Source organism: Bos indicus x Bos taurus, chromosome 10, assembly GCF_003369695.1.
Source record: "Bos indicus x Bos taurus breed Angus x Brahman F1 hybrid chromosome 10, Bos_hybrid_MaternalHap_v2.0, whole genome shotgun sequence".
In the NCBI taxonomy this organism is placed as follows: Eukaryota; Metazoa; Chordata; class Mammalia; order Artiodactyla; family Bovidae; genus Bos; species Bos indicus x Bos taurus.
Genome location: NC_040085.1, coordinates 33,734,576 through 34,888,008, shown reverse-complemented (window position 1 = coordinate 34,888,008; position 1,153,433 = coordinate 33,734,576). Strand labels below are relative to the sequence as shown.

At 36.8% G+C, this 1,153,433-nt stretch overlaps 1 protein-coding gene and 3 pseudogenes across 2 annotated transcripts; 3 read left to right on the top strand and 1 right to left on the bottom strand.

Annotated features, from left to right (window-relative positions):
- The first annotated feature begins 215,973 nt into the window (after positions 1-215,973).
- On the top strand, positions 215,974-1,130,672 carry MDGA2 (MAM domain containing glycosylphosphatidylinositol anchor 2). The gene is made up of 17 exons (XM_027553676.1): positions 215,974-216,454; positions 594,834-594,973; positions 690,218-690,392; positions 761,046-761,242; positions 775,975-776,107; positions 802,701-802,970; positions 854,953-855,282; positions 890,226-890,519; positions 981,739-982,008; positions 1,029,698-1,029,846; positions 1,065,375-1,065,552; positions 1,070,348-1,070,368; positions 1,077,841-1,077,996; positions 1,078,471-1,078,629; positions 1,112,490-1,112,620; positions 1,123,738-1,123,843; positions 1,126,508-1,130,672. The coding sequence occupies exons 1-17, from the start codon at positions 216,175-216,177 to the stop codon at positions 1,126,594-1,126,596; spliced, it is 3,078 nt and encodes a 1,025-aa protein (XP_027409477.1). The 5' UTR covers positions 215,974-216,174; the 3' UTR covers positions 1,126,597-1,130,672.
- On the top strand, positions 280,639-281,304 carry LOC113900171 (annotated as a pseudogene).
- LOC113900170 lies at positions 509,954-510,926 on the bottom strand (annotated as a pseudogene). The gene has a single exon (XR_003513075.1). The product of XR_003513075.1 is annotated as a GTP-binding nuclear protein Ran-like (transcript).
- LOC113899283 lies at positions 960,100-973,285 on the top strand (annotated as a pseudogene).
- Positions 1,130,673-1,153,433: the final 22,761 nt, after the last annotated feature.

The window sequence follows — 1,153,433 nt, the reverse complement described above, 5'->3', positions numbered from 1 at the left end:
AAGATCCTGATGCTGGGAAAGATTGAAGGCAGGAGAAGGGGATGACAGAGGACTAGATGGTTGGATGGCATTACTGACTCAATGGACATGAGTTTGAGCAACCTCCAGGAGATAGTGTATAACAGGGAAGCCTGGAATGCTGCAGTCCATGGATCGTAAAGAGTCGGACATGACTTAGAGGCTGAACAGTAACAACAACAAGGTTGATTTCTAGTATGTTCCAAACACTTTTCTAAATTGGAGAATAGAGCAATGAAAAGGAAAACAGCAAAAGAGAAAAAAATTGCCTATTTCATTATGACACTGTGAAGAGATTGAAGAGACAAAACAAGGACTCGGAGAAAATGCTTGCAAAATAAATGTTTGATAATGTACCCGTATCCAAATATAAAAAGCACTCAGAATTTGACAATAAGAAAGCAATAATCCAGTATCTTTCAGAGCACATAAATTCATTTTAATGAAGTCCAGTTTATCAGTTTTTTTTTTCTTTCATGAACCATGTTTTTTATATTGTATCTGAAATCTCATCAATCAACCCAAGATGTCCTAGAAGTTTCACGGTCTTGATTTTATATTTGGATCTACAATCTGTTTTGAGTTAATTTTTATGAAAGGTATATCTGCATCTAGGTTCAGTTTTTATAAATGGATATTCATTTGTCCCAATGCTATATGTTGAAAAGGTTTTCTTTTCTAGATTTTCAAGGAAATTTCAATATCCTTGAGTTGATTTTACATGGTGTTATGGTCCAAAATGTGATCTGTCATGGCGAATCTTCTAAGTGAGCTTAATACTATTGTATTATGCTCTTATTTGAGGAAGTATCCTATAAATGATAGTGCTACTAATGCTTTTTATATCCTTACTAATTTTCTTCTTGCTTGGTCTATCAGTTACTGATAGAAGAGCATTGGAGTCTCCAACTGTAACAGTGGATTTGTGTTCTCCTTTCAGTTCTGTCAATTTACTTTCATATATTTTGAGGTATGGTTATTATATTTATGTACATGAAAGGTTATTTCTTTTTTGAGAACTGACCCCTTTATTTAAGGCTCCTCTTTAGCTCTGATAATATTCCTTGCTCTAAAGTCTACTTTGCTTGAAATTAATATAGCTACTCCAACTTTCTTTTGATTAGTGCTAGCATGACATCTCTTTCTTTATCACTTTACTTTTAATTTATTTATGTTTTAAAGTTAAAATTGCATTTCTTTTGGACATTCAATTGAGATCTTGTCTTTTCTTTTTTTTTTTACTCTGATAGTCTCTCTTTCAATTGGTATATTTTTAGCAATCCCATTTTAAATGACTACTGATATATATTTTGATTAATTATGTACCATATTTGTAGCTGATTTCTGTTTGTTCTACCTGTTTTTTCTTTCTTTATCCCTCTCTTTTTCTACCCTCTCTAATTTTAACTGAGTATTTTATATGATCCCATTTTATTCCTTTGATTATATCATTTATGCATCCTTTTGCCAATAATTAGTGGTTTCCTTAGACCTTACAGTATATACTTCAATCTAAATTGATCTTCAATAAACAGTATACCACTTCAGATGTTGTACAGTTTATGGCAAAATTTTCATGATTTCTCTCATTTATCAATTCTAACATTGTTTATATTCGTTTCACTTGTCCATGTGCTATAATCACCCAATAAATCCTCATTATCATATTAAACAGCTAACTTTTGGACATTTTTTAGACAAAAAAAGGGAAAAGGAAAGGTTTTATTCTACTTTCATCTATTCCTTGTCTAATTCATTCCCTCCCTTTCTAAATACAAATTTCTGACCTATATCATTTTCCTTCTGTCTAAATAACTTCTTTTAACATTCTTTTCAGGGAAAGTCTGTTGGGCATGACTTCCTACCACTTTTGTTTATCTGAAAAAAATATATATTTCCCTTTAACATGTGAAATAATTTCACCCAGTATAAAATTGGTGTTTAAAAACTATTTAAATAAGTTATTCATTCTCTTCTTGCTTGCATTGTTTCTCATGAGAAATATGCTCTAAGTCTTTTTCTTGTTCATTAATTGGCAATATTCTATACCACTCCTTTCTGGTTTCTTTTAAGAATGACATGCTTAGGTGTGGATTCTTAGGTATTTAACACATTTGGTCTACTATGACCTTCCTGGATCTGTGGTTTTACATCCTTCATTACTTTTAGAAAGTTTTATGTCATTATTAATTTGAATATTTTTTCTGCTTCAGTTTCTATTGTTTTTCTGTCATTCTGATATTGTGTTTGTTACATATTTTGAAATTGATCTATAATTCTTTGGTATTCTTTTTTCATTCTCTTTCCTCTTTATATTTCAGTTTGAAAATTTGCTATGGACCTCTCTTTAAGCTCATGAATTCTTTTGTAATCTATGTCAAGTCTACTAATTACCCATAAGATGTTTTTTTCATTTCTCTTGCAGTGTTTTCCGATTTCCAACATGTCATTTTTAACATTTCTTAGACCTTCCATCTCTATGCTCACATTACCCAGTTTTCTTGCATATTGTACAATCTTTCCATTAGAGCCCATTTGTTGACATTTTAAAATGTTTCTCCAGTTGTGTACTTTTCTCCCCTTTGTTATCTATTTCCATCTGTGACTGCAGCATTCTCAATCTATTTCCTTGAAGCCCAGGTAGTTCTTTACTATGTTCCCTGTGTCACCTGTTAAGACAAAAAGGCTAGAGGAGAGAGTAAAATGGGAATGAGTCCCTTCCTCCTGCTGAGATAAGGCTCTAGCAGCCTTTTCTGCTGGACATTAGTCTTTGGTTAAGCAGAAGTCTCCAGGATATTTAACAATGGTATCTGTTTCCATCTCTGAGATATTTCTTGAATCTTCACCATGAAAATCTGTTGAGGCTTTTTCAATAAAACCTATGAGAGTATACTGTGTTCATGCACACTAAGTCACTTCAGTCATGTCCAACTCCTTCAACCTATGGACTGTAGCCCTCCAGACTTCCTTGACCATGGGACTCTCCTAGGCAAGAATACCAGAGTTGGTTGCCGTGCCCTCCTCCAGGGGATCTTCCAGACCCAGGGATGAAATCTGCATCTCTTATGTTTCCTACATTGACAGGCGGATTCTTTACTACTAGCACCACCTGGGAAACCCTGTGAGACTGTAGGGGCCACCCCAAAACTGAAGCCTATGGAAGTTTCTCACTACCATTATAGCCTACATTAGGCCTCAAGCACATCATTAAAATTGCCATTTCAGTTCAGTTCAATTCAGTCGCTCATGTCTGACTCTTTGTGACCCCACGGACTGCAGCATGCCAGGCTTCCCTGTCCATCTCCAATTCCTGGAGCTTACTCAAACTCATGTTCATCAAGTCTGTGATGCCATCCAACAATCTCATCCTCTGTCGTCCCCTTCTCCTCCTGCCTTCAATCTTTCCTCGCATCAGGGACTTTTCAAATGAGTCAGTTCTTTGTATCAGGAGGCCAAAGTATTGGAGTTTCATCTTCAGCAGCAGTCTTTCCAATGAATACTCAGGACTGATTTCCTCTAGGATGACTGGTTTGATCTCCTTGCAGTCCAAGGGACCCTCAAGAGTCTTCTCAAACATCACAGTTCAAAAACAACAATTCTTGGGTTCTCAGCTTTCTTTATAGTCCAACTCTCACATCAGTACATGACTACTGGAAAAACCATAGCTTTGACTAGACAGAACTTTGTTCGCAGAGTAATGTCTCTGCTTTTTTTTTTTAATTTATTTAAATTTATTTAATTGGAGGCTAATTACAATATTGTATTGGTTTTGCCATACATCAACATGAATCTGCCACGGGTGTATCCTGTCTAAATTGGTCATAGCTTTTCTTCCAAGGAGCAAGCGTCTTTTAATTTCATGGCTGCAGTCACCATCTGCAGTGATTTTGGAGCCCAAAAATAAAGTCTCTCACTATTTCCCCATCTATTTGCCAAGGAGTGATTGGCTTCTTAGTATGCCATCTTAGTTTTCTGAATGTTGAGTTTTAAGATGACTTTTTCACTCTCCTCTTTCACTTTCATCAAGAGGCGCTTTAGTTCTTCTTCACTTTCTGCCATAAGGGTGGTCATCTGCATAACTGAAGTTATTGATATTTCTTTCAGCAATCTTGATTCCAGCTTGTGCTTCATCCAGTCCAGCATTTTGCATGATGTATTCTGCATATAAGTTAAATAAGCAGGGTGACAATATACAGCCTTGACATACTCCTTTCCCAGTTTGGAACCGGTCTGTTGTTCCATGACCAGTTCTAACTGTTGCTTCTTGACTTGCATACAGATTTCTCATGAGGCAGGTCATATGCTCTGGTATTCCCATCTCTTTAAGAATTTTCCACACTTTGTTGTGATGCACACAGTCAAAGGCTTTAGTATAGTCAATAAAGCAGAAGTAGATGTTTTTCTGGAACTCTCTTGCTTTTTCGATGATCCAGCAGATTTTGGCAATTTGATCTCTGGTTCCTCTGCCTTTTCCAAATCCAGCTTGAACATCTGGAAGTTTTGGTGCACATTCTGTTGAATCCTGGCTTAGAGAATTTTGAGCATTGCTTTGCTAGCATGTGAGATGAGTACAACTGTGTGGTAGTTTGAACATTTTTGGCATTGCCATTCTTTGGGATAGGAATGAAAACTGACCTTTTACAGTTCTATGGCCAGTGCTGAGTTTTCCAAATTTGCTGGCATATTGAGTGCAACACTTTCACAGCATTATCTTTTAGGATTTGAAATAGCTCAACTGGAATTCCATCACCTCCACTAGCTTTGTTTGTAGTGATGCTTCCTAAGGCCCACTTGACTTCACCTTCCAGGATGTCTGGCTCTAGGAGAGTCACACCATTGTGGTTATCTGGGTCATGAAGATCTTTTTTATATAGTTCTTCTGTGTATTCTTGCCACCTCTTCTTAATATCTTCTGCTTCTCTTAGGTCCGTACCATTTCTGTCCTTTATTGTGCCCATCTTTGCCTGAAATGTTCCCTTGGTATCTCTATATTTCTTGAGAGATCTCTGGTCTTCACCATTCTATTATTCTTTATTTCTTTGCATTGATCACTGAGGAAGGCTTTCTTATCTCTCCTTGCTATTCTTTGGAACTCTGCATTCAAATGGGTATATCTTTCCTTTTCTTCTTTGCCTTTCTCTTCTCTTCTTTTCTCAGTTATTTGTAAGGTCTCCTTGAACAACCATTTGGCCTTTTTGCATTTATTTTTCTTGGTGATTGTCTTGATCACTGCCTCTTGTACAATGTCACAAACCTCCATCCATAGTTCTCAGGCACTCTGTCTATCAGATCTAATCCCTTGAATCTGTTTGTCACTTCCATTGTATAATTGTAAGGGATTTGATTTAGGTCGTACCTGAATGATCTGGTGGTATTCCCTAGTTTCTTCAATTTAAGCCTGAATTTGTCAATGAGGAGTTCATGATCTGAGCCACAGTCAGCTCCCAGTCTTGTTTTTGTTGACTGTATATAGCTTCTCCATGTTTGGCTGCAAAGAATATAATCAATCTGATTTTGGTATTGACCATCTGTTGATGTCCATGTGTAGTCTTCTCTTGTGTTGTTGGAAGAGAGTGTTTGCTATGACCTTTGTGGTTTCTTAGCAAAACTGTTAGCCTTTGCCTGTTTCGTCTTGTCCTCCAAAGTCAAATGTTCCTGTTACTCCAAGTATCTCTTGGATTTATGTCACCAGTGGCATCTGCTCTAGGTAAGCAGATCCTGACTGACTTTCTGGATATGTCTGTCTCTCCAGATTTGGGGTGATAGTCTTACTTGTCCACTAAATTCTCTTATGGTCCAAAAAATATTGCTTTTCAGCTGTCCAAGTTTTTCATATTTTAAGGATGGCAATGAAGACTTCCAAGTTTTTTAAATATCAGAACTGGAATTAGAATTTGTACTATTTTTAACTAACTAAAATGTGTCTAAATATTAAGTAGCTCTTTAGTGATAGATTTTATGGATGTTTTTTACTTGGTAATATACATGTTTAAATACAGTCCCAATTTTCTTCACTGAGTATATAAAAGCATTAATAATATTGAGGCAAATAGCACACATTTATCAAAATATTATAATATGACAGTATCTCTGGGAGTGTATTTGGAGCAAATTAAAACATAAAAATAATAATATGCATTTTCAAAGCAAGATGTTTTAACTTTTGATCCCTTACATAAAAATAAAGGATTTTACACCTTAATTTCTCTCTACTTTTTGATTAAAAGAGACTATTATGAATGTGTTCTTAGAGTTTGTTTCTACCTTTTACCAATTACTTCCCAGTTAAAATGTTAATCAGTTTTTTCCATAGATGTTGTTTCTTTTTAAACTTTTTTTCCAGAAAATAAAAGTGAGGTCAAAGTTACTGCACATACCCACCCAATACACAATGCGAAATATAGAAGTATAGAGCAGAAAGTGGAAATCTTATAAATTATTCTATATACATTTTGAAGTCTAATGCTCATCTTGGCTTCTGTCAATGACCCTTTTTCTTTCCCATTGCCTTTGGAGATTTTTTTTTATATGATCATGCCATTTTGAATACCTGATTCCATATTTTACTAGCTATTTAAGACTCTCTTTACTAAATTAATGACTCTATTTATTATTTCCCACTAGTGATAATATGACTATCAACACTCCCTAACTTTTAATTCATTATAGGGCTTCTTTCAAACCAGAGTGGAAAATTAAGAACAGCCATCTGTTTTGGCATTGTGTCATAAGCAGAGTGAACCTTCTAAGTATGCATTATACTGTCATGTGGCCTATAATCCAACAAGTTTGCTCAAAGGGATGTTAGTGAAGGCTGCTCAGTCATGTCAGACTCTTTGCAACCCCACGGACTATACTGTCTATGGAATTCTCCAGGCCAGAATGCTGAAGTGGATAGCCGTTCCCTTCTCCAGGAGGTCTTCCCAACCTAGGGATCAAACCCAGGTCTTCCGCATTGCAGGTGGGTTCTTTACCAGCTGAGCCACAAGAGAAGCCCAAGAATACTAGAGTGGGTAGCCTATCCATTTTCCAGCAGATCTTCCCAACCCTGGAATCCATCTGGGTCTCCTGCGTTTACTGGCAGATTCTTTACCAACTGAGCTATCAGGGAAGTCCCAAAGGGATGTTAGGTTTCATGTTATGAAATATATAATTTCTATGTCTACCATTTACAAAATAAGGCAATAACCTTAGATAAGTCAGATAAAACATTTTATTTTAAATCTTAGAGAGGTAAGTGAGTCTGCTGAATCAAGCACTATTGTTCCATTTGTTACTGACTCAGCTAAGTAGCAAGATTGGATTTTGTGAAAGTGAAGATTGCTTAAAATTTCGAATCTTAGCAGCCATTTAACATGAGGTAGTTTTAAAGATATATATGTAACAACACACTTTACTGGTATTATATTTGTCCCAATAATTGCTTTAAGGTGAAAATTTTACCATTTATTCTTTCATCTAATAAACACTGATCATCTAGTAAGTACCAGGTAAAATAAATTGAGGATACGATACTTGTCAAAATCAACATAACCTCTTCCCTCAAATTTTATAGTCTAGGTTGAAAACACATAAAAAGGAAATAAGCAATTAAATTAGTCTAAATGATTTTAGAGGATAGATAAGAGCTCATCTACATATGACTTTCATTTTATAAACTATTCCTAATGATAAAGACTATGTAGAAAAAAAAAGTCACAGAAAACCGTATGGAAATCTTTTCATCTGCAAAAGTGAAGATATATGTACTATATTACACTAAAATACAAAACATATATTAGCAAGCCAATATAGATTAAAATATGTTATCATCTCACTAGATCTTATTTAATTACATAGAAATGTTTTAAAGTAGCAAAATAAAATAATTACATAAATACATAACCTAGACATATGAACATAGTTTCTGTTCTGAATTCTGTTAGCTAATGCAAAATGGAAGCCAAAATTAGTAATATAATTTAAATCGTTAGGAGGCAAAAACTAACAAATGCTACCTAAAAAGATTATTATATTTTAGGACTAAAAATAATGCATCATATACTTTTAGAGGACAAGTGTTTGGGGGAAGAAACACTGCACTGAGTTTTATATGCTTAATGTTTAAACTATATTTACTGCACATTGGTAAGTGATGTAAATAAACTTTAAAGTAGAAAAATATTTGAGACATTTTGTACATTCATAGATACTAAAATTAACCGATACAGAATGTGACAAACTGATAGAAAGAAGTAAATATTGGGCCATAACTGAGAAAGACAGACATGTTGGTTGTTTGAGGCTATTCCATGGAAGTGAATTTTAAACAGAAATTCAAATAAGAATAAAATTCTCACTGGGATAAGTGATGTAACATATTAAAGAGTTTGTACATTACTGGAAACTAACAAAAAAATTAAAGCAAAAGGGAGAGTCATAGGAGATGAAGCCAGAGAAGTACAGGGACTTCATATTAGGCAAGGCAATCTAGGGCATGGCAAGAAGTTAAGAATTTTTTCTGAATCATAAATAATTAAATTAGTTTAAGTAAAAGTATGACTTTTATGAATCTTATTCATATATTCTGACAAATAAAAGAAGAATGATGGTCATGGGGAGGTAGTGAGGAGAAGAGTGGATGAAAGGAAGTCAGATAGTCCTGAGGAGAGATGGTGGCTACTTGAAGTTGAGTGGTGTCAGTGAGGACTGAAAATAATTTTAAGAATTTTAAATGTATGTAAGGGAATTCTAATGTTTCTGGCTTTAATAACTAGATAGAAGTTAGTTCCATTAATTGAACTACGGGAAAGTGTAAGTTTGGAGGTGGGAGAAGGGAGACTCAAGAGTTTCAATCTAGGTCAGATCAGATAAGATCAGATCAGTCACTCAGTCATGTCCGATTCTTTGCAACCCCATGAATCGCAGCACACCAGGCCTCCCTGTCCATCACCAACTCCTGGAGTTCACTCAGACTCACGTCCATCGAGTCAGTGATGCCATCCAGCCATCTCATCCTCTGTTGTCCCCTTCTCCACTTGCCCCCAATCCCTCCCAGCATCAGAGTCTTTTCCAGTGAGTCAACTCTTCGCATGAGGTGGCCAAAGTACTGGAGTTTCAGCTTTAGCATCATTCCTTCCAAAGAAATCCCAGGGCTGATCTCCTTCAGAATGAACTGGTTGGGTCTCCTTGCAGTCCAAGGGATTCTCAAGAGTCTTCTCCAACACCATAGTTCAAAAGCATCAATTCTCTGGCGCTCAGCCTTCTTCACAGTCCAACTCTCACATCCATACATGACCACAGGAAAAACCATAGCCTTGACTAGACGAACCTTTGTTGGCAAAGTAATGTCTCTGCTTTTGAATATGCTATCTAGGTTGGTCATAACTTTCCTTCCAAGGAGTAAGCGTCTTTTAATTTCATGGCTGCAGTCACCATCTGCAGTGATTTTGGAGCCCAGAAAAATAAAGTCTGACACTGTTTCCCCATCTATTTCCCATGAAGTGATGGGACCGGATGCCATGATCTTCGTTTTCTGAATGTTGAGCTTTAAGCCAACTTTTTCACTCTCCACTTTCACTTTCATCAAGAGGCTTTTGAGTTCCTCTTCACTTTCTGCCATAAGGGTGGTGTCATCTGCAATCTAGGTATTTTAAGTTTAAAATGCTTTTGAAAGATCTGAGAGTTTAAGGAGGCAATTGTACGTAAGGTCTACAGTTTGAGGGAGACACCAAAGCTGAAGAGATTAAGGTGAAGTAATTAGCATGTCATTACTACATACAGACTTGGGAATGGATGATAATACCTAGAGAGAGTTAAAGTAGAAAAGAGGATCCACAAATAAACCTTGACATACTCCATGCAGAGGTCACATGGGATTGGAAAAGAGAAGAGATTGAAAAAAAGTAGTTGAGAGCTAAGAAGAAAATTAGAGTGAAGGGTATTACAGAGAGAAAAGTATTTCATGCACAAAAAGAGCGGACAAATATGTCAAATGTTCTTTAGTTATTGAGTAAGATAGGATCAAAAGTACACACTGGATTTAGTAACATGGAAGCTTTTCAACTTTGTATTCCTCAATGGAAGAATAAAGCTTTAATAGAGAATATAATGGGTTGAAATGATGATGGAGATAGAGGTTCTTAAGAAGGTATTTGTTCATAACTCTCTAAAATGTCTTTCTCTCTAAAGGGAATGGAGGAGACATTATATGAATGAGGATAAAGAATCAATGAAGTTTTTGTTTTAAAGATTTTTTAAAAGATATTCCTACTTCTTGTAACAAGGGCTCCATGAAGGCTATTATACAAATGTCACCCTTAAACATTATTTTAAGGGATAGATTTAACATAAAGAGATTGTAATTGAAATTCTTATATGACAAAATTTGTAAAATATTGAGCTCCACTATCTCAAAGTGAACTATTTCCATCCTTATAGATTGACTAAATCCATTACAAAATGAGGTTTCAAGGGTATCAGACTTCTGTTTATAAGAAGATTAATTCATTCAGTCAGCAAGTATTTATTGAGCATCTACTCTGTGTGAGCACTGTTATGGACACAGGCAAATATGCCATCAAGTAACTGAACAAACAAGAAAGATATGCTTATCACCTTAAAAAGTTATACATTTTAGTGTCTGAGTAGGCCTGAAGGGAGGTATATAGTTATGCTCAACCAGTCTACTTTCCTAAATCACTGCTGCTGCTGCTGCTACTGCTGCTAAGTCGCTTCAGTTGTGTCTGACTCTATGTGACCCCATAGACAGCAGCCCACCAGGCTCCCCCATCCCTGGGATTCTCCAGGCAAGAACACTGGAGTGGGTTTCCATTTCCTTCTCCAATGCATGAAAGTGAAAAGTGAAAGTGAAGTCGCTCAGTCATGTCCAACTCTTAGTGACCCCATGGACTGTAGCCCACCAGGCTCCTCCATCCATGGGATTTTCCAGGCAAGAGTACTGGTAGCCTTCTTCTAAATCACTAACACTCATAAATCCTTCAGTACTGTAAAAAGTCATAAATCTACAATAATAAAAGTCTATGATTGTTATGCAATATTGATTAACAGAATGGAACATTTAGGCAATAACCAATAAAACATGATCAGTGAAGCAGTGTATGTAGGCTACAACCAATAAACAAAATATTTACAACTTTGCCAAGTACTAAGAAACAAAAATATGAAAAGAGGAAACAATTTATGGATGAGGACTTCCATGGAAGAAGCTATTTAAGTAATATGTTTAGGAATCTGTTCTTAAAATGTCCTTTTGCTTTACCTAGTTAGGAAATTACAATGTTATTTCCTTTTGATCAAATTAGAACTTCACAAATAATTGAAAGAGCATATGTTATACATACATACATGTACATATATACACCCAAAGGGAAGAGGGAACATCCATTACTTCCCAGCCATATGAGTAAAAAGAATAAAAGACAGTTACACTCAATTTAGTACATATTAACATTGAGTTGTGGTCATTCACAGATCAAGCCTAACTTAAAGATGTTCTGATTAGTGTTGATAGAAGCACCATGCATAGACTGGTATCAGCTATACAACTCATAACTCAAATTTAGAAGCAAACTTTCAAAATTATATTTCAAAGATGTGGGCATGTCTGAAGAATAATCTGTTCCAGTACTCAATGAATATAAACATCCCTGAATTAATATAATAACAGGATGTTTTGTGGCTTCTCAGGCAGTGCAGTGGTAAAGAATCTGTCTGTCAGTGCAGGAGATGCAAGAGTTGCAGATTCAGTCCCTGGGTTGGGGAGATCCCATGGGGAAGGAAATGGCAACCTACCCCATTATTCTTGCCTGGCAAATTCCATGGACAGAGAAGCCTACTGAGCTAGAGTCCATGGGATCTCAAAGTGTCCAACATGACTGAGCAACTGAGCACAGCACAGCACAGGATGTGATATGGGACTACAACAAAGTAAAAAGCTTCTGTACAGCAGAGGAAATCATCAACAAAACTAAAAGACACCCTACTGAATGAGAGAACATATTTGCAAATGATATATTGACTAAGTGGTTAGTATTCAAAATATGTTACAAACACATACAATTCAACAGCAGAAAAACAGTCCAATAAAATTAAAAAAAAGCGGGGGGTGCAGAGGAGCTGAACAGACAGTTTTCCAAAGAAGAGATACAGATAGCCAATAGGTACACACAAAAAAATGTTCAACATAATTAGTTGTTGGGAAAATATAAATCAAAACCAGAATAACACTTCACATCTGTTAGAATGGTTATTATCCAAAAAGGCAGGAAATAACAAGCATTGGCAAAGATGTGGAGAAAAGGGAACCTTCACACACTGTTGGTGGGAATGTAAATTGGTACAGTGACTGGATAAACATTGGAAACTCTTCCAAAAATCAGGAGTAGAACTATCAGCTGGTCCACCAATGTCACTTCTAGGTATTTATCCAAAGAATATGAAAAACAATAATTCAGAAAGTTATATACATCCGTATCTTCATCGTTGCATTATTTACGATAGCTAAGATATGGAAACAACCCGTGTCCATGAACAGATGCTATTATACACAGACACACACATATGTATACACATCAGTTCAGTTCAGTTCAATTGCTCAGTCATGTCCAACTAGGCCACCCCATGGACTGCAGCACGCCAGGCCTCCCTGTCCATCACCAACTCCCGGAGTTTACTCAAACTCATGTCCATTGAGTTGGTGATGCCATCCAATCATCTCATCCTCTGTTGTCCCCTTCTCCTCCTGCCTTCAATCTTTCTCAGCATCAGGGTCTTTTCAAATGAGTCAGTTCTTTACATCAGGTGGCCAAAGTATTGGAGTTTCAGCTTCAGCATCAGTCCTTCCAATGAATATTCAGGACTGATTTCCTTTAGAAGGGACATACATACATATAACAGAATACTACTTGACCATAAAATGATTAAATCTTCCCATTTGCAACAACATGGAAGGAACTTGAGAAGTACTGTGCTAAATGAAAGAAGTCAGAAAAAGAAATACTATATTATTTCACTCTTCTATGGAATATAAAAATAAAACAAGCAAAATTTAAAAAGAAATTAACAAACTAAACAGAAATAAACACATAGATACAGAACTTAAAAATATTTTACTTGAACAGATAATGACCTAAAATAAACCACCAATGTAACAAAATACAAATAATTTAAAAAGTAAGTAAGTAAGCCATCAAAATTAAAAATCATTGAGTCATAACCACATATCAGAAACTGTGATATCTTACTTAAATTAGTATAAGTCTAGCGTGCCAGGCACACTCCTGAGTTTTTTATATATTGCTATAGAATCACTATGAACAAAGCTAGTGGAGGTGATGGAATTCCAGTTGAGCTATTTCAAATCCTGAAAGGTGATGCTGTGAAAGTGCTGCACTCAATATGCCAGCAAATGTGGAAACTCCACAGTAGCGACAGGACTGGAAAAGGTCAGTTTTCATTCCAATCCCAAAGGAAGGCTATGCCAAAGAATGCTCAAACTACCGCACAATTGCATTTACCTCACACGCTAGAAAAGTAATGTTCAAATTTCTCCAAGCCAGGCTTCAACTGTATGTGCACCAAGAACTTCCAGATGTTCAAGCTGGATTTAGAAAAGGCAGAAGAACCAGAGATCAAATTCCCAACATCCGTTGGATCATCAAGAAAGCAAGAGAGTTCCAGAAAAAAACATCTACTTCTGCTTTATTGACTATGCCAAAGCCTTTGACTGTGTAAATCACAGCAAACTGGAAAATTCTTCAAGAGATGGGAATACCATACCACTTGACCTGCCTTTTGAGAAATCTATACGCAGGTCAGGAAGCAACAGTTAAAAATAGATATGGAACAACAGACAGGTTCAAATTGGGAAAGAAGTATGTCAAGGCTGTATATTGTCACCCTGCTTATTTAACTTATATGCAGAATACACCATGCAAAATGCTGGGCTGGATGAAGCACAAACTGGAATCAAGATTGCTAGGAGAAATATCAATAACCTCAGATATGCTGATGACACCACCCTTATGCCAGAAAGCAAAGAACTAAAGAGCCTCTTGATGAAAGTGAAAGAGGGGAGTGAAAAAGTTAGCTTAAAATTCAACATTCAGAAAACTAAGATCATGGTATTCAGTCCCAACTCTTCATGGCAAATAGATGGGGAAACAGTGGAAACTGTAACATTTATATGTTACTTTGATAAAAAATAAGGGAAAAGGTATAGAAATTTACAGCATATTTAATGAAAAATAAGCACTTAGAGAATTAAATACAATAGAAATTTAAAAATGATAATATTCATTACAGGATAGAAGTGATAAAAGCTTGAAAATCTCCAAAAAGATAGATTTTTGAAAACTTTAAGATAAATAATAAGAAACAAATGATTATATCACAAAGTTCATCACATAAATTCCAGAACAAGCAAAATAAGTAAAAGGTAAGAGAATATAGATGTCAAAGTAGATAAGATCATTCTGAACCAGTTTTCTTCACAGACTCATCTATTGGAAGCCTTCACCCTTCCACACACAAGCCTGTAAGTCAATCTCATCACTTGTTTGGTTTTGTTCATTTAATTTCTGAAGATCTTCATGCTCTTGGACATCTGGATCTTCTCCTGTGCCCTTTTATTATGCCTGGAAATTTAACTCTGGTTACCTTAGGTCTCAGTTTTGATGTTTCTCTCTGGAAAATTTCACTGGTATCTTCCTACTTTTCTTCTGGGCCGGGGTTTCTCTTGGCACTCTCCCCTATTTGAGCAGTTGTTAAGCTGTCTTTTTTATTCTAATTTATATCCCAATCTCTGCCTGTTATCCTCACAAAGGCAGGAATGTGTTCATATTCTATGCCATGGCTGTGAAAACAAAACACATTTTGTTTTCCTTTAATAAATGAATATTCTAGTTATAACTGTGGAGTAAACTTCTCCTAGAATCTGAGATGATAGACAAAAACAAAGTTATTCTAACGTAGTCTACTTTGCTTCCTGTTCCAGTTGTGAGAAGATCAAAGATTATTTTGCATACTTCCATAGTGTTGTCAGATGGTCTGATATCTTGCTTGAAATCTAACATCCACTATGATGCTTAATTATCATAATATTACTACCACGATCCTAATTTTCTCAATTTCTTATATGGATGTTGCCATAATCATATAGCATTCCTCTACTACAAACTTATTTTTCCATAATACAAAACAATTTGTTTAAAGCTTAACTTTTATGAATCCTTTCAGAAATTTTTAACTTTCATCATGTTTGCCTCAATAGGTTCTCTGTGCTATGTAAATAAAAAAGTAGGCTATAATACTATTGAAAGTTAATTATATATGTGATATCTGGCCAGTGTTTATCAACTGCATGTATGTTTATAGGTGTCTTTTACAGAACTACTAAAGGGTATATTTCCTGTATCATCCTTTAATTTAAATCAGTAGTTCATGACCATTTCAGTCAGTTCAATCGCTCAGTCGTGTCTGACACTTTGTGACCCCGTGAACTGCAGCATGTCAGGCTTCCCTCTCCATCACCAATTCCCAGAGTTTACTCAACTTCATGTCCATTGACTCGGTGATGCCATCTAACCATCTCATCCTCTGTTGTCCCCTTCTTCCACCTTCAGTCTTTCCCAGCATCAGAGTCTTTACAAATGAGCTAGTTCTTCACATCAGGTGGCCAAAGTATTGGAGTTTCAGCTTCAGCATCAGTCCTTCCAATGAATATTCAGGACTGATTTCCTTTAGGATGGACTGGTTGGATCTCTTTGCTGTCCAAGGGACTCTCAAGAGTCTTCTCCAACACCACAGTTCAAAAGCATCAGTTCTTCGGCACTCAACTTTCTTTATAGTCCAACTCTCACATCCATACATGACTACTGGAAAAACCATAGCTTTGACTAGAAGGACCTTTGTTGGCAAAGTAATGTCTCTGCTTTTTAATATGCTCTCTAGGTTGGTCATAACTTTCCTCCAAGGAGAAAGCATCTTCTAATTTCATGGCTTCTGTTACCATCTGCAGTGATTTGAGAGCCCAAAAAAATAAAATCTGTCACTGTTTCCCCATCTATTTGCCATGAAGTTGTGGGACCAGATGCCATGATCTCAGTTTTCCCAATGTTGAGTTTTAAGCCAACTTTTTCACTCTCCTCTTACACCTTCATCAAGAGGCTCTTTAGTTCTTCACTGTCTGCCATAAGGGTGCTGTCATCTGCATATCTGAGGTTATTGATACTCTCCCAGAAATCTTGATTCCAGTTTGTGCTTCATCCAGTCCATCATTTTGCATGATGTATTCTGCATACAGCTGGGTGACAATATACAGCCTTGACATACTCCTTTCCCAATTTGGAACCAGTCAGTTTTTCGATGTCTAGTTCTAACTGTTGCTTCTTTATCTGCATACAGATTTCTCATTTAAAATAACAGTTTGTTTTCTGATTTTAAAAGTATAATATTCATGCATAATTACCAAGAAAAAATATCAGAAGTGACAATATCACCTACCAATGAATTACATTTAGAAGCTTATTCTTCAACTCTAAAGTAAAATAATTTAAGAATTTTTCTCATAATTTATACCCAGTTTTTTTGTTAATTATTCAGAAACTATACCAAAAACCCTAAAAATAGGAAATTTATTATAATTTTTCTTTTAGCTGATAATAATTAATATTTTTGTGTGTGTTAATTTTTTTGAACAAAAAAAATAAGTAACAAGCAAAATGTACTTTTGCACCTTTGTCAAAGTTTTTTTGTCTAGTAAATTAGATTTAAATTCAGATGAAGTTCTTAGAATGTTTGCTTGCCACCTGGAAATGGTCTCCCTATGGATACTGCAGACACAGAGAGATTAATACCATGATAAAGTGCTCTGAGAATCTCAGAAAACATTCTTGGATGGAAACAAACAAACAAAAAGAGATAAATAGTACCATTTTGAAAAAAAAGAAAGAAGCCGTATTGAAAAACACATTTATATCTGAGCAAGTAAAATATACCCCAATTATCTAGCATTCTTGAGAATCACTATTTCAACAGTTGAAAGAAAACTCAAACGTGAAATTCAGTGACTATTTTTCATCAATATATTTTTAAAATAATTACCATATTCATTTATCTCAACAGTCTGGAAATTTGTTGCTCACAGTTCAAAGTGTTTCCTAACATGAACATAATATTTAAAAGAATAGTTCAGAAATTGAATATATTTGCAACATTATCATTTTTAAGATCATTTCTATCAGAAGACACAAGAATTTACACCATTTAGTCATGATATTAGTTTTCTATTGATTTGTAATGTTGATATACTAGATTTACATACTAGGAGTATTAGATTCTAAATAATTTATGTTTTAAATATATCCAGGTAACAGATTTGTTTCCAGGATAAGACACACATTCAAAATATTTTAAGATGGTTTTCATCAATTATTACTAATTTTTACTGAAAATAAATCTATGTCACTTCTTTCTGCCTATTAAATGCATGGGTCACAGTTAACATTGTGATGTTTTCTGAATTTAAATAAAAATATATTAAATAATTTTGTAAGCTCTTTCTTTAGGAAATTCTGACTAAAATAAACCATATAAAACCTTATATATTTTTAGATTATCAGAGCCTATCACAATTATCTATTACTGCTATATTTTATAAATTAAAAAAAAAAAAAAAGAAAAATCTAGATTTCTGGAACTTCCCTGGTGGTCCAATGGTTAAGTCTACCACACTGACAATGCAGAGATAGCAGGTTCCATCCCTGGTCAGAGAACTAAGATCCCACATGCTACAAGGTGCAGCCAAAATAAAAAAGCAAAGAGAAATTCAAATTCTTAAATATGCTTCTAGCCCTGTGTATTTATCTGAAAGGCAGTGCAAAATACAAATTGAGTCTTTTAAATGAATCACTTGGGAAAGTAGCAAGGACTAACTCCAAGTAATATGAGATCAAATTCGGACAAGAAAAAGAGTTTGCTAGTTTATGTTTTAAAAACTTCTTTTTAGAAAAACCTGTTAGATAGGGGAGCAAGTAAGTGACATGTCGGAAGTAGAACAGAGAGCAGAGTCAGAGAACAGTCAGAGGCATGTGGTGAACTGTGACTTCAACATATTGTGGATTGATATGAAAGGATGCTGGCATCACACCCTGCATCCGCTGCCCTGACAGGATGCAACATTTTCAAAATGCTTGAAGTACCCACTACAACACTTAATGTCAGTGAGGAACGCTGAATTGTTGGAAAACTTCCTTTTCTTATTACTGTGGGACTTTCTCAAGATTTTGATTATTACACTATCTTTGAGTTTAAAAGAATCTCAAACTTCAAAATACATGTCCACTTATTAGGTAGGAAATTAGGCATGAGCAATGAGGGGTGCCCTAGCTGAAAAGGATGCAAGCTAATCTCTGAACCCCATCCCAATACACCCAGGAGAACTCACAGATATGCTACAGAATAACCACAGAGGCTTTTCCAACTCCTACACATGTGCCCTAAGGACACAGTGGATAAACTAACCACAGAGGTTTTCTCAAATAACCTTAGGCAGCTAGAAGCTCATTAAATATTCTAAAGTTTATAAATATTCTACACATATATACATCTAATTAAAACAGACTGAATTATGGGAAGACATACACAATAGAACCTGTTGTCATATAACTTGCAATTGTGGATCAGCCTTGAGCACATACCCATTTGCATTCCTTTTCTCGATTGGTGGTGGGTAAAAGCCCTATTTTGCACAGGGCACAATCAAAAGGAGGAGATGGGAAGCATAAAAAGGGAGAAGCCAGGAGGGATTAACACAACAATGACTCCTTTAGAGTCCCCTGCTCCCATGTCTTGGGAGTGTCTATCCAACAAAAGATCTGTCTTCTTTAACTGAACTGAGCTGTAACTTGTCTGTTGTTTTAAACCCTGTAGTCTGTTGTTCCAAATTTTTATTGCAATGAGATAAGAATAAGGGAAAAGAAATAAACCAACCTGACACACTTATATCTTATATATATAGATGATATATCATATATCAAGTCATAATTAGCCTACGGTTAATATAGTATTTTTTCATTTCCAAAGTTACTGTTTGCTTATTTATTTCCACACATTTTGCTTTCCTCAAGGTTTATAATGCTTTCAAAAGTGTTCGGTATTCATATATATGAAAGCAAAGTAACTTAAGGGCTGAAATTCCAACACTAGCTGGCTCAGCCATCTTTTTGCATATTCACACATGCAGTCTTCCAATGAGCTATATTCAGGATGACATTCACTACCAGATAGATTTCTAATACTATTTTGCTCTTTAGCCAATTGTTTTGTTAATACTGATATTCATTTCATTCAGTCACTGGCTCAGCCATCTTTTTGCATATTCACACATGCAGTCTTCCAATGAGCTATATTCAGGATGACATTCACTACCAGATAGATTTCTAATACTATTTTGCTCTTTAGCCAATTGTTTTGTTAATACTGATATTCATTTCATTCAGTCACGCAGTCGTGTCTGACTCTCTGCAACCCCATGGACTGCAGCACGTCAGGATTCCCTCTCCATCAACAGCTCCTGGAACTTACTCAAACTCATGTCATTTGAGTCAGTGATGCCATCCTACCAACTTATCCCCTGTAGTCCCCTTCTCCTCCTGCCTTCAGCCTTTCCCAGCATCAGGGTCTTTTCAAACAAGTCAATTCTTTGCATCAGGTGGCCAAAGTATTGGGCTTTCAGCTTTAGTATCAGCCCTTCCAATGAATAGTCAGGACAGATTTCCTTTAGGATAGATTGGTTTGATCTCCTTGCAGTCCAAGGGACTCTCAAGAATCTTCTCCAATACCATAGTTCAAAAGGATCAATATTATGGAGCTCAACTTTATTTAAAGGTTCAACTCTCACATCCATACATGACTACTGGAAAAACCATAGCTTTGACTAGATGGACCTTTGTTGGCAAAGTAATGTGTCTGCTTTCTAATATGCTGTCTAGGTTGGTCATAGCTTTTCTTCCAAGGAGCAAGCATCTTTTCATTTCATGGTTGCAGTCACCTTCTGCAGTGATTTTGGAGCCCCCCCAAAAAATAAAATCTCTCACTGTTTCCACTGTTTCCCAAACTGTTGGCCATGAAGTGATGGGACCAGAGGCCATGATTTTAGTTTTCTGAATGTTGAGTTTTAAACCAAGTTTTTCACTCTCCTCTTTCACTTTCATCAAGAGGCTTTTTAGTTCTTCTTCACTTTCTGTCATAAGGATGGTATCATCTGCATATCTGAGGTTATTGATATTTCTCCCGGCAAGCTTCATCCAAGACAGCATTTTGCATGATGTATTCTGCATAAAAGTTAAATAAGCACGGTGACAATATAGAGCCTTGACATACTCCATTCCCAAATTAGAACCAGTCAGTTGTTCCATGTCCAGTTCTAACTGTTGCTTCTTGACTGCACACAGAATTCTCTGGAGGCAGGTTAAGTTGCTCTGGTATTCCCATCTCTGTAAGAATTTTCGACAGTTTGTTGTGATCCGGAGTCAAAGGCTTTGGCATAGTCAATAAAGTAGAAGTAGATGTTTTTCTGGAATTCTCTTGCTTTTTTGATGATCCAACAGATGGCAATTTGATCTCTGGTTCCTCTGCCTTTTCTAAAACCAGCTTGAACATCTGGAAGTGCATGTACTGTTTAAGCCTGGCTTGGAGAATTTTGAGCGTGTGAGATGAATGCAATTCTGCAGTAGTTTGAGCATTCTTTGGCATTGCCTTTCTTTGGGATTGGAATGAAGACTGACCTTTTCCAGTCCTGTGGCCACTGCTAAGTTTTCCAAATTTGCTGGCATATTGAGTGCAACACTTTCATACCATCATCTTTTAGGATTTGAAAGAGCTCAACTGGAATTCCATCACCTCCACTAGCTTTGTTCATAGTGATGCTTCCTAAGGCCCACATGACTTCACATTCCAGGATGTCCGGCTCTAGGTGAGTGGAAGTGATCACACCTTCATGATTATCTGGGTCTTGAAGATCTTTTTTGTATAGTTCTTCTGTGTATTCTTGCCATCTCTTCTTAAAATCTTCTGCTTCAGTTAGATCCATACCATTTCTGTCCTTTATTGAGCTCATCTTTGCATGAAATGTTCCCTTGGTATCTCTAATTTTCTTGAAGAGATCTCTAGTCTTTCCCATTCTGTTGTTTTCCTCTATTTCTTTGCATTGATCGCTGAGGAAGGCTTTCTTATCTCTCCTTGCTATTCTTTGGAACTCTGCATTCAAATGGGAATATCTTTCCTTTTCTCCTTTGCTTTTTGCTTCTCTTCTTTTCAGTTATTTGTAAGGCCTCCTCAGACAGCCACTTTGCTTTTTTGCATTTCTTTTTCTTGGGGATGCTCTTGGTTACTGCCTCCTGTACAATGTCACGAACCTCCATCCATAGTTCATCAGGCACTCTGTCTATCAGATCTAGTCCCTTAAATCTATTTATCACTTCCACTGTATAGTCATAATGAATTTGATTTAGGTCATACCTGAATGGTCTAGTGGTTTTCCCTACTTTCTTCAATTTAAGTCTGAATTTGGCAATAAGGAGTTTATGATCTGAGCCACAGTCCACTCCCACTTGATTTCACATTCCACGATGTCTGGCTCTAGGTAAGTGATCACACCATCATGGTTATCTGGGTCATGAAGATCTTTTTTATATTGTTCTTCTGTGTATTCTCTCCATCTCTTCTTAATATCTTCTGCTTGTGTTAGGTCCATACCATTTCTGTCCTTTATTGTGCCCATCTTTGCATGAAATGTTCCCTTGGTATCTCTAATTTTCTTGAAGAGACCTCTAGTCTTTCCCCTCCATTATCGTCCTCTATTTCTTTGCATTGATCACTGAGGAAGGTTTCATATCTCTCCTTGCTATTCATTGGAATTTTGCATTCAAATGGGTATATCTTTCCTTTTCTTCTTTTCCTTTAATTTCTCTTTTTTTCTCAGCTTTTTTAAGGCCTCTTCAGACAGCCATTTGGATGTTTTGTATTTTTCTTGGGGATGGTATTGATTACCACCTCCTGAACAATGTCATGAGCCTCCATCCATAGTTCTTCATGCATTCTGTGTATCAGATCTAATCACTTGAATCTATTTTTCACTTCCATTGTATAATTCAAGAGATATGATTTAGGTCATACCTGAATGGTCTAGTGGTGTTCCCTTATTTCTTCAATTTAAATCTGAATTTGGCAATAAGGAGTTCATGATTTGAGCCACAGTCAGCTCCCGATCTTATTTTTGCTGATTGTATAGACCTTCTCCCTCTTTGGCTACAAAGAATATAATCAATCTGATTTTGGTATGGACCACCTGGTGATATCCATGTGTAGAGTCTTCTCTTGCATTGTTGGAAGAGGATGTTTGCTGTGACCAGTTCGTTCTCTTGACAAAACTCTGTTAGACTTTGCCCTGTTTCGTTTTGTACTCCAAGGCCAAATTTGCCTGTTATTCCAGGTATCTCTTCACTTCCTACTTTTGCATTCCAGTCTTCTATAATGAAAATGACATCTTTTTTGGGTGTTACTAGAAGGTTTTTTAGGTGTTCATAGAACCGTTCAACTTCAGCTTCTTCAGCATTACAGGTCGGGGCATAGACTTGGATTACTATGAGATTGAATGGTTTGCCTTGGAAATGAACAGAGATCATTCTGTCGTTTTTGAGATTGCATCCAAGACTGCATTTCGGACTCTTTTGCTGACTATGAGGGCTACTCCATTTCTTCTAAGGGAATCTTGTCCACAATAGATATAATGGTCATCTGAGTTAAATTCACCCATTCCAGTCCGTTTTAGTTCACTGATTCCTAAAATGTTGAAGTTCACCCTTACCATCTCCTTTTTGACCACTTCCAATTTGCCTTGTTTCATGGGCCTAACATTCCAGATTCCTATGCAATATTGTTCTTTACAGCATCAGACTTTATGTCCATCACCAGTCATATCCATGATTGGGTGTTGTTTCGCTTTGCCTCCATCTCTTCATTCTTTCTGGAGTTATTTCTCCAGTAGCATATTGGGCCCCTACTAACCTGGGGAGTTCATCCTTCAGTGTCCTATCTTTTTGCTTTTTCATACTGTTCATGGGGTTCTGAAGGCAAGAATACTGAAGTGGTTTGCCTTTCCCTTCTCCAGTGGACCACTTTTTGTCAGACCTCTCCACCATGACCCGTCCATTTTGAATGGCCCTACATGGCATGGCTCATAGTTTCATTGAGTTAGAAAAGGCTGTGGTCCATGTGATCAGTTTGGTTAGTTTTCTGTGATTCTCCTTTTCATTCTGTCTGCCCTCTGTTGGATAAGGTTAAGAGACTTACAGAAGCTTCCTGATGGGAGAGACTGACTGAGTGGGAAACTGGGTCTTGTTTTAATGGGCAGGGCCATGCTCAGTAAATATTTAATCCAATTTTATTTTGATGGGTGGGGCTGTGTTCCCTCTTTGGTCATATCAAAACATAAGTGCCTTACACAACAGTGTAAATCAATTATACTTCAATAAATTTAAAACAAACAAACAAACACAAATGCCTTTAACAAAAGGCAATTGATGAATTTGGGCAACCTCCAGGAGTTGGTGATGAACAGGGAAGCCTCACATGCTGCAATCCATGAGGTCAGACATAAATAAGCAACTGAACTGAATAGTTTATACTGTCAAGGTTAATCCTTTATTTAATAAGGATATCAGGAATATGAATGTGCTGGTTGATCCTAGTTCTTTTCTACTATGAATTGCAAGTCATGAGTAGACCAAATGTTGAGGCCTAACATATGAATAAATATAAAGTCATGTTTCCATATTACAGATATTTGTGTTTCCTCCTCATAATGCTGCATCTCAAACCAAGCAAAACAGAATGCTCTCTTATTATTTACTTTGAATCTAAAAAGGAGAATGTCCTTTGTTCTCATAATGTAGTGAGTTCTCTGTAGTTGCGACTTAGGGTCTTCCTCTGCTGCTGCCCCAGCTCCCCCTGTGCATTGTCATTGCCCCTTAAATCATCCCAAAGGAATGTCCTATTTCACCTGCCAATGGAGTTTCTTAAGAAATAAGTAATAGCCTCATCAGGGATGTTTCTCCTGATACTGCAAAAAGGTCTCACTCTCTGTGATATAAGAATAGGCTGGGTTGTGAGTGCGGGCAGAAAAAAAATGACTATCTTTTCAACTCTGAGCCCAAATTGTTCATATGTTCCTCAAACCACAGTACGTGAATCCAAAATTTCAAGAATATTCTCATAAAGTAAGTTTTTCTGTCTCTTCTCTCAATTACTTATAACATGCAAGCAACTCTCAAAAGTAAAACTGAACAACAAAAGCCACCCGTGAATAAAAATCAACAGCAAAACCACTCACTAAGGAAATAAACTCTCTCCATTCAAGCACACACAAAAATGTATTTCTCCCATTTTCTCACTTCACCTCACAAACAAATGAAGCAAACTTCCTTAAACATATAACTCCAGTACATGTACACCTACAATATATATTACCTCTGGTATAATTCCTGATTAACAGTGTTCCTAGACACTGGCTAAATCCAAAGTCCATTAAGGTGATTTGCCTAAAATGAAGGACCTTGCTCCTAATATAAACTGAAATCTCTACCTCAAAAGACAAGTGAAAATACAACTTTTAAATTATTATTTTTCCTACCTTTTGTATAAAAAATAATAGGTTACAGTCTCAACCAGAGTGCCCCATTGCATATGAAATCCAAATGCCCCTGTGAAACTTTAAACAACTTTATTGGCTATGACTACTCCTGGTTAAACTCTAGGAGAAGCCTGCCAAACAAATGTTTACCCTTGGATTAGTAAAACACTAGTTCAAATCATGTGTTATAAATTGTTGTACAACATAGCTAACTACTTTCCCCCCACCCCAGGAGGATTTCACTAAAGAAATTAAATGGCATGCATCAAATATTTAAGCATGTGTCAAGCACTGTGATTCCCTAGTGGCTCAGACGGTAACGCATCTGTCCACAGTGCAGGAGACCTGGGTTCGATCCCCGGGTCAGGCAGATCCCCTGGAGAAGGAAATGGCAACCCACTCCACTCTTGCCTAGAAAATTCCATGGATGGAGGAGCCTGGTGGGCTACTGTCCACTGGGTCACAGAGAGTTGGACACAACTGAGTAACTTCAATTTCACTTTCAAGCACTGTGTTAATGGCTTTATATTATTATGAAAACTCTTTAGCATGATGAAAATGAGGATTTGCAGAAACTGAAATGCAGAGGGTATGAGAAACTGGAGGGAGAGGGAAATGGCAACCCACTCCAGTATTCTTGCTTGGAGAATCCTGTGGACAGAGGAGACTGGTGGGCTGCCATCTATGGGGTCATACAGAGTGGGACAGGACTGAAGCGACTTAGCATGCATGCATGCATGCTTTGGAGAAGGAAATGGCAACCCACTCCAGTGTTCTTGCCTGGAGAATCCCAGGGACAGAGGAGCCTGGTGGGCTGCCGTCTATGGGGTCATACAGAGTCGGACACAATGGAAGCGACGCAGCAGCAGCAGCAGCATGAGAAACTGGAAGTTCTTAACCAAGAAGGAGAAAAAACACACGTAGAATTACCAATGAAACCAACAGAAAAACAACATGAATGTGAACTCGTGATTGTTGCCTCTAATTCATCTGCACCAACAGCAATCTTGGTAAGCCTAACATAGGCTAATGCCCTTTTGTGATTGCTTTTAACTTAATAAACTCCAAACCATCTCCCTTCCTTGAAGCACCATCTCACAGACACTCATCTTGAAAAACTGCTTCCAGTTTGTCTCAGAGCTCTCTGATGCACTGCTGTCTTTCTGAGTCATTTTTCCCTCCATGTTTTAGGTAAGTTTTATCACTGTTTTCTACTTTACATTTTTCCACAATGTCTAATTTGCCATCAATCATATCCAGTGTATGTTTTATCTCATCCATTGTAGTTCTCCTCTTTAAACCTTTTGTTTCTCTACTTAACATTTTTGATCATTCCTCAAACTTCCTGAATATATAAAACACAGTCAAACTCTTTCAAAGACCTTTTCTACTAGTGCTATCATCATTATCAAAGTCAGTTGACAGATTTTTTCCACGTGAAGGTTATCATTTCTTTGATTTTTGCATGGCTGGAACTTTTTATTGGATCCTAGACATTATAATAGACATGAATTTGAGCAAACTCTGGGAGATAGTGGAGGACAGAGGAGCCTGGCAGGTTACAGTCCATGTAGACTGTCAGACACGACTTAGAGACCCAACCCCAACAACAATAATACATTTTAAATTTTGCTTTGTTAGATATTGAACATTTTTGTATTTCTATAAATATTTTTTAGCTTTATTCTGGAAAATAGATACTTGGAAACACTGTAATCTTTGGGTGCTTGCTTTTAAACTTTTTTGGATGGTAATATAATAGCATTTATTCAAGGTTTTTTTTTTTTTTTTCCCTCTCACTACTGAGTACACTACAATATGCCCCATGAATTATGAAGTTCTCCACTTTCACGAATGGAAAATGTACTATTTCTAGCCATGTGTGAGCTCTGGGGACTATCCATCGAATTCTTTCTGCCAATTCTTTTCCATATTTGGACAGTTTCTTCCTATGTGGTTCCCGAGCGGTGCTCAACTAAACATTTATGGGGTATTTGAATCTCTGGAGTTTTGTCTCTATTCCTTTCTCTTCTTTACAGTACTCTGAAAGAAATTCTAACTGGCCTTCACAGACACCAAGTTCTATCGTTTGTACTTAAGGAGATTAATCAGGCTCTATCTTGCTTCCTTTCTCTGTTCCAACATCTGGTATCTACTACAGGCAGTAAACTGGAGTAATTGTTGGGTTCACCTCATTTGGTTTCCATCTCTGAGAGACCATTGTTCTCTGTTGCCTATTTTCAAAGTCTTGAGAATCATTGTTTCATCTATTTTTATTGTTTTTTAAATTGTTTCAGCTAGTGTTATAGATTGAAAAGTGAAAGTGTAAATGTTGCTCAGCCATGTCTGACTCTTTGCGACCCCATGGACTATAGCCTGCCAGGCTCTTCTGTCCATGGGATTTTCTAAGCAAGAATACTGGAGTGGTTTGCCATTCCCTACCCCAGGATCTTCCCAACCCAGGGATCAAAGTGGGTCTGATTGTCTCCTGCAATGTGGCAGAATATCCCTTCAAATTCACATGTCAAGGTCCTAAGGCTTAATGTGGCTATATTAGGACATGGGATCTCTAAGGAAATATTTAAGTTTGAATGAGGTCCTGAGAGTGGGGCCTTGAGCCAATAGGATTAGTGTCCTTATAAGAAGAGACATCAAAGTGCTTTCTCTCTTCCTCTTTGTTCACCCCACAGGAGCACAGAGGAGATACGATATGAGGACACAGCAAGAAGGTAACCATTTGCAAGCCAGAAAGAACTACCTCACCAGAAACCAAATCTGCTGGCCCCTTGATCTTGAACTTCTGGTCTCCAGAAGCTTGAGGAAATAAATTTCTATTGTTTACACCCTTCAGTTTGTGGTATTTTGTTACAGCAACCCAAATGGATTAATACAAGTCTCATTCCAGTCAGTCTATCTTGGCTAAAAGCAGAAGCTACAGGTAAGTAGTTCTAACTGCTCCCAGGCACAAAATGCATAGGCCATAGTGATACAGAGAACACGGAGGTGAAAGCACAGAACTTGTATCAGCAAGGCCCAGTAATATTAGCACTAATAACATTCATCAAGCATCTAATCATGCATTAAGCACAGTGTTAAAAGCTTTACTTTTAATATATAATTCCTTTCTCTTCAAAAATCTAGAGAAGTCTAGAACTTCTACTCAAAATAACATTAACTCTCCCTAGACGTCTAAACCTCCATAGGCAGTGGTGGGAGGATTTGTGTGACGCAGTTACCTGGAAGGATCCTTATGCTTGATTTATCTCTCATTTTTGACACCCATTCTGCTTTGATATATACAAACTAGTTTCATTAAGTATCCAATTTCACCAAAGAGTTACAATTTATAACAAGTCAAGCCAATGCCATAGCTAAAATTAATATATTTGGAATTAGCAGCTTAGCAAGTAGAACAGTAACAAATTAAATACACCAGAGTAGTGATTTAGAAAACCAGAAGTCAGATCAGTAGAAAATATTGAAACTACAGTAAAGAGAAAAAGTATGAAAAAATATAGAAAAAGTCATAAGAGACTTGAAGGACATAGTAAACATTCTATATGTATGTACATGGATGGAGAGGTGGAAGAGAGTAAATTAAAAGAATTATGTGAAGAGAAAATGTCTGAAAATGTTCCCAAAATCATCAACGACATCAAGCCACAGATTCAATAAGCTTTGAAAATCCCAAAAGACAAAGAAAACCACTCTAACATGTATCATAGAAAAACTGCTAAAAACCAAAAGCTAATGGAAAATGTTAAAGCACCAAGAAAAAAAATGGGTATCTTATCTTCAAAGGAGCAGCAATAAGAAAGAAATTTTCTCAATAGAAATTATGGCAGGCAAAGGTTAATGGAATGACACTTTACAATGCAGAAAGAAAATAACGGCCATTCTAAAAAGCCCATGATCAATGAAAACAATCTTCCAAACTACAGGTAAGATAAATATGTTTTCAGACCAACAGAATGTAAAAGAACATTTTTTTTTTTTTTGCCAGAAAACTTGTACTTAAAAACAAACAAAAACATGCTAAAGTGAGTTCTGCAGGAAGGCAGGAAGAAAAATAATCCAGTTGGAAACAAAGAAATGAAGGAATGATTGAAGAGCATGTTGATAGGAGAGTAAACATGGAAAAAATATCATTAGGTATATATTGGTCACATTTATTTATATTAGGGACATCTCTTCTGGAATGAGCACACGCACATCAAATTTTTATTTCAACATCCCTTATTTCAATCGACTATACATCTCAGACTTAATGTGTACACAGTAGAAACCATGGTCTTCCTTACAAAAGTACTGCTCTTCCATAACTGTCAGTATCCTGGTATATGGTAACTTCCTCTTTCCAACTATTCAGGTAAAATAGCTTGGAGTCAACTTTTACTCCTGTAATTTTTCTTTCATACATATTTATCTCCAAACTTTCAATAGGAAGGCTATCTTTACACTACTTTCAGAATCAAATGACAGCACCTCCACTATCATCAGTCTGGTCCATCTTTTACTTGGATTATCTTAATAGCATCCTAAATGACATCCCTGCTTCTCCTTTCCCTCCACATATAGTTTATTCTCAAAACACAGCTACAGACATCTTATCCCAAACCCAAATCAGATCTTGTCATTGCTAAAAAGTTCCAGCAAGTTTCCATGGCATGTGAAGTAGAAGAAGTTTTTCAGTAACATACAAGGTTCCCCTAAATATGCTTATTCTCTTGCTATCTATCTGGCTGTATTTTAAAATATGTCTGTCTTTTGCTAACCACTCCAACCACAACATTCTCTCTGCTTTTTTCTCAAAACTCCAAGACCATGCCTGCCTTTGCAATGTTCTTTGCTAGAATGTTCTTCCCCCAGATATATGCACAGCTACTTACTTCAACTCCTACATCTCCTTTAAATCTATTCTCGGATACCTTCTTATTGGTCAAGTCTCCAGACCAAATCATTTTCAAATGTAACCTCACTCAGCACTCCCATTCTTCACTGTCTAAGAATCCATGTATTCTACTTGCTTAGTTCTTATTTGTTTTCCCCAAATGAAACCTGAGTTCCATGTAGGCAGGTATTTGACAAATATCTTATTATAACTAGTATATCCATACATGGAAATAGAACCAGGGAAAGTTAGCCTCACAACCATATTTGTTCAACGAAAAGAAAGCCTTTAGCAATACTTGAAAGTATTATTTTTATAATACACATTTCACAGATGTAGAAAGCAAGGTAAATAATTTTGTCAGGTTCACTAGTGAAGAACTGAAATCGGAAGTAATATCCAAAATAATACAGCTCATATTGCTTTACTTTGGACTGTATATCTCCCCTCTTGGAGAAGGAAATGGCAACCCACTCCAGTACTCTTGTCTGGAAAATTCGATGGTTGGAGGAGCCTGATGGGCTACATTCATGGGGTCGCAAAGAGTCAGAGGCGACTGAGCAACTTCACTTTCACTTTCATGTGTCTTCCCAAACCTCACTTCAAACTTCTGATAAAGAGGATTTAATCAGACCTTGTTTTCCAATTGAGGAGAATCTGAGCTAATATCCACATACAGGGAGTTTTTAAGACAGCAGTGTAGTACCCATATAAATATTTTTTAGTACACTTAATCCCAGAGAGCTTTTCTCTTAGACTATCTAAGCTGAAATTAGTGTCTATTCATTGGGCCCATTTAAGAAAAGAGGCAATAAAAGATCTTTGAGGGACTTCCTGGCCTTAAGTTGAATTAATCAGAACACTCACTGGGATTTTTGAACTTGAGATGTAGTTAATGGAGTCTAAAATTTTAAGGGATATATCTTGAAAGATACAGTAGTCAGCTTACTCACAAGAGAAGCAAAGATGGTCTTCGGAAAGAAAGCTAAAGATGAAGCAAAACCAGGGGAGCCGAGTGAAAAGAATGAGAGTCTTTTAATCCTGTTTCCAGTGCACTGTTTTCCTTATTGATTGTTAGCAAAATGTCATAAAGACTTTTCCCATAATATGACATAAACATTTTAAAGGTTCTTTACTTTTAAAGACTGTGTTGATTTGAAATCTATTTTTTTCCATTGTGTAAGAAAAGTATAATTTTGTATACATGTGAAAGTCAATTGCCGAAATATACTTGTGCTCAGTCTCTCAGCAGCGTCTGACTCTTTGTGACCCTTTGGACTGTAGTCTTCCAGGCTCCTCTGTCCATGGGATTTTTCAAGCAAAAATACTGGAGTGGGTTGCCATTTCCTTCTCCAGGGGATCTTACTGATCCAGGGATTGAACTCACATCTCCTGCGTCTTCTGCATTGCAGGCCAATTCTTTAACTGCTGAGTCATCAGGGAAGCCCAACTGCCAAAATATCATTAATTAAATTGTTTCTATTTTAACAATATGACTTGAGATGATATCTTAATCAAAACAATTTCTACAATACAATGAGTTTTAGACATTTTAATATGATATGCTTTCTAGATGAGAGCTGAAGCATTGCCTAAAAAGAACCATAATAAATTTCTCAATATCCTTGGGCATACCTATGACTATTGCCTTGATAACTTAAAAAAACATGTATATCAGGGAAAAATGCTCATACTTTTGACCTGTTTAGTAAGTACATATTATGGTTTAATTTATCCATCAATAGCAAAATATTTTATTTTAAATAAATTGCATTGCAACATTTACAATATATTCTCATACAAGTGGGTAAAAATTTAACATTTATTAAAAGTGTAAATTAGTCAATAATTATATAGCAGTGACTGACATGTTTCCATATGTGGGATTTCTGACAAAAATCTATGTCTTCTTCCATTGAAAAAGATTAGCTTATTTCTTATTAACCCAGGTGTGAAATTTTAAGGGTAATAATCATAGAAGTAAATCACAGAGTAGCATATTTCTACATTTCTTCAGTACATATCTTATGATTTGGGGGGAAGTAGTTGAAATTTACATGAATATTTCCTAATTTAATAACAATTATGCTTTATTGGAATAGTATTTTCTATTGTTTAAAAATAATATCACTTACTAAGAAGAAACTATTTTTCTAGAAATAATATTACCTCCTAGAAATCATTCAAGAAAGTATTATCTGAATATACACACAATAAATAGATGATAACCAATTACTGCTGTTACTGCTGCTAAGTCGCTTCAGTCATGTCCGACTTTGTGCGACCCCACAGACGGCAGCCCACCAGGCTCCCCCGTCCCCGGGATTCTCCAGGCAAGAACACTAGAGTGGGTTGCCATTTCCTTCTCCAATGCATGAAGGTGAAAAGTGAAAGTGAAATCGTTCAGTCGTGTCCGACTCTTAGTGACCTCATGGACTGCAGCCTACCAGGCTCCTCCATCAATGGGATTTTCCAGGCAAGAGTACTGGAGTGGGGTGCCATTGCCTTCTCCAGATGATAACCAATATATGGTACCAAATAGAATATGACACATCTCATCTATAGTTTATCTCCTTACGTTGTACTTTTGCCTATCTATATTTTAAGCATTATAGAAATGTATTCCAATGTTTTCAATATGAAGGGTAATTGATAGTCCTTATTGTGTGATGCTTCTTTTCCTTCCTTTCTTTCTTGATTCATTCTTTAGTTTTAAAGTTTTACATTTTTGTTTATATGCCAATAAATGAATCACTTTTTACCTAAAGATTTAATTATTTTCCATATAAATCATTTTTCAGATCATTAATGAAGCTAATGTTAAGATTGATCCCTAAATCAAGTCCCTCCAATTTGATGGTTTGTTATTTTTTCTTATTCTTTGCTTACTCTCTTTCATAATATTGTCAATCTTGGTGAAACTCCCAGTGGGCATGTATGACAATTTTTCAAGCAGCGTAATATGAAAATATGAAATAGCTTTAAGTGCTTTATGATAATTGGATTCAGTTCAGTTCAGTTCAGTTCAGTTGCTCAGTCGTGTCTGACTCTTTGTGACCCCATGAATCGCAGCACGCCAGGCCTCCCTGTCCATCACCAACTCCCAGAGTTCACTCAGATTCATGTCCATCAAGTCAGTGATGCCATCCAGCCATCTCATCCTCTGTCGTCCTCTTCTCCTCCTGCCCCCAATCCCTCCCAGCATCAGTTTTTCCAGTAAGTCAACTCTTCGCATGAGATGGCCAAAGTACTGGAGTTTCAGCTTTAGCATCATTCCTTCCAAAGAAATCCCAGGGCTGATCTCCTTCAGAATGGACTGCATGGATCTCCTTGCAGTCCAAGGGACTCTCAAGAGTCTTCTCCAACACCACAGTTCAAAAGTATCAATTCTTCGGCACTCAGCTTTCTTCACAGTCCAACTCTCACATCCATACATGACCACTGGAAAAACCATAGCCTTGACTAGACAGACCTTTGTTGGCAAAGTAATGTCTCTGCTTTTGAATATGCTATCTAGGTTGGTCATAACTTTTCTTCCAAGGAGTAAGCGTCTTTTAATATCCTAAAGCAAAATTCTACCATTGCTTACAAAACTTATTTATAGAATTATTTATCATTAATATGAGGAGATTATAATAATTATTAATCTAATCTATTTTAGTATTTTCTGCTCTAATAGATATATAGTAAAATAAGTCAGAACGTGATTAGAAGTTGCACCAAGCCTTTTAAAGCTTTTTATGAAAAGTCTTAACTCATTCACTTGTACTTATTCTTGAATAAAAAGCTGGTTCTTTTTTAAGTTTCAGTTCAAACTATCCCCAACTAGTTCAATATGATTGTTCAATTCACCCAAAATATTCATGAATTTACTAATTGTCTCTAAAAAATCATGCAGCTCATTTCATAGAAAGACACACAAACACAGTCCTCTAAACATGGGAGATCTTTTATTTCATTTAGAAGAGGGAAGATATTTAATGGTTAATGCATTATCAATTTTCTCTAGACACTTCCTATAGCCAATGATCAATGTTCAATAGGTTTGCCAACATCCACTGGCTCATAGAAAAAGCAAGGGAATTCCAGAAAAACAGCTGCTTCATTTAGCCATAGGCTAAAGCCTTTGGCTGTATGGATCACAACAAACTGGAATATTCTTAAAGAGATGGGGATACCAGACTACCTTACCTGCCTCCTGAGAAACCTGTATGCAGATCAAGAAGCAACATTTAGAGCCAGACATGGAAAAACGAACTGGCTCCAAATGGGAAAGGAGTACGTGAGGGCTGTATATTGTCACCCTGCTTATCTAACTTATGCAGAGTATATTATGTGAAATGCTGGGCTGGATGAAGCACAAGCTGGAATCAAGCTTGCTGGCAGAAATATCAAGAACCTCATATATGCAGATGATACCACTCAGATGACAGAAAGTGAAGAGGAACAAAAGAGGCTCTTGATGAATGTAAAAGAGGATAGTGAAAAAGCTGGATTAAAACTCAATATTCAGAAAACTAAGATCATGGCATCCAGTCCCATCATTTCATGCCAAGTAGATGGGGAAAAATGGAAACAGTGACAGGTTTTATTTCTTGGGCTCAAAAATCACTGCAGATGGTGACTGTGGCCATGAAATCAAAAGATGCTTGCTCCTTAGAAGAAAAGCTCTGACCAACCTAGACAGCATATTAAAAAGCAGAGATATTACTCTGCCAACAAAGGTCCATATAGATAAAGCTACAATTTTTCCAGTAGTCATGTATGGATGTGAGAGTTGGACTGTAAAGAAGGCTGAGCACTGAAGAGTTGATGCTTTTGAACTGTGGTGCTAGAGAACACTCTTGAGAGTCCCTTGTACTTCAAGGAGATCAAACCAGTGAATCCTAAAGGAATTCAACCCTGAATATTCACTGGAAGAACTGATACTAAAGCTGAAGCTCCAGTACTTCAGCTACCTGATGCAAAGAGTTGACTCATTGGAACAGACCTTGATTCTGGGAAAGATTGAGGACAGGAGAAGAAGCGGACAACAGACGACTAGATGGATAGGAGATTGAGCAAACTGTGGGAGATAGTGAAGGACAAGGAAGCCTGGCATGGTGCAGCCCATGGGGTTGCAAAGAGTTGGACATGACTGAGAGACTGAACAACAAATTAGGTGTATCAGTCAATTTTCTTTCATTGATAAATTTTTCCTAATATCCCCTTGTCTTCTCAAAGACAAGTTTTGTGAATATAAAAGTAGGCCTTTCTTTTTCTCTTTATTGATATAAGTTTTGTACAAATTTCTTTTATTTTTCTATAGATAGATATTTCTACTTTAACTTACCAAAGAGAAGAAATTGGTTTTATATGGTTTAACTTCATTTGAATAACAAAGCATATAATCTTATAGTACTATTGATTCACAATTATACAACAATTCCTGAAATCTAAATTAATGATATTAGCCCAGTCACTGTCAAATATTTTTAAGACATAGAACATGTTTTTCAAATGAAATCACAGGAATACCTCAGGTTATATATAGATAAAAGCAGAATATCTCCAAAAGAGATTCAAGTGAGTAGGGGTCTGGAGGTCTCCCAATGTTTGTCTCCAGACTGCCATGCTTCTCAATTCCACACATACTAAGGGCAACTCCAGAAAACTGTAATATGGTGAGAAAATCAACTTAATTTATTGAGAAAGTGGATATGGATATGTATAGATTAAGAGATACATATTCAGAGGTAGATGCATAGCCTATGCCAAACGTTAATAGAATGGTGGTTAAACATCCATGCACTCACATGCACACACACATATATATTCCAAAAATCTGAAAGTATTGTATAGATACAGAGCTGCTTCTATGGAAGATTCTACTCTATTAGCTGGGATGTACCAAATGTAACTTTTCTAAGGGATCTAAAAATCTTAAAACCTGTATGTGTCCTTCAATTCAGTCACTCAGTCATGTCCAAGTGTTTGCGACCCCATGAACCATAGCACGCCAGGCCTCCCTGTCCATCACCAACTCCCGAAGTTCACCCAAACCCATGTCCATTGAGTTGGTGATGCCATCCAACCATTTCATCCTCTGTCATCCCCTTCTCCTCCTGACCCCAATCCCTCCCAGCATCAGGGTCTTTTCAAATGAGTCAGCTCTTTGCATCAGGTGGCCAAAATATTGGAGTTTCAGCTTCAGCATCAGTCCTTCCAATGAATATTCAGAACTGATTTCCTTTAGGATGGACTGGTTGGATCTCCTTGCAGTCCAAGGGACTCTCAAGTGTCTTCTCCAACACCACAGTTCAAAAGCATCAATTATTCGGGGCTCAGCTTTCTTCAAAGTCCAACTCTCACATCCATACATGCCCACTGGAAAAACCATAGCCTTGACTAGACAGATTTTGTTGGCAAAATAATGTCTCTGCTTTTCAATATGCTGTTTAGTTTGGTCATGACTTTCCTTCCAAGGAGTAAGCGTCTTTTAATTTCATGGCTGCAATCACCATCTGCAGTGATTTTGGAGCCCAGAAAAATAAAGTCAGCCATTGTTTCCACTGTTTTCCCATCTATTTGCCATGAAGTGATGGGACCAGATGCCATGATCTTAGTTTTCTGAATGTTGAGCTTTAAGCCAACTTTTTCACTCTCTTCTTTCACTTTCATCAAGAGGCCCTTTAGTTCTTCTTCACTTTCTGCCATAAAGGTGGTGTCATCTGCATATCTGAGGTTATTGATAAATCTCCCAGTAATCTTGATTCCCGCTTGTGTTTCTTCCAGCCCAGCGTTTCTCATGATGTACTCTGCATATAAATTAAATAAGTAGGATGACAATATACAGCCTTGACACTCAGCTATGTCTGACTGTACTTGTAATTAATTTCATATTGTGATTTATATATGACATATGAATGATTTTGTGTTGTATTTATTTTCCAATTGAATTTAATGTGCTTGACATGATAATAGGTTTCATATATAATTGGAATAAACTGTTATTCCAAGATGCTTTGTGAGCAAAATTTGTTTTTCTCTCTTTTCAATCAGTTGTGCTGGAAAATCTTAAGTGAATACTTGAGCTAATCCAAATAAAGAAATAAAGCACACAAGAAAAGGCCATTTGTGAGAGAATTTCTCCAGAATCCTTTGAAACTAGAAATATGGAAAATAAATTAATTCTTCACCAAAGTAAAACTAAATCAGAAAATGTATTTATATAATGAGATTTTACAAAATACAATTCATTCTTATATAAAAGTAAAATTACATAGTTATTAAATAGTGGTATACTCAAAGCCTCTTTCAAAATATGTCATCAATTTCTGGGCCATATAGCTTCTCAAATTTAAAGTTGCTAAAAAGTATATTTCCATATTAACCAAAAGTTAAATACAGAAAGCTTGGCAAAGTAAAATTGTTCTATTACAACCCATGTCATTTTGTATGTTTCTTTTTTGGACACTTCCTTATATATTGCTGCTGCTAAGTCACTTCAGTCATTCCGATTCTGTGCGACCCCATAGACGGCAGCCCACCAGGCTCCCCCGTCCCTGGGATTCTCCAGGCAAGAACACTGGAGTGGGTTGCCATTTCCTTCTCCATCCTTATATATTAGATAAAGTTTTAAAACTTGGTGTATTGTAGGGACGTCCCTAGTGGTCCAGTGGTTAAGACTCCATGCTCTCAATGCAGGGAGCATAGGTTCAATCCCTGGTTGGGGAACTAAGGTCCTGCATACCACAAGAGTGGCCAAAAAATATAGTGTATTTATCTGTATAAATGCACATATAGACTAATGATTTTAATTACTCAGGAAGAACAGTCAAAAAACTTTTTCCTCTTGATTATGGTCAAAATTTGAAAGTAGAACAAATATAATCAATCACTTGGTTGAGGGTGATGTGATAGTATTGTTAAATCTAAGACTTTTAGATTTGGTATGATCTGTGCCTCCTATGGGCTTCCCAGGTGGCGCTAGTGGTAAAGAACACACCAGCTAATGCAGGAGACATGAGACGGAGGTTTGATGCCTGGGTAAGGAAGATCCCCTGGAGGAGGAAATGGCAACCTACTCCAGTATTCTTGCCTGGAGAATCCCATGGACAGAACAGCCTGCGGGCTACAGTCCATGAGGTCACAAAGAATCAGACTTGACTGAAGTGACTAAGCACACATGTGCCTCCTCTGGGCTCAGAGAATATAGGTTCCTGGCTGCCACTGGGTCCATGCCTTAAAGGGCCCAGATCAGGCTCTCTTTCACCCATGACTTTTGTCATGTTCCTCTCTACAATGTAAAAAGTCTTAAGTGTCAAGAAGATGACATTCCTACCTGAAGTCCTGTTCTTCCTTTCAAAACACTATGAATATCCAAAAACCTGGAATTCCCTGCCCCAAAGCATACTGACTACTACAAGCCAGGGTATTCTCACTACTATAAAGGTTTGTATACCTCTAAATTTGAAAGTGGGGCTTTCCAGGTGTCTACTGGTAAAGGACCTGCCTGCCAATGCAGGTGACATAAGAGATGCAGATTCAATTCCTGTGTCAGAACAATCCCCTGCAGAAGGAAACGACACCCCACTCCAGTATTCTTTCCTGGAAATTCCATGGACAGAGGGGCCTGGAAAACTACGGTCCATAGGTTTGCAAAGAATCAGATATGACTGAAGCGACTTAGCATGTATTCATGAATGCAAACTTGAAGGTAGTTAACAGGTAGTTGTAGGGTCAGGGGTGAGGTAATGCAAAGCCATGAAGTGAAGTGAGTAACTCAGTTATGTCTGACTCTTTGTGACCCCATGAACTATACGTCCATGGAATTCTCCAGGCCAGAATACTGGAATGGGTAACCTTTCTCTTCTCCAGGGGATCTTCTCAATCATGGATCAAACCCAGGTCTCCTGCATTGTAGGTGCATTCTTTACCAGTTGAGCCACCAGGGAAGCCCAGGAATACTGGAGTGGATAGCCTATTCCTTATCCAGAGGATCTTCCAGACCCAGAAATTGAACCAGGTCTCCTGCATTGCAGGTGGATTCTTTACCAGCTGAGCTACCAGAGAAATAGAGACATGGTAGAAGATCAAAGAATTTCAGAAGCTTTTTTTTTTCCTTAACATCACATTTTAGCATAGAACTCTGAGTTCAAGAAGTGCAATTTCAAATCTGAATTTCTAGGATTTTTATGAAGATTTTATCAATGAAAAACCATAGAATATATTTTATATTGTAGACTGTTGCTGCAATTTGTTATTTTCAAATATTTATACATATATTATGTGAACCTTTCTCCATACTCTGGCCTTGCAGCATAGGCATCTCAATATTGCCCATAGACCGAAAGCAAGTAAAGGAAGAAACACACTAAGAATAAGCCATTTTAATTGACAACAAATTTCAATGGTTTAGTTTCCAAATATTTGGCTTTAGTTTGTTTTCCAATTCTGGGTGTGCTGAATTGGCAGTTCACATGGTCTAATGCAATAATAATAATGGATCATTGCTCAACTTCCCATTGTATTTTGGGATGGATGACAATTAAATGTATAATATAAAATTATTCCTTTTTAAAATATTTACAATCATATTTCATAGCATATTTATCATACATTCAGACAGTATATTTTAAAATAAAATTTTTCAAAATTTTTTAGTGCAAAACTCTAAATAAAATTACCTTGATCCGAATGGTAAATGACACTGAGGAAAATAAGTCACACTTTATGTGAAGTCTTATATATGAAAATAGAAGACATAATATCTTACTTATTTGTGCCCCAGCAGATATTGAGTTACTCAGAAATTTTTAAAATATTTTCTTAGAAATTACTCATGAGGTAAATATATTTTATTAACATAAGAACTCTCAATGATGATATAAATGCAAAAAGTATAGAATAATAGGATTTTGATGATCATGACTTACATATGATTGTATTTTCATGGACATTGTCTCAGCACCAATTTGATGTGTGATTGATATTTAAAATGTGTTGAATGGAATATATTTTCAAGGTTCATTTATTCAAGATGAGGTTCAAGTCACATAAAATATAATTTCCTGTGAATGATAAAGGCAAAACGGTCCCCTGAAACATGAGTTCATATAGATTCGTATAGTAGAGTTCTTTTATTAAACGATAGTATATTTTTAATCAGTTCTTTTACAGAGCTAATAAAAAAAAAAGTATACTCTATAATCTGATTATTCAACTTAATCTCTTCAACCAGCACCAAGGGAGGATGGATATTTTTTCTCCTGAGCTTTTCTGTACTGGATAGGTGTAGCAGAGAGAAGGAATGGAATTATACTGCTTGAAGGCTTTATGAGACAGAATAACATCATTTTAAAGTAGACTGTAATAAGTTAAAAATACATATGTGTGTGTGTTATTTGTGTCCAGTTCTTTGTGACCTCATGGACTGTGGCCTACCAGGCTCCTCTGTCCATGGAATTCTCCAGGCAAGAAAAATGGAGTGGGTAGCCATTCCCTTTTCCAGGGAATTTTCCCAACCCAGGGATCAAATCCAGGTCTCCTTCATTGCAGGCAGATTCTTTATTTTCTGAGCCACTAGCAAAGCTCTGTGTAAAGATACATAGGATAAACCTAAAAGCAGCCACTAAAATGACAAAAGAGGCCTTCTAGCTAATGTACTAACAAAGGAGGTAATTATAAAATATATTCTATTGAATTTTAAAAAGGTAGGCATCCAGGAAGAGGGAAAAGCAGACAATGAATTGATAGCCTAAGTAGAAAACAAATAGCAAGATTATAGATTTACATATAATTATATTGATAGTTATTTTAAAGGAAAAAAAACTGTCAAACCATCACACTTGAAAGACAGATATGATCTGACTGGATTAAAAAAGATAAGACCCATCTATATGATACCTAGTTAAAAAAAGCTTTGAAGACATCATTTACCTGTGGCAGATTCATTTTGATATTTGGCAAAACTAATACAATTATGTAAAGTTTAAAAATAAAATCAATCAATGCAAAAAAAAAAAAAAAGACATCATTAAGTAAAGTGGAAAAGAAACATATATTGCTGGCTCCTCTGAACTGCAAATGTTTAATAAAACTTGCCATTTGGGGGCTTCCCAGGTAAAGAACCTGCCTGCCAATGCAGAAGACATAAAAGACTCAGGTTGAATCCCTTGGTCGAGGAGATCCCCTGGAGGAGGGCATGGCAATCCGCTCCAGTATCCTAGCCTGGAGAATCCCATGGACAGAGGAACCTGGCTGGCTTTAGTCTATAGCATTGCAAAGTTGGACAGGACTGCAATGACTTAGCACACAGACACATGCCCTGTTTTTACCATGAAAGACAGAATCTGCAGTTCACTCTGGAACATGTTCCCAGGGGGTGAATGTCAAGGACACAACTGGCAAGTAGACAGCATTGGCCCAAGTGGATTTAAATGGATTTATGCATATCCAGGTTTGGCTCTGCATATCTAGCAGTTGAAGCCAGTACAGCATATACTATAAAGGAAACCAAACATGTTATGCCAGTTGGAACTCTTTGGTGCATTTCATCACATCAAGTCACTCACTTCATTGCCTACTCAGGGCAACTATATCACAGTCAATGGACTAATCACGTTCCTTGTCACCCTCAAATCAATGGGTTAATAGGAAATTGGAATAGACAAGTAAAAACCTGCTATTAAAGCTAGTGGGGAATGGTAAGGAAAGACAAAGAAAAGAGTTTTTTTTTTTTTAATACAACCCTCTAGTGTTGTGCTTTCCAACTTAACATGAAAGTGACTACATTATATAAATTATAAGGAAGATTTACATTATATAGAGTGTTATTCTATTCAGTGAAATTGGAGATCAGGAACAAGAAGGTGATAAAGGATCTTAGAATTCTCCCCTACAGTAGCACATATTCCTTTGTCAATGTCAGATGCCACATTCCCTGGACCAAGCTACCATTAAGGATCCCAAAGCTAGCAATTTTTCAAAATAAAATACTTTGTCTACAAAACTGAACTTCTAGCACTTTAGTTTTATCTTATTTTATAAAATAAGCTATTTTCATCTTCGAACCTGATTATATACAACATGATCAATTAATACCAAGTAAAGAAATATTAATCTATCTCACAAAATGTCTGACAAAAATCATAACCCTGAAAATTTATATGAAAATTGGCCTGTGTGTATGAAACAAATTAAGCATTTAATAAAGTAAAATAACATGGGCTTTGGGGTACCAAAAGCACTGAAGATGGTTGCAAGTCCATTACTCAGTAGTTCTTTTAATTAACATAAAAATTAAGATTATGATATTTCATTCTGCCAGTTTTACATTCCATGTGTAGTCACAACTGAATCTCACGTCATTCTTGCTCTTTTGCTGTGTGACTTTGCCATTCTACCTTTGAGAGGTAGATAGAGAAATCCCTCTCCCATGAATATAGACTGGCCTTGGTGACTTGCTTGTAACCAATATCAGGCAGCAGAAGTGATGCTACATGACTGTTGAGAATGGGTCAAGAAGCTAATGGCTCTGCCTAGGTTTCTCAGAAGGCTTGTTCCATCCTTGTGAGAAGCCTGAATCTCATGGAGAAGGTACACATAAGATCAGTGGACCGCCTCAACCAGCCTGTACTCCGACTTACCCTAGACCAAAACCACACGCCTGAATGAAGTCCCTAGATTTTAGTGTCCGACAGTTCAAATCACTCCTGCTAGTCAAGTGGGAAGCTGTCCATCATGGCTGCAAACATTGTAGAACGGAGACAAGCCCCCATCCATACACAATATGAATTCTTGATTCAGAAAATGTATGAGTATAATATAATGGTTGTGGTTTATATCATCAAGATTGGAGTGGTTTTGAAGATGAAAGAATTTAACATAACATGTAAAGAATATCCCAGTTGTTAGGCTAAGGGTTGATTTCTTTCTTCTATTTCTCCTTAGTACAAAAGTTCAATGAGCCAAATTATAGTTGTTAATACACCAAAACCATAAAAAAAGCAAAAGAGGAATGATAAAATAAAATATACACCTTTGGATAGAGCACTGAGTATTTTTAATTACTGTTTTAATAGCTTATAAGCATGTTATTTTAAGGTATATAAAGTATATATAGTGAATGAAATAAAAATTCAATTTAATTTAATATATATTCAATTTTTCTATGTAGTTTTTTTCCTTTTTTAAAGGAAATACTTGTTTTCCTCTGAATGTTAGCACCCAGTAATAATGATGACTTAGTTCCACAGTGAAGGAACTAAGCCTTGATTTATAGGAACACAAGTTAAGTAGGAAACCTGCAGTTTTCTCAGAATGATCTTTGCGTAGTGAACACTTTGGGACAACACACAATTTCATTAAATCATTCCTCTTTCAACCAGTCTAATTACTAATTCACCACAGAGCTTTCTCTGAAAATGTAATCATTTGGTTACTTTCTGTTGTGCATACTTCCAAATACGTAATGTGTTGAACTTTCCTTAAAAAAGCGAATTAGGTAGCGCCAATTTTGTTCAGGATGGTGCACTAGTTCTAGGAAAAACATGAACTGATCTTTCAGTGAAACAGGACACAGTAGCCTGCACTTTACTCCATTTTTGTATTCTGGAGCCACAATTAAGTTTGCAGTCTCTAGAAGCATATTATAACAGATGTGAAATTTCTGTAGATTAGAATTTATGCATATTAAAAAGGTTTCAATTTCCTAAATATGAACCATTGGTGCTGCAATTTAAAAAAGTCTTTTAAATGCTTCCTTTCCTTCAAAGGCAGAGAATGACTCTAAGTATAGGGAGCAGACTCCTGTCCCCATGGTTTATATGTTTGTCTCTCTCTGCCATCTTAGGTTGGCATGAGCCACGGTACCAACATGCTAAGCCCTTTTCTGTAACTGACTCCCTTTAGTTCAGTGGGCAGAGTTCCTAAGGCAAAAACTATCTTCTGACTTGGGCTGGGGCTCGATTCCCCGCTCTTGTTCTTCCATTGTAAGAGCCAGGCCAAGCTTGTGAGTGCCCTGGGTCACGCAGGATGGGATCTGTGGTCAAAGGATAGGTGAGGAGCTGTGGGCATGGGTCCTGCCCCCACTACCTCCATCTTCTCTCTTCCCCATCTTGCCTCTGTAGTGCCAGAAAACTCTTAGCATATGGCAAAGGGGGTACTCAGTTCTTTTCCTTTTTGTTTTGCTGTCCCCCAGCCTCCTTTTCATGTTTTTATAACTGTCACCAATTTAGCCACTATTTAAATTGTATATGTTGTTCCAACGCACTTGACCTGTCCCTTAAGTGAGCAATGCCATCTCTTGCATTGTAGTGAAAAGCTATTGTCATGACTATCCTTCTGTCTCTGAAATTGCTTGTTTCAAATAAAGAGTTAAAATTGAAAAAATAAATTCCTAAACATAGATAACATGAAATGATAAAAAGACTAAAACCCTGATGCTGGGAAAGATTGAGGACAGGAGGAGATGGGGACAACAGAGGATGAAATGGTTCGATGGCATCACTGACTCAATGGACATGAGTTTGGGTAAACTCTGAAAGTTGGTGATGGACAGGGAGGCCTGGCGTGCTGTGGTTCATGGGGTCACAAAGACTCGGACATGGCTGAGCAACTGAACTGAACTGGATATTGAAGTATATAATGATTGCTAGTAAGCATTTCCTAGCCCACTCCATCTTGAGGATAAAAATCAAATCACCTTAATTTTTTTAAAAAGTATATCTCAAAAACTTGTGAGAACATTAGTCATCTTAAAATCCTTCCAAATGATCCAGAACAATTGAAGGCTTTCTGGCTATGATGCGATATCTAACTTTATTCCTTAATCATGTAATTGTAATTGTGTCATTTAATTATCCTTCCCCCTCATTGACCTAGATTTTGCATCAAAATAGTTTTCAACATACCTAAAAAAGAATTTTTATTGGGAGAATATTACATTCTCCATTCAGTTCAGTTCATTTCAGCCACTCAGTCCTGTCCAACTCTTTGCAACCCCATGGACTGCAACATACCAGGCCTCCCTGTCCATCCCTAAATCCCAGAGTTTACTCAAACTCATGTCCATTGAGCCAGTGATACCATTCAACCATCTAATCCTCCGTCAGCCATTTCTCCTTCCTCCTTCAATCTTTCCCAGCATCAGGGTCTTTTCAGATGAGCCAGTTCTTCCCATCAGGTGGCCAAAATATTGGAGTTTCAGCTTCAGCATCAGTTCTTCCAGTGAATATTCAGGACTGATTTCCTTTAGGATGAACTGTTTGGACCTCCTTGCGGTCCAAGGGATTCTCAAGAGTCTTCTTCAACACCACAATTCAAAAGCATCAATTCTTCAGTGCTCAGCTTTCTTTATAGTCCGATTCTCATACCCATGCACCCATACATACTAATGGATAAACGATAGCCTTGACTAGACGAACCATTGTTGGCAAAGTAATGTCTCTGCTTTTTAATATGCTGTCTGGGTTGGTCATAACTTTCCTTCCAAGGAGTAAGTGTCTTTAAATTTCATGGCTGCAGTCCCCATCTGCAGTGATTTTGGAGCCCCCCAAATAAAATCTGTCACTGTTTCCATTGTTTCTGCATCTATTTGCCATGAAGTGATGGGATCAGATGCCATGATCTTCATTTTCTGAATGTTGAGTTTTAAGTCAACTTTTTCACTCTCCTCTTTCACTTTCATCAAGAGGCTCTTTAAGTTCTTCGTTTTCTTCCATAAGGGTGGTGTCATCTGCATATCTGAGGTTATTGATATTTCTCCCAGCAATCTTGACTCCAGCTTGTGCTTCATCCAGTCCAGCATTTCTCATGATGTACTCTGCATATAAGTTAAATAAGCATATTGACAATACACAGCATTAATTTGGAACCATCTCTGGTTCCAGCCATCTCGTTGTCCCATCTCTGGTTCTAACTGTTTCTTCTTGTCCTGCATACAGGTTTCTCAGGAGGCAGGTAAGCAGTCTTGTATTCCCATCTCTTGAAGAGTTTGTTGTGATCCACACAGTCCAACACTTTAGCCTAGTCAATGAAGCAGAAGTAGATGTTTTTCCTGGAATTCCTCTGCTTTTTCTATGATTCAGCAGATGTTGTCAATTTGATCTCTGGTTCCTCTGTCTTTTCTAAATCCAGCTTGAACATCTGTAAATTCTTGGTTTATGTACTGCTGAAGCCTAGCTTGAATGATTTTGAGCATAATCTTGTTAGCATGTGAAATGGGTACAATTGTATGGCAATTTGAAAATTCTTTGGCATTCCTTTCTTTGGGATTGGAATGAAAACTGACCTTCTCTAGTCCTGTGGCCACTGCTGAGTTTTCTGATCACTCCCAATTCAAGGCACCATTGGATTTAGTTCCTGGCGAGGACTTGCTTCCTGGGTTGCAAATGGCAATCTTCTATTAATACTTCCATCTTCACATGGTGGAGACAAAGCAGAGAGAAAGGCACAAGTTCTCATGTCTCCACTTACAAGGGCACTAATTGTAAGGGTTCCACCCTTCTGACTTCATTACCTTCCAAAGACCCTCCTAATACCATACTACCACCTTCTAATGCCATCATCCATTACTTTGGCCATCTCATGCGAAGAGTTGATTCATTGGAAAAGACTCTGATGCTGGGAGGGATTGGGGGCAAGAGGAGAAGGGAACGACAGAGGATGAGACGGCTGGATGGCATCACTGACTCGATGGACGTGAGTCTGAGTGAACTCCAGGAGTTGGTGATGCACAGGGAGGCCTGGCGTGCTGCGATTCATGGGGTCGCAAAGAGTCGGACACGACTGAGTGACTGAACTGAACTGAACTGAATGCCATCATATTGGAGCACATTAGAATTTCAACATATGAATTTTGGGGCACCCAGACATTAAATTCATGGTATATTAATAACTTAAGCAGCTATTTGAAAAGAGCAAAGTTAGCAAGTGGAATAAAAAAGAATAAAGATGAGAGTGAAAAATCAAAGAAATGTAAAACAAAAAGAATAGAGAAAAGCAATGAAAATAAAAAGCCATCTCTTTGAAAAGACTAGTAAAGTTGATAACTTATTAACAGCACTCAGGAAGCACAAAGAAAAGACTTTTTTACTAAATATTAAAATTGAGAGTTTCTTTAAACATCAAATAATAATGTGTTAATATTGTGAACAAATTTGTGCCAATTAATTAAGAATGCTTGATGGCTTGCAAATTTCTTGAAAGACAGAAATTAACTATGATGGTTTAAAAGAATCAGAGAATCTGAATAACTCTATCAATTAAAAGTATTGAATTCATTATTTAAAAACTTTTCCACAAACAAGGCATGGATATCTGTTCATACTAATCTATTTTGCATTGTATTAGAGATTCTAGCCAGTATAAACAATAAGTAAAGTACATAAAGGAAATAAAAGGGCATGCAGAATGGAACAGAAGTAGTTAAACTGTCTTCTTCACAGGTACATCGTTAGCTATAATATCCCAAAGAATAGACAAAAAAAGCTTCCAACCACTAAGTCATGAACTTAAGAAAGTCATAGTGGGCATGATCACTGTGTTTGTGTAGAAAAAATGAAATATAATATTTAGGATAGAACATATCTTAAGCAGTAACATCAAAAATACACACTGGAATAAATTTAACAAAAGGCTTGTGAACTCCCAAATTTAAAACGCAGACAATTTTGCTATGAGAAATTAAAGAACATTTAAATGAATGGAACTTTATACTATGTTCATGGATTGGAAGACTCAGTCATGGATTTGCAAATTCTTCACAAATAGTTCTGTGGTTTCAGTACAATCTCAATTAAAATATCGATAGGCATATTTGTAGGCAAGCCGATTCTAAAATTTATTTGACTGTGAAAAGAACCTAGAATTGTTCAAAATAATTCTACAAAATAACAGTGTTGGAAGACTTACCCTATCCTACTTCAAAAGGTAAAGCTACCATATTTAAGACACTGTGACACTGGTGAAAGTATAGATAAATAGATTAACTACAGAGAACATTAAGTCCCTAAATGAATCTCTACATATAAAATATGTAGACTTTTGACAAACATTCCAAAGCAGCTGGGGAGAAGCTAGGGAGAAAAACACTTTTCAACAAATGTTGCTGGAGCTGGACTTCTTGCATAAATACAAAGTCATAAACTTTTGCTCATCAGAAGTCACCATAGAGGAAATTTTTTAAAATGTAAGTGACAGAAATATTTATATATGTGTGTGTGTGTGTATATATATATATATATATATATATGACACAATACTTTCATCCAACATGTAAAGGACTGCAACAAATCATTTTTAAAATCAAACAATTTTGGACAAAATATTAAAAAGATACATATTGAGTCTTTATCATCTAACATACTACTACAGTCATTGAAGTTACCAACACTAATTTGAAAACTGAGGGGTACTTTTTTTGGCACTCTAAGTCAATTTCATTCAGTAATTAAGGGGAAAATTACTCTCCATGAACTGAATTCACTCACATCACATTATTTACAATTACTTAGAAAAGGAAGGAAAGTAAATATTAGTCTCTACACTTTTCCTCACGTTGCTGCTGCTACTGCTGCTAAGTCGCTTCAGTCGTGTTCGACTCTGTGCGACCCCGTAGACGGCAGCCCACCAGGCTCCCCCGTCCCTGGGATTCTCCAGGCAAGAACACTGGAGTGGGTTGCCATTTCCTTCTCCAATGCATGACGGTGAAAAGTAAAAGTGAAGTGGCTCAGTCGTGTTTGACTCTTGGCGACCCCATGGACTGCAGCCTACCAGGCTCCTCCACCCATGGGATTTTCCAGGCAAGAGTACTGGAGTGGGGTGCCACTGCCTTCTCCTTCCTCATGTTAGACAATGTAAATTAAATTAATACTAGTATAATGAAAATTTACTGGAACATCTACTCTATATCCTTCAGTAAAGTTCAAAAATATTTAGTTTCAAAAGCATTTCACAAAAGTTCTTTACACTTTCAGTCATGGTTTAGGCAGTGATTGTATCTAGTCTCATATACCTTAATCTTTAAATTCCCCTAACTCCTCATCAGCATCCCCATTACAAATAGTCTCTTGGGCACCAACTAATAACCTAAACGTTTCAGGAAGCAAGCAAGCAAACTGACATTATTCTGGAAAAAATACTTAATATATGTGCTGTATGGATACTTAAAGGTATCAGTTACAGCAAAGCTGTTTTCTGTGAGAGTAAAGCTGTTGCCCCTTTCAAATAAAGGGAAATAAATTATTATACTTGGTCAGATATAACAGTATGCCCTGTTAAATAACATGTGTTCACTATGGAGAACAGTATGGAGATTCCTTTAAAAACTAGAGCTACCAGACGATCCTGCAACCTTACTCCTGGGCTTCAGAGAGAACCATAATTCAAAAAGATACATGCACCCCAATATTCACTGCAGCACTATTTATAATAGCTAGGAAGTGGAAGCATCCTAAATGTCCATTGACAGATGAATGGATAAAGACGATGCCGTACATATATACAATGGAATACTCAGTTCAGTTCAGTCGCTCAGTCATGTCCAACTCTTTGAGACCCCATGAATCGCAGCACGCCAGACCTCCCTGTCCATCACCAACTCCCGGAGTTCACTCAGACTCATGTCCTTCGAGTCAGTGATGCCATCCAGCCATCTCATCCTCTGTCATCCCCTTCTCCTCCTGCCCCCAATCCCTCCCAGCATCAGAGTCTTTTCCAATGAGTCAACTCTTTGCATGAGGTGGCCAAAGTACTGGAGTTTCAGCTTCAGCATCATTCCTTCCAAAGAACACCCAGGGCTGATCTCCTTCAGAATGGACTGGTTGGATCTCCTTGCAGTCCAAGGGACTCTCAAGAGTCTTCTCCAACACCACAGTTCAAAAGCATCAATTTTTTGGCACGCAGCCTCCTTCACAGTCCAACTCTACTCAGCCATAAAAAATGAAATAATGCCATTTGCAGCAACACTGATGGACCTAGAGATTTTTATACTAAGTGAAATAAGCTGGACAAAGACAAATATCATATGATATCCCTTATAGGTGGAATCTAAAAAAAACGTATACAAATGAACTTATATACAAAACAGAAATAGACTCACAGACATAGAAAATAAAGTTATGGTTACCAAAGAGGGAAATGGGGAGGAATAAATTAGAAGTTTGGGATTGAAATATGTACACACTGTATATAAAATAGATAACTATCAAGGACTTACTGTATAGCATAGAGAATTATACTCAATATTTTATAATAACTTATAAGGGAAAGGATTCTGAAATATATGTGTGTATATATATATGTGTGTGTGTATAACAATCATTTTGCTGTATACCTGAAACTAAAGCAATATTGTAAATCAACTGTATTCAACAAATAAAAGACAAGAAAAAAAATTAACAATAAACGTATTCAGTACTTTACTAAAGCTACAGTAAGTTGATTGCTTTAAAAAATTAATACCAGGTATTAAGAAATCTTATTTCACATAACTATGAATTGTAAATATGTATTTATTTGCACTTTTATCATTGCATGCCTAATACAATTACTTATCATTTCTTAAGTTTATAATATTCACAAATATCTCAAAACATTTCCAAGATATGAAACACATTGAACTTTCTTATAATTCAGACCTATACAAAATTCGCTTTAGTCAGGGTCTTTCTGCCTCAGTTCTTCAGAACATGACCATAATCTCCTATAATTATGAAGTACTTCATATATTGAACAAGTTTTACAGCCCACTAAAAAGCTAATTAATGTTAAGTTCAAATTGGTTCTCTTACACTGACATTGCTCTGAGTAGTTGGCTTGGCTCAAATATAAAGTGCACATTCCTTTGACCTTATATAACCAAATGCAAGGGTAGCTCATTAAGAGAATTTTAGCATTTTCCTTGCATGGTATTTTACTAATACTTGGCTTGAAAAGCAAAAAAGAAAGGTGGAGGAAGGGGTTGCAAACTAGAGAAAGTTCAGGCAAGGTCAAATACCATATGCAGTTTAATGCCTCTCTTAGTTTGCTCTTGACATTGGGCAGGAAGCAAATCTCCAGAAGTCAGATGTCATAAAGAAAAGAGCTTACATTTTCTTCCCTGTAGTAATCTTTCTAATTTTGGCTTTAGAGCATTCAGCCTAAGATTATTTAACTTTACTGAGAATTTACACAAAGCAATGGTCTTTCCATGTCTTCCAGTGAAATGTGTAGTTAAGTATGTGTATAAGATAGTGAACTGAAGTGAAAGTTGCTCAGTGGTGTCCTTCCTACTCATTGCGAACCTATGGCCTGTATCAGTTCAGTTCAGTTCAGTTGCTCAGTTGTGTCCGACTCTTTGTGACCCCATGAATCACAGCACACCAGGCCTCCCTGTCCATCACCAATTCCCGGAGTTCACTCAGACTCATGTCCTTCGAGTCAATGATGCCATCCAGCCGTCTCATCCTCTGTCATCCCCTTCTCCTCCTGCCCCCAATCCCTCCCAGCATCAGAGTCTTTTCCAAGGAGTCAACTCTTCACATGAGGTGGCCAAAGTACTGGAGTTTCAGCTTCAGCATCATTCCTTCCAAAGAAATCCCAGGGCTGATCTCCTTGCAGTCACAGTCCATGGAATTATCCAAGCCAGAATACTAGAGTGGGTAGTCATTCTCTTCTCCAGGGGATCCTCCCAACCCAGGAATCGCACCCAGGTCTCCCGCATTGCAGGTGGATTCGTCACTGCCTGAGCCACTAGGGAACCCTAGATGCATCTTTATGGCCACTTTAAATCCACCTGGCCTCACCTCCTCCTCCTTCTGGTCATCATTTCATTGCAAACTTTGACTAGCTTGTGAAAATGCACTTGGCACTGCCTTTCCTCATGCCAGTGCTCCCTGCTGCTGCTTTCCTACTGTAAGAGGCTGGAGTTACCTAGAAGTGTGCAGACTTAGCATCCATGAAACAACTCTTCCCAATGGTAAAGTTTTCTCCCATTCTTTAAAGTGTAAGGAGTCATGAGCTAATTTCATAAGACCCCTTAGAAGATCCACTGGATAGAGATCAGGTGACCAGTAACAAATCCCAACTTAATTTTGTATCCTTGGATAGTTTTCTCATTTTTCTATGTTATTTCTTTACTCCTGTTTCCTGGAATCATTTTCCAAATAAAACACCTATGTGCCTAACTTTCCCTCTATCATAGCTTTCACGGACTTCAGATAAGACACTGAGCAATGGGCACATAGAGAGTTTTCATTAAATATAATTGTCTCATGCCTTATGATATGATAAATACTCTGAGAGTAGTTTCTAAGTTTTTTATTTCACCAAAATGCATTTTTTTAATGTACAGGACTACAGAGTATCACCAACTTTTAAAAATAGGTATGGATATTTAAAAACAAAACAAATAACATACTAGGCTCTAAAATTTTGCATATACCTGAATCTAAGAAATCCCTACCTGCTGGGGTATGACTTTGGCAAGTTGTTAACATCCCCAAATCTCAGTTTTCTCATCTATAAAATGGGTATAATAACAGCATACCAGTGACACAATAGATAATGAAGTGCATTAGATATCTCTTGTTGCATAACATGTTCACCCCAAAGTAAGTGGCTTAAACTATTAACCACTTCATATCCTTGGGATTCTGCAGTCTGGGCAGGGATCAGCAGAATAGTTCCTTTGGGACTCCCTGTCTTGGGATCATTCATGAATTTATCATCCAGGAGCTTCACTAGATCCAGGTGGTTCAGGATGGCCACCCTCACATATCTGATGGTTAGCTGGGCTGCTTTGATCTGTCTTCTCCTTATGGCCTCTTTGGAGGACACTTAAATTTTCTTACATTGAGGTAAAAACAACATTCCAACTGGGAAACAGTGGAATCTATAAAAACACCTTGAGGCTGAGGCTAGGAGGTAATAAAAATGTTATTTGTGCCACTTGCTATTGGTCACAGCAAATAACAGAACTTGGAAGGAAAAGGAATAAACTCCACGTTTGCATGAGAGAAGTAAAAAAAAATATGTGGCCCTTTTTTAAGGCAGCCACCATAGGAGTGGCATATGTGAACAGTGCTGACTGAAAATATATGGTCCAATGTGAAAGCTATGAGGTAAGTTTTATCTGGGGCAAAATAAAGACTATAGCCCAAGAGACAACATTTAAGATGGTTCTGAGAAAGTGGGGGTGGGGGGGGAAAGGCCAGTATACATGTGATTTTGGTTAAGGGGGAGTAAATGCAAGCCCATATTTTTCACAGGTTTCTGCTAGTCTCATGAAGGTTACTTCTAGTCAGGAGAAGCAGACTTCACCATGAAGGATTTCAGTGCATTTCTAGATATGAGAAGATACAAAAATCGAGCTCGTAAAATCTCCTGAAAATATCTATTTGAAGACCTGTTCTTTCAGTTTTTTCCAGGGCGCAAAGTACCTCATCACATCTCCACTGTGAACTCGTTTCAGGTGGTGGTGTAGGTCAGCAGTTGCAGCAGTTCCTTATTTAACCCTTCTACCAGTAGATGACAAGTCCAATTTGTAGTGATAATAGGTAAGAACAGTGCCTGGCACGTAGTCTCTACTAATTAAAAAACAAAACCATTTCACTATAGTTCAGTTCCTTTATAATTATTTTACAAAAGAACAATTAATTTTTCTTAAAAATGTGTGAATTTCATTATCTGAAAATAAAGAATAATTCTTTATATTTAATCAATTTAGCTTAAAAAAGCATACTTTTTTATCTCACTTCACATGAAGTATTAAGTACATATTTATATGCATATGTACACATGTGCATGCTCATACACACACACACACACAAATAAAAGTAAGCCTAGTGCCAGTATCAGCAGCACCAGTTTAGTAATTACTAGTCAAAAGTATCAGTTTTCCTTTTAAAATTCAGCCATAAGGAGTCCAGCTGACCTACTTTTGCAAAGAAACTCTTATCACAACATGACCATCCCAGGATTTCCATAAAATTTTCTGCCTCATCAGACCTAGAGAAGCCAAATACAAGGAGAGTACATCTATTCTATTTGGGAATTGAAACAAATTCCAGGGTTGGAATTATGTAGTTTCTTATTCCACAAATGTTCCTAAGCTTCACGTGTGAGTTCAGGCATTAACACCGTGCTACTAATGAGCACAAGATCCATATGAAACATTTTCCTCAGAACACATGGCCAAGTGTCAAGTTCTTGTGACTTCCTAGCACTTTCCTCGATGTAAAAACAACATTTTCCTTTGGGGGGTTTCAATATTATATGAATCAATCAGGTGTGTGAAGACTTTTAACACATTTTATTATTCATGAAGTGCTTATGTAAAAGTCTAAGCTATTTTTACTCTGCAAAAATAATACACTCCATGCCCAGCCAAAAGCTGCTGACTGCACAGACTCTTGACATGAGACTTTGACTGACCAGGGAATGTTGGTTCACCAGCGCCTTTGGTGAGCATTTGATGCCATCACTTGGTTTGCTGACCTTCATACTTCATGACCACTTATTCTGTAGATCTGACCTCCAGCCCAGATAACCTATTGTATCCACTAACTTCCCTTCCCCTCCCTGACTTTTCCGCTCCCACCATGTGACCCTTCCGTTGTTGAACTATGATGAAAGGATTCAAGTGACTGTGCAATCAGGGCAGTTGACCTTGTACTTATCTATTAATATCTATTTTAGGTGACTAGGATCAACTATACAAAGATTGTCTCTAAACAACAATGAAAGTCCACCAGACACTCTAATTCATATCCTAACATGCACATTGTGATCTTGGTAGGATGCAGCTAAAAGCTTCGTTAACATGAAGATATCACCTTTCAATTATTTATGATCAGAATTTTTCCAGGACATTTGTACCTGCCTTCCAGAATTGATATAAAGTCGATAGTGTATAAATGCCAAATTTTGTGCACCTAAGAGTCAGACATGAATGAACAACTAAGCACAGCACAGCACAACACTGCACCTAGGTCTTGCAAAAGAAAATGAAAAAGCCATATGACTCTAACTCCAAATCAGTACAGTATTTTTGAAGGCACTCTGCACTTTCTACTCTAAGTGGTTACTTAGCAGAATTAGCTTATTCAAAAAGTTGAACTCTGTGAAAACGGTTTAGAATTCCTACAGTTTTCAATGATTCTTATTTTACCTGGTATATATTTTCATGGAAATCAAATAGATCAGATATTTCTAAGTATAATTTATACTGGTAAGGGAATTTTTTAATATGTACGGAATACCTATCAAATAATACCTATTCTATTGTCATTATAAAGTACAAGTGAAGAAAGAAATGAAAGAGCTAGCAATTATTATCTAAACACCCGGATTAAGAAATCTAGCTATTTACAAATTATTCTTAGTTATCAATAGGTTCAGTCTTAAATGGACTTTAGTTATTGAAAGCAAATTTATTTAACAGCTTTGTATTATTTTCAAAGCATCATCATCAAGGAAAAGCACATAGTCTTATGTAAAAAAAGGTGAACAAATGTAAATACAGATGAATAGCAAAGGATTAAAAAGCAAATTCAGCAATTCACCAAGTAGGAATTTCTGTTTAAAAACCCTTGAGCAATGTCACTTATGTAAATGTTTTTGCAGCAGCAGGTGGCTTAAATTTGAGAAAGAAGAAAAGCAATATAAGAATATTTGCATTGTTTTTGAGAAAATTTGATTCCGTCACTGGGCTTGCTCAGGAATAATATGTTTTCTTCTAAATATCAAAGATGTCAAAGGAAAAGAAAGGATTATTGCAGGATAAGTGGAAACAAAAAGTAAAATTCCACTATAGGAATTAAGGTTAAACTAGAGGCAGATGTCTATAGAATGGAAAAGAAAAGACGAAAGTGAATCATGAGTTGGGTAGGAGAAAAAGAAAGCAACATGAAAGAAATTATGCAGAAGAAATAAAAATCAGGGAAAAATGAGTCTGGAAAACTATGTTGCAAACGTAAGAAAACCTTACAAATAGTGATGATAATTAAACAGTGAGGTATTCGTCAAAGCAGCATTGCAGCCCTCTGAAACAAGCTAAGAGGAAGATTACAGATAAATCAAGACAGTTCTTGAAGAACCATTACCACATTTCCAATGAGCTGCAGTTGGAGGCCAAAATTTAACTCACCCCTGAGTAGTTCTGTAATTGGATTTGGAATATTTGCAGTGATAAATAGTCTAGTAAAAATATTGATTGGAAGAACAGTGCAAAATGGAAAGATCTAGGAATGTCACTATGACCAAAACCTGGGGCTTAAATTCCAGCTCCAGCTCTTAATAGCAATGTGACCCTGAGCAAATTATTTCAATGCTATGCACCTCAATTTCTTTATCTGTGAAGTGACATTTTAACTGTCTCATTCTGTTGTGAGTAAAATTATTAAGTCTAATAAATTGTAATAATTAAAGATGCCCTATCTAGGCACTGCTTGGAGGAGAAATACTTATTCTTGAGTGACTATAATATCCCTTTAAATCAGTACTGTAGTGTCCATCTCCTCTTCCTTTTTGTTTCTTAAAATTAGGAAAGCTTAAATAAAAGTTATGAAAATGACTGAATCTAATATGACTAACATCATTAGAGTATTTAAATTTGTAGAATGATAATTTTATTATAGAATTTAAGAGTTTTAGGAATGATAGGCAAGAAACTACTTAAGTTTATTCCTTTTATAGCTTAGCCTCTAATACAGCAATTAGGTATTTTATTTTCTCTGTTTTATGCAGTATTCCTAAAAGACAAGTGAGCAATAAAAATTCTATTAAAGTGTTGCATAATTAATTTTTGAAGGTTATAGTCCCATTCACCACTGTAAAACTTTTAGAATCATAGCAACGTAAATTAATTACAAAAAGGCATGTATTTTTCAAATTCATATACCAGATGTTAACCTTATGGAGAATTTCTTAGAGCTTTTCTTTTTATTCATCAATATAGAATCATCAAACAGCTCAGAGATTTTCCTCCAAGAGAACGTACCTTTGTTTATTTATTCACCGCCCACTCTCCAACGCTTACAGTGGAGCCAATAAGAACCATTAACTTTAGAACTACTTACACACCATTTATTCATCCATAATGGAATTTTGGTGATTCAGGAAAGGCTCACGTAAAGATTATTAGGATGTGATATGATCAGATCTATTTTCTGCATTGTAACTGGTAGGTAGTCTTTCAGGATTAATCAGACTGGAACAAAAATGGGTAAAAGGCAGCCAGAAAGTAGTTGACACAATAATCAAGGAGTGAGGGAGACTAAATTATGAGATCATTCACAGCATAAGCAGCATACTACTCAGCCCTGTATTCTTTTATAAACATTCAGTATAACAGTTCTTTAATATGTAGGAAAAGACTGAACTAGGATTACTTGAGAAGGATTGGTAGGAGATTTAAAAAATCGTAGAAAGCTTGCCAGCAGCATCTGAAAAATAACTGGCTATAGAGATTCATTGGAGAAGGCAGTGGCACCCCACTCCAGTATTCTTGCCTGGAAAATCCCATGGATGGAGGAGCCTGGTAGGCTGAAGTCCATGGGGTTGCTAAGAGTCAGACACGACTGAGCGAATTCACTTTCACTTTTCACTTTCATTCATTGGAGAAGGAAATGGCAACCCACTCCAGTGTTCTTGCCTGGAGAATCCTAGGGACGGGGGAGCCTGGTAGGCTGCCGTCTATAGCGTCGCACAGAGTCGGATACAATTGAATTGACTTAGCAGCAGCAGCAGCAGCAGCAGTACAGACTCATCAAATGGGAAAGACAGAACTATGAAGGTTCAGGGCTAGGAGAATCAAGTTAATTAAGAGACAGATTAAGAAGGCACAGTGGTAAAGAATCTGCCTGCTAGTTCAGGAGATGCAAGAGATGCGGGTTCAATCCCTGGTCAAGAAGATCCCCTGAAGGAGGAAATGGCAACTCACTCCATTATTCTTGCCTGGAAAATCCCATGGACAGAGGAGCCTGGCAGGCTACATTCCATGGGGTTGCATAGAGTCGGACACGACTGAGCAACTGAGCAGGCAGGCAGATTAAGAAAAAAAGTAGAAGTTTGGGGTTGGAGGATAACTATTTTTACAGGTTGAATTTGTCCACTCGTAGGCATATACCTGGGCTTCCCAGATGGCTCAGCTGGTAAAGAATCCACCTGCAATGCCAGAGACCCCAGTTTGTTTCCTAAGTTGGGAGGATTCCCTGGAGAATGCATAGGCTACCCATTCCAGTATTTTGAGGTTTCCCTGGTGACTCAGATGGTAAAGAAAACTATAATTCAAAAGATGCATTCACCCCTATGATCACAGTGGCACTATTCACAACAGCCAAAACATGGAAGCAACCTAAGTGTTTATCAACAGATGAATGCATAAAGAAAGTGTGGTACGTATACAATGGAATACTACTCAGCCATAAAAAATAATGCCATTTACAAGTTGAATGTGAGGTACTGTCAAGACATTGGGCAAAAGTGCCCTTTGGAAAAAGTCGGAAAAAGTTAAGACTGCAGAAATGTCCTTACAAAGTTAATTTATCTGGCACTAGTGACTTAAGGCAATGGCACCCCACTCCAGTACTCTTGCCTGGAAAATCCCATGGACGGAGGAGCCTGGTAGGCTGCAGTCCATGGGGTCGCTAAGAGTCGGACACGACTGAGCGACTTCACTTTCACTTTTCACTTTCATGCATTGGAGAAGGAAATGGCAACCCACTCCAGTGTTCTTGCCTGGAGAACCCCAGGGACAGGGGAGCCTGGTAGGCTGCCGTCTATGGGCTCATACAGAGTCGGACACGACTGAAGTGACTTAGCATAGCATAGTGACTTAAACTCCTTTAATATGACTCAGTGCTCTTAAACAATCTCCTCACCTGTCTTGGGATTAATTTCCATGTCATTATGATTTGTTTCAGATTACCAGTTCCTAGCAGAAATTGAAGGAAAATGGGAACTTAGTCTAAAATGATATAATGTGGACAGCCTCAAAACACATAATTTTTTCCCTGTATGTTTTCTTCTTGAACCATGTCCAAAGCATAGACATGACTTTTCCAGTTTAACACTATCACTGTCTCACTCAAATATAAAATACTTTATCTGGCCAAAACAAATGCTTTTTCCAATATAATGTGTATATAATACTTATGTCTATTTCTATAAATACTGCTTGCATTATTTTAGCTTTATTGAGATATAATTAACAAAATTGTAAGATATTTGATTTTATTTTTTTGGCTCCAAAATCACTGTAGATAGTGACTGCAGCCACAAAATTAAAAAAACAGACACTTGCTCCTTGGAAGAAAAGCTATGGCAAACCTAGACAGCATATTAAAAAGCAAAGACATCACTTTGCAGACATAGGTCATATAGTCAAAACTATGGTTTTTCCAGCAGTTATGTACAGATGTGAGAGTTGGACCATAAAGAAGGCTGAGCAGCAAAGAACTGATGCTTTTGAATTGTGGTGCTGGATAAGACTGACTCTTGAAAGTCCCTTGGACAGCAAGGAGGTCAAATCAGTTAATCCTAAAGGAAAATAACCCTGAATATTCATTGGAAGGACTGATGCTGAAGCTGAAACTCCAATACTTTGGCCACAGATGAGAAGAGCTGACTCATTGGGAAAGACCCTGATGCTGGGAAAGATTGAAGGCAAGAAGAGAAGAGGGTGACAAAAGATGAGATGGTTGGATGGCATCACCGATTTAATGAACATGAGCTTGAGCAAAGTCCAGGAGATAGTGAAGGACAGAGAAGGCTGTCATGCTGCAATTTGTGGGTGGTAAAAAGTCAGACATGACTTAGTGACTGAACAACAACAAGATATTTGAAGTGTCTATTATGGTGATTTGTTACACATATATATTATGAAAGGATTCCCACCATGTAGTTAATTAACATACACATCACCTCTATACTTGTCTTGGTTACTGTTGATGAGAACACTCAGTTCTATTCTCTTAGTATATTTCAATTATATTATACAATACAGTGTTACCAATTACAGTCACCGTATTTTACATTAGTTCCTCAGGCCTTATTCATCTTATAGCTAAAAATGTATAACCTTTCACCAACCTCTCTCTATTTCCTTCACTCCTTGCTGCTGCTGCTGCTGCTGCTAAGTCGCTTCAGTCGTGTCCGAGCCTGGCAATTACTTCTTCATTCTCTAAGTTTGACTTTTTTTGTTTGTTTCTGAGAATCCACACATAAGTGATACTATACATATTCTTTCTTATTGCCAAATTACTTATATTAGCTACATCCTACTGTGAAAGACTACGGCTTCTGTCTGGCAACTTTCATATAGTTACAGGCACTAGGTGCCAGTAACTCCATTTGCCTTTTTAAGTCTAGTGTTGGTAAAGGCCGCTTGCTGTGATAGTCCTATGCTATCAATACCCCTTCTTTAAGTAGGTTCACCTCTCCTTACATTATTTGTTTTGAATATGCCATTACTTTCCTGTTGGCACACAGAGAGTAACTGAATGGATTAAATGAAGTTACAAGTGTCAAGTGCCTGGCACAAATTAAGTTCTACGAAAAGAGTTAGCTATCATTAATATCCCTAGATATTTGAAGTACTTCTACAAAATAATTACAGCTGATAAGAAATAAGTTCTAAATGCTTAACATCAGATCAGATCAGATCAGTCGCTCAGTCGTGTCCGACTCTTTGCGACCCCACGAATCACAGCATGCCAGGCCTCCCTGTTCATCACCAACTCCTGGAGTTCACCCAGACTCACGTCCATCGAGTCAATGATGCCATCCAGCCATCTCATCCTCTGTCGTCCTCTTCTCCTCTTGGCCCCAATCCCTCCTAGCATCAGAGTCTTTTCCAATGAGTCAACTCTTCGCATGAGGTGACCAAAGTACTGGAGTTTCAGCTTTAGCATCATTCCTTCCAAAGAAATCCCAGGGCTGATCTCCTTCAGAATGGACTGGTTGGATCTCCTTGCAGTCCAAGGGACTCTCAAGAGTCTTCTCCAACACCACAGTTCAAAAGCATCAGTTCTTCGGCACTCAGCCTTCTTCACAGTCCAACTCTCACATCCATACATGACCACTGGAAAAACCATAGCCTTGACTAGATGAACCTTTGTTGGCAAAGTAATGTCTCTGCTTTTCAATATGCCATCTAGGTTGGTCATAACTTTCCTTCCAAGGAGCAAGAGTCTTTTAATTTCATGGCTGCAGTCACCATCTGTAGTGATTTTGGAGCCCAGAAAAATAAAGTCTGACACTGTTTCCACTGTTTCCCCATCTATTTGCCATGAAGTGATGGGACTGGATGCCATGATCTTCATTTTCTGAATGTTGAGCTTTAAGCCAACTTTTTCACTCTCCACTTTCACTTTCATCAAGAGGCTTTTGAGTTCCTCTTCACTTTCTGCCATAAGGGTGGTGTCATCTGCATATCTGAGGTTATTGATATTTCTCCCGGCAATCTTGATTCCAGCTTGTGCTTCTTCCAGTCCAGCGTTTCTCATCATGTACTCTGCATATAAGTTAAATATGCAGGGTGACAATATACAGCCTTGACAAACTCCTTGTCCTATTTGGAACCAGTCTGTTGTTCCATGTCCAGTTCTAACTGTTGCTTCCTGACCTGCATACAAATTTCTCAAGAGGCAGATCAGGTGGTCTGGTATTCCCATCTCTTTCAGAATTTTCCACAGTTGATTGTGATCCACACAGTCAAAGGCTTTGGCATAGTCAATAAAGCAGAAATAGATGTTTTTCTGGAACTCTCTTGCTTTTTCCATGATCCAGTGGATGTTGGCAATTTGGTCTCTGGTTTCTCTGCCTTTTCTAAAACCAGCTTGAACATCAGGAAGTTCACGGTTCACATATTCCTGAAGCCTGGCTTGGAGAATTTTGAGCATTACTTTACTAGTGTGTGAGATGAGTGCAATTGTGCAGTAGTTTGAGCATTCTTTGGCCTTGCCTTTCTTTGGTATTGGAATGAAAACTGACCTTTTTCAGTAACATAAAATGACTAATTTAATACCATAACTATATGAGGTCGCTTCTTTTATTATTCTTTAGTAAAGAGTAAACTGTGTAATAGAGACTAAGTAATCTGCCAAAGAATGTACCTCTAGTAAGCAGCAAAACCAGAATTTAACCTGCCCGTCAGACTCCAAAGTATTTGTTCCTAACACCGCCTATCTTGTCTCATGTAAGCCTTTAACCGAGACAGACGTTTTACCGAGATCCCATGCTAGTTACTGCAAGCCCCTCCCCCTTGTCTTTCACCATCACTTTCCCAGGGGTCAAGCCCAGCAGATTCCCCAGTGATTCCCATGGAGTGAGAGTTAGCAGGGACTTCCAAAAAGTGACCCACAACACTGAAGAAGACCACCCTGGGCTCTCTTTTCCCACTGGAGAAACTGTAAGCTCAAGGGAGACCTCTCATCACTGAGTTATGCCAGCGCTGACGGTGTGTAGCTGCTCCTCTTACCCTTATCGTGGCATCCACCTTGGTATCTGTAGTTCAGAGGGTGCTTCAGAATCACCCTGTGTTCTAGGATTCTTTCAGTGGTGTCTGTCCATGAACAGTGGTTGCTGGTTGTTCTTCTTGTAAGGAGAGCAAATTCAGAAATGACTCATATCGGCATTTTAGAGCTGCTGAAACTGTAGATAATCATTAGTGAAACGCATTTCACCTGTAACCTGTTGTCACTAATCAAGGTCGTTTTAATTGTAGCTACAAAAGACTTGCCTGTCTTCCAAGCAGCACATAACCTAAATAATATTTGCTGAGTTGTTTTCCAGTAACTTGGAGTCAGCTGTGTCTAGTTTGAGCCACAGAAACTAGACAGAGCTGATTATAATGGTTACACAATTGTCTCTCCCTTTTCCAACACATTTACACACGTTTCCCCCACCTCAAACCACGCTGATTCTTAATTCTTTATCCCCAAAATACCCCTGAGCCCCTTGCCTTCAGGGAGGTGGATTTGAGAGTTATTCTCCAGTGTTCTTGCTGAACTGGTTTTGGAGTCAACCCAATCTTTGCTGTAAACCTGTGTCCCAGCATTTGGCTTGCTGTGCATTGGGCAAAATGAGCCTAGTTTGTTAACAATATTATTCTCCCCTGAGACTGTCGTTTTGAAGTCTATCTTCATTCTGATATGTCGTTAGTTCAATATAACTCTGTTCCTCTCTTCACTTATCTACACACACATACGTATACAAATCTATCTTGTTTCCATTCACCCTCGTAGTTGATTTTTGTGCTGATATAAAATTTCTTGACCAAATGGTAGGCTATCTTGCCTCCTAAAATATCAGTTCACATGAAAGTTCATAGGTATGCACAATGCACCAAGAATGAAAGCAAAATTAAGAACTTAAATGTTCATTAGTAGTACAACTTGAATATAACAAAAAATCATATATTCTTAAATGATGCTAGTACAGAGAAAAAGTGATAGTTACTGAGTTAAATCAAGCATCTGAGAAAAAAAGTATTAGGAAAAAAGATCTCCAAATATTGAGCATATCTTGTCATTTCAAATTACAATAACATAATTAGAGACATAATCTTAAATCTCAATCCTATGTAATATCTGTTTTGAAATAAGGATATCTTTTAATTTTTATTGGATTTAGTTTAAATGAGATATAATTATAAAGTAACAATATATTGTACATATTCTGCATGTTATTAACTTTAAAATATATTTGTCTTATTTCCTATGTTTACTTGTACTATATTCATGTCTCCTAATAATAGTACTATTTGTTTTTCTCATGAGGAAAGAACTTGACATTTTGGATATTAGGAAATACTTGCTCTAATGAAATAATACTTCTCTAAAATAGAATTAATTTTATTTATCTTACTTTAATATTCAATGCATATAAAATATAACATAATCTTTCATGAAAATTAATGTATATTAAAGACCTTCTATGAGCCAGATATTTTGCTGGTTACTGTGATTAGAAAAAATGAGATTTAGAATCTGCTTCACAAAGTTTAACACCTAGTAGGAGAAATTCTGGAGAAGGCAATGGCACCTCACTCCAGTACTCTTGCCTGGAAAATCCCATGGATGGAGGAGTCTGGAAGGCTGCAGTCCATGGGGTCGCTGAGGGTCAGACACGACTGAGTGACTTCACTTTCCCTTTTCAGTTTCATGCATTGGAGAAGGAAATGGCAACCCACTCCAGTGTTCTTGCCTGGAGAATCCCAGGGACGGGGGAGCCTTGTGGGCTGCCGTCTATGGGGTCACACAGAGTCGGACACGACTGCAGTGACTTAGCAGGAGAAATTCAATATAAGAATAAAACATTTCAATAAAGGAAGAATGAGACATCCTGAGGGACCCCCACCAGACAGAGACATGAATAGTGATTAAAATTATCCTAGAAAGTTAAAAGAAGAATTAATCATTTGAGCTGTGTTTTTAAAAGATTTGAAGAATGGGAAAGCATGAGAATGAAGAGAGAAGCATTTCTAGTGTAAAGAACTGCTTAACCTCAAGAACGGTGACAAAGAAATGAAAGACATGTGCAGCCTCACCAAGATCACCTTCCTCTAGGGCATGATGCATACCAAGCATGACAGAGGAGAGCAATCCATGAACAGCAAGGTGGTGATGACTGTGTAGGGTCTTGAATGCTAGCCAAGGAGTTTAGATTTCTTTGTTGAAAAGCCAAGTATTTCTGCTTTAGAAAATTTTTAATGTCATTAGCGTGTGGAATACATTGAGGGTAGAGGAGAATAATGGCAGAGAGACCAGTTTAAAACACCCGTGGTGGATTCATGTTGATGTGTGGCAAAACCAATACAATATTGTAAAGTAAAAAAAAAAAAAATCCAATCGTCAATGTAGGGAGCAATAACCACTTGAATTCTTATAATGTCTTTGTGAATGTGAAGTTGGAGAAATATGTAAGAAACATTTGGTATGTCCAGTTCAAAATCCATAGAGACTACATGGAATAGACTAGCAATATTCCCTCTCAATAAAGCGTTTAACTAGGTGACTTTCTACTTTTCATGAGGGATTGGGGGCAGGAGGAGAAGGGGAAGACAGAGGATGAGATGGCTGGATGGCATCACTGACTCAATGGATGTGAGTCTGAGTGAACTCCAGGAGTTGGTGAGGGACAGGGAGGCCTGGTGTGCTGCGATTCATGGGGTCGCAAAGAGTCGGACACGACTGAGCCACTGATCTGATCTGATCTGATGAGTAAATAGTTTGTATTTACTAAGGCACGAGAAAACAAAATCTGGATAAGAAACAGAGAGCAAGAGTTTTAGGAACAAAGAACAGGTTTAATTAAGTAAAGGGGCAGTTATTACAAAGAAGAATTGTGATGGAATTTACCTGACAAGTGAAGAGCTCCCTACAAAGAAAGGAAGACTACCCTGTAGGCAAGGCTGCCTTTGTATTTGTAGACACTGACTAGCCCTTAGGCCTTGAGAGCACAGCCCCTGGAAAGTTGCCCCTCAGGTGCCCTATACTTCTGTAGGACTGACCTTTCATCTGTTGACAGCCATAGTGACCCTGACCTACATGTTCTGCAGGAGCCTCACTGCTGGCTGCCACATTTATGTCTGCTTTCAATACCCATCCAAAGTGATTTTCCCAGACTTCCAGTATCTTCCAGCATTTAAGGAGTTGGGGTTCTTTATATACCAGTAAATTGTTCTGGTTGTGAATGGCTTGCTCTAGACAAGGCTTAAGATACTTGGAGCATAGCAACCCGAGATCCCTTAAAAACACAGAGGGCAAATAAAAATAGTAGTTAATGTGGTTAATGAGCAAGAGCATTCTTGGCATCCAAACAAGTTTGTATTTCTTAGGAGGGCAGTAGGCTGTGGGAGTTTAAAATCTACTATAAAAAAAAAAAAAAAAACACCAAGCTGCAGTGCTATTATCTTCCTATGCAAATTTTTTTAATTGCCCACAAGTTTCATGTTTATGGAAAATTTGTTCTCATTTCTTTATATTCATAGTAATATGAAATATCAGCTGTTTATTCATTAGAGACAGTTGGTTCATGATCAGTTTGAAAATAAATGTGAAAAATCATTGAGCTGGTTAACAGCAATAACAAAAAAAGTATATAACACATAAACTAAATTTCTGAAATGTATATAGTTTTTTCTTAAATAGTTTAATTAGTCACTCATAATGTAAGAACATTTAACTTTCCTTTATTATGGAAATATTCAATAAGAATATTTTCCATAATTTTGTAAATAACTTCTTATCCTTAAGTAAAAGTATCAAAATCTCCAATTGAGTTATTGGTTTAGTAGAGTTTAAAATTCAAACAGCACTATAAAGATGATCTTATTCCTTAAAAAAAAAAAAAAAACATAATAATATTTTATTCTTATCACTATTGTCAAGATTTAATTGCACATATTAGGATAGATGAAAATAATTTGTCCCAAAAGATAATTCATTTTGAGCCAAAGAGTAGACACCATTTGAGATGAAAGATCAAAGCATCCCTACCTACCAAAAGGGATGTATTTGCTAAATTAATAAAATGATAGAATGATAATTTTTATATCAATTTTTATTCATCATTCTCAAATTTACAGAAATCTGAGGGTAGAAAATGGAACATAAAAGTTGTACATAAACAACTTTTAGATATGTTTCTTAAAAGAGATTAATATACATTAGAGTCGAACTTAATACCATCTTCCTCAGAATCTTACACACACAGTACAATCATCAGTAGTTACAGGAAAAACATAAAAATAAAGTGATTCTTTAGGACTGGTATACAAAAACAGAAAACTTCATATTTTGTATTTCTAATTTTCTAGTGACATATTCTATGACATTGGACTCTATATAAAAATTTATGAATATAAAAAAGTTTTACTAAAACTCTTCAAAAATTAAAAGAGCTTACATTATTAAATAAGGGAGAGATTTTTAGTGTATAAAGTTTCATTATTTTCTCACTTTCTAATGTAAATATACTGAGGAAATCTATCTATTAATTCTGTTTTTCCCAAATGCCCTTTGTATGAGTTTGTCTACTATATGAGATTTATATAAGTTCACTCACTATAAATAAGCTAGGAAGAAGAAAGTAATATATGGTTTTAATTTTATAGAGAAAAAATTTCAGGAAAATAGTTTAAATAATGATATTTTAAAATAGCATAATGTAGCCACTAATAGAATATCTTACAAATCACTTGAGGGTAAAATAGAAAAGAAAATTAATACTTATAGTGAGAGAGAGGAAATGCAAGAAAATTAAACACTCAAATACATAAAATGACAGGCCAACATCAGTTATAGCAGTACATGTAAATATGTAAGAATCCTTTGCTTAAAAAGTTCTCATATTGATCTAAATACTGAAGTTATACACATTACATAAGAGGCAGATCTAAACAGTATAGGATCATATCACTATGAAAGAAAAGGAAATTAAATATCTAATAAAATGGGATCAGTTGAATTCATTATACGTCCACAAGATATACTCATTAAAATAGTGTCCTTGAAGAAAATACAAGGTTATAGGAAAATGCCAATAATGTAATGCATAAAAAAGATATTCTAATATTATGTGGATAGTCTAAATATAATATAAATGTATCTAGATATTATTTGTTGTTGCCTTTGTTTAGTCACTAAGTCCTGTCTGACTCTTTGTTACCCCATGGACGATAGCCTGCAGGCTCCTCTGTTGATGGGATTTCCCAGGCAAGAATACTGGAGTGTGTTGCCATTTCCTTCTCCAAGGGATCTTCCCGACCTACAGATCTAACCTACATTAATCTCCTGCATTAGCAGGCAGATTCTTTACCACTGAGCCACCAGGGAAGACAAGGGTAGCTCAATATAGAGACAGATTATAAATTGTTCAATATAGAGACATAGAGATATTATATATTTACATAACAAAGAAAACAACAAAGATACACACCAAAATATTAATAGTCATCAGATATGATTGGTGGTAGTCTTCTTCAGATTTTTGGTATTTTCCAAAATATGCTTTCAACAAATTTTGTTTGTATAACATAATAAAGGTTGAGGAAGGTAAGACACATTTGCTTTGTTTCCTTTTTAAAATTTGTATGCAGGTCAGGAAGCAACAGTTAGAACTGGACATGGAACAACAGACTGGTTCCAAATAGGAAAAGGAGTTCGTCAAGCCTGTATATTGTCACCCTGTTTATTTAACTTATATGCAGAGTACATCATGAGAAACGCTGGACTGGAAGAAGCACAAGCTGGAGTCAAGATTGCCGAGAGAAATATCAATAATCTCAGATATGCAGATGACACCACCCTTATGGCAGAAAGTGAAGAGGAACTCAAAAGCCTCTTGATGAAAGTGAAAGTGGAGAGTGAAAAAGTTGGCTTAAAGCTCAACATTCAGAAAACAAAGATCATGGCATCCGGTCCCATCACTTCATGGGAAATAGATGGGGAAACAGTGGAAACAATGTCAGACTTTATTTTTTGGGCTCCAAAATCACTGCAGGTGGTGACTGCAGCCATGAAATTAAAAGATGCTTACTCCTTGGAAGGAAAGTTAATGCCAACCTAGATAGCATATTCAAAAGCAGAGACATTACTTTGCCAACAAAGGTCCATCTAGTCAAGGCTATGGTTTTTCCTGTGGTCATGTATGGATGTGAGAGTTGGACTGTGAAGAAGGCTGAGATCTGAAGAATTGATGCTTTTGAACTGTGGTGTTGGAGAAGACTCTTGAGAGTCCCTTGGACTGCAAGGAGATCCAACCAGTCCTTTCTGAAGGAGATCAGCCCTGGGATTTCTTTGGAAAGAATGATGCTAAAGCTGAAACTCCAGTACTTTGGCCACCTCGTGCGAAGAGTTGACTCATTGGAAAAGACTCTGATGCTAGGAGGGATTTAGGGTAGGAGGAGAAGGGGACGACAGAGGATGAGATGGCTGGATGGCATCACTGACTCGATGGACGTGAGTTTGAGTGAACTCCGGGAGTTGGTGATGGACAGGGAGGCCTGGCGTGCTGCTATTCATGGGGTCACAAAGAGTTGGACAGGACTGAGCGACTGATCTGATCTGATCTGATCTGAATCATATAAAGAAAGAATTTGAGTCATCTCTTGGACTCAAAATTCATCAGCTCTATTTTGTTTGTTAGAAAAGCATTAGTCAATGTTTAAAACAATTAGTAACAAGTTACATGTCATTTTGCCCTAAAATTTCATTTGGTAATATTTGGCAATATTTTATTCCATTACATAGTCTACATTTTCTATTTCTGAGCTTAAACATGTCATAACATATTTCCACTATTATTTGTCCCCATCTATATGGATCATTGACAGATTCTCTGTTTCAAAATACTATTTGCAACGTTCTAAATTTCTTGTGTTAGAACATATTACTTCAGTCCTAGAAAACTGAATTTAATTACAACAGGCTATTAAACTATCATATGCATATTAAAGGGTCATTTAGTAATGGTTTATACTTTATATTACACTCTTAACTTTAAGTAGAGTCATTCCTACTTACCAGATCAAAAGCATCAATTCTTTGGTGCTCAGCTTTCTTCACAGTTCAACTCTCACATCCATACATGACCACAGGAAAAACCATAGCCTTGACTAAACCAACTTTGTTGGCAAAGTTAAACCAGGGTTTTCCAACACTGATACTATAGACTTTAGATTGGATATTTCTTGTTGTGGGCTGCTGAGTTAAGGAAAGAGTGATAAGATTTGGAAAGGGTTTCTTATACATAAAAGATTATGGAAGAAGGATTTGAGAGCCTTGTAATTTGTGTCATTTACTGAACCATGTCACTCTTTCAAGGCTTTGAATTGTTATTTAATCAAACTAATCTAGGTGTTGCTATGAAGGCACTTTGTAAATGTAGTTAATATCTACAATCAATTGATATTAATCAATCTTCAATCATTGGATAGGCTTCATCGAATTAGTTGAAAGCCTTAGGATGGAAAATTGACATTTTCTAGGGAAGAAAATATTCTGCCTCAGGACTGCAGCATCGACTCCTGCCTGCCCTACAGATTTCAAACTTGCCAGTCTTCATAACCCACAACCCAAATCATGTGAACCAAGTCTCTCCTTCTGTGAGTGTGTGTGTGACCTATTGATTTTGTTGCTCTAGAGAATGCTGAGTGATACAGAACTGGTATCAAGAGCAGTGGTTCTAGAGGAACAGAATCTTAAGAATGAGTTTTGTTTGTTTGTTTGTTTTAATTAGTTCTGTGATTTCTGGAATAGGTTTTCTAATCAGATTAGCTTTAAAGGCACTCATGACTGGATTTCCAGTGCTAAAGAGGATACTGATTAGATGTAGATAGAGGTAGAGGTAGAGTTATGATGGATAATGTCCTATTTTTCCTGGTTCTCTGGAGAACACTCACTGTTACAGTGAAAGTGAAAGTGACGTCACTCAGTCTGACTCTTTGCGACCCCATGAATCGCAGCAGGCCAGGCTTCCCTGTCCATCACCAACTCCCAGAGTTCACCCAAACTCACGTCCATCGAGTCAGTGATGCCATCCAGCCATCTCATCCTCTGTCATCCCCTTCTCCTCCTGCCCTCAATCCCTCCCAGCATCAGAGTCTTTTCCAATGAGTCAACTCTTCGCATGAGGTGACCAAAGTACTGAAGTTTCAGCTTTAGCATCATTCCTTCCAAAGAAATCCCAGGGCTGATCTCCTTTAGAATGGACTGGTTGGATCTCCTTGCAGTCCAAGGGACTCTCAAGAGTCTTCTCCAACACCACACTTCAAAAGCATCAATTCTTTGGTGCTCAGCTTTCTTCACAGTCCAACTCTCACATCCATACATGACCACTGGAAAAACCATAGCCTTGACTAGACGGACCTTTGTTGGCAAAGTAATGTCTCTGCTTTTCAATATGCTATCTAAGTTGGTCATAACTTTTCTTCCAAGGAGTAAGCGTCTTTTAATTTCAAAAATAAAGTCTGACATTGTTTCCACTGTTTCCCCATCTATTTGCCATGAAGTGATGGGACCAGGTACCATGATCTTCATTTTCTGAATGTTGAACTTTAAGCCAACTTTTTCACTCTCCACTTTCACTTTCATCAAGAGGCTTTTAAGTTCTTCTTCACTTTCTGCCATAAGGGTGGTGTCATCTGCATACCTGAGGTTATTGATATTTCTCCCGGCAATCTTGACTCCAGCTTGTGCTTCTTCCAGTCCAGCATTTCTCATGATGTACTCTGCATATAAGTTAAATAAACAGAGTGACAATATACAGCCTTGACATACTCCTTTTCCTATTTGGAACCAGTCTGTTGTTCCATGTCCAGTTCTAACTGTTGCTTCCTGACCTGCATACAGGTTTCTCAAGAGGCAGGTCAGGTGCTCTGGTATTCCCATCTCTGTCAGAATCTTCCACAGTTTATTGTGATCCACACAGTAGGTTTTCGCCATCCTAATATGCCTTCCTACTTCATTCCCACACTCTAAACTTAAGCACAAATGTACCAATGAGGGGTCATTCTTGAATCCATTTTTGCTCTTTTCCTAAAAGGAATTTGTGTGTGTGTGTGTGTGTGTGTGTGTGTGAGTGTGAAGTCACTCAGTCATGTCTGACTCTTTAGGACTCCATGGACTGTAGCCTACCAGGTTCCTCCATCCATGGGATTTTCCAGGCAAGAATACTGGAGTGGGTTGCCATTTCCTTCTCTAGGTCTTCCCGACCCAGGGATTGAACCCAGGTCTCCCACATTGTAGGCAGACTCTTTACCGTCTGAGCCACCAGGGAAGCTCGGCAAAAAAAAAAAAAAGAATTTAATCTAACCAAAAAAACTAATGGAACCTTTGAATAATACAAACCCTATAGAAAAAAGTCAACAAACTGAATAATAATAAAGCATGAAGAAAAATTAATGAACCTGAGAGCATAATAATTTAAAATAAGCAAAATAAATCTCTTCCTCCAAGAGATCAGGAAGGCTACTGTAACATAGAGTGAAGCCAGATCTTTATAAAAAGAGATTGTCCAACTGTTATATATAAAATGCATAAAATCTAAAATGAAAATATCAAATATGAATTTAGTTGTAAAAAAGCAGGTTACTAAGTTAAAAGATCAAAAAGTTCTTTTAGAAAGTACTAGAAACAGATAAAATAAGCAATGTGAAAGTTAACGATATAAGTAGTAGAATAAGATGCAATAATATCAAAATGATTGGTGTCTTAATATGTGAAGAAAAAAACATAAAAGGAAGGAAATCTTTTAAATAATAAAAATTCATAGTATCTAAGAATTAAGGAAACATAAATACTTCAGAAGAATTTCTCACTCATGCACGCACACAATCTTGATAAATAACAGTGAAACTCAAGAATATCTATAATAATGTGACAGTTCCCCTAGTTTCTAGGAAAGAGTGGATCTGACTTAAAGCGAGCAACAGTTTGCTTTAGGTTTAGATTGATTGAACAGGATGAATCTGACACTGAAGCAAGAAAACAGTGTAACAGTTACATCATTACGAAATTACTGGGAAAAAATAAAAGTATTTAATGGCATAATTTTACACTAGCAGATTCTCATGTAAAGAAATACAAAAAATCTCAAAAGTTTAAAAAAAATAAACCTATGTGAAATTATACATGGAGGAAATAGCCAAATAAGGACAGAAATAAATCCAAAAGAATGCTAATTAATACATTTATTAACATTGTTAATAATGTCAGGGTGAGAAAATAGCATACTGGACTGACTACTGTCTAAATGAGTAGTAAACAAAAAGTGTTCAAAAAAACAGATAAACTCAAAATGATACCAAAATTGTGCTTTGGGAGGCTGAGGTAAAGAATGAACAATCAGGAAATAAATGCATGCCAGGTATATGGAGAGGAAGAAAAAATTATGATATCAAGAAAGTTGTAAAGAAAAAGTTTTTAAATGAACTTAATAAATTAGATACAAAATGACACACAAAATATAGAATTTATAAATTCTGTATACCTGCAAAAAATTGTATCTATTCATTTATTAAAATAAATGTAAAAGGGTTATGATAACTTACCAAAATAGAAATTCTCAGAATGGATTTATAAAACAAGATTCAGCATTATATGATAAACAAAAAGCTTAGAAAAAGGTGGGAGGTGGGTTTTAAAAGCTTGATAGTAAAGGAATGGAAGACGATATGCAAGGAGAAATAAACCAAAGAAAGACAAGAGTAGAAATTTTAATATTAAATCATCATGAAAGACAAGTAATATGAACTCTTAAATATAAAGTATCTATAAATGGAGAAAATCTTTTTTTACTTTGGAGTCACAGTTTTCTCTGACAAGCCACAAAAATCACTAATCATTAAATTAAAACTTAGATTATATAAAGAAATTTTGCAATTCACTAATACAAAGACAAACCCAATTAAAGCACGTGAGTAAATTCTTGAATCGGCACTTCAAAAAAATATATATAAAAGTGGCCGGTAAGCATATGAAATACGTTCAACATCATTAGCAATCGGGAAAATTACTTAAAACTACAAAGAGATGCTACTTCAGACTCAGTAGAATGACTAAAAATTTAAAGACTTGACAACACCAATTGTTGGCAAAGATTTAAGCCAACCAGACTCTTAAATTGCTCTAAATTGCACAACTACTTTCTATAGCTTTTTGGCAGTTAAGTACCTATTATATGACCAAGCAATTCCACTCCTAGATATTTATACAAGACAAAATGTCAAAAGAAGACATCCAAAATGTTCATAAAAGGTTTATTCATATGTCCCCAAACTGAAAATGGCGCAAATGTCTATTAATAGGAAAATGGATAAGCAAATTGTAGTATGTTTATTTTATGTCATATAATTCAGCAATACACATGATAAATTACTAATATATGCAACAACATATAGATGATTCTCAAAAATATTATATTGAATAAAAAGTCAGATACAATAAAGAATGTACTGTGTTACAACCCATTATGTGTGAAGTGACTCAAGAGACAACTTCAGACAATGAAGAGGCAACAGTATCAGAGAGGGAAGGCTTGTCTCTGCAGGCAAGGCTCAGTGAAATTAGACTTCAGACACTAAAATGTATCTGAATGCACCAAAGTATCCCATTTCAATTTTTAGAGTCTCACTGTTTTCCACTAGATGCCCTAATATTTTTTTTTTTTATGCTTACTCACATTTTACTGAGTTCTGCTGTAAACACGGTATCAGTTTTTCATAAGATACTTTAAATTCTTCAGTTAGGCACCAAAGTCCAATAACAGAAAATCATTAAATTAATTGTGACAGTCTATTTTGGTGATTGTTAGTAGATAGTAGTAGATGCCCTAAATTTAAATAAGATATTTAGGGAACCTATAAATTCAGCTTAGTTTGTAATTTGGCAACTCAGAGAATCAGACTGTGTTTCTGATTTTTGTATGTTAACATATGCCTTCAGGGATCAGATTCTATTAGGGGAACCATAAGAGATATCTTATCTTCTGATAATTCAGTTAGCAAGGAATTGTAAAGCTCTAAGCTTATCATTTTATTTTCCCTATAAATCCTGTAAGGAAGCTAAAAATATCTAACTCAACACACAGTCTCTTTATGACTTAATAAGTGCTTATTTATTCTAAGTGACTCCAGGCAATAATACAAGTAGATCTTTCACAAATATGTGTCATATATTACCACTGCATTATTCTCTGATCTTAAATTTAAGTATCTGTAGGGAAATTTACTATTTTTAAGCTATACCAGATCAATTTAATAATATCAGCCTTCTCTTTTCTTTAGAGTCTGACCTTTAACATCTCCAGGTAATATTTCTGTATTTAGTACAAGAAAAAATAACCCATTCCAGCTAATTAAAAAGAAGGGGATTTATTGCAGGGTATTAAGTGGTTTAGAGAATTTCTGGAAGGACTGATGAGATTGAAATATGCCTGAGATGGTAGCAATGGGCCAGAGGCCACACCAAAGAATTGGACCTCCAACTGCTCATCTAGCCAAGATCAGGTGGCTGCCTGTCAAATTGGAAAGCTGCCACAACAGTATCTCCTGCTAAACGCATGTTGCCATTGCGTGAATTAGTTTATTTATGAGGGTTAATAAGATAATAAGAAGGGTAGTATAGAAATTGCATTAGTTTATAAGAGTTTTTCCCAGTTTGTCAATCCTTCACACAGGAAAAAAATGGTCATGAGCGACTTCACTTTCACTTTTCACTTTCATGCATTGGAGAAGAAAATGGCAACCCACTCCAGTGTTCTTGCCTGGAGAATCCCAGGGACTGGGGTGCTGCTGTCTATGGGGTCGCACAGAGTCGGACACGACTGAAGCGACTTAGCAGCATATGAACAGTCTATTGCAGGAAGCACCATTAGGTGGCGCTCTTTCCCTGAACATAGTACCACTCACCCCCACCCTTCTCCTGGGCTCAGTTTGTCTGGTATTCAAAGGGCTTAATATGTAGTTTTCTTCCATCTTTGTGTACGTTGTCCTTACCTCAGTAAAATAGCATAACAAGGATTTTGAGGTACACATCTATCACCTTATATCAGAAAATTCTGGTCAATGGCCTGTTAGAAACTGCATTTTTTCAAAGGCATTTTACTAGACCAACCACTCTATCCATTGTTTGCGTTATATGTTTCTGATTGCTGCTGCTAAGTCGCTTCAGTCATGTCCGACTCTGTGTGACCCCATAGACGGCAGCCCACCAGGCTCCCCCGTCCCTGGGATTCTCCAGGCAACAACACTGGAGTGGGTTGCCATTTCCTTCTCCAAGGCGAGAAAGTGAAAAGTGAAAGTGAAGTCGCTCAGTCATCTCCAACTCTTAGCGACCCCATGAACTGCAGCCTACTAGGCTCCTCTGTCTATGGGATTTTCCAGACAAGAGTACTGGAGTGGGATGCCATTGTCTTCTCCCATGTTTCTGATTACAAGATCCTAATTGTATCCAGAGCATGAAAAACAAGAGAGTTGGGCTAAAGTGGTTTTAGGTTTTCTTAGTTTTAGCATACTAGAAAGCAGTGGGAATAGCTGTTGACTCAACCAGTCTAAACTATCAAAGAACAGGCTGTTGGCAGCTTAATCAAAGAAACACAAAGTCACAAGAAGTGAAAAAACAGAAACACACAAGTGAAAAATCCCACCAAATGCTTCACAATTTAAAAAAAAAAAAAAGGCAGGAAATTCTCCATTTGCTTTGCAAATGAATCTGATGCCATGCTATTACTCTGCAGCTAAGTCACTTCAGTCGTGTCCTACTCTGTGCAACCCCATAGACGGCAGCCCACCAGGCTCCACCGTCCCTGGGAATCTCCAGGCAAGAACACTGGAGTGGGTTGCCATTTCCTTCTCCAATGCTTGAAAGTGAAAAGTGAAAGTGAAGTCGCTCAGTTGTGTCCGACTCTAGCGATCCCATGGACTGCAGGCTACCAGGCTCCTCCGTCCATGGGATTTTCCAGGCAAAAGTACTGGAGTGGTTCCTCTACAGGTCATGTAAGATGTTCTCTCACCTCTTACTTCCCCTTCTCTACTCCCACAAATTCTGAAAGAGCCCTCCCACACCCCTGCACTGAAGGCTGGCAAGTAAAGAGAACAAATATGTCAAGAAAGAGAGGTGTCAAACCTTAACTGTTCCTTCTATTGCAGACTTCTAAGTCCAGAGTAGACTTTTCCCACTAAGAAGGGGGAAAGATTTGAATTAAGGTTTAAGTTTCCTGTTTTATAATCTCAGGTTGACCAAAAAAGGATGGGATGTTTCGCTCAGGGCCAGGAAAGAGGTTTTTATATAAGGAAATCACAACACCTGAAGTGGGGAAGATAAGAATTGGTTTTTGCTTGAATCCTACTGTGTACATCTCATTCAACAAACCACTTATGTTATGCTAGATGACACCTAGATGCTAGACTGTTTCCAGTGTTTCACTTTTTGATAATGTGATCACACAACTATGGCCATGGTATAGCTTTATTATGGGCAAAATATACTTGCCCTCATCTTGACGTTGACTTGAACATGGAATTTCTTTGGCTGGTGGGATGCTATTGGAAGTTTAATAGAGGCTTGAAATGTAGTTGTAGAGCTTGGCTTGCCTTCTTTAACCTTGATGATTCACTATAAAAAGAAAATACCTTCAGAAAGCCCCTATCTTTTGGACTGGACTGCACAATAAGACACATGGAGATGGCCACATGCACTGGGCAACAGCTAGACCCAAAAGATTGATCGTCATAAGGTGCAGATCTGAACCTGAACCTGAATTCAGTCTGTAATCTGGAGCTGGGACCCTGGAGCCTAGTTTCTGAAATACAGCCTACACGAGTCATGGTGCAGTCACTCTATAACTCATGACTATGAAAATTAATTTTTAACATTTTTAAATGACTGAATTTGTGACTGGTTTGTCATATAGCATTATTGCAGCACTAGCTGACTGACACACATCTAAATTTCAATAAATAATTTTACTCTCGACTATAATACATTGCTATATCTCATCTAGCTTAAGAAAATTGACAATGTGTTTTGACTAAGGAGTTGTTGAAAAATGTTTAAACCACTGTGAGAGAAATAAGTAGAAAATGATGATTTTCATAATTAAAATAAAGTATGGAGTAAGAGTTTTTAGCACACCTGAGGATACATTTTCTAAGCTTGCAGAAATCTATCTTGTGTTTGCACAGTATTTCTCTTTTTTGTTATTTTGAAAACTAGATGAAAATGTCTTAATGGATAGAAAAAATTTAAACTATTTATAAATTTATAGGGGAAATTCATCATTTTCTAGAAATTTTATCAAAAATAGCATTTAAATAGAACTCATATTAATTATACCAATCACCAAAGATATTTATGAAATATAATACATGTAAATTTCATATATAAACCAAATTTCACATATGATTTATTTTGACCCTTATTACAAGGCTGAGAAACTCCTGTTTTAATAATTATTTTTCTTTTACAGACAAGAAGACAAGATTTTACTAAAATGTTTAAAGATTCAAAATTTATTTATTTACTATTTAAATAAAATATGCTTTTAATATATTTAACAGACATACTGAAAACATTTAAGTTTTAGAACTGACAATATTATTTTTCCTCACCATTTTAAAAGCACCTATCTTAGCCACTTTCCTTAACATCAGTACTCTACATGCATCCAGGTGATGGTGGCTTAAATGTAAGCCTAAAGTTAGCATCAGAGAATTCCTTAGACAAATCCTTCAAAGTAAGAATATAATCCCTATTCTTTAAAATAAAGAGTACAGTAAGAGTAATCTATTAAAATTGGTCCCCTTGAAAGCATGAGTGTCCTTTAAGGTACAGAGAACATTTTGAGGAAATATACTAACATTTTTATTTCCCTTAGTGCAAGCTAACTGAAGTGAAAAAAATAAATAAATAAATGTAGTGTATGAGCTAGTTGTAAAACCTAACAAGCAGATTACTCCATATACCAAGAGTAAAGTAACAGCAAAGGGAAACAAGAATGGCAAATTATGCAGGACCAGCGTAATGGTTGTATGTGAGCTGAGAACAGTGAGGTCCTTTGCTTTTGAAACGCAACTACAACCCCGTCATGCTCTAATACCCCACAGGCAGCAGAATGATTGAAACCAATATTAAATCGGACAGTTCTGGGGAGTCTCTATTTAGCAACAGCTGTATGACTAGCACAAACCTAATATTGTAGAACTAGATAGATAGTGAAACAACACATAATCTTTTGGTCATGGGGCACTGTTACATAAATGCCTCCGTGTTGTTCATTTGAGTGCTGCCAGCAATGGTTTATTAGATTAAAACAAAAGGACTAAAGTAAAAACTACACAACACGCAATTGTAATAAAGTTCCACTCTACACAGGTGTGTTAGTGTGGTGCTTTCATCTGCTAAAAGCTATATCTCCTTGTGAGGCAAGATTAGGATTTGGGGAGTTAAAGATCTGAGGGCAATTCTCAGCTCAACTCCTCACTCCTAGTCTGAACAAAGACAAATATTAACTTCCTCAACTGTAAAAGAAGATAAACAATTGTGCATTCTTAAAAGAGTGCTTTGAGATATATCAACTAATATATTTATATTAAGCTCTTAACACAATGACTAGGACATGATAGGTACTTGAATATATTTTATCTTTTTATTACCAATAATGTTTTCTTACTCATTTTATTAGAATTTGATATTTTCACTTTATGTTTTAGATCACTTAATTAGAAAATACGTATTTTTAGTGTCCTTAGGGAAAATGTCAAATGGGCAGAAATGATAAGGAGAGGAGAGAGATAAAGAAGAATCCAATAAAGAAGAAAGATCAGTGTAATAGCCAGTAAGGTTTTGCAGTATTCAGAGGGTTGAGCTGGTATGGTAGTTTAATAAGCCTAGAAATCAATGAGCACAATACCCTCATTAAAACCCAATAAAACATGGCTTGTTCTTCCTGACACAGAGAGACAAAACCACCATTACTGTAAGATCAGTGGCTCTAAACCCTGTAACAAATATTTTCTAAAGTTCCCTTTACTGCCTGCTGCTGCTGCTGCTGCTAAGTTGCTTCAGTCGTGTCCAACTCTGTGCGACCCCAGAGACGGCAGCCCACCAGGCTCCCCCGTCCCTGGGATTCTCCAAGCCAAGAACACTGGAGTGGGTTGCCATTTCCTTCTCCAATGCATGAAAGTGAAAAGTGAAAATGAAGTCGCTCAGTCATGTCTGACTCTCCGTGACCCCATGGACTGCAGCCCACCAGGCTCTTCCGTCCATGGGATTTTTCAAGGCAAGAGTACTGGAGTGGGTTGCCATTGCCTTCTCTGCCTTTACTGCCTAAAAAGGCATTTATAGAAAATATAACCTGAAACTACACATAAGAATAATTAAATTGCACATTATTAATGCAAATTTATACATTATATTGATTCTCTTGAATCAATATAATGTCCTAACTGTAAAGGAAAGAATAATTAGCTACATTAAAAACCTAATGAAGTATTGATAGGTTCTTGTACCTCCTTATAGTAGGTTTGAACTTAAGATGTGCTTACCATAAGTGCAGGAAAATGAAAGAATGGAGATATGTATGGACACTAAAACAAAAACCAATGTTAGGTTAACTGATAGTTGTTAGTTGTTGATAAGACTATTAATGATGATAACTGCAAAGACTTTAGTCCAGTGATATCCAATATGGTAACTACTAGCCCCAGATGGCTATTGAAATATGGTCAGTGCTACTAAATACTGAATAACTAACTTTATTCAATTTTAATTCAATTAGGTTTTTATTAAAAACTAAATTAATGTAAAATAGCACAATGATGTTAACAGTATTAAATACAGGTTGAAATAATTGAGGGATATAGTATGTTAAATATAATATATAATTAACTTTAACTTCCCCTGCCTTTTTCTCTTTACAATATGACTATAGAAATGCTGAAATCACATATGTGGCTCTCATTTGCGGCGTGCATTGTGCTTTCCACAGCACAGTGCTGCTAGAGACAAACTGAGCAATAAACCTCTGGGGACAGAAGAAGAGCAAAATTGACTTTCAATAAGGAATACCCCCAATTTGTTTCCATATGTAATTTCTATCATCAAGATAAACTATTTCAATATGTGATTTCTAAAACCTAGATTTATTTCTGCATTACAAAAGTTAAATTACTTATATATACAATCTAAAACAATCTTTATTAATGAAATTCAGTGAGAAACCTACATTTTATCTATGCTATTAAAGGTGTTCAAAGGATATTAAAAGGAAGCTCATGTTTCCTCTGCTAAAATGTGTGTATTGATATTGGTACTTTTGCACTACAGCTCTGGCAGCCATTTCAACCAAATATGTTGTTGAAAATCTAGAGTAATCATTTTCTTTCTGAAGAAGTGTGTTTAAGTTTTAACACCATCCAAACTCCTTCATAATTAGATTGAATAAAGTATGACTTGGCCCCAACAGTGGTTTACAGATCAATTAAAATTTTCTGAAAATCTTGGCTAAAATGTTCTTCATCTGTTTCAAATGAATTTATTACTCAATCTAGTTTTGTAAATTAAACTGAAAATTTAAAGTCTAACTACTCTTTCTTTCTAGTAGCCATTCAGATGAAAGCAATCTATTTGCATGTATCTAACTTCTGCAAAGATGAAAGCTGTAAAAATGTTTGATGCAAAAGCTAATTTTAAATAATAATGTTTGTTGACAAGTCCTGCAATAGTTCCATTCACTGTGAGATTTATATTCATTTCTAGAATCTTATAAAGGGTTCCATTTAACTTTGCAAACATAAATATGTCCTCGATATATTGTTTTTGTGATATTTGAATTGTGATACTTAATTTTTCATTTAATGATTTCTTTGATAATTTCAAATAATGAAAACATTTTTAACTTTACACTGAAGTCAACTTATTTTCAATTTCAAATTCTTTTTATTACCATGGCATGGTTTACTCTTAATTTTATTAGTACCATTGAATGCAATGTTTGTTGATTTTGAAGCATTTCTTTAACAACCCTGATGTCAGTAAATAATATTATGAATTATTAAAGTACTTAGAGCTATTAATAATCAGCTCTATATCCACTTTGTAGACCCATCATAGCTGCTATTGAAGCAGTGACATTTGGAAAGCGAAAAGGTTTTCACATGAGATTCTTAAGAGCTTTGTGAATTGACAATCTCTTTTTATCCATTATCAGTAATTTTGAAAGTAACATTTCTATCATTAATTTTTAATCCTACAAACCTGACATATATATAAGCAGTAATAATTCATTTTCACATAGGATGTTTAATCCCTTGTATGAAAATTTCCTTGACTGCAGTTCATTACACAGTTCATCAACATTTTTCACAATCTCTTCAAGCCTTCTTGATACAAAATCATTGCTAAGTAAAGCACAAGATTTTTTTTATTTGAACTTCTTTCTATAAATAAAACAATCTACTAAATAGCTAGACTCATTTTTAAAATTTTCTTGGTTTTACATACTTGTAATATATTGTGCTACCCTGTAAGAAATAAATAAACCTTTAGTCCTCTGAATCAGATATATTTAAAGCAATCTGGTGACATTAATATAGTTTTCAAACTTTTCTAAAAATTTTGGAAATATCATATATCCCTGCTAACATAGTGTATTTCTCAGTAAAATTTGTATGAAATTTCACTGATTTTTATTGTTTCATTTAAAAATGTGTTCACAGATTAGAAATATAAGAAATTGCTCACTTATTGGACAAACTACAAAATACAGTGTTACATAATCACCTGAATACCATTGATATATTTTCTTCATATAGTTTTAAATAAGAACTTTTAAAAGTATATTTACACTTACTGACCCTGAATATTCACTGGAAGTACTGATGCTGAATCTGAAGCTCCAGTATTTTGGTCATCTGATGCAAAAGACAACTCATTGGAAAAGTCCCTGATGCTGGGAAAGATTGAGGGCAGAAGGAGAAGAGGGCATCAGAGGATGAGACGGCTGGACTGCATCACCAACGCAATGAACAAGAAATTGGGCAAACTCCAGGAGATGGTGAGGGACAGGGAAGCCTAGCATGCTGTAGTCCTTGAAGTCACACAGAGTCAGACATAACTGGGCAACTGAATGACTACAAAAAGCGCTTGCCAGGTGGTGCTAGAGGTAAAGAATCTGTCTGCCAATGCAGGCGATGCAAGAGATGTGGGTTTGATCCCTGGGTCAAGAAGATCCTCTGGAGTAAGAAATGGCACCCACTCCAGTATTCTTGCCTGGAAAATTCCATGGGCAGAGGAGCGTGGCAGGCTACAGTCCCATGGGGCTGTGAAGAGTTAGACATGACTGAGCAACTGAGCACACACTTACATAAAGAATCTCTAAAAACGTAATAATTATAAATACAAAGTGAAAAAGTATGTTACAGTGGTGGCTCAAATATCACAAGCAACATTACCATTCTAATATAATTTTCCAAAATGGAAAGTGACTTTTGGCAAAATTCAAACAAAACAATAGACAATGTCCCTTTGATATAGAGATGAAACCCAGGAAAATTTGGTATATATTACAACCATGAAAAATATTTTATATATGCTTATAGAATTATTTCCTAGGGTCAGGTAATTTTAAGTGGCAATGAGGGACATTCAAAATTTGTATCCAGAGAATTTTTAAAAATATACAGTACGTCTCCATGCTTTATAGGATGTCTAGCATTCTTGGTCTCTATCTACTAATGCACCATCACCTTTAATAATTTAGCAATTAAAGAAATGCCTCCAATAAATCTCCAAAAATTATCAGACGAGGTGTGCTTGTGCCCCCAAAGAGAGCACTGAATAAGATATAAAATAGTGAATTCTGCTATCCATGTAATAACTATTGCCATGTTTGCCTCTAATCTACTGTTTAGTATTCTTTTATATTCAGTAAGTAAATTTTGCTATATCTCAGCCTCTTTCATAGCAGGTGTTATTAAAGTTGGCATTATTAAAAATTCAGTCTTTGAAAGAAACTTTTTGGTTTGTCACAGAAAGATGATATTGGGAAACTTTTTATAAGTTTATAAGAATCAGTCACTTTTTAGCAAATTTATAAGAATGACTTATTTTTTTCATTTCTTATATGCAATGCTCTCTGTAATGCTATTTTCATATTTTTATACCATAACACCTAAAATGTGGGTTCATCTTTATATATCTATTTTACAAGAAAAACAATTTTTATAAAATCTTACAGTGATGACTATATATTTTATCATTAAAAAAATCAGTGTAGCATTCCTCCATAGCACAAATATAAAAAGGAATCATTGATGCACAAATATAAAAAGGAATCATTGGCTTGTTTCTGCAGCTAATATTTGTGTCTGTGCCTCAAATAGAGGAAGGAAGCTAACATTTAATATGTACCTAATATTGGCAAAATATTAAAATGATTATTTAATCCTTGCAACAATCCCAGAAAGCTATTTTAAAATTAGGAAACAAATCTCAGGAGATCGAATGACTTCCACCAAGCATAGTAAAAGTCAAGTTTAGTGAAGTCTTTCTACTCTACCATCATGGAGTGCTCCAAACTAATCCTCTTAAAAGGATACCTTATAACAAATACCAGAAAATTTCCCCAGACTATCAAAATGATTTTGGAAGTTGTGTTTCAGTGCATCAATTATTATCATTATTATTTTAATGTTCTGCCCTCTTTACTTATTGTCACTCAGCTTGTCTCCTGTTGAAGCATCCTGCTAGTCTTAATTATGCGCCCTTCAATGTAATGAGCATGATGGTTATGACATATAAGTGATATGTTAATACTCTCCCTATGTTTCTTAAAGTCTAGATTAACAACATGGATTTTGAAAAAAAAATAAGCCAAGGTTACCGTGTTTTATATTTATATGAAAATACTTATTTTCCTTAAGTCTGTAAAGTTAAAAGTTGCACTATGATGGAAGAGTTTTAAGGATCTTGAGGGTTTCATAATTAGAACCGTGGGAAAATCCCATTTCTGAAGGCACATCAGACCTATTGGTGTGAAGTAAATCCATTTACTTCCTTTTCAACTAATGCTTTTCAGTATTTTATTCCCCTAAGATTCTGTCTGTAGCCACATTTTCTTTTGAATACCCATAAATTATTCCACTCACATTGGTTTCATTGAAAAGCAGTGTTTATAATGGGATAATTTGGAAAGCTATTTATCATCTCACTCAGGCTTTTATCCTTCTCTTACTTGTATCTGCATTTCTTCTTCCCTTTAAAGAGAGAGTTCCAACCCAACCATGATATTCATTAGGTATTAATATAAACTTAGTCCACTTGCTCCTGTGATGATTTATGCACTTTCTTTACTTTGCTAATTGGTCCAGTCAGTCTTTCTTCCCACTGCTTCTTTTCCAACCACCTTCCCTCAAATTTCTCATCATGGTGTGATTTTACAGTGTTAGAGAACTAACCATAATGTTAGAGAGCTAAACCTTCCCCTGCTTCTGCTGTAAATTCCCCTGTAATTAAAACAGTCTGCATTATATAGGTAGGCAGAATTCTTATCCTTCAATTCAAAAATAGATTTAGGGACTTCCCTGGTGGTCCAGTGGCTGGGTCACGGTGCTCCCAGTGCAGGGTGCCCAGGTTCAATCCCTGATCAGGGAACTAAATCCCACATGCTGCAACTTAGGAGTTCACGTGCCATAATTGAAAGAGTTGAGTTCACATGCTCGTATGTCACAACTAAGACCTGGTGCAGCCAAATAAAGAAAGAAAATGTATGTTTTTTTTAAATAGATCTAGACCCATCTATGAAGGTAAAAATTAAAGATACCTGATTATCATCATTATCATGCTCTCTGGTTTCTCATTTTCCCCGACACTTCAACAATATCTCAAACCCACCACAGAAATAAAAGTTCCTAATATTAATGAGGAAAAGCTGCATAAAATTGCCTCTTTTCCTCATTCTTCATATTGAAAAGCTTTAAATGTGTGTTTGTATATGTGAACATATGAAGCCAGATAATTGCTTTGTTGATTCTTTATATTCATAAAGTTCTTTCACTCAATGGATATTCAATAAATGTTTGATTTTTATGAAGCATTTAGTTTGTAGAACAAATATTGATAAAACTTAAAAACAGTTGTTATTTTCTACCTGTAAAATAAATAAATACTTATAAGTTGGATGCTGTATATATGTTTTGGCTCATGTGGTACTGATTGTGATGAAAGCAGGTGATAGGTAAAACTTGTAGGGGAAAAGGCAGTCTCTATGATTTTTAGATATAAGAGGAAATTTAGAGGAAATTTATATATAATTGGAAAGAGAATTGATGAATAGATGCTGCCTATTTTGACCATAACACAAAGCAAGTAGCTTAATTTAAAGGGAGAGAGTAAGAAGAAAATCAGATTACTAACCTTATAAATGAAGTATAATATTAAATTCTTTAATAGGAACACAGTATCATACTCTTAAGATAGGCAGCAAAAACAGGTATCAAATTTTTGAAAATCAAATTCACATTTATTATTAAAATCTGATAGAAGGAAATTAAAAGCAAGAATCCAGAAAATAATAAGTTTTACACATAGTACAAGAGTAAGAAAAACTAGGGAAAAAAAAAGACCATAAGTACAACTCAGTTTATATTTGCAATATGCATATTGGAATACTCACTTTTGTATAATTAGAAATAAGACTGAAACCAATTTTAAAACGTTTTATAAAGGACTCTTCAAAAAAGAGACCATAGGAAAACAAACATTCCAGTATAGATTCTCCAAAAATATACTTTTACTAAATCATTTCCAATCCTTGTATTCAGACTCGTTGCAGTTTTCATTGATTTCTGTGGAATAGAGAAACCACACGTCTGCCTGTTAAGGTACAATTTTACAATGACTACTGGAAAGTAACATGCTTGAACAAACATACACAATATGTTCAAAATGCTTACCCTCACTAGAAAGATAAAATAGAAAAAGATTCACTAGTATAATTAATAAAGATATAAATATTTAATATCACAAATAAATGCACACACATGAAAACAACCATAGGTGCCTGGGTTATCTCTGGGCTTTCTGTCCTACGATCCAGTTGTTAAATGTTGTCAACTCACTTTGCTTGTATGGAAAATAGGGATAGCAAATTTATTTCCAGAGCTATTATTTGGATTGAATGAAATACAGTACGAAAGCACTTGGAACAGTATCTGGTGTATAAGAAGAACCAGCACTTACCATACGATTACTAAGTGCTCAAAAAATAAAAGTTATTATTAATATTACCTTAGGGACTTCCCTGGTGGTCAGGTGGCTAAGACTCTAGCTCCCAGTGCAAGAGGCCCAGGTTCAGTCCCTAATAAGAGAACTTGATCTCACATCCCACAACTGAGACCTGGCACAGCCAGATAAATTGAAATCAATAGCAACAACAAAAAATTACCTTAATTATTCCACAGTGATATTGTTCTATAACTCAAAGTTTATTTTTTTTTATTTTATTTTATTTTTTTTTTACTTTACAATATTGTATTGGTTTTGCCATACATCAACATCCATCCGCCATGGGTGTACACATATTCCCCGTCCTGAACCCCCCTCCCACCATCCCTCTGGGTCATCCCAGTGCACCAGCCCCAAGCTTCCTGTATCCTGCATCGAACCTGGACTGGTGATTCATTTCTTATATGATATTATACATGTTTTAATGCCATTCTCCCAAATCATCCCCCGCCTCCCTCTCCCACAGAGTCCAAAAGACTGTTCTATACATCTGTGTCTCTTTTGCTGTCTCACATACAGGGTTGTCGTTACCATCTTTCTAAATTTCATATACATGCGTTGCTGCTGCTGCTAAGTCACTTCAGTCGTGTCCGACTCTGTGCGATCCCATAGACGGCAGCCCACCAGGCTCCCCCATCCCTGGGATTCTCCAGGCAAGAACACTGGAGTGGGTTGCCATTTTCTTCTCCAATGCATGAAAGTGAAAAGTGAAAGTGAAGTAGCTCAGTTGTGTCTGACCCTCAGCGACCCCATGGACTGCAGCCTTCCAGGCTCCTCCATCCATGGGATTTTCCAAGCAAGAGTACTAGAGTGGGGTGCCATTGCCTTCTCCGAGTAAGTACACTAGGAGCTTGAAATATGAGCAGATGTGTGAAGTACAGGTGATGACTAGCAAGCAGCTTTAGTATACTGTATTGGTGTTTTTCTTCCTGGCTTACTTCACTCTGTATAATCAGCTCCAGTTTCAGCCACCTCATTAGAACTGATTCAAATGTATTCTTTTTAATGGCTGAGTAATACTCCATTGTGTATATGTACCACAGCTTTCTTATCCATTCGTCTGCTGATGGACATCTAGGTTGCTTCCATGTCCTGGCTATTATAAACAGTGCTGCGATGAACATTGGGGTACATATGTCTCTTTCAATTCTGGTTTCCTAGGTATGTAAGCCCAGCAGTGGAATTGCTGGGTCATAAGGCAGTTCTATTTCCAGCTTTTTAAGGAATCTCCACACTGTTCTCCATAGTGGCTGTACTAGTTTGCATTCCCACCAACAGTGTAAGAGGGTTCCCTTTTCTCCACACCCTCTCCAGCATTTATTGCTTGTAGACTTTTGGATTGCAGCCATTCTGACTGGTGTGAAATGGTACCTCATTGTGTTTTTTATTTGCGTTTCTCTGATAATGAGTCATGTTGAGCATCTTTTCATGTGTTTGTTAGCCATCTGTATGTCTTCTTTGGAGAAATGTCTATTTAGTTCTTTGGCCCATTTTTTGATTTGGTCATTTATTTTTCTGGAATTGAGCTGCAGGAGTTGCTTGTATATTTTTGAGAGTAGTTGTTTGTCTGTTGCTTCATTTGCTATTATTTTCTCCCATTCTGAAGGCTGTCTTGACTCAAAGTTTATATGGCAGAAAGGATCATTGTTTTATTCCTGTCTTTATTTCCTTCTCTTTAAAATTCTGGAAGAATATTAATTTTTTCATGTAATTTTAATATATACTTTTGACCAGATTATATATAACATATTTGTGATTAAAGTTTTTTTTTTTTATTAAAGATTTAATTAGAGAAAAGTTTTTATAAAAACCAATCACTACTTGGGTTATGACCTTAAATAACTTGGCCTATAGCAGGAATCTAAAAGGTCAGCTTTATAATTATTGTGACAAATCAATCAATATTTTATTTATATGCAATTTTAGCACACTGACTTACACAAATCCTCTCTGTCTTTCATTTTCAACATGACCTCAAAATTGCAGTTAAGACAATTACTCTCTGAACTTTAGGGAGTAAGTATGGAACCAAGTAGGAGTGCCTTTTGAGAAATGAGAAGCCCCTAAAGAAATAATGATTAGTTCATTTATAACATCTAATCATTTTCATGCTTTCCTTGACAAACTTCTCTCCCAGCTATTGAGGTAATATAAATCCCTCTACTCTCCTGAGATTTGTTTTACAGCAAATTGAATATATCCAACTCACTTTTTTCTTTCTCCTACACTAGTTTCGTTTATCACTGAATTTTCAGTATTCCATGTCAGATATTCTATATGTGACAAACCAGTGCCCGTTTTTCTTACAAAGCTATTTAAATTCTCTTATTACTCTGTGGTCTATTTTGCTTCCCCAAAACTCTTCTCATATTTTGAATGGGCTCTTTGACACAAAGAATCCCAAAGGTAATTTTTTTTTCTTTGCTCTTTTCTTTTTACTACAAAAGTATATAAGTTCTAGATGGCAGTGTGGTAACTCTTGAAAATCTCCTCTATATTGGAAGAGTTTATGTCAAATTATTTTGTCAACAAAATCTGGCACCACCCAGGGCTATGTTGGGCGTTTGTAGAGAGATATAGTTCTGAAACGTTCTGGGAAAGCAATCACTTCTGCATTGTCTAGCCTGAGGAATCTGCACTGCACTTGTTTCTCCAGCTCACAGATCTCACCTGCCGACTGTCATTTTTGGAAGGGCCTTGATTGCAAGTGGCCTAAGCTGTGGAATAGCTCCTGCAATTTATAATTTTCTCTTTTTAGTCTATTTTGTCTATCTTTCACTTTTTCTCCTGGGATAAAAACTGTTTTTGCTTTTGTTGACTCCTGGGAACAAGAAATACAGATATTTACATTATATTTTATTAGGAATTTAAATTATCACTTGTTTATATTATCACTGAGATTTTACTTTTTTTCCCCTAATCTCATAAAACCAATGTTTTATTTTTATTGATCCTCTTCAGCCAGAGTTATTTCACTTTTAAAATACATTTAGAAATCACAAAGCTTTCCAAATCTCTCTTAGCAGTTTTTCAAGATTTGTGTATAGAAAACACACTCAACAATTGCAACTAGGTCAGATGGAAACTCCTGGAGAAGTAGGAAATATATCTGTCATTTTCATAAGCTTATTACTAGGAACCCATCTGATATCTTATTAGTGTTGAGTTTGGGGGTTTTTTATTTCCCTTTCCCTTAGCTAATGACTTATTTACATATTGACTTTCTTCATGAGATTTTTGGGGGGTGAAAAAAAACAGTAAATGGGCACTTAACTGGAGAATAAAACAGTATTCAAAACATGTACTCTTCTTATGAAAGTCCTTCTGTTGAATTAACAACTTTGCAATAATCATTGTGTCATGAAATAATTGCCAAATGACATATGTCTCCTTAATCAGCATTGTTCACTGATGACCAGACCATAGAGCCATTGGACTTGCAGATGCAGGTTTTGACTTATTGTGGCTTATAATGTATGAACATCGGTGATAGGATGTTTCAAACCACAAAATTCAACTCTGATTTTACATGCTTGGATAGTACTGGTCTGCATGGGAAAATTAAGTCCATTTTTCTGGAATTTGTTTTGGATTTTTAAGTGAGATTTTATATGCAATAATAGATACATGTTAAGCCTTATTTTAAAAATTCTGTATACTTAAAGATAACTCTGCTAATGATGTAGCTAAGATTATTATAGTGCTGATCCTAAACTACATCCCTCATGTGATTTACTGAAATGCATCTCCATCCAGAAAATACCCGCTCCAGTACTGGTGTGCTACAATGACTAAGGTTTCCATAAATAAAATCACTATTTTGAGTTAAGACATTATCTCCATAAAAATCAATAAATTTTAGAATAAATTAAAACATTATCTATCTCTAATAATTTGGTACCAAATGTAATAATTGGTAATAAATAAGTGTTATAGGTTTTTAATAGCAACTATATTGCCAATATCAATGGACTTTATAAATATATATTATTGATATAAAAGATAGTAAAGATTATAAAAATAAAATAGCACCACATATATAATTATTACAGGTAACTAGAAACTGCAAACACAACACATAAAAATTTTTTTTGCATCACAGATATAACAAAGTTGCCTAAACTGCAGTGAAGAAACAGCTTTTTGAGATAACCTGAAAAATCCGATCATGTACTTCTTTTCACCTGTTTATTTTACTTGAATTTTATTTATAGCATCCTGAGAAAATTACTTTCTAGTGTACGAAAAATTAAAATAAGTCTCACAGAGGTAAAGTGACTTTCAGAACTTTAAACAACTAAGTCAATAAAAGAGCTAACATTATAATTTAGTTCTTTTATCTTCTATTATAGTGCATCTTCCATCAGTCTTTTGCAAATTGAAAAAAGTAAAATCAACCTATAGTAAGAATATATTTTAGGTATATGATAAACAAAGCCTGTATTTCCATCATAATCTCTAAGAAAAGTGTCTTTGTAGAATAAGACAAATTCTGGCTTGCTGGCTTCCTGATTCTTGGATTACTTTGTTGAAATGGATCTCAAAATCACAGTTCATTGCCACGGATGAGAGTAACATTTGGACATATCTGCTGCTCCCTGGATTTGTTTCAAGGCTAAGTTTGGCAATCTCAGGACTACCTGAGACCTGTAATAAATCAAGAATGCCATCATGGTAAACCTTGCTCCCAAACTTAAAGAAGTGGAAGAAATAAGATAAGAAGCCTATGAACTCTTACCCTTACACTATCATTCTACTTATTATTAACTAGTGATCTCCCAGACATAATAGTTCAAAATATTTATCTTATCTCGAGTGTCACTTGTACACACATATCATGCAGCCCTTAGTGATCGTGTGCCACTATGAAACCTCTCTTTTTATATGTCTTTTAGCTCCTCAGAATATCCTGATACCAGTGATATGAATTTATGCCTATGTCATTCATAGTACAGCAAGGCAAAACCTTTACACAGATTTTGAATTATTTTATGACAGTTTCTGATAACTTGATTTATTGGATTTGATTTAACCCATTTAACATTTGAAAACATTACCAACTTAGAAACATTGCTTTTTTAATGTATATCCAGATAACATCTTTTAAATAATAGCACCTATTTTTTTTCCAAAGATGATTCTTTACATCTGAACTAAATACTGTCCTCTGGTTGTTTCTTACAAGGGCATGGGTTAACAAGTCTGAAAAGACTGCATATGTACGGTACAATTAACAAATAAGTAAATATTAATAGATGATGAATGTTGTAAGCTAGGTTTACCATTATTGGAAAGAGAGTCACATGTAAGCAAGGAGAAGGGGAACTAGAATGAACCATATGGGAATGGATTAGAGTGAGAGACAGTTGTATGAATCCATGTTTAGCTTGGTTCTTCCCTGACAGCTCAGCTGGAAAAGAATCTGCCTGCAATACAGGAAACCCTGGTTTGAATTCTGGATCAGGAAGATCCCCTGGAAAAGGGATAGGCTACCCACTCCAGTATTCTTGGGCTTCTCTTGTGGATCAACTGGTAAAGAATCTGCCCACAATGTGGGAGACCTGGGTTTGATCTCCCTGGGTTGGGAAGATCCCCGGGAAAAGGGGAAGACTACCCACTCCAGTATTCTGGGCTAGAGAATTCCATGGACTGTATAGGCCATGGGATTGCAGAGTTGGATAAGACTGAGCAACTTTCTCTTTCATGTTTAGCTTGATATAGATACAGATATACAGATAGATAAATAATTATATATATTTGTACATATACAAATTAGTGTGCTAATAGCACCTGATACAAAGAACTGACTCATTGGAAAAGACCCTGATGCTGGGAAAGATTGAAGGCAGGAGGAAAAGGGGACAACAGATGATGAGATAGTAGGATGGTATCACCTACTCAATGGACATGAGTTTGAGTAAGCTCCAGGAGTTGGTGATGGACAGGGAAGCCTGACGTGTTGCAGTCCATGGGGTCACAAAGAGTCTGACATGACTGAGCGACTGAACTGAAGAAGCAACAATGATAGGGAATTAAGTCTACCTAGCTCCCAGATCTTTGTTTATCAAACCATTCTCCAATAGAAGGTATCAGGTCTCCTGGGAGAAATGGCTTAATCGAGGGATGGCTTAGGGAATATACAAAATGAACCTGGAGCATCTTGTAGTGCCAGAAAGGAAATGATTAAAAAAATAAAAGAACAGAAGTGTTGGCGAATGCCAAATGGACACAGGAGCCTAACTGAAAGAGCTCCAAATGGCCAAAGCTACCAGAACAAATTGACCAATTGCTCAAAGCTGGAACTACTACCTAAGTCTGTATTAACTTAAGTAATTGAATGAATAAATGTGAAAGAAGAGATAAATGTACTTTACTTAAGAATTCCAAATTATGTAGCTATTCCTTTATCAAGGAGGAGGAGCTTAACTTCTTCACAATCTTTGAACATGAATTGTACCAAATAGTGACTCACTTTTGAAAAATAGAGTATGGAAGAGTGGAGTGACTCTGTGGTGGAGAAACCTGTCAAACACTGCTTTGGCCAGGTGACGAAGGTCAACATCAACAACACTGGCGCATTGCATGTGCCTTTAACACAATGTGAACAGAATGATATTTCACAATGTGATGCTCTTTTTACACAATCCATTTTCTTTATGGTATTGACTATACTTTTGCAACATGAAGGCTTTTCTTACACATTCCTACTGACTCTCCCTTTTATTATTTATCACAAGTGTTTCATGAGTAAATACTTTGAGCTTCTAACTCTGTCTTGGGTAAACTTTCTGGAGGAATCAAATGACATTACTTTTAAAATAATAATTGATACGTTTCGGTTTAAGTCTACTAAAATGGTATTTGTTTTCTATTTGTATGTCTGTTCTCTCTTAATTGTTCATCTTTTCCTGATATCTCCAGAATAAACTGATATTTTTAGCATTCCATTTTATCTCCTCTATTGATTTTTAGTCATGTATTTTTGTGTTATTCATTTTGTGCTTTCCTTTATGCATTTTTAATTTATCAAATCTAACTTCAAAGGTAATCTACTACTTTATAAACTATGTAAGAATCTGACAAAAGCTTACTCCAAATTATCACGCTCAGGTTCTTTGTGTCCTTATACTTAATTCTGCATATGCTATAGATTTCAAAATCCATTGTTGTTATTTTACTTTAAATTGTCAATAGTGCCTAAAAGATATTTACAGAGATATTGATATATATAAACATAGGAACATAGATATAGATATCTAGAAATATATTCACTTACATATTTGCTTTTTCTGGCATTCTTCATTCATTGTATATAGCCTGAAGAACTTCTTTTTACATTTCTTGTAGTTTAGTTTGCATTAGTAGAATTCTTCAAACTTTTGCTTATCTGAACATCTCTTTATTTCACCTTTATTTTAAATATAGAAATCTCTGTGCGTGATTTTTATTTTCCCGCACTGCTGCTGCTGCTAAGTCGCTTCAGTCGTGTCCAACTCTGTGCAACCCCATAGACAGCAGCCCACTAGGCTCCTCTGTCCCTGGGATTCTCCAGGCAAGAATACTGGTGTGGGTTGTCATTTCCTTCTCCAATGCATGAAAGTGAAGTTGCTCAGTCGTGTCCAACTCTTAGCGACCCCATGGACTGGAGCCTACCAGGCTCCTCCGTCCATGGGATTTTCCAGGCAAGAGTACTGGAGTGGGGTGCCATTGCCTTACTTCAGTTCAGTTCAGTTCAGTCGCTCAGTCATGTCCGACTCTTTGTGACCCCATGAATCACAGCAGCCAGGCCTCCCTGTCCATCACCAACTCCTGGAGTTCACTCAAACTCACGTCTATCAAGTCAGTGATGCCATCCAGCCATCTCATCCTCTGTCGGCCCCTTCTCCTCCTGCTCCCAATCCCTCCCAGCATCAGAGTCTTTTCCAATGAGTCAACTCTTCACATGAGGTGGCCAAAGTACTGGAATTTCACCTTCAGCATCATTCCTTCCAAAGAAATCCCAGGGCCGATCTTCAGAATGGACTGGTTGGATCTCCTTGCAGTCCAAGGGACTCTCAAGAGTCTTCTCCAACACCACAGTTCAAAAGCATCAATTCCTTAGAGCTCAGCTTTCTTCACAGTCCAACTCTCACATCCATAAATGACCACTGGAAAAACCATAGCCTTGACTAGACGAACCTTTGTTGGCAAAGTAATGTCTCTGCTTTTGAATATGCTATCTAGGTTGGACATAACTTTTCTTCCAAATAGTAAGTGTCTTTTAATTTCATGGCTGCAGTCACCATCTGCAGTGATTTTGGAGCCCAAAAAATAAAGTCTGACATTGTTTCCACTGTTTCACCATCTATTTCCCATGAAGTGATGGGACTGGATGCCATGATCTTCGTTTTCTGAATGTTGAGCTTTAAGCTGACATTTGCACTCTCCTCTTTCACTTTCATCAAGAGGCTTTTTAGTTCCTCTTCATGTTCTGCCATAAGGGTGGTGTCATCTGCATATCTGAGGTTATTGATATTTCTCCCCACAATCTTGATTCCAGCTTGTGTTTCTTCCAGCCCAGCATTTCTCATGATGTACTCTGCATAGAAGTTAAATAAGCAGGGTGACAATATACAGCCTTGACGTACTCCTTTTCCTATTTGGAACCAGTCTGTTGTTCCATGTCCAGTTCTAACTGTTGCTTCCTGACCTGCATACAAATTTTTCAAGAGGCAGGTCAGGTGGTCTGGTATTCCCATGTCTTTCAGAATTTTCCACAGTTGATTGTGATCCACACAGTCAAAAGCTTTGGCATAGTCAATAAAGCAGAAATAGAATGATGCTCTTCCAAAATTTGGGTTCAGTCATTTCTGGTAAGTAATCAGCAGCACTCTTAATGTTGTTCCACTGTATGTAATGTCTTTCTTTCTCTCTAGATGTTTCTCCTTCCTGGACTCCAAATGACATGCTACATGCATGCTCAGTCACTCAGTTGTGTCGAACTCCACAACCCCATGGACTGCAACCCACCAAGCTCCTCTGTCCATGGAATTTTCTAGGCAAGTACACTTGGAGTGGGTTGGAGTGGGTTGCCATTGCCTACTCCAGATGATCTTCCCAATCCAGGGACTGAACCTGTGACTCCTGCATTGGCAGGCAGATTCTTTACCAGTGAGACACCTGGGAAGCCCCAAATGATGTGCTAGACTATTTTATATTGTCCTATATCTTGAAAGCTCTGTTCTCTTGCTCTCTTTCTCTCTCTTTTTTTTTTTTTTTTTTTTACTGTTTTGACTTTTGCCATTTAAATTTGAAAAATTTATTTGCCCTATATTTAAGGATACTGATCACTAATTCTTTTCTCTGCTATATGCAGTCTGCTGATAGCTCACAGGAAGGATTCTTCATCTCTGTTACCATACTTTTCATTTCTAGCATTTATATTTGAAATTGTACAGGAGGCAGTGATCAAGACCATCCCAAGGAAAAAGAAATGCAAAAAGGCAAAATGCTTGTTTAAAGAAGCCTTACAAATAGCTGAGAAAAGAAGAGAAGCTAAAGGCAAAGAAGAAAAGGAAAGCTATATCCATCTGAATGCAGAGTTCCAAAGAATAGCAAGGAAAGATAACAAAGCCTTCCTCAGTGATTGGTGCAAAGAAATAGAGGAAAACAATACAATGGGAAAGACTAGAAACCTCTTCAAGAAAATTAAAGATACCAAGGGAACATTTCATGCAAAGATGGGCACAATAAAGGACAGAAATGGTTCGGACCTAATAGAAGCAGAAGATATTAAGAAAAGGTGGCAAGAATACAAGGAAGAAATATACAAAAAAGTTCTTAATGACCCAGATAACCATTATGGTATGATCACTCGCCTAGAGCTAGACATCCTGGAGTCCAAAGTCAAGTGGGCCTTAGGAAGCATCACTACAAAACTACTGAGGGTGATGGCATGCCAGTTGAGCTATTCCAAATCCTAAAAGATGATGCTGTGAAAGTGCTGCACTCAATACGCCAGCAAATTTGGAAAACTCAGCAGTGCCCACACGACTGGAAAATGTCAGTTTTCACTCCAATTCCAAAGAAAGACAATGCCAAAGAATGCTCAAACTACCGCACAATTGACTCATCTCACACACTAGCGAAGTAATGCTTAAAATTCTCAAAGTCAGGCTTCAACAGTACATGAACTGAGAACTTCCGGATGTTCAAGCTGGATTTAGAAAAGGCAGAGGAACTAGAGATCAAACTGCCAACAACTGTTGAATCATGGAAAAAGCGAGAGAGTTCCAGAGAGACATCTACTTCCACTTTATTGACTATGCCAAAGCCTTTGACTGTGTGGATCACAACAACCTGTGAAACATTCTTAGAGAGATGGGAATACCAGACCACCTGACCTGCCTCCTGAGAAATCTATATGTAGGTTAAGAAAAAACAGTTAAAACCAGACATGGAACAATGGACTGGTTCCAAATTGGGAAAAGGAATACATCAAGGCTGTATATTGTCACCCTGCATATTTAGCTTCTGTGCAGAGCACATCATGTGAAACACTGGACTGGATGAAGCAAAAGCTGGAATCAAGATTTCTGGGAGAAATATCAAAAACCTCAGATATGCAGGTGACACCACCCTTATGGCTGAAAGCACAGAGGACCTGAGGAACCTCTTGTTAAAAGTGAAAGAGGAGAGTGAAAAATTGGCATTAAAACTCAACATTCAAAAAATGAAGATGATGGCATCCAGTCCCATCACTTCATGGCAAATAGATGTGGAAACAACTGAAACAGTGACAGATTTTATTTTGGGGGGGCTCCAAAATCACTGCACATGGTGACTGCAGCCTTGAAATTAAAAGACACTTGCTCCTTGGAAGAAAAGCTATGACCAATCTAGATAACATATTAAAAAGTAGAGACATTGCCAACAAAGGTCCATCTAGTCAAGGCTATGATTTTTCCAGTAGTCATGTATGGATGTGAGAGTTGAACCATAAAGAAAGCTGAGCACAGAAGAATTGATGCTTTTGAACTGTGGTGTTGGAGAAGACTCTTGAGAGTCCCTTGGACTGCAAGGAGATCAAACCAGTGCATACTAAAGGAAATTAGTCCTAAATATTCATTGGAAGAACTGATGATGAAGCTGAAACTCCAATACTTTGGCCATCTGATGTGAAGAACTGACTCACTGGAAAAGACCCTGATGCTGGGAAAGATTGAGGGCAGGAGGAGAAGGGGATGTCAGAGGATGAGATTGTTGGATGGCATCACTGAATCAATGGACATGGTTTTGGGCAGGCTGTGGGGGTTGATGATGGACAGGGAAGCCTGGCTTGCTGCAGTCCATGGGGTCACAAAGAGTCAGACACGACTGAGTGACTGAAATGACTGACTGAATCTTTTATAATATCTATTCCTCTGATGATACATCCCATCTGTTCATTCTTGCTGTTTTCTGCCTTTTTCTCTAGATGTTATGATGTATTTGTCATAGTTACTTTGAAATAGCTGGCCTTTTCCATGAAACCCTTTAACATTTTTATCATGGTTATTTTTAAATCACTGATTGATAATTTCAGTGCCTCCTGCCTGATTCATTGTTGATTATCAATCTAGTTTTCTTTCTTATTATCTAATAAATTTCTCTTAAATGTCATAAAATTGTAAAAAAAAAAATGGAGTCCAAAATAAATAATACGTATGTGTAGAAAAAAGCATGCTCCTTCTTATAAATCAACCCCATCTGCATTTGAGCCTGGCCTAGAATCTGTTGCTGCTTTTGTTATATTTAGTTCAGTAAGGTCTCAAATTATTTGAAGGTAAATTCAGAACCTTTCTTTTAGTAGACTTGGGTTCTGAATGCCTACAGCATCTCTGTTTTGCTGTCCTCAGACTTCATTAGACTCCATGATCAGGCACCTTGGAGAGTTTTATATCATCTCTGTTTCCCACACCCAGCCACACAAGTCTTCTGCCTCAAGCTCACTGTAAGATCCAGAGTGTCTATGGAAATTCTGTCCCTTCGGCATGCTTCTCAGCACTCAGGTATCTTTGTGCACCTGCATCTGAAGGCTTACTCTCAGCTCTCCTTCAGAAATAAACAGATGCTGTCTCCTACTCAGTAGAAGGTGTAGAGGCCTGGAGATTTTCTCTCAGTTATCCCTCCCTGCCTTTACATTTTAGCAGGCCATCACACTATCATACGATGAGTTCCTTAAGTGCATAAGGATTTCTCTTGGTGCACTGTCCTCCCCTCAGACTTCAGCATTCTCTACATACCTGAATCCCAGGTGGAATCTGTCTCAGCTCTTCTGTGCTGGGCACAATTTTCTCCTTAGTGCTAAAAGAAGCTTGTGGAAAAGATTTGGCAGGTAGTTGCAAATTTTCTTTGTTTCTGCCTCCCTGGGATTCTAAACTGTCATACCAGCACATTATCAGTCTTTAAGAACTTATTAAAGGGATCTGTTTTCTCCTTAGTCACAGCTATGATGGCTTCTTTCTCCTCCTGCTGTTTCACCAGATAAAAAAGCAGACATGGGTCACTTCTCTTCTAGGTCATGTTAATTACTCTGTGCATTATAATTCAATAGGTAACTTTGCATGTTCATATCTCTGTGAGTGTATGAAACTCTGACTTAAAGATTCTTATTGCTAAGGTGGAGGAACATTCTCTTGCAACTCTTTCTATATCCGAAGTGGAAGGAAACAGAAATCCTCATCTTTTATTTCTAATGGACTCGTTTCTTCAGTAGTCTTTTTGAATAATGACTCATGAAAGATGCTTTAAATTAAAAAAATTTTTAAATTAGTTTCTCTTATTCCTAGAAGCTTATTATTTTTAATTTCTCTAAAACTTTTGAGATACCCAGCAGTGGGATTTCTCAGAAGAATATACAATTTCTAGGCTCTAGATTTATCAAGTCTCAAGTCATGAATCCAGTGCACAGAAGTTGAAGCAGTATATACTGCTCAGAATATATTCTCATTCCCATAGGAATCACAAGGAATATTTCCCTACATGTGAAACTAGAATAATATTGCTACAGAACTAAAAGAAGATTATGAATTTTAAAATGTAAGTACAAAAGTCCATGAGAGAGTAAGGTAATTGCGGGGACATAAAAAGTCATGTTGAATACAAAGATTTATTGCTTATGCCAAATCTTCAGAGTAATAGAAAACTAGTGCAATTCGTTGAAATAATAAAGGGTCCATTTATCAGACTTTACATAAAGAACTGTTTAAAGCTTAAAGGAAGCAAAATAATGCTCTTGACATAACTGGAATATAAAATATTACCTGCATTTTAAAATATAATCTCCTTGAATACAAGTTTGAAAACTTCAAATTGATTTTTTAAAAATTACTGATAGATGGTTTTATCATCAAAATAGATATTCAGTAAATTCCAAAATGCATATAACCATCCCAAGGTATATGCATTCCAAGGAGGAGAAGGGGGGCGAGAGAGGATGAGATGATTTGGTGGCATCACTGACTCGATGGACATGAGTTTGAGTAACCTCCAGGAGCTGGTGATGGACAGAAAATCCTGGCATCCTACAGTCCATGAGGTTGCAGAGTCGGACACAACTGAGTGACTGAACTGAACTGAACTGATCCCAGGGTAACAAATAGATGGTACTGTATTTCAGTAATACATTTCTAATTTAAAAAATACATAATTGCCTACAAAATCAGTAATGTTCTGAGTTAGCAAGCAGGCAATTCAGAACTAAAGGGAAGAGAAACAAATACTTTAGTAAATATTAATATAGATAGATAATAAATGTTGACTACAAACTACATTTTCTATTAAAAAAATCTTTTATGATTTAATCATGCAATACAAAAGGACTGATTATAACTGCAATATGGGTAACTGAAATTACTCTATTTCTGAACTTAACCTGAACTTAAACTATTTACTATGTCCTGGCACTGGCACTGTTATATCATAACTATTTACTTATCCCAAAGTGCATCTTACAGAACTTGTGACTCAGAGGTCAGTATCTTGGCCTAAGACAAATACTAGTAGGGCATAGTTTCTGAATCAAATGTGGTTGACTTTTAATTCTGTGTTCTGAGAAAAGAAAATTTGGAAGGAGTAGGATCAGAAGGGTAGGTAAAGGAGGCCTGACTTCAAAGATAATAAGTTTTCTGTGAAACCACAGAAAGCTGACATAAGAATGGGAAAAGCCATCAAACAATAAAATTCTCTCAGGAACCATTAAACCTATTCTTGGCCACAAAGAAAGGATACAAATATTCTGGCAGCTCTCCACACTAGTTATCTAATAGTAAAACAACTTAGGCAGGGATTTAAAATATTACCAAATCACTAAGGGCCATGGCAGGAAGCATCAGTCAAAGGAGGCATAAAAATGCCTCATAGTTGAGCCTAGGGACTCCTTATAAAATAAAGTTTGGTTAAAACATAGCTAGAGATCAGCAAATAGCTTGAATATCCTCCAGCAATGCTCAAGGCAATGAAAGAGTTGACTGTGTTCATATATGCAGAGCCAAGATATTCAAGCAGTAGTAAGGCTGACAGTTTAAAGACACAGAATGAACCTGAAATACAAATCAATTGAAAAAGGAAACAACCTTCTACTTTTCTGTCTTCCTCATAATACTTATTGCCCCCAGAATATTCGTTATATTAATTAAGGATTAACTTTACATATGTTAACTTTCTAAACACAACCCACTAGTCACAATCTTTATAATATACAGTGGCTCAAAAGAATGTTCTTCATTTGTATCAAAGCATTTATTTATGCCATTCTTACATAGCTGTTTGAATGAGAAAAATTAAGAGCTTTGTATCTGGGCTATATCATAACAAAAGGCATAACTGACTGGAAATAGAATTTTGAATACTAGAATTCAAACACCTAGATAAATATATATTATATATACACAATATATGAAGTCAATTATGAAATTAAATGTAATATAGCTATAAATATTGAAGTTTAAATGCTATCTTATAGAGAAGATTATTTTCTCTTTAAAAACTCTGCCTATGAAAACTAGCAGTGTAGGTCAGTAAGTATAATGTTTCATAATGTATCCCAGCAGAATCAAATCTAATAAATTCTTTTTCTCACATAGAAAAATTGTTAATATAGACAATAGTCTATGGATATATATGTGAAGCTTTAATTTTTAATCATGGTGAATGATTTGTCTTCAAGTATGACTCAGTGGTAAAGAATCTGCCTACCAATGCAGGAGACACAGGTTCGATCCTGGGTCCAGATGATCCCCTGGAGAAGGAAATGGCTACTCAACTCCAGCAGTTTTGCCTGAGAAATCCATGGACAGAGGAGCCTGGCAGGTTATAATCCATGGGGTCACAAAGAGTCAGACACAACTTAGTGACTAAACAACAACAACAGAGAAGCCAACCACAAAGTAAGAAAATATTTATTACTTTACTTAATGAGAACCTGAAATTAACCAGTTACCCTTTCCACTATGTGACTTGAAAATCAAGAATCTGGATCAGGATCAGTGTTAGTTTAGTTTGGGATTTAAGGGACAGGAAACTCCAAATTAAAATAAGGGTCAATACATTGAAATTTAATTATTTATTACATAAACGTTCAAGTGCATGGTCCACGGCCAGAAAGATGCTCCACAGAATTGGAGATCTGGTGTCTTTCTATCTTGTTACACTATTTTTATATTGCTGCCATTCCTAATTCACCTTATAGTATAGGATTGCATTAACTAAAGCCATGTTATCTTCATCACAACAATAGGAGAAAAGGGAGAGAAAGAAACTATTGGAATTTGCATATCTTTAATGACCTGATAGCAAGTAGCATCAAGAAAAGTTGGCATATTTTAGCTTTATTTCAAGCATCCATGAGCACAGCTAAAATTCAGAAAGCCTATTACAAAGAAAAGCATGAAAAACCTGTTCCTTCTGTAATATTCCTGTACTGTTCTTGTTTTTCCCTAAGATATCAAGTGATATTGCCACAGCGGCAGCAGTCACATATTTAAAAGACTTCCTTGAATGGCATAAATGCCTTGCACACTATTGTCTAGAAGGAGACCCCTCTTCCCAGGGCTCCATCAGGAGACTCCCAACTATAACTCATTGGTTAGAACTATGTTACGTGTCCACCTGTAGTTACATAAGGACAGTTGTGAAAGCAAGGATCTGTCCCAGAGAATAAGACTGGTTTGAATGATCAGAACCAATGATAATTGATCCTCTCATACTAGGAACATTGGTGTCAAAAGGAAATTAAAATTTTGTTAGTAAGCAAGATTGGAGTATAGCTATTGAGTAAGCCATAGTGTTTGTCACTATGGCAGTGTTTTGAGTGTCTGGTTAAAAGTGCAATGACATATGAAAGCCCAAAACATACATTTCAGTTTTGAAAAGTCGCATTAGTGAAATTAGTGGAAATGGTAAGGAGGAAAAAAGGAAGGAAAGAGGGTAAAAAGGGAGGGAGGGAAAGAAAAAGAGGGAGAGAGGGAAGGAGGAAGGAAGAGAGAAAATCAATTTTTTTATTTCTAAATATTGTTTTGGTTAAATAGGAAATGTAAAAGTAATATAACATATTAGAATTGACTGAAACTGGGAATAAAACATATAAAATAATATTTGATGTTGCTGAAATTTTTCAGAAAAAGATTTTCTTAAGTATTTTATGAGAAAATAAGAAAGATTGAAAAAATATTTATTCAACATTGGAAGCAATGATAACAATATATCAACTCAAAATAAAAGAAATATGCAAAATGAAAGTGAAAATTATGGGGTAAAATTCAAGAATGTTTTAGAACTAGGCATCTAGTAACCTTGGTCTTCCCAGGTAGCGTTAGTGGTAACGAACCCTCCTGCCAACTCAGGAAATTTGAGACAGAGGATCAATCCCTGGGTTGGGAAGATCCCCCCTAGGAGGGCATGGCAACCCTACTCCAGGATTCTTGCATGCAGAATCCCATGGACAGAAGAGCCTGGATGGCTACAGTCCATTGTGTTGCAGAGTCAGACACGACTGAAGTGACTTAGCATGCACTCATCTAATAACCTAATATGTTATTACATTAAAAGATAAAAGTATATAAAAATTTCTTTGGATATCAAAGAAGAATTGGAAACAATAAGTATGCATTCTTTATTTAAAAAAAAAATCATACGACAAACTAAGACTAGAAGAAAATGCCTTTAACCTATTAAAGACTATTAGGAATCAATAAGAAACTCCTTATTAAGGGTGAACAACAACAAAAAGCTCCAAATCATCAATTATTATTCACATTATTCTTCTAATAAATTTAGTAATAAAATTAGAGAATTTAGTAATCTGAAAAGTGGAAAGTTAATGCAAATGATAACAATCACTATCATTGATAGAAAATTTAAGTACATAATCTAACATAGTACATTAACTCTAATAGTAGCCAAACTTATGAGAAAACTCAGCAAGATGCAAGACAAAGCACAACATTTGTGTTCAGTCATATTCAACTCTTTTTTACCAAATGGACTGTAGTCCACCAAGCTCCTCTATCCATGGAATTTTCCAGGCAAGAATACTGGAGTGGTTACAATTTCCTCTTCCAGGGGATCTTCTCGAACCAGGGATCAAACCTGTGTCTCTTGAGCCTCCTGCATTGGTAGGCAGATTCTTTACCGTGAGCCACCTGGGAAGCCTCAAAATATACCATACTCTATATCATATCCTTGCTGTCTATAATATTACCAGAAATAGCCAGCTTTTTAAAATGGTAGTGTAGAAGTATTTTATTCACAACAAGAATAAAATAAATAACAGTACAACAAACTAAAAATTAATCAGCAAGGCTTTCATAAAAAAATTAAATCTTTACTTGAGAAACATAAAACATGGTAAGAGTAAGTAGAGAGAGATTATATTCCCAGAGAAAAGAATCGGTGTGTAGAGAGCTCACTTCTTTTCTAACCTACATAAATATAGTACAATTAAGCTTCTTTCACCCAATAAAACCTGGATCAATGGCTTTCCTTAGAATATAAACTTTACAGAGTTCCTAAAATTCAAATCGGAGGTACTGGAAAAACCTCAACAAACAGTTGACCTGAAAATCAGCTAAAAACTTTGCAAGACTTCCAATTTCAAAAGATATGCATGAAAACATCATGGTTAGATTAAAAAAAAAAATTCATGATTTCAATGATCACTCTCCCAACACACAGCAATGAAAGCCACATGTCCAACTGGTTTATATTCCAATTGGTTCACAAAACTGCTGCTTATACTAGCATGCTTCAAGTTGAAAAGCCAAGGAACTTATTTTCAATAGTGGTTAATAGTTCCACTGAGCCAAAGAGATAAGCCAAACCAGTGATAGTAAATTTAATGTAATGCCAACAGCAATCCCAAGGTAATTTTAAGTTGAAAAAAGAAATGATTCTAAAGTTAGTCTGAAAGAATAAATATACAAATGTTGAAGAAAAATTAAATGAGGTAGTTACACCAGCTAAATTTTAAAGTATATCTATAAAGACATAGTATCGTTAAATAAAAAGATCAGTCACAGCACAAGACAAACTCATCAATGGAATAAAACAAAGTATGGAAACAAATTCACAAGGAAATACAGGATTTGATGGAGCATCAAAGGTTGTGATATTTGTTCACAGTGTTGGGGTGAGTATAAATTTGGAGAGATAACATCTTTTATATCTGTGCTTCATACCATAACCAAAACAAACAATCAAAAGGGTTAAAATTATAAGCACTAAGATTTCAGAGAATTCTAGAAAAACATATACTTTTGCTTCACTGACTATGCTAAAGCCTTTGGCTGTGTGGATCACAACAAACTGGAAAATTCTTAAAGAGATGGGAATACCAGACCACATGACCTGCCTCCTGAGAAGCCTGCATGCAAGTCAAGAAGCGACAGTTAGTACCAGACATGGAACAACAGATTGCTTCAAAATTGGGAAAGGAGTATGTCCAGGCTGTATATTGTCACCCTGCTTATTTAACTTCTATGCAGAGTACATCATGAGAAACGCTGGGCTGGATGAAGCACAAGCTGGAATCAAGATTGCCGGGAGAAATATCAATAACCTTAGATTTGCAGATGATACCACCCTTATGGCAGAAAGTGAAGAGGAACTAAAGAGCCTCTTGATGAAGGTGAAAGAGGAGAGTGAAAAAGCTGGCTTAAAACTCAACATTCAAAAAATGAAGATTATGGCATCCAGTCCCGTCACTTCATTAAAAATAGATGGGTAAACAAGTCAATCCTAAAGGAAATCAATCCTGAATATTCATTAGGACGGATGCTGAAGCTGAAGCCCCAATACTTTGGTCACCTGATGTGAAGAGCTGACCCATTAGAAAAGACCCTGATGCTGGGAAAGATTGAAGGCAGGAGAAGGGGACAACAGAGGATGAGATAGTTGGATGGCATCACCAACTCAATGAACATGAGTTTGTGCAAGCTCTGGGAGATGGTGAAGGATAGGGAAGCCTGGCGTGCTGTAGTCCACAGGGTCGCAAAGAGCTGGACTCAAATTTACGACTAGAAAACAACAACAAAGATTTCAGAAATGCAAGCAAAACACAGGTAAATTTTTAGAAGGAATATAACCAGATATTCTGGTGAAGTTTTCTTGTAGGCATAGGTAATCAGAGACAACAAAAGGAGTGCAGTAGATGGATATAAATTACCAGATCCTCAGCACTCTGTAAGAAAGCTTGGGATAAATCCTTGCAGAAAGATATTTCATCCCTATTTTTTTTCCTGAGCACAATGATTTGAAATTCTTGTCAACCATTTAAAATACAGATAACCTATTCTATAATATTCAGAAAAGTTATATTCTTTTTCATCTTGAACTCATATTTCCATTTTAGTCCATTACTAAATTTCGTGTTAATACTATGTCGCTTTATCTTTAAAAACTCTTTTATTAAACACCCCATTTAATTCTCCCACAAAATATGTACACAAAATAAAATTTTACATTTTGTTACACATTTTGTTATATAAGGCTTTATCAAAGTGTTTTTCTTCTAAATTGACTTTCATTATAATTATTACTAGTAATTGATCTTGGCATAAACATATTACTCATTTAACAAGCAAACAACATAAAATTAACATTCAACGTGCATATCTCAATGAGATTAATAAAGTAATTTTTAATTACTAAACTTATCTATGGATAAATGTGTTATTTCTAGAATATGACAGTTTAGGGCTCACCTGATGGCTCAGACAGTAAAAAATCTTCCCACAATGTGTGAGACCTGGGTTTGATCCCTGGGTTGGGAAGATTCCCTCGAGGAGGTCATGGCAACCCACTCCAGTATTCTTGCCTGGAGAATCCCCGTGGACAGAGGAGCCTGATGGGCTATGGTCCATGGGGTCGCAAAGAGTAGACACGACTGAAGGACTAAGCACAGCACAGATGGTTTATACTCAACCCTACTGATAGCTTTCATTTTATTACTTGAAGCAGTAAAGAAACTTATTTATCTGTATAAGTTGATAGGAATGAAAGAGGTTTTATTTTAACAACATCACTCAGTTCTTTGAAATCCTTCAGAATTTCATGCCAAATAACATGAAAGTCTATCATCAAAAGCTATTATTAATCATAAATCAGTTGATTAGGTTATGGTTTAGATTTGTAGAAAGCAAAGAACATGAAGCAACCTAAATTACAAAATTTTTATCCAGTAACTCATATCATTCATTGTTTTTGTTGGAAGGAAGTGAACTTAATTATATGATCAACTTGACTGAGGTAAGGGATGACCTGATGACTGATAAAACATTATTTCTGGGGGTGTCTGAGGGTGTTCTCAGATGGGAATAGCATTTGATTGACATACTGAATAAAGAAGAGTGCCCTCCCAAAGGCAGGTGGGCATCACCCAATTTGATGAAGGCCTGAATAGAAAAAGGTAGGAAAGGTGAATTTGCTGAATTTTCACTTGGGCTGAAATATCCATCTTCACCTGCCCTCTGGTATCACTCTCCTGGTTCTAAGGTGTTAAGACTAGAATTGGGATTTACACTATTAACTCTCCTGGTTCTCAGACCTTTAGACTTGAACTGAACTGCACTGCAGGACTTCCTGGTTCACCAGTTTGCAGATTTTGGATCCTGGGACTTCTTGGTTTCCATAATTATGTAAGCTAATTCCCATAATAAACTTCCTTTTATACATATCCATACATATCCCATTGGTTGTGATTCTCTGGAGATCCCTAAAACATCACTATAATCAATCTAAGTTTAAAATCACCATTAAAATGATTAAAATGTATGTCAAAAAGGCATTTGGTGACATTTTTAACCATGTAGATTGGGTAAGTTAGCAGTCGGAGACTCACCAGAAAAACAACATCAACAACCAGAAACAACAACAACAAAAAGTTTTCATTAAACTGCATCGATGTGAAATCAATACTCAGTGGTATTCTGAACGGTGAAACACGGGAGGCATTCCAATCAAAATATGAAACATATTATCACTAACACTTTTCAGTTTTCTAAGGCAAGTTCTCACAAAAAGGGAGAAGTGGAGACTCACTACTATTGGAAAGAAGCAATTAAAATCATCAATATAGTAGATTATATGTTCACTCACTGACTGATAAACTAAAGACAATCAAAGAAAAGGTAAAATAGACCTAATAAGCAATTTCAGCTGGTTATCGAATGAAGAGATAAGCATTGACTTGATAGACTGAGTGAAGAAGGTCGCACAGACCAGTGCAGGTGGACATCATTCAGTCATTCCATCAGATGGATGGACAGAACTAAAAAGTCAGAGAAGGGGCAAATGTACTCTTTGCTTGAGCTGGACATCCATCTTTCCCTGCCCTCAAACGTTGGGTGTCATAGTTCTCAGGGCTTGCAATTCAACTGAACCTGGGATTTATATCATTGGCTTCCCTGGTTCTCAGGCCTTCACGTTTGAACTGTTCTACACCACCAGCTTTCCTTCAAGCTCCAGCTTGCAGATAGCACATGAAAAGTCTTCTCAGCCTCCATTATCATGTGAATCAATCCCTCATAAAGAAATCTCTTTCTATATATCTATATATCCATATGTATATCCTATAGATTGTTTCTCTGAAGAACCTTCATTAATACAAGATGGATCACCAAATATTAAAATAGGTAAATAACAATTGATTCTACCTGTTGTTCTTTCTCTTTGGTGCATCTTGTTTAACTTGATATAATAAGAAAAGTCTTGTATTAGGTGCTCTTTATGTACCCCTCCAAATTAATTCTCTTTCCTTCTTTGCCTTGCTCTCTGCTCTTGTATGCTGCCTTGTATCAGAAGTCAGTGGGCTTTCAAGCCTCCTGATTTCTCTCTAGCTTCAGCTATCAGAAGCCCTAGCAGATTATATGAAGGAGAGAAGTGAATAAAGTCTGGGTTTTTATTCTGGGTCTTTATTCTCCTGGATCTTTCTGCTTTAAGACAGCTCAGACTGGCTGTCCCAAAACAAAACTGCTCATTTCCAAGCAGCTTTGTCTACAAGATTAACTTTCCTTCCAGGGCTCAATAAGTCCTCCCTTCCCTTGTTCCTGTGGCTAAATGGTAATGTCAGCTTCTTGGCCCTAGTTCTCATTTCATTCTTTGTGGTTCTTCTGTACTTCCAACATTTCCCTTTAATTAGGCTCGTTGTAAGTAAACTGTCTTCAAAATTTCTAATTTTAGCATGTCATCTGCTGAATCTTGACTGAGACAGAATTGGAGTTATGAAGATATTTTAGTTCTGTTACAGGTTTATTAATTTAATGTTTTTAAATGTTCTTAGCTTGAACTTTAAAGATTTATTTGTCAGATGATTTCGAGCTGCAGATTAATTTCATTCAATTCATGAAAAACTGTCCAGAATACTACCAAATTAGCAAAGTCAATTCTCATTTTCAAGTCAAACACCAATTCTTTCTCTTTGTCTCATAAGGTCCAATTTAATTTATCAATTTGCATAAATATGTGTTTCAAGGAATATTATTAAAAAGATTGAGAAGCAAATAGTGACACACATCTTGAAAGACAAATTAGTAAATGCTGTGCACTCAAGATTGAGGTATCACACATCTGACATAATGATTTTATTTATTTTATTGAAAATTATAAAAATTACATGCTGTAAAGAGCAATATTGCATAGGAACCTGGAATATCAGGTCCATGAATCAAAGCAATTGGAAGTGGTCAAACAAGAGATGGCAAAAGTGAACATCGACATTCTAGGAATCAGTGAACTGAAATGGACTGGAATGGGTGAATTTAACTCAGATGACCATTATATCTACTACTGTGGGCAGGAATCCCTCAGAAGAAATGGAGTTGCCATCATGGTCAACAAAAGAGTCCGAAATGCAGTACTTGGATGCAATCTCAAAAACGACAGAATGATCTCTATTCGTTTCCAAGGCAAACCATTCAATATCACAGTAATCCAAGTCTATGCTCCAACCAGTAACGCTGAAGAAGCTGAAGTTGAATGGTTCTATGAAGACCTACAAGACCTTTTAGAACTAACACCCAAAAAAGATGTCCTTTTCTTTATAGGGGACTGGATGCAAAAGTAGGAAGTCAAGAAACACCTGAAGTAACAGGCAAATTTGCCCTTGGAATACGGAATGAAGCAGGGTAAACACTAATAGAGTTTGGCCACGAAAATGCACTGGTCATAACAAACAACCTCTTCCAACAACACAAGAGAATACTCTATACATGGACATCACCAGATGGTCAACACTGAAATCAGACTGATTATATTCTTTGCAGCCAAAGATGGAGAAGCTCTATACAGTCAGCAAAAACAAGACCAGGAGCTGACTGTGGCTCAGACCATGAACTCCTTATTGCCAAATTCAGACTTAAATTGAAGAAAGTAGGGAAAACCCTTAGACCATTCAGGTATGACCTAAATCAAATCCTTTATGATTATACAGTGGAAGTAAGAAATAGATTTAAGGGCCTAGATCTGATACATAGAGTGCCTGATGAGCTATGGAATGAGGTTCATGACATTGTACAGGAGACAGGGATCAAGACCATCCCCATGGAAAAGAAATGCAAAAAAGCAAAATGGCTGTCTGGGGAGGACTTACAAATAGCTGTGAAAAGAAGAGAGGCGAAAAGCAAAGGAGAAAAGGAAAGATATAAACATCTGAATGCAGAGTTCCAAAGAAAGAATAGCAAGAAGAGATAAGAAAGCCTTCTTCAGCAATCAATGCAAAGAAATAGAGGAAAACAACAGAATGGGAAAGACTAGAGATCTCTTCAAGAAAATCAGAGATACCAAAGGAACATTTCATGCAAAGATGAGCTCGATAAAGGACAGAAATGGTATGGACCTAACAGAAGCAGAAGATATTAAGAAGATATGGCAAGAATACACAGAAGAACTGTACAAAAAAGATCTTCATGACCCAGATAATCACGATGGTGTGATCACTGACCTAGAGCCAGACATCCTGGAATGTGAAGTCAAGTGGGCCTTAGAAAGCATCACTACAAACAAAGCTAGTGGAGGTGATAGAATTCCAGTTGAGCTATTCCAAATCCTGAAAGATGATGCTGTGAAAGTGCTGCACTCAATATGCCACCAAATTTGGAAAACTCAGCCGTGGCCACAGGACTGGAAAAGGTCAGTTTTCATTCCAATTCCAAAGAAAGGCAAAGCCAAAGAATGCTCAAACTACCACACAATTGCACTCATCTCACATGCAAGTAAAGTAATGCTCAAAATTCTCCAAGCCAGGCTTCAGCAATACGTGAACCGTGAACTTCCTGATGTTCAAGCTGGTTTTAGAAAAGGCAGAGGAACCAGAGATCAAATTGCCAACATCCGCTGGATCATGGAAAAAGCAAGAGAGTTCCAGAAAAACATCTATTTCTGCTTTATTGACTATGCCAAAGCTTTTGACTGTGTGGATCACAATAAACTGTGGAAAATTCTGAAAGACATGGGAATACCAGACCACCTGATTTGCCTCTTGAGAAATCTGTATGCAGGTAAGGAAGCAACAGTTAGAACTGGACATGGAACAACAGACTGGTTCCAAATAGGAAAAGGAGTACGTCAAGGCTGTATATTGTCACCCTGTTTATTTAACTTATATGCAGAGTACATCATGAGAAACTCTGGACTAAAAGAAACACAAGCTGGAATCAAGATTGCCGGGAGAAATATCAATCACCTCAGATATGCAGATGACACCACCCTTATGGCAGAAAGGGAAGAGGAACTCAAAAGCCTCTTGATGAAGGTGAAAGTGGAGAGTGAAAAAGTTGGCTTAAAGCTCAACATTCAGAAAATGAAGATCATGGCATCCGGTCCCATCACTTCATGGGAAATAGATGGGGAAACAGTGGAAACAGTGTCAGACCTTATTTTTCTGGGCTCCAAAATCACTGCAGATGGTGACTGCAGCCATGAAATTAAAAGACGCTTACTCCTTGGAAGGAAAGTTATGACCAACCTAGATAGCATATTCAAAAGCAGAGACATTACTTTGTCAACAAAGGTTTGTCTAGTCAAGGCTATGGTTTTTCCTGCAGTCATGTATGGATATGACAGTTGGACTGTGAAGAAGGCTGAGTGCTGAAGAACTGATGCTTTTGAACTGTGGTGTTGGAGAAGACTCTTGAGAGTCCCATGGACTGCAAGGAGATCCAACCAGTCCATTCTGAAGGAGATCGGCCCTGGGATTTCTTTGGAAGGAATGATGCTAAAGCTGAAACTCCAGTTCTTTGGCCACCACATGCGAAGAGTTGACTCATTGGAAAAGACTCTGATGCTGGGAGGGAATGGGGCAAGAGGAGAAGGGGATGACAGAGGATGAGATGGCTGGATGGCATCACTGACTTGATGGATGTGAGTCTTAGTGAACGGGAGTTTGTGATGGACAGGGAGGCCTGGCGTGCTGCGATTCATTGGGTCGCAAAGAGTCGGACATGACTGACCAACTGATCTGATCTGATCTGATAAAAATTACATAATATATCAATATGCTATTTCCTATTATTAAGTTGTAATAAGTCTATGCTATGTGTATTGCTAGAATTTGTCATTTATGAAGCAAGGAGCATGATAAAATACATAATATTTTTTATATTTTTGGCTTTCAGAATAATTAAATAATCATCAAGAATGAAAATTAGAATTTTTTTTGGCTTTCAGAATAAGTAAATATAATCAATAATGAAAATTAGAAATAAGTTCATTCAGTTTATTATACATCAATCATAGTGAGAGTGTAACAGGAAGGAAGGACAGGGGTCTCCAAATGGAGGAAATAGGCTGCAAGTGTCAGACATTTTTTATCTCTCTCTTAAGTGGTAGGAGGAAACAAACTAGTGATATATTTATATATATATATATATATTTTTTTTCCCCTTCTCTATACAAATTTAAAGAGAGATTTCTCTTAAAATACTGTGTTGCCAATACTGTTTCCACCTGAATTTAACTATTCTCAAACCTTGAGTTAACCAATGCATTTTTCTTGTGGAAATGTTTGTCTTAAGCTATGTTAATATACTATGCATTTACCCCAGACTCTGTCTTCAAGTCGGTTCCACCTAATGGCTCAGAACTGACTTGACAAACCAGTATTTTATGCTTAGACATTGTTTCCCTAATCTGTGTAAATGAAACTATTTGTATGGTAATCTGCCTTTCTACAGGATTCAAGTCAATCGTTTTATGGCCCGGGATGACTCATCTGGTGCCAAGATTATCCCAAAATACATCTTATGGATGAGGGGCCTGGTCCCATTCTCTGAGTTTTAAGACATTCCTTTCTTTCGTTAACAGAGTGCTAATGACTATATATGGAGAAGGCAATGGCACCCCACTCCAGTACTCTTGCCTGGAAAATCCCATGGATGGAGGAGCCTGGTAGGCTGCAGTCCATGGGGTTGCGAAGAGTCAGACACGACTGAGGGACTTCACTTTTACTTTTCACTTTCATGCACTGGAGAAGGAAATGGCAACCCACTCCAGTGTTCTTCCTTGGAGAATCCCAGGGACGGCAGAGCCTGGTGGGCTGCCATCTATGGGGTCGCACAGAGTCGGACATGACTGAAGTGACTTAGCAGCAGCAGCAACAGTGATTATATAACATCCAGCTAAAAACTAGCAGGCGGGGTACTCTTTCTGCCCCCTTCTGATACCTATGTCAGAAGCTTTCTCCATCTCCTTTATACTTTAATAAAACTTTATTACACAAAAGCTCTGAGTGATCAAGCCTCGTCTCTGGCTCCAGAGTGAATTCTTCTCCTCTGGAGGCCAAAAATCCTGGCATCTTTTCATGGTTCAGCAACAACCTTTCAATAGTTTCTTATATATTTAATGAAATAATTATCTATTGCTAAAACTAATATATCTTATAGTCAGAATACAATTTGAAAATTAGAGATATAAAATATTTAATTTCTTCTGAGTGTAAAAAACTTGAGTTGACTGTCATTGGAGATATCACCTTTGATATGATTTAATAAAATAGGTTTTAACTTCCTTATTAAATGTAGTGAAACTGCAAATCAAAAATAAATTTCTCTCTCACACACACATACATACACAGAGGTTTTATATTGAGACCATTTGCCTTGAGAAATTTGCTGTACAGCATTCTAGATACATTTTTAAATATTTTTATCAATGGTGACATTTATTCTTCAGTTTGAAAGTGCTTTTGAAATGGAGCAAGACCCTATGGTCCTTCCCCAGTAGGTCCTCAGCCTGTCTTCTGTGTGTGAAAAAAATAATAATAAATAAATAAATAGCCAACAATGAGTTTAATCAGAGAAGTGAGAAAATGCATAAACAAAAGAAAACAGTCAACCGAGACTGAATAATAGTTTAGTCATTAAGCAAAGTCTGGGATCTCAAGGACCTCCTCCTCCTCATGGGCTGTAGGTAATATTCTGAGCCTTTTGAACAGCGAGCAGTCAGACCCCACTTTTGATAACACTTTCATTGTGAGAAAAGTACTGAGAATAGCTTAAAGAATTGCTTATGTTTAAATACCTGGGGTTAGAGAGGATGGAAGATGCTGTTAGAATTAAATAATTTCTTTATGCTTTCTCTTGTTCTCACAGAATTCTCTGTCAAGTGTGATACATTTCTTGCTGGTAGTCAAAGCTTAGAAGGTGTGTCATTAAAAGAAATGTGTCATCATATCTACCACCCCACTATCCAGTATATCAGATTTGTTATTTGCCTGATATCAAATATCACCTATCAATGAGCATGTTTTATATGATTCACATACTTTGCATAAATATGATAGAAGCAGATATTAAGCCCTATGGGTTTGGGTGGCATTAACTAAATCATTAAAAAAACTAAGATCATGGTATCTGGTCCCACCACTTAATGGCAAATAGAAGGGGAAAAAATGGAAGCAGTGACAGATTTTATTTTCTTGGGCTCCAAAATCACTGCAAACATTGACTGTAGTCATGAAATTCAAAGATGCTTGCTCCTTGGGTATGAGAAACCTAGAGAGTGTATGAAAAAGCAGAGCTATCACTTTGCCAACAAAGGTCTGATAGTTAAAGCTATGGGTTTTCCAGTAGCCATGTACGTATGTGAAAGCTGTACCATAAAGAAGGTTGAGCACTGAAGAACTGATGTTTTTGAATTGTGGTGCTGGAGAAGACTCTTCAGAGTCCCTTGTACAGCAAGATCAAACCAGTCAATCCTAAAGGAAATCAACCCTACGTAGCCACTGAAAGGACTAATGCTGAGCTGAAGCTCCAATAATTTATCCACCCTAGTTAAGGCTATAGTTTTTCCTGTGGTCATGTACGGATGTGAGAGTTGGACTGTGAAGAAAGCTGAGCGCTGAAGAATTGACGCTTTTGAACAGTGGTGTTGGAGAAGACTCTTGAGAGTCCCTTGGACTGCAAGGAGATCCAACCAGTCCATTCTGAAGGAGATCAGCCCTGGGATTTCTTTGGAAGGAATGATGCTAAAGCTGAAACTCCAGTAATTTGGCCACCTCATGTGAAGAGTTGACTCATTGGAAAAGACTCTGATGCTGGGAGGGATTGGGGGCAGGAGGAGAAGGGGACGACAGAGGATGAGATGGCTGGATGGCATCACTGACTCGATGGACGTGAGTCTGGGTGAACTCCAGGAGTTGGTGATGGACAGGGAGGCCTGGCGTGCTGCGATTCATGGGGTCGTAAAGAGTCGGACACGACTGAGCGACTGAACTGAACTGATGTAAAGATGGGTTTCCCTTGTGCCTCAGCTGGTAAAGAATTCTCCTGTAATACAGGAAACCTGGGTTTGATCCCTGGGTTGGGAAGATCCCCTGGAGAAGGGAAAGGCTAACCACTCCAGTATTCTGGCCTGGAGAATTCCATGAACTATACAGTCCATGGGATTGCAAAGAGTCAGACATAACTGAGCGACTTTCACTTTCACTTGATGCAAAGAGTCAACTTACTAAAAAAGACCCTGATGCTGGGAAAGACTGACGGCAAAAAAAGAAGGGGACAGCAAGGGATGAGATGGTTGGATAGCATCACCGACTCATTGGAAATGAATCTGAGCAAACTCCAGGAGATAGCAAAGTATACGGGAGCCTGGCATGCTGCAGTCCTTGGGGTTGCAAATGGTTGGACATGACTTAGCAATTGAACAACAAAGACAACATTTGGCAGAATGACTTAAAAGTATAGGTAAGTCAATGTAAGTTTACAAAAACAAAACAAACTTCAGTTTAAATTACCCAGCTTTCATGATAGAATGTGAACAGGTAGTGCAGTCTTTGGTGGGTCATGTTTAACTGTTTTCCCAATGCTTGATTTTCAGTAAGAAACAGTTTGCTATTGTTGTTTTTGTTGTTGTTTAGTTGCTACATTATATCTGACTCTTTTGTGACCCCACAGACTGTAGACCACCAAGCTCCTCTGTCCATGGGATTTCCCAGGCAAGTATACTGAAGTGGGTTGCCATTTCCCTTTCCAGGCAATCTCCTGACCCAGGGATCTAATCTGAACCTTCTGCATTGGCAGGCAGGTTTTTCACCACTGAGTAACCAGGGAAGCAGATGAAGCAGTTTACTTTGAGTTTAATGGAGGAATCAAAATGCTCTATCAACAATAAAAGATAGGATTCCACTGCTGTAAGTGAGGGCTTCTAAGGTAGCTCAGTGGTAAAGAACCTGCCTGCTGAGCAGGAGACACAGGGTTCAATCCCTAGGTTGGGAAGATCCCCTGGAGAAGGAAATAGCAACCCACTGCAGTATTCTTGCCTGGAGAATCCCATGGACAGAGGAACTTGGTGGGCTACAGTCCAATGGCTTGCAAGTCGGACGTGACTTAGTGACTAAACAACAACTGTAAGAGAAGTTAAGGAAATAATGGGAAAACATTAAAATATGTGCATTTAAAATATATAGTAATAACTCAGGCAATGCATATTTAATCAGTTCAATGTTTTAACATTATGTGACAGTGAATTTCTTATCATTGGTTCTGTATCATAAGGTATACCTGTGCCAATGTTCCCAATAAACTTCTGAAGTGTGGAAGCATGAGATTAAAGTCTTTTTAAAAATATTACACAAGAATCCCCAGAGTGGCTGAAGGGGGAAAATTTAGCCACCAAACATGGTACTCGAGGACCTGTCAGGAGGGAAAGAATAAAAATATATTGATAACATTAAGCAATAATTGATCTCTGGTTCTAAGCTAAGCAGATTTCTACCTCACAGGGGGAAAAAAAAAAAAAAAAAGCTGTTGTCAATAATGATGAAGTTGTTTCATCAACCTGGTGAATTTCTACCAAAGTGGTGACCCTTTCTATCACTCTCCAGTGGCAGGAAGGTGGGCGAGCAGTTTGTATTTGCATATTTAAGAATTTTCAGGGGAAACGATCTGTCTTCTGTTAAAATTAAGAACTGTATAAATGTGTGTGATGCTAGGGATTGCAACTATCTTTCTTTGGCTTCTGAAAAGTGGCTTATTCTAATTGCAAGATAAAAACCAGGTATAATACATGTTTCTGAATGGTCATAGTAGATTTTTGCAGTGTTCTCATACTTAGAGATATAATGCCATGTATAACAGCAGAATGACAATGTGGCTAAAGAATAGCTCACCAGAAACATTCAAGGCAAACAACTGGTGGAGAAATGTGACCCAATATTTCCACCAGGTTCTTAAATCATTGCATTTTGGCAGTAGATTAGGTAGAAGGAGAGAAAGAAGAAAAAAAAATAAGGTAAGAGAGATAACCCAAGAGCTAGAAATAATGAAGCTATAGGCATTTCAAGTGACTTAAATAACTCCTTTTTATCAAATTTCACCTGTGTGTGCGAGGCGGTGTTGTTCAACATAACAGTTGAGAAGTAACTGTGTATTATTGATGGCTGTTCAGGCTCGTTCAGAGGGAGGAAAAGCTGAGCGCTTCTCCAGTGCGGCCTTATCTCCGTGAAGCAGCAGCTTTGGGAACGCAGGCCCTCCATCTGTGTTATAGTCTGATCTCAGCAGCTGAGGAACAGCAGGTGATAGACTCCTAACCTCTCGGGAGCTGGAACAATCAGACAGCAAAGAAAAAAATACCTGGCACAAATAACTCATTGCATCACCGCTGTTTACCTACCTAGAGCTCTTTGGAAATTATGCATTATCAGTTTCGAATCATACAGCTGAAGCAGCCTGATGTTTGATGCTGTTGTAGTGTTTGGCTGGTAGCCTGAATTTTAGTGGGTTATAGATTCTAGGTGTTTTATGAATATTGTGCCTTTGATGCTTGTTTTATTTCATTATAATGGACACCACTTGTGTTATTCTGTGCATTAAATTTTGCACAATTTGCCCTGTATGAGTACACATGTAGTTTGGGTGAATATTTTTGTACAAGTAGAAGGAAGAACTTTGAAAGAATTCCGTTTTTAAATGTTCAGCTGTTACTGTTGCTTTAATGAGCTGTTTTGTTTCTGCCTATCATTCAATCTGCTTAATGGGAAAGGAGAGCAGGAATTTGTTTTTTTCATATTTAGGTAGTCTGATACAGCATCTAAGCTGGAATAGGGAGCATGTAGAATTCCTTGGGATTGATCAGGGGTCTGCATAATTTTTTTAGGTATTCCTTTTTACTGGTCTTTATGCAACATGTAAATATATTCAAAACTTTTTAAAGGGCTGCAGATGGTTATTATGAGATTTTTTTTAAAGTTAAGCTTACCAAGTTATGGAAAATTGATGAGTTAATGAAAGAGAGAGAGAGACAATAATTGTCAACTATGAATTGGTGATGGTGAGTAAAAGATTTAGAAAAGTATACTATAAATGTGATATGTTGAGCCTTTTTCCCAGCTGAGTATATGTATCTCACTGGCTTCCCTTCATATGCTAACTGTGTGAGGGCAAGTTCCATAATCTATATATATCTCCCAGTTTCCTCACATGAAAAGTATGCAAAAGAAGATTAAATAGGACTATTGTGAAGAGTAAATGAGATAACCCATATTAACAACCTAGAATCATGCCCGGCACATGGTAAGTGCTTAGAAAATGCTATTATCTCTACCCAAATTCCCTTCCCCAGAGTCACCAAATAAAAAACCAACTTATCTGAATTATAAACTCAGGAATTCAACTATAGGGATTTAGTCACTGGACTAAGGTTCAGTAAAGTCTATAGAATACCTAACACTCTATATTCCTTCTGGTTTTCAATGACAGTTGTGCAGGGTTCAGGGAGTATAATATGACACTCAAGAGAGGAATAAAATTCATGCTCAAATTGGGAAACAGTTGGCAGATGAAGAGACTTTTGAAGTCTTTTGTAGTGTTGGCACACATTGCCTATTTTGGATTTAATTAAGACTTCAAAAATTTAATTTTCTTAGAAGTAGTGTCCTTAATGTTCACATCCAGATACACTGTTTTTGTAAATAAAATTCTTGACCTTGTAGAGTAGCAGAGTATGTCACTCCAAAATGCTCCACTTTGGCATAAGGATTATTTTGAGCTGAAGGTAGTTGAGAGAAATTAGGTACAGGAAAAGCTCTCTGCACTACCCCTATATGTCTGAAAGTATTAATAGGACATAAATTTGCAAATATGTCTCCTCTCCCATCTCTACCAGGCAGGACAGACGTTAATTACCAGGGACAACTTTGCTGGTGATGGTTTAGTCACTCGTGTCCAACTCTTGCGACCCCACGAACTGTAGCCTGCCAGGCTCCTCTGTTCACAGGATTCTCCAGGCAAGAATACTGGAGTGGGTTGCCATTTCCTTCTCCAAGGGACCACTTTAGACTTCTGTCAATCCGGAGACTGTGATAGTGGAATCTCCATAACAAGCCTTGCTAAAACTAGCTCTTATCTAAACCATTAATTTTCCTTTTCCATATATCTGCTTTCCTACAATTTGCCACACAAGAAGCTCAAAGTCCTTTTCCTTTGTCTTCCTACTTCTCTAGAACTTTACTGTCTTTTGTTAAGGTGCTAGTAAGCCCAAGTTCCAACCATCTCTTGGAGTTATTCATCTCTAGGTGTTCTCATGTGTATGCATGATGCAAAAGCTAATAAAATTTATTTTGTTTTTATATTGTTAATCTGAATTTTGTCAGTTTAATTTCTGGACTTTAGGAATTGGGTCCAAAAATTTAATTTCTGGAGAACCTAGGAAGGTAGTTCAGTTCAGTTCAGTCACTTAGTCATGTCCGACTCTTTGCGACCCCATGAACTGCAGCACGCCAGGCCTCCCTGTCCATCACCAATTCCCGGAGTTAAGAAGGTAGAAGGGAAAATAATTTTTCCTCTTCTCTAGGATAATAGGTAAAGATGTTATGTGTTTCTAGTGTGTTACATTTTAAAACTGCCTTTATGCATAGTTCAAGAAGAGATAATTGTTACAAAAATTAAGGAGTTATATTAAGGCTCCATTTGTTCACTCACTAGTTAATATTTGGTGTTTTAGTTAGCAAAACTTTGATTTGTATAAAACAGAAACTCCTTCTGTGCAGAGTATGTAGAGGCTGCTCACTCAGCTGATTTCAGTCTTTTATATTTTAGAGTGAGTTTATTCCACAAATTCTTTTAATGTTTACAGATGATTAAAAGGAAAAATACCATGAAAAAAATGAGTGTCAGAAAGTGGGAAAGGGGCATAGTTAGGAAGTGTTAGGCAATTAGAATAGGAAATAGGAGTCCAGAATGGCCGTGGCTAAAAGATAAGGAAGGGGAGAGCCTGCGAAAATAGAACAAAGGAAGGTCCGAGGACTGGAGTGAGGACCTCAGGTAGAGCAAACAGCACTCCTGGCTGGCCCAATTTACATAGAGCAGGCCCAGGGAAAGGAAAAGACATATAAAAAGAAGAGCCAAAGGGCTGGGGGTCTCTCTATCACCAGCACGTTGGGGCACTCCCCAACTCTTCTCTTCGCGTCTTTGGGTTGGCATGCCCTCACGCCTCGAGGATGGATTTTCTGGCTATTTTCTAAGTAAAAATAGAGCTGTAACATGGAGCTGTAACACTGATCTGTTTAAGAGCTATAACACAGTCCGTTCGAGACCTGAGAGCTATAACATGGTCTGTCCAAGACCCAAGAGCTGTGATGAGCCAAGGGCTTTAATGTCTGTTACTCCAAATCTTTGTTGTGACGAGACAGAACCTAGGAGCATACACTCGCCTGACAGAAGTAAGGTGATATAACATGGAAATGTGAAGTACTACAGAAACTTTTTTCCCTCTTTATAATTCTCTAGAGTCTGCCCTTCTGTACTCAAAGTCAGGGTGAGGCAAGGAACCCCCAGAGGCCACTGCAGAGGGACAGTCTGGGAGAAGGAATGAAGTCCAATAAATCTAGGTCATCATAATTTAACAGAGGGATCATGCAGGTAGACCAGAACTGGGAAAACCCAGACTACATAAAAAGAATAAAGCTCTTCACCAGTGCCATTTGGAGCCATGTCTGATCCTGGGGCAAAAGCATAAGTGTGCTCTCTAATATGCACTTATCTGAAGTATCAACGAATTCCATTTTTTTCCATGGAAAAAAGTTAATAAAAGCTCTGCTACTGCTGCTGCTAAGTTGCTTCAGTCGTGTCCAACTCTGTGCGACCCCATAGACGGCAGCCCACCAGGCTCCCCCATCCCTGGGATTCTCCAGGCAAGAACATTGGAGTGGGTTGCCATTTCCTTCTCCAATGCATGAAAGTGAAAAGTGAAAGGGAAGTCGCTCAGTCGTGTCTGACTCTTAGCGACCCCACGGACTGCATCCTTCCAGGCTCCTCCGTCCATGGGATTTTTCCAGGCAAGAGTACTGGAGTGGGGTGCCACTGCCTTCTCCGAATAAAAGCTCTATAATAAGACATTTGTAACTAGATATAAAGCCGTACATTGCCCAGTTGCTCCTATGCTCCTGTCCATCCTCATTAACCCACTCCATGCGATGTGACAGAAATGCAGCCCTGCCAGGAAACCAGGCACTTGTTAGAAATAATTCTTTAATAAAATAAAATAAAAACTATTTTTTCTACCCAACACAGGGTCTTAAACCAATGATAATCTTTATTTATAATTATGTTCACCATAGATATTTTTTAGCATTGACTTTTACTCTTAAAATATTGCATTAAAAAATGTTATTTAACTGCTAGATTATTTTGGTGCTCCCTCACATTTTGGGCTGAGATAAATGCTTTACTTGCCTCACCCTAAACATAACTCTTTTGCTTATACACAAGTTTCCAGATCAGTAGAAGTAAGAGTAACAGAGGAGGACAAAGCAATTATAGAACTGTGACAGTAATATAATTACATAGAATTTTATGTGTGGTTCACGTTTTCTTCTTCATCAAGCCTGTTGTTTGTCGTTCTTTTTTATTATATTTCCACAGAGATTAGGACTTCTATCACCATGTTAATTTGAAGTAGAGACATTCTGCATCTTTGTCATATTTGTGGTATTAAAGGAAATGTTTCTAATGCTTCATCGTTAGGAATAATATTGCTCTAGTTGTCAGTTATTGTTTATCAGGTTAAGGATTTATCATTGCATTTTGTTCAGCTATTAAGTGATATTTCTCTTTAATCTGTTGTCATATTATTAATTATATTAATTGATTTTCTAATATCAAACTATCCTAAAATTGTTTTGATTCTCTGCTAATTAGATTTTTCTACATTTTCTTATAGGATTTTCTAAGTTTATCATTTTCTTTTATCATGTTATCATCTGAAACTTATATCAGTATTATACTGGATGGACTCAAAAAGGATTCAGAAAGCATTCTTTCATTTTTTTAGCCACTGGTGTTTTATACTGAATTTAAATGATTTATTCCTTAACATTTTGGTAGACTTCACCATAAAACCATTGAAACTCTAATTTTCTTTGTGGAAAGATCTTTAAATTCTGGATCTATTACTTAAAGGCATTTCAATTATTCTTTGCAAAATTTGGAAAGTTGTGTTTGTCTATGTATTTTTTCAATTTTTCTGCTTTCAAATTTTTTAGCAAAGTTTTTATGGTTCTATTTCTTCTAATATCTATTTCGCTAAATTGTGATCTTCAAGAAATATGTCCTTATCATCAAAATTTAATTTTTTGGTGGGATAAAGTTGTTGATAATATCTTCTTATTACAGTTTTCACATTTTCAAGATCTGTGGTGATATCCCCTTTCCTTTCCTGATATTTTAAATTTGTGATTTCTGGATTTGTTGATCAGTCTTACTTAAGGTCTGTCACTTTGGTTAATCATTTCAAAGAAGGAATTTGTGGCTTTGTTGAGTCTCACTTTTGCATATTTGTTTGCAAGGTTTTGATGTTGCAGGTCATGCTCTTTGGGAAGCAGACCACAGTGAAATTTAGCACAGGAGGTTGATTACGCAGTGTTCTTAGAATTAACTGCTGCAGAAGGGAAAGAATTAAAAGACAAAGGAGGTGGGTTATGGTTCCTTTACAAAAAATCTTCAGTGTACTCCACAGAGAGTTTCAAATGGCATTTTATAGTTCTTCTGAGATAATGGGACTGGGCCGGGACTTTATACCGTTGCATCCACAACTGGAAAAGACCCTGATGCTGGGAAAGAGTGAAAGCAAAAGGAGAAGGGGGCAGCAGAGGATGAAATGGTTGGATAGCATAACCGATTCAGTCGACATGAATTTGAGCAAACTCTGGGAGTTAGTGAAGGAGAGGGGAGACTGATGTGCTGCAGTCCTTAGGGTCGCAAAGAGTTGGACATGATCTAGTGACTGAACAACAACAAAACACAATTGTGCTTCAGGGAAGGGAGAAGAACTTCCAGAAAGACAGTTCCACCACTCTGTGAGCTCACAGAATAATAGCTAAGTAAATAGGTGTTAAAGTACAAGTCCACTTTGGAACTTAAAATACCAATTTTTAAATTCTACTCAAACCCACTTCCACACATGTGTTAGGAGTAACAGCTTCTCCATAACTCTGGTGTGCTTCTGTTTTATTTATTTATTCATTTTCCTACTGCAAACTCATGGGAGAGAAAAACCACAGCTACCAACTGTGTAGCAGATCTCCAAGCTGTGACTGATACTCAATATCACTCTCCTTATCATGGACTGAATGTTTGTTTCTCCCAAAAATTCATATGTTGAAGCCCTAACCCCAACCTGATGGTATTTGAAGTAGGCACCTTTGGGGGATAATTAAATTTAGATAAGGTAATGAGGGTGGGGCCTCCATGATGGGGTCACTGTCTTTATAAGAAGAGAAAGAGAGACCAGCACCCTCTTGTGCTCTTTCTCTCTATTAGATATGACCTTTATCTTGTGAGGACATAGCAAGAAGTTTATGCAAACTATCTGCAATGCAAGGAAGGCCCCTCACCAGGAACTGAATCTGCCAGCACCTTGATCTTGGACTTGCAGCCTCCAGAACTGAGAAAAATAAATGTTTACTATTTAAGCCACTCAGTCCAGAATACTGCATGATAACCATCCAAGCTGAAACACATTTCTTAACTACAGACTTCCATTTCCTTCAGTCTTAAATAGCATCTCTGTTGGTTTCTATGACCTAACTTTGGGTAACTCAGACCTTCATTCATGAGGCTTCTATAACCTTAGTCGCTATGCCTTCTCAGGCACCAGCTGCTGTATTATTGCATTTACTCTCAATATTGGACAGTGAGAGACACTCAAGTGGATCAGTTCAGTTGCTCAATTGTGTCTGACTCTTTGCAACCCTATGGACTTCAGCACGCCAGGCTTCCCTGTACATCACCAACTCCTGGAACTTGCTCAAACTCATGTCCATTGAGTTGGTGATGCCATCCTACCATCTCATCTTCTGTCGTCCCCTTCTCCTCCTGCCCTCACTCTTTCCAAGCATCAGGGTCTTTTCCAATGAGTCAGTTCTTTGCATCAGGTGGCCAAAGTATTAGAGTTTCAGCTTCAGCAGCAGTCCTTCCAATGAATATTCAGGACTGATTTCCTTTAGGATGAATTGATTGGATCTCTTTGCAGTCCAAGGGACTCTCAAGAATCTTCTCCAACACCACAGTTCAAAAGCATCAATTCTTCAGTGCTCAGCTTTCTTTATAGTCCAACTCTCACATCCATACTTGATCACTGGAAAAACAATAGCTTTGACTAGACAAACCTTTGTTGGTATTGTCTCTGCTTTTTAATATGCTGTCTAGGTTGGTCATAACTTTTCTTCCAAGGAGTAAGCATCTTTTAATTTCATGGCTGCAGTCACCATCTGCAGTGATTTTGGAGCCCAAGAAAATAAAGTCTCTCACTGTTTCCATCATTTCCCAATCTCTTTGCCATGAAGCGACTGGACCAGATGCCATGATCTTATCTTGTACAAGAGCTCTACCTCTTCCTGAAGCTCAGATCGACTAGTGTCTCCAGTATGGTGAACTTCTCACCTGGCTCGTTGGAAAAAATTGCCCAAAGTACTCAGGAAAAATCATAGCTTAAGTTTGTCCCAGGGCCAAGTGCATTCTACCTTTGTTAAATAACTGGGGTGATGTTGAGTTATTCCTATTTTAAGATCTTGATTTTTGACTCATGTATTCTAACTATTGAGAAAACAAAACCAGATTAGGTTGTTGATTTAGAATAATTACAAATCCTAGAAAATGACATGCCATCTTTGCATGGTCTCATGTCTGAGCTAAGCACCTCATTGGAAATGTTAACTGCCCATGTCACTGTTGTGCCCTGTGACTGATTGCTCTCCATGCAGAATGGTGCTGTTAGGCTATTAGGGAACTTGGTGCTTGTCCCTGTATGTCTGGATGTCATGCAGTGGCAATAAACATACTGGTGTTGGAGATAGGGAGCCCATACCATAGAAAGCATGCATAGACTCCTTCATACCAACACAGTTTCCATTTTCACATGCCCATCGTGCCAGCACTTTCAGGTTGCTGTCAACTGAGCAAGTCACTCTGGGAACCAAGGGGGTTTTTATGTTTGTTTGTTTGCTTTTAGTACTTTAATTCTTCTTCCAGAGTTAGTGTGCACTGAAGAATGTGAACATTTATAACATCTAATATATGGACTGGAGCAGCATCCTCAGATGTAGAATATGTCACCTCCTATATCCAAAAATTCTACCTAATGTTGGGCTTCCTTCCTGACTGTGAGCAGTGCAATAAGTAACCATTTCTCCTTTACTTTTAGATATCCCATGATGCCCCAAACCACTGAACTCCTAAGTTTCACTAATCTGGCAGCCCTTATTTTTTATTGTACAGGAGAGAGATTAATCTTCTTTATTAGTATTCAGTTGTTCAATTTACCATTTACCACCTCATCTTCGTTAAGTTACATTGGCAAATATGATAAAAACCAACCGACTACATATTTTTTGCATACATTTCTGGATTACATTCTCTTTCACTAATTTAAATACCCACTGTCACCTATCATACATCTTAAAATCAGGAACTGTGTGTTCTTCAACATTGCTCTTCATTTTTAAAGTCAATTTGACTATTCTAGGTTCTTAGCATTACATAGAAATTTTAGAATCAGCTTGTCAATTTCTACAAAAGTCCTGCTAAAATTTTAAAGTATTAAAAATTCAGTTTCATTGTCTTCTGGATGATAGTGTTTCAGATGCAAAATGTGCTAATATTCTTATTTTGACTCCTCAGTAAATAACATGTTATTTTTCTCTAGCTGCCTATTTTGCTGGGTTAAATCTAAGGTTAGTGTTATTGTCAGCTTGATACTTTTAAGCTTTTTAGGGTAGGTTTAGAGGATTCTTTACCTAAGGATTACTTTAACTGAGGTACTAAGGCATGACCCCTCTGATGTCTCCACTGGATGTTCTGGCTGGTTTGAAAGCAAACATTTGAGCTCAAAACAGCAGCACCCTGTTTGAGCTCTAGAAATTATTCACCTAAAAGCTCCCAGCTTATTAAATTTCTTCCATGCAAGTACAATTTAGTGTTTAGTAACAGACGAAAGGAGGCTTCTTTGTGTGTTCCTGAATATTCTCCTCCAGGTATTTCTTTTTCTTTGGTAATCTGCTTTACAGATGCCACATTCCAGGTATCTCAGGATCCCCTTACTCTGGTCTCTGAAACTCAGTGAGATCATGTCAGCACTCAGCCTTCTGCAGCACAGTTTGGAAAATACTTCCAGGCAAATCATGGGGCTCATCTTGCTTGTTTCTTTTTTCCTTGGACTACAATCCTATGTTGCCCATTATCCTATATCTGAAAGCATTCGGCTAATACATTTTCTAAGTTTTCTATATGTTTATAGAAAACTCCAGTCCCTGCTATTTATCTTGACTAGAGCAGTGTTCTGTATTTGCTCATTCTTGATAACATTTTGTAGTTTACTGATTTTGTGACCCACCTATTATTTGCTTAAACATTTTATATATGATCTTTCTACATTCAATTTCTAATCATTCCAATATCTGATGCCATTAGGAATCTAAATACTTATTGCTTCGGGCACCTCATTCACTATGGCTTGATTTATTTAATTTCAACATTTAGATAGTCTAAAATCAATGCTTCACCAGGAGGTATAAAAAAATTATTTCTCCTAGGAGCCTGGTTTTGTAAGAACTGTGACCAGGCTTCCTAACATACTGTCTGGTTCCAAGATCAGCTCTCTCTGGCTTAGTCTTAGAGCACAATGCTAATAGCAGCATTTATCTCAGACTAGCTCTGTCTACCTTTCCCTTTGTGTCTTGAAGGCAGTTTACTGTTCCTTGACTCTTTCTTAGGATTCAGGTCATTTTTTTGTATGTTTGTTAGGTTATTTATTCAAGGGATGCTTAGAGATTTATTTATCTCCCTTTAAGCACAGCAATTCATTGAAATGCAGATTTTTAAATAAACAATATAGACTCTTTTCCCTCAGGAGGTACTTACGTTGATTTTAAAGGTCTTTTTTTATATCTGGTTTTACTACAATATATCAATGTGTAATTTTGTTTTATCTCATTCCAGATTCAGTGCGCTTCTCAAAATTAGGATTCATACAATTTACCAATTTTTTAAAAAATTCATAGTTACTATCCTTTCCCCATTCCATCTATCCTATTTTATCACCTTTTTTTCATCTTTTTTCTCTCTCAAACTCGCTTTAGCCTATGTAAAATCCTCAACCCTTTATGTTTGTTAATGGTCTCTTGGGAAGAGTTTTTGTTTTTTTAACCATTGTGTCAGAACCTACAATTTGTTTCCTCAATATCCACATTCTCCTTTTAGTAACACAGTTCTTAGATAGGTAATTGTCCACCCACGTAATATTTTCCAGGCTTAGGTCTGAACAGTTGTGTCCTCCCCAAACCCATATGTTAAAAACCTAATGCCCAAGGTGATTAGGTCACGACAATGGAACTCTCATGAGTGGGACCAGTACCTTCATAAAAGAGGCTTCACAGAGATCCCTTGTGCCTTCCACCACAAGAGGATACAGGGAGAAGGTGCAGTCTGGGACGTGCATGTGTGCTAAGTCACCTCAGTTGTGTCTGACTTTTTGCAACCCCATGGACTGTAGCCCGCCAGGCTCCTCTGCCTATGCAATTCTCCAGACAAGAATACTAGAGTGGTTTGCCATGTCCTCCTCCAAGGGATCTTCCCAATCCATGGATCAAACCTGCATCTCCTGCTTTGCTAGCAGATTCTTTACATCTAGCACCACCTGGGAAACGACATCTGGGATGTGGGTCCTTGCCAAACACCTAATATATCAGTACCAAGATCTTGAACTTCCTAACCTCCAGGACTTTAAAAAATAAATTCTTTTATTTATAAACCATCCAATATAAGATATTTTTTGTAGTAGCCAGAACAGACTAAGACAGAAGTCTTCAGCTAGTTCCAGCAAGTCACCCTCAAGTCTTCTAGCTGATACCACAAACAATGTGGAAGCAGAGACAAACTATCCCATCTGAGACTGAGTTCATAACCCAAAGAAACCATGAGGTAATGAGATTTCTGTAATGTAAGCCACTAGGCAACAAGGAATACAATCTTTAGTTCTTCACACTCCTTTGACTGGATCATTTTTTCTCTTGCTTTGTGATTTTGTATTTAGAACCCATTTTAGAGGGATTTGACCTGAAAAGACACCAGAAGAATGTTAACACTAGATTGCTTGTATTTGTTATTGTCAGGTGAGTGCAGGGATTCATTGATCTGTGTACAACTTGACATTGATGGTTTTAGCTTAAGAATACCCAGATCATAATCGTTATATAAATTTGAACCCCAAGTTTATATGAGGTGAAAAATCCATTGTCTTTATTTACATTTCTCTGAAAGCATTACTTGATACAATGATTTGCATATAGGTGTTCTATGTTGGGGGTGATCCCAAGAAATCAGAATGAGAGACTAAAGATGATAAAGCAAGAAAAGATGTGATACCAATAAAGGGCAGGCTATTGCGCTATAGTCATACCTGGAGGCAAGTGGGGCTCAAACTTCCAAAGGGTCTTCTGAGATACAATGTGGGATGTTCCTCAGAATCTTGCCTTTGAAGGGAGGGAATTGAGAAATATTTTTCCTGATTCCCATCTTCCAATGACTGAGGATTGTTCAACAGGTGCTATGGGCTTCAGAAAAAAACTGGGGGTAGAAGGTAGTAACTTGAGATGGGAAGTCTGCTAAATGCACGGAAAGTATCACCATCACTGGAGCTGAAATTGAAGATGGTTCTAGAACACATGATATATAGAGAGCCTCTAAAGCATCTGCTATACATATAATTTCAAATACTAAGGGGGATATTTTTTACTCTCCATCTAGAGACCCATTTGAATGCAGAGTTCCAAAGAATAGCAAGCAGAGATAAGAAAGCCTTCCTCAGCGATCAATGCAAAGAAATAGAGGGAAAAATAGAATAGGAAAGACTAGAGATCTCTTCAAGAAAATTAGAGATACCCAGTGAACATTTCATGCAAAGATAGGCTCAATACAGGACAGAAATGGTATGGACCTAACAGAAGCAGAAGATATTAAGAAGAGGTGGCAAGAATACACAGAACTATACAAAAAAGATCTTCATGACCCAGATAACCACAATGGTGTGACTCTCCTAGAGCCAGACATCCTGGAATGTGAAGTCAAGTGGGCCTTAGGAAGCATCACTACAAACAAAGCTAGTGGAGGTGATGGAATTCCAGTTGAGCTATTTCAAATTCTAAAAGACGATGCTGTGAAAGTGCTGCACTCAATACGCCAGCAAATTTGGAAAACTCAGCACTGGCCATAGGATGGGAAAGGTCAGTTTTCATTCCAATCCCAAAGAAAGGTAATGCCAAAGAATGCTCAAACTACCGCACAATTGCACTCATCTCACACACTAGTAAAGTAATGCTCAAAATTCTCCAAGCCAGGCTTCAGCAATATGTGAACTGTGAACTTCCAGATGTTCAAGCTGGTTTTAGGAAAGGCAGAGGAACCAGAGATCAAATTGCCAACGTCTGCTGGATCATCGAAAAAACAAGAGAGTTCCAGAAAAACATCTATTTCTGCTTTATTGACTGTGCCAAAACCTTTGACTGTGTGGATCACAATAAACTGTGGAAAATTCTGAAAGAGATGAGAATATCAGACCACCTGACCTGCCTCTTGAGAAACCTGTATACAGGTCAGGAAGCAACAGCTAGAACTGGGCATGGAACAACAGACTGGTTCCAAAAAGGAAAAGGAGTACGTCAAGGCTGTATATTGTCGCCCTGTTTATTTAACTTATATGCAAAGTACATCACGAGAAATGCTGTGCTGGAAGAAGCACAAGCTAGAATCAAGATTGCCAGGAGAAATATCAATAACCTCAGATATGCAGATGATACCACCCTTATGGCAGAAAGTGAAGAAGAACTAAAGGGCCTCTTGATGAAAGTGAAAGAAGAGAGTGAAAAGTTGGCTTAAAGCTCAACATTCAGAAAACTAAGATCATGGCATGTGGTCCCATCACTTCATGGCAAATGGATAGGGAAACAGTGGAAACAGTGCTGAATTTATTTTTCTGGGCTCCAAAATCACTGTGGATGGTGATTGCAGCCATGAAATTAAAAGACGCTTGCTCCTTGGAAGGAAAGTTATGACCAACCTAGACAGCATATTAAATAGCAGAGACATTACTTTGTCAACAAAGGTCCGTGTAGTCAAGGCTATGGTTTTTCCAGTAGTCATGTATGGATGTGAGAGTTGGACTATAAAAAAAGCTGAGCGCTGAAGAATTGATGCTTTCAAACTGTGGTGTTGGAGAAGTCCCTTGAGAGTCCCTTGGACTGCAAGCAGTCCATCCTAAAGGATGGACTGATATATTTATCAGTCCTGGGTGTTCATTGGATGGACTGCTGTTGAAGCTGAAACTCCAATATTTTGGCCACCTGATATAGAGAGCTGACTCATTTGAAAAGACTCTGATGCTGGGAAAGATTGAGGGCAGGAGAAGGGGACAAGGGAGGATGAGATGGTTGGATGGCATCACCGACACAATGGACGTGGATTTGGGTGGACTCCAGGAGTTGGTGATGGACAGGGAGGCCTGGCATGCTGCGGTTCATGCGGTCACAAAGAGTTGGACACGAATGAGTGACTGAACTGACTGACAGAGACCGTGTCATAATAATAATAATTTTTTTAAAAAGCTTCTGCTTTATCTTAGTTGCTGGTGGGAGGACTATTTTTAACTCCATCACTTCATTGACAACTGATCACTTTGTGGATCCCAACTTTAGAGGGAAGACTCAGTTACAACTCATTACCAGCATCCCCACTTCATCTTCTATTCTGATGTGGACACTGGAACCAAGCTACTAAATTAATTTCTTAATTTTTTACTGTTCCCTGACAGTAAAGCTGCAACATCAGCTTATAAATTTACCACTCTACTCTACCAACTCTTCATCAATCTGAAGCATAGATATTCTCTTTACTGAAAGTTCAGCTTTATATTTAAAATATTTGTTCTTTAGCATTTTCATCCAGTATTTTAGGTGTTTACAACAGGAAAGTATTGAATATATCTAGTCAAACATGTTAGCAAAATGGAAACCCCTATCTTCTTGCTTGATTGCCATATGGAAATTGTTTGAGAAAAGAAATACTAGCCTGTATGTCATCAAATTCTAATCATTCTCCAATGATGGAGAAAGCATTTTGAATACAAAGATCCTAATAGTATCTCTAAAATAAAATTTGGGACATAATGAGTGTGGGGGTAGAATGAAAGGGGATGGGACTGACATGCAGGACAAAGTTATTTTGTTTTGGCTGTAAATGTAATTCCCTAATGTTTAGCCTAAGACTGAAACCATATTTAATTTCAGGCTAAATGAGTAGAGCATTGCAGTGATCATCTAAATAATTCATGCCAAAATAAGACGTAAGTGTGTTTTGCATATATTATGTAGCTATTCCAGGATACTATTTATTTTCAGAGAATATTAGCATGGGGTTAAAACTGTCTCGTCATCCTAAATTTCTACAATTATAATCTAAGTATATTTTAGTATTTTATAGCCTTCTATCAGGAGATGAGAGAAAAAGGCATTTACTCTTCTCCATTTTATACTTCCCTGGGCTTCTTAGCAAGTGTCCATTTTCATCTCTTCCTTCTGTTGCTAAGGAAGCTTAGTTCTCTTTGCTATCTCTGACAGGTTTTCTTATCTAAATTGTTAATCATAGTTGAGGCTCTCCTTTGACGAAGTGCAACTCCTTGAAACCATAAATTAATGTAAATCTAGTTATCAAGATTTTTCTAGTTCTTACCCTTTGCTTCTAAAGAAGTCCTAATGTTTGAAAATGGCCAGTGGTTCACAAGACTGACCACGCATTAAAAATCAGCCCAAGGGCCTCCCTCATGTCTCAGTGATAAAGAATTGTGCCTGCCAATGCAGGGTACATTGGTTTGATCCCTGACCTGGGAAGATCCCACATGCTGTGAAGCATCTAAGCCTATCTGCCAGAACTATTGAGCTCTAGAGCTAGGGAACAATTACACATAAAGTTAAATGTTGATGCCTTCTTAAAACAGATATATTTATCATACAACATTATGTAATTTTAAGGTGTACGATACATTGATTCCATACATTTATATTGTAATATAATTCCTCAGAAAAAGTTCTAATAAATGAAAATCTAGAAACCAGGAAATGTCATTTAACAATTTGTGCCTTAATAAATTTGGTAAGGAGGCAGTTTAGGGAAGGCTTATAGTATTTGTACTATTAAGTCATAGCAGGTATTAATTTGATAGCTAAATAGAAATTGAGGAACATCCATGAGAAAACTCTGTAGAAAGCAAGGCAAGAAAATGTAGACAGCTGACAGAAATAAATTTTAGAAGGAGATTTGGAAGCACATTATAGTGTTTCAGAATATCAGTAAGATTTTTGGTACCGTTCTTTTCTAGTAAAAGGGAAGGGAAAATTTGAGTAATTCTCAGAAGTTCCTCATGATCTGCATATTTAAACTATGCAGTTCACAAATTTGCTCAATGTTCAACTCCATGAGTAATCTCAAAGTACTGTAACAATTCTTAACTTCACATGTAGCATAAGATTATTTTAGCTAGCAATATTCAAAATTATGAATATGACATTACAGATTCATATAATCATCTGATATTATGTTTTAACGTTAAGTGGACACACTTTGGAAATAGAATATTATTGTTCATTTAAACAAACACTGAGCTGATTGGTTCATAAGAAAAAAAAATCTCTTCATCTGTTTACTTGATATCCACTACAATTATTTTTTACTAAATGTAAAGGGAGCTCTATAAAGGGATTTGATTCATTCTAACTAAACTTTTCATGCAGCAAATATTCAACATATTTCATGCCATTAAATTTATTTGGTCTTTAATTTTTCTTTATATGCCATATAACCATTTCAACTATAATTCTTTTTCTCAAACATGATTTTTCTCATTTGAAGTCATATGAAAGTCTAGACAATATTGAAAAATATAAGAACATGAAATATAAAAATATATAGAACAATGTCAAAACCAACCCCAAACTCTCAAAACATAAGCAATGTTTTTAACAATTACAATGACATCAAGGAGAAATTAACAATAACACAATAATAGTGGGAGACTTTAATACCCCACTCACACTTATGGATAGATCAACTAAACAGAAAATTAACCAGGAAAAAAAAAAAAAAAAAAACATGTATCTATAAAGCTCACTAAAGCAAAGCACAGTAAAATGAGGTATGGCAATAAAAGGCGTTAAATTTATCAAAAAAAAAATAATAAAGTGCTGAAAAATTAAAAAAAAAAAAAACAATTACAATGACATGTGCAGAGTCAAGTATGTGTTCAGAGTCATGTGCTTCTTTTGAATAACTTGACCTTAGTGCTAAGCCTAGCTAAAAATGTGGATGTCTCCTTTCAGGGTGATTTTCTTCTCTTGAATTCCCTGCAATCAAGCACATGTCTTTATAATTATAAATATCAGATGTAATTTAATATATTTGATCATCTACTGGGATGCAAAAGAATATCTGTTTTCTGGTCCAGAAGCCTCTTGACCTTCGCACATACACAGAGACGAGAAGAGTGCCTCCACGCTTTACTCAACAGGAAAACACCCACCTAATCCCACTTACAAAGAGCATGTTTAGCTCATACCCGGGCAGTGGTGAGGGGGAGAACAGTGGGGAGAGCCAGGCACTGGAGCCTCTGCCCTCTCCTTCTCTGCCCATTTCCATCCAGTACTAACAATACCTGAACTTAAGTCATGGAAAATTTTTAATGACTTTGAGAACAAATATATTGTAGGTTGCAAATTTGAATATTACATTTAACAAATAGTTTCATGTATTTAACAAGTATTTTCCTGAAAAACACCACAGTGGAACAATATTCATTTTCTTTTACCATCTTTGAATGATAATTTTGAACATAAAAATCAAGCTTTCAGTTATAACCTGAAAGTCAATTTTCCCTAAAGATGTTTATTGTCTTAGGAAACTAAACTAAAGGGATCTTCCTCTTTAGCTATATACTTAAAATCTGTTATATAATTTATATTGAATTTAACAAGGAATTAGGCAATATATTATAACATAGTCTGCTCATAATAGGGAATGGCAGTTTTGTTTAATGATTATTAAAGAGCTTTCTTGTCAAAATACATCATCAATACACATTATTAAACTGTCATGGAATTTGAAACACAAACTACATTAATCATTTCCTTTTCATCTTCCTCATATTTTCCCTCTACATCTTGCACACAAGTGACACCTACAGAAATTTGGTTGCAAAGTTACTCACTACTTTGAAGCGGATGCCCACCAGAGCTTGATGGGCACAGCATCACTCAGGTTCCTTCACATCTCCTATTCCAGAAATTAATCACAGAGAATGGAAAAGCGGATTATGTGTTTTTTTCTTCCTTGCAAAATTTAAGTTCAAACTGAATGCCAATTCTACCATAATGCATTACCCTCCCAACTAAGAGGGAAGGCTAATAATTAAATACAACTTAGAAAGTGAATTGATCCTGCCCTGCAGCATAACTTCTGTCAAGTTGGAGGAAACTATTTCCAAAATATGGGAGTCAGGATAAAATGAGTTGAAATACAAATTTCTTCCTTATTTCTATTGTATTATTGCTACCCGGTTTCCTCCCCAGGACTGTCATACTTCTAGAAAATGAAAGCAAATATGATTCAATCGCAATAAAATAAGCACAATCCCAAGAAGGAAGCTAAAATGATATATCAGGAGTGACATGAGATATGATGTAAGAAAAAAATCTTACTTGCTTTTCAGCAGTCATTGTAGATGTATTAGCAAATGATGACAGCTTTCCAATGCTTTTCATGGCTCTCATTATAAACTTTATCTTAGCTCTCCAACATGCTCAGTAGTTCTTTCCAGTTATTGTTACTCAGATTTCTTTTTTGCAGGACAGAGGTTTGAACAGATACCATTCTTTATTTTTCCTGAAATACAAAAGTGCAATAATAAAGTTACCTTATAATGTTTTAAAGAAAATTATAGATATAAAAATTGAGAAATATTTCCTTTGAGAATCTGAACCTAAAATCTTAGGACAAAAAATGAAGTCTAAAGCTGATTGCTGGATAATGGAGAATTATGAGCTATTTCCCAATGTGTGTGTGTGTTGTATAAAGTTTTTATAACTTTATTTTCATTTCCATATTTCCATTAAAATGAAGTAGTATTTTCCCAGAAGATTCTAGTTTGCTAGGAACTCATAACATTAGAAACTAGAACTAAAAAAGAAATGGAGGGAATCACATTTAGCTCCTCTTTATTGCTTATATCAGCATCATATAATAGTGATGAAGCAGTAGTTCTTATTTTGATCTTTTGAACTCCTATATATGTATGGAATCTCAGCTTCAGCAATCAAAGTTGTGTTTGCTAAGGATTCATTATATTCTTTTGAGTAAATAAGTACAATAATTTGACCTACAATGTTCTTTTACCTGTATTCGACTCTCGTCTTCAGTGATACGCTAAAACCCAAATGGGAAGCATATCTATCTCTGGGTAATGGATGCCCAAATGACAGTACAAACATATTAGGCACATTTGGACATGAGGTATAGCTCAGTGGTTATTATTATATTTCAGAGTGCAGTACTCCTTTTGTGCATCAGGCAACTCATAACTTATCAATGTTCTGAATATTTTTACAGTTAGGTAGCTTAATTATTTGCCATTTTAGACCACTGACAGACACATTTCTGTCTAAAAAAACTAAGCTTTGTCTCCTGAGTGATAGCAACTTAGTTTCATAGAGTAATGGAAATAAAACTAAAATATTCCTTGATAAATGGATAGATAAATTAGGTAACAGGGCCTAGCAATTGACCTACATATTACGTTGAATTGTAACCCAGTAAACAGTTATCTTTTGTTTGCCCACGGCTGCTTTGTTTATGATTGGTGCCTGCAAAAGTGAAATCTTGCCTTGGCCTCAGGAAGTAACTACTACTGTGCTGAGAGCACAGCTTCCACGAGTGAGCACTGCAGTGCCTGTTGAGCGATCTCTCTTGGTTTAACACACGACTTCCTGTTGTCAGCACCTGCTATTCTTCTCTCTGCCCATTTTAAGTATATGCATGGTGTCTACTGATTGATTTGGCCAATCCTAACGCTGAGATTCCAACTAGAGTTTATGGTTCTCTTCCCCCAGAGACATACTCTAGATTTCTGTAAGATATTTATACTACCTTTTCTAATTAACTTCTCTGGAAGTAGTGAGTCTTGTTCTTTAGTGATTTCTACTCTATGCCTTTTACACACTTGCCAATTGAGCCTCGGTTCTGAAAAAATTTGTTTTTTTGACCTATGACTATGCTTGTTATTACAATATCTTATATAACAAAGGTGTCTGCAAGAGTAGATCAAAACAATAATGAGTGATCCCATACAATTCACCCATTTAAAGTATACAATCCAAAGGTTTCCAGTATATTCATAATCACTATTCTACTTTCTGCCTCTATGGATTTTCCTACTCTGGATATTCATATAAATGGAGTCCCATAATATGTAGCTTTTGTATCTGATTTCTTTCACTTAGCTTGATATTTTCAAGATTCGTTTATGTGGTGTGTATCAATACGTCATTCCTATTTATTGCTAAATGATATTCTGTGTTAATATATACCCTATTTAACTTTTCCACTTAAAAAAAAGGATGTGAAGGGAAATTATGTATGTCAATTCACATCACATTTTTGAAGGATATGAATGAATGTGTTAGCCTTATTGTTTTAAACTATAATTTATTTAGAAAAAAAGAGCTTTTTTGAAGGTAGAATTCTATTGCAGAAACCCTTACTATGTTGTTATGCTTTGTCTCCATCTTGTACTCCCCCAATTTAAATAAAAACACCTTCAAGGAGGAGACCATAGGAGACAAAGACAAGGAAAAAAGACAAAAACAAAAACACAGATTTTGAAGTGAGTAGAATAGAAAGGCAGATGGCAGCTCACATAAGAAGGTACTTTGTAATAGTCAGAGCTACTCCAAATGGAACGATATAACTCAAGAACAAGTAAGTGAGTTTGAGAGATGAAAATACAGATTAGCCAGTCACTGAATGGTGGTGCCAAATGTGAGTTTTAGAATATCAGAGCTAGAATGGTTTAGGATATGATCTATAAGATAATTCCCAATTCTAATTTATAATTTCTTGCAATGGTAAAAGCAGAACCAAGATTATAATATCCAGGTTTTTCCAAATGTCATAGACCCTTGCACAATGTGTTAAACTTTTCTCATCCTCAATACACTCACGTGTTAAAAAGATAAAGCTTTCTTTCAGTTCTGTGGTGAGAATTAAAGAGAAAGTTTGTAAATATCTCAGACACTTTATTTGTAGGCAATGTTATAATTTCACTATAACTTACTAAAAGTGTTTGATAAGACCCTAAAGGCTACCTAGTTCAAGTGCTTGAATTTTCTTTACAGAAATTTTATTGCCAAATGACTATGTGAGTCAGTAGCTGTAAAATTTTAAAGGCTTCCCAGATGGCTCAGTGGTAAAGAATTCTCCTGCTAGTGCAAGGAGACTCAGGAGACACAGGTTTGACCCTTGGGTTGGGAAGATCCTCTGGAGGAGGAAATGGCAACCCACTCCAGTATTCTTGCCCGGAAAATCCCATGGACAGAGAAGTCTTGGGGGCTACAGTCCATGGGGTTGCAAAGAGCTAGATGTGACTGAAAATGCATACATACACAACATTTAAAACATAGCAAAATTTTTGTTTTAATCTTATAAAAGCTGGGTCAATAAAATATATAAACATGAAGCTGTTTTTACTGAGTTAGAGACAGAGATTTGCCTCCTTTGTCATCTAACATGCTCTGAGCTTGAAATAATAATCACTGGTTATTAATACATCTTCACAGCAACAAAACTCTCACTACTTTTAAAGACAGTCCTTTTTTTTATTATTTGAATAGCTGCTAGGATCAGAAACCTCTTTCTAACAGGCGTTCTCAAACATCTGAAAACAACAAAAATTAGTTTCTTCCAAGTCTATCGTTCAAAGTAAACCTCCCCAATCTTAAAGAACATGCTTCATACACACTTTTAAACGTCTCTAAATCTATCAAAACTCTTTTATATTATTTTAGTTATCTTTTTTTTTTTTTTTTTTTTAGGCTGTGCTGTGCGGCATGCGGGATCTTAGTTCTCCAGCCAGGAATCCATCCCACACCCCCTGAATTGGGAGCATGGAGTCTTAACCACTGGACTGCCAGGGAAGTCCCTATCTTGTTTTAGTTATCTTAATGCTGTCACTTTAATATCCCTGGTTATTCTGGAATAAAGCATAATAAGACTATGTCCTCTCTTATTCTCAAAATATAATATAAATATGTATGTTTTTAGAAATGATATACCACTATTGACTAATTTTAAGATTTCTAACTAAAATTCCTAAGACTTTTAAAATATACACTGCTGCTAAAATCTAGCTGTCTCATCTTGAATAGGCAGGTTATTTTTTTCTTTTAACCTAAATTTATTTGATTCTCTTGCTAAATTTGTAACTTGTGTAAATAAATATGGTAAATTATTAATCCAAATTATTGATTAAAAGTATGGAACAAGATGGGTGTAAATACAAAGCTCATGGTGGCAACCTCTCTCCAGGTTGACAATGAATGATTCATTAGAACTTTAGTGTCTTTGAACACTGTTATTTCAGCCCAACCAAAGCCACCACAGGTATTCAGCTTCTATTTTTCATCTGATACTCAAAAAACATAGGCAGGCATGTTCACAAGTTGATTTAAAAAATGTTCCTGTATGAAGTTCATTGTGCCTCCATCTTCTGGTATTGTAATTGTTGAGGCAAAAGGTAAGTTTAAGTAAATAGTATCTACTATTTGTTACAATTCATATCTTGGACTAGCACAGAGTCAGCATATTTGTTATATGAGTAAGAGGTAAGGATGCTTAACTTTTGGCATACACAGAATATGAGGCATGGTCACTGAATGATGGTACAAATGTGTACTTCATATTAAAACAAAACATTTAAGTTTAACAATTTACTTTGTAGTGATAGTTATGATGAGAAAGGGATGCTCTTTATCACAGAAGAGAATGACCTTGCAGTTTGTATAACTGCAATAAAATCTTCATGTGAGACAACTGACTTGTTAAAAAGCATGTCTATAAAATATCAAGAATAAAAGTTTTGACCAGTAAAAAGGATTAAAAATTATAGAGAAGATGGCCAATACAGTGTACAAAACAGCCTACAAGTTAGCTTTAGCACTGATGAAAATATTAAGTGTCAGATCTTGATTCAAGAATGAGATAGGCTGTGAGGACAATGGTCAACAATGAATTCACATAAATAGACTAGTTCTGAAAACATCATGAACACGTAGAATATTTCCACAGAGCATCATGCTTCACATTTTGAATGATAGTCATTCTCTTCTTCTGTGGGAAGTTAAGCAGCCTCTTTCTAAAGAAAACAGTCATTGGGATGGAAATATGGATGTCTGGGCTAATACAAAAACACATGTCAAAATCCAAGAAGGAAAATTGAAAGTGTCTGATGCCCAAAAGGATACATGCTTTAAAATCATAAGTGAAGCCAATACTTTATTTCATCTGCATTAATGATGATCTTTATGCATAATTCATTTCACAAGACCAAAATGTCAGTCAAGCTTAGTATGTAGAATCCCTCCATTGTTTCTAAAATTCAAGATGATAAATCTTGAACATCTTTGAATCTGTTTTAAAAAGAATATGTCACAGGTTTTGAATATAATTTCAAAGGAAACATTTAAAATTGTTAGATCAACATCCTTCTGCAAATGCATTTATGTATAAATACCTGTATTTATTCTTGTTTCCTTTTCCAAACAGTCTTTAAATACAGGAGGATCATATTTTGAAGAAGTGACTAGCCTCTCTAAAAGACTGATAACTTAAACAACAGTTATTTTTCAATGCTACAAGCTTCTGTAAAGTTTATTTTTAAAAATCATTGGCATTAGTTTCCAAAAGTATATTAACTACTTTAAATATAATTTCAAAATAGTAAACACCATAAAGAGAGGGAATTTTTATGGTTGAATTAATATGCATACACTCATTATTATATGCATTAATTTATGTTGTCAGTAATTTACTTGCTCTTATATTATTACGAAATTAACAAAGAGTGTTTTCCACTTAAAAATCGTGGGGCTTTGATAAATGTTTATCTCCTTTTATTTAAATAATTTCTGAAATGGAATAAACTGTTTTAATGGACTTCTATAAAATTAGCTTTTAATAACCTGTCTTTAACTATAACTAAAGGGCTTTATTTTCCATTTTATTTTTTAATAACCCACAAAACAGACAAAGTTTTTAATATAGTAATTATTCATCTGGCATTTCATTATAAATTCCATTTTATAGGAACTGGCTGTTTTATTCTGATGGGTTATTAACATTAGGGCAGATAAATTGAGTGTTATTAATAAATGTGTATATCTCCATGAAAATAGTTACTGTGGGTTAAGGAAGAAAGAGTTATGACTCAAATATTTGATATTTTTATGCAACAGTTCCAAGTAAATTATTTTATAACCAAACTATTTTAAATTGCTGTACTTCGTGGTCTATTTAATCCTGTAAATTATCATATAGTAGAATGGGACATAGAGAAATATTTGAATCTTAAAGTTCACTTGTCTTGAAATCATATATTATTGTGCTAATTGTTTTAATTATTAACAAGATTATACTTTTAATTTTTTTGACAAATCTAATCATTATCTACTCTGCAGGCAATGATTTAGGCTCTGGAGCTACCCCATGAAGAAAACATCTTAAAACATTCCTTTCCTCAGTCGTACACTCTAGTGCATATATTTGAATATATGGGTTGGAAGTGAATGTCAGTTCACTTCCTCATAAACCATTAATATTTTGATGCTGTTTGACAACTCCATCTTCTTGATTTAGTCTCTCTTGGCTCTACCTCTTTGCCAAACTGTTTCATGGTTCTTTTCTACTTGCTTGCTGTTAGTCTCCTATGTTAGCCCCTTTTTCATTACCTTAAATATTATTGTTTCTAAAAATATATCTTTTGGTTCCTTTGTCCTTATATACTCTTGCTCTGAATATTTCCATTTACCTCTGAGGTCTGATAATATCTTTATGTACATTGTATCCAATTCTAACCTCTGGTCTAGTCAATAACTTTGAATTTCAAATTTAACTGCTTCCTGATCATATTCAGCTATGTACTTCAAAGTAAAATTCAAGGCAAAAGCTTTGTGTAAGGCAAATAGGGTACCTTAATACAGGATCGAACCCAAGTCTCCCACACTGTAGGCAGATTCTTGACCATCTGAGCCACCAGGGAAGCCTCAACTGATAAACAGTAAGTTTATCAATTGAAACTTTGGCAGCTAATAATGTTGTTTTAAATGTTAAATGCAAGATTATTAGTATGTACTGCTGCTGCTGCTGCTGCTAAGTCACTTCAGTTGTGTCCAACTCTGTGCGACCCCATAGACGGCAGCCCACCAGGCTCCACCTTCCCTGAGATTCTCCAGGCAAGAATTCCAGACTGGGTTGCTATTTCCTTCTCCATATTAGTATGTACAAATGTTAACAAGCCCATGGCAGTAAAAATAGCCTTTAACACATCCCTCCATCTGTAATGTTAGCTTGATAAATGAGCAATACAATTATAAAGCATCTGAATACAATAAATAATTATCAGAAAGATAACAGATTTGTGAAATGTTACAATCAAGAATCTAGGTTTTTACAAGAATATCCATTGCTTTTACAAAATTTCATGTGTAGAAAATGTGTTCAGGTAAAAATCTGTAATTACACCATCACAAAAACAGAAATTATATGTAAAATTAATAATAAAATTTTATTACTTAGAAAGTTTTATATATTCTTCTGAACAATATCAAAATCCTGTTTAGAAAACCAAAACCATTAATATACAGTTATAAATTGAATACTAGCTAATTTAACTCTGGAGTAATTTTTAAATATGAAGATAACATTAATAGAGTTCATTATTAAATTTAAAATATATATTAATATTATTCATCATTCTTTAGTGAAAGTAGAATAATTATGTAATTTTTAAAATTCTGAAAATCTTTGATTAAACTGATCATCTATTTCTGATAAAACTCTTGACCAACTTAATGTGGAAAGATACTTCCATAGTATGACAAAGAATAAAATTTAAGACAAATTACTAACATCATGGCAAATGGAAACAATTTTAAGATAATTTCATTAAAATTAACAGAAAACTGAGCTCCTGAAGTTCTGCAAGAAAAAATATAAATTAAGTTAGTTTTTTTTTTCCTTTTCTCTTTCTTTGGCCATTTTTATTTTATTTTATTTATTTTTTAAAAATATAAATTTATTTATTTTAATTGGAGGTTAATTACTTTACAATATTGTATTGGTTTTGCCATATATCAACATGAATCTGCCACGGGTGTACACGTGTTCCCCATCCTGAACCCTCCTCCCTTCTCCCTCTCTGTACCATCCCTCTGGGTCATCCCAGTACACCAGCCCCGAGTATCCAGTATCATGCATCGAACCTGGACTGACGATTCGTTTCATGTATGATATTATACATGTTTCAGTGCCATTCTCCCAAGTCATCCCACCCTCTCCCTCTCCCACAGAGTCCATAAGCCTGTTCTATACATCTGTGTCTCTTTTGTTGTCTCACATACAGAGTTATGGTTACCATCTTTCTAAATTCCATTATATGCGTTAGTATACTGTATTGGTGTTTTTCTTTCTGGCTTACTTCACTCTGTATAATAGGCTCCAGATTCACCCACCTCATTAGAACTGATTCAAATGTATTATTTTTAATGGCTGAGTAATACTCCATTGTGTATATGTACCACTGCTTTCTTATCCATTTGTCTGCTGATGGACACCTAGGTTGCTTCCATGTCCTGGCTATTATAAACAGTGCTGCAATGAACATTGGGGTACACATGTCTCTTTCTATTCTGGTTTCCTCAGTGTGTATGCCCAGCAGTGGGATTGCTGGGTCATAAGGCAGTTCTATTTCCAATTTTTTTTAAGGAATCTCCACACTGTTCTCCATAGTGGCTGTACTAGTTTGCATTCCCACCAACAGTGTAAGAGGGTTCCCTTTTCTCCACACCCTCTCCAGCATTTATTGCTTGTAGACTTTTGAATCATAGCCATTCTGACTGGAGTGAAATGGTACCTCATTGTGGTTTTGATTTGCATTTCTCTGATAATGAGTGTTGGCCATTTTTATTGATGTATAGTTGATTTGCAACATTATATTCATTTCAGATGTACAGCATAGTATTCACTATTTATATAAATTATATTTCACTTAAAGTTATTAAAAATAATGGCTATATCTCCCTGTGCTATACAGTATATTCTTTTTGCTAATCTATTTTATGCATAGTAGTTTATAGTAGCTCATAGTAATGCAATACTCCTAACTTTTCCTTCTTCTCTTTTCTCTCCCTGCTAGTAAGCACTAGTTTGTCCTCTATATCTGTGAATCTGTTTCTGTTTAGTTATTTACATTTACTTGTTTTATTTTTTAGATTCCTTATATAAGTGGTAGAGTATTTGTCTTTGACTTATTTCACTAAACATAGTACATAATGCAGCATTTCATTTTTTATGGTTGTGTAGTATTTCATTGCACATGTGTATGTATGTGTCTACATATATACATATACAAATACACATATATACATACATATACATATATGTGTGTGTATATGTGTGTGTGTATCTTTTCAAATTAGGCTTTTTGGTTTCTTTGGATATACCCATGAGTGAAACTGTTGGATGATATGGTAACTTTATTTTTAGTTTTTTAGAGGAAACTCCATACTGTTTCCCATAGTGCCTGCATCAATTTGCATTCCCTTCAACAGTGTACAGAAGTTTCTTTTTCCCCATATCCTTTCCAAAACCTGTTATCTGTGGTCTTTTGGACAAGAGCCACTCTGACAGCTATGTGGTGATATCTCATTGTGGCTTTAATTTGCATTTCCTGATGATTAGCGACGTTGAACATCTTTTCATATGTCTGTTGGCCATCTGTATGTCTTCTCTGTAAAAATGCCTATGCAGGTCTTCTGCCAATTTTTTTTTTCATATTGAGTTGTATGGGTTGTACATATATTTTGGAATTAACCCCTTATCAGCAATATCATTTGCAAATATCTTCTATTCAGTAGCTTGTCCGTTCATTTTGATGTTGGTTTACATTTCTATGCAAAATCTTTTAAGCTTAATTAGATTCCATTTGTTGATTTTGGTTTTTGTTTCTTTTGCCTTGAGAGATAATCTTTTGCCTTTTTTGCCATTGTCTTATTTCCCTTATTATGATTGTCTATATGTATCAAACAAATTTAAAAGTTTTAAAAATAGAGAATTTTACAAAATATCCCTGAAAGCATAAATATACAAATATCAGTGCTTTCCTTATTATCAGCAAATTTGATAGAGAATTAAGATAAATGATAAATATGGAATTGTAAATAAATTTTAAATGCTTAAGAATAAATTTGAAAAAAATGAGTAAGATCTTTGTAAAGAATAATTTAAACAATATAAAACATTCTCAGAAGTCTTTATACTTCTATCTTTATCTCTTTTCATACTGCAGATCACCTTCTGACCCAATCATTTTTCTCTCTTTTTTTTTTTTTTATTTATTGGCATTCTCTCCTAAGTACCATATATTTTCCATGGTGTCTGGGATATTTCTTTTTCTATTTGCATGCTGTTGAGGTATCCTTGAACTATTTTTAAAAGTATTTCAATGTTGAATGAATGATCAAATATATGATTTTATTCTTATGAATTCCGGTTGTTATTGCCAAGATACATCATCATCATCCCTACCACGATCAGTGCAGTTCAGTTCAGTCACTTAGTCGTGTTCGATTCTTTGTGACCCCATGTACTGCAGCATTCCAGGCTTCCCTGTCCAATCACCAACTTCCAGAGCTTATCCAAACTCATGTCCATCGAATTGATGATGCCACCCAACCATCCCATCCTCTGTCATCCCCTTTCCCTCTTGCCATCAATATTTTCCCACATCAGTGTCTTTTCCAATGAACCAGTTCTTCACATCAGGTGTCCAAAGTATTGGAGTTTCAGCTTCAGCAACAGTACCTCCAATGAATATTCAGGACTGATTACCTTAGGATAGACTGCTTGGATCTCCTTGCAGTTCAAGGGACTCTCAAGAGTCTTCTCCAATACCACAGATCAAAAGCATCAATTCTTTGGCACTCAGCTTTCTTTATAGTCCATTTCACATATTCATACATGACTACTGGAAAACCCATATATTTTACTAGATGGATTGTTGTTGGAAAAGTAATGTCTCTACTTTTTAATATGCTGTCTAGGTTGGACATACTTTTTCTTCCAGGTAGCAAGCATCTTTTAATTTCAGGGCTGCATTCACCATCTGCAATGATTTTAGAGCCCTCCCCCCACAAAAAAAAAAATGTGTCATTGTTCCCACTGTTTCCACATCTATTTCCCATGAAGTGATGGGACCAGATGCCATGATCTTAGTTTTCTGAATGTTGAGTTTTAAGTTAACTTTTTCACTCTCCTCTTTCACTTTCATTAAGAGGCTCTTTAGTTCTTCTTCACTTTCTGTATAAGGGTGGTGTCATCTGCATATCTGAAGTTATTGATATTTCTCCCAGCAATCTTGATTCCAGCTTGTGCTTCTTCCAGCCCAACATTTCTTATGATGTACTGTGCATAGAAGTTAAATAAGCAGGGTGACAGTATAAAGCCTTGACATAATCCTTTCCTGATTTGGAACCAGTCTGTTGTTCCATGTCCAGTTCTAACTGTTGCTTCTTGACCTGCATACAGATTTCTCATGAGGCAGGTCAGGTGGTCTGGTATTCCCATCTGTTTCAAAATTTTCCACAGTTTGCTGTGATCCACACAGTCAAAGGCGTTGGTGTAGTCAATAAAGTGGAAGTAGATGTTTTACTGGAACTCTCTTGCTTTTTCAATGATCCAATGGTGTTGGCATTTTGATCTCTGGTTCCTCTGCCTTTTCTAAATCCAGCTTGAACATCTGGAATTTCACAGTTCATGTACTGTTGAAGTCTGGTTTGGAGAATTCTGAGCATTACTTTGCTAGAGTGTGAGATGAGTGCAATTGTTCAGTAGCAATCTCAAAAATGACAGAAAGATCTTTGTTTGTTTCCAAGCCAAACCATTCAATCTCACAGTAATCCAAGTCTATGCCACAACTAGTAATGCTGAAGAAGCTGACATTGAACAGTTCTATGAAGACCTATAAGACTTTCTAGAAGTCACACCCCCAAAATATGTCCTTTTCATCATAGGGGACTGGAATGAAAAAGTAGTAAGTGAAGAGATACCTTGAGTAACAAGCAAATTTGGCCTTGGAGTACAAAACGAAACCGGGCAAAGGCTAACAGAGTTTTGCCAAGAGAATGCACTGGTCATAGCAAACACCCTCTTCCAACAGTACAAGAGAAGACTCTACAGATGGACATCACAAGATGGTCAATATTGAAATCAAATTGATTATATTCTTTGCAGCCAAAGATGGAGAAGCTCTATACAGTCAGCAAAAACAAGACCGGGAGCTGACTGTGGCTCAGATCATGAACTCCTCATTGACAAATTCAGACTTAAATTGAATAAAGTAGGGAAAACCACTAGACCATTCAGGTATGACCTAAATCAAATCCCTTATGATTATACAGTGGAAGTGACAAATAGATTCAAGAGATTAGATCTCATAGACAGAGTGCCTGAAGAACTATGGACAGAGATTCGTGACATTGTATAGGAGGCAGTGATCAAGACCATTCCCATGAAAAAGAAATGTAAAAAGGCAAAATGGTTTTCTGAGGAGGCCTTACAAACAACTGAGAAAAGAAGAGAAAAGAAAGGCAAAGGGCAAAGGAAAGATATACCCGTCTAAATGCAGAGTTCCAAAGAATAACAAGGAGAGATAAGAAAGCCTTCCTCAGTGATCAATGCAAAGAAATAGAGGAAAACAACAGAATGGGAAAGACTAGAGATCTCTTTAAGAAAATTAGAGTTACCAAGGGAACATTTCATGCAAAGATGGGCTCGATAAAGGACAGAAATGGTATGGACCTAACAGAAGCAGAAGGTATTAAAAGAGGTGGCAAGAATACACAGAAGAACGATACAAAAAAGCTCTTCATGATGCAGATAACCACAGTGGTGTGATCATTCACCTAGAACCAGACATCCTGGAATGTGAAGTCAAGTGGGCTTTAGGAAGTATCACTTTGAACAAAGCTAGTGGAGGTGATGAAATTCCAGTTGAGCTATTTCAAACCCCAAAAGATGATGCTGTGAAAGTGCTGAACTCAATATGCCAGCAAATGTGGAAAACTCAGCAGTGGCCATAGGACTGGAAAAGGTCAGTTTTCATTTGAATCCCTACCACAGTGAACAAATACAAATATCTTATATGTATATTTAATATTATGTTATGGACCCAGGCTATATGTGCTCAAAAAATTAAATTGATATAACTGTTTTAGAATCAAAATATCTGTTTGGTTCAGTCTTACCATGAATTGAAAACTCTTTATCTGTAAAGTTGGGCCACAGCATATCACCACTAAATAAACTTATTTACATGTTTGTTGAAACAGATAAACTGGACTACAGTGCACTCTGCCCAAGCAAAGCATCTATTCCAAGACAAGAAATAACTATTATTCTTAAAATTTTAAAGACAATAACTGGGTGATCACATATTACCTATATTTTCATACACTGGGAAATCTTCATAGAAAAACATTCCAGGCAGTTTTACAGCAGTTAAAAATATCCTTGGGCTTGTTTATTCCTTATAGATAACAGAAATGAGACCAAAGTTATCAAAAGCAGAAATCCTGGAATGGCAAGTTGAGTACAAAATTGTAATAAATCTGTGGCACAGGAGAGCATTCATCTGAGAATTCCGAAGTACAAATCTCTCACTCAAATGAATAAATATTAAAATAATCCTTTTCCAGAATCACTGAAAGTTGTCTAATTTGTCCCGAAATTTAAAGATGTCTGTGTCTATACACGCAATTATGGACCAGTAGAACTTGTATTAGAACTCCTTCCTCCCTCAAAAAAGTCACAGGTAGTTAAAAGAAAAAATAAATAAATGTAGCCATAAAATACATAAATGAGTTTAATTACCCATGAATAAATCATTATGTTTTCTATGAGGGCACAAAATCTTTGGCCTGCATAGGTGAAAATGAGCATACTGGCAGCCTCAAAACTGTAAGATATATTTGAAAGAGATCAAAATAATAATGTATCAAGAGAGGAAAGTTAACCTTTTAAAAATTAAAAGAAAAATTTAAATTTCTTAATGACAAGATGAGAAAATAATTAACCATGCCATTATAGAAAAAGTCATAGATTAAGTACTGACAGCTGCAACACAAAACTAAACAGTCATTACTCAAACTGAAAATGAAGAAAAAAGAGATTACATTAGGGCAGTAGTGTCTATCTTAGGAATTTAAATAAGATTTTAACACTGTATACTACTCTATTATATATATTATATTCCCTTAATATATATTGCAATATTTGTGTAAAGATGTAGATAAAATTATATAAAATCATCTAATTTTTCTTTTGTGCATAAAATTATTATACAAAGTTGTGAAAATAAGAAGCTTAAATATTTTTAGGTGCTTATATAAAGGTCCATCTAGACAAGGCTATGGTTTTTCCAGTGGTCATGTATGGATGTGAGAGTTGGATTGTGAAGAAAGCTGAGCACAGAATTGATGCTTTTGAACTGTGATGTTGGAGAAGACTCTTGAGAGTCCCTTGGACTGCAAGGAGATCCAACCAGTCCATTCTAAAGGAGATCAGTCCTGGGTGTTCTTTGGAAGGACTGATGCTAAAGCTGAAACTCCAATACTTTGGCCACCTCATGCAAATAGTTGACTCATTGGAAAAGACGCTGATGCTGGGAGGGTTTGGGGGCAGGAGGAGAAGGGGACGACAGAGGATGAGATGGCTGGATGGCATCACTGACTCGATAGACGTGAGTCTGAGTGAACTCCGGGAGTTGGTGATGGACAGGGAGGCCTGGCGTGCTGCAGTTCATCGGGTTGCAAAGAGTCGGATACAACTGAGCCACTGAACTGAACTGAAATAGGTATGGTAGGCAGACTTTTAAGATGGCTCCCAAGCATTCCTGCCTCCTGGCATTCACATCCTTCTGTAATCTATCGCTTTGAGTGTAGGCTAGAACCAGTGCCAATGGAATATGGCAAAGGCAATAGGGTGGCACTTCCATGACTTGGTAACAAAAGAGTATAACTTCCATCTTGCTAGCTGACTTTCTCTCTGTTGCCTTCTTGACTTGCACACTTTGATGAAGCAAAATGCAACAAGGAACTGAGGACAGCCTCAGGCCACAAGCAGCAATGAACAGAGGACTTTAGTCTAACAGCCCTGCTGCTGCTGCTGCTGCTGCTAAGTCACTTCAGTCGTGTCTGACTCTGTGTGACCCCACAGACGGCAGCCCACCAGGCTCCCCCATCCCTGGGATTCTCCAGGCAAGAACACTGGAATGGGTTGCCACTTCCTTCTCCAATGCATGAAAGTTAAAAGTGAAAGTGGAGTTGCTCAGTCGTGTCCGACTCTTAGTGACCCCATGGACTGCAGCCTACCAGGCTCCTCCGTCCATGGGATTTTCCAGGCAAGAGTACTGGAGTGGGTTGCCATTGCCTTCTCTGGTCTAACAACCCAGGAGGAGCTAATTCCTGCCAACAACCATGTAAGTGATATTGGAAGTTACTCCTTTCCTAGTCAAGCCTATACATGATTCCCCAGCCCTGACATTTGGAATGCAGTCTTGTGAGTGAAGAAAAGGACCAAGCTAGACTGTGCAGAGGAGAAGGCAATGGCACCCCACTCCACTACTCTTGCCTGGAAAATCCCATGGACGGAGGAGCCTGGTAGGTTGCAGTCCATGGGGTCTCGAAGAGTCGGACACGACTGAGCGACTTCCCTTTCACTTTTCACTTTCATGCACTGGAGAAGGAAATGGCAACCCACTCCAGTGTTCTTGCCTGGAGAATCCCAGGGACGGGGGAGCCTGGTGGGCTGCGGTCTATGGGGTCACATAGAGTCGGACATGACTGAAGCGACTTAGCAGCAGCAGCAGCAGACTGTGCAGAAAAGCCTGATTCACAAAACTGTTGCTTTAAGAAACTAAGTTTTGGGGAAAATTGTTATGCTCCATAGATAGGTAACACAACAAGAAATATTTATTTAGCACTTACAATGTGCCAGACATTTTTCTAAGTGCTTAGTTAGCATCTATTAGATTAATCTTTTAACCCGCTTTATGAGATTAATGCGATTATTATCACTAACACATGCTGAAACAAAGACACGCAGATACAACATCCTCGAAGTTAAAGCATCCTCAGTTAGCAAGCAGAAGATATAATCTTTGTTCATAAAAAATATATATGCTCTTAGCCATTCAGTACTGTCTTCCACTTAACTCTAACAATAGGTGTCATTTGTAAAATTCTTTATGAGAGAGAAAATTGTCTAGCTTCTTTCATTCCATCATTGAAGCAACTATTTTTTAATCCAGTTTAAAGAAAGATCAGGACCTATCCTACCTGATTTCAAAGTTTATTTTAAGCTACTGTAATCAAGATAATTTGGTAATTTTCTCAGGATAGTTAAATACATCAGTCAGAAAGAGAGAGTACAAAAATGAGTCTATGTGTATATGTTCAATTGATTTTTCACAAAGGCACCAAAGGAAGTTAATAGGAAGAGGAAAGCCTTTCTTAAGGAAAAAATATTTGAATAACTGAATACATTATAAAAATATTCTCACTTCCTGTCTCATGCCATACCTAAATATTTATTTGAAATGGATCACTGACCTAACATATAAATTAAAATTATAAATCTTATAAGGAAAAAAATATTAGAGTATTTTCTCACAACTTGGGTAGGAAATGATTTCTTAGAACACAAAAAGCATTTACCACAGCAATAAAAGCTGGTAAATTGGACATATTCAATGTAAAGTCTGCTTATCAAAAGATATCTTTAAGAAAACCAATAGTGGAGTCACAGTCTCAGAGGAAAATATTTAGAACACATATATTTGACAAAGGACTTATATCTAGGATATGTAAGAACATCCTCAGTTCAGTTCAGTTGCTCAGTTGCATCCGATTCTTTGCAACCCCATGAATTGCAGCACGCCAGGCCTTCCTGTCCATCACCAACTCCCGGAGTTCACTCAGACTCATATCCATCGAGTCAGTGATGTCATCCAGCCATCTCATCCTCTGTTGTCCCCTTTTCCTCCTGCCCCCAATCCCTCCCAGCATCAGGGTCTTTTCCAATGAGTCAGCTCTTCTCATGAGGTGGCCAAAGTACTGGAGTTTCAGCCTTAGCATCATTCCTTCCAAAGAACACCCAGGGCTGATCTCCTTTAGAATGGACTGGTTGCATCTCCTTGCAGTCCAAGGGACTCTCAAGAGTCTTCTCCAACACCACAGTTCAAAAACATCAATTCTTTGCACTCAGCTTTCTTCACAGTCCAGCTCTCACATCAATACTTGACCACTGAAAAAACCATAGCCTTGACTAGAGGGACCTTTGTTGGCAAAGTAATGTCTCTGCTTTTGAATATGCTATCTAGGTTGGTCATAACTTTCCTTCCAAGGAGTAAGCGTCTTTTAATTTCATGGCTGTAGTCACCATCTTCAGTGATTTTGGAGCCCCAAAAAATAAAGTCTGACACTGTTTCCACTGTTTATCTATTTCCCATGAAGTGATGGGACCAGATGCCATTCGTTTTCTGAATGTTGAGCTCTAAGCCAACCTTTTCCCTCTCCTCTTTCACTTTCATCAAGAGGCTTTTTAGTTCCTCTTTACTTCCTGCTATAAAGCCCCCTAAATTTTAAAATGGGCAAAACATTTTAATAGAAACTTTACAAGATGCATGAGTGACTAACAAGCACAAAATAGTGTTCAGTATCATTAATAATCAAAAACATGTTAACTAAAAGCCATTAGATACCATTCCCTCCTACTAAGTTGACTAATTTTGAAAAGATTGAAAATACCAAATGTGTCTGGGGATATATGGTCCCTTGAATCCTTAAATATTGTTAGTGGGAGTTTATAATGGTATAACACTTGTACAAAGTGGCAATTCCTTAGAGATTCAAGCCTACACTTACCCTGTTAGTCAGCAATTTTACATATAGATATATTTTCAAAAAAAATGAGTCCATATGACCCTCCCCCCAAAAAATGTGTAAGAATGTTTGTGACAGTTTTATACACATTTAAGGTCCATGCATTGTTGTGTGTGTTAATGATATTAAAAAGTAAAAAAAAAAAAAAAAAACCTTCATATACAGAAGAAACTCATAGATTAAATAATTTTTGTTATCTTGGTTTCTGCTATACAACAACGTGAATCAGCTTTAAGTTTACATATATCCCCTCCCTCTTGAGCCCCATCCTCCCCATTCCAGACCTCTATGTCATCACAAACCATGGAGTTGAAGTTCTCTAATGGGTTAGAGAATAAGCATTCTTTCTTCAAATGAAGAGTTATTTTAACAGTTTTATAATTTACAGTGAGTTTGGAAGGAATGATGCTAAAGCTGAAACTCTAGTACTTTGGCCACCTCATGCGAAGAGTTGACTCACTGGAAAAGACTCTGATGCTGGGAGGGATTGGGGGCAGGAGGAGAAGGGGACAACAGAGGATGAGATGGCTGGATGGTAGGACTGACTTGATGGACGTGAGTCTGGGTGAATTCCGGGAGTTGGTGATGGACAGGGAGGCCTGGCGTGCTGCGATTCATGGGGTCACAAAGAGTTGGACACGACTGAGCAACTGAACTGAACTGAACTGAATGAGTGAGTTAACTGCTGACAGCTGAGTAATGCAAGGATTCCATCATTTTCAGAAAACTTGTAGAGAATGCTTTCCTTGGATCTATCTACAAAAGGCTCTCAGAAGTTAACCTGGGAAGAAGTCTCTCTAGAAACACAAAATCAATGTGTACAGTATCCTGCAAGGTGAGTAACTGATCAGTATTAGGGACAGATGTGCAGAAATAATTCCTAACAAAGTACTGTCATCAGTGGCCAGTCATATCACTTGGCTTAGCCCCTTGTGTTCTTGCTTGAATCTTAGGGCAAAAAGGATACAATAAAAATACAAGTAAAACTATTTTAGTCTGCTATTGTGAAAGCAAAGTATGCGACAGCTACAGAGGCAAGTAGCCTCTGAGAGAAGAAGTGGTGGTACTGGTAGAATTTGTTTTGAAAGGAGTGTGTCTGAAATGACCAGCACATCTAAGCCTCAGTTATGGACAAGCGACAGGCATGATGGCAGCACCTCTGATGGGCTTAGGCAAGAATTGCCATTTCTTTCATCAACAGAAATGGAAAGCATCACTATACAATGCTGGATATGAGAGGAATAGAATGGAAGATGCTAAAGGGTAATTAAAAGTGCACATCTGGAAAATTTAAAGATTTAAGCATCATTGCGTGGCGAAGAATTAAACACATACAACTATAAATATATCCCCTTACTTTACATAAATAAATAGAAATCAGGGAAAGAATAGTATACAATATACAAAAATGTTAAAGATGAAACATTTGATAATAATATAAAAGAAATAATAAGTTTACAGAACATAGGAAAGAATTTGCTCAGGGCTTGTAAGCAATAAAGCATTAAAGAGTGGTGGTATTTAATGGATACTCATTATATTTCCCCCAAATAGACAAAGCTTCAAAGTTAAGGTTAGAATTCCTGAGGCTCTGGCCTCCTCTTTCTGCACTCCTCACTCTTTCTGCATGGGAATACATCCATGTCCCAGCTTCATTTTCTGTCTGTGCTATGACTTTACAATGCATATATTGATTCCAGACCTCTCCTTTGGTCTTCAGACCCATGAATTCAAATATCTATATTTTGGATATCTAAAAAGTGACTTTGGATGATGGGTGAAATAATTATTATGTCTCCTAGTACCTTTTAGTCTGTTGTCATGAATACCTCCTTAACCTAAACCATTATCATTTCTCACTAAGAATCTTTCTCCAGACTCCTAATTCATTTCCCTCCATCCATTTTGGCCCCTCTCACCAATTTGTTTTCCATAAAATGTAAGACACAGAATGATATCTTCAAAGTGCATATATAACCATGTCACTCTGGTGTTTAAAACACATCAACAGCTCCACACCACTTCTAGGATAAATAACCTGGCATGAAAAGTCTTTCATTGTCTGGCCCCTATCAGGTTTTCAAGACTTGCCATAACTGCCATAACTTCCTCCTTATCTTGGGGTTTGAGACACTTTGGCTTTTTTTCAGAGCCTTATATTCAATACTTTCTATTCACTGCAAGACTTTTGCTAAGACCTCTTCTCTTGCTTGGAACCTTTTCCCCTTCTCCAACCCCACTCTTGTCCCATCCAATGCCACTATTCTCAATTAACCCTAAATCCTTTTCATAAGTAACCATACTCCTTGAGCCTCTCATGTTAAGCTAAATACACTTTAGTTTATTTAGGTATGTATAACATACACTATCAGAGAACAACATAAAACTTCCTTTTTGAGAACTGGTGTAAGTGTGAATTGTATGTTTATTGACACAATGATTATTTAATGTGTACCATCCCAGTAAGACTGTAAGCTCCACAAGAGAAGAGATCCTCCCCTCACTGGTGTTTATCTAAGCAATTAATCCCCAACATTGCCTAAAAATATTTGCATGTAAATTTTGGGAATATATCATAGAAACTACTTAGTAGTAGCCCTCACAGCAACTATAATAGTGTACTGTCATGAAAACAGATTCTCTCTCTTTGAAACAGGGCTACACATATCCATTCCCATAGAAACTGGTGCTTTTCCTTTATTCCTTTCTGTGCAAAAAAAAAAAAAATCATTTTTTTGTTTAGATTTAATTCAAAACAATATACCCACATAGGGTAATTTAATAAGAATGGCTCAGCAGTTCTTAAAATTTAGGTAGGCATTACTCTGATGAACAATTCATAAGCAACAGGCAGGAGGGTCCTGATGTTAGCTGTTCCTAGACACAACCAGAACAGCTATCATGGCTTCTCAGAACAGGCAAGATACTTTACTCACTTCCATGACATTGGACAGTGTAAAGCTATCTTAACTTAGCTCATCTCCCTGATTTGAGCAAAAGCATGTAGAGAAACCCCACAGTGCTGACTTTGACTATCCCCATAATCTCTCAGATCCAGTCACTTTATTGCCCGCCCTACTGACTACGCAGTTCTTTCCTCTTCTCAGGCTGGATAATGCTTACCTACTCTTCCTGAGGTCAGTGTTGTCTAGATCTTACTCCATCCTAATATTCAATCAGATAATCTGACTTCCTCATGTTCCTCTGATCAAATTATTTTTTCCTCTGATCAAATGCTTTTTTTAATCAACAGTTTTAACTTTCAGAATAACTATACTGATCTGGCTCTCAGAGCCTATCTTGGAATTCTGAGACAAAATATTGACTGGATCTTTATCTTCACATTCCTGCCATAACAATTTCACTCTTCTGTAGATGTTGTGTCTCTAACTGCACAGAGAAAGAGAAATGCAAACCTGAGTGTCACAGTATATCATCTCTCTTCACACGTTAACTAAGCATTTTCCCCTCATGCCAGAGGAGTGAGACACGCATCTCAGAAACTCCTTTCAATAAGTCTGTCTTCCTTCGCTCACATAGTCAATGAGGAAATACTTCTGTGAATTGCTTGAAAAGTAAAAACAGCCAGTCCTCATTTACTGCTTGTGTCACACTTACAGTATGAATAAATGGAATATATTAAAAGAATATTCCTCCAAAGAGAAATCTAAAGACCATTTAAGGTACCATAAGGAGAAATAACTTTAATCACAAAGAGCATTATAATTAGATTATGAGGTACTGTGCTTTATGTTTTTTTTGTATTAATCTCATTTTAGGTTTCATTTTATGTTCCTGCCTTTGTTTTTTTTTCTTATTTTTCTCCCATCTATTCTTATGCTATTGAATATTTTATGTATTATTATAAATTGTAAATTTCCTTTATGTATTTTTGGAACAAAATAGTGTATAACTAACTAGGCATTTGGTACATAAATAGGCTAGTTAAGAAAATGTTAGAGATATAGACATGCAAGCAGAGAGTGGAGTAGCAGATTGGTAGCAAGTCAAATTCAACAGATCTTTGGTAATATTTTACCTGAGTACTTATTGCCTATGGAAAATACCTTTGACCTTTCATAAAATATATTCTCAACCAAAAGTTCTTCATATGCATTAAAAGCAGGTGTTGACAAGTCACATGGGTGTGAAAACATGAAATAAACCGAGAAAGAATATCTCCACTTTGGGAATGTGGCATCACAGCTGCTATGAACATAACTCTTTGCATGGGCATATAGGTCATAGAGAAATTGAAAGAACTATTCATATCAAATAATTAACAAGAGATACATTAATTTCAAAAACAGGAAAAAATAAAATGAGATTCCCAAACTTTTGGCCAGAAGGATGTACAGAATCAGAATACAAAGAGCAAAAAATGAGAAGAGAGAAGACTAAAACCTCTATTTCTATATATTAAATTAAATGTCGGGAGAGAAAACACAAGGTTAAAAAAAGACAAATTAATAACAAAATATAGCACATATCATAGCTCAGACTGCTATGACAAAATACTACAGAGTGAGTGTCTTAAATGAGAGGCATTTATTTCTCATAGTTCTGGAGGTTGGGAAGTTCAAGATCAAGGTACTGATAGATTCAGTTTTTTGTGAGGGCCCTCTTCCTGGTTAGCAGAAGGACACCTTCTCATTATATCCTCACACAGTGAAGAAAGGAAGCTCTGGTTGTCTCTTTCTTTTCTTGGAAGGGCACTAATCCTGTAATGGACCTCTACCTGCATCATCACATTTAAACCATATTACTTTTCAAATGCCCCATATCCTAACACCATTACATTGCAGATTGGTGATACAATACGTGGATTTTGAGGGGACATAAACATTCAGTCCATAGCAGAGCATGTTTCAAGAAAATAGAGAAAAGAGGATGCAGTCAAGGAGAGAGGCCTGTAGGACACACACAGGAAAGAGCGTGGGATAAATCTCAAAACACGGAAGATGTTATAGGATACTGAGAGTATGTATTTTCATAGAACCAAAGGTCTGAGAACACTGTGCTTCAGTTAGCAAAGAGTTCAAGAATGGGACCTTGAGAAGGCATCAAAAGCTTACTTCAGCAATAATAAACTCCCCTGGAGTGATGCAGGAAGTAGCCAAACTGAACAAAATCTATAACTCTGACAGAAATTTAACAACACATGGAAGGAAGATAAAAATGGAGAGAACTACTATTCACTGAGTAACATGTAGATCCCAAATTCTAGCTAAATACACTGCTTGTGTTCTCTCATCCAGGGCTGCAAATATTCTAGAAATAATAATAGAGTAAAATAAAACAAAGATATTTATAGCACTGTCACAATCAAGAAATGTTTCAGTCATTTAAAAGAAACTGTCAGATAACAAGGTTGAGGATTTACCATGCAATTAGTTGGACTCTCCAAAAATGCTAAGATTATGAAAGACTAAGATAGAGTGAGGAATTGTTCCAAATTAAAAGAGACTAAAAGCACATGACAGCTAATAGTAACAGAGTGTTTTATGGAAATTAAATAACAATACTGATATTTTCTAGATTATATGAAATCTTAATGATATTTTTCAACTTTTTAGAGTTTGTGGTTTGTATGATTTCATTTTATTTCTAAATAAATATTCAGTCATGCTTTTACTTTGTAATGCTGTATTCTTTTTCTTCTATGGGACCCCTGAAATGTATGTGCTTCAAGCCCTACAATGTCTTAATCTTCTCCTAGAAAAGAAATAAAAGGGGGAAAAGTTTTTATAGAGCAGGCATATGCTCTGGTACAGTAAAGAAAAGAAGTTGGGGTGTTCATCTAAAATATGCACTAATCTGGCTGAAGTGAGTCCAGATTTTAAGATAAATACATTTAAGCTTTAATCTTAAAGATCAATACATACTATTTAAATGCTCAATTAATGTCTATAGTGAATGTATACACACAATAAAGACACAAACTAAAGACTTAGTTTAATAAAGCAAAACTTAAAGATCTATATTATTAGAATTAGCTTTACAGAATCACTGGCATTTTCACTAAAGTAAAGTGAACCTTTAGGACTGTTCTGGAATGTTTAAACTGTGACAGGGAAAAACTAATTTAACGAATACAAAAGTTATGAACAACTAAAAACTGGATTACCCTAGATATTTGCATTTAATTTTCTAGGCTCCTTTTTTATCCCGTTCATCTGGTATTAGGCAATTCTGTGATGACAATGTGAGTATTTGTACACACAAGCCCAAGAAAAAGGTTTAGGCTTCTAATGTTTAAGCAACTAAAAGTTTTCATTCATGGGCACAACTATATTGACTTTCTTCTTTTACACAAGTAATCCAAAGAAGAAGACCTGGCTGTCTTCAAATGTCAGTTGTTTTTGAAAAATCAACATTCATGGTCTATAACCATTCTGATTCTGATATTGCTCAGTTACTTTGTGTCCATTTGGATTCTCAAGCTATTTCTTGGTTCTGTTGTCCAAAAACTAGGCAGTGTTTATTACTCATTGACAGAAACGCATATTATAACCCCATTCACTCCAAGAAATCTCGGTAATGAAGTCTCAGTTCAGTTCGGTTGCTCAGTGGTGTCTGACTCTTTGCAACCCCATGAATCGCAGCACGCCAGGCCTCCCTGTCCATCACCAACTCCCGGAGTTCACTGAAACTCTAGTCCATTGAGTCGGTGATGCCATCTAGCCATCTCATCCTCTGTTGTCCCCTTCTCCTCCTGACCCCAATCCCTCCCAGCATCAGGGTCTTCTCCAATGAGTCAACTCTTCGTACAAGGTGGCCAAAGTACTGGAGTTTCAGCTTCAGCATCAGTCCTTCTAATGAACACCCAGGGCTGATCTCCTTTAGGATGGACTGGTTGGATCTCCTTGCAGTCCAAGGGACTCTCAAGAGTCTTCTCCAACACCACAGTTCAAAAGCATCAATTTTTCGGGGCTCAGCTTTCTTCACAGTCCAACTCTCACATCCATACATGACTACTGGAAAAACCATAGCCTTGACGAGACGGACCTTTGTTGGCAAAGTAATGTCTCTGCTTTTGAATATGCTATCTAGGTTAGTCATAACTTTCCTTCCAAGGACTAAGCGCCTTTTAATTTCATGGCTGCAGTCACCATCTGCAGTGATTTTGGAGCCCAAAAAAATAAAATCTGACACTGTTTCCACTGTTTCCCCATCTATTTCTCATGAAGTAATGGGATCAGATGCCATGATCTTACTTTTCTGAATGTTGAGCTTTAAACCAACTTTTTCACTCTCCTCTTTCACTTTCATCAAGAGGCTCTTTAGTTCTTCTTCACTTTCTGCCATAAGAGTGGTGTCATCTGCATATCTGAGGTTATTGATATTTCTTCCGGTGATCTTGATTCCAGCTTGTGCTTCTTCCAGTCCAGGGTTTCTCATGATGTACTCTGCATAGAAGTTAAATAAGCAGGGTGACAATATACAGCCTTGACGTACTCCTTTTCATATTTGGAACCAGTCTGTTGTTCCATGTCCACTTCTAACTGTTGCTTCCTGACCTGCATATGGGTTTCTCAAGAGGCAGGTAACATGGTCTGGTATTTCCATCTCTTTCAGAATTTTCCACAGTTTATTGTGATCCACACAGTTAAAGGCTTTGGCATAGTCAATAAAGCAGAAATAGATGTTTTTCTGGAAATTTCTTGCTTTTTCCATGATCCAGAGGATGTCGGCAATTTGATCTCGGGTTCCTCTGCCTTTTCTAAAATTAGCTTGAACATCTGGAAGTTCACAGTTCACATATTGCTGAAGCTTGGCTTGGAGAATTTTGAGCATTACTTTACTAGCGTGTGAGATAAATGCAATTGTGCAGTAGTTTGAGCATTCTTTGGCATTGCCTTTCTTTGGGATTGGAATGAAACTGACCTTTTCCAGTCCTGTGGCCACTGCTGAGTTTTCCAAATTTGCTGGCATATTGAGTGCAGCACTTTCACAGCATCATCTTTCAGGATTTGGAATAGCTCAACTGGAATTCCATCACCTCCACTAGCTTTGTTCGTAGTGATGCTAAGGCCCACTTGACTTCACATTCCAGGATGTCTGGCTCTAGGTCAGTGATCACACCATCATGATTATCTGGGTCATGAAGATCTTTTTTGTATAGTTCTTCTGTGCATTCTTGCCACCTCTTCTTAATATCTTCTGCTTCTGTTAGGCCCATACCATTTCTGTCCTTTATTGAGCCCATCTTTGCATGAAATGTTCCCTTGGTATCTCTAATTTTCTTGAAGAACCTACTAAAGCAGCTACACTCACTGCCTGTCACAGAGAACCTGTGCTCTAGAGCAAGGCTTACAGCTCTCCATTCTTTGATCAAAAAGTAAGCTTTCCTAAGCTTCTGAGGGGCTTTCCTGGTACCTCAGTAGTTAAGAATCCACCTGCCATTGCAGGAGACATGAGTTCAATCCCTGGGTTGAGAAGATCCCCTGGAGAAGAAAATGGCAGCCCATTCCAGTATTCTTGCTTGAGAAATCCCAAGGACAGAGGAAACTGGCGGGCTACAGTCTATGGGGTAGCAAAGAGTCAGACACGACTTAGTGACTAAACAACAGCAACAATGCTTTTGAACTGAGCCCTGTCTTGGCACCAGAGACATCTGGGAAAAAAAAAAAAAAACAACACTTGTTGGGGACCTACATCAGTAGGTCAGTAACAACAATAGGATCTGTAAAAGTAGGCATGTAATATATTTTATTCAATTGCATATTTGAATATAGACTTCTGTTTTCCTTACAAGTAAATAAATATTTTGAATTTCAATGCTGCTATTGCTAAGTCACTTCAGTTGTGTCCCACCCTGTGCGACCCCATAGACGGCAGCCCACCACGCTCCCTGGTCCCTGGGATTCTCCAGGCAAGAACACTGGAGTGGGTTGCCATTTCCTTCTCCAATGCATGAAAGTGAAAAGTGAAAGTGAAGTCGTTCAGTCAGGTCCGACTCTTAGTGACCCCATGGACTGCAGCCTATTAGGCTCCTCCGTCCATGGGATTTTCCAGGCAAGAGTACTGGAGTGGGTTGCCATTGCCTTCTCTGTTGAATTTCAATACTCATTTCAATTCTTCCAAATGATATGTAAATCCCCTTCCAAAAAATTCTCCCTTCATATTGTGTATTCACCACCTGCAGGAGTGTTCAAAAGATTTGAATATTGTTTCTTAGTAACAGTCACTCATTATCTGAAATACATGATGCTAAACTTTAAACTCATTAGCCACTCCATTAAAGGGGTCTTATTTAAAGGATATCTTGTTCCTGGCTTTTTTCCCCTGGATAAATAAGATACCAACAAGGTATTAGTTGGGACTCCCTTGGTGGCTCAGATGGTAAAGGATCTGCCTGCGATGCTGGAAATGTGGATCAAGAAGATCCCCCAGAGAAGAGAATGGCTACCCACTCCAATATTATTGTCGGGAGAATTCCTTGGACAGAGAAGCCTAGCAGGCTAAAGTCCATGGGGTTGCAAAAAGTTGAATAAAACTGAGCGGCTAACACTTTCACAAGGTATTAGTTACACTTATCTGTGACATCAGCCATCAAACTCACCAGCAAACTGTGACTGTGAAGCACGAGATGAGCCTTTAGAAAAGAGCACTGAAAGCCTGTCAAAGTTCCATTAAGTACTGATTCCTCTGGGAGGGTTGCCTTCTTAGCATCCACTCCCTGACATTGATTAGAAGCTTGGGATCTAAGAGCAGCTCACTGTTAGTTAGCCCTGAAATTGCACTCTGGAAAAAGATACACAGCATCTGGCTGAATTCTGTCAGAAATTCTTTCAAAGCAGGGCCAGAGAGAAAGATTCTGTATCTTATTTCTGTGGCCAACACACTGTTAATTTCTAATCTGCTGCAAAGATCTGATTAGTCAATGAACATATTTTGTTGATGAAAGTTCCAGAAAACAATTAAAATGCAAACTACTTTGTTTTGGAAACTATTGATGCTGTCTAAAAGACTTGCATCTGGCACCCTAAACATTTCAGCTTTCATCAAATGCTGCATGTGCCAGTTTTTGGCCATCCCAGTTCTTGATTATTCTCAAATTTTTTTGGAAATAACCAAAGGACTAATTAGGTCACTTGTAGCTTGGCTTCAGTACCAGGTCCAGGATCCCAGCTGGAAATGAAGGCACTTAGGAGAGCAATCACCATGTCTAACGCTGCTGCCTGGCTCTGGGGATGATTGACATTTCGAGAGCTGAACAAGCTTAACATTGAATGAAATGCATTGAGGCAGAGCTGACACTAAGAAATGAATACATTTGTTCTACAAATATTTGCCAGGCATTTGCTATGTGCTATTCATTGTGCTAGATGCTGAAGAGAGAAAAGTTAACATGAAATTCCCCGCTGAAAGAAATCATAGCCTATGGATTTAGACAAATATGTGATTTACAATATAGTATGATAAGTGCCACACTGAAGCCAAAGAGGGGGGTGGTTTATTGGAATATAAAGTAGGAGCATAGAATTAATTTTAAAAGAAAACGGAATGCTTTGAGGAGAAATATCATTAGGCGTAGAGGGTGGCTAGGAAAGAAGAGCACATGGAAAGAAGCATGACGGTAGAAAACATGGCAATTTCTGGGAAATTAAAAGTTTAGAGTATGGAGTACAAGCACTTCACTGTGGCCTTTGTGTTGTGTGCTCAGTTGTGTCTAACTCTTTGTGACCCCATGGACTATATATAGCCCACCAGGCTACTCCGCCCATGGAATTTTTCAGGCAAGAATACTGGATAGGGGTGCCATTTCCTACTCCCAGGGATCTTCCCAACCCAAGGATCAAAGTCATGTCTCTTGTGTCTCCTGCACTGGCAGGCAGATTCTTTACCACTAACTAGCACCATCTGGGGAGAAGGCAATGGCACCCCACTCCAGTGTTCTTGCCTGGAGAATCCCAGGGACGGGGGAACCTGGTGGGCTGCCGTCTATGGGGTCACACAGAGTCGGACACGACTGAAGCGACTTAGCAGCAGCAGCAGCAGCAGCACCATCTGGGAAGTCCAGCCATGGCCCTTAATCCTCTGCATTATTTACTTGCATCTCACTTTTTTAGCATCCTTTAAGTGATTATTGTTTCTCAGTTGCTCAGACTTTTGTTCAAATCCTCCAGTACTCCAGACTCTTCCTGATTCAGTATTTGTCCACGTGGTTCTGCTGTGATTGGGTCAATCTTATTGTTCACTTCAGCTTAAATATCACCTCCTCGAAGTAATATTTGAGTGAGAACGTCTCCCTTATTCTCCATCATGGCAACCTACAGAATTCTCATATTAATATGTATTTCATTTAGTAATCGCTTCATTTTGCATTTGTTTACTGCCTATTTGTTGAAAGTTTTAACCTTGGCCTCTTTGTTTTCATGCCTCTAACTTAGTTATATCTAGATAAATTTTGGAAACTGATTTAATGGTCCCAGATGAAAGCAATCTAATGTTTTATTAAGTTTGATAAAGATGATATTATTGTTGTATAGTTTACTTAATATTATGTGCACTTCATCATTCACTATGACAAACAATAATGATAGATTTCCTGAAGGTTTATTAATTTTTAGTATCTAGATAAGCATGGAAATCCCATAGACAGAGGAGCCTGGCAGACTATAGTCCATGGGGTTGGAAAACAGACACAACTTAGCAACACACAACAACAAAAGCATGAAGAGAAAGTCATAGTACTCTCAAACACTTGTAATTTCTTCTCAGGAGACTAGGTGTATACCACTTAAGGGCAAAAATGACCAGAGTTTCATAGCAAGTCAACATTAGAGCTCAGGTTTGAAAGGGGTATACCCATAGACTTTGGTCTGAAACTAGGCTTGGTTTATTTTCATCACTCTTTGCTTAATATCTTCACAGGTGAAGATATTTCACATGAAAGAAAAATACATGTCTCTCAAAGCTATCCTTGTTCAAAGAAGTCCTTTTTGCATTGCAGATCTTAAGTTCTCATTATGAGCATCCTGTACGAGCTGGTGCCTGATCAAATGGTATCAGAATTATGTATTTATAAATTTCATTGTCTCATAAAAATTTATGAGTCCTCAGACATGATTAGGAAAGACCAGATACTCAAAGAAAGAAAATTTAAGTAAACACTAAGAAAAAGTGACATAGTAAATGGCCAATAAGAATAACAAAAGAGTAGAACTGGACATTCACAAACTGAAATAAGGTAACATTTAAAGCATCTTTAAGAAGATAATGTTTATATATATATATATATATATATATAATATTCTTGTATATAGTATATATGTATTTCTTGATGTGGATCATTTTTTAAGTTTTTATTGAATTTGTTGAAATATTACTTCTGTTCTTTATATTCTGGTTTGCTTCTGTTGTTTATATGGCCATGAGGCTTGTGAGATCCCAGATCCTGGATCAGAAATCAAACCTGCACCTCTTGAATTGGAGTACCATTGGAGTACCAGGGAAGCCTCCTGAGAAGATAATATTCTTAACAGCTTTTAACTGATAAAAATCTTCTGGTAACAAAGGATATTTACTCATTTTTCTAGCTGTGCTCATATCAACTATAAAATTGGAATCTGTTTACCTTAAGCTAAAAAGAAAGACATCAGGGCATGCTAATGTTATGACTGTGCTTCTTTGATGTCCTATAACCTTAGTAGAATACTCTGATTCTGAAGAGTAATTTTTTTATTTACTTCTATTTTATGCATATAGATTTTATTTATCAAGTTCGTTAATAGAAATCTTTGCATGATGTCTGATCACTCCCTAAAGAATACAACCTGAAGTTTACCTCACAGCTCTAACACAGTGCATATACAGAAAAAAACTGGCCTTAAATATATAAACGTCTTTTCCAGGGATAATATATCATGAGAGAGTTTTTCTTGGAGACCAGGAAATTATCTATTGAAGCAATAAGCCAGCCACATCCCAGTTCTTTACAGACAGTCTGTATTTTATTTTTTATCCAAACATCATAGAAAACATAACTGGGATTGGTGTAATGATCTGTTTTCTTATTGCACTTAATTTCTGGCTTTGTATCGTAAAATATAAATTTTTAATTCCACTTAAGGAATAATAACTTTCTAGCTATTTTTAAGAAAAGCATAACTTGCCAAAAATATTAAGCAAGATAGTGGTTTTTGTTGGATAATTGTTTTATGTGTCTCCTATAATCTTCAGTTTTTGTTATATATTTGATTACTACATTTCAAAGATATTAGGCAATTCAATTGACAATATGGTTTATTTGGGGGGAGGGATAGTATTCCTAAAGCCTTTATCATGAATTTATTTTTATACCACAATAAAATGTTGTGGTTGATTCAACACTTAAACTGCTGGTAGTGAAATCTGTATAATTTTTTTTTAATTAAAATTGAATAAAAAAATAAATAAATAAAAGGCCAGAGGGAAACAACTGGCCCTCGATCTTCACTGTGGAGTATAAGGTCCATTTTCTCCCAGCAGAGAGGCGGAGCTAGACCACAGTGGAGCCGCATCACTCACACTCTGGGCTTACTTCATTCTCGGTTTCTCAGCCAGCAGAGTGCAGTCAAACACATCAATGTTGATAGCACTCTGTAAAAAAAATTGACATATTTCCACTGTTTTCACAACGACTGGGTTTAGACAGTAGAATATTTAGAAGGTGTACTGGTGGAACACAAAGCAGCTTTTTTTTTTTTTTTAAACCAAAGGAAGTATTTAATAATATTACTTCTACATTTCTTAATATGGACATATTATCTCTCCTACCAGTCACACACATACACACACTCATTTTTTGGCTCATTTCAGGTCCCATGAGTCAAAATTTTCATAGGTTAGGCTGAAGAATCTGCAGCTTTATCAAGTAAATAAAAATTTTTAAATCTATTCTAACAATCTTATAATAGACAGTAAGGCTATCTGTCCACATCAGTTCAAGAATTTCAATGATACTTAAAGGGATATTTACTACCAGACATAGAGGGGAAATATCTTACTTGCTTAGTTAAGCTCTGAAAATATTCTAAATTTACTTAATTAATAAATAACTACAACAATTTAAGCTATGACAGACCTAGTCTATTATATAATCTTAACAACAGCACTACATGTGTTGTTTTTATGAAAAATTTCCCCAAATATTAAGATTTAATCCCATTATTTTAAGTTACTAGAAATGTGAATGTTAATATCTGTCCCAGCTACTAACATTTACCAACTGGTAAGTGTATGCAATTTTGCATGTTGCACATTTAGATGTGAACCTGTTCTTTTGTCTATTCACTATCCATCATCATGCAATACTCCGAAAGGAGCAACCTTAAATTTTCCCTTTAATATTTTAACATCACAAAGTTTATTCTATTTGTAACAAGGTATGTTTTGGGGGTGGATATAGAAATAGCTGCTTGCAGAGATTCAGAATTTCATAAAACACAGAGCAAATGGAAGAAAATATGGTTTTATATTTATTTGATTTGACTTGATTTAGATAACTTGGGTAGATTGAAAAAAATTTAAGTGACTTTATGTTTCTGTGAATTGACAGGAGAGGTAAAAGGAACTGGCCTGTTTAACCACCTTTGTAAGCAGAGGGATAAAATGTTGTAGTTAAAACTAATACTTGGCAGTAGCAAGAAGCTCATAAACCTGGAATGACTTGAGCTCTTCATTTAAAAAAGGCAAATGGTAAAAAAAAAAAAAAAAAGGCAAATGGTAAAATGGACTCATTTCAACTTTTAAATTTAAACTATAAAAAAGAATAAGAAATGAAAAACACACATTATATAGAAAGAGAGCAAGAAATGCATTCAGAAACAGTCTACCTCAAGGTGAAATGAGTAACCCCACAAAAAAGCCAGATAATAATTCTTATAAATTGTGATTAATCAAATAACACTGTATATTTTATACTTATATAATTCTACTTTATTATAAACATTTCCTATCAGTTAACCTGATCTGTAAAATAACTGTCACCCAGTATAATTCACCATTATTCCTTGATTGTTTTTGTTTGTGCAACAGAGGAAAGTGATTGAGCAAATTTAAGTCATTCAGAAATTCAATAAAGGAACTAATAGTAGAATAATTTTTACTCTCAAGAGTTTTTAAAAAATAAATCCCTAAAAAAGTCAAAATTTGGAAAATACATAATTTAAGTATTAAAACATATCTTTTTCTGAATTATAAGATATTAGATATGACAAAGAATAAATGTGATGCATGGCTTCCCACAAAGTCATGTGCTACAGCAATTTTTGAGAGGCTCTAAATTATAGCAAAAAGTACCCAGCATAAGAGTTATGTTTCAGCTTCAGTTCAGTTCAGTCACTCAGTCGTGTCTGACTCTTTGTGACCCCATGAATTGCAGCACGCCAGAACTCCCTGTCCATCACAATCTCCCGGAGTTCACTCAGACTCACGTCCATCAAGTTAGTGATGCCATCCAGCCATCTCATCCTCTGTCATCCCCTTCTCCTCCTGCCGCCAATCCCTCCCAGCATCAGAGTCTTTTCCAATGAGTCAACTCTTTGCATGAGGTGGCCAAAGTACTGGAGTTTCAGCTTTAGCATCATTCCTTCCAAAGAAATCCCAGGGCTGATCTTCAGAATGGACTGGTTGGATCTCCTTGCAGTCCAAGGAACTTTCAAGAGTCTTCTGCAACACCACAGTTCTTCGGCGCTCAGCTTTCTTCACAGTCCAACTCTCACATCCATACATGACCACTGGAAAAACCATAGCCTCGCCTAGACGGACCTTTGTTGGCAAAATAATGTCTCTTAAAGGCCTACAATTTATAAAGATTTCCAACAAAGATTCTCAGTAGTCTATTTGGTCAGCTAACTGTTGGTTGGGGGATATGCTTCAGTGACACCACCTGTGATTATAAGACCTCATCTTTTCATGAATACAAAATAAATTGGGTTAGTCATTAATCCTACATTTTGTACCTTCATAACTACAGAGCTTCAGCCCTCTTCCAAGAGATTCTCCCCACTCCAGAATCTACAGACCATTGGATTATATCCCCAAAGAGGCACAAAATCATCAGAACTAAAGCCAGCTCCATGCTCTGTTTAGCCCACTCTTCTATTTCCTAATTAGGTATCAATTCAGAGTACTACTCAGGATAATTAGAAAAGACCCTGATGCTGGGAAAGATTGAGGACAGGAAGAGAAGGGGGCAAGAGAGGATGAGATAGTTGGATGGCGCATCAAAACAATGGACAGGAGTTTGAGCAAACTCTGGGAGATGGTGAAAGACAAGGAAGCCTGGTGTGTTGCAGTCCATGGGAGCTCAAAGAGTTGGACATGACTGAGCTTTTGTACAATAACAACTTGGGCTAATTCTTATAGTACTGCTAAACTGCCTCAGACAATGGTGTCATCTCCATTGTCTGAAGAAACAATGAAATGTCTTCTTAATCTTTATTCTGCTTCTATACAGTAGAGACTCAAATTAATACAGACTTATGGGATGTGACTTTTTTCAGAATTTCACACAGTTGTTTACCCCCACAGCATATACTGCTTCCAGCATGTCTAAGTCAATGCAATCACACAACACAAGAAGCCTCAGAATCTGTTGTTAAGGCTGCCTCACCGATTCACACTTCATCAAGGTAGAGGTCTCTCTAAAAATTCTCAGTCCCACCAGTTGTCTTAATTCTCAGCTCAGTCTTTTCATCCTGTAAGTCTACATGTGCCACTCCACTATTAAGCATCCAAACATGTAAGTGAGAAGATATAGATAAACTAATTGTCAGGAAGATGGGGTAAAGCAATACATTCCCTATTTCTATAAGCCATGGTTAACATTCAGTTACCACAGAAAACTCAGTTGCTACAATGTATAGATAATTAGAAACAAATAAGTAGTATCAACTTAACAAGTGTGTTCAACTTAACTTGGGTTGTTAAATATCCAATTTCATGATCTCTTATGAAAAATATATTTACCTTTCTCAAAAATTTACCTGGAAATTTTCCATGGTACATTGCCATGATCATGATTTTGATCATCCTCTCCAACAACAATATCAATACGAAAAACAAGTTCTCAGGCTTTTCTTACATATTGTTTTTTCCTGCATGGTACTAACATTTCACATGCATTTCATGTTTCCCAGGATGCTCTCCTTTATTCACTATTTCATCCCCAGACACTAGGAGCATATCAGGAGTAGAGTGGACATTTGCAGTAAATATTTTTTTGAACAAATAGATAGAAAAGTGACCCCATTAGTTTGTTAGGGCTGCCATAACAAAATACCACAGACTGGGACACTTAATAGCAATTTCTTTTTTCACAGTTCTGGAGGCTAGAAATCCAAGATTAAGGTGATAACAGGTTTGATTTACCTGGAGGTTTCCTCTCTTTGACTTGCAGATGGTCATCTTCTCATAAGATATTTTCTCTGTGCATGCATCCCTCATGTTCTTTTGTGTGTCTAAATTTACTCTTCTTATGACAACACATTGGATCAGGGCCTACCCTAATAGTCTCATTTTAATGGAATCACCTCTTAAAAGACCCATGAGGTTTGAGTGAGTGAGTGCAAATCATTCAGTCATGTTCAACTCTTTGTGACCCCATGGACTATACAGCCCATGGAATTCTCCAAGCCAGAATACTGGAGTGGGTAGCTTTTCCTTTATCCAGGGGATCTTCCCAACCCAGGGATATAACTCAGGTCTCCCACACTGCAGACAGATTCTTTACCAGCTGAGCCACAAGGGAAGCCCAAGAATACTGGAGTGTGTAACCTATCCCTTCTCCAGGGAATCTTCCCAATCCAGGAATTGAACTTGGGTTCCCTGCACTGAAGGCAAATTCTTTACCAACTGAGCTATCAGGGTTTAGGGCTTTAATTAAATTCAACAAGAATATTAGAGGAACACAGTTCAGCCCATAGAATGAGCTATGAACATTTAAATCACTCATCTAAAACTCAAAATTACAATAAAAGAGACTATGGCTAACTTATGTGTAAAATGTTATTGCTATTTATTGACATGTCAGTATTCATGCACATACTACAAGAAATCTAAATGTTTTATTAACAGAGAAAAAGCTTTGTAAATATAACAAATTTTAATGGAAACAACCAATAAATTAGCTCAAATGTCAGTGTCTGTATCAGGAAACTAGTTAACAGCTTGCAGCAATTCTTAGGGAATCTTTTACAAGTATATTAAGTAAGGAATCCTGAGAGAAAGTATGATGAATGAAGAGTGTCAGAGATGAGCAGAAAAGTGAAAACAAAGCTATAGAGTATCTATACCCAAGGGCAATATTTATAGTTAATGTTAGGCAGTTAGAATAGTAAACAGGAGTCCAAAATGGCGGTGGCTAAAAGACAAGGAAGGAAAAAGCCCGTGAAAATAGAACAAAGGAAGGTCAAAGGAAGGTCCGAGGACCGGAGTGAGGACCTCAGGTAGAACAAACAACACTCCTGGCTAGCCCAATTTACATAGGGCAGGCCCACAGAGGGAGGAAAAAACATAAAATGAAGAGCCAAAGGGCCGGGGCTAGCTCTCTCTCTTCTTTTCGCGTCTTTGGTTGTCATGCCCTCACACCTTGAGGATGTATTTTCCTGCTATTTTCTAAATAAAACTGAGCTGTAACATGGAGCTGTAACAGTGATCTGTCTAAGAGCTGTAACACAGTCTGTCCAAGAGCTGTGACGCACCAAGGGCTTTAATGTCCGTCGCTTCAAAATTTTTTTGAGACAAGACAGAACCGAGGAGATTACACTTGCCTGATAGTTAAGAACTTAGTTATATAGATGGGTTCTGTAAGAACTTTTTATATAAGCATTATAAAAGAGAAGAAAAATCCTGCAGTGGTTAAAAACAGTGGCTAGGAGCAAAGCCAGTCCGTAGCTGAGTCCCTGCCCTGCCACAGCCTGGCTGTGATTTGGACAATTTGCTTCATCTTTCTGAACTCCTGTCTTCTTCTGTAAAACAAATAATAACTGGAGATTAAAAGAAATAAGGTAAGTGAAGAGCTTTCCACAGTGGTTAGAGAATAGTAAATATTCTATAAATGACAGAAAACAGGATATTAAGGATATAAATTAAACCAAATGCTAAATATTTATCTCACATTAACATATGATTAAGAATATGTGGTTCATTTGGCACATATTCAGTTCCCAGCTCAGAGCAAGAGATATAGGAGACTGAATCATCATCTTCTTCATCATCATTAGCTATGTTTTAGAATTTATGAGACAAAATATGCTTTAAGTTTTATGTGCATGATCTCATTTAATGCTCCTTCTACACACACACACACGCACATATTATGGGACAGGTACTAACATCATCTACAGCTTTCAAAAGAAGGAAAGCAATTTTCTGATCACATACTTACTTATAACTTAGGCCTTTATGATTCCAGACTGAACTTTGGTCCAGCAGTTACTGTCAATTGTTAATAATATTTAGATTGAATCTGGAGAAGCCAACTGCAGAAATATGTTAATAAGATTATTAAAAATGTTCAGTTAAATATGTATTAAGATTATCTATTTATTGGATATCTGATCAAACAAAAAAGTTAAAGGTTTCCTCTGTGTCCTGTTTTACAAAGAGGACATAGCTGCCAAATAGACAAGTTGACTTTGGACATATGCTTAAGAAGGCAACCAATCTACAGGTTCTTTGACTTAACTGGTTTGGGCCATGAGATGATCTTCCCAGAGTAACCGCCTTAACTATTCACCTTGAGGAAAGCCTCTGCACTGATAAAGAGATAATTAATTGAAGGGAACACATGCCCATTCTTTTTGTTTGCCTCCATCATTGATGTGGAAAGACAGGATGCTTGAAGCAGCATCAATGATCTTATCACTACGACAGTAAACCCAGGAACTTATCAGAGGTGTTGGATTCAACAATACTGGAATAACAAATATTAGGGTTTCCTGTTATCATTCTTGAATTAATCACCCCTATGTTAAGCCAAGTTTAATTGAGCTTTCTCTTATTGGAGACTGAAAGTCTCCCTGAATGACCCAAGTTTGCTATATTGTGCAAAAATCCTGAATAATCAAATAAGTTAACTGTGATAACTCATTATATTCATCAATTTTCTCTTCAGTTTACATCAAGATTACTATATTCCTTCTTTAGACTATGGAAAGTTGCTCTTACAGAAAAACTATTTTTATGTGTGACTAAATTAACATAAATGCCCTGGGCAAAAATGAAATATTTTAGCAAAAATAATTTCACAGATGATGTGAAAATTTTCCATGCAGTGCTAATTATGTTTATATTGCCCATAAAACAATTTTTTTTCTATATTCAGATCAATAGTGTGTCAAAAAATTTTAAAAAAGAGAGAAACTACTTCTTGCCATGATTAAATGATAGTTTGGCTAAACAGATTCATTTTGAATGAAGTAGATTTTGTCTGTACTGTTTCATCATCAATAATAAAGAATCACTGTTTTTCTGCAAAATTTTCACATGATATATTCTAAGTACAAACTTTTCAAAATTTGGAGACTTGATGGCACATACACTGGATGGAATACTTTTGCTGACACTGTCCCTGGTACTTCCTATCCCTGAAATACCTTCTGAACTTTTGAAGTTATCATCACAGAGTCACTAACACTATGGCCTCCAGTCATCTGTACCATCATTGACATTCCTTTTAAGGGCAATAAAAAAAACAACAGAAAACATTCAGAAGGCAAAAAGACACACTATTTCCCCTAAGAGGTATATATCACAAGATTCTCAAGTAGAACTGGGTATGTATGCAAAAACTCAGAAATGCATCACAGATTTGAAGTATACCTTTACCCATAGCTAAACAAATAGATATTTTTTAAATGCAAGCAGTTAATACAGACTAGACACCCATGAGAATATGCATAATGAGTTACTTTCAAAAATCATAGACTTTTTTTTCCTCATACCTTCACAAACCCTGCATAGTATATACTGTAACAATCTGAAGATAGGTAATGTACTGTAATATAAAACATTGTGTGTTAACCAATCTCCATAGATGTTTTAAACTTTTAGGCTACACAATCTTATATCTATTAAAGTTTGACAACTCCTTATTAGGAGGAATTTTCCATTATGCTATGTTTATAGTTTTTCTGTTATGTATTCAAATGTAATCTCCTTTATGTTAATTTTGGCAATACTAGATGATAGGTGAGGAAATTGAGGCCTGCAGATAACCACTTGAGTGAACTTAAAATCTCATTCTTTAGCCCTAGTCAAGCCTTTAAATCTAGCTGACTGCTTGAGTATTGAGAGACCCTGAGTCACAATCATTTGGCTAATTTGCTCTAGTACTGGAAGTTCAAAAACTGTAAAATAAATACAGTAAGTTGCTAAGTTTTGAGGAATTTGTTACACAGTAATATACAACATATATGGATACAGACTGAACAAAAATTATTTTCTTGACCATAATAGCTAAATTAAAAAGGATTTAAAGACCGATAGCTGAATTCACTTTGTGGTATTCAGAATCCATGGTATTTGGATATTTGGTAATAAATGCTTATTTCAGACATTTTTTTTAAGTCTGATCATTATGGGTTTTTTTTTTTTTCCTTTTGTGCAACAAAGTCTCCAGTTAATACAGCCTTATAAGTCTGTTTATCCATCTAATTAGTTGCCTGCTTATATATTTATCTGTCTATCCATTCATTGATATATTTTTCTATCTAGAGATTTGGACCAAGTGAACCCTATCTGAATATTAACAGCCAAGATTATTAGGTCTAGAGACAGCAAAATCTTCTTGCATGACTGATTCTATCTTCAAGAGTTTAATTTATTTCTTAATGTGCTATTCATTATACACATACTTTATGGTCTTAAGTCGTGAAATTATAACATACAGTCTCAGGCAAGGAAAATGAAAATAAAATATTTGAAGGAAAGAAAATTCTATGTAAACAATAAAAACAAGGCAATTATAGTCTAATCAATCTCTACTGAGGCAGGTATACTAGGGGATTTTTGTTAAAATAGGAGGTTTCACTTTATCCAAGTCACATTTTATTAAAACTTTCCTTGTTTGGGCAATGTAAAATGATAATTTTATATTTATTAATGTTAAAAGTGCAGAAAACCAAATACTGAAATTAGGAAAATTTTCATTACTAACACATAAACTTTTTCAGGAATGCATTGCTGCACAACAAACCAAGCTAAAACTTATAGCTTAAAATAATAACAAAATATACATTATTTCTCATGATTCTGCATGAGATGTATAAGGCTGGATGTATCTGGATTTTTGTTGTTGTTGTTAGTTGTATTTTGGTCCCTGTAGTCTTCATCCAAGATGACTTTATCGTTTAATATGGGTGGAAGAGCTGGGAATTGACAGATATACTCTCTTTTATTAATATCCTGTAGCCTCTAACTGTGCCTAATTTCTTCACACAATGATGGTCTTCACACAAGATTTTCTACATGGTGGCTAACTTCTAAGAGAAAGGAAGCAGAAGCTGTCACTTCTCTTAAAGGCTAGATCCAAAACATACAGATTTATTTTCACAGAATTCTATTTGTCAAAGAAAGCTACAAAACCAAACCGAATAGAAGGATAAGGATAATCAATTTCACCTCCTGATGTGAAGGGCATCATGTACATGCCCGAAAGGAAAGGAATTGATGGCAAATTATCTTCGAGGATATCTGCTCCAGTTCACCCTCTGGCCACACAATTCACAATCCTCCCACATTCGAAACACATTCTTTGTATGTACACGTTCAGACCTCCAAAGCCTCACCCCATTGTGGCACCTGGCTCAGACATGGAAACCAGTTTCTCATTATCTATGTCCTTCTAGAAACACGAGTGCAATTCCCCAGGATCAGAGACCTGTGAAGAAAGACGTTATCTTTCCTCTACGTACCCAATGCACAGTAGTAAAACAGCATTTTAATTTCTAATTTCTGCTGTAACAAATCACCACAAACTTAGTAGTTTAAAACAATACAAATATATTCTCCAACCATTCTGAAGAACAGAAGTCCAAAATCAGTTTCTATGCGCTAAAATAAAGGTGTTGGCAGGTCTGCACTTCTACTGGAGTCTGTAGAAATCTGTTTCCTTGCCTTTACTTGCTTTGGAGGCAGCTAGCTTTTCTTGTCTGCTGAACTTCTCCTTCTTCTTCAAGCTGGCAGTATGATATGTTCAACCATCTCTCTTTCTCTCACCAAAATCCCTGCTTCTGTTTTCACATTTTCTTCCTTCTGACTTCGACCCTGTGGCTTCCCATTCAAAAAGACTCTTGTGATTATACTGGGCCACAAGTCTAATCCAGGATATTCTTTTCATCTAAGATTCTTAAGTTAATCACACCTGCAAAGACACTTTTGCCATGTGAAAGAACATAAGTTGCCATGCGGTGAATAGGATGAATCCCATTCAAGAAGGGGTAGACAGATGGCTTATATCATCTTATATGGACGTTAGTCCATAGGAATTCTGAAATCCAACAGGGAATAGTTCCCCTTGCCTCTGGAGAAAGTATAAGGTATGTTTCTTGGCTAGAATATATGTGTGCTCTTTGGAAATGATTTTACACGATTCTTGAGTTCTTTCCACAGTCTCTTGTCCCTACTGTCTGAGTTATTCTTTCTTTTTCCATTAGAAATGCCTAGTATTTTCAAGTGAGTAGCCTTCTCAGTCTGCTGTCTGCCCATAGACATTTTCATGCCTTAAAACCTCTCTTCCGTATTTTTTTTTTCCTGACTCTGTCTCTTTTTAGTCCACCATTGATGGCCATTTTGACAATAAATTCTCTTGAAAACATTGTAGATTTCCTGTGAAGCTTCTTGGGGGTTTATTTCGTTAGATCAAAACCATACTTATAAATCTTTTTCTGGTAAAGATCCTTTATATGTCATTTTATGAGATGGGGTACTGTGGCACTACGCCTTTATGACCTTAAGACTGTTAGAAATACTTTTGTCTAAATACAAGGCTCTGATTCTAGGAACTGCCTTAAATATTCCTGAGTTCTTAACTCTCACTTATAATTGACCTTGAGTCCATGTTTTACTAGCAGTACCCTGTATTTGGTCTTTGCCCTGAGGACATTTTTACTTTGAAAATCTTTTGCTGCTTGGAGGAACAGGTAACGTAGCTCCAAAATTCTTGTGTAGTCTCCTTGAATACTACAGTATTCCTTCTCTGTTTCAACCTTTTCTTGCAATATCTTATTGTAGACAGTCAAAGAAAGCCAAATTAACTTGCTAAATTCTGCCTTACAATAGATGTATCCAAATCCACAACTTCATTAGGTCCAATTTTTATTTTCCATGTCAGTAATTGTTTTGATGGGAAGCCCTGCTGGCTCCGTGGTGAAGAATCATTCTGCAATGCAGAAGAGGCAGGTTGCATCCCTGGGTCCATAGAGTCATAAGAGTTGGATATGACTGAAGCGACTGAACACATATGCACGCACTTTCCCATATGTATATTTTACTTCAATCTTATTGGGCTTCCCAGGTAACTCAGTGGTAAAGAACCCGCATACCAATGCAGGAGATATGAGACATGGTTTTGATCCCTGGGTCAGGAAGATCTGGAGAAGGGCATGGCAACCCACTCCAGTATTCCTGCCTGGAGAATCCCATAGACAGAGGAGCCTGTCAGGCTACTACTGTCCATAGAGTCGCAGAGAGTCAGACACAACTGGAGCAACTTAGCACAGCACACACAGCACAATGTGAGGAACAAACCCAAAACTTGGTTGCTTTTTTTTAAAGCACATTTATTATTTCCTATTATTTGGCAAAATCAGATGGGCTCAGATGTGCAGCTAGTTTGTGTTACACTGTGTTACTCTGGGGATGGATCATGCAAGACAGCTTCTTCTTTCCCAAGTCTGGTGTTCTAACTGGAAAGTATGATATAGTTTGTGATGTATCCAACTTCAAATCATGGTCATAATTTTTAATAGACTATTTTTTAGATCAGTTTTAAGTTCATAGAAATAGTCAGCAGGAGGTACAGAGATGTCCCATATTCTCCCTGCCCACAAAAATGCATAACCTTCACCTTTATCAATATCCTCACCAGAATGTTACATTTGTTACATTAGATGAACCTACACTGACAAACCACTATCACCCAAAGCCCATCGTTTACATTAGGGTTCATTCTCCAGGTACCTTCTGTGGATCTGGACAGTTCATGATGATATATACCCATCATTACAGTGTTACACAGAGTAGTTTCACTGTTCTAAAATTCCTCTGTGCTCCACGGTAGACATTTTTTCAGTGTTTAACAACTTGAGGTTTTAATTTACATCTGAAAAATATTTGACTCTAAAAAGCTTTATGGACTAAAAATCACAATTATTTATTGATTCTAAAATCACAATAAACCATATATGAAAATAGAATATTTTACGTTATCTTAATTTCTTACTTTAGTAACTTTTATTATAGAGGGACCTGGAATATATGATCCTCTAGTTTCCACAGCTTCTAAATTCCTTATACTTTATTTAAAATAAATATACATGGTGTATGAATAAAACCAAAAAGATGACTAAGCCCCAAATCCACTCTATTGATGGTGATCACAGTGTTTTTAAAGAAAGTCTGATTTGCCATCATGACTCTGTTTCACATAATTCATTAAGATGATCATTTTATAGCTGCCAGGTGGTAATCTTTTATTTAGCTAGTATCCTGGAGTATGTAGGCCACAGGTGTTGAAATAAATCTGAGAAGTTGGTTTTACTTTTTATTTTTCTACAATGTGAGTTTGTTGATTTTGTTTTGAGTTAAACAACATCTGGGCACTCTTCCTATTTTGGATGAATCTTCTTGAGAAGCAGGAATTGAGATCAATCAGATATTTCCACTTGGGAGTTTGAATCTTGAAATCATAAACCAAAGTCACAAAAATGGTAAAGATAAATTCTCAAGCAGTGGGCATTACGATGACAACTCCAGGGACATCATGATGGGTTTAAAGCAGCAATGTCTTAACCAAATAATTTATGTGACAGAGCCTTTTAAGCATGATCTCTTCTATTAGTCTCAACTGATTTAACCTAATTTCTGAATTTAACTCCCCAATTTTTTTTCAATTTTACTAAAAACAACCCAATAATCTTTCAATAAACTGATTTTCTGGGTTAATAAGGATCAGTTTTTTTGAGCTTACAATCACTCTGATTTATAGACATGGTTAATCAGTTTAACCCAATTTTGTATATTAATATATAACCAGAGTACACCCAAGCTGTTTCTTTTATTAGCTATGCATTGTCCTCCAAATACTGTTAATATGTTTTCCAACAGGTAGTCTATTGTATCAGCAGAGCCATTGTTAAATTGCCGTGAAGATTTTTTTAATCTCAATGATTTTATTTATTTTACACTGTTCTTAGATGAAAAGAGCTCATTGTTTTTGTAAACTAGTGAGCAACAATAGAATTTAAAGGAGAAGCAGCTATCCTTTGGCAAATCACATAAATTAAAATAAAAAATTCTTGTTTATTTAGATATTTAGGAAACTGATCACTTGTATGAGTAGAAACTTTTAGAAAGCTGAGTATTCATCCTTTCAAAAGTCAAAATATTATTTCTATCATTTTTACTCATTATTTATTTTCAAGTTTTTATTGAAAAGTATACCAATCACAAATGTTTAGGTCTGTGACTTTTCACAAAATGATCACATCTAAGTAACCAGCATCAAAATTATAAAGCAAAATATTACATCCACAAAGTCCTTTCATATAATCCTTGGTTACTTCCATTTGTGTGGCTTTATTTCTGAGTTTGTTTATTTAACTTTAATTGGTTTTGTTTTCTTCCCTGCTTGACTATATGTGAGAAATTAACATTTGCTTCACCAATGTTTTCTTCACTGCTTGTAAAACAGAAAGTTTTCAATAAATGATTTGTAACTGAGAGAAATAATAAATACATTGGGGAATGAAGTTGCATGAATAATTTAAATCCCCTATGACTGTTCAAAGAATATCTGATTCCTAGATTTCACCTGAGTCCCTAGTAATTAATTGATATTTCAATATTTTAATCCCTGGTAATCCTGTTTCTCTAGTGATCACAGGCTGTTTGTTGTTATTTGTGTGTGTGTATGTTTATGTGTGTGTTCAGTGGCTCAGTTATGTTTGACTCTTTGTGACCTGATGACCTGTAGCCTGCCAGGCTCCTCTGTCCATAGGATACTTCCAAGCAAGAATACTGGAGTGTGCTGCCATTACAGGGGATCTTCCCAACTCAGGGATCGAACCCAAGTCTCTTGAGTCTCTCGCATTGGCAGGAGAATTCTTTACCGCTGGCACCACCTGGGAAGACCTTGCTGCTGTTTGTGGACAGGTTTAACTGGTATGAGATCCTGTTGTCTCTTGGTCAGTGGAGATGACTGTCCCTCCTCCAGCAACTCCTCTAAAGCTGTACACAGTGGGCACATTGCAGCTAACTCTTTTTAACCTTCCTCCTCAATATTTTCTTCAGACTCCAAGAAGTAGCTTTCTCTAAGGCCTTTTTTTATTTTTTCTTAATCCTTAAGAAATCCTTTAATTGAGAAGACTGGACTATAAATTAGAGAGCATGTCTCACAGGAAACTCATTGTAATAAGTAACAATCTGTTATCATTCAGTTCAGTCGCTCAGTCGTGTCCGACTCTTTGTGACCCCATGAATCGCAGCACGCCAGGTCTCCCTGTCCATCACCAACTCCCGGAGTTCACCCAGACTCACGTGCATTGAGTCAGTGATGCCATCCAGCCATCTCATCCTCTGTCGTCCCCTTCTCCTCCTGCCAACAATCCCTCCCAGCATCAGAGTCTTTTCCAATGAGTCAACTCTTCGCATGAGGTGGCCAAAGTACTGGAGTTTCAGCTTTAGCATCAGTCCTTCCAAAGAAATCCCAGGGCTGATCTCCTTCAGAATGGACTGGTTGGATCTCCTTGCAGTCCAAGGGACTCTCAAGAGTCTTCTCCAACACCACAGTTCAAAAGCATCAATTCTTTGGCGCTCAGCCTTCTTCACAGTCCAACTCTCACATCCATACATGACCACAGGAAAAACCATAGCCTTGACTAGATGAACCTTTGTTGGCAAAGGAATGTCTCTGCTTTTGAATATGCTATCTAGGTTGGTCATAACTTTCCTTCCAAGGACTAAGCATCTTTTAATTTCATGGCTGCAGTCACCATCTGCAGTGATTTTGAAGCCCCCAAAAATAAAATCTGACACTGTTTCCACTCTTTCCCCATCTATTTCCCACGAAGCGATGGGACTGGATGCCATGATCTTTGTTTTCTGAATGTTGAGCTTTAAGCCAACTTTTTAACTCTCCATTTTCACTTTCATCAAGAGGCTTTTGAGTTCCTCTTCACTTTCTGCCATAAGGGTGGTGTCATCTACATATCTGAGGTTATTGATATTTCTCCCGGCAATCTTGATTCCAGCTTGTGTTTCTTCCAGTCCAGCGTTTCTCATGATGTACTCTGCATATAAGTTAAATAAGTAGGGTGACAATATACAGCCTTGATGTACTCCTTTTCCTATTTGGAACCAGTCTGTTGTTCCATGTCCAGTTCTAACTGTTGCTTCCTGACCTGCATACAGATTTCTCAAGAGGCAGATCAGGTGGTCTGGTATTCCCATCTCTTTCAGAATTTTCCACAGTTTATTATCATTATTCAGATATTATTTTCTCTGGTGCCATTATATTTCCTCTAATTAGTTCCCAAACTAAATGGTTTTAATTTTGGTAACAGCAGATAAATAGTTATATATGTCAAAAGTAAGAGTACAAACCAGCATTTTACACTGTCCACAAAAAAATACTCTGATTCACATTGGTATTTCTAAAAACAAAATATGTTACAACATATCACCCTAAATTATTTGGGATTATATTACTCTATTAATTATTTATCTAATAAATCTCTTTGGTAATCAGAACAGGTAGGCTAGAACCCTATTACACAGTAATTAAATTACATGTTAATAAAAAGTGTGGTTAAAAGTTTATCTGTATTTTGTCATTTGACTAATAAGCCCTTACCTTAGAGATGTGAATAGCATTTATTCCATATTTCTGTACAACTCTCTTCCAAAATAAATATATTATGTGCATAACATTTGATATTTGAGGAGCTGCTAGTACCTGAGCCCTCTTCCTATGTTTGGAGATTTCTCCATTTTATGAGTCTTGATTGCAAGTAAATTCCTACTCCAATTACGAAAGCTGAAAGTGTCAGATTGTGAATTACCCATTTCTTCTGACAACCTTGATTCAGGAATATATCTAGATTTTGCCAGGTTTATAAAGCTTCTGGGTGTGTGAGTTTTGAAGTAATAGCCCAAAGAAGTAGACCTAGTAGAGAATTCTTGAGAGGTGGCAGGTCTAAGGTTCTAAGGCCAACAGTATTCAGTACCCAGTGTATCTACTGGCAACATGAACTGTGGAACCGTGTTTCTACCAGAGAAAGTAGTAATTTTGTTTGGAAAGAATTTAGGCTGTGGGCATAGCTTCCTTTTCTTTTCAGTTTCAAGAGTGTAGGTGCTCCTTTCTTGGTGTTTCTGTGAACAATTTGATATCTTATCAATAAAGGGATTTTTTTTGTTGGCTTAAGTTGCCAAAATCAGCTTATGATGGCTGTATATAAGGAAACCAACTGATAAATTAGTACCTAACATGGCAGCAGAAGTCCAGAAAAATGAGAGCATATGGGAATAGTATAGACAAAGTATGGCAGAAGTAACACCATTTTAGGCATAGTTCTTAATTGCCTTGGTATCTTTCATTTCTTTCCCTTTGGACAGTTTGCTTTTAGAGTAATATTTCCAGGAACCCACTTTCCATTCCAGGAGAAACCCAAGACCTACAGGGAGGCCAGAGGCCAATGTTGCAGTTGAGAACCCCAGGGGTAGACCCAGCACCAACTACCAGCCATATGAGTAAGCCAACCTGGACCTCCACAACAGTAAACCTTCAGTTAACTGCAGCCCACCTGACTCAGTGCTACAACAGCAGGAGACACTCCGGAGACAGTCACTCAGCTACCACTTAAATTATTACCTATTAATACCTCTACCTCATCCTTTCTAATCAGAATATCATCAATTTATGGAGACTGTGTGTGAGGATACTTAAGATATTTGCAAACTATGTTATGGCAGAGAGCAGAAGAGTAGAAATAGTTCTAAAGTATAAACATGAGGATGTATTATTGTCTGTTAGAAAAGGTGAACTTTTTAGTGGTCCCTGCAATTTTTTGTGTGGAGAAAAATGAATAGGCCAGATCAATATTTGCAAACCAAGTCCCAAGGGCTGTTTTGATTTACTCCAGTAAAAATACTATACTTGCATTATTGGCTGCAAAGAGTCACCAAAGTTATTCTCCAAGATCTATCCAGGTTTTGCACAGGCCAGTCAAGTTAAATGAAGATGTGATAAGTATAGTTTCGCTTCATCTCTACAGTGTTTCGTAACAGTACAAATCTTTGCAATTCATTCAAGGATGTAAATGGCTTCTGGCTTAATATTTGAATAGGAGGGAGAAATCTAGGGATTTTTACTGTGGTCTTTATCTATGGGTCACAAAGTTGACCCAGGGATTCTGCCAGTTCCCCAGTAAATCTATTTCAATTACATATTCAAGAACTACTGTGAGTTAAACTTGGAGTAAGACTCTGGCTTTCTCTTACCTACTGTCAGCTTCTGCTTTGACTGGTGAGCCATAGTGGCACTTTAGGTGGAAGAGAAATTACCTGGAGAATACTGATTTAAAGAGAGTCACAAGGGCTGCTGCTATGGAATGGAGAAACTTTTCAGAGGCATGAACTTCTAGTCTATGAGACTTGGTACTGTGGTGAAGGGTACCAAGCCTTCTGCATACCTATCCACTGGCTGTCATATGAACCCATAACACCCTTAAAGGAAAAGAAGTCCCTTCCTCATGCTCTAATCTTGCAATGGCCTTCCAGTGCCCTCTATTGGTGAAGTCCAGCATTAAATTACCTAAAAGGAGAAGTGTCCAGAAGGTCCAGGGTCATTAAGCAAGGCAAGACAAGATGGATTTGGAGCTCAGAAGTAATAAATAAATAACACAACTGACGAGGTTAACTAAATGAGAAGTGAGTGAGTAGAGCTCTCAAGATAGATTTTAGAGGGTAAGAACAGTTATATCCTTTGTAAGAAATAACAAAAATTTCCCATTGCATTAATAATCAAGTATGGAAGGTAAATTCTGTGAATGTCATTTGACCTCTCTCCCCACCAACACAAATATTTTTGCTAAGTTGCTTCAGTTGTGTCCAATTCTTTGTGACTCTATGGACTGTGGCCCGAGAGGCTCCTCTTTCCATGGGATTCTCCAGACAAGAATCCTGGAGTGGGTTGCTGTTTCCTTCTCCAGAGGAATCTTTCCAACTCAGGGATCCAACCTGAGTCTCCTGCAGCTCCTGCACTGCAGGTAGATTCTTTACCACTGAGCCACTGGTGAAGCCCCGACAGAGTATTTTATGAAATTTTAAGTTTTTGGGGGGTACCAAACACAAATAGAATATCTTTTTCAATCCTTTAACTTTCAACCAGTGTATGTCTTTGTATGTAAAATGAGTCAGTTCTAGATAGTAATAGTTGGATGATTTTTTAATCCATCTCTGCATTTAATTTGAAGCATTTAATTCATAAATATTTACTATTATTACTGATAAAGAAACATTCCTACCATTTTGCTACTTGTTTTCTATAAGCCTTGTGCTTTTTGCTTTATACAATTCCTCTTTTACTGCTTTCTTTTGATAAAACTGACATCTTCTAGTGTATTATTTTAATCCCCTTGTCACTACTCCTGCTATTCATTTTTTAGCTATTTTCTTAGTAGTTTTACTGGGGATTACAATCACTACTTATAACAAGGTTACCAGAGAGGAGTGGGTTGGGAGGTAGGGCAAAATAGGTGAAGGGAATTAAGAGGTACATCCTAGCAGGTATAAAATAAATAAATTACAAGGATGTAAGATACAACACAGGGAATGTAATTAATATTTTATAATAACTCTATACAGATTGCAACCTATAAAATGTCAAATTGCTATGTTGTACATGTGAAATTAATATTGTAAGTCAACTATACTTCAATAAAAAATTTATGACAGAAGGAAAATTTTTTAAATTCACAAGTATATAGAAGTTAAACAACAAACTCCTAAACACCAATGAGTCAAAGAATAAATCAAAAATTACACTAGAAAATACTTTTATATGCTTGAAAGAAAACACAACAAACCAAAACTTATGAGATACAATGAAAGTACTCAAAGGGAAATTCATAGTAGTAAATACCTTCATTGAAAAAGATTTTGAGTTAATAACCTAAACTTCAAACTTGAAAAACTAAAATTTAAAAAAGAGCAAACCAAACTCAAAATAAGCAGAAATAAGAAAACAAAATTAAAGAATTAACAACAATCCTTATCATATTCTAGCCTCAACCCCTCCCCCCAAAAAAGAAGAAAACATTTTCTAACTCATCCTGTAAGACCAGTACTATCCTGATATCAAAGCTAGACAGACAACAAAAGAAAAAGGATCACAAATAAATAATTCTTATTATGAAAGTCCAAAAATCATCAATAAAACTAAACACAGGATCAGTGGTAAAGAATTTATCTGCCAATGCAGAAGACACAGGAGATGTGGCTTTCATCCCTGGACTGGGAAGTTCCCTTGGAGGAGGAAATGGCAACCCACTCCAGTTTTCTTGCCTGGGAAATCCCACGGACAGAGGAGCCTGGCAGGCTACAATCCATGGGGTCGCAAAGAGTCGGACATGACTGAAGTGACTAAGCAAGCACACCACGACCAAGTAGGATTTATCCCAGGAATCTTAAGATAGTTCAACACATGGAAATTAATCAGTGAAATACCCCATATTAATAGAAGGAAGAAAAAAACCCACATTGTCATCTCAATATTTACAGAACAGCATTTCACAAAATTCAACTTTTGAAAACATTCAACACACTAGAAATAACATGGAACTTCTTCAGTTGTATAAAACACATCCATGAAAATGTTCCTAACATCACTTTTAGCAATGAAGAAACTAAAGCTTTCCTCCTAAGACTGGTGTCAAGACAAGGACATCTGCGTTTACCACTTATACTTTACAACATTATAGTAAATGTTCTAGCCAGGGAAATTAGGCAAGTAAAAGAAATGTAAGACACCCAGCTAGAAAAGGAAAGAAAATCATCTGTATTTGTGCTTGATATGATCCATGATTTTATATATAGAAAACTCTAAAGAAATCACACACACACACACACAACTAAGCCTAATAAATGAGTTCAGCAATTTTCAAGACACAAGATCAATATACAAAATTTAATTGTATTTTATACAATTTTAATTAACAATCTTAAAATGAAACTTAAAAAAACTTTATTTACAATAGAATCAAAACAATAAAAACTTGTGAAAAGAATTTAAAAAGGAGGTACAAAACTTGCACACCAAAAACTATAAAACATAGTTGAAAGAAATTAGAGACTTAAGTAAATGGAAAGACATCCCATGTTGTTCCTGGATTGAAAGACAATGTTGTAAGTTGACAGTATTCTGCAAGTTTATCTACAAATTCAGTGTAACGCCCACCAAAATAAAAATCTGGTTCTTTTTTTTAGAAAGAGAAAAGTTGATCCTAAAATGAATATTAGGACCCAAGGGACACTAGGCAGTCAAAACACTGAAAAAGAAACACAAAGGCTCACACTTCTGATTTCAAAATTTACTACAAAGTTATAATAATAGAAACATTGTGATTCTGGCACAAGGATAGATATATAGGTCAAAGGGATAGAATTAAGAGTCTAGAAACAAACCTATGGCTCTCTGGTTAGTTGATTTTCAAGAAGGATGCCAAGATCATTCAATGAGGAAGCATATTCAGCACATGGTGAAGGGGCAACTGGCTATTCACATTCAAAAGTATGAATCTGGATTCCTACCTAACACTATACACAAAAAATTAATTCAAGACGGAACAAAGACTTAAAAGTAAGAGGTAAAACTATGAACACTCTTAGATGGAAACATAGCTATGAATCTTCATGACCTTGGATTAGGCAACAGTTTTTAAATATAAGACCAAAAACATAAGCAACAAAAGGAAAAAATACATAAATTATACTTCATCAAAATTTAAAATTTTGTGCATTAAAGGACACTATTAAGAAAGTGAAAAGACAAACCACAGAATAAGAGAAAATATTTGTGAATAATATATCTTTCAGTTCAGTTCAGTTCAGTCGCTCAGTCATGTCCGACTCTTTGTGACCCCATGAATCGCAGCACACCAGGCCTCCCTGTCCATCACCAACTCCCAGAGTTCACTCAGACTCACGTCCATCGAGTCAGTGATGCCATCCAGCCATCTCATCCTCTGTCGTCCCCTTCTCCTCCTGCCCCCAATCCCTCCCAGCATCAGAGTCTTTTCCAATGAGTCAACTCTTCGCATGAGGTGGCCAAAGTACTGGAGTTTCAGCTTTAGCATCATTCCTTCCAAAGAAATCCCAGGGCTGATCTCCTTCAGAACGGACTGGTTGGATCTCCTTGCAGTAATTATTCAGAATAAACAAAAAATTTTAAAACTTAACAAAAGATCCAATGAAAAAGCAGGCAAAGAATCTGAATAAACATTTCTCCAAGTTAAAAAAAAAACTGAGGAAGGTAATTTTGCAATATACACAATTATACCAAGTTAATAAAGCTCTTTCTTTACATATGTTTATATATTTTAAAAGACTTAATTTTTTAGAACAGTTTCACAGTTACAGAAAAATTAAGGAGCTACTTACAAAGGAGGCTTCCCTGGTGGCTCAGTCAGTAAAGAATCTGCCTGCAATGTGGGAGACCTGGGTCCGATCCCTGGATGGGAAGATCCCCTGGAGGAGGGCATGGCAACCCAATCCAGTATTCTTGCCTGGAGAATCCCCATGGACAGAGGAGCATGGCAGGCTGCAGTCCATGGGTCGCAAAGAGTCGGACACCACTGAGTGACTAAGCACACACACACATTTACAAAGGGTTCCCATATAGCCCACACCTAGTCTCTCTCAGTATGAACATCCTACGTCAGTATAGTACATTTGTTACAACTAAAAATGAGATTAACACATCAAGTCCACATTTTATTCAGATTTCTTAGTTTTTACCTAATGTCTTTTTTCTATTTCAGGAACCCACTCAAGATACCACACTATTGAGCTGTCATGCTTTCTGAAGCTTCTCTTGGCTGTAAAAGTTTCACAGACTTTTCTCATTTCTGGGGACCTTGGCAATTTCGAGGAGTATTAGTCAAGTATTTGGTGGGATGCTCCTATATTAGAATTTTCTGATGTTTTTCTCATGATTGGAGTGGCAGAATTTCTGCTATATAAAAATTCCAAGAACTTTCTGTCACTGTATATGTCACAGGAATTCACTCTTTAGACTCTATTAGTCTCATCAAGAGACTTTTTTTTACAGTGAAATATAACTGACAAAATTGTAACACATTGAAAGTGTAAAGTGTGATGATTTGATATACATACACATTGTGTAAGGATTTCCCACAAAAATCTTATCTAAACAACCCCTTCTTGATTTTTTTTCTGATACAAGACTCTGCCCTCAAGTTTCCTAGAAGATATTTTGTTTAACTGAAGGGATTTTTGAGTCATACCTTAATCTCTCAAAGAGATCTTCTGAGGTTCTTAGGAAGGATTTTAGGGTCACACCATCAGCATTTTCTCCAGAGTATTTTTGTGATAGTGAATTTCTGAACTTCAGCATTCTTTTCCATCTGGGTGGACTGATAGTTTCCTAGATCATCATTTCTGGTTCTCTTTTCTTTAATAATGTTTTCATCAGTTCATTTATCTCCTCTCAAATTCTACTATAAACAGGAAAAATAAACCAGGTCACATCTTCAACACTAAGCTAGGAAATCCACACAGCTGACATAGTTTACGTAATCAGTCCCTAATGGATAGAGTTGCAGTCTGTTCTTTTGCTATTACAAATAGGACTACAGTAGATTTTCTTGTGCATATGGCTTTTCATGTATTCTGTCAGTATGTGTCTGAAATAACACTAAAGAAGAACTGCTGGAGAAAAGGGAAAATACATATATCATTTGCCAAATTACCTAATTTATCTCTTTATTTTTTAAGTGATTTTTGTGCTATATGAGAACGCCTGTTCCCCAAGTCTTGCTGAGACAGTATTTTCAAAATTCAGAGTCTACCACTCTGATAGGTGAGAAATGGCATTTTAGCACAATTTTGTTTTGCATTTGTTATCATAGGAGAAAGTATTTTCCCCTATTTTTAACCTCTTCATTAACTTTTTCAAGACCATTTTCTGGGTATAGGATATTTAACTTCTTTGAATACTCTGAATCATATGGCTTTAATTTTGCTTTTCTGTTTGAGGACTCTGGCTTTTGTCCTATTGTGACCTCTGTGACTGTATTTATCTTTTTTCCCTTGAGATGTTTTTGTCATTTTTCTTTTGTTGTTGTTGTTATTTTTAGCACATTTACCTTGTTATGTGTGGGTACATTTTCCTCATTTGCTTCTTAATCTGACGTTTATATCATCATCAGGTATTTAAATTCTAAGTTAGTACATCTTTAAATCTTTAATATGTTCCTTTTTTCCTTTTTGGACTTCAATTATGTTTGCATAGGCTTTCCTGCTCCACTCCCCCTTAAGCTGCTATCTCATATGTTCTCTTCTGTGTTTTTCCACTCTTTAAAACATTCACATTTATTTTGAAAAATTTCTTCTGATTTTTCATCCTGTTTAGAAATCTCTCTTCATCTGTATCAAATATATTATGAAACTCATCTTTGATTTCTTGATTTCAGTTTCTGAATTTTTCAGTTGCAGAAATTAAACTTGGTTTATTATAATAGTTACTATTTCTGTATCAATTACCTTTTATTTCCTTGAATGTATTAAGCATAAATACTGCATTTTTTTTTAAGGTCAGTTTACAATTGGTTCTGGTGTGCAGTCTATGCATCAGCAATTTTGCTAAGCTAAGTCGCCTTAGTCGTGTCCAACTCTGTGCAACCCCAGAGACGGCAGCCCACCAGGCTCCCCCGTCCCTGGGATTCTCCAGGCAAGAACACTGGAGTGGGTTGCCATTTCCTTCTCCAATGCATGAAAGTGAAAAGTGAAAGTGAAGTCGCTCAGTTGTGTCCGACTCTTTGCGACCCCATGGACTGCAGCCTACCAGGCTCCTCCGTCCATGAGATTTTCCAGGCAAGAGTACTGGAGTGGGGTGCCATCACCTTCTCCTCAGCAATTCTAGATTCCTTTAATTCAATGTGAGCTAGAGTTTGTTGTTGTTGTTGCTCAGTAGCTAAGTGGTGTCTGACTTTTTGCTACCCCATGGACAGCAGCACGCCAGGTTACCCTGTCCACTATCTCCTGGAGTTTGCTCAGATTCATGTCCATTGAGCCAACGGTGCTATATAACCACCTCATCCTCTACCACCCCATTCTCCTTTTGCCTTCAATCTTTCCCAGCATCAGGGTCTTTTCCAATGAATCAGTTCTTTGGATCAGGTGGCCAAAGTATTGATTCAATATTATCATTTAGACCCAGTGAGGGCTGGTTTATTTTAGTTTAATCCTTACTCCTAACTTACATTTATTTGGTGTTCTGGTTTAAATTTGGTATTTTACTAGACTCTATGATGTGGTAGGCCTAAAATCACAAATTCTGCTCCTGCAAGTCATTGAGTATGTTGAAAATCTTGCTTCTCATTCTCAACCACTTCTTTACGAATGTTTAACTCTTGTTGGGGAAAAGTGGCTACAAATTCTGTGGTTGGTTGGTACACTGGGTTTTCAACCACTGTCAGATATTGGCCTTGCAATTCTCACTGCACTGTTAATTCTCTTGTCTATATCAACAGAAGAGAGAAAGACAAAGAGATAAATGTAGATTAAAGTGCAGATATACAGAAATTTGTATTTGAACTCCTGATTGTGCTCTCATGGAAGTGTTGATCAAAATTAACTAGATTGTCAGTACCAGGAATGAAGCTCCCCCCCAGTGATATTTCTTAACAGGCTCAAATGAGCCATGACAGCAGTGAGATCTGAGAAAGAAAAAAACATATTTAAAATTAGTTTTGTTTTTTTCATCTATATATGATTAACATGCTTGGAATTATTTTTCGAGAGCCAGATTAATGCTAGACAATTTTACTGAATTACTATTTTGGGAAAATTCATGCTCCTAATTTTTAAAAAAAAAATATTGATGTGTAGTTGATTTACAGCATTGTTTCTAATTTTTGCTATACAGCAAAGCAATTCAGTTATACATGCATACATATTATTATATTCCTTTTTGAGTTCTTTTCCATTACGATTTAAAAAAAAAGATAGTGTGACACAGAATTACAAAGAGTTTTGGCTTTTTAAAAATATTTACTTATTTATTTTTGGCTGTGCTGGGTCGTCATCGCTCCGCAGGCTCTTCTCTAGTTGCGGTAGGCAGGCTTCATTGCAGTTGCTTCTCGTGGTGGTGGCTCCTCTCGTTGTGGAGCACAGGCTCTAGGGCACACAGGCTTCAGTAGTTGCCCCAAGTCGGCTGAGTAGTTGCAGTTCCCAGGTTCAAGAGCACAGGCTCAATAGTTGTGGCACACAGGCTTAATTGCTCCGTGATGTGTGGGATCCTCCCAGATCAGGGATTAAACCTGTGTATCCTGCATTGGCAGGCAGATTCTTTACTATTGAGCCACTAGGGAAACCCTCCATTATGATTTATCACAAGAGTTTCTGTTTGTTTGTTTTGGCCATGCTGTGTGGCACATGGGAGTTTAGTTCTCCAACCAGGGATCAGACCCATACAACCTGCATTGGGAGCTTGGAGTCTTAACCACTGGACCTCCAGAGAAGTCTCTGTCACAGGATATTGGATTTAGTTCTCTGTGCTATATAGTAGGACCCTGTTTGTACACCCTATGTATAACATTTTGCACCTGCTGATCCCAAACTCAATCCTTCCTGATTCCATACCCCCCACCTTGGCAACCACAAGTCTGTTCTCTATATTTGTGAGTCTGTTTTCATTTTGTAGACATGTTAATCTGTGTTATATTTTAGGTTTCATACATAAGTGATATCCTATTTGTCTTTCTCTTTCTGACTTACTTCACTTATATGATAATCTCTAGGTCCATCCACACTGCTTCACATTTTTGTTATCCATTCATCTGTAGATAGACATTAAAATTATTTCCATGTCTTTGCCATTGTAAACAGTGCTGCTATGAACATAGGGGTTATGCCTCTAAATGTTTTGTTCAAAACTTGATTTAGATGGATAGACTGGACATCTGCAAGGAATGAATTTAGTAAAAACATGGATATACTTCAAATGCTTATTAATTAACCTCCAATTAAAATAAATAAATTTATATTAAAAAAAATAAAAATAAATGCTTAAATGGCAAGTATTTGCTACCTGCAGAATAAACAATGTGGACAAGAGAATTTTCATTTCTGCATGCTGGAAGTTAGTGTTTCTGAGAGTAAAGTCTTTAGGTAGTTTGAAAATTAAGATCAAAATAACAGAAACAATATTTTCAATACATTATCACAACTGTAAGTTTCTTATATGTAATATTACTTTGTACTTAATTTTTAACAGTTGATAAGATATCAATATTTGTGTTGAATTTTTTATTAACTAAATATGATTATGTTAGTATTTGAATTTTAAGAATGTATATTTGTTTCATGTTATTAAAGGAGGAAAAACATTAACATTTTATTTCAGGCCTAGAATTTCTCAAAGATTGATGATTAATCAGATAGGTTTTATCAATTTCCTATTTACCATTCAATTTTTCTTTTTAAAAATTATTAATTCAAAATGGAAAAGGAACATAAAAGGCAAGCATTATTCTGAAATTCAAATAAGTAGCTTGATGAAGTTCACTATCAGTTCTTTATTTCTGTGTTAACAAGAAGAGGACTACATTTTAGCTGAAAAGATAGTACACTGAGTCAGACACTGCAATAATTGTCTCCTTCAGGCATTTGTCTGTCAAATAAGGAAGTATCTAATGAATATGGAATTACTCTACACTGTAGGGAAAGGCTGTTCCAGAAATACACTGCATTATGTCACTGTTAAAATTAATTACTTGAAGTACTTTATAAATTCAAAAATAGTCTTTTAATCAACAGATGTATCTTAATAAAAAAATTTGCATTCCAAAATGTCTCTAGTCATCCTAAAATATAACTTTCAACATAGATTGTGACTTAAATCCAAATAAAGCAATTACTTGCAGACTGGGTTAAAGTTAGAATATAATGCTATAATAAAAGGATACTCTTAATGTAATTATTGGATTTCTTAACAAAATAATCCAGTTCAGGCTGGGAAAGAGTAGTAATTCTCAAAAAGCTAGTATGTTTCTTACATGATCTTTGAACACAGGATGCTGCCTTTCCATTTAGTCCAAAACCATATAGTGAAAATACGCCTTTTTATTCCCTTATTATACATGTCTTTTCAATTCACTAAATCCAGGTTTTAGTTCATTTCTAAATTGAGAAGAAAAATGTCCAACAAGTTTTAGAAAAAATTATTTGCATGTTTGTATGTTAAGTATGGTAGAGCTGGAGAGCAGTTTTGCCTTGTGATTCGACTTAAGAATATACAATAAATCAGGGTAGATGTAGAGGTAAAATGACAGAATGTGTGTTATTTGCCTAAAAGACTCCTGCAATCTAGAAGTCAGAATGGTATTTAATTCTGTTAGTGTGAGCAGTAACTGAAAAAATATATGTGTGTGGCAGGGAGGGAAGTTAGGGATGACGGTAATATTTTATTTATTTTATCTGGATTCTGGTTACAAGGATATGGTCAGTTTGAGAAAATCCATTTTGCTATAAATTTAGAATGGTCATTTTTTGTGTGCATATTACAATCTATGAAGATCTTAAAAAACAAAAAAATAAAATAGGATATGTAGAAGTATAGTAAATATGAATATTTATCAAAATTGGATGGCAGTTGCAGAATTATTCACAATAGCCACGATATGGAAATGACCTAAATGCCCATGAAAGGATGACTGTATATATATAACAGAATATTATTCAATCTTAAAAAAGAAGCAGATCCTGTCATTTACAACAACCCCAGAGGACATTATGCTAAATGAAATAAGCTAGACACATAAAGAAAAAATATGCATGATCTCACTTATGTGGAATCTAGAAAAATCAAATCCATAGAAACAGAAAGAACTGTGGTCAGCAGGAGCAGAAGGCCAGGGAAATAGATAGATATTTGTCAAAGTGTACAATATCGCAGTTACATAGGATGAGTAAGTCTAGAGCTCTAATGTTTAGGCATGACTATCGGCACCCCACTCCAGCACTCTTGCCTGGAGGGTCCCATGGATGGAGGAGCCTGGTAGGCTGCAGTCCATGGGGTCGCTAAGAGTCGGACACAACTGAGCGACTTCACTTTCACTTTTTCACTTTCATGCACTGGAGAAGGAAATGGCAACCCACTCCAGTGTTCTTGCCTGGAGAATCCCAGGGACGGGGGAGCGTGGTGGGCTGCCGTCTATGGGGTCGCACAGAGTCGGACATGACTGAAGCGACTTAGCAGCAGCAGGATGGTCAGTAATACTGTATCAGATATGGGAAGTTTGCTTAAACAAGTAGATTAGAGGTGCCCTCATCACACAAAAACATGGTAACTATGTGAAGAAGTGAGATGTTATTTGATTGTAGTAATCAATCACTGTGTACATGTATACCAAATAATCATGTTGTACATGTTAAATATGTGGAATTACTATTTTAAAATAAGTTAAAAGACACTAAAAAAAGAGACTGGATGACAGTACATGTGAATTTTTATATTCTACATTTAGAATTGTGAGATATTTTCAAATTTTCAAAATAAAAAGATTTTCAAAATGAAGTAAAATGATACAAGGCAGATAGCTGATTCAGCAACACTGTTGACTTCTTGAAACTTTTACATGGAAAACTAGCACTGTTGTAACTGAGTGAAACAGTGGCTTGGAGCTGTATTTTGTTGAAGTGTTTGCTTGGATAGAATCCATTTCTAAAAATTAGCACTCGTACTATATGCATTGATTGATTGCCCTCCTAATATGCGCTGCACATATACCCTCTGGGACTTTCCTCCTATCTTTGATGGGGTTCCCTCCGAAGAAGAACCAGGTCCTAGGAAGAAATAGGATTAGGAAAGGGAGGTCAGAGAGGGAGGAAAGCCAATACAAGATGCAGTAATGAATGAACACTACTGTGGGCAACTGGGGTTTAGACTTGTTTTCTGCTGGGAGAACTTTTCCACCAAGGAATGAGGAAGCCAAGGCATTTATCTACCAACAAATGTCCCTTATGGTTGGAAGGTTGTTTCTGTGGGCATTAATTCCTGTGCATTTCTGGCCTGCTCCTTGACCTACTATTTTTCTATAGCTAGCAAATATACTCACACTGAAGTGCTTGAGGTGGGAAACGATTTTTGTACCCATGAATTCTTTATTAAAAACACAGGTGACCTCCAGAGTGGACCAAGAGAGTAAGGCCAGAGCTTTATACAATTGTTACTTGAAGTGGTAGTTGCTCAGCCATGTCCAATTCTTTGCAACCATATGGACTGTAGCCCATCAGGCTCCTCTCTCCATGGAATTCTCCTGGCAAGAATACTAGACTGGGTTGCCATTCCTTTCTCCAAGGGATCTTCCTAACCCAGGGATCGATTTCAGGTCTCCTATGTTGCAGGCAGAATTCTTTATGGTCTGAGCCACTTTCCTATTTATGGATTTAACAAATACTAAAAATGAACAAGGACTTCCCTTGTTGTTCAGATGGTAAATAATCTGCCTGCAATGCAGAAGACCTGGGTTTGATCCCTGGGTTGGGAAGATCCCCTGGAGAAGGAAATGGCAACTCAGTCCAGTACTCTTGCCTGGAGAATTCCATGGACAGAGGAAACTAGTGGGCTATATAGTCAGTGGAATCGCAGAATTGGATTCCAGGACTGAGTGACCCACACTTTCACTTTAAAATGAACAAATGCTTAAAATGAATGAATATTACTACTCATCTAATGACTTGTAATCAATAATTCATGCTTTAAATTCCTTTCCTTTCATATAAAGTTGATAATAGACAAAATAGGAATGTATAACATATAGGGTACAAGAATTTTGTATGCCCTCATGGTTTTGAGCATTTTCTCTAAGATTCTGAAACAAGAATTCTCTTATTTTCAACACTGATGACATGTGTTGAATCCATCTCAGTTTCATTTCTATTACTCTAGGGTGAGATCTGTATTATAAAAGATTTCACCTGTGGTTCCATCATTCTCTTTATAGATCTCTAGTAAACAATAAGGACAGCTTAACAGAATTTAAAAAAAATTAAAGAATAAAAACCATGGAAAAATTCTTTATAACTACCAAGTAACAATATGAAGAATGATTCTACTTATTCTGGGTTGTCTACAGAATGAAAGTAAAGAGAATAAATAACTTAATCTAAAATAACTCTAGGGGCTTCCCTGTTGCTCAGTGGTAAAGAATCTGCCTGCCAATGCAGGAAACACAGGTTCGATCCCTGATCCAGGAAGATCCCCTACATGCCACAGAGTGACTGATCCTGAATGCCACAACTATTGGACCTGTGCTCTAGAGCCCACAATGGCAACTACTGAAGCCTAGGTTCTATGCTCTTCAACAAGAGAAGCCGCTGGAATAAGAAACCTGAGCACCACAATGAAGAGTAGCACCCACTCACGAAAACTGAAGAAAAGCCACATGCAGCAACTCAGCATAGTTAAAAATATATAAATAAAACTATACAAAAATAACTCTAGAAAAGTAAGTTTGATAACCATTTAAATGATACGTGGCTAACATACCATTAATGCAGCCCTTTGTATGAAATAAAAATGTGGAATAAGTTAAAAATTAATAGGTAAGTAAGTTCAGTTCAGTTCAGTTCAGTCGCTCAGTCCTGTCTGACTCTTTGCAACTCCATGAATTGCAGCACGCCAGGCCTCCCTGTCCATTATGAACTCCCGGAGATCACCGAAACTCATGTTTATTGAGTCGGTGATCCCATCCAGCCATCTCATCCTCTGTCGTCCCCTTCTCCTCCTGCCCCAAACCCTCCCAGCATCAGAGTCTTTTCCAATGAGTCAACTCTTCTTATGAGGTGGTCGAAGTATTGGAGTTTCAGGTTTAGCATGAGTCTTTCCAATGAACACCCAGGACTGAACTCCTTTAGGATGGACTGGTTGGATCTCCTTGCAGTCCAAGGGACTCGCAAGAGTCTTCTCCAACACCACAGTTCAAAAGCATCAATTCTTCAGCGCTCAGCTTTTTGCACAGTCCAACTCTCACATCCATACATGATCACTGGAAAAAACCATAGCCTTGACTAGACGGACTTTGTTGGTAAAGTAACGTCTCTACTTTTGAATGTGCTATCTAGGTTGGTTAGAACTTTCCCTCCAAGGAGCAAGCGTCTTTTAATTTCATGGCTGCAATAACTATCCGCAGTGATTTTGGAGCCCAAAAAAATAAAGTCTGACACTGTTTCCACTATTTCCCCATCCATTTCCCATGAAGTGATGGGACCAGATGCCATGATCTTCATTGTCTGAATGTTGAGCTTTAAGCCAACTTTTTCACTCTCCTCTTTCACTTTGATCAAGAGGCTTTTGAGTTCCTCCTCACTTTCTGCCATAAGGATGGTGTCATCTGCATATTTGAGGTTATTGATATTTCTCCCTGCAATCTTGATTCCAGCTTGTGCTTCTTCCAGCACAGCATGTCTCATGATGTACTCTGCATATACGTTAAATAAGCAGGGTGACAATATACAGCCTTGACGTACTCCTTTTCCTTTTTGGAACCAGTCTGTTGTTCCATGTCCAGTTCTAACTGTTGCTTCCTGACCTGCATATGGGTTTCTCAAGAGGCAGGTCAGGTGATCCGGTATTTCCATCTCTTTCAGAATTTTCCAGTTTATTGTGATCCACACAGTCAAAAGCTTTGGAATAGTCAATAAAGCAGAAATAGATGTTTTGCTGGAACTCTCTTGCTTTTTTGATGATCCAGCGGATGTTGGCAATTTGATCTCTGGTTCCTCTGCCTTTTCTAAAACCAGCTTGAACATCTGGAAGTTCACGGTTCATGCATTGCTGAAGCCTGGCTTGGAGAATTTTGAGCATTACTTTACTAGCGTGTGAGATGAGTGCAATTGTGCGGTAGTCTGAGCATTCTTTGGCATTGCCTTTCTTTGGGATTGGAATGAAAACTGACCTTTTCCAGTCCTGTGGCCACTGCTGAGTTTTCCAAATTTGCTGGCATATTGAGTGCAGCACTTTCACAGCATCATCTTCCAGGATTTGAAGTAGCTCAACTGGAATTCCATCACCTCCAGCTTTGTTCGTAGTGATGCTTTCTAAGGCCCATTTGACTTCACATTCCAGGATGTCTGGCTCTAGGTGAGTGATCACACCACTGTGATTTATCTTGGTCATGAAGATCTTTTTTGTACAGTTCTGTGTATTCTTGCCACCTCTTCTTAATATCTTCTGCTACTCTTAGGTCCATACCATTTTTGTCCTTTATTGAGCCCATCTTTGCATGAAATGTTCCCTTGGTATCTCTAATTTTCTTGAAGAGATCTCTAGTCTTTCCCATTCTGTTGTTTTCCTCTATTTCTTTGCATTGATCGCTGAGGAAGGCTTTCTTGCCTCTCCTTGCTTTTCTTTGGAACTCTGCATTCAGATGTTTATATCTTTCCTTTTCTCCTTTGCTTTTCACTTCTCTTCTTTTCACAGCTATTTGTAAGGCCTCCCCAGATAGCCATTTTGCTTTTTTGCATTTCTTTTCCATGGGCATGGTCTTGATCCCTGTCTCCTGTACAATGTCACGAACCTCTGTCCATAGTTCATCAGGCACTCTATCTATCAGATCTAGGCCCTTAAATCTATTTCTCACTTCCACTGTATAATCATAAGGGATTTGATTTAGGTCATACCTGAATGGTCTAGTGGTTTTCCCTACTTTCTTCAATTTAAGTCTGAATTTGGAGACTTTGAATAAGGAGTTTATGATCTGAGCCACAGTCAGCTCCCGGTCTTGTTTTTGCTGACTGTATAGAGCTTCTCCATCTTTGGCTGCAAAGAATATAATCAATCTGATTTTGGTGTTGACCATCTGGTGATGTCCATGTGTAGAGCCTTCTCTTGTGTTGTTGGAAGAGGGTGTTTGTTATGACCAGTGTGTTTTCTTAAGAGGCAAAACTCTATTAGGCTTTGCCCTGCTTCATTCCATATTCCAAAGCCAAATTTGCCTGTTACTTCAGGTGTTTCTTGACTTCCTACTTTTGCATTCCAGTCCCCTATAATGAAAAGGACATCTTTTTTGGGTGTTAGTTCTAAAAGTTCTTGTAGATGTTCATAGAACAATTCAACAAAACAGATACTTAACCTTAGGCTGGAATCTGGAAGTTATTCAGTTCAGTTCAGTTTAGTCACTCATTCATGACACTATGACACTTTGCAACCCCAAGGACTGCAGCATGCCAGGCCTCCCTGTCCATCACCAACTCCCGGAGTTTATTCAAATTCATATCCATTGAGTTAGTGATACCATCTAACCATCTCATCCTCTGTCATCCCCTTCTCCTCCTGCCTTCAATTTTTCCCAGCATCAGGGTTTTTCAAATGAGTCAGTTCTTTGCATCAGGTGGCCAAAGTATTGGAGTTTCAGCTTCAGCATCTGTCCTTCCAATGAATATTCAGGGCTGATGTCCTTTAGGATGGACAGTTTGGATCTCCTTGCAGTCCAAGGGACTCTCAAGAGTCTTGTCCAACACCACAGTTCAAAAGCATCAATTCTTCAGGACTCAGCTTTCTTTACAATCCAACTCTCAAATCCAAACATGACTACTAGAAAAACCATAGCTTTGACTAGATGGACCTTTGTTGGCAAAGTAATGTCTCTGCTTTTTAATAAGCTGTCGAGTTTGGTCATGACTTTTCTTCCAAGGAGCAAGTGTCTTTTAATTTCATGGCTGCAGTCAGCATCTGCAGTGAAGTCATTGACATAAATAGAAGCAGTTTGAGGAAAGAAAAGAAAAGAAGAAATCTACTCTGGATTTAATGTTTAACTAAAGTCAAGTGATTAAGAAAAAAAATAAGGAATATGCTTTGTACATTCCCCAACTAAATGGTACATTTCAGGTGCACACATTCTGGAAAATATAGCTGAATACAACTGAACAAATACAACTGAACACTGAAGAAGGGACAGATATAACAAATCCTGTTGTAGCATGTTGGAAGTTGTAATCTTCACCTACTATCTTGGGTTAGAACCAGATATGCAAGTAGTAGAAAAATACCTTGAAGTAATAAAGAATTGCATGGCCTGTTCCTTGTAAAAGCTATATCCGTCTACTCTCTACTATGACTCTCAGAAGAGAGAATTTCACCATTACTCATGTAAAGAGAGAGTAGGACCCAAGACAAACCATATTTTCTATTAACAAAAATTAAGTCCTGATAAATCTAAATGTTCATTAAATAGAAAAATAATCAGCATTAGACTAATAAAAATTATTGCAGCAAAAGAGAAAGGGAATGGATGAAGAGAGTACACCTTTGACAATAATTTATTATGATATCTAGAAGAAAATCACAATTACTTATTTGACAAGTTTTGTAGCCCCCTAAATGTCAGGGGAGGCATAAGAGGAAATAGGATGAGGTAATGAAAGCAATAAATGTATTATCAAAAGACTTCAATGATGATTATAAATTAATGATAAAGTTAAAGTTCCATTTGACTCTAGTGTGGATATCCACTGCTGCGGGCAGTCAAAGCAGTGATATGGACCCGAAGTATGTGAAGCTTTCTAAAAACACAGATGAAAATAACAAATTTGAACTAATAAGAGAAAATGAATGAACACACATACTATCAATCTTGGATATATGAAATGTATATATTGAGAGAGAGCAAAGAGTAAATATAGATCAAAGTGTAGTTGTTCCCTAAAGAATATAGCCAGAATAAACAGAGAAGATATTAGTAAGAGAAAACATTTCAAAGGTGAGAAAAGAATTACTGACATTTAAGGTATAATTGCTGGAAAAAGTCCTTACCTAGATACATCCTGATGAAATATGTGAATCATAAACATGAAGTAAAAATATTTAATGCACTTAGGGAGAAAAAGCAAATATCTATAGCAAGTGAAAAGTCAAGCTGAACTCAGACCTTTCCTCTGTAATAATATTGACAAATCATATTGCCACAGCAGGTATCAAAATATCATTAGGACATAGTAGGTAAATGATCTAATTAAGGTTGTTTTGTACATTAAAATCTACATATACAACTTTGTGTCTTACATTGAAGATTACATTGTATTTCAGAATCCATAAAATATTAACTCAGAAGAAAACCATCTAAAAGACCACAGGGACCATTTCAACAAACATAAAATAACTAAAAATTGTACACTCTACATTTTCTCATTATGAAATAATTCACATGGAAGGTAACTAATCACAGCAAATATTTTTAAAATTCTTCCTGGCAGCTTTTCAGTTAACCAATAATTCAAAACTACAGTTAGTACAGTCTGTATTCAAATTAACAAGAAGGACAGCATATGTCAAAAATACAAACAGCAAATTCTATACTGAAGGCATATAAATCTAAATACTTTTATCAGTAAATAGGTAAGAATAAAAATAAATGAATTATTCAATCTAAGAAGCTATAATCGGAATGCCAAAATTATCTCAAGTAAACTAAGATAGGAATAAATAGAGATGAAAACTAATATAAAACTTAATTAGGAAGCATGAACCAGTGTGATTGACAGGTAAGTCTGAAAGCTGGTTGACTAAAGAGACAATAAAAGATGAAACTTGAAAACTCACAAAACTTATACACTGATATACATACACACAAAAAAATTAAAAACTAAGTTTTGAAACTAAAAAAATTGATATAAACACAGATCTAGAGGAGATGTATATTACATTTTAAGACTACACTACTCATAAAACTGTAAACATTAAGAAATACATGACTTACTGTGATACCATAAATTGAACAGACTAACAGAAATGCCCATCAAAAACATGCAGGTCCAGATGACTGTCACGGACCTTTCTATAATAATTTTTATGATCTTCTAGTACTCTTGCCTGGAAAACCCTATGGTCGGAGGAGCCTCGTAGGCTGCAGTCCATGGGGTCGCTGAGGGTTGGACACGACTGAGTGACTTCACTTTCACTTTTCACTTTCACGCATTGGAGAAGGAAATGGCAACCCACTCCAGTGTTCTTACCTGGAGAATCCCAGGGACGGCGGAGCCTGGTGGGCTGCCGTCTATGGGGTTGCATAGAGTCGGACATGACTGAAGCGACTTAGCAGCAGCAGCAGCAGCAGCACTCCTAATAATTAAAACCTTCCCAGTTACCCTACTGATTACAAGTTACCCTAATGATGAAAAAAGAAATTTCAGATTAATTTTAAATGAGTATAAGTACAAGAAGATTCTAAATAAAATTATTAGTAAATCCAGAATTTTATTTAAAGCCATAATACATTCTTACAGAAATATACACAGAGATATTTCAACATAATAAGACCTTGTGCTTCAGTTTCCTAATTTATAAACTGAATAATGATAATTTCTACCTCATACAGTAATTTCAAAGATTGAATGTATTAATAAGTTTAAATGACTTATTTTATTTATAATTTCTCAATGAATATCTATTGTAAATATTAATAGCAGTTAAAATTGACTGTACAACAAAACTCATAAAAGTGGTTTTAGATCAGATAGATTTGTATTCAAAAGTCTACATCTACCAATGAATTTAGCCTCTCTACATCTCAGCTTTCCTCAAGTGTAAATGGATAATGGTATCTCTTCTAGCTTTATTATGACTAAATGGTATAATACTTAGCACGTTGTCTGTGTGTGTGTGTGGCAAAGTCGTGGGCAATGCTTTGCAACCTCAAGCACTGAAGTCCACCAGGCTCCTCTGTCCCGGGGATTTTCCAGGCAAGAATACTGGAGTGGGTTGCCATTTCCTACTCCAGGGGATCTCCCCAATCTAAAGATCAAACCCGTCTCCTGTGTCTCTTGCATTAGCAGGTGGATTATTTACCACTGAGCCATCTGGGAAGTCCAGCATATTACAAATTTTCATGGTAATTGTTATTGTTCATTTGTGATGGTTTATTTTGTGTCATTTGACTGGACTAAGATACTTAGCTAAATCTCTGGTATTTACCTAGATAGCTGGTAAAACATGATTTCTGGGTGTGTTTGTGAAGATGTTTCTGGATGAGATTGAAGTGAAGTGAAGTCGCTCAGTCGTGTCCAACTCTTTTCGACCCCATGGACAGTAGCCCACCAGGCTCCGCCGTCCATGGGATTTTCCAGGCAAGAATACTGGAGTGGGCTGCCATTTCCTTCTCCAGGGGATCTTCCCAACCCAGGGATCGAACCCAGGTCTCCTGCATTGCAGACAGATGCTTTTACTGAGATTAACACTTGAATACATAGACTTGGTTAAAAAAAAAAAAAAAATTGCCCTCCCCAGTGCAGGCAGACATCATCCAATCCTTTGAGGGCTTGAAGAGAATGAAAAAGCAGAGGAAGGGCAAATTTCCTCTCTTTACTTGAGCTAGGAAATCTACCTTCTCCTGTGCTCCAGTATCAGCTTTATTGGTTCTAGGGCCTTAGGATTGGGACTGGGACTTACATTATCAGCTCTCTTGGGTCTCAGGCCTTCAGAAATGGACTGAATTACACCGCTGGCTTTCCTGTTTTCTAGCTTGTAGACAGCAGATCAAGGGACTTCTTGCTCTTCATAATCTCATGAGCCAATTCCTATAATAAATCCCTCCCTGTGTACATATATATGTATCCTATTAGTTTTTTCTCTGGAGAACCCTAACATATCATTACAATAAACTTAGGTTTAAAACAATCACAAAATGATTACAATTTATGCCAAAAAGTTATTCGGTTAAATTCATCAGCCATGCAGACTGGGTGAGTTAGGTGAGAGAAAAACATCAACAACCAGAAATAACACAAACAAGCCTTTCATTAAACAGGGAATTATGCATCCATTTGAAATCAATACTCAATGGTATTCTAAACTGGGAAACACTAGAGGCCTTCTAATTAAAATCTGAAACATGTTATCACTAACATTTTTCAGTTTTGTAACAGAAGTTCCTGCCAATAGAATCTTACAAAACAGGAAAAGTGAAGACTCATTACTACTGGAAAGAAGCAATCAAAATCATCATTATTAGCAGATTAGATGATTGTCTCCCTAACTGATAACTCAAGACAATCAAAGAAAAAGAAAAATAGACCTAATAAGCAATTTCAGATGGTTATCAAATGAGTATACAAAAATTAAATAACTTTTCTACATACCAACAATAACCAATTAGAAAATGTAATTTTCAAAATTTCTCATTCATGGTAATGAAGTACAGTTTTACAAAAGTGTACAAGGCATACACGACCAAAACTCCAAAAAAGTATTATGAACTTGAAAAAGTCTTAATGAATTCAGAAACAGTTCATGTTCCTGGGTGTATGCAAATTTTTTTTTTTTTTCCCTGAACTCTGAAATTGACTGTAAATTTCATATGGTCAGTGCCCAGATAGATTCAATCATAATTAACTCAACATATCTGTTGAATATAGGCTCTTTTGTCTCTTGGGATAGTCTCTCTCTCTCTCATCTGTCTCTCTCTTTTTTTCTCTGAGTTGCCTAGGAGCTTTCAATTACACTGAGAATAAAATCTTCTTTTTCCACTGATACATAAAGTTCTTCATGAGTTGGTCCCTAATTACTTCTCAGAAAGTCTTCCTTCTCTTCCTTCAAGGTATTAATCTGTAAAAACTCTTGGTTTTCTTTCTATCTGTAGATCTCTTTATATGGTGGACTTTTCATCCCTCAGGTCTAGCTCAAAATTACTTTCCTAATGATATTATCTACTCTAATCTCCAACCCTTTCATAGTCTAACACAACACTTTTTTTTTTTTTAAGTATTTGTTAAAGTGAAAGTGTTAGTCACTCAGTAGTGTCCAACTCTTTTGAGATTCTATGGACCGTAATCTGCCAGGCTCCTCTGTCCACAGGATTTTCCAGGCAAGTATATTGGAATGGGTTGCCATTTCTTCCTCCAGGGGATCTTCCTGACCCAGGGATTGAACCTGCGTCTGCTGTGTCTCCAGCACTGCAGATGGATTCTTTACCCACTGAGCCATCGAGGAAGCCCAAAGTACTTATTGCAAAATTATCCTAATTGTTTGTTTGCTTGTTTGTTTATTGTTCAATAACAATATATGAAATATATGTCTCCTCCCATTAGAATGTAAGCTTTTGAAACAAACCAAATGTCCAACAGATTTGAACAATTGTATCACATTCATACATTGAGATGCTGTTCAATCATTAAAACTGTTGCTGAAGATTATTACTGCCATGGAAAGATGTCACTCTATATTGAATGGTGAAAAATAGGATACAAAATAGGTAAAAACGTTTATCATTCAAAATACATCTTTAACAATTATCCCTCCCATAAGCCTAACCAAGAGATTTATTATCTCAGGGAAAGAGAATTAGGGTATATGTTCTTTAATTTAAGATAGAGAACTGCCTTTTTAAAGTTAACACTTCAACATGTCAAAAGCCAGGCATTTGTACTCGATATGATGCTTGACACCCTAACAGGTTACAGAAGAAATTCAATACAGTCAGACCACACTTTTTAAAAGTAGAGTGACATGGAAGAGAATGAAATGGAATGGAATAGAAAAGAACACATCAAAATACTCCACTCCTGGTAAGGGTAAGCCTTTTATGAGAAAAAGATGCATTTTGTGTGTGTTTGTGTGTATATGTACACTGAATCATCATATTAAATGCATTTATTGCTGTGGGCTGAGGTTTAAAAATATGGAAAGAAAGGAGTCTGATGACTGCTGCTCCAAGTGAGTTTCATTTAAGGTGGATAGACAGGAAGAAGAGGCCAATTTCCCTCTTCAGGTCATAGGAAAGTAAGAAAGAGAGAGAAAAGACGAAGTAGGAGGTTTTCTCTTTCCAGGCTTTTGCTAAATAGAGGGTGTCATCAGAGAGATGCAGGGGAACACACACGTCTCTGTAGACTTGTACTTAGATTCTTCTCTCAACAGCACAGCCTCCCCACCTCTTTCTGGGGTGTGCGGAAGCAAAGTCAACTTGGAACTAGGACTCCTTCAAGTCCAGGTTCCATGGTCCTTTCTAGTTCCCTGAGAAAGGACATGATAGCCTATATCTTAATAAATATCATTCCGTTTAACTTTCACAGCATTTTCCTCTCAGTGATATAGTTTACGGATATGGGAAGTCATGTGTTACGAAGGCTATGGTTATTTGATTTGTCCAAACTTGGAAAGTGTGACCCATAGTGATTTAGAAGAATACTTCCTACAGAAAAAGGTTTAAGATAGACATTCCAGAGGCTTCAGCCAAATAGCCTTTGTGTAGCCTGTTGCCCAAGGCACACACATGAGTTCCTCTATTAGTTTGCTAGGGCTGCTATGACAAAGCACCAAAAATTCGATGGTGTATAGTAAGAGAAATTTATTCTCTGATATTTCCGGAGGCTAAAAGTGTGAAATCAAGGAGTCAGCAGGGCCATGCTCTCTCTGATGCTGGGGGAGAAACTGTTCCTGCCTCTCCCCTGGCCTTTTGGCATCCCTTAACTTGTAGACGCATTACTCCTATGCCTCTGTCTCTGTTGTCACCTGGCATTCTCCCCTGTGCGTGTCAACTTCTGTGATGTCTTTTACTAAGGACATTAGTTATGTTGGATCACAGGCCAACCTTACTCCATCATTACCTCACCTTAACTAATAACATCTGTTACGACCCTATCTCCAAATAAAATCATGTTTTAAGATTCAGAGAAGGACATGCATTAGAGGGACACTATCCAACCCACCACAGCTCCCTGTGCCTCTTCTCTTCCCCCCATCTATTAATATTTTGTATTTTCACTTATTAACTCTCCGTGGGCAACCCACTTCAGTATTCCTGCCTGGAGAGTCCCATGGACAGAGGAGTCTGGTGGGCTACAGCCCATAGGGTTGCAAAGAGTTGGACCAGACTGATGCACCTTAGCATGCATGCATGCATGCACCCGTCAACAGCCATTATTGTTTGCTTGGCTGCTCTTACTTTGCCAGTTTGGTGGCATACTGGGTTTTATGTCTCTCCAATCTCCTAATTAACCATCTCCTACCTACATGTTTTGTTTTCTCCCTTCTTCAAGGATCTTCACTCTGGAAACTCTCCACCCCACCCAGCCCTGCATTCCTTTGGATCTGCTCCTGAACTTAGAACTTCCATGGGATGGTTTGCCTTCCTGAGTTGCCCCAAGTAGGGTCACCTGGTCCTATTCCCTTAGTAATTTATTTATAAGGGACCAAATTGTACAGCTATAACTGCTGTTTTGAAATATTATCCCATAATCAATTTGTTTCTGACCTCCTGTAATTCTTGCTGCTCCAGGATTCTACATTTATTGAAGTTGAACATCTCTTCAGAGAAAGGGCAAAAGCCAGGGAAAAAAGAAGTGTCAGACATTTGAGAGAAAAAAATGTTTTGGGGGGAACTCCTAGACCCAGGCTCTAAATTATTAAGCTTTAGCTTGGAAGATTCAGACCACAGCAATTTTTCTATAAACCAGAGAGTAGGTAGAAGGCAAGACTGAAATGAAATCTATTTTTCCCTTTAGAAGGAAGGTGAACACTCCTCTGCCTTGGGGAGGCAGGGAGAATGGAGGACCATAGAGAGAGATGAAGGTAAAAGAGAGGCGGAGTTGGAAGACAGGGCTATGCATGTCTACATGTCCCCGAGGGCCTCCTTGTCCTCTCATGGTAGCACAGGGATTAGCCACCTTCTTATACTTTAAGAATTCCGTCATATAGAAAGCTTGTTTTTTGAATCTTTTCCTAACTCGTGGAAGACAACACCTCATAGAGTGCAAATCAGGACTTCTACAAATGAGTAGAAATGTCAACACAGAATATTCAGGTAGAGAGAGAATGCAGAATAGCGCCATTTGATTTCCTAATGTGGGTCATGGGTGGCAGATCCAGACAGTCCTGGTGTCTACAGCACAGCATGGGTTTATACTTCCATGGCTAAAGGTCTGGGAGAAGTTTGAGGTGGGAAAGAGGTAGGAGCTGAGTCCTTATGACTTGGAGCCAACGGGGTCAAAGCATTGATTGGGTGCAGCAGGGTAAATTGCAGACACCCAGTGATGAAGTGGAGGATAGCAGCACTGAATCGAAGATATCTGTCCTTATTATCAGGACAAAACAGGAACCAACCACTAGTAGGGTAAGGACAGGGAGAAGAGCATATAAGAGAAACTCTGGAAAATAAATTATCTGAGAGAGACTAAGTTTTAACCAAGAAGAGACTGTACTTCCTTGAGTTTTTCTAATAGCTAGTTGATATGAGTAGCTTGTTTGCTATTGAGTTAAAAGTTGGTATTATATTGATTTCAATGTTGTAATGACAAACTGAATCTACCACCTGATTATGCCACAAATTTCCTTTCCTTTATTTCCTATTACATACATATCTGTAAGCTGCTCCAAATACAGAATCTTGGGGGGAAGTTTTTGTTTTTCTCTTGTGGTCCTTGATATCTTTGTGGCTTAATCAAATCACTTGTCAGAAACAGTGGGTTTCTTTATATTTCCACCCAAATTTTCTCACCCAACATTGATGTTGATCTTTAATCTGGTCTACTAGATGTGTGACCTTTAATCTGGTCTTTAATCTGGTGACCTAGATGTGTAAGCATCACTTACTAATCTGTTTTTAAGACAGTAAAGCATGCATAGTGATAAGCAGAAACTTCTCTGCTTTAATATTTAAGCTGTTGAGTTCTCCAAGGATACATCTAGGGATGCAGCAGTTTCAAAAAAAAAAAATCTTGAAGTAGAATTGTACTCTCAGAATTTCAACGTATCAGCTATTCTTAAGTACTGAAATGCCAAACTGTTACAGATAAACTGTGGAAAGACTTCAGAGTTCAATGTGACTGGACAGAAATGGGACAGATGAACTCTGAATAAAAGCAAGTGAAGTAATGCTTTTAGAGAAAAACATTTCATCATCCTTATGAAACCAAAGGTTCCAAGCTGTCAGCTAACCTCAAAATGGAGCCCATTCCAGTTCAGTTCAGTTCAGTTCAGTCGCTCAGTCGTGTCCGACTCTTTGCGACCCCATGAATCGCAGCACGCCAGGCCTCCCTGTCCATCACCAACTCCCGGAGTTCACTCAAACTCATGTCCACCGAGTTGGTGATGCCATCCAGCCATCTCATCCTCTGTCGTCCCCTTCTCCTCCTGACCCCAATCCCTCCCAGCATCAGAGTCTTTTCCAATGAGTCAGCTCTTCTCATGAGGTGGCCAAAATACTGGAGTTTCAGCTTTAGCATCAGTCCTTCCAATGAACACCCAGGACTAATCTCCTTTAGTGCTCTCCAACAATTAACAAATGTTAATGAAAAATATTAACAATAATCAAAATTATAATAATGTATTGCTTAAGCCAGATGCTGAGCTATGTAACACTCATGTATTACTTTATATAAAACTCTCAGTAACCTCTTGTCCTTTTCATTGCATGGGATACGGGAAATGTCAAGGTCACACGGACATCAGAAATTCAAGCTCAGGGCAATCTGATGTCAAAGCTCAGACTTTTACCTACTGTGTTACATACCCGCGCACAGAACATCTGCTCTGGAACAAATCAGCATTGGGTTTGTTCCCTAAATAGTATCAGAATTATAATAATAGTGCAAGGGAGACATGTCAGAATAAGAGTAAATCTAGGGCAGAGCTACTAAAGTCAGAAGACTATGGTATATTAAGACAGACTTTTAAAACTAATTATGGGTTAAAGATACAAACTGTAAAGAAAACATGAATGTTTCACAAGATCCCGGAAGTCTACGACTAGAAACTAGCAGACACTTCTTTCTGTCTTGAAAGAAGGAGGGCCTATGAGAGGGAATGCTCTTCACCAAATGAGTTAAAAACTCTCAGAAGTTTGGTATTTTAAGCTGATGATAAGAGTACTAAGAATCTCAAAGACCTTGTCTCATGCTTTCTGTCCCTGCCTCAACTTTCCTCTGTTTGTCAGGTACTCTTCACTGGCAGCTACAATATACCTGAGACCTTAGCCCCATCATCTGGCAACAAATTACCTTGGCATCTTCTCAAAACAATCCTCTTCTAATCAGCCTCTCCTGGGCATCTCTTTTTTTATTTGGACCCTGGATTTGTTATTTCTAGGGATTATTCTTTGAGTACCTTGCTGTTTCCTTGAGTCATAGGTCTCCTTGACTTCTCTCAGCCATACAAAGCAGATCTGATGTCACGCCTTATTTCTAATATTAGCAGTTACCGGTTCTCATTGACCTTTTCATTCTCACTAAAGCCCTGTCAAGGGATAATACTATTTCCCAAAGTGAAATCCTTGTCTCATACTTGTCACCAGTGTCTGGGTTCTGCTTCTTATGAATGATTGCAGCCACCCACCCTGTCTCCTGGAAATGACGTGCACGGAATCCCTAATGCTACGCTCTATGTCTCTGATAGAATATCTATCATCTGAAACAGTCAATTCCATGTGATGCTGCTTAGACTTTCAAGCTTGCATGCTGGAAGCTATTACTAAGTAGGAAATAAACCAGGTGGACAGGCATTTGGCTAAAGAAAATTTATCAGCATAGAAGACTATGTGCTACAGAAGTTGTTCTAATTTAGGGTTAATCAAACTTTGTTGTCATCTAGGTTAACTTTAAAGAGAGCTGGTCCACTGGGCAAAGGTTGAGGAGGTGATGTTTCATGGTCTCAGGTACAAGTCTGGGCCATAGAACAGTGAGCTTGTCTTGACTGACTTTGAAAAATATCATAAATATATTTAGCTTCAAGATTAAAGGAGCAAGCCAGGGATACAAATATGTAGCTAAATGAGGAATGACTCAGGGAGCTTTATATTCCTAACAAGCCATGATATGAGCCAGAAACTTGTGATCATGAAGAATAAAGCAAGCATAAAGAAGAATGGAGCAACAGGTCAGGATGCACAATTCCCCAGAAATTACTATATACCACTGATAAATTTTACATTCTTGTTTGACTTTATAAACTAAAAAGGGAATAATGTGTATGGGAGTCTAGGTGATTTAAAGAGGCATAAGGGCTTCCCTGGTGGCTCAGATGGTAAAGAGTATGCCTGCAATGCAGGAGACCCAGGTTTGTTTCCTGGGTTGGGAAGATACCCTGCAGAAGGAAATGGCAACCCACTCCAGCATTCTTACCTGGAGAATTCCATGCACAGAGGAGCCTGGCAGTCTACAGACCATGCATGGCATTGCAAACAGTCTGACACCACTGAGCGACTAACACTTTCACCTTCAAGGGAGTAGCCATAAATAATATAGAAGACCTGGTATTTGCTCTGTGGGAAGAAGCTAGACTAAAAAGAACAGATACATTTGCTACTGTTGGTCTGATTTTGCCTACTTACCTGTTTCTCCTGAGTTTTTAGTTTTTCCCATTTCTGTCCCACTATCTTGAGTGGATTTTGTGTCAAACTGTGACACCCTCCATTACACTGCCTCTCTCATGCTGACCAGGATGGAACATCTTGCTTATACTGGAGGACAGAGATAGAAATTTAAAATGACACTATAGTCAATAAAACTTGAATGGGTTATTAAGTTAATTAGGGCTGTCAGAGGAGAGACCCTAAATTTTCCTGGCCTTGTCATCATAAATGATAAAGTGTCCATTGTTGCTCCTGTCAGAAACAGAATAGTAAGTATTAGTCCCTGGTAGTAATGCAATGTGGACTCCTCTGAGGTTCTATACAATTTCCATATTCACTACGCAAAATCCAAGAAGCTGGTGATTCTTAAAGTGTAGAAGAGTGCGCTAATTGGGCCACACAGATTATCCTGGTCCTGATTTCATTACAGCCTTCAGATCTGCCTTCTGGAGCATCTGTTCTTCTCTCTGACAATACAGCTCCCTGATTTTCCTTAGACTCAGCTCAGGCTCACCACCTGGAGGCCTTCAATAGTTGGTGCTAAGGTGTGGCTGGATACATCCTGATTATTTAGTCAGGGCATCCTCAACACTGTTAACTTTTAAGGAAACGAACCAAACAAAAACCGTGATTGATTTAACTGGCCCATTGTGTAAGTAATCAATCTAGTAAATTCATAGGAAAAAAAAAACATATTAGGTACAGTGCCATTTTTATTCTGTCATTTAGCCTAATTAATGGTTACACGTAAAATCTGCCACCATTTGCCCTGAGAGTTTCTTTATATAGCACTTACAGTGTCAGGACTTCCCTGGTGGCTCAGACTGTAAAGGATTCGCCTGCAATGTGGGAGACCTGGTTCGATCCCTGGGTTGGGAAGATCCCCTGGGGAGGGCATGGCAACCCACTCCAGTATACTTGCCTGGTGAATCCCCATGGACAGAGGAGCCTGGCAGGCTACAATCCATAGGGTCACAAAGAGTCGGACATGACTAAGCACACACATATAATGTTAACAGAAGTAGTGGTGCCTGCGTGACCCTGTCCACTAGATAGTGTCTTTTTTGAAGGGATTCTGTCCTGTATATCTTTCAATGTTCAATATCCAGGATAAGACTTGTCCCAGAGTAGCTATATCTGGCTGTTTCCTCAACAAAAGTAAACTATAAAATGACTGGGTTCTCTAAGTTCTCTAAAAGCTCCAAATATCTCAGTCAGGAATGCTGGGGGCTCCATGGGTGTTTGGTCCTTCCCTAGGAAGAGGTATGTATGCATTACATGGAAAAGAAAGGCACTAAATTCCTGAAGCTTCCATCCTGATGTGGCAGGTTAAGCAGAGTCATCCCCAGTAGAGATACTGACTTAGTTTGGGGTTCCTTTGTTAAAGTGATATACGGACTTTTGGGGATGATAAAATATTTCCATCTAGAGTCCTGCAGTCAATCAAATAGCCTATGGTTCCATAAATAAGAGTCAAAAAAGGACTGTACAAATATACAGGTGAAGTAGTATTTCAGAACACAAATGCCTAAAATCTGGAAATGCCTCATGGACAAGACACATTATTAGCAGCCAACTGAAAGTGGAGTTGCACTTGCGACTACCCTGGAAGCTGCTGCAGTATGCAGGAATCACCTACTTCTAAAAGACTGATATACTGAAAAGGAAGACAATCCCCCTCGGCTGACCCCTGAGCGGACCTCAGCTGACCACTCACTCCCCTTCACAAATGCCACACTTTGAGTTTTGCTTCTAGAGTGATAATTAATTACATCTATGTGAAAGTGGCATTTCATAAACAAGGGGTCTTAACACTAAGGCATCCTTTGGGATCTTCTCAACATTAGTCCTCTTAATTTGAAAACACAGAGCATAAACAGTAGCTCACATTCAGTAAAAATAATATGCATAATTCACTTAAGTGAGGAAAAGGACCTTGGTGGAAACAATGGGGACTATTCATGTCCTAGTGCTAGGAGGTAACACCCCCATCCCCCGCCCCCTCACCCTTCCCAGCCGGAGCAGAGGGAGAGGGACCCGCAGTGTGTTATACCAGTCTATTATGGAAGCGGATAAATGAATACTATGCTCCAGATTTTCCATAGCAATTACTTTTTTTTAAACACATGTATAAATGCACGTTTTTAGCTATTTTAATCACTTCCCTATCCATATGTTGTTTGAAAAGTGAAGAATATATTCGACAAAGTGGACTGCGCACAGGAAGCACTAATTATTGTGGCTACAGAAATCACAAACCACTACTTATATTCCCAGTTTTCGCCTATTAATTTTAGGTGAACTATTTCTACACTGGTTCCAGTGTAAATACAGGTGCTTTGCATTTCCTGAGCCTTTTGTAACTATGAATTTCTTAAGCTCCTCCAACATCAGGGCTAGCTCTGCCCCAATGAGAGACTCCGTCTTTCAGAGAAAAGATCTTTTCAAAGCGGTTAACTTTCGTAGGCGACATTGCATATTAAACATACTAATCTCTGAACTCTAAGGTGTTTTTCCCTAAGAGCCTTCATTGCTGTGATGGCCATATTTCTCTTTAAAAGAACAGATATAGGGAAGAAACGGTGCCGTTCCCAAGCGTGGTGGCCTGTTTTGCCCTCTAGTCAAGCAGAACGGATCCTGGGAAACCTTGGGCGGCGGGGAGGGGACGGTGTGTCCTGTAGTTACCCGGGGTCTAAGGTGGTAGCCGGCCTTTCGGCGTGCAGACGCCAACAGCGGAATCAGCAATGATAACTGGCTTCCGCGGCCGCGCAGGTCCGGGAGGTGGGGGCGAGGGGCTCACGGGGAAGGCTGGAGGCCGGATGCCGCCGGGCTCGCGGAGCCTCTCGGCGCTGTCCATACTGATGAGCTCCTGGGCTGACACAGGAAAGCAGAGCTGAGGAGGAGCAGAGGAGGCAGAGGAGGCGCGGAGGAAAGCGACCGAGCCGCGCACCCGACTTTGACGTCGCCCGGCTGCGGCTAGCAGCTCGCGCTCTCAGCACGTAGCGCACAACGTGACCACACACAGCCCTCCTCTCCGGCAGCCTGGCAGCTCAGCAGCCCGCTCTCGGCTTCGCCCTCCTCCTCCGTCTCCTTTCCGCCTCCGCGGCGCGCTCCCCCGCGCACACCCAGGGATTCCGGCCGGCGTCGAACCTTCGGCGCTCCGCCGCCCAGCCCGGACACCTCCGCCGCAGCTGGGGCCCAAGCGGCGGCCACGCAGCCGGGGTCCTCCTCAGGCAGCTGCTCTCGCGTTCACCTCCGGATGCCAGCACTACGTTAGCTCAGGCGGGGAACCCCTTCTGCGGCTCCCTCCTCTAAACTCCCGCCTGTCCCGACCGCCCCCATCCCTCCACCTGGCGGGGGCAGCGCGGAAGCGAAGAGGACGCGCGCGGAGCCGGTGGGCACGCGTAGACGTGTGTGCGATCCGGTCTCTTCTTGGCTTTCTCCCTCTCTTGCAAGTGGCGGTGCCTGGACTGCTTTCGGCTCCCGGAATTGGTGCGGCGGGCCTGAGACCCCCTCTTCGCTGGCGGGGCGCTCAAGGCTATTTTGGAGAACAGTGGCGGCGGTGGCAGCGGCGGCAGCTGAGGCTGGTGCCCGAGAGAGCTCCAGACGCACACTCTGCGCCCTGCCGGTCCCTCTCCTCCTTCTTCCCCCTCCTCCCTTCCCTTTCTCCCCACCCCCGAACCCCTAGTCCCACTCCTCCTCTTCCTCCTCCTTCTCTTCCTCCTCTCCCTGCTCGGCGATGCGAGCCTGTATCGTGTAACAGGATTGGCGTTGCAATGGCAACTGATGGAATGGGGGAAGGCAAGACAGCAGGGCTGGGGGCTCCGGACTGCGGACCGGCGGGCCGCTGCCGCCGCTTGACGCTCCTCCGGGAACCTTCGCGAGTTACTTTGTAAAGGCGAACCCAAGCGAGGAAGCCCCTGCTCGGTGCCCCGAGTCAGAGGCCACTTCCTGCTCCCTGGCTGCCCGCGCCAGGCTCGCACCGCTCGGCACACCCGGCCCCTCGCCCGCACCCGCCGCTGGCCCAGCGCGCCGCCGCCGCCGCCGCTGCGGAGACTCGAGCCGGCTGCCCTGAAGAACCCTTCGCCTCGCGGCTCCGCTTCCCAGCACGCCCCCTGCTCCTCCCCGGAGTCTGCGATTTTCCCAGGCGCCTGGTGTGAGTGAGGCGTGCGTGGAAGTCTGTGTCAGGGTATTGTGTTGTGTGAGTGTGTGTGTCTGTGTGTGTGTGTGCGTGCATGAGTGTGGGGTGTGCGGGGCTCCTGCGCTCCGCTTTCGGCCGCCGCGGGGAAAGGACGGACGCACGGCGCTTCTCTCTTCCGCGAGCGATTCCCAGGCACCTCGTCTCGGCTGAGGCGCTAGCGGAGCGCGCCCGGCTGGCCGCCGGCCTCCAGAAGGTCCCGCTGCGTCCCCCCCGGGCTGGATATGTTCATGTTCACGTGAAGATGGATTTAGTGTACGGTCTCGTGTGGCTGCTGACAGTCCTCCTGGAGGGAATCTCTGGCCAAGGAGTGTACGGTGAGTGGAATCGCGACGCTGTCGTGACCTTGTGATTCTTAGGTAAGATAGGCTGGTGAGCGAAAATGCACGACTCGCGCCGTTCCGGGGCCCCTCCCGGCGTGGCTTTTGATTTACACTTCGTCACGTTATTGGGAGCGATAAGGAGGCAGCGAGCGCGCTGCGGATTGGGCTGCGAGCCGCTCTCCCAGCGCCTCGGTTCGGGTTCAGTGTTGGGTCGAGCCGGCAGCCCCGCACTCATGCGAATGAGTGACTTTGCACTTGATTTATCCCCTCTGGGGACCGGAGCTCTAGCAGTCTTGGGTTTAATGATGATTGGGCTCCTTGCAGGCTTTGGCGTCGATGTCGCCGTTTCCTCCGAAGGGAAGCTTCGAATGTGACCCTAGTGAGCTTCCCATTGCTCTCTGCCCTCCATCCTCCTCCCCCAGCTTTCTCCTTCCCACCTTTTCCTTCTTTGAGGGGAGAGGGGGGAGTGGAATGTCTCCTTGACTTGATTTTCCGGCTCAGGAAGTGGGTTGACAGTCGAGTTACATCCTGCACCAGCCGTTGCCATGAGCACTGACTTGGGAGGGGAAAATAGAAGTCAAGATTCTCGGTGCCAGACGCAATTAAGGAACATGTTTATGTGAATGGATGAGCAAATGCATGAATGAACGGACAGCCAAGTCCGCGCGTCTCGGCTCCGGGGCAGGACGCAAGCTCATTGCAACTGGAACACAATCTCAGTTCTCTGGAAAACCCAGGGCTGGTCGGGCTAGGATCGAGAGAAGGGCAGGCTTGTTAACTCGGATGTTTTTAAGTCCTCAAGAGCAAATCCAGGTTCCTTTGCCTGTCAGCAGTTGGCACCCTTGGCTTTCGAGATTGAAAGATACACACACACACACCCTCAGGCTTTGGCTGAACTGAAAGGTACGTCTTCTCCTGGGACAAGCAGGCGGTGACACAAAGGAAAAATAACTTTTGTATTTTCGAGGTATGGTGGGAAGGTTAGGAGAACAGCCCTTGAGGGGACAGTAGGCCGAGACTCCCCCAAAGCATCTAGGCTATGGCCGACATCCAGAAAAAATGAAATTTGCACATCAACACACCTCCCCGCCCTCAACCCCGACCCCCGGCCTGTGATTTCCATTTCCCTAGGGCCGAGACCCCAGCACCACAGAAGCTGCCCGGGGGTAAAGGGCATGAGTGTCTGTGGAAGCGCGGACCTTAGAAGTGACTTTGGAGTGGGCGCAGATGCCAGGGGACCTTGAGTCCTCGAACTCTGGGAGCCTAGAGTGCGCAGTGGGCAGCTGTTTGCGAACTGAGCCGCGAAATCCGACCGAGCCTTAACTCTCTCCGCTGTGTCTGGTCCAGGGCTAAGCCGTGCTGGGGGTGGAGGGAGAGGGTCTGGAGCGGAGAGCACTGGTCTGTGCTGAGCTTCTGCGGCCACTCCCCTTGCCTGTCTTCCTGCCTCCCTCCTTGGCTCTAGTCAGGAGATCCTCACTCTCTGCCAGCTCTAAGCATCTGATTATCTCCTCTCTCCGCACTCCCTCTTTCCAGAATGAAATTGAGAGCTTTCTTGGTGGTGGTGCTGGTGGTGGTGTTGCATGTAGGAGAGAGTTGCCGAGACTCTCCGGAGATCTTACCCGCTTGGCTGATGGCAGGAGGTGGGGCCTTGACTAGCAGGAATTCATTTAGAGCTCTTTTGACTTTTGCTGGACACTGATGTCTGGCATCTGAGAGTGGCTGGGATTCTAAGGGCGGACCAACGTTGCAGATAAACGATAGAATCTTCTCAGGAAGCTGTTCCCTAGTCTGAGAGAGTCTGAATTCTGCTTATCCAAGTCTTTATTTCTCTCCCATTGGTTCATATTAACCCAAATAAACAGAGGGGTCTTTTTTTTTTGGGGGGGGGGGTGTGTGTGTGTGTGTAGGAGATAATGAGAAGTGAGACAGTTGGGTGGGGGGTAAGGGATGTTTTGGAACTGTCTGGATTAGAGAGGCAGTGTTCCATTTTTCTGTCACTTTTTGCCATTTAGATTATTTGCTCTGGCAAGTTCATTTTGGGTAGTGGCAAAGCATAAGATCTAGGACCTAGAACAATTGCATCAAAATGATCCTGTGCTCAAGCTGATTGACATTAAGGGGGGAAGCATTTCTGCTACTGAGCTGATCTTAGTTATGAAGGTGGTGGTCTTCTTCTTCTTTTTTTACTGTTGGTGTGGTTATTAGTCACTTAGCTAGGAATAGAATTGGCTTTGTGTGAAAATTAGGCAGCATCTCTAGTCGTTATAAATGTCATAGCTATTAGATAGGTGAAAACTATATTTATCTATTATTTTTCAAATCTGTCTTTTGTGTCACAGAAGTTAGATTCTCAAAGTGGGTACCCCTAACCTTTAGCATCAGTGTCCCCTGGGAACTTGTTAGGAATGCAAATTCTCGGACCCCTCCCAGGCTTTCTAAATCAGAAATTCTGAGTGTGGGACCCACATTCTGGGTTTTTCACCTCAGGTGATGATTATAATATAAGCTAAAGTCTGAGAACCACTGATAAAACTGCAAATTCCATTGCTTTGACTTTGTAAACCATGACCTTTCTTAACCTGAAGTAGCTTTATTTTCATTTGTGAAAGCATTTATGGGGAAGAGAAGATTTTCTTTTTATTTAGGCTTAAAACATTGATCAGCTGTAAAATAGACATAGATAATAAGAGTTAAGTGTAAGATTATAAGAAGTGTGTTTTGAACATTTTACATAAGGAGTCTTGAAAATAATTTAATTTAAAAAAGCACGACAATTATAAACAGACACATCAAAGACTCGGTAGGAACTTTGCTAGCATAAAAGTCTATGCCCCTGTATCCCTTTATTTACCTGTATTTGCAGATCTAAAACCATCCATGGTATACACAAAGGATTACTTCTTAATTTTGTCTTCTAGTAGCTAGGATCAAGAGGAAATAAAATTATTTTATAGGTAGTTTAGGCAAAATCATTTCATTGCGGTCTAAAATTAATTACAAGATTTAAAAATACATCACTGTGACTTTTCTTCTTTGAAATAGCTGGTCAGTCCCTCACTCTTCTACTGCTCGCCTGGAAAATTCTGAGCATGAAATTCAGATTTTTTTAAAGTAATTGGGAATATTTGTTTTAATGCATAGTTTATACTGTCTCGAGTTAACTCTAATTGTCTTCCTGTTGTGCTTGATCTGTTTGGTCCTTTGTGAACTACTTAAGTATAAAAGTTTCTGCTATGGAACTAGGAACTTATCGTCATTTATCTGGGAATATTGCTTAGCAGACTTCATTGTAGCTGAGATTTGTGGATATGTGGCATATGGGAAAGGAAGATTATCCTTTGATTTATATCTGCCTGTCTACCATTCACCAATGATTCTGATGTTATTAAAAAGCAATTTTCGAAATGATATTTTTCCCTGTAGATATCTATATTTGTGCAGTCTTCAGAATCAGTTTCCTTAATTATATATTGTCCCATCTTGAATTTAAAAAAGTTATTTGTAGTCAAACCTTTTTAGTAAAATAATCTTGGAATTGTAAAGTTTTATTTTAATATTCTTTTTACTATATTAAACATCACTGAAACTAAAAAGTCATTAAAGAACTGTGAACTGGTACCCATTTTTGACATTGTGAATTTTGTTGCATTAAACCCATTGCATTAAGCTTAGGAAAACTAGTAAACATAGCATTCAGGGTCAAAACGTAAACCCCAGTTAAGTGTATACTAGTGCAATACTTAGAGCAGAGTGATCCAAAGTATTTTCCTAGTTTTTAAAGCTTTCTTTGTAAATTATTCTGTGGATGTTTTACTTGTTTCTTAGAGAACCTGTTGATAATTACATAATTTTGAGAGGCATATCTCTTGTAAACTTCACAATTGTCTTCTTTAAAAAGGAAAAAAAAATACTATATTTTTTACCTGTGACCTATTATAATTTCCAAGGAGGTTAATAAAAAATTATAATTGCTGTTATAATCACTGTTGTTTTTTAGTCACACGCAGTCATGTCTGACTGTTTGCAACCCCATGGACTGTTGCCCATTGGGCTCCTCTGTACATGGGATTTCACAGGCAAGAATACTGGAATGGGTTGCCATTTCCTTCTCCAGGGGATCTTCCTGACCCAGAGATCAAGCCCGTATCTCCACAGATTCTTTACTTAGCCATCAGAGAAGCCTTATAACTGCATTAGTGCAGAACAAATCCCCACTGCAATTGAAAAACCAAGTGAATGTCTTTGAATAGTTTTTAAGGGGAGCCAAATCGACTGATGACTTGGTGTCCTAATATAGTTAATGTACTGCCCATAAATAGCTTGCAGGATGTGCTAGAAACAGTAAATAGAATAAATTTATCAACATGTATATGACAAATTAGCAAGCTGTATGCTCTCAATTCAAGTAATATCAATTATTCTCACAAATTTTAAGAATGACACCTCAGGCAGTAGCTGACAGAAAAGATTGGTGGAATTGAGAACCAAAGGATAAGGTAGAGAAGAAGGATCTGGAAGGCTGTCAGTGGGTTGAATCTAAATGTACAGCTTGACCCAAAGGGATAAAAGTGCTCTGGAAGGTCAGTTGACCATTACATCTGGTCCCAGAATATTGCCATCCTCACGGCAAGATTATCCCAAGGTGCAATGAATTGTGATTTTTAGCCCATTTGAGTTTGGAGAAACCTTGTGATCAGGTACCGCTTTTTGATCAAACACATATTTAGGGTGTCAGTCTATGGGAGGAGGGAGGATGGACTTTACTGAATGTTGTTTAAAAAGTAAATCTGAAGCTCTTTCGTTTACAGTTAGCTTTAACCTTTTCTCTTCCCACTTCTCACTCCACTATCTGTATGTACACCTGAGAACACACACACACACACACACACACACACACACACACACACACAGCACATCCTTAATCATCACCACTTTGGTCACCATCACAAGAAAAAGTAGGCTGTCCTTTGTATCTCCAGATGATTTTTGTCCATTCAAAGTTGTCCTTACTGTTTATGTTACTGAAAATTCACATGCCAGATGAGCAGATTATTTTATACAGTATTAATTACTCATGTCCTGTTTGTCCCCGGGAAGCCTCTAAGTGATTTATTAAGTATTTTAGATTGACCAGGTTGCACATCAAGCCTAAGAAATCATTTTCTAGTGAACAAATCAGTGAGGATGCCAGGGTCCTGACAATTAGGAATCAGAGGTTAAAAATTTAGGGGTGAAGCAATGCTGCTGAATAGATGTCATAAAAGAAATTCAAGGAATGCATTTTTCTTCATCATCTTTGCTTAATTTTATTGCCTCTGGTACCAACTCTTCTTACTGATATTGTAAAATTCTTTTCGTTTTTGTTTTGTAAGGCAAACTACCTTGAACTGATTTTGAGAAATGGGGTATGAGCAAATTCTTCAGGAAAAAATGTGTTCTGTATTCCTAAATGTACTGTTTTAATGTGACTAGGGTAAGACTCATGGGGATGCAGCTAATTGCATTAGCCTATGGGTTCAGTTTATGTCTTAAGATAGTGTTAGGAACCATGATCTTGGGTTGCTTTCCATCTATACAGATAATTCATCATTCATGTTCTCAGGCTTGGTTCTCATGCTTTGGGAAGAGTCTTGGAAGAGATAGGCTCAAGGCTTGCAATCAACAAAATCTAAGGCAAAGAGCCAGTTATACCCTCCTAGTCCTGGAACTGAGCTCTTGGCAGCTGCAGTGAACCAAAGGAATGTGCTATCAGCTCCCAGTTGAATTGGGGAAGATCTTACTTTCCTTTTTGGCTTTTTGGAAGGACAAGCAAAGTATTATACTGAATGCATTTCAAGTATGAATAGGGTGAACGTTTTTAGCTTCACTGTAATTGCCGTTAACTGAATAGTCCCTCAAAATGAAATTTCATTTCTTTGCTTCAGTGACTGTCAATGTAAATATATTACTTAGAGCAGACTGAATAAATGATTTCATTCATACAGCACTGTATCCTATTTTTATTTTCAAATCCAATTAATAAACTTTTGGTTCTGTAAAACCATAAAGTTGCAAGTAAGAAGAGACTTTATGATGGCATTAAATCATCTCACTAATTTATGACACAATAGCTTTGTATTATGCTACTCAGACAGTGGTCCTATGTTCTTTGTGACTTTTCTTTACAGAAAGAAATTTCACAACTCTTTTTCCACAGTCCAGACTTATTCCCTGGAATGATCCTTTTTGCCATCTTGCTAAAATTCCTCATCTTCTTAATTGGGGTACGCACTTAGTAATTTCCCATTTTATGCCAGTACAATTCCATTTTTGTTCTTAACTATACCACCTTGAACTGATCCCAGTTAAGCTTTTTTATATTGGTTTTCTTACTACTCTTCCAAGATACTATTTCCAAGATACCATTTCTAATCTTTGTTTTAAAACATTTTATTTTCTTCCCTGTTGATGTAATTGATTAATTCAGGAAGAAAGATGATTTCCATTTCATAATCCAGATCATACATTCCCAGGAGTTCACAGAAAATCACAGAAAAGGATTTCAAATATTAGGAACATTTTTTTTTTCTTTGGCTGTTACACATTTACCGTAAATTTATCAGTTAAAGACATATTATGGTAGGAGTAAAGGTATTGGAAATGATGATGTAACTTACTCTTTCTTTTAGTAAGTTACCACTACGACTTTGCATAACGATAGGAGACATCAGTTTCTTACTGTTCCCCGACAAAACTGTACCAAGGACTATTATGTGGTTAGCAGATGGGGTCAGATATGTGACATGCTACCATATCTGCAAGCAGCATATTTCTTGTCCTGTTTTGTTGTAATGAGAGTGGGAGGGATAAAAAAATAATGGAGTTACTCTGTGGAAAGGGAAATACATATATATATCTGAGAGAGGAAGGGTTGGTTCATAGCTAGGCCTCCCACAGTACTAAAGGACAGTATAAAGGGCACTGACATCTCAAAGAGGTGAGCAGGAAATCAGATGCTGGCCTGAAAACAGTATCGGAAAAGTGTATCTGCCCTTTAAGTGGCAGCAAAAACAGCAAAAAAAAAAATTTTTTTAACTAAATAGAACTTTATTCATGCATGTCAAACAGAGGAAGAAAAAAATGGCTACCATTTGACATAAAGGGGTCTTTAGGGCGATTTTTCTGTTCTCCTGAATGGGAAAAATGGAGAATTCTTAAATAGGGCCTATAGTCCCAGTGGACCAGAGTATGCTACCTGCTAATTGATTGCACATAAGGAGAGATAGTGGAGAAGGAAATGGCACCCCACTCCAGTACTCCTGCCTGGAAAATCCCATGGACAGAGGAGCCTGGTGGGCTGCAGTCCAGGGGGTCGCTGGGAGTTGGACACGACTGAGCGACTTCACTTTCACTTTTCACTTTCATGCATTGGAGAAGGAAATGGCAACCCACTCCAGTGTTCTTGCCTGGAGAATCCCAGGGATGGGGGAGCCTGGTGAGCTGCCGTCTATGGGGTCACACAGAGTCGGACACGACTGAAGTGACTTAGCAGCAGCAGCAAGGAGAGATAGACAGAGATTAAACACTGGGACATTCTCTCTGTTATTTCTGCGGAGCTGTGAATTGAATCCAGGCCAAACCTCAGGTCCACTTATTACCGAAGAGTTGGAGGCCCCCATGAACTCCGAGTTTGCAAGTTAATTGAGAAGATAAAGCCAAGTGGAAAAACAATCAAGACTGAGAAATACACAAACATTTGTGCCAGGATAGGAGAAAGCACTGATAGCTTTTCAAGGAAACTTGAAAAAACTGGTACGTCATAATTTGAATCTTTCAAGTAGGTTGGTGGTACATAGGTAAAAAGGAAGGAAAGGGCAATGCTACAACATGGATTCCAGCTATAGGAACAGGGGGCAGAGAGAAAAATAACCCTGCAACTTGTTGTTGTTGCTCAGTAGTTAAATCGCTTCTGACTCTTTGTGACTGCATAGACTGTATGTGGGGCTTTCCTCCTGGCATGCCAGGCTCCTCTGTTCTCCACTGTCTCTCGGAGTTTGCTCAAATTCATGTCTGTTGCACTGGTATTGCTACCTAATCATCTCATCCTCTACCGCCTTCTTCTCCTTTTGCCTTCAATCTTTCCCAGCTTCAGGGTCTTTTCCAATGAGTCAGGTCTTTTCCAATGAGTTGGCTTTTTGCATCAGGTGGCCAAAGTATTGGAGCTTCAGCTTCAGCATCAGTCCTTCCGATGAATATTCACGGTTGATTTCCTTTAGGATTGACTGAATTAATCTCCTTGCAGTCCAGGGGACTCTCAAGAGTCTTTTCCAGCACTTGTCTAGTATTAAGCCTAAGCAGTTTCTCCAAAGTTTACTCCAACTAGAAAAATGTGTCCATCCTTTAACCTTTGGTAACTCTCCCTTCCCAAAGCTTGTAAATCTGTGAAATAAATTTTACTGGATAATACCCTGAAACTTGTTCAGGTATTTGTGTCCACCAGATTCCTAGATTTGTGTCTGTTCAATGTGAAGCCACCTAACCTGCTCATCAGAAGATAAGACAGTTATCTCTTAAGTTCCTGTAGGATACTGAGCCCTCCCCAATTCGAGGCAGTCTTGGGAAGCTTTGAACTTACATAGGGGATCCTTTTGGAGTTAAAGTCAAAGACTTACCAAAGCTTTTTTAGACTGTCTACTAAGAAGTAGTGAACTGTGAGTCCGAAATGACTTAAAACATCATGTTCTTTACAAATGTACAGCCACTGAGATGAATTCATTGCCCTTAAGAAAAGAGAGATATGTGCTTTTATTATTATTATTTTTAAAAATTCTCATTCAGAGAAGGATGATGTGGTTGAAAACTCTTGGTGAACTTGGGCTTTCTTTTCATTCACCTGCTGCTCTACTGCATGACCACAGGCAAAAAAAATTTTTTTTCTTAATCTTTCTACCCCTCAGTTTCTGTATCTAATAAACTTTTAGGAAAGTGGACTGTTACATAAGAAAAAATGTAAATGACAGCAAAAATAAAGTATGGTTGCATTTTATATCTGGAGGAGAGGGAGAGTACATAGCGACTGTCCTCTGTCTTAGAAAAGCACACTCAGGGGTGCAACAATTGGACTCTAGTAGGAGTGCCATTTGGTTCTCAGAACAGAGTAAGGGGGCAGGAAGTAATAGAGAGCAAGAAATTATAATCTGGAAAAAATTCTCATTTGTCAAACAGAAAGTAAATCAGATGGTATATTTTAAATAGTACATGTAATATTCATATGTGCACAAGAATGCCATTTGATACTCTATCTTGTATACCTCTGTGTTTGGTGTTGCTCCTTTGGCTGTTATCCTCTGAATTCACATAACCTTGGAGTTTGTCCTTTTGCTCTTTAATGGTGGGGGTGGGGGTCAGGGTGGAGAGCTGGTATCCCTCCTCATTTATGAGCTCCAGAGACTATTAATGTCACCCCGACCTTATCATAATGAGTATATTTATATGTGTTCAAATATGTGTATAAATATCCCTTTTGTATCAAAGAGCAAGAATAGTCTCAATATCATGCCATTTTGAGGCTAAATGAAAAATAGCACTATAAAAATGATACATCCAAATGGGAAAAATAGGGATTTATTTGTAAGCATACAAGTAATTGATAATTTAAAAATAAAACCAGATAAAGTGAGAATAAATCATTAAATGAAACTATCACAGATTTATTGTATATTTGCACAGTTGCACTCATCTCACAGGCTAGCAAAGTAATGCTCAAAATTCTCCAAGCCAGGCTTCAACAGTACGTGAACCGTGAACTTCCAGATGTTCAAGCTGGGTTTAGAAAAGGCAGAAGAACCAAAGAACAAATTGCCAATATCTGTTGGATCATCAAAAAAGCCAGAGAGTTCCAGAAAAATATCTACTTCTGCTTTATTGACTATTCCAAAACCTTTGACTGTGTGGATAACAACAAACTGTGGAAAATTGTTCAAGAGATGGAAATACCAGACCACCTGACCTGCCTCCTGAGAAATCTGTATGCAGGTCAAGAAGCAACAGTTAGAACTGGACATAGAACAACAAACTGGTTTCAAATCGGAAAAGGAGCATGTCAAGGCTGTATGTTGTCACCCTGTTTAATTAACTTATATGCAGAGTACATCAAAAAACTGCTGAACTGGATGAAGCACATGCTGGAATCGAGATTGCCAGGAGAAATATTAATAACCTCAGATATGCCGATGACACCCTTATGACAAAAAGCGAAGAACTAAAGAGCCACTTGATGAAGGTGAAAGGGGAGAGTGAAAATGTTCGCTTAAAACTCAACATTCCGAAAACTAAGATCATGGCATCTGGTCCCATCACTTAATGGCAAATAAATGGGGAAACAATGGAAATAGTGACATATTTTATTTTGGGGGGCTCCAAAAGCACTGCAGATGGTGACTGCAGCCATGAAATTAAAAGACACTTTCTCCTTGGAAGAAAAGCTATGACCAACCTATGCAGAATATTAAAAAGCAGAGATATTATTTTGCTAACAAAGGTCCATCTAGTCAAAGCTTTTGTTTTTCCAGTAGTCATGTATGGAGGTGAAAGTTGGACTATAAAGAAAGCTGAGTGCTGAAGAATTGATGCTTTTGAACTGTGGTGTTGGAGAAGACTCTTGAGAGTCCCTTGGACTGCAAGGAGATCAAACCAGTCCATCCTAAAGGAAATCAGTCCTGAATATTCATTGGAAGGACTGATGCTGAAGCTGAAACTCCAATACTTTGGATACCTGATGCGAAGAACTAACTCATTTGAAAAGACCCTGATGCTGGGAATGATTGAAAGTGCGAGGAGAAGGGGATGAGAGAGGATGAGATGGTTGGATGGCATCATTGACTCAATAAACATGCATTTGAGTAAGCTGTGGGAGTTGGTGATAGATAGGAAGGCCTGGCGTGCTGCAGTCCATGGGGTTGCAAAGAGTTGGACATGACTGAGCAACTGAACTGACCCAAAAGTGAGTGACTAAAATTGCTGTTTCCCATCAAGTCACATAGTTATTAAAAAAGAAAAAAGTATCTGTAGAATTAAATGATAAGCCTGGGACCTTATACACTATTAAAAAATGCATTTTTATATAGAATGGATTTAAGTTATCCTTGGTAAACACTATTTTCTACTTTTCAAGGGTGAAAGATAATTCAACTCGGTAATACCCATTCACATAATTAAGTGCATTGGAGAAATTCTTCAGACTAGTTTTCTAAGTGTCAGATTATTAGCTCTGTAATGGCTGGGAATGTTGGTAAGGTACTGTAACCAAACCAAAAGGTCATCTTTACTTAAGACTTTAAACAGACAACAAAATTATTAGTTGAAAGTAATTTTGCCCATTATATGGAACGAACAATACGAGCTTTGCTAGGCATGTCACTTAAGCATATACACACAGGTAGACTCTGTGACACACACAGGTTTAGTAGATGTATAGTTCTGTAGTTGTCAGTCTTATCTTGGTATATATCAGAATTAGTGATGTTATTATAAAGAAGTTGTATAGTTATGGTTTTTATCCTGGTTCTGAACTTGTTTCTTCTTTTTCATGGCTTATTCTTCACCATTGCTGTGATTCTTCTCTTATTCTTGTCAGTTCAGTTCAGTTCAGTCACTCAGTTGTGTTCAACTCTTTGTGACCCCATGAATCGCAGCACGCCAGGCCTCCCTGTCCATCACCAACTCCCTGAGTTCACTCAAACCCATGTCCATCGAGTCGGTGATGCCATCCAACCATCTCATCCTCTGGCGTCCCCTTCTCTTCCTGCCCTCAATCTTTCCCAGCATCAGGGTCTTTTCAAATGAGTTAGCTCTTCTCATCAGGTGGCCAAAGTATTGGAGTTTCAGCTTCAGCATCAGTCCTTCCAGTGAACACCCAGGGCTGATCTCCTTTAGGATGGACTGGTTGGATCTCCTTGCAGTCCAAGGGACTCTCAAGAGTCTTCTCCAACACCACTTATATTCTTGTATTCACTTATATTTTTATTTATTTCATGTTTCACACTGGACTATATTACCTGTGCCTTTTTTTTTTTTAGTTCAGAGCTGCTGTATTAATATTAAAGTTCTCTGTTTTAGTCCATAATTAATCAAACCTCAATTTGGGGCTAATTTTGTTCTTAGTCGTATGTAGATTTGTATAATTTCCTAAGGAGGCACAGCTCTATTCCATTTTGACCATTCCCTGCTATATTGCAATGATATAATGACAGAATCACTGTAAAGTTTGGGATTTAGAAACTTACCCCTTTTTACCCAAGAGAAGAATAACTCCCAGTGGGCTGCAGGCTTTTCACTCAGAGGCTATTTATCCTCTGATGATTTCCTGTGTCGCACCAACAAGCATCCCTCCAGTCACAGCAGCTGGATTCAAAATGGCCTTCTTCCTGCTCCTGTGATTTCATGATTTACTGTTGAACTCAATTATAATGATGTGATTTTGCTTGATATTTCAAAAAGCATTTAAGTTTTTAATTTTCCGTCATCATTGAAAACTCACTGGTTATTATCTTAACTTTCTAAGCTTACTTATGCAAAGAAGTAAATACTTTGAAACCTTTACATTTAATCACCTCTCCAGCTTCAGAGAAAGTGTAAAGAAGATATTCATCTTTCTACCTACACACAAACAACACCTATATTTGTTTGTAGAGTATATATGTATATACTGTAGACTATGTACTCATATACGCTAACTCTCTATGTGAGTGTGGGAGTGTATGTGTCTCTGTTTTCTGAGTGTGTCTTATGGAGCAGTGACTAAACTTTAGGCTGAGCTTGAGGGACTGGATGTCTTTCTTGCTTCCCTTCCAAAGCTGACTCTGATTTAGTGTTGAGTGCAGGATCTCTTCTAACATTCATTTTGTTTTTAAATATCTTTTGTGATAATTCCTGTTTGTACTATTTCCAATTTGCCACATTACCTCCAGAAACTCCCATTACTTTTTTTCTTCTGTATTTTTGCAATTGACAGAAAAGAAATGTTTCTTAGCTGTATAAGAGCAATACATGTGAAGTTTATTTAACCGGCAGTATAGTGATGTATAAACTTGAAGTCCAGTCACTTGCATACCCAGAAGACCATCCCTCCTGCTTTGGTAGCCAGGTCTTTATACTGGTCTTTCCTCTTTTCCAAAATGGGATTTTAGAGCAACAGACAGATCTGTCTTCAAGTGTGGATTCTAAAATATATTTTCAAACCAAGTTTAATTTACTTGGATTATCTATCTTCTTTTTCCATCTATCATTGAAAAATAATCAAATATTGGATATCATAATTTTTTCATAGAATAACTGCATTTTACAAGTGCCTCCTATATGCCACACCTTCTACTAGGAGTTTTATATATATTATGCCATACTCTATAATCTTTGAATGAGGTAGATGAGAAATCTGAAACTGATAAAGTTTTAACTAACTACCATATAGTTACTAGTGGCTCAATTTGAAATCAAATATGAAGTGGATATCAAAATAAATATTTGTATATATCCTTATATGTATTATCAAATTATATTCACATATGTGTGTGTAGACCTACTATGACAGAATCATACAAGTTACCTGAATCATCTTGTGCCATTTATGAGACATTTCAAACACTCTATATTTGAAATGCAGATTGGGTATAAATTCTAGCTTTTTGGCCAAGAAATATATATATAGGTAGCTCATGTCAGCACTTCACATCACAATTTTCTTACTTGGAAAAGGAAGATATGATTTATAATTTCATTTTTTTTTTAGAATCAAAATGCCCATACTGAGGGCTCTCTCTACTATAATTTATTTTTGGAGTGGTAGGATATTTTAAGCACATTCATAATTAGTGACCTGTAAAAATGAAGACATGGCTCTACTAGATATTCTGCAGAAGTAGTTATATTCGTCCATGTAAAATAGGAAGCGTAATGCTTATAAAAAAAACAACCACTGTCAAGTGTAGTACTTACTTACTTACTTCCCCCCAGGCTGATTAACAGTCACTGGCCTTGGTAAGATTGAGAGTTAAATGTGATATTTGGCCTGATTTTTGCCTTGAATTCCCTCCGGGTATTGCTTGGGCATTTTTTTGCAAAGTTAATTGAACAGACTATATCAACGGGTTTCTTTTCTTGAAAATCTTGTTGTGCTCCAGAGGACAGTTGATTGCAAGCTCTGCCCTTCTCTTAGCTGCCAGGGAGTTCCTCAAACCTCAAAGCTTACAAATTAGTGCAGTTTAGTGATTTGTTTTAGGCTTTTAGCTACAGCATTTGCTACTATAAAAGTGATTTTTTTTCTATGCTTTTTGAATGTGGTTATTGTGTCATATAGTATAACCCTGTACCATTCTGGCTATTGTGTGATTGATACAGAAACTGCTTCGATAGGAAACCATTTTAAGAGAGAACAGGAAAGGTATTATATTCAGCTGTAGTGCCATGCATTTCTAAACAGCTGATGTTTTCTTTAACTGATCACCACCCCCCAAATTTTCAGAGGCAGTTGAGGCTTTAGAACTTTAACTCTTAATTCGGTCTGGTTGCCAGAGAAGTGCCCTGAAATTCATTATGCACTCGCTGTTCACAATTGGGAATTCATTAATTTTTAGTATAACTGTGTTATGATTGTTGCGTTTTAAAGTCAGACCTCTTTATTTGAAGAATATGGAGAAACATCGGTTTTGTGAATTTTTATCTGAACAGTGCTTCTTCATATTTGAGCCAGATACTTGAAACTAGTGGTCTGTGACTGTCTGCACACTGGATAATGTTGTTAAATGGAGTGTGCCATCATTTCTTTTGAAATTTAAAAATCTCAAATTAAATCACAAACTTTTGTAAAGGAATATAGTGAAAGATGAATGAAATCATTGTTCAAAAGAGTTTAATCATAGATTGTATGTTTTTACTGCTTCACATATTTAATGCTGTATTTCAGAGTACTTACAAAAAATAGTACTCCCTGTTTTTGCATCTTTCTTTTCTTCTTATTTTTCTGTCTTATGATACTTTGGAGGCAATGGTCTGTTTTGGATGAAGTTGCACAGTGTCTTAATGATTTGGTATAAAATTATATACCTAAAGATTTAAGTTTGTCTGTATGTTATGGTTTATAATTTAATTGAATATTATATATATTAAGGGCTTCTCTGGTGGCTCAGATGGTAAAGAATCTGCCTGCAGTGCTGGAGACCTGGGTTTGATCCCTGGGTTGAGAAGATCCCTGGAGAAGGGAAAGGCTACCCACTCCAGTATTCTTGCCTGGGGAATTACATGGACAGAGGAGCCTCTGTGGGCATCTGTATGTTATGGCTTATCATTTAGTTGAATATTATATGTATTAACAATATTAATTCAGTTGAATGTCTAAAAAAGCTGGAATAGATATTCTTAGAACAAAGGACGAAATAGCTTATAAACTTGAAAATCGTATTTAAATATCTTTAGTTGTGTCAGAAAGTAAAGTCTATATATTTTTAAATATTATTTTTAAATTGCTTAAGAATTTTTTCTGGTGGCTTAACTATCGACTGTTTGTCATTCATTGTACATAACTGTCATCCTCCCAACAATTATTGTGATATCCCAGAGGTTTTATCATTATTAATGAAAACTCAGCATTTGTACAAATGGGAAGTGTTTGATAAAGCAAAAGATGAAAAGTGGTAAAGCAAACTTCCAACATAGTATTGTGTGTTGCTCTAGGGGGATTGGATTTGAAGTTGCAAGTGGAGGAACAACAGGTGAGTTAGTCTGATCATGATATTGGCCCCCAAACAGGGAGAATCAGCTGGAATCACTTGATCACTATTACAAGGAGATGGGCCTACGTCATGGGAATTTGGAGAAGGCAGTAGCAACCCACTCCAGTACTCTTGCCTGGAAAATCCCATGGATGGAGGAGCCTGGTAGGCTGCAGTCCATGGGGTCACTAAGAGTTGGACACGACTGAGCGACTTCACTTTTCACTTCCATGCATTGGAGAAGGAAATGGCAACCCACTCCAGTGTTCTTGCCTGGTGAATCCCAGGGATGGCGGAGCCTGGTGGGCTGCCGTCTATGGGGTCGCACAGAGTCAGACACGACTGAAGCGACTTAGCAGCAGCAGCAACATGGGAATTAGTAGAATGGATCAAGGTAGGATAAGGTGTCTGCTTGTCGGGGGTTGAGAGGAAGATTAACGTGCAGGTGGTTTCCTGGGGAGTATTAGTTGCATAGTTTTATCTGATCCTGTGCGACCCTGTGGACTGTAGCCCACCAGGCTCCTCTGTCCATGGGATTTTCCAGGCAAGAATACTGGTGTGGGTTGCCATGCCTTCTTCAGAGGATCTTCCTGGGGAGTGCTCTCTTGGAACTACCACTGGAAGAGAGGGAGGGAGCTAGCATTCAGCAGACAGAGAAGCTGAGCTGTGACTCAGTTACAGCAGAGTCTCAACTGAGTGAATGGGATACTGTGAAGTTGGAGTAGACTTCAGAGATGTCCCAGATAGACGAAAACCCCTTTTCACCCCCGCTCCTTTTAACCAATCACTGGGTGTGGACTGCCCCTGGGGAAGACATAACATATCTCAGGATGAGGTGGCTCCCTTGGATTGAAGGTGAATCCTAGGAGGAACTCAACTGTGAAAGCTTAGGAGGTAACACTCTTGGGACCTGGGGGAATGAGTGTCTTCATGCAGAAAGGGTTCTGGACAGTGCATCACACCTTCTATACTTATCCCCTTAGGGAGTTCATATTTGTTTGTTTATGCAAGTTCATCTCATCTTGTACCCAGTCCTCTAGAAGCAGGCCTCTTTTCTCAGTGATACATACAAGAAGAAAGTCTGTGGAATGAATTTCAGTCCCTGCTGCTACCCCTGATCTCAGAACCATCGTCATCCTTGATCTCTGATATTCATTATATCTTATTTTTTAAACCACCTTTTCTAGATCTCCCTTACCCACAGTGAATAACTCTGATAGAGAAGTGACCTCAAAGAGCTTGGGATCCTGGTCACTGTGTCCTTCTCAAGCTACTTCCGCAGCTGTTATATTTGTCAATTTGCTTTCAGAATTAGGAGGGAGCACCGACAGATATTTAAGTGGGTCACTTGGGTTCCTGCTGTCTTCTTCCAACCTCATATTAAATTTAAATTTGCCTTCTCTTAACAATCAGGGTTAATTGTCCTTGCCTGGAAGGTAAGGTAATTTTCTTGCCTGCTTATCTTTTGCACGGGAATGCACAGTGGCTAGGTGGCAACTGTCACAGGAGTTTGAGATCCTTGTTCTTTTGTGGAGGTTTTTGTTACTCCTCTGGAAGCCAGGACATCTTAGCCACTTAGAGTCTATACTTATGGGGAGTAGAAGCACAGATACCCCAAGTGGATTACTGGGAGTGAAGGTAAATTGGACCCTTGGACTTGTGTGTTCTACTTGCTAAGGACACAGCTCCACATGATTGTGTGCTAAGTCGCTTCAGTCATGTCTGACTCTTTGCCACCCCATGAACTGTAGCCTGCCTGGCTCCTCTGTCCATGGGATTCTCCAGGCAAGAATAATGGAGTGGGTAACTATTCCCTTCTCCAGGAGATCTTCCTGACCGGTGATCAAACTTAGGTCTTCTGCACTGCAGGTGAATTCTTTACTGTCTAGTCACCAGGAAAGTCCACAGCTCCATACGATGGTTATTAATTTAAGGTTATACTACTCCTGTGGGTGTGTTGCCTGATCCACTCAGGGTATTATCCCCATGTTTCTCTGTCAGCTGCTCTTTCAAAAGACTGTTTCATCATTCTGTCAGATCAACAGCTTTTAAATGGCAATGGTGTGATATAACCAGTGGATTATATGATCATATACTCACTGCTGTACCTTTCCTTTTTTTTTACTCTTCAGTGGGTCCCCGTGTTCAGTGCAAGGTTATGAGGGATCCTATTTGGGTAGGTAACATATTCTGTAAGCCCCTGGATTAAGGTACTTGCTAAGGCCCTGTAGGCAGTAATACAAACCCATACCCAGGCATACCCAGAATATGTGTCCGTTCTTTCATGTCTGAATGGAGTCCAGTGTAGTCAATTACCACTGAACAGCTGGCTGGTCTCCTTTAGGAATGGTGTATATCAGCGTAGGATGGGCATTTAGCAACAGCAATAGCTGGATAAGCGTGATGAATGGGAGCCTGTGCTGCTCAATCTGCTCATAGTGTCCATACTTTTCACTGTGGCTGCTTTCTTCTTGCACCTCTCGAACAACACTGAGGTGACTGACAGCAAGCTGACTGATGTCAACTGATCAAGTCATTCTGTCTATTTGGCTGTTAATTGCTTTACTCTAATTACGATTGCTCTGTAAAAAGCTATCCAAACTTAGCGACTGAGAACGGCCACTTTATTATGTTCATGGATTCTGTGGGCTAGGAATTCATACAAGGGACAGTCAGAGTGCCTCATTCTTGTCCCATAGTTTCTGTAACCTTACCTATTAAGATTTGAAGGCAGAGGGTGTCTTGACCTCTCAGGACTGGAATCGTCTGGGGGTGTGTCTTTATTCTGGCCGAGAGCTAGGACCTCAGTGTGTTGGCAGGTGGAATGCCTACCTGTGGTGTCTCCATGTGGGCTTTCCCATTGTTTGGGTTTCATCACAGCGTGGTGGCTGGATGCTAAGAGCATGTGTGCCTGGAGAATAGGAGAGGTCTTCTGGGATGTTGCTTTGAAAACTATGTGCGTCAATTCTATGTGCTTTTGTGTGAAGTAGAGACTAATGTCCACCCAAGTTGACAGGCAGGGACTATAGACCTCCCTAGTTGATGGGAATAGTACCAAGTTCACTTTGCAAGAAGTTCACATTGCACATTGTGCAACTAGAGAAATTGTTGCAGCCTTCTTTAGAGAGTACAGTCTGCAACATGACTCACGGTGGATGCTCTTTTGAGGGCAGTAACATGGTAGACAAAGATCTGTCTACTTTATGCCCACTCTAGGTCTCCAGGCAACCAACCAGCCAAGCTATTCACTGCCAATAAATACACAAGTAGATAAATATATATTCTTACCTCAGCAACTTCTCTTTGCACACACAGTGTGTGATCCTTGAAGTTGTGTCCATGGTTACATTTCTCCTCACTGCTGACTCTGAACGGGCTTCCCAGGTGGCGCTAGTGGTAAAGAACCTGTCTGCCAATGCAGGAGACATAGGAGATTGGGGGTTCGATCCCTAGGTCAGGAAGATCCCTTGGAGAAGGGAATGGCAACCCATTCCAGCATTCTAGCCTGGAGAATCCCATGGACAGAGGAGCATGGTGGGTCACATCCCATAGGGTCACAAAGAGTCGCAGGGGACTAAAGCAATTTGGCATACTGACTTTGAAGGCACCCCCTAGTGGGGCTTTAGGGCAGGTGCAGTGCCTTTTTAGTTTGTTCCACATATCAAGCCAGTGTCCCCTGGTGGCTCAGAATCCACCTGCCAATGCAGGAGACCTGGGTTCGATCCCTGTGGTGGGGAGATCCCCTAAAGGAGGAGATAGCAACCTACTCCAGTATTCTTGCCTGGGAAATCCCATGTGCAGAGGAGACTGGAGGGCTATAAGTCCATAAGTTGGACATGATTTAATGATTAAACAAAAACAACAACATCACATCAAGCCAACCCATCTAACCACCATTTTTGGACTTGGTGGTTAGAAGGGACAGGTGTGAGTTGCGATTAGTGAGCCACTGTTCATTATTCAGGTAGATGTAGGGGTCTGGACCACCTCTGCATGTAGCTCACTTATGCATTCTCTACTTGTGCTCAGTCCTAGATATTCCATTTTTATCTAATAATGGATTATTTCTGGGCTTGCTTGATCTTGCATGGCTTGACTGACAGAATCCAGCTTGTAATGGACATTTTTGGCTACAGTGTCTCTTAATAGCCTATGATCAGGCACTCTGCCTAAACGAGGCTCAGGACATCATACACTGTTTCCAAATTATTTTTAATTCTCTACTGCAAATGGTTTGCTGCTGCTGCTGCTAAGTTGCTTCAGTCGTGTCTGACTCTGTGCAACCCCATAGACGGCTCTTTAGGTGTCTGTGTTGTAATTCTCTTACTGGGGTTTGTCATAAATTCTATATGGTATTTTCTCCCACGGCAGTTGTCTAGTACCATGGAGTTTTGTGGAATCATTTTGCTGGAATATCAGGATTTCTTCCATAAAACCTGTACTTTCTGCAAAGCCTTTGACTTCCCTATGGCCCATTCCTACCCAGCATCCTTCTGTCACACATGGTTAAGTAGATGAGAGCAGTGTTCTTAGAGTAAGACATGTTCCCTCCTGAATGGAAAGAGGCTCGATAGGGATTTTACTTCTTTCTTATTGATGAATAATGTGAGATACAATTGTTTGTCCTTTCCTTATGCAGAGTTGTCCTCTTATTACTCAGATATGAGAGCCCTAAAACTTTCATTGTTAAGGTGTTTATTTTGCATTCTCTGAGCACATGTGTTTTACTAAGTTCTTGAAGTATTATACTTGCTATTTTTGCTTATCTGGCTCACTCAGTAGGATGTTATTGATATAATCAGTTCAGTTCAGTTCAGTTGCTCAGTCGTGTCCGACTCTTTGCGACCCCGTGAATCGCAGCATGCCAGGCCTCCCTGTCCATCACCAACTCCCAGAGTTCACTCAAACTCATGTCCATCGAGTCTGTGATGGCATCCAGCCATCTCATCCTCTGTCATCCCCTTCTCCTCCTGCCCCCAATCCCTCCCAGCATCAGAGTCTTTTCCAATGAGCCAACTCTTCGCATGAGGTGGTCAGAGCACATGGACCAGGGTAATACTTTGTATAATGTCCATTAAGTTCATATCCTTATGGACTGTATTATGGCAAAGGATGAAAAGCTTACTATGGTCTTGAGTCAGGATGGTAGATACATACTGCTGTTTGCCCCATGTGAGTGAGAAGTGTTTCTGGTTCTTCTTCTTGATAGAGATGGGCAGGAATGCGTTTCCTAGATCAGTTGTCAAGTACCATGACCTAAAGTTGTATCAATCTGCTCTAGTGAAGATACTGCAACCAGCCACACACTGAGATTGATGCTACTACTTGGTTGAATATCTGGCAGTCCACTCTCATCTTCCATCATCCATTTGGTTGTTGTGTTGACCAGACTAGTGAATCAAATTAGGACATAATGCCTCATTTCAGGTTTTAAGAGTGGCATTTATATCATCCATTCCTCCCAATAGACGATATTGTTTGTGATTTGCTAGCTTGGTTTAGGGCTGAGATAATAGACATTTTAGAGAATCCCTCACCCTAGCTGCCACTCTGCTGCTTTTTATGATTAACTGTGCCATCATTGCTACTGATGCTTAAGTACTTCGATCTGGCCTCTGTTATTTAGAGATCCTATCGTTCCCACTGCTGTCAGGGAATCCAATTCTGTAACGACATCTCCTACTGTCAGTCCTGACCACAGCAACGTCAAGACCCCTGGTGCAGACATAGGCAGTTGGTGATGTGTCTGGCTTTAAACAGTATGTGCACTCAAGCTTTCCCACTCATTTAACCTTTTAGAAATATTCTTTTTTAGTCACTCTATGATAAGAGTATAGTGTTTGGTCTGGTAAGCCCCATTTTCTGGAGAACCCAGAGATAATGTAACCCCTTTGTCCTTCCTCCAAATAACCAGTAGTCTCAGTAACATTTAAAAATACTCCATTGTCATGTACTGTATTTTTACATCTGACCAATTACACATTTCTTGGTTTCTAAGATAATTGTTATGGGACTAAATTGTGTCCACAAAATTCATATGTTAAAGCCCTAAACCTCCAGTGTTACTTTGTTTGGAGATTAAGCCTTTAAAATGGTAATTAAAGTTAGATGAGATCAGAGGATGGGACTCTAATAAAGCAAGAGGACTGCTGTGTGTATGTAATAAACCACACCCACACACGTATGGACACAGCAAGAAGGTAGCCATCTGCAAGCTAAGGAGAGAGGCCTCTGGAGAAAACAATCCTACCAGCACCTTGAACTTGGATCTCCAGCCTCCATAACTGAGAGAAAATAACTTTTTGTGGGTTAAGCCCCCCAGTCTGTGGTATTTTCTTATGGCCATTCTTGTCAACTAACACAGGGCTCAGTAAAAGAAACTACTATGATAGCACACATCTATCCCCCTTACAAGAAATAAATTCTCTCTGTCTTTTGATCTACTTTTCCATTATATGCTATGTTTCTGGCATTTCTGTAATCTCTGCGTGGGTGTTTTCTTGGTGTTTCTTATTCTTCTTACAAGGACAAAAGTCCTCTTGGTTTACAGTCCCATCCTTCTGATTTAATTTTTTTAATGACCTTTTTAAAAAATTTGATTTTATTTTAATTACCTTTTTTAAACTTAGTTTACTTAATTTTAATTACCTTTTTTTAAAGGCCTAATCTCCAAGCAATGTAACATTAGAGGTTTAGGGCTTTAACATATGCATTTTGTGGACACAATTTAGTCTGGAACAATTCTCTTGGAAACCAAATATATAATTGGTCAGATGTAGAAATACAGTGCATGACAATGGAGTATTTTTAAATGTTACTGAGACTACTGAGTATTTGAGGGAAAGATAAAGGGGTTCCAAGGAAATGGAAATGGAGAATCCATTTCCTTGATATTCTCGGCTTCTGGAGGCTGCCCATATATCGACCCATGGCCCATTTTTCCATCTGCAAAGCTAGCAGTGTGGTGTCTCTCTGTGCCCTTTTTCCATAGTCACATCTACCTCTGATTACCTTGGACGCACCCTGAAAATCCAGGGTGTTCTTAGTATTTTAAGGTAGCTGATTGCAACTCTAATTTCATCTGTAACCTTAATTCCTTTTTGCCATGCAAGCTAATATAGTCAATTTCTGGGGATTAGGATGTGGAAATCTTTCGGGATGGGGCAGTGTTCTGCAAACAACAGTAATAAATTGATGCCAACCTTCCATTGTTTTTCTCAAATGCATGGGTAGTCCCTAGCAATAACCATCTGAATCTGCACTCCTTATAATTACTATTTATCCCAGCCTGTCAATACCTGAGACACTGCATACTACTTCCTCTTGCATGTCATTATTTCTGTTCGTCTAGGTAAGAGAGAGATAAAATCACAAAAAGGTCAAGCAGTCCTCATCACAGATCTCAGCAAATCTCAGCAAAGAACTGTTGCTTCTGCAGTATTCCTGTGATGAATTTATTCTATGAAAGTAAAACTCACTCAATTGTGTCCAACTCTTTGTGACCCCATGGACTATATAGTTGATGGAATTCTCTAGGTCAGAATACTGGAGTGGGTAGCCTTTCCCTTTTCCAGGGGATCTTCCCAACCCAGGATTGAACCCAGGTCTCCCTTATTGCAGGCAAATTCTTTACCAGCTGAGCACAAGGGAAGCCCAAGAATACTGGAGTGGGTAGCCTACCCCTTCTCCAGTGGATCTTCCCAACCCAGGAATCGAACTGGGATTTCCTACCTTGCAGGTGGATTCTTTACCAACTATCAGTATAGAATTTATTCTATACTCCTGGTATTTGTTACTACTGTTTCTTGTTTCTTCTATTTCTTATGTTCTCTAGACAACAATTTTTTTTTATTTTAAAGGACCTTAACTATGGCAATTTCAGGTTTTCTTATGTTGAAATTTTTTTCTTGCCATCTAATAGTCTTACTGGCAAATAAGGCTCTGCCAGGATAGCACCCATACCCACCAGTGCTCCATGAATTGGTTGTTGGAAGTAAGGGGGGTGAAAATGGACACATGGTCTGTCAGTCAGTATCATCTCTTCAGCTTGGATCTGGCTCTGACGTCCAGCTACCCTCTGTGGAAATTTTGGTCATACGTCCCAACTCTTTAGGTATTTTGAGATCCTGATTTCCGAGTTTTAATCCTTATTCTTTTGAAAAAAATTTAAAGTGGTATCTTTTGTTTTTCTGTGAGGTATGTGGACCCTTAGTTCCCTGATCAGGTATCAGACATGCATCCCTGGAGTGGAAGCGTGGAGTCTTAACCACTGGGCCACCAGGCAAACCCCCAAAGTGGTATATTTTTTCCACTCTAAATTATCAGTTATTGGAGAAATATGTGTGTGTATGTATGTATATGATACTGAAAAGGTACTTACAATTTTAAAAATTAATAAAAAGTTATAAGGTATTGATTTCTTATGCAACCTCCATTTTTCTGGTTTGCCAAAATTTTCCAAGACTTATTTTCTCTCAAGAAATAATTATATAAACCCAAAGTGACTTTCATGGCATCTTCATAAGTTTTACATTGTAAAGTACAGCCTAATTCTATTTTAAAACATATATATGTTATAAATATGGGATAAATTAATATTTTCAGATAAAGGAAAATTACTTTGTGAGTTTTCCATCATTGAAGTTAGTCTTGTTTATCCAAAATTTAAGAACGGTTGTATGTCATTTGATACTTTTATTGATAGTTGTATATATATAATGAAAGTTCAGGTGACTCTCTAAATAATTTATTATGTCATTTTAGAAGTTTTATACTCAGAAATAATAGGTGAGATGAATATTGTCTATATTTAAGTTTTCTGTAAATAACTTTCTTTATTCCAAACAGTTTGAGATGTTCCAATAGTACTTTGTAGTAAAGGAAAATAATATTTTCTAACAAGGAAATCTTTTTCATAGATAATGCTTATCAGTGTGTACCCTGTGCTCAGTCACTCAGTCGTGTCCCACTCTTTCTGAGCCCATGGACTGTGGCCCGCCAGGCTCCTCTGTCCATGTAATTCTCCAGGCAAGAATACTGGAGTTCGTAGCCATTCGCTTCTTTAGGGGATCTTCCCGACGCAGTGATCGAACCCAGATCTCCTACATTGCAAGCAGATTATGCACCATTGAGCCACCTGGGAAGCCCCAAAGCTTATCTGTATCCTTTGCTAATTCCTCCTCTTCTCGGTTTCCAGATTTTAGGGATTCTCAGAGTTCTGTTCTTTGCCCTCTTTTTTCCTCACTCTGCACCTTCTTGCCTTAGGCATATTGCACACCATCTCTGTCTGATGACTTGCAGACCTTTATTCCATATCAGATCTCTGTTCTGAGCTCCAGTAGGTAACTGCCTCTTTCACGGTGCCACCTTAATTCCTCAAATGCAACAAACTTAATATGTTGAAAGCTATACTCTTGATCTTTGTCTAAATCTTTCTCCTCAGTTTTCCTGTTTTTATTAAAGGTCACTCTCATCTACACAATAGTTCATATCATCTGCCTGGAAGTCATACTTGACACTGCCATTTCCTTCACTCCCATTTAACCAGGCCTCGGGCAGGTCTCAGATGTACTGCTGCCATCACCCTGGTCCCTGTCATTGTTTGTCGCTATAGATGCAGCTCTTTACGTTTGTAGAAGCAGTTGTTAAAGTCTTAGGATAGTGGACAGTAGGAAAGTTTTCCAGTACAAAATTACCATTTTCTTATTCATCCCTTAAGAAAAATTTACCCCATAAGCTTTTAGTGAACACTCGAAGTTACTATGAGTCATTTAGGACTATGGAAATAATTTTTAGATTATTTTAGTGAGTATACAGATATTTTACATAATTAATTTTAGAAATTTTCTATTGTACTGATGTTTCCAAATAAGTAAGTATGCTAGGTATAAGACGTGAGGTGGAATGCATAGATAAACCATCATCATTGTTAACATAGTAGCTTCAGGTACAATAATTGTTATTGATATGATTTTAGGCAAAAATAAATGATCTTTCTTCCATTTCTGTTAGCATTTTAAAGAAAATATATGTAAAGATGATTTAAAGAAGTTGAACTCAAATGAAGAGATCAGAAAATTGAGTAGCCTATTTTATGTACCTTCACTTAGGTTAAAATTCGGAAATATATTCTGCTGAGAACATTGTGTGATTTTATTTATTTAGTCTTGCTCTATCTAGAAAGGGTATCACTTCCCTGTTCTAGTCCCTTGTCTGCCATTGATCCTTCCCTGACTACACCAGCCCGGCATTCACATCACTGTGAAGCTTGCACTTGTATTTCAGTGTTTCTGGTTTAGTACTTAATTGTTCTCTATTTATCTTTGGTTATAATTGTTCATTGAGTGAATCATTGTTAGATGTTATGTACATAGCCTAGTACTTCCTAGACATTCAGGAAAATATTCAAACAGTTTTGAGAATGAACTTTGTCCTCAGATAACAAACATATATTCCCATTGACAAGAAAAGGAAATTCATAACCATACCAATGATACCATCATTTACTGAGATTGAACCTTGTGTTAGAAACCATATTTCATAAATTCTCAAAATACTCCTTTAAGAGTATCCAAATTCAGCAGAGGAAGCGGAGTCTCAGAGAGATTGTATAGTTTTGAAAAGTTATGTAGCTAATAAGTTCCAGAGTCCAGATTAGAAGCCACAAGTGTTGAACACCACAATCTGTATTAATGCCTCTTACCAATATAAAATTGCTGGGAAAAATATCACTAACCTCATATATGCACATGACACCACCCTTATGGCAGCAAGTGAAGAGGAACCAAAAAGCCTCTTGATCAAAGTGAAAGAGGAGAGTGAAAGAGTTGGCTTAAAACTCAACGTTCAGAAAACTAAGATCATGGCATCTGGTCCCATCACTTCATGGGAAATAGATGGGGAAACAGTGGAAACAATGTCAGACTTTATTTTGTTGGCTCCAAAATCACTGCAGATGGTGATTGCAGTCATGAAATTAAAAGACGCTTACTCCTTGGAAGGAAAGTTATGACCAACCTAGATAGCATATTCAAAAGCAGAGACATTACTTTGCCAACAAAGGTCCGTCTAGTCAAGGCTATGGTTTTTCCAGTGGTCATGTATGGATGTGAGAGTTGGACTGTGAAGAAGGCTGAGTGCCGAAGAATTGATGCTTTTGAACTGTGGTGTTGGAGAAGACTCTTGAGAGTCCCTTGGACTGCAAAGAGATCCAACCAGTCCATTCTAAAGGAGATCAGTCCTGGGTGTTCATTGGAAGGACTGATGCTGAAACTGAAACTCCAATACTTTGCCCACCTCATGCGAAGAGTTGACTCATTGGAAAAGACTCTGATGCTGGGAGGGATTGGGGGCAGGAGGAGAAGGGGACGACAGAGGATGAGATGGCTAGATGGCATCACTGACTCAATGGACACGAGTTTGAGTGAACTCCGGGAGTTGGTGATGGACAGGGAGGCCTGGCGTGCTGCGATTCATGGGGTGGCAAAGAGTCGGACGTGACTGAGCAACTGAACTGAACTGAACAATATAAAATAGCACATCGTGACATGGGCAGAGAATTGGAGGTTTTGCATGAAAGATAGTTTGAAGTTGTGTGTGTTTGAACAAATACTTGAGAATACAATTTAATTGGTAGGCACACTTTATTGTTTTGTAAGCTTTTAAAAATGTGTCCATTTTAATCATAATTTCTTTATAATTGAGAAAATAAAATGATAAAAGATGCTACAAGGTATATAGCTGGTTTCATGTTTTATTATATTTCATTTTTAATTTTCTAAAGCTTTTAAAACAGTTATACAGCATATATATATTTGGGACATAGGGATATCAAATATCTATGTTATTTTGTGGTTCCACATCAGTATTACTCTACTGCATGGAATAGTGTAAATTAAATGTTAAAATGAGGAATATGATTACTTTTTGCACAAAAGGAGATCATATTTTATGTAGTATTTATTAAAGACTAAGATTTGTTTATCCAGTTAAGTTTTTTTCATTCAGGATAAGAAATCTTATACTGAGTCTCTAAGCCAAATGGGTACTTCCTGGGTGGCTTAGTGTTAAAGAATCCTCCTGCCAGTGCAGGAAGACATTGGAGATGTGGTTAAGATCCCTGGGTACTAGATTAAGGAGAACTTAAAAACCGTGTAATAACAAAACAGACATGTCTAACAAGTCCTTGAAAGCAATTTTTTTTCTGTTTAGAATTTTCACTTGCAGAAGAAAAATAAAGATGATCACTCAGAAATCCTTACAGGTAGAAGAGAGGAAAAAGATAGTTCCTTTCAAGAATGATGTAATAGAGGCTACATTATTTTTGTAAAAGCAGCGCATTTATTTCTTATTACTGCTGTAACAAATTACTGTAAACTTAGTTGCTTAAAGAAGCTCATATTTGTTATCTTAATAGTTCTGGAGGACAGAAATGTGAAATGGGTCTTACAGGCCTAAAATCAATGTTTCCACAGCATTCATTCTGGAAGTTCTAGAGGAGATTTTCTTTTTCTGCTTTTTCCAGCTTCTAGAGTCTGCTTAGGTTCTTTGGTCCATGGCCTTTCCTCCATTTTCAAAGCAGGTTTAGTATTTTTCAAATCTTTCTCCTACCCTAACACTCCTAGCTAAATCTTATGAGAAGCTTTGTGATGCTGTTGGATCCTTCCACTGGAAGATAATCTAGGATAATCTTCACATATCAACATGTATAAAGTAATCACATATGCAAAGTTCCCTTTGCTATATAAGGTAACATAATCACAGGTACCAAGAATTAGGATGTGGACATTTTGGGGGGGCTGTTATTCTGTCTACCACAATCAGATTCTATAATATAAAGTAAATTATTGTTTTTAATATGAATCCATATGTTCATAATTCTTACTGCATGTGTATAGATGCTCTAATAAAGTAATTTAAAATTAGCCATGAGAAAACTCACCTGCTTTATGCTCTGATCCATTGAATGACCCTTTAATGACTCATTTCCTCCTTTTCACTATGTAAATTATACACAACTAGGAGAGTGCTTGATAATGAGCTTTTAGCAGTTACTGCATTACAAAAAGACTTAGTTTTTCTCACAGTTTTTTTTTTTCTATTCAAATAAAAAAAGAGTGGAGAATCCTAACCATTTTATTTTTATTTTAGCACTGGTTATCCCCAAGTTTATCATTGCAGAGTAAATGGAAAAGATTTACTAAAAATATTTTCGTTATTCCAGTAAAAAAAGATTATTATTATATAAAGAAATTGCCAGTCAAATTATGACTTCTTGATATTTTTATGTGCACAACAGAGCTTTAAAGGAGAGATTAAGAGCTTCCATCAGGTATGTTAGCAGTTGGTACCTTCTTGTTTTCCAATAGTTTGAATGCTTGGTGATAAAAAGATGCAAGGTTTTATTTCAGTAACTAGGATGCCATTTCCTTGCATGTTAAACTACTTCTGGAGATGAGTTTTGAGGAATTATTGGGAAGAAACTGCCATTTCATATTTACATCATTAGCTTCCCTACAGCATACCTGATGGGCTTAGAGAAATCAGTGATTTGCATATGCATGTCCAAAAATGGTGAATGTTCATGATTTCTGCATGATTTTTATAATGATTGACAAGAAGAACCAGAGATACTAAAACATTCTGCTCATTAAATATCTTTTCAACTTTTGATAGACATTTTGTTAAAATCGCATAATGTAGTACTTTAAAATATTTTCCTTTTTTTTTCCTTTACTTCATGAACAGAATTTGAAATAAATGAACATGCACAGAATTCATTATTTATTTGGCTGTTTCTTTAAGAGTAAAATGTTTCAGCATAGGAAAGGAGTATAGTCATTATGCTTTATCCAGAATAACAATAATAATAATAAAGCAAAAGCTTATATAATGCTATTTACCAGATAATAGTCCAAATGTGTTACACATATACATATGTGTGTGTGTATATATATACATATGCATATATATGTACATATATGCCTAATTGTTATCCTCATTTTATAGATAAGAAAATAACACAAAGATTAAATCTGAATTACATAACTATTAAATATCGGCTGGGGTTTGAACTCAGTCAGTCTGTCTCAACTCTGACAATCTGAGTCTGAACTCAAAACAAATCATTATTGTATTTTAAAAATATTGTTAAACAGTAATCCTCATGAATATGCAAATAATTCACCCCCCATAGAAATCTTCTGGAAGTTAAATTTACAAAGTTAACTCTTTAGGTTAACAGATTGGAGTATAGAATTTACAAAGTTAACTCTTTAGGTTAACAGATTGGAGTATAGAATTTACAGTTGGGCTTCCCTGGTGTTTCAGATGATAAAGAATCTGCCTTCAGTGAAGGAGACCTGGGTTTGATCCCTGGGTCTGGAATAATCCCTGGAGAAGGAAATGACAGCCAACTCCAGTATTCTTACCTGGAGAATTCCATGGACAAAGGAGCCTGGCAGGCTACAGTCTATGGGATCACAAAGAGTTGTACATGACTGAGCAACTAACATATACGTACACGTTTTAATGTAGATATTTAGGAGTTGCAGCCTTAGGAGCCCTATATGGCTGCTATACCATATTGGTTTAGAGGGACATTGGTTGCTTGAAAAGGATATGAAGCTGTGTTTGCCTAGTAATGTGTGTGAAGTTGAGAAAATGTTGATTTTGATTGGAGAATGAGTGGGAGCTAAAATTCTGTATAAGTTCTGCAGAATGGCTGATTGATATAGGTACTTGTCTGTTTCTCATCTGTTGGAAAAGCATGTTTTTGAGCTTATTTTGTTGTGTTGAAATGCACACATGTTTAGTGTACACAGTTATATAGTGCTTACTGTCTCCCAGACATTTTATACAGTTCATGGGGTTCTCATGGCGAGAATACTGCCGTGGTTTGCCATTCCCTTTTCCAGTGGATCACATTTTGTCAGAACTCTCCACTGTGACCAGTTTGTCTTAAGTGGCCTTGTATGGCATGGCTCATAGCTTCATTGAATTATGCAAGCCCCTTCACCACGAAAAGACAGTGATTCATGAATGGGCAAGATGATTGCTTCTTGGCAGGAAAGCTAGATAGTGTATTAAAAAGCAAAGATAGCACTTTGCTGACAAAGGTCCATATAATCAAGGCTATGGTCTTTCCAGTAGTCATGTATGGATGTGGGAGTTGGACCATAAAGAAACAGAGTGCTGAAGAATTGATGCTTTCTAACTGTGGTGCTAGAGAAGACTCTTGAGAGTCTCTTAGATAGCAAGGAGATCAAACCAGTCAATCCTAAAGGAAATCAGTCCTGAATTGGACTCATTGGAAGGACTGATGCTGAAGCTGAAGCTCCAATACTTTGGCCATCCTGATGTGAAGAGCTGACTCATTGGAAAAGATCTGATGCTGGGTAAGACTCAAGACAGAAGGAGAGGAGGGTGCAGAGGATGAGATGTTTGGATGGCATCACCAATTCAATGGACATGAACTTGGACAAACTCTGGGAGATGGTGAAGGACAGGGAGGCCTTGGCATGCTGCAGTACATGGGGTTGCAAAGAGTCAGACACGAGTTGGTAACTGAACAAACAAACATATATACCAGATTCTGTTCTAATGATTGAGAATAATGGTTTATTTAATTTTTATAACAATACAGTGAGACAAGTACCACAATAATCCCCATTTTTCTGATGAGAGGACTGAATAGCAAACTGTCCAAGGTCACTGAGATAATAAGTGACAGACCCAGGATTTGAGTCTGGGCACTCTGTCTCCAGGGTCCATTCTCTGTACATAAAGTAGTTCAAATCTGTGGGAACAAGTTTCTCTTGGGAGAGGAGCCTCCTCCTCCTAATTTAGCCTAGTTCACACTTGTTCATACTTTCCTGTCACAATTGGAATGAGGTAGCTAAAAGCTATGACATCCCACTCCTACTCCTTAACCCTTGGGTTCTCATCTGTTGATTGTACCAATTCTCTTCTGTTCTCTCCTCTCTTCTCTACTGTCCTTGCCTCTCCTCTCTCGTTCAAATAAGTTGGATAGACTAATGGACTGGTAAGTGAATTTATGTATGTCTAAAGTGACATTTTGTGTAAACTATCTGAGAACTTCATGGACAGAGGATCCTGGTGGGCTACACTCCATGGGTCCCAAACAGTTGGACACAACTGAGCAATTGAGTATGCACTCAGGCACCTGAGAATCTTAAAGCTAAAAACTGTTATGTAGGAGTGAAGTATTACAGTAAAACTTTCTGATTATTTCATTTTAGCTTGGAAGGTTATCATAGTATTCAGCCTAAATTGTTTTGTAAGAGGATTAAACCCTTACAATGACAAATAACTTGTTAGAGGATTGCCACTGCTTATCAGTCTTTCTGTTGATTTCTTATTGACCATTGTCTGGACTTTTGAACTCTTGGTCATCATTCAACTCTCTATTCAAATACTTTCCTAGTGGCTCAGACAGTAGGGAATCTTCCTGCAACGCAGGAGACCTGGGTTCTATCCCTGGGTCAGGAAGCTCCCCTGGATAAGGGAATCGAAATCCACTCCAGTATTTTTACCTGGAGAATTCCATGGTCAGAGGACCCTGGCAGGCCATAGCCCATGGGGTCACAAAGAGTTGTACACAACTTAGTGACTAACACTTTCACTTTGGCATCACTTTCCTCTGCTGGAGTTTCTCTCTCACTTCTCTTTTTCTCTCATACTTGACCTCTTGTTGTAGTGTTTTCATTAGTCAAACTTTTACAGTCATATTTGCATTTAGAAACAAGTAAAAGAAGAAATGCTGAGATATTTCTAGAGACAGTTATTGAATCAGGGATTACAACTTTCCAGAGTGAGCAAAGTTGATAATGTAAGTGAAGAAACTACTGATTATGTTTTGGAATCAGATTTGGCAACGGGACCTGTTTTGTGCTTTAGACCCAGCATCAAAGTAGGTATCTGTATCCCTGGTTAGAATATATATTTCTTGGCCTGACTCCAACTGTACCAATATTAGACATATTTAATTTGCTTTGGATGCATATAGATGTATAGGTACAGATCGGATCAGATCACATCAGTTGCTCAGTCGTGTCCGACTTTGTGACCCCATGAATCGCAGCACACCAGGCCTCCCTATCCATCACCAACTCCCGGAGTTCACTGAGACTCACGTCCATCGAGTCAGTGATACCATCCAGCCATCTCATCCTTTGTCGTCCCCTTCTCCTCCTGCCCCCAATCCCTCCCAGCATCAGAGTCTTTTCCAATGAGTCAACTCTTTGCATGAGGTGGCCAAAGTACTGGAGTTTCAGCTTCAGCATCATTCCTTCCAAAGAAAACCCAGGGCTGATCTCCTTCAGAATGGACTGGTTGGATCTCCTTGCAGTCCAAGGGACTCTCAAGAGTCTTCTCCAACACCACAGTTCAAAAGCATCAATTCTTCGGCTCTCAGCCTTCTTCACAGTCCAACTCTCACATCCATACATGACCACTGGAAAAACCATAGCCTTGACTAGACGAACCTTTGTTGGCAAAGTAATGTCTCTGCTTTTGAATATGCTATCTAGGTTGGTCATAACTTTCCTTCCAAGGACTAAGCGTCTTTTAATTTCATGGCTGCAGTCACCATCTGTAGTGATTTTGGAGCCCAGAAAAATAAAATCTGACACTGTTTCCACTGTTTCCCCATCTATTTCCCATGAAGTGATGGGACCGGATGCCATGATCTTTGTTTTCTGAATGTTGAGCTTTAAGCCAGCTTTTTCACTCTCCACTTTCAATTTCTTCAAGAGGCTTTTGAGTTCCTCTTCACTTTCTGCCAGAAGAGTGGTGTCATCTGCATATCTGAGGTTATTGATATTTCTCCCAGCAATCTTATTCCAGCTTGTGTTTCTTCCAGTTCAGCGTTTCTCATGATGTACTCTGCATATAAGTTAAATAAACAGGGTGACAATATACAGCCTTGACGAACTCCTTTTCCTATTTGGAACCAGTCTGTTGTTCCATGTCCAGTTCTAACTGTTGATTCCTGACCTGCATACAAATTTCTCAAGAGGCAGATCAGGTGGTCTGGTATTCCCATGTCTTTCAGAATTTTCCACAGTTTATTGTGATCCACACAGTCAAAGGCTTTGCCATAGTCAATAAAGCAGAAACACATGTTTTTATGGAACTCTCTTGCTTTTTCCATGATCCAGTGGATGTTGGCAATTTGATGTCTGGTTCCTCTGCCTTTTCTAAAACCAGCTTGAACATCAGGAAGTTCACGGTTCACATATTCCTGAATCCTGGCTTGGAGAATTTTGAGCATTACTTTACTAGCGTGTGAGATGAGTGCAGTTGTGCGGTAGTTTGAGCATTCTTTGGCATTGCCTTTCTTTGGGATTGGAATGAAAACTGACCTTTTCATATGTATATTTTTGCAGTTTCTTAGTTGAATGAATAAAACAAAATGTTGAATACCTACTTGCTATGTTTAATTCACTGGGAATAATGAGATGGATATTTCTTCTTGCCACTGAGGAGCTACTTGAGTAGGAGAGACAGAAAAGTAAAAAAAATAATTGTACACTTATTTCTTCAAGAAATGTTTGATACGTACTTCCTAAGTGCGGATTATACTAACCTCTCTGTGTAGCTGTAAACCAGAGAGGTGGTGCTCCTGCCTCTGTTGGGCATATGCTGTAGTCTTATGTGATATGTGCAATGAGAGAAATGCTCAAAGGACCTGATGATAGCTCAAGACAGGAAGACTTCTTAGAAGAAATGATGTCTGAGCAAGTCTTCCTAAAGCTATCAATAGAGTTGAGTGGGGTGTGTGTCTTATGTGATATGTGCAATGAGAGAAATGCACAAAGGATCTGATGATAGCTCAAGACAGGAAGACTTCTTAGAAGAAATGATGTCTGAGCAAGTCTTCATAAAGCTATCAATAGAGTTGAGTGGGGTGTGTGTTTCAGGTGGAAAGACCTGCATGTGCAATAAGTCAGCCCTTGGAGACAATGAGCGGAAAAGTACTGGGGAGCAGATGGATGGGGATGGGTGAGAGCAGGAAAGAGACAGAATAGGCTAAAGAAGACGTGAGGTCCATATGATGTGAGGCTTTATGTGATGTGGTAAAAATTGATTTGTAAGCATTTTAGAAGGATATAGGAAGCCCTCCACAGATTTCCAGCAAGTAATATGACATAGTTTAACCTTAAAAGATGGTAGCACCTACAGCAACATAAAGGCAGCCATGTGGAAGGCTATTAGGATATAACTGGAGGCAAGAAGGACACTTAGTCACTGCAGTAAACCTGTTAAGGAAAGACGTGCACTGACATATTTGTGTCAGTGTTAAACAAGGGAGGATTTACTGAAGAGGCAATTAGAAGAAGGAGCCTATAGAAGTTAAGAGCTGGATATACATGACTACGTGATTCTCAAATGCTTGGCTTATATGGGTTTCATTTTTTAAGATTTGGAATATAAAACAAGGGAGCAATTTACAGTTAAGGGTGAGGGAAGAAAAAAAATGGGGAAATATTTGATTTTCTTGTGAACATGTTTTTTGTAGATGTTCAAAGAACCTCAGAGTCAAAGTGAACATACCCCATTAGAGCTTTGGCTTTGGAAATCTGGAGAGAGGTCTGGCTCAGAGTTGTGCATTGCCTTGGGGTCATTCATTTAGCATATATTTACTTACCATCCATTCTGTGCCATGTACTATACTTAAAGCTAGCAATTCATTGATGAGAAGGCAATGACCCTTTTCCCCCAGGAACTCAGAATAGGAGAGCCAATAAGGATGTCTGGGAGTCAAAAACATGTAGATATATGGGGTGATCCAGGCAGTTTTTCCACTGAGAAAAAAAAATTACACTATGGAATTTTAGGAAATACTAACATCTAATGGATTGGTGATGCTGGAGAGTTCCTTGAATAAGACCAAGAAGCAGTATTTTGGATGGTAGGAGTTGAACCAAGAAAGTCATGGAAAAATAAAATAGTATGCAATGTGAACTATAAGGAAAGGTTTAATGAGAAGATGAATAAAAGCTGACATTTTTATTCAGAATTTAAGAGGTGTTATATAATACCACAACGAGAGGATTCACAATATCATTCAGTAGAATTCAGCTTTGCAGTGGTTTGGGATGAAAATACAAATTAGATTGGAGCTCATGAGTGATTATGAAAGGAGAGAGTGTTTTTACTTAGACAAAAATGCATTACTATTTAGTTGTATTCAAAGGGGAAGAGGGTAGACATGAGAGAAAGGATTTATCCATGTCTTGGCCAGAGTAGACCAGATAATGAAATACTTTGAGGGGATGATGTATGGAGATGGTGTCAGCAGTGCTTGATAATATGTTTCCTTGTCAAGTTTTTAATTGAATATCATCCTCTAAAGACATCGTTATCATAGTACCTAGTCTAGTGGTGCAAAATAGGCAACAAATTTATATCTATATCTATCTATCTCTACAGATTGAAAAAAAGTGGAAGTGTTAGGCACTCAGTTGTGTCCAACTCTTTGTGAATCCGTGGACTGTATCTCTTCAGGCTCCTCTGTCCATAGAATTCTCCAGGCAAGAATATTGGAGTGGGTAGCCATTCTATTCTCTGGGACATCTTCCCAACCCAGGGATTGAACCTGGGCCTCCTGCATTGCAGGCAGAATCTTTACTATCTGAGTCACCAGGGAAGCACAATCTATACATATACATAAATATTTATATTATCAGCTGGTAACAGTACTTCAAAGAATATAAATTAAGATGGGAAAATAGGGAATAGTGGTAGGAGGTTCCTCTTTAAAGTACAGTAAACCAGGGAAGACTTCTGGTGGTGACATTTCATCAGAAACTTGAATTACATGAGGAAGCTAGGACAGAGAATTCCAGGCTGAGGGTACTCAAGTGCCAAGACCCTGATGTAGAAATGCCTCGTGTGTTCAAAGACTATCAGGGAACTGCACAGACCTGCAGGAAAAAAAAAAAAAAAAAAGACCAGAGAGAGAACCAGGGGCCAATCAAGTAAGCCTTGAACATCATTAAATGTGTTACACATAATAAAGACTGTTAACTGTTACACAGTAAGCATATTCTGACTGAATGTAGTGGAAATCATGGGGCCTGAATAGAAGTGTGAGATGATCTATTACAGTTTTTAAAGGGATGACTCTGGGTTGCTGGATATATGGTAGACTGGAGAGAATTGAAATTGGCTGAGAGAGGTCCATTAGAAGGCATTTGCCATAGTTGGGAAAGATGATGTAGTTTGGATCAGAATTGGAGATGGTATGAAGATTCACAATTTGACTTTCTGTTTTGAAAGTAGGGGCTAATGGGATTGGTTATTGCACTGGCTGTGGGTAGGAGAGAAAGAGTGGAGACCAAGGGCTCCTTGGGAATTTGAGTCTGAGTAATTGTGCAGAATTAGGCTGACTAAATTTGAGGATGAAATCTGGGAGTCTGCAGTTCTACTTCTTACCTAGTGTGGGGAATTGTAGGTAGGCATTTGATGAATGTTTCCCTTAGACTCAATTTCATATTCAAGGAAGCACAGAGGAAAGGTTCTATTTAAGGTGCTAAGAGTCACTCTAGGTACTGTTTTTTGCTACATTTTTTTTCATAGCAGAACCAGATTTCTTATTTATCATTTGCCTTTGAATCTTCTCAGCTCCTCCTATTGCTCAAATTAAATTTATTTTTAATGATTTTAGCTGCAAAATGGATTTTACATTCCTATCTAGAAATATGCACACATATCCATATGTACGGGCATATTTTGTGGAGGTGCCCAGGTTTATTGGCATTCATTTCTTCACTACTGAGTATTTCTGCCTCTGGATGTCAGGGGCTTCATCTAAATTCTTTGTGTTAGGCATCATTAGGCCAGCTTCTTTGACTATTGTAGCTTTGAAGACCATAATCACATGCTCAAAGCCTGATAGGATTTGATTGAGAATGATGATGACAAAGGAGACAGTAAGCAAATAGAATCATGGTTGTGTCATTTCATCTCCTTGGGTAACCACATAGACATTTAATCTGAGCGTGTTGCTGTTTGCCTTGCCAAGGGCAGTGTAGGAACAGAGCTATGCAATTAGCATGATAGTTCATTCAAGAATAACAATGAAATGAGACCAGCTAGAGTTTAGGATTATATATATTGCATCTGAAGTCTGACATTTTGCCGTATTTAAAACTATCTTGCAGTGAAATCAGATAGCATTTTCTGTGGTCACTTGATACTGGCTTATATTTTATTTAATATACTATATAAGGATACTTTTATGCAGAGCTATACACATTTAAAGGGCTTCCCTGGTGGCTCAGATGTAAAGAATCTGGCTGCAATGCAGGAGACATGGGTTCAATCCCTGGGTCAGGAAGATATCTTAGAGAAGAGAATGGCTACTCACTCCAGTATTCTTGGTCTGGAGAATTCCATGGACAAAAGAGCCTAGCAGGTATAGTCCATGGGGGTCACAAAGAGTTGGAGACGACTGAGTGACTAACACTTTTCTATACACATTTAAAATCTACAGAATTTTGATTTTTTTTAGAGGTAGGACTGATGTGATCTTTCTTGGGAATTTTTTAACCTTCAAAATTCTTTCTGTAAAGTCTCTGTAGGGATATCATTCTTAGAAAATTATTTAAAATTATAACTTGTAGTAGTTATTTTAGGTGATTATTTTGCTGTGTTGCTCTGGAGAGAACTAAACCATTAAAAAGTTAATTTTCTCTCAAAATATTTTTATATTCTACTCAAAATCATTTTCTTTTATTGATATTTTTTGTGTTAGTTAAACTAATTTACTGCCCAATGCTAAATGGTTTATTCATAAATTAAAAATTTTGATACCCAATTTTTAACTGTGGGCATTATAAACACAGACATATTCTCCTAGTGGATAGAGTTAGACGTTCTGGATTTATTCTACTTGTATTTGAAGCATGTTTATTTTTCTGGCCAGCTGAGTGATCTTGGGCAAGGCAAAATCAACTCTGTATACATATCCATATCCATGTAGACAAGTATGTTTTATGAGATCTTGTTTCTGCATGTATAAATGAGGATATAATACCAGACTTCCAAAAGTTGAAGGTTAACATGAGAAGAATGCATGTACCATACATCTTATGAGGCTTAGCATGTTGAAACACTTTAATTCCTGAAAGTTGTTGGGTGTACACATGTATACATTCTTTTACTAATGCTGGTTTCTGGATACTACCTGTAAGCTGTCTTCAATTGATGTAACTGTTTCTAGCCTTACAACAGTTTTAGTAGATTTTGCTCTCATGTTGGATTCAAACTTAAAAACCAACAGAAGGTGTCTTCTTCATTTGTATTCAGGGAAGGTGGATTAGACTGCCTTTTGGTTTCGTGTTTTCTTTCCAGTTATACTTAGACATTGTTGCTTTTAATAGTAAGATTAATATTCCATGTTATCTTTTGCTTAAATTCAAGTTATACTGTTAGAAGGATACCTTTATTTAAGGAGTTTCTGAGTCTGAGGGGAACAAAGTGCTTGAAAGTACTGTGTTACCATGAATAGATCAGACGTAGTAATAAAATATCCCTGTTGTAAGAAATTATTGTCCTTTACCGGCAATCCTTTTCCCTCAGCAGCTTTTTGAAAAATGTTCCGATTTATCCTGTTCCCTCTTAGTTGCTCACTGAGAATTTTAAAGTAGGCAACTTTTTGAAGAAAGATTTGCTAGGGTCTTTACTTTTTGTCAGCGAGTTGAATGTCCTTCATTCGCTTAGATTATGTCTTGCATAAGTGTGTCTACTTTTACCATTTCTAAATTATACTTTTCTTCCATATTTTTGAATACCTCATGCACTGCTTTGGATGAAACCTAAGTTCTCTGGAAAGTAACAACAAGGCATGAATTTTTCTTGACAGAAGTCAGCATTTAAGGGCCTTATTGTCCCTTAAAGTTTGAGTTGCAAGATTAGAAAAATTAGCACTTCTGATGTCAAGGACCACTGACTTTGGGGATTGTTTTCTGTGAAGGTAGATTTAATTAAGGTAATAACCATAGTCCTTTCTGTCCACACATTGATAAGGTGTTGTCACTCTGGTATCATAATACATTTGGTAAGTAAGGAATAATGACATCTCATGACATTTGACCCATTGAGGTTATATTTATAAATGAATGTCCACCTCAGAAATTATTTTTTTTACAAGTATATCTACTTTAAAAAATTATTATTATTTGTAAACCATCTGTTTTGTGTCAGATGCTATGCCAAGCCATATGAACTTAGAAGAGAATACTAATAGTCATGTGTGAATGTGAGAGTTGGACCATAAAGAAAGCTGAGTGCTGAAGAATTGATGCTTTCCAACTGTGGCATTGGAGAAGAATCTTAAGAGTCCCTTGGACTGCAAGGAGATCAAACCAGTCAATCCTAAAGGAAATCAGTCCTGAATATTCATTGGAAGGACTGATGCTGAGGCTGAATCTCTAATACTTTGATAACCTGATGTGAAGAGCCAACTCACTGATAAAGACCCTGATGCTGGGAAAGACTGAAGGCAGGGGGAGCAGGGGACAACAGGATGAGATGCTTGGATGGCGTCACCAACTCAACAGACATGAGTTTGAACAGGCTCCAGGAGTTGGTGATGGACAGGGAAGCCTGGCGTGCTGCATCCATGGGGTCACAAAGACTTGGACACTACTGAGCAATTGAACAACAACAACAGCTTTGATTGTATTGCCCTGATTCTGTTATTTGTCTCATGTAGTCCTAAAATATAGATACTAATCTTAGTGGAGAATCTGATGCTCAGAGAAAAAAGTGACTTACCTTAGGTCAACTTCAAGATAAAGAATTTCAGGACTTTCTCTTAGGAAAACAGAATGAAATTTAGTTCTTGTACTGTACTTTTTAGAGAACTTTAAATAAGAAAAGAAAATGTATAAAACCTAGCTGTGATTAATATTGAGTGATTATACTAACATTTATATGTTGTATACTATATCTCTTCCTGTTTTAAGTGCTTCTCATCTGTAAATATATTTAATGCTTACAACCACTCTATTCAGTAGGCATTATTATTACTCATAATAATAATCTAGACAAGAAATGTGAAGTTCAGAGATGTTAAATAAGTTGCCTGAAGCCACACAGTTTAGTACATGAGGCGTTATGATGTGACTGCACAGCCTGTTCTTAAATTTAGCTCTTTCACATTAATGGCCTCTTTTAAAATGATTCAGTTAAAGGACTGGTACATAATAATGATTAACATGGGAGAATCTAAGGATATTGTGCCTTTTACCTAGCATTCTACATAGTCTTCATTTGTGACAAATAAAAAAATAAAAATAGTTTTCATGCCAGGTAAACTGTGGCTGCATAACTCACAAAGTCAAATTAAGTGGTATTGAAATCAATCTTTCTAATTGAAGTCCTGTGCTTTGGACTTGAGACACAGAAGGAATCATTTTATTCTACTAAAAATACAGTTTATAAAAGCCCTTCTTTTCTATTGGAAACCAGACTCTCAAGCAATTGTTTTTTTCCAGAATGATAATACTAATAAACTTCTAGGACTGATTTTTACATTTGGGAAACTTTAAAAATGGGCAGATATTATAATAAATATACATGTTTCCCAGAATTTTTTAAATAGTGACTTTACAACTATACAACTCTTATAAATTATTGCCTAGCCATATTCTCATCTATTCTTCAGTATGAACATACAGTCAAACCTTGGAGATATTGTGAGTTCAGTTCCAGACCATTGCAATAAAGCAATATAGCAATAAAGCAAATATAGTAATAAAGTGAGACACATGAAATATTTGGTTTCCTAGTGTATATAAAAATTATGCTTATAGTATATGATAGTCTGTATTAAGTGTGCCATAGCATTATGTCTTAAAAAACAATGTACACATTTAATTTGAAATACTTAACTGCTATAAAATACTGACTACCACACAGGGTTGGTTGTCAGAGAGAGACATTCAGTTTGCAAAAAACCCCAATACCTGTGAAGTTCAATAAAATAAGTTATGCATGTATCATTTCCACATAATTGAAATCAGTATGCTTTTATTTGATATTATATAGCAACATAAAGTGCTTATGATATGATCATAGTTTTCACTTTAATTTTAAGGGGTACATATGATCTACCTTAATACACTAAACTCTTCCCTCATTTTGAATATAGTTTCTAGTTTTTCCTTTATGTTTTGAGAAATACTACAATAAACTTCTTAATGCATTTAGCTTTTTTCTCCTTTCAGAATATTTCTTAAAGTGAATTTCCAGAGGGAGGAATACTGGGTCAAGCTATACAAACATTTTCCACATTATGTTCCAAAAGACATGTGCCTTATTTTCTTTCCTAAAGGATCCATTTACTGGTTAGGGACACATTGCTGTGTATTTCATCCTAGAAAAGAATAATCTATTTTTCAAGCCTTTCATCTCCTCAGTATTTCAAGATTTAGAGTTTCTCATCTGAGCAACTTTTATCCAATTAATACTGTTGGCACCAACCCTTAGATTACAAAAGCCCAGGGATCTTATATCTAACCTACAGGGTTTTGAAGGTGATTTGGTTAAGAAATAGATCCAGGGACAAAGATCTGCCTTACATTTAAGGTGGATTACCAACTGAAATTTGTAGTGTCTTTGTAGCATCATCAGTAGAACTTTGCAGCTTTCACACGGCCTTTGCAAAATAAGCACAATGCTCTGTATAGTTCACTGTTGAAATTAGTGATATGACACCAATATTTTAAAATATATCAGAATTCCTCAGATTAAAATTTGATGTTTCTTTTATATGTCCATTTAGCATTCTGTCAAAAATTTATCTATGTAGTTATTTACACTTTACATTTACTAAAATGCATATAACATAAACTAGCATCTTAAATTAAACATAAATTTTAAAGATTATTACTGAATGATTTAATTAATACACACACACACGCACTGGTTATTATTTCCAGAAGTAGCAAGAAGCTTTGAGAAGCGCATAGTCCATGCAGTTGAAATGATTTCTTTTTAATTCTGAAGCCCCTGCTCCTTTATTGAGCTAATATTTAACTGGTACTGTTACTGGCTTGTCTCTGTGCCAGATGTCAGGACTTCAGTATTAAGTAAAATGGACATGGTCCTGACCCTCAGAGGCTTCCACATAGTGGGAAATAAAAAGATAAAATACTTAGTCGTTCTACATAGTGAGGTCAGTGATAGGAGCAGTACAGAGCATGATAAGAATACTTAGAATACTGACCAAAAACATTTCTGGGGTCAGTGGAACCTTTCCAAGAACATGTGAATAATGATATTTATTGACAGTTAACATGTGCTGGGTAGTGTGTCAACCACTTTATAAGCATTCTTTCATTTAAATTTTATGTAGTTCTGTGAGATGAGTATTTCTATTATCCTCATTTTAAAGATGAGGTGACTGTGAATTAGGGAGGTTAAACAACTATCTTATATACACTCAGTATGAAATGTTAGAATTCCTACTCGATTACAGCCTGAGTCTGAGATGTGAACACCTACTGTAGAACTATCACCTGAAAGATGAATGAAGTGTTATCCATAAGGGGAGACAGACTAGGGCAATGAAGAATGAGAAAAGAATTCTAGGCAGAGAAAAGAGCCTGTGCCAAGCTGTAGAAGCCAGAAAAGACATGACGAATTGAAGGGACTTTAATAAGTTCATTATAGATATTTCTTTGAATATTAAAGAGAAAAAACCTGAGATGGAGCTACAAGGAAAGAAGTGATCAGTTTATGAAGGATCTTCTAAATGAAGGCAGTAAGTTTGAATTTTATTCTGAGAGAAATGTGGGGCCACTGAAGAGATTCCTCAAGGAAAGTGCCATGATCCAGTTTGTCTTTTACAATGATTCCCATGATGACCATGTGCAGATTATACAGTAGAGGGAACAAAAGTAGAAACAGAAGGGACAATTAGGAGTAGTCATCTAGGTACGAGATAGTGGTTACCAGGTAGGGGAGTGGCAGTAGAAGATGATGTCAAGATGGTATCTTTGAAAGTCAAGAGGACTTAAAGCAGAGACATTATTTTGCTGACAAAGGTCCATATAATCAAAGCTGTGGTTTTTCCAGTAGTCATGTAGGGATGTGAGAGTTGGACCATAACGAAGGCTGAGTGCTGAAAATTTGATGTTTTCCAACTTTGATGTTGGAGAAGACTCTTGAGAATTCCTTGGACTGCAAGGAGATCAAACCAGTCAATCCTAAAGGAAATCAACCCTGAATATTCATTGAAAGGGCTGATGCTGAAGCTAAAGCTCCAGTACTCTGGCCACCTGATGTGAAGAGTTGACTCATTAGAAAAGACTCTGATGCTGGGAAAGATCGAAGGCAGGAGGAGAAGGGGATGACAGAGGATGAGATGGTTGGATAGCATCACCGACTCAATGGACATGAGTTTGAGCAAACTCTGGGAGATGGTGAAGGACAGAGAAACCTGGCGTGCTGTAGTCCATGTGGTCACAAAGAGTCAGACACAATTGAGCAACTGAACAAAAACAACAATGATTGGTTTAACGTTTTTATATGGGAAGAGAGTGTTCAGGAATGTAGTTATGTTTCTGGGATGACGCCACATCATGGCACTCTTCATTGCCAAAGGGTAGGATGCATCAGATAAGAAAGAGTGTTGGGAAGATTCTGAGTTTAATTTTGAACATACTAAGTTTCCATAGTTTGGAGATGTCTAATTTATAATAGGGTATATAAATCTGCAGTTCAAGAGAGATTCAAGCAGGGTATCAATACTGGTGATTCACTTCCTTAATGGTGTTTATGTGGGATTCATGTCTATGTAATATATAGGGTGAGAGAAAAACAAGGAAGAACATCAATATATGGGACAAGAAGCCTTCAGATTGAGAAGGACTTTCCAAATTGTAGGCAGAAAGCCCAGAAAAGTGCAGTGTTGCAAAGAAGGAAAGAAACCAATTGAAAAAGGGAAAGATTAAGGGTCATATGCTGGTAAGACATGTGAGGTATTGGATGAAAAGTGATATCTATGATTTGGGTAAGAGTGGATTTCATTGAATGTTGTGGTAGAAATCAGACTGGGACACGAAGGGGAGAAAATGTCAACAGCCCTTTTGGATAACTTGGAGAAGAATTTGGCTGAGATGGGTATAATAGAATAGGCTAAAATGGTTTATGGTGATAAAGAGGCTTTGGGGGCTTTGTTCTAAAAGATAGGAGAACTGTGAGGATTTTAAAATAGATATAGAAATGAGTTGACAGGGAGGGACAATTTGAAGTTAGAGAATAAAGAGACAACTGTATATTCAGGAAGCTTCCAGGGAAGGAGTTGGAAGTGGGGCTGGGGAAGAAGATGCTGTCTTGCACTTAAGGGGAAAGAACTGACCTTAGGGGTGTATGACATTAGGATTAGAATGAATAATCTCTGATGTAAACTGGGGGGAAAGTGAAAATTGGGGAAAAAGAGAATATTATTAGAGCTCAGTATCAAGATTATAGTTGTGACAAGCTGCTGCTGCTAAGTTGCATCAGTCCTGTCTGACTCAGTGCGACCCCATAGACGGCAGCCCACAGGGTCCTCTGTCCCTGGGATTCTCCAGGCACAAGTTGAGGCAGTCCCTATTTGATAGAGCCTACTTTCCTTATGAAATAAAAACTGAGAAATGAGGTCCTGTGTTTACACTGAGGGGAAGTGGATGAGGAAAGAGGTATTCAGATGCTCCAGAACCCTGACTCTCAGCTTTCACTGACTCACCTAAGGGACTTTTACACTCACTGTGGGTTTGATCCCTGGGTTGGGAAGATCCCCTGGAGGAGGGCATGGCAACCCCCTCCGGTATTCTTGCCTGAAGAATCCCATGGACAGAGGAGCCTGACGGGGCTACAGTCCATGGGGTAGCAAACAGTGGACATGACTCAGTGACTAAGCACATGAAGACCATGTTTATGTGGCTATTTAAGTTAGAACCTCTAAGAGATGGGATCCAAGAATTAGTCTTCTTAAGAGATCTTCGACTGATTCCATTGTGTAAATGTGATAGACAGCTATTAACAAGATACATATCTTTACAAAGGAAAATAGGAGCTGTGTTGCTCTGTGATCAGGAACATTTGTTTCATTTGTAGAATGGGAATAGGACCTACCACACAAGTTTGCCTTTTGGAATGGATAAGCACAGGGATAAAGCAACTAGTATAGTCCCTGGAATATGGCAAATCCTCAATAAATATTGTTTCTGTTCTTTTGTACCCCAAATGAAGACTCTTAGAAATGTGTTTCATTTCTAATACCTGACTGTTCTGCACACTCAGGACATGATAATAGTTGTCTTGACTTCATTGATCTTCCCTGATGGCTCAGTGGGTAAAGAATCCACCTTCAGTGCAGGAAACACAAGGGACACAGGTTCAATCCCTGGGTCAGGAAGATCCCCTGGAGAAGGAAATGGCAACCCACTCTAGTATTCTTGCTTCATTGGAATGAAGGGAATAGATGTTCTGGATGTTCCCTTTTTCTTTAGCATTATCACAATAATTCATTTTCAGACAATGCACACGAGTTTGTTTATATGTTTGACTTTGTTTTTAATATTAAGACACATGAGAGTATTTATCTCCTTTGAAAGAAAGTTCTCTATTGTTTAGATAATTCTATAAGCAAAGAAAAAGTGAAGACTTTTACAAAATAAAAAGACGTGAAGCAAGAATAGTGTATGGATCATCTGTATTATCTGTCATTGTAGTACATAAAATTTGACATACAAACTTTGATTTGTGTATGTGTGAGATATGTGCACATACACACACAACACAGATATGTATCTAATTTCATCCTGAAAATGTAGCTTTTGCAATATGAAAACAGTCTACTGAAATTATTTATTGTACCATGTAATTCACAGTTACAAAAACACTGAATTTTTTGATGTTTGCATTACAGACATGATTTTCACTAACTCCTCGCCAGTAACTACTCATTAAGGTTGACTAGGGTTTTGGTGTGCTCATTTTATAAAATGCAATTAAAGTAGCTGAGCAACTTTTTTTTTTTTTTTTAACATATGCTTGTGTGTATAATTTTTTTTCCTTCAAAAGTGACACATACATTTTCTTTCCCTTACTGAACAATATATCAGAAATATGAGCTTAAATCTAGATCATATTCTATGACCTCTAGTTACATGTTCTTTTGTTTATTTATACCCTTGCTACTCAGGGTATGGTCCATAGATTGGTAGTATCACACCTGGGTGCTTGTTAGAAATGCAGGTTCCGTGATCTCACTGTGGATTTTGTGAATTTGAATGTGCACTTTAATAAGATCTTTTGGGTGGTTTGATTCATAATAAAGATTGAGAAGCTCAAATGCCTCAAAAGAGGCATTTCCCATTAGACATTTTCTAATGAGATACAGAGGAAGGAGAATGCATATTTCTTTAGAAAAGGGTAGGTGTTTAATTTAAAATACTTAACTATGCAGTATGCAAAACTGAGATACAAGAGAAAAAGTAATGTTTTTAAATGTTTTAATGTTTTAAATGTTAGTTGGTGTAGTATGCTGAAAAGCAACTCCCAAAGTCAGGTGGATAATTCCTTTATTCTAAACAAACATTTATACTTTAAAAAAAATATCTATTTATTTAGCTACACCAGGTCTTAACTGCAGCATCAGAAGTCTTAGTTGCAGCATGTGGGATCCAGTTCCCTGACCAGGGGTCAAACCCAGGCCCCCTGCATTAGAAGCAAGGAGTCTTAGCCACTGGACCACCAGGAAGTCCTTATACTTTTTTCCTTTTGCATAAGGCATCCCTTCTTTCTCTGAAACTAGTTACACCTTTATCCTACAACATTTACTGTCTGGACCAATGCTTATAAGGATGAGCTCCCATTTTCTAGAAAGACAAACAAAAATCATCATGGTGTTGCACAAAATGTAGCATATTTACCCTCCATCATATTCTCCCTTGACACAAAGGGATCTTCAACAATGTACTTGTTCTCTTCAGGCAAATATGGACCACAATACTAATATTAAGAAAAAGAAACCTGGACAATAACACCATTATATCTGGAAACATCCATTTAACTCTAATTAGAATTGTTGTTATATATAATGCTATTGAAAGAACTACATGCTTACATCTCCACAACGTCAATGTGCCACAAGTCCTTTATCTGTCACTTTTAGCCATATAAATGCTACTTTTTCTTCTTGTCACAGAAGGGTTTGCCATGAAGCAGACCCTGAGATGATATGTAGCAGTCAAGATGTTCATGAGGGAAGGCTCCTCAGGTCAGCATCTATGGAAGTGAAGAGAAAAAAGCAAGAGTGGGTAAAGGGAGAAGTTGAATGATGATCCAGTCCCTGGCCTGCTTCTGTGGATCCCATGGAGAGCTATATATGATGTCCAGCATTGTCTCCAGTCGGGGTGAGATTGGACCTTTGGACACCAGAATGAGAATGCCTCTGTAGGTAAATGAGAGTCAAAACATTCTGGTTTTCTTCAGCTGAGGCCATCCCCAAAGTGAGCTGATAGGGAGAGTCATCTTCCTGCAATACTCCTACCAGCTCAGGGAATGTCTTCACTCCTGAATGGACATCCTTCAGCATGTATGGATAATCAAAGAAAGGTTGATACTGTTCAGCATAGTTTTAATAATAAGATTTTGATCTGTCTTTGACAACTGCCTGCCTACTCAATTGATCCAATATTAAGTGAGAGCCCACTATGGGCAGTTCTGCACTATACAGTTAATTGGTGTTATAAAGTCAGATAAAATCATTCCTCAAGAGTGAAGATACTTAGTAAAAGAGGCTTTGAACTCATTCAAGAAGTATTCTCGAGCCTTACTCTGCACCAGCCACTGAGACAAGCACTGAGTCTGGAGTGATGAGCAAACCCAACATATTCTCATTAAACAAATGGTCATAGAGATAAGTACATGATGACACAGTTTGATAATTACTGTGAAAGAAAAGCAAAATATGAGAAGGGGTGAGAGGTGAATTTTCCTGAAAATGGGGTTTGGGTAAAGACTCTGAGGAAGTGTCATGTAAGATGAGACTGGAGATGAGCAAGGCAAGGTGGGGAGAAGAACACTTAAGACACGGGAAGAGAAGATGCTAAACCTGGGAAAAAGTTCAGGTTTTCTTCTTCTGTCCCCAGACTATGACAGGGACATAGTGGGCAGGAAGAAATATGTTACCAGATCAATAAGGATTGAGGCTTGGGCTGGGCAAGTCAGGTAGCACCCTTTGGAGGCTGTTGTCCAGAATTCAGGGGTCAAGTCTGGACTAATTTTTTTTAGTAATATGATTAGATTTACAATTTTTTTAAAAACAGTAATACCCTAGCTGCTATGCAGAAAATAGATTTAAACATAGATTACTGACTGGTAGGATGTGACAGTTAGGAGGATGTGGTGAGAATACACCGGAGAGCGTCTAGTCAGACTGAAGGGCAAACTAATGCGTGAGGGAAACTTTTAAGTTTCAGTGAGCTCTGCTGTACCAACAAGGAACAGGCAAGGATCCTAGGTGAAGAAACAGTGTGTTAGAGTTTTACAGAAGTTTGAAACTCAGTCTCCAGTCCTGGGCTTCTATAATTAACTTGATAAGGATGGCAGAAGAATCTGGGGTTAAAGAAAGGATGGAAGCTAAGTCTTATGAATTTAGAGGTTGAGGTAGGAATTTTTCTTTTATTCTGAAAACTGTGAAACACTAGTGAAAACTATAAAGCAGAAAAATGACAGTCTATTGAGCATATTAGAAAGATAACACTGATGGTCATGTGGACTAAAAATTGGAGAGTGGTAAGGTTATCAGTAGGGAAATAGTTAGAGAGATGTTTCAGTAATCCAGATAATAAGTGAAGAGGTCTTATTTTAAGACATTGAAACTGAAGAGGAAGGAACAAAACTTAGAACTCTTAAGTCTGAATACATGTATGTCTCTTTTCAATGACCAATTTATTAGCCAAAAGTCATTGAGCAATTATGATAGTTGCAAACCACAGTTAGCCCATTTCAGACCTGAAAACACAATATAAATTTTGTGTAACATTGCTCTTAGGGGTATATTATAGATATTAGCATTGGTATGTGAGTACGAGGTACAAGGTAGTTTTAAAATGAGACTAAGTAGAACATCAAATTGCCAACATCCATTGGGTCATATAAAAATGAAGAGCGTTCCAGAAAAATATCTACTTCTGCTTTACTGACTACGCCAAAGCCTTTGACTGTGTGGATCCACACAGTCTGTTTCCACAACAAACTGTGGGGGGAAAAAAAAAAGATGGGAATATCAGAGCACCTGACCTGCCTCCTGATAAATCTGTATGCAGGTCAAGAAACAAAAGTTAGAACCGGACATGGAACAACGGACTGGTTCCAAATTGGGAAAGGTGTACTTCAAGACTGTATATTGTCACCCTGCTTATTTAACTTCTGGCATGAGAAATGCCAGGCTGGATGAAGCACAGGCTGGAATCAAGATTGCTGGGAGAAATATCTATAACCTCAGATATGCAGATGACACCACCCTTATGGCAAAAAGTAAAGAGGAACTGAAGAGCTGCTTGATGAAAGTGAAAGAGGAGAGTGAAAAAGCTGGCTTAAAACTCAATATTAAAAAAAAACAAAACTAAGATCATGGCATCTGGTCCCATCACTTCATGGCAAATAGCTGGGGAAACAATGGAAACAGTGACAGACTTTATTTTCTTGGGCTCCAAAATCACTGCAGATGGTGACTGCAGCCATGAAATTAAAAGATGCTTGCTCCTTGGAAGAAAAGCTGTGACAGACCTAGACAGCATATTAAAAAGCAGAGACAAAACTTTGCTGGCAAAGGTCTGTCTAGTCAAGGCTATGGTTTTTCCAGCGGTCATGCATGGATGTGAGAGTTGGACCATAAAGAAAGCTGAATGCTGAAGAATTGATGCTTTTGAACTGTGGTGTTGGAGAAGACTCTTGAGAGCCCCTTGGACTGCAAGGAGATAAAACCAGTCAATCGTAAAGGAAATCAGTCCTGAATATTCATTGGAAGGACTGATGCTGAAGCTGAAACTCCAATACTTTGGCCACCTGATGTGAAGAACCGACTCAATGAAAAAAAAAACCCTCATGCTTGGAAAGAGTGAAGGCAGGAAGAGAAGGGGGCAGCAGAGAATGAGATGGTTGGATGGCATCACTGACTTGTTGGACATAAATTTGAGCTAGCTCCAAGATTTGGTGATGGACAGGGAAGCCTGGCATGCTACTGTCCATGGGGTTGCAAAGAGTCAGACACAACTGAGTGACTGAACTGAACTGACTGAAGTATAAGATTGTTATAAAGTCATTTAGTGCAACAAAGAATCTTGCATCCTGTAGTTAAATTAACTTTATTTTTTGCTTATACATTATTGAGGATCATCTGTGTTATTTGTCTATATCTTTGCAGCAGATATAAGAAGTTTGATCAGGTTTTCATGGAGACTACTGTAGTACTCTATAATAAATCATTCCAAGATGAATAAAAACCTATTGCAGAAACAACTGTAGTATAACTTGAAAAGGAGTCATAGATTTCAGGAGATATGGCTTGAAGTTCTTAGCTGTCACTTGCAACAAAATCTTGAACAAATCATTTAATTTTTAGGACCTAAGAGTTGGTCAAGGCAAATAAGTTCACTTACTCTACAGACAAGGAAACCTAAACCTAAAAAATGAGAGTTTGAGTGATTTCTTTAATTTCACATGTCAAGGTCATGGTCAAATCAGATGTAAATGAGTGCTCCATTTAATTGTGATTATAATAGAAATATATATACACACACACACACACAGAGGCAAAGGTAAAATCAATTGTACATAATCAACTTATTTTGCATTTGAAAATACTTTTATATGGTGCCTACCATACTATCCCCTTATTTATATGTAGTACAATCTTTGTTTTGTATGAAAAGCATTTATTTGATATAAAGTAGATAAGCAAAAATGTATATTTCCCAGTTTGAGATCAAAGAAACTGTATTGGTTTTGACTTCCACCACTTCAACGTGACCTTGATTTTAATTTAAAATTAGAAGCACATAGGAAGATTGTTTACCATCTATTTCATACCCTGGAGCTGTTTTCAGCTGATTGAATATAAGAATATTCATTTATTTTTCAGGTCCTGGAACCAACCCTGTGGTTCTATTTATATCCTTATAATTGGATAAAATGTATAGTTGTTATTTCTCAAGGGTGAATAAAAAGATCTCCAAAACTAAAGGAATAAGGGCCTTCAACCTTACTAGGTTGAAGATGTAGCCTTTAAGGTTTACAATGATTAGATAAAACTATATTTATATCATAAATGTACACATTATAGCAAAAGCAGTGCCTCAAAAATGAGGATAAGACTGACATAATAACTTCCTACAGATAACTGTTCTCCCTGGAATAACCAGGAGGAGCCAGCCATTGGCCTATGGTTTGGAAATCACACAAAAGGAGATTGAGATGATGGGTAATTTCAGTATATGCTGGTATTATATCATGTAGGTACTCTGCCTCTGTTTCTGAGTTTTCTGCATATATTTATAAAGAGGCACATATCAAAGGAGTAATAAGCTGGGTTCTGTTATAATTCATCACAAACTCACCTTGGAACCAAAGGCAAGTTTTAAAATTTGCCCAAACCTCAATTTTTTCCAGTTACAAAACAAAGATATTACTAGTGGTTTCCCATGAACACACATGGTAATGTCAATTAAGTATATTTTTAATGAATATTAAAACATTCAAACTTAAGTGCTTGCAAATAAAGTAATAATAGAGTGTTAGATCATGTAAGTTATCAGAAGGAAGTGTTTAGTATATCCTGGTCATACCTGTAGAAAGCAGCTCTGTCAGATATTGCATGGAACCTAAATTTGTTAAAAAGTCATGCTTTTGCTTCATTGAGACCTCCAGTTCCTGGAAAACATATGCTTTTGATGCATATAACTATGCAAGCGCAATCATCCTTTTATTTTCCTGATGGAATATTATCTTCATCGTATTCCATAGCAACAGCCACATCCTTGCCAATATCCACAATTCCATTTCCTTGTTGGCTTCAGTGCACCCATCTGGCATCAGAAACTACTCTGGCACAAACCACCTGTCTACTTGCCTGTGAGCATAACCAGTCTGAGTATCACTGTAGAAAATCACTGCACTCTGAGTATCAATGCCACTCTACTGCTATGCTTTCCAGTAAGTCAGCAATAGTGCCTAGAAAGCTTTCTCAGTTCTGCTCAGCTTCCTCACTCACTGTCTGTAATGGCATCATCCGTTGTTACCTAACTCCCTAAAGATGGGTTTTATTCCCTCTGCTCCTTTCAGTTTAATATATGACTTTATGTTTTCACCTGAAGAAAACTTCTCAACAATTTCTGTGTTGTTTCAAAGTCACTGTGCTTTTCTACATGGGAGGACATATAATTGCTACTTTTCATTTTTTTTCCTTCTCTAGAAAGACAGAATTGCCTCATTCACAGTTGTTTCCTTAATGTGTATCATTATGTCTGACTCACAGTTAAGTGTTCAATAAATATTTATTGAGTGAAAATGAATGATGACATCACTTTCTCCCCCCTCCTCTAAATCTATTCCTCTGCCTGTTATCCTTCTCCCTCTCTTCAGGTTACCTTTTTGTTACCTTTTCTTTTGACTTTATTTAATACATATTTATTAGGTACCTGTCATTCTTCTAAGCATATCAGGAGTTACTGCTTAGAAAACAACTAGTTCTGTTATTTGAAGAATGTAAGAAAATGAAACAGATAACCTGTGGAATAATGCCGACTTGACAATGGCTCACAAGTATAGAATGTTTCCTGTACCAGCACGGTGCTAATCTCCCTTCACATTCTCTTATTTAAATTAGTTATCACTATAAACCCATGAAGTATTGTACTAGTTTTCTCTGAGTTATACTGGGATAGCAGATAATCTCAGAATGTCAGGGGCTTACAGTAATATGTTTATTTTTCATTTACCTGTGAGGTGTGCTTTAGTTGTGATTCTGCTCTGTATTCTTCTCACTTTGGGAACTAAGCAGAAGAAGCAGTTGCTTATGGAACATTCTGTTCTTGTACTCACATTCTGTTGTCCAGCGAAAGTCACATAGTCAGCCTGAAGCCCATGTTTGGATGTGTTCTTGAGAGTCCCTTGGACAGCAAGGGGATCAAACCAGTCAATCCTAAAGGAAATCATCCCTGAATACTAATTAGAAGGACTAATGCTGAAGCTTCAATACTTTGGCCACCTGATGTGAAGAACTGACTCATTGAAAAAGACCCTGATGCTGGGAAAATTGAAGGCAGGAGGAGAAGGGGACAACAGAGGATGAAATGGTTGGATGGCATCACCAATTTAATGGACATGAGTTTGAGCAAGCTCCAGGAGACAGTGAAGGACAGGGAAGCCTGGTGTGCTATAATCCATAGAGTTGCAAAGAATCAGACACGACAGAGCGACTAAACAACAAATACAAATAAGTGCTTTTAGCTAAGGTGCATGGTCAAGAAAATTAAACAAAAGAGGCAAGTATTTGTGACTAATACGGAGTGGGCACAGGAGTCCTTATGGTTGTCTGATTATTGTGAAAAGATAGAAGGAAAAAGAAAATAATAATCATTAAGAACTAGATGTTAATGCATTTAATAGTTTGGGGATTTGTGAAAGGATTAGGGACTTTGAAAAAAGGAAAATACATTCTAATAATGCAAAAGTGTAAGTGGTGGTAAAGGGGGTTGGGAGTTCATGAGATTGGTCTGTGATGACAAATGTATGTATTCAGACATAATGATTGTTGCATTGGCCAGGTAGTAGGAAGGTGACTGGAGTTGCAAAGGAGTTGTTCCATTTAAGTAATATTCAACTATTTGCTACATTAAAGTATTTTAGAGGTAAATGACTGAAACTAATTTTCGGCATTGGGGATACTCAGTGATTACAATTGTAATTAGGCTTCAGGTGACAAATAGTGGGCAGTTTTTCTGGTATGTGCTTCACATTGCCTTGATTAGAATGGTGGTGCCTCATCCAGCCTAACTCAATCAGAATGAACACAAATATCCAATCATGCATTGCCAGGGGATGTTCACATTTGCTGTTCAAAAGACCAGAAGCCACTGCCTTTAATTGCTCTGTTCTCTCCTCAAACCCTTATCCTGCAATCAAGCCATAACATGGCAACCAGATTCTTACTTCCTTGGTAGACTGTTTTGGACACTTTGAAGGGTTAATTGTGTATGCTAATTTTACTATTTAGAAACCAAAATGTTCTGAGTTTTGGGGACAAAATTTATGGTACATAAGCAGCAAGTAATTAGGTTCTTCTGCTTTCTCATTAATTGAGGAAAGAGGAAAAGCATTTGTAAGCATATAACATATACCTACAATTAAATGAAATGTATTTACATGTCATTGGATCTTTATGATTTAAGAATTTAGAAGTCAGATTAAAGAAATTAAAAAATATTGCTCATATAGAATCAGCAGTGGTTTCTATTTCTTTTAGGGAAGAAGTTTTTACTGTGTTGATTTGGTATGATATATTGGGAAATATATAACTGGTGTGTTGCAGTTCACGAGGTTGCAAAGAGTTGGACACGGCTTAGCGACTGAACAACAACAACAATTGGGAAACCGAGAAGTACATGCATTCTTTTGGGGATGATTTAATTTGTACTTGCCAAATATTTTCCAAAATAAACAGTTGTTTTTTTTTAATGATACCGTTATATATGTTAACAACATCACCATGTAGTCCACTACGTATCATCGTGTTCCACATGTCCTTGAACAGGCTACAGTGTCTTGACTGCTACCTATTGTTGTAATTCAGAAACTCAATTATTTTTCTCTTGAATTAGAAATAGTGATGAATGACTTATTATATTGATATTAGCTTCCTGATGATTCATTTATTTCTAAAAGTTGACATCTATTTGGTGCCTTGGATTTCTTGATGTATGTACTATTAGATCTAAATTAATTTCATTCTTCAATATTTAACTCTAGATCTCAAATATCAGCATTAAGCCAAGGATTGTATGTGTATCTAGTCTGGAGCTTCCTGTGACCCTTTATTGAGGTCTCTTGTGGAGCCAAGATACGAAGACAGGTCTGTGCCAGCTGAATCAAGTAGATGGCTGTGTGCTGTGATGAGGACAGCAGCGAATCAATCTCTGGGTCAATCATGCGCCACTGTTGAGAGTGGAGCAGCTGTGGCTAACAAAGTAATAAGTTAAATTGCAATTGCGTTTAAGATCAGTGTTGAAAACCTGTTCAAATATTGACTGTGTGGGGGGAAAGTGTCCAATCAGATGACTGCATTTGTCAGAGGAAACAAAACATAAAATCAACAGCCTTTTTAAATGTCAGTCCCCAGGCTTGAAAAGGGCACTGGAGCTCCTTATGCTCAGCTTGTGAATACAGGCAAGTACCTGTTCATCTGTGAGTTGTGCTATGTGGTCTCTTGAGAGCCTTCCGGGCTCTGTCATTCTGAGATTCCATCTCTGCCATCGGAAGGCTGGAGTGGTGTTTCCTGGAGCTCTTTAACCGTGACTGAATACACGGTTCTAATTCTTGGCTCCTTCCAGCCTTCATTTGATGTTTGGTTCTAGAGAAGCCTTTAATTTACATTTGAAATTACCGATATCAGTTTTAATGTGCTTAAAGCTCTGCTTACTCATTAAAAAAATATCAGTCAGCTAGTCTGTGAGGAGTCTACTTCATGGTATTGACAATGCACCTGATGCTATTCTGTGAAGAGTATTGTTTTATTCATGTGACTTATATATTGAGTATATATTATCAATTATCAATATTATATATTGAGTATCATTGTTAGGCACTAAAATTTGTAGGTACTATGTATGAATGTCTTTTTAGTGTCTAACATAATGCTTGATATGTTACTTACCTTGTTTTCCAGCAGAGAAAGTATTGCTACATCTATATAAAATTAGGAAATTCTGGCTTAGAGATACTATTATGTTAATGCATCAAAAGCAATGTAACCCAGAGATTTCCACTCCAGGGTTTTGTTCTTTGAGCTTTCAGACCTGAAAGGAGGGGCCGAGGGAAGCTGGAGCCCCTGGATGGGTCCCATCTGACCACCATGAAAGGATTGTTTTGTTCCTTTTACTGTACTGTACAGATGTAGTCCTTTATATGATTGCCATCAGTGGCGAGTCTGGAACGCTCCAAAGCCTTCTAAGTTGTGGTAACTGCAATTTCAGCTCTACCCTACCTGTGTTCAAAGCTGTATTATTTTGCCTTTTTTGGGTGACTTATTTTGTTTTTAAACTAACTTTGTTCATGCTCTGTGTTTAAGGGTTCTTTCTAATTTTGTGGCTGTTTAAAAGTACTAGAATAGTAATTGCAGCAAGGCAAATGAAAAGAAGAAATCCAAAGTAGATAAGATAGAATTTTGTTTTAGCTAGAGGGCTTACTTTCACTAGACTTGGCATATATATATTGCAGCAAGAAGAGTACCAGTGGAGAATTTTAGAGAGTCTCAAGGAAGGATGTATAACTTTCAGGGAAGGATGAGTGGTGGAAACATACTGATAGATAACTACACATCCATGGGGGGTGGGAAGGGAGGAGGGATAGAGAGCAGAATAAGAAACTATCTTGGAGAGTGTCAGCCAAGACACTAAATGTATATTAACATATAGTGCTTCCCTGGTGGCTCATGGTAAAGAATCCGCCTGCAATGCAGCAGATATGGGTTTGATCCGTAGGTCAGGAAGATCCCCTGGAGAAGGGCATGGTAGCCCACTCCAGTATTCTTGCCTGGAGAATCCCATGGACAGAGGAGCCTGGCGGGCTACAGTCCATTGGGTGCAGAGTCAGACGCGACTGAAGCAACTGAGCACACATGCATGCATATTAATTATATATTTATAAATTCAGTGTATGTTTATAAAATCAATATAATATATATATGTAGTCTTGGTTTTTTATGAAGTCTAAGAACTGTAGTGAACTGGTAGCTTTAGTGCAGAAATAATTTAAACTTGTAGTGGTTATTGATAGTATGCAAATTCACTTATTTCAAAAAAGACTGATAAAATTTAAATAATCTTAGAAATGCTTTATTATTCACCTCGCTTATCAGATTATATCTACTCTCTACTGTGTAGAAAAAGATTAGATCATATGTATGCATATGAATTTAATTCCTTAAAGTCCGTCATTTAATAATGAGTTTATCCAAAAGTGATGCCATAAAATCAGTGCTGTCTGATGATGGACGTGTTTTTTATTGTGATGTCCAGTGAGCATTCCATATATAAGCTCATACAAATGTGGAAATAAACTTCCATTGGCAGTCCATTATTTTAAAAATTGCTGTGTTGTCTTTTACGATGACTTTGGTGAAAATTTTAGAAATCAGTGGGGTTTCAGTTTTCCCATTTATGTAACAATCTTCAAAGTAAGAGAAGTCGCTGTTTGGCCCATTATGTTATACTTAAAGCAGACCCAGTAATTAGCAGGAAAAATATAGAGACAGTGTTTGAAAACTCAAACATGCCTCCAGCAAAAGGTTTCTGAGCTAAAAAAGTACTTGCTTCAAAACTACACAGGCAAGTAGGGAAAGAGGAAGCAAGAGTTTAACAGCATTATAAAATCTAGATTTTTTTCATGTTAATTGAATATCTATAAAATAATAAATCACCTGTTATCTCAAAAATTATATGAGTAGCATAAATGACAAACAGACAGTGTTAAAATAAACCCTCTCACAGGCTAATTCAAGGTTTACTGCCAGGTACAAAGTAATCTGGACATTTTAGCAGAGATCAGATAGTACACAGATACTCACTTTGATTCTTCAGTCAAATTTAACAGTTACACTCCATCATATTTTACTGTCTGCTTCGAAACTGGAGTCAAATGTATTTTAGTTATAAGGTATAACCTTATAGGGCTTATTGGTCTTATGCTGAGGTTTTAGTGATCTTGATGGCTCCTTGTCACTCTCTTATCTCTCCTCCCAGGGGAGATGCAGTGACTTTTCTGCTTGGAAAGATTGGGAGGAGGAACAGGGTCTACTCTTCAGTGTTTCCAGTCCCACTTGGGATAGTGCCAGAAAACCTACACAGGAGGCGAAAGCTCAGATCATTGTGTACGATCTTTGTGAAGCTGGTTAGTCCATGCAGTTCTGGGATCAGTATCAGAATACCCATTTGCTCACGGATATCAGCCACATTTTACAGTTTCAGTTTTATCAGTTGTCAAGGTGAGATTTGGTTTTATTTCCCAGTTCAGAACTGAGACTGGGGAGAAGGGTGATATTGATTAGATTCCTTTGAATTCTAATAGTTTTCACCTACACTGGGAGGAAGGTGGCTGAGGGTTTGAGATTGTCCACTAGAATCACTGGAATAGCTTTTAAAAAGTGCGTTTGGCTTGCTCTGTCTCTCCTCTCTCCAACTGACCTCACTCCCCTTCAACCCCTGTAAATACCCGCACTGAGAACCCGCTTGTTGAAATACCCACTTATGATTTTGCTTAGTGTAGTCTTGCACAACCCCTATTTCATTCTCTGACTATCCCAGGCTCTATGCTATGAACGTCTTGTCTGTTAGCTCACACTAGAGTCATTCACTTTAGTGGTATCTTGGACAGTCCCTTAATGCTCGGTGTAGCCACTGATCTGGATAACTGGAATTATCCTTAAAATGTTCATGAATTTAAAATGTTCCATTATTTTTAATAAATATACATTATTATAGAGTGGTTGAAATAGTTGTTTTGGTGGGAATTAAAAGCACCATTAAATCAAATGTTATTTCATGTTCTGAATCATTTTTTTATATTACTTCAACATCTATTCCTGAGGAGGTCAAGAGAAATAAATTATATTTCCTCATCTTGTTGATGGCCATAGATGTATGAAAGAGCCAAATCCTTAATAGGTACAATCTTTTAAAAAAATCTAAACCCCACATGTAGTGAGTACTATTATTGGCACCATTTTATAGAAGGAGGGACACGGAAGAACTAGGTCACTGTTAAGCCCTAGAAACATATGTCTTACTTAACATCTTCTGAATGTTTTGAATGAACTAGTTGATGTTTGAGATATATTTAAAAAATTGCTATGATTCTTGTTTAGCATTTTCTTCTTATTTTACCCAGTTAAAATGATGAACCAGTAGAGATTTAATCTGATTAGGTAGCATTTTAAACCTTGTGTACTGGAGGGTTCTAAACTAGGAATCTTGACAGGTTTTCACTTGTAGGTATTTCTGAGAATGAGTTAATTGTGAATGCATCTAAGTAATATGAATTAATTAAAGAATGTTATATGAGAATTAATCCATAATTATTCCATTGGTTAGCATAATGGATATAAACATAAATAACATGAATACATGCAACAAGGTCAGTAGTTGTCTTAAATAGGCTTTCTGATCTGTAATTGAGTGGAGTGTATCTGGGGGAAAACATTGGTTTAAAAAGTGAATAACCTGTTTCTGGACAGATTTAACTTTTTTCAATGGGGAAAAGAGGTTTTAATAGGTTAAAGTTTATGAATTTTATTTATACACTTTAAAAACCTTGTATACTTTATACTATATAAAAAGTTTATATATTTTTAAATTGATATAGTTAATTTACAATCTTTTATTAGTTTTAAGTGTATAGCAAAGTGATTCATTTATGCATACACACATACACACACATATATATATTCTTTTTCAGGTTCATTTCCTTTATATGTTACTACAAAAAATTGAGTATAGTTCCTTGTGTTATACAGTAGGTCCTTATTGTTTACCTGTTTTACATATAGTAGTGTGTATATGTTAATCCCAACTCCTAATTTATCTCTCCCCCTTCTCCTCTATTCCCTTTGGTAACCATCAGTTATTTTTTTTTTTATGTCTGTGAGTCTGTTTCTGTTTTGTAAATAAGTTCATTTGTATCATGTTTTTAGATTCAGCATTTAAGTGTTTTCCTATGAGATTTTTTTTTTCATCTGACTTACTTCACTCAATATGATAATCTCTAGATGCATCCATGTTGCTTCAAATGGCATTATTTCATTCTTTTTTATGGCTCAGTAATCTTCCCTTGTTTAAATGTACCACATCTTCTTTATCCATTCATTAGGGTACTTCCATGTCTTAGCTATTATAAATAGTGCTGCTGTGAACACTGGGATGCATGTATGTTTTTAAATTAGAGTTTTCTTCAGATATACATCCAGGAGTGGGATTGCAAGATCATGTGGCAACTCTGTTTTTAGTTTTGTAAGGAACATCCAATTTTTTGTTGATGGGCGGGGCTGTGTTCCTTCCCTGTTGTTTGACCTGAGACCAAACTATGGTGGAGGTAATGAAGATAACTGCTACATCTTTCACAAGGAACCTCTTCCTCAAAATATGCATTCTCATCTCTTGGTGAATATCTGAAACTACATTACACAGCTCGCACATTTCTTTGCTTTAAGACTTCACTAATGGGTTAACATGCAAAAATTATTTCCTTGGGAGATATTCTAGGCGGTTTGCCATCTAATGAAAAACAAGGCTATTAGGACCCAACAGAGCTGGTACTGACTCTTGGTGGTAGCTGGCTGAGTGGCCATAGGCAAGTTAGTTTTACTCTAAGGTCCTAATTTGCTCTTCAGGAAAATAAGGTAACAGTGGTTACTTCAGAGTTGGTGTGAAAAAGAAATGAGAAAATTATAGCAATTATCACAGTAATTGGCATATTGCTATTGTTCAGTTGCTCAGTTGTGTTCTACTCTTTGCAACCCCATGGACTGCAGCATACCAGTCTTCCCTGTCCTTCACTGGAAGATGCTTAAAACTCAACATGAATGGCTGCCTGAAGCTCTTCCCTGACTCCCATTTTCTCTTATGGGAGAAAACATGGTATGAGTAGGTCTTCAAAGGATGCTGAGAAAGGAGGGTCCGCGAGGCCCAGGAGGAGGAAACCTGCAGACAAACTTGGTCCACTTTTAATATGGTCAGACTTAGATTTTAGGAATGTACTTGCCTAACAAGTCATGAACCGACCCCATATTTTAAACTGGATATGAATTTTACTTTGTATTTTTTTAGCTGAGGAAGTAGAATGTTTAAAGTATATTCCACTTTATGTGGATAATATGTTTCCTGAGCCAGAAATGTTATTTCAGCACTTATTTCAGGAAAAAAAAAAAAAAAAAACCTTATACAGATAGCACTTAAAGGGCACAAACAGTTACAAATTACTTGGAGAAGGCTGAAGGCTTTTCAAACAGGAGCACACCCAAATAACTTTGCATGGCCAAAAGTGAAAAGTATCAGATGATAAATGCTGTATAAGATGCTTAAAGACAATTCACTTTTGGGGGTTAATGAAAGTTAAAATGCACATGCCAGTAGTTATAATCTTGGGTGTGTAGAACTTTGACAAGCTTAAGAAAGTTGTAGAACCTATTTTGTGGTTGTTTTAAAGCTTATATATATAAATGTTTTCATTTTAAAGTAGAGTAAAAAATAGTTCTTTTATATCAGTGGTCTTTCCATGAGGGTGCATAACCTCCTAAATTACTTATGTGAATTCTCGCAGTGAGTTTTTATCCTGCACCTAGTAAATGTCACTCTCCATTCCAGAGACAGGCATTTGATAAAACACAGGAAACAGGTACAATATAGAAACGTATAGTTTAAATATAAAATAAATGTAGTGAGTACTGTAGAAAAGTAATATTGGGGTACAGATTAGGGGAAACAATGGCACCCCACTCCAGTACTCTTGCTTGGAAAATCCCATGGACGGAGGAGGCTGTTAGGCTGCAGTCCATGGGGTCGCTAAGAGTCGGACACAATTGAGCGACTTCACTTTCACTTTTCACTTTCATGCATTGGAGGAGGAAATGGCAACCCACTCCAGTGTTCTTGCCTGGAGAATCCCAGGGACGGGGGAGCCTGGTGGGCTGCCGTCTATGGGGTTGCACAGAGTCGGACACGACTGAAGTGACTTAACATAGCATTTCTTGGATTAACTATTTATTTTGACCTTGGAAAATATTTCCACATAAGATGGCCAGAGTTTTCCCCTCTAAATGCTGCGCTCAGAATCTCCAAATAATTGTTTGTATTATAGTTCTGGGGGCTTCCCTGGTGGCTCGGACAGTCAAGAATCTGCCTGCAATGCAGGAGACCTAGGTTCGATCCCTGGGTCAAGAAGATCCCCTGGAGGAGGGCATGTCAGCCCACTCCAGTATTCTTGCCTGGAGAATCTCATGGACAGAGGAGCCTGGCGGGCTACAGTCCATGGGGTCACAAAAGGTCAGGCACAATTAAGTGATTAACACACAAATGGATTTGGCAGGGTCTAAACAGAAGTTGCGGAGAAGGCAATTGCAGCCCACTCCAGTACTCTTGCCTGGGAAATCCCATGGATGGAGGAGCCTGGTAGGCTGCAGTCCATGGGGTCTCGAAGAGTCAGACACAACTGAGCGACTTCACTTTCACTTTTCACTTTCATGCATTGGAGAAGAAAATGGCAACCCACTCCAGTGTTCTTGCCTGGAGAATCCCAGGGATGGCACAGCCTGGTGGGCTGCCGTCTATGGGGTTGCACAGAGTTGGACACGACTGAAGCGACTTAGCAGCAGCAGCAGCAGGAGCAAACAGAAGTTGATGAATCACTTGTCTTACTGCTGCGGGAAGATCAAGCTATATTAAGATGATTAATTTCTCACAGTTTTGTTCAGGAGATGGTGGGGAGGTCTTCATGAATGAACTACTAGCACCTATTAACCATTCCTGAGCCAGCATCCATGAGGAGTGGGTACAACTGTGCTGTTCAGTGATGCCTTCTCCACCGTGAGGTATAGATATTACTTGATTTTATATGGTTCACATTGAATATCTCAAGCCATTACCACTTGTGTGGTCACAAGATTGCAAAACAAGCTCATGGTGATTTTTTGGCAAGATTTTTAGCTTTTTGTATTTTTCTCCCATTGGGGGAAAACACTCAATGCTGTAAGTAGATCAGTAGTCGATCTTATCACATTATAAACACAATTTTCCCAGGGGGCTGGATAAGGCCATTTCCTATATACACAAGACCATTAACCTGTTTTAAGTAATTGAATAGCTATTGACTACTAATTTGAACATACTGAGTTAAGTTAGCTTATTAACCAGTTTTCTGAAATGCAGTCTCACATCCCTTCCGGCCTACACGGTGCAATCAAAACCACTTCGTCTGGATGTAGGGCCCTTCCTTCTGTGTCTATGTGTTCTGATATCCTTACCAACCTGTTCCTTGCAAGGATCCTTGTCCTTTCTGCCATCCTCATTTGGCTCCTTGATAAGTTGTTACTGATCAACGCTGCTACCTCTGACCCTTGCTGCCCCACCATACAATGATGTGAACCATTTCCTGGCTACAAATGTTAGTCTTAGGCTCTTGGCAGTGGCCACAGTGCAAACCAGACTTCACTTGCTCCTTCCCTTTGCAACCATGTCTGACAAACCCCATAAGGCTGAGGTAGAGAAGTTTGATAAGTTGAAATTGAAGAAAACACAAACACAAGAGAAGAATGCACTGCCTTCAAAAGAAACTATTGAACAGGAGAAGCAAGCAGGGAGTCAAAAGTAAGTCACAATACCTGCACTGCCAGAATGCAATGTACATTCCACAAGCAATGCCTTATTTTACTTCTTTTAGCTGCTAACTTTGTAAGATGCAAAGAGGTTGGATCAGCTTTAAATGACTGTGCTACCCTTTTTCACATCAAAGAAACTAGAACTACTAACAATGGGTAGGCCACTTCTCTCTCTCTCTCTCATCTGCCTGTCTGACTAAAAGGAAAGGAAAAGTTGGTGAAAGAGGAAGCTGGGTGGGACAACAGTGAACTTTAGAGTAAAAAGCAAGCTGGTCCAAGATGTCCTGTGGGCTGTGAAGTACAGTTTAGACTGCCATTTCCTTTTTGTTAAAGTGATTTTAAATACTGGAACGTGCACTTTTTAAATACACAAATAAAAAGTTTTAAAATGTAAAAAGAAAATGTTGGTCTTAAAGGGCACAGAAGAGTGTGTTAAAATTATTTTGCCTAAGCTAAGTAGTTCTGTTGATATATAGCAACTAAAATAACTGTATTCTTCTCCCACTAACAGCAGTAAAACTGAAAGTGAAAAATAAGTGGTGAACAAAGTTGGTATATCATTAGTTGTAATGTCCCCTTGTTCCATAAGCAACAGTGAAATATCTGTCTTTATAAAGATAAACATGAAGATAAAATACCTATCTTCTGGTGCTTTATTTTCTCCTTTTTCATACTCCAGTCGCTATTATCAGAGACTAAAGCTACACAGATTCAGAAACAACATATATCTGGAGACAAATGTCAAGTAATTTGTTTTCTCCTGAAATATGCATTGTAATAGAGAAATGCATGTTTATTTTCTTGGACATGTATTTCTTATAGGAAATCTTAACATTAAAAATAATTTGATTTTTGCTATTACCCAAATATCGTTAGCAAACAATAACCAGAAATTTTTGAAATTCAATTATTCTACAGTTCCTGGGCTAATTAAAATTTTGGACGATTTGGTTACACTAGTTTATGCATGTTTTAAAAAATTTCAAGCTTCCTAGTTTTACAACCTCTTCAATGCATTCTACTGTTTGTTAATAGTCTTTAAACTGGGCTTCTCCGTGGCTCAGCGGTCAAGAATCCGCCTGCAAAGCAGGAGGTGCAGGAGATGTGGGATTGATCCCTGTGTCGGAAAGATCTCCTGGAGGAGGGCATGACAACCCACTCCAGCATTCTTGCCTGGAAAATCCCATGGACAGGGGGCTTCACCTTTCAATGCAGGGGGTGTGGGTTTGATTCCTGGTTGGGGATTTAGGATCCCACATGCCTGACAGTTCAAAAAACCAAAACACAAAGCAGAAGCAATGTTATAACAAATTCAGTAAAGACTTTAACAATAATTCACATCAGAAAACATTTGGGAGGATTATAGCCCTCCAGGAGACTGGAGGGCTGCAGTCCACAGGGTTACAATGAGTTGGACATGACTGAAGCAACTTAGCATGCACACATTCACTAAGCTATTGATAAAAGTTTAAGCAATAGAGAAAACTGGTGAATTTTTTTTTTTTAAAGCAAAAACTAAAAACCAATTCTTTGTTGTTCATGGAGCGAGACATTTCAATTTTGCACAAGAAGCATGCTTTCTGACTCACAGCAGCTCTTTTTGTCCTACAAACTGTTTCTTCCCAGTGGGAAGCACATCATATCATACATCTTTATACGTGTACTGTGTGTAGTAGGAAAGGGTGGTCCCTTTTCAAAGTGGTGTGGGTGGATCTGCTTACACAGGCAAACTGCACCTGTAGTATTTCCCCAGTGAGATTGAGGCTGGAGGCTGCAATTCTGGGCTCACTCTACACAGTTAGGTCTCAATTACCTCTTCTGATGAGGAATAGCAGATATCTTGTGCCCAACATGGTGATTTCTAAAGTACATTTTTTAAAAGATATTTTTTGATGTGAATCATTTTTAAAGTCTTTACTGAATTTGTTATAATATTGCTTCTGCTTTATGTTTTGGTTTTTTGAGCTATGAGGCATGTGGGATCCTAAATCCCCAACCAGGGATCAAACCTATACCCCCTGCATTGGAAGGTGAAGTCTTAGGTGGCTCACACAGTAAAGTCTGCCTGCAATGCAGGAGACCTGGGTTCAATCCCTGGGTCGGGAAGATCCCCTGGAAAGGGAAATGGCAACCCACTCCAGTATTCTTGCCTGGGAAATCCTATGGACAGAGGAGCCTGTCAGGCTACAGTCCATGGGTCGCAAAGAATCAGACAAGGACTGAGCAACTAATACTTCTTCTAACCACTGGACCACCAGGGAAGTCCCCTAAAGTACATCTTGAACATACGGAATATGTATTTAGCATTTGGGTTAAATTAATTCCTTTCTGTTCAGTTTAGTTCAGTCACTCAGTCGTGTCCGACTCTTTGCAACCCCATGAATTGCAGCACACCAGGCCTCCCTGTCCATCACCAACTCCCAGAGTTCACTCAAACTCACGTCTATCAAGTCAGTGATGCCATCCAGCCTTCTCATCCTCTGTCATTCCCTTCTTCTCCTGCCCCCAATCCCTCCCAGCATCAGAGTCTTTTCCAATGAGTCAACTCTTTGCATAAGGTGGCCAAAGTATTGGAGTTTCAGCTTCAGCATTAGTCCTTCCAATGAACACCCAGGACTGATCTCCTTTAGAATGGACTGGTTGGATCTCCTTGCAGTCCAAGGGACTCTCAAGAGTCTTCTCCAACACCACAGTTCAAAAGCGTTAATTATTGGGCACTCAGCTTTCTTCACAGTCCAACTCTCACATCCATACATGACCACTGGAAAAACCATAGCCTTGACTAGACGGACCTTTGTTGGCAAAATAATGTCTCTGCTTTTGAATATGCTATCTAGGTTGCTCATAACTTTCCTTTCAAGGAGTAAGCGTCTTTTAATTTCATGGCTGCAATCACCATCTGCAGTGATTTTGGAGCCCCCCAAAATAAAGTCTGACACTGTTTCCACTGTTTCCCATACCATTTAAAAAGAGGTTTGTGGCAAGATCTAAATTTCCCTTTGTTTTCTGAGTCCTGGTTTTGATAGAAAAGGGAAGTGATTCCAAATTGTGTCATGTGTCAGGAAAAAGGTACATGGTATGAGTTTTTGACTGGTGAGGCAGTCAATTCTGTACTCGCTGTCTGGGTAGTTCCTTTGCCAATTCATGCTTTATGGTAACATATTCTAGGTGTTAAGGACATAGTAGTGAGCAAGAAAGGAAGGTCACTGATCTCATAAACTGCATACTTTAATTGAGAAAAATAAAAAGTAAAAGAAGAAAAATATTAAAAATTCAGTTAGTGATTTGTGCTATGAAAATTTTATAACCTTGTTAATATGTAAAAGATTAAATGGGGAGGGGGCATCATTAAATACAGTGATTGGAGGCAACCTCACTGAGAGAGCAACACAAAGAAGAGACTTTTATGGCAGTCAGGAGACAGTCATGGGCGTGAGTTGAGCATGTTTGAGAAAAACCAAGACCAAAATAAAGAAGAGAGTTGAAGGAAATGATGAGAGACAGGAAAGAAGATAGATTACTTAGATACCATATTATGAAATACACTAGTACTATGTAATCAAATAGCAATAGTGATTATTGGAACCTACTGTAAAAGCTAGTTCTTTTGGGAGGAATGCTTACTCTTCTTTGACTTGTGAGAAGGAATTTCATAAACCTGCCTCAGGATTCATGTTAAAGTTATTTTGAGGAATTCTGAGACTCATTTCTTTCATTGTAACCATTGTAAAGGCGCTCCCCAAGTGGCACAGTGGTAAAGAATCCATCTGCCAATGCAGGAGACTCAAGAGATGGGGGTTTGAATACTAGGTTAGGATGATCCCCTGGAGGAAGAAATGGCAACCCACTCTGGTATTCTTGCCTGGAAAAATTCCATGGACAAAGGAGCCTGGTGGACTACAGTCCATGGGATTGCAAAGAGTTGGACATGACTAAGCATACAAACACACACACAACGACTGTAAAGCTGATCTATGAGAACATTGGATATTACCATAATTTTGTTCCCTTGAATATTTGCTGGGCTGATTTGATGTGATTTTCCCCGTTCCTGTAAATGATGTTATTCTATCTATAATGTCTTATAGAAAAAGTTTCTAATTTCCTCTTTATCTACTAGCTGACTCATCCATCCTTGTGGGTCCATATTCTTCTCTTGTAGTTAGGACTTCCTTGTAGTTATAAGAAAAAACGTGTGTGTATGCATGCGTGTATGTACACTTACACAAAGATACAAACACACATGTGTTACCACTGAGCTCTTTTGTTTCTTATCTTTAAGCAGGAAAGTAACGATTGCCTTCATTCTCCCTCATGGAGGTTAAATAAATTGATGAGTTTATAGGTAAATGCTGTTACTCATTAAAAGTTTTGGCAATAAGGAGTTCATGATCTGAGCCACAGTCAGCTCCCAGTCTTGTTTTTCCTGACCGTATAGAGCTTCTCCATCTTTGGCTGCAAAGAATATAATCAGTCTGATTTCGGTATTGACTATCTGGTGATGTCCGTGTATAGAGTCTTCTCTTGTGTTGTTGGAAGAGGGTATTTGCTATAACCAGTGCATTCTCTTGGCAAAAATTTGTTTTGTACTCCAAGACCAAATTTGCCTGTTACTCCAGGTATCTCCTGACTTCCTACTTTTGCATTCCAGTCCCCTATGATGAAAAGGACATCTTTTATGGATGTTAGTTCTAGAAGGTCTTGTAGGCCTTTATAGAACCATTCAGCTTCTTCAGCATTACTGGTCGAGGCATAGACTTGGATTACTGTGATAATGAATGGTTTGCATTGGAAATGAACAGAGATCATTCTGTTGTTTTTGAGATTGCATCCATGTACTGCATTTCGGACTCTTTTGTTGACTATGAGGGCTACTCCATTTCTTCTATGGGATTCTTGCCCACTGCTGCTATATAATGGTCATCTGAGTTAAATTCACCCATTCCAGTCCATCTTAGTTCTCTGATTCCTAAAATATCAGTGTTCACTCTTGCCATCTCCTGTTTGACCACTTCCAACTTATGTTGATTCATGGACCTAACATTCCAGGTTCCTATGCAGTATTGCTCTTTGCAGCATCGGACTTTACTTCTATCACCAGTCACATCCACAACTGGGTATTGTTTTTACTTTGGCTCAGTCACTTCATTCTTTCTGAAGTTATTTCTCCATTGAGCTCTAGTGGCATATTGGGCACCTACTGACCTGGGGAGTTCATCTTTTAGTGTCCTATCTCCTTGCCTTTTCATACTGTTCATGGGGTTCTCAAGGCAAGAATACTGAAGTGGTTTGCCATTCCCTTCTCCAGTGGACCATGTTTTGTCAAAACTTCCACCATGACCCTATCGTCTTGGGTGGCCCTACGTGGCATGGCTCATAATTTCATTGAGTTAGACAAGTCTGTGGTCCATGTGATCAGTTTGGTTAGTTTTCTGTGATTGTGGTTTTCATTCTGTCTGCCCTCAGAAGGATAAGGATAAGAGGCTTATGGAAGCTTCCTGACCAACTGAGGGGGAAACTGGGTCTTGTTCTGATCAGGGGGGCCATGCTCAGTAAAATTTTAAGCCAATTTTCTGTTAATGGGTGGTGCTATGTTCCCTCTCTGTTGTTTGACCTCAGGTCAAACTATGCTGAAAGTAATGAAGATAATGGAGACATCCTCAAAAGGTCCCTTGCTCCCACTGCCACACCCAGTGCCTTCAACCCTGTAGCAGGCCACCACTGACCCATGCCTCTGATGGAGACTCCTGGACACTCAGGGGCAAGTCTGGGCCAGTCTCTTGTGGGGTCACTGCTCCTTTCTCCTGGGTGCTGGTGCACACAAGGTTTTGTTTGTGCCATCCAAGAGTCTGTTTCCCAAGTCCTGTGTAAGTTCTGGTGGCTCTGTGGTGGGGTTAATGGCAATCTCCTCCAAGAGGGTTTATTGCCATACTGAGGTCTGCTGCACCCAGAGCCCCTGCCCCTGTGGCAGGCCACTGCTGACCCGTACCTCCACAGGAGACACTCAAACATGGTTCTGGCTCAGTTTCTGTGGGGTCTTTCAGTCCTGGTGCGAACAAGGTTTGTTTGAGCCCTCTGAGCATCTCTGGTGGGTATGGGATTTGATTCTAAATGCAACTTCACCCCTTCTACTGTTTTTCTGGGGCTTTTACTTTGCCCTTGGACATGGAGCATCTTTTTTTGGTGGGATCCATCATTCTCCTGTTGACGGTTGTTCAGCGGTGAGTTGTAATTTTGGAGTTCTTGCAGGAGATGAGTGAATGTCCTTCTATACCACCATCCTCCACCATCTTTTGTAGATTTGATGTGAAGGTGGTGCCAGTGTGAAGAATCCACCTGCCAACACAGGAAACATAAGACATGTGGGTTTGATCCTTGCTTTGGGAAGATCCCCTGGAGAAGGAAATGAAAACCCACACCAGAATTCTGTCCTGGACAATGCCATGGACAGAGGAGCCTAGTGGGCTATAGTCCATGGGGCTGAAAAGAGAGAGACATGACTGAGCACACACACATACACAACTTACTGCCAAAATGAGACTTAAATTGAAGAAAGTAAGGAAAACCAATAGACCATTCAGGTATGACCTAAATCAAATCCCTTACAGTTATACAGTGGAAGTGACAGTTTTGAGGGATTAGATCTGATAGACAGGGTAGCTGAAGACCTATGGACAGAAGTTTGTGATATTGTACAAGAAGCAGTGATCAAGAACATCCCCAAGAAAAAGAAATGCAAAAAGGCAAAATGGTTGTCTGAGGAGGTCTTACAAATAGCTGAGAAAAGAAGAGAAGCTAAAGGCAAAGGAGAATAGGAAAGATATATCCATCTGAATGCAGAGTTCCAAAGAATAGTAAGGAGAGATAAGAGAGCCTTCCTCCATGATCAATGGAAAGAAATACAGGCCAACAATAGAATGGAAAAGACTAGAGATCTTTTCAAGAAAATTAGAGATTCCAAGAAATATTTCATGCCAAGATGGGCACAATAAAGGACAGAAATGGTATGGACTTAACAGAAGCAGAAGATATTAAGAAGAGGGGCAAGAATACACAGAAGAACTATACAGAAAAGATCTTCATGATGCAGATGACCATGATGGTGTGGTCATTCACCTAGAGCCAGACATCCTGGAATGTGAAGTCAAATGGGCCTTAGGAAGCATCTCTATGAGCAAAGCTAGTGGAGGTGATGGGATTCCAGTTGAGCTATTTAAAATCCTAAAAGATGATGCTGTGAAAGGGCTGCACTCAATATGCCAGCAAATTTGGAAAACTCAGCAGTGGCCACAGGACTGGTAAAGGTCAGTTTTCATTCCAATCCCAAAGAAAGGGAATGCCAAATAATGCTCAAACTACCACACAATTGCACTCATCTCACATTCTAGCAAAGTAATGCTCAAAATTCTCCAAGCCAGGTTTCAACAGTATGTGAACCATGAACTTCCAGATGTTCAAGCTGAATTTAGAAAAGGCAGAGGAGCCAGAGATCAAATTGCCAACATCTGTTGGATCATCAAAAAAGCAAGAGAGTTCCAGAGAAACATCTATTTCTGCTTTATTGACTACGCCAAAGCCTTGGACTATGTGGATCACAACAAACTGTGGAAAATTCTTAAAGAGATGGAAATACCAGACCACCTGACCTGCCTCCTGAGGAAGTAACAGTTAGAACTGGACATGGAACAACAGACTGATTCCAAATTGGGAAAGGAGTATGTCAAGGCTGCATATTGACACCCTGCTTATTTAACTTATATGCAGAGTATATCATGCAAAATGCCGGGCTGGATGAAGCACAAGCTGGAATCAAGATTGCCGGGAGAAATATCAATAACCTCAGATATGCAGATGACACCACCCTTATGGCAGAAGGGGCTTCCCTGGTAGCTCAGATGGTAAAGCATTGGCCTACAGTGCGGGAGACCTGTGTTCAATCCCTGGGTTGGTAAGATCCCCTGGAGAAGGAAGTGGCAACCCACTCCAGTACTCTTGCCTGGAAAATCCCATGGACCCAGGAGCCTGATAGGCTATAGTCCACGGGGTCACAAAGAGTTGGACACGACAGAGTGACTTCACTTCACTTATTAAGGCATAAAGTGAAGAACTAAAGAGCCTCTTGATGAAAGTGAAAGAGGAAAGTGGAAAAGTTGGCGTAAAACTCAACACTCAGAAAACTAAAATCATGGCATCCGGTCCAATCACTTCATGGCAAATAGATTGGGAAACAATGGAAATGTTGAGAGACTCTATTTTTGGGGGCTCCAAAATCACTGCAGATGGTGACTACGGCCATGAAATTAAAAGACACTTGCTTCTTGGAAGGAAAGCTATGATCAATCTAGACAACATATTAAAAATCAGAGACATTACTTTGCCAACAAATATCTGTTTAGTAAAAGCTGTTTTTCTCAGTAGTCATGTATGGATGTGAGAATCGGACTATAAAGAACTCTGAGCCCCAAAATTGATAATTTTGCACTGTGGTGTTGGAGAAGACTCTTGAGAGTCCCTCGGAAAGTAAGGAGATCCAACCAGTCCATCCTAAAGGAAATCAGTCTTGAATATCCTTTGGAAGGACTGATGCTGAAGCTGAAAGTCTAGGACTTTGGTCACCTGATACAAAAAACTGACTCACTGGAAAAGACCCTGATGCTGGTAAAGATTGAAGGTGGGAGGAGAAGGGGACGACAGAGGATGAGATGGTTGGATGGCATCATCGACTCGATGGACATGAGTTTGGTAAGCTCTGGGAGTTGGTGATGGACAGGGAAGCCTGGTGTGCTGCAGTCCATGGGTTTGCAAAGAGTTGGACATGACTGAGTGACTGAACTGAACTGAAAATATGAACCTGAGGAAACTCTTGTTAGTGGGCACATGCCAATAGCATTGGTAGAACAAAATACTTTAAACTGTAGAGAAAAAATGAGGAAAAAAAAGTGGGATGAGAATCAGAGTATATTTGCTGTGTTTCCCTCTATAACAAACTATCCTCCAGGTGTTTAGTAGCTTAAACACAGCTATTCATTGTTCCTGGCATATTGTGCCTGGTACAGTGGTTCTTCTGCTGGTCTTGCCTGCACTCTGTCTTACAGATGCTTTAGCAGGGGGTCACGTGGGACAGGTAGTCCTATCTTCATGTTGTCTTTCTACCTCCAGGAAGCCAGTCCAGGATTCTCTGCAGTATGATGATCTCAGGGTTACAAGAGGATGAGAAAGAGTCTTTCTTGGAAATTGCTGGGCATCATTTCCATGAAAATCACAAAACCTGCCCAGGTTCAAGAGGGATTCTGCTTCCTGAGGGAAGGAAATGCTCAGAAAGTGTGGCTATTTGTAATTTGAGAAAACTAGAGTGAGATCAAGATTCTGGAGAAAAGAGGAGCAGAGATGAGAGTAGTGATGGAAAAAGGGGAAAACGGGAGGAAGGAGGTGCATAGGATGAGAGAAAAGTGACATCTGTAGTATCCAAGTAAAAGTTACCAGTATTCCTTTCACATTTTACTCCCATTTGACTCAAGGACTATCAATCAATTACATGTATGTTCAGCAAAGTGTTCCAAGGATTTAGAGACAATGAGTATGGAGTAGGGAAAGGAAGAGAAAGGAAAGCAGCAGAGAGAGACTGTAAGAGATGAATGGGGAAGAGGAAATAAATCCATTTATAATTAGCTCAGTCTTTGGACAAGTCAAAGCATTTTCTAACCAACATTTTGCAGAATGTAGATCTCTTATTCCTTCAGAGGAGCAACCTGACACAGGAGCATTTTCAGCATGACATCAAATAACACCCGTTTTTGAAGCAGCACTTCTTTGAGCAGTGATGATTTTATCTCCACTGTACGTAATTTGAGGATGTACTCCAGTGCTTTGGACTAATACATCACTTTGAGGAACGAGTACAGACTGATGTATTAGTTTAATAATGCATTCAAATGAAATTGAATAGTTTCATTAATGACTGGGAAAAGATTGTAAAAGCAAAATCAATTAGTGGTAAGACAGAAAAATTAGAATCCCTTTATTTAAATCATACAGATGGAAAAAGTAAAAATATTGCTTGTCTCTGTTTCCTGGCAGACAGACTGTGTTGTTGGTTAAAGAGCCATGGTCCTGTTTCTTATTGGGGTAGATTTTATGTAGGCTCATTAATCTAAGCCCCTAAATTGACCAGATGAACTTGCAAGGATAAGCAGGCTCCTGTGGCTTTGTGTGGGCAGTAATTGAATGAAAGTTCTGTATAGGCTCTATTTAATGTATGACTTATAGCTCATGTTGTTTCCTTTTTCACTGATAGCCTTAAGCTTTCAGACTTAATAAGTACCTCACTTGGACTCCAATGATATATATCAGAACAAAGTTCAAAAACATGCAGCATTCAATGTAACCTTCTGAATTCTTGGGCCACTTGTATCCAGTACATCATGTCATCATGTTTCATAGTCCTGTGCAAGAGAAGTCCTGAGTCCTGTGCAAGGGAAGCATGGGTGATGGGCTAGTTTTCTCCCCAAGCTCCATCTTTCGTCAGGTTTACATACTACAAACAGATGGTTACGTTTTCCTGCCTTTGGAAGCCTCGAGCAAAGAATTTAGGTGCTTATAATTTTCCCCTTTCCCCAAAGATATTCCTCTTTAAAGTCTTCTTTACTGGAAATAAGTTTTCCATAGAGATCTAGCGGTAAACTAAATATATGTAAATTTCAACCTAGTAAGAGAGGAAATATAGGTGGTCTCTTTTTCCTGCTGTTTTTAGAGGAATTGTAATTGTTTGTGTTTTACAGAGCTTCAGAACTGTGTAAACACCCTCAAAAAAAAAAAAAAAAACCAAAGTGGAATTATTCTATACTGTTTTAATGAGTGATGCATCTGTTCAAAGTTAATGCTGCTCATTCCTCTTGGCACTGTCTGATCTAAAAGCAGGCACTAATTAGTGCTTTTACTGCACTCACTCTGTGCTGGGCCTCTTGGTCTCAGCTGTCTCTTTGGATTTAGACTAACTGGTCTTCATGGTACACCTTTGTGATTGGGCCTGGCAGTTCGTTGGTTAGTTGTTTAACATTGTCATTCCATAAAAACATTAAGTTGCTGGTATAAGATGGCTCAGTGGATAAAGAATCCACCTGCAATGCAGGAGACACCAGAAATGTGGGTTCGATGCCTGGGTGGAGAAGATCCCTGGAGGAGAAAATGGCAGACAACTCCAGTATTCTTACCTGAAAAATCCTATGGACAGAGGGGCCTAAAGAGTTGCAAAGAGTCGAACATGACTGAGCACACACACACTTTGATAAGATTGAAGTAAAATGCATGCTACTTATTTAAAAAATAATTCTGTTTAGGTTTAAAGTAGTCATAGATTTACATAGTCCTGAGAGGAGCTTGCTTAGATTAAGTATGTAGCATCAACTGTGGCATTCCTGTTCTTTTTAAATGAGTGAATTTCCTTTAGTGCTCTTACCTAAAACAGTACATAGTATCTCCCGGAAAATGAACTTAAACCAGAACTCCAAAGCTAAAAGAGAGAATATAAGTTTTGTCTTTGTATGGATTCATGAGACTTTCTTACATTTAAAAGAGAGGTCAAGTTTTACTAAAGAATATCTGTTAGTATGGACCCAGATACACACAAGCTTGCTTTCATTCCCAGAGCTACGTATACGCTGGGTTAACAGATCTAAACACTATTCACTGATGGAGCTGCATCATGACCTATGGCCTTGTCTCAGATGCCATTGAAACTGGAACAAAATATCTTTTACCCATATTTTTTAAGAACCAAATTTGAGTTTCATCTCAACTATGCATGTAATTCTGACAGAGTCTTATCTTTCTTATTTAAAAAAGAAAGAATGTTTTATTAAACCATTTAGTTGCAGTACAGTGGAAAAGGAAGTGAATAGAGTTGTTTCATCCTAGACTATTGACTAATAATAGAATATAGGTTTATATGTAAGCATCCTTTATAATTTAAGGGCCATACATAAAGCTCTTGCTCCCTGACATTTTCTAATCTTCCAGAAAAATAACTACTTTGAATCAATACACTTTTAAAAAAATTCTGTATCCAGGATGCAGAAGACTATTGGAGAAAGTCAGAAGTGTTGATTTCTAGCACAGCAGACACATAGCCTGTCACCTCAGATGGGTCCTGAGTCTTGCTCTGAAATCAAGACTGTTCCAGTCTCTCCTCGTTACTCTCTGAAGCTCTTACCAAGAACCAAGATGAAGTCGCTCAGTCACGTCCGACTCTTTGCGACCCCATGGATTGTAGCCTACCAGGCTCCTCCGTCCATGGAATTTTCCAGGCAAGAGTACTGGAGTGGGTTGCCATTTCCTTTTCCAGGGGATCTTCCCAACCCAGGGATCGAACCTGGGTCTCCCGCATTGCAGGCAGACGCTTATCTCTGAGCCATCAGGGAAGCCCCTGAAGCTCTTACAGACCTTCAGTATTTCTTCATACCCTCTGTCTGACTCCTCAGATTTAGCTGATGGTATCAACTAGCATTTATTCTGCAGAGTAAAAGGACCTCATCAACCTATAACCTAGTTGATGCTCAAAAATATTTGTTTAATTAAATGCTTAGTGTTTCTGTTTGAGTTGATATCAACATCAAACATTCCATCAGCTTCTACTGTCTTTGGAAATCTTGTGATAACAGACTTGTAGATGCTAGACATTTTGTGGCACATTTCTCTTCATATTGCAGAAGATGCTAGCAATAACAGCATGTAAGTCTAGTATCCCTAAATTAAAATTCCTTGTTAAAGTTGTTTGTTCAGTCAGGGGAAACTTACTGGTTAACATAACTTTTCAGTGTTTGAAAATGAGTTTTATTCAGCTATCAAAAAGACACTTAAGGCTGCCTTTTAGCAACATTGATAGATTACACCAATTTAAGTGAGCTCTTTCTAGCTTTTTTTTTTTTTTAATGATCTGACATGCAGACACACATTTCTGAAGTAGTTATAAGGACAAGAGTGACTGAGGCTGTTACTGTGGACCATAAGCATCCCCACCTGTGGGTTTGGGTGCATTTCTTTGGTCCCAACAGCCTGACACTCCGAGGAACCAAGACTCCTGAGAGCCCTTGAGAAGTAACACAATTCTGTTACATCCAAAAATAGTTCAGTTCAGTTCAGTTGCTCAGTGGTGTCCGACTCTTTGCGACCCCATGAATCACAGCACACCAGGCCTCCCTGTCCATCACCAACTCCCAGAGTTCACCTAAACTCATGTATATCAAGTCGGTGATGCCATCCAGCCATCTCATCCTCTGTCGTCCCCTTCTCCTCCTGCCCCCAATCCCTCCCAGCATCAGAGTCTTTTCCAGTGAGTCAACTCTTCGCATGAGGTGGCCAAAGTACTGGAGTTTCAGCTTCAGCTTCAGCATCAGTCCTTCCAATGAACACCCAGGACTGATCTCCGTTAGGATGGACGGGTTGGATCTCCTTGCAGTCCAAGGGACTCTCAAGAGTCTTCTCCAACACCACAGTTCAAAAGCATCAATTCTTCAGCTCTCAGCCTTCTTCACAGTCCAACTCTCGCATCCATACATGACCACTGGAAAAACCATAGCCTTGACTAGATGGACCTTTGTTGGCAAAATAATGTCTCTGCTTTTGAATATGCTGTCTAGGTTGGTCATAACTTTCCTTCCAAGGAGTAAGCGTCTTTTAATTTCATGGCTGCAATCACCATCTGCAGTGATTTTGGAGCCCCAAAATATAAAGTCTGACGCTGTTTCCACTGTTTCCCCATCTATTTCCCATGAAGTGGTGGGACTGGATGCCATGATCTTAGTTTTCTGAACATTGAGCTTTAAGCCAACTTTTTCGCTCTCCACTTTCACTTTCATCAAGAGGCTTTTGAGTTCCTCTTCACTTTCTGCCATAAGGGTGGTGTCATCTGCATATCTGAGATTATTGATATTTCTCCCGGCAACTTGATTCCAGCTTGTGCTTCTTCCAGCCCAGCGTTTCTCATGATATACTCTGCGTATAATTTAAATAAGCAGGGTGACGATATACAGCCTTGACGTACTCCTTTTCCTGTTTGGAACCAGTCTGTTGTTCCATGTCCAGTTGTAACTGTTGCTTCCTGACCTACATATAGGTTTCTCAAGAGGCAGGTCAGGTGGTTTGGTATTCCCATCTCTTTCATGTAGTCATTAATTCAATAAGAGTTAGGTAAAGTATTAAACTATCCTCCTGAGACAATTGTACAGTATTAGAAAGGAGAAAACCTAACATAGCCATGTAGCCAATACAGCTGCAAATCAAATATATCTCCTTTCTTTGTAAATTTGAATTACATTTATTTATTCTATATGGTATAAACTGGAAACTAAATCAATTCTTATTTTCCATCTCTAATAGTGATACTACTGAGTATATTCAGAACATAAATCGGTTGTCTGCCTAAATCTGTATTATGTTCTAAATCGCTGCAGATGTGTCCTATTCTTTGCGACCCCGTGGACTGAGGCAAACAAAATCACATACTTATATAGAGCCTATTCTTTTTCATGGAGTTAAACTGATTGATGGAGTTAAATGAAAAACTCCTGACTCCTTATTCTAAGCACATGCCACTTTCTGCTACTTCTTGGAAGAAATATTGAATGCAGTAAAATTCTCAGCTGTGTGTAAGTGATTTGAGTTCCCTGTATTGCTTTTTCTTTCTGTGCCTAAGTATACATCAGTAATTATCTTAATTTGATTTGCTTCCATTTGAATAAAATAGAAAAACAAAACAAAACAGGACTTGTCTTAGTTTCCAACTGACTTCATTCTTTCCTGCTAGCAGATTTTCTGTCTAGTTACGTTTCAGATGGAATGATTTGACAGATTCCTTTTAAGTTAAAAATCATTGACTCAATTATGGAATATCCTCCTTGTTCATAATGATACTGTGAAGCATACCAGAGGAGGACAGACATGATGTCTTTCCCAAGTGATCTTATTATCTAGTTTAGGAGGTGAAATAAACTGATGGGAAACAAATAGAGAATGACATGCTGTTGGTGTTGCGTTCCAGTTTCATGATTCCTTCTAAGCTATATTCTGTCTAGGTATTAAAAATAACCCTTTCTTATAATGCAGCAATCCCCAACCTTTTTGACACTACAGAATGGTTTCATGGAAGACAGTTTTTCCATGGACTGAGGAGAGGGGTTGGTTTCAGGATGAGTCAAATGCAGTAGGATTTGTGCTCCTATGAGAATCTAATCCGTCTGCTGATCGGATCAGAAGGTGGAGCTCAGGCAGTAATGCTAGCAAGGGAGCGGGTGTAAACACACAGGAAGCTTTGCTGGCCTGCTGCTCACCTTCTGCTGTGCAGCCCAGTTCCTAATAGGCCATGGACCTGTACTGGTCTGTGGCCTGGGTGTTAGGGACCCCTCTTATAATGTATTTGCAAAAGTTAATTCTCCTAGTTCATTGTTTCTGTGGAGAAAAGCACTGAACTACATTGAGGGTGAATAATCTAGAGATGATTACTGCTTTTTTCCTTTTAAATTATTGTTATCATGGTAAAATATATGTAACATACTATTTATCAGTTTAATCATTTGTAAATGTACACATTCAATGTCATTATATACATTCATTAAGTTTTATAACCATCACCACTGTGTACACTCAAAATTTTTTACCTCTCCCAACCTAAATTCTATATCCATTAAATAGTAATTCTCCCGTTTCTTTTTCTACTTTCTGTTTTAATGAATTTGTCTATTCTAGATTCTTTGTCATACAATATTTGCACTTTTCTGTCTGACTTATTTTACTAAGCATGTTTTCAAGGTCCATTCATACTATAGTATATATCAAAATTTCATTCCTTTTTTGTGGTTGGAAAATATTCTATATGTATACATCATATTTGCTTTATCCATTTCATCTGTTGATCAACACAAGTTATTAACACCTTTTTGCTATTGTGAATAACTTATGAAATTTGGTGTACAAAAATCTGTTTGAGTTCTACTTTCAATTATTTTAAATGTATACCTAGGGGTAGAATTTCTGGATCATATAGTAGTTCTATGCTTAGCTTTTTAGAAACCATAAACTATTTTCCACAGTGGCTACACCGTTTTATATTTCTACCAACAATGTATGAGGATCGTAATTTCTCAACATCATTGCCAGCACTATTTATTTATTTTATTGTAGCCTTCTTAGTAGATATGAAGTGATATCTCATTGTGGTTTTGATTTACATTTCCCTAATGACTAATGATGTTGAATGCCTCTTTGTGTGTTTATCAAAGCTTTCTTTTCCAAAATATATACTAACACATACTTTGTGTCTAGACCTTATAGATACAGTGTTTGTTAAGCTTTATACTTGATGTCCTAGTAAATCAGAATCTGTCCTTTCCCAGGGCTAGAAGAATTATATCTGGAATGGCAAGTCTGGACCCTATTATTATTTTATTTTAAATAAATCTTCCATATATGTAACATTCTTTTTGACTGTAATCTACTAGATTTTAAAAGAGGAAGCCATTGTAACAGCTGTTGAACCCAAGCAAGGGTATATGAAACTGTTTTAAAGTTGTTATAGTAATGATGATTAGGGAGAAGGATGTTAGCAGAGATCATTTTGATTCAAATAACTATTAACTTTTCATTTTTATATTTATAAAATATCTCTTTTGAAAGGGAACATAAAGTTATTTTTAAAAAATTAATTTCTAAGATGTAAAAATACAAGGTTAAGGGTCATAATAAATTCCAAGATATCCCAAAGGTTAATCATATTATAGTTGGAATATTTTACTGACATTATTGTTTTTAGTTCATTGAAAAGTGTTGGTGAATTTGCTAGAAAAAAAGAGAAAGTTTCATCTAGGATATTTTCCCTATTGAGTTTTACTGAAAAATAATGTTTCTTTAAAAAAAAACGGCCAGACTTCTACATAGAGGTCATTTCTTGACTATGGAAACAGACAATCTTAGTCAGTCTGTGAGAAATAGTTCTAGAGAATTTGTTTATTTTGATGATTCCTTTATCTTTTCTTTAACTACCTATTAAATTTAACCTTAAAGGAAAATTTTTCGTGACTTCAGCTTCTTAAAGAAAGGTCTCTTGATTGCTCGAGCACACCCATCTCTCAAAGAATAACTCAGTCTTCTACAAGAAGAAGACTTTGATGGGATTTTGAATGTGTGGCCTCGGTGTGGTGACAAAGTGACTCAATAACACATTAGCACAAATGCTTTGTTTGATGTGTTAATAGTGAAAGAAAATGAAGTCGCTCAGTCGTGTCCAACTCTTTGCAACCCTGTGGACTGTAGCCCACCAGGCTCCTCCGTCCATGGGATTCTCCAGGCAAGAATACTGGAGTGGGTTACCAGTGTTAATAGCTACCATATAATGAAGAGCGGGACTTTTACAGAATGTCCTTAGGCATCAAAACATATTGGTTTTGGATACAGTCTCTTGATTGGGACTTGAATCAAGACTCTGAAACCTACTAATTTTTAGAAGTTGAGAAAATTGCCTCATCTCTACAGGACTAGTTTTTCATCTGTAAAAACGGTTAAAGCAAAATACTGATATCAGAGGGGATATTCTGAAGATTAAATAAATGATCCAAGTAGCAAAATGTCTGGGAAATATTGTGTTCAGGAAGCATTAGCTGTTGATGATATTGCTTGTAATTTTTGGTAGGAAAACGAGGCATAGAGAAACGAGAGGACAGAATCTATTCCTGGGAGGAGACAGAGTGGGGAAAGTAATGCTGAAAGTGGAGATGGATGGGTAGGTGAGAAGCAAACTGCTTAATAACTGTATCATGTACCTGAATATAGGAGACATAAAAGAAAACATAACCAAGAAAATAAACCAAAAAAGATAACTTTCAAGAATGAATCAGGAATGCCTTTGGAAAATAATGGAGAGCTAATCCCTTGTGTTTTTAGGTTTCAGTTCTTAGAATGAATCAGTTGCATAATTAAAAAAAAAATTCTCATCAAGTTCTACTTCTTGATTCCAGAATTATTAGCACCCTAGGCATTGGAGAAGGAAATGGCAACCCACTCCAGTGTTTTTGCCTGGAAAATCCCAGGGACAGCGGAGCCTGGTGGGCTGCCATCTATGGGGTCACACAGAGTTGGACATGACTGAAGCGACTTAACAGCAGCAGCAGCAGCAGCAGCAGCAGCAGCAGCAGTTCCACCAGAACTTCCCTGGAGGCTCAGGCGGTAAAGTGTCTGCCTACAATGTGGGAGACCCGGGTTCAATCCCTGGGTCAGAAAGATCCCCTGGAGAAGGAAATGGCAAGCCACCCCAGTACTCTTGCCTGGAGAATCCCATGTACAGAGGAGCCTGGTGGGCAATAGTCCATGGGTTCAGAAAGAGTCTGACACACTGAGCGACTTCAGTTTCACTTTTTAGAGGCCTTTTGGGTTTCTTTTTTAACTTTTAAACAAATTTTATTGAGGTATAATTAACATACAATAAAATGCATCCATCTGAAGTGTACAGGTCAACAAGTATTGACAAAATATATGCACTTGTGTTAATACTCCTATATAGAGTATACCTTGAGTATATAGTGCTCAAGGTATAGAGCACTTTCACTGCCTACCCTCCCAAATTATTTGGTTTTCCTCTGCAGCGAGGTCCTCCACCTTAGCCTCAGGCAACAACTGATTAGGTTGTATTTTTGTTGTTGTTTTAGAATTTCTATAAATGGAATCATACAGGATATTCTCTTTTTTTGCATTCAATTAAAAAAATTTTTATATTGCACAAAAGACACCAAGCACAAAGTTAAATGATAAACCATAGGCTGACAAAAGATATTTAGAACACACAAAGTATTTTTTCTCTACTATGTAATTAATAAGAAACACCCAGATAGTCCAAAAAAAATATGGCCAAAGAATTTTGACAGGCAACTCACAGAAAATGCAGATTAAAATGAAATTTTAATGTCACATTCCTCAGGAATTTCAGAAACTAAGATCTGAAAATAATAAATATTGGTAATAATGTGAAGAAACCAGAATTATCATATACTACTTGTGAATGGTAAGTCCTGGGCAAGGCCTTATAAAATTTTAAATACAGATCCTCATATATGTGTACCAGGAGTCTTGCACAGGATATTCATGGCAGCATTGTTTGTATTACCAAAAAAGAAAAAAAGGAAACTTGAACAAATAAATAGAAGCATTGATTTGATGGCTTTTAAAATTAATTAAATCTATAAGGGAGAAACTATAGTCCATGGGCTAAGTCAGTTCTATGGATGTTTATGTATGATCTGTAAGTTAAGAATGGTTTCTGTATTTTTGTTGAATGGAGGGAATATTTTAACATTTTCTTTAAATACTGGATTGGCCAAAAGTTTGAGTTTTTTGGTAAGATATTACAGAAGACACAAACAAAATTTTTGACCAATTCAGGTTTATTTCTGGATATTTTACCATTTTATAGGATATTCTTTTTAATAGTTAAATTATTTTGTTCAGCAGGGAAGTCCTATAAAGTCAGACTTGTTCTTATAGAAAAGGCATCACATCTCATGCAGACCATCAATTTCCTGGTTAGGGCTTTGAAAACTACTAAATCATACAGGAAAAATTGAGTTAAGGAACAGAGATTGCTATATGTCTACATGCCTCTGCCTAGCGTGGAACCTACCTTGGCAACTCATTTCAGGTGATACACATTTAAGTTGCATGGCTGAGGATGGCTCCTTCAGGGTATAATTAATGCCTCTCACTCTATTAGGCTGTTATGCCCTCGAGTGAATTCTTCACTTGGATTCAACTCAGAACATAGTAGGATGAGTTTATGTGAGTTGCTTCTTTTTAAAATATTTCTTTGAGTACAGTCATTTCTATATGTTCCTTCAGTGCTAAGGATCAGCAGAGAAACTTGGTTGAGAGTGTCTAAAGGTTCATCTTTTGTAAATTCTATATATATGCATTAGTATACTGTATTGGTGTTTTTCTTTCTGGCTTACTTCACTCTGTATAATAGGCTCCAGTTTCATCCACCTCATTAGAACTGATTCAAATGTATTCTTTTTAATGGCTGAGTAATACTCCATTGTGTATATGTACCACAGCTTTCTTATCCATTCATCTGCTGATGGACATCTTATGGCAAAACCAATACAATATTGTAAAGTTAAAAAATAAATAAAAATAAAAAAAAAGGATCATCTTTTGAACATCCTGGTTATTGCTGTTGCTTATGCCAAAAATCATCAGGGTTCTACAGTATGCATAAATTATTGTTAGGCACTTTCAGCAAGTGAGAGAAGCTGAAGTTATGGGCCTTGCTCTAGAAGAGTGTGTATTTGTTGGAGTGGGATTTGTGAAAGAATCTAGGTATTTAGCTAGACCTTGAATATAGATAATGTTTTAATTGTCTGGAGTGAGGAGGCATTCTCAGATGAAGGAGGAGAGTACCAATGAAAGCCAAAAGGTTGGAGGATATGGAGGAAATTGACAAGACAGGTAAATGTGATGTACAACTTGTAATCTTTCTCATCCATTTCACTAGAAGTAACTTGAGAACAAAGAGGCTCCCTTGCCCTACTCTATTCTCAGCAACTAGCACAGTGTTAGGTATACAGTAGGTACTCAATAAATGTTGGCTGAAAAAATAAAAAGGGTACATGGAACTTCATGGTGAGCATAGAGACTAGAGGGGCCTGGCTCTGTCTTTAACTGTGCTTATGGTTAAGAACTACATCCTTGTATATAAAATGAGCACAGTTGTATCTGATATCTGAGAACATGAATGGCTAGGAGGTAGCTTCCCCCTTAAGCCCTGAGGAGCACTGAACCTAAAAGTCTATTTCTAAAAAATGACAAAACCCAGTTTTACTCAACCTGAATCTTAATGTTTCCATTAATTGGAATTTTTTGATTGAAACAACTATGGCCCTTCAGAGGAATCTGTAGAAAAATCTATCCTCTTATTGGAATGTTGAATTTATTTACAAGCTCTCAAGGTAATTTACTTTCTAACACTTTAAGCTAAAAATTAAAATAAGATTAATCATCGAAACCAGTAAGTTATTCTAGAAGTATGTGAGAGAACAAAGTAACATAAAGAAAGTGAAAGTCGCTCAGTCGTGTCTGACTCTTTGCCACCCCATGGACTTAGTTCATGGAATTCTCCAGACCAGAATACTGGAGTGGGTAGCCTTTCCCTTCTCCAGGGGATCTTCCCAACTCAGGGATTGAACCCAGGTCTTCCACGTGGCAGGCAGATTCTTTACCAGCTGAGCCACAAGGGAAGCACATAGCATACAGAAGGATATCTATAGTCATGTTCTTACCAGAGTCCCAAACTGGCTCTTTAACAGTATGAACATTTAGTCTAATGTTTATCCAGGACAAAACCTGAAAGAGAGCGAGCTTTCATGTAGGAGTTAATTATATTTTACAAGGACTGTTGTTCTCAAGGCACACTGGATCTGAATTCCTTAACTGAGGAAGAGAAGTGAACTGATTGATTTTTGAAAAGTGTATTTTTTACTTTCTAAAATGCCTTGAGCCCTTTTAAATATTTTACAAATTGTTTTATGGTTTTTATTTCGAAAAATACAATTTTACTTGGATGAGGAAACTGCAACCAACTCCAGTGCTCTTGCCTTCGAAATCCTGTGGACAGAGGAGCCTGGTGGTCTACAGGACATGAGGTTGCAAAGAGTCAGACGTGACTTAGAGACTAAACAACATGGATGTGTCAGTTTCTGTTACGAGAGTACTATAAGAAGCTAAATAATTAAAAGCATTATTTGTGATAAAAATTTTATTTCATAGTTTTTATTTTGAAAAATGTTTCATTCTAAAATACTTCTGGCAATTTTATCATTTCACTAGTATTTTCAGTTTAATTAGGTTTTAAATATAATTTAAACATGTATGTTCAGTCAGGGCCTTGACTGAACTGTCTTTACATGGCACTGGCACTGAGCTTTCATATTGCTTGAGCTGGTGCCAAAACTTAACAGATAAGTTAGAGCATGAAAGGCAGTTGTCCAGTCCTAGCAGTCAAGCCTGGGAATCTTCACGCCAGAGATTAGCAGTTTTCCATTGCCACGAGGAAGCAGAGCAAAAACTTTCTTTTGTAAAACTGGCACTAAATTTAATGAGTCCATAGGAGAGAATCATTCCTTATGACATATCAGAGTTTTGTCTGTTGACAGTATAAAGATGAAATGTCCTCTCCTGTTCCAAAATTAGCCTATAATTGGATTAAATTGACATTTTCCCTAACATTTCATCATTATTTATTATTCATCAGATTTCAAAAATATTGTTTGGTTAAGTCAATTAAAATTTTTCTTTGTCTAATGGATGGGCAGTGAACAAATTACAAGATACCATTTGATATTGTTGCTATAATTGTCCTAAGATTCATACTGCATATAAACATTTTTTGGTTTAAGTGATCTGTATCATCTTCTTGGCATTTTAATAACTAAATTCACAATAATGAAGACATAACTTTATTTTCTGTGTAAAATACTCAGTTACACCTAGTGTTCATAATTATGCCCTCATGAATTCATCACATCTCAAAGTCTCCATCTCCAAACACCCTCATCTTGGGGGTTGCGTGTGCACATGCTGAATGCCTTCGGTTGTGTCCAACTTTCTGTGACTCTATGTGAGTTACTTTCTGTAACTTACCAGACTCCTCTGTCCATGGGATTGGATTCTCCAGGCACAAATATTGGAGTGGGTTGCCATTTCCTTCTCCAGGAGATCTTTCTGACCCAGGGATCAAACCCACATCTCCTGCATTGACAACTGGGTTATTTACCACTAGAGTTACCTGGGAAGACTATCCCACTGACCATCCAGCCTCACAGAGATTGTACAAATTGAGGCTAAGAAAGGGAATATTTCTTGCCTCATGTTTTGCTAAGTTGTTTGCCAAAGCTGAATGATGCAAGCGTGGAGCAATGGGGCTGATGTTGGCCGTATACACTTGGAAAAAAAGTGCAACAATGTGTGTAGGAATAAACTAAAGAGGGAAGGATAGAAGAGGAGCTGGGAGAGAGAAATTGATTTCTGAAAGTCAAAGTGAATTAATGATTTATGGCAACCTTTTAGGCACTTTATACTTCCTAGTTACGGGAACCAGTCAGTCACTTTTGCTGTTATTGTCAGTTGGCTTATCTTGGGTCTCTCGGTTGTAAAAAAAAGAGCCCTAAGTATCAAACAGCTCTCTTTCCTGAGCACTTACTATGGACCAGACCCTGTTCTAAGCACTGTGTGTATATTCTCAGTTAATCCTTACAGTAGCTTTATAAGATGTGTTCTGTTATTTCCATTTTATCGGTAAGAAGACTGAAGTTTAGAGATAAATAATTTGCTCAAGTTTAGATACTTGTTAATGGTGGTGGAAGGAGACTCTTAAATGTGAAGTATGAGTTCTTTCATAACCTGGCCTTGCTCTGGAAGCTGATGGTGCTAATGCCTTAGAGAGAATGTTGGCAGACCTGCATCTGCAAAGTTGGAGAAAAAGCAGCCACCACCTAGCATACACAGTTTTGTTCCCTACAGCACCTGTATACTGTCTTTCAAATAATCACTTATTCTTCAAAGATTTTCTTTGAATGCCAAATTACCCATTTGGAAAAAAAGATTCTAAACTTCAATAGATTATGTTCAACCAAGGAGAGATATCCCTGTGTACATATATGTTTCCTAAAGTATATTGGAATCTGGGCATTATGATTTTTAAGTCTAAATGAACTATTATAAGGGACCATAAAAGAGGGAATTTGTTTTTACTAGAATAGGGAAATAAGATTCAGAAAAAGCTGTGTAGAATGAAGTCAGTAGGAATACATGTGTGCTCTTTGGGGTGAAGAGGAAGGCATTCCAAGGAGATGGAGCACTTGCAAAGGCATGAAACCGAGAAACAGAATGCACACCATCGGAACTGAGAGTCAGCTTGGCTGAGTTGTGAGATATTGATGATTAATTTCATGGAAAAACTTCTGTGGGAATCTAAGAAGTCTGAACTCTGTCCAGTAGAAAACAAAAAACCATTAAAAATTATATGCACAAAGGTAACATAAGAAGACTTAAAATGAAAAGTGATTTTAGCTGAGGCAAGTTGGGAGGTCAGGAAGGCCTTGAGGAAACTTTGTGATAATCCAGACAGGAGGCTCTAAGTTTCTAGGCCAAGGTTGTAGCAGTGGGGATGGAGAGGAGGGGATGGAGAGGAGGGGATGGAGAGGAGGGGATGGATAGTGAGAGACACAATAGGATGTTGAAATGCATGCTTTTGTTTCTGAAGTGTGTTTTTTTTAGTTGTCTGTACTACAACGATAGAACAACACCTTCCTCCATATAACAGTTGTAAACAAAGCTATATCTTATATGTGGTTTTGATATTAAGATTACATCTACACAGCAAAACATTATCAGGTAGCAAGTATTGATTGAACAGTCATCATATGTACAGATTAAATGTTAATCCATAACAATTAGATGATTATCCATGGGTGTGATTAGGTTTTATATTTTCTAAAATTAGATTAAAAATTATTGTCAAAAGAGACCACATTTGATTCATTTACGGTGCACTCAATGCCAAGCACTGTCTTTGGAAAATAGGAGGGGCACAATTAAAGGTTACTTAGTGAATGAAAAATGAACACATATCAGGGGGTTAAAAAATGTGAAAAGTTTTATTTTAAAAAAAGATGATTATTTTTTAAATAAACATCTATATGTTTCTCAAATAGCCAACCTCTTGTCATCAGGAAGATAACTAGCTAAGGTGATTACTTTTTATCCTGACACTTTGAAACCATGAAAATACAGACTACAGGGTAATCAAGAATAAGTAATTTAATTGCCAAGTGCCTCAGTTTACTAATTAGCATTGTAGGGATAAGGTTGTCTTCCCTCTGCATCACTCAGATGTGTTGAGGATTATGTGGGTTTAAAGTAATTAAAAATAAAAGTCTGAATGGACAACTAAATTCTTCAGAGAAAGTGCTGTTTATACACAAGGTAATAATTTCAACTTCTAAAGACAGCTGATAAAGAATTTGTCTGAGAAAGTAATCCCATATTATCTGGGGATCTTATTTTGGCCTGACAACAGAAGCAATTTTATATTATTTTAATCCAAGACCTAAATACAAGGATTTAAATAAAGAATAGATAATGATTAATAAACAGGTATATTTAAAATCTATCATTTCTCCATCCCCTTGAGAGTTACAGGCATGTGATTTTGTTGATGGGACATAAAACTTATATCAAATTTTCAAGGTAGAGAGGGCTCAATATATATATAGTTGACATACATACATATAGACATATATATATTTCAGTAAAATCTTGTTTATTCACCACCCTAAAGTCTGATACCCTGATGTCTCTGAAAATAAATTAAGAATCAATTACACAATTTTAAAGAGAATTGTCAAGATGAATCAAAGGCTCTAATTCATATTTAAGCCAGGAATTGTAAAGCTCTCTGGTTCCACGGGATAGCTGCTTCTTGTCACTTGGAGCTCAGCATAAATCCCACCTCTTGAAAGAGGTGTTTTCCCCAGTTATCCAGTTTAATCTGACTGCCCGTTCTCACATCATTCTGTCTTAAGTCTCTGCATCACACTACATTTATTCATTTATTTACTTGCACATTATCTGTTGTCCCTTAAGCTCTGTGAGGCTGTCTTGCTTTACATCTTTCTCTCGGGTTCCCAAAACAATGCACTGTGGGTTCTTGGTAAAGATTTAGTTCAGTTCAGTTCAGTTCAGTCACTCAGTCATGTCTGACTCTTTGCGACCCCATGAACCGCAGCACACCAGGCCTCCCTGTCCATCACCAACTCCTGGAGTTTACCCAAACTCACATCTGTCAAGTCGGTGATGCCATCCAGCCATCTCATCCTCTGCCCTCCCCTTCTCCTTCTGCCCTCAATCTTTCCCAGCATCAAGGTCTTTTCAAATGAGTCAGTTCTTCACATCAGGTGGCCAAATATCAGAGTTTGAGCTTCAACATCAGGTCCTTCCAATAAACACCCAGGACTGATCTCCCTTAGGATGGACTGGTTGGATCTCCTTGCAGTCCAAGGGACTCTCAAGAGTCTTCTCCAACACCACGGTTCAAAAGCATCAATTCTTCAGCGCTCAGCTTTCTTTATAGTCCAACTCTCACATCCATACATGACCGCTGGAAAAACCATAGCTTTGACTAGATGGACCTTTGTTGACAAAGTAATGTCTCTGCTTTTTAATATGCTGTCTAGGTTGGTCGTAACTTTTCTTCCAAGGAGTAAGCGTCTTTTAATTTCATGGCTGCAGTCACCATCTGCAGTGATTTTGGAGTCCCCCCAAATAAAGTCAGCCACTGTTTCCAGTGTTTCCCCATCTATTTGCCATGAAGTGACAGGACTGGATGCTATGATTTTAGTTTTCTGAATATTGAGCTTTAAGCCAACTTTTTCACTCTCCTCTTTCACTTTCATCAAAAGGCTCTTTAGTTCTTTGCTTTCTGCCATGATGGTGGTGTCATCTGCACATCTGAGGTCATTGATATTTTTCCCGGTGATTTAGATTCCAGCTTGTACTTCCTCCAGCCCAGGGTTTCTCATGATGTACTCTGCATATAAGTTAAATAAGTAGGGTGACAATATACAGCCTTGATGTATGCCTTTCCTATTTGGAAAGATTTATTTCATAAATCATTTATTTCATAAATGAATTATGAATAAAAAACATAGTTGGGATGGATAGACTTGAGAATGAATATCTGAAGTTTTCATGAGATGGTGTTATTTTCCCATCAATGAGTGTTGTCGCAAAATAAGATACATATTTGGTCACTTGCCATAGTTAGACATTTATAGAAATGATAGAGTGAGTTGAACATATCAAAGCAGTTGAAGTGGTTACTAATTATGAATTAGGAGAAAATACTTTGAATAATGCTATAGTATCAAAAGTACTGGTAAACAAAATATGATCTTATTAAGAATATAAAATAACTTCAAGGAAAACTGGTTAATCCTTGGATTTGCCAATCTGTTTGAGATAGGACAGTGGTCCTCTAGCTAAAGCCAAGCAACTATACTTGCTGCACTCACTCTACCTTTATTTAAACTAAGCAAAGGAGAAGATGCTATACAGATTATATTTAGAAATGTAAGTTATAGTGTTTATCCTTTAATCAGTATGGATACCTCAAATTTATATTAAAAATGCCAAGTGGCATAATTATTGAAAAATAAATAAAACAAATATAGGTTCATGGAAAATGCTTAAAAATTGAAATTTGTATACAGAAGAAAGGCAAATCAGCATGAAATTTGGAAATATTTCTATCAAAAGGATTTAAAATAATTTCAGTGTGAAAGAATTCCTATTCAGCTACATGAAAAAGTTATTTATTCTCAGCATCACAGTTTTAAAACATGAACTTATCATGATTTCCATTTTGATGTTGCATTTTTTATGAAGATACACATTTTTATGAAAGCATTTTCACTACACTAACATGGGAGACTGGCCATTGGAAAGGTGTTTCTTACCTGGGTCTTTAATGGCAGCTTGTGAAATGATAGAGTGTCAATAATGAAGAGTGAATAATGAAAAAATAGTAAAATCATAGCTAACACTTAGTGAATGGTTGCTGTATACTGAACATAGTACTACGGACTTTATCTCTTACCTTACTTAGTCTTAACAGTATGAACTAGATACTGTTGTTATGCAGGTTTCACAATTGACTGTGTTTGCAGAAGTTAGCTTACTGAAGGTCTATCGAATTTCAGAGCTTGCATGCTTAACTGACATTGTTTTGCCTAAAGTAATGAATGCACCTGTAGGCAGAATGAGGGGAATGAAGATGGAAAGTAATTATTGAAATACCATGCTCATTAGTCAGGTATATACAATAATCAGCCCTAACTAACAGCGTTCAAAGACTTTTAATAACAAACATTTATTTTTCCTCTTAGGTCCAAGCCACTCCACTGTGTTTTCATTTTGGGACCAGTGACGACTGGGATAGCTTTCTCATGAAGGAGCGAAAGAGCAGACAAATTTTGTGTTAACTGTGGCCTCTATTTTAAATAGCTAAATTGTCATTTCTGCTCAGATTCCAATGATCAACACAAGTCATGTTACCAAGCTCAGAATCAGGGAGGTGAGAAAGTGATTTCCCCACACAGAGTGAGAATCATGAGTGGGACCATGCCCTGTATGTATTCCATATGATAAACCTCCTGTGTTCTTCCCACATTTATCAGCTAAGTGGATCCCGTAGACTTTCTAATTTCTTTTCGAGAGACTATATTTAAACATATTACCCTACAAACTTAATTATTCACAATCCCGAATTATCACGTGTGTGTATGTGTATGTGTGTGCTAAGTCCCTTCGGTTGTGTCCAACTCTGTGTGATGCTATGGACTGTAGCCTGCCATGCTCCTTGGTCCATGGGATTCTCCAGGCAAGAATCCTGAAGTGGATTGCCATACCCTCCTCAAGGGGATCGTCCTGACCCAGGAATCGAACCCATATGTCTTCTGCGTTGACAGGCTGGTTCTTTACCACTAGTGCCATCTAGGAGGCCCAGTTATAGTCTTCAACCAGGGGCTGAGTTATTGGAAACTTGAGGATTGAGGGAAATTAGTGGGCAGAGGTGGTATGGAAATCCTACCTCCACAGTTGTATACTACCCCTACCACCACATTTTGTTGAGGACTATTGAATACTTTCCTAAAAATGTTGCTAACCTCCAGTAGATCCTAGTGAAGAGAGTAACACAGGATGGGTTGGAGACAGAAAACACATTTTTTTCCTGTGTCTGTGAAGATAAATTCTTAGAGCTTTCATTAGCTGGAAAACTGAATTAAGGGATAAAGGTTTTTAAAAGCAAATTGCTGAAGAAACTGAAGGCACTGTGATAACTTGTGTTTCCTGATTTCAGATGATTAAAACCTTGCCTTGCCCAGTGATTGAGTCATCGTGGCTTTAAATTTGTTAGCAATCATTGTTCTGTTCTAAAACAGTGTGAGTTGGAGGGAAGTCTGTGAAACCAGGCAACCACTGTTGACGTGTCTCTTTGATGTGTGACCTGTGGAGAGCAGCATTGTCACCAAGTTGACTAAGAACAACAGGCATCATGTTATGTGGCAGTAGCATTATTTCTCATAATTGCAAACCGTGGGGTAAGAAAACCAGTGCCTTGTTCTGATTTAAAACCTCAGGAAAATATAAATCCGTATTGTTTCAAAGAAAAAAAAAATATTTCCAAGGGATATGCTGGCATTTGTTTCTTTGTGTTCTCAAATGTGTAGAAACAGCATAATTTCTACTCTTTCAGAGACCACTTGCAGGCAACTACTTCTTTTCTAGATTCCTTTTCTACTTATCTCATATTGTCTCCTCTTATGGTTTATAACAGCAGGTTGAGTGGAAGCCTATTTATATGATTACAATTTATGACAACTAACTCACATGTAAAAGCCTGAGCCATAAAATAAATAAATAAAAATAAAATAGAGTAAAATAAAATAAATAGAAATAAAATAGAGTTGGGTTCAAATACTTCCTCTAATACGGGAATTAAAACTCCTCTCTTTTGGACCTACTTTGTAAACTGCCGTGTGCGTGCTCATTCACTCAGTTGTGTCTGACTCTTCGGGACCCTTTGGACTGTAGCCCACGAGGCTCCTCTGTCGATGGGATTCTCCAGGCAAGAATACTGGAGTGGGTAGCCATTTTCTCTTCGAGAGAGTCTTCCTGACCCAGGGATCGAACCTGTATTTCCCGTGTCTCCTGCATTGCAGGTGGATTCTTTACCATCAGGGGAGCCCTACTTTGTAAATTAAATAATAGTATCATGCCTTGAATATAATAATAGGTGCCCAGTAGTTTTTAGTGATTTCTATTTCTTTTCCTAAAAATTGTTTTAACTAAAAAATGGACATGCAGAAAAAACTGTCTACCCTACATACCATAGGACCCATGGGATCTAATTTTTGATTTTCTGAAACTCTTTGTAAGTCTTGATATATTATAAATGTTATTCTTAGAAGTTTTCCAAAGGACAAGGAGAACATTTACTTGTTTATTTAATTAGGATAGAATTCATCATGTCTTGTAATTATCATATGGGTCCATTGGGCCCTTTTATAAATCTTAGTTATATTATGGAATATAGTGATATTATTTTTCCCATATCCTAAACATTTTGCTATTTAATTATCATAAGAATTAGTTAATTTTTCATCTTTGAATCCTAACTATCCTGAAAAAGACTTAAAAAAATAAAATTAAGGGAAGATGTTTCACAATTATTAAATGAATCAAAAGATGAATGGAAAGAGACAGTAGCACTTTAGACTTTAATGATGTTGATGAAATTTCTTTTTTAAGTGAAACCTCAGACCATGAGTCTTCAGATTATGATATTCTAGATGAATTTTCCCCAAATCAAGAATAAGTAGATGAATAATGCATTTTTAAGGACAAAAATAAATGTAGCATTTTCATTTCATTTGGCATTCAACTGGAAAGGTTTAATCATGTAATACTTTATTACAAAAACCTGATTCACCCCATTTTGATAAAAGTTTATCTTTTAAAATATTTTATACAAACATTCTCTTTAAAATAGAGGTTGATATGTTTAAAATCTTATGACAAATTATAATAAAGTTTTACTGTCTTATTACACTTCTGTCAGTTATTGATAAAACTTAAAATATATTTATATTTTAAAAGTTGAATGAAGATGGTAAATGGTAATGATTAGTTTTTTCTGGTATGTTGAGGGTAAGCAGTTCATAGACTTTGATCTAATATTGTACTCCCAAAAATTTGTCCTAGGAAAATATTTCAACCCAAGGAAAAAGAAATTAATTGTGGCACAAAAATGGAAGCAAGATTAATGCATAACATATAAAATCCTTTAATAAGTTATGATATGTCCTCTAACAAGGATAATTGTGAACACCATAGAAATTTAGAAAACTATTTATGATGCTGAGTAAAAGCAATAGCATATTAACTGATATATAATGATTAAGGTGAATTAAAAGGAAAATCATGAATTATGGTATTTTTCAATTATAAAAAAGAAAGTAAATTATCAAAATTAGCTAGGCTGAATTCTTCCCTACCTTAGTCATGTCTTATTATCATTGCTTGTATAGGGATCTGAACTCAGATTTTGATAATTTCCACAGAGTAAGGTGGAAGTTCACCATGCTTTGAGGACATTATGAAGTCATTTTGCTTAAACAGGTTATTTCTATTCTTCAATTCCATCCCTTGTTTCATTTAACTTTTTGCTTCCTAGAAATACGCACAATAAGATGGAGGAGGAAATGGGAACACACTCCAGTTTTCTTGCCTGCAGAATCCCATGGACAGAGGAGCCTGGCAGGCTACAGCCCATGTAGTCACAAAGAGTCAGACATGCCTTAGTGACTGAGCACATGAGTAACATCACAGTTTTTCTTCAAGAATATTCTGGCTAGGCAAGAAAGTGAACTTTCAAAGAAGACCAAGACATTGTTTTAAATATGTGAACTCTCCATATTTTATCTGATGCTCAGTTATAAATTCTGGCCTATTTTCCCCCTTTATAATTAGGTTGTAAGCTTTCTGAAGGCAGGGATGGTTTCCCAGTTCATATAGGACCTGTGATAAAATCACAAAACGTGTATCACAGATTGAATGAACCTAAATGCTTCTGTGAGAATAAACCTGGTTTGATGAGAACAATGTATCTTGAGATAAGGGGAAGTGATTATAGAAAACTAAGTCTTCTTAAGGAACTGTAATGTGCTGATCATATAGACGAAAATTCTACAGCTATTCTTAATGGTAGTTTTCACTACAATTTGCAAAATATCTATTATTATCCTTATTTTTAATAGTTGATGAAATTTAGGCTCAAAAATGGTGATTGTTCAGGATCAAAGTGCTGCTAGGTTTCTAAGCCAAAATTCTAACACTGGTCTACATGCTCCATACAGAGTGGGCATACTGTTCACTATTCCAAACCATGAAAAAACAGAACAGAAAAACACTGCTTACTAATCGGTTATTCTCTGAGTTTGGTATGTGCTAACTTGCTTCACTCATATCCGACCCTTTGTGACCCTGTGGACTGTAGCCCTCCAGGTTCCTCTGTCCGTGGATTTTCTAGGTTGCCATCCCTTCTCCAGGGGATCTTCCTAACCCAGGGATCAAACCCACGTCTCTTACAGCATTGGCAGACTGATTTTTTACCTCTAGAGCCACCTGAGAAGCCTCTGAGTTTGGGAACACATACAGTTATCCATTAAATTGGCTGCCATCTTTTACTAATGACTAAACAGAGAAACGGAGAAGGCAATGGCACCCCACTCCAGTACTCTTGCCTGGAAAATCCCATAGATGGAGGAGCCTGGTAGGCTGCAGTCCATGGGGTCGCTAAGAGTCGGACACAATTGAGCGACTTCACTTTCACTTTTCACTTTTCACTTTCATGCATTGGAGAAGGAAATGGCAACCCACTCCAGTGTTCTTGCCTGGAGAATCCCAGGGACGGAGGAGCCTGGTGGGCTGCCGTCTATGGGGTCTCACAGAGTCGGACACGTCTGAAGCGACTTAGCAGCAGCAGCAGCAAACAGAGAAAATGTATAATTAATTATTTGATTAGTCCAAGGTTGTATAGCAGTCCACTTGGTAAAGAGGAATGAGCCTTGATTAGGTTTTGATCCTCAGTTTTGTGTCCTATAAAATAGTCTATTTGTCCTTGGTAAGCACACCTGCTAACGTGGTGTCTTTACAGTGAACCATCTTGTTACTACTTGAAGGTACTTGGCTGGCTGTCACAGCTCTATGGGCATATGTTGCTCTGCGATAAAGTTCAAATAAGTGGGAATGAAAATAGAGCTATAACTAGCTTACTACAGCAAACATTTCAGGGCTTTTTTTCCTTCTATTTTTATTTGGAAATGGGATAGCAGGCCATGGGTTTGTGTTAGCATTTTTATGGTGTGTACTCCAGAGAAGGTAATCGCAAGATTACAGAAACACTGACCTTGCAGTGGAGATTGGGAGTACATTTGTGGAGCTTATTTTATAAGGAAAGGAAAAATATTTATGATTTGAAACAACTAAAGACTGGGAAATATCACACCCAAGTTAAGTTACTGTGCTGAGATTTCTTCCTGACCTCATTAAATCTTATTTCCCTTTTCCTACTGAATTTAATAAAGTTCCCCAACCTCCACAGAGTTGCCATAGATGGAGCTTCTGTAGGACAAAATTTCTGTGATATGAATACCTTTTTTTTAAGACTACAAAGTTGAAATGAAAGAGGAAACATACTGATGGAGAAATTAAACCTAGCAAGCATACTTTGCATTTTTTTTGGAACGGGCTCTGAGGTTAAAGTTAAGTGAGCATTTGGCTCATAGTAAATTATTAATATTGTTACTATCAATATTAACATTTTATCTCCCCCCCCAACAATATCCAGCTAGTATATTTATGCTAGGCTCTGTTCTCATGTTTGTTCCTCCTTGTTTTCCAATATTGCTAGGTTTATGCTGGTGATTGACACGTGGGAAATATGGCTGTTTGATTTTTATACTGATTGAAATGATATTTGTACCACCAAGTATAGCCTGATTTTGTGGTAAGGCATAGATAACGAGATGAAGAGTCAAAATTACAGAGAAGACGGAATCCATTTTAGTTCTTAAGATCATATCAACTATCCACATTAAGGATGCACTGTAATAGCAGTTTTTAAAATATTGATCTGTACTTTACAAAGATAAATTATTTATAGGATAAGCTGACTTTTGAATTTATATATTTATATTTACAGCATACCTGTTTCATGAAAACTTTGAGATTGTTTTAAGAAATAGGAATCTGTAATTAAATAGTAAAATACAAATTGAATTTTTAAAAAAAGAAAATATGTTTCAAATAGAAAGATGCCATATTATAAGCAATGTAAGCATATTATAAACGTTATGTGATTGACACTTAAATTTGGCTCTCAGCTTCCAGAAAGCTGGAGTTGGGATTCAGGAAACAACAAACATGGTGTAATTATGTAGCTTATAATACTGAGCCAGAATATATATATACACCAGTTTTTCAGAGGAACCAGATATTTTTTTTTAGCACTGAATCCCAAAATGTATCATGTAGGTTTTTATGTGCTGGATATGAATTTATATAATGGAGTCCTAAATTATATTTTACATAATATGCCATATTAAATTTCATATATATTTTATGACCCTCAAAAAAATGTAAGGGGCACAATATTAAAGTATCTTTCAGTAAAGGTGATTCTGTGAAGGCAAAACTAATACAATTCAAATAATATCCTTCTATAATAGCTGATTTTAATCTCTAATAAAATATAAAGCATTGAGGAAAGGATGAGTTATACATATTTTCCCGAAACATCACTTCTTGTTCTTGAATGGTAATGGATGACAAACATCTGAGGTTTATTATCTGATGATGACCTGGGATGTTGGCATGACAGAATTAATTTATGCCTGGAAATGTTGTAAGTCCTATATTTATGATCACCACGTTTAGCCAGTTAATAAGTGATTCCAAGTGACATGGTGCACTTTCTCTGTGAGTCTGCGTAGTGTTTAATACAGACCAAATTATTTCAGTTACTTGCCAAAAATAATGCTTTAGCTTTTGATAGAATTAATATTGAGCTCTTATTTCTTTGAACATTTAGATATTAGGACCAGGGTGGGTTTTTTTTTTTCCTATTTTATTTGAGAGCTATCCATTATAATGATTAAAATTATGTCATCAGTATTTAAAAGGATATTACATTTCCTGTGCTAAGTTATATACTGAGTGCGTTTTGTACAATGGACAATGATGATTAGAAATTATCCTAATCTGCTTGCTTCAAAATTAACTTGGAACGGTAAACTCAGGAGCAGTTCTTACTGAAATAAATAAATAAACAAAAAAATATTGTGTTCTAACAGTAGAGCACTGTTAATCTTATAATACTGACACACATATACTCACTCACCTCTGTTCTACAATGGCATAGTATAGCCCCAGTCCAAGCTGTACTGTTGGTTTAGTTGCTCAGTCATGTCTGACTCTTGCCACCTCATGGTCAAGCTCCTCTCTCCATGGGATTTTCCAGGCAAGAATACTGGAGTGGGTTGCCATTTTCTTCTCCAGGTATCTTCCTGACCCAGGGATCAAACCTATGTCTCCTGCATTGGCAGGCAGATTCTTTACTGCTGTGGTACCAGGGAAGCCATGATATGGGTAGGGCCACAGATACTTATCATCAGCAGGAACAAAAGTCAGTGAGTATCCTAGTATCTGTGTTTAATCCACTCTCTTTCTTGGTCTGACTCTAGCTAGCTAAAGAAGCACAGTGCACAGAACCCAACTTCTCTATAAGAACTTGCCGTTGATAAACTACTGTCTTTGGTTGTATCTGTATACATCACTTGAGTTTTATCATCAGCAGAACAAAGGGAAAGAACAGTGGGGAAAAAAGGCAAAGGATCTCAATTTGGGTTTGAAAGTCCTTTTGGCACAGTCCATGAACTTCAGAGTATTTTCTTCCTATAATTTCTAAGCTTTACCCTCTATAGGTTCATCTTTCTAGGATTTTAAAAGACATGGACATTCTACAAAGAAATCAATTCTTAATTTTAAAAACAATGTTAACCAATTCATGACTTGTAAAACACTCCTTCCATGTCGTTTCCTCCAATCCGCTCTTCACGTGCTTTTAGCTGATTTTTCTACTGCTTGTTAACAGCAGCTGTGTTTAAGCAGCTGGGGAACAAGTCGGCCAGTAAATGCATGCTATATAGATACTTAATACTACTTAGTGCTTTATCAGGCAGTACAACCTCTAATTAGTTAAACCACAGAACACCCGAACACATTAGGTAATTATTACTTTCCCCCCATTTCACAGATAAAGAAACTGAGCATGAGAAAGATTGGTTTTCTACTAGATTCTCACAGTTAAAATGAAGACACATATAAGCCAAATGTAGGGTTTGTTAAAAAATATGCTATCCAGTAAGGCAGCAAGCCCTCAGGATTCTGGCAGTGAGAAGTTATACTAACATACCTGCCCGCATTATCCAAGGATTATAATGTGATTAATAACATTCTACTTTTCCACGGCTAAAAATAGTATGTGCCTATTATGTTGGATTCTCTACTCAACAGTTCATACTTAACTGCTTGGAAAACACTCACTAAAAGAATAATACTATTTCTTTTAGTGTTATCTTGATCAAGTTTCATAGTATTTCATATTTTCATTGACAATTTGATGGAGTTGATATCTGTTATTGTTTCTAGAGATAAAAGTAGGCAGAGAAGCCAATTCCTTAATGGTCACGCTCAGTTACAGAATTAAGCTAGGGAAATAATCAGTTGCAGAGGGGTTGGTCATTGTTTTAAGGGATCTGTTCAAGGAAACACAAGTCCGTGGCAAATTAATTACATTGTTTGATTCTTAGGATAATTTCTGCCTTTATTGCTTTGGGTTTAAGAAAAGAATCAGGAGGTAAGGAACCTTTGTATCAAAATAATACAAAATTGAGGAAACTTGTTTTTTGTATGTAATTTAAATGAGTTTGCTGGTCTGGTTGGTTTACATGGTTGAATGATGCTGTCAAGGACAGAATCTCCAGTCTCATTAATATTTGGCTGGTTAATTTCCACTGATTAAAAACAACAACAACAACAACTTTTCTGTACCTTCAACCCTGGCTTTTAATTTTCCCAGGAGTTAGGCAGGCTATATTGAGTATAGAGTTAAGATCTCCCAAACAGGAGACTTGAAAAGATTCTGTGCTGCTTCTTCAAAGTTTCTGTGGAATTTCTCTCTGAAGGATTGATTTGTTATTTGGTCCTTTCTAAGGTAACTCACCAAAAAGCTGAGTATTAACTGAGGAATACAGTCAACTCATTAGGTGAATGTCTTTAGTGACTAAGTCTAATGTTTTTTTGTGGCTCAGCTGGTAAAGAATCTGCCTGCAATGTGGGAGACCTGGGTTCGATCCCTGGGTTGGGAAGATCCCCTGGAGAAGGGAAAGGCTACCCAATCCAGTATTCTGGCCTGGAGAATTCCATGGAATGTATAGTCCATGGGGTTGCAAAGAGTCAGACACAGCTGAGTGTCTTTCACTTTCTAATGTTTTAACTGGGTCAGAATTTTTTAAAATGGTCCCACCAAAGTTTGAGTTATATTTAAAGCATTGTTATAATTTTATTTTAATTTTTCTGTTAACTCTGGGGTATATTTGAGACAGAAAACAAAATTTCTTTAAGGTTAAAAACTTAAAGCATCTTACAACTGGATACTTTCTAATAACATATATGTATAAAACAAATTTTTCATTTTTTCCTCGAATTGAATCATGGGCAGAATTAAACTTAATTTAATTTTAAACATTTTTCAGTTTTCATCAATAATGTGGTTTGTTTTGCCTAAACAGTTTATTCAACATTTTAAAGCTCTTGCTTTATGAGTATAACTGTAAGTCTTTAAAAGCACTTTTTGTTTCCCAGGCTGAAGGTGAATTTTTTCTTAAAACTGATCTTGAAATTAATATATTACATATTACTAATTGTATGCCAGTGGAATTCAATACCACGAGAAGGGTCAATATGTGAAATATAATTGTTTGAATTTTCAGCTAGATTACTCTTAAACTATTTAATCAGTTAGTATTTAATCAGTTAGTATGCTGTGAACTTTAAGTACTGGAAATTCTGACAGAAATAGCCTAAGCAATAAAGGTATTTCTTATCTCCAGAATTTTGTCAGTGCTCAAGAATTGATTGTTGACTGAGCCATATCACTGGGGGCTTTCCAGTATCATCCTTGATGTATTAGCCTGCTCCTCAGACTCTTTTCTGTGGTGACTACAAGATGGCTGAATTTGTGACCTGGAACTGTATGTTTTTGGTTCATATTTAGTGAGAAACAGAGAACTTATTTCCCAATTATGGAATGTAAATCCTCATGTTTATCTGACTAGGTCAGACTAATGGCAGTTGCCATGTTAATTCTAAACAGTGGATAGCTCAGAGCAATCAAGATGCATTCCCTAGAAGTGGTGATGGGGTGGCTATCTGAATAAAATTCTGTATTGAAAAGAGGAAAACAGGGATTAGATTTTGATTTTAAACACTACATATGTGCATTTTTTAAAAATCCAGTGTCCTTGTTACTCTGACGTCAACCTTAGTTTTTCTATAGGACTTCTGATTATGAGAGAGTTGTTTTGTAAAACAAATAAAGGCCTTAACAGCAAAAAGAACACAGAATTTGACTTTATTCTTTATTTCAGTAACCATCCAAATTTATATCTAGAGTGGCCATAGTTTCATGGTTTAGTTAAATGTGATAGAAGGAACTTATGTACCAATAGGAAGTAAGGGTCTCCAGATAGTGGTCATAGTTCATGAGCACCCGTGCTAAGTTAAAAAAAAAAAAAAAAGTATATAGTTTATAACCAGCAAACTAAATGTTGACCACATCAAAGCAAAATTGATCACATGAAAATTCTGCATTTTAAAAAGTTATTTTCACTTCAGCAACAATTTCAAATATGCCAAGCTTATCCTAGTACATCCTGTACCCATTGATAGAAAAATAATTTTATGAGTCTACAAAGATTTCTTAAGGCAGTTATCTAAATCTTCATTTTTATTCTCCCCAGAGAAAATAAGGTGAATAGTTTTGGGGAAATTTCTATGATACGGAAATTGGAATAAATGACTATATACATAGATTTTGAGAGTTCTGAGCCATTTAGCTACCTTTTCCAAAGACAGATTTTGAAGTTTTTCTTTACTGTTCAGAGAAAATGTTCTTGATTTTTTTTTTTTTTTTTGGCAGTGACTTCTTTTGCTAAAAAATTGGTTATTAATCCATAGTCCTTACTGTCATATTTAGGATTTAGATGCTGCTGCTGCTGCTAAGTCGCTTCAGTCGTGTCCAACTCTGTGTGACCCCACAGACGGCAGCTCACCAGGCTCCCCCGTCCCTGGGATTCTCCAGGCAAGAACACTGGAGTGCGTTGCCATTTCCTTCTCCAATGCATGAAAGTGAAAAGTGAAAGTGAAGTCACTCAGTCATGTCCGACTCTTCGAGACCCCACGGACTGCAGCCTACCAGGCTCCTCCATCCATGGGATTTTCTAGGCAAGAGTACTAGAGTGGGGTGCCATTGCCTTCTCCGGGATTTAGATGAGGTTGTCACAAAAAGGAATTCACAAATAATTGCATATGCTCAGCTGCATCTGACCTTTGTGACCCTGGGGACTGTAGCCTGCCAGGCCCCTCTGTCCTTGGGATTGTTCAGGTCATACTGGAGTGGGTTGCCATTTCTCCTCTAGGGGATCTTCCCTACCCAGAGATCAAACGTGCATTTCCTGCATCTCCTGCAGTTCAGGTGGATTCTTTATCATTGAGCCACCGAGGAAGCCCTCACAAATAATTCCTTAAGTTGGAATGATTTGTTCAGTTTTGTATTTTATTTAAAAAATTTAAAAAGCGACTGATGGTGGTGAATGCTTTAAGTGGACAGCGGTAAGGGAAGCTGAGCAGTCTTAACACTCTGACTTGCAGTGCAGGAGCAGAATTCCCCGGAACAGCAGTTGGTTGATGGCTTTAGTCTATATAGACAGCATGAGGTCCATAAAACCCACATGTGATTTTAAAACTTTTAACTTTAATGACCTTCCTGTGTCATAACTCAGGCAGGCCGGAACAAAACCCATACTGTTAGCAGTACTGACTAGTGAAGAAAACAAGGACACTGGGATCCCGTGGAAACATGAGAGTGAGCCCAGGAAAGCTATAGGGCTGGCTGCTTATCGGGGACTGGTATGGGAGTAACCTGGAAAGTCCACAGATAGCATCCAGGTGCTGGGAGCATGCCAACAAGCAGAGGGACAGGAGGTTTTAGAGAATCTGACAGTTTAAAGCAGCATTCCAGCCAGGCCTAGGAATAAAACAGATAAAATACATCTTACTGACACAAGGAACAAGATTTTGTTTGTTTATTTTATATTTAACATGTATATATAATATATATCCACAATCTGTCTATATCTATATATCTGTGTATGCATACACAGAAACTAAACCAATAAAACAAAAGAACTATAGACATAATGTCAGGATAAGTGAGCTGTCCTTGGTTTAGGAAGGTAGACCCAGAAGCCTAGGCACATGGCCTCAGGGGTGTGAAACACTCAACCTTCCCACTAATGCTAATACTGTGAGCACTAGATCTCATAGAATAAGACTTAATTTCACCTTACTCATCAGTGTTTTGTCTATAGAGGCACTCCTTGTGGTAGGTGGGATTGGCTTAGAGAGTAGGTAAGATTTAGCTTCTAGATGAAGAGCTCTGGTAGCTAGATGTATGATGTATTTGTCCCTCATTTGATAAAGACCTCATTTTGGTTAGTCATAGGTAAAGCTCACCAACTCATTCTATTATAGACCTTGTTTGGGATAGGATCTATAATAATACAAGCGAATACTTACCTATGATGAGTGTTTGAATTATCTTTGAAAATATTTTAAAAATAATCTTTATGTTATCCTTTTATCTAATACTTTATTCATTAATATTTTTAAAGTGATTAGTTATTTGATACATCTGCATAAAACTGGGGCTTCCCATGTGGTATTAGTGGTAAAGAACCTGCCAGCCAGTACAGGAAACAAAAGAGACGCGGGTTTGATCCCTGTATTGGGAAGATCCCCTGGAGAAGGAAATGGTAACCCACTCCAGTATTCTTGCCTAGAGAATGCCAACTTGAACAACTTCATGCAAAACTATTTTTCAAAACCATATATATATAATACACACACACACACGCACACACACACACACATATATATAAAATAGGTATATAAAATTTTTAAGAAAATAAAGTACAGTTTACAGATTATAGGTGCCTATTTTACTCCCTTAAGAAAGATAAAATATCTGCATGCAGGAAAATCGAAAATCTTTAATCAGGGTTCTGCGAGAAGTTCTATTATTAAAAATAATCATTTGTCAGCACAAACTCACCCCTAGGTTTTATTATAACTGTCATTATATAATGTATATTCCCTGTTTGCCCTAAAGGAAAGAGTTAAATTTATATACACTCATAAAAGTACAAGCATACTGTCATTGACTGGGAGGCAACACTTACTGTAATAGAGGCACAAAAGTCATAAAAATGAACAAAGAAGATGTGCATATATATGTTCTTCCTGACGATAGAGGCAAATTATAAAATTCACTAGACTGCTCTCTTTTGTCAATTCATATCATTGATTGCTAAAATCCAGAGATGTTTATTCATTATTTTTGGATTCTTGACAGTTATTCTTCATTTTGTTTAGGTATACATAATATACTCCCCCAGAAAACTGCATGGTGAGTCAATCATTTTCAGTAAACATTACTTTTCTATTGAAAATATAACTTCCTCCAGATGTTGGGTTAAAACCAAAATTGGCATTTAACCAGTCTAGACCTAAAATGTGAAGATATCAAAGTGGAAGCTTATTTTTTCTTAACCCTGGCTGCTTCTACTACAGATCTTTTAAAACCAGGATTGGAAGGAGTTTGAAGAATAATATTATTTTAAAAAGCATTACACTTCTATCCATAGACATATATGGGAATTATCAGGGTTTTTATCCAGTGATGAATCTTATTTTCTGAGGATGAGAGATGCATAGTCTCATATTATCAGCCTTCTTTCTGATGCTCCGCTCCACTTGCTTTCATTTTCACTGTCAACTATTCCATACGATTCTATTTTTAAAAAATCCATGATGACTCATCTTCAGAAACGTGACCATTCAGACTTATATCTCAATTACATGAGATAAGTGAAAGAATTTTAATGAAAAATGTAGATAATCCAGAAATCAATTTATTTGACTTACAGGTCTGTTTGTAACTTTTTAATACAACAGTGTGGAGAGGTGAGTTTTGTGTGCACAAGCTAACAAAGGGAGGTCAAATCAAAATGTGTTAAAAATTACTCACAAATCAATCACACATCTACATGCATGTGAGCATACACACAAATACCAGTTCTAGAACTGACCCAGAATAAGTATACTGCTTCTTAACAAGCAGACCTTTTGTTCAATGTTATAGCCAAACTACCTGATCCAGAACATGCCTTACTGATCGGTACTTAGTTATTTGTTGACTGAATAAAGAAATGGATTTAAGTTGGATACAATGTAAAATTTGTGAAGAATTTGAAATTTTGAACAATAACTCCAAGCTTCCTAACATTGTATCTGCCCTCCCTCTCTTCCTTCCCCACCTCGGCCTGGCCAGATACTGGACATGTCCTCTCTTCTCCTCTGGTTCTTTTTGTTGTTGTTCTCTGGTTCTTAAAGATCTATGTGTAGGGCCTTTAAGATTGATTTGTGAGCCTGAACTATCAGAAAGTTTTATAGATCTAACACTTCAAACAAGGGATGTTAAAACCAAATCAATTGACTTAAAAATAAATTATATCCTTTGTCTAAAATTTTCCCAGGGATAAAGTAACAAACCAATATCTGGAATGTCCCTAATCTTACTAGAATAGGATGGTTTTTGTGGTTGTTTAGTCACTAAGTCGTGTCTGACTCTGCGACCCTTTGAACTGTAGCATGCCAGTCTCCTCTGTCGTTCACTATTTCCCAGAGTTTGCACAAATTCATGCCCATTGAGTTGGTGATGCTATCTAACAGTCTTATCTTCTGCTACCCTTTTCTCCATTTGCCATTAATCTTCCCCAGAATCAGGGTCTTTTCCAATGAGTTAACTCTGCATCAGGTGGCCAGAGCATTGGAGATTCAGCTTCAGCATCAGTTCATCCAATGAATATTCAGGGTTGATTTCTTTTAGGATTGACTGATCTGATCTCCTTACTACTGTCCAAGGGACTTTCAAGAGTCTCCTTCAGCACCATAATTCAAAAGCATCAGTTCTTTGGTGCTCAGCTTTCTTTATGATCCAACTTTCATGTCTGTACAGGACTACTGGAAAAACCATAGCTTTGACTGTACGTACCTTTGTTGGCAAAGTGATGTCTCTGCTTTTTAATACGCTGTCTAAGTTGGTCATAGCTTTTCTTCTAAGGAGCAAGCATCTTTTAACTTGATGGCCGAGTCCCTGTCTACATTGATTTTGGAGCCTAATAAAGTAAAATCCAGCACTGCTTCCACTTTTCTCCCCTTCTATTTGCCATGAAGTGATGGGGCTGGATGCCATGGTCTTAGTTTTTTGAATGTTGACTTTTAAGCTAGCTTTTTCTCTCTCCTCTCCAATCCTCATCAAGAGTCTCTTTAGTTCCTCTTCACTTGCGGCCATTAGAGTTGTATCTGCATACCCGAGGCTGTTGATATTTCTCTTTGCAATATTGATTCCAGCTTGTGATTCATCCAGTGTGGCATTTCACATGTTGTACTCTGTAAGTAAGTTAAATAAGTAGAGTGACAATATACAACTTTGTTGTACTCCTCTCTCAATTTTGAACTGGTCTGTTGTTCCATGTCTGGTTCTAACTGTTGCTTCTTGAGCCGCATATGATTTCTCAGGAGATAGGTAAGGTGGTCTGGTACTTTAAAATCTCTTTAAGAATTTTCCGCAGTTTATTGTGACTCACACAGCCAAAGACTTTTAGCTTGGTCAATGCAGAAAAAAGATATATTTTTCTGGACTTCGTTTGCTTTCTGTTTGATCCAATGAATTTGGCAATTTGATCTCTGGTTCCTATGCCTTCTCTGAACCCAGCTTGGACATCTCAAAGTTCTCATTTCATGTAATGCTGAAGACTAGCTTGAAGGACTTTGAGCATTACCTTGCTGGCATGTGAAACGAGTACAGTTATATGGTAGTTTATACATTCTTTGGCATCGTCTTTCTTTGGGATTGAAATGAAAACTGACCTTTTCCAGTCCTGTGGCCACTGCTGAATTTTTCAAATTTGCTAACATAGTGAGTGTACTTCAACAGTATCATCTTTTAGGATTTTGAATAGCTCAGCTGGAATTCCATCATCTCCACTAGCTTTGTTCATGGTAATGCTTCCTAAGGCCCACTTGACTTCACACTCCAGGATGTCTGGCTCTAGGTGAGTGACCACACCATTGTAGTTTTCTGGGTCATTAGGACCTTTTCAATATAGTTCTTCTGTGTATTCTTGCCACCTCTTTTTAATCTCTTCTGCTTCTGTTAGATCCTTGCCATTTCTGTCAATTACCTTGCCCATTCTTGCATGAAATGTTCCCTTGATAGCTCCAATTATCTTAAAAAGATCTCTAGTCTTTCCGATTCTGTTGTTTCCTCTATTTCTTTACGTTGTTCATTTAAGAAGGCCTTCTTAAGCCTTCTGGGATGCTTATTTTCAGTTAAATGCTAAAATGTGTCCATTCACAAATTTTTGTAAGTTTTATTTCCATTCGTTTTAATAAATCTTACCTCCACCATGATGACTTTTTTGTTCTTGTTTTGCCACTGAATAATAATTCATGACATGTGTTTTATGTACCTACTTCAGATAAAACAATGAGTTCTGTGCTGTGAGGAATAGAAGGATTTGGTAGACCTGATTTTGCCTGCCTAAGGAAGCTGCACCATCGTGCATAGTTTGTGGGGCTGATGTTAGAGCCTGTGGCATTTACCAGGTGTGTGTGTCTTTGGACCAGCAGCTTGGTCTCTTAGTCTTCCTTATTGATGAAATGGGGATAATTCATGGGTACAGCACAGAGTTTGGGGATAATGGCACCCCACTCCAGTACTCCTGCCTGGAAACTCCCATGGATGGAGGAGCCTGGTAGGCTGCAGTCCATGGGGTCGAGAAGAATCAGACATGACTGAACGACTTGACTTTCACTTTTTACTTTCTTGCATTGGAGAAGGAAATGGCAACCCACTCCAGTGTTCTTGCCTGAAGAATCCCAGGGATGGGGGAGCCTGGTAGGCTGCCGTCTATGGGGTCGCACAGGGTCAAACACAACTGAAGTGACACAGATGCAGCAAACCTTTTTATATATGGAAATTTTAACAAACTATAGAATACCACATAACTATTAAATATCCCAGAAACACTTAGAAAATAAGTCTATACCCATAAAGTGTTTTAGTTTTTATTGTAGGGGAAGCATCTTGTTGCTGCTGCTACTTAGTCACTCAGTTGTGCCCAACACTTTGAGACCTCTTGGACTATAACCCTCCAGGTCCCTGTGTTCATGGGATTCTCTAAGCAAGAATACTGCAGTGGATTGCCATTACCTTCTCTCAAAAGTATCTTAGAGGCACAGTATTAACAATAGCATGTATTTACTGGGCATGTATCATATGCCAGGTGCATTTTGCTTTAAATTCGGATAGTCATTCCTAAAACTCTGTGAAGTTAGGATGAGTAGAGCTCTACTCTGAAGATTAGGATATGGAGGCTAAAAACACTTCACTTGACCACACTCTTCCAGCCAGAATTCCAGTGGAGAAGCACAGATTCAGACCTAGTCTGGCTTCATGGCTCTGCCTCTCATGGGATAATATTTTGGAAATTAGTTACTTTTGCCTATACTCTGGAGAGGTGGCTTTTAAAAATCCAACCTTGGAACATGTGTGGAGTTCTCTCAGTGGGGATAGGATTCTGACAAGGGCTTTCCCAACTCAGGGAATTGAGTGCGGGAACTTTCAGTGGTGGGAAGGCACTGGCAGGTTTTGGAATGACTGGTGTACTTGTTTGGTGAGAATGGGAGGGAATGAATGATAGGTTCTCATAGTTTGTTAGGTCAGATCATGGAGTCATACAGGTCAGTGAATGGAATTTGATTTAGTGGAAAATGGTCCCATAACCTGTGCTGTGTGGCACTTGCAATGACAGAACCAACTTCAAATTCAGAGATGGGGCAGAGCCTAAGGACCAGTAATGCGGAAACACAGCTGAGCCTACCAACCGAGATGTAGCCAGAGTGGAAGCAGAACCGGGCCTCAGGAAGGTGGTAACTGGAAGGAAGTTACTCAGCAAGACCGACTGCAAGAATCTGAGCCCAAGAGAGATTCTAAATTCAGAACTGTCAAGGTGCAAAGTAACGGAAACCTTCAAGCCCAAACAGCAGTTTTTCTAGGTTGCAGCCTGTTTGTGGAACCACTGCTTGCTCTCAGTGGTGGTGGGGGAGTGGAAGGATTCTGGGGTTTACAAATGGGATGGATGTAAAAAGGAGGGGAAAAGATAGAGCAGTATTTGTTGAAAAATTGCTGTGATCATAGGGTAAGAATTGGATAGGGGACACGAGTTAGAAGGAGCAGTTTAAAAAGAAATCAAACAGTTTTGGCCAACTGAGCTACTTTACCATGGGAGGTGAAGAAACAGTGATTCTCATTTTCATTGGCTCACTATTGCTTCGTTTTCTTTTGAAAAATATGTCTCCTGTAATGTAGAAATAGTAATTTAAAGTAACTTCTTAAACATCATGATGAAGGATTCTTACTTACACTACTACTTTTGAATCATCCTCCAGAGTATATAGTGTGAAGTAGCCCCAGCACACATTTGGTCAGAATAAAGATGCTGTGTCTTTCTCAGACTTAGGAGGATATATTATTAGTTCCATTTCATTCTCAATTTCATGAGTCTCTATTGTACAGAACTCACAAATGCCACAATCCCACACCCCAGTTTTCATGAGCATGCAATCCCAATGATTAATAATGTTGCCGTGCTTGCTAAGGAATGAAAAGTTATGGAAAGCCAGGGTTTCTGGGTTCTAATTCTAGTGCCAGCTAGTTGTGTGACCTTGGTTTAAAATATTAGAGAGAGATTTGCCAACTGAAGCCAGAGAAAGCATTGGCAATCCTTGTTTACTTTCCTCAGTCAGTCAGTGAGAACGTGTACAGGATGAAGCCTATCTCTTGTTGCCAGCCTGTACTCTGACAAAGGCAATAGGCCTGTTCTAATAATCTCCTTCCTGTAACATTTATAAGACATAACTCAGCATTTAGAATGTTGTTTTTGACTGAGCTGAACTTACTTATTTGTATAGATTTGACCTTATTCTGCAATTCTGCTGGGGAAAATTAGAAAAGAGAAATATGAGGAAAAAAAGGAAAGAGAGGTGAAATAGATAATGACATAACAGCTTGTGGCAAATAACTTTTGGCCTCAGTTTCTACATCAGCGAAAGAAAGGAACTAAAGGACGTGATTGCTTTAGACACTTCCAAATGTGAACTTCTTAGATTCTGTATTTGAATATAACCAAAATGTCCTAATAAGGTGATTTAGGATAGTAAGGGAGAAGGCAATGGCACCCCACTCCAGTACTTTTGCCTGGAAAATCCCATGGACGGAGGAGCCTGGTAGGCTGCAGTCCATGGGGTTGCTAAGAGTTGGACCTGACTGAGCGACTTCACTTTCACTTTTCACTTTCATGCATTGGAGAAGGAAATGGTAACCCACTCCAGTGTTCTTGCCTGGAGAATCCCAGGGATGGGAGAGCCTGGTGGGCTGCCGTCTATGGGGTCGCACAGAGTTGGACACGACTGAAGCGACTTAGCAGCAGCAGCAGCAGCAGGATAGTACGAGTCCAGTTTCAACCACTGATTCTTAGATGAAATGGGAAACTAATATCTTTAAAGTCAGAAGACTGGATCAGCTCATATTAAAGCACATAATCTTTTAAAAATTATTTATTATGAGTACAGTTAGGGAGCAAAGATTTATTAAAAAGTACTGGTAATAAAATTAGCCTGCTGCTTGGAAACTTTCCAAAGAATCATTAATTTTTCAGCCATCCAGTATGCCTATAGATACACATCGTCATCTGTCTGGGATAGTTTAATTCTAATGCTGATGGAGTGGTTTATGAAGACAAGATGATATTTCATGGGGTTTTTCTTTGTATCCCTTTGAGTTTATGATCTTGTTCTTATGCACAAACATACACACTCAAAACCCAACAAACATACATTTCAAAAAATAGTCTTCAAGTTTTTTTTCCTAGCAGCCAAATTTCCATCCATATCTTCATTTTCCTATGAAATAAAATACAGAAAAACTACTCAGGTGCAATATACTCATCATCAGACAGTCAGATGGCAAATATTGAGTGTAGCTCAGATAAAGAAACTCAGCCCAAATCAGTAACAGCTGTAATGGAACTCCCACTCTGAACTCCAGGACACAGGCATCCAGGGAATCAAATGCTCTTGCATAATGGACAGTGATTTCAGTAAATGACCACTCATCGAAAGAAAATGGATTTCTTAAATGATAGCAGAAAAAAATAGGGGAAGGGTTAAAATAGCAAGATCCAAACTAAAGTATATAGAACTGCTGTACTCCTACCTGAAAATAAATGGAGAAGGAAATGGCAGCTGACTCCAGTATTCTGGCCTGGAGAATCCCATGGACAGAGGAGTCTGGCAGGTTGCAGTCCATGGGGTCACAGAGTTGGACATGACTGAGCGACTAACACTGCCTGAAAATAAATACAATGTGTGTGTGTTACTCGCTCAGTTGTGTCCGACTCTTTGTGACCCCATGGACTGTAGTCCACCAGGCTCCTCTGTTCATGGGATTTCCGAGGCAAGAATACTGGAGTGTGTTGCCATTGCCTTCTCAGGGGATCTTCCTGACCCAGGGATCGAACTTGTATCTACCACATTTCAGGCAGATTCTTTACTGTCTAAGATACCAGGGAAGCTCAAATAGAATGCTTGATTTCATTTTATCTGTGACTTTACTATTGGGAAAGTATGGGGTATTTGCATATTTTCTTCATGATTAGTAAATAAATATTTATTGAACACCTAATATATAGAAAACAATGGAAAGTTCTATAGATGCAATAAAGTATAAGAAAACCATATTCTCATATAAACAAGTAAGTTACAATCCTATGAAATCTCTGATGAATGATTCTGGATGAGTTCATGTCAATAAACTGTGTGTGGAAGATCATGAACTTATGGTCCTTCAGATAACTTAAATTTCAATAATATGGGATTGCTTAAATAAATTCATATGCATTCAATGGAATATAATGACACTATTAAAATGTTTTTGATGAATAGTTAATGATAAAGTATTTAAAATTGAATATATTTTTCTTCCTGTATTATAAATTGCATGTGTGTATATGTGTGTACATAGGAAAAATCAGAAATATTTCAAAATGTTGATAGTATTGAGACAGAGATGACAGTTCTTTTTACCTTTGATATTTTCCAAAATCTTTCTGATGATCATATTTATTTCAAAAAAGGAGCTATTTAAAAATTTAACAAATAATAAAAATATATTATTCATTTTCCATATTATTTATTTATATCAAATAATGAGACAAAAGACTAAGATAGAATAGCTAGGGAGGAGGTAAGAAAACTAGGAGAGTTGAAGTCTTGAAATATTGTTTTTAGAGTAATTTAAGAATAAACTCCAAATGACTATAACTCTTTCAAAAATGAAGTATATTTTCCTATTGGAACAGAAAATATAACTTGAGTCCTTTTGTAATTACTGTTGTTGATGTTATTTCTACCTCAGCTGCTTTCTTTCCTCTTACAGATAAAATAATTTCTTCAATAAAGATAGAGTTTATTGAAAAAGGACAAATGGAAATTGATTTTTTACCTCATGAGTATTCCATAAAAAAGAAGACCTTAGTAGACATTTTTAGAAATATGCTTACAACTTCTTTTGATCTTGTTTGTTTTATTTTCCAGTCTGTCAAGGAATAGTTATGAACATGTTGTAATATTAAGGTCTGTGGGAGACCTGACTTTGAGTCTGTTTCTGTTGCTTTCTATTTTTGTCTTAATTCTCAGGAGACACTAGATTGTAACATATATAAAATGTATAATAACGCAGAAACCCTCCCTTGGAGATTAATATGAGATCAAACTTGGGGAAAGGGTTAGAACCATCCAATAAGATGCCAAAGACACCCTTTATTTAAATTAAATGCTATTAAAGTATTTTGTGAAGACTCAGAGGAGCAATATGTTTTAGGTGGATTGTGAAGAAGTGAGAACATCACAATATATATCCCGAACAGCAGTTGCACTTGGTAGAGATGTTTTAATAGAAAAGCACAGAAAGCAAAAATGTTTATCCCCAGGCAGAGACGAGGCTTAGTGACTTCTGAGCTGGTACTGGCGGGCTACAGTCCATAGGGTTGCAGAGTCAGACATAACTCAGGACTGAACATGCATACAGTCAGAAATCATTCTAATAGGTTAAAGGCTGATAAAAAGGCAAAAGGAAAACTACCTACCCAAGCTGTCTGGAGGCAGAATTTAAAAGTATGTATATTTTGAAATATGTTTTGAGTCAAAAATAAAAGGTCTCCTCTGATATGTATTCAATAAGTAATAATTATAGTATTAGTTTAGTTTGGAAGGTGTCATATTGTGCTTAATTTCTTTATAAACCTCTTCTGGTTTGCATCTTAAAATTTTAAGTATATTTAATAAATTAACATTAAACATTCATGGTTCTCATTTCAACACATATTTTAGATGATAAAAATACTCAAGATGCAAAAATGAATGAGACTGTGTGTTTTGAAAACACTGGATTGGTTTTCCTCCTTGTGCTGCAGAGAGATCCATTCAGCTAGGTGGCCAAGAATCGACTTGGAAAGGGTGAGGATTCTGAGAGAGGGTCTCTAACTATCTCAGTGTGCACCTTAGGCCAATCTCTGGACTTTAAATTCAATGAGGAGGTGTTTTCTTGGTATGTTATCTGGTTATCAAAAATGAGATCACACTAGGCAGAACTGGATATAACTTAGAGAAAAATCATTGTCCCTTCTGGCAATGCTCACATAATTCCAGGAATTCTGCCTTGCTGCTAAAGGCAGGGACAGTGACCATTACAAAGACATAGTCTCAATAAGACTATGGTGAGACAGAAATTTAGTCATATTTATTTGTGATTTAAACAGTGAAGTAAAAAGTGAAAAAAAATCAGCCAACAAATCATATTTTGACTTATGCAACATCTAAGGATTGCTGTGATTTTGCTTTTTCTTCATCAGATTTTCAGTTTTGCTGGTGGGTTTTTTAGAGGTACTAGAAATACAGGTTTAACGACAAGTCTACATTTCTTGCAATAGTAATTTTCTTTTTATAGTGCATAGCCTTTGTATGCTTGATGCTATTGATTCTGTAGAAAGTGACAGAAGTGTTAACATACAGAGCTGGCTTGCCAAACATACACAACTGTATCTTATAGCTACTTCTGCTAGCATGGGACTTTTTATTTTCACCGAGAAGTCACAGAAAAGAAAAGAAAATGCTGTCTAGTCTTTAATTTCTTGCTTAGGAATGCCCACTAGATAGTTTTAGAAAACATTTTATAGAACCAACTCTGCTAGGGTATAGGTAAGGGTGGCTGGGAATGGGAATCAGTAAAATTTAGAAAAGCAGGAAGAGTTGCTGATTTACAGTTAATGGATTCTAGTTGGAATATGCTGAAGCCAGTAGGACATCAAGAAAATGATACTAAGCAATAAATTAAAAATACATGCTGATAACTTAAAAGTGGGTTTAAGAGTTGAGAAACAGGTTAGAGGGATAGTTATATTCATCAGGTTGGGTTCCCATAAAAAACATACCACAGATAAAGTGCTTCTTTTCTTTCAGTTCTAGAGGATGGAAGTCTGAGCTCTGGGTGCTAATACTGTCCGTTTTCTGGTGAATGCCCCCTTCTGTACTCGTAGATAGTTTCCCTCTCTGCACGTGCCCACATTGTCTTTCCTTGGCACATATGGGTGGAGAGAGAGCTCTCTGGTGTTTTTATTTAAGGACACTGATATGTTGGATCAGAGCCCCACTCTTATGTACTCATTTAACCTTGATTATATCCTTATGGGCCCTCTCTCCAGTTACATTGAGTTAAGGATCCAACATATGAATTTTGTGGGGGGAGACAATTCAGTTTGTAACAGAAACCAAAGCCAGGGAGGAGGTAGAATCATCAGTGCTTTAAATATAAAGAAATGAGACCCAAAGGAAAAGTCTGGCAGTCAGGAATAATGAGGACTAAATAAAAAATTATTGACTCTAATAATAAGATATCATAATAAGAGAAGATCTGGAAGAGCGAATGTTTTTGTTGTTCAGTCACTCAATCATGTCTGACTCTTTGTGACCCCATGGACTGCAGCATGCCAGGCTTCCCTGTCCTTCACCATCTCCTGGACCCTGCCCAGACTCATATCCATTGAGTCAGTGATGCCATCCAACCATCTTGTCCTCTGTCATCCCCTTCTTCTCCTGCCCTTAATCTTTCCCAGCATCAGGGTCTTTTCCAATATATTGGCTGTTTGCATCAGGTGTCCAGTTGGAGCTTCAGCTTCAGCATCAGTCCTTTCAATGAACATTCAGGATTGATATTCCATAGGATCAACTGGTTGGATCTCCTTGCAGTCCAAGGAACTCTCAACATCCATACATGACTGCTGGAATAACAATAGCTTTGACTATATGCACCTTTGTTGGCAAAGTAATGTCTCTAATTTTTAATATGCTGTCTAGGTTTGTCATAGTTTTTCTTGCAAGAAGCAAGTGTCTTTTAATTTCATAGCTACAGTCACCATCAGCAGTGATTTTGGAGCCCAAGAAAATAGTCTGTCACTATTTCCATTATTTCCCCATCTATTTGTTATGAAATGATAGAACTGATGCCATAATCTTAGTTTTTTGAATGTTGAGTTTTAAGACAGCTTTTTCACTCTCCTCTTTCATCTTCATCAAGAGGCTCTTTAATTCCTCTTCGCTTTCTGCCATAAGAGTGCATATCTGATGTTACTGATATTTCTCCTGGAAATCTTGATTCCAACTTGTGTTTCATCCAGTCTGGCGTTCTGCATGATGTACTCTGCATATAAGTTAAATAAGCAAGATGACAATATACAGTCTTGATGTACTCCTTTCCTATTTGACTTAAAAGGCAAATGTGTAAAGCAATAATTTTAAAACTGTACTGATGGGTTTATAATATATAAATTTGTATGACAATTGGAGCAAGTTTTTTTTTTTTTTTTTTGTACTTTGAAATTTAGTTGACTCTAAACATTCAGTCCATAACATTTAACAATTCAGATAACCAGGAGGGAAAGGGCAATGCAATTTAAAGGAGTAAAAGAATCACAGCTAAGTCCTGTGAGAACTGGAATGTTTGGAAATAGAAGGGAAGAGACTGAGAGACAAATAAAAAACATAAATGAAGGAGCATAGTTTTATCATTTTATTTCATGTGAAAAAAAATGATGATTTTCTTTTAATACAGATACATGGTTTATAACTATGCTTGATTGCTGGTATTATCAAATTGCTGCTAAGTCGCTTCAGCTGTGTTTGACTCTGTGCGACCCCATGGACGGCAGCCCACCAGGCTCCCCTGTCCCTGGGATTCTCCAGGCAAGAACACTGGAGTGGGGTGCCATTGCCTTCTCCGATTATCAAATTAAAACTATCTAATTATACAATTTATATGTATTTTCTGACTGAAAATATTTTTGACATATTTCTGAAAATGCTTTTCTGACTCTGAGGTTTGCATGACATTCTAACCCAAGCCAGATCTGAATTAGGTCTGTGCTGATTCTGTGATTAGCAGATATCAGAAACTGAATATTTTTAGCCTTGGCTCTCTCAGTCATGAGAGTTGGCCTGTGCCTGGCCACAGTGTTCATGCTTATCTCATTTGTCAACACATGGTATAGTTATGGTATGTATATGGTATATTAAACATAAATTAAAAATCTGATTATATATTATTTTAGGAAAAGTCTGTCTAGATTTTATGGCATTAAAATTATTGGAGTTTATTCATATTATTCCATGTTTTTTCTTGGTCTGGTATAACAGATACGTATTTAATGCTTAAATTACTCAGATGATCTAGTTCAGACTTTTTTTAAGAAATATTATGTTAAAGTGGGACCAAATGTAATTTCTGATTCTGCACATGAAAATCAGTCATTATTACCATGGTTGTAGCAATGGTTATTTTTAAAGGACACCAGTGATACAGCAGTAACTTTACATTTAGCTTCTGCAAAGAATTACATTTGACACAATTTTAAAGTGTAAAATAATCTTGTTCCAAACTTGTTTAAAAATCACTTTGCTTCTTTGAAACTGAAGATATTACTATTCATGGAAATGAGGGCATATTGTAGGCAGTATATTTTCATACCATTGTAAGGACCATTAAAATTATGTGTATTTAATTAAATTTTTTAGCAATTGTGATGGTTAGTGGTAAGGTATAAATTATTTTTGAATTACTAAGATTATGAATATGAAATTTAGCTTTAGAAAATATATACTATTATGCTGTTTATTATTGTTCAGTCATTAAGTCATGTCTGGTTCTTTGTGACCCCATGGACTGCAGCATGCCAGGCCTCCCTGTCCCTCACTATCTCCAGGAGATTGCTCAAGTTCATGTCCATTGAGTTAGTGATGGCATCCAACCATTTCATCCTCTGTCGCCCTCTTCTCTTCTTGCCTTCCATCTTTCATAATATCGGGGTCTTTTCCAATGAGTTAGCTGTTTGTATCAGGTGGCCAAAGTATTGGAGCTTCAGCATCAGTCCTTCCAATGAATATTCTTTAGTTCTTCCAATACTTTAGGATTGATAGGTTTGATCTCCTTGCTGTTCAAGGGACTCTCAAGATCTTCTCCAGCACCACAGTTTGAAAGCATCAATTCTTTGGTGCTCTGCCTTCCTTATGGTCCAACATTCACATCTGTGCATGACTATTTGAAAGACCATAGCTTTAACTATATGAGCCTTTGTTGGCAAAGTGATGTCTCTGCTCTTTAAAATGCTGTCTAGATTTGTCATAGCTTTCCTTCCAAGAAGCAAGCGTCTTTCTAATTTCATGGCTACAGTCACCGTCCACAGTGATTGTAGAGCCCAAGAAGAGAAAATCTGTCACTGCTTCCACTTTTCCCCTTCTTTTTGCCATGAAGTGAAGGGACCAGATGCCACGATCTTAGTTTTTTTAATACTGATTTGTAAGGCAGCCTTTTTACTCTCCTCTTTCACCCTCATCAAGAGGCTCTTTAGTTCCTATTCACTTTCTGCCATTAGAGTGATTTCATGTACGTATCTAAGGTTATTATGCAGTTAACAGTTTTTATTGTATGTATTCATGATGAGGATGAAATAATTTTCTACGAAGAATGACCATTCTTTTAGATGTTTAGAGCTACTGATACCATCCATATATGTACTACAAATAAAGTAAGTAAATTGAGGTTTTGTTTTGTTTGCTCACTTGTTTTTAATCCCACTGCTTTTGCTTTGCCTCATATTTGCTCTGTGATAAACAGAAATTTCTGAGCTTTGGAACTAGGTATGTGGTTTATAACCAAAACTCGAACAAAGATTACTGGTCCATCTAATTTTTTAACTAGATTTCTCATCATCATTAAATGAATATGTAAACATGTTTTTATTAAGACTCTGCCATACACAAGACATTACAATATAAAGTCAACTTTAATTCTCAGACATAAATCTTCATTTAAAAGGCACTCAGTAAGTATGTTTTCCCATTTTAAACCACTGTGTGATTCTATATTTGCATTAATGGGCAGTAATGGCAATAGCATGTGGTACTTGGTGGTTATTGCCTTCTCTCTTTAGTGCTAATATTTTTGATTTATCATATTTAACAATAACAACTACAGGTAAAGTGAGGGATATAATTTATATCCATGTACAAATACTCAACTGATGCCAAGTAACTTGCTCTTGGGCATATCAGGAGGAAAGCACAGGGCCAGATTTTAAATCAAAGACTTCTTACTCTAGGGCCTCTGTACTTAACCTATTTTGAACTTTGAAAGAATTTCATAATGCAATAACCAGTTTTCATGCTTATTCATGGATAAACCTTGGAATCTCAGGGAGTTGTGAAAATGCCATTTCTGTATCAGCAACAACCAGTTCATTTCCTATGTCACCATTATTTGGCATCACCAATTCCCAATGCCTACTCTCCCTGCTTTGTATTTCTCTTCAGGCCACATCCTGGGTAGAAACTCATAAAAGCACCTGGCAAAAGAAAAGAGGAAAGGTGAGGAAGGAGAGGAGAGCAAATTCCTAGAGTCTCTTCATTCGGTCTTTGGTTCTTTTGACCACCAACAGAGTGATAGAAAGTGTAGGCAGAAGGGTGAACAGGCAAAGGGTCAGTGTTCAGATGTTTCACAGACTGTAATTAATGCGGTGGGGCTTCCCTGGTGGCTCAAACAGTGAAGAATCTGCCTGCATTGCAGGAGACCTGGGTTTGATCCCAGGGTTGGGAAGATCCCCTGAAGAAGGGAATGGCAACTCACTCCAGTGTTCTTGCCTGGAGAATTCCATGGACAGAGGAGCCTGGTGGCAGCCGTTGACTGCAGTTCTGTCCACGTTAACTCCTGCTTTTTATTACAGTCTTGCTGGCTTTCTGTCTTAAAATGCTTAAAATAGACTGAATCCAGTTCTTCTCTTGACATATAGCTGAGTCTTAGTTCATTCTCTAATGTACAAGAACCCACTACAGGGCTTCATCTGTTGTTTAGCTTTCTCTGTCTTATAAATGGCTTCCCAGGTGGCGCTAGTGGTAAAGAAGCTGTCTGCCAATACAAGAGACCTAAGAGACGTGGGTTGGTCCCTGAGTAGGGAAGATCCCCTGGAGAAGGGCATGGCTACCCACTCCAGTATTCTTGCCTAGAGAATCCCATGGACAGAGGAGCCTGGTGAGCTACGGCCCATAGGATTGCAAAGAATCGGGCATGACTAAAGCAGCTTAGCACGCACATATCTTATAAAAAGAGAAAAAATAGATTGAACTAAAATGGAGCTGTTTTATTCCAGAACCTCTCTCAGTAATTTGTGTGAGATGCCTTCATTAAAAACTCAAGGGCCTAAATACATGCATCAGGAAAGTATACCTTGAGGAGAACTTGTGAAAACAGGCTATGCAGTTCCTGTGTGAGTTCAGGAGGATAAGCATTTTTGAAATAAATGTGATAACTTAAACATGAATTCATTCAGTGTACTGTGAGCCTAAAAGGAACCAGATACTGTTCTAAGCACTCAGCCTCAAAGTGAACAACGTTAAAGACCTTGGCTTTATGGAGGTTCATTGAAGAAAATAAAGAGGCTGATCTAGGAACTAGAAGACACAAGAAACTTCACCTTTGAGGTTTTAAAGTAATTAGAAGCCCCAGACCCTCAGCTCTAGACCTGGAGCCCTCCTCCCACTACTCTTCTGGGTTGTCCAGACCCCACCAAAGACCTCTTGTTGGAACCAAAGGGGCTTTCCCAGGTGGCTTTTAGGAGTTTGCATTTCTATGCAAAGTATTTTCTCCCCACTATCTGTAACCTCTTCCCTTATGAATAATCATATAATTCTGTTTGCATTTATTTCAGGGTACAAATATACCATTTGTAGTAATTGTTTCATTATTCTCCTAAACCCAGTTGAGGTTTCCTTTTCACCATCATGCTGTTGTTGTTCAGTCGCTCAGCTGTGTCCAACTCTTTGCGACCCCATGGGATGCAGCACTCCAGGCTTCCCTGTCTTTCCCGATCTTCTGAAGCTTGCTCAGTCTCATGCCCATCGACTCAGTGATGCCATCCAACCATCTCGTCCTCTGTTGTTCCCCTTCTCCTCCTGCCTGCAATCTTTCTCAGCATCAGGGTCTTTTCCAATGAGTCAGCTCTTCACATCAGGTGGCCAAAGTATTGGAGCTTCAGCTTCAGCATCAGTCCTTTCAATGAATACTTTACCATCGTAACAGTTATTCAAAGGCAAGAACTGTGTCTTAAACATCTAAATATTCCCTCCAAGGGCCTAGTACAGATCACATACTTTCATTAACTCAGGCTATTCATAAATCAGGCTACTGTATTCTTTGACAGATATCAGTAAACACATGATGCTTCAATTGTTCACAGTACACTTGATGGACATAACTTTCAAATCCTTTCCACTATCATCTTCTTTATTTCTGTTGGTAGCACACTGCTGTACTTGAGACTGCTGCTGGGTTTTCGTATTATCATTATTAAATGTTCAGTGTAAGGATCCAAGCAGGTTGTTTTTTTCTCTTTGACCATGACAGAGTTGTTAAATGTCATTGATTGACACTGCAGATTTCAAATGTGTTTTAAGGTGGAAAGCTCTGTTGGCAGAAATTCACCTGTGTAAATAATACATCATAAGTAGCACCCTGCCTAGTTTTCCTTGGCTTTTGATGTGTATAGGCCTTTAATCTATGGCTTTCGTTCTTGTTTACAGTGTATACCAAGTCATGAACGTATTCCTTTTTGAAAAATAAAGTGTATCTAGCACATGATCCCTGCCCCTGCTCTAATCTTTTCTAATCTATGAAAACATGAAATGTTTTCAAACCAAATATTGAGTCTATCTGACCACAAAATGGAGATTTCCTTTTTAAATAAAAGTGTGTGTTGATGGGTTTTATGGTACACAGTTTAAATTGCTTCCCAACTATTAAATATGAACACTTAAATACATTTCAGGCTTAGCCATTAGCTCTTAGTGGCATCAGAATATTTTGTCCTTTTATTTCCACAAATATTATTAAACAGAGCCAACAGTAACTTAGAATTGATTCATCTATATGAAACATTTGTCACAGAATTTGAAAGATTTTACAATAGTAATATAAAGCCAAGATATTTCATTTAAATACTGAACTTGGTGTTGCATAGTTGACTAATAAAAATGATTATTCTGTTCTGGAAAAAAATCAATTTTAGTTGGCCCAGATCATTTAGATCATTGTCTGGTACCTACTTTTCTTAGTACTCTTCTACTGGTGAATTAGATTAAATTTAGAAAAGATTGCTTTACATTTAAAAATAAACCTTAAATAAAGCCTAAACCTGCATATCTCTGGTGATACAAAGCAGTTATTGGGTCATCTTTCTTATTGGTCCTGCATTGTGACTCTCATGGTATCTTTATTTCTCTCTACAGATTTGGTCCCACTGTATAATCTTTGTAATCTCCAGTCAGATTGGCTGGGAGAGCCCATCTGATTAGCTTTGTTAATTAGAATCAATGTGATTGTTTCACATTGATCTTTCAGGCAATTAAAAACATGTGCCATTTAGGAAGCACATATTTTATTACAGTTGTTAGTCCATGACTACAAGTTTGAAATATACAAATTGTACATTTTATATCTAGAAAGTAAATTAAAGGCTACTCTCATCTGCTAATTGCTGCTGTTCAATTGCTCAGTTGTGTCCTACTTCTTGCGACCCCATGGACTCCAGCATGCCAGGCTTCCCCTGTTGTCCACTATCTCCTGGAGTTTGCTCAGATGCGTGTCCATTGAGTCCGTGATGCTATCCAATCATCTCATCCTCTGCCACCCCCTTCTCCTCCTGCCCTCAATCTTGCCCAGCATCAGGGTCTTTTCCAATGTGTCGGGTCTTTGCATCAGGTGGCCAAAGTATTGGAGCTTCAGCTTCAGCAACAGTCCATCCAATGAATATTCAAGATTGATTTCCTTTAGGATTTACTGGTTTGATCTCCTTGCTAATGATTTTGTAAAAATCAAAAGTGTTTAAAAACTAGTCTTATAACTGTTAAACCTGAACATGATTATATTTTTGATAACTGTTATTTTCTCACTGGTGATATTAACCCCAGCATTTAGTCTGTGACATATTTTCTAAATATTTCAAATATTTGGACTTTATCTTAGTTCTTTTGATTATGTTTGCTATTAGAACTTTGTATGAACAAATCCCAAACCTCTAAGATATTCTTGAGGAGTAGTGAAGAAGCTTGGCTAAACCTTTCATTGGTAAATATAATGGAAGATACCGGGTTAAAGAAAATCAGTTGTGTTTATCACAAGTGTTCTCAGAGCCTTTATATGTTAATAATATACTTTGCAACACCTGCAGAGAGGGTTCTTAAGCTACCCTCCCCCCCCCTTTTTTTTCTTAGAAAATCTCACTGGACTAGTGCTTTCACTTTGCTGAACGATATTTTAGTGCTTAATATCTATCTTTCATAGCATCTTTCAAACATATCTCCCTTGATGATTTATAGATTTTTATGGGGTCTGGTGGCTAGATTAGATGATTTATGACTATAATTCCAGGAGGGTTCATGAGAGAACTCATGATATTTTTGAATTATCTGAGTAAATTCATTTGAAGTGGCAAGAATAAAGGTCATTAACTTATTAACCATGGGGAAAAACTGGAAAATTGATAATGTCACCTGTTCAGAAGTTACATTCCATTCATCATTTTGGACCATGCCTGTGTCCTTAACTCTTTTAAATTAGAATATTAAGACACTTTAACTAACTTCCCCCTTGTTTAAGTTTTAGTGCTTACTCTCTGCTTTACTATATCTGTAGGCATTAAGTCTTAATTATAGTTACTTACAGCTCAGTGAGCTTTGTGCCTGAGGTGACTTGATATACTTTCATAATTGAAATTATTAATCATTTTATTTTCAATTATCTTCTGTTCTTCTACTTCCCATGCTTGTTAAAATGTATGTATTACTTTTTATAACCTGAGAAATAAAATACATTTATAGATATCTTTTCTAATTCAACACAAAGCATACTACATTTTTGCATTTAACCAGTTTTGATATTTAGAAATAAGTTGATAATATAAAATATGAGAAATAAAGCAGAAATTTTACAACATTTTAGGCATTTAGTGTCAAAATTTTTAATCTAACATAATTAATTTTTTATTCCAGTTGGGTTATGGATAGATAATCTTTCTTAAAAACTTTTTATCAATACAAAACCTACTGTTTTAAAACCTAAATGATGTTATTATGTCTTTGGCCTTGAAATGATTTTTAAATGCTGTTCATCTTTAAACTATACTGTAGTCTAAAGGCTAAAGTAGTATTGACTCTGAATTTACTGGTAGGAACATGAAATATTCTCAGGTTTTCCCTGGTAGCTCAGTGGTAAAGAATCGGATGCAATGCAGAAGACCTGGGTTTGATCCCTGGCTCAAGAAGATCCCCTAGAGAAGGGAATGGCAACCCACTCCAGTATTCTTGCTTAGAGAATCCCATGGACAGAGGAACCTGATGGGCTACAGTCCATAGGGGTGACAAATAGTTGGACACAACTGAGTGACTAATGCTTTCAAAGTTGAAAGATCATCAGATAGACCAGTTGTAATCAACCTCAATCTTCCCTTGTGTGCTAAAGGACCAATCAAATGTGCCTCCCAGAGGTTTTTATAAAACCGATGGAGAGTTTGCTATCCATATATCTTTTCAGAAATAAACATGAATTTTTAAATGTATGGAGATCAGCCCTGGGATTTCTTTGGAAGGAATGATGCTGAAGCTGAAACTCCAGTACTTGGGCCACCTCATGCGAAGAGTTGACTCATTGGAAAAGACTCTGATGCTGGGAGGGATTGGGGGCAGGAGGAGAAGGGGACGACAGAGGATGAGATGGCTGGATGGCATCACTGACTCTATGGATGTGAGTGTGAGTGAACTCGGGGAGTTGGTGATGGACAGGGAGGCCTGGCCTGCTGCAATTCATGGGGTCGCAAAGGGGCGGATACGACTGAGCGACTGAACTGAACTGAACTTAACTGAAGGGTATCATAAACAGAAATTATTAATAGAATATTCCTTTCATAAACTATTAGGGAGAAATAAGTGCTTTGTTGTAAATAAATATTTCATGTCTTTAACATACTCTGTCCTCTTAGTTATTTACTGAGTCCATGTAGTCACAGAACCATGGAACACAAGCAGTGGTTTAAGACTGGAATCCATTCTTTTGCTTCCAAGGGATACTTGTTAACAAAATAATTACTCGTTTCTTAAATAATAATATTCTATGGTAAAAATGAGGTTTTAGTGCCAGAATTTGACTTCTTTTAGAAGACAAGCTTTTGTGTTTCTCTCTATTAAGCAGAGGGTTTCAGGCTACTCTGGGGAAGCACAGCCAGAGGCCTGGGGGACAGCTGGGTTATTGGAAAGTGATAGAAAGACTTGAAAAAAGGTGGTGTGTTTTCTAAGGCAACTCAAATTCTATGAGAAAATTAGAGGTTGGAGTTGTAGAAATTTAATCAAGTTCTCAGAACAATCAAGAGATACAGCTATAATTCAATTGTGTTTTTTAAATTCCAAAGCAGATATTTCTTCTGAAAATTTACCATGTGTAGGCTATTGGCAGAAAAGACTGAAAGAATAAAGGATATAAGAGGACAGAGGGAAGAGATGTCTTTATGGGAGCCAGATGTGATGAGAGATAGGACTGAAACATTGATTTGAGCATAAGTTCAGGAAACATGCATTTAGAAATCAAGCATGGTATTTCCATAATATCACAGTAAGGGAGTATCATGTGTCCCTGTCTGCCATGGCTGCTTTCAGGCTCCAGGTATATTTTGTTTGTTTTGCAGAAGTGTTTTGGTTTCATTTGTGTGTGTGTTGTTGTTGTTCTTAAATTGAACCGGTACCTACATTACAAAGTAGAAGATATACTCCAAAGTCTTGATTTCCTGCCACTTTGAAAAGTTTTAAAATAGCAAGGATTAGGTCTTATTCCTTTGTGGCCACAATTTTCAATAGAGATGATAAACAGCTAACTCCCTTCCAACAGGACATGCTTTCTTCCCTTCACCCAAGGACTCACCTTGGCCTGCTTCAGATATTTATATTCTCTTGTTGGCATATGTGGGCATTTGAATTTTTTAATTTTGAGAGAGTCAGCAATGATCTGATCTTAGATTATAGAATAAAAGTAATTCCATATATATTTACCGATTGCCAGGCATCTGTCAGGTACTGATCTAGGACCTAATGTATAGGACAGTGAAGAAGTCAGAAAAGTTCCTCTGTGGAGATTCTGTTCTAACATATGCCATTACGTAATCTAATTATATAATCAACTAAAATATATAGTTTGTTTGTTATAAGTGCTAAGGAGAAAATAAAGGTGGAAAGGGGACAGTATCACTGGTTTCTATTTTAGGCTGGGTCATTAGGGATGGTCACCCTCTCATTAAGACTTTCCATAACTCTCCTGTCTAAATTGAGATGGTTGCATTTGTGTAAGAACCTGAAGAAAATAATCCCTGTGACTCTTTGAGGGATAAGTCTTCCAGGCAAAGAAAAAAAAAAAAAATCAAGGCCAGATGCCCTGAATGGATTTGCTAGTATGTTAAATAAACATTAAAGAGGCCAGTGTGGGGTGGGGGGAGGAGTTGGAGGAGTGAATTGGGTAGATTGCCTGGTGTGAACCAGTAAGAGAGGTAACAGTGGTTTCTATTTGAAATGCCTTATAAATAGTTAGCACTCCAACTTTCACTCTGCCTCTGCATATGAACTGTATTAGGCCCTAAAGAAAGTGAGTTTATACCGAACTTGCTCTAATATGTCCCAGTTTTGTAAAGTACAAGTAACATAACCTGTGCCCTCTACCTCTATAGATACTCCATTGCAATAGATTGGTTAGAAGAAAGGATGCAAGTTGGACCAAAAGATAAGAGAATCCAAATGATGAAATGCTAATCCTGATCCTCTTTTGATTGTTCAGTGCTATTTCAGTGATTCATTCATTGCCTCTCAGCTCCACATCTACCCTTCATTACCTGCCCAGCTATAGTGGAGTTAGGTCCTTTACACAAAATTAAGCTTTGTCAGTAGAGGGTGCTAAAGCGACATTGCTGAAGGAGGAGCCTTTCCTTACTAGCTCTCATGTTAAATCTGTTTTGCTCCTTACTTGTATTACAAGAATGCTGGTGTGGGAACAAACAGTGGTACCCTGTTTCAACCCTATATCCAGAGCATCCAGTCTGATGCATCATCTTGCTGTAGGTCTCCCAGTGGGATACTGCATATAGTAATTCTCCTGCTGCTCTGCTGGTGAGCAGGCTCTAATGCCCTGACTCCTTCAGTATGCCCACCTGCTAGCCTTGAGCAACCTGTACCCCAGAAGGTGCACCCTGCTTGCACAGCAACTGTAAAGCGGCTCTGGCCTGGACGACTCGGTGGATTTCATCAGTTATATCTGTGTCCCAGACTTGGAGAACTCTCCTCCCCTGTGCAGTTTTACCTTGCGCAGGTACTCTCCCTCAGCTCCAGAGTTTTTTCTAGAGCTCTCGATAAGCCTTTGTAGGTAACTTAATCATTCTTTATTATTTAACAACTTAAATAGTAGTTAATTTTATTTGCTGTATACCCTCATTATTGGTATTAAACTTTGCCTGTTCAAATCAGGATATGGTTTCTGACTGCTGACTGGACCACGAATGATACAGGTGATAGAGCAAAATATTAATGCTGAAACTGAAAGATGCATGTTTATTTTGTCAGTATTCTCACGGATATATCAAATTGAAAAAATCAGCCAAAATGTTACTTGAGTTGCAGTTATCAGAAAACTCAAGAGTAAGACGAGCATGACAGGTGGGATAAGAGAGGCAACTGATACAAGTGTGCAAAGCACTCTTGACAAGCAAATTGAACTTAATAAGGAATAGAAAGATATAGTTTAATTCAGGGACATGCATACTTATTGAGCAATTTTTACATGTAAAGCAACTGTGTTACTTGCTCTGAAACTCACAGTTAAGTGCTGGCACCCGATAACTGCTGGGCCGAGAAAAACCACATAGCATATAAAGAGAATGTTTACCTTTCAAGTAATTTAGAGTCCTATGGGAGAGAGTGGAGAAGGAAATGGCTACGGACTCCAGTATTCTTGCCTAGATAATCCTGTGAACAGGGGAGCCTGGTGGGCTGCTGTACATGGGGTCGCACAGAGTCGGACATGACTGAAGTGACTTAGCATGCATGTTGGAGAAGGAAATGGCCTCCCACTGCAATGTTTTTGCCTGGAGAATCCTGGGGACACAGGAGCTTGGTGGGCTGCTGTCTATGGGGTTGCACAGAGTCAGACATGACTGAAGTGACTTAGCAGTAGCAGCTGTAGCATGGGAGAGAAAGTATGAGCAAACAGTGGTGGGGAGGGGTGGGGAAGAAACACACACACACACACACACACACACATGCAGAGTGACATCATGATGTAGTAAGACCTGTGATAGAGGTGACAGAGCAGAGATGTATCAGAAAGGTCAATTATACCAGTCATTGAGAAGCAGTGATGTTTTGAGTGTGAGCAAATTTTCAGTAGAGAATCCCATCTATAGATAGTATTTTGTTACCTTTATGTATAGCACTAAGTATCAGTAAGTTAATTTGTAAGACCACTTAGTCTCACTGTAAGACGTAAACACTTTGACCTATCACTTACTATTCTTGAACAGTAATTTACTGAATCACCTGTTAGTTGAATAATCAAGTCAACATCTTAGATGCTACTCAACACTTATGGAATCGTTTGCTGGCCAGATTGTCCAATAATAATTAGAAGAAAATAATTCACAAATTTGAAATACCACACCAATCACAATCAGTCAAACTTTAATAATACATTAGTGCAGACAAAGCTCCCAATAATTTCATTTCATCAATAAGCCATGTATATCCAGGGCATACATTTACATATGGTTAAAATGTGTAGTGACTTAGCAGCAGCAGCAGCAGCAGCAGCAAAATGTGTTAGCACAGATTCAGAACAGCATACCTTTATTTAACTATTGCCTCTTTTAAATAATTAGGACTTAAACCCCTCCAACATTGTAATTTAAATTTCAAATAGGAAAACACAGAGGATCTATTTATCTGAATCTGCATGACCTTAAACATCAGTGCTGGTAACAGAGCTTTTCATTTAACAATATTGTGTCCTATCATATAAATAATACATTAGGACATGAAACTCCCCACCTGTGTTATTATTCATTATGTTTTCTTGGGAAGTTTGATTCCTAAATATTTACTAGTATGAACTCATGGGGTTGTTTTATCCTTGAGGAATATGTTGAAATCTTTATCTTGTTCTTTTGAGGCCCAGTGAACCCTGGAATTAATATGGTAGCTGAAATAGGGGGAAGTTTTTTTTTTTTAATTTCTTTTAAAAATTAATTAATTAATTTTAATTGGAGGCTGATTACTTTACAATATTGTGGTGGTTTTTGCCATACATTGATATGAATCAGCCACAGGTGTACATGTGTCCCCCAATCCTGAATCCCGCTCCCTCCCTCCTCCCCATCTTTGGCACAGGATCAGTGTATCTGTTCCATTGTAAACAAATGTTGGTTCAGTCAGATTACCCATCTACCTCTGATGAATTTAAAGAGTAATGTGACACATTTTATTATTGTAACAAGCTTTTGCTTATTTTTAAGTTTTTACAGTGAGTAGGTACCAGTGGATAATAGTAGGCCCCAGGTTTCCTCTTCAGATTAATTCTTGAATTGCACAGTAAGATCTCTCTTCGTTATCAACAGCTGGTGCAATTTGCTATGGCACATTTGAAGGATCTTTCATTTCTAGAATCTACAGTTCTTAAAATTCTTCTTAAATTCTTCCACAGTCACTTGACCTCTTGTCAATGTCTTTTTTGTGGATTAACCAATTTAGTCTGCCATTCTTTCATGGAGTGGTCTATAAGCTTTGACTACATGCTTAGAGTTAGTGTCATACTTAACTTTTAAATAGACACAGATGTTGTCTGCTTCTTTTGTTATAAGATTCACTTTGGGGCAAGATCATACCTGTAGGGGAATTAGATCACTGAAATGCCTTGATGGCCAACTATAAAGAATATTCATGCTGGACTGTCAGTATCATTGGTGGCTTAAATAAAAGCATTTTTTTTTTTTTTTACTTCTTACAAAGAAGTTATTAGTAGTTCTGAATTGACTTGCTGGAACTTTTGCATATCATTAAAAACTTTCAATTATGTCTCACAATCTCATAGTCGTGTCTGACTCTTTGCGACCCCATGGACTGTAGCCTACCAAGCTCCTCTGTCCATGGGATTTTCCAGGCAATAGTACTGGAGTGGATTGCCATTTTCTTCTCCAGGGATCGAACCCGGGTCTCCTGCATTGTAGACAGACGCTTTACTGTCTGAGCCACCAGGCAAGTCTATGTCTCACAGTGGTATGGTTATATTCTGGTATTTATTCTTTACCACTGTTTCAAGGGGTATGCTTATTGACTTGTGTGCTTAACTAGTTAATGGAGTAATTATAAACTCTTACTCTGAGTAATAGAATACTTGGAAATTCACATCTACTTTAGCAGTGTAAATCTCACAGAAACTTTCATACTTCACACAGACATCAGATCAGATCAGTCGCTCAGTCGTGTCTGACTCTTTGCGACCCCATGAATCGCAGCACTCCAGGCCTCCCTGTCCATCACCAACTCCCGGAGTTCACTCAGACTCACGTCCATCGAGTCAGTGATGCCATCCAGCCATCTCATCCTCTGTTGTCCCCTTCTCCTCTTGCCCCCAATCCCTCCCAGCATCAGAGTCTTTTCCAATGAGTCAACTCAATTATTGGGCTTCCCTGTGGCTCAAGTTTGCAGGAGACCTGAATTAAATCCCTGGGTCAGAAAAATCCCTGGAGAAGGAAATGGCTACCTACTCCAGTAATCTTGCCTGGAGAATTCCATGGATGGAGAAGCCTATCAGGCCATAGTCCATGGGGTCACAAAGAGTCTGACATGACTGAGCAACATAACATTCACTTTTCAAGACAATAATTACTTTTTTTGTGTGTGCTAATGTTAACAGCACATCTGAGCACATAATGCCCAAGGTTACAGATAGTCTCTGTCTATAAATATTGGACGAACATCTGGAAGGGAAACATATATCTTAGTTCATTCAGGCTGCTATGACACAATACCATAGATTGGGTAAATTAGAAACAAAAGAAATTTATTTCTCATGGTTAGAAGTCCAAGCCCCTAGCAGATTTCATATCTGGCGAGGACCTGCTTCCTGGTTGATACACAGCTGTCTTTTTGCTGTGTCCTCACATGGTGAAAAGGGCAAGGAAGCTCTTGGGGGCTATTTCTATGAGGAAGCTAGTGCCATTCTTGAGAACTCCACCCTCGTGACCTGATCACCTTCAAATACCATAATGTAGGGGAGTAGGTTTCAACATGCATTTATGGGGAACACAAACATTCAGTCCATGGATGCATTTAAATTTATTTTTAGTAATGTGTTTGTACATATTTGGTAATTTTCACTTCCTTAACTGTTTTTGTGGTAAGTTAAAGTATTGCCCCTAACTTTTCACCATAACCATGTCCAAGCCCTTGCCCTTTGTTTTGAGTCCCTGTAGTTCTGCAAACTAGAGTTAGAAATCCGTTTTTTGATTTGGGTTTAAGCAGGTTATGTGCTTGGATCAATGAGATTTTAATAGAGTTTGGGAGTGGTTTGTTATGCATTACTTTTGTGGCTAAAATTTAGGTTTGATTATGTATATGCATTGACTTTAAAACTATTGTACTAGAAAGTGAAGCAGAAAAATTTTACTTTGGCATCTATTTCATGTTTATTTGTCCTCTTTTTTTTTGTCTATGAGTTATTTTTATAGGACATCACCATTCCGAAGACCCATTATCTCCTTCTATTATTTTGTCTGTCGCGATTTTACTGAAATCTACTCCTCTTCAACTCACAGCTACTGCTCCCACCTCTTTTGTAACCCAGAGCTGACTAAACCCTGTCCTTGTCATCCAGCTCCCTTATAAAATGTTTCAGAATAGTCCTTTCCTCTGCCTGCTAATGTCAGACAGGACGTTACTTCCATTCCAGTTAAACTGTTTGCACTTGATTTAACTTTCCAAAGTTAGGAGTTAACCTTTAGAAACTAGAAGCTCCTGACTGCATGCCCAAGAGAGGAAAACAAAATAGCTCCTTCCAGAACAAAGAATCTGCCCTAAATAGGATTTCTTGTTTCTATTATTGGTACAACGAAAAGCAAATAGCTGTCAGTTTTAGGTATAGAAGTTTGATCTTTATTATTAGTTGTCATGTACTCTTACTGAGTTGGTCAATCAGATGTAGCAACAAGAGGAGACAGAGGAGAGTCTCAGGACAAAGTTAAGTGTGTTATACTCACAGATCTTAGAGACTGGAGGAAGGGCACATCACACACGACCACATGGAATAACAGTAGGGTATCAGGAGTCAGAAAGCAGAAGCATGGTGGAGCGTAGGCCAGTGGCCTTTATTAGAGTTTCTGCAGGAAGGACAAGTCAGGGCAGGGAAGCAGTTTAAGAGTGGCTAGTTTGAATAATTTAGGTGGGCTTTGAGCTATAAGACTAATCTCTTTGTTGGTATTGGAACTGGGGTGATTAAGGCAAAGAAATACAGCCTCCTGGGGTTAAAGGTCCCCAGAGAGAAGTAGTGTTTACATATCAAAGGCCTGCTCTTGGCTGGGCCTTTTGCTGTCTCTAAGAAAATCCACTAAAGGAGAGTAGTCTCTCCCAGCCAGAATGATTTAAAAAAATGTCAACTTCATAGTATACAGGACATTTTTAAACACACACACACATACATCACACTACACTGGTTATCATGTCTTCAGGAGAAAGAAGATCCAGTGTCCGTGCATCCTATTGTATGAAAGAAATTGTATAGTTGACATAAATGGAATTTATATTGCTGCTTTTTAATTTTTTCCTTTTGCTAGACAAGAACTAAAATACGATCTGAATCAATGCTCAACACCTGGAAGTCCTAAGGATGACAGATAGATTCTGAATAAGCAAAAAAGAAAACATGTTGTCATATTAATGTGACATATTAATTATCGGTCACATAATTTTTCACAGTTCAGTTTCTAAGTTTGAGGGACAGTCTATGTTTCCCTAGGTACTACCTGAGTGACTTTCACCAAAGACTGCAAGAAGAACAGTGGTATTGTGTCCCTTGAGTTCTATGTAAACCGATCTGTGAGACACTCAGGCTCTTCAGTTTCTCGCCACATAGTTTGGAAGTTCCCGGGGAGGCTCTACATTATATGCTTCACTGTGGTGCTCTCATTTATCACCTGCTGTCTGACATTTTCTACCTTTCCTGCCATTGGTGCCTAATATATTCTCCTAGAGCCCTCAGACCTAGTTCAGGGATCCAGTGTTCTTATCAAAACAACCTGTGCCCATGAAGTGACTATATTTGCTGGTGCCAAAGCTGTCAGATTCAAAGCCAGCACTTTTCATTGTTAGTTGTTTTTTTATTGAAGCCACCAGTCTCCAATCACTGCACTTCTTTCCTAGGATTTATGTATAAAGACCTGAATACTGGACCACAGATCAATCAGAGTGACAAATGTTTTCCCCACCTTAAAGCAATCTTACCTCTTCAGTACAAGCTCTCTGTCCTTGAACCTCTGTTGAGTCTCACATCTCTTCCATAAGATATTTTTTTCCCCACAAGTTTTCTCTAACATGAAGCTCCCAAGGCATATCCAGACCCATTTGAATACTATGGTGAAAAGGTTTAGGCTGATTAAAATAGGACCTCCTGTGAAATATAAAGAATTTCTTCCAGTGATGAATTTGGCCAGTTGTATTTACCATAACTCAAGAAATGTCAGTTTTGCTTTCTGTACTTACTAATCAAAGAGTAGAATAATAGTTAATGCTATTAAGCAAATAGATATTTAGGACCTGCTATGCTTCATGTCTTTTGCTGAACTCTGGAACTAATAAAATGATCAAAAACAAATATAAATAACTAAATAATTGTACAGTCTACTAAGGACGTATATATTCATTAGAATACATTCAAGTGTTAGGTAAGAGTATATCAGGGCATAGGCAGTATAATGAGGTCATAATTCTCAAATTTGCAAATTAGAACATAGTTAGGGTCAGGAAGATCCCTGGAGGAGGACATGGCAACCCACTCCAGTATTCTTGCCTGGAGAATCCCACAGAAAGAGGAGCCTGACGGGCTATAGTCCACAGGGTCACAAAGAGTCAGACACGACTGAAGTGACTTGGCACACAAATGCACACAGGGTACTGTATACTTTTAAAAATTATATTCTCAAGTGAAAAAGTAAAGTGTTAGTTGCTCAGTCATGTCCAGCTCTTTGTGATCCTGTGAACTGTAGCCCTCCAGGCTCCTCTGTCCATAGAATTCCCCAGGCAAGAATATTCGAGTGGGTTGCATTTCCCTTCTCCAGGGAATCTTCCTGACCCAGGGATCGAACCTGGGTCTCCTGCATTGCAGGCAGACTCTTTGCCATGTGAGCTATCAGTTATGTTTTGAGCATCCTTTCTATGTTTGTAGAGGTGAACAAACATAAACTTTACTTCTAGTATCCCTCCAAGCATCTAACCTGGCCCCTAGATAGATGTATATAAACCTTATAATCCAAATATGTATGTCAGGTTGGAATCATTATTGATCAATCAGTAAATCCCAACACATATATTAAGAATCAACTTATGGATTTTCTGTGTGTGGATACTGTGGGAATGAGGAGAGAGCACAGGAGTATATACAGCTTGATCTGTGCTAAGAGTTTGTCACCTAATGGGACTTGCTTTCCTCCCTGGTATATATTTCCCCTTTTCTTGACACAGTACTCTGATTTTTCTTCAAAGGATTCATCTGCCCCATTCTAAGCCTTGTGTTGTGGGAAGACTTGAAGCTGCCTCTGACTCAGTAGGCCCATCTCCAATCCAGTAATTTTGTTAAGGGTGTACATCTGACCTAAATCAGAACAAGAGAGAAGGAACCCCAGGATTTGTGTGGAAACTGTCAGAAAAGATGTTGTCTTCTGCCCTGGAGTGTGTGATGTGAGGACTGGAGAACTGTAGCAGATGCAGTTGTGTGCTGCTACCATGAGGGAAGGACAGGATGTTGTTTCAGTGGCCACAGTAGAAAGGCTAAAATGTAACTCCTCCTGTGCAAGGTAGAACATGGAAGCACAATCAGATGCACAGCAATTCACTTTCTGTGAATTAATTCATTTAATCCTCACAACGATGTTATAAGTTGGTGCTACTATTATCCACATTTTATAAGCAAGGGACTGAGGCTCAGATAGGTTTAAGTTATACACCTAGTAATACTGTAGTTATCTGATGGCTGTCTAAAATAGTGCAAATAATTCCCTTTCCCTTTTAATATGAGGCTTCGTTAGATACTGGCTTTTGCAGGCCAATGTGATGTGCACATTTTGTGATTGTACATCTTGTATCCTCATTTTGAGTGATCGTATTTGAAGTTTTGCTGAAAGAGTGGTACCTAACTCCCAGATGTTACCTCTTCCACCCTTGCGTGGATGCTGTCACTCAGTCATGTCGGACTCTTTGTGACCCCACGGACTGTATTTTGTCAGTCTCCTCTGTCTAAGGGATTTCCCAGGCAAGAATACTGGAGTGGGTTGTCCAGTATTCCTCCTCCAGGGGATCTTCCTGACCCAGGGATCGAACCCACATCTCCTACATTGGCAGGCGGAATCTTTACCATTGAGCCACCTGGGAAGCCCCTTTGACCCTGGAATTCAGTGTTAATTTTCCAGGCAATTTTAACCTCCTTTGGAAAATTAATTTTAGTATGGAAACTTCATGGAATGTAGATAACCTGGGTATAATTAATTAATAATTTGGATAAGGAATGCTAGAAGAAAATCATTTTTTCTTTTATGTGTCATTTTGATTCTGCTCCTTCATGTTTCCTGGAGAAGGCAATGGCAACCCACTCCAGTGTTTTTGCCTGGAGAATCCCAGGGATGGTGGAGCCTGGTGGGCTGCCGTCTATGGGGTTGCACAGAGTTGGACACAACTGAAGCGACTTAGCAGCAGCAGCAGCTTTATGTTTCCAAGTAGTAAAAGTTCAAACTAATGAAAACATGATTCCTGTATGGAAGCTGCTTGCAATTGTATAAATGTCATAGCCATAGATTTCCTGCAACTTCTTCTGTGCAACTGTACAATTGCTTTGAATGACAGGATTTCCAAAATAGAAAAGTCTCCAGCTGTGATTTGCAAAACAACATTTGGTCAAACAGGTAGACTTATTTCTTACCTACTGAAAAAGATTCTTCCTGCAGGTTGAGTTCTAGTTGACCATTCTCAGTGTTTTTCATGAAAGAAAAGAATTCAGAAATTCAGGTCATGAGTTCAGAATGCTGGAACAGACCTCTCTGTAAAAGGTCACTAAGAGTGTGGAAATGATGAAAAATGGAAAAATTTTCCATTTTACCTTTACAAAAACAACGTTTTTTTTTCCTTTTTTATTACTTAGTAAAATATTCTCTATAAAACACAAATAATAAGTGTTCATGGTAGATTTTGTAGTTTTTTCAGGATAGTTCTACAAAAGGGGGTTTGGTAATACAGTAACTCACTGTATTGTATTAATAGATGTAGTGTGTTACAAAAGAGTCTCTCAAATCTTTCTCATTGATACTATAGAGGATAACGATAGCTACCCCTTCCTTGTCCAGAAAACTTTCTGAAACAGTTTCTTGGAATAATATTGCCTCTACCCCTGATAAGGCGATGGCACCCCACTCCAGTACTCTTGCCTGGAAAATCCCATGGATGGAGGAGCCTAGTAGGCTGCAGTCCATGGGGTCGCTAAGAGTCAGACACGACTGAGCAACTTCACTTTCACTTTTCACTTTCATGCATTGGAGAAGGAAATGGCAACCCACTCCAGTGTTCTTGCCTGGAGAATCCCAGGGACGGGGGAGCCTGGTGGGCTGACGTCTATGAGGTCGCACAGAGTCGGACATGACTGAAGCGACTTAGCAGCAGCAGCAGCAGCAGCATTGTCTCTACCTGAGTGGATGTTTAGATAATTATCTCTTTGTAGTAGATGGTTTGTTTTACAAAATAAAATGTTTTGATAATCCGTACTCATGAACTTCCCAGTTTGGTGCAAAAAGACCATTTATCTTAGGCTAATTATAAAATTTTATTTGATTTAGTCAATTCAGCCTAAAAGCTAATATATCTGAAAGAAAATAAGTTTTAATTTAATCAATAATTTCTATTACACAGATCATTAAAAAATAAGCTGGTTAAATGTAACTTTTAGACATTTCGTTATATTGAATGTTGTTGGCATAATTTATCTATGATTCCAGTGAATGTTTTTTTCTAATCTTTTTATCTGAAAATCTGCTGGAAACCTACTCTCAGGCAATTATAGAAGATACTGTGATTTCTATCTTCAGTTGGAAGATGGAAAGTTGCTGCAAGTTTCCACAGCTACTAACTGAAGAGCTTCCATATTTGAGACCCTTAGCAGTATGTTTGGAGTTTTCAGCTGGTGCTAGTGGTAAAGAACCTGCCTGCCAATGCAGAAGACATCAGAGATGTAGGTTTGATTCCTGGGTTGGGAAGATCCCCAGGAGAAGGGAATGGCTACCCACTCAAGTATTCTTGTCTGGAAAATTCCATGGACAGAGGAGCCTGGAGAGCTACAGTGTATGGGGTCACAAAGAGATGACATCACTGAGCGACTAACATACACAGCACTGTGGTTGGTTGGTGGAGCATATACTGTTTTGTGAACAGCTAGAGTATAAGCTTTTGTGTCTGTTTTGTTCACAACAATACTCTGCTTGCTGTGCTTCATGCTCTGCCCACAGTAAGCAATGATTAAATATTTATTGAGTGAAAGCTTTGGAGGGCAGAGATGGAATTTAGCAGTGCTGTGTCTGGATACAGGAAAAGGAACATTAGCCTATTTGGGCACAAACAGATAAGAGATGGCCTAACTTGGTAGCAGTTCTTATGAAAAAGAAGTGTTGGTTTTATTTGACCTTAAAATTTAATGTGCACCTGCTCTGAAACATGGGTACACAAATGTTTGGCATGATCATATTCTCTATCATAACATCCAAGGAAGGGATCTTATTTTGTTAGCTTCATGTTCTTCTGCCTGCATTTTCAGTTTCTGCCTTCTTATCGTTTCCTGCCTTTAGTGTCTAAACATGCCCAAGTCTCTCTAGAGTTAAAACTAAATAAAAATTTACCCACTGCTTTATCTCTTTCTTCCTGTCATGACCAAAGATCAAGGAGAATAATTGATAACTTATGTCTTCCATTTCTCTTTTCTCGTTTCCTCTTACCTCTGTGAAACCTGGGTTTGCACCACTGCTCTACACAAAATAGTCCCATTTAAGTCACTCATGCTGGTATTGGGCTTCCCAGGTGGCGTAAGTGGTAAAGGTCTCACCTGCCAATGTAGCAGACTAAAGATATATAGGTTCAATCTCTGGATCGGGAAGATCCCCTAGGGGAGGGCATGGCAACCCACTCGAGTAGTCTTGCCTGGAGAATTCCATGGACAGAGGAGCCTGGGGGGCTATGGTCTGTAGAGTCGCAAGGAGTCAGACACTACTGAAGGAACTTAGCACACATGCAAGCACATGCTGGTGTTATGAGGGTCCAAAGAAGAGGGGTTTTCAATAATCTTTGCTGCGTTTTTAACCTTCAGCTCATGTCATCCTTTTGAAACTCTGTTCTCTTGCTTATGGAGTCTTCAGTTTCCTCTTTTCTCACTACCCCAATCCCCAGTCTCATTCCTCTCCAGCTTTTATAAGACTTTAGCTTTTTACAAGGTTCTCACCTCAGTTTTCAGTCCATGAGTGTCTCATGAACACATGCTTCAAAGATAATCCTTTCCACTGTTAGTATTTTTAACACATCATATATGCTAATGGCTGCCTTTTTCTTTCTTTCCTAAGTCAACTGAAAAAAAAATGCACAACCTAGAAGTTGAGAGTTATGTTTTACTTGGTGGACTTCCTGAACATTTCAAGTCCAGTACACAGCATCTCAGATAACTCTGACAAAACTGTCCCAAAGAGGCAAGGGGGGAAGCCATGATATCTAGAAAGTTTTTGCAACAGAACACCAGGTCACTGGACCATTAAAGGATTACTGTTAGTAGAAGAAAATCAGATATCTCTAGTTAAGGAGTTTAGTGCTTTTCTATATATGGGAAGATAAAAGAGTCTGGGCTCACTAAAATCATTCCTTTGGTATGGACAGCAGTCTGAGGCTAGTATCCTGTGTATTCTCATCCTGAGTTTCTACCACTGGGTCTGGCTACAGTGTCTGACTTCTACACAGGCTTGGCAGTGAGCAACTCAATTTGTCTCCATCCTGAGTTCCATGAAATTAATAGACGTTTGCTCCTTGGAAGAAAAGTTATGACCAACCTAGACAGCATATTAAACAGCAGAGACATTACTTTGCCAACAAAGATCCATCTAGTCAAAGCTATGATTTTTCCAGTAATCATGTATGGATTGGAGAGTTGGACTATAAAGAAAGCTGAGCACTGAAGAATTGATGCCTTTCAACTGTGGTGTTGAAGACTCTTGAGAGTCCCTTGGACTGCAAGGAGATCCAACCAGTCCATCCTAAAGGAGATCAGTCCTGAATATTCATTGGAAGGACTGATGCTGAAGCTGAAACTCCCAAACTTTGGCCATCTGATGTGAAGAACTGACTCATTTGAAAAGACCCTGATGCTGGGAAAGACTGAAGGCAGGAGAAGGGGACAACAGAGGATGAAATGGTTGGATGGCATCACTGACTTGATGGACATGAGTTTGAGTAAGATTTGGGAGCTGGTGATGGAAAGGGAAACCTGCTGTGCTGCAGTCCATAGGGTCACAAAGAGTTGGACACGACTAAGCAAATGAACTGAACTGAACTGAGTTCCCTCAAGGCTCACCATCTGCGTGGCTATAATGTGATGGTTTAATGATTGTAACAACCTTTGTTTATTGATAAAGCAGTTGGCGTTTTAATTCTCACTTACCTCCTATCCTCCTTTTCTCTCTTCCTTCCATCCTTCTTCTTTTGTTCTTTCCATCATCTAACCATAAAAGGCTTGATGGATAGATAGTAAAATAGTCTGTCTCCTGGGTGAGAGTCAAGAGGTAGTTTCTAGTTCATTATTCATAGTTTTATTTCTTTTCTGATTTTTTGAAAATGAATGTGAATTACTATTTTAATTAGAAGTTAAAAAATATTTCTAATTAGAAAAACAAACAAACAATGAATCTGCTCAAGAGTAAGTGCTTTCCTTGACATATCCACTATCACCTCACACACTTAACCTTACTCTCTGTGTTAAGTGAAGTTCAGGGTGGGGATCATATCTTAATCATCTTAGTAAGTTGTTTAGCACAGGGCTTAGGATTTAGTAAATATTCAACAAACATTTTTGAACTATAATAAGCTCACTGCACCCTGCACAGTTAAAATGGCATATTCAAATCTTGATGTCTTGATGACAGGCGTGAAAACCTTATGCAGACAGGACATGGGCCAACATTCTGGAGTAAAGGGACCATCATGGTGATCCCAACAATCATTCTAGTTTTCCCTCACATGTGTGCCTGGGTGCATATGCCGTCTCTGAGTCATGTCTGACTCTTTGCGACCCCATGAGCTATATAGCCCACCAGGCTCCACTGTCCATAAGATTTTCCAGGCCAGAGTACTGGAGTGGATTTCCATTTCCTACTCTAGGGGATCTTCCCGATCCAGGGATTGAACCTGGGTTTCCTGCATTGGCAGCAGATTCTTTACCACTGGCCGCCTGGGAATCCTCAGTTTCCCCCCACAGAACTTGTTAATTTTCAGTGAAGGGAAGAGAGACTGAGGGAAAGTGTCAGCCAAGGGCCTTGCAACAGACTTGCTGGGCAGGAGAGAGAAAATTTAACACTCAGCACTATTGAGTAGATCAGGACATGAGGAAGAAATCTCTAAGAACTGAACCAGCAATAATATATGTGATTTCTTCCGAAAATATTTTTCAATTTTTAAAAATTTATTTATTTTAATTGGATGCTAATTACTTTACAGTATTGTAGTGTTTTTTGCCATACATGGACATCAGTTAGGCACGGGTGTACATGTGTCCCCCCATTCCAAACTTCCCTCCCACCTCTCACCCCATCTTATCCCTCTGGGTTGTCCCAGTAGTACTGGCTTTGAGTGCCCTGTTTCACGCATGGAACTTGGACTGGTCATCTGTTTCTCATATGGTAATATACATATTTCATTGCTATTTTCTCAGATCATCCCACCGTCTCCCTCTCCCACAGAGTCCCAAAGTCTGTTCTTTATATCTGTGTCTCTTTTGCTGTCGTTCACATAGGGTCATCGTTACCATCTTTCTATATTCCATATATATGCATTAATATAATGTATTAGTGTTTTTCCTTCTGACTTACTTTGTATAATAGGCTCCAGTTTCATCCACCTCATTAGAACTGACTCAAATGTGTTCTTTTTAATAGCTCAGTAATATTCCATTGTGTATTTGTACCACAACATTCTTATCCATTTGTCTTCTGATGGACATCTAGGTTGCCTGCATATCCTAGCTATTGTAAACCCTGCTGCGATATCTGTCTCTTTCCATTCTGGTTTCCTTGGTGTGTATGCCCAGCAGTCGGATTGCTGGATTGTATGGAAGTTCTATTCCCAGTTTTTTAAGGAATTTCCACATTGTTCTCCATAGTGGTTGTACTAGTTTGCATTCCCACCAACAGTGTGAGAGGGTTCCCTTTTCTCCACACCCTCTCCGGCCTTTATTGTTTGTAGACTTTTTCATGGCAGCCATTCTGACTGGTGTGAGATGATACCTCATGGTGGTTTTGATTTGCATTTCTCTGATAAGGAGTGATGTTGAGCATCTTTTCATATGTTTGTTAGCCGTCTGTATGTCTTCTTTGGAGAAATGTCTGTTTAGTTCTTTGGCCCATTTTTTTGATTGGGTTGTTTATTTTTCTGGTATTGAGCTGCATGAGCTGCTTGCATATTTTGGAGATTAATTTTTTGTCAGTTGCTTCATTTGCTATTATTTTCTCCCATTCTGAAGGCTGTCTTTTCACCTTGCTTGTAGTTTCTTTCGTTGTGAAAAAAGCTTTTAAGTTTAATTAGGTCCCATTTGTTTATTTGTGCTCTTATTCTCATTACTCTGTGAGGTGAATCATAGAGGATCTTGCTGTGATTTATGTCAGAGAGTGTTCTGCCTATATTTTCCTCTAGGAGTTTTATAGTTTCTGGTCTTACAGTTAGATATTTAATCCATTTTGAGTTTATATTTGTTTATGGTGTTAGAAAGTATTCTAGTTTCATTCTTTTACATGTGGTTGGCCAGTTTTCCCAGCACAACTTGTTAAAGAGAATTTCTTTTCTCCATTGTATATTTTTGCCCCTCTGTCAAAGATAAGGTGTCCATAGGTGCATGGATTCATCTTTGGGCTTTCTATTTTGTTACATTGATCTGTATTTTTGTCTTTGTGCCAGTACCATACTGTCTTGATGACTGTAGCTTGTAGTATAGTTTGAAGTCAGGTAGGTTGATTCTTCCAGTTCCATTCTTCTTTCTCAAGATTGCTTTGGCTATTTGAGGTTTTTGTATTTCCATACAAATTGTGAAATTATTTGTTCTAGTTCTGTGAAAAATACCATTGATAGCTTGATAGGGATTGCATTGAATCTATAGATTGCTTTGGGTAGTATACTCATTTTCACTATTTTGATTCTTCTGATCCATGAACATGGTATATTTCTCCATCTATTTGTGTCCTCTTTGATTTCTTTCATCAGTGTTTTATAGTTTTTTATATATAGGTCTTTTGTTTCTTTAGGTAGATTTATTTCTAAGTATTTTATTCTTTTCATCACAATTGTGAATGGAATTGTTTCCTTAATTTCTCTTTCTGTTTTCTCATTGTTAGTATATGGGAATGCAAGGGATTTCTGTGGTTAATTTTATATCCTGCGACTTTGCTATATTCATTGATTAGCTCTAATAATTTTCTGGTGGTGTCTTTAGGGTTTTCTATGTAGAGGATCATGTCATCTGCAAACAGTGAGAGTTTGACTTCTTCTTTTCCTATCTGGATTCCTTTTATTTCTTTTTCTTCTCTGATTGGTGTGGCTCAAACTTCCAAAACTATGTTGAATAGTAGTGGTGAGAGTGGGCACCCTTGTCTTATTCCTGAATTTAAGGGAAATGCTTTCAGTTTTTCACCATTGAGGATAATGTTTGCTGTGGGTTTATTGTAGATGTCTTTTATTATGTTGAGGTATGTTCCTTCTATGCCTGCTTTCTGGAGAGTTTTTTATCATAAGTGGATGTTGAATTTTGTCAAAGGCTTTCTCTGCATTATTGAGATAATCATATGGTTTTTATCTTTCAATTTGTTAATGTGGTGTATCACATTGATTAATTTTTAAACTATACATGTACATGGTGGAACTCCTAGAAATCAACTAGAAACCTCTTCCCAAAAGACCACAATGGTTAGCAAAGAAATCAGTATGCTGGTGCTCATAGTAAGAGAGAAGTTAGAGTTTAGGGCCCAAAAAAGTGGAGTGGCCCTTGTCAATTTCATAGGCTTTTAGTCATGCCAGAAGTACTAAGATCTAGGAATAAAGGTGAACTAGAAAAAAGACACGGAGAAGGCAATGGCACCCCACTCCAGTACTCTTGCCTGGAAAATCCCATGGATGGAGGAGCCTGGTGGGCTGCAGTCCCTGGGGTCGCTAAGAGTCGGACACGACTGAGCGACTTCATTTTCACTTTTCACTTTCATGCATTGGAGAAGGAAATGGCAACCCACTCCAGTGTTCTTGCCTGGAGAATCCCAGGGACGGGGGAGCCTGGTGGGCTGCTGTTTATGGGGTTGTGCAGAGTCAAACACGACTGAAGCAACTTAGCAGCAAAAAAAAGACAATGGCACCCCACTCCAGTACTCTTGCCTGGGAAATCCCGTGGATGGAGGAGCCTGGTAGGCTGCAGTCCATGGGGTCGATAGGAGTCGGACAAGACTGAGCGACTTCACTTTCATTTTTCACTTTCATGCATTGGAGAAGGAAATGGCAACCCACTCCAGTGTTCTTACCTGGAGAATCCCAAGGACGGGGGAGTCTGGTGGGCTGCTGTCTATGGGGTTGCACAGAGTTGGACATGACTGAAGCGACTTAGCAGCAGCAGCAGCAGCAGCAGCAGCTTGAACTTTTGCAACCGTATTTAACATATAATACCTAACAGTCATTTAAAAATTACCTCACATGCACAAAAAGAAGTCTAGAAAGTTAAAAGTAAAAACAAAATTCTATAGTTGGAGACCCAGAGGATGAATTAGATATTGGAGTAATATATCTGAGGATAGGAACTTTTAAATAACTATGGTCAATATTTTCAAAAAAAATAGAAGAAAAAAATGCAGAATTTTCCTAGTGAACTGGAACCTGAGAAATGCAGCGGTTGAAAATTAAAGATCCAACAGATAGGTTAATAACAGATTTGACATGTCAGAAGAGAGGATTAGTGAACTGGGAAATAAATGACTAAAAATATCTAGATTAAAGCCAGAGACAGATAAGGCTGGAAAACGAGGAAGAGTATTAAAAAAAAAAAAAAAAGTGGCAATTGCCAAACATAATTTAGAGTTTTAGAAAGGGAGGTGCAAGAGAATGGGAGAGTATAAGTGAAAATTTTCAAAAACTGGCAGTTAAACCATAGGTTCAAAAATCTTCAGGCTCCAAGGAAGTAGATACAATGACAAATCATACCTAGGTGTATCATAACCTACTGCAAACAAAAGGAGAAAACATCATAAAAGCAGTGAAGCCACATTTTAATTTTGTTCATTTTTGAGTTCCTTGTGTATGGAAGGTGATTGATGAACTGGATCTTGTCCATTGGCAAGTGTATACAGATCTTAAAACCACCTGGAGACTGGGCCTAGAGACCAGAAAATAATAAGAAGGTGAAAGAAGTGGGAATGTTGAACCAGAAAAGAGTGGGACAATTTTGGTAGTCTTAAAATATTTGAAGTGTTGTCAGGATGCAAAGGCAATTGCAATTTACTTGTTCTATGTTATTCAGGGGACAAAGCTAGGATGCAAGTTGAAGGGAAGCAATTTGTGACTCAACACAGGAAAGTTTAATAAATAGGCCTGGATGAAAATGAAACAGTGAACTGCCAAACATTGGGAAATTTTTAAAACTGAGATTTTGATGACCAAGCTTCTGAGAGGTAGAAGGTATTCTTAAACTGAATATGAATTTAATGAGCTCTCCTTGACTCCTTGCAACTCCAAGGTTAAATAATTCTGTAATGTGCATTCCAAGTGAATGATTATTTTTATGACTACCACTGATTTAAGAAGTTGTTCATTTAATTGTTAACTCAGCAAATGTTAGTGAGTACCCACTTTATGGAAGGCCTCATCCCAGGCAGAGGGACTGGCTACTAGGAGACATAAGACACAGTTTCTGGCATCATCTGAATCATGAACTTGAGAAAATCCTATTCTTGAGAGTTTCTATCTTATTCAGGTCACTATAATATAACTTTGTACAAGGGGAGATAGGACATATATTATTAAAACAGAGCTGAATAGTGTAAAAGAATAATTTATTCTCACTAAACGTGCATTTTATTCCTTTTTACAGAGGAGATTACATGCTGTTTGTCAAATTGAACACAACTGCTATAAACATAACCCTTTTCAGGACAACTAGGTGATCTTGGCATACTGTTGCTTCAAAATTCTGGAAGGCACGCTTGGTGCCCCAATATTATCAGTTTAAACAATCTTGTGTTTCTTCAACAAACCCTAATTTTTGTATTGGTTGTTAATGAAATGATTCCAGTTCTTTGTCATGAAGTGATCAAATAAGTCTTTTTGTGCTGGTAGGAAAAAAAGACGTTATTAATAGTAACTTTTAAATGCATTCTCTGTGCCACTAAATCAAAATACCCTGCAATTATTTTCTACCCCAAACATTTTCTCCTATTAAATCTAATGGGATTGACAATCTTTTATGCTATCATTTTAATAACCCCGGACGAGGGGTTGGCTTACACTGTGGTCTATAATATGTGATCATGTGATCTATAGTATGTGATCATGACTCATGTCTTCAAAAACGTACTCTTCATACCAAATTATATTTTTAAAAACTGTCTTCATAGTAGAAAAGAGGTTTTACATTTTGGAAGCACTTTTTTTTTTTTCAACTGGAGGGGAAAAATAAGAAAACACCAAGCATCTCAGGTCCTTTTTATCTGTCCTTGATTTGCCCTCAAACATTACTGAAAAATATTGTCAGTTCCACTGCCTGAAGATTGTTTTCTGGAGAAAATGAATGTTTCAACTGTGACATTGTGTTCCCATTTGATACACCTTTCAACTTGTAAGCTTCTGAAGAAAGAAAGAGGGATGTTTTGTTTCAGTCACAAACTAAGCTTCTAATATGATGGATGGCAAAATAAAAATGGAGATGTCCTTTCGTTGAGATCCTGTGCTGAAGGCTTAATGAACCTATGCATAGTCAAGCTGTAAACCCGTGTATAGGCAGGCACGTAAGCCAGGCATCAATGTGGGGCAGGGTGTCTGGAGGTCAGACCAGGGTGCAGGTGCCCTTACCTTTCCATCTGTCTGAATGGTCCTTCCTTGTCATCATCCCTCCAAGTTTCAAGTGAATTAGGTCCAGAGAGTCTCAAGATTTTATGGCCTGATTACAGATGTAACCTGCCTATGTTCCACACTTCAGTCTGTCATTTATTTTTTCCACTTCAAATAGGAGATTATGTTTAAAGTGTACTGATGTAAGGGGCTTCTTTCCCTAAATGGCTTTAAATTAAAAAAAAAAGATTAAAATCAAAATAATAGCCAATAATTAGAGTCAGTGTCCATTAAATTATCTTCAACCTCTATGGTTTGTGTTACCCTCCTACTATATATCCCAAATTATTTCATTGGTTCAGATTAACGTAGGTATTTTGTTAATAAAATTGGGTACTATGGAGTGCTGTGTCATTCAAAACTGAATGAACAAGATAAATGGACTTGATTGTATTTTAATTATTATATTTTGGGGACTGGTCTTATTTGGCCTTTGCTTAACAGGGCACATGGTCTATTTCTTATGTTAGGAGCATATTGTTAGTGTTTGATAACTATATAAATGTGTACAACAATACCAGTGAGCCAACTTGAAATTAAGTTTTTCTAAGGGCAGCTTTACTTTGTTGATTTGGAGTTTGAAAATGTGGGTTATTTTGTGATTCTTGAATGCTTAATGCAGGGCTCTATTTACCTTGATTAGCTCAGCAATCCACTACACATTATTTCCAAAGATGTTAATCAATATTAAATGAAAATAGATTGAATTGCATCTGAAACTGTGAAGACTGCCTGAAAGTGTCAGTCTCTTTGGGAAATTGAAATTCTGGCATCTTAATGAATATAACCTCATTATGGAAATACTGTATAAGAAAAATGGGTTTTAGAAATACTATAAGCTAGGGATACATTTCTGAACATAATAGTTACTTTTAAATTAACTCAGTGCTAGAATTATTGAATTGATTTAATTCCAATTGGAGGAAATAACCTGTGGTATTTTTTTAGATATTATTCCTTCCAATGGATAAAATTTGAAATTTAAAAATACCACCTCACTAGTTATTACCTCATTCATTTCTTCTGGACTGTTCAAACATTAAAATTTTAAATATTCTCCCTGATCAAATGGCAATGACATTGCTCAAAACTGCATCTCTCAAGTTATTTAAAGCAGGAAGAGAATTTATTTAGTGAACATATCCAACTGAATATAGCATTTCTAAGTATATGTAATTTATAAAGTATGTGTGTATATTCATATTCACAAATATGTTCTTATTTTGGATATTCACATATGAAAAGACAATGTTACATTGTTTTTATTAACCTATGTAACACATTAAAAGCAGACATTTATACTGCAAGAGAAAATCATTGACTTGCCTATAGAAAGAAACTGAAATGAAAAAGTTTCTGACCATGGGCTTATATTTATAAGTTTATGTATTTCTCTTAGTTCAGAGGAGTATTTAAAGTAAGAGGGAAATAGGGGAAGTATGTTCTCATTGAAGATTTGAGGTTTATTTATCCAAAAAGGAAGTATAAACATGCCTAGGAAGATAAAGTTCCAGTATTTTAAATATGAAGCCATTCTAAAAAATGGCTGTAGCATTTTGGAGGTTGTAACTAACATCAAGTTTCAAACGTGAGCTCCCTTCATTACTGTCCTTGGTCCTTTAGTTAAAGTATTAAACTCTCTGAGCTTCAGTTTTTCATCTATAAAGTGAGACTAATTACAGCTGCTGTATAGTTTTTTCTTTTTTGTTGTTTTTTTTTTTTTCTTTTTGTAAGAGAAAGGGTGGTAGAAAGATCAAGATGTATAAAACTTAGCAGTGTACCTGATGGATGTTCTTATTATAATTACCCTTAAATGCATTCATACAAGTCAGGGAGCTTGACTGAGTACACTGAGTAACACTGAAAAGAAAACATGTGAGAGTGTCCAAGAAAAATTCACCAAATTCAGTTTCTATTGCCTTATTCAATAATTGAATATTAAAGATGCCAGTCATTGAACCAAAGATTAAGATACCCTGGAAGGAGGAAACAAGTCTTTTTATGAAAAGATTGCAACTAGATTGAGGAAGGTGGAAAATCCATTTTAGTTTCTGTGTGTGTATGTCTACAAAGTGGAAATTATCTTTGTTAATTGTTATACCTATGACAGGTTTTACTACCCTTGAGTTTAAATCAGTAACAAAGTGTCAGTGTTCTTCAATAGGCATTAAAAAAGACGTAAAATTCTCATGTGAATTGAAATTTATTCTGTATTAAAATTGTTTTACAAAATGTTTTCCCTTACCTCTGGATTGCACAATTTCTATACTTTAGGAATGGTCGGTAATTAGTTTTAATTTGGATTCATCTTTTAACTTGAAAGAAATTTATTGGAGGCTTTCATGTAATGAATCCAATGGTTGGGAATCATATTTCAAGGAGTGGTCACTGATTCCTTCAGTGTTCTGAAGTGTACATTCATTTCTAACATGTCAGGTGGTTAATTTAAAACACTTATTGATTCTTGATTTTTGCTTGGCTGTGAGCTCATGTATTTTAATGGAGTTGTTAATAAAACGTCAATTTTCTCCTGTTCTGTGTTCTGTATCTATTTTCTGACTACATTTGTAATCTGTCATAGGAAAAAAAAATGGCTAATATAATTTCTCAAGACTTGCAAACTACTTACACTTTAATGTCCAGCTTATAGATTTTTGCATTAGAAAGTTCCCATGGGTTCATAATATGTAGCTTTACTTACCATTGACATCAGCCTCTTCTGGGAAATTAATCCCATGAGTTGCTCTACTAGAAGCCACTGTGCTTTGGACAATCATTTTCAGCGTTAAAAGATTTTAGACAGCATTTTTGTTGCCGTGGCTGTTGTTATTGTTTTTTTCTGTTTTGTTTTGTTTGTAGATATCCTTGAGTGCATTGTGTTTAGCTGGTTTCTGAAAACAAAGTCATTGAGTTCGAAACATATGGTGGCTTAAAAACAGGAAAGGAAAACAATTAAAGAAAGAACAACTCATGGTGAATGTAAATCCTTTGAAAGCTCTTAGCTACTGCTGAGAGTAAGTGAAGTTGGGGGACTTAACAGTGCTGTGTTTCACAGGTAACGTGGCTTAGAGGTCTCCACTTCAGAGTGCCTGAGGTCTCGAATCACCCAATCTACCAAGCCCAGTACATAGACGTGGAGCTCTAGACTTTGCCAATCAGAAATTAAATTTTTAAAAATTTGAGTGAGTTCCAGTATGGTCCTCCTTGTTCTCAAGCAGTGAATTCAACTGGCTGGCTTCATGGAGAGGGAGGGTATATTATTAAGGAGAGTAATGGCCTTCCAACTCAGTGCAATAATTTAGCTGTGATATAATATTGGAGACGGAGAAGGCAATGGCAACCCACTCCAGTACTCCTGCCTGGAAAATCCCATGGATGGAGGAGACTGGTAGGCTGCAGTCTATGGGGTCGCTAAGAGTCGCACATGACTGAGCGACTTCACTTTCACTTTTCACTTTCATGCATTGGAGAAGGAAATGGCAACCCACTCCAATGTTCTTGCCTGGAGAATCCCAGGGATGGGGGAGCCTGGTGGGCTGCCGTCTATGGGGTCGCAGAGTTGGACACGACTGAAGCGACTTAGCAGCAGCAGCAGCAGCAGCAGCAGCAGCAGCAGCAAATATTGGAGAGAGGGGGAAGATTTGTTAGACTCTTTGTTTCTTCTTTAATTCTAGAAAAGAGGGGGAAAGTTCTTAATGAATTGGAAATCATTATCTCACAAACTATAGTTGCTTATATACCCGAAGGTAAGAATGCCTGTGTATGGTATAAACTTTGTTTCCTGCAGACTGAATGACTTAGAAGAATTTTGAGACAAAGTGACTTATTATCATAACGAATTATAAGAAATAGAATATTTCCATTGCTCTTCTAAGGAAAAAAAAATCAAATGAAATCTTAGGACAACATTTTTTGCCACTTTTGTGCTTTCTTTTATTGCCCATTTTTCTGAGAAAACAATCAACCATTTCAACAAAGCATCATGTGTAAATTTAAATTATTTCCTTTAAAATGGAGTTGCAATTTAATTGACTAAGTGAGGAGTATTTTTTAAGTCGCACACTGTACATAAAGTTGCAATTTTAAAAATTGCATGAGAAAAGATAAAACGAAACTCCCACAACAGGTGGCCAAAAGTATGTTCATCTTCCCTCTGATGAAATCCTATGAAGACTGAGTCAAAAAGTCTAAATCAGCCCTTTAAATTAGAACATAACTATGTATGAAATATAAAATAGGTTAAGCACTAAAAATAAAATTGGATAAAACATTTTTAATTGATGAGCTTTCTCTGTTTGTATGTTTTCTATGTTTTACGTTACATAAAGATGAATATTCCATAAAGATGTCAGTGCTTACTAAAATAGGAAGCAAAAGAGCACTAAAATATTTAGGTTTAATAACCTGTTTTTTTTTTTTAAAAGGAAAACAGGACATGTGGCTGCCAATTAGGCAACAGATAGAAAGTGAAAATAATAAAAATGATGATGACCTAGCATTTAACCTGATTCTGTGTGTCTCCTGAATATATGTGTGACAGCTCACAGTGTCTCCAGACCTTATATAAATCAGGGTGCTGCTCATGATGCCTTAGGTCTCTTGGGTAGCCATTTGTCAAATTCCTGTAAGTGATTTTAATATATTAGTCCTCAACTTTCCTTTCCTTTTTATCTTTTTTTTAAAAAAGAAGCTTCTCTATGGGGATACCTAATGTAACAGGATATCAAATAGAAAAACAAAGCATGAGGCAAGTGTAAAATAACAATATTTTGGGAAGCACACTGTTACAAATTATCTGTTACAGTGTATGATATGTACATCAGTAACAGAAAGCCTAAATAGTGTTTTGTGTTAAACAATTAGTGTCATATAACAGTTTGCACCATTTTTTATACATACATAAACATGTATCTACATATAGATATGGGAAGATGCCCTGGAGGAAGGTATGGCAACCTACTCCGTTATTCTTGCCTGGAGAATCCTCATGGACATAGGAGCCTGGTGGGCGACAGTCCATAGTGTTGCAAAGAGTCGGACACAACTGAAGTGACTAAGCATGTGTAAATATAATTTTAGCATATAGTTCCTCTCTCTCTATATATAAATATGTTAAAAATTGTATGATTGTTTTCTTTTTATTCAGAGGAAATTTATCATATCTCTTCTATTAATACTGCAATATCTAAGAAGTCTATTGACCTCCCAACCACCTACCCATCCTCCACCTCCACAAATTTAATATATTTTTCTGGGTAGATTATTCTGCATCTAGAATTTTGAAATATCATGTAGTCAGTTGGTGAATAATTATTTCTTAACCCATCTTGATAATATGCATATATGTGCTCTTTTATATCAGCATACTATATCTCCTCACTGTTTATTGGTCCAGCCGCTTACAAAATATGTCATTAGTTCAACTACATAATGGCCCCTGACACCTACCACACACACACACACACACACACATACATTCCCTCTCCTTATTATATGTCTTCATCACCTAACTTTTTTATACTGTTGGATTTAAAAAATAATAAAAACTGAAAAGAAAGAATAAGGAAAAATGAGGAAATTAAGACATGCAATATGTTGAGGGCATGTTTTCTTTATACCAAAAAATTCTAGTTTCCTGGCTAAGACCTAATACTTTAGTAAATAAGGAGAAATGAATGCACATAATTAGATTATTAGGCCTTTTTGTAATTTTATGCATTCAAGTATGTTATTCTTCATTATATCTTAACAATGACATGTCTTCAGTACCCTTATACACAAATAGGTTATCAATAAATAACAGACAATCAAGAGGTGTCTGTGTACTGTTCAAGTTCATCGAGCTAATTCCACAGCAGAACCTAATTTAGAGTTCATTGCCTCTATCTTTATGGAATGGGCTAACTTTATCCTGATCATCTAAATGTAGTGTTTTGCATATAATATGGCTTCCCTGGTGGTTCAAATGGTAAAGAATTTGCCTTCAATGTGAGAGACCTGGGTTCGATCCCTGGGTCGGGAAGATCCCCTGGAGAAGGAAATGGCAACCCACTCCAGTATACTTGCCTTGAGAACTCCATGGACAGAGGAGCCTGGTGAGCTACAGTCCATGGGACATTTAACATATGTGATTTATTGGTTCTCTCTGGTTTGTAAATTGCTTATTTTAAATGAAAGATTTAAGAAAGGTTAATGTTTTTGAAAGTTATAACCTATTTTGTAAATATTTTGCTGTAAATATCCTCATTTCCTCTCTCTCTCTTTGTACCCTTGAGAGGACTGTATACAGAGTAGCACACTAGTGTCTCTGCATTGACTTTTGCTGAAGAGTGTATTTTGACATTGTAATTTCCCTTCAGAGCTCTGGGGTATGTTAAGCTTGACTTTTCTCCATTTGTGTCATTGAAAGACTCCCACCTGCAGTCAGAGTTAAACTGTAAAGGCAGGTGTAAGCATTTTTGGCAGGTATGATTTTTTTTCTCATGTACTTGTGAAAAAACAACAAAAAAAACCTAAACCTAAGATTCCTTTTATCTGACTGACATTTTCAGTCCAAAAGAAGGATAAATAGTCATATGTGAAAACATTTGTTGATGCTTGTAAACGATTTGTTACTATCACAACTACTCTGAGTCTCAATCTGCCATGCCTTCTGATTCAACTTCTGATTGTTTCTCTGATGACTGTATTTCAGTAGGCAGTTTTTTGGTAAATATAACATCCATTATTTTTGTCTTTATGTGTAAGAATATATTTTCTGATCGTTTTCTAGTTTGCTTTTTAATTGGAAATCTTTTGCTTGCATGTGGTGGAAAATCTAGCCCAAATTGGCATAAGAAATAAAAATTAATTTGACATATATCTGCAGAATAAGCCTTCCCTGGTGGCTGATACGGTAAGGAATCCGTCTGCAATGCTGGATATCCAGGTTTGATCCCTGAGTCAGGAAGATCCACTGGAGAAGGGAATGGCTACCCACTCCAGTATTTTTGCCTGGAGAAATTCCATGGACAGAGGGGCCTGGTATGCTACAGTCCATGGGGTCACTGAAAGGGTCACAACTGAGCTACTAACACTTTCACTTTTCATCTACCAAATAAGACCTTTTACTGACTTGAGACACAGTTTGAATTAAATATTAATGAGGTTATCCATATTCTGGCATTTTTCTGTAATTCTGCAGCTGTGCACACTGTGTGCTGGTCTGATACTCAGGTTGTCTTCTCACGTGGTGGCCACAAAGGAGTCAAACCTCATAACTTCACACCATGAAGTCCAGAGAAAGAGAAGGCAACTGTTCTGGTAGCTCCCCCACAAAGCAGAGAAACTGCTCTTCTGGCAGCCCCGGTGAATACCGCCTTGTGGTCCATTGACTTGATCATCCCTGAACTGAAGTCTGTAGCCCAGAGTATGGAATTTACTACCTGGTTTAAGCAATGTGGCTTTCTGAACCTGAGGCTCAAAAAAAGCCTGGAATGATGTTACACAGATTGGCTATAGGAAAGTCTAGGTACTGTTGATGAGAGTTTAATGGAGGTTAGTTATTGAGGAGGCAAGCAACAAATGTCAGCTCCAGGACTATGCATAAAAGACCATTTTACAGACAGCTTATGAAAAATGTATCAATTTTTTAAAATGTCCTATGCATTTATATTTAATGATTTCACTTGGTAAAGTGGAAGGTAGAGGGAGGTATTAGTAATATGTATAAAGAATTGGTGAAAAAGCTAATTGGGGTCCACTACAGCCATAAGCATCACCTATAGAAAACTTTGTAAATGCAGTCAGTATGTAAGAAAAGGTAGAGTCTTTTTTTTAATTTATTTTTTATTGAAGGATAATTGCTTTGCAGAATTTTGCTGTTTTCTGTCAAGCCTCAACATTAATCAGCCATAGGTACACATATATCCCTTCCCTTTTGAAACTCCCTCCCGTCTCCCTCCCCATCCCACGCCTCTAAGTTGATACAGAGCCCTGTTTGAGTTTCCTGATCTTTTGAATTGGGCTTAATGATTGAACTATGGTTATTTTCCATTAACTCTGGGAATGAGGGTCTCTGTCTGCATCTCAGAAAATTCTCTTTGACTTAAGTTTCAAACAATGGAATTCAGGCAGTCTTAAATCTAGTAACTGGATGTGGTTTTAGCATTTATTTGGTAGCTCAGAACTTGGAATGAACACTTAGATATTGATTCTGTTCTATTATCAGATTAGAGGATTTAAGTAAAGAAAATTGGGTGAATTTTTCCTGAGTGATACAATTAATAAGTGGCCAAAACAGTATTTGCACCTTGCAGTCTGTGCTCTTCATTATTGGCTACACTGGCTTTCAAACGTTGTATAGTTCTTCCTAAAAAATACTGTGGTACTTGATGCTTTGTTCATGTTTCCAGACCTGCCCACTGTGGCTTATATATCTATATAAGCTGAAAAATAATATTCTAACACTTGAAATGAACCTCTCAAAATCAGAGATTCCTGTCTCTGTCTTAAGTACTTATTTGATGTTTGGCATCCAGCCACTGAATATTCATTCTCTTACTGGTTTGTGCATGTTATGTGTGTGTGTGCAAGTGTGTGTGTCTGTGTGTGTTGGGGGTGGGATTCCAAAATAGCATAGCAGGAAGCAATGCTACGCTGATCTCTGTGTGAATATAAATAAGAAGGTATTTCCTCTCCCTGCTCTTACTCTGCAGACATGTGGTCATGTGACCCAGGCCCATAATATGTGCACTTTATATCTTCATGTGGGCAGGGTATTCACAGGTAATTCACCATGGTGGTAACCAAACTGAGAGTTCGACAGCACTGCTGAAAATTACTGTGATGATGTCTGGGCTATCATCCTAAACAGCTATGCCTGTGGCATCACCTTGCTGTATAATCAGTGGCCCGGCCCCTCATCTAGGCCAAATTCTCTCCTTCTAGGTAACTGTATGAGCTACTGTAAATCCTGAAATAAATTCCTTTCTTGCTTGAGTTATTTGCTTGTCCATGTATGTGTGCTCAGTTGTGTCCAACTCTTTGTGACCCCATAGACTGTAGTCTGTCAGGCTCCTCTGTCAATGGGATTTTCCAGGCAAGAATACCAGAGTGGGTTGCTGTTTCCTCCTTCAGGGGTTCTTCATGACCCAGGGATTAAACCTGTGTCTCCTGCATCTCCCGCATTGGCAGGTAGATTCTTTCCCACTTTGCGCCTTCTGGGAAGCCCCAATCATTTTCTAATTCTGACTGTAGAACCACTTTTTCTGCTCTTTGTTCTTCAACTTACCTTCTATTTATTTAGTCAATCTTATAAGAAAATACAAAGTAGGCACAGATACAAAAGTAGAACTTTGCATATATGAAGAGATAAAGTATAAGTAATCTTTATTTCAGAGACAGCTATGCTTAGATTATCATCACAGAAGATGAAATGGGAAATATCAGGACAACCAGATAGATGAGGAAAAAAGAAATAACTTTGGGAGAACTTTTAACATTGTTGTGACCTCTTGTAGTCAAGAGAACTGGCTGCTTAAGGGGTACCTGGAAGTAGCAGAGAAAGAAATTGAGAGGAAAAATGATGTGTAAGAGGAGGGATGTTATTCATAGGTGGTCATTCAGTTATAAGGCAGAATTTAGTTTATACAAGTATAAATTAAGTACCACCTGTATAAAGTGTACTACAAGGCATGGGATCTGACAGATGTACACTGATGATAAAATTACTAAGTATTCTTCAGGACCCAGGACTGATATTAATAGGTTTGTGTGTTACAGAAAAAATCTCAAAAGAGTTTCTGGTGCTCTCCTTTGCAAAACAAAGATTTGAGGTACCTATAGAGTCTTTCTTCTCCAATCATCCTAGGAGATTCAGAAGGAAAACAGAATTTCAAAAGTTAATGTTAGCCTAGGAGGGCTTTTTGATCTAATTTTACTTGCCTCCCAAGCCCATTGAGGAGATCCCAAATAAGGATGGCTTGCATATATCATGTTTCTCAGGAACTGGGGAGAGTTTACCCACCTATCTTTTTTGACTTTGAAGAAAGAGAAACACTGTAGGGGTAAAAAAAAAGAAAAACATGTGTTAGGTGAAGCTTTCTCTTAACCTGGTAATTATAACGAGTACCACTTTACCTCTCTGAAAAACAAACAAAATGAAAATTCAGTAAAAAGTCTGTTAAGGTACCCTAGCTAAAACCAGAACTCTTTTTAAAATGTTCTTTGCTGTTAGCTTCTGAGTTGCTCCCCCTCCCTTCAGTGTCACTACATACTTCATGGTATGTTAACCAAGTAGAATATTCCTAGAAATCAACAAGATTTGTTGAGCATTTACTATGTTTTGGGGCTTCCCTGGTGGCTCAGAGGTTAAAGCATCTGCCTACAATGCAGGAGACCTGCATTCAATCCCTGGGTCAGGAAGATCCCCTGGAGAAGGAAATGGCAACCCACTCCAGTAATCTTGCCCGGAGAATTCCATGGATGGAGGAGCCTGGTGGGCTACAGACCACGGGGTCGCAAAGAGTCAGACACGACTGAGCGACTTCACTTTACTATGTTTCAGATATTACACATTATCTCAGTATCTCTCAGTATTTAGATCCCAGCGGCATCTAAAGGTGCTTAACAAAGAACAAAGGTACAAAATCAATGAATGTTAAGTTGGTTGATGGCTTACTGTCTTAATTTGGAGAAATCATTTCAGTAAATTTTTGCAGTATTAGAAATGGAGGTCCCTGGTGGCCCAGCCAATTAAGAATCCGCCTACAATGCAGGAGATGCAGGTTTGATCCCTGGGTGGGGAAGATCCCCTGGAGATGGGAATGGCTACCCACTCCAGTATTCTTGCCTGGAGAATCCCGTGGATAGAGGAGCCTGGTGGGCTACAGCCCATAGGGTTACAAAGAATCGGACATGACTGAGCAACTAAGCACAGAAATGGAGGTCAATTAGTTTGTAACTTAAGACATAGGAGGTACTAACTTAATATGCTTCACAGTTCTTGGAATTTCAAATATTCTGCAGCAAACACTTATGTATGGTTACCAGCCTTATGGATAATATGCATTAGATTTTAACATGTTAGGTGATGTTTACATTGCAACTGATTCTGCTTTCTATTACTGAATGAAATGCTTAATTATCCATTCATTTTTTAGGCTCCCAGATTATAATTCTATTTCTCTACATGGGTAGAAAAAAGATCACTAAATATGCTAAGTAGAAATGGATTTAGTCATCTAATATTTTTTATGTGAGGAACCTTAGAATGAAAATATTAAATTATCCCATAAGTTTACTATAGTAATTATTTTAAAAAATTTCTTTCACTGTAAGCTCCATTGGGATATAAACTATTCTGTTGCTGCTTTGTTCATTGCTGTATGGGCCTATAGAAAGTTTTCAATATGTCTTTGAAGAATTGAAGTGAATTCTTCTCTTAAATAGTTTGTTAAATTTCCTATTTTCAATTAGCTAGCACTTTCATCACAAGTTTTACTTAAATAACACAGCTATCTAAGAAATACTATTTTTGTAAAATTCTTGCAGTGGATTAGATTTGTTTGAAGGAAATTAATATACTATAAACATTAACTGGATACAACAGAACAAGATAGAACATTCTTACCAAAATGTACATGAAATAAATGTTATAATAATTAACTTTGGGAGTATAAATATTATTAAAATTTTTCTTGAATGCCATTTAGTTAGATTTTTTATAGCATTGACTAGAAACATAGCAGAGTTTCAGAGTTTGGCTCTGTATTGTGCAATTTAAAAAAGAGGATATGTTACATGACTGTGATAACACGGGTCATATTTTCTCCCATTCTTTCATCCAACTCAAAGGTGCCTGATACCCTTACAGCGAGAGAAAGCCATGGATTTTGAGTAGCTCTACAGGGAATCTGCTGTATAAGAGACTGACATCAATAATTTCAGCATTATGCTGTCATCTCTTAAGAAAATCATTGAACTGTGGATTTTAATTAGCATTTCACAGTTGAAGTACTGTTAAGTATGGACCTTGGCATGGACTACGATAGATTTATGATGTCGATAGAACAAGGCATCTCTTCATAAGTCATTCAAATCTTTGGCACTTGAAAGGTTGATACCATTTCAGTAAGTAAAGTGTAGAATTTGATTTATGACTTTATAGTCCTTTCATTTTGGAATCTCTTTGAATCTTTATGAGCAGTTTTGAACTATCATCAGATTGAGATCATGTTGAATGTTTATATTCAGTGAATTAATATATATACCAAATATTTTAATGATTTTCCTAATGCAGAAAAATCAGAAAAATTTTGTAGTGGGTAAATTTACATCAGCCTTTTTTTTTTTTTCTAACACATTCAGTTTGACTCATTGTTGGAGGTCAAAGTCAGATAAAGACAAAATATTCTTATTCTTTAATATTTTTGTGTGTCCATCTATATTACTGAATTTAGGAAGAAAATAAAATGTTAAAACAGTTGACATGCTGGTGTTCCCTGGGCAGTTTTCAGTAGCTCTTAAAATGTCCCATGAAACAGTTTCACATACAAGCTCTATGACCCTTGACAAGGACTTCACTTAACTGAGCCAGTTTTATTATTTGTGAGTTATTGTGCTTATGTGTCCAAGATGGCTAGAACATTTGGGGTATGTAGACCTGCAAGTACTCATTATAAACAAACAAGCAAAAAAAAAAAAAAGCCTATTTCTTTGAGGAGCAGACCTGCTAATGTGTACTTCTGCAGACTGATCATCATTCCTTTGCACTCTCTTCCTGCTCCTCTTTATGCTCAGTACAGTGAAGATAGGTTTTCAGCTTGAACTGGCTGCTCCATCAGTTACATTTATATTTCTGGTATAAAAGTGTGTTTGTGTGTCTGTGCTCTGTGAAACGTCCTACCTTTCCTCTTCTTTTTCCATGTATATAATACTGAACACTTTTAAATAATAAGTTACTGGAAATATTTTTATTCTCATGAAAATACATGGCATGTTTAGGTCCATTAGAGTTGAAAAAAATCAAAAAAGGGCAAAAATATCCCAACAACAACCAACCAATCAGCACTCTTATATGTTAACTCTTTGCACATGAAAGAATTTTTTTTTAATTTATTTAAAAGAAAATTTCTATATTGTAAATAGTCATATTTTTCTGTAAACATAATTGATGTTCGCTTTATGGTTCAGTCTTTCAAAATTAAATTTCTGTTAGTAGTGAGGTTTCCTTTGGGCACAGTTTAAGTTGTCTTTTGCAATCATGAATTCAATTTAATGAAATTTGTATCCTGAGGGCCTTCTTCCTGCTTACTCCAAAATCTGAAGACACACTAGGAATGAAACACTTCATGGAATTAAATGTATGTAAGTAGATTGGTAGACATATATCAAACCAATAAAAATTAGAGAAGTATAGATAATTATAACTGTATAAAGGAACTAAAGCTGGACCATGGAATAGAGACGGCTGCTTTAACTAAGATAGTTAGGGAAGTCTGTGCCAAGAAGATAGTATCTGAGCTGAGATTCAAAGTATGGGAACAAAGAACTCATGTTCCAGACTGAGAAAATGACTGGTGCAAAGTCCCTGAGGTAGGAGTATGTTGGAGGATGCCAGAACAGAAGGAAGGCATATTTGATAGAAGGTAAAACGTGATGACTGGAGAAGGCAATGGCAACCCACTCCAGTACTCTTGCCTGGAAAATCCCATGGACGGAGGGGCCTAGAAGACTGCAGTCCATGGGACGGTGGAGCCTGGTGGCCTGCCGTCTATGGGGTTGCACAGAGTCGGACACGACTGAAGCGACTTAGCAGCAAAACGTGATGACATCAGAGAGGCAGGAGCCAGGTCCTGTAAGAACTTACGGGACAACCACAAGGACTTTAGATTTGATTGCTGTACCAAGGGGAAGTAATTGGAGGGCTTCCCATTTGTCCTTACATCCCATAGTGACATCAGTCTTTTGTTCCACAAAGAAAAGGGGGAGGAGGGTTAGTAAAGGAAGCATGGTTATTTGAGACTGTGCTCATTATGTCATATTTTGGAAAGAGACATTGAATTTGAAAATTAAAATAAATGAAATTACACAGAGATCTAAAGCTAACAGAAAGGCTATAGACCAAAAATAAGATGAAGTTTATAATACTGCTAACCAATAGGACCGTGGGGGATGTTTATTTAGAGCAATAGGTTAAACATGGAAGCTCTGCCTCTCTGTCTCTTTCTCTGTGTTCATCTCTCCCATGATTTATTGTTTCTCTCACTCTTACATGGGCTTTCCTGGTGACTCAGATGGTAAAGAATTTGCCTACAATGTGAGACCCAGGTTCTATCCCTGAAGAAGGGAATAGCAACTCATATATACAGTATTCTTGCCTGGAGAATTCCAAGGACAGAGGAGCCTGGTGGACTACAGTCCCTGGGGTCACAAAGAGTCGGACACGACTGAGCAACTAACACTTTTACTTTTCATTCTTGCATACAGGGCCTCCCTGAACTTCCTTCCTCTGTGCTTTCCTGCCACTTTCCTTGAATGAGCTCATCCTCACTCATGGGTTAACACTGCATTTATAATCCCTAAACTGATATATTTAACTCATTTCCTTAGTTCCGAAATAAATATTCCAAGGGTGTTACTGTATATATTCACACTCATTCCCACCCTACCCCATCCCAGCAAAGCGTATTCTAGTATTCTTTTTTATATGACAGTCTACCAAATTACTCAGTGTTGACTAATTTCTCATCCAGGCTTTTCTATTTTTATCAGCCCTCTCCTATAAATGGTGACTATTTTTTTTTTAACTTTCTCTCTTTTTTTGTCTAGCCCTCAATAACTCAACTTTTCTCATAGAAACCTATCTAAATCTATAACCATCTCAGTTCCTCCCCTGTGGTCTTGTAGGAAGTTGTGTCATATTTTTCCTAGACTGTTATATGCATGTGTGTGCATTTATCTTATTTCCACCTATTCTGTGGAAATTGCTTTCAAAAATATGACACAATCTCTAAAGCATCTATCAGATCTCAATTCCATGTAAAAATAACCACCCAAAACAGATAATGAAACAATAAAAAAATAAATTTCCTTATCTCACTCTTGCTTAAAGACTTAGTTTTTATATACCAACAATGAATGGAAATATGGAGATCGATGTCATCATTTTTTAAAAAATTCTATTTCTTATACGTACTCCAAAAATGAGAAAAATTACCAGTGGAACAGAAATTGAGGCAACTGACAAAATTAGAAAATACTTGCTTGGTACTAGTTAACTCTGGATTACTCCAGTATTTTTAGGGGAATTAGTAAACCATTGGAGATGTGTACAATGTATTTATATTTAAAAGGACAAAAAGTCTAGTACAACAATAATAATACGTAGGTTCAGTTCAGTTCAGTTGCTCAGTCATGTCTGACTCTTCGCGACCCCATAATTTGCAGCACACCAGGCCTCCCTGTCCATCACCAACTCCCAGAGTTCACTCAAACTCATGTCCATCAAGTCGGTGATACCATCCAGCCATCTCATCCTCTGTCATCCCCTTCTCCTCCTGCTCCCAATCCCTCCCAGCATCAGAGTCTTTTCCAATGAGTCAACTCTTTGCAAAGTACTGGAGTTTCAGCGTTAGCATCATTCCTTCCAAAGAACACCCAGGACTGATCTCCTTTAGAATGGATTGGTTGGATCTCCTTGCAGTCCAAGGGACTCTCAAGACTCTTCTCCAACACCACAGTTCAAAAGCATCAATTCTTTGGTGCTCAGCTTTCTTCACAGTCCAACTCTCACATCCATACATGACCACTGGAAAAACCATAGCCTTGACTAGACGGACCTTTGTTGGCAAAGTGATGTCTCTGCTTTTGAATACGTAGGTTAGATACCAGCATTGATTCCTTTGACTTGTTAATTAGATAATTAACGGTGCTTAATAGTGACTTAACACCTGGAGCAACACATATATGCATTAGGAATAAGACATGCAACAGGACCTCAGTTTCTTAAGTTGCTATTGTTTTTGCCTGTTTCTTTATATTTCTCTTTTAACTAGACTAGAACAGCTGAAGTTTTTTTCAATAATAGTGCATATGCTGCTACTGCTAAGTCGCTTCAGTCGTGTCCGACTCTGTGTGACCCCATAGACGGCAGCCCACCAGGCTTCCCCGTCCCTGGGATTCTCGAGGCAAAGAACACTGGAATGGGTTGCCATTTCCTTCTCCAATGCATGAAAGTGTAAAGTGAAAGTGAAGTCACTCAGTCGTGTCCGACTCTAGCAAACCCATGGACTGTAGCCTACCAGGCTCCTCCGCCCATGGGATTTTCCAGGCAAAAGTACTGGAGTGGGGTGCCATTGCCTTCTCCGAATAGTACATATAGTATATATTATTTCTACTTAGATTAATATAACAATATGACTTTTTAAATATTTCTGACTAATTTGAAAAAGCAATGTTTAGATTATAAAATACATTAAGTTAATCTCAAGTGAGCTGGATGACTATGTGAAATACAAGTATATAATAATTTATTAAATAGAAATAATATTTAATATAATAGATAATAATATAATAATTTATTAATGAATGTACATCACCCTAGAGGGAAGCCTCTAGTGGCATTCTGCTGGGTTCAATTTTCAATTTTGTCCTTTAAATATTCTTGTTTATTATTTCAAAAGGGAGATTCATAGCGTAATGATAAAACTCAAAGTGGTGACGAATAATCTGGGTATAGGATTGGTATGCACTTATTTTCTCAACAGGTTGGGAAAATGAATCATTCAGGTGAAACTGAATAAGAATTAATACAAAATCTTTCACTTAGATAAAAATTGAGCTGCACACATACAGACTAATAACAGCATATTTTTTAGAGGCTTGATAATTTTAAATGACTTATTTCGTTGTGTTGCTGTTACTTATCGTTATACAAGAAGGTCCCGTAGTAAGCTTTGAAGCTAGCAGAAGGTTGAATTAGTTTTAGCATAATGTTTTGATTGTAATAGATAAGATGAGAGTTCCTGATTGTTCCACACTAATCAAAATCTCTTTCCTTCTGGCTGTCTGCAGAATATGGGTATGTAGGTCCCCAGTATGGTAAATGATCAATATGGTAAAGGTAGTGCAAACAGCTATATCAGAGATGACTTAAGGAACTGGAAATGGCTAGTCTGGAAAGGAAACTTATAGGAAACATAACTGTCTTCGAATATTTGAATTGTAGTCATGTTGAAAAGGAATTATCTTTATACTGGGAGCTTTCTCTAGAGTGTTGAAATGATTGTACTACTATATTAGGAAGACTTCTGAACAAATAGAGCCATTCAAAAACAGGATTATCTTTCACTGATGTCAGGAAGTACCTGGTGATATTTAGACAGAGGCAAGAGAAGTGTAGAGGGATTTAAGCATGAGGGTGAGCTGGCTGCTATAGACTTGCAATCACTGTTTCAATCACTGCTTCAGTTCTCAGATACCGTATTGGAATGGAATAAAGAACAACCTAGGCAATAAACTTGGAGATCTGAAGTCCAAATTCAATTTTCTTCAGTTACTGATGAAATCTCGGCAGCAAGAAAAACTGTATGAATTATTTTGGCAGTTCTGATAATGAAGATAAGACCCATGTTAGTATTATCTGGAAACATTCCTTTAAGTATAAAGAAAAACAGTAAGAGAATAATACATTACCTTTATCACTAGGGGCAAGTTGAAATCACTATTCAAAACTTTTCTTCTTCTGTCTGATAATCTATAGTTAACATGTTATAGCTACTTGAAAGGAACTTAGAATGAGAGATTTATCAGCTCTGTTTTATCTAGGATCAAAAGTGGATCTGTGCAATCCTGTCCTCTTTCCTTTTCAGGTCTGGCCTGTTTTGTACACTCTTTACATTTGGAGTTATACTGAGCTATTTTCTTAACTTATTTTTGAGCAAATGGTTTCTAAACTCAAGTTTCAGTCCTGCTTTCTTGCTAGTTCTTCTAAGTTTGTAACTTAGGAGAATGAATGAAATATATTCATTATATGTTTATGAATATATATTTTATATGAATATATACTTATATATAATGAATATTTTTTTCATAAACTCTATTCATAATTCCCCATTTTATATCCTTTTCCTTATTCTGTGTTACCTAATTTGAAAGGAACCCAATCTCTGTTGTCTCCTAGGCTAATATCACAGCTCAGTAATCTGTTATAACTGAGATTCTGTGTTCTTTACAATTTACCTTCTGTTCTCTCTTTCACCTTCTCTTACATATGATATTAACTAATTTAATCTTGTCGTCTGTTCTTACTTCATTCCATTAGATAAATCCTTTTCATCAAATTATAATGAAATAACTTGGAAGACTTCACAGTAAGTGGGAAAAAAGGAAACTATCTTCTTTTCTATCCTTCTTTCACCTACTGAAGTCGGTTAACAGCAAAATGTCTAAACTCATCCTGGCATTCAAGCATAGCATAAAGTCTGAATGTTCAGTGTCCAGAATGACTTGCTCCAGGAAATCATTAAGGGACCTTGGTTCCGTTCTTCTCAAGGCCCCATATTTAGAGAACTTCTTTTTTTCACAAGTGTTCTTGAACTCTATTCAAATGCTGGAAACATTCAGCCTGTGAGAAAGGGAAAGTGAGAGAAACGAGGAAAATTCAGGGCAGGCAATTTCATCTACAGCAGAAAAAGGGGATTTGCATTCATGTGCCATGATAAGACATTGGTCACATGGCCACATCTGACTGCAAGCAAGGTTGAAAAATATAGTTTCTAGATGGGTGGCCAAGGGAAAAAATTAGATTTTTGAGAACACAATTGGCTGTGTCCTTCACCGTCTATTTTTCATATGTCTTTTTATTCTCTATCTCATGCATCCCCATGCTATGCCTTTGCTCTTCCTAGTCAATTTGTTTTGATGTGTTTTCTGACATCCAAACTCAATTTGTCCAAACAGTTTATGTAGAAACACTATTTTCTTCCCTGGAGAATATTTGATCACTCCAGCTAAAAGTAATCTACTGAACTCTCATAGATTTTTTTTTTTCTTCTGTACTTTCTTATCACTGAAACCTATATTTTATTAGTTATTTGGGTGCATGCCTTATCTCACCTACAAACTACCTGTTCAAAGATAATAGTACCATTGCTTTATTAATAATTTTCTCTCATTCCACTCAGAAGAGTGTGCTTCATGTATCATTTCTACTCAGTATTCATTCAGAGGGCATGAGTAACATGGCTATTGTTTTTCTAAATTTAGGTTCAAAAAATGAAAAATAAATAAGCAAGACACATAGTGGAAATATGTAGAATAAAGGAATGCCTTGACAGGGATTATGAATTATTCAATGGATAAATGAATCTGGATTTGAATTCAAATTATATTCTTTTATTACTTTTGCATTAATATCACAAGAGACTACAGTACAAGTTGAGATTTGAAGTTTAATTGAAGAGAGGATTAGTCTGAACTTTGCAAATAATGGCAAAAATCCTAGGAAAAATACATACACAAAAAAGCCTAAAACTTGTTTTTACTAGAATGAATTATAATGACCTAGATAATTCATTTTATATGTAGGAGTTTATTTATTCATTTAACAAACACTGAGTGACTAATGATGCAACAGGCATTCTTATAGGTCTGCAGATAAAACATGAAAAGGGCAGGTGCTAGCCTCACTCTTCACCTCATCATATTATAACATGATATGAAATATAATGTGGTATGATATGATACAATATGATGGAGGATGGAGAAGATGGACATTGAAGACATTAATATGCATATCCTCATCTTTTTTGAATATTATCAGAACTAGTGAGCAGTAGCAGTTTTTTAGTACTCAAAAATAATTTCTATGACCAAAGAACTATTTAAGAACTATTAAAAAAAGAATTCTCAAAATGAAAATGTGAAAAAAAATAAATCACTATTCAGTTAAAATACCAAAGTCTTACAAGAGTTCCTTTAGATTTTTTTAAAATTTATTTATTTTTTAATTGAAGGATAGTTGCTTTACAGAATTTTGCTGTTTTTGGTCCTTGACCTTCCTTAACCTCAGATATTTTCAATATTGAGCTTCCCTGCTGGCTCAGTGGTAAAGAATCCATCTGCCAATGCAGGAGACCCGGGTTCAATCCCTGGGTAGGAAGATCCTCTGGAGAAGGAAATGACAATCCACTCCAATATTCTTGTCTGGGAAATCCCATGCACAGAGGAGCCTGTCAGACTACAATCCATGGGGTCACAAAGAGTCAAATGTGACTTAGTGACTAAACAACAACAATAATATTTGATATTAATTTTATTGTAGAATAATCATTAAATATTATGTCGCTCAGCTATAAGAAAGGGCATCATAAAGTTCCATGTACATTAAGTTACGAAGATCTTATATTTGCACATTTTATACATCTTTTCTTTTAGTGCACTACTTTTTAAAGAATGAAAACCCTTATTTGGAAACAAAATCTAGAATTAAATATTCACAAATTTGATACAGACTAACCACATACACACACACACACAGGTATATTACATAAATATTATTTGTACAAAATAATCTCAATTGGAGAGAAATTTCTGTGACTGATTTAGGCCTTTAAATGGTCTATTAGTCACAGGATTAATTTGGCTATTTTAAAAACTTTTAGAATAAACAAGGAGATCAGTCAGTTAGGAATATATGAGGAAATTTGTGCAACATATTTTTTGCCCTAAATTCAAAATGATATGAGCCTCAAACTCATGTGTGGGGATGTGCATATTGTCACGTGTATTTTCTCCTATTCTTTTCTGAGCATCTGCAAATGACTTTTCAGTGGAAGTAGACTTGCAGATAAGGGAAAAAAATACTTTTAGTGTCGATATATTTTCTAACAATGTCTACTACTAAATTTCACATATTCTTTCATCTTTAAAGTTACAGGTACATATTTCCCAGTGGTTATCTGGGCAAAGATAAATGCCAGGACACAACAAGAGAATGGACACTTCTGGGAGACTAAATTAGATCTGATTGAAAAAGAAAATCTATTTGTAAATTCTCAAGCATGGAATTTGCAGTGCCTATGAACTGTCTTTTCTCAGAAGGCAGAGCCTGACTGTCCTGATTTAGTAAGTAGAAAAACTCATCAAAAGATAAGTGCAGGCTCTCCTCCTTTTGTACATTTTATTCCTCTCATTATCTTTGGAACAGCCAATCCACACTCATCTCTGTTGCTGGAAACTATAGATGTATAGACTTATGTGGCAGTGAGCTGTAGTAGAAATGCACTGTTAGATTCCAGCAGTACACATTAAAGTAAATTCATTACCTGCTTACAATTTGTAAAACACTCTCTTGTTCTGGAAGAATAGGAAGCATGGAGTTTATATATATTGTGGCTGTAGGTAGAATGGCATTAATCTGATTGAATAGTTTTAATTCTGTATAAATCAGAGAAGGCAAGACTATCCTTGTCATAGATGCTGGGAGGGATTGGGGGCAGGAGGAGAAGGGGACGACAGAGGCTGAGATGGCTGGATGACATCACTGACTCGATGGACGTGAGTCTGAGTTAACTCCGGGAGTTGGTGATGGACAGGGAGGCCTGGCGTGCTGCGATTCATGGAGTCGCAAAGAGTTGGACATGACTGAGCGACTGATCTGATCTGATCTGATCTGATGGCTGATACATTTTGAGGTTTGATACATTTTAGAAAACAACAAAATTCTGTAAAGAATTATCCTTTGATTAAAAATTAAATAATTTTTTTAAAAATAAAAAGACTATCTTTGTCTATGTAATAAAAATACTTTTTCAATGATTTTTCCAAAAGTAAGAAATAGATATGCAAGGTCTGTATACAAAGGTTACATACAAAGGTCTGCACACAAAACTTACCTTGATACCTCTAATACTCTAGTATTTGCTATGAACCTAAGATCTCAATCTAGCAAAGACCAATCAGTGGGAAGAGAGCCAGGTTCATTTTATGCAACTTTGTTCCATTACATTATGGACCAGCTCCAGCTGGAGTGATTAGGAAGAAATATGCCTAAATAATGAACACACACCTTTGGTTTTAAAAGTGAACAAGTTTTAGCTATGCTGGAGAAATATGAACAATTAGCACATGATAATTAACACAACGAAAAGAAATCTTACAGAATAAGAAAAGTGCCTAATTGTCAAGTATTTAAACTGTGGACATGATTCATAAACTGTGGTTTTATAAACTATGAATGGTGAGGCCATGACAATGATTAAGGAAACTTCTTTCTTTCTTTTTTCAAGTTTTCAGACCAAAATATGTATGGATACACAGGATGTTTGTGACAAAAACTGTGCTGAAATCCTTCCTGTTATACATTTTTCCATCTTTCAATTCAAGTCTTGACATGTTTGTTTCTTGATATTTTTATTTTGCCAAGCATTGGGTATCTTTATTTCATATGCTTTGCTACCGTGGAAGCATTTAATAATAATTTTAATAATGCCATTGTTTTTTTTTCCCTGACCTGAGTGTATCTTAAATAGATCCTTTGTGAGTGAATACCTGAAGAGGAGTTTTCTTATGTTCCCTTTGTGCAGTCCTGTTTCTCTGGTACCTACCGTGGTGGAAAAGGCATTGTGAGCACACACGTTTATTCACAATACAGTACAAGGATGAGCACTGGTGTAACTTCGGAAATCAAGGGTCTTCTAAGTCTATATTGTTTCAGTAACAGCTTCATGATAAAAATAATTTGTTTGTCCTTGGGTCAGCATTTTATTTTAGAAATATTAGCTCAGTTAACAAGTTAACAACACATATCATTAGAGTTGATAAGAGGGGATAATTGCTTCAGAATACTGTGCAGAAATGAAGAGAATCACACCATAGGAAATGCTGGTATCTGGATGCTGATAGGAAAGTCAAAGATTTATAATTACAGTTGACTCTTCAACAATTCGGGAACTTAATCTAAGTATAACTTCAATCACCCCTTCCATTCAACCAAGCATGGACACTGTAGCACTGCAGTATTTGCTCTTGAAAAAGGCCCACATTTTTAAGTTGCATTTAAGTTGACCTGGACAATTCAAACCTGCATTGAGAGTCAACTACTTTGTGTTTTCCTGGTCAGCATCCTGTTTTCAACCATGCTTCTTCTACTGTCTGTTTTCTGTCTTCCAAGTGAAGCTTGTTGAATAATTACTGAAATTTTGGAAAGAGCATCCAAAAGAGAACATTATAACTGATTCTTAAAGTAATAGTTACCAGAACAATAATATACAAAATGAATTACTGCAAATTACATTGTATTTTCTATTAATTTGCACCAACATCAGACACATTTGTCAGCAGTCATGGTTTATCTTGATTCAGTACACACTGACCCTGTAACTTTTTATAGTGTCCCTAAATTTGCGTACATCAGAAATTGATGTAAACAGATACTTCTTAGATAATAATCACAATTTGAAGAGGATGTTCTAATGAAGTAATTTTAAAAGGAAAGATATTCTAATAAGACTAGTTATTTTATACTAATATCTTTATTTTTAAATGTGAATTTTAATATCCTATTGTTTTAATCAGCACATACGCTATTCATAGAATGTAATTTTTAAAACCATTATTAAATTGAAGCACAGGCAAATTCAATGTATTATCCAAAATCCCTCACCAAGTCAATGAATGATAATAAGTGACTTGTTTAAGTGAGTCTCAGTATTGAAAGACTTGATATTGAGAATCTTAAGATTAGTCAAATCTTGTTCTTAATGAACAATATTGAGGATAGCTAAATTTACGAGACAGTAATGATCTGTGAAGAAAATGATGTAAATTTTAAGCCTTCCACTTTACAGAGATTATTATACTTAAAAATGATATGCCAGTGTATTTAATTTTAACTAAAATGCAAATCAGTCTTCCTTTTAAAATTACTTACCTACATTTTCTCTCCATCTTTCCAAAATTAAACTTACAATTTTGTAAAAACAGCAATTATATCTAAGGATATTATAATATCTAAGGATATTATTTGTTCTAGTTGTGATAGTAAAAATTCTTCTCAAGCTTTCATTCATCTATTCATTTGGTTTAGAAAATTGGCTGAATTATAAGAAAATGACAAATTATGAATACATTTAGTAAATATATACAAAAATCCTAATTAGTAAATATACCAAGTATGTAAAGAGACAATTTACAAAACATGCAAATATCAAATAAACTTTGAAAAAATGTATGATCTCCTAATTTTCAAAGTGATTAAATTAAAATTAGAGTAAAATAAGTTTCCAACCACTAAATCAGCAAAAGCTTAAAAAATGACATAACCCAATGATTATGATAGAATAGCAAAATGTATATTTACATACACTGCCAATGAGAATGCAAATTTATCTACCCTCTTTGTAAAGCATCCAGGAATGGAGATCTGAAGCAGTGATATTTCTGTCTTTCTGTTCAGTGATCACCATCCTCCTGACATGTACAATAAAACTATTAAAATCTGCATTAGCTATTTAATCATCACAAATGCCATTCCATGATAATAGGAATAGTAGTTCTTTTCCATTTTGGCGACTTTAAAAATGAGGCTATACGGAGTAAATAAAATTTCTCAAAACCATGAAGATGGTAAATAGGGGATACATAATTTGAAAACAGGATTGTCTGACTCCAGACTTGGTTGATTGGATTTACCAGGTCATTATCTGTGGAGGATTTATAGATAAAGTCAAAACAACATGCTATCTAGTTTAACATAGCAGTATTACCAAATTTTTTTTCTAAAAGTTTTGTTCTAGATCCTCTGAGGGAATGTAGCTTTGGCCATCATCTGCAGTTTAAAAACAGTAGGATAGTCACCAAGCTATAGTCATTATGGAATGGTTTCAGGAAAACAAGGTTTATTTAATAGTAGTTACATAGGCTTACATATGTTACAGAGTGATCAGTATCTATGTCTTTCTCTTGAATGGCACCTTCTTTCTGGAGTCTTGTAGATTATATTCAAAATTTTTAAATCATGAATTCCATTGAACTATTTGCATTGGTAATAACAAAAAGAACCAATAATTTAAGTGTAATTATTGATAATCTGTGGGATGGGAAAATATTCCAAGATGGAATTTAAAAGATATTTGAAAGTTACTTTTTGAGATATGTAATTAAATGTATAATATAATATAAATATACATTAAATATATTATTAAATATAAATAAATATATTTTAAATATTTTAGATGATTTTAATATATCAGAATTTCAGACACATTATAATGGAAAAATGTTGTCTTTATCTATTAAAATCTTTCTGAGATGAAGACACAATTGGATGTCATTCAGTTCAGTTCAGTGCAGTTCAGTCGCTCAGTCGTGTCTGACTCTCTGCGACCCCATGAATCGCGGCACGCCAGGTCTCCCTGTCCATCACCAAATCCCGGAGTTCACTCAGACTCACGTCATTAGTACTGTGTATCTGGCTTTCCATTACCTGAAAATACTGAGGTTTTTGTATTAAACATTTCATAAATAGTTTAAAGCATAGCATTACCAAATGTAAGTAAGTCACATTTATGAGAGCTATCACTATATTACCTGGGTTCTGGTGATAAAAGCGATATAGTAGTTTCAAAATTTGCACAGAGAGTATAGAAACAAAAGGTAAATGTCTGATTTTAGAGAATGTAACAAAGTGAAAGAGAATATCTCTAGAATCATGTAAAGTAAATATTCAAGTTTTTGTTTTGATTCTTGGAAGATCTTGCTGACTTACCTTGAATCATGAAATAAAAGATTATATTGCATAAATCTGGTATCATGAAGATAATTTTATTATTGCTAATATGATTCAGGAAGGTCTTGGATGTGGTTCAGAACATTAAAAAAAAAATTTACTCATATCTTTTTAATAAATTTGCCTATCAGAAAAGTTAAACTCAATTCTTATTGAAAATAAGCTCAGATAATGTCGTCTGAAATTGATCATATTTTAGCTTAACGACTGGGATGAAAAATCACTTAGAAACTAACCTTTATTGAACTGAATGAATGAACCCAACCAGCCATAAATAATCTTTCCTTCCACTGAAGTAGCAAAAATTTTCTCTGAATTGCTTTTACCATTTCTCCATTTCTGTCCTGATTGATAATTTTGGACATACATATCAAGACAACTCATTGTAAGCTCATTGAGAGCATATTCTCTGTCTGATTAATGTTTATATTTGTCTCAAAAGCCAAGCTTGAACCCACAAGGATCAGTCCTACAAGACTGCCACCCACTTCAGATACCATTCAAAAGCCCAGGTTTTTACCTGGACTTCTGATCTACTGGCTATAAATCAGAGATTCCTATGGCCTCTTTGGGTTCAATTAATTTGATAGAATGGCTCACACAACTCAGAGGAATGTTTTCTTATTGCATTACTGGTTTAATGTAAGAGTGTAACGCAGGAACAACAAGGTGGAAAAGATGCGTAGGTTAAGTATGTAGCCGGGATGGCGTGCAGAGTTTCCAGGTCCACTCTGGTGAACCATTCCCTCTGATTGACCACACGTTAACCAACCTGGAGGCTCACCAAACCACATTCCTTTGGGGTTTTTATAGAGGCTTCCCTGTGGCTGTGATTAGTCACTCAGCCCTGTCCGACTCTTTCCAACCCCATGGACTGTACGCCACCAGGCTTCTCTGTCCATAGGGATTCTCCAGGCAAGAATACCAGAGCGGATTGCCATGGCCTCCTCCAGGGATCTTCCTAATGCAGGGATCAAACCCAGGTCTCTCGCATTGCAGGTGGATTCTTTTCCAGCTGAGCCACCAGAGAAGCTCAGTTTAAGGACTTCCTGATGCTTTACATACCCATTATATCTAAGCTATTATGTTCAGTCAAGAAGTGGACAGTGCCAGGTTCACTCTGGAAGAAGTGAAGTGTTAGTCCCTCGGTTGCATCTGCTTCTTTGTGACCCCATGTACTATAGCACACCAAGCTCCTCTGTTCATGGGATTCTCCAGGCAAGAATACTGGAGTGGGTAGCCATTCCCTTTTCCAGGGGATCTTCCTGACCCAGGGATTAAACCCAGGTCTCCAACAAGCCAGCAGATTCTTTGCCATCTGAGCCACCAGGGAAGTCCTGGAGGCTTCATTACAAAGGCATAATTGATTACATCATTGCACATTGGTGATTGATTCAATCTCCAGTTCATCTCTCCTCCCTGTGCAAGAAATCAAGCACTTTTAGTCCTATACTTCTATTCGTGTTTTGAGGAACCTGGCAGTCTATAGTCCATGGGGTGGCAAAGAGTCAGACATGACTGAGCAACTAACACTTTCACTTTCACTTCTCATGGTGGAAAAGGTCTTATTATGAATAATTAGACACCCACTTCATCTTTTTGGCTCTGAAGCTATTTCAGGAGCTAAGGAAAGTAATGTCTCTGTTTTTTAATATGCTGTCTAGCTTGGTCATAGCTTTTGTTCCAAGGAGCAAGTGTCTTTTAATTTCATGGCTACAGTTACCATCTGCAGTGATTTTGGAGCCCAAGAAAATAAAGTCTCTCACTGTTTCCATTGCTTACCCATCTATTTGCCATGAAGTGATGAGACTGGATGCCATGATTTTAGTTTTTTGAATGCTGAGTTTTAAGACAGCTTTTTCACTCTCCTCTTTCACTTTTATCAAGAGGCTCTTCAGTTCCTCTTTGCTTTCAGCCATAAGGGAGGTGTCATCTGTATATGTGAGGATATTGATATTTCTCCTGGCAATCTTGATTCCAGCTTGTGCTTCATACAGCCTGGCGTTTTGCATGATGTACTCTGCATATAAAAGAAAGTATGAAAGTGAAAGTCACATCTGACTCTTTGCAACCCCATGGACTATACTGTCTATGGAATTCTCTAGGCCAGAATACTGGAGTGGATAGCCTTTTCCTTCTCCAGGGGATCTTCCCAACCCAGGAATTGAATCCAGGTCTCCCACATTGCAGGTGGATTCTTTACCAGATAAGCCACAAGGGAAGCCCAAGAATGCTGGTTTCGGTAGCTGGTATCCCTTCTCCAGTGGATTTTCCCGACCCAGGAATCATACCGGGATCTCCTGCATTGCAGGCAGTTTCTTTACCAAATGAGCTATCAGGGATGCCCACTCTGCATATAAGTTAAATAAGCAGGGTGAAAATATACAGCCTTGATATACTCCTTTCCCAGTTTGGAACCAGTCTGTTGTTCCATGTCTGGTTCTAACAGTTGCTTCTTTACCTGCATATAGATTTCTCAGGTGGCAGGTAAGGTGGTCTGGTACTCCCATCTCTTGAAGAATTTTCCATAGTTTGTTGTAATCCACACAGTCAAAGGTTTTTATTTCTCAGGAAACTCCAAGGGTTTTAGAAGCTGTGAGCCAGTAACCATGGAGAAGGACAAAATATGTATTTCTTACAAATAACAATATTGCAGAGATAGAGATTTCATACAATTTTTTAAATAGATGAGTGAATGAAGAAATGATCTCTTCCTGGTCATCTCTGTCATTCTGGCTTTAAAATCAGAAACGATAGCAAATTTGATTGGTGTATGGGTTTATTACAATAAAAACAACTAGGTTAATATGTTAGTACTGGGAAATTAAAGATTAAATGAAAAATTTGTGTACCTTTACTTGAACTCACTTCCTCTTGGCATGAGGAAGCATTGGAAGGAAAGGAATTTATATCTGTGATTCCTTGTTCATAGAGAAAAAATGTCCGTGAATGGTCACAGATTGCTGGAGACTTTGTAGACAAACATACTTAATGGTAAAACTCAGCTTCTAAGTGATGTCATTGCCATAAATAGATTATTGAAAAGTGGATATTACCAGGAATGTTTGAAAATATTACCAAGATTCTCTGGTCAAAAGTGGTAGCCTTCATTAGAGAATTTTTTTTAAGAGATACTACTTTATAGTTTGAAATGAATAATAGCTTTAATATCTTTTTCTTTAAATTATACTTGTTACATAGCAAATGTGGTATAAACATAAAATAATAATTGTGTAGCAGATATTTATCATCCTGGAGTATTCCTGGGGTTCTCCTGAGAATGATTGTTAACCACTGTTATATATTCGAGTTACCAGATAAAACAAAAAAAATACAAAAACATCTCCACCTTCTTAGGCCCCCCTTTTGATCTCCATATTTGTCATCATTAGATCCATTTATCAGCAAGTCTCTTGGTTAAGCAGAGATTCTGGGAGATGAAGTGCTAGTCTCTCCTTCCTGTAAGCATCTTTAATCTTCTCACTTAGCTTCACATAGGTGAGAGTTCCTCTCTCCCTTTTTTACCAGAGGGAAAAGGGTATCTTTCTCATTGTGCATTCTCCGTTCATCACAAGACCTTCAAAGAGACTCTAGGGAGCAATTGGTGGATTGATGTTTTGTGGCAGTGGGGCTGGCTGTGCTTAACTCAGTAAACTTTGTGTGGAATTTGGTTCTGGCTTTCTGAATTCTTGCACATCTCTTTAGAATGCAGACTAGTTGATGAATTTCATTTTCAGCTATGAACCTTAATCATGATTCTTAGATAACAGAAAGAATTCCACTCAATATCCTCCTATAATTATTTCCTAAAAATCAACTGTCTTTAGAGTGATTGATTACATTTGTTTAGGTACCCATATGTCTATACATCTACCATCATATAACAAGGGCCAATTCTCCTAGTGCTTTAACAGACAAATAAAGGAAGTCAAGAATAGTTTCTAAAATGAAAGCACTTATAACAGGTGTCTTGTCAGAGATCCTGTGAAACCTTCTCCCATATATCATACACACAGCTTGTCTGTAGTGGTACACACACTGGTCTTAGTAGTAGTGAATCATAGACGTGGGTTCAATCCCTGGGACAGGAAGATCCCCTGGAGGAGGGCATGGCAACCCACTCCAGTATTCTTGCCTGGAGAATCCCATGGACAGAGGAGCCTGGCGGGCTACAGTCCATAGGGTAACAAAGAGTAAGACATTACTGAGCGACTGAATCACAGGACCCTTGGAGAGGGTTCTCCAGAGTCCACCATAACAAGGTGATTGTTTTGCTTATTACATCTAATCTAACATGCTTCATTATCACTTAGTTCATGCTTTTATTTATTTTATTTTTTTTTGGCCATGCCATGTGGCTTGCAGAATCTTAGTTCCTTGACAAAGGATTGAACCTGGGCCCTTTGCAATGAAAGAATGAGATCCTAACAGCTGGACCTCCAGGGGATTTCCTAGTTCATGGTTTTACATTTTCATGTTGTTTTTTTTTTTCTTTGTAAATTCTTACTTTATATTTCCTTTTGCTTAAAATTCTACAAATTGATACTTCCAGTTTTACTTCTAATATGGTTTTTATCATCTCTTTTTATTCCTACAAATATATGTAACATTGTGAAAGTGAGATTCAGCAATTATTAAGTTAATGTGATCTGCATAGAGGAATCAAGCTACACCATATGATTTGTTTTCAAAATGAATCTTCACTTAGTCCTCAAGGATGTATTTTATGATGCTTTCCATCACCCATTATAGAAGAATGGCTTATTTTCTTCAATGTATTCAGAATAAAATTATTTTTCACAGCTTTTTCATTTCTTTAGCTTCCAATAGTATTTGCTTTAAATGAAATGTTTTCAGATTACTGAAGATGATTCCTCTATACATGCACAGTATTGTTAGCATAGTCAGTAGAGTTCAACTTCTCTGCAAGCAGGGAAGTGATTTTGTTTAAATAACAACAAAATCTAAAATTCGAAAGCATTTTATATGAGCTAACCACAAGAGTTGCAATTTCTACATAGTTTATGAGCAAAAAGTCTCACTAGTCTCATTGTTGTAAGTGTTCATTTGGGGAATAGATTTTATCTTGGTGTTGACAATACCATCTCTCATTAAAGCAGCAATCATTGTCACATTTCCATTTTCCAAATTACAAGTATGTGCACATAGTCATTCTTTGTTAGGATACCTTTAGAAAACAACCTGCCACAAAAGGGTATGAGTGTGAAAACTGCTGAGTAATTTTCTGATCTTGAAAGTTGCATAGTGTCTAGAAAGTAACCCACTAAGTTATAAAGAAATGCTGATGATTAGCTTGAGCTATGTAAAAAAGAAAAACTTATCCCATGGGAACAAAGAGAGCGGAAGACATGTTGAAACTTCATTAGATGTGGAAAGTAACAAGTGCTACCCAGCTGTTTCATTGAGCATTTCCATGACTTTGGCATTATTCCATGTGCTGCCTCAGTTTTCCCTTTATAAAGAACAGATGGTAGCTGTTGTGAATGCTTCCAGAATTTTTATTATATTTGTTGTTGTTGTTTAGTCACTAAGTCATGTCTGACTCTTTTGCGACCACATGGACTATAGCCCCCCCAGGCTCTTCTGTCCATGGGATGTCCCAGGCAAGAATACTAGAAGTGGGTTGCCGTTTCCTTCTCCAGGGGATCTTCCTGACCTAAGGATTGAACTTGCGTCTTCTGCTTGGCAGATGGATTCTTTACCACTGAGCCACCTCGGAAACCTGTGTGTTTATTTTATTAATGGCATTATAAACTTGAAAATTTTTAAATTATCTTATGCAAATGTTGTCTATGTAAAATAGTGTTTGAATCATCATTGTTGCTTGTCTGTCTTGTTCTGATGTGTTGGCGTTTCGCAGAGCACTGCGACCTTCACCAAATAGATAGGGAAGAGAATTAAAGTGTTAACCAAAGAAAATAGCACTTAGGAAATGTCTATTTTTTTTGTCAGCAGTTAGTTGTCTGTCAGTTCTTTGAATAAGATGTTCAAGGATGAAACACAAACTAAAAGGCTTGTTCAAGTTAATAAGTAGATGAATCCTTTAAAGATACACCAAGAAAAAGTTATCATGAATTCAATATAAAAAAACATAATTTAATGAACTCCATTTATAAATTTAGAAAGAAAAACTTTTAAAAATATGATTTAGTTTTGTAAATGTTAGTTCTTATTAAGCTTACCTAATTGTTTTTCTTTAGCCATCACAGAAATGCTGGTTTCTTTTTAACCATTTATGTTTTTAAATCCCATCAGTCATCAAAATCATAATAGCATAACAGGGAACTTCAGTGGTCCATATATCTAGATATAATTTAGCTAAATCTACAAAAGAATAATTACCAGGAACCACATTTCCTAGTTGGATTATGTGGTCACTTAGCATAACTTGGTCCTATGCTTTATATAAGGGATACCTCTTATTAGCTAACAGGAGATATTGCAGTCATCTCTCCACTTCAGCTGATTATGGTATGTGTTAATAATGACACATTTTTTCTTTCATTTTACTAGTCAACTTGTGCTGTGCAAAAATGGATTCATTAGTATCCTTTGTTCATTATGTACTTTCAATACTATTCCAAACCTTTACTTATTTATTATTTACTAAGAAAGCTGAGCGCTGAAGAATTGATACTTTTGAACTGTGGTGCTGGAGAAGACTCTTGCAAGTCCCTTGGTCTGCAAGGAGATCCAACCAGCCCATCCTAAAGGAGACCAGTCCTGGGTGTTCATTGGAAGGACTGATGCTGAGGCTGAAACTCCAATACTTTGTCCACCTCATGCGAAGAGTTGACTCATTGGAAAAGACCCTGATGCTGGGAGGGATTAGGGGCAGGAGGAGAAGGGGATGACAGAGGATGAGATGGCTGGATGGCATCACCGACTCGATGCACATGAGTTTGGGTGAACTCTGGGAGTTGGTGATGGACAGGGAGGCCTGGTGTGCTGAGGTTCATGGGGTTGCAAAGAGTCTGACATGACTGAGTGACTGAACTTTTTTATTTGCTTATAAATCTCTAATAAGCACTTACTAACCACACATATTGAAAAGCAGAGATATTACTTTGCCAACAAAGGTCCGTCTAGTCAAGGCTATGGTTTTTCCAGTGGTCATGTATGGATGTGAGATTTGGACTGTGAAGAAAGCTGAGCGCCGAAGAATTGATGCTTTTGAACTGTGGTGTTGGAGAAGACTCTTGAGAGTCCCTTGGACTGCAAGAAGATCCAACCAGTCCATTCTGAAGGAGATCATCTCTGGGTGTTCTTTGGAAGGAATGATGCTGAAGCTGAAACTCCAGTACTTTGGCCACCTCATGCGAAGAGTTGACTCATTGGAAAAGACTCTGATGCTGGGAGGGATTGGGGGCAGGAGGAGAAGGGGACGACAGAGGATGAGATGGCTGGATGGCATCACTGACTCAATGGATGTGAGTCTGAGTGAACTCCGGGAGTTGGTGATGGACAGGGAGGCCTGGCATGCTGCGATTCATGGGGTCGAAAAGCGCTGGACACGACTGAGCGACTGAACTGAACTGAACTGAACCACACTGAAAATAAAAACTGGGACCTTGACCATGATCTGCTTTAGTTATGTGCTTCTCCCTCATCCCATTTCTTTTCCATGTTTATTTTTCTGTTATTCTTTTTTGTATGGTTTTAACTCATTAATATATATGACTTAAGTCTATGTTAATTTTTTTTTCACCTTATAAAAGGAGTGGCCTGTGTTTTCATGATGCATTCTTAGGAAGTCTTTGTATCTGTCACAAAGTTCACATGTAAACTAGTAGAACTATAGGAGGCAAGATATTAAAAGCATAATGATTTCCTTGCATTTGATCTGTGAACAAAATGCCCAGGCCTGTTGCTTCTTTGAAAGGGGAAACTAGTCAGCTTATTTCTGTTGTTTTGCAAAAGTTGGCTTTGTAAAGAGATTTACTTACTGAAGTTTTGAAATTTAAATGGTTCCATTCCTCTCTGGCCTAAGTACACTCTGTCTTGGTTTGAAATCTCACATGTCAGTACATACACATGATTGACAAGACAGCTCATAGGGTGACTGGATTCTCTAAAATATGCACTTATACTTAGAATACACAAGACTCTAACCAGGCTAGCGAATGAGTGACCTGAAGCAGTCAGACAGCCCAGAGGACCCCAGGGCTGTTTAGAAGGAAATGATTCCTACAAGGTGATAGACAGCTCGCATTCAAACAGACATTCCTAACTCACCAATAATTTTACTTTCCTACTCTAGCAATGCTCCATGGATAAGAAAACCATTGTATGATATATGAAAATAAGTGATAATTTAAAATCTAGCTATTTTCAATATGGTGCAAATTAGACTTTTATAATGAACATTTTGAGGTATTGCCAAAACTAAATGAAAGGGGGAAATCTTGGAAATGCTAGGAAGAAAGGTTAATTGTCAATCAATCTACATTTATGAAACAGCAAGTGAAGGGTTAGTTTTTCTATTTATGGTACAGCTTCTAAGTTTAGAAATAAACTACCAAATACATTTTAAAAGTGAATTAAGCAATATTGGGCTCAAATAATTATCTGATATTTTTTCCATTATTCTGTTCTCTGAAGAGAGCATTATAAGACATGACAATGAAGCCAAAGTGCTAGTAACATGTGAATATGAACAGCCATGAAATGATGATAAACATTCTCATTTACTGTGAGCCTGCTCCATACCATACTCTTTCACTTATCTTTTATCATTCAACCTATACAACTCTATTGATTATGTTGTATAATTTTTGTTTCATATATGAAGAAACTAAAGCTCAGATATATTTAGTAACCTACCCAAGGTGTAAGTTTTGATAATGTACTGCCCATATTCCTGGTTATGGAAAATATGCTAAATCTTCTAAAGTCAGACCTAGATGGCTTAGACTTATATCTGGTTGAATGTGATCTACTGCATCTCTTTTGGGGTCAGAAACAGTAACCTTGTTGTACATGAGCATCTGTCAGGGAATTTGAATAAGGCAGTGTTGCATAAGGCACTTACATTCTTTGTTTTGAACAGGGTCTGTGATACTATTTGCTTTCTCAAGGTTTGGCTTAGGAAGAGATAAGTGAGAAGAAATTAGCAATCATTCAAACTGAGCAGTTATTTTTCATAGCATGTTATAAATGTAGAGACTTTTATATTTGTAATGTTGTGAATTGATGAATGCATGGATCTTGTCAAGCACATTTACACATGAAAGTGATACAGGGAAAAAAAAGAAAAAACTTGAGTGCTAATTTGGCATCCACACGTCAATTTGAAGAGCTGTTTTGGACTGTGGAGATCTCCATAGAGTTAACACCAAGCAGGAGAACAAAATTAACAGATAGTGTTGCTTCTATTGACAATTTAAAGAAAACTTTGTTATCAGGCCCTCCTGAAAATGAACAAGCGATTTTTGCAAGTTTTGAAAGATTCCATCGTAAAACATTAATAAATGAATCATGCTTTTTTCTAATTAACCAGTTGTCATCAAAAAGCTGCTCTATTCGATGGACTTAAATATTATACTTTAGTTTGCAACCATGTAAATTATTCCCCTATAATTGTATGAAATTGTATAAATCGTATGAAATGTGAAAAGTGAAAACCAACATTTATCAGTTTTTAAAAGTAAATTCTTTGAAAATATATAAATATTTATTTATTTATAGTTACTGGTCCATAATTTCTGTATCATAATTATGACATGACTTGATATGATAAAGCTGAAGCATTGTTAAAAAAAGAATAGCTAACTTAAAAACTGTTGTAAAGTGATTAAATCTATGTAGCCATACATTTTCATTTGGAGATTTCTTCCACTCAATTCTCCTTGAATTTATTTTATAAAATAACTAGGTCTACAGTGGTTAAGAACCTGTCTGCTAATGCAGGGGACATGGGTTCAATCCCTGGTCCAGGAAGATTCCACATGCTATGGGGAAATTAAGCCTGTGTGCTGCAACTGCTGAAGCCTGCATACCCTAGAGCCTGCACTCCATAGCAAAACAAATCACCGCAATGCAAAGCCCATTCATCGTACCGCAACTAGAGAGTAGCCCTGCTTGCCGCAACTCGAGAAAGCTCACATGCAGCAACGAAGACCAGTGCAGGCAAAAGTTTAAAAAAAAGAAAGAAAGAAAAGAAAGAAAAAATATTAAAATAATTGGAAAAAGTTTATTTTGAAATATATGAAAATGAAGATTTTACAGCTATTAGAAAAATTTTGTACCTCAAGGGTTATCACACCAATAGACTCCTACATTTGTCACCAATACTGAGCAGTGAAAGTAAAAATTGCTGAGGAGTGAGAACACTCAAATGCATCTTGGGGGCTAAAATATGTCTTTGGCACTTGTCTTTATAATAGCACACTGTTTAGAAAACGAAGTCTCAAGAACTATACTACAGGATGAAAATAGATGCCAACCACTCATTGCCTGCTGAGATTTGCCAGTGTGAATGGAAAGTAAAGAGTAGTACTTGTGGGAAAATGAGGTAAATATGAATATGTTAACAGATGGAGAGCCACTGTTATTTTGACTTCTGTGATGCACTCGTGAGCTCTCAGCTTTGTCTAAACCATCTGTACTTCTCTGTACATACATGGTGGACTTCTGCACTGTGTGAGACAAGATTTAAAGCAGTTTTCTGGGGTAAGTTTTTGAAATGTGGGCTCTCAGAAATAAGAATGATTCTTAAGATTGGAGCCTCTCAACATTACAGGTCAGCTTTGGACATGATGTTGATGGGGCACGAAGAGTTGAAAGAAATAATAAAAGCAGCTACAAAGATCATGATTATGGTGATTGTGTGTGTCTGAGGCAAACTCTTGCTCATCAGTGTTTCTGACTGAAAGATTGACAAACTCAGGCCAATGGGTATAAGGCAGGAGGAAGAACAACATGGAAATTATAAAATATGTGGTCATTGAAAGTAAATGTCATATGGAATAGCAGCAATACAAGTTAGCAGATTAAAAAAAAATGTCTTTGAGAGGTGTTTTAGAATTGTGGAAAGGGAAGGACGGGTATCAGTAAAAAGACTCAAAAGGCTGTTTCCATGGTTATAGTTGCCAAGATATGAAAGAAATATGTCAATCGCTTCAGTTTTTTAAAACTTGAAAGTATTCCATGAAGTACCAGTTCAATATTGTAAAATAATATTCATCATATTGTAAATTGGAAAGGAAAAGAATTATTTAGAATACAAAGGGTTGAGATAGCTGAAAGAGAAATTGTAGTAATATCCTCTTTTTTTCTCATTATCCTACATCCCATCCTTCAGCAGACCTTCTTGGCTATACCTTCAGAATATATCTACAATCTGCTTTCTCACTACCTCTGCTAGTAACATCCTGATACAAGCCCAGAGTATCACTGTAGCTTTCTAATAGGTCTCCCCTGTCCACCTTGCTTCCTATAGTCTATCAATATAGAACTTAGAATGATCATAAGCAGGTAGTCAGTAGTATTGAATGAATGAATGCATGAATGAATGAATGAAAGGAGAATGAACAGAAAGATATCATGATATGTGTTTCTTGTTTCACACTCTGGAAACTTAGATTCAAATTGTTTTGTAAAATAAATTAGCATGCTTTTACATTTGAAAATTAGAGAAGTCTAGATTTTGTAGAGTTGGAATGAGCTGTAGTCTAATGCTCTCTTTGCCAAATGAGGAAGCTGAGATCCAGTGACACAGGCAGGATGGTGCATGTCATAGTTTTATTTAGATCTGGGACTAATTTACAGTCCAGTGTTCCTGCCAGTATACCATACCACTCCCAATATGAAAATGAAAACTATTGGTAAGGAATTGATTGGCATCCTGTGTCATTCAACATGCTGTTTTGTAAAAGGTTTTATAGCAGAAACTTTATCTTAGGGAAACTTCCCTCTATTCCCTTCTTCCTAAAGGAGTGTTATTCCTGAGACAATATGATTTTTCAATACCTGAGAGTTAAAGCTTCCAGAGTTAAAGTTTCCCTTGTTTGCTTTTCACCTATAAATTACAATGCCTCCCAGAGCTACCTGGGGAGCCACACTGCATTCACTATTACAACCTTATGATAAATTCTAACTAGAGGTGCATGAGTGTTAGTCACTCAGTTGTGTCTGACTCTTTGCAACCACATGGACTGTAGCCTGCCAGGCTCCTCTGTCCATGGAATTCTCTAGACAAGAATACTGGAGTAGTTTGCCAATTCCTTTGCCAGGCGATCTTCCCAACCCAGGAATTGAACCTGGGTCTCTTGCATTGCAGGCAAAATCTTTACCATCTGAGCCACCAGGGAAATCTAACTTCAACCTACAGAGTCTGTTAATTCACTGCAATATATTACTAAAGATAGGTTAACTAAGACCTACCCCTGTATTATAGAGACTTCCCTGGTGGCTCAGATGGTAATGTGTCTGCTTGCAATGCAGGAGACCTGGGTTTGACCGCTGGGTTGGGAAGATCCCCTGGAGAAGGAAATGGCAACCCACTCCAGTACTCTTGCCTGGAAAATCCCATGGACAGAGGAGCCTGGTAGGCTACAGTCCATGGGGTCACAAAGAGTTGGACACGACTGAGCGACTTCACTTCAACCCTATATTATAGTCCTTGTATGTCTTTAACCTTATGTAAATATGGGATAACAAAATCATTATATGTTTTCAGCTATTTATTTCTGACAGTTCATTTATTTCCTCATATACAGTACACATTAGATATTTTCTTTTTATTATTCAGAAATAATCTATGCTACTTCTAGTGACATAGTGTTTTAATTTTCATCAATGGAAAAAGAACCCTGATATGATAAGACCTGGGCCTTCCCAGGTGGAATTAATGTTAAAAAATCTGCCTGCCACTGTAGGAGACACAAGAAACACAAGAGATGTGGGTTTGATCCCTGGATCAGGAAAAGCCCCTGGAGTAGGAAGTGGCAACCCACTCCAATATTCTTTCCTGGAAAATTCCATGGACAGAGGAGCCTTGAGGGTTACAGTCCATGGGGCTGCAAAAAGTTGGACGTGACTGAGCATGGCATTGCAAAATTACTAAGTCAAATATAATTTCAGAGCTGTAAGTGTTTCAGTGCCTTTGAAGCCCTTCTACCTGGGATAGAGAAACTAAGAAAAACATTACTTCTCTTTTATGTGCTTTATCTGGTAATAAAAAGGACTTAAGTGATTATATGACTTTGGAATTATTTGATTACTTTCCTCTGTAGGTAGAGAATGGGTATTTTTGCACCAGATCTATTTTACACTCAAGGCACAGAGGAAACATTGTTCTGAAAGTTCAGGATATTAGTGTCTGTTAGAACTTCTTCCTCTTGGCTATTAACATGTTGGACAAAATACCTTGCGTCTGTAAACCTTGTTTTGCTTCATGGGCAGCCATATCATTAGCAAATTTCATTTCCTGTAAACTGATGCATCATGTAAACACTGTCCAAAAAAACCTCTGATAGTCTATTCAGTTAATGTTGATTTTAAAATTTCTAAGTGGAAACTGTTTTCTGCACACTGGAAATAGTACTGGTTCTTTGCCAAGACAGATTTCCTCCTACACTTAGCACTTTCTATGTGGCAAAGGGAGTAAAAGAGTAGGAGGAGTAACGCTAGCATCTTTTCTTAGTATCACATTAACTTAGGCAGAGAATTGGACCTCTTTAACTCATATTTGCAATGGCAGTGCCACTATTTAAGTACCACTAGATTTAATGTTAGAACATTCTTATATGAAGACTTCTAATATCTAAGGATTTTATTCCCCATTCTTTATCCATTTCTATTCTCAAACACTATGAGATTACCATTATAATAGCAAGATAATTATTACTATTAGAACAATTCTCAAGGGTGCTTCTCCCTATCAGTGTAAAAAAGAATAATATAATCATCCTATAATGTGAGAATTTTTACAATACCACATTGTCCTAATTACTACAGGGGGATTTATAATACTTCATTCTTCTTAAAGATTCCTATTTGGGCAAAAAAATTCAAACAACAACAACAAAAACCTCACAATCTTCTCTTTCCTAGTTTATCTTCAATTCCAGGTTTCAAAAGCTACAGTGGTTATTCAGGAATCAGTGTTGGTGCATGCTAAGTCGCTTCTTTCGTGTCTGATTCTTTTCCACTCCATGGACTGTAGCCCACCAGTCTCCTCTGTCCATAGGATTCTCTAGCCAAGAATACTGCAATGGATTGCCATGCCCTCCTCCAGGAGATCTTCCTGACCCAGAGATTGAACCCGCATCTCTTAGTCTCCTGCATTGGCAGGCAGGTTCTTTACCACTGGAACCATCTTGGTAGACTAAGCTTACTGTTTTTTCCTGTTACGGGGATGATAGTTAAGTGTATTTTGTATCTTCGTCATTTTGAAGAAAATGTGAGAAATAAGTATTTTTTCTTTTGCATAATATTAATGTCATACTCAACATCTACACTGTATTCTCTTGACAGAAAATATTGGACTGTTAGTACTTGCTGCTTGAAATATTAATTCTTATCATCATTTTTTACCAAGTAATACAAGAAATTAGGAAGTAAATGTCAGTTTGTTGTCAAATATTTTATTTTAGACAAATTAAAGGCATCATTTTCTTATAACTGTTGCTTCTTAGATATAAAAGACATTTGATGGGAAAAATTCATTTGACATGTTAAAGTAGTCCCCCAGAACTTAAATGCCTTAACTAGAAACAATTTTAGTCTAATTTGTGCAGTTCTTAGATTAACTGTAAACACTAACGTATTAGGTTCTTTTCTATGGAAATGTTTTATTCTTTATATGTATTTATGCATTAATTTTACATGTGCTAAAGACTGATATTTAAAGAACTTTCCATTAGAAAATTGTAAGTAAATATTAAGAAGGGAAAGGCATTAGGTATGAGATAGTTACTAAATAATTAAAATTGTATGATTTTATATGTAAAGGAGCCGCATTTAAAACATATTTATGCCTAAGTTTTGCGTAAAGCCTTTGAGAGGGATGAACCTGAAGGGAGAGAGAACAGAAAGGATGTTATTGCATGACCTTTGGAAGATAAGATGTGAACCTGAACATTGTCAAGGGCTGTAGAAATGGAGCAGACGTGATCTGACTTTGAAGAGATTGTATGAACTGGAAGCAATAAACTGGTGGTGGTAAGATGATTCAGATTTTTGTGTGGTTAGCTCAGAGCACCACACATCACTGGGGGAGGGAATATAGGATGTGTTATAAATAATTACTGTCTAAAATTACTTGTTTCTTGTATTGTGTGAATGTTTTTCTTTACTGATGAGAGAGTGAATGTTTATTGGTGGATATTTAGAAAAACATTTCACCAAAGGGGATGTTTGCATCATTAAATATTTATGTCCTGTTTGGAAAAGTGAAAGTCATTCAGTTGTGTCTGACTCTTTGTGATTGTCCTTTGTATAGGACAATAATTGCTGGTAAGGAATAAACCTGTAATTAAAATTAGATGCCAAGAGGAGGCAGGAGATCCTTTAACAGTTCATACAGTTTGCAGCTTTGAGTCTAGAGATGAGAGCATTCAAAGTGTTGTCAATGTGTACCTTACCTTACTGTAGGACCTAGATTTTGAATTGATGCAAACCTCATTTGAATCGTCATTCTACTTTATATCTCAATAGGAAAGTGGTTATCAATTTTGAAGTATTTCTGAGTTTATATCAAGATCTAGTATTCATCTATTTGACTTATAATTAGGATAAATATTATGTTTATATGCAGTGTACATTGCAAATTCATTTAGTTCAGTTTAGTCGCTCAGTCGTGTCCGACTCTTTGCAACCCTATGGATCACTACACGCCAGGCCTCGAGTCCATCAACAACTCCCGGAGTTCACCCAGACTCATGTCCATCTCATCCTCTGTCGTTCCCTTCTCCTCCTGCCCCCAGTCCCTCCCAGCATCAAAGTCTTTTCCAATGAGTCAACTCTTTGCATGAGGTGGCCAGAGTACTGCAGTTTCAGCTTTAGCATCATTCCTTCCAAAGAAATCCCAGGGCTCATCTCCTTTAGAATGGACTGGTTGGATCTCCTTGCAGTCCAAGGGACTCTCAAGAGTCTTCTCCAACACCACAGTTCAAAAGCATCAATTCTTCGGCACTCAGCTTTCTTCACAGTCCAACTCTCACATCCATACATGACTACTGGAAAAACCATAGCCTTGACTACGTGGACCTTTGTTGGCAAAGTAATGTCTTTTCTTTTCAACATGCTATCTAGGCTGATCATAACTTTTCTTCTCAGGAGTAAGCGACTTTTAATTTCATGGCTGCAGTCACCATCTGCAGTGATTTTGGAGCCCAAAAAAATAAAGTCTGACACTGTTTCCGCTGTTTCCCCATCTATTTCCCATGAAGTGATGGGACCAGATGCCATGATCTTTGTTTTCTGAATGTTGAGCTTTAAGCCAACTTTTTCATTCACCTCTTTCACTTTCATGAAGAGGCTTTTTAGTTCCTCTTCACTTTCTGCCATAAGGGTGGTGTCATCTGCATATCTGAGGTTATTGATATTTCTCCCAGGAATCTTGATTCCAGCCTGTGCTTCTTCCAGTCCAGCATTTCTCATGATGTACTCTACATATAAGTTAAATAAGCAGAGGGACAATATACAGCCTTGATGTACTGCTTTTCCAGTTTGGAACCAGGCTGTTGTTCCATGTCCAGTTCTCACTGTTGTTTCCTGACCTGCATATAGGTTTCTCAAGAGGCAGGTGAGGTGGTCTGGTATTCCCATGTCTTTCAGAATTGTCCACAGTTTATTGTGATGCACACAGTCAAAGGCTTTGGCATAGTCAATAAAGCAGAAATAGATGTTTTTCTGGAAATTTCTTGCTTTTTCGATGATCCAGTGGATGCTGGCAATTTGATCTCTGGTTCCTCTGCCTTTTCTAAAACCAGCTTGAACATCTGGAAGTTCACAGTTCACATATTGCTGAAGACTGGCTTGGAGAATTTTGAGCATTACTTTACTAGCGTGTGAGATGAGTGCAATTGGGTGGTAATTTGAACATTCTTTGGCATTGCCTTTCTTTGGGATTGGAATGAAAACTGACCTTTTCCAGTCCTGTGGCCACTGCTGAGTTTTCCAAATTTGCTGGCATATTGAGTGCAGCACTTTCACAGCATCATCTTTCAGGATTTGGAATAGCTCAACTGGAATTCCATCACCTCCACTAGCTTTGTTCGTAGTGATGCTTTCTAAGGCCCACTTGACTTCATATTCCAGGATGTCTGGCTCTAGGTGAGTGATCACAGCATTGTGATTATCTGGGTCATGAAGATCTTTTTTGTACAGTTCTTCTGTGTATTCTCGCCATCTCTTCTTAATATCTTCTGCTTCTGTTAGGTCCATACCATTTCTGTCCTTTATCAAGCCCATCTTTGCATGAAATGTTCCCTTGGTATCTCTAATTTTCTTGAAGAGATCTCTAGTCTTTCCCATTCTGTTGTTTTCCTCTATTTTTTTTTTTTTTTTGTATTGATTGCTGAGAAAGGCTTTCTTATATCTTCTTGCTGTTCTTTGGAACTCTGCATTCAGATGTTTATATCTTTCCTTTTCTCCTTTGCTTTTTGCTTCTCTTCTTTTCACAGCTATTTGTAAGGCCTCCCCAGACAGCCATTTTGCTTTTTTTGCATTTCTTTTCCATGGGGATGGTCTTGATCCCTGTCTCCTGTACAATGTCACGAACCTCCATCCATAGTTCATCAGGCACTCTATCAGATCTAGTCCCTTAAATCTATTTCTCACTTCCAAACTCAGTTTAATTGAGAAAAAATGATCATTTATTGGACTGTTACAAGAAATAGGTTATGTAACGATTCTTACTCTCAAAAATCATTGTTTTAAAGTGAGCAAGGTGGATATTTCCTTTTGATGGAGCCAAGTATAGGGAACTACAGACAAATCTAACTTGCCTAAAAGAGCCAAAGGTGAAGTTCTCTAGAAATTAGCTGCCATTTCAAAGGCTTCAAGATGCCAAAAAATTCCCAGCACTTCAAAGCTGTGTCTTTTCCTCATCTATTTAGTATGCTGTGTCATCCACTCATGAAATATTCTCCACTGAATTCCAAACACAGGAAATTTTTTCAACACATTCTTTGAATTCATTGTTGCTAGATGAGTACTGCCCTTGGATATAAAAACATATATAAAGCCATATTTGTAAATATAATTGCATTTCATCAAAATAGCACGGAAAACATTATTGATATTGCATAAGTATCTTAGTTTTGGCCACCAATGTGTCCATTTAGAATATGTTCAATATGTCTGTGTTTTGAAAAATAGAAAGTTTAGCCCTGAAGTTTGATTGCTTTAGCATATGGAAAACAAAATTTCTACCCAGTCAACTGCAGCTATTTAAACTCAACTTTATTTTCGTCAGAGAAAATATGTAGGGTTGAGTTTTGCCTTAGGCATCGTGAACTAAACTACTAAAAGTGTTGTCCATTTTAAAAACAAAATCAATATGTTTCAGCAGCACTGAGTTTATTTTTAAGTACCTTAAAAGCCGCAGGATGTTGTGGGAAGGTCAGTGGTCTGGAAATAAGAAGGCCTGAACTGAGTCCTTCTTACTAATTAGCTGTTTAACCATGGACAGACACCTTGACCTGGGGTGTCAATTTTGTTCTCTTTGAAAGACAGATTTTATGATGTTCTCTCAGGGTGCTTGGTTCCACGTATTTGTGTGACTATCTATGGAGTATCATGAGTGGTTTCTTGATGGAGATGGGCAAGATCCTCTCACACATAGAATCTATGAGGATCTCTCTCTCTTCACTTATAAATGAATGAATATCATTCTCATATCTCAGACAAAGGATTAACACAGAAAAACGAAAGTTGCTACAGTGGAGGAACATGAGTCAACTATCAGGTACGATTTGATGCACAAAAATAAAACCCAAGGTAGAATCAGAGTTGAAAGCCAATAATTATTTAAATCAGGTAAAGGCAAAAGTCCCATGGGACAAAAAGTCAGAGTTACGGTCATAAATGAAAATTAGGGTAAGGGCCTGAAAAATCAAAAGAATCACATATGGACTCTGTTTGAGATATTCAAATGTAGCAGGAGCATGCTTTCCATATTAGGCCTTCGTTCTTCCTTCCATTTCACAATTTTCACAAAATTTCATTACATCAGTTCAGTTCAGTCGCTCAGTCGTGTCCAACTGTATGCGACCCCATGAACCGCAGCACACCAGGCCTCCCTATCCATCACCAACTGCCGGAGTCTACCCAAACGCATGTCCATTGAGTCAGTGATGCCATCCAACCATCTCATCTTCTGTTGTCCCCTTCTCCTCCTGCCCTCAGTCTTTCTCAGAATCAGGCTCTTTTCAAATGAGTCAGCTCTTCGCATCAGGTGGCCCAAGTATTGGAGTTTCAGCTTCAACATCAGTCCCTACAATGAACACCCAGGACTGATCTCCTTTAGGATGGACTGGTTGGATCTCCTTGCAGTCCAAGAGACTCTCAACAGCCTTCAACACCACAGTTCAAAAGCATCAATTCTTCGGCGCTCAGCTTTCTTTATAATCCAACTCTCACGTCCATACATGATTACTGGAAAAACCATAGCCTTGACTAGGCAGACCTTTGTTGACAAAGTAATGTCTCTGCTTTTTAATATGCTGTCTAGGTTGGTCATAACTATCCTTCCAAGGAGTAAGCATCTTTTAATTTCATGGCTGCAGTCACCATCTGCAGTGATTCTGGAGCCGAGAAAAATAAAGTCAGCCACTGTTTCCACTGTTTTCCCATCTATTTGCCATGAAGTGATGGGACTAGATGCCATGATCTTTGTTTTCTGAATGTTGAGTTTTAAGCCAACTTTTTCACTCTCCTCTTTCACTTTCATCAAGAGGCTCTTTAGTTCTTCGCTTTCTGCCATAAGGGTGGTGTCATCTGCATATCTGAGTTTATTGGTATATCTCCCGGGAATCTTGATTCCAGCTTGTGCTTCTTCCAGCCCAGCGTTTCTCATGATGTACTCTGCATAGAAGTTAAATAAGCAGGGTGACAATATACAGCCTTCATGTACTCCTTTTCCTATTTGGAACCAGTCTGTTGTTCCATGTCCGGTTCTAACTGTTGCTTCCTGACCTGTATATAGGTTTCTCAGGAAGCAGGTCATGTGGTCTAGTATTCCCATCTCCTTTAGAATTTTCCATTTAATTTCATTTCCATTTCAAATGAATTTTCATTTCATACTTGGTACTATTTTAGCTTTCAGGGTTATTTAAATTAAAATCATGTTTTCTAACATCCAGAACCTTAAAGTGCTTTCAAATCTAATTTCTACAAACTGAACAGAGATTTATTGAGTATTCCTTACATGGAAATCATTGTATCAAGCACTTTACATGTATTGTTTTATTTAATATGTGTGACTTTATAATCTGGGTGCCATGATTAAACTTAAAACCTAAGTATTAAGGAGATTGCTCGTTGGCAGAATTGGCTATCCATACCTGATCTGACTGTGTCCAAAGGTCATGTTATTACACATTTTAATATTTTTCCCACTATAAAACTATATTAAAATGTCCACATTTGTTATTGAAAATGTATAATGCATGATTAGGGAAAAGAAGGCTAATTTAAAAATATGCCACCTCATGCTAAATGATAAACTCAATGTCCTTCAGATTTCTTCTAGACACACATATAGAATTTACCTATATAAAATCAATTTCTTTTCTTCACCTGGGGATATGTTTATATATTTATATGTCAATAACTGTTCATAAGATTAGATTCTGATAATATATATGATATTTTATTAAGTAACCCCTGATAAATAAGCGCTAAAAATATCTTGTCTTGAGAACCCCATGAACAGTATGGAAAGCCAAAAAGATAGGACACTGAACGATGAACTCCCTAGGCCGGTAGGTGCCTGATATGCTTCTGGATATCAGTGGAGAAATAACTCCAGAAAGAATGAAGGGATGGAACCAAAGCAAAAACAACACCCAGTTGTGGATGGGACTGGTGATGGATGTAAAGTCTGATGCTGTAAAGAACAATATTGCATAGGAACCTGGAATGTTAGGTCCTTGAATCAACGCAAATTGGAAGTGGTCAAACAGGTGATGGCAAGTGCGAACGTCAACATTTTAGGAATCAGCGAACTAAAATGGACTGGAATGGGTGAATTTAACTCAGATAACCATTGTATCTACTAATGTGGGCAAGAATCCCTTAGAAAAAATGGAGTAGCAATCATAGTCAACAAAAGAGTCTGAAATGAAGTACTTGGATGGAATCTCAAAAACGACAGAATGATCTCTGTTCATTTCCAAGACAAGCCATTCAGTCTCACAGTAATCCAAGTCTATGCCCCAGGCATTAATGCTGAAGAAACTGAAGTTGAATGGTTCTGTGAAGACTACAAGACCTTCTAGAACCAACAGCCAAAAAAGATGTCTTTTTCATTATAGGATACTGGAATGCAAAAGTAGGAAGTCTAGAAATACCTGGAGTAACAGGCAAATTTGGCCTTGGAGTACAAAATGAAGCAAGTCAAAGGCTAACAGAGTTTTGCCAAGAGAACGCATTGGTCATAGCAAACACCCTCTTCCAACAACACATAAAAGACTCTACACTTGGACATCACCAGATGGTCAACACTGAAATCAGATTGATTATATTATTTTCAGCCAAAGATGGAGAAGCTATTAACAGTGAACACAAACAAGACTGGGAGCTGACTGTGGCTCACATCATGAAATCCTTATTGCCAAATTCAGACTTAAATTGAAGAAAGTAGGGAAAACCACTAGACCATTCAAGTATGACCTAAATTAAATCCCTTATGGTTATACAGTGGAAGTGACAAATAGAGTTAAGGGATTAGATCTGATAGAGAGAGACCCTGAAGAACTATGGATGGAGGTTCATGACATTATACAGGAGGCAGGGATCAAGACAATTCCCAAGAAAAAGAAATGCAGAAAGGCAAAGTGGGTGTCTGAGAAGGCCTTACAAATAGCTGAGAAAAGAAAAGACGTGAAAGGCAAAAGTGAAAAGGAAAGATATACCCATTTGAATACAGAGTTCCAAAGAATATTGAGGAGAGATAAGGAAGCCTTCCTTAGTGATCAGTGCAAAGAAATAGAGGACAGTAGAATGGGAAAGACTAGAGATCTCTTCAAGAAAACTAGAGATATCAAGGGAACATTTCTTGCAAAGATGGGCACAATAAAGGACAGAAATGGTATGAACCTAACAGAAGCAGAAGGTATTAGGAAGAGGTGGTGAGAATACAGAGAAGAACTATACAAAACAGATCTTCATCACCCAGATAACCACAATGGTGTGATCACCAACCTGGAGCCAGACATCCTGGAATGTGAAGTTAAGTGGGCCTTAAGAAGCATCACTATGAAAAAAGGCTAGTGGAGGTGATGGAATTCCAGTTGAGCTATTTCAAATCCTCAAAGATGATGCTGTGAAAGTGTTGCACTCAATATGCCAGCAAACTTGGAAAACTCAGCAGTGGCCTCAGGACTCAAAAAGGTCAGTTTTCATTCCGATCCCAAAGAAAGGCAATGCCAAAGAATGCTCAAACTTCTGCACAATTGCACTCATCTCACACGCTAGCAAGGTAATGCTCAAAATTCTCCAAGCCAGGCTTCAACAGTGTGTGAACTGTGAACTTCCAGATGTTCCAGCTGAATTTAGAAAAGGCAGAGGAACCAGAGATCAAATTGCTAACATCCTCTGGATCATTGAAAAAGCAAGAGAGTTCCAGAAAAATATCTGTTTCTACTTTATTGACTACGCCAAAGCCTTTGACTGTGTGGATCACAACAAGTGTGGAAAATTCTGAAAGAGATGGGAATACCAGACCACCTGATCTGCCTCCTGAGAAATCTGTATGTAGGTCAGAAGCAACAGTTAGAACTGGACATGGTACAACAGATTGGATCCAAATCGGGAAAGGAGTACATCAAGGCTATTTTGTTGTTCCTCTGCTTATTTAACTTCTATGTGGAGTACATAATGCCAAATGCTGTACTGGATGAAGCACAAGCTGGAATCAAGATTGCCAGGAAAAAATATCAATAATGTCAGATACACACAGATGATACCACCCTTATGGCAGAGCCTCTTGATGAAATTGAAAGAGGAGAGAGAAAAAGTTGGCTTAGAACTCCATATTCAGAAAAGTGTCATGACATTCGGTCCCATCACTTCATGGCAAATAGATGAGGAAACAGTGGAAACAGTGGCTGACTTTATTTTGGGGGACTCCAAAATCACTGCCGTTGGTGACTGTAGCCATGACATTAAAAGACGCCTACTCCTTGGAAGAATAGTTATGACCAACCTAAACAGCATATTAAAAAGCAGAGACATTACTTGCCAACAAATGTCTGTTTAGTCAAAACTATGGTTTTTCCCTCGGTCATGTATGGATATGAGAGTTGAAGTATCAAGAAAGCTGAGCACTGAAGACTTGATGCTTTTGAACTGTGATGCTGGAGAAGACTGTTGAGAGACCTTTGGACTGTAAGGAGATCCAACCAGTCCATCCTAAAGGAAATCAGTCCTGAATGTTTATTGGAAAGACTCATGCTGAAGCTGAATTCCATTCCTTTGTCCACCTAATGCAAAGAACTGACTCATTGGAAACAGCCCTGATGCTGGGCAAGATTGAAGGCAGGAGGAGAAGGGGAAGGCAGAGGATGAGATGGTTGGATGGCATATCCAACTCGATGGACATGAGTTTGAATAAACTTTGGAAGTTGAGATGGACACTGAAGCCTGGTGGTGAGGCAGTTCATGGGGTTGCAAAGAGTCCGACATGACTGAGCGACTGAACTGAACTGACTGAAAAATATCTTTAAATTGTTCTAGTGCAAAATGTTCTAAATTTATTACCTTTATGTTTAAACCTTCATGAATATTCTTATTTTATTATTTAGGATATTCAGGATAAAATTTTATAAATTTTTAAGAGCTTTGTTACATTTTGACAAATTGTGCTCCAAATAATTTTTTTAACACTTTATACCCCTGGCAAGTATGATGCCTCTTTCCCTATGTCTAACACTAGATTTTAAATATATGTACATATTTTGTTCCTTTTAACAATTTGTAAGTTTTTATGTTCACAGATCTTCATTACTCAGATTAAACATTTATGTCTATGTTTTTGAGCTAATTAAAGTTTTTAAAAATTAATTTTGTCCTTGAACTTTTCCATTTTCTAATGGAATTTTTATTTTATTTTTTGATGTCAGACTGAATTTTACTGATTAGTTCTTTCCTGTTAATAGAAGAAAACACATTTCAGGTAGAGAGCAAGTATACCAAGCATCCATACGTAGGGAATAAAATTTAAATTTGCTACTAACAGATGTATTCTAGGTCCATCCTTTTCCCTCATTCCTGCCTGAGTTAGAAAATTTCCTCATGTGTTTAATCAGTCACTGTAAATTCAATCTCCCCAGTGTTTCCTGAAGCTCTGCCTCCCTCTCTTTTCTACCCTGCTGCCGCTGCTGTTAGTACAGGTTCCCTTTCACTTCTTGGACCATCGCAGTAGCTTTCTTTGAGCCTCCAGCTTTGCCTTATTCACACTGTTCTCAAAATGAGCTTCCTGAAACACATATCCTAGTCTATCGTGGAGTTCTAGAAATTTGCCTCGTGAGTCTTTTACATATAATGGTATTAACTCTTTGACTTTATAGAACAAGTCCCCTTGCAGTTTGTCCTTTACCTTTTAACTTTCTTCATGATGCTTTTTCACATTTCAAGTAGATTAGTAATGATGTAGTCAATTTATTTTCTTTTTTATTCTGCCTTTGGTTTCAAAGAGCTTTACTTTATTTATTTTAGTATTTTTAATTAATTCTTATTGGACTACAGTTGTTTTACAATGTTGGGTTAGTTTCTTTCAAAGAGCTTTATTTCAAAATATTAAAGTCCTTGCTTTTTCAGAAATTGCCTTGGAGTACATTTATGGTTTCTTTAAATGCCTAAATCCAACATTTAAAGAGATATTATTTATAAAATAAGAGAGACTTGTCATACTCATGGCTGATGGTTCGAATCTGTCTTATTCCATGGCTTGGAGAGAGACCTCTGGTGCCTTAACTCAAAATGAAGGGAACTGGACGCACAGAGCAGAGCAGAGCTGCCAACCATCAGGGCTGACTGAACCTTTGCCCTGTGGTCTGCTCCTGGCTCTGATCAGTGACTCTCTCTCCTTTTATCTGCTTTGTCCTCTTGCCTTGCTTCCTGGTCCTTTGTTACACATGGACTTTCTCCACCTGGTCTGTGTGTATTCTCCGAACACTTCCCTAAATGAACCTCTTACCTTCTCATGTTGAATTATACAAACTTATACTTGGCTCTTAAATTGGCTGAAGAATACTATCAACAACAAAAATAAACAGTCTTGAGGATTTTTTTTTTTTTTTAATCTAGCACAGAGATTCTAGTAAGCAGCCTTCAAGTACAAATTCACTGAATCTCAGAACCATTCAACAAAGTTGTTGTTCAGTCGCTAAGTCGTGTCCAGCTCTTATGATCCCATGGACTGTAACCCACCAGGCTCCTCTGATCATGGAATTTTCCAGGCAAGAATATTCGAGTGGGTTGCCATTTCCTCCTCCATGGGATCTTCCCCATCCAGGTATCAAACCCGAGTCTTCTGCATCTCCTGCATTGGCAGACTGAGTAAGCCACTTGGGAAGCCTGATATTATTAAAATTCTTTCCAGCTAAGGAAATGAAGACACAGGCTTTTAAAGTTGCCTAGCTGGTGAGATAAAGGAAAACCCCGCAGCCCCTCTTTCTGTACTCCTCCAGGGTGATCAAGTTCCCCAAGCCTTGCCTGACTCTTTGCTGATGTCATTTTTAGGTAGGGACCTGATAATGTACTAAAGCTGCGGTTGCTAAGTCGCTTCAGTCGTGTCCAACTCTGTGCGACCCCATAGATGGCAGCCCACCAGGCTCTGCCATCCCTGGGATTCTCCAGGCAAGAACACTGAAGTGGGTTGCCATTTCCTTCTCCAATGCCTGAAAGTGAAAAGTGAAAATGAAGTTGCTCAGTCGTGTCTGACTCTTAGCGACCCCATGGCCTGTAGCCTACCAGGCTTCTCCAACCATGGGATTTTCCAGGCAAGAGTACTGGAGTGGGGTGCCATTGCCTTCTCTGATAATGTACTAAAGCTGCTCTAATCATTCCATTCTTAACAACCTCTGGCATTAACTGAACCCAGCTTGCCTCTGTGGAGGCTGTAGAACTAACAGTCCACTGCCTCACCTCTGTAAATAAATGACTTATGTTTATTGAGAAGGGTTTTGCCTTACAAATTATTTTGTCATCCAGTGACTAGTATGGCAAGTCTCACAAAGTAAGCACTTGATAACTGTGTGACAGAAGTGATGCATATACCCTAAGAATTAAACATTCTATGTTCAAAATTTAGCTTTACCTTTTAGTTATTGGCAGACATAAGAAATTGTTTAAGCTTATGATTTTAGTCATAAAGTGGGTCACAGTATATGATCAAGAAAAAAGGATAAAAATCTGAGCAAGTGACAGCCACAAAAATGTATATGATATTTTGACTTATAGTTTCAGATTATCAAGGAATTTCAGGTGCTAAGTAGCTCAGTCATGTCCGACTGTTTGTGGCCCCATGGACTGTAGCCCACCAGGCTCCTCTGTCTTTGGGTTTTCCCAGGGAAGAATACTGTAGTGGGTTGCCATTTCCTTTTCCAGGGGATCTTCCTGAGCCAGGGATCAAACCCATGTCTCTTATGTCTCCTGCATTGGCAGACGTGTTCTTTACCTTGGGGAAACCCCAAGGAACTTCAGTTGCTTTAAATCATCATTTCACTTTTTAAAAATCTTAAGATATTTAATTTAAAAGTTATGGATACCTGTATATGTATGGCTGAGTCTTTTCACTGTTCACCTGAAAATATCACAACATTGTTAATCAGCTATGCTGCTGCTGCTGCTAAGTCGCTTCAGTCGTGTCCAACTCTGTGTGACCCCATAGATGGCAGCCCATCAGGCTCCTCTGTCCCTGTGATTCTCCAGGTAGGAACACTGGAGTGGGTTGCCATTTCCTTCTCCAATACATGAAAGTGAAAAGCGAACGTGAAGTCTCTCAGTTGTGCCCAACTCTTAGCGACCCCATGGACTGCAGCCTACCAGGCTCCTCTATCCATGGGATTTTCCAGGCAAGAGTACTGGAGTGGGGTGCCATAATTGGCTATACCTCAATACAAAATAAAAAGTTTAAAAAATTTAAAAGCCATTCTTAAAAAAGAAAAAGTTATAGGGTAGCTGATAGAATAGTATACAATCATAACTAATGACATTAAAGTATGGAAGATCATAGGACATTAATGTTAAGTAAAAAAATGAAAACTAAAATTATATATATGTATTAATATGGCTAAAACATATATATTTAATAGCTAAAATATACATATACACATAACTCAAAGATGAATAAGCAATAATAGAACCATTGGGTTGGAATAATGGGATTATTTATATGTTTTCTCCTTTTCTGAATTATCATTAGTTTTGATATATTACATTTATGGAATTACAAGAAAAACAATACTGTTCCCCAATGTCCGTGATGTAACTTACTTTATTACCTTGAATAAAAAGGATTTCGTTCAGTATTCACTGAAAATATAACAATCCATAAACATTTTATTTGTGGAAGCCTGATCTTGTAACAGACTAAAACTTATTAGGAAAGAGATATAAATGATTTTTCAGCTACTGTCTTCCAATTTAGTAAATTATTATCCTAATACAAAATTGGAACTGTTATGGAATCCAAGAATCATTGTATTTGTCAGGCCTTTAATGTTTTCTGCATTCATAGAGTTTATTACTAAATTAATCCCCAAAGAGTAAATATGCCACTAAAATGATTCAAGCAGTTTTAAAATTTGGAATTATGTGAGAGTTAACTGTGCAAATTATCTAGTATTAGTTATTTTATTTTAGTTGAATAAATCAGTTTAACCAAAATGAGGTGTTTCTAAATGAAAAGTAGAAAGCATTTTGCCAAAGAAGTTCTAAAAATGGGAAAAAGGCTGCCATGATTATTTTTTAAATAAATAAGCATTTCACTAAATTATATTTCTTAGACTTTTTCATATGTTGAATTTCCTCTTTGCTTTGCTTTAGTTGACTTTAAAATATGTTTAACTAGTTTAATATAGAGTGGAAATAAGGCAATGTATTTTTAAATGTCAAGATAATTTTATAACTTTCTCTCTCTACTAAGTGATTTAGCACAGACTGTGTTAAAATGATAATGACAACATCCAGAGTCTGTTACTAAAAAAAAACCAAAAAAGTCCAAAAAACTCTCCATTAATGCCGTTAGTCATGGGAAATAGAAGAATGCTCTAGAATCTCTCCCCTTCTCTTCTGGCTTCTATTCTGAGAGCCATCTAGCTTTACCTGGCGAGATAAAAAAAGAAAAAACAAAAATACCCTCATTCATTTTTTGTGCTTGTTGTTCAGTCACTCAATCATGTCTGACTCTGCAACCCCATGGAGTGCAGCATGCCAGGCTTCCTTGTCCTTCACCATCTCATGGAGCTCGCTCAAACTCATGTCCGTTGAGTCAGTGATGCCATCCAGCCATCTCATTCTTTATCGTCCCCTTCTCCTTCTGCCTTCAATCTTTCCCAGCATCAGCGTCTTTTTTTGCACTATCATCACTCTATAATATTTTGGGATACTAAAACAGTGGTAAGAGCGATTTAGAACCTCCTCCCCAGTACTACCCCAGGTGGAGAAGAATAGTAATTTTTCCTTACCACTCCACTACAACCTTGAGATTAGACTTGTAAACAAATCCACCATTGCTGATAATTATAACGTAAATCCACTTCCTAAAACTTTCTCTTATAAACTTTAGGAAAAAATAATGTCTTCGTAGCTGAGTATAAAGTCAACCTTGATTTGATGCTTTAATTAATTGATACCAATTTGGCACTGGAAATACCTTCTCCTGGGAGAGTTTTTCACTCATCTTGATCGACCTGCCACCTGGTAGCCCTTCAGTGGAAGTTCCATTTAAACTAGAGAAACTGATCCCATGGGAAACCTCATAAAAATCTGCTAGCTGACACTGTGATAGAACTGAACATTAGTGAGCCTGGTTGTGGTGTCATTGTCTTAATTTCTTTCATACAGAAGAGAGACAAGCGGAGCATGAGGGAAAACTCTATCTACCTTTATAGGCATTAACTCTAGGGTGCCCTTCTAATATGACAAGAAGATGCTAATTTCTTCCCATTTCTAATCCAAATTAAGTTCAGTAAGTCTCTTGAGAATTGTTACCTCAACATATTTGAGTATATTATGACATCATGTAAGTCATTGTTATGTGATTTTTATATTTGTCTGAACTTTTATATATATGTATATATATATATATATAAAATAGAACAGAATCATATTTGTTCCAGAGCCTTCGTCTGGATATAAAACATGAAAGAAAAATCTTTTTTTCAAATTTTCAGTCCTCAAGTGAAGCATATTTGACATTTCAAAGGTAATTTTAAGTGATTATTATTTGCATAGTAAATTCTCAAGATTTCCTATATGCTCAGACACTTTGCAGTGAGCTAAAGTCATTTGAAAAGCAATGCACCTGGCATTTACATCCTAAAGAGGTGCCAAGCTTAACTAAAATACACTTTAAAGATTTTCTCCATTGGTTTAATCTAGATTTTAGTGCTATTTTTAACTCCTTAGTTAAAGGAAAAACTAACCATGAGAACTCCAATTTGTGAGGTCAGGTGAAGCTCTACTAGGCATGGATAAGGATTCCAACTTACTTTTGTTTTAGTTGATTTATTAAGTATTGTTTAGATTTGGATTAATTTTGGCCTCAGCAGCCAACCCTCATCATAATCAGAGTTACTATCCATACAAGTCTTTACTTGAAGAAGCTTCAGAAAGATAAAAACTACTTACTTCTGCTAAGTTACTTTATTTTTTTTTTAATTTTATTTTATTTTTAAACTTTACATAATTGTATTAGTTTTGCCAAATATCAAAATGAATCCACCACAGGTATACATGCTAAGTTACTTTAGTCGTGTCAGACTCTGTGTGGCCCCATAGACGGCAGCCCACCAGGCTCCCCCATCCCTGGGACTCTCCAGGCAAGAACACTGGAGGGGGTTGCCATTTCCTTCTCCAATGCATGAAAGTGAAAAGTGAAAGTGAAGTCGCTCAGTCGTAGCTGACTCTTAGCGACCCCATGGACTGCAGCCTACCAGGCTCCTCTGTCCATGGATTTTCCAGGCAAGAGTACTGGAGTGGGTTGCTATTGCCTTCTCCAAAACCAACATGAGCATCCATCAACTTTGGAGCTGCCAGAATTCTAGTCAGTTTGTGATTCCCTTAAAGAACAAATGCTTATCTCTTTCCCTTCCTTGAGATACATCTTGAAGATTATGGATAGGCAAGACCTCGGAAAATTTCACAAGGTGTCATGAAGTTGGTTTGAAACCATCCTAAGACTGCTTTTGTCATTGTCACTCACCCAGAAATCTTTGGATTATTGGACTTCTGCAACACTGGCTTGGTTGCCCTCACCCTTCAGCTCTTTTCTCCTATACTAACCTAATAGCAATGCAAAACCCACATTGCTTCCACTCTGTAAGCTACAACCTTGGTAAGCTACTACCCTCCATGGCTCTCCATTACTATAAGACCAGATCCAGTTTCCTTAACTGTTTTCCAGTGTTTCTCACTTTCTGCTCCATCTTTATATAAAAATTTTATTATGTGACAGATACTCTATGAATAGAATTTTTACTTTAGCCATGTTTTAGGTATGGAGTTAAAGTTTATTTTATATAAGATGTTGTAACTAGTTAATGGTTAAAATAATATTAAATTATACACACACACACGTACACACCATATATATGAGTTAAGCTCTGTTTCTAACTACATGCCCATAGGCAAATACTCATTAAGTCATCATCACAGCCTCATTTGTCCCTCATTTTACAGATAGGAAAACTGAGGCACAGGAAGCTAAATGCCTTTCTCAAGGTCAAAAAGCTGGTAAGTGGAAGAGTGAGAAGCACCCCGAAGCAGTGTGGCTCTGAGAGACTGTCCATTTCCCCACTGCATTACGGCATTATGCTGCTTCTTCAGCTCCTTCACAATATTAAAAATTATGCCAAGCTATCAAAACCTTTAAGTGATGCCCTCATTCATGCCATTGTAGGGCATATTAATGGTGGGAAAAGGATGAAAGGTGACAGTCTCTTTTCCCAGAGCCCTTATTCAGAACTTTATTGCTTGTCATGCTGCAAGATTCATGTCTCTCCATTTCCAGATTTTCCACTGCTTGAAGCTTAATTGTGTTTCTTTTGCATTCCTGTACCACATATACTTCCTATGTAATTTGATCACTCAGCTGCCCCTATAGTCAGTCATGGATACAAAGTTTTGCTGAGTCTGAGGAGGATAAAGGAAACCTTCCTCTGAGCTCTGTTGCTTTTTCCCCCCTCTCTAACTACCAGCCTTGTTTTGGCTTTTCCTTTTTACCATTTTGGCAGGCATTTATCATAAATCTTTGTGGCTTTTTGTAGAGAAAGTAGTAATTTATGATCTTGGTGCCATTTTGAAGAACAGAGTTACCTCCTTAGTGGCACCCTGACTATACCTCTTTAGTCATAATTGCTCTGGTTCACAGTCACTGAGTTGGTGGTTTGTCCTAAACACTTGGCCTCTTTCCTTCTAGCAGTGACTCAATTGCCCTTTCTCTTTTCTGCAATTCCCTCAATCACTTATGTTGTGCACAGGAAAGCACAAGCTTCAGAAAGTGAAATTAAAGAGATCTGTCAAAAGAAAGAAAGTATATATATGTGTGTATATATATATATATATATATATATATATATATATATAATGTGGTGTTAATATATGGTATTAGTAATATATCATTAATGAATCAAATGTATCATGTGTTTGCATATGTATACACCCACATATTTCAAAGGATTAATTTGAAGACTTCCCTTTGAAATATCATTTTTCCATGTTATTATAAGATTTTTTTCTTTTTTTTAATTGAAGGAAAATTGCTTTACAATGTTGTGTTGGTTTCTGCCATACAGTAATGCGAATCAGCCATAATTACACATATATCCTTTCTCTCTTGAGCCTCCCTCCCCTCCCTCCGTTCCACTCCTCTAGTTGATCAGGTACTTTGTCATTCATATAAGAGGAGCTTACTTGTTCTCAAGTTGAAAAGTTGAAAACTAAACTACTGTTTGTCTTACAGTAATTATTCTAGTGAGAACTTGTGACTAATGTTATAAAATTCGTAGGTTATGCACATTGGTGATCTGTCCTAACATTCCTCTCAACCAAACAGTTGGTCATTAAATTGAACTTTCAAATACAACATTATACTTTAAGTTGAAAGTAAAAGTGAAAGTCACTTAGTCATGTCCAACCCTTTGCAACCCCATGAACTATACAGTCCATGGAATTCTCCAGGCCAGAATACTCGAGTGGGTAGCCTTTTCCTTCTCCAGGGGATCTTCCCAAACCCAGGGGTAGAACCCATATCTCCCGCATTGCAGGTGGATTCTTTACCAGGTGAGCCACAAGGGAAGCCTAAGAATACTGGAATGGGTAGCCTATCTCTTCTCCAGGGTTGATTGTCCCTACCCAGGAATCAAACCAGGGTCTCCTGCATTGCAGGTGGATTCTTTACCCACTGAACTATCAGGGAATCCATACTTTAAGTTATACCCATATAAACTAAAAGGATACCATTATATAAGAAATGATTAGAAAAAAACCCTAGAATTTCCTTTCTATTGATGGAAAAGAGTCAAAAACAATAATGTGAGGATTAAATGATATGAAAATTACTTTGCACAATGCCTTGCATATAACTGGTGGTCATAAAAAAATATATTTTATTTAACAATACTGTGTATATGTTCTTGTCTCCAAAAGTTTGCTTGGAAATTAAGTGTTCTTAATTTTCATCTTCTTGCTAAAATGAATTTCCCTCTATTTCAAAGTTCACCTTAATCACTGTGTGAATACTTAGCTGAATAGTTAGTCTCACATACATGTGCCCTATCTTTTTCCACCTAAGTTGCTGCTGCTGCTGCTGCTGCTGCTAAATCACTTCAGTCATGTCCGACTCTGTGCGACCCCATAGATGGCAGCCCACCAGGCTCTGCCATCCCTGGAATTCTCCAGGCAAAAACACTGGAGTGGGTTGCCATTTCCTTCTCCAATGCATGAAAGTGAAAAGTGAAAGTGAAGTCGCTCAGTCGTACCCGACCCTCAGGGACCCCATGGACTGCAGCCTTCCAGGCTCCTCCGTCCATGGGATTTTCCAGGCAAGAGTACTGGAGTGGGGTGCCATTGCCTTCTCCGTCCACCTAAGTTATGAACATCCTAAACACAGGTGCTGACTTATAGTCCATACAGTATTTACCATTATACTACATGCTTGGAGGCAAGCATTCATGTGATTTTTTTCAGGAGTTTGTACATAAATTATTCTCAAAGGAATGTTTGTTTTGTTTTGTTTTGTTTTCAGTGAAATGGGGTAAGGAAATACAAAAGCAATTTTAATAAAAATTTGCTGGAAACTGTTATATATGATATAATGTTTATTTTATTATTATTATTTTTTTGAAGTTCTATACTCACGTTTTCAGGAATTGTTTGATGACTGAATATTCCTGCTCTTTTCTATGACTTAGAGTTTGGCATATTTATTTCTCTGACACATATACATGAAATTTCTTTTTAAAAAAGTTCTTCAAAGTTTTTGTTAGCAAACCACAACTACACATAAATGCTTCGGTTCTGCAAGTAAAGTCCAGCTATGTGTGCTCTGAGCATCTGATGTTTGAAGAAAGTGAAAGTGAAAGTCAAGTCCTGTCCAACTCTTTGTGACCCCATGGATTATACAATCCGTGGAATTCACTAGGCCAGAACACTGGAGTGGGTAGCCTTTTTCTTCTTCAGAGCATCTTCCCAACCCAGGAATCGAACCCAGGTCTCCCGTATTGCAGGTGGATTCTTTACCAGCTGAGTCACAAGGGAAGCCCAAGAATCCTGGAGTGGGTAGCCTATCCCTTCTCCAGCGAATCTTCCCGACCCAGGAATCCAAACGGGGTCTCCTGCATTGCAGATGGATTCTCTACCAACTGAGCTATCAGGGAAGCCCTGTGATGTTGATATGTGGCTAATATATTAAATAATTTTAGGATGAGAGGTGGGAAGAGGAGAAGCCAGAATAATTGTTTAGTATTGAAGTCACCTAGGCAAAATTATCACTTACTTAGGTCAATTATTCCCATTTAAAGAAATGTTTCATTCAGTTCAGTTTAGTCGCTCAGTCGTGTCAGACTCTGCAATCCCATGGACTGCAGCATGCCAGCCTCCCTGTCCATCACCAATTTCCAGAGTTTACTTAAACTCATATCCATTGAGTCGGTGATGCCATCCAACCATCTCATCCTGTTGTCCCCTTCTCCTCCTGCCCTCAATCTTTCCCAGCATCAGGGTCTTTTCAGATGAGTCAGTTTTTTGCATCAGGTGGCCAAAGTATTGGAGTTTCAGCTTCAGCATCAGTCCTTCCAGTATTTGAATATTCAGGACTGATTTCCTTTAGGATGGACTGGTTGGATCTTCTTGCAGTCCAAGGAACTCTCAAGAGTCTTCTCCAACTCCACAGTTCAAAAGCGTCAATTCTTCAGTGCTGAGGTTTCTTTATAGTCCAACTCTTACATCCATATATGACTACTGGAAAAACCATAGCCTTGACTAGATGGACCTCTGTTGACAAAGTAATGTCTCTGCTTTTTATTATGCTGTCTAGGTTAGTTGTAACTTTTCTTCCAAGGAGTAAGTGTCTTTTAATTTCATGGCTGCAGTCACCATCTGCAGTGATTTTGGAGCCCAATAAAATAAAGTCTGTCATTGTTTCCACTGCTTCCCCATCTATTTGCCATGAAATGATGGAACCAGATGCCATGATCTTAGTTTTCTGAATGTTGAGTTTAAGCCAACTTTTTCACTCTCCTCTCTAACTTTCATCAAGAGGCTTTTTAGTTCTTCACTTTCTGCTGTAAGGGTGGTATCATCTGCATATCTGAGGTTATTGATATTTCTCCTGGCAACCTTGATTCCAGCTTGTGCTTCATCCAGCCCAGTGTTTCTCATGATGTACTCTGCATAGAAGTTAAATAAGCAGAGGGACAATACGCAGCCTTGAAGTACTCCTTTCACAATTTGGAACCAGTTCAGTTCTAACTATTGCTTCCTGACTTGCATACAGATTTCTCAAGAGGCAGGTCAGGTGGTCTGGTATCCCCATCTCTTTAAGAATTTTCCACAGTTTACTGTGTTCCACACAGTCAAAGGCTTTGGCATAGTCAATAAAGGATAAGTAGATGCTTTTCTGGAACTCTCTTGCTTTTTTGATGATCCAACAGATGTTGCCAGTTTGGTCTCTGGTTCCTCTGCCTTTTCTAAATCCAGCTTGAACATCTGGAAGTTCACAGTTCACACACTGTTGAAGCCTGGCTTGGAGAATTTTGAGCATTACTTTACTAGTGTGTGAGATGAGTGCAATAGTGTGGTAATTTGAGTATTCTTTGGCATTGCCTTTCTTTGGGATTGGGATGAAAACTGACCTTTTCCAGTCCTGTGGCCACTGTTGAGTTTTCCAAATTTGCTGGCATATTGAGTGTAGCACTTTCACAGCAACATCTTTCAGGATTTGAAATAGCTCAATTGGAATTCCATCACCTCCACTAGCTTTGTTCATAGTGATGCTTTCTAAGGCCCACTTGACTTCACATTCCAGGATGTCTGGCTCTAGGTGAGTGATGACACCATCATGATTATCTGGGCCATGAAGATCTTTTTTGCATAGTTCTTCTGTGTATTCTCACCACCTCTTCTTAATATCTTCTGCTTCCATTAGGTCCATATCATTTCTGTCCTTTATTGTTTCCATCTTTGCATGAAATGTTCCATTATTGGTATCACTTATTTCCAGAATTATCATGTTGATAATTATCCTTTGGGTCCCTGAGCATACAACTTCCTATTCCTTCTTGAGGGGTTATTAGTCAGTGACTCTTAGATTGAACTGGTAATTTTAACAGGAATTTGTGTTTTTAACCATAACTCCTCGCAGAATTTTATATTTTTAAAAATTACCTCAGGCAATTTTTAACATCCAGCAAATTAGGAAAGCATCTGTATGAAGTAGTTATCCTTCTTGCCTGCTCCCTTCATTCCTAGTTACAAATCCTTGTGGACATTACCTACTGCAGTCACTGGTTTTTCTCGGAGCATTTCTTGTGAGCTAGATATAGAGGTGGCAAGACAGTTAAAGTTTATTAAGGTTCTTTTAATGGCAAAGACCTAAGAGGGCTGTTAGCTGGTGAACTGTCTTCATCACTTACAAGGTATTTCTAATTAGAACAATTTATTGTCCTCAATTAAATATGTAGGGTTCCCACAGATTTCAGTTTAGAGACTGTTTCTGAAAGCACATTCCTCATGTATGAATTTCTTTTGTTCTTTGTTGTTTCAGTCTTTTCAAAGTGTTCCTCTTTGAAAGAATTCGAAATTGGGTTTCTGGGAAAAGCGAACAGCTTTGAACTTCAGTGGTATCATTCACTTCACATGAAAATAAGAAAACCAGTGTCATATATTGCTCAAATCTTTTTCATTAAGTATCTTCCTTTGGTCTTTTTTTTTCCCCCTTGTCTTTTTTGATGCCTTATTGTGGTTGTCTGTAGTCTGCAATCATTACAGGTATTTGTGGGCTGGAATATATTTGAACCACTGAGCACAGAGTCTGTGAAGGAGCGAATGCTCTCAGTTGGAAGCCACTTTCCTGAGAAATAAATGTACCGCAGAAAATTTAAATTGCTTCTACATTTTTGGACAGTGCTTTCTCTTCATAAAACTAAGATACGCTCTTTGTTGTTATTTCCAGCTCTGAATTCCCTCTGTTCTAAGATGTTTACAATTCTCTTTCTTATATCTAGTTTGAGTCAGAAGTTGGACCAGATGTTCTTCCTGGTGTAACTGCCTGGATGGACTGCTGGTTTTGTGCCTCTGTCTCACGGTGTTTTTTAACTTAAGCTGCAGGCAACTATGAAAGTACTTAATTTTGACTCTCTCATGGCATAATTAAGACACTCTGGGGTTATTCCGCTTAGACTGCACAGTTAGCCTCCTCCTATCATCCTCTTAGTCGATAGCTGGTGCCGTGTAGCCATCTGAGTGGGTGTTAGTGGTAAAGTATCCAGTTGCAATGCAGGAGACGTAAAGAGACATAGGGTCGATCTCTGGGTCAGGACCATCCCCTGCAGGAGTACATGGCAATCTTCCATTGCCTGGAGAATCCCATAGACAGAGGAGCCTGGCAGGCTACAGTCCATAGGGTCACAGAGAGTTGGACAGGACTAAAGCGACTTGGCACGCACTCAAAGCCATCTAAGTAGAGAATGTTCTGAAAACACAGAGGTGCAATTGATAAGCGGCTTTACTCTTGCATGACCAAAGTGTATTATGCCATCAGATTTGGAAAGCGAGATTCCAAGATTTTCCATTTTTGTTTGTTTTTTAAATCAAATCAGAGGCATTGCCTTTGTAAAATGTGAAGCTCTGTTAAATATTGAGCTTTCTTATTTAAATATTGATCATTAATGTTGGAACAACTATGCAGACAATGAATATATGCTCTCAGTCAAGCAAGTGGGATAAAAATCACTTTCTTGGGCTGCCTGTATCTACTCATGGGGCTTGTATACCTCTAAAGTTAGGTGGCGAGATGTTCCAAGTGAGCAGATATGAATCAGGATTGCCATTTTATCCTTTGCCCTAATCTCTTTGAGAGTTTCTGCAGAGAACCAAGGCCTACTGGGTTCTGTTTTCAGAGCACTGGAGAACGCCATTATGTAATACCTCATCTTCCAAAGAGGGTGCACCCTTAAATTAGCTGCATGGTGGGTCCTAGATTATCCAAATATGATTGCTAGATAAAATATTATTTAAGTCTTCTGCTTACTTGCACAGAACTTTCTTTTTTGTCTTTGGTTATGAATGTTGCATGGATTTTGAATGCTTTCCTCTTGTAGGGTAATTCTTTCCTCTATCTTCTCTTTCTCTTTCATCTCAGTGAACAACTCTAGTGTATCAGTTTTCTAGAAATAGACAAAAATGTACCAAATTGTAAACATTGCAATATAGTGCTTGTTTTTTTACATATCTCCTTTCAGTTTTAACACATTTCCATTATTTCTATTTTATTTTCAAACCATTTCAAAGTCATTTCCTATCTTCCACTTATTATTTTTCATAATTTCAGGCAGAGCAGAAACAATATTTATTACATATGATTTAGGATCACTTATAGAGAATCAAAGGTTATAACACGCCAAACAGGAATGAGATGCTCTCAGAACATGTTCTGTGTTAGGCATGTCTATAAAAAGAGTGTTGAAGATCTCTTAGGAGTCAATTTTAATACTGACAACGGGTACAAATGAAGAAAATGGTATTACCATTTTTTCACAAAAGATCAGAATCAGAGCAAGTGAAAATATCTTATTTTGTAATTTTTAAGTTCAAGAAAAGAGATTCAAATACATAAATATCCACTCTAGATCATACAGTCATAAATTATCTGTTTTTTTTTTTTTTGAAATTATGAAAATATTGTGTTGGCCAGAAAGTTTGTTTGGGTTTTCCACATGTTATGGAAAAACCAGAATGAAATTTTTGGCTAGCTTAATACTTTTCTCTTTTTCCTACCTTTTCCTGCAACTCTGAAAATGATTCTTCTTCTTAACACTTTCAACAGACCTTGCAGAAGTAGTTACCATAAGAGTTATACTAGTTCATTTTATTATTCTTAATCTCATAGAATTTTTGATAAGAACAATAGCATTTGAGACTTACAAAATTATGAAATAATTACATTTAAATTTCTTGAGATTTTTTTCAGTTTTTTTCATTTCACCTTAAAGGTTTGATATACCCTTTCTAACAACTTTCTGCTATTGAAACACACACACACATACAATCATAGAAAGCAGAAAATAAAAATAATGGGAAAAAGGAAAGGAAGATAGATAGATTAGATAGATGGATGGATAACACAATTCTGAAGAAAAAAAATGAAACTAGCCATTAAACAGTGCCACAATCTAGGAGGGATTCTTTTCCCTTTACAATGGTACAGCCCAGTCACATTTGGGCTTCGCTGGTAGCTCAGCTGGTAAAGAATCTGCCTGCAATATAGGAGACCTGGGTTTAATCCCTTGTCTGGGAAGATCCCCTGGAGAAGGGAAAGGCTACCCATTCCAGTATTCTGGCCTGGAGAATTCCATGGACTGTATAGGGTTCGCAAAGTGTCTGACACAACTGAGCAACCTTCACTTTGACTTTCAGTCATGTTTATTCTTGGAGATTCAGTGCCTAGACCATGGACAAAACCAGGTCACTGTCTTGTACTCCCAACCCCCACTCTCTGCCAGCTTTCTGTATGTTTTCTTCTTGGGAAAGTCAGAGTTATTTCCCTTTAACCTCTCATTGGTAAGTCAGGAACTCAAAGATAACAAGAGAATTTAGAAAAGGGATGGAAGGCATTGCATAGACTATTTGAGGTTTATTTCCAGTGCATAATGTTTTGCATAATAGTAGAGATAGGCTGAGCCATGATGGTTTAGAGATTTTTCTGTTCAAAGAACATAGACTGCCTCAAATTCACTAGCATGTATATGCTTCTCCTGGTTAAAGAACTGTTGGAGGGTATAAGAAAATAAACTTTCATCCCACAAAGACATACTAGATAACGTTTCTGGCCATTACTGAAAATTGAACTGGAAGCTCTGCATATCCGCCCTGCCATAAAGTAGAATATTCTTTCAGTTCCAGAGGACAGTGAGAATAAAAAGACTAATTCACACATATCTTGCTTCTGTTAGAAGACTTTCTGAATATGTCATTAACTTAGGATATCAGAGCAAGATATCAAAAATTGGAGAAGGGCAGGCTTATAGAAAAGATAGAAAAATTTAAAAATTATAAAAATAGGTAATATCTTTTTAACCACTTGGAATAATAATGTACTTGTGAAAATAATTTTCTATAGTAACAGTGAATAATTTTTAGAATATATCTACTATTGTCATTAAAAAAAACACTACAAATTAATAAAAAGGAAAAGAAAAATGACCATACAACCTGAGACTAGTAAGTCAAAATAAAAGATCAAACATATTTTAAAATATAGACTGATTTAAGCTAATATGAAATAAGGAAATAAGCTAAAGTTTTTAAATAGCAGATAAAAACAGAAACAAAATAGCATAACTCCAAATATGATAAAATGAACAGTAGAATTAACAAGTACAGAAAATCAAATAAGCAATAGAGAGAAATATTTGTTGTTGCTGTTGTTATTCAGTCACTAAGTCACGTCCAGCTCTTTGTGACCGCCTGGACTGAAGCATGCCAGGCTTTCCTATCCTTTGCTCTCTCCCAGAGTTTGCTATGATTCATGTCAATTGAGTTGATGATGCTATCTAACTACCTCATCCTCTGTCACCCCCTTCTTTTATCTTCAATCTTTCCCAGCATCAGGGTTTCCAGTGAGTCAGCTCTTCACATTAGGTAGCCAAAATATTGGAACTACAGCTTCAGCACCAATCCTTCCAATGAACATTAGGGGTTGATTTCCTTTAAGATTGACTGATTTGATCTCCTTGCTGTCCAAGGGACTCTCAAAAGAGTTTTCTCTAGCACTACAGTTCAAAAGCATCAGTTCTTTAGTGCTCAGCCTTCTTTATGGCCCAACTGTCACATCCGTACATGACTACTGGAAAAACTATGGCTTAGACTTTGATATATAGACCTTTGATAGCAAAGTGATGTCTTTGCTTTTTAATAAGTTGTCTAGGCTTTTGATAGCTTTCCTTCCAAGGAGCAAGCATCTTTTAATTACATGGCTGCCAGTCACCATCTGCAGCGATTTTGGAGCCCAAGAAAATAAAATCTGTCACTGCTTCCATTTTTTCCTCCCCATGAAGTGATGGGACCTGATGCCATGATTTTAGTTTTCTAAATGTTGAGTTTTAAGCCAGGTTTTTCACTCTCCTCTTTCACTCTCATCAAGAGACTCTCTAGTTCCTCTTCACTTTCTGCCATTAGGGAGGTGCATATCTGAGGTTGTTGGTATTTCTCCTGGCAATCTTGATTCCAGTTGTTATTCATCTAGCCTGGCATTTTGCATGATGTACTCTGCATGTAATTTAGACGAGCAGGGTGACAATATACAGACTTGTTGAACTTCTTTCCCAATTTTAAAACAGTCAGTTGTTCATGTCCAATTCTAACTGTTGCTTCTTGACCCACATAAAGGTTTCTCAGCAGGGAGGTAAGGTGGTCTGATATTTTCATCTCTTTAAGAATTTTCCATATTTTTTTGTAATCCATACAATCTAAGGCTTTCATGTAGTCAATGAAGCAGAAGTATATTGTTAGAAGCTATTTAAGGCTTCTTTGGAGAAAATGCATTTTCTCCTCCCTTTCCATTTTTTTCTAAATTATTGTTTATATTCTTCCAAACCACTTGTCACAAAGCACCTTGAATTGGAATTACTTGTCTTCATGTATTAATTCTCAATTGTATTTTAATATGGAATTTAATGAGTTTGCATTAGTGTAATCCTCACTGCATTGATCAAATATTTGCAGAAAGTATGCCTTCTAAAATATATGCTGATTGCTAATATATGATTAGTATTTTCTCCTCTGGGAAACCACATACAAACAAGAAATACTAAATCTTTCTACTCCAGACTGATAATATCATGTTAATACAGTTACTGTTCATACAGTTTACCTAACTCCACTAAGTCAGCAATCCCGAACCTTTTTGACACCAGGGGCCAGTTTCTTGGAAGACAATTTTTCCATGGGCTTGGGGAGAGGATGGTTTTGGGATGATTCAAAGCACAGTAGGATTTGATCTTCTTCGAAAATCTAATGCTGCTGCTGCTCTGACAGTAGGCAGAGCTCAGGTCATAATGTGAACAATGGGGAACAGCTGTAAATACAGATGAGGCTTCTCTCACCTACCACTCCCCTCCTGCTGTGTGGCCTGTTTCCTAACAAGCCATAGCTGGTACTGATCCAGGCCCTGGGGGACTGGGGACTCCTGCACTAAGTAACCCAGTCCTTTTCACCATACATTTCACTATAATTTGTATGTGCTTCATCAGAATACTCCTTCATTCAACACACCAACTATTGGATTCAATCCATTATTGTACTAATCATATGTCAGCTTTGGTTCTAAATATCTCATTATACTGAAATCTAGAATATAATTGTATCCTGAGTCTACAGATAGCATGATATTTTTTAGGATGTTTTAAGTGGTTTTCTTGTTTACTTGCTCAGTAAGATTAGTGCAATTTTTTAAATAAAACACATTCACAAACTAAGGGCCACCATATTTCTACTGCTCTTCTATAAAACATTAGGGAAAAAACTGCTCTTGAATTATTCAGACATCATATTTCTTTCTTCAAAGAGGTGACTTCCTCTAATCATTTGCATTATTTTCTCTCTCACATAGGGACATTCTAACTTGTCATTTGTCTTCTAATTCATCCCTCACCCTATAGTTTTACATCTCTCTAACTCTATAAAATTGACACAACTTCTTGCTAACACTGACTCAATTATCTGGTTTAGTATAAATGTTATAATCTGTTCTTGAAGACTTTTCCATGATCATTAATATTGTAAAATGCCCTCCCCTCTAAAGCCTTATTTAAAAGGCTTCTCCTTCTATCATCTTCCTTTTAGTTACATTTGATAAAAATTCATTTAAGCAACTTCACGTTTTATTTTCCATATCCCATTGTCACTTAATAATCTAATACTTAATCTGGGATTCATTTTCACCCATCAGTGTAAAAAAGAAAAGCAAAAGTGCCATGTTTCTGTGGCTTATATTTTGCGCATCAAAATTCTTCATAACTCATATTATTCAATATTTCCTCATATCCTTTTAGATTAATCTATATAATATACCCCTCCTTAGGGTACTTTTACTTCTATGCATTATCAAAGTATAGAGAATATATCTTCATAAACACCTTATATTCCTTTTTGGTTCATTATTTTATACAACAGGAATGTTATACTAATAATGTGCTTCGTCATTCTTGTTTTAACATAATGTCCATGCTCTGTACAACCTAATGTTTTAAAAGTTGTTAAATGATAATATTTTCCTCATCCTTTTTGACTGTTGAACAAAGCTGAAAGAAAAGATGTATGTGTGCTTTTTCAAACACACTATTATGTATCCACTTCTCCCCTGTCCTTATTAGTGTTCCTTTGTCAAGGCTGTCTTCCCAACATTACCCATTGCCCCGTGTTGATGTATCCTGATTCTTCACATTTTATCTTTTGAAATCAACTTTGCTTGGAGGAGTGTGAAATTATCTTACTCGGAAGAGTGAATTCCAAATCTGAGAAGATCCTGAAAGATACCATTTTTTACCATTTGTTACTTCAGGCGGTCATTCAGCACACTTTCAGGTCCTTTAATTTCAAGCATCATAATAGATGCCCACTAGCAAGCTCTCAACTGAAGTCTTTTTATGGGGACACCACTATTGAAACTGAGAAATGATTATGCACCTCAGAGTATCCAGTACATATGTAAAAGCTTGCTCTCACTGATTATGAAACCTATACATAGAGTTAAAAACAACTACAACAGGAGAATGAATAATAATTTTCATTGACCCCTTAAGGACATTAAGTATTATAGAGTTAGCTTTTTGGTAGTCATAGTTCTACATTTTAGATATTTAAAATACTAAAGAAATTTGAGGTTGTAAATATACCACAGACCAGTCATTCCTCTTTCTAAAAAGCAGAATGTAAAACTTCATGATTTATGGTAAACAATACTACTTTTCTCACCCACCTTCTCCTTCATAATAAATACACATTGAGGCAGTTTGGAGGGGAAGAGGAATTCTGTCACATGAATTTCATTTGCTCTGTGAGACATCAGAAATTACAGTCTGCTGCTTACACACTCTCCCACCTCCCTGGATGAAATAGAGGCTTTGATCAATCACGTGGATCAGCCATCTGAAGAACAAAGCAGCTACATTTATTAAGCTAAACCTCCCTATTGGGGCCTGTTTCACAATTCTAGGAGCAGAGGGGGTATGTAGCCTATCCAATGACAAATCAAAAGATTTTCAAATACTGTAAACAGTAATTTTAGCATGACATTTAACATCTGTTACCTCATCTTTTTAAAGGCTTATCTATGTGGCTTTAATTTTCTGTGAGATTAAAAGCCTTGCAGAAGCAGAGATAGCCTTTATTGAAATATTAGCTAATAATACCAATTCACTATGCCTGATGGATGTCAATGCTGACCCAAAGGCAGATCTTGTCAGATGTCTCCAACTCTTTCCAGTTCTGTAGTTCCTTTTATATATTGACTAGGGATTAGTCAATTATTTAGTTGTTACCAAAGTATTGAAATTATATAAGTCTATAAAGCAACTTTTATCAGAATGATATTTCTAAAATTTAATTAGTCATATTCTGAAGATCTTTACTCTTTGGAGATTTCAAACCTTGTGCTTTTCAGATTGGCCCATACATGACAGAGTTAGAGGGAGGTACAATTAGGAGGGAAGAGGATAGTAAACATATTGAGAAATAAGTAAAAGACATCTAGAAAGCTCAAGATTACTTAGTATTTACCATGTAAGGAAATTATTTTTTACTGAGTAGCAAGTTCAGTTCAGTTGCTCAGTCATGTCTGACTCTTTGAGACCCCATGAATTGCAGCTAGCCAGGCCTCCCTGTCCATCACCAACTTCACTCAAACTCATGTCTATCGAGTAAATAATGAATTTGTATAAGGTACAACTTTTGGAGGTAGTGTTATACCTTAGACAAATTCATTATTTTTCAGAATTCTGCAATTTAGGTCTTAAATTTGTCAAAGACAAAAGACCTTAAAATAAGTTGAAACTTTATAGCATCTGTTTGTAAATAAGATTTTTATATTTTAAATTAAGAGGACAAAAACCAAGGGGACTTAAGACATATGAGAAATTTGGAGTAATCAAAAACTAAGCTCAGGCCCAGTCTGCAGTTGATCACTCTTGAAAAGCAGAGTAGCCTTTACTTAAAATTACTCTTTTGACATTTCTTCCATTGCCATAAATGTACCTGGTAATAGAGTGCCCAATAAATTGTAATAATATTATTATATTATTATAGGGCAAGAATGTGTGAAATACTTTAAACTTTATTAGAGCAAAGGACATTATCAAAATTTTTATTGCTCAAAGTAGATTAACTGTTATAACAAATTAACCCTAGGATGTTAGTGACATAACATAATAGAACTATATTTCTCACTAATATAACAGTTACTATAATGTGCTTGTAAAGTTGGTGGCCTTCCACACTGTGATCCATGGACTTAAATGCCTTTAATTTTATGTCTCTACCATCCCCTCAGCATTGGAGATTTTTTTTTTAACCATATTTTTGTCCTTTAACCAGAAGACAAGAAATAAGAGCATGATGAAGATATAACAGTTCCTTAGCTATTTCAGTTTAGAACTGACGTGTTCACTTATGCAAACATTACTTTATAGAGAATTAGTTATTTAGATGCAGTGAGTCTGGGGAAAATACCCTTAGCTGGTCTTGTGCTTTGTAGCAACACGTATCTTTGTTGGAAAGAGAACACAGATAGCATGGTGGAAATTCTACATAATTCACAAGCTGTCTAATCTCTGTACAGGGATCTTCCATCTATGCTGTGTGTGTGTGCTGGCGGGGAAGAAACACAGAGAAACTTTTAACCTTCTTATGCATGAACACCACACGTGATAGCATACTTGTTAGCACTCAAGACTGCTTTGTCCATTTTTAAAGAATTGTATTACAAAGTTTTCTTTTTAGCAACTAAAACACATATCTTCTTGAATCCCTTGGTTCCTAAATGTGTACCTTATTGAGCAAATCTAATACTTTTCTGCATCAGGATTCTTCAAATATTCTTCAGACACAAAGAAATTGTGTCTCCTTGTACCCTCAAACTTATACACAATATACCCTATGACTTGTATCATCAATCTCCAAACACTGCTGAGTCTTTCCAACGTCTTCTATTTCTGTATTTTTCTATTTGTCCAGTATTTTCTCTGCATGAAATGTTAAGTATTTTATTATAACATATGTTACTGAGTTTGCATTTACATAGGGGAGGATAAATAAAACCTATAACCAGGATCAAAATTTCGTTACATGAAACAGGTAGATACCTAATGTATCCATAGTCAATTCTGTGTAGGTACCAAAAGATAGATGCACATGGAAATCTGTGATTAAAATTTTTCTGATTACTCTAGGTTTTTGGTCTATTATCTGCATCCATTTCTCCATCCTGGTAGACTGGTTGACATGTTTGTTGGCTTCAAAGGTTCATTTAGATTAAGATTTGAAGGAGGTTTCAATAGAAAGTTCCATTTTGTCTTTTCCCCAAACCACACCTTGCTATCTCTCTCACCTTCCAAAGACAAGGAAATTCATGTGAATGTGTTTCCAGGCTCCATTTTAATGCCAGGTATATATATATAATTGAAATTTACAGAGTGACCAGAAAGTTTTTTTAAAAAATTAAAAAAAAAACCAATATTTGCCCCAGTTCAGATTCATATGATCACTTTATTCCTTCCACAAAACCACTAAAGTTTTTCCCTTTATCACAATGATCCCCATTGGATATTTTAAAGAGTTTTTAATGAACTTGGTCCAAATCAGAGACCCTCCTCCCTGGTTTGGAGAAGTTGAGCTTAAGGTTCTAAAGTGTGCTATTTCAGTAAGTCTTTATAATTTGCATATAGTAAGCCTTATTCCAGTGATTAAGAAAGAGGGATTTGGAGGAGTTGTAACAGTGACAAGCTGTGGTACTTTTTTCTAGCATGGCTGCCGTCTTAGCATCTCTTTGTGGTAAACTGTAGTTACTAACAGATGTGTGTCTCTCTCACATCCCTCTGATGAGTTAGGGAGCAAACCAAGTTGAAAACACCTGCCCTATCCAAATGTTCATCCAGTAGTGCTCCAGGTAACTAAGCTTTTTGAATTTGAATTCTTAAGTTCATTTAAAAAGCAAGACCTTCAGTTCTCTATGCCATTAAACTTTATTATGAATTCCAACAGCGACCATTTGAAAAAAACTATTCACAATTTTTGCAACTGCTGTGCTTCCCTTCAGCTTGAAAATATGTTACCCTTATTCATATTTACTCACAGAACATTTCTTCCATTGTTATAAAGGCTGTAAGTAATTGTCCTTTAGGTTAATATTACAGTGTCTTAATTCTAAGACAAGAATGTATTAATTAATACTGGTAAATGAAATATAGATAATCTCAAATGACAGGTGGTAAAAGAAAATAGCATTATTTGACACTGATATTTTAAAATTTTGCCTTTATATTTGTTGTTATTCAGTTACTAAGTCTTATCTAACTCTTTGGACAGACCCCCATGGATTATAGCACTCCAGGTTCCTCTGTCCTCCACTATCTCCTAGCTGCTGCTGCTGCTAAGTTGCTTCAGTCGTGTCTGACTCTTCGCGACCCCATGGACTACGGCCTACCAGGCTCCTCCATCCATGGGATTTTCCAGGCAAGAGTACTGGAGTGGGATGCCATTGCCTTCTCCAACTATCTCCTAGGGTTTGCTCAAATTCATGTCCATTGAGTCAGTGATGCTACCTCACCATCTCATCCTCTGCTGCCTCCTTCTCCTTTTACCTTCCATCTTTCTCAGCATCAGAGTCTTTTCCAATGAGTCAGCTCTTCACATCGGTGGCCAAATTATAGAACCCTCAGCCTTAGCTTCAGTTCTTCCAATGAATATTGAGGGTTGATTTCCTTTAGGATTGACTGGTTTGATCTCCTCACACTCCAAAGGACTCTCAAGAGTCTTCTCCAGTACTGTAATTTGAAAGCATCAATTCTTCGGCACTCAACCTTATCTATGGTCCAACTTTAACATCCATACATGACCACTGGAAAAACCATAGTTTTGATTATATGAACCTTTATTGACAAAGTGATATCTGTACTTTTTAATATGCTATCTAGGTTTGTCACAACTTTTCTTCCAAGAAGCAAGGGTCTTTTAATTTCATAACTGCAGTCACCATCTGCAGTGATTTTGGAGCCCAAGAAAATAAAATCTATCACTGCTTCCAATTTTTCCCCTTCTATTTGCTGTGAAGTGATGGAACTGAATGCCGTGATCTCTGTAGATGGTTTTTCTGGAATTCCCTTGCTTTCTCTATATATGGGCTTGCTAGGTGACATAGTGGTAAAGAATCCTCCTGCAATGCAGAGGGTGTAAGACACATGGGTTCAATCCCTGAGTTGGGAAGATCCCCTGGAGGAGGAAATGACAACCTACTCTAATATTCTTACGTAAAGAATTCCATGGACAGAGGAGCCTGGTGGGCTACAGTTCAGGAGGCTGCAGAGTCAGACAGGACTGACCATGCACACACTATACATTGGTAAGAATATAGCAGAAGATTACATCCCAATTTTTGACCCAGCAGCTCCCCTCTGTAACTTACTTTAGGCTGGAAGTAGATGATGCTCCTTTACACGATTTGTGAGATACACCTTTTCTCCAACTGCCTTGACTTAAGGTGTGTTTAAAAGGTCTTTGCTCAGAGGATGCAAAAAGAGAAAAGTGAAAGATCCACACAGCTGTGTGTAAATACAATGGGAATCTAATTTTTGCTACCAAGTGTTAGGAAGCTCTATTTAAATAAAGTGCCAGTGAACTTCAAAAATACTAAGAGCTATTTACCCTCAAAATATCCTCACAAGAAGATATAAATTAAGAACATATAGGTTGTCAATAAGGATTATAAAAATATGAAACAATTTGACTTTATGAAATGCTGTTGAAAATAGTAATTGTTCTTAAGTCACCAGTTTTTTCTTTTTGCCTAAGAAAACCCATGTTTAGAGAAATATCCTGGTGCAGTTCTTAGAATAGTTTTACAATGAATGAAGTACTTTGTCAATATTAGCCTAGGCAGTTCTGTTTTTGCTTTTCAGAGTTGTATATGTTTAGAAATCTTGAAACTTAAAAACTTTTGCCATATTCCCTTTTATCTTTTGTGATTGTTATTTGTAAGATAATGTTAGTGACTTTGCAAGTGTGTTTAAGTTTCTTGAGTAAATCTAAATTATTGAAGAATATAAACTGCTGCTGCTGCTGCTGCTGCTAAGTCGCTTCAGTTGTGTCCAACTCTGTGCAACCCCATATACGGCAGCCCACCAGGCTCCCCTGTCCCTGGGATTCTCCAGAATATAAACTAGATGACTTCAAAACTCACTTCTATTTCTAAACAAAAAGTTATTCTCCTTTGTAATAACACTCCCAGCATGGCAAATCCTCATTGGTCCCTACTATGAGAAAAGACTGTGGCAAGGCACAAACATTCGTTAATAAATTAATAAATTAAATTTATTTATTTATTTATTTTTGGATGAAACTGGAGCCTATTATACAGAGTGAAGTAAGCCCAAAAGAAAAACACCAATACAGTATATTAACGCATATATATGGAATTTAGAAAGATGGTAACAATAACCCTATATACGAGACAGCAAAAGAGACACAGATATATAAAACAGTCTTTTGGACTCTGTGGGAGAGGGAGAGGGCGGGATGATTTGGGAGAATGGCATTGAAACATGTATAATATCATATAAGAAACTAATCGCCAGTCCAGGTTCCATGCAGGATACAGGAAGCTTGGGGCTGGTGCACTGGAATGACCCAGAGGGATGGGATGGGGAGGGAGGTGGGAGAGGGGTTCAGGATGGGGAACACGTATACACCCGTGGCGGATTCATGTTGATGTATGGCAAAACCAATACAATATTATAAAGTAATAAAAAAAATAGCACACACACAAAAATAAATTAAATTTATAACTAAATCATATATCAATTTATGATTGATTTATCATAAGATCACAAATTAATTTATAATGTTCTCAGTTAAATCTGACTGAGTTTCTGTAACAAAATCCTCATTTATTCCTGTTTTAAGACCATATACAATATGGATTTAAAATATGAATTGTACTTTTGTGAGTTTAGTGGAGTGTTTAAATGGAAGTCAACTCTTGAACATAGATAGGGCTGGGATTCCATATGCGAAAAACAAAATAAGTGCTAAGAACCTTCACATTGTAAAGAAGGGTACTGGACAACTGTTTCAGGACAGGCAAATGCAGTGGCAGAATACCAGTTTAGTGCCTCTTAGCTATTCATCTACTTCCCATGTACATTAGAAGCTGAAGAACCAGAGTTAAGATCCCTATGAATAGAATTGGGGAAATGCTTGCTTCTCACCTCAAATTGCGTGAGAGGAGTTTTAAGATGTCGCTCACAGATCTTGTCATGGATCGCCTTGAATCTAGAAGAGTCCAAAACTCTGATATTTGTTTCTATCTGAGCAATTCACAGGCAAGAGTCTTTGGCTTGAGCTGCTGACTTAACTTGGAGAAGGCAATGGTAACCCACTCCAGTACTCTTGCCTGGAAAATCCCATGGACGGAGGAGCCTGGTAGGCTACAATCCATGGGGTCGCTAAGAGTTGGACACGACTGAACGACTTCACTTTCACTTTTCACTTTCATGCATTGGAGAAGGAAATGGCAACCCACTCCAGTGTTCTTTCCTGGAGAATCCCAGGGATGGGGGATCCTGGTGGGCTGCCATCTATGGGGTCGCACAGAGTCGGACACAACTGATGTGACTTAGCAGCAGCAGCAGCAGCAGCTGACTTAACTGTCTACTAAAGAGGTTATATGTTGGGAATGAAATCACTTCTACTGATGATAGGAACAAAACTCCTAATTTTCCATAAACTATAACCAATTACAGAAGATGGAGCCTGTCCAGAGTGAATTTAAAAGGGCTTCTTATAGAAGTGCCATCTAGGACAGTCTCTGTGGAGTGGGCTGCCACATGTCCTGGTAGAGAGCTGAGGATTGACATCAGAAGTGGCCAGTTTGGGAAGTGAACTGCCACAGCTCCAGGCACTGTGAAGAATTCCCATGTAACCCACAGAAGCATCCAAAATGAGACAGCATTTATACTGAGAACCTACCATTGGAGGGGGACCCACAGCCAGATAGCATCTGAAGAAATGGAGAAAGATCTCTCCTTCCTTTTCCTTGGCCCCTTCCTTCCCTGATCTGACTCCCTAAATGGATTCCAAAACATTGGTTGAGGGCAACGACAGGCAGTGCAGCTAGGAATGGGAAAAGATTCTGACCTTTCCTCTTATCTTCATCAAAATTTTCCCAGGCTAATCAGTTCCAAGGTTAGCTTAGGTAGGAAGTGGAGGAAAGCATTAAGTTCTATTGAAGTTAAGAGTTCCCTAGACTAGACATTCTTATTGCTAAAACGGTAATATTTATAATGTGAGAGCAACATAAAATATTTTATTATCTGAAACTAATAGGAAAATATTTTATACATGAGTTAGAGAAGAATGAGTCCCTGGGTCAAGTTTAAGAGAACAGTAAGGGAAAAAAAAATAAATTGTTTTCCGATTACATGCCATGGAGTTCAGCCCATTCCATATAATGATGAAAGTCACTACAAGGATGCATGAAATTCATTCCCACTATGAGAAGAGAATTCTGGTCTGCCCCACTTAGGTCTGTAGGACAGGGGGATAAAGTGAACCTGTTGGATATTAGCATCACATATTCAAATTTGACTTTGGAAAGTGACTGCTCTCCAATCTGACCTTCCCCCATTAATTTCTTTCTTTCTTTTTCTTTGTACACCCATATGCCTTGGCTCAGGCTTTTTAATTTAGCTTAATACTAGGACAAAGCTGAGAGAGTCAGAAGAAGGGAGTGGATGATCTTATTGACAAGTGGGGAGAAACTATCTTTTTGAATCTTATATAAACTTCATGTCAGTCCTACAAGTGCTCCCTGCTTTTATATTTAGTATCATTTAGAAGAAACATGGATCAAAATGTTTCTGATTCCTCTTCTTTCACAATGAGCTGTACCCCAAAAGGTGAGGAAACCAGTAATGTGTCCATTTAAGCAGCTTTCTTTTCATGCTTTATGCCTGTGGATAAATTCTGGATGACAAACACATTACATTTTTGCTAAAAGCTACTAACTGCATAAACTTCCACCCAGATCTCTTGTATAATCTGCTCACACATAATTGACTAAGGTGTTTTTGCTTTGTTACAGCAAAACATGTGCTCATATATATCTTCAGGTAAAATTTCTCAGTTGACAAGCCATTTTTATTAAAAATTCCACATTGGGCAAACTCTGATACAAGTTCTTTTTTTTTAAGGCAGTGAGTATAAAATTGTGCGCAGTTATTTGTATCTATTACTTCTACGAACATTTTTTTAAGTCATAAACAATCCCTTCCCCTTCTGTTGGCACATAGAGACAAGCTCTAGCAGTTTGAGGGGATAGGCTTGTGAGAGTTCTTGAAAAAAAATTAAATGACTGTGTAGCCTAAAACTACAAAGCTAGGCAATTGTCACATACACAGAGTATTGGCCCAGATTGCTTTCTGTGTCCTTATGAGAGATATGGAAATAAATTGTATTTTGTTCCATTGTGTTCCTTTCTTTTCTGTTTGTCAGTCAGCATAGCCTGTACTACTGTGGTATCAAGAAATTGAATTCCATTTCTGAATCGTTGCTTTGCCTTTTCTTTTTGCACTTACCACTGCCCTAGACCATTCACAAAGGAAACACATGGCACCCACTAAAACTGGCACACAGTGACTTTGCTCTCTCCCTGCCCCCATTTTCCTGACTCTCCCAAATCTTCATTTTCTTATTTTCTCTCTTCCTAATTGCCATCCCCTCAGGATTTTTTTTTTTTTTTTTTTGGTCTTATTATGTTTTGTCATCCTGGTGGTTGAGAAAGAATTGATAGAGAAATTAAAGTTCTTTTTAAAGGGGGACATATATGTATACCTATGGCTGATTCATGTTGATAGATGGCAGAAACCACAATATTGTAAAGCAATTATACTCCAATTAAAAATAAATTAAAATAATATTTCCATGAACTCTATCCTTATCATAATAAAAATTGAAATGAAATTGGTTAAAATGAAACTAATTAAAAAGAAAAAAAAACCTTTTTGTTGCAATTAGATATAATTAAAATATAAGGTATAATTTGCAAGCTTAATAATTTCACTTGTTACTTTTTCAAGTTTTAAAAGATATATGAGAAAACACCTTTATTTTCAGAACACATAGATGCTTATTCTCTAAATGACATTTATAAACGTAAAAGGTTACTACACTCAGGTAAGAAGTAAAAGTCAGTCTCTCAGTCGTGTCTGACTCTTTGCGCCATGGACTATACAGTCCATGAAATTCTCTAGGCCAGAATACTGGAATGGGTAGCTGTTCCCTTCTCCAGGGAATCTTCCCAATCCAGGGATCGAACCCAGGTCTCCTGCATTGCAGGCAGATTCTTTACCAGCTGTCACCAAGGAAGCCCACAGTCAGATGATGGAGGTGCCAGAAACAGATATTCTTCCATGACCTTGCTGCTGTTTCAGTGTTTTATTCCTTCATTTTTCTTTTTCCTATCCTCCTTATCATAGCTTTGCTGTGGGTACCAATTGCCCAAGTCTGAACTCCATTTGTTTTCAAAGAGGGAGAAAAGGTCACAGTAGAATAAAGAGGCAGCAAGATCTATGCTTCTACCCTCAGCTTTGTCCACGCCTGGAGAATTCCATGGACAGAGGAGTCTGGCAGACTATAGTCCATGGGGTTGCAAAGAGTCAGACATGATGGAGATACTAACACACACACACACACACACACACACATGTGCACAGCTTAGATTCAGCACTTAACATTTCTCCCGTGTTCTTTCTTTATGCCTACTCTGTAGGATCCTTCCTACAGAGAAGTTACTGTGAGGAAGGATGTTTTTCTCTTTGAAGTATGTTCATCTTCTAATAGGCAAACTAGGTATATGGCAGTAGTCAATGAAGTTATAATATGTAATGATTCAATGTATAACATCTATTTTACATCTGAGAAAATAAGTTTAGCTAATAAATCCAGTCTTATTGACCCCTCATGCCATGCATAATTTTACCCCTATTCCAAGCTAAGGCTATGAGGCAGAGTCTCTAGTGTGTCTAAATACCTGCTTCCACCAAATTCACTTTTCCTTTCTGTTAACAATTCTTGTAAATAACCAAGGCTCCAATACAAAGTGACTCCTTAGAAAACCCCAGAAGTTACACATGCATGCATTATGGGCAATAAGCCAAGGGAAAGTTTTCATCTACAGAAAGGTGTCTACAGGAAGGGAAACCTCTGTCATAAGCAAGATGATCTCTCATTTAAACAGGGTCGTCTTTAGTGTCTCTTAAGTGCTAGAGACTGTGCTATGGGAAAAACACAAAAACTTAAGACCTGCCCTCAGTGAGGTTGTAATCTCGTAGATATAGAATAAATATGGAGAATAAAGAGTAACCCCAGAACTATGTAAGAGGGAAAATCAAGACTGCCAGAATCCTCTAACCATGGGATTCTCTAGGCAAGAATACTGGAGTGAGTTGCTATTCCCTTCTCCAGGGGATCTTTTGGACCCAGGGATTAAACATGGGTCTCCTGCATTTGCAGGTGGATTCTTTACCATCTGAGCTGCTGGCTCCGATATAACACCTACTGTGTAGAATCATTGTGAGGATAAATCATTGATGCTTAGCTTCTGCCTTCACCACTGGCCTCCTGGGCCAGTCTTCCTGCTCACACCACCCCTGTGCTCCAGCCTTCAGTGGGGACTCTGACCAGGTCACGTGTGCCCTCACTCCTGGCTGCCCCCCTTCCCATTCCCTCTTCCATGAAGACTGAGCCTTCAGACAGCCACCTGCCTGACTTTCACTTATGTCCCTCCCCTAGTCATCAGCGAGTCCAGGATAGCTAGCATAGGACTAATTATTTTCTTATCCTGTTGATTTTACTTTAGTATTCGAATTAGACTACATTCTTCCTCTGTGTGTATTTATTACTGTCTCTCCACTTTACTATTACTATCTCTCCAGTTTACTAGAAAGTAAGCTCCAGAACACAAGAACTCAACTCTTTATTCATCATTATGTCTGTAGTATCTGGGACAATGCCTAACATGAAATAGAACCAAAATAAGCATGATTTTGATGAACATAGGAACAAGTAAATAAATGCTTTTGAATCCCTGAACAGACTGCTTGTCACATAATAACTCAAATTATGTTATCCATTATTATTATTATCAATATGATTATTACAAATTGATGCCAACCTATGATAATTCACACAGTGAACAGTGTGTCTAAAACAGTTTCTACACCATAGTCCTATTTATCTTTTCTGTTATATTCTGAGTTTTTTTCCCCAAGTGAAACCTTGAATCAATATATTTGACTGGTTTATATATTTTCTGAAATTAAATTGGAAAAGATATGTTTTGTTACACAGAATGTGTGCATCTGACACTGTAATTCTATCTCAGGATATATTGTGGTAGCTGTTTCGTAATTATTCTCAGCTTTGAACTCATGATGTTGGGTCTAATTGATGTTTCATTTAAACTTCAGGTACTAGTTTGTGTTTGTATTAACACCATTCTATCTATTGGCATAATAACCTGTATCCATGTATGAAGTTTATCAACCAGTTTTTTAGTTTTCTCTCTGCTAGGTGTCATATGTTGTACCTACCTGTCATTAACCTGATTTTCACTGTTAGTTCCATATGAGAAAAATGAGTCTTTCTGGTTCAACAATGCAGTCCTAGTACTTATAGGTATTCAGTATATGTTTGTTGAGTATATGTTTATTGACACAATATTTATTCATGTACTTATTTTGGTAGTTAAAACTACAGGGAGGCCTGGCGTGCTGTGATTCATGGGGTCGCAAAGAGTCAGACACGACTGAGCGACTGATCTTATCTGATCTGACTCCTTAATTTTCCAAATAAGTCCTTCAATATGGCTAAAAAATGCCTTGCTTCAGTCACTTATTTGACTTTTATAGTTTATGTTGTCAAGTGATTTTATAGGGTTTAAGCAAATTTTTTTCCTTGTGTCTGGATTAGTTCCTAATCTGTGCTATCATTTCTAGCTATGATTTCTCATCAGATTTCAATTGCTTTAAAGTCACCATACTATTTATAGCTGATAATTATTCTGTTACATCCAAGAGTGTGCATCTGAAAAAAATTGTTAGTATCAATTGATGATGTTTACGATTCCTCTTTCCTTCGTTGTGAGAAAGAGTGCTGAATATTCATATGTTTTGTTTTCTTATTCAGTTTGTGGCTGTTGCAAAAAGCCTGGTTGAAACTTTCAATGTTTAACGTGGACAAAATGTGCTTTGGTTTTTCCTCTGGCCTAAGGAAGTAGTAACTTCATCTTACTTCTCCTCTATCAAAGCCAGCTGTGAATCAGACTATTTTAGAAATCACTCACTTCAAGATAAAAGTGACCACATGGCTACAATTACACTTCTTTGCAAGGGTGCAATTTGAATGAGGTCAGTGGAATTTCAGTCATCATGAAATAGCCATTGGGTCTTCAGTGCATACCTGCCACAAGCTTTGCCCCATTCCAGTTTTGCTCCCTGTATTTGCCTCTATGACCTGCTACTCTAGTCTCTGCATATCACAACCACTCATGTTCTTGTCACCTTGGAAGGCTCCTCCTTGACTCCCTCTGACCAAACTCACACATTAAGGATCTCCCCAAGGGCCACCTTGGCCATGCTGCTTTGCCTGGCTTCCCTGTTCAGAGTTCATCCGCCTCACCTTTCAGCTCCCATAAACCTTTATTTATAGTTTTTTTTTTTTTTTTGAAGCATGTAGTTTCTCCCATGCTTTACAGTTGCTGTGCACAGATCTGACTTTTCAATTACACTTTGATACCAACGGTAGAGAATATTTTAGAATGTGAATTTGCAGTCCCTAGATGGAATCAGGGCTTGCCATGTATTCAGTCCTTAGCTGTGATCTTGAATTTAATTCTACTTTTGGAAGGGATAAGGGAGTGAGATAGAAGTGAAAAGAATTTCTATGTAATAATGCCTTGGATTCCAGGGAAAGCAACTGCATCTTTCCCTCATCTATGTATAATGAGGAAGGCAAAGAATATCGTTAGACTGAGAAAAAGGTCATTTTATTTTTTGACATTTCTCTTTCCAGAGAACCTCTGGAAGCCTACAGAAAGGGTAGAATCGTGCTGAGTAAGACAATGGGGTTTATATTAGCTTTTCTTTTATGAAATTGGAGCTACCAAGATACAAACTAGATTAGTCTATTTTCTTACTCTTTTCTAAGGAGATTGTGTGTAAGATTGCCCAGCAATTCATGATTCTTCCAGTTTTAAGGTAAACAGTCACTTGTATCTAAGATTGCCCTGTCTCTCCCCGGATCAGACCCCAAGACAAGGCTTCACGAGATGATGGTTTCTTAGAAAGTACTCCTAGAAGTAAGGAAATGGCACAGGGCAGGACATGTAAGGATGGAATTTAAACAAAGTTCCATGGAAAGTACTCTGGAGTCAGCCCCACAGGGGTCTCTGGAGATGGTGATGATCACACTTCCGAATGGTCCTCTGAGGGCATGACATCTCTATGTCATCAGCAAGATCTACCCTCAAGGGTGCATCTCTTCCTGGATACATGCAAAGCGAAGTCCAGAGGCTCGAGGGTAGCCCTCGCCCAGGGAGCCACAGGTGCCTGTTGCTGAGAGTGAGGACATGTCGGAGCCAGTGCCTGTGCTGGTAAATGATCAGTACATCAGCACAGGTGTGGGAGGGTGTTGACTTTGCTACAACCTCAGCCTGAACTCTGACATCGGTTTCTGCTAAGGATCCTGGCCCAAGAGGGGAAGCTGACAGAGGTAGTACACTCTAAGGGCAAGCAGTAAGAAAGTACACTGTCTGTTGAGGGTTTACAAATGAACATAAAACTGGCTAAAAGTCAGTCATCTTTTCATTGTCACCATGCACCAGCAATTCTGAATACTGTCACTGACGGAATGCTTCTGACTCCCCTTTCTACCTATCCTGTGTACATTTACTTGGTGTGCTGCCATCCTGGCCCACTCTTAGGTACTCAAGTATATAAAATTTTAATTCCTACCATGCTTTAAAACTGTCGCTCAGTCGTGTCCGATTCTTTGCAACCCCCTGATCTATACAGTCCATGGAATTCTCCAGGCCAGAATACTGGAATAGGTAGCCTTTCCCTTCTCCAGGAGATCTTCCCAACTGAGGGATCAAACACAGGTCTCCCGCATTGCAGGCAGATTCTTCAGCAGCTGAGACACAAGAGAAACCCAAAAATACTGGAGTGAGTAGCCTGTCCCTTCTCCAGTGGATCTTCCCAACCCAAGAATCAAACCAGGGTCTCCTGCATTGCAGGTGGATTCTTTACCAACTGAGCTATCAGGGAAGCCCAATATTTGGACAAATATATGTATTTTTTTGAATGTCATTGCAATAATTGCAATGACATATATTTCAAATTATTTAGTAATTGCAAATTATTTAGTAATCTTTTTAAACCACACAGAAACAAAACAAGAAACAGGAGAAAAAAATGTATGTACCTATGATGTATAAAATGTGTCTTTCTACAACTGAATCATCACAGGCATAGAGGGGGTGGGGCAGCAGAGGGACAGGACATTTGATCCAGTGTGATAATGTTAATCCAGCATTTAAATTTGTTCATTTCACAAGTGTTTCTTGAACAACTGCTGGGTACTGATTGTTGTGCACAGTGTGATAAATGATTATGTAAGTATAAATTGTTATATAAATATGTATAGGATACATACATACATAAAATGCATCTTATGTATGCACACTCAACTATCTCAACTATGCATACATCTATCTGAACTGTGGCTCATTTATTTGACTTAAGTCACTGCTATGTCTCTCAATATAGCTTGCTATATTTATCTCCATCATACCAAACTCTTCTAAAGAAAGACTCGTCTTGCCTTTGGAATAACTTTTCTTCCTTTTTTTTTTTTTTTTTATTAACCAAAGCACTACCGCAGTTCATTTCAGCATTCTAAGCAAGACAGAAAGACCTAATTCACTACAGAAGCCTAATGCATAGTTAAATTCTGCAGATTATTTGCTAGTGAGTCAGCCTATTTACCAAGATAATTCAACTTGCAAATTAGTCATGTAGAAAGATTTAGTTGATGAGGACAGAGTAGGCACATTTGCCCTAAAAATAGACACACTATGCTTGTTCCTGAAGCAGTACAGTAGCACCACACATAAGAGACACAGTGAGGCAGCGAGAGACTTTTTTTTTTTCTTTACTTATCCAAATATCAATTCCTTTCCCTGATAGAGCTTGGAGCACGTTGCCAAGCATTTGTGCCAGCTTTTTTTCTACATTGGCAAATAACCCCTGGCCCAGGCTAATAAATCAGGCAATAGCAGTGCCAATTGGTCTGTTTCTTCTTTCGCTTTTTGCGTTGCTGACATTTCCTTCTTTCAGCTTGGGAGTCTCAGCTGCAGGGCTAGAGCTACAACATATTTTTGGCTCCTGTCTCTTGAAAATGGCATCATGGAACTAGAGGAGTAAAGTGCCATACTGGCTTATATATATGAGGAGTGGAAGGTAGTTAGAGCCTGACTGTTGCTGTTTAGTCACTCAGTCGTGTTTGACTCTTTGTGACCCCATGGAGTGTAGCACACCAGTCTTCCCTGTCCATCATCTCCCGGAGCTTGCTCAAACTCATGTCCATTAAGTCAAGGATGCCATCCAACCATCTCATCCTCTGTCATCCCCTTTTCCTCCTGCCTTCAATCTTTCCCAGCATCAGGGTCTTTTCTAATGAGTTGGCTGTTCGCATCAGGTGGCCAAAGGATTGGAGCTTCAGCTTCAGCATCACCCCTCCTGATGAAGGACTGATTAGGAATGTTTGAAATCTTTTGTACAAATATAATGTGCTGAGCTATGAGGTCATAACAGTGTCCCCCATCAGGTATATCCAGTGACATTTTATATATTGAATATTTCCATTATGAGAGTTGCAAGGTGAATCTAAAGCTTAATGGACACTGTACCAACCATTATTTCTAGAGAGAGACATTCCCCTTAGTATGTTCTTGGTGATCCTCCCATTTGCATCACTGCAGAATCTTACCTTCCTCTTATATTAAAGATGAGTTAACATGTTTCATTTCAGATTATTCTCCTTTTGGGCTTTAAATTTGCAGTGTAGTAAGGAGTTAAATCAATGTACAAACAGCTAATAACAGACTATAATTAATAGATGGATCCATTGTATCCAGTCTGTCCACTGGTGTTTCTGAATTACATCCTAATGTAGAACAGTATGTGTTAATAATAATTCAGTCCAGAGTTACTTCAGAATGAGGTGCTGAGAAATACAGAGCCCTGTGTGTATTTGACAAACTATTCATAATGGGAGAAGGTTCTTGACTCAGAAGACTGGTGTTTTATGGGGAAAGACACTGTGTGTAGACATGACCTTATGCAGCACTCAGGAAAATGTTGCCTTTATTAGAGTATAGCGTGACTTCTCGTAATAAACCAGCGTTCGGACTCATTAATGAGGCTTCTTCAGCAAATTACTCTTACTGTGGATATGCTTGCATATTGCTGGACTGAAATACCAAAATTTGCATTTGTTTTTCCAGCTGTGCTTGTTTAATTTAAAAGATCAGCTGTGAAAGAAATTCTGATCATACTCTTTAAAGTACAATAATGACCCCAGTTTCCTGATCACATTTGAAAACTCGTTTGTTTTACACAGTAACTTCCTGTCATTTGTTGCCTCCACTTTGCCCAGTGCACTGTTCAAAATTTGGGGAACCCATTCTGTGTACAAACTGTGGGTGGATGAGTATAAGTCGGGAAAATACTATAACCACTGAAGAAACAGAGGTGGTATTGTCTTCTAGCAACTTGCCATTTTTCTGTAGTGGCAACATACACTAGATATGGTTTGAGCAATTGGAAGCCTATCAAAGCTATGAAATACAATACAAATAATAGCTAATGTTTATTGAAATTTACCATATGCTCTGGGATAGGCTAAGTTTGGGTACATGATCATATTTAATCCTCTCAACCCAGTCGAGATATCTGAAGTCCAAAAGGGTTAAACATCTTGCTTTAAGATTTCAGGCCTGGTAGCCAATATGATTATCCATTAGGGCAGTGGTCTCCAATATTTTTGGCACCAGGGACTGATTTCATGGAAGACAATTTTTACACAGATGGTGGTGGATGATTTGGGTATGGTTTAAGTGCACTACATTTATTGTGTACTTTATTTCTGTTATTATTACATTGTAATGTATAATGAAATAATTATACAACTCACCATCATGCAGAACCAGTGGGAGCCCTGAGCTTGTTTTCCTCCAACTAGACAGTTCACATCTGGGGCTGATGAGAGAGCAGCGGGGCACAGTTGTAAACACAGATGAAGCTTCATTCACTCGTCCACTGCTCACCTCCTGCTGTGAGGCCTGGTTCCTAATGGACCACCAGGACTGGTACCAGTTGGGACCCTGTAAAAGACGCTTACTCCTTGGAAGAAAAGTTATGACCAACCTGTATAGCATATTGAAAAGCAGAGACATTACTTTGCCAACAAAGGTCCGTCTAGTCAAGGCTATGGTTTTTCCAGTGGTCATGTATGGATGTGAGAGTTGGACTGTGAAGAAAGCTGAGCACCAAAAAATTGATGCTTTTGAAGTGTGGTGTTGGAGAAGACTCTTGAGAGTCCCTTGGACTGCAAGGAGATCCAACCAGTCCATTCTGAAGGAGATCAGCTCTGGGATTTCTTTAGAAGGAATGATGCTAAAGCTGAAACTCTGAAACTCCAGTACTTAGGCCACCTCATGCGAAGAGCTGACTCATTGGAAAAATCTCTGATGCTTTGAGGGATTGGGGGCAGGAGGAGAAGGGGATGACAGAGGATGAGATGGCTGGATGGCATCACTGACTCGATGGACATGAGTCTGAGTGAACTCTGGGAGTTGGTGATGGACAGGGAGGCCTGGCGTGCTGCGATTCATGGGGTCGCAAAGAATCAGACATGACTGAGTGACTGAACTGAACTGAACTTTAGGGTAGGGCCATGTTTCTATATAACTATTTTGGACTGAAGAGGCATTCATCTGAGGTTACTTCTCATAGAGGTAAGTTTAAAGAAACTGAAAAAAGGCCTACTTAAATGATTAAGTACAGTGCCCAATCTTAAGAAGCTTTCCATGTAGTGGTAAAGACACAAATCAAGCAGTGTGACACTCTGTAGTCAGCATTATACAGAAGGAGAAGTGCAATGGTGGGGTCTGTGTGCGACTATGATGAACACAGAGGAGCCTACACAATGTAGAGTAGATACCACTCTCCTTCCTGCAGGTGCACATGCAGTGAGCTTGTGTCCAGAACTCAGATTGGAGCTAGTGCCCTCCCTGAGAAGGCAACCGGCTGCAGGACACTTTCTGCGGTTTCCCTGGAATCCTGGGGCATTATATGTTGAGTTGACCCAGAAAGTATGGAGCAGTTTAGAAGGTGACTGTGTCCATTTTTCTTCTCTTTCTTCATTCTACTCTCTGAATACCACTTGCGGGTCCCCTCTTTAAAGATACTATGTGTGCATTTGTATAATTAGATATGTAGTTTATGTATAAATGATGCATAGTATTATATACTATACAATATGCATATAGTAATATATAATGTAAATGATACTATGAAGTGAAAAGTGAAGTGAAGTGAAGTCGCTCAGTCATGTCCAACTCTTTGCGACCCCATGGACTGTAGCCTACCAGGCTCCTCCGTCCCTGGGATTCTCCAGGCAGGAATACTGGAGTGGGTTGCCATTTCCTTCTCTAGGAGATCTTCGCAACCCAGAGATCGAACCTGGGTCTCCCATATTGCAGGCAGACGCTTTATCATCTGAGCCACCAGCGAAATCCTAAATGATACTATACATACTATATTTAGAAGGAAATGCTGTTTGCTATGCTTGTCTGCATTACTCGAAACATAATATGTATGGAATCCAGTTTATACACAAGTGTGAAACATATCACTTAATGTTAAACCTATTTTTAACCCCCATTCCACTAGAACGCCTGAAGTATTCATCCAGGATTGAAAAATTTCAGCCATTTTTTGAAACCCAAATCTCTTATTATCAGCTTCCATTCATCCCCTTGAGAAGAGCCACCTCTCAAGTATGAAAAGGGAAGACTTGGTGTATTAGAGATGTAGATGTATTAGAGATGTATTTTCATGGATGAGTTTTCTTTGAGATGGCCCAGTTTGAAGAAAACTTTGATTTCTGGACTTAAGCGTTGAAGTACTGGCTGCATAGAATGCACAGTGGAGCTTGAGGAGGCCTTTTATGACAATGATAGGCTCTCTGACAAGAAGTAACCAGATTTATGATGAGAGAGAAGAAGGGAAGGAGCCCTAGAATAAGGCTGAAGGTTTTAGATAGGTCAGGTGGGAACACTCTAGATATTCTAGGAGAAACTGAATGATGCAAATACTGTGTGATATGTCATATTCTGTCAAATTCCTAAGGAATTAATTTGAGAGGGCTGAGTTAGACTCTTTTGGTAACTTGGCCATGCATGCATGGATGCTCAGTTGTGTCCGACTCTTTGCAACCCCATGGACTGTAGCCCATCAGGCTCCTCTGTCCATGAAAATTTTTCCCTGCAAGAATACTGGAGTGGGTTGCCGTTTCCTACCCGGGGGCTCTTCCTAACTCAAAAATTGAACCCACATCTCTTGCATCGCCTGCATTGGCAGATGGATTCTTCCCACCGAGCCATCTGGGAAGCCCATAACTTGGTCATGAAGGAATGTCAACCTCCGTCACCACGTTAGTGACAGGGCCATAAAGCCATGTGTTCCTCAGTACAGGAAATCCTTGGCAGGACAGGTGTTTTTTTAATAAGCTTTTAAATATTTCCTGGTGTTACCATGAACATAAATGGCAATTTATGGTGACCGTAGAAAGTCTTACAAAACAAGTTAGTCATTTTGAGGCAACAATAGCCATACTTCATAGGTCATATAAAATGCAAGTCAGGTTGTTAAACTGTGAGTAAAAGGTTTTGTGAGTGAAAACAACTAAGTTCAAGACAACTGATTCCCAGTTTGTGCTAAGACATGCTTGCCCTGGTTCACATTTCAGAGTCCATACGTTTACAAATATGTGGGTCTGTTGAGATGTGTGCATAATTCCTCATTCACAAAATGATGAGAAATTTAGAAGAAGAAAAAAAAAAAAAAGCACAGTAGACAGAAATACTTGCATCGAGAAATGTCTGGCAAAACACAAAGGAAATCTTTAGCCAGAAAGTCCCATGGACAGAGGTTCCTGGCAGGCTATAGTCCATGGGGTCACAAAGAGTTGGACATGACTGAGTGATGAAGCACAGCACAGCACGAGGGACTCATACTTTTAGGAACGTGCAGCTGCCTTTTCTTGAGAGTGACACTCTTGTCATTCAGTTGCCAAGTCATGTCTGACTCTTCACAACCTCATGGACTACAGTGCGCCAGTGATACTCCTGCTGCTGCTGCTGCTGCTAAGTCGCTTCAGTCATGTCCGACTCTGTGCGACCCCATTGACGGCAGCCCACGAGGCACCCCCGTCCTTGGGATTCTCCAGGCAAGAACACTGGAGTGGGTTGCCATTTCCTTCTCCAGTGCATGAAAGTGAAAAGTGAAAGTGAAGTTGCTCAGTCCTGTCCAATTCTTCTCAACCCCATGGACTGCAGCCCACCAGGCTCCTCCGCCCATGGGATTTTCCAGTTAAGAGTACTGGAGTGGGGTGCCATAGCCTTCTCTGGTGATACTCCTACTAGAGCTAAATAGAGTAACTATATTGTCCATGGAAAATGCAATTTTGTACTATTGTAGGATGAATTTTAATAAAAGCACAATATTGCCTTCCTTACTGGGTCTTGAAATATTGAGACCAGAGTGACCAAATCAGAATTTATGTGTGCTATACTCCCATGTTATTCTTCAGATACTTATTTGTGTGTCTGCCATTGATAGACAGATTATACATATAGGTAGAGTTATCTTACCTATAATTTGTGATTATCTTGTCTTCTCCTAACCATCTATAAATAGCTAGTTGTTCTCTCTTTCATATGTGGGGAAGATATTTCCATGAGTGGGCAGTTTCTTTTCCAAAGTTTAGATACTAAATCCTTGTTTTCTCTACATTTTTCTTTCAAATTACTCCTATATGCACAACACACACATTTGTCTGTCCTTATGCATTAAATAATTTTACCCCCATGGATAGAATCATGAACTAAATTTGAAATTAATCATTTTTCTACTTATTGTTGATTAGAAAAATAAGGAAAAAAATCAAAAGTCTTTAAATCCCTAGGTAATTCATCTCTGTAGGTCATTTTTCTCCCTTCTCCATACTAACTTACATACACCTAATACTTATCAGAAATGAGTGCGAGACTAATGTTTGCTGAGTACTGGTCTACATGTAAAATATACTCTGCTAGGCCCTTTACGTGCATTATTGGTTTCATTTAGTCATCAGAACAACTTGACAGATCAGGAAAATGAAGCTCAACATTTTAAATGAATTACCTAAGATCACGGAGCTACTAATTAATTGTCAGAGCTCAGACTTGAACCCAGTGCTTCTTTTCTCTCTTTCTCTGTCTCCATGCATGTGCGTGTGTGCGTGTGCGTGTGTGTGTGTGTGTGTGTGTGTGTCTTTCTCTCTCTCTCTCTCTCTCTCTCTCTGCTGTTCAACTTCAGTATGGTGATGAGATGGAAACAGAAATTTAAGATTTTTTTATGCATCAGTATTCTTTACTTTCTTACTTATGTGGTTTTTAAAGAATCATGTTCTAGAACTCAATATGGTCTTTCCTACTGAATTTTTCTGCTTATTGAGATTGTTAAACCATAATATATGTTTGTATATGAGTGTGGACATACACACACACACACAGTGTTCAAGAACTAATACATGATTTATCTGCTTTAATCAATTATTTAAAGCCTTGTTTAATTTTTGAGAGAGCAGTTCAAAGAGATTGTTCACTTTTCCAAAGATGACTGAGTAAGTTAGGGACATAGGTGGGCATTTGAACCAAATTCTCTTGACTTCAGTGTTCTTTCTAATGCCCTACATCTTCCCATGTGTGTCAGGACTTTATTACCACTTAAACAATCTAATGTGTACATTAGAAATACCTCACTCTTAAATATGTATGATTATAATAGAGGTGATTCTGACTCAAAATGATACATGGCATGTGTTTCTTTCAATTATGGTTTTCTTAGGTTATATGTCTAGTAGTGGGATTATTGAGTCATATGGTAGTTTTATTCCAAGTTTTTTGAGAAATTACCATACTTTTTCCCATACTGGTTTTATCAATTTATAAAGCAGCACTTTTTATAATAGCTAGGACATGAGACAACTTAGATGTCCATCCAGAGATGAATGGAAATAGAAATTGTGGTACATATATATGATGGAATATTATTCAGCTATAAAAAGAACACATTTGAGTCAATACTGATGAAGTGATTGAACCTAGAGCCTCTTGTACAGAGTGAAGTAAATCAGAAAGAGAAAGACAAATATCGTATATAATGCATGTGTATGCAACCTAGAAAGATAATACTGATGAACCTATTTGCAGGGCAATAATGGAGATGCAGACATACAGAACAGACTTGTGGACACAGTGTGGGAAGGAGAGGGTGGGACGAATTGAGAGAGTAGCATGGAAACATACACATTACCAAACTTAAACTAGATACCAAGTGGGAATTTGCTGTGCAACACAGTAAGCTCATCCCAGTGCTCTGTGGCAACCTAGAGGGGTGGGGTGGGGTGGGAGATAGAAGGGAGTTTCAAGAGGGAGGGGGAACATGTATACCTGTGACTGATTTGTGTTGATGTGTGACAGAAACCAGCACACTATTGTAAATCAATTATCCTTCAACTAAAAAAAATTTTAAATGATACACAAACTTCATAAAATTGTATAATCAGTGCAGTGTGGAGCTAGAGGTTCTTATAGCTTGAGATTCTTAGAGGAGCAGTACATACCCATGTGACTTGGGTAACTGGTCTTTTCATGTTTCTGTTTTCATAGGTTAATTTAATTAATTTTATGATTTCACAAAGTAATATGAAAGATCATATCCTCCACCTGTCTTCCCATCACCTGGTTATCAATAAACCAAAGCAAATAGCAACTAGTAATCTCATAGTTTTAATTTTTGTAATTTTAGGAGAAACATGATGAAGTGGTATCTGATGTTGGAAAACTGCAGGAGAAGGAAACCTGGAATAGAGAGAAAGAGATAGAGTATAAGAATAAAGATAGTTAGGAGGATCCAGCCAAGAAGTAGCCCAAGTGTGATGGGAATTGCAGCAACTCCCAAGGTAGATCTTCAAACACAAGTTCTCATTTAAAATTATCAGGCAATTTAAATTTAGCTTATCTGATAAATCTCGTAATCCCTTGTGTATTTCTGTAAATTTGCAAAATGCTCATCCTTGAAAAACATGGTTCAATGTTAATATACCGGGAGCACCTGCACCAACACTGAGATTCACAGTACAAACTTCATATTTGGGGATATCAGTGTTTAGAACTACCTGACAAAACTAGTTTCTAGTGATAGTGCACATATGCATCTAGAAAATGAAATGAAACCAGGTAAATCCTCACTGGATATCTGTAGGCAATATAGAAAAAAAGTCACCTAAAAGTACAAAATAATAGTATGCATCAACATCAAATCCTGAGAACACTTTCTAATGGAAACCATTAAGAATAGCCAATATCATGTTATTAAAATGTTTAAGAGTAAAAGAAATACTAAACACACACAGAGAGACACCATTAGAGGCTGGACACTTCCAGGAACAAGTAAAATTATTTTCTGTACAGGGATGTTGAAGGGCATTAAGATATTTTTCACTAAAGTGTAATTTAAAAACCCCCTTTCCCAGAGAGCTTAAGGAAAAACATGTTCATTTTAGTGCAACTTTGATATACTATTCTGAGCCACCAGGTATACTTCTGTGATTTATCTATATATGTATGTATCTGTCTGTATATCTAAAAGAAAATGATGTGAAAAATCTAGATGTCCAACAATAAGGGATTGATTAAATTAATAATATTTGAAACATGTAACCTTTAAAGTATGATACAGATTTATATTTACAGAAGAGGAAGGAAATACATAATATTCTGCTTTGAGATGAACAGCTCACTTTGGAATTCTCTACCTATTGTGAATTTTTGTGTATTTCTGTAACCATAGGAAAAAATGTCTGGAAGTAAATATACAGTAGTGATAATAGGTTAATACTATGAGGTGAAGTGTTTGTCACTCAGTCGTGTTTGACTGTTTGCGACCCCATGGACTGTGGTCTGCCAGGCTCCTCTGTCCATGGAATTCTCCAGGCAATAATACTACAATGGGTTGCCATTTCCTTCTGCAGGGGAACATCCCGACCCAGGGATCAAACCCAGGTCTCTTCCATTGAAGGCAGATTATCGTCTGATCCACCAGGGAAGCCCACCAAACATCAGAAGTTCTTAAAACTATGTAATAATTTAAATAAAAACATTGCTGAATTTGATTTCTTTTCAATTGGCAGTATTTAAATAACTACTTAGTTTTAATCCACATAGGCTTCCCATAAACTGCTGTCATGCTGCTATTGTCAATATAGCAAAATGATAAAAAAAAAAACACACTTTTTTTTGTATTTCATATGTGCTCTCTGAAGGTCAAACAAACAAACAAACAACCTTGTTATTCCTGCTTCCCTCAAAGCCAGAAACTGATGGCAATACAAAGATTTAAGGAAAATGATTGAATTTTTGGTTATGGAGTAGCAAGAGTCAACTGAGGGGTAGTAAATAAAGGGAGAGGAAAGGTTATTATGATTTTTTTGATGTTTGGGCTTATAGATACTATGTTTTCAATATTAAATAGTCTTTGTTATTCTTGTTCAGATGTTCACTCATGGACTGCTGCATACCAGGCTTCTCTGTCCTTCACTATTTATTGGAGTTTGCTCAAACTCATGTCCACTGAATTGATGACGCCATCCAACCATCTCATCCTCTACCATCCCCTTCTCCTCCTGCCCTCAGTCTTTCCCAGCATCAGGGTTTTTTCCAGTGAGTTGGCTCTTTGCATCAGGTGGCCAAAGTATCAGGTCTTCAGCCTCAGCATCAGTCCTTCCAATGAATATTCAGGGTTGATTTCTTTTATATTGACTGATTTGATCTTGTTGTCCAAAGGACTCTCAAGAATCTTCTCCAGCACCACAGTATGAAAGCATTAATTCTTCGGTGCTCAGCATTCTTTATGGTCCAATTCTCACATCCATACATGACAACTGGAAACAACCATAACTTTGACTAGACAGACCTGCTTTTTAATACACTATCTAGGTTTATCATAGCATTTCTTTCAAAGAGCAAGCGTCTTTTAATTTCATGGCTGCAGTCATGAACTGCAGTTACTCTTAGCATCAGCAGTTTGATCAAGGGAATAAGGAAAAAGAAGTCTCTGGATCCAGGTTCTCTATGTCATTTGGTTATTATCTAAACATAAGTTACAAACACAGGAAGTCTCCTCACTCTCTGAAGTCTCTCCCTTTTTTGCAAAATTCTCAGTGGAAGCAGAACTTAATTGCAATTGAGTATTTGTCAGGAAGCTAGGTGGTAGGAGCCAAGAGATGGAGTTAGAAAAGTACAGCCATTTTTCTCTTTCCTGGGACTTAATGTGATGCCAGGTACTTTCTCAAATGGTGAATTTGTTTGAATTGTCTAGCAATTCTTTCTCTCTTAGAAAGTGCCAATGAACAGTGAGTTAGGGGAAGCTTCATGTGGTTCTGCTAAACATTTGATTCAGTGCAGACTCTGAGAGATGTGCTTCTTTCTCATTATTAAGCGATCTATCGTTGGAACATGCCAAGATTAAAATTTATCATGCTGTTAGTCTAGATCTATGGATTAGCTGCACCTAAGAAGGAAATAAACTGGTGCCAAACTCCTAAGAAAGATAAATTATTCCTTGATTTCACTAAAACACATTTATTGATCTTGCCAGATTTTTCTTTCCTTTTTCCGAATCGCTATTTTAATTTGATGATCAGCTCACAGAGAAACTTTTCTAGGGATGATTTGCATTGAAAATATATCATTCTATTTTGAGTGCCACTTCAAAGTCAGTATATAATTGGAAATTGAGGAAAAAAATTAAAGAGTATTTTTTTCTCACTTTGTTGTCTGCATTACTTATGAGTATGGATAATTAATCTGGAGAATACCATATCAGTATCATTCAGTCCTCTCATAGTGAAAAAAGATGAATGTTCAGTTCTAAAGTTTGTGTTTCACTGAAAATGTTGCTATGAATTATTTTAAGATTTCAATGAATTTCTCCTTATATTAGAAATGCATAGAAATTTTCATAATAAATTATTATTCTGTCTTACTACAAAATAAGAAATCCTGGTTAGCCTATATAGAGACTAATTTTCAGAATCAAGTTTATATTTGATTCTTATTAGTTGAGATATGCTGTTATTTTCCAAATGAAAAGTGTTACCTTAAAAAGAATGTAGTTTTCAAGAATCTGCTTTCAAAACTCTCATACATAAATTTGTTATATTCTGATATCTTTTTATCATCAGTCAAACCCAAATAATAGGCCCTACTGGGACAACCTACTTTCAGCTGAACTTTTCCCCTGTCATTGTTCTATATAGAGAGCTTTATATATGTGCAGCTATTCTGTATATATGAAGCTTTCCCTATGATTGCTTCTTTCTCACATGCATGCACTATATATATTATATATATATTTTATATATATATATATGTGTGTGTGTCTGTGTGTGTGTATTATATATTGAAGAAGAAAATGGTAACCCAGTTCAGTATTCTTTCCTGGAGAATCCCATGGAAAGTAAGCCTGGCAGGCTACAGTCCGTGGAGTCACAAAGAGTCAGACACAACTGAAGTGACTCAGCACACACGCAAATAGTTAATCAGAGATTACAAATGCCACTATAAGTGAAGGCAACTCACTCAACTGTGGGTACTAATTTACAATGTAAGTTGTTGTCAACAGACTTTATTTTTTTAGAGTAAATTTTAGATTCATAGCAAAACTGAGCAGAAAGTACAAACTGTAAAATTTAATCATCCAGTTTAAAGAGTGGGGAAAATAAGTAGAGTTTTCTAAATTTAACGATAAAAGTTACTTAAAGGCATTTATATTTATCTTTTGTCAAAGAGCCTGTGTAAATGGGAGTAATGGTGCACGTATCACATGAGTAGTATAAGAATTTTATGTGGTAATATATTTAATATGTTAATCCTGGTGCCTAGCAAATAGGAAGCTGAAGCTCCAAAACTTTGGCCACCTGATGCGAAAAACTGACTTATTGGAAAAGACCTTGATGCTGGGAAAGATTGAAGGCAGGTGGAGAAGTGAACGACAGAGGATGAGATGGTTGGATGGCATCACCGACTCACTGGACATGAATTTGAGCATGCTCCGGGAGTTGGTGATGGACCGGGAAGCCTGGTGGGCTGCAGTCCGAGAGACCACAAAGAGTTGGACATAACTAAGTGACTGAACTGAACTGAACAAATAGAAAGAACTCATTAAATGTTATATTTCTGATATTTTATAATGGGAAATGCATAACAGTAGAGGTAAGTTCAAATTATGGTTTTACTACTAATTATCTACTGAAGAAATTTGGTCATATTTCAAATGTTGCTTGGGGTGCAGTTTTTCTCTGCAAAACTGAGGGTTTCTGGAGTAATATTATTTTATTACAGAAGTAAGATATACTTTACTTTCTACATTTTTGAAATTTTATTGTGAACAATAAAACTAGGAAAGTTAAAAACAGGCAAAGAATTAGTCACTGGAAAATTGTCTCTGTCTATATTGCATTTTTTAAAAAATGGCAGTTTATAATCCTGCTGCTGCTGCTAAGTCGCTTCAGTTGTGTCCGGCTCTGTGCAACCCCATAGACAGCAGCCCACCAGGGTCCCCTGTTTCTGGGATTCTCTAGGCAAGAATACTGGATTGGGTTGCAATTTCCTTCTCCAGTGCATGAAAGTGAAAAGTGAAAGCGAAGTCGCTCAGTCCTGCCCGACGCTTAGCGACCCCATGAACTGCAGCCTACCAGGCTCCTCCGTCCATGGGATTTTCCAGGCAAGAGTACTGGAGGGGGGTGCCATTGCTTTCTCTGGAAGTTTATAATACATATCAGTAAACTAAAGACTGAAAAGTCATACTATGAAGAAACCTCTTCAGATTTGCCTAATGCAGCTTTCTACAACATATTTGACTAAACCTTATTTCAAATACCCTTGTTAACCTCCCAAGATATTACTACTTTAAGGAACAAAGTGAGGGAGATATGAATGTAGGTAGAACATGATTTATATAAACTTCTTTATCTAGTGAAAATTAGCATTAACAATCAGCTCTTGAAAGAGAATACCCATTAGGTCTGCATAACTCTGAATAATTTAACCAATCTATGGGTATTTGTGCACATGTCTATATCTGACACTTAAAAAAATATTTTTTAGGATAATTGGGTTTCATATGGATATTTTTACTTCATGGTTTTGTGCTTTAAAAAATAGGGAGCCCAGCCTGGTGCTCTATGAAGACCTAGAGGGGTGAGATGGGAGGAGGGAAGGGAGGCTGAGGAGGAAAGTGATATATGTATGCTGCTGCTGCTAAGTCACTTCAGTCGTGTCCGACTCTGTGTGACCCCAGAGACGGCAGCCCACCAGGCTCCCCCGTCCCTGGGATTCTCCAGGCAAGAACACTGGAGTGGGTTGCCATTTCCTTCTCCAATGCATGAAAGTGAAAAGTGAAAGTGAAATCGCTCAGTCATATCTGACTCTTAGCGACCCCATGGACTGCAGCCTACCAGGCTCCTCCGTCCATGGGATTTTCCAGACAAGAGTGCTGGAGTGGGGTGCCATTGATATGTGTATAATTAAGGATAATTTTCACTGTTATATGGAAGAAACCAGCACAAGATTGTAAAACAATTTTCCTCCAATCAAAAAAGTAAATGTTTAAAAATTATAAAAAATTATTAAAAATCTATGACACAAGATAAAAATCTATTTCACCTTCAGAGTCAGACAGATATTCTTGAATTAATTTCCACATGTGATGACTGAGGAAATCTCATGCTTTTATGTGAGGTCATAATTCTGCTTAAATTTTGTTCAGCTGTTGCTATATTTCATATTATGTTGTCTCACATGTATCTGCTCAGTTAGATTTATAAGTCTTTGGAATAAAAGATCTGTGTATTTATGTTGCTTTATACGTACTTTCTGACTCCTCTCCTAATGCCATTATAAGTAGAAGGGATTTCTCCATGGTGTTTTTTAGCTGAAAATGTATGCCTAAAGAATGATATGATTTAAGTCTAAATATGAATATATTTATATTCTTAATTATATGAACAAAGGCCTTACAAATTCCTGATACTCTTTATGTACTTTTGAGAGAGGAAAAAAGACATGTTGTCTCAAATAAGAGCTTTCGGTGAAAGAAAATGGTATATGTTAATATATTGAAAATTGCTCTCTTGGTCTTGATACCACTAATATATGTAACATAGTTTAAATAAATCACATTCTCAATAATGAATTTTGAAGGAAGACATTTTGAAAGCTCTAGTTTAAAACTATTACCCTTATTTTATTTTTTGGATGACCTAGGTAAATGCAGATAAAAATTTTGAAGATAAATGATTATTGAAGAGGTTGTTGGCAGACCAGGACCCAAGTGTTAATATAATTTTATTCATCCATTTCTTCCACATTTATTGAGTTCCTGCCATATGCCAGCCTATACTAGACACTGGAATACAGAGATGAATGGAGAGGCATGACTTTTTCTTCCTGCCCTCAGGAAGGCTGCCCTCATGGTCACATGGGGAAGGCATGTAGTAAACCAGTAATTATAGATGCAGTTGTCTTTTCAAAAGAAAAAAGGCAAGGTGTAAACAGAGCTTAATGACTTGTGGATCAAAAGTGTTTGAGGAGAAATATTAATTTGGGTAATTATAAATGGTCACAACCACAATCCAAAGTTTTTCTTTCAAACCATTTTGACAATATTAGCCATAGAACCTTAGAACTGGCAGAGTTTTCCTTCTGAGAAACAGATTTCCCTCTTTAGGACACTTGGTTACTTCATCAGGACTGTCTTCTAGAAACACTAAGTACTGGTGAAGAAAGCAATTGACATTCCACCTGATTGGCGAATCACAGAATAATCTTTTCAAAAACATTCAAACTGAAGGCATAGGACAATAGAGAAGACAAGAAAATGAAAATAATTTAGAATTGCTTTGAAAAATGTTTATACCTTGTAAAATAATCAACATGTGTATTGCCAGTTTTGAAGTAAGTAGCTTGATATCTTAATGGAGATAATCCCTAAAGCGTTATAAAACCGAACTCAGGACTGAAGAGACTGAAGAGTGAAAGCTCCTCACTGAAGGAAATTAGAAATTCTGGATCCAGGACATCAGGGAATTGAAAGTGCTGTGGGGCTGATGCTGCCATTGACATTGTTATTTCATGAAAATGGAATAAAGCTGTAGACTTGAATTGTAAGCACACAGAGAAAAATGAAATCATCTTTTTGTTATTCAAAGCAGACAGAGCATTCTCTGCTATTTAAGTTTCTCATCTAGTTGTGCAGGAAATAAATGCACATGCTAATTCAGGAATGTTGAAGCTTTACAGAACATAGCCTGAGATGTGGTCGGTCACTGAAACAATTATCAGGCATTGCGGAAGTTTTGCATGTGTTTGGAAATCATGGTGGGCATATCTGAAATTAGCATACATATCCATAATTGTTAGTCTCAAATTAATTTTGTACCATTACTAAATGAAGACAGTATAAGGCAAACATATTTCTTAAAAGATATACAGGGTGTTCTTTGTATCTGAATAGGAATCATGGCATAAAAAAGACTTTGTGGGCCAAAAAAAAAAAAACAAAACTAGTTCTTTAGTTAGGAGATTACTGTTAAGATCCTCTAGTTTAGGAAATAATCATTTAAGAACAACCTATCAATTATCCAGTAGATGACCTTTGTTATTCCTGTCAAGGCTCCATTTTTCTATATTTTCAATTTTATCCAGAGTTCAGTTGTCATGATGGTTCTCAGGTACACTTTGTCTTGAGACACTTGCTTAAATACTGTCCAATAATCTGTCATTTGTAGGTGTTTTATGTTACTGGTACTATCAACATTGTTCTTTAATTTGTTGCTAAGATAGGTTATAAACACTGCAATTTATAGAATGGGGATTTGTAGCTCCATGAAACTCCGTCTTTTGAGTTCATAGCTCATCAGTTGATTTTTCAGTTTGAAATTTAACATATTGTTTGTGCTTTGATCAATTTTTTAAAAACTGCTGCTGCTGCTGCTAAGTCACTTCAGTCATGTCCGACTCTGTGCAACCCCATAGACAGCAGCCCACCAGGCTCCCCTGTCCTGGGGATTCTCCAGGCAAGAACACTGGAGTGGGTTGCCATTTCCTTCTCCAGTGTGTGAAAGTGAAGTCGCTCAGTCGTGTCTGACTCTTAGCGACCCCATGAACTGCAGCCTACCAGGCTCCTCCATACATGGGATTTTCCAGGCACGAGTAATGGAGTGGGGTGTCATTGCCTTCTCCATTCTAAATTATTTCTGTGAGGTAAAAGAAGATAGCATATATTCTCATTGTTCCATTCTGTCTTTTTATATTTATTTCCTAAAATAATGTATCTCACAGATAATGATAGGGTCCCCTAAGGATGGCACGAATGGGATGCTAAGCACACCACAAAGATATGTGGGGAATGGGTATATCATCATATATATGTTGAATAGACTAATGCTGTTTCAGCCTTCCAGTTCCTTTCCTTGTGACAGTTCTAACTCAGTCCTTGTAAATGACCTGATGTATAGAAGAGACATGCATTTTGGCTTTCCTGTTGGTAGTGTTTGGAAAAAAAAAAAGAATCAAATTTATTTTTCATGAAAAACTTTAGCCAAATGTAGTTCCTTTTTTAACTTTGTATTGTAGTCAACTGACTGGACACCTTGGAATATGGAAGGAGTGGAGCGAGAAGAACATCTAAAAAAGACCCTACATCATAGAAGTTCCAATGTAAAATGTTAGAAAACTTCAAATGGAAAATTTGAATGAGGAAAACAAAATTCGACTCAATGTAAATTATGCCTTTAATATAAGCTTCTTTTCCACTTGAGCTTTGTTTTTCAAAATTCTTATATGAACTTCAGTAGTACCTTGGTGATTCTCTTATTCTTCAGGAGTCATTGTCAATTCAGTTGATTTTACTTTTACTAACCTAGAATCTGGAGGCGGGAAGTAGGGGTAACTGGGAAACAAGAGAAAACTGCCACTTTGCTAATAAAAACCAAAAGAAAACCCAGGCTTCACTAGGAAGAAAGGTAACTGGAAGGTCAGATTTGCCTTTTAGTCTATAGAGATCTTTCTCACAAATGAACTCAGGTTTTTAATTTATTGCTATTACAGAATGCTGAGAATGCTTTACTAAAGGAGAGAGCAGAAAATTTATGAGTTTAGAGATAAAAATCAGAAAATGCAAGTCTGGCAATTTAGTAAACAGAAGAGAGAGTGTGAATGTCTGTGCCATAGCACATAGAGGGCAAATTTTAGGTTTTAGGAAGAGATGAATATTCTGTTTAGTGACATGACAACTTCAGAGAATAGTGTTAAAGTTGTAATATACAGGTTTTTATAAAAAGTACAGTCATCACACCTCCAAAACTGTCAGGTGCTTGATTTCTTTTAATTTGGAAAAATGAATTTAAAAGTTAACACAATTAGTAAACAGTTTGACACCAAAGCAAACACAAAAGTAAGCAAAATGCACACTCTTAAATTTCTGAAAAAGTTAAGGACATTTAGGAAATATAATCTGGTTTCACAATGAAAGAATCATCTCTTTCTATTAAAATTTGTCTGTTAATAGTAAGTAAATGTTTTTAGGTATCATAGTCTGCTCAGACAGTATAGAATCTGCCTGCAATGCAGGAGACCTAGGTTCAACCCCTGGGTCGGGAAGATCTCTTGGAGAAGGAAATGCAACCCACTCTAGTATTCTTGCTTGAAGATTTCCATGGACTGAGGACCCTGGTGGGTTATAGTCCATGGGGTTACAAAGAATCGAACATGACTGAGCAGCTAACACTTTCACTTCAGGCATCATGAAAGAGAGATTTCTCTTAAAATATGACACTTTTCCTCACAAATATCAATTAATGTATATTTGATACCCAGTAGTAGTTCAGTGATATATCAGGGGTACTCACAAATCTATTAATGCACCATTATATGTGAAGAAAGCTGAGTGCCGAAGAATTGATGCTTCTGAACTGTCGTGTTGGAGAAGACTCCTGAGAGTCCCTTGGACTGCAAGGAGATCCAACCAGTCCATTCTGAAGGAGATCAGCCCTGGGATTTCTTTGGAAGGAATGATGCTAAAGCTGAAACTCCAGTACTTTGGCCACCTGATGCGAAGAGTTGACTCATTGGAAAAGACTCTGTTGCTGGGAGGGATTGGGGGCAAGAGGAGAAGGGGATGACAGAGGATGAGATGGCTGGATGGCATCACTGACTCAATGGACGTGAGTCTGGTTGAACTCTGGGAGTTGGTGATGGACAGGGAGACCTGGCGTGCTGCAATTCATGGGGTCGCAGAGTTGGACACGACTGAGCAACTGAACTGAACTGACTGATATAAGCAAATATTTTCTGTAGATGTCAATAAAATTTGATTTTACCCTTTCTGTACTGAAAATCAAGAAACTCAAGGAATTTCCTGTCCAGTTTTGCTTTTGTTTTCTTTTCTTTTTCTGCTTGACCATATATTAAGGAATAGAAGTTCATGAAATATATGTTCTACTTTCCATCTTTTTCTGAAAACATGAATCACAGTGTTCAAAGCTGTTTGTTTTGTTTGACTATCCATTAACCAGTAAAGGCAGAATTTTTCTCCACAGTTTGAAGATTTGATTTGCTTCTGACTTTTTAATCTCATAAGATAACTTTTAATTTCTTCATACTCTTTCAGTAACAAAGTTTTAAAATGTATATATTACAGAGGGGTAGACCTAGCATGAAGTTCTCCAGATCTATTCCAATGCATCATACACAGAAAATGTTACTGAACCTGGACTTGTCTGCTCACTTGTGCATAGTGAAGTCAGTCACCTGACACGAGGTTTGGTGAAGAAAAGTACAGGGTTTATTGCAGGGCACCATGCAAGAAGAGGCTTCCCACGAAGGCACTAGTGCCTGCCAATGCCAGAGACATAAGAGACACGGGTTCGATCCCTAAGTCAGGAAGATTCCCTGGAGGAGGAAATGGCAACCCACTCCAGTATTTTTGAATGGAGAATCCCATGGACAGAAGAACCTGGTGGGTTACAGCCCATGGTGTCACAAAGAGTCAGACATGACTTAGTGACTAAGCACCAACAACAAGCAAGAAGAATGGGCAGCTCATGCTCAGAAGTCCGAACTCCTGATGGCTTAGGGAAAGGCTTTTAAAGGCAGTTTGAGGGAGGAGGCCACAGGGTGCATGATCAGTTTGTGCTCAGTTCCTGGATTGACTGGCATCAAGGTGAACTTGCAAGCTTCATTAACCGTCTGGTTTCAACTGGTCTGGGTTTTACATGCATTTGATCAGCACTTTTAATCTGTTGGGGGTCCTGCAAAAACAATTTAGGAATGTGTATCATATCTTTATCCATATCTTTCAGGGAACTGGGAGTTCAGTGACTGCTGTGTAGCTGATTTATAGTATAAGTCGTTACCAGTTTCTTGACCTAACAGTTATTCTTTGTTTCTCAGTCTTTACATTTCCTAATCATTAACTCTTGAGCCAGCCGTTTGAGACTCTGGGGAGTCCTGGAAGACTAAAGCAAAAGCCTTTTATTTCAAACTACAGGGACAGAGGAGCTTGTATACAGTTTCAAAGATAGATGCTCAGATTTTTTAAATAACGAAATTTCAACCAAGTAAATTTGAAGATATGATTGGCTTTATGGAGCAGGTCAGGAATGGGGCAGCATCCTTTCTAGCAAGTAGAGAAGTGCTCCAAGACACTCTACAACATGGAAGATTTTTGTAGACCGAAGGGGAAATTTGCAGTTGTTTTAGGTTTAGGCAACCTATCCATGGAGGACAGAAGGGGACTGTGGCAGATTACCTCACTGGTGCTGACCTGATCATTTTAGACTAACTTATTAGAATACATTCCTGGAGAAAGTTGTAATTGAAATTAGGTTGGGTATTAAGTCTTAGTTCACTTAGTTTACTTAGTTGGTGATGGACACGGAAACCTGGCACGCTGCAGTCCATGGGGTCGCAAAGAGTCGGACATGATTGAGCGACTGAGCTGAACTGAACTTGCTTAGTTTGGTTATTAAGTCCCCAGTTTGCTGGGGCTTAGCACAAGTGACTCCATTTTAGGACTTTAGGACTCCATTTTAGGACCCCATTCTGTCTTTTTTTTTTTTTTTTTAATCAGTTGCATTAGAGGTTATTGAATGTCCATGTAAAATACAACATTTTCCTATCCTGTGAGTTGTTTCTAAGAACAACAGAGGAGCTCTCTTCCTATCCTTTCTCCAATCTGCAGCCTGTTTGCTTCACCAAATATATTTGGATGACTCCTTTCTGATTTTCCTTCTTTCCCATTCCTCATTTCCTCTCCTTTTTTTCTTGGTTTTACTATCCTTAATGTTAGTTTAAAGATCTAAGTCACCCTTCATGATAATTCGTTATATAATTTTCCCACATGTAGAATTTATTAGAATCACAGTAGATACTGTTATGCTTAAAATAACATGGAATATTAGGAACTAGTCTATTTCTTTCCCTTACATTTGAACACTTTATCATCATCATTATCTTGCTACATGGTCATGTTACTTTACCAGATTTATTTCTAAAAAGATTCATGCAAATTGATGACTTGTCAGTTATCAAGCTTGCATTGCTTATGTGACTTTCACTTTAAGTATTCTGAAAGTCATTTTTAAAAATTGGTTAAAAATTGTTACCATATATGTTACATATAGGTATATGCATACATGCACAAGAATATGCAGATTTTGGATGATTTGATCACTTGTACAGTATCTATTTTGTTTTTTCTTCCAGTCAAAACCCATTCACATAATTTTCTAAGTAATGCTTCTTATATTCAGAACCCATCATTCTTTTACTATTTAAGTCATTTCTTATTTCTAGCTTTTATTTACTTATATCTTATTACCTTTGCATAACTTTGGGTTACCTTTCTTCATATATGAATGTTTCATGTATTCCCTTAAAAAACATCTCAGCTTTTAGTAAGTATGCCTAGCCTCAGGGAAAGGTCTCTCTTGCACCTCAAAAGTGACTCTTACAGGAGATTATTTCTTACTCCCTACTCAGTTATCAAACCAATTCTACAACTGTCAATTTAAAATTTAAATTTTAATATTCAGTATATTTTACTGATGGAGAAGGCAATGGCACCCCACTCCAGTACTCTTGCCTGGAAAATCCATGGATAGAGGAGCCTGGTAGGCTGCAGTCCATGGGGTTGCTAAGAGTCAGACATGACTGAGCGACTTCACTTTCACTTTTCTCTTTCATGCATTGGAACAACCCACTGGCAACCCACTCCAGTATTCTTGCCTGGAGAATCCCAGGGACAGGGGAGCCTGGTGGGCTGCCATCAATGGGGTCGCACAGAGTCGGACACGACTGAAGCGACTTAGCATAGCATAGCATAGCATATTTTACTGAATAATAGCTTTGATCTTGTGTATATTGAGAGATATGGTGTATTTTATTCACATGATTTTAAAAATTAATTAAACAAATTCACTTGATGCTAAAATTATACTAAGAATGTATCAAGGGGAGCTCCCCAGGTGGCTCAGTAGGTAAAGAATCCTCCTGCAGTGCAGGAGACAGTTGATCCCTGGGTTGAGAAGATACCCTGGAGGAAGGCATGATGATCCACTCCAGATTCTTGCCTGGAGAATCCCATGGACAGTTTTAAAGGGAATGAGTGAACTAAAGAGTGACCCTAATGAAAATACCCAAATTTATATGTAAATATACACAAACATTTGGGCTTCCTTGGTGGCTCAGCCTGTAAAGAATCAGCCTTCAATACAAGAGACCCAGGCTTGATCCCTGGGTCAGGGAGATTCCCTGGGGAAGGGAATGGCTACCCACTCCAGTATTCTTGCCTGGAGAATCCCATTGACAGAGGAGCCTGGTGGGTTACAGTCCATGGGGTCATAAAGAGTCAGATAAGACTGAGCAACTAACACACACACACACACACACACACACACCCATTTATATTTTAACTAAAGATCTTCAAACAAAAATTGAGTCTTCTTTTATTTGTTATAGATTTAAATTTGAATTCTTGCAGTGTTAGTAAAATGACAGTTGCATTAATCTTAATTATTGTTCTTTTGACTGGCTTTTATCTCTTTTACAATATCTATTTTGTTGCATCTAAATTTTTGTTGGGCCTTGGTTACATAGTATGAATTTAAATCAGGACAGAACTTCATAAATCTTAATAATGGTCAAATGTGCAACACAGTAGTAATGTATACAATGAATATGAATCAAAGAAAGTAATTTTGAAAACTCCAAGCTCCTCAGGTTTTATATCCATAGGTATAGTGTGCGTTAGAATTTTTGTAGAGCTCTAGTAAAGTTTTTGTTTAGTTTTTACTTGAATTAATGAATCATCAAGTGTTTACCCTCCATGTTCTTATGTCTGTGTGTATATATATTGTGTGTATGTATATATATATCAAGAAACTTACTTCTAAAGACCGATTTGTGATTTAGCAAAGAAAATTATTTTTGCTATTAGTAGCTAATGTTTATTAAAAACATTGGTATGTGTTAAGGATTTTTAATGAATTATATAATTTAACTCTGAAAACTAATCTATGAAAACTAATGATGTGTACATTTTATCATTTTCATACTCTGTTGAGGATATGTAGTCTTAGAAAGGATTTTATGTGGCCAAGGACACAAAACTTGTAAGGGACGGCTCTTGGGTTATAACAAGGTGCTGTTTGTTACTAGCCAGTGGTCTTGACTACCACATTCATGAGCTATTGGAGATGGAGAAATTTCATTAAGAATAACGAGGTTAATAATACCCTAGGACTATAACTCCATTTTATGCAAACTTTCTCAACACAACCTTATTCCACTGATATTTTACACTTCTCTTAATTTCTGTAGGAAAATGTATTTTCTTTTGGCCTTAGGAAATGCGACTTATCATTTTATAAATGTCATCTTCTGAATAGACTTTCAAGTCCCAGAGAGCGTGCATCTATTTCTTTTCTTTCCTTGGAACCTGAAAGACTGACAGAGCACTGTGGGTGTTGGTGACGTTGATGGCAGAACTAAAGACAGAACTCCCCGACTGTGTCCCAACACATCTCTAAACTTACTGTTGCCACAACTGATTTACTTCCTCTCCACTCTATTCTCTTGCTTGCTTAATGTCCTTTTGCAACTTTTCTTTCTTTGCATATAGAACAGGCCATTTGGGTTTATTATTGCTTGTGATGAATAGACTGTCAAGCAGGCTGGCCAATCTGCTACCTTTTGTTTGTGTTCCCCTTGTAAGTGGTTAACTCCCTCCAATTACTTTGTAGACATTTTGTAATCTTTCCCTCATAAAATCATTGAGGACATGGGCAATGCCTTTATTTTTTAATTTCCCTTTTTCATGTAACATCTATTGTTCCCACTATGCTTTCCCTTAGAAGCAGAGAGCTTGTCTTTTTCATCCTTAGAAACTCAGTTACTTAATGCAATACATAGAACACAGTAGGGACTTAATAATAATTTTCTGAGCTTAATTTAGATAATGGACAAGCTCACAACTTTAAAAATTAGGCAGGCATAGGTTCTATCCTGTGTACCTGGAGTTTAAGAATGTGCTTTCCTGTATGTTTAAAGTTTGTGTGCATGCATGCTGTGACTTCAGTTGTGTCTAACTCTCTGTAACACTATGGACTGTAGCCTGCCTGGCTTCTCTGTCTATGAAGTTTTCCTGGCAAGATTACTGGAGTGGGTTACTATTTCCTGCTCTAAGGCATCTTCCTGACTCAGGGATTGAACCCATGGGTTTTTTCCCACTAGTACCACCTGGGAAGCCCATCTAATTATTTTACCAACAGTCAAATAATTTGTAGTCTAGTGAAAACCTTTGCCATTTGATAGATGTTTAATATTGATAGGTCAAGTTTAATATAAGCTTGAAATACTGAAATATAGTTTAATACTCAGTAGCCTAATAGAATGTTATTTTTCTCACTAAATAAAAAGGTTTGACATTATATAATTTTCTGGACCACCGAATGGTTCTGAAGAAAATCAAATGAAATTTTGATGAGAGGTTGATAGCTTTAAAAGTATATTAATGAATGGATTGCTGAGAGATTCCTTTATTTGTAGTATATTCAGTTTTCAAAGAACCCATGAAATAAAATTTTTGTCTTGGGACTTCCCTGGCAGTCCATTGGTTAAGACTGTGTGCTCCCACTGCAGAGGTTGCATGTTTGGGTCCTGGCTGGAGAACTCAGATCCTGCATGCCATATGACCAAAAAAAAACCCACAAAAAACAAAAAACCTTATAATAAAGAATGATGTTGGTTTGCAAAGTGGCCTTCATACACAGAGAGCAAGGAGAGATTGGAGAAAGACACAAGCACTCCAGATTGGCAGGGGACTGGCTTAATGAGCAAGAGAGCTTAGTTATTATTGGGCTTGTCTTGGGCAGTCACGTGACAAGTAGATCTCCACACCTGTCCTCTCAAATCTTAAAAGTTCACCCTTAACAGGGTTCAGTCACTATACACAGCCTAGATGGTCTTAGCAACACATTACTCTCTCAAGGCTGTGTCCTTGCTCACTGTGGGAACGATAGGCAGAGTGTACATTCCAAGGACATGCTAGGGGATGAGGAACCTCTAGTTTTTTCCTTGGTCCATTTCACAGTGGTTAAAGCCTCATGATCACTTCCTCCAACAGATGAATGCAAAGCTGTTTAGCTCTAAAGGCCTTTCCCCAAAACACACCTTGAAATTGTCTGAGCAATGTGTGGCTTGCTTTGTGTATGTACATCAGTAGCATCTGTAAACCTCAGGGCCTCTTTCCCAGGGAAATTCAGGGGTCTGGCATTGGTAACAGTCTGGAGGGCCACTTTCATTCCAACCTGTCTCTTCCACAGAAAATCTATCAGAATGATTTATTTTACTGCATAATTTAGGCATTATCAGCCATTTACAACATTGTAAAACTATTTTTGCCACTTGAAATATTTTCATTTCTATTTTGTTTTTCTTCTAAGTGATTGTAGAGCTTCCTGTCTCATGCTTTTCACTGCTTCACATGATACATCCTTATCCTTTTCCATGGAGGCTCACAGATACTTCATATCAAACAGACTGAAAATAGTTATGAGCTTCTGATGGCTGCATTTTCTGTCTTCATTCCAGAAAATGTTACCAGAAAAAATGGGAACTGGACTGCACTGGGTTACTAATTCTGGGGCTTTAGGTAAATTTCTTAACTTAGCTTTGAGTTTCTATAATCTGTAAAATGGTAATACCCCTAATAAGAGTACCTATTTCTTAGGGTTGTTGTGAGGAGGAGTTAATACAGTCACAGTGCCTGGTACATAGCACTCCATAGACAACCTGCCAGAGAAATGAGGTATTATCAAATGCCCTAAGGTAGTCAGGGCTCTGATTCAAAGATAAGAGCTTATGCCTAATGGTTCATCCTGGAATACATGCATTGATAGGAAAAATGCATAAATTCAACAGACCAATAAAGCAGATGGCTGTGTTCTTCCCACTTTCCACGTAGATTACTGCTGGCATTTTTCTTACCTGATCCTACATGAGCCTACTACCAGTTAATCTTTTTCATTTCCACATGCTTTATTTTCCTATTCTCTGGTATTACATGAGTTTTTCAATTTATAGTTGTTTTTTGTTCCCCAATACCTACTCTTAAGTTCCCAGAGATGCAATGAAATTTAAGAGATGTAGGTCAAAAGTTTGGATAAACTTGTACTTAATCATTTTAGTGTATATAAGGTTTGGCTACAGTCTGCCTACCTGGGCTTAGAAGAAACAGCTTTAATTCCAAGTCACTCAGGAATGTTCCAACCCAACCACAAGCCACTTTTATATACGCTGTTTCCTTTTTCCCAATAGAATTGTATTCTGTAGTGTACTTTCAAGGCTTGGGGCTATTTTTTATTTTTTTGTCTAATTGCTAACTCCTGGCCCATGGCGGGGTTGGCGGCCGGAGAGAAAGACACTTCTATCTATTCCTATTATAATTATATGAAGATTAATTAATATTATCTTATCTTTCTCTTTTCAACTCACACGTGTTCCTTTTCTGATTAGAGATTTGCTTTTCCTCCCTTATTAACTGTGATCAAATATCTCTCTGCAAATGATTATAGTCAGTACATCATTCATTGTCTGAAATCACTTCTTATAAGTTTGTTACAGAGGCACAGTTTAAAAGAGTGAGGAAGTGAACCTCAAATATATAAAAACAAAAAGAAAACTGGTAAATTCCTATATCAAATTAGTACAATATAGTTGAAAGAACATAAATAAGTTCTTGGTTGTTTGAATACCTTTAACATTTTTGCTCATAAAATTTGCAAAAACTAGAAATAAGTGATAACTTTCTCAGCATTTTTTTTTTAAATCTTCCTCTTAAGTAAGTTTTAGCAAACAAAGGCTTACCCTGGATAAATGATGCTTTTCTGGGTACTAAACGGTTAAAGCTGTTAGGCCTGGAGATTAATTTATAGGTAGGTCTACTAAGCAGTGATTAGAAAGCAAAATGGTCCTTTCTCACACCCTGACAAGTTTCTTGCTTGAAGACAACAAGTTTTAGTTGGCTTTTGTTCTTGTTAGAATAAGGGCAGGGCAGAAAAAAAAAAATAAGGTAGTTTGACAGGAAACTCTGTTCAATGTTACGTGGCAGTCTGGATGGGAGGGCAGTTTGGGGAAGGAAGGATACATGTATATGTATGGTTGAGTCCCTTTGCTGTTCACCTGAAATTATCACAACATTGTTTGTTAATTGGCTATAACCTAATACAAAATAAAAGGTTTTTAAAAAGTAGTTAAACAGAATCCAATTTATAGTCTGGAATGATATGCTCCTTATTATTACACAGAAATCATTTGTGAAACAAACTTCTTGGCTTTGAAAGGTTTTTGCATCTCACTCCTAAGTGATGCGTGAATATTCTTCCACCACCCACTTTTCTTTTTTGGATTGTTCTAGGCCTTTTCTTTAGAATGCTCCAATCCAAGAAGGGAAAACCAGTGAATTAAAATCTAGGAAACAATATTCCATTTAGACTGTCTTTCTACTAGTGATTATACTATTCTTGAGGTTTTTCTTCTACTGGAAAACAAATCAAAATAATATGAACCTGATTTTCACATCTAGGTGTCATCGAAGTTGTTTGAAATTATGTAGCTTCTGAGAGAAGTGGCCTGGAGGATTTCTGGTGTGTCATAAAAGATAACTATTCTTAGAAGTCTGGATTTTACCTACAGTACAGATTAGAGATAAGGCTGGCAGCATGTAGCTTTTTATTAGGCTCATCTGAAAATATGCAGTTGCCTTTTTAAGAGTCCAACTTGAAGTCTAGAAGGAGAGAGAAAGTAAGCAGGTCATTTCAGACCAGAGAGTGTGATAAGTGCTATGAAAATAGTGTGATGTGTTGTGATAATTAAGTAAAGCTATCTAAGTGTGTCACAGAAGCTTCCTGGAAAAAGAGGTCCTTAAATGTTTTACATTCCTATAATGTCATATTCCTAAAATTAAAAACAAAACTATTTCCAGAAAAGGATTCCTTATCATCTTTATTTTCATTAACTTAATTCAAACCATGACCATCTTTTGTGTGGATAAATGAGCAAATTGTGGACTTATGAACAAGTCTCCTGATCTCTGTTCCTGCTCCCCTAACAACCTGTTCTCAGGACAGCAGCAAGATTGGTCTCAGAACTTTTAAATTAAATCATATCACTTATCTATCAAAACCTTTCAGTGGATTTCTGTTTCACTGAGTAAAAGCTCAGGTTTCCAAGGGCTGAGATGACACATGTTCTTACCTCATCTCCACTAACCCTGTGCAGCCCGAACTTACTCCTGCCCAGCTATACAAAGCTCCTTCCTGTTCCCCTACATGCCAACTCTGTATTAGAGTCTTTCCAATAGCAGGTACCTCTGTTTCCTTATGTTAACTTGGCCAGCCTTCTCACCTCCTTTGTTCATATCTTACCTTCTTGATGAGGCCTAACCTGGCCACCTGTTAATGCTCCATCTGTCCAGTCTCCTGGTATAAGCATTCCTGATTCTTCTGGCCTTACATTAATTTTGATTTTTCCCAGACCATTCAATATCTTCTGATATAGCACCTAATTTAATTATGAATTATACATTTTTTATTAGTTTTCTCTCACTGTCAGGACAAATTACCACAGATGTAGCGTCTGCTTCAAACAAGACAGATTTATTATCTCCCCATTTTGTATGTCAGAAGTCCAGATTGGCTTGCTGGTTTTTTCTGCTCTGGATTTCATAAGACTGAAATCAAAGTGTTTGTCACCTGGGCTTTTGTCAGAGGATTTGGGAAGAATAGACCTCCAAGCTCATTCAGGATCTTGGCAAACGTCAGTTCCCTGTGTTGTTGTACCTGAGGTCTCATTGACCTTGCTGGCTGTCAGCTGGGGCCACCCTTAGATCCTAGAGTTCTGTCTTTAATTCTTGCATGTGGTTCCTTACATCTCAGAGCCAGAAATGGCTCATAATATACTTTTTAGTCGTGGAATATCTCTGACTTCCCTTTCTGAATCATCTCCCTTCCACTAACAACCAGAAACAATTCTTTTTTGTGGGCTAATTAAGTTAGATGGGTTCTCCAGATAAATCAAGATAAACTCCCTATTCTAATGTCCACAACCTTAATTATATCTGTAGAGTCCTTTTTGCCATGTAGGGTAACAGTCATAGGCTCTGGGGATTAGGATATGCACATGTCTGAGGACCCATTGTTTTGCTTCATACACATTGTCTGTTATCTGTCTCTCCCTACTAGAATTAGGAAAACCTCATGCAGATACACATCTCCATCTATTTTATTTACTAACATTCAAAATGCCTAGAAGGAAGTCTTTCTGCTAGTAGCTGCTTAATAAATATTACTGAATACACACTCTCATTTTCACCAGAATACTATGGTAAAATGTGCAGTTAATTAGTGGTGAATAGTGAAAAAGAAATTTTAATTGTAATTCTCTATATAGAGAATGAAGGAAACAAATCTCTTTTGTATACATATTTTAAGTTAGAATCTGATTACATAAATGCATTACTTTAACTTTCTCTAAGAATATATCATATAGGAAAATCTACTAAGAGCCAAAGTCTAGTTGTAGACCATATTTTCAGGGGTAAAATTGATGTGGGGAGTAACATTTAAATATTTCATGGTTAATCTATAAAGAACTCACAAAAAAATCATTTGAAAAAAGTGATACATATGAATAAACGGTCACAGAATAAACACAACATGTTTTGTTAATGTTCACTAAGTACAAAGAATAGACAGATGAAGAAGTAACAACCCAGTTATTGCTAGAAATACTTCATAGCTCTATGTTATCTATCCTCTTTGATGCATAGAAGAAAATATAAATTTAACTGGATGTGAAGACTAGAATATGTTATGTTTTCTCTTTGTTCCAAACTTTCTTAGATAAATTCTTCTCCTCAGGTTTTAAATGTTTTGTTTCCATATGTACTGCTGTTTTAGTGGTCACCTAATAAGCCATTGGTAGCACACTTAATTACATAGTTACCATATAGTCAATTATTTGTACCATATTTGCACTTATAATTTCAAAATTTTGTATTGTTTTCATTGCTTTGCTATGTTAGAATATGCAACAATGAACTACTTAATTTATATATGAGTTTCTCATTATTTCTTAAGAACAAATTTCTGACTTAACTGTGTAAAATTTATTAGGTTTATTGAAAATTATCTTTATATTTCTCCATAATGTATCACTAATTTGTGGTATGAGAATATAGCTTTTTATGTGTGTTAATTCTCACAATGAGGATCATCTCCTTTCTTGCTCCTGGTCTTGTCTTTCGTTAAACCACTTGCATAGAATTTCCACCTAAGGATACCAAAGAATTTCAGTTTCTATGGACCAGGCTTGAGATTTATATTTTATAGAAAAAATTTAGTTGTACATTTTTAAGTTTAAAGTTCTTAATTGTTTCTCTTTTATTCCAACATTGACTATGCAGATGCTGTTAATAATGCTGAATTATGTATGAACATAGATAAATTTTGGAAACAGTCTTTGTGGTGTTATATCTGTTGATTGAATTATGTGATTGCTTCATATGTTATTTATACTGTAACTGTTCAAGCAGTTTATATCTCCCTCTTATTGTCTTCATGCTCCAAGTATTTTGAAGATTATGTAAAATTATGTGACAAAAGGTATAGACTCTAAAAATAGAATCTGTAACTGTCAAAGTGATTTTGCAGTTCATAATTCAAGGAAAAGTGTTTGGAAAATACTCAGAAATTGGACAAACTACTACACCTTCAAAGTCCAGTGTGTAGATTTGTTTTGGGATTGATAGTTTTGTTTTCTTCCACTGGTGAGGATAGTAATATTGCTTAACATTACTACTCCCCTTATCTTTGAAAAACATGCAAAGCATAAAAGACATGTCAGGAAAGGGAAATAAATGATTAATTCTCAGACATTAAAAAAAACAGCATGTAGCCATCTTTTTTATGGTTTAAGACTTTGTGGAATTTATAGATATGACAGAATATTACAATGTAGCAGTAATGCATCAGAGTTCATATTCATCAGGAGAGAGACAAGTATAAAACACAAGATGAGGCTATGACTTAAATTTTATTTAGGAATTCAGTTAAGATGAAGGACACATTACATCTCCTTGATTTAAAAGGCAATTTAATTGATCACTTTGTATTTTGATAAAGTTACATCAAGGCACACTTGTTATTAATCATTTTTATAGAAACATAAGAATACATGTGTATATCAGAGAAGAAATATACGAGAAAATATTTTGTGAGTTATCACTTAGAAAGCACTGATTAATTAATGATTGCTATAAACATTATTCATTGCATCAGATTCCAAAACTTAGAAATACTGTGTTCTGAAACTGAGCTGCAGTTTGTTTGTTTTTTCATTTTTGCTATCTTGGTTAAAGGCTTTATTACACAAACAGATAATCTAAGATTTATTTTAGCGTAAGATTAGAAGTTTGCTTAAAATCCTTAAGATCTACGGCATAATCACTTTCATAAAAATTTATAGAAAAGTTAAATAAACCAACAACCCCATAATAGCTTAAAAATTGTAGATATAGAAAACTGCCTCTGCCGCTGCTGCTGCTAAGTCACTTCAGTTGTGTCCAACTCTGTGTGATCCCATAGACGGCAGCCCACCAGGCTCCGCTATCCCTGGGATTCTCCAGGCAGGAACACTGGAGTGGGTTGCCATTTCCTTCTCCAGTGCATGAAAGTGAAAAGTGAAAAGTGAAAGTCATGCCACTCAGTCCTGTCTGACTCTTAGAGACCCCATGGACTGAAGTCCACCAGGCTCCTCCATCCATGGGATTTTCTAGGCAAGAGTTCTGGAGTGGGTTGCCATTACCAAATTCAAACACAATTTAGGAAGTCTTGGGAAACTTTTTAAAGGAAATGACAGTTAACAGAGGCCTTCAAAGATAAGCATCAGAGAAGACTTTCCTAGGAGTCCCCAACCTCCAGGGTCTAATGCCTGATGATTTGAGGTGGAGCTGATGTAATAATAATAGAAATAAAATGCACATGATAAATGTAATGCACTTGAATCATCCTAAAACTTTCCCCACCCCTCTCTGTGGAAAAATTGTCTTCCAAGAAACTGGTCCCTGGGGCCAAAAAGGTTGGGACCACTGTCTATGGAATGGAACCTCCATAAGATTGAAGGCATGAGAGGGCAGCATAACCTCAGAGGAGAAGAACAGTTGTGTGAATTGGACTAAGAATCCATGTTGAAGGTTAGCAATAAATGAAACTAAAAGGAAGGAATAAGACCTTAAGAAATGTGCTTGCTATTTTGAAAAAACTGCATCCTGATTGCCAAATAAAGTTGAAAAGTAATAATTTTGGGGGGATCTGCATAGAGAGTGAATGAGTGGTTGTTGTCAGGGGTGGTGTTCATAGTGATAGAGATGGTTGAGAAAAGGCAGTAAGAACTGTTAGCAGATTGTATAATAAACTGTGATAGGTGGCAAGGAGTAGAGTTGAGGCACTGGCAGCAGAAATGGTGAGGGCAAATTGGAATTTGGAGAGATTAGTTGGTCGAATGGATGGTCCCTGGTGTTCAGTTCATTGCAGTGGTGAAAGGGAGAGGGAGAGATCCCAGAAGACTGCGGTATTGACCTTGAATGTGATCAACTAACATTCATCTAGACAGCAGAGAAAAGGCAGTTTGCAGAATAGACTGATAAGGAATGTCCAGAGGGGAAAGGTGAAGAAAGCGGTTTGCAGATTCTGTAATGGAAAATGGAAAGAGCTGTAGGGAGGAGAAAGACAGTGTGAAATGAAGCAGAGATACAAACTTGGATAAGAAATGAAAATGCCCAATTGAATTAGCATCTAGGGAGTCTTTGGACTTGGCAAGAGTGTATTTGTAGAGTTGGGAAGGATGAAACTGAGTTAAACGTGTTGCGGATGGAGGGAGGCGACTGGAGATGAATCTCAAAAAGTTAAGAAGGGAGCATAGCTTGGTGGCTGGGGAAAGACAGTGCTGAGAGAACAGATGTTGTTTTTAACCTGAGAAAAAGTTCAAGAATGATTTTATGTTAAGGGAGAAAAAGCAGGTCAAGAGGGAAAAAACTATATTTGGAAGGGAGTTAAATAATGGTGCCAAATAGCTAAAGAGATGAAAAGGTGAAGAATATTTACCCACAGGAGTAGAAATTCTTTGCTAATGAAGCTGAAAAGAACTTTCAAATTAGTTATCATTCTTAATGGACACTTTTAATATGTTCTTGGTATTCCATTCTGTTCCTTTGTAATTTCCTGATGACACACCATTTTTAAGGTAACATGAAACCTGTGTACCTGATATTTTGTAAACTACTTAATGCTATACAGATGCAAAATACTATTTTAAAGCAAAACAATTTATATTCTTATCCTTCTTTTTGTTGTTTTTTGACATTCTCCTCTGTCACTTCTTTTTACCATACGGTTCCAGCAATATTACAGAATAAATATACTTTGTGGGCTAGAAAGAGAACTTCTGCATCATTTACAGAATTGCAATGGGGAAATAATGTACTCCTTGGTGAGTTGGAAATGTACTTGTACCTGAGGTTAAGTTTACTCCCCTGCTTGCAGCAAATAAAAGGGTAGCAGGATTTGTGTGTGTGTGTGTGTGGTCTGTGGATTTTTTGTTCTAGCATGTCAGTCCTTTGTTGGTTTGTGAAAACCTAAATCAGATTTGTGGAAACATAGTGACAAAAAAACCTCTAGCTTGTGATTTAACTTCTTTCTATCCTTCTGAATATACTGGAAGATCCTTAAGTCTGGATCTCTGCCTTTAATGCCTTTTATTTATTTTTTTTCTTTTACTTTTATTTTTTTTAATTTTTAAAAAATTTTTATTTTATTTTTAAAATTTACAATATTGTATTGCTTCTGCCATACATTGAAATGAATCCGCCACAGGCATACATGTGTTCCCCATCCTGAACCCTCCTCCCTCCTCCCTCCCCATACCATCCCTCTGGGTCATCCCAGTGCACCAGTCCCAAGATTCCAGTATCCTGCATCGAACCTGGACTGGCGACTCGTTTCATATATGATATTATACATGTTTCAATGCCATTCTCCCAAATCATCCCACCCTCTCCCTCTCCCACAGAGTCCAAAAGACTGTTCTATACATCAGTGTCTCTTTTGCTGTCTGGTATTACAGGGTTATTGTTACCATCTTTCTAAATTCCATATATATGCATTAGTATACTGTATTGGTGTTTTTCTTTTGGGCTTTCTTCACTCTGTATAATAGGCTCCAGTTTCAGCCACCTCATTAGAACTGTTTCAAATGTATTCTTTTTAATGGCTGAGTAATAATCCATTGTGTATATGTACCACCGCTTTCTTATCCATTCATCTGCTGATGGACATCTAGGTTGCTTCCATGTCCTGGCTATTATAAACAGTGCTGCAATGAACATTGCTGTACACGTGTCTCTTTCAATTCTGGTTTCCTCAGTGTGGATGCCCAGCAGTGGGATTGCTGAGTCATAAGGCAGTTCTATTTCCAGTTTTTTAAGGAATCTCCACACTGTTCTCCATAGTGGCTGTACTAGTTTGCATTCCCACCAACAGTGTAAGAGGGTTCCCTTTTCTCCACATCCTCTCCAGCATTTACTACTTGTAGACTTTTGGATCGCAGCCATTCAGACTGGCGTGAAATGGTACCTCATTGTGGTTTTGATTTGCATTTCTCTGATAATGAATGATGTTGAGCATCTTTTCATGTGTTTGTTAGCCATCTGTATGTCTTCTTTGGAGAAATGTCTATTTAGTTCTTTGGCCCATTTTTTGATTGGGTCATTTATTTTTCTGGAATTGAGCTGTAGGAGTTGCTTGTATATTTTTGAGATTAGTTGTTTATCAGTTGCTTCATTTGCTATTATTTTCTCCCATTCTAAAGGCTGTCTTTTCACCTTGCTTATAGTTTCCTTTGTGGTGCAGAAGCTTTTAAGTTTGATTAGGTCCCATTTGTTTATTTTTGCTTTTATTTCCAATCTTCTGGGAGGTGGGTCATAGTGGATCCTGCTGTGATGTATGTCGGAGAGTGTTTTGCCTATGTTCTCCTCTAGGAGTTTTATAGTTTCTGGTCTTATGTTTAGATCTTTAATCCATTTTGAGTTTATTTTTGTGTATGGTGTTAGAATGTGGTCTAGTTTCATTCTTTTACAAGTGGTTGACCAGTTTTCCCAGCACCACTTGTTAAAGAGATTGTCTTTAATCCATTGTATATTCTTGCCTCCTTTGTCAAAGATAAGGTGTCCATATGTGTGTGGATTTATCTCTGGGCTTTCTATTTTGTTCCATTGATCTATATTTCTGTCTTTGTGCCAGTACCATACTCTCTTGATAACTGTGGCTTTGTAGTAGAGCCTGAAGTCAGGCAGGTTGATTCCTCCAGTTCCATTCTTCTTTCTCAAGATAGCTTTGGCTATTCGAGGTTTTTTGTATTTCCATACAAATTGTGAAATTATTTGTTCTGGCTCTTTGAAGAATACCATTGGTAGCTTGATAGGGATTGCATTGAATCTATAGATTGCTTTGGGTAGTATACTCATTTTTACTATATTGATTCTTCCAATCCATGAACATGGTATATTTCTCCATCTATTAGTGTCCTCTTTGATTTCTTTCACCAGTGTTTTATAGTTTTCTATATATAGGTCTTTAGTTTCTTTAGGTAGATTTATTTCTAAGTATTTTATTCTTTTCGTTGCAATGGTGAATGGAATTGTCTCCTTAATTTCTCTTTCTGTTTTCTCATTGTTAGCATATAGGAATGCAAAGGATTTCTGTGTGTTGATTTTATATCCTGCAACTTTACTATAATCATTGATTAGTTCTAGTAATTTTCTGGTGGAGTCTTTAGGGTTTTCTATGTAGAGGATTATGTTATCTGCAAACAGTGCAAATTTTACTTCTTCTTTTCCAATTTGGATTCCTTTTATTTCTTTTTCTGCTCTGATTGCTGTGGCCAAAACTTCCAAAACTATGTTGAATAGTAATGGTGAAAGTGGGCACCCTTGTCTTGTTCCTGACTTTAGAGGAAATGCTTTCAGTTTTTCACCATTGAGGATAATGTTTGCTGTGGGTTTGTCATATATAGCTTTTATTATGTTGAGGTATGTTCCTTCTATTCCTGCTTTCTGGAGAGTTTTTATGATAAACGGATGTTGAATTTTGTCAAAGGCTTTCTCTGCATCTATTGAGATAATCATATGGTTTTTATTTTTCAATTTGTTAATGTGGTGTATTACATTGATTGACTTGCAGATATTGAAGAATCCTTGCATCCCTGGGATAAAGCCCACTTGGCCATGGTGTATGATCTTTTTAATGTGTTGTTGGATTCTGATTGCTAGAATTTTGTTAAGGATTTTTGCATCTATGTTCATCAGTGATATTGGCCTGTAGTTTTCTTTTTTTGTGAGATCTTTGTCAGGTTTTGGTATTAGGGTAATGGTGGCCTCATAGAATGAGTTTGGAAGTTTACCTTCCTCTGCAATTTTCTGGAAGAGTTTGAGCAGGATAGTTGTTAGCTCTTCTCTAAATTTTTGGTAGAATTCAGCTGTGAAGCCGTCTGGACCTGGGCTTTTGTTTGCTGGAAGATTTTTGATTACAGTTTTAATTTCTGTGCTTGTGATGGGTCTGTTAAGATTTTCTATTTCTTCCTGGTTCAGTTTTGGAAAGTTGTACTTTTCTAAGAATTTGTCCATTTCTTCCACCTTGTCCATTTTATTGCCATGTAATTGCTGATAGTAGTCTCTTATGATCCTTTGTATTTGTGTGTTGTCTGTTGTGATCTCTCCATTTTCATTTCAGATTTTATTGATTTGATTTTTCTCCGTTTGTTTCTTGATGAGTCTGGCTAATGGTTTGTCAATTTTATTTATCCTTCCAAAGAACCAGCTTTTGGCTTTGTTGATTTTTGCTATGGTCTCTTTTGTTTCTTTTGCATTTATTTCTGCCCTAATTTTTAAGATTTCTTTCCTTCTACTAACCCTGGGGTTCTTCATTTCTTCCTTTTCTAGTTGCTTTAGGTATAGAGTTAGGTTATTTATTTGACTTTTTTCTTGTTTCTTGAGGTATGCCTGTATTGCTATGAACTTTTACCTGAGGACTGCTTTTACAGTGTCCCACAGGTTTTGGGTTGTTGTGTTTTCGTTTTCATTCGTTTCTATGCAAATTTTGATTTCTTTTTTGATTTCTTCTGTGATTTGTTGGTTATTCAGCAGCGTGTTGTTCAGCCTCCATATGTTGGAATTTTTAATAGTTTTTCTCCTGTAATTGAGATCTAATCTTACTGCATTGTGGTCAGAAAAGATGCTTGGAATGATTTCAACTTTTTTGAATTTACCAAGGCTAGATTTATGGCCCAGGATGTGATCTATCCTGGAGAAGGTTCCATGTGCACTTGAGAAAAAGGTGAAATTCATTGTTTTGGAATGAAATGTCCTATAGATATAAATTAGGTCTAACTGGTCTATTGTATCATTTAAAGTTTGTGTTTCCTTGTTAATTTTCTGTTTAGTTGATCTATCCATAGGTGTGAGTGGGGTATTAAAGTCTCCCACTATTATTGTGTTATTGTTAGTTTCTCCTTTCATACATGTTAGCATTTGCCTTACATATTTCGGTGCTCCCGTGTTGGGTGCATATATATTTATAATTGTTATATCTTCTTCTTGGATTGATCCTTTGATCATTATGTAGTGACCATCTTTGTCTCTTTTCACAGCCTTTGTTTTAAAGTCTATTTTGTCTGATATGAGTATTGCTACTCCTGCTTTCTTTTGGTCCCTATTGGCATGGAAAATCTTTTTCCAGCCCTTCACTTTCAGTCTGTATGTGTCCCGTTTTGAGGTGGGTCTCTTGTAGACAGTATATGTAGGGGTCTTGTTTTTGTATCCATTCAGCCAGTCTTTGTCTTTTGGTTGGGGCATTCAACCCATTTACGTTCAAGGTAATTATTGATAAATATGATCCCATTGCCATTTACTTTATTGTTTTGGGTTAGAATTTATACACCCTTTTTGTGTTTCCTGTCTGGAGAATATCCTTTAGTATTTGTTGGAGAGCTGGTTTTGTAGTGCTGAATTCTCTCAGCTTTTGCTTGTCTGTAAAGCTTTTGATTTCTCCTTCATATTTGAATGAGATCCTTGCTGGGTACAATACCTGTGGCAGATCTATGAACACAGGCGTAGGGGAAAAAAATGTAATTTACAGAACAAGAAACAAACCATGAAAAAGTCTTAAGTACTCCTAGTCTATATGAAATAAACATCAATAAACTATCTGTTTGTGATAACTTTTGCCACAAAATGGATTTTGATGGCTATTGATTTTTCATACCTTTAGGCCATGTCCTAAAGTCAGGTCTTCACTTGTTATAAGGAATTTGGATTTTGTTTATTTATTACCTCTCACCTGCCACTCCTTGAAGATCCACTGCATTATGTCAGCTTCACAATAAAGAAACTTTGTCTCTCAGCACACATCATAATTTATCACTTAATTAAATCAGCAAATGCAATCAGTGGCCCAGCCAGAATCGACCTTGGCTGTCATGGGTTTCCAGAAAAAGAACTCTCAGTTGATTGTGGTTGAGACATGGCTGGGGAGGACAGACAAAACTTCTGAATGGGTTGATCTGATTGAGTGAACAGAGCCTGACACACAACAGCAGTAGGTTATGCCGGGGCTTGTCATTTGCTGCCAGGTTGCCTGGCACCAAACATCATTAGGACCCCAGTTCACAGTTTGGTTACATTTCATCATTCAGTGTTGACTTGTAAACATAGCCAAGCTGTATAGTAATTCATTGATAAAATTCAAGCAGTTGGTGACTAAACTAATGCTAACTTTAGTCATACTGATGCTGCTGCTGCTAAGTCACTTCAGTCGTGTCCGACTCTGTGCGACCCCATAGACGGCAGCCCACCAGGCTCCTCCGTCCCTGGGATTCTCCAGGCAAGAACACAGGAGTGGGTTGCCATTTCCTTCTCCAATGCATGAAAGTGAAAATTGAAAGTGAAGTCGTTCAGTCGTGCTCGACTCTTAGCGACCCCATGGACTGCAGCCTACCAGGCTCTTCCGCCCATGGGATTTTCCAGGCAAGAGTACTGGAATGGGTTGCCATTGCCTTCTCCAGTCATACTGGTTGTTCATAATTATTAGGCCGTGTTAGCGCTTTTCTCTGGCAAACAGAACAAACCTTGGTTTGCTCTCTCTTTCTCCCTTCAGCTCCCATGCGTCTTATGGCTCTGAATCTTACCTTGCAACACCCTGGCAACCTAAGCTTTCAGCGTCTGTTTAAATTATTCACATTCATGTCCTCCTCCATTCCCTCTTTTACTTTTTCAAAGGCTAAAGTTCCATTCTGTCTTTTTATCCCAAAAGTGTCTACTGGAATAAAAAGGTACAAGAATTAATGATTAACTAAATAGATTAAACAAAGAATGAGCAGTTGTTTTGTTACTTTTTTCAATAGTTTGTGCATTTATTTGGAATTTTTTTTTCACGTTCTTTGATTAGGCAAGAAAAATACCTATAACACTAGTGGAAACACAGGGTGGGGGGAATATTTGCCTTATCATCAGTGATTTTAAAAGTGATGTGTTGTTTTTCTTCCAATGATTTTGTTTGCTGTTCTGTTCAGTTCAGTTCAGTCGCTCAGTCTTGTCTGACTCTTTGGGACCCCATGAATCGCAGCACACCAGGCCTCCCTGTCCATCACCAGCTCCCGGAGTTCACTCAGATTCTGGTCCGTTGAGTCAGTGATGCCATCCAGCCATCTCATCCTCTGTCGTCCCCTTCTCCTCCTGCCCCCAATCCCTCCCAGCATCAGAGTCTTTTCCAATGAGTCAACACTTCGTATGAGGTGGCCAAAGTACTAGAGTTTCAGCTTTAGCATCATTCCTTCCAAGGAACACCCAAGACTGATCTCCTTTAGAATGGACTGGTTTTATCTCCTTGCAGTCCAAGGGACTCTCAAGAGTCTTCTCCAATACCACAGTTCAAAAGCATCAATTCTTTGGCCCTCAGCTTTCTTCACAGTCCAACTCTCACATTCATACATGACTACTGGAAAAACCATAGCTGTAGGTGTTAGTAATATAAGTTCTGTAAAATGCATTTTATTATTGGCTAAATGTCACTGGTAGATTTTCATTTGGAGCTAGATATCAGTGTACAAGTATGGGGGACAGAAAAGGCAATCTGAAAGCTGCTCCTGCTGCTGCTAAGTTGCTTCAGTTGTGTCTGACTCTGTGCAACTCCATAGACGGCAGCCCACCAGGCTCCTCTGTCCCTGGGATTCTCCAGGCAAGAATACAGGAGTTTGTTGCCATTTCCTTGTCCAGTTCATGAAAGTGAAAAGTGAAAGTGAAGTCTGTCAGTCATGTTCGACTCCTCGCCACCCCATGGACTGTATCCTACCAGGCTCCTCCGTCCATGGGATTTTCCAGGCAAGAGTACTGGAGTGGGTTGCCACTGCCTTCTCCAATCTAAAAGACTATTTTGCATAAAAGGTAAATGGAGAAAGACACATTCCAGAAAATAATTTTTAAAAATGATAGTCATGACAAGAAGAGTAAATGCTGAGTAGCTGAATGTAAAGTTGAGTGAGTCTGTAAAAGAATTCGCACTAAATGATAGAGCTCTGGTAGCTTGGGACCAGGAACTAACTATATTGGAAAATAAAGATGTTAACATTAAATTGGGAAGAAAACAGAAAAAAATATAAGTATACAAGTTTTCAAAAGATTTTTTCATGATAATCATGCATTTTCAACTGTCATAGATTCAGAAATTTTCTTCTGTATATGAATGTTCTGTCAACAAGATTATTTTTACCAGAACTTTATGCATCTAAACTGGCAAAACACCGTCAATGGGAAACAGGATGTAAATTGGAAATACATGCTATTCTTGTGCCATGGTCAGCCTTTTAGGTATCACTGCTTAATTATATACTCTCAGAACCACAGTAAGAGACTTGGCTGATGACCAGACCCACCTCCTTATGGATGCCTTTTTTGACCACATCAGCTGACCCATGGTGATTTTCCTTTCTTCTGAAATCCTAAAGCTTGCTATTTTTATATCCTAAATGTGACAGTTAGCATATATTATTACATAGCATTGCTTTCCTTTTAATTCAGACATTCTTTGTTTCCTTAACTTTTTATAAACTCTTTATGGAAGTAACAAAACATTTATAAAACATCCAGTTTTTGCCGTGTGTTATTAACACATGCTTCATCAGTCTGCCCTGGCACGTGGCACCTGTTTTTTTTTTTTTTTTCTTTAGGAACTTTTATTTTTTAAATTGTCTTCATTAATTGTGTATTTTATTCAGAGAGTTGGTGAACCTATACTTGCAAAGCCATGGAAACAAAATTCTCCAGGAAACCCAGGCTCTGGCACCTGTTAATGTGTTAGATCTAATGTGTTAGGTCAGTCCTGTGGAAGAGAAAGGCATTTTTCTCTAGAGCCAGAAACGTTAGTCAGCTATGGCATTCAAAGGGTCAAAAAATGTTGTTCAATCATAGTTTTCTGAGGTCTCAAAACAGACAGAAGTAAATCTACTTCTAAGATAATGGAGAAGTGGCTACTTATTTTGAGAACAAAGAAGCAAATCCTGGATGTTATTATCCCTCCTTCTCCCTTTTCCTATTATGCAAATAGACACTCCCAATCCCATAGGGCTTTACCTACTTTTCACACTTTGCAGGCTCTGTTGCTCCTTTCTATTTTGGTCTCTGTGTGATTGTGTACCATAAACTCTTTGTCAGATCTATGCCTCTTCCTGTCCCTCCTCCTCCTCCTTCCTGTGACCTGTCCTTCTCTATGCTGCTCTTGAAGATTGTTGCATACTTCTTTCTTTTGTCTCGTCTTTAACCTTTTTTTTCTTTCTGTATTTCTAACTGTAAGTTGCTTCTGCAAATTTTCCTTACTTGTTGTCGATGATACCAGAAATTATTTTTAATAACAAAATTTTGGACAAAACCTGGTATTCTTTTTTGGCTGAAGAGGAAAGAATTCCTGGAGACTCAGAGGTCCCATTAGATGAATTCGAGTAGACTTTATCTGTTGAAGAAGTGAACATTGTTCTATAATGAAAACAAGTAAAATTGCTTATTGAGTATACAGTGGTATGTAAATGCAGTTGTGTACAGATATTGGTTAGTCTTCCCTCAGAAAATTTGCAGTTTTCTTACAGAAGCACCAGTATACAGATCTAGAAGTAGTTACATACTAAATTGTATCTTATAAATGATATACAACATAAAGATTCAAAATCAAGAAAACTTGATGTGGAATTAATTAACCAGGGAAAAATGGAACAGATAACACATGTGCTATGCAATGAGGGAAATTTTGAAACAATGTGATGTGCTGCAAGTTGCCTCACATATAGTATCAGGGAACCTGACAGGTTCAAGATATACCTCTGCTATTTCAGAAGTTTTCTCTTAGGGAAATCTTTTATAGTCTTTGAACCTCAGTTTTCTCAGATATCATGGGAATAAAAATGATAGCTTAATCGTGGTGGTCATTTATAAAGTACTTGTGAATGGGCCAGAAAATATATATACAGTTTCTATTACCTTCATGTGTGTGTGCGTGCTTAGTGGTGTTGGACTCTTCCTGACCCCATGGACTGTAGCCCCCCAGGCTTCTCTGGCCATGGGATTCTCCAGGCAAGAATACTGGAGTGGGTAGTTATCCCCTTCGACAGGGGATCTTCCCTCATAGCAACCCTTAAAAGAATGCTTTTTCCCCTACATAGCATAACATAGTAAAATGAAGCTGAAGAAGGTTAAAACATATTCCTAAGCTCTCGGAGGCAGGAGTTAGTAGAGCTGAACTAGGAGTCAGACCTGCCTGGCTTCATGCTTCCTCTTATAAGATTGTTGCTAGAATTAAAGCATGTGAAATTGTTCCTGTAAAAATGACCTTGATTTCTAAATTTCAGGAATTTCAGAGTTATAAGTAAATAGGGTAGACTGTCTTTAAGCCACAGATTTTTATCATGGCAGTTTTCAGCCTAGACAGTTAATTGAAGGGCATTATGGTGGAGGTCAGGCTTCCCTAGTGGCTCAGATGGTAAAGAATCTGCCTGCAATGTGGGAGACCTGGGTTCGATCCCTGGATTGGGAAGATCCCCTGGAGGAGGGCATAGCAACCCACTCTAGTATCCTTGCCTGGAGAATTCCATGGACAGAGGAGCCTGGAAGGCTACAGTCCCTGGGGTTGAAAAGAGTCGGACACGCCTGAGCAACTAAGCACAGCACAGCACACGGTGGAGGTCGTAAAGTCTGGAACCAAACTACTAGTGGCTTTGATTCTTGGATCCAGCACTTACAAATGACTTTAGTCATGTCGAAATTTATGGTGCCTAACAATCCTGTTCTGTAAGGATAAAATGGGAATATATAAAAGTTCTTAGAACAGTACATGGTACGTATTAAGTGCCATATAAGTGTTAGTTACTAGATATGGCTAATTGTTGAAACATCTAAATAACTGACATAGATATACATAGTTGACAATAAGAACTCCACGTTTTCTATATTACAGCTCTCTCAGTCTAGGTTTCTTCAACCAGCACTCCCCCACCCCAATACTACTTTGTTGCATCTAGTACTCACTTATATGCATGTATTTTCATGTACTTATATAAAAATATCTATGTTTGTATGTATTTATATATATATGTGCATATATAATGCAGGGACTTCCCTGGTGGCTTGGCAGTAAAGAATCTGCCTGCAGTGCAGGAGATGCAAAAGACATTAGTTTTATCCCAGAGTTGGGTAGATCCCCTGGAGGAGGAAATGGCAACCCACTCCAATAGTCTTGCCTGGAAAATCCCATGGACAAAGACACCTGACAGGCTAGAGTCTATGGAGTCACAAAGAGGCAGACACGACTGAGCATGCACTCATGCACACACATGTATAATACATACTCTTATTGAGAGAGCATCTATCTATTTATAGAGATATCTCTCCTTTGCTGTATAGAGAAAAGAAGCCCTGTTGATTTGCCTACACTCTAATTTATTTGGAGTCCAGAAAATTATCTAGGTGATTTTTATATTATAATTGTTTTAGGCCTTAGTTTTGTCTTAGGGTTTCCCTGATAGCTCAAGAATCTGCCTGCTATGCAGGAAACCCTGGTTCAATTCCTGGGTCTGGAAGTTCCACTGGAGAAGGGATAGGCTACTCACTCCAATATTCTTGGGCTTCCCTTGTGGCTTAGCTGGTAAAGAATCCACTTGTAATGAAGAAGACCTGGGTTCGATTCTCTGGATTGGGAAGATCGGTTGGGAAGATGCCCTAGAGAAGGGAAAGGCTACCCACTCCAGTATTCTGGCCTGGAGAATTCCACATATAGTCAATGGGGTCACAGAGTCAGACACGACTGAGCGACTTTCACTAGTTTTGTCTCAGAATGCAGGTAAGATTCTACGAGTAAAAGAAAGCCCAGAGATAAATCCACACACCTATAGACACCTTATCGTTGACAAAGGAGGCAAGAATATATAATGGAGAAAAGACAATCTCTTTAACAAGTGGTGCTGGGAAAACTGGTCAACCACTTGTAAAAGAATGGAAGTAGAACACTTTATAACACCATACACAAAAATAAACTCAAAATGGATTAAAGATCTAAACATAAGACCAGAAACTGTAAAACTCCTAGAGGAGAACTTAGGCAAAACACTCTCCGACATAAATCACAGCAGGATCCTCTATGACCCACCACCCAGAAGACTGGAAATAAAAGCAAAAATAAACAAATGGGACCTAATTAAAATTAAAAGCTTCTGCACAACAAAGGAAACTATAAGCAAGGTGAAAAGACAGCCTTCAGAATGGGAGAAAATAATAGCAAATGAAGCAACTGACAAACAACTAATCTCAAAAATATACAAGCAACTCCTACAGCTCAATTCCAGAAAAACAAATGACCCAGTCAAAAAATGGGCCAAAGAACTAAACAGACATTTCTCCAAAGAAGACATACAGATGGCTAACAAACACATGAAAAGATGCTCAACATCACTCATTATCAGAGAAATGCAAATCAAAACCACTATGAGGTACCATTTCACGCCAGTCAGAATGGCTGCGATCCAAAAGTCTACAAGCAATAAATGCTGGAGAGGGTGTGGAGAAAAGGGAACCCTCTTACACTGTTGGTGGGAATGCAAACTAGTACAGCCACTATGGAGAACAGTGTGGAGATTCCTTAAAAAACTGGAAATAGAACTGCCTTATGACCCAGCAATCCCACTGCTGGGCATCCACACTGAGGAAACCAGAATTGAAAGAGACACCTGTACCTTATTGTTCATCACAGCACTGTTTATAATAGCCAGGACATGGAAGCAACCTAGATGTCCATCAGCACACGAATGGATAAGAAAGCAGTGGTACATATACACAATGGAGTATTACTCAGCCACTAAAAAGAATACCTTTGAATCAGTTCTAATGAGGTGGCTGAAACTGGAGCCTATTATACAGAGTGAAGTAAGCCAGAAAGAAAAACACCAATACAGTATACTAATGTATATATATGGAATTTAGAAAGATGGTAACGATAACTCTGTATGGGAGACAGCAAAAGAGACACAGATGTATAGAACAGTCTTTTGGACTCTGTGGGAGAGGGCGAGGGTGAGGTGATTTGGGAGAATGGCACTGAAACATGTATGATATCATATGTGAAATGAATCGCCAGTCCAGGTTTGATGCATGATATAGGATGCTCGGGGCTGGTGCACTGGGATGACCCAGAGGGATGGGATGGGGAGAGAGGTGGGAGGGGGTTCAGGATGGGGATCATGTGTACACTGTGGCAGATTCATGTTGATGTATGGCAAAACCAATAGAATATTGTAAAGTAATTAGCCTCCAATTAAAATAAATAAATTTATATTAAAAAAAAGATTCTGAAAGATGATGCTGTGAAAGTGCTGCACTCAATATGCCAGCAAATATGGAAAACTCAGCAATGGCCACAGGACTGGAAAAGGTCAGTTTTCATTCCAATCCCAAAGAAAGGCAATGCCAAAGAATGCTCAAACTACTGCACAATTGCACTCATCTCACATGCTAGTAAAGTAATGCTCAAAATTCTCCAAGCCAGGCTTCAGCAATACGTGAACCATGAACTTCCAGATGTTCAAGCTGGTTTTAGAAAAGGCAGAGGAACCAGAGATCAAATTGCCAACATCCGCTGGATCATGGAAAAAGCAAGAGAGTTCCAGAAAAACATCTACTTCTGCTTTATTGACAATACCAAAGCCTTTGACTGTGTGGATCACAATAAACTGTGGACAATTCTAAAAGAGATGGGAATACCAGACCACCTGACCTGCCTCTTGAGAAATCTGTATGCAGGTTAGGAAGCAACAGTTAGAACTGGACATGGAACAACAGACTGGTTTCAAATAGGAAAAGGAGGATGTCAAGGCTGTATATTGTCACCCTGCTTATTTAACTTCTATGCAGAGTACATCATGAGAAACGCTAGACTGGAAGAAACACAAGCTGGAATCAAGATTGCCAGGAGAAATATCAATAACCTCAGATATGCAGATGACACCACCCTTATGGCAAAAAGTGAAGAGGAACTCAAAAGCCTCTTGATGAAAGTGAAAGTGGAGAGTGAAAAAGTTGGCTTAAACCTCAACATTCAGAAAACAAAGATCATGGCATCCAGTCCCATCACTTCATGGGAAATAGATGGGGAAACAGTGGAAACCGTGTCAGACTTTATTTTTTTGGACTCCAAAATCACTGCAGATGGTGACTGCAGCCATGAAATTAAAAGACGCTTACTCCTTGGAAGGAAAGTTATGACTAACCTAGATAGCATATTGAAAAGCAGAGACATTACTTTGCCAACAAAGGTCCGTCTAGTTAAGGCTATGGTTTTTCCTGTGGTCATGTATGGATGTGAGAGTTGGGCTGTGAAGAAGGCTGAGTGCCGAAGAATTGATGCTTTTGAACTGTGGTGTTGGAGAAGACTCTTGAGAGTCCCTTGGACTGCAAGGAGATCCAACCAGTCCATTCTGAAGGAGATCTGCCCTGGGATTTCTTTGGAAGAAATGATGCTAAAGCTGAAACTCCAGGACTTTGGCCACCTCATGGGAAGAGTTGACTCATTGAAAAAGACTCTGATGCTGGGAGGGATTAGGGGCAGGAGGAGAAGGGGACGACAGAGGATGAGATGGCTGGATGGCATCACTGACTCGATGGATGTTGAGTCTGAGTGAACTCCGGGAGCTTGTGATGGACAGGGAGTCCTGGCGTGCTGCAATTCATGGGGTCTCAAAGTGTCAGACATGACTGAGCGACTGAGCAAGTGAGCAAGCAATGAGTACAAATATGACTATAATTGTAGTCACCTTAGCCATCTGATTTATATAAAATAAAGAAAAAAAAAGAAACCTCTAAAGTTCCTTAACTTCTTTAGAAATATACTTATTAGAAAAAAGTTGTTTATTCACTTAAGGTTATAAGTCATGTGTTTTATTGGAAATTGATTTGTGTGTTCCTTTTTGAATATTAATGCACAGTTTACTACCTCACCTCAATTTCACCCAGCCCTACACTTATGAAATATGTACATTACCTTAGGCTTCAGAAAATACTCAGACTTTGAGTTTAGTTTTCTCCTTCCTGCTTACTACACACAAAAGTAAATATGGCAACTCTTGGCAGAAATTGGTAGTTCCCACCTAGTTAAAAAAAAAATCTTACTTATTTTCTAACTGATGTACATTTAAACATTCTGATATGTTGGGAAGGAAGAAGATTTTCCTGTCCCCTGTAGGTTTTTCTGGCTGATCTGAGAATTAAATTGACATGATACATATTGCCTGGAGAAAATAAAATTTAATTTTGTAAATATAAGAATCCTACATACTGGAGAGGTCACAGACCTCAAATACATGAAAAGTTCAAACACAGAAAGATAGAATGAGGTATATATTTCATTTTGAGCTAAGAAATGGGATATGGATTGGAGTTTCCAAGGAGAAGAGGGTCATTTCAGGAGAGTTCCATAAGAGAAAGAGCAGATGTGTGGTGTCCAGATGTTTGCCTTGCCATTTAGATGGGACCATTTAGATATAATTTATCTCTGGTAATATCTCTTTTGCTGGGAAATAGCCCCAATTTAAATTCTTTCTAGAAAGTTAAGGGAGGGGCAGTAGTTTCTCTTAAAACCGCAGGGTCTTCGTTGCCTCACAACTAAATGTTACTTATTGTCGTTAATACATAACTTTGCATTTGTAATTAATAATGTTTAACTTAAAAACTTTTTTATTGGTTTTGGTTTTGAGCATAATTTATGATCTTAAAATACTTTTGGTCTAATTGGACACTTCACCTATTAACAATGTAAAGAAAATCCACATATTTTAATAGTTATGTGATTTGTGAGATTCTCAAATTAAACTGTTGTAATTTTAAAGAGAACCACCAACTACAAGTAGAAAAGAATGCATGTTAGAACATACGAAGGGAAATAGGTATTCTTCACATTCTATACCAGATGTATCCACTCAAATGGCAATACAGTAGCTTATCTGGTTTGGCATTAAAACTTCTTGTTTTCTGTTATAGTCAAATAACTGCTTCTGTGATATGGTTACTGATTTGCTTAAATTGCTAGCATGGTTTAGATTAATATCAAGATGGGTTTTGACTGGCAAATATTAGGAGTCAGGGACACTTTCCAGGATGTGTCAGATGACTTGCTGATCTGTTGTGCTAATTCAAGAAACTTAGGTTCTAGTTCAGGCTTTAACAAACAATTGTCCTTTAGGTGGTGATTCAAAACCTTACTAGCCTGGTTGCTTTAATTAAAAAAAAAAAAAAAAGTAAAATATATATTGTCTACCTTGATGGATTATTTAAAGGTTCAAATGAATAAACAGCTGTAAAAGCAATCAGTAAAAATAATGTCACACACTTCCAAATATATAGTGTGTTTTACTATATATGCATGTACATATACATATACATATTTTTCTTGTGATGGTAATTATCTTTGTGATAAAACTAATGAAAATGTGCATTTTCAATTTAATGGAAAGAAAACAAAGGGCCAGGGAAAGGTAGGTTAACAACAATTTTGTCATAGGGGAACATTATTAAACAGGCTTTGTTCTGCTCCTTCTGTTTCTTAAACCACTGTCCAGATCAGTGTTCTCGTGACCAGCTGGTCTGTTTTTAGCATGGGATGTCTCATTTCCCGAGAAAACCTTCAGACCTTGGTTAATGAGTATGACTACATAGTCAGTTTGCAAACACACTTTCTCACTTCCAGTAAATCACAGAATATTCTCAGTATTGAACTATGGACAAGTAGCTGAGGATCTTACGGTTTTAGAATGTTAATTATTGGTATCACATTCAGACTTGATCAGTTGCTTAGTCATATCTGACTCTTTGAGACACCATGGAATGAAGCACACCAGGCTTTCCTATCCTTCACTGTCTCCCGGAGTTTGCTCAATCTCATATCCATTGAGTCAGTGATACCATCCAACCATCTCATTCTCTGCCCTCCCCATCTTCTCCTCCTGCCCTCAGTCTTTCTCAACATGAGGGTCTTTTCCAGTGAGTTAGCTCTTCACATCAAGTCGCCAAAGTATTAGAGCTTCAGCTTCATCATCAGTCCTTCCAATGAATAGTCAGGGTTAATTTCTTTTAGGATTGACTTATTTGATCTCTTTGGAAGGGACTCTCAAGAGTCTTCTCCAACAGCACAGTTTGAAAGCATCAATTCTTCAGCTCAACCTTCTTTCTGGTCCAACTCTCACATCCAGACATGATTACTGGAAAAACTGTAGCTTTGACTGTACAGACTTCCGCCAAAAAAGTTATGTCTCTGCTTTTTAATACACTTTCTAGGTTTGTCATAGTTTTTCTTTCATGTAACAGGCATCTCTTAATTTCATGGTTGTGTCACCATCAGCGATGATTTTGGAGCCCAAGAAAATAAAGTCTGTCACTGTTTACATTCAGACTATTGACTCCCCAAACTTGTACCGTTTTGAGGTAGAGGGGGAAAAGTTCCTACAGAAATAGTATATAAAATAACAAATAAAAAGCTTGAGATAGGGCCTTGTACAAATAAGAGACTTAAGATTAAGCTTTATGGGAAATTTGCTTCTGTTATGAAAGTGTTAGTCGCTCAGTTGTTTCTGACTCTGAGATCCCATGGACTGTAACCTGCCAGGTTCCTCTGTTCATGGAATTCTCTAGGTAAGAATACTGGAATGGGTAGCTATGCCCTTCTCCAGGGGATATTTCAGACCCAGGGATTGAACCTAGGTCTCCTGAATTGGCAGGCAGATTCTTTACTGTCTGAGCCACAGGGGAAGCTTTTGATTATAAATCCACCTACCCCCCATTCACCCACAAATTAAAAGAAATAGTTTCTAGCTGTTGAATTTTCATTTTTAAATAGCAAATACATTCATGCATTAAATATGCAATTATATGTCATTTTAAATAGAGAAGCACACTTTTTTTAAACTTCTTTAAAAAAAAAAAAAAAACAACCTAAATTCTGAAAAAATAAAATGCATAGAGATCTGGTCTGGAGTTTTCATCTGTATTTGGGTGTTACATTGCTGCAACACATTACCCAGATTCTCAAGGATGTAAAAAGAGTTAATGCTTTGGATTTTGCAATTGAAGCAACTCTAAAGTTGCTTTTCTTCCTCAAGCCTGTCAATCAGTAGAGAAAAAAGATTCTGGCACAGGTAGATACATGTACTTCTTGTTGCAATTCTTTTTTATTATCAGTTTTGTTTAGCTAGCTTGCAACAATCTAAGATTCATCTAGCTAACACTTTAGTTTTTAAGACGTTGGAAAACTAACTTCTCTTTTAGCCATAAAAGCTTCTCAGAAAACATGAGACTGATCTGATATTCCCCAATAGAATTTCCTTGGCTTATGAAGAAATAAGAGTAATGAGACCCCTAAACTCACATTATTCCCACACTCCAGAGCCTTTTCGTTTCTCTAAATGTGATTTTTATTTCATTCAGGCAATAATAGAATTGTGTGTTTTTTGTTTAAATTCAGAAATCTCATTCATCAGATTTTTTTTCTTAAATATGGATATATTTTCTTTTTTTGTTTGTCAAGAAGTAAATCTGTCTCTGGACAGCAAGTTTAAGTGAAAGTATAGGCTGAGCCAAGTTACCATGCACAGCCGCTCTCTTCCTCGGTTCCCAGGAGATGCTCACAGGCCTTTGTTCTGGCCCTTCCTGCCTTCCAAGAGGCATTGCTTGGTATGTGAAACTCAGTAAAGCCATTATGGACATTTTGGCTATAAATCCACTACCGTCTTTGGGGCAGGGACTATATTTATTTTGTTCACCATTATATCCTTCACTCAAAGATATTTGCTAAATGAACAAAACTTTTTCTGAAATTTGGCCTATACTCAAAGGCCTTACTGCATGAATCTGTATTATAATAAACATTCTGATGTAGGTCAGCATGAACTATTAGCAAAAATTAGATTTTGCATTATAATGTACTATGACTATAATTTCCCATCACTTTAATGTTGGAACATTTGCCTAATCAAATAATTGCAATTAATCATTTCTAAGCTTTGCTTTTTTTCACCCTTTACTTTGATAACTAACAGTCTTTTTCCTCTCCTCAGCTTCACCCTCAATTAATTTTGTATATGTGTATTTATTTATTTTTTATTTATTTACTTATCCATCATTCATTTACTCATTTACACATACATTTTTGTACAATATTTTTTATTGGAGTATATGTAATTGCTTTGCAGTATTGTCTTTGTTTCTGCTGTACAACAAAGTGTATCAGCTACATATATACATATATCCCCTCCCTCTGATCCTTCCTGTCACTCTCCTATCCCACCCATCTGCGTCATCAGAGAGCACTATTCTGAGTGCTCCCTCTTAAAGTGTTCCTCCCTCTTAAGCAACTTCCCACTCTACACACCTATTTAATGCTCCCCTTAGGTGGCTCAGATGGTAAAGAATCTGCTTGCAGTATGGAAGACCTAGATTCTATCCCTGGATCAAGAAGATCCCCTGGAGAAGGAAATGGCTACCTTCTCTGGTATTTTGCCCAGAGAATTCCGTGGACAGTACAGTCCAAGGGATTGCAAAGAGTTGGACAGGACTGAATGACTAACACACAAGCCCTTAGGCGATCTCAGAATTGAAAGACTGGCATTCTGAGAGTTTGATAAGATCAAAGGGAGCTTAGTTTCATGTCACTTTCTTATAAGCAACTTGCACATAGATATGCCCCAAGTAATCTTGTTAAACCTTCTATCCTTTTGGGTGATGCATATGAAAAAAAAAAACAAAAAACGGAGAAGGCAATGGAACCCCACTCCAGTACTCTTGCCTGGAAAATCCCATGGATGGAGGAGCCTAGTAGGCTGCAATCCATGGGGTCGCTAAGAGTTGGAGACGACTGAACGACTTCACTTTCACTTTTCACTTTCATGCATTGGAGAAGGAAATGGCAGCCCACTCCAGTGTTCTTGCCTGGAGAATCTCGGCGACGGGGGAGCCTGGTGGGCTGCCATCTATGGGGTCGCACAGAGTTGGACACGACTGAAGTGACTTAACATAGCATAGCATATGAAAATAAGTAACAAAAAGAAAATAAATATTAATAAAAATAAGGAAATAAATAAACTTTAATTTTTTTAAAGATTAGATAGAAAATAGAAACTTTACTTGGAAAAAAATTAAATGGGGAAAAAAAAAAAAAACAACTTTTGTTTAATGCCTGTCAGCTCCTTATATGAAATCTTTGTTGAAGAGGGTTTATAGTCCACAATAGCCCACTAAGGAGAAAATGGAATGTCTGACACTAATTATATATACATTAGGATTCCTAGTATTTTCTGATGTTGACACTGCAGATTAGGAAAACATTCATAGACACATGTACCTCATTGTGGGCATGACTTTCAAAGATAAACAAGGTCAATCTGACATTTTATAAGTGACAAAACGAAGATTAGAAAAATGACTTGTCTTGATCAGTGGTTGTATTTATATGCATGCTTGCAACTAGAACATTTTAACAGACTTCAGAGCAAGGTGAGCTAGGCATATAACTAGAGAAGCCCGACTAGATGGCATTCGCAGGGTCCCAAAGGTTACCATTACCTTGAATCTGACCTTCATAGCCTCACAAATTCGGGAATTCTCTGAATGGATCGTCCCTTTTCTTAAAAGCAGTATCACACTCACCTACTCCCAGAAGCTGATACATAAAATGCCAGCCAATTTAATAATGAGAAACCACTGTCACTGAACAAGAATTCTGGAGCAGACTAGTGCGTTTTCTCCCTTCAGCAAATCTATACCATGTGTATTTACAATCAGAAGATTATTTGGGTAGCATGAAATCAGAGCAGAGTGTGCAGCAAAGGGAGTAGTTAATTGTTTCCATAGTCTGGTCAGGAAAAGCTTAACAGAGGAGATCAAACCAGAGGAGTAGGTGACTCCAGCCAGAAAGGACAGCACCTTAAAGACGTAGAATCAAAACTACTGTGTGACTCTAGTAGTGTCGTTTGATTGTAGAGTGTACAAGGGCTGGCTGGGCAGGGGTCGGTAGAGACTGGACTGGCAAAAGCTCAGTTTGGAAAGGTGGAAAGGGACCAAACTTTGAAAAATCTGGCCCAGTCGATGTTAGCAAAGATAATTCAACCAAGGGGACCAAGAAGGCAGGCAGAGAGATGTTACCCAAAAACTAGATTCACCTCTTAGTGGGTGATGGGCCAAAAGACACAACTAAGCCAAAGGTCAGGAGAAGAAGGGTTTATTATTACTTGTTGCATGTAAGGAGAACACCCAGGAACTTTCACAAAGCAGTGCCTCCCGGAGCAGCAAAACTGGGCAAGTTTTAAGCTAAAGGTATATAGATATTCATAAAGAGGCTTGAGCAATCACAGAGTCCAAGCTTTCCTTGATTGATGTCACAGGGGTCAGAAAAGGTCAATATCATCTTCTCATTGGTTCCAGTTGATCTGGTGATTGAGCACTTCAGGCTAATCTTTACCATTGAAACAGAAGTAGGAGTCTTTACAACTGATACGTTATCTTTGCTATTGCTACTTCACTTGCCTGATAACAGGCAGTGTTTCCTCACTCTTTTATTCCCTTAAGATCATTAATTACTGAGACCTGTTCAAGGATAAACATTGTAGCCAGGATTTGATCACAGAATGACTTAGGCCAAAAATGACTTCACTTTTGTTGAGAAAGCTATGCCTGGTTCTCTTCTTCCAGGGATCCCTTACCCTGTGTCAAGAGCTGGTGTTGGGGCAATATAGTTAAAAAACAAAATATTCTATCCCAGAAAACCTTTTAACTGTTAAAAAATGAACTGAGGCACTTTACATCTTCAAGAGTGTATTTGAGTATACATCTATATGAGTCACACAGTGCCAGACTGAAAGTCTTTGGGACACTCCACTAGCAACAGCTAAAAGAGGCTTTTATAGAGAAGATAGAGAAGCAAAGCAAGAATGTTATTTGATTGTCTCTAGCCTAAGTGGTCGGAGAAGGCAATGGCACCCCACTCCAGTACTCTTGCCTGGAAATTCCCATGGATGGAGGAGCCTGGTAGGCTGCAGTCCATGGGGTTGCTAAGAGTCGGACACGACTGAGAGACTTCACTTTCACTTTTCACTTTCATGCATTGGAGAAGGAAATGGCAATCCACTCCAATGTTCTTGCCTGGAGAATCCCAGGGACAGGGGAGCCTGGTGGGCTGCCAGGCTCTTGGTGGGAGCCTGGTGCGGAGTCGGACACGACTGAAGCGACTTAGCAGCAGCAGCAGCCTAAGTGGTTGCTTTACCTGGGAAATCCTTGTTGGCTGTTTGGGATTGGTGGTTCTTAAGTTTCATTTTCTTGGACTCTACTGCTTTGACTCTAACATCAGTTTTGATTGCTATTAAGGCACCTCAATCTAATGGTCCCTTCAATTAATTACTTTAAAATCACAAGTGTAGAAGAGAAAGAAAACAGTTTCAGTATTGAATAAGGATTAAACCGGAATATGATGTGTCACAGGCAACCTGCTAAAAGATTGCAAAGAAAGAAAGACATCTCATCCTTTCATAAAGAGCTATCACATACATGTTCTCAAGATATACAATAATTAGTCTTCAGGTAAGAGGACTCAAAAACACCAAGTGCTACACATAATTCATCCTAAATTCACTTGATAATTGGGGTGGCCATTTGTGTTAGCTAGTTGGCTTTATCCAAAGAACAAATAATTTTTCTGACAGAAGGTAGTTTTGGTGCTAGGGTTAGGCACCTACCCACCAAACAGAAACTAAGAGATAGGGTATCAGTTTCCATGATAATCACACTTCAAAGGGTTGATTGTCCAGTTCTTCAAAGAGACATGGCTGTATTGTGAAGCTGGCAGGAGGCTTACCATGCTTTCAAGAAGAGTTACGTACAGCAAAGTGTTTCAGTTATACAATGTTGTAAATTGACTATACTTCAATTAAAAAATAAAAAGAGCTACATACATTTCAAAGAGAAGTTCAGTTCAGTTCAGTCGCTCAGTCGTGTCTAACTCTTTTCGACCCATGAACCACAGCACGCCAAGCCTCCCTGTCCATCACCAACTCCTGGAGTCCACCCAAACCCATGTCCATTGAGTCGGTGATGCCATCCAACCATCTCATCCTCTTTCGTCCCCTTCTCCTCCTGCCCTCAATCTTTCCCAGCATTAGGGTCTTTTCCAATGAGTCAGCTCTTCGCATCAGGTGGCCAAAATATTGGAGTTTCAGCTTCAACATCAGTCCTTCCAATGAACACTCAGGACTGATCTCCTTTAGGATGGACTGGTTGGATCTCCTTACAGTCCAAGGGACTCTCAAGAGTCTTCTCCAATACCATAGTTCAAAAGCATCAATTCTTTTGCGCTCAGCTTTCTTCATAGTCCAACTCTCACATCCATACATGACTACTGGAAAAACCATAGCCTTGACTAAGACAGACCTTTGTTGGCAAAGTAATGTCTCTGCTTTTTAATATGCTGTCTAGGTTGGTCATAACTTTCCTTCCAAGGATTAAGTGTCTTTTAATTTCATGGCTGCAGTCACCATCCACAGTGATTTTGGAGCCCAGAAAAATAAAGTCAGCCACTAAGAACTTAAAATATTAACACAAGTTTTCTTAAGAAATTGCTCCAAGAAAAGAGAGTGGGAAGAAGCCTCTCTCTCACTTTCAATAGAGAGAATTAAGCCTCTCATTTTTAACTTCTACGTGTGCCCTTGGGAACAGTTTTAGATTAAGACTAAATTAGTTGATTAACTACCTGAAACACTGAAATTTAAGGATTTTTCAAAAAGGGCTGGGACAATGGAGAGTCAAGAGAAAAAAGTATTTCTAGCTCAAAGAGGCCAGTCCTCTAAGTCTGAGAGTATCCTCAGTATTGGAGGAGCATATTGAAGGAGCCAGCCTACTTTGTTTTCTCTGCAAGAATCAGGAAATTGACTACTACATAGTTAAATGGCCTCTTTCTTATTATCTTTTTAAAGTCAGTTGGCCTAATGCTTAAAATGTTGTTTGTGTTTGAGAGAATTATGTTGGAATCCTCTGCCCTTAGGCATTTTGAAGCACTTGACTGTGGCAACAGTTTTTATTCACAGCTCTCTGAGAATTTCCCCTCCCCCCAACTTTTTTACCCTGAGGCTCAAAGGCTGCAAAGTAGGGCATAGCTTTGTCTAATTCTACTTGTGCAGAAGGTAAGACTACTTTGCTCTCTTAAGGTTTTCTTTTTTTTTTCCCGAAAAAGGAAATTTGTCAAGTCCTTTATAATTGTTCATACAACACTCTATTCATTTATCCCATTGTCTGAACACATTCCTAGATAGCAACGTTGTACCTTTATTTCTTATTTTTAAACAGTTTTACATTTTTTCCCCTTCCAGTTTTATTGAGCTATATTTGACATGCAGCACTGTACAAATTTAAGATGTGAAGTATACGAATTTCACTTATGTGAGAATAAAAAAAATTAGTAAACAAAGGATGTTGCTGCCATCAAGCTATCACATTATTGCCACCAGATGGTGTACATTGTGGGAATGCAGGATGAGAGGCACAGGATACTGCCCCCCACCCCACCCCTCATAGCTGGGGTGCATATCAAAGGAATGATTTCAGTGAGCACAGATTTTGCCTTTTTCAGATAGATATACAGAAAGGGCTTCCCAGTGGAATCTGCCTTCCAATGCTGGAGAAGGAGACAGAAGAGAAAAGGGTTAGATAGATCCCTGGGTTGGGATCTTCCTGGGTCTGGAAGATCCCCTGGAGGAGAGTCTGCTGCTGCTACTGCTAAGTTGCTTCAGTCCTGTCCGGCTCTGTGCGATCCCATAGACAGCAGCCCACCAGGCTTCCCCGTCCCTGGGATTCTCCAGGCAAGAACACTGGAGTGCGTTGCCATTTCCTTCTCCAATGCATGAAAGTAAAAAGTGAAAGTGAAGTCGCTCAGTCGTGTCCGACTCTTAGTGACCCCATGGACTGCAGCCTACCAGGCTCCTCCGTCCATGGGATTTTCCAGGCAAGAGTACTGGAGTGGGGTGCAATTGCCTTCTCCTAGCAAGCCAATATTCTTGCCTGGAGAAACCCATGGGCTGAGGAGTCTGGCAGGCTCCTGCCCATGGAGTTGTAAAAGACTATGTAAAATTGAAGTGACTTGGCACAGCAGGTACATAGAAAATCACTAAAGTAATTAACTTGAGATATTGAGATATCTGATTTTCTTTAATTAACAGTAAGCTTTTGATGTTTCAACTACTTGATCTTTGTTGTAAAAACTCCTGTATATCCTGGCTCCCCACCTTGCCTCTTCAGAGTAGTCTCTCAGTTATTTGAGATGCTCTATCCCAAACTTAAGTCCTCAGTTTTGTCCATTGAATAAAACATAACTCTTAACTTTTAGGTTGTGCATTTTTCTCAGTCAACTCATACATTATGAAATGATTTCCACGATAAGTTTAGTGAACATCCATCATCTCATATAGACAAGATATAAAAGAAAAAGCAAAAAAAAAAAAAAAAAAAAAACCCTGTTTTTCCTTGTGATGAGAATTCTTAGGAACTAATCTCTCAACAGCTTTTATATATCACATACAGAAGTGTTACTTTTGTTTGTCATGTTGTACATTATATCCCTAGTACTATTTATCTTATAATGGGAATTCTGTACCTTTGAAATGCCTTCATCCAGTTCCCCTTTCCCCCAACCCCAGCTTATGGTAACCACAAATCTGATGTTTTTTACTATGACTTTGTTTGTTTTTAGAATATAACTGACCTACAACACTTGTTCGTTCCTGGTGCAAATATTTGTATACATTTCAAGAAAGCCGTTTTGTTGGTTTTTCTTTTTTTTTTTTCCTTTGAAGACTGCATTACAGCCCGCCCCCCCAAAAGGGAACAAACCAAAAATCTATTGGTTGGAATAAATATTTCCATATACCATTTTAAAATCACAAAATCAGTACGTTTAGCCTAAGAAACATAAAAAATGTATTACTCATACTTTTCTAGTCATTATATGTTAGTCTGGAAACTTTAAAAAACTAAACTTATTGGCATAATGCCCCCTCTATTTTAGGAGTCAACATGCTTATATGTTTACATATATTTTCTCTCTATGCAAAATTTATATAACATTTGTATTTATACTTCATAGATTAAAATGAATGTAGTGCTAAGTAAAAGTTATTATCTAACACAACTATGTGCTAGAAGCATGTCGTATGTATTGGTAAATAAAGAAAAAGTAAAGACTTGATGCCAATCACAAGAGCTTACAATCTTGGCAATGAGATGTGACTAACAGACAAAGACAAAGCATCATTAGTGCAGACTTCTGTAACTCAAAGCCTCTTTTGCAGTGGAATTTCTGAGACTCAGAAATCAATAAGGGATAATCTTAGAAGACATCACACAGAAAGTGAAATGTGACCTTTAGTATGAATGATAGTCAGTGTCTTGTTGGGACCCCTGGTTGCAACTAACAGAAAACCATTCAGCCAGCTTAAACAGAAAGGAGCCTGTACTGAGAGGAGGTGGACGTGGTCATAGTATGATCAGGAGTTACACTTAGGTCTCAAGAGCTGAAAGCCACAGTGGCCCTGTGCTAACCTTTTCTTTTAATCTGGGCTCACCTATTCCAATACTTTGGCTACCTGGTGCTAAGAGCCGATTCATTGGAAAAGACCCTGATGCCGGGAAAGATTGAGGACAGGAGGAGAAGAGGGCAGTAGAGGATGAGATAGTTGGATGGCATCACTGACTCAATGGACATGAGTCTGAGCAAGTTCCAGTCCAGGAGATGGTGAAGGACAGGGAAACCCAGCGTGCTACAGTCTGTGGGGTCGCAGAGTCAGACATGATTGAGCGACTGAACAACAGCAACAGATTCCCCTTACCTGCACTTTTCTGTGAACATCTGCATCACTATCTCCTTTTTCCTGGAATAAGCTTAGTTCATTTTCAGCACATGAAGGAGAATTACAACTCATTCTCCAAAATCCTAAGTTTTTATATCCTCAGTTTAAGTGCCTGTCAAATGCTGACTGGCTTCTCAAACTCCTGATTTCCGTAGCTGAAGAAAGAGTTTGATTTGGTCAAGCAAGGTCAAAAGGGCAACCGGGTTGGATGCTGCTGCTGCTGCGCTGTCACTTCAGTCGTGCCCGACTCTGTGCGACCCCATAGACGGCAGCCCACCAGGCTCCCCCATCCCTGGGATTCTCCAGGCAAGAACACTGGAGTGGGCTGCCACTTCCTTCTCCAAACCGGGTTGGATGACTGCCACTAAAACAACTCTTAGAAAAGAAGTAAGGTAGACAGGATACAGTGTTCAAGTAGAGATGGAAGCGGTGGGAAGGAGCATTGGTAGATGAGAGGGAAAAGAGTGTATTAGATGGGGTGGGCCTTTCTATGAAGGGCGCATTTCATTTACAGAAGACTGTCTTATTGAAAGGCTATTGAATCTGACAATGTTTCAAAAGGGAGAGACAAGTAACAAAGACTATTAAGTAACAAGGTGATACAAATCCTTCCTTTATTCCCACTTTGTGGAGGATCACTTAACTTCTCCCCTCATGTCCTATCCAGCAGCAGGAGATACCAGGTTGTGTGGGGCCGAGTCCTGAGACAGGGCATCTGGGATTAAGGCTGTCCTGAATGTTAAAACAAAACAGGAATCTTTTTTTTTTTTTTTTTGATATTTGAAATACAACTTTATTCTGATTCTAAATGAAAAGGAATGGGAATGACAGTAACAAACAAGATTCCACCTCTCAATATTGTCATGTGACTATAGCAGTCTTATATTTGAAACTCAAGGAGGAAACAACTGTGTTCCAAAACACCTAAATATGCAGGTCCAAAAAATGAAGGTTTTTTTTTTAACTGCCACATTCACTCCAAAGCCCATCCATCTCCTTCAGCATCCAAAGATTAAGCACATGTTCTGCTTAGCTATATAATAAAGTGGCAAACACGCTGCACCACTGACATCACAGGACAGTTGCCTATAAAACTAGACTTCTGACGCTGGGCCCCAGCTTCACTTTCTCACAGGTCATCATCTTCATCCAGGAGAGCAGTTGTCTGAGCAACCTCTAAATCGTGCTCATACTGTGCTGCCAAGGCTGGGTCCATGACCACCTCTGGCGGGGCAAGAGCAGGCATGGCGACAAACTCCAAGTTAGGGTCTCCAATCAGTTTTCTAGCAAGCCAGAGGAAGGGCTTTTCAAAGTTGTAGTTACTTTTGGCAGAAATGTCATAGTACTGAAGATTCTTCTTTCGGTGTAAGACAATTGACTTTGCCTTAACCTTTCTGTCCTTAATATCCACTTTGTTGCCACACAACACAATTGGGATGTTCTCACACACTCGTACCAGATCTCTATGCCAGTTAGGCACATTCTTGTAAGTAACTCTTGATGTTACGTCAAACATTATAATGGCACACTGAGCTTATATATAATAACCATCTCTCAGTCCACCAAATTTCTCCTGACCAGCTGTATCCCATACATTGAACTTAATAGGTCCTCTGTTGGTATGGAACACAAGAGGATGGACCTCAACACCCAAGGTAGCTACATACTTCTTCTCAAATTCACCAGTCAGATGACGCTTAACGAATGTAGTTTTTCCAGTACCACCATCACCAACCAAAACAAGTTTGAACTGAACTTGGGGTTCTCCTTGGGCAGCCATCGCGATGTTACTTCCAGAAGCGTCTCCGCGCCCGTCTGACTGAGCAAAACAGGAATCTAAGGCTTCCAGTTCAGTTTAGTTCACTTCAGTTGCTCAGTTGTGTCTGACTCTTTGCGACGCCATGGACTGCAGCATGCCAGGCTTCCCTATCCATCACGGACTCTCGGAATTTACCCAAAGTCATGTCCATTGAGTGCTAAGTGGCTTCATTTGTGTCCGACTCTTTGTGACCCCATGGACTGTAGCCCACCAGGCTCCTCTGTCCATGGGATTTTCCAGGCAAGAATACTAGAATGGGTTGTCACGCCCACCTCCAGGGGATCTTCCTGACCCAGGGATGTGACCTGTGTCTCTTATCTCTCCTGAATTGGCAGTAGGTTCTTTACCACTAGCACAGGAAGCCCCACAATTTGTCTGTGAAAGTGAAAAGTGTTAGTTGCTCAGTTGTGTCCTACTCTTTACGACCCCATTGACTATAGCCTGCCAGGCTCTTCTGTCCACAGAATTCTCCAGGCAAAAATTTTGGAGTGGGTTGCCATTCCCCCTTCCCCAGGCGATCTTCACAACCCAGGGATCATTGCAGGTGGTTTCTAAAAAAAGACTCTGAGCCACCAGGGAAGCCTGAGCCAGCCATAAAGAAAGACTGGTTTGGATAAAGTCCAGGGGTCTGCTTACATATAAACATACCCTCAATCTACAAAAGTAGTGAGATCTATAACTTTTAAAGTTGTCATATCGATTTTACAGAAAGTATAGAGTATATCAGATTAGAGTACAGGATGTGTTAATCATTGACACAAAGATATTTAAAGCACAAATATGTTAAACAATATCATGCCCACATGATGACATTTGAACAAAGAAGTGTTCTCCGTTGTAAAATTTTTGAAGCATCTGAACACTTTGATTTACTGAAAAGCACAATTTAGAGCAACTTTCTAATATTTTCTCTGACTGAAATTATTTACATCAGGTGTGTAAGAGAAAGTAACAGAGAGAGAGATTGATGAGAAGAGATACCTAGTAGACAATGATAAGAGATAAGAAATGGACAGCTATTCTGATGTATTGACCATAGAAATCCAGGATCAGTTTTACCTACAAAATTTTGAAGTAACTGTTAGAGAAACCCTTTTATTTCCTAAGGCTATAGAGTAGCCAGCTCCTAAAAATATATCCTAAGAATAGTATTCAGAAACTACAGGTTCATTACAGGTATCATAGTCATGTCCTTTGAAGATGACTTTGAAAAATAGCACTCACTTATGTGATGTGTATAGTCTGTTTATATTTGTTTTGTTGTTTTTAATTTATTATATTTTAAAACATTATTGAGTGCTTGCCAAGTGCCATATGTACTATCTTTCATTTACTCCTTATTACAGAGCCAGTGAAGTAACTATTAATGCCCCCGTTTTGCAGATAAGGAAAGTAAGCTTCCAAGATCACACAGCTATTGAATGGTGGAACAGGATTTAAAGCCAGCAGTCTTCCTTGTGAATCGATGCTTACAACCGTGTCTGTACATGGAGTCGTTACGTGGCTCGTATGTAATCTTAATGAAGCACATGCATAGTTGTGGAAGCTGCTTCTTTTTGTATTTGGTTTGAAAAATTGTAAGAGGCTAACCTCAACAGGTATTGATAGTTTGGTACTTGTCCTTCCATTTGTCTCTTTTCTTTTTATGTGTTTTCACTCTGCTTCTGTAGCTAATCAGTACCTTTCAGCAAGGCTAGCATTTTATATTGTCATTTCCTAAGGACTCTTACACCTTGTAATTGTCACTTCTGTTGCTATTTTTTTTGAAATGATTACTATGTTCACATCTTTGAGGAATGGTGGCCATTTTACTGTGAAACTAATGGTGATGATTATCTCTGTGTTAACTACATATTATCAATCAATGGTTGCATTTTCTCCTCTGCTAGAATCCACCATAATCAGTCCCTGTGAAATCAGAATCCTCGAGAATATTATAAATGAAGTCTGTACTTTTAAAATAAAAAAAAAATAATTCTGATGGACATAATATGGATACCTCTATTTCATTATACTGTTCTCAATGATAATCTGCATTTATTATTTTTTACTCTGTCATGCATTTAATGCTTCCAGCCCCAAGGTTTATCGACATTATAAAGATGAGTAAGCAGTAGCCTCAGTTGTTATCATCACTGATTTTTTTGGACATCTTAGGGATAATTTGTTCATTGTGGTCACACTAAAGCTAGCCACCCCTTCTTCAACAATGAGCAAATATGTGATTTCTCTGCTCTGGACACATAGAGACAGTGAGGGCATTGCTAATGGATGAGCAAAGTAGGAGGCTAGAAGGAATCACTGATGGTCACTAGCCTTGTTTTTGAAATATGTAAAATATTACAAGGAAAATGTAGCTTTATAATGATTGGTGTCCATCTTTTCAATAAGAGTATTAAAACTCTATCTTTGAAACAATGGCCTATGTATTCACCATTCTTCAAAATATTTTTGATTGTTTCAATTTTTAATCTGATAAGTATTTTCACATACAAAATAAAATGCATGTGGCCTAACATCTCTCAGGAATAAATTACACTTATCACTTATTCAGAAATGCCTTTTTAATTTTTAGTAAATGTATTTTACTGTGTTTTAAGGGGATGAATGTCAACTCTTAATCTTGATAAATGTGACTGTTTTCAATTAATTTTGTTTGCACTCAGACACTACCAGGGGCACTGTAGATATTTATATCTATATAGTTAAAATCTTTAGGTTTTAACACGCAGTTTATTAAAAACATGTATAACAAACCCTTAGAAATAAAAATACAGTTTTATACTTCTAATTAGTTCACAAATATTTATACATTATATACATGAGATGGTCAGTATTCTCTGCCACTAGGGCTCTACAGATTGTTCAGTCGCTTTGCCCAAGATTACACAAGCAGCTAATAGCACAGCTGGGACTTTAAATCATGTCCGCTCACATCAAGAACAGTGTTTGCTCTCTTTTAGGAAAACCCTAGCAAGACAAATTTGAAATAGCCGAAGGCATCAGAAGTACTCATTGTAGGATTGCTCCATTGTTAGGGGCTCAGCTATCTTTGTGTTCCCAGGTTGCATAGTTTCCTGATTAGCTCTGCAGTGTTCTGTTCATCTGGTTCACTTGACTGGGCTTAACACCCCCATTTGTTCAGTGACTTTGAATGTGTTTTGCAGTATTTTCTTCTCTACTGGAGTGTCTGTAAGTGGGTATATCAGGTGGGATGGAGCCACTGGGAGGGAGCTGTGTGGCAGCACTGTGCATCCAGCCCAGCAATCAGGAGCAGTGATTCGGATGGCAGTATGTGGTGAAGTTGCCCTTTCAGCCATACTGCAGAACACAGAAATATGAAATAATCCCGATTAGTGAGGGGCAGATGCAAATGAAGGTAAATCTGGTATAGTGCCAAGTGTAGTCACATACCGAGGATAAAACAAGAGAGAAGGGAAGGAAGAAGAATACAGAATAATATATGGACTAATAATTCTATGAGAAATAATCTAGAAAATGTATCTTCAGGAAAAACAGAGTTTGCACATTCAAATTTTTCCAAGTTTTAAGATTATTATACAGTTTTAGATCATCATGAATTAATTAAATTAATTAAGCAAGTTTAGGGAATTATCCTCGTCATAGCCTCACCTTGGAGTTGAACTTTGGAATTGTCTGGATTCTGTGTTCCCTGTCATGGCTCAGCAGCAACTCTCATAATGTTCTATTTTTTTGACTTAGTCCTTCTACATCTATCAGTGCTGCTAAGGATGAAATCTCTACTTTCTTCACTGCCTCCTGGATGCTTCTGTTACATCTATATAAGTTTCTATGTTATAGTACTTTATCAGTCACTAAATATGTATCTGGGATTCTCAGGAGGTGCTAGTAGTAAAGAAACTGCCTGCCAATACGGGAGACATAAGAGATGCAGGTTCAATCCCTGGGTTGGGAAGATCCCCTGGAAAAGATCCCCTGGAAAAGATCCCCATGGAGAATCCTATGGACAGAGAAGCCTGGCAAGCTATAGTTTTTAGGATTGCAAAGACTCAGGCATGAATGAAGTGATTTAACACACAGCACATATATCTAATATTAAAATGTCTGATAGAATAATTGTTAAGAGTAGTCACTAACAATATAGAACACCATTATGTTGTATGTATCTGTCTATGGAACGCCATACATAGTGACTTTATGCCAGACTGGCTCCAAGGTTTGGCAGTCCATAGATGGCAACATTTTGTCTCAAGCATGATCACAGCTGATCAGATCTTCTCCACAGAGTGGTTGTGCATGATAAATTCTTATGAATCTGTGTTCAGAAAAAGGATACGATATGTTTCAGTCACTTTTCACTTAGTACTTTATTGCTTCCTTAAGTAATCACAGATTGTACACATTGTTTAGTTAATACCTGAAATTTATTAGATAGGTATTCAGTATGCACTAAATCTGTTAATTTAGTGTCTATTTCTTCAACTTCTGAAACCTCTGCTTCAACTACACCAGTGTATAATGCCCTAATTTCAGTTTCCATATTTCTCTTTGGTGTCTTTTTATAGGTCATGCTAAGTCACTTTAGTTGAGTCTAACTCTGTGCAACCTATGGACTGCAGCTGGCCAGGTTCCTCTTTCCATGGGATTCTCCAGGCAAGAATACTGGAGTGGGTTGCCATGCCATCCTCCAGGGAATCTCCCCAACCCAGGGATCTAACCCATGTATGTTACGTCTAACGTGCATTGATAAGCAGGTTCTTTACCACTAGCACCTCCTGGGAAGCCCCTCTTAATATCCATCTCTCTTCCACAGACAACCATAACTTTTCTGTCATGTTAATTCATTACTTCCAAGGCTCACAACTCTAAAATTTGCCTCATGAAATCCAAATAAATAACCTTTTCTTTAATCTATCCATGTCTTTATTTTGTATTCCATCAATGCTCTTAAAGAAAAATTATTCATGAGACTTATTGAAGACAGTAATGCAGACTTTATTCAGGGGCCTACTACATGGGATTTTGTGAGGACAGAGATCAGGCTCAACTCAAAACACAACAAGGAAAGGTAGGAATTGATAGCCAAGTTGTAAAGTAGGGGTCAGTGGATGGAAAATTGCTAAGAGAAATACCACATATCTGGTGAGGATGATTCTGGCTGAATGACGTAACAGGATTCTTATTGAAAGGAGGCCAGGGGTATAGACATCACCTGGAGAACTGTGGGGGATGAGGAACTTGATCAGATTTTGAGGATGATCAGTTACCAAAGTGGGGGATTCTGATTGGACTGACAATAAGGTTTTTGTTAATATTGGAATATGTAAAGGAGAACATAAAAGCTCACATACAGGGTCTAGTTGAAAGGAGAATTGACAGGATCCTGACTAAGGTTTGGTCAAGGAGATATATATATATTTAATCATTTTTTATTGGTATTCTATGCTTAAACCCAAGTATTAAAACTAAGATCATGACACCCAGCCCCATTACCTCATGGTAAATAGAAGGGGAAAAGGTGGAAGTAGTGACAGGTTTCTTCTTCTTCGGCTCTGAAGTCACTGTGGATGGTGACTGCAGCCATGACATCAGAAGGCGATTGCTTCTTGGCAGAAAAGCTATGTCAAACCCAGACAGTGTGTTGAAAAGCAGAGACATTACTCTGCCGACAAAGATCCAATATAGTCAAGGTTATGGTCTTCCCAGTGGTCGTATACGATTGTGAGAGCTGGGCTGTAAAGAAGTCAAAGTGCCAAACAATTGATGCCTTTGAACTGTGGTGCTGGAGAAGACTCTTGAAAGTCCCTTGGCCAATAAGAAGATCAAACCAGTCAATCTTAAGGGAAATCAAACATGAATACTCATTGGAAGGCTGAGGCTGAAGCTGAAGGTCTAGTATTTTGGTCATCTGGTGAACAGCTGACTCACTGGAAGAAAAGGCCCTGCTACTGGGAAAGATTGAGGGCAGAAGAGGGTATCAGAGGATAAGATGGCTGGATGGCATTACTAAAGCAATGGACATGAACTTAGGCAAACTTTGGGAGATGGTGAGGGACAGGAAATCCTGGCTGTGCTGCAGTCCATGGGGTTGCAAAGGGTTGAACACTACTGGGCAATTGAACAACCACAACAAAAAATAAATGCTGATTTATTTTTTGAACTGATTAAAGTTAATCTTCAGGAAAGTTCATGCTTGTTATTTTGCTCTAACTGAATGTGAAAGTCCCTTCAGACTATGCATTTTTATATTTTTCAGCAACCTTCTCTAGAACCTAAGTCAGTTTCCTTGGCAAAGTGACTGTTTCTGTAAACTCTTGCTTAGGAAATCATTAGATGGTTTTACTAGAAAACTGTGATTTGGATGGATGCTAAGATGGACATCTCGTGCAGAACAACTGCATAAAATAAAGGGGCCAAAGGAAATCATCAAATATTTCCCAAATTTTAATATTTCTTATTAAGGAGAAAATAAATAAGTACAGGCAGAGAAGATAGGGTTTTGAAAGTTAGCATTAAATAGAAATTATTTTAATTTGTGCTTGTAATAAATTTATAATTTATTTTTAATTGAAAAAGAGAACAAACCTAGGTCTGAGTTTGACCAATAATATTAGGTTACACAGCTGTAATTTTTTTTTCTCCTTTTTGTTACCCATATGAGCCTTTATGTGCAGTGGACATGTCAGTACAGATGATAATGATATTTATAAGGAAAACAAATGTGGAATGAGTATGTGTAAAACATTTGGCCGATTTGTAAGAAGTGCATTCTAGTATCTTGCATTTTTTACCTTTTTGCAGTACCTCTTGACATTATGCACATAGATATTCAAAAATAAATGATCAAAAGCCCTAAACTCATTCAAATGTAGTTAGCATAAAATAAAATTGGTGAATGTACTTTGAGATTAAAGCACTGGAATAAATTACATTTTCTATTTAAGTGAAATTCTAAAAATACCTTTTCAATATTTTGAAGAAATTTGACAGAAATCCTTTCTGTCTTATAAAGTGAATACAATGGAATTGTATTTTCTTAATGGTTCAGAAGGATGTGACTTTTGTACAGATAGTTAGAACTCAATTGATTGATTGACCTGAAAGTGAACTAATTAAAGAGGAGCAGATCAAGACTTATAATTGGTCATAGACTATCCACTGAGCACACAGTACTTTCTGCATGTGTGTGCTGTGCTTTTTCAAGGAAAGCACACCGAAGCCGTACAAAAGAGGAAGGCAATCATAGGAAATAACATCAGAACTTTAATAAAAATACAAATTTTTACATCACAAAGTCTAAAAGCTATTGTTTTAGAGGTTAAAGAAGAAGAGAGACATGACTCATAGTTAGACATATTAGGAAAAGTTTTACAAAGTAGGTAAAATTTTAGATCTGGGGACAACTATAATGTCATTATATTGTTAAATGCAAAATAAAATTGTAAAATGTTTATAGTCATGGAAGCAGAGAAAAATAAGTTAAAAGTTAAATCTTTTTTTTTTAAGTTGACATTAGGAAAAGGCAGATTTTGGGAAAACAAGTTATTTCAAGTCTACGTCAGTTTTACTGAAATAAAAGAAAGATGAAGCCAGGTTAAGAAGGCTCTTGAAGTTAAAGCATTTTGAGTTTATTTGTCAAATTAATCCCATAAACTGGTATCAAAAATTTTTGAGGAATGAAGACATGAACTATGCTTGAGAAAGATAAAACAGGCTGTCCTATGTGACAAAAAGATCAATCACATGATAAGGGTTTTTATTAAGATAGAAATTGTGGGCTAAAATGGTTAAAAAATTAACTATTATTGAGTCACTTTTTAAAAAGAAAGCACTATATTAGACTGTTTTTTTTTTTAATGATGATTAAGTTAACTCCCTTGCAGAGCTACAAAACATATACTCTCTTCTTTACTTTGTCAGTCAAAAAATAGATTTGGAAAGGTTAAGAAAGTGACCAAGTAAAAACTTACAAAACACTTGAGCCAAAATTCAAGATAAGCTCTATTTGACTGCAAAATTCAAGCGCTTACTATTTTAACACTGAAAAAAGCATTTTTATAATGTTGTTAAATGATTGGTTATCAGGGTAAGGCGAGGTTAAAAGAAAACTGAGTTGAAGATGACTATGCCTCTTTAGGGGAACACTGGAGAGGTAATAGGTTTTATATTTAGTCCATCTGACATGTAATAATATATAGATATGGGTAAAAAATATATTTTGGAAGACATACTATTACAAATACCAGTTTGGAACAGAAAGGATCACATTTTAACACTAAATAATAACTTTAATCAGGTTGAGGAACAAATATGCCTAAAACCATAGAAGAAAATCCAGTCTGTGTTTCTTCCAGCACCTGCAACTTTTCCTGGTTCTTATATAACACCCCTAAATTGATCTGTCACAGATTTGGAAACCATTTTGGTGTTTAATTTGAAAATGTTCATGGCTGAATTTACTGCCAAAACCATGTTTGGAAAACTGTAGTCTGAAAATAGATATTCATGCAGTAATTGTAATCCCCCATGGAGTAAAAATAGATCTGAATATGTTAAAAATTTGAATATCAGAGACTATCAGGGGCCCTGCCCAGACTGAAAATTATTCTATCATATTTTGCTTGTATCTGACAAGCTTGTTTATACAGAACCGGAGAGAAGAACTAAAAATTGAAGGAAAAGACATCTGAATAGTCAAAACTGAACTCACAATATGTAACCTTTTAAGGTCAGGTACATTATTCACTAAGATCACGACATCCAGTTACAATACTTCATGGCAAATAGAAGGGGAAAATGTGGAAGCAGTGACAGATTTTCTTTTTGGGGACTCCATAGTCACTGAGGGTGGTGACTGCAGCTATGAAATTAAAAAACACTTGCTCCTTGGAAGGAAACCTATGAAAAACATAGGCAACATATTAAAAATCAGAGACATCACTTCGTCAACAAGTCAAACCTATGCTTTTTCTAGTAGTCATGTATGGATGTGAGAGTTGGTCCATAAAGAAGACTGAGGGCTGAAGAATTGATGTTTCCGAACCGTGGTGCTGGAGAAGATGCTTAAGAGTCCCCCAGACTTCAAGGAGATCAAACCATGAATCAACCCTGAATGCTAATTGGAAGGACTGATGCTGAAGCTCCAATACTTTGGCCACCTGATTTGAAGAGCCAGCTTATCACAAAAGCCCCTGATGCTGGGAAAGATTGAAGGCAAATGAGAAGGGGGAAGCAGACGATGAGATGGTTAGATAGCATCACCAACTCAGTGGACATTAATTTGAGTAAACTCTGGGAGATAGTGGACGACAGAGGAAGCCTATAGTTTATGGGGTCACAAAGATTTGGACACAATTTAGCAACTGAACAGCACCAACAAACATTTTTCATGGGAGTTCATGCTTTCTCTCAAACAAGATTTATTCTTTTGTTGTACATTTAATGAGATTTACTTTCAAAGAAAACTAGTGAGAAATCAGAACTGTTTTAAACCTTTTTTATGTTAATATGATATTTAAACTATAATATATCATAATAGTAAAGATGACATTCATATTATTGACTATAACTTTCAAAACAAATATGCCTTATTTTTATTGGACCCTGCTGAAAAATTCAAGTAAGTTTAAAAAATATATAGAATTGTTTTTCTAACCAAAATATCTAAAGTTGAAAAGAAAGCATTGACATTTTAAGTGGAAATTTTCAACCAACAGGAAATTTTAGTAATATGGAATACCACATTCTTGTTTGATGCTAGATAATAAGGTATTTGATTTAATGAGCATAACACTTAAAAATGAATTTTTAGAAGAAACTTGGCATGCTCCAGAAGTAGCTTCTTGGTTTTTTTTTTTTCAACTTTATTCATCTGTCATCCATATACCATACAATTCAACTGCTTAAAAGTGCAGAGTTGAATGATTTTTATTATATTTGCATGGTTGTACAGGCTTCCGTGGTGGCTCAGCTGTAAAGAATCCTACTACAGTGTGGGAGCTGCAGGAGACATGAATTAAGATCCCTGAGTCAGGAAGATCCTCAGGAGAAGGGCATGGCTACCCACTCCAGTATTCTTGCCTGGAGTATCCCATGGACCGAGGAGCCTGGCATGCCACAGACCATAGGGTCGCAAAGAGTCAGACAAGACTGAAGTGACTTAGCATGGCACAGCACATGGTTATGCACCCATCACCAGCATCTAACTTTGGAACATTTTTGTCCCCCTCAAATGAAACCTTGTACCTGCCAGCAGATACTCATTCTTCTCCTCCTCCTGTCAGTCTCCTCAGCCCCTGTTGTTAATTTAGTCTGTAAGTCGTGTCTGACACTTTTATGACCCCAGGGCTGTAGCCCGCCAGGCTTCTCTGTCCATGAGACTTCCCAGGCAAGAATACTGAGTGGTTACCATTTCCTCCTCCAGGGATCTTCCTGACCCAGGAACTGAACCCACATCTCCTGCATTGCAGGCGGATTATTTTCCACTGAGCCGCCAAGGAAGCCCTCGCTTCAGCCCTAGCCAACTATTAATCTACTTCCTGTCTCTATAATTGCCTTTTCTAGACAATTCATTTATAGGTATGATAATCTATGTATTTTTTTGTGACTAACTTCTTTTACTTAGCATAGTGTTTTTAAGGTTCACCAATGGTATAGAATATATTAGTACTTAATTTCTTTTTATTCAATACTACTAAATATTCTATTGAATGGATATGTCCTATTTTATCAATCCATTCATATAGTTGATGGATATCTGACTATTTCTACATTTTGGCTATTATAAATAATGATCCCATGAATGTTTGTTTACATAGTCTCTTGAATATATTACCTAGCATCACAGATATTTTTAAACCGATATGCTAGGACTTGACTTACATACTTAATTGGTTACCAGTAATAGTCCTTTTAAATGTCACAGTATTTTTCCAAATTAGTTAAATGTGTTAGTGTTGAGATATATGTGGGTATATGTGTGTATATATATATATATATATATATACACATATATATAAAGAAAAAGCAATTAATAATCTTCTCTACCCTTTCTTCTTTTCATTAAGCCCTCCAAATATCCAAAGGTAATAGCCTAATGTATATCATTCTATATCCCAATACTGTTCTCTCATGCTACTGAATTTATAAAATATACATACAAACTTATACAAATACAAAATTATATTTGCACACATATGAGGGTTTGTTGTATGACATTTTGAAATGGAATAATCCTGGCGTTTGCATTTTTCTGCAATGCAAATTGTTTTTCTCATTTAAAAACATACCCTGCATATATTTCTAAGCCAAAAGATGTTAACTCTAACTCATTCTTCTTAATGATGACACAATGTTCCATAAAACTGGTATGACAGAATTAATAGAAACATTTGCCTCTCATTGAGTATTCAAATTTAGTTGCTTTGCCTTTTAATTTTTCACAACTATAAAGAAAGCTACAGTAATCATCCTTGAACATATACTTTTTATAAGTAATATATTAAGTTCTATAGGCTTGCTTCCATAAAACAGAGTGGCTGAGCTGATAGTCATCCTTAATTTTTATATATGTTAAATTTATTTCCAAAAATATATATAGCAAATCATACTCTCAACCAGCAGTTCATGAGAGTAACTGTTTCACAGCCTCTCCACAATCCAAAGATTGATATAGTCGATCTTTTTTAAATTTGCCAATTTTATGTGTCTATTTCTTTGTGGATTTAATTTTAACTTCTCTGACTGCAAGGAAAGGGAAAATCTTTTCGTATGTTAATTAGCAATTTAAATTTCATATTCTGTGAATTGGTAATTATTTTCCTTTGCTCTTTTTCCATCAAGTTTGTTTGCTTTCTTCTTGCAACTTATTGGAGCACTTTATATTTTAGGGATATTAATATCTGCTTATTATTTGTGATGCAAATATTTTATCATTTGTTTTTGACTTTGTTTTTGTCTTTTACTATATAAATCTTTTTAATTTGCTCATATTTATCTATTCTTACTTTCTTTCAGTCATTTTTCTTTGCTCAAGAAAGTTTTTCTGCCTTCTAGTAATAGGATTATTTTCATACTTTTTAAAAAATTTAATTCATTTCAGCTAGTGTTGCAAGAAGGGGGACCCCTTCTAGGGTCCAAAAGTGGGCTCTCGTCTAACACTCGGAAATGAATTATCCAAGGAGATGTATGTGCTGACAAAGCAAGAGATTTTATTGGGAAGGGGCCCCCCAGGTGGAGAGCAGTAGGGTAAGGGAACCCAGGAGAACTGCTCTGCCAGGTGGCTCACAGTCTCAGGTTTTATGGTGATGGGATTGGTTTCTGGGTTGTCTTTAGCCAATCATTCTGACTCAGAGTCCTTCTTGGTGGTTCACACCTTGCTCAGCCAAGATGGAGATCAGTGAGAGGGATTCTGGGAGGTGGTTGGACACCTGGTGTCACCTTTTGACCTTTCCTGAATTCTCCCTGTAGGTGGCAGCTTATTAGTTCCGTGTTCCTTATCAGGACCTCCTGTCATAAAACAATGCATGCAAATGGTTACTATGGTGGCTGGCCAGGGTGGGCAGTTTCAGTCAGTGTGCATCCCCTGACACGAGTATTATGTTTAAGCAAAAGAACATAATGTTTTTAAGAAATATTCAGTACTTAGCTGCTGTTAATATGATGTACATTTTCTTCACAGTCCCTTTTCTAAATATCAAATGCTTTTTAAAATCTCAGAATATTGTATAAAATGAAATTGTACATATGTCTTTATGTTTGAAAATGAAAAAAATGATAGTATATATTATAAATGTTTAATTCAAAAAACAGCTACTAACAATGCTATTAAATATAAAATGTAAAGTAATACTAATAGACATTTTTAACCAAAAGGAGGAATATTGATTAATATGATGTTATGATATAAAATATTCAAGTTGTAGGTCTAGATGTTATCTTGGTGTGCATTATTTTCTGGTACCCTTTCAGTGGAAACAAGAATCCATTATTTTTAAAGTTGGAAAAGCATTAGCACTATGAAAAAACTAGTTTATGTGAAACCTCTAGATTAGTACATTTTTGGGATGAGGGAATTGCAGGAATATTATCATCTTGGAAACTACTTTTTTTGCATTGTTATCCTGGAGCTATTTATCTGGTTCTTTGCTTCTCTTTGTTCTGTTCAGAATATAAAAATGTGCCTGGGGTTAAAATGATTAATCACTATAATGTAAATATTTTATGAGAAAACATATTAAATCTTAACTTGAATACAATTTATGGCTGGACAGAGTCAGTACATTAATTTAGTGGACTAACAGAGATTAATATTTCCAATAGGTAACTTCCAAAAGGGTATATATTTGAAACTTTATATAGTGACTTTAGGTTTTATAATTTTGTACTAAAATTTAGTAGTTCTTTCATTGAATTAGAAAGAACAGTATTTAAAAATGGCTCATGCATACTTTTTAAAAGATCATAATTGTTACTCTAATAATAAAATTACTTAAACTAGACTGTTATGAAAAAAAAATTTCCATATCATACCACTGAATTTTGGCTTGTAATTTTATCTCAGAGAAGTATAAAAGTATCTTCCACTTCAAGTTTATTTTAAATTGTAAAATTATCATTATATATACTTTTTCATCCCGTATTTTATTCTGGTTTCTTTTACAAACTTTTTCATGTCAAGAAATATTTTATAATTTCTTTTGTGCTGTCTACTAAATATGAGATATATACTTAAATCTTGATGATTTTGTTATAAAGTTAGAGATATAAAATATGAACTCAGGAAGGTATTAACTAGAACAGAATAAAAATTTTATAAATGTTTAGATAATGTAAAAACTTTGTGTAAAAGATTTTTATACATACACAGAATATTTGTGTAAACTCTAGTGTAAAAGCCAATACTTTGGCTGACTCATTGGAAAAGACCCTGATTCCAGGGAAGATTGAGGGCAGGAGGAGAGAGGGCAACAGAGGATAAGATGGTTGGATGGAATCATGGACTCAATGGACATAGTTTGAACAAACTCTGGGAGACAGTGAAGGACAGGGAAGCCTGATGTGTGCAGTGCATGGGGTTGAAAATGACTGAATCACTGGGCAACAAATGCTTAGAAGAAGTTGGGGTAGGCTATCTGACATTAATAGTTTACAAAATTACAGATGGACAATGTTTATGAATTTAGCACCATAGTGAATATTTCAATGACTTCAGTTTGAGTAATATACAATATAAACAAAATTATTTAAGTGAATAGCATAATCTCTAAATTAGTTTGACAAAATGTTTAACATAGACTATTAGATCTTTTACATAAATTTCTTTCTAGATGTCCAAACACAAAATCCTACATTTATACATATTAAAATAATAAACAGAATATTGCAAAATATTCATTCAAAATTATATCAACTCTCTTTTCCTAGGAGAGGTGTTTTTGTCACCTGTCTTAAATATCCCCCATCCATGCACACATGTACAGCCTTCTCTATATTCTTAACCTACTTTTGATTTTTTCTTCAAAGCATTTGTTGACACATACCATTATATTATATAGTTATCTGTTACTTTCTCTTCCCCAGGAATGTAAATTTCATGGGAGCAAAGGCTGTTCACCCTTTCATTCCAGCAAAGGCTGGATCCCATCACCTACACCAATACTAAGCTCATGGTATCTTAGTAAATAACCCCTGAGTGAATTATTGAGTGATTGAGTTTATTATTCATTGATTGTTGTTGAGAGAATAAGATTACCATATAAGGAAAAACAACAATTAAAAAAAAAAAAAGCCTGGTACATTACTTCTTATTTCAAAGTAAATGTCAGAATGATTAAAGAGTTATTGGTTTTAAAAAATGACCACACAATGGAATGAGGAGTCATGTTTTAAACATTAAAACTAGAAACATCACAAAGGAAATTGGTACTTGTATGATGTGAACACCACGGTTCAAAAGCACCAATTCTTTGGCACTCAGCTTTCTTTATAGTCCAACTCTCCATACATGACTACTGGAAAAACCATAGCTTTGACTAGATGAACCTTTGTTGGCATAGTAATGTCTCTGCTTTTCAATATGCTGTCTAGGTTGGTCATAGCTTTTCTTCCAAGGAGCAAGTGTCTTTTAATTTCATGGCTGCAGTCACCATCTACAGTGATTTTGGAGCCCCCCAAAATAAAATCTCTCACTGTTTGCATTGTTTCCCCATCTATTTGCCATGAAGTGATGGGACCAGATGCCATGATCTTAGTGTTCTGAATGTTGAGTTTTAAGCCAACTTTTTCACTCTCCTCTATCACTTTCATCAAGAGGCTCTTTAGTTCTTCTTCACTTTCTGCCATAAGGATGGTGTCATCTGCATAGCTGAGGTTATTGATATTTCTCCCAGCAACCTTTATTCTAGCTTGTGCTTCATCCAGCCCAGCATTTCTCATGATGTTCTCTGCATACAAGTTAAATAAGCATGGTGACAATATACAGCTTTGATGTACTCCTTTCCCTATTTGGAACCAGTCTGTTGTTCCATGTCCAGTTCTAGCTGTTGCTTCTTGACCTGCATACAGATTTCTTAAGAGGCAGATCAGGTGGTCTGGTATTCCCATTTCTTTAAGAACTTTCCACAGTTGTTGTGATCCACACAGTCAAAGGATTTGGTGTAGTCAATAAAGCAGAAGTAGATGTTTGTCTGGAACTCTTTTTTCAATGATCCAATGGATGTTGGCAATTTGATTTCTGGTTCCTCTGGCTTTTCTTAATCCATCTTGAACATCTGAAAGTTCACTATTCACATACTGTTGAAGCCTGGCTTGGAGAATTTTGAGCATTACTTTACTGGTGTGTGAGATGAGTGCAATTGTGCAGTAATTTGAGCATTCTTTGGCGTTGCCTTTCATGGGACTGGAATGAAAACTGAGCTTTTCCAGTCCTGTAGCCACTGCTGAGTTTTCCAAATTTCTGGCATATTGAGTGCAGCACTTTCACAGCATCATCTTTTAGGATTTGAAATAACTCAGCAGGAATTCCATCACCTCCACTAGCTTTGTGGTAGTGATGCTTCCTACGGTTCACTTTATAATACACTTTAATGCACTTTATAATACAACTTTAATTCATTGAACTCTGAATTTAATTTCTTACATTAAGGACAGTGTAAACCTTGAATAAATAAAAAAAATAAGGTTACCCTTTAGAATTGTTGGTGTTATCATAGTTACTATTTATGACAATTAGATAAAATAGCTGGAGTTATATATCTTAGATCCTAAATAAAAAGTGGTGTGAAATTGCCATTGACCAGCAGTATTTCATGTTTCTTTTCACAAGTATATAGTTGAAAGCACACATTTAATAAGGAAAATTCTAAATCTTTTCAACTATGCATATTTTTCAACTATGCACTTACAAAACAAAGATCCAATTAACTGTGTAATTATTCAATTCTATTTTCCTTTGTATCACCATCTAACCTCCATGCAAGAAATATTTAATTTGTGGATATATCTTGTTGAAGTTAGTGTTTACTATGTCCATTGCATCATTTATTCATTTCAGTTCCAGATTATTTTGGCATATATTCCTTTTTTTTTTCTTAAGAAGCATGGCTAACATAGGGTAATTTACTTTGGTACTTTAAGGGAAAAAGAATAAATTTTCTGTTTCAAGGACAATTTGCCTTTGCAAAGATATATTTTTACTTTCCCAGATAATAAGAGCATTGCCTAAGTAATTGGCAGCCTTCTTTAGAGTCACCCTAACTCAAGTTTGGAGAAATGCCAAAAGGTATATTGGCCAAGTAAGGGAATTAGGTAAAGCAGAGAAAATTGAATTTTAAAAAGGGGATTAGAAGATCAAGATGCACATGCTTGTAATTGGTGCTCTTGTTTAAATTAAGATTTGTTTGGCAAACTATGGAAGAAAAGAATAACAATTTTCAGAATATTTTCTCCATAATAGTCTAGTGGCTAATGGCCCATCATTCTGTGGTTTTACTTTGGGAAGGTATTATGCACAACTAGACAATTTGACATTTGGTTACCTGAGAAAGAGTATTTTTGGTAGTACTAGAATCAAATTAGGAGAAGGCAATGGCACCCCACTCCAGTACTCTTGCCTGGAAAATCCCATGGATGGAGGAGCCTGGTAGGCTGCAGTCCATGGGGGTCACTAAGAGTCGGTCACGACTGCGCGACTTCACTTTGACTTTTCGCTGTCATGCATTGGAGAAGGAAATGGCAACCCACTGCAGTGTTCTTGCCTGGAGAATCCCGAGGATGGGGGAGCCTGGTGGGCTGCCGTCTATGGGGTTCCACAGAGTCGGACACGACTGAAGCGACTTAGCAGCAGCAGCAGCAGAATCAAATTATTTCTATATGAAAGTAATTATAACTTTAAAGTTTATCCTAGCTAGTGTAAAGAATTTGCTACACTTTAGTCTCTTACAAGCATCTTGGTTATATGACCTCTTAATTGATTTCTTACTTTTTTTATGGTCCAGCTAAAGAGAAGTTCAATCAACTTTATCAGCATTCAATTATCAGATCAGAAATCATATTACATTAAACTGTATCTAGTATCTGTCTTCTATTATTTACTAGAAATGATGGATTTCATGAAGAGGTTTTGTTTTGTTTTGTCTCTTAAATATAATTCAGAAAACAAGTCTGCTTTTCCAAAGTGAGAAACTTAGAACATTTTTATGCCCTTTCTGAATGTTGATGAGATTTAAGATAATTTTAGGACTGTAGGTTGTGTAGTAACCACCGCTATTTAAGAAAGTAAGATAAAAATAATTGCTTCGGTAATTGACATCTGTGTACCTAAATTAAATGGGAGTCAAAACCAGGTGATTTATAATTTAGATTAAATGGGTTTCAAGGTGCTAATGGTAAAGAACCCTCCTGCCAGTGCAGGAGACATAAGAGATGTGGGTTTGATCCCTGGCTTGGGAAGATCCTCTGGAGGAGGCCATGGCACCCCACTCTAGTATTCTTGCCTGGAGAATCCCCAATGGACAGAGGAGCCTGGCAGGCTGCAGCCCATAAGGTTGCACAGAGTTGAACAAAACTGAAGCAACTTAGCATGCACGCATGAATACAGTATCACTGGCTTTAAGAAAGACATTTTTAGATATATATATCTCTAGGAAAGATTTAAGTGGTTTTGAAAACTCTAGGACTTTATCTTACTCTGAAAGAAAGATGGATAGGTATCATTGCAAATACACAGAATATTGTGAAATTACTCACAGTATTATGATGTGAGTTAATGAGTGAGTTAATACCACTGTGTTTTAATGCTTACTATAAGGCAGAATTAAGATAGCTCAGTTATATTTCTATTTCTCAGTGTATGTTAGCAATTATTAGCTAATAAGCTCCAATTGCGTTATTATTCATAACTCTCAGTCTTTCATTTGATGACAGATGATTTGGCTTTGAAACACGTTTATTTGTAACAGTTCTAACCATATAGATTAAGCTTTCGGTTCATTAGTTGTTACTTTTACAGACAAATCAGCTTTTCTTTTTTTCTTCTGTTAGAAGCAAGACTGATGAACCAAAGTCAAAGTGAAATGATTGCATTTTGTTTAAATGCTTGTAAAACACAGTATCACACATAATGTTTAAGGTGTGCCAACTTGCTTAGATATAAGTACGTTTATATGGATTGAAGTTTATATAATATTTTAAACGCTTCTGATGAAATAACATAATCACTTGAACAAAGGCAAATAAATGATAATGATACTAAAATTGAAAACTCTATATTGATTAAATACAAATGAATTGGGATGCAAATTAGTTCATTTATATTTAATCAGTATAGAGTTCTTCAATTTTAGTATCGTTATTTATTTGGCCTCACTGGTTCAATGGACATGAGTTTGAGCAAGCTCCGGGAGCTGGTGGTAGACAGGGAAGCCTGGCGTGCTGCAGTCCATGGTGTTGCAAAGACTTGGACATGAACTGAGTGAATGAACTGAATTGAGGATGCAAATTTAAGCAATATGTAATTTAAACACCCATGGCTGATTCATGTCAACGTATGGCAAAAACCACTACAATATTGTAAAGTAATTAGCTTCCAATTAAAATAAGTAAAATTAAAAAAATAAATAAAATTAAAAACCAAAAAATATATATATACTTGTATAATCATTGTAACAGATGAGCATACTATATTGGCCATTTTGTTGTTGATTAGTCTCTAAGTCGTGTTTGACTCTCGTGACCCCATGAACTGTAGCCCACCAGGCTTCTCTGTCCATGGCGTTTCCCAGGAAAGAATACTAGAGTGGGTTTCCATTTCCTCCTACAGGAGATATTCCAGATCCAGGAATTGAACCCAAATCTCCTGCTTGGCAGGTGAGTTCTTTACCATTGATCCATCAGGGAAGACCATTGACCATTTTGAAAATGAAAATGAAAGTTGCTCAGTCCTGTCACATTCTTTGCGACCACATGAATTATACAGTCCATGAAATTATCCAGGCCAGAATACCGGAGTGGGTAGCCCATCCCTTCTCCTGCGGATCTTCCCAACCCAGGGACTGAACCCAGGTCTCCTGCAGATTCTTTATCAGCCGAGCCACCAGGGAAGCCCGTTTTACTGGCTAATGAATCCAGCACTTACTACATCATCACTGCTGGTAAAAGTAAACAAGATGAAGAGAAAAATTAGGAAGGAATCCCCATATTGCTGTTATTTTAGCCTTCACTAAAAAAGACCATGGGAAACAGGTTCATCCAGGCTAATGCCAGTAGGCTTAGAAGGAATTATTCTCCCTTTAGAGAAACTCTAGAACTCTGAAGTTTTGCAGACTTATGACATCAGACCCAGATATCCTTGAGCATTCACATTTTGAAATTCTCTCAGAAAGAGAAAAACAAGCATTAGATATTAATGAATCTAGAAAATGAATTGTATATTGATGAAACTAGAAAAATGTTACAGATGGACCTATTTGCAGGGCAGGAATAGAGAACAGAATGTGGACAAAGCAGGGGAAGGAGAGGGTGGAATGAACTGAGAGAATAGCATTGACATATATATACTACCACATGTAGAACAGCGAGTGGGAAGCTGCTATATAGCACAAGGGAGCCCAGCCCAATGCTCTGTGATGACAAAGAGGGGTGGGCTGGGAGGTGGGAGTCGGGGGGGGGCTCAAAAGGGAGGGGATATAATATGCTTATGGCTGATTGACATTGTTAAGAAAACAACACAACACTGTAAAGCAATTATCCTCTAATTTAAAAAAAAAAAAGTTTCCTCTGCCCCTCCTGAAGAATGGGGCTCTTCAATCCAGAGTTCTTGTAATAGTTTTCCCAACTTATCTTCAAGACCCAAGGCCCTAAAGCTCTCAATGGGGGAAATGTGAACTGTAGGAAAGAGCCCTTGAATGCTTCTAGTGATGTAGGAAGAATAGGTCCTATTGTGAGAACTGCAGTTGCTGAAAATGTGACTTATAAGAGTGATTTTGAACTGGGGACTTTTCCCTCTTCTTTTCTCCTTCATGCATGGTCATTTAGATTGTCTTTATGATTGAGTTCTTGGCACCTCAGTTCTAGGAAAGATTTAAATAAATTAAAAGAGCTTCCGAGAAAAGCCACAAAAATGATGAAAGAGTTGGACGTATTGATTTATGAGAAAAGATTAAAAGAATGGATATGCTTTGGCTTGGCATCAAATTAGGATGTGGTGGCATACTGGAGCTATAAATATTTGTAAACAGAAGGAGAAGGAAAAGTCTTTACAATGTCCAATGAAGCAATATGTTATGCAAGAAAGAGAAAGTTCAGACTGTACTTAATGTCCTTCACTGAGTCTCCTTTGTAGGTATTCTGGCTGTTTCTGTACTTGGAAGCAGAGTGAGTTATCATTCACAATCTGAAACAACTGTCTTATGCTGCTTAACGTGAGAGAAAAAGGAGAATAAAAGTGAGGAAATAATATTTGAAGAAAAATGCTGTGCAATGTCACGGGGTGTTCTTGGCCTTTTCCAAGTTTTTTCTCCTGGTACTAACTGGTCATGACACTGAGTAGCTTAGGAATGGCAGCGGATTGTGCTGTAGGCAGCGTAGCTGTGGTGATTCTGCCCGTTCCAACATAATCAGCTCTTTAGGTTTCATGGGGTAAAGAGCTTCAGTCCTTTATTGTGGGCGAAGTTATCTCTGCCTCAGCAGCTGTGCATACTGCTAGCTTCCGTGGGTAAACCTGGACGGACAAGAAAGACAGGTGTGGGCCACCGAGGGGCACATTTTCCAGCTGTGCTCAGAAAGGCATGTCTTCCTTCTAATGCAGAAGGAAAAAAGTGAGCTTCATCGTAATTCTTTCACATATAATATCCTATTGAGAAGTGGATGGAGGTGATGGACTTGAATCTTGTTTAATTTCTCTGATAATAGCTCGAGTGCCTGTTTAGTTGAAATTCCATTGAATAGTGTAGAAATCAAACTACAGTTTCCCAAAAAGAACTTTATTGTGTTTACAGATGGTTTTCGTTCAAGTTTTCTTTTTTTTTTTTAAGTTCTTCTTTCATTTTTTTTTCCAACTACAATTTTATTTTATTTTTAAACTTTACAAAATTGTATTAGTTTTGCCAAATATCAAAGTTAATCCGCCACAGGTATACATGTGTTCCCCATAAGTTTTCTTAGTTGTTTCTTAGAATTCATAAACATAATATTATGAAAGTACTATTTTGGTGATTCAATTTTAGATGAGACCATGAAATTCTGTTTTTACCTATAAACTACTAATATTCCATTTTGACTTTACTAAGCAACTCTCCTCACACTCTTTGTATAAGAAATTAGCTTTAAGATCCAACTTAGAATACCAGGGAATGTTTAGATCTCTAGAGAGTCAATTCCCTAGTGAAAATTTGTGCAACACAATTTAGCATCAGTCGCATACGTTTTCATTTGGTTGTCATTTAACAGAAGAACTATACTCTTCCGGCTACTATAATTCATGATTAGCAGACTAGTGGATTCAGTATTGAAGCTATACATGTATACCTATTATTTGGAGATAGCATATATATGCATTGTTGAATTAGGATTAATAAAACTCAGAGAAAACACGACAATGATTATCTGAAATAAAGATGATGGTGTCAAACATTTGGGAATGCCCAAATTCTATGTGAGCTTCATCTGTAGCCGTGTGATTCAGTGTAGGTGATCTATCTTTTTTTTCCCCTTAACTCAAAATTTCTAAGAATTTAATTTTTATTCAGGCAGCTCCTGTTTTGAAATATATTAGCACTTTTAAGTATCTGTTCTAAATTTAAAAGGTGCAAAGCAAATGAAATATACATTAGACATGCACTGAGTATTAAAATATATATTCACATACAGAATTAGACTAGTACTTCCCCAGAAATACGTAGCTCATCTGTTTTGTCTTCAGGTCTCTCTTCCTTTCCTCTCCCTCCCTCCTTCCTTCTTTCTCCTTCCGCTCCTCCTTCTCTTTCTTTGTCTCTTATTCTGGCCCTCGTTTATAAAATAAATGTTTACCAATTCTTTTACTGTGCTGCATGATTTTGTGATATAATTCAATAAGTAGGAGCTGTTTGAAACTTGGATCCATCATCAGGATTTGATATAAACATACAAATTTGATACAACACAGGTATTCAAGCATTTTTAATAGAATTGTACATCTAAAAGTGTAAAATATATGAAAATAAGATATATGCAAATAGAGGAAGGCATTCCTACATAGTTTGTCATATTATCAATGATGAACACAGACTCTAATATCTTTATCTTCTATGTGTTTTCTCCTGAGGGAAAGAAAATAATGCTGTTTTGTGAGCATATAAAATTGTGCTACAATTTTATGGTTGTGCTACAGTTTTAATGATTAAATTATTAATTATTTTTAAAGGTTTACTAACTGTTTTTGCAGCAGGAATTTATATATATATATATATATATATAAATTTTAAATTATCATGCAATTTTAATTCTAAGTGCTTCTATAGTATGAGATTTTACTGCCAGTGTTCAGTCCATTAGTCTCTGATGTATTTATTTTGAAGTAATTTAGGGTAAGTAAAATGAAATCATACCTATTGTCAAAACCATTGAGAAAGCTTCAATTTTTAATATCATAATAACTAGCAAAATAACAGACTGATAAGAGATAGCAAAATATAAAAAAAGAGTTTTATTAAACATGATAAAATATCCCTTCAAAAAATTTGGGGAGACTTAGAAGCTAATGACTTTTAGTTTTTTTGTTTTTTAGTTTTACCTAATAATTTTGTAAGCTTATAATTCAAAGAAGTCATTTATAAAAAACATAAAATAAAATGGAGGGGAAATCTATATAAGGCAGAATAAGAAATAAAAGTAAATGCAACCAAGAATATTAGTAATTAAATTTTTATTTTTTGGTGTGTACTTGGTATAGTTGATCCATACCTTGGAAAGATGATAAACACAAAATAATCAATCATTAGACTAATTAAAAATAGAATGACTTAATGTGTTAGTATATATATATATACACACACTCAAGATAGTCAAAATTATTTCTTTTATTTTTAAAGATTTGTAATTTACTATGAATCATAACCCTAGAGAAGGAAATGGCAACTGATTGGTATAGGGAAGATTGTTGCTGTTCAGTCACTCAGTCATGTCTAACTCTTTGCAGTCCCATGGACTGCAGCATGCCAGGCTTCCCTCTCCATCACCAACTCCTGGAGCTTATTCAAGCCCATGTCAATCAAGTCCGTGATGCCATCCAACCATCTTATCCTCTGTTGTCCCTTTCTCCTCCTACCTTCAGTCTTTCCCAGCATCAGGGTCTTTTCCATGAGTCAGTTCTTCATAGCAGGTGGCCAAAGTATTGGAGTTTCAGCTTCAGCATCAGTCCTTCCAATGAATATTTAGGACTGATTTCCCTTAGTATTGACTGGTTTGATCTTCTTGCAGTTAATGGGACTCTTAAGAGTCTTCTCCAACACCACAGTTCAAAAGCAGCAATTCTTTGGCACTCAGGTTTCTTTGTGGTCCAACTCTCACATCCATACATGACTATTAGAAAAACCATAGCTCTGACTAGACAGACCTTTGTCAGTAAAGGAATGTCTCCACTTCTCAATGTGCTGTCTAGGTTTGTCATAGCTTTTTTTTTTTCCAAAAAAATATATATGTAGTAATTTGTAATTTAAACAATGCCTTTACATATATAATCTCATCTATTCCTCACAATAATTCCGTGGGATAGATAATAAGTTATAATACTTGTAAGAACATGTCACATTTGTTTTTGAACCCCTATGTGTCAGGCATTATGCTGAGCATTTTATAAGTGTTCTCTCAATTAGTTCTTATAACTTATCTCCACTTTACATAAGAAGAAAACAAAGTCTTGTTTTCATAGAGAAAATATGAAAAGTTTATTTTTCCTTGACTTCCTCCTAGCACTTGGTGCCATTGAACATTTCCTTATATTTTAGATTCTATAACATTGCTCTTTCCCAGCTATATACCCATATGCCAGACCATTTTTTCTGAGTTATTTTTGTGGGCTCTTTACTCTGTCCATTCTTTGCATGTTAATGTTATTCATAAGGATGTCCTTAACACTCTTCTCTGCTTCATATTCTTTCAATGAACTCTTAGACTCCCATGACTCATTTGCACAGTATGCTGATTTGTTCAAATCTTTATTCCTGTCCAGATCTCTGTCCTTTGTTTCATATTTAGGTGCGGTTAGCAGCTTAACTTCAAAATGTTGAAGTCTGAATGCAAAGTCTTCCAGAAAACTCATATTTCCTCATGTGTTCTCTAAGCCAGACACCTTGGGATCATTTGTCCATTTGACTTAACCAATTTCCCCATTCCCTAGTGCCTGCCTCCATCACTAGTCAATAAAATGTAAATTCTTTAATTCTACTATCTAAATATCTGTTCCATTGATCACTTTTATCCATTCTCATTAGCACTTTTTCTTCTTTTTTCTCTAGTACATCATACCCTTATTTCTTACTGGAATTGTTGCCACAGTCTCCTAAGAAGTGTTCTGATCTCCATCCTTACCTGCTTAACTCATTACCCACAATTGCTAACAGAATGACTTTTTAAAATGAACATCTGACTATATCACTTATAGGCTTAAAATCCTCCAATGTTCTTAAAGTCCCAACTCCTTAATGTGGCTACTGAGCTCTGTTTAAATGGTTTCCAACTTAACGTGTGATCGCTTCTCATTCCTTTCTCTATGTCCTTTAGAATCAGCCTTTCATTTCTTTATGTCTACACTCCTGCTCTGACTCTTTGCCTTTTCATGGATTGCTCCCTGAGCTTGTGGTGTGTTTTTCCAACCCAGTTCTCCCTCCACCAGGCTCATCTTTCTGTTCTCAGATTAGGCACCAATTTCTTCTCAGCCTTTCTTGAATTCCAAGATAAGTAGAACTGCTCCTACTTTGTATACTTCACCATATAAACTCTTTCAGCTTTATACTTGCTTGCTTTTCTGTTTTTACCTTATATGAATTATATTCTTTAAGGATTGTAAGCTTTGTGAAGGTGGTAAATATGTCCTTATTGTTCATCATTAAATCCCCAGCACTTAGAACAGTGCCAGACACAATAAATGCTTAATAAATATTTCTTGAATGGGTTACTAAAAGTAAGTGATATGCTATAATAAAATTATAATTAAATGACACATTTATTTTAGTCGGAGGATTAATATGCAATTTGTTAAATATTTTATATACATTACACCATGTGATCTTAAAGACAGTTCTCTGAATAGAGGTACTATTTGTTTTATACAGAAGAGGACTGAAATGCAAAAATAAAACAAACAAAAGAAAACAATGACTTGCCTGAAGTAAAAGGTAATGTTTAAAAAAATAGAATTAGAGCCCCTGACTTCTCAAAGCAGCCCCTGACTGCTTTTGGTGTATCTCACTGGCTGAATTTTGGAAGTGCTAGAAGTACAAAATTTTCATACATTGTTTATTAGACGAGTCTGTAGTAATATAAGACACAAACTAGTATGGCTAACTGATTAGTACTAACAATAAAACAAGAATAATAGTTACCATTTGTTGAATATTCGCTGTGTTACTTACTAGTTGTCCTTCAATTGATGTTAGCTTAACTACATGAACTAATTCACTTTGACTAAACCCATTAAGATACCACATGCAAATGTATTTGTCTTTATAATGAGAAGAAAACAGACAATACATGCTTCACTTCTACAGAATATAAAACATCTAGTATTTGGATTAGCTAATTTATGACTATTCTTTGAGCCTCAGTGTAATTCATCTGTAGTCTTACAGTGGAGGATCCTCTTGCTGTGGAAATTGCCAGGTCTCAATGGTTTTATTGTTTAACTAAGCTTCATTTGAGAATTTGGCTGGTGTGGGGTGGGGGCGGCAACTTAAATTTTTAAATTGTAAAGACACTTTATAGTTAAGAGTTGTCAAGTTACGAGGAGTTCCAAACCATCTTTGAGATTTTTTTCATCTTTTCTTTGCTTAATACTTCACTTACAAATAGATATGTAAACTATTCTTTGAGATATTTATTTACATAATAAATATTGGTATAGTCCTTTAAACTCATTGTTTTATAGAATGAACTTGTAATTCTTACCTTCCTATTCATAGCATGTGTGAGAAGTATATTTTATTAGAAAAGGGACAATCTGAAGACCATCTTTGTTTCCTATTGGGGCATTTCCAGATTGGATGAAATCTAAGAAGAGCCATCTGTTGAATATTTAGTATTCAGAATGGTAGAGCTACTCCTGGCATCTGGTTGTGCCAAGTTAATAAATATCAAATGGAACTTGCTTCTTTTTCCATTGGTTTTGAACTCTCCTAGAAGATGTTGTAAATGCCCATGGGAAAGAATATAGGAGAAAGAAATGTAGGCGTTTAATTTTCATTCACAAAATATTAGGTGGAATTTTAAAATCAAATATGCCAAAACTTTTCTTTCATCTCTCTGTCTCATCTGTTTTATATAAATTGTTATGAAATAATGATTACCAGTCACTGATATTATGCTTATCACCCTTCCCCACCAACACACACACACACACACACACACACACTTTTCCATATTGGTATATTAAGTTGTAATTTTATGGTAAAGTAATAAAAATATAAAATTACAATATTTTGTTGGCTCTTAAGAAAGTATTTTTTCATATTTAACTTTTGGTCATTGGTGCAAAGTCTTAGCTCTCAAATATTAAATAGTGCTCTATTAATAAAAATGTCTCACCAAATTGAAGGTACATAAAAAAAGAGATAACTGAATTAATATATATTTTATATAGGATAGTAAATATTAAATTCATCACAAGAAACTGTTAAGAAGTTTCATAGAAATATCTGATCCCAAGGAGCCATGGGGCCAGTTTGTAAAAAATGGTAAAGACCACACGAGACTTCCTTTTTTGGAATCTGCCCAAATGAGTTTAGTTCAGTCACTCAGTCATGTCTGACTCTTTGTGACCCCATGGACTGCAGCATGCCAGGCTTCCCTGTCCATCACCAACTCCCGGAGTTTATTCAAGCCCATGTCCATTGAGTCCATGATGCCATCCAACCACCTCATCCTCTGTCATCCCCTTCTCCTCCCACCTTCAATCTTTCCCAGCATCAGGGTCTTTTCCAATGAGTCAATTATTCGCGTCAGGTGGCCAAAGTATTGGAGTTTCAGCTTCAGCATCAGTCCTTCCAATGAATATTCAGGACTGATTATTTCCTTTAAGATGGACTGGTTGGATCTCCTTGCTGTCCAAGGGACTCTCAAGAGTCTTCTCCAACACCACAGTTCAAAAGCATCAATTCTGCGGCACTCAGCTTTCATTACAGTTCAACTCTCACATCCATACATGACTACTGGAAAAACCATAGCTTTGACTAGATGAACGTTTGTTGGCAAAGTAATGTCTCTACTTTATAATATGCTGTCTAGGTTAGTCAAAGCTTTTCTTCCAAGGGGCAAGTGTCTTTTTATTTCATGGCTTCAGTCACCATCTGCAGTGATTTTGGAGCCCCCCAAAATAAAGTCTCTAACTGTTTGCATTGTTTCCCCATCTATTTGCCATGAAGTGATGGGGCCAGATGCTATGATCTTAGTTTTCTGAATGCTGAGTTTTAAGCCAACTTTTTCATTCTCCTCTTTCTCTTTCATCAAAAGGCTCTTTAGTTTTTCTTCACTTTCTGCCATAAGGGTGCTGTCATCTACATATCTGAGGTTATTGATATCTCTCCTAGCAATCTTGATTCCAGCTTGTGCTTCATCCAGCCCGGCATGTTGTATGGTGTATTTGGCATATAAGTTAAATAAGCACGATGACAATATACAGCCTTGATGTACTCCTTTCCCTATTTGGAACTATTCTGTTGTTCCATGTCCAGTTCTAACTGTTGCTTCCTGACCTGCATACAGATTTCTCAAGAGGCAGGTCAGTTGGTCTGGTGATCCCATCTCTTTAAGAATTTTCCACAGTTGTGATCCACACAATCAAACGCTTTGTCATAGTTAATAAAGCAAAAGTAGATGTTTTTCTGGAACTCTCTCTCCTTTTTGATGATCCAACGGATGTTGGCAATTTGATCTCTGATTTCTCTGGCTTTTATAAATCCAACTTGAACATCTGGAAGTTCACGATTCATGTACTGTTGAAGCCTTGCTTGGAGAATTTTGAGCATTACTTCGCTAGCATGTGAAATGAATGCAGTTGTGCAATAGTTTGAACATTCTTTGTCATTGCCTTTCTCAATCTGCCCAAATCCCAGACTATATATATAGTATATTGTTATTAGTCATCACACAGCTTGTAAAAAAATTCCCTGGTATTGACTAGAAGATGCAAGATTGGAAGAGAGAGAGAGAAGCTCACTTTCTTCAGTCATGTTTCTGGGACAGCAAACCAGTGTTTAAGGAAAGAATAAGCTAGTTTTAAAATTGGCTCTGGTTTTGTCTGACAAAACATTGCCTCAAGACTGTTTTTTTGGTATTATTGAGAGGTAGTTCTTCACACAAAAGAATGTCAGTCAGCCCTACCCTGGTCAATCTTTAACGATAGGATGAGAGACAAAACAGTTCTCCTGACAGCATCACAGAGTTAAAAATTACTTCGTGTTTGCACACGCCAAAACAAAAAATGCTTTTCTCTTTAGGAAATAAAGAAATCTCTTATCCCTCTGAAGACATGTTTTTGATAAATGCAAGGATAAAGAAGGCAGAAGGAAAATGAGGGAAACAATTGTGGTTGAGCATGACTGTGTATAAACAATGATCAGCTATTTGCCATCTGTGAGGGGTGACGATGACAGTTCAGTTAATCCTAGATGTGCAGAGGTGCACATGCTTTTCTAATTTCTTTGAGAGTCAGGGTAAATGAATAAGCTGTTAAGAGGTGAATTCCATTATCAAATTGAATGGAATAACTGTTGTGTTTTTAGAAACATATGGCTATTTTATTCTGAATTATTGCATATTACCTTAACTGTTTTCCTTTTTAATGCATTCTAAAATGCATACAGGCCATATAATTGTGCAGTGCTTGAATACACAGGGGAAAGAAAAGCCACAAAGCACTAGGGAAAGTTTGAACAAATCAGTTAGTAAAGCAATATGAAATTATCATAACCTGAATTCAAAACATTTTTTAGGAGGAGAAACAACTTTCCTGTTGTGCATGTATGTTATTATATTTAGATAATGAGTGAAAATGGCATTTTTGTTCCTTGGGATCTGCCTTCTTTGTTAGAGAAAACATTTTTACTCTGTGCCAGTTAATTACACCATATCAATTTAAGATAAAGCTAAAAGAAAGCCATCATGAAAACATTAGAGTGAAAAATGACAAAAAGAAGTAAAGAAAGGGAATGGAAATACCTTAATAAAATAGATAAGTGAATTTTAGTGATGTCGATGGAAAGAATGGATGTCTTTATTTTGGACTCAAAGTTAGGTTTTTTAGTTCGGGTTGTGGCCTCCTTTCAGCTATGGGAATGCTCAATTCATCCCAGATTCACCACATCTCATTACCACTTATAATTTAAGTGACATTGCCTTCTTGATGTGATGCCAAGTATTCAATAATGTCTAAAACATTAGACCATGTTCATTTTAATGTCTTGAGACCTTATCAGAAAGGTCATTAGGAATCGGTCCTTCTCAAAGTAACTTTAGCTATTAATATTTCATGAATCCATCAACGATGTCTTGAGCACCTGTTCCCCAGGCTATGGCCTCCCTTTTCAGGTTAAGTCCCTTAGGGATCCTCCTGGCCTTCTAGTCTTGCTACCTGCTTTTCCCACTCTAGTGATGGCTTCCTCAAGCTAGTGCTCTGCCAAGCAAAGCTGCCATTACTCTGACTTCAGAGGAAAGGATATGGTTTTCATTCATCTATCCCAAGTATGAAATGAGTCCTTCTTGTTTCCTTCATGCAGAACCTAGCCCTCAAGTCTCTAACGAAGCTTTCTGTGGTAACAGAAGAGAAATACAATATGGAGAAGAACTTACTACTACAATTGTGACTCCTCTCAGGCCACCCAAATACAGATCCATTTCCATGAAGTCTCTTACACACACACTGCAGTCGCTCAGTCGTGTCTGACTCTTTGCGACCCCATGGACTGTAGCCTACCAGGCTCCTCCGTCCATGGGATTTTCCAGGCAAGAGTACTGGAGTGGGGTGCCATTGCCTTCTCCAGGAGATCTTCCCGACCCAGGGATCGAACCTGGGTCTCCCTCATTATAGGCAGACGCTTTACCATCTGACAACAGGCTGCTTTTAACTTTGCTCATAGGCCACTTCATGACCATACCATGTCTCGGGCAGTTTACCTCTCTAAGGGAGAACCCCCTCAATCAAGTGTTACATCTTTAAACTGAGGGTGCCTTCCTGAAAAAGAAAAAAATTCTTCACAAGACTTCACATATTCTGTCTCATTATGAATTCTTCCTAGTAAAATAGGTAACTTCATTCTGTACTGAGAGAAAACCCACCACCAACATTATCCACAGATATAAATAAACAGTAGTCTGAAAAGAGTACATTTCTCTAGTTTTGGGTTATTTAGTGTGAGGCAACAGGGACTATAAAAACTTGGGCTGTGAAGGAAGAGATACCAAAATTTGAGTCTCAGCTTAGCTGCTCACTGGCTATGAACTTCTGTTTCCTTATCTGTAGAATGGAAATAATGATTCTTCATTTCATATAAGAATTATCATATAAGATATGATATATACTATATTATACATATTTAAGTATATCTATGATATATACTTCATTTCATATAAGAAGTATAATATTTCATATAATTATAATTCATATTTTATATGAATTCTTAATTTCATATAACAATTGGATAGACTATGTATAGTTATATAACATTCTATCTGAGCTGGGCATACATTTTAAATGTTAAAAAATATTTTAAAATGCAATCTCTATGTAGGAACTCACAGATGAGTTTATGAATCTCTGAATAAACCAGCTCACATCCTAGTAGCAATCTCTCCTACAGGGTCTTGCCACTGTTCTCTCCAGCTCACTATCTTCAGCAAATAGCTGCTCAAAGAATAGCACAGGTGACTGCTCAAGAACAGCCAGTCACTTCTAGGGAAAGGGAAGCAAGAAACACTTTTCCCCAAAGAAACATCCAAACTTGGTAAGGTGAACATTTTAGACTCTTACAATAAAGCTGCTGGTCAGATATATCCTTACATACTGATAATGTTAGTGCATGATCAAAGCTAACCTTATTTGCATTGAGGTATCTTCACTATTTTCAGACCTTCTTGAGAAACTGAGTATATTGTTCTATCTTTGTATTAACACACCAACGGCAACAACAACAACAAAACAACTTAAAATTTACCCCAAAGTAAGAAATGACCTACCAAGAAGCAGATATGTCATATTTTTGATATGATTTCTTTTCCATTTTATAATTATCAGTGTTGAAAAAATAATGTTTTATTCACTTCACTCTACAACATCTATCACAAAGACAGCCATGAAATTAAAAGACGCTTACTCCTTGGAAGGAAAGTTATGACCAACCTAGAGCATATTCAAAAGCAGAGACATTACTTTGACAACAAAGGTCCATCTAGTCAAGGCTATGGTTTTTCCTGTGGTCATGTATGGATGTGAGAGTTGGACTTGAAGAAGGCTGAGCGCCGAAGAATTGATGCTTTTGAAGTGTGGTGTTGGAGAAGACTCTTGAGAGTCCCTTGGCCTGCAAGGAGATCCAACCAGTCCATTCTGAAGGAGGTCAGCCCTGGGATTTCTTTGGAAGGAATGATACTGAAGCTGAAACTCCAGTACTTTGGCCACCTCATGCGAAGAGTTGACTCACTGGAAAAGACTCTGATGCTGGGAGGGATTGGGGGCAGGAGGAGAAGGGGATGACAGAGGATGAGATGGCTGGATGGCATCACTGACTCGATGGACGTGAGTCTGAGTGAACTCTGGGAGTTGATGAGGGACAGGGAGGCCTGGGGTGCTGCAGTTCCTGGGGTCACAAAGAGTCGGACACGACTGAGTGACTGATCTGATCTGATCTGATCTGATACCATTGCATCAAGAAGTCCAGAATTTTTGTATTTTTATTATAGTAGATACTATTAATATTAATATCCTATTGTACTATTAGTAATGCCCTAATGTACTGTTGATCCTGATGCTAAGAAAGATTGAAGGCAGGAGAAGGGGATGACAGAGGATGAGATGGTTGGATGGCATCACTGACTCGATGAACATGAGTTTGAGCAAGCTCCAGGAGTTGGTGATGGACAGGGAAGCCTGGAGTGCTGCAGTCCATGGTGTTGCAAAGAGTCAGACATGCTCAGCATGTCTTGAACTGAACTGAACGTACTATTACTTGTATTCCCTAAAAAACAGTTCCCCAGTCCAGCCTAGTATGTGGAACTGTTCTTTTACGTATCATTACGTTTCAGTGGTTCTTAAAAAGATAATTTAAAATAAGATCAGTGTAGGGGAAAGTGCAAGATTATCTGATAGCAGATGAAACGAATTGCATTAGTACATGGAAAGCAATAGTAAGTTGCCTCCAAAACTTGAAGATAAGAAATTCATTGAAAATAAAGTTATAGAGTATTAAATATAGAAGGTGATATCAACCAACCATCTGTATAAACAACCCACCTGAACCAATATTCTGTAAGTGATGGTTCTGAAATCACAGAAACAATATTATCACAAGCAGGGAGAATTTCATGGCCCTGAATCTTGACTGTTTGAATACATAATCCGTCTGAAAGTTAATTCTAACTCCGGGATGGCAAGTGGATTTCATTTAAAATGACAATTATAATCAATTGATAGTGAGTGCAGTGGGCTACTTGCTACTCTAAGACTCAGTCCAGATTTATCACAAAAGAGAGCTAGAATTGATGTCTGCCATCTTATACAGTCAAGGAATGGCAGCAAATGATTTGCCAATCCTCTGGGTACTCTATCTTGTAAACGCTATGTTTACAAACTCTAGGAGATCAGGAATTTTTTTTAAGGCAATTGGGAATGATTATTGGTTTGGTTCTAGTGCTAAAAAGTGAGAATGCCATCACTATCAGAAATCCATCTGGAAAATATATCCCTGTGGCTGAGATGGATTCTATAGGCTGGCATAACTAGATGGTACTAGCTGTTGATGTCATCTATTTAATTACCTTGGGCCCCAAAATGATGATTAAAATCAGTATTCTGGATATTTTTTACCCCCTGTAGTCATTTACTTGATTGGAGAGACCACACTGATCAAACATATATATAAATTTAATTTCTTTAGTACTCATATTTCTCATTATAAATTAACAGGTAGGAAATCTATTTATACATTGATTTGGGCAATAATGTGTTGAGAGTTTGGTGAGCCAGAATTTTTCCCATTGAGTATAACATGCTGTGATCTCTGGTTGTGAAAATTAAATGATTGCTTTTGAAACTGATGACCTTAAACTATGAATGTCCAGTCAAAATCAAGGCCTCCCCAAGTGGCCAGCTAGCTTCATTGCTATTACATCTTCATTTTATCCTAAAAAAGTCTAAAATCCAAAGCAATGTGTTACCTGTATATTTATTTTTAGAAGGCACATGTTTGATAAATTATATTATTTTTAGAGGCTATATAAGTTATGGTGTTTGTTGACAATTCAAAATAGTCGCATTAGTAGGGGAAACACCTATGTGTATACAAACTCATATATATATATGTATACAGATATAAAAACAAATACATATGCTTACATAAATATAAATTAGTCTTAGAAATTTTGCTTTTTCATTTAAATTTTAATATGTGCTAATCATTATACTATTTTCAAACTTTTATAACTTGTTTTCCCTCTTCATGAGAAACATGAAATCTCTTTCAACGATTTTAACTTATTTAAGTTACAAATTTATAACTAATGATTAATTTAAACCAGAATAAAGTAGACATTTTTTTTCCTTTTAAATATTTCATAGGCTTGTAGAAATTTTCAAAATATCCAACTTCTCGTGAAGGTAATGGCTAATTGCCCTCTGTTAATTAGTTTAGTATTTTGTGATTCAGTTATAAAGGACTGTATATCATATGAACAATAATACACTCCCTTAATGTTGCTTCACACTGAGAATCAGGAATGAAAATAGTGACAGCTGGGCTTTATGTATTTGTCAATGTTTTAGAGTTGAGGAAGTAAATCATCATATCTTGTAAATTAAAAACCTAATGTCTTGAATTATAATGCTTCTGTGAAATATCCTTATTTGAGTCAACAGATTCCTTTTATTTCTCAGGAAAGAAGTTGTCATATTGTGGGTAGAATTTTGAGGGATGTGTGAACCTACAGATTGTTCACTGTAGGTTCTTGACAGATTGACTAAAAGAGCCACTTTGTTCATTAACTGGTTTGAACAATGTTTTCCTCGAACTGGTTGTTGGTTTAGGTATTATGTGGACACTGACTTAGGTTATAATTCCAAACATACAACTGAGTTATTAATATGCTTTCTTAAGACAGAAATTAATATTTATGGCTTTCAGAAAACAAAGAACTGGGGCTTTGGTAGAACGAAAGTAATCTGATAATGCTAAGAGGACACATTAGGTTCTCTACTTTGAACAATGTTAGTGGACTTTTGAACAATAGCTTATGCTAGTATCAGAACCTATAGATTTGCATAAGCCATTTAGGATATAATCAATATTTGTTACTATTGTCCTTAAAAACCAAAGTATAATAACTATGTCAAATCCATTTATCTTGCAGTGCTTGAAAGCTTTATAAGTTATGAAGCACTTACCAAACTTCATTCTTATTTAATTGCACTACAAATTTGCAAAGTCAGTGAGAATGTGATCGTTCTTTTACGTTTAAGATTGAATATCAGGAATACACATGCATATAGAGAGACTTTAGAGCCCACTTAGGTGTATGTTACTGACTAGGTATATAGCCTGTTAGGGTACACTTAGCAACATGTTCCTTTGCTGAAAAGAATCCTTTTCTGATGTCATCTAGTTCTTAAGAGAGATCTTCAGAAGCTATGTACTTAACATATCTTACCTAGATAATTAAATTATTTCCAAAAACCTACACAAACTGTCTATTTAAAGCAAACCATATCAAATGCAATAATATATCATTCACTCTAATCACATGTTCTAGTTTGATGACTTGTTAATTAAAAAGAACAAATACACAATTAGGATAAAATGGCTATTGAAAACCAGGCTTCTCTCTCCTAGATAATTTTAAAGAATCAAGTAAACATACAGATGATTTTAAGATGGCTTCAGAACAAAATTGTTCTGTTACACCATACAATTATTTAACCAACTCTCAAAAGAAAAATCAAACTATGTAATAGAAACTATAGCACAGTGTTCTAGTGTGTGTGTAATTAAGAAAATCATAACCTGAAGATTGAAGAATTTTAAAAATAATCATTTATAGACTGGCTTATTCCAGAATTCAAGCTGGTTTTAGAAAAGGCAGAGGAACCAAAGATCAAATTGCCAACATCCGCTGGATCATCAAAAAGCAAGAGAGTTCCAAAAAAGCATCTATTTCTGCTTTACTGACTATGCCAAAGCCTTTGACTGTGTGGATCACAAGAAACTGTGGAAATTTCTGAAAGAGATGGGAATACCAGACCACCTGACCGGCCTCTTGAGAAATTTGTATGCAGGTCAGGAAGCAGCAGTTAGAACTGGACATGGAACAAGAGACTGGTTCTAAATAGGAAAAGGAGTACATTAAGGCTGTATACTGTCACCCTGCTTATTTAACTTCTATGCAGAGTACATCATAAGATGGAAAAGGCAATGGCACCCCACTCCAGTACTCTTGCCTGGAAAATCCCATGGACAGAGGAGCTTGGAAGGCTGCAGTCCATGGGGTCGCTGAGGGTCGGACATGACTGAGCGACTTCACTTTCACTTTTCACTTTCATGTATTGGGGAAGGAAATGGCAACCCACTCCAGTGTTCTTGCCTGGAGATTCCCAGGGACAGGGGAGCCTGGTGGGCTGCCGTCTATGGGGTCACACAGAGTCGGACACGACTGAAGTTACTTAGCAATAGCAATAGCATTACATCATGAGAAATGCTGGGATGGAAGAAGCACAAGCTGGAATTAAGATTGCTGGGAAAAATATCAATAACCTCAGATATGCAGATGACACCACCCTTATGGCAGAAAGTGAAGAGGAACTCAAAAGCCTCTTGATGAAAGTAAAAGAGGAGAGTGAAAAAGTAGGCTTAAAGCTCAACATTCAGAACACTAAGATCATGGCATCTGGTTCCATCACTTCATGGGAAATAGATGGGGAAACAGTGGAAACAGTGTCAGACTTTCTTGTTTTGGGCTCCAAAATCACTGCAGATGGTGACTACAGCCATGAAATTAAAATACGCTTACTCCTTGGAAGGCAAGTTATGACCAACCTAGATAGCATATTGAAAAGCAGAGATATTACTTTGCCAACAAAGGTCCGTTTAGTCAAGGCTATGGTTTTTCCTGCAGTCATGTATGGATGTGAAAATTGGACTGTGAAAAAAGCTGAGTGCCGAAGAATTGATGCTTTTGAACTGTGGTGTTGAAGACTCTTGATAGTCCCTTGGACTGCATGGAGATCCAACCAGTCCTAAAGGAGATCAGTCCTGAGTGTTCATTGGAAGGAATGATGCTAAAGCTGAAACTCCAATACTTTGGCCACCTCATGAGAAGAGTTGACTCATTGGAAAAGACCTTGATGCTGGGAGGGATTGTGGGCAGGAGGAGAAGGGGACGACAGAGGATGAGACGGCTGGATGGCATCACTGGCTCGATGCACATGAGTTTGGGTGAACTCTGGGAGTTGGTGATGGACAGGGAGGCCTGGCGTGCTGCGATTCATAGGGTCGCAAAGAGTCGCACATGACTGAGCGACTGAACTGAACTGAACTGAGCTTATTCCAAATAAAGTAAGGAATGTGATGATATGTATTTTTTCTTGATATTTTATATAATATCATACAGCAGTATACAAAATTTGATCATGATCATTGAATACTGTCTAATCCTAAATCTAAATTTAGATTTAGATTATGAACCTAAGGGGAAAAGTAGCCTAGACAATGGCCATTATCTGAAAAGCTTATTTCTCCTTCTATTTTTGTAATCTGTTTCTCCTGCTTCATCAAAGCAATTTACGATATTTCTTAATTTTATATTTACAGCTCCTTTCTTAATAAATAGTACTGTGTTATCAGTTGCTAGTAGCCATACCTTAAAAAATTTAAAAGTACCTCTTCTGTTCTCATTCTTATTCTTTACCTTCTTTCCTTTTTTCTTTCCCTTCCTTCCTTCCTTTCTTCTTTCTTTCCTCTTTTCATTTAGTAGGTGTGAGAGCTTGTTTTTTGTTGTTGTTGTTGTTTTTGTTTTGACAATCAGATAGATGGGAGCTTTAATGTATAAGCAGATTTATGTCATATTGATCACAAAGAAAATTTTGCCAAAAAGGTCAACTATTGCTTACTTTCCTCTTTATTCCTCAAATGAGCCTGCTTCCCCCCTACCCCCACCCTCACAGGCTGTTAGTAGCACCCAAACCAGCAGATTTATAGTCAAGATGAAATCTTAACTGCCATGTTGTAACTGAAGGCTCTTTGGGTTGCAAATATTTTAGTTAGAGAATGTAGGCAATGTAGAATGTTGAACATGGAATGTAGAATGCTAAATAGCAAATGAACTGTTTGGAGCTAGTATGATTCTTAAGCAGATGCTTCAAGAGTAATATTTTTGAATGATACATTTTATGGCTATATGTGTGAAATATATTAAAGTATTATCATTATTGAAGCTCTGGAAAAGTGAATGAATTTAAACAACTAGATTCCCTGATTTAACATAGTCTCTACATTTTTCTGGATTCAATTCCTGGGCTGGGAAGATCCCCTGGAGAAGAGAGCAGTCACCCACTCCGGTATTCTGGCCTGGAGAATTCCATGGACTGTATAGTCCGTGAGGTCGCAAAGAGTCAGATGTGACTGAGTGACTTTCACTTTTCACTATTTACATTTTACACATCTCACCTTTGTTTTTATATTTCATTTAACTGGTTATTTTTATGAGAAGCTGAGTGAATAATATAATTTATATGAAAATATTACCACCATAATTTAATGTAACATCACATTCATAACCAGTATTAGGGTTTGAAATGTAAATGGTATCAGATATTAGAAGAGAATGAACATTTGTATTTTTGCTTCTGGTAAAAGAGAAGAATATCCCTGAAGATAGATATATATTTCTTTTCTTTACATTGGCATGCTTATGAAAGGGGTGGATGGAATAAAGATGGTTATTCATTTAGTGAATATTTATTGAGCATATACTACTGTGGGCATTGTGCTGGGTACTGTGGAAAAAAATCTGAGAGCAATTTTGAAAAAAAAAATTCTGAATTCATTTATAGTTAGGAAATAGAAAAAAAAAGTACATAAGCAAAAAATTAAGAAATAAGTGAAATAACTACCTATGTTTTGAGTACTATGAAAGAAGCATGCTATATGATGTGGTGGAGATCTTGAGGGAGCCTACTCTTCTTTGAAGAGGTGACATTTAACCTGAAATCTTAAACCCTACCATTTTTAAGCCAGTGTGTTTATATAATGTCTCTCACCTTAAACCCTGAGATGCTAAGATCCTAAGCAATTGATCTAAGGCAGTGATGCAAAGTGGCACATTCATTTAAATGAAATCACCTGTGGTTTCATACTATTGCAACAGAGGAGCCTGGTGGGCTGTAGTCCATGGGGTTGCTGAAAGTCGGACACGACTGAGCGACTTCATTTTCACTTTTCACTTTCATTCGTTGGAGAAGGAAATGGCAACCCACTCCAGTGTTCTTGCCCGGAGAATTCCAGGGCCAGGGGAGCCTGGTGGGCTGCCGTCTATGGGGTCATAGAGAGTCGGACACGACTGAAGCAACTTAGCAGGTTCGTGGTCTAGGGCAAGTTACCTAAACTTAATAAAGGAGAATAAATAATGCCAACTTAAAGGATTACTATGAGAGTGCAGTTATTTCTTCTATCAAATATATTTCTTTTTACCATGTTCTCCTTACTGCCATTCTGCATTTTCAGCTTCCCTTCTCAGCTAAATTTGTGCTGGCTGTGTACTTGCTGCTGCTAATTTCTCTCCTTTCATTCTTTCTCAAAACTACTACAGTCAGACTCCATTACTCTTTCCACCAAAATTGTGCTGTTGAGGTCAGTGATGACTTCTGTATTGTTAAATGTAAAAGTAAATTCTTAGTCATCATTTTATTAGTCCGTAAGAAACCACTTAACATCGTAGTCAATCATTCCTTTCTCTTTTTTTTCCCTCTTGGCCTCCAGAGCCATTGAATTTATATTTCTTCATTACCACTCTTTCTCAGCCTCCTCATTTTCTCAGGAGTCTGTCTTTTGACCTTTTCCCTCTATTGTCTGTTTTTACTCTAGGCCTAATGTGAGTTGATATGTGAATTATACCTAAATATATATATCTTTAGCCCAGACTTTCCCTGAACCCCCAAATCATAAATAAATAGCTACTTATTTGGCATCTCTATGTGAAGTCTGAGACATCTCATGAATGTACAATTCCTGACCTTTCTCCTGGCCCCCAAACTTCCTTTCCAGTACATTAAAAAAAAATCAGTATTAGTGGGAGCTCGATCACTTCATTACGCAGGTAGAAATTTTGGAGTCATCCTTGAATTCTCTCTAGGACCAGCGTCATGAGTATGTGACTCTGTGATGCAATCACACAGGGCTCCACACTCAGAAAAGTTCTGTGCTTGATTTATTGTTCTGCTTGCCCTGTATTGAATTCCTTAAATGTTTTTCAACAGGAACTGCATCTTTTTATTTTGCTCTGAGTCATGCAAATAATGTTGCTGTCCTGGCCCTCTCTCTCTTATACTCTATAATCAACTGTCCATGTATCATCCACTGTTGTTCTTGCTTGAGTTAAACTGACAGCATCCTCACTGGTCTTCCTGCCTCAAGTTCTCTCTCCCTTTAGTCTGTTTTCAACATAGCAACCAGAGTGATCGTGTGTGTGTGTGTGTGTGTGTGTGTGTGTATTGTATGTCAGATTATATCTCTCCACTGTTTAAATTCATCTCATGACTGTGATGACATTCTGCCTTGTTCAGCCATTATGAAACAGTCCTCCATGATCTGATCTACTATAACTGTTGGCCTCATTTGCCATTCCTCTCCCCTCAGTTGCCCTGTTCAATGAGAGCATTTTACCTTGGGTCTTTGCTGCTTCTGAATCCTGGAAGGCTTTTCCCCTACCTATCCCAGTGGCTCTCTCTCTTCATCTTCATCAAGACTTAGCTCACGTCTTCTCTTCAGGAATGTTTTCCATAGCCACTCTTAAAAATTGCAGCTCATCAACCTCAGAAATTTTTCTTTTAAATCTTATTGTTATATTCTTTATATATTTTTTCTCTATAATACTTACCGCCAAATACCATGGCATATGTATTTATCTCTCTCTGTCTCTGCTACTACCATGTGGAAGTTATGAAGGCAGTTTTATTTTTTTTTTTCTGCTTTTTCATTGCTGAATCCCAACATTGTGAGAAGAGTAAGGGGTTAGTACATAGTAAATATTAATAATAGCTTTTAATAAATGAAATTAAATGAAGCATTATACATAAAGGACATGCTTTTTGCTTTATAGTAAACCCTTCCCCAATATAATAATTTATTTCTAAATATTAAAAAAAAACACTCAATTTAAAGGTAGATGAGATTTATCTTAGCAATTATGCAGTACAGCTCCTTAACATTTTCAGTAGGAAATCCAAGTCTCAAAGATTTTAATGGCTTTTTCAACAGATTTTGCTCATTCTATGTAAAGACAGGTCTGGTCTTGACCTGCACCCCAGGGATCCTTCCACTACATAAGACTAGCTTTCTGAGCAATCACAGTCTCTTGCATTTGATTCCACTTGAATTATCAATCGTGTTATAGCCTGAGTCCTTCTGACACTTAAAATGTAGTCAGACACCAGTAAGATGTGCATTTTGCTTGCAAAATCATCAGCAAAATATAAATAATTCAGGTAACCTAATGCTCATTTGTCTTTAACCTTGAAATAATGCAAGATATTGAGTGATATATTTAAATAATTTTTAAATATAGCCGCTATTCTCTTATGTAGTTTGACTTGATTATCTAATTAATTCTCTCAATAACCCTATGAGGTATCATTTTTAAACTTTTTAATTTGTACTGGGGTATAGCTGATTAACAATATTGTCATATTTTTCAGGTGAATAGCGAAGGGACTCCACCCTACATATACATGTTATCCATTCTCCCCTAAACTCACCTTCCATCCAGGCTGCCACATAACATTGAACAGAGTTTCGTGAACCATACAGTGGGTTCCAGTTGGTTATCCATTTTAAACATAGCAGAGTGGTGTACATGTTCATCCCTAACTTCCTAACTATTCCTTCCCCATCCCTCCCACCAGCAACCTGACATCCCCTATATGTGGAATTGGAAAAGAAATGATACAGATGAACTTACAAAAAAGAAAGATAACTCACAGACTTAGAGAATGAATGTGTGGTTGCCTACGAGGGATCATTATGCCTCTACTTCTGATGAGAAAACTAATATTTAGGAAGATCCAGTGACTTACCTGTGATTATGCTATGCTATGCTATGCTACGTCACTTCAGTCATGTCCGACTCTGTGCGACCCCATAGACAGCAGCCCACCAGGCTCCCCCGTCCCTGGGATTCTCCAGGCAAGAACACTGGAGTGGGTTGCCATTTCCTTCTCCATGTGATTATACAAGTGGTAAATAAAATGAGAACTTAAAATAATGCTCCCTTACTCTAGAAACTTGTATTTTTTAAAATGACACTATGTATAATAGATTTACTGCACTTAAACTTGCAGATTTTCTATTAAAAGTATTTTTTAATGCATATATATATATATATAATATGTTTCACCATGAAAAAACTAGGTCTACTGTATCTTAAATCTAGACAATTAAAAAAAAAAAAAACTTTTCTCCAGTGCAGCTGTGCTGTAGAGTTCTCCCTCAAAAAACCAGGAAACTTTTTGTTTTGTTTTTATGTGTCATTGGGAGATTTCAAACCTTCCTAGTTATCACCTTTTGAATGTGATGAATCACGACTCCACTCTAGACTTATTTTTAGTTTGTCATTATCATCTCTGTTGAGAGCTGTGATTCCCCCAAAGTCTGAACATCAACAGTTTGCTAGAGGGAATATCTTACCCACAACTCAAAATACTCAGGGATCTAGAAATATTACTTGTTAGTTTATCACCTGGAACTGGGAAGTCATCTCAAACACAAACTACTGCAATTCATAAAGTGTAATTTTGGCAAGTCACACAGCTTGTGGGATCTTATTTTGCAATCAGGGATTGAACCTGGGCCCTCAGCAGTGAAAACACCAAGTCCTAACCGCTGGGTCACCTGGGAACTTCCCAAAGTATTTTTTTTAATGTGGGCTTAGGATAGTGTTGTTTCTTATTCATTTGTCAGTTCAAAATAGGATTTAAGACTACCTTTAATATTGCCACACTTTACTTACTAAAATAGATTTAGAATTACTTTGTGAAATAATTTCCTTGTTTTGTTTAATAAATGACTTATTCCGTATGTGCATGTGTGAGCATCAGAGTGGAGGGTGAAGACTGGGAGGAAGGAGAGAGGAAGACTTAGTTTTGTTTCTTGGGCTAGCAGTGATAGAAGCACTACTATTAAATGTAGTAAGTTTCAAAAATTGATTTTGTAAGTATTATGGTAAAACAAAAATTCATACTGTTAAACAAAAGTGGTTAGATCATTGAATTATAGTTTGAAGACATGATTATGAAAATGAATATTTTAGACTTTTGGTATTTGCTGTAATTTGGAATAATGTTATGTACTATGACTACATATTTGGGCTTCCTTCTTGGCTCAGACCTTAAAGAATCTGCCTGCAATGCAGGAGACCCAGGTCCTATCCTTAGGTTGGGAAGATTTTTCATGATAGGCTTATAGTTTTGTGTGTTAACTCAAATTGGCTATTTGAATTCTTTTTGTTATCATTGTTTTAATGTTGTTTGGACCCTACAGCATGTCTGAGTTTTGCTAATGAAGTGCTGACATGCCATTGCCAACTTCAACTGGAGTAAAGCCAGGGTGGTCACTTAGCCAATTTCCGAATGGAAATCAATCACTAATTATCTGAGCTTAAGAGCTTATGGGAGACTTCAGCATTGTCTATGCTTTAGTTTTCCAGAAAAAGAAACTGAGGCTTAATGAAGAGGACTAACTTGTGCAGGATCACAGACAGTTAGTGGAGGAATTGAGACTGGTCTCTAGTATTTATGGGATGAACGAAATGGTCTTACAGTCAAATTTAACATTGCTATTTTATGTTTGTAAACGTGGTGCAGGTCATTTTAAAGATTTGTACTGTGACCAGACATGAGAAAACCTGGATTTTGTTTCCTCTGATTCTATTATTCATGTCTCCTCAAATTTTTTGGTTTCTATATGCTGAAATATCCCTATGTACTAAATGAGAATTGGTTTATTGGATTTTCTTTTAGAAAAAGATATCTGTGGTCAACGTTAAAAGAAGAGAGGACTTCTTTTTAAGCGTTTGAGATTTACAAATGAAAGCTTACCAATAAAATAGAAAGTTTACCAGTCATTAATGGCAAATATGTCAGTGATCTAGTTAATTTATGAAGCATATACAAAATAAGGCAGCTAGTCTTCGTCAATCCTATTCAAATAATCTAATAATCCTATCCTTCCGATAGTCCCAGTAGGCTAATTTATTAACAAAAATCAAGTAGCATCAGTAGCTTTCCAGTAAAATATCAAACTAACCAGAATAATATCAAGTGACTTGTTGAGATAAACTGCATGAGGTAGAGTAGGATGAAGTGGGAGAATCTGTAAGGCAGTTGTGTCAAGATGCTCATTTTTGTGAAACAGAACTTTTTTCAGATGTCTGTGTTTGTAAACTAAACTAAATACAGGTAAATTAAAATACTGGTTTCTACAGTATGAATTTTATTTTAGCACCTTTTTATTCCTTGGCATAATGACATGTAGAGTGATTTTTCTGCTCCTTTTCCTTTCATGCTCACACAAAACTGCTCAGGGCTAAATACAGAAATTATGTTTTCTTTTTAATCTGAGCATTTGATTGAAGAATTATGTCATCTTATAAGAAGAGTACTTTTGCATGGAAATATGTTCTCTGATCTTGAAAGCAATATTGCCCTTTTCTGAATTTATATATGCTTATGCAGCTATGTATAGTCATCTTTAATCTTGACATTTTTAAATTAATATTTAATGAATATCTTCATGGATCAGTACTGAAGTTCACAAAACTTTCATCGTAAAAAATTTTATTAGTAAACCTGTTTCGTATTAAGAATTGAATTTTTAAATACCGATTTTAAAAAATGAATTTTTAAATACCAATTAAAAAAAAAAACAGTATGAAACAAAGGGCCTTGGCCCATTTTCCCCACATCCCCAATCCCTGGCAACTACTATTGTATTCTTGACTTCTGTGAATTTGACTATTTTAGATAATTCATGTAAGTGGAATCATGCAATATTTTTTCCTTTTATGATTGGCTGTTTCATTTAGCAAAATGTTTCACATTTATCCATGTTGTTGCAAATAGCAGGATTAGCTTCTTTTTAATGCTGAGTAATATTCCACTGTATGTGTATATCACATTTTCTTTATGCATTCATCTATTATTCACATATTTTGGCTATTATGAATAATGTAGCAATGAAAAGGAGAGTACGAATATTTCTTTAAGATTTGGTTTCAATTCTTTTGAATATATTAATACATCCAGAAGTGAAAATGCTGGATCATAAGGCAGTGTGGAGGAAATGGAGAGTTGTTATTCAGGGTGCCTACAGTGTCAGTTATATTACATGACCAGACTTCTACCATGCAACATAGTAACTAGAGTTAACAGTGCTGTGTTGCACACTTCATAATTTTTTACAAGGGGACATCAAATATTAAGTGATTTTACTACATATGCAAAATAAATAAGTAAACCAAGGAATATCTGGGAAATGTTGGTTGTGTTTATTCCCTCAAATGTAGTGATGGTACCATGGATGTTTGCATGTGTTCAAACTCAATGAACTGTACACATGAAATATAGTCAGAATTTGTAAATCAATTATACCTCAAAAAAGCTATTAAAATAAACTAAAACTAGTCCAGCCTGAAGTTCATTATAATGGATAAATCCTGCAGCTCTAAACCTCATAAAAGCATGCAGAGACAAGGCATTATCCAGAAATATGTAATTCTTTCATCTAAACTGTCTTTCTTTCTTTACTTTTTGAAGATATTTGGATTTAGATGGAAAAGGATATTCACTCAGTTCAGTTCAGTCGCTCAGTCACGTCCGACTCTTTGCGACCCCATGAATTGCAGCACGCTTCCATCACCAGCTCACGGAGTTCACTCAAACTCATGTCCATCCAGTCAGTGATGCCATCCAGCCATCTCATCCTCTGTTGTCCCCTTCTCCTCCTGCCCCCAATCCCTCCCAGCATCAGAGTCTTTTCCAATGAGTCAACTCTTCGCATGAGGTGGCCAAAGTACTGGAGTTTCAGCTTTAGCATCACTCCTTCCAAAGAAATCCCAGGGCTGATCTCCTTTAGAATGGACTGGTTGGATCTCCTTGCAGGCCAAGGGACTCTCAAGAGTCTTCTCCAATACCACAGTTCAAAAGCATCAATTCTTCAGCGCTCAGCCTTCTTCACAGTCCAACTCTCACATCCATACATGACCACAGGAAAAACCATAGCCTTGACTAGATGGACCTTTGTTGTCAAAGTAATGTCTCTGCTTTTGAATATGCTATCTAGGTTGGTCATAATTTTTCTTCCAAGGAGTAAGCGTCTTTTAATTTCATGGCTGCCATCACCATCTGCAGTGATTTTGGAGCCCCCCAAAATTAAGTCTGACACTTTTTCCACTGTTTCCCCCATCCATTTGCCATGAAGTGATGGGACCAAATGCCATGACCTTCATTTTCTGAATGTTGAGCTTTCAGCCAACTTTTTCACTCTCTTCTATCACTTTCATCAAGAGGCTTTTCAGTTTCTCTTCTCTTTCTGCCATAAGGGTGGTGTCATCTGAATATCTGAGGTTATTGATATTTTTCCCAGAAATCTTGATTCCAGCTTGTGCTTCTTCCAGCCCAGCATTTCTCATGATGTACTCTGCATATAAGTTAAACAAGCAGGGTGACAGTACTTTCACATACTCCTTTTCCTATTTGGAACCAGTCTGTTGTTCCATGTCCAGTTCTAACTGTTGCTTCCTGACCTGCATACAGGTTTCTCAAGAGGCAGGTCAGGTGGTCTGGTATTCCCATCTCTTTCAGAATTTTCCACAGTTTATTGTGATCCACACAATCAAAGTCTTTGGCATAGTCAATAAAGCAGAAATAGATGTTTTTCTGGAACTCTCTTGCTTTTTCAATGACCCAGCGGATGTTGACAATTTGATCTTTGGTTCCTCTGCCTTTTCTAAAACCAGCTTGAACATCTTTAAGTTCATGGTTCACGTATTGCTGAAGCCTGGCTTGGAGAATTTTGAGCATTACTTTACTAGCATGTGAGATGAGTGCAATTGTGTGGTAGTTTGAGCATTCTTTGGCATTGCCTTTCTTTGGGTTTGGAATTAAAACTGACCCTTTCGAGTCCTGTGGCCATTGCTGAGTTTTCCAAATTTGCTGGCATATTGAGTGCATCACTTTCACAGCATCATCTTTCAGGATTTGAAATAGCTCAACTGGAATTCCATCACCTCCACTAGCTTTGTTCGTAGTGATGCTTTCTAAGGCCCACTTGACTTCACATTCCAGGATGTCTGGCTCTAGGTGAGTGATCACACCATCGTGATTATCTTGGTCATGAAGATCTTTTTTGTATAGTTTTTCTGTGTATTCTTGCCACCTCTTCCTAATATCTTCTGCTTCTGTTAGGTGCATACCATTTCTGTCTTTTATCGAGCCCATACCATTTCTGTCTTTTATCGAGACCATCTTTGCATGAAATGTTTTCTTGGTATCTCTAATTTTCTTGGAGAGATCTCTAGTCTTTCCCATTCTGTTTAAATGCTTCCTAATTTCACTCGTACATATTTGAATGTCAGAAAGGAGATTGTATAGTCTGTGGTTCTTTGAGAAATCACTTACATAGATTTTGGGGTCTAAGTATAAAATATTTCAATTTTTTCTGTTGATGCAAAAAATCATTATGATATAAAAGATCTGTTACCTTATGTCATGATTGAAATGGACATGGGAATACAAGTTATTCTGTTTATACCTTATCATAAATAAGAAATACGTACTGTACATTTAAGCCTCACTTTTCACAGGCATAACTTAATTTTACTGTCAGAGTACTGCTTTTCCAGATTAAAGTTTACCAAATGTTCATAGATTATTCCTTTTGATGTTTTATTGAATTATGAGATATCTTATATAAATAATTCTTGGAAAACATATCCTCTTTTCTCTTCATTTCTTTGTATATCCCAGTTATTCAAAGCACAAACTATAGCAGCTAATGTCTCAAGTAGAATTTATATTATATATATAGAGTAATGTACCACAAATGTATAGAAGAATTCTCATGTATATCAATTTTAGGTCTAAATATGTAAAAATAAATCAATTGATATATAAAATGCTTAATATAAATGGAAATTTTTATTAGGTAATCTGTAAATCACTCATAAAAATGACAGGAATGGAACCCACTTAAAATTGCTGTTTATAAAATATACATGTGGATATGGTTACATTTATTTTAATATTCTTCCTTTTAAATTGGTATGCCTTAATATTTCTAGCCTAAATAGTTTTCCAGCAGCTATTTCTAGAAAATAAAATAGAACAATGTCAGTTTGAATATTATTGAAACATTTGTGCATAAGATATTTTACATCAAAGTATTTCATGTCTTTGATTTTGCTTCTTTCTACAAATAGAGAGGACTTTATTTCACTCCATATTTAATGTTTTGAACTAAATTTTAAAGTCTCACTCTGACTTCCAAAGAAGTGACTTTGGGAAAACCATTTAATTTCCTTTTGCTTCAGTTTTATCATTATAAAATGACTGCTAGCTTACCTAGAGTTTTGAGATAATTAATTTTATATCTGTTTCTGATTATCCCTCAGTGTCAGATTTTACATATTCACTAACAGCAATTAATATGTAATAGTCAACACTTGGAATTTTTACTATGAGATTTTGAGGCACTATGACCCAGTATTTATGACTTACAGTTTTCAAAATGTCTTCAAAGTCAGAACATACAGAAGAAGAACTTACTGAACGATCATAAACATTTCTACTTTTGTTTCTGTAAGAAAATAAACCACACTTGAATCGTATAGTACGAACACATACTGTGTTTATTCATGGGAAGTGAGAATTTCTGAAGTTTTCCATAAACTCCGACAGAAGCAGGTATTTTTCTATTTCGGCAATTAGGAAGATTCACTTGAACTTTCCCATAGCAGCTTGACACCATCTCCTGTGTTCATTTTCTTTTCTTCCTTTTCTGCTTTTCTTCTCCCTCCCTTCCTCTCCCTTCCTCCCTTTCTTTGTCTTTCTTCTTTCCTGACATATTTAAGAAAATAAACTCCTAGGGCATACAAGTACTGCTTTGGTTTTAGGTAATTCTTTTTTTTTTTTTTTTTAGTTTATTTATTTAATTTATTTGGAGGCTAATTACTTATAATATTGTAGTGGTTTTAGGTAATTCTTAAACAGAATACAAAGTTTAAGAAATAATGATAAACAAGACTATTTGAATCCAATGACAACAACAAAATCTTGCCTTGCTTATGCTATAAATATATGTAAAAAATGAGTTGATCCAGTTCAACACTTTGTCAATTCAGAGTGGAAAAAAGAAATGGGGATCTTGCTGCTGGATGATAATTTGAAACCTAGAAAGTTACTTTAAAAAATCAACAAAGCAAACAAAACCCTGTCAGAACAATTGATAGAGAAAACAGGCACATGCATAAGAATGATGTTGTTTATCTATAATTGAGGGCACAGTTGGTGGCCTGTGGGCTGTTGCATACCTGCAGATGTGTGTGCACTGGAGTACAGAATGCCTGCCTGCAGAATGTCTCAAAGGTTTTTGCATCAGTTGCCAGCACTGAAATGGGAGGAGATTTCACACACACACACGCACACACATGCATACATTTTCCTCTTGTCTTTAGAAAAAAAAAAGATTTATGAACAATGAGACCATATTCTCACCTGGCCACTACTTGTTGGTGTGGAGCAAGAGCTGGCCCTTTTCCCCTGCTTTTCATATTTCACTGGACCAATTCTTTCTGGTTCTCAGCATAACGTACCTCTCTCTCGCTATTGTTTCTGTCTTCTGGTCCATCCCAGATGATATCTGATGTGTCCCCTTAAGCATTTGAAAAAAAATTTCCCCTAGTTTATAATATACACACCATTAAAAAAATATGGATTGGCTAACGGGACATCACATACATGGTGTTTATCTAGTAATCAGTTAATATAAAAGCCAAGCCTCAGTTAAGAATTTTGTCACATCTGCTCTGTTCAGGTTATCCAAAATGTGAGTGTTAACAAATGTTGCCATGATTCTCATCTCATTTCTTTGGGGATGCGGGGCCCTCTAAAAACTTCAGATCAGATCAGATCAGTCGCTCAGTTGTGTCCGACTCTTTGCGACCCCATGAATTGCAGCAGGCCAGGCCTCCCTGTCCATCACCAACTCCCGGAGTTCACTCAGACTCACGTCCATCAAGTCAGTGATGCCATCCAGCCATCTCATCCTCTGGCGTCCCCTTCTCCTCCTGCCCCCAATCCCTCCCAGCATCAGAGTCTTTTCCAATGAATCAACTCTTCGCATGAGGTGGCCAAAGTCCTGGAGTTTCAGCTTTAGCATCAGTCCTTCCAAAGAAATCCCAGGGCTGATCTCCTTCAGAATGGACTGGTTGGATCTCCTTGCAGTCCAAGGGACTCTCAAGAGTCTTCTCCAACACCACAGTTCAAAAGCATCAATTCTTTGGCGCTCAGCTTTCTTCACAGTCCAAATCTCACATCCATACATGACCACTGGAAAAACCATAGCCTTGACTAGACGGACCTTTGTTGTCAAAGTAATGTCTCTGCTTTTGAATATGCTATCTAGGTTGGTCATAACTTTCCTTCCAAGGAGTAAGCATCTTTTAATTTCATGGCTGCAGTCACCATCTGTAGTGATTTTGGAGCCCAGACAAATAAAGTCTGATACTGTTTCCCCATCTATTTCCCATGAAGTGGTGGGACCGGATGCCATGATCTTCGTTTTCTGAATGTTGAACTTTAAGCCAACTTTTTCACTCTCCACTTTCACTTTCATCAAGAGGCTTTTGAGTTCCTCTTTACTTTCTGCCATAAGGGTGGTGTCATCTGCATATCTGAGGTTATTGATATTTCTGCCCGCAATCTTGATTCCAGTTTGTGTTTCTTCCAGTTCAGCGTTTCTCATGATGTACTCTGCATAGAAGTTAAATAAACAGGGTGACAATATACAGCCTTGACAAACTCCTTTTCCTATTTGGAACCAGTCTGTTGTTCCATGTCCAGTTCTAACTGTTGCTTCCTGACCTGCATACAAATTTCTCAAGAGGCAGATCAGGTGGTCTGGTAGTCCCATCTCTTTCAGAATTTTCCACTGTTAATTGTGATCCACATAGTCAAAGGCTTTGGTATTGTCAATAAAGCAGAAATAGATGTTTTTCTGGAACTCTCTTGCTATTTCAATGATCCAACGGATGTTGGCAATTTAATCTCTGGTTCCTCTGCCTTTTCTAAAACCAGCTTGAACATCAGGAAGTTCACGGTTCACATATTGCTGAAGCCTGGCTTGGAGAATTTTGAGCATTACTTTACTAGCATGTGAGATGAGTGCAATTGTGCGGTAGTTTGAGCATTCTTTGGCATTGCCTTTCTTTGGGATTGGAATTAAAACTGACCCTTTCGAGTCCTGTGGCCATTGCTGAGTTTTCCAAATTTGCTGGCATATTGAGTGCATCACTTTCACAGCATCATCTTTCAGGATTTGAAATAGCTCAACTGAAATTCCATCACCTCCACTAGCTTTGTTTGTAGTGATGCTTTCTAAGGCCCACTTGACTTCACATTCCAGGATGTCTGGCTCTAGGTCAGTGATCACACGATCATAATTATCTGGGTCGTGAAGATCTTTTTTGTACAGTTCTTCTGTGTATTCTTGCCATCTCTTCTTAATATCTTCTGCTTCTGTTAGGTCCATATCATTTCTGTCCTTTATCAAGCTCATCTTTGCATGAAATATTCCTTTGGTATCTCTGATTTTCTTGAAGAGATCCCTAGTCTTTCCCATTCTGTTGTTTTCCTCTATTTCTTTGCACTGTTAGCTGAAGAAGACTTTTTTATCTCTTCTTGCTATTCTTTGTAACTCTGCGCAGATGTTTATATCTTTCCTTTTGTCCTTTGCTTTTCGCTTCTCTTCTTTTCACAGCTATTTGTAAGGCCTCCCCAGACAGCCATTTTGCTTTTTTGCATTTCTTTTCTATGGGAATGGTCTTGATCCCTGTCTCCTGTACAATGTCACGGACCTCATTCCATAGTTCATCAGGCACTCTATCTATCAGATCTAGGCCCTTAAATCTATTCTCACTTCCACTGTATAATCATAAGGGATTTGATTTAGGTCATACCTGAATGGTCTAGTGGTTTTCCCTACTTTCTTCAATTTAAGTCTGAATTTGGCAATAAGGAGTTCTTGGTTTGAGCCACAGTCTGCTCCTGGTCTTGTTTTTGCTGACTGTATAGAGCTTCTCCATCTTTGGCTGCAAAGACTATAATCAATCTGATTTCGGTGTTGACCATCTGGTGATGTCCATGTATAGAGTCTTCTCATTCTCCTTAATCCTAATTGGCTAGATGGGCAGCAGAATATAAAAGAACACACTACTTATTTTTCCAAAACCCTGTGGTTATCCACTTATGTAATTTCTTTTCTCATATTTGTAATGCTAACTTCAATAAAATATTTTGTGCAAGGCTACTTCTTTTATGATTTACAGCATCTCACATCACTTTATGGGAAATAGATGGGGAAACAGTGGAAACAGTGTCAGACTTAATTTTGGGGGGCTCCAAAATCACTGCAGATGGTGATGGCAGCCATGAAATTAACAAATGCTTACTCTTTGGAAGGAAAGTTATGACCAACCTAGATAGCATATTCAAAAGCAGAGACATTACTTTGACAACAAAGGTCCGTCTAGTCCAGGCTATGGTTTTTCCAGTGGTCATGTATGGATGTGAGAATTGGACTGTGAAGAAAGCTGAGTGCAGAAGAATTGATGCTTTTGAACTGTGGTGTTGGAGAAGACTCTTGAGAGTCCCTTGGACTGCAAGGAGATCCAACCAGTCCATTCTGAAGGAGATCAGTCCTGGGTGTTCTTTGGAAGGATTGATGCTAAAGCTGAAACTCCAATACTTTGGCCACCTCATGCGAAGAGTTGACTCATTGGAAAAGACTCTGATGCTGGGAGGGATTGGGGGCAGGAGGAGAAGGGGACGCCAGAGGATGAGATGGCTGGATGGCATCACTGACTCGATGGACATGAGTTTGAGTGAACTCCGGGAGTTGGTGATGGACAGGCAGGCCTGGCGTGCTGCAATTCATGGGGTCACAAAGAGTCGGACACGACTGAGTGACTGAATTGAACTGACACCTGAAAGAATTAAAACAAAAATAAATAAATAAAAAGCAAAACCGGCCAGATACACATGCATCAGGGCCACAGGTCTTTCAGACAGACCTGTGAATTCACATCCACCAGTTTGCTCCAGGAGTATGGCAGTGCGATGAAGAGTGGGAATAAGGAGGGCTCTACTAATAGTGCTTAAAGTGCATGAATAGTGAAAATAGGCTTGTATTACTTAAACTCCTTAAAATTCAGCATGATATTTGCATCGTTTTTGGTTGTACGCACTGAAAGATGAACAATAGATCCTCTGATTTAAATGTTCTCTGCACACTTCTGTTTTGTACTGCCCTCAGCTGATCATTAGAGTTTCCCTGGGTTGGTAGAAATAGAAGATTTCACAGTGGGAGATGAACACTGTGTAGACAAAAATCTTTCCCTTTCTATTTGTTCAGGAATTTGTGCCTAAATCCACATTGTCTTCCAGACAGTGCTTAGCACTTTCATTTATTCCTCTCTGCTGCTGTGGAGTGCTCAGATGAAAAAAGTGTGTGTGTGTGTGTGTATATGTATACACATAAAGTGATGCTTAAATATTTACCTCAATCCTCTATCATGAATAAGCTTCTAGACTAAATTTGTTAATGTTACCCTGGGGTAACAAGTATTTTTGTTCTCCAGAAACAAATAGATGATAGTACATTACTCTATGTGAGTCTATAGATGTAGGTGGTAAAACTTAAAAATTGAATATAATGTGGCACTAGATTCCTGTGGTTTGAACCCTTGCTTCCACTTTTTCCTTAAAATGTGAACTTTTGTTGTTGGTGTTCCCTCTTCTTTTTTAAATTTTTTTTCAATTTTATTTTATTTTTAAACTTTACAATATTTTATTGGTTTTGCCAAATATTGAAATGTATCCACCACAGGTATACATGCGTTCCCCATCCTGAACCCTCCTCCCTCCTCCCTCCCTGTACCATCCCTCTGGGTCATCCCAGTGCACCAGCCCCAAGCATCCAGTATCGCGCATCGAACCTGGACTGGCGACTTGTTTCATATATGATATTATACATGTTTCAATGTCATTCTCCCAAATCATCCCACCCTCTCCCTCTCCCACAGAGTCCAAAAGACTGTTCTATACATCAGTGTCTCTTTTGCTGTCTCGTACACAGGGTTATTGTTACCATCTTTCTAAATTCCATATATATGCGTTAGTATACTGTATTGGTGTTTTTCTTTCTGGCTTACTTCACTCTGTATAATAGGCTCCAGTTTCATCCACCTCATTAGAACTGATTCAAGTGTATTCTTTTTAATGGCTGAGTAATACTCCATTGTGTATATGTACCACCGTTTTCTTATCCATTCATCTGCTGATGGACATCTAGGTTGCTTCCATGTCCTGGCTATTATAAACAGTGCTGTGATGAACATTGGGGTACACGTGTCTCTTTCCCCTTCTGGTTTCCTCAATGTGTATGCCCAGCAGTGGGATTGCTGGATCATAAGGCAGTTCTATTTCCAGTTTTTTAAGGAATCTCCACACTATTCTCCGTAGTGGCTGTACTAGTTTGCATTCCCACCAACAGTGTCAGAGGGTTCCCTTTTCTCCACACCCTCTCCAGCATTTATTGCTTGTAGATTTTTGGATCACAGCCATTCTGACTGGCGTGAAATGGTACCTCATAGTGGTTTTGATTTGCATTTCTCTGATAATGAGTGATGTTGAGCATCTTTTCATGTGTTTGTTAGCCATCTGTATGTCTTCTTTGGAGAAATGTCTATTTAGTTCTTTGGCCCCTTTTTTGATTGGGTCATTTATTTTTCTGGAATTGAGCTGTAGGAGTTGCTTGTATATTTTTGAGATTAATTCTTTGTCAGTTGCTTCATTTGCTATTATTTTCTCCCATTCTGAAGGTGTCTTTCCACCTTGCTAATAGTTTCCTTTGTTGTGCAGAAGCTTTTAAGGTTAATTAGGTCCCATTTGTTTATTTTTGCTTTTATTTCCAATATTCTGGGAGGTGGGTCCCTCTTCTTTATTCAGAATTCTTCCATGCTAAATGATAATGAGAATGATACCCACTATCCAAGGTTAGTAAATGTTAAGTGAATAATGTTATATGAAATATGTACCACAGAGTCAGGTATATTGAAAAAAGAAAATATTCACACAAATATATATGTGTATATGCTATATTTATGTTTTGTGTAGTAGTTTACATTATAAATAAACTATGATGGTAAGCAATTCTAAGAGCCTTGAGGAGTAAAGAAATATATTTCTGGAAAGTGAGTACACTAATCTGGGCTTACTCTGCATTAGGATTTATTTGTTGGCAATAAAGATTTATACATGTCTCTACCTGCCAAAATCGTTGATTTTGTGGTAAATGAGAGGCAAGACAATTCCAGCAATAAGGCAATAGAAAAGCAATAGAAAATGGAAGCCCAGCAAGCCTCCCTGTTGCTGAGTCAAATGATGTGCTTGTTTCTTACATTCAGATAAGCCTTAATTCACATAATTCTGTGTCAAAAACTAGACTGTTACATATAAAGGCAGACAAATGTGCTGGATATTCTCCTATTATTGTTTTCTTATTCACTATCTTCCCTTGTCTACCTCGCTCTCTTCCATGACAGGCAGACCTGTGTGGGCTGACTTGACTGGGCTCCCTATTCATCCAGGTTCTGACTTGAGTAGGCCAGTGGGACCACAGGGCCCTGATTGGTCCTTAGAGGAAGTTGGGAGCTAGTTATTTCACTGGCTTGCTGTCTTAGGGGACCGCAGTTTGTCAGTGGCTCTGTTCTCTGCCTAATCAGTGACTCCTGTGGGTTTCCCTCTCTGTTCTTTGATCCGGCTGGATTCAGACTACTTGTCTTTCCTTGACCAGGTGGGGGCATGGTGTCCTACTTTTACTGGTCCTGGCGGTCTTCACGGCCCTTGCTGTTTCCTGTAACTCCACCTATTCCTTGCTAAACAGTCTCTTCATTACTATCTTTTCTAGCGTGCTTTTTTGAGTGTGGCATCTGATTCCTGACAAGAACTTGACTGATACAAATGTCTTCAATGAAACAAAATTAATGATTTCTCTGTAGAGAGGAAGGAATGATAGATTATTCTACTCCAGAGATCGATAGCACTTAATATCTCTATTTATAAAACCAAGACAGGCTGTAACCAATTTGCCTGAATTTTTCTCTCTCTGTGATTAAGAGTTTGTGCAACTGTGTGTTTTGTATAAACAATGTATCTTATTGTTGCCTAAGGGCAAAGGAACGCTATGGCTTGCATTTTAGAACACCTGGTGTGATGGCATCATGGAGAGTGACTTGAAAAGAGATAAAACTGAAGGCAGAAACATTCATTTAGAGACTGTCATGCAGTTGAGGTAAGAGATGAGAGTAACTTTGATCAGATCAGGAAGAGGCAAAGGTACTGGAGAGGAATAATTTGGAAGTTGTTTAGGAGGCATTAGGGCACAATGGTTAGCATGTTACCCGCTCTGTGACCCTGGGAAAATAATTTCATCTTTCTGAGTCTTAATTTCTTCATCTGCCAAATGAGGGGAATGGTACCTATCTCAGAGTAAGGATTAAATTAACATATGTTAAGATACATAGTATAGCTCCTGGTACATAGTAAGCATTATATAATATACACCTTAAATATTATTAATATTAATAGTACATTTGTGGATGTGAAAGGAACGTGTATGGTGAAGTGGATATGTATGGGAAGACTTGCAGATATATGATTTGGTGCAGTATGTGATTTTTTGATGTCATTTACTGAAGTGGATAATTTAGCTTTAAGTTCAGATCTTCAATATTTTATAATTTCTCTTAATTTCATTTTTTTAAAAATTTGCATTGCTACCATTTTAGATTAATGTCAGATGCTGTCATTCCTATGCTCAAAATATAACAAAATAAAACCCAAATTCCTTTAAATTCCAGGTGTATTCTAGGTATCTTCCACAATGACTATGTCTTACGTTGATCCCTTTATATCTATGGGGCTTCCCTGGTGACTGAGACGGTAAAGAATCTGCCTGCAATGCAGGCCATATGGGTTCGTTCCCTGGGTCGGGAAGATCCCCTGGAAAAGGAAATGACTACTCACTCCAGTATTCTTGCCTGGGGAATTCCACAGACAGAGGAACCTGGAAGACTACAGTCCATGGGGTCGCAAATAGTCTGACACAACTGAGCGACTAACACTTTCACTTTCACTATATTTATATTCATATTGCCCTAGTGAATCTTTCTTTCGGTTCTTCTCACCTGAATTGCCCTTTATATAACTTTATCTGATTTCGTCTTGTGTATCCTCAGACATCTGTGCCTCTTTATTTTTTTGATTATATGGTGTTAACTATCCTTGATCTAGAATTCAAAGTTCTTACTGGTTTAGCCCATCTGTTATATTGCTTTATTTTCTCGTTGTACTCCATTAGCAGCTATTTAAATATCCTTAAGAGTTTTGATTTATTTTGCCTCTGAGCTTTTGTTATAACTATTCCCTATGATTGATATATATCCATCTTTTCTATATGTACCCAAGAAAATACCAATCATTCTGCTGAGCTCAATCAGTCTGCTTCTTGAAGAGATCCTCTTCATATCCCCTTCTCCCATTTAAGTTATGTTCTCTCCCTTCCTCCCTTTCCTATGTTATGCTAAGTGAAGATACATTATAGTATTTCTCAAAGTATTCTTAAATTAGAAAATAAATTCTCTGATTATGTATGAATGTCATTAATATAGCTTCTTGGGTGTCCTGATCAAAAAGTTTCTGATTTACGAGGTCTGTGTGCTTTAACACAAGGTGTCTCAATGGTAAAGAATCCGCCTGCCAATGCAGGAGATGCAGATTCGACCCCTGGATGGAGAGATCCCCTGGATGAGAAAATGGCAATGCACCCCAGTATCCTTGCCTGGAAAATCCTGTGGACAGAGGAGCTTGGTGGGCTACAGTCCACGGGGTCACAAAGAGTCAGACACAACTTAGTGACTGAGCACGCATGCACGCCTGCATGTTATGATGATCAATGATCAAAGAAAAGGATTGACACTGCTCATCACCCAGCCTCAAAGCTCCTCTCTTGGTGTGCATAATTTTCTCATGACTGAAATTTCTGCCCCTGAGAAGAATAGATGGATGCAATCATCTCAACTACACTTGGTTCATGACGAGAACATTGCTAAGTTCTCAATTTCAGTTTCTTAATTAAGGATAAGTTGAGAAATACGATCAGATCTTGAATGACCAATGAGAAAATCAGAATATGTTATCTCTAATACCCGTATCTTCTATGCTAATTCCTTGTTTCATTTGATCACATTCTCGTTCTTTCACTTCTTTCTTATGTCCTCTTCTGCTTTTGCCAATTTTTACTTCCAAAACTGCGCTGCAACACAATATTCATGTTGTGGTATTTACTTCTGTTTTAGCACTGTTCTGCTTTATGTTCAGATACACATGACTATTTTTTCTTGATCCATTTTCCCAAAGTTTGCTCTGTCATATGTATAGTCCACACCTTTTAAAATTAGTTACTCCTGCTGCTGCTCCTGCTAAGTCGCTTCAGTCGTGTCCGACTCTTTGCGACCCCATAGACAGCAGCCCACCAGGCTCCCCCATCCCTGGGATTCTCCAGGCAAGAACACTGGAGTGGGTTGCCATTTCCTTCTCCATAGTTACTCCTAAGGCTGACTAATTGCTTGATTTCTCCGTCTCTCTCATACAATACTGAACAACAACCCTCAGATTACTTATCATCTTTTCCTCTTTTATCAAGTTAAGATAACCACTGATGAGAAATCAAGGAGAAAAAAAAACTCACAACTTAAAATTTTCAAACAATTTACAAAAGATGACAATTTAATCATCCTATGTTAGAATCTGAAATATGCAAATGTTCATGGTTGGAAGGAAAATATGAATGAATTTGTTTCCTTTGTATTTCCATCGTATTTTTCAAGTAAACTAAGAAGAAAAAAAATGAAAAAAATTACCTTATAATTTTGATATGATAATAATTCGGCCCAATGGTTCTAGGTTAGATAGGTCCACAGAGAATTCGAGGTTCTGGACTAATTTCAACTGAAGAAAGAAAATATTCTGAACATCTCTAGTTGGAAGGTAACTTTTACATGTTCTGAGTGATTAATGGAATGTGCATTTTTAACATGCAGTCCCAGTGATTTTGGTACAGCTGGTCCCTGGGCAACACTGAGATATCTGATTCTCCTCACTGTACTTTGGACTTCTAGGAAAAAGAGAATAATGTCTTTTATACTTTTGTATCACTTACAGATCTTGATGCAACATTTATATAGAGTATCTACTCAATTAAATATTTCCTAATATGAACTGAATGGAATGATTCAAGATTTAGTTTTTCTCATATCTACTTCCAAGCTATTTCATACTTTCATTCTTATCATAGTTCTTTTTGGTTGAAGTTTTTCCCTCCTTTGCTTTTTCCATCCTCTACGTTCAAAGTTGATTGCAAATTAATTCTAATTGAGGATATTATTGCAGTTGAGAATGTTTAGTAACTCTGTAAGTTATAGAAAGCTTTCTTTTTCTTTTCTCTTTTTTTTTCCTTCTTCCTCTATGTAGGAAATGAACTATTTATTTTTATCACATCTATTAATCAATTTTAGCCAAAAGTTATTTAATGAATAACTGTGGTTAAGCTCTTATGGCAGAAAGTGAAGAGGAACTAAAAAGTCTCTTGATGAAGGTGAAAGTGGAGAGTGAAAAAGTTGGCTTAAAGCTCAACATTCAGAAAATGAAGATCATGGCATCCGGTCCCATGACTTCATGGGAAATAGATGGGGAAACAGTGGAAACCGTGTCAGACTTTATTTTTTTGGGCTCCAAAATCACTGCAGATGGTAACTGCAGCCGTGAAATTAAAAGACACCTACTCCTTGGAACGAAAGTTATGACCAACCTAGATAGCATATTCAAAAGTAGAGACATTACTTTGCCAACAAAGGTCCATCTAGTCAAGGCTATGGTTTTTCCTGTGGTCATGTATGGATGTGAGAGTTGGACTGTGAAGAAGGCTGAGAGCTGAAGAATTGATGTTTTTGAACTGTTGTGTTGGAGAAGACTCTTGAGAGTCCCTTGGACTGCAAGGAGATCCAACCAGTCCATTCTGAAGGAGATCAGCCCTGGGATTTCTTTGGAAGGAATGATGCTAAAGCTGAAACTCCAGTACTTTGGCCACCTCATGCGAAGAGTTGACTCATTGGAAAAGACTCTGATGCTGGGAGGGATTGGGGGCAGGAGGAGAAGGGGACGCCAGAGGATGAGATGGCTGGATGGCATCACTGACTCGATGGACGTGAGTCTGGGTGAACTCCGGGAGTTGTTGATGGACAGGGAGGCCTGGCATGCTGTGATTCATGGTGTTGCAAAGAGTCAGACACGACTGAGCGACTGAGCTGAACTGAAGCCCTTTATTTTGAATCCTTAGGTGTAGTCAGTCAAAACTCATCTGGAACTATATAGAGTGTAAATGTATGACTTCTTTCTCCCTGGGGTTAGCCTTATCAATAACCTAACAAAGTTCACTGCCAGACAGTAGGTAAAGTTAGTTCCTAAAGAAGAGGAAGAATCTTTTATAACCCCCAAATTTTCTCTCTGATTCTATGTCACAGACTTAGGACCATTTGCTCCTTTGTTGTTTGTGGCAACTACAAACGTTATGTTAATACTAACCACCTTGCAGAGGAGGACAATAGACGTGCTTTTGAAACCTGGTGGTGGTGATGGAAATGATACATTACCAGACTTGAACCAGTGCTGATAAATATTCCCTGTATTTGCATCATGGCTTGTGGGTCTGAAAAAACTCATTCATACTTTAGGAAAATGAACAGACTTTAAAAAAATAACACTCAACTCCTCATTCAGTTCAGTTGCTCAGTCATGTCCAACTCTTTGGGACCCCATGGACTGCAGCATGCCAGACCTTCCAGTCCATCACCAACTCCCAGAGTTTACTCAAACTCATGTCCATTGAGTCGGTGATGCCATCCAACCATCTCATCCTCTGTTGTCCCCTTCTCCCACCTTCAATCCTGCCCAGCATCAGGGACTTTTCAAATAATTCAGTCCTTTGCATCAGGTGGCCAAGTATTAGAGTGTCAGCTTCAGCGTCAGTCCTTCCAGTGAATATCCAGGACAGGTTTAGGATGGACTGGTTGGATTTCTTTGCAGTCCAAAGGACTTTCAAGAGTCTTCACCAAACCACAGTTCAAAAGCATCAATTCTTTCACACTCAGCTTTCTTCACAGTCCAACTCTCAAATCAATACATGACCACTGGAAAAACCATAGCTTTGACTAGACGGACCTTTGTTGGCAAAGGAATGTCTCTGCTTTTTAATATGCTGTCTAGGTTGGTCATAACTTTTCTCCAAGGAGCAAGCGTCTTTTAATTTCCTGGCTGCAGTCACCATCTGCAGTGATTTTGGAGCCCCCCCAAAACAAAATCTGTCACTGTTTCCATTGTTTCCTCATCTACTTGCCATGAAGTGATGGGACCAGATGCCATGATCTTAGTTTTATGAATATTGAGTTTTAGTTTTATTTTTTTAATAAATTTATTTATTTTAATTGGAGGCTAATTACTTTACAATATTGTATTGGTTTTGCCATAAATCAACATGAATCTGCCACGGGTATACACATGTTCCCCATCCTGAACCCCCCTCCCACCTCCTTCCCCGTACCATCTCTCTGGGTCATCCCAGTGCACCAGCCCCAAGCACCCTGTCTCATACATCGAACCTGGACTGGCAATCTATTTCACATATGATAATATATGTGTTTCAATGCTATTCTCTCAAATCATCCCACCCTCACCCTCTCCCACAGAGCCCAAAAGTCTGTTCTTTACATCTGTGTCTCTTTTGCTGTCTCGTATATATGGTCATCATTACCATCTTTCTAAATTGCATATATATGCCTTAGTACACTGTATTGGTGGTTTTCTTTCTGGCTTACTTCACTCTGTATAATAGGCTCCAGTTTCATCCAACTCATTAGAGCTGATCCAAATGCATTCTTTTTAATAACTGAGTAATATTCCATTGTGTATATCTACCACAGCTTTTGTATCCATTCTTCTGCCAATGGACATCTAGGTTTCTTCCATGTCCTGGCTATTATAAACAGTGCTGCGATGAAATTGGGGTACACGTGTCTCTTTCAATTCTGGTTTCCTCGGTGTGTATGCCCATCAGTGGGATTGCTGGATCATAAGGCAGTTCTATTTCCAGTCTTTTAAAGAATCTCCACACTGTTCTCCGTAGTGGTTGTACTAGTTTGCATTCCCACCAACAGTGTAAGAAGGTTTCTTTTTCTCTGCACCCTCTCCAGCATTTATTGCTTGTAAACTTTTGGATAGCAGACATTCTGACCAGTGTGAGATTGTACCTCATTGTGGTTTTGATTTGCATTTCTCTGATCATGAGTGATGTTGGGCATCTTTTCATGTGTTTGTTAGCCATCTGCATGTCTTCTTTAGAGAAATGTGTGTTTAATTCTTTGGCCCATTTTTTGGTTGGGTCGCTTATTTTTCTGGAATTGAGCTGCAGGAGTTTCTTGTATATTTTTGAGATTAATTCTTTGTCAGTTGCTTCATTTGCTATTATTTTCTCCCATTCTTAAGGCTGTCTTTTCATCTTGCTTATAGTTTCCTTCATTGTGCAAAAGCTTTTAAGTTTAATTAGGTCCCATTTGTGTATTTTTTCTTTTATTTCCATTACTCTGGAGGTGGGTCATAAAATATCCTGCTATGATTTATGTCAGAGAGTGATTTGCCTATGCTTTTCTCTAGGAATTTTATAGTTTCTCGTCTTACATTTAGATCTTTAATCCATTTTGTGTTTATTTTTGTGTATGGTGTTAGAAATGTTCTAGTTTCATTCTTTTACAAGTGGTTGACCAGTTTTCCCAGCACCACTTGTTAAAGAGATTATCTTTTCTCCATTGTATATTCTTGCCTCCTTTGTCAAAGATACGGTGTCCATAGGTGCGTGGATTTATCTCTGGGCTTTCTATTTTGTTCCATTGATCTATGTTTCTGTCTTTGTGCCAGTACCATACTGTCTAGATGATTGTTTTTTGTAGTATAGGCTGAAGTCAGGCAGGTTGATTTCTCCATTCCATTCTTCTTTCTCAAGAAAGAAGAATGGCAATCTTGAGAAGTAGATGTTTTCCTGGAGCTCTCTTGCTTTTTTGATGATCCACTGGATGTCAGCAATTAGATTTCTGGTTCCTCTGGCTTTTCTAAATCCAGATTGGATATCTGGAAATTCACGGTTCACGTATTGCTGCAGCCTGGCTTGGAGAATTTTGAGCATTACTTTACTAGCGTGTCAGATGAGTGCAATTGTGCGGTAGTTTGAGCATTCTTTGGCATTGCCTTTCTTTGGTATTGGAATGAAAGCTGACCTTTTCCAGTCCTGTGGCCACTGCTGAGTTTTCCAAATTTGCTGACATATTGAGTGCAGCACTTTCACGGCATCATCTTTCAGGATTTGAAATAGCTCAACAGGAATTCTGTCACCTCCACTAGCTTTGTTCATAGTGATGCTTCTTAAGACCCACCGGACTTTGCATTCCAGGATGTTTGGCTCTAGGTGAGTGATCACACAATCGTGATTATCTGGGTCATAAAGATCTTTTTTGTATAGTTCTTCTGTGTATTCTTGCCACCTCTTCTTAATGTCTTCTGCTTCTGTTAGGTCCGTACCATTTCTGTCTTTTATTTTGCCCATCTTTGCATGAAATGTTCCCTATGGTATCTCTCATTTTCTTGAAGAGATTTCTAGTCTTTCCCATCTATTGTTTTCCTCTATTTCTTTGCATTGATCACTGAGGATGGCTTTCTTATCTCTCCTTGCTATTCTTTGGAACTCTGCATTCAAATGAGTATATCTTTCCCTTTCTCCTTTGACCATTGCTTCTCTTCTTTTCACAGCTATTTGTAAGGCTTCCTCAGACATCCATTTGGCCTTTTTGCATTTCTTTTTTTTGGGAATTGTCTTTATCCCTGCCTCCTGTACAATGCCATGGACTTCCGTCCATAGTTTTTCAGGCACTCTGTCTATCAGATCTAATCCCTTGAATCTATTTCTCACTTTCACTATATAATAGTAAGGGGTTTGATTTGGGTCATACATGAATGGCCTAGTGGTTTTCCCTACTTTCTTCAATTTAAGTCTGAATTTGGCAATAAGGAGTTCACGATCTGAGCCACAGTCAGCTCCCAGTCTTGTTTTTGCTGACTGTATAGTGCTTCTCCATTTTTGGCTGCAAAGAATATAATTAATCTGATTTTTGTATCGATCATCTGACCAATTCCTCATAGATCCTAAATTATTATGCCATCTCAACCCAAATGGAGAAACTGAGTACCCATGGATGATAAATAGAATCTGAGATGTGACTATGCCATAGAAGTTACTTTCTTTATACACAGGTCATGTTTTCTGGATAGTGTCCCATTAGAAGTCCTGCCTTGTCTATTCCAGCACTGTTCCTGTAGGATAAAATCAAATTGAAATTCTGTTTTTCTTGGTCAGTTTGTGTGATTTCATCATTTGATGATTTCATCAAATGTTAGCAGTTGGTTTCATTTTTTAGTCTCTTATTTTCCTGTTACAGGGCATTGATATTAAGATAATAATAATAAATGGCTAAACAAATTACATTTCAAACAAACTTTCCAAAACTGTTGTCAGAGGGTAAGTTAATTTTGACATTTGTCAGCAAAATACCGAGGATGAGGAAGCTTTAGTTACATGTAGGAACCCTCAGCTTTCCTCCACTTACCACTGGTTACTCTGCTGTTTATAGCATTTCTTGCAGTGAAGTTAAACCTGTGCTTAGTGACATATGGCTCATGTCTGGTCAGCCAGTGTCTCCACTGACACTGAACCAATCCCAATAGAAGACTGTGAATGGAAAATGCTTTTCTTTGTATAGAATATACTGAAATCGGTATTTGTCTCTATCACTCTCCCTTCACTCAGTTTACTATTACATTCAAAGTCTGGTGTTTTGGGGGGAAAAAAGCCATTTTTAGCATTTTGATAACAAGTGGCATAAATATTTCTGCCTAAATAGAATGCTGCACACTGTTATAAAGCCATAACTTCCAGAACTGAAAGGGGCCTTGTTAAAATAAATTATTACAGAATGTATTGTTAAGTAATTGCTATTTTCTTTGTGAATATATGTGATCAATATTCATAAACAAGTGAGATGAAAGTAAAGGTGTGTCAATTTTTCAGACAAAAAGATTGAGAAAGATTGGGTAATGCAATATGATTACTTTTTTATAAATATCACTGTATCGCATTTTGTAAGCATCTTTGACTTGTATGGCTAAAACTGTCACACATAGTGTTGGAATTTTTCTTTTTTCTCTGGTTTGGAAAAACCAAGTTGAGAACCACAGGGTAATAGTTGACTGTTAATGATCTTTAGTAGTTCTTACTAAATCTCTTTGTAGCACAGAAAAAAACAAAGAATTGGGGAAAATTGATCCTTAGATCAGGAAGATCTTCTGCAGAAGGAAATTACAACCAACTCTAGTATTCTTGTCTGGAGAATATCATGGAAAGAGGAGACTGGTGGGCTACAGTCCATAGGGTTTCAAAAAGTTGAACATGACTGAGCACACATGCACACATGCACACACAACCTTATTCTTAGGCAGAGACAACTTGCATTGAACAATGACAAGCCCAGCAACTAGAGGCTGGATTTCAATTTCCAGCCTTTAGGGCAACCAATATATAACAGCTAGGAGTGGAATATATCCTTTGGCCAAGACCTTCCATTTGATAAAACTTGTAGAAATTATAATATGTGATGTTAATAATGCTCCATTGAATATCATCTGTGTCAAAAAGCAATTAATTGCAAGACACATAAAATATCAACAGACCCTTCCTTTACTGCAGTGACCTTGCTTAGGCCTGCCACAAAAGGAGGAACCTCAAAAACAAATGTATAGGGTTACCCAGCACTAACTAGAATGTCCTCCTGGTGTGTGTCTGTGTGTGTTTTCACTCTCAAGCTAACTAATCACTCAGGGGCCACAATCGACTCTGCCATCTTTCACTCTCAAATGTATCATTCTAGTCGCATACAGATATTTTTGTGTCCTGAGAAGGTCCCACACTTACCATAGTATTCCATAGGATGTCCTTGATATTCCTCAGTCAATGAAATCCTTCCCTGTGTCCTCTTTGACCACCATCTCTTACAAGTTTGGTTTAGTTTTATATGGATTACGGTGTTCCATGGGTAAATGGCAGAGATAGAAACTTTCTTCTAACTTCAGTTCAGATACCCAAGACAGTCTTAAATCCTCTAGTTCAGGCTATCCCTTCCAGGAAAAATAGAGGGAAATTTTTTATGTTTTTGATAAAAATTTTAGATGCTATTTAATATAACCATCTCTAATTGAATTCAAGTATAAAATATTTGACTTCTTTGCTCAGAAAACTCCCTTGTTTTTAATGGTAGTCTTCATGGTACTGGCCATTAATTATTTAGCATGTTATCCAAAGGAAGGAAGGAAAGAAATGGGAGAAGGAAGACAGAAAAAATAGCAAAGAAGGAAGGGAGAGTAGAAGAAAGAGGAAAATAGAAGAAGCTGAAATGAAGGAAAGATAAGTAGATGCAATTATTTTATTCCTATCGAAGATGTTAGTTGCTCAGTCATGGCTGACTCTCTGTGACCCCATGCACTGTAGCCTGCCAGGCTGCTCCATCCATGGGATTTTCCAGGCAAGAATACTGGAGTAGGTTGCCATTGCTTTCTCCAGGGAATCTTCCAGACCCATGGATGGAACCTGGGTCTCCTGCATTGCAGGTGGATTCTTTATTGCCTAAGCCACCAGGGAGCCTATCATTATATCATTAGGTGGAAATGCCAAGCTATAAATAGCCCATCCCATCTTTCTCACTAATTGTTCAATAGTGTGTTAGTTTCCTAGGGAGGCTATAACAAAGTGCCACAGACTGGATGGTTTAAACAAGATAAATGGCTAGAAGTTTAAGACCAAGGTATTGGCAGGACTTCTATTATGGAACCAGTTCCATTTGTCCCATTGGCAGCAAGCGAAATGCTGAGATTCTGAGGTTTATAGCTGAGAAAGTTTATCTATGAGGCAGCGAAGCAAGGAGACTGGAAAACAAGATGCAAAGCTGCCTCCCCCAAAGTGAGGAGGTTAAGATATATATGGGATAATTTGGGCAGGCTTAAGGGGTGGGGAAAGGTGATTGGAGGCAGGGAAGACAGGGAGGTAACTAGTAATCTGCATCTTGTTAGGGGACTCTGCATGTTCAGGAAGGATGCTCTGAGTAAGATTGGAGGGTGGAGTTTTCCAGCCAGGGCATCTGGCCTAGTTTTGGAGGCAGTGGCTCCCACAAGCCCTAACCAGCTCTCACCAGGCAAGGGCTGACTCCAATCCTGTGAATCAACTGGATCTGTGAAGCTGCGAAGGTTTTCAGTTAAAGAGTAAAAAACTAAATAACTAAAGTGAACATCATCTGTGAAGGCAGTTTACAAGTAAAGGAGTTTTAATAGGCTGTTTCTCTATTTGTTGTTCTGTAAGATAGGCTCCCCTGGTGGCTTAGAATTAAGGAGTCTGCTGTCAGTGCAGGAGACAGGAGAAGTAGGAGATGCAGGTTTGATCCCTGGGTCGGAAGGAGGAAATGGCAACCCACTCCAGTATTCTTGCCTGGGAAATCCCATGGATAGAGGAGCTTGGTGGGGTGTAGTCCATGGGGTTGCAAAGAGTTGGATGTGACTGAACCTACATGGAAAATGAGCTCAAGAATTTCTGTTAGTTATCAGTTTTTGTTGACCTTTGTGGGACAGTTTCATTTTTGAGGGCTCTGAGGAAGAATCTATTCCATGCTTCTCCCCTAGCTTCTGCTGGTTGCTGGCAAGCTTTAGTGTTTTGTGGCTTTGTGCATACATCATACCTAATCTCTGCCTTCATGTCCATGTGGGAAAGGGAAAGCTTTCAGGGTTTTCAGAGTCCTGTTAAGCAATTTGATTTTGAAAGCATCAGGGAGCCATTGAAGGTTCTTAAGTAAGAGGTTGATACAGTCATTTTGAAATATTGCTAGTGTGCTGCCTGGAGATGCAGCTGGAAAGAGGACATCAGTTAGGTTGCTTTTGCAGTAGTCTTAGTGAGAGATGATTGTAGTTTGGGGTGGTGAAGGTGGAGGGAGCGTGCTGATTAAGAGGGTAAGGGCAGGGATGAGTTCTCCATGTCCAGTATAAGCAACTTTTTTTGATAGTATTGCCCTTTCAGTGACATAGGAGATCCTGAAATAGACTTTTGTTTTGTTTTCCATGTTTTTTTTGAGAGAGTGTTGAGGCCTAGATTAAATTTTGGATATATTGGAATATAAAGATATTCAAGACAAACGTTGAGTAGCCAACTGGATACAGAGGCCCAGAGAGCAGGCCTAAGGTCTATGTTGGCCAGATGAATTTGTGAGCCATTTAAATAGATGATAGATGTGTTATTCTACAATAATGTAAGTGTCCTATAGAGTAATAGGACACCTCCTCTCCCTCCCGCCCCACCCCGCCCCCCATATAAAGGACTAGTGGGAAAATGTGATCATTCTAAGGGAAGATTTTTTTAGTTTTGGTAAGCACTATAGGAAGCTTTTCTTGAGGAAATATCTTGAGAATGTTAAGCAGATTCTCAAAAACTCTGAAAGCCCTTAGCTTCCTAGCATACTGTTGCTGCTGCTTCAGTCGTGTCCGGCTCTGTGCGACCCCACAGACGGCAGCCCACCAGGCTCCCCCGTCCCTGGGATTCTCCAGGCAAGAACACTGGAGTGCGTTGCCATTTCCTTCTCCAGTGCATGAAAGTGAAAAGTGAAAGTGAAGTCGCTCAGTCGTGTCCGACTCTTAGCGACCCCATGGACTGCAGCCCACCAGGCTCCTCCGTCCATGGGATTTTCCAGGCAAGAGTACTGGAGTGGGGTGCCATTGCCTTCTCCGCGCACACTGTTAGTCATCTCTATCTCAGGAATGATAAAAAGTCACATATTTTAACCTGTTACCTTATATGAAGAAAAAAGTTAGAGGCAAGTATCAGGTCAACATGAGTTCAATGTTTTCAATTGAGGTTTTCAGGAATATATACATACATATAACTTGTCAAAGTCTTAGTCTTCTGTTTCTCAAAATTATTTCCTGTTCTGTTTATTTAAAAAGGGAGTTTATTTCCAGAATTGAATTATGTAACAACAGACTGGTTCCAAATAGGAAAAGGAGTACATCAAGGCTGTATTTGTCACCCGGCTTATTTAACTTCTATGCAGAGTACATCATGAGAAACGCTGGGCTGGAAGAAGCACAAGCTGTAATCAAGATTGCCAGGAGAAATATCAATAACCTCAGATATGCAGATGACACCACCCTTATGGCAGAAAGTGAAGAGGAACTCAAAGCCTCTTGATGAAAGTGAAAGAGGAGAGTGAAAAAGTTGGCTTGAAGTTCAACATTCAGAAAACGAAGATCATGCCATCTGGTCCCATCACTTCATGGGAAATAGATGGGGAAACAGTGGAAACAGTGTCAGACTTTATTTTTTTGGACTCCAAAATCACTGCAGATGGTGATTGCAGCCATGAAATTAAAAGACGCTTACTCCTTGGAAGGAAAGTTATGACCAACATAGATAGAATATTGAAAAGCAGAGACATTACTTTGTCAACAAAGGTCAGTCTTGTCAAGGCTATGGTTTTTCCATTAGTCATGTATGGATGTGAAAATTGGACTGTGAAGAAAGCTGAGCACCGAAAAATTAATGCTTCTGAACTGTGGTGTTGGAGAAGACTCTTGAGAGTCTCTTGGACTGCAAGGAGATACAATGAGTCCATTCTGAAGGAGATTAGCCCTGGGATTACTTTGGAAGGAATGATGCTAAAGCTGAAACTCCAGTACTTAGGCCACCTCATGCGAAGAGTTGACTCATTGGAAAAGACTCTGATGCTGGGAGAGATTGGGGGCAGGAGGAGAAGGGGATGCCAGAGGATGAGACGGCTGGATGGCATCACTGACTCGATGGACGTGAGTTTGAGTGAACTCGGGGAGATGGTGATGGACAGGGAGGCCTGGCGTGTTGCAATTCATGGGTTCACAAAGAGCCAGACACGACTGAGCAACTGAACTGAACTGAACCTTTGTACAAAATCCTAAGTGAATACTTTGAGAGCCTGTGTAGCTATCTACTGTTATGTTCAAGTTTTTTTTTATTGTTAAACAAAGTAGAAACAGATATTCATGTTTTGTTGCTCTTGAGGTTCTCTTCTAAGTATTTGGCTAGAGAGTGTAATCTGAATTATTATTGTGAGAAGCCATTAATTTCTTGTCATAATTTGATATACTAATGTAGGTCAGTGACAAAACACCACTTAAAGGTACTGGTAGCTAATAGGAACATATTGACATGAGAACTTGTTAGAAAGGTTTTTCAGTGTAAATTAAGGAACATTTGATATATGTCAAAATAGCTCTGAAATTCGACCCTCAGGTCTCTCATTCTCAGCCCTTAATTAAAATGGAGACTTATCTGCATAATAACATTTTTGGCTTCTGTTATTCATTTTTGGTACTGAAACTTCAGTATTGAAAATGTCACTTTATAAATTTTTTGGATATGTCTTTGAAATTTCTACAGATGTTTGGCTCTACATGATTTGTGCACTGAGTACTAAAATATTATTTCTAAGAATGCTGAATGTGGTGATTAATTAGACAAAAGCCTATCTGAAATGGTTTTCTGTTGATAAGTACACTTGTTATTCATTTGGTATTTCCTTATTTTTATTTATTTAAAATTGGTTTGTGACATTAATTAAGTAAATTAAATAGTATTTACCTTGTTATTTTCCCATGTTTACTTTTGAAAAGCACCAGTTGAATCTAAATTTAGATTCACTGACAAATTTGATCATTTCATTATGTGAGCAATTTACATAAAGTTAGTGTCACTTTTTACAAATGTTCTTCATTTCTAGTTTTTTTGTTTCATATTAGTTACTGGGATGAGAATTTGTAATGATTTTATTAATCAGAAATAATATTATTCCTGTGATGTTTGTTCCATACATGGAGATTTTAGGCTGCTAAGAAAAACTAAAATTTTAAATGCTTAATGCTAGAGCTGTGTACTATGGTAAACCCTAGATATGATTATCTACTATTATTGCTACAACTGTATGAAGTAGAAAGTCATTTCATCCCCACTTTATACATGAAGAAATTAAGATTATTTTAGATTATATTCTAATGTTTCCAACCCAGGAAACCCAACTCCAAACCCAGTACTTTAAATTAGCAATATCAGAAAGATTCAATTCTTGCTGTTAGAGACTTTTTAATTAAAAGAAAAAAATATATGTATACACACCTGTATATACACCTGCATGTGTGTATATATCTATATATATATGTCTATATATATATATATACACACACACATGTATTTATCTGTACACACATGCATATATCTCCTTATACATATATCGAATTTGTACATGTGAAAACTTTACATGTACATTTGGAAATATTAATGGCTTACTTACACTTGCTGCCAGCTTTGATGAGCTGAACATTGTTCTAATGAGCATTATTTATCACACTGTCACTAAATCCTCTGAGAGAGGTTTTATTTTTAATTAGTTTTACAGATACCAAAACAAAGGCACAGAAAGATCAGGTCACTTGCTCAGTGTCACACAGTAAGTGTCATAGTGGGAATTTGAACCTGGACACCTCAATTCAGAGCCCTTGCTTATAATCACAGCATTCTGTGTGATCTACACTCTTCTTAAAATTTTTAAAAAATCAATGACATCAGCATCTTTATATATCAATAAATTTGGAACTACATACCCATGTTTAGTGTGGGCTTCCCTGGTGGCTCAGGAGAGGCAGGTTTGATCCGTGGGTCAGGAATATCCCCTGGAGAAGGAAATAGCAACTCAGTAGTTTTCCAAATATTCTGGTGTTTCCAGTTTTTCATTTATAAATACTGTAGTGGAAATATTTGTTTGTGTACCTTCTGGCAGTTTGTCTCATTAGTCGTTTTTGTTTTAGAGGTGGCCCAAATGTTATATATACATTTACATTTGGACTCTAAACTGGCAAACTGCATCCTCAAAAAACTCTGCTGATTCTCATCTAACAATCATGGAGATATATATTACCTCATGATTACTCTAACATTAGGTTTCATTTATTTATTATCTTTATCAATATCTTTGACAAAGCAAATACTATAGTGGTTTAAATTTCTTTAAAAATTATCCAGATTGAACAACATTGAACATGTCTTCAAACCACTTGTGTTTGGAAGAATGTTTGAAAGGAACTGATCCAGCTGTGTTACAACCCAGACTGCTTACAATCTGAATAACTCATTTGGTTTAACATCAAACAGATATGATCTCTTAGATTCTGCAGAGAAAATTAGAAGGATGTCAAGCATAATATCTGAGGCTAGGTGGATGGTGCTAAGAGAATTTAAGCATAACAGTTTTATATTTAACATAAGGGGCTATAGGTATAAGCAATTGTTTATAGGTTTTTACAGATTCCTTTGCTCAAAAAAATCAGGTAAATATTAATTAGAAGTTTGTAATAGAAAAAAGCAGATTAAAGCTATAAAATTAAATTTAAAAAACCTTGTGTACTTATTAAGTGGTGTGGATCACCCATGTTTTTGCTAGTACTCTTAAGATTTTAAGGTTTTGTAATACTGCAGATTTCTCATATTGTTTGTTCTATTAACAAATCCTGACATTAATAACAAATATGACAATTCTTAGAAAAGGTATTTATGAATTCATTTAGGAGAATGTGAAACATGAAGTGGAGAGCAAGGTCTTGCTCCATGGAAAACTCAAGGAGCACAGGTGATTGAGCAGGAAAGTGAGTGCGCCAGGTCCTGACCTGAGATGAGAGGGGTGTGGGACAGATGACAGGTCTAAGAGCCTTCCTGGGAAATGCTGTTTCACACTGCATAGAGGTGAACCACTGAGATATTCAAAAGGTCAATTTCAAAATTTCATCCTCAAATGGAAATTAAATTGCTTGAACTGAAACTGTGGGCATTTCCTCATCTCCTGTGTATAGTTCTTTGAAACTGTCAAGCTTAAGTACAAAATTAGAAGTTGAGTGATAATATTTACTAATAAGTGCTTATGTTTCACATAATGGTTTATAAAAATGTTTTTACTTTTATCTCTTATGGTACCAACTAATTTAATAAAAATACTCTTTGTCTTTGGGAATATAAATGATTGATAATTATTTTTCTTATTCTGGTGTTTTCCTCTAAATTCTAAAGACATAAAGTCTATCCTTTAAAAATAAGGATGTGGCATGGCATTATTTATATACATACCTACGTACATATATAGGCTTCTCTAGTGGCTCAGCGGTAGAGAATCCTCTTGCAATGTAGGAGATGCTGGAGATAGGGTTCAGTCCTTGGGTCAGGAAGATCCCTTGGAGGAGGAAATGGCAACCCACTCCAATATTCTTGCCTGGAGAATCCCATGGACAGAGGAGCCTGGTGGACTACAGTCCATGGGGTTGCAAAGAGTCAGACACATCTGAGCACCCACACACATGCACGTACATACATATATATGTGTGTACATATATATATGTATCTATGAAAGTGTTAAATATATATATATATCTATGAAAGTGTTAAACAGACTAAACAACAACAGAGCACACACCACACACACACACACATATATAAATACACACAACACAATTTGTTTCTAGAGAAAGACAACTGTGAATGTGAAAGTGAAAGTTGATCAGTTGTGTCTGACTCTTTGCGTCCCCATGGACTATACAGTCGGTCCATGGAATTCTCCAGGCCAGATTACTAGAGTGGGTAGACTTTCCCTTCTCTAGGGGATCTTCCCGACCTAGGGAAGACAACTGTAGATGAAACTAATCTTTGAATATTCACTAACCTTCAATGGAGATGTCATATTTTTTCAAATGTATATTTAAAATACACATTTTAGGGATTTAGAAAGAACTACCAAATGTGTCAAAAAATACCAAGCTTTGCACAAGTGTCTGGTGTTTGCTGAGTTCTAAGTCTATGAATATTGCCTGGTGGGATTGGAATCATTATGGCTTTGTGATAATTGCTTTTCCCTTTAGTTTTGAAGGAGACTTTGGGTTGTGTCATTATCACACAGATTCCTCTGTGCTGGAGTTTCAAAGGCATTTTTGTAACATGTTGAGGGACTTGTCCTTCTTGGGGCTAGTCACACACAGCAGTAGTCATTACTCAATGGAGAGAAACAATGGGGAAGTCAGCAGGCCAGATGCTCAAAATCCTATGTCTGCCATTGCCACTCTTGGAGAAGCAACTTGAAGTTTTCATTTTTGGCATATTCTTTAGTAAATATCATTTGTTTTGTTGATGAGTTAGACTGAAAGAAATAGTAGCGGTCTCTAAATAACCAAATAGTGATTAAAGTTAGAGCACAATGATGATACTAATTTCATTTTAGTTAATATTTGCTGGGGCTTTGTAGTTCTTTCCAAGAAAGCTGAAATGCCCTTAATTTTAGAGAAGGTGAGTACATTTAAGTATACATTTCAGTCCAGAGTGTTTAAAAATGATGTAATTAGTACCTGTGGGTTCAGGCGTCCTGATCTCATAAGATGTGATAATTGATGAATCAGGAAGATTTGGTTCAAAGAACTTTAGAGGGTTCACTGAGCACATGATATATAACTTTGGACATTATTAAGAGGAAGCCTTATCACGAAGTTGATTTAGAGGGGGTAAAACTTACCCACGGTTTTAAAGATTAAATGCTGTTCTCTCTCATAGCATTATAATAGTTTCTCTGCCTCCTTCACTATGCTTCCAAGATGACTCAAAGCATGTAACAGAATGGTACCATAAAAGCAAGAGGAGTCTCCCTTCTGTCTTTGCCATTTTTTTTCCTTTTTTTTTTTTTTTTTTGTATTTATAGTCTATGGCCTAGCCCCCCAAATTTCTGGAGTAGTTGTTTTTGTTTTTTGTTTCTTGTTTTTGTTTTTCCTACTAAAATTTACTGATTAGATAGAAACATGATTCAGTCTTTAGTTGGAGACATTTCATGATTTGGCATTGGATCTGATATAGAAACAGGAACTTGTGAATAGTATCTCACATTCCACCTTCTTAGGGAAAGCTTAGTTCACCACAATATTTACCCTAAGTTGTAGCACAAAGCTTAGTTCACATAAGTCCTTTGTAAATACAATACAAGGTTAATGAACTATTTGATAAGCTTTCAAATATTGCTTACATATAGGTCATATATTTCTCCTGGGAAATACTGGGAAGAACATAATGAATGGCTGAATGGCTTGGGCTGGGAATATCCATGTAGAAGCATGGATGGCTATGTATGTCAGACTTAGGGACCCACAGTTCCTCTCTGGTACACATATCAGAGGTTGTCAAATGCTGTATTTGAAAAGAATGTTAAGAACCATAGGTTCAGTGAAACTTGTTTTTTTTTTTTTGTATCTATAAAACATACAAGAGTCTTTGAAGTTTTAGCTTTATATTAATAGGTTATGTTTTGAGATGAAAACAAAAAGGTTATTTCTGATGAAATCTGAAGTTGTTAATGTAGAAACCTTAATTTAATAATATTTATAAGTTTTATACTGTTTCATTTAAGACACAGAAGAATCAAATATGTCATTTTGTAGAAGATGATTTAGGTTAATATTTTGCCATTATGTATTCAGCTTTTTGTTGCAAATAGCTATATCCCACTGAAGCAACTTAGCATGCACACATTCAGTTTTTTGTAAAGTTAGCACCTATATTCAAGAATGCTTTAAGACGACATTAAAAGATAATTCTTTTACACAAAACATTATTGCTTTTATTATTGTTTTTAATATTAAAATTTAAATTGCTTATATTCTTCTCTGTTTAACTTTAAACTTTCATGAACATAATTACATTGTTATTTACTGTCATTTTCTTTAATGACAAACTTTCTTCATTTTGTTAAATAGTATCTATTACATATAACAGATAACTTGTTTTTTAATTAAAAATATAAACTCTTTGCTTTAAATTCTTGACTAACATTAACCTAAAAAATCAGATAAACTTCTGTTATTTAGGAAAAATTAATAGTTTCTTTCTAGAACCAGAGGCTTCAGGGTTTAATTTTCTTACCTTACTCTGGGCTTTGCAGAATTTCTCAAGGCAGCTCAATTAATTTATAACAATGCTGCTCAACGTGTGCTGAGGAAATTATACAAAATATTCAAAACCTTTCATATTCAGAGCCTTCACCAAAGTCATACTGAGGTAGATATGATCTTCTTTTGATTAAATCCAGAATATGATCAATATGATCTTAGTACTTTCACTTTATAACTAATCATGTTAAAGATAAAATGTATTTCTCTCCAGTGGGCAAGCATTCAGTGTTAACCAAGTATGAAGGATGAGGGTAAAGGAAAATAAATTCACTTTGATGCTAAAATAGTAGTTAATTAAAAACAACCAAATGAGTAAAAGCCAATTATAAATAATCTTCAAAATGTTTGTATATCAAGATATTGTCCTATTTGGGATTATTTAAATGACAGTGACAGAAGGATTTTAACTATTTTTTGCAGAAATTATTGTAATAGACATAGAAATTGAATATTCTGCTATCTGCATGTTTTAATATATGCTTACATTCCTGTTTGTAAGAATAATAGTGGGATATAATAATAGTTTAAATTATTTTGAAGGGTAGAACAAATGTGTAATTTCAAAAGATCCTTATAGTTGCAGAAATGAAGGCAGGCAAACTAAGATCGAAGGAGATATAAGGGATCGAAATAATGACAAAAATTAGCAGTTGAGCAAAGAAAACAGTTTTCTATTTTTCTTCCTTATTCTTTTATAAACACAAAAGATAGGGTAGGTGCCAGACTGCTATGGCCTGAGGATTTCAAAAACATGCAAAGTGTGGCATAGAGTGGGTACCATTAGTTCCAATCACTAGGCTGTAAAGTAAAGATGAGAGGAGACCTGTGATGAGAGGATAAATGTTGTTTTGTCTCCAGTGTTTAATATGGGAGAGATTAAGCATATTCATATGCTGTGAGGATTAACTTTGATTTTTTTTTTTGGAGTAAAGATTAGACTGTTTTGAGCGATTTCTGCATATAGGATACCAAAGTTACAAGATTTAAACTTGTAGAAGAGCAGAAAGATAAGAAAAAAGGAAAGAAAATAAAGAAAGTCAGATTTTAGGGAAAATTAATTTTATAAGCATGATGAAAGATAGTAGAAAAATAGTATAGTATGGCTAAAAGTTACAGTTTATGTCGGAAATAAAGACATTATGGCTTGTTTCTTATAATGTAAATAGTCTTTGTAATCCTGAGACATTGGTATAGTATTTTAGAATGCTTAATTGTATGCTTCCTTATTTTTTACATATGGGTAAACCTCAAAGCAGTTTTACCTTTTGCCCGAAGCTTGGTTGACCCAGGAAGACTTTTATCTTTCTCAAACCTCACCTCCTTCATCTTTCCCCCCTGTTGTTCTACAGCCTCACTTGAAATTTCCCAATGCCTTCCTAACTATCATTGGCAATGATCTTTTGTTTATGCTCCTCCAAATCTGTCGTAAGTGACAGTTTTGGACAATTTACCATCCTCGAGCATCTCTTTGTGTAACTTTTGAAGCATTACATTTTATTTGTAATCCTCTGCCTCTGAGTCTCCTTTCTTGGCCTCACTGTATCATATTCACATCCACACCAGCTCTGTACCAAGAATTCACATTCCTTATGATTTTATCATTATTCTCTTAATTTCTCACTCTACATGCTCTGTTTTAGGGATTGCATCTATTCTATTGCTGTCAAACATCAGCTACCATTTAAAAGCTCTAAATCTTTATATCAAGCAGCAACTTTTCATTTGTTGGCCAGCTCACCATCAGCTTCTAACACTAAAATTTTCACCTCCTCTCCCAAATCTTCATATTCTCTGCTTCCTTATCTGAATTTGTTATATTAAATATATATTGATATAATGAGCCTAAGGAGAAAGATATCAGGCAAAAGAATTGTCACCAAGAAGAGGCATAATTATAGACTATACTCAGAGAAAAGTAAAAATATTAGTCACTCAGTTGTGTCCAACTCTTTGTGACCCCAGACTCCTCTGTCCATGGAATTCTCTAGGCAAGAATACTGGAGTGGGTTGCCATGCCCTTCTCCAGGGAATCTTCCCAACCCAGGGATCAAACCTGGGTCTCCTGCATTGCAGCAGATTTTTTATTGTCTGAGCCACAAGGGAAGCCCCATGCTTGTAGACATAATATTTAATTTAAAATTTGAATGGGAAATCATTGTGCAAAAGGAGGAAGGAGAAGACTTATGTAGTATTTTAAACTAGTAACTCAGTAACCCCAAGTTACCTTGAACTAGTGTAGCAAAGTGGTATGATATTACTGGAACTTGAATTCCCAGAGAATAGTTGGACCAGGGATTTGAAGGATATGCTACAATACTCTTGCTTGAAGTTGTTAGAGGAAAGAAAACTCTTATTATGAAACTTACTAATGCTAATAACAGCATATCCTTCAGGAACATGGAAAAAGCTTCTCTCTCAAAAAGACTTCATGTCTAAGTCCTCGCTCTAACAAAGCACTCCATTATTTGGACTCAGATCCCCTCATTTTAAGTCTCTCCCAACTGTGAATAATGTGGAACCCCTACTGATCAAGAGAATATTTTTTATTAAAAAAAGTCTTTCACCTGTTTAACCAAAATATTAACTTCAGTGACCTCTGAATTCATGTTCCCTCACTCCCACATCAATCAGTCCTCAAGTCTTGTCTAATAAGAACTCTCACGTAGGTTTCTCCCATCTTTTCCATTGGCAGGGCCCTACAGTCTCTTTCCTATGCCTGGAGACATTAGGGTAGATTGAGAGAGTGGCACTGGTCTCGAGGTTTGGAGTAGATTATACATTGTGTGGATCACATTTTCATGTAGTTATTTCCTAAACCCTGCAGGCAGTATCATGTCAAAAGACATGATTACATGCTTTTGAACACACTATTTCCTTTCTCTGGAATGTTCTTCCTCTTTTGCCTCCACTGCATATATCTTTGCAAACCTTGTTAAATGTCATTGCTTCCTGAAACCTGTCGGAATCCCCTAGGCAGATTTAGTCGGTTTCTGCTCTGTCCTGTTGTAGTACTTCTCACTTTCTTCTGTTAGATAACTCTTCTGTTCAATTGTAATTTTTTAATGATTTCTGTATGTATATAAATTGGTCAGACCCAATAGGCTGAAAACACAATAGGCTTTGGCCATAGAGGGCACCGCTCATAGCATCCATCTTCATATCCTTAGCACATAGCCTCATGCCTCATCTATAGCAGTTGCTCAATTAATATATGTTTGAAAGTCTTTTTATGAGATAAAAGGCTAAAATATGCTCTTGCTGTTGCCATTGGAGAATTTATTTGTGTTCTTTCTCCAGCAGAATACAGAGAGAATTTGGTATGACTTTGAAAAGTATACTCTAACAAGATAAGAGAATGTTTCTCTTTTGTCCTTTTAGGCTGACCTCTTGAGCCCAAAGCCAGTTTATTCAGATTAAGGGAGTTGATAGAATTAGTGTTGGGAATGATTTTATGTAATGGGATTTGGTTTATTGCAAGCAAATTTGGATGAATATGAGTCTCTTGCAATATTTTAACATTTTAATTCATTGCTGACTCTATAGGGCAAAGGGGATCATAACCCTTAGTCCAATTTAAGGATGATGAATTAAGATTTTTTTCTAACAAGGCAGAGGGTAAAACATGTCTTGCTTTAGATATAGCACTGCAAATTGCATTTGTATTTAAAGTAGACAAATTCAGTGTCCTAATAGTTGATATTTTTGCTAAAATAGGAGGTTAGAGTCCTTATAGTGATATATGCTTAAAAATTATGAATTAATTATTAAATACCTACTCCATGCTCTGAATTAGGTAATGTGGAATAGATGCTCAAAATGATGTTCATTCTTGTAATGACGTGCTTCTTATCAAGTTAGAATGTTAAGAAAAAGGAGAATCACTGGGCAATACACATTTCCTGGTGAAAAAGAGAAGAAAGTCATTGCTAAGTAATTCAAGAAGCTTTTGCAACATTGGTCCAAAGATCAGTGTGGGAATTCTATATGGGGGAACATGATGATCAAAGAACTTGAATTGTCAGTGTTCTTTAACTTCCCACTGATATTGGGCTGATGATACAGAGAAGTGAGATTTCATGTTGAATAGTCAATATGTGGCCCATTTACAGGGAACTAAATGCCATGTAGGGTGATTTGGACTCCATGAAATTTCATGCTGTTTAATTACTCAGTCGTGTCTGACTCTTTGCAACCCCATGGACTATAGCCCGCCAGGCTCCTCTGTTTGTGGAATTTTCTAGGCAGGAATACTGGACTGGGTTACCATTTCCTTCTCCAGGGGATCTTCCCGAAGGGATGAAACTCAAGTCTCTTATGTTTCCTGCATTGGCAGGTGGATCCTTTACCATTAACGCCACCTGGGAAGTCCCTCTTAGGTAAAATTCAACATAGTGAAAAAATAAGTTACAACACATTATTTGGGAAATCATAAGATTTTGTTTGGATTTGGAGACAGGACAAAAATTGTGACAATGTTACACTGGCTAGGTTTGGAACCATTATACAATTAATATTGTTGATCTAGTTATGGTGCTGTAACTACTTCATGAACTTTTTCTCTATCTTTTTTTACCCCCTAGTCTAGTCTAGATCTAGTTTAGGAGTTATTTAAACCTGCTTTGACTATGTCTGTGATAGAATTAATAGCATGAGTTAGTAAAGAGAGCCTAGGGCCGGTGGTCCTGGTATCATTGAGGCCGCAACTAGCTGCAAGCCTGTTGCCAGGCCACCTGATGTTCTCAGACTTTCCTTCCATAATTCGGAAATAAGAGCATTGACCTGCATGAATTCTAAGACCTTTCAGTTGAGTGTTCTGCAGACCAAAAGAGTTCATGGGAGCTTCCAAAAATGTTCACATTATCATTGAGCTTCTGAAGTACTGACTATATATTTTAATGCATACTAGGTAAAGTACATCTTTAACACTTATAATTTGGTAGAATATTCCCCATCCTATAAGATAGGTGGAAGGCTCAGTATATAGGCAATTGCCTCTTCCAAGAATGTGTTAAAATATGGAAGAAAATAGCAGAAAATTAACCCTTGTAGGTGAAGACAGTGTGCTTACTGTATAATTTAAACTTTTAAAATAAAGCTACTTATTTGCATAATGATTCTTTGGAAGGATGATCCTTAAAATAATAATACTATTCATTGATATGAAATAAAGCAAAAATAACATTGTAAATTAATCTAGAAAAGATGCCATGTTACTATATAATTAGATATATTAATAAACATGTGAACTATCACTTGTTAGGCTAAATTTGGCATAGAAATATATTTCAAGGTAATGAATCTCTATTTTATCCTTAACAATTTTCTATTTATATTTTGAAAGTGTTAATTGATTGTCATCAGTTTGTTAACCTCCATAATATGTAAACAGTTGTGTGACAGATGTTTAAAAATAAGTGGCTTTCTAATATTATGTATCTAAATTGAAATTTAAATTTGATCCTGCATTTAAAGGTTGAAGAACAGTACTTTGCTCGGATATCCAGAAAGAAAATGGAAATAACTGGTTGTTTTTTACTATTATTTACAAGCAGACTTCTCTGTATTTCAGTTTGAAATTAAGAACAATAACAAACTTTGCCCTTTTCAGTTCTTAAACTCTAGGAGTATTCTATACATTCTTGTTATGTAAAGCAAAGTATTAGTATTGGAAACTATTCTTTTTTATTTTCAGAACACAGGTTGTCCCAAAAGAAAATTTCCTTTAAGTTGGACTTATAATTATCTTATTTCCTCCATAAATCACCAAATTTATCTGCAAATTTAACAATATTCATGATCTTTTAAATGTTAAGTACAAAATTCCAAATATAGTCATATTAATTTTTAAGCAACTACAGCCTCTGCTGATAATACTGCCGTTGAGGCTGAGATTGCTATCAGTAAATTCTTGAGATTATTGTTCTTATATACAGATAAAGCTTTTTCTCCAATTACAACAAATTTTTCTTCTCTATTCCAAATATATTACAAACAAAATTGCTGAATTCACAAATGGGGATGATCTCCAGTTTGAAGCTAGTCACTTACAGTAATCTCCTTGATGGCAAGAAGCCTATCCTATTATCTAAGTATTTCTCAGGACCAAAAGAGTTTTTGCGCGTAATAGGTCTCCTATGGGCTTCCCCAGTGGCTCAGTGGTAGAGAATCTGCCTGCAATGCAGGAACTGCAGGAGACATGGGTTCAATTCTTAGCACATGACAATCTGCTCCATTATTCTTGCCTAGAAAATTCCATGGACAGAGGAGCCTGGTGGGCTATAGTCCATAGGGTAACAAAGAGTAAGTCAATGAATCCTAGACAAGTTTTATAGGCCCATGTAGCACTGAAGTAGGAGAAATTGTACTTAGAAATTTATACAATTTCATGAAAACTAAGTCTATCTTGAGTCAGAATTTTATACTTAGGCCTCAGTGATCTATGACCATCACCAGTGGCTTTTGTTCATATTAATATAGGAGTCTATAAATATTGAAAACTAAGTTGATACTCAATTTCTGACAGCTAAATCTTCCTATTCTTTACCTTCCTAGTTTTAACACAGAACTTAGAACATTAACAGAAAAATGGAAATGTCTTTAATTTAGATTACTTTTTCCTTTGAGTGATCTTTTTCACCACTATAGTCCCTGTATCACAGACGGTAAAGAATCTACCTGCAACACTGGAGACCTGGGTTCTATCCCTAGGTCAGGAAGATCCTCTGGAGAAGGGAATGGCAACCCACTCCAGTATTCTTGCCTGGAGAATCCCATGGACACAGGAGCCTGGGGGACCACAGTCTGTGGGGTTGCAAAGAGTTGGACATGACTGAACGACTACTACTACTATATAGACTTTGGACAACATCCTTTACTATATTAAATTTTATATTTCAGAGTTGAGGGAAACTATCACATTTTAGCAGTCAAGTTTTATTACAGGTCTTGTAATGATGGTGATTTCCTGAATCACCAGTTTTCCTTGGCACCCTATTCCCATTTTCCATTTTCAGAATGTGTTGGTGACTTTTAGATAAATTTGAAGCTTTCTGTCCAGCAAAATGTTTAATCCCTTGAGGATGTTCAAAGTGTTAAGACTGATGGATCTGACAGAGCTAAAGTCTAATAAGAATTGCCGTTTACAACCATGATGATTCAGTGGATGACAGTTTATTTATCTTTTTACGTATCTTCTTTCTGATTCAACAGCTCCCCCCACGGTTCGTATTGTGCATTCAGGCTTGGCCTGTAACATTGAAGAGGAGCGCTACTCAGAAAGGGTCTACACTATCCGGGAAGGGGAAACCCTGGAATTGACCTGTCTAGTCACGGGACATCCACGTCCACAGGTGAGTCCTGAACCGTGAAATTGTGGAAAACTCTCTGACTTGTCTTGCAAATCAGAAAAAAAAAAAGTATATATATATATATATATATATATATGTTTATTTTAGACGATTTAGCTAAAAATGTATATGTGTTTGTGTGTGTGTGTATGTGAAATCCATATTATATGTGCAATGTAGGATAAGGGTAGCAATTGTTGAACATTCAAGCTTAAGTAAACATGTAGAATAGACAAAATTTTTTTGTTTGTTTTAGTATTGTGAGAAATTTAAAAGACAGTAGTCTAAGGAAGCTGTTAAAAAAGACAACTGCAAAAATATCTCTGTCAGATAACAATTCATATGGCAATGAGTTTATTTTAGAATGTGGAACATGATTTCATGATGACATAATTGCAGTGGAGGAGGCGTTTGTTCTAAAAATGTGATGCACGAGGTCACAGGTACTTTCCTTACTCCTAGTCATTATATTCAGAGAAAACCTTGAAAAACAGATGTTTGCAGATGCTGTGTGAATTCAGGTTCTCAGAGTCAGCAGCTACAGCTTTTACAAGCTAAGTACCAGGAACAGAAATTGAGACTTTCAAGGGGCACTAAAGTGATAAATAATGAACAAAGGAAAAAAATTATACAAGTGAAAAAAGCACTTAGATAGGAAATAATATTGTTAGGTTATGTATCTGTGATTTAAAGATTTAATTCAGATCCAAAATTTTCAGAATGTTTTATTCATTAATTGCCAGTTATTACTGTCATATATTTAACCTGACTGGTTAAAAATATAGATTGTTATTCAACACAAACACTGTTATGAAAAAGAAGTCTCATTTGGTAGACAAAGTTATATATTTTATTTGTATTACATAAAAAAATTCCGGTTAACACATGACTGTACAGGGAAAAGTAAAGAACAGTGTGAAGATTATAAAATCTCCCATCATTTTAATCTTGTCTTTTGGTCTTGTCATCCTTTACTCTTTAATTCTCAAGGATGTTTTGACTCTGCCATTTTGACCCTGAAGAGCAAATTAAAATAAGCATGTGAACTTTATAGAATGAAGCAGTGGATTGATGAGACCATGAGTAAACTGAAATGGTGAAATATGTTTTATAAACATATTTGAAAAAATGGAAAACAATAAAAGTAATCTAAAAATTATTTGAAAATATTAAGATCCATAGTGGCTAAAATTGCAAATTATGATACTTTCTAAGAACTGAAAATTTATTAAAGAATAAATTTGTCTCAATAAAATTGAGTTATAGAAAATTTGAGGCTTCCCAGTTAGTGCAGTTGTAAAGAATCTGCATGCCAGTGCAGGATACTCAAGAGACGTGGGTTTATCTCTGGATCAGGAAGGTCCTTTGGAGTAGGAAATGCCAACCTGCTCCAGTATTTTTGCCTGGAAAATTCCATGGACAGAGGAGCCATGGGGTCACAGAGTCACACATGACTGAGCAACTCAGCATACATACACAGAAAAGTTGACCCAATGAATTAGATTTGGTAGAAAAAAATGATTGCCAAACTAAATACACAAGCCCAGAAGCAATAATTGTTGAAACATGATGTAAGTAAATAAGTTGATATTTAAATAGCATTTTTATTTAAAAATTTGTATAGAAAATAATGTAGTCCAATTAAAATAATTTTAGTTATATTAAAAAGTGATACCATTAACTCAAGAATATTATCCCAAAGAAAGTTCAGTGTTGTTATTATTTTTTAATGTATATGCATAGAATAAAAATTCCAGAGTAAAAAAGTTGAAATCAAAACAGGAATGTCCAAGTAAACCTAAAAGAAGACACAAGAGAATACTCACTGATTATCCCCTTATTCTTACAATGACCGTACCAGATTCTGCACATTCTGAACTAAAAATGCAACTTACATTTTAATTCATCCAGCTATTCTGCTCCCTCTGTCTTCATACTTACATTCCCTCAGTCTCAGACATTTCTTATTTTCTCCATACATCTTCCCTTTCATGCTTCAGCAATCTGGATGGAATCTTTGAGCTCTGAGAAATCTAAAAGAAGTTCTGAAAAACAGAAATAGATTATTGACTTATTCATTTTTCCTGATAGATTCCATTTTTGGAATCATTTCGGTGTATTCTAATCCTATTAAAAATGTATTATTTTGGGATCATTATTTCTTCATTCCTAGAAGCAATTCAGGTGTTTGCAGGTGAATCAGTTTCAGTTTATATTGCATCTTTGGAAAATTAACTAGGCCTCTTCTTTGTCAACAAGCTGTATAAGGAAGGCTGACAAAACACTTGGGCCTTCGCATCCTGTCTAAATACTAAAGGGCGAGCTGTTGGCAGCTGGTTTTCTCAGGATGAATTTTCTTGGCTGATACCATGAACCTGAAAAGGTTTTCTTACTCCTTTGTTTAATCTGAATATGATAATATTTGGAAATGCAGTGAAAAAGAGAAGTTCCTCATTCACTTTTCAGATTTCTTAATCTGTTACCTATTTCTCTGGCAAGTATTCTAAGGCAGCAATGTAAAATTTCTTTAAAATAAGTGAATAAATTCAGTACATAGCAGTGGTTATGAGCGTGGGGACTGCCTGGGTATAATCCAGGATCCTTCTTGACTACTAGCGTGATTTTGGGAAAGTTCGTTAACCTCTCTGCTCTCTGCATCTCAGTTTTCCTGTCTGTATAATACAGTAATGGTAACCATCATATCTATACATTGACTCCCTTCAAAAGTTAAATGCAGGTTATAAAAATATATGCACATATGTTACATATATACATATAAACAGATGGCACATAATAAAATATATACTGGCTTTTTATTATTTTAAGTAATTTATACTTGATCTCTACTGTTGAACATATTTGAAATAAGCAAACTTTAGAAATGGTTCTTAGCATTTATGTAGTCTAAATTAGATGCATTTCAATAAATTTCACTATTTTTGTGTTTTAATGCATTGCAGAGCCTTTGCATCTCTGTTAATTAACTTTTCTTAGCTTGCGAGGACTAGAACTAAGTCCTCCTCATTTAAGAAAGGCTTATTATAAAGATATTAATATATGGAAAAGTAAGAATGGAGACAAATCTACCAACCTAGTGTTATTGTACCTCTGTACACTCATAATTTCAGAATTCAGCTAACTACACTCTTAATTTTCCTTTTCTTTTTTCCCTTCTTTTCTTTTTTCCTTCCTTTTTTCCTTCTCTCCTTCTTCATCTTTCCTTCCTCTCTTCTCTTTTAATGTTACAAAACCAGTAATAAATTAATTATATATACAGTTCTCCTATAAATGATTTAAACAATAGGGTATTTAACAGACTGGATCTGTTTACTATATCAGGTGAGTGACTGTCCAACTGAAACAACCAATATTTTTTCAGTATATCTTTGGATAGGATATGGGAAATGGTCTAGGAGAAATATCCAAAAATGTATTAATCACAAATTTTATATCAATAACTACCTTCACAGTTTTCCCCATACACACATAGACACAAACACATATGCACAGAAAGTCTCACCCCCTGGTGATATACATCTTTATTAAGTTCATGGTTACGTGGGGAAAATGTACTCCCATAGCTTGTTTGGGAGATAGCTCTTACAGCCTTTCTGATCCTTGATATCATGCCTTCAAATAGTTTTGTTACTGTTACTTTTAATATAGACTATAGAAAGACTCTTTTGGTTCAACACTCTAATATACTGTACAAATAGTGATACTTTTTATGCCCAGTACATCAGCATTAACCAAAGACTTTTTAACATTTAATAAAAATCCTCATGAATTTAAAGGGTCATTTTTCTTCCTGAGGAGATCTGAATTTATTTACAGCTATTTCAGAGTTCATCATTTGTTTAATTCCATGAACAGTTCCTGATGCTTAGAAGAAACATTTATCAGACAATTCCAGATACTTGCAAAAGCAACATTAGTCAATGTACTTAATGAGATAATACACGTAGATCACTTAGCAGAGTGCCTAGCAAAAAGTAAATACTTAGTCATCATCATATTTATGATTGTATTACCAATACAAAATAATATTTTTTCTATAAACTTAATAATTCTAAACTATTACTGTCATCACTACTCAATTGCAGGTAACCCAATAGAATAGGTAGGGTATTTCTTACTCTCTCATTCAAGTTGGGCTTGGTCACAAGCATGGATTTAGCTCATGTATTTTGAGCTAGTTGTGGTCTGGGCCAGTAGTTGTGTCTACATTAAAAAAAATTGACACACTTCTGATACTAGCTAGTATGTAGCTAGTCATCTGATAAGTGAACACTTTTCAATTCTCAAGGAGAAGGATTTAAAATTTGCTTTTATGTGAGATGCACAGCAGTGCACTTGCACAGTTCTGCCCTAGCTCAAGATGAACTGTCTCACTCTTTGTAACATTATAATGCATAGGGAACTTGCTCATCTTCATAATCTACATGACATTATACTAGCCCATTATATTGACTATAACACATCATTGTGCCTGCTCCGCGAGCATGATGATCTAGAAGATTTGATGCTGTTTATGGATAATGTGTGGATCTTTTATTAGAGTCCTAAGAATAGAGTCACAGCAGAAACATTTAGATTCTAGAATAAGACTAGACTTTCTACAGCATAGTGCTAATTGCTATTTGAAAAGCTGCTCTTTGGTCAATAGGAAGTAGGATCCAGCTGATACCTGCCCCCTTGGTCAGGTGATTTTGTAACACATTCTTCTTCTACATGATTCCAGGGTCCCAGAAGAATGGAGCCCCAGTCACTCTCAGCAATGTCTAGCGTAATAACACTTTGTTTTATTGGTTTTTCTCCTCTGTGTCACTGTTCACAGTCACCTACTTTGCTTCCCTGGAATTAATTCTGAAAATAAACTACTACCTGTAATCTCTTGTCTCAGATTTTCCTTCCTGAGGCAACTCCAGGATAAGACAGTACCTGTCTTCTGGACTCAAACCTCATGAGGAGCTAGCATATTTATCCACCTAAGCTTAGCTTGTGCTTCCTTGTTGCTGACCTAATGTTGCTTAATTCTGATTCAGGATTATTGTACTTCTACTTTTCTTGAAGACTTGTAAAGGTAAACCACATGTCACTAGCCAAGGTAGGATGCTCAATTAAATTCTGCTTTTATTTCTTAAGACTTTTATATAATATAATTGGCATGGCTGTAGATTATATTGTCCTCACTTATTTTCCTCTTGAAAAAAATGTTGTGTACTTGAATTAAATCTATGCATTGAAAGTTTGCAAGGATTGTCATGTGATGGAGATTTCCTATATAAATACCAACTGAGGATTTGTTTGGTTTTAACAGTTTTGCCTCTCATGATCAAAATTGGATCTCCAGGGTGATTGGAAAATGGATCTCAAAGCAAAGTCAAAATTATTGGATATACAGATCACATGGAAGTTTGAAATTAGATGTGTCTTTTTGAAATCTGCATCGTTCAATGAAAAATATAATATATATGAGTTATGAGAACATAATCATTATTTTATTACAGCAATTGACATGAAATAAGCTCTTTAAAATGATCAGGGCATTTCCAGAAGATAGAAGGAAATCACTATTGCCTATCAATATATAGTTGAGGATCTATTGGTTGTACTGTACATAGTTAACATGGATCATTTTAAAGTAAATAGCTGTGATTCTTTTAAAGTAGAAGTGTTGTATAACTACATAGACATTGATGGTTTGGTTTTGTATTTTTATTATTAGAAGAATACTCCCATTGATATACTTTCAGTATGTATTATTTGATGTATGAGGAGATTTCTAAGCGATAGATACCCTACAATATATATTTTTCTTTGATTTTTAATATTTTTTGTAGTAGTTATTGAGTTGTCAGGGCTTCCTTAGTAGCTCAGCTGTTAAAGAAGCCACCTGCAGTGCAGAAGACCCTGGTTTGATTCCTGGGTTGGGAAGATCCACTGGAGAAGGGATAGGCTACCCACTCTAGTATTCTTGGGCTTCCCTGGTGCCTCAGCTGTGAAAAAATCCGCCTGCAATACAGGAGACCTGGGTTCGATCCCTGGGTTGGAAAGATCCCCTGGAGAAGGGAACAGCTACCACTCCAGTATTCTGGCCTGGAGAATTCCACAGACGATATAGTCTATGGGGTCACCAGGAGTCGGACATGAGTGAGCGACCTTCACTTTAACTTGCTGCTGCTGCTGCTAAGTCGCTTCAGTAGTGTCTGACTCTGTGCAACCCCATAGATGGCAGCCCACCAGGCTCCCCCGTCCCTGGGATTCTCCAGGCAAGAACACTGGAGTGGGTTGCCATTTCCTTCTCCAATGCATGAAAGTGAAAAGTGAAAGTGAAGTCGCTCAGTCATGTCCGGCTCTTAGCGACCCCATGGACTACAGCCTACCAGGCTCCTCCGGCCATGGGATTCTCCAGGCAAGAGTACTGGAGTGGGGTGCCATTGCCTTCTCCATCACTTTCACTTGAGCTGTCAACAAAATCTAAATGCACTAATTTCAACATAGTCTTAAGTGAATTTTTTCATGATGGGATGATAAAAAATTTCTCTGTTTTCAAGTCTATATGTATATACACACACACACACACACACACACAAAGATAAATTCATAATACAGTGTGAGTTTTGGGGGCACATTCAACGGTAAGCATTCATTTATAGTTGTATGAATCCCTGCTATTTTAAAAAGGTAGTGTGAAAACAAATATATTAATAGTAGTGATCTACTTGTGATCCTATTGCATCAAGTTTACCCTCTTCATTTCTGGCTAGTACATTAAAGATGCCAATTAAGAGAATTGAATTTAGTTTTGAAACTCCAATTGAATGTACCACTCCTTAGGTTTACTTTAAAATATTGAGATTTGAGACTTAGCTTCAATAATTTTAATTACAATTACAGAAACAACTACCTATCTAGTTCTATGTTAAAGAATATGCTATCAGTTGTAATTAATAATCTATACAGGTGCTGGTTGTAAGCATGGCACGTTTATTTCAAATTAGGCTCATCACAGCTTTTTCCTGAAATTCTCAGAGATGCTTCACACAAAATCAATAAGGAGTAAAACCTATCTATGATCTGAAAAAGTTAACTCATGCTACACAAAAAAGTGCTTGTGAAAAACAAGTATTTCTAGGACTGAAAAATGAGAAAATAGTTATTTGGAATGACTCAATTATTATTTTTTTTAGAATGGTTAATCTTTTATTTTGATTTTCTTTTAGTGCCAGTCTTAACAAAAACCTAAAAATAACATTTATTTTCCTGACAGTTTTATCTGTTTCAATCAACAAACATTGATTTTTTCCTTTTTCCCATGGAACATGAGGAATCATTATTCAATAAAACTTGGTCCCTTCTTGTTTACTTACTTGCCTTTGGCGATGATGTTGGATCAGCTTGAGAATAACAAAATCCTTAGTTAATTAGTGTCTTCACTGTTGGGTGTCATCAGTTCAGTTCAGTCTCTCAGTCGTGTCTGACTCCTTGCGACCCCATGGACTGCAACACCCCAGGCTTCCCTGTCCAACACCAACTCCCGGCGCTTGCTCAAACTCATGTCCATCGAGTCGTTGATGCCATCCAATGATCCCATCCTCTGTCACCCCCTTCTCCTCCTGCCTTCAATCTTTCACAGCATCAGGGTCTTTTCCATTGAGTCAGCTCTTCTCATCAGGTGCCAAAGTATTGGAGTTTCAGCTTCAGCATTAGTCTTTCCAATGATTATTCAGGACTGACTTCCTTTAGAATGGACTGCTTGGATCTCCTTTGGTCCAAGGGACTCTCAAGAGGCTCCTCCAATACCACAGTTCAAAAGTGTCAATTATCCGGTACTCAGCCTTCTTTATAATCCAACTCTCACATCCATACATGACTACTGGAAAAACCATAGCTTTGACTAGACAGACCTTTGTCGACAAAGTAATGTCTCTGCTTTTTAATATTCTGCATAGGTTGGTCATAGCTTTTCTTCCAAGGAGCAAGCGTCTTTTAATTTCATGGCTGCAGTCACCATATGCAGTGATTTTGGAGCCCAAAAAAATAAAGTCTCACTGTTTCCATTGTTTCCCCATCTACTTGCCATGAAGTGAAAGGACCATGACCTTCATTTTTTGAATGTTGAGTTTTAAGCTAACTTTTTTACTCTCCTCTTTCACCCTCGAGAGACTCTTCAGTTCCTCTTCACTTTCTGCCATAAGGGTGATGTCATCCGTGTATCTGTGGTTATTGATCTTTCTCCTGGTAATCTTGACTCCAGCTTGTGCTTCCTTGATAGCTAAGTTGGTAAAGAATATGCCTGCAATGCAGGAGACCCTGGTTTGATTCCTGGTTTGGGGATATCCACTGGAGAAGGGATAGGCTACCCACTCCAGTTTTCTTCATCATAGTAATCTGTATTTCTTAAGATTAACTTTTAGGCATCCAGATATGGTATAGTACCGAATCTAACTGATCTTTTACATTGCTTTTATTGCTGTTGTTGTTCAGTCAGTAAAGTCGTGTCTGGCTCTGTGATCATATGCACTGCAGCATGCCAGGCTATAATCAGAACAATTTACCATCTTGAATAATTCTTCACAGTGCCATCAAGAAGATGAACTATAGCCAGTCATTTAATAACACAAAAGTATTACATGTGTTATTATATAAAATGCTTGTAAACACATTTCATAGATATTTAAATTCTATATCAGCTGAAGTCTAATATTAGTTTAAAGTGAAAGTGTTATTCGTTAAGTTGTGTCCAACTCCTTGTGACCCCATGAATCGTAGTCCGCCAGGCTCCTCTGTCTGTGGAATTCTCCAGGCTAGACTACTGGAGTGGGTTGCTATTCCCTTCTCCTGGGGATCTTCCTGACCCAGTGATCAAACCCTGGGTCTCCTGCATTGCAGGGGGATTCTTTACCACCACCAGGGAAGCCCAATAATAGCCTGAAGAGAACCCTAATTCCAGAATTGTATAAGTGTCTGAATTTCATGGTTGTACATTGTGTTAGTTTCCTAGGACTGCCACAATACAGTCCCACAAACTGGGTGGCTTAAAACAACAGAAGTTACTCTCTCACAGTTCGGAAGGCTACAGTTGTGATATCAATGTGTCAGCAGTGCCCGAATGCTCTCTCTGAGATTCTAGGTAGAACCCTTCCTCACCTCTTCCCAGTGTCTGGTGGTAACCATCAAGATTGGTGTCCACTGGGTCGCAGCCACATCACTGCAGTCTGTGCCTCTGTTGTCACCTGTATGTGCGTGTGTGTGTCTGTCTGTTGAATGGCATTTTCTTCTTCCTATAAGGATACCAGTCATACTGGTACACTCCAGTAAGATCTCATCTTAGCTAATTACATCTGCAATAGCCCTGTTTACAAATCAGATCACATTCTGAGGAACTGGCATTTAGTATTTCAACATATCCTGCTGCTGCGGCTGCTAAGTCGCTTCAGTCGTGTCCGACTCTGTGCAACCCCATAGATGGCAGCCCTCTAGGCTCCTCTGTCCCTGGGATTCTCCAGGCAAGAACACTGGAGTGGGTTGCCATTTCCTTCTCCAATGCATGAAAGTGAAAAGGGAAAGTGAAGTCACTCAGTCGTGACCAACTCTTAGCGACCCCGTGGACTGTAGCCTACCAGGCTCCAACATATCCTAGGGGCACACAATTCAACTCATTTGTCATTATAAATTCCATGGTTTATGCATATACTAGGGCTGCTTTTAAAGAGCACATTATATATGCAGTGACTATTGTGCATCATTAATCTCAAGGGATTTACAGTGTTTTGCCTAATGATTTAGTATTTGTTGTCCCACTTGCCTACACCCCTTCCCCTTGGCCAGCAGAGTCAGTGGCTTATTTGTCACCTTTTCCATAAAGCCCTGGTTGATCAAAGATGCTTGCTCAAGTACCCTTTCTATGTGATCCCAGAATACCAAGCCATTTCTTACCATAATACATCATAGGATCCTGCTTTAGGGAGTGAGTGAGATTTCAGATTCTGCAGAAAAATTCCATAGTTTCACATTTTACCTTCTCTACTTTTTCAGCCCTGTGAATATGGGTGATACTCAGTTGTCCAAAAAATTCTTTGGAGTTCTTCCATAACATCTTACAGAAAAACCCAAATGAACTTGTTGGCCAACTCAATATATTTAACTTCCATTTCACTTGTTTTCCTCATGTACAAAATGACAATTGTAGTAGTAAACATCTGTTCATTAAGGATCAAATAAAGCCATACAAGGGAAGACAAAAATCTTGAATAACAATGACAATAATGATAGAAATAACAGAATAATCATGTTGCTTTTCTGTTTCCTCTCTCTCTCACTGAACTGTAAACTCCTAGAAAACAAAGGGCTGGGTCCTGCATTCCCATTTTCTATCTCAGAATGAACGTATGTCATGATTTGCCTGGGACAGACCTGGTTTACAGCTAGTGCTCTGGTACATTTGTTGATGTCATTGTCTTTCAGCTCCCAAAAGTATCCTACTTTGGAGGATAAAATATATGGAACCATAAACATAAACGTTTTCATAGAGGGGTTCTCGATTATTTATTAAAGGAGTAAATGTGGCAGGCATTATCACTTGGGGTTAATTGTTGAATATTTTAATTAATTTGTTTCCTTTTTAAAAGTCCAAAAGTGTGTTTGTAAATGCCTGTGTCATTTACCTCTTAAAATTAAGCATTTAAGGAAATCTTCGATTCACTTGTGTAGGCACTGTTGGAAGCCACATACCTCAGTGCCTTCAAGGTTGCATTTAATGCTCCCTTGGTAGTCTCCACGAGTTTTTAATGTGTCTTCTTATTTTACTACCCAGCAAGAATTTAAAGACATTTGGGAAATGGGGCTCAATAATATGAAGCTATTATACCTCTGTAGTTGGAGAAGAGTCTAGTTTTAAACCCTCATGCCACTTTGACAACAATACACTTTTTTTTTTTTATTATAGATATAACGGGGCAACATTGGAGACTCAAGTGACTGTAGCATATTCTTAAGTTACAAAAACCTGGTAATTCATTGCTTGGACTTTGTTACTTTAAACTACAAAGTCATAGTATTATGTCTAAATAACATGGAAAAGATGGAAGTGTAATTTTCATCAGAAAAGGGAAAAATTAACATCGCTATAAAGTAGAACAGAATTTGAAAAGTGTATGCTAAGACATGTTTGACCTCATATTGTCAACTGGCCCCACTTAATTTGGCTGAAAGGCTTTGAGAGAGCATAGTGTCAAAGTTGTACATATGGTGAAACAGAAAATCCAAAGAGAGTTAGTTCTTTTGTAAGTACAGGGAATTTAGATGTATTATATTGAATGGATGAACCTTAGGCACTTTTTCTCACATTTGAATGCACCCGAGAGAAAAATGCAATGCCTTTGCCAATATTTTAGTTAACAAAATGGGTAAATATTCCAATGCTGTGATGACATTCTGTAATGTTGCGTTTTTCAGTCTGAATATTGCCAGCAGTTTGATTTCTTCATAGATTAAATTGAAAACTACATTTACTTTCTTATTAGACACATGCATAATCTAACTCTACAACTGCCCTCATAATCACTTGTCTACTTGAGATTTTGATTTGCTCTGACTGCTTTTTCAGTTCAGTTCAGTTCAGTCGCTCAGTCATGTCTGACTCTTTGCGACCCCATGGACTGCAGCACGCCAGGCCTCCCTGTCCATCACCAACTCCCGGAGTTTATTCAAACTCATGTCCATTGAATCGGTGATGCGATCCAGCCATCTCATCCTCTGTTGTCCCCTTCTCCTCCTGCCCTCAATCTTTCCCAGCATCAGGGTCTTTTCCAATGAGTCAGTTCTTCGCATCAGGTGGCCAAAGTATTGGAGTTTCAGCTTCAGCATCAGTCCTTCCAATGAATGTTCAGCACTGATTTCCTTTAGGATGGACTGGTTGGATCTCCTTGCAGTGCTTTTTAGTAATCAAAATAAGTCACACACTTGGCTTGTGACTATTTAATGTGGCTGCCTAGTATAATTTACCCAAAAAAATGCAAACCAAATTTTTATTGATTTATATAATTTTATTATGGGTCTCTCTCTGTGTATCCATGGGTACATACTTGATACTTCTTGAACAGATGGTGGCAGTTACTAGTAAGCTCTTAAGTTACATGGTCATCAGTTGGGTTTGTACAAGGAAAACAGAAATCATTCAGATTATTTGAAACTTTTAAGTTTACAAAAAACAGCAAAGGTTTACTGTATAGCACAGGACATTATACCCAATATCTTGTAATAACTTATAATGGAAGATAATTGGTAAGAGAAAGCAGTGAATCAAAATGCTGTTCACCCAGAGGGATGGTATGGGGAGGGAAGAGGGAGGAGGGTTCAGGATGGGGAACACATGTATACCTGTGGCAGATTCATTTCAATATTTGGCAAAACTAACAATATTGTAAAGTTTAAAAATAAAATAAAATTTAAAAAAATAAAAAAAATAGAAATAGAAAACAAAATGCTGTTCACCTGAATCTAACACAATACTTCATTTGTTTATTTATTTATTAAAAAAAAAAAAAAAAAAAAACCTCTGAATTTAAAGCTGAGGAAATTTAACAAAGAAAATGAATTACTGGGAATGGAAGAGGCTGAGAAGGAAAAAATAATCAATACATGGCTCTTCTATTTTTTTTTTTTTAATGTCATCCATTCTCATGCCAGTGTCAGTCTGTTGTTTGAAACCAGTGAGAGTCTGAGAAAATATATATAATCTGCAAATGTTTAGCATCTGCTGAATGATACAGAGCAAAGTTCAGTTCAGTTCAGTTCAGTTCAGTCGCTCAGTTGTGTCTGATTCTGCGACCCCATGAACTGCAGCACGCCAGGACTCCCTGTCCATCACCAACTGCCGGAGTCCACCCAAACCCATGTCTGTTGAGTTGGTGATGACATCCAACCATCTTATCCTCTGTAGTCCCCTTCTCCTCTTGCCCTCAGTCTTTCCCAGCATCAGGGTCTTTTCCAGTGAGTCAGCTCTTCGCACCAGGTGGCCAAAGTATTGGAGTTTCAGCTTCAACATCAGTCCTTCCAATCAACACCCAGGGCTGATCTCTTTCAGAATGGACTGGTTGGATCTCCTTGCAGTCCAAGGGACTCTCAAGAGTCTTCTCCAACACCACAGTTCAAAAGCATCAATTCTACAGCACTCAGCTTTCTTTATAGTCCAACTCTCACATCCATACATGATTTCTGGAAAAACCATAGCCTTGACTGACGGACCTTTGTTGACAAAGTAACGTCTTTGCTTTCTAATATACTGTCTAGGTTGATCATAACTTTCCTTCCAAGGAGTAAGCATCTTTTAATTTCATGGCTGCAATCACCATCTGCAGTGATTTTGGAGCCTCCCAAAATAAAGTCAGCCACTGTTTCCACTGTTTCCCCATCTATTTGCCATGAGGTGATGGGACTGGATGCCATGATCTTAGTTTTCTAAATGTTGAGTTTTAAGCCAACTTTTTCACTCTCTTCTTTCACTTTCATCAAGAGGCAAAGAGGAAGCCCTAAAAACAGATTTATGAACAAACAGGTCACAGGAATCCATCACAGCAGTGGAGAGGGGTACCACCTGGGGAATGCTGGCTGGCTTTCCAGGCAGTTTTCCACAGATGGACTTTCACCTTGATAAATAAGGCCACATTAGGTTCTAATACTCATGTTGTGGGATCACAAGTCTGTTTTTGTTCATGTAATGAAAGAAGATAGGGATGAATTTGCAGTTTCTTAAGTTATAAAGACTAATACACATACAAACAATACAAAAATCAGGTTAGGCATCTATAATGAGAAATGCAGTTGCAGATTACAGCAAATTATTCCAACTGTAAATCAGTGTAGGTAAACTACATTCAAAGCAAAATATTGATCAAAATGACAAAATTTTAATGTGCAATGGCAAATTTATTGAACATTGCTCTTGTATAACAGGATCACTGTCTCAGTAGGCAAACCAATCAAGAAGCCAAACCAAAATCATGTTGATTAGCAAGAAATTTCAACTGGAACATCTGAAGCCTGTCTAATCTATTTTGAGGTAGGAGACCATAAGGCTTGAGTCCAGTAGTAAAGATTTTTCTCTCTTTTGGACAGTTCCCAATTAGATACTGCATGCCAATCTGTTCTGAAAGCTTATTTTTCTGTTCCCAAGGGTGACCAATTTATGTTTTGATTGGCCCGTTCTTTCTTTAGATTTAGTATTAATACATTCAGTCACATAGTCCTGTCCCAGAGATGTGCTAATGTGGTGCCTTCGTTATGCTGACCTTGCATTATCTCTATTCCGTATTGTACTGCTTAATGATAACTGCCTTCTCTGAGGACAACTTAGCTTCTATATTTCTAATTTCTTTAGGATGGGTGCACCTTATTAAATTTTATTAGAATCCCAATACTCTTTCAATATATTTTACCCTTTCTTCTGCAATTTACACATGTGCAGACTGAGCCTGGAGAAGTTAAGTGACTAAGTCAAGGCTACTCAGATTGTTTAGCCATAGAGACTAGATGGTGTCTGTCAGACTGCTGACCTCATACTCCTGCTCCACCAACTCTGTGTTTCTAAACACATATACCCATTCTGTCCCCTTCTAGTAACTTCACTTTTCAACTTGATAACCTGAAAATTAATTTATTTGATCACTACTTAGATTAGCTTTTATTATTACCAATTATAGGCATAGCCTGTGTGATTTAAGTTGTGGTTCTCAAAACAACAGGATCAGTGTCATCAGGGGACTTGTTACAAACACAAATTCTTGCTGAATCAGAAACTACAGGGGAAGAGTATAGCAACATATGTTCTAATACATCTTCCGGATGATTCTGATGCATTTTAAAGTTTGAGGGTCATTCATTTTATGGATTTATATAGTGATGCAGTCAAGAAAATCCCAAGAAGCTCATACATAACCCCAGGGTTATGTGGGTCTTAGATATTTACCTATCTTATAAGATATACTGTATGCATATTGTTAATTTCCACAAACGGCATTATCCAGCAGGCAGGGACAATCCTTTTATTGTCACTGAAGTCCTCCTACTCATTACACTTACTGAGTCTTTGAAGGCAATTCTCTTCCAGAGTATAGTTAATATATGATAATACTTAGTAGATTGTGTCAGACTTGCTTCCTTAGACATAGTAGAAGGTAGTGGTTCGTTATAACCTTTAGGGAAATATAGATTTAGGTTTCACATTTGTCTTTCTTAAAAGGTTTATATGAGTCTTAGTCAATCAGTCATGTTCAATTCTTTGTGATACCTTGGACTGTAGCCTGCCAGGCTCCTCTGTCCATGGAATTCTCCAGGCAAGAATACTGAGGTGGGTTGCCATTCCCTTCTCCAGGGGATCTTCCCAACACAGGGATCAAACCCAGGTCTCCTGCCATTAGAGGCAGATTCTTTACTATCTGAGCCATCAGAGAAGCCTGAAATTTCATAAGATACATAAGGAGTTTGAGCACAGTGCCTGGCAAAAGTCAGACACTAGTGTAGGTGCTAAATCACTACTGCCAGTATTAATAGTATTACACAGAGTGCATACTACTACCTGCAACTGCTGCTGCCTTTGACACCAGTGTCTGCTTTTCTGTGACTCACAGCAGCTTATTTCTTTGTTTCTCACAGCCCCTTTGTTTCTCATGCAGTCTCAAAAATGTATTCTCTTGTATTATGATCTTAATAAAAACATATGTAGTAAGGAGATTCCTTTAAAAACTAAACATAGAACTACCATATAACCCTGAAATCCCACTCCTGGGCATATACCTGGAGAAAAATCCCAGTTCAAAAAGATACTACACCTTTATGTTCATTGCAGCACTATTTACAATAGCCAGGACATGGAAGCAACCTAAATGTTCATCAACAGAGAAATGGATAAAAAAGATGTGGTATGTATATCCAATAAGATATTACTCAGCCATAAAAAAGAACAAAATAATGTCATTTGCAGCAACATGGATGGACCTAGAGGTTGCCATACATAGTGAAGTCAATTAGACACCAACAGAGAAGTATATGATATTGCTTATATTTGGAATTGTATAAAAAGTGTGCAAATGAATTTACAGAACATAAATAGAGTTATAGATGTAGATGTAGATGTAAACAAACATGTTTACTAGGGGATAGGGGACAGGGGAGGGATAAATTGGGAGAATGGGACTCCAATATATGCACACTGATATATATAAAATAGATAACTAATAAGACACTGATATATAGTACAGGGAACAGTACTTAATAATCTGTAGTGGCCTATATGGGAAAATAATCTAAAAAAAACAAACTGGATACTTGCATATGTATAGCCAATTCATTTTGCAATATACCTAAAACTAATACAACATTATAACTCAACTACACTCTAGTAAAATTTTTTAAAAAATCAACAGGATTTTTAAAAATTAGGTAGGCTTACTCCAAAATTTGTGTGGGAAAAAATAAGAAATCAAATGTATCTAAACATTTTTATAAAATAGTAAATTAATAGGAGCACTTATGCTGTCATATTTTAAAACATATAACAATAATTAAAATATTAATAGCATGGCATTATTGCATGAATAGACAGACTAATAACAGTTTATGAAGCCCTGGAAAAAATATGAAAAACAAACAATGTAGAATAAGAAACAAAAATATGAAAGAAACAACAAAAAGAAAAATATGAAAAACAAACAATATAAAATAAAGATGGTATTTCAAATCCTTAGAGAAAACATATATTGTTTAATAAGTCATTTTAGCTTAAAATGTCTTTCTAAAAGAAAGTACATTTAAATTTTTCCCTCACATTTCACACTGTTAAAAAAGACATGGTAAATCTATTCATGGAAGTCTAGGCATCTGTGAAAGGATGATCATCATCATACTTTAGAACAGAATAATCTCTATGGTTGAGACCTGTCTGTCAATCCTCTATCTATCTGTATTTATCCCTATAAAATATTTTGATATTTTTAGAAATAAATAATGACAGAAAAAATAATGAAAATAGTTGCCATTATGGAATGTAAGGAACAAGGATGAAGGGGCAGAGGTTAACCTAGATATATTTAAATGTATTTTATTCTATATTTGTGATGTTGAAACTATGTATTTTCATATAGTTTCAAAAATTATTCATTATTTTTAATTCATAAATTAAACATAATTGAAGCAAATTAACCGAAGTCAATATCAAGGTGATAGAGTCACAAAAGGAAGGAAGAATGATCTCAAGTTATTTTAAACTATAGTCTTGTGGTCATATGTTAGTGGGATTATATCCCAAATGGGGGCAGGGAGGAAAAACTGCAAACAAAGACTAAACTACTTTCCATAGACTTTTATTTTTTTAATATTATTATTGTTGTTATTTTGTTGTTGTTGTTTTCAAGTGAAATAATAGACCCTAAAGATATCCAAATTCAGACTTAAATTGAAGAAAGTAGGGAAAACCACTAGACCATTCAGGTATGACCTAAATCAAATCTCTTACGATTATACAGTGGAAGTGAGGAATACATTTAAGGGACTAGATCTGATAGATAGAGTGCTTGATGAACTATAGACGGAGATTCGTGACATTGTCCAGGAGACAGGGATCAAGACCATCCGCATGCAAGAGAAATGCAGAAAAGCAAAATGGCTGTCTGGGGAGACCTTACAAATAGCTGTGAAAAGAAGAGAAGTGAAAAGCAAAGGAGAAAAGGAAAGATATAAGCATCTGAATGCAGAGTTCCAAAGAATAGCAAGGAGAGATAAGAAAACCTTCCTCAGTGACCAATGCAAAGAAACAGAGGAAAACAACAGAATGGGAAAGACTAGAGATCTCTTCAAGAAAATTAGAGATACCAAGGGAACATTTCATGCAAAGATGGGCTCGATAAAAGATAGATATGGTATGGACCTGACAGAAGCAGAAGATATTAAGAAGAGGTGGCAAGAATACACAGAAGAACTGTACAAAAAAGATCTTCATGACCCAGATAATCACGATGGTGTGATCACTGACCTAGAGCCAGACATCCTGGAATGTGAAGTCAAGTGGGCCTTAGAAAGCCTCATTACGAGCAAAGCTAGTGGAGGTGATGGAATTCCAGTTGAGCTATTTCAAATCCTGAAAGATGATGCTGTGAAAGTGCTGCACTCAATATGCCAGCAAATTTGGAAAACTCAGCAGTGGCCACAGAACTGGGAAAGTTCAGTTTTCATTCCAATCCCAAAGAAAGGCAATGCCAAAGAATGCTCAAACTACTGTACAATTGTACTCATCTCACATGCTAGTAAAGTAATGCTCAAAATTCTCCAAGCCAGGTTTCAGCAATACGTGAACCGTGAACTTCCAGATGTTCAAGCTGGTTTTAGAAAAGGCAGAGGAACCAGAGATCAAATTGCCAACATCCTCTGGATCATGGAAAAAGGAAAGAGAGTTCCAGAAAAACGTCTATTTCTGCTTTATTGACTATGCCAAAGCCTTTGACTGTGTGGATCACGATAAACTGTGGAAAATTCTGAAAGAGATGGGAATACCAGACCACCTGACCTGCCTCTTGAGAAACCTGTATGCAGGTCAGGAAGCAACAATTAGAACTGGACATGGAACAACACACTGGTTCCTAATAGGAAAGGAGTACATCAAGGCTGTATATTGTCACCCTGCTTATTTAACTCAAATGCGAGTACATCATGAGAAATGCTGGGCTGGAGGAAACACAGGCTGGAATATTATGATAAATATAAAAATAACATTGGATTGAATCTAGCACATAGATGACAAATAACTGAGTCTGTAGAGTGACATAAATCAGAGCTGGACAGGGAGAGTTTTAGTCTGGAAAGCATTTTAAAGCAGATAAGCTAAATATCTAAATACCTAGAAAATTAATTAACTGTGATATAACTAATAAATAACTGTGTCAGTGTAAGATCTATAGCATGTTGATTTGACCCATTTATGTATTGCAGTATGATTGCATTTATAGCGTTAGCTAGCGCCTTTATTGTGTCACCTGATTCTCATTGTTTTTCTGTGGTGACAATGTTCAAGAATTAGTTTCTTAGCAACTTTGATGCATATAATACAGTACTGTTAGCTATAATCACCAGGCTTTGCATTAGATCATCAGAACTTAATCATCTTCTAGTTCAAGTTCGTACACTTTACCTTCTCCCCACTTCTGTCACCACCAATTTCTGGTAACCATCATTTTCTCTCTTTCTGTGAGTTCATGATTTTTAGAGTCCACATATTAGTGATATCACAGAGTTTTCATCTTTCTCTGTGTAGCTTATCTCACTTAGTGTACTGCTCTCAAGGTCCATCCATAATACAGCAAATGGCAGGGTTTCTTCTTTCTCATGGATGAATAATATTCCATTGTACATACACGCCATATCTATTCATCCATTGACAAGACACGTAGGTGTTAACTATACCTTGGCTATTGTGAAGAAAACTGTAATAAATATGGAAGTAACTTATCTTTAGGTCCTGTTTTTCAAATGTTATTTTTAATGTCAGTAAAAACATTCATAAAAATTTAAATATTAAACATAACTTCCCCTTATATTCATCATAAAATTGATTATATAATATTTAATATTTATATAAAATTGATTATATATTTAATATTTAATTCATCATAAATACATATTCATCATAAAATTGATTATATAATATTTAATAAAGTATACAAAAGAATTAATTTGCTTTTTCTTTTAGTGACTAGATAGATAAATACCTTTTAAAAAGGTATTGGATTTAGAAATAATTGCAAATAGATGGGGAAACGGTGGAAACAGTGTCAGACTTTATTTTTTGGGGCTCCAAGATCATTGCAGATGGTGATTGCAGCCATGAAATTAAAAGACACTCCTTGGAAGGAAAGTTATGACCAACCTAGATAGCATATTCAAAAGCAGAGACATTACTTTGCCAACAAAGGTCCGTCTAGTCAAGGCTATGGTTTTTCCAGTGGTCATGTGTGGATGTGAGAGTTAGACTGTGAAGAAAGTTGAGTGCCGAAGAATTGATGCTTTTGAAGTGTGGTGTTGAAGAAGACTCTTGAGAGTCCCTTGGACTGCAAGGAGATCCAACCAGTCCTTTCTAAAGATCAGTCCTGGGTGTTCATTGGAAAGACTGATGCTAAAGCTGAAACTCCAGTACTTTGGCCACCTCATGCGAAGGGTTGATGCATTAGAAAAGACCCTGATCCTGGGAGGGATTGTGGGCAGGAGGAGAAAGGGACGACAGAGGATGAGATGGCTGGATGGCATCACCGACTTGATGGATGTGAGTTTGGGTAAACTCCGGGAGTTGGTGATGGACAGGGAGGCCTGGCATGCTGCGATTCATGGGGTCGCAAAGAGTCGGACATTAGTGAGTGACTAACCTGAACTGATAGTTGTTTTTATTAGTAAAAATTATACATCAAAACTAGTTATCTGGTAAAGCTGTATCTAGGGTACAACATGTGTGTGTTAGTGGCTCAGTCATGCCCGACTCTTTGCGACCCCATGGACTGCAGTCCACCAGGCTCTTCTATCTGTGAGATTTTTCAGTCAAGGATACTGGAGTGGGTTTCCATTTCCTTCTCCAGGGGATCTTCCCAACCCAGGGATCGAACCTGGGTCCCCTGCACTGCAGGCAAATTCTTTACTGACTGAGCTACAAGGGATGCCCAAGCTACAAGCCCTTGTTGTACCTACAAGGGTATAACATAAACCATATTATCTGAGTTAAAAAAAGATAAAAAAATGTGTGCTTGTGTGTGTTTGGAGGGGTCTAAGAGTTAAACATAAAAAATGAAAAAGACTAAAGGAAAATGTGATTCATTGTTTTGTTTTTAGTCTTAGAGTAAGGAAATCTTTTTAAAGATGAAACCCTGATGCCATAAACAAAAAACTGGTGTGTTCTGGTGCACTAAATAATAATAATACAAAATAAGTTTTGGGAAAAATTCTAAATTAAAAACGAGTTCCAAAGTGGGAAAGAATATTAAAATATTTACTATTCATATCGAAGACAAAGGTAATGCTTTCAGCAAAATAAAAGCAGGGCATATTAAGAGAAAGTATTGCAGCTCAAGAGAAATAAATTCAAAGATTGTGATTAGGCAGAAAAAGAAACACAGATGTCTCTTAAAGAGACCAAAATTAGCTTCTTTAGTCCCTAAGTCGTGTCCTACTCTTTGAGACCACATGAACTATAGCCTGTCAGGCTCCTCTGTCCATGGAATTTCCCAGGCAAGAATACTGGAGTGGCTTGCCATTTCCTTCTCCAGGGGATCTTCCCCACAGTGATTGAATCCACTTCTCCTTCATGGGCAGGCAGATTCTTTACCACTGAACCACCAGGGAAGCCCAAGATTAGCTTAGTGTGACACATATAATAAGCTTGTAAAATTGAAAATGGAGGCCTTTTAAAAATTCTGTTAAGTTGGCTAAGATAAATAGTGATTTATACCTCACTGTCTGCAAGTATGTGAGTGAATGAATAATCTCATTTATTTCTGGTGTAATATAAATTACTAAGTTTGTTGTTAGTTTCAAAATGTAATTAAAAGCAATGAATCTAGATTTTGACAGAAATTACATTTCCGTACACTTATCTTGTTGTTTAGTTGCTAAGTCGTACGCAACTCTTCAACCTTCTGGACTGTATCCACCAGACTCCTCTATCCATGGAATTTCCTAGGCAGGAATGGCCAGGGCCATTTCCTTCTACAGGGGATCTTCCCAACCAAGAGATCAAACTTGCATTTGCTGCATTAGCAGGTAGATTCTTTATTGCTGAGCCCATCTGGGAAGCCCTGCATTTACCTTATATTCTCATATATGTCTCTGATGTTACATAAATATGGATCAAAGATTTTTATTGCAACATTTTTATACTAGCAAAAATATAGAAACATCTTTTGCTAGTATATAAAAAGAAAGGAGACAAATAAATCCATTAACACACACACATGCTCACCAACCCATAAAGTATACAATTGAATACTATGAAGTTTTTAAAAACAATAAAATCTTTATACATATTCTGAAGGTATGTTGTTGCACAGTGTCCCAGGATATATTGTTAAATAGGTGAGGGGGAGGAGGAGGACAAGACAAGGGGAAAAACAGAGTGCTAACATCGGTCTGAAAAATTCATGAAATAGCCCTGAAAGAACATACAAAACAAAGAAATAATACCATGTCCTATTTTTATCAAGGGAGACATAGGATGGACGGAAAGATATATTTAACTGTATATATTTCAGGTTTTTTTGAATTATAAATTTATATATATATATATATATATTAATTATTCTTTAACTTAAAGTAAAAAATAAGTAATATTCCCAAAACATTAGTGAGGATAAATTAATGCTCAAAATTCTCCAAGCGAGGCTTCAGCAGTACGTGAACTGAAAACTTCCAGATGTTCAAACTGGATTTAGAAAAGGCAGAGGAACTAGAGATCAAATTGCCAACATCTGTTGGATCATCAAAAAAGCAAGAGAGCTCCAGAAAAACATCTACTTCTGCTTTATTAAGTACGCCAAAGCCTTTGACTGTGTGGATCACAACAAATTGTGGAAAATTCTTAAATAGATGGGATTATCAGAACACCTTACCTGCCTCCTGGGAAATCTGTATGGATGTCAAGAAGCAATAGTTAGAACCAGACATGAAACAATGGACAGGTTCAAAATTGGGAAAGGAGTACATCAAGGCTGTATATTGTTAGCCTGCATATTTAACTTATATGCAGAGTACATCATGTGAAATGCTGGGCTGGATGAAGCACAAGCTGGAATCAAGATTGCAAAGAGAAATATAAATAACCTCAGATATGCAGATAACACAACCCTTATGGCAGAGAGCAGAGAAGAACTAAAGGAGTGAAAAGTTGGCTTAAAGCTCAACATTCAAAAAACAAAGATCATGGCATCCAGTCTCATCATTTCATGGCAAATAGTTGAGGAAACAATGGAAACAGAGTGAGACTTTATTCTGGGGGGCTCCAAAATCACTGCAGATGGTGATTGCAGCCATGAAATCAAAATACACAAGACACTTGCTCCTTGGAAGAAAAGTTATGACCAACCTAGACAGCATATTAAAAAGCATAGAGATTACTTTGCTGACAATTCTGTCTAGTCAAAGCTATGGTTTTTTCAGTAGTCATGTATGGATGTGAGAGTTGGACCATAAAGAAAGCTGAACACCAAAGAATTGATGCTTTTGAACTGTGGTATTGGAAAAGACTTTTGAGAATCCCTTGGACTGCAGGGAGATCCAACCATCAATCCTAAAGGAAATCAGTCCTGAATACTCGTTGGAAGGACTGATGCTGATGCTCCAATACTTTGGCTAACTGATTCAAAGAACTGACTCAGTAGAAAAGACCTTAATGCTGGGAAAGATTGAAGGCAGGAGGAGAAGGTGACGACAGAGGATGAGATGGTTGGATGGAATAACCAACTCGATGGACATGAATTTGAGTATGCTCCGGGAGTTGGTGATGGACAGGGAAGCCTGACTTGCTGCAGTCCATGGGGTCGCAAAGACTCACAAATGACTGAGCAACTGAACTGAACTGAAAGGAGAAAAAAAAAGTCTTAGTCCAATGAGTCTCTTTCAATAAGCTCACTGCTTGGTGCAGGTCTTTAGATGCCTGAGCCAGAATATGGGGCCCTATTTAATATTTCACTAAGTATCTTCGATGGTTGACAAATCTTTCTGTTGCTATGCTCCTGTCAGTTTGTGATGAAAGTTGGTTTCTCTGAGTACATAAAAGACCTCCAAGGGGGCAGTGTGACCTAATGCCATGCCAGCTTTCCAGTATCAGTTCTAGCCTTATGAATATATATTCCAAGGTTTATGATGTCATCATTACTACTGTAAATTTTTTTTTCACATATCCTGCTTTATTTTTTCTTTTTTTTTCTAATTTTATTTTATTTTTAAACTTTACATAATTGTACTAGTTTTGCCAAATATCAAAATGAATCCGCCACAGGTATACATGTGTTCCCCATCCTGAAGCCTCCTCCCTCCTCCCTCCCCATACCATCCCTCTGGGTCGTCCCAGTGCACTAGCCCCAAGCATACAGTATTGTGCATCGAACCTGGACTGGCAACTTGTTTCTTACATGATATTTTACATGTTTCAGTGCCATTCTCCCAAATCTTCCCACCCTCTCCCTCTCCCACAGAGTCCATAAGACTGTTCTATACATCAGTGTCTGTTTTGCTGTCTCGTACACCGGGTTATTGTTACCATCTTTCTAAATTCCATATATATGCGTTAGTATACTGTATTTATGTTTTTCCTTCTGGCTTACTTCACTCTGTATAATAAGCTCCATAGGCAAAACACTCTCTGACATACATCACAGCAGGATCCTCTGTGACCCACCTCCCAGAATATTGGAAATAAAAGCAAAAATAAACAAATGGGACCTAATTAACCTTAAAAGCTTCTGCACATCAAAGGAAACTATTAGCAAGGTGAAAAGACAGCCTTCAGAATGGGAGAAAATAATAGCAAATGAAGCAACTGACAAAAACTAATCTCAAAAATATACAAGAAACTCCTACAGCTCAACTCCAGAAAAATAAATGACCCAATCAAAAAATGGGCCAAAGAACTAAATAGACATTTCTCCAAAGAAGACATACAGATGGCTAACAAACACATGAAAAGATGCTCAACATCACTCATTATCAGAGAAATGCAAATCAAAACCACTATGAGGTACCATTTCACACCAGTCAGAATGGCTGCGATCCAAAAGTCTACAAATAATAAATGCTAGAGAGGGTGTGGAGAAAAGGGAACCCTCTTACACTGTTGGTGGGAATGCAAACTAGTACAGCAACTATGGAGAACAGTGTGGAGATTCCTTAAAAAACTGGAAATAGAACTGCCTTATGATCCAGCAATCCCACTGCTGGGCATACACACTGAGGAAACCAGAAGGGAAAGAGACACATGTACCCCAATGTTCATAGCAGCACTGTTTATAATAGCCAGGACATGGAAGCAACCTAGATGTCCATCAGCAGATGAATGGATAAGAAAGCTGTGGTACATATACACAATGGAGTATTACTACTGTAAATTTTGAGGTTTCCCTGGTTGCTCAGTGATAAAGAATCCGCCTGCCAATGTAGGAGACACAGGTTTGATCCCTGGGTTGGGAAGATCCCCTGAAGAAGGAAATGGCAACCCACTCCAGTATTCTTGCCTGGGAAATCTCAGAACAGAAGAGCCTGGGGGCTAAAGTCAACGGGGTTGCAAAAGACTTGGACAATACTAAGCAAGGATAACTATCATTTTACATATTAAATTCACTCCCAGTTGTTGTAGATACTTCTCTGGCTTTCCATGTTCATTCTTGTAGCCATGTAGATTATGTATCTAAGAGGTTTTTCTTTCCTTTCTTTATCCTTTAGCCTCCTCTGTAATTCCTTGAGCTTCCCCTCCCTAACTCCATTTTCCCCCTCTGCTGGCTGCTGCTTGTAATCCTCCTGCCTGTTGTATTCTTCCTCTTCACTCCATCCCTGGGCCAACCCTGGAAAATGTCTGCTCACTCTGTCACACAGCAGCACCATATAGAGAAATTACATACTTAGTGTGAGGTTTGTGGTTATCAGCATTTCCAGGAAAATTGAGGGAGTAGGATTTGTCAGCAAGTTCAAAGGTGTCTAATTCTTATTGCCAAGACATTAAAATTGGTGCATTAACAATTTAAGCTTCTAGAGCTTTTTAATTAATCCTTGTTCAGTCCCTGCTATGTTCCTTGCTCCTTTCATTTCTGTTGGAGAACATTTCATAGTTCTGGTGGATTAGGTCCAAGTGACTTCTGTACTTTTCCCTAGTTGATATTTTCAATTTCCCCTAATTAGTATTAAGCCTATTATTTGCAATTAAATAGATTTCTTCTCTCAAATCTGTCTCTGGTCAGGGCCCAATCAAATGCACAGGAATTGGTTAGTGGGTATATGTGTTCTATATTTGTTAGTTAAATTATTTATAATTGTGCACCCAACACATAGTTACGAAGTATCTTCTAGTGCAATGCTAATCAAAGAAAAGTGATCAAGGTCTAAATGTACAGTTAGTTATTTAAGACTGGCCTCCTTGAAAGATAGAAATCCATCTTGTTCATTGTTTATCCTCATTGCATATCCTTGTCATTGTTTATCTTCTATCACAGTATCTTAGATCAAGTTTCCTGGAAGCAGTTACTGAGATGAAGACTGGTGTGTAAGGGATTTTCTAAGAAAGTGCTCAGAGGGGAGACTGGTAAAGATGTGGGGAAACAAAGGCAGAGCAGAAGGAAGCCAAAGAGGATGTGATATCAGGCAAAGGCCCTTAGAGAGTGGCTTCAGCCTGATCCTGGGGAAAGTCTACAGTGTAAGTTATAACTTCCAGGCTTCCTAGCCCTGATAACATCAAGGAGCTTAGACTCTCACTGTAGATTAAGACACAAAGAAGTTGATCAAAGTTGTAGGAACAGTAAAAATAAATCACTATTGGGTTCAAAGGAAGAACAGATTTTTTTTTTACCACCTTTCCACAGAATTATCATACTTGAAAAAAAATCTTGAGATTTATTTGACATTTTCCTAGATAGAGTTTCGAATCCCAAGTAATAACTAGGATACATAAACTGAACTTTGCCTTAGGACCTTCCAGTTAGAGGACATGAATCATTTAATTATTTAAAAGAATATAGTTTTTAAATGTTTGCATCATATGGGCCTTCTTTTAGAACAAATACTCCTTTAACTCAACTTAACCTAATATTGGGTTAATAATACCATTTTGGGACCTGTACTGTACATTATAAAATTGGGATGATGGTGTGCCAAAGTTATTAAGTATGACTCTGTGGGAATCTCCCCTGTTCTGTACAAATAGGGGAGGATTTCACAGTGCATCATGCTTCCATGTCATTTCTTGCTCTATTATCTTTGCATAGAATTAGCTTCTTAATTTGATTATTTCCTAGTCTTTATTTGAGGCCAAAGCCCAAATAGTGTCTTAGATATGACACCAAAAACACAAGGCATAGCAACAACAATAATAAAATTGATAAATTAGACTGTATCAAAATTAGAAACACATGTGCTGCCAATAAGACCAAGAAGGCAAAGTGATAACCCATGAAAAAGAGAAAATATTTGCAAATAATATATCTGATAAAGAACTTGTATAGTGAAAGTGAAAGTGTTAGTTGCTCAGTCATGTCTGATTCTTTGTGACCCTATGGACTGTAGCCCACCAGACTCTGTCCATGGAATTCTCCAGGGAACAATACTGGAGTGGGTAGCCATTCTCTTCTCCAGGAGATCTTCCAGACACAGGAAATGAACTCAAGTCTCCTGCATTGCAGGCAGATTCTTTACTGTCTAAGCCATGAGAGTATATAAGCAACATTTATGAATCAGTTATAAAAAAAATCAAGTAAAAACGGGCAAAGGATCTGTATAGACATTTCTGTAGAGAAGATGTACAAATGGACAGTAAGTACATGAAATAGATGCTCAAATCCTTAGTCATTAAGGAAATCAAAACCTTAGCAATATAACACTTCATTACCACTCAGTTGGCTAAAAACAAAAAGAAGTATAATAACTAGTGTTAGTGAGGATGTGGAGAAATTGGAACCCTCTTATATTACTAGTGGAAATGTAAAATGATGTAGCCATCTTGGAAAACTGTTTGGCAATTTTTCAAAAAAATAAACATAGGGTTACCATATGACCCAGAAATTTCAATCTTATGTGTAAATATGCTTGAGAAGTAAAATCAAGTTCACAGAAAACATGTGCACACAGATGTTCTTAAAGCACTACTTACAGTAGACCAAAGAGGAAACAACCCAAATATCCATTAACTGATGAATGAGTAAATAGAATATAGCACATTCATACAATGGAAAACTATTCAGCAATAAAAATAAATGAAATAATAGCACATGCTACATACAACAGGATGAACTTTGAAAACACCAGGTAAAAAAATGTCAGTCATAAAAGACCACCTAGTATATACTCCAGTTTACAAGCGAAGTCCAGAATATGCAAATCCATGGACATAAAGCAGATGAGTGTGTACTTATGGCTTGTGAGGATGAGAACAGAAGGTGGTGGAGGCAGATGATGAATGACAGCTAATGGCTACTGAATTATTTTAGAGGGAACCAAAATAGTCAAAAATTTGGTTTTGATGTTGGTTGCAAAACCATACAAATATGTTAAACATTTAGTTGTAAACTTTAAATTAGTGGATAATATGGTATGTGAATTATTCCTCAATAATATCTTAATAAAGCCCTCAGCTTAACTGTGGCTTCTAGAAAAAATTTCTTGAAACTTAACTTGGAGCTCATTTCCCTTTCTTTGGGTTGCCAGGGTATCTATATTATCAGTCATATTTGCATTAAAATTCCTCATGTGGATAGCTTTACCTCTAAACTAATAGTTCTTCAAGATCAGAGACTGTTGTTTTTGTTCAGTCACTCAGTTATGTTTGACTTTATGCACTGAAGCACGCCAGGCTTCCTTGTCCTTCACTCTCTCCCTGAGTTTGCTCAAACTCATGTCCACTGAGTTGATGATGCCACCCAGCCATCTCATCCTCTGTTGTCCCCTTCTCCTCCTGCCCTCAATCTTTCCCAACATCAGGGTGTTTTCCAACGAGTTGGCTCTCTGCATCAGATGGCCAAATATCGGAGCTTCATCTTCAGCATCTGTCCTTCCAATGGATATTAAGGGTTGATTTTCTATAGATTGACTGGTTTGATCTCTCTTCTCCTTCACTTTCTTCCTCTCCTCCTTCTCTTTGGCTCCCTCCTCCTCCCCTCTTCTTCTTTCTTCCCTTTCTCCTTTCCCTTCCTCTTTCTCCTCCTCCTCATAATAAGTATTGCTATTATTATTTTGCCAGAGTCTAGCATAGAGGTAACCCTTTTGAGCCTATTAACAATTTTATAATATTAAAATCAATTTTGAAATACTTAGGGACAGTTAGTAAGTAATCCTTTCCTTGCTGTTGTTGTTTTGTCTTCAGTTGTATCTGACCCTTTGTGGCCCCATGGACTGTAGCCCGCTAAGCTCCTCTGTCCTCGGGATTTCCCAGGCAAGAATACTGGAGTGGGTCGCAGTTTCCTTCCCCAGGGGAATCTTCCCAATCCAGGAATCACACCCACGTCTCCTCCATTGCAGGCAGATTCTTTACCACCAAGCCACCGGTAGAAAATGCCATGTGCAATACTCATTTTTTTCTTTTTTTAATGTGGGAGAGGTTTTGCCTTGAAATTATGGATGATAAAGACAAGTTTCAAGAGCAGATAATATTTGCATGCAAAAAGTGATAGAATATACTGGGCCATTAATGTCATGATCTTATGAAATAAAAATCAGATCAGATTCATTTTGATTTTTTCTCATAGTCTAGACTTTATCAATTATGATTATTTTATCTTTTTTTTAAAGCACCATTAAACTTTTCAAACATTGTTAATTTGCTTTGCCTTTTCCTTTCCTCAGTAACTTGAGTGAAAAATGTATTGAACGACTAAAACTTTGTTACTCATATGTTATGGTTTTATGACAATATTTCATTGTCATCTTATTTCATTAATAAAATGAATATGATTTGATATGATTTTTGAAGACATCTTTATAATACTATTATACGTTTGTTTTACATTAAAAATTATTCTCGAAGAAAATAGAAAGTCCCTTACTTCAGTGATTTTCAAGATTTTATGAACTGAACTCTTCCCTAAACAAAATCATATTCAAAATCCAGTATATAAATCATATAAGAACAGAGTTATTCTCCTTTTTAGGAATTACAAAAGAGGGTCAAGAGACCCAACCTCTAGCCATAGTGCTCTCCTGGGCCACCTCCAAAGAATGCCTAAAACTCCTTAGAGTAAAAACCGCTGCCTTAGTTAGGTGGAAAGTAGGTCTTTGCATCTCTCTGCACCTGGGGTATTATATTTTTTATAGTAACCAATTACCTTGAACTAAGCTAAGTTAATGGCATTTTGCTAACTGATTATTAAACACTGTAACCCATCTCACATGCATATTGTTTTATCTAGACTATTTTTTATAAAAAAGCATTAATAGGTTAACTCACTGGTGATACATTGAGCTGATAAAAACAGCTATGAAATGGATAGCATGTAATATGTTACTAGAAATATTTAAAGTGTCAATTTCCACAAATGGTTCACCTGAGTAAAAGAAAAAAATCGGGGTTATTTTTATAGTAAAATTATGTTATTCCTTTTTTTTTTTCCTTAATTAAAAGTGCTAATTGGAGAACAGAGTAAAGAGTGGAGTAACAGTTGGCATGGGTATTGCTTATAACCTGAACGTGACTTTGGGAATGAATGAAGAGGGAACCATATCCATCTACTCCTTATCATCTTCTCGATCTCAATCTCTCTTTTCTCCTTGGATCACATACCTCAGTATCTGTCTCAGCTCTGCTGTTCACCCAGAGTAGAATCTTCAAATAAAGCTCTAGCTTTCATTTCAGTTTCCTCATCTAAGCAAGAAAGATTATTATGCCACCTTCCTCATGGGCTTGCATGTTGTCTAAATGATACAGTCCATGTAAAGCACTTAGCAGAAAATCTGTAATTAGGGTTCTATGAATATCAACAGTTGACCTTTATTTTATTTTTTTTGACAGTTTATTTATTTTTTTTAGACAGTTATTTATTTATTTATTTATTTTTCAGTTGACCTTTAAACTAGCTGTTTCTTTTCCCTTTTTTCTCTCTTCCTTAAATTTCTTTTTAACATTTACTGTATTTCTCATTTTTACTTACTGATGAAAAAACATTGCTGAGCATTTTTGTTTGACATCTGAAGCCTTTAATTTGGGTGTGCTTTAATGAAATAGTAGTTTAAAAGGGGAAAACAAAGAATTATTACTTATGAATATTTAGATCATAAAACTGGTCTGCACAAAATATTGAAATATCAACACTTAAATTAATAAACAATGTTTTTCCATATGCTGTGATTCAGTAAGTGTGAAGTCCTAGATTAAATAGTTTTTATAGAAGTTAATCATTCTTAATGGAAAAAGAAAATTATTTTAGAAATTCAGAGAAAATAGGGGACTAATATTTGCCTTAGGGGAATCATTTATAAGTGCATTTTTTATTAATGATTGAAAGTTATTTATAATTTTAATAACTTTTAAAGAAGTATTTTCTAATGTTATTGGAGTTGATGTATTTAAAGAAAGTAATAGTTTCATAAGCTTACATGATTTATTCAAAATTAAGAGGTACACAGTCAGTCACAGGGCCAGGATAGTAACTCTGAGGTTATCATTCTGGCTACTCTTTGATGCCTCTTTCCAGGCTTCCAGGGTCTTTTTAAATCACAGTCTCTGTATTTTCCCAGATTCCACTTATACTTTTTTGTCATCCTCTTTTATGGAGGGCCTAGAATTATAGTTTAGACTTTCAAATTTCATCTGCATTTCCATTTTTAGAAAGAAAAAAAAAAGCTGTACACACTTTTGGATAGCAAGCCAGCAAACTTGCTCACATGGTTTCCTATACTTTTGTAGGTATTTTCTTTTCAAAATTGGTGGGAGGAGTGCAGAATTATATTAGTGATTTTTAAGTGTGCTTAAAAGATTAAAACTAAAATGGAGGCAGGCATTCAGAGGTGACGTTAACGCTAATACTAGTGGAAGGATGATTGAAAGGGGAGTAGCCAAGGTTTTGGGTGAAGGAGAAAGTAACCGATGCTGATACTGAGATTTGGAACCATTTTAGATTCCTCTCCCTCACAGTTAGGATCCAGAAACTTGCACTGGCTACTGTCAAAGGATGTGCCTTCGTGTCCAAGTGAGGAGTCCCATGCAGGGAAGGAAACAGCCTAATGAGACAGAAGAGGACAAGTCACTGTCTCTTTACCTCAAGGAAGCTTCTGGAGGTAGATTTAATCATGCTAAACACAGATTTTCTCCATAAGATTATGGTAGAAGAAATCACGTGCAGTAACAGATCCTTGTGGTTTAAAAAAAAAATCATATATTCCCAGCTATTTATCTTAACTTTGGGTATATAGTCACACATACTCACATGCTCATATACACACATGCATAGAATCTGTCCTAAGCAAAATTTAGTATATAATAATTTGTAACTTTCTTTAAGTGATGATCATCCCTCTATAAACTGTTTAAATAGTTTAGTGTTTTTCCACCTACAGATTTTGTCCTAAAAACACTGTGAAAGAACTTGATTATAGCCCACTTCCAATCTCAGGCCACCTTATCATTTTAGTGATACATAAACCAAGAATATATATAAAGAGTATCATCATTCCTTTTCTCCAATAACATTAATTTATATTCTCTGAATATGCTAGACTCTTTATTTTACATTTTTTTGGCCTGTTAAATAATAGACAATGAAGCTCTTTTCTCTCAGGTTTACTAGATGACAGATGCCCGTATTACCAAGACGGATATGAATGCTTCTCTTCCTAGTTACACCACTTCAACATGACTGACGTTGTCTAGCTTATGTAACCATTTAGTTTGTTCTATTAGACAAAATCAGGATTGCATATACATGAGATAGAAAATTCTGGTACTCTGAAAAGACCAGAAAAAACTACCTTGCCTTTTTTTTTTTATAAGAGCACAAATAACCTTGATATAGTGTTTAAGTATCTAATATTGCTTAATGGAAAAAATCCATGGTACAGTTCAAACTAAATGAAATAATGATGTAAGTTAGGGTGCTCCTTCAAAGAGCATCTTAAGTAGATACTTATGCTCTTCTGATTTCAACCCACAGCAGCCATGCAGCCTCGGAGCTTGTTATGGAATTTCATATTCCTTTAATGGAAATGGCTCCATGCTGTGCTTTCACTTTTCCAACTGTGGCAGTAATAGTTAGTAATCAAGTCATAATGTAATAATCACAAGTACAGGGAAATTCTGGCTGATGTAATAGGGCTGCAAGGGGGAAAGCATAGTGGTATTTTTCCAGACTTCATTTCACCAGTCTTTTTGTTGTGTGTTGAAAGAATCTAGGCTGATGGGTTAAAAACTGCCCCTTGAAAGTGTCTATACAGAAAGACCATATCATTTTCTTATTCCTACTGAATTTTTCTCATCTGAGTACTCACAGAGACCCCAAAATTTGGGAATTTTAAGTTGACATCTGAAAAATCCGTATGCGGAGCATTTCATTCTTAATTCTCAAGTCCCTCACACATGTTACTGATATTTAGTGAAGAGTATATCAGTAAAACATTTCTATTCAGTATCGTGCAACTATCCAACTTCTTTCAGAAGCTGATGATTTATAATGTTTCAGGAATTTTCATAACAAAAGCTACTTGCTTCTTAGAAAATAAAATTATTACTACGGCTTCTTGTATTATGATCCCCGAAACTGTTTCAGTTAAGGTACAGAGTCCTCTAGTTTAGAAATGTAAAGTATATACTTGTTCTGTAAAAACTATCTGGTCCACTCTGCATTTTTTCAATAGGGAAACTGGTGCCTGGGATGTTAACTAACTTTCTCTGTTCATACTTGAAAGAGTGGTATGAATGAATATGGTTAATGATGATAACGGATCATTTGAAATGAACTGTTGTTTCTCTCTACAAAAACAAATATATTACATAGGCTATCTGAAGAAAAAGTTTGTAAAAAGACCCATGAAGTACAATTATACAGTATCAAGCAGTGATCTTGTTAGAGTATATTTCCTTAATTATATCATTCAGCCATTTCCAACTGATTAATTGCATGAAGTTGTCCTCCCATTGGACATTGCCTTGATCAATAAGGACTTCTTTCTTCCTCAAGTATTAAGCAAGAGGTCTTTGCTCATAGGGGTGAGCCTTGCTTCAAGTCCTCTGTGAAAACCATATAATTACCCCTTCTGAAAGTTCACCTATGGCATTTGGCTTTTATGAAAGACTTACATTCATACCTATTTTTAATTAATCAAAAGAAATCCGCGCGGGTATACCTGTGGCGGATTCATTTCGATATTTGGCAAAACAAATACAATATGGTAAAATTTAAAAATAAAATAAAATTTAAAAAAAAAAGAAATCCAAAGAGGATTTTCACTTTTACAAAAAAGCGGTTACCTTACTAATGTAGATCTTTCATAAAAGCAAAGTAACATTTATGGGGAAAAAAGAAGGGAGGGGGAGGGCTAGCAGAGGAAGTCTATAATCACAACAGTGTTAACATCTTTTAAAAATTAAAACTTATGAATTTGAATCATATTTTGCTATCGTTGCCATTTCCTCTGCAGTTTTTATCCCTAAACACTGATTCCTGTCAACCCTGACAACATATTTAATTCCTAGAGTTCATGCTTCATGAGTGCTGAGAATGTTTTGTGTGTAGTTTGAAGCAGAGTTTATGATAGTATTCTCAGATCATCACAGGTCAGAGAGAACTTTGTAACCCAGATTGCATTCTGCTTCATAAATAGTTGTATCATCTTTTGACACAGAAGAGATCTGGATTATATCTAGACTTTTGACAAAAACAATTCATGTTTTAAAAGATAGAGGATCTGAAATCATTTTCCATCTTGCCTTCTCATTCATTGCCACATGTAAGGACAACTTGTCTCTGAATTCTATTCCTTGGCTGTTCCTGCAGCCCTGTCTTACTTAAATATCTGAGATATTCCAGTCACTGCTCTTGTAGTACTATTCTTTTTTATTAAATTTTCCCAAATTCCTTTCATGCTGAAAATTCCATTCCTGTATATAAAAGGTAAATAAAAGTTTTTGAGGACACTTAAATAGGTTAAGCCTTGGTCATATGACTCAAAGTACTTAAGGAAAATAACTAATGTTTAAAATTCAAAGAAAAGTGAAAGGACATTGTTCAAGACAACCAATGAATGTTTCTTAAGTACAGCACATTTCTTAAGTAAAGCACATTTTGGCTATAATAATGAGCACTTTACTTTTCAGGTATACCTTTGACCTACTAAAGGCTTTACATTTTTTAAGAGTTATTTTAAAAATAAATCAAATTATTAGCCATCTATATACTACTTATAATAAATAATGTGGGTAACCATAATAATACAAAATAAAGCCAAAAATGTATAAAACTGAGCCTTTTAAAGTTGGTAAAAGAAGCAAGAGGAGACCAGATGGTGAAGTAAAGGTTCATGAACTCACCTCATCTTATAAACATCAGAATCACAACTAACTGCTGAAAAATATAAAGAAAAAATGCTGGAACCTATCAAAACAGATATACCCAAAGACAAAGAAGAAGCCATAGTGAGGTGGCAGGAGGGGCACAATCACGATAAAAATCAAATCCCATCATGCCACGTAGGCTTGGAACCTGGAAAATAATTATACCACAGAAATTCTTCTACAGGAGTGAAAGTTATAAACCCCACAATAGGCTCTCTATCCTGAGAGTCTGGCAGTGGAAGGAGCTTCAAAGAATCTGGCTTTGAAGGCCATCAGGTAATGATCGCAGGAACTCCACAGGATGAGAAACAGAAACTCCACTCTTGGAGGGCACACACAGGGTCTTGTGTGCACCAGGACCTGGGAAAAAATGACAGTGACCTCATAAGAGACTGGGCCAGACCTACTTACTAGTATTAGAGGGTCTCCTGTGCAGTTGGCGGGTGGCTGTGGTTCGCTATGGGGATAAGGACACTGGTGGTGGTAGTTCTGGGGAGTACTCTTTGGAGTCAGCCCTCTTGGAGGCTGCCATTTTCTCTCCGAAACCCAGGCCCACCCAACAAACTGCAGGCTCCAGTGCTTGGATGCCACCTGCCAACCAACAGGTTGGGAACACAGCCCCACCCGTCAGCAAACAGGGTTCTTAAAGTCTTCCTAAATACACAGTTTAAAACAATCTTGATTATATATAGACTACTATTCATAAACATTATGATGACCTCATGATAACCTCAAACTGAAAATGTACAAGAGATAACATATAGGAAAAAAAGAACAAAGAATCCAACACAATGTTAAAGTTAGTCATCAATCACAAGAGAAGAGCATGAAAGAAGAATGGACAAAAAATGACTTACAAAAATAAATCCAAAACAATTAACAAAGTGGCATTAAATGCATATATGTATCAATGATGAATTTGAACATAAACAAGTTAAATGCTCCAACCAAATGACATAGACAGGCTGAATGGATACAAAAACAAGACCCATATATATGCTGTCTACAAGAGACCCACTTCAGATCTAAGGACATACCAACTGAAAGTGAGGGGATGGAAAAAAGCTGTTCCATGCAAATGAAAATCAAAAGAAAGCTGGAGTAACAATACTCATATCAGAAAAAATAGGCTTTAAGATAAAGACTGTTATAAGAGACAAAGAAGAACACTACATAGTGATCAAGGGATCAATCCAAGAAGATATAACAATGGTAAATATACATGCACCCAAAATAGGAACACCTCAATTTATAAGGTAAATACTAAGAGCCATAAAAAGAGAAATCAACAGTTACACAATAATATGGGGGACTTTAGCACCCCACTTTCATTGATGGACAGATCATCTGGACAGAAGATGGTTATGAAACCACAGATTTTAAATGGCATAGTAGACCAGATGGACTTAATTGATATTTATAAAGCATTCCATCTAAAAGCAGCAGAATACATTCTTCTCAAGGTCACATGGAACATCCTCTGGGTTTGATCACATGCTGGGCCACAAATCTAGCCTTGGTAAATTTAGGAAAATTGAAATCATATCAAGCATATTTCCCAACCACAATGCTATGAGATTAAAAATCAATTTTAAGAAAAGAGAAAAAAACTGTAAAAAACATAAAATTTTTAAAAGAAAACATGTGGGAGAGGGAGGGGGGTGATGATTTGGGAGAATGGCATTGAAACATGTATAATATCATGTATGAAACAAATCGCCAGTCCAGGTTCGATGCAGGATACAGGATGCTTGGGGCTGGTACACTGGGATGACCCAGAGGGATGGCATGGGGAGGGAGGTGGGAGAGGGGTTCAGGATTGGGAACACGTGTACACCCGTGGCAGATTCATGTTGATGTATGGCAAAACCAATACAATATTGTAAAGTAATTAGCCTCTAATTAAAATAAATAAATTTAAATTTAAAAAAATAAAAGAAAACATAACTAGGGGAAGAAAAAGCACTGCATGTTTTGTTTATAATCTATAAAACACTGATATTGGTCAGATATGTATAACTTAAAAAACATTATCTATAGAAAATCCTAATGGAAAATAAAATTATCCTGACAAAATTTCTGTTTGCCAAATTTAACCTGAGAAATTTGGAATCAACAGGCACAATGAACACAAAAAACAACCAATGGTAGAAATCCCAATTAAATTTTGAAATGAACAAAATCAAATGGGTGAATCAAATTTTTTATGTAATTAACATCAGACATGATGGACTGAAATGGAAATATTCAACCAGAAGAATGTAAATCATTTAATTTATTTTTCAAAGAATTAACTTCCCCCTGCAATCCTAATTTTATGGTTTGTTTTCACACTTAAAATATATTTGTGTTGGTATAATTATTATTAAAATATATGTATTCATCAAAAAGGATCACCTTCAGGACTGAAAGTGGAGAAGTCATTTTCTTTGCATTTATGTTTATACTTGTATATTTAAGTTCTTGAAAAGGACTATGTGACCAAGTACTTTGTAGTATTATCCCCTTATAATCTGCAGAACAAACTCATCAATTCATTCAACAAAAGCTTATTGATTGCCTTTACTATTTAAGCCTCCATATTCAGAGTTGGACAAATAAAGATAAATAAGATAGACATAGTTTCTGACCTCATAGAATTAACAGGGCAATTATAATACAGTGTAGTAAATGTTTTAAATGGAGAATTTGTGCATAGCAAGAAGGTAGGACATCTCACCTAGGCTGCAAGAGTCTAGAAGGTTTTCCAGAGAAAGTGACTTTTAAGCTGAGAATTAAATAATTAACCAGAGCAAACCAGGAGCATTGGAGAAGGGTAGGAACAGAAGATTAGCACTTCAGACAGAGGAAAGCACCTGTCAAAAGCCACTTGGTAAGAGCTTGGCATTTTCAGAGAACCAGGAGTCAGTCACTATAAAAAAGCGGAAGCTGCAATGCCAGAGCCTAATGAGAGAACAGGGAACAAACTGCAGAGTTTGGGGAGGTGCGTCTAGGACTCGGCTTAATGTGATCCATCACTGAAGTATTTTAATTAAGATATTGATAGAATCAGACTTTAGCTTTAGAGACTATTCTACCTATACACTGAGAAATGACAGAGCATGGTGATGCAGAGTATAGCGGCAAAATGAAAGGAAAGGAAGCCAAGTAGATTATTATAGTTACCCAGGCCAGAGGTGAGGGTGACCTCTACCAGGGTAGTGACAGTGGAGACAGCAAATGTTGGACTCATTTTAGAAGTATAACCAATAGGATTTAATCACTAAGTAAGTGTGAGGGTGAAGGATTACACAGCATTTAAATGTGTAGCGTTTCTCGTTTGAACACTAGTAGGATGGCATAGTGAACTAGTTATCATAAGTTTAATAAACACAGTGGAGTAAACAAAGGTCTTGGGAGTTAGCCAGAATTAGGTTTCAGTTCCAGTTTTATCCCTACTATTATTTGGACTATTTACTTAGTTTATTTAAACCTTATCTGTTTCTTGACCTATAAATTGGGGTTAGCAGAGGTACCTCCTACATGTGATTGTAAGGTAAAGTGAGATAATAAAGGTAACAGCTTAGACCAGTGCCTAGCAGTAGTGTTAGCTATTAATAACATTAATTTTAATATTAGTGAAGATTTTTGGAGAGTGGAGATTATGATTTTTGTATCCCTTGTGTAGAAAGTATTGCAATATGTGATTTTCTTTTTAAAATGCTTGATTAGAAAATGTGGAATTTCTGTGTTATTAAGAATTTGGTCCCACTAGTTTGGTCAGTATTAACATGAAGGCCTCTGAGGTGAAAACAATTATGCTAATGTCACTGGTCCTCACAGAAGACTTGTGATCTCTCTAGTTTTCAAAGATTTGCCCAGCCATTAAAAAAAAACTGTCATATCATAAATCAGCCAGTTTAAAGGAATTTAATTTATAAAACAAGATGAAACACTGGCTTCCACAGTGATGTCAAGTTTATGCCACTACATTTAGTCTTTCCTCCATGAACTTAAAAGCAAAGAAGATAGTAGAATACTCCAGCTACCATGAGTAGAGAAGTTAGCTACCAATTAAAAAAAAGAAAAGAAAAAAAAAATGCCAAAACTGTGCAATGTATTTAAATGTTTGAGATATGGATTTTGCTATCATGAAAATATTTATATGCATATATTAACATTTAAATATTAATCAGTTGTTATAATGCAGGCAGTGATATGCTGGAGCCAGCTCTTAATGGCTTGTGAAAAATAATTGTTAAACATGGAGACTATTAAAAATTAAATGATATGATCTTACTATTGAATATATTACATTAAAACTAAAGATAATAAATCATCAAAACTAATCACATTCTAATTATTTTACTGCATTTTATTAGTGATGATCTTGAAGTTATTTATATCTGCTGTATTTAAATGTTGGAAATGGTACATAATGCTGTATTATGCATCTCTTCTTAACGCTATTCTCAATGTCATTATATTGGTAATTTGCAATCAGCCCCATTGGAAGTATTTGCATCACAAAAATTGGTAAATGTTACAAATCAAGACTTTTGTTTAATTTTGTTGGGTGAGCTGGTTGTTAAATATTTAATAGCACACCACTGAACAAAGGGGTAAGTTAGGGATCAAAGTCTTGTAGCAACTTTAAAAAGAAAACAATTATAAACATTTAGAGGGAAAGTCTAAAGTATTTTTAAAGCTAATCTGGGAGGGATTGGAGGCAGGAGGAGAAGGGGATGACAGAGGATGAGATGGCTGGATGGCATCACTGACTCGATGGACGTGAGTCTGAGTGAACTCCAGGAGTTGGTGATGGACAGGGAGGCCTGGCCTGCTGCAATTCATGGAGTCGCAAAGAGTCGGACAGGACTGAGCGACTGAACTGAACTGAACTGAATCTGAATGATATTGACTAGGGGCAAGTCAAGGAAAACAGTAATCACTAAGAAATTTAAAAAATTATTTGGTGCTTCCATAGCCAGCAAAACTTTGAATTTACAAAACTTAGTTTAGTTAAGCCCTGTGTTGTTGGTAAGGGTAAGCCACCAAAATTGTTTTTAAAGATATTCTCCTTCAGCAATGTCACAGAAGGAAATTTTATTGTGTTCAAAAACATGCTTTAAAAATGTTGAAAACTGTAGCTTACCTAAATTTTTTTTTGCCTACTTGGAGGAAAGAATTGTGAATTTTAGTAATAACTATTTCATTGGTTTCTGTTCAACATCTTTTTTTTAATTAATTTATTTTTTAATTGGAAAATAGTTGCTTTAAAATGTTGTGTTGGCAACAAAGGAAACTATAAACAAGGTGAAAATACAGCCTTCAGAATGGGAGAAAATAATAGCACATGAAGCAACTGACAAAGAATTAATCTCAAAAATATACAAGCAACACCTGCAGCTCAATTCCAGAAAAATAAACGACCCAACAAAAAAATGGGCCAAAGAACTAAACAGACATTTCTTAAAAGAAGACATACAGATGGCTAACAAACACATGAAAAGATGCTCAACATCACTCATTATCAGAGAAATCCAAATCAAAACCACAGTGAGGTACCATTTCACGCCAGTCAGAATGGCTGCTATCAAAAAGTCTACAAACAATGCTGGAGAGGGTATGCAGAAAAGGGAACCCTCTTACACTGTTGGTGGGAATGCAAGCTAGTACAGCCACTATAGAGAACAGTGTGGAGATTCCTTAAAAAACTGGAAATAGAACTGCCATACGACCCAGCAATCCCACTGCTGGGCATACACACCGAGGAAACCAGAATGGAAAGAGACACGTGTACCCCAATGTTCATCACAACACTGTTTACAATAGCCAGGACATAGAAGCAACCTAGATGTCCATCAGCAGATGAATGGCTAAGAAAGCGGTGGTACATATACACAATGAAGTATTACTCAGCCATTAAAAAGAATACATTTGAATCAGTTCTAATGAGGTGGATGAAACTAGAGCCTATTATACGGAATGAAGTAAGCCAGAAAGAAAAACACCAATACAGTATGCTGCTGCTGCTGCTGCTAAGTCACTTCAGTCGTGTCCGACTCTGTGTGACCCCATAGACGGCAGCCCACCAGGCTCCCCTGTCTCTGGGATTCTCCAGGCAAGAACACTGGAGTGGGTTGTCATTTCCTTCTCCAATGCATGAAAGTGAAAAGTGAAGGTGAAGTCACTCAGTTGTGTCCGACTCTTAGTGACCCCATGGACTGCAGCCTACCAGGCTCCTCTGTCCATGGGATTTTCCAGGCAAGAGTACTGGAGTGGGGTGCCATTTCCTTCTCCGATAACCCTGTATGCGAGACAGCAAAAGAGACATGGATGTATAGAACAGTCTTTTGACTCTGTGGCGGAGGGCGAGGATGAGATGATTTAGGAGAATGGCATTGAAACATGTATATTATCATATGTGAAATGAATCGCCAGTCCAGTTTCGATGCATGAGACAGGGTGTTTGGGGCTGGTGCACTGGGATGACCCAGAGGGATGGGATGGGGAAGGAGGTGGGAGGGGGTTTAGGATGGGGAACACATGTACACCCATGGCAGATTCATGTCAATGTCTGGCAAAACCAATACAATATTGTAAAGTAATTAGCCTCCAATTAAAATAAATAAATTTATATAAAAAAAAAACAGGGGCCAAAAAAAAATGTTGTGTTTGTTTCTGCCGTGCAACAACTGGAAATAGTCAAAACTATATGTATATTAATATCCTGTCCCTCTTGAGTCTCCCTTCTACCCACCCCATTGTACCCTTCTAAGTCATCGTAGAGCTCCAAGCTGGGCTCAATGAGTTATATAGCAGCTTCCCATAGCTAGCTATTTTACACATGGTAGTGTATATATGTCAACTCTACTTTCTCAATTCGTCCCCTGCTCTCCTTTTCCTGCTGTGTCCATGAGTCTGTTCTCTACATCTGCATCTCTATCCCCACCCTGCAATTATGTTAGTTTCCATATATATGCATTAATATATGATATTTATTTTTCTCTTTCTGACTTACTTCACTCCGTATAATAGGGTCTAGGGTCATCTGCCTCATTTCAACTATCTGGTAATGTCTATAAAGATGTTAATTTGCCAAAGATTTGAGAGCAGAAAAACTGGTGAAGAAATTTTTAGTGACCACAATAGAAATGAAGCCCAGAGATACAATTTTAAGAGAGATATTAAAATCAGTACCAATCTGCTCCTTGGAAACAACTCAAATTATTAAATTATTCCCCAGGGACATTCCTGTTGGCTCAGATGGCAAAGAATCTTCCTGCAATTTGGGAGATGCAGGTTCAATACTGGTTTGGGAAGATCCGCTGGAGAAGGGAATGGCAACCCACTCCAATATTCTTGCCTGGACAATTCCATGGAAAGAGGCTATCGTCTATGGCATCACAAAGAGTTGGACACCACTGAGCAACTAACACACAGGGACATCTTGATTTAAAGAGCTTGCTTCTTGATTTTATTCATGGATTCAAGGAATAGTAATAATATAGGAAATTTTGTGAAAATTTCCTTGATGAGATCATATGAGAAAAGAAAAACAAAGACAGCTTAAAATCCACATACTTAAATACATCTTGGTTCTATAGATTAAGTTCTAAGATTTGATATTAAGCAGTGCCAATTCTCTATGATTCAACTTAAGAGAAATTTAAAGCCATAGGATCTGAGTAGCTAGGATGTCATTAGGAAGATGCAGCCAGCCAGCCAGGCAGGCAGGCGAAGGCTACACAGGGAGGAATTATCCTGGTGAATATTCCTTTATTCAGTGTCTGCCCCACAGCCTGGTAGTCCACGCAACTCAAACTTTTCAGTGAACTTGTAGGCTGACTCATGAGGACAAAACCCACAATAATTTCAAGTTTACAAACAGAAAGATTTTTCATTTATTTATCCATTCATTTATTTATTTAGAGAAATCGAGCTGGTAAAGTGGTTGTTTCATTCTTTGAGTAGAATATTTTTTCCTTACGTGAAAGCTGTAAGGAAAGCTACATTTTGATCAAGCGAGTTAGGTTTATGGTTCAAGATATGATGGTAACAATAACCCAGTGTACGAGACAGCAAAAGAGACACTGATGTATAGAACAGTCTTATGGACTCTGTGGGAGGGGGAGAGGGTGGGAAGATTTGGGAGAATGACATTGAAACATGTAAAATATCATGTAAGAAACGAGTTGCCAGTCCAGGTTCGATGCACGATACTGGATGCTTGGGGCTAGTGCACTGGGACGACCCAGAGGGATGGTATGGGGAGGGAGGAGGGAGGAGGGTTGAGGATGGGGAACACATGTATACCTGTGGCGGATTCATTTTGATATTTGGCAAAACTAGTACAATTATGTAAAGTTTAAAAATAAAATAAAATTTTAAAAAAATGACATAGGTTTCAAAAACTCTGTACTATTTGTCTCTGTAGAGTAAAATCCAAGGTCCCAAGTCCTGTCAGAGCAAATATGAAGACTTTTGTATCATATTTTTCCTGTCCTTGATCAGGGACAAAAAGATTAGGATATTTTTTTTTTTCCTTTTTTTTGGTGCTGGGCCTTCAGGAACTGCACTTTATTTTTATTTTTTTTTTATTTTTAGCTCTGTTGTGTGACATGTAGGATCTTATTTCCACAACCAGGGATGGAACCCATGCCCCCTGCATTGAAAGTGTGAAGTCTTAACCACTGGACCACCACCAGCAAAGTGCCCCATCTTTGTCTTTTGACTCTAAGTTATTAAAACCTTCTGTCCTTCAGATTGATGGGCTTGGTGGGGTTGTGCAAGCAAATTCATGGGAGAACAATATTATAATTTTTATTTGTGCATATTTTTAACATTTTATATTTAAATATATTTTATATTGTACATAATAAATAATGATAATAGTCAACAGTATATAGTGCAAACGATGTGTTGGATAGTTAAGAGCTTTAAACACATTTGATGTTTAAATCAAATTTGAACATCATTTGATGTTTAAAATAGCCTTGTAAGAAAAATACAGATGAAGCCAGATTGGTCACATAATTTGTCCAGAATAGTGGACCTGAGATGCACACCAGGTTGTCTGGCACCAGACTATGTTCTTAACTATTACATCATGCCACTTCCCAAAGGTAATTTCTAAGTATAATTAATAGATGAATGAATCCACATGCATTAGTGAACAATATCTATTGATACGTCTGTGTGAGTCTCAGAGGGTTCTTTCTGATTTGGAAGAAACTTTCACGTGTCTTTGACTATACTATACTCTGATCTGCTTGTTGTGTGCCCGCTTTTGTAGTCGAAATGTCTATGAGTGATCATGATTCACTGTTTACAACCACTTCCATGTATATTCACGTTTTTGAAGTGATTTTTTGACATCATCTGTAATAATCTTAAGGTCACTTCCATAGCATTTACTGTCATGGGTTAACGAGTGTTCTTTTCTTAATAACTAATATAAAGACTGGAGAATTCTTCACTCTGCTTGCGTACTGTGGATAAAAAAAATTCTCTGCAAAAGTTTTCAGGATAGCACGCTGCTCCTTGCCTGTTTAGTTTACTCTTGTTTGTCTATATAACACAGGTAGGCTTATAAGACAAGGACACCTCATTCAAGGGGAGAGGTTAGTTTCTTTCATCTGAGCATGGCAAGCACCCAGATGGTTAAACATATGCAACAAACCAAGAGTAATTCAGAAAATAGCATCAAGTGTAAGGAGGAAAAACCTTTTTTTTGAAGTGAGATTCTTCCTCAAGGTATTTTTGCTGCTGTACTTGGCATGTTGTTAATAGAAATATTACTTTGGCTATTTTAGTTCTAGTCTCCATACTTTAGTGATGTAGCACTGTGACTTCAGCCATCTGTTTTAACATCTTATGATATATCGTTCTTAGCTGCTTTTAGCAGATGAATCTTTCACAGGGAAGTTCATGAAACTCGATCCTGTCTTCTTTATTACATCACCTTTTTCCTTGTTAAAATTATCTGGATATCACAGAGCTAACTTTACATTCTACTCTTCACCACGTACTTGAGATAAAACAGGGAACAGTAAGATCAAGTTCTTGTAACAGTAAGATCAAGTCCTTGTAATTGTAAAAGATTCTGGCTAAACATCAATTTGTCCATTCCAGTATAAATTTTGGGTCTTGTTTAAATTCTGAACCTGGAATTAAAAAAAAAAAAAAAAGAAACAAAACAAAAAAATCTTGAAAAGTATGGTAGGGAGCAGGCATCAATATATTCCATGTTCTAAGAGCTGCTGATTGACTCGTCTTTTAAACTGTGTTTCTCCAAACCCTCTGAACCTTCCTAAGCCTATGTGGCTTTCACTGTCATTGCTATGTGATATGACACTGAAGTAACTTGCTTTTTCTCAACATTCATGCCATTTTTGTCAGTATTATTAACTGAGTGGGCTAGAATGCTAATAACTTTAAATAGCCCACTGGTTGTCATAGTAACTGATATTAAAACTAAATATAAGTTTCTTTCTTGGATTTCACATTTAAATCATTGCTAGTATTTGCATTCTTTAGAAACTGTATGGGCTGAGCATGGACTTTGTATAAAAAGGACAGTGAAAATTTAGGTTGATAGAGGAGTTGATACAGTGGCTTTTAGCTCCGAGGTTATGATTTGTTCAGACTCAGCCCAGCTTCATTAGATGTATGTTCAGAGAACCCAAGAAAGAAGCCGGTCTAAATGTTGCAGGGATTATATGGACAAAGTTTTACTTTTAAAAATTGTGTTTATTCACTCTGGGCATTTTCTATGCTGCTTTTCTCTTATTTATCTTTGTGATGATTTTTTAATATTTCTAAATTTTTAAAAATTACAATCTGAGAACCAAAATGAGAGAGCACACATTCAAGAAATCTCTGTAAGACTCCTAGATACATCCTATCTGCTCTCTGTCTTAGGTGAATTCTGTTCTTCCTGTCTAAGGGCTCAGTAAAAATTTTACTTCCTGCTTAAAACCTGACTTTCCCTTTCATTTCTCCATTGTCATACTTTTCTAACATATGTGCACTGCATTGAGCATACAGAAATTTTTATAGTTCTAGAAAATCTCTGAGAAAAAGCAGAAACAACCTCTTTTCCTCTCTCTTATATGCTGCTGCTAAGTTGCTTCAGTCGTGTCCGACTCTGTGAGACCCCATAGATGGCAGCCCACCAGGCTCTGCCGTCCCTGGGATTCTCCAGGTAAGAACACTGAAGTGGGTTGCCATTGCCTTCTCCATTGTGTGAAAGTGAAAAGTGAAAGTAAAGTCGCTCAGTCGCGTCCGACTTGTAGCAACCCCATGGACTGCAGCCTACCAGGCTCCTCCATCCATGGGATTTTCTAGGCAAGAGTACTGGAGTGGCTTGCCATTGCCTTCTCCGTCTCTCTTACATATGTATATATAAATTCTTCCTTTGTCAGATATTATCATGTTACACTAATTTAAGGAGCTCTCATCTGGAGTTTTTAATCTTTTTCTCCAGTCAGTTCAGTTTTCTACATAGCATTATATTTTGGGCCAGGCCATCTTTATCCCCCCTGCCCTTAAATCACCATTTTCAGACCTAGAACCAATTTGAAGCTGAATGAATGTTCTCCCTTGATCTCTGGCGATGCAGAGTTATTTTCTTTCTAGATTCCCACCCTTAGCTTCCACAAGAAAGAACAGTCTATTAGCAGCAGCAGCTTTATCTGTTGAATATAGATGAAGTATCCTAGATGTTGGACAGTTTTGTCAATCTCTTATATAATATTTTGGTGGTGACACTGTGTCCTCTCCCTTCCCCCACATTTCTTGAACTAGTTCTGTTATGAATATGCAGTATTCTGCTCAGCTCCTGGATCCCTCCCAACTCTCAGATCCCTCAGTTCTCAGAATTCATTCTCCTATGACAGCAAGTCCTTATTTTTGAAAGCCAGTTTTCTATTAAAAGAAGATAGATAGATAAATAGATAATCTCTCCATGCCTCTCAGAGGCAGTATCTGCTTTTAGTGTTAATCATGTAACAATGGAATATTAGTTTGTGGGTTGCCAAATAATGTTATAAAGAAAAAGGGTTCTGGGTTCAAATATGGTTTAGAAAATACAAATTAAATAAGCCAAACAGGTTTCCTCCCCAGAGACCAATGAGTATTGTGAATTTCTTCAAAAGAGAAGAACAAAAACAGCATTTTTGAAACAGGTTTACTTTGTAAACATTTTAGGATGCTCATTTATGTAGACTTACTTTTTTAAAAAAAGTTCAAGCAATAACTTCAAACAAGGGTCAGTAGATAGAGAATGTTAAGGGAATTAACCTTATTATTTTCCAGTTCCTTACACTTTCCTAAAATTGATGTGCTTGAGGAAAATGTTGGTGGTATTTAAATTCTTTTTCCCCACTCATGATAATTCCTCTTATCCCTTTCTATAAAGAAAAAAATTATAGTTCACAACTTTGATCTTATTATTAGTACATTATTTCTGGAGGGTAAAAAAGTTTTTAGGGCACAAATGGAAATAAGTCTTGATGTTCAAAAAGTGAGTATCTGCGTTTGGGTAAGAAATTCTACTGCAACTAAGTTGGTTTTTATTTCTTTTTATTTCAAGAAATTTAAGGTGAATCTAATAGAGTTATCAGCTGACAGGTTACTGAAAGTAATTTTTGATGATGTACCATAGGACTAATGATATTATTCCCAAAGCTTGGAAGAATTTCAAAGAAACAAATTCTTACATTCTTATTAATATGAGCAAGTTTCTCAGTTTTTAATTAGGAAAATTAAGAGGAAAAAAAATATATGAAGTTACCTGGTTTTTCAAAAGTCTTTTAGGAGCCCCAAAAGTGTGTGGAAACCACAATTCTACCTAATACTTTTTGGGAAGTATTGTTCTACGATTTAAGGCTCTTATTCTCATTTTCAGGTTCCCATGTCCTTCCCCTCTTCTCAGGCTAACTGGCTCTGTCTTGGTAGACCTCTTAAAGAACTATACATGTGATTAATTATACATTAGTCAGATAACTGGTAATATCTTTAGGATTCAACCATTACAAATATTTCAGTGAGCAACATATATGCCAGACACATTTCTAGGCCCTGGACAAAACAGCCGTGAATGAACGACACAAATCCCTGTCGTCATGGATATTCTAATAAGCGAACACAGATAATGGACAAATATGTAACTAAAAAATGAGTAACAGATGAGGAGAACTGGAAGAGGTAGTCAGGGGCAATTTCAAGTTTCAGTAAATTGTTGGGAAAACCTTGATGAGAAGCTTGTATTTGAGCAAATACCTGAAGGGAAGTAAGGGAGTGAAGCAAACATTCCAGAAGAAATAGCAAAGACAAGATCCCTGAGGTAAGGTCACCCTAATTATTGATGAGGAAAGAAAATATTCTATTTAAAATGACAAGTAAAATCACTTTGTTCACTGTTGGAGTATTAGAATATTTTTTTTCTCCAGAGAAATGACTTTTTTTTTTTTTTTTTTAATGTGTAAGGTAAGCACTTGAGTGCATGACTTGGTTGGAAAGAAAGAAGCAAATAAGTAAACTGTTATACCAGAGAAATGTACTGAAATTTGATAGTAAGGGGAATCACAGAAAGAGAGCAGGAGAGTCAGATAGTGAGACAGAAGGAGAGAGGAGACAAGATCACTGATTGTATGGTTTTGCTAAGTGTCAGCCACTGATAAATTCCTGATGGGAATGAAGGGAAAGTGGCTGGAAGGTTTTTAGAAGCGACTTAATGGATATAGAGTTTCTGTTTTACAAGATGAAAAGTTCTGGAGATCTCTTGCACAACAATGTAGATATGCTTAACACTACTGAACTGTACAATTGAAAATGGTTAAGTTGTTAAAAAAAAAAAAAAGCTATAGAAAACTGTTGTTAGTTTTCTTCTTTTATTGAGGCATTAATCTCACTTTTCTTTCTCCTTACCCTTTTGTCAATTCCTCCCAATCTCTATTAGCAATTGCACCATTGTATAATAATAATATTAATTGCCTCTGTATTTATTTGCCTTTCCTTTGAGAATGTATGCTCCATGAAGGCACAATCCAAGGTCTAGTCTCTCTTGCATTCTCACAGTTTGGTAATGAACGATCCATAACACATATCTATCTCGTCTTGCTAACTATATTGAGTGAATTAAGAATAAAAACATCTGCCATTCCCTCTATCACCCAGCAATTTCAACCCAACCTAAAAAAAAAAAAAAAATGGAAGAGAAAGAAAGAGCTAAATGGAGAACAAGAATCAAAATTATCAAATCACCAAGAGGTACTCAGACATCATATTCATTGGACAGCAGAGCCATACCATTGCCTGAGCAAGTTTTCCATCCATTAACTAGTTTGTAAATGGGATAGACTTGAATTTTCATGAACATTACTCATAGTTGGCTGATCTTGAATAGCAAGTGATTTTCTCAATTTCAAAAAGTAAAGGAAGCTGCCAAAGAAGTATTGACTGGGATATTGACCATATGTTAGATTTTTCCTATTTTAGGCATTTCTGTTTTTCTTATTACTGTTAGAAAAGTGTTTTTTTTTTTTTTATTTCTTGCAAACTTAAAATATGTAACATGTCACATGTAAATGTTATTTTCTTCCTTTTCTGAAACATCACTTTCACCTTATCCTTTTCCTCACCTTTTGCTGTCTCTGTCTATATTCTAACATGGAGATATGTATAGCATTTACATATGCACTGAGGTTCTAATTCAGATTGTGATTCCAAACTATGCTGCTGTTAACACTCATGTTTTATCACCAAAATGAAATAATAGTGGTATGTCTCAATTTGAAAGAAAAACACGTTAACAGAATAAATTTTCTTAATTCTACATATTCTATAAATAATTTTAAAATTTACTGCTATAACTAGCCCAATAGATTATGAAATAATATGTAGCTAACCCATAATAATAGAAATGTACAAAATTGTAATTAAATACATGCAAGATGGTGGAGTAGAAGGACATGTGCTCATCTTCTCCCTCCGGAACACCAAAATTGTAACTAGCTGTTGAACAACCATCAACAGAAGTATTCTGGAACCCACCAAAAAGATTCTCTGTGTCCAGTGACAAAGGAGAAGCTGCATCAAGACTCTAGGAGGGGTGCAATCACATTAAAATCAAATCCCATACCTACCGGATGTGCATGCGTGCGTGTGCATGGGTGCATGCTAAACTGTTTCAGTTGTGTCCTACTCTTTCAACCCCATGGACTGTAGCCTGCCAGACTCCTTTGTCCATGGAATTCTCCAGAAAAGAATACTGGCTCTTCTTGCTATGCTCTTCTCGGGAGAGGGGGAAGGGGATCTTCCTACCCTGGGATAGAACACATCTCTTACATTTCCTGCATTGGCAGGCAAGTTCTTTACCCACCTGCCTGGTGGGCAACTCACAAAGTGGAGAACAATAATACTAAGGAAGTTCTTGCACCTTTGGGAAGGTTCGCGGCGCCACATCAGACTTCCCAATCTGGGGATCCTGCAAAGGATCTGGGAATCCCTAGGGAACCTGAAATTGAAGGAAAGCAGGGTTCAAAAACAGAATTTCCACAGAACTAGGGAAAACAGAGATTCTTGGAGGGCACAAACAAAGCCCTGTGTCCACCAGGACCCAAAAGAAAGGATCCATGTTCCCAGAAAAGACTGAGTCAGACCTGCCTGTGAGTATTTGAGGTTCTCCCATGAAGGCGTGGATCAGCAGTGGCCTGCCTGGAAGACAGGGGAACTGGCAGCAGCAGTCCTGGGAGGCGTGTGTTGGTTTAAGTCCTTCTGGAGGTTGCCATTTGCCTCACCATAGAGCCTATAGACCCCAGAACTGGGTTGCCTCAAGCCAAACAACTAAAAAGGGAGGAGCACAACCCCATTCATCAGCAGACAATTGGATTAAAGAATTTCTGAGCATGGCTCTGACCCCCAGAGCAAGACCGAGTTTTCCCCACAGTCAGGCCCTCGCATCAGGAAACTTGCAAAACCTCTTATCTTTATGCATCAGAAGGCAGACAGAAGAAACAAGAACTACAATCTCGCAGCCTCCAAAACAAAAACCACAATCACAGAAACCTAACCAAAGAGATCACATGGATCACAACCTTGTATAACTCAATGAAGCTATGAGCCACGCCTTGTAGGGCCACCCAAGGTAGGCAACATGGTGGAGACTTCTGACAAAACCTGGCCGCTGGAGAAGGGAATGACAAACCACTCAAGTATTCTTACTTTGAGAAACCTATGAACACCATGAAAAGGCAAAATGATACAACACCAGAAGATGAGGTCCCCCAGGTCTCTAGGTGTCCAATATACTACTGGGGAAAAGCAGAGAAATAGCTTCAGAAAGAATGGAGGCTGGGTCAAAATGGAAATGACACTCAGTTGTGGATATGTCTGGTGGTGAAAGTAAAGTGTGATGCTATAAAGAATGATATTGCATAGGAACCTGGAATGTTAGGTGTGTGAATCAAAGTAAAGTGGACATGGTCAAGCAGGAGATGGCAAGAGTAAACAGAAATGTTAGGAATCAGTGCACTAAAATGGGTGGGAATGGGCAAATTTAATTCAGTAGACTTAGCTACTACTGTGTTTAAGAATCCCTTAGAAGAAATGAAGTAGCCCTCAGACTCAACAACAGAGTCTGAAATGCAGTACTTGGGTGCAATCTCAAAAGCAACAAAAAGCTCAGTTTGTTTCCAAGGCAAACCATTCAACATCACAGTAATCCAAGTCTATACCCAACCACTAATGCTGAAGAAGCTGAAGTCAAATGGTTTTATGAAGACCTACAAGACCTTCTAGAACTAACACCAAAAAAAGATGCCCCTTTCATCACGGGATTGGAATGCAAAAGTAGGATGTCAAGAGATACCTAGAGTAACAGGCAAGTTTGGCCTTGGGGTACAAAATGAAGCAGAGCAAAGGCTACCAGACTTTTGCCAAGAGAATGCACTGGTCATACCTAACAACCTCTTACAACAACACAAGAACGACTCTAAACATGGACATCACCAGATGGTAAGTATTGAAATCATGTTCGTTATATTCTTTGCAGCTGAAGATAGAGTAAAGCTCTATAAAGTCAGCAAAAACAACACCTGGAGCTCACTGTGGCTCTGATCATGAGCTCATTATTGCAAAATTCAATCTTAAATTGAAGCAAGTAGGGAAGACCACTAGGCCATTCAGGTATGACCTAAATCAAATCCCTTATGATTATAAAGTGGAATTGACAAATAGATTCAAGGCATTAGATCTGATAGACAGAGTGCTTGAAGAACTATGGACAGAGGAACTATGAACTATGAACTCCTAACATTGTATGGGAGGTGGTGACCAAAATCATCCCAAAGAAAAATGAATGCAAGAAGGCAAAATGGTTGTCTGAGGAGGTCTTACAAATAACTGAGAAAATAAGAGAAGCAAAAGGCAAAGGAGAAAAGGAAGAGAAGAATGCAGAGTTCCAGAGAATAGCAAGGAGGGACAAGAAAGCCTTCTTCAGTGAACAATGCAGAAAAATAGAGGAAAACAATAGAATAGGAAGGATCTCTTCAAGAAAACTGGAGATGCCAAAGGAACATTTCATTAAAGATGGGCACAGTGAAGGAAAGAAATGGCAAAGACCTAACAGAAGCAGAAGAGATTAGGAAGAGGTGGCAAGAATACACAGAAAAATTATATAAAAAATGGTCTTAATGACCTGGTAACCAGGATGGTGTGAACACTCACGTAGAACCAGACATCCTGGAGGGTGAAGTCAAATGGACCTTAGGAAGCATCACTACAAACAAAGATAGAATACGTGAAGGGATGCCAGCTGAGCTATTTCAAATCTTAGAAGATGATGCTGTGAAAGTGCTGCATTTGGCATGCCAGCAAATTTGGGAAACTTAGCAGTGGCCACAGGACTAAAAAAGTCAGTTTTCAATCCAATCCCAAAAAAGGCAATGCCAAAGAATATTCCAACTCCTGCACAATGGCACTCACTTCACATGCCAGCAAGTTTATGCCCCAAATCCTTCAAGCTAGGCTTCAGTAGTACATGAATTGAGAACTTCCAGATGTACTATCTAGAAAAGGCAGAGGAACCAAAGATCAATTGCCAGCATCCACTGGATCATAGAAAAAGCAAAGGAATTCCAGAAAAACATCTACTGCTGCTTCACTGACTATGCTAAAGCCTTTGACTGTGTGGATCACAACAAAGTGTGGAACATTCTGAAAGAGATGAGAATACCAGAACACCTTACCTGTCTCCTGAGAAGCAACAGTTAGAACCATTCATGAACAACAGACTGATTCAACATTGGGAAAGGAGTCCATCAAGGCTGTTTGTTGTCATCCTGCTTATTTAACTTATATGCAAGTTACATCATATGAAATGTCAGGCTGGGTGAATCACAAGCTGGAGCCAGGATTGCTGAGAGAAATTTTAACAACCTGAGATATGAAGATGATACTACTCTAATGGAAGAAAGCAAAGAGGAACTAAAGAGCCTTTTGATGAAGATAAAGGAAGAGAGTGAAAAAGCTGGCTTAAAGCTCAACATTCAAAAAACTAAGATCATGGCATCTAGTTCCCTCACTTCATGGCAAATAGGTGGGGAAAACAAGTGGAAACAGTGGCAGATTTTATTTTATTGGACTGCAAAATCACTGCAGATGGTGACTCTAGCCATGAAATTAAAAGACACTTGTTCCTTGGAAGAAAAGCTGTGACAAACCTAGACAGTGCATTAAAAAGCAGAAACATTACCTTGCCAACAAAGGTCCCTATAGTCAAAGCTATTTTTTTTTTTCTAGTAATCATGTATGGATGTTGGTTGGACCATAAATCAGGCTGAGGGCCAAAGAATTGATGCTTTTGAAATGTGGTCTTGGGGAAGACTCTTGAGAGTCCCTTGGACTGCAAAGAGATCAAACTAGTAAATTCTAAAGTACATCAACTCTGAATATTCTTTGGAAGGACTGACGCTGAAACTGAAGCTCCAATACTTTGGCCATCTGTTGCGAAGAGCTGACTCATTGAAAAAGACTATGATGCTGGGAAAGATTGAGGGCAGGAGGAGAAGGGGACAAAAGAGGATGAGATGATTTGATGGCATCACGAACTCAATGGACATGAATTTTACCAAACTCTGGGAGACAGTGAAGGATGCGGAAGCCTGGTGTGCTGCAATGCATGGAATTGCAAAGAATTGCACATAACTGAGTGACTGACACGTTCACTTTCATATATATATATATATATATGTTTAACTGTATAAATATGTTGTCTTCTGAAGTACAGAAATAGTAACTCTGTCTGGAATAGTGGGAAGACATGCTTGCTGTCCAGTATAAAAAAAAAAAAAAAAAAAAAAAACTGTGTTCTCTAAGCTCAAATTTTCCTTCCAATGACACATGTGCAAATGTCACCTGGCCCTTATTTGAAATAGAAACTTGGGAACTGAAGCCAATGCTGGCACTCTGGTGACTGCTAATGCTGTGATAAAAAGTTTAGTGAAAGTGAAAGTCACTTGGTTGTGTCTGACTCTTTGCAATGCCATGGACTATACAGTCCATGGAATTCTCCAGGCCAGAATACTGGAGTTGGTAACTGTTCCCTTCTCCAGGGGATCTTCCCAACCCAGGGATCGAACCCAGGTCTCCTACATTGCAGACGGATTCTTTAACAGCTGAGCCACCAGGGAAGCCCAAGAATACTGGAGTGGGTAGCCTATCCCTTCTCCAGCAATGCTGTGATAGCAATATTATAAGACAAATTATTTTTCCTCTCACCTAAGAATAATAAATTCTTTTACCTCTCACCCAGGAGACTCTTGTCTTCTGCCAGGGTTCTTTTAATGGTAGTAGGCTATTTCAGCTTGTTAGTTTTCAAGTAGGGTAACAATCACAGCCCCTTCTCAGATCTTGAGAACCACTAATAATAATACTGAAAAGTTTACTGTACAAAAGAGATCAAGGAAATGAATGTTCAGGTAAGACCCTCTTGAGGTCAAGGCGCTGAGACATAAACAATAGTTTTATAGGAATGATTTTAGCAAAAGGATCTTGGTGGCATTGTGGCTCCAGGTAGAATGAAGAGTTCATGAGACAATTTAGACTACAGAGAGTGAGCTTGGCATAAAAGAAGGCTTGGAAATGTTCAGTAGGACATATCCTAGACCATTTATTTTTCCACTCATAAATTACATTATTTTATCCCCTAATATCTTACATGTCCATTATTTGATATATCTTTTGTGTGTTCCTATTATTTATCATGTAGCAAACTACCTCAAAACGTGGTGTCTTAAAATAATCATTTTATTATAGCTCATTATTTTGTGAGGAATTTTGTTAGACTTCAGCTAAATGATTTTTCTGTTTTTGTTTGTTTGTGTTTTGTTGTTGTTTTGCCAAAGTTATTTGGTGGCATTTATTTAGTAGTCTCCTTGGAAGGAAAGTTATGACCAACCTAGATAGCATATTGAAAAGCAGAGATATTACTTTGTCAACAAAGGTCCGTCTAGTCAAGGCTATGGTTTTTCCAGTGGTCATGTATAGATGTGAGAGTTGGACTATAAAGAAAGTTGAGTGCTGAAGAATTGATGCTTTTGAACTGTGGTGTTGGAGAAGACTCTTGAGAGTCCCTTGGACTGCAAGGAAATCCAACCAGTCCATTCTGAAGGAGATCGGTGCTGGGTGTTCATTGGAAGGACTGATGCTGAAGCTGAAACTCCAGTACTTTGGCCACCTCATGTGAAGAGTTGACTCATTGGAAAAGACTCTGATGCTGGGAGGGATTGGGAGCAGGAGGAGAACAGGATGACAGAGGGTGAGATGGCTGGATGGCATCACCGACTCGATGGACGTGAGCCTGAGTGAACTCTGGGAGTTGGTGATGGACTGGGAGGCCTGGCGTGCTGCAATTCATGGGGTCGCAAAGAGTCAGATATGACTGAGCGACTGAACTGAACTGATTTAGTAGTCAACCGGTTCTAGATGATTCAATAAGGCTTCACTGACATTCGTGCTGCCTTGTCAGAAATGGTTGAAAGACTAAGCATGCTGTGAAGGATACTGCAGTCCCTACATATGCAATCTCTGGAATGATGGCCACAAGGGAGTTGTACATCCTACAGAGTGGCTTGAGCTCTCAGAATGTGTTTCAGAGAATAAGGGGGGAGCTGAATAGCCTTTTATGACCTAACCTTGAAGAAACATGGCATCACTTGTGCCCATTTGCTGTTATTCAAAGCACTTACAAGGTCTGCTCACATTCCAGTGATAAAAGCACAGATTCCAACTTTCAATGGGAGAAAACCAAGGGATTTTGACTCTGTTTTAAAATTACCACAATATCTTAAATCCTATTTTTTCAGTATACATATATGTGTGTGAAGGGTGTATTGATTTAATAAATGATAGATAAGATAAGTAAATAACACAACTTAAAAATGCAGTGCTATCCAGAATTCCCCTGTGGCAGTCCTACTCCCAGAATCCATCAGGCCTGCCCCCACATCATCTTTTGCAGACTTTGAGTAGTCTGCTCCCTAAAGGTCCAGAGAACTATTCTGACTTCAGCAGTTAAGCATTGCTGTGAGAAGATCTATGCTGGTGTCGCTTTTTTTGCCACAGTCTAAGGGCAGGAGTATGTTGACTCAGTGTCTAATCTAACATAAAACATTAGATACAACTTTAACAGAGACGTATCCCTTCTACCCCAGGATTTTCCTTCATTATCCTATATCTCTTAACTCCTCTTCCTGAGACTTTTTAAAGGCATCCCTTAGTCCCTCTGGTCACAACCCTGATAGACCGTGGGTCTTCTCTTAGAGCTGCTTGCACAGTGTGAAGGTCTGTTTCCTGCCATAGAAGCGCCAGGTCACAGGTGCAAGGTTTCCGGTTGCGTCCTCTCATTACCAGTTTTTAGGAACACAAACTGTTACATAACAGAAAATGCAAAGAACAGACTTTTATGAGTTTTTTCAGCTTTTAAGCTCATTCCTGCCCTACTTTTTATAGGAATATCTAAATCTGTTTCTCTCTTAAAATAAAAATAAGGGAGCCTCTGATTAATCCCTGTCTCATCTTAACAGATATAAATCCCTGTCTTATCCAACAAATTCTGAAGAAGGTAGAGTGACCATAAGGATTTCGATAGAAAAGATGAACTGAAGCATAAATCTAACTTTTAGGTTTTAGACAATGATACTAACATCAAATATACTAATTTTTTCTAAGTTCTTATAGCAGTGTTTAAATGCTGTAGCAGTGTTATTTGAAATTATTTACTTTGACAAACCTAATACTTTGTTGCTTTTTGTACACTATTTTGTTTTCCAGCCACTAATAAGATTTATGATTATTCTGATGCTCAGGGATTGTATGTTTCTCCAAATTGGAAGCAAAACAAAAATAAACAAAACCAAGACACTATAGTTTGCTTGCTGCCAACCACCTGCCAATTTTAAGGCTCATTTTATTACTATAAAACTGTATAACTTTAACAGGTCATTAGGGATTTGTCATGTAAATTTTTAAAGATCATTTTCTTTTTGGCTTTGAATACTACCGTCTGAGTCACTTCTTGTAGCTACTGTCTAGCTCTGTTTTTCTGCATATTCATGGAGAAAATTATCTTCTTTCATTATTTTCCTAAACTTTTAAACGTGACATTTCCTCCATTGCTTCTATGAAACTTATGTAAGATGTGAAAAGGGGTTCTCTCTTTACATTATGTTTCATTATTGCTGTTATCCATCTTATGAACCTCATGTTTTTCGAGGAGTCATCAGTTTCTTCTCTTTTCATAATACATAGTATATTTATTCTTTAATGTATTAATTTATACTTTCACCTATTTAACAAATTATATTGACTCTATCAACCTGACACTATATTAGGCATATGGAATATACACATATTTAATTCTACACCCCCATCCTTGGAGCGCCACATCTGGCTCCCTTGCTTAAAAGCTACCCTTCTCCCTCAGTCTAAGGTGTACAGATGCAGAGCCTCTTATCCTGCAAGGCTCTTATTTTCTTTGTGACCAAACTGGTCCTGGCTCCAACAAACCAGTTAAAATACAGCCTGAAGAACAGTTTCAGTATTAGAAATACAAATTTAACAGAAATGTATCAGCAAAAAAATCCAAACTATTTATTTGTTAACTAAGGATCCCACTGAGTAGCAGTAACCTGTTCTAGTATTGCCTGCCCTCCTGTCTCTTTCAGACCCAGGACTGCAGCCCTGCCTCTGCCCAATATCACACATTCAAGGATCTTTTGGCTTTTGTTGTTTTTATTTGTTGATATTATATATTCAAGTGTTTTAGTTTGCATTTTGTTTTTGTTTTCTTCTTTATCTACCCTCAGAATTCATGAGTTACTGATTCTTTCCTGTAGCCTTTCTTTAGTTTCTAGTAGAAACCTTACAAACTTGGACATTTGAAAAATAAAAGGAATAAATTATCCTGTTTGTGAAATTTTCTGACCATAGTCTTAGATCTCTTTCCTGGAAAAAGTGTTGTTCTTTCTAGGGTCACAGATATTGAGTATGTGACTCATTCCATAATTATTTAGGAGTTATCTAGTCAAACTTACATACCTGTCAGCAGTTCCTGAATGTTGGTATGTATACAGTATCTGTTCTAACATGTGAGTATTTTGAGTTGTATGCAGGGAGTTTGGGAAATGGTGGCCTCTAGAAAGTGTTGAGATAGGTTGTCTCTATATTTCTGAGTGACCTGTTAATTCCTCTATATTTCTACTCATGATGATGATATTAGAAATATTTTGAAATGATTGGATCAGGACCTTGAGAAGGACTGATAAATTTGGGTCTAGCTATTAAGGGGAGAGGACTGAAAAACGGAACTCATCAACAGAGATTAACAAGCAATGCTTTGCACAAAGCTGGTGCTCAATGTATGTAAAATAAATTGAGAGAAGGTAAATATATTAATAAAATCAAATCACCAATGAGCTTGAATATCAAGTTAATGTTCTGAATGGGCTGTGGAGTGAAGAGGATGGCACAGCACAGTGTAGTAGGTGGGGCTGAAAAGACCTGGCTTGTGAATCAAAATGCCGTGAGTTTAAGCTCTTCTTTACTGATCACTAGCTTTGTATGACCGTGAACAAGACACTTGACCTCTCCTTACTTCAATTTCATCATCTGCAAAATAGGAGTAACAATGGCAACTACTTCGTAGTGTTGCTATAAGTATTAAATGAGTTAATGTTTTTCTAGCTCTTTAAAAAGCACTCCTAGAGTTAGGTAATATAAGTGGTTGCTATTATCATTCTATTTAAGCAGAGAGTTGCAAATAAGAGTAAGATGTTAAAATATTAAACTTTTAATTAGGTAAAAAAGTTTTTTAATGTTTATAGCAGTGTTTTCTTTTGTGTTGGAAATAAGAATAAATTTAATATTCTATATATTTGCCAAAAATATGCCCACTGTACCTAAAGTCTTATAATTTGCTTTTTTAATGTATAATATATCTTGGACATGTTTGCATATGAGGATATATACATATATATATATTTACATATATATATATATTTGCTTTCATAGTTGTTTAGAGTTAGGAAGGAACTTTGAAATAATTTCTTCTACTCCTCTCCCTCCATATTATGGATTGATTGTAGTTTACAGGAGAACTGCAGTTTTTCAGATTCCTTGTTGTTGTTGTTCAGTTAGTCATGTCTGGCTCTTTGCAACCCCATGAACTGCAGCACATCAGACTTCCCTGTCCTTCACTGTCTCCTGGAGTTTGCTTATACTCATGTCCATTGAGTCGGTGATGCCATCCAACCATCTCGTCCTCTGTCATCCTCTTCTTCTCCTGCCTTCAAGCTTTCCCAGCATCAGTCCTTTCCAGTTACCTGGCTCTTTGCATCAGGTGGCTTCTTAGAAGTGTGCAGTTTGCAATCCTATACGGGGTGTCATATTCAGTATCTGGTTCTTTTGTTGTTATTTAGAGTGACTTGGGCCTCACCAATGCAAAGAGGAAATAGCTCTTGCTATTATAAAACTTCCAATTCTCTATAGCGGACAAAGCCTTCACCTGTGTAATCATGTGAAATATTGCAAACAGAGCAGTGGCAAAAGTAAACGTGAAGTAACATAATCTTTTTAAACCTAGTTAAAAATAATGGATTGAATACATGTGTTAAGACTGTTCATTATAAAGTTGTAAAAATGACAATTTGAATGGGGAAGGAGACTTAAGCAAATAAATCATTGGAATATAAACAGCAGCTGGGCAGCAGAAAGGGGGAAAAGAGAGCTGAATTCTAAGCCAGCATTGTTAAAAAAGAGAAGGAATGGGATTTGCCTCACAGGAGCCTTCCTTTCCAACATCACAGCCTTGTAAACTTACCGTATCAGGTATCTGTAGAAGTGGCATACATGCTAAGTTGCTTCAATTGTGTCTGAATCTTTGCAACCCCATAGACTGTAGCCCACCAGGCTTTTCTGTCCATGGGATTCTCCAGGCAAGATTACTGGAGTGGTTTGCCATTTCCTCCTGCAGGGGATCTTCCAGACCCAGGGGTTGAACACAGGTCTCTAATGTCTCCTGCTTTGGCAGGCGGGTCCTTTACCAATATAGCCACCTGGGAAGCCCTGTAGAACTGGAGCCTATATACAGAGTGAAGTAAGCCAGAAGGAAAAACACCAATACAGTATACTAATGCATATATATGGAATTTAGAAAGATGGTAACGATAACCCTGTATACGAGACAGCAAAAGAGACACTGATGTATAGAACAGGCTTATGGACTCTGTGGGAGAGGGAGAGGGTGGGAAGATTTGGGAGAATGGTATTGAAACATGTGAAATGTCATGTATGAAAGAAGATGCCAGTCCAGGTTCAATGCAGGATGCTGGATGCTTGGGGCTGGTGCACTGGGACGACCCAGAGGGATGGTATGGGGAGGGAGGAGGGAGGAGGGTTCAGGATGGGGAACACATGAGAAATAAAGGAATAAAAAAAAAAAAAAAAAGAAGAAGTGGAGGAAATAGCAAAACTAAAAAAATTGAGAAAATTGGCTGAAAACTGTTAGAAAAGCAATTATACCCTGATCCTCTCTTGTGAACTCTGTGTGGTTGATAGTTCTTCCTCTCACACTCTGACAAAAGATGGATATGTTATATTTTGGAAAGAGCAAATGAGAGAATCTCTGCCTAGGGAAAGGAGAGGGGCACTAAAGTAAAACAAGGTGAGCAAATGAGCATTGAGTGCTTAAGTTGAGATGCCTCATACCCAGCCCTAGCTTCCTGCCGCCTCACATCCAGGATGCTGGAAGTATGGTGTACATACTGCAGGCATGAAAATGGAAGCTGTTTGTATCGGTAATCTTGGGTGGATGGGCAGAGAATCTTGAAAATACTGATATCACAGGTCCCCAAATGGCTCAGAAGATCATCATATATAGAAGACCACAGTTAACAAATTCCATGCATGGGCATGGAATTTCCAATCAACTTTTTGATATTTTACTCTTAGTATGAACAGAGAGCTATAGACCACTACATAATTAAGGAAGTCATACAAGATGAAAGGTAGAGGTGAAAAAAAAAAGGAAAACTATATATATATAAGGAAAGATGCTAAACAGGGAATGAAGTTATCTTCAAACCTTTTTTTTTTTAGTAATCTTAGAGTGGGCTTTCCCATGTGACACAGTGGTAAAGAATGTACTTGCCAATGTAGGACATGCAAGAGATCTAGGTTAGATCCCTGGGTATGGAAAATTCCCTGGAGTAGGAAATGGCAAGCCATTCCAGTATTCTTGCCTGGAAACTTCCATGGACAGACAGAGGAATCTGGCGGGCTACAGTCCATGGGGTCGCAAAGAGTCGGACACACTGAGCGACTGAGCACTAGTGGTAGACAACTTGCCTGCTAATTCAGGAGACATAACAGACAAGGGTTTGATCCTTGGGTTTGGAAGATCCCCTGGAGGAAGGCATGGCAACCCACTCCAGTATTCTTGCCTGGAGAATCCCATGGACAGAGGAACCTGGGGGCTACAGTCTATAGAGTTGCAAAGAGTCAGATCTGACTGAAATGACTTAGCATGCACTTAGTCTTAGAGTGATAAAACATACTTTTGCATCCATGAGACAGTAGTATTTGGTTTAAAATAGTTGTCAGACATAAACGAACTATTGGAAATTAAAGATCAGAGAGTTGTGAGAGAAATCTGAATAGGAACTTTGGAAATTCAGAAATATCAGAAAGTAAAACAAGCAATGAAGTTGAAATTAGGAGGAAAAAAAAAATAGAGAATTATTCCGGGAGGTTCACCATTTGAATAATATAAGTCTCAGGAAAAAAAAAAAAGGTGAAGACTGAAAATGGAGAAAAAGTAATTATCAAAGAACTAAGAAACTTTCCCATATCATAAAGAGACCACAGGAGAGAAGCGGGCTTCCCTTGTGGTACTAGTGGTAAAGGACCCCCCGCCAATGCAAGAAACTTATGAGATGTGGGTTCAATTCCTGGGTCGAGAAGATGCCCTGGAGAGGAGGGCACGGCAACCCACTCCAGTATTCTTGACTGGAGAATCCCATTAACAGAGGAGCCTGGTGGATCCCAAAGAATGGGACATGACTGAAGCAATTTATCACACATGGACATTCTTAGATTACAGCTGCTAAAGAAATTGAGAAAGCAGTCTATCCAGATTTGAAAGTAGAAGCTTTTGCATCTTCCATAAGAGAAGTGAATGAAATAGTTAATGTATTTGTATATACTGAGATATATAAGCATATTGTTGACAATTGAGAATGAATTAGTAATAACCATATAAAAAAGAGATCAGACAATCAAACTCACAGTAATATATTTCAAGGAAAGCCAAAACTGGAATAAGAAAATATGGATTACATAGCATCCTCTAGAGCTCAGCCTTGAATAGCATTCTTACAGACACAGTACTATAAATACTGAGTGATTAAGCTAAAACAATAGACATAATTATATTTGGGAATATATGGGGATAAGAAGTGTGTTTTGTGTCTAATCTGTGTGTCTTTGTGGTAAGGGTGAGTGAGTATGGGCAATCGAGAAAAACTAAATCCCCATTTTCTACAATGGGATGCCAATACAGAGTACTCTAATAAAAAAAATTAGGAGAAACTATATAAATGTTATTTAGGTATGTGGAAGCAAATGTCATAAAAATAAACCAGAAGAGTTGATATTTATCTTCTCTGATAGGCAGGGAATGAGTTCACAGGGTTTTCAGTAGCATTTGTATTTTAAAGACAAATTTCTTAAAATCATTTGCTGCTAAATTATACATAAAATTTTTTAAAGAAAATTATAAGAGGGAAGTGGATGTTTTTCTACAATTTTATAATACTTCCAGATTCCTCATAACTAGATTTTAAGAGCAACATCTGAGGGAGAAAATCATCCCAAAGTCCCTTTTACTTGGGAAAAAAAAGAGCCTTTGTTTTCTGTTGTTTTATTCAGGAATTTGAAGAAATACCTCAAGAAAAGTTACAAGAATTTTACATTATCACCTTTACCACTGTTTGTTACAGAACCAATTCCTTTAGGAAGTGAGGGTGAGAAATTCAGGTATCTTTTAATGATGGGTTGGAGAAGTCCTGGCACCAGTGTAGGAGTAGTTTACTTGTCAACGTATCTTTAAATCTGAGGCTGCTAGCAACAAATCTCCATGTAAAAGTTAGCTGCAAACTAACTATTCATATCTTGCGGCCATTTTTCCTTTGCTCCCTGTCATCTCAATAATGCGGAGACCATGCTTATTCTGTTTTTATCATTATACAAGAGACGAAGGGAACCAAAGACTGTTTTGGGTAGTGTGTATAAAAATACATAGACACAGAACCCACACTTTCAGTTGCCTTTTCACAATATAGCATCTTCTATCCCTTTAATTGAGATGTTGTTTCGTTAAAAAATGCTGCCTCATCTATGTACCTCAAACCATTTGCCTTGAAAGCATGACTCTTATTTTACAGAAGCTTTGAAAAGCAGTGTTAACATAGATACAAGAATCACACTGAAAGGATAAGTGGAAAATGATTTTAAAGAATTTAAATGATTATATTTACAAAGGTGTAAATAAGATTATTTTAACATGTTCTGGTTATGACAATATATGTGATCAAAAAATATGTTGATACTGAAGGCCAGGGAGAGGCCTTCAAAGAGCAAAGACTGTTTGCTGACTGTAGCAAAGACTGTGGCAGAAAAGACGGATACACCAATTAAAAAATTGCAAGAATATAAAATTGCATACAAAGAATCTTATTTATTTAACTCTGGAAGGTGCATGACTTATAATGAAAGTACATTGCTTAAAGGAAAATAGAAGAAATATCACATTAAAATTAATAAACCTATATTATCTTTTCTACTTCAGTATGGTGGGCATTTGTTCATTCATTAAACTGCTGCTGCTGCTGCTAAGTCGCTTCAGTCATGTCCACTCTGTGCGACCCCATAGACGGAAGCCCACCAGGCTCCACCGTCCCTAGGATTCTCCAGGCAAGAACACTGGAGTGGGTTGCCATTTCCTTCTCCAATGCATGAAAGTGAAAAGTGAAAGTGAAGTCGCTCAGTCATGTCGGACTCTTAGCGACCCCATGGACTACAGCCTACCAGTTTCCTCCATCCATGGGATTTTCCAGGCAAGAGTACTGGAGTGGGGTGCCATCGCCTTCTCCGATTCATTAAACTAATTCATTGTAATTCCATAGGTAGTTTTTATGGAGACTACCTTAGATAGTTTTTAAAAACTAATAGATAGTTTTAAAAGCCTACTCTGTGTCAGGTATTCTGCTAGCTGCTGAGGATAGCATAATTAAAGTGAGAAGCTAAGTTTCTTCCCTCAAAAGCAGAATGTTAGGGAAGTGGGAAATTTATAAGGAAGCAATTGCAAAGCGTGATAAATGCCATCAAGGAAAAATCATCAGGACAGGAATTAGTAGAATTATAAAATTATAAAAGTGGAAAGAACTGCTCTGCTCATCTAATATTCTATAGACCTATAAACTGAAACTTAGAATAAAGTGTAGCAAGAGACAGAGGCAAAACTTAAGCATGTTCTGATGTGATGCCATTGGGACATGGTTTCCAGTTACCACTTGAAATGTAGTGGTTGGTTCCACAAGGATTTAATATCCTCTAGGCAAGGCACTATTTCATAGAACCATTTAATAATTATGTAATCATTGAGAAGATCCCCTGGAGTAGGAAAGGGAAGCACAGTGTTCTTGCCTGGAAAATCCCATGCACAGAGGAGCTTGACAGGCTACAGTCCATGGGGTTGCATAGAGTTGGACACAACTGAGTGACTGAGCACACATAAAATTATTGAAAAAAAGAGCTGCTGGTGTGTATGGTAGAGGGTGTATAGTTGAAGTTAACAATTAATATATGGTAGATGAATATTAGCTATAGGTTATTGGAAGAAAACATTGGAGTAAGTTTTTCGGGCGGTTACTGCTAAGGAAACAGTAAAGTGAATAAAAACATTCTCTGGTATCATTAGCCAAATCCTATCTCATTTTTTTCTTCTCAGTTGCCCTCTGAGTTAAGTATAATTGTTTCCATTTTGCTAATGTGGAATATGAAGTTCTAGGAAAACAGAGTAGCTATACCAGAGTCAGAGTTATACAAATGGACTGCCAGTTATCTCTCTAGCAAATCAGGCTTATTTGGGATTGCAGTTCAAGGTCTGCAAACATGATGAGCCACGTGCAACAAGGAGAGAACTCCTTTATCCTTGGGAAAAGGAAGTTGGGAGAGGTATAGTAAATAAAGAGTCCATTGGAGGAATTGAGAGTTTGAAGTACAGTGACTTTCATTGGCTGAATTCCAACAGTCTCTTATTGACTGCACTCTGGCCAGGCAAGAAGAGGATGTTCTTTTTTCTTCCTATTGGACTGGACTATCTTCCTGGGAAATAAGAGCTCTCTTTTCTGGCCTCAGTACTATTTTAACTTCTGTTCATTAATTTCTTACCTCTACTGTATTGACCACTGGGTTCTTTACCACTAGTGCCACCTGGGAAGCCCCTGTTCATTAATTTCTACAGCGAGATCACAAAGCAATTATAACATAAAAGGGATCTCAATCTAGCATTCTATATAAGCAGTATTTTATTGTTCCCTTGCCTAAAAAAATTCTTGATAGATAAACATTGCATTGCCTGTTTGGGTATTAAGCATTATTGTTACCCTAGTGGGAAAGATCTTAGAATGTATAATAGAGTTTTATGATACTATGAAATACTTTGGAAAGCAGGACAATTAATCAGAGAAAAAGGTTGGTGGATGTAAGAGCCTGGGGAATCTGTTATACTATTTCCCCATAGAAATTCATACACATATTTTAGGTCACAAATAATTCACAGGAGACCTTTTCTTTTGATTTAAGGATGACCTTTCATTAAAGGAAACCCCTTTGCTAAGACAATGAACTAAAGAACCTCTACATCGTTCATCAATGTCAGTACTTTATACACACACACACACACACATGTTTTTTCTTTCTGTTGGCTCCAGAAGGAATTGACATTTTAATGGGGAAGATAATATGGTTCTGCAGCTGGTTGAAAGAATCTCTGTGGAGATCAATTCAGTTCAGTCGCTCAGTCATGTCTCATTCTTTGTGACCCCATGGACTGCAGCACTCCAGGCTTCCCTGTCCATCAAGAACTCTGGGAGCTTGCTCAAACCCATGTCCACAGAGTCGGTGATGCCATCCAACCATCTCATCCTCCACCATCCCCTTCTTCTCCTACCTTCAGTCTTTCCCAGCATCAGGGTCTTTTCCAGTGAGTCAGTTCTTCATATAAGGTGGCCAAATATTGGAGCTTTAACTTCAGCATTTGTCCTTCCAATGAATAATCAGGACTGATTTCCTTTATATTTGACTGGTTGGATCTCCTTGATGTCCAAGGGACTCTCGAGAGTCTTCTCCAACACCACAGTTCAATTCTTCAATGCTCAGCTTTCTTTATAGTCCAACTCTCACATCCATATATGACTACTGGAAAAACCATAGCTCTGACTAGAAGGACTTTATTGACAAAGTAATGTCTCTGCTTTTTAATAAGCTGTTTAGGGTGGTAACAGCTTTTCTTCCAAGGAGCAAGCATCTTTTAATTTCATGGCTGCAGTCACCATCAGTAGTAATCTTGGAGCCCCCCAAAATAAAGTCTTTCACTATTTCCATTGTTTCCCCATCTATTTGTCTTAAAGTGATGGGACCGGATGCCATGATCTTAGTTTTCTGAATGTTGAGTTTTAAGCTAACTGTTTCACTCTCCTCTTTCATTTTCATCAAAGGGACTTTAGTTCTTCACTTTCTGCCATAAGGGTGGTGTCATCTGCCTATCTGAGGTTATTGATATTTCTCCTGGCAATCTTGATTCCAGCTTGTGCTTCATCCAGCCCGGCAATTCACATGATGTACTCTTCATATAAGTTAAATAAGCAGGGTGACAATATACAGCCTTGACATACTGCTTTCCTGATGTGGAACCAGCCTGTTCCATGTCCAGTTCTAACTGTTGCTTCTTGACCTGCATACAGATTTCTCAGAGGCAGGTCAGGTCAGGTGGTCTGGTATTCCTAACTCTTTAAGAATTTTCAGTTTGTTGTGATCCACACAGTCAAAGACTTTGGCGTAGTCAATAAAGCAGAAGTAGATGTTTTTCTGGAACTCCCTTGCTTTTTCAGTGATCCAACGGCAATTTGATCTCTGCTTCCTCTGGCTTTTCTAAATAGAGCTTGAACATCTGGAAGTTCACGGTTCATGTGAGTTTAAGCCTGGCTTAGAGAATTTTGAGCATTACTTTGCCAGCATGTGAGATGAGTGCAATTGAATGAGTGCATTCTTTGGCATTGCCTTTCTTTGTGATTGGAATGAAAACTGACCTTTTCCAGTCCTGTGGCCACTGATGACTTTTCCAAATTTGCTGACATGAGTGCAACATTATCACAGCATCATCTTTTAGGGTTTGCAGTAGCTCAGCTGGAATTCCATCACCTCCACTTGCTTTGTTTGTGGTGATACTTCCTAAGGCCCACTTGACTTTGCATTCCAGGATGTCGGGCTCTAGGTGAGTGATCACACCATCGTGGGTATCTGGATCATGAAGATCTTTTTTGTATAGTTCTTCTGTGTATTCTTGCCAAGTCTTCATATTTTCTGCTTCTGTGGAGATACCCTATAGCAATAGAAATATGTGTGGCTGTGCATCAAGATGCCAGTCCAGGTTCGATGCATGATACTGGATGCTTGGGGCTAGTGCACTGGGACGACCCAGAGGGATGGTATGGGGAGGGAGGCGGGAGGAGGGCTCAGGATGGGGAACACATGTATACCTGTGGTGGATTCATTTTGATATTTGGCAAAACTAATACAATTATGTAAAGTTTAAAAAAAAAAAAGACAATAGGTCAGAGAAAAAAATGAAAAAAAAATAGAGATAGGAACCTAAGTGAAACTAGTGTTTTCACTGTTTTCCCTTTTGTAAGTCCAACTTTAAAGCAAACACTTGACTTTAGTTATAATTACTTGATGCAGTGCCTCTCCCCCAAGTCATGGTAACGTTCCTAGTAGTTTGAGTTACACCTGTTTTAAGGAAGCATTAAAGTGGCATTTTATATACTCAGCCTTGCAGCATCAAGTGAATCTGAATCCCCATCTTCTGGTCTGGGCATCCAATCATGAGTTGCTTGCATAGAGTGTGTTTAGTCACTCAGTCATGTCCGAGTGGACTGTCAATTCCATGGACTGTCATCCTCCAGGCACCTCTTTCCGTGGGATTCTTCAGGCAAGAATACTGGAGTGGGTTGTCATGCCCTCCTTCAGGGGATCTTGCTGACCCAAGGATTGAACCCATGTTTCCTATGTCTCCTGCATTGCTATGTGGATTCTTTACCTGCTGAGACATCTGGGAAGATCCTCATAAGAGTTAGTGAGTAAAATTTGAAAACCTGCAGTCATTTCATCAGATATATCTAGGCTAGGCTTTTTTCATATAACCCATTTTCCAAAAACACACATACACTCCTTTTCATACTCTCTATATGTATAAAATTTCTTAAATTCAGCTGACTAAGCTGAATGTTATGAAGAAAACATCTGACTAAATTAATTGCAATAAAGTATGAATAATTACCAGACCACCTGACCTGCCTCTTGAGAAAACTGTATGCAGATCAGGAAGCAAAAGTTAGAACTGGACATGGAACAACAGACTGGTTCCAAATAGGGAATGGAGTACGTCAAGGCTGTATATTGTCACCCTGCTTATTTAACTTCTATGCAGAGTACATCATGAGAAACACTGGGCTGGAAGAAGCATTAGCTGGAATCAAGATTGCCGGGAGAAATATCAATAATCTCAGATATGCAGATGACACCACCCTTACGGCAGAAAGTGAAGAAGAACTAAAGGGCCTCTTGATGAAAGTGAAAGAGGAGAGTGAAAAAGTTGGCTTAAAGCTCAACATTCAGAAAACTAAGATCATGGCATCCAGTCCCATCACTTTAAGGCAAGCCCCACTTCCACTTTAAGTGGAAACAGTGGCTGACTTTACCTTCTGGGCTGCAAAATCACTGCAGATGGTGATTGCAGCCATGAAATTAAAAGACGCTTACTCCTTGGAAGGAAAGTTATGACCAACCTAGACAGCATATTAAAAAGCAGAGACATTACTTTGCCAACAAAGGTCCGTCTAGTCAAGGATATGGTTTTTCCGGTGGTCAAGTATGGATGTGAGAGTTGGACTGTGAAGAAAGCTGAGCACTGAAGAATTGATGCTTTTGAACTGTGATGTTGGAGAAGACTCTTGAGAGTCTCTTGGACTGCAAGGAGATCCAACCAGCCCATCCTAAAGGAGATCAGTCCTGGGTGTTCATTGGAAGGACAGATGTTGAAGCTGAAACTCCAATACTTTGGCCACCTGATGCTGACTCATTTGAAAAGACCCTGATGCTGGGAAAGATTGAAGGCAGGAGGAGAAGGGAATAGTGGAGGATGAGATGGTTGGATGGCATCACTGATTCAATGGACATGGGTTTGGGTGGACTCTGGGAGTTGGTGAAGGACAGGGAGGCCTAGCGTGCTGCGGTTCATGGGGTCACAAAGAGTCGTAGATGACTGAGTGACTGAACTGAACTCATGAATTGTTAACGGAGACCGCCATCCCCAGAGGTGCTTTCAAGTGAATTGATATGCTAAGCACTAACTAATCATGGTTTATGAGAGCAGCAGCAATGTAGCTTCTGCTTCTGCTCTATACCTTCCTTTCTGGGCAATATATTTTTATCTAAAAGCTCTCAGTTTTATGTTTTCTAAAGCATCTACTACCTCTATAGCGATAATCACTAATTCATTTTTATTATTTCCATGATTTCTTTACATATATATATAGTTTTCTCTCCATTACCATATTATGCTGCTTTTCATTTTCAACTTGTGCCTTCTTTCATGTGGGATGTTCACAGAGACAAGGGTTCCTTGACATTGCCTATGCACTATACGTCTTAAATCCTTCTAATTATCCAGTTACCCTTTATTATTATGATGGTTATTATACATATATATATATATATACTTGTATAAATGTATATGTATGTGTATATATATATGTATATAACTGAAAACACTCTTATAACCCAATTAAGACACAGAAAATGGCCCACACAATATTATTCCTCTTGAAAAATATTTCTTACCAAGAATAGTGCTATCATGTTATTATTTTTGGTAAGAAAACAAGGATCATGGCATCTGGTCCCATCACTTCATGGGAAAAGGATAGGGAAACAGTTGAAACAGTGTCAGACTTTATTTTTTTGGGCTCCAAAATCACTGCAGATGGTGACTGCAGCTATAAAATTAAAAGACATTTACTCCTTGGAAGAAAAGTTATAACTAACCTAGATAGCATATTCAAAAGCAGAGACATTCCTTTGCCAGCAAAGGTCCGTCTAGTCAAGGCTATGGTTTTTCCAGTGGTCATGTATGGATGTGAGAGTTGGACTGTGAAGAAGGCTGAGCGCCTAAGAATTGATGCTTTTGAAGTGTGGTGTTGGAGAAGACTCTTGAGAGTCCCTTGGACTGCAAGGAGATCCAACCAGTCCATTCTGAAGGAGATCAGCCCTGGGTGTTCTTTGGAAGGAATGATGCTAAAGCTGAAACTCCAGTACTTTGGCCACCTCATGCGAAGAGTTGATTCATTGGAAAAGACTCTGATGCTGGGAGGGATTGGGGGCAGGAGGAGAAGGGGACGACAGAGGATGAGATGGCTGGATGGCATCACTGACTCGATGGACGTGAGTCTGAGTGAACTCCGGGAGTTAGTGATGGACAGGGAGGCCTGGCATGCTGTGATTCATGGGGTTGCAAAGAGTCGGACACGACTGAGTGACTGAACCGAACTAAACTGAAGATCACTGAAGATACTTCAGTCACAAGGTTAGAATAACTGAATGTACCCAAGATATTTCAAGGAACGAAATGTTTAGAGAGAATGATTGTTGCTATACCTCAGAAAAAAAAAGTATCCGTACCATAGAAAGGCTGATATACAAATTTTATTTAAAATTTATTGTTTCAAAAAATGAGGATGCCATAGCAAATGTGTAAGCAAAGGATGAAAAAATCTAATGAAATGTTTATTAAAATAGTAACTTTTTAGACAGATAATTGAATTTATAATGATCTCATTTGGCAATCACTGAAGACCTTTTTTTCTAAAGAAGAAATGTATTTTCCAATACATTATTGTTTTATTGCAAATGTAATAATAAAATAACTATTTCACTTACTGCTCCTTTTGATACACATTCCCTTGAAACTTTAAAAATTAATGAAAATCTTCCTCAATTAAAAGTGAATGTCTAGTATTATGTTTATATTGAGGAAAACTTTTATGTTTCACAATAAACTGATCAAAAAATATTCCTTTCCTTTTCCTCTGTAAAACCATCTTCTTGAGGCTGATTTGCTCATCTTTAAGAAAGTTTAGAAATCATTTTATGCCACCTGATGTGCATAACTGATTCATTGGAAAAGACACTGATGCTGGGAAAGATTGAAGGCAGAAGCAGAAGGGGATGGCAGAGGATGAGATAATTGGATGGTATCACTGACTCAATGGACATGAGTTTGAGTAAGCTCTGGGAGTTGCTGATGGACAGGGAAGCCTGGCGTGCTTCAGTCCATGGGGTCGCAAAGAGTCGGACATGACTGAGCGAATGAACTGAACTGAAGAGCAGTTGTCTTATACATTTTGTCTTCCTTATACATTGTGGTCTTCAGGATCACACAAAATATGCTTTGGTTCCCCTAGTCAGTGTAAAGCTTATATTAGACCCTCATTAAACTTCAAGGAATGCAGAAGATAATTCTTAGATAACTTTCTTGAAATAACCCAACTATATAAATGCTATAATGGAATATTTGATGAAGAATAGCAGGTAATTACAGAACTGAGCACAGATTATATACATCAGATGCTTTAAAAATGGTTTCCTATTTTGGATTTTCTACTTCTTAACTCATTTTTATTTTCTATTAATTAAAAATATTCCTCTATATCCCTCTGTATTATTTGGAGTCCTCTGGGTTAGTCATTTTTTTAAAAAAATCAGGTTTTGTTTTGTTTTATTTTGTTAAGTTTTATTTTGTTTTTACATCATTAGGTAGGGAGAAGTTACTGGAATGTAATTCCTTTTTATTACTGAGCTTTCCACTTTTTCTCTTCCTAAAACTGCTGAGCTTTAAACTCTTTTCATAAAACTTCTGTGAATAAAGTGCCCTTCTGGGAACATGGTGTTTTCACATTTATTTGAAGAGGTCTATAGGGTAACTTAAAGCACAGACATTTAAATTAATAATGCTTTTATTATTGCTGAATGGGTAACCTGTTTTTTTTTTTTTTTTTGGTGTGTGTGTGTGTATGTGTGTGTGTGAGCATGTACAAAGCTGAATTTCTTAAATGGAGTGCAGTATTCCCTCAGAATTACACGGGGTGTTAATGAGGCCCTTTATACTTTCTAATGACTATCCAGGGAGCTGGGAAAAGGCAAGTGGATACCATATATAAAGAGGTGAGCATTAAGCACCTGCAAACAGTGAGACACTCTTTTGGGGTTAGGATACAGACCTCCTGAATCCCAGACCTCAAGTCATAAACAAATAAGCATATATTCTGATTTCTGACATTAAGTGTCCTGAAGAAATCTAAACTAGATAAGATGATTGAGAGTAACAGAAACCACTATTGTATATAGGATGCTCAGAGAAGTCTACAATGATTAAATGACATTAAGCATAGCCTTGAATGAAATCAAGAGAAAGGAGAATAGCAAAGACACAGGGCCTGAAGCAGAAGGAATATTGGTGTGCTTGAGGAGGAAGATCAGTATGACTGGAATCCAGTGACTGAGAGGTGGTTGATGGAGATGAAGGAAGATAGAGGGCCTGATGAAAAGGGATTGGGTTCCATCCTACTTGCAAGGTGAAACCAAAGAAGAGTTTAAGCAGAAAAGGGAATTTGTTGCTCTGTTCAGGGATACTGGTGACATTTGCAAGGGGGCTAATTTTGGAATTGGTAGAAAAAAATGGATCAAACATTTCGAGTGAAGTTTTTGTTGATAAATATTTGTATGAGGGTGAGAGAAGAAGAGTAGTCAAGGATGATTAAAGAATTTTGGTCTTAGGAGCTAAACAAATGGTGGGTGCCGTATATACAAACAAGGAGTTTTGACTACGGAATTTTTAACAGTAAACTTTAAGGACCTCTACATCCTTTATCAACAGAAATGTTTGTGTAACAGATCTTTGGTTTCTAACATTTTTGTGCTAAAAAGTGAAAATCTGTGATTCATTCCAGAAAGATTATCTGGATTCTTGTGTCTGTTTCATCTCAAATTTTGATGAACAATGCAAGTCAGTTGATTATGTCATAAATTAGACTTCTTCAGTTTGCTTAACTTGATTTTAATTTTTATCAGGGAACTAAGGTGTTTTAGATATCATGACCTTACTTTCTTGGATTGGGCTCAAGAAATATGTGACTTTCTTTTTTCAAAGCTCTACTTTTTATCCACCAGAATTTCTGGTATTCTGAATTAATAATAAGTCTGTCTAAATTAGATTTAGGTTGTGAGAAAGGGAAAACTTGCCTTACTCTGGGGGAGGCAATAGCTATTTTTACAGGAACCTGGATATTATAAGTACTGCATATTTAGGGTGTTTGCACTAGTAAGTTATATTAATAGGTAACTCAATAGCAGATTTCTAAGAACTGGGTCACAGAGAATTATTAAATTGGTACCTTATAAGTTTTTTTTTTTTAAAACAACTTAACTTATATTGCAAAGCAAAGTTAAAGAGTGAATTTTCATGAAGACTCTCCTCTATATTTTATGTCCTGGATCAGAGAAGAAGGAAAAAGTTTCTAGAAATATTAGCTTTTTTATCCTTAAGGCTGATATTGCCTATTAACTTGTTTTAAATATTTCAAACAAGTTGGTTATTGGGTATTTTAACACTTTGCTAATGTAGAAAAAACCACCACAACCTTTATTCCTTCCCTGAAGACACTGAAGAGGCTATTCATTCATTTAACCATCATTATTAGTGTTCTGTATGGTGCCAACAATTATTGCATCATCAATCCTTACCCAATGTCTAGGGAAGTATTTGAGAAAGTAATCCAAGTTAGCATTCATTGTGCTTTAATAAATGGAACCTATGGGAAATAACCTATGGGAATAACCTATGGGAAATAACATCTTGTCTACTTAGCATTCCTTCATTCCAGAAATATTGTTGGATTCTCAATCTACTTCTATCAATATTGTCTATTTATGACTTTTCTCAAGCACTAACTTCTCCTAAATAATTCCAACTAAAGTTATTTGCATCCTTCACTTTTGTTCTTTGGGACACTTAAAATAAAATAATCTCCCCACAGTGGACTCTTCTCTGTAACCCTGTTTTCTCTGACACTGATTCTTCCTCTCTTTTACCTTGACCCTTGACCCCAGGCTTTGAAATTGATAAAGTCCTTGATTTGAGGACCATTTCTGGGTCTTCAGATCTAGCATCTTGAGTAGCCACTGAGACCATGTGGGAGAGTTAGTTTTTCTTGGCAGGAATCTAGACAAGTAGGAAGCAGGAGACAGGAAGAGATAAGATGAATACATTTCTCTTTATTTCATTTTTCAGAGAACTGCAATGAGAGTATGTTTCCAGTTTGCAAATCTTGCAGATAATCCTGCAGGCAGAAACAGGCGCAGCAGGAGCAACATACCTTTTCATTGCCCTACGTTTTTCCTTGCCTCAGTCACGCCTTCTGCTTTTTACCCCCCTTCATTTCCCTAGACTTGCATCTCCCAAAGAAACTCTCAACAATGTCTTGTTTGGGGCACTGCTCTTTCTAAAGGATTGGGACTAAGATAGATGGCATTGTTTTTCTATTCATTTAGCAAAGATTGTAGAGAATAGAAAGGTTTATAAAATCCCCTTCTGCTTACACTGTTACCATCAGTTGTTCATATCATTATTTCTATTATTAGTTCTGAAACAAAACAAAACAAAAACTTTTTTCAGAAGACATAAAACCTTTTTCCACCCCCCGCCCCCATGATTATTCCAGGAATTAAAAAAAAAAAAAATCTATCCCTGGGCAAAACTTGTAATAAATGCATCGTAAGTGAATACATTGAATGGTGAGATTTCACTAATAGGCTTTTTGGCATGTCATAGTATGAAACAATGCAAAAAAATTTGTGACCTGATACGGATATATAAGCTTTGTGTCATTATCTTCTCTTTATTTCCCTCTAAAATCTAGTAGTAGTTGATTTTGGATAGTAAGCAATTCTAAAGACAGTATTATAAGTGACACTTGAAAGTTTTCTCTTTCACATACTTAATATCATGCACTCTTTTAAAACCAATAAGATAATCAAGATTTTGATCATTTCGGTATATCCTATAATTGTATAATTAGATATCATAATTGCATGTTCAAATGATTACACATGTGAACACTAATTTCTTAAGTATTCACAATTATTTTAACTATGTAAATAAACAGTAATTGACTGAAGTGACAAAAATCAAATAAATACTTCCATCAAAAATTTTCACAGAAAAATAAAAATACATATTTATTGAAATTACCTCTCAGTGAACTCTAGCATTTTCTGTTTATTAGAAGTTTGATAGGAACTGTATTAATTTTACAGTAAGACATAACAAGATTGCATCTTACCGTAATAGTGAATGTATAAGTTTATTAGAAGAGGCAAACATCCTTTCCATTAAATGTCATGGTAGCATCTTAGAATGTACGTCATCTCCTATTATCTGTTCAGTTCAACATACATTTGTATGCTTTTGGTATTGTGTCCTCAACATGAGCCACTGCTATAAAGTATTGACTTTGAATATATTTGCTATTTGGGGGCTTCTTGGCATTAGGCATAGAAGTTAACAGTGGTTGATGTACATCTGGAATAATGAGATCTTGTGCATGTGTGTGCTGTCACTTCAGTCACATCAGACTACTTGCAATCCCATGGACTATAGCCTACTAGGCTTCTCTGTCCATGGTGATTCTCCAGGCAAGAATACTGGAGTGGGTTGCCATGTCCTCCTCCAGGGGATCTTCCTGACCCAGGGATCCAACCTGAGTCTCTTGTGTCTCCTGCTCAGATGGTAATGAGATCTTAGGTACTTATAATTTTCTTTACTTAATACATATTTGAAAACCACTGATGATAAAACTGTGTCCAAACTTTAATTAATACTTAATAAACAGTATCTACACCTCATGTTATTTTTTATGTCTTTGTTGTTTTACTGGAGAACATATGATTGTAGTTTCATATAATTGCATATATATAACAAATGTAAATATGTATTTATATAAATATAAACATTTGTATATATTGAATATATACTTATATCATATATAAAGTATTTGTACACACATATTATTGGGGCAGTATCCAGAATTATGAGAGGCAAGTTACGTATTAATATCTCTGTCACTTGCTATGTGATTTTGGTTTTGGTATCTACCTGTATCCCCTTCATGGATCACAGCCTTGTTGTGGCAAAGAGGCTTGTATAACTCGAAGAAGCTATTATCCATATCATGCAGGGCCACCCAAGACAGACGGGTCATAGTGGAGTTCTAACAAAACATGGTTTTCCGGTAATCATGTACATATGTGAGAGTTGATCCATAAATAAGGATGAGAGTTGAAAATTGATGCTTTTGAATTGTGGAGCTGGAGAAGACTTTTCAGGCTCCTTTGAACTTCAAGGAGATCAAACCAGGCAATCCTAAAGGAAATCAACCCTGAATATTCCTTGGAATGACTGATGATGAAGATGAAGCTTCAGTACTTTGGCCACCTGAAGCAAAGAGCTGACTCATTGGAAAAGACCCTGATGCTGGGAAAGATTGAAGGCAAAAGGAGCAGGGGGTGGCAGAGGCTAAGATGGTTAAATAGCCTCACCTACTCAATGGACATGGATTTAAGCAAACTCTGGGAGATAGTGGAGGACAGAGGAGCCTGAAGTGCTAAAGTCCATGGGGTGGCAAAGAATTGGACGCGACTTACTGACTAAACAGCAATAACAACAAAATCTACAATAAAGTTAATAAAAAGAAATTAAGATATTTATAAAAGATATTTTATATCGCTATGTGTACTAGTTTTATTTTGAACCAGTCAAGTAATTGAAAACATTTTAGGGGTTACTCTTAATACCTCAAGGGGCAATAAGCTGAGTGAGTTTCATCCGTTTCAATTACTTTCCTAAAGGACCTCAATTCAAAGTATAGAGCTGTTGGTAACATCCATTGTTAGAGGCCCTATTTCATGATTTTAAAAATGTTTGAATTCCCCCCAGTCCTAGGGGGTAAGAGTGAAATGTTCTCAGGAATTTCTTAATGAGTCTGAACTGAAAGTCATGTTTTTGTTAGTGGAGTAGTCTTTTAGATAAGAAATTTTGTATGAGTCTTTTAATAAGTTTTTAAAAAACATAGTTTTCCTGTGGTTGTATAAGAAATTCTAGAGCAGCCTCTCTTTGTTTGTACTTATGTGACCAGTAGTCCTGTCTAATACCATCCCATTGGGCAGCTGGATTTTATGCTGCTCATTTATATTTGTGGAATAAATATTCTAGTATCCAGAAAATATTAATGTAGGTAAATCCAAGGAGAGGAACATGCTTTTGGAGGTTGGGGGCCCCTGGTGTGACAAAATAGTGCTGACATTACTCTGCTAAGCCTTGCTTTGAAGGTGAATCTGATGTCAGATGAGAGTGAGGAGAAAATGGCTGTTATCAGTCAGGTTTCAGTTATAGATAACAGAGTCTATTCTAGCTAGTTTCAGCATAAATGGATTAATTGAGGTAATTAATTGCTTACAAAGCTAATTTTAAGGGCTGCAGGAAGCTGTAAAGCTGTTTCTCCTGGAATGACTTCCAGCGTTTACCCACCAATGAATTGTTTCCTCTTTTAGAATCACAAAGTAGTTTCTTTGCCAATGGATTAAAAAAAAAAATGGATCTTAGTTATGATTGATTCCTCAGAAAATATCTTTCTTCCCACCTAATTTGTTTCTGAATTTTCATTTATAAAGCAGAAATTCTGTTTGCAACCTTAGTGCAAAGGAATCTGGTAAATGTAATTTTCAGCTTTCTGGCTTCAGATTGTAAGAGGTATCCTACTCAGAAGTTGAAAGAGATGGCAAACAACCAATGAACTGTATCTTGTGGTCCAAGGGGGCAATTATATGGGATGATTTCACATTCAACTATCTCTAGAAACAATTTGGTCTTCACTCTATTTGGACTCAGTGGCTCTGTGGTAAAGAATCCTCCTGCCAATGCAGGGGATGCAGGTTCCATCCCTGGGTCAGGAAGATTCCCCTCAAGGAGGACATAAAATCCACTCCAGTATTCTTGCCTGGGAAATACCATAGACAGATGAGCCTGATGGGCTTCTGTCCATGTGGTCGCAAAAAGTCAGACGCAACTTAGCAACTGAGCACACATGCTCATATTTGGACAAAAGTCAAAATCTCAAACTTGTCATCAAAGACGTAGGTCTTGAAGTTGTCAGCATGTTGAAGATATTATATCAGTTTCCTGTTTGTGGAAACCACTCTGTCTTAGGACAGACTTCTTTGTAGACCTCTTTTAACTTTAAAATTCTTCTCTTTTTAGCCCAGCAAACAGATTCTATTCTGCAGAAATCTTATTCTGCAGAATAAGAATAAGAATATTCTACAGATATTCTTATTTCCTTCCTGTCGCAGAAATATTCAGTCCTGAGAATCACAGGATAATTTTGTTCTTTATTGTTCATTTCCATTTAAATTGGGAAAAACAGTCTGGTAGAAATATAAATTAGGCTTTCCTGGTGGCTCAGATGGTAAACAGTCTGTCAGCAATGTGGGAGATGTGGGTTTGATCCCTGAGTCAGGAAGATCCCCTGAAGAAGGGAATGGCAACCCACTCCAGTATTCTTGCCTGGAGAACACCACAGACAGAGGAGCTGGGCAGGCTACAGTCCGTGGGGTCGTGAAGAGTCAGACATGACTGAGTGACTAACACTTTCATTTCAGAAGTATAAATATGTGCCAGAAATATTACAGTGTGTTGGTAAAGTTGAATGATGTGTTCTCTCTTTACTAAGAGTTTAGGCACCATCCTTTTTTCTATCTGTTCTGAGAGAGAAATTCTTTGTTCTTCTTGAATCAAAGCTATCAGCCTGAATTTCTGTTAGTAACACCAGTGCATGACTAAAACCAGACTGATTTCAGAGAGAACTTCCCCATATACTCCTTGTAAGACCTTGGACAAATCACTTTACTGTTTTCAGCATCAGTTTTCTCATCTGTAAAGTGGGGCTGTAGTACCTAATTGATATGACTGTGAGAATTAAATGAGATATCATAATAAAGCATTTTCCAGATTAAACTGTTGGTAAATTATTGAGTACTTTTAGTAGAAATTCAGAGTCATACAGATGCTTGATAAAATCCTTTAACCACTAGTTATTGATTGTATGGTCTTAGGAAAGGTGTTATAGTTAACCTTTTTGAATCTCAAGTTAGTAATTTGCAAATTAAGTATAATAACATTTTCTTTTAGGCTTTTGTATGAAGACAATTATGCAGAAGGGACTATATAGAATCTAACACAATATTAGTTCCCACATCTTCCCTATCTGAGCTTTATCCAAAATTGAAACAAGGTAAAAAGAAATTCTTGCAATATTTTACTATGACATTAATCTAGAGGGCAGAAATGTTTCAAGTATGTTTGAAATTAGCATACCATTAATACGCTCTGATTTGTAGATTCTGAAATTAAGCCACTTGCTTGAATATTTAAATGGACTTCTTTCATTTTTATTATTTATAATGCCTCAGTTTGGTTTTGCATGTCTTCTTCTGATAGCTTTCAATCACCTGGATGTTGCCTCAAGTTTCAATTCCAAGTCAACAGCTATGAGTAAAGATCATTTGTGTTGTAAGGTGCCCATAAAGTGTCTTACTCTTCTTATTCTTATTTTTCTAAAAGTTGCTCAAATGTTTTAGGGGAAAAGTATGTGATAAAGATTTTTCCGTAGCTTGAAAATGTACCCATAGGAATTGAAGATGTTAATTTCTTTCTAGTTTCAGGTGCCCAGAGAAGTACAGAGGGACAGATCGTTTACTCTCAAGTATATCCTTAGGCCAATTCAATGTACCTTTCTTTCAGTATTTTAGATGAATTATTAGAAAACATGAAATAGAATTGTACTTTATTATATATTTGGTATAATCTGGCTAAATTTATTTATTAGGGAAAGGTCAGAATATCATAATTATGAACATTTCTGCCAAGCCTACATGCCAAAAGACATTGTCATTTTTCTAAAATGTGTTGGTGTTTTTTCAGCATTTCAAATAGCAGAAGTTCATTTTGTTATCTTATAAATAAATTTAAATGCAGCTTTAGTAGGGTGCACTCAGAGTGAGTGAGGCAGAGCAATTTTTTTTATTACATTTCTAATACTCTGCAGTGTTGGAAATACTGTTAATTTAGATTACATTCTATTATAAAAATCATTAAAGAATTTGCTGCTTTGCTTTCAGCAAGATTAAGTGTGATGGTGAAAAATGCCCCATAAGAAACCCATAGGGAAGAAAGTGGAAAACTAGCTGTTTATCAGCAACACTGAAAAAATACTTAATAGTTAAAATTTGTGGTTAAATAAATATTGATTATTAAGTATAAAAGTGCTAAATTTAAATCAGAGGAAACTTTTAAAGTTCTGGAAGAAACACTATAGTGAAACTTGACTACCCTCCTGTATATATTCTCAAATTGCCAAAAAAAAAAAAAACGTGTTTGTAATATACTGTATGCCATTACAGCACCTGCTCCTTCATAAAAATAACATATTGATGATTGAGTTGTAAACACTCAGTGTAAGGATTTATTTATTTTTTAACCAGTGGTTTATTCTCTGTCTTATGAGCTGGCACTCTGATCTTTTAGATGCCTTAAATAGAGCATTTCCAATATATACAGTTTATTTATTTGAATGCTTCTAGTTATTTCCTCAAGAGTAGCATTTTAATTATTTTGCATTTGGAAAAACAAATCAAATGTTTATAAGGTCTGCAAATGTTAAAAATGGATTTCTTATTGTTTAATTTTTTTCATGACAAGTTGTCTTTGTCTGCTAATTACCAAATGCAGAAATAATAGTACTTTAAACAAGATAAGTTTAAATTCTGCCTAGAAAATGAATCTAGATGTCAAAATTATTGAGACAGTATGATCCCTTCATGGTGTCATGAGGGACCCATCCTTAGCACATATGACTTCTGCCTTGGAGTTAGCTCACCATATAAGATGCGTTCTGTAGCCTTAGCTATCACAGTTGAATTTCAGGCAGGAAGGAAGAAATGGGAAACACAGAAATGGGTCCATGCCCTTCTCTTTTAAGGAGTTTCTTTAGAGGTCCCTCACAACACTTCTGCTACAAGATATACATATGTGCAGAAAGAATAAATTTACCAAGTCTGAGAATACTGTACTTAGAAAGGCCTGCTTGAAAGATTGGTTCTTGCTTGGCATCTGGAAATTTGGATTTCAGGAAGGGTTGCTCCAGTCCCCCTCTGATTAGAATGGTTCATTGTGCTTAAATTTTTTCTGCAAACAATATGATTGGCATGGAACACTTGCTTTACTTTTGCAGATTGAATTTTGATATAGGCAGGGCAGATGGTGCCTATGTGACCAGACCCAGTAAAACCTGAATCTCTAGTAAGCCTCCCTGGTAGAATATTTCATAAACGTTGTCATTAGCTAATGCTGGGGGAGTTAAGTGCCTCCTTGTGACAACATGGGGAGAGGATTCTTTTAAGCTTATTTCTGTTTTCCTTTAAATGTCATCCCCCCCATCACATTTCTCTTTTATTAATTTTGTTTTGTATCCTTTCACTGTAATATGTCATAGTCATGAGTATAACTATATCACGAGTCCTATAAGTCCTCTGTGAGTCATCAAACCTAGACATGATCTTGGAGACCTCTTAAAAAAAAAAAAAAAACATGAAAATTCAGTAAGTGACCGAATGCTTACTCAGTCACTTAAGTTATAAAACACATTTTAAGGTCTATCACAGATGTGATTTTTTTTTGGGGGGGGTACTAAGATTTTAAATTTTTATTGGCCTTCTCTTTTCATCACCATGACCGCAAAGTTTTGGATCTGATGACTGGAAGAATGGAGTTGTCATTAACTGAAATCGAAAGATGGTGAGAGTTTGTTTGAAGGGAAGATCAAGAGTTTATATCTTGATCAATTTTGGATATGTTACATTGTAGACAGAGAGTAGGTGGTGGTGCCAGAAGACTGGATTCAAGAGAGAGGACTCAACTACAAATATTAAATTAGAAGTCATCATCACGTAAGTGGCATTTAAGGTACAGACGGGATGAACAAGGAAGTGAGTGTAGATGGAAAGGAACAAGCATTATGGCACTCAGCATCCATTTAAAAGTCAGGGAGATGAGTAGGAACCACCAAAGGAGACTAGGAAGCAGTGGACAGTAAAGTGAAAGTGAAAGTTGCTCAGCTGTGTCAGCCTCTTTGCCACCCCATGGACTATACAGTCCATGGAAGTCTCCAGGCCAGAATACTGGAGTGGGTAGCCTTCCCCTTCTCCAAGGATCTTCCCAACCCAGGAATCAAACCCAGGTCTCCTGCATTTCAGGTGGAATCTTTACCAGCTGAGCCACAAGGGAAGCCCAAGAATACTAGAGTGGGTAGCCTATCCCTTCTCCAGCAGATCTTCCTGACCCAGGGATCAAACCGGGGTCTCCTGTACTGCAGGCAGATTCTTTACCAACTGAGCTATCAGGGAAGCCTGAATGGACAGTAAGGAAGCAGCAAAACAAATCTCTTTCCAGTCACCTTGTGGAAACTTGGGAGAATATATCTTGCTGTTTTTTTTCCCCCTGTTTATTATAGCTTGCATTGTTGTCCAGTCGCTAAATCATGTCCGGCTCTTGTCACCCAGTTGACTGCAGCATGCCAGGCTGCATGGCCAAAATACTGTAGCTTGAACTTTAGCATAAATACTTCCGGTGAATATTCAGGACTGATTTCCTTTAGGATTGACTGGTTTGATCTCCTTGCAGTCCTGGGAACTCTCAAGAGTCTTCTCCAGGACCACAATTTGAAAGCATCAATTCTTTGGCTCTCAGCCTTCTTTATGGTCCAATTCTCACATCTGTACATGATTACTAATAAAACCGTAACTTTCACTATATGGACCTTTGTCAGCAAAGTGATGTCTTTGCCTTTTAATATCCTGTCTAGATTTTTCATAGTTATCCTTCCGAGGAGAAAGTGACTTTTAATTTCATGGCTGCACTTGCCATCCACAGTGATTTTGGAGTCCAAGAAAATAAAATCTGGCATTGTTTCCATTTCTCCCCTTCTATTTACCATGAAGTGATGGGACCGGATGCCGTGATCTTAGTTTTTTGAATGTTGACTTTTAAGCCAGCTTTTTCAGTCTCTTCTTTCACCTTCATCAAGGGGTTCTTTAGTTCCTCTTTGCTTTCTGCTATTAGAATAGTATCATCTGCATATCTGAGGTTATTGGAAATGAAGTCAAATCTTTACATTTTAATCATATCTGAATACATTTAGCATGGTGTTTGATATTTTTATGCCAGCTGTATTGCAATGTTGATTCATTTAACACCCTATCTCTAAAATTTGGATGGTTTTCTGATAAACAAATTAATAACTCACATTACCTATTCTTCTGTTTTATTTTTATATTATTTTTCTCCAATATTTCCATCTCTCTTGAATGAATTTAGCTTTATAAATTTACTTTTTTCCATTTATCAAATTTTATTCTTGTCCTAGATAGTACTACTAATTGCTGATTCAGTAGGAATTTAAAATTTGACAATAGGGAAGTACCATTTGATATTTTCTTCTAAATTCATCCATTCATATTCAATGTATAATCCTATGTTTATAAAGATAAAATGAAAATATTAATATTTATATATTAATTAAATTTATTAAAATTAGAGAATTTACCCCCAAATTCCACTGTTATATTTCAAAATGAACATGGCTGAGTAGACTCAGTTTTAATTTGAAGAAATGTTTATTAAAAGATCAACACCTCAATTAATTGAAACTCATTATATTGTGGGTGCCTTGTGGAGTGGGATTTTTCTCTAATTTATATTTCATTGTCAGTAGAATTATACTGCTAGGAATCCATTCAAGCAACAATGATTTTGTTAATTATTCTTATATCCTAGACTCAGTGCATTGGATTGGAGACACCAAAAACAAGAACAGTCCTTGATGTTGTAGTTTATTAAAGGCAAAATAGTTGTCTTAGGTCTGGTTCTTTAGAAGTAGAGTTTGAGATGAGAATTCAAGTCCAAGGGGTTTATTACGGAAACACTTTTAGAAGATACTGCTGCTGCTGCTGCTACTGCTAAGTCACTTCAGTCATGTCCGACTCTGTGCGACCCCATAGACGGCAGTCCACCAGGCTCCCCCGTCCCTGGGATTCTCCAGGCAAGAACACTGGAGTGGGTTGCCATTTCCTTCTCCAATGCATGAAAGTGAAAAGTTAAAGTGAAATCGCTCAGTTGTGTCCAACTCTTAGTGACCCCATGGACTGCAGCCTACCAGGGTCCTCCATCCATGGGATTTTCCAGGCAAGAGTACTGGAGTGGGGTGCCATTGCCTTCTCCAAAGATACTGCTAGTGGAGTAAAAAAGCAAGACAGGAAAAGGAAGAAGCCAGGCAAGGGTGTGATTTTAGGGGATTAGCCTCAACCTGATCCTGTAGAAGGAGCTCTAGAGTATAAGTTATGCTTCAAAATCTGTCCTAAGGGAGACAAAGGGAGTTGGGCTTACATAGTCACTAAAAAGCCATTGGATAGAGAGGAAAATCTCTAGCATTTCTCAGACTCTGCCTCTGAGAGCAAAGTGGCCCCACAGACCTGAGACCTTCCAAATGTAAGAGGGCATCCTTAGGAGGTGTACATGGAAAGCACAAAGGGACTCTGCGAGATTCAGGCGGAACAGCAGTTATCTATAACATAGAAATAGCTAATCTATATGACACATATGAGTACTCTGGCAGAGAGATTTGCAAGGTGCTATGGCAACACTGAGGACAAGATGAAATAGAGCTCTGTGGGAGAGGGAAGACTTTCTAATAAAATGATTTCTGGAGGATCAGAGGGAGTTAACTAGATAATGAGAAGGAAAAAAGGAAAACTTTCATTTCAGGAGGAGCCTGGTGTACAAAGGCACAGACACATAGGAAAAAAAAAATTCCTACCTTTCAAGCTTGTCATGGGTTTAAAATCAACCAATAAAATTTTAAAAAGCATTTTATTTACTTTTAAAGAAGTAAAATCCTGTTACTGGTTGTCTGGAGTCCATGATTAATATCTTGGTTATGCTACAAAAAAAAAAAGCCTTCAACGAAGCAATCTGCAGTAACCCCAACACTTTTTAAAGCATTTGCACCAAAATGTACCCTCTTCTGTCGCCTTTGGTTTGATAGACTGCTACCAGGTCCTATTGTAGTTCTCCATACACAGGTAGGAATCAACATTGCTAAAGATAAACACAAAATTTACTTAGTATCTCTCACTGCTTATTTTCACAAGAGATGAATAAAGTCTTCAAAGTTTAAATTCAAAAGAAAAGCCACAGTCAAGAGAATGATGAGAAAAAAATGTTTTCTCTGCTTTAAGGCGTATCTCATTTTCAGAAATACCCATGTCCTCACCTCAAAGTTCTCCTTTTGTTTCCAATGCATTTACCATAATGATTCCCTCTCCTTCACCATTCTATTCTTTGGCTGGTGAGAAGACCCCAGGTTGATGTTCAGACTCTTTTTTCTTTATTGCCTCCCTGAGCTTCTTATTCACACTACACACTCTGAACAATTCTTCCTTATCACAATGTGGACAATATTAATAGATAGTAACTGTAACTTGTAGGAATCTTTTGAAGTTCTAAATTATTTTTAGTAGTAGTCATATTAGTGATAGCAGTGATCTTTAATATTGGTCAGCATGCTAGAAAAATATAATGTTCATGCACAGAGTGAAAAAGTTGTCGATTCCCAGGTGTCTCGGTGGTAAAGAATCCACTTGTCAGTTCAGGAGATGCGGGTTCTATCCCTGGCTTCGAAAGATCCTCAGGGAGTAGGAATTGGCAACCCATTCCAGGATTCTTGCTTGGAAAATTTCAAGGGCAGCAGAGTCTGGCGGGCTACAGTCCATGGGGTTGAAAATAGACACAGCTGAACACACACACACAGTCTATAGAAGTTTTCAGGTTAAAAATTTGTTGCTTTGACAGAAAATTTTTGTATAATATTTAGAAACAAGAGTGACATTTTTCTATTATTTATAATAGACTGATACAGTTTATTAAAAATTGAACCTGTATGATCTGGAGTCCTGTTCCACTCAGAGTTCTATTTATTGTATTGAGTAACTCAAAGAGAACATATTTTCTCTGTTATTTTCCCTCATATTAGTGCAGGATAAGAGGATAACTTTTATTTTCAAAACTGTAAAGAGCACTGTTACTCATAATCATACCTTTATGCCTTTTCAGATTATCACTCTGGAAATGACAAGAGCCATGACTGGCTTTGTTTAGTGCCCAAAGGCTCTGGTGGCAAATCACCCCAATAATTATAGCAGATCAGATGATGTTTATCTTTCTCTGGATGTCTTTTACAGATAAAGGATCTTTTTTCAGAATATGAACAAGGCTGGGACAAAGCTCATATTTGTCATTATAGATTGACCTGAAGAGACAAGAGAATAAAGCCTAACACCTTGACAAGTGATAGAAACCATCTTTAATTCACAAAACTTCTCATTCACTAGATGTTAATTAAAGGGGAGAACCTAGAAGTCTGAGAATTGTCAAGGGCTAACTACTTATTGAGTTTGTACTATCTATGGAATATACTCTTTTGGATTCACCTAGGTCTATCCTCTGGTCTGCACTTTAGGTTTTTAACATTTTCTTAAGCTATTTTAGTCAACAGTGATTTTATTTAAGACTACATAAAAATAATGATGTTCAAAAATATCATTATTTGCAAAAAGCAAAGTAGAAAATTCTCTGTGGAGAGTTAGCTGACTCTAAGCGAAGTGTTAGGATCGGCAGCCTAGGAGTATCTCCAAGCTGTTCCTTTAGATTATATAGTTACCATAAAGAGTATCCCTCTAAAGTGTAACATCTTTCTTTTTCTGTACATGTTATTTTTATGGAAATAAAAAGTGTTTAAATACAATCATATTTAACAATGCAGCATATTTGAGTAGTGAATATATTTTATTCCTGCTTTGGGACTAGCAAGTTGTCCCAAATAACCCATCCCCTCTTTTCCCAGAGCTATAGAATTAGATTTTAGAAGGCGCCTGGGAGACAGGAGCTCTGTGTGGTAAAGAGTACACTTCCCAGCCTTTCTGGTAGCTATGGGTGGGGCTCTGTCTGTCTGAAGTGAGCCAGTGTCCTGAGGCAATATCCTAGAGCCTTCTGTAAAGCCGATGTGGTAGGCACTTTTTTGTCTTTTCCTCTTTTCTTCTGGTAGGGTGGGGATGTGAAAACTAGATTTGTAGCTGCTATTCTGGGCCTTGAGCTCCAGCAGCACATGGTAGTGCAGGCAGTTTCAAAGAGCCTGAGTCCCTGAGCGGAGTCATTACATTCTCACTGGTCTGCCTCACTCCAGATTTTTTTTTTTTTTTACATGATGGAATCTAAATTTATCTTGTATAAATCTCTGTTCATGTGTCTATCTTACAGCTGAATTATATCCACCTTCCCTCATAGCTCAGTTGGGCTTCCCTGATAGCTTAGTTGGTAAAGAATCCACCTGCAAAGCAGGAACCCCAGTTTGATCCCTGGGTCGGGAAGATCTGCTGGACAAGGGATAGGCTACTACCCTCTCCCATATTTGGGGGCTTCCCTTGTGGCTCAGCTGGTAAAGAATCTGCCGGCAATGCGGGAGACATGGGTTCGATCCCTGGCTTGGGAAGATCCCCTGGAGAAGGGAACGGCTACCCACTCCAATATTCTGGTCTAGGGAATTCCATGGACTGTAATAGTCCATGGGGTTGAAAGAGTCAGACACGACTGAGCAACTTTCATGTGTCTATCTCACAGCTGAATTATATCCACTAACACCTCAAGTTTCAACTCAAGTTCTACATTTAATCTGTAAAATTAATGAATTACTATCTACTGAACTAATCAGGATTGGGATGCAGAGTTGAATTATCCATAAAGTATTTCTATGGTGTGTGTGCATGTGTGTGTGTGTGTGTGTGTGTGCGTGTGTGTGTGTGTGTGTGTGCATGTGTGTGTGTTCTTCCTTATCACTCCAAGTTTATCAATTAAAGTTTGGCTGTTAGTCATAGAAACCACCCCCCTCCCAAAGTATGATGTAAGATAGAATTGTATTTTTCTCCTATGTAGAAACCCAGAAACTATACATAGTTCAGGTTAGGTAGGTGAAACTCCCATGATGTCAGAGATTTAGATTCTTCTGTTTTATAGATTCTCTGTGCTTGACTTTCATTCCATGTCAGTTCAGGGTCCAAGATGGCAGACAGCAGTAATGTGCTGAAATGAGCAAAATGTGGAGGGGTGCTTCCCTATAAGAATATTTCTTCTTGAAACACACTGGCAAGAATGTAGCTGAAATAGTAAATGCCTTTGTTTTGGGCAACCTTGTGCCTGATGAATACTGTGGGATTCAATTTCTGTGGAAGAAGGAGAAATCAACATCAGGGAATGGGCAGACTCTAACACATTGTAATAGTTTATTGTAATAGTTTGTTTCTTCTGCCTGGAAGCCTATACAGTCTCCTTTGTAGAGTTTGAGGTCACAAGTTCTATCAGAGTATGCCTGGGGTTTCTTTATGGGCTTCCCTGGTAGCTCAGCTGGTAAAAAATCTGTCTGCAATGCAGGAGACCCCGCTTCAATTCCTGGGTCAAGAAGATCCACTGGAGAAGAGACAGGCTACCCACTCAAGTATTCTTGGGATTCCCTGGTGGCTCAGCTGATAAAGAATCTACCTGCAATGCAGGAGACAAGGGTTTGATCCCTGGGTTGGGACGATCCCCTGGAGAAGGGAAAGGCTACCCACTCCAGTATTCTGGCCTGGAGAATTCCATGGATGGTATAGGGGTTTCTTTTCTCATCAATTAGATGTATAACTTGGTAAACCCCCTTAATGATAAAGTTATCTTTCCAAAACTCAGGAATATTTCCTTTCATTATTTATCTTTTTAAGTAGAGGGGGAGAAACCCTTTCCATAAGTGATTATTTTGTATTCTTTCTATACTTTTCTGATTTTTCTATTATATTTCACAACTGCATTGTATTTTTTTCTTTTAAACTTATTTATAATAAATTCAATATTTGTTCATAGTAAAATAAAGTGTAAATAAGAATTTTAAATAAGAAATTTTTGAAAAGAATATTTTACATATTCTTTTATTTTACCAGTCCCACTCAGAATTAATCAAGGTTAAATTTTGTGTGTATTCATGTGCTCCATTTATGTATTAATATTTATTAACATGTTAGTGCATGCCTGCATGCTAAATCGTTTTAGTCATGTCTGACTCTTTGCAACCCTATGGATTGTAGCCTGCCAATCTCTGTCCATGGGGATTCTCCAGCCAAGAATACTGGAATGGGTTGCCATTTCTTTCTCCAGGAGTAACATATTATGCAAATATGTTGCACATATTAACATATATGTGCAAATGCATTTACACACATGTACTCTTTTTACACAGATGAGAATAGTCTCATTTTTTGTTAGCTTGATAAAATATTTTGTATGTTTATTCTTTCCATTTCTCTATTCAATTCAGCTTTAGAGTCAATTAATTTGTCACCACTTCCCTATCTTTTGATATTGTATTGTTTTCAGTGTTGTACTATTACATAGACATTTTATACATTCTTGTGCAAATGTTAGGTATATTTTAACTAGATAATTGCTAAGTCCAAGTCTGAATATGTTCATTTTTTTGACATAATTTACTGGATTCTGCTCCAAAAAGGAAGATTTTACCATCTTACCCTTCGAATCCCAGCTATGAAACCTCAACAGCACAAGATGGTATGAGATAGTGTTTGAGGCCATTTGATAGGTGAAAGTTGGTTTCTCATGCTTTGATTTACAGTTTTAAAAAGAAAGAAATTGAACATCTCTTTACTTAAATAATGCCAATTTGTAGTTCTATTTTTTCCCTTTTCTTTTCTTATCCATTAACTTACTCATCATCTAGTATACTATGTACATATACATATATATTGTATATATATGTATATTTTATGGAAACTAACCCTGAATTCTGACATTTTTAATAGTAAATTGTCTTACATAATTTTTAAAAAAGAGTGACATATTAATCAAGTGATAAGTTTTTTTTTTTTTTTTTTTTTTTTAGAATTTGTATTAAAAGCCCTGCTCACTTGAATAATTGTAGACAGATCACTCCATATTTTCTTATGGAACAATTTCAATTTTCTACTTTGAAATCTTTATTGCATCTAGAATTAATTTTGATATGAAGGGTGGGTTAGAGAGTCAGCTTTTTTTTCCATTATGGATATATAGTCAATTGCCCCAACACCACTTACTAAACAAGCTTTCTTTCTGCTTTTCATTTAAAATATTTCCTGTATGAAATCCTAAATTATATACATATTTCTATACTCTTAACAGTGTTCTCCTGTGTGGTCCCTAGATCTCTCTGGGGACCCTGTGATCTTTACAGGGAGTTCATGAAGAAGAATGTTGTTTCTCACTATGCTGCTTTTGTAGTAAAGGAAGATAAAACAGGCAGCCTGTTAGCACAGAACAAAGCTGTGGCATCAAATTGTACTAGCAGTCTTTGTATTCTTTGCTACTTCACTACTATTTACTCACAGTAATAATAATAATAAAATATCAGTGTCACTATTTTTGATAAATCAGAAAAATCAGTATTCATTTTTTAAAGATTTTTTTTAATGTGCTTCATTTGTAAAGTGTTTACTGAATTTGTCTTATATCTCTTGGTCTTTTTTTGAGGTGTGTGCTAGAACAAACCCCCACCCTCTACATTGGAAGACAAAGTCTTAACCACTGGACCCTCAGGGAAGTTCCAGTATTAATTTTTAACATCTTAGAACACAGTCACTGTATTTTTAATATCCTAAGTGACAAAATGGAAAATTCCTAAAAAGGATTTCTGCTGCTTACTAAAGTACAGAGTTTGTCTCAAGGCAAAGTCTTGTATGAATGAGTTTTGTGGTGAATTACCCACTTTTTTTTATAGAATATTTTTTTTTTTTTTTACTTAAAAGGATGCTTTTTATACATGGTTATTCAGACTTGGGTATTTGGCAAATATTTCCTCAAAAATGAATGGAATGAACCTATCATCCCAAATAAAACACCTTAACAATGGTTATTGCTTATGATAAATTTCACATATTTAAGAGAAAATTTAGAATTTTGGAAAATCTGCCAACAGAAGCATGATAGCATGGTAGGCACATATACTAATTTCACCAATCCTTATAGAAGACTATTCTATGAAGACTGATGATATTAGTATATGTGAATTGTATTATATGTTGAGCTATCTCAACATCTGGAAGATCTTCATAACTCAATGAATTCATATTTTCCAGATGACTAATCTATGTTGCTACAAAATCATGCATGAGAAAATGATCTATTAAAAGTGCAAGATAGACCAATAGGTTTTAGTGTCACAAAGAGCAAAAAGGGTATTGATATGGTTTTCAATTCTATTTTGCAAGTAGGAAACTAACACTGACGGAATTTTACTGTAGTCTCAAGGAAGACTGTCCACAGTTATCTAAAAAGGCTATGGAAATACTACTCCCTTTATAGCCAGTCCCCAACATGCTGCCACAGATTGCATGCATATGTTGATATAATTATCTAGCCGGCTTTTTTTCACTAAAGAAGATACGGAAGAGATTTGCAAAACTATAAAGCAATTCCATTCATTTTACTTAATTATTTTTGTCTTGAAAAATTAAAAGTGTTCCTTAAGTTAATGTCTTCAGTTTATTAAAATGATTTAAAATGAGTTAATAACACATAATTTAACATTGTCTTAGTTTCTACTACACTGATTATGAATAGATATAATTTAAATAGCTAAAGATATTTGAGATCATTAATAATTTTTAATAGAGTAAAGGTATTCTAAGATCAAAAAGTTTGATAGTCTATATCATAATTTCTTCTCTCACTCTTTTCTCTTTCTTTGTCTCTCTCCCCACCCCACCCCCACACACAGACACACAGGCACAGGCGCACACACACACATACACACACATGCACACTCTTATTCTCTACATCACCCAATTTCTGGACAATTACCAGTACTATAACAGTATTCTAAAACTAAATTATTGTCTTAATATCATGTTTTTAATATCCAAAACTTCTAGGCCATTTCCATAATTCTTTTGATTCTGAACTTACTTTTTATATTCTGAAATGTTTATTTTTAAAAATCAATATTGGTACCATATTGTGATAGTCAAGGAAAACTTGGCATTTCATAGGAATTGTGTTTTATTTACATCTTAGGTAGAAATATATATATATATAAGAGAGAATTAGCATATATCTATATAGGATATACAAAGCAAAAATATGTAATTTGCTTGTTCATTTTAATCTTTTTTTATTTTGTTACCTATAAATTTTGAAATTTAAGTTAAAATAGAACCCTAGATTTTTGCATGGAAATGGTACTTATCAAATCAGTGCCCATGTTATTCTTTGTCTTTTATGATAATATTAATAATTAGCTTATGAACTACTTGAAATCAAGAATCACCCCATTTAATTTTTATATATATTTTCTGTAAAAAGTTTTAGATAAATATTTGACATGTATTTTTATGAATTACTCAACTTTTATTAATTTCTAAGTAAATTTTTAATTTCACACACAATTAAGGGCAAACGTGCATATATTTATACTGATATTGTAATGATTTGGAGAATTTTTTAAAGCTGCTTAGTGTCATTAGATCGTAAGTTTGAATTAACATTGTATCAAAATAGCATAAATAATAGTAGTATTAAATGATTTAAATTTTGATAACCCACTATTTAGTTGCATTTGTCTATGTTTCTTCATTTGTGTTTGCAGAGGATTTCTATCAGCAGAGTTACAACCTAAAAATAAATAAAGCAATATATTATACAGCAGGGAGAAGGAGAGATATAAAACTAAATCTTTTTACATCCTGTTTTGTATCACTTTACATTACCATCACGTGGCTTTTGTTCAGGTTTATATAAGCTAAAATACACAAAAGTTTACTTGAACACTAGTCTTTATTTCTAGTAAAAGCCAAATCTGATGTACACAGCTGTGTTGCAAAGAACAGTATTGTTTATAACAGAGTATTTTAGATATTCAAAGTGCTTTGGCAATTTAATAGAAATGTTCTCTTTGGAAAAGTTTACACATTTTTTGAAAATAATTATTGATATAAAGTGAATTCTAATTATCAAACAGACAAGTTATTTGTGGGCTTATTACAGCAAAGCTATAAAAAGGAAATAAAAATCATAACAACCACGTGTATAAAATTACACATAATCTCAATAAGCTACTCTGGTAATATACTTTAATTAACCAAATCAAATAGAAAATATTGCATAAAATAATGAAACATGTCCAAAAAGAAAGTGAGAGCCTACCTCTTTTTCCTATGCAGGTAAGTAAAAAATGCCTTACAGAGTTTGGAAAATAGAATTTTAGGTGCTCAAGGAAAAGAAACTAATCCATATTTCCAGTGTACTACTTATATTTAACTTCCTTTGTATATATTAATATTTTTTATTGTCCTTCACACTGATGAAACTATGGATGAACTCTATGCAATTGAGTTAGAATTATATGCACTATATAATAATAACTGCATTTACAATTTTATAATTTTATTGTTATATAAACTTTTCTTCTTAATTCTCAATAACTTGCCAAAAATGGCACTGTAGCAGTTTCTGAATGCCAACTCTCCAAATGAGTGAAAGTGAAAGTTGCTCAGTTGTGTGCGACTCTTTGTGACCCCATGGACTGTACAGTCCGTAGAATTCTCCAGGCCAGAATACTGGAGTGAGTAACCAATCCCTTCTCCAAGGGATCTTCCCAACCCAGGGATTGAACCCAGGTCTCCCACATCTCAGGCAGATTCTTTACCAACTGAGCCACAAGGGAATTCCCTTCATATGAGTAATTGGTATTTAATTTTTCAGTGAGAAAGCCAACCTAAAGTAACAATCTTTGTTGATGCTTGCTCAGATCAGGTGGACCAAAACAGCAGGAAGTGCCTCTGACAGATTCCAAGACTCAAGTGTCTTCAACGAGACTTTGAGGATTACAAACATTCAGCGACATCAAGGAGGCCGCTATTACTGTAAAGCAGAGAATGGCCTGGGGTCCCCAGCGATAAAGTCAATCAGAGTGGATGTGTACTGTAAGTAAATGTCCCAGAAATCTATAATTAAGTCAACTGCAGATATGTTTTCTCCTACAACTATTTTTATTGTTACATCTATTGAGAAATACTAGAGTTTGTTGAAAAAAATAGAGTTATATTTAGTTGAGAATGACGTCTTTAACGTTAAGATAGCTCATTTAGCATATTTCCTGTAGAATCTCCATTAGAAATTTTCACAGTTTTTATGATTAAATAATACATATTAATTATAGAACATTTAAGAATTAGATTAAAACAAAATAAATATCACTGAAAATCCAATTAATGACTATTAGTGTTGAATGTATATACTTTTTATCTCTATATATAAGTATATAATTGCATATTTATACTTGTATAAAGAAAAAGTCATGCTGTGGATATGGTGACTGGTTTGTTAACCTATGTGAATTTCAGTTATTCTTATTTTATAAAATGCACTTCATGAGTGAACTTACTTGAACTGGCTTGTAAAAGGCCAAAATCTCTGTGTAGACTCTGTTTTGATCCAATTCTGTTAAAAGTAATCAGTACCTAGGGTGATGCTGAGCCTCCTGGAATGTGTTTGTTGATTTATTTTTGTTTTTGGTCTCATTTTTCTGCTCTTGGCTGTTAGCGAATATATTTAAAATCTTCTTGGTCTCAATACTGTCTTCCCCACCAAAAGAAATTAAGGGCCTACATTCAGTTCAGTTTTTGGTATAGGTTTCTATTGCTCCATTGTCTTTTTTGCAAATACTTACATTTTATTTGTTAACTCTTTAGTGTTATAATAAAAAGATGTTTATTTTTAGTGATTCAGATGTAAGTAACAAGTGAGGCGTTCTCATTTTTTTACCCACCTTTCATTCTTCCCTTTTTTTCTTTTTCTTTCAATACAGGATATAGTTGCATAGTTAGGAAAGTGATTGGAATTACATGTGGTTGATCAGATCCTATGCTGCATCTCATGTAATTGTTCAGGTGACTGACAAGTGAGTGACAGGGTTGCATTTGTGATTCACCTTCCACATTCAGGCGCTTTCACTGTTCCTGGAAAGGATGAAAGAGAAGCCCAAGTCCCAATCCCTCTAGAAATTCCCAGACCTTCAGGCATGACCTGGAATGACTCAGGCATCTGTATCCCAGAGGCTGCTTTCTCCCTCTTCTTATGGGCCTTCTGGTTGGGCTTACATGTATGTTTCTGAACAATATATCCTCTGCCCACCCACCCCCCAATCAAATATTTATGGTAATATACACTTTTAAAAAAGACTATGTATAGTGTTTTCTTCATATATAATTTTAAATGGCACTAAATTTAATTTAAATGAGTCAAACACTTCTATAATATAACTTTGGCCACCTCATGCAAAGATTTGACTCATTGGAAAAGACTCTGATGCTGTGAGGGATTGGGGGCAGGAGGAGAAGGGGATGACAGAGGATGAGATGGCTGGATGGCATCACCGACTCGATGGACGTGAGTTTGAGTGAACTCCAGGTGTTGGTAATGGACAGGGAGGCCTGGCATGCTGCAATTCATGGGGTTGCAAAGAGTCGGACATGACTGAGTGACTGAACTGAACTGAACTGAATATAACTTTTGGAAAGAACATACGTGTGATTTTTGTTATAATTATGGTCATGAAGTTTTATAATACACAACTTTGATACCTTAGACACAATTCTAAAATCTAAAAAGTTCTAGTGATTGAATGGATCTTTTGTTAAATATTATTAGTAACTTTTTGCAGCAAAAGCTGATGAGAACTAGTTTGGTGGTGACATCTAACCTGAAATGACTTGAATGCAAAAATAGAAAATACTTTCTCTTCTTTATTTACCCTACTTCATCTGAACAATCATGTTTTGCTCTGGAAATAATGTGTTTGATTACACAGTATCGCCACAGAGCCTGCTGGGTGTGTTATATAAAACAAGGAATATGTACTGTAATATTTTCCTAAAATCTGAAATATTCAGAAAAACATTTCTCTACAATTTTGAATAAGAGATTGTGAGTTGTGTTCCCACTGCAATACATTTGATGAAACAGTAAGATTGTGTTGCTGGACTAAAAATCTAATACAAGAGAGAAATGGCATTTTAAAAGACTTTCGAAAAGAAGCTTCTTTTCTCTTCTTACTGCAAAGCCTTTGCAGCACTGCTGTGCATGACTCTCCCTCTTTTCTATTTGCTCAGGGCCCTGCTGTCCAGTCAGCTGTGCCGCAGGATCTCAGTTCACATTGCATACTTGGGGGAACTGACAGCACAAGGCACCTCGTTTCTCCAGGCCCTGTTAGTCTTTTAAGGCCAGTTGTGTGAGTGAAATGTCATGGTGATGCATACCATAGTGGAGTACGACTTTCAATACATTTTTGATGACAAGGATTTAGTAGAAGGCTGTCTAAAATTATATTACTTGAGACAATAACATGTATTCAGAGAATAACATGTAAACTAGTAGTCCATTCATATGGACTCTGAGTAAATGTGACAGGTCTTTTGGGGAATCTATGTTTTATATATAATCTACAGTTTTTAGGCTCAAGTATGTTTTCTTTACATGAATATTTATTCTTTAAAACCTCCCCTATCATTGTCAATAGGAACATGAGTAACGTATTAGTGCTGGATTGAAACTTGACAACCCTGACATCTAAAATTGGTTTATAGTCTTAAGATTCATCTGTTATTTGAATTTTGATTTGATGTCAGACTGGTTGATTGACTAGAAATTCATTTTTATAAACCATAAACAATTTAGCAACTTTACTTCAGGTGCTTTTACCTTAATTTTGAAAAATGCTGAAACTAAAGGACTAATTTTGTTTTTTTAATGCTTTAAGCCATAGTTTTAGGATCATCAATACACTATACATTTCTATTTCTTTTTCTAAACTGGTTCATCCACATTGGTAGAACTTGAAATAGTATAGGCATAGAATGCATAGATCATGTTTGCAACAGCCAGCTGAGGTGGACTATGGCTTAGATTTAGCAAAAATTCTAATAAATGGCATTAGAACTTAGCCTTGAGTTCCTCATGATAGTTTGTCTTTTAAAAATCTTCCAAAAAGTACCAATTTTATAGCCATCCTGGAGAGATTTCATAACCACAAAAATGTATATCTCACATTAAACCCCATTCAGTGATCGTAAGTTTCTAGATTTTATGGCTAATACCATCCTAAAAAAAATTTATTCTGATAAGGAAATTTATTTTCTGAAGAGAAACCTGCCACAATGCTGATTGATATAAAATGAGGTGATTTTATTACATAGTAATATAAACATATTTGTGATACTGTGTTAATATTTTGATCAGTTTGGGAAGATTTTTTAATTTGAATTAACAATTCCTTCCCACATAATTTTCTAAAATGTCTTGTAGTAATTGGACCTTGTAGGTTCCATAAAGAAACTACCAAATGTACTATTATTATTCTCTTTGCTGTTTCAATCTAGAAAATAGTTTGCTCAGTGCTACTGTTTGGAGAAGATATACCTGTTTTTCAGTTTATCATGACCTATGATTCCTTTCTAAGCATTTCAAAGTGAATATAATTTCTTTAAAAAGTATATTTATAAACAAACAGATTTCATAACCAGATAACTTACATTTAAAAAAGAAATCTTACCTAGTTATTTATACAAATATTTCTGACCCAAAGCTACTCAATTACAATTCTTCATTTGCTAGGAAATAGCCTCTGAGGGTCTGAATACTAACAGCTATATGTTTAAGAGAAAATAAAGAGTTAGTTCTACTTAAACTTACTGTTTTCAAAATATTCATTCTTTGTGTCTTCTCCCTGAAACTATGCTAAAACAATAATAAAGGAATAAAACAATAGCCAAGCATGTGAACAGTGATAGAGAAAGTGGAAGAGGAGTTGACAGAAAAACAATTTTGTAGGAAATAGATCAGGAAATGACCACTGTTCAATATACTGAAGAAAGCTTGAATCAAAGCTGTCAGTATGGAGGATAAAATGTGGTACAGAATTATAGAATCATTAAAAAAGTCAGGAATTGGAGACATCACTTAGCTTTTAGAGTGTCAGTCAGACAGTTCAGTCGCTCAGTCATGTTCGACTCTTTTCGACCCCATGAATGTCTCATGGTGACAGATAATGGGCTTTGCCCACTGGGAGCTTACAGTCTAAGTTGTCACATTATCAAGCTGTCAGATGATTTAAAAACTAGGCACAAGATATAGTGGAATAGATACTGTACTTAATGTTTGAATAGACTTCTGTAGTTTGATTAGACATTGACAAAATGTCGGCCCAGGAAAATTTCAGAAAAAACAATATTTGAGTTAAATCTTGATGGAAGTAACACTGTGACAGTGGCGGTGAAGTGAGAATACATTTGGCAGAATATACAGGATGAAGGAAGTCCCAGAAATACTATGTGATTATCACTTTTTATAGAGAATTAATATCAGCTGATATTAATATAAGCAAGTTTTATTGGTTTGTTTTATTTTATTGTTATTAAAGAAATATATTTTATGTGTCTAGACTACAAATGTTTTAAAAAACATTTAGTAATCACTGGCAAGTTCTTATTTTAAAAAATAAATCTACTGAAATATTAATTGTTGCAATTAAATCTTATAAAATGAAAATCCATCATATACTTGCTGGAAAATGCACATAAATTTTAACCTAAATTTTGGCAACAATTAAAATATTCCTCAAAATATTATCACTTATCTGTTATACATTTCAGTTCCGTTCAGTTCAGTCGCTCAGTCATGTCTGACTCTTTGTGACCCCATGAATAGCAGCAAGCCAGGCCTCCCTGTCCATCACCAACTCCCGGAGTTCACTCAAACTCGTGTCCATTGAATCAGTGATGCCATCCAGCCATCTCATCCTCTGTCATCCGCTTCTCCTTCTGCCCCCAATACCTCACAGCATCAGGGTCTTTTACAATGAGTCAACTCTTTGCATGAGGTGGCCAAAGTATTGGAGTTTCAGCTTTAGCATCAGTCCTTCCAATGAACATCCAGGACTGATCTCCTTTAGAATGGACTGGTTGGATCTCCTTGCAGTCCAAGGGACTCTCAAGAGTCTTCTCCAACATCACAGTTCAAAAGCATCAATTCTTTGGCGCTTAGTTTTCTTCACAGTCCAACTCTCACATCCATACATGACCACAGGAAAAACCATAGCCTTGACTAAATGGACCTTTGTTGGCAAAGTAATGTCTCTGCTTTTGAATATGCTATCTAGGTTGGTCATAACTTTCCTTCCAAGGAGTAAGTGTCTTTTAATTTCATGGCTGAAATCACCATCTGCAGTGATTTGGGAGCCCCAAAAAATAAAGTCTGACACTGTTTCCACTGTTTCCCCATCTATTTCCCATGAAGTGGTGGGACCGGATGCAATGATTTTAGTTTTCTGAATGTTGAGTTTTAAGCCAACTTTTTCACTTTCCTCTTTCATTTTCATCAAGAGGCTTTTTAGTTCCTCTTCACTTTCGGCCATAAGGGTGGTGTCATATGCATATCTGAGGTTATTGATGTTTCTCCTGGCAATCTTGATTCCAGCTTGGGCTTCCTCCAGCCCAGCGTTTCTCATAATGTACTCTGCATATAAGTTAAATAAGCAGGGTGACAATATACAGCCCTGATGTAATCCTTTTCCTATTTGGAACCAGTCTGTTGTTCCATGTCCAGTTCTAACTGTTGCTTCCTGACCTGCATATAGGTTTCTCAAGAGGCAGGTCAGGTGGTCTGGTATTCCCATCTCTTGCAGAATTTTCCACAGTTTCTTGTGATCCACACAGTTAAAGGCTTTGGCATAGTCAATAAAGCAGAAATAGATGTTTTTCTGGAACTCTCTTGCTTTTACCATGATCCAGCAGATGCTGGCAATTTGATCTTTGGTACCTCTGCCTTTTCTAAAACCAGCTTGAACATCTGGAAGTTCACGGTTCACATATTGCTGAAGCCTGGCTTGGAGAATTTTGAGGATTACTTTAGTAGCGTGTGAGATGAGTGCAATTGTGCGGTGGTTTGAGCATTCTTTGGGATTGGAATGAAAACTGACCTTTTCCAGTCCTGTGGCCATTGCTGAGTTTTCCAAGTTTGCTGGCATACTGAGTAATTCAGTCTAAATACAAGTGGTTTAAAATCTATATAAGAAGAGTTACATTCCCAGATCTTTCACATTTCACAGAGTTCAACACCAAACTATCTCTGTTCTCTTACCAACTTCCTAGTTAAATCCCTACAGATGACTAGAAATGTATTTTTATGATATGTCCAGCCAGAGAAACTTTGTTCTAAGAAGTGTGAAATAATCAAAAATAAAAGGCAATATACTCTTTAATTAGAGTTATTAAATGTAAGTTTATATACTCTTCACAACCCCTTTTCACACTTGGTTCTGAGAATGCCTTTCTGTAGGAATATTGGAGAACCTATCTAGTAAAACTGATGAACTCTGGAGAAACAGCTACAAATCCTGACAAGGTGATTCTTGGTGAAACAGCCCTGCTAATACACTCACAGTGAAGGCCACTGTTGATCAACAGAGCTACCAATAAGCCGTTTTATAACTGAGTGTTAGGTGTGAGTATGCCAGATGACCAAACATTTGAGACAATCATGTAAAAAACAAGGGAGAAACCAAGAAAAAGAAATGGGAAAAAAACTCAGAAAACAAAAATGCTGCAGGGAGCAGAACTACAAAGTAAATGACAGTTATATATATATATTTTTAATTAGTATTCCCAGAGAAAAAAGGGAAATGTTGCAATCATATAACAAGAATAGGAAAATAGAAACAAGGAATTTTCAGAGGACATCAATGAACTCTTAGAATAGTAAAAATGTTACTATATAAAATCAATAAAAGGGGTGGAAAATAAAGCTGAATAAATCTTACAGAGAATAAAACAATCAAAGGGATAGAAGAAGGAGAAGATAATAAAATTAGAGAATTTGTCCAGCTAATCTAACATTTGAATAGAATTATGAAATAAAAATAGAGATTAAGAAATTATTTTCTAAAAAATATAAAACTATCTCATATTTAGACAGGGAGAAAGCAATGGCACCCCACTCCAGTACCCTTGCTGGGAAAATCTCATGGACGGAGGAGCCTTGGTGGGCTTAGTTCATGAGGTCACAAAGAGTCAGACACAACTGAGCGACTTCACTTTCACTTTTCACTTTCTTGCATTGGAGAAGGAAATGGCAACCCACTCCAGTGTTCTTGCCTGGACAATCCCAGGGACGGGGGAGCCTGGTGGGCTGCTGTCTATGGGGTCCCACGGAGTCGGACATGACTGAAGTGACTTAGCAGTAGCAGTATTTATTTAGACAAATGTTTTCAATTACAAAGCTCCCACTATGTGTCTAGCACATAGAGTAAGCAAGATCTGCATCAAAACTCATTCACTTGCAATTTAAAACACTAGGAAATAATGAAGATCTTAAACATTTCCAATGATTTTTTCATTTTTTTCCCAAAATAATCATATATCAAGAATTAGGAATCAAAATGACATAGTAAAAGTTAAGAAGCTAGGAGATGTCTGAGTAAAACTTTTGAAACTCTGAAGGAAAATGGTTTTCAAACTAGAATTTTACACCCAACCAGACATATTTTTTCAGGTATTAAAGAAGAAAGACATTTTTAGATTTCCAATTTTTTTCTGCTATGTTCCTTTTCTTTCAACACTACTTTAATGAATGTTCTACCAAAACTAATTTAAAATATAGGGTATTGTATATAAGAGAGTATAGAATGGACTCCCAAAGTGATATTGAAGCAAAACACCATGATGATAGCTATGCTGTGGAACTCAAGAACATTCAAGACAGACTGAAGCTGCCAGAAGAGCTTTCATGAAGGATGTCTTCATAAAAGAGATGCAACTGGTGGATTATTTGATGTATTAGAGAAGGATTCTACACTTCTCATAGAAAAGTTGATAATATGGTAATGATGGGTATGTACATGATTGAAGAAACAACTTGTGGGTGTTATTAATGAACATAAAAAAGTTATTTGAAATGAATTATAATTGAAATATACTACAAGATTCAACTCTGAAGATAGACTTGTGTAGTCAATGGTAATAATAGCAGTTGACTTAACAAGGGAGAAGGCAATGGCATCCCACTCCAGTACTGTTGCCTGGAAAATCCCATGGATGGAGGAGCCTGGTAGGCTGCAGTCCATGAGGTCGCTAAGAGTCGGACATGACTGAGCGACTTCACTTTCACTTCACTTAACAAGTAGGATATAAATATAAGGAATATGGGGAAGGAGGAAAGTTGATATAAGAGAGAAAAAAACTTCTCTCAACAGGTAGAAATCAGTAAGCCAATGTGAAAATGGAAAAAAAAAATGTTAATAGCAGTTGAAGTGAAGTGAAGTGAAGTGAAGTCGCTCAGTCGTGTCCGACTCTTTGCGACCCCGTGGACTATAGAGTACCAAGCTCCTCTGTCCATGGGCTTCTCCAGGCAAGAATACTGGAGTGGGTTGCCATTTCCTTCTCCAGGGAATCTTCCCGACCCAAGGATCAAACCCAGGTCTCCTGCTTCGCAGGCAGATGCTTTACCCTCTGAGTCACCAGTAATAGCAGTTAAACTTCTATAAATATGAAGGCAAAACCAAGAATAGTTGCAAGATGCATTAGAAAAGGTTGCCTTGGTGTATTAGAAATACTTGAGGTTGTGTTTTATATACTTATTTGACTTTCTAACTTATGTGCATGTATAATTTGATAACTTTCAATTCATAAAATATAGATTTGAAGATTTTGCCTTGAGGCGTTGTTATTAAGCTCCTAGAAGTGAAAACTAATCTCATTCCAAATTTTATCAGAAGATTGTTGTCAATTCTAATTATATTTACACTTTTCTTTAATTCTCCATAAGAATTTATGCTTTTGATATTTTTAAAATTAATTTATTTTTTATTGAAGGATAATTCCCTTACAGAATTTTGCTGTTTTCTGTCAAACCTCAACATGAATCAGCCATAGGTATACATATATCCACTCCCTTTTGAAACTCCTTCCCATCTCCCTCCCCATCCTCTAGGTTGACACAGAGCCCCTGTTTGAGTTTCCTGAGCCATATAGCAAATTCCCATTGGCTATCTATTTTACATATGGTAATGTAAGTTTCCATGTTACTCTTTCCATACATCTCACCCTCTCCTCCCCTCTCAGTCTAGAAAAATGGTACTGAAGAATTTATTTACAGGGCAACAGTGGAGAAACAGACATAGAGAATTGACATTCTTTGATATTTGATACCTATAAAGTTGACTGAAAAGCTTTAAGAAAAGGATAGAAGATAGCATAGGGAACTTCGTTGCCATATTCTAACTAATCCCCCCCAACCAAAAAAAAAAAAAAAAATTTGATAGAGTAAAACTCTTTCACAACCATTTGTTTACTAGTGGTTTAGGATGAAACATTTACAAAGTAAAGTTTGACCCTTCTTCATGCAACAAATATTTGAGAGACTATTCAAAATATAATCCCATTAAATTTTGTGAGGCTAATAAGGAATTTATTAATATTATAATTTGTACCTTCATTGAGTTTGAAGTACTTAAGGATACAACATGAAATATATAGTTTATTTAAATGGGACATAAATGTTAAGCAAGAAAGTAAATAACATGCATAACACCACACAACATGAATGATGTGTCAGACGGAGCCAAAAATGTATAGTGAAATGTTACTGTGGCCTCTGATCATAAAAGAAGTAGGATTTACATTGAAGCTTGAAGGATGGGGTTTGATATGCATTTCTTCATGTCTTTTGGCATTTTTTTGTCCTGAACTCTCTTTTTCAAGGCTGTTTGTATAGCAGACAGCCTTATATGTTAGAGGTTGTGTCTGCCTCCAAGTCTGAAGGAAGATTTGCTTTCTGATCAGGATATTGAAGGCAATGTCTCACTTAGGGGTAAAGATTAGGCAGGTTTGCTAGCAGGACCTTTTAAAGATCAGAAGTTTCCTAAACTCAAGGTGAAAAGACAGCCTTCAGAATGGGAGAAAATAATAGCAAATGAAGCAACTGACAAACAACTAATCTCAAAAATATACAAGCAACTCCTACAGCTCAACTCCAGAAAAATAAATGACCCAATCAAAAAATGGGCCAAAGAACTAAATAGACATTTCTCCAAAGAAGACATACAGATGGCTAACAAACACATGAAAAGATGCTCAACATCACTCATTATCAGAGAAATGCAAATCAAAACCACTATGAGGTACCATTTCACACCAGTCAGAATGGCTGCGATCCAAAAGTCTACAAATAATAAATGTTGGAGAGGGTGTGGAGGAAAGGGAACCCTCTTACACTGTTGGTGGGAATGCAAACTAGTACAGCCACTATGGAGAACAGTGTGGAGATTCCTTAAAAAACTGGAAATAGAACTGCCTTATGATCCAGCAATCCCACTGCTGGGCATACACACTGAGGAAACCAGAAGGGAAAGAGACACATGTACCCCAATGTTCATCGCAGCACTGTTTATAATAGCCAGGACATGGAAGCAACCTAGATGTCCGTCAGCAGATGAATGGATAAGAAAGTGGTGGTACATATACACAATGGAGTATTACTCAGCCATTAAAAAGAAAACATTTGCATCAGTTCTAATGAGGTGGATGAAACTGGAGCCTATTATACAGAGTGAAGTAAGCCAGAAGGAAAAACACCAATACAGTATACTAATGCATATATATGGAATTTAGAAAGATGATAACAATAACCCTGTGTACGATTCAGCAAAAGTGACGCTGATGTGTGGAACAGTCTTATGGACTCTGTGAGAGAGGGAGAGGGTGGGAAGATTTGGGAGAATGGCATTGAAACATGTAAAATATCATGTATGAAACGAGATGCCAGTCCAGGTTCAATGCACGATACTGGATGCTTGGGGCTAGTGCACTGGGATGACCCAGAGGGATGGTATGGGGAGGGAGGAGGGAGGAGGGTTCAGGATGGGGAACACATGTATACCTGTGGTGGATTCATTTTGATATTTGGCAAAACTAATACAATTATGTAAAGTTTAAAAATAAAATAAAATAAAAAAAAAAAAAGAATTCCTTAACTGTGTCACAAACTGGTACAACATTTATCTAGACTCCTCTCACATTGGTCCTATTGAAACTGAGGGAGAGAACTTATTAAGACAGGAGGCTCATCTGAGACTTGGATAATAAAGTCCTTTTTTTCTAACCCAGGAGTCATCTTCTGTCAGCTTCCATGAAGTTGTGGCAAACTAATGTTAGCTAGTAAATTGAAAAAACATACAACTCTTCAGTGTTCTTGACACAATAGATTTAAATAAGTAGAGGGGAAAGCCAGTGATATTCTGTAATAAGTGAGCAGTCTGATTAGAAATACAGAAGACAGAACTGTGCTTGGGGGAACGGTGACTCAAATGGTGGGTTTAGAAGAAAGAAAGCTTAATTTGCAAAGTGGGCTGTCATATTGTGTTAAGATTTTACTGCTAACGTTTTCAGATGATATGAATGACCATCTGCTGTTTATGTGAAATGTAAAATGAAGAAATTATAATTTTAGGACTTCAGAATTACTGATGAGAGCCAGCATTCTCCTAATATTAATACTGGTTCACTTGCCCTAAGAAGCAATGGTCACTCAAAAGACAGTATCTGTCTTTGGAAGAAGAGAGTATAGTCTATGTAAAAAAAAAAGTAGATTCACAGAATTTTGAAGTTCTCATACTGAAATAAATATTATTTTGAGATTCTTAAGGGCATTTAAACAATTTTTTGAGAATATGTTTCTGTAATTCTTTCACTTATTCTCAGCCATGACTGTATTGCTCACGGGGTAATGGAGGTCATACAACTTTAAAGGTTAGGGTTTGATTAAAACATATTTTTAAATCAGAAAGAAATTAGATTCAGAGGCATTAGCTTAATAAGTTTCCATCTGTGCAGACACTGTTCACACATGAGACAAATCTTTCCCAATATCTATTAAACATTTTGTAAGCCTTCTCATTTCTGAACATACTACCCACTTTCATTTCACTTAGGTAGATTGTTGCATTTCATTATATTCAGAACAAGTGGCAAACTTTTTTGTCCCTGTCTGTTAGATTTGTTTTACCCGAGAAACTAACGGGAAATTAGGATGACATGTTATCAATTTATTCTTCAACTACAATTTACCTGTGTTAGAAAGAATGATAAACTTCACAGTTAAAAAATATCGACAGTGAGTTATTTGAGTTTATTTTCATTAGACTCACCAACATGGCTTCTGGACAACAAAGTTTAGAAAGAGGTCTACAACAACTAATGGGGATTCTGGTAGCAAGACAAACTCTGGAAGAAAAATAATGTCTTAAGTCAATCTCATTAAGCATAATTGTCTTAGCACCACCCCTTTTCCCAAAACATCAGCCTTGGATTTGGAAGGTCTTAATGATGTTTGATGTGGTAATTACAATGCTTATTAAAAATGGGTTGCTGTCATGGTAATTAGCCTGTTAATAAATTTCAAGACAGAATTTTGCAATTTTTTTGTATGCTGCCAATGAAGAATGCTTGCTTATCAGAGTTATTTACTCATGGGAAACATAACCAATCTAATCCCCAAGTAGTATTAGCATTACTAATAAAAGAACTTAATAACACACAAAAAACCCTTCAGTGAAAGCTACAGTGAGAATGTAGAGACTCCTATCAAACCGTGTCAACATCATGCTGAGAATACTTGAATTCCTGTAATCTTAGATATGAATAGGCAGATAAAGCTATATATTACATTCCTTTTAAACCCATCTAATTTCTTCTGCTTAGAGTCTTACATAAAGTATACTTAGCTACTGTAATATATCTTCAACTTACAAGTGCTTGTTCAGTTCTTTGTGCCACTTTTATAGATTTAAAAAAAATGTCAATGCCTTTCCTAGAATTTTTAGTATGCAAACATATGTCTACTCTCTCTTTCAGGTGGCCATTTAGAATATTTTAACAATGGCATTCTGACCCCCTGCAGTTTTTTTTTTAAACTGATTTATTATTTCCACTTAATTTGTTGTTCTTGATATGAGAAAGTTTCCAAATATTTTAACTTATAGTGGGCTTTCATATCCCATTTAAATTTGTCAATATTTCCCCAAACAACTTTAGATATCTGCTAATTCATAGTCTAAATTGGAAATGTAATCCATATAATCAAGAAATTTACTTTCTTGATAATAAAAATATTTGACTTGAAAAAAAATAAAGCAATAATATTTTCACTGTATTGATTTGAATTATGCTTGTGGAAAAAATATTTTTAAATAGACATTTGAAAATGTATATTCTGTTAACATATTTGTGCAGTTAATTGTATTGTAGCCTAAAGGCAAAATATTATATTTCATCCTACTTAATTTCACCTTATTTTTCACCTTGGTGCTGCTGCTGCTAAGTCGCTTCAGTCCTATCTGACTCTGTGTGACCCCATAGATGGCAGCCCACCAGGCTCCCCCGTCCCTGGGATTCTCCAGGCCAGAACACTGGAGTGGGTTGCCATTTCCTTCTCCAATGCATGAAAGTGAAAAGTGAAAGTGAAGTCGCTCAGTCGTGTCTGACTCTTCGTGACCCCATGGACTGCAGCCCACCTGGCTCTTCTGTCCATGGGATTTTCCAGGCAAGAGTACTGGAGTGGGGTGCCATTGCCTTCTCCAAATGCCTAATAAACATAGCCTATTTCATACCTGTTCACTGCTTCTTATTCAGGGAACATAATGAAGGAGTTGCTTGTAAACCAATTTAGTCCTATCTTTATCAAGCCTTCATTACTGATCAAACACAACCTCTTAAGCATTATTCACAGAGCATCTGTAGGAATCCTTTCCTGATTCCATAGACACAACAAAAGTAGCTAGAAGCAGCTTTCTCTCAGCTGCTCTGCACCTGTTCCTACTGCCCTTAGGTCCTTCTGCTCATTCATCCTGATTCTGAAAATCCAAAGCTTTCAAAACTTTCTGGACTGGAGGCACCCAAAGACATTTCCAATTAAAATCAATCAGTTTGCAATTTTGAGGACCTGCTATATGGAAAACATTCTAACTAGAAGCTATTGTGAGAGATTAAAGAAAAAATACAAGGCCTTTGCCTTAAAAAAGTTAATAATTAGTTAGAGATTTGAAAAATAGCCATAAGAACAACATGGTTGAAGAATAGGCTGGCTAGTAAAGTGAATATGTGTATAAAAAATACTAAATAAAAGTGATACGAAATATGACATCAGTTAGAAAGTCTTTCCATAAGGTATATTATGTAATTCAAGAAAATAGATACAATTATTACTTCAACTGCATTTAACTGCATTAATCAAGTGCATTTAACTGCTTAGTTGTTAGTTGTGTAAAACTGAATTATTGAACAAACTTACTTACTGATAAGTAAGATTGCCGGGAGAAAGATCAACTACCTCAGATATGCAGATGATATAACTCTAATGACGGAAAGCAAAGAGGAACTAAAGAGCCTCTTGATGAAGGTGAAAGAGGAGAGTAAAAAAGCTGGCTTGAAACCCAGCATTCAAGAAACGAAGATCATGGGATCCAGTCCCATCACTTCATGACAAATATAAGGGGAAAAAGTGGAAGCAGTGACAGATTTTCTTTTCTTGAGCTCCAAAAATCATTGCAGACTGTGACTGCAGCCATGAGATTAAAAGAAGCTTGCTCCTTGGAAGGAAAGTCATGACAAACCGAGACAGCATATTAAAAAATTAAGTCATCATTTTGCCAACAAAGATCTGAGTATTCAAAGCCATGGTTTTTCTAGTAGTCATGTACAGATGTGAAAGCTGGATCATAAAGAAGGCTGAGCTCAGAACTGATGATTTTGAGTTGTGGGACTGGAGAAGACTCTTGAGAGTCCCTTGTACAGCAAGGAGATCAAGCCAGTCAATCCTAAAGTAAATCAACCCTGAATATTCATTGGAAGAACTGATGGTGAAGCTGAAGCTCCAATACTTTGGCCACCTGATGCAAAGAGCTGACTCATTGAAAAGACACTGATGCTGAGAAAGATAGGGTAGGAAGAGAAGAGGGCGACAGAGGATGAGATGGTTGGATGGCGTCCCTGACTCAATGAACATGAATTTGAGCAAACTCTGGGAGATAGTGAAGGACCAGGAAGCCTGGTTTGCTGCAGTCCATGGAGTTGCAAAGAGTCGAACATGACTTAACTAATTGAACAACAAAAGCAATGTTTTTCACAAATGTTGAATATTCTGATGAGTAACTATGTTAATATTTTTATGCTTATATTTACCAACAAGTGGAAGCAAAGTCTTTGTATCCAAATGCAGTAAAAGTTCTTTCTCATATCTAAAAAGTATTTTTAAAAGTTTCATCTGTCATTTCAAAATAATAAATTCATTAATTAAATGGAATAAAAGGCCCTTGAGAAAACAGACCACAGAAATCTCTGTGAAATTGCTTAGCCTAAAATCAAATGGCAAACATGTGTTCCTACTGAGTGAACCAGAGATTTGAGATTGGCATTCAGTGTTCTGAGTTCCAGTTCATTGACTCTCTGAATCCAGTTTTCTCCCTGAGGATAAAGTCTACTACTTTCAAATCTAGATTGCATACATATTTCATTAAAAAAAAGAAAAAAAGCAATATATTTATAAAATAATGTGAACTAATAAAATGATTTAAATCTGAAAATGTATGAAGGTGTTTAATTAGATTTGTTTCACATATTTTTAAATCTAGAAAGTTCTGAGTCTCACTGAAAGGATAAGTAGAATTTTGAATAGTAAAGTATTGCACATGAAGCTGTTATGTGACTAGTAGTTTCTATAAATTTATTCAGAATGTACTATACTCTCAAATTTATAACAGTCCCAAGAAAATCTAGCAAACTTTGCTTCTGCAGCTCTGTCTATACCATGAGTCAGATTAAATTATTTGAATTATTAATTCTTGGCTACCTTTATAAGATAAGGTAGACAGATTCTTGTAAAGGGTAAAAAAGCGATTAGATTTACACAAGCTAAGAAGTTGTTTAAAATTAAAATGATTCCTACCTCCAATATTAAAGCAAATTTATTTAATTATTTTTCCTTTGACATTTAAAGAAAATAGTTCTTTTCAGTCTGGTCAAGGACATGAAACATCTTACCTTTCTTTGATACTTCATATTTTGAAAGACTTAGCTCTGTTTTCTTGATAGAGGGAGAAGTTTAATTAACATTTTTAGCATCTGTCCCAACTGCTATGTGTGTGTGCCAAGTTGCTTCAGTCATGTCCAACTCTGCGTTCCCATGCACTGTAGCCCACCAGGCTTCTCTGTCCATGGGATTCTCCAGGCAAGAATACTGAAGTGGGTTTCCATTTCCTCCCCCAGGGGATCTTTTCTGGCCCAGAGATTGAACTCGTGTCTCCTGTATCTCCTGCATTGGCAGGCAGATTATTTACCACTGAGCCACCTGGGAAGTCCCATACTGGTATGAAAGTGAAAGAGAAGTTGCTCAGTCCTGTCTGACTCTTTGGAACCCCATGGACTGTAGCCAACCAGGTTCCTCCATCCATGGGATTTTCCAGGCAAGAATACTGGAGTGGGTTGCCATTTCCTTCTCCAGGAGATCTTCCTGACCCAGGGATTAAACCCAGGTCTCCCACATTGTAGGCAGATGCTTTACCATCTGAGCCACCACTGGTATGACTGAACACCAAATATTGAAGTATCTGAAACATACACCTACTTTCAAACTCTTAAATTGAAAGTGAAATGAAAGCAGTTAAACCTTGGTAGAGAAGAGTACAGTGGTTTTTGTTTGTTAGATTTATTTTGTTTTTGTTTTTTAATTCACTGTCACTTGGGTTTGTCACTGGGCTTAGTATATAAAACCCATATTTTATGAGGTAACTGTGAAGCATATATGTATTCAAGGCATCCAGATGGCTGTGAATGAAGTAAATTAAGGGTTTGTTCAATTTCAAACATTTTCAGGTGTCCATCCCTAAGTTACATTCAAAATGTGGAGTGAACACATAAAGAAAGGCGTTTAGAAATCTTTTCCAGTTTTCAGAATGAGCTAAATTAGAGAAAGGGTAACAGATGCCGTTTTGTAATCCCACCTCCACTATTTTATTCTAGTCCCTCACCGGAACCTCACACCTGGTTCCTGTAGACCTCTCCTACAGCAGCAGTGCTCCCCTTGAATTTATATGCATATCATGGCCAGATCAATCTCTCTTAATTCAGGGTTCATCATAATACTTGTCACCAAAAATTCTGCATTCATTCTGTTCTTTTTCACTCATAACCCCCAAATTCCTTGTGCTTGTTTTTCTCCTCCTTTTGGACATGTAATCCTTCATCTTCCCAAGCCAGTGTCCTCCCCAGGTCTCTTCTCTTTCCCCTTCTGCCTGTTCTAGCTGGCCTCGGCCCTCTCCTCTGCTGAGGAGCCTGGGCTTCCTTCTGCCTCCGCACTGTGTTCCTGTTGTGTCTTCTGCATCCTTCTCCCTCTCTTTTGTCCAGTTTCCCAACCTTGTCTGCCATTTAGGATTCCTTGCTGACTGCTTGAATTCTTTCTTCATTTCCACTCTTGGGAATTATAAGTTCATTTTTTTTTAAATTTTATTCTTCAAATAGTGCAATTAGCCTCTTTAAGCTACAGGTCTACAGTATGTTTTGTGCATCCTCCAGGCCATTTCACAATTCAGTTTTTCAGATTTTTAGAAAAGTTATGATTAATATACAGTATTTTTGTAACATCACCATGATGAAAAATATTAATATTCTATTAATATCACCCTCTCTATACCCTGAGTTATATCAAACATGAAGCGGGAGAAATGAACTTTATATATAGACTCAAATCATTTGAAGGCAATGTTTGTCATCAAAATAGTTAAGTTGTATCAGATTTTGTTATCAAATGAGTTATGAAAAACCTTTACTTCAGAATTGTGCGGAAGAAATTGTTGAATCACACATAAAAATTACAGATCTGTGTTAATATTACTGGGTACATTGACAGGTATTATATAATGATTCATAGCTGTAAATTTTGTTTTTCTGAATGTCTTTTAAACACCCAGAGAGCAAGGATCACCTTATGTTGTTATTTAGTCCTTTCCAAATGATCAGCTCAGTGCTGAACTAGCAGGAGGGTATAAGAAACAGGTGTTTGTGGAGAGATAGATTAATTTCTGAGAGGCACCTAGAACCAAAATCAAACTACTTGATTTAATCTCATTTAGAATGTGCATTTGAGTGTGTAGTTTTCCTTAGAGTTCTGGCCTCTCTTTTATGACCTCCAAATTCTTGATAAATAGCATATATAACTTAAATCCTGTGGTTCCCCATTCTAGTCATAACATTGCCAAATAAATATTAATAATATGTAAATTCTTTACTGTGTTTTTTTTTAAACAACTGCTTAACAATTGTGTGCCAGTGAATTTCCTCAGAGTAAAGATACAGTCAATTAAATGATGGTATATGTTCATTGGGGAAAAGAGAGCTTCTGGTAGTGGCAGTTCACTGCAAGAAGATGCTATGCTGTAGTTGGAAAACTCTGAGTTAGAAAACTCAGTTTCTTTCCTTTATTTTTTTTTCTTTGTAAGTATGAAGCAATGTTGTCAATAAGAGGGTGACATCTGGAAAACAATGCTTTTGAATAGTATGCTTTGTGGAAGTAAAATTCTACTTTATATGTTATCATGTGCAGTGAGCCATTCAGTATTCACTCAATAAACAATTCTTAACTGATGTATGTGTGGCAGATTTTATATCAATCTTTGTTGGAAACAGAGTGTTATACAAAATCAACACAAATCATATCATGAGAGAGAATATGATCCAGGAGAGATAGTTAAGATACTTGCTGAAATGCTGAGTTAAAATTGAGAAATCATGGTTCCGTGTCTTCTCATGTTGTCCCTGAGACTTTCTAAATTATGAACTCAATAAAGACACAAATTTATTGGGTCTAATGGGTTTTTCTTTTTTTCTAAATGAATAAATAGAACTAAAATATCCTTAATTGCCACCAGAATCTTTATATTCTTTAATTCTGAATATTTTATAGAAAGATTGCTTCAGATTAAACAGAAAGCATTTAGAGTGAAGATTTTGAGTAAGTGCTGGGGCATGGAAGAGATTAAAGCTCTATTAAACAAAAACTTTTGTCCCCTAAGAATAGTTCTTAATAATTATAACTATATTTTAGTAAATATTGTGGGGTACCTATTAGGCTTGGGGATATTAACATGTATAAAGCATACTATTAGTTGTAGCCATTTTTGCAAGTATGAATAGGCATAAGCTCATAAACACAAGGTGTATTACAGAAGTTCAGGGAGTTCACCAAATATTGGTATGATTGAAGGAAGAAAGCAATAAAGAAAGAGAAAACTTAGATCTGTTGAGGTGAAGAAGGGAGAATATTTCTGACTGGAAGAATGGGACTGGCCAAGGGTGAATGTGGGATTATATAGTTAGGAGAGCTTGATTCTGTTACTTTGGTGGGAGAGAAATTTGGGTAAAGGTTACAGGGCAAATATTTTCTGGATATTTGGGCAGTGGCCTGGAATGCAAACTTTAAGTGGTTTACTTATTATTGTGTGGGGAGTGAGGAGCCCTGGTTGAATTGCTGAGCAAGGATATGTGTATTCTTTGAAATGTAGAAAGAAAAAAAAAAATCAGTAGAAGTGTGAAAGATGCAGAGAGAAAGCAAGAAAGGCCTCATTTTCTGCACTGTGACTTGGATCACTCAATTTAAATAGCTTTTTGGAGTCTTCACAGCACGATGTTTGGTATCATGTCTTAGAATGATGTAATGTTGGCAATAAAGAAACTCTGGTAAATTTTCATCTTTTAGCACGATGTTTGGTATCATGTCTTAGAATGATGTAATGTTGGCAATAAAGAAACTCTGGTAAATTTTCATCTTTTAGCACGATGTTTGGTATCATGTCTTAGAATGATGTAATGTTGGCAATAAAGAAACTCTGGTAAATTTTCATCTTTTAGCATGTTATCTTTAACAAACTCAGCAAAACATTGTGAGCCTGAGCTGTTTTAAACTATTATCAATAAGTGGGTTTAGTGAACACACATTTTTGAGGGTCTACTTTTTATAAAGCAATACTGAGTGTGGAGTGGGTGTTACAATTAATAGGAATTAAAAAAAAATGAGAGAGTATATTTTGAAGAACCAAAACATAGTCTCTGTGCTCTAATTTGGAGGAGAATGCAAAATCTATCTGAAATGAGGTAACAGATTATTATATGTGCATGCTCAGTGGAATCCAAATCTTTGCAATCCCATGAACTGTATCCTGTCAGGCTTCTCTGTCCATGGACTTTTTCAGTCAGTAATACTGGAGTGGGTTGTCATTTCCTCCTCCTTGGGATCTCTCCAACCTAGGAAACAGATTATTATATAGTTTGTCAATTTGTATTTTAGAAGATGTAGTTTTTCTTTTTTTATTACATGATTTTCTTTCTCATTGAATTTTATCTTTTTTGAAGGACATGTCTGCATAACTTTAAAATAACAGTTCTTTTTTTTTCAATTTATTTTTTATTGAAGGTTAATTGCTTTACAATATTGTGTTGGCTTCTGCCATACAACAACATGAATTAGCCATAAGTATACATGTGTCCCTTCCCTCCTAAACCTCCTGCCCACCCCACACCTCTCCCACCCCTCTAGGTTGTCACAGAGTTCCCTATGATCATAACAGTTATTTTTAATGTATTGTTCCTGAATTTTCTCACTCACTGTAGTAAGTTCTCTCTTCTACATAGTCTCTTTTTGCTATGTGTTAAGTCTGTGGTGTTAGACTAAAACAGAAATGAATCACTATAATTGATAATTTTTACTATAATTGATAGAAAAAAATGAGATGGAATGACCCCAGTTAATATGCATATAAAATTAATTATTAAGCCTTTCAATAAAAATTATATGGCCCTGTCAAAATGTTTACTATGTATGAGCTCATTTCTAATTGTAGGGTTTTTATATCTCTTCATACTTCTTTTTCCAAATATTACACTATGCTCACCCTAATTTCTCCTATGGACACCTCTCAGAACTCACCATTCCACTAACCTTGCTTGAAGACCCCACAGATATACATCTGCTTCTTTGCAACTAAAGTGTGTCCTCAGGAGGTGTTGTTGGAGAAGCTTCTTTCTTCTTCATGGTCCTGAAGCCATATTGTGGTTCTTCTCTCTAGTTATATATCTCAATCTCTTATAGACCTTTAAAAAAATTATAGATCCTAGTCAACCTCCAGATTCAAAACTAGGTATCTGCCTCAAAGTTTTGAACTTTTTCTACTTTGTCAACATCCAAAGCGTTCCCTTAAGGTTTTTGAAAATCGCCCTTATTTGTTGAGCCTTCTGCCTCCTGAGCATCCGCTTCTCTGTCTGTATCACTGAGCAGTCCTTTTTTGCCCAGTCAGGAAGCATGGCCCATTTGATTTTACTCAAAACTCCGTAATTACCAAGTTTCCATGATCACAGTAAACTGCACTGAAACTTGTCCAGCTATGATGGAAGCAAATTTGCATCGCAGAAATACAAACAGCTTTCCCTAGACTTGATGGAATCATTGATCTTGGGTTCTCTCTGTGTATTCAGATGTTTTGTGTCTTCCCGGTGCCTTTCTTCCCTCCCTACATTCTTTTCCTCTTTCTTTCAGTACAGTACAACAGTCTCTCCCACCTGTCACCATTTCCTCCCTCATGAAAAACAGCATCACCTTCCTCTGAAATCCAGTGGGCTCTCTCTCCAGTCCTTCCAATTTCACCTTCACCTTGATCACCTATAATTGTATTTTCAAAGGAGTGATTTCCTTGGGGGAACTAGTTTCAGGTAGTAAATTAATAAAATTCCTCTACCTCATTAGAGTTTCATAAGGAATATCTGGATCTCTGTAACTGCACAGTGCCTAAACAATATCTATGATTGACTCTGCTTGCTTATACTTTTTATGTATAAGTATGTTGAGACCATAAGAGCAAACATTTACCTTCAAGTTAAACATGATGATTCATAACTCTTTCAGGTGTTTTAAACACCAGAATTGTAAAGAAAAGTTATTTTCCAGTATTGCAATGATTTATCTTAACATTGTAGTTAGTTATTATTATAATAATTATATAGAAAGCAGCTCTTTAATGATCATGTCCTAGAATCAAGGTCCATCTAGTCAAGGCTATGGTTTTTCCTGTGGTCATGTAGGGATGTGAGAGTTGCACTGTGAAGAAGGCTGAGTGCCGAAGAATTGATGCGTTTGAACTGTGGTGTTGGAGAAGATTCTTGACAGTCCCTTGGACTGCAAGGAGATCCAACCAGTCCATTCTGAAGGAGATCAGCCCTGGGATTTCTTTGGAGGAATGATGCTAAAGCTGAAACTCCAGTATTTTGGCCACCTCATGCGAAGAGTTGACTCATTGGAAAAGACGCTGATGCTGGGAGGGATTGGGGGCAGGAGGAGAAGGGGACGACAGAGGATGAGATGGCTGAATGGCATCACTGACTCGATGGACGTGAGTCTGAGTGAACTCCGGGAGTTGGTGATGGACAGGGAGGCCTGGCGTGCTGCGATTCATGGGGTCGCAAAGAGTCGGACACGACTGAGCGACTGAACTGAACTGAACTGAATCTGGACACTACAGTCAGTAGAGTGGCATTCTTATGACTACAGACATTCAGTCAAGCTGCTGGGTTCCAATCCTGGATCTACCCTTGTCAAACCTGTTAAGTGGTGTAACCATATAATCCATATATTTTCACTTTTTGAATACCATGCAACTAATTCTACTCATTTTGAAAATGGAGATGATAATAATATCATATATATATATATATATGAGTGTGTGCTAAGTCACTTCAGTGGTGTCTTATTCCTTGTGACCCTTTGGACTGTGGCCGCCAGGCTCCTCTGTCCATGGGATTTTCCAGGCAAGAATACTGGAGTGAGTTGCCATCTCTCCTCTCTCTCTCTCTCTCTCTCTCTCTCTCTCTCTCTCTATATATATATATATATATATATATATATATATTATATTATATATAGAGAGTTGTTTCAAGGATTAAAATTAGTCAGGGCATGTAAAGTTCATAAGTCAATGGCTGACACAAAGTCAAAGCTCAGGAAACTTATCTTTTAATTACTACTGACATGTAGCATGATAGGGATATAACAGACTAAGGAGTAATTTCAGGTAGGGTAGTCATCATTGTCACCATTTGAAACTTTATACCAACTGATATCTGAGAAAATCACTAAGTTTTCAGGTCCCTTCCAAGGGTTAGGATTGTTAAGTGATTTAATCTAATCACAAGAAACCATCTACACAGTTACTAGTTTTATGACTTTGGACAAATTGCTTAATTCCTTATTAAAGGGCAATGATAATCTAGTCCATATATTTGTTATTGCCTAATTATCACAACTGCATTTACTAGCATTAATCAAGTGCCTTCTATTTGCTCAGCAGTGTTGAGCCCGTTTTAAGGATTTTACTATTTCATTCTTGCAAATATAAAGGTACATGGTAAGAATTCAGTAAAGGATATCTAGAAGAAAAAGTCTAGGAATGAAAAGAAGAGGCAGTGGGATGTATCATATTGATTTTATTTGTTTATGTATAGGTCCAACAGACTTGAGCACATAAAATAATTATATCATGATTAGTATTATTACTACTCAACAATAATAAAAGTTAACATTTCATAGTATTTACTATGCACTAGGCAGTATTTCAAATACATCATATGTTAATTTATTAAATTTGCACATTTTTCATTTTACAGATAATGAAATTGAATATAAAGAAAGATAAATAGTATAAGACAGCAAGACTATTTGATGGGATACTGGAGGAAATACAATAAAAAGTTTGGATAGGTTACTTGAATAAAATCTAACTTTCTTACTTTGTAATACCAAGACAGGAAAGAAAAAAATCGAGAAAGATACAGATTAAGTAGGCTGGCAGTGGCTGAGAAGGCGAAGACGTTTTGGTGTACTAAAATAAAAGTCATTTAATGAGAATTTGGACAGAGACAGGCTTAGAGGGCTGGAGAAATTCTGCATATCTTGAGCATTTGTGAGGCACGGGAAATGCTGTTTATTTCAAGGAGGGTAGCTTGTGAAACATCATGAAAAGCTATTAGCTTTATCAGTAGGTCCACCAGGCAAGGCAGAGGGAAACAATAGTGAGGCCACGTAGGAAAACAAACAATCTGGGTTTATAATTGCAGGGATAGGCTGCCTATGTGTCATCTCAAGTCTGGGTAAACCATTGTTAAAGGGTGACTCGGGTAGAATGAAAGTTACCATCAGTACCTGAATTACCTTTCAGTAGAGGTAATTAAGGAATTTAGAGCTAGTGAGGATTCATGCAGCACTGATATGGATATTGAAATCTCTGAGTCTGATGGAAGGAAACATGGAGGAAGAGGTTGTAAACTAGGTATAAAAATTTCCTTAAGAAGTTGATGGAATAGACCGTTTAGCACATGACGCAATATGAATAAGGAAAAAGGAGAAGCTGCATTTGATTAGTTCCCTATGCTATACAGCAGGACCCTATTGTTTAACCATTCTGTATATAACAGTTTGCGTCTGCTAATCTCAAACTCCCAATCCATCTCTGTCCCACCCTTCCTGATTTTAACTTTATTTTAAATGGAGCTTTTAATTCATTATTTTCCTTTATTAGGCATACATTGTTTCTGGATGTCTGTCTATAGCTCTCTGCTTTAGGTCTCTGGCATTTAAGAAATCTAAAATAGATAGGTAGTGGGAAGTTGCTCTATAACTCAGGGAGCTCAGCCTGGGGCTCTGTGACAACCTAGAGGGGTGGCATGGGGGCTGTGGGAGGGAAGCTCAAGAGGAAAGTATCAGCTGTATACTTATAGCTGATTCACTTTGTTGTAGTACAGAAACCAACACAACATTGTAAAGCAATTCTGCTCAAATTAAAAATAATTTTTTTTAAAAAGATGTCTCCATAAATTGAAGAGAATAGACAATTTATTTATAAGTTCCTTAGCTGTCTTCCTATCTTCCAGTTGTCAGTTATGGACTGAAGCAAACTGTGAATCATTGCTGCAATAGCATTTTAAGTTTCTTTTCAAAAACTTTAGAAAACTTTGCAGATTTAAGTCTGTATTAATCATTTCCACGTAGTCCAATAAAACTGTTCATTAAACACAACCTGTGGTGAGATATAGTACAAATTCTGGTCCTTAATGTCTTCACATTTTGATGATAGGTGTTTTCAGAGACTGAAATTTTAAATTAAGGATTTAAAAGTGCTCCTAGGGTACATAAGAATATTTCCTCTATTCCCTAGCCAAATTACAGTATTATTATCTTTGCACTGTTAAGCCACAATTTTGTTGAAAAGACGATGCTTTTTAAGGTGGTTCAATAAATATAAAAACTATTGCCAACAGTGATGGAAATTTGAAGAATTAAATGCAATAATAGAATCTAAAAATATAACTGATGTATACATAAAAAGAATATAATTTAAAGTTGAAAGAATGAAAATTTTCACCCCACTGTTTTTAATATAACATGTACTACCAAGATTTCCTCTTCTTGGCTCTAAAATCACTGTGGATGGTGACTGCAGCCATGAAATCAGAAGATGGTTGCTTCTTGGCAGGAAAGCTATGACAAACCTAGACTGTGTGTTGAAAAGCAGAGACATCACTCTGCTGACGAAGGTCTGTATAGTCAAGGCTACAGTCTTCCCAGTGGTCACATATGGTTGTGAGAGTTGGATCATAAAGAAGGCAGAGCGCCAAAACTCCTGAGAGTCCCTTGGACAGTGAGGACATCAAGCCAGTCAGTCTTCAGGGAAATCAACCCAGAATACTCATTGGAAAGACTGATGCTGAAACTGAAGCTCCAGTATTTTGATCACCTGATGTGAGAAGCTGACTCACTGGAATAGTCTCTGATGCTGGGAAAGATTGAGGGCAGAAGAAGAGGACGTCAGAGGATGAGATAACTGGATGGCATCACCAATGCAATGGATATGAATTTGGGCAAACTCCAGGAGATGGTGAGGGATAGGGAGGCCTGGCGTGTTGCGGTCCATGGGGTTGCAAAGAGTCAGACACAACTGGGCTACTGAACAGCAACCTTTATTTAACCATTATACTGAGGTTTGTGCTAAAACACAGGGATTGTACTTCAATGCACAGGAGAGAAAATGTGAGAGTTGTGTCTTATATCTAGCACATTCGTATCACAATCTTTCAGAATACATCAAATAAATAAGAAAGTGGTATGATGCAATAAGAAACATGAACAATGCATTTGATCCTGTCTTTATATTTATAGTTAAATAACTGTGAGAAGGTCATAAGTTGTTTCTAAAGTCAGGTTTTCTGTTGCTAAAAAAGGAACAATAGCAATAACTTTTGCAAAGCTGTTATGAAGAAAGAGAAAGAGAGAGAAGGAAGAGAGGACAAATATTTATCCATTCATCTAATTACCTAATTGCAATTCTAGGGTAACTTAAAACATCTTTACCTGTATGCTGTCTCTTTATCTGCATCTTCAGTTCAATACTGGAGTTTTATTATGGTTTTCTGGTTTCTTATGAGCTGATTGCTTTACTTCATCAGGCTCAAGTATTTATTTTGAAACTGTGCTTCCTAAGGAGGTTCCCAGGGGCCAATTAACCTAGTTGAAAAAGAATTTTTCAGTAATCTCTCTTAGACAAAGGAACGATCTCAAGATAACTATTTTTATAGGGCACAAAAACTCCTGTGTCTGAATATTGCAAAAGAGTAAAAATATATCAAAACAGGTGAGTTAACTGAACTTTCATATAAAAAACAACTTATAATTGAAATTTTATGATTAAACTGATGATACAGTAATACATAGAACATAAAACTATTTTAAACACTTTTGTTAAAACCTTTATTATTGGTTATTCAGCCAAAACAATGGAATATTAATGATCCATATGAATGAACTTGAGCCTGGATCTTCTGAATTTGTTATTTTACTAAATTAACATTTCACCTCAAATATTTAATGGTATGTGTGGAGATTATTTTTTTCAGAATATAATTTTTTTAGAAGAATATAATTTTGTCCAGGATACAATATGAGTGAGTGAAGGTCGCTCAGTCATGTCTGACTCTTTGTGACCCCATAAACGATATGGTCCATTGAATTCTCCAGGCCAGAATACTGGAGTAGGTAGCTGTTGGCCTTCTCCAGGGAATCTTCCCAACCCAGGAATAGAACCCAGGTCTCCCACATAGCAGGCATATTCTTTGCCAGCTGAGCCACGAGAGAAGCTTAGAATACAATATATTATAATGCAAACACAAATATGATACATATCTAGGAAATATTCTTTGAGGAATACATTCCTTTGAGGTACAGTGTTCTGGGCAAGTGGTTGTTGAGACAATTTTTTTTCTGTAGAGAGTTAAAAAAATATATTCTGCTGTTTATGTTAGTGGTTAATGAGCAAAGTATTTCTTCTAAGTCTAATTAGAATTACTCTTTGATGTATATACTCTAAGACTAAATTAGTGGAAATCTACTATTTAGAAGCTCATCTCTGTCTGCTGCTTTTATGTTTAAAGTAATTTTAGACTGAAGGGGATCAAGAGGTACAAACTTCCACTTGTAAAATAAATAAGTCGTGGGAGTGTAATGTACAGCATGGTGACTACAGTCAATAATATTGTATTGCATTTTTAAAAATGCTAAGAAAGTAAATCTTAAAAGTTCTCATCACAAGAAAAATACATTATAACTTTGTATGGTGACAGATGGTAAATAGATTTATTGTGGTGATGATTTTGCAGTGTATACAAATAACGAATCATTATTGTATACCTGAAACTAATATAATCTTATATGTCAATTGTACCTCAATGAAAAAGTGATTCAAAAAAAATAGCAAGTGACTAGATATTAAAATGCCATTTTCAGGGCAGGAGTCACCAAGATTCAGTCAAAGAAAAGCATGCACAAATGTCTCTTCGTAGATCTCACACTCATCTACACAGGTAATGGCATTGCCTTCCTTTATTATTATACTAATTGCAGAAAGTTCTCAAGGTCTGCCTTTGTGCACAGTTCAGATTTCAGCTGAGGAGACCTCATTTATCTCATAGCTAAGATAGCTGCTTTCTCTGATATGCTCAGTAAGATGCAGGCAGTAGATTACCCACTATCTTGGGTGATTTTTCATTTGTATGAACTGTGATACTCTGCACGTTTGATTAGCATCTAGGCTTCTTTGCCTCCTACTCCTTCATTGTGTGTTCCACAAATAGGTCCATATTACTATGTTTTGAGTTTGAGAAGGAAAGCTAAAATGTGTGTGTGTGTGTGTGTGTGTGTGTGTGTGTGTGTGTGACATTACTAAGTATTTTCTGACTGCAGTACATTAGATTTACCATTTAACCATGGTGTGTTCATTAATTACAAAGGTTGAACAGCAGATGTAGAAACAAGTAGGCAATTACAACCTATTATTAGTGAGGAAATTCAGAAGGCATTATTATACTTAGCTTGGTAATCTGCTGGCTTCATGGACATAGAATTCTTTTCTAGTAAAGAGTTTTGCAAGAAATTGAAGCAGGTAATTGAAACCTTAATCAAATGAAGACATTAACTATAGATGTGACAATGACAATTTTCAAAAAGATAAAATGGCCCTGAGATAGCCTTTTCTAAAAATGGATACCATAAGTAAGCATTGATGGTAAAATTTCTAGCATTTCCTCCTTTTTTAAGGTTCAGAAATCAATGGTTGTATGTAGAAAGCACTTTTTGTTCTCTTGAATGAAATAAGTGGTACTAGTTTAGATCTGTAAAGGATGCTTTTAAATGCTTTCAAAAAAGAAAGAACATTATGGCAGTTTCTAGGGTTTTCATATTATTTTAAAAATTCTGACATCCTAATATAAACCGGTTTCTGCTGCTGCTGCTTTGTCACTCAGTCATGTCAACTCTGCAACCCTATGGACTATAGCCCACTGGGCTCCTCTGACTATGGAATTCTCCAGGCAAGAATGCTGGAGTGGTTTGCCATTGCCTCCTCTGGGGATCTTTCTGACCCAGGGTTCGAACCCATGTCTCCTGTGTCTCCTGCATTAGCAAGCAGATTCTTTACCACTAGTGCCACCTGGAAAGTCCATATATATAAGTACATACAAATATATAATGTATATGTAAAATATAAAATGCATTTGTGTATACATAAATATATGGGACACTAGCTAAGTTCATATACTAAAAGTATTTTTAAACTTTTGAAAATCACTTTTTAACATTTCAGCTGAAAAACTATCTACTTTCCCTAAATCTAAGGTAACAGCATGTAGAACAAATCTCAACTTCACACATTTGGAAACAGTTACATGAATGAGTGCCTTCTGAAAAACCTGGAGAAAAGTACCCTGACCCCAACTATATTGTTTCAAACAAGATAGTGTAATAAGATTGAAAACTACAGTGTACATGCAAGTCTCCTACATTGGGTTTTCTACTATATTACTCCAGCAACTCATAGCTGTATTCTACTGTGGATGTGAAAAGAAAATTGATTTAGATAGTTCTGTGCTAAGGCATATTTCCCCCCACTGGAACAATTTCTGTTAGTAATGTTCATTTCATAAAGGGGAAAAGGGAAAGAAAAGTGCTCCATGGTTTATATGCCATGATGATCTTCTGAACATTAAGAGTCTAAATGTTATATAATGTCATACAGATATGATAATCTCACAGCAATGCATTTATTTTTTTCATAGCCAAAGATAATATTTTAAGGATGTGTCATGTCTGAGAACTTTGACCTTACATTCAAGTTGATCTGTGAAGCAGTTTATTGAATTTGCTGATGTTTATATATTTCCACCAGAGATTATGAGAAAAATTCCAAAGGACACTTGCCTTGAAAACAGATGTGCTAATATAATAATATAAAAAGCAGCATGTCTTGACTGCCTAATAGTTCAGCCCAGAGAATAGGCAGCCCTTCCCACCCACATAATTGATTTCGACCTGGCTTGCTATCCTGGGAGGCTGTGTATATTAAAGTCAGTGAGACTTGTTACACATTTATGCTATTTTACCACAGCAGCATTGCAAAGGGTCATTAGGTTCCAACTCGTAGATTAGCAAAGTGGCCATTTCCAGGCACTGCATGGAGGCAGAAAGAAGATGCTGTGCATTCCAATTTGGATGGGATCAACTCTAGCCTCACATTGGATGTTATGGCAGGTCAAACTGATATGAATTTATCACGGGCTGTTTGTTTAGTAAATATAGAGGCCAGAAGACTGAGCACTTCTGTAAGATGTTGCCACTACCCTACAGTGAAAGCCACAGATTAATGAGAGAAACAATTGGACCTGGCAGACAAGTGAAATTCTGGAGAAGTAATCGAGAGAGTGACGTTTTACTAGGGTGTTAGAGTGTAACCTCATTATTTCTTTTTATTTCTGAACTGAGGTGCTTTTTAGGTGTTAATTATCACCAGATCAGTGAGACCACCAAATATGATGATAAACCTATTAAATCCATCTCCTACCTAACATGGTGATTGAATGTTTAAATCTGTTCCCTCGAGAACCATGTACTGAGCTGTGCTTCTCACAATCAGGGTTTAAATAGAAATTGAAATTTAGTCATTACTTCCATGATTTAGGAAAGATATTTGGGCTTAAAATTAAACGATGCTTGTTTGCCTAATGACATAGGTTTGTTTTCAGTCACCATTAAACTTGAAAATCAATAATGATATTTTTGTTTAAGAGGTGATTGGGAGGAGGAAAAGTGGATGGGTTCAACCATCTCCATGTTATACTAGGAAGAACAGAAATGACAGCTGACTCAATAACTATAGTTGCCAAGAATAATATTTTTTTGCCTATATCTAGTGACTTTGTGCTAAGTCGCTTCAGTTGTGTCCGACTCTTTGTGACCCTTTGGACTGTAGCCCACAAGACTCCTCTGTCCATGGGATTCTCCAGGCAAGAATACTGGAGTGGGTTGACATTCCTCCTCCAGGGGATCTTCCTGACCCAGGATCGAACCTGCTTCTCCTATGTCTCCTGCATTGGCAGTCAGGTTCTTTACCACTGGCACCACTGGGAAAGCCATCTAGTGACTTTGGTGAGACTTAAAAAGAGGTACTGAGCCAACTGTATCCCATGGCTCTGAAGCAATAATTCCCATGCTTTCTTGTCAAGTCACTCTGGGAAGAACATTTTTCATAAAGGAGCAGTATGAAGGCTTCAAGCTGCTCCTGCACCTTGGGGAGTGACAGTTGCAGCAACTGAAAAGTAATTATTGATAAACTTTAGTGTGTAGGTGTGTGTGTATGTGTGTGTGCGTGTGTGAACATGCATGCCACAGGAGGATAAGGTTGCAAACTCAGGATACCATAGCTGTCAGCTCTCCTGTTTGCTTGCCTAAAGTGAAAACCTCTTAGTCAATGAGCTGTCTTTGATAGCAGCAGCAGAACTTCTCTTTTCTAAGGCTAGTTTAAACTATGATGAAGATAGAGCCTGGTTGGGGTAGAGAAGTAGCCACAAACATAAGCATCACAGATTTGTGCTGTCCTTATCTGAAGTTCAGGAATTTTGTGAGTAAATGTTTTTCAGTAGGTTGTATGCCTAGAGTCAATTTCAGAGGGTTGGAATGTGTGTTGCCTTCTTTGGGAGAGGATTTGTTGATCTCCTTGCTCTGTCGTGTTAGAAATTAATTCCCTCTAGTTATCTTTTTGAATATATGAAGAATATTTCATATTTATTCTTTTTAACTTTACTTCTAGAAATATTTTTACATTCCTGTGGTCCAGTTTATTTTCCTTTCCCAGTGTTTATTGTTGCATCATAAATTACTCCAAACTCAGTGGCTTAAAATAACAAATATTGATAGCTCACAGTTAACATTTATTATCTCACAGTTTATGTGTGTCAGGAATTTCATCATGGCTTAGCTAGGTCTTGGGGCTCAGGATTTCTCACAAGGCTGTAACCAAGCTGTGAGCCAGGGGGACTATAGCCATCTGAAGGTTTGATTGAGTAAAGATTCACTTTCAATCTTAAATCATATGATTGTTGGCAGGCTTCATGACACCATTGGCTATTCCCCAGAGATAAAAGTCCCTTATCACATGGCAGCTCACAACACAGTAACCTGTTTCTCATAGACCAGACAAGCAAAAGGGTGGGAGTGGATATCCAAGAAGAAAACCACCCTGTCTTTGTAACTTAATAATTGAGGTGAAATCCTTTTACTTTTGCTACATTCTATTTATTAGAAGTGAGTTACAGCCCACGCTCAAAAGGAGAAGCTTACACAGGTCATGCATACCAGAAAGAGGGGCCGCTGGGATTCATTTTAGAAGTTTCCAATTACCACGAATGGGAACTTTAACCAGTGGCTTTAGTTTTTAAATAAAAATTTAAAAAGACAAGTTACTTAGTCAGTTTTACAAAATCTCAAATGGGAAAACTATTTTATCTTTGTATTTTCATGTAAGGGGATTAAATTTGCATAATTTGATAGAGTATTTGGGAACTCTAGAAAATGTAGAGATACTAGAACGAACACCTAATGTCTACATCTACTTTAGTAACAGAGCAAGGTCAGTGTAGCTAAAATCCCCTATGTACCCCTACTTTCTTAGGGATAATTTCTGTCCTGTCTTTTGTGTTCTTTTCAATATATATTTTTATAATTTTATAATATATATGCATAATTTAACAATATACTACTATTTTGCTTCTTTACCCTCTGTTTTATCTGTTTATATGCTCCCAAGAATATATGTTAAAGGTCGTTGAAAAAAGCAGTAATCATAACAGCAGAACAAGAAAAGGGAGAATTCATATTTATTACTAGAATGGAGATGAGCACTTTGGTATATTCATAAAGCTAAATATTATCATAATGGAAATAAATGAACTGGAATCACATATTAACATGAATTCATCTCACAAACCTTAAATTGGAGATAGAATAGCTTAAATAATACATATGTTCACTCAACTAATTTTTAAGTGGTTTAATATTATTCTTGGTTACTCCTTTAAAATGTACTTACAGAACTTTTTTATTGGATCACTAAAGGCATTGTGTCATCTAATATTCTATTGTTCTTCAGGTCACCAACTTGTTATGTGAGGTAATTAGAAAAATATTTCTGAAAATTCCTGGCATGTGTTAGCATTTTAATGACTAATTTCAAACCCTGTCTTAAGAATATGCTCATTGTACATGTTAGGTGTTAATAGGATATATATTGATCCATTCAGTTTGAAGTTTGGTGTCCTGGAAACAAATTCTTTCTTGGTCTTATCTCATCTTTCATTCTGAATACTTAGACAGATGATGTATTGGTGCCCTCATCTCCCCACCTCATTTTTCTGCCTAACAATTGGGAAAATTGCAGCAGCTGTGGCTAACTATTTACATTGAAAATAATAACATGTGTAAATAGGATCTTTCTAACTCTTCATTATTGGCAGCAGAAATAAGTGGGAATATTGGCCCAGCCTCATCATAGAAACAGAGCCACATCCAGAATGAGATAAAACAAATGATTATAAACTCAGAGCAAAACAAGAGAACAAATTAACAAAAGAAGGTGGTAATAATGTAATCAACAATACACGATCATCCCAGAAAAATCAAAGCGATCCAGTAAATATATTTCTTTAGAGAGGTTTGGGCTCCATCTGTTGATTTACAAATCCAGAGTAATTTGAGAAGGATTGAGTGACTATAGGTCTCAGTCAAAAGTCAGCTTGTATTTAAGGCATATCAAGATTCAGTAGAATATATGTTTAATAGCATGGATTAGACCATGCTATTCAAATCCATGTCTGGATTTGAAATTCAGTTCAGTCACTTAAGGGTTATACCATCATGAGAAGTTTCCTAAATACTCTAGTTTTTGCTTACTTATAATCTTCATAACCTCATAAGATTTCTGTTAGTATTGAGTTAGTATTGATAAAGCTTGTAGAAAAGGAAATAATCTTTAAGCATTCTATAGATTTTAGCTTTTATTATTAGACATATAGATTGTATGATTTCCTAATTATTTGAAAATGGTTAATGTATTACTTTTAATGAAAATAATTATGTTTCTAATAATGTTCAACTTACCCATATTAGATATGTATTTACCTATAGTATCTACTAATATTAAAATTAACTTTCTAATTAATAATTATAATTATTAAATAATGTCATCAAAATGTATTGCATTGGACTCCCAGCATTACATGGAATATGAGACAAAAATTTTATCTTTCTTATCCAAGTTTTGATTGTTTGCATTTGTTACATGGTTTTGTATGCATATATCATATGTAGTACTTTTATATTTCAGTAATTAAAATATTATGAAACAGAATGCATTTTCTACAGCTTAATTTTTTTTTTTTATTCCACATGAGTTTTTTTGGAGACATTCGGAGAAGGCAATGGCACCCCACTCCAGTACTCTTGCCTGGAAAATCCCATGGACAGAGGAACTTGGTGGGCTACAGTCCATGGGGTCACTAAAAGTCGGACATGACTGAGAGACCTCACTTGCACTTTTCACTTTCATGCATTGGGGAAGGAAATGGCAACCCACTCTAGTGTTCTTACCTGGAGAATCCCAGGGATGGGGGAGCCTAGTGGGCTGCTGTCTATGGAGTCTCATAGAGTCAGACACGACTGGAGCGACTTAGCAGCAGCAGCAAGTTAATACATTAAGGTTTAGCTCATTTATTAAACTATAGTACAGCAATCTCACTGAGTAGTGATACTAAAACTTTTCTCTAATTTTTGCTAGGAACTAATTGAATATATGTATAAATGTCTTCATATGCACATCTGTAATATTTTTCAATGTATATATCTAAAAGTAGAATTACTTGGTCTGAGGGTGCATCTTCAACTATATTTAGTATTGTTGAAATGCTCTTCAAAGTGGCTGTGTTAAAATTCATTCTAATAAGGAATTTATTGGATGTTTTTTTTCCCATATTCTTGTCAGCAGTTGTTACTTTGCCAATCAAACAGGTCTTAAATGGTATCTTGAAAGTTTTTATTTGATATTTTTAATTACTAGTAAGGACACATACCTTTTGCATATTTACGAACACTAGCCTAGCTTTTCTGTAAGTTAGCCTTCCATACAATTTCTCAATTATTTTTAGACTGTTCATTTTTGTTGTTTTTCATTTTAAGAAAGACCTTAAATTCTTTTGAAATTAATTATTGTAATATGTGTTACAAGTATCCTTTCTCAGACTGTTACTTAATTTTTCTTAAATGAAATCATATGGTATTTGCTCTCATGTGACTAGCTTGTTTCACTTAACATAATACCCTCAGGGTTAATCTACACTTTTGCATGTTGCAGAATTCTCTCCTTTTTTAAAGTTGAATAATTATTCCATTATATGTATAAACCACATTTTCTGTGTTTATTTATTGGTGGAAATTTAACTTTGTCCATATCTTGGCTGTTGTAAATAAGGCTGCAATTACTTTGAGGCGTTTTGATATCCTGATTGAAATTCTTTTAGATGAATATTCAGAAGTTTGGTCAGTGGATCTTAAGGTAGTTCTGTATTTAATATTTTGAGGAATCTCAATACTTTTTTCCATAGTGGTTGCACTGTTAGGCATTTCCACTGATAATTTACAAAGGTTTCCATTTCTCTACATGCTCAGCAATACTGTTGACTTCTGCTGTTTTGATAATAACCATCCTAATAGGTGTGAGGTGATACCTCATTGTAGTTTTGATTTGCATTTCCCTGATGATTAGTTGGTGGTATTTAGTTGCTAAGTCGTCTCCCATAGTTTTGATGATTAGTGTTTCCCTGGTAGCTCTATCAGTAAAGAATCCACCTGCAATGCAGGAGACCTGGGTTGGGAAGATCCCTTGGAGAAGGGAATAGCTACCCACTCCAGTATTCTGGCCTGGAGAATTCAATGGACTGTAGAGTCCATGGGTTCACAAAGAGGTAGACACGACTGAGTGACTTTCACTTTCACTTATGTTCACCATTTGTCATATATCTTTTGGCCATTTTAATATCTTCTTTGGACAAATGTCTATTCAACTTATTAGTACATTTCTAAATAGAGTTTAGTTTCTTTGCTACTAAGTTGTATGAGATCCTTATGTGTTTTGGAAATTGACTCCTCTATCTATTATATGGTTGCAAATATTTTCTCCCATTTCACAGGTTGCTTTTTCACTTTGTTATTTGCTTCCTTTAGTTCAGAAAAATTTTAGTTTGCTGTAGTCACATTTGTTTACTTTTCCTTCTGTTGCCTATGCTTTTGAGTCATATCAATGAAATCATTGCCAAGGCCAATATCCAGAAGCATTTCCCCCATATGTTCTTCCAGGATCTTTACAATTTCCAGTCATAAACTTAAACCTTTAATCCATTTTTGGTCAATTTTTCTGTAAGGTGTAAGATAATGATCCAATTCCATTTATTTGCGTGTGGCTATACAGTTTTCTTGGAGAAGGCAATGGCACCCCACTCCAGTACTGTTGCCTGGAAAATCCCATGGATGGAGGAGCCTGGTGGGCTGCAGACCATGGGGTCGCTAAGAGTCGGACACGACTGAGCGACTTCACTTTCACTTTTCACTTTCATGCATTGGAGGAGGAAATGGCAACCCACTCCAGTGTTCTTGCCTGGAGAATCCCATGGACGGAGAAGCTTGGTACTGTTCCATCGGTCTATTTGTTTTTCTGACAGTCTGATACTGTTTTAATTACTATGGTTTTAAATTATATTTTCAAATCAAGAATGTGATGTTACCAGTTTTGTTTTTCTTTCTAAAGATTGTTCCAGATGTTCACAGTCTTTTGTGATTCCATATTAATTTTAGACTTGTTTTTCTATTTCTATAAAAAATAACCACTGGAATTTTGATAGGGGTTGTATTGAATATGTATATCTTTGAGGTTCATGGATATTTAACAATATTAATTCTTCCAATCTGTGAACATTGGATATGTTTCCATTTGTTTATATCTTTTAAAATTTCTTCTGTTAATATTTTGTACTTTCAGTGTATACTCTTTCATCTACTTAGTGTATTCCTAAGTATTTTATTTTATGGGGGTACTATTGTTTTTGGTACTATTGTAAATGGGATTGTTTTCATAATTTCCTTTTCAGATAATTCATTGTTAGTGTATAGAAATGCAACTGATTTTTGTATGTTGATTTTGTTTCCTGTAGTTTCACTGAATTTTTTACTGGTCCTAAAAGTATTTTCAATAAGGGTCCCTAGTGTTTTCTATATATGATCATGTAATCTGTAAACAAGGATGATTCTATTCTTTCTTTTTAAACTGTATTTATTTTATATCACTTTCTCCACACCTGATGAGCATGTTTGCAGATTAATTAGGATAATACATGTAAAATGTTTAAAATTGCTACCTAGCATATATATCATCATTGTCTCTCTGAAAAATAATATTCAAAATTATACAATAATGGCACACTTTATCACTATCAATACTTTTGCCTTATTTTATTCATATTAATGGTGCTGCCATAATATTATCATGGTTAATATTTGCCTTTTCTTATGCATCCTTTTCTTTAAAATATTTTATAACACTATGTTAACATTTTATTTAGGTGTGTCTTCTGTAAAGACCATATCATTGGGCTTTTGAAAAGAAAATTCTTAACTTTTATTATCAACTTACATTAGTATTATTAACATATATTTTACATTTCTAGCATTATTCATTAATTTCATTTTATATGGATTATTTGCTTTATTTCCTTTATATGTTTTATTTGTTCTAATTTTACTTATTCTTTTCATGTATTCTAAAATCACACATTCTATTTTAATAGATAAACCTAGATTTTGGTGTGTGTATTCAACCTCTGTTAAACTTTAATCAATATCTCTGCTCTCTTCATAATGCATGTGTTTTAGGTATCTTTAACTCTGTAGCACAGTCTGGAGGAGGAAATGGTACCCCACTCCAGTATTCTTACCTGGAAAAATCCATGGGCAGTGGAGGCTGGCAGGCTACAGTCCACGGGGCCACAAAGAGTCGGACACGACTGAGTGAGCGTGCACGGGCATACACACACACACACACACACACACACCATACTTTAGTTCATAAAACATATCTTTTACCTTGACTATTATCTATTTAATGGCATTTTCAAGGAGGGGATGGATAGAATGACATTTATTCTACAATGCTCAAATTGATTCTGATTAGCTAAACTTTCTTTGAAAATGCAAATTTTGCTTGTTTTACATGTTAGAAAATATTGCAGCAACGTTGGAGGGAGGGAAAGAGGAAATGACAGAGGGAAATGGAGAGAGAGACTGAATAGAAAGCTGCATCTGGACCACATGGCTATTTTGTAAAGTGATCCAAATTTATACCAGTATCAGTTTATAAAATTTGTCATCATATGGGTTGATTTCTAATTAACTACATGGACAAAAAAATGTTCTAAAATATCCCAATAGAGGTCTAATTTGCAGCTGTTTGATTGTTTTCCCTACTATTATCTGCAAAGCAATTATGCATGAATAAAGACTGCTTGACTAGCTTTCAAGGAAATATTGACCATTAATACATTTTAATTAAGGAATATTGAAGCAGAGAATTTAAATCAACAAAATAATGTTAAAGGAGGGTGAAACTTCAACAGTAAGAAATGCTAATACCTATGCATAAATATTTCTGTTTCACATTCAGAATAAGGAGATACATAGGTAGACATCCATGTATTTATTTAGATACACACATATATGTATGTGCAAATCATTTAAACTTAATTTATATAATATATATAATGAATGTATGATAAATATAGTGTCTGTGCTAAATCAAATAAGGGGTAAAAGCCATTATTTGAGGGGGAAGGTCATTATTTTATGTTTGTTCATAGAATTGATATCTGAACCTTAAATATCAAATAAGAGTTAGATATGCAAAAAAAGGATGGAGATTTTCAGGTAGAGGCAACTCTCTAAGGCACAGAGACAGAAGAATTCAGGGAGGCAGCATAGCCACATACATTTTGGTTTCTGGAAGACTTGGATTTGAATTCTGATGTTGAACTATTTTGTAGAAGTCATTTAATTTCTAAGACTCTGATGAATTCCAATGACAATCTTATATATATCAAAAGTATGTTCTATTGGCTTGATCTGTTTATGTGCGTATGCATTTTGTGCAGTTATTAGCCCAGAGTAAGTGACCAATAAATATACTATCAGTTATTATTGTTATCTTTGCTGTAATCATTGTTGCCTGTTTAAGACCCTGCAGTTATTTCAACATAACTTGAACACATATAAAAATTGAGTGATATGATGGTAGGAGACAGCAGTCATCTAGGGAAGATTATGACCCTCTTTATAAACCTCACGAAAACATATGAACATTATTTTGTGACGTTTGACAGCTATTGAGGTAGGTGTCTTGTTCAAAATATTGAAACTCTCATTTGCTATATTGTAATGAATGGATGTAGGAATATGAGGAGTGAAACTAGAGGGAGAAATACTTAAAATATAAGCCAGAGATGCCTAAATTGTAGTGTATGCCTAAATTTGGTAGATGCAATAGAGATTGACATGTTAGGCTCTAAGATGGACTTAGGGGATAGACCTTACTGGCTTAGAGATTTATTAAATTCAGCTATTGAATCAAGGTTGATGAAGATATCTTGAACATGGTAAATTTGGTCTATGATGACTCTATTCCCTAGAATGATGAACACAGAAGGATATAAAGGGAAGACGATGAGTCCAGTTTTACACATGTATAGATAACAAATGTTCAGAGAAGAACAAAATGTACATGCATAGCAAGTGTTTGCTAAACTGGATTTTGGTTCAGAAGAAACTTCAGCTCAACATTCAGGTGAAAGTGAAGTCATACTTCATACCATGAACTGGGTGGCTTACATAACAGCAATTTGGTATCTCTTAGTTGTACAGGCTGGAATTCTAAGATCAAGGTCCTGGCAGAGTTGGATTCTGATGAGGCTTCTCTTGGCTTCCAGATGGTTGCCTTCTCACTTTGTCCTCAAGATGGCATTTCTTTTATGCATGCACGCATGATGTCTCTTCCTCTTTTTATAAGGACATCAGTCCTTTGGGGTTAGGGACCCACTCTTATAACTTCTTTTAACCTTAGTTAACTCCTTAAAGGTCATATCTCCAAATATAGTCATATTGGGCTTCAATATTCACATTTTGGAGTGAATGTATATTTTGGGGTGAACAGTTGATACTCAACAGTATCAATATAAGGTGAAAATTCTGATAAGTTGTGTGATAAAAACTGCCTCAATCAAAAATTTAATCACGAGAAAAATAATCTATTTTTAAGACAGCTCTTTTCAAAGAGATAAAATAATCTGTTATACTATCCTGATGTCACAGGTAAACAAGAATCAAAGCTTATGGGGAGTGCTCTCCCCTAATGATATGTTCTTGGTACAATTCCTAGCATATAATAACATGTTGAATTATTGTTGTGAATTAATGTTGAATGAAAACATGGCTGAGGTTCACCAGACGATAAATGTAGACAATTAGAAGTTTATATTAGGGAACTGAAAAATCAGTTACTTTCAAATTCTTAGTATAAATATGATGAAATTAAAATTCAGACAGTCTAACTGCCTTTTACAATGTCACACTCTTAATGAATAGAAAAAGTGGGTCTGGAATTAATCCTCCTGCTTTATTTCACCTATGATATTTAATGATATATGATGATGGATGTAATGTTATTTGCAAAGCAAAGTGTAACAATAAAAAGTAAGAGAGGAAAGGAAGAGAAAAAGGAAGAGAAAGGGAAGCTATATCCACTTACTAAATAGGAAAGAAAATTAAATCATTGAAAACAGAAAATTTAAATTGTATCAGCTAAAATGAACTGTAACTTATGAATCTAAAATGGTAAGCAATAAGCTATAGTTTTTAAAACTCACCAATCAAGACTATCTTAATATATTTATTATTAATTAGAAAGCAAAAAATAAATTAATTAAAAGAATGGAGAATAGAATAAGGCAGTCACATTATGAATAAAAACAGAGGACTACTCCATTAGAATCTAGTAAAACATTAACTGATTAAAGTGTGTCTCTTGATATTGCCATGTTTAGGAAATCCAAATTAAGTTATTAAAAAATTATCCTCTTCTGGTTAAGACAGAATATAGAATCATTATTTGCTTGAATTTGTTGTAACTCCTACACTAGAATATTTTGATGAATTTATGAACTAAAGAGCCTCTTGATGAAAGTGAAAGAGGAGAGTGAAAAAGTTTGCTTAAAGCTCAACATTCAGAAAACTAAGATCATGGCATCCGGTCCCATCACTTCATGGCAAATAGGTGGGGAACCAGTGGAAACAGTGGCTGACTTTATTTTTTTAGGCTCCAAAATTACTGCAGATGGTGATTGCAGCCGTGAAATTAAAAGACGCTTACTCCTTGAAGGAAAGTTATGACCAACCTAGATGGCATATTAAAAAGCAGAGACATTACTTTGCCAACAAAGGTCCATCTAGTCAAGGCTATGGTTTTTCCAGTGGTCATGTATGGATGTGAGAGTTGGACTGTGAAGAAGGCTGAGCACCGAAGAATTGATGCATTTGAACTGTGGTGGTGGAGAAGACTCTTGAGAGTCCTTTGGACTGCAAGGAGATCCAACCAGTCCATCCTAAAGGTGATCAGGCCTGAGTGTTCATTGGAAGGACTGATGTTGAAGCTGAAACTGCAATACTTTGGCCACCTGATGCGAAGAGCTGACTCATTTGAATAGACCCTGATGCTGGGAGGGATTGGGGGCGGGAGGAGAAGGGGACAACAGAGGATGAGATGGTTGGATGGCATCACCTATTCAATGGGCATGAGTTTGATTAAACTCTGGGAGTTGGTGATGGATAGGGAGGCCTGGCGTGCTGCAGTTTATAGGGTTGCAAAGAGTTGGACATGACTGAGCAACTGAACTGAACTGATAAGTTCAAATAATGAGGTTTAGCAATTAAATATTTGTCATAACTTAATTTAAAATGTTTACCTCCCTTTGTGTTTCCATAGAACCTACAGGTTTGTGTTTTGTTTCCTTTTTATATTAAAATTCTATATATCAGCAATAGTCCATTAGAATATATAGTAAAAGTATATCTGATTTTTTAAAGAAAGCTCCAAACTTTTAATGATGCATAAATGGACTTAATTGATTCAGATATATATTATCAATGTGGCTTAAGAATCTGAATAATGTGAATAGACAGAAAAATAATTTGAAATTGAAACTCTAACTAAAAATTGACATTTACTTAAAAAATAATTGTGATATACAGTGGAACTATATGTAACTTTGTTCTGTATTTTTTCAAGTCTCCTGTAACTATATTGTCATGTTTTCATAATTTAAAACATAGGAAAGAAAGAAAAAAAAAGAGCCTGAGTAGTATGGAGAGGGTCGCTCTTCATAGATACCCAATAGTTTGTTTGGAATAATAATCAGATTTAAAAAACAAAGAAAATGTTATGAAAAATGAGAATAATTGCCCTCAAATGTTATTGTTAAATTAAATAGTAAAGAATTACTTACTACAGATGTAAATAGAGGAAAAACAGTAAAAATTTCAAGTAATGGTAAACCATAAATAAAAATACAGATTTTTTAAATTACATATTTGAACTTGATGACTCATTGATTTTCCCTTCCCATAACATCATATACTTAGAATTGTTTGTTTAATATTCATCTTCGTGTGGACAATCGCTGTGCTAGGACCACAATTTTTTTTCTATGGCCTAACAAATGGCCAGGCACAGTAGATTCTCAATTAAAATTGTTTATCAAGCAAGTTAACATTCTAATACATAGAGTTGTTTTCATCATCTCCCAAAAGTTTCTGGTGATCTTCATTGCTCATAAGAATACAAATATGTAGAATAAAAATATGTACTGCTCTAACCACTTTGAGGGGCTTCCCAGGGGGCTCAGTGGTACAGTACCTGCCTGCCAATACAGGATATGTGTGTTCAATCCCTGGATCAGAAAGATTCCATGAAGTAGGAAATGGCTACCCACTCCTGTATTCTTGCCTGAGAAACCCTATGGTTAGAGGAGCCTGGTGGGCTACAGTCCATGAGGTTGCAAAGAGTCGAACATGACTTAGAGGCTGAGCATGGACACACAACTTCGAACTCCTTGCAGTTGCCTGCGTATACCATATTCTTTTATACCTCCAAGTGCTTGCTCATCCCTCTGCTAGAAAAAGGTTAGCCTCTTCACTTTTCCATCCTCAGCTCAAGTGTCCTCTGTATTCCGCCATCAGGCAAAATCTGTTGCTATTTCTGCCTTGGATCTCTGTAAAATTTTGGACATGTTATATAATTGCATATCTATAATATAGCTGTCTCCCATCATTACCATAGCACCTTCCACCTGAGGATGTTTATTTTTCTGTATTTTCTGCTTCACTGAGTTGTGAGATCTTCCCAAGTAGTCATTTCCTTTAGTTATTTTTCTATTTTTGTACTAGCTGAATGCTTAATACACAAATGGTAGACATGAAAGAATTTATAGAGTAAATGAATTAACTTATCAATGCATTTTGTAAAATTTCTAAATAGACTAAGGAGAAGATATTTTAAATACCTGCAAAATACCAAAGTTAGAGACAAAAGACAAACTAGTCAAAGGTTTACTAACATAGAACCAGGTTTAAATACCCACTTATGAATAGTGAAAAAAGGTCAAAGTCAGCCTGGTGAGCTTGGCCTGGTAGAGATGCTTCTGAATACTTTTTATTTATGAAAGGAAATAATCGCTCCATAGAAGGCCTGGGATTCAGACTTGACAAATGTGAATTTTCTTTGTTAAAGCAGAAAATGACACTATTTCATTTTCTTTGAAACACCATAGTAGTTTAGTTATGAATTTTAATACTATTTAATGCCTTTTAAAAGTTTCTTTTAAGGAAAATGGAGCTATTCTGGACTAAGTTTTTTAGATTTCAGGGTCAGCACCTAATTCCCTCAACATGTGTTTTATAAGTCATCCATTCCCTGAGATGCATTCAAAGGGAAATCTTTATAACATTGTTAGCCACAGAGCAGAATCGGTTATGATGAAATTTAATATATATATTTATAGTTAATCTGCTAAGCATCTCTATTAACCTTTGGCCTTAAACAGTTCACAAATGGAAAATTGGTTAAGAATATATGCATATATATAACAAATTGGCATAAAATTTTATATAGATGCTAAAATGATTATACCACCTATCTAAAATGGATGTTGTCATGATGAAATTATCTCCCTTTGAACAATGAGATATCACCTACTTTGCTTTGTGTCATGTGTCAATAAGAAACAATAGAGGAGAATTCTAGAAAAGTAGTACCATTTTTCTATGAAATCTGACCTTTGCCCAGGCCAAGACTATAAGACTTCAGTTTAATTTTTATTTTTAGTTTTTTTTATTCCAGTTAAACATAAGGATTTTCAAATTATTTCAATGAAAGCAATATATATGTAATATATTGATATTGATATATCTTACTATTTTTATTTTTCCTAGTATATGAATTAAAAGTATTTTTAACATTCATTGGGCTTCCCTGGTCACTCAGATGGTAAAGACTCTGCCTGCAATGTAGGAGATCGAACCGTGTTCCATCCCTGGATCAGGAAGACCCACTGGAGAAGACAATGGCTACCCACCTCAGTATTCTTGCCTGGAGAATTCCATGGACAGAGGTCTAGTGGGCTACAGTCCATGGGGTCACAAAGAGTCGGACACGACTAATTGACTAGCATTTTCACTTTTCTCCATGACATTCATTAAGCTTTGGGCCATAATATTATTAAAGAAAACTGTCAACCTTTTCAAATACTATTTCTTATTGCTGTTGCCATTTTTCCTCTTCCATTCTCCTTTTGGTTAACTGAGAACTTAGTAATTAAACCAGGAAGCAATTTATTATTGTATCTAAAAGCTTGGATTGGAGGCCAGAGAAAAGTGCTGGGTCCTATCAGTAAATGATATGGACATTTTGTTCCTTCAGAAGTCTCTTATGTTTTTGGATAAATGCTAGGATTGGTTCTGGGTGATGGCCAATATAGATAAATGAAGTCAGGATAATTAAACTATTATTCTATTTATCTATGGATCTTCCCAACCCAGGGACCGAAACCAGGTCTCCCGCATTGCAGGTGGATTCCTTACCATCTGAGCTACCAGGGTCCCCAATATAGATAAATGAAGTCAGAATAATTGAACTATTATTCTATTTATCTACCATTTGATATTTATTTAATAATACCTTGTATTTCTTTGCCTGACTTGAACAGCATGAATGTGGAAAAGGGGAGAGGAAGATTCTATAACAATATACTTAATTTTTTCAATTTCTAGATGATTAATATTTTATGAAAATCATCATTCAAAAGTCCTAAATTTTTATTTGTATATTTTAGTAATACTTCATTTCCTTGTCAACAATATTTGGAAATTCTTAGCAAAAATTGTTGATTTCTGATAAATATGAATCATTTTCTTAGTATTTGTAGGTCATTGGAGCCAGCAGAATAATTTTTTAAATTGTAGATGCATTTTGATTGTAGTGTACAAATATCTTTAGGTATTTTTCAGAGCAAAGAATGGCAGAAAATATTCTGAAAAGGAACCAGTTGTTAAAGTTGTCATATATTATTGTTGGTCATATTGTTGAACTCATAAACTGAATTTCAGTGTGCTCAGCATGCCTATTTTGAAATATTCAAATTAAGCAAAGTACCTTTTAAGTTGTTTCTTGTCACCCAACTATGTCTATTTGGAAGGGAAATTTTAATGCCCAGGAAAGACTGATTAAATAAACACATACCATGAGTTAATTAGTTAAATTTCCTTCAATGTGCATTCGAAAGAGCCAAAATTAGACCAATTAGTGTTATAACTAATGAGACAATAGAAGACTAGTGTTTCAGTCTTTAAGTCAGTTTCATATGACTTATATTTATAAACATCAGTCAGGTATAAATGTTGCTAAGGTTCAACAGATGAGATATGTTAGGTCAATCGTTTCCCAAAGGGAAACTGTTCTGAGGAACATAAGACTTTCATTGAGTTAGTGCCTCAAAGGCAAAATTTCTTCCATTAGCTTTATTAATATCATATTACTTTGCTGAGAAATTTCTGCTTCTTAAGTTTAATGTATAAATATAATTTAAAGTGCATTAACCTGAGTTTGTGGCAGTGCCTTAGAACTGAACTTGGTTGATAGCTTAATATCAGAATATAAAAATCAGCACACATTTATTAAATTTACCTCCTTTGTATAACTCAGTTTATGCTATTTAGTTTCATTTAATTCTGAATGATGTAATTTATGTTATTTTTAAAATACTTTTTAGTATAGTTTTAGTTAACATTTAGTATGGAGAGATCCCACCCAGCTTACTAATTTATCGATCATTTTGATTGATAGCCTCTAGTTCTGCTGAAACAGTATGTCTGACCAAAGTCAATTATTTGATTCCTCATAGTCACAAATCTTAGATTCTTCTGTCATTCTCAATAGCAGAACACTAGTCCCTAACTTCCCTTTCTTCTATGTTTTGGCAAATAAAGAAATGGCATGAGGCATTGTAAATTCACCCCCATGCTGATTCCATCTCTGTGATGCTTATGATGTTCTTGCTAAAATTCTCATTATTTTGATGGAGATTGCTGTATCTCTTTTGTGGAAGTGGCAAAGGGTTGCTATTTGGCTATTTAAAAAAAAAAAACAATTCTTGGAAATCCCATAAAAGAAAAACAAACTGAAATGGTAGAGAAGGGGAGACAATTCTCAAAGATGTAGACCTAACCCCATAGCATCCTGGCAAGTTACCTTTTCACATGTGTGGCTAAGTCATTTCAGTTGTCCAACTCTTGCAACCCATGGGCTACAGCGTGTGAGGCTCCTCTGTCTGTGGGATTCTCCAGGCAAGAGAACTGGAGTGGGTTGCCATGCCCTCCTCCAGGGAGCTGTGCATTTTGTGTAATTAAAATAGTGACACTAAAAACTGACACTAAAAATAGTCAGTCATGTTGGAAATGCAATTAAATTATTTGCTTGGGACATTATAGAAGCAGCAGTACACCCATCATTCTGAAACCACTCTACAAAAATTCTCAGATTTTACAAGATTTTGAATATAAAATGAAACAGTTGTGTTTAAAGTAAAATGGTCACCTGCATCACTCATTTGTTAAGGAAATCTAAATCTTTTTGTAGGATTGGCCATCCCAAGTATTTCCAGTAACTCCCTGGGATGCTTGCATGTATGATTCAAAGATGTTTTAGCCCCTTTAAATCTGGTGTCCCAGAAGGAAAGACTGACTTTCCTTCTACAGGAAACCACCTCCTACAGCTTGGAAATTGCTCAGTTCTGCTACTCTTACCTCCTTTCTGCTCCTTTGGCCTCTGATATTTGTCTCTTGTGAGAAGGTTGCTCACTGATACTGATTTTCTCTTGCTGGTTAATCTCCAGTACTCTTTCCCCTCTCTACTCAATCAGAAAGTCCTTTCTGCTTTTCACGATCAGCTGGTTTGGTGGTGCTTCCCTCAGCAGAGCTTATATCAAGAGAAGACACAGGAGCAGAGAGAGGTTAAGTAAGTTGCCTTAAATTGCAGTATTAGTAAAGACTAGAGCAGAGATCTGGGAGATTACCTGTTCTCTGTGTAAGCAGCAGGTTAAATTGATTCCTATTCACCTTTAATTGGAATCAGTTTCATTCTGTTACTTTTTAAACAGGTATCAACTTCAGTAATAAAGGTGGGTGGACTCTCACAAGTGCAGCTTGCCAGTAGTGACTGCGCAGAGTCTACATTTGGCAGTATTGCTAATTTCCTCCGATTTTCAGAGAGCTAAATCCAGACCATTAGGAGACAGCAGCTGAAAGCAGAATCCTATATACTGGATACTTGGCTAGACTGCCTGATATATTCTAGCTGACACAAATTGTCTTGTCTGCCTGTGTGGAGTCCCTGTTGATTAGTTTTTAAATTAATAATTAGAATGAGGAGCATTTGGTAATCAGTAGGAGGTGCGAAGCCAGTTATTTTCTTTGTACCATCAGGCCAGCATTGGAGTCGTATGTAAAACACTCTCTTTATCTCAGGTGAGTTTTTTGCTGAGCTGATTCATGTTTGCCCTTTTTTCAAAAATAATAAGCTGCTTCCACTTTTGTTCTTTCAGACATTTTAGTCTTCACCTAGGATTCCTCTGGGTTGTGTCTCGTTTTGAGGTATTTTTATTTTACTCCCAAAGACCCATTCTTACATAATGTGTTACCAAAGAGACTTTTCCCAATACCAGAAAGGTGCTGATGCATGTATTATGGATGACTAACCAGGGTTGTTAAAAGCAGGAAGATGCATGTTGTATTTCCTTGAGAAAATAGAAAAGATAATTAATTGCATAGAAATATATATTTTTTGGAATGAAGAAATAAGTAGTATATATGTATTCACTATTAAACCTTTAAAAATTTGTAAGAATGAATTAAAGTAATGGATTAAAGCAGTAAACAGGGCTTACTTACAAAGCTGAAGAAATCAAAATGTAGAGCAGGTGTATCGTGACCTACAAAAATTGAACTCTCTTGCTAATCAGCCACTGATGCTATTCTTAGGTATGAAATAAAATAGGAAGTAGGACAAAAAAAATGTGTGTTTTTATCCTGCCTATCAATAAATGAGTGAAGTTTAAGAAAAAAAAAGGCTTATTAAAAGTCTTTTGTCAGGACTCATAGCTGCAAGAGTAACAGAACACTTTGCCTTGAGTCTCTTTGTATCTCAGTTTTGGCAGAGAACGTGAAGGCTGAGATCAATTTCATTTCAGTTCAGTTTAGTCACTCAATCGTGTCCAACTCGATGCAACCCCATGGACTGCAGCACGCCAGGCTTCCCTGTCCATCACTAAATCCTGGGGTTTCAAAATCATATCCATTGAGTCGGTGATGCCATCCAACTATCTCATCTTCTGTAGTCCCTTTCTTCTCCCGCCTTCAATCATTCCCAGCATCAGGGTCTTTACAAATGAGTCAGTTCTTTGCATCAGGTGGCCAAAGTATTGGAGTTTCTGCTTCAGCATCAGTCCTTCCAATGAATATTCAGACTGATTTCCTTTACGATGGACCGACTGGATCTCCTTGCAGTCCAAGGGACTCTCAAGAGTCTTGTCCAACACCATAGTTCAAAGCATCAATTATTTGTCACTCAGCTTTCTTTAAAGTCCAACTCTCACATCCATACATGACTACTGGAAAAGCCATAACTTTGACTAGACAGACCTTTGTTGGCAAAGTAATGTTTCTGCTTTTTAATATGCTGTCTAGGTTGTCATAACTTTTCTTCCAAGGAGCTTCCCTCGTGGCTCAGATGGTAAAGAGTCTACTTGCAGTGTGGGAGAACTGGATTTGATCCTTAGGTCAGGAAGATTTCCTGGAGAAGAAAATGGCAACCCACTCCAATATTCCTGCCTGGAAAATCCCATGGACAGAGGATCCTGGAAGGCTACAGTCCATGGTATCACAAAGAGTTAGGCACACCTAAGCGACTTCACTTTTGCTTTCTAGGTTGGTCATAACTTTTCTTTCAAGGAGCAAGCATCTTTAATTTCATGGTGCAGTCACCATCTGTAGTGATTTCGGAGCCCCCCAAAATAAAGAATATTAGAGATACCAAGGGAACATCTCATGCAAAGATGGGCACAATAAAGGACAGAAATGGTATGGACCTAACAGAAGCAGAAGTTATTAAGAAGAGATGGCAGGAATACACAGAAAAGCTGTGCAAAAAAGATCTTCATGACCCAGATAATCATGATGGTGTGATCACTCACCTAGAGCCAGACATCCTGGAATGTGAAGTCAAGTGGGCCTTAGGAAGCATCACTATGAATAAAGCTAGTGGAAGTGATGGAATTCCAGTTGAGCTATTTCAAATCCTAAAAGACGATGCAGTGAAAGGGCTGCGTTCAATATGCCAACAAATTTTGGAAACTCAACAGTGGCCACAGGACTGGGAAAGTTCAATTTTCATTCCAATCCCAAAGAAAGACAATGCCAAAGAATGTTCAAACTACCACACAATTGCACTCATCTCACACACTAGCAAAGTAATGCTCAAAATTATCCAAGCCAGGCTTCAACAGTATGTGAACCATGAACTTCCAGATGTTCAAGTTGGATTTAGAAAAGGCAGAGGAACCAGAAATGAAATTGCCAATATCTGTTGGATCATCAAAAAAGCAAGAGAGTCCCAGAAAAACATCTATTTCTGCTTTATTGACTATGCCAAAGCCATTGACTCTGTGGATCACAACAAACAGTGGAAAATTCTTAAAGAGATGGGGCTATCAAACCACCTGATCTGCCTCCTGAGATATCTGTATGCAGGTCAAGAAGCAACAGTTAGAACCGGACATAAAACAACAGACTGGTTCCTAATCCAGAAAGGAGTACTCCAGAAGTTAAGTACTTATTTAACTTCTATGCAGAGTATGTCATGAGAAATGGTGGACTGGATGAAGCACAAGCTGGAATCAAGATTGCCAGGAGAAATAACAGTAACCTCAGATATGCAGATGACACCACACTTATGGCAGAAAGAGAAGTAAAGAGCCTCTTGATGAAAGTGAAAGAGGAGAGTGAAAAAGTTGGTTTAAAACTCAACATTCAGAAAACTAAGATCCTGGCATCCAGTTCCATCACTTCATGGCAAATAGATGATCAGTTTAGAAGTTGCCCAGTACCTCTTGCATAGTGAACTGCTAGAGCCTCCATGTCAGCATCTGAGACTCCCCATTTCTGTTTTATAAGCAGTTGAGATTGGCACCTAGGGATGGAGGACAAGGAATTCTTTGTTGAGAGTGCTCCATTGAACACTGTAAGGTGGATTAAGATGGTAATGCTTCCTCCAGCCAAATGAGAGGAATTTCAAAAGTTTCACCTTAAGATTCTGCAGACTTTTTCATTTACAAAAGACAGGGCTCCATAGTTCCTACTGCTTCTCCTTCACTCATCATGTCTACAGTCCTGAAGGAGTTTAGCCCCTATGGCTAGTGAGAGTAGGAGGGAGGAGTCAAACAACAACTGTTGGCCAGGGGAAAAACAGGAGCTAAGTAAACCCCCCACACTCTCCATTTGTTGCTCTCAGACTGTCAGGATATCAAGCTTAATTTAGTATACAGCTGGAGGCAATGGAGAAAGTCTTAATTGGAAAGTTCACAGGTCTTCTTTTTAAGTTATTGAACTGGACATTTTAACTATAAAATTGGGACTGTTCCTGTGACTGACTACAGGGAACTCAGAAAGCTGTGAAATATGTCCCCCAATTTTATCCAATAGCAGGAAAAGAAGTAGGCTATCTAATGACAGTGGCAGAAAGAATAAAGTTGATTTACTGCTATTAAATACTGCTAATTCAGTAAACCGCCACATGTAAGCAGGAAACTTCGACTCTGGCAGATTTAAACTGGATGAATGAATGAATAAACTTAAATTTTGTAGACTTGCCTTCAGGCTTCAGAATGAAGTTTAGAAAATAATCAGGGACAAATAAGGGTAAATGACATGGGTGGCACACACCTAATCCCTCCACAAACCTGTGAGGTTGGGAAAACTACTTTTGCAGGCAAGGTGCACAGAATTTCCCAAAGTGCCGGGCTGTGGCTCCTATCAAACACTGGCTTCTGCCACTAGCACAGTTCTCCCTGCTCCCAGGAAACTCAGTATTGTTGCTGCCACCTCCACCACATGCTGTGAGAATAGATCTTTTCTTCGCATGAATAGCTCCTGATTCAAAGTTTATGGTTGCTGCTGAATCCCATGGACGGAGGAGCCTGGTAGACTGAAGTCCAGGGGTCGCTAGGTGTTGGACAGAACTGAGCGACTTCACTTTCACTTTTCACTTTCATGCATTGGAGAAGGAAATGGCAACCCACTCCAGTGTTCTTGCCTGGAGAATCCCAGGGATGGGGGAGCCTGGTGGGCTGCTGTCTATGGGGTCGCACATGACTGACGTGACTCTGCGTGACCCCATGGACTGCAGCCTACCAGGCTCCTCCATCCATGGGATTTTCCAGGCAAGAGTACTGGAGTGGGGTGCCATTGCCTTCTCCAAAAGTTTATGGTGGATGTATCCAATTGTGTTTGCAATAATACCATGGTTTATCATATAGCCATTTGAACACAGTTACTCCATTCTAGTTAAGGCTATGGTTTTTCCAGTGGTCATGTATGGATGTGAGAGTTGGACTGTGAAGAAGGCTGAGTGCCGAAGAATTGATGCTTTTGAACTGTGGTGGTGGAGAAGACTCTTGAGAGTCCCTTGGACTGCAAGGAGATCCAACCAGTCCATTGTGAAGGAGATCAGCCCTGGGATTTCTTTGGAAAGACTAATGCTAAAGCTGAAACTCCAGTACTTTGGCCACGTCATGGGAAGAGTTGACTCATTGGAAAAGACTCTGATGCTGGGAGGGATTGGGGTCAGGAGGAGAAGGGGACGACAGAGGATGAGATGGCTGGATGGCATCACTGACTCGATGGATGTGAGTTTGAGTGGACTCTGGGAGTTGGTGATATACAGGAAGGCCTGGCATGCTGTGATTTATGGGGTTACGAAAAGCTAGACACAACTGAGTGACTGAACTCAACTGAACTGAACTCCATTTCTATTAACACCACCCTGGCCCCTTAGACAGCCATATGAACAGGTCTCCACACATTCACTGTTGCCACTTGCTATTCAACATCTTCTTGGGGTTGCAGCTTGAGCAACTTTATTAAGTCAAATTTGCTTGCAGTACACCTTTATTAAACCCTTCAAAGGCTTCCCACTGCCTAATATGCTGTATGACCTGGTTCCACTGAGCCCTGCCTAACTCTCAAGCTTCACCCCAGGTCTCCCTCCATTTCTCTGCCTTTGCTTCGGTCATTGCCACTTTTATCTTAGTTTCTGGAATCCACAAAGCTTCTGCCCATTCCAGGGGCTCTGAATACTCCACACTTTGTCTGAAATTCTCTTCAACCAGCCCTTACCAATTCCTCCTGTGATGCTAGACTGATGTATTCCCTTTTAACAGGTTCTCATAGCATCCTGTACCTTCCTCCTAGCCCTTATCATAATTATAATTCAGAATTTTTACTAATCACTTATTTTGGTAATTAGTGCTCTAGACTTCCTTTCTTTTTCTCCCTCCCTTCCTCCTTTCTCTCTCTTTCTTCTTTCCTTCCTTCCTTTCCTATTGAAAACTTAGTGCCTAGACTACTGCCTGGAAAATGAGAGGAGGAATATGGTGAATGCTTATGAAAAATACATGATGTCATAATATATATGATATAAGCAAGAAATATATTTAAAATGTATGCAATCTGAATTTTGGACTGAGAGATATATATCCAAATTATACTTTCATCTAGATTATGTTTTTTTTAACATCCTTCCTTATACTTTTCCATATTTTTCTATTATTTGGATAGATAGCAGATAAAAACAAAAAACATGTTTAAAGAAACAGTTCATAATGTCTCATCAATGTTCATTATTCCTTGAATATATATATATTCAAAAAAGTACACAATTTTTACTTGGATACACTGTCCCCTTTATCTACGTTGAATAATTTGAGACATTTCTTCATTGATACTGCTTATAAACATATATCTCTGGGAACAAGAATGCTATCTACTCTCTTTACTTTCTAGTTAATTTATGCAATGTATATGGTCATATGGTCATACAGAAGGTACTTTTATGAAGTTTATGCTACAGAGTTCACTGAATTATAATAAAAACTTAATTTACTATTGATATGTATGTTTTCAAATTCACTTCTTTAAAAAACCAAGTAATGGAGAAAACAGAAGAGTTACAAAGTGCTATACATTATGATTTTGTTTTCTGTGGATATTAGGCTTAAATTAGGAATAATGATTTTGTTAGTACATATAACACACCTTGCTGAAAAGTACTCTTAGAACACAGAGTCATATTTATTAACCAGAGATATTTTCTTATTTTCATGAAATTAAATTAGTCACTTCAGATTAAGAATGATGAACAAAAGAGAGAGTTATAGATGAATTTTTATGGCAGAGATAGAAAAAACTTAACTAAAATTTAGCACATTAACTAGCCAGTAGAATTATAAGTGCAATAAATATTATCAAAAATGGTCTATTCAAGGAGTACAAAAATTTTCCCACTATGTGAAAAGGTATACACTCATTACCAATAGGTGTTTTAAAACATTTAATACAATTTTGCAGCCATCTTAACTTTAAAACAAATCTCTAAATAAATTAGAAGTAGAAAAAAAAAAAAAAACCTACTTAAACTAAGACTATTCAGTTTAGAAATCCTAAATGACAAAAAGAGAAAAGTAAAATAATTTCAGGTAAAATTAGGGTCCAGTGTGGATGCTTGTTTGCACTCTTATTTTTTCTTAGATTTCTAGTACACGTTCTAAGAAAGGAAAATAAAATTATTGATGAAATTATTTTAAAAATTAAATTTTGCTGATACATTATAAAATAACCTTTTTAAAAATATAAGTGTATTTACTACACATGTATATATAGAATATGTATATATAAATTGTATATATATATAAATCAAGAGATGGGAATCTTTACGAGAGTAAAGACTTCTTGTGCAATCAAGAAGAAAATGAGGCAGACTTTACCTTATGTTATCAACCAAAGCTATACAAGACAAAATGATCTTCATTATATTATATGTATATAGACAAATAAGTTGCTTCCATATCCTGGCTATTGTAAATAATGCTACTATACAGTGGAGCACATGTATCTTTTCAAATTAGTATTTTCCTTTTCTTTGGATGTATACCGAGGAGTGGAATGAGTGGAATTGCTGGAAAACATGGTAACTATTTTTAGTTTTTTGAGGAACCTCCTTACTGTTTTCCACAGTAAATAGCACCAATTTACATTCCCATCTACAGTGTGTAAGGGTTCCTTTTTCTCCAAATGTTGATTGATCCTCATCAACATTTATTTGTGATTTCTTTGATGATAGCCATTCTGACAGGTGTGAGGTGGTATCTCATTGTGGTTTTGATTTCCATTTCCCTGACAGGTAGCAATGCTGAGCATCTTTTCATGTGCCTGTTGGCCATCTGTATACCTTCTTGTGAAAAATGTTTATTCAGGTCTTCTGCCAATCTTTTAATTGAGTTGTTTGATTTTTTTTTGTATTGAGTTATGTGAGCTGTTTGTGTATCTTGGATTAACCCTTTATTGGACATAGCATTTGTAAATATTTCTCCCATTCAGTAGGTCTTTTTGTGTTGGTAATAATTTCCTTTACTGGCAAAAGCTTTTAAATTTAATTAGTCCCCATTTAAAACATTTGGCTGCATTTTTAAATTATAGAATGTACAATGTATTCTAACCAGTGTGAGTAGATATGAACAAAATTTGAAAGAAGGAATCTAAATCTTACTGATAGCTTCTCTCTTATAAATGTCCCACGTTAAGAATTTGGCTGTGTACGAGACAGCAAAAGAGACACTGATGTATAGAACAGTCTTATGGACTCTGTGGGAGAGGGACAGGGTGGGAAGATTTGGGAGAATGGCATTGAAACATGTAAAATATCATGTATGAAACGAGATGCCAGTCCAGGTTTGATGCATGATACTGGATGCTTGGGGCTAGTGCACTGGGATGACCCAGAGGGATGGTATAGGGAGGGAGGAGGGAGGAGGGTTCAGGATGGGGAACACATGTATACCTGTGGTGGATTCATTTCGGTATTTGGCAAAACTAATACAATTATGTAAAGTTTAAAAATAAAATAAAATTTAAAAAAATAATTTGGCTATAAATACTCATTGTGTCTGTTTTGTTTTATAAATTATATAAAATTAGTCATTGTTCAAAAATCACTATGCAGAAAAACATATGAAGTATTTCTTGTTTTCAGTATTTGTACAGAATTTTAGATAAATGTCTCATTTATCTAAAAGATGGTGCTTTTGTATTTGTATCTGCACAGTGTACTACAAACTATTGACATAAAAGCTTTGTTTATAATAAAGTGCCTTGTTCTTGATTATTGATATATCTAACAATGATTTAATTAGTTTTTTATAACTTCAAAGCAACTTAATTTTATTCAAGTTAGTCTGTCAGCATTATCTATTGTTATGTACATCCATCCTGTAGTTATAATAGTAACATACATTTTTACCCATAGAATGAAAAAGTAATATACTTGATTAGCTTTAGTGCCTACGAGTTTATTGTATGGTTATTTTCCTTAAGAAAACACATCTGGATTTCTTTTGCATATGATTTCTGGAACTTCCCAGAGGGAAAGGCAGCATCCAATACAGTATTTAGTGTGTCTTTGCCATCTGGGTCTTCACATTCATTTGGTTTAATTCAAAGATTAAAGACAGAAAAATTGGACCAAATGGTGGAATAAACCCCTGTGGAAAACAGGCTTCTGCTGTGATTATTCTTGAGATTAACTGATTCTTTAACTTGTAACTACACCCATGACTTCAGTTGCAGTTAATAACTGATTAACCATAAGCACATAGGTTAATTGTGCCAGTGCATACTGGGAGATGAGAGTTAACTCCTCATGCCACTATGGTACCCCAGTTTAAGTGGAGAACAGACTAAACAAATGCTTCCACAACTTAGTTAACTTTATCTCAAACAAGGATAGCTAATGTATATAAGAGCTAATTTTGGATTTTTAAGGTAAACTATCTTGCATATATGTAAAGGGAAGGAAGGATTAGAAATAATTCCAAATTTTCTAGCATAAAAGACTGAAAGTTTGAATGAAGACATCTAAAAACAGACATACTACTGATAAAGGAAATCTTAAATAATGTTGAGTTGTAAAAATTCATATCATAATTATACCATAGAAATGACCATTATTTATTTAGGCAGCTAATTCAAGCATCTACCATTTTCCTAGAACTCCCCATCATTTTATTTTTCCTTGTAAACTACTGACTCTTCCCCACTTGTGTTTAAATATATGTCTCTCAACTTATAAGAAAACAAGACAGTGAAAACAAAGCAGGACTCGTGATTGCATGTTGTGTTCTAACTACTTCCCAAACTCTTTCTTGTCATAGCCAAGTTACCTGAAATAATTATATACATTAGTTATTTCGTGTTTTTATCTGTCTTTCAAAGGGCTTCTGTGGTGGCTCAGATGGTAAAGAATCGACCTGCAATGTGGGAGACCTGGATTCAATCCCTAGGTTGGGAAGATGCCCTGGAGAAGGGAATGGCTACCCACTCTAGTATTCTGGCTTGGAGAATTCCATGGACAGAGGATCCTGGTGGGCTACAGTCCATGGGGTTGCAAAGAGTCGAACATGACTGAGTGAATTTCACTTTCAAAGATACAGAAAAATGACTACTGGTCCCACAACTCCACTGGCACAGCTCTGATGAAGCTCACCAGTAGTATATCTCTTGCCAATTTTAAAATCCCTTTCCAGTTCTGTTCTCACCTTGATTTTGTTTCACCATTTATCCTGTTCTCCAATCCCTGTAAGGGCATTTTAAAATTTGAAAATTGAAACTACATTCTGTACAATTGTCTTTTAAATGAAGAGATAAAAGTATTTCTTTTTCAATGTTAAAAAAAAAAATACTTCTAAAGTCTATTTTCTATCCCAGTGATTTGTTTTGTCTCCAGCTCTCTCATCACTTTTTTTCCTCTGTATTTTTCATATATCTCCCTTATTTTATTTATTTATTTTTGGCTCCACTAGTTGTGAACCCGGAGAAGGCAATGGCACCCCACTCCAGTACTCTTGCCTGGAAAATCCCGTGGACGGAGGAGCCTGGTAGGCTGCAGTCCACGGGGTCGCTAAGAGTCGGACACGAATGAGCGACTTCACTTTCACTTTTCACTTTCCTGCATTGGAGAAGGAAATGGCAACCCACTCCAGTGTTCTTGCCTGGAGAATCCCAGGGACGGGGGAGCCTGGTGGGCTGCCGTCTGTGGGGTCGCACAGAGTCAGACACGACTGAAGTGACTTAGCGGCAGCAGTTGTGGACCAGAGACCAGAGCTCTCTTCTTTGTCCTTTCCTCTTTTCATTCTGCACACTTCTTGAGTTGTTTCATTGCCACACACAGAATATTGGTGTCTCCTGTTCAACATCTGTAGCTCACACTTCTCATTCTGGTTCTATTTTAAAACATTATGATTAAGAGAGTGATAGGTACTTGACATTGAGCATGATCTAAACAGAAATAGCTCCTTTCTCTAATCATGTCTTCCTTCACTCCATCCTCTGGCCAGATATAGGTCTATCATTACGTTTCCTATTTCAGTTAATGCACTGTCTGCTGCCAAGCCAGGTCCTTCCTAAATTCTCACCTTTTCTTTAGCCATATATCCTACCAGTTACCCAGTACAGTTCATGTAAGCTTCTAAGCTTAAGAAAGGTAGTTTTCATCATCATTATATATATATATATATATATATATATATACACTGACAAATTAAAGCCATATATATACATATATATGTGTGTGTGTATTAGTTCATGTAACTAATATATTCATGTAAGTCATATATATGTAACTTACATGTAAGTTCATGTAAGCTTAGAAGCTTACATGAACTGCACTGGGTAACTGGTAAGATATATATATATATATATATATGGCTTTAATTTGTCAGTTGCTGGCATATTTAATAAATCAAAGAAAAAATTTCCAGAAAATTATTTCAGTTAGAAAGGGATAGGTAGCATTTGTTAGAAAGAAAAATGAATTTTCCTTAGGCTTCTCATTATAGTACATATGTATAGCATTGTTGAAAATTGAGCATATAGTTAAAGATTTATCTTCATGTTAATTTATTAGATCATTATTGAGTACTTTTATCCGTATGTCAGTTCTAGGAATAAAACAAGACTAAGATATAGATCCTATGCACATTGGGCTATGTTTTATAGAAAACTATATTAGGTTTGTTATTTAAAAATATATAAAATATTCATGATTCAAATATTGCATTCAGTGGTTTATTTTATAAATATGAAGAGTTTGACCTCCATTAAATTATATAAAATCAATCTCTTGGTTTCAAAAAGCACTTTGCATTTGTTGATGAATATCATCTCTAGATTTTTGAATTTTACCTACTTAGCTTATAAAACTGAAAGAAATTTAAAGAGAAGAAATACTTTCACAAGTGGTTGACCAGTTTTCCCAGCACCACTTGTTAATGAGATTGTCTTTAATCCATTGTATATTCTTGCCTCCTTTGTCAAAGATAAGGTGTCCATAGGTGCGTGGATTTATCTCTGGGCTTTCTATTTTGTTCCATTGATCTATATTTCTGTCTTTGTGCCAGTACCATACTGTCTTGATGACTGTGGCTTTGTAGTAGAGCCTGAAGTCAGGTAGGTTGATTCCTCCAGTTCCATTCTTCTTTCTCAAGATAGCTTTGGCTATTTGAGGTTTTTTGTATTTCCATACAAATTGTGAAATTATTTGTTCTAGCTCTGTGAAGAATACCGTTGGTAGCTTGATAGGGATTGCACTGAATCTATAAATTGCTTTGGGTAGTATACTCATTTTCACTATATTGATTCTTCCAACCCATGAACATGGTATATTTCTCCATCTATTAGTGTCCTTTTTGATTTCTTTCACCAGTGTTTTATAGTTTTCTATATATAGGTCTTTAGTTTCTTTAGGTAGATATATCCCTAAGTATTTTATTCTTTTCATTGCAATGGTGAATGGAATTGTTTCCTTAATTTTTTTTCTATTTGCTCATTATTAGTGTATAGGAATGCAAGGGATTTCTGTGTGTTAATTTTATATCCTGCAACTTTACTACATTCATTGATTAGTTCTAGTAATTTTCTGGTGGAGTCTTTAGGGTTTTCTATGTAGAGGATCATGTCATCTGCAAATAGTGAGAGTTTTACTTCTTCTTTTCCAATTTGAATTCCTTTTATTTCTTTTTTGGCTCTGATTGCTGTGGCCAAAACTTCCAAAACTATGTTGAATAGTAATGGTGAAAGTGGGCACCCTTGTCTTGTTCCTGACTTTAGAGGAAATGCTTTCAATTTTTCACCAAGAGCACTTTCTAATACCATACACAAAAATAAACTCAAAATGGATTAAAGATCTAAACGAAAGACCAGAAACTATAAAACGCCTAGAGGAGAACATAGGCAAAACACTCTCCGACATACATCACAGCAGGATCCTCTATGACCCACCTCCCAGAATATTGGAAACAAAAGCAAAAATAAACAAATGGGACCTAATTAAACTTAAAAGCTTCTGCACAACAAAGGAAACTATAAGCAAGGTTTATAAACTAAAAGATAGCCTTCAGAATGGGAGAAAATAATAGCAAATGAAGCAACAGACAAACAACTAATCTCAAAAATATACAAGCAACTCCTAAAGCTCAATTCCAGAAAAATAAATGACCCAATCAAAAAATGGGCCAAAGAACTAAATAGACATTTCTCCAAAGAAGACATACAGATGGCTAACAAACACATGAAAAGATGCTCAATATCACTCATTATCAGAGAAATGCAAATCAAAACCACTATGAGGTACCATTTCACACCAGTCAGAATGGCTGCGATCCAAAAGTCTACAAGCAATAAATGCTGGAGAGGGTTTGGAGAAAAGGAAACCCTCTTACACTGTTGGTGGGAATGCAAACTAGTACAGCCACTATGGAGAACAATGTGGAGATTCCTTAAAAAACTGGAAATAGAACTGCCTTATGATCCAGCAATCCCACTGCTGGGCATACACACTGAGGAAACCAGAAGGGAAAGAGACACATGTACCCCAATGTTCATCGCAGCACTGTTTATAATAGCCAGGACATGGAAGCAACCTAGATGTCCATCAGCAGATGAATGGATAAGAAAGCAGTGGTACATATACACAATGGAGTATTACTCAGCCATTAAAAAGAATACATTTGAAACAGTTCTAATGAGGTGGATGAAACTGGAGCCTATTATACAGAGTGAAGTAAGCCAGAAAGAAAAACACCAATACAGTATACTAATGCATATATATGGAATTTAGAAAGATGGTAACAATAACCCTATATATGAGACAATAAAAGAGATACTGATGTATAGAACAGTCTTTTGGACTCTGTGGGAGAGGGAGAGGGTGGGATGATTTGGGAGAATGGCATTGAAACATGTATAATATCATATATGAAACGAGTCGCCTGTCCAGGTTCAATGCACGATACTGGATGCTTGGGGCTGGTGCACTGGGATGACCCAGAGGGATGATATGGGGATGGAGGACAGAGGAGGGTTCAGGAATGGGAACACATGTATACCTGTGGCAGATTCATTTTGATATATGGCAAAACCAATACAATATTGTAAAGTTAAATAACATAAAATTTAAAAAAAAAGTAAAGAGAAGAAATAAATGCCAGTAAAATATCATCATTAATGTAAGATAGCCCAACGTGGTTTGGTAAGAGTATCTAAGCCACTAGTGTGAAAATTGATGATGAGTAAATGTAGAAAGTTATCTACTGTGAAACAGTATAGCCAGTACTCTGTATATCCTGGGAGTGTTGGAAGATAGTGACTCTCAAGTGAATCCCTCTCATGAAACTACCTCAGCTGCCTAACCCACCTTCTAGCCTCATCCCTACCAGGCCTAATCTAGTGACTGATCGTTATCCTTTGTAGGACAACTCTGAAAGAGATCTCAATTCTGGAGCTCCTCTGGATCATATGGAGACTTTGTAGTGATGTATCACAGTTTAACTCCCCTCACTACCTAATGCTATCTTCCCCCCTTTTTTTCTTTTCTGCACATAATCACAAAAATTGATCCTGAGAGCACTACCCTGTAAATTTCCTGAAAGCATATCTTCATCAGAGAATCATATTTTCAAGGAATAATTCTAGATGGTCTGAGGAAGTAGAGTCTAAAACAGGATGTTAGATCACTCATCAGCTCACTAACCAGCTGGCAGTGAGGATCCCACTGCTGGTGGTAGGTAGACCGTGGATAGCCTTTGAATGCTATAGAAGTGAGATTGTTAAAACCTTCACAGATGGTGAACAAGGATGTGTACCAATGGAAGGTAATGCTCTGTGATTTCAATATCTTTGGCTTTTGAGGAATTCAATGGAAAGTAATAAGTACGATATAATCCATTTCTGCTAAGTTCTATTTATACAGTGAAGAGAAAGAATACAAGACTGAGTGTGATTAATCATGAGTTGAAGGTGATATGTGAGGATAAGAAAGTCTCTTTATAGAATATAAAGAAAGTCTTATCTTCTTTAGCCAGAGGTTATAAAAGCTGATAATAAGGCTTAGAACTTATTTAAAAGTATAGCAGAGTTCCAGAGAAGTGTGAATCCTCAGCCTCAGCAAATTGGCCAAGCCAGGATCTGAACTCCAGCTGGAAATAAGTAGAACCCTGACTTGGAGAGGTGGGCTGTATCTGAGTTTATGGTCTCAAAAAATGTTGAAAACCTAGATTTTCTTAAACATTGTGGACCTACATAAGTGTACCATTTCTTCCAGTTGGAGGGTATGACTTCCATCTCGCTTAAAGATGTTGCAGAATCTTCTTCCTTTTGTGGTAATATATACCCTTGTTAGGGTATATCCTCACCTTCATTTCTTACCAGCAAATTAGCATGTAGGGTCAACAGATGACATGATCTGGCGTGGAAATGCTTGGTTTCTAAAGGAGAGGAAGAGCCTATGCTATCCTTCAAATGAGCTGCAGACCCTATCCAATATTTGCTAGTAAGAATCAAGAGAGTACACAGGGAATAGGATGTGAGGCTGCTCTACCAAGTGAGGCTGGCAGTAAGACAGACTAAGATTAGAGATGGAGAATAAGATCAAATGGAGAGAAAGAATAAGAGCTTACTAATGTGGGAGTATTCTCCCATGATATAAGTTGAAGACCCTAGCCAGGATAGCAGGAGATAGTTGCTCATGTTAGAATGGTGTTTGGAAGCTTGAGGAAAGCAGTGAGCCCACAAAAAGAAGTATATGTGCCACAAACACTGTGTATATAGAATAAAATGAGATCAAAAGACCCATATGTAAGCATGCTAGAGTGAATTTACTAGTTAGAGCCTAATAATGTCATCAACTCAGTATATTTTATGTAAAGGCTCAAAAGACACCACATTTATTATATCAATAGTAATGTGCTGATGACTGAGATGCAGGCATCATTGAGACTTAGGGGTGACTGTTCTTTGCAGACAAATGTTCATAGTAGGAGATGCTATTACAGAATTGGTCTTCCTGATACCAATGGGATGCTGGAATTACAGAATAATAGTGGAGAGGTGACAGTTCAAATGCATCCAGTGCACTAGACTCACAGAGAGCTCTGTGTGTGTGTGTGTGTGTGTGTGTGTGTGTGTGTGTGCATGTGCATGTGCCCAGTTGCTTAATTGTGTTCAACTCTTTGCATCCCCTCCATTGAACTTCCCAGGCAAGAATACTGGAGCCGGTTGCCATATCCTACTCCAGGGGATCTTCCTGACCCAGGGATCTAACTTGCATCTCTTAGTCTCTTGCATTGACAGGTGGATTCTCTACCACTAGCACATGTAGGGAGCCCACAGAGAGCTCTAGAGATGGTTGATAGAACATAGCATCCCTTGGGGCAAAATAAGTGGATAGTCAACAAGGGTATTGCCCCATATACACAGTTAAAACAGATGGATAATCAGGAGGCTGAATATGGTGATCTAATAAAAAGTCAAGACTCCTTATTCAATTGTTGAACATGGTAATTTTCAGACCAGTGTCCTGAAATACCAGTCATGCATTGGGTTTTGTCATATCTACCAAGCACTCAGTCATAAAATAGGGCAGGCTCTCAGTAGTCCATCATCATATGGAAGTGGTACATCTAAGATGAGGCATGACCAGGGCCAGAGTGCCCAGGAGCACTGTACAAGCAAGTGCCCAGACCCCCATAACAGCTATCAGTGTTTTTCCAGTTTCTCTCTCTAAAATCATAATGACCCTTATAGAGGGTCTCTTTTGTGGTAATAGTAGGGCAAAAAGGCTAAGCTTATTTCATAATGAGTCAGCTCAGTACACGTATGCAGGCTGCAAACTGGATTGTTATTTCAGGAGAACTCCACTCTGTGGTGTCCTTGATAGACAGGTAATAACAGAAAATTATCTCAGTGGATAGAACTTTGACTTGGGCAGTGTACCTGGTCAGTCGTTTTGAGTGAACAGGGGAGATATGTTCAAGCATTCGGATGGACCTGTGGGTGTGCCATGAAGTATTGAACATTTGTATTGCATGCTAATGAGCACCAAAAATTACCTACCATAGAAGCAGCACAAAATAATGAAGTTGACGGTAATGCAGACAGTTGATACCAACCAGTTTCTGTCATTGGCTGCCCATAGTTGGGACAACAGACTCATGAAAAGAATAGCTATAATGATAGGGAGAGAGGCTATGTATAAGTTTTAAATTTTGGTTATTCATGAAGTTTGGCCTGTCTAATGTCACTGTTGCTGCTGCTAAGTCATGTCAGTTGTGTCCGACTCTGTGTGACCCCATAGACGGCAGCCCACCAGGCTCCCGTCCCTGGGATTCTCTAGGCAAGAACACTGGAGTAGGTTGCCATTTTCTTCTCCAGTGCATAAAAGTGAAAAGTGAAAGTGAAGTCACTCAGTTGTGTCCGACTCTTTGCGACCCCATGGACTATAGCCTACCAGGCTCCTCCATCCATGGGATTTCCCAGGCAAGAGTACTGGAATGGGTTGCCATTGCCTTCTCCTCTAATGTCACTACTGAATATATAATCTGACAACAATAGACACCACTTCTTCATGATAAAGCATTATCCATCAAGAATGCCAACCAGTAGATTATATTAGAATGCTTTTTTTTTTTACCCTGAAAATAACAGTGTATCATTTTGATTGAATTTGATGCGTACTCTGAGTATGAACTTTTCTGCTGACCTTAGCCAGCATCAGTCCTACCAAAAGCCTTTTAGAATGTTTTACTCTTAATACATGATCCTACCTAAACACCCATGGGACCAGAAGCAAATTTTATAGCAGTTAAGATGTAGAAGTGGGAACATTGCTATGAGAATCTCTAGTCATATCATATTCAATACCACCTAAAAAATTTACTTACTAGAGTTATAGAATAGTCTTTGCAGGAGGCATCTAAGTCTTGGAGAAATAATATCCAGTAAGGAATGGGTGCCATCTTCCGAGATGCAGTATACATCCTAAATCAATGACCGTCATTATATGATGCTTTTATTTCCATTTCCTTCTTTCTTTTTTGGGGGGTGGGGGGTATTGGTGGAATACATAGGTTCCAGAATTAAGTAGGGACCCTACTTACTACCATCATGTTCAGTGATCCTCTTGGGGAATCTATGTTTCCCTCCCCACAATGCTGTTCTGCCAGTTTAGATGCTCTAGTTCTCAGAAAGGGAAAAAGCTTTTCTTAAATGACACTGCAAGAGTCCCATTAATCTTCAAGAGTTGGCCGCTGTTACTTTAGGCTTCCTGTGTCAGGAAATAGCAGATGAGAGGAATCACCATCCTGGAAGGAGTAACTGGCCCATATGGTCAGCTTGAAGGTAAGATTGTTGTTACACAAGACGGCGGTAAGAATATATTCCTTACCCAGTTGATCCACTGAGCCATTTCTGGCTATTCTGTTGCCCAGTTTTGGTGGTAAACAGACAAACACATCACTAATAGCTTGAGAAGAGCATGCTTACCAGGGGCTCAACATCCCCAGTGACAAAGATCTGGTAGTCTCACTAGGTAAACTACTTATATCAAAGGATGTACCAGCCCAGGATGAGAGCCATCTAGAATGGTAATAGTAGAAGGAGATGATGATTATCATCCCAAGATTCCCCGGGAAAGGTGACTATCGAGAATCCTGGAATAGCTTTTCTCAGATACAGTGACTTTTCGTATCTGGCAGGTAGATCTGAGTGGATGCTGAAGCGCACTCCCAGATCCTTTCCTCAGGGCTGAAGCACTTATTCTGAAAGCCACTAAAACTTTTAACATTGATGACTGTCAGCTAACGCCTTCTCTAGAAATCATCCCAAGCCAGACAGAACTGCCCCTTCCAAAGTTGAGAACAGGACACTTGCCAGGACTGGTTGATGAGGAAAAGGGTTGACGTATAAAGATTTAGCTTCCTTGTCTTAAGGCAGTACAGCCCCTCCAGTTTGGGAGGACCTCAGGGCTCCAGATCTTCTCTAGAGCTACTGTGAAACTTAGATGCAACTGCTGTATTATTCCACTGTCCTTCTTAACCAGTCTACTTCCTTCAATCCCTCATGAGTGCTGAAGATAATTTCCACTTTCTGAACACATATCTCTGTCTTAGAGTTTCTCTTCCAAGAAACCTGACCTAAAGCAAATACACACCTTCAGTCTATATTCAGTAATATAAAGAATAGATATTAAACATATTTTTAAAGGATATATATTTCTATGTCACTTAAACTATCATATATGTATATATGTATGTGTACATAAATGTATAATCTTACTTAAAATATTTTTTTAGCCATGCCATTCTTTGACTTGTCTAACAGAAATCTTGTTTTTGGCTTATTTGGTTTTATTTGTTTACTACTTTCACTATTACATCTTTTTAGATTTTTAAAATAGTAATAAAAATAACAGACAGAAATGTCTTATACTGTATAGGAAGGTAACCCTGAGTGGTGTATTTGTTTTTAAGTGTAAAAAAAAAATCATCCTGCCTAAACATGGGTGAATCTAACAGGTAATTCTGCAATACAGTGTTTTGTAAACCATTGTCATAGGATCGGATTCTCACCTGAAACTCATCCAAGTCAGGGAAGAGCATGTTTAAAGGATTGTTCAGCTTGGGTCTATTCTGACTGCAATTATGGACACCACTACCTAATGTGAAAAGAGCTAGGGTTGCATCAATGAATGGAAGTTGAAAAGTACAATACTGTTAACTATTTAGAACCCAAAGAGTGTTACCATTGTTACCCTGTTTCTCATTCAAATATGTTTTGTTCCAGAACTTTCCAGCTTCAGATTTTTTTTAACAATATAACAAAGTTCATATCTCTAAAAAGAAACTGTAACTAATAGAAATTATGTTTTGAACAAGAGAAAATAAGTTGCTTACAACAGACTCACAGTACTTTTTTTCAAGCCACTGAGATGAAATTCAGCTCATCAGTCTCCTGTAGGATTTGATTTATATGTTAAAAGCCTAATCATCAAATAAGAGACCATTTGATGGAATTTAAAGACCTTTAAACATTTCATGGTAATGATGCTGGGATCCTTGAATACTGCAGCTTATTAAAACCAGGCATATATTCCTGTACAGCTAATAGAATGAATATAAACTGAAAGTTCCTACAGCTTTTCCAAAAAACCAGCAGTTGTTCTCTAAATTTTCACTACTCAAATTAGAGGCCATTGAGGTAGCTGTGAAAAGATTCTAATGTTGGATAAAAAATAAGAATATTGCAAAACTAGATATCTAAGTAGGGCTGTCAAGTAATTCATATTGGAAAAAAGCTTTTTAAAAACTGGGTAAATTAGGAATTTTGTTCTTTACTTTGATTCCTTAAGGAAGCACTTAGTTTTACATTTTAGTTGCCTTTTTATTATTTGAACACATAAGTATAAACTTTTTGTGTGTGTTTATTTTAGTTGAAGTATATTTGACATATAGCATTATATTATTTCCAAGTATACAATATAATGATTCCAATTTGCATACATTGTAAAATGATTGCCACAATAATTCTAGGTACTGTCTGTCACCATACAAAGTTACAAATTTGTTTTCCTTGTAATAAGAACTTTTAAGATTTATGCTCTTAGAAAGTTTCAAACACACGTACAATCGTTTTAAAGCTAACACATTCCTTGATTTCTTTTTCTCTTAAGAACCTGGGATATGCTGTATCAGAGGTTGGTAATCCGTGCAGAGTGTGGCCCACGAGCCAAATCTAGCTGTGGCACATGCATTTGTAAATGAAGTTTTATGGAACTCAGCAGCCTTCATCTTTCATTCATTTACCTGTTGTCTTTGGATGCTTTCCCATTATAACGATAGAGTTTATCACAGTTGAGATAAAGACTGTGTGAACCACAAAGCGCAAGATATTCATAAATTGTTTCCAGAAAATATAGGTTAAACCCTGTTGTGGATACTGGAGAAGGAAATGGCAACGCACTCCAGTATTCTTGCCTGGAGAATCCCATGGACAGGGGAGCCTGGCAGGCCCTGGTCCATAGGGTCGCAGAGAGTCAGACACGACTGAAGTGACTAAGCACACACGTCATGGATACCCCTTTTTTAAATTAATTTTTATTGGAGTATAGTTCCTTTACAATATTGTGTTAGTTTCTGCTGTATAACAAAGTAAATCACACATATATCCCCTCATTTTTAGATTCCCTTCTCACAGAGCATCTAATAGAGTTCCCTGTGCTAAACAATAGGTATTCATTAGTTATTTTATACCTACTAATGCATATGTGTCAATTCCAGTCTCCCAGTTCATCCCACTCCCTCTTCCCCTTTTGGTGTCTGTGCATTTGTTCTCTCCATCTGTATTTTTATTTCTGCTTTGCAAATAGTTTATCTGTATCATTTTTTTAGACTACACATATAAGTGATATTACATGATACTTGTTTTTTTTCTTTCTGACTTACTTCACAGAGTATGACATTCTCTGGGTACGTCTATGTTGCTGTGAGTGGTATTATTTAATTCTTTTTAATGACTGAGTAATATTCCATTGTATATATGTACCACATCTTCTTTATCCATTCCTCTGTTGATAGACATTTAGGTTGCCTCCACGTCCTGGCTATTGTAAATATATCTGCAATGAACATTGGAGTGCATGTCTTTAATATCTTTTTGAATTATGGTTTTCTCTAGGTATATCTCCAGGAATGGGTCATCTCATAGTTCTATTTTTGTTTTTTTGAGGAACCTCTATACATTTCTCCACAGTGAGTGTATCAATTTACATTCCCACCAAAAGTGTAGAAGGGTTCTTTTTTCTCCACACCCTCTCCAGAATTTATTGTTTGTAGATATTTTGATGATAGCCATTCTCAATGATGTGAGGTGATACTTTATTATAGTTTTGATTTGTATTTCTCTAATAATTAGAGATGCTGAGAATCTTTTTGTGTGTTTGTTGGCCATCTAGATGTCTTCTTTGTAGAAGTGTCTATTTTTTGGTAGATCTTCCCCTTATTTTTTGACTGAGTTGTTTATTTTTTTGATACTGAGCTGCATGAGCAGTTTTTGTATTTTGGAGATTAATCCTTTGTTGGTTGTTTTGTTTGCAAATATTTTCTCTAATCTGAGGGTTTTCTTTTTGTTTTGCCTATGATTTCCTTTGCTGTGGAAAAGCTTTTAAGTTTAATTGCATCCCATTTGTTTACTTTTGTTTTTATTTTCCAGGAGGTGGCTCAAATTTACATTAAGAGTGTTCTGCCTCTGTTTTCCTCTAAGAGTTTTATAGGGTCTAGCCTTACATTTAGATCTTTAATCCATTTTGAGTTTATTTTTGTGTATGATATTAGGGAGTATTCTAATTTCATTCTTTTATTTATAGCTATCCAGTTTTTCCAGCATCATTTATTGAAGAGAGTGTGTTTTATCTATTGTATATTCTTGCCTCTTGTTGTCATAGATTAGGTTACCATAAGTATGTGGGGTTATCGTTGGGCTTTTTATCTTGTTCCATTGATCTGTATTTCTGTTTTTATGTCAATACCATACTGTCTTGATTTCTGTAGCTTTGTAGTATAGTCTGAAATCAAGGAGTCTAATTCCTGTGTATCCCTTCTTTAGGATGTATGTAAAACAGCAAAATTTTAGTTCCAATATTCAGTAATAGAAATATTAATGTATTTTAATAGTACCTTCTGCTAGTACATTTTAAATCAGCCAAAGTGGAATATAAAATCTGAGATGAAGGAAAATTTAAACTGGCACAAGGTCATATTTTCTTATTACAAAGGTTATAATAACTTATAAACATATATTATTTTATTTTTAAAATATATTTTATGAATTGGAAAAGGAAGTATGGTAAAGTTAAGAGTCAACTGAGATGCTTGGTTGACTATTATAGTCATAGTTGACTATGACTATAATTCATTGGCTAACCTGAATTTTCTGATCTCTCTCTTGGAACTCTGTTTTATGTGGCTGTTGACAATGTATTAGAAATACGTAGTCATTTGTACTATTTCAGCAAATAGAGATCTTAAGAAGCAACTATTGTTTGTCTTTACCTTCTATCATTGGAAATTTCTCTGCAAATGACTTCAATGAACTCAATAAAAAAGAGTCTAGTTAAAAGTAATACATTCAATTAAGAAAATTAATCTTTGGTTAAGTTTTATATGTTCAGTACTTTAAAGCCATATAACTCATAACACTATTTTTATGTTTTCTAGATTTGGATGATCCAGTAGTAACTGTTCATCAAAGTATAGGTGAAGCTAAAGAACAGTTTTATTATGAGAGAACAGTGTTCCTCCGGTGTGTTGCCAATTCCAATCCACCTGTGCGGTACAGCTGGAGACGTGGCCAGGAGGTATTGCTACAAGGATCTGATAAAGGAGTTGAGATTTATGAACCCTTCTTTACCCAGGTAGGAACTGATGTAATAGTATTTCCACCCCACTCTGCTGGATACTTTCCTAACTCTGGCAGCATTGCAATACTTCAAATACTTTTCTATTTGAAAAGATGTTTGTTTGTTTGTTTGTTTTTAAAGTACTATATATTTAGTTGAAAGGTCAGAGGACTCAATGAAAAACAATTTGTTTTTCATGTAGTAGTTACATGTATCAAGTTACCTCTTGAAAACAAGTTAAATGAATGTATCCTAAATATTTCTTTGTCCATAGGTTTGCCCAGATTTCACACTAAAGTCCATAATTATACATTTGCTGTCTGCTTTGTTTTCTTTTTTGTGAGAAATATTTCTTAAAATATTCTGATTCCCACATTTGCAATGGTAAATTCACTTTAAGAAAATGAAGAAATGTATTTGAAATATATTTGGTTTTAGGGGAAAAAAATCTATCAAATTTTCTTTGTTCTTTTTCAATTTTGGCTTAGTTTAAGAATAGAATCATAATTATATAAAAGTTAATATACTTAGTCATCAAAAACTTATTTAATAAAAAGAACATTTGAATTAATTTTATATAGAGTGCATGTAATATGGAACATTCCTCTGTAATGCATTTTTTAAAAATTTTATTGAAGTGTAGTTGATTGAATTAATGCTTCTTGAGGAGACATGGAAGTTGTGGGAATTTTTGAATGCTGTAATTATAAAGATATTTTTTGACATTTACAAAAGAACACAAACCTAACTAACAAAGAAAAGATTTTAAATTAAAAAAAATGTACTTGGAAAAATTTTCAAAGTAATTGTGACTATTATTTTTTTAATTATATAGGTAACAAGATAAACAAGAATCTGACTACACTGTTAAAGTTTGAGGCATCAAATGTCCATAAGGAGAGAAACATATAGCTAAATTTAAAATACTATAAATATATTAACTTCAGAATGTTAAAGATTTTTACATTTCACATCCCAGCTCTCTAATAATATAAGATTATCCTGAGATTATAAATTTCCCATCATCCCATTTTTTATTAAATGCAGCATTAAATACATATTTCAGTTCATTATGCAAGTTTTACTAAAATTCACTGTTTTTAGTTAGCAAAATAACTTAAAAATTTGTTAACACTATTTAGTAGCTTGATGTCCCTAAGGTTTAGAAATCTGAATAAATGATCACCTATCATCTATTTGTTTCTTCTATTGTCAGCTTCCTTTAAAATATAGATGTTGTTAAAATTCAGAAAGCATGATTTTCTGTTCACATGATATTTGCCATACTAAGGCAATTCTAAACACATATTCACTAAATACTGAAGCACCATAGGCAGCTTCTTACTTGAAGAAGGGTCTTGTCACTTAAAAATAAACACATGGGTCTTGCCCAAATTTGGGGGAAACTTTTATGTTTTCCAAGCAATTAAGAATTTGTTTTAAAGTTTTAAATAAGCACAATCAAATTTTTCATTCATTCCTTTAAATTTGTTGCTGTTTCTGTGTTAGCAACTCAAAGAAGGTATCTTAAAGAAGCTCTCAGACTAGTAGCTGTTGATTCTGCCTTTTAAAAGTTACTTATTTTCTCTTCTTTATGTTTCTCCCACTCTTTGTGAGAAAAGCAACTTTTTAATTTGAACATTTCAATACTGATACTTTCTTTAATGTAAATATTATAATGTGCTACATAACACATGCTTTTTCTGCTTTTTACTGTACTTGGAACTCTACTGTTTGGACCCTCCAAATTAATTATCTTAAAAAAGTGTTTAAGAAACAAATTGTTCTTAAAATTCTGTACTCTGGATTCACCTGCTGTAACTGATAATTGCCAAAGCATATAATTTTAGCTTCTATTTTAAAATGTCTTTCCTGCCTTTGGTTACTTGATTATTTTATCTCTGCTCCTAAAATGGCTGTTTATTTATATCTGTTTTAAAAATTATGTAGAAGCAAGAGATGCTTCAATATTTTCTTGTTGTATATGTACTTAATTTGTTATTATTAAACGTATTTTTTGTAGGCAAGATTGATAAAACTCTCAAACAGCAGCACATGAAAAGTACTTTTGACCACAGAGAATGTTGTCTTTCTCATGGACAAATGTTATTGTCATACCACACAAGCTGATATATTGCACACAAGTCCAAGTATTGTGGCCTACAAGACCATTTTTGATCTTGTTCCACCTTGTTCTTGCTTGTCTAACCTCCTATACCTCATTCACTGTTCTAGTCACACCCACTCTAGACATGCCCGGGGTCTGCATGTTCTTGATTCCTCCAATTAGAATGCTATTTAGATAACATGGCAGGGATCTTCTTAACACTGAGAACTCATCACTTGAGAAAGGCTTTCCCTGACAGATCTATCTGAAGTAACATCTCTTCCCTTTCAGTTACTCATCCCTAAAACTCAGTTTTTTGGGGTTTTTTTTTTGGTTTTATTTTTTTCTACAGCACTAAAATTATAAAATTATCTTATTTGTATATCTGGACATAAACTCAATAGTTATAGTGACTTTGTCTTTTTAATAACTCACATGGTGCCTGACACATGGAAGAATCTCAATGAATATATTGAGCCAATATTCCCATGAAGATGTCTGGATTTTTAACTAAGGAATGTGTGCTTAGTCACTCAGTTGTGTCCTACTCTTTGTGACCCCATGGACTAAAGCCCGCCAGGCTCCTCCCTCCATAGAATTCTCCAGCCATAAATATTCCAGTGGGTTGCCATGTCCTCCTTCAGGGGATTTTCCCAACCCAGGGTTCAAACCCAGGTCTCCTGCATTGCAGGTGGATTCTTTTCCATCTGAGCCACCAGGGAAGCCCAGGGAATAGTTAAAATTATTAGTAAATCCTGAAACACTCTCTGTAACCCTTACTTCTTTTTTCCCACTAAAGAAAGCTTAGTGAAATGTGAATGAGAATGATATTAAAATTAAATCAGTTTTAGTGTATTTAATTTCTGAATTGTTGATGATTTTCTTGTGATTTTTAATTGATTTCTAGTCTAATTTCACTGGGTGGGAAAGTTTCAGTCCTTAGAAGTTGAGACTTGCCTGTGATGTACTTCCATGAATGATCCTTATGCACCCACAAATTGTGATTCCAAAGTTGTTGAGTTTCAGTTGGGTCATATTTGTTAATTTTGTTGTTCAGGTATTCTACATATTTCCTGATTTTTTGTGTCTGCTGTTCTAAAAGCTGTTGAGAGAATTTAGATAATGTCTATGACTGTGACTGTGGATTTGTCTCTTTCATCTTCATTTTTATCAATTTATGCTTTATATATTTTGAAAATGTATTGCTAGACTTGCACAATTAGAATTTTTATATATTCTTAGTGGATTATCTGGAGAAGGAAATGGCAACCCACTCCAGTATTCTTGCCTAGAGAATCCTGTGGACAGAGGAGCCTGGTGGATTGCTGTCCATAGGGTCACACAGAGTCGGACACGACTGAAGTGACTTAGCATGCATGCATGCATTGGAGAAGGAAATGGCAACCCGCTCAGTGTTCTTGCCTGGAGAATTCCTGGGACAGAGGAGCCTGGTGGGGTGCTGTGTATGGGGTCGCACAGAGTCAGACACGACTGAAGCAACTTAGCAGCAGCAGCAGCAGCAGTGGATTATCTGAGCGTATTATCTTTCTGATATTATATCTTCCTGGCAAGCTATCACTCAGAAAAGTACTACTGGCAGTGTTTCTTGCCTTACATCTGTTTTGTCTGTCATCAATTTAACTATACACACTTTCCTTTGGTTGGTGGGCCTCTTTAGGGGGTGGGGGAGGGTAATAAATATTCATTTCTTTACTTTCAAACTTCATATTTGCAACACATTGCTTATAACCAGAATATAGATTTTGTTGTTGTTTTAAGCCAGTGGATCTATCTTAACTTTTAGTACATTTAATCCAGTTACTAATATTGATTTTTTTTTTTTTACCATGTTAGGCTCTTCTTTTATTTTACTTCTCTCTCTTCTTGCCTTCTGGGTTTATAAGATATTTTAATGATTTCATTTTATCATCTATTTAACTAAACTTTAAAATTATCTTAATACCTTTTATTGGTTACCTTAAAAAATTACACCATGCATGCTTAATTATTACTTTAGCTCTTCTTCAAGAATGATAGAACTTTAGAATAACTTAGCAATATTTACCCTTTTTATATTTTATGCTATTTTTTGTCTAGTACTTTAATTCTACATATATTTTAAAATCAACAAGACTTTTTTTGTCCTTTGAAATAATCATTATTTATTTAAATTTACCAATATATGTCCTTTTTTCCATTTTGCATTGTTTTTTATGTGTAAGGAAGCATTTGAACTTCAGCTTTTGCAGTTGGATATACATATGTTCTAGCAACATTTATTGAAAAGGTCTTTCTTTCATCACTGAATTTCCTTGGCACTTAAATTGAAAATCAATTGCCCCTATGTATTAGAGTATTTCTGAGCTATTTATTCTGTCCCATTGATCTATATGTGTTAATTTCTATAGATTTATAACAAATCTTAAAATGAGAAAGAATAAGTCCCTTAACTATGTTCATCTTTTTCAAATTGTTTTAGATGTTTTCACTTCTTTGTATTCCCACTTAAGTTTTAGGATCATCTTGATTTCTGTGGAAAGTGTGATAAGATTTTCAGTGAAGTTTTGTTGAATCTGTAGATCAATCTGAGAATAATCTAAGATATTAAAGTTATAGAATGAAGGATAATTGATATTGGCAATGTATTAATACCAAGCAAAGAAAAATCTGATCTGCTCCATTGTGGTTTTACTTCTCTATCATGTGTAGTATTGTTCTATGAAAATTCAAGAGCATATGTAAGATTTTTCAATACCATTTTTTTATTTTTTAGATACTGCTTAGAGTATTTTCATGTATATATGGATATTTATCATAAATGGATAAGAAGCTAATCATTTATTTAAGAAATTCTCAAGGGTTTCTTTAAAACAAATACCTCTTTGGTTAAGGGGTGCGTGCATGCTCAGTGACTCCGTTGCATCTGACTCCTTGTGACCTCATGGACTGTAGCCCACCAGGCTTCTCTCTCCATGGGGTATTCCAGCCAGAATCCTGGAGGGATCTTCCCGACCCAGCCATCAAACCTGAGTCTCTTGCGTCTCCTGCATTGGCAGGCCAGTTCTTTACCACTGCACCACCTGGAAAGCCAGCTTTTGGTTTTGTTTTTCCACTGGTCCATAGTGTGTTTACTTTTGTGCAGAAACACAAATGCAGATGCCTACTGAACTATCTGGTACTGTAAATATGTGATCTGTGGGGGCTAGTATGAAAATAATAACTGGTTAGGCTTTCTGGGTACCCACTCCAGTGTTCTTGCCTGGAGAATCCCAGAGACGGGGATTCTGGTGGGCTGCCGTCTATGGGGTCGCACAGAGTTGGACACAACTGAAGCGACTTAGCAGCAGCAGCAGCAGCAGGCTTTCTGTGTATGCCCGCTTTTTAGAAAACAATATACGACCTGTTGCTGCCAGAGTTCTATATCTGACCATCAGGGTTGCCATTTTGAAGTTCTGCTTGAGTCCACAGTTTTTTCAGGAGGGGAGGACACATATGATAACATTACTACTTTTGTATAATTGTGAATATAGGGAATTATAGAATAAGCAGGATTTCTCTAAAAGTTATCTTGTATGAAAAAATTAGAATTAACACACTGATAATTCCAGGGCTCATTCCAGCCTCTAGGGCACATTTTTATAATATAGACACATAGGATGTAAAGAACACTTATTTACAGGGAAAGAACATGTATTAACCCATGAATTTATTTGATAACAAACAGCATTCTCTTTAGGACCTTCTAGCTGCACTGGAAATTTGGAAGCATGGTGAACTGTGATCATCCAGGAGGAGAAAGGAACACAGTAGATACAGCTTGTGGTCTCTATTTTTACAATGATAAAACAAAAAATTTATGTAGGTTCTAATTTACAAAGTTAATCATATCTAGTTTTTCCCTACATTGAAAGGTAACCCAAACATTTCTAAGCAACTATTCAGAATTGTGTAATTGAAATGAAAGCATCGATTATTTGGGATATATATCATAGTTGCTTTAGATTTAAAATTAACTTTGCTTTGTATCTTTAAAATGCTTCCCAATATTGAGGTTTTTCTTTTTTTTTTTTTTTTTTTTTGCTTTCCTGTAATGGCTTTGTAGTTCTTAATAAGATAGGAATGGTATTTACCAATACTTTTCTTTTTGCTTATCAGGCTACTGTGTATGTATATGTCTTCTTATGTGTTAATGATTTCTTAGACTGTTGTTTCCCAAAAACTGCTATGTGTACTTTATTAGGAAAAAAACTTTCTATTTTAGTTTTGTTTGTTTTGGAGCACTGCAGTGATATTTTGATTTATTTTCATAGACCCTAAGGCCTCTGTGGCTACATAGTGTAAATAAGATCCAGTTAAAAATGATTGAGATCTGTTTCATACAAGGTTCAGGCACCTTTCTATCAGAGATACAGAGGTTACTAGGCAAGGCTCCTCCTAACTTTGATATTACAGGGAGAAATCAAAGAGAACATTCAAGATGGAAAGCATAGCATGTATAATATACAGAACGATGGTAATATCTTCAAAGATTGGCCACCCCTCTGGTTGGCTGGAATAACGATTGGTATATGGGGGCAGCAATGAACCACAAAGCTGGAAAGATATACTGGGACTATATATACTGTGGATGGATTCGAATGACAGATCATGATCTGCTTATTTTTAATATTAGAGAATTACATTTGTTTTAAAGATATATGTTTTGCTGTTCAATAACAATGTCTTGTTTTTAATAAAAGAGAATTTCTTAGATAATGAGATACATCTGCCTCACATGCACATTCATACTAAGTTAATAACTATATCAACTTGAATTGAATATTTATTTTACCATACAGTAGAAATATAGAACCTTGACTGTACCTTTTTATAGATCATGCTTCCAGAATGAAATTGATCTGTGTTCCTGAGGTGGATATGAATTAATAAGCATATAAGTCTAAGAGGAATAATTATGCTTTTCATACTTGCACTCACTTAATACTGGATATGCTGAACAGCATATATTGTTATCTATTTAGAAGTAAATAAATAAATTAACTTTTAGAGCTAAAAATGAGTGTGAATTGATTTTTTTTTCTTTTTATTGATATATGAAAGTATTAAAAGAAAGTTCAAATTCCTTTTCTAAGTAAAATAGCAATACTGTTTCAGGTTATGGGTATTATTTCATTAGGCAATAATCACCTTTGGTAAGGGGCTTCCCTTTATTTAAAAAGTAGTTTTAAAAGTTTAAATCTATGTGTTTCAAATAATCTTGTGAATATTAAAGAAACTTGTACTTAAATTTTACAAAATACATGTATTCTTGCTATTTCTCCAGAGCTTTTATAAAGATGTTCATGACATCATCTTGTGCATTGTAATTACACCATCTAATTGCAAGACTGAACATATTTACATCAATTATGTAATTAGTTATAATTAGGCTAATTAGACTAATTACACAATTAGACAATGATTAACTGAAAATTCCTTTTTACAAATCATAGAAATTCACATGAAAATATAAATCATTTTAGTTCAACCCAAATAATTCTGCATTCATATGATAGCTTAACCTTGGGAGACGGTGGACCTAGAAGTCACAGTAAGTTATTTCTCCATCCCATCTGTCCTTCTCATATGTTCACTTTGCTGCTCTGATCTGCATAAGAATTAACTAGGATATGCTATACATAAATTATTATATTTATTGAACCATATCTGTTGGTCTTTAAAGTGTAGGAATCATCTCAAAAGTAAAGTTTTAAAAACTCACTATTACTATCACTACCTAGTTTATAGTCTTTATTTTTAGATAACATAAACACTAGCAGCATTTCTAACCACAAGAACTTAAGTATATATAATATTTCAAGAATGCATTCACTAGAAGAATGACCTCTTTATTTTAACGGCCAGAGCTTCATTGCTATTGGTTTGAATGTACTTGATGGTTTCATCAGTCCCTTGGGGCTTGCTTCCTATTTACCTTTGCTTACTAATAGTGGACTGTTCAACTCTTCTGTGGATGGTCCCTAACTCAGCTTCTTAAATCTATCGTTCATCTTACCCTAATCTTAATATTTTTTTCATTCGTACTATTAAAATTAGAGTCAACGTGGTTCAGAAATTTTTACTGAACACATTATGTTCAGAACAATAAGTTGGATCTATTCTTTTATTTTTTAACTTTTCATTGGACTATAATTGATTTACAGTGTTGCATTAGTTTCTGCTGTGTGTGTATGTGTGTGCTCAGTCATATCTGACTCTTTGCAATCCCATGGACTGTAGCCCTCCAGGTTCTTCTGTCCATGGACCTTTCCAGGCAAGAATACTGGAGCAGGTTGCCATTTCCTACTCCTGGAGATCTTCCCAACTCAGGGATTGAACCTGAAGTAAACCATCTTTATATATGCATATATCTCTCCCCTTTGGACATCCCTTCCTCCTCCCATCCCATCCATCTAATTCATTACAGGGCACTGAGCTGAGGTCCTTGGGCTTTACAGCAGATTCTCACTAGCTATCTATTTTCCAATTGATTATTAATAAGTTAATAAGTTTCCAATTGATTATTAATGTGGCAAGTATTATAGAAAGGGCAGAGAAAGTCAGGGGAATGTTGTAAGAAATACAACATCATAAGCAAAGGGTAGAATGTGCGGTGGGAAAATGTGGTCTAATTTTTGTAGATTTTATGTTTTTGTACATTTTATTTTTGAGTCATTATAATTATACACTATGAACACCTTACTTCTTGTAGAATACGATCAGTGGGAAGACCAATTTTAAGTACATCCTGTCAATCAACATATATTTATTAAGCAATGATACAAAAGGCTCCCTATTCAGTATTCTGAGTGATATAAGATGACTCTGCCCCTAGAGGGTCTCATGATTCAGTTAAAGAACATTTCATCACGTTGAGTAATAACTTACAACCAAATACTAAATAATGAGTTATAAATAGATATTTTGGTATAAAAATGTAATAGAAGTTACAAAGAAAGAGAATTTACTTCTGAGAAGGTCAGAAAAGACTTGGCTTGTTTGACTTTGTATGAATAGAATGCTAGATTTCTAATTTTAAAAAAAGATATGAAACAGGCAACAAAGGTTTACTGTATAGCACAGGGAACTCTAGTCAATATCTTGTAATAACCTATGATGGTGCTGTGCACCTGAAACATTGTAAGTCAACTGTACTTCAATAATGTATATAATATATTTACAAAAAAATAGACTTTACAGAGTAGATACAACTTTTTTTTGAACTGCACTTCAGTTTATTACACCTTAAAAAGATTCATATCAAGCAGTAGTTTTCTTTAAAAAAAAAAAAAAAAAAACAACAGCAGAGTTTAAAATTATGAAAAGTCATCTTAAAATAATGATGAACTAACTTGGTGTGAATAAATATTAAATAAAAATAATAAATGAATACATAATAAATTAGTTTGTGTGAGGAATAAGGAAAAAAAGTAAAAATTTTCTTGGACTTCATGGAGTCTCAAATGAGCCACTGAAGGTTTTTGAAATAAACTTTCAGAGTAGGAGAGCTATTCAGGGTTTTCTAGCATGACAATCAGAGAAGGCAATGGCACCCCACTCCAGTACTCTTGCCTGGAAAATCCCATGGATGGAGGAGTCTGGTAGGCTGCAGTCCATGGAGTCGCTAAGAGTCAGACACGACTGAGAGACTTCACTTTCACTTTTCACTTTCATGCATTGGAGAAGGAAATGGCAACCTACTCCAGTGTTCTTGCCTGGAGAATCCCAAGGATGGGGGAGCCTGGTGGGCTGCTGTCTATGGGGTTGCACAGAGTCAGACACGACTGAAGTGACTTAGCAGCAGCATCAGCAACATGACAATGACATGATGACGATGCGTATGGTGGGAGTATGCAGAGTGATTAGAATAAAGTAGAACAGCAATTCTCAATAGTGGGCAGTACATTACTTTAGCCAAAATAGACACTCAAGCTGTGTTTGTTAAATTCATGGTTGATGAGAGTCTACAGCAAATAATATGCCTACAGATTGAAGAGTAAAGGCCATTTATAAAAGAAAAACTAAAAAATAATCTAAGGCATTTGATGCCATTGAATGTGAAGTAATGAGAGACAGTGAAGAGTGAATTATGACAAGAGTCTTGAGTCTGGAATAGGGGAAAATGATGGTGGCGATCATTAAAATGTAGCAGAATGTCAGAAGAGAAAATTTATGAGGTGAGGCAGTAAGTGTAAGTAGAGTGCAATGATGAGCTCATTGAGTTTGTATGACCTTCTATGTCTTGCTGATGAAAATCTTTGTCAGGCAGTTATCAAAATACATAGATGAGGTCAGAGGTCAGAGTTATAAATAGAAATGGTGGGCGAGGACATTCATAGAGAGGTCAAGGGGAATCCAAGAGAGAACAAATTCAATCTGGAAATTAGAGACAAGTCTAACTTGTTTGTTGGCAAAATATGAAGTGGCTTTTTTGGGGGTAGGAGCTCTGTATTGCAGGAAGAGTAGAAGTCAGTAAAGGAAAATAACAATAAAAAGAACAGTCAGAAAGAATTAGAAAACCAAGATAGAATATCTTAAGAGATCCAGATGGGATGTGGAGACACTCAAGTGCAAGAGTGTAAAGTAATGGCTAGCAAACATTGCAACTAAAAAGAAAGGAAAATTTTGGAAAAGCAGAATTTCATTAATTGCAATACTATTGGCCATTTTTCCCAAAAGTGTGTGTGTTTTGGCTTAGAAATTTGTTAGGTATCTATACATAAGTGCTAATTGAAATCATGATAATGCATCAGATTGGTTTAGAAAAGTAGTAATAGTAGAAGTTTGCAGACTAAAATTTGTATAATAGAAAATGAAATAAATGTAACCAAAATGTCTCTAAATTATTTTATTTATAATTTTGTACCTACACACAAGGTGCTGTCAAAATAGCAAAGGTAATCTAAAGTATTAGAAGGAAGTGGAGAAGTATACACACATAAAAAGGAAATGAAGATTTATTAAGATTTATTAAATTTTAACAAAAGAGATTATTAGTGACACTGAAAGTTTCAGTGAAGTGTTGAAAAAATATCCATAAAATATGGATTAAATATAATTTGCCAGTGGAAACAGAAACAACACTGGCAGAATATAATCAATTCTATGTAAATAAAGAGACTTTATCATCAAATATGCATCTAAATGGCATCATTTATTCTTTTATATATTTAAGAATTGTTATCACTGCCTGGTTCATTTTAGAATACTGACTATATTTATTAATGTCTATTGAATTCATATCAGGCACCAAGCGGAAATAAATTCTGGGGAAATAAATATGTATAAGCAAAACATTGAGTGGTGAAATATAAGTATTCATAGTACTTTTAATTGCAAAAGAATTTGTTTAAAAAGTATCTCACCTATGATAAATCCTCTGCCAGGTGCTTAGGACTGGAGAAGGAAATGGCAACCCACTCCAGTACTCTTGCCTGTAAAACCCCATGGACGGAGGAGCCTGGTGGGCTGCAGTCTATGGGGTCGCTAAGGGTCGGACATGACTGAAGCGACTTCACTTTCACTTTTCACTTTCCTGCATTGGAGAAGGAAATGGCAGCCACTCCAGTGTTCTTGCCTAGAGAATCCCAGGGACGGAGGAACCTGGTGGGCTGCCATCTATGGGGTCGCACAGAGTCGGACACGACTGAAGCGACTTAGCAGCAGTAGCAGCAGGTGCTTAGGACATACTACTGAGAACAAGACAGACATAATCTCCCCCCTTACTAGCAAGGGGGGAGTATGGCAGAAAATAAATCCATTACCAAAATAAGTGGAAAAAAGAAACTGTGTTATAACAAGATATAAGCAGACCTCACAAAAAAGGATTCCTCTTTTTCCAGAAAGTAAGGAAAGACTTACCTGTGGAACTGAGGAGTGTTGGGATTGAAGAATGAGACAAAATTTGTTATGCATAAAGTAAGGAACCAGGCATGTGCAGAGGGTCTGTGGCCACAAGAAGCTGAATATGTGGAAGACATTAGGAAAATGAGAGGAGACAGGAGAGGTGAGGAAAATGCAGGTCACAAAGGCTTGACAGTCATGTTAAGAATTATTGTTTATTTTTAAGAACAATAACATGGCATTCTTTTGGTTTAAGCAGAGAGAGGGCATAATCAGATTTCCATGTTTAAAAAAAAAAGTCCTGATTCTAGATTAGATGATCGTATTTGCTTGGATTCTTAAGCTATACTAAGCACAATCAAATTTCTCAGCTGAATGTTGGGCTTAGAGCATTATATTTAAATATAAATAAAAAATGTTCAAGATTGGATGTGTTGCAAGGTCAATAAGAGAATCTGAGATGGAGATACTGAATATATGAATATGAAATAATAATTGAAAATCTAAGATTCCTGTTGCTAAAAAAAAAAAAAGAGTAGATTTAGAGGAAGAGACTTGAAGTCTGTTTCGGGATATGTTGAGTTTTAGGTATCTACAGACATAAAAATAGACAAAATACACGTAAAAACTTTGCTTTATACATCTGAAATTGAGACAGTTCTGGAATAGAGATAAAGACTTGAAGAAAAAGGCAGGAATACTAACGCATATATATGGAATTTAGAAAGATGGTAACAATAACCCTATATATGAGACAGCAAAAGAGACACTGATGTATAGAACAGTCTTATGGACTCTGTGGGAGAGGGAGAGGGTGGGAAGATTTGGGAGAATGGCGTTGAAACATGTAAAATATCATGTATGAAACGAGTTGCCAGTCCAGGTTCGATGCACGATACTGGATGCTTGGGGCTAGTGCACTGGGACGACCCAGAGGGATGGTATGGGGAGGGAGGAGGGAGGAGGGTTTAGGATGGGGAACACATGTATACCTGTGGCGGATTCATTTTGATATTTGGCAAAACTAATACAATTATGTAAAGTTTAAAAATAAAATTAAAAAATAAAAAAAAGGCAGGAATATAGGGCTTGCAGTATAAATTCATCAGCAAGGATAAAATCATTTAAGGAAATTTTATAAAGTGTGATTAACTGTGGAACAAATAGAATTCCAGAGAATACCAACAGTCAAGTGTTAAGGGGAGAAAGAGAAGTAAAGAAATCTAAGCAATGATATTCAGAGGTACGAGGAGGAAGACGTAGTATCTTGTTCAAAAAATTATCTGAGTCAACTGGTTCTAGTATAACATATTCTTCCTCTATGCTTTCTAACTAAGCACACTTTTATATGCATTGTATATAGATAATATGAAAGCTCTGTAATATATTGAGAACATGTTTTAAATATAAATTCTAGAACAACACACACTGACTCTTTGTATATTCTGTGGGGTATATTTGCATCTGCTTATACAGAAAAAATGCAATGTCTTTCATACAAAAAAATTTAAAATATGATTATTATTTATCCTAGAGAGGAAAATATTGTTTTAAGGTGTGACTGTTTTAAGACTGAATTTTACCAATGAATGAAAGGAGTTAGCCAAATGCCTGTACACACTGAAGAATATTCGAAAACACGTGTACCTGCCTATGCTTTTTTTGTGTGTGGGGTGTGTTTCTTTTCTTTTTGTTGGCAAATGAATAGGCCATGTCTTACGTATTAAATCACTAAGTATTCTGATTCTTTTGAATAATGTATGAAAGTATTGTAATTTTTAGGACTTGAATGAAGTCCTTAAGTAAAATAAAAGAAACACATGGTTCTGTACAGATGTTATCTGGAAAAATTAACATTTTGAAAATTGCTATACCAAATAAGATGTCATTGGGAGACATTTTTACCATCTCCATAATTAAGTTACTTGTGAGAGGAACTATTTTGAGAGATGCATTAATAACTTTAGCTGGTAAAGAAAAAAATCCCAGGAGACCTTATTTGAATTGGGCAAGTTTTTTTCATCATCTTATTGTTGTTGGTGGTTCTTTTTATCTTTTGCATAATTTCAGTGTTTTTGTATGGGCTTTTTGGTTCATCAAGAGTGGATAAGACATTTTTGGCAACTTGCCTAATTTGAATTTATCTGCAATCCTGCAGATTTACTCAGGAGATTTAAAGTCCTGAACGTAAAGTAACAAGAACAAAAATAATATAAAAACATCATGAATACTCTTTAAATGCAGTTTTAGATCTATCATCTGCCGTTGCTCCATATACACAAAATATTTATGTATATAAATTTAATTATCTACTATTAGATTGACTTCATTAACTTTGTTCTACCAACAGTGTTTCATTTATTGTCTCATCTTCAGAATCCTTTTCTTTCATAACATTTCATGTTGAAGTCTGCATAGATAACACTGTTTGTTGAATAGACTCCATTATTAAGTACACTGTTCTGATCTTTGCATAATAATTTGCATGACTACCACCAGGAATAGATCCTCCCCTTAGGAAGCTGGTTTGCAAAGAAATTGTTATGAATTTTCATTGCTGTTTGTTAGCTTTTATCTCCAAGCACATGGCAGTATGATTTTTAAAAGCAATATATTTTTAATATTTAGGGCATTTTTCTTAAATAAATGACAATCTTCCATATTCTGATAATATGATTTAAAATACAGTGTCATGATTCATCCATTTATTAATTTGGTTACCACTAACTTTTTCTAATGACTTTTTCTACATTTTCAGGGTGAAACGAAGATTTTAAAACTAAAGAATCTTCGACCACAGGACTATGCTAATTATAGCTGCATTGCTTCAGTGAGGAATGTATGTAATATCCCTGATAAGATGGTGTCATTTAGACTTTCCAATAAAACAGGTATGGAACTACAATCTGAATGTTTTATGTTCATTATCCACAACAAATGTTTTAAAAGTCTCTATAACTTTTTAACAGACCAAACGATTTCTATAGTATATGTAGGAACAGTGCCTTTTCTTTCCAGAAAATTCTGTGATACATTAAAAATTTTTTATAATTGGAAACTGTAAAATTTAACTGCAATAGACTCCCATGTAGGGTTTTTGTTTATATAGCAAATCAAATTATAATTCCTTAAAATAATGCTTACCTAGATATCACAAATCAGCCTGTATTTTGTTCAAAGAAATTTCAGAGAAATACTAGATTTTTCATATGAAAATTTATGCTCCAAGTTGCTAAAAGTGTTTTGTGATTCCAAAGCTGAGTAAAAGAGCCTTTCCCTTACTACGTTTAATGTCAAGAAAGCTAATTGGTAATTTCAGGTAGGTATTTTTAGGAAATTATTTTTGTAGAAAATGTCAAAACATTAAGAAGATTTCTACTTAAGTTAGCCTATGTTTAGTAATATAGACCTCAGAATAATTACAAACATGTTGAGAAGAAATGCTTGAATGAAAGAGCAAAGAGAGAGCATGTGAATGAGCTACTTTTTTAAGTTTTTATATAAAAAATCACCATAATAAATTAGAATTTGAATGAATTTTGAGAAATTTTCAGTGGCAATTAATGAGTTTTTGATCCTGTGTTATATTAAAAGTATAGTACTTTAAAAAGTGCTTTACCCATTAACAAAAACCTTGAAAACTGTAGGGTTTGGTTTTCTTCAGTTTAGGTCCTGGGTCTGCCACTTATTAGCTCTTATTAGATCTTGTTGATCAAGTTACTTTACTCTTCTTTGCCCTAGTTTCCTCATAAACTCATAAAGTTATAGGAAAGGATTTATGAGTTAATGTATAAAGAATACACTAAGGGACACACTTATTTGTTCCTCTGACAATGAGCTAGTAGTTAGCAACTCCATCTACTCATTTGGTAGAATATTAAATCTAGGGCTCTTTGGAAAGATGAAAAAATTGTGTGCTCATACTTTGACCTGTAAAAGGTCGGTTTTCATTCCAGTCCCAAAGAAGGGATGCCAAAATGCCAACGAATGTTCAAACTATTATACAGTTTGCTCACTTCGCATGCTAGCAACGTTATGCTCAAAATCCTTCAAGCTAGGTTTCAGCAGTATGTGAACTGAGAACCTCCAGATACACAAGCTTGGTTTTGAAGAGTTGGAGGAACCAGAGATTGAATTGCCAATATCCTTTGGATCATGGAGAAAGCAAGGGAGTTCCAGAAAATCATCTACTTCTGTTTCGTTGACTATGCTAAAGCCTTTGGGTGTGTGGATCACAAGAAACTATGGAAAATTCTTAAAGAGATGGGAACACCAGAACACTGTATGTGTCTCCTGAGAAACCTATATGCAGGTCAAGAAGCAACAGTTACAATCAGACATGGAACAACCAACTTGTTCAAAATTGGGAGAGAAGTACAACAAGGCTGTATATTGTCACTCTGCTTATTTAATTCTATGCAGAGTACATCTGCTTTTTTAACTTCCATGCTGGGCTGGAGGAAACTCAAACTGGAATCAAGATTGTAGGGAGAAATACCAACAACCTCAAATATGCAGATGATACTACTTTAATGGCAGAAAATGAAGAGACCCCTCGGCTCCATCCTGGATGCCTGAACCATAGTTACTCCATTTTGATTTTTAAATGCATCCTTTTTATTAATGATTAAGGCAAATGTACAGTGCATGTTGACAGATGATAAGACAGGGTGTTCTAGTTCAAGCCAGATCATGTGTAAGCCAAGCTGACTTCACCATATCTCAATGTGTGTGAATATTTCTTCAATTCAGTGAAATGAGGAATAGCGTGATAGTGGATATATTATTACTTATGTTATAGCCTTGCATTTGAGAAGTGCTTTATTAATTTTAAAAGTATTTAATGCTTATCATTTAAGTTTACCTTTATAACTACTTAGATGTAAACAGGTGGGTTGTTTTAGTCACGTGTTTTCCCATCACCTGACACATAACAAACTGGCCTATAGCAATTAAAATATTTTCATTTGGACCTACTATATCTCACAAAGTACTCTGCTCAGAACTGTATAATAACATATAAATGGGAGAAGGATTTGAAAAGAATAGATATATATGTATACCTGAATCATTCTGCTCTACACCTGAAACTAACAGAAGCTTGTTCATCAACTATATTCCAATATAAAATGAAAATTAAAAAAAAACAAAATTTTTGATTTAAAAAGTATCCTCATTGGGTTGTTTTGAGGATGAACTGAAGTAAGACAAACAAAAATTCTTAAAGATTAAAGTACAATAAAATTGTATTTTTTTTATGCTGAACATATGTGTAATTTTATTACTTTCCAATTTCCACAGCTAAGAAGAGATGGAGATAGGCTTGGTCCCAATGTTTGAAGGGTTATTTTAAAATAGGAGACTGACTAGCTATTCAGATCTTTTTGTGGATCTGAGAAAATGAACTTAAATCTCAGCCATTGTGTTTTATTAGAAATAAATGATTTATCCTAAAGTGGAAAGGAAAAGATTATCACAAGAAGTAATAGGCTTTCCAACTCCTAAAGTCTTGTAAAGCAGCTGGATGACTATTTCCAAGATAATTTTTAGCAATCATTAGCTCAGAAAGCAGAGATTTGACTACCTGTCCCACGAAGAACACAAGATCACTTTCTGGTCCATTATTTTTTAAGCAAAAATATTATATGTCTAGACTGAACAAACAAACTATTATTCTCTTTTATGAATATTTTGAATATTCTCTTTTATAAATATTTCACAACATTTAGGTTGACAGTCATTACAAAATGAGCTTCAGAGTTATGGTAAATAACCAAATTGAAAAATATAAACTTGTACCTTGTTTGATTCTGTGTTGACATAATCAGGTATGTCATGTGCCTGGTGAATTTTTGAATTTTTCATATTCAAATCAGGTTTGCTTAAGCACATTTCCCCTCTGGTTGTGCTCAAAGTTAGAAGAGTCCATGAATTTCAAATAAGTTTTCATCATCTCCATGCAAATTGGCCTGTAAACTAACAAATAAGTCCATAGTTTTACTACCATCAGGAGATCCTAAGTCACCACTGCCATAACCAATATGAGAGTCAGGTATTTTTAAGTTTTCCTTCTTGTGAATTTCTAAATAAAAAGTTCTCACACTTCTTAGTGTACACAATGTCAAGGAAAATGTGTAACTTTTGAGGGAAAAGATACTCTATTATAAATATTGTAATGTTTGATTAATCTCCTTTGTAATATATTTAGGAAAGTATAACTTTGGAAATATTAATAATTTTTGTATAGAGATCAAATAATTTACTAAAAATGTATATTTTGTATAGACAAAATTTCATTTTAACATCTTTATAGTCAAATAAACTTTTAAATTTCAATCACTCTATCGATTGGACTTGCACAATGCCCAAATGATAAAGCATGTGAAGATGGAAATAATGTCTGCTGTGGATGAGGGTTTCTAAAAGGTTTTTCAGCAGAACAGTTGCATCATGTAGTATAGATTCCTAAGCCTATTCCACACCTACTGAATTAGAATTTCTAGGGAATGACCTGGCAATGTATACATTTTAACATATATAAATGCTTTGGAAAACAAATGTCTTTATTGTCAGACTGTTTTCCATGAAACTCTTACATTTTGTGAATAGAAACTTCCATTGATAAAAATCAATATTCTAGACCTGCTTAAAAAAGCAACTACTAGGTGTCATAAGCAACTGCTAGGTGTCATTTTAAAAGTCAGTGTCATCTATAGATTTACCAATAATGTGTTTTCTTAACTTTCTTACTATGAATTAGCATCATGGTAGAGCTTGAAATTATGTATCTATCATGGAGTATCCAATCATTTGTTGGTCTCTGTTGACTACTTGCTATGCTATGAAAAATTTTCTGTTACATAAATATTATTATTATTTATCATACTAATCTAGCTGTCTTAGACCTCATCATGAACAATTCATAGAATTTTATAAAACATAAGATAGCATGTTTGTTGATTTTCAGTTGTCATAACCTCATAGCAAGGTCTAAAAATCATTTTGATAGTTTTTCAACTCCCTTTTGGAAGAAAACGAATATTACCTTTTGATTGGTAAATTCTTAATGTCCTTGTATTTTTCATAGTTTATTAAAATAAACCTGTTCAAATTTGAAAATTTAGAATATTAATAAATGAAAATATATTTTTAAATATCATAATTATGGTAACTATAAACTGAAATTTCTCAGATTATGTGTATTTCTAACACGAGGACACCTATAATTTATAATTAAACAGATTTAATTTATTTTAATATATTTCAAGCACTTATATGTTGATGACGTGATTTCAAAGGCAAATAAGAATTAAGCATGTTATTTTAGGATGAAATGCATATTTTGTACCTACTTGGGAGGTTATGATGAATTCCATAAAGAAATGAAACAGGTGGGGCTAATTTTACTAAATTATATAGGTCTTCTGATTCAGTCTGCTCAAATTTGGCATTTATAAAATTATCCAATTAGGATGTTTTCCATAAATGTGTATTACATCTAGGAACCAAGTCATCCCAAAAATATTACTGACTATAGAAATACGGGAAACATCTACATCCTCCTTCTCTTCTGCTTTCTCTCTTTCTTCTTTCTCCATTTTTTTCCTCTCTAATCTGTCCCAGTAAATTTTACCATGGAAAAAGAAAGAGGTTAGGAAACATCTGTTCCCTTCATTATATAACTATTATCTGTTCTTATTATTTTATATAACCTGTAGAACAGTTGTAATGCTCAGCAATTTTTGTGAGACCTAACATAAAATGTTGTGTATGCTGTGATCTATTCATGGTAGTTATCGTCTATGTTTAGAGGAATTTAAATTATCTAAGTGTTATGATTAAATAAATAATACTTCAGTTATTGGAATTTTATGGAGGTGTCTGTAATAGGAATAGTGTGGACATAAGCACCTTCTCTTGTAAAATAGTATATCCCATTGTCATATATAACTAGTAAAAAGATGAAAGGAAATGACTGGGGAAACTTCTCTGTCATCTGTACCTGAGTACTAACCTTATAAATATTTCTTAGCCGTGTGTATATTTGAACTTCTTTACTTTAGGTGAGCTCCACAGCATCTAGCCAAACAGGTTATTAGCACCACTTATTAAAAGAAAAAGAAGAAACAGAAGGAAGAAAAAGGAGAAGAAATGGAAAAAATGTTTTATTTTTTATGGTAAAATCTTGGGAATATGAATGCTTTAGCAGATTTTTAAAAATTATACATAATGCAGGTTTTCTAAACAACAGTATTTACTACTAAAGACACCAAAAGAATACAAGCAATACTAGTACAATCTTAATGATAGGCCATATAATTAGAGAATGAGATGTTTCCTACACCTCTCTTGCATGAATTTTGAAGTTCAAAAGCCTAAGGTTCATATTTGTTTTTCTCAAATTGGAGATTTTATTTAGCTTCTCTAAACTTGTTTTTCCCCTCTTTAAAATAGAGATGACACAGAGATCCATATTATTTTGTTTTATAGACTGTAAATGCCCTTAAATGAAAAACTTTTAGAGATTCCAGCACATAACAAATCCAATAAATGGTAGTCATCATTGGGCTGTTAACCTTGATAATGGAGATAAAGGATAAAATCAGTATCATCAGTAATCATGGTGAGATGAGGACAAGAATCTTAGATTTTTGCTAGGATATGGTATATAGCTTCAGTCATTGATTACTAGTCTTCAAATAAAAATTACTTTTATCAGTGGATAAATTAAATACTACTATTCTCCAGGAAAATCTATAAGAATGAATACTTCTTCTGTCATATTTCCATCAAACTATAATTGACAAAATGTTTATCAGAAATATAAAATACTATTCTTTGAAAATGATAAGGAATAAAATAAACTTGCACTTTTGTTGATATGTAACAGATTTTTCGTCTGAGTGCTCCATCATTTCCTATGGTAATTGAACCTATATATGCCCTATCCTCATTAATGTAGCTTCATAATATGAGCATACAGATCTTGAGTATGCAGTGAATCTGGGGACAGAAGCAATGGTCATTATGGGGCTTCAACTTTGGTCTGTCTGAGACGATTTTCTGAATAACAATGTGACCCAAATTTTCCAAAATTCTATTACCATAGTACCAGGAATGCCGAGGACCAGCCCCGGCTGATCCAGGGTATTCGAAGGGGAGACGGCGTCGGCGACTATTTATATGCTAATTAGAGATATAGAGAACAATGGAATGAGGATAGCTCAGTAGGAAAATTCAGTGGAGAAAAGAAGCTGAGTAGCTTGGTTTACGCGGGAGACCAATAAAACTTCAAGACAAGAAGTTTGCACCACTTACATAGGCCGCAGGCGCCCTCTCGAATAGCGGAAGGTGTCTCACCCTAGACACCTTCTCGAGTGGGTCTTAGAAGCCCAGGCGTGATTAGTAAGCGTGGTGGGTTCCGCGCTCCAGATGGAGACTCAGCTGGAAGTTAAAAGAAAGAATGACATGGGGAGACCAAGCGTTGGTGAGCAAGGCCCGTAGCTTTATTTTTAACAGGGGCTTTTATACCCTAAGTTACACATAGAGGATAATAGGGGATGCAAAGTCAGCAGTCTTTGGTTCTTATCAAAAACCAAGGTTTCTTTCCTGCAAATGTATCGTATACAAATGGTTTAGGTGATTTACATCATCTTCTGGCCAGAAGGCCTACTAACATTTTATGACTCTTGACAAGGACTTGTCAACAAAGACTTACTTTCTCTAAGAGTAATTATTTCAAGGTTTGGCACCATCTTCCAAAGATAAAATTGCATTTCTATAGGGCGGATGTGTAATGGGTTTACAACAAAGAAAGAATTTATTACCTTAAGGGTCTAAAGTTACTAACACCAAGGCCACTACTTATTTTTTCTACATACCCACTATTAATTAATACATATTCAAGGATACAATTCAGGGGATGTGAAAACTTGGCAACAAGCATTGACTCATCAATGAAATCCTTTACTAGTTTATTCTGACAGTTTTTAACTCTCTGAGAGGCTCTAAGCTATTTGAATATCTTAAGCTTCCCATGCCTCTGGAGGCTAGGAGACTGTAAACAATCGTATGCATAGCTGCAGGAGTCCGGGTAAACTTGTCAGGCGAGTTAGAGAGCCATCAGAGGGGTTTGGATTTAAACACTCCTAATTGCCCAGGAACTTTATTAATTGGAGCTGTAAGTTAACTCTTTGACACAGAGAGAGAGAGATGGTGGTAGGGGACAGCCCCCAGTAAAGTCAGAGGTGAGAGCACAAAGCAATAAAGTAGGCAGACTCTGGTTTTTTGGGGGAAAATGCTCGAGAATATCCGGGGGGACTCCTGAGGCTCGATCCCGCCTTTGCGTATGCCGAGCCTCCTTCCTCATGACCTTTGTCATGAGTGGAATGCCTCACCGGCTCCCCGCACAGGAAGTATGCATATTTCTGGGATCTCTCTACACCTGTACATTTTATTGTCCTAGCAATGAATTTTTCAAGTTCACTACATCCAAAGTGAACTTAGACTCTCAGCATGAACTCTTATATACAATATTCCTCATAAACTATTAACTTGCCCAGAAGACATCATAACTCAGATATAGTAGATAGCTAAGCAAAGATTAAAAAAGAAAAAAAAAAACATGTTAATCAAATGAAAGGCAACACTATCATAAAAGGGGTATAAATTATTGAAATCCTATTTTTAAAAATGAAAGTGTTGGTTACTCAGTCATGTCTGATTCTTTGCAATCCCATGGTCTATAGCCTACCAGGCTCCTCTGTCTATGGAATTCTCCAGACTACTGGAGTGGGTTGCCATTCACTTTTCCAGTTGATCTTCCCTACCCAGAAATAAAACCCAGGTCTCCTGCATCGCAGGCAGATTCTTTACCATCTGAGCCACTAAAGAAATATTGCCTTACAACTTAACCAAATACTTTGAAGTATGTCAAATAGTCTGTATTTTAGCAAACATCTAGAACAATTCATTGATGATATTTCCCAGCTTTACACAGTTATTCTTCAAATGCTATTAAACTATAATTATAATTAAACAATTTAAAAGTTATTTACAAGAGTAAAGGAGTTCAAGTCATGTGATATTTCTTTCAGCAAGTTGGGTGAGATCATGCTAAAATAAAGCAATAGAATTTTTACACTTTAGAACAATTAATTTTTCATTTTAGATTGCAGATTTGTAGGCCTTGGCTTAGTACTTAATAAGGTTCTGTTGTTCTAGTGAAACTGCTGAGAAATGTGTTATTATAGATAATAATTCAGTTGCTGGAAATGCACTTTAAGGTTCTTATATGGTTTTGAACTTGCCATGTACAACTTGTAGTTTGGAATGTTTTTATGATCATTCACTGACAAAGTTGATTTAATACATTACTGGATCTCATGATGATATACAATAATTTCCATAAGTGCATGTAGCTAATCCCATATTTTTTTTTACCCCAAATCCTAGAATAGATTATATCAGTGGTCTTGAGGGTTTCCAACCATCCAAGTTTGTCCTGGACTCAATGAAGGTCTCACATCCTATAATCTCAAGCAAGCTAGTATAATTGGCCGCTTAATAATCTAATTCACATGCAGCCTACCCTCATATGGAACATGAGTCTCAATGTCAGTTGTTAACACTGGTTCACATGCAGCCTTAAGCAGCTCTACATAAAGAAGCATTTGTAAGAAAAACCAAGGTGTAGATCCTGACTCTCCCCACTTGTGTGACCAAGTCCTTTGACTCCTTTGAACCTGCTTTTTGCTAAGCCATGTTGACAGCGTGCTATGGGTGGATAATCGGTTGATAGAAAGAGAATATTTACTCTCAGATTTCATTTTTATTTGCATGGTAACACTAACATCAATGGAAAATTAGTTGAAATGAGATGGCTACAAAGAAGTAGATACAGCCTATATGTACACAGATACTCTTAAGCTCCAACATTGATGCAGGCAAGTTTCAGGCTTGCAGAATTTGATAAGATTAATACCTCATTGTGCTGTTGTACTTTCATACATGAGGCTTACATTACTATTTGAGAAAAAATAGCAAACAAATAACCCATGGAACTCATGAACCTTCTTGAGAAAATTTTTGCAAATCTTGAGCCTTCAATATTTTGTTTACAAAAAGTCACTGGCAGAGAGGTTTTCATCTCATTCAAGAGAAGATATATTCTTGGTCACTGTCCTGCCTCCAGCTCTAAGACATTTAAAAGTACACATTTCCCCATAGAACTTTACCTTATTACACAAACTGAAGATTAAATGATATTGTATTTAAATTGCCTGGAAAATGGTGGGCTCTAAGTATTGTGGTATTATGGTTGTTAGATAAAAAAAAATTACCATTGTGAAGAAATCAATGAGGAGTTCCAAAATCTCATTTAGCCCTTTGGTTGTCCTTTTTTACTTATTGAAAGTATCAGTGTTACAATAGACTACTTTGTACTTTTCAGCAGAAATATTAAATCACAAATTCCAACTTTTTCAATGGTTACAGAAATAAGTGAATATCAAATATTGTATACTCATTAAATATAAATTATCATATTTAGCTGTGCTGTGCTACATTACTTCAGTTGTATCCTACTCTTTGTAATCGTGTGGACTGTAACCCACCAGGCTCCTCTGTCCATGGGATTCTCCAGGCAAGAATACTGGAGTGGGTTGCCATGCCTTTCTCCAGGGGATCTTCCCAACCCAGGGATCAAACCTGTGTCTTATGTTTCCTACATAGACAGGTGGATTCTTTACCACTAGTGCCACCTGGGAAGCCCCAAAATATCATATCACTAATATGTGTATTAGTAATGAGTAAGTTTTTACATTAGTTCTGCCAAATTTTTATAAAACCTTTTGGTAATGTACTTACTCTCATAATGAAGAAATCGATACAATTTATATTCCTACCCTTTCTTAAAATCAAGTATACTAATCAGTACCAAGTAAATGTAAATTTTAAAAAGAAGTAGAGATTGATTATTATCTCATCAGGAAACACTTCTAGAATAAATTTTCTAGTTTAAAGAACAGGAAAAATGCAAACAACTTTTGTTGAGGGAAGGAATGTGCCATAAATATCTGACTTTTTTTCCACTGATATTCTGGTATGGTGAAATACACATATTATTGTTAAAACGTCATGCTGAAATATTTGTTTTTTCAAAGAGTTCTGACCTTAACCACACTTCTCATAGGATTTAACATCCTGTGATGTGGCTAAGATTAGCCTTGCAGCCATTGTTAACTTAAATTCATACAATCATTTGAGCAACATCTAGACAGAATTTAAAAGATTCACATTGGTTCATAAAGGCTTTGAATTAAATTTGAAAATTAAGACAATCCACACAGTAGTCCATATCCTGAGAGTAGAGTATCTCAGGTATTGTTACAGGGACTAAAATGAGAGAGATGAATTGGAGCATAATGATAGTTGATCAGAAATTTGACTTTAAGTCTAGACTTTGACTGTAAGTCTAGATGCAGCTTGTACTTTCGGTTTGCTTTTGGGGCACTTATTTCCAGAGCATCACAAAGATTTTGGCTTTTCCCTCCATTTTCTTTTTTTTTTGCAACATCTGTTCTAGGAGACACTTTTTTTTTTTTTTTTTTTTGAAACAACATACTCTTCTTTATTTTCTTGCTACTGTTCTATTGCTATAGAAAATAGGTATGTCCAATTGTTTAGTAATATGCCTTAGTTCATGTTTTGAGCAGTATTTCTTTCTTTTAGGTCCTTTTAGTCACTCTTCCCTACTTGGTATATTGTACTACCTGACCATTTTTTTTGACTGCACCCTTCAATCACATACTATCGAGTGATTGTGCAGTAAAGTCAACATTATTGATTTCTGATAGACACACTGTGTACTAGAGATTTATGGATAGTAGCCTCGTCCTCTTGTTCAGTTCAGTTCAGTTCAGTCGCTCAGTCATGTCCGACTCTTTGTGACCCCGTGAACGTCATCACGCCAGGCCTCCCTGTCCATCGCCAACTCCCAGAGTTTACCCAAACTCATGTCCATTGAGTCAGTGATGCCATCCAACCATCTCATCCTCTGTCGTCCCCTTCTCCTCCTGCCTTCAATCTTTCCCAACATCAGGGTGTTTTCAAATGAGTCAGCTCTTTGCATCAGGTGGCCACAATATTGGAGTTTCAGCTTCAACATCAGTCCTTCCAGTGAACACCCAGGACTGATTTCCTCAGTTAATGGTACCTATTTCCCTGCTTTGACAAAAAGGAAAATGATCAATAAACTGGTGTACAATTTTTTGGCAGTAATAGATACGACACTTGTCTGAAGCTACTCTTAAGTTGCAGTTTGATTTTGCATTGCAACGTTGTGCACAGCCAAGCAAGAGGCAGAATTTTTAGTCAAGTAAAATACTATTAGGTAGTGGTTTGTCTTTAGTAGAATCTGGCAAGATAGGTTTACTTTGTTTTACCAAAAATAGTGTATAGTTCTAAAATGGTAAAATATAGGCAATTTCATATAGTTTGACTTACTAAGTAACCATAAGTAAGAAATTTTTTCAAAATGATTATCACATATTGAGTACAAATTAAAATATATATTTTCAAAGTGGAAGGGAAAAGACACAACAGAAAGTAAATGAACAAGCTGTTAGAAAAACAAATAGTGTGATATAGGTTCTTATAAATTTCCCTGGGATTGAATCCACTAAGATAACTGTCTGAGAGGTACGAAATGGGTGAAAAGAAGTAAAACTCCTTCTATTCTTAACTGTATCTATCTTTCTATTTCTCTTGGTGTTGATCATGAATACTTAACTAAAGTCCTGCCTCACTGCATTTTGTCTTTCAGGCTTAGAATTAGCTCAACCTGTTGAAAATTGTAATGTTTATGTCTTTTTCATTTTGGAACCATAAGGAAACAGCAATCAGATATGGTATCCAGATAGAGTTATGACAGTGTGGACGACACAGCAAAATGATAACTAGATTTCAGATCTAGTTATCTAGATTTTCACTGAAAATTCAGTGACTATGTAACACTCTGCGTACTAAGCATTGTTTTGTGTGTTTAAGTCAAATGTTAAATATGAACAGGTTTAGAAAAGCATTATTATATGTATACAGTTCCACAGTCAAAGAATATGTAATATGGATTTAATTCTCAAGTCACTGGAGAGTTTAATAGGCAATTCAATACATATCAATATTAAGATGAAGAAAAACAAAGCATAGTTCAACACCGCAAACAAATGGTAAGTATTTGTTTCCTCTGCAAAGATATTTCATTAGTGCATATTAATCATGCAGAATGGGAAATATGGGTTTAACAAAATCTATGTTGAAAGCATCGGAACTAGAGAGGGAAAATTATATTTTCAATAGTTTTGAGAAATAAAATATCAGCAGGACATTTTTTGTACATGCATTTCTCATGTGTCAAGAGGATTTGAATTCAGAGGTGATTCAGTAAATGTTTTATCTTTTATATTAAAATTGTATTTTAAAAGTTTTGTTGGCTTTTAGTCTTTCCTTAAGCAACATTTTATTTTGTGCAGCTTTTTTAGTTCCTTCACATATGTTACACTACAGTATTATCTTACTCAAAAAAAGAAATGCCTCCCTTATAATATAGCTGCATTGTCCCAGAATATGGCAACAGTATATTTAAAAGTACTCTGAATGTCTGAAATCCCAAGATAAGAAACAGCTATTTTTGACTCATGTTGGATTTAGGTCTCTAATAAAATTCTTAAACAGGAGTTAGTATTTGCAGTGTGTCAACATGATACAGTACTGACACCTATTACAAGGTCTAGAGTTTAAAATTGCCATTTTTCTGAAGTGCAAACCACAATTTTGTGGTTTGTAATTTAGTCCAATAAATTGGGTCCTGCTGCTGCTGCTGCTAAGTTGCGTCAGTTGTGTCCGACTCTGTGAGACCCCATAGACAGCAACCCACCAGGCTCCCCCGTCCCTGGGATTCTCCAGGCAAGAACACTGGAGTGGGTTGCCATTTCCTTCTCCAATGCATGAAAGTGAAAAGTGAAAAGTGAAAGTGAAGTCGCTCAGTCGTATCCGACTCTTAGCGGCCCCATGGACTGTAGCCTAGCAGGCTCCTCCGTCCATGGGATTTTCCAGGCAAGAGTACTGGAGTGGGGTGCCATCGCCTTCTCCGAAATTGGCTCCTAACCACACACAAAACTTGGAATCAAATCCCTTTTCTTTGGCACATTCATTTTTAACAAACTATGCTCTGATTCAGCCTCTCTTTTCCTTTCTTTTTCATTTAATTAACCGTGGGGAAAGAATATCAATGTAAGCACAAAGTAAATAATAGTTAATTGTTGTGTACTTGAAAGGAGAACATCTCCTAAAAAACATATTTAGCCCTTTATAAATGAAAATGTACATAGTGCTCACGTTTCCCAGGGCAGGCCTTGATTTATTGAAGCACCTCTCATCTCCTAGAGTTAGATTCCTCACTCCAACATTTTCAGGCTGCAGCAGAAATTCCAGCTAGAAGGTTGTAATAGATACTTGGTAAGGGCTGAGGTACCCATGATGCAAGTGCCATTTGAGTTGTGACCCAATTCAGCAATCAAGATATGATATTCTGTTTTATGTAACTACTTCTAGAGGCTAACATAAATAATCATTTTAATGCTTAAATGTGTTAAATATGAATGTATGCATGATTGATATACTTTGATTTATTTAATCTGACCTTTGGTCCAGTATTGTATTTAGCAAAATATGACCACTTTTGTCCTTTGCAAAGTAGTATTTGATAGTTTACTTTAGAAGCACCAGCAAAAGTCTCTCTCTCTTTCTCCCTTTTTCTCTCTCTTTATCCCATGATTAATACCTGAAGATATGGCTATATTTCTTCTTTTCTTGCCTTTTAAAACTGTACCTGCCTAATCTGATATTTTAAGATTGACAGTTGAACTAGAAGAAGACTTGGTTAATAAGTTCATCTTTGTGAATTTGCGTGCTATTCCTTGTAATAATACACTTGTTTTTCTTACTCTTTTCTTAGTGGCATGCTGTTACCTACACTGTTGTTCTCCATTTTCCTGTCTAAGGAATCCTTTCCTTGTTGAAATTTCTCCTCCTTACCTTGTGAAGTCTGAGAACTTAAATAAATCAGCCCATTATAGTTTTGTATAAATTAGAAGTGAAAACACTGAGCAATGGCCTCAGAGCCTCTTTTACCATCACTTCAGAATTTAGGCTTTTAAATCATGCCTTAGTGGGTTCACAAGACCTTTTTGTCTGCTATTATAAATGATAGAGATTTCTATAAGCCTGACTAGCAAACTATGTCTATTTTTTCCTTCCTTAGGCTTTATTATAATGGATGATATTAATGTTATCCCTTCTATTAGAGCAGCAGAATTAATTCTTCCTCTGGCATAAATATCACCAGGAATTTAATTAGAACTTGAAAATTATTAACTTTATTTCACTCTGGAGTTTATTTACTGTGTTTATCCATCTGAAGTGAGACTGCCTAGATTAGAATCTCAGCTCTGGAGCCATTCACTATATATGTTGCCGTGGCAAACTTATCTATACTGTTTCTCAGATTGGTACTAAGTAAAATAAGTAATAATACTAGTCGTCTCATAAAATTACATAAGAAATATGTGTAAAACTGATTGAAGAGTGCCTGGAACGTATTAAGGTCTGTGATTGTCTCCATCTAATTGCAAACAGCTCAGGGCAGGATTTTTGTCTGTTTTGTCCTGTTACTTCCAGTGCCTAGAACAGTCTGACACATAGTTGGCTCTTAATAGATATATGTTGAATTAACAGTTTTTATTTAAATAAAACATAGGTTATTCCTTTGTTTACCATCAATTTATTCAGTTGCTATCAATGACCTGGCTAATTAAGCTCACGATGTGATTTCTAATCTTTGCTGTCTCTTGGAACCAATTTATATATATGAGTAACCTCAGTACAGATATGTCATAAGATTAGGAGACTATATGCCAAGGTTTTTTCCTAATCAAGGTAGAAATTTGGCCTGGGCAATACTTTGGAAACTAATAAATTCCCCTGGAGAGGCAAAAAGAGTCCCAGCAGAGTTAAATCTGTTCAACATTATTCTTTAAGATTAGCTATGAGTCACATTAGCCAAATTACTATAAAATGAAACTTCCATTGTGGTTCAGTGGTTAAGACTCTGTACTTCCAATTCAGGTGGCATGGGTTCAATGCCTGGAATTGGAACTAAGATCCCACATGCCATGGAGTACAAGTGAAGTCACTTAGTCATGTCTGACTCTTTGCTACCCCATGGACCATAACCTACTAGGTCCTCTGTCCACAGGATTTTCCCAGCAAGAGTACTAGAGTGGTTTTCCATTTCCTTCTCCAGGGGATCCTGACCCAGGGATCGAACCTGGGTCTCTCACATTGCAGTCAGATGCTTTACCATCTGAGCCATCAGGGAAGCCTATGCAGTGCAAGGGCAGCCTAAAAAAGGAAAAGGTATAAGAATTAATTTAAAAATATTAAAAAAAATCTAATGTTTATAAGACCAATAAGATGGAGTAAGAGACTGACTAATAAGAGAATATCTTTTTGCACAATCCCTCTATGTTATAACACTGGTTGTAGAAATGCCAGCTGCCTCCATTTCAGCAGCTATGATGGCTAAAGCAGAATTTTATTGTCTTGTTTTCTTTGCTACTCTAATGAGGCCTCAAGAAGTATACTAGGAAACCAACACCAGATGGTTTTAGAGGTGATGTTTCTATCTGTTCCACTGCTATATCATTCTTAAGGAAGAACCTTAAATCTTAACTGAGTTTTTAAAATTCTATATTGAATTACCCACATGCTGTCTTCTTATGACAAATGGCTTATGCCTCTAGTTTTGGTATCATGGACATAATTGATTTATTCAGATGGTTTATTAATAGTAATATGTTTGCTGAAACTGAGCAAAAAATTAAGTACGAAGAAGTATAAATAATATGCTGTAATTATTTTTGTGAGTGGTGCTCTAAATTTTGATAGAGAAATTCTTTGCTATCGTCTTGTTAGTGACATAAAGCATGGTTAAGTTTAGATGGGTTAAACAATGAAAAACCTGAAAGGTCTTCATAACTAGTACTTTTTAATGAAAGGTTCATGAAATCCTGAGTTTTTCATGCTGATTTTTTTGGGGGGGTTAAGTTTATGACAAATAGATCTTATGTGGAGTTCCTGTTCTCTAATCTTTAAATTCAGCATTTTTTTCAATAAAACTTTATTGAGCTCACAGTTCTTTGCAAACAATTTTATGAGTGTTCTTGTTACAAATAAGAAAACCATCACCTTTTTACAGATAATTCAATTCTTAAATATTTCAGAGTGAAAGGGGAAGGTAAATATTCTAATGGTGGCTTGGGTATGCAGCTAGAATGTTCAAACTACCGCACAGTTGTGCTCATTTCACACGCTAGCAAAGTAATGTACAAAATTCTCCAAGCTAGGCTTCAACAGTGTGTGAACTGAGACCTTCCAGATGTTCAAGCTGGATTTAGAAAAGCAGAGAAACCAGAGATCAAATTACCAACTGTGGGATCATAAAAAAAGCAAGAGAATTCCAGAAAAATGTCTACCTCTGCTTCATTGGCTATGCTAAAGCCTTTGACTGTCTGAATCACACCAAATTGTGGAAAATTATTAAAGAGATGGGAATACCACACTGCCTTACCTGCCTCCTGTGAAACCTGTATGCAGGTCAAGAAGCAACAGTTCAAAATGGACATAGAACAATGGACTTGTTCCAATTGTGAAAGGAGTTTGTCAGAGCTGTCTATTGTCACTGTGCTTATTTAACTTACATGCAGAGTACATCATGTGAAATGCTGGGCTGAATGAAGCACAAGCGGAAATCAAGATTGCTGAGAGAAACATCAATAACCTCAGATGTGCAGATGACACCATCATATAGCAGAAAGCAAAGAGGAGCTAAAGAGCCTCTTGATGAAAGTGAAAGAGGAGAGTGAAAAAGTTGGCTTAAAACTCAACATTCAAATCAAAGAGGATACTAATAGATGGAGAAATATACCATGTTCATGGATTGGAAGAATCAATATAGTGAAAATGAGTATACTACCCAAAGCAAGCTATAGATTCAGTGCAATCCCTATCAAGCTACCAATGGTATTTTTCACAGAGCTAGAACAAATAATTTCACAATTTGTATGGAAATACAAAAAACCTTGAATAGCCAAAGCACTCTTGAGAAAGAAGAATGGAACTGAAGGAATCAACCTGCCTGACTTCATGCTCCACTACAAAGCTACATCATCAAGACAGTATGGTACTGGTACAAAGACAGAAATATAGATCAATGGAACAAAATAGAAATCCCAGAGACAAATCCACGCACCTATGGACACCTTATCTTTGACAAAGGAGGCAAGAATATACAATGGATTAAAGACAATCTCTTTAACAAGTGGTGCTGGGAAAACTGGTCAACCACTTCCAAAAGAATGAAACTAGAACACTTTCTAACCCCATACACAAAAATAAACTCAAAATGGATTAAAGATCTAAATGTAAGACCAGAACTATACAACTCCCAGAGGAGAACATAGGCAAAACACTCTCTGACATAAATCACAGCAGGATCCTCTATGACCCACCTCCCAGAATATTGGAAATAAAAGCAAAAATAAACAAATGGGACCTAATTAAAAATAAAAGCTTCTGCACAACAAAGGAAACTATAAGCAAGGTGAAAAGACAGCCTTCAGAATGGGAGAAAATAAGAGCAAATGAAGCAGCTGACAAATAATAATCTCAAAAATATACAAGCAACTCCTGCAGCTAAATTCCAGAAAAATAAACAACCCAATCAAAAAATGGGCCAAAGAACTAAACAGACATTTCTCCAAAGAAGACATATAGATGGCTAACAAACACATGAAAAGATGCTCAACATCACTCATTTATCAGAGAAATGCAAATCAAAACCACAATGAGGTGCCATTTCACGCCAGTGAGAATGGCTGCTATCCAAAAGTCTGCAAGCAATAAATGCTGGAGAGGGTGTGGAGAAAAGGGAACCCTCTTGCACTGTTGGTGGGAATGCAAACTAGTATAGCCACTATGGAGAAGAGTGTGGAGACTCCTTAAAAAACTGGAAATAGAACTGCCTTATGACCCAGCAATCCCACTGCTGGGCATACACACTGAGGAGCCAGAAGGGAAAGAGACACAGGTACCCCAATGTTCATAGCAGCACTGTTTATAATAGCCAGGACATGGAAGCAACCTAGATGTCCATCAGCAGACAAATGGGTAAGAAAGCTGTGGTACATATACACAATGGAGTATTAGCCATTAAAAAGAATACATTTGAATCAGTTCTAATGAGGTGGATGAAACTGGAGCCTATTAAACAGAGTGAAGTAAGCCAGAAAGAAAAACACCAATACAGTATACTAATGTGTATATATGGAATTTAGAAAGATGGTAACGATAACCTTATATGCGAGACAGCAAAAGAGACACAGATGTATAGAACAGTCTTTTGGACTCTGTGGGAGAGGGAGAGGGTGGGATGATTTGGGAGAATGGCATTGAAACATGTATAATATCATATATGAAACAAATTGCCAGTCCAGGTTCGATGCATGATACAGGATGCTCGGGGCTGGTGCACTGGGATTACCCAGAGGGATGGTACATGGAGGAAGGTATGAGGAGGGTTCAGGATGGGGAACACTTATATACCCGTGGCGGATTCATGTTGATGTATGGCAAAACCAATACAATATTGTAAAGTAATTAGCCTCCAATTAAAATAAATATGTTTATAATAAGAAAAATAAATAAAATTCAAAAAGCAATTACCTTGGTATCTGGTCCATCACTTCATGGCAAATAGATGGGGAAACAATGGAAACAGTGAGAGACTTTATTTTCTTGGGCTCCAAAATCACTGCAGATGGTGACTGCAGCCATGAAATTAAAAGACAGTTGCTCCTTGGAAGAAAAGCTAATACCAACCTAGACAACGTATAAAAAGCAGAGACATTGCTTTGCTGACAAATTTCTACAGAGTCAAAGCTATGGTTTTTCCTGTAGTCATGTATGCATGTGAGAGTTGGACCATAAAGAAGGCTGAACACTGAAGAATTGATGCTTTTGATTTGTGGTGTTGGAGAAGACTCTTGAGAGTCCCTTGGAATGCAACGAGATCAAAACAGTTAATTCTAAAGAAAATTAATCCTAAATATTCATTGGAAGGACGGATGCTGAAGTTGAAGCTCCAATACTTTGGCCACCTGCTGCAAAGAACTGACTCATTGGAAAAGACCCTGATACTAGGAAAGATTGAAGGCAGGAGGAGAAGGGGACAACAGAGGCCCAGATGATTTGATAGTATCACTGACTCAGTGGACGTGAGTTTGAGCAAGCTCTGGGAGATGGTGAAGGACAGGGAAACCTGGCATGCTACAGACCATGAGGTGGCTGAGTTGGACACAACTGAGCAACTAAACAAGGGTATGTTGTGAGGAGAGCTATTATAAGCTGCTATGTTTATATAATTCAAAGCAGGAAGGAATTCAATTGCTTTGGACAAAAACTAGGAATTTGGCAAAGAAATTTTTTTGAGATTTGACCATAATAAAGTCATTTACCTGGTGAATAAGCAGTTGAAGAAACTCCCAGGCAACAGGAATAGCAAGTTCACATTATGCTGATTTTGTGAGGAGGGCATCTTTGCAAACTGGCCCTATCCCTAAAAAGCCAGTATCTTCTAGAACTGGAAATTCCCTGGAAAACAGATCCCTTGGTTGGAAGTGCTTTTTAGCTTGAATTTTCTTTCCATGAGTGATGACCCTCAAGGATTCTGCTGCAACTGCAGATGACACTCAGCTTCTGATAAAATTGAATGAGACCATGTTTTGCCAGTTTCACCTGTTGGAAGGAACAGTAAGGGATTGTTGACCAAAGGACAGAGATATGTGTGGTGATGATGTTTTTCCCATCATGTTTTAAAAATATTATAAAGAATTTTCAGGCCATTAAGTATTAGTACCCCAGCTATTAACATAACTTATTGACTAAAATAAGCTTTGACTTAATCTTTTGTATTTTTACTCACCTTGGAAACCAAGTTGTAGTTCTATTTTTTTCTGTTATCTTGTTTAATGACTGGATTCAGATATATATAAAACCTGTTATAATTTATAAAGTCTGATTTCATTGAAGAATACCTGTTGGCAAATTTCTTTACTCATTGTTCTGTGATGGCATAAATATTCTGGTCAAGAATAAGAAATGCACACAAAATCAGAGAACAGGAGGTGATTTATATATGTGAAGTCACTGAAGACAATGAGAGATAACAGGTTTTTGTCCTTTTAGGATGTAAAACTGAGTGCAGGAGCTCTGGCTGTTTTGTTCACTGTTATATTCCAGGTACCTATCACAGGCCTTGATACACAGTAGGTGCTCAATAAATACGTATTAAATGACTATGTTGAAAAGTGTTATACTGGGCAGAACAAACAATATCTAAAAGCATTTATTCCTAGTAACAATAAAAATAAGCAATAAATAATATTTTGTTAATCAAACAAAACCTATCTAGTGAAACTCTTTTTGGAACTGATGCTATTATGCAGAATGTCTCTTTTAGGAAAATTTTATGTTCCATGAAGCAACATATTTACTCTGCTTTCTCAATCATTTGCAGGACTGTCTGTGCTATGGACATTTAAAAAAAAAAGTGAAAAATGCTTGTTAGCTTCTATATATGTGGCAAAGGCTCTCTCATGCTCTAGAGACTATTTATGATTGCTATTCAAATATTGTCATATCCTGGAGCATTGTTTTATAGAATTTCCTAGTAATATATCATTCCTGGACTTCATGAGAATCAATCAACTTGTCAATAATGATAATATTAGAATAATAATTTCAACTACATAGGTGGATTATTTTGAATTTTCAAATCAACTTCTAATATATTCTCTCATTTTTTATTATATGAAATGTTCATTGAAATGTCTGTTTTAAATGAATTTCAATGAAATGCACAAAAATATAGTGATTCTTGTATCTCAGTTAAATGACTTCTTTTTGCAAGAGAAATTTTATTCCTCAAATCTGTATATATAGCATGTCTCTCCATATAGAAGCTGGACTTGGTTTGTCTAGCGTGTGAATATTCTTTCAGTTTGAAAAATGTAGATCCTTGGAAAAGAAACAAAAAGTTAATTGTATATATTTTCACTTCCTCTTCCTTTTATTCATGCTGTGCTGTTACTCATTTTATTTTGTGCTTATATCCTGATGAGTAAATGTGCCCCAACTCACCACTGATTTTTCCTTATTTTTTCTGTATACTTTTCACATTATCTCCATGTGGCCAACTATTAGTCATTGAACTTACACGGAAAGGGTGCCCTAGGAGACTCTGTGACTGCCTTGCTCTGGAGGTTATTGTTTCTTTTGACAGTTTATTTTCTATGTCCTTCTGTCTGAAAACTCTCTCTAGACTAATCAATGTGTTCAGACAACGGAGAATCTTGGGACGTTAAAACCCATAGAATAGTCCTTAACTAATGAGGGACAGGGGTTGGTAGATAAACACCCCAGTCGGCCTCCTCATTTTTCAGAGGGAAAGTTCTAGGATGTGTTCTTTCTAGTTTCCCAGAGGGTTCCCAACAGCAGGGAGTCAGGTTTCCTACAGTGACCACAACTCATTCCTGTTCCATTACTGAATGTTTTCCCTTTCTTTATCTCTTCTCTACTCCTTCAATATGCTTCCTGGGATCTTCACCCTAATGATCTACTTATATCAGGACCGGATTTGGGGAGGATTCAAGCTAAGACAAATACCATCCTAGCTGTGGATTTTTTATTGTAGTTCTTTCTTGTGAGTTTTGGTGGTGGTGGTTGTTTTTCTTTTCTTTTTTTGGTTTGGTTTTTATGTTCTTCTTTCCTTTTGATTTTTCTCTGTGACTCAATAGTCAATTTCCTTTCAATCAAGGAATTATGTGTCTTAGGGTATTTCTAACTCAATCTAAATGGCAGCTTTTACTGTAGTTAACTACTTCACATCCATTTATTCAGAGTCAGGGATAGAAATCTTAGTTCCTTTTTAAAAATTGCCCAGATCCATGGAGGGCTAAATCTCTAAAAATATAAGATGATTATCATTGCATTGTTTTCATTTTTTAAGGAAATGTTTATTTTCAGCAAGCTATTATGTTAGGTAATAGCCAAACAAAGCACCAAAAAAAGTCACTGACCTTGGCTAAAATAGTATTTTCTTCCTACAGAATGTATTCTTAATTAACCCCAAGCTAAACCTTTGTATTGCCCATCCAGAGGACCTCATGAGGAACTGACTCACTAAAATTAATGGGTATGAATCCCTGCCTACAAACTCAGGTTTGAAAGAAATATATCTTTATTATTCTATAATTTAACTTCATTTTTATTTCAACTATCTATTTTGCCATAATTTCAGAAATTGGTAACATGGATTTCCCATTTCCACCAGATTTTGTTTAAATTCTAGGGGTTGCTTTTATTTCACCATGGTGTGGGACATGAGACTTGGACCTCTGAAGGGCATGGATCACCTAACATCTCCTTCATTCCAATTGTCTTGTCACATTCAGTTCTGACCTGTCTCTCCGCTTCTTCCATTCCATCATCTGGGGCTGGGGCTGTTCCCCTGAAGCATGGAGCCTGCCCCATGGACTCACTATGTCTGTCTAGCCAGTCACACTTAGTGACCTCAACCAAGAAGGGACACAGAGATCCTCTTTACTCTTGAATATCCAAATGTTTGGGATTTGGTGTGGGAGCCAAGAAACCAGTCCTCTTTCTGTCGCAGATCCACTGAAGTAACTGTTGCTCAACCCAAAAAAAAACTTTTCTTTTTGTTTGCTAGGAGGGGAGGAGCTGAAGAGAACTTGGGAAGAGTTCTCTTCCTCAGAGAGATTTCCTAAAATATACTTTCCATGTTATAGTTATTAAAGGGTTTAGGATTTTGGAAAATAAAAACCACAGACTGTTTGGTCTCTCCTCTCTTTCTTTTCCCTTCCTTTCTTTTTCCTTTCTTTCTCTTTGTTTGCCTGTCATTATACTTCATCACATCCTTCCCAGGACCAATAATTTATAGATCTATCTATCTACTGTATTTGCACCACAGAGCGTATCAAACATGCTAGAATGTTGACATACTGATCTTAAGGAAAGAGTCAAGTCTCTGAGACAATTGCTATGATGACCCATGCCTTCCATCATTGAGTGCTGGCAAGATTCTCATTCTGAAAGTCAGATGGGCACTTATTTATGACCACTGTGTACGTAGAGAATTTATGGCTGGTATTGTGTGTCATGTTAAAAACGGACTTCGTTGGAATAATTTTTATGTAATTTGAGCCATTTGGTGATAACTATAAACATGTTTAAAATCATATGTGATGTTTATTTTATTTTTTAATTGGGGTACAGTTGCTTCACAATGTTGTGTTAGTTTCTGCTGTACAATGAGGTGAATCAGCTATATGTAAACATATGTTCCCTCCCTTCCCTCCTCCCCCTAGTTTCATCCATCATCCATTCAATGCTTCTTCACTTAACTTTAACTGCCTTTGTTTACTTTATGTAGTTCACCTTTTTCTACTTTTTACATTGGTTTGATGAACATTCCAAATAAAAACTAACATACTGTCCACTCTGTTTTTCTCTTGTCCCTTTTTAACTTCTGTGTTTCATTTCTTTATTAACTTAAAAATGAACTTCAAATAGTAATCCGTCTCTCACATGTTGCTGTGAAGAATGACTGGATGTCTAGATCCTGCAACATGGTTTTGACCGATGCTCTTGTCTCACGGTTATAAGGAAGCTGATGATCTCAATGGCTTTGTACATTTGTTCTTATGTAATGATGGAGTAGTTCAAGCAAAGCATGCAATAGACATTTAAAGAACACTCAGCCATGTACATGATTTAATGTGATGAGATCAATTTTTCTTAGTTTACTAATTACCTATGTAAGTACAAAATAAGAAACAGCACATGGAATCAATGTGGTTGAAGAGTTTAAAAACACTGTTTAAAATAATATCATTCACTTGCAATTCAGTTTTGCCTGAGATTTTAAAGCCTCTAAAAAAATGCTGAATCTTGGAAAAACAATAGTTTCAACTTCCAAATAAAAAATGTAAAGCAAAATTAATAAATTTTTTATTATGTGTCCTCAAAATATACAAGTATATTTAAAACAACTCATCCTTATACAAGTCAATTTCAGAGGCAAATATTTCTTGACTTAATATCACCATTGTGTGTTTCCATAATCTAAACATATACTATCACAGGTATACATGTGTTCCCCATCCTGAACCCTCCTCCCTCCTCCCTCCCCATACAAAACTAATACAATTATGTAAAGTTTAAAAATAAAATTAAAATAAAATAAAATAAAATAAACATATACTATTAATGGTCCTTAGGCCTTGGGATTTTTAATTTACTAAAACATGGTGTAAAACAAATGAGTCTTATTAATATAACTATTGGACTCTCTAGACTTGTGTTCTAACTAAATATCTTTGTAAAATTATACTGTTTACCTCAAACTGGGCTGTAAGAATTTCTACTACTGTTTCATAATGCTGTGTCAATAAATAAAGTATACTATCTATTTTTTAAAAATTTCATTAGTAGTATCTTTTTATCAGTTTAGCAATATTAAATAGCATTTTGAAATACTTTCTTTTCTACCAAACTCTGCAGTGCCTTTTGTCTCATTTTAATTTTATGACTTTCCCAACAGGTTTTTAATCATAGATTTTAGTAGTCAGCACCTCAGAAGGGCAATTAAAATACTTTGAAAACTTGTATATTACTTACAATGATGTTAGAAAGGCCAACAATGTTTAAAAATGTCACCCAGGCATTCTATCCCCATTACACAGAACCATAATTGTAACATGGAATTGCTTTCTTATTCTCCCTTGGCATCTTTTTAAATTTGTTTTTTATTGAGACAGCACTGATCTATAATAGTCTATGAGTTTCATATGTACAATACTATATTTCTACTTCTGTATACCCTATAGCAAGCTCACCACCCAAAATTTTGTTTCCGTCTATCACCATACAGTTGATATCATTTACTTATTTCACCCTTCCCCTACTCCTTTCCCTTTGGTAATCAGCACTCTGTTCTCTATATCTACTTTTTTTTGGGGGGGGGTGTGTGCGGTGGCTTGTGCATTTCTTTTGCTTTTTGTTTATTTTTTTTATACTCCACATATGAGTGAGATCATATGGGATCTGTCTCTGAATTATCTCACTTAGTATAATGCCCTCAAGGCACACCTATGTCCCCAAAGGCAAGCTATGTATACAGTGGAATATATATATATTAATTTGAATATTTATATATTCCATCAAGGCAGAATACTGAACCCCATAGGGAGTTTACCTTTCATTCTGAGAAAAACTCTCTCCAACTCTGAGCTGAAATTAATATCTAAAAGCAGTTACACAGTACAGTTGAACGCTTTGTATTCCAAATATGGATAGATTTCAGTTTAAATTTGGCCTCAAATATTTCTGAATGTATGAACTCAAATATTAACATAATGCATTTCCTCTGTTCTTATTTAGTAATGTGCTACATAGACTAACATTGTGATATAAGCAGAAAAGAAAGTACTGTGTCTGAACAGATTTTTGTGCAGTTTTTACTTCGTTTGATGAAAAGTCTGCAAGAAAGCATTTTTTTGAATGGATATTTATCTACATTTTTTTACATGAAAATTTTCAAACAACTTACTTTCACTGGGGAGATCAGTATAACCCAAATGTTGGAGTGGTGGCCATCATAGTTTGATGACTACTTTTGAAAAGCAGCTTATTTGCTTCTAAGTTTTAAAACAGTGGTTATGAGAACTCACATTGCCTAAACTCTCTGAACAGAGGTTAGAGGTGAAATATTGGAGATGCTTTAAATTACGTGATTTTGTTATTCCTTTCAAGATGAAAAACCAGGCCCACTGCCTGGTAAAATCCTCTGGCAATCTTTTTCCTTACTTGATTGTGTTCAGTTTGCAAAATATGTCATTTGACCTGAGGATGATCTTGACCATGAAAATACAAGAACTAAACAGCTTTAATATTTATACCTGGAAGGACAAAAACAAATGGTGATTGTCAACATTAAAAGAGAAAGGGATTTTTGTTTTAATTTGTTCTAATTGTGAAACAATAATTCAAGAATACATAAAATTTAATTTCCCTCTCCATGTGTAAGATTCTTAGTAAAATTCCACAGGTTTATGCCATATAATTAAAATAAATAACCATTCTATAAGGTTTAAATTTGATCAATACAATAAGACTTTGGCACAAGAGAACAGTATTTCATTTTAATTGTTTGTGTAAATATAAAGCATACTGTTGAAGTCTAGCTCTAGTAGATCTAAATAGGTGCATGTTCTTTTGTTTGTCTTTTAGCGTCTCCGTCAATTAAACTCTTGGTGGATGACCCTATTGTTGTAAATCCTGGAGAGGCCATAACATTAGTATGTGTTACGACAGGAGGAGAGCCTGTACCTTCTCTCACATGGGTCAGGTCCTTTGGGACTCTGCCTGAAAAGACTGTTTTGAATGGAGGAACTTTGACCATACCTGCCATCACCTCAGAAGATGCTGGCACTTACAGCTGCATTGCCAATAATAATGTGGGAAACCCTGCAAAAAAGTCCACCAACGTCATTGTGAGAGGTAAGTTTGCTTAGAGAATGTTACAGTGTAAATTTCTAGGTTAGCCAGGCTATGATAAAGCAAATAATGTTTGTAAATAATGTTCTTTATTTATATAAGTAACCTAATATCTCTGAGTCTTAATAACACTGCTTTATATTTGCTTTGAATAGTTTTCATAACACATTCTTAGTGATACTGTGGAATAGTTTTATCTAAAAAAAAAAGCTTAAAACCCAAATGTGGCATAGAACATTATGCATTGTTATACAGATTGGGTATAATTTTAAGGATTTAACAAACATATCAATTTAATGTTTAATAAACATTTATTGAATCCTTATTATATGAAGAACCTTAAACTGTGGGACTACATTGAAATCTATACATTTCCTTGTACTCAAGGATTCTACTGTCAGAGAGTGAAAAGTAAATGTATCAATTTAGAGCCATATGATACAGTGTTTGGCAAGGATAGGCAAAAGCTATGGGCATAAAAATAAAAATTACAGTAGTTTCTGGCAGATATTATTAGGGAATATCTAATGATTTGAATTAGGTCTTGTAGGCTGGGTAGAGTTTTAACAGACTGAGATTAGCTAAAGTCATGGAAAAGTTAGAGTTAGGAAAAGGTAAAGTTTATTTGAGCAATTGATGTAAAAAGTACGTACCACTAAGTCAATAGCAGTGATTTCTATAGCTGGTGCACTGGCGCTGCATGTGGAGGAGATGCTAACTTCCCATTTCAGAGAAGGTAAAGTCACTGTGCAAGGAGCGCATGCTTCTTCTTGTCTTACTTTACCAGCTTGGCTCTGGCTTCGGGATTGAGGATGGATACCTGTGCCTCTAAAGTTAAAATAGATATCCATATGGGCCTCTTCTAGTAGACAAATGAAAATTTCTCATGATGGAAGATTATGATGGCAACAAAATATAATTGGGTATATTGAGATAAACACTTGTGATTTTGTGAACATAGACTAGTAGTTTTAGTGACCATAGTTATCTGTTACCATCTAAACTATCAGAAATATACTATTTGGTCAAAAATACACTCTATTCAAAATACCGCAAGATGTTACAATGTAAACCAAGACACTGTAGATATTGCATTATCTGCCACAAAATTGTACTCATACAATATGTATTTAGCGATTGTACTTAGTAATTGTCAAATAGACCATTATCTTAGGATCATTATAAAATAAAACTTCATGCCTATTAAGCTACTGCAATGTTGTCTTATGAAACTGAATGTTACTGAAAGAAGTATTGTTCATACTCAGGTTTGCTTTTAAACCATATAAACCATATATCTGCCATTAGCATGTATAACAAGGAAAATCAGTTGATTAAATTGTTCCTAAAACTTCAGACTCGGAACCAACCCAACTTCTAAGTCAGTTTTCACATCAATCTTTCGTGACTATGGTCATTTCAGTTTCTAAATCTAGTTCAATCATAGAGTCATCTGCAACTGTATTGAATTCCTGCATATGCGGCAAAGTGTCCATCATAGTGGTGTTGCTCAGGGACCCTCCATAAAGAACTCAGTCAATTCACAGCAAATATATACTTCTAGAATGATTTGCTTCTTCCTAGCCCATCTAGCAGTTTTCATCTGTGTTCTTACTAAAGATAGTTTTCAGCTTTGACATGAATGACCTAAAATAAATAAACCCTTATAATGTATTTCTTCAATTTATAAACCCTCTTTTATGCCTTTAATTTACCTGGTGTCCATTTGCATAGTCATATTACCAGTAGAATTTCTCAGCAGTAGCATTCACATAATTCATAAAATTGAGTTTGTATGTAATCTTGCTGAATATAGAAATAGCCTTGGTTAACAAGTCCTAGATTAAATTGTGAGGAGAAAAACTGCTACAGTAATATGAGGCATTTGATTTCTGCCACAAAGGGCAAGAAATTCAGTTAAAGAAAAAATGGTTTTCTTCTTATTATAGCAAATAAATTATTTTCAAGTCTTTTGAATTTGTAGAACTCTGCCATATCTTAGATTAATTGTGTCATGGATACACAAATAGAACTCTGGGTTCATTTTCCCCCATTCCTTTCCATAATTAAATCAAGAGCCACAGACCAGGTTTTCTAAGCAAGCATGAGGATAGTCTATGCATAGAGTTTCCACTATCATTTGAGAATATCCATGGACAAAATAAAATAATAGGGAGCAGACAGGAAAAAATAAATTCTAGAAACATTTCTGAATGTGTCATTTGCTTTTTTAAAAATAGAAAACACTTTAAATAATGTAGTTAACCATCTATGTAGATAGTGAACTCCAAAACTGAAGAGGAATCTCATAGGTTTTAATGTTTTGTTGGACATTCAGAAACAGAGCCGCAATTCTTTTCTTATGATCTTTTAAGAGATTATAGTGATTAAGCTACATTTCTCCCAAGTCAGAAAACAAGTTCCTTCATACATTTGATAAGAAAATTATGCTGTTGTCCTAGGTACATGTTGGTGGCTGAGCTCAGTTTCCACTTTCCCACCCAAAGTTCTCTGTTGTTGTGAGTCACTGTATTTAGAAATGCCCACATTTCTCTTCTGTTATGAATTGAGTGAGCCACTGTGTTGAGCAAGCATGGTTCATAACATGATCAAGACTTACTATATTTTAGTGGCCTGCAGTTTTTAAAATTTTTATTCAGTGGCTGAATTTTGCACTGCAAAAAAAAAAAAAAAGTCAGGCAGATCCCATGGACCTTTGGTTCATTTTTAGAAATAGAGTCCTGCAGTGCATTCAAATAACAGTCATACGTTTAGTTCAGAGTTTTGTATGCGTGCTGCAAAATAGTAATACAAACGCTAAACGAGATCAGTCCTGGGTGTTCTTTGGAAGGAATGGTGCTAAAGCTGAAACTCCAGTACTTTGGCCATCTCATGCGAAGAGTTGACTCATTGGAAAAGGCTCTGATGCTGGGAGGGATTGGGGGCAGGAGGAGAAGGGGACGACAGAGGATGAGATGGCAGGATGGCATCACGGACTCGATGGACGTGAGTTTGAGTGAACTCCGGGAGTTGGCGTGCTGCAATTCATGGAGTTGCAAAGAATGGGACACGACTGAGATACTGAACTAAAATGAACTGAACCTGATGTAATGGAAAGTTTTCTCCCCTGCACAGCTTGGGGCAACTTTGGGCTGGAGATCTTCAGTGGGCAAGGGAACAGGGGGCTAGTCTGGTTGGCTTCTAATTGTTTGTCTATTTACTCTCTGCCCTTCTCTCTACCAACCTGTCCCTGACCTGATAGCCAGATTCCGATATTCCTGGCTTGGGGTAGGATAGGAAGGTTTCTCAATATAATTTTGTTTTTCTTCTGTGGCACATTAATGGACTCTTCCATGATGGCTCAGTGGTAAAGAACCTGCCTGCCAATGCAGGAGATGTAGGTTCAATCCCTGGGTCAGGAAGATCCCCTGCAGAACGAAATGTTAAACCCATTCTTGCCTAGGAAATCTGGACAGAAGGACCTGGTGGGCTACAGTCCATGCAGGCTCAGTCACTTCAGTCATGTCCAACTCTTTGTAATCCTGTAGACTGTAGCCCACCAGGCTCCTCTGTCCATGGGATTCTCCAGGCAAGAATACTGGAGTGGGTTTCCATGCCCTCCTCCAGGGTGTCTTCCCACCCCAGTGTTTAAACCCACATCTGCCTGCATTTCCTGCATTGCAGGTGGATTCTTTTACCCAATGAGCCATATGGGAAGTCCTACAGTTCATGGGGTTGCAAAAGAGTTGGACATGACTTTAATGACTAAATGACAACAAATTAGAAGAGATACACAAATGTGTGCCAAGGAGAGATCTCTAGTCATGCATTGTCCCAAGACTATCACTGTGCCATATTCCTTGAGCATTTTGTACCTTATCCCTCCTGCCTGTCTGCTGAAGGCTTCTCTCTCCTCGAGGCAGCCAGCTCAACAAGAGCCCAAGACAAGAAGCCCATATTACCTCTCCTCCCTGTGTGACTCACCGCTGTAGGCAGAAGTGCTTACCAATAAATGCTGCGAGAGCACAGAGATTCCAGGGTAGCAACTTCTAGCCTATGGTCACACAGGTTTTGATTTCCTCAGATATGTCCAGGCATCATTTCAACAAAAATATTTCAGTGCTTTGGCTGGTCCCATGAAATGCCCCTAAATAGGCCTGAGATGAAATAGGCTCCCGGCTGCCTTCAGCCTGAGAAGCGTCATCTCACATTTATTCAAAGATATGTTTCCAGTCAACTTTCATCTTTGATACTTTTCTCTGTGCTTCAGTTCAGTTCAGTTCAGTCGCTCAGTCGTGTCCGACTCCTTGTGACCCCATGAATTGCAGCACGCCAGGCCTCCCTGTCCATCACCAACTCCTGGAGTTCACTCAAACTCACGTCCATTGAGTCGGTGATGCCATCCAGCCATCTCATCCTCTGTCGTCCCCTTCTGCTCCTGCTTCCAATCCCTCCCAGCATCAGAGTCTTTTCCAATGAGTCAACTCTTCGCATGAGGTGGCCAAAGTACTGGAGTTTCAGCTTTAGCATCATTCCTTCCAAAGAACACCCAGGACTGATCTCCTTTAGAATGGGACTGGTTGGATCTCCTTGCAGTCCAAGGCACTCTCAAGAGTCTTCTCCAACACCACAGTTCAAAAGCATTAATTCTTCGGCACTCAGCTTTCTCCACAGTCTAACTCTCACATCCATACATGACTATGGGAAAAACCATAGCCTTGACTAGACGGACCTTTGTTGGCCAAGTAATGTCTCTGCTTTTGAATATGCTATCTAGGTTGGTCATAACTTTCCTTCCAAGGAGTAAACGTCTTTTAATTTCATGGCTGCAGCCACCATCTGCAGTGATTTTGGAGCCCAAAAATAAAGCCTGACACTGTTTCCACTGTTTCCCCATCTCTGTGCTTAATTAGCTATAAATCCCTAGAATCATAGAATGGAGTTTCTTTCACTTTTGAAAATTCTGCATAAGAAGGAGATTTGCCTTACACTCATTGTGAAATTCTGTGGATTTTTTCCTCTGTCAAGAGTGATTCAGGAAAAGTCTATTCTATTATCTGGTTTCACAAGAGTATAGAAGGATTATAAGAACTTTCAGAATTTCTAGCTGATGTTCTTATGTGATCATCAGTAAGTCCTTTTGGGTCTACCTTAGAACTATACTCTGAATGGGACCATGTCTTGCCAAGTTCACTGTTGCCACCCTTGTGTAAGCTATCGGCATGTTTCCCCTCATTGATTGAAATAGTCCCTTTATTAATCTTCTTTCCAGTTCAGCCTCTGTTTTAGAAGAGGCTGTTTATCCACTATATTATATAAGGTGGACTAGGCTGAGTTATATAAAGTAGACAAGGCTTCGCTGGTGGTTCAGTGGTAAAGAATTTGCCTGCAATGTAGGAGATGCAGGTTCAATCCCTGGGTCAGGAAGATCCCCTGGAGAAGGAAATGGCAACCCACTCCAGTCTTCATGCCTGGGAAATCCCATGGACAAAGGAGCCTGTTGAGATATAGTCCATGGCATCGCAAAAGAGTTGGACATGACTTAGGGACTAAACAATAACAAGAGGCTGAGATAACAAATAGACCCATACATGTAATTATCCAAAACAAAAATCTAGTTTTTATCATGGAAGTCTTTAAGATGTTCCCTAGTTGATTGTGTTGGCAGTGGCATTGTATATGGGATTGGTGTGTGAAATGGGTGCATGTAGGAGTAGAGAGTCTGTTTCATGCAGTCATTAGGCACCTAGGGTGATGATGTTTCTGTCATCTTCAGTCTATGGCTTCTAAGATTGCTCTGAGTATTGCCTCCATCCCTGTCAGCTGGAAGTGGGAAGGAGCTTGAATGGGCACACATGGAAGACTTCTATCTGTTGCATATGTATTAGCTCCAATCACATTCTGTTGTTCTGTTGGCTACATAGTCTGTTCTGTTGGTACATAGTCACACCATTGGGTACCAGGTGTAAGAGGGCATGGGTTTTGGTCAACTGTAAACCATCTCTGTTACACTCATTCGAGAGCTATCTCATTCTCCTGATCAGGTCTCCCATGGCTTCCCACTTACCTAAAATGGAATTCACATTCCTCACTTGGTCATTTCATGTCACTCTCTTCTTTACTCACTCTGCTTTAGATACATTAGTCTTGTTCTTCTTCACAACTCAGGACTTAAACATTTGGTGTTCTTTCGGCCTGGGATGTTAATTTTCAAATACCATCTTCAGAGAAATATCTCCCCTGACTCCCCTATCTTAGATAATCAACCCTTAATGCACTGAATGATCTATTCTTTCTTCTTATCACATAAATGCCTGGAGTTATTTTATACATTTAAACAACTTACTGTCTGTCTGTTTCATGGCACTGTATATAGGAACAAAGAAATTGTCTATTTCTCAGGTTTATCAATGACATATACCTGGAGTTTAAAAAATTGCTTATCATATAGTAGATTCTCATAAATAAATGTTGAATAAATTCATCATTTTTTATTATTTCTTCTGGACTTCTGTTGCCTGTTGATACTCTTGAGTATATAATAAATAATATCAAACAAAATTATGAAATTCTATAACATGTTAAACCATATTAAACATTTATGTGATGACTACTCATTTGAAAGGCCACATTGTCCTAATTATCCATTGCTGTGTAATAAGCCACTACAAAACAATAGCTTGAAATGATATAAATTATTTATTTACTCACAAATCCGCTAAAATATCTAGTACTGTATGTGTGTATGCTCAGTCGTGTCTGACTCTGCAACCCCATGGCGTGTAGCCCCCCAGGCTCCTCTGTTCATGGGATTATCCAGGCAAGAATACTGGGTTGCCATGCCCATCTCCAAGGGATCTTCCAACCCAGGGATCAAACATGTATCTCCTGTGGTTTTTGCATTGGTAGGTGAATTCTTTACCACTGAGCCATCCAGGGTCTCATATAATTGCACTCAGAAGATAATAGGGCTGGCATCTTCAAAGCATTTCCAATCAAATGTCTGGTTTCTGGACCAGAAAATTTAAAACAGCTGGGCTCCTTAGGTCAGTCTCTCTGTCTGTTATCTATTGGTCTCTCATTTTTCTCATTCATTTTCAATAGCCTCTTTACATGGTTTCTCTTCTTGGCAGCCTCAAGGTCCCAGACTTGTACAGGCTCCCAGACTAGAGTGTTTCTATCCTTTTAAGTCAAGTAATATCATTACTGCTATTGTCTATTCATCAAGTCAATGCCAAAGATTGGCCTGGTTCCAAGAGGAGATCAAATATTTTCACCTTTTGGAGGGATATGAGTCAGAGAGTCTGCAGATGTGTTTTAGAGCCACCACAACAAGCCATATTCTTCATTCATACTCCAATGCTGCCTCAATGCACGTTTATGCCTCTGTCTTTCCCTTTTCCTCCTTAATTTCATCAACTCCTATGTTGAACCATGGCTTCTGCAAAATTGATGTCCTGAACAGATGTCCTCTTTGAATTGTAGAATTTCTCCAGTTTATCTTTGTTGGCTATGATCTCAGATTCCTAATATGGAGGAAATATTTTGTCAATATTGAAATAGATTTAACTTTTATGGAAGAAGTCAATATGTATTCAGCAAAGCATGAATGTATACTTTCCTAACTGAACAAAAGCATACTGTAATCTCTAGGAATATCATAACCCTCTGCTCTGAAAAGCATAGATTTACCTAATTCTAGTATATCCACATGAAAGGACTAAGATCTTTAAAAACTTGAATTTTTATATTAAACATATTTGTTCAAAACTCATAGGATTATTACTGAAAAAATATTATAAAATTCTATGAAAAAAAATGTTAGTTTTTTGAGTATGCTGGTTCTGTTTAAGAAATAGTAATTTTATTGTTTTGAGCATTTATCATGTACTAGGCTATCAGGTACACCATATACAAGAAGTTTTTGATAATTCTGAAATGTTCATGAAGTAAAAAATATTATTATCCCTATTTTAAAGAATAATAAAACTGAAGAGTAGGCAGTGAAATAATTTTGCCCAAGTACAAGCCTTATTTAATCAGAGAAGCTGAGTTTCAAAGCCCACATAGTATGGCTCAAGGGCCACTGTCTTAACTAATGTACCATAATGCGTTTCAAAATTCAGCCAAGTTTTTTAAAATGTATAACCCCTCCCCCTGTCCCCAAATTGAACTGACTAATGTCCTTCTATTTTCCTCTACCCTTGCCTTACCAAAAACTTACTAAGAATTCTTTCTGGGTTGTAAATTGAATACAGTTTTATGCACATTAGTAAAAGATCACCAACATTGTATAGTCCTTCCCATTACACTATTTCCCTCCCTTATATACAATCATTTTTGATTGGAGGAAATCCCATGTTTTTGTTAATCAGTATTTCTTTCTCTAGTAATGGTGGGCATACTTCAAATTCTCACCAACATACTGTTTGTAGTTTAGGATTTTCTAAATATTACATTTGAAGGACTGAGCATGACTCTGCTACTTTTATTGGCAGTCTTACAGATTATTGTACAAAATTGTTAAAGAATTTCTATTAATGATAAGAGATAAATTGAATTATGAAAGACAAAGATACGAAATAGCTGCACAAATAAGAAATCTAGTATAAACAAGGAACAAAACAAGAACTATAAAGTGTGTTCATTGTTTTTGCTGAAAGGTATATATCTATAAGCTATTGACCAGAAATTCAGAGTTGATTGTCAATTTTCCAGAAAGATTTGATCTTATTTAGCTCCCAGTGTGTTTCTAAATGTAAATTACTTGTGAATTACCAATTACAGGGTGAGCCCAGTTCTTCCCAAGCATTTAGATTAATCAAATTAAATTTCCAGTCATTAATAGATTTCTTCCATAATCTTTCAATAATAAAAACTGTAATGATAATAGCTGAAATTGTAAAAAAAAAAAAAAAAAAAAAACTAATCCTTTAACATTCTCCAACAGCTAAACTGTTTGCTGTGTGCAGGTGTCCCAATTACTCATGTAGATTAAATGCTCTATTTCTATTTTCCCAATTTAATATTCTGTAGTAATTACATCTCCCCAAAACACCATAGAGAATTTTAGTGTATTATGTTGTGTAGCTCTGAAATTGTTTCATTATTATCTTTTTAAAAATTAATCAGGGCTATACAAAATGTAAAAATTACCAATTTGGTAGTTCTCATCTGAATATAGATAACTCACTTTTCTCTTACAAATGAAATAAATCTAACTTCCTTTGTTTGTTGAAATAACACAGGAGGAATTATAAAATACAATTTCATGTAAAAAGTTTATCTGGATATTGTATAATCTTATAATTAACTTTATATAATTATATACAGACAGCTTAGTCATACATCTTATTTTATTAAAACTTAGATTGTCCCACTTAGTAGTTGGAATCTGTCACATATACTTTAGTCAAAAGGAGATGCATCACTTGGTAGTAGTGCTTTAAAAGTCAATTACTTGTTAACAGCCAGAAGAAAAGAAGCTTATTCAAGTACATTACTTTTAAATTTCTTCTGTTTCTTTGAAGGCATTTATATATCTTTTTGTTTGTTTCATTTTTGGATATTCTAGAGTTGTAACATAGAACCAAAACAATGATATTAATTTGAAAAATCCTGATTCAGATTTTTTATCCTGTTGTTATGGGAGGTACTTATTTCCCAGGCCTACTGTCTCACCACTCTTAGTCTATATGGATTAAACAGTCTGCAGACAGTAAAGTATAGCAGGAAAAAAGACCTATGATATGGACATGGCTTCCTTTAAATTAGCTCCCAGACTATGAATAAAGAGGCTTCTGCTTATTTTCCTCTACAGCAAGAAATTACAGTTCCTAATTTTCAAGTACTTTTTGCACTAAAAGTCTATGATTCTACACTATAAAAACATACCATGACCTGTGCCCATTTGTGACTTCAGTTCAGTTGCTCAGTCTTGTCTGACCCTTTGTGACCCCATGTACTGCAGCACACAAGGCTTCTTTGTCCATCACCAACTCTCAGAGCTTGCTCAAACTCATATTAATCGAGTTGTTGATGCCATCCAACCATCTCATCCTCTGTCGTCCCTTCTCCTCCTGCTTTCAATCTTTCCCAGCATCAGGGTCTTTTCCAATGAGTCAGCTCTTTGCATCAGGTGGCCAAAGTATTGGAGTTTTAGAATCAGCATCAGTCCTTCAAATGAATATTCAGGACTGATTTCCTTTAGGATGGACTGGTTGGATCTCCCTGAAGTCCAAGGGACTCTCAAGAGTCTTGTCCAATGCCAGATTTCAAGGCATCAATTATTCGGGACTCAGCTTTCATCATAGTCCAACTCTCACATCCATACATGACCACTGGAAAAACCATAGCTTTGACTGGACCAACCTTTCTTGATCCAGTTGGCAAAAAAAATCTCTGCTTTTTAATATGCTATCTAGGTTGGTCTTAGCTTTTCTTCCAAAGAGCAAGCGTCTTTTAATTTCATGGCTGCAATCACCATCTGCAGTGATTGTCGAGCCCAAAAAAGTCTGTCACTGTTTCCATTGTTTCCCCATATTTGGCCATGAGGTGATGGGACCAGATGCCATGATCTTAGTTTTATGAATGTTGAGTTTTAAGCCAACTTTTTCATTCTCCTTTTTCACTTTCATCAAGCAGCTTTTTAGGTCTTTTTCACTTTCTGCCATAAGGGTGATGTCATCTGCATATTTGAGGTTATTGATGTTTCTCCCAGCAGTCTTGATTCCAGCTTGTGCTTCATCCAGCCTGGCATTTCATATGATATACTCTGCATATAACTTAAATAAGCAGCGTGGCAATATATAGCCTTGATGTACTTCTTTCCCAATTTGGAACTAGTCTGTTGTTCCATGTTCACTTCTAACTGTTGCTTCTTACCTGCATACAGATTTCTCAGGAGGCAGGTAAGGTGGTGTGGTATTCCCATATCTTGAAGAATTTTCCACAGCCTGTTGTGATCCACACAGTCAAAGGCTTTGGTGTAATCAATAAAGCAGAAGTAGATGTTTTTCTGAAACTCTCTTGCTTTTTTGAAGATCCAACCAGTGTTGGCAATTTGATCTCTTGTTCTTCTGGCTCTTCTAAATACAGCTTGAATATCTGGAAGTTCACGGTTCATATAGTATTGAAGCCTGGCTTGGAGAATTTTTAACATTCCTGTGCTAGCAAGTGAGATGAGTGCAATTTGTGGTAGTTTGAACACTCTTTGGCATTGCCTTTCTTTGGGATTGGAATGAAATCTGACTTAATCACACTTTATTTTTGTTTACAAATTTGCTCATACAAATATGTGATTACAAATACATAGTTGTACAGATACGATTATTAAAAAGCATTGAACTTTCAAACTAAATTATTTTTTAAAAATTTTGTTTTAGTTTCTTACCTTAGAATGTTAAACCAGGAAGATAAATGCAAATGGTACTTTCAGTAGATGTTTAAAAGATTTCTATTCCACACTAGATCTGTATCAGTTGCTGTAAGGGACAGAAAAGGAATGAGTACAGTCCCTGAACCCCTCGAGTTCTTAAACTTACAGGGAGACAATCAGAAGGGCAACTCACTCCATAGACTGTGAGGAAGATCACAACTTAACGGTAGAATAGGCAATGTGCAGTTGTAAGCTCAGGTGAAGAAACAGTTAATTCTGATTAGGAAGACAGAGGAAAATTCCCAGGAAGGTGGCATTTGAGAAGGTCTTTGAAAAGTGAGAATCCTTTCATATGTAAAAATGAAGTTCCTCTTTCCTTTTCTGCTCAGAATATTGATGTTAAGTAACTTTTTGAACTTTCTCCATTTCCTTATTTATGAAATATCAGAAACTATTAATAGCTTTTTAAAAGAAAAATAACTGTGCTTAACTTTCATATTTGATAGTAAATATTTTCAGAAACTAGGTAATAAGACACTTACTCCTTGGAAGGAAAGTTATGACCAACCTAGATAGCATACTCAAAAGCAGAGACATTACTTTGCCAACAAAGTTCGTCTAGTCAAGGCTATGGTTTTTCCTGTGGTCATGTATGGATGTGAGAGTTGGACTGTGAAGAAGGCTGAGCGCCGAAGAATTGATGCTTTTTTTTTTAATTTTTATTTTATTTTTAAACTTTACAATATTGTATTAGTTTTGCCAAATATCGAAATGAATCCGCCACAGGTATACCTGTGTTCCCCATCCTGAACCCTCCTCCCTCCTCCCTCCCCATACCCTCCCTCTGGGTCATCCCAGTGCACCAGCCCCAAGCATCCAGCATCGTGCATCGAACCTGGACTGGCAACTCGTTTCATACATGATATTATACATGTTTCAATGCCATTCTCCCAAATCTCCCCATCCTCTCCCTCTCCCACAGAGTCCATAAGACTGATCTATACATCAGTGTCTCTTTTGCTGTCTCGTACACAGGGTTATTGTTACCATCTTTCTAAATTCCATATATATGCGTTAGTATAATGTATTGGTGTTTTTCTTTTGAACTGTGGTGTTGGAAAAGACTCTTGAGAGTCCCTTGGACTGCAAGGAGATCCAACCAGTCCATTCTGAAGGAGATCAGCCCTGGGATTTCTTTGGAAGGAATGATGCTAAAGCTGAAACTCCAGTACTTTGGCCACCTCATGCGAAGAGTTGACTCATTGGAAAAGACTCTGATGCTGGGAGGGATTGGGGGCAGGAGGAGAAGGGGACGACAGAGGATGAGGTGGCTGGATGGCATCACTGACTCAATGGACGTGAGTCTGAGTGAACTCCGGGAGTTGGTGATGGACAGGGAGGCCTGGTGTGCTGCGATTCATGGGGTCGCAAAGAGTCGGACACGACTGAGCGACTGATCTGATCTGATGCATTTTATTTTGCAATTTTGAAATAATGCCTAAAAGTTAATATTTTGCAGTCTTGAGTTGCATAAGATTTTATATAAAAATCTTATTGAATTAGTCAATTTTATGTTTACTGTGTTTTCTGTTTCTCCTTGGTTTCCATCCAATATTTTTCTAACACTAGTGCCTTTTCTAAATGCTTCAGGACATCTCTAAATAGAGATAATCAACCTAATTCGTGTATTATAACTCATCTGGACTCGATAAGATGATTTCTTAATTTTAGCTTTCAAAGAATCTTTTGTATTCTTTCTTTTTTTAAATCTTATTGTCTCAGCAAATATAGTTATCTGAAAATTCTGTGTGCGTGGAAATCAACGCAGTTGCTCCAATCCTTCTTAGCGAAAATGTATCTGTTAAAATCAATCAAACATGAGTGATAAGTAAGAGAAAATTTATCTGTGTAAAGTTCATAAATTCATTCCAAAACTAGTTAATTAACTTCCAAAATCCAAAAAGTAGGAAAATACTTTTAAAAGCTAATGAAAAAAATCAGCTACTTATTTTCTAATTAGAGAACTTTTTCAGTCATGGAAACATTAGGATTGGTCTTCCCATGATTCTTTCTATCATTTCTGCCCCACATGCAGTTATTTAGTTAATATGCACAGGGATAACACAATTCACATTCATGTTTAAGCCATCATTGAGTGGATGATGTGAGCCCATTGCAAAAAATCAGATAGAAGAAAGTAGCATTTTATTTATCTGCATAGATCAGTGGTTCTCAGTTGGGGGCAATATTTCTTTAGAGGACATTTGTCAATGTACTGAGTCATTTGGGGCTTCTCAGGTAGCCCTAGCCTACCAGCCCAGGTAGGAGATAACAGACATTGGTTAGATTGTTAGGGGAAGATCTCCTAGAGGAGGAAGTGATAACCCACTCCAGTATTCTTGCCTGGAGAATCCTATAAACATTGGAGCCTGGTGAGCTACAGTCCATAGGGTCGCAAAAAGTCAGACACAACTGAAGTGACTTAGCATGAGACATTTTTTATTGTTACGATGAGGAGTGTGATGTGCCACTGACGTCTAAAGGGTAGAGGCCAGGGATGCTGTTAAATACCACTCGATATACTGGGCAACCTTCATATTAAAAAATACCTGGTCCAAAGTATAAATAGTGATGCTATTGAGAAAATCTGGCCTAGGTAAAGGTTTCCCTTATAGCCAGCTAGAAAGAGTCACAAAGCTATACACTGATGTGGGCACACACACATAGTTAATTTCCAAAAACACTGTACATTTTGACACAACATTGATGTCAGATTTTAATCATTCTTGACACATTTCTTAGAATTTCAGCTGTCAGTTGTTCTTAACCTGACTTGCTTGTTTCTCTGCATCTTGGAAAAATGTATCAAGTAGCCCAGCTTTTGTTGTTGTTGTTCAGTCACTCAGTTGTGTCCGACTCTGTACAACCCCATGGACTGCATCATGCCAGGCCTCCCTGTCCCTCACCTTTGAGCAGTGTCTCTTCTCTGTGGTCCGTACTTATGAGCTCCTGTCTCCTGGGTTATAATGATCTTTCTCTGTGAGTCTCAATTGTTCACCTACTCAGTATCTTAGACTCATTCCTCTGAAGCTCTATACTCCATTTGCCAACATGTCTCACTTCATTTGTTAAAATTTTTCCACGTGCTTCCTAATTTTGAAATGTAATATTTACTCTAGTAGTAAATATTAATGTACTAAGATGTACTGCCTCTCCCAGGTCATCCATTGAGCCCACAGAGTCAATGAACACAGCCAAATAAACACAATTTTTTTCATGTATGGTGCTCTTAAGTCCTATACAATCTCCATGTTTCCCGTAGCACTAGAAGATAACCTGTCAGATTATCCAAGACATGAAAGTAAGGTGATGGAAAATAAAAAATAGATATTTCTGTAGCTTTTATCAATCATTCTAACCTTTCTCCTAATTTATCCTGTTTGTGTGTGTATATGTGTGTGGGAAATAGAGAGTGTATATGTGGTCAAAAGGGCTTATCTTCATACACTATGGGTTAAATACTGACTTTCTTTACTGAAACTTATTTTGAAGGACTGTTTCTACCATGGCACATTTCATTTCATTTCACATTGACTATTAATTTATTCTGACGGAAGTAGGAAAACCTGAAAAGCGAGGCATGTAATTGATTGCAGTTGGTCTGTTAATTTAGAAGTTATTTGGTATGAGTGCTCAGAGAAATGATGTTCACTTCATAACAAAATTTAATCTTTTCTTCCACTCACAGTAATGGTAATCTAGACTTGGTGTCCCTGTGCTTTTGTTATTAGTTTTAATATATTATTGTCACACAGTATCCTCTTGCCTGGCAATAATATAATCTGGGTATATTAAAACACTATCTTAAAAATGTAATATAAAATATGACTATTTTAAGAAGTGTAACAGAAATCATCAGCATATAAGTATATACCTTATTGGACTTTTACAAAGCGGACACATCTGTGTCTGTAGCACCCTGATTAAGAAGCAAAGATTTAATGTTAATAGCTCTCAGGACGGAGAAAGCAATGGCACCCCACTCCAGTACTCCTGCCTGGAAAATCCCATGGATGGAAGAGCCTGGTAGGCTGCAGTCCACGGGGTCGCTAAGAGTCGGACATGACTGAGCAATTTCACTTTCACATTTCACTTTCATGCATTGGAGAAGGAAATGGCAACCCACTCCAGTGTTCTTGCCTGGAGAATCCCAGGGACGGGGGAGCCTGGTGGGCTGCCGTCTATGGGGTTGCGCAGAGTCGGACACGACCGAAGTGACTTAGCAGCAGCAGCAGCTCTCAAGAGGCTTTTCCCTTGCCACTCTTTCACAGCCTCACTAAAATGTGACTTCTGACTTTGAACGTCCTATACTAGTTTTGCTGTTTTAATGGAATTATATACAATACAACTTATTTCTAGATTTCTGTCCCAATATTATGTTTGTGATATTCATATGCTGTTATGTATAGCAAGATCTTTTAAATTTTTAGTATGATATACCATTGTATGCATAGAACAGAATTATTACTTGGCTATGAATTTTTGAGTTGTTTCCAGTTTGAGACCATTGTGTGAAAAAATTCTGCTCTCAGTACTTTTGGACCAGTCTTTTGGTGAACATATTTCTATTAGATGCATGCATGTGAAGTCTCTTCCATCATGTCTGACTATTTGTGACCCTGTGGACTGTAGCCCACCAGTTTCCTCTGTCCATGAATCCTCCAGGCAAGAATATACTGGAGTGGGTTGCCATGCCTTCTTCCAGGGAATCTTCCCAACCCAGAGATCAAACCCGCCTCTCCTGCAGCTCCTGCGTTACACACAGACTTCTTTACTGATGAGCCACTAGGGAAGCCCCTTCTATCACATATGTACCTAATAACCATAGGATAAGAAGATGTTGATATCTAATACCAAACAATTTCCAATTTATACTTCTGCAAGCATTCCATGTGTTCCATGTTCTTGTCAGCACTTAATGTCATATGTATTTTTCATTTTAAACACTCTAATTGGTGTCATGGAATCATAGTGTGATTTTAAATTGCATTTATCTTATGATTTGTCAAAAGATTTTGACCACTCGATTATCTGTTTTTGGCAATCACCTGTTCAAGTCTTGGCCCACTTCCCACATTTTGTGTTTTACTCTTCTACATTTGTAGAGTCCTTTATGTATTTGATATGTCATTTATTTAATATATTTATTAAAAATTTTTCTTCCACTTTGTGGCTTACCTTCTCACAGTCTTCATGCCATTCTATAATGAATAGGAAAATCCTCCATTTTGATGCAGCCTAAATTATCCGCCCCCCCAAAAAAAAGGAATTTAAGAAATCTTTTTTATTCTTTTTAAGAAAAATTGTCTTAAACCTAAATAATAAAAATATTCTCTTATGTGTCCTGCTAAATGTTTCATTGTGTTACCTAAATATTTGATGTGTAATTCATTTGAAATTGACTTTTCTATGTGGTTTGAGGTAGGACTAAAGATAATGTTTTGGTTTTTAATTTGCATATCTAGTTAAATCATTACCACGGATAAAATTTACCATTACTTCCCATTACACTGCCTCATCACATTTGTCATAAATTAAAGGATCAAATACATGTGAATCTATTTCTGGATTCATTTCTCTTCCATTTGTCTTTGTTTATCCCTGTGTTAATACTACTATGTCTCAATTACTATAAAATTGTGTGGAATCTGGTAGAGCAAGGATTTTTTCTTTTTCCTTTTTCAATCTTGCCTTGGTTGGTCTTGGCCCCATGTATTTCTATATATATTTTATGAGCAGTTTATCAATTTCTACTTGGACTCTTAAAAAAACCTGAAATTTTTATTTGGACTGAATTGAATCTGCAAATCATCCAATTATTGGCATTTTCTATCCCTCCATTTATTTGTCTTCTTTAATTTCTTTCACAACAATTTGTGATCTTCAACAGAGTGATTTTAAACATCTTTTATTAGATTTATTTTGAGTATTTGAGAATTTTGTTGTTTTTATTCTTGGCATTGTAAATAGTATCATTTTTAAAGTTTTATTTCCTATCTATTTTAATGTATTTATTTCCTATTTGTTTTGATGCAAATGACTTTGTATATCAACCTTGCTAAATTCAGTTATTTATTTTAATAATTATCTTAGAGTCTCTTGAATTTTCTACGTACATAATCTTGTTGGCTTCAAATAATGAAAGTTATACTTCTTTATATATTTTTATATATATATATATATTTCTTGATTTATTTTGCTGCCAAAAATGTTGAAATTGCATGTTTAATAGCAGTAGAATATTATGTACCCTTCTCCCTTTTGCAATGCCAAAGGGAAAGTTTTAAGAAACAAATCATTAAATACAAGCTTGTTGTTTTTATTGTTCAGTCATTAAGTCATGTCCAACTCTTTGCAACAACATGAACTGCAGCATACCAGGCTTCTATGTCCTTTACTATCTCCTGGGGTTTGCTCAAATTCATGTCCATTGAGTCAGTGATGCCATCCAACCATTTTATCCTCTGTTACCCCCTTCGCCTCCTGCCCTCAATCTTTACAAGCATCAGGGTCTTTTTCCATGATTCAGACAATTTAATGATACTGTTCTGTTCATAGCTGGCCAAGAACTTTTAATGAGTTCTAAATGCCATAAAATAATTGAATTATTGCAAGCAATGCAAGAAAAGAATAGGGGAATGAGGATATGTGGAACATATAGAAATCAAACATTAAGCAGGAGGAAGAAAATAATAAAAGAGAACATATGTCAATGAAATATACAAAAGCAACAATGAGACTTAATCCAAAAATGTGTTTTTAATAACATTAACAAAGTTGGTTAATTTCTAAAAGGGCTGATTAAAAAAAAGATAAAAAATTCTAACATCAGATATGAAAGAAGGATCATTACTGAAGAATTTATAAACTTAAAAGGACAGTGAAAGGGTTTTATGAGCAACTTTATGCAAATATATTTGACAAGTAAAATGAACACATTTACTGAAAAACACAATTTATCAAAACATAAGAAAAAATTTGAAGATGAATACCTTAATATTAATTAAAGATAATGAACTCATCATTTCAAAATTTCCAGAAGAAACTTGTCCAGATGACTTCACTAGTGACCTCTATCAAATCTATTGGAATAAACAATGTCAATCCTAGACACACAAACAAAATTAATAATATTAAAGAGAAGAAGAAACTCTGATTTATACTACAAGGCCACCATAACCTTAGTAGCAAAATAACACGATAATATATTACATGGAATGAAAATTTATACCAATATCCTTTATAATCATAGACACAGATATCCTAACAAATGTTATCAAATCAATTCCACTAATATATAAAGAGAATAATACAAATAATCATGTAGATTGTATCTAAAAATGTGTTGGTTTAGCATTTAAATAGCAATTAATGTAATCACTAGATTACAAAAGAAAAAGAATATTAATATTTCAGTTACTACAGTAAAAATCCTGTGCTAAGTCGCTTCAATCATGTCTGACTCTTTTGACCCTATAGACTATAGCCCACCAGCCTCCTCTGTCCATTTGATTATCCAGGCATGAATACTGAAGTGGTTGCCATGCCCTCCTCCCGGAGATCTTCCCGACCCAGGAAATGAACTAGCATCTCTTATATCTTCTGCATTGGGAGGTGGGTTCTTTACCACTAGTGCCACCTGGGAAGCCCCACTACAGTTTAAAAAATATATTGGTTACAATTTAACATCAATTTTAGAAATAGAAGGGGTCAATCAGATAAAGCACAAAAACCAAAACCTACTTAATAGTAAAATACTGAACACTTTCCTTCCCAAGACTGACAAGAGAAAGATGTCCTTTCTCATCACAGCTATTCAGCATTATACCTCCTGCAGTTTCCACTAGTGAAATGAGGAAAAAGAAAATCCTGTGGATTATAAAGAAAGAAGTACAATTATTATTATTCTCTGATGACATATTCTTAATGAATCTATGAAAAACAAAAGTTGCCATTACATATGGATAAATTCAATTTTAAGAAAGTTAAAAGCTTTTGTTCTTCAAAAGAAACTATTAAGAAAATAGGCCAGAGATGGGAAGAAAATACCCTCTCACATATTATGACAAATGACATATCCTGATGGTATAAATAACTCTTGCATCTCAGTAATAAAATAACAACCAAGCCAATTTTTAAAAATAGAGAAAAGATTTGTACAGACACTGGTATGTGAATGGCTAATACGCACATAAGAAAGTACTCAATGTCACTGTTCATCAGGGAAATGCCAGTTAAAACAACAGTTAAGTCCACAAGATCCCCACTAAAATGGATTCATGAAAATGATTTATGTCACCAAAAACTGTAGGAAATGTGGGGCACCTGGAACTTACAAACTCCCAGTGGGAGCATAAAGTAATATATCCTTGAATAGCATTAGCAGTTTTAAAAAGTTAAGCATAATTTGCATTATGATATAGCAATTCTTTTCCTAGGCATTTTTCGAAGAGAAGTTTAAATTATATTCATAAAAATTCTTGTGTGTAATGTATACCATCTTTTTCATATTAGTCAAAACATAGAAACAGTCCAGATGCCCATCATCTTTAAAACAGATAGAAAATAGGCTGTGTTATTTATATAGTTATATATATAGTTGAGTAATTTTGACAATAAAATGGAACAAAATAATGGTACCTGAAACAATAGGATGGATCATAACAAGCATACTATTTAACCATAGTTAAATAAATCAGATGTACAAAAGTAAAAATTGTATGATTTCATTTATATGACATCTAGAATAGACAAAAGTAATCCTTTTTAATGGAAATTATATTAGTGGTTGCTTCTTGGGAAGGGGTCATTCACTAAGATGGGACTTGGAAGAGCTTTATATGATGATAGGATTTCCTACATCACAGAAATGTGGGTTGCACAGTGGTCTGAAGGTGAAAGTGTTAGTCACTCAGTGTTGTCCAACTCTTTGCTGCCCCACACACTGTAGCCTGCCAGGCTCCTCTATCCGTGGGATTCTCCCATGCAAGAACACTGGAGAGGGTAGCCATCCCCTTGCCCAGGAGATCTTCCCAACCCAGGGATTGAACCAGGTCTCCAGCATTGCAGGCAGTTTCTTTACCACCAGTCTCAGCCACCAGGGAAGCCCACTAGATCACAGTGGTCTAGATATGTTATAATCGATCAGATGGTATATTTAAGATGTTAGTGTTTCATTGTATGTAAATTACACTTCACTACAAAATATATGTATATATAAAACCAAATCCATAAACATGTTTTCTTTTTCACTATCTTAAGTTTTTTTAAAACTTAAGTTTAAGTAAATGCAGTATTACTTTTTATTTAATGGCTTAGGAAAGAATTTTCAGGAGAAGCCACTGTCTGGGCCTGCAGATTGATTTGTACAAAGATTTTCAACTGCAAAATTTCTTTAGTAAATATAGAACTATTAAATTTCAATTTTTTAAAATTTTGTTTGTTTTTCTAAGAACCTACATGTGTTATTTAAATTGTTGAGTTTATTGGTATAAAATTGTTATAAGTACTGTAGTTACTTTTTATTTTTTTGGTTTAGTGATGTGCTGATAAACCAGTTTTGGGAGAAAAAATAACTTGGTTTATAATATTTGCCAATATATCATCGGAACAACCTATTTCAAGTCATATAGTTGGAAGACATGCACATATTTTGCTGTCTTGAGCAGATATGAAGTAGTTCCAACATACTACTTTTGTAATTTGTAATTAAACAAAAATATTGAAAATTTATGTCTTCTTTATTTGGTTTTATTGATTAGTTTTTCTGGAGTTCATTCAATGTTATTAATTATTGTAAAGGACTAACTCTGCACCTTTATGGTTTTTAAAATTTTTCTCTGTTGTACATATGTTTTGTATTATAATAAATTCTACCCTTATTTTCTTACTCCTAAACTTGTAGATTCAAAATGCAAATTGTTTTAAATCTCTGAGAGTATTGATTGGATTATTACTTTTTAACCTTTTAAAAATTTTCTGTGTAGGCTTTTATAGCTATACATCTCTTTCTAGACATAATAGTAACTTTGTCTCACGAACTTTGGTATGTAATATTAATTATTATTATTCAATTCGAACTACTCTCTAATTTCTATGTGTCTATCAGTTTTAAAGGAGGGATATCAAAGTCTCTATATACGATTTTAAATTTGTCCATTTCTGCTTTCAGTTGTATCAGTTTTTGCTTCACCTATCTTGCTGCCTGTTTTTTGTCTATTTGTTTTCAGTTATACATGTTTAAAACTGCTCTATCATTTTGGTGACTTGACCCATTGTCAATATATAATGTCCCTCTCTGAATCTGGCAATTTTCTTTGCTGTGAAGTCTGTCTTATCTGATATTAATTAATACAGCTCCTCTTTCTTGCTGTTGAAGTTTGAATGTTAAGTATTTTTCTTTTTCTTTTTACTTTTAATCTTAATTATATTTGAGGAGAGTTTCTTGTAGACAATGTATAATTGAGTCATGGATTCTTTTTTAATTCACTCTGCCAATCTGTGTTTTAGTTGATGCATTTATACCATTAACATTGAATATGGTGATTGAAATGTTAGAGATTAAGTATGCCACTTATCTCTTGTTTGCTGTTTGTTTTCCATTTTTCACTTTTTTTCTTTTATTTGTCTTTCTGTGGATATTTGAATATAGGGAACTTGTATATTCTGGAATGGGGAGTAGATGTACTTTCCCCTATTTTTCCCATGAAATATAACTAAATTTTAAAAGTCTCCATTTGATTTATTTCTAGTGTTTGTGAGTATATCTCTTTTTCCAGTTTCCCACTCCCATCCCATGGCTGAATTCTAGCACTTTGGGTTTTTTTTTTTGTTTGCTTAGATATTTTAATAGCTTGCCTGATATGTACTGTGATGTGATTTTGTGTTTATCCTGCTTGGACTTTTCTGAGCATTTTATATCTTTTAACTTTAGTCTGTTTTCTTTATTCCACTTCTTTTTCCTCTTCATTGATTCTATTTAAACTTTTATTTACACTTCTATTTAGACTTTTCACTGTTTCATAGTTCTTTTATGCTCTTTCCTATCTTTGCCTCCTTTTCTCCTCCACCTATGCTTCAATATTTCTTATTGCCCCACCTTCTGGTTCACCAATGCTGTATTTTATTGTCTCTAATCTATTATAAAGCACACTTACTGAGTTAATTTCTTACATAGTTTTATTTTTTCATTGTAAAATTTACATATGGTGTAGTTTTATAGATTTCAGTTATCTGGTGAAACTTCCTATCTTCTCATTTTGCTTTCCCCAGTGCTTTACTTTGTTAAACATTCTAATCATAACAATTTTAGTATTTTTATCTGAGAACTCCAGTGTCTTGATTACCTGTGGTCTCTTGTTATTCTTCTATTTGACTTTGTCCTGTCTCTTGACAAGCCTTATCCTCTTATTGAATGTGTGTTATTCTATGTTTAAAATGACTCAGGATTATCTTGTGTTTGTTCAGAAAATTTCTTTTCAATTTTTTTTTTTTTCCAGGCAGAGAGTATATAGTTTGATTATCTAAATTCAGTCAGGAAATGACCAGATTCAAGGCTAGGTTGGCAATGATCTGTCTGTTATTTGCCCCACTCCTAGGACATGACTCTTCACAGTTTTCAACTAAATATCCTGAGCTATTCACTGGAGCTTTTTATTTGGATTTTTAGCCTCCTACTACAGGCCAAAAAAAAAAAAAAACTTGAAAGAAAAGTGGCTGCAGTATGTTAGCTCACCTTTTTGATTTTTTCATTCTCTGGGATTTTGACTTCTCAGGTTCAGGTTGTCTGAACTGATATTTGATGCTTTCAAAAAAGACTTAAGAATTTTTATTGACTTTTCTAATTTTTCTCCATGGGAGTGATGGTCAACTACAAATGACCCTAGTAAAATCAGAAATAGAAGTCTTATTCAGTATAGTTTTAACAATGATGTGTTTGTAGTAGAGGAGACTAACTATATATTTGAAGAGCAATGATAATAGAAGAGATACCCCACATCCAAGGTAAAAGAAACCAAGGTAAGACGGTAAGTGTTGCGAGAGGGCATCAGAGGGCAGACACACTGAAACCATAATCACAGAAAACTAGTCAATCTAATCACATGGACCACAGCCTGGTCTAACTCACTGAAACTAAGCCATGCCCTGTGGGGCCACCCAAGACGGGCAGAATGTGATCCACTGGAGAAGGGAATGGCAAACCACTTCAGTATTCTTGCCTTGAGAACCCCATGAACAGTATGAAAAGGCAAAATGATAGGATACTGAAAGAGGAACTCCACAGGTCTGTAGGTACCCAATATGCTACTGGAGATCAGTGGAGAAATAACTCCAGAAAGAATGAAGGGATGGAGCCAAAGCAAAAACAATACCCAGTTATGGATGTGACTGGTGATAGAAGCAAGGTCCAATGCTGTAAAGAGCAATATTGCATAGGAACCTGGAATGTCAGGTCCATGAATCAAGGCAAATTGAAAGTGGTCAAACAGGAGATGGCAAGGGTGAACGTTGACATTCTAAGAATCGGCAAACTAAAATGGATTGGAATGGGTGAATTTAACTCAGATGACCATTATATCTACTACTGTGGGCAGGAATCCCTTAGAAGAAATGGAGTAGCAATCATGGTCAACAAAAGAGTCCAAAATGCAGTACTTGGATGCAATCTCAAAAACGACAGAATGATCTCTGTTCGTTTCCAAGGCAAACCATTCAATATCACAGTAATCCATGTCTATGCCCCAACCAGTAACGCGGAACAGTTGAACAGTTAAATAGTTCTGTGAAGACCTACAAGACCTTTTAGAACTAACACCCAAAAAAGATGTCCGTTTCATTATAGGGGACTGGAATGCAAAGGCAGGGAGTCAAGAAACACCTGGAATAACAGGCAAATTTGGCCTTGGAATATGGAATGAAGCAGGGCAAAGGCTAATAGAGTTTTGCCAAGAGAACACACTGGTCATAGCAAACACCCTCTTCCAGCAACATAAGAGAAGACTCTACACATGGACATCGCCAGATGGTCAACACCAAAATCAGATTGATTATATTCTTTGCAGCCAAAGATGGAGAATCTCTATACAGTCAGCAAAAACAAGACTTGGAGCTGACTGTGGCTCAGACCATGAACTCCTTATTGCCAAATTCAGACTGAAATTGAATAAAGTGGAGAAAACCACTAGACCATTCAGGTATGACTTAAATCAAATCTCTTATGATTATACAGTGGAAGTGAGAATAGATTTATGGGACTAGATCTGATAGATAGATTGCATGGTGAACTATGGGCGGAGGTTCTTGACATTGTAGAGGAGACAGGGATCAAGACCGTCCCCATGGAAAAGAAATGCAAAAAAGCTAATTGGCTGTCTGGGGAGGACTTACAAATAGCTGTGAAAAGAAGAGAAGTGAAAAGCAAAGGAGAAAAGGAAAGATATAAGCATCTGAATGCAGAGTTCCAAAGAATAGCAAGAAGAGATAAGAAAGCCTTCCTTAGCAATCAATGCAAAGAAATAGGAAAACAACAGAATGAGAAAGACTAGAGATCTCTTCAAAAAAATTAGAGATACCAAGGGAACACTTCATGCAAAGATGGGCTCGATAAAGGACAGAAATTGTATGGACCTAACAGAAGCAGAAGATGTTAAGAAGAGATGGCAAGAATACACAGAAGAAATGTACAAAAAAGACCTTCACAACCAAGATAATCATGATGGTGTGATCACTGACCTAGAGCCAGAAAACCTGGAATGTGAAGTTAAGTGGGCCTTAGAAAGCATCACTACAAACAAAGCTAGTGGAGGTGATGGAATTCCAGTTGAGCTATTTCAAATCCTGAAAGATGATGCTGTGAAAGTGCTGCTCTCAATATGCCAGCAAATTTGGAAAACTCAGCAGTGGCCACAGGACTGGAAAAGGTCAGTTTTCATTCTAATCCCAAAGAAAGGCAATGCCAAAGAATGCTCAAACTACCGTACAATTGCACTCATCTCACATGCAAGTAAAGTAATGCTCAAAATTCTCCAAGCCAGGCTTCAGCAATATGTGAACCGTGAACTTCCTGATGTTCAAGCTGGTTTTAGAAAAGGCAGAGGAACCAGAGATCAAACTGCCAACATCCACTGGATCGTGGAAAAAGCAAGAGAGTTCCAGAAAAACATCGATTTCTGCTTTATTGACTATGCCAAAGCCTTTGACTGTGTGGATCACAATAAACTGTGGATTTCTGAAAGAGATGGGCATACCATACCACCTGACCTGCCTCTTGAGAAACCTATATGCAGATCAGGAAGCAACAGTTAGAATTGGACATGGAACAACAGACTGGTTCCAATAGGAAAAGGAGTACGTCAAGGCTGTATATTGTCACCCTGCTTATTTAACTTCTGTGCAGAGTACATCATGAGAAACGCTGGGCTGGAAAAAGCATAAGCTGGAATCAAGGTTTCCGGGAGAAATATCAGTAACCTCAGATATGCAGATGACACCACCCTTATGGCAGAAAATGGAGAGGAACTAAAAAGCCTCTTGATGAAAGTGCAAGAGAAGAGTGAAAAAGTTGGCTTAAAGCTCAACATTCAGAAAACAAAGATCGTGGCATCTTGTCCCATCACTTCATGGCAAATAGATGGGGAAACAGTGGCTGACTTTATTTTTCTGGGCTCCAAAATCACTGCAGATGGTGTTTGCAGCCATAAAATTAAAAGGCGCTTACTCCTTGGAAGGAAAGTTATGACCAACCTAGTCAGCATATTCAAAAACAAAAACATTACTTTCCCAACAAAGGTCTGTCTAGTCAAGGATATGGTTTTTCCAGTGGTCATGTATGGATGTGAGAGTTGGACTGTGAAGAAAGCTAAGCGCTGAAGAATTGATGCTTTTGAACTGTGGTGTTGGAGAAGACTCTTGAGAGTCCTTTGGAGTGCAAGGAGATCCAACCAGTCCATTCTGAAGGAGATCAGCCCTGGGTTTTCTTTGGAAGGAATGATGCTAAAGCTGAAACTGCAGTACTTTGGCCACGTCATGTGAAGAGTTAACTCATTAGAAAAGCCCCTGATGCTGGGAGGGATTGGGGGCAGGAGGAGAAGGGGACGACAGAGGATGAGATGGCTGGATGGCATCACCCGACTTGATAGACATGAGTTTGAGTGAACTCTGGGAGTTGGTGATGGACAGGGAGGCAGTGATGGACAGGGAGGCCTGGCGTGCTGCAATTCATGGGGTTGCAAAGAGTGGATACGACTGAGTGACTGAACTGAACTGAACTGATGATAGAACATAGGAAATGCAAACATTTTGAGCACATAAAATGGGAAATAACCAAGTAGTTTAGATTTGTTCATTTTTCCACCATAAATGTGGTATTTTTTAAGCTCCTACAACTAATTGAAACTTTTGGTACCTCTTCAGTTTTTAGGAACAAGAGTTGATGGAATATGATAAGATTTGCAGCTGATATATTTACATGGTAAAGGTGCTAAGTAGCATAATTTTACCATAATATAATATAATGATTGCCACCATAATATAATGATTACCAGCAAAGAAACAATAATTGGCAAATGGCTCAATCAGCAAATAATGAAAACTTTTAATTGAGCAATAAATTCACAGTTCTTTCTTTGCTAATGGAAATGTCTTAATTGTAGGCACTGTGCAATGAAAATAATACGTTAATGGATATGTATTTTTCCAGTGGTAATTTAGGAACTGTTCATAGTTACCAGTTAATGTGATATAGCAATTTGTGTAATTCAACCATTTTATTTAAGAAACACATCATTTCCAAAAATAAGCTCATATGGTATTCCCTTGCCAAATAAACTCTAGTCCTTTTTTTTTTCAAAAGCATTTTGCATCCCAGTTTCCTGCCTGAGTTTCTTTACCCTACAGAAAGAGCCCAAATGCACAAATGACATCTAAGCTTGGAGATTGCATTAATGCATGAGTAATATATTCTTTTCTAAAATTTCTTTTGTTAGATAATATTTAAAATATTATTTAGAAATACTTTCTTTTTATAGTATTGATACTTATGTCTTTTCAGTAAGTTGTTCTATGCTTCTGTTTCAGTATCTCCAGATTAAGGGCAATATAGTATACGTGACCTTCACATAAACCTTTGGAAATGTATACAGTTAGAGAATACAGCATTTTTTAAAAAATTGAGAAATAGTTGTTTGCAAGGTAAAACAAAATGAGAAACTTATGCTGTTCCAGAGGCAAAAAAAAAAAAAAGCATATTTCACAAATGCCACTGCCTAAGGGTGGTATTTCAAATGGTAAAGAATCTGGTTTGCAATGCAGGAAACGTGGTCTCTATCCCTCGGTTGGGAAGATTTCCCTGGACTAGGACATTGCAACCCACTCCAGTATTCCTGCCTGGAGAATCCCATGGCCAGAGCAGCCTGGTGGGCTACAGTCCAAGGGGTCACAAAGAGTCGGAAACAACTGAGCGACGAAGCAGAAGCACAGCACCGGACTGGGGCAAACAGGAGACGGAGCAAACCCAGTTTTGATTCTGTTCATTCCGTGACTGAATTCTGTGACCAATCTACTCTCTGTGCCTTGAAAAAATTGTAAGATGTCTGGAAGAGTTAAGGTAGACTAGGCCTGAAACTGGAAAATGATGCCACAGGTGTGCGGTGACACTAAGAGGCGGATCACAAGCTGGACAGCAACAGATTATGGGAGTGACTGGGATTTAAGAAATAAAGATACATGTTCAGTAAGGCTGAGAGAAGATAAATAGTAATATAAAATTAGGGTGGGTTTCCCTGGTGGTTCTGGTGAAGCATCTGCCTGCAATGCAGGGGACCCGGGTTCAATGTGTGGGTCAGGAAGATCCCCTGGAGAAGGGAATGGCAACCCACTCCAGTATTCTTGCCATGGATAGAGGAGCCTGGTGGGCTACAGTCCATGGGGTTACAGAGTCAGACACAACTGAGCAACTGACATAAAATTAAGCCATATAGCTCTTAATATTTATAGACAAGGTATTTTTAAACTAGATAGTCAAAAATTGTTTTCTCATTGAAGTAAAACTCATTCAAAGCCTTTGTGGAAGAAAATTAGTCTGATCCTATGTCCTCAAATAAACCAGTACCTATACAAATAGAATAGATATCTCTTCAACCAGAAATCATTGAATTAAACATACAATATAAATTAAGTAATTTTTACTACTCTTAGTTTCTATCACATTCAGCTTTGTTTTAGATTAATATTTTCTTCTGCATATGTGATGACAGAGAACAGATCTAATGCCTGAATTATGCAACTGATATATAGTATCTGTTTAATTAGAGTTTTTAACCTCCCCCTACCTATAGCTATTTTTTTCAATTTTTTTCAGTTCCAGGTGGGTTGCAAATGGAAATTATGAGGAAAAACAACAATTGACCGAAATAACATAGTATATTTGGTAGCATTTGTTTTTTATCAACACACCATAAAACTACTTATTATCAGCATTAATACTGACATTTGGATTCAGTAAATATTTTCTATAGTAAAACCAAGTGCACAGGGACAGAGAATCTGGCTGTCCTCATCACTAAGCTTTATTATCGAATTTACCATCAATTACCTATATTTTTCATATTTGATTTGCCTGCATTCAAATATTATTTTGTGCAGGTTTCTACCTCAAGTATGTTCAGAATGAAGGTATACTTGAGCTAGTCTTCTTTCCTAAAGGTTAAAGTAATGAAATTTCATTGTGGCTTAAATTTTTCTCAGTTTTAGCAAACAGAAACATTATAATCAAAGCAAGAATTAAATGTGGCTTAGTTCTTTGGAGCAATTACTAGATTGTACATCTCTCAATCCATTAATGATACATTATCTACCACAGTTTTTCAATCATTTATTATCCTAATTTGTACCCTCCTTCAATGGCTAAAAAAAATCACCCAAAGAATTTACAAATTAAAGAGAGTCCTTCATTAAAGAAATAATTTCTATGTCAAGTGAAGAGTAAGTAACCTTGCTGAAGTTCCGAAAGGTCTCTTCATGAATGCCAACTGCTGATCAGATATTAGTGATGCCCACAGTATGATGTCCTACATGACTTTGAGGTATTATACAGTCTGGATAGGAAGGACTGTTAGGATTAATGTGTGATAATGGCTATAGCTATATGAAGAAGTAGGATTAAAAATGTCACATATTTGCATATTTGGCATGCTTAGTAGTCAACATATTTTTTTTCAAAACTTTACTTTTGAAAGATTATTTCCCTCATGAAAAATATGTGAGAGAAATTATCTAAGGTATTCCCCTGGTAACTTTGACTCAAATTTGAGAAGGAATAAGCAGTTATATAAATTGTGCTGTACTAACATCTAAATATGTGCTGTACTAACATCTAAAATATAAATTAGATTTATATTTTAAGCATTTGATACAGATGTTTTATTTTATATGTTGCTATTGTAAGGCGTTTCTGTCATCGATACTCTGAGCTAATTTAGGGTAAGTTTCTACTTACAACAACACAAATCAGCCATAATTATACATGTATCCCCTCCTCTTGAGCCTCTCTCCCCTCCTCCTTCCCATCCCTCTAGCTTATCACAGAGCACCAGGCTGAGCTCCTGTTTTATATAGCAACTTCTCACCAGTTATCTATTTTACACACGGTAGTGAAGGCAATGGCATCCCACTCTAGCACTCTTGCCTGGAAAATCCCATGGACAGAGGAGCCTGGTAGGCTGCAGTCCATGGAACTGCTAAGAGTCGGACACGACTGGGCGACCTCATTTCACTTTTCACTTTCATGCATTGGAGAAGGAAATGGCAACCCACTCCAGTGTTCTTGCCTGGAGAATCCCAGGGACGGAGGAGCCTGGTGGGCTGCCGTCTATGGGGTCACACAGAGTCGGACACGACTGATGTGACTTTGCAGCAGCAGCAGTGTATATATGTTGATTCTATTTTCTCTGTTCATCTCACTCTCTCCTTCCCCCGTGTGTCCCCAGTGGTAATAGCAGCACTATTTACAATAGCTAGGACATGGCAGCAACCTAGATGTTCATGGACAGATGAATGGATAAAAAAGATGTGGTACATATAAGCTCCACAGTTTCTATGGGAGGCTGTCTTGACTTGGCTGACTGTTGAAGCATATGGCTCTGTAGTTGACCATCAGGGTAGATTGGTTGTCCTGTGTTTACTTGTAGGGGATTCTGACCCCAACGTTATTGCTGCTCAATATCTTTTGGAATCTAAAAAATATCAAATTTATGGAGGAGTTCAGGTAGGCTTATTTTCAGCTGTTCCTTTAGGTCAGTAGTTTTTCATCCCAAGGCATAAATTAAAATCTGTATTGTAGCCTAAAAATGCAGATCCCCAAACCCTACCCTAAAGTAACTTACTTGGAATCCCTCGGGGATGTGGATCAGATATTGTGATCCTGATGCTTACTTTTAGTTGAGAACCACTGACTCAGTGATCTAAAATCAGTCCTTAAATTGATATAGCATAGTGTATTGCCTCAACCCTCACATATTAGAATCCTCCTTGCTGAATTCCTCTTGGCCTCACCTTTTGAGTCTGTACTGAACTTTTTTTTTTTTTTAAACAAATAGCCTTCCAAAATTGTTCCCTAAATTATTCAAAGGTATTGTTCCCTACTCTCTCACGCATGTTTTTTCTGAGGACCATAGGAGTGGTTGCACTTCCCTTGTACAATTGTTTTGTTTTTATTCTACAGATCCTGTCACTTTTATAACTGGCTGTTATTGTCGTTTAGTTATCAAGTCGTTTCTGATTCTTTTGTGACCTCATGGACTGTAGCCCTACATCCTACATCCATGGAATTTTCTAGGCAAGAATACTGGAGTGGGTTGCTATTTTATTCTTCAGGGGATCTTTCAGCTTGGGGATCGAGCTCTCATGTCTTGCATTGGCAGGCAAATTCTTTACCACTGAGCCACCTGGAAAGCTCTTATAATTGGCTATGCTTTCCTTATAATTTTGGCTGCTATAATGTTTAGTATATAATATCTGTCTTGCCTCAGTGAATAACTGTACAGAGGTTTATTGTATTTATTTTTCTTATCAACTTCACTCTGGCTTTGCCTTATTTTCCTAACTTGATTCAATCATTGATTCCTTATTTCTTGTTATTTTTGCTGCAAGATGCAATATATTAATAATAAATGTTGAAAGTCCTTCTTAAAATATGGCAAGGTATAAATGCAGACTCTAACTTATGTTAAATCCCACCATGCAGAGAGTGACAAGTGATAATTACACATTTACAGCAAACATACTAACTTAAAAGAGTACAACTAGGAGTTGAGATTCAGTGAAAGAAAACCAAAAAATGACAAAAAATTTAACTATGGAAAGAAACAGCACAACTGCATGTGATAAACCTCATCTTTTGTAAAAGAGATAAAGGAACAGATTAGGAGAGGAATAAATTTGTTTGACTAAGCATATGCTGGTAGTGGAGACAAGAGTTGTTAGTCATCAACAAAGAAAATGGCTGAGACCAAAAAGAGACATGCATAGGCTAAAAATACTCCCTGCAGCCTTTATTAAAGAAAAAATAATAATTCTATCATAATGGGAAGATACCTAGTATCTAACTATGCTGCTGCTGCTGCTAAGTCGCTTTAGTCGTGTCCGACTCTATGCGACCCCATAGACAGCAGCCCACCAGGCTCCACCATCCCTGGGATTCTCCAGGCAAGAACACTGGAATAGGTTGCCATTTCCTTCTCCAATGCATGAAAGTGAAAAGTGAAAGTGAAGTCGCTCAGTTGTGTCCGACTCTAGCGACCCCATGGACTGCAACCTACCAGGCTCCTCCTTCCGTGGGATTTTCTAGGCAAAAGTAAATTGATTATGATAGGCTTTCAAACCGTAAAGAAAATGAAAAATATGTTCCAACTACTTTCCTAAAATTGGCAGCAACATATGTAATATATTTTAAAATAAATGCTTTTAAAATGCTTACTCTTTTAAAGCTGTAGCCCTGACAATATATTTTTAATTGTACAGAAAAAACATTTTATAAATCCAATGCTTGAGTTTTAACTTTGCTGTAAACAAAAATCCTTATCTATTTAAAAGAGGAAAGATAAAAAGAGTAAAATTTTGCAGAATGTTCACGTAAGGACACATTTTCCAGATCAGCTAAATTTAAATTTATCCTCTATTTGGTTACTTCTATATTTTGTTAATAAAACAAAACATAGAAGGCTAATGTATGGCTCTATCACCTAGGTCAAATAAGTAGGTTCAGGAGAATAACTTTTGAGAGAATCTTTAGAATAACAGCATCATAAAACTGTCATTGATTTGCTCCCAAGTTTCATGTGGGCTTCCTAAGGAATGTGTCTGGCCCATAGAGTATGGTCTCAAATATTTATTTCACTTAAAAGATTATATTTATAGATAAAATAGGAGAAAAAAGGAGAGTCACACAGATATTTCTTACAGTGATGATATGAAAAGTTTTAATTGAAGCCCATGGACTCTGAAGTGCTCCATCACATAGCAAGCTAGCAGGTGTTTGGAAATAAGCAAGTATCACTCACTGATGTGGGTGCAGAGGATTTTACTAAGGGGACATCTGTGCTGAGACAGAAACCATGGATGGAAAAGCAAGTGTTAAAGTAATAGTGTAGACAGAGAAGAGAAAAGAGAAGCACAGATTCAGGACAAAGGAAGTGAAGATAGAGTTGGTCTGACAGCTAGAAACAAATGGTCAGGATGAATAAGACCCAACAGAGGCAGCCTGGAGGATACTCAGAGCTGCAGTTCCTTGCAGCACAGTCCTCACTGGCGACAGCGGTTAGAAGTTCTGTTACTGGTGGAAATCAGATCTCATTGGAAGAGGTTAAAGGTGAGTGGTTTATAGTTTCATATTTTGACAGTGAGAAAACAAAAGAGAGTGAATAGGAAGTAGTTCCATGAAATAAAGAAATTGAAGACAGGTTCCCTGTATTATTTAGTGGTTTCTTTGTTTTGTTTTAATTAATTAGGAGATTCTGATCATGTTTATAGATACATAGGATGGGCCTCATTGTGAGGGAGAATTTAAGAGAAAAAGACAGGGAAAAATTGAAGGCATGTGATATTCTGTATGGAGCTGGAGTTGAGATCAGGAGCACAGTTGAAGAGGTTAGCTCTGAAATGAGGACCAAACTTGTATCCTCAGAGACAGGAGGAGGAGAATGAAAGTGATTGGTTGAAATCATAGAGAAATGCCTGCTTCATGGTAACTAGTTGTATTTTTCTAAGTATTCCCTTCAATAATACGTAGTACAATGAATCCTTATTACTCTGTAAATAAAGTTATTTACTTCTATGCTTTTCTCGACCACAATGCTCTTCATCTTTGTTCCTTTGGTAGCCAGCAGAGTGATAGTTATGTTGGGAGTGCCTGGGTGACGTTGAAGAAAAAGCAGCTGACATCTATGGTTTGCTTACTCAGTGTCAGCATACTCAGAGCTTCATGGGTTAATTTTATCATCATCTCCATTTTACAGATTTTGGAGAGTGGGTAAATTACACAAGGTCACACCACTAACAAATGATGAAATTGTGTTCAAACCTAGACATCTGACCTCAGAATACTTACTCTTAACTGTTATATATGTTGACTCTCTTGAGACGCCATTGGCTCTCAGAAGAAAGTTGATGTTCTATGACAATGACAAATTATGACCGAAATTTGCTTACATTCTTAATACTTCAATAGTTACAGTTTCTTAGGTAAAGAGGGGGAAGATACTTTATGTTGGCCACTCTTAACATCTTTGTCATTTTGTGAAGAAATCTAAAAATAATGTGGTTTTGTGCAATTTTCCTCTGGCTTTGGCTGTGTTGAAAGGACTGTAGATATAGATTAAGCTGTGTGAGGTCAATTTAGACCCTGTTTTTAATGATACTTGTAGGATTTCTTCCTTAATAATATTTCAAGTGTTTTAACCACAGTAAATTATTTCTTGAGGCCCTTATAAAGTAAAAAAGATATGCTGTGGCCTCTTTTAGCATGTTCTTTAATAATTTAATAATCCTCTGGATGAACTGATGGCCTGTCTCCTTCTCCTCTATCTCTGCATTTCTAGAGAATGGAAAGATAATTGTTTTCATTGGGAGCACCATGTGGCTTGGAGGATCTTAGTTCCCTGACCAGGAATTGAACCCTAGGTCCTGGCAGTGAAAGCACTGAGTCCTAACCACTGGATCACCAGGGAACTCCCAAGGATAATTGTTTTCTAGACAGTTGTTCTCAAACTTGATAGTACATCAGTATCATCTAGCAAAACTTTTAGATATGGATAGCTCAGTTCTACCCCAAGAAGTACAGTTTTGGTGTGAGGGGCACCCAAGAACTTGCATTTCCCATAGGTTCCCAGGTTTTGCTGTTGCTATTGGCCTAGAATCCACACTGTAAATACTAATGCTCTAAACTGTAGATGTCATAGATTTAATTTCAAATAGTATGCATACCTTTAATGTATTCCTAGGCTTATTATCTAATCATTTCCTTTAAGAAGGAGTTAAGAGCAGTTCTTCAAACACAAAAGTCATTGTTTCTGGTAAATGTGTCCTAACACTGTGAACTGGCTTATAGCCAATGACTCTCTAAGTAATGCAAACAGTTGATTTGACATGAGAGATAAATTGTGAAACCATTTTTTTTTCTTAAGATGCTCAGCATTTTTTACTTCCTAAAGTGGTATTTTCATTGGGTTTCAGTAATATGTTGAACCTCTGTCTTGTTCTTATAACCAAGCATCCCACTATCCATCTTTTTACAGAGCTTGGGTCCTAGTTTGGCTTGTCTTCTTTCTACTTTCTAGAAGTATGTGAATCTTACATCTATGTCAGCTAACAAAGCAGATATTTCCATATAACCCTCAATATATGATATCTGCAACACCACTCTCCCTCCATCACCACCAATGATAACCTTGCTGGGTCAGTCTCATAGACTGTGAATGTGCACTTACTATTGTGTAATACCTACTGAATACTACCTGGATTTATCTTTAAATTGAGACTGAATACCTGTGTACTTGGGTCATACTCCTTTGGTTCCAGAATGCATGACTCCTTAATTGCTTCAGTCATGTCCAGCTCTTTGCGACCCTATGGACTGTGGCCTGCCAGGCTCCTCTGTCCATCGGGATTGTCCAGGCAAGAATACTGGAGTGGGTCACCATGCCCTCATCCAAGGGGTCTTCCCTACCCAGGGATTGAACCTGCATCTCTTATGTCTCCTGCATTGGCAAGCGGGTTCTTTACCACTAGTGCCACCTGGGAAGCCCTTGGTTCCAGAAAAAAATGATGTAATTAACAATCCTGTAATTGATGGACAGATCGACAATGAGTTCAGTAAATTACATTGTTATGATCATCGTAAGGATGTGGTTATAATGCTGCTTGTTGTGTATTTCACTTATGCAGATTCAGGAGATAACTTCTACTCAGATCTCTGGACCAAGAGTATTTTCTGTTTGTTGTTTGTTTGTTAGGAATTGGGGTATTTTGATCTTATAGATACAGTGAAACATGAAATTAGTGCTTTCCTCTTTGCCTTTGTTCCTGTAAAGATCAGAGCCAATTTATAGCCCAAATAGAATTTTACAAGATATAAAAACATTTCTATACCACCATCATTTTGATCTTAACTCATTTTCTTATTTGCCACAATTTTCTCATTAAAAAGAGGAAAGGAAAACTGTAACATATATTGCTAAAGTTCGCTTTAAAGATATCTAGAGCAAGGTAGGGTGTACTTTTTAAAAGAGAAACGTTACACATTTCTCTTTATAATATATACATTCAAGTTTTAGTTTTAGAGTCAATCTCTTCAGACTTCACTTCAGCAGTTCTGTCATCTTTTGGTTACTCACAAATCCAGAGTCTTGTCCTGTGGCCTATTATCAGAAATCCTAGACCCACAGGGTATTAAATATGAACTAGGGATTACCACATCGAAGGAAGCACAGCTTTATAAAGGGATTAAATTAACCTCCCTAACTCTCAGATATACTTTTACTCATGTGATATTTCATCTGTGAACAATCTACTACAATGTGTGTGTTGTGACCTTAAACATTATTTTCTTTTCAATTGAAACTTTATAGCAATGAATTTCCTAGGCATATTCAGTTTTCAGGGCTTCCCTGATAGCTCAGCTGGTGAAGAATCTGCCTGTAATGTTTCATCTATTTCAGTAATACAAAAGACTATGGTATAAAAGACCACGATGATGTAAAAGAAAAATTACATCAGACACTTTAAATTATCAAAGACAGCGATATTCAAGACTGTTGCAAAGGAGTCAAGACTGTTGCAAAAGAGGGGAGAAATAAAATGTAACTATGCTGAAACAAAAGAGGGTTTTTAAATGCAGGGATGAGCTACCGGAAAAGCACTGAAGACTTCAGAGGGGAAGTTGGTCAATGTGATTAAGCCATCTATGCTTGCCAGGTTATCTTTTCATTTTCAAACTTAGGCTCCTACCCTCCTATAGGAACTGGGAGCTAGAAGTACTATCTCTTTTAATACTTACAGGCATGACTCATTGTGTTGAACTTCACTTTATTGTGCTTCTCGGGTATTTTTTTTTTTTTTTCAAATTGGAGGTTTATATCAATCCTGCATTGGGGGTTTATATCAATCCTGCATTGGGGGTTATGTCAATCCTGCACTGAACAAGTCTATTGAGGCTATTTTTTTTTTTCCAGCAACATTTGCTCACTTTGTGTCTCTTGTGTCACAGTTTTGCAATTCTCATAATATTTAAAACTTTTTCATTATTATTATATTTGTTATGGTGATCTGTGATGTTACTATTGCAAAAAAGTAATATTGCTAAAAGCTATGGTGATGATTAGCATTTTTTAGCAATAAAGTATTCTTTAATTAAGGTATGTACTATGCTTTCTTAGACATAATGCTAAATTGCACGCTTACTAGGCCATAGCATAGTGTAAACATAACTTGCATATGCACTGGGAAACTGAAAAATTTGTGAATCCATTTATCAATATTTTCTTTATAGTGGTGCTGTGTAATTGAACCCACAGTGTCTCTGAGGTTAGCACTTTTTAAGTGGGTGGCTCCTAGCTCCTTGAAAAAGCCATTTCTGGCTTATAAAATTTGCATCTCAAAGGAGCTGAAAAGTTGCTCTACCATTGCAAGTTTTCTAAAGGTAAATGCTCTCAGAGGAAAAGGAAGACTGGGACCTAGAGTCAGGACAAAACACGTCTAATATTTAGTCACACTGGGGGAAATGTTTACTTGGCTTTGTCAATGGTGTTGACATTTCAGATTCTCACAAAACAGGTTACAATTTAAGATAATATTTATAAATTCCTAGTAAATACAGGTAACTTTCATCTGATCATTCAATATATTTAGGTTATTTACCTTGCTGCTTACTATTAAAAATGAAAGAATGGATTCAAATGATTAAATAATTATTATAATTTAAATGGAAGGTGTGTGGATTTTGTTGTAATCTTTTGTGTGTCAAGGAACAAAACAAATGACAGTCTCATGTGCCTAAATGTGGGCAGCAAATTAAAAGGTAGAAAATTAAATAAAAATTTTGTGGTCTGCAATTATGACAAAGTCATTTATAAAAATCCTTTCTTTCTCAACGAAGACTAGCTTTACAACAACTGTTCAAAAGATAAAATTCAAATGAACTAGAGAACTAAGATATGGCTCGTGACAATTGTGATGCATGTGTGCAAAGTCAATTATTTATTTATTTTCTAAATATTATACTTCCCTAGTCATAGAAGTCTGTAGAAAGAATTTTCAAGAAGGAAGAATCAGTAATGTAAAGTGATATGAAATATAAGATACAAGTGATACAAACATGGAGAAAAACTGGAAGATATCTTTGTATTAATGAAATAAGAGGTTACTGGTAACCTTTGAGACTTCGGTGTCAGAATAGCACCAGTGAAAACCAGTGTGTGAACTGCCCACCTGAATGAATGCGTTTTTACACAAGGAGACAATTGGTTTTTCATTATTTTTTTTTTAAAGAAAATTGAAACAAATAATTTGTAAGATTATTCATTTAGGGAACATTTTCTAAGTTTCAATGTGATCTAAACAACTTTCTACTCTAAGATAAAACATCATATTGTCAGGGGAGTGTAATCTCCTCGGTTCTGTCTCGTCACAGCAAAAACTTGCAGCAACAGACATTAAAGCCCTCAGAGTGTCACAGCTCTCAGATAGACCATGTTATAGCTCTCAGCTCTCAGATAGACCGTGTTACAGCTCTCAGACAGATCAGTGTTACATCTCTGTGTTACAGCTCAGTTTTATTTAGAAAATAAAAGGAAAATACATCCTCGAGGCATGAAGGCATGCCGACCCAAAAAGATGCGAAGACACGAGAGAGAGCCTCGACCCTTTGGCTCCTCTATTTATATGTTTTTTCCTTCCCCTGGGCCTGCCGTATGTAAATTCGGCTAGCCAGGAGTGCAGTTTATTCTACCTGAGGTCCTCATTCAGGTCCTTGGACCTTCCTTTGTTCTATTTTCATGGGCTTTTCCCTTCCTTTTCTTTTATCCACCGCCATTCTGGACTCCTTTTTCCTATTCTAACTACCTAAAACTATTGAAATTTCAAAAGAAAGTGTATAACCTGCGTACAGGTTACCAGGGTACAGGGAGAAAGATTGGTAGATGGGCAGGATCCTTTTGGAAAGGAGAAAATACACAGCTTATGAGACAGAAAATAAGGAAAGCAAAAAAAGTAATGATTTTTTAGTTTATTAATCTCATTATTTTCTTCCAGTTTTCACTACTACATAATCAATTCCATAAATACTAAGGATGTGCAATTTTCTCAAAGATGCCTTTCTAAGTTGCAGTTCATGTTATGGCTGTTTCTAGTCCTAAGTTTTTCAAAATTAATAAAATTATAACTCATCTTGGATTCACTGTTCTCATACTGAATGGGTATATTTAATTTGATAGAAAATGTGAATTCAAAATACCTACTAATTTTTAATGACATCAGTTCAGTTCAGTTCAGTTCAGTCGCTCAGTCATGTCTGACTCTTTGCAACCCCATGAATTGCAGCACTGCAGGCCTCCCTGTCCATCACCAACTCCTGGAGTTCACTCAAACTCATATCCATCGAGTCAGTGATGCCATCCAGCCATCTCATCCTCTGTCATCCTCTTCTCCTCCTGCCCCCAATCCCTCCCAGCATCAGGGTCTTTTCCAATGAGTCAACTCTTCTCATGAGGTGGCCGAAGTATTAGAGTTTCAGCTTTAGCATCAGTCCTTCCAATGAACACCCAGGGCTGATCTCCTTTAGAATGGACTGGCTGGATCTCCTTGCAATCCAAGGGACTCTCAAGAGTCTTCTCCAACACCACAGTTCAAAAGCATCAATTCTTCAGTGCTCAGCTTTTTTCACAGTCCAACTCTCACATCCATACATGACCACTGGAAAAACCATAACCTTGACTAGACAGACCTTTGTTGGCAAAGTAATGTCTCTGCTTTTGAATATGCTGTCTAGGTTGGTCATAACTTTCCTTCCAAGGAGTAAGCATCTTTTAATTTCATGGCTGCAATCACCACTTAATGACATAGGATGTATAAATTGTGCTCATTACTATTCTCCTATTCAAATAACTAGTGTAAGATATCATACAGTGTCAAATACCATATACATAGTAGCCATACTATGAAATGACAAAGAATATTCAAACTACCACATAATTGTACTCATGTCACATGCTAGCAAAGTAATGCTCAAAATATCCAAGCTAAACTTCAACAGTATGTGAATTGGAACTTCCAGATGTTCAAACTGGATTTAGAAAAGGCAGAGGAACCAGAGATCAAAATGCCAATGTGCATTGGATCATAGAAAAGGCAAGAAAATTCCAGAAGAAATTCTGCTTCACTGAATACACTAAAGCCTTTGACTTTGTGGATTGCAACAAAATGTAGGAAAGTCTTAAAGAGATGTGAATACCACACCACCTTACCTGCCTCCTGTGAAATCTGTGGTCAAGAAGCAATAGTCAGAACCAGACTGGAACCACAGACTGGTTCAAAATTGTGAAAGGAGTACATCAAGGCTTTTTATTTTCACCCTGCTAATTTAACTTATGAAGATCCAACCAGTCCATCCTAAAGAAAATCAGTCCTGAATATTCATTGGAAGGACTGATGTTGAAGCTGAAACCCCAATATGTGGGGGCCACCTTATGTGAAGAGCTGACTCATTTGAAAAGACCCTGATGCTGGGAAATATTGGAGGCAGGAGGAGAAGGGGATGACAGAGGATGAGATGATTGGATGGCATCACTGAATCAATGGGCAATGAGCTTGATTAAACTCTGGGAGATGATGATGAGGCCTGTGTGCTGCAGTCCATTGGGTTACAAAGAGTTGGACACAACTGAGCGACTGAACTGAACTGAAGAGTAAGAAGTAAAGTGAAAGTCTCTCAGTTGTTTCTGACTCTTTGCAACCCCATGGATTGTAGCCTGCCAGGCTCCTCTGTCCATGGAATTCTCCAGGCCAGAATACGGGAGTGAGTAACCATTCTCTTCTCCAGGGGAACTTCCCAACCCAGGGATCAAACCCAGTTCTCCTTCACTGCAGGAGGATTCTTTACCAGCTGAGCTAGCAGGGGATCCCTATATGCTGAGTAAATCATGCAAATGCTGGGCTGGATGAAACACAACTTGAAATCAAGATTGCTAGGAGACATATCAATAACCTCACATATGCAGATGACACTACCCTTATGACAGAAAGTGAAGAAGAACTAAAGAGCCTCTTGATGAAAGTGAAGAGAAAAGTGAAAAAGTTGGCTTAAAACTCAACATTCAAAACACTAAGATCATGGCATCCAGTCCCATCACTTCATGACAAATAGATGGGGAAACAATGGAAACGGAAACAGATTTTCTTTTCTTGGGCTCCAAAATCACTGCAGCCATAAAATTAAGACACTTGGTCCTTGGAAGAAAAATTATGACAAACCTAAACAGCATATTAGAAAGTAGAGACATTACTTTGCAGACAAATGTCCATATAGTCAAAGCTATGGCTTTTCCAGTAGTCATGTATGGATGTGAGAACTGGACCATAAAGAAAATTGAGCACCAAAGAATTGCTGCTGTGACCTGTGATGTTATAGAAGACTCTTGAGAGTCCCATGGACTACAAGGAGATCAAATCAGTCCATTCTAAGAGAAATCAATCCTGTATACTCATTGGAGCAACCGATGCTGATACTGAAGCTCCAATACTTTGGTCACCTCATGTGAAGAGCCAACTCATTGGAAAAGACCCTGATGCTAAAAAATATTGCAGGCTGGAGGAGAAGGGGTGAAAGAGGATGAGATGGTTGGATGGTATTATCGACTCAATGGATATGAGTCTGAGTAAGCTCTGGGAGATGGTGAACGACAGGGAAGCCTGCCATGCTGCAGTCTTTGAAGTTGCAAAGTGCTAGACTCAACTTAGTGACTGAAAAACAACAATACTATGAAATTATTTGTCTCTATTTATGACATTATGTGGACACTTTGATAACTTATAGCTAATATATATTTTCTCAAGTTAGGGCTAAAATGGTAAGAACAGCAAAATACTAAGGATGATAGTAATAATATTGTTTTAGTCCACTTCTTTTTCTCCTCTCAAGGAAGGGCTTATATCAAAAAGCAAAATTTATGACCCCTAAAAGATTTTTCTTACTTTAATTTCTACTCAAAATACTTACCTGCAGTTATTCTGAGCAAGGGCATTTAAAAGAGAATTAAAAATTCAACCATACTTTGCTTAAACAATTTGAATGACTAACTGCAGTAATTAGCTTTGAGTAAATTCACAAAGTAAATAGAGCCTTGATACTTCATAATTGAATAGAACCCCAATTTCCTTTCAGCATTTAATTCGGCATTCAAATTATCAAGGGTGCTATTTTAAACTACTTTTTGGAAATAGGTGTAATTTTTTTTTTGTTCTTACATTATTAATGAGCTTTCATTCAGACTATAGATTGGCAATATTTATATAAAAGAAATGAGTATAAGAATAGCAAATAGTATATAAAAAACAAATAAAGAACTTCCTCCCCCTATCATCTTCTAGAAGTTTTAATACACATCATAACAATTTAAATACATTTTATATCAAAATAAGATATAAATCAGATCAGATCAGATCAGTCGCTCAATCGTGTCTGACTCTTTGAGATATAAATAACTATATATTATTATTATTTCCTCAAGCAACTGGGTGAGACTATATTTTAGCTTGTATCAATAATTGCAACTTATACCGATGTGAACGCATTTCATTGCTTTTTCATGACAGTTGGATATTTCAAAATGTGCATTTCCAAGATAGGAACAAACTGATAATTCAGTTTGAAGAAGTCCTGGTGGTTTGGGAAAAGAAAGAACCACACTTGTGTTAGTGCAGATACTTTATTTCATGGCTCTGAAGTGTGTTTTGCAATTCATTGTGTCATTAGACACAACTTAAAAAAATCAAGATATTTCCCTTTTCCTTTATTTTTTTTCTAATTATAAATTTTATTTTTACAAGAGAGTTGTATTGTGTCTATCATTTTGTGGTGCTTATAATGAAAATGCCTATAACAACAATGGAGTCTAATTTTAGAGTACTTTTAATGATTTTTGTCAGCTAATAGATTCTCTTAACTTTATCCTATGAAATACTAGTCCTGAAAGATAAGATGTTCCACAAGTAAAGCGTTTTTATTAAGTATTATTAGTCCCTCTAGGAATATTTCCCCTCCATGGATCACAGTCTTTTCATGGTGAAGGGGCTTGTGTAACTCAATGAAGCTATGAGCCTGGCCATTATGGGTCATAGTGAAGAGTTCTGACAAAACGTGGTACACTGGAGGAGGAAATGGCAATGCACTCCAGTATTCTTGCCGTGAGACCCCCATGAACATTATGACAGGGGTAATCCAAGTCTATTTCCCAACCACTAGTGCCGAAGAAGCTGAAGTTGACTGGTTCTATGAAGACCTACAGTACCTGTTATAACTAACAACAACAAAAAAAAAAAAATTAAAAAAGATGTCTATTTTATCATAGGAGATTGGAATGCAAAAGTAGAGACACAAGAGATACCCAAAATAACAGGCAAGTTTGGCCTTAGAATACAAAATGAAGCAGGACAAAGGCTAAAGTTTTGCCAAGGGAACAACACTGGTCATAGCAAACACCTTTTTTCATCAACCCAAGAGATGACTCTATACATACACATCATCAAGTGGTCAATACCGAAATCAGATTGATTATGCTAGCCTGGAAAATCCCATGGACAGAGGAGCCTGACAGACTACGGTCCATGGGGTCGCAAGAGTCGGACACAACTTAGCAACCAAACCACCACCATGATCTTTGCAGCCAAAGATGAAGTAACTCTATACAGTCAGTGAAAAGAATACCTGGAGCTGACTGTGGTTCAAATCATGAGCTCCTTCTTGCAAAGTTCAGGCCTAAACTGAAGAAAGTAGAGAAAACTACTAAACCTTCCAGATATGACCTAAATCAAATCCCTTATGATTAAACAGTGGAGGTGATGAATAGATTCAAGGGATTAGATCTGGTAACAGATAGCCTGAAGAACTATGGATGGAAGTTCACAACATTGTACAGGAGGCAGGGACCAAATCCCTCTCAAAGAAACAGAAATTGAAGAAGGTAAAGTAGTTGTCTTACAAATAGCTGAGGAAAGAAGAGAAGCAGATAAGGGAGAATGGAAAGATATACCCAACTGAATGCAAAGTTCCAGAGAATAGTAAGAAGAAGTAAGCTGCTGCTGCTGCTGCTGCTAAGTCACTTCAGTCGTGTCCGACTCTGTGTGACCCCATAGACGGCAGCCCACCAGGCTCCCCTGTCCCTGGGATTCTCCAGGCAAGAACACTGGAGTGGGTTGCCATTTCCTTCTCCAATGCATGAAAGTGAAAAGTGAAAGTGAGGTTGCTCAGTCATGTCCAACTCTTAGCGACCCCAAGGCTGCTTAAATGAACACGGCAAAGAAAGAGAGGAAAACAATAGAATGGGAGAGACTTGAGATGTCTTCAACAAAGAGATATCAAGGAAACATTTCCTGTAAGGATGGGCACAATAAAGGACAGAAATGGTAAGATATTAACAGAAACAGAAGAGATTAAGGAGAGGTGGCAAGAATACACATAAGAACTATACAAAAAGGTCTTAATGACCTAGATAACCACCACTGTGATGTCATTCTCTTAGAGCCAGAAACGTGTGAAGTCAAGCGGGCTTTAGGAAGCATTACTACAAAGCTAGTGGGTGTGACAGAACTGAACTTTTTAAAATCCTAGAAGATCGCTTCTGTTAAAGTTCTGCACTCAGTATGCCAGCAAGTTTGGAAAACTCAGCAGTGGCCACAGAACTGAAAGAGGTCAGTTTTCATTCCAATCCCAAAGAAGGAAAATGCCAAAGAATGTTCAAACTACAGTACGATTATACTCATTTCACATGCTAGCAAGGTAATGCTCAAAATCCTTCAAGCTAGGCTTCAGCAGTATGTGAACCGAGAACTTCCAGACAGGATGCTTGGGGCTAGTGCACTGGGACGACCCAGAGGGATGGTATGGGGAGGGAGGAGGGAGGAGGGTTCAGGATGGGGAACACATGTATACCTGTGGTAGATTCATTTTGATATTTGGCAAAACTAATACAATTATGTAAAGTTTAAAAATAAAATAAAATTTAAAAAAAAAAAGCTGGATTTAGAAAAAGTCAGAGCAAGCAGAGATCAAGTTGCCAACATCTATTGGATCACAGAAAAGCAAAGCAATTTCAGGAAAACGTCTACTTCTGCTTCATGAACTACACTAAAGCCTTTGACTATGTGGATCACACAGCAAACAGTGGAAAATTCTCCAAAAGGTGGGAATACCACCTTACCTGCCTCCTAAGAAACCTGTATGTCAGTCAGGAAGCAACAGCTAGAACCAAACATGGAAGAACTGACTGGTTCAAAATTGGGAAAGGAGTACATCAAGGCTATATATTGTCACGTTGCTTATTTAACTTATATGCAGAGTACATCATGTGAAATGTCAGGCTGGATGAATCACAAACCGGAATCCAGATTGCCGGGAGAAATATCAACAACCTCAGATATGCATATGATACTGCTTTAATGGCAGAAAATGAAGAGGAACCTTGATGAGCTTCTTGATGAGGGTGAAAGAGGAGAGTGAAAAAGCTGGCTTGAAACTCAACATTCAAAAAATGAAAATCACGGCATCTGGTCCTGTCACTTCAAAGCAAATAGGAAGGGAAAAAGTGGAAGCCGTGACAGACTTCATTTTCTTGGGCTTCCAAATCACTGTGGATGGTGACTGCAGCCATGAAATTAAAAGCTGCTCACTCCTTGGAAGAAGGTATGACAAACCTAGACAGTGTATTAAAAAGCAGAGACGTCACAATGCTGACAAAGGTCCACATAATCAAAGTTGTGTTTTTCCAGTAGTCATGCACAGATGTGAAAAGTGGACCATAAAGAAGGCTGAGCACCAACGAACTGATTCTTTTGATCTGCAGTGCTGGAGAAGACTCTTGAGAGGCCCTTAGACAGCATGGAGCTCAAGCCAGTCAATCCTAAAGGAAATCAACCCTGAATATTCCTTAGAAAGACTGATGATGAAGCTCCCAATCTTTGGTCACCTGATGCAATGAACCAACTCATTGGAAAAGACCCTGATGTTGGGAAATTGAAGGCAAAAGGAGAAGAGGGCAACAGCGGATGAGATGGTTAGATAGCATCACCGACTTAATGGGCAGGAATTTTAGCAAACTCGGAGATAGTGGAGAACAAAGTAGCCTGGTTAGCTGCAGTCCACAGCTGGCAAAGAGTCCAACACGATTTTACAAATGAACAACAAGAATATTTTAATGTGCATATTAATATGTTCAAAGTTCTGTGGAAAAGCAAAAATTTTACTATCATAGTCAATCCTCAAAGTTTATTTGTTCTTTTTTTGTTCCTTTTTAACATGATTTTTATTAACCTTTTTCGAAAGCATATGAACAAGCTCTTTTGCATGAAATTCCATCTCCTTTATGAAGCAGGGATGAGTCACTGATACCATGTTTGCAGCTGATTTTCTTGTACCATTGTATGGCTGGGACACAAAGTTAGCTATTCAGTAAGTGTGATAGAATGAGGTCTCCTGAGTTTTCTGTACATTAATACTGTTATCTCATCAAATATATTTTGCTCCCTAAACAAAACCCTTGAATCCTGGAGGATATCAAGAATTTTATTTTCTCTATCTTGCTTCCCCCTTGCATCTTAGAAAATAAGACTACGAAGCAGGAACAAAGTTAACATAGACAGATCAGACTGAATGGAAACAATTGGAATCTGTAAAGTCAATGCTGTAAAGTTGACAATTAAGTCAACTTTAATCTGTTTTAATGAAAACTGTTAAATACCAACTATAATGAGGAACCAAGGAACAAGGTTCTGGATTGGGGACAAATTTAGGCATGGGCCCAGTCCCCAGTTGTTCACAATCTCTTTAAGAAGACAGGTAGGCATTTAACTCTATTAATACTGATTATTCGTGTGTATGTGTTAGGTTGCTTCAGTCGTGTCTGACTCTTTGCAACCGTGTGAACTGTAGCCCACCAAGTTCCTCTGTCCATGGGATTCTGCAGGCAAGAATACTAGAGTGGGTTGCCATACTCTCCTCTAGGGGATCTTCCCAACCCAGGGATCGAACCCCCATCTTCTACATCTCCTGCATCAGCACATGGGTTCTTTACCACGAGCGCCACCTGGGAAATCCCCAAGACAGATTGTATCTACTGTCATTTACTATTGCAGATTGCTTTGCTGATGTAATATGTTTCCAGTTCTTTATTTAGCTAGCATCCTGTGGGACTAGCAAGTACTTTTTTCACTCAGATATATTCATTGTCCTTTACAGAGAATACATGAATATGAATAGAAGATCAATTTTTATTTATCTGATTACACTATTAATTATCTCTAGATCCATTCTTCTCAGCAACATTTATCAATGTTTCATGTTGACTAGAATCCTACTGAGATGATAATAAGTGAGTATTTGGAGGTTTTTAACTAATTTATCTACTTGGAATGATGGTCAGTGGTCAGTCTGTCTCTTACCATCCTTCTGAAACAGATTCTCAGCAGGTGTTCAGAAGCTGATTCCTGATATTTCTTCTCTCCAAAGAGATGCTTTCTCATTAAAATTTAAAACATTTAAAAAATGTCATTTAATGTTGTTTTGATGAGATGGCTGGATGGCATCACTGACTCGATGGACGTGAGTCTCAGTGAACTCCGGGAGTTGGTGATGGACAGGGAGGCCTGGCGTGCTGCGATTCATGGGGTCACAAAGAGTTGGACATGACTGAGTGACTGATCTGATCTGATCTGAGTATACATTGTATAATTCTTGGAACATATGACAAACAGTACATTTTATCATTTTAAATCTATAATGCTAGACAAGATATAATCCCACAGTGCCCCCATTGTCTTTATATGCATATTGTATTCCTGGAAGCCATGAGCATAGACTTCTCCAAAGCCACTGGTCTTTAGCTCAAGGATAAACTCAAGAAGTAATCTAATTTTAAATAATTGAAGTCTGCCTTGGAACTTTAGTCATGCACAAGCAAAAATCCACTTTTCTTTCTAGGACAAGGTCAGCAGCAAGCCGTACCCAGATCTTTGCAGTGGGCTTTCATTTATACACTGGTTTCATTCTATTCAGAAAGTACCTTTGTGAATCTCAAAGTAGAGGGCTTCAGTGAGTACAATGAGAATGTCCTGGCAAGTAATATCTGGAAAGTGAACGCGGGCCAATTGCATTCAGTTCTCACAATATTATGAAAGGGGGCTGTGGGTTATATTGCAGTGTTTCTAAGCTGATTATCCAGAACAGAGGCTCAGCTTGATGCCAGTTCTTTTACATGCATTGCCAGACTAAACAAGTACCTTTTGAGGTTCATCCATCACAATTTATGATACATTAAGCTAAATCTAATGTTCTCTGAAGCTGGTGTTACGGGATTTTCTATATTCAGGCTAAGAAATTGCATTTGGGGAAAGGGATTTCTCCTCTTTTTCTCCATAGAGTTTCTTTAGTTCTACAGAGTCTTGTTATGTCTATTGCAGCCCTGTTATATTCTGGTACTAATCACAGATTTATTTTAAGTATTTGAAATCTTAACTGGTAGCAGGAAATGACTTTAACATTGCACGAACTACTATAAATTGTTCACTGAAAAGGAGTGTTTAATTATAAATGAAGAAACCTGTTTCCCAGTTGATTAACTATATTAAACACTTTATATTTTCAAAGATCTACACTATTGTTAATAAGCTATTTCTCACAATGGGTCTCAGAGGGAGTCTAATACTATCACCTCCTATTTTTATAAATGATGCACTTGACCCGTAAAAATTAGATTGCCCGTATTGGACCACATAGAAATGAAAAACTGGAATGGGGCTTCAAGTTCTTAATGTGCCTGTGCCTAGTTAACAGAGCTATGCTCTTAGTTTTCTGAGCCCCTAAAGTAAGTTAGAAAATTAAGTAAATTTGTCAGATGGCCACACACATACACACACACTTTTTTTTTTCCTTTAGAACATTTCTGTTCTATATGTAAAACCAGTTATTTTGTTATGGAATAATATAAAACAAACTCAAAAGAGCTAGCTCCATAGTGAATTAATCCATGCTACTTATTCTGATATTCCTCACCATTTGCTCATTGCCAGACTGACTTTTCCCTCTTGTCCCTCTCAGAGTCTATCATTTGAGAGACTAATATGATTGATTTTGGCCAAATAGTAGAATTGTCTGATACTGAGATCAACAAATATTTTTGGCAAGGAGTTCAGTCTTTAAAGTGTACTTGGTTATATTGCTTTCTATTAAAAATATAATTTTATTTATGAATTGATTATTACATTTATAATCTTTAATATTTTTACTTTGAATTTTAAAAGTTCTTTCTCATGAATAAAATAGTCCAGGATGTTTAATATAGATATAGATATCTTGTTTTTTTATCAGTGGCTTTTGAATTGTTTAGTAGTTTAAATCTCATTTGTCTGATGAGTTTGCAGTTCTCTCAACGTCAGTATCCCTTTAATATGTCACTGTACAGAGAACAGAGGTAGAAACCATAGCTACCTCATCAATAAATTTTAATCATTGAAACATCAGGGTTTTTTTTGTGGTGTTTGTATATGACAACCAATTTAAAACTTCGGGGTGGAATTGATCCTAAATGTACCTCCATATGAATTTATTAATATGTATATAATTTTTTATTTTTGAAAATTATGTATTATCTGTTTTATCCTTTTAAATGTAGGTTTATTATTTCTCTGTAAAAACAGGATAAGGAAAATTCTTACCAAATGAAAGGAAACTTTAGTTTAAAAATTGTGAGTGCTAATGAAAGTAAATGCCCCTTGACATTCTATGTTTTAAGTCTATTAAATAAAAGAAAATGACATTCTGTGATCTTATAATTTTGTTTGTGCTGTAGAACGTCAACTATATTTGAATTATATGTGCAGAGTATTTCATATCAAATGTAAGTAGCCAGATGTGGAGATTTTTTAACACATTTTCCTTTCTAGATATAATGTAAAGTCACATGCTTCAGTTCCTTATTAAAATATATACATGTGACTCTACATAATGAATTACACAATTTCTCCTGATTTCATCCTAGAGTCATGTACTGATAAAGTTATGGTTGGAATAAATAAGTTTCATCCGTTGCGTTTGGAAGATGTAACATACGACAATGTAAGAACCTGACTTAAATATTTGTCTTCCGGTGATTTTGTTAAGACTGCAGCCTTGTGCATTTTCTAAACAATATTTTGGAGGATTCTCCTCTGTGGTTCAGACTTCTGTAAACTCATTAAACATTTCATATATTTTTAGACATAAGCATCATATGTACAGGTTAGATAGATTGAACAATAAATTAAGGATCGAAGTTTTGTCTATTTTGTTCATCTCATGTTATAAGGGTCTTGCCAGTGCCTAGTTCTGAATACGAGCCCCATAAATATTTCTTGAATTAAAAAAAAGACATACAAACACCTTTTGTGATATTCATTTATCTCTTCTTATTAAGATACAAACAAGAAAGGAGATGAAAATACTTGAGGCTGAAAAGTAAAGAAAATTAAAATATCTCTTTATGATTTAAAAATGAATTTATTTCTAGTGTATTCTCAAATAGTTCTAAATCCGTGGTATTTCCTGGCCTTTTTTGAACTGAGGAAAATCAAGTTAAACTCAAGAAAGTCTACCCAGAGTGCAATTAGTAGAGTGCAATTAGTAGGCCTCCAATATCTGCAGGTCCTCTAAATTCACAACATTTTTGCCAGTGTCACCATATATTTAGGCTTAATGGTAAAAGAGAATGAACACTATTTTATTCCGATAATTATGTTTCAGTGCATATGCTCCATTTCATCGTGTAGGCATGATGATGTTGGAGAGGAGCATGGATAGGGTATTGGAGAAGAGAAAAATGTGTACATAAGAGTATTACTGCAATTTAAAAAAAAAACAACAACAAAGCTGTATTACAAACTGAATACCATAGGATCATTCAAAGTTCAGAACTGAAGCCCTTAAAAAAACAATAGATGCTCTTCTGGCAGTTTCAGGTAGTCGTGATTACTGACACAGGCTGTGAGAACAGCAATGACCTTAGATCCAGAAGGCACTGCGGTTAGGATACAAACACAGCATGTTTTCCAAGCCATCTGCCAAGAGGTTCTTTTGGCCATCTGCATGAGATAGCCAGTAAATGGTTTCTACTGAAGACATCTATGTATGGTGGAATAGAGCTATCATAGCAATTTTTTTGAAAAAACATTTTTCTTCAATTCAGTTTATTTCAATAGTATATGAAAGTGCTTCATGAATGTGAAGTGATATGGAGTAAGTGAATTCTTACCAAACTAGTTTTGGTCAGCATGTAAATAGAACTTCAAAATTTTCTTTAATATGAAATTTTCACAGTATTTGAGTTATTTGAGAAATGGTGCCTTAACAGGTATGACATAGGTAAGAAATTGGGCTTAATGATCCAGATAATTATTTTTAATTCTAATACCTAAATGACTTTATATAAACATATTTCATCATTTGTTCAAAATTCAAAGGCAACAATGTTTAAGTATCATATATATATATTTAAAGCATTTTTATATTCCTGGAAAATATTGTCCAATTTATAAAAATCCATTTTAGAGTCTGTAAGTAATTTAGTTACTTCAGTTGTTTCTAAATTACCTAAAATAGTTTTATTAATATGCACACTACTTGGAAATTGAAGAAACATTTATACATTTTATTTTATTTTGTTTTACTTTATTTTAGACCAGAGATGACTACCTATATATAGTGAATTAATCCCTAACATTATGAAAGTAACACTAATTACTTATGGAATTTTTATGTTTTAGCATTAAAAAAAGGACGATTTTGGATCACACCAGATCCTTATCACAAAGATGACAACATCCAGATTGGGCGTGAGGTGAAAATATCTTGCCAAGTAGAAGCTGTTCCTTCTGAGGAGTTAACATTTAGTTGGTTTAAAAATGGTCGTCCGTTAAGAAGTTCTGAGCGGATGGTTATTACGCAGACTGATCCGGATGTCTCCCCGGGAACGACCAACTTGGACATCATTGATTTAAAATTCACGGATTTTGGGACATACACATGTGTAGCATCTCTGAAGGGAGGCGGAATATCTGATATCAGTATTGATGTTAATATATCCAGCAGCACAGGTAAGAAGCATATTTATGATTTAAAAGATGTTCACATTGAGAACCTTTTTTTTTTTTAATGTTGAATATACAAAATAGTGTTCAGTCAAGCTAAGAACATTCTTATTTTCAAGAAGTTTCCTGAAACCAAAATCCTAACATTCTGAATGCCCAACAAATATCATGTTAAGAGACTTTGATATTTGATTAGATTTAGATTTACATGAAGTTTTGTTTAGATTTACATAAGGTTTTACAGAAATAATGCACATAAAAGTAATAATGTGGCCTATAATAGATACAGACTTCTGGATTAGATGGTACCAGGTCTTAAATTATTAACTAGGAACTCTCTGTAAAGCCTGTAATTATATTAAATGATAAAGTTAAATACCAAATGTTGAAAGAATTGGGACAATTTTCAGAAAATTGAAACAAACAGAAACTATTTATTCCTAAGAATAAAATACCAAGAGTTAATTTGAGTATTAAAATATAAGTTATATAAGAAATATATTTTCCACCAAGATAAAAAAAGATAAACGTGTTAAAATTATAATCAGATGTGACTCTTTGTAGACCTTTATGTTAGGATCTCTTGACAATGAGGTTGACTAAATATAAAAATATATTGGAGTAAAATTTCTTCTATTAATTTAAGACCAAAAATATGTTATCAATTTTCTCTCAATCAAATGAACACCCTTAGGTGAGGAAAATTGCAGGGCTCTGGTATGGAGAACATATTAGCTTAATTCTTAGGATGTTTTGAAGCCCTGCGATTTTATGAACCGCAATGAGTATGCGTTTGGAGAACTCCAGTGTAGCTTTATTTGTTTTGACAGCTTGTTACTAGACTGAGTTTTAATTTAGAATTTTCATATAATCCGAGGGTGAGTAATATGTGTTGAAAACAAAGAGCACAAATGTAGATTGCAAACATACTCTGTTTTGAAGGAATTAAAATAGTCAACGTCTTCTTTCCAGTCAGGCAGTATTTTGATTGTTGTGTGTTAACAGATGGACTTGTGATTTTGTGTCTTCTCATGATTCCAAATTGCAATACACGCTGAATTTATTTTACTTCTTAAGGGATATAGTCCATACTTCTGGGTGACCAAATGTGCTTGCTTTTCACCATTCTAGATCATTTCTAAGGAATATTCCATTCTAGGGTGATGGATGGTACTTGTGTTTGAAAAGATGTTCTTTCCTAGGTAACAAACAAACAAAAACCACAACAATAACTATTTTATTCAAAATTTGTGCTATCCCTAGGAGATGGACTAGTTTTAGGATATATAAGGAAATCTGTTGATATACTCAGTCATCATTCATTTACGTATTTATTCAATCAGCAAATAGCCATTGAATGCCTACATCAACATGCTAGGGGACACCCGATATATGATAATTCCTATAAGAGTAAGACAATTTTGTGAGATCCGTGGAATTTGCCCTTATTTATGAGAGACAATTTTCAAGTGATCTACATTCAATCATGACCATTGCTTTGTTTGTTTGCCTGGTTTTTGCTTGTTTCTTTTTTGGAACTGATGACACAAACTCATATGCAAAGAATCAGTGTTCCTGTCCAAACAGAGCACAATCTATATACAATTAAATTTAGAGAGAGGAGGGAGGAGAAAATGGAGAGGAGACAAGATCATTATATAATTATTCACCAAGTGAGTCCTAACACTCATTTTTATATAACCTAATAATATTGCCTGTTTGAAACTATGTATTGTAAATGACCAGCATTAATTCATGAAATTTCCAAAAATTTTTCCAGGAAAATGCTAAAAGATGATCAGAGAAGTAGAAAACACTCAAAATTACCTCTTAGTAATAACAATGTGGTTGTAATAAGGTTTTTTAAAACCATTATCATTTTGTCTGGTCACCAAAGGTGATAATACCCAAAATAAAGTAGACATATTTTTGTTTGTTTGTTTTAAACATTTTATTTTGTATTGAAGTATAGCCAATTAGCAATGTTGTGGTAATTTCAGGTGAACAGTGAAGGGTCTCAGCCATACATATATATGTATCAATTCTCCCCCAAAGTCCCCTCCCATCCAGGTTGGAACGTAACACTGAGTAGTGTTCTATGTGCTATATAATAGTTCCTTGCTGGTTATCCATTTTTAATATAGCAGTGTGTACCTTCCCCAAATGACCTTCTGCAAATCCCTAACTGCTCCTTCCCTCCAACCCCAACCCGGCAACCATAAGTTCGTTTTCTAAGTCTGTCTCTTTCTGTTTTGTAAGTAAGTTCATTTGTATCATTTCTTTTTAGATTCCACATATAAGGGATATCATAGGATATCTCTAAAGGAGATATGTTAAATCCTTTTCCAAAACATTTCCCTTTTCTGCCCTACCCGTCACAGACAGACCTGGTTGTCTGTCCCCTCACTTGAGTGGAAAGTCCATGAAGTCTGGGAACTTGTCCGTATTGTTCATTGTTGTGATCTCAGCCTTTGGAACATTACATGGCACTTAGAAGATAGTAAATAATGATTAAATCAAAACAATAAACTAATTTGTGCATGTAGCTTTCCCTTTAGGTTTGCTTTCCTCCTCCTATTATTACCTTCCCAAGATAGACATTTGGTGTTGTAATTCCTGATCATATAATTCTTTACTGACTTTAAGAAAAGTCATTCAAAAGACCAATTTATACTATGATTTAATGTGCTACAACTGTCAGGGACAGGACTGGCTCCATAATTTGTGGTGTTCAGTGAAAAATTGTTAAGGCATGTCCCTTGTTCAGAACTTGATAAGAATTTCTTGATGGCAATATCAAAGCATTAAACCAAGTGAGGAGGCCTTTCTAAACATGGCTGCACAGTTGACATGCTTGTAGGGCAATCTGTGCAGGGAATTGTATTTTGATAGAGATTCACAGAAGATGGTATTTAAAGGATAAGTCACTGAAGGAGATTTCATATTCTGTTTTCATGCTGAAACTGGATTTGATGTTTCATTTTGCTCACAGTACAGTAGAATACCACCAGACTGCAGCATAAAGATCAGTAGACCGGAGATTGTGTGATTCAGTTGGTATCAATAAAAATTGTATTTATCCCTACAAAGTAGTGAAAATACTTAAAGAGTACTTTGATATGAAATATAGAGAGATTACTGGGAAATAGAGTTTGAACAAGCTATAGGATGCAGGATGCTATGATGAATGGCGTCACTGACTTGATGGACATGAGTTTGAACAAGCTCCAGGAGTTAGTGATGGACAAGGAAGCCTGGGAGTGCTTCAGTCCACGGGGTCGCATAGAGTCGGACACGACTGAGTGACTGAACTTAATTGAACTGTTAGTATGCAGGAAAATCCTGAACTATATTAATTCTATGAACCACATAGAATTCAGAGGAAATTTCCACAAATTGGGTGAGTGAAGTCAAAGAAAAGGAAACTACTGTTTAGACATAAGTACATAATGTGAGGCTGTTTTGCATTTTGGATTTTGTTAATTATACTAGTTTAAGGAATTTATGATTATTGTTTCTTATTTGTTAAACTGTGTATATGTTAAATGTAAGCAAATTTAGGATGAAACTTTAAATTAAAAAAAATCCGAACCCTTGTTTTCCATACAGAATCTTATATTGAATCTTAGTTGTTACTGTTTTAAGATGCATATATGAAATTCATTAAGATGAGAATGAGGTACCATTAAGATAGTTCTGCCTAATAGATTGAAAACTGTTTCTTTAAATGACAGAACTGCATTTCCAGATCTGCGTTTGAAGACTTTAATATTGAAATATAAAATATTTCAGGAAGGTAAATCCTAGTTTACAGAATTATTACTATTTATAAAAGACAATGATTTGACTAAAAAAAACTTAAAAGAGAGAGGCTCCATGTGTTTTGGAGTTTGCCTCCTGCATCTTATTGAATAATGAAAATTATTATATATGTGATAATAGATTAATCTTCTTTTTACTTTAATTCCTTATTAGAAATATTTTTTCCTCCTGATGCTACAAACATGCAGACTGTTTTATTATGAATGTTTGTTGTTCTGTCAATTTAGAATTCATGTTCCTTGCAGATTCTTTTACTATATTACTGTTCTGTGTGTCTGGCTCTATGTCTCATGGTGACAGATAATGGGCCTTGCCCATTGGGAGCTTACAGTCTAAGTTGTAAAATTACTTAGCTGTCAGATGATTTAAAAACTAGTAGGCACAAGATATAGTGGAATAGATATTGTACTTAAAGTTTGATTAGACTTCTGTAGGAATTGTGAATGTTTTTGTCAACATTGACAAAATGTTGGCCCAGGAAAATTCCACAGAAAAACAATATTTGAGTTAAATCTTGATGGAAGTAACACTGTGACAGTGGTGGTGAAGTGAGAATACATTTGGCAGAATATAAAGGATGAAGGAAGTCCCAGAAATACTATGTGATTATTGCTTTTTATGTAGAATTAATATCAGCTGATATTAATATAAGCAAGTTTTATTGGTTTGTTTTATTTTATTGTTATCATTAATGAAGAATATTTTATGTGTCTAGACTACAAATAAGTTTTAAAAAACATTTAATAATCGCTGGGAAGTTCTTAACTTAAAAAATGAATATACTGAAATATTGATTGTTGCAATTAAATCTTATAAAATGAAAATCCTTCACATACTTGCTGGAAAATGCACATAAATTTTAGCCTAAAATTTTGGCAACAGTCAAAATAATCCTCAAAATATTATCACTTATCTGTTATACATTTCAGTTCAGTTTAGTTCAGTCACCCAGCCATGTCCGACTCTTTGTGACCCCATGAATCACAGCACACCAGGCCTCTCTGTTCATCACCAACTCCTGGAGTTCACTCAAACTCATGTCCATCGAGTTGGTGATGCCATCCAGCCATCTCATCCTCTCTTGTCCCCTTCTCCTCCTGCCCCCAATCCCTCCCAGCATCAGGGTCTTTTCTAATGAGTCAACTCTTCGCATGAGATGGCCAAAGTACTGGAGTTTCAGCCTCAGCATCAGTCCTCCCAATGAACACCCAGGACTGACCTCCCTTAGGATGGACTGGTTGGACCTCCTTGCAGTCCAAGGGACTCTCAAGAGTCTTCTCCAACACCACAGTTCAAAAGCATCAATTCTTCGGTGCTCAGCTTTCTTCACAGTCCAACTCTCACATCCATACATGACCACTGAAAAACCATAGCCTTGACTAGATGGACCTTTGTTGGCAAAGTATTGTCTCTACTTTTGAATATGTTATCTAGGTTGGTCATAACTTTTCTTCCAAGGAGTAAGTATCTTTTAATTTCATGGCTGCAGTCACCATCTGCAGTAATTATGGAGCCCAAAAATTAAAGTCTGACACTGTTTCCACTGTTTCCCCATCTATTTCCCATGAAGTGATGGGACCAGATACCTTGATCTTCGTTTTCTGAATGTTGAGCTTTAAGCCAACTTTTTCACTCTCCTCTTTCAGTTTCATCAAGAGGCTCTTTAATTCCTCTTCACTTTCTGCCGTAAGGGTGGTGTCATCTGCATATCTGAGATTATTGATATGTCTCCCGGAAAACTTGATGCTAGCTTGTGCTTCCACCAGCCCAGCATTTCTCACGATGTACTCTGCGTATAAGTTAAAAAACCAGGGTGACAATACACAGCCTTGACGTACTCCTTTTCCTATTTGGAACCAGTCTGTTGTTCCATGTCCAGTTCTAACTGTTGCTTCCTAACCTGCATATAGGTTTCTCAAGAGGCAGGTCAGGTGGTCTGGTTTTCCCATATCTTTCAGAATTTTCCACAGTTTATTGTGATCCACACAGTCAAAGGCTTTGGCATAGTCAATAAAGCAGAAATAGATGTTATACATTCATGTAAGTATAAATGTTATAGATTGTCAATTTTCAGAGGGCTTGCTGAATAACATTCCATTGCCTCCTGTAGTATTGTTCTGCATCAAGTCCTTTGGTACTCCTGAACTTGCATGTGTTCCTTTGCATGACCTGAAAACTTGTAGGTTTATACTAAACTTTGAAGCCTGCATTATGCCTAGAAAATACAAACAGTGAGCCTGGTGATCTGTGGAATTCCGTGGTGAGACACCTGGTGGGCAAATTAACAGAAGACTTGATACAAATTTGATGATTTTTTTTCTTCCCTGTTAAGGTAGAAGAGCATTTTATAAAGCAGAAAATGGAGCAAGATTTAGAGGATTAAACTGTACCTAGCAATATAAATATAGGTGCACAGAGAAGGTGACAAATTGAGAAAGTTAGTTTGAAATTGTCTCTTTGCTCCCAATTACCTGACTAGATACTATAATTATGATAGTTAAGTGTCTGTGCAAGTATTCCCATCTGTGAAATGAAAGTTCTTGATAATATAGGACTATGGTACACAACTAATAAGAATAGTTAATGAGCATGAGAGCAAAAGTCAAATGATTATCTTATTGGGTTTGCTTCTTTGCCATTTTCAAGTTATAGAGGTGTAGAGACTGATGAAATTGTGCTTATTAGAACTAAAGTTTTAGAGAATGACAATAATGATAGATGGCTTTATACAAGAGGAAGTCATAAGTAAGACTAACACATGCAAGAGCTGACAATGATTTGACCAGAGGAAGCTTCCATGTAGCCAAAAAGTTATGTAATTGGTTCCTAAATTACTGGACACAGAAATCATTTTCTTCCTTGACTCCAAAACTGTGAGTTTCAACACATGACCTCCAAATGGAGATAACTGATGGAGAACAGAAGTTAGCAATTTTTTTCTGTAGAGTCTAATAGTAAATATTTTCAGATTTTCAGGCTACATGGTTTATGTTGCAACTATTCTACTTTGCTAATACAGTAGGAAAGCTGCCACAGCAATAAAATGATTCAGATCAGATCAGATCAGTCGTTCAGTCATGTCTGACTCTTTGCGACCCCATGAATCGCAGCACGCCAGGCCTCCCTGTCCAACACCAACTCCCGGAGTTCACTCAAACTCACGTCCATCGAGTCAGTGATGCCATCCAGCCATCTCATCCTCTGTCGTCCCCTTCTCCTCCTGCCCCCAATCCCTCCCAGCATCAGAGTCTTTTCCAATGAGTCAACTCTTCGCATGAGGTGGCCAAAGTACTGGAGTTTCAGCTTTAGCATCATTCCTTCCAAAGAAATCCCAGGGCTGATCTCCTTCACAATGGACTGGTTGGATCTCCTTGCAGTCCAAGGGACTTTCAAGAGTCTTCTCCAACACCACAGTTCAAAAGCATCAATTCTTCAGCGCTCAGCTTTCTTCACAGTCCAACTCTCACATCCATACATGACCACAGGAAAAACCATAGCCTTGACTAGATGAACCTTTGTTGGCAAAGTAATGTCTCTGCTTTTAAATATGCTATCTAGGTTGGACATAACTTTCCTTCCCAGGAGTAAGTATCTTTTAATTTCATGGCTGCAGTCACCGTCTGCAGTGATTTTGGAGGCCAAAAAAATAGTCTGACACTGTTTCCACTGTTTCCCCATCTATTTCCCATGAAGTGACAGGACTGGATGCCATGATCTTCGTTTTCGGAATGTTGAGCTTTAAGCCAACTTTTTCCTTCTCCACTTTCACCTTCATCAAGAGGCTTTTGAGTTCCTCTTCACCTTCTGCCATAAGGGTGGTGTCATCTGCATATCTGAGGTTATTGATATTTCTCCCAGCAATCTTGATTCCAGCTTGTGTTTCTTCCAGTCCAGTGTTTCTCATGATGTACTCTGCATATAAGTTAAATAAACAGGGTGACAATATACAGCCTTGACGTACTCCTTTTCCTATTTGGAACCAGTCTGTTGTGCCATGTCCAGTTCTAACTGTTGCTTCCTGACCTGCATACAGATTTCTCAAGAGGCAGGTCAGGTGGTCTGGTATTCCCATCTCTTTCAGAATTTCCCACAGTTTATTGTGATCCACACAGTCAAAGGCTTTGGCATAGTCAATAAAGCAGAAATAGATGTTTTTTCTGGAACTCTCTTGCTTTTTTGATGATCCAGCATACGTTGGCAATTTAATCTCTGGTTCCTCTGCCTTTTCTAAAACCAGCTTGAACATCAGGAAGTTCATGGTTCACATATTGCTGAAGCCTGGCTTGGAGAATTTTGAGCATTACTTTACCAGCGTGTGAGATGAGTGCAATTGTGCGGTAGTTTGAGCATTCTTTGGCATTACCTTTCTTTGGGATTGGAATGAAAACTGACCTTTTCCAGTCCTGTGGCCACTGCTGAGTTTTCCAAATTTGCATATTGAGTGCAGCACTTTCACAGCGTCATCTTCCAGGATTTGGAATAGCTCAACTGGAATTCCATCACCTCCACTAGCTTTGTTCATAGTGATGCTTCCTAAGGCCCACTTGACTTCACATTCCAGGATGTCTGGCTCTAGGTCAGTGATCACACCATCATGATTATTTGGGTCGTGAAGATCTTTTTTGTACAGTTCTTCTGTGTATTCTTGCCATCTCTTCTTAATATCTTCTGCTTCTGTTAGGTCCATACCATTTCTGTCCTTTATTGAGCCCATCTTTACATGAAATTTTCCTTTGGTATCTCTGATTTTCTTGAAGAGATCTCTAGTCTTTCCCATTCTGTTGTTTTCTTCTATTTCTTTGGGTACTGCTTTTTTCTAATGAAACTCTTTATTTAGAAAAACAAGTAGTGGACCACATTTTGCCCATAGGCCATAGTGTGCTAACCTCAAACCTAGACTTCTGAAACCCTGTTAATTAAGAAAGAAAATCATAACAAACTCTGTGAACTTACTATGAAATTAAGTTAAATCTACATATAATTTATTTGTGTATACAAACAGTAATATATTTTCTAATGATTGAGTCCAAAATCTTGGTTATTCCTTATTTCTCATGTCCATGTATGCAGTTGACCCTTGAACAACATGGAGGCTAAGGATGCTGACTTCTGAGCTGTGGAAAATCAGAGTATAATGTTGTAGTAGGGCCCTCCATATTCTAGGTTCCTTCATATCTGAGGTTCCACATCCTCAGTTTCAACCAACCCAAGATCATGCAGTGCTATAGTGCTTGTCTATTGATAATCCATGTAGTTTGAATCCATATGGTCAAGGTCAACTATATTTTACTGGCTTCTTGTTAAATTAATCATTCTCTGCTAGGCTGCCCAGTTTTCAAGGGTTCCTGAGATTACTTTGCAATTGCTCATCTCATTACTAGCATGCAAGATTTTCTGCTGCTGTCTCCATTCTGTTTGTGAACTCCTTCACCTTTTTTTTTTTCCAATCAATTTCTATATATTTAATTTTGAATGGCTGTGGAAAGAATAAAAAACAAACAAACGAACTTTAAAACAGTGAGACATACTCTGAACTTTATAGCTTCTCCTGCTTATGGAGACATCTGAATGGATGATTGGCTGCTTTTCACATTGGCTTTAGGCAAAGTTTCATACAGATTGTATTTACTCTTTAGGTGTTGAAAATTCCTATCTTTCAGTTCACTCTTATGTTGATTGTAAGGGATATTATATCTGTCCTTGATAAGGGCCAAAAAGAACGTGAGTATTTTGATCAAGGTGTCAGTAGGGAAACTGTCCCCCTAAAAACTTCGAATTATCTCTTCTACAGCTTTTTCCACTTTCTTTTCATAATTGAAAATGCCTCTTCACCAGCATTGAGACTGGAAGTAAGCATGGCTAACAATTATCTTTACCGTGCTTCTTAGACACTCAAATTCCTATAGTGCTTAATGAACTTACCAGAGGAAAAAATGAACTGTGAAATACTATTTTTATTGACCATGTACACAGAACATTCCTTAGGAAATATTTGTCTGTGGCATACTCATAGAGATACCTAATTCCATTCATTTGTGCTTTTACGGTAAATGGTGGTATTAATGTCAGCCTACATGGCAGGCATGGTTATAAAACTCATATTTAGGTATATAAAATTTTACCAAGAAGAAAATTTTATGCTTAATGTTGCTGATCAGGAAATAGGTTTTACTCTGGAAATTAAATGTGTTTTATATAAAATTCATTTAATAACTTAGAATTATTTATTCTGCTCATGTTATTAGTCTTTCATTGTTCTGCGGCTGGTGAAGATTTTCTACATAGGAGACATGTGAACACAACAGTCTGGAAATGCTGGGAGTAGTTAGGGTAATTGTCTGGAATCTGTGTTTAAATGAGCAGTACACTTTTTATTCAGATTATATGTTTAAAATAATAAAAGAAAAAAACAGCAGTTTTCTAAAAATGGTGTGAAATGAAGTCACTCAGTTGTTTCCGACTCTTTGTGACCCCATGGACTGTAGCCTACCAGGCTCCTCCGTCCATGGGATTTTCCAGGCGAGAACACTCGAGTGGGTTGCCATTGCCTTCTCCAACCCCAGTCTCCAACCCAGGGATTGAATCCAGGTCTCCCTATTGTAGGCAGACTCTCTACCAGCTGAGCCACAGGGAAGTTCAAAAATGGTGTACTGACACTAAATTAAGTTTGAGAAAATGTCAGTTATCCACATGAGATATTATTTTTATATTATTATTGATACTATCATTTAGCTTCAGGTAGCATTGACTCTTTGGAGCTAAAGTCCAGTTCCCTATTGATATCAGCCATTCAAACAGTCAAAGAAAAAAATCCATGATTGAATATTTTTAGAGTAAGATACCTCCAGAAGGCTTAGCAAATGCCACATTAAAATATGCTGAATGACCTAGGAGAGAAATTGCTAAAATTGCACAAAATAAAGGTGTAAAGATGTGTTAAATCAATTGACAGCACTTTATGGAAGCTTCCTGAAACTTCTGATTTTTTTTTTTATAAAAAATAGGAAACCCACGACAAGAAATGAACACAGTATTTACAACTTAAGTCATTGGTATTTTTTCCTTCCTTTTGGTATATCTGACCTTTGTTTCACAAGCCCTCAGCCTTAGAAAATCTATTCTTAGTGGAGGAAGATTTAACTTTGAGAGACAAAGGTTAACTGACAATTCAAGTAGGAATAATGCCAAGTGTTCTAATATGGCAAAGGGAAATTAAATAGACCTGTCATCCACAATTCAGGGATTAATTCATTAAATGTAGTGCATTTTCAATCCCCCAAAGTATTTATTAAACAACCACTGTAGGGAAAGGGATACAGGAAGAAATAAAGATGTGTAGGATCTTATTCATGGGTTTTATATCCCCAAAAACTCGAACATTTTTATTAACAGATAGTTTTGAATTTGCTCTATAAATTATTAGAGTGATATAGAAGAATACAGGATGAAACTATTCAGTCTATTCCACAAGAGTTACATAAAGCAGATGGCGTCTGAGCTGGATTAAGAATGGTGATAATATGGCACTAGATCTTTGAAGGAAATGAATGTAATTAGATCTCCTTCACCCAGTCAAGAATGACCACAGAATTTTATCATTGTAGCAGCATGATTGGATTGGTGTTTGGAGGGCTTATTCATCGGATGAATTTGCAGTGTTCCAAAATGAGATAATTAGAGGAAGGATGGTGAACAATTAGAAGAGCATTCAAGAAACATTTCAGAAGCTTCACACTCAATCAACTGGGGAAAGAAAACCTTCCCTCTGTTTCTCCAATAGTGTAGACTACCTTTGCATCATGGTAAGGTGTTCAGTGAGTCATTTTTAGCAATAATGTGAAAGAGGAGGCAGAAAAGTTTTGTTAGGAAATAAATTAAGGCGTTGGAAATACACATTTCTTTAATGGATGTGTCATGTGAGAGAAAATACAGAAAGCTTGTGTGTGTGTGTGTGTGTGTGTGTGTGTGTGTATACTTAGTCACTCAGTCATGTTCAACTCTTTGTGATATCATAGACTGTAGCCCACCAGGCTCTTCTGTCCATGTAGTATTCCAGTCAGGGTTACTGGAGTGGGTTGCCAAAAAGCTTAGCTGGTAGAAACAACATGAGACTCACTCACAAACTGTATCTGAGAAGTGAGGTAGCCTGTTTACATCTTCAGTTCTTTTTCACCACAGCTTTAGGATACTTTGAAGAAATAGAATGGAAAATGGAATATGATTTAAAAAAAAAAGAGTCTACCTATCAGAGCATGTGTGTGGTATTTGTGGGTGGTTGGGGGTGGAAGTTTATTCAGCTGAAGAGTTTGATAGAAATCAAATGAGGTGCTGAGGGACACACAGCCTCGTTACAGGGCAGTTAAGTCAGTGACCAATGCACTCAAGTCAATTTGAGAAGTGTCTGACTGACATTAGGCAGCTTAGTGTGTATAGAGCCTGGGACTTGGGTCCAGGCCCAAATTTACTACTTAATAGCATTGTGACCTTGGGTCTGGCTAGACCCCAAAACTTCCATCTGTAGAATAAAGGGATCAGCTGGATAACTGATTTCTAAATGGAGTTCCAATGACAACTAGAGATTTCTAAAAACTATCCTTGGGGGCTGCTAAACTGCAGGAGGAAGTGTAGTAACCAGTTGAGAGTTTTACCCTTTTTATTTACCTTCCAATTTCAAATATAACAAAGCCTATCTCTCTTTTTTATGTAGAACTTCTTAGATTATATTTGGACAGAGAATTCTGACTCAAATTCACAAAACATACATGTGTGCACATGGTAGTAAGCACCCATAGTTGAAAGCCATTTGCTTAGATGAGTTCTTCCATTCTTTCCAAAGTATGTTATTCTTTTTATGGTTCCAAAGAGTTCAACTTCATTTCAGCATATGGTAATCCCACATTCTGAGGGAAGGATGTTAGGTCTGAATTTTTAAGGAAAAGTCTGAAAGGATAAATCTGTTTGGGAGCAGTTGTACCCAAAGGGTTGATAAGACATCCTCAAGTTTCTGGTGACCAATTAGAAAGTAGGGTTTGATGGTTGAGAGAAAGTTCAGAAGTAGAACATGGACTTCACAAGCAATTTCATTATTTAGAAGTAGATCATCTTACCCAATAAGAGAATATGAAGCAAAACAAACAAAAATAATGTCCAAGAATATGGTGGAAAAAGCAGAAACCATGCAGAAAAAAAAAAAGAATAGTGGAATCAAGGGAAAACAAACCCCTTAGTTTGTGTGAAAGACAGGAATATCCAGTGGCATCCTTCATGAACAACAGCTTTAGAGCCTTCAGTACCTTTTCATCAGCATGAAGAGGCATGTGAAAGATTATATTTGTTTCAAGTACTTTAATATTGATGCATAGATTTTGATAATAGAAGGAAGCTCTAATTTTCTTCAAGCGAAAGGATTGGGGATTGAAGGAGGGAAGGTGGGAGAAAAGGAGACAGAAAATAAGGGAGAGAATGAGAGAAAGAGAGATTTATAGATAGTAACAATTACACTAATTCTGTTTTCAGTGAGATCATTTAAAGAAGTGAGAAGGAATATTTGAAACATTTTTAGTTGGCCTTGCCAGGAAGTTGAAAGTTGTTTTGAGAAGCATAAATTTTATCAATATTGATACTGCTTACTTTGAGGAGAGCATAAATGCAAAGATTGGCTGCATTAAATTAATTCTGTTTTCTATAGTAGTTGATTAAACATTAATCATGTTTTTATGTAGGGTTTTCTGAAAAAATTGAATCTAACAAATGATGAAAATAACATCAGATTTACAGCTTTCTTCTAATTATCATCTTAAAACATCCAACAGTTTTTTTCCTCAAATTTAAGAACAAAGGTTGTATCTTATGTACATGCTCTTTCACTTCAGTTGTGTCCAACTCTTTGCGAGCCCATGGACCATAGGCCACCAGGCTCCTCTGTCCATGGAATTTTCCAGGCAAGAATACTGGAGTGCATTGTCATTGCCTCTTCCAGGGAATCTTCCTGAACCTGAGATCCAACTAGTGTCTGCTGTGTTTCCTTCTTTGCAGGCAGATTCTTTGACCGCTGATCCAGAAGGAAAGCCCCCCTTGTATAGTTTAACAGTGGTTAATTAACTGTTGTCTAATTTCTGTGTCATGTGTTGAGGACTTCCTTCACTTGGCAGAATTAAACACTTTTTAAAATTCCAAGATTACAGTGAGATAAGAACAAGTCAATGAGAAATAGAAATGGATGCCCAATTTATGTTTCCTACACACTTCATCCATTTATAAATTCAAGCAATGGGGACATGGAAACTATTTAAAATTTAAATGTCTGTATAGACATTCCTCTAATCTATAGGGCTGAACACCATTAGTTAGTTTCATAATTTGCACTTAAAGTTATAACTACCAATACTTTATGCAAGTTAAAGAAAGAATTGTGAAAATTATATTTATTAACTGATAAAAAATAAGTGTCATCATCAAATTTATAGTAGTGAATGGATGTAAATCAGGGTATATTATTAAAGCTACAATACCAGGACTCTGCATCTCTTGACTAGTGGAGAAGATAGAGATGTGGGGAGATTCACTACTGATATAATTATGATAACACTTGGGATTTTTATGTTATTTTTAAATGACACTATCAAGCTACCATTATCAATTGAAGAACAGAGAAATAAATAGAAGTGTCCATAGAAACTAGATCCATAGACTAACAGTTTGATCACTATTTTACTTTATGTAATAGCAATAAATCTAGAATCCTAGATCTCTGGCATTAGATAGAAAATTGTTATAGTGATATAATTTGTTTGTATTGTCTATTCGTTTTACAGTTTGGAATGTCTTCAATCTAAGCTATTTCTTTCAATAACTCCAAAATAGAAGTTAGAACTACCATTAGTGCAAAGGACTTTGCCCTCTAAATCAGCTTGCATTTTAATGTGAAAAGGGCCTCATTAGTTTTCATAGTCTTAAGTTTTCATCCTTCATTGTGAGATATCAGTGAGGTTAGACAAGAGATTAAATACAATTAGTAAAGCATTACAATTAGGATTTTGGTGGCACAATTTAAGGATATTTATGAACTCTGGATATCTATTTTTAAATAAAAGCAAAAGATAATTTGGTCAGGTTGCTAGATACCTATTTTGTAAAACAATTTTAAAATATTTCTAAATGTCTCAGTTATTGGAATTGTTTTTAAATACTGAGGACATTTATAGATCTCCTGGTACCTTTCATTTTATAGAGTGGAAAATGGGATCCCAAAGTTTAGAGGTACTTGTTCACTTCCTATGATCACATCCTAATTCAAGTTTATGATCTCAGATTCCAAATTCAGTATAAGGTTGCAGCAGCTTACATTAAATGAGTATTTCCCTTTAGTATCTCAGGTGATTCTTATATTCAGTTATACCATTTAACAAGGGCCTTGCATGAAAGGATTACTGTAGACAGGTATTAAAATATTCTAAGAGGAATTCGTGTAACAGTCTAGTCGGGTTATGTGTTGGATTGCTGACAGAGCACAACACTCTCCCCTACTCTGAGAACATCACTTCTAAGGGTGTTAGGATGTCAGGTTCTGTTTACCTATCTCATATCCCTGTCGCTAAAATGAGACAAAGCCTTACCCTGTTCTGACCTAGGTGTATAGATTGAACACTATTCTTTTCACCAAAAAAGACCACTTTCAGCATTATGCTAGGTTAAAAATCCTCTAACGCAACTGAACATGATGCTACTTGTCTTGTCCTAGCTTCCTGAGAAGAGAGGACCCAGGGTCTGTATCTTTAAAATCCTGCCTAACCACATCTAGGGGTGTGTGCTCCTGAGTGGCGTAAATTATGTGTTAAAGTAACCTGAGACTATACATTAAAACTTCCAGCGTGCCAGTGTAGATAACATTGTCAATGAAATATTTTTTTAACTTTTATAGCAGCATAACAAAAACGGAATAATGTTTGAACTGTAAGCATGTAACTTAGTGTACACACCCAGTTAAATAGCGAAGTATTAGCATATGCTGAAGCATTTCAAAATGTTGAACACAGGTCAATTCTAACTGCAAAACCTAGGCTCTTTACAAAGACACACAGCTTCTCAATAGAATGAGCACAGGCAATATAATTTCAGGCTCAAGAGATAAACTATGAGAAATTTATTTTTGATAAGTGACTCCGTCTCAGAAAACCCAAATCATGTCCTGTCTGCCTTCTTACCTCTTTGACTAAAGAATTAGAACCTGAGCAGTCCAGTTGAGTGAAAGTTAACCTAAGAGACAGCCTACACTCAGAAATAAAGAGTTTTAGAAAAGAGAACAAGACGATAATCTCCAGGGGAATGGAAGAACTGAGGATACCAGGTTTCTTTCAAGTACATAAATAAATCAGGTAAATAAATCATAGTTTCCCAAATTTTAGGGATATTCTATCAGTAATAATGATGAGATTAGAAAGATGTGAACTGAGAAGCATATGATTGCATTTTAAAAAGAGGTTCCATGCACAATATGAAATATATTGGTAATTAAAATATGCAAAGTAGAAATAATAAAATGACAAGCAGTTCAAATGTCTGCATTCTAAGATGCATTTAGTGTGACTAACAGTGCACTATAAATGAAACATAAGCGGTCCACTTTTACCGAGACTGTCTAAATAATACTTGTAAACAGAATATATTTAGTTGACATTTAAATGGAAATATCCTTGCTTAGGAATAAAATGCAATGTAAAACTACATTAATAAAATGGTACTAAACTCTATTCACACATTTGTTACTTAGAATGAGTTATATATCCTTCCTATCAATGACGTTATATGAGTTTTTATGTGGCTCCAAAATTAGGCCCATATTTTTGTTGTAGCATTCAATACTTCTACAGAGTGGCAGGTTGAATCATAAAATGTAATCGTGCATGTGTAGAAATTTTCTTAATAAAGTCACCATGTGTTATAAGAAAGATCTATGTTTTAATTGACCAGTTGTCTACTAATGTATCTGTTAATTAAACCTCATTTGTTCTAAACAACTGTCCAGATCTGTTGATGAAACATTGTGTTCACTGGTTTTCACTATGCTCTTGACAAAGCATGAAAGAGCCAGCTTTATTTAGGTTAAAATGTTTGTTAAAATGGTGAGAGTGTCTATTTCCACAGGATAAGGCATATTCATTGGTACATAATCAGTGATGTAGTTAGGGAATTTGTAAACCACAGACATTATTCAGACTGATCATTTATAAAAGGCCAAACAATGTCACATGGATTCTACAAGGAGACAAATGGCCTTTTTATTATAGAAGTAAATTGATTTTTCTAGCCATTTGTCATTGAGGAGTTTACCTCTGTGACCAACAGTTGCTCTTGAAAATAAAATAAATTGTGAATTTCTTTAAAGCATTTTTTTTTCTATGCTTTCATTAAGTACATTTGATATATAGTGTATAGCTTATCCTCTTTTTAATTTAGAATTCCTCATCCAAAGAAGCGATCACATAATTAACATGATCAGACAGTTCATTTTTACTTATTTGTCCCTGGTTTTCATGGCAACACTCTGACCTTTGTGAAAATGGACAGTGCTGACATTTTGTCATCCTCATAAGGGAGGGATATATATATTTAGGAATGTCCAGACCTTATTACTTCATGAAAATAGACTGAGACCTAGAATATCTGCATTATGTGCCATTTTATAATACTATCCAAACACACAGATCAAATTATTGTATCTAATGGCAGAAATCTGCAACCTGCTTTCTTTGGATGGCTTTGGGGAATGTCTCTGACTATGTAGATTGAAAAGGTTCATTCCTATCCTTTCCAAAATGTTATCTTCTTCAAATAATGTCATCATCTGAAATTAACCACATATTGCCAAGAAAGCTGAAAATGGCAATGATAATATATATATATATAATATAATGTATAATTATAATATATATAAAATAATATATAAGTATATGTAATATATTTATATAAAATATATAACATAAATAAATCTATATAAACATAGAATAAATAAATATAAAATATTAAAATATAAACAAATCATTTATATAATGTAAATAAATATTTAATTTATATAAATATAGTATATAATTTTATATACATATATATACACACACACACATATATTACCAGTCAGTCAGTTCAGTTGCTCAATCATTTCTGACTCTTTGAAACCACATGGACCGCAGCACGCCAGACTTCCCTGTCCATCACCAACTCCCAGAGCCTGCTCAAACTCATGACCATCCAGTCGGTAATGCCATCCAACCGTCTCATCCTCTGTCATCCCCTTCTCCTCCTGCCTTCAGTCTTTCCCAGCATCAGGGTCTTTTCCAATGAGTCAGGTCTTTGCATCAGGTGGCCAAAGTATTGGAGTTTCATATATATATATATATATATATATATATATTCAGTATTTGAGACATCAGAAGTATGAATAAAACAAAATCTTGGCCCTAATATACACATATATATAAAACAATAGAATACAGTCATAGTCATTAATGTTTGTGGTGATTTAGTTGCTAAGTTATGTCTGACTCTTTGTGACCCCATGGACTGTAGCCCACGAGGCACCTATGTCCATGGGATTTTCCAGGCAAGAATACTGGAGTGGGTTGCCATTTCCTTCTCCAGGAGACCTTCCTCACCAAGGGATTGAACCTGCATCTCCTCACACATCTCTTTTATTTGCAGGCAGATTCTTTACTGCTAAGCCACCAGTGAATCCCTCATAGTTGTTGATATTACCCTAATAAAAGACAAAGATGAGAATTTTGAGGATTTATTATATGATAGACCTTATGGTCAAGATTTTAGGTAGAAGGCAATGGCACACCACTCCAGTACTCTTGCCTGGAAAATCCCATGGATGGAGGAGCCTGGAAGGCTGCGGTCCATGTGGTCGCTGACGGTCGGACACGACTGAGCGACTTCACTTTCACTTTTTACTTTCATGTATTGGAGAAGGAAATGGCAACCCACTCCAGTGTTCTTGCCTGGAGAATCCCAAGGATGGGGCATCCTAGTGGGCTGCCGTCTATGGGGTCGCACAAAGTTGGGCACGACTGAAGTGACTCAGCAGCAGCAGCATACTGTTTAATACTAAAAAAATAAAATTGAAGTAAGTAATACTATGCTCACTTTAGTTAAACTAAGATACTGGTTAGGTAACTTTCCCAAGGTTATTCAACTAGTAGGTGGTAGAGCTGAATCCAGGCTGCCAGACCTGAGCCTTGCTCTTTAAAAGTATATTATACAACTTGAAATATTTTTCACCTCACAGGATGCTCTAATGTAACCTATGCCATTTTATTTTTAAATTCTCATTAAATTCTTCTTTTCATCAGCCTTGTTTGCTAATGAGAAAACAAAGACAACCCAAGGTTGTACAGTTACTAAGTGGTTAGTCACTGAGTCCAGGTCAAATTTCTGATCTTGTACACTTACAACTGTTCCGAAGTGTGCATCTCAATTTAAAAAGGCCTTCTGACTTAAAAATGATTATGAACAATGATCAGTTACTGAGAATTCTCCTTATTTATCAGCTTTCATCATGCACACTATAAGTTCTGAAAGTAGTTAAAGGTCTAATTTATCTCTCGTGCCCAGGCTTAAGCATATGTACCTATTTGAGGGGCTGACAAATGTGTATTAAAATGAATTGGTAGTAAGTCCTGCTTAGTGCGTGTTTGCATATATGCAGATCTGCCTTTGTTACTCCAAAATGTTAATTTAAGCGGTAATGCATTTATACATATATTTAAATGCATTTGGGTAAATCAAGGCACAATATTTTTAGAGTAAGTAGGCAAGAGCACAACTGTACTATGGAATATCAACATTCTATGAATTTGGGACTATCTGAGCTAACTTTTAAGCTCTAGGACTCTCCTGCTTGACACTTTTAGTTTGTATATGTTTAGAATGTGATATTCAACTTTTAAAGTTTAAATTCCTAATCAATTTATTATCCCTAAATAACTATATTTTCCAGCTTTATTCAGCATTATTAAAAAAATAACATATATCAAATATGATGTCAAAATTAACAGTAGAGAGTTGAGGAATTAGCCCTTTATTTCCCAGAAATGGTTATAGATTGATTATCTTTTCATCAAATGACCTGGTCATATCTTAGCATTTAGGTTGTTAAAAAAGTAATTGCTGTTTTAGACGGTGAATTTTAAATCATTATAACTAGGCTCAAACACATCTTTATTAATCAAAAGAGAAACCATTACCATCAACACATTTTTATCAATGAGAAATAAGTTTTTTTTTCCTGTAGGGTAAAAATCTGTGCTTCAGGATTCGATGAACTCTTGGAAAGTGTTTTCTGCTTCCTGTTGGTTGTGGAAGCATTTTCCCTGCAAAAAGTTGTCTAGATGTTTGAAGTAGTGGTAGTCAATTGGTAAGAGATCAGGTGAATATGGTGAATGAGGCAACACTTCATAGCCAAATTCGTTCAACTTTAGAAGTGTTGGTTGTGCTATGTGTGGTAGGGTGTTGTTGTGCAGAAGAATTGGGCCCTTTCCGTTGACCAATGTTGGCTTCAGGTATTGACGTTTTCGGTGCATTTGCTGAGCACACTTCTCAGATGTAATGGTTTGCCAGGATTCAGAAAGCTGTAGTGGATGGCAGCAGACCACCAAACAGTGACCGTGGCTTTCTTTTGGTGCAACTTTGACTTTGGGAAGTGCTTTGGAGCTTCTTCTCAGTCCAACCACATAGCTGGTCATCACTGGTTGTCATATAAAATCAACTTGTTGTCACCTGTCACAATCCAATTGAGAAATGGTTTGTTGTTGCATGGAAGAAGAGAAGATGACATTTCAAAATGACAATTTTTTGATTTGTGATCAGCTCAGAGGCACACCCTTACCGAGTTTTTTCACCTTTAAAATTTGTTTCAAATGCCAAATGACCATAGAATGGTCGAGGTTGGGTTCTTTGACGGCTTCTTGTATAGTTTTAAGAGGATCAGCTTCAGTGATCCTCTCAACTGGTCATTGTCAACTTCTGATGGCCACCCACCATGATGATCATCTTTAAGGCTCTCATCTCCTTTGCAAAACTTTTTGAACCACCCTTTCACTATATGTTCAATAGCAGTTCCTAGGGCAAATGCATTGTTGATGTTGTGAGTTGTCTCTGCTGCTTTATGACCCATTTCAAGCTCAAATAAAAAAATCACTTGAATTTGCTTCACTGTACAAAAAAGATCTTCATAACCCAGAGGATCATGATGGTGTGATCACTGACCTAGAGCCAGACATCCAGGAATGTGAAGTCAAGTGGGCCTTAGAAAGCATTACTATGAACAAAGCTAGTGGAGGTGATGGAATTCCAGTTGAGCTATTCCAAATCCTGAAAGATGACGCTGTGAAAGTGCTGCACTCAATATGCAAATTTGGAAAACTCAGCAGTGGCCACAGGACTGGAAAAGGTCAGTTTTCATTCCAATCCCAAAGAAAGGCAATGCCAAAGAATGCTTAAACTACTGCACAATTGCACTCATCTCACATGCTAGTAAAGTAATGCTCAAAATTCTCCAAGCCAGGCTTCAGCAATATGTGAATCATGAACTTCCAGTTGTTCAAGCTGGTTTAGAAAAGGCAGAGGAACCAGAGACCAAATTGCCAACATCCGCTGGATTATGGAAAAAGCAAGAGAGTTCCAAAAAAAACATCGATTTCTGCTTTATTGACTATGCCAAAGCCTTTGACTGTGTGGATCACAATAAACTGTGGAAAATTCTGAAAGAGATGGGAATACCAGACCACCTGACCTGCCTCTTGAGAAATCTGTATGCAGGTCAGGAAGCAACAGTTAGAACTGGACATGGCACAACAGACTGGTTCCAAATAGGAAAAGGAGTACATCAAGGCTGTATATTGTCACCCTGCTTATTTAACTTATATGCAGAGTACATCATGAGAAACGCTGGACTGGAAGAAACACAAGCTGGAATCAAGATTGCCAGGAGAAATATCAGTAACCTTAGATATGCAGATGATACCAGCCTTATGGCAGAAAGTGAAGAGGAACTAAAAACCCTCTTGATGAAGGTGAAAGAGGAGAGTGAAAAAGTTGGCTTAAAACTCAGCATTCAGAAACTAAGATCATGGCATCTGGTCCCATCACTTCATGGCAATAAATGCGGAAACAGTGGAAACAGTGTCAGACTTTATTTTTCTGGGCTACAAAATAACTGCAGATGGTGAGTGCAGCCATGAAATTAAAAGACACTTACTCCTTGGAAGGAAAGTTATGACCAACCTAGATAGCATATTCAAAAGCAGAGACATTACTTTGCCAACAAAGGTCCGTCTAGTCAAGGCTATGATTTTTCCTGTGGTCATGTATGGATGTGAGAGTTGGACTGTGAAGAAAGCTGAGCGCCAAAGAATTGATGCTTTTGAAGTGTGGTGTTGGAGAAGACTCTTGAAAGTCCCTTGGACTGCAAGGAGATCCAACCAGTCCATTGTGAAGGAGATCAGCCCTGGGATTTCTTTGGAAGGAATGATGCTAAAGCTGAAACTCCAGTACTTTGGCCACCTCATGCGAAGAGTTGACTCATTGGAAAAGACCCTGATTCTGGAAGGCATTGGGGGCAGGAGGAGAAGGGGATGACAGAGGATGAGATGGCTGGATGGCATCACTGACTCAATGGACGTGAGTCTGAGTGAACCCCGGGAGTTGGTGATGGACAGGGAGGCCTGGCATGCTGCGGTTCATGGGGTCACAAAGAGTCGGACACGACTGAGCAATTGAACTGAACTGAACATCATTTCCCTAGTCTAAAATAAATATAAAATAAGCAACAAGTAAAAAATGTAAAGCGAGAAATGCACATTAAAATGATATGTAACATAACTGCATTTATTTCAGAACGTATTCCAAAATCAAATGGCAAAGTCCAACAATGCAAAACCATGATTCCTTTTGCACCAACCTAAATAATTAAAATCTTAGCACTTCATTTCTTGTTTTGACTATTATAATGTCTCCTTTCTTATTACGGAAAAAAAGCAAGTGCTTCTTTTGTGGTCCGTATCTTCCAACATTCTCAGTCTAGTTCAGATTCTTAACTTGCTAAAAGGTTAACATAATTTGAGTTACCGGCAAGCAGAATGATCTTGGTCTCATTTTTATTGTTGTTGGTGTTCCAAAGAAAACAAATGTTTCACTTGCAATACGTTACGTATTCAGTCAGTGACCATCATTCACTTCTGTATTTCAGATATGAGAAACATACAGTAAGCCAGGAAAGAGAAGTTAAACCCAGAAAAAAAAAGATATGCTTTCACATCTTTTCCCCAGAATATCAGCAAAACATTGTCTTCTTGACATAGATTTCTATTAATGATTCTATAAAATGTTTTAGTATAATTTCAAGTTAGAAAACCAGATTATGCGAAGATCATAACAATTCAAGATACTTGTAAACTAAATCTAAGCAAATGCTACATAAGCCTCCCCAGCTTAAGGCCCATTTACTTATCTGTTTCTGAGGCAGCAAAAATAGAACCTGTGTTTATTTGCAACTGGCCCTGTATCTTGTTTAGCAGAGAAAATATGAATGCTACTCAGGGAATGATTTTCTGTGTTGCTATTTCATCTTATACTCTGTGTTCCACTGAAGCCCTCGGAGACAATTCTTGTGCCATAGCAGCACCTGCTGGGAGAGGGGAGTTGGAACAGCCACAGCTGCTGCCTGCCAAACCCGTTATCCTGATTGAGTGATACTGCATGTCCTCCATCTTCTAATACTAAACCTTCCACAGTTGCTACTCTTCAGAATCTTGCCTCCTCCCACAGATTTCAAATCACTAGCAATACCCTTATAATAAGACTTTCTTTAACTCTTTAAAAAAAAAATAAGCATTTTGCATGCTTGTGTGTGTTTTATGTGGGTGTATGCATGCCCATTTGCCTTTAGAATTTCCAAAAGCACATATCATGGTATTTTAATCTCATGTTTGTTTTTAATGCATGCTTTCATCCTGCTCTGTAGCTAGATTTAGAAATCATTGTCAATCTTGCTTTATTAGCATCTTCTGCTTTATTATGGGTGAGTTAGTAAAAAAAAAAATGTGAGTGTCAGTGCAAAAAGGACAGTTTTTATTCACAACATATGATAAGAGAAGTATTTATACTTATTCATATCATGGACAGAAACAGTAAGCTTGCCATATGGTATGATGGCATGTTTAAAAATATGTCTATTTCATATGTGATTTACAAAAAAGGCTGTAAGTAATACAAATCTTAAAATACAGGTCTAAACTGACATTCTGTTGTAAAGCCAACTAGCCTTTTCTTTATTGATTATGGAGGAAAGCCACAAAATAGGCAAATTACTCACTGCTGCTGCTAAGTCTCTTCAGTCCTGTCCGACTCCGTGAGACCCCATAGACGGCAGCCCGCCAGGCTCCCCTGTCCCTGGGATTCTCCAGGCGAGAACACTGGAGTGGGTTGCCAATTCCTTTTCCAATGCATGAAAGTGAAAAGTGAAAGTGAAGTCACTCAGTCGTGTCCGACTCTTCGCAACCCCATGGACTGCAGCCTACCAGGCTCCTCCGTCCATGGGATTTTCCAGGCAAGAGTACTGGAATGGGGTGCCATTGCCTTCTCCGAATCACTCACTACTACCAAATATTTCTAATCTTTTACTTCCTTGCATCTTTACTGTGCCCAAATTAAAATCTAGTGTAAGACCTAACTTTATGAAAACCTATTATGTTTGTGTTTTTTCAGTGAAAAATAGAAAGAGTTCATGTGTAAAAAAAATGATCTTGAAATTCATATGCTTTATAACTAAGCTCAAATAATCAAGAGGTGATTATTCATCAATAATTTTCTTACTGTGGTTGCTTAGTAACCTTGATTGGTGCTCCATCAATCAATCAAAAATGTATTAAGCACCTCTAAAATACATTAACACATCACACGGTATGGGAGCAATTTCTGAGGAAAGAGATAAAATCTGATACTGACCTTAGAATGTTTTAGCTAAGGGAGTAGGTATTTTGTCATAATACGACACACTGTTATTCAGAGATGTGGAGCGTGATACAAAGATACAGAAATTAGGAAAGACTTAAGAGAATAGGAAATTTCAATTGGGTCTTAGAAGAATTGGGAATCATTGGATGGGAATTATTTTGGAAAAATCATTCCTACAGGGAAAGATGGAAGGCAATGAGTAGGAAATGAGCCAAGTGTTAAGCCAACCAAAGTGAAAGTGTTAGCCACTCACTGGTGTCTGACACTTTGAAATCCCATGGACTGTAGCCTGGCACCAGTCTCCTTAGTCCATGGAATTCTCCAGGCAAGAATACTGGAGTGGGTAGCCATTCCCTTCTCCAGGGGTAGCCATTCCCTGCTCCAGGGGATCTTCCCAACCCAGGGATCAATCCTGGGTCTCCTGCATTGCAGGCAAATTTTTTACCATCTGAGCCACCAGGGAAGCCCAAGAGCAGACCAAAAGTAACCTAAGTTGAATAGAGAGCTTTTCACAGAAGCACTATAAATTAATAATGGTGGCAGGTAAGATGGAAAACAAACAATGGGATTTAGTCTAGTTCTAGAAAATGGGGAGCTGCTGACGCTACTTGAATTATAGAATAATATTTTAAAGGAAGATTAGCTCAGAAATAGTAAGATCTTTTTAGAAGGAGAGAGAAAAAATCATCAATTAGATTTTGGTGATTTATTTATAAAGGGGAAGATAATTCAGAAGAAAGTGCAGCAATGCAATATATTATTATACCATATTAACCTATGGCTCTGGGATATTCTTCATATTTTTAAAAAACTACAGAAGTACTCTGTGTGCTGCATATCATATAAATCACCATATTATCTCCATGTTTTTACAAACATGGAAGGAAGTATCTATTGCAACCTTTATTTCTGTCGTGAGAAATGAGCTTTTAGAGTGTTGCTGTCTTTCATCAAATATTGTTACCCATCATGGTCTCTGAAAGAAAGCATATATGAAAAGCCCATTATTAAGTGAGGAGTCTTTAGCATGTTGGATTTCTTTTGTCACCTTGAATATCTTTCAAACACATCTTACTAGATATTTTAATTGACACAAATTATTAAGAAAATGATTCAAGCTTATTTGTTTAAAAAGTATTTTGGATATTTGGATTAGAATTATTTTTATATTGAAGGGAGTTATCAGATTTGCCTTATATCATATGAATGTTTTCCAATGGCCACTTATAAATTCCATATATTAAGGCTGTTTTTCCAAATCTTAGTGGTGTGTTCATCAAAATGTGTTCATAGCTGTATGAGGTGCATGATAATTAAAATATTTCAACCATTAGTATGTAAAGGTCTTAAAATATAGTTTATAGTTATGATATTATTCTCTCTTAGATTGAAGATACTTAATTGAATGGAAGAAAATTGAGTGGAGTTAGAACCAGATGCTGACAATTTCACTTAACCACAGGCTTATCTTACTTACCGCATGTGTGTGTCAGTCATTCAGTTGTGTCCAACTCTTTGTGACCCCATGAACTGTAAGCCTGCCAGGCTCTTCTGTCCATGGAATTCTCAAGGCAAGAATACTGGAGTAGGTTGCCATTTATTTCTCCATACTTAACCCATAGTCCATTATTAAAAGGCATTACTGATATGCCATTGATAACTGTTGCAATTGCAAGCTATTTAGTTCTTTGCATGTGTGCTCAGTCCCTTTAGCCATGTCCGACTTTTGTGATCCTATGGACCCTTCAGTTTCCTCTGTTCATGGGATCCTCCAGGCAAGAATACTTGAGTGGGTTTCCATGTCCTTCTACAGGGGTCTTCCCGACCCAGGGATTGAACCCGGTTATCCTGCATCTCCTGCATTACAGGTAGATTCTTTACCCACTGAGATACTTGGGAGGCCCATTCAGTTCTTTCAGTTCAGTTCAGTCGCTCAGTCATGTCTGACTCTTGGTGACCCCATGAACCGCAGCACACCAGGCCTCCCTGTCCATCACCAACTTCTGGAGTCTACCCAAAACCCATGTCCATTGAGTCCATGATGCCATCCAGCCATCTCATCCTCTGTCGTCCCCTTCTCTCATCTTCAATCTTTCCCAGCATCAGGGTCTTTTCCGATGAGTCAGCTCTTCTCATTAGGTGGTCAAAGTATTGGAGATTCAGCTTCAACATCAGTCCTTCCAATGAACACCCAGGCCTGATTTCCTTTAGAACAGACTGGTTGGATCTCCTTGCAGTCCAAGAGACTCTCAAGAGTCTTCTCCAACACCACAGTTCAAAAGCATCAATTCTTTGGCACTCAGCTTTCTTTATATTCTAACCCTCACATCCATACATGACTACTGGAAAAACCATAGCCTTGACTAGACATACCTTTGTTGACAAAGTAATGTCTCTACTTTTTAATATGCTGTCTAGGTTGGTCATAACGTTCTTTCCAAGGGTAAGTGTCTTTTAATTTCATGGCTGCAATCACCATATGCAGTGATTTTGGAGCCCCCAAAAATAAAGTCAGCCACCTTTTCCACTGTTTCCCCATCTATTCAGTTCTGTACCTCCATGTCAAATCATTTTGTGATTTTTCAAAACCTCTAAATCCAACTATATTCATGTGTAAGTCTCATGCTTTCAAGAAAGTGAAAGTGAAGTTGTTCAGTCGTGTCTGACTCCTTCCGACACCATGGACTGTAGCCTACCAGGCTCCTCTGTCCATGGGATTCTCCAGGCAAGGGTACTGGAGTGGGTTGCCATTTCCTCCTCCACATGCTTACAAAGCTAATGTGTAATGTGTTGCAGGGGGAAAAAAAAAAATCACTGCTGACTTAGACATTGACAAAGCACTCAAGTGTGAGAGAATATCTTTCCTTTAAAACTATAAGGTCTGAATTAAGGATTTTTCTAACCTTTGAGTTTCAATCAGTGGATCACTAAGCTTGAAACTCACATAAAGTCTACAGGAAAGTTTTACTTCACTTGTTTTTGAAGGTTAAAAAAAATACAATAAATTTGGTTCATTTGGATTAGTTAAATCTACAAATTAACTATTTACTTGAGTCTTAACTTTTTTACATGTGTTTACATAGACCTAGTCAGCATGAGCATGCTTGAATTTTGATTTCTGAGGTTCATTTTTATAAACAATATATTATTTTGGTCTTATTTATTTATGTTTTAAATATGAATTATACATTCCACTCTAAAACATACATATGTGTTATAAATTACTTCTCCCTAAAATTCAAATATAATTAATTAGTGCCATACTTATATTAGGGTTCTTGAAAATATGAATCTGGATGTCCTTCTGGATACAATTCCACTTATTAGTTTATTACAATTTTTATATTAAAGAAATGCACCTTATTTAATTATTTACTATTAAAATACATTATACAGATTTATATATTTTAAAGCAATAAGCCCATAATAAGCGTATTCTGGTTTTTTTGTTTCTAGCAGCATGATATTTTCTCATATAGTTGAGATGAACTAACTTTCCCCTGTATTCTTTTGGGTGAGGAAAATAAGTCCACCATTTTCTGAGTAAAAGCTAAAATTGAATTTCCTCACCTTCCTTCCTAATGAAGAAATGAAAGCATTGTTATTTTCTACACTTGCTTTAGTTTACAGCCTGTGATACAATGGAAAAGTTGACAGAAAACCAGTTTGCTCAAATTACTTGCCTATTTTTTTTTATGTTTGGAATTAGAAGTTTTGGTGCCATATCATGTTTTTGAAGTCTCTTTGATTATAGCATCTCCTACAATAGCATTTTAGATAAGAAAGATCAAAGCAAGGGCAGTGTATTATAGGCTATATATCAAAGACTATATGTATCTTTGTGTTTTTAATAGGGGAGACGTTTTTCTAGCAAATATAATATGAATAAACCAAGCTGTAGACATTTCTTACATTTCTACTTAATTTGATGTTTTTGTTATGAGACAATATTTTAATTAAAAAAACTTAGTTGATTAGAGAAAAAGCATGAAAACCATTATGACCAAATTAAATAATATATCCTGTTGGCACTTTTGTTGTTTGTTTGTTTTTAATTTATGATTTATCTATCCAAATCTTAAATGAAAGGTGAAAGAAAAGGAAAACTGCAAGAGCCCTTTTTTGACTCTCTTAACTCTCTTTGAGATCCCGTGGACTGTAGCCTGCCAGACTCCTCAGTCCATGGAATTCTCTAGGTAAGAATACAGGAGTTGGAAGCCACTTCCTACTCCAGGGAATCTTCCCAAACCAGGGATAAAACCAGTGTCTCCTGAATTGCAGTCAGATTCTTTACCTTTTGAGCCATCAGGAAGATCCCCTTAACTCTCACATACCTCCCCAGATCTCAATAACTACTACATTTGAAATCTATATTAACAATATATTTTAGAGGAAATTCTGCTAATTGAAATAATTGTAGAATTATTACATTTGGTCATTATTGCTTTTTAAAAACTATTCATGATTTTTATCCATCATGTTTATTTCTGTTATGGGCTTCCCTGGTGGGTCAGCTGGTAAAGAATCCACCTGCGATGCAGGAGACCTGGGTCTGATCCCTGGATTGGGAAGATCCCCTGGAGAAGGGAAAGTATTCTGGAAAAGGGAGAATACTCCAGTATTCTGGCCTGGAGAATTTCATAGACTGTATTTTCCATAGGGTCACAAAGAGTGGGATACGACTGAGCGGCTTTCACTTTTCTTTCTGTTATAGTTTTGGCATTTTATCTTTTCTCCTTCTTAACTGCTTTTGCTCTTTCTCTCCTTCTTCCTTCCTCAGTTATTTCATAACTTCCTGGTTTGTGCCAATCAGAAAAGTAGGGCATCAGGCTTTAGAGATAGAGCATGGCACTCTGTGCCTTCACAGACCTGCGTGGTTGGGGGTATAGACATGGGAGAAAATACAGAGTGAAGCCATGAGTACAGGTGAAATGGGTATACACACAATATGTGGTCAAGAAGAGCGAACAACCAGCTCAACTGAGGGGTAGGCAAAGTTACCACCTAAGTGGTAACTCTGAACTGAATCTCAACACATGGGATAAGCAGGAGTGCTAGAAGACAGGGCCAGACTTGCTGAACACAGGCGAGAACTGCGAGAGCACTGAGGTTCACTGTCAGTGGGACTGTAAGTAAATGAGTGTTGTAGGAGTGAGTGATTCTAGAAGAGCGTTTCTAAGACTGTGTTGTCAGACCAGTGTATCTGGACTGACACTCTTGTTATTGGAAAGTGGAGTTTTCATCAAATGAGCTTTGGAAGATAGGTTGCATTAACATTTTAAGTTTCTCTGAGTTCTTGAATCCTACAATATGCTAATATGCATAGTAAAAGTAAGTAAAGTAAGTAAAGTCAAGTCACTCAGTCATGTCCGACTCTTTGCGACCCCATGGACTGTAGCCTACCAGGCTCCTCTGTCCATGGAATTTTCCAGGCAATAGTACTGGAGTGGATTGCCATTTCCTTCTCCAGGGGATCTTCCCCACCCAGGGATCGAACCTGGGTCTCCCACATTGTAGACAGATGCTTAACCGTCTGAGCCATCAAGGAATCATATAGCACATATTATAGAAGAGTGAAAGATGAAGAAAAATATACCAAAACTAAAATTTACCAATAATTCCATATTCAGAGAGAGCTACTGTTAGTGTTTCAGCATAGTTCCTTCTAGGCTTTCTTTTCCTCTACATTTTCCCCCATGTAAGTCTTATTTTCCTCTCTAACTCAGTGATCAACTGCCTCACTGTCTTAATTTGTACATTTGGTATAAACATTTTTACTGACTTCCTATTAACTCAGAGACTGCAAAAGAGAGTGGGGGATTCTGCAAATATAAAGGTGAATCATGTATAGTCTCCCCTCTAAGAAGCTCTCTGCTGACATTCATTGGCATGTGTCTTTTCTATATAAAAATATGATATGGTTCAGTAACATCTTTTACTCACTTATTAATAGTGGTTATAGCTGGCCATACTATTCACAAGAATGCTTTTCTTGCTTAACAATATAAATATCTTTATCAATAAGTGTGGGTTAATTACATCATCACTTAAAAATGCTGCATCATAATTTATTATGTGACTATATCATGATTTTTTGTAATAAAATCAGTCTGATTTCAGTTTATCTTTTTTAATTAAAGCAGTATTAGGATGAGCACTCTCATTGAGGATTGAAATTTTCATAGTGACAGAAATATAATTGCATTTCTGATGATAAATCTTATGACAGGGAAGCAGGAGGACAGGAAGAATTAGACTGGTGACAGAAAGACCACTTAGGACATTGTCACAAGAAGAAATAATGATGACTTTACTAAGAAATCTTCCTATAGCCATGAAAAGAAATGGGGAGATATAAGAGAGATATTTGATAGACAAACCAAAGCAGCTGATTGGAAGTGATGAGTTAGAATAAATGCTGAAACAAAGAAAAGTCTATGGTTTTTAATTAGCAGATCAAGTGTCCTCATAATTAGCTATCAACTAAGTCAAGAAATAAATAGTGCTTAAGGTTAAGGTTTAAGGACTTGCAAGAATTTTGGAAAATCATAGTAGGCTGCAATTACAGACTGAAAGAATCTTGAGGTAAAGTTATAATTCTTATTATAACCCTACAAAACAGAGAGATATTCATGAGAACAAATAAAATCTCCTAACAGAAACAAATATAATAATAATGATAATTTAGAGCATTCTAGAAAATGGAAAATATAATGTGGAAAGAGGGAAGCCTATAAAAACTTAACATTTTAGGACCTTCTTAGCCAAGAAGGTTGCAAAGAAAGGGTTAACTCTGAAATAAAAATTTCAAAAACATCATGGAAAGGGTGAAAAATAAGCTGTATTTTAACTGGACTTTGGTATTTATTTTAAAATGAGCAAATATATTAAAAATAAATTTGTAACTTACCTAGATTAAAACTGAGGTTTACATTTCTATAATTTTTATTACAAAAGGAGAAAAGTTTATCTAACAAATGATTACATTTACAAGGGAGTTTTTTGTTTTTTTTTTTTTAACTATTTAGCATGATAAACTTAAAAAGAATATAGCTAGCCAAGGATCTCTTTTTGTTAGACTGGCCTAATGTAATAAGATCTTTGAATATTCATCTTCTTAAATCAGAAAATGGATACTTTTATTAGCCCTCTCCTATCTTTAATGTTTTGCTGTTTGTTCCTATAATCAGAACATTAATACCCATGGAGTTGGTTAAATATAAATTCTTATTTTCAAAAATGAAGAAATTCATACTCAGAGTGTTTAAGCTTGGCCAAAGTCGTGTGACTTGTTTTTGTAAGAAGTGAAATTTTTCGATTTTAAATAACACTCCATTAAATAATCTTTTAATGTATAATTTATTTTCATTTATTTTGTACAAATGTAAAATAATTTGGATATTTATTTTGCCATATATGGGAATTATTCTAGTATTGTTATATATAGATATTTAAGGCAGACATATAAGATACAACATAGAAAGATAAGGTAATTTGCAACATATGTGTTACATACTCCATCACATTTCTACCTAGACTCTTTTATTGTCCCTGAGATTCCAACCAAGAGACAGGCAGGGAAAACTGTTCCAGTTTGTCCATAGGAATAAAGTAATTATAAGCAAAAGGAGAGGAGTCCAGTGCTAACTCGTTATTCCTTTGAAACACCATAGTTTGCTTGCTAAAGCCTGCTTCAGGGTTCATATCTCTACATCAGCCACCTGCTATCAATTTGCCTCACTTTTAATTCTGCTCAAATCAAAGTATTTATCTTCTCTTATTCTCAGTTTTCTCATTTGTTAAATTTTATTTTTTTTTATTTATTTTTTTTCTTTTATTTATTTATTTTTTTTCTAATTTTATTTTATTTTTAAACTTTACATAATTGTATTAGTTTTGCCAAATATAATATTAAACATTTGATTCAAGGATGGTCATGAGAATTCATGAAAATGTAAAATTCCTAACTATGCCAGGTACACAATAGGAGCATAATTAATGTTAAATGTTGAGGTTATTGCTGTTATTCTGTATCCTTTCTCATGGAGGGTGAATAAATATTTCAGCTTTTTTTTGATCCTGTTGTTACAAGGTGATGCTTGTTTAGTATTGTATCATTCTCTGGTGATTCACTACAAAAAGAACAAATTATTTAGCTACATTATTTAGTTGTTTATATTTACAAGAGTAAACGATTTAATCATATAGGTTTTTTTTTAATGCAGCCATATTTAAACATGTTTTTGTTTATGCCATTTCCTAGAATGTATATATATTTCAAGAAGATAGTGGTAAACGTTTCATGTTTTCTAATTTCTAAGATGCTGTGCATGGTTAAATAGTTTTTTAAACTAGAAGTAAATGAAGGAATTAAATGGAAAAGTAGACATGAAGATATTTAAACAGCAAGATAATTCATTCTGATATCACTTTGTAAATTTTGTTTTCTATGTATAAAAGAAAAACAGTTCAACATTAGTAGAAAAATATATTAAAGGTTAAATATGTTTGTTTTTGTTCCTGGGCACTGGAGCACAGTAATGCTAGAAGGGCAAATAAAATTTTTGCCTTTTTATTTATATGCAGTATTACCTCCAAAGGGGAAAATGCATGACATTTTCACAGGGATAGAATTATGTGTATGTTTCTGGTTATTCTTATTCTGCCATTCTAATTTAGCCCATGCTTTTCTTACAGATCCTCTATTGTATAAATACTTTTGAATTCATATACATTTGTATGAGAAGTAAAAGTCTTCCAGTGGAACAGAAGATACCTTAAAAAAAAAAAAACTCATTGAATAATACTTCCCTTTTATTAGTTCATGTTTTCAAGTGTGGTAAAGTTAACTTACTATAAAATCAATCTAGTACTTCCTGATGGTCTAGTGGCTAAGAATCTGCACTCCCAGTACAGGGGACCTGGGTTGGATCCCTGGGCGGAACTAAGATCCCACATACTGCAACTATAAGCCTGGACACCACAACCAGTGAGCCACGCGCCACAGCTCGAGAAGCCACCGCGACACAAAAAGAGACCCAGCGCAGCCAAAATAAATAATAATACACAATTTTTAAAAATCAACCTAAAAGTGAAAGTGAAGTCGCTCAGTCGTGTCTGACTCTTTGCAACCCCGTGGGCTGTAGCCTACCAGACTCCTCTGTCCATGGGATTTTCCAGGCAATAGTACTGGAGTGGATTGCCATTTCTTTCTCCAGGTGATCTACCCAACCCAGGGATTGAACCGGGGTCTCCCGCATTGTAGACAGACGCTTTACCATCTGAGCCATCTCATGAATATCTTCGGTAACATCAGAAATTAGCTTTACTTGAGAAAAGTACATTCTTAAATTATTGAAATATATTTTTCAAAACTCACTTGAAATACATTTTATAGAAATAGTGGCAATGTCGTAACAACCTATTTACAATGAACTCAAAATGTGTTCAAGGCAAATCATATGAAATTCAAATGTCAAAAAATATTAACAATCAAAAAGATTAATACGGTCAGTTGTCAGAGTGTGGCATTGTAATACATTGTTCCATTTCATTTTCTCAGGGGGGAGAACAAATCCTAAACCTTAGCAGTTTGGTCAGTTTCAAAATCAGTTTTCAGAACTTTGGATTTTATATCAAAGGTTCTTCTTTTTCCCCTTCCTATTGCATTTATTGTACCTACTAAGTCTATAATATCTCTTATCCCCTTCTTATAGCATCTTTGGGTAAGAGATAATGGCCTACAGAAGACTGAAAAACTTAATTTTACCTTAGCAAGTAGGATCACTCTTCTGTGAAATGCAGATGTTAAAGACCCAGTTAATGGTTGATAATGACAAATTATGGAGTAGATTGTTCTTATGTTGATCATTCGCATTCCAGTTTAACGCTTATTTATCTTGCTAATGTTTGAAGTCCTCATTTGAGAACATGAAAACGGTTTAGAATTACTTAAATGAGGGTATGTGCCACTTATTCCCAAGGTCTCTGTAATTTTTGTCATCTGAATTGTCACACTTCTTCAACCAGCAGAAATTGTTTCCTTATGATTTTCTGTGTTTGAATATGCTTTACCAGTATATACTAACCTTGAAAAATTTTCTTTTTCCCATTTCAAGTTCCACCCAATCTGACTGTTCCACAGGAAAAATCACCTTTGGTCACCAGAGAAGGAGACACAATAGAACTGCAGTGTCAAGTAACTGGAAAACCTAAACCCATCATCCTTTGGTCTAGAGCGGATAAAGAAGTCGCAATGCCTGATGGGAATATGCAAATGGAGAGTTATGATGGAACTCTGAGAATTGTGAATGTATCTAGGGAAATGTCAGGAATGTACCGATGTCAGACTAGCCAGTATAATGGATTTAACGTGAAACCAAGAGAAGCCTTGGTGCAGCTCATTGTGCAGTGTAAGTACATTTTTCTCTATGTATTTCTATTGGGAGGACAAGGGAAGAAAATTAGATAATTTTTGGAGATGGATTAGGAACCAATATTTCTACATTATTGCTACCCAATTTAAACTATAATTTCCCTAAGTCTGCCTATTACTTGAGCTAATACACACTAATGGAAAAGAATTGTATTAGTATGTGTGTGATGATTATGATGGTGTTATGTCATTGGTTAAGGCCAAAGAATCAACAAGCCTAATGGTTAAAAACTGGCTGTGTGCAATGAAGCAAAATGGAAATTGGAAGTAATTGCTAATTCAGATTATAATACTCCTTTGTTTTCACTGTTTATGTTTCTGCTTCAGCAATTGCCTGTCCTTTGCCCAAATTATTCACCTATCTGAGGGTGTCCTTTGCTTAAATTGTGGAGACCGAATCATTGCAATGCTGTTTGCTATCTGAAATTGTAAGAGTAGATTACATAATTGTAGTAACATTGAGATAATTCAGGCAGATATTATGTGCTGGTTTTTTGCTTTACTTTCCTAACAGATAATTATTTAACTCTGAGAGCTGAATATGATGGATTTTTAACTATTTTCATTGAAAGGGCTAACAAAAAATGCAGACATAGTGTGCTTTGTATTTGCTTTTAGTGTAAAAATGCCTAGACTCATGAAATTAAGAAGTTTAACAATGCCACTGGTGTTGGGTTATTAGAGAATGATGCCTGGTATTTTGCATAGCAGGTGGTGTGGGTTATACTGAAGAGAAGAAGCAAGCTAAGTACAATCTGTTCAAACTTCAGGAATGTTGCTGTAAATTTTAGTTGAGGTATTATTTGTTATTTACATGGTGGCAAAATCTTTAAGAAAAAGAATGAAGTGGAAGCAACTATACACTTCAATAAGCAACGATGTTCTTTTCTTTTGTGGTTCTTTCCTAATGCAGAAAATGGAAAATAGAAATCAGTCCAAAATGTCTATGTTTGTATTAGTCTTAAAGATGTTGGCAGATTGAATTATCTTACTTTAAATTTGGAAAGATAATTGAAATATGGAAGGATTATGTTTGCAACAGATAACACGCATGTTTATGTGTGCGGAGTGTGAGTGTGAGTAATGGGAGGAGCAAGGTTCTGGCTGCTGTTTAACCCTTTCTTGTCCCTATACTTTAGAAACTCAGCTTTCAAAGTGCTGTTTGTCCTATAGATAAGCAAACTTATACTTGTCAAGTATCTTACTAGTTTTATCTGTAAAGAATGCAGCTCTTAAATGGTAAGTTCCATTCCACAGTTGAATGTTACCTTTTTTTTTCTCACTGGCCTTTATACTCATGAGAATAAGCTCATAGGGTAGGAGGTTCATGTGAAAACAAATTTCAGAAAGAAAAACAAAATTTTAAAGAAACCTCTCCTCAATTCTCCAATAAATAAGAGACACCTTCAGGTAATCAGGACGTGGATACAGTTTGAAGTACTTTATTCTTATTGGTAATCACAGGAATATGTTTTTCCTCTAGAGCTATGCAGGAAGTTTCAGTGTTCCTAAAGCTATTGGGCAATTTGTTTTCACTCTGCTCACACCTCTCTGTGGAAGCTGTGACACAAATAAAAGCTGTGGAACCCATTGGCTCTAGGGAATTTTGAATTAAAGTTTCAAGAGCCAGGATCTTTAATCTCCATAGAATATACTAACCTCTAGGATTCGTTTGGTGACCTAACTTCCCCTGTTTTTGCTTCCTAATAGATTTCAGATATAATAAGTTCAGCACCAGATCTTAAAATTCAATCCTGTTAATATCAGATGAATTGGCACAGTTGTCTCTAGTGTCACAAGGATGTAATTGACTAAAAGACATCAGTAGACATAGGCAAAGCCAAATTCATTTAATGCACAGGAAAAGATCTGCATCCCAAGGTGACTTTGCAGAGCAGAAGGTATAATCTAACAACACTTCCTCTCAGAGGCAAGTTCCCCAGCCTACAAGGAAACACGGCTGGGTGCCAGCAGCTTGGCCAGTTGCTGGTGAGAATGCCCGAATGTCTTTCAAAAAGCTCTCTTTCATGTATTCCCAACTCTTTTGAAGAATCTGGTTATGTGTCTGAGCATCTGCCAGGTACAAATAACTGGTAACAACTCCAGAAGCCTTAAGTACTTAAGGCTTATTCCTGTAAAACTACCCATGCAGAAATCTTGATAATATTTTTAAATGATAAACAATTTAACTTTTATGATGATTTCTTAAAAGAATGAAAATAATATGGTATTTGTGCTTAATTTGGATAGCTGTGCCACATATGCAAATAATTCATATAGAATATAAAATAAGTCATTTCATATACTTTATATATCATATATCCATTTGATATATAAAGCTATGGTTTATGCATTTTGTATTCTCAGCATAATATATTTTATATTATAGCTAGTCAGCAAATGCATTGAGTAAATATAACAAATGGAATGTATATATATATGGAATATATTTGTATATATATATATATATATATCTTGCTTCTTGTATAATTTGTTCTTTATTATTTAGGGTTCAGGAATATCTGAGGACTAGCCACATAACAGTTTGACAGCTGAAAATGTTCAAGTGTATGAAGGGAGGAGATGTCAAATACTCTAACTTGTACCTAACACATTTTTCAGTATGTGAACGCTACACTTTAGTTTATTAAGATCTCCTTTCCTAAAATATATTACACTGACAAATTCTGGGACAGTCTATTTTGCACACACACAATATGTATATATATACACAAAAAAATATATATATATAAAAACATATTTATATATAATTGTATCATTTTTGAAACATGAAAGAATGAAAAATAGATGGTCATAATAGATAAAAAACACACAAAAATGTGTCTCTAAAGCATATTTCCCCTTGTTAAGTTTTAGTTGTGTCCAATTAAACAATAACCAATCAAAAGAAGTAGTTGTATTAGTAATTGATGAGCAGAGGTAGTAAGGCCTAAGTATAAATAATATAATTGTTTTCATATTGCATAAAAAATGAAACAGTCCACTTAGCTTAATGTTCTAAATCTTCAAGTGAGATTTGTTCTTAGCCAATGTGTTAAAATTATACAGTAGTCATTTTATTAAAACTTTTTAAATTATTTACTATCCCCAGTTAATTTGCTTCTTCTTAAAATGTGTGGATAGTGATTTAGCAAGTACAGAAGCCTAGAGGTATTTTACACCCTTCTATGTCCTATTAAGAGTAGCTTAATCACCATAATGAAATGGTTTAAATTATTAAATTTTTGTGCACAGTGCTCATTCCTGAAAGCTGAGGCTTATTTTATAATATTTTTAATTTCTACAATAGCAAGTTAGGACAAATGATATAGACTGGAATGAGAAGCTTCAAATATAAGGCCTTGAAAAATAGTGGATAAAATTCATCTAAATTTTTAAAAATGCTAGATGAAATTGCAGCAAATATTGTACAGTTTTTAATAACAGACCTTTAAATATTCAGCCACTATTTAATTTCATTCACATTTTTTGAAAATATGTAATAATTCTTTTAACTTGCTTATATTTATTTGAAGCAGTATTAGAATAGATCATTGAAAATAAAATTGTTGCATAGGTTAATCGGTTCATTATTTAAAAGTTATAATATGAAAAAAAAAGTTATAATATGCATGAGCCTATTGAACAAAAGTAGAACACTTTCCTAAACATAGTAGCTGTAGTTAAAGTGATTTTTACATTTATCCAGTAAAATAATCATCATTTAAATAGTAATTAAGTGAAAATGTCATTGGAAGAATATATTCAAATATTTATATTAAATGAAGAAGTCCAGTTATGCCTATGGTCCTCTAAAAGAAATTATTGCTCTTTGAAGTGAATATATATATATATATATATAGTATACTGTGATTTTGATTTCATAAACTATAGCATTTTATTTTTAATAAAAGCCAAACTTTAAATGGTTTAATCTCAAACACTGGTAAAATCTTTCAGTGAAGTAAGAAATCTTTTAGTGAAGAAATATATTTCAATATATTTTGAGATATATTTTCTGGAAAATCAGCTGAAGAACATATATACTACATTGGATGTCAGTTTTAACCAAAGCTTTATTATCTGTAGGCACCTACAATTAAAGATATTTCTTTTATAAGATATAAAGTCCACACGAAAACTCCAAAACTGACAAGTGTTAAAATGCATTAAGTAACTATCCTTCAGTTCAGTTCAGTTCAGTCGCTCAGTCGGTCCGACTCTTTGCGACTGAACTGAACTCGACTGAAAGATAGTTACTTAATACATTTTAACACTTGTCAGTTTTGGAGTTTTCGTGTGTACTTTCAGCTATCTTCAAATGAGATTCCATGCTCCCTTTACTTACAATTTCTATTTTCCAAATGAAGGAAAACTATGAAAGGAAACAATCAGAGCTATTGAAAGACCCTTGTTCCTCAACTATTTCCAAAGCAAGACCAGAAATTGTATGAAGAGGAGTGAACCATAGATTAAAGCCATTATCGCTTACTCTTTTACTCAAGAAGCTTATTGAAGAGTGCATGTTTATTTCTTTCAATCAAATGAATATTCAACCAAAGCAGAATATCATGGACCTTAAAAGGAAAATTAAAGACAGATTGGAATATCATGTAACAGATATGGTGACTATTGTTAGATGAATTACTGAGTAATTTTCTACAGTGTTGAGATATACAGAATAACTGAATTGAACAAATATAACTTCTTTTTGGGTTATTTTAAAACTATTGTGACTAAATTAATCTAAAGATAATATGAGAGACAAGGTATTGATTAAAGAGGAAACAGGAGGCAGTTTGCCATATTCACACACGGAGATGTTCAAGGCTATACAAGGGAATTTATAAGTAAATGGACAATAATTTTACTTAAAAGAACAAAATAAGCCTTCTAACATAACCTGGAATGCTCTACTTATTCAGATGTATTCTTATTTTTCATATTAATTCATCCCATCCCATCTCTTCTCAGCCTCATAGACATGGTAATTCAATGATGCCTCTATCATAGACTTCTATACCCCCATTCTCCTCTTCCCACCAGTTCTTCAACTCTAACCATTTAAGTCCTGCCTCAGTCCTCCCCCTTTAGTAAGCCCGTTAGTTACTGAGAAGGGCCCTCCTTGTTAGAACTTCAAAGTAAAACTGCATTTGGAACATGCATATTAGATGGCAACAACAATAACATTAGAAGATATACTTCTTTCAAAATCATTGGCTATTATTTCACTGTTGTTGTTGTTCAGTCACTAAGTTGTGTCTGACTCTTTGCGAACTGCAGCACGGACTGCACGGACTGACATGGACTGCAGCACGCCATGCTCCTTTGCCCTTCACTATGTCTCGGAGTTTACTCAGATTCACGTCCATTGAGTCAGTGATGCTATCTAGCCGTTTCACTGTTGACTTCATCAAAACCCTCTGTACTATTGCATAGAGAATGAGTTTGAACAACACAAAAAGTCCTTCTTATGGATTTATTTCTTTCAACAGTATGACTTGATTCTAAAAGACTTAGTTTACTCTCATAAAATAAATTTATACTCAAAAGTTGAAGACAAACCCTTAAGGTTATTCAAAAGAGTATATTAGATACAGAAATGGTAAGTTCAAGTTTATTTTCTCTACATTTTAGGTAATGACAGCAAAAGAGTGTACAACCACTGCCCCTATATGAATGATAACTTTAAAGAGAGTATTCATTTAAAGAATTTTCTTTGACCCACACTATCATAGCTTTTATCCCTTACAATGCCTGGTACAGTCCATAGACTGTAGAGTCAGACATGACTAAGCACACACGCACCCACACCCATGTTATTAAAAGGTAAACTGAGGCATGTTGAAAATTTTAAGCAAGCTCTTAAACTCATATTAGAGCAGAAATTGATTCTGATCCACCAGCACCAAACTGGAAGTGATCAGGAGTGCTCCATAGACAGGAGCTTGTGGCGACACGTATAGAAAATGTAAAAACAAATAAGCAAGATATTGACTGGCTACGGTTTAAAGCCTCCCCGATAGCTGAGTTGGTTAAGAATCCACCCAAAATGCAGGAGACCCCCATTCAATTCCTCGGTTGGGAAGATCTGAGAAGGGAAAGGCTACCCACTCCATTATTCTGGCTAGAGAATTCCATGGACTGTATAGTCCATGGGGGTTGCAAAGACTTAGACACAACTGAGTCACTTTTACTTTCAAAGTTTCAAGCCTGGTTGTCTGTTTGTGATTGGTCATCTTTAGATTTCAGTTTTGTAACCTTGATCCTTTCATAGGCTTTGATTTTGGCTGGCTTACACCTCAGTCTAATGGCCTCCTTGTTTAATGAATTTAACATTATATGTATATGGCCCATGGCCAATATCTTAATATCTTGAGCTTCAGTTTTCTATTTCCAAGAAAAGAAAAATGTTTTCCATTTTCAATTAACATTTATTTGGAATAACTTTGCAAAGCTCCTAGAATATTGCTCACCAGGCAGCACAAAATAGAAATGATGATTATCATTTTAATGTATCAGTTCTGAAATGTTTTAATGTAAACTATCCATTTTCTTAGTGCAAATTATTCCTCTTCTACCTTACTGTTTCCTGTTTCCTTCTCTAAAGACCCTTTGATCCATTCCTACTATAACTTAAGGTCTTTGTGGGCCAAAGCAGCTGTTACATTTCTAGCATGAGAGCAGCTGTAAAATTGGTAGATTCTTGATTAACTGATCCATTTCTAGGATCTCTGTACTTGACATAAGGTTAAAGTTAAAACTTTAGTAATAAGAAATGTAAAATTTTATCTTCTCAAGTGAATATAGATTGGGGAGAATATTTACATTTACCAAGATAATAATATTTTAAGCATTCACTGTTCATATTTTAACATGAATGATTATTAAATGGAACTCAGTATTTATTACACATGGTTCCTTTATTTGAATTAAGTGGCCATATTTGTTCTTCTGATGTTTGCAGAAGTTATTAAAAGCATTAATCAATGAAACCTTGAGGCAGTGTTAATATTTTGGGAACATTAATATTTGTGCTATTTTCTCCCATCTTAGCTTCCGCATCCCCAAGTAGTTAAGATCTTGTCTTTAAAAAGAAGAAACTATAGCCTTATATGATAGTATGCAATTTAAACTGTATAAAATAAACTCTAATTTTTTTCCCATGTCAATATGTCATATAAGTATACTTCACCTCATTTCCCAGAATTTTAATGAGAAATTATAATGGAGCTGCCTTGAAAAAAAAAAAAAAAGATTTGTTTAAAGATTTTATTTTTATGTTCCTCCTAAATATTTGAAAATTGAATGTCCCAAGTGGACATGATATTTTGCAGAGTCTTTATGATGAATTTACTTTAGCTGAACTAAGATCATGGCATCTGATCCCATCACTTCAGGGCAAATAGATGGAGAAACAGTGGAAACAGTGGCAGACTTTATTTTTGGTGAGGCTCCAAAATCACTGCAGATGGTAACTGCAGCCATGAAATTAAAAGACATTTGCTCCTTGGAAGAAAAGCTATGACCAACCTTGACAGCATATTAAAAAGCAGAGACATTACTTTGTCAACAAAGGTTCATCTAGTCAAAGCTATGGTTTTTCCAGTAGTCATGTATGGATGTGAGTTGGGCTATAAAGAAAGCTGAGTGCCAAAGAATTGATGCTTTTGAACTGTGGTGCTGGAGAAGATTCTTGAGAGTCCCTTGGACTGCAAAGAGATCCAACCAGTCCATCCTGAAGGTGATCAGTCCTGAATGTTCATTGGAAGGACTGATGCTGAAGCTGAAACTCCAATTCTTTGGCCACCTGATGTGAAGAGCTGACTCGTTTGAAAAGACCCTGATGCTGGGAAAGATAGAAGGTGGGAGGAGAAGGGGACGACAGAGGATGAGATGGTTGGATGGCATCACCAACTCAATGGACATGAGTTTGAGTAAACTCCAGGTGTTGGTGATGTTCAGGGAAGCCTGGCATGCTACAGTCCATGGTGTCACAAAGAGTTGGACAAGACTGAGCAACTGAACTGAACTGAACTGCTCCTGCCATCCTGGGTTATCTTCTTGCTTCCTGGTTCTCACTCTTTCAGAGATGGCAATAGGGTATTTAATCTAAGGAAATTGTCAAAGACAATGGAAATTCTCATTCTAAAGTGAAAAGTGACAGTGAAAGTTACTCAGTCATGTCCCACTCTTTGAGTCCCCATGGACTGTACCCTTCCAGGCTTCTCTGTCCATGGAATTCTCTAGGCCAGAATACTGGAGTGGGTAGCCCTTCCCTTCTCGAGAGGATCTTCCCAACCCAGGTCTCCTGCATTTGCAGATGGATTCTTTAACCTCCCAATTCTAAAGAGCTTCTCAATGCAGAACACTGACAAGATGTCTTCACTGAACTGTGGAGCACAGATCACTTGGAAAGATGATCAGTTCCTCAAGTATATGGATCTTGTAAAGAAAATAAGCACATATTTTTTTTTTCCTGGTGCCGTCTCTGCTTCCATCTTAATGTAGAATACAGCCATAGTTTAATATTTAGGAGAAAAAAAAAACTTTCATTAAAAGTTTTATTTTTAGCATCTATGCAAAGAAGTGAGATAGGAACCAGCCAGTTTTAACAGTATAATTAAAAGTATTGACAACTTAACTCAGACAAGTATTGTTGACTGCTGTTGTCAGTTAAGTACTTCTGCCCACCCCTGTTATGCAGATATGAATTCAAATAGATGATTGTAGAATTTCCATAATACTGAAAAGATGGTTTTCTCTCTTGAAAGCCTTCATATATGTGATTAAATGTTGTTTGAATGAAGGTTTACATTGCCTCTCTCCCTGGGGTATTTTCCTATCCTTCTCCCTTCCTCACTTTATAAAAATACATCCTCTAAGAGAAGTAAACATAAACATGTTTGTAAATATATGTGTGTAACTACAAAAATCCTGTGCCTTTTTAAGTTTATTTTTAGTTAAAAAAGGGTTTAAGTTTATTTTTAGTTAAAAAAGGGTTTATTCCCTCATCCAAAAATAAATGTATTCCTCCCAAATATAAAATTGAGGCATTTTCTAGTATGCTTTTCTCCCATGAAAATAAAAAGATAATAATAATAAATAAATCACACACAGAGTTTTACAATAATATATTCCATGAACATGCTTGTGACTTGATCAGTTTATTTTATAAATATACCTACTAAGAAACATTTCGTGCAGAGGAAAATATAAAGTATGCAAAAGACATGAGTTTCTGGTTAGGAAAAACAGCATAAGCACCTTAGAAGTTAGGTAACAATATAAGAAATTGGATGATAGAAAGGCACTTCAGTCAGTGCATGGAACCAATCAGGAAATGAGAAATCAAAGGCTGATATTGTCACAGGAAGACATGATTTCCTATGACTTCAGCAAGAGAGATGCATTTACCAATATTTAATCCACTTACTAACATTGCTCATACAGAATTTTAGCTTATGTGCTAGCAATTTTTTCTTTAGATATTATCAATTGTTTCAGTCAATATCATATTTTAATATTTAACACCAGCCAAAGAGTTTTGCATATATTATATTAATGGGGGTTATATTATATTATGTGAATAACTTTTAACCTAGTAGTGAACTGTTCTATTGTATAACCTACCAGAGGGTCTTCTTAGTTTCAACTACATTCAAACTCAACTCATGGGGTTACTATAGACACATATGGACTTAAATACACTTTTGCAGATATAAGACAGGAACCACAGCTTGCCAGCATGTCCATCTGTCCCACTTCTGGGGACACTTGAAAATTGTCAACACATTTTGATTGTCATAAGTAGAAGAGGGATGCTCCTGGCATCTAATGAATAGATCTTGTTAATTTTAGGATGCTTGGAGGTTTCCCTGGCCTCTAATCTTTTGGAACAGTAGCACACCCCTCCCTCATATCATGACAATAAAATGTATATCTAGACCTTGCCAGATGTCTTCTGTACCCATCAGGTATGCTTAATGATACCAGGTATAATCAAAATTATACACATCAGATATGCTTGCGATGGGCAAAATTGTACCCAAAGGGGTATAAATTATACCCATTGAGAACCTCTGCCTAGATGATAGCTTGTGTATAAGGAGACAAGATCTCTGTAATTTGGAGGTGGGGACTCTGGCAGAATTCTCTGCTGCACAGGAACCAATGTCTCTTGTAACAAATCTATAGGTACAACTTCCAAAGTCCCCGAAGTCGGAAGAGTCACCAACTACCCTAAGCTCTAATTTATGTCTAATCTTATCAGACATTAATGTTCCTCTCAATCCAGAAACAACTTAATACAGAAATGTTGCTTAAAAACATAGTTGGCATTCTTCCCTTGTCATGGAGATCAGAGCTAGAACTTTAAAAGAAGGTCAGAGTCTCATGCAGTAGGGATTTTTTTTTTTTTTCAAATGCGTCTGTTAAACTTTCGTTTGCTTTAGTGTTTTTCTTCATTTGATCATAATAATTACTGTTGTATAAATTATGAAAGTATGTTTCCAATATACCTTACTTTTTGTCTCTCAACTTGCTATTTGTCTCATTTCCTGTTTTACTGGTGTGCTTATGTTCTTTCTTTGCTGGACTTTCAGCAGGTATCTGGGTTTGGGAGGCAGTAGCTGTATTTCATTCTTGGATCATTTTGATCATCTTATGAATTTCTTTCTTCTGGCAAATGAGTATTTCCTTGAAACTTTAAGGATTCTAATAGGCAAATGCAAAAAATCCTTCAGCAGGAAACTTTGAAACCTAAACTGACCACGTATTGTGAATTTGAAAGACATTCTCTGTTGATTTCACACTTATTAGAATTATTTTAAAATTGGAAATTACTTTCTTCTTAATTACAGAGTATTTCCAAAAGGAAAGGAGTCAAATAATGATCTTGAAAATCGGTCAATATGTGGATTTTGTTCTTTAATATTGTTTCTCAATAAATTAAGTAAAACTATTTTTTTCTTGAGAAGGACAACTATGTAGCATGAGTACTTAAATTTAAGAGGGATTTAAATATGCAGAATTAATCAGGGGAAGAAAATGTTCAAAATTAAGCAGAAAATAGAAAAACATTTAAGAAAAATGAGACAGTATTTCTTCAGTTCAGTTCACTTCAGTCAGTCAGACATGTCCAACTCTGCGACTTGCAGCACGCCAGGCCTCCCTGTCCATCACCAACTCCCGGAGTCTACTCAGACTCATGTCCATTGAGACAGTGATGCCATCCAGCCATCTCATCCTCTGTCGTCCCCTTCTCCTCTTGCCTTCAATCTTTCCCAGCATCAGGGTCTTTTCAAATGAGTCAACTCTTCGCATCATGTAGCCAAAGTATTGGAGTTTCAGCATCAGTCCTTCCAATGCACATTCAGGACTGATTTCCTTTAGGATGGACTGGTTGGATCTCCTTGCTGTCCAAGGGACTTTCAAGAGTCTTCTCCAACACCACAGTTCAAAAGCATCAATTCTCTGGCGCTCATCTTTCTCTATAGTCCAACTCTCACATCCGTACATGACTACTGGAAAAACCATAGCCTTGACTAGACAGAACTTTGTTGACAAAGTAATGTCTCTGCTTTTTAATATGCTGTCTAGGTTGGTCATAACTTTTCTTCCAAGTTATTTCTTAGCATTTAGTTATTTGTGTTAAAATGTATGGTTGAAGTGGTAGAAGTAATCTGATTTCTTCAGCTGTTCTGAGTTTCTTTCTGTTTGTGTCAATATGTTCCCTATTGATCCTTCTGTTTGAATTATATGTTCTTAAACATAAGCTAACTGCTCTGTGTATAACATAAGATACAACATAAGATAAAGTATAACACTTTACTGCTCAGTGAAAGTGAAAGTTGCTCAGTTGTGTCCAACTCTTTGCGACCCCATGGACTATATCGTCCATGGAATTCTCCAGGCCAGAATACTGGAGGGGGTAGCAACCCCCTTCCCCAGGAAATCTCCCCAACCCAGGTATCAAACCCAGGTCTCCCACATTGCAGCCTGATTCTTTACCAGCTGAGCCACCAGGGAAGTCCAAGAATACTGGGGTGGGTAGCCTATCCCTTCTCCAGTGGATCTTCTTGACTCATGAATTGAACCAGGGTCTCCTGCATAACAGACAGAGTCTTTATCAGCTGAGATACCAGGGAAGCCCCACAGTTCAGTTAAAAATAGAAGTAATTTAACTATATGAGGTTTCTGCTTGAAGTGCTAACTTGAAACCATAAGATACAAATGTATAAACTGATTGATCACATATAAATAGATACAGATGCACTTTATGAAAATATTTAGAGACATATAAATACATAGAATGTATATCAATCTGAATTGGTGTAGGCGCCTTGAAGAGGGCATGTTTATTGAGTGAGCACTCATTACTGTTTTTTTCTTCTTTGTCTTTTATGATGTTGAGATGCTAGTTCTGTTTTTACCTTCAAGTTGTGTCTTTATTAGGGCTTCTCTGGTAGCTCGGCTGATAAAGAATCTGCCTGCAATGCGGGAGATCTGGGTTCAATCCCTGGGTTGGAAAAAATCACCTGGAGAAGGGAAAGGCTACCCACTCCAGTATTCTGGCCTGGAGAATTCCATGGACTGTATAGTCCATGGGGTTGCAGAGTTAGACAAGACTAAGCAACTTTCACTGTGTCTTTACTGCCATTTATCTTTATTTCCCCAAATTAGGTTTTGGTCTCATATTGTTCTCCTACTCTGCTCTCTTGGTGGGTAATATAATGATTTAAACTATCATTGCTACGCAGATCTTCCTCCATGTATATCTGAGACATTCAGATAGCTTCTGTGAAATTTCAGTTTTGTCTCCTAATGAATTCTAAAATTTAATGTGACTAAAATAAGTTTATAATTATGTTCCTTTATTATTTTTCTCCTCTTGAATTCCCTGTCTCACCTTAAAGAATGTCTCTCCTCCCTTTTCAAGTCACTGTCAATGGAATAGTGCTTTCTCTTCCAGAGTACAGCCTGCTCTGTCCTTGCAGAAGCCCGCCAGCCATGAGGAGCAGATGCTGTCTCCTGGATTTGAGGCCACAGCGCTGTGGGGACCTGAGTGATCACCAGACCCAACTCCCTCATGCTGGCACCCTGCTCCTCACCCCAAGAGTGGTTACCAGCTGCCTCCAGACAGCCCAGAACCTCCTGGTAGTGGTTTCAGATCATGTGGGAGGATCCTTTGAAGGGTGGGTGGGCTGCTGCTGTTCCTCCTGAATCCTGGTTTTGAATTAGACCTTGCCCAGTGAACTGGAGACCTATGACGTGCTGCTGATGGGGGCAGCAGCTGTTGATGTAAGGACCAGCTCCATGGAGTTCCTCTGCATCCCTCCTTCCCTGCTGCTGGCCTCAGCTCTCCTCATGTGCCTAGATGTGTGGACTGAGTCACAGGGAGTGCTGCCTCCCACACGAGGGGGGAAAAAAAAATAGAGTCACTATTTGATTTTCCCTTTTTCTAAATATGCTTTTGAAAATTAGAATATTGGATTCTGAAATTAGACATGATTTAAATTCTAGCTTTGCTACTTTAAACATCATTTATGTCAATAATTGTTTTTTTTTTAATACCTATAATGAGAGAGATTTATTTTCATTCATTATGTCATAGGTCTATCCAAAGATTAAATTAGATGATGTTTGATATGTGTTTAGCCCAGTGTTTGACACACAGATAGGGGCATGCATGCTCAGTTGCTTCAATCGTGTCCGATTATTTGCCAACGTATGGACTGTAGCCCGCCAGGCTTCACTGTCCATGGAATACTCCAGGCAAGAATACTGGAATGGACTGCCATGCCCTTCTCCAAGGAATCTTCCCAATCCAGGGATCGAAGTCGCATCTCCTGTGTCTCCTGCATTGCAGGCAGATTCATTACCACAGAACCATGAGGGAAGCCACCTGCTTCATCAGTTCAGTACAGTTCAGTCACTCAGTCATCTCTGACACTTTGCAACCCCATGAATCACAGCATGCCAGGCCTCCCTGTCCATCTCCAACTCCCGGAGTTCACTCAGACTCATGTCCATCGAGTCGGTGATGCCATCCAGCCATCTCATCCTCTGTCGTCTCCTTCTCCTCCTGCGCCCAATCCCTCCCAGCTTCAGGGTCTTTTCTAATGAGTCAACTCTTCCCATGAGGTGGCCAAAGTACCGGAGTTTCAGCTTCAGCATCAGTCCTTCCAATGAACACCCAGGACTGATCTCCTTTAGGATGGACTGGTTGGATCTCCTTGCAGTCTAAGGGACTCTCAAGAGTCTTCTCCAACACCACAGTTCAAAAGCATCTATTCTTCAGTGCTCAGCTTTCTTCACAGTCCAACTCTCACATCCATACTTGACCACTGGAAAAACCATAGCCTTGACTAGATGGACCTTTGTTGGCAAAGTAATATCTCTGCTTTTCAATATACTATTTAGGTTGGTCATAACTTTCCTTCCAAGGACTAAGCATCTTTTAATTTCATGGCTGCAGTCACCATCTGCAGTGATTTTGGAGCCCCCCAAAATTAAAGTCTGACACTGTTTCCACTGTTTCCCCATCTATTTCCCATGAAGTGATGGGACCAGATGCCATGATCTTCATTTTCTGAATGTTGAGCTTTAAGCCAACTTCTTCACTCTCCTCTTTCAGTTTCAACAAGAGGCTCTTTAGTTTCTCTTTACTTTCTGCCATAAGGGTGGTGTCATCTGCATATCTGAGGTTATTGATATTTCTCCCGGCAATCTTGATGCCAGCTTGTGCTTCTTCCAGTCCAGCATTTCTCATGATGTACTCTGCATATAAGTTAAATAATCAGGGTGACAATATACAGCCTTGATGTACTCCTTTTCCTATTTGGAACCAGTTTGTTGTGCCATGTCCAGTTCTAACTGTTGCTTCCTGACCTGCATATAGGTTTCTCAAGAGGCAGGTCGGGTGGTCTGGTATTCCCATTTGTTTCAGAATTTTCCACAGTTTATTGTGATCCACACAGTCAAAGGCTTTGACATAGTCAATAAAGCAGAAATAAATGTTTTCTGGAACTCTCTTGCTTTTTCCATGATCCAGTGGATGTTGGCAATTTGATCTCTGGTTCCTCTGCCTTTTCTAAAACCAGCTTGAACATCTGGAAGTTCACGGTTCGCGTACTGCTGAAGCCTGGCTTGGAGAATTCTGAGCATTATTTTACTAGCGTGTGAGATGAGTGCAATTGTGCGGTAGTTTGAGCATTCTTTGGCATTGCCTTTCTTTGGGATTGGAATGAAAACCGACCTTTTCCAGTCCTGTGGCCCCTGCTGAGTTTTCCAAGTTGGCTGGCATACTGAGTGCAGCACTTTCACAGCATCATCTTTCTGGATTTGAAAGAGCTCAACTGGAGTTCCATCACCTCTACTAGCTTTGTTCGTAGTGATGCTTTCTAAGGTCCACTTGACTTCACCTTCCAGGATGTCGGGCTCTAGGTCAGTGATCACGCCATTGTGATTATCTGGGCCGTGAAGCTCTTTTTTGTACAGTTCTTCTGTGTATTCTTCCCACCTCTTCTTAATATTGTCTGCTTCTGTTAGGTCCATACCATTTCTTTGCTTTATCAAGCCCCTCTCTGCATGAAATGTTCCCTTGGTATCTCTAATTTTCTTTAAGAGATCTCTAGTCTTTCCCATTCTGTTATTTTCCTCTTTTTCTTTGCATTTGCTATTCTTTGGAACTCTGCATTCAAATGCTTATTATATCTTTCCTTTTCTCCTTTGCTTTTCGCTTTTCTTCTTTTCACAGCTATTTGTAAGTCCTCCTCAGACCTGACTCATAGATAGTACTAAATGTTAGCTGTCATGTCTCAAACATTCTCTGAATTCATCCCTGCCTCTCCAGTCCCACTGTCATTTACCAAAGGAAGCCCTTTTATCTCCTGCAAGAAATCCTATGTGCCCCATCTCTGATCTTCCCATTCCCTTCAGAACATTTCTAGCAGATGAATGTTGCTTTATGAGCAAAAACATTTTCAGATGAAAATAACAGAAAGTTCTTTTCTAACTGTTATGGGCAATAAAGTGTAGTGGATTCCAGGAGCTTAAATGTTACTTTCATCTCAACCATCAGCTCAATTCTCTGTGTGTTTATGTTGTTTAGTGCTTCTCATTATTTCCAGCTGTACCTGAAAAAACAGACAGACAAATTTGCCCCTTTTTCTTCTCATCAAGGATTAACTCCAATGGGACATGATTTTCTTGGCCCAAATAACCAAGCCAAATTCATGCAAAACCATGAATGCACACATACCTTGTTCTTTCTCTGTTTGAAAACTCTATATGACTACTCATTACCTGTGATTCAAAATTCAGACTCCTAAATTGGAATATAAGATCCTTCACCCTTCTCTGAAATCATATACCATATTCCACTCAGGGTGAGCAGTTAGTTACCCTGTGTACTTTTGAACTTGCTGCTGCTTGTAATTCGAAATCCTTTGTCACGAATATTCTTAAGAGTCACCTCTATGAACTAACTCTTTACCACCTTCAAAACAGCATTCAAATATCTTTTCTCTAATGGTAACCTCTGAGACCTCCAGCTAGGTGTAATCTTTTTATCCTCTAAATCTGACCTTTCTTCTGTTCTTAGTTATGTCAACCTTCTAACTACTAATTGATAAATTGATATAGATACAGATATATATGATATGAATCTGTATCTATATCTATCTATGCATGTCTCTGTTCTCCCTTTTTCTGTCTTTTTCTCATTAGAGTATAAGCTCTTCCCTTCATGAATCATAATTGGTTCTTCCAAAAGAGCCTAGATTAGTAACTGTATTACTTAATAATGATTTGAAATATGTACTTCTGGCTTTGGCTGTTTTTCAGTTATAATTTTGTTAATGAAAATGTTTCACTACACATAGTTTTTACCTGAACCGTGAATATGGGCACACACTAGAATAGGGGAGAAATAGACTATAAATTGCGGAGAAGGCAATGGCACCCGACTCCAGTACTCTTGCCTGGAGAATCCCAGGGACGGGGGAGCCTGGTAGGAGGCTGTCTATGGGGTCGCACAGAGTCGGACATGACTGAAGCGATTTAGCAGTAGCAGTAGCAGACTATAAATTGTAGGATAGATTCTGAATCTGTACTGGGTTCTAATTGTAGTGGTGACATTTTAAATTCTATTAGTCTTGTCTTAGTCTCTGCCACTAATTTCTTTATTCAAGTGAAGAACTTAGTAAGGTGATCTCTTAGTGTTCTTGAAGTTTCAAATTGTTAACAATAAGCCGTTATAATTAATGTATGTATTAAAGAAAACACATATTCTAGTAACCGTTTCAGGAGTCTCCTAGAAACTACCTACTTGAATTAAAAAGAAGATAAATGGATGAAAACATTTCATCACATAAGTACTCAGGGTTAAAATAACCTAAATGTCTGTTTTAATTAAAAGATGAGAGTAAAGATAAAAGAAAAGATAAACTAGGAGACTAGAGGCACCTATAATTTTACATGCTTGGTTCTTTTGCATCTCTTGCATTAAAGAAATTGCAACACATTTTAAATCTTACTGGAAAAGCATTCCTGGTACATTTAATGACAACATTTCAGTGCCTGATAAATTAAAATTAAATATATATATATAAGATGTTGCCTTGTGCATTTTACCTGAAACTTTCCCCTTTTCTTAATTATGATTAACTTCATTGTATAACAGTGATCACTATGTATAGTAGGACATATGTACTAGTCTAAGCATTGTGTGTACAAATATGTGTTACTTTGGAATTACATATTTTTAAAGAATATAAATATATTGTCCAGTATCTTCTTAAAAAAATAACACCGGAATATGTCAAGTACCTAATTTTAAAATTAGATCAGAAGTTTGCTTTAGCAAATATATCTTTTTTGAGAAGTTCCTGGGTCTTTTTAACAGAGAGAGCAATCTGTTTTTAAAAAAGTTCTGCTTCTAGTACTTTAAATATTAATACATCAGTTCATTTGGGTTAAAAAAACCAAAACCTAATTTGTTCAGGATACATGCTGTATTTGCCTAGATTTGAAAAATATGTTAATTGAAATGACCATTTTGACCTTAGGCTACATCCAAAGTAACATGTAATAAGTCATGTGCCAATACTACAAGAGATGTGTTGTTTCCTCCAATAGTCTTCAGTTCAGTTCAGTCGCTCAGTCATGTCTGACTCTTTGAGACCCCATGAACCGCAGCATGCCAGGCCTTCCTGTCCATCACCAACTCCCGGAGTTCACTCAAACTCACATCCATCGAGTCAGTGATGCCATCCAGCCATCTCATCCTCTGTTGTCCCCTTCTCCTCCTGCCCCCAATTCCTCCCAGCATCAGAGTCTTTTCCAATGAGTCAACTCTTCCCATGAGGTGGCCAAAGTACCGGAGTTTCAGCTTCAGCATCAGTCCTTCCAAAGAACACCCAGGACTGATATCCTTTAGGATGGACTGGTTGGATCTCCTTGCAGTCCAAGAGACTCTCAAGAGTCTTCTCCAACACCACAGTTCAAAAGCATCAATTCTTCGGTGCTCAGCTTTCTTCACAGTCCAACTCTCACATCCATACTTGACCACTGGAAAAACCATAGCCTTGACTAGACAGAACTTTGTTGGCTAAGTTATATCTTTGCTTTTCAATATGCTATCTAGGTTGGTCATAACTTTCCTTCCAAGGAGTAAGTGTTTTTTAATTTCATGGCTGCGATCACCATCTGCAATGATTTTAGAGCCCCAAAAAATAAAGTCTGACACTGTTTCGACTGTTTCCCCATCTATTTGCCATGAAGTGATGGGACCAGATGCAATTATCTTTGTTTTCTGAATGTTGAGCTTTAAGCCAACTTTTTCACTCTCCTCTTTCACTTTCATCAAGAGGCTTTTGAGTTCCTTTTCACTTTCTGCCATAAGGGTGGTGTCATCTGCATATCTGAGGTTATTGATATTTCTCCTAGCAATCTTGATTCCAGCTTGTGCTTCTTCCAGCCCAGCGTTTCTCATGATGTACTCTGCATATAAGTTAAATAAGCAGGGTGACAATATACAGCCTTGATGTACTCCTTTTCCTATTTGGAACCAGTTTGTTGTGCCATGTCCAGTTCTAACTGTTGCTTCCTGACCTGCATATAAAATTAGAGATACCAAGGGAACATTTCATGCAAAGATGGGCTCAATAAAGGACAGAAATTGTATGGACCTAATAGAAGCAGACAGAGAAGGCAATGGTGCTCCACTCCAGTACTCTTGCCTGGAAAATCCTATGGATGGAGGAGCCTGGTGGGCGCAGTCCATGGGGTCGCGAAAAGTTGGACACGACTGAAGTGACTTAGCAGCAACAGAAGCAGAAGAATCTTACCCTCCGAAAATCTGTCTGTGTGTCTGTCTCTTCCCTCCCCCAAGCCTTGCCATATTGTCTCTCCTCTCCATATATATATATACACATATATATATATATATATATATATATATATATATATATATCTCCACACGTATATACATACATGCACACTTTTATGTCATTATAATTTGAGCTTGTTGCTCTTTGAAGTTGGAACATATCTTGCCACTGTCTGTTTTAAATAATCAGACTAGTATATTTTAGAATTCTACATGAGAAATTATTGATCTTTTCCTTTCTGCCTACTTCTGAAGATGAGCACCAAGCCATCCCATGCTATGGAGCACAAATGATCCTAATTTGTAACTTGATCATAATTCTTGGATTTTGACATTGATGACTGAATAAACCAGTGTTTCTTTTTTTTAATTCATTTATTTCTTTTAATTGGAGGCTAATTACTTTACAATGTTGTGGTGGTTTTTGCCATACATTGACATGAATCAGCCATGGGTGTATATGTGTCCCCATCCTGAACCCCCCTTCCACCTCCCTTCCCATCCCATCCCTCAGGGTTGTCCCAGTGCATAGGCTTTGAGTGCCCTGTTTTATTCATTGAACTTGGTTTGGTGATCTGTTTCACATATGGTAATATACATGTTTCAGTGCTATTCTCTCAAGTCATCCCACCCTCGCCTTCTCCCACAGAGTCCAAAAGTCTATTCTTTATATCTGTGTCTCTTGCTGTGTCAGATACAGGGTAATTACTGCCATCTTTCTAAATTCCATATATATGCGTTAATATACTGTATTGATGTTTTTCTTTCTGACTTACTTCCCTCTCTGTAATAGGCTCCAGTTTCATCCACCTCATTAGAACTGATTCAAATGCATTCTTTTTAATAGCTGAGTAATATTCCATTGTGTGTATGTACCAAAACTTTCTTATCCATTTGTCTGCCGATGGACATCTAGGTTGCTTCCATGTCCTGGCTATTGTAAACAGTGTTGTGATGAACAATGGGGTACACATGTCTCTTTGAATTCTGGTTTCCTTGGTGTTTATGCCCAGCAGTGGGATTCCTGGGTCATATGGCAGTTCTATTTCCATTTTTTAAGGAATCTCCTCACTGTCCTCCATAGTGGCTGTACTAGTTTGCATTCCCACCAACAGTGTAAGAGGGTTCCCTTTTCTCTGCACCCTCTCCAGCATTTATTGTTTGTAGACTTTTGGATAGCAGCCATTCTGACCAGCCTGAGATGGTACCTCAGTGTTTCTTAAGAATCTTATTTGATCATATAGCCCCCAACTCTGGGCTGCAATAATTTTTTGCATATTTTGCATTTTAATTAGTTCATATTCAGAATTTCTTAACACTGATGTGCTTATTCATATGGTTGTTAGATAGATTCCCTTAAATGAAAAAAAAAACAAAAACAAATAGATTTGATGATCTGAATATGCATGCTCTTTGTTGACACTAGATCTCAAAATATTAGTGCCTTGAATTTTCAGCTTTAATGTTGAGTGGGGACCTGAAAAGTTGGAGTCAGTCTCTCCATAAAATTCAAATAGAGATTTGTTATTTACCTGCTGCTGCTACTGCTAAGTCGCTTCAGTCATGTCCGACTCTGTGCGACCCCATGGACTGCAGCCTACCAGGCTTCTCCATCCATGGGATTCTCCAGGCAAGAACACTGGAGTGGGTTGCCAGTTCCTTCTCCAGAATATACTAAAATTGATAGGAATAGAAATGTATATTCTTTCCCTTTTAGCAATAGTAAGTTACATAAATTTAGTGTAGATGAGATGCTAGTTTTTGAAAGTGTCTCATCTCTTTTGGAGAAGGCAATAGCACCCCACTCCAGTATTGCCTAGAAAATCCCATGGATGGAGGAGCCTGGTAGGCTGCAGTCCATGGAGTCGCTAGAGTTGGACACGACTGACCGAGTTCACTTTCACTTTTCACTTTCATGCATTGGAGAAGGAAATGGCAACCCACTCCAGTGTTCTTGCCTGGAAAATCCCAGGGATGGCAGAGCCTGGTGGGCTGCAGTCTATGGGGACGCATAGAGTCGGACAGCAGCAGCAGCAGCATCTCTTTTATCTAGTAAATAATTTGACTTTATTTTGAATATAGAATATTGATAGCTTCAAATCTCTTTATACATTGTTAAAACAAAAATAACAAAATAACAATAACAATGAACTAAATTAAAATTGAAGCCAAAGTACAAAAGAACATTTATTTGCAGTATGTTTTTTATGCCTCACCATGATTGTTTTGTATACTTCCACTTTCGTCTGTTTTGCTCGAAACAGTGACCATTCTTCCTACATTATAAACTCAAACATTGGCATTGTCTTGACTCCTGGCTTAGTTATGTTTAATTAATTGCTAAATGTTTTATTCTTTTCCAAGGTAATGAAACTTTTTTCTTCTTTCCATGCTAATCTGTATTTAAATGGGAAAGCTTTAATATAATTCAATGAATATTTACTGATAACCTATCAATTTTTGTTTCATAATAAGGATAATTTTCAAATAAGAAAGAAAAGTAGTCTGTATGCAGGTAAGAGAATACTGTAGTGTAAAATCAAACAGATACTTTGAACATAAGTTATGTAATAGGTACCGTATTATTAAAGAAGAGGTGGTTGTAGTAGCTAATTATGCTTTGTCCTGACAGCCATATTGCAGTATATATTTTTGCATTTAATTTCACCAATAATGATAGGTATGAATGTATAAAAGTTTTATTTCAGTCCTGTTACTTCATTTTGATTCTCTCAACATAAACTTTATAGAGTAGCTGGAGCCCTACAGTTAATTATGAGATGTTTCCTCGTCTGCTTCTCTAATATTTCTGAGAATTTCTGGGGTTCTTAATTCTGTGAATCTCTCAATCTGAATTCCTCCTATGTTCTCAGCTTTCCCATCACCATCATCCCTCCCTTAGCAAATTATAATTTTCCTCTCACATAATTTAATTTATTGGACAAAATCTCTCTTCATAATTTCCCTAAAGTAGTCTTAATCTAAGGTCAAGAGGCAAAAGAGATTACTGAAACTTTCCAGAAGCTGGGCGATAGAGTAGAATGAGTTATCAGAGTTCCTAAGTAATCGTCATTATCATTTCCTTCTGTAAGCAATCATTCTCTGGTTGCTGTTTCCTTAATTCCCTTCTAAGTGACATCTTTACTTCCTAACCCTGAGACATCAGTAGTAGGCACAACTCATATATATCTTTCTTATTATGCATAGCAATTTAATTCTTTTCATGGTGATGCCCTCCTGTTTAGACTATTTTACGCAGACTAGTAAAAGATATATGTTTAAAAAAAAGCCAATTACCCCAGAAAAAGGCATTTCCACAGAATATAATTGTTTGGGGCTTTAAAACAGTACATTTTTACTTTCCTTCTCTGTGTGGCATGTGAATATATGTTTCTGTGTGTTTGTATATATTTGTGTGTGTGTGCAAGTCTGTGTCTGCAGAAAATCATATCAAAAATAAAGCAGGAAGAATGCACTGGGAAAAGAAGAAAGTAACAACTACCACAAGCATTGAATAGAAAATTCAATATAGTGACCATAAAAGGATAATACCAAAGCAAATGTCCACATTTTGCTTGGGGGTCCTCTTTAACAACTTGGCAGCATATAGGTCCTACTTCATGCATTGTGTTTTAAATATCACTATAAACAACACTGAAATTTAACCAAAACAAGATGGTAGTGTTAATCTATTTATGTAAAACCTTTCCCTTAAAGTTTGAAGCATATGTTTCCCACATATTGGAACATGAAAGTAGGGCTTATCTCTCTAATAAATGAAAACAAAAGAAGAAAATTAATAATTGTATTTTTCAGCTTTATGTGGAATTTTAAAACCATTTCCTTAAGGAATCATATGAATATGTTCTGCCTTCTTTTGTCAAGTTCACCATTTCATATCCTCTGATTCCATTTTAGATTGAAATCTTTTCATACCTTTTCCCTCGTAAATGTTGAATTTCATGTGTGTATATAAATTTGAGAACTCTGAATTTAGGGTTTGGTTAAATCCTGAGATTCAACCAGGATTTCTCTGGCTTTTTCAGTTCTCTCTTCTTGTGTTTGTATCTCTTTCACAGCTGGGCGTAATATAGAATTAGAATGTATTTTATTATATATGTTCCTACTTGATTTAAAATATTGATTAATTGGATATTTTTCAAAAACAACACAAAAATAAAGAGTAGATTTGAATTTTATTCCTTTTCTTTGTATGAGCCTAGAATAATTCTTTTTGACCCCTTGGATGGTGGCTTTTACTGCAACTAGGTTTTCCTAACTCAATCTAAAATGAAACCTGTCTCTATGGATAGCAAGTGAGCATGAACTCAGGAAAATGTTTTCCTTTGATAAGCTTGAAAAGTCAATTTCAAGGATAAAGTGCCTTGATAAAAGTGAATCAGGGTAGATAAACACAAATGGAAACCAGGAGAAATAGAGTCATACATAGATATATGATATCTACTTTTCCTAAATAAGAAAGGTGGTACCATAAAATACAGGTACTGTGCAACATGGAAACATTCTTTTAAATAAGGAATAAATAGGAAAAATGTATAGAATGTGGAAAAAAATAAAAAAAAACCTACCAAGAAAGGGAAATATGAAAGTATTTTAGACAAGTGTTTTGAAAGCACTTGTCTGTGAGTTATATGAAATTTGAATAATTTCTATGAATTTTGAACATATCCTAGATGTATGAATAAATATATCAGAAGTTTAGATTCATGCTTTCATATTTACAAAAAAATGATGATACAGCTTCATTTCAAAAGCAAAGAATCAGACATCACAGAAGTGATGGCGTGCACACACACACACACACACACACACACACACACACTGCACACATGTTAGCTATATTCACTATGAATTTCTTTGGTAAGACAGTTTTCCAAGCTCTGAACTGCATTATTGCAGATTCCAAATTAACTGAGTGATAATGAGAGTTTTAAGCTCTATTCCTTTTTCCAATGGAAATTTTAAAATATATGCAGGGTAGTCATTGAAACATATATACTAACATCTTCTCCAATGTATTTATTTTCTAATTTCATATAAAATGATAAATCTATGTTCACTATATGAAGTGAAATAAAAATAAAATATCTGAATAATAGACAAATTGTCTAGCCTAGTGTGCTATGCAAACCTTGAAAATCTAATAGATCTAAGGATGCTATAGAATGATGGAACCTACCTTCTTTGAAAAATTAATATTTTAAGTATTATCAATAATATAATTTGGATCATATAAATAAGTACAATTACTCAAAGGATTAAATTGTCATTATTAAAACTATTCATTGTTATTATCTATGTTTTTTTTCTTGTTTTCCTTAACAAAAAATAGACTTATATACATGGTTATACTCCTTGTTACTCTTCAAAGCTCAAATGTAGGTTGTTATAATTATTATATAGTGTTAGAACTTTCAGTCCCACCTCCGACCACTGGGGAGGGGTGAGAAACTCGAGATGGAGTTTAGTCACCAATGGTCAATGATTTAATCAATTGTGCCCATCTAATGATGCCTCGACAAAACCCCACAAGGATGGGGTTCAGAGTGACCCTGTGGAGACGCTGGAAGAATGGCTTAGCTGGAGAGGGCATGCAGTGCCGTGCCCTTTAGCACACCCTGCCCTAAGCATCTCTTCCATCTGATAGCTCTGTTCCCAGAACAAGTCCCTTATCTAAATTCTTTTAAACAGTTGAGAGGTAATAAGAAAAACTTCCTGAGCGTTCTTTAAAAAAAAGAAAAAACTAACCAACCTATGTTAATCCTTGTGCCAAAACGACATATTTTATGGTGGTAAATTTTGTTCCCGTACGAGTAGAATGAGTTACACATTCTTAAGGCAGACCACAGATATATGTAACTTTCATTTAAAACACCAAGCTTAATGAACATAATCTTACGTGGTTAAAAAATGGAAGTTGGCATTCAAAGCACTGACATTTCTATGCAATCTTTATATTAAATAACTGAAATTATTGACTACCTCTCCTCACCTAATACCCCAAGTACTGTAGGAAACAAAACTGGGTTATGAAGTTGTAGTTATGAACAGAGATAATTAGTTCTGTAATACACAGACTTAAAGAAAAAATTGACTTACTTATTGAAATATATCAGAAAGATGAATTTGACCCTTGTTTTCACTGGGTAAACACCATAATATTCAACCTCAGAGTGTACACATTCAGCTTTAATGTCCTAGAAATTTCTTTTTTTGTATATCTAATTTAAATTCCTTTTTAAGGAGCTCTCAAAAGCTTCTCTGATTATCTCTAAGCTATTTCGTCAGAAAAGTTCAAAAAGCATATATTGAACATGTCAGCAATTGGACTGAGTACTGAGGGCACAAGTGTTGTTAAGTCTAGTTTCTATACTTAAGAATTTCCTATGTGGCTGAGTAGTCAGAATATCCATCATTTCTGTGCTAGTCCATAAGGGGAAATTTTCTACTGGGGCTTGAGAGTCAGTGGAGAACATCAATAAAGGGAGATTCAGTCTTATCTACTAGAATGGGAAATTAGAAATCTTTCTTAAGGTGATGTCTAAACTAAGATTTGAAGGATGATCAGGACTTAATTGATTGGAGACAGTGCATGGGGCAGAGAAACCAGAATGAGCAGAGGCTTAGAGGACTAGAAATAGCATGTTGTTTATGAATGACAGAGAAAGTCAGTACTGCTAGAGGAAAATTGAAGACAAAGAAGGCACAGCTGTGGCTAGAAAGATACGAGGGAATGAAGCCCTGCTGTGCTAGCTACAGAGCCGAGTGTCTCTTCCACTGTCCTCTTGGCCTGAGATACTGAGTTGAAAATTCTTGCCTACACTTAATAGGATTCAGTAAGTATGTTCAACAGGGACATTAAATGCACTTTTTTTCCTGGAGAGATGGAATCACAGTTTAATGTACAAATAGTGCTCATTCATTTTATCACATTGATCATAGCAAAATATTTCTGAAGTCCTAGTCACTATAGGTCTGATTTTTTTTTCTTAAACTTTGTATTTCTAATACAACGTATAATGTTTGCTATGTGCTAGAGAAAAGTGGATATTCATCAGGTTTAAATATTGGGAAGACAGGGCCAGAGAGGCCAGTTTACATGTCAAGATTCTCTGATTACCAAAGGAGCTGGAAAGCGTTCAGGTAATCTGATCCATAAGGCACATGTTTAAAGAGTGGTCAAATTGAAGTCACCTGTATTTATGATTTTTTCTGATTATAGTAACCTTAAAAAAAACACAGGGTTTTTTAAAGAAAAATCTTATGAAAAAGGTAACTTTACTTGGACATCTAGTCATTTTATTTGATCATTTCCATAGTTCATTATTCTAGAAAACAGGATAATCTGATAAGTAAAAAAAAAAAAAGAATGTATGTGCCAACTCAGTTTATGTGATAATATAAACTAATAGGACTACTGGAGTGCCATACTATACTATTTTATTGATCTATGGAATAAACATTGCATCAAATTATGTTACCTGATTAAACAAAGTTAACCTGGTGATATTTGCTTATGAAGTTTGAGTTGGGTAATGGAAATGTTTTTATGTATTTCCATGTTATTAGGTTAAAAATAGAAAGAATACATGTTAGCTTAAATTGCCAAATAAAATTTAATGATTTAACAGCTAAGATGTGCTCATGGAGGAATAAATATTTGTATTAATTCTAAATAACAATACAGGATCTTAGATATTTTTAAATAAAATGAATATTATTACAAAGAGTAAAGACACTTTATTGAAGGGACTGTGAGATCTCATAGAAAGATCTACAATTATAACTATACAGTGTTTTAATTTTTAAAAACTCCTTTAAGAACATTACTGTGTTTTATCTTTACTTCCAGAGAAGATATTTTGTAGATAATAACATTGTACCTTAAGAGGTTAAATGACTTAACTAAATCATACACCTGATGAGTGGCAGAACTGGGGCCAGGAACTGTCAGTGTTGTTTTTCACGTCAATATGCCAAATTCTACAAAATATTCAAATATTTAATCTGTGCTGTGCAGAAACATAAAATACACCATGCTCTTTGACTGTAGAGCCCAAAGGATATGAATCAATCAGTGCACTCAGACCAATCCTAGTAATTTGACACTGATTAGCAAAGTGGCTCAGGGAATATCTGGTTTCAAAAACTTATTTCCACATGCCAGATATAGAGGGGAGTTATCACTGTTTATCTGCTTGTATGAGCCAGTTGCAGGAACAGAAACAATTAGACATTAGCTAATTACTCTAACACTGCCTATTAGGAATATTTGATCTACCCTTAGCTTTGGAATTTTTATTTAAATTATACTTCTTTTTTCATAACTATTCTTCCTTTTTCTCCTGAGGACCTCTGAATTGTTTTTGTTCCTCTGTGCACATTTGTCCAAAGCATACATCTTGCCCTCATAAAGTGTGTATAGAATTATACTTAAGTACATTTATATATTATAGGATATTTGAAGGTATGATTATACAGTGGTTGTTTAACATTTGCCATTTTATAATAAACTTAAAATTTGATTTGTAGACACAAATGAAAGTTCCAAATAAAACAAACACATTTAGAAGTTGGATGTTTTCCAAGTAATTTTCATCACAGGAAAATTCACCCTGTGCTTATTTAGGGAAACCTAAATCATATTTGGAAGTGAATATAGTTGAATATTTTTAGAATTTGCTTCACCTAAACTTAATACACTTCCAGCAGAGAAAGCAACTCACAGCTTTAAAATGAGTGTCATTTACACACTCAATAAAATAATCTGATACTTATTTATATCAATAAAAGTTCTACCCAAACATCATGATAATTGGGCAGCAAGAGCAGAGATCTAGAGATCTTGAAAAATACCAGTGCTTTTAAATGTTATTACATTTCCCTAGACGCTTACTCCTTGGAAGGAAAGTTATGACCAACCTAGATAGCATTTTGAAAAGCAAAGACATTACTTTGCCAACAAAGGTTCTTCTAGTCAAGGCTATGGTTTTTCCTATGGTCATGTATGGATGTGAGAGTTGGACTGTGAAGAAGGCTGAGCGCCAAAGAATTGATGCTTTTGAAGTGTGGTGTTGGAGAAGACTCTTGAGAATCCCTTGGACTGCAAGGAGATCCAACCAGTCCATTCTGAAGGAGATGAGCCCTGGGATTTCTTTGGAAGTAATGATGCTAAAGCTGAAACTCCAGTACTTTGGCCACCTCATGTGAAGAGTTGACTCATTGGAAAAGACTCTGATGCTGGGAGGGATTGGGGGCAGGAGGAGAAGGGGACGACAGAGGATGAGATGGCTGGATGGCATCACTGACTAAATGGACGTGAGTCTGGGTGAACTCCGGGAGTCGGTGATGGACAGGGAGGCCTGGAGTGCTGTGATTCATGGGGTCGCAGAGAATCGGACACAACTGAGCGACTGATCTGATCTGATCTGACTGGTCTTCTTCCATTCTCTAATCATAGAGAAGAAACAAACTTGCTATAGTCAAGATGGTAACATTCGGAACAATCTATGTAAAGTTCCTTAAATCCTATAGTGCAGTGTTCACAGGTATATCTCTAGTAAGTGATCCACATTGCCCTCACAAATAGCAGGATACCATGTAAAATTAATATTGATTAAAATAGCCTTTAGGTTTACGTATAGGTATATAGTAAGCACTTTGCAACTACCAAACTACTTTCTGTTACTCACCAGACACACCAAATCCTATAGCAAATGCATCATAACATAGAAGAAATGCAACATAAAATCCCAACCTTCAATTAATTAATTATAATTGATATGAAAAATTGTAGGGTAGCAATAACTTGGACTGGATTTGTGTTCTTAAATCCTTTGTTTTAGATGTCTATAATTTGGCTTGGTCAATATATGTTCTGCATGATCAGTCACCTCTCTGCATTAGTCCTTTTTTCTTTGTTTTTGTAAAAATCTTGACTCATGAGTTGAGTTTCACTTACAAGACCAAATTTCTACTTCCATTTGATACAAATCCTGAAGGAACACTAGTTTTTCAACTTGTTTTCTTTAATCAGTTCAGTTCAGTCGCTCAGTCGTATCCAACTCTTTGCGACCCCCTGAATCACAGCATTCCAGGCCTCCCTGTCCATCACCAACTCCCGGAGTTCACTCAGACTCATGTCCATCGAGTCGGTGATGCCATCCAGCCATTTCATCCTCTGTCGTCCCCTTCTCCTCCTGCCCCCAATCCCTCCCAGCATCAGAGTCTTTTCCAATAGAACTCAGTTTACCAGTCATCCAGAATGCTGAACTCTGTATAAGAAATGTGCCCTCCAAAAAATTTCTTGTATCTATATAATTTTATGGAAGAAGATGGTTGCATTGAGAAACAGCATTGCCTAAATCACCCTTTAGAGAGCTTATCTAAGTCTTCAGTCTGTTCAGGCCGGATAACCATCTGTTGAGTTATGTTGTTGTTCAGTCACTCAGTGCTGTCCAGATATTTGCGACCCCATAGACTGCAGCAGGCCAGACTTCCCTGTCTTTCACAATATCCCAGAGCTTCCTCAAACTTATGTCCATTGAGTTGATGATGTCATCCAACCATCTCATCCTCTGTTGTCCCTTTCTCCTTCTGCCTTCAATCTTTCCCAGCATCAGTGTCTTTTCTAATGAGTCAGTTATTTGCATCCGGTGGCCAAAGTATTGGATTTTCAGCTCCAGCCTCACTCCTTCCAGTGAATATTCAGGGTTGATTTTCTTTAGGATTGACTGGTTAGATCTCCTTGCAGTCCAAGGGACTCTCAAAAGTCTTTTCCAACTCCACAGTTCAAAAGCATCAAGTCTTCAACTCTCAGCCTTCTTTATGGTCCAACTCTCACATTCATACATGACTACTGGAAGAACCATAGCATTGACTATATGGACCTTTGTCAGCAAAGTAATATCTCTGCTTTTTAGTATGCTGTTTAGTTTGGTCATAGCTTTTCTTCCAAGGAGCAAGTGTCTTATTTTCATCGCTGCATTCACCATCTGCAGTGATTTTGGAGCCCCCCAAAATAAATTATTTCATTATTTCTATTGTTCCCTCATCTATTTGCCAGGAAGTGATGGGACCACATGCTATAATCTTTGTTTTTTGTATGTTGAGTTTTAAGCCATCTTTTTTGCTCTCCTTTTTCACCTTCATCAAAAAGCTGTTTAGTTCCTCTTTGCCTTCTGCCATAAAGGTGGTGTCATATGCATATCTGAGGTTATTGATATTTCTCCTGGCAATCTTGATTCTAGCTTGTGCTTCATCCTGCCCAGCATTTCATATGATGTACTCTGCATATAAGTTAAATAAGCAAAGTGATAATACACAGCCTTGATGTACTCCTTTCCCAATTTTGAACCAACCTACTCTTCCATGTCTGGTTCTAACTGTTGCTTCTTTACCTGTATCCAGGTTCTCAGGAGACAGCTAAGATGGTCTGATATTCCAATCTCTTTAAGAATTTTCCAGTTTGTTATGATACATACAGTCAGAGGCTTTTGCGCAGTCACTGAAGCAGAATTAGATGTTTTTGTGGTATTCCCTTTACAAGTTAAAGAAGAAAAATCATATACTTCTTTCAATAAATGTATAAAAAGCATCTGTTGAAATCCAATAACTTTTTCTAAAAAAGAAAAAAAAATGGCAGAAACAATTCTTAGAAAACTAGCAATAGAAGGAAACTTCCTAAGTGTGTTAAAAAGAAGAACAAACAGAGATATCATCATACTTAATGAGGGGAAAATAGTGAATGATTTCTTTCTTAAGGAAGAGATGAGAATGTCTTTTTTTACCCAGGTCTATTCATCATCATACTGGAGGTTCTAGCTAGTACAAAGAGACAAGGAACAGAAGTAAATGGCATCTTTGTTGAAAATAAAGAAATATAAAGGCTTTTGTTACAATTGATGTGATGATCTATGTAAAGAATCTAGTAGACTCTACAAAAGATTCTAGAATAATTGAGTTTAGCAAGATTTCAGGATAAAATGTCAATGTATAAAACAATTGTAATTCTATATATGGTCAACAAATACACAGACAATGCATTAGAGAAGAATCCCATTTGTAATAAAATTTTAAAATGAGATTCTACTATATGATGCAAAAGGAAATTTGACAAAAGATGAGAACGGCCTGTATGGCAAAAAACTTTAAAATATTATTGAGAGAAATTAAAGACCTAAATAAGTGGAAAGATATATGTGTTCATGAATTATAAGGCTCAGTATTATTAAGATCTCAGTCGTCATCAGTTTAACTTATATTCAAATAAACTCATTTGAAATTCTAAATTATTTTGGTAAACATCAACAAGCTGATTCTAAAATTCATGTGGAAATATGAAGGAACTACAGTAGCCAAAACAACTTTAAAAGGAAGAACAAAGTTGGATGACTAACTACCTGATCTCAAGGCTTATTGTAAAGACAGTGTGGTTTTCATGTAAAAATAGATTCATGGAACTATTATCTAGAATATAGATAAACCCACGTGTATATGGGACACCTCATTACTGGCAAATGTGTAAAGGCAGTTTATTGGTGAGAGAATAATTTTTTCAACAAAAGTTTCCATAATAACTGAATTTCCAAAATGAACCTTAATACATCCTTTGCTCCACAAACAAAAAATAACACAAAATTTATCATGAATTTACATTTGCATTTTCCTTGTAATAATGCTTAGTATCTTTTCATATGATTATTTACTATTCATATATCTTTTTTTTTTTGGTAAAGTTTTATCCAAAGCTTATGAAATTTTTATCAAGTTGTTTTCTCACTATTGAGTTTTGAAAATTCTTTACATACACTGGATACACATTTTTTTCTTATCAAATATATGACTTGCAAATTTTTTGTCCCAGTCTTTCTTATTCTTTTATGTCTCTTTTAATAGAATTTTTTTTTAATTTTGGTAATGTGTATCATTTCTTTATTTTACAAGTTGTGTTTTGGTGTTGTATTTAAGAAAGTTTTCCCTAATCTATGGTTACAAAGATTTTTTCTGTATTTTCTTCTACAAGTTTTGCAGCTTTGTGCAGCAATGAAAACATTATTTTTAAAAAAGATATATTTGATTATATTATTTAAAAAAAGCTTGTTCTTTCAATGGCGTTGACTGATAAAGGAATGAAAAGACAAACCATGGACAGGAGAAAAATATTTGCAAATCTAGGATATGTAACAAATTCTCAACTCAATAATGATAAAATAACAATAAAATGTGGGTAAGGTTTAAATGAAGAAGACTCTTGAGAGTCCCTTGGACTGCAAGGAGATACAACCAGTCCATCCTAAAGGAGATCAGTCCTGGGTGTTCATTGGAAGGAATGATGCTAAAGCTGAAACTCCAGTACTTTGACCACCTCATGCGAAGAGTTGACTCATTGGAAAAGACTCTGATGCTGGAAGGGATTGGGGGCAGGAGGAGAAGCAGACGACAGAGGATAAGATGACTGGATGGCATCACTGACTCGATGGACATGAGTTTGAGTGAGCTCTGGGAGTTGGTGATAGACAGGGAGGCCTGGCATGCTGCGATTCATGGGATTGCAAAGAGTCAGAGAAGACCGAGGGACTGAACTGAACTGAGCTGAAGGTTTAAATAGACACTTCACCAAAGATATATGGAATGCAAATAATCACATGAAAATTTACTCAACATTAGTACTGTATTCGTTAGTTGCTTCAGTTGTGTTCAAGTCTTTGCGACCCCATGAACTACAGCCCACCAGGTCCTCTGTCCATGGGATTCTCCAGGTAAGAATACTGGGGTGGGTCGCCATGCCCTCCTCCAGGGAAATGCAGATTAAAACAGTGATGTACCACACGTGATGTACTACACACTTGTTGTTTATTAATGGCTAATATTAAAATGACTGACCACACCAATGCTGGCAAATGCGAATAGGTGGAACTCACATACTATGCGATTGGGATTGTAAAAGGTTACAAATGTGGCTAACAGTTTGGTGGGTTTCTTAATCATTAAAAATTCACCTATCATTATGATCCAGTCTCTCCACTCCTAGATGTTTACTAAGGAGAAATGAAGCCTTTCATCTACTCAAAGACTGGTACACAAATTCACAGAATCTTACAGCCAAAAACTAGAAACAAGCCAAATGTCCACAGATAGGTGAATAGAGAAACACTGTGGTATGTCTGTATAAGGAATGAACTAAATGCTCACAATAACATGTTTGAACCTCAAAATAATTAGTGAAAGAAGCCAGACAAAAAAGAATGTATGATGCTTGATTTCACTTACCCTGAATTCTGGAAAATGCAAACTAATCTCTATTGACAGAGAGCAGATTACCTGGGAATGAGGGGAGTTGGGAGGAAGGAATCACCAAGCAGTGTGGAGAAACATGTGGGTGATGGACACGTCCTCTATCTTGGTTCTGATGATGGTTTCATAGGTTTGTCAAAATACATATCAATGCATATTAAACTGTATGCTTTACATGCAGTTTATTTTTTAGTTAAACCTCAATAAAAGTGGTAATACAGGCTACTCTAATAATACATATATTCATTTCCAAAAAGATCTTACTAGATATGCTATGTCAAATATATTAAATTAAAATTTTAATATAAAATGTTATTGAATTGCTTACTTTCCTTTACCATAACATATTGCTTTACTCCTGATTCAAAAATTCTATAATCATTCTATACTATTTCTTCATGAATTTAGGGATTAGAACAACTCCTCTTACTTTGAAAGCTTATATATTTTTGAGCACTATATTATAATACCCAATACCTCACAGTTAGCAATTTAATTTGCAAAGAAGTTGCATACATTTTTTAAATAATATATTCACAGCTGCCTGGAACCTAGGCTTTTAAAGAAGGTATTATCATTCTTAATAGCAGTAATGTACTTTGAAGTAAAGCTTTCCACCCTTCAGCTTCCTTGTGTATTAAATAGATACCAGAATGTCTTAGTGCTGTGAGAATTAAATCTGCCTGGCACACAGTAAGTATCAAATAAATAGCAGCCATTAGTATTAGTATAGCTTTTCAGTGTAATATATTTTCTTTTCTTACACATAAAATTGCAGTTATCTTTTAAAAAGTAAAACTTAAAGTTGTAAAGAATAAATGACATAAAATCTGTGCAGTTAGCAAAGGTCAATGCTAGGATTCCCACCCAGGTGTTTTGCTTTAAATGTCACCACAATTAAAGCCTATTCATTGTATCTGATGAGCATATATCCTCCTTATGAAATTCAACTGTCTAAAATGCATGTGGGTAGATAGTGTAGATGTTCTGCTGCTGCTAAGTTGCTTCAGTTGTGTCCGACTCTGTGCGACCCCATGGACAGCAGCCCACCAGGCTCCCCCGTCCCTGGGATTCTCCAGGCAAGAACACTGGAGTGGGTTGCCATTCCCTTCTCCAATGCATGAAAGTGAAAAGAAAAAGTGAAGTCGCTCAGTCATGTCCAACTCTTAGCAACCCCATGGACTGCAGCCCACCAGTCCCCTCCGTCCATGGGATTTTCCAGGCAAGAGTACTGGAGTGGGAGAGTACTGGAGTATTGCCTTCTCCTGTAGATGTTCTAGTATGTCCTAATTTGTTAGATATTTGTGCCCTGCTTGGCTATTTCTACATAAATTTAAATCTGTGTCATGATGATTCAAAATTTGGAAGAGGTAGAGGGAGATAAAGGAGAGAGAGAATGAGAGATATTGACATTTTTGTAGTTTCCAAGCTGGCAGAATAGGAAATATATGGCTTTCCTTATTTCCTTCAGAATATTTTAAATATTTAATATTGGATTTATTGTTGTCCAATAATTCTTATAAGTTTACCTCATTGTAAATATGTCTATCAATAGATTGCAAAGTGGAATAGCAACACAGACACGTTTTTAGACTTTAGTTATATTGAAAAAATATATTTTTTTGAGATGTTGCACCAGCTTTAGAATCAAGTAATTTTACATCTGTTTGGGCTATTAATGGTAAATCTGTAATTTTGAAAAACCTTTCTAAACACTTAAACTTAATGATTAAAAAAAATCAAACCACATATTATGTAACTACCTATTAGTGTCTGTGTTCTAATATTGCCTATGATTTCACATATCAAAAAAATTATATTGAAGATATCAGCTATTACCTTTATTAGGAGTACAGTGCAAAATAAATAGACTACATTGCAGCTATTTTTTGTTACTTGCTGAAATAATAAAATTTTGGCCTCTGATTCTGCAATTTATACTTCAATCATATTTCAAGTTGCCAGGTTTTAAATTTTACAGAACATTCAAGAGTTTTATTTGAGCTGGAGAATGAAAGGAGTAATGATAATTAGGTTATATCTGAGATTGTATTTTTCATCTATTACATTCCATTCTGCATTTGTATTCCACTCTTTTTTAAAAGAGCGATAATTTAATAAACAGTCGATTAGGAAGGTTAGGTTCCAGTGACCTCCCATGGTAGAACAACATATAGTTGAACAAACTTAAAATTCAACTTGGGAAAGGAGTGCGTCAAGGTCAAGGCTATATATTGTCACCCTGCTTATTTAACCTATATGCAGAGTACATCATGCGAAATGCCAGGCTTAATGAAAAACAAGCTGTAATAAAGATTGCCTGGAGAAATATCAATAACCTCAGATATGCAGATGGCACCCCCCTTATGGCAGAAAGCAAAGAGGAACTAAAGAACCTCTTGATGAAGGTGAAAGCGAAGCAAAGTTGCTCAGTCGTGTCCAACTCTTTGCAACCCATTACTGTAGCCTACCAGGCTCCTCAGTCCATGGAATTCTCCAGGCAAGAATACTGGAGTGGGTTTCCATTCCCTTCTCCAGGGGATCTTCCCAACCCAGGTATCGAACCCAGGTCTTCCACATTGCAGGCAGACGCTTTACCATCTGAGCCACCAGGGAAGCCCACCAGGGATGAAGGTGAAAGAAGAGTGAAAAAGCTAGCTTAAAACTCAGCGTTCAAAAAATGAAGATCATGGGATCCAGTGACATCACTTCATGGCAATAGATGGGGAAACAATGGAAACAGTGACAGACTTTATTTTCTTTGGCTCCAAAATCATTGCAGATGATGACTCTAGCCATGACATTAAAAGACACTTGTTTGTCTTGGAAGGAAAGCAATGACAAATTTAGACAGTGTATTAAGAAGCATAGACACTACCTTGCCTACAAAGGTCCATCTAGTCAAAGCTATGATTTTTCCAGCAGTAATGTGTGCATGTGAGAGCTGGACAATTAAAAAGGCTGAGAGCGGGAGAATTGATGCCTTCGAGCTATGGTTCTGGAGAATACTCCTGAGAGTCTCTTGGACCCAAGGAAATCTAACCAGTCAATCCTAAAGGAAATCAATCCTGAATATTCATTGGAAGGACCGATGCTGAAGCTGAAGTTCCAATACCTTGGCCATCTGATGTGAAGAGCTGACTCATTGGAAAAGACCCTGTTTCTGGGAAAGATTGAAGGCAGGAGAAGGGGATGACAGAGGATGAGTTGGTTGTATGGCCTCACCAACTCAATGGACATGAGTTTGAGCAAACTCTGGGAGCTGGTGAAGGACAGGGAAACCTGGTGTGCTGCAGTTCATGGGGTCACAATGTCAGACACGACTGAGTGACTGAACAACAAACTTAAAATTGCATAGGGAAATAGAAATGGGAGATCAAGGTTATAGATAAAGGATTAAGGCCTTTATTTTAAAAGCCTTAAAAATAATTAAAAATTCAATCCACAGTTAAAATCATATAAATGATATTACAGCCATTAATTAGTAGTCATGGGTAATATATAATTAGTGCCCATTTATTATTCATAATTGATAAAATAAGTTTTAGATTCTTTTGTGGAAAATTCCAAAAGCTATTTGTATCTTTTTATTTTTGCAGAAAATACCTATTTTAAAGGAATTATGAGTGAGTATCTGATCTTCCATCTTTCTCATTTTATGACTTGCTGTTAATAGTTTCTAGCTTATGGTCTTCTTATTGAATTCTGAAATGCAGAAGAGCTTGATCTTGCAGTTTTAAGACTGAATAAAGTTTATGTAACCTTTGCTTAAGGTACTCAGCTTTATTAAACTTTTTGAGCAATATGTTTCTAGACTTTTCTCCAACAGATATGTTTATATAACCCCAGGTCTCCCAAGATAGCTTCATGAATTTAACTTTCTTAGAAGTGGCTTGGTTTACTCACTCCTCAATGAAATAGAGAAATTGTTTTCTAAGCCTTATGATATTTCACTTCATTTTGTTTTTATTCCTTAGAGCTCTTTTAAAACAATTCTCTTTTCCTTCTCCACCATCCATTTCTCTTTGTCTAAATTTGTCATTTTTGGTTTTAATTTTTTTCTGATGATATTTTATAGAAATTATTCATAATCTTACAAAGCCATCAATTTCTTGATAAATATGAAATACACACAAAATATTTGCATTCATAGACCTTTGAATTTGGAGTATTCACAGCAGAATTGATTGTTTATGATATTGATACTTGTCACACCTAGAATTTATCCATCCTAATTCCTTTCCATTTTTATGGAATTCCACAGGTAATACTTGAGAACACAAGAAATACTTTAAATTCCCTTTGCATTTTGAATAGGAATAATGTTGAGCCCACAAGAGGTTTAAAATTAAAGCAATAATTCAGTAATGAAATAATTTCCCTTCAGCAGAAATTCAGTGATTTTTGAGAGCGTATGCAAAACTTAGAGAATAAAAAGCTTTTCCTGAAGACTATAAAAATAATACTGCTATCATCATTCTTAGATATAATACTTTATGAAATTATTAAATACTTTATGAAATTATTAAATACTTAAATACTTTATGAAATTATTCACATTTTCCTACTCATATAACTAATGATGTATATGGTCAAGACACTGACCACTGCTTTTTATGTGAATAGATTTTGGCTATAGACTGGTTTTTTAATGTAAAAATTTGGAATGGCATTCCCAGTTTTTTGCAGCCAACTCTATTAAGCACTTTACTTTTATAAGCAACACGTTAGAATTCAAGAAAATTACTCTCTAACTTGTCCTAATTGCAAATTCTTATTATCCTATTATATGACTAATATAAAGGATAGTTTTATATTAATGAAATTTGTTGCACTTTTCTTTTTAATTCCATTTTTGTTTTAATTCATTTCATAAAACTCTTAATGATAGATTCCTTATACTTATCCTTGCCTTATTTCAATATATGTGAAGAAATGAATTTTCACATTCATAAAATTATATTAAAGATGTTTCTGTTGGAAAAAAACTCTGATTATAATATTATCAAAAGAAACTTTAAAACATTCAGAATAACTAGCACGTGTTTTCTTCTGATAATGAATTCAGCAAAAGATACTGTCCAACAAAGCTATTGTCATAGAAATAAACGCATATAATACCACACCAAAATCACAAAAATTATTTAAATAATCATAGTTGATTAAATGGTACAGTTTTGAAAATTTTGACTTTTAGAATGTGATTTATTAAAATTCCATGAACATTTTATTTTAGTCCAAAGCAGTATGCTAGGTCCAATCCTCAAGAAACTTTAGTTGATCAATAGTCCTTCAATTTTGATATTCAAGAGAATCATTTAGAGAACTTGCTAAAATGTGGCAACCCAGAATCCTACCCAGTCTGCCAATTCAGAATATCGTAGGTTATTATCTGGAAACCAAAAACTCACTAGTGGTTCAAATGGACACAATTTCATTAAAGGCATTGTAGTAGATGATCATTTAAGAGAACAATAAATGAAAGCAGAGCAAATAGAATTTAATTTTGATTTATTTTAAAATTCTGATTTAATTCATCTGTTTTAAAGCTGTCTCACGTAATTTTCATAAAATAATGTTCATAACCATTTAATGGTATACCTTCCCTTTTTGATTAGAAAAATGTCTTTCTACTCCGATCAGATTTCAGGAATATTGTTTTGTTCTGAGCTATACGAGCTAAATTTGGAATCAAGAATTACAAATATTTAAATTTTATTTTAATACTGATGTTGACAAATGTGTATGCATCTACAAGAATAATACTGTAATGAGGCAAGGTCTGAAAATAATGTCTTCAGAGAATTAATTAAAGGAACTATCATTTGTGTTTTAAAAACATGAAAAGATTGTGAGCAGTTACATTTAATTGAATTTTTCTGCTTTGTCAAGTGTTATTTCCTTAGCATCAAGACATGAAATTAATGTTTTATACTTTCCATTCTAAAGGCTTTCTATTTCTATCTTTTATTTAAGGGTTTTGCTCTTATACTTAAATTTTTTTTTATAAATACTTGAATTAACTATTAAACTCTATAGTGTAAGTGTTCAGAGCCTACATATATAGAACTGACAGTACGTTATTGACATTTATTGATCTATGGTTTGATTTTATGTTCATTTTTATGTTGAGACTGAGTTTCTGTGTGGTATTTTTCAGTGTGTTCGTGTGTATGTTTGGCTTTCAGTTAATGTGTCATCTACACACTTCTGCCTGGGAGTCAACCAAACGACACAATTTTAGGACACAGTTCTCTGCAGATTTCCCTTCCTTCTGACACCGATTGCAAGAGTTAGTTCAGGGGTGTCTCCTAAACCACTCTTAGATTCAGTAGTTTGCTGAAAGGACTTGGGACTCATTTAAAGCTTTGTATTCAAAGTTACAGTTATTACAGGCAAAGGAGATAGATTAAAGAGGAAGGCAGAGGAAGAGACACAGAAGGATCCACCTGTGAGTCTTCCATCCTCTTCCCCAAAGAGCCAGTATGCATTACCCTTTCAGACATAATGTGTGGCAATATGCATGGAGTATTGCCAACAAGGGAAATTTATTCAGGCTCTAATGTTTAGAGATTTTGTGTACCAGTCATGATTGATTGATTGCCCACCTAATTGAAGTCAGTCTCCACATTACCTAATTCTGTGTAATCCAAAGCTCCCACCCTAAATTACGTGGCCATTTTGGTGTGACAAACTCAAGACTGTCTGGTGTGGCCAGCTCCCACCCTGAATAAAGATGTTTCTATTTGTTATGGTGTAGGTATAGCCCAGAATCTGAAAGTAAAAGCCAGAACACTCTTGGTCAAGGCTTATTTACTGTTGTGGTAGTTCACTCCCTAAGTCATGTCTGACTCTTTGCCACCGCATGGAGTATAGCATGACAGACTTCCTTATCCTTCAGTATCTGCTGGAGGTTGGTCAAACTCATGTCCACTGTGTGGATGATGTCATCCAACCATCTCATCCTCTGTTAACCCCTTCTCCTCCTGCTCTCAGTCTTGCCCAGCATCTGGGTCTTTTCCAGTGAGTCGGATCTTCACATCAGGTGTCTAGAGTATTGGAGCTTCAGCTTCAACATCAGTCCTTCTAATGAATATTCAGGGTTGCTTTTGCTTAGAATTGACTGGTTTATTCTCCTTGCTGTTCAGGAGACTCTCAAGAGTCTTCTCCAGCACCACATTTCAAAAATATCAATTCATTGGTGCCCAGCCTTCTTTATGATCCAACATCTATACATGACCACTGGAAAAACCATAGTTTTGACTATACGGACCTTTGTCAGCAAAGTGATGTCTTTGCTTTCTAGTATGCTGTCTAGATTTGCCATAGCTTTTCTTCCAAGAAGGAAGCATCTTTTAATTTCATGGCTGCAATCACCATCTGCAGTGATTTTGGAGCCCAAGAAAAGAAAATCTTTCACTGCTTCCACTTTTTCCCCCGGCTGTTTGCCATGAAGTAATGAGATCGGATGCCATGATCTTCATTTTTTGAATGTTGAGATTTAGCCAGCTTTTTCACTCTCCTCTTTCACCTCATCAAGAGACTCTTTAGGTCCTCTTCACTTTCGGCCATTAGAGTGGTATTATCTGCGTATCTGAGGCTGTTGATATTTCTCCTGGATATCTTGATTCCAGCTTGTGATTCATCCAGTCAAGGAATACATATAATGTACTCTGCATATAAGTTAAATAAGCAGGGTTGTCATTACCATCTTTCTAAATTCCATATATATACATTAGTATAAGAGACACAAATGTATAGAACAGTCTTTTGGACTCTGTGGGAGGTGGGGGGATGATTTGGGAGAATGGCATTAAAACATGTATAATACCATATAAGAAACGAATCGCCAGTCCAGGTTCAATGCAGGATACAGGATGCTTGGGGCTGGTGCACTGGGATGACCCAGAGGGATGGTATGGGGAGGGAAGAGGGAGGGGGGTTCAGAATTGGGAACACGTGTACACCTGTGGCAGATGCATGTTGATGTATGGCAAAACCAATACAATATTGTAAAGTAAAAATAATAATAATAATAATAATAATTTTTTAAAAAGTTAAATAAGCAGGATGACAGTATACAGCCTTGACATACTCCTTTCCCAATTTAGAACAAGTCCATTGTTCCATATCCAGTTCTAATTGCTGCTTCTTGACCTGCATAGTGGTTTTGCAGGAGACAGGTAAGGTGGTCTGGTATTTCCATATCTTAAAGAATTTTCCACAGTTTATTGTGATCCACACAGTCAAAGGCTTTAGCATAGTCAATGAAGCAGAAGTTTTGTTTTTTTGTTTTTTGTTTTTTTTAAATTCTCTTGCTTTTTCTATGATCCAGTGGATGTTTGTAATTTGATTTATGGTTCATCTGCCTTTTCTAAATCTCACTTTTATATGTGGGAGTTCTCAATTCATGTACTGCTGAAGCCTAGCTTGAAAGAGTTTGAGCATTACCTTGCTAACATGTGAAATGAGGGCAATTTTACAGTAGTTTGAACATTCTTTGGCATTGCCTTTTTTAAGGACTGAAATGAAACTGACCCTTTCCAGTCCTGTGGCCACTGCTGAGTTTTCCAAATTTACTGGCATATTGAGTGAAGCACTTTAACATATCAGATTTTAAGCAGATCACCTGGAATTCCATCACCTCCAGTAACTTTGTTTGTAGCAATGTTTCCCAAAGCAAACTTGACTTCAACTCCAGGATATGTGGCTCTAGGGGAGGGACCACACATCCTAGTTATCCAGGTCATTAAGAACTTTTTTTTTCTTTGTATAGTTCTTCTGCATATTCTTGCCACCTTTTCTCACAGCTCTTTAAAGCAGAAAGATAAAAGCTTAAATGAGTTAGAGATAGCTAAAATGGTCCTTTATATAAAGAACAGTATAGGAAAAAAAAAACTGATAATTTTGTGAAATTCATTGTAAGTACTATTTAATAGCAATTTAAATGCATAGGTTTTGGAATTAATTACTCCCCTGGTTGTTCAGACAGTAAAGAATCCACCTTCAATGCAGGAGAACAGGATCTGATCCCTAAGTTGGGAAGATCCTCTGGAAATGGAATGGCTACCAACTTCAGTATACTTGCCTGGAGAATTCCATGGGCAGAGGAGCCTGGTGATCTATAGACCATGGGTCACAGAGTCAGACAGAAGTGAAGGACTTTCACAGTTTCATTCAGTATGAGGACTTCCCAGGTGGCTCTAGTGGTGAAGAACATGCCTCCCAATGCAGGAGACATTAAGAATGGTGGATTCAATCTCTGGGTGGGTAAGAACCCTTGGAGGATGGCATGGAAACCCACTCCAGTATTCTAGCCTGGTGAATCCTGTAGACAGAGGAATCTGGTGAGCGATGGTCCATAGTGTTACAAAGAATGGACATGACTCAAGCTGCTTAGTAGACACACACACACATTCAGTATGAAACATTTTAGGAATATAACTGAACTGGGTAGTGAAGGAACATTTTGGAATTGAAATGTTGATAGAGGGAATGGTTTTTAGGTGTTTTTTTTAGCAATTCATATCACTTTATGGATAACTTGGATGCAGTTTGAAAGATATTCTTAATAAATAGTGTCATTTTATTAAAAGAATGCTTTTTTAATATCATATTAGTAGAAAAATAAATTTTTTAATCTTTTCCTAATAACCTAACATCTTTTTCATCAGAGGTGACTCTTTTTTAGTGTATTAGAAGAAATGTTGTATGTGTGTATTTCCACAATATATAATCAAAGAGACAAGTCAAGCTCAAGGAATAATAATCCAGTGATTGGAGAAAGAGGTATATAATTTCAAGATATTTGGTTGAAAATGTTTTCATATCACTCATTTTCCTCTTGTCAGTATTAAATATATAAGTGATTAGTTTAGTCAAGGCATATTGCTGTGTCATTAATCAACTTCATGCATAGTTCAGGAATCACTGGGACAATTCTGAAGCTATTTTTGTCTCACAATTCATTTCTTAGAGCTGAGCTCAAAATTTAATTCCTCTGACGTATAGAAAATGACACAATTTACACAGGTATGTTCATTACATAGACGCTTTTAGCAAAGTACAAATAAGTATATTATTGTTGGAAAACTCAGGTATCTGTCTAACTACTCTGAAAATGTACTGATAAATGATCAGAACAGTATGACAGAATATTCTCTTCTAGACGGAAAATCATTGTACAAATAAAACTAACTGTACTGCTGAGATTTCCCTGGCAGTTCAGTGGTTCAGACTCTGTGCTTCCACTTCAGTGGGCAAGGGTTCAATCCCTGGTCAGGAAACTAAGATCCCACATGCTGTGCCACTCATTCAAAAACTACACTGAAACATTTGTAGTGGATAATAAATTTGAGCTCTTTTTTTTTTTTTTTTTTTATCACAAACTACTGTAGTATATGGGCTTCCCTGGTGGTTCAGTGGTAAAGAATCTGCCTGCCAAGACAAGATTGTAGTGTTCCATCCCTGGATCAGGAAGATTCCCTGGAGAGGGAAATGGCAACCCACTCCAGTATTCTTACCTGGAAATCCTATGGTCAGAGGAGCCTGGAGGGCTATATAGTCCATGGGGTTGCAAAACAGCTGGGCATGACTTAGCTACTAAACAACTACTACTGTAGTCTATAAATTATTAGCAAGTTGTTCTGTGCTGTGTTTAGTTGTTCAGTCATGTCCAACTCTTTGCAACCCCATGGAGTGTAGCCCTCCAGTCTCCTCTCCATGGGAATTCTCCAGGCAAGAATACTGGAGTGGGTTGCTATGTCTTCCTTCAGGGGATCTTCCCAACCCAGATCTCCCACACTGCAGGCAGATTCTTTATCATCTGAACCACCAGGGAAGCACTTACTTATAACAAACATGGAACTGTAAGCAATTACCCACCTTATAGGAAGAAAACTCTTAAGATTTTTAAAATATTGTTTAAAATTCTAGGGTAATTACTTAAATAGAAAATTACCATGTATTTCTTCTGGTAATGTTGATAGAATTTGCCTAGTCTATTCTATTTCTTTTGACTAAAAATGCAGATTTATTTTCACTGTATATATTTTAACTCCAGTTACTTCCAAACAGTGAAATTTCAATTTAAACTTGCCATTGAGTATTGTTCTCCTTTGCATTTTTTTTTGTTTGTTTTTTACTTATGCTCACACCAAGGATTTGAACTGTGTGAGAATTTCTTCATCATTATTACTGGAAGCAGTTTTGTTGTCATGGTGTATAACTCAACTGCTGATAGCAACTGTTAGTTATAATCTTTGACAAAAAGATTATACTTAAAACTAGCTTTTCTCACAAAATCATCAAATATGAGGTAGAAGAAATTATTTTTCTCCTATTTTAGTCACACAATTATTCGTTTTTCTGAGTCCATGACAAAAAGCTAACATACAAGGCTCTTTTTATATTTCAAACATTGAAAGGAATCCAAGAGAGTCTTATACTAAACTCAAAGGTATGATGAAAATTATCATATTTTCATTAGTGGATATAAAGTTACCAAATAATTTCAATATTAAGGCTATCAATGACTGAACTTCCCTGTTTGACTTAGGACATAAATTAAAAAAGAAAAGAGATATTAGGATCTATTAAGGTAAATTATTGAGTTATGGCTGGTGTTGCTATTTGGCAATGGTTCTGTGTGATTAATTATCTGGACAACTCAATACGTAACAAAATAATTATGTTCTAAGTACTGAGATGAGAATGCTATTTCTTTTCTTTCTGGAAACTAAAAGATCTTATTTACATTTCATCAAGAATTTAAATAATCCTCAGGAGATGACCTTTCTAAAGAAAAGGATGTCTTTCTTATTATTATTTGGTATTAAAGTTTCTATTGTTGTATATGACATTTCCACAGAACTTTAAATAGAAATATTAAAGAACAGAACAGGAAGCACATTCATTAAATACAAAGTGTCTAGCTGTATGACCCCAGTAAGACAAGGTAAATATACTAACAGTACTTACCCCATGTTGAAGGGCCAGATGGTAGCCAGGAAAAAAATCACTGAGCAGAAAGCCTAATTCAGTGTGTGCTCTAACACTTGTAGCCATGATCCCATAGTCGTTTATGGAAGTGATCAACAACAGCTTGCTCCTGTATTTCCTAGCTCTGTTTTATGTGTCTTCTCTATGTTTGATTCTCTATATAAAGACAGCTTAATAACTAGAAACTGGATCATTATACCTGTTCTAGCATTTAATTTAATTATTAAGCATATTACTACATGTAACACAGCAAAATTTGATGTATTTTACAAATAAAATATATATTTTGTTACCTGTCTGTACCTAATGTGCTTGCTAGAAATTATTTTACATCTTTCATCTTACTTTTTAAAATATAATATTTCAAAGACATCATTTTCCATTGTGCAAGGCATATAATTATAGACATTAGCAGAAACTCAAAAAGTAAAAGGAATGGTTAACATTTTTGAAAAAAGCTTAACAAATGTCAACAGGTTTTACTACCTGTACCTTTTATACCACTTCTCAACGTCTTTTACTTAAAGTATAGTGTAAATTCTCAAAAGAAGAATAGAACAAGCAGAATTTTCCAAACAAATTTTACTTTCAAACTTTTACCTTTCGATTTATTCAAGAGGTGTTTAGCGAATACTTGAAATTCCATAGTAAACAAACCTGAAAGAGTTTGCTACTCTCATGGAGCTTATGTTGTTGTAATTAGCCTCCTAGGACTAGTGCACTACAGGATCTTTATGTGTCTTTCAAACTGAGGGCAAGGAAATACATTAAATGTTTCGTATTTGTTATTCCATTTAGTTAACAAAAAATAAAAAACTTGAGGCTTAAGAACTATTATCAGTCTCATTTTACAAGTGTGACCCTGAAGCCTAAGAGAAATTCAGTTCACATATTTCAAGGTCATGTGTCTTTGTTGTTCAGTCACTCAGTCTTGTCCAACTCATTGCCGCCTCATGAAATGCAGCATCAGGGTTCCCTGTCCTTCACTATCTCCTGGAGGATGCTCAAACTCATATCCATGGAATTGGTGATGGCATCCAACTATCTCATCTTTTATTGTCCCTTTCTCCTACTGCCTTCAATCTTTCCCAGAATCAGGGTCTTTTCTATGTGAGTAACTCTTTGCATCAGGTGGCCAATGTATTGGAGCTTCAGCGTCAGCATCCGTCCTTCCAATGAATATTCAGGGTTGATTTCCTTTAGGATTGACTGGTTTGATCTCCTAACAGTCCAAAGGACTCTCAAGAGTCTTCTCCAACTCCACAGTTCATAAGCATCAATTCTTTGGTACTCAATTTTCTTTATGGTCCAACTCTCACATCCAAACATGACTACTGAAAAAACCATGTAGTTTTGGCTATACAGACCTTTGAAGGCAAAGTGATGTCTCTGCTTTTTAATATGCTGTCTAGGTTTGTCAAAATTTTCTTCCAAGGAGCAAGCATCTTTTCATTTCATGGCTGTGGTTACCATCTGCAGTGATTTTGGAGCCCAAGAAAATAAATCTCTCACTGTTTCCATTTTTTTCCCCATCTGGTTGCCACAAAGTGATGGGACTGGATGCCATGATCTTCGTTTTTTTGAATGTTGAATTTTAAGACAGCTTTTTCACTCTCCTCTTTCACCTCCATCAAGAGGATCTTTAGTTCTTCTTTGCTTTCTGCCGTTAGGGTGGTGTCATCTGCATATCTGAGGTTATTATATTTCTCTTGGCAATCTTGATTCCAGCTTGTGCTTCTTTCAGCCTGGTGTTTCTCATGATAAGTTTCTGCATATAAGTTAAATAAGCAGGGTGATGATATACAGCCTTGATGTACTCCTTTCCCAAATTTTGAACCAGTCCGTTGTTCCGTGTTCATTTCTAACTGTTGCTCCTTGACCTGTGTGCAAGTTTCTCAGGAGGCAGGTAAGGCAGTCTGGTATTTCCGTCTCTTTAAGAATTTTCCAGTTTGTTGTGATCCACACAGTCAAATGCTTTAGCATAATCAATGAAGCAGAAATAAATGTTTTTCTGGAATTCCCTTTCTTTTTTGATGATCGGCTGGTGTTAGCAATTTTATCTTTGTTCCTCTGCCTTTTCTAAATTCAGTTTGTTCATCTACAAGTTCTCAGTTCACTTACTGATGAAGCCTAGCTTGAAGGATTTTGAGCATTACCTTTCTAGGAAGTAAAATGAGTACAATTGTGCAGTAATTTTAACATTCTTTGGCATTGCCCTTCTTTGGGAATGAAATGAAAATTGACCTTTTCTAGTCCTGTGGCCACTGCTGAGTTTTCCAAATTTGCTGGCATATTGAGTGCAGCACTTTAACAGCATCATCTTTTAGGATTTGAAACAGCTCAGCTGCAATTACATCACCTCCACTAGCTTTGTTAGCAGTAATGGCTTCCTAAGGCCCACTTAACTTCATACTCCAGGATGTCTGACTCTAGGTGAGTGACCACACTATGGTGGTTATCATGGTCATTATGACTTTTCGTATAGTTCTTCTGCGCATTCTTGCCACCTCTTCTTAATAGCTTCTGCTTCTGTTAGGTCCTCACAGTTCCTGTTCTTTATTATGCCCATCTTTTCATGAAATGTTCTCTTGGTATCTCTAATTTTCTTGAAGATAACTCTAGTCTTTCCCATTCTATTGTTTTCTTCTATTTGTTTGCGTTGTTCAGTTAAGAAGCCTTTCTTATCTCTCCTTACTGTTCTTTGGAACTCTGCATTCAGATGGGTATATCTTTAAGGCTTCTCTTTTTCCAGCTATTTGTGAGACCTTCTCAGACAACCATTTTGTCTTGTTGCCTTTCTTTTTCTTGGGGATGGTTTTGATCACCACCTCCTGTACAATGTTAGAAACTTTTGTTCATAGTTCTTCTGGCACACTCTCATACATCTAGCAAGGGATAAAATCTGGATTCACATCTCAGAACTCTAAAATACCCTAAGTTATATAAAAGACTGAGCCTTTATAATAACCTGCCCTGCATAAGATGCACCATATATATTAAATTTGAAGCTGTAATTTTAGTTTCATAAAATCAATAAACTGAGTTGAGAAAATAGTAGCAGGAAAACAGGCACTAGTGGGCTGTTGAACTTCTGACTTTAATGTTTCTCTCAACACTGAGAGTTCTGTGATTTTATGAAATATTCAGGATCCACTTGATGAGACACTCTTTATGATTCCTGCCACCTTTATCCTCTGCCAGCCAGTGTGGTCCTATGTAGCTAACCATTTAATGCAAGTATGCCTGTATGTAGTTCTAGCTCTGATAAAATGCAGTCTAAATAGAACCTATTTGGAAAGAAACAATCCATTATTTATATTACCTCTATCATTTGTTCTTCCATTGGTACAGTCACTGAGGAGTTAACTGGATGTGTTTTGAGTAGCTCTTGCCAACAGACTATTTAAGCTGATGCTATATTTAGTCTCTCCCATCATAGTGCTAACATTATGTAATTCAGGAGATTTTGAAACAGAGATTAGTCATGTACTGTCAACTGCCAAGATTAAAAAATGTAATCTTGCCACCTTGTGTTTTTATGTTTAGTTCATTTTCTAGTAAGAATTTCCTCAGAAATGTCTGTTTTATTTATAAACGTCTGTTTTATTGTCTATACATGCATGCTTTTATTTCATTGCAACTGTCTTGTACTGATATTTTAGGCAAGTTCCATTTTCCCATCACTTCACTGTAAATATTTCTGACCCATACTGATGTAAAAGGCCACTGAGACTTGCTAGTGGAATTAGGGGCTAACTATGTAGACCCAGCGGAGAAGGCGCTGGCACCCCACTCCAGTGTTCTTGCCTGGAGAATCCCAGGGACGGGGCAGCCTGGCAGGCTGCCATCTATGGGGTCTCACAGAGTCGGACACGACTGAAGTGACTTAGCAGCAGCAGCGGCAGCATGTAGACCCAGAACACAGAAGTTTACGATGACATTGGGATTTGTAGAGCTTACTGGAAAGACACAAAGAAAGTGAAAACTAGGCAGAGAATTACAGGTGCATGTGATGAGTAATTATTTATTAGTATAAGGTAGTGATTTGCTTGGATTCGCTTTCAATATAAACGAAATTAGAACAAATCTTGGGTTATGCCTTTGATGTGCTTTCTTTAAAATGAAGGATGGAGGTAACGTTTGTGTTCCAGAAACTGCATGTATCATTTAGTGCCGTACACTCCTCGCTCCTCATACATGAGACTGTGTTGTGCTTGAGAACACATTATCCAGGTGTTAGGGTGCAGAAACAGTTGAAAATCACTCTTCTAAACATATCTATTTGAAATGGGTCTCATTCCAACTGGTAAAACCATTATATAACATAAATTTCAATTCTACCTGAGAAGATACAGGTAAATCAGATCCTCCTGAGATTTCTTAAAGCTCTGCTTCATTCATCCCTCTTACCATCTTATGTACGGTACCCTTTCTATCATATATTAAAAGCTGTACCTGTTCCTTCTTCTTATTAACATTTAGTTTTCTGCAAGTTTTTCTGCCACTATTTAGCTTATTCCTGTCCATGATACATGACATTCTTATCCTGGCATCAGACTGCTCCACTGGGTCTCTGGTGACCTAAAACACTGTTGTCACACACACAGCATCAACACCCTTTTTCTCAACCAACATAGCAGAGTATAACCTTTGATATCCTGGTATCTCAGTTTCTATTAAGTTTTGTATCACCAAATTCAACTTTGTGATCATAGCTGTCTGAGTTGTGGATTCCAAATTAAACTAATAAATTTGATTTTTTCCATCAACTCCAATGTCCTAGCCATTCCATTATATATATATATATATATATATATATATATATATATATATAAATCAGCCCTGGGATTTCTTTGGAAGGAATGATGCTAAAGCTGAAACTCCAGTACTTTGACCACCTCATGTGAAGAGTTGACTCATTGGAAAAGACTCTGATGCTGGGAGGGATTGGGGGCAGGAGGAGAAGGGGATGACAGAGGATGAGATGGCTGGATGGCATGACTGACTCGATGGACGTGAGTCTGAGTGAACTCCGGGAGTTGGTGATGGACAGGGAGGCCTGGCGTGCTGCGATTCATGGGGTCACAAAGAGTCGGACACGACTGAGCGACTGATATGATCTGATATATATCTCCTAATTATTCTGCTTAGTTTTCTTTGACCCTGATATTTTATTCCTATTCTTTATAATTTTTGGAATAGTCATTACAATTATCCCATTATGAATCTGAAGACACAATATCCAACCCTACAGAAAGTGGACAAAAGACAAGCCTTCTCCCACACTCCTACATGGCCTTGCTAACTAGTACCATCTTAAAATGCCATCTTAATTATGATAGTAGTGAGAGTATGTACTGAAAATTTGAAAGGTACTCTTTCTTGAAGACAGTTGGTAATGTCATTTAGGACCATGGTTCACTGGAGCTACAATAAGTTGGTATACATTCTTTATGATGGAGTAATAATTCACTTATGACATTTTCAAAATTTATATTTACCTTTTTTTATACTTAGGGCTTCCCTGATGGCTCAGATAGTAAAGAGTCTGCCTGCAATGCAGAGACCTGGGTTCAATCCCTGGGTCAGGAAAATCCCCTGGAGAAGGGAATTGCAACCCACTCCAGTATTCTGGCCTGGAGAATTCATTGGACAGAGGAGCCATGGAGGGCTTCAGTCTGTGGGATCACAGAGTCGGATTCGACTAAGCAGCTAACACTTCCACTTTTTATACTTATTTAGAACTGTGACTGCATATTTCCTCTTTCCTCCTATGCTAATTTTGTCTGCAAGCTGTAATTGTAAATTTCACTGAGTGAATTGGAGGCAAAGGTTGTAAGTGAAAGAATAAAAGAGGGGAAACAGGGAAATGCATAGAAGAGTAGGAAATAAGAGTGGGATGCGTAAGCATGAGAAATTTCAAGGTGTTGAACAGATGGAGGGGTGTAGGTTGACATGCATGGGGTGGGTGTGGTGGGCAGGTTGGAGACAGAAAGCCTTCATGGGAAGCACCTCTCTAGATTGTTCTCCCACATATTCCTCCCTGTCTTTCTGTTTTCATGACTGTGTTTAGAGGAAGGGAGAAGAAAGAGAAAATAAATGTTTAGAGTAAATGACGCCAAAGACAGGAGACTGAAAGTGTTCAAATGAATGAGCTTATTGATTGGAGGTATTGGGACTCTCACTTTGCATCCTTTGAATGCTTATATCCATTGAACACTGATTTAATGCTATAATGCTTATTTTAGAACATTTAATATTCTGTTTTTCCCTTCAAAGTTAGTTTTGGACACGTATTATTTGTCTTTATTTGTGATTATCATAGCCTCTTCACTTTCGTAAACTCTTGATAATTATCTACTTATTGGCTATAATGTCATGTTGACAATATGTTACTTTTCTCTGAAGGGATATGAAATTTATTAGACAAATTTTTCTAGAGTAGATTGAAATGTTATGAAATAGTTGTATTAAACAAATTCAGTCTGATTTCTGCTTTTAAAATGAAGACCTTCATCTTAGTCTTCTTTTCTTATCTATCTCCATCTCCATGACATATCCTCAGCTCCCACATAACATCAGAATTACAAGCTTCTAGTTTCCATTTACTCTGGTCTCAATAGATTCTACTCTGTATGACAGTTTTTAAATAATATATAACATGATATTATGTTAATGGTATTAATTTCAGCACTATTATTTATATTTTATTACACCATTACATACTAATATTCACCCTAAATAACTGTAGAATGCTTTACAGTAAATTATAAGAACCCTCCAGGATATTCTATCTCAGCACCCTTTTCTGTACATATTTTCCATACCTTACAAGACATAATAATTTATCAGTAAAAAACAATGTTGCTTTTTGGAGGCCCTAATAGTGTTATATTACTATATTTTGACGTAATTTAGTACTGGTTAAAATCCCTAGTACATAGTAGGAACTTAGTAAATATCACTAAAATTCATTTCCATTTATTATCAAAGTGGGTATTATTCTAGCATTTTTGTGAATCTTATGCATATTTAGGAAATTAATTAAGCAAAAATTTTATGTACACTAGCTTTGCTCCTTAAAGTGATTTTCTGTTTTCAGATTATCAAGGTAACTTTCTTCTCAATTTATCAATATGGTAAGTATCAGTTACTTCTTCTGTACCCTGGAACATTCAGAACACAGGCCTTACACCCATCTGCATAGGAGAGAGAATATCTTAAACTGCTCCACGGTTCCTGAGAAGGAATAGGTCTTGTGGATATTATGAATATGGGATGGCAATGACACTTTTTACCTTGGCCATTTTAATGCCAAGTTCTCAGTTACATCTCAACAGGGCATATCACAAAAATATTTTGTGACAGAGTCTCAACAGTAATGAGGAGACTGACTCATCATATGTGCTAATATATTAGCAATGATAAATTCAGCTCTGTTTGCTCAGCCAGCCTTTCACTCAAAATTCACCTTGAGCATATTAATACTTTAAACCTTTACTTGAGAGAACTGTCATTTTGAGAATGATAGTTCAGATAATCTTTCCGTGAATAAATTTCTTAAAATAAGTTGAGGTAAATACAGATTTTGTCAGGTGAACTGCTAATGAATAAGCAAAAAGATAGATAGCATATTAGATAGACAAATAAATAGACAAATAGACATACAGAGACTGGGACAAAGTTGTAAGCATCACTGTAATAGCTTGAAATCAAATTAAAGCTGCTTAGAGGAAATGTGAGAAGTTGCATTGAAGAGTTGTGAAGTTCTTTCCCCAGAATGGTCCTGAAAGTCAACAACATTCTTAACCAATGTTTCTACGTAATCTCTGATAGAAAATCAGACACTCTTGACAGGTTATGCTAAAAAGTGTAGAACAAGTAAGTTCTATTGACTTCAATAATTAAATCAGTCCTAGCAAATCAGATATAGCTTACCACTGATACTTAGGGACAAGGTATGACGTGTTGGTAAGAAAACAAAGATAGCGTGCTAAAAACCTACTTTTGCCTTTTGGGTAGATAATTTCGGTTAGACTTTTAATTTTTCAAAGATGTTTCTCTTTTGGATATTTCTTTTATAGCTTTTTTCCTCAATAATACCCCACAACATTAAACATGAATTTAATTGGCCTGTAGATGAGAATCAGAAAGAAAGTCTTGCACCAGTATTTTCAGAGAAGGTGATTTGGATTTTCTGGGATCAGTGTTGGCAGCTGCTTAGGTTGTCAGCCTTCATATTGTTCTTGCATTTTATGTGGTCATTAGTACTGAGTAAAGCATCCCAGTGCTTTATAATTAAATGGGGTAGCTTAACCCAGAAAGAATCACTGAAGGGGTTCTTTTTTTTCAGTACAAATAATAAAGGCACAGATGTAAAGGTAGCTGATAAAACTTCTTGTACAAAGGGCTTCTGTATCCATTTGTGCATAATTGAGTTCTGTATATGACACTGCTCATGAATGGCAATCAATTGATATCTCTGTGCCATCTGTTATTTTGTGTTTATGCCAAGTGCTGGCACCATAGGGTAAAAACAGTGGTTTGTGAGCACTGCAGTGTTCTGCTACTCACTTGAAACCTGATATTCCAGGAAGGATTCCTCAGGGTGTCAAAGCTTAACAAAATGTAGTGATGCTTTTAAGTAGGCAAGGATAGTACTCAGAATGGTGGTGAATCACTTTTATGGAGCAATATGTAAAACCCAAGAAAACTTAATTCTTTATTTTCTTGGAAAAATGTCCCAGTAGTTAATGGTGACTTGATAAGGTGGATGACACCTGTGTTAATCCTGTAGGATAAGATGATGAGAGCTGTGATTCTTCCAACAATGCCTCCCTTTTCACTTGAATACATGATTATTGAAATAATGTAGGATTTGTGAAGATGTTCCTTATATATTCATAATCAATATATAATTCTACCCCATATCCACTGATGGCCAATTATTTATTAGCTCCAGGGTAAACCATTCAAGTAAAGATTTGCTCAGTTGTAGGAGAGATGCCATACCCACTCCAGTGTTCTTGCCTGGAGAATCCCAGGGACGGGGGAGCCTGGTGGGCTGCCGTCTATGGGGTCTCACAAAGTCGGACACGACTGAAGCGACTTAGCAGCAGCAGCAGCAGCAGCAGGAGAGATGCCATATTCCACTACTTACATGGAGAGTGGATTTTCCCATTGTGGTCTCATTTTCTTTGTAAGTGCACAGTATCTTGTGTCCAACACAGGCTATTTTGGGTAGCAGTATGTCAGGGAGGGGATGAGTGTGCGTTTAAGAAAACTATTAATAACCTCTCTCCAAAAACTTATCTGGCCTAACCACTCTATAAATCATTGTAACATACACCCACTAGAATTTTTAAAAAATGAAACATTAGCAGGAACTTTAATAAGATAAAGCAAGATATTTGCTCATCAATTTAGCATCCTATGGCGTCTAAATGCTTGCCTGTAAATTACTTATAAATGAATATTCCTTTATGGTCAGTTCACTTTTTTTCAACATTTTTTCTAGGAGAAACACTTATATTCACAAAATTGTACTGGCTTTCTCAAACAAAATAAGTTAGCAGAAAATAATGTTGACAAATCAATTATTCCCTGCCATTGTACTCTCTTATATTGTTATTACTTCTTTATTCAGCCTTCACATAAAAATGTATTCCTTATTAAAACTGCTAAATTAGAATAATACAACTGAATGTAATAGGAAAAATTAAACTTTTCTTAAAAATACTACTATATGCATGGACCTGAGCTAGATGTTCCCTGCAATTTAAAAATAAGCTAAACACAGCCTTTTGGGGCCAATATTGAATTGACAGCTATTATTAAACAGGGCTTACCTAGTGGCTCAGATGGTAAGAAATTTGCCTGCAATGCAGGAGACCCGGTTCAATCCCTGGGTCAGGAAGATCCTCTGGAGAAAGGAATGGCAAGCCATTCCAGTATTCTTGCCTGGAGAATTCCATGGACAGAGAAGCCATAGTGGGCTACAGTCAGTAGGGTGGCAAAGAGTTGGATACAACTGAGCAACTAACACTTTCACTTTCATTATTAAACAAGGAAGAGAATATGATACTAATTTTGCACAGTAACAGTAGTCATCACTTGCTGAACATTTATTATGTCAACTATATATAAAGTCAGAAAATATCTAAATATTCTCTCTAATGCTTACAATCAGTAATCTCTATATTTATTGAATGTTTCTATCTATAAAATTTCTTAGCATGCATCTTTCATATGTGCTAATCTGTACAGTATGTACAGCATATATACTGATATTTTTTATTACTTCTTTCTAGCCACTTTCACATCTATTTCATTCAATCTTCATGCAAACTCATTGACAAAGACAGAATTGAGTCTGTACCTAAAATTCACAAAATAGACTAGAAAATCGAACCTGATCAAAAATATGTGACTTGCTCCCAGTCACCTAGACTCTCAGCTTCAGTAGTAGGAAGAGACTTCTGGTTCCTGGTCTATAGCTCTTTGTACTTTATTCTTCTCTTACTTCTTTGTTATTGTCTTCGGAAGGCCCCAAAGCAGAAAATGAATGAGAAAAAATGAAAACAAAAACGCACTACTGCATATTGAAGAACAATTCCTATTTAAAAGAAAATTTGTGACGGAAATTCAACAAACGCTTACTTAGAGATCTCAGTACTAACTACAATTTAGAATGACTGTTATTAAGTTTATGCTAAAATTGTGTTGGTGGAATTTCACTGGTAGTCCATTGTTTAAGACTCTGTGCTCCCAATCCAGGTTTATTCCCTAGTTGAGTAACTAAGATCCCACATGCTACAGGGGCAGCTAAAAGAAATTTGTGGGTGACTTGAGTATTAGGGATGAGAGAGCAAAATATAAACTTCACTTGTATATAAATGTTGTAATTTTTTTAACAGAAAATTTAAACATGAAAATAATTTCTAGTTCTTTTGTAAGTTGGCAGTTGCAAACATTTTTTATTGCAGTATTTTGATATGGTTGCTAGAGCACATCCAGTTCAATACGTAAGGAGAAACTACACTGTTGTAAATCAACTGTATAAGATTTTAACTGGTGAATGGATGGACTGTGTAAATATTCTTGAGAAATGTGATGGAGATCACTGGATACAAGTATCCACTGGAAATCATTGTCCTGATTTGGACATAATGACATTGATCTACTGATTATAGACATGAGAGCAGGAATCATTGATTTTCCATGTGGAAATTTTATGGGTGCTTTGATTATATTGTTCATATTTGTATAATAAGGACTTACACTCAACAGTCTTAGAGAAGAGAATATGCATGGAAAAGGGAGAGATTTCGTAGAAAGTATACCTATGTTTGGGTTTCCTCAGTCGTAAAGAATCTGTCTGCCAGTGCAGGTGACATGGGTTCCATCCCTGGGTTGGGAAGATTTCCTGAAGAAGGAAATGGTGACCCACTCCAGCATTCTTGCCTGGAAAATCCTATGAACAGAAAAGCCTGGCAGGCTGCAGTCCGTGGGGTCACAAAAGAGCCAGACATGACTTAGCAACTAACCAACAACAACATATACCATGTTGCATCTATAAGCTTTCATTGAGACATTTTCTTATAGGATAGTGCAAAACCTAGGCCAAAGTTACTTTTGGAAGATTTGGCTTCCCAGGTGGCACAGTGGTAAAGAATCTGTGTGTAATGCAAGAGACATAAGAGATGCAGGTTCAATCCCTGAGTCAGGAAGATCCCCTGGAGTAGGAAATATCGAGCCACTCCAATATTCTTGCCTGGAAAATTCAAGGGACGGAAGACCCCAACATGTTACAGTCCATGGGGTTGCAAAGAGTCAGACATGACTGAGCATGCACCTTTACCTTTACAGTTAGATAAAGTTAGATAAAGGTAAGCAAAGAAGCTTGAGGAAACCATATAACCTCATTTTAAACATTTCATAGAAGGTAGAAAATACTTATAAATGGAAATAGGATTATTAACACTTCCCTGGAGATTACAATTCTGCTTTATTTGCCTACTACAGTTTGAAGAATTAGGAATACATGTCAGATACTGTTTTGAAATACCAGGAAAATTGAGTACTGCGTATAGTATAGTGTTTTAATAAGTGAAGAATCAAGATTGAGGATGTAAAGGCCAGTAGTTATGTCTTGAAGTGTGGAAATCAGAAATCTAATTTGAGATATTCATTGGAACCATGCAAATGTTTTTATGTATTTATATTCTTGTGTGCTCAGTTGTTCACTCATGGCCAATTCTTCGCAAACCATGAACTGTAACCTGCCAAGACTTCTCCATCTGTGGAATTTTCTAAGCAAGAAATACTGGAGTGGGTTGCCATTTCCTACTCCACAGGATCTTCCCAAACCTGCATCTCTTGCATTGGCAAGTGGATTCTTTACCACTGCACCACCTGGGAAACCCAATCTATATTGTTACTAATATGCTTATAAAGTATCTTAAAAGTATCTTAAAAGTACGAATATACTTATAGTCTTAAAAGGAGTCTTATAAAGTATCTTCCCTGGATTGGGCAGATCCCCTGGAGAAGGCAATGGCTACCTGCTCCAGTATTCTGGCCTGGAGGCTTTGGACATGACCGAGAGACTTTCACATAGAAAGTAATACCAATGCTATTAATTCTATGTTAATAATAAATTAATATTCAAAATAATTTCATTGAGCACCTCACTAGGTATTATGAGGTTGCATTTTGTTGAAGAAGAAAATTAGTCAAAACGCTCTTCTCTGTGTTTTTAAATTTTCTATGGAAATGTAACTGATTTCTCACATTGCTTGACACCACAATTAGCATTTGGTAGTAGTATGATGTATAACTTACATTTTTATTTCTTATCTACTAGCTCGGGCTCAGAGTTTCTTAAAAGGTAGAAAAAAATGTTCTGTGTGGTTGTTTCACATAATTCCTCATCTCAGTGTATCTATTTATTGACATAAATATGTACTTTTTTCCCAAGGGAAGATAATAGGTACTTTAAAATCAGGGATGGTCAGAACTTTTCAAAATTTTGAATATAGACATTTTTATGAAGTCAAATACTAACCCAACTGTGTTTATGGTTCAGTCAATGCATCTATTAATGTACACAGAAAGTCTAGGAAAGGGCTTATTTTTCAAATTCAGTATTTAATATGAATGTACAGTTTCCAAAATACATCGAAAAATGTGTGAATGGAGATATAAATATTACCTTGCATCTCTGAATCGTTATTCAGGAAAGATTTAGCACTTTTTAATAGGGTTTCTGTAATATTTTTCCAGTGTTTGCAAATGTAGCATCGCTGACTTCGCAGAAGCAATGAAAACATCTCTTCCTCTGTTACCAACAATAACTCCCGGAAGCTGCAACTTCAGATTTATAGTTACTTGATATACAAAAATTTGGAGCAGATTAAAAAGTGCCTTGCTTCTTCTGTCATTATCACTAAGTAAAATATAGTGAAATGATAGGTGGGATTTTTTGGTAGTTACTAGTTGTTTTGAAGTATATCCTGAAAGCTCCACTATAGGGCCCTGTAATTAATGTCAGTAGCATAACACATGGCTATCTAAATTACTACCTATATCTCCCACTTCTACCCAAGCATATTTAATGTACTTCTTGACTATTAGCATGTATGCTGAATGCTTTGTTAAATTATAAGTAGAGATGCTCTCCTCTCCCTGCCTTCCTCCCTCTCTCCATGTCTATAAATCTCTCTATGCCTGTTTCTCCATTGCTGTCCTGTAAATAAATTCTTCAGTACCATTTTTCTAGATTCAGAATATATATGTTAGAGTATGGTATTTATCCTTCTGTTTCTGACTCACTTCACTCTGTATAATAGGTTCTAGGTTCATCCACCTCATCAGAACTGACTAAAATGAGTTCCTTTTTATGGCTAATATTCCATTGTGTATAAGTACCACAACTTCTTTACCCGTTCATCTGTTGATGGATATGTAGGGTGCTTCCATGTTCTAGCTATTGTAAATAGTGCTGCAATGAACAATGGGATACATGTGTCTTTTCAATTTTGGTTTCCTCAGGGTATTTACCTAGAAGTGGGATTGCTGAGTGATATGGTGGTTTTATTCCTAGCTTTTTTAAGGAATATTCACACTGTCTTCCATAGTGGCTGTATCAATTTACATTCCCACCAACAGTGCAAGAGTGTTCCCTTTTCTCCACACCCTCTCAGGTATTTATTGTTTGTAGACTTTTTGATGATAGCCATTCTGACTGATGTGAGATAATATCTCACTCAACTTTTGATTTGCATTTCTTTGATAATGAGTGATGTTGAGCATCTTTTCATGTGTTTGTCATCCATCTGTATATCTTCTTTGGAGAAATGTCTGTTTAGGTCTTTTTCCCACTTTTTGATTGGGTTGTTTGTTTTTCTGGAATTGAGTTGTATGAGCTGCTTGTATATTTTGGAAATTAATCCTTTGTCAGTTGTTTAATTTGCTATTATTTTTTCCCATTCTGAGGGCTGTCTTTTCACCTTGCTTATAGTTTCCTTTGCTGGGCAAAAGCTTTTAAATTTAATCAAATTCCACTTGTTTACTTTTGTTTTTATTTCTGTTACTCTAGGAGTAACAGGGTCATAGAGGATCTTACTTTAATTTATGCCAAGTGTTCTGCCTATGTTTTCCTCTAAGACTTTTATAGTTTCTGGTCTTACATTTAGGTCTTTAATCCATTTTGAGTGTATCTTTGTGTATGGTGTTAGGAAGTGTTCTAATTCCATTCTTTTACATGTAGCTGTCCAGTTTTCCCAGCACCATTTATTGAAGAGGCTGTCTTTGCCCCATTGTACATTCTTGCCTCCTTTGTCAAAAATAAGGTACCCATAGGTGCATGGGTTTATTTCTGGGCTTTCTATCTTGTTCCATTGGTCTATATTTCTGTTTTTGTGCTAGTACCATACTGTCTTGATGATTATAGATTTGTAGTATAACCTGAAGTCAGGAAGGTTGATTCCTCCAGCTCCATTCTTATTTCTCAAGACTGCTTTGGTTATTCAGGGTCTTTTGCATTTCCATATGAATTGTGAAATTTTTTGTTCTAGTTCTTGAAAAATGCCACAGGTAATTTGATAGGGCTTACATTGAATCTGCAGATTGCATTTGGTAGTATAGTCAATTTTCATAATATTGATTCTTCCTACTCAGGAACATGGAATATCTCTCATTTGTTTATGTCATCTTAGATTTCTTTCATCAGTGTCTTATAATTTTCTGCATACAGTTCTTTTGTCTCCTTAGGTACGTTTTTTCCTAGATATTTAATTCTTTTTGTTGCAATGGTAAATGGGATTGATTCCTTGATTTCTCTTAAATTCTATATACTAACAATGAAAAATCAGAAAGAGGAATTGAGATGCTATTTTTGAAGCCTAAATTAGAGTAACATATTAATTTAAATATTTTCTCCTTATGAGTGGTTCCTGTTAGTATTTTTCATCAGACTGTTTATCTTTGTTATGATAAGTCAAACATGTAAAATAAAACAATGTGGTAACTATATTTGATGATGTAATTTGTAGCCACAGGTATTATAATCATTTTGGTTTTCTTGCTTTGTTCTATTTGTTGTTTTTGTTGAAAATATTTTTGTATAAATAGACAATACATGAAGAGTATTTAACCTTCAAAGAAAATAAGATAACTAAAGAATCCACTAAATATACACCCAAAAAAAGCACTTTGAAGGAGCCAGGAGCAAAAACAGAAAACCATGCAACTTCTACTTTCTAATATTTTGGTGATGGAGTTCATTTTTTATAGCTCTTTGCTGCCAAATTGAAAGTGAAAGTCGCTCAGTCATGTCCAACTCTTTCAGACTGCATGGACTATTTAGTCCATGGAATTCTCCAGGCCAGAATACTGGAGTGGGTCACCTTTGCCTCCAGGGGATCTTCTCAACCCAGGGATCAAACCCAGAAAGACTAAAGCAAAATATCTTCCACTAAGATTGGCCCAAGATTAGGCTTTTCAATTTCACAGCAGGGTTTTCAAGGATAATACTTTTTCTGAGTCCATTTCTGAAAATTTCTACATCTACAAAGTTTTCTATAGTGTCAATGATCCATAGTATCTAGATATCTGATTTGTAAAGGATGAATGAATTAATATTTCATTTGTCAAAGTAGCAATCTATTAAGTATATTCCTTATACTTAGAGCAAACACAAAATGCCTATGTATAATAAGTCTATATATAAAATGCAACATTTAAAATATATGTTTGGCAAATCCACATGGTTTCTTGTTTTACCTATTGAGGCTATTTTCAAATAACCATTTCATATTTGGGTGTAGAAATATGGGCTGAAATAAAATAAGTGGATTTTTAAATTATGATTTCTTCCATGAACATAGAAAATGAACAATCTCTCTGTGTTTTTTATTATTAATATTTGTCTATGTGAAAGGAAGAAAATATTAAAAATTTTAACATTCTCATTTTAAGCCCATTTATTTAATGTTTTCAAAGATACTTTACATTATCCTTCAAAAAAAAAAAAATGAGAGTCTTGAACTCTAGACTGACTACTAAAAGTAACACTATAAAGGATTTCTGAGGATGGGATTTGAAAACTGACATTTTTTTCCTAGTTAAAGTTCTAGAGTTAACTTTTACTCTTTCTGAGCTTGACAATAGACATGCATGTGGTTGTGTTAATCCTGATATCCTACCTGATTAAATATAATTTATATAGCACATAATTGAAAATTTGGCCCCCATATCATTAATAACATAATTTGGATTGAATATCTCTCAAGTTCTTACCTAAATTCCAAGTGAATGATGAAGTTTGAAAGATATAAAGCAACAGTTTGTATATCACTTAAAACCAATTTTATTAAAATTTCAATCTCCAACTATCTGCAGATTATCTTTGACACATATAATGTTAAAGAGCAGATGAGTAAGAAAATTATATTTCCTTCCTAATTGTGAAGTTATGTTTCAAAAAAACCCCATTTTAGGAGAACTATTTTCAGCAAAATATGAAAACAAAACTGTATTAGGCAACTGAGAAAATGAGTGAGCAAATGGAAGACATTAAATAAAGCAATAAAGACAACACACTAAATGCAGTATACTAAACTAGTGGCGTTATATTTGCTAAAGTCTGACATTATAGAGGGCTTCCCTGGTGGCTCAGAGGTTAAAGCATCTGCCTGCAATGTGGGAGACCTGGCTTCGATCCCTGGGTCAGGAAGATCCCCTGGAGAAGGAAATGGCAACCCACTCCAGTATTCTTGCCTGGAGAATCCCATGGACAGAGGAGCCTGGTGGGCTGCAGTCCATGGGGTTGCAACGGACATTATAGAGACTTTTGAGGACCAGTCTTGTTTTATGTTTTCAAAGACTTGGTTGTAAATTTGTTTTCATATATTGCAGATATATAAGGCAAACTCCTACCTGGCCCTCCAACCAACTGTTAGGCTGCTTTTTTACTTTTTGATTCAAATTATAAAGACACACCAAATGCAACCATTCATTCCAGAGGAGCCTATTAAGTGACTGTTCACTATTAGTGGGTGAAAAAACTTGATTAGTCTTTGTTCAGTTTCTACAGCGGTGGTACACTGGTATTATCGATCTACTTTATTCTCTTTCCTCCATACTCAAGGAATATATCAGCCTCTCTTTATTGTGCCACAGACCTTTCCTTCCTTAAAAATGCAGAATGCCTATCTACTCTATTGAATACCTTAACTTTTCCTCTTTCCTTTATCTTTGCCAAAATATATTTTCATAAAATGTGTTCTCTGACCTTGCCTTCTGGTTACTTCACATTCCTATTTCTATTGTCTCTTCTCTTTTTTTTTTTTTTTTTTTTGACATCTCCAATAGGAATCACATTTGCTCTAAGAATCCCTGTCACACATGTAAACTCATGTTTCTTATTCTTATATCTTATTTGCATATTGGAAATACAGTATTCAACAACCCTATTTTTAATTGTTAAAAACATAATTTTCTATGTCCAAATAACTTTTTTATAGCTCTCTCAATTCTTCTTTAATTCCATCAGAAACTAAATTCTCTTGGGAAGCTTTTTTCATGAAACAATTGTCACTTCTTAAATGTAAAACTTAATATAAAATGTAAAACTTCTTATCCCAGATTTTCAAGGTTTAGTTCAGTGATCATTGGTAAGCTACTACATCTTCTAAAAGCAGATCCTTCTGTGCTATAGAGTCATTTTTCATTATATAAAAGGTGAACTAGATGATTACCATGCTTTGTTGAGTCCTGAAACCTGTTCTAAGGTGATAGGCTAATGAGTCAATTCTGTTTATTTTAAGTTTATTTTAAATTTAATTATTTTCTTCTTTTTATTAATTTTATTGGTATATAGCTATTTTAGTAAATTCAACTAATTTTTAAACTAAAATTTTATAGCATGAATCAAGTTCCAAAATATAAGGACAGTTACATGATATCATAGCCTATAGACCAAGTTCAAAATTTATTGTAAAATCTAGTATGTTGTTTTTCATTTACTGTGTGTTATAAAATCAAACGTGAGCACAAGTTGAGGGTATTGAAATTTCATTTTCTGAGAACGTTATTCTGCTTAATTGAACCTCCTTGTTGGCTTAGAGTTTAAGTATTATAAAAGGCCAATTTTATTGAAGTGATTCTTACTGCTTATGAGTCTGAAATATTCCTTTCATTGATGAATACCAAGGTCAGTAAAGGTTGAGGTTTTGAAGATTAGTTTCTTGTGGTTCTTCTGCATCATCACTAGAACGCCATCTCAGATATTGTTTGACTTTGTTGTTAGCAAGTCAGTTTTCCAGCTTTCATCTAAGTCTTAATTTTAGCTTTGAGACAAGTTTGTTGAATTATATAGACCCACAAGATAGCTCTAAGAGGCTTTAAAGGGACAAGTTTTTAACTGACTTCCATCAGTAAAAATGCATTGTGTAATTGCTTTTACCAATTTCCTAAGTTTCCCACTCAAATTATCAGCTGAATTTAGCAGTCTGCTGTGATGTAATTAGTTTACATTTTGGTATAACCTCCTTATCTTGTCACATAACTCTTAACAGTTTTTGAACCAGACCTTAACCTCAAACTGTACATTAATTACTAAAACTCTAGATGGTGCTAAGTCACTTCAGTCGTATCCGACTCTGTGCGACCCCATAAACGGCAGCCCATCAGGCTCTCCCATCCCTGGGATTCTCCAGGCAAGAACACTGGAGTGGGTTGCCATTTCCTTCTCCAATGCATGAAAGTGAAAAGTGAAAGTGAAGTTGCTCAGTCGTGTCCGACCCTCAGCGACCCCATGGACTACAGCCTTCCAGGCTCCTCCGTCCATGGGATTTTCCAGGCAAGAGTACTGGAGTGGGGTGCCATTGCCTTCTCCGAAACTCTACATAATTGACCTTAAAATATTTTCGGAATAATAATATTGAGGATACATTTTCTTCCTTTCATGTTGCCCTTTTTTTCTCATAAGGCAAGTTCAGTTCAGTTCATTCGCTCTGTCGTGTCTGACTCTTTGCGACCCCATGAATCATAGCACACCAGGCCTCCCTGTTCATCACCAACTTCCGGAGTTTACCCAGACTCATGTCCATCGAGTCAGTGATGCCATCCAGCCATCTCATCCTCTGTTGTCCCCTTCTCCTCCTGCCCCCAATCCCTCCCAGCATCAGGGTCTTTTCCAATGAGTCAGCTCTTTGCATGAGGTGGCCAAAATATTGGAGTTTCAGCTTTAGCATCAGTCTTTCAAATGAACACCTGGGACTGATCTCCTTTAGGATGGACTGGTTGGATCTTTTTGCAGTCCAAGGGACTCTCAAGAGTCTTCTCCAACACCACAGTTCAAAAGCATCAATTCTTCGGCGCTCAGCTTTCTTCACAGTCCAACTCTCACATCCATACGTGATCACAGGAAAAACCATAGCCTTAACTAGCTGGACCTTTGTTGGCAAAGTAATGTCTCTGCTTTTTAATATGCTATCTAGGTTGGGATGAACTAATCAGTTGAAGATTTCTACAATGTCTGTGTTAAATGTACTTTCCTCCCAAATTAACAAAGAAGTAAATATAAAAGGTCACCCAGAAAGAATAGGTGTTATATTACTCATTAAAAATTCCTTTTACACTGAAATTATTACCAAATATATGTTGCCAGGAGTCCTTCAACATTAAACTATACATATATATATATGTGTTTTTTAAATTGAGATATAAATGACATATAACATTTCATATGTATAGCATAATGATTTAATACTTGTATATATTGTTAAATGATTGTCATTAGTCTAGTTAACTTCTATCATGACACAGTTATAATTTTTTAATAAAAAAGTAATACTTTAGAGTAATCATCTACCATTTCAAATGTAGGTTGTGTTCTTGCTCAGTCATATTCAACTCTGTGACCCTTTGGACTGTAGCCCATAAGGGTCCTCTGTCCATGGGATTTTCCCAGGCAAGAATACTGGAGTGGGTTGCCATTTCCTCCTCCAAGGGATCTTCCTGACCCAAGGATTGAACCCGAGTTTCCTATGTCTCCTGCATTGCAGGTGGATTCTTTATCTGCTGAGCCATATGTACATAGTTTTGAAGTAGAAATAGCTATTTTAAATGCTTAATCCTGTTTCATTTCCTAGTATTAGAAAAAGAGCACAAAGAATCTTTAGATACTTTTATTATTGTAATCTAGTTGGGCTTGTGCTCCACTTTTAAAGAGTGATATTGCAGTCAAATTTTCTTTTTTTTATGTTGGTCTTTTGATTAAAATTGCTATATGTTTAATTTAAAAAGTACAGAAATAATCCAATAGTGTTTTCTTCTGACTCAACATTTTTTCTTGTGTGTTTGCAACATGCAAGAGAATTTTATTAACTAAAACTTGAGACAGTGTTGAAGACAGTGAGGCAATTGCACTGATTCCCCTGATCAAAGCAATGGAAAAGGGTGAAGAATGCTGCTTCCCAGGGGAGCTATACATAATGAAAATATTACATGTTGAGGACATTTGGTCACAGTAAGAAGGATGTAGAGAATAAAATGAAACAAACTAATGAGTACAGTGTGGATGGAAGAGAGGATAAGATGTTTTAATAGAGGAAATTTGGAAGAGAAACAACGTTTTTTTTTTTGTTTTTTTTTTGTTTCTTTTAACAAAAACGAGAAGCATAAGGTTTTGACAAGGTGAATTGCTTGGCATGCAGCTCCTCAATTTTATTTTTTGTTGTGTAGTTTGTTTCTGTCAATCAATATTCAGTAAAGCTTTAATAAAGTCTTTAAACAGGTGACTGAATGTGAAACCATGATTCTTTCTGACCCTATGTGTGATTTAATTATGTATGAATTGTATTCATTTATATTGTTTCACCCTCATTATATTTTTATACAAAAGATCAAGTCAGAAACTGCAAAACTGTGAACAGATACAAATTTTTTTCATTTATAAATGTTTTGGAGAAATCCTCACTTAGTAGATGATTTTTTTTTAAGTTGTTTTTTTAAAGTATTCAACTACAGGGAACAACAACAGAAGCAAGGAGATGGGAGAGGGGATGCAGCTTTTCTGGTAGCAGCTTTAAAAGCAAATAACCTAAAGGAGGGCTTCCCTGGTAGCACAGTGGTAAACAGTCTGCCTGCCAATGTAGGAGATGCAAGTTCAATTCCTAGGTCGGGAAGATCCCCTGGAGTGGCACCCACTTCACTATTCTTGCCTAGAGAATCCCGTGGACAGAGGAGCTTGGCAGTCTACAGTTCATGGGGTCACAAAGAGTCGGACATGACTGAGTGACTGAGTACACAGGAGAAAGCTTCAGTTGTGATGAATGCTGAAAACAAAAGATGTTCTAGTTAAGGCAGTGATTATAATCATAAATCTTGAACACTAGTGTAACAAGTTTAATGTCCTTTGCAATTTTATCATGCTACTTCACAAAAATATCTCTTAAACATATCCACATGCATGTATGTTAACTAAATAACTACAAGGATTTTTTTTTTTTTTTGGAATGTCTCACTTTTTTGTTAATAAAACACTGCTCATACATTTTAAAAAATTATGTAGCTGTTAACAAACTTTCCCCAAGCATATTACATATAACTACTTAATTACAGCATCTTGCACAAAGTTGACCATTAACCATTTAAACAACAAGAAAAATGTAAACAAGGAAATGAGAAGGAAACAGGAACAAAGAATAGGAAATAGATTTTTTCTACCTATTTTGGGTATCAGTTGCAAATAAAATTATAATATTTAAGGTGTAACATGATGATTTGATATATGTATACATTGTGAAAATATTCTTCCAAGAAGAATCAATGCATCCATTATATCATATATTTACCTTCTGTGTGTGTGTGTGTGTGTGAAAACATTTAAGTTATTCCGTCTTAGGAAATTTCAGTTCTACAGTACAGTGTCATTTACTGTCATCACAATGTTATATATTAGATTCTCAGATCTTATTCATTTTATACTTGAAAATTGGTACCCTTTTACCAACTTATTTCTTCCAGCCCCCAAGCCCTGGCAACCACTTTTTGCTCTATTTTTATGAGTTTGACCTTTTAAATTATAGATATAAGTACAGTTATAGATATATTCCATTTATAAGTGATATCACGCAATATGAGTCTTTCTCTGCCTGACCTATTTCCCTTAGCCTTCAAGGTCCTCATGTTGTTGCAAGTGGCAATATTTCCTTTTCTTCTCATGACTGAATAAAATAGTTCATATATTTTGAATATTAACTTCTTATCAGATACGTGGTTTGCAAATACTTTCTCCCATTTCACGGATTGCCTTTTCAGTTTGTTAGTGGTTTTTTTTTTTTTTCTGTTTGTTTGGCCTTTTAAAAGTTGTTTGTTTTCTGCTGTGCAGAAGCTTTTTAGTTTGATGTAATTCCACTCATTTGTTTTTGATTCTGGTGTCTTTGCTTTTGGATTCAAATCTAAAAACACATTGCCAAGATCAATGTCAAGGAGTTTACCCAAGTTTTGTTCTAGGAGTTTTATGGTTTCAGGACTTATGTTTAAGTTCTTAATCCATTTTGAGTAGATTTTTTTACTATCAAGTAAGTTTTCAGGACACAAAATCAATATAGAAAAATAGTTAAGTTTCTATACACTAACAATGAACTGTCAAGAAAAGAAATTAAGAAAATAATCCAATTTACAGCATTGAAAAGAATAAAATACTTGAATATAAGTTTATCCAAGGAATTGAAAGATGTATACGCTGAAAACTATGAGACACTGATGAAATAAATCAAAGAAGATACAAATAAATGAAAAGATATTAATTACTCATGCATTTGAATAATAAATGTTATTTGAATAATAAATGTTGTTAAAATATCTGTATTGCACAAAACAATCTATAAATTAATGCAATCATGATCAAAATTTCAGTGCTGTTTTTACAGAAATAGGAACAACAATCCTAAAATTTTATCCAACCAAAAAGACTCCAAATATCCAAAGCATCTTGAGAAAGAAAAACCAAGCTGGTGTCATTATACTTCCTATATTTAGACTATATTGCAAAGCTATATTAATGAAAACAATACAATATTGGCATAAAAGCAAACACCAAACCAAGCATGTCTACTTGCTGGACATGTGGCAAAGCCATCCTATGGATTCCTGGTAAAGGAAAGTACAATGTTTATTGCAGAGTACCAATCAAGGAGAATGGGTAGCCAGGGCTCAAGAGACCTGAAATCCCTAATATCTTTTAAAAACAGGTTTTTAAAGACAATGTGAGGGAGAAGGTTGCTGGGTGCCTGAAAAGCTCATGCACATTTCTCTGACTGGTTGATGGAGAGGTAACATGGAGGTATTTCAGGAATCTCAAGTATCAGTTATCTGGCTCCAGCCACTTTGGAGTCTACTTACTGGTTGTCATCATGCAGTTAACTTCTTTTACCTGGTGGAGTGTTTAGTATGTGAAAAACGGGTCAAAGATACAGCTCAGAATATTATCTGTAGCCCTTGAGGAGGAACTAAAGGTCTTTGATTTTGTTTTGTGGTTAAACTGTTGTTATTTGATCTTGCTTGACTATTTTGTTTCTGAACTTTCTTTTAAAAATTAATTTTTCTGATTTAAAATATGACTTATTTGATTAAATTTGATCTTTGGAACTTGGGGAAGGCCTAGGAGGCTAAAGCTTTTTTTTTTTTTCTTTTTCTTTTTTACGAACAAGAGGCAAAGGACTCTGTTTCAGCAGGTCCAGTGGAACAGAATTTTGTTGTTCAGTCGCTCAGTCGTGTCTGACTCTTTGCAACCCCATGAACTGCAGCACACCATGCTTCCCTGTCCTTTACCATCTCCCAGAGCTTGCTCAAACTCATCTCCACTGAGTCAGTGATGCCATCCAACCATCTCATCTTCTGTCACCACCTTCTCACTCTTGGCTTCAATCTTTCTCAGAATTAGGGTCTTTTCCAGTGAGTCAGTTCTTCACATCAGATGGCTAAAGTATTGGAATTTCAGCTTCAGCATCAGTCCTTCCAATGAATATTCAGGCATGATTTCCTTTAGGATTGACTGGTTTGATCTCACTGTTGTCCAGGGGGTACTTTCAAGAGTCTTCTCCAGCACCATTTGGACAATGGAGCAGAATAGAGAGCCCAGAAATAAACACAAGGTAATATGGTCAGCTAATCTTTGATAAGGGCACCAAGGATATGCAATGGAGAAAGGATAGTCTTTTCAATAATAGTATTGGGAAAACTGGAGAACCACATGCGAAACAGTGAAGCTGGACCCTTATCAGTTTAGTTCAGTCACTCAGTCATGTCTGACTTTTAGTGACCCCATGGACTGCAGCACAGGAAGCACAGGCTTCCCTGTGTATCACCAGCTCCTAGAGTTTGCTGAGACTCATGTCCACCAAGTTGGTGATGCCATTCAACAACATCTTATAACATAAACAAAAATAAAAATAGAAATGTATTTCTCTTCTGGTTTAGAAGACCTTTATTATCATCATGAATAATGATGTTTCTAGATCTATTTATACATATATCAAAAATCTAGTTGTGTGAGTTAGAAGGAAAACATTTTGAGTTCCATTTAGATTTTCTCTATGGCTATACTTCCTATGTGGACAGATGCTAAGTCCATTTTATTCATAATTAATATCCTAGAAAAATCCAAATAATTGTTTTATTACAAATATCCTTTAATTATTTAGAGTTGTTTTTATTTGTCACTTTCTTTTACACTTAGGAACATTATAGCTAAATAATAAATAGTATCTATAATCATACAAAGCAAAACTTCCATAAAAGGCTTGAGCACTGAGTATACTATCATTTTTGTTATGAGAAAGAAATTGCACCAGTTCTACACATTATGCATCATGTGCCTCATGTGAACAATACAAATGTACCAATATTTTCAGGCACATAACAATAATTCTACACTGTAACTCCAAAATTTTATCCTGCTGAGAAAACTACTTAAAATATGAAGTAATGATTATTAGCAATCTCAAAGTGTTTATGAAAAGACTTGAATAATACTTTTGTAAAGTGTATCACCAGATCTTTGGGGTTGGTTTCCTACTAATTATTTACAAATGTTATAGACTATTTTATTTTTAAACTACATTTTCCAATATTGCCAGCTTCTATGTTCAGTTCAGTTTAGTTCAGTCGGTCAGTCGTGTTCAACTCTTTGTGACCCCATGAATCACAGCACGCCAGGCCTCCCTGTCCATCACAAACTACCAGAGTTCACCCAAACTCATGTCCATCGTGTCAATGATGCCATCCAGCCATCTCATCCTCTGTTGTCCCCTTCTCCTCCTGCCCCCAATCCCTCCCAGCATCAGGGTCTTTTCCAATGAGTCAGCTCTTCACATGAGGTGGCCAAAGTATTGGAGATTCAGCTTTAGAATGAGTCCTTCCAACGAAAACCCAGGACTGGTATCCTTTAGGATGGACTGGTTGGATCTCCTTGAAGTACAGGGGACTCTCAAGAGTCTTCTCCAACACCACAGTTCAAAAACATCAATTCTTCAGTGCTCAGTTTTCTTCACAGTCCAACTCTCACATCCATACATGACCACTGGAAAAACCATAGCCTTGACTAGATGGGTCTTTGTTGGCAAAGTAATGTCTCTGCTTTTTAATATGCTGTCTAGGTTGGTCATAACTTTCCTTCTAAGGAGTAAGCGTCTTTTAATTTCATGGCTGCAATCACCATCTGCAGTGATTTTGGAGCCCCAAACAATAAAGTCTGACACTGTTTCCACTGTTTCTCCATCTATTTCCCATGAAGTGATGGGACCAGATGCCATGATCTTTATTTTCTGAATGTTGAGCTTTAAGCCAACTTTTTCACTCTCCACTTTCACGTTCATCAAGAGGCTTTTGAGTTCCTCTTCACTTTCTGCCATAAAGGTGGTGTCATCTGCATATCTGAGGTTATTGATATTTCTCCCGGCAATCTTAATTCCAGTTTGTGCTTCTTCCAGCCTAGTGTTTCTCATGATGTACTCTGCATAAAAGTTAAATAAGCAGGGTAACAATATACAGCCTTGACATATTCCTTTTCCTATTTGGAACCAGTCTGTTGTTCCATGTCCAGTTCTAACTGTTGCTTCCTGACCTGCATACAGATTTCTCAAGAGGCAGGTCAGGTGGTCTGGTATTCCCATCTCTTTCAGAATTTTCCAGTTTATTGTGATCCACACAGTCAAAGGCTTTGGCATAGTCAATAAAGCAGAAATACATGTTTTTCTGGAACTCTCTTGCTTTTTCGATGATCCAGCAGATGCTGGCAATTTGATCTCTGGTTCCTCTGCCTTTTCTAAACCAGCTTGAACATCTGGAAGTTCACGGTTCACGTATTGTTGAAGCCTGGCTTGGAGAATTTTGAGCATTACTTTACTAGCGTGTGAGATGAGTGCAATTGTGCGGTAGTTTGAGCATTCTTTGGCATTGCCTTTCTTTATGATTGGAATGAAAACTGACCTTTTCCAGTCCTGTGGCCACTGCTGAGTTTTCCAAATTTGCTGGCATATTGAGTGCAGCACTTTCACAGTACTTTCATCTTTCAGGATTTGAAATAGCTCAACTGGAATTCCATCACCTCCACTAGCTTTGTTCATAGTGATGCTTTCTAAGGCCCACTTGACTTCACATTCCAGGATGTCTGGCTCTAGGTCAGTGATCACACCATCGTGATTATCGGGTCGTGAAGATCTTTTTTGTACAGTTCTTCTGTGTATTCTTGCCATCTCTTCTTAATATCTTCTGCTTCTGTTAGGTCCATACCATTTCTGTCCTTTATCAAGCCCAACTTTGCATGAAGTGTCTCCTTGGTATCTCTAATTTTCTTAAAGAGATCTCTAGTCTTTCCCATTCTGTTGTTTTCCTCTATTTCTTTGCATTGATCACTGAGGAAGGCTTTCTTATCTCTTCTTGCTATTCTTTGGAACTCTGCATTCAGATGCTTAAATCTTTCCTTTTCTCCTTTGCTTTTCGCTTCTCTTCTTTTCCCAGCTATTTGTAAGGCCTCCCCAGACAGCCATTTTGCTTTTTTGCATTTCTTTCCCATGAAAAAGAAATGGAAAAGCTTCTATGTTAGACTAACATTATGTTAGAGACTAATTTACAGTTTGCTTTTGGCACTCTTTCCTCAGTCTGCTGTGTTGGAAAGAACATGGACTTTGAAGTCATGTTGTTTTGGATCTGAAGTCTGTCACCTGGGCTGTGTGGGATGCTTGAGAATATAGCATCTCAGATTTAGTTTCTTTATGTGTAAAATGAAGATAATAATACACATTTTACAAGGTTCCTGTAAGGATTGAATGAGGTAATAAGTATGTGAAAAGTGCTGTCACAGTCATATAGAGTAGATTAATGGATAAGTGTTAGCCGCTTCAATCTCTATCTTTTCTAGATACATTAGCCAGATCCTACAAACTTCTCAGTCATCTTTTTCCAAGTCCATTCTTTATATTTCCCTATTGAATAAATTAGGCTTGTTTAAGACTTGACTAGCAATTCTATTCTTTCTGTCACCAAGTAAGAGGTGCGTTTTCTAACACCTGTTCTCTGACTCTTTGACATCATCTAGGTATCTAAAAATCAATTCACTTCTGACACTAACTGCCTAGCATTAGTGTAGAGCCTACAAGCTAAAGCGGTCAGTGCCACAAAACTGCTTCCACTTTAGACACCAGTCACAATTCCCAGTTGTCATTCTAACAAACCAACTATAAATTTGGGAGTTCCGATGACTTGGCAGTTCCTCCCGTTTGATAATTTTGATAATTTGCTAAAAGGACTCACAGAACTTGAGAAAACACTTTTTCTTAAGCTTCCCAGTTTATTATAAAGGATACAGCTCAGAAAAGCTATGGAAGAAAAGCTGTGACCAAAAAACAGAGACATTACTTTGCCAACAAAGGTCTGTCTAGTCAAATTTATGGTTTTCCCAATAGTCATGTAGGAATGTGAGAGCTGGACTATAAGGAAAGCTTAGCACTGAAGAATTGATGCTTTTGAACTTTGGTGTTTGAGAAGACTCTTGAGTTCCCTTGGACAGCAAGTAGATCAAACCAGTGAATCCTAAAGGAAATCATGCCAGAATATTCAATGGAAGGACTGATGTTGAAGCTGAAACTCCAATACTTTGGCCCCCTATGGAAAGAACTGACTCATTGGAAAAGGCCCTGATACTGGGAAAGATTGAAGGTGGGAAGAGAGGGGATGACAGAGGATAAGATGGTTGAATGGCATCACCGATGTGATGAACATGAGTTTGAGTATGCTCTGGGAATTGGTGGTGGACAGGGAAGCCTGGCGTGCTGCAGCCCATGGGGTTGCAAAGAGTCAGACATGATGGGGACTGAACAGCAACAATGATGTTAAGGAAACTGAACTTCAAAAAGATGAATGAAAGTAACCTGTTTATGTCCATTGAGAGACACTAAACATTTGAACCTAGGCTAATTTACCTTTAAGACAGCCATTTCGATCTGACCATGTGATACATTGAAGCTTTATGTTACTAAACAGATATATGTTCAAAATACACATATTTTATTTTTATCAACCATGCCCGAACTTATAAGATTCTTAGATAATGTTGGGTGAGAGATGATATAAGATATATTAAAAAATGAATAAAAATGACTCCTACTAACATGGAATTTATAGTATCGGTGTAAAGATAATATTGTGATATAGGTAAGTATACACAATTTAATATAATCAATGTGCAAATTCTTAAAAGGAAATAATTAATTGCTGTACATTGATGGGATATATAGCTATATAAAATTGTTGTTCTTCATGCCTGGAACCAACCTCCTAAAAGTTTTAGAATTTCCTGAGTGAAAGGATCACCCTTTATTACTAATAACAAGCTCTTTCCAACCATCCTGAATTCACGCTAGTCAGGTGAATCTTGGCTGATCACTAGCTATCTTCAGGATGTGAGCTGGTCTCCAGAAAGGCCACACCATTGTTGGAAAATTGGAACTTTTAGTCGCACTCCTTGACTTTCAGGGAGAAAAGATAAGAGATCCAAAACAGTGTTCACACACCAATGCAATTAATTTAATCATTAATTGGTTGCTAATCAATAATTTTTGTCACTAGATATAAAACTAGGTGGGGTTTCTCAGGTGGCACTAATTGTGAAGAACCTGCCTGCCAATGCAGGAGGTATAAGAGATATGGGTTTGATCCCTGGGTCAGGAAGATCCCCTGGGTCTTGGGTAACCCACTACAGTATTCTTGCCTGGGGAATTTCAAGGACACAGGAGCCTAGCAGGCTACAGTCCACAGGTCAGAAAAGAGTTGGACATGACTGAAGTGACTGAGCACACAAATATAATACTAGGTACTTGATGGATTCAGCGGGGTGATGCAATGACTGGGAATTTGTAAGTTTCTTTATAATAAAGCTAACACAGGGGGAAAATACAATGGATGATAACACTGTATTATTCACAGGAGGAGAGATGCTTCACTTACTGTTAACCAAGGGTAGACTTTCTCAAGGTAAAAAATCTAAAACATGAGACTTAGAAATAGTAAAAGAAAGACTAAAAGGAAAAAATAAGGAAAAGAACAAATTAGGAAGAAAGAACATCAGAGGTTTGTTGTCCAGAAGGGTTTGTCATACAGAAGCAGGAAGAAAACCTATAATTTTGAAGCACAATGTTCAAGGTGAGAGTAGATGGGTATATGGCCAGACCCAGAAATTGTAGGACCTGGTAGGCCTGGTTAACAAGCAGGGTTGAGTCCATAAAATGTTCTAAGAAGGCAAATAAAGGAGGTGATTTCTTTTTTAAAAGAATGTCTGGCCAATCTCAGAAGGTAGAAAGAAGGTCAAAAGAAGCGTGTTGGCCTGGTTGAAGACTGTTGCAGGACATTTGTGGTGGCTCAGATAGTGAAGAATCCACCTACCAGTGCAAGAGGCCAGGATTTGACCTCTGGGTTGGGAAGGTCCACTGGAGAAAGGAATGGCTACCTACTGCAGTGTTCTTGGCATGGACAGACAAGCCTGGTGGGCTATAGTTCATGGAGTCACAAATAGTTGGACATGATCGAGCAATTAACACACACATGGGAAAGGTAACAGTGGTGGTAGTGAAGACTGAGAGAAATGTACAAACTCCTAATGTATTTTGAAGGTAGAATCAATGTAAGTAACCATCTTTTATAATCACAGACAACATTTTTGAACAAATAGCTGTCATTAATGACCTCTACTATTTAACCATCCTCACACATGCCAAAACCCTGTAAACCAGACTATAAATACTTCACAGAAAGTGCTTTCACTATAATCATTATTATATTGAATTTGCCAAAAACAGTACATATTTTCAGTATTAATTCCTGACTTGCTAGGATTTGGCACATTTGACTACTTCCTGCTCTTAGAAACATACGACTACTTTAATGTTTGTAACACAACTCTCTGGATCCACATATATCTATGCTGCTGCTGCTAAGTCTATTCAGTCATGTCTGACTCTGTGCGACCCCATAGATGGCAGCCCACCAGGCTCCTCCATCCCTGGGATTCTCCAGGCAAGAACACTGGAGTGGGTTGCCATTTCCTTCTCCAATGCATGAAAGTGAAAAATGAAAGTGAAGTTGCTCAGTCGTATCCGACTTTTAGTGACCCCATTGACTGCAGCCTACCAGGCTCCTCCATCCATGGGATTTTCCAGGCAAGAGTACTGGAGTGGGGTGCCATTGCCTTCTCCAATATCTATGCTAGTTTATGTTTATTTTCTTTTAGGAACTTTTATTTTCCTCAAACTCTGTGGTTATATTCAAGAGTAAATTCAAATTTGACATTCTCTATGCCTTTACTATGGGATTCCCAGGTGGTACAGTGGTAAAGAATCAACCTGCCTATATAGGAGACACATGAGACACAGGTTCGATCCCTGGGTCAGGAATATCCTCTGGAGTAAGAAATGCAACCCACTGCAGTATTCTTGTGTTATATATAAAACTTATTGGAGTATTCAAACTCGAATGTACAGAGGAGTTTGGCAGGCTACAGTCCATGGAGTCACAGAGTTGGACACGACTAAGAAACTGAACACACACAGACACACAATGCCTTTGTTTATACTTACCTTGAGATATCTTAACAACACTATATCCTGCAGTCACTGCTCCATTCTGAAGTTTAGATCCATGGGCTTCCCAGTTGGCTCAGTGGATAAAGAATCTGCCTACCAATGTGGGAGGTGCAAGAGACGTGGGTTTGATCCCTGAGTCAGGAAGATCCCCTGGAGGAGGAAATAACCACCCATTCCAGTATTGTTGACTCAAATATCCCATGGACACATGAGCCTGGTGGGCTTCACAAGACTGCATGACTGAGCATGCACACACATTCCTCTTGGCAATATGAGGCATGCATTCCTGAGCATAAAATAGCCAAAATACTCCACAAACCCATTCAATGCTAACAACTGAAAATGCTAGGAAATATTCTTAAAATATTATGAAAGCATTAAAGTGGTAAAATATTATGAAAGCATTAAAGTGGTTGTTAAAAATGCCATGCCAAGTTTATATGAATATAGTACAGTGAGACTACTTTTGTCCTGGGGGCATTTGCTGATACGGGCAAATTTGAACTTCAGTTTTGATGGCATCTTGGGGCAAGAGGAGTAGAATTCCAAACCCAGGTGTTTCCTGGGAAAGTGTCTACCAATAGAAGTTGGAACTCAAAGGACTGTTCCAAAGAATAGCAAGGAGAGATAAGAAAACCTACTTACATGAACAATGCAAAGATACCGAGGAAAACATTAGAATAGGAAAGACTAGAGATCTCTTCAAGAAAACTGGAGATATCAAGGGAATATTGAAGCAAGGATGGGCACAATAAAGTACAGGAACAGTGAGGACCTAACAGAAGCAGAAGCTATTAAGAAGAGGTGGCAAGAATGCACAGAAGAACTATACGAAAAAGTCTTAATGACCAGGATAACCACTATAGTGTGGTCACTCACCTAGAGTCAAGACATCCTGGAGTGTGAAGTTAAGTGGGCCTTAGGAAGCATTACTGCGAACAAAGCTAGTGGAGGTGATGTAATTGCAGCTGAGTTGTTTCAGATCCTAAAAGATGATGTTGTTAAAGTGCTACACTCAATATGCCAGCAAATTTGGAAAACTCAACAGTGGCCACAGGACTGGAAAAGATCAATTTTCATTCCAGTCCCAGAGAAGGGACACACCAAAGAATGCTCAAACTACCCTACAATTGTGCTCATTTCACATGTAGCAGAATAATGCTCAAAATCCTTCAATCTAGGTTTCAGCAGTATGTGAACCGAGAACTTCCAGATGTACAAGCTGGATATCAAAGAGAAGAACCAGAGATCAAATTGCCAATATTTGCTGGATCATAAGAAAGCAAGGGAGTTCCAGAAGAACATCTGCTTCATTGATTGAAGTAAAACCTTTGTGTGGATCACAACCAACTGTGGAAAATTCTTAAAGAGATGGGAATACCAGACCACTTTACGTATCTCCTGAGAAATGTGTTTCCAGGTCAAGAAGCAACAGTTAGAACTTAACATGGAACAACAGACTGGTTCAAAATTGAGAAAGGAGTATGACAAGGTTATATATTGTCACCCTGCTTATTTAACTTATATGCAGAGTATACCATGTGAAGTTCCATGCTGGATGAATCACAAACTGGAATCAAGATTATTGGGAGAAAGATCAACAACCTCAGACACGCAGAAGATACCACTCTAATGCAGAAAGTGAAGAGGAACTAAAGAGCCTCTTGATGAGGATGAAAGAATGAAAAAGATGTCTTCAAATTCAACATTAAAAAAGTAAGGTTATGGCATCTGGTTCCATCACTACATGGCAAATAAAAGAGGAAAAAATGGAAGCAGTGACAGATTTTATTTTCTTGGGCTCCAAAATCACTGCAGATTATGACAGAAGCCATGAAATGGCTTTTAAGACACTTGCACCTTGAAAGGAAAGCTATGACAAACATAGATGGTGTATTAAAAAGAAGAGACATCACTTTGCTGACAAAGGTTCACACTGTCAAAACGGTGGTTTTTCCAGTAGTCATGTATGGATGTGAGAGTTGGACCAGTAAGGATGAGGGCCAAAAATTTGATGCTTTGAAATCGTGGTGCCAGAGAAGACTTCTGAGAATTGCTTGTATAGTAAGGAAGTCAAATCAGTCAACCCAAAGGAAATCAACCCTAAATATTCATTCAAACAACTGATCCTGAAGCTGATGCTCCAATACTTTAGCCACTTAATGGAAAGAGCTGACTCATTGGAAAAGACCCTGATGCTGGAAAAGATTGAAGGCAAAAGGAGAAGGGAGTGGCAGAGGATGAGATAGTCAGATAGCAACTCCAAATCAATGGACATGAATTTGAGCAAACTCTGGGGAATAGTGGAAGACAGAGGAGCCTGACATGTTGCAGTCCATATGGTCACAAAGAGTGTCACACAACTTAGTCACTGAACAACAATGAGATATTGATGCTAAGAGCTGCCTGTGGACATGGATCTCTAGAGGATGAAGCCATCCTCTTTGGCATGAAATATTCTCATAAATAATTTTAAAGGACAATGAGTAGCACAGAGTTAAAATTAACAAAGAATACACAGAAACCAGGTGCCCTGAGAGAAAGTTAAGAGAAAATCTGTCTCAACACTGTAATTAGAAATATCAGACAGTTTAAAACAATTACTTTGTTTAAAGAAATAAAAGGCAAGTCTTACTACCTTTGCAGGTAATGAAAATGTACTAAAACATTGGTATAAAAGTATACCAAAGAACTACACATAACATCTATAAATGAAAATTGATAATTAGTTATTAATAACTAATAACTGATGTAATAACATGATGGATGAGTTTAGCCAATTAAGCAGAGCTGAAAAAAAATCAGTGAATGAATTAGCTCAGAGAATTTATTCATAATGCAATGCAGAAACCTCAAATGGAATATTTGGAATAGAGATTGAGAGACATGGAAGACAGAATAAAAATGATCTTCAAGTGAGAGTAAAAAGAAAAACATACAGGGGTTATTTGAAGAGCTTATTATGGGAATTTTCCAAAAGTTTCCTAGATGAAAGACATCAAACATAAATCAAGAGATTTAAGAAGCCCAATATATCCAAACTAAACATAGAAAGGAGCCTAAACCTAGAAACATTTTACTGAAGCTGTAGAACCTCAAAAACAAAAAAGATTTTGAAAGTAGCTGGAGGAAGAAAAAGACATTCATTTCACTTCATTTCTTTTATTTCAAAGTGTGAGACATTGAGCTTACTTCTTTACAGCAATAATGGCCTTCTGAAGACAGTGGAATTATATCCTGATGTGCTGAAAAAAAAATAACTGCCAACATGTAATCCTATATACAAGGAAAATGTCTTTTAAGAATGAAATTAAAAATAAATTTTTAGAAAATAAATATCAGAAAGTTCACTAAAGATAATTCTATATGATATACTGTAGGCGAAAGGAAAGTGATCATAGATTTGGAAGGTCTATAATGAAAGAAGGAATTAAGTGCAAATAAGGCTTCCCTGATAGCTCAGTTGGTAAAGAATCAGCCTGAAGTGCAGGAGACCCCAGTTGGATTCCTGGGCCGGGAATATCCCCTGGAGAACGGATGGGCTACCCACTCAAGTATTCCTGGGCTTCCCTTGTGGCTCAGCTGGTAAAGAATCCACCTGCATTTAGGAGACCTAGGTTCGATCCTTGGGTTGGGAAGATCCCCTGGAGAAGGGAAAGGCTACCCACTGCAATATTCTGGCCTGGAGAATTCCACAGACTGTATAGTCCATGGGATCGCAAAGAGTTGGACAGACTGAGCGACTTTCACTTAACTTATCTTACTATAAGCTAGAGTATATATGGGTAATTTAAAAAATAGTACAGGTTTAAGGTTATGATAATATTCAATAGTTGTAAAATAAAAACTCAGTAACATATGTCAGAATCGGATTTAAAGGAGCAACATGTTCTAAGATTCTTATTTTAAGAGGATGGCAAAGATATTAATTGATATTTTTAGATAACTTAAATATGTATGTTGCGTGCTTTAAGACAATCAACAAAATAATAGAAACTGTTCAAGTCCCAATGAATATCTGGAAAAGGGTTACAATAGTGATATAGTCCATTAATATGAAAAAGACAAAGAAAGGAAACACAAAAAAGAGAAATTATGAAATGAAAATGAACACTTATACCCAAATATGTCAATATACTAAATGAATAAAGTGAAGTGTTCTGGGTAAAATAAAAATATTATCAGACTTTTTTGGGAAAAAAAAATAGAATATAACTGTGTGCTGTTTAAAAGAAGTGCTTGATTTTTGCTTCCTGGACGTCAAGTGAGAGACTGAAAGTCCCAGACGCTATCGCCCTACACTTCCTTCCATCACGCAAAACCTGCCTGACCCACTGCTGTTATGGGTGATGGGAGGATCTGGTGTACCAGGCGGAGCTGGCCCAGCCAGCTGAGCGATAGGACGAAACGGTGGACTCCATGAAGAAAAAAGCAGGATTGAATGTGGACTTGACAGTTGAATAAAGAAATCTCTCATCTGTTGCGTGTGAAAATGCTACTGGAGCTAAGAGAGCTTCCTGGAGAACAATCAGCAGCACTGAACAGAAAAAAGAAAATGAGGGAGGTGAAGGCAAACTCAAAATGATTAGGGAATATTGGCAAATGTTTGGGGCTAAACTAATCTGTTGTGACATTCTGGATGTACTGAACAAACCCCTCATTCCAGCAGCTAACACTGGCAAGTCCAAGATTTCCTATTATAAAATGAAAGGGGACTACCACAGGTATCTGGCTGAATTTGCCTCTGGAAATGAGAAGAAGGAGGCTACGGAGAACAACTTAGTGGCTTTAAAGCTCCTAGTGATATTGCAGTAACAGAACTTCCACTGACACATCCCAATTGCTTAGGTCTTGCTCTCAATTTCTCTGTATTCTACTATGAAATTCTTAATTCCCTCAAACCGAGCCTGCAGGTTGGCAAAAGCAGCTTTTGATGACGCAGTTGAAGAACTGGATACGTTGAGTGAATAAAACTATAAAAATTACATTTACCATGTAATTATTATTAAATACGGAGAAGCTGATGGCACCCCACTCCAGTATTCTTGCCTGGAAAATCCCATGGACGGAGGAGCCTGGTAGGCTGCAGTCCATGGGGTTTCGAAGTCGGACACAACTGAGTGACCTCACTTTCACTTTTCACTTTCATGCATTGGAGAAGGAAATGGTAACCCACTCCAGTGTTCTTGCCTGGAGGATCCCAGGGACGGGGTAGTCTGGTGGGCTGCCGTCTATGGGGTCGCACAGAGTCAGACACGACTGAAGCGACTTAGCAGTAGCAGTAGCAGTATTATATAATAATCTGGCACTGTGGACTTCAGACATCAGGGTGATGGTGAAGAGCAGAATAAAGAAGTGCTGCAGGATGTGTAAGATGAAAATCTGTGAGACATAAAAGGCAACAAGAGAAATCACCTCTGAACACTCCACACTCCCCATCCCACCCTTCTAGGAAATCCACCAATGGTCACTGAGAACCACCAAATCTGACTTTTTACCTTCAGTCTCAGAATTTAGGCTCCTGCCTTATTTGGTTTGTTGTTGTTTTTAAACAATTTTCATAAGTTCTTACAGGCAAGAGTGAATTTCTGTGGATTTCACTGGTCTCAAGCATTAGGTTCTTTAAAACACTAACAAGAATGCATAAGGGCCTTTTCAGCATTACTGTATTGTCTCCTGCCAGATATGGCAACAGAGCCATTAGAAATGAAAGTTACATTTGAAAACCATTAGACTTTCAGGTGATGCAATCATGTACTGCTACTGCTGCTGCTACTGCTAAGTCACTTCAGTCGTGTCCGACTCTGTGCAACCCCATAGACGGCAGCCCACCAGGCTTCCCCGTCCCTGGGGTTCTCCAGGCAAGAACACTGGAGTGGGTTGCCATTTCCTTCTCCAATGCATGAAAGTGAAAAGTGAAAGTGAAGTCACTCAGTCGTATCCGACCCTCAGCGACCCCATGGACTGCAGCCTTCCAGGCTCCTCCATCCATGGGATTTTCCAGGCAAGAGTACTGGAGTGGGGTGCCATTGCCTTCTCCAGAGACAGGTAAATCACACTGAAGAGATGTGTGTGGTATCATTTTCCCTTTTTCTGGTTATTCAAGTAGAACTTTATGCCAGTGTTTAAAACTAATTGGATGTTAGCTGGAGGTGATTAAAGGTTGTTTGGGGGATTGTTGTAATGGTTTTGCTATAAAAAAGGGTATCAAACGCTGCTGAAATATTGCTAAAAAGTATGGTTCTAGTAACAAGTCAACAATCCATGGCTGCTCATCCTTGCCTAATTTTACTCTCCCTTCAAAGCAAGTTATCATTAAAGGTAGTATGAAAAAGCCTGCATCCATGTTCAGTTCTTTCTTTCTTCTCCTACCCTCTTAATCCAGCACTACCCCTCCTCCTTTGCTAACTCAACCTCTTGTTCAATATGTGTAACTTGTAGGGAATTTGTACTACTAGATATATGTCTGACTGGAGCCACAACTACAGAATTTGTATTGTTCTTACTGATACACAGCATGGATTAACATTAAATTTAAAACAAATCTGAATTTAAATGCCAAACATTATCGCAACTCCAACCTTTATCCTTCTAAGATAAAATCTCTACTCTAAACATACAATAAATAAATAAAAAATATAAGAGGTCCTTGTAAAATATAAGGTTACTGAAAGTGCGAAATTGTTTTAAGGGACCAGATCTGATAGACAGAGTGCCTGATGAACTATGGATAGGAAGTTCATGAGATTCTACAGGAGACAGAAATCAAGACCATCCTCAGGAAAAAAAAAATGCAAAAAAAAAAAAAAAAAATGGCTGTCTGAGGAGGCCTTACAAGTAGCTGTAAAAAGAAGAGGAGCCAAAAGCAATGGAGAAAAGGAAAGATATACCCATTTGAATACAGAGTTCCAAAGAAAAGCAAGAAGACATAAGAAAGCCTTCCTCAGTGATCAGTGCAAAGAAATAGAGGAAAACAATAGAATAGGAAAGACTAGAGATCTCTTTAAGAAAATTAGAGATATAAAAGGAATACTTCACGCAAAAATGAGCTTGATAAAGGACAGAAATGGTATGGACCTAACAGAAGCAGAAGATATTAAGAAGAGGTGGCAAGAATACACACAAGAACTATAAAAAAATATCTTCACCACCCAGATAATCACGATGGTGCAATCACTCACCTAGAGCCAGACATCCTGGAATGTGAAGTCAGGTGGGCGCTCGGAAGCATCATTATGAACAAAGCTAGTGGAGTTGATGGAATTCCAGTTGAGCCATTTCAAATCCTGAAAGATGATGCTGTGAAAGTGCTGCTCTCAATATGCCAGCAACTTTGGAAAAACTCAGCAGTGGCCACAGGACTGGAAAAGGTCAGTTTTCATTCCAATCCCAAAGAAAGGCAATGTCAAGGAATTCTCAAACTACTGCACAATTACACTCATCTCACATGCTAGTAAAGTAATGCTCAAAATTCTCCAAGCCAGGCTTCAACAATACGTGAACCGTGAACTTCCAGATGTTCAAGCTGGTTTTAGAAAAGGCAGAGGAACCAGAGATCAAATTGCCAACATCTTCTGGATCATCAAAAAAGCAAGAGAGTTCCAGAAAAACATCTATTTCTGCTTTATGGATGATGCCAAAAGACTTTGACTGTGTGGATCACAATAAACTGTGGAAAATTCTGAAAGAGATGGGAATACCAGACCACCTGACCTGCCTCTTGAGAAACCTGTATGCAGGTCAGGAAGCAAAAGTTAGAACTGGACATGGAACAACAGACTGGTTCCAAATAGGAAAAGGAGTATGTCAAGGCTGTATATGTCACCTTGCTTATTTAACTTATATTCAGAGTACATCATGAGAAACACTGGGCTGGATGAAGCACAAGCTGGAATCAAGATTGCTGGGGAAAATATCAACCTCAGATATGCAGATGACATCACCCTTATGGCAGAAAGTGAGGAAGAACTAAAGAACCTCTTGATGAAAGTGAAAGAGGAGAGTGAAAGAGGTGGCTTAAAGCTCAACATTCAGAAACTAAGATCATGGCATCCAGTCCCATCACTTCATGGGAAATAGATGGGGAAACAGTGGAAACAGTGTCAGACTTTATTTTCTGGGGCTCCAAAATCACTGCAGATGGTGACCGCAGCCATAAAATTAAAAGACGCTTACTCCTTGGAAGGAAAGTTATAACCAACCTAGACAGCATATTAAAAAGCAGAGACATTACTTTGCCAACAAAGGTCCATCTAGTCAAGGCTATGGTTTTTCCAGTGGTCATGTATGGATGTGAGAGTTGGACTATAAATAAAGCTGAGCGCCAAAGAATTGATGCTTCTCAACTGTGGTGTTGGAGAAGACTCTTGAGAGTCCCTTGGACTGCAAGGAGATTCAACCAGTCCATCCTGAAGGTGATCAGTCCCAAGTGTTCATAGGACAGACTGATGTTGAAGCTGAAACTTCAATACTTTGGCCACTTGCTGCAAAGAACTGACTCATTTGAAAAGCCCCTTATGTTGAGAAAGTTTTGAACATGGGAGAGGAAAGGGACGACAGAGGATGAGATGGTTGGATGGCATCACCAATCAATGGACGTGAGTTTGGGTAAACTCTGGGAGTTGGTGATAGACAGGGAGGCCTGGCATGCTGCAGTCCATGGGGTTGCAAAGAGTCAGACATGACTGTTACTGAACTGACCTGAACTGAACCAAAGTATAAATGGATGGGGAAAACATAATATGTAAATATCAACTGAATGAATGCCAAAGTAACTTTATATAAATAGAAGACAGAGTTTTAAATGGTAAGATATTAATAAAGATAAAAGATTATATTTCACGATGATAAAAGCTTCAAATAATCAATAACAAAAAGCAGTTTTAAATTTGTATGTAGAATATTTGTAAACTTGTATGTAGCATCATTTGTACTAACATCAAATATGTAAAGCAAAAAGGAAACAGAGTTACAAGAAGAAAAATTTTTAAAGCTACATCCATTTAGAAGTGTTTGACACTTCTAAGTTAATCCAAGCAGAATAAATGGGTGGGGGAAAAAAAAAACCACAGAAAATGTAACAACTGTACGAGTGATATGGATGGAATTGTTATCAGACTTAACCCAATAGATTCTCATCACATCCCAAACAACAGACTACTGTCCTTTGCAAGCACACACAGGACAATAATTAAAAATATACTTGACAATAAAACATTTTTAGCAAATTTCAAAAATTTGAAAACATACGAATTTTTTTCTCTTAATATGATTCATTTAAGCACAAAAACAGGGAGAAAATAAAACATAAGTATATGTTCGTAAAGGGGGGCTTCCCAGGTGGTGCTAGTGGTAAAGAACCCACCTGCCAATGCAGGAGACAAGCGAAACGGGTTCGATCTCTGGGTCTGAAAGATCCCCTGGAGGAGAAAATGGCAAACCACTCCAGTATTCTTGCCCAAAGACCCCCATGGACAGAGGAGCCTGGCTGGTTAGAGTCCACTGGGGTCACACAAAGTCAGACATGGCTGATCAACTGAGCACACATATGTTTGAAAATAAAGAAGCACTTGCCTATCAATGCAAAGAAATAGAGGAAAACAATAAAATGGGAAAGACTAGAGATCTCTTCGAGAAAATTAGAGATACCAAGGAAACATTTCATGCAAAGATGGGCTCTATAAAGGACAGAAATGGTATGGACCTAACAGAAGCAGAAGATATTAAGAAGAGCCAGCAAGAATACACACCAGAACTATACAAAAAAGATCTTCACCACCCAGATAATCACAATGATGTGATCACTCACCTAGAGCCAGACATCCTGGAATGTGAAGTCAAGTGGGCCTTAGGAAGCATCACTACGAATAAAGCTAGTGGAGATAATGGAATTCCAGTTGAGCTATTTCAAATTCTGAAAGACGATGCTGTGAAAGGGCTGCACTCAATACACCAGCAACTTTGGAAAACTCAGCAGTGGCCACAGGACTGGAAAAGGTCAGTTTTCATTCCAACCCCAAAGAAAGGCAATGCCAAGGAATTCTCAAACTACTGCACAATTGCACTCATCTCACACACTAGCAAAGTAATGCTTAAAATTCTTCAAGCCAGGCTTCAGCAATACGTGAACCGTGAACTTACAGATATCCAAGTTGGTTTTAGAAAAGGCAGAGGAAACAGAGATCAAATTGCCAACATCCTCTGGATCATCAAAAAAGCAAGAGAGTTCCAGAAAAACATCTATTTCTGCTTTATTGACTATGCCAAAGCCTTTGACTGTGTGGATCACAATAAACTGTGGAAATTTCTGAAAAAGATGGGAATACTAGACCACCTGACCTGCCTCTTGAGAAACCTGTATGCAGATCAGGAAGCAATGGTTAGAACTGGACATGGAACAACAGACTGGTTCCAAATAGGAAAAGGAGTATGTCAAGGCTGTATATTTTCACCCTGCTTATTTAACTTATATGCAGAGTATATCATGAGAAATGCTGGGCTGGATGAAGCACAAGCTGGAATCAAGATTGCCAGGAGAAATATTGATAACCTCATTTATGCAGTTGACACCACCCTTATGGCAGAAAGTGAAGAACTAAAGAGCCTCTTGATGAAAGTGAAAGAGGAGAATGAAAGAGTTGCCTTAAAGCTCAACATTCAGAAAACTAAGATCATGGCATCCAGTCCCATCACTTCATGGGAAATAGATGGGGAAACAGTGGAAACAGTGGCTGATTTTATTTTGGGGGGCTCCAAAATCACTACAGATGGTGACTGCAGCCATGAAACTAAAAGATGCTTACTCCTTGGAAGGAAAGTTATGACCAACATAGACAGCACATTAAAAAGCACAGATACTACTTTGCCAACAAAGGTCCATCTAGTCAAGGCTATGGTTTTTCAGTGGTCATGTATGGATGTGAGAGTTGGACTATAAAGAAAGCTGAGCTCCGAAGAATTGATGCTTTTGAACTGTGGTGTTGGAGAAGACTCTTGAGATTCCCTTGGACTGCAAGGAGATACAACCAGTCCATCCTAAAGGAGATCAGTCCTGGGTGTTCATTGGAAGGACTGATCCTGAAGCTGAAACTGCAGTCCTTTGGCCACCTAATGCAAAGAGCCGACTCATTTGAAAAGACCCTGATGCTGGGAAAGATTGAGGGCAGGAGGAGAAGGGGACGACAGAGGATGAGATAGTTGGATGGCAACACCAACTTGATGGACATGGATTTGGGTGGACTCTGGGAGTTGGTGATAGACAGGGAGGCCTGGCGTGCTGCAGTTCATGGGGTCGCAAAAAGCTGGACATGAGTGAGCAACTGAACTGAACTGAACTACCTATTAGGTATCTCTACTGTGTGACTAATACGTGCACAAATCTGACATGTCTATCAAGTTCCAAACTACCTTTCCTTTTTTCCCTGTCTTCATCTCATCCCCGTCATTGTCTAAGGCATCATTTATGGTCTCATGATACTGCTTTAGTTCAAGTCTTCTCTTTGAGTTTCTTCTCTTTGAGGTTCACGCTCCTCCTATCTGCCACACTTTTTTTTCTAAAAGATTGGTTTACTCATATGAAGCTTTCATTTAAAACTTTTTAAAGGCCTTAAATACCAAGGATAAAATTCAAACTCTGTAACATGATGTTCAAGGATCCTTGACAATCTCTGCTTTTTTTTTTTTAATTTTTATTTCCTCCCAAAGTCTCATGCACCTTTTGTACATTAGTTATACTATTATAACTTATACTTCCCTGAACACTCCCTGCTCCCTGTCTCCTCCCTACCTTTGTACCTACTTATCCTCTTACCTGGAATGTTCTTTCCTGTTGTTTACCCACGTGACAATTTCCTACATATCCTGATAGATACAGTCAGGTATTACATTCCTTGCCTGATTAGTCCTTATGGTGTTATTCACTTCTTCACTTTCTACCACAGAATATTTTTTCCTTCCAATTTTTAAATTAGCTATTTAAATCTTTATCTATTGTATTAAGGCGTAAACTACATGCAGGGAGGATTTTTTCTTGTTCATTTTTTCTCCTCTTAGCATTTATATAAGAAAGACTCAAAAGTTAAACTTATTAATAAAATTAAAATTGATGTGGTAGCTTAAACATATTTATTGAAAGAAGCAAGAAGGGTCAGTCAGTAGACTGGTTGTGAGAAAGGAGAGCAATGCTATAAAAAGTAGATGGAATAACAGGTAAAGAATATCAAATGGCACATTTGGTGTGATAGTCCTAAAACCTGTTAGCACCTTCAAGGAAGGGTTTTCTGGGTAGAGCTGTACAGCATTGATATTGCGCAACTCAGGAGGGTGTCATACACATCTAGGATGTGGTTGTGTTGCGTGGAGCAGTCCTGACTGCAGAAAACCCTGATTGGTCGTACCTGATTTCCTTGATTAAATGAATCATGTCATTAGATCCCAGAAAATAAGTATTATTTGCTATGACCATTGGGAGTCATCATTAAGTAAAGGCCTATATTTTGCCTAACCTAAATGATGGGAGAAGTGTGTCACACCTTTTGGAAATCTTCCCATCAAAAACAAAAAGATTAGGTACCTAATGTAGTAAGTTCTAATTATACAGAAAAAAAAATTCCCAATTAAGCCAAATAAATGAACCATTGCAGTGGGTTGAAATCCATATCCACTTGTAACATAATTTTCTGTTTGCTTAAGGCTTACACATGAATATTATAAATTGCTGTCACATTCTTTCTGACCAAATAATTTAGAAAATAAATTTATATACTTGTGTTACCCATATTGTTAAATACTTGGTATCCAGAATCCTAAGGACTGAGCTTCATATGCGATAATTAGAATTTGCTTACATGAACTAATGGCTTCATCTGCTGCAGAATTTCATGCTAGTGTGGATACTCTGTTTTTATACCTAGAACATCATTTGGTTGCTAACAGTATAAACCAGAGCTTCCCTGGTGACTCAGACAGTAGAGAATCTACTTGAAATGCAGGAGACCTGGGTTCAGCCACTGGGTCAGTAAGATCCCCTGGAGAAGGGAATCACAACCCACTCCAGTATTCTTTCCTGGAGAATTCCATGGAAAGAGGAGCCTGGTGGGCTATAGTCCATGGGGTTGCAAAGAGTCAGACATGACTGAGTGACTAAGCACAACACACTATAAACCAAACACACAGATCACAGTTTTTTCTGGGAAGCAGCTAGAAAGAAAGAAAGAAAAAAAAAAAAAAAGCTCTTCTAGATTCACCTGAGGCTTCCCAGGTCTCTCAGTGGTAAAGAACCTGCCTGCCAGTGCAGAAGATACAGGAGAACTTGGTTCAATACCTGGGTCTGGAAGATCCCCTGAAGGGGGACATGGCAACCTGTTGCAGTATTCTTGCTGGGAAAATCCCGTGAACAGAGGATCCTGGAAGATGACAGTCCATGATGTCACAAAGAGTCAGACATGACTGAGAGACTAATCACAGACACACATACCTGCAAATGCTATTTTAAGGCAATTAATCCTATTCACTGCCCACTCTCAGGAATTATGTTTTCCTACCCAGGCTCTGGAGAAGGAAATGGCAACCCACTCCCGTACTCTCGCCTGGAAAATCCCATGGACAGAGGAGCGCGATAGGCTACAGTCCATGGGGTTGCAAAGAGTCGGACACAACTGAGCGACTTCACTTTCACTTTCACCCAAGCCAAAATCTCCTAACCTAAATATGTTCTCCACCTACCTGATAATAGCCCTTTCCTTTGGCTAGATATATTCTTGAAAATAGCTTCTCACAGTAAGAGTAGCCACTGGCTTATTGCAGATCACCCGTTTTATCTGTTATAATATCTCTTTCTACAGATCCTCCTGCTGTGGAACCAGCATTTCTGGAAATCCGGCAAGGACAAGACCGAAGTGTCACTATGAGCTGCAGGGTCCTAAGAGCCTATCCAATACGGGTGCTGACCTATGAGTGGCGCTTGGGCAACAAATTATTGCGGACGGGACAGTTTGACTCTCAAGAATACACAGAATACCCAGTGAAGAGTCTTTCCAATGAAAACTATGGGGTTTATAATTGTAGCATCATAAATGAAGCTGGAGCAGGGAGATGCAGCTTTCTTGTTACAGGTAAGGTGCTGAATATTTTGCTTTTTTTTTTTTTTTAGATCATAGGAGCTTAGGCTCTTGTCAGTGTAAGAATGAAAGCATTTTGCAAATCCATGGAGCATATTATGAACAGCTTGCCTGTTCTATTTAGAGTGTCTACTCATTTATTTTCAAGGCAAGTCATTTTAGTAGTTAAGATAGTTTATGTGCCTATAAAATAGGACAGAAGCTTATGTGAATTTGAATAGATTTGGTGATGAGGTTGGTTATTTTGAGTATCACAGTAATAAAGTGACAAATCTTAACCAGCTTTTTTTTTTTTTAGATCAAATTTCAAATATTAACACATATTTTTTCTGCAAGTCTAAAAGCTCTTGCAATCCATTATCTGTGCTGGTTTTAAGAGTGCTTTCTTTTTCTTGTTTATTTATTAACTCAATGTGTGGTGAATGTACATTTTGTCATTGGCTTACAATAGGATCACAGATATTCAAAGGGAAATCAATATAATTGTATTTGGTATATAATGAATTGAGAAAATTACCACTTTTGATGTCATTATATTTTACTGTATTTAAAGAGATAGTAAATCTGTGTTAAATTATATATATTTATTTAAATTATTTTTGTAATCTAAATCTCTTATTTTTGAGCTAGGGTTTAGGCATATCTTAAAAGAATATACTCCTTTTCATTATTATTTTGTCCTAGATAAAGTTTGTTGTAACAGTTATAGTGTTTATGCTACTAAAAGAAGAAACTGGATATTATATGTTATCTATAAAGCAATCACAAAAATTATGATTAAAATGTTTCAAACAATTAAATCTTGTTCATTGGTAATATAAATTCTTATTAATAAGTTCTTACTCATAAGAGAATTCTCTAATATGGATTGCCTTGGGACATTTAACTTCCTGAAATAGGATATTAGGTATTAATAGGTAAAATATAATTGACTAACCAAAGAATATGAAGACATCCTCTCCACTGGATCTTACCACCTCTTGGTTTTGCAATCTCTTTTTATTAACATTCAGTTGAACTTAAGGCTTTTCTACTATAATTCTTCAAGTGAACTGTTAAAATTAAAAAATCCCTAGGACTGATACTTACATGATGATCTAATTTTTATCCCTAGGAATATTTAAAAGGGTAAGAGAATGTAATGTATTACTCTAGGGGTAATTTAAATGGCATGATATACTTTCATTCCATATATATATATATATATATATATATATATTATTTCCAAAGAAATAAGACTCTTTCAAAAGCAATTATTTTTCACATATTGGTACAAATGGAGTACTTTACTTTCTTTCATTATCCCTCCAAAATAAAAATACCTTATAAAATTAACTAAACTTTCTCCAATTCTTTCAGCTTTATACACATTCTGCTTTTCTTTGGTGACACTGTTTTCTAACTTGGACTATATTAGATTATGCTCCTCTGTAAGATTTTGATTTGTTCTTTATTATATGATCCAAATCCTATTTCTTGAGCTAGAAGACAAGCTGAGACTGGAAGAAACACTAGCTCCATTCTCCCATCCCAGATTCATGGAGTGCAGTAAGTAGATTTCAATAGCTGCAGAAAGGGATAAACCTGTTGTGGATTGCCCCATGGAGGGAGAGAAAATAACCCCAGGCATTAATTTATTTCCAGTGTGCATTTTTCAGTCTTCGGGTCAGCTTCATTTTTTTCAAGATCTCCACATAAAATCTAACAAAGTTTTGAAGAAGAGAAAAGGAAATTATTGAATCCCAAATACAGTATAATTCCAGAAAATACATAAAGAAATTAATGTATCCATATAATCAGACATCTGGAAGAAACTTTGAAAGGCCTTTTACTTTTTCTACTAAAACATAGCATAATTAGTAATACTACGAATTAGTATATAATATAGAATTAGTAGCAATTCCCCACAATTCAAAACTCTTTGAAGCTATGCAGAAGAGAACTAGGAAATATAATATATGCGAGGCTGCATATATTCATTATGCGTGTGTTCTTTACCCAAAAAACTGATCATTGAAGACAATTCTCTTTCCTTCCTTGAGGCCCAAATTAACTAAGAAACATTTAAAATTTCATCGTTAAAACTATTTTACCAAATTTAAGAACACACTTCCACTTGCTTGCCGTGAATATCATGTAGTCACCTGAAAGTGGATTTGGTCTGACTGTACATCAAAATGTATAAAGCTGAACACAAAGGCAATGGCAGCCGCATGTCTATATTTATTTTAGCTCCTGGGAAAGCTCAAAAGTTCGGGCCTGTTGTCTTCATATATATCATGAGTATGTGATATGTGTCAGTGTTCAGTGGTAGAGAGGAGGGTTTTGTTTACTGAGAAGTCAGGCAGGGTGTGAGAATATTTCCCTAGAAAGGAAAACAAGAAAGTAAGCAAAGGTATTTTAGGAACAATGACCAGCCTAGCTTGTAATCCACCATCTATGTTAGGAAATATTAACTATAATATTACAAAGTACTGTGTAGTTCATTTATTTTCTAGTATTGTTATACTGAAGTTAAGCCTGGTGTTTATTTGTTTGTTTCTGTGGTTTAAGCCTTTGTGATCTATAGCAATAATGCAAACACCATTTTATCATATTTTTCTATTATAGAATTTTTACAAGTTCTAAAAATAAATGTGGAATTTTAATTTATTAGAGTAAATCCACTTTTATGTGAAATTCTAAGTATATATGTATAAATACATAGACATAAGTATTTTTATATTAATAAATAGTTCTGTACTATTCAGCATGTCACTCCACTGGAGCATGGATTTCACTTTCTCACAGGTCCAAATGCTCCAAATTAACATTTAGAAAAAATGTTTTTAAATACTCCAAAATATGTAGGCACATTCATTATATTATAGATATGAGTGAATAACATGCTAGGTTAGATCCTGGCATACAGCTTGATCCAGAAAAGAAAACCAGGAAATCTGGGATGATGAAACAGATGGCCAAGATGAATGATTAGATGGAAGGACTCTTACTGACTATCATTTCTTTATTAGGAAAAAATGAGGGTAAAAGGATAGTTCAAGGTGAAAATATGCAGTGGCCTGAATAGTGTCCCGTGTGTGTGCTCAGTTGCTTCAATTGTATCAGACTCTTTGCGACCAATGGACTGTAGCCCACCTGGCTCCTCTATCTGTGGGATTCTCCAGGCAAGAATACTACAATGGGTTACCATGCCTTCCTCCATGGGATCTTCCTGACCCAGGAATTGAACCCATGTCTCTTATGTCTCCTGGATTGCCAGGCGGGTTCTTTACCACTAGTGCCAGCTAGGAAGCCCAAATAGTGTCCCTCAAGAAGGTAAATCTATGTCCTAGTCCCTAAAACCTGTGAATATCATTTTACATGGTAATACATGATTAATTTAAGGATTTTGACACAAGCAGCTTTTCCTGGATGGTTGATGTTGGCCTTAAATGCAATAATGTGTACCTTATACGTAAGGCAGAGGGAATTTTGAGAGAGGAGAAGGCAATGTGAGTACAGAGGCAGGGATGCAGTTAAACCAGTGTTTCGATAAACTCCTTTCTTTAAAATGTTTCAAGTTAAATAGAACTGCTTTGCCAGATATCCTCAACTCTGATACCCTACGCAGGCTAAACCCCTGCACAATAGGCATAGCAACTTCTCACAGCTCAGAAAAGTTATAAACAGTGGTTGCTTTTACCTCCTAAAGAGCTAACTGAAACAAGGCTATAACTGCTAAAGCCTGGGAGGAAAAGCACCTTGGGAAGTTGCATCGCCCCCTGCATCTGTCACTGATGTTGGTTTAAGCTATACATTGGTAAAGACCCCTAAGGGATGCTTCAAGATTGAAATGTTATGCCCATTATATAATAAAGTGAAGATAAGAGGTCTGCAGCAGCTTGATTACACAGGATAACAGATGAGAGAGAATCTGTTGGCAGATTCTGTTGAAATGCCCAGGTTTAATGAAGATGCACTTTGACTTCCTTGAATATGAAAAAATAGGCTATCTGAATTAAAATGCATAGCAACCCACTCCAGTATTCTTGCCTGGGACATCCCATGAATAAAGGAGACTGACAGGCTACAGTTCATGGGTTTGCAAAGAGTCGGACATAACTTAGTAACTAAACAATAATGACAGCAATTGATTTATAAAATTTTAAATTACCTATGCCTTTAAAATTATTTAGTGATTGAGATGGTAGTTCTAAACTATCCCATAAGCATAATTTTTTCTTTTAACAAATTTGTTTCTGACAATATGTATCTATTGAAATTTTATGGATGTTAGTAAATTAAGACTTAAAAGCAGATTGGACAAGGATATGAATCGAATTTTTCTGTTTACTTCTTTTAATTAGTTACTTGAATAAAATGTGGAAGCTTTCATGTGACAGTATATATATGGGTACTTATTAAACTATATTTTAAGTCAGTTAAAGTAAAAGCAGAATAACATGGTTGTCAATTATAGCCCAGGAGCAAAAACAGAATGTCTTTATAACTTCCAGAGGGTATATATACACAGTTACATATGCTGAAACTTGTGAATCATTTAAGATTGCATCAATGAAAACAGTTTTAAATTCTATTAAATGAAAAATACTAAAACAGTGGTATATTTTTCAACAGGTAACATTAGGTATACTATTAAAAATTTTTATTGCATAACTACAAATTATAATTCAGCATGAAACAACCATTATTTTCCCTTTGCTACTGATTTTCTTTGCAATCTGACAAATATTTAAGTTATTTACTATGTACCTACTGACTGTCAGGTACTAGATTATACCAGAAGTAAAACAATAAATATCCTCTTCTCAAAATCTTTCCCCTAGCATGTATATTTCTGAGTCTTGTCATTTTTGTATTTGCACAGTACTCTGCAGCCACCATTTTCTTTTTAACCCTATTTCTCCTGTAAGCCTTATATTCTCTTATCTAAGATATTATGTCCTTTATATATATTTTAACTGCTAGCTGAATTTTTAATCTTTATCTCTTTCAATCTATTTTCTATACTACTGGGCTTTATTTTTCCAGAAAATAGATCTTATTCTTAGTGATAAATGTTTGTGGCTTATAGGTGAAATGCAAACTCATTTTCATGGATCTTTAAACCATTCATTAATATCCTAAAAAAAGCTTATCATTTCTCCTTCAATGCTATCAATTACTTTAAACTCCAGTCAAACTAGATTCTGCTGCCATCTCTTAAGTTACATAATTTCAGGACTCTGTCCCTTTGTTCACATGATACTTTATTCTAAAATACTAGCTCTTTGTGTATTCCTCTACTAGAGTTGTGATGACTTTTGTTTGTACCTTTACAAGGATTATATTGACCTTTGCTCTTCAGCCAAATACAGAAATGTAGGCTGTAATAATATATTATTTTACAATTTACAAATAAATTATATATGTTAATATTTACTGAGTATCTGAAAGTATCTGTAAAACTGAGTATGGCATCACCAACCAAATGGACATGAACTTGAGCAAACTCCAGGAGATAGTAAAGGACAGAGGAGGCTGGTGTGCCGCAGTCCTTGAGGTCACAAAGAGTCAAACTTAGGGACTGAACAATGAAACCATGATTTAAACAGAATAGAAAATTACTTCATTCAGGTTAAAACCTTGAAGTATTATTTCAGAAACTAATGTAGTAGCTCTGTCCCACAAAGTCCTCAGGGGTCCAGGTTTCTTCCATCTTTCTTTTTTTTTTTTTTTTTTTAATTAATTTTATTTTATTTTTAAACTTTACATAATTGTATTAGTTTTGCCAAATATCAAAATGAATCCACCACAGGTATACATGTGTTCCCCATCCTGAACCCTCCTCCCTCCTCCCTCCCCATACCATCCCTCTGGGTCGTCCCAGTGCACCAGCCCCAAGCATCCAGCATCGTGCATTGAACCTGGACTGGCATCTCGTTTCATACATGATATTTTACATGTTTCAATGCCATTCTCCCAAATCTTCCCACCCTCTCCCTCTCCCACAGAGTCCATAAGACTGTTCTATACATCAGTGTCTCTTTTGCTGTCTCGTATACAGGGTTATCGTTACCATCTTCCTAAATTCCATATATATGCATTAGTATACTGTATTGGTGTTTTTCCTTCTGGCTTACTTCACTCTGTATAATAGGCTCCAGTTTCATCCACCTCATTAGAACTGATTCAAATGTATTCTTTTTAATGGCTGAGTAATACTCCATTGTGTATATGTACCACCGCTTTCTTGTCCATTCATCTGCTGATGGACATCTAGGTTGCTTCCATGTCCTGGCTATTATAAACAGTGCTGCGATGAACATTGGGGTACACGTGTCTCTTTCCCTTCTGGTTTCCTCAGTGTGTATGCCCAGCAGTGGGATTGCTGGATCATAAGGCAGTTCTATTTCCAGTTTTTTAAGGAATCTCCACACTGTTCTCCATAGTGGCTGTACTAGTTTGCATTCCCACCAACAGTGTAAGAGGGTTCCCTTTTCTCCACACCCTCTCCAGCATTTATTATTTGTAGACTTTTGGACCGCAGCCATTCTGACTGGTGTGAATCAACACACAGAAATCCCTTGCATTCCTATACACTAATAATGAGAAAACAGAGAAATTAAGGAAACAATTCCATTCACTATTGCAACGAAAAGAATAAAATACTTAGGAATATATCTACCTAAAGAAACTAAAGACCTATATATAGAAAACTATAAAACACTGGTGAAAGAAATCAGAGAGGACACTAATAGATGGAGAAATATACCATGTTTATGGATTGGAAGAATCAATATTGTGAAAATGAGTATACTACCCAAAGCAATTTATAGATTCAATGCAATCCCTATCAAGCTACCAACAGTATTCTTCACAGAGCTAGAACAAATAATTTCACAATTTGTATGGAAATACAAAAAACCTCGAATAGCCAAAGCAATCTTGAGAAAGAAAAATGGAACTGGAGGAATCAACCTACCTGACTTCAGGCTCTACTACAAAGCCACAGTTATCAAGACAGTATGGTACTGGCACAAAGACAGAAATATAGATCAATGGAACAAAATAGAAAGCCCAGAGATAAATCCACGCACCTATGGACACCTTATCTTTGACAAAGGAGGCAGGAATATACAATGGATTAAAGACAATCTCTTTAACAAGTGGTGCTGGGAAATCTGGTCAACCACTTGTAAAAGAATGAAACTAGAACACTTTCTAACACCATATACAAAAATAAACTCAAAATGGATTAAAGATCTCAACGTAAGATCAGAAACTATAAAACTCCTAGAGAACATAGGCAAAACACTCTCTGACATACATCACAGCAGGATCCTCTATGACCCACCTCCCAGAATATTGGAAATAAAAGGAAAAATAAACAAATGGGACCTAATTAAACTTAAAAGCTTCTTCCATCTTTCTAATTGACCATCACCCGTAGATGGCACATCTCATAGCTTTAACAGCTACTTAAGTAGCTACATCTTCTACTAGCATCTTCTAGCATGTAGAATATGCCTCTACATCTCAGCATATTCCTTTTTTCTTTCCCCCTCTTTTTAGTGATGCTACCCAGTAGTGGTTTTTTTTTTTTTTTTTTTTTTTTATTATATTTATCTTTTCTGCTTACATCTCATTGTTCAGTTGCTCAGTCATGTTTGACTCTTTGTGACCCATTGACTGTAGCCCACGAGGCTCCTCTGTGCATGGGATTCTCCAAGCAAGAATACTGGAATGGATTGCCATTTTCTTCTCCATTGCATCTCATTCAGTTCAGTTCAGTTCAGTAGCTCAGTCGTGTCTGACTCTTTGCAACCCACGAACTGTAGCACGCTGGGCCTCTCTGTCCATCACCAACTCCTGGAGTCCACCCAAACCCATGTCCATCAAGTTGGTGATGCCATCCAACCATCTCATCCTCTGTCGTCCACTTCTCCTCCTGCCTTCAATCTTTCCCAGCATCAGGGTCTTTTCCAATGAGTCAGCTCTTCCCATGAGGTGGCCAAAGGATTGGAGTTTCAGCTTCAACATCAGTCCTTCCAGTGAACACCCAGGACTGATCTCCTTTAGGATGGACTGGTTGGATCTCCTTGCAGTCCAAGGGACTCTCAAGAGTCTTCTCCAACACCACAGTTCAAAAGCATCAATTCTTCGGAGCTCAGCTTTCTTTATAGTCCAACTCTCACATCCATACAGGACCACTGGAAAAACCATAGTCTTGACTAGACAGATCTTTGTTGGCAAAGTAATTTCTCTGTTTTTTAATATGCTGTCTAGGTTGGTCAGAAAAATAAAGTCAGCTACTGTTTCCCCATCTATTTGCCATGAAGTGATGGGACTGTATGCCATGATCTTAGTTTTCTGAATGTTGAGCTTTAAGCCAACTTTTTCACTTTCCTCTTTCACTTTCATCAAGAGGCTCTTTAGTTCTTCACTCATTGGAGGCAACTTAATCATAGTGTGATAACTGCTATAAAAACTGTGGGTATAGATTTTATTCTAGGAAGATTAGGTAACACACACACACATATACATGATATATATATATATATTTTTAATTTGCCTTTATTGAAACTATTTCATGAAATAAAATTGAGCTTGACAAGGAAACTTTAGGATCTCTGGTTTTATCTGTGTAATATTTAACACCATCAATGATCATCAGAATCATCTCTCAGGGGCATGGTCATTCAGGTTTAGAATATCTTTTTAATTGGTTTAATACAGATTCTTGAGAGTTTTTAGGCTCTGGGAGATGGTGAAGGACAGAGAGATCTGGCGTGCTGCAGTCCACAGGGTCACAAAGAGTTGGGCATGACTAAGCAAGTGGATAATAGAGTTTTTACTGGTAAACAATGTAATTGAGGATACCGTGTTAGTTACTTATTACAGTTCAACCAATTAGTACAAACTTAACATCTTTAAACAGCATACATTTATATCTCAAAATTTCTGTGGGTCAGGAGAACAGACATGACTTAGCTAGATCCTGTCTTCTGGATCTCACAAGACTGCAATGAGAATGTTTGTGAAATTTTCTTATCTGGAGGCTCAACTCATGTAAGAAGTTGAATCACTTCCAGACTTATTAAGGTTAGTAAAAGATTTAATGTTCTAAAGGTTGCATGGTAGAAGACCCTAGGATTTTGCTGGTTGTTGAGTGAAGACCACTCTTATGTATTAGAAGATTTCTGCAGGTCCTAGAGGTCACCTGTAATTCTTTGTCATGTGGGCTTTTCCAGCATGGCTACTTCACTTATCAAAGTGTGAAGAAGAATCTCTAGCTCTAGTCTGTTAAGATGGAATCTTAAATGTGTTCCTACATGCTCAGTCATGTAGAGCACAGCTCTTTGAGACCCTATGGACTGTAACCTGCCAGGTTTCTCTGTCCATGGGATTTTCCAGATAAGAATACAGTAGTGGGTTGTCAATTCCTCCTCTAGGGGATCTTCCTGACCTAGGGGTCCAGGGATCAAACCCACTTCTCCTGTATCTCTTGCATTGGCAGGTGAACTCTTTACCACTAAACCACCTGGGGAGCCCCAGAATCTTATATAACATAACCTAATTACCAAAGGAACATCCCATCAAAATTATTTGCCACACTCAAAAGGAGGGAATTATATACAAAGATAGGAAAAGCAGAAGTAGAAATCACTGGAGTCCCCTTAGGTTCAGTCTGTCACACAACTTTTCCGGCTACTAGGAATACTCTAAACACAACCTATGTATCAAACTGCTTTATCTATGGCAATATTTAAAGAAATCTCTCATAGTTTATTCCCTTGTCAATAGACGTGGAAAATAGGGCTTTACCAACAAAAATTTGCTTGTGACTGTTGCTTTCACCTCTAATTTGGAAGTATATATAGTGGGATTGTTCATCCTCTAATTTTCAATTGATATATTAAAATATTCAGATTGACATTTTGGGATTACTCTTTTCTCCATATTCAGCACCAGCACATCAGACAAATAAAAAATTAAATAAATCCTAAAGAACAAATAAAGCAAGAGTTAGACATTTCTTTGAAAGGAAGTACATACTATCACTCTGAATGTAAAGAAATCCAGAATATATGAGAACTGTAATGTGCCTAAGACAGGTGTTGGATTATTTTAGGAATGAAAAGGATGAAATAACAACCAAATCACATTTGATTCCAAATCAAAATGTTTTATTCTTGTTTTCTAAAGTCAGACTGAGTTATATAGTAATGAGATAGAAAATATATTTTATTTTCTTGCAATGTATGTGTTTGCACTATTAAGCTGAATACTTGTTTGTTAAGTCTAAACATGAACAGCACAATATTATGGAAAAATCATTAGAATTACCAGAAGTAAGAGCAAATGAACTAATGCAAAAGTATATAATAAAATTCCCTGTGATAACTCTAACAGACAAAAAACACCAATGTCAAATCAAATATTTGGGGGGCTAGAATTGTGTTAAATTTATTAGAATTTACTTATGATGATAACAGATAGTCTAATGGATCCCAGTGTTTCTGTCAGCCTTATGAATTACAATTGTGTGAAAACTGGAGAGCAGAAAATTCATTATATGTGGTAACAACTAAATGTATTCTATGTTGTATAAACTGATTCCACTAATATTCTTTTTATTCAGACAATTCTGCTATGTGTGTAGAAGTGGTATCACCTTTCTATGATGGGTAAGCTAATAGAGGTTAAGGAAACCAAAAATAAAATATGTATCTTCTGACTGCAAATCAAGTTCTTTTTGACACACTTCAGTGACTGTTTTATTAGTGACTCTGAAGGAGTTGAATTTTTGGAGAATTAAGCCAGATCAAATGTAGGTCCTGCCGCTGCTTAATTGTTCTAGTCATGTCCACTCTATGCGACCCTATGGACTGTAGCCCACCAGGCTCCTCTGTCCTTGGAATTCTCCAGGCAAGAGTACTGGAGTGGGTTGCCATGCCCTCCTCCAGGGGATCTTCCCAACACAAGGATCAATCCCAAGTCTCCTGCATTGCAGGGCACATTTTTTACCACTGAGCTACTGGAGAAGCCCCAAAATATAGGTGCTGCTGCCAAGTCGCTTCAGTCGTGTCCGACTCTGTGCAACCCCATGGACTGCAGCCTACCAGGCTTCTCCGTCCATGGGATTCTCCAGGCAAGAACATTGGAGTGGGTTGCCATTTCCTTCTCCAATGCATGAAAGTGGAAAGTGAAAGTGAAGTCGCTCAGTCGTGTCTGACTCTTCGCGACCCCATGGACTGCAGCCCACCAGGCTCCTCCATCCATGGGATTTTCCGGGCAACAGTACTGGAATGGGGTGCCATTGCCTTCTCCAAATATAGGTGAGTCCATGCTAACTCTGAAAGGGTAGAAATAAAAATGTAAATATTAGTTAAGGAAATTAATACTATCGTTTAGCAAACATTTTACCAAACTCTTTACTTTAATAAAGAATCTAACTTCCCTGGTGGCTCAAATGGTAACGTGTCTGCCTACTATGTGGGAGGCCTGGGCTCAATCCCTGGCTTGGGAAGATCTCCTGGAGAAGGAAATGGCACCCCACTCCAGTATTCTTGCCTGGAAAATCCCATGGACGGAGGAACATGGTAGGCAACAGTCTGTGGGTCAGACACGACTGAGCGACTTCACTTTCACTTCTCTCTAACTTACACATTATTTTACACACCAGAGCAGAAAATGCTGATTAAAGAAAAGGTCATAGGAATTTCTGTTGATTTCATTCTAGTCCATTCCTGAGGATTGGGCTACATAGATAAAGTGAAATCTTTGAGGCTTAGCACACTCGGCTATTTCAGGTTCAGGGCAGAAAAGTGATCAGTTCAGTCACTCAGTCATGTCCGACTCTTTGCCACCTCATGGGCTGCAGCATGCCAAGATTCCCTGTCCATCACCAACTCCCAGAGCTTGCTCAAATTCATGTTCATTGAGTTGGTGATGCCATCCAACCATCTCATCCTCTGTCATCCCCTTCTCCTCTTGCCTTCAATCCTTCCCAGCATCAGGGTCTTTTCTAATGAGTCAGCTCTTTGCATCAGGTTGTCAAAGTATTGGAGTTTCAGCTTCAACATCAGTCTTTCCAATAAATATTCAGGATTGATTTCTTTTAGGATTGACTAGTTTGATCTCCTTGCAGCCCAAGAGACTCTCAAGAGTCTTCTCCAACACCATAGTTCAAAAGCATCAATTCTTCGGTGCTTAGCTTTCTTTATAGTCCAGCTCTCACATCCATACATTACTACTGGAAAAACCATAAATTTGACTAGACAGACCTTTGTCCACAAAGTAACATCTCTGCTTTTTAATATGCTGTATAGGTTAGTCATAGTTATTCTTCCAAGGAGCAAGTGTCTTTTAATTTCATGGCTGCAGTCACCATCTGCAGTGATTTTGGAGCCCCCCAAAATAAAGCCTCTCACTGTTCCCATTGTTTCCCCATCATTTGCCATCAAGTGACATAGAGTTCAAGAAGTGCTGGAGAAAGCTAGAGTTTTCAGCTCGTAAAAGAGGATATACCTTCTTAAAATTCCAAACTTCCTGCTGAGATATCAGAATGATTAAGCCTTAGGAATAAGGACCATGCTTAAGAATAAAGGCTTATTCTAGATACTCCTGAACAAAGACAAACTCCAAGCCCTGATAAGATTCATAAGGAAGTAGAATTTGGAAGTAGTGTTCCACCAATATAGATGAGCAAGACTCTACATTCTCTGTACAGCTCATCCAAATAAAATATAAAAAGGCAGAATACAAAAGCGTAAGGTAGTCAACAGGTAACTGATTTACTTACTAGAATAAACATTGACATTCTTCAGAAGGGCATAGTCCAGTTATCTATATTATATAGCATATATTACAGAGGAAAAATGTGGTAATAATTACTAAAATTGCTAAATAAATAATAAAAGTTATCTGACATGCAAAGAAAATAGGAAAATATTGTCTATAGTCAAGAATAACAGTGGTCTTTAAAAACTAACCCTGAGCTAGCCCAGATGCATATAGCAAAATCTAGCTATTACAATAATATCTAAGTATTAAAGGAAAATATATTCAAAGGTTTAAAGATAAATGCACTATTTATGAGCAAGTGGATAAGAAATTTCAGCAGAGGGAAAAAGTCTTCTAAAAATAAAACAAATGCAAATTCTTTAACTAAAATAGAAATGCAAAAATGTACATGGATGGAATAAACAACATATTGGAAAAGGTAGAAGGGTCAGTGAAATTGAAGGCAAATTAAATGAGCTGAGACAATCTTATAGATAGAAAAATGATTGAAGACTAAAGAAAAGAGACCTAAGGACATAGGAGATAATAAAACATGGTCTGAGATAATTGCAATTGAAGTTCTAGAAGAGATTGAGAGTGGGACCAAAAAAAATTTTTTTTCAAACCCATAGATTTTGAGTATATCATGGAACACAAAGCAAGAAAAAATGTAAAGAAAATCACTTCTAAGCACATCATAATCCAATTGCAGAAAACCAAAGACAGAAAAATTTCAAAGCAGCCAGAATAAAACTGATATTTTGAAGATATGCATAATAGTTACCTTCTTGTTAGAAAAAATGTTGGCTAGAGGACAATGAAACAACAATTTAAACCTTTAAACCTCTTTGAAATACTGTCAATTCATAATTTTATTTCCAGTGAAAACATGCTTTGAAAATAGTTAAATAAATTTTTTTTCTGTAAAATAAAAGTTAGAGAATTAGTAGTCAATAAAACTGCACCACAAAATATGCCAAAGTATATTCTTCACACTAAAAGGAAAAGTTATCAGTGGAAACCAGGATAGCACAGAGAAATAAAGAATCTTTTTTCCTGTGTTTTATTCTGTGAGTTTTATGTTTTCAGATCTTATGTTCAAATCTTTAATTTATTATGAGTTAAATTTTGTGTGTACTGAAAGAAAGGCAAGGATCCAATTTCATTAATTTTGACAAGGGTCCAATATCATTCTTAAATGCAGATATCTGGTTTTTTCAACATCATTTTTTCAAAAGACTGCTTTCTCCATTGTATATTGTTGGTACCCTTGATGAAGACCAGTTGAGCACATATGAGTAAGTTTATTTCTGGGTTACGACACACACACACACATGAACACAAGGGAACTTTTGTTTATTACCTGGATTGTGCTGATAGCAACACGAGGTGTATATATGTCTAAATTTACCAAATTGTATTATGTTAATTATGTGCAGTTGTTTTATTATACCTCAATTATACCTCAATAAAGCTGGGTAAAAAATGGAATGATGTTCAGATCCGGTAAATAGGTAGGTAAAGATATAAAAGACTGTGTTTGGTTTTTTGTTTTTGTAGTTTCCTTAATAAACAGCTGCACAAGAAATGGTCAGAATATTACAGCTGGGGACCTGACAACTGTTTTTATAGATAAAGGTTAACTGGAACATAGCTTTATTCATTTGCTTATATATTGTCTGTGACTCCACTCATGCTACAACAGGAGAGGTGAGTAGTTGTAACAGCAACCACAAGACTCATAGCCTAAAATATTTACCATATAGCTCTTTGAGGAAAAGTCTGTCAATACTTGGTTTGAAGCAAAAACATTATTATAAGTTTGGGTTTATAATATCTTTCTGACTGAAATATTACAACAGTAGCATAAATGATGGGGTTAATTTGAGTACATTGTTCTAAGTTTATATTAGTTGTGAAGTGGGAACTGAGAAGCCAATGGGACCTCAGAGAAGCATGAAATATGAAGTCTGATATGTTCAGTTCAGTTAAGTGATACCATATTGACTGTAAATGGGATCAGTAAAAGTTGCACAGTTTTTGCCATATAGAGACTTCCAAAAAAAATTTTTTTAAGGGTTGTATGGAAGAAACTAAAACACATTTGAATTTACTGAAAATATCATAAGAAAAACACAATAGATGAACAACAACAAAAACACTGAAGGGACAATGAAGACAATGAGCCACATGGTAGACATTAGCCCAATTATTTTATAATTACATGAAAGGTAAAAGAACTTAACATTTCAGTTATCAGAAATCACTGGACTGGATTTAAAAAAGAAAAACAACAAAAAATAGAAGATAGATACTGCTATCTGTTAAAAAAAAAAACCCCACAAATTAAATATAAAGACACAAAGAAGCTGAAAGGAGAGGATTGAGGAATTTATAACATGTAAAGGACACATAAGAAAGCTGACTTGGCTATGTTATTACTAGACAAATAGACTACAAGAAAGAACAATTGTAAGAATTAAGGAGGAAATTTTAGTAATAGCAAAAGAGGAATTTATAAGGAAGGTTGCTGTGCTATGCTGTGCTTTGTTGCTCAGTCATGTATGACTCCCTGCAACCCCATGGACTGTAGCCCACCAGGCTCCTCTGTCCATGGGGATTCTCCAGGCAAGAATATGGGAATGAGTTGCCATTCCCTCCTCAGGGAAAATTACCCAGCTCTAAATATGTGTGGCTCAAAATCCTTCAATCTAGGCTTCAACAGTACGTGAACCAAGAACTTCCAGATGAACAATCTGAATTTAGAAAAGGCAGAGGAACCAAGAGATCAAACAGCCAACATTTGTTGGATCATAGAGAAAGCAAAGGAATTCCAGAAAAACATCTACTTCTGTTTCACTGACTACGCTAAAGCCTTTGACTTTGTGGATCACAACAAACTGTGGAAAATGCTTAGAGGTGGGGATACCAGACCACCTAACCTGCCTACTGGGAAACCTGTATGCAGGTCAAGAAGCAGCAGTTATAACTGGACATGGAACAACAGACTGGTTTCAAATCGGGAAAGCAGTATGTCAAGGTTTCTATGCAGAGTACTTCTTTAACTTCTATGCAGAGTACATCATGTAAAATTCCAGGCAGAATGAATCACACTCTAGAATCAAGATTTCCAGGAGAAATATCAACAACCTCAGATATGCAGATGATACCACTTCGATGACAGAAAGCAAAGAGAAACTAAAGAGCCTCTTGATGAGGGTGAAAGAGGAGACTGAAAAAGCTGCCTTAAAACACAACATTCAAGAAATTAAAACCATAGTATCTGGTCCCATCACTTAATGACAAATAAATGGGAAAACAATGGAAACAGTGGCAGATTTTGTTTTCTTGGGTTCCAAAATCACTGAGGCTGGTAACTGCAGACACGAAATTAAAAGACACTTTCTCCTTGGAAGAAAAGCTATGGCAAACCTATATAGCATATTAAAAAGAAGAGACATCAGTTTACCAACAAAGGTCCATATAGTCAAGGCTATGATTTTTCTGGTAGTCATGTACAAATATGAGAGTTGGACCATAAAGAAGGCTGAGTGCTGAAGAACTAGGCTTTCAAACTGTGGTGCTGGAGAAGACTTTTGAGAGTCCCTTGGTCAACAAGGAGATCAAACCAGTTAATCCTAAAAGAGATCAACCTTGAATATTCATTTGAAGGTCTGATGCTGATGCTGAAGTTCCAATACTTTGGCCACCTGATGTGAAGAGCCAACTCATTGGAAAAATCTTGATGTTGGGAAAGATTGATGGCAGAAGAAAAGGGCAACAGAGGATGAGGTGGTTGGATGGCATCACCTACTCAATGGACATGAGTTTGAGCAAACTCTGGCAGATAGTGAAGGATAAGGAAGCCTGATGTGCTGCAGTTCATGGGATCAAAAAGAGTCAGACATGACTTAGCGACTGTTCATGGAGTGTACATGGAGTGCTCACCAAGATAGATAATACACTGATCAAACAGTTTACTTCTAAAATTGGGAACTAAGAAAAAAATATCCATTCTCATTAGTCACAAATATTGTACTGCAGGCCCTTACCACTACATTAATACAAGGAAAGTAAATAATATGCATAAAAAGCAGAAAAGAAGTAAAGTTACTTCTTTTCACAGATTATATGATTGTTTTTGTAGACAATGCTCAAGTGTCTATGAGAAAATCTACTTGAATTAAGATAATTTAGCAAAAGCATAGGATACAAAATTAGTATGTAAAATCAATCATATTTCCACATAATATCTATAAAAATTTGAAACTAAAATGCAAATGTAAATATACCATTTCCAATGACATCAAAGTGTGAATAAACTAATAAAATATACACAAGAGATACACTAAAAACTACCCCCAAATTACTGAGGGGAAAGAGCCTAAATAAGTGGAGAAATATCCCTAATTCATGTTTTGGAAAAAATCAATATTGTTCTCATATTTATTCCCTCCACATTGACCTATTGGAAAAAGAACAAAGTTAGAGGACTTAAATTACACAATTTCAAGTCTTACTGTAAAGTCACAATAGTTAATATAGTGTGTTTTTTGTATAAACACATGGATCATTGAGATGGGATAAAGAACCTAGGAATAGACCTTCATGGTTATGATATGGTTATAATAGACCTTCAGATATAATACACATATGGTCAGTTGACTTTTTCAAAGTAGCCTGTGTAATCCATTAGGAAAGGCTAGTCTACTGAATACATTCTGCTAGAACAACTGGATATTCATATTAAAGAAATAAATTTTAAACAATACCTCACACTACCAACAAGATTAATTTAAAATTGACTGTGCTATAAACAGGGAGAGCTAAAGTTGTAAAATTCTAAAAAACTTTTTTTAATATAAATTTATTTTAATTGGAGGCTAATTACAATATTGTATTGGTTTTGCCATATAAAAGAAAACTTAAGAGAAGATCTAGGCAAATTTGGATTAGAAAGTAAGCCAAAATATCACTGATCAATTAAAAATAATATAAATAATAATAGTAATACAAACATCATTCAAACTACAGTCTTTCTGCTCTTCACATACATCATTGTAAAAGGAAAAGCTTCCATGTAGAAGCAATACCATATGATGTTTGTCTTTCTTTGTCTGACTTCACTCAGCATGACAATCTCTAGGTCCATCCATTTTGCTGCAAATAGCATTATTTAATTCTTTTTTTATGGTAAAGTAGTATTCAGCCATGTATATGTACAACTGTATTGCACAGGAAACTCTACTCAATACTCTGTAATGATCTACATAGAAAAAGAATCTAAAAATAAGTGGATATCTGTATGTATATAATTGAGTCTAACACAACATCATAAATCAGCTGTACTCCAGTAAATTTTCAAGTTATTGGTCTAAAAAAACAAAAAAAAAAAAAAAAGGAAAAAGCAAGCCAGAAACTGGAAAAAAGAACATTTAAAATACATGTTTGTGACAAAAGGTTCTTATCCAGAGTATATAAATAATTCTTAAAACTCATTAATAAGACAAACCATCCAATTAAATTTGGTAAGATATTTGAATATACATTGCACAAAGGAGCATACAATTAACTAACATTTGTATTAAAAGTGAGGCATCATTTGTTACCAGAGAAATGAAATTTAAAACACAATAAGATAGCACTACATACACATTATAATGACTGAAGTTAAAGAGACTAACAATAGCAACTGTAGGTGAGGATATCATAGTCACTGGAATTATCACACACTATTACCAGGGAGTGTAAAATGGGATTTCTCTTTTTAAAATAGCTTGTCAGTCTCTCACAAACTTAAATATGTACTGACCAAGTGATCCAGCAATTCCAGTCCTAGATGATTACTCAACAGATGTGAAAGGTAAGTGTCTATACAGAGATTTGTACTCAAACTTTAATAGCAGCTTTATTTGTAATGGTGTCTAACTAGAAACAAACCAAATATCCATCAACAGCTGATTGGATAAACAACTTGTGATCTAATTTACTCATATAGCAAAATTTTACTAATTCATAAAAACTGAGAGAAAAATTCATACACAATACATGAATGAATGGATTTCAAAAACAATATATTGAATAAACAACCAGACACAGAAGTGCATGCTTTATGATCCATTTATATGAACTTCATGAACAGACAAAACTAACCCTTAGTATTAGAAATTACATTCTTTGAGGCTGGAAAGTTCAGTTGATTGATTACAAAGGGGTAGGAGACAACTTTCGGCAGTGATGAAAATCCCCTGTATCTTGACTGGTGATTATATAGTTACATAGATTTCTAGACTCAATGAAATTTACACTTAAAATGCATGCATTTTGCTGTATGTAAATTATACTTCAATAAAGTCTTACTGAAAAAATGGACAGTATTTGACAAATAAGCTAGAGTTGGGAATAGGTGTTTAATGTTATTATATATATACTTTTTCTAATCCATGTTGTGCTAATTCTTTAAAAAGTTCAATTGCTCCTCAAGAACCCTGTGTACCTTTTCCTTCCCCTAACCTCTAAATTACATGCTTTGGAGAAGACACTAAACTGGTTATCTTCATAGTAGTTCCCCTTCCCAGGATAACCACTACTATCTTTGCCCAAATGTATATCCCTTACTTTAAGAGATAGTGACTGTTGCATTAAGAATATTGAACGACACAGTTTATTGGTAACAAAGGTCATATATACAAAGTGAAATCAGAAAGATATGAAGCAGATTTTTGGAGAATTACCATTTTGTAAATGATACTGTCACTGCTGGGTAGAATAGAGAGAAGACAGATGTCAGCATAACAGGGTAGGATGCAATATTCCAAAACTATTTCTCACAGCTTCCTCATATTATTTCGAGCAGGCATTAGATTCAGTTTGTAGAGGATAAGGAGTTTGAAATCACAAATAGCTTCCCCTGAGAGGAACGAATCTTCATAATATTCTTTGACACCAGAAAAGAACAAAGAAGCCCAAATATAGAACTGAACACGTTATGTATATGAATATTACATGTTTAGTATTTCTGTTCTTAAGAGAATGTATAACACTTAGTTCAGTTGGATTTTTTTTCAGTAGATAACAGGCAGTAATAAATCCATCTGTGAAAGAATCAAAGGACTTTTTAAATTCAGTGTAATCACAGCCATCTCCCAACCCCCACCCCCACTCCCAAGTGTCTATTTAAGCACCTGGCCTTTGTCCATCACCCTGGAGAGATGATTAATGGATGAGGACAGTGTAAAACTTGTTCCAAAGACATGCCAGAAACAAGACTTAAGGTAATCAGGTGAGAATTTCCACAGATAATTGCCCACAACCTGATTGATTGTCTTTCCTCAAGGGATATTTTGTGACGTAGCAGTAAGTTGAGAAAGTCAAAAGAGATCTTCTTTTTACAGATTCTTTTTGCATTTAGGACCAGAGGATATAACCAAAGTCTTATAACTTTACATTCCTTATGTAAGCATTACTTAAATCACCTTCTTTCATCATTCCAATGAACTTTGTCTATTTCTAAAGAACTCATCAAAATGACAGTTACTAGTAGCCTCAGGATCTAATTCCAGGCAGATACCAGCTCTGCAGTTGGATCTGGACCTGTGCTTCTTATCAATATGATAAGAGCGGTTATTTGTGCTGTAATCTTTTTCTTGCTCCAGGAGACATATTCACAGATCTTTTGGTTATTCTTAGAGAGTCACAGTTATTCAGTTTCAATAACTGGTTTCCTTTATTCACGTCTAAATCCACTTTATTAATTCAAGTTATATGTTTTGGAGAAAATAAATGTTCCTAGAAGATAAACAGCATACCTTCTGGGCTCCTTTCCAACTCTTGAACACCTCTTGCTCCCTGCCTAAATGATATTCAGCACATTCATATTCAGCAATGGACCACCCACATGCGCAGCAGCGGCTCTTGCCAAGAAGTTAATGTGCTTTATAAGTACACCATTGAACATTCAGTCCTCTCAGCCTGAGAGTGGCTGGGTCAGTTCATCCATCTGTTCCCCATCCATGCACACACCCCAACCAATGGTCCTTTAAAGGAACACAGGCTTTTAGATACTTTAGAACTGCTATGTTCTTAGGGAATATAAAGCTTTAGGAAAGACTGAATTATTTGCAGCTGATTATCTATTCATTACTTCTGAATTAAATACATGTAGTTCTCATTCTAGAGATTTAGTCAGTCCTTATCTTTAGAAATTCCTGACTTGATAATACTCTCAGATAATGACGTAGGATGGCCAATCTGGTTTAGTCCTACAGGTAAATTGTAGTTCAAGTTTCTTTATTTACAGTGGGCAGAGTAAGGAAGCAGGAATCCTTTTGAGAATAGTGGAAGTAGCATCTTATCAGGAAATCCATCAGCCTGCACAGATTGTGTGTGTGAATTAGTGAAAAGGTGCCCCTTTCTTCAAATAGTTGTAACTCCCATACCAGAGCACAAGTGATTACAAGAGAAATAGAGCCTGGATTTCAGTCACCCGTGGTAGTGGCAACCCTATCCAAAGACACTGGGGGTTATAAAAGGGACTTCGGACATGGTTTCGGAACGCCACTTTGTTACTCCACAGTTGCTTACTACAGGGCAAGTCATTTAATATTTCTAATCTTTACTTTCATTTTTTTGTGAAAGGAAAATGATAATATTCTCATCCTGCAGGGCATTTTGAACATGAAGAAACATAATGTAATACAAGTGGTTGACATGGTACCTGGCAAATAGAAAAATTAACCACATGAGTGCCTTTAATAGTCTTATTTTTGTCTGGGAGAGATCAAGCATCTAGAAAGAATTGTTGTGTTCCCTAGATTAAACTTTCTCATAATGTCACAATCAGAATATTTTCTGTGTACAGATAGAACACTGGAAGCAGACTTACAAAGAGGAAGACCCCAGAAGAGAGCATTTCATGAAAATTTCATGAGAAGTTGTCCATATACAGACATATATGTGCTATATGAAAAGAAAGGAAAAAATCCTTCAGTATCTGATATTAAAAAGCTGAATAAAAGTAAATTGAATCTCTAATATTACATTGTGTGGTTTTTCTCAAATTCTATTTCAAATCTGAACATTGGTATGATTTTCATATACTGTTTCTTTTACATAATTCAGATTTACATAAAATTTCCCCACACTATACACTACCTCAAGGGAGAAATTCTCTGAGTGTCCCTTTGATAAAAACTAGAATAGGAAAGAAAAGGCAAGAAAGCCTAAAATCACTAGCTTTTGAATTACATATGAAATATCCTTTGGGGATTCCCAGAAAAAGGAAGAGAAAAGTTTTGGAGCTTTATAAAAATGTAGGCATTGGTAAATAAGCAGAGATTTTGGTTATTCCATATTTTGGCTCATAAATATTCATATATAAGGGGAATGCAAATAGTATTTCTGTTTTCCTTCTGGGCCAGTTAAGTATTAGCGATTGACTTTCTAAATAAACGATTGCTAGTTACTTCAGTGATTTTCTAGCAGCATTTCTTTTTTTTTTTTTTTTTAATTTTATTTTATTTTTAAACTTTACATAATTGTATTAGTTTTGCCATATATCAAAATGAATCCGCCTCAGGTATACATGTGTTCCCCATCCTGATCCCTCCTCCCTCCTCCCTCCCCATACCATCCCTCTGGGTCGTCCCAGTGCACCAGCCCCAAGCATCCAGTATCGTGCATCAAACCTGGACTGGCATCTCATTTCATACATGATATTTTACATGTTTCAATGCCATTCTCCCAAATCTTCCCACCCTCTCCCTCTCCCACAGAGTCCAAAAGACTGTTCTATACATCAGTGTCTCTTTTGCTGTCTCTTACACAGGGTTATTGTTACCATCTTTCTAAATTCCATATATATGCGTTAGTATACTGTATTGGTGTTTTTCCTTCTGGCTTACTTCACTCTGTATAATAGGCTCCAGTTTCATCCACCTCATTAGAACTGATTCAAATGTATTCTTTTTAATGGCTGAGTAATACTCCATTGTGTATATGTACCATGGCTTTCTTATCCATTCATCTGCTGATGGACATCTAGGTTGCTTCCATGTCCTGGCTATTACAAACAGTGCTGCGATGAACACTGGGGTACACGTGTCTCTTTCCCTTCTGGTTTCCTCAGTTGTGTATGCCCAGCAGTGGGATTGCTGGATCTAGCAGCATTTCTTAAGTGAGGTATGTACAGGACTAGCCGGAGGAAATAGACATGGTCAGAGAGAAAAGGTGCACTCACTATTTTTACAAAACAGCATACTTGCTACAAAATAGGAGATTTGTGCTTAGCCCAGGATTTGGGCGGAGAAGGCGATGGCACCCCACTCCAGTACTCCTGCCTGGAAAATCCCATGGATGGAGGAGCCTGGTGGGGGGCAGTCCATAGGGTCGCTAGAGTCAGACATGACTGAGCGACTTCACTTTATTTTTTCACTTTCATGCATTGGAGAAGGAAATGGCAACCCACTCCAGTGTTCTTGCCTGGAGAATCCCAGGGACGGGGGAGCCTGGTGGGCTGCCGTCTATGGGGTCGCACAGAGTCGGATACCACTGAAGCGACTTAGCAGCAGCGGCAGCAGCAGCAGGATTTGGGAGGCTTCCCTGGTGACTCAGCAGTAAAGAATCTGCTTGTGATCCTGGAGACCCAGGTTTGATCCCTGGTTCAGGAAGACCCCCTGGAGAAGGAAATCTCAACCCACTCCAGTATTCTTGCCTGGAGAATCCCATGGACAGAGGAGCCTGGCAGGCTACAGTCCATAGTGTCGCACAGAGTCAGACACAACTGAAGTGACTAAGCAACAGGATTTGGGACTCCATGTATATTTAGTCATCTGCTGTTTCTGAATCTGCTTCTGTCTTTAATGAGTGGGTTGCATTCCCACCTCCAGGGGATCTTCCTGACCCAGGGATAGAACCCACATCTCATGTCTTCTGCATTGGAAGGCAGGTTCTATTCTGCTAGCACCACCTGAGAAGCCCTTTATGCCAGTACATACATAAATATTCTAGAATTGACTCATTAACAAGCAGAGTTGTGACATATGAAAGAAATGGTGTAAGTCTTGAAGGAATAGCAAAAGAGAATGACAAAATCAGTCTAGAGCTATGGTTGTGACATGGCCAAGTGTGGTTTTCCAGACAGCCACTCTGACCATGTGCTTCCACCACCAATGACAGGAAAGTTTGGCCTGCCTTGGGAGTACTTGCAACAATATTTCCAAAAAGAGAGATTTCTAATCATTTCATTTTATTCTAACATCTCTGAAATAAAATACATTGAGGAAGGTAGGGATGTAAGCCAGCTACCTTTGCAAATTTAGACAAATGGTGTAAACTCTCTTCCTTGTCACAAAATATTCATTTGAATCTTTTTGAGGGATGATCCACAGACTGGACAAAGATAGTAGTCTGCCTTTTATTTCGGTACTTATGATATGCACATTAACTTCCAGGACTTGCAGTTGTATCCCTCTTATATTAATCCAAGTTATATCCCTCTTCATATTTGCCCTTCCAACTTTTGTGAAGACTAAAAAAAAGTGAATATTTGTGGAAGTACTTTTTAACTGTAAATTCCTATACAAATTTAAGATACAGTTTTCATCTCTCAAGATTCTTGCACCATGAGCCCATGGTTGCAATGATAAATTATAATAGAATAACTTTTAGTGGCAATCCTAGACAAATCCAGTAGGTGTTTCAAATACTGGATAGAATAGTAGTGAGCAAAAGCCTTGGACCAGCTATATCTTATACAAAGATATAATTGAAGTGCAGAATGTAAGAGCTGACTTTTCTTTTTCTTTATACACGTCTCTTATCCAAAAGTCAACCATCCTTTTTCCCAGAGGAGTGCTCAGATTATTTTTCTTTAAAACATGTGTTTTTTAATACACGTAAAACTTACTTAGATATTTCCAAGTAAAATATCAGTGGATGTATAATTTTTATTTCAAAACTTCCTCTAATTCCTTAACAATTTCCTATTTATATGCCTAATGTGAAAGCTATTTTTTTCATCAAATCCAAATCACCTTATATATTTTTGGACTAGATCCTAACTTAAGCCAATTTTGGAAAAAAAAAAAAAAAAAAAAAAAACCTTGAGATTATTCATATTTAGCATCATTTTTGACAAAGTACATTCAGGGATTTAGAGTAAAAAGGTCATTCATTTAATTTGAAATGTTATCTGATAAGTGCATACGTTTACTTTATATCACCCAAGACAACTGTATATATTTGGTGTGTAAGCCAATAACTACTTTGCATATTTTTTTTCTAGGCTGATGCCCAAAAGAGATCAGAAGCAATTTAACTGTATTGAAATAGTGCTTAATTAAAGTTTAAAGAAACCAAATAGGAACTCATTTAACTTTGTCTAGTTTAGTTTTTTACATTGCTTTAAGTTTCTGTGCTTTTAAACAGTAACAATGAAACCAAACTATGGAACTTTTTCTAGAGAATTTTATGTTCTTTTTTTTTTTTCTTTGTGGGAGAGGGTGCAATGGAGATTAATGTTCATCAAATACTATTTCCCCAGTGTGATAATAGATATTTTATGTAGACTATATCCAGTCATTTTAACAGAATAAATTTTATATTTTGATCCATTTGCATCTCCAGTGATATCTTTTTAACTGGGCTAACTTTATGAAATAATTATTATTTTTGAACCCCGAAAACCTAATTGAAATAGTCTTTACAGTTACACATGAATCTATCATTATTTGCTGATTGTACGGTGCTCATTAACTCTTTGTGACTCTTTGCCACCCCATGGTCTGTCTGTCCGTGGAATTCTCTAGGCAAGAATACTGTAGTGGGTTTCCATCCCCTTCTCCAGGAGATCTCCCTCACCCAGGGATCAAACCCATGCCTCTTGCATTGCAGGCAGATTCTTTGCCAACTGAGCTACAAGGGAAGCCATTAATTCTATATTCTATTAAATAAAGAATCTTGACTTTGTATGGTGGATCCCTACTCAAATAAAAGCATGAACTCTTCTGAGAAGTGTCATAAATTTGGGGCAGTTTTTTTTACAGTGAGAAACAGATCACATTAGCTTCCAACTGATATGGATATGTGTGGCGTGAGCAGTTAGTGATTTGTTAAAATGGACCTTTTTCTTGCAAGAAGTAATATCTAAACCATTACTTCTGAAAACCCTACTTGATTGCCTGCCTAGTTCAATCGGAGTGATTTGCTTTTTGATAACCAAAGGCAGGATTCTTGGTAAGTTCTATAGTCTTTGCACCTGATCATCATTTTCAGTTTTACTTCCTAGTGAATAGGGCTAGAGGCCATATTCTTTGGTCTTATTTTAATGGCCTCTGTCTTCCTAAAGATTAAGGAAAAGACTAAATTATTAACAAATGAAGATGTCTTTAGGGAAATTTATAAAATTGAGTCTTATGTTCATTCCATGTTTCAAAAAACGAGGTAAAAATGATATTTTAATTTAGACAATTTGAACTCATTATGGTTAAATACTTTTCCAAGTAGATATTTCTATAAACACATTTACTGTACATATCTAATCATTTTAGGAAGTATCTGTAAAGGAAAATTGAATTATATGCTGTTGCTGCTGCTGCTGCTAAGTCGCTTCAGTTGTGTCCGACTCTGTGCGACCCCATAGATGGCAGCCCACTAGGCTCCTCTGTCCCTGGGATTCTTAAATTATTGAAGAAAACTGTAGAAAGACTAAGTTAAAGTTTTCCACACAAGTCTAAGTATCTTCTTTTAATGTTTTTTGTTTTTGTTGTCATTAATTAGGAAAAGAGCATTGGTATCTGTGTAATTTTAATGATTTAATAACTGTTACCCTTCATGGTAACACATTTTAATAAGTAGTATGAATTTTATGATGCTATTTCATTAGCATGTCATGAGAATCTTGCTATTTGGTGTTTTTTCCAAATGCATTTTATATGATTATGTTACCAGTCCTAATCAGCTTCACACCTATGCAGATCAAGCAAGAATAATAGAGATTTGTCAACTTCTAGGTAATGTACAAACTCATTATTCTATTTTGCTCTGCATCAATTTTTGTTATTCCAGTAATATTGTTTGATGACCTATTGATTATTCCAGTGACTTTCATTTATTTAAATAAAACTTAAAAGGAAATTTGTGGAAAGGCATTCACTGACAAGACTACAACTAAATTATTACTTTTTTATCCTAAAAAATACCCTAAAAATAAATTGAAAAGAATTGGGCTAAAATACTCTTTTCTACATTACAACTGGAAAATGATGAAATAGTCTTTTAAGGATTGACTAAAATCGACAGTACATATTTGAGTGTTCTGTTCTGGGAGATCTTTTCATCAATAATATTAACAAGTTTAAAAATCTCTTCCCAGTCAACAAAATTTCAGTTAATGTACTAGTGATGACAACTCTGAATAACTCCTCACTCCACCCCCCAAAAATACAATACAAATGACCATTTGCATTAAAAATTGTAGCAGAGATAATTTATGAGTTTAATTATTTTTCTTCAAAACCTCAACCGAGGGAAGAGTATATAAAAAGTGAAGTTTCTGCCATCAAGGTGTTTATAATCTACTGAACATACAGTGAAAATAACTCTCTTCAATTTCATGTATGTGTGACTAGTGGAGTCTTGTACTTTAGCTTTTATTCATCATTAAACAAGGTCTTATATAAAATGATTTAAGCATGAGAAATGAGTGCTTTATTTTAGTTATGTTTTCTTTTAAAGGTTTAAAATTGTGATGTTTTAAATAGCTCATTAAATCTCTATTCTAAATATATTATTATTTACCAAAAAAATTTTCTTTTTCTTTACTGATGTCGATATATCAGAGAATACCATACTGAATACCAAAAGGCTGTAAAATAGCAATTGACCACTTTGGAAGGAAAATACGCTAAGAACATATTAAATCTGGGCTTTCCAGGTAGCTCAGCTGGTAAACAAACCACCTGAATTGCAGGAGACCCTGATTTGATTTCTAGGTATGGAAGATCCCCTGGAGAAAGGATAGGCTACCCACTCCAGTATTCATGGGCTTCCCTGGTGGCTTGGATGGTAAAGAATGTACAAGCAATGTGGGAGACCTGGATTCCATCCATGGGCTGGGAAGATCCCCTGGAGGAGGGCATTGGCAACCCACTCCAGTACTCTTGCCTGGAGAATCCCCATGCACAGAGGAGCCAGGCAAGTTAAAGTCCATGGTGTTGCAAAGAGTTGGACACAACTGAGTGACAAAGCACAGCACAGCACAGCACATATTAAATCTACATCAATTTGCCCTAGAAAAAATTTTAAACTATTGCTTGTATGTATCTGCAAAGTATAATTGGTGCTTTAATCAAATGTTTATGAGAGATAAACTAAATTGTCTTCAGTTCAGTTCAGTCACTCAGTCATGTCCAACTCTTTGCAACCCCATGGATCATGCCAGGCTTCCCTGTCCATCTCCAACTCCCAGAGTTTACTCAAACTCATGTCCATTGAGTCTGTGATGCCATCCAACCATCTCATCCTCTGTTGTCCCCTTCTCTTCCTGCCTTCAATCTGTCACAGCATCAGGGTCTTTTCAAATGAGTCAGCCCTTTGCATCAGGTGGCCAAAGTATTGGAGTTTCAGCTTCAGCATCAGTTCTTCTAATGAATATTCAGGACTGATTTCCTTTAGGATTGACTAATTCGATCTTGCAGTCCAAGGGACTAAAGAGTCTTCCAACACCACAGTTTAAAAGCATCAATTCTTCCGTGCTCAGCTTTCTTTATAGTCCAACTTTCACATTCATACATGACTACTGGAGAAACCATAGACAGACCTTTGTTGGCAGTGTAATGTCTCTGCTTTTTAATATGCTGTCTAGGTTGTTCATAATTTTTCTTCCAAAGAGAAAGTGTCTTTTATTTTCATGGTTGCAGTCACCATCTGCAGTGATTTTGGAGCTCCAAAAAATAAAGTCTGTCACTATTTCCATTGTTTTCCCATCTATTTGAAATGAAGTGATGGGACCAAATGTCATGATCTTAGTTTTCTGATGTTGAGTTTTAAGCCAACATTTTCACTCTCTTTCACTTATATCATGAGGCTCTTTAGTTCTTCTTCACTTTCTGCCATAAGCATGGTGTCATCTGCATATCTGAAGTTATTGATATTATCCAGCCCAGCATTTCCCATGATGTACTCTGCATATAAGTTAAATAAGCAGGGTGACAATATACAGCCTTCACATACTCCTTTCCCAATTTGGAACCAGTCTGTTGTTCCATGCATGGTTCTAACTCTTGTTTCTTGACCTGCATACAGATTTCTCAGGAGGCAGGTCAGGTAGTCTGGTATTCCCATCTCTTTAAGAATTTTCCACAGTTTGTTATGATCCACATAGTCAAAGGCTTTGGTATAGTCAATAAAGCAGAAGTAGATACTCTGGAACTCTCTCGATTTTTCGATGATCCAACAAATGTTGGCAATTTGATCTCTGGTGCCTCTGCCTTTTCTAAATCCAGCTTGAACATCTGCAATTTCATGGTTCAGGTACTGTTGAAGCATGGCTTGGAGAATTTGGAGCATTACTTTGCTAGTGTGTGATATGAGTGCAATTGTGTGGTAGTTTGAACATTCTTTGGCATGCCTTTTTTTGGGATTGGAATGAAAACTGACCTTTTTCCAGCCCTGTGGCTACTGCTGAGTTTTCCAGGTTTTACTGGCATATTGAGTGTAGCACTTTCACAGCTTCATCTTCTAGGATTTGAAATAGCTCAACTGGAATTCCATCACCTCCACCAGCTTTGTCCGTAAGTGATGTTTCCTAAGGCCCACTTGACTTCGCATTCTAGGATGTCTGGCTCTAGGTCAGTGATCACACCATCGTGGTTATCTGTGTCTTGAAGATCTCTTTTGTATAGTTCTGTGTATTCTTGCCACGTCTTCTTAATATCTTCTGCTTCTGTTATGTCCATACCATTTCTGTCAAAACAAGCTCATACAAATCATAAGTCTTTCACTAATATTTAGCCCAGTATACAAGCAAGAAATTTATGCAGATATAGCATTTGTATATGAATCCCCAAATCCAACAGATGGAGCTTCCAATATTCCTTTTGCCTTTTTTGGTATTTCCTGTGACACATGTGATTAGCCCAGGAAATACAGGTTTGGTGTCTTGAGAGTTGGTGTGTAGCTAACTTCCCCTCTTCACTGCTGCCTTGCTTCATAAATATATTTATTGCATATTTATTAAAAATAAGCAATTTCATAGGGCAGATAGAGCTTAATCAAGGCATTTTCAGATGCTTGTATACCACATCCTGAATTTTTAGAAACAAACTTAATATTACAAACTTTAACATCCCCTAATGATTTATAATAGAGTTTATCATGGCCCATGAGACAAATCCAGCCCATCTTCTTTTGTATGTCCTGTGACCTAAAAAATAAATAAATAAATGTTTTTTAATATTTTTAAATGGTGGTCAAAAAATCAAAAAAGCAATAATAATTTAGTAAATGTGAAATGTATAGAATTCACATTTTAGTCCCCATAAATAACATTTTATTGGAACACAGTCATGTCCATTCAGTATTGTCCCTGACTACTTCGTCTTTAGAATATCACAGTTAAATAGTTGTGTCAAATATCTTATGATTACAATTTAAAGCCTAGAATATTTGCTATCTGATCCCTTACAGAAAATGTTTGCTGAAACCCTGGTTTAGAAGTTGGTCTGATAGAGTCACAAGCACCTCAGACATCCTTGAGGAGAAAGGGAGCAAGTTACAGAGTTGCTTAACTTTTTCTTCCCTTACCTATAAATATTTATGTTAACGTATCCTTATCAAAACTCTCCAAATAATGTTTTAAATAACCATCAGAAATGAAAACATGTAAATCTGACATTCATATTACAATAACTATCCCATTTATTTTTCTTTGCAAAAATCACCCTAAATATTTCATTGATGGATTAATATGAAAAACACAGGTATACCTAGGGTAAGTTTTTCTTGGCCAGTAGCATTAAATTTATTTAATGGCTGAAATTTAATTAAAACTGACTTTACTTAGAGATATTAGCTATTATAGCACAATTCTGATTTTTTAAAGTTTATATGTGTGAGAATTGAAACATCAAGATTAAAACAAGATTAAAACTGTAGTTGCTTTACATTGTTCAGTCTGCTCTACTGGTGGCAATTACATTATATCTAAATATGGGAAAGAGCCTCTAATCAGAAAAAAAAAAAAAATGTTAATTAGAAAATGTTTTCAGGGGTACTTACATATCAGTATAACATTACAATGTGTTGTGTTTTCCTAATTAAGTGTTAAGTATTATAGTATAAATAATTATCATAGAAAAAAGATCAAGAAAGGAATGATAGTCATGATTGGGTACCAAAAGAATTGAAAAGCAGATAAAATATATACCAGGAAAGACATTCAGTTTAAGGAGTTAAAATATGTGAGAATAAAACTAGAGTTTTAGGAAATTTCAGTCACTGGCAAGCTGAGTCACGAGACTATAGTCAAGAGAAGCACAAGCTGGAGAGAAGTTTACTGCTTCATTTATACAAGGAACACCAAGTTAAAAGTCTTTTGATGGTGTGAAGTGATGAGCGAAATTAGATGCCATTAGAATAAACTATAATAGTTACAAACAATAGACAATCTAACGATGAATCTTCAAATGCAACAGAGAAAAGAGGCAAAGATGAATGGGCAAAGTTTTGTTTTATAAAGAAGTTTAGACATAAATCCCATAACATTTCTTCCAAGTTCCCATTGTTTTATTCCCTTTATAAAAATGCATTGTACATATTATTAGAAATTTAGCAGTTCATAAAGTAAATTCATGAACATATATTTATTGAAAATATTACTCCAGTGACTGGATTTTTAAAGAAAAATAGTGCTAAAAATTTTTCAAAGTTTTTCCAGGTGGGAAATAGGAGCACTAATTGAAAACAGTGTTTTTAATTAAGCCATTTTATTGAAGACTGAGAAACCTGTTCTTTGGCTGTTTCATTTTGAAAGGACATAACCTACAAAAGAAATCACAGTGTAATCACAATGTAAACAAAGCAACTATTCCTTATACTTGAGCAAATTTAACAGCTTTCTACAAAGATCCAGGGGATTTGTAGAGACTGACAGTATTGTCAATATTTTTGTTATTTATCTAATCAATACACTTGTTCTCCAGGGATATAAATTCTAAGGAAGTTCTTGAGTGCTAAAGTGTGGTCATAGGGCAGTCGCCATCAATATGGTATTCATAGCTTTGACTGCCGCAGAAGAAAATGGATCCATGTGAGGACTGAATAAAACCAGTTGGGTTGCAATTTAAAAATAATGTCCCAATGTCTGCTCATTTGAAAACGTATGGGAAGACAAAGTATGGATAAACACTTCTATGTTTCAAGTACAAAAGCATTTCACCTAAATGATTTAGTTGAGTTATAAATTGTCACATGTCTTGCAATTTTTTTTTTTACAAACTCCAAATAATTATTAACTGAGAGATATCATTGACTTCCCAGCTGTATGTTTTTTTATCTTGTCTTTTTGTTTCTTACATGCTATCTCCAAGTTACCATTGTTGAACAAACCCTTGATGACATTCATTTTATTGCTTCTGGACTGTTACCTTAATTCTAAGATAAATTGTCACTTATCAGATACAATAATATTTTTGTTAAGTGTTATTTACATACTTTCAATTTTTTAATTCCTTCTTCATATTAATTTACACCTTTCTAGTCATATGAAAATTGAACCACCAATTCAGTAATAATTCCTTTATTACTTTTAGTGAAAATATTCACTAAATATATTCACTAAATATTTAGGCCTAATATTCAATGTTAAATAACTAAATACCAAATATAGGTAATAAGATTAGGACATTGATTCTTTTTAAAACAATTTCCTTTGACTTCACAGATCAAATGTTGTGGCCTCAGAGTATGCCTTACGGCATCTTCATGACACTTTTTACATGGCTTTGAATCAAAAGGATAAGCTTTCAGTAGAATAGGATCCAAAGAGTTATCATACTTCATTCTTCTTCCAGGATGAGATGCATAAAGTCATTTTTCAACTCAGAGACTCTGGTGTCCCTTTAGTCTTTGATGGTTGAAATTTAAGAGTGTATTTACAGTACTAGTCAGAGGACAAGTACTGGTCAGTTGTTTGTCTGGAATGATTTTTGAATTAATCAGCCTTTATTCATTTTCCAGATCACACTTTTCTTTTCTTTTTTTAAGACAGTCGCTTCTTGAATTTCCTGCTGAGGGTTTCTTTCTAATCCAATGCGTTTTCTTCTTTCTCACCAGTTATAGTTGTAAAATAAAAGTAGATTTCTATCACATTCCTGATTACAAGCAGAAAAATCCACATTTCGGTAGAAGCACTTATTTTCTTTTTTAAAAAAGTATCACTTAAGATTCATGTTTAATTTCATGGCTGCAGTCACTGTGTGCAGTGATTTTGGAGTACAAGCAAATAAAGGCTGTCACTGTTTCCATTTTTTCCCCATTTATTTGCCATAAAGTTATGGGACCGGATGCCATGATCTTTGTTTTCTGAATGTTGAGTTTCAAACCAGCTTTTTCACTCTCCTTTTTCACTTTCATGAAGAGGCTATTTAGTTCCTATTTGCTTTCTGCCATTAGGATGGTGTCATCTGCATGTCTGATGTTACTGATTTTTCTCCTGGCAATCTTGATTCAAGCTTCAGCTTCATCCAGCCCGGCATTTCACATGATGTACTCTGCATATAAGTTAAATAAGCAGGGTGACAGTATACAGCTTTCATGTACTCCTTTCCAATTTTGAACCAGTCCTTTGTTCCATGTAGGGTCTAACACTTGCTTCTTGACCTGCACTCAGGTTTCTCAGGAGGCAGGTAAGGTGGTCTGATATTCCCGTCTCTTTAAGAATTTTCCACAGTTTGTTGTCATCCACACAGTCAAAGATTTTAGTGTAGTCAATGAGGCAGAAGTAGATGTTTCTCCGGAATTCCCTTGCATTTTCTGTGATCCAGCGTTGTGGGTAATTTGATCTCTGGTTCCTCTGCCTTTTCTAAATCCAGCTTGTACATCTAGAATTTCATGGTTCACATACTGTTGAAGTCTAGCTTGAAGGATTTTGAGCATTATCTGGCTAGCAAGTGGTGGTGGTGGTGGTGGTGGTGGTGGTGATGATGGTTTAGTCGCTAAGTCATGTCTGACTCTTGCAACGTCATGGACTGTAGCCTGCCAGGCTCCTCTGTCCATGGGATTTTCCAGGCAAGAATACTGGAGTGGGTTGCCATTTCCTTCTCCAGAGGATCTTCCAAACCCAGGAACTGAACCCAGGTCTCTTGCATTGCAGGCAGATTCTTTACTGACTGAGCTATGAGGGAAGTCCCTGATAGCAAGTGAAATAAGTGCAATTTTGAGGTAGTTTGAACATTCTTTCGCATTGTCCTTCTTTGGTCCTAGAATGAAAACTGACCTTTTCCAGTCCTGTGGCTGGAAATTAGGGTTAGGGTTAGGGTGAGTTTTCCAAATTTGCTGGCATATTGAGTGCAGCACTTTCACAGAATCATGTTTTAGGGTTTTGTAGCTAAGCTAGAGTTCCATCGTCTCCACTAGCTTTATTCATAGTAATGCTTCCTAAGGCCTACTTGACTTCATACTCCAGATGTCTGGCTCTGGATGAGTAATCACATCAATGTGGATATCTAGGTCATTAAGACCATTTTTTTACAGTTCTGTGTATTCTTGCTACTTCTTACTTTATTCTGCTTCTGTTAAATCCATACTTCCAGTACTCTTGACTAGAAAATCCCATGGGCAGAGGAGCCTACTAGGCTGCAGTCCATGGGGTTGCTAAGAGTCGGACACGACAAAGCAACTTCACTTTCACTTTCTGTCCTTTATTATGCCCATCATTGTATGAAATGTTCCCTATCTCTAATTTTCTCAAAGAGATCTCTAGTCTTTCCCATTCTACTATTTTCCTCTATTTCTTTGCATTGTTTGCTCAAGAAGGCTTTCTTATCTCTCCTTGCTATTCTTTGGAACTCTGCATTCAGATGGGTATATCTTTTCTTTTCTCCTTTGCCTTTAGCTTCTCTTCTTTCTCAGCTATTTGTAAGGCCTCCTCAGACAACCATTTTGCCTTTTTGCATTTCTTTTTCTTGGTTTTGGTCAGTGCCTCCTGTACAATGTTACAAACCTCTGTCCATAGTTCTTCAGGCACTCTGTCTTGTCAGACCTAATCCCTTGAATCTATTTGTCACTTCCACTGTATAATCATAACACTTGATTCAGGTCGAATGTAGAGTTCCAAAGAATAGCAAGGAGAGATAAGAAGGCCTTCCTCAGCGATCAATGCAAAGAAATAGAGGAAAACAATAGAATAGGGAAGACGAGAGATCTCTTCAAGAAAATTAGAGATACCAAGGGAACATTTCATGCAAAGATGGGCTCAATAAAGGACAGAAATGGTATGGACCTAAAAGAAGCAGAAGATGTTAAGAAGAGGTAGAAAGAATACACAGAACTGTACAAAAAATATCTTCACGACCAAGATAATCACAATGGTGTGATCACTCACCTAGAGCCAGACATCCTGGAATGTGAAGTCAAGTGGGCCTTAGGAAGCATCACTATGAACAAAGCTAGTGGAGATGAAGGAATTGCAATTGAGCTATTTCAAATCCTGTAAGATGATGCTGTGAAAGTGCTGCACTCAACATGCCAGCAACTTTGGAAAACTCAGCAGTGGCCATAGGACTGGAAAAGGTCAGTTTTCATTCCAATCCCAAAGAAAGGCAATGCCAAAGAATGCTTAAACTACCACACAATTGCAGTCATCTCACACACTAGTAAAGTAATGCTCAAAATTCTCCAAGCCAGGCTTCAGCAATATGTGAACCATGAACTTCCAGATGTTCAAGCTGGTTTTAGAAAAGGCAGAGGAACCAGAGATCAAATTGCCAACATCCTTTGGATCATAGAAAAAGCAAGAGAGTACCAGAAAAACATCTATTTCTGCTTTATTGACCTTACCAAAGCCTTTGACTATGTGGATCACAATAAACTGTGGAAAATTCTGAAAGAGATGGGAATACCAGACCACCTGACCTGCCTCTTAGAAACCTGTATGCAGGTCAGGAAGCAACAGTTAGAACTGGACTTGGAACAACAGACTGGTTCCAAATAGGAAAAGGAGTACGTCAAGGCTGTATATTGTCACACTGCTTATTTAACTTATATGCAGAGTACATCATGAGAAACGCTAGGCTGGAAGAAGCACAAGGTGGAATCAAGATTGCTGGGAGAAATATCAATAACCTCAGATATGCAGATGACACCACTCTTATGGCAGAAAGTGAAGAAAAACTAAAGCGCTTCTTGATGAAAGTGAAGGAGGAGAGTGAAAAAGTTGGCTTAAAGCTCAGTGTTCAGAAAACTAAGATCATGGCATCTGGTCCCATCACTTCATGGGAAATAGATGGGAAACAGTGATAACAGTGGCTGACTTTATTTTGGGGGGCTCCAAAATCACTACAGATGGTGATTGCCGCCATGAAATTAAAAGACTCTTACTCCTTGGAAGGAAAGTTATGACCAACCTAGATAGCATATTAAAAAGCAGAGACATTACTTTGCCAACAAAGGTCCATCTAGTCAAGGCTAGACAAGATGGTTTTTCCAGTAGTCATGTATGGATGCGAAAGTTGGACTATAAAGAAAACCGAGTACTGAGGAATTGATGCTTTTGAACTGTGGTGTTGGAGAAGACTCTTGAGAGTCCCTTGGACTGCAAGGAGATCCAACCAGTCCATCCTAAAGGAGATCAGTCCTGGGTGTTCATTGGAAGGACTGATGTTGAAGCTGAAACTCCAATCCTTTGGCCACCTGATGCAAAGAGCTGACTCAATGGAAAAGACCCTGATGCTGACAAAGATTGAGGGCAGGAAGAGAAGGGGACGTCAGAGGATGAAATGGTTGGTTGGCGTCACCGACTCAACGGACATGAGTTTGGATAGACTGCGGGAGTTGGTGATGGACAGGAAGGCCTGGCATGCAGGGGGTCTCAAAGAGTCAGACATGACTGAGCAACTAAATTAACTGAACTGAAAGGCTGAGTGGTTTTCCTCCTTTCTTCAATTTATGTCTGAATTTTGCAATAAGGAGTTCCTTATCTGTGCACGAGTTAGCTTCTGGTTTTGTTTTTGCTGACTATATAGAACTTTCATCTTTGACTGCAAAGAATATAATGAATCTAAATTCAATATTGATGATCTGGTGATGTCCATGTGTAGAGTCATCTCTTGTGTTGTTGGAAGAGAGTGTTTGCTATAACCAGTACATTCTCTTGGAAAAACTACTGTTAGCTTTTGCATTGCTTCATTTTGTACTCCAAGGCCAAACTTGTCTATTACTCCAGGTATCTCTTGACTGTCTACTTTTGCATTCCAGTCCCCTATGATGGAAACGACAGTTTTTAGTGTGTGTTACTTCTAGAAGGTCTTGCAGGTCTTCATAGAACTGTCCAATTGCAACAAATGTTGGCAGCATATTAAAAAGCACAGACATCACTTTGCCAACAAAAGTTCTTATAGTCCAAGCTTTAGTCTTTCCAGTAGTCATGTATGTATGTGAGAGTTGGACCACAAAGAAGGCAGAATGCCAAAGAATTGATACTTTCGAACTGTGGTGCTGGAGAGACTCTTGAGAGCTCCTTGGACTGCAAGGAGATCAAACCAGTCAATCCTAAAGGAAATCAACCGTGAATATTCATAGGAAGGGCTGATGTTGAAGCTGAAGTCCAATACTTCGGCCACCTGACGTGAAGAGCTGACTCATCGGAAAATACCCTAATGCTGAGAAAGATTGAGGATAGGAGGAGAATGGGGCCAACAGAGGATGAGATAGTTGGATGGCATCATCTACTCAATGGACATAAGTTTGAGCCACCTCTGGGAGATAATGAAGGACAGGGAAACCTGGTGTGCTGTAGTCCATGTGGTCTCAAAGAGTCAGACACAACTGAGCTACTGAATGACAATGGTGATGGTCTAGTTGCTAAGTCGTGTCCAGCTCTTGTGACCCCATGGTCTATAGCCCACCAGGCTCCTCTGTCCATAGGATTTTCCAGGCGAGAACACTGGAGTGGGTTGCCATTTCCTTCTCCAGGGCATCTTCCTGACCCAGATACTGAACCCATGTCTCCTGTACTGCAGGCAGTTTCTTTATCGACTGAGCTACCAGGGAAACCAGAACAACAATGAGATTCACTGATTTGAAGAGAAAATAGTTATGGTTTCAACAATTACATGTTCTTTCTTCTGCCCTATAGAGAAAGGACTGAGTGCTGCACAGATATTTATTGTATATTGTGTCTAATAGATTGCTATGAGTAATCCACAGCTAGTCTTTGTGTCTAAATGCAGTATATACCTCTGGTTCTTAAACAATTGACTATTTCAACTAGCTTTTGCTAAAAATGCATAGAGAGCTGATTCCTGCATGCTTTTTAGAACTCTTTTAGTCAGTGCATCATCAGTGTTGATATTTGCCATAGATCTATGTAGTTACTCTTTTTATACTAATAAAGACACATTTGAAAAGTCTTAGATTGTTTTATAACTTTTGATACTTTACAAGTATTTTTTATGAAACTTTATTATTACTATTTTGATTATTAATTTAGTTATCTTTGTTTGTTTTTTAATATCACTGAGTTCTTTTTACACTGGGATATAAAAATTGGTAGATTCACTATAAAATCTTTTCTTCCACATAAGTGAGTACTAGTTAAAATAACTTGAGAATAATTAGACTATATGGTAAATACCTAACATCTTACCATATTGAACAAGAAGCTTCATAAATTAGCAATTACCTGTTCTCCCTGCCTTACTCAAGCACATGTATTGTGTCAACCACTGTAGTAATAGCTAATAAGACCTTCCCTGCCCTTCAAGAGTGCACAGTTTGGTAAGAAAAATGGGCACTACAACTTTACCAGAGCCCTTGGAGTTCTAAAGTATTGTCTTTAATACATTTTTTTCCCCACGTAAAGTGAATGTTGCTCAGTCATGTCCAGTTGTTTATGACCCCGTGGACTGTAGCCTGGCAGGTTCCTCTGTCCATGGGATTCTCCAGGGAAGAATACTGGAGTGGGTAGCTGTTCCCTTGTCCAGGTGATTTTTCCCAACTGAGGGATCAAACCCAAGTCTCTCCTGCATTGCAGGCAGAGCCACCAGGGAAGCTCTAAAACCATGTATTATTTTTTCTCTTTTTTATCCTGTGATGAGAAACCCTTGTCTGTCTGAGGAATTTCTTCTTCTTTAAAATCAATAAAGATGTCAATTATGCACCCCATGAAGCCTACCAATGGTTGCAATAACCAGTATTGATCATTCTTTCATAGAAGGTCCCATAGTGTTCGTTTACTGTTCTATGCTATATTTCTTTAGTTGTTTTGAGAATACTTGTTTATAAATTCCATTTCATGCTTCTCTTATCTGGAGTCATAGTCAAATCCTGTTGTTTATTGGCCTTCTTAGTCACTCATGAAAAATTTTCTTGTGTGTTAATAATTCATACTCATTGAGATTTAGTTTAGAGAAAGTCTCTGCAGTGTAAGTTGAGAGAATGTCTTTCAGGAACAAACTGAGATAAACAAGGTTCTAATGTATAGCATAAGGAACTATTTTCAATATCCTATGATAAACCATGTGGAAAAGAATATATTAAAAATAGAATATATTAATATATATATGCATTCATACATATGTATATGCATGTTTATATCCACATCCATATAGCTCAGTCGGTAAAGAATCTGCCTGCAGTGCAGGAGACCCGGGTTCAATCCCTGGGTTGGGAAGATCCCCTGGAGAAGGAAATGGCAACCCACTCCAGTATCCTTGCCTGGAAAATCTCATGGACAGAGGAGGCTGGTGGGCTGCAGTCCATGGGGTCGCAAAGAGTCAGGCACGACTGAGCGACTAACACTTACTTAACTTATCCACATCCATGTCAGATCAGATCAGATCAGCCTCTCAGTCATGTCCGACTCTTTGCGACCCTGTGAATCGCAGCACGCCAGGCCTCCCTGTCCATCACCAACTCCCAGAGTTCACTCAGACTCACGTCCATTGAGTCAGTGATGCCATCCAGCCATCTCATCCTCTGTCGTCCCTTTCTCCTCCTGCCCCCAATCCCTCCCAGCATCAGAGTCTTTTCCAATGAGTCAACTCTTCACATGAGGCGGCCAAAGTACTGGAGTTTCAGCTTCAGCATCATTCCTTCCAAAGAAATCCCAGGGCTGATCTCCTTCTGAATGGACTGGTTGGATCTCCTTGCAGTCCAAGGGACTCTCAAGAGTCTTCTCCAACACCACAGTTCAAAAGCATCAAGTCTTCGGCGCTCAGCCTTCTTCACAGTCCAACTCTCACATCCATACATGACCACAGGAAAAACCATAGCCTTGACTAGACGAACCTTTGTTGGCAAAGTAATGTCTCTGCTTTTGAACATGCTATCTAGGTTGGTCATAACTTTCCTTCCAAGGAGTAAGCATCTTTTAATTTCATGGCTGCAGTCACCATCTGCAGTGATTTTGGAGCCCAGAAAAATAAAGTCTGACACTGTTTCCACTGTTTCCCCATCTATTTCCCATGAAGTGGTGGGACTGGCTGCCATGATCTTCATTTTCTGAATGTTGAACTTTAAGCCAACTTTTTCACTTTCCACTTTCACTTTCATCAAGAGGCTTTTGAGTTCCTCTTCACTTTCTGCCATAAGGGTGGTGTCATCTGCATATCTGAGGTTATTGATATTTCTCCACATCCATATACCACCCCATAACCATTCAGTTATATATGTATAACTAAATCATTTTGCTGTACAGCAGAAAGTAACATTGTAAATCAACTATACTTAAATTTCAAAAAAGAGCAAATTGATATTGTATCTACTCAAGCCATCCTGTGGTATCATTAGCCAAGATTTACTTTTTGTTCATATGAATATATTTTTCATTTTCCTATGCTAGTTAGGGACACTTTTTTTCTAGTATATTCTACAACTAAGAATGCTATTTTTCACTGATTATACTCATATATGGGGTCTCGTTTTCAACTTATCTTGAGTTGGCCCATTAACCTCATCTCCTATGGACTTAAAATTCCAACTCCTAAGAGTACAAATGCCAAGAACAATTTTTCTCCCTAAGCTCCTATTCAATGTCTGATTTTCAGTTCTTTTTTTTTTTTTTTTTTGACCCCTAATAAATAATTCCCTTTCAACTTGTAAGCTTAGAAATGCATCTAAGAAAGATTTTTGTTGTACTTTAATCTAACATTTTTAGACTAGGAAAGTGACATGTTGCATATTCTTAACATCTCTTTTACTTTGAGCTTTGTGCATAAAATATTTTGAAAACTCAGTATCCTCTTTTTTGAGAAGCTATTTGCAAAATAGAATAAATTTACTTTTACATAAATCTTATTTAAAATTTTGAACAATTAAATTTTTCTCTCTATTTATATATATTTTATGAATATTTTAATGTTCAAAATCTATAGATAATCATGCATAATGTCTAAAGTTTATTTGCTAATTTAGATAATGACTGTAGTTTTAGGTCAATTAATCTGAAAAGATGTAAACTCAAACAATGTTGCATAAAATAAAACGAGTATAAGAGAGAATGAGAAAAAAAATTGGTGTGCTTGCTAAAAGAGCAAAAAAATGCCTAAAGGATAAAAAAAGAAGGAAAATTATGAATTATTTCCCTGTTCAACCAGCAGATGTCATGTTTGCTTGTCAAAGCCTATGATTATTATAACCGTATTTCCTTAGTATCACTACGTGTACTATGTGCTTCTTACAAAATTAGTATATAAATATTGCATGTGAGTGGCTCTTAAAGCAGAGAGAAAATTTGTGTGTGTTTTTTTTTTACTTTTAAGATAGATTTCTCAGATGAAGTCAGAAAGTATTTTTCTTTTATCACATTTATCCAAAAGAGGTATATCACATTTATCCAAAATATAGATATGCTTTCTCTGAGACATAGCAAGCAAATCCATATTTAACCATAACTACTCAAAATCATTTCTTATCAGTAATTATTTATTGCTAATCAATATTACTTATGAACTATCTGAAAATGCTTTTTTCCTCTTTAATTCTAAAAACACTTCTAAAATTCTAAAACAAGGTGATGCAATTATTCAACTAAAATAAAATTTTATATCAACATCCATGTATTGTCACCTTTTATATTCTGTTCCATAATTTATCTGTCATACAAGATACTGGAGTTGGTAATCTTTATTTCTTTCTCTAATCTAATATTTCCTGGAGATGTATTATATATGATATCACTTATACATAATGTAGGTATGTCAGTACAAATAAAATATTTCATGAATACATTGAAAAGGCTTTATATTAATCTACCATTAAATATAAAGATGGTGATGATATGTTATGGGAAAATGTGATCTACTTGGAATATTTAAATGAGGGTTAGATTGTGTCTTAATTTTTCACAACCTTGAAAATGGGATTTTGATAAATTCATATTATTCACATAGGTCAAGCCAATTGTTTTCTAACTTTAGGGTCAAACTGCTTCAATAATGTGAAAAGGATTTATTTAGATAAACAATCAATTTTAGGATTATGCCAATTTGCATTTATGACAGGCAGCCAATACCAATGTGCCAGTTACTCTTCTAGCAGTCAATATAAGATAGAAAATCCCATGGATGTAGGAGCCTGGTAGGCTGCAGTCCATGGGGTCGCTGAGAGTCGGGCATGACTGAGTGACTTCACTTTCACTTTTCACTTCCATGCATTGGAGAAGGAAATGGCAACCCACTCCAGTATTCTTGCCTGGTGAATCCCAGGGAAAGAGAAGCCTAGTGGGCTGCTGTCTGTGAGGTCGCACAGAAGCGACTTAGCAGTAGCAGCAGCAGACTATAGATAATATTGACTTGCCCAAAAAGTTCAATAGGGTTTTATCTAACATTTTTGGCCAATCCAATAGAAATATTAAATGGAATTTATAAGTAAATTCAATTGTGCTTAAAACAATTGAAGTAATACAAGAGACAGTAGGTAAATACTTCATAGCAACTTATAGGCTTGAGACTGAGCCCCACCTTAAAGGCCATTTTGTTGGCAATCATCCACCCATTTCATCCCTGCTAAATGGTAGTTAGGTATTGACTAAATAACTCTCAGATCAGTTCAGTTCAGTTGCTCAGTCATGTCCGACACTTTGCAACCTCATGGACTGCAGCACACCAAGCTTCCCTGTCCATCACAACTCCTGGAGCTTACCCAAACTCATGTCCATCGAGTCAGTGATGCCATCCAACCACCTCATCCTCTGTCATCCCCTTCTCCTCCTGCCTTCAATCTTTCCCAGCATCAGGGTCTTTTCAAATGAGTCAGTTCTTCGCATCAGGTGGCCAAAGTATTGGAGTTTCATCTTCAGCATCAGTCCTTCCGTTGAATATTCAGGACTGATTTCCTTTAGGATTGACTGGTTGGATCTCCTTGCAGTCCAGGGGACTCAAGAGTCTTCTCCAACACCACAGTTCAAAAGCATCAATTCTTCAGTGCTCAGCTTTCTTTATAGTCCAACTCTCACATTCATACATGACTACTGGAAAACCATAGTTTTGACTGGATAGACCTTTGTTGGCAAAGTAATGTCTCTGCTTTTCAATATGCTGTCTAGGTTGGTCATAACTTTTCTTCCAAGAAGCAAGTGTCTTTAATTTCATGACTGCAGTCACCATCTGCAGCGATTTCGGAGCCCAAGAAAATAAATTCTCTCACTGTTTCCATTGTTTCCTCATCTATTTGACATGAAGTGATGGGACCAGATCCAATGATCTTAGTTTTCTGAATGTTGAGTTTTAAGTCAACATTTTCACTCTCTTTCACTTTTATCAAGAGGCTGTTTAGTTCTTCACTTTCTGCCATAAACATGGTGTCATCAGCATATCTGAAGTTATTGATATTTCTCCCAGCAATCTTAATTCCAGCTTGTGCTTCATCCAGCCCAGTATTTCACATGATGTACTCTGCATATAAGTTAAATAAGCAGGGTGATAATATACAGCCTTCACGTATTCCTTTCCCAATTTGGAGCCAGTCCATTGTTCCATGTATGGTTCTAACTCCTGTTTCTTGACCTGCATACAGATTTCTCAGGAGGCAGTCAGGTAGTCTGGTATTCCCATCTTTTTAAGAATTTTCCATAGTTTGTTGTGATCCACACAGTCAAAGGCTTTGAAATAGTCAATAAAGCAGAACTAGATATTTTTCTGGAACTCTGTTGCTTTTTCAATGCCCCAGTGGATGTTTACAATTTGATCACTGGTTCCTCTGCCTTTTTAAATCAAGTTTGAACATCTGGAGGTTCATGGTTCACATACTATTGAAGCCTGGCTTGCAGAATTTTGAGCATTATTTTGCTAACGTGTGAGATGAGTGCAATTGTGTGGTAGTTTGAGCATTCTTTGGCATTGCCTTTCTTTGGGATTGGAATGAAAACTGATCTTTTCCAGTCCTGTGGCCACTGCTGAGTATTCCACATTTGCTGGCATATTGACTGCAGCACTTTCACAGCATCATCATTCAGTATTTGAAATAACTCAACTGGAATTCCATTACATCCACTAGCTTTGTTCATAGTGATACTTCTTAAGGCCTACTGACTTTGCATTCTAGGATGTATGGCTCCAGGTGAGTGATCACAGCATCGTGGTTATCTGAGTCATAAAGATCTTTTTTGTATAGTTCTTCTGTGTATTCTTTCCACCTCTTCTTAATATCTTCTGCTTCTGTTAAGTCCATACTATTTCTGTCCTTTATTGTGCCCATCTTTGCATGAAATATTACCTTGGTATCTCTAATTTTCTTGAAGAGATCCCTAGTCTTTCCAATTCTATTGTTTTCCTCTATTATTTTGCATTAATCACTGAGGAAGGCTTTCTTATCTCTCCTTGCTATTCTTTGGAACGCTGTATTTAAATGGGTATATTTTTCCTTTTCTCCTTTGCCTTTAGCTTCTCTTTTTTTCTCAGCTGTTTGTAAGAACCCCTCAGACAACCATACCTTTAGTGAAGGGAAAATTCATAGTCCATATTCAGAGAGGATTGCTAGAACATTCCTAAATCAGAATATGCATCCTCTCTGAATATGCACTGGCTTTCATCTTTCATAGATCTGTTAAAATATAGTCTGATTCTCTTCTCTGTGATGGAGTTTCAACTCTCAGAAAACCTCATTTGCCAGGTTTTGAGGGATTTTTTTTTCTTTTTCATGCTAAATAGCCTCTGGTTATGATTTTATTCTTTTGTGATTTCTATTTGATCCTATTTTTTTAATGAAAATACAAATGATAGCACTAAATCTAATACTCCTTGTATTTTCCTCTTGGCTAATTTACAAAAGCAATCCCCTCTTTCCCTGCTCCCCTCAATTAAAAAGTAAAAATAAAAAGCAATAAATGAAAAACCAACCATTGATACTGTTGCCTCCTCAATTCAATCTAGACACTAATTTCTAATGAAAACACTGTATATTGACATTATTCACTTAAACAGCTCATTACTTCATTTATACATGTTGAATGTTTACTTTTAGTCAAAACCCCTGACTCATTATATAGGCTTCTATCAAATGTACTTCCTCAACAGGTTTGGGAAATTTTGTCTCAAATGCAAGTTGTCAATGACATTTGGGTATTGATCCCTTCATTCAGTATATTGTGTTCCTCTCCTCTAGATCTTACTAAGTGATGTGAACATGAATTTGCACTATCATTTAGTTAGTAACAAGTAAAAAATATACAAAATAAAGCAATAAAACAAATGTGATGGCTCTTTTCCTCCTATGCAAGATAATTTGTACAGAATTAATAATCCATTTTCAATTAAAATGAATGAACATTCATAGAACATTTTTAAAAGCACACAGTGTTGATGTAAGACTTTACCAAATGTTATTAAATTCATATATTTAATTCAATGTATTTAATTTTACTAGTAAATTTATCAGAAATTAACTTCAGTTCATCTAACATTTTTTTCCTGGTAAACCTCTCTAGGGTAATAGAGACCATAAGTTTCATTCTTAGTCTTCAAAATTCATTCTCTAACTATCTGTTATAAAGTCTTATGAATCAGCTCTTGTTCAATCCCTAGATGTTAGGTGACTAATGATGAAGAAAAAGAAAACCAGGTAAGAAAATTCCCTGCAAACAGGAACCCAGGAGGAAAACCTCAGGAGGACATTTAATATTTAATCTAATTTCAAAAAAATAAAGTCTGTTGAATAATTTACAATTTATTAAATCATAAATCCAGTAAAAATTGTAAAGCTATCTGAAAGGTCTGAGAAAATGGAAGCAATTTCTAGGAAGACAAAGGCCATACCTCTTTGTTCATTGCCTAGAACACTACTTGTCATTCAATAGACTCTCAATAAACATTGATTTAATAATTAAATATATTATTGGTAAAATATAAGGCGTAAAAAGTCTATATTTCAGATTATTAATGAGTTGGACCCATAATTCCCAATGATTTGTACATTTTTCAATTTGGCGATTAAAAGAAAAACCTGAGATGGTTTATGTAGGTTATATACACTATGTGTACCTCATGTATGGGGACTTCCCTGGTGGTTCAGTGGTAAAGAATCCACAGGAATCTGCAATGCAGGAGATGCAGGTTCAGTCCCTGGGTTGGGATGATCCCATGGAGGAGGGTGTGGCAACCCACTCCAGTGTTCTTGCCTGGAGAAATTCATGGGCCAGAGGATCCTGGCTCCTGTTAGGCTACAGCCCCTAGAGTCTCAAAGAGTCAGATACGACTGAAGCGACTGAGCACAGACACACCTCACATATCCTTAAAATCTTAAAAAAAAAAAAAAAAAACTTTTTGTTATTGATCAAAGTTCTTGCATTGTTAAGGTTTTGTTTGGTTAGTTTCAATTTACTGACCGAAGACATGGATAATATAAACACAGATTGTCATATTCACTGATTTTTTTTTGGCAGAGTTATCATTCACTTGCTGATAAAGTTTTTGGCTGTTCTGTGATGACCTAAATGGGAAAGAAATCCAAAAAAGAGGGGATATATGTATACGTTTAGTTGTTTCACTTTGCTGTACAGAAGAAACTAACACAGCATTTTGAAGTAACTATGCTCCAATGAAAATATTTAAACATATATAAATTTGGCAAGATTATATTTCCAAACCTGGCCCTTCATACATTTTAGTCCAATGTAGCTCACTTGATGATTCCATTTAGATCATTCAAATTGTTCAAAAATAATTTCCTGACCCCTCAAATTTGATCCTCCTATAGCTTTTCATGTCAGTTGATGGAAATTCGATTCTTCTGGTTGCTTACACCAAAAAACTTGTAGTCATTCTTGGGTCTTCTCTTCCTATCACACTGTTTATCAAACGCACCAGGAAATCATCTTGCATCTGTTCTCAAATTCTCCATAAATTAATTTAATCATATGACTTTTTAAATATAAAAATTACTTATGGAACATGAAGTAGAAAGTAATAAAAGGTACAAAAAGAGTAATTAGGTTTGACTGTAATATACATTTAAATTTCAGGTCTCTTTCTGTTTCTAGGAAAGGCCTATGCTCCAGAATTCTATTATGATACCTACAATCCTGTGTAATTTCAGGTCTCTTTCTGTTTCTAGGGAAGGCCTATGCTCCAGAATTCTATTATGATACCTACAATCCTGTGTAATTTCAGGTCTCTTTCTGTTTCTAGGGAAGGCCTATGCTCCAGAATTCTATTATGATACCTACAATCCTGTGTAATTTCAGGTCTCTTTCTGTTTCTAGGGAAGGCCTATGCTCCAGAATTCTATTACGATACCTACAATCCTGTGTGGCAGAACAGACACCGTGTGTACTCCTACAGTCTACAGTGGACTCAAATGAATCCTGATGCAGTGGATCGGATTGTTGCATACCGGTTGGGTATTAGGCAGGTGAGGAATTTAATTATCTTCTTTTGTGCTTATGTGATTCTCTTTGAAGCTCTTGTTATGATGATGTGTTGATATAAATTTTAATCATTTTTCAATGAATTTCAGGCCATATTTTTTCTAAATCAAAGATAACAGTACACTACCAAGAACTGTTTCAAATTATTTACAAATCTTTGAAATTAATTTATGCATTTTTACTATGATGTGAGACATACTAAAGTGAGCTTTCTGGAATACTTCATCATTTAGATACGCTATAGAAATTACATGGTATAATTTCTATGAAAGAAACTTATTTAACATGTGCTTACATTTACCTGCACTGAGTAATTCTTTGTCTCATTTCCTAGAAATCCTACATATTTTTATTCTCAGGGATTCAAAGTATATCTGATTTTTAAAAGCTAATTTAATGTATCTGAAGAATAGAAATATTTTGGTAAAATGAGAAAAAAACAATGAAGTAAGGTGTTTTCCTAACGTAGCTGAAGATTATAGAGTCTGTAAAAATATCATAGCTTTTTCAAATGAACCAATGTTAAATTCAGTTATCCTTTGCTGCTATAAATGATATTTTTTTAAAATTTAAATGTAGGTATTTTCATTATTTCCTGTTATATAGTAAGTTATCTGGAAAGATTGTTTCAACATAACAAACATTTTTGAAAATTTATTTGACTATCATATAAGCTGTTAGCTTTCTTGTACATCTTTGTTTTATGCAGAGATTTGTAAAATGTGTTTTCCACTTTCATAGCTAAATCATACAATAGCATTTTGAGTTTCAAAAGTAGAAAACATTGAATTTGCTTAGAGAAAGATTGATCCATCACCACCAATCCATTCAGTCTCACAATCATAAAACTATTGTTTGTTTTAATCTTGTTAACAAAGTTATAATAAAAGACTATGCAAGATATATCATTAAAATTAAGATACATTTTAAGTTAAATATTCTTATCCTTCTTGTCTAAGTATTCACAGATCACAGGCGTGGTAGGCAGGAATTGTTCATTTGGAAATTTTCTCTATTACCCTTATTTATTTTGGTCCCTAAGTAAATACCGAATACATGTCAAAATTGTTCTATAATACTTATTAGAATTTAATGGTAATTTTTTCTTGATAGGAAGGATAGAAACGAAAAAGTTCAGCAGCCCTTTCTCCCCCGGTTTATTGGCTTATCTTTTTATTTTTCTTTCTCAACACAGTTAATGGTTTTAGGTCTTTTGTATTTAGAGCATCCTAGCACATTCTTGACTTTAGATACCTCACATTCCTTTCCAAGTCTTTACCCAATGATTTGGGCAATCATATTCATCTTTTATTACATGTTTTTAAAAAACAAAGGACCCCAGGTGGCGCTAGTGGTAACCTGCCTGCCAGCGCAGGAGACATAAGAGACGCAGGTTCCATCCCTGGTTCAGGAAGATACCTTGGTGGAGGGCATGGCAATCCACTCCAGTACTCTTGCCTGGAGAATAACACAGACAGATAAGCCAGGTGGGCTACAGTCTGTAGGGTCGCAAAGAGTCAGACATGCCTGAAGAGACTTAACACAACACACAATGCCAAACTGCAATGTAAAAATGAATCATTTTATTTAGGTGTCTTTTCCTTTTTTCTGGTTATAGGTTGTTCTCCAACATTTGAGTCAGAATTTCATCTTTAATTTCTCACTTTCTTCCTTCGTTATATTTTCTTAAAGTGTCTGGGTAACTGCCCTTTGCTTCCTGTATGCTGAAAAGCTGTCTGGTTACATCTGCAGAATTAATTTACCCAACCCTACTTATCATTCTCTTCTTTTATTCTAAAAGTATTAAAACTTTCATTCCCAAAGTGTCTATTATGTATGCAAATCACCTTCTCTATAAATCATATTTGACAGAAGAGTTACCAGCTAAGTCCTCCCCTCAAATGGAGAGATTTTAAACTTCCTCCTAAGAGGGATCCAACTATTTAAAGCCTTCCTTCTTGTCCATATCTTGTACTCATTATTAATACACTATCTTCTGTAATATTTTTTCCTGGGATTGCCATTCTATTTTCCAAAGATTTCTCTTTTTTAAAAATTTTCCTTTCCTGACATGAACATCTCTAAATCCCTGTCTTTGCTTCCTGATCATAAAACTAGTATATAACTCCCTGATATGTGGTGACACACACTTCCCAGTCACTGTGTTCATCCTTGTGAACAAATTAGTTAGGTAATTTCCCCCCATTCTGCTACACTAGAATGCATTATATTTGCATGCATGTAGTGTATAAATTTCTCCTTACTGAGTTTTGCTGAAATTATGAATTTCTTGAACACCTAGCTTCCAATTCTAGCCAATCTAGCCTTGTCATTTTGAGCTATATAACCTTGAGTACTATTCAGTATTTCTAAACATACTGAAGCCTTGACTCCTACCTGGGAAGTCAAAGATAATAATACCTGTCAGGTAATTGGAGTGTGGAGTAAAATATATTCCCCACTTGTACCACAGGCCAGGTTCCCTTATGCAAGGTACTCCTTACACAAACATCTGTGATAATTCTTAAACTCATCTTCCTGGGATGTGTTAACAGTTTTTGTTTGTTTTTTTTTTAAGTGCATTTTAAGAGTTTAACATATGTACTATTTTTATTTCAGCTTTAATTCAGAACACTGTATATCCTGGATCTAAGTAGTATTCCAAGCCATGATTTTCACAAAATAATTTCTAGCCACTTTTTTTCACTTGTCTTATTTTTATTTCAAAACTAGTGTCTTCTCTAATATCCATTTTACTGATTCACATTTTTCTATTCCACTATCAGTCTTATTTTAAAGCTTTCTTGATCGGATCAGTAAGCCTGATGCTACTAGTATTCTTTCCAAGTTTGTGAGATTCATGCTATCCACCAGAGGAAGACATATTTCCAGTGTTACAAACCATGGTTCAAAAAACAATCCTTTTTCTTACAGTTTCTGAAGCTAGCTCTTTACTTGCCTTAGCATTATTTTCTGGTTTTCTTTGTTGTTAGGATTTTCTTTTATATTTATAAAAGAGTATTATTTTTTCCTAGGATGCTTTGTTTTTGTTATACTCTATTTTAATTGGTAATTTACCCAGGCACTATATCTTGCCATGGAAGAAAAACTTTGATTTGTCTTTTGGGGATGTTTCAATAAAGAATAATGGCCTTCCACTGTCCTGCCAATGTGAAAGAAAGGAAATGTTTGTAGATATATTATAAGAACAGAAAGATCAAATATAAACACTACTCTTTTTCCATATTCCACTCCCATATTCTTTACATTTAACCCTTTCATGAAAAATCTTAACATGCAAAAATGGCCTCAGTAGACATCATTTCTTTTGAAGATCCTCTTGCACACCAAAGTTGAGGACCATAGGGCAGAAGCATTCTAGGTACAATGAAATTGATATAATTTTTAAGAATATTCTCTGTTTAATAATAGGAAACAAAGTCATTAAGTAAAATCATTTTTCTATATTATCATAGAAAATTTAGATTCCTACTTCCTCAAGTATGCACATTTAGATATTAACATTATTTTAAGACACAATCAAATACTAGCATTTAACATAATCCTTTTTTAATTCTGATCTGATGATTATTGTAGTGGAGATTTTATATGACATGAATATGGCCTTTTCATGTCCCAGACTTAGAATTTTGAATCAATGAGCTTCTGAATGTAACCAACGTAACTTGGATGATGTTTAAAGGTGTTAGGAATGTAGCAAATTTTATATTTCTACAAAATAAATTTTAAATTTAAGCAACATAAATTGTTAAAAAGGATTTCTTCTCTAATAATTAGTATTTATGTCTTTGACTATGACTATTTTTTTAACGGATTATTAATTTATATTACATACTTTATGATTTTAAAATCATTATTTTACTCTATTTTTATTTTGAGCCTATATATATAAATAATTTCTTTTATCCATAAATTATCTATATTATCTAATGAAAAGTACTTTCCTTTTTAATATCAAGCATGACTTTAATTATACAACACATTTTTGATTTGCTGAGGCATGAAAAGTAAATTTGACCCTTAAAGACTCATGGTAAATTCAGTTCAAAAGAGCCCACCTTTTCTTTAATCCACAAACTGTTAGAAACTTATTTATTCTTAAATTAAGATTATAAAATCAGTACTGTATCATTAAACTCCTTGCTGGGTGGGTTTGGTAATTATACCCAGCATTCCTCCAAATTTTTGGTAAAATTAGCTGACTCTTTTGATTAAATTGTATGGTCTTTATTTAAATATAATGAGAAAAGTTATTTTAGAATTTGATTATTGGCTTATATACTTTTCATAAATGTTGCTGCAGTCTATAAAAAAGCACTAGAATTCTGAAATCACTGCTTTAAAAAACTTAAAAATAGAACAGATATTTCATGTGAAGTTAAAAAATTAATGTATGGAAAAAATTTTTCTAAAAATCTTAATGTCCTTAAATTGTACTTTTTAAGCTCAGCTAAGAAATTGTTTAATCTCTGTAGACAGCTACTAGCTTCCCAACTATTTACTTCATTTGTTGCTTAACAGGAAAGAGAAAAAAAAGTTATTTGAGTGTCTGCTTTTTTAGTATCTAAAGAATTAAGAAACAAGCAAAACTGTTTCTCGGAGAAGGCAATGGCAATCCACTCCAGTACTCTTGCCTGGAAGATCCCATGGATGGAGGAGCCTGGTGGGCTGCAGTCCATGGGGTCGCAAAAAGTCGGACGCGACTAAGCAACTTCACTTTGACTTTTCACTTTCATGCATTGGAGAAGGAAATGGCAACCCACTCCAGTGTTCTTGCCTGGAGAATCCCAGGGACGGGGGAGCCAGGTGGGCTGCCGTCCATGGGGTCGCGTAGAGTCGGACACGACTGAAGGGACTTAGCCGCAGCAGCAGCAACATATACACTTGCAGAAGGTAGTGGCAACCCACTCCACTACTCTTGCCTGGGAAATCCCATGGACGGAGGAGCCTGGTGGGCTACAGTCCATGGGGTCGCAAGGAGTCAGACACGACTGAACGACTTCACTTTCACTTTTCACTTTCATGCACTGGAGAAGGGAATGGCAACCTGCTCCAGAATTCTTGCCTGGAGAATCCCAGGGACGGAGGAGCCTGGTGGGCTGCCGTCTATGGGGTTGCACAGAGTCAGACGACATGACTGACACGACCTAGCAGCAGCAGCAACATATACAGTACAGGTTCTAACAATGAAGGATTTTAGACTTTTATATAGTTTTCTTTTTATACTCTGTCTTAGAGACCCACAGTGAATGTGATTTTTTGACTCTCATCTTTGGAATAGGGGATATTTAATTGAATAAAATACTTCAATTCACCCTGTTCCTATCTTACTAAACCTTGACACTAAAATACTTAGAGTTATCATATTCACATTCTTATCCAGTCAGTCAACAAAACTCTTACTAAATTAATCATCTCATAAATACTGGCTTCCTTGGTGGCTCAGATGGTAAATAATCTGTCTGCAATGCAGGAGATCCCCAGGTTTGGTCCCTGGGTCAGGAAGATCCCCTAGATAAGGAAATGACAACCCACTCCAGTATTCTTTGGAATGCTATGGACAGAGGAGCCTGCCAGGCTGCAGTTCACGGGCTCAAAAAGTTGGACATGTCTGAGCACACACACATATTAAGTTCCAACAAGAGATGCATTATCTAGTTATGCCTGGATTGATGCATTTCCAAATCCAGTGATTATTAAAATATTGTGCTCAATCCACTATTAAGTTTCAAGATTTACTCCATAGACTGAGAACTAATCCAAATGGCAAGCAAATATTTTCTTAATTCTTCTGGGCAAGATATACTCAGTTCCTTTTGACTTCCATTAGAATATATTTCTAAGACATTTTTTTAAATAACAAACATATTAATGAGATATTAAAAGTTACTTTATTATGGTATGTGCAACCTAAACTTTGTATTTGGTAATTCTGATGACTAATTCAGTGCTTTACATAGGAGTATGACTACCTGAAAATACAACTTCTCAGTGAACATTCCCTCAAATTTCAAGAATGAGTCTCAGACTTATCTTGAATTGATAACTATTTCCTATTGCTTCCTTTCATTTTAAAATATAAATTACTATTTTTTTAGCTTTATCATTTTCAGTTGTATTTCTTTAGGTTTCTTAAGTTGTTTTAAAATGTGGAGTCATACTTATTTTTACACTATTTCTTTTTTTTTTTAACTTATTTATTTATTTTACTTGGAGGCTGATTACTTTACAATATTGTGGTGGTTTTTGCCATATATTTACATGAACCAGCCATGGGTGTATATGTGTCCCCTATCTCAAACCCCCCACCTGCATTCCTCCCCATCCCTTCCCTCTGGGTTGTCCCAGTGCACCAGCTTTGAGTGCCCTGATTCATGCATCAAACTTGGACTGGTCATCTATTTAATATATGGTAATATACATGTTTCAGTGCTATTCTCTCAAATCATCCCACCCTCATCTTCTCCCACAGAGTCCACAAGTCTGTTCTTTATATTTGTGTCTCTTTTGCTTTTAAGTTTAATAAGGCTCCATTTGTTTATTTTTGCTTTTATATCCATTACTCTGGGAGGTGGGTCATAGAGGATCTTGCTGTGATTTATGCCAAAGAGTGTTTTGCCTATGTTTTCCTCTAGGAGTTTTCTAGTTTCTAGTCTTACACTTAGATCTTTAATCCACTTTGAGTTTATTTTTGTGTATGGTGTTAGAAAGTATTCTAGTTTCATTCTTTTACAAGTGGTTGACCAATTTTCCAAGCAGCACTTGTTAAAGAGATTGTCTTTTCTCCATTGTATATTTTTGCCTCCTTTGTCAAAGATAAAGTGCTCATAGGTGCATGGATTTATCTCTGGGCTTTCTATTTTGTTCCATTGATCTATATTTCTGTCTTTGTGCCAGTTCCATACTGTCTTGATAACTGTAGCTTTGTAGTATAGTCTGAAGTCAGGCAGGTTGATTCCTCCAGTTCCATTCTTCTTTCTCAAGATTTCTCTGGCTATTCGAGGTTTTTTGTATTTCCATACAAATTGTGAAATTATTTGTTCTAGTTCTGTGAAAAATACTATTGGTAGCTTGATAGGAATTGCTTTGAATCTATAGATGGTTTGGGGTAGTATACTCATTTTCACTATAATGATTCTTCCAATCCATGACATGGTATATTTCTTCTACACTATTTCTATACCAGAAATGTGTCTTCTTTTCAGCAGTTAAAATATTTCAACTGCTATATCTGAAACAATTTTACCTTCAAATGATAAATGTTGAATGTGACAATTATCAATAAAATTACATCAAATTACTGCTGCATGCTTGCTTGATTATGGATTGCTGTTTTGTTTTTGGTTTTTTTTTCCCCCAAATTTCTGTTCTGTTTTAAAAAGTTCAAACAAGAAATGCAAAATATAACAAAGTGCTTCAGTTGCTTTGCATGTGCTATTGCTTCAGTCATGTCTGACTCTTTGTGACCCTATGGACCTTAGCTCACAGATTCTTTACCACTGAGTCACCAGGGAAGCCCCTCCTCAGCTTTTAATTTTATAAGTTGTTCAATTACGGTATGATCATATCTTTTTAAATTTTTTAATGATAAATGGAAATAGAATAATTAGATTCAAAAGAATAAAAATGTAAATTAGGAAAATATTTATAATATTAAATATCAAAACATTTTGTAAAATAGGTATTATCACTCTTGTTTAGGTACAGAACTAATCTTACAGAAGTTAAGATGTAGTTCTTGTCTTCAGAGAGTTTAAAACATACGAGAAGAGGGACTTCCCTGGTGGTCCACTATTTAAGACTTCATCTTTCAATGAAGGAAGTCTAGGTTCAATTCTTGGTCTGGGAGCTAAGATCCCACATGTCTCACAGCCAAAAAACCAAAACATAAAATAGAACCAATATTGTAACAGATTCAACAGATACTTCTGAAAAGTGGTCCACGTCAAAAAACAAGAAAAACAAACAAACATAAGAGGAGATAGTCAACCAAGTAGATATAGGCATGCTCAGTCGCTTCAGTCATGTCTGCCTCTTTGTGATGCTGTGGACTGTGGCCCACCAGGCTCCTCAGTCTCTGGGATTCTCCAGGCAAGAATACTAGAGTGGGTTGCCATGCCCTCCTCCAGGGGATCTTCCCAACCCAGGGATCGAATCCAGGTTTCCTGCATTGGCAGGTGAACTCTTTACCACTGAACCACAGGGAAAGCCCAACCAAGTAGATATCAAACTACAATATAGTTTGATAAGTATGATAATAAGTGTGGTTGTAAGGTATTACTAGAAAACATTGGAGGGAAACCTAAGTTAACTTTGGGATGTGAGCAATGCTAAATGAAAGAAATACTAGCAAACTGATACCAGAAGGTTGAAGAGAAGTTACACATATCAGGGGACTTGGAGAAATTAACAGGTGCCTGGGTACAAAGCCAGATGGATAAATTTGGAGAAGTGAAAATAATACAGTATATCTAGACCTTTCCTGATAGTTCAAGAGAGAAGGAAGAGACAAAGTGGTGATACAAGGGACTGAGATCATGGGGGGCCATATGAACTGGTCCAAAGAAATTGGACGTTACATTGAGAGAAGTGGGGAGACACATGAAGAGCCAAAACAGAGGAGTCAAGTAATCACTATCACGGTACAAAATAGGGGACACCATAGAGTAAAAGCTGTTGTTTTACTTCAAGTGAAAATTAACAACCTGAATCAGTGCTGCTGCATTGGCAATTGAAGACAGATTCATATGGCAATATGAGAAGGATTTGATGATTAAGTGTAGGTTGCAGAAAAGAAGAGAACATGAAGGCAGAGATGAAGAAACTATTCACTACCTAAGTGCTTGTCTTTAGAAAATCTTAGGTTAAAACATGGTAATATTTGTTTTCTTATTTTTATATGTTAAGAAAATATTATTGAATATGATTGTTTATACTGAAAGAAAAATGAGCTGTTACTGAAATGAATATTAGGCATATATTTAATGAAATATTTTCAAGGAAGTATAAAATGATGAAATTTAAAAACATAAAATCTGAAGAAAGTTTCATCTTATAATGTAAAATAAAGAACCAATATATCTATGCAATATTTTTTAATGTTTTAAATATACTTAGCTTAAATTTATTCTAAAAGATATGTGTCTTAATAAAATGACATAAAAAATTGATAGAAAGTGTTCTTGTATTTACTTAGTTGCTTCTTTGCTTAGAGATACTAAATTCAAACATATGCAATAAGGTCCCTGCATATGAACCTTAAAGTAACAAACTTTCAAAGATGCAAATGTGCATCATGTATCCAACCTAGAGACCAAGGAGTCATAGAAACTTTCAAAAAATATGTCATGCTTTTCATCAGGCAGTAAAGGCAAGTGACAAATCAGGAACAACTTTGTGGCACTTTTGGAAGGACTGTAACATCTACAAGGCCACAGAAACACGTTGATTTTGCTTGGTATAAGTTACAGCCATCACCATGAAAGGATTTGGAAGAATCTTTTCCCACAGTTTGTTCACTGTTTTTGTGGATTTGAGAAGGTGGTTGAGGAGTCTTCAACAGCTCAGTGACCCTCAGGGAGAACCTGGACCTAGGTTTGCAAAAGGATGACTTCACTGAACTCCATGCTGTGCCACTGGAAGAGCTTACAGATGAAGACCAGATGGAAGTGGAGGCCTACCAGGGTCCAGCCCAGGCAGGATTCAGGGGTTTCAAAGGGGAGACGGCTTCAGCGATCAGGATATGATAGAATTAAAGATATAAAGAGTGGTTAAATAAGGATAGCTCAGTGAGAAAATTCAGTGGAGAAAAGAGGCTGAATAACTTGGTTTACGTGGAAAGCTAATAAAATTCTAAGATAAGGAATTTGCATCACCTACATAGGCTGCAGGCATCCTCCCGTTCTCCCGAAGGAGAGGAGACACTAAGGCCTCCCCAGTCAGATCTTAGAAGCCCAGGCAAAATTAGTAGGCTTGATGAGCCTCCACAGTCCAGATGGGAATTCAGCCAGAAGGTGAGAGAAAGAACGACATGGGGAGACCAAGCTTCGGTGAACAAGGCCTGCACTTTATTTTCCAAAGTATTTTTTATACCTTAAGTTGTGCATAGAGGATAATGGGGGAAGGGGTAGAGTCATGCAGTAAGCCAGGCTTTCTTCCTGCAAACTTATCATATGCAAAAGTTTAGGTGATTTACATTATCTTCTGGCCAGGATGCCTGTTAACATTTTATGACCCTTCCTTCAGAAAACTTGTTTTTCTCTAAAGGTGATTATTCTAAAGTCAGGCGCCACCCTCCAAAAGCATTAGATAAAGTTGCATTCCTATAGGGTAAAGGTGTGGTGGGCTATAACAAGAAAAGAATTAACTCAAGGGTCCAAGGTTACAAACATTAAAGCTACTACTTATATTCCTATACACCAATTATATTAATCAATACACTGCCAGGGACAAAGTAGGTAAGGGATATGGAAACTTAGCAACAAACATTGGCCCAACAAGTGAAAAACCCTTCACCAATATAATTTCTAATCAATCTTTTAATTGCTCAAAAGAATCTGTATTTAGACAGTTTAGAACATCTCATGTCTCTCACAGTTGGGAGGCTGTGAACAATCACATGTGGCCGGAAGAACCTGTTTAGGCAGGCTAGAGGACTTCCAAAGGAGTTTGTAGGTTGAAACACTCTTGTCACGCCCAGGAACTTTATTAACTGGAGCTATAAGTTAACTTTTTCAGAGAGAGGTGGTGGGGGACAGCCCCCCATAAAGTCAGAGGTGTAGGTGAGAGCACAAAGCAGCAAAGTAGACAGACTCTGGTTTTGGGGGTAGAGAATTTCCAGGGGGACTCCTGAGGCTCCATCCCGCCTTTGCGTATGCCGAGCCTCCTTCCTCATGACCTTTGCCACAGGCGGAGTTCCTCACGCTGGCTCCCGGCAGAGGCCGAGAGACAGGACAAAGAAAAAAGGAAGAAGAAGTAACTGAAGAAGTGAAGAGATTCATGATTCATGAAATGGCAAAGGGATTTTCTTTATTTGAGGAAGCACTGTTAATTTTTGAGGCATAGGACCAGAACATAGAATGCTACACAAAGGTTGTAGCTCAGAATGCAATCCAGTGCTATGATGTCATTCTATGATGAGAAAAAAAGAGCTCCTATCCAGACGTCACTGTGGTTTTTTTTTCAAGAGGGTAGCTAGAACTGAATCCAGCAAGGAACCAGAACCTGTGTCATCAAGGTGAAGAGGAATGAAATTGCAGCTTGCCCTCCATCTCCTCTAGCTGATGATCCTTCAGCTCAATCATCTTCCATCCCTCTCCCTTGTCCAGTTAGAAGCTCTTCTTAACTGTGCACTTGATGCCAGCCCCCGTATGCCAGTTATTGTACTGTACTGTAAGCTAAAAATGTTTTGTTTTTGTTTTTATGCATTATTTGTGTGAAAAATGCTATCTACCTATTGCATTATGGTACTACATAGCCAATTGTGTTAATTGGGTACCTAGGTCAACTTTTTTGGACTTACAAATAAGTTGCACTTTCAAACGTGCCCTCGGAACAGAACTCATTCACATGTACGGGACTTACTGTATGTTTTTATAAGGTGCTGCAATAAAGGGTCCTAACTTTAACAAACCAAGTCTAGAAGATTTTTTGATAAGAATAGTTTCACTTAACACATGATTTTGTGGGTTTTTTCCCCCATTATGTTATCTCCTCTGTACTTGTATTATCCTTTCCTTGTGTGCATGCACATGAACCTATGCTGAGTTGCTTCAGTCATGTCTGACTCTTTGCTACCCTGTGGACTATAGCCTGTCAGCCTTCTCTGTCCATGGGTTTCCCCAGGCAGGAATACTAGAGTGGGTTGCCATGCCCTCTTCCAGGGGATCTTCATGACCTATGGGTCACTCTTTCCTTAGGTGTCCTGCTGCTGCTAAGTAGCTTCAGTCATATCCAACTCTGTGCGACCCCACAGACGGCAGCCCACCAGGCTCCACTGTCCCTGGGATTTTCCAGGCAAGAACACTGGAGTGGGTTGCCATTTTCTTCTCCAGTGCATGAAAGTGAAAAATGAAAGTGAAGTCGCTCAGTCGTGTCTGACTCTTAGCAACCCCATGGATTGCAGCCTACCAGGTTCCTCTGTCCATGGGATTTTCCAGGCAAGAGTATCTAGTATCCCACAAATATTGGTATACTAGGTTAAGTACTTCTATATTTTGATACAAAACAATCATTACAATATCAGTTGTTTTTTGGAGAGAGCATGCTGAAAATATACACCAGGTTTTAAAATCCTGCCTGAAAGGAGCACATATCACTTCTGTTCAAATATCCTTGTCCAAAGTAAGCCCTATGACATGATCTGAGGCCAAACAAGGCAAACAAGTATTATCTTTATGTACTGCAAGGAATATAAGGATCAAGTATTTGTGAAGAGCTCAAATTCCTACCCAGATCTGTCTCTATGGTAGGCAGTGTTTGACTGAATATATTAATAATACCATTTGAATTTATGCTGAAAATATAATCTCAGAAAGATCTGCTTCTTTAATTGACTTTTAAAATACTAAAAAAAAAAGATTTATCTATGAAATTGTACCATTTATTTCAAATAATTAAAGCATAAAGAATTCAAAGACGTTCATGTCTTTACAGTGCCTGAGTCAATAAATAAAGATTAGATTATACATATGATCTATGTAAAAGGATACTAAAATCTGACACAGGCTTCTCTAAGAGTTTAAACCTCAACATTAATTCTTATTTTGTAAGTAAATGTTATATACTATTATAGGTAGGTGGAATACAAAGTAAACCAAGCAGAAAAAGTCCATAATCTCATGAACCTTGTATTCTGGTAGAGAGCAGATCAAAGATACCATAAGATAAAATAAAATAATAAATCAATAGAATATTATCAGAAATTGTCTCATGCTATGCAACACACAGAGACAGAAGAAAACTGGTGTCTTAAAAATTTACTCTGTATCCAAAGAATCTCATGAAAAGTTGAGAAGTAACAGGAGGTTTATCTACTTTTTCCACAAGTTCATAACTTTGAGACAATTTTTAAACCATGTTCTCATGACGTGGACTTATAGTTTAGTCTGGTGAAAAGAAGGAATCTAATTTTTAATAATCAAGTACATTAGCTAAAATTAAATAATAATAAAGTTTTCTTGCATTCATCATGTTATTTAGTCCTAAAAACTAAATGAAATAAATAACCCCAAAATTCAGTGGCTACATTCATAATCCTTAACTATGTTCAGGAATAAAAGGAAAAATCTGAGTTGGAATACAGTTTATATATTTTGAGAACATATTTTGACTGGTCAGTATGTAAAAACCCATGTAATACTTTGCAAGGCAGATCACTTGCATAACAAGAATGTGACAACTAAGAGGAACATATGAGATTCTAAGAGGCATTACTGTGTAGACAAGAAGGCCTACTTTCAGAAGGGTTGAGACTCCTAATGCTTCAATTATAACTGTATTCCCTTGCTTATTTAAATAATTATTTTGAATTTGCATTCCAAAACCAAAGTTATTTAATTAGGATAATGAGCCTAAATAGCTCCCCAACCCAAAAAAAAAAAAAATGACTCAGAGAAGGGTATCAAGCTGCTAAGAAACAGGTGACAAAAGATAAAACTGAGAAGGAAAGAGTTGCCCAAAGCAGCATGCATGATACCAAGAAATCAACAACTAGAACTTTAGCTACTCCCCACTTCAAGATGGCTCTAACTATGGCAAATGGAATTTTTTTTGGTGACCTTTAATTTCTGAAATTCTGGATGAGGTCTTATGTACTCTGAGTTTTTAGCTTATATTTTATTAAAAGCACAAAGAATAGTAATGTTGAAGATGATTTTGTTTTATCACCAATAAATTGTTAAATAATATATGTGGCTTTATTAACATCTGGTTTCATTGCTAACAGTGGTATGATGATATGGGGGGACATCTGTGGGACATTGTATCAATGATGTTGCCTGGAACTCCTTCTGTCGCCTTTAAATTGGTACCTAATACCCTGCAGCTGAGAACAAAGATGTGCCTCCCACTCTTGAGTTGATAAGATAGAAACAGCCCTAACAATATACTCAGGTAAAGCTCCTTACGTTGTGAAACTTTCCTTTTTATTTATAAGGAAATCATATCCACAAACAACCATTATGATTTCAGATAGTTAAAAAAATGTTTTGGGGGTAAAATGTAGTAAGATCAAGGAGTAAAGAGTGATACTGGTACCGTATGAGAGAGTGTGGTCAGGGGCTCCTTTCTTAGGAGTTGATGTTGAATACAGATATGAGTAAAGTCAAGAATTATGAGCCAGAAAAATATTGAACTTGGAGATGAAAGCAACACATAAGTATATCAGAGGGAAATAAATGCATATGTAAATTATGCATTTTATACTTAGTTTTGCAAGCACTTTATCTGTCAGTACCTATTAGAAAAATAGAGTAGTTTTATTAAAAGAAACAATGAAGGTCCAAATACAAAATTTTTGTATGAATCTGATTGTTATAATAACAAAAAGGCCAGCTGCAGAGAATAAGACATTTTGCTAATTAGAAACGTGATTAGCAGATGAGAGGACTGATAGAGGATATATTATGTGGAAGATGAAAATGAAGAGTCCACAGCTGATTTTCTAGAAATTAAAACAAGCAAAGAATGAAACTTTGTTCATAATTGGGTTTGCTCAATGAGAGACAGTTGTTAATTAATTTTGATGTTGGACTTGAGTTTTTATTAGCTGTCAGTAATCTAAGTAATGGCAAAACATTTTATTAGGATGGGCAAAATGTCTCTCTTCTTATCGAGAAAGTAAGATAGATCTTTCTACTGAGTAACTGATACAATAATGCTTATATTAATACATCGATTCAGTAAGTACTAGGCTATCCTGTGGGAATATCACAGTGACAAAAAGATTGTTTGCTATGTGGAGTTTGCATTATAGAGGATAAATTAACCCAGTTTCAGACAGTTATAAAGAGCAGTGAGTTCTAATAAATTACACTCAAGTCACTCAGTCGTGTCCACCTCTTTGCAGCCTCATGGACTGTAGCCTGCCAGGCTTCTCTGTCCACAGGATTTTTCAGACAAGAATGCTGAAGTGGGTTGCCATTTCCTCCTCCAAGGGATCTTCCTGACCCATGGACTGAACCCATATCCCCTGTGTTTCCTGCATTGAATGCGTATTCTTTACCTGTTGAGCTGTTGGGGAAGCCCATGCTTATAAATGCTCCATTATTTATTTCTGTCACTACCTGAGCAGTTATATTGCTGCTAAAAGCAAATGGCAATAAAATAATTGTAGTTCACTATATTTTACTACCATTTTGAATAGCTAGATAATATTTTGATATATTTTAATATTTCAAAAATATTGTGCACTCCTCTGTTTTGATTGACTTACATTTGCTTCTATTTCCAGTGTGTATGGGTTTAGTTTGCCTATGCATAATGACACAAATTGATATCAATAATTACATATGAGATAGTTTGCATGCAATCAGAAGAATATAAGTAAAAGAATAAAATGGATTTAAAAGATAATGAGTACATTTGGCAAATTAAAAAAATATGAGGCATGGTTTTATTTATGTTCATGTGAGGGTTACTTCTTAGTATTTTCACATAGATTTCAAGAAGTCCCACATGCTCAAAAATAGCTTTCCCAATCTTGACACTGCACCATAGGATATTGCTTTGAACATTTGAAATCTTTTCTGTCTTTATTCATCTTCTTCTATAAAGTGAGTACTCCAAATAAGGTGAAATTCTGGACTTTTCATCTAAGTTAAAGACTTAGCAATTCATTTCAAAATAACTTAATGATCTTGTGAGAATGAAGTGAGATGAAGGATAAGCATCTAGGTGTAGAGAGGAGTCTTCTGGGAGATTGAAATTTTTTTCTGATTATCTGTTTTGCATGGGGTTATCATTATATGTTTCCATTAATTTTGTTTTAATAGAGCTGTGACTTCTCAATGCCTTCTTGCAGCAGCAGAAATTTATATTTAGTTCCAATGGTTATACATGGTCTACCCTGGTCATACTACTTAGGAGACTAGGAAATAGATTTCTAAGAATTCAAGTGTGATTTTTTTAAAAAGCAAGTTTGTTGAGACCTTGTAGTTGGATAAGGAGAGTTCACTTAAGTCTGGAGCATTTAAAAAAAAAAAAAGTCTGGAGCATTTAGTCAAGTTTTATCTTATGAATTTTTTTAGGAATGATATATGCTGTTCATTATTTGTTGTTGTTGTCCAGTACCTAAGTCATTTCCTACTCCTTGCAACCCCAAGGACTACAGCATGCCAGGCCTCCCTGTCGCTTACTATCTGCCAGAGTTTGCCCAAGTTCATGTCCATTGAGTCAGTGATGCCATCCAACTTATCCTCTGCCACCCTCTTTTCCTTTTGCCTGCAATCTTTCCCAGCATCTGGGTATTTTCTAATGAGTCAGTTTTTGTATCAGGAGACCAAGTATTGGAGCTTCAGCATCAGTCCTTCCAATGAATATTCAGAGTGGATTTCTTTTAGTATTGACTGGTTTTATCTCCTTGCTGTCCAAGGGACTTTCAAGAGTCTTCTCCAGCACCACATTTTGAAAGCCTCAGTTCTTCAGTGCTCACCCTTCTTTACAGTCTAACTCTCATATCTGTACATGATTACTGGAAGGACCATAGCTTTGTCTATACAGATCTTTATTGGCCAAGTGATGTCTTTGCTCTTTAATATACTGTCTATTTGTCATAACTTTCCTTCCAAGAATCAAGTGTCTTCTGATTTCATGGCTGCAGTCATGAATACATAGCATTAAGCCAGCTGTTTCACTCTCTTCTTTCACCCTCATCAAGAGGTTCTTTAGTTCCTCTTCACTTTCTGCCATTAGAGTGGTATCATCTGCATATCTGAGATTGTTGATATTTCTCCCAGAAGTCTTAATTCCAGCTTGTAACTTATCCAGCCTGGCATTCTCATGATATACTCTGCATAGAAGTTAATTAAACAGGGTGACAATATACAACCTTCACATATTCCTTTCCCAGTTTTGAATTAGTCAGTTGTTCCATTTAAGGTTATAACTGTCGCTTCTTAACCCACATACAGGTTTCACAGGAGACAGGTAAGATGATCTGGTATTCCCATCTCTTTAAGAATTTTCCACAGTGTTGTGATCCACACAGTCAAAGGCTTTCGTATAGTCAATGAACCAGAAGTGGATGTTTTTCTGGAATTCTCTTGCTTTCTTAATGATCCAACAAGATGTTGGCAATTTGATCTCTGGTTCCTCTGCCTTTTCTAAACCCAGCTTGTACATCTGAAAGTTCTCAATTCAGGTGTGCTGAAGCCTAGTTTGAAGGATTTTGAGCATAACCTTGCTAGCATGGGAAATGGGCACAATTGTATGGTAGTTTGAACATTCTTAAGCACTGCCCTTCTTTAGGATAGGAATGAAAACTGACCTTTTCCAGTCCTGTGGCCACTGCTGAGTTGTCCAAATTTGCTGGCATATTGAGTGTAGCACTTCAATAGCATCATCTGTTAGGATTTAAAATAGCTCAGCTGGAATCCCATTACTTCCACTAGATTTGTTCACGATAATGCTTTCCTAAGGCCCGCATGAATTCACTCTCCAGGATGTCTGACTCTGGATGAGTGACCACACCATCATGTTTATCCCGGTCATTAAGACATTTTTGTATAGTTCTTCTGTGTATTCTCACCACCTCTTTTTAATCTCTTCTGCCTCTATTAGGTCCTTGCGTTTCTCTCCTTTATCGTGCCCATCCTTGCATGAATGTTCCTTCACTATTTATGGACCCCTAATTCTTTAAAGGAAAACTTGCTAATGTGAACATTGAAATGTTTTAACTTGTATATTAAAAACATCTAAAAGATTTGATAAAAATAAACGTCTCACATATGAATTTTCTCAATTATTCTTAATATGTTAAAATAATTCTGTTTTTAGTTCCTCATCTGAGAATTATATTAGGTTCAGAAAAGTACTTAGTCTGCCTCACTGACATGCTCTGGGTGTATATATATATGTGTATATATATATATATATATATATATATATTCTTTTATGGGTTAAAATGTTTAAAATTATCACTTTTATTATTAATGCCAATGTTAATAAAGGCAATACTGTGATTTGTAACAAAATATTTCAAAGAAAATTTAAATTCTCTTATAAATTTTTCTTTTTATGAAGCTTTTTATGATATGTTTTTTCTTTTTTAACAAATGTTTATTTTAAAATTACCTCCGTTTACAAACTGATTCTAATTGACTCAGAATAATTTAAAAGCTTATTCATTTTAGCTAGTATAAAATTATTTTGTATGTTCTAGATTTGACAATTCTAATTAGATGAATACAAAAGCAACCATCAAAAAATTGCTGTATTTAGTATCACATCAACTTCAAAAAACTGTTCCTTGTAAACCAAACTAACGTAATGAATAATCAAATAATGCTTAGTTAATTAGCAAAACCACAACACGAGATAAAGTAGGAACTTTTACACATAACATGATGAGCACATGTATTAGTCTAAGTTCAACTAGTTCTTGATGAAAAATAAGTAAATTATATTGGCCATCTGACACAGTGGCTCTGTAATGGAAGTGAGGAAGGAAAATTCTTTGGAAACAGAATAAAGTTACCTCAAGTCAAGTATAGAATTGGACATTTTGGTCAAGATTAGAAAATAAAACTTTTGAAGTATCAAAATAAAAGGTATTATTTTGAGACAGTAAAAAGTCAAAACACGTAACAAATCATCAATTTTATCTGTAAAGGCTACACTGGGCTAACTCTCCCCTAACACTGAAATTAAAAGAATATATTTCCTGACATAATAAAAATGATAATTGTATTTTCTGGTGAAATCTATTAAAATGGGAAATTAGGTTGTTTAACAGAAAAGAGAAACACTGACTACACTGTGTATATAGCTAGATGTCTGTGTATTCTCAGTACATTGGAGAATGCAGCAAATGAAGTACTGCCATACAAAGTAGTGTCAATCTTGAGAAAATGCATATTTGCTCCTCTGTAAAGTGCTCAATAGCATTACCTTGAACATGGAGCAGATTCTTAGTCATTATTAGTGGATAATATAAAGATATTATACCCATATATGAAACCATGGACTGTAGTCTACCAGGCTCCTCCATCCATGGGATTTTCCAGGCAAGAATATTGGAGTGGGTTGCCATTTCCCTCTCCAGGAGATCTTCCCGATCCAGGGGTTGAACCCGGGTCTCCTGCACTGTAGGCAGTTGCTTTACAGTCTGAGCCACCAGGGAAGTCATATGAAACCATAAAGATAGATAAATAGCGGGAAGAATTCTGGTACTTGTGTATATACATTCTACATCAACACAGTGCCATGACCATTTAGGTGCAGTTGTTTTGGAAAATAAAACAAAAACTCAGTTACAGAAAAATTATTATTATTTAAAATTGTTTTGTCTGCATAGCATGTGAGAACTTATTTCCGTAACCAGGGAACAAACCCAAGGCCCCTGAAGTCAAAGCCCGGAGTCTTAACCACTGGACTGCAAGGGAGGTCTTCGATTTTTTTTTTTTTATCATAGCAAAAAAGCTTATATTTTGGAAGAAGATAGTTTTTTCTTTTTCAACCAATGTAACTTCTATGTATTCAAATATATGTTGGAAAAGTATAAAACCATATTTGGGAAAAGATAAAAAAGCACATCCCATGTATAGTTCTTTTTGTGGTGAGTGAAAAAAAAATGTATCAAGTAAGAGGTAGATTGTGGGGTTATATAAATCTGTAAGATTTTATCTGTTTTTAAAGGATATCTAAGAAAAATATGATAAAATATTGAATTCACTTTATTGATAAATACATGGTTATTAGTTTATATATTCTCTATATGTTTCTGCATTTTAACCTTTTTCATAGTTTCAAAAGTATTTAAAATTAAAACGTTTCCATAGTACAGATGGTTGGTTTTTCTGGTCACACAGTCTAATGATCTTCAAACACTTACAGTAAATATTCAGCCAGCTCAGTTATTAGTAGAAAAAAATAGTAGATTATGATATAACATTAATAATGGAGCTCATCTATAGAACTAGATAGTACATAATATTCAAATATTCATCAGTTTCAGTGCTGCAGTGGATTTTGAAGACCACCCTCACCACTACTGAGGAAACTGCAGCTCTCAAATTTCTTGATGGGTCCGATAAAGCAACTAATAGTTATAAAATAGAAATTAAAAACAACTAACTAGACTTAGGAGAAGGCACTGGCACCCCACTCCAGTACTCTTGCCTGGAAAATCCCATGGAAGGAGGAGCCTGGTAGGCTGCAGTCCATGGGGTCACTGAGGGTCAGACACGACTGAGTGACTTCACTTTCACTTTTCACTTTCATGCATTGGAGAAGGCAATGGCAACGCACTCCAGTACTCTTGCCTGGAAAATCCCACGGACGGAGGAGCCTGGTAGGCTGCAATCCATGGGGTCACTAACAGTTGGACACGACTGAGCGACTTCACTTTCACTTTTCACTTTCATGCATTGGAGAAGGCGATGGCAACCCACTCCAGTACTCTTGCCTGGAGAATCCCAGGGACAGGGGAGCCTGGTAGGCTGCCGTTTATGGGGTCACACAGAGTCGGACACGACTGAAGTGACTTAGCAGCCCCAGTAGCAGCAGCAGCAGCAGCTTTAGTGACACTGCTTTATTCATTTACTGAGAAAAATTATTTTATCTTATTGGCCATAAACTCACTAAAATGTAACGGTTTTGTATCCCAGGAAATTTTTAAATCTAAATTTCCCAAGACTCATAAAAAATGTACACACAACTTGAAGTTATATCTAAAATGTATTAAAAATGTTTTATGTCATATTTTCATTGTCTTGTTCCCTCAACCATCCATTTTCAGTTCAACAGATACAGTATCTGTTAAAAGAATTTTGCTTAGTTTCTCCTTATTTTCATTTTTTTAATGCCAGTCTAATTAGGTGATTTTTTAATGAATGAGCAATAATATCAGTCAATGTTGTTGTGCAATGTTTATTATGAAAAGAGAATATTGTTGTTTTTTTTCCCTAAAATGCAGTAAGAGATGCTAATCTCTATTTATATATTTGTGTAAGCATTATTTTTGTTACTGTCTTTTCTTCTATGCCTATAATTTGAAAAACACTTGATAATTAAGACTTTTATCTTATGAATATTGAAATGAAACTATAACTGCTATATAGCTGGTTTCTATTATATAAAGTTTATGAAAATATATTAACTTGAGGCTTCTCCCTATAAGTGTCAAATTGATTGCCCAAATGGATAACTATTTGTCTATTTAAGTGGTATCATGCTAACGTATTATAAAAAAACCTAAAAATATTCATGGTGATATTGTAGATTTCAACAAAATTTAGCTGAATAGTTAGTTCATCAATGTACCCAGTAAGTGTTCAATAATGTTAGCTATTATTATAAATAACATTCCAAAATCATTGCACTCAGATAATTGGAGCAGGATAATAAGATTAAGTTACTTTGGTGGCAATGTATAGGATGGATAAGAATCAGAATTTACTGGTAGTAAATTTAATGAAAAAGCTGTTAGAGAAAGTTATTAATGAGATGCGGAGGGGTCAGGTGGTATTTGCAGGGTCAAAATACAAAGCTATCAGTTATAAATCCAGAGCATAGCAGTAGTAAAAAATAGATGTAAAGCTGTACACATGCATAAAAGGAAAGGTGTTATTATGATCCCCTTTATATCAGAGAAATGATATGCCAAGATGAAATGCCAAAATCAAAACCCTAAATAGTGATCTATTTTATATCCTGAAAAGAGTATCTTGTGAAGAAAGACGGTGCTTGAACTGCTTAATTCCAAGGTATCAGGGTAGAAATGCATGATGAATTAAGGTTTAGGTTGAGGTGTCCTTGCACCTGCTGATCTAAGCATGACAAGAAAACAATTAGACTGTTATTTCCAAACTTGATAGGAAACCAGTTTTTCTTCTATAGTGATTTATCACTACCTGCTAAAGAATGATTATTTTTACTGTTATTCATGGTCTCTTGGGTGGTTTTCAGTGTTGTTTTGTTTCAACAGATGAAAGTAAAAAAAGCATGGTTGAAGGGATACACCAGTAACACATGCAAATTTCTTCCTGAGGCAATATAAAATACTCTGTCATTTACTGATTTATGTAACAGTTATGAGCGCAGAGCTCAGCACAAACAGAGCATACATTCATTGGAGTCCTGAAATAAAATTCAAAAGCAGAATCTGAATTCTCTTAAACTGTCAGGACTCACAGAATCAAAACCTTTTGTATGCTTAACCTTTCTCCAAAAGAAAGATTCATTATCTTAAGTCTATCACCCCTTGCTATGTAATTCAGTTCAACATAATTAGGCCTTCCTAAGTGTAAAAATTCTTTATCACTTTTGCAAAGGAATGCAAATAAAGTACACATTGATTTGAAAAATTTGTGAAGGCAACATATTAATATAAATAATAGGAACAAAATAATAGTAATCAAGATTAAAAGGGTAGCCTTGAAATTGAGCAACATTGGGTTCTTATTTCATCTTTTGCTTCTTATCAACTGTGTGACCTAGAAAAGTTTATCAGTTCTTTAAGTGTGAGTTTCCTTGACTGAGGAAATAAATATAATAATTCTAACTTCATTGGAGTTTTATAAAAATTAAATGAAAAAGTGTATAAAATCTTCAGTAGCTAGTATTTTTTAATTCTCTTAGTAGACAAAATTACTTAAATAATTTAGTTGAGTATGACCAACTGTCATACCAAAGTTCCATAAACTGTGGAAATGAACTGAACATACTTTTAAATGATCAGCCTTTCTTGTGTTCAGGGGCTGAATTAAAAGGCATACTATACAGAAGTCATCATTTATGCACCCAGCTCCCTGCAGTCAGAATTGGAGGGATCCTGATTATCACTGCAGATGGTGATTGCAGCCACGAAATTAAAAGACGCTTACTCCTTGGAAGGAAAGTTATGACCAACCTAGATAGTATATTCAAAAGCAGAGATATTACTTTGCCAACAAAGGTCCATCTAGTCAAAGCTATGGTTTTTCCAGTGGTCATGTATGGATGTGAGAGTTGGACTGTGAAGAAAGCTGAGCACCGAAGAATTGATGCTTTTGATCTGTGGTGTTGGAGAAGACTCTTGAGAGTCCCTTGGACTGCAAGGAGATCCAACCAGTCCATTGTGAAGGAGATCAGCCCTGGGATTTCTTTGGAAGGAATGATGCTAAAGCTGAAACTCCAATACTTTGGCCACCTCATGTGAAGAGTTGACTCATTGGAAAAGACTCTGATGCTGGGAGGGATGGGGGGCAGGAGTAGAAGGGGACGACAGAGGATGAGATGGCTGGATGGCATCACCAACTCAATGGAGGTGAGTTTGAGTGAACTCCGGGAGTTGGTGATGGACAGGGAGGCCTGGCGTGCTGCAATTCATGGGGTCGCAAAGAGTCGGACATGACTGTACGACTGAACTGAACTGATACTCAAAGAAAGTATATAAATAAAGAGAATCTTTATGTAAGCTCAATCTTCTTGATTAATTTCTAATGCCTATGTAAAGAACACCATAGTTGTCAAGTTTGTTCCTAGAATCTTAGATAGAAATATGAATATACTGTATTTACATTTTTAAAATTAAAAATGAGTGTTGTATTATACTCTTTAAAAGAAACATATTCCATTTTTAACAGACTCATCACTTGTGTCTTTGTTTTACAATTTTACTTATTTCTTTATTTTTTTATTTTTGGCTACGCTGGGTCTTTATTGCTGTGTGGGGCTTTTCTCTAGTTTCAGCAAATGGGGGCTATTGCAACAGTGTGTGGGGTTCTCATTACAGTGACTTCTCTTGTTGCAGAGCCCAGGCTCTAGGGCACACAGGCTTCAGTATTTGCAGTGTGTGGGCTCAGAAGTTATGGCTCCCAGGCCCTAGAGCACAGGCCAGTTTGGTGCGTGGGCTTAGTTGCTCCACGGCATGTGGGATCTTCCCAGATCAGGGATCAAACTCATGTCTCCTGCATTGGCAGGTGGATTCTTTACCACTGAGCCGCCAGGGAAATCCCTCTTGTGTCTTTAGAATTCATGTTTCTCATAATGGGACCACTTCACCACAGGTAGAGTTATGATAGTTTGACCAGGACCAAAGTGACAATTTTTCTGAGCTAGAACCACCCATATTAATTTGTATTACACATTAACACATGTGCTTAAGTTTGCTGCTAAGTCGCTTCAGTTGTGTCTGACTCTGTGCAACCCCACAGATGGCAGCCCACCAGGCTCTCCCGTCCCTGGGATTCTCCAGGCAAGAACACTGGAGTGGGTTGCCATTTCCTTCTCCAATGCATGAAAGTGAAAAGTGAAAGTGAAGTCGCTCAGCCATGTCCGACTCTTCGCGACCCCATGGACTGCAGCCTACCAGGCTCCTCTGTCCATGGAATTCTCCAGGCAAGAGTACTGGAGTGGGGTGCCATTGCCTTCTCCATGTTTAAGTTTAGATGGGAGCTTTTCCATATGTTCAAATTTTGATAGACTTTAAAATATTTTACTATAATCATAGTATAAAGTACATCATTATCCAAAAAATGTGCAACCATCAGAAAATGGTTTGGGAGATGAAGTGTAGTTATTAGGACTTTATATTACTAACTCAAAACAAAAAAACTACTCTTTATTAACTGAATCAAAGATCATTTTTGTATTAAATCAATATCTTCATATGTCGTATTAAATATAAGAACTTTTAAATTCTATCAAATTGTGAGTTTAAACTGTATTTTCTGATATAGTTTACATTTATGCCTACAATTCACCATTAAAGTATTACTAACTTCATAAAACCGTAGAAGGCAATGGCAACCTGCTCCAGTACTCTTGCCTGGAAAATCCCATGGACGGAGGAGCCTGGAAGGCTGCAGTCCATAGGGTCACTGACGGTCAGACACGACTGAGCAACTTCACTTTCACTTTTCACTTTTATGCATTGGAGAAGGAAATGGCAACCCACTCCAGTATTCTTGCCTGGAGAATCCCAGGGATGGCGGAGCCTGGTGGGCTGCCATCTATGGGATCACACAGAGTCAGACACAACTGAAGCGACTTAGCAACTTATCGAACTTCATAAAACAGAAAAGAAATTATCTCATATTCATATAACAAGATACACATATTCTGCAGAGTTAAGAAAAAAAAATTTTTTCCCCTGAAGCATTCCCTAAATTGTGTTAACAGTTACCTTTCAAATGCCAAATATGTTAGAAAGGATCTAAAATGTTCATTCAAGGGGCAGGAAAAAAAGACTAGCAAGATTCATTTGAAATTCAATTCATTCTATATGTCTTCTGAGGCACCATATTTAGTATTTTCTCCTGTTTATATTGTTTTACTCTTATCAGATATTTTTATCTGGGAAACAATAATTATATGTATTAATAGAATAAGTGGAAATGTAATAATAAATCTAAAGTTAATTATTTACCTACCACTTTGAATTGTTTGTGGTTAAATTAAATAACAAAATAGAATATCCTAGTACATAGCAATCACTCAATAAACATTAACTCTTTAAAATATCCTCATGTAACTCTTCCATTATAAAGTCACATTGAGAATGTAAAGTCACATTAATAAATATGTACTAAGCATTTGTTGTTGTTGTTTAGTTGCTAGGTTGTGTCCAAATCTTTTGAGACCCAGTGGACTGTAACCTGCCAGTCCATGAGATATCCTCAGCAAGAATACTGGAGTGGGTTGCCAATTCCATCTCCAAGGGATCTTCCTGTCCCAGGGATGAAACCTGCATCTCCTGCACTGCAGGCAGATTCTTTACCTCTGAGCCCACCAGGGAGGCCCACTAAACACTTAAGACTTGGCAAAATTCTAGTCTTTACTCAACGTTTACTTACTACAGAAACATTCGGTTCAGTTCAGTTGCTCAGTCGTGTCCAAGTCTTTGTGACCCCAAGGGCTGCAGCACGCCAGGCCTCCCTGTCCATCACCAACTCACAGTTACTCAAACTCATGTCCACTGAGTTCATGATGCCATCTCATCCTATGTCGTCACCTTCTCCACCCACCTTCAAGCTTTCCCAGCATCAGGGGCTTTTCCAGTGAGTCAGTTCTTCACATCAGGTGGCCAAAGGATTTGAGTTTCAGCTTCAGCATCAGTCCTTCCAATGAATATTCAGAACTGATTTCCTTTAGGATGGACTGATTTGATCTCCTTGCTGTCCAAGGGGCTCTCAAGAGTCTTCTCCAACACCACAGTTCAAAAGCATCAATTATTCAGTGTTCAGCTTACTTTATAGTCCAACTCTCACATCCATACATGACTACTGGAAAACTATACCTTTGACCAGATGGACCTTTGTTGGCAAAGTAATATCTCTGCTTTTTAATAAGCATAAGTTTTCTTCCAAGGAGCAAGTGTCTTTTAAATTTCATGGCTGCAGTCACCATATGCAGTGAATTTGAGCCAAAAAATAAATAAATAGTCTGTCACTGTTTCCATCGTTTCCCCAACTATTTGCCACAAAGTGATGGGACCAGATGCCATGATCTTAGTTTTCTGAATGTTGAGTTTTAAGCCAACTTTTTCACTCTCCTTTTTCACTTTCATCAAGAGGCTCTTTAATTCTTTGCTTTCTGCCATATGTGTGGTGTCATCTGCATATCTGAGGTAATTGATATTTCTCCCAGCAATCTTGATTCCAGCTTGTGCTTCATCCAGTTCAGCATTTCTCATGATGTACTCTGCATATAAGATAAATAAGTAGGGTGAAAATGTACAGCCTTGACATACTCCTATCCCAATTTTGAATCTGAGTCTGTTGTCCCATGTCTAGTTCTAACTGTTGCTTCTTGACCTGCATACAGATTTCTCAAGAGACAGGTTAGGTGGTCTGGTATTACCATCTCTTGAAGAGTCTTCCACAGTTTGTTGGGATCCACACAAAGTCTTTGGCATTGTCAATAAAGCAGAAGTAGATGTTTTTCTGGAACTCTCTTGCTTTTTTGACGAACCAACGGATGTTGGCAATTTGATCTCTGGTTCCTCTGCCTTTTCTAAGTCCAGCTTGACCATCTGGAAACTCACAGTTCACATACTGTTGAAGCCTGGTTTGGAGAATTTTGAGCATTACTTTACCTTTTTATATTATTTATTTATTTGCTTTTGGCCATGTTGCATCTTCATTGCTGCATGGGCTTTTCTCTAGTTGCAGTGAGTGGTGGCTACTCTCTACTGGTGTGTGCAGGCTTCTTCTCATCATGGTGGCTTTTTCTGTCGTGGATCAGGGGCTCTAGGGCATGTGGGCTTCAGTAGTTGCAGCACGTGGGCTCAGTAGTTGTGGCTTCCAGGCTTTAGAGCACAGGCTCAGGAGTTGTAGCACATGGCCTCAGTTACTCTGTGGCATGCAGAATCTTCCTGGACCAAGGATTGAATTTGTGTCTCCTCCATTGGCAGGTGGGTTCTTTACCACTGAGCCACCAAGGAAGCACAGCATTCAATTTTGTAGGGTGCTAAACTCCCTTTTTGGAGAAGGAAATGGCAACCCACTCCAGTGTTCTTGCCTGGAGAATCCCATGGAGGAGAAGCCTGGTAGGCTGCAGTCCATGGGGTCGCACGGAGTCGGACACGACTGAAGCGACTTAGCAGCAGCAGCAAACTCCTTTTATCTTATAAATAAAACTCCTTTTATCCAGTGTTCTGTTCTAATATTTGTCATCATTTTTCTTGAACTATATTTTTAACTTCAAGCCATATTGTTGTTCAGTCGCTAAGTCATGTCTGACTCTGCGACTCCTGGACTGCAGCATGTCAGGCCTCCCTGTCCTTCACTATCTCCTGAAGTTTGCTCAAATTCATGTCCATTGAGTCAGTGACACTATGTAGACATCTTATCCTCTGCTGACCTCTTCTCCTTTTGCCTTCAATCTGTCCCAGCATCAAGGTCTTTTCCAATGTATCAGCTCTTCACATCAGGTGGCCAAAGTGTTAGTTTCAACTTCAGCATCAGTCCTTCTAATGAATATTCAGGACTGATTTCCTTTAGGATTGACTGGTTTGATCTCCTTGCTGTCCAAGGGACTGTCAAGAGTCTTCTCCAGCGCCACACTTCAAAAGCATCAATTCTTTAGCACTCAGCCTTCTTTATGGTCCAGCTCTCATATCTGTACATGACTACTGGAAAAACCATAGCTTTGACTATATGTACCTTTGTCAGGAAAGTGATGTCTCTGCTTTTTAATATGCTGTCTAGTTTTGTCATAGCTTTCCTTCCAAGGAGCAAGTGTCTTTTAATTTCATGGCTTCCGTGATTTTGGAGCCCCCCAAAATAAAGTCTGTCACTGTTTCCATTGTTTCCCCTCTATTTTCCATGAAGTAATGGGGCTGGATGCCATAATCTTAGTTTTATCTGAATGTTGATCCTTAAGCCATGGCACACACTATATTTAGGAAATCTTGGACTTAGTTTTTTTCTACTTCTATTTCTTCCATTTTTAGGATCACTAGGCAATCCTATTTCATTAGGTTGTCACTAAAGACTTTGTTCTATGTACCTAATATTTAGTTCTCAATTTTTAAATCATCCTTGAAAAATATTTACAAGGTCTTTCATCTATGTACCATGATGTTTGCCAAAGACTTCTGTATATCCACTTTGTAGCCCTCTGTCTGGCAGCAAAGGCTCACCAAGGTAGGCAAGGACAGAAAACTTCATGAAAGACAGATTCACTGAAGCTGTATACCCATCCCATGCTGTCTTTACATAAGGGTTTTTGTTTTGTTTTGTTTTTTAATCAGGTAACTATTTTGATAAGAAATATAAATTAGACAAACTACAGGGAGTAAGTTTCAAAATATTTAAAGCTAAATGCAGATTGTCATTCATATACCATGTAAATTTAAAATGTTGATTACAAAAGACAATTGGGAATTTGACATATTAACAAATGCACTTTTTATCTTGTAATTCTCTTTTATCTGCTACCCTCTCATTATTTAAAATCACAACAAAGGAGGATGAGGTTTATAGTCCAAGTACATGATGAACACAAACCCATAAATGCATACCAGTACAAAATTAAAAAGATAGTAAATGAGATTTGAATAGATTTTATAAAACCTAAGGAAATCTGGTAGCTTCAAAAGCCTAGACTTTAAATCAAACAAGAGGTCATAGAAGTGAGCTGGAGGTGGTTGAGTGAGGAAAGGCATTGAGTTTCAGAATAAAAATATAGGAAGATATTCCAGTGCAAATACACAGAGTCCTCAGGTATGAGGAATATTTTAGTAAAAGTAAAAGAACAAGAACATAAGTCCTAGAATTTTCCTGAGAAAGGTAACTACAACCCACTTGAATAAGAAAGAAATGGGCTCACTTTCCCATAGGTAGCTCTGAAAGACTACAGGAATTGCCTTGAGGCTTTGGGTTTTGCCTGAGGGATCCCTTGAGTATTGTTGTATCCCTTGAGTATTCATCAACTGAATCTGATTTGCAGAGACTAGGGTCTGGTAAGTATTTTGCTTTACTGTGTTATAGGTGAAACAGGATTCCCCAAAGCCCTGAAAAAGGGCAGAGATGGTGCTTTTAGACCAAAAGAACTTATGATTTGTCTAAGAAAGATGCAGATTTAATAGAAATATTGACCATAGGCCAAGGCAGTTGCAAAAACTAAGGATGCTAGTACCAACAAGAAAGAGCCAATGAATTTGACTGAATCGAGAGAGTATCAGGAGGAAACAGTAATCCAAGCGACACTTGTACCCTGCACCAGCAGACCAAGGGCACTTAAGCTGGGGTGTGGGCTTCCCCTGCCTCTGCCCCATCTAAGTACTTCCCTAGGTGATAACCACTACACAAAGTGATTGGCTTAAATTTATCAAGTTCAAACCCTGAACATGTTGAGTTTAACTTGGATTGACAAGAATTAGTATTTCATCAACAGAAATGAGGTAAATAGAATTCAGTTTTAGAAAAATAAAGAATATACAATTTTGAGGAGAAGCACATTAATGCATATGAAATTGATACTTTCTCCAGTTACTATTGAATATAGCTTTCTAATACTCTTCTATGTCATGCTATAAAATTATTCTGAGCCTTTCTCTCTAGAAGTCAGTATTTCCAGATAATGTGTGTATTTCAGGTTACAGATCTTGGCATTCAGAAAAATTATGGCTCATTTCATCTTCAAATAGTGAAAAAGGTCCTCTAGACTATGCGAAAGGAACATATCTGCTAGGAAAAGAAGTTACATAATTTTTTTTTAATTGAAATGATAAATACTTTATTGCTTTCATATCAACATGCTCACGGGTATGCTCTGGAACTGTCAATTGTGGTTATGGTTTGGGTCCTATGTTCTTTGGGGGTTTTGTGGTATTACCTCCAAACAGTGGGCTAATGTTGTATTTTCTTTTGTGTATATGCATTTAATTTTCTATTTTTACATTTTGCACAGTTCACTGAGGTATATTAAGTGTTTAATTGCTTATTCTTCAACTGCGGAAGTATATACTTTCATTATAGTTGTAAGTTAAAGATTTAGAATCAAAGTTATTGCTTTTTTAATACACATATGAAGTTATATATTGAAGAGTTTTAATAAATAACAGCATCAATGTATCTGCCAACTAAAATTACTTGAGTAGAGCATCTCATTATAGAAACAGAATACCTACAGTCTCCTTTTGGGATCTGTTATAAATATTGAGTGATATTAAACGTATTTAACATCCAGAAAAGTATACCTTGATTAAAATTGTATGCCATTAGATAATAAAACAATGTTAAAATTCTGTGGGTTTAAACTACTTTTATAATCTGAAATAATAGTACATTGCCCTTAGTTCACACATAATAATTTAAAGTCCAAAGACAAGGAAAGAAATTTTCATTTATATTATATTGTTTTATAGAACTGTTAGTCTCCAAAATAGATAGGAACTTTGTAATGTCTAGTATCAGCTATGCATAAGTAAATTACTTTCTGTTGAATTAGGTTTCATGTACATTTTTACCAGTGTTTGTAAATACAGTGACTATATGCAGTTATCACTAAGTTAGATTTCCTGCTCCACTCATTGGGTCAGTTGAATATACACTGTGTACTGGAATTTAATCTTGTCACATCGTTATGTAGTTAATGACCAGATGCTATAGGTAAAAAAAATAATAAGAAGAAATTGTTCCTGTTTATAATCTATGTGCAAAAAAGTACTATTAACTGTATCATAACTAAATATATAAAAATACTAGTGAAAACAAGGGAGTAATAAATTCTGGGAAAACAAAGGAGAAGATGATGCTAGATTAAGTAATTTTGGGTGTAACCAAATTTTGTAGCTGCTACTCTCCAGACAACCTTAGGAGAGCTACAGAAACTTCCTTCTGCCTCAGTTTCCTCAATTTGTATAATAGAGCTGGTATTAGTTCCTGCTTACTAAGGGTTGTGCTAGACTAAATACAGTAGATATAATACAGTTAACATGGTGCCTGGCGGAAACATAGTTGCTGTTGCTAAGTCACTTCGGTTGTGTCCGACTCTGTGTGACCCCAGGGATGGCAGCCTACCAGGCTCCCCCATCCCTGGGATTCTCCAGGCAAGAACACTGGAGTAGGTTGCCATTTCCTTCTCCAATGCATGAAAGTGAAAAGTGAAAATGAAGTCGCTCAGTCGTGTCTGACTCCTAGCGACCCCATGGACTGCAGCCTACCAGACTCCTCCGTCCATGGGATTTTCCAGGCAAGAGTACTGGAGTGGGGTACCATTGCCTTCTCCGACATAGTATGCAGATACATACAAATTAATGTAGCAGGATGTTTTTGTTGTTTGTTATCTGATCTGAAATCACAAGTTAGACAGTAATCAATGTAAAAGTATAGAAGAAACCACTAGTATTAATGCTGTGGTCTAGCCTGTCTGTGGAGAAGGAAATGGCAACCTGCTCCAGTATTCTTGCCTGGAAAATCTTATGGACAGAGGAGTTAATGGGCTACAGTCCATGGGGTCGCATGAGTTGGACAAGAGTTAGCGACAAAACTCTAGCCCTGCTGAGCTGCACCAAATACAGACCCTGGATCACCTGCTTCCAAATTACCCTGTAAAGGAGAAGGTGCTTTTTAAAAAATTATGTATTTCTAAACTCACCAAAAAATTGTTTCTAGACTTCACAGAAGCAAAATACTTACTGGTAGCTAAGACTTGGAATTTTTGGTTTTTAATCATGATCGTCCCATGACTCTCATGCTTGCCTAAAAGTGGGAACCATTAATACAGAGTATTAACCACACCAGATACAAAACTCCAGAGACTATTAACATTTTGAACTCAGGAAAAGGAAAAGCTGCACAGAAGTGGATGAGTAGCCACAGATGTAGATGAGGGAAGCTGTTGATACAAGGAAACAGTCTTAAAATTCAAGGGAGAAAAAGCTTTAAGAAGACTCATGGTTGCCTGTTTCTAACTCTTATTCTGAAATTATCTCTTTGAAAAACAAAGAAATATTTTAGGCATAGGCAAAATAATGTAAGTATTTTTATATACCTGCTACCAATCTAAAAAATTAAAAATCACCTGAGTGTTCTGCTGCTGCTGCTGCTGCTAAGTCGCTTCAGTCGTGTCCGACTCTGTGCGACCCCATAGGCGGCAGCCCACCGGGCTCCCCCGTCCCTGGGATTCTCCAGGCAAGAACACTGGAGTGGGTTGCCATTTCCTTCTCCAGTGCATGAAGGTGAAAAGTGAAAGTGAAGTCGCTCAGTCGTGTCCGACTATCCCCTCACAATTGCAAATTCTCTTCTTGATGCTCTCCTATCCCACATGACCAAGTATTTACTATTTTCTGCATTTCTTTATACTTGACTATATATCTATGCATCCCTTTTCAAAGTACATATTTTGAACTTAAATTTTATAATACATCTGCTTTAAAGTTGATTTTACCTCAATATTACTTTTGTTAAATCCATCTATGATGATATATTGTGGCTTAGGTTCATTTTTCATGCTCTATACAGAATTATGTTTTATTAAAAGTTTACAATTTGATTATCCTATCTCCTACTGATGTTTAGATAATTCTCTGTTTTCTATGCCATAAATATTTCTGTTTCCTGTGTATACAAGTTTATCTGTTCTCATTGTAATAGTGTTTTTATTGCCAAATTGCTCTCCATACTTAGACCAATTTACATACTCAAGACTATATTTTTAGGAGAAAGCTTTCTGTAGATCTCTTGATTTTTTGCATATCATATGTGCAGAGGCACTGTCTTTTTATTCCAGTCTATCTTTTCAAGCTTATTTTCATAGCAAACATCCTTAGAATATAGAGACCTCCTGTGGAACAGAAGGAAAGCTCGTTTAATGTCTAGTACAATGAATATGTCTCCCTCTTGGGCAGTGGTTGGACAGATTTGGGTTCTTACTGTCACTTATAAGACTTAAGTCTTTTTAGCTCAGGATCCCAGAGATGTGATACAAACAGAAGGTACGTGCAAGATTCAACTAGTCACTTCTTCATCACAGTGGGGAATAGGGAGACAAAGGGAACTGGTTTGAAAGTAAAGCTTATGCTGTCTTCTGTGTTGTGAATCCTTTTCTCTGCCCCAGTATTCAGAATTCTTCTGCTGATGGCCCATGATACTATTGCAGACTAAATTGTTTGCTTGTAACTAGACTAATATCTTACCCATCCACCCTCCCTTGCTCCAGATTCTTGACAGGTATAAATATTCTCATTGTTTTGTGTTAACAACAAACCTTAATTTTATTATCTTTATAAGCTTCTGTTTTTCTGGGAAATAATATTGTGGTGTTAATTTTCACTTCCATGATTCACAATGAGGTTAGGACTTTTCTGTAATTCTTTATTTGTGCTTTCTCATTTATGAAATACCTGTTCCTATTAGACTCTTTGCTATTGAATTATTTTTCTTATTTTGTTATAAGGGTTTTTAATACATTCTGGTTAACTGTATTTGTTCTAAGTATCTTTTCCCAAACCTCTGCCTTTATTTTACCTGTTTATTGGGCAGCACCCATGAGATGAAATGTTTATGTTAAAATTTCGAATTTAATGTTAATTTCAATTTTAAGACTGACTAATTTATCAGTCTTTTCTTTGTGCTTTTCTATTCTGTTTAAGAATATAACACCTTATGTGAGATCATAATCACATTCTTCTGTGTTTTTCTAAAGATTTAACTTTTATCTTTTAAATGTAAGTATTTGATTTTCCTGAGACTATTCTTTCTAAGATATGTGATAGGGATCACATTCATGTATTTTTTTATATACCCAAGCAATTGAGTGGTATATATTTTCATGTCTTCTATGTGAACAATTCCCCACATAAATTAATATAAGGGCTTTCTGTTCCATTTCATTATTTTCTTTGTCATTTGTCTAATCTTGTGCTAATAGCATGCACTTGAGATTTTCATTTCTAGAAATAGAGCAGGCTAGGCTATATAATTAACAGTAACCCACCCTCAGAAAACAAGCAAACAAACAAATATATGAAAAAATATATATGTGTGTATATATATATACACACACACACACACACACACATATATATGTTATTTCCGCACCCCCCACCCTGGTTGCTTAGCAGTAAAGAATCTGTCTGCCAATACAGGGGACACAGGTCTAATCCTTGGGTTAGGAAGATCTCCTGGAAAAAAAATGGCAACTCACCCCAGTATTCTTGTCTGGGAAATCCCATGGACAGAGGAGCCTGGCTGGTTATAGTCCATGGGGTCCCAAAGAGTCAGACATGATTTAGTGAGTAAACAACAACAATGGTATATACATATTAACATATGTAGTATATATATTGCCTTTGCCTTCAGTTATTAACCAACCCAGACAAACCTGAGCATTGATTCTTATAGTTTGGCAGTGGTAAGGAATGAAAACCCAAGTCCTATCCAAAGCAAGGGCTTCCCAGATGACACTAAGTGTAAAGAACCCACCTTGCAACACAGGAGATATAAGAGACACAGGTTTGATCCCTGGGTTGGGAAGATCCCCTGGAGGAGGGCATGGCAACCCATTCTAGTATTCCTGCCTGGAGAATCCCATGGATAGAGGAGCCTGCTGGGCAACAGTCCATAGGGTCACAAAGAGTTGGACGTGACTGAACCGGCTTAGCATCCAAAAAAAGAGACCATCTTCATTTTAATCTGTGACACCAAAAGGTTTGATATTTAAAGTAAAAGTGAACCATACTGTTAATGCCCCTTGCAGAATGTCAGAAACAAAGGTACATCTTTAATGAAATATAACTTTGTCCTAGGCCCTAAAGAATCTCCAGCAATAGTATTCTTAACCACATGATCAACACACAGTTAAAAATATCAGAAACATTATTATATAATTCTTTTAATTTCAGGCTGGACAGCAGCGATGGTGGGAACAAGAGATTAAAATAAATGGAAATATCCAAAAGGGAGAATTAATTACATATAACTTGACTGAGCTAATTAAACCAGAGGCTTATGAAGTCCGACTGACTCCTCTCACCAAATTTGGTGAAGGAGATTCAACAATTCGTGTCATCAAATATAGTGGTAAGTAGCTTTTTGTTTAAAAGAATTTATTTACATACTAAACTATCTAAAAAGTTGTAACTATCTACCAAATATAGACACAAACTAAAATTTAACATACTGATTTTCTGGGCCGTTAGTCAAGTGAGAAAAAAATCCTGTAATACTTAATCATTATAAATTTTAATATTTAGTTTTGAATATAGAGGTATAGACAAATGCTTAATTAACTTTGGACCTCAGAGATAATGTCATGAATGTCTTATTATTTTCTATGTCATAGTTATGAGGCAGTATGTATACATTTTTTACAAATTCTTAATGATTTTAAAATTTATATCATTAAGAAGTTAGGAAATGTGACTGAATTTTTAAGTTTTTTTCATTTTTTGGAGTAGTTTTAAATTCACATTAAACTGAGTAGGAAGTGCAGTGTTCCCATGTATGCCCTCTCCCTTGTCACAGCTTCCCCTACAATCTACGTCTTACATTAATGTGGCACATTGTTAACAATTGATTAACAAATATTGTACATTATTAAAGTCAATCGTTTATATCGGGAATCAGTCTTTATGTTACACAGTTTTGCATTTTCCAGAATGTTGGGTTGGAATCATGCAACATATAACCTTTCCAAACTAATTTACTGTATTTAGCAATATGCATTTAAAGCTTTTACATATATTTGTGTGGCCTGATAGCTCATTATTCTTTATTGTCAAGTAATATCCCATTGCATAGGTGTACCACAGTTTGTTTAACCATTCACTTATTGAACAACATCTTAGTTGATTTTTTTTCATCTTTTTTTTTCCTTTAGAACACTAAATTTAATATGTATGTGTTAGTGATAGTTTTCCTTTATAAACAATATGCATTTACTATTTCTTTACTATTTAAATGTCCTCCTTAAACAAATGTAGAAAATAGTGTAAAACTGTGACAAAGTTGATCAAAAACTTTATAATAGTTCAAATAGGAATAATGTTGATTGATATGATATTATTTTTCATATATACCTGACAGATTAATATTTTATCATTTGAAATTTATATGCATTTTTCGGCTGAAATTTATACTGTTCAAAGCCTAGCTCTAAAATCATCAGTGTATTTTGCATGGTTGTGTATGTTTTGTTACCTCAGTGGAGTATTTTTCTTTTTGATCAAGGCTTGAGTTTAAAAGATAATAGAATGAGGGTTTTGGCAGCTGAAGTTTTCCATTCTGTTTAGCATTAAGTACATTTTCCTACTTACGGGGGCAACAGTGAATACTGTCAAAGTAAAAAATAAAGTGAAATTATTAAAACCTCACTAGAGTTATAAGATTACCTGTATTCACTCTCATCAGTCAGAGTACATACTGGGCGTTACAAATTCAATTTTCATTAAAAAATGAAATATAGAATATATAGTGGAATATTCATACAAGATCAAGGAATATAAAAACATTATAATCACTGCATATATTTTCTTGAATATGATTCTTTTTAAAATGTACATTTTTATCTTAATGATATAAATATTAGAGCAAAATAGCAATTGTTATTCTGTAATCACTTTCATGATTCCATCCAACAAACAACTACATCTCAGTATAATTGTCTAAAGTTTTAGCATCAAATATTTTTATAAAATATGGATTATCTCCTTCTAATATTTATGCTCCCTGTCCTCCAAGGTGTAAAACTGTAAACTACGTAATATGGAGGGCATTGGAAACCATAATTAATACTCATTCTTTTAAAGATGAAGATATTAAGACCCAGAAAGTTCAGTGTCCTGTCACGTTAAACAATTATATGACATAATTAACTGATGAAAACTAGAGATCACTCCTAAATGACAGAAATCTTTACCTATTTGCTTAGTTTAGGAATTATTAGAACTTGTCTTACGGAGATATAAGAAAAAATCTTCAGAAACTCAATTTAATTTTTATTAAAAACTCTGATGTAACAAACAGAAATGAAAAATAAATCTGGAAAATCAGTACTGTGTTAAGTTCCAACTTTCCTTTTAACTAACTTTATAACTTGTCATGCTTATTAAAATCTTAAACATTTTAATTGAAATTTGCTTTTATATACTATGGATTTGGGTAAAGTATACTTTAGTGTGTGTAAGCATACATTGTATATAGGCATCCATAAGAAATTCAACATGCTATTGATAGTTTTAAAGAAGAAACGTAGACTCACTGCAATATTTCAAATTAGAACGGCAAATTTTTACCAGATTAATCATGATGTTTGTAGTGAATTTGCTGACTAAAATATTGTAGAAGTCTCAAAATTCAGTCTGGTCACAGGTAACATGTAGCTGTGACATTGCTTAGAACTAAATTATAATTCAAAGATGTTTACTTCTTTCAAAAACAATAATTAAAATTAAAACTTATATTATCCTAATTATAAAATAAATTTAATTTCAATAATTAATTTTCAAATTAAAACATACTGATACCTTGAGGCTTTTGAGCTGGTGCTAGTGGTAAAGAATCCACCTGCAATGCAAGGGACATAATGAGATGCAGGTTTGATCCCTGGGTGTGGAAGATCACCTGGAGAAAGGCCTGGCAACCCACTCCAGTATCCTTGCCTGGAGAATCCCATGGACAGAGATTGGCAGGATACAGTCCATAGCGTTGCAAAGAGTTGGACATGACTGAAGCAAATTAGCACGCATGCACCTTGCAAGAAAGGGATTATTTTTGTTTGTTTTTCAGTGGAACTAATAAATGTATAGTCCTTTCTCTATGTTATTCATTTCATAATTAGCAATGGGGCAAGTACAAGTAGAACAGCTAAAATAATGAGAATATTCTGTCTTCTTGAAGTAGAAATAGTAAAAAGTAATTTGTTGATAAACTAATCACTTGGTTAAAATTGATCTCAGTGTACTAAATGTAAAAATTTTATATGAAGATGCTTTGTGCATGTTTGTACATTTATGACATTCATTTTGTATTTTACTACTATGTCCAAGTTTAACAAAAGTGCTTAATGGCAAACACTAGGAACCAGGGACAAAATAGACAATCTTCTGGAGGTTAGATTAGCAGCCCATTTTAATCTTCAGTTAAGTTCAGTTCAGTCAGTCGTGTCTGACTCTTTGTGACCCCGTGTTTTGCAGCACGCTGGGCCTCCCTGTCCATCACCAACTCCCAGAGTTCACTCAAACTCATGTCCATCGAGTCAGTGATGCCATCCAGCCATCTCATCCTCTGGCGTCCCCTTCTCCTCCTGCCCCCAATCCCTCCCAGCATCAGAGTCTTTTCCAATGAGTCAACTCTTTGCATGAGGTGGCCAAAGTACTGGAGTTTGAGCTTTAGCATCATTCCTTCCAAAGAACACCCAGGGCTGATCTCCTTCAGAATGGACTGGTTGGATCTCCTTGCAATTCAAGCGACTCTCAAGAGTCTTCTCCAACACCACAGATCAAAAGCATCAATTCTTCAGCGCTCAGCTTTCTTCACAGTCCAACTTTTACATCCATACATGACTACTGGAAAAACCATAGCCTTGACTAGACAGACCTTTGTTGGCAAAGTAATATCTCTGCTTTTGAATATGCTATCTAGGTTGGTCATAATTTTCCTTCCAAGGAGTAAGCGTCTTTTAATTTCATGGCTACAGTCACCATATGCAGTGATTTTGGAGCCCCCACAAATAAAATCTGACACTGTTTCCCCATCTATTTCCCATAAAGTGATGGGACCAGATGCCATGATCCTCGTTTTTTGAATGTTGAGCTTTAAGCCAACCTTTTCACTCTCCTCTTTCACTTTCATCAAGAGGCTTTTGAGTTCCTCTTCACTTTCTGCCATAAGGGTGGTGTCATCTGCATATCTGATGTTATTGATATTTCTCCCAGCAATCTTGATTCCAGCTTGTGCTTCTTCTAGCCCAGCGTTTCTCGTGATGTACTCTGCATATAAGTTAAATAAGCAGGGTGACAATATAGTCTTGATGGACTCCTTTTCCTATTTGGACCCAGTCTGTTGTTCCATGTCCAGTTCTAACTGTTGCTTCTTTAGGAGACTGCAATAATGCTTTCTTTCATCCAGAATGAAATTTTCTCTCAGAGTGATAAATGCTTAATCAATATATACAGATACCATTTCGTCTCTTAGGTTAGATATAGTTTTGTTTTTGCTTCAGTAATGTTTACAGTATTCATTTCTTTTCAGGTAGAAATCAATTGGCACTGTAAACACAATTAGTTTTTTGAGATAAATATTTCTTCTTGAGATAAATATTGTAAAAATGCAAATGCATTACCTATCATTTGAAAACTGTGTGTGTGTGAAAGTAATTAAAACAGCATCAAAGTAGCTATTTGTTTTGGCTCACACACAATGACACGATATGAGGATTGCTTTATTTTCATATATACCACATATTTCAAACAGAAGTAGACAATAGCAAAAAAAACTAAAGTGTGTTCTCTGTTAGATAATTGCATTCATTCTTGAAACATCAAGAGTATAGCTTGTCAGCCTCAGTTTTGATTACTTGGTTTTGTTTAGCACTGATTAAGACATAAAAAATCAGCTATTCTATACCTTGGAAAATGATCAAATCCCTTGAGCCATTTAGCATTGATCATTTGGGTACTTTGAGGCTGTTATTGCTGAGTTCCAAAGTAGATTCTATTCAGTCTTCTAGAACAAAATGGATTGCAGATATAATTCTCTCTGGCCACAGTGGGGAAGATCATTAAGTTTTAGTTAGGCACTTATGAGATGCTGATTAGACTTTTATTTATAAAAGATATTTAAGCCATGCTAACATTGTTTTTTGCTTTTCTTGTAGCTCCTGTTAATCCTCATTTGAGTAAGTATATTTTCACTTTAAAAATGACACTGTATTTGACAATTTATATAAATAAAAAATGCCTAAACATAAAAAGGTTATTTATCAATTGTTCATATTTGGGTTGACATAGAATGTCTTAGAAATAGTAAAACTGGCGTTAATTGTAAACTTTGAATTCCAAAGCCTATGGACATAAAGACAAATAATTTAATATAGATTATTAACTTTTCCTAAATATTGAGCCATTTCTCCAACATGCTTAACAGTTATTATTTGTGTAACTATAGTTTATTTATTCCTTTTGTGGCATTGTATATTATTTGTATTGCTATTATTTATTTCTTTATTTTTCACCATTTGATTTCTATATTCAACTCATGAAATATTATATTCACTTAGAAAGTTGGTATTTTAATGGTTCAATCAAGATTTTTCACTAATCACTATTCCATATTCCAGTCTTATATGAAGAAAAAATAATTTGATTACCATCCTCTTAATAATATTTCATTTTAAAATTAAGAATTGATTTTTGTCCCCTATTTTGTGTCTAGCAAGATATTGTTCTGGTCTAACAAAGAAAGAAGAGCCATCTTTGTACTCTTACTCCTTTCCATTCAACATTCTCAATCTCCTATCCTTAGTGAAGAAAATGTCCAAATCTGTTTTTTCATTTTACTGTATTCTCTTTTCTGTTTTGGCCTTTAACTGATTATATAACAAAGACCAAATTACATAGCCTCCATTCCTGCTGTGTTTCCTCCCAAAGATCCTCTTTTATTCTGCTTTTGCATAGCCAAACACTAATACTGAATATTTTTATAGATCTTTATTGTTCACATCTTGCTTCAATGCATAAAAGTTCATTTAATCACCCCAATGACCTTTTAATGCAGCTATTCTTATCAGCTCTTTGAGGTTCATTTTTCTTATAATGTTTAGCACAAATGCTTCTTCCTCCACTAATTACTCCCTCATTTTGATTTTCAATTACAGTTTATCTTCATCTATGTGGAAGTTATTTTTTATTTTCTCATATCCTCCAGTAAACTGTAAGATACTTAAGAACTAAATCCATTTCTAGTTTCTCTCTCTGTTTCACTATCTTTGTATCTATAATGGCATCTCATGTTTAGCAGGTGTTCAGTGATCATTTGTTAAAAGAACAAATACATGACAGTTTCAAGATGAATTAATGGCGTAAATAAAATTCTCCCTGGCTTCTACTCAGGGGACTATTGCTAATTAATTACTATATTGACTATGGTTCCTTTAAAGGTAAGTTCTCTGACTGCACTTTCAGTGGAAATGTTTAAAAATAGTTATCACAGAAAGATTAAAAGTAAATACAGGGGAAAGTTGACAAGTATTTCAATTCAAGGCAAGAATTTTGAACAGTCTATCTACTGAACAAAATGCATACATATTTATAGACAGGAAGTGATTGTTAACTGATTACCGCAGTCCAATATAATGAGCACCATTATTTTATGGCAGCTGAGAAAATCTTACAGAAGAGATAATATCAAAGCTGGATCCTGAAAGTTTAATAAAGATCCCTCAGGTAAAGAAGGTGAAGAAAGGCTTGCCTGTCATTGAAAAGGAGATCATGTTCACACACATAATAACTGAACAAAGCTCCATTTGTCTGGTGCACAATGTTCAAAATTATTTAAGCCAGAAATGTGCCCTAAATATGGACAATATTTATTAGAATTTGAATGTTTCCTTTAAAACTTGTGTCCTTCAGATCGCAGGTATCAACTTCTCTTCCTGAGCAAGGACTTCACATGTGTAAAATGGAAATCCAAATGATGCATTGGATTTTCTATTTTTAAAGTAATTTGCAACATAACATTCTATACCAAAATTTCTATTGGCTGTGTACCTTTTGAATTTTTTTAATGATAGTCAATATGGTAGAATATGAGAGTTGTTTAGAAAAAAGAAATGAGTAAATATTACCTAATGATTTCTGTAAGTTATCAAAAGGAAGTAATTATTTTTGTATTTTTGACAGTCAAATGCATTTTTTCTTATTAATTGATTTTTTTAACCTTCATTACTACCTCCAGATCCCAAACACAGATAACAGTACTTTATCAAAGTCATTCGTTATAGATTCATGTTCTTAATACACTAGCTATGCATTATTCAGTAAGAAAAGAAAATAGGTCAATGTATACAAGAAGGTCATGTTTTATTTTAGATTTTTGCTAGGGAAAGTTAATTTTTCATTCCCTAAGACTACTTTTACCTACTTTCCTTAAATGCTACAATATTTTAAATTTTGTCATTTATTTTCAAGGTATAACCTACACATGATAAAATTTACCATATTTTGTGTACACTTATGAAAAAAGAGTTGACCAGTTTAAACAGTCATGTAAGCATCACCACAAGGTTTCATGACCCCTAAAATTTGTTTGTGTTGCTTTGTAGTTCAGCTTCCTTGTACCTCAGCCCCTGCCAAACTTGTTTTATGTTACTATTATTTTGCTATTAATTAGCTACAACTTACTTAGTATTTATTCTCCACAGTTTAATAAAAGGTACCTACCCAGTAATGATATTGTTAATGAAATTGAAGTGAAAATGAAGCAGTTCAAGGAAACAAAAAATCTGAGAAAACACTGTAATTAAAACCATTATGCAGGACAAAGGCTAACAGAGTTTTGCGAAGAACACACTGATCATAGTAAACACCCTCGTTCAACAACAAAAGAGATAACTCTACACATGGACATCCCCAGATGGTCAATACCAAAATCAAATTGATTATATTCTTGCAGCCAAAAATGGAGAAGCTCTATATAGTGAGATAGAATAAGACCTGGAGTTCCCTGTGGCTCAGATCATCACCTCCTCATTGCAAAGTTCAGGCTTAAATTGAAGAAAGTAAGGAAAACCACTAAGCCTGTCAGGTATGACCTAAATCAAATCCCTTATGATTATACAGTGGAGGTAACAAATAGATTCAAGGGCTTAGATCTAATAATAGACAGAGTGCCTGAAGAACTATGAACAGAGGTTTGTAACATGTTACAGGAGTAGGTGACTAAAACCAACCCCTAGAAAAATAAATGCAAAAAGGCAAGGTGATTGTCTTGCCTTACAAATTATGAGGCCTTACAAATAGCTGAGAAAAGAGAGGCAAAAGGCAAAGGAGAAAGGGAAAGATATACCCAGCTGAATGCAGAATGTCAGAGAATAGCAAGGAGAGATAAGAAAGACTTCTTCAATGAGCAATGCAAAGAAATAGAGGAAAACAATGAAAAGGGAATGACTGGAGATTTCTTCAAGAAAATTACAGGTATCAAGGGAACATTTCATGCATGGATGGGCACAATAAAGGAAAGAAATGTTATGGACCTAACAGAACCAGAAGAAACTGAAAAGAGGTGGCAAGAATACACAGAACTGTACACAAAAAAGGTCTTAATGACCCAGATAACCACGATGGTGTGATCACTCACCTAGAGCCAGACATCCTGGAGGGTGAAGTCAAATGGGCCATAGGAAGCAGTACCACAGACAAAGCTAATTAAGGTGATGAAATTCCAGCTGAACTATTTAAAATCCTAAAAGATGATGTTGTAAAAGTGCTGCACTCAATATGCCGGCACATTTGGAAATTCAGCAGTAGCCACAGGACTAGAGATGTCAGTTTTCATTCAAATCCCTAAGAAGGGCAATGCCAAAGAATGTTCAAACTACCATAAAATTGCAGTCATTTCACTTGCTAGAAAAATAATGCTCAAAATCCTTCAAGCTAGGCTTCAACAGTACATGAACCGAGAACTTCCAGATGTACAAACTGGATTTAGAAAAGGCAGAGGAAACAGAGATCAAATTTTCAACATCTGCTGGATCATAAAATTAAGCAAGGGAATTTCATAAAAACATCTACTTCTGGTTTTTTTACTACACTAAAACCTTTGACTGTGTGGATCACAACAAACTGTGGAAAATTCTTAAAGAGATGGAAATAGACCATTTTAACCGGCTCCTGAAAAACCTGTATGTAGGACAAGAAGCAACAGTTAGAACTGGACATGGAACAGCAGACTTCAAAATTGGGTTCAAAATTGGGAAAGGAGTATGTCAAGTCTGTGTATTGTCACATTGCTTATCTTAACTTATATGCAGAATACATGCGAAATGCCAGGCTGGATGACTCACAAGCTGGGATTGTGAGAGAGAAATATCAATAACCTCAGGTATGCATATGATACCATGTAATGGTGGAAAGCAAAGAGGAGCTAAAGAACTCCCTAATGGAGTAAAAGATGAGAGTGAGAAAGTTAGCTTAAAATTTAAAACTCGACATTCAATAAATGAAAGTCATGGCATCCAGTCCCATTACTTCATGGCAAACAGATGGGGAAAAAGTGGAAGCAGTGAAAGATTTTATCTCCTTGGGCTCCAAAATCACTGTGGATGGTGACTGCAGTAATGAAAAGAAAAGATGCTTTCTTCTTGAAGCTGAAGCTCTAGGACTTTGGCTACCTTATGGGAAGAAATGACTCTTTGGAAAAGACCCTGATGTTTTGAAAGACTGAAGGCAGAAGGAGAAAGGAACAGCAGAGAATGAGATGGTTGGACGGCATTACCTACTCAATGGACATGAGTTTGAGCAAACTCGGAGAGATGGTGAAGGACAGGGAAGCCTGGAATGTTGCAGTTAATGGGGTCGCAAAGAGCCAGACATGACTTAATGAATGAACAACAGCAACAATACAAACATTAAGTATTTCTATTATAATTCTAAGTTATTTCTTAAAATGAATAAAATGTTACCAAATCTTTCTTCTTATATATTATTTATAATTGATAAGTGACTTATGCATCAACTCAAACTACTAATTTAGCAATGTTTCTTCCAAAAAAGATCATTTGATAATAAAATTTCTAAATGGTTTGAATTTATGTTGGCTTCCATATAAAATTATAGTTTATTTGAAATTCTGTTTAATATAATAAAATGATTTCAAGAATATATTTAACTATATATTACATTTAATATGATAATAATTGTGATATGAGACCTCATATATTGGCAATAAATCAAGTTACTCTTAAATGCCCTTATGCATTTTATTGACTTATATAGTCTTTAAATCAACTTATTTATCCTAATATCCTCTTCCAAAATATTTATATAGAGTAAATTCATGAAATTTTGTCACAGTCTTGTTCTTCATTAGCCTCAAAAAACTTATGTTTTAAATTGAATTGAGGAGGTCTTTCTATTCAGAAGGCTCTTTAAAAAAAAATATTTTGATGGACATTTTTAACTAAAACCGAATATCATTTGTTGTCAAGAGAACCATATTGTCCTCCAGGTTCATCCATGTTATTGCAAATGGCAGAATAATCATTTTCAAGGCTAAATGATATCCTATTGCATATATCTGCCATAACTTCTTTACTCATTCATCCATTAATGGAAACTTGGGTTAGGACTGTATGAGTCCATGGGGTCGCAGAGAGTCGGAGATGACTGAACAACTTTCAAATAATACTATTTTTCAAATAATATTTGATTTCCAAATAATATTATTTTTCAAATAATACTGCAATGGACATGGAAAGCACATATCGCTTTGAGGTATTCATTTCATTTTCTTTGGATGTATGTTCTTAAGAGATATTACTGGATAATATGGTGGTTCTGTCTTTAGATTTTTTTTAAGGAAACTTCATTCTGTTTTTCATAATAGCTGTACCAATATATATTCCAACCAATAGTATACATGTTTTCTGTGGTTCCATAAGAGTTTTAGGAACTTTTTTTTTCTATTTCTGTTTAAAAAAAAAAATGCCACAGGTATTTTCAGAGAGGATGCATTGACTCTAAAGATCACCTTGGGTAGAAAAGATATTTTAACTGTACTAATTCTTCCAATCCAAGAATGTAAGATGTCTTTCCATTTATTTGTGTCCTCTGTAATTTCTGTCATCAGTATGTTGTAGTTTTCAATACATAAATCTTTCATATATTTTGCTAAGTTTATTCTTAAGTATTTTATTATTTTTGATGCTACTGAAAATGAGATAATTTTATTAATTCCCTTTTCTGGCAGTTCATTGTGTGTAGAGACACAGATTAATTCAGGAGCATGGTTCCAACTTCAAGGGCTCCACTCCCAAGAATATCTCATAAATTTAACCTATTGCAGGGGGAAAATGTGGGAGTCTTTATTATTTAGATGTCTATAACTTTGTGAATTGAAGGGAATCTGTACTCAGTTTTTACTTCATTATTTACTAGCTGACATTAGCCAAAACTTTCTTTTCTGTGAACCTCATGAGTTAGTATTTCTGTATTTTTATAGAGTTCTTAAAGATTGAATGAAATAATGCAAGCTTTCTTTATTTTTTTCAGTTAAAGATATTAGTTACTCCTGTGTTTCAAGCAGGGCCCATTCCAGTAAGAAAACCCTTTAATACCTAGAAACATTACTACCATTCTCTGAACTTCTTGTTTGGTCTGAGCTCAGCATGTGGCTGGCATCCAAGAAATCCCAGTTCTTCCACAGGTTCTTCATAAAATCTTTTCATTACTTTGAAGTAAAGCTGCTCAGTCATGTCCAACTTTTGCGACCCCATGGATTGCAGCTTACAAGGCTCCTCTGTCCATGGAATTTTCTAGGCAAGAGTACTGGAGTGGGTTGTCATTTCCTTCTCCAAGGGATCTTCCCAAGCCAGGGATGGAACCGGGGTCTCCCGCATTGCAGGCAGATGCTTTATTGTCCAAGCCGCTTCCCTTGTGGCTCAGCTTGTAAAGAATCTGCCTGCAATGTGGGAGACCTGGGTTCAATCTCTGGGTTGGGAAGATCCCCTGGAGTATTCTGGCCTAGAGAATTCCACAGACAGTCTACGGGCAAAGAATCGGGCACGACTGAGCAACTTTCATTACTTTATTTCTAGTGAGTTGTAAGCATCTGGCAAATCCACATTCAAATAAAGTATTAAAGATAACTACTTTTTAAAAATAATTTGCCATTATCTTTCCTTAAGTAAGCCTCCATTTGTGCAAATGAGTATGCGTGACAGCATCTGCAGATGTGGTATGAAATACTGTAGGCTGAAGGTAGATAGCTAAAGTACCATCAGGTAATTTAAGACTGTTTTCTAATTGTTCTGTTTGGATTGTTCCTATACTTGAAGAAGGAAAGTTGGGAAATTCTTCAGCCATAATTCAATCAGGCAGCACATTCTTTATTTTCAATTAGTTGGATATTTCAGAGGAAAATGGTTTGGGTTTAAATTGTTGAATAAGAGGCTGATTTACATATCAAGATTATTTTTCATTTCCATTAAAATTGAAGTAGCTTTAGGTTTAGTTGTCATATTGCACATTATTTTGGCTATGGTGCCATTATTGCAACCTTGCATTATTATTGCTGTATGTTTTAAATTTTTCTTAGAAGACTATTGCAATGTTTGTATTAATTTAACTTATTGTAATTAAAATTTGCCAACAGGAGAATTTCACTGTGGATTTGAAGATGGTAACATTTGTTTGTTCACCCAAGATGATACAGATAATTTTGACTGGACAAAACAAAGTACTGCAACAAGAAATACAAAATATACTCCAAACACTGGACCTAATGCTGATCGGAGTGGCTCCAAAGAAGGTATGAGGGTATGAAATGGTGTGTTCATATCAATCATACTCTAGCCTGGACTTTTAAAAATGCTATTATGCTAAATGTGAAATGCAAGAGAATGTTTAGCTATAGATTTAAATATTTTGGAATAAAACATGAAATTTTTTATGTACCATATCAAGTATTCAGTTATTTCCAAAGTTTGTAATCATTAATTTTCACCGAGAATTTACTGACCTGTATAAAGAGATTAGGAATTTTTTTGACAATTCAAGTTAAAAATTCCAGTTTTGCCTCATTTTTATACATTTTTAAATTTTTATTTTTAATTATGTATATTATTTATTTTTATATTATGTTTGCATATATCGATTTTATAAATAAGATGCAGACTCCCCTATCAATTTTACTATTAATATATATGAAAATTCTAACCTCTCAGTGATTTTAAATTTCATGTCACCTACTAATAATTTGTCTACACATTTTGTCTTTTCAAAGGTTTTTATATGTACATTGAGACATCTCGACCCAGACTGGAAGGAGAAAAGGCTCGACTTCTCAGCCCTGTTTTCAGCATAGCTCCCAAAAACCCTTATGGACCCACAAACACCGCGTATTGTTTCAGCTTCTTTTATCACATGTATGGACAACATATAGGTGAGATGGCAAAAATTACTGTTTCTTCTAAAGTAAATCATAATTTGGAACAAAAAGGTTCACAAACACATAAGATGAAGTCAATTTTAGTCAAAGAATATCATCATTAAATTTTTAATGGCTCAACTGCACATTGACAATGAGATGCAAAGAATGTTAGCCCATCATGTTCTGATTTCCCAAATTTAGATTAGAATTTGAAATTTGGGGGCATTACCTCTGTCCTCTGGAATCCTAATTTAGGCCGACCTAAATTAGGTTAAGTTCTTCATGAGATCTTCTTGGGACTCAATACCAGCATAATTTACACTGTTTCTTTCCAAAGAAATGTGCTTGGATAATGACTCAATGTATATTAATGACCATGAAAAGCAATATTGTCACATTTGGAAGACAAGTGCTTTTAGCAATATGTACACATTTGAAATATTGGTGTGATAGCTTCTTGTTTGTAAAGTGTGCCTAACATACCTAGTAGGATTTAAGAATATCCTTGATCCTGAAAAACATACAAAGTTGAAGACACACTCCCTTCCCTTAAAGATCCTAAGAGTAACAGAGGCTAAGATGAGTAATTACACAATCATGCTAGGCAGAATACCACATAACCTCAAGAAAGAACCTAATAAACTTGTTAAGAGTAGGGAGGTAGAGGACAGAAGGAGTTCATACAGATCTACAGTTCTTTATGTGTAATTATAAAATCAAACCAACTGAACACAAACTGTTTTAAATTTAATTATTTGGCAACCACTTTCTAGCCTGATCTGCCTATGTTAGAATATAAGACCTGAACTGATATAAACCCATGTATAGTCTTTATTTATCCAAACGAATATGAACATATATACTATTTTCAGCAAAAATATTATTGTGTTTAATTGTGGGATTCTGTTTTAGTTCTTAAGAACTAAAGAACTAAACTTTAAGAACTAAAACAGATTATATATTACATAAGACACACTCTTAACTATAAAATAAGATAAAATTCTGAATGGTGAAGCATATCTAGCTCTACAGAGCTTGGCACAGGACTGTGGATCTTTATCTATTTGGAGGATAAGGCAGTGCCTTGGGACAAAGGGAAACGTTTCTCTATGAAGGAAGGGTGCATTTTCAATAGACAGAGATAAGCATAGGGAAGATTGTTTTTGTTCAGCCGCTCGGTCATGTCCAACTCTTTGCGACCCCATGAAGAGAAGGGCACCAGGCTTCCCTGTTCTTCACCATCTCCCAGAGCTTGCTGAAACTCATGTCCATCGAGTTGGTGATGCCATCTAACCATCTCATCCTCTGTCGTCCCCTTCTCTTCCTGCCTTCAGTCTTTCCTAGCATCAGGGGCTTTTCTAATGAGTTGACTTTTTGCATGAGGTTGCCAAAGTATTGGAGTTCAGCTTCAGCATCAGTCCTTCCAATGAATATTCAGGACTGATTTCCTTTAGGATTGACTGGTTTGATCTCCTTGCAGTCCAAGGGACTTTGAAGAATCTTCTCCAACACCACAATTCAAAAACATCAATTTTCTGGCACTCAGGTTTCTTTATGGTCTGACTCTCACATCCATACATGACTAGTGGCAAAACCATGGCTTTGACTATATGGACCTTTGAGGCAAAGTGATGTCTCTGCTTTTTAATATGCTGTCTGGTGTTGTCATAGCTTTTCTTCCAAGAAGCAAGTGTGTTTTGATTCCATGGCTGCAATCCACCATCTGCAGTGATTTTGGAGCCCAAGAAAATAAAGTCTGACACTGTTTCCATTGTTTCCCCATCTATTTGCCAATAAGTGATGAGACCAGATGCCATGATCTTCATTTTTTGAATATTGAGTTTTAAGCCAGCTTTTTCACTCTCCTCTTTCACTTTCATCAAGTGGCTCTTTAGTTCCTCTTTGCTTTCTGCAATTAGGGTGGTCTCATCTGCACATTTGAGGTTATTGATATCTCTCCTGGCAATCTTGATTCCAGCTTGTTCTTCATCCAGCCCGGCATTTTTCATGATGTAATCTGCATATAACTTAAATAAGCTGGGTGACAATATGCAGCCATTATGTATTCCTTTCCCAATTTGGAACCAGTCCGTTGTCCCATGTCCGGTTCTAACTGTTGCTTCTTGATCTGCATACAGTTTTCTCAGGAGGCAAGTAAGGTGTTCTGGTATTCCCATCTCTTTAAGAATTTTCCACAGTTTGTTGTGATACACACAAAGTCTTTAGCATAGTTAATGAAGCAGAAATAGATGTTTTTCTCAAATTATCTTGCTTTATTTTGTGATCCAACAGATATTGGCAATTTCATCTCTTATTCCTCTGCCTTCTCTAAATCCAGCTTGAACATCTGGAAGTTTTTGATTCATGTACTGTTGAAGCCTGGCTTGTAGAATTTTGAGCATTACTTTGTTAGCGTGTAAAATGAATGCAATTGTGCGGTAGTTTGAACATTCTTTGGCATTGCCTTTCTTTGGGATTGAAACGAAAACTGATCTTTTCCAGTCCTGTGGCCACTGCTTTTTCCAAATTTTCTGGCATATTGAGTGCAGCACTTTCACAGCATCATCTTTTAGGATTTGAAATAGCTCCACTGGAATTCCATCACCTCCCCTAGCTTTGTTCGTAGTGATGCTTCCTAAGGCCCACTTGACTTTGCAGGGAAGATTAGGGTCTGGTAATGAAAAAACAAAATGTGGATGTGAGAAATATTAATTGTCTTAATATAAATTTAACAAATCTAAAACTGAAAATTTGTTGTTTTTCTTTAGTCACTAGGTCGTGGTCAACTCGTTGAGACACTATAGACTGTAGCCCTCCAGGCTCCTCTGTCCTTGGAATTTCCCAGGCAATAATACTGGTGGGTTGCCATTTCCCTCACCAGGGGATCTTCCCAGCCCAGGGATGGAACCTATGTCTCCTGTATTGCAGGTGGATATTTTATCACTGAGCCACCAAGGAAGCCCCTAAAAATATAAACATTTTCCTATAAATTAATAAATTTGTGCACATATTACCAGCTATTATACTTATTTAAGTGAAGTAATCCTTTTAATAAGTTTGTAAAGATGAGCATCACTATCCATCTTTTACAGTTTAAGAAAGTTTAACCTTTGTGAATTTGTATGAATTACAAAATTGTTTATGCTGGTTTCAAATTCATAGCCAAAATTATTAACCAGTATTCTTTACAATGGAGTAGTTGGTGACAAACTCAAAAAAGGAAACTCCTGTGCAGTGAAAAAAAAAAATATGCCCTCAACATGAAGTCAGGAAATCTATGTGGGAATTTGGTTGTAGCACTCAGTCTTTGTAAGAATGTACAGAATTCACTTAAAATATCTGGATCTAGGTCTCCTCATCTTTAAAATATGAATAGTGATTCCTATTTCAGAAATTTGTAGTTTCAGAGCTCCCCTGGCAGTCCAGTGGTTAAGACTGTGCCTTCCAAATGCAGTTGGTATGTGTTCCATCCTTGGTCAGGGAATTAGTAATCCCACATATCTAGCAGCCAAAAAAGCAGAACATAAAAAAACAGAAGCAATATTTTAACAAGTTCAATAAGACTTTAAAAAATGATCACATCAAAAATATCTTTAAAAAATTAAGTATGAATTTTTTTTTAAAAAGACTGTTGTAATTCAAGTTAAATAAGATAATGTACATGAAATCTTCAGATGGTAGACACTCATAATGTTAGGTTACTTTGAATTTCAAAGAGGAGCAATATTAGCAATCATAAAATAATAGCTAATATTTATGAAATACTCATGATGGACCAGGACACTATTCCTAACATGTGATAGATTATTTCTCTTAATCTTTACAATAGACATTTAGACTCATTAAAAATGTTATCCTGTTTTATAGATAATGAAATTAAAATACCGAGAACATTAGTTACCATGCCAATCATATCATAACTGAAAAGTGTGTGTTTGCACTTAGTCATGTCCAACTCTTTGCACCCAACAGACTGTAGCACACCAGATTCCTGTCCATGGGATTCTTCGGGCAGGAATACTGGAGTGGGTTGTCCTAGCCTCCTCTAGGGGATCTTCTCGACTTAGGAATTGAACCCATGTGTAGTGAAGCCATAATACTAATCTGGGAAGCTGGACATGTAGCCTGCCTGCTTCACCTGCAAGGAGACTGTTGGAATATCCTGAAAGCTAAGCTGTTTTGTAGTCAGGGAAAACTTACTACAGAGTTTCTACAGACAACATGTATAGTGACATCTATGATTTGAGGAAGTAAATCTCGTAAGCATAGGTAAAATTATTGAAAAACAGGATACAGACTGGAAAAGCAATTAAAAAGCTATGAGAATAGTCATGGGTTCACTGCAGCCTAAACTATGAAAGGGAATAAATCTCAACACAATTGCCAGACCATATTATTTATTGTGAGATTACTGTTTTATTACCAGTATAGGATTAGCTTAACTCTAATTCTTCTCTTTAATCAGGTATGATTTCACATACTCTATTTTGACTATATTTCATGGACTTTTTTTTTTTCTTTTCTTCCAGTATACCTTGAAACAGGCATATTTTAAAATGGTTTTCAAAAAATAATTTCAAGATGAATATTTTGAATTACTTTAATTGAGCAAGCTATGCATTTACCTTATTTGTGAGGCTGGCTTCCTTCGATTCCCTCTCAAATGTTTTGCATATTTATGCTGAGTTTCAAGATAATTTCAGTATACTTTTAACTTCACCACTGTTATTCTTATGCACTTTATTGTCAATGAATGCCAACTTGTTCTGCAGTTTTGTTCTGATTATTTCAAAGAAAAGGCAGTTCTCCATTTTTTCCATGTTCTCAAAAATCTACTATTTTGATACCTGTGCCATTTCTCTGCTTCCTCAGAGACCCAAAGTTTGCAGGTATTAGGTATATCACTAGGGTCCCCTCTCAGCAGGAACAATTGAGCTGCTAAAATCTAGGCAAAAATACCTGTCGCAGACATTGACTACTCAGTCAATGACAGTTAGGTGAGTTACCTCATTAGAAAGATACTGCCTGTATCTAAAACCTTCCCTCTTTGCAAATATTATTCTAAGATGTTCATTCATCTGTTAACTTGGGGTGGAGGGTGGGGGTGGGCATTTATCATCACTGGTTTTACAAACTAGTCTCAGTTTTATCTGTTCTTTTGGAAAACAAGATTCAAAATGGTTTGTCCTGGATTTCTAATCACATACTTGGGATTATTACTTCTTGAGTAACCATGAGTAACCTTTGCTCTTTTGGTTGGCGCTAATGGACAGTATATCATTGAAAAGAGTCACAAATTTTTAAATACTACAAAAATGGATGCTCAGTTATTCATTATTTATTAGTTTCCTTTTTGAAATGAAGTCAAATATGTTATATTACTTATCTATTATTGCTGCATGATAAGATTCTCCCATGTTTCGTGACTTAAAGCAATAAAGATTGATGATCTCACATTTTCTGTGGGTCAGGAGTATACGTATGGCTTAGCTGAGTGCTTGTAGCTCTGGGTCTCTCATGAGGCTGCAGACAAGCAATCAGGTAGGACTTCAGCCTAAGTCAAAGACTTCACTTGGGGATGATACACTTCTAAGCTCACCTTTTAGGATTTTGGCAGGTCTCACTCCCTCACAGGTGTTAGACTAAGGATATTGATTTCTTGCTGTCTGTTGGCCAGAGGCCATTCTCAGTTCTTCACCATATGGACATCTCTCTAAGACTGTCTCATGGCAGCAGACTTCCTCCAAAGCAAGTGATCCATGAGAGAGAGCAAATACACACCTGACATTTGTTATAACCTAGTTGCTGGAGTGACATCCCATAGCTTCTGTCTTTTTCTATTTATTACAACTGAGTTGATCATCCCAATTCACATTCAGGGGAGGAAATGATACACAAGTGTTAATCCTAAGAGGTTGAAAACATTGGGTGGCATCTTAGAGATTGTCTGCCACACTTTTACAGTTTCTTGTTAAGTTTTCATCAAAATTGATTTGAGAAAAAAATAAATGAGAGCTATAATGTGTCACCTTTAAACTAACTGTTGATTCATAGGTACATGACACAATATCTGACTATTTGTAATAACTTAAGATTACTACCGCACAATTGCACTCATCTCACACGCTAGTAAAGTAATGCTCAAAATTCTCCAAGCCAGGCTTCAGCAGTATGTGAACTGTGAACTTCCTGATGTTCAAGCTGGTTTTAGAAAAGGCAGAGGAACCAGAGATCAAATTGCCAACATCTGCTGGATCATGGAAAAAGCAAGAGAGTACCAGAAAAACATCTATTTCTGCTTTATTGACTATGCCAAAGCCTTTGACTGTGTGGATCACAATAAACTGTGGAAAATTCTGAAAGAGATGGGAATACCAGACCACCTGATCTGCCTCTTGAGAAATTTGTATGCAGGTCAGGAAGCAACAGTTAGAACTGGACATGGCACAACAGACTGGTTCCAAATAGGAAAAGGAGTTCGTCAAGGCTGTATATTGTCACCCTGTTTATTTAACTTATATGCAGAGTACATCATGAGAAACGCTGGACTGGGAGAAACACAAGTTGAAATCAAGATTGCCGGGAGAAATAGCAATAACCTCAGATATGCAGATGACACCACCCTTATGGCAGAAAGTGAAGAGGAACTCAAAAGCCTCTTGATGAAAGTGAAAGTGGAGAGTGAAAAAGTTGGCTTAAAGCTCAACATTCAGAAAATGAAGATCATGGCAGCCAGTCCCACCACTTCATGGGAAATAGATGGGGAAACAGTGGAAACAGTGTCAGACTTTATTTTTCTGGGCTCCAAAATCACTACAGATGGTGATTTCAGCCATGAAATTAAAAGACGCTTACTCCTTGGAAGGAAAGTTATGACCAACCTAGATAGCATATTCAAAAGCAGAGACATTACTTTGCCAACAAAGGTTCATCTAGTCAAGGCTATGGTTTTTCCTGTGGTCATGTATGGATGTGAGAGTTGGACTGTGAAGAAGGCTGAGCGCCGAAGAATTGGTGCTTTTGATCTGTGGTGTTGGAGAAGACTCTTGAGAGTCCCTTGGAGTGCAAGGAGATCCAACCAGTCCATTGTGAAGGAGATCAGCCCTGGGATTTCTTTGGAAGGATGATGCTAAAGCTGAAACTCCAGTACTTTGGCCACCTCATGTGAAGAGTTGACTCATTGGAAAAGACTCTGATGCTGGGAGGGATTGGGGGCAGGAGGAGAAGGGGACGCCAGAGGATGAGATGGCTGGATGGCATCACTGACTCGATGGACGTGAGTCTGGGTGAACTCCGGGAGTTGGTGATGGACAGGGAGGCCTGGCGTGCTGGGATTCATGGGGTCGCAAAGAGTCAGACACAACTGAGCAACTGATCTGATCTGATCTGATCTGAAGATTATTTCAGCAGTCCTAAACCACAAGTAAGCAATTTGATTCTTGATTAATCAGCTAAATTTCTAACTTTCTTGCAAAGAAATTGAACCTCATATGAGTTCACTGGATATGACAAAAACTTATTAAAAATCAGTAAAATATATACTTCATTTATTTCTAAAAATAAGAATGTGAAATATAAACATCAAACCATACCAGGAATTTAAATATAAAAATACAAAAGACACTTATGAATATAGTCATTGAACTTAATAACAATAGTTCAATACAGTTGTGTCTCTAGAAAGCTACTTTCACTATGAAACAAATAGGAAGTAAGGAAAAGGAGTTCATTAATGAAATCTATTCTCATTAATCCTGAGACGGAGGCAGAAGTGATACAGCAGAGTGAGGTGGATTGTACGAGGTGGGATTGTAAATAAGAGGAAAAGAAGTTAATAGAAAAGGTAGGTTTAGAGATACATAAAGCAGCATGAAGCAAGTTTCTTAAAGAGATGGGAATTTAAAAATCTAGTAGGGGATTAGCCTTGAAAAAGATACTCATGTCTCTTCCACTGAGTTGGGATAAAAACAATTAAAACTGCTTCTGATTCATTCTTTGTTGCAAAAACCAGCAAATAGATGCAAAATTTGTCTTCCTAATAGTTTGTTTTCTGTTTAAAATAAATGCAAATGTTGCATTTTGAAGAATAAGCCATTTTTAAAAAGTGGTAAATGAAAAGAAATACTGATCAGGGATATAGAGAGCTGGTGAGATCAGAGATCAAGAAGTCATTCTTCAGCCTTTTTAAATGTATTTTGGTATGGAGTGTTCAGTTTGACTCTCCATCACTTCTTTTTGAAAATACCTTATTTATTTATTTGGCTGCACTGGGTCTTAGTTGCGACACAGGAAACTTTGAACTTCGTTTCTGTCTGCAGGCTCTGAGCTGTGGCATGTGGGGTCTAGTTCCCTGACCAAGGATCAAACCCCAGCCCCCTGCATTGGGAGCATATAGTCTCAGCCACTGGACCACCAGGAAAGTCTCTACATTGCTTCTTGTGTATTGTACCGAATTAGTCTGCTAACTACTTTTCTTGTTGTCTCTTTAGCCCCAAGTTTCTGGGGGTAAAGATCATTCTCTAAAACTAATAACATAAAGACCTCAGGGATGCATGATCCCCTGGCTTCTCTTTGGGGAGGCTCCCTCGTTTATTCCAATTCTGCATGAATTTCTCCAAATTGATCTGTGTCGTATCTAGGGCTTCTTTACAGTCTCTCTCCTGCTCTCTTTCTTTTTTTTTTTTTTTTAACCTGCTTGAACTGTATGCTTGGGGAGAGCAGAAACAATGTTTCTTCCCATCAGGTGGTACTCTGCAAATGTAAATGTTTAAGTGACCTCTCCATCAATATTTATTAAGTAAATGAATGTTTTTTAAAACATATGGTAGAAGTAGTACTTCCCTTAATCATCTAGGTAACTCTTTTCTTCCTTCAAAATCCAATTCAAGGACATCTGCTAAACTTCTTCCCCATCATCCCTGCTCATTCTATTCTCATAACACTTGGTCCACATCTTTGTACACATGTTTGGTACACATGTTTGTTGTTACCCTGACCCCTGATAGATCATAAGCTCCTCGAGAGAAATAAGCATGATTTATTCATATTTAATCTTCTGGAAAAAACAAATTGCCCAATAGACTTTTGTAAATGATACAAACAGGTACTTTAACTTCTAACTTCTAAAAGAGTGAAAAAATGAGGGAAATGAAAGCATTAGTTTAGGTTGAAAATTGAAAGTAGTTTCACCAAGATCTTATAGGATAAGTTGGAGGAAAAATAGGAGTTAATCATTGACAACTTGATTGTGAATTCAAGTTTTATGGCAGCTTAACCATAGACTAAAACAAAAGTGTCACACATTTCTTAACAATTTAAAAGGAAACTTATCTTTATGAAAGTACTCGGTACTTGGTGAAAGGATTCAGTGCTGCTGCTAAGTCGATTCAGTTGTATCGGACTCTGTGGGACCCCAAGGACTGCAGCCCACCAGGCTCTTCCATTCATGGGATTTTTCCAGGCAAGAGCACTGGAGTGGGATGCCATTGCCTTCTCCGGAAAGGACTCAGTACCTATAAGCAATATAGATATTGCTACATGGATGTGTGCTAAGTCACTAAGTTGTGTCCGACTCTGTATGACCATATAGACTATAGCCTGCCAGACTCCTCTGTCCATGGGATTCTCCAGGCAGGAATACTGGAGTTGCTATGCCTTCTTGCAGGGGATCTTCCCGACCCAGGCATCGAACTTACCTCTCTTACTGTCTATTGAATTGCCAGGTGGGTTCTTTCCCACTAGCGTCACCTGGGAAGCCCAAATATTGCTATATTATATATATATTGCTATACTCTTAGCAATATCTTCACTTAGAACTTTAAGAAAAACCATAAAACATGTACAATAAAAATTGTATATACTAATAGGGCATAATACATTAGATAGTAAAATTTGGGTTTTCAGCTGCAATATTGTGATACAAATATGTTGCATTATGAAGATCTAACAAAATGTAAAAATAAAATTTAATGAATCTGAAAAAATTAATGAATCTGAAATTAAACTCTTGATAAGTTTCTCTTAATATGATATTCAGTTCATCCTTTAGCAAGAGCTGAATTAAAGCTTTCTCCATGCTGACATTCAAAGGTTTTTAAATGGAGACTTAAATGCTTTTATATAAGATATAAAGAAAACAAAGGTGACAATCTTTTGCATGATTTTAGGAGTCTGATTTTTATTCTTGTTTTAGGCAAAGATCCTATTTCTTCTGGTCAGTAATTTTAAATCGACATTTTTGCTTATATTTCAAATACATTCATCAAACAGAAAATCTGCTCATACACTTTTTTATCGCCTCTTTGGACTTAAACACCATGTGAGAGACAGTTTGAGCCTAAAAAAAAAATTAAGATGCTATTATTTTAGGGTTTAATTACATTGACTATAGAAGTACTTCAGCAAAATAAATGTATAATTTTGAGACACTTGCATTTGGACCACTTCTCAGAATTAAGGCCCTTGCAAAAGACAATTCTCAGGTAGCTGGGAGTCTAGATAAGGTTGTTTAATATTCTACACTTAAATACAAGAGAACAGTTACCAACAGTGGGCTATTTGTTAATAATTGATATTAAAGTACTCTTTCTTTTAAGAATTAGATAATGCTTCTAGCAAAGTCTTGTTTATAGTTAATACTGCTAATGCCAGTGTCATCAGTGAGGAAATAATGAGGTAGAAAGAAGACATTAATTCCCTAAATTGCTTTGTTAAATTAAGCTGTATTTTTAAGGGGGTGGTGGATAGAATTTAACCATGATTTATTACCACTTATAATCAAAATATTATTACAGAACCTTGTCACAGACTCTCCAACAAGACTATATGTAACATCTAGTACATTTACCTTTTAAGTCTCTGATTATGAACCATCAGTTACCCCTAAATATAGTTTCTTCCTACTTAATTATTCATTGATGATGGTATTGCAGAGGAGGAAGAAATTTTCCTCTATCTTTCTGGGTTCTGACTGGTCTAAGAATTAAATTTACATGAGAAATGCAGGTCAGGAAGCAACAGTTAAAACTGGACATGGAACAACAGACTGGTTCCAAATAGGAAAAGGAGTTCGTCAAGGCTGTATATTGTCACCCTATTTATTTAACTTATATGCAGAGTACATCATGAGAAACACTGGACTGGAAGAAACACAAGCTGGAATCAAGATTGCTGGGAGAAATATCAATAACCTCAGATATGCAGATGATACCACCCTATGGCAGAAAGTGAAGAGGAACTCAAAAGCCTCTTGATGAAAGTGAAAGTGGAGAGTGAAAAAGTTGGCTTAAAGCTCAACATTCAGAAAATGAAGATCATGGCATCCGGTCCCACCACTTCATGGGAAATAGATGGGGAAACAGTGGAAACAGTGTCAAATTTTATTTTTCTGGGCTCCAAAATCACTGCAGATGGTGATTTCAGCCATGAAATTAAAAGACGCTTACTCCTTGGAAGGAAAGTTATGACCAACCTAGATAGCATATTCAAAAGCAGAGACATTACTTTGCCAACAAAGGTTCGTCTAGTCAAGGCTATGGTTTTTCCTGTGGTCATGTATGGATGTGAGAGTTGGACTGTGAAGACGGCTGAGTGCCAAAGAATTGATGCTTTTGAACTGTAGCGTTGGAGAAGACTCTTGAGAATCCCTTGGACTGCAAGGAGATCCAACCAGTCCATTGTGAAGGAGATCAGCCCTGGGATTTCTTTGGAAGGAATGATGCTAAAGCTGAAACTCTAGTACTCTGGCCACCTCATGTGAAGAGTTGACTCATTGGAAAAGACTCTGATGCTGGGAGGGATTGGGGGCAGGAGGAGAAGGGGACGCCAGAGGATGACATGGCTGGATGGCATCACTGACTCGATGGACGTGAGTCTAAGTGAACTCCTGGAGTTGGTGATGGACAGGGAGGCCTGGTGTGCTGCGATTCATGGGGTCACAAAGAGTCGGACATGACTGAGCGAGTGATCTGATCTGATCTGAGATAAATTAACAGGAGAAAAATCACATAGAGTTTTGTAATCTGTATACTGGAGAGAGACCCTGAAAAACAGTAGCCAAATGACCAAATGAGGAAATGACCAAAGTCCTCATTTTAAATAATCTTCTCTGCTAAAGACAAGAGGATGTTGAGGCTGGGGAGTCATTTATAAGAGGAAAAGCACAGTAATCAAGGGTGATTGTGATGCAGATTTAAGTCATTACCTTCACCATTGCTAAGCCTTTCCAGAGATTTGGTTGTCCTCTTTCTTACGTGAGCTTCCCAGGTGGCTCTAGCGGTAAAGACTCCACCTGCCAATGCAGGAGATTGAAGAAGAACCCTTCCCTGGGTTAGGAAGATCCATACCCTGGCGGAGGAAATGGCAACACACTGCAGTATTCTTGCTTGGAGAATCCCATGCACAGAGGAGCCTGGTGGGCTGTGGTCCTTCAGGTCTCAAAGAGTCTTACACAACTGAAGCAACTTGGCATGCATGTAGGCATGCGTATGTATGCCCAGGCTTACAGATGGAGATTTCCCTTTTAAATGTACATGTTTCTTACCAAGCAGCAGCTCCTACTTGCTTTTCAGAGAATTTCCCATTTCTGCTGATTTTCAGAAAATAAGAGGCTTAAAACAATTAATATGCCAAGGAGACATGTTTTAGAGGGTCAAATTCTGCTCCCCTACATTCTCTCAGGCAAGGTATAGTCAGTTCAGTCACTCAGTCATGTAGGACTCTTTGAGACCCCACAGAGTGTAACACACCAGGCTCCCTGTCCATCACCAACTCCCAGAGCCTACTCAAACGCATGTCCACTGCATCGGTGATGCCATCCAAGCACGTCATCCTCTGCCCTTCACTTCATCTCCCGCCTTCAATCTTTCCCAGCATCAGGGGCTTTTCCAATGAGCTGGTTCCTCGCATCAGGTGGCCAAAGTATTGGAGTTTCAGCTTCAGCATCAGTCCTTCCAATGAATATTCAGGACTGATTTCCTTTAGGATTGACTGCTTGGATCTCCTTACAGTCCAAGGGACTCTCAAGAATCTTGACCAAACCACAATTCAATAGCGTCATTTCATTGGTGCTCAGCTTTCTTTATAGTCCAATTCTCACATCCATACATGACTACTGGAAAAACCATAGCTTTGACTAGATGGACCTTGGTTGGCAAAGTAATGTCTCTGCTTTTCAATACACTGTCTAGTTTGGTCATAGCTTTTCTTCCAAGGAGCAAGCGTCTTTTAATGTCATGGCTACAATCATCATCTGCAGTGATTTTGAAGCCCCCAAAATAAAGTCTTTCACTGTTTCCATTTTTTCCCATCTATCTGCCATGAAGTAGTGGGACCAGATGCCATGATCTTAGTTTTCTGAATGATGAGTTTTAAGCCAAATTTTTCACTCTCCTCTTTCACTTTCATCAAGAGGCTCTTTAGTTTTTCTTCGCTCTCTGCCATAAGTGTGGTGTCATCTCCAATTCTCAGGTTATTGATATTTCTTCTGGAAGTCTTGATTCCAGCTTCTGCTTCATCCAGCCCAGCATTTTGCATGTTGTATTCTGCATATAAGTTAAATAAGCAGGGTGACAATATACAGCCTTGACGTACTCCTTTCCCAATTTGGAACCAGTCTGTTGTTCCATGTCCAGTTCTAGCTGTTGCTTCTTGACCTGCATACAGATTTCTCAGAAGGCAGGTCAGGTGGTCTGATATTCTCGTCTCTTTAAGAATTTTCCACAGTTTCTTGTGATCCACACAGTCAAAGGCTTTGGCATAGTCAATAAAGCAGAAATAGATGTTTTTCTGGAACTCTCTTGCTTTTTCGATGACCCAGCAGATATTGCAATTTGAGTTCTGGTTCCTCTGCCTTTGCTAAATCCAGCCTGAACATCTGTAAGTTCACAGTTCACATACTGTTGAAGCCTGTCTTGGAGAATTTTGAGCACTACTATACTAGCGTGTGAGATGAGTGCAATTGTGTGGTAGTTTGAGCATTCTTTGGCATTGCCTTTCTTTGGGATTGATTTCTTTGGAATGAAAACTGACCTTTTCCAGTCCTGTGGCCACTGCTGAGTTTTCCAGATTTGCTGGCATATTGAATGCAACACTTTCACAGCATCATCTTTTAGGATTTGAAATAGCTCTACTGGAATTCTATCACCTCCACTAGCTTTGTTTGTAGTGATGCTTCCTAAGGCCAACTTGACTTCATATTCCAGGATGTCTGGCTCTAAGTGAGTGATCACACCATTGTGATTATCTGGATCATGAAGATCTTCTTTGTACAGTTCTTCTGTGTATTCTTGCTACCTTTTCTTAATATCTTCTGCTTCGGTTAGGTCCATACCATTTCTGTCCTTTACTGAACACATCTTTGCATGAAATATTCCCTTGGTATCTCTAATTTTCTTGAAGAGATCTCTAGTCTTTCCCATTCTATTGTTTTCCTCTATTTCTTTGCACTGATCACAGAGGAAGGCTGTCTTATCTCTCCTTGCTATTCTTTGAAACTCTGCATTCAGATCCTCTATCTTTCCTTATATCCTTTGCCTTTAGCTTCTCTTCTTTTCTCAGCTATTTGTAAGGCGTAGTCAGACAACCATTTTGCCTTTTTGCATTTCTTTTACTTGGGGATGGTCAAGGTATTGTAGTAGGATGTTTAAACAAAATTAACAATGTGACTGAGAAAGTCTGATGTTTCAAATATACATCTCATTTTCAGTGTAATTAATAAACAGTATTATTTCATCAATTGAATTAATGGTAAGCAAATAAGTTGAAAGCTTTTGTTTCTCATCCAGTATACTTTTTGAAACTAATTTAACTGAAAATATAAATTTATTGTGATGAGTATTTGTATCCTTAGTGATGCTGAAAGCTCAGCTTCTCTGTACATTGGTGCCTAATGAGTCTTAGAGACAAGAGTTTTGGGTGAAGAAGAAAATGAAAAGGCTTCCCTGGTAGCTCAGATGGTAAAAAAAATAAAAAAAATAAATCCCTGCCATTGAGGAGATCCGAGGAGCTTCCTGGGTGGGGAAGATCCCCTGGAAAAGGAAATGGTAACCCACTCCAGTATTCTTGCCTGGAGAATTCCATGGACAGAGGAGTCTAGTGGGTTACAGTCCATGGAGTCACAAAGATTTGGATAGGTCTAAGCAACTAAACACTCATTTATTCATAAAAAGATCGCTTTATTACTTTGCCAGGCAAAGGAAGCTGCAGTAAGCTAATGCCCTCAAAACTATGTGTCCCAACTTGGGGAAGATATTGAGAAGTTTTATAGTAATTATTCAAAGAAGGCATAATCATGATCTTTGATGGCCTCTACCTGCATCAGCTTAAAGAGGGGATTCAGCTCTCCAGCCAGAGATTGAGGCCAGGTTGTACAGTGAAAGCACTGAATCCTAGCCACCAGACCAGTGGTCAGTAACAAGACCCTGACCCTTGGCTTTGCAGAAAATAATTCCCACGAAGACAGAAAGTAGTAAAGCATGTAAAGTATTTATTAGGAGGAAAAGAATACTGTACGTATGTGGATAGACACACAGGCAGGCTTAGAGAATCCCTGAGTCACACCCTTATGGTGGTTTGAATTCTTTTGTTGTATATCACTTTTTTTTTTTTAGCCAGTCTCTTTGATTTGCCTGCTTCAGAGTTCATATTTGGTGTATCTCAGGATCCACCCATGTGTGTACACGCATCTTTTCGCCAAGATGGATCCTACTGAAGAGGCCTATGGGTAGCCTGCCATCAGTAGCATCTTTTCCCTTTTGACCTCCAAGGGGTCTTTCTGTGCTTCTGTATTTAGGGAAGTCTCTTGATTTCGAGAATGACAAATATGTGGTCTGAGAAGGACCTAGCCTCCTCTCTTATTTGTACTGAGTTCTTGTCTTGGAGTTTTGGTTCACAACCTGTAGATAGGGGAAATAGGTATAGGAAAGCTGGCTTCCCAGGTGACTCGGTGTAAAGAATCTGCCTGCTGATGCAAGAGACACAGGTTTGATCTCTGGATCAGGAAGATCCCTTGGAGAAGGAAATGGCAACCCACTCCAGTATTCTTGCCTGGAGAATCCCAGGGAAAGGGGAGCCTGGTGGGTATAGGCCATGGGGCTCACAAAGGTCAGACAAGATTTTGGGACTGAATAACAACAAACAACAAAACCTGGGACTGTCGTCTGAAGAGGGCTGCACTCTGTTGCCATGTGCTTGTAGAGCCTTCCGAATTGGGCCTTGGTTTATAACATATTTAAGATGAGCCAGGGTTTCTGGGTCAGTTAGCATGTCCAGAGTAAGGAATGGTCTTCCATTCCTTATATCATTTCACAATGACTCAATATAGTGGATGTTTTAGGAGCTGCCGTGACCTTTAAGAGGGCTATTGGCAGCAGGCGATAGCATGACTGATATTTCCAGACAGAGTTTGCCCGAGGTTTTCTTTATAGAGTATGGTTAGTCTGTTCATCTTTTCTTGAGGACTCAGGTGTCTGGGACAAATGGAGGTGGTAAATTTAATTCCTAAAACCTGCTAAAGCTGTTGTGTGATCTTTGCTACAAATGAAGGTCCATTGTCACTCTGAAGGTGGCAGGGTAACCGAAATCTACTTGAGTTGCCTTGTCTGTTCTAGTAGGGAAGGCCTCTATTCATCCAGTAAAAATGTCTTTTAAGACTAGTAAGTATGTGAATCCCTGGAAGGAGGGCATCTGAGTGGAATCTATTTGCCGGTTCTCTCCTGGGTTAGTCCCTTATCATGGCTAACAAGCAGAGGAGGCTTAACATTGCCTCCTAGATTATGGGTGATACATAGGGCACAGACTTAAGTGACTCTTTTAATTGTCTCTAGTAACTCTTTCCCTGTAAAAAGTAATAAAAAGTAGGAAAACAATCATAAACATTGCATTTCTCCCCAGATAGAATTTTATAGCCCTTTAATAATTTTCCATTGGTCAGAAAGACTTATGAGCAATTTCTGATCTATGTGCCACCAGTCATCTGTTCCCTCAGTCCCCCTCTATCTGTTTCCCAGTTCTCTTTGGAAGTCAAGTACCCGAGTATAATGTTAGAAGGGCTAAGAGATGCGACTAGAGCCATTTTGGCTGTGGGCATCAGGGCTGCTTCCTTCACTTCTCCATCTGCCCTGTGGTTTCCTTGGGAACTTTGAGAATTTCCCCTTCGGTGCCTGTGGCTGTGGATGACTACTACCTGTTTCAGTTTTTGGATTCTTTCTGTGAGATGTAAGATCTCAGTCTCATATTTTATAGGGATGTTTCTTGCATTTAGAAGTGCTCTCTCTTTCCAGAGAGTTATGTGGGTACATAAAACAAGGAAGGCTATTTTGAGTCTGTGTATGTATCAAAGGTTCGTCTAGTCAAGGCTATGGTTTTTCCTGTGGTCATGTATGGATGTGAGAGTTGGACTGTGAAGAAGGCTGAGCGCTGAAGAATTGATGCTTTTGAACTGTGGTGTTGGAGAAGACTCTTGAGAGTCCCTTGGACTGGATCCAACCAGTCCATTGTGAAGGAGATCAGCCCTGGGATTTCTTTGGAAGGAATGATGCTAAAGCTGAAACTCCAGTACTTTGGCCACCTCATGCGAAGACTTGACTCATTGGAAAAGACTCTGATGCTGGGAGGGATTGGAGGCAGGAAGAGAAGGGGACGACAGAGGATGAGATGGCTGGATGGCATCACCAACTCGATGGATGTGAGTTTGAGTGAACTCTGGGAGTTGGTGATGGACAAGGAGGCCTGGCGTGCTGCGATTCATGGGGTCACAAAGAGTCGGACACAACTGAGTGACTGAGCTGATCTGATCTGATCTGATGTATCCTTCCCCTAGGGTTAAGACGGGTTAGATCTATCAGTTCAGCCTTATGTGCCAAGGTGATTGGTGGCAAAGGTTTTGCTTTTGTGACACTATGAGTGCTCATGATAGTGTACCCTGCCCTCCTGACTCCATCTCTAACAAAACTACTGCCATCAGTGAACTGTTGGTTTTCTACAGCCTGTTAGGTCAGACCTACAGGCATAAACCTGGTCAAGGGTTTTGAGGCAAGAATATGTTAGCTCTGAGCTTTTGGCAGGCATTAAGGTAGCTGGGTTAAGAGTGTGGCAAATTTTGAGGGTTAGCTCTGGAAAGTCAAGGAGCAGAGCCTGGTACTTGATAAGGTGACCTCCAGTTAGCCCATGGTAGCCTTTTATCACTAAGACCCCTTGCACTTGATGAGGAGTTTGGATTTTCAGCAGCTGTTCAAAGGTAAGCTTATTCACTTCTTCCACCAATAAATATGTGGCAGCTACCACCTGGAAGCAGGCAGGCCAACCTAGGGGCAGGGAGTCTATCTAGTTGCTTGGAAAAGTATCCTATAGACTGAGGAGCTTCCCCTAGCTTCTGTATAAGTACCCCCTAAAACTGTCCTTTGCTTTTCAGTGACATACAAGGTGAATGCCTTTCTCAAATTGGGGAGACCCAAAACAGGGACTCTGTTGAGAGCTTGCTTGATATCATTAAAAGTCTGTTCCTGTTCCCTGTTTCAAAGTAACACTTCTGTGTCTGGGCCTTTAGTGGCTTCATGCAGGAGCTTAGCCATTAGCCCAAATCCTGGAATCCAAATTCTATAAAATCCTGCCATGCTCCAAAAGGTACAGAGATGTTTCTTTGTCTTTGGAACAGCTTAGGCCTAATATAGCTTGTTTTCTCTTTGGAGATAACTGTCTATTATGGGGTTTAAAATATATCCCAGATATTTAACTTGTTGCTTTGAAACGTGTGCCTCTTTCTGAGAGACTCTGTAACCCTGGGCCCCAAGGAAATTAAGGCCTTTGATGGTATTTTGATCTGAGGACTCCATGGAGAGACTAGATATTAATATATCTTCTGTGTACTGTAGAAGAGCACCTCTTTTTTGGTTTATTTCCCTTAGTTCCTTTCCTAGGGCCTGAGTGAACAGGTGTGGGCTGTCCCCAACCCCCTGAGGCAATACTGTCCGGGTGTATTGTTGCATTTGGCCTGAGTCAGTATTAGTCCACTCGAGGACAAACGATGTTTTGATGAGGAATGAACTGGGATACAAAAGGAGGCATCCTTGAGATCGAGTACAGTGAACTGTTTTAACATTCTCAGGGATTTGGGCTAACATACTATAAGGATTGGCCACAAGGGAATGCATAGGGACTACTGCGTTGTTTACTGCTCTGAGGTCTTACACCATTCTATAGACCCCATTTGGCTTAACAACTGGAAGAGGAGCATTGTATGGAGACCGGCAGGACACCAAGAGGCCTTCAGAATTTATCTACAAAGTGTTGTAAACCCTTCTTCGCTTTCGACTTTTTAGGATATTGTCTCGTTAGGATAGGCAGTTTCTGCATGCATGCTCAGTTCCTGTCGTGGCTGACTCTGCAGCCCCCTGGACTGTAGCCTACCAGGCTCCTCTGTCCATGAGATTTTCCAGGCAAGGTTGCTGGAGTGGGTTGTCATTGCCTTCTCCAGGAGATCTTCCTTACCCAGGGATTGAACCTGGGTCTCCTGAAGCTCCTGCATTGGCAGGAGGCTTCTTTACCAGTGAGCCACCCGGGAAGCCCTGGTCTGGCTCAGTCAGAGTCAAAATAAGGGGCTGCCTGGGGCCTCCTAACCTGAGTATGGTTCAGGGGGTACTCAGAAGGTCCCTCCCAAGGAGAGGGGTAGGACACTGAGGCACAACTGGAAAGGCATCTGAAATCAACTGCTGCTAAAATTGGCAAGTGAGAGGTCCAGCGAAGTAATGAGTGTAAGACTTTCCATTGACACCAGTCACAGTGCAGCTTTTAGAGGAGAGAGACCCAGTGTGAAAAATTAACACAGAGTAAGTAGCTCCTGAATCAATTAAGAAATTGACTTTCTTAGCTGCCATGTCAAGGGCTCCCTGGGGCTCTTCCATCAAAATAGGCGTCTGATTGGGAGGAGCCACCAGAATCCCCAGGCCACCTCAGTCATTCAGCATGGCCATCTCCGGAGTGGGCACCCCACTTCTCCTTCCAGACTGAGGACAGTCCCTCTTCCAATGACCTGTTTGTTCTGCAGGTTGGGCATGGCCCAGGGGACTCTTTCTGGCAATCTCAGGCCCTGGGGCTGGTTGACGTGAATTTGTAGTAACAGCATCCCCCCTTGTTGCTCTTAACTCCAGATGGATAGGTGGACTTCATTGGCCCCCTTGGGCTGTCCTAAGGTTGCAAGGCATGGCTGACAGCAACAGTTATCAGTTGTGCATGAACGCTAGCCTGTCTTTTCTCTTGTTGGGTTCTCTCTTTCTCCTGATCTTGGTCTCCATTATTAAATACCCCAAAGGTCACATCTAAAAGCTGGGGCAAGGGTGTTTGTGGGCCAAATTGTAACTTTGGGAGTTTCCATCCAATATGAGTGGCAAACTGGCTAATAAAATGCTGTCCCAGCAGAGAATGACCTTTGGAAATGGGGGGAGTCTGCATGCAATATATTGGTATAATATCTAAATGCCTCTACAAGCCACCCATGAAAGAGGGCTGGATTTTTCCCCCCTTAGGTCACTCCTTCAACCCTTTCATAGTTAACTCACTTTTTGATACACTTTCTCATGCCTTCTAATATACATTGGATCGTGTGCTTCTTGGCTTCTGTTCCCTCCCAAGAATTATGATTCCAAAAGTGTTCCTGATTCAGGACTACATCTCTACTCAAAGCATAATGTTCAGATTGGACTCTGGCAAGCTAATCAGCATGCCTCTAGCTGCTGTCCAGATTATCTGTTTTCCTCAGGGGTACAGCAGGTAGACAGAGCTACTTGAACATCTTCCAAGTTAAATCATAGACCAGGGTGAGGGCATGAAACCCTTCAGTAAACTTACTAGCGTCTTCAAAAATTGACCCAGTTTCTGTTTGTATTGAGCTAAGTCAGTTAAAGTAAAGGTCACATGTACTCTAATTGTCTCTTTGCCATTTGTCACTTCCTTAAGAGGGCATAATCCTGGGTGATAGGAAGCTCCACTGTAACTTACCCCAGCAGGACTAACTTCTGTTTCTTGGGGTAACAGATGGTATGGAAGGACATAGGGAGGTGGAGTTTGGGATTGGAGGGAGGGACTGGGAGAAGTAAATAGCTCCAGAGATGTAGGGATATTGTCAGGAACAGGAAGAGCTAGGTTTCCTCCCTGGAGAGATGGAAGAGCTTAGAAAAAGATCATCTAAAATGTCGGGAGAGTTTTCTGGTTTTCCAGGTTTTAAATTACAGGAGCTGTGTAGAGCAGTATTTTGGTAAAGGTCCATGAAGTCCTGAATGTAGAGAATCTCACTCCACTTTACCATCCTGCAGCAATAAAGATCCAATTGCAGAATGGTTTTATAATTTAGAGACTCATTTTCAGGCCATTTTTCTCCATTCCTCAACTTATACAAAGGCCAGGCATTGCTACAGTACAATTTAAGTTCCTCTTTTTTTAACTCTTTAAGAATTTCCAATTCTTAAAGAAACACTCCAGAGATGTTTCTTCTGGCTTGGAGAGGGATCCTCCCGTGATGAGTAACTTGCAACCAAGAACAAGAGAGTGCTCCTAGAATGAAATACATCGTCCTGGAAACATTTACCAGGAGGTTTTAACCTGAAGCGATTCTGAGCATTCCCTAAATTCCCTTGGATCCCAATGAGGTTTCAAGTATCCTCTCCTCTCCCATTGATTTCTGACAATGTATCTGGCTCCCATGATACCCTGTGCAGGGCACCCAACCCAGAATGGCCAGAAAAGGGCTTCTGAATGAGAGTAGACCAGTTGCCAGGACTTGGAGTGATCCCTTGTCTATAGAGTTTATGTCCTAAGATAATTCTCCCTATTTTGGAGTTTATTTCTTGTGCCTGAGCAACTACAAAGTTTATAATTTGGGCTTCTGGGTAGTGGCTAGCCCGATAGGCTGTCACACATATGCGGTCAGGGAGGTCTCCTGACTTTGAGAACGAGAAATATGTGGCCTGGGCAGGACTCAGCCTCCTCCCTTAACTGTCCTGCTATTCTCATCTTGGAGTTTCAATCAATAGGGAATGAATCTCCTATCACTTTACCCTGGTGGGGCTCATCTACTTCCTACCTCAGTTTCAATTCCTTCTATGGGGCGTTTTTTCTGGTTTTGATTTACCTGAACCATGTTTGGTTATATCTCAGGATCTTCACGTGTGTGCACTTGAATCTCTTAACCAAGATGGATTCTACTGAAGAGACATGTGGGTAGACTAACATCAGTTAGCATTTCTCCCCTTTTGATGACCTCCAAGGAGACTTTCTGTTTATGTGTAATTGAAGAGGTCTCACGACTTTGAAATATGTAGTTGGGAAGGGCCCAGTCTCCCTTCTTAGTTTCCCTGCCATTCTCATCTTCGACTTTGGGTCTATAGGGAATAAATTTTCTATCACCTTATCCTGGGGGTGGAGAGCATTTACTTCCTGCCTCAGTTAGTCCATGGGCATTCTTCTGATCCTGGGAAAGACTGAAGGCAAAAGGAGGAGGGGGCAGCAGAGGATGAGATGGTTAGATAGTATTACCGACTCAGTGAACATGAGTTTGAGCAAACTCCAGGAGATAGTGAAGAACAGAGGAGTCTTGAATGCTGCAGTCCATAGGGTTGCAGAGTCAGACATAGCTTAGTGGCTGAACAACAACATTCTTCTGATGGGTTTGTGGTGACGTAAGTAGGAATCAGTATCATCAACCTTCGGGTCTAACTGGTCTGGGATCTACATGCTTGTAATTGTTCATTTCTCTTACCTGGAAGGGTTTCAATATCTGGAATTAGCTCAAAGATATCTTTATGTGTATCCCTTGATGGGGAATCAGGACCTTACCTCAAGGCTGCTCTTCACTGCTTATTTCTCCTTGGTCTCACATCCCCTCCCTTCCCTGATTAACAACAGCTTGAGTCTGTCCACTGGAATTCAGGGAAGGACATGGAGGCTGAATGAAGGCTGTTTTCTGTAATCAAAGAAATGGGGGGACACAGAAATACTTTGTGCCCTGGAGCCCTACAGGGCCCTCTGTGGTCTCATTAGGTCTTAGATTCACTCATTTCTAGTCAGTAGGATGAGTTCATTCTTTGTGCCTAGTTTAGAGAAATTTAAAGGATGATAGAACTATCCATCAAATAGTCTGTTATTTATTTGGGATAACAAATTGCTGAATAAAATAAAAGTCAAAATGTAATATACAGCAAAAACGCATGACAAGCCCATGCCATGGGTGAACAAGGGAGAGAACATCTAGAATAGCAAAGTTAAGATAAGGAAGAAAGGAAATGTAAGCCATTCTCTAAGAGATGTGTTGCTGAATACAAGCAAGTTAATGTGCCCTTACAGAGAAGGAGGCCAAACAAATCCACATATCAGTTTGTAGCAGAGAAAAGTTTATTGCAGAACAGACAAGGAGAAAGCACAGTGCAAGCTAAAAAGCCCAAACTCTCTGAAGGTTGTCAAGGAAGTGTTTTATAGGTAAAATTTGGGGTGAGGACTGCAGGGTGTGAGACTCTTTTGATTGGTTGGTGGTAAGGTAATGAGGCGATGCTCCAGGAATCTTGTGTTCAGCCTGGTGTTAGCATTCTCCCCTCGGGTGGTGGTCTTTGTTCCTGCAGAAGAATTCAAAGATATTGTTATGTATATTTCTTCAGGAGTACCCAGGACCCTGCCCCATCATTGCACTGCTATTTTCTTGACTGTTCCTCCTTTGCTTCTGCCTTTCTTCACTTTTCTGATTAGCAACTATTTGAATCTGCCCTTTGGTAGACTCAGAAGGTCTAGGACACTGAAGCCTTGTTCCTATAAATAAAAAATGGCAGACTTGAAAAGGATTTGTACCTGGGAGGGCCCCATAGGGTCCTGCTCTGTTTTAGAAGCAAATAGTGACAAAATCTATAATGGTCTCTGACATATATTGGAGAAATAGAAAGTCTTATGAAAGCTATATTTTAGTAAAATTTTGGATACTGATATAGAGGTTCAACTGGATACAAGAAGGCATGGTACTGACTTTTAAAATTTAAGATATCATTTCAATTATATATTTAAAAAATAATAATGAAGGGATGCAGGTGTTTCTATTCAGGCAGAAAATAATGATTTTATAATTTCCCATTTTGTCTGTGTGTATAATACAAATGATGTTACCAATTACCTATCAATAGACACAGCTGTTGCCTGGAGCTAGATGATTTCAGCACATCTTGAAGCTCAAATTAATGAGTCTGCATTACTGATTAGAATGAAAACATAATTTATATGCAAGTGATTCCCTAGGCTTTGGAGTAAAGCAAGCTAGAGATTATATGAATTTGGTAATTTCAAATATCTATTCTAAAAGAGTATGCCCATTTTAGGACATATATTTAAATTATTTATCTAAAATATATAAAAATACTTATAGTAAAATAATTAGAAGCAAGTTTATGTTTAGGACTTAATGAAGGAAGAGAACTTGGTAATAGTAATTATAAATAATATTTAAGCAAATTATATTTTATACTGCAGTTTATATGAAATAGTACTAAAATAAGAATTGTGTTATTGAATAGCACCAGGAATAACTCCAAAACTCAGGTCACAGCTCATGAGATAATACAGCATTTAGGTCATTTAGTCTTTCTGACTGTAATCCCCAAGCATGAGATAAACAAATGTGTCCTAACTCTGGCCCCTGACTCTTAAAGACTAGTGACCAAAAGATAAGAAATAGGAAACCCAGAAGAAAAATACAGTTAAGTTTTGCTTACCAACTTCAAACTTGTTTCATGCACTACATAATGTTTGAAAATCCTTCGGGATGATTAAATTCACACCTATTGATATCTGGTGCTTACCAAAGCATAAACACACTGCCTCTGAGGATTTAAAGTTACTTTTAAAGGGTGTTAACACAATCCATTATATTCACTTTGGAATTTTCTTACTATAATACTATAATAATGGGCTGAATCAGCTTTGCTGAATCGAATTTCTCTTGAATAGCTTTATTCTGTTTCTCAAGTCCTCATTTTGTTGACCAAGATGATCTGGACATAAATTTAAGTAACTTCTGGTACTGAATTCCCTTTTATCATTTGTCTATTAATAGTATTTTTGTCATCAGCTCTAAAATAGACTAGTGAATCAATAATTTGTTTTTATTGATTTGGATAATGGAATAGACATTTACATTATAATATATTTGTAAGAACTTATTTAAATCAATTATATTTCTAGTGTCTTTTTGTTAAAACACAAGTAATACTTCCTTTTAAATAAAATCTAGCCATAAAATCTATTCAAAAATTAATTCAAAATCTAGGATAATTCAGACCTGGCCTCTTTAGACCTAAGAAAAGTCTTTTCACATAGTACATATTTAATAAATAGAAATAGAAATAATCCAAGTTTGAGTTTATATTACATAGGTAAAAATAAAATGTTAATAAAAAAGTAAACATGATCACAGGTAAAGCATATTCTCTGAGATAAAATATATTCACTATTGATATAATAATTATTAGTATTGATATAGTAGTGGAAAGTCATATCTATTGATATGTATATTATTTCAAAAGTATGTATTTATGTAAGTAAATTATAAAAGACATAGAGTAAACAGTGCTTGGTTAGCCTAATTAAAATGAATAGATCTAAAAAGGATATCATCATTTTATTAACATTTAAGAGATATTTCTGTGTATTGATTTGGTGTTAGGATTGATTCCTCTCACTGCAATGAAAATAGCAAGCCATGCTACCAAGAGAAATAAGACTTTGTATAAAATGTTATTTCACTCACTGCCATCTATTTACATTAGTACTTCATTTACTAAAGCATCCAGTGGTAATTTTTTAATGTATGGAATAACTTGAACTGAATTGGTAGCTTAGAGGGAGCACCTTTCATTTTTTTACATGCAAGCTATTGAAAGACCTCTACCGGGTTAAAAAGCTAAGGTGATACATTTAAGAAATACAAAAAAAAAATTAACGTAAGATAACTGATACTTTCCTTTCTGGAAAAGCAATGCAGTTTAAGTAGAAATCAATAGAAATGATCTTAGTTCAGCACAGTTATCACTGTTATAGCTAGAGGCAGGCCATGGAATTGACAAGCAGTCCTTTCCTATTTAATCCCCACACAGACTATTTCACTACATAATTTTCAAAAGGTATTTGTTACATAACCCTTTGTTCATCCAATGACAACAGGTTCAAAAAATTATTATCACTTTAATGTTTAACACAGTTTATTTTTATCTGGGCGTGATTTCCTTGGGAGCGCTTCCCATTGTGGATTCATGTTTAAAAAGAGAATGCAATTACACCACACAGAAATATGTGCTGTGGTGACTTTTCCTTCTGGTATAAGATTGCATATCTGATACACAGGGACCACCACCAGCCAGCAAGAAAAACTGAGCCTCACTGAGTGTCTAGTGAAGATGAATTTAGAAAGCTACTCCCTGTTACAATAGCTCACCGAGTATAGGGGAAAAACCCCAGAAAGTTCAACTCTTAAAAGGCTCAAAGATACAAATGTTTTTCCATTTATTCTCGATTGTTGAATCATTATATAGTAGTGAAACCTCACATGCAGCTGGCCTATAGCTTTAAATTTTAGAGGAGGAGCTAACAATCCACACCCATGTTGTGCATATAAAAGAAGCCCCGTTAGTGGTTTTAGGGAAAATGCCACAGGATTACTTAGAACTATTTAAGAAGAATAAAGAGGAAGAAGAGAAAAAAGAGAGAAAGAGAGAGAAAATCAGGCTTGATCCCACAGTATGAAAAGAGGCTAACATGTACACAGTAAAATAAGCACAAATTGTCAAAGAAGAATTACAATTTATATTTTCAAGAAAGTGTAAAATGAACTGTATGAAACAAACAAAAAAAAGATAAGAATGATACAACAGTGGAATCATTCACTGTTTAGAATGGAATTAGAAAAGAAGGAATTAGATACAGGACCAAAATAAAGGGGAATTTGATAAGATCAGAAAAGACTGCAACATCAGAAATAATACAGCTGGATCAAGACGATATTAGGAGCAGAAGGATAGAATCCAAATTGTGGAAAATGAATCAGTACTGTACTATGAAGGACAAGCCTGAGATTATTTGTTACACTGATGGAAAAAGATAGATGATAGAGTCTGAAGCAAAAAGTGAACATGCAACATGGAAAGATAAAACAAGAAAGAAAAGTGGATAATATTATATATAAATATAGATGCATTACTTCTAAAGACAATACTAGCAAATCGAATCAAACCTAATAAGAAAATAGTAGTCTATTACCAAGTTATTCCTGTAGTATACTCATAATTCAACATTAAGAAATGTATACTGATATAATCTATTGCATTGAGAGAGAAATAAAGAGGTAGTATTTGATATCTCAATAGATAAAATATACTGAAGATAATGTTTGAGACAATTTATGGTTTATATACTATTAACTAATTTCAGTTTCCACAGAAAACTTATGCTAGTTACGCTCATCATCATCATTTACTAGATGAGGAAATTAAGGCAGAGAGATTAAGAGACCACGTCAAGCTCATCCAGTTAGAAAGTGAAAGTTATGATATAAAGAATGCAATTTTTTTATTGTTTAAAAATTAGGTGTTTGTATTTATTCATTTGTGTATAATACGAATACAGGTGGTCTTATGAATAAATAATTAGGCAAAATTGATCTAAAAATCTGAAGGATAAATTACTATATAACATATAATTGTACATAAGCTGTGCTTATCTCACACACTAGCAAGGTGGTGCTGAAAATCCTTCAAGGTAGCCTTCAACAGTATGTGAACTGAGAACTTCCAGATATACAAGCTGGATTTAGAAAAGGCAGAGGAACCAGAGATCTAATTGCCAACATCCATTGGATCACTGAAAAAGCAAGGGAATTCTAGAAAAACATCTACTTCTGCTTCATTGACTATGTTAAAGCCTTTGACTGTATGGATCACAAAAAACTGGAAAATTCTTAGAGATGGGAATACCAGACCACCTTACCTGCCTCCTCAGAAACTTGTATGCAGGCCAAGAAGCAAGTGTTAGAACTGGACACAGAACAACAGACTGGTTCCAAATTGGCAAAGGAGTACTTAAAGGCTGTGTATGTCACCCTGCTTGTTTAACTTCTATGCAGAGGATATCATGAAAAAGCCAGGCTGGATGAAGTGCAACCTGGAATCAAGATTGCCAAGAGAAATACCAGTCACCTCAGATATGCAGATGACATCACCCTAATGGCAGAAAGTGAAGAGGAGTAAAGAGACTCTTGATGAAGGTGAAAGAAGAGAGTGAAAAGCTGACCTAAAACTCAATATTCAAAAAACTAAGATCATGGCATCAGGTTCCATCACTTCATGGTAAATAGATGGGGGAAAAATGGAAACAGTGACAGACTTTATTTTCTTAGGCTCCAGAATCACTACAGATGGTGACTGCAGCCATGAAAGTAAAAGACACTTTCTTCTTGGAAGAAAAGCTATGACAAACCTAGACAGTGTATTAAAAAGTAGGGACATCACTTTGCCAGCAAAGGTCTGTATAGTCAAAGCCATGGTTTTTCCATTAGTCATGTATGGATGTGGTAATTGGACCTTAAAGAAGGCTGAACAACGAAGAACTGATGCTTTCAATTCTTTCAATGAGAAGACTCCTGAGATTCCCTTGGACTGCAAGAGATCAAACCAATTCCAACATATGGAGGCTGAACAACACGCTGCTGAATAACCAACAAATCACAGAAGAAATCAAAAAAGAAATCAAAATTTGCATAGAAACGAATGAAAATGAAAACACAACAACCCAAAACCTGTGGGACACGGTAAAAGCAGTCCTAAGGGGAAAGTTCATAGCAATACAGGCACACCTCAAGAAACAAGAAAAAAGTCAAATAAATAACCTAACTCTACACCTAAAGCAACTAGAAAAGGAAGAAATGAAGAACCCCAGGGTTAGTAGAAGGAAAGAAATCTTAAAAATTAGAGCAGAAATAAATGCAAAAGAAACAAAAGAGACCATAGCAAAAATCAACAAAACCAAAAGCTGGTTCTTTGAAAGGATAAATAAAATTGACAAACCATTAGCCAGACTCATCAAGAAACAAAGGGAGAAAAATCAAATCAACAAAATTAGAAACGAAAATGGAGAGATCACAACAGACAACACAGAAATACAAAGGATCATAAGAGACTACTATCAACAATTATATGCCAATAAAATGGACAACGTGGAAGAAATGGACAAATTCTTAGAAAAGTACAACTTTCCAAAACTGGACCAGGAAGAAATAGAAAATCTTAACAGACCCATCACAAGCATGGAAATTGAAACTGTAATCAAAAATCTTCCAGCAAACAAAAGCCCCGGTCCAGACGGCTTCACAGCTGAATTCTACCAAAAATTTAGAGAAGAGCTAACACCTATCCTGCTCAAACTCTTCCAGAAAATTGCAGAGGAAGGTAAACTTCCAAACTCATTCTATGAGGCCACCATCACCCTAATACCAAAACCTGACAAAGATCCCACAAAAAAAGAAAACTACAGGCCAATATCACTGATGAACATAGATGCAAAAATCCTTAACAAAATTCTAGCAATCAGAATCCAACAACACATTAAAAAGATCATACACCATGATCAAGTGGGCTTTATCCCAGGGATGCAAGGATTCTTCAATATCCGCAAATCAATCAATGTAATACACCACATTAACAAATTGAAAAATAAAAACCATATGATTATCTCAATAGATGCAGAGAAAGCCTTTGACAAAATTCAACATCCATTTATGATAAAAACTCTCCAGAAAGCAGGAATAGAAGGAACATACCTCAACATAATAAAAGCTATATATGACAAACCCACTGCAAACATTATCCTCAATGGTGAAAAATTGAAAGCATTTCCTCTAAAGTCAGGAACAAGACAAGGGTGCCCACTTTCACCATTACTATTCAACATAGTTTTGGAAGTTTTGGCCACAGCAATCAGAGCAGAAAAAGAAATAAAAGGAATCCAAATTGGAAAAGAAGAAGTAAAACTCTCACTATTTGCAGATGACATGATCCTCTACATAGAAAACCCTAAAGAGTCCACCAGAAAATTACTAGAAATAATCAATGACTACAGTAAAGTTGCAGGATATAAAATCAACACACAGAAATCCCTTGCATTCCTATACACTAATAATGAGAAAACAGAAAGAGAAATTAAGGAAACAATTCCATTCACCATTGCAACAGAAAGAATAAAATACTTAGGAATATATCTACCTAAAGAAACTAAAGACCTATATATAGAAAACTATAAAACACTGGTGAAAGAAATCAAAGAGGACACTAATAGATGGAGAAATATACCATGTTCATGGATTGGAAGAATCAATATAGTGAAAATGAGTATACTACCCAAAGCAATTTATAGATTCAACGCAATCCCTATCAAGCTACCAACAGTATTCTTCACAGAGCTAGAACAAATAATTTCACAATTTGTATGGAAATACAAAAAACCTCGAATAGCCAAAGCGATCTTGAGAAAGAAGAATGGAACTGGAGGAATCAACCTACCTGACTTCAGGCTCTACTACAAAGCCACAGTTATCAAGACAGTATGGTACTGGCACAAAGACAGAAATATTGATCAATGGAATAAAATAGAAAGCCCAGAGATAAATCCACGCACATATGGACACCTTATCTTCGACAAAGGAGGCAAGAATATACAATGGATTAAAGACAATCTCTTTAACAAGTGGTGCTGGGAAATCTGGTCAGCCACTTGTAAAAGAATGAAACTGGACCACTTTCTAACACCATACACAAAAATAAACTCAAAATGGATTAAAGATCTAAACGTAAGACCAGAAACTATAAAACTCCTAGAGGAGAACATAGGCAAAACACTCTCCGACATACATCACAGCAGGATCCTCTATGACCCACCTCCCAGAATATTGGAAATAAAAGCAAAAATAAACAAATGGGACCTAATTAACCTTAAAAGCTTCTGCACATCAAAGGAAACTATTAGCAAGGTGAAAAGACAGCCTTCAGAATGGGAGAAAATAATAGCAAATGAAGCAACCGACAAACAACTAATCTCAAAAATATACAAGCAACTCCTACAGCTCAACTCCAGAAAAATAAACGACCCAATCAAAAAATGGGCCAAAGAACTAAATAGACATTTCTCCAAAAAAGACATACAGATGGCTAACAAACACATGAAAAGATGCTCAACATCACTCATTATCAGAGAAATGCAAATCAAAACCACTATGAGGTTCCATTTCACACCAGTCAGAATGGCTGCGATCCAAAAGTCTACAAACAATAAATGCTGGAGAGGGTGTGGAGAAAAGGGAACCCTCTTACACTGTTGGTGGGAATGCAAACTAGTACAGCCACTATGGAGAACAGTGTGGAGATTCCTTAAAAAACTGGAAATAGAACTGCCTTATGACCCAGCAATCCCACTGCTGGGCATACACACTGAGGAAACCAGAAGGGAAAGAGACACGTGTACCCCAATGTTCATCGCAGCACTGTTTATAATAGCCAAGACATGGAAGCAACCTAGATGTCCATCAGCAGATGAATGGATAAGAAAGCTGTGGTACATATACACAATGGAGTATTACTCAGCCATTAAAAAGAATACATTTGAATCAGTTCTAATGAGGTGGATGAAACTGGAGCCTATTATACAGAGTGAAGTAAGCCAGAAGGAAAAACATAAATACAGTATTCTAACGCATATATATGGAATTTAGAAAGATGGTAACAATAACCCTGTGTACGAGACAGCAAAAGAGACACTGATGTATAGAACAGTCTTATGGACTCTGTGGGAGAGGGAGAGGGTGGGAAGATTTGGGAGAATGACATTGTAACATGTAAAATATCATGTAAGAAACGAGTTGCCAGTCCAGGTTCGATGCACGATACTGGATGCTTGGGGCTAGTGCACTGGGACGACCCAGAGGGAGGGTATGGGGAGGGAGGAGGGAGGAGGGGTCAGGATGGGGAACACATGTATACCTGTGGTGGATTCATTTTGATATTTGGCAAAACTAATACAATTATGTAAAGTTTAAAAATAAAATAAAATTTAAAAAAAAAAAAAAAAAAAAAAGAGATCAAACCAGTCAATCCTAAAGGAAATCAGCTCTAAATATTCATTAGAAGGACTGATGCTGAAGCTTAAGCTCCAGTACTTTGGCCGTCTCCTGTGAAGAGCCGACTCATTGGAAAAGACCTTGATGCTGGGAAAGATTGAAGGCAGGAGAAGAAGGGGATGACAGAGAATGAGATGTCTGGATAGCACCACCGACTCAATGGACATGAACTTGGGAAAACTCCAGGAAATAGTGAGGGATGCTGAGGCTTGCCATGTCCTCTATCTTGGCTGAATTGATGCTTAGTATAATATATATTGATCAAATATTATTGACTTGTGCATTTAAAATGAATTTTATTGCATGTAAATTATACCTCAATAAAGCTGACTTTTTAAATTGCATCTATTAAAATACTGATTGCCTAGCATTAAAATACCAGATTTTAAAACTCAATGGGTTCAAATTCTGCCTCTGCTATTTTCTTACTGTATGATATAAGGCAAATTACTGAATCACTCTAAGTTTTCTTATCTATAACATGAGGATACAGTATTAAGTACTTCACAGAATTGTTGAGAGGATTCATTCTTACCTGAAGTGTTCAACATATTGTATTATTATTATCATCATTACTGTTAGTACTATGTGCAAGACATGAGACTGTTGAGATACATCAAATCATAAGACAAAACTTGTTTTCATTTTCTCTTAAGACAATTCTTTTAGGGAAAAAGAGATTTGGATGAAAAGTAAACTAAAAATGAACTAAGATTGATGTTAATTGATGATAAAAAATTCGATAAACTTTGACCATTATAGACAGTACATGATTATATGCTGTATTAGTTTTCTGTTGCCACTGTACAAAAATTACCACACACTTCATGACTTAAAACAACCACATGTGTTATCTTAAAGTTCTACAGAACAGAAATTTAAAATGAGTATGCTGCTGCTGCTGCTGCTAAGTCGCTTCAGTTGTGTCTGACTCTGTGCGACCCCATAGACGGCAGCCCACCAGGCTCCCCCGTCCCTGGGATTCTCCAGGCAAGAACACTGGAGTGGGTTGCCATTTCCTTCTTCATTGTGTGAAAGTGAAAACTGAAAGTGAAGTCGCTCAGTCGTGTCCAACTCTTAGTGACCCCATGGACTGCAGCCTACCAGGCTCCTTCATCCATGGGGTTTTCCAGGCAAGAGTACTGGAGTGGGGTGCCGTATAATGGAGCTAAAATCAAGAAGTCAGCAGGGTTGCTGTCTTCTGAAGGCTCTAGGGGAGAATCTGTCTCTTTGTCATCTCTAGCTTCCAAAGGCTGCTTGCATTCAGCTTGTAGCTCCTTCATTCATTTTTAAAACCAGCAGTGTTGCATCTTCTCATTCACATGACCTTCTCTCCTGTATCAAGTTTCCATCTTAGAAAAAAAGATATATGTGATTAAACATAAGGCCCACTGAGATTATTTGAAATAATCTTCCCATCTCAAAATTCTTAATTTAATCATATCTGCAAAGTCTCTTTGCCATATAAGAAAACATTCAGAGGTTCTATAGATTAGCACGTGATCATCTCTGGAGACCCGCCATGTATGCCAAGTGTCCTAAGAGGAAGATTGGAAATGAGAGAGGAAGAGAAGAGGAGACACTGGAATAGTGATGAAATTTCATTTTTAAAAGTTTACAAGTGCTCAGTTAAGGAGAAACAAGTATGAAGCCAAAATAAATACACAGAATAAAATTACATTGTTATTTTTAGGTGTTTTAAATGTCTATCTACGTTTGAAAGGACAGACAACCATAGAGAATCCACTGTGGTCTTCAAGTGGGAACAAAGGACAACGATGGAATGAGGCACATGTTAATATATATCCAATTACTTCATTTCAGGTAAGAAAAGAACAGTCACGTCTATGGATAGATTGTTGCACCTGAGCATAATGTTAAAGGCAGAACTTGAGCAAATTAGAAAAATAGTATGTAAAAATTCTGATATAAGCATCACAAAAATCACATGATTGTTTCCCTTTATTCTAAAAGCAGTGTATAAAGGGAAAATGCCCTTTTCTTTTATTAAGTAACATTTCTCAAGTAATATGTTTGAATAATGGTCTATCTGAATTCAAATGACTTGCCTGGAGAAAATGTTATCCATTTCTATAAAATCATATGTGTATATTTTGTTCCTTGAAGACAAACAACATAGATTCTTATATAACAGAAGCTGAATAATCAATTCTCAATCTGAATTTTACTTGATGGAATTTTGTATGCTTTAACAAAATGTGTCTTTTTGTCATTTTAGTAATTTATTACTTTGATTTTCAATGTCAGAGAACTTTAAACAAATTGCTTTTATTTGTTTTTATGTAGAAAAGAAAGGCTTAGATAGGATTAAGAGAAAGAACTAGTTGCAAATATATAAAAAATATTTTAGTGTTTATACTAGTCATCACGGCTAGAAACAATTTATCATGAAGCTGTTTTAATGAAGAAAATAATGTAGCTTACTGATTTTAATAACTTTATATAATATATGTGTTTTATATACTCAGGTTGAGGTTTTTTTTTCATACTGGGGAGTTCTTAATTGCATTTTATGGCATTTAGTAAGGGTATGGAAATTCAGACAGCATCAATTATGCTAATTTTTAATTGGTGGAATACTCTTTTTTGGTAACCTAATCTATAAAGCTGTAATGATTTTGATTAGAAATTGCATTACTAAAACTTACCAAGATGATAAAAATGCATTCAGTTGTTCACTCTGGTAAAGAATAATGGAGTAAGTCTAGTTGATTATCTAAAAACACATAAAAGCAACTCAAATCATAGATCCTAATAATTTTTTTCTATGAAAAATAATAAAATAGTAAAAATGGAATATATGGCAGCATATTATTAAACTAAATTAAACTTGTAAAGATGGAACTCCAAAGCATTACTGATAGAAGTAACCTTAATATTAAAATGTGCGTACCTCTATACGCATCAAAAAAATCTTTCTAAAAAGACATATTTTTGCTTTATATATCACTGCCCTAATTAACACAAAATTATTAAATCAAATATATATACAGTAAGCATTTAAGGGAATAGTTATATTAATGTTTCCTTCAGAGTAATTCCTTGATGCTATAGACATCAATTTAGTCAATATTTATTAAGTACTTCCAAAATAGGTTTCCCTGATGGCTCAGCGGTAAATAATGTGGCAACAATGCAGGAGACTTGGATTCAACCCCTGGGTTGGGAAGATCCCATGAAAAAAGAAATATTGGGGTGGCAACCCACTCCAATATTCTTGCCTAGGAAATCCCAGGGACAGAGGAACCTGGCAGGCTACAGTCCATGGGGTTGCAAGGTCAGAGATGACTAAGCAACTAAACCAACACCACCACACCTTCAGGACAGTCATTTATTGTCACAGACAACAACTCAGTACTTATTGAGCTAGTACCGTATGTCAGGCACATTGCTAGGCATAAAGATTTAATAATGATTGTTTACTTCAGATTGGTGGGAATACATATCTAAACACATGCATTGCATAATGTAATAATGTCAGTAGTAAAATATGCAGAAGTTTCTATGAGCACACATAATGAACAAGAAGAGTATGGAGGAGAAGCAAGAGGAGCCTGTAGCTTGGGGTGAAACCTGATCTGGAGAGAGGGATTGCAACTCAGAAAAGGGGCTAATATTAATATCGATGCAGAGTTCAGAGTAAACAAAACATGCAGGTCATATCTCACAGGATTTGTCAGAGAAACATGGAGATGTTTATCTGGAATTTGGAATACAAAAATAAAGACTGATGTGAGATGACATTAAGGAACCTCAAGAGTATAGGCACTGGGGAGTCATGGAAGATTTTACTCAAGGGATGGGATGGTGCATCACTTAGGTGGTTGTATGGAAGGTGATTCAAGGAGGTAAAATCGGGCCAGCAAACCAGTTAGGACACTTGTAAAATTCACATAAGGGATATTGAAGGGACAAACCAGGGAAGTCGTACAAAGAAAAGAGGATAATTTCAAGATATATTTGGGTATAAAAACTAGCAGAACATTTTTATGTTGGGAATTTGGGAAGTAGCCATGAATGACCAAGAAGTTTCTAACTAGAGAAGCTTGAGTAATGCCTGTTATTTTACCCATTACCTTAAATAACAAAGAGAGGAAAAGAGAATAAATTCCGGGATCATTAGGGTTATTTCTGTTCTGGACATGTTAATATAACATGCCTGTGGAATGTCCTCTTAACGATGTGCAGAGGGCTATTGTATATATTTTTCTGAAACTCTGAGGACAAACATGTGTGTAAGTCATTAGGCTTTATGTGTTGCCCAAAACTATGGGAATGATTGATATTTCCAAGGAGAAGTGTACATATGTGAACAGTTATTAAGACAGTGGAACCATATAGAACACAAACCAATCATTAACAATAAACTGTGGAAGAACAGCTTGATCCTAAGTAGTATTTTTTAGAGTTACAAGGAAGAAGATCCAGGAAAATTTGGTGCCCACAGAATTTGAAAACTGTGATTCTCAAACTGGAAAGCAGGTCAAGTCTAGATGACTTGTCCTTACAGAGAGTTCCCACTTAAGAAATGTAAGGAAATTAGGAAACCACCATCTTATCTAAAATTATTTCACTATTCATAATTAATTGTCTTCACAGCCACTAATCATTTCTTTTGCAATATCTAATCTACTTTCAGGGGTTTCCCAAGCAGTGCTAGTGGTAAAAGAACCCACCTGCCAATGCAGGAGACATAAGAGACCTAGGTTCAGTCCCTGGGTTGGGAAGATCCCCTGGAGAAGGAAATGGCGACCCACTCCAGTATTCTTGCCTAGAGAATCCCATGAACAGAGAATCCTGGCAAGCTCCAGTCCCTGCACAGGACTGCAACTTAGCATGCACGCAATCTACTTTTACCTCTACTCAGAGTATTTTTCATCTTAGCTAATATACTTTCCATCTCTTTAAGTTCAGCTTGAGTCTTTTTACAAAATACTTTTCATATCTTAAGTTAATGTTTTGAGCATATTAAGTCCAGTTATAATAACTAATGTCTGCTAATGATATCATCTGTGCCAGTTTTTGGTTGGTTTTGATTGATTGATGTTTTCTCATCTTTACAAGTCATTATTTTCTTGCTTTCTTACATGTCTGGTAGTCTGACTGGGTGTCAGACATTGTAAATTTTACCTTGATAGGTGATGGATTTTTTTTTTTTTTTTGTATTTATATTGGAGCTTATTTGTGGATGTAGCTTTTTTTTTTCTTCCAAGATTTACTTTATTTTTGGCTCTGCTGGGTCTTTTTTTGCTGTACATGGGCTTTCCCTAATTGCAGAGAGCAGGGGCTATTCTCTAGTAGTAAGCAGTGTGTGGGCTTCTCATTGCTGTGGCTTCTCTTGTTGCAGAGCACAGGCTTCAGGCGAACGGACTCAGTAGTTGTGGCCCAGGAGCTTAGTGGCTCCACAGCATGTGGGATCTTCCTGGACCAGGGATCGAACCCTTGTCCCCTGCATTGGCAGGCAGATTCTTAAACACTGAGCCACCAGGGAAAGCCCTGTGGATGTAGTTTAGTTGTTAATACTCAGAAAATTTTTGGTAATTTTTGTTCTTGCTTTAAAGATTTGTTAGGTGAGATTAGAATAGTCTTTGCTAGCAGCCTGATTGTTTCTCTTCTGAGTACTCTATCCAATGCCCCGTAAATTATGAGATTTTCCCAAGTGTGTTAGCTGGACACTGTTCCCTTAACTGCATCCCTCTGGGCCTTTCCCAGCCTTATGTACTTTTCTTTCATTCGAGTCCCAATCAGGACTTTGCTGAGAACTTCAGGAGGTTCCTCTGCAGATGTCTCTTTCTCTCCAGTTCTTTCTTTGCTGGTTTTCTACCCTACATACTCTAGCTGCCTTGGACTCTCAGGTCTCTCTCTTCAACCCAAATTTTCTAGTAGGCTCTACCTTTGTTCTGCTTTCTTCATAATCTATAAATTCTGTATAGGGCAGTCATAGAGCAGACCTCGTTTGACTTCTGTCACTCAGGGTTCATTGTTCTTCATTACCTGATGTCGTCTAGTGTTCTCAATACCATTCATTGTTTCAATATTTTTGTCAAGTTCTTTGGCTGTTTCAGTGGGGAGGATAAATATGGTTTCTGTTACTCTATCCTGGAGGGAAGTCAATCAAAAAATGAAGATTTTGAATCAATGAATTTCTAAGCTATTTAAATTACTAATGAGAAATGAAGATGAATAAAATATTTTTTATATTGGATCTTTAGGTTCTTCTATCTCCAAGACATTTCAAGGTCTATTGGCTAAGGATTACTTCGCTTCATAAATTTTGATTGTTCAAGGAAACACAACTGCGGCATCCGACCCCATTTTTTAAAATTTAATTTTGTTTTCAAGTTTCTCGTAGCTGTTAACTTCTTTTCCAACTGTTTTTTTTCTCCTCAAAAATCATTTATAAACTATCAAGCTTCTCAAAAATCTTTCTTTGGTGTGTGATGCCTACCAGAAAAACATGGCCCCCCCCCAAAAAAAAAAGTATGAAATATATTGCCATATAAATTAAGTTGTGAGTAGTTTTAATATTATTCAAACGTAGGTTTGTGGCATCCAAGGATGTCTTTAATTCAAGTGGATACGGTTTCTCTTACCTCTTGGAATTTTAAATGAAAAATAAGTGATTCTGAGCCTCTGTTAACATTGACACATTTTATGTTTTATTTGTTAGGAGTTTGTATACATTCAAATTAGTTTGATCATAAACTCTAAAAAATAAAAATAAAAAACCATCACTTGCCAAGTTCTTTGTCTAAGTCTGTCCAATATATTTGCTTAGCTGACAATAACATTATTGTGTAGTACTTTTTCAGGCAAATAGAAATTTTCTCCTACTGAAATTTCTTTGGGGCTCTTTTTCTAGAATTGATTTAGCATGATCAGTGCTTGTAATGAAAATATATTTAGCTATATTCAGAAGGATTAGGGGGAAAGTTTCTAAAAAGTAAAATTAATACAGTGTTAGTCTTCCAGTGTCCCTTTTGTTTTATATCCTACACCTAGTAAAATATTTAACTGCCCCTTTTAATCCCTTACTTCTTTCACAGTGCATTTCAGACATTTTCTGAGGGAAAAGTATAGAGGCATTATGAGACTGACTTTACATTTTCTTAGTCACAGGCAAAAAGAATTCTGGAGATCTATTCTTATACTCTCATTTAAAGATTTGGAAGTAGGCTTTGAGACACTTTATCTTAAATCACACAAATCCTTAACATTAAATAGGGGTTGGAAAAGAGATTATAATGCTCTCATCACATCATTCTGCTTTTATATTTATCTAAGAATAATAACAATCCAGAAAATGTTGTCCTTAGTAGACATTGCATGCTTGTGTAGATATATATCTGACATTTTAAGCCAAATTCCGGGGCAGTTATAGACATGATGATGGCTCCTGAAATAACTAGCAATTGAAAACATTTTCTAATTGCAGTTGATAGTGCCATCTAGTTCTTTCTGTTTTTGCCAGCAGTCAAAATCTCATGTTATTATTTGATATTAGAAGCTTTGACAACCAACTGACATGTATCCAGCAAGTTGGACTGGCAGAGTCTTGAGAAGTTACACTCAGTGTTAATATTTATGTAGTTTCTCAAATAAAAAAAAAAAAGAAAAACTAAAAATAAAAAATCAAAATTTAGGCTACCCACCTGTTTATTATGTTGTTGCAGTTATTGTTCTGTTGCCCAGTCATGTCAGACCCTTTGCAGCCCCATGGACTGCAGCATGCCAGACCTCCCTGTCCTGTACTGCTTATTATGTTACCTCTCTTCAAATCTCTTCCGTATTAGTTATGGATAGTTCTCCTGCTCTTTGCACATAAGGGAAAAGGCCATACTCCCCTTCTGCGATGACCCACACTCTGTGGAGTGTGCTTCTCTCTGTATCTGAACAAATCCACATGTTACCTATCAAAAAAAAAGGGAGCGGGGGAAGGATAGTCTAATTATTTGCTGAACCAGTAATAAAATGAAGGTAAAATTATTAATGTTACTAGCTCTTTTCAACTTTATTCACATCCTGAAGTTTTTCCAAAGATGTACACTGTCAGTTTTCAAACTGCATTCCAAGTCTTTGCCTTAGCAGTAATGATCAGAACCAATATATGTCATCAGAAAGAAAACATTTGCAGAAGGCACCATTAATGTTGAAGTCAGATCATCAGAATTGTGTTGTAATCTTTAACTCCCCATCTGCTTTTACTCATTAATGCTACACGTAGCTCTTCCCACTTTTCTGAGAAGTTATATTTGAACATTAGTTCTAATAGCATCATCTGTATTTTCCTACATATTGATATCTTTATCTTTATGCTTTAAAGCATTATAAATAAATGTAAAAAACTATCAATCGATGACTTAATTTTATGTAGTGTAGTTCTAATACAGAAATTCACATATATTTTTTTAAACTCCCACTAGCATTTACTCACTAGGAATTAATTTTCTGATCATGCAGTATTTCTCACATATTAAGTTTGCTGAATTGCATGCACACACTGTGAAAATATTACCATTTTAAATTTGTCACTTCAGTTAAGGGAAACCATTTTAAATAAGATCAGTGTGATTGTGTGAAGAACAGGCTCTGAGTAATCTGAACCCTCTTTCAGGAGACCTAAACGTCAACATTCTCTCCCTGAGAATCTAGATGCCATTAATTCCTTCTTGAAGGCAATTAAGCCAAATCTGTCAGAAGTATTGAAGAGGAAAGGAACGTAGTCTTATCCTTGCAATGTAATAGTAGTCAGAATCATGATGGTACTTAATTAAAATATGACATAATTTAAGCTATTAAATTAGAGAGAATTTCTTCTCTGAGTGAATATAATTCAGACTTTTTTCATTGCATACAGATCATATCTTCCAAGTTGAGATACATCATATTATAATGAACTATTATAGTTTCTCATCTTTGTATTTGAGGAAAAAGATGTTTGTCATCAAGGATTTATTTTTAAAAGCACTTGAAAGTTTGGCCAAGGTACACTATTTAAATTTAGTACATATACATCCTATCTCTGTTATCTATCTCATAGTCAAAAACAATATAAAGGAGAAAGTGTCCCTCTAGATCTCTGTCTCAAAGCCATTTATAAGTCTATTAGAATCTATGTGTCATAATAATTCAGATAGCATTGTAGTTGGTGTTTAGAGCATAAAGAGAATAACGTAATAAATATTTCTTTGTGAGAATCCAGTGAGGTAAAAAGAAAATCTATATCTTCCCAATAACAAAGCTGCTATGGAAATTAAAGGAAACAAATCAATACACTGCACAGTATATTTTTCTTTCTTCTTGTCCAAACAGGACCATCAGGAAGGTTACAGTGTTTCTCTAGCCTGTTGGATTGGATCTCCCTATCATCACAAGATTTCAAATAAATATTAAAAATACCAGTTATAACTGTACCAAGAGTTTGATAGTCAAAAGTTATTTTTATTATCCCAGTAATAACTGCTACTAATTCTCTGATTTTTTTTCCACACAATAACTAAAAATATGGAAAGTAATCAACTTTATTCGGAGACAAACTGTATTATCTATAGTTGTACAGATAAATTTAAACAATAAGTTTACAAATCAGTTTTTACTCTTCATTTAGGATCACCATGAAATATTTCTATAAAAGAGTGTTCTGGATAGAGGCAGTCCTCTGGGCATATGGCAATTCAACTTTTGCTGATTTGTATTTCTGCTGTTCATCCAACTACACACTTGTGGTCAACATTGCCAGTAGGCAAGCAGCATGCATATTGAAATACATCAGTCAGTCTACTCCCTGACATTTACCATAAAAGGCTCCCCAATACTCCCTCTCAATCTGACCAGAAAAGAAGGGTGGCAGCGTCCTTCACGGCCTTGCTGCTTGGAGAGCTTTGTTTTTAGCACAAGCCTAGGTTCAATCTTGTGTTTTTGGTCAAGCTGCACAGGGAGGCAGAAAGAGGGGAAGAAAAAGAGAATTAATAGGAAAAATAGAAGTGTTTAATACTTTAAACTCAGTAACAGAAGTTATGAAATGCTTTGAGCAATGGCAGGATCATTCTTTTACTGACAGGTAGAGTCCGGCTGCTCACTGCTTAATAGTCAATATAAGGCCAGGTTGGTGGAAAGGAAAGTTTGCGTAATACATCCTTCTTCATGCTTCCTTCCAGGATTAAAATTTGACTGGGAGGCAGAAATCTACACTTTCTTTCATTCAATCTTTAAAATACACACATAAAAGAAAAAATTGTGATGATAACATCCTACTTTTATTCAGTAAAGTATTTGTCTTGGGGGAAAGTGGAAAATATTTGATTTTGTGGAATCAGACTCATAATAGCATGAATTTTGAGTTCTGACTTTCTCCAAGATAACATTCCATTCATGTTGTTATCTTCAGGAGAGAAGACTCAGCATCACATGACTGAAACTAAGAAGGGGGTGGGAATAACCATTGATTTACTCTTAACATTGATTCTTTACCAGGTAAGCAGCACGTGTTAAAAAAAAAAAAAAAAGGAAAAAAGCCCCATTGCTTAAAAACCCATGCTTAGGAAAAAGGCAGTACTTTCTCATAGATAGACTGCTGATAAGGGCAATTTAAAATGATCCTGAAGAACCATGTGTTCCAAATAATTGTGTATAGTACTTATGGGAAATATATTCATTTCAGCCTTGTTCAGAATAACTGAAAATAATTTTATTGTCTAACAATAATAACAATACATACTGATTAAATAAATTTTGTTTTATCAATAACATGGACTATTCTGCTGCCATTAAAATGACTTCTCCTTTTCCATATTCAGTGCTTTTGAATTTTTATACCATTGATTTTTTATTTAAATCTTCTCTCTTGTAATTTAAATAGTCATCTGAGGATTTTTTAGCCACTACCCAGATATCTTCCAAAACACCAACCTAAGTCAAATGCAAATTATCATTCCCAGGCAGCCAAACTAAGGCTTCAAGTCCTGATTCTGTCTAAGGATGGAGCATTTATACACTGCCAACTTGGTTCTAAATATTTTAACTCTGGTCTGACATTTTATTTTGGCCTCAGTGATATAAGACAGATCAGATCAGATCAGATCAGTCGCTCAGTCGTGTCCGACTCTTTGCGACCCCATGAATCGCAGCACGCCAGGCCTCCCTGTCCATCACCAACTCCCGGAGTTCGCTGAGACTCATGTCCATTGAGTTGGTGATGCCATCCAGCCATCTCATCCTCTGTCATCCCCTTCTCCTCCTGCCCCCAATCCCTCCCAGCATCAGGGTCTTTTCCAATGAGTCAACTCTTCCCATGAGGTGGCCAAAGTACTGGAGTTTCAGCTTTAGCATCATTCCTTCCAAAGAAATCCCAGGGCTGATCTCCTTCACAATGGACTGGTTGGATCTCCTTGCAGTCCAAGGGACTCTCAAGAGTCTTCTCCAACACCACACTTCAAAATCATCAATTCTTCGGCGCTCAGCCTTCTTCACAGTCCAACTCTCACATCCATACATGACCACAGGAAAAACCATAGCCTTGACTAGACGAACCTTTGTTGGCAAAGTAATGTCTCTGCTTTTGAACATGCTATCTAGGTTGGTCATAACTTTCCTTCCAAGGAGTAAGCGTCTTTTAATTTCATGGCTGCAGTCACCATCTGTAGTGATTTTGGAGCCCAGAAAAATAAAGTCTGACACTTTTCAAAGAAATGGATTTGGACACTATTAACGTATAATACTTGTCTCAAAATAGGTAAGCAAGAAACCCTCTCTGTATCTAATTTAATTCTAAATTAAATATAATAATAATATAATAAAAAAAACTTCTCAAATCTTTTTATCCTATAAAATCATGAAACTTATCCTCATTCTTATGGACCATATTTAAGTAGGGAAAGGAAAGTCCTCAGAAAAATCACCACAAATTTACCTTTAAGGAGTCACATTAAACCCTCAAGATAAGACAGAAACAAAAAATTTTGTATTCATAAAAATAGACTTTTGCTGTAATTTGTTGCAATGAAATAAGATTAGAGATCATATTAAATTATACACATTAGTTTGATGTTGAACATAACTCTTTATTAAGCTAATTTTTCTTCAGAAAGAACAAACTAGGTATTTCATTTTGGTACATAGAAATTTTTCTGGGAATATAGTCACCAAGTGCATAGGTTACTTTTTCTACCAAAAGGATACTGGAAGCAAGGAGAATTTGTGAGATAAGACAGAAAATTTACAAAGTGTCTTATGTCTATAAAAATGAAATAAAAAATTGTTAATTGTCCTTTTATTGACTTTGTATCCAGAATTTAGTAATAAGTGTAGATTGATTTCATTCATCTGTTCTTTCAACACTGATGTCTTAAGACTTAGTGCCATCCACTGTTCTAGATACTGGAAGTTTGAAGATCTGCCACTAAAGACATAAATATCTTCAAGTATTTAAAAACAAAGCATATGGGGAATATGATTAACTTATTCACTGTGTAAACACTTGTTCTGGGCTTCTGTAAACATAGTACTGGCACAGTGAACCTGGAACTGATTCATCCATAAAATGTATCTTTAATAGAAAGCCAGTGTTATGAGATATGTTTAGAGAACATTGGAGGGAATCTATTTCAGAGGAAAAAAATGTCCTTACCCTTGAAAGCAAAAAGTGATATGATTTGTTTTTTTGTAGCTGTTTTTATTCTATTATTCAATTAGGTTTAGTTTTAAAATTGCCACAGAGCTTATAAAATGGAAAACTGCTGTACAAGGAAGATCCTATTACTGGTTTTGTTGAGAAAGTTTTTTTGCAAGCAAGAATTCTGAAGACTACCAATAATAAATAATACCAGGATTGTCAATTTTAGGTTTGGCTCCTCTATTTCTCAATAAAAATTCATCTGCAAATCAAAGTTCTACATTTAGGTTTGTTTCATTCATATTTGTAGCTCATTTTTGAAGGTATTCGAGGTCCTGGCATAGAAGGTGACATTGCCATTGATGATGTATCAATTGCAGAAGGAGAATGTGCAAAACAAGACCTGACGACTAAGAGTAAGTATCTCTTCTTAGATCTGTTGGTGTGATGTTAAAGTAAAGTAATGACTATTAGGCTAACACGGTCTAATTGTTATAATGAATTTATTTTTAGTTTGTTTATTCAAAAATTTCCTATGCATGAAACTCTAAAATTTCAAACATATTTTAAAATCAAATTATTAAATCCAGTGGTAGACACTAGACCTCAGTTATTTGACCTAAAATAAAAGTAATTTTGATTTTGGTTCATATAAGGCAAGCACACTTTGATTTTTAATTAAGGTTTTTAAATATTTTTTGTTTATATGATTAATTTCAAAGGATTTTTAAACTATTATTAAAATATCTGGCTAATCCAAATAATCAACCTACATTTATATAGCCATGGCTATTTTTATTCCCCCAAGTTTATGAATGTATTTTATAGGTCTAACTTATGCCAACCATTTTAATAGATTCAATCTTGTGATGAGTCTTAGTATATATGTAATAAGTAATGGAGTAGCCTGATTTTTTTCCTGGTATGATTAATCTCCTACGTGCATCACAATCTTGTTTAGTAATTTGGTTTCACTATTTATTCTGGTTTGAGTATTATGATATAATGATATATTCAAATTGCATTTTTTTCACCAAAAATTCATTTTTAGTAAAAGAGGTTTATATAGAAAATTATAAATAATGCAAAAAGTATCATTTATGTATTGGGCTGTTTTTTTTTTTTAATCCTCATTATATTATTTATGTGAAGATGAGAAATTTAAAATTATTCTTATGAAAAATTCCTCCAATTGAAGGATTTTCATAGAACCATCTGGAATCTTTAATTTTGTAGTTATTTAAAGAGGTATCAATTAAACTAAATATGTACAAATAACTTATTAATTATTTAACACTTACAAAAACAGCATGAAAATCCTAAGTCTAGAGCAAATCAGAGTCTTTGTTAATTGAGTATATTTGGTGAGAAATTATATCAGTCTGGATGTTGAAAGTCAAATTTATACAACTGTCCACTGATTGCCCATAAAAACTGAATTGACTCCATTTTTCAATATTGTTAAGAGACAAAAATTAAAATTGTGTATAACAATGAGCCATTTTGCTCATTTTTTTTCACCTTCTTGTCATTACACTTAACATTTCAAGTAACAATTTTAGTAAAAATTTCTCCTTGTGACTGGGTAATTTTGCTTTAGAAAATCAGTAGCTAAATCCAAATGAAGTAGGTTTATCAAATACACAGAAAAGCAAGCATTCTTCTCAGAGGGAAAACAGATTTCTTTTGAATTTCACAACATGGATCCACGACAGTAACATTACATTAATTGAAGATAGTTACCATCTTATACAGAAATCTTATATTTTTGATAATTAAATCACTGAAAAGTATTATAAATCAAATACACTTTCCAAATGAGGAAAGCAAGAGAACATAATTTACTTTCCCAAAAGGAGAAAGGAGAAATGTAGCCACAATGAAATGACCATAAAAACCCATAGGCACTTTATTATATGATGGAACAGTTTCATAATCAGTTTTGTTCTCCTAAACTACTAAGTTCAGAAAAACGTGTAACTATTTTAAGTAAGATATCTATATTTATTGGCGGTATCTTTATTTACCCTCTGTAAATCAGAGAAAATAAATCTAATTGAACAAAAAAATTTCTTTGCTATGAGATAATATTCTATTACATTTGTTTCTCTTTAACTATCACTTTTAAAGTTCATTTTGATGAAAACTGTTGGATGAATATTAAATTTATGTTAATTTTTAAGTGCAAACCAGCTTGGAGACCAAAGGCCTCTTCCTAATTGCTCAGGCTCCCAACCCCTCTCCAGTAGAAAATGTAGCACTCTGGCCATGCTATCAAAAGCTGAGATTGTGTGTCTGTCTGTAACCCCAGCTCACTCCTAGGTGAGACCTATTTTGTAACTTAAGACAGGTTAATGAATTATTGGGTTTGTCCTTGTTAGTCCTCCTAGGTAAACTACACATTCTAAGAGGTATCATCTGGATATGAAATTTAAATTACCAGCTACAGGAGGCATCTCAAGGTTGATTGGTGAAACAATTTTTAGTTAGAACAGACTTCATAGCACTTTAAAAAATTACACTAAGGAGAATATTATTTACCTAGTTTACAGGTAATTGACTGATCATATATATATAGAATCCACTATTTGCAGTAGTTAATTCCTTTACCCATAATAATCCCTACCTAGTTTTCACAGAGTAGATTTTCTCTCAGTGGTCTTTAAGCTTAAACATCTCTGAAAACTTTTTTTTTTTTAAGCTGACCTTTTAGATTTTTGAGAATTTTCTCTGTGTGCATGCCTTCATGTGGCCAAAAAAAACTCTGAGGTTGAGCTAAGCCACAAATTCATATAAATATCTTCTGAACAGGTTTTGTAGCATATCATATCAATTCGAAAATCTGAAAATAGTTTTTTATCAAATTTCTAGGCATATATTCAAGTTATTTTCCTTTTCACTTGTCTTGGAAATGAATCTGATAAATAAAACAAACCAAACCAAAACAACAAATGTTTTCCAAAAATATCTTCTGTGCACTAAAATTGTTTTGTTGGTTCACTAAAGTTGTATTGGTAGCTACATGGGGTACTTAGTCTCGTTTTCCATTTGTTTCTTGGCATTTATTTCCTTGTCTTTAGATTCCGTTGATGGTGCTGTTGGAATTTTAGTACATATATGGCTTTTTCCGGTTATCGTCCTCATCTCTATCTTAAGTCCTCGAAGGTGACCTTACCCTGGCAGAGGCTATAAAAGATTCACCAGGCACTAGCATGAAGAAAGAGTCTTTGTAAATGGACACTGAAAAAACAAACTACCAAAGATTCCTCCACTGACTACTGACTCAAAAATAAAATAATAAAAACAAATTTTTTAAGCACTGGGGATAAAAAGACATCATGGAAATATAACTTATTCCGCACTACAAATAAAAGAAACTCTTGACCTGAGTAGAGAAGAGACCTTCAGGTGCTTCTATGGCTAAAAAGATTACATACAGCATCATCTGGTCATCTGGTTGAACTCGGAAAAAAAAAAAGAGCTATAGAAATCCTTGTCAAAGCACAAAGTCATGGCTGGTTTTGTTTCAAATGAATAGTTTGCTTGTTACTATGGAAACCTAATGGCCTGCCAACGAAAACCTCACTGTAAACAGGGTACGTGAAGAGCTGGCATTTATTTTCCTTTTGAGAAGGTTTTGCATAGAGAATTAAATAAATGTAGGCCCTTTTACCTTTGGTTGTTACCCTTCCTTGACAATAACCCGAACTCAGAATTATTTAAAACATTCTTCTTCCTCCCCACCTTGTCCCTATCCCACCTTTATTATTATTATTTGTTTTCCTCCCATGGCTAAGCTAGATAACTGTATGCTGTCTCTTTTTGCATGCACTACTATCCAGGATGGTAAACCTGGGCTTACACATTACACAGGCTTATCGGAGTTTGCTTGCGGCCACTTGAACACCCAAACTAAGTCATCTGTTCCAACGAAGAAACCAAACCACCATCTTTTATAAATTGCCATGGAAACCAAGTGCCTTCAATGAGACAAGCCTGAATAATTTTCAACTCAGAAGCTTGCACTGCTAAGAGTGGTTTGTGTAAAACTATTTTATAAACAAACTACAGAGCCTAAATGTGCAAATTACAGGCAAGACAACAAAGCCGCTTCTGAAGAAGAAAGGACCGAAGCTGCTGCGTAAGCCCATGCAGACGAGATATTTGTTGTTTGACCTCCTAGACAGCCATGGCCTTTTGGCTTATTGTCCATTAGAAAATAACTTCCATTGAGACCAGACATGGGAGCAACACTTTTTTTCTTCCAGGTTATTAAATGGGTCAACCAGAACAAAAGGTTGTTAAGATAATAATTAGCGCAGAAGGTGGTAAAACACAAGCGTGATTTTTTACTCTAACCTCCATTTGAAATGAAATTGGCCCTAGCTTTAGAGGGAACAAGAAAATGTCTGTGATTGCAGTGCATACAAACTCTACAGTGGAACTGGGCCTGAAAAATCTGGCTTTATTCTAAACACTGAGGGTAAAATGCCTCTGCCCTTTAGTCAGACTCTGTGCAAATTGTGAAATATTATTTTATTATTTTGCCAAGATTAAAAAACACTTTTACAAAAAAACAAAAACCTGTAAAAATGATTTTGAGCTACCTGAGGACAAATCATACCTTTAACCAGCCAGTTTTCCAATGCATTGTAAATTTCACTTAAACCTGTTGGTTATGAAAATTTGAAGATCTTTTTCCTTAAATTATCTCAGCTTTTAACTTCATTTAAAAAGACTTTGTCTAAAGAAGAATACTATTATTATTATTATTATATGTTCTTTCAACACCCCAGGATTAAAAAACTGATTATGCAAGTAATTGGGATATAAGTATTAAATTATAACATTTGCAAATATTAATATAAAAAGCACAACAAAATGTAGTGGAAAAATGACAACGCTTGATTTTTTTAAAAGAAAATTCTGTAGAAATGTTTGTGCAAATTCAGTAATTCAACTTAAAAGATAATTTTACAGCTATGTTCAATAAAGCCTCTTTCCAGGTAAGGTATGAAAAGCAGTATGTGTGTTTGTTGAACAATGTTCACTCATCACCAAAATGAGACTAGTTATACAATTTACTGGTTATGTTACCATGGGATAAATCTTCAGTGCTTCATATACTGTAATGTCTGCAGGAAGAAATTCTGATAGGGAATCTCTGATGCACTCTCCCTTATATGTAATACATGTTAAAAAAAATCAAACTTTTGAAAGTAAAATATGAAACAAATATGAACTTGGAATTTAATGTGTATTTTCATAGTTAAAGAGGGGACCAGTCTGAATATTCCAGTAGTAATAGAATCGAGCTAACTCAAGTTCTTTAAATTAAGCAGAATAAACAGATGAATTTAAAAACACATTTGAACAGATCAGGCATATTGAAAAATATTTCAGAATTATAGTCACCTATCTATTTTATCAAACCAAAGAAATTAAAGTAAACAATATTTGAGGCACTTAGCTTAATATTTACTAAATCTCCCTTCAGCTTGATTTCCATTTTAGGTGGCAACTAACCACTTCTCTCCACTCTCCCATATTACTGAATCAATTTTTAAAATTTATTTTCTGCATATTCATTTCTGATAATATCAATAAAAATATTCTAGATCAAAAGAGAGGCTTAACTCATTGTACCTGGCCTTCTTTCCTTGATCTTTATTTGAGTGAGGCTTTTGCAAAAATCACAACAAAACAAAATCTACATTCAGAATATTTGGATATGTATATGTCCTTCCCAGAAAAAGAATCAAGTCTTTTCTCTTAAGTCACCCTGCACAAAGAAACAGCTGTCAGCAAAAGATACAGTTCTACTACTTAACATTCACAAAATACTAGAGTCTTTCTATAACCTTTCACACGGTAAGAATACACAAGCCTTCAGAAGTTCATGAGAACTGGCTGGTACTCCAAAAAGTAATTTTGATTAAATGAGAAATTGCAGATGATTGCCAAAAACAAGAGAGTAATCAGAACTCCAAATCAATCAACTTTATTGGTATGATAATAAATTAAAATATATAACTCAAATGGGTTCTAGATTGCTTATATAGACCAACAAACATAGAATCAATGTTTTTCACTCAGAGCAAATGTTTAGTTGCTTTAATTGAAAGGCAATGGATAAAAATGCAGAAATTTTTAAAAGGTTGGCATACAGGAAATGTAAATTGTGAGGTATTCCCTTCTTTAATATGAGTTATAATAATGACAACTTTAAAGCACTTAATCTGTTTACCAACTCCCTTCCTTTTCCTAATACTTTTGTATATGAGTTGAACTCTCCAGTGTATTCCCCCTTTTCCGTTTTGATAACATTTTAAGTGTAATTGATGCCAGTATTTTGTTGTTGTTCTCTCATAGGCAATGGAGCTTTTCATTTCCTGGGAGAAAGATTATATCATATAATCTACTGCCAGTAGTTGATCCTAATTAATAAGAAGCATTACTCTGTTTCATCAGTTCAAAGCTGCTTGTTTCTCCACATTTTAACATCTCTGCAATCAGGCATATTTTAATTACAACTAGCAACATTTCTGTGTAGTGATATATAAAATAAGAGTGCATCCTAAAAACAATGGCATCTTAGTTATTGAAATTCACCAAAGTTTCCAAAAGTTTCAAATCCTGCCCAGTGTTATTACTTTTCAATAGAAATAATAGCCACTTCATATTTGTAGAATTTATATTACTTATTGAATACATATTATTTAAAAATAACATAATTTTAATTTTATTCTTTTTAAAAATCTGAGTCTTCTTTTACATACATTATAATACAAACCTAGCCCTGCTTTTTCTTTTTTTCCTGCTACCTATTTTTTAGTTCTATCATGAATTACAATATGCCACGTACCCCTGGATTAAAATGTTTTCTGTTTTTCTGTGATTCATAGCACTTAATGTGTTAGAAGTTTGGCCTGCCATTAAATTTCTTTCAGAGATTTGAAAAATGCATGGTGCATCACAATATCATGTAATAGGCTAAACTAATGGTATTTCATTTCACCTACATCACAGCATCGACTTTGGCATGGCAATGAATTGTGATAATTACAATAATGAGAACTGCAAACCAGCTGGTCAGTTACATCATGTTAAAAAATGGTAAAAAAAAAAAAAAATACCATTCTTTACTTTTATATTTTAAAATATGACAAAATATGAATGACAACTGTACTAACTTTTCACCAAACATGCATTTTTATTTTAAAGACTTTATAATAAACTTATCTGTCAAAATGTGTAATTTGAAGAACAATTAATTTAGTTCCATACTTAAGACTGTATGAAACTGGCTGTGGTATTTTTCATGATCAATTTTTGTTTGTTTTGATTAGTGAATTGAAAGATACTGACAGACTACATAATCAGAGTTGATAGAATGACTTCAAAGGATTCTATTCAATGCATGTTCTTTATCAACAAACTTTTTTTTTTAATGTGCCTTTCAAAGATCAGAGCCTCTCAACAGACATTTAAACTGGAAAAAAATTGTTCTGAATTCATTTTCTTCTTGGGTGATGGCTACTTCTTACTAATTGCTTCGTCTGCATCTCAACAAGGGAGAAGGTATACTCTTCTTGCAACTGGGTAGTTGATGTCAAGGAGGAGTTATTGCATTTTCTGTGAAAACAATAAAATCATAGGGTTCAATCCCAAGTTATTTCCTTTCCTACAATGCTCCCTTTGTGACTAACTGGCTTAATTAGTTTTCTTAGTGCTTATTTTTAAAAAGCAATGTCTCTGGCATTTTCTACTTCTACTTAGAAAAGCTACTGCAGAATGATCAGAACTTTTTTTCAAATATGGTATAAAAAGTTCTCTGCTGATATCCATAATATTTATAAGTAAATATGTATGTTATTACATAGAAAAACTAAGACTTAAAAACTTGAAATTTTAATGTGAAATATGCCAGTTCAGAATCAATCTATCATATGTACATGTCTGTTTGGAAACAGAAGTGAAAGTTAGGTTAGGGAGACATTAATATTCCATATATTTGTATATGGACTTCTTTATTGACATTAATATAAGGCTTAATAAATCATGATTGGTGATTTCATTACTCTGAATCTACATTGAGTATATTGGAATTAAGGAATTGGAATTCAAAATTTGAATAAGGCAAGGGTTAAACTCTGGGTAAAAACTGAAATAGTTTTTCTTAAAAGAACATTTACAACTGATGAATTTAATTTCAATTGTATTAATTTTCCATAAGTTGAGTTTAAATGTAATCTTATTTTTCAATAAAGTGATGGGAAATTCTATGAAATAGGGATTAGCCTATTAGTTTCAGTTTGTTTTAGTATGGCTCTCAATTGTTGTCCTGGATTTCCAGGATACCATTTTTATTTCTTGAGGCATCAGTATATTTAAATGTATATGTTCAATTAAATATATGCTGTTAAATTCATATCGAATATTAGTTACATTTTAGATCTCAAAGTTTAGATTTAACTTACTTTTCCTTTTGATATTTTCCTTCTGCTAATAGTTGCAGATAGCTGTATGTAATCTTCCCTTGGATTTTCTTTCAATAAATGAAATTATGTTAAATATTCTTCTAGTGTTTTGGGGAAATTTCTGCTGTTAATAAGCACTTAGGTTAGAAACAAAAAGATATTTGGAATAGCAATTATATTTTCAAATTAAGATGAAAATGCCATCATTTCTCACTATTGAATAGCTTTTATAGACTCAACACTGCAGTGAAGCACAATTAGCCCAGTAAAGATATGTGTTGATTTTTACATCCTTTCTGAGGGATCATTTATAAGATTGTGTTAAACAAGTAGGCACTAAAATTTTCCTGAATAAACTGTGATTTAAGAATGGTGGCTCAATTTAGTAACTGTGGGCTTCTGTATGGTATGTGAAATAACTGACTACAGATTAACAGTACTACTGTTTTCCAGGATGAAAGTTTTAATCACATATTTCATGGAGGCACTTGTAGGCTGAATGTAGGTCTTCCCAGGGAAAATAACAGCACTGCTTGGCAATGATTGGAGTGAAACAAACTATAAGTGGAATCCTAAAACTTGCTTATTATTATTTCCCTGTTGCCTATTTAGCTTAGTTTTTTCCTTCATCTTTGGTGTTATAGCTCTATATCCATTGAAACTTTGGAAATACAGTTAACAGTGATAGACCTATTAAGCATCCTCAGAAATCAACTACCTAATTGCTCCATAACTGCCTATTAAAGTACTGGTTATTCTTCATGAGCTGTTATAATAGTCAAATTAAAGACTTTGTCCATATTTTATTCCTATGGTACTTATATTCTTTAAATTATTCTTTAGTTGTCTGCACATCTGCTTCCCAGCTGAAGTTGTTAACCACCTCCATGGCAAGGACTATGTCTTTTTATAGATTTAAGAGCTTCCAGTTTACCTAGGTTCTACAGAGGTTATTGAATTAATGATTACCAAATTAATTCTTGATTTAGACCTACATTTAAAACAGAACTTATTCAATGAACACAGGAAATAAGCAGTCATGTCAACTTTCAGTTATAAAATCAATGACATTTCACAGACAGAAGACATCTCCTAGGTGCTGAGAAAAATAAGGAATGGAGGCAAATGAAATATTAGTTTACCCATTTCCAACATAATTTTCAAGCACTTCTTACTTTAAAAGAAAATGATTGTATTTCTTAATAAAAAGGCAAACCTTTTTAATGTTTCCACAAACAAACAGGAAAAGGAGTCTAATTCTGCATGTTTTTTGTTAGATGTTATCCTTATACATGAGAATAATATGATATAGAATCCCTTCTCTTAATCAAAATATATTAATTATAGACTGTTATGCTTAATTTTACATTCAGGAGATCACATGAGCTAAATTCAGCCTTAGCTCCTTTCTAGAGTTTGCTGTAGTATGTGTGTGTGTGTGTATATATATATATATATATATATATCTTGGGATCCAATCATCCATTAGATTTGAAATGAAGTATATTTTAGTATGCAAATATTTTAGAGTTGAATAATAATGAATTATAAAACTAAGATATTTATTTAGTTCTGGATAATATTTTAGGTATCAAATACAAGATTCTTAAACATGGAACAAAATAATGAGAAATAATTTAATTTTCAAAATTGGTAACAGAGATGTCTATTAATTTTAATATTTTATTTTGATTCTGCTTTGAATTATATGTCTCGATTTCAAAAACTGACACAATTCAACAGCCCAATGAGCCCAAAATAAAAGATGGTACAGTGCTAGTATGTGGCAAAAATGATAATAAACAGTTAATTAATTAAAAAATAAGTAGTACACTGTTATAATTTTTAATGAGATAAACATGCATCCTTTCTTTTTCATTTACTTTTTGCCAGTATTGTATACAAGAGTGGGATGTTTACTCAAAAGGCTTTTGCAGTACCGGAGTATCTGAGGCACTGAAAGGGTATCCATTCTGAGTCAACTCCCACACCAGGGCAAGCGATTCCTCACTCAGGAGCCCAGTCCTTTATGCCTGGTGTTGCTTTCTACATTTAGTCTTATTTCAAACTATAAATATTCCCATTGGGAAATACTAGTCCCTATTATTTGGGGTGACATTTTATGAGCTCAGTCTTCGAACATCTAGCAACATAGACTGAGAAAACCCTGGACCTACTGGAAGGGGCTAAGGAGCAGGAAGGAGAAACATGCAGAGAGGAGAGGCGTGAGATTTCAAAGACTGCATTCATTTCACAGTTTTCCTGAGGAGAGGTCCAAATTACTTATCCAGTATATAAATAAGAGGAATGGCAGGCTGTCAGACACAGGCAAGAGCTCAGAGTGAGAGAGCTTCTGGGATGGAAACATAAACAATGAGGTCACAGAGAGGGGACGATATAAATAGATGCGGATGCTGCTGCTGCTGCTGCTGCTAAGGCGCTTCAGTTGTGTCCGACTCTGCGCGATCCCCATAGACGGCAGCCCACCAGGCTCCCCCGTCCCTGGGATTCTCCAGGCAAGAACACTGGAGTGGGTTGCCATTTCCTTCTCCAATGCATGAAAATGAAAAGTGAAAGTGAAGTCGCTCAGTCGTGTCTGACTCTTAGCGACCCCATGGACTGCAGCCTTCCAGGCTCCTCCGTCCATGGGCTTTTCCAGGCAAGAGTACTGGAGTGGGGTGCCATTGCCTTCTCCAAATAGATGCGGATGGATGCATTTTAAAATGAAATTGATCGCACCAGATTGTTCACACTAGTAGAAAGGAGAAAAAGGGAAAATTGCACAGTCAGATGTATTTTGTAGAGGCGCATAACCTAAAAAATGAAAATAAAATGTTTAGATCAAGTGAGTCTGAAAAGGAGCTACAATACATATATATACAAATATTCACCACATGCTCCTCTTGCTTTCTCTTCCTTCCTTTGCAGTGACTATGTTTACAACATGGCTTCTCTGTCCACTTTCTCTTTTCTGCTTCTCTGGATTCATAGTACATAGTTTAGTCTGTAGAGTACATTTTCCTTTAAGATGTATTTCAACAAGCTAGTTTCTGTTTCAGACTGCCTCTGTTCATACTCTTTCTCCACCATTTTTTAATTATATAATTTTAGTTAATATTTAATGTTCCTAACAACTCAGTTTCCTCTCCTGTAAAATAGGGATAATATAGGACTGCAGGAAAGCTCAAATGACATAAGGTACGTAAGACATTTAATTTCCTAGAATATCAAAGCATTAATGAACACTTTTAAAAACTTTATTTTTTTTTAACTTTTTATTTTGTATTGGAGTGTAGCCAATTAACAATGTTGTGATCCTTTCAGGTGAACAGTGAAGGGGCTCAGCCATACATATACACGTACCCATTCTCCCCCAAAGTGCCCTCCCATCCAGGCTGTCACATAACATTCAGCAGAGTTCCCTGTGCTATACAGTAGGTCCTTGTTGCTTATCCATTTTAAATATAGCAATGTGTACATGTCCACCCCAAACTCCCTAGCTATCCCTTCCTGCATCCTCCCCCCCAGCAACCATAGGTTTCTTCTCTATGTCTGTGAGTTTCTTTCTTTTTTGTAAGTTTAGTTCTATCATTTTTTTTTTTAGATTCTGCATATAAGGGATGGCATATGATATTTCTCCTTATCTGACTTACTTAACTCAGTATGACAATCTCTAGGTCTATTGATGTTGCTGCCAATGGCATCTCATCCATTTTAATGGCTGAGTAATATTCCATTGTATATATGTACCACCTTTTCTTTATCCATTCCTCTGTTGATGGGCATTTAGGTTGCTTCCATGTCTTGGCTGTTGTAAAGAGAACGAACACTTTTTTATTGATAGGATGATATTCTTAGAGACAGAAGAGTAAAGCTGAGAATCATAATGTCTATCCTGTCCACAAGTGTCAGAGCATTTTCAAATTATTTTCACTTTCTCTAATGATTTTACTTCAAGCCCATGTGTATGCACACATTTATATATGCCATTGATATGATTTATCATTTTCAAAGTGTTTTCACACACATTATTTCATCCATTCTAACCCAGGAGGATTGGTGACTTTTCCATGGTGTGTGAACTGAGGTGTGATAGATGATGTCCTGTCCTCTTTCCATCATCTTGCCTCTCAGTCTCACTACACGTAGGTGGCCATCTGTTCAGAGGGACCCAGGACTGAAAATAACAATGTTTAATAAGCAATGTTTTTGGTATTTTATTATACAGGGAGCCTCCATATGATATGAAATCTAAAACAACATTATTTTGTGTACCACTAAGAAGGGGAAAAAAACACATCTTTAACGTGATTGCAAGACACCATCAGTTATAACAGGCAGTCCTATTTTAAAGATGTTAAATTGTGAAAAAACTGAATCTTAAGATTAATGGAATATGGCATTATTTTTAATGTACTAGATATTGCATTTGAAACTTACAGAAACCTGTCCTGTGTATTATTAAGCAGTTGGATTCTGCCTTAAATGTGAATAAAAATCTCTTAGACTGGTTGTTGAAAATACAGATTCCAGAGTCTTGGCACCAGAGGTTTTGATTCAGTAGGGCTGGAGAAAGGGGAAGACATGGGGTCTTAAACAAGCCACTTGAAAATTCTGACATTTGTGATCAAAACAGCCAAGATTTGATACAGATTGGTGTAGCACAAAGAATGTAAGTTCAAATCCTGATTTTTACTGCCAGTAGCTATGTGACCTTGAGCAGATGGTTTAAAAGTCCTATGCCTTAGTGTTCCTGGGGACACCATAGAGCAGTCCAGATTGAGACAGTCAGGTTCTTCATTACATCATCTCCCTCAGCTCCCTTATAGGTAAAATGGGGTTATCTAATTAATGAACTAATATACGCTAAACATACAGGACACTGCTGGTCTTTAACAAGCACTACATAATTCCTTGAAAGTGAAAGTCACTCAGTCCTGTCCAATTCTTTGGGACCCCATGGACTGACTATATGGTCCCTGGAATTCTTCAGGCCAAAATACTAGAATGGGCAGCCTTTCCCTTCTCCAGGGGATCTTCCCAACCCAGGGATCAAACCCAGGTCTCCTGCATTGCAGGCAGATTCTTTACCAGCTGAGCCACAAGGGAAGCCCAAGAATACTGGAGTGAGTAGCCTATCCCTTCTCCAGCAAATCTTCCAGAACCAGGAATCAAACCCAAGTCTCCCGCATTGCAAGCAGATTCTTTACCAACTGAGCCACCAGGGGAGCTCCAAAATAATTTCTTGCTCATCTGCAAAAACAGGATAATAATAACAGTACTTACTTCATAACACCAGGATGAGTAAATGAGGCAATGCAGCCTAAGAATTTGGCAAAAAGTGTTTTTTTGTTTGTTTGTTTGTTTTAGATATTGGCTTAATAAAGGGAGATCTTTCAAATTAAGTTCTTTAAAACTTCTTTTCATGGCTAATCCTTATTTCCTTTTCCTTATCTTGGAGATGGCCAGGGAAGAATGTTCTATAGTATTTTAATGTTCTTAGTTATCTGGCATGAAGTATATTAGCCCCTCAAATGAAGTAAGTGCCATGGCATTACTTTATAATATAAAATTTTTGAGTAGCTATGCTCATTTTAGGATACAAACAATTGTTAGAAAAATTAGACAATAGTAAATAAGTACAAGTTTGGCATCCTTCAAAGGTAACCACTCATATTTGCAAATGTGTTTATGTTCTAGACAGAGATGCTGTTCACTTTTTAAAATAAACTTTTATTTTGAGATAATTATAGATTCATATGTAGTTGCAAGAGATAATATAGGGAGATCCTGTTTCCCCAGTGATAACATCGTGTATTTGTATGTGTGTATTTAGTTCTGTGTATTTTTATTACATTTGTAGGTTCATGTATTCACCACCACAGACAAGATACACAGTTCTGTCACCATAGGAACCCCTATAGTGTTGTATTTTTATAACCACATTCACTTCCCTTCTGCCTCCCTCCTCCAATCCATTCTAAAATCCTGGCAACAGTTAATTTGCTCTTCATTTCCACAATTTTGTCATTTCAGGAATGTTATATAGATGCTATCACACACTATATAAATTTGGAGTATATTAAGTTTGCACTGTATAAGTGCAATATCTTTTTGCATTCAGCTTAATTCTCTGGAGAATTATTCACATTGCAGCGTGTATCAGCAGTTTTCACGCTTATATTGCAGAGCGGTATTGTGAAGCATGAACGTACCTACAGTTTGTGTGACCATTCACCCATTGAGGGACATCTGGGTTCTTTCCAGTGTTGAATTATTACAGACAAAGCTGCTATGAACATTCATGTATACATTGTCTGGTGAATGGAAGTTTCCATTCCCAAGATACATCTTCAGGAGTGCCACTGCTGGGTGGCATGGTAGTTGTATGTTTAGCTTTATAAGAAGCTGTCAAGTTGTTTCCCAGAGTGATCGAACCAGTTTCCATTCCCACCAGCAATGTATGAATGATCTGATTTCCATGCATTCTCACCAAATTTAGTGTTACCACTTTTTTTTTTACTTCAACTATCCTGATTGGGGTGTCTCACATTGAGGTTTCGCATTTTCCTAACGGCTAATGAAGTTGAGCACCTTTTCATTTGCCATCTGAATATCCTCTTCTGTGAAATGTTTAGCTGTTTTCTAATTCTGTTTTTAAATAGGTGAATTTTTAGAGCTCTTTTTATATTCTGTATGAAAGTCATTTGCCAGATATGTGACTTTTAAGTAGTTCCTCCCAACGTACACCTTGTCTTGTCATCCTCTTCACATGGTATTTTGCAGATCAAAGGTTTTAATCTTGACGAAGTCCAATTTATTTTTTTCCTTTTGTGGGTCATGCTTGTGGTGTTGTCTAAGAACTCTTTGTCTATTGCTAGATATTAAAGATTTTCTCTCTGTTGTTTTTTAAAAGCAATGTTGTCTTTATCCTACAATGGAAAATCAGATACATTTTAAGAGTCCTGTTACAATGTTAGGTACATTTATTTTAGTTCAAAAATACTAATATTTTCTCATAGTAATGGTGAGAGCTGTTAAACAAAGCAATAAAGGAAGTTAACAATTTAGATATTTTAGATATTAAATCAAAATTTTGAATGTTACATTTAAAGTTATATGATACAACCATATAAAGAGAAGAAAGTCATGTCTTATCTCAAAACATACCCAAAGATTAGTGGTTTCATTTTTTTTAATTCTTCCTTAATTTCATTTATAGAAATTGTGTAATGAAAATCAGACATCCTCACAAATAGTCATGTATTAGGTTATTGTGGCCACTTATAACAGTGAGAAAATGCAAAGCAATATAAATGCCTATCAGTAGGGAATGTTGAGTAAAACATGGTTGTACTCTTCCCAAGACTGCCAATTGTATGGGAGATTTCTTCGGGAGCTGAGATCTAACCATGCACTATTGTTCAAAAGTTCCAGGAAGTACCACCACCACAACCAGCCCTTCCACTGCTCTGCACCAGCAATCCTCAACCAGTGCACAATGTTCTAGGCCCAAGGAAGAGTAACGCCAGGATGCCTGTTCTACAGATTTCCAGAATTCCAATAGGACTAAGTTCATTAACAACAGTGTTCCTTCAATAAGAGAAATTTTTTTATTGATTGCCTTTCCTTCCCTTTATCACTTCCTCATATCCCTACTAGAATTTCCTGGAATCACCTTCCAGATAAAATATTGCACTGAAACCTTGTCTTAAGGCCTGCTTCTGAAAGAACCAGACTAAGACAATTATTTATAGGAGAGAGAAGCAGAAATCTCTTTTTTTAATGGGCTTGAATTTCATATAACACATAATTATATTTACTGTATTTTGTTGGATTAAAACCTTACATAATATCACACATAGTTTGATATATTTATAAAAATATATATCTCTCAAATTCCTAACATTCTTCCTATCTGGTAGGTTTTGTTTAGCAAAGTTTGATATTCTATTTCATTTCATTCCTGGGTTCTTAATTTTTTGGACATTAAACATATGCTAATTCTGTAGTCTGAAAAAAACAAAACAAAAAAATGTAACAAAAAATCCTGGGGAGACAAAAGAAGGAAAATGACTCAGCATAGGGAAAGATTTTTTTTTTTTTCCTCTTTCAAAATTGGATCTTTTCTAGATTTAGATGGCCTAGAAAATATAGCTTTAGGCATTCTACATGGAGGCAAAAGAGAGTGAGGAGAAACACCATGTGCTGGCATAGTGAAGACAGGATAAATTACCAGGGCAAAATATCACTGAATGTTGCCTGGGGAAATTGGGTAATATGGTAGAGTCAAAATATCATCTACTTAATGCAGCATACTTCATTCAAAGTTTAGACTGAAAAATTAATTGAAAAAAAAAGTGAAAACCTTGCTTATAAGTTAATGAAAATGATAACGTGCATTAATTATGAATAACAATGAAGAGTTTGCATGCCAGGAGGAAATGGAAAATTCCTGTTTTAGAGTATAATATACAAGTTCCTTGAGACTATTTTTTTCTCTTCCCTCCTGTACACTTAATTATTTGTTGATCTCAATTATAATCTCTCTACTATATTTATTTGTTCTGGAAAATAGTGTCCTGAACATGAAAGTAGTCTCCATCACAAAGAGTGCATTTCTTTTTATCTTTCTGTCCTGGTTATCTCTGTTGATTGGGGCTTGTGCTAATGAGGCCAGTCCTGCAGATTCAAAAACCCCTAATTAGCTGTGCATAGAGAGATGAACACTATGGATACACACTGATAGTCTCAGTCAAACTAACACTTGGTATTGGTCAGAAATAGGACTTTGATTGTGTGGCTAAATTGATGATTTTCATCATCACAGTAATAGAATAAAAATTTCAAAACCTTGTTTTACCTTGGTCACCACCCATCACTTCTTCAGTTTTCCTTATACCTAGAATAGCACTAACAGTCATTAAAAGTAAACCAGAAACCTGGGAATCATCCTTGATGCCTCCTTATTCTTCACCCCTATATCCAATCCATCACCATGCCTTGATTGTGCCTCTAAATAAATTCCGAATCTGTCTTCTCTCTGAATTCTCACTGGGATACTGCATTCGTCTCTTACTGTGGATTTCTGCATCTGACACTACCACCCTCACTCATTCTTCACCCTGTAGCTTAGGTAAAAATACATTTTAAAATAAAAATATAAGTTCACTCCTCTTCTTGAACATTTTGAATGGCTTCCCATTGCTTGCCAAGGAAAAATGAACTCTTTAAAGTAGCATAAGAAAGATCTGTATGATCTGGCTTCTTTTCACCAATCTAGCCTCACCTCGGAGAAGGCAATGGCAGCCCACTCCAGTACTCTTGCCTGGAAAATCCCATGGATGGAGGAGACTGGTGGGCGGCAGTCCATGGGGTCCCAAAGAGTCGGACATGACTGAGCGACTTCACTTTCACTTTTCACTTTCATGCATTGATTGGAGAAGGAAATGGCAACTGACTCCAGTGTTCTTGCCTGGAGAATCCCAAGGATGGGAGAGCCTGGTGGGCTGCTGTCTATGGGGTCGTACAGAGTCAAACACGACTGAAGTGACTTAGCAGCAGCAGCCTCACCTCACTTGTTCATTAGGCACTGGTACTTCCCAATACCTGTCATATTATGCATTCTGTCATTGTGATGTATGAACTTCTTTCAGTCATGTCCGACTCTTTGCCACCCTATAGACTGGAGCCCACCAGGCTGCTCTTTCCATGGGGTTCTCCAGGCAAGAATACTGGAGTGTGTTGCCATGCTCTTCTCCAGGGGATCTTCCCCACCCAGGGATCAAACCCACATCTCTTATGGCTCCTGCATTGACAGGTAGGTTCTTTACCACTAGCGCCACCTGGGAAGCCCTCAATCTATTGGCATTCATAAATTAAGATGAAGGAATGAATGATTAGCCCACCACTCTCACACTTGCCCATGGTGCTTCAGACACATCATTTCTTCAGTTTCTCCAGTTTCTCCAGTGCTGCCTCCACACTCAGGGCCTTTTGCTCGCTTTCCCCATGTTTCAGATCCTCTCAGCCCTCTTTCCCCTTTGCCCAGTTTGTTCTCCATCTCAGCTTACACAAGAATTCCTCTGGGAATCCTGTCGTTATCATTTAGACCAAATCAGTTTCTTCTATTATATATTCCCACTATTTTGCCTTAAAACATTTCTCAAATGTTTAATTGAATATCTGTGCATTGATTATTATGAATTCCCTTACTTTACTGTAAGTTCTATGAAGCCAGAGGAAACATGCTTATTTTCCTTACCATCTTTTAAACATTCAGAACAAGATGTCAAATATTTGTAAGGCATTGATGAATGAATATATTCTCCCCACTCTGATCATTCAGAAGCCACATCCAAAGACATTCCCCCTAAATCCATTCTCTTTACTTTTTGATAAATTCTCATCACACTTATAAAATTACCAACTTTTTAAAATACCCAACATTGTTGCATGTTATCATATTGGCAGGCTTTTCCTGCTTGCTTTGGATACTATCACCCCCATGCCACCTGTTTATTCTTTTATCTTCAAGTGTAAATATTTTCCAATGGTCTAAATTTGTTTTTGTTAGTCCCATCCCATCCACCTTCAGAACAACTCTTTAATGGATGATGTCCAAATTGACATCATTCTCCAAGCCTGCATATTTTATATAGATTCAAGATTTAGGCTGAATATTATCTCTATAGTCCAAACCAATAATCCCCTCAAACATTCTAATCCCTGAAAACCAAATCTATCTCCTGAATTCTCAGTTCTTCTCTTGACTTATCCATCTCATTAATTTGACCACCGTTGTTCTATCATTTTCCAATGAACCATGTTAAACTGTGTTCAAAACCTGGAGAGTTGTCTGTCTCCATTTACCTTGTGTCTTAAATTTAATCAGTCTTGCTTTCTCATTTCTGTCATCTTTAACTCTTTTTAACCTCCATTCTACTCTCACCAAAAATGACTCTTCTCCTGTATAGACAGTGTAATAGCATCCTAAATCATGTCATTTTCCCTAGGCACCCTGTTCCCAAATTCCTCACCATAACTGTGTCAAGTTGGTCTTCCTAGAGTCCCACTGCTTTAGAAGAGTGTGGAGCCTTCGTGTATTGGTCCCCTCCTCAGGGATTCTTAGTGTCTACCTTTTATATACTAACTAAGGTACAAATGCCTAAGTGTATACCCACAACTCTTCTTAAATGTTTCTAATACATCTTGCCAGATTTCTATATGTTGAAATTTTACTAGAGAGCATACATTTCCTAGAACATATTCATCCTCTCTAAATTCTTTGAGTTTTATCTTACTATCCCACTTGACTTAAGTGACTTCTAGCTTATAGTCTTGGGAGTTGGGAGTGAGGAGTGGTAGGGAGGGGAAAGTTCTACCCATTCTTGAACATTCATGTCAAATGCTACCTTTTTACTTGATATCTTTCTTGAAATTCATAACATCTTTTGGCATTTCTTTTATGGAATAGATATTTTGCTTTACATTATAACAATCAAGCCCCTGTCTTGTTTCCTGAATAAAGACTGTAAGCTCCTTAAGAGCAGGAATTATATTTTGTTCATTTTATGTTCCTTGCAATGCCAGTTTCAGGAATTGACATATATTAGGTGCTCAATTAATATTTGTTGAATTAAACTAAATATGTAGGAAATCAAACTAAGTAAAATGTATATATATAGCAAAAATATTCAAGAAATTACTGAAATTTGTACAACAGATTGTATAGAATAAAGAATTTATTGTTCCTGCTGTATCATTTGTTTTATTATATGATTTAATAATATTATTTATGTTCATATGATTTAATTTTTTCAAAATTTTTATAAAACCATTAATGTAATGTTCCCAAATGTTCTGTCAGATAGAACAAATAATAGCATGCTCAGTCTATAGGTTAGGAAACTGTAGAACAGGGATTTTTATAACTAATCTACTAAAGGTAGCATAACTGATAACAAGATCAGAACTAAAATCAGGATCTTTTGACATTTGTCACCATAACATGAGCCTAAGGGTGGCTCTGATGGTAAAGACTCTGCATGCAATGCAGGACACCTGAGTTTGATCCCTGGGTCAGGAAGATCCCCTGGAAAACTAAAAACAGGGTATTTTGACATTTGTCTCCATAACATAGTGTCTCCTAATCCCAGTATTATTTCTTTACAAATGTAAAGTGAATTAATACACAAATGGAATGGAATGCTTTAAATTGTTTTATCTAGAGTTATATGTAGAATATATTTGCAGGATATTCTGAAATATGATAGAACATTGGAAAAACTCTTTAACAGAGACTGCCAGTAATGAGAATGTATCAGTTGTTCCAGTTAAGTATATACACACAATTGGTTGTGTATATATATGTATATCAGCATGTGTGCATTATGCAACATCTGTAAATTCTAGGGACACAATAATCTTTCCCAACCTTTCTGTGATTTTAGAAGAACAGTTTTAGTGACTCTCTCAAGGTCCATATTCATCTCTTGACAGTAAATCATCAATTCCTATATCATATAGTAACTCAAAGAAGACAAATTGAGAAAGATTTATTCTCATCAAAATATAATCATGTTCATTTTAGTTTGAAATTATCTGTAACATAGCAGCATAAAATAGGGCTCATATAGCTGTAACCAGTTCAATTTTCTAGCATTGTTTGTACACAGTTGCCTGAACATGAATAAACCAGATTCAGATTCTTTGTGACACTGCAATTTGGACCTAGAGCCACACTGGAAATTATACAAGGAAGATACGGTGTTTAAACTTCAATAGTCATCTTCATTCATCCTCAGCACTGAATACAAGCTCAAAAGAAGAATTGGAAATGCCACAGTGGTAACATGAAATGTTTTGATACTAAAAAATATATAAAAGATTTTTTTGTCTGACACACTCACACTGAGAACCTGGTGGAAATAAGAGATTTAAGTGCATGCAAGTGCACTGATGTTGCCAAAGCAATGGTGTAACTTAGTTGGAAAGAAAATCAATTTTTCCTCCCAAAAAGAGTTTGTTGAGAAGTACTATGACTATTTCTATACTTCTATCTGGTTATAAGTATCAAAAAGTATTTCTAAAATGTTAATTATGTGTTGAAATTGATAGAGATGAGTTTCATGAGGTAGTGGAGATTGTTTACATTTATAAAAACCAAGAAGAATGTCATTTTTCTTTGTAAAAGATCTAATATTCTACAACTATTTCTTTAAATGAATTTATTTACTATCCTTTAGATTGGAAACATACTGATTTTGCAACTTGATAGGATAAGACCAGTGCCCCATATGAAATATAATCTCTTTGGTTAGAAAGGAAAGTTCTATTCTAAAAATTGCTGACAAACTTTTAAAATAGTTTTAATAGTACAATTTGGTTTGTCAAATGTTTCAACAAATTCGAATTTGTAATTTTTTTACATTTGGATTACTTTTCTTTATATTTGTGATTTGTGCTTGGTCACTCAGTCATGTCTGATTCTCTGGCCCCATGGACTGTAGCCCACCAGGCTCCTCTGTTCATGGAATACTCCAGGCAAGAATACTGGAGCGAGTTGCCATTTCCTTCTCCAGGGGATCTTCCTGACCCAGGGGTCAAACTTGTGTCTCTTGCATCTTCTGCATTTGTGGGCAGATTCTTTACAATAACACCACCGGGAAAGCCCATTTGTGATTTGGTTGAGTCTTTAGTGTTATGGGGAAGGCAGGTAGATTGCCTATATTAACTAGATTATAGGCTTTACAGCTATGATGTTGAATTTATAACTATTCTCTGTGCTTCCTTTTCACTTCTGGATTCATCTTTTCAAGTATGCATTATTTGAACAGATCTGTGTTAATATGCTACTATGAGCCAGGCAAGATGCTAAGAACCAGGAGTGCATTGTGAATAAGATGGAAGACACTGCCCATTCTCAAGTTAATATTATCAATTACTTGGGATTTGCTTTGTTAAGGTAATCTAGTTTCAAATTTCTGGGTGGAAAAGTAAAAGATTTACATGTATGCCTTACAACAACTATTTAATTTTCTGTAAATATATTTTAAGTATACTCCACCCTAGTATTTCTGTATGTTGATTCCACTCTTGTTTTTCATGGCAAAACTTATAGGGATCATATTGAAAATAGGGTAACACTCTATTCCCTTGGACCATTCTTAAAAAGTCTCAAAGGACTCAGCTCATTAACCCAGCATGTCTTTTATCAGCTTATGAATCAGTTACAGTAGCCAAAGTGGGGTGATCACAAGCGGAAGGAAAGACTCTTCAGATCACATGTGAGGAAAGGGTGCTGACAGGATCTGTGAAGGTACTTGCTGGGAGTTCTCTCATTTTTTAGTCCTGATACTTTGGAAACTTATTAGTAAAACATATGAAACAAGTGTATTAAAAATTCTGAAGACATACCATAACTATCTTTTTGTGAGGTTAGCTCTGAACTGCAACTTAAAAAAAATAAATATACTTACCAGGAGTTTAATGAAATCTATGATGCTGTGCGGTCAACTGAGAAAGAAGCTATATTGAGTCTTTGGTTAAATATGCCTGTTTCTGAAGAAGCTATTACAAGACTGACTTTCCTTATCCTTAAGTAAAGTAATACTTATCTGATTAGCTATTTCAATCAAACCTTCCAGAACTGAGTTGCAACTATAAAGGAAGGATAATCTAGAAATAATATCAGGGGATTTAGATGACAATCTATATTTTATTGGGCTTCCCTGATGGCTCAGCAGGTAAAGAATCTGCCACAAGAGATAAGATGTGGGTTCGATCCTTGGGTTGGGAAGATCCCTTGGAGAAGGAAATGGCAATCCACTCCAGTATTCTTGCCTGGAGAATCCCATGAACAGAAGAGCCTGGAGGGCTACAGTCCATGGGGTCACAGAGAATTGGACATGATTGAGCAATTAAGCATGTGCTGTATTTTATTTCAACTCTATTTTGTCCCCAAACCATAAAAATTGATATCAGATTCAATAACTTTGTGAAGTGACATTTCATAGTGACATTATGGTTAAAGGTATGTAACTTTTACTTGATCGATTACTAAACTGTAATAAAATGTGTCTATTTACAACTAATGTGAGCAGCATCTTTAAGTTGATGGATGTATACATGCATCTGTCCATCTACCCACCAACCATCCATTCACTTAACAACACGAATGAGTGACTTCTGTGAGCTTAGCATTAGACCATGTACTAATAACATAACCATATAAATAATCAAAAATCTACTATTATAGAGCTTATATTCTAGTGGAAGTAGAAATATAAGCATCACCACTGCCACAACAAACAACAAGGAGCATAACATCAACAAAGTAACTAAATTATATTATGTGTTAGAGGGACAGTGCTACTTAAACAAAAAGAAAAAGAAAAAAACAGCAGGGGAGAAGAAAGTATTGGAATTGTATGAAAGGAGATCAGTCCTGGGTGTTCATTGGAAGGATTGATGCTGAAGCTGAAACTCCAATACTTTGGCCACCTCATGCGAAGAGTTGACTCATTGGAAAAGACCCTGATGCTGGGAGGGATTGGGGGCAGAAGGAGAAGGGGACGACATAGGATGAGATGGCTGGATGCATCACTGACTCGATGGACACGAGTTTGGGTAAACTCCGGGAGTTGATGATAGACAGGGAGGCCTGGCGTGCTGCGATTTAGGGGGTCACAAAGAGTCAGACAGGACTGAGCGACTGAACTGAACTGATGCCATCATTTGCCCTTAATAAGTTGGAAAATAATTTATGAAATAAATTGGTAACAATTAATGATACAGCAATAATGATTAAAAAAAAACATATTCATTCTCTATCAAATTACCAAACAATAAAAATTATCTGAAAATTCACCTTTTGTTTTTTTCCCATGTTGGGGGAATGAGGCAGAAAAAATGAAAATCAAGAATTGCACATTATCTAGAACTGATTTGAAACTAAAAAGCTCTAAAATGATTAAATAAAGTTGAAATTTATTTTTATTAAATAGGAAATACAAAATCTTCATATAAAAATTTTCATATTTCAAATATGGAATGCTGCTACTGCTGCTGCTGCTAAGTCGCTTGAGTCATGTCCGACTCTGTGCGACCCCATAGATGGCCTCCTACCAGGCTCCCCCGTCCCTGGGATTCTCCAGGCAAGAACGCTGGAGTGGGTTTCCATTTCCTTCTCCAATGCATGAAAGTAAAAAGTGAAAGTGAAGTCGCTGAGTCGTGTCTGACTGTTAGCAACCTCATGAACTGCAGCCTACCAGGCTCCTCCATCCATGGAATTTTCCAGGCAAGAGTACTGGAGTGAGGTGCCATTGCCTTCTCTGCAAATATGAAATATTGATATGAAAATCATATGTGCACCTATGACTTCCTTCTTCTGTGTCACTTTTTTTTTTTTTTTTATTTAAGAGGAGAGGTGAAAACAGCAATTTTAAATAAGTTCTCACTTTTTGGCCACAGAATATTCAGATACATGTAAGCCATCTCAAACTTCCAATGTGTCAATTTAGAAAGAAGAAAATCAGAAATAAAAGTCAAATTACTGCCTACTTATAAAAAGTAGTTTAAACATTGAATTTCATATTTATTGTTAGCTTACATAAGAATGTTTTGCACTGTGACAAATCTGCATTGGTTACTTGCAAATGTATCTCAATGATTTGTCTTAACTACATATTGCATACAAAGTCACAGCTGGGTGTCTAATGACTTTAGACTGTCCCATAAATCAGCAGGACATATATCACAGTTCTGTATATGGGGAGAAATTAAGTAGAAGTATGTGATGGTTTTTACAATCTTTATGCAAATATGTGTAAACCTTTAAATATAGTAATCATGTTTAAAATTAGACTTCATTCAGGACAATCTTTTGTGCAAAGTATAATTTAACCAACATTTTAAATCAATGATCACATCTCACAGGCAATAAACATTTGCCTACTTTGCCTGATTTGATATGTAGGATAACACTATGAATTAAGTATTATTACTATGTACTATTTAAAGTAAATTTGTTAGGTTAAGGTCGACCAGCCTGGGTATGTCTTAGCTGCACTATTTACTAGTTTTTTGATCCTATTTATTTACTCTTCTATATGTCTCATTTTCCCCATCTGTAAAATAGGATAATGACAGTATGTATCTCACAGACTAATTAATATGAGAATTAAATGGATTAAAACATGTATATTTCTCAGAACAATGCATTCACGTATTTATCCCTTGAAGTGAAGTCGCTCAGTCCTGTCTGACTCTTTGCGACCCTATGGACTGTAGCCTACCAGGCTCCTCAGTCCATGGGATTTTCCAGGCAAGAGTACTGGAGTGGGTTACCATTTCCTTCTCCAGGGGATCTTCCTGACTTAGGGATGGAACCCAGGTCTCCCGCATTGCAGCCAGACGCTTTACAGTCTGAACTACCAGGGAAGCCTCACTTATCCCTTAGCATTTGTTAACTACTATGATGTTAGTTGGAGAAGGAAATGGCAACCCACTCCAGTATTCTTGCCTGGAGAATTCCATGGACAGAGGAGCTTGGCAGGTATAGTCCATGGGGTCACAGAGCTGGACATGACTAAGTGACTAAAACATACGCATACATGATGGTAGTAGTATCATAGATTAAGATCTAATGCTCAAAGAACCTAAGATAATGTATTGATAATTAGAAATGAGTTGAGCAAAAGCACAAAATCAAGACTCAAACCTTCAAATCTTCTATTTTTCTAAAATTCTATGTGATCTATTACAATTTAGATGACTGAAAAGTTGAGTTCCTTCAGATGTACAAAACAAAATCACAGATGTAGGCATATACATCATCGGGAATCTCTGAAGTTAAAATTCTATTTAAAAATGTAAATTCACTTGGAATTACTTGAAATTTTTCTCACTTTTGATTTTTAAATTTTGAGATGATTATTTGAGATGTCATCAGTTTTAGATATTTGTGCCTTTATTATATTATTGTGTAATTTACTTTAAGAGAACAGATTCAAAGATGTAATATTTTGACAGAAAAAATAACAAATTAAAAGAACACAAAGCTTATTGAATTAATCTTATATATTTTCTTTATTTGCATAAATTAGAGCCCTAGAACTTAATTGATATTAGTATAATATATACTTTATATACTTTCTTTTGAGCTTTCCCAGTAGCTCAGCAGGTAAAGAATTCATCCGCAGTGCAGGAGACCTAGGAGACACTGGTTCGATCCCCAGATCAGAAAGATCCCCTGAAGAAGGAAACGGCAACCCACTCCAGTATTCTTGCCTGAAAAGCACCATAGACAGAGAAGCCTGAGGACTACAGCCTAAAGGGTTGGACACAACTAACCACACATATACTTTCCTTTGCTACTTCTCATATCATTTTTTGCTGCTAGTTTGTAGTAGCATAAAAAAAAAAAAAAAGACATTAACAAGGACTCATCATTCCTGACAGGCTTTCCTACCTTCACAGGGTGTGACTAGAGCAAAGGAACACAAGAACAACACATAAATGTATTTCTACTTTTCCATCATTCTCTTCCACAGACTTATGACTTGAAAATCAGCTCGGATTCCTTCTTAGTTCATCATTTTCCTTGATTTTGACTTTACTGAGTTCTGGTTCATAAAAGTAAATAAAATAACAATTCTGGAGTAAGAGTGGTCTAAACATATAGGGTCCATCCAAGAACATAAGCGAACTTCTGAAGCCTTTGGTATTTCTTAATGCATCACTTTTCTCTGTAGATATTTCAAAAATGCCTAGCAAGTAAAGGCAGAGAAGGCAACGGCAACCCACTCCAGTACTCTTGCCTGGAAAATCCCATGGATGGGGGAGCCTGGTAGGCTGCAGTCCATGGGGTCGCTAAGAGTCGGGCATGACTGAGCAACTTCACTTTCACGCATTGGAGAAGGAAATGACAACCCACTCCAGTGTTCTTGCCTGGAGAATCCCAGGGACAGGGGAGCCTGGTGGGCTGCCATCTATGGGGTCGCACAGAGTCGGACACGACTGAAGCAAATTAGCAGTAGCAGTAGCAGCAGCAAGTAAAGGATCTCCCTGCAATGCAGGAGAACAAGGTTCAATCCCTGGGTCAGGAAGATCCCCTGGAGAAGGAATGGCAACCTAAACAAGTATTCTTGCCTGGAGACTCCCACGGAGAGAGGAGCCTTGTGGGCTACAGTCCATGGGGCCGCAAAGAGTCGGACATGACTGAACGACTTTCACTTTCTAGCTATAGTAGTAAAGTAAGACAACTCTCAATTGAGTTCAGTTAAGTCACTCAATCATGTCTAGCTCTGTAACCCCATGGAATGCAGCAGGTCAGGCCTACCTGTCCATCACCAACTCCTGGAGTTTACTCAAATTCATGTCCATCACGCTGGTGTTGCCATCCAACCATCTGATCCTCTGTTGTCCCCTTCTCCTCCTGCCTTCAATCTTTCTCAGCAACAGGGTCTTTTCCAGTGAGTCAGTTCTTCACATCAGGTGGCCAAAGGATTGGAGTTTCAGCTTCAACATCAGTCCTTCCAATGAATATTCAGGACTGATTGCATTTAGGATAGATTGGTTGGATCTCCTTGCAGTCCAGAGAACTCTCAAGAATCTTCTCCAACACCATAATCCAAAAGCATTAATTCTTCAGCGCTCAACTTTCTTTATCATCCAACTCTCACATCCATGCATGACTACTGGAAAAACCATAGCCTTGACTAGATGGAACTTTGTTGGCAAAGTAATGTCTCTACTTTTTAATATGTTGTCTAGGTTGGTCCTAACTTTCCTTTCAGGGAGCAAGCTTGGAAGTCTCCCTAATTCCAAGTCTTTTAATTTCATGGCTGCAGTCACCATCTGCAGTGATTTTGGAGCCCAATAAAACAAAGTCTGTCATTGTTTCCATTGTTTCCCCATCTATTTGCCATGAAGTGATGGGACCAGATGCCATGATCTTAGTTTTCTGAATGTTGAGTTTTAAGCCAATTTTTCACTCTCCTCTTTCACTTTCATCAAGAGGCTCTTTAGTTCTTCACTTTCTGCCATAAGAGCTGTGTCATCTGCATATCTGAGCTTATTGATATTTCTCCCAGCAATCTTGATTCCAGCTTGTACTTCATCCAGCCCAGCATTTCTCATTACATACTCTGCATATAAATTGAATAAGCAAGGTGAGAATATACAGCCTTAATATACTCCTTTCCTGACTTGGAACCAGTCTGTTGTTCCATGTTCAGTTCTAACTGTTGCTTCCTGACCTGCATACAGATTTCTCAGGAGGGAGATCAGATGGTCTGGTATTCCAATCTCTGGAAGAATTTTCCACAACTTGTTGTGATTCACATAGTCAAAGCCTCTGGCATAGTCAATAAAGCAGAAAGAGATGTTTTCTGGAACTCTCTTGCTTTTTCTATGATCCAATGGATGTAGGCAATTTGATCTCTGGTTCCTTTGCCTTTTCTAAATCCAGCTTGAACATCTGGAATTTCACAGTTCATGTACTATTGAAACCTGGCTTGGAGAATTTTGAGCATTACTTTGCTAGATGAGTGCAACTGTGTGGTAGTTTGAACATTTTTTGGCATTGCCTTTCTTTGGGATTGGAATGAAAACTGACCTTTTCCAGTCCTGTGGCCACTGCTGAGCTTTCCAAAGTTGCTGGCATATTGAGTGCAGCATTTTCACAGCATCATCTTTCAGGATTTGAAATAGCTCAACTGGAATTCCATCACTTCCACTAGCTTTCTTCGTAGTGATGCTTCTTAAGGCCCACTTAACTTCACATTCCAGGATGTGTGGCTTTAGGTGAGTGAACACACCATCGTGATTATCTGGGTCATGAAGATGTTTTTGTATAGTTCTGTGTATTCTTGCCACCTCTTCTTAATATCTGCTGCTTCTGTTGGGTCCATACCATTTCTGTCTTTTATTGGGCCCATCTTTGCATGAAATGTTCCCTTGGTATCTCTAATTTTCTTGAAGAGATCTCTACTCTTTCTCATTCTGTTGTTTTCCTCTATTCCTTTGCATTGGTCACTGAGGAAGGCTTTCTTATCTCTCCTTGCTATTCTTTGGAACTCTGCATTCAAATGGGTATATCTTTCCTTTTCTCCCTTGCCTTTAGCTTCTCTTCTTTTCTCAGCTATTTGTAAGGACTCCTCAGACAACCATTACAGCCCCACCCATTAACAGAAAATTGGATTAAACGTTTACTGAGCATGGCCCCACCTATCAGAATAAGACCCAGTTTCACCCTCAGTCAATCTCTCCCATCAGGAAGCTTCCATAAGCCTCTTAGCCTTCTCCATCAGAGGGCAGACAGACTGAAAACCACAATCACAGAAAACTAACCAGTCTGATCACATGGGCCACAGCTTGTCTAACTCAATGAAACTATGAGCCATACCATGTAGGTCCACCAAAGATGGAAGGGTCATGGTGGAGAATTCTGACAAAACATGGTCCATTGGAGAAGGGAATGGCAAACTACTTCAGTATTCTTGCCTTGAGAACCCCATGAACA

What these genes read in the sequence shown, in the direction of transcription:
- MDGA2 (XM_027553676.1), top strand. Translation starts at nt 216,175, where the DNA reads ATGAGTGTGGGGTGTGCGGGGCTCCTGCGCTCCGCTTTCGGCCGCCGC. An exon ending in AATCAGAGTGGATGTGTACT is followed by an intron (nt 690,393 to 761,045) that starts GTAAGTAAATGT and finishes TATGTTTTCTAG; the next exon opens with ATTTGGATGATCCAGTAGTA. An exon ending in ATGAACCCTTCTTTACCCAG is followed by an intron (nt 761,243 to 775,974) that starts GTAGGAACTGAT and finishes CTACATTTTCAG; the next exon opens with GGTGAAACGAAGATTTTAAA.